This window comes from Chelmon rostratus, chromosome 3 (genome assembly GCF_017976325.1).
Source record: "Chelmon rostratus isolate fCheRos1 chromosome 3, fCheRos1.pri, whole genome shotgun sequence".
Lineage (NCBI taxonomy): Eukaryota > Metazoa > Chordata > Actinopteri > Chaetodontiformes > Chaetodontidae > Chelmon > Chelmon rostratus.
Window position 1 is genome coordinate 18069507 of NC_055660.1, and position 923676 is coordinate 18993182.

Here is a 923676-nt window from a genome sequence, read left to right on the forward strand (position 1 = left end):
GCTCTTATTCTTGAAATGAATCTAACATCTGTACTCAAAAACGTAAGACACGGTCACCTCTCATCTCTCATTCATCTGTTTGTCTGGCTTTTCACTCCACTTGTTCTGGCTCGGCATCCATGCAAGTCTCCCAAGGATTCCTGGGCATCTGGGGCATGGAGAGGATCAGAAGGGCGATGCCACAGAGAAAGAGGAGGATGAAGCCAGTGCAGGCGCAGGCGAAGGACCAGGCGTAGTAGTACTCGATCCAGATTGTGTCCTCGCTCTCGATCATGCGTTTGACTGACTGTCGCATCACCTCAAGTGAGATGAAGGCGCAGAGGCCTGGGAGGGAGAGAGAGATGTGTGAGGATGATGATGACGGAAACTGACGTTTTTGCTAGTTAACTGAACCCACCTGCAAATGCGTAAAACATGCCAGCAGGTTTCAGGAGGTAGTCTCGTCCTTTGCCTCCACCGGTACATGATCCAATCAAACACAGAGAGGCCAGGATCATGAAGGCCAGGCTGAAGATAGAGATGGCTGCAGCGGAGATGTTGTACTCTGGAAAGAAAGAGACCTGGAGTGTTGACATGATGTTGTTCATAAATGTCCTTTACAATCCAGTGGCATCGGATATTCACAGCTCTTTCACATTGTTCACACATACTGTCTATTGGAGTGAAATTAACTTGTTTTTTTTTTCTTTTTATTGTTTTTCCAGTAAAGTCGCAAAGCCTCTCTATGTTTTAATTAAATAATAATAATAATAATAATAAAAACAATGTCTGAATCAACCATTTAAAATGATTTTCTTTGATTCATAAATACAAAGAAGGCAACTGGCGGTCAGGGTACCTTGTGAGGCAAATCGCATTTTCTGCAATCAACAGGAAAACAATGTGAATTATTGGATTAGGCGAAATAATAGTAGTTGGGGGGTGAAATGGGGGCAGTGAGGGAGTAGGGGGATGCAGAGGACATGCATGCCTAATCCGGCAGGAGAAGAGGTTAAAGTCTGAACAAGACACCTCTCGCTCTGGGGTGGGGGTGGGTGTGGCCAGCTAGAGTCTCTCTTTGGGACCATGTGGCCTGTTCGGGTGAGTTTGTGTTGTAAGATACAGAGTTGGCTTGTTTTTTTTTGTTCTTTTTTGGTTGTTTTCCTGTTTTGTTTGCTTCTTGAAGGAAATGTTAGAAGAGGCTGTTAAATCTAGTCTGTGGATTAGGCCTGTATCCAATCCCTACTGTCATCTTTGAATCTACCTCTTTACTTTCTACCCCCGACCCAAACCAGGGTTTGCTTTCCCACCCCGCTTTTATTGGTGCAGTTGGTGAGAGGCAGGGGTAGATGATGGTAGTGCGGCAATTGGCAGTTACATGTGGCATCTAGGCCTGTGGTAGCATTGTAGCAGCTAACAATAGCTAAAGCGGTGGTAGTATGATAGTATCTTAGCAGTTAGTATTGGCAGCTAGCAATTAACATTAACAGTATAGGTGAATCTAGCTGTATTGTCTTCTTCTGTTCCTCTTAGCAGGTAGCGGTTAGCATTTAGCATTAGCATTAGCTAAATGCTAGCATCGGAACTGTATTGTCTTCTTCTGTTCTTCTTAGCGGTTAGCATTAGCATTAGCATTAGCTAAATGGTAGCATCGGTACTGGCCACTACCTGGAGCATCTCCTAAACAGGCCTGGGTCAGTCGAACGTGGCGGTGCTGTTTGGATTGTGTAGGAGCAGTGTGAACCGGCATTAGGGGGGATGACTCTGGGATGCCGTAGTTCACCGCCTAGCCTCCTGGGGGTGTTGTGGGACTAAGTAGGCGAAACACTGTTGAAGGGAGGTTTCCACCTGATGACCCCCAGAGACGTGTTAGGAATCACTGCTCTTTGGCATGTATAGAGGCAGATTAGAGCTCCAAGGTTCTTCACTGAGCCTTTTGACACTGTCTTACACTATTTTGTTTTTATAGTTTGAGCCAGTGTGTAATCTGGTTACCTGGTTTTGGATGGAATAATTTCTTGTTACTGTATGTTATAGAGATGTTCTTAACCAGTCATTAGTGTTGGGTTAGGCTTAGGATAAGACTTACTTTATTCTATATTTTCTATTTGTCAACAAGTCCCATGAAAAACCTAATCTAAGGATGCATTAGCTCATCTCTACACTGTTGTCCCAAAGCTGTTTGGTTCTGACTGAAGATATAAAAATCTTTGTCATTGAAAAAAGCATGTTATCTAATGAAACAGCTGGGCACTGTAGTTTTTAGAAAAATGTTACTCAAGCAGGATGAAATAGTGCATTTGTTGTGGACTATTTTCAGCAGCGGAATAATACACATTTGGTGCTTCAGTGAGTTTTCACAGCAGCAGGACGGAATAAGTGCCCATGCTCATAGTGATGAAGGAACATGTAACTCAGTGTAACAGTTTGTCTCAGTTATGTATTTTTAATAGTTTTTGAATAATAGAAGAGGTATGTAGTACAGAGGAGGTGATACCTGCTAACAGGATGGATCAGTCCACTGTTGGATTTGTGGACCCCAAGAAAAATACAGAATATCACCAGACTTCTTCTTTGGCGCTTTGTGCTATAACGACCATAATCGTCACATTCAACATACAGATACTCTGTATAAATGATCTGAACCTCGTGTTTACAGATACAGTGAGTCTGCGAGGTAGGAGCAGCAGCTGGCTTGTTTTTCTGAGCGGCAAGGTGGATGGGATGCGGGGCCTTTGATCTGCTGCCTGTTCGCCTGTGAACCGTGCCCAGAGGAGAGGCACTCCTTTGGGGGACGAGAGCCTTCATCTTCTGCTGGCAGGGGAGGGTGGGCCGCGCCCCGAACGCCCCGTGTTCTCGGAGACACCACGTCTGTGGAGCTTGTTGGCTAGCTCAGTCTGTGGCGCCAAAGTTTCTCCACACCGAGAGCAATACAGACATCAAAGGACAGCAGTGTTTCAATCATGCAGGATTCACTACATTTGACAGCTGAAGGTTTTCTCAGTCCTTAGAAACACGAGATTGATTTCGAAAAGTCAATCCTGTGAGGTGTTTGACTTTGAAGTCAGTATTGAGTCTGTGTTCTGTGTCTATACAGTGTATGTACAATATATATGTGTGGGTGTGTGTGCGATATGTGCATTAAATAGCTTCGCTCGTCATGTGCACACATGCAGATGTGTGTGTGCTCTCTGTGTGTATATATTGTATATTCATATATGCATACACTGTGGACTCATGTACATGTTTGTTGGATTATTTATGTGGATATTGGCATGTGCTGCTTTCCTTTTTGTTTGGCGATAAGAGATTAGATTTTAAAGAATTAAGTTTGAGATCACACACACACACACACACACACAGGTAAAACAGCATGTCTGGCTGCAGTATGCATATGGGTTGTGAGCTTTCATGTTTTGAGGAAGAAGACAGTCCTCCAAGATAAAGTTTATGTAGACATTTTGTCAGTTTACTCCAAAGGGCCAAATCACTTCCCACAGTGTCTTGGACTATTCTCAACTTGCATAGATTTTCATTATGCTCCATTTTTTTCCCCCCTAGCAAACTCCCTATGGCAGATAAGAGTCTTACTGTGTGGATGGACGTGCTTGTGCTGACATACATTGACTATGTTCATTCAGCCTTATACACCATCATGGTGTAGCCAGATGGCTCATTCAAGAGTGAATAATGCTACATGGAACTTAGGTCAGCCCTGCAGTCATTCCAAACTAGTAGTATGTATCTCAAGGGCTAGCCATCAGCGCTGGGATGCGGTGTATGTGTGTGTGTGTGTGGTAGAGGATGGTACCCATGAATGCTTGCATTAGCGTATCTGAGCTTAGGGTGTGGGGGCGTGCGTGAGTTCATGCACAAGGCCATACAGCTTTTTACACCCCAATAATTGAATCTGACAGCGCTCCACATGTGCTCGGGCCCTGTAATGCACATTACATGGGAGGGCTGTCATACAACATGCGCTGGCTGGGCTCAGCAGGGTCGCAGCCGTGAGAGGGTCACTGGAGAGGGGATGGAAAGAATGGAAGAATGGGGGCTAGAAAAAAAAACACTCAGCTATGAAACGTTGACTGAACTGTATGTACAGCACACTGCTCCTAGGGCACCGTAAGCGAAACACTGTCAGCCTTGTGTCAGTGCACAGTGTGAATTCAGTGACTTAGTTAGTGAACTATGACCCCCAGCTGGAGACGTCATAGTGGAAACAAACAGCAAAGTTCTCAAAAAGCCTTAGTATAAGCATCAATACCTTCCAATTGTCCAATATAACTTGTGTCAAAAATGTCTGCAGCACAGCACATTGTATATACGAGCTCTGCTTTTGCAAAGAGGTGGTGAGGGACATAAAGTGCTGCCAAATAAGACCTGTGCTGGCACATTGAATTTTGCCAGTTGGACACAGGGTTGGGAAAAGATTAAGGAAAATCCAATATCCTTTCACCCAGGACTTCCTCTTGTCCTATGAGGGGTTTTGTCATTGACGGCCGGTCAGATACACCTGCTGTGACATTGATGACTGTGCTGCGGTCAGAAATGAAACATGAATGAAAGCGTGAACCCACGGAGAGCCGAGCAGCAGCAGCAGCATGTGAGGTCGGCTGGGAAACTGTGAGGCAGTCACTTTGATGTTCAACTTCACAAACACTGGGATGTCCTAATGTTCCAAGAGACATATTTGCACAATGAATTCACAAACGAGTCTCTCCTTTTTTTTTCATCTTGAAACCTACCTTTCTGTGTTTTATATTCAAATATCTCAGCATCCAGCCCCGGAGTGAAGTGTCTGAAGTAAGTGCAGTTTTCCTCTGTGAAAAGAAAGAAAATGGGATTAAGCTCAGAGTTAAATGTGTATTAATTATTATTATTATTATTATTAACCCCGTTTTAGCTCTTTTTTCCTCTCCACCAACTGTGGCTGCTTCCAAACTCCACCTTTTTTTGGCTGTCAAACCGGGTTGACGAGAGCAGTGAGACTGAATCAAATCAGCAAAGTTGTGGACCTTAAAAACAAAACAAGCTGCAGCTGCAAGATGCTAAAACACTCTGCAAAGCTGAGGAGAGCTGCAGAATTGGGTGATGGGCACATCTTCATTTGATCTGATATTATATGAATTCACTGTGATTCATAATTTAAACTGATTTAACTCTTCTTTTGTTGTACTGTGCAAATACGTGCTCTATCCCCAGAAAGCTATCATTTCTTTTATCAAGTTCAGCCAAATTTTAGTTGCAAATCAGCCAAATCTTGATCGAAGTTGTTTGACCTTGTCGCATAACAAACAGCTTTTACGCTTGTGTTTTCTAATAGCTTTTTTATTTCACACTTTAAGTAACATGAAGTCATGTTTAGGGCCACATCTGCTTACTTTGCTCAACCACTTAACTTTTCCACTCTTCAGTTCAATTACAATTAGTTTGCTTTATTGGCATAAATGTCAGGTAGACAAGCGTCAAGGATAATGTGATTCAATATGCATTTAGTAAAATGAAATAAACAAATGAAAAGCTTACTTCAAGCTCTGCCCCACATACTTTTGCGCTGCTGGCTGTACGCCACCTGCTGTCATATACTGTGTGAATATGTTACTTCTATTGAACACTTCACACTGCCTCAGAACTATGTGACAAAAGCATCTCACAGATTGACGCCACCAGGGTAACGTTACCACAAAAATGTTTACGTGATGCCGTGCAGACCCCGGCCTGCTTTGTGCCGTTTGACTGTCAGAGTAAGAATGGTTACAGCAGACGCTGCATTCAATTTTTCTGGAGCAGACGAGGCGTCAAACATTGGGGATTTGCACAAATAAAGCCAAGGCTGCTTTATGTGATCACAGGGCGGTTTGGAAGAGTAAATATTCTTTGATTCTGTGGCAAGTGTAAAAAAACAAAGAAAAAAAAAAAGCAAACCAGCTCAGTGCAGTTTAGAAACAGGCTTGTTTCTCTGTCACATCTTGATTACACTTGACTCATCGCCTACCACACACTTCCCTCTGCGGTTTATAAATGTATACATGCTTAGAAGGACTTGATCAAGTGCAGACACAGCGGCTCAGATTTAACATGTGGGGCTTCACATCATGTGGCAATAAAAAGAAAGTTCAACACCGGCTCGGCTCATCATATCTGCAGAGAGAGTGAGAACGTTCATGTGTGTAACATCAGCCAACTATGTCGCTTCATCGCAGGCAAAGTCAAGTGCTCGTCAAACATCCTGGCTATGCGATGAGGTCTCCTGTCACACGCAAGATCCTAATCCTCTTTTCCATACCCTCTCAACATGGAGCATCGGTGAGATGCTTCCATGTGAAAATATGTTGTGCTGCGCGGCATCATATCACGGGCAGAATTTGGCGACCCATGCTGGGATGGAAGACCATTTTCCTCTGTACCGTGGAAACCATGAAAACAAGCTAAAGGGGATGTCAGTGTAAGCAATTTTATTTGACAGGCACAAACAAAACCTCTGAATCATAATTTTTCCGAGCCAACGTTGTTCTGTTTACAAAAACCTCCTTTGTAATTACAAGCTTTTAATGCTGTGTGTCATATTATGTTAGTCACACAAAAAAGATGTTTTTATGAATGAGGACACGGGCTGGCCATCAAAAAAAAAAAAAAAAAAAAAGCCCCCATCACCAAAAAGAAGAGAGAAAAAAACAGAGGTTGTTACTAAGCAACGAGCTCCACTGTTTTCGCTGTAGAAGGCACATATGAGGGTCTGATAGAGGCTCGTCAGCCAGCTGTACGTCTGAGCCAAACCTTGCATTCAAAAGGGAGGCTGAAAACTCCGCTCATTTCCCAAAACGGTGAATATTCATGTTTTTTAAGGAAATGCAAATCCAGCACTCAGTCTGCTTCATCCCTCCACTGCAACACCAGACAACTCTTTCAAAAGCAGGAAACACAGTCCCATCTCTGGCTGAGATAAGATTTCATTTTAAGCGTACTGTGGCTCTTCATTAACTTAATGCATATCTGGATTGTTCTGTGTGTTAAAGTGGAGCAGCTCAGCCTATAGCAGGCCTTGGAGAGGCCGCTTAGAGCTGATTATCTTTATCAGGCAGCTTTATTCAAACATCTAACTGGGTGTAGTGCGTCGCCTAATTGCACCTTTTTGTACCATCTTTAAAATGCAAACTTCACAAAAAAAAACAAAAAAACAAAAAAACACACAAGCTGGTGGTCACGAGTGAATCTGTATTCAGCTGCGGAAGCACGCTGCCACAGCCGAACACAAACACACACTGTTGTACGACGCGTTGGTCCTCACCCGGCTCTGCTGACAGGCTCCGTAAAGCCTCCTTCTTCCTGATAGGGCAATCCGTCATCTTTACAAAGATCAGGCGATGACATCGGATTAGGTCTGCGCGTTGTCATGCCACAGCGGCACCTTTTATTGTTTTCATGCTCCGGTCAGCGGGGGCTATGATCGGTGCAGACCTCTGAGCTCCTGTTTGTTTTTGTTTAGCTGTCGTGACCTTCCTCGCTCTTATCAGCTAATATAAGTGATGACAACCTCAATGATGTTGTTGCGGGGTGAACACAAGCATTAGTGCCAATAGCAGTGTGTGTCACTACGTGGCCCTGCAGGTTTCAGTGCTAAACTTTTTGTAATAATACGTGCATAAAATCTAAGTTATGTTCAAGGGAATTACATTTGTATTTACTCTAAACTTAACTTCTGATACTGGCCGGCCTCTGTAAATTTGAGCACTCACACTCCAGATAAATAAAGTGGACCATTAATTCAGCTATCAACTTAAAGAGGCTGGACATATCTGTAAATGTTCGAAAAATCAATGGCAATTCACCATCCTCATGCCCGATGCCTGTTCCTGTCATTTGAGTGCCCATGAGGGGAACGTAGCGGTGGTTCCATTTGCTTTTTGTCCCATGCCCTGGGAATGAGAAGTAATTTGAGCGTCTACGTGGGCTGCACGGAGATGTGGAGCTGCAGGGCGGTCTCGTGTGAGCAGTGTGGTGGGACAGCGTGCCTCGGAGCTATGCCTGACTCTTCCAGGCGGCCCCGTCACTCAGAGGAACGTTACACTTGGCGTGAGCACTTGACCCTCGTGGCTTCCACCCAAGACAGCTGAGTATTTACGTGGCTTATATTTATATCAGCAACTGCTTGCTGAGCAGTTTGCACAATATGATTTTAAAAATCACGCTTTTTTCCTGTATCTGGAAAGACAGTGAATAGATTACAGTGACTGTGCTGCGGCCATTGAAATTGCCTGAATGTCATTAGCGAACAAAACTGTTTGCAGCATGTGGGACGGCAACAAGGAGGAGGCTTGTATCTAATGGTTTTTATTTACAGCTAACAGCAGCTTGGAAAGCCAGTATAAAAAAAGATCCCAATATGAAAAGAAACTCAGAGCACAGCCCTCAGTTAAAATATGCCTTCCATGAAACCTTCTGTCTTGGAGCTGAAGCAATGTATAATGTATGTCAGCGTTATACACAAGTTCCCTGTCTCACAATCTGCGCTTCGTCAGCCGCGGACTAAACAGCAGCTCAGCTCATATTTTCCAGATGAGTGTCTCACCTCACACACTGTTAAAGTCCTGCTTTGGATCAAAGGTTGACAACTCTCTGAGGACATGTGGCTGCGATAAACAATAACGTTCCTGTCCTAATACAGCTATTGGGCCGGGAGAAGCCCCTGGAGAGCGATGGAACGGTGCCACCCGCTCATCAGGAGCGATTCACAGGCCACAGCCGCCCACTCTCACTTTCCAAATGTTTATAGATCACCGCTGTCAGCGTTTTTGTGCTCGCTAAAACTCGCAGATAAAGACTCCAGAAGCATTTGCCACTCGTCATTGCAATCTGCTGAATTCCCTGCATGTCTGGGTGGGCCGGCCTGGTTCAATACATTCAGCACATGCCTGCCACGCCTGCACCAATGAACGACCCTCAGGCCCTTCATCGTCTCTTGGAATAGCCTTGTAGTGCAGACGGTGTTCGGGATTCCCAAACAGGTCTGTGAGCTGGACAAATTTGGTGTTCCAGGCTAATTCATACCAAGTGACACACAGGGTCAGATAACAATCAGCAGTTCAGCAGATAATGGTTTCTCAGATCACCGCCTGCATGCCAACTGGGCTGTCCGTGAGTCACAGCCAGTCAGCAACTGCTCGACTCGCTTCATATCCATTTTACTCTATTAGTCTGCTTTTTATTCAAGCTGCTGTAAGAGCATTTGTTATCGCGGAGAGTTTATTTTGAGCCATTCAAAGCATCTGGACACACATGACCTATGAGAGGACCGCATTATCTCAGCATCATTACGGGCTGAGGGGAGAACCAGTATTAATACCACACTGTAAGCACACTCCAGTATGAGTATGTAGGCAGCATTTTAATGTTGCAGTAGGTTGAGGGAAGACTTAATTGAATTACTTTATGTTCTGTTCAACCATTTTTTTTATAAACTGTTGATGAGTTCTGTATATAAAATCTTAATCTGCAGAGCAACAAGTTGAGTAGTTTGGTGGAGAGAAAAGAAGAATGCAGTCCACAGTGGTGCAGTCTAAAGTGGAGCGGAGGTGGGACGCATTTCCAAGTGTTCTGGAAAGAAATGTGGAAAAAGCTACTGTATGTAATGTGGGACTGATTATAAAGAAAACAATATTCTGAGACATAACCAAGTCATTAATTGGCAACTTACACTAACATCTGAATGGCTGGAGAAACGGTGATTCAGTTCCATCAAAATAAATATTAATTTATGTTCTGCAAATTTTATGCTTCATATTTGTTGAGTTACATGCTGGCTGTTATTTACAGCTGCACAGAAAGACACATTCTGCTTATTTGTTTTCAGCTGACCTGCTGTGCACTGGCTAAAAGATGGTTACTTCAGTAAAAACTAAACACTGTATCCCTGTGATAAGTGTCTTTATATGCAGTGTTCCTCTGTATAATTTATACAGACATTTCAGGAAATTATTTGGAAACTATGTGACCTATAAAATAGAGTTTTACCAATGTGCTATTTTAAAATGAATTCTCTGAGGATGTTTCACAGAGTGTCTGTCAGATACTGGCTCATGTTGTGTGCACTATCAATTGTCTGCAGGTTACATTTTAGCTGGTTTTACTATTAAACACATCATTTAACAGAGGAATGTGGAATCAGCTGTTCTGGTGTTCGATGTTTGCCTGTTGGGACTCAGCTATCGGAAAGCTAAGGCATCCTCTCAAGGCCTCATCATTGTGCCTGGTCTGCCCTGACGCTAACCTGACTTACTGTGACTCAGAAATATCTGCAAAGTCATCATTGGAAACTGCGTCCGCTCTCAAAAAATACTCAGCAGGTGATTAGATGAACTCCATGTCTGTACTTTGTGTTTTAAAACAAACAGTAGCTTCTCATGCTGTCGTCCCACCTAACCCATGCCCGTCTGCAGCTGGCGGTGGGCCCTCATAGATCGGTCTGAGCCACTGTGGTTCGGCCCTAAGTACACAACTTGAAGCTTAGCAAGATGGATTCTCGGCTTGCATGATCTCATGTGATCTCGCGAATCCAGCCGCCTGGTGAGGTAAGCTGGATGCTGTTTCCACCCTCACCCTCGGGTTTATTCAAAGGAGGGGCAGTGGGGATCATCATGGCCGACTGGGGCTCAGTGGTGGACTTCCAAACCGCCACCAGATAGCCTAAACATGACTCTAAGCTCAGGCGTTTCAACACCCCTGAAGACTGACAATGAAGAAAATAATACTTTTCTTCAAATGAAAAATCTACTTTTTTATCACAGTCAGAAAAAGTCTATTACGTTCTGGATTTCTGCGTGCATGTTGCTCCGAATAGGAGCTTTCTTCTGTTTCAGAAGGTAGTTTATAATGTCATATGGTACATCTGGTGATCCTGCACCAAGATCTCTATTCTTAGAAGCTTCATTACTCAGAGCACTCTGAGCTGGACTGCATAGAGGCACCTCACACTGAGAGATAAACAGCATTCATACAGCACAGAACCGCGCCTTTGGTCTAAATGTTACAGGAGCACACACCAAAAGAGAAATATGCCCTCCAGCTTTAATGTCATTTTATGTGCCAGCTATGAAAGGTTTTGGTCAGATGTCCTCTTACCTCCAGGCAGGCTGATGGGTCCGCAGCCGCGCCCCTCCACGTAGTTTTCCGAGCTGATGTAGATGTACTTCTTGCACAGCTTCCAGAGGCCAAAGTGGGCAGCCTCGCAGGTCTCATTGACTTTATCCACCCGCGGGCTGAGCACTGCCCAGTGGTCCGTTACCACCGCAGTGAACATGCAAGCCATACCCACCAGCACCACGAAGATGGCAATATTTATCTTGGTGCGCTTCTGCATGTTTCCAGGTGATGAGAGTTCTGCTCAGTGGTTATTCTTCCCTTGATATAATGAAAAAATCTATAAAGTTGGATGTTGTGCAATGTGGACACACTGCTCTGTATCCCAGGGGCTTCTTTCCTCGGTGACTGCAGCAAGCTTCCCACAAAGCCTTTTCTCTCTCCTCCTAAGACTAGTGTCTTCACTCTGCGCCTCTGGTTCGAAGGGAAAGGGGCCAGACTGCTCTGTCCTAGTTTCAAGTCCCCGTTTCCCTGCTCACTATGACTTGCTGCACAACTGAGGGGCTGCAAGTTTAGACGTACAGCTGTTGCGGGAGATCAGGAAAGTTGATGACCAAACCAACTGCCTGCCATGGTGGGCAGTGGGCGTGGGGGGCTGCTGCATGTGTTAATAGATGCTGAGTAGGGGTGGGGTGGGGAGGTTGGATGCTATAAATGTGACTGGTGAGTCAAATTGTCAGGCTGTCTGCTTATCTGGTTACAGTGCCAGTGGATCGAGGTGTGTAAAGTGCCATAATGAGTAGACTCACATAAACAGCTCCTCTGATCCAAATTTACACACACACTTTCAAAATGGACATTTCAGCACTGTGATAATGCCTCCTCGTACTTCTAGTTTCCATTAATTTACCTACCGTCTACCTCACTATGACACGTCTTTGGTGTGCGTTTGTCTCTGTAAACTATTTATAAGGAAAAAGTGGATGTGTTTATAAAGAGCAGCAGCGAGGCTCCAGCAGTCTCTCAACAGTAGAGTTTCTCTGGTGGAACGTGGTCAAGTTTAAAGCTAAGGTAACTGTTCCATTCTCCAGATGCTCGACGTGTCACCTCAGCAGTGTCAGGGAAAATATTTCTTCAACTTTTCTGGTCACTTGCACGAACACCAAAAGTGGTTTTAATTCATTCACTGAGCACTGCCGTCCCTCCGTTTAGAAATAGTCTTCTCCTGCAACAACATCGTGGTTGTTTTGATGGACTAAAATCTAATATGAGTGGATTGGTTCCCCTAAAGGCCCTGTAGAAGTCTAAATATCTAATAACAGCGTTCACATTTGAGAACAAAGCCCTTGCCCTTTGGTCCTGAGGCACAAACACCACGAGCTGATTATTACCAGGGATGTGTTCAACAGGTGAAAATGTGTCCAATATCTAACTGCTAGGAGCAGTGTAAATGTCTCGGTGTGAAAGACAAACATACCAAAATTCACCAACCAACAAAGAGCTCAGAGAACAAGGTCAGCCACTGCTGTACTCACACAGATTTAAAGGGCTGGGATTTGTCATTTAGTACCTGAAAATGCACCCTGTGTGCTGTGTGCTGCATAGTTAAAGTGTTATGATAAATATTTTTCTCACAAAACAGGGCTGTTGAATAAGTTGAGATAAAAAAAGAGACAGAAATTGAAACAGATTATAAGCAAACCCTGAAAGGTGTACGAATCCCTTTGATAGCTCCCCTACAGTAAATCACAGTGGTGCGTCTCTGTTTATCTTTTTAAGCCTTGGCCCACTTTCTCCGTCTCTTTATAAGTCAGCGCAAGTGCCGATGGAAGTTAAAGAGTTCCCACGGCAACAGAGCAGAATTTGAGAAATCACTGCAAACCTGCACATGTGACCAGCTAACGTATGTATGAGTGTAGTCTGAGGGATCAGTCAGTCAGATAGCGTTCAAAACACCAACCTGTCTCCTGCCACCGTGGGCAATGATGCCATTTCACTCACCGTTTCACCTGCTGAGATACGGCAACTTAAGGACTCCACTTCCGGCAGCTTTATGATAAATTCCACATTGCAAACAGGTGCCACTGGGTTATAAACAAGTCCAGTTTATCTGAATTATAGCAAGCACCAACAGTATTTGGACATGAAAGTGAGAGTGTATGCGTCAATGTGTCTATTATAACCATCCATCCATCCAACCAGGCAGCAGCGCTCCACGTCTAATGGACATTTTTGTAATAATTTCAGCAGGTTTTCACTTCCAAACATGTGCTTCTGAAAATAACAGATAATTGGATGGAAGTGGAAATGTTCACAACATGCCTGATTGCTCATGTTTGATGCCTCGAGGGTGATTTTACAATGCTAAATTTGAGCAATTTAGTTAATATGAGAAATAACATCACAAGCTTTTTTGATGTTTTTTTCCTTTAATGCTGATGAGTTGACAACAACATCAAAAGTTGATCAGTGACTGTTGTGTTGCCACCTTCAAAATTGTGCTTTGCCTTTTTGCCTTTTACTGTCAGCGGTAATGGACAAATTACAACGAGTCCCATGCACCATAGTACACATCTCTTTTTTTGCAAAGTGCCTTTGGGAACAAGTGGAACCGCTGACTTTAGGGATTGTGGCACGGTGGAACAGGGGTTAGCAGCGTCAACTCACGGAACGTGGGCCCTGGATTCAAATCCTGCTGTGCTGAGTGTGCACGTTCTTCCCATGTCTGCGTTAGCCTGCCTGCAGACCTCTGAATCTTTGACTTTGTTCGGCGATTAATGAAGTGAAATTAAACATAAAAGAAATGCAGGACGATTGTCAGAATGTATCTGCACCCAGTGTGAACAGAGCTATGCTAGAGCTACTCCTTACTTCCTTCAAACTATTATTGGGATATAGGAGACACCATTGCCTTGGCTTTGTATCTGTGCCTCATCTTTACTACCCCCATGCCGGTCTATTTTGGTTTGAAGAGGCGTGCCTGACGTCCGGCAGGTGTGTTCCTGAGTGTGTGATGGGGCAGAGTTCATGTGAGGCGAGGTAAGGGAGCAAACTCAAAGATATTTCATTAAATAGCGCAAGCAATATGAGCACATCACCTGTCGCTGTGGGAAATTCACTACCCTATTACATTTTTCATTAAATGTTGAACCATTTAATCATACAAATAATGGATAGATCAATCAATAATGGGAATAATCCAACATATACTTTAAGTTGTTGAGGACTTGTGGAAAACAAACATTTCATGTTATAGAATACAGAGTTTAACAATGAATAAACTTCTTTCTGTTACAAAGGAGCACTGCTTATGGAACTTAAAGTTCCATAAGCGTACCACACCAGTGCTTTTGAACGTTTCAGCTCACAGCTATAAATAGTCTATTAAATCAAATATTACTAATAAAACACTGTCAGTGTGTGGTATATGTGTCATATTTCTTCATGATATTGTGTTATTTTATGTAATTGAAACTAAAACCTTTTGTCACTAAAGAAATGTGAGTTACAGGCCTGTTCCCACTCTGATCAGTCCTGTTTTCTTTTATTGATTGTCCTTTGATTATTTGCACTCTTTGATGCACAGATGAATCACATGTGCAGATTTAAGTGTCCTTCAGTGTGCCGCTCTGTGTGTGCAACGGTCTGGATGACTTACCAGATAAACAGTTCACATTTAAAAGCTTAATCAATGCAGTTCTTCCCACAGCTCACCATCGTTTTGAGTGATGGCACTGGTATAATCGCTTCACAGGAGCAACAGCCCCTGCCCTCACAGACACTGGCTGGTTCAACCTCTGACCTCTCGGTTGTGTTCAGCGGGCCCCTCTGGAGATGTAAATGTAAATGTGAGCCCTCAGGGAGGCTCTTCTTCTGAGGACATCTTCATCCTGTGGTCTAATGGTGTGCACAGAACCTGGACCACTAAACCCTATTGACCGTAATCACAGAGGACACAGGGCTGCATTGGTCACGGCTTAAATTGACTGCTTCTCATTTGCAGGGATCACACCGTAATGTTACTGTCAAAAGAGCCATTGATCACTGGAAAAGTGAGTGTGTATTGTAAATCACCGTGTGGACATCTTTGGTCTTTGTTCACCCCAACCAGCTTTGTTTCATCTTAACAAGGTTAGAAATAGTACTGTGCAACAGAGTGGAATTCATATTCAGTGTCTTGGACATTGACACGCTGATTAATTTCAGACTGCAAAGATAAAAAGCAAATGAATCAAAATTTGTTTTAAGTTGTACGCTACAAGACAATCTGGATAGTGCTTATTATCGAGCAACCTTTCCTTAGGACACATCTACACTGATCATTTAAATTGAAGTGTGCTGTTGAAATTTACTTGCAATAATCAAAGAAAGCAATAAAACGTTACTCATGGTAACGACTGTAATGATCCTTGATTAATAAATGAGAGCCACAGGCGGCTGATCTGAAGATTTGGTTCTCGGATGTCATGAGGATGTAAAATAATGTGCAGCAGCCTCTGCCTGCTGCCAGGCCGTGCCTTTTTCTGTTTTTCCTGTTGTTAATCCACGACAGAGGCTGCTGGTGTGTGACAACCTCATTTACCAGGAGTTCAGTTTCTGCAGCATTTGAAGCGGAGCAGTGACAATGCTCACTTTGAAGTTACTGATTGGGTGTGCACGAACATGATGGGGGTTTAAAAAGTGTGACTTTTATTTGCTGTCTTTCCAATGACGTCCCGATAAATGAGAGACCTGGATTAGCGGCCGGGGCTGTTGCTGCTGTTATCTTGAGTTAATCCCTATCACGTTGAGTAGTGCTCACGTGTCGTACCTCATTACAAACACAGGCAGTGGGGCACGCTTGAATGGCAACCACCCACATCTAATCTCTGATCACCTTCTCACGATATGGTGCAAAATAATGACCGTGGGTCTGTAAACTGGGTCTGTAAAGACAAAGACATCACTAATCAAAGAAATGTAGCTTGATTCATAAGCTTAAAAGCTATATAATTAATTACACTTGCTTTCAGCGGAATATGTTAAAAACTAATTGTGGACTTCAAAAACCAGAATGAAACCTCACGCCCGAAAAGCAAATCAAACAGGTGTTCATCTTCCAGTCATTCTTTTTTATTTCAGAGTAATTTATCAGCAAAATGGTACATTACAAACCTTTCATAGATAATAATTAAAGACACTTTGTATTTACAGGCTCGATAATAGCATTAATTATACATTATTGACATTAGTTTACCAAAAATACCTCAACTAAAACACACATGCAAGTAAGACCATAGAGGGTTGTGTTCAACAGCTTCATGAAGCACAGTTATGGATAAAATGACTTAAAAGAGCGCTAAATAAATCTCTCTGCACCAGTCTCACAAGCATGACTTTATATTATAATGATACAACTCAGACAGTCTTTCATCAGCATTCTGACTTGAAACACAGAACTAAAACATCGTGTCACATGGCCTCAACTCTCCTCTCTACCAGTTTACTCTTCTGAGATCTTTTGTTTGAGCTTTCTTGCCCTAATATCACACACGCTTCCTCTATGTTGGTTATTTGTTGACTAACTGAATTGGAACAAAAACTCTAACTCTATCTCGAAATGTGTTTCTTACAGTTGTAATCGCTCTTTATATTTTGACTTTGTCTGTGTTTTTGTTTAACAGGGGAGGAAAAACAGTCCATATTTTCAAACAGTCCTGTCTGTCAGTAGGGTTTAAAGGGTTAATTCGTTTGTAGACAAAGTTCTCTACATTTCTGCAGACATTGTAAATTAATTGGATGTATACGCCATGATCATGTGTCACAGCAGAGGGAAAGGGTCTAGCTCCAACGGCTGCTGGCTAAATCCAGTCTTAGTGCAGTGACAGATGTCGGCGGAGCCCTGTGGTTCCTGGATTGACAGCGTGGCACCAATATCAACAGGGAGCGAGGAATGAAGCCCCCCTGCTGGGGAAAATCTCAGGCATTTTAAATTCTCAAAGACAACTGTGGAGGAGAGGGAAAGCCTGCGGAGATGAGATCTCGCAGGAGGATATCGCATCTGTCTTCCACGTTCATCCTGTCACCTCTAACACATGTTGTGCTAATAGACAGCACGCACATCTCATCATATTTAACAGTTATTGCTGATGAAGCAGTGATTCCCTCATATGAGTCAATGAAATGGTGCATGTATGAGCTCTCACCACAGTTTATGACATTATGATGGTCAGACATTATGCTGTCTGTGATGTTTTTTCCCAGTTTTTGATAAACTAGTGATCTTTTCTCCAGAGATCATCTTTACAAAGCCTTAAAGATCCAGTGTGTAGGATTTAGTGGCATCTAGCAGTGAGGTTGAACTGAATACCCTCCCCTCACTCCTTCTTTCCATGGCTGTAGGACAACCCGGTAACATATAAACATGAAAGGCGCTCTCTAGAGCCACTATTTGGTTTCAGGGCTACTGTAAAACATGGTGGGCCCCATGAAAGAGGACCTGCTCCTTGTGTAGATATGACGGACTCATTCTGTGCTAATGAAAACACAACAGTTCTTATTCTCAGCTGATTTTACACTTGCTAAAACCAGTGCAAACATAACTGACTATTACATTTCAATTTCTCCCGGTAAACCCCCTTAAACCCAAAACACTGGAACTTTATGTCCTTATTTGATGGAAAAAAAATCAGCTGCTCCATTTATACAAAGTATATTACCTAACATTTACACTAGCTGATTATATTCAGAGTTAAACTGTTAGATTAACAGTGAGCCTTCTTTGTCCTTACAAAAGGGGACATATGGTTTATAACTACATCCAAAAAATCTTTGATTAGCTTTTACTGACTAAAATGAGCTGATGATTTATTTTTTAAATAAATCACTACAGGCTGTGAAAGCTTTTGTTATGACACTGGGTGTGTCAGGTGTTGTCCAAAGACAGCTGGAGTATGAACTCCTTCCAAGCCATTTGTCACGCCAACAAAATCAGAGTTGAGACCCGAAAGTGTCATTTTATCCGTCCTGCACGGCAAGGAACCGATGCTAACAAGCTCGCTGGCTTCGCCTGTGACTGCATGGAGAGGTGACCCTGCCATTTTCCTCTCAATTACTGGAGGAGACATTTCACTGGCACACAATAGGAGGGAGGGAGGAGGTGTGGGGCGGCTTTGTTGTGGGTGAAAATACCAGCGAGGGTCCATTGCATCCAAACTCGCAGGGCTTAACAGCCGGGGCGGCAGACAGAGGAGAGGGGTGAAGAAGGGAAATTCAGGGCTGGAATGGGAAACAAGAATATCAAACCAGTTTGGCATAACAAAGACACATGACACACACACTGCATGAAAATAAGTCCTTTCCAATTCAAGACTTCCCCTTCTCAAACTCAGCGACTTGAATGACAACTATCGCTGGGACGGCAGAGACTTCCCGGAGACTCCAAGCCCTCTCATGGCACTGTATGTTTAATAATGGCAACTGCTGTGACACTAATTCACAGAACCAAATGAAACCAACTCCAGCTGCTGCTAAAAATACTGAACCGGGGAACAAACCACGGAGCTGACATGGAACCCAGCCAAGCGTGCGGCACACCAAGAATGAGTAATGTGAACTTCTGCGAGGCCTCCACGCACATGCTGCACCTGCTTCGCTCCGGCTCTTGTTAGGAGACGAGCTTTTTGAAGTCTGGATGAGCATTTGGGAGCCTGTTAGTTCAGTCAAGCATTAAGTTGGCTGATGCTGATTTCCTTTAACACCCCGTGGTTGCCTGACTGTTTGCCACACAGTTTCACAGCAGGGCATAACAGCCCCATCAACCCCGTATCATTAGCTAAATACTTCCACCAATCCTCGGTTCATATTTTTCATTAAACGACGAGCAAGTCTCGAAATGAAGTAAGCTGTAATTACAAAGTTGAATTTTGAAGGATTTGTCTCCCCAGTCATGATTTAGGAAAGCTGGAATATAAGATATAGTATATCAGACATAATATATAAGCTGCTATATAAAGTCCTGACCAAGGATTTTTTTGACATATATGTAGTTGTTTCTCATCACGAAAACACTGTACTGTTACATGGTTATTAGCGCTTGACACAGACTATGCAACAACACACTTTGCTAGACTTGCAATTCTAAAACCATATTAAAAGTATAATATGTAACATTTCTGCACTAAAATGTCCCAACACCACTAGACCTGTTATATATTTTGTTGAGCTGTGTGCTTACACAATCCCAAATATTCAAACACAGAGAGCTCCATGATTCCCTCCCTCTGTAAAAATAAGTTATTCAAGGTAAAAATAAGTTATTTAAGGTAAAAGTGCGTTTCATTTGGCCACCTGTCAGTGGCATCACATCCCCCCTTTACTCCCTCTAGTTGCTACAACTTTCAGGGAAACGCGAGAGACACAAGGTGATAGGTCCGAGAGTGAGGAGGGAAGTCGGGGAAGATGACTAAATGTAACGTGAATGAAACTTTCACACATCAGCTCGTCTGCGAACATGATGATGATGAGTGGTTGACTGAGAGACCCCTAGCGGTAGAAATTGTACTGTGTGTTTAAGACAGCGCTAAAGTCCTTCACAGAGCTCAGACAACAACTCATAAATGCTTCCATATTGGATTCTCTAATAATAGCAAATGCCTCGCATGTCTACGTGCAACAGATGAAGGGTCAGAGGTCAGGGACAAGCTATCCCAGATACTTGGCCTCAGTATCCCCATGTGTCCAACCATGTCTCTCCTGGAGCTGATTCTCAAACAGCCCTCATCAGCAGCTCTGAACTCAACACAGAGGCTGTCTCATCCCTCTTTTGTGCTTGTTGCTTTTAAAACGCTTGTCACGTGCCGTTAGTCTCCTTTTCCTGCTTTGTATTGTAATTGTTTTGGAATGTGACTGAATTAATTTTTCACTGTTATTGTGTCTTGTTGTTTGCATTCTTTAGAGTTTTTCCATTAATCAATCAAACATAATAACAGGATCTGCAATTAAATGTAGCCAACCATTACCATAATAATGCACTTTTTCAGTATTGATTGTTCCTTTTGTTTGTTCCTTTTGTTAGTTCCTTTTGTTTGTTCCTTGAAAATGCTAATTATCCAAACAAATCTTGTTGAAAAGGAGAAGCAAGAGTACATCAATGCTTTAAAAATGAGTTCTGCATCGGCTGCAAGTGTATTTTGAATTTGTATTATGGTTAAAAAAAAATCTGCACCAGACAAAATCCTCTGAACATAAAGGTGGTAAACGCAGAAACGAGAGTCGTGTTAATTAACGGCAACACGTACAGCACGATCTCGCCTCTGTTTTTTACACACAGCAGCTGCAACGGTCTGTCTGGCTTAGCAAGGAAAAACCACGACAACTTCCACAAAGGTCTCTCTCTCTCGTGCCTCTGAAAGCAGACTCATTAGTTCCACACATCGTCCCTGAGCGAGTGGAGAGCAAACCAGACAGTCTGTGCAGATAGTGTTTACACTGACACATCACACAGCACGCTGGAATGCACGTGGTCGATGTATCTACAGAGATCCATACTCACAGGGTGACCGTGTCATGGTGTGGCAGTGTTTCAGAGCCACAGCGCACATTTCACACACACAACTCACATACTTGAGCTTGAGAGAGGTCATTGAGACACGGCAGAAGTATTCAAATGGCAGTTGTGAAGGCGTAAGACTGTAAGAGGTGTGCAGATTAAGTTAGCACCAGTTGTGTTAATTTCCAAGCAAATACAATACAATAATACTCAAAGAAGCACATAAATCACTTCATTCTAGGAGACAAACGTCTTTTTGTCTCAGAAGAAAAGACAGAAGCTCCTTTCCAAAAACACAGTACAGCTATTTTAGAAGAAAAACATCATTACCTGAAGGTCAATATTCACAATCTTTATTATACTGAGCATCAAGTCTATAAAAGATCGATCTTTTTATCAGGAAAAGCCTTAAGTGACTGTCCTTAAAAGAACACCAGTCACTCGCACATAGTGTGGCTCACATTTCAGAGTTAAACTCAGATACTGCTACAAACTGTCTGCATCTGCTTTTTCAACAAGAGTCGTATCATTAAGACTTGTTTTGATATCACGCTTTGTCTTCCTGCTACTGACAGACTGGCACTTTTTCTGTCACCGAGCGACACGAGGAAAACAATTCGGAGCTCTGACCTTTCAGCAGAGCTGTTGCCTGAACAGCCCCGGGGACGATTTGTCCTTTCTCATCAACTGTACAATGTTTTCCGCGAAGCTCATTGTTTCACACGGCGGTAAACTCCTGACCTCATACCGGTGTGGTCCTCCTGTTCGCTCCATCTTTCAAATCTTTCTGGAAGCAGTTGTGGACTTGTAAAAAGTCCCTCTCTGGGCTGTAGGGCCCTCCGGTCCCACTTCCGCCCTTCAGAGGGTCCCTGCTGAGGGCGTACAGGGATATATCCCCCATCGGCAAACCCATCCCCAACCCTCCTCCTCCTCCTCCTGCGCCGCTTCCTCCACCCATCTTCAGGCCCACTGGGGAGGGCTCGCGAGACGGGTCGCTCGACCTCGAACTGGAGCGTGAGCGCCTTCGTCGGTAGCGGTAACTTGGGATCCGAGAGTATGGCGAGGATGAGGAGGTGGTTTTGATGAAGTCGCGCCGGGCTCTGAAGCGTGTCTCTTTGTTTTTCTCTATATATATGTTGACCGCAAGAACACCCACTGACTCAGCCACGATGAAGGAGAGGGCGCCGAAGTAAAAGGACCAGCCGTAGTTATACTGGTTCTTCTTGTCCTCGTCCTTCTTGTCGCTGGGATCTCCGGCGTTGCTGGAGATGTAGACGATGATGCCGATGATGTTGCTCAGGCCTGAAGGGATGAGAGAAGAAGAGGGATGTGAAGAGAATAACGAGGGAAGATGAAAGTTTAAGCACATGTGGATGATAAAGACCAGAAACTACGCACACATTGCTACACCTATACCTTCATCACATTCAACACCTCGTCATCTTTACAAATTAAGTCTATTCCTCATTGAGTTCAATCCTTTTAGTAAAACAAAGAGGTATTATCATGAAAATGTGATTTGAATAATCATATCCGTCTTGCACATTTTCACCTTCTCACCTTCTTCTTTGCATATTCACAAAGAATTATCTGTCACTGCCAATTAGAAAGAAACAATGGCTTCGGGGAACGGGAAGATGCGTGTGAGTTATCTGCACTTTATCCGCTGTTTTATGTAAAAACAACAAATACACCACAGGGACAAGGAACACGCGCTATTTTTTTGTTGAAATGTAGAAAAAGTTGGAATAACTTTAAAAGAAAGAGACCAAACTTAAAACAGACACTAAAGGGAGGCCCTCTCGCATGGCGTCTGTCTGTTGTTTGTGTGTTTATCTGTCGTGCACCGTCAGGCTCGTCCTACCTGCAGCCACAAACAGGATGCCGGCGCTGAGCAGGATGTTGCTTTTGTTGTTGTAGATGCGCCCGACCCCGACGCACAGGCCACCCAGCATCAGCAGAACGGTGCTGAGGATGGGGAAGAGGCTCGATGCACGAACTATACCTGCTCATACCAGACAGAGAGACACAGTAAAGCCTTCTCATCAATACGAACGACGGAATACATCACTTTGAAGATGTAAGATGAAGGCTTAGCAGGGTGTGATTCATCCATAATGACAACAGTGCCAACATGATGTTTTTAAAACTGCAATATTTTACAAGTAAAACAATATTAATACATTATCGCCTTATAAATCTGTCTTAGCACACACGCTAGCAAACAATTGTCTATACACACATCAGTCGACCTGTTTCTCCCCACCTGGCTAATCCAATTCACTTTCCTTTCAGCACTGTTTTGGTCTCCTCCAACCCTGAGGGAAATCTCTGGATCTTTAAACGCTAAATGCGCCACTACGTTCATCAGCTATTCACTAGTTTTGTGTGTTTGCTGGTTTTATGAGAGCTTCTCTGCTGTGACAGCAGCGGGAAAATAGTTTAACGAGAGCAGTGAAAGCAAACCAAAGCAGGAAATTCATTCATTCAGTAAAAAACTTAAAGATGCTATAATGCTACGCAGAGCCTCGAGGAACTCCCGAGTCTGGTGACAATTCTCTGTGGGTTCTTCACCTTTCACAAGAATTATGTGTCTAGCAGAGATGTTATTTCCAAAAGATCATCAAATATAAAATGAAGTTAACTCTAATCCCTTCAACCCAGTGGAAGCAAACAAGTATCCTGCTATACATTTACTGCTCACATGCTGATTGATGGCGGCCACAGCTGAAAATAAAAGCTAAAAATAACAGCGTCAGGCTTGTCTGCCTGACACATGTTGTAACTCTGCCATAAGTGTAGAAATAAAGAGAGTGAAAGGAGAACAAAAACTGCCTCAGGTTCAACAGATGAAGGCTTTCTGCAGATACTAAGCCCTGATTAGCAGGCGATCCTGCTCACGCTAACTGAGTGAGCGCTGGATTTAATTTGCATGAGCTTATTGAAATTCATCAATATAGACAACAGCAAAGATGGGGACAGTTGCTCTGGGGCATCAAACTAGAGCTCAGATGTGATATGCAAAGTGAAGCTGATCTGAGAGCTCAAGCTAAATGGACGGATTGACTGAACTGTAGACCGTCCACAGTGTTTGGACGATCTTGGGTGAAGCCCCTGGCAGTGACATGCCTTCATCAAACTACCGCGGCTTCACGTGGGTCATGTTTTAGACCAGCCCCGTAACTCATCGGCACCTAACGCACTTCATCATCTCCACAGCTCCAATTACTGTTATGACATCAGGCTTTTATGGGTGAGGGATAGAGATGTCATGACACATTAAGTACCCTTGTGATAACTCCATCAGCACATGAAGAAAAAGAGACGATTACGGGTCGAAGTGTTTGAAGATGAAGAGGTTGCAGTGACTTACGTAAGATGTACTCTGAGCTGTCTGTATCGTAGTCGTTATCCTCTGGAAAATGATTGATCTGAAAACAGCTTCCTTTGTTGATACCTGCAGGGAAACCAAGCGCAGTGTGAACGTGACTGATGGCAGTGACACCCTGTGCAGGGGTGAAATGACAGCAGTGAAGAGGAAAATACTTTTTAACTACTCTTTATCATGGAGCCGAGCAAGAGATGCTCCAATTAAGACAGAAGGAACAAAAAGATCGACCGTCCACTGAATCGACATGCAACATTAATGACCCCAAGACAAATGAGTCATGGAAAACTGGAGTCTAAACTAATACTGAACTGTCTTGTTTTCACCTCTAACCATGTCAGAGACCATTTGAGGACAGGCTGCAGCGGATCTGAGGTTCTTAAGTTCTCAAGCCCTCGGGCACCTTCTATTCAAAGACCCAGTCTCTTCACTGAGAAAATCTTCCCTCCACTTTTAAGGGAATAAAACATTGGATCATTATGAATATTGAAAGGTTAGACTTTGAATTGCGCCTCATTCTGCTGCCTCATCCTGTCAGTTCTGCCTTTGCTACTGTTAGTAGCTCTGGAGTCAAGCCAGACACCTGTAGCACACCTGCACATGTGTGGATGGACATGCATCATCTGTCCCGAACTGATTAAACATGTCTTAAAACATCAACTCTGTTTGGATTCTCTCAATGAACAAGTAGTATCAGCTCTTGGTTATCCATTGAAATTTCAGAATTTGCGTGTTAAGATAAGGTCATGCTCATTCAATAGGCACGACATCCTAAAATACAGTACGACTGCTAACCTTATCACTCAGTCCAAAGCATGCACACTGCTGTCGGTTATGTCTTAATAATTCTAAACTGCTGATTTGAAAATAAGTCTGAACCAAAAGATCGGAAAAGTCCACATTCTCAAAGATTTCGTGCCAGCCAATGGTGAGACTTGTTTGAAGTGTTCAGAGAAACTGGTGGTCACAGTGAGTCCTGGTCTTTACTCAAGAAGAATTCAGATGTTATTCTGAGCATCTGAAGTATCCGAGTGTCTGAAGCTTTTCGTCTGACGTGACAAAAATAAAAACAAATAAAAAAAGCTCAGTCATCTATCAAGTTTAGAGCATTTGGTCCAACTTACTCACTGCATTATAGTGAGATTTAAGATTTTTAGATTTTCTTCCTGAATTAAAGGCACCTTGTGAAGTTTTTGACCACTAGCAGCGCTATGGAGCAATTTTGCTGTTTGCAATTTCAGCTTTTTCTGTAGAAAGGACACACACACACGCCGAGAAACATGGCAATGCACACACACAATTCGCTAGCACTGAATATTAACATAACCACTCGACAGGGAACCATTAAAGCCTCTGTACTGTGTGCACCAGTCTGTCTGTTTCCATCTAAGCGTCAAGTAAAAGTGAAGTAAACTTTTAAAATATCGCATGAAAAAAGAAAGGAAATGTGCATTAGGCACATTTCTATCAGCTGATTTGTAGAGAATAAATAGGCTACCGAATGCGTAGTTCTGCCACTTACATGCACTGTGGCAAATAGTGGTAAGTAGCTCTTCAGTGCCGAGTGGGATTTTCGAGGGGGCGAACACTGTTTGCTGTGAGTTTGGCCAGTGGTGACGGTGTTGTGGCTACATATTCAAAAGAACATTAGCAGATTAGCACTGGCTGCTTCTTTCTATGCCTGAGTGGCTTTTTCCAACCTGGTTAGCACAGCCTCTGGCTGAATGGCATTTTGTGTTAGACAGCTCATCTAGATGAGCTACAAATGCTTTCGCCACGAGGACACACATAATGTGTTTTGCTGAGAAGCTCTGGATCTAAACAAAACAGAGGCTGTTTACGCAGGAGACCTTGTTTCTGACTTAATATTGCAGCATGATTTCATTCAAGCCATCAGCGCAAAATTTCAATGCCACATTTGTCTGCTACATTTTTATGGTTAATGTCTGACACCGCTGGGAAAGAGAGGGAAATAAGAGCAGAGATAAAGTGATGAAACATCCCAAGCAGCCCAGACTCGCTCTATCTCCGCCGACTCCACCCTCTCAGCCTCACTCTTTCAGTCTCTTTCAACTCTCATCCTCTATTTTTACAACACTCCTTCCACGATCATGTCTCAATTATCCACTTCTCTCCCTGCCGTGTTCTGAAATGTTTTCCTCCTCAACCCTCTCTCAGCTTCTTTTTCATTCTTTTTGTGGACCAAGCACACAAACACAATCACTGTGTGGTATACTGTGAGGGTATCTCAGTGTTTCAGCATAACAGGATGTTGATTGTGACTGACTGAAAGGTTAAGGAAAAAGCATTGACAGGTAGAAGGTAAAAGCTAACAAGAAAAAAGTTTTCTTTTGTAAGAGCAGACAAAGAGTGATAATGTCAAAGCGAAATAACCATATTAATAATGAATAGACGGAGGGCCAGTGAGTGAATAATGAGAGCAATGATGGCGAGAAAGATAGAGAGAGGAGAGAGAAAGAGAGGGAGCTCAGTAGGGGAGGTATCTCCCCAGAGCCCATCTGTCTGAGAGACCGGAGCCCATCTTTTATTACTCAGCATAGCTTCACCATGGCAACCTCCCCCTGGCAACCCAGAATCACATTTCTAGCTTGGCTTCTCAGAGGACGCCTTTGACATCTTACTAATGCATTCACCGGACTAACACACACACACACACACACACACACACACACACACACACACACACACATTAAGAAAAGCCACAAAACCAGAAAGCAGCCTTTCTGACACAGAGAAGCTCAATCAACCACATTAAGAATAAACTTGTTGAGCTGGTGGATTTGTCCAGCGGACGTCAGACCACACGTCTGTCTTTTAGTGCCACTCCACCGCGCTCTGCGATCAAGGGTGACTTGCTTAAGTGAGAGGGCTTGTTGTATTTCAGCACGAATGGCTGCAGAACAAGACCTCACTCCGTTTACACTTACGCTTGTTTGCCGTCATTGCTCACCTTCAGTGAACCTCCTCCTTGTTCTACAAGACGCAACTCATGCAGGCATCTGTTAGACATGTAGTAACGAGCATAATTCCCTCTACGAGGTTAACCATCGTCTCCCCGGGGGTTTACCCATCACTTATGCCTCTCATTTGACCTCATATAACAGGTTAGGCACCACCTTGTTCTTTGTTCCTGGAAGAAATTATCTGTCAATGGAAAAGCACAATGAGTGGTTGATTGAAGCTATTACTCTTATTGATGCTTTTAAAAACCGAAAGCAATCCATCCACAGAGGGACAACATACACACGGTAGGCAGAAACTGAAAGAATCACTTTGAATTTTTGACATTTGATGAATGCATTTAGCAAAAAGCAATTCAATTTCATGGGGTGTATCCCAATCGCCCATATGTTTGGAAGTCACCATGATCTTTGATTGGATGTCATCAACATTTTGACATCACCAGTCAGATATAGGTGTGCCACCAGAGGCCACTTACATCAGTTTTCACAACAGAGAAGGAGAGAGCAGGAGAAGGTGTGTTTCCAGCTCTGCATGCAACACAAATCCAACAATATGAGCGGGGAAAGAGAAGATGGTGGAAAAGACAGATGTTAAAGAACAACCAGGGCTGCATCTCACTTCTGTTGATGATGCTCTCAAGACAAAGAGAGGGGGAGAAAGAGAGTCTTTTGATTAACTTTACAGGAAATTCATTAATAGTCATGCACTTATAAACCTTAGAGTAGCAACAGTGCAGATCTCTCCACAAAACTGAGAGATGCTGCCTTCATGTCACATGGGAGCGTAGGAGATGCAAGCATCCTTCTTCAAAAAGCACTGGTGTCACAAATTCATCTAAACACCACGTGGTTGGAGGGTTGAAAACATTTCATTGATCACAAGCATTGTCTTCTGATCAGTGAGGAATGTCAACTGTTATTAAAACAACATCTACGATTTGATAAGCATTTACGTTGCAATGAGAGTGGTAGTATTAAAACGCCTTCGCAGTCAACAAGCTGCTGATTTTCCCCCTGTGGTTGCAACTGCAACATCTCTTTGGCTGCAAAACATGCCGCGGTGCCACCTGTAGGCAGCTGAGAAAAGGATGGTAGGGCTTCTTCAGGCAAGTCGTTTTCTTCCTAAAACGTTTCGTCTGTAGCTGGAACTTATTTCATCAGTCTAAGCGGTTTTATGGAAGTGGTTGCCAAGCAACGCTATCCAGTTAATGAGAGAATTAGGACGAATCCTTAAATTATTACTAGGCGAGACATTTTCTGCCTGTAACAAAATGTGAGACATAAAATAACGATTAGATTTGGCTCTATGTCATGATTTGTCCACTGGGTCCCCTTTGTCAGAGGCAAACTAAATCATTTACAAGAGAAATTGACGCAAACGAAGCATTACGCACGGACATCACCGCCTTTGCGCGCAACAAGCAGCTGTTTTCCCTCCAGTTTTTCTTTTACAGCACTATACCCACGTAACTTTCTAAATGTTAACGCACTGATCAATCGAAATGACTTATAATGACGTTGCACCCTATGGGCGATTTCCACTTTTGATGCGTCGTCACGTCACATAAACTGGTGAATGTTTGTTGCGAATGCCCGTGTACTAAGTTCAATATGGCATTGGTTTAAATACAGTTTTCCTTCACATATAGAACATATACTGGCTATACGACGACCATCCCGCGCATGTTGTTACCTCCCCACCGCAAAACAATCAGAAGATCAATTGGCTCATCAGTGGAAAAACAAACAAACAAACAAAAAAAAAACGCTCACCTGAGCCAATGCGCGGTTGGTATGTTTTTTAAAAAGTTTGTCTAATAGCGGTTCCAAACTTATTAGACTCATTTTACCTTCAATGCAGCAGATCCTCCACAGTCCGGAGTGGGTCAGGTCGCCTCGGACTTTCTTGGTTTGCAGCTGGGTCTCGTCCGTGGTGGCATTAGTGGCGTTGCAGATGTACGCCCGGGAGTACAGCCAGTAGTCGGTGCCTATGGCGATGGTCATGAGACTGAAGGCGGCAAAGGCCCCCACGATTGCCAGCAAAGTCTGAACCCCTCGGTCACACCATGCCATGGCGTCTCATAATGTGTGGATCCCCCACAGCTGCTTACGCGCGCGGCGAGGAGCGCACGGTGCCCATGATGGTGTTCGGAGGACGCGTCTCGCGGTTTTTGCTTCTCAACAAGCCAAGTCCCGATCCTTAACCGCTCGATCCGCGCCCCTCTTCCTTCTGCACTTCAGTCGGACTTCAATACAAGTTTCGAGTTTGACACGACCGCAGCTTTCCTTTAATTCCCCTGAGCAGAGTGGACACATCTCCTGTACTGCCACAGGTTGAACATTCACAACGCTTTCCTTGAACAAGCATACTTTTTAAGATAAAGTAAAGTTCAGAGCATCTTCAGGGCTAGGACTTCTTTTCTGTTTACTACTCAGTATTAAAGTGCACGCTTTCACAAAGGATAGAGCAGCGTTCATCCAGACCACACCTTCCACCGCTGCAGCCAAACCAATGGGAAACGGCTGTATGAGCAGCTGCTGGAGGAAGGAAACATCAGAGCTACACTAACATGTACAGTAATGTTAGACAGCAGGCAGACAGCAGGCAGCAGACAATTAAGAGCCTGTGTGAGGACAGAAAAACGCGTTCAGGGTTTACATTTAGACTTTCACACACAGTTAAAAGGCAGGTGCACTCGCCCACCAACACCACAAACACACGCAGAACATGCACACATCACCGTGTCTGCAGTTCAGAAACTGGGTTTCAAATGGTTTTCAAAGCATCCACATATCAAGCAAAGGATAAAAAAAACACCACCGCTGACAGCACGGTGGAGATTAGAGGGATGTGATGCGTGGCTGAACCAACAGCAATTTTAAAGGAGTGGAAAACACTGATGAAATATTTCTGAAAACATCCACCATGAACTCTTTGAAGTTAGACCAGTCTGCTCGCAAGATCACCCAGCTCAATAAAGTGAAAAAGTAAGACATGAACGTTGGCCACGGTCATAACTCTGATTGCATGTTCCTAAAAGAATACAGTCTCATACGTCTGTCACTTTAATCCCTTTCAGTTGGGGGTCTCTTTCAGTGAAACCATCTTTTTCACACTGACGCACACAGAGAGGCAACCAGAGGGCCTGCAGGGTTTGGCCGGGGCTACTGCTCTTTGTTCGGTCCCATCTCTTGGAATGGGATCCTCATCCTAAATTCCCAGGGTCTGAGCCACTTCCTGGTCCCTGCCAGCAGGGTTTGAATGTGTGTGTGTGTGTGTGTGTGTGTGTGTGTGTGTGTGTGTGTGTGCATATAGGGAGAGGCTGGGTATAGGATAGGGTAGTGAGGGTTAGGAGATAAATTGAGGAGGAAAGGACAGAGAGGCAGAGGGCGGGACAGGAGGAATGGTAAAATGAAAGAGAGATAAGAGAGGAGCATGCAGGAGGTGCAGGGAGAGGAGGTTTCAGGAGAGAGCTCACTAGTTTCACATATGAGGACTGGAGAGTGACAATTCTGTATTTGTGCCACATTTCTGGCTGTGATGCAGCAGAGTGGGCTGAGCTGGATGGAGCTGGAATATGTCCACTGGATATCTGTCGTCTTAACAAAAGGTGCAGGAGTGGGGGAGTCACAGCAGGTGAGCAGACAGAGGCCTGAGATATGTGATGAGATCAGATGAGCAGAAATATTTTGCACAACCTCTCTGAAAGCTTTTCTGCCACCATGTCATCGAAGGTATGAAATCACCTGCTGATGCTCTTTCTCTCCGGCCTTCAGGCTGGATTTCTGTTTCAGTTTGAAACGCCGGCTCGCTTTTACAGCTTGGTGCAGGAATTAGCTGCTAATCTTTAAAACAGTGGTACAGAGCTATTTTGGTTCACAACTCTGTGGTATTTTTAGGTCCTGAAATGCTGAAGTCTAATGAATTTTAATACGGCGTGCATCAGTTTCTCTTTTCAGCTCTGTATGGACACTGACATGTCTAATTAAAAATAGGGATGCGACTAACAGTTCGGTCGTTTTTTTTACCCTGTGAGACTAAGGATGATTTGTATTGAGCATTACTGAGCTCCTATCAGAGATCACAATGGAGTTCAGCAGCCCGTCCCACGATGCTCTCTCTTTTCCTCCCTCCTTACTCTCCACTCCTCAACCCCACAGAGGAACTCTTGGTGGTTGAAAGTTCATGACCACCAGCCACATTATCACATGTCCCTCTTGGACACAATGAAAGCTGGATGTCAGGACATATGTGCAGAGGATTTCCAGGGATGGATTAGACGTGCAAAGAGAGGACATGAGGTGTGCAGCTGATGAAAAGTTGAGGCCAAATGCAGAAGACAGTGGTGAGTCGCTGCAGTTTGCTACAAATCCATGTTAGGTGACTTACAGTATGGTGTACTCTGGTTTTCCAGCCACGCTGTCTTCATCTCAGTCAGTGTTTCTGTGATCCTTCCCTTCACACGCCTCATGTGGCTTGGCTTTCAACTGTTTTGTCCTTGGGCTGTTTTTGCATCCTGACAAGAAGCATCTGACTGCTGTCTTTGCTAAAAATGACATGCTGGCTTTTCAGCTAGCCTGTGTTATAATGGGAGTACACAGGGGCCGCTGATAATGACTTGAATTCTCATCATCGCCGTGTTCCCAAGTTCTTTTCAACTTCACTTCCTCCTTTCTCCACTTTCCAGCTTCTCCGTTGTCCCTGCTTAACTTGAGAGAGTGCTTTGACGCAGCTTGCCATTTCGCTCTGGTAATTGATGTCTCCTCCGCCAGCTTCCTCTTTTCTCCTTCTCTCCAGGTTTTGTTCTGTGCCAAGAGCGACTCCTCTATGACCTGGCTGAACTTGCCTCACAAATATTGCAGTTTAAGTGTTGATAGTTTCTTAACTGCTTTCTTTGCACTTGTTTTCCACCCAGTTTGAGTGGCTGCTGCAGGCTGGCCCATCAAGAGATGCTGCATGGCTGCCCGGTGCACAGCATTAGTGAATGTGGCAATATGCACTATCAAGGAAGAAATTGCATATTTTCTTTTGAAATAATTGCGTCAAAAATCAGGCTGATTTTGTCAAAATTGTACAGTGAAGGAGGAAAACTTTGGATCTTGCTTCTTTTAAAAAAGCAACTGAGACATAAAGGCACCAAGTACGATCGGGATGAAAGATCAACAGAGGTGAGAAGATGAGAAGAGACATGAATACTTTGTATATGCAAAGGAGATAAACCAGCTGAGAAACTGTGGAAAAAGTTCATCTTCAATTCAAAGAAAATGATTTTAGGCCTCTGGGGCCAAACACAGTGGCAGCGAGAGGGTTTCAATATGTGTTTTTTTTTTTTTACCTCTGGATCTGCATTTCTTTTCATACACGTTCTGAGTTAGAATACAATTTATAGAAATGATGTATCATTTTAATGCCATCTTGTCAAATATTAAGACATTGGTCCATCTTGAAAACAGTTGAGGAAATCCTGACAACTGTCTGACAGCTGACAACAAGCAGTGAACATGTAAACAAGCTGCACAAGATGAAACTGGAAAAGATGTTGGGTCTCTCCACGCTGTAATGTGCAGTGATATGACTGCTCAGCGCTTACGACGACTAGCAGCAACAAAGATTTCCTTTCACTAAAAAATGAAAATGATTCGAGAGAATTCAGAACACTCTTGTGCACCACAACCAGTTCAGTTTTCAGTTCATTTACAAGAGGATGATAGTAATTATTCATAGAAGAGTGACGTACTGAACGTCTTTAACTACAGGAATGTGAATTAGAGTCCTCAACAGGGAACATTCATGCTCATTAGCCTAGATGAGTAAGGGTTCAAAATAATGGCATTTATATCCTTGTTCTCTTGCTTGTCTTTTAGTTTTGCTCAGGGATGAGATAAAGCAAAAGCACATGAACGCTGCCTGCTGCAGCTACCAGTGAGATGTTGTGTGTGCAGACGGCGCCCGGAGCAGAAGAGAGAGTTAAAGAGCATATGAGATTGGGCTAAAAGAAAGCAAACACAGACGCAGCCCTTAGGCTGCCAGAGGCTTGCTATGCTATGACAAGCTGTGCTTTACACCAGCACATTTTCTGTTTCTCCCTTGTTTATTACAGTAATGTTAAGGATGCACAGATACCCACATCTTTAAAGAAGTTTATTGGAACTTGAATTGGTTTAATTTTAAAAGCTTTGGCCGATTCTCACGCTTATGATGAGTTTGTGCTCAAAAAGTTTGGCAGAGATCTGGGACGATGTCACAATATAGTCAGAAATGAACAGCTAGATAATCAGAGAGGTTGTAAATGAACCAAGAGATTAGTCAGATCATAAACACACACTGTATTTGGAGGTAAAATGCACACATGTCAATTATAATCCCTCATTGTGCAGGGAAACTGTGTGCAGGCTTAGTTTGGCTGACCTGGTGTTTGTTTAAAACCTGCATTATGGTCTGATGCCCTTTCTGAGTTCGTTTCTAAGCAAAGCCACCATGATCCCAGATCTCAGCAAGTAACTTGGTAAGTAGAATATCAATTTTACTGATGGGAACAATGGCCAAAACTGGGAAAATCAGGAACAAGTTAAAGTTAAAGTTAAGCAGAATTTTACAAAGCTAGATAAAAGGCGAGACAAGTTGCTTTAAAGGTGACGTTTTTTGAATGAAGAGATGCATGTGAGTTCCACTGTGACGCCACCTGGAACAGGTTGGCACAGAGAGGTGAAGAGAGAAACAGGCTTTTCAGTTTTCTAATTTTTCCTACCCGTCTGGCTCAGAGTGGTATCAGCACCAAGGCATTCAGGTCCTTGGTGGATTCACAGAACCTCAGTGTGGACCATCTGTCCCCTGTGTCCAATGACTTCAAAACCCTGCATGTTTAGGTCAGTGGCAGCAAGCAGTCATCACGATGGGTGGTTTGGAGATTTTGAAAACGGGTGCATATTGGAGGGTTGATCATCAAAGGCTAATTTTTTGAGTCCCTTGAGTCCAATCAGGCTTTGAATCCGGCTGCGCAGCTTCGGTGATTAAAAGCAGGGAGTTCTCTCTGAACATTTCATCGAGCCAGGCTGTTATAGCTTCAAATAAAGATGCTTTGTTGGTGATTTGACAATCATTTTAGTGTTTTCCCATTTCAAAAAGCAAAAAGCAAAAAAAAAAAAAAAAGCATGCAGATGAATTCATTGCACTAAATAGTAATGAGTCTGGCTTAAATAAATAAACTAGACTCATTTAAAGGCGATGGCTCACTGACAGCAATGCTCTCGTGTTTACCTCTCTGATCCCCTCATATCTGTGTAAAGTGCCGCAGTGAGAGACGCTATCCGGCCTGTCACACTGTGGTTGGTAGGAAAAGTGTTTGTTATGGCATGAGACCCTGACCACAAACCGCAACATCCCCAGCTCGACTCCAACTGGGGACCTATGCTGCATGTAATGTCCCATCCGTCACCCTGAAAAAAGTCAGAAAAGTCTTTGACTCTGACTCGAAGATCCTTTTTCTTCAGTCGCAGATACACACACTGCAATGGCATCATAAGTACACATACTGACATACTGTACACTGTATAAAAGCATGATCACATGCAAACACAGGCTTTAGTATATCACCGTCATTATCACCACCAAACCAAATGCATGTGTGTGATTCTGCCATTTGAACAGATCCATCCTCAGCTACAGGGTGATGTGTGACAAAACTTCAAAAGTCCCAAAAACTACAGAAGGAAAACTGTTAGTTTCTCGCCTCTCTTTACTCACTTTACTTTCTCTCTCTGTCCGCAGCTTTAATGAGTAAACATGCCACAGTGATCTAGTCCACAGCGTGCTCAGGACCACAGCTTTTTACCAGCAATCAGCTGCAACATGGAGGCTGTACACAGGCCCAGTCCTGGCACAAATGAACAAGATGTGTGTGTTTGGTGCTTGTTAGCAACGTCCCTCGTGGAGCTGATTCTCTGCTTGTTTGTCCTTAATTTTGTTCAAGTAACAGCTTCAAAATTAAAGCAGTAAACCCCCCTCTGTCTGTCTGACTTCACCCCCGGCTCTTATTCTGCTGCGTACTTTCTCCTCTACTTTAAAAATCCTTTTCATACACTGTCTAAACTCATATATTTACTACTATTTGTATTTCTGATGTTATCTTAGTATTGAGGATGGACTAAATTGCATGAATTCACAGACACAAACACAAAATATGGCCTCAAACATTAGTTCTGATAGCATTTAACAAAGACTTAAAAACAACATGATTCTCGTGTTTCAATTTTTTTGTCCATCCGCCATGTTGTAGCAGGTGAAGCAGCAGTTTTCCAGTTTGTTCCACTGTAAACTCCATAAAGAAACAAGAATCATCGTTGGAGTGACAGAAACTGTTCAATCACTCAGGGTAAAATCGCTAATTGGTTGTTCTAGCATAGTGTAACACACACATACACACATCAGTGCCATCAGATCATGTTAAATCAAATTCATTAATTAAACACTTAACAAAGCAAGCAGAGAGCAAAGAGGTCATGGTATAGATGACATCCAGCAGGGAACACTGAAAAGCCACAACTGTCACCGTTAATGAGACAGCCTGACACACACAGTCCTGGGCTCCGTGCTGCCATGTGCCTGTCCTTCAGGCCTCCCGTCGAATGGAGGGGAACCTGCTGTATTTGCAAATAACCTACTGAGCAGAAGATTTTCCTTTTCCACAAGCAGCCTGGGAAAAGACAGAAAACAGACAGATGGAGAAAAGGGGATGAAAGACAAGAGAATACGGAGGGAAGATGGAGAGACGAGCAGAGAAATGGCATAAAAGGACTGTGTGTGCGTGCCTGTGCGCGTATGTGTGCGACGGACCGTTGATACATTATTCATGATCTTCCTTCTTTGTAAGGCTGGTCTCATGGGACTTCCTTTATGTTTAGATCATTATTCCAATATAATAGTCTCATAAGATAATTTGCTCTGCCTTTTTTTCCCCCTCAACTTGAATTCTAAAGAGCATATAAATGCTTTATAAATTAGACCTCCCAGGTGGGAGAAATAAGCCTTTATGAGGTACTTGATTGGACACATGCATTCATATTTATATTTGTATGCAGACAAACTGCTTTCAGCAATCTGACAATTTCATGTGACCTTGACTTTTGCAATAAACCCTTAAAATGCGAGTCAAGGCCAATTTTTGGTTCTTCCAGGCGGCAGACACACACTAGAGCAAAATACCAACTGTGACAATTGATTGTCCTGTTTTCCTCACAGGCTTCCTCCAAAAAAACATGCAGCTGTGAGCAGAACCGGGCAGAACGAGCCAGTTTCACAGCACATATTTTCTGTTTTGTTTGTTTTTTTGCTCAGTTTTTGGTTTCACTCGTTATCTCGTTAACCGCCTGTCATTTCAGCGCTCCTCCTTTCTGATTTCAGTGGCATTCCAGCGTTTCTATACACAAATGTTAGTCTGTGTAACCTAGAATAGCTCGAATAACGGAAGGCGTAAAATGAATGACTCATAGTCATCTACCTCACCGTCATTATATAACATTTCAACAAGCTTTTCTGAAGAGCATATAAGCATATGGCTGCATATGGCATTGGAAGAAGCCACAAGTTGTGTCTAGCTGTGAGAGAATTTTATGAGAAGTCCCGTTATGAGCGCCATGCTGCTTAATACCCACTGATGCTTTTTTGAAGTTCACACTGAGGGAGAATGGCAGACATGTTTGCCTTGTGGTACCACTGAGCAGCTACAAGTGAGAGAGTTTTTAGCTGGTTATGAACAGTTGCAACTTAATACTGATGCCTCTGTATGATCTACACAGACCGGAAGTGTGCCATCATGCATGGACTCTGGTTGACTGCATGTCTTGTTAATTGTGTAGTAGTGCTTCTCATGCATTTCGGTATATTTCACTTCCAGTCCTTGTTCAGTTTCCAGCCAGTTTCTCTTACCTCCTATATTCAATCATCCAATTAGTCCCTCTGTAAATATAGCCCTATAGTGGTCCAGTTCCTGGTTCCCAGATTGTCTTTGTCGTCATGCAGACTAGAGTTCAAGTCTTGTTGCCTTCCTCTTCTTTCTTGGTAGCTTTTGTTCTCTGCCAGATGTTTGAGTTTTGTTTTTTATGTTTTGTGTTTCCTCAAGTCAATACAATTTTGGAATTACTTGGCTTTGAGTGATCCTTGCACCTGAGTTTCTTCTAGTGTTGGATTCATCATAGGAAGAGCCTTCGCTAATGGAGAACCACCGCTGCTGTATAGCATTCCCTTATGCTCTAAAAAGAGAAATTATAACTATGGATTTCTCCGAAAGATGAACATTAACCTGAGAGAATGCCTGTCTGATCAATCAAACTGGGTGGCTAGCTAGCTACCCCTGCAGGCGATGAAGCTTCTCAACTCTAAAAACGGACAGTGACGGAGAAAGGATGGAAATACAAATCAGCCTCCTTCAACACATGGAGAGAATGGCAGGATCTGCATCTCAGCATATAATTACTTAGTGTCACCATAGTCATATTACAGTTATTAATCTTACAAAGACCCAAAATAGATGCAATAACTCAAGGTCGTGCATCCTGCAAACAGCTGTATTTAAAAAAACAAAAAGAAAAATATATTCTAACAAGTTGTCTATGTTTGACTCACCTCTAAAACCAGTGCACACACCATCCAGATCGAGGTCTTTACAGCAGGCAGTGATGCTCGTATCGCTTTTGCCCACAGAGTCCAAACAAAATCAACACAATATTTAAGCGTCTCGAAGCTGCTTGAAGTCTGCATTCAGTGACTAAAAGTGGTTAATAAAACATAAAAATGTATACTAGATGAAATGAGATTCACATTTGGGTGCAGTTCTTAATCTTGTTGGCACAGATCTGACTGATGGAGCTGACTGAAAACCACGGATCCTAGCTTCATCTCTTCATCTAAAACAATAAGAGCAAAAACACTGAATATTCAGTCGTGAGAGCAGATAGTAGGTTAGAAGTGTAAATATTACAGAAGGACGTTTAAATTCATATTCTTACTTGCATCATATGGAGATGTTGCACAACCAGACTGCCTTTAACAAACAACCAATTTATTGTGGCCTTTTTTCTTAGAAGACACTCAAATCTCTAGTGTGCTTCAGTGTCTGTTTGGCCTCCTTCATGCCCAGACACCATACATCGAATGGCCCCTGGATTGGGGGGGGCGTTAGGCCCCCAGAGGAGCGGAGGACAGAAAATGGTGCAGACTTGCCCTGAGGCAGGCTTACTCAGTAAGCATAATGAATGATGATGATGTGAGCAGGAAGAATTGCAGATGGGGTCTAAATGTTTGTTTACTCACTATCAGTTTGTCTTTCAATGTGCAGAGGAACATCTAAGAGATCACAATGCCCTCTGGGTAAGATGTTCCGCTGGAGTGTTCACATGCTCTTTCATCCTTTAAGGGTCAGTCTTACAAAAGTCCCCTGAGTTTTGAGAGAGTTGAAACAACACTTAAGACGGATTGTCATGGCAAGGTCGCCCCAAGGCTCGTTAATCTGCTGCTGGAATACCCTGAAGGCCTTTTCTGACAAGACACCGTCTTTCAATTTCACATACTCACAAAATCATATTGTCAGTCTTTAAATAGAGCTGTGGTTTATTAATATAACTGTTGTTAAGACATTAGCTTGTGTCGTTTGGCTAAAGCATAACAGGCAAGTATACTTGACGCACTTAACCCCCCAATATGCTCCCCGGGCGCTTGATTGCAGCCCACTGCTGTATGATTCACTGCATGTTGCATGTGTGTGTTTCTTCAAAACAGAGATGGGTGAAATGCAGAGAATTGGGATCAATAAAATAAAAATATTTAAAAAATGAAAACATTTAAATGACAGCAAAATCTTTTCATCTTTCCACTTCAAGAGCAGAATGTGATGAATAGAGGCAACACGTAACTGATGGATTTTATTATCTCATCCACAATGTTTACATCTCAGTTTAGTGTGAAGGTCCTTCCTGCCACTGGACCATGATGATCCTGACTTTTTTTCCTGTCAATCTGACACTGGAACAGCACAGTAAGGCAGGACCAAATCCTGCCTTCCTTAATACAAATACAGGATGCCTGTATGCCTGTAGGATGTAATTAATGAACCGTGTACAAGTGGGCTATGGTTTGCACATTACCATGAAGGTGCTAAAAAAACAACAACCCAGCATTCATTTTGAACCAATCACTCCCACTCTGAAAATGATAATGGGCTGTGCATCTCTTCTTTTGCTTGTAAGATGGGAGATACAGATTTCTTCTCTGTAACATCAGCTGAATTCAACACTGATAGGAAGCTGTGTGTCCACAGATTTGACACTAGAGAGCGCTGTTGTCAAAGGATACTAGGCTATGTCTCAGCAGCAGCAGCCAGGAATTTACCCACTTGGGATTTGATGAAGAAATAGCTCAACTAATTGCTTTATTTGTTAATAGTACAGCAGAACATTAACAGTTAAAAGTTTAGATTACCACTAAATGTGTATTAATTACTACCAACTGTGAAACTTGCAACACATGGTTTCAGTGTTGGGGTTAATCAATCTGGGAGCATGTCCAGCTCATCAGGTCAGCAGTTTGCGGGCACATCGGCACATGATGCAAATGCTGCAGCTGTTTCCGTCCTGCTGATAGCACCATTACCTCTCATTCACCCAGATGGATGAGTGCCAGCTCTCACAGACAGAGCAATCACACTGGCACTCTCACTCTCTGAGGCAGTAATCAGACCTCAGCGCTGTCAGGGGGTAGAGCCGTGTTAATGTGCTGCAATAAAAACCATCAGAGAATTTACCCTGATTTCAAAGTGTGTTTCTCACTCAGGTTCTCTGTATTACTGATGACTCCTTTGTTTGGATCTTTAGGAGACAGTTCAGGTTTGGGAAAGGAAGACCTGCGCCTAAGTGGCTCTGTCAGTGGAACGGTCTTCTTTCTAAGCCTGGCTGGGTCCAAAGTGTATGAATCTGATTTTGACCTCTCTCTGGGAGGATCCAGCCGGGCTTTGGAAGAAGGGCTAGCATTAGGCGGGAGGTTCTTGCCGTGGTGGGTTGAATAGGAGTGCTGGGAGGAGGAGGTGCTGGAGGGACTTGACCTGCCTGAAGAGGATGCACCTTTTTGTTTTCGGGGAGGAGTGTTTCTCAACAGGTGAGAATCTGTAGTTCTAATCTACGCCTGCAGTTTTTCACTGATAAGCATTTCTGCTCTGTCTCAACAGAGGGAGACATTGTGCTACACATGAACCATAATGTGTGCACTGAAAGACCATTTTTCTTATATATATAATGCAATGATTTCACTGCACTAAAAGCAATGAGTACCTGCTGTCTTACCGTCCTATGTCACTGATTGAATAACAGCAACCCTAACTTTTCATAATGTTACTCTTACCTTCTGAGATTTTAGCGCTCATTAAAGGATTTTGTTATTGTGATACAAGTAATAATACATGTATAATACAGACAATTCAGACAAAAGCTGTTACAGAAGAAACGAACATATTGTTTATCAAATCCCATTAAACTTTATTACATTGAGTATATTATATTCCATTGCACATTTAACATCATGAAAATGACCCTGATCGTAAAAATACACACAGATATTGACATTTCATGTCTGACAACGACACCGTCTGAATACTTAATGGAAGTGTACCATTACCATTATGCAAAAGCTCACATTCTCAATGTGATACAGGAGGCAAAGCAGCTGTCACTTATATTGCAGATACCCGACAACAGAACAACCAGACTTCTTCTACATGTACTGCCGTCTATACAAAAATGAATCTATATACACACACGGATGATTTCATATTTACAGTGTTTAAAATAAACAAACTGTCGTTGGTCTATATACCAAAGTAGTGTTTGACAGAGTGAACTTAGCTTAGCACAGTTTATGTTTATGTACGTATGTTTGTGTACATGTGCTGCAGGTGGAATACCATGATCCAGTGATGAAATGTTGCATGCCATTAATAATATGTGTTCACACCATGCAACATTAAATGCTGACAACAGTTATAAATTTCAATATATATCAAACTAACGAAATTATTGCACAAGACAAAATGTTTCTCTGTAATATGTTTACTCACACTTAATGCTGCATGAAATGTATATATTCTATACTTAATCTTAAGCCACTTAACCTGGATACAACTTCTTCCTTGGCACACCTTTTGTTTGTGTATCAAACATCGAAGAATATTAAGTCATTATAAGGGGGCAAATTAGAAAAATATTTATCTATAATTTGGATAAATATAATTCTATAGGAGAGGTATTTTATTATATGCAAAAATAATAACAATTAAGCAGTATTTCCTTCAGCAAATCTTACATTCATAATGGCTCCATGTCAAAATAGCCTTTCATACCACCTTATTCACATTCTCCATCAAAACCACACAGACTTCATCTTCTCCCCTTTGGCCTTCTCCTTTTATTCAAAGGTATAACAAATATGTTCTAACTCTAACCTGACAAACACCATCAGGTTTGCCCCTTTGCCGCCTGTCTTCTTGAAAGATTTTTGGTTACATACACTTTTTGACTTTAATTTCCTGACAAACTAGGAAGACCGCTGTATACAGGAATCATAGGTTCTCTGAGAATATAAAAGGTTTATTTACATCTGTACTGTTTGAAACACTGATGTAAAGCAGTCCTGTATTGTTATAAATAATGAGTTATGAAAGCAAATAAAGCATATTTTTTGTTTTATCTTCCTCTACAAGAATATACATTAACACACTGAAAGTTTATACAACCACTAATATGTAGAATGTATCTCATATGTCTGGACTAGCAGTCTAAAATACAAACCTTTCCTTTGGTGTCAATACTTAAACTGCTGAAAGGGACCAACGAAAACAAATGAACCTGGAGGGCTTGACAAAAAAAAGGCCCTTCATGGACAGCTGAAAAAACACATGTGGCTACAAAACAATTAATAGCTCCTATGCAAAGGAGGCAAAGGTGGAATACAGATTAATAATTACTGTTTGATACATGAGGTGAAGTTTCTATGGTCAAGGTCAAATACCATCTGCCCTAAACCCAATTCTCCCTGTCTGTAGCCCCAGTCAAACAGTTTATTTATAAAATGCTTTGTCGTTTAAATTATCTGAATGGTTGAAATTCACATTCATCATGTGTTGTCATGTGTCGCTGTTGTTTTGAAGATGAAAAAACTCAAGTTGGGTTCTAGCATGTGACTTCACATAAACATACTGTGATGTGGATGAGAACACCTACAATATACACGAGAAGTGACAACTGCTTGTGCACACTGGCGCAGCTGTTGTACGTGTACAATTTGCAGAAGAGTTAACCTTTATTAATGTAAAGTCTGCACAACTTGAGCGATGTTCTTATGATCAAATTGAGGAAATGCTCCATGAACCACCCTCTAAGACTTATCACTCTTAGCTAGTTTCCCCCACACCAAAGTGATTTCACTGATTAGTTTCCGCTCTCTGGCTTGAAAGCACATGCTGTATAGTTTGGTTCTGAAATCCTGCAAACTCTGCAGTCGTTGCACATAGATGCCAATCCAGTTCTAGTATTTCACCTCTCCATGTCTGCTGATGTGCAGTGTGAAATCCTGACAAGAAACTAGCAGGATTGTGGCAGTATTGCAGGCCAATAGTGGACTTGCTCACCGTAGGTTGAAGATACTCAAGTTACTCCTTACAGATGACTTCCCCCTTGGTCAGGTCAGCAGGCTGAAAGTCACCTGTCACTAAAAACTTGAGAAAAAGCAGAAGAAAATACACCCTAGTCAAACTCATTCCTCTCTTGTCTTCTAACAGCCCTCCCTGAAACAAGACAGGTGAGCTGAGAATAAAGTGATCTGCCTTCAACTTAGGTTTTGCGCCCCACAGAACCAAAAGGTGTAAGAAAAAAAAAAAAAAATCTGCAGTAGAGAGGGTAGAGAGAATCAGGTCTTAGTCAGGACACAAGCTGGATAATATCAAATTATTGGACAATGTTATGCCAAAATCCAGTCAGATCAAAATGACCAGTATGGTGCTAACACAACCACTCATCCTCTGCCTCAGCAAGGTGAGGAGGACATTTGTTCATACTCTGGACACTTGAGGAGAGCAGGGTAGTTGGAGGAGTTCATCGGGAGAGAGGCCTCAGAGGAGATGGAGGAGGGACTGCGACCACGTCCGGCCCAGGCGTCTGGATGGAGGAACTGACCAGAGTAATCTGAGCAGTTGCTGAGGCGAGGCCGGTAGAAGCCCTGATGGGGTCGGTACATCTCCTCTGCTGTGTAGCGCTTCATGAACAGGTACACTGACATGACACCTGCTGTCTGGGAGGGGGAGGAGGCAAAGAGACCCAAGTTTAACCTTGTTTGGTAATATCCTCATACTTTACTTGTTTCCTATGCAGAATTATGTCATGAATTGCACCAAATATATAATGGCAGTCTATGCTCAAAAATGCACTTATCATATTTGATGATTAATGATTTTGCCCTATAACCATCAGCAAAAATCAGCCCCCTGAAGCTACCACTTGAATCATTGCTTCATTGAATGTGTTCATGAGAGTGTGCATTTCTCTTTCTTCGTTTTTTTTTCCTGTTTTTTAAATGAGATCATTGCCAACGTAAACGCACATCAGAATTTCATAGAAAACAATTTTTTCCTGTCAGTGAGACATCTCATTATTGTGAACAGCATCAAAAGCAACTCGCAGACCTTCAATGCTGGGCTGAAAGGCAGAATCAGTTATATACCAAAGAAACAGAATAAACAGATGAATCACAGCTTATTACCCCTGAATTATCATGAGGACTGTTTTTACAACACAATGCAGTTGTTCATATCTGAAGGAAGGGATTTTGCAAATTGAAGATGCTAAAAGTTCCAACACCTAATTTTTAATGCATTTATGTCCTGTCCTTTTTGTGAACATTGCTTTATAATGAGACAGAAAGATAAGTAGGTAAGACAGAAAGGCTTAGAGGACTTGTTTTGATGCACAGTTGGTGGTTGACGTTACCTCAGTCAGCAGGAAGGAGATAGCAGCAAAGGCAAATGACCAGCCGTACTTGTAACTGAAGTAGGCTTCATTGGTTTTGGTCCTGTTCAACATTTCATCGTTAATGTTGGAGATGTACAAGACCAGACCAACGACCAGAGAGAGACCTGAGGGAGGGCGGCAGAAAGGTAAAACTCTAATAGATAGAAAGGGAGATTCAATTAAAAAAATGCTTATGATTGAGGTAAAAGTCAAACCAAGTACCTGACAGGATGAAGAAGATTCCAGAGACGAAGGCCAGGATGGTGCGATGGGGTCGAATGTGGCCAATGTTACTAAGTACAAAACCAATGAACATGAAGAAGAGGCTGACCAGAGGGAAGGGTGTGGCAGACCGGATCATCTCTGGAAGAAGATAAGAAGAAGTTTGTTTGGAACTGAATTACAAACCTGGACTTTCATTGGTTAAGATTTGAGATGTGCTGGCTACATGGTGAATGTTGCTACTTTGTTCTAATGCAAACTTTCTGGATTTGTTTTTTTTTTCTGTTTTATGCATTTTCTAATGGAAGAATGTTTCCCCTTAGAGTGCAACAGCATGGGGTTCAGTCAAGTCAAGTCAGCGTTTCATGGGTTTAGAAAGTGGTTCCCTCTTTATATTAAGATGGAGCTGGACCTCCCCGCTGTGAGCGAATCGTCTAGCACCTCCCAGAAGGAAAGCAAGTCTGTCTCTATAATTCTTTCCCATTGCGTTCTCCATTAGACCCTTCCAGCTAAGTGGGCCAGATGTTTAAGGCCATAACCCGAATGGAACTATTTATTGAATTAGTTGGGTAAACACTGTATTGTGTGCTAAACTTGCCTTTTACAACTTACAGTAGAGTGAGTTTCTGGGTTTGTGTTGACTCTGAACCAAAGGAGCAAATTCAGGAAAAGCTTCAGTTAAAAAAAAGAAGGCAACGGCAGGTGCAGCCACACATAAAAATTAATTATTACATAAATGCAGCTTTGAAGTGTCAGTTCTAATGACAAAGCTCATATATCATGCGATAATACAGATGAACTCAGCCATCATATATCAATACACCATGTGACCTAATGTGATTGGACAGAGCCTGTGTTAACTTTTCATGCTGTGAGCATCTGAGTTACTATTTCTGTATCCCATCCCATCTGTATTCATCTGAAATCCACAGTTAAAACTAGTGCATACAGTATGTCGATTAATTCATTTTAGCAGTACGTCTGGAAGTATATTTTAATTTATAGCTCAACCATTGGGCAACAAACACTTTTCGGTGGTGTTATTTTCTGGATTTTAACTTTCAGCTCAATTTTAGAAAGAAGCCACACAACTCTTATTACCAATGTTCCTGCCTATCTTCAGGGAGTGATTTCTTTCTGTCATATGGACCTTTCACATTCAAGTTTCTGTCACTTTTTCACCTCCTCCTCTGTTTCTCCCTTTCTTCTCTAATAGAGAAGAATTAACGGAATATTTAACCCTTTGATACTCATTACTTACTATCTAAAGTGTGTTATTTATTGAATCTTAGAAGCTATTTTAAGTGTTTTACCTTTTTGTGCACACAGATTGGAGAATGGAGGATGAATTAATTTTTCTGGATATTCAATTTCCCTCGACCTTGTCTATTATGACAAGGTCAATTATTTTTTAAGAACTTTTAGAGAGGAATTTGAGCTCCCTATCGTCTCTTTCTTCTTTGAAATCAAAGACCATCTTTGCACTGCAGCTTGAAGACACGAGGGATACGAGATCTGGCGGTCTTGACAGCGTCACTCTCCTGAGTCCCAACTGCTTGCCTGCACACTACCACTACTTATGTGTATCCATGCGTGTTCACTCTGCAGGGGGGGTCTCTACAATATGAAAATTGCACCCTTAAATTTTTCATACGCACCCAGCTCTTGTCTTGAGTGGACGGGCCTTGGGGATTGGGCCAGGAATAGCACAAACCACATAGATGACAGCATAGTGCAGAGTTGTGGACTCAAGTAACATGGCTTGTATGTGATGACTTTAGACTTGGCATAACAAAATCAAGAGAGGCTGACTGTAAGATGCATCGCACTCCCTGTCAACGCCAACCCTACAGTAGCATTGGCCTGGAAAGGGGCGCAGACAGACGTGTGCTCCCTCAGTGACACATGGTGTTATCAAACACTTCTTTCACCTGCCAGAGATGAGGTTCACTGGAAGGGTGTAATATGAGGTCGAGGCCAATGCCCCCTGCTCAACCCAGTGGAGGTGAGGTGGGTGCTAGTGCAGCAACACTGACGAGACCCCTCACCTGTCTCCCCATGTGTGAACATTGACAGTTATGTTCATTTGGCTACATGGTAGACTGCGAGGTAATTTCGAGAGCTATAGTGGAGGGTAATGCAGAGACTGCTTAAAATAAAATACCATGAGTGTTTACACATAAGTCACATCTTTTAGTCGGCATTATTATTATTACCTCATATAATAGTGGAGTGTAAACAGTTACTTACTCAGGACACTAACGGTGGACTCAGAGGTCATCTGGACATTAGTGGGCATCACATACTCTATGGTAAAACATCGCCCTTTCTCCTCCCCTGGAAGAAAATAAAAACCATTGAGGGGAAACAAGACTCAGCTCTCTACACAACTGATTACACTGATGATTATCCCACTGTGGTAAAGAAAAGTCAGACACAAAGGCATTTGCAGCATGCTCTCAGAATGCACAGGCATCTTGCATGATGATAAAACCTTTCCTGTCAAAACATTATGACTGATGACTGAAAGTTTTCAGTAACAAGATATGTGTACTTTCAGGGGCTGGCGTAAGTAAACATTGTGTGTCGACTGTGATGCAGCATTCATCTGTGAAGCTGTTGAATGCCACGGAAAAAAACCTCACAGCAAGTTGCAAACGAACATGGAATCAGCAGCTTGTTTCAAACAGTCCACATTATCTGCTGTCAGTGTGTACGAGGAACACCCAGCATTAGATTTCAGCACCTTCCCCTTTATCACTTTGACAGATACAGTACGAAGTCAGACACCAGAACACTCACTCTTGCAACTGATGTGTTAACAAGACTTCATTAACCTCACCACCATGACATGTTAGAATAGGTGATATTTTGTGGTGCAGCATATATAATTAGCTTTCATAATGCATGTTATATATGTAGGACAATGCCTAAATGCTACTATTAAGAATCACGATGATACTCTGGCTGTGCTTCAGACCGTTACTGATGGAGCATATAAAGAGTGAAACATGTAACAGTTGGTTTCAGTTGTTGAAGAGTTTAAGATAGTAAAATAAATAGTAAAATTGATTCTCATCATATTAAGGAAAAATATTGGTGGTTTATATAAAATATTATGCAAGGACATAGGATTTCATGCTTGTTTTTCCTATGAGAGTGCTGGTACAAGCACTCCTGACAGCAAGCATTCAAGGTTTCAGTGTGTTTTGTTGTGGAGCCTGGTCATCTCATCTGAAAAGACCTTGTCTGCAAACAGCATAAGAGGAAATGCAGTTTTATCAAAGATAACCTGGACCTGGGCCTGCTTCATACAGCAAATATCAGGCTATGTATATAATGAGCGTGGCTATTGTTTGTTTAGGCCATCATCTGGTGAGTACAAAACAATCACAGGGTAAGCTGAGTCACAATCTGGGTTTAACACCTCTGCTAAACAACCTCCTGTCAGAAACTCTAGAATTTCAATCAGGGGATCCTCAACAGAATATATAAAACATAAAGACAAGAACCATCTGTAAAAGAAATGTAAAGGATATGCAGGCAATCAGAAAACCTGTCAATAATGTTTCCCCCACTCTTGGTCTTTATTCGCTTTTGCTTTTGCCACAAAGTCACCATTTCATGCCCCTAAATGGAAAACATCCTCCCAGGGAGGGGAAGGTCTCTGTGGTTCCTCAGGGTTCCTCTCCCCTGGGTTATCAAAACATCACTTCCCTTCACTTGGAATGCTTCCCTGTTAACAGTCGTGTTTCTGCTGTAGCAGCGCTATAAAGCTATAGTGTTACTTTATATCTACACAATGGCAGCTGTATTTCTCAGTCCTTTCAAATATAACTGCAACAGAGATAAATAATGATGGTTTCATAAAATGTCGATTACGCTTTCGCATAGCAGACTTAATGCCTCAATTTCAGTCAGTCTTGAACAACTCCAGCAACACTGCTATTCCAGACTCACAGTGAACAACATTTATTGTGGAATAGATGAAAATAAATAAAACATTATGCAAATGCTGTTTTAATAATGCTGTCTAGGAGCTATGGAAAAGCTAGAATATGGTAATACTGAAATGAATTACATTTATTTACTCAGTGCCATGGCTACTCCTGCTATAAGCCTTGCAATAAGGCATATAATAAGGTAACAATACATAAGCAGTCCAGTGCCCTAGATGGTTTTCAGCACTCAGAATGACAGACTGTCAGCGCTGGCTGTATGGGTAAAGATCCTCGTGGCTGTAACCAAACGCTAACAGCCAAACATCCAATGAACTCAAACCAACATCAATACGAGCCGAAACAACACACAACCTCATTCACGTTCTCTGGCGTAACACCATGCTGTGGCCGTGCGCAGTAATTGTTTCTGGGTCAAACTAGAAGAGTTAAGTGGGCAATAAGGCCACTCAATTGCCTTTAAAACACACACTGGACCATTAGTGCATTGATACTGTAGCAACGGCCTGGTATGTGGCAGGAAAGCGTCTGTTACCTAATCACAGCTGGATTGAATACAATTTGCTGTGACGGAATGATTAACCCTGAAACAGGACAGGGCAGGCCATTTGAGGCATATGGGTAATTGGAACAATTCGACAGTAAATGTAATAATATTACAGGATAAATTAACCAATAGATAGATTTACAAAACCAAAGCTTTTACCATTTTTTACGTCCATCGTTATAAAAGGCCCATCATTGAGTGTAATAAATGACAGATTCTTGGTTGAACATCAACAGTACATATCCAACAAGAAGCACACAGAATACTCTTACAGTTAACGGTTGCCATTACCAGAGGGAGCAAAGGGTAAGAGCAAAAGTTGATACCTGGTTTACTCTGGGGCAACACTTGTCTGGAGAGTTGTGTTTCTAAGAAAGGAATGAAATCTAACAGTTAGTGCTTCTTTTCCAATCAAGACCTCCAAGCATGCCTTTGTGATGTTGGAGCTGGGGAGGAACAATGTTTTGAAAGGCCAAAAGGTGCTCAAGCATGCAGGTAATACTTTTTATTTCATGTTGAGTGCTACGGTGGAAAAGAGATGCAGGTCAAAAAGAAGGGAAAAGAAAAAGCAGTCAACTGAACTGAAGGATTTCTGCATCAATCCAAGGTGCCCCTGGTGCCACAGAATAGAAGTGAGCCTCTGGGTAAGTCATGAGGAAAGACTTCTAGTAAAGCCAATCTTTCAAGTGGAATGAAAATACTTTCAAGGATGCACCCTAGAATTAAAGTAGAGTGTGGAAACATGAAAGGAAACATACTGGTCGTATTGTGCACAGAGGTTAAGACAAAGTTAAAATATTCATGCACAAATACCAAAACACTGAGCAAAAACTTAATCGTCAAGACTTTCTGCAGGTTAAAAAGGAGGAAAGCGAGAGGAAAGAAACACAGGCGACTGTGCACATCTAATACACATTGTATAGAAACTAGACATTGAGGCAAGGATTCCCCAAAGGTTTGTGCAGGACAGATGTACATATATATACACTGTAATATCTTTTTCTAAAGATCATGGTGGTGCTGCTGAATTCACAAATAGTTCACCAATTATGGTAAATATTTATGTAGAAACCATATAGTCTTTTGAAACCATTAAGCTTTTGCATGCAGTGTTTTCATGCACAAGACTGCCTAGTCTTGCAGCAATGATGTTTGTGCTTGTTTGTGCCAGAAGGTCCTTTGCATACCTGTTTCAGTGAATAACTGTTACTGTTTGTGCACAGGAATCATGGTGAATTATTTTGTGCACAATCCTTCCATGGGAATCTCTGCTTGCAGCTAAATGTTTGCTTGTGGAGCTTACTTGGACTACACACAAGTCTTATATATCTAAAGTGTTTTGCCACATCAACTTGACCTGGATTCTAATCAGTATATTCACTGATTATAATCAATGAGTCATGACCAACTGGTCATAAAGCTTTGAGTCTGAGCTGACACTGTCTGCATAAAATAGATGTCCTGACTGAAATAAGACATGTTTTCTTTACCTTGCCATTAGAGAAGAGGGATTAAAATATGTCATCTATATGTTTAAGACTTTATACTAACTCACCAGCCAAGAAGCAAACCCTCCAGAGGCCAGAGTGGAGAGACATGCGTATCTCTGTGCTCTGGTTGAGGGGAAGGATGACGCCCTCCTCCAGGTAGAGCCAGTAGTCTGTGCTCACGGCGATGCCCAACAGGCCCAGGGCGCAAACAGCGAACACGCTGCTCAGCAACGTCAGCGCCTTCCTGCCACATAGGCTCATACCACAGCCTCAACAGCAGGGGGGGGCGCCGCCGGCAGAAAGGAGAGCTGGGAGAGGGGCAGAAAGAAAAACATCTTCACCGAGTTCATCAAAGTTAAAAAAAAAAAAGCAAGTTATCATAAAAGCCCTCCTGAGACGGGATCAAACTAGCCCTGAGGGACAAGGATTGCAAAACTTTAAAAATACGAAAACATTACAATGACATTTAAAAAAAAGATGGATTTTTCCTTTTGAGGACACAACTTGGACATGTTGTGCCGTAAAAAAAAGGTAAAAGGAAGGAAGTTTACTCTACTGAGTCACCATCATCTACATGCTGAAAAACAGTATCACTTGTATACAATACAACTTGTTTTGAAGAGCAACTTAAACCGCTCTCAGCTGTTTACATGGTTCCTGTCACATTGGAGACAAATGAAGGTACTATGCAAACAGGTTAATCTATTCAAACCAAGCGCTGTTTTTTTTAATATCAGTATTATTAATACATGACTGTGTGATTAATGGCTTTGGGGAGAAAGATGGTGTGTTTGTGGATTAATTGTTTCATCTTAATTCAAGTGTGCGACTGTGCACCAAAGACTCCATATCAAAAACAGCAGACGACTGCGGTCAGAGATGAGCTGGGAATGAAAGGAAAGTAATAACTGGGAATGTGATTATAGATAGCGCTAACAGAGGACTTTATTCCTCTTGGCTGACAAAGAAATGTGGGAAAGATTCCCTCTCCTCCAAATCTCTCATTAGAATTTTGTGCAGGGCCAATGGCTTTGTGGGGCATGTTTGGAAAAACACTATGTAAAGTTTTTCATTTGACTGCTCTCATGTTGCCTCCAGCCAATCATAAAAAAAATGCAGTACAACTCACAACGCTGGTAAAGCTTATAAAGAGAATTATAAGACTGAGTTTGTTTTTCTTTTTCCTACATTTGTGGTTCTAATCACACACAACTCCAAATATCTACGTAAATTCCTGCTCTGTTACATATAGTGATGCAGAAGCAGCACTGCAGATGGTGTGCAGTGTGTGTCAGCATACGAATGTGTGCGCCGATCGCACAGAGCGATGGATCTGTTCCTGTGGTAGCTGATGCCCACATTTGCCGGAAGCTGGAGCACTGGAGGTTGCTTGGCATGGGATACGTGTTGAAAGGAATTGATTTTACATAATGAGTTCTCAGTGGGTTGCCACATTAAGCGCCCGCTGGGGGACTGGAAAGATTGAGTGAATATGTGAAAGGATTTTGAAATTTTCATAAGATTCTTGGCATTTATTTCTCTCCATGGATTGACTTCCTGTATCACGACTAGATGTACGACCTCAGTGCAACAGAGTAGGAAGATATCCGCACATCTGCCAGCTTGCAGTGCAGAACCAGCATCTCAACAGACAGCACAGTTCAGAAGAAGGGATGCAGTGTGGTGCTGATGGTTAAAAAAAAAGCTTTTAAGAGGATGCATCAGCTACTGTTTCAACCCAAGATATGTTTTCAGCAGAGCAAAGGAGCCAAAACAAATGGGATATCACAGAAAACAAGACAAATTAATTAACTCATTTTATCCGTATGGTTAAATTGTGTTAAATGCATGAACCCTGTGCAGGGTATTCATACGCTCCACACCTCATCCCTCTTATGGAGGTAAAGCCAGTTGCCCCACTTACTAGATATAAAGGCTAATAAATCCCAGAAGACTTTTGCAAGTCCAATACACGCAAGACATTAATAAGATTTGTATGCTCTACACAAACACACAGTCTGTCCTGCCATATCTTGTATCTATTCGTCCTCTTCGTCCTGTGTAACAGGCCGCCAGAGTGTTAAGCCAGAGAGTTAAGCCAGAGAACTAACAAAGAGCTGCTGAGCTACAATAAAAGCTTTCCAGTGCAGGTTATGAATATTGCTTGAGTTACAGTCACCTGGAGAGATGAGCTTTACTTAATTAGGAGTTAACGGAAGCCAAAAGTCCACATATGGACATTCTTTTTGTTGTTGTTGCTTTTTTCTCTAACACAAGCAGCTTAGAAAAAGAGCTGGGGGAACTTATTCCAGCAGACATAATCAAGGTTAGCAACATGTTTTCCTGTGCCAGCAACAGCAACACACAAACCCCTCACCGCCTGCATTAGGCTGTGTATAGGGCAACATTAACACAATGAGACCACTGCATGGGCCAACTCTAGCTAAAACACTTTGTAGCATGAACAGTAGCACTGAGCTGATCTGTCCACTCACAGGTCAAGGGAATAATAATATAACAACATAATAACATCAACAATTATAAATATGAATAAACAACAACTGGTTGAGGTGAGACCCAACAAAATCCAAACACTTAAATCAACAAATCCGAACCTACTCACACAAAAACAGTTACACATATATTATTATCAGCAACAGTAAAAACCAGGAGTAACAATAGCTCTTATGTTCCACAAAGCTAGATACAAAACGGGCAGATTGATTCAGCAGAAGATTCAGAATGAGCCCCCCACCCCCCCAAAGAAAAACAACCACACACACACACACGCACACACAAGTGTCATCACATTCAATCCTTCATGAATACTAATATATCTACTCATTGTTCTGCTCTCTAAAGGATTATAAATGGTGACTGATCCCATTTTGAAAGAAAAAAAAAGGGTTTATTTTTACTGAGAAATGTTTCTCATTAGACGTTCAAAGCCACTGTGACCAACAACAACAACAAAAAGGCGTTGTGGACTCTCCGTACACACACACACACACACACACACACACTAGCATAAACCTCAGCATTTCCTTTTAAGACCTCTTTGAACCTGTTGGACCACAGTTGCCTGTGGTGATAAATTCATGTTGATAAATTTAGCAGAAGATTTGCAATTGTGGGTGAAAAACAGTCACCCTCAAATGTACCCTCAAAGCTCCATTTATGAATTAATCAAGTTCAAATTCTATAGACATTCTCAGAGTTTTAGAAGACACAGTAGCCACAACAAAATGAAATATTTTTCAAAAGGATTGAACTAAAAGTGATAAATAATGTTTTCATTTTCGACCACTAGTGTAATTGTTACAACTGTGGTTGTAAGTAGTTTTATATAGCTGTGTGTTTTCCCTGTTCGCTCTGTGTGTGCTTCCTTTTAAGTGCCTAGTTGATATACAAACGATGCTGCGCCATAACCCGAAGCGGATTGGCGGACATGGAAGGAACATCTTTCATAAAGCAGAGGAGGACCTCACCCAGGGGGCAGAGTGGGTCAGATGGGCGGAGCCATTCTTCGCTGAGTCAACGCGCACACACCGATCGAACCGGCGTTTTCCTTTGTCTCAGTTATCCAGTGTATTGGGCAAATTTGAGTGAGCCACGACTTTGTGTTCAACCAGTTTTCTCCTGTTTTTGTTAGAAAGGGAGGTTAGAATTTGTGTTTCATTTTGATCTTTTTATTTGCTTAGGAAAGTGGTAAACTCCCTAAAAGTATAGCATGGTTTTGTTTGTTTTTTTGGCGTAGGTCTCACTCCTAAATTAATTTACACATTATTTCAGATTTGTTTTGTTCATCTCTGTGTCCCAGAAAAAAGTAACTATTGTTATAAATAAAAATATTAATTATACCGTGAAAACGCTTGGTGTGACTGTGTGAGACCAGTGAAGGATGGCACCTTCATGTTATGTTCAGGTACCCCTCGGCTGGGCATAACATAATACTGAACAAAGCCACTAGGGGTTCAGAGGCCATGCTGGCATGAAGTAAGGCAGACGCACACCACTGTTAAAGGGCACGTCATCACCAAAGTAGGGCAGTCGTCCTGTGTCTACTTTGTTGACATAGACCTAACTTCCTGTCAACCTTAATTTAAACAGCTCACCACCAAAAACACTACGTTTCCCAAGAACAATTGGCAATTCAATGGAAGGACAAACAGTAGCACAGCTGTCTCCACCCGATTCAATGTAGGATACTATGCTGAAACGCAAACCTCCACCACATCAGGGCAAGAAAACAAGTGAATATAACATTCAATTTTAGGTTTTTTGTGGCAAGAGAACAAAGCAAAATCAAAACTGTATTTTATAACATATAATTATTGACCTAAGAAGACAACTTGTAGCAAGTGATTTGATCAACATGATATATATGACTCTGAATTTAGTGAACATCTGTTTGTCACCAATGGATAAACAATACATCGCAGAGAGGGGGCTTCAGTAAATGCTAAGGAAACACAATGTTTATTTGGGTACATATAATGATTCACTGTGGACTAAAACATTACAACTACTGTTTTAAATACAATTATATACAATTATATTTAAGCTGAATTAGCTAAATATAGTCCGCAAGTGTGGTAAAAAGCCCCAAATGTCAGTGCAAAACAACTGTCACCCTAATTTGTTCATCTCTGTCGAGGGTTTGTAAGCGTCACAGCGTGGCTCTGTTTTTGGCATGCTTACTGACCCAGCTACCGTGGCTGTTCGAGAGCGTGGCTGCGAGTGCCGTCCCTCTGTTGCCTCTGATGTGGACAGGCCACTAACACTGTGGGAGTTAGTAGCTGTTGGTTGATGCTGGCTGGAGGAGCCTGAGGACAATAGCACGAGAGAGGAGATATGTCATCAAGCCACGGACACAGCTGGACGAAACTGGCAGCCCCCATCGTCGCCTGCTGAGATCTGCTTGTGCAGTTTAAGCAGACGTACTTAGAGGGAAAACACGACACATGCCTACAGTACACATGCACACATTCGTACACATCACTCTACCCGACCCACAAACGTTCATGAGGTGACAGCTGAGTGTAGAGTGTATCAAACAAAACGCAGTGAAACCGTCCACAGCCTCTGAATGTTTCCCTTACTTAATGCATCCTGAACATTACAGAAGGAGCGTGTCACTGGTTATAACAGTACTACCAAGATTTATATATTTTTTTCTGTATTTTGCTCGTCTAAAATGTCCTCGAGTGTTGAAAGCAAAGCTAGAATAAAATAAATGACGCAGACGGATTATTCTACAACCACCATTTCCAAAACAACAACAACAATCGTGGTCACACAATTATCTGCTTTCTTGCTGTCATATCCTATATGCCATACAGTTACGCACTCTAAGAAAAACAAGTACAACAAGGACAATACTTTTTTCATAAATATTCAATATTGCAGTTCATTGTAAAGAAATAAGCCTACATGAGCCTCACGTACTGTCAAACAAATCTTAAAGATCTTTTGCACCATTAATATTGTTAATACAATGTCAATCTTTAACTTTATTTTATTGAAGAAGGAAAACACTTGTAAAACACCAACAATAGCTTAGAAATTGACATTTTTGGCCTACAGTCCAGTTCTGAGTGTAATAAAGTGTTTCTGTATTACCCTCCTTTAACAGAGGCCCCCGAGCATATTAACCCAGGCCCTGCATGGTAAATATTTTAACTGATTAAGTGTTTGCTTTGTCAAATGCACAAACATACCAGTGCATGTGCAAATAAAATACATCAACAGCCAAACAAGTCATTTGTGCAGCCCTTTGAGCATGTCGACTCTTTGAGCATGAACAATTTAGCAGAGCTACTAATTGTATGCTCCTCATTTTGATGGACTCCAATCCGAAGATAGAAGCCATTGTTGTTTTGTCTGCTACCCCAATTATTTGATTCTGACAGTTAATGTTATATCAGGACATCTCCTTTCCATATGCTCTCCTATATCAGCCAGTGTCTTTGAGCTATGCTGGCCTCCAGTAGGGCGCTAACAAGCTAGAATGATTTCTCAGCGGTCTAATTCTGGAGGCGCCTCAGCCCTCCCTTGAAGGCACATGACTACCAAAAATGAAAAGATGCATACAGTTGTTCAAGGCAAAACCCGGCTTTAGGCCAGACAACTTACAACGCATCATTCGGTGAACAGCAGGGAGAGGTGGTGATGGTGGCGCGAGCTGTCAAGACAAAGTAGGAAGTGGAAATTTCTGTGTCATGTTCCCACCTCCTCCACATTAAAACCACGGGATTCAGGTTACTAAATCAGTCAACTGGCTGTTAAATGTTGCCACACATTTGCGTATAAACAGTTGAACCAGCTGACCCGATGTAGAAGGTGTTCTCTTCCAGCACCCTCAAGGGTCCAGAGCAGCCTGCATCAAAGTGCAGTACATCTCTCGTTCTGCAATGTCAGATCATCTTAATTGGATGGGGCAGCTCTGGATATAGCCCAAGCCTTTCATGCTGTTCCAAAGGCAGTTCCCTTATGTCTTTTAGCAAATGGTTTTGGCTTTGAGCTGTCATCCCCTGTGTATTCCTTCATACAGTATCACGATCAGAAAGTGTACCAAGAGCTTGTCAGTCAGCTTGTTCTCTGCATTTAATATCTTCTGTTGATCATGCATAAGTAACAGTTAACATAAAAAAACACTATGAACTATTAATAAAATTACAGCATTTTGCTGCAAAAGATTTTGTTTGCTTCCAAAACATTGTGTGCAGGGGACAATTGCCCTGAGCTACTTCATTCTGTTTAGACATATTTGTAACAAAGATAATAATAGCTTGAATGACTTAAAAATGAGAGACCGGAAGTCTATTTAATCTAATAAAGCAGAGTGAATGGCAAGGTAGTGATCTCTAAAAGGGCTGACACCCCATTGACTCAGGAACAAAAAACAGTCACCCTCAGCAGCAGCACTAACATCCATTTTCCCTTGCTTGTTGTGAGAACAAGTCTCCCATTTTTAAGTGCTTGACTTGTTCCTGTCGCCAGGCAACACTATACAGAAGAGGCCTCCGAATTAGTCAAGCATGAATGGACTGATGAGCGAGACCCAAAACAAGACTGCCTATGTGGTTGTGCATTTTACATTTTGGAGTAGGGAGGAAAACAGGAGAAAGACATAAAGACGCAAATACATCACAGAGGATTATAGCACAAAATACATACAGGACATGTTACACGCAGTCATTTCAGTACACAAACACACACAGAGTAAACATTTCACTGGTCACAGTCATTTAAATATGTGACCAAAAACATTTTACAAGAGTGTGTGTATATTCTAATAGTTACATACAAGCTGCGGCTCCATCGTTAGTCCACATCTGTCTGAAACTGCTACAGGACTTTAGACTACCAGAGTGTGTTTAAAGCCAGTTACTAAATATTACCAATCTAAATGAAAACTAAACAGTGGATCACTGCCACACTTGAAGGTGTTTAAAAACGGAGCACCAGAGAGCACCGTGTTTACTTTTTTGAAGACATTCCCAGCAGGATGTTCCTTAGAGCGTGAGTGATCAGTGAAGCCACTGAGGTGCAGCCAAGAGAGTAGGTTGATGCTATGGGTAATGCTTATTTACTGCGCTTAACAAATGTGTTTTATTGTGCAGCATACTTCATGTGCACAGCAAGAAGGGTAAGAGAACTAAGAAAGGAAAACAAAACAGGACCTATTACATAACACTGCCAAGCCATAGGTGCTCGATATCCAACCTCCTGACTAAACAAGGGTCTTATTGTCTTTTTAACAAGTATATATTGAACTAACATTGCCATTACGTGATATTAAGCAAGTTTCATATCAATGGCGTCGTTGAGCGTGTTCATGGTCTTCCTATTAATGATGACCTACAGCTGAGTCTTCTTGTTGGCAGGAGTGACGAATTGGTAAACTGTGAACAGTGGTGTTGCTAAGTTAACAAGACACAAGGGTGGAGGAAAAATGGAGGAAGACTGCATGATTTTAATGAAAGGACAGATGAGATTCTGCATTAAGCACAAAGCAGTGCCTGGAAGACTTTAGTGATCCCATCAGTCAAAAAAAGGAAGTACACATACTCACCATTAACTAGTTAGCGCACATATTAGCAGCATACAGGCCGATTATTAGCTGTTACTTATTAAAGATTTATTCTGCATGACCATATTTTATAACTAAGGGGGTTCATTTTTCTGCTAATGACTGTTTATTAATAGTAAGTAAGATAGTTAATGAACGCTTTGTAATGAGTAATAAAGAGCCAGTGTGCTAAAAAAATATGCATGCTAAGAAGTAACTAGTTAATGTTATATAAAGTGTTCCCTTTTTCTAAATTATGTCATCATTAAAATGTTGCAGGCAATGCTTTCAGCTTAATGCAGAATCTGATTTATTTTCAAAAACTGCTGACTTGAGCCACGTATCTAACACCTTGCTGGCAGTAAGGGGAATAGAGAGCCAATATGCAAACATGCATGTTAATAAGTGTAGAAAATAGCACAGATGTAACTTTTGACACTCTGGATGAAACGGAACAGACCTTAAAACGTCACACAAATGGTACTTTTCCATCTTTAAGTCACAGTCTGAACTACTACAACATTATGTCCAAATAACATGGACAACCCATTACAAATATGACTGTCTCGCTGCAACAAGTAGCTTCTCATGTGCAGGGAGTGTGAGCGGCCTGAGCGCAGCCTGTAATGGACAGTGGCTACAAACCTTTTTCCTTTTGGAACCACAGAAAAAAAATCCCCTGTAGCCCACGCCACCCCCGCCTTCGCCATAACAGTATTTGTCTGTCTGGCACACTGACGAGTGATCGTCAGCCAAGCAGCAGCCTATGACTGAAAACACAATCCAGGTAAATCACATTTTTTGTTACTGAAGAGGTATTGAAAATGCAGTTGAAACCCAAAATTTGTTCAGTTTTTGTAATTAACAGTGCTGCTGTAGTAAATGAAAAAGAAATGCAATAAGACTCTCAGTTACTGATCAGTGTACAAGGCATGCAGCCTCCAACATAAACATAATATAATAAATCTTTTCAGATGATTTAAAGCTCTTGTATCATTGTCATTCTTGGTCAGTGGTTAAATAAACCAGTGTGTCATTCAGACGGAATCTATTTGTTGGCTTCATCCTCTGGAAAGTCATCAGAGCCAGCTGCTTGTTACGGCTGCCGTTTAATCACTGGCTCGAGCCCAGATCGCTGTCCGCGGTGCTGAACCATCGCACGCGCTTCAAAGGCTGAGCAGTCCGTCGATACTGAACTTCGTCCTCTGAGTGTTTTGTTAAAGTGTAAGGGAAGCTAACGCATATAAACCCCGTTAGCAGCGCTGGAGTATCCAAAGCACACGCAGTGTGGAATTGACTTTAGCTTTTTTATATGAGCACAAAACACCTGTCTCCTTCTCTCATCCTAAAAACAAGATTTTCCCCATGCTTGGACACAATTTCAAGCGCTTTAAAAGCACAGTCAAGTCAAACTTGGACATACGCAACACCCCTGTGTTCAAGGGGGGCGTCAGAAACCAGCGAACAATGTAGGATTCAGAGGGACAAACGCAGTCGATACAGGTCTTGAAAGTCACTTAAATCTTCGGAAGGGAAGCTTTAGCTACCCCACTCCTTTGCGTGAAAGTGTGGGTAAAGTGAGTGGATATAAGGTGGCAGGAGCTTCCACCCAGATGTTCAGGCTACATGTTAAACACTCCGACAAGCGTCACTTTAAATGGCAAAAACACGCGACACATCAACAACAACAACAAACAAAGCAGTCCGTGGCATCCGCGGCATTGTCAGCAGCGCGTTTCTCTGCGCACAATGTCAACGTTTATCTCTACGAAACACACATAACGTAATTAATTACCTTCACGAAAAAGACTCGTCGAGGAGAGCACTGTTCCTCCTCTTCCTCGCTTCTTTCTCCTCTTCTTCTTTACGCCTGTTCGCTTTGTCCGCGCTGTCTCGGGTTTGGCGCGCGATAAGCCTGTGTGGCGGACGGGACCCGCGGCTGCGTAGCTCGCGCACCACTACTATCCAAACCACAACTGAGAGCGTGGCGCGCGGCACGTGGCGCCCAACTTGGCACTCCACCTCTGTTCAGGTGAGGACAGGGGGGAGAAGCTGCGCGCATGTGATGTGGTAACAACGGTCTGAATGCGGTCATGGTCCAAACCAGACAGAACTCGAAGTCGCCATGATTCCTGCAGGTGTTGAGTTTTTTTGCTGCAAATCCAACACATATTTCCTTCGGTTGTTAGTGCATGACAATTTCATGCATTTGATTTCATGGCCTGTAAGGCCCAGCATATATTGTATATTTTTATATCGCAACATGCAACCAGCTTTCAATTGCTGTAGTAACCCAGTAAGAAATGTCTATGTATGTGGGGTTTTTTTTTTAAATGAGCAGCAGTAGGAGTGTTTCTTTTTTATATTTCCTCAAATCCACCCTTTTGAATCGGCTTCCCCACTGACACACAAACTATGGGCTCTGTTTGGATTTGGCATGTTGTGCCTTCGAAAACTGAATATTCTGCCAAAGAAGAACAGAGCCATTCAGTGGCTTTGCTTTTTCTTTCTTTCTTTCTTTTCTTTTCTTTTTTTTTTTTTTTGTATTGCCACTCAATAAAAGGCAGTTATGCAATATCTGGTTCACACTTCATGAGGAAACACAAGTGTGTAGTCTGTCAGGTGCTTCCACAGTCAGGGTCAGGGTTCTTCTGTAATTGCAGAAAACAAGCACTGGACAAATTGAGGATGTGGCCGACCCATTCAGTTAACCCCTAATTTTGACTTAAACCTGATTGTTTCGTAAAAGCTTTTGGTCACATGCTCATGACAGCTCAGATTTCTAGAGCATCTGAGCTGCTGTCACACTGAATTCAGCACAAGCCGCCTCTGAGCATACGGACATTCATTCATTCATTTCGGAGCATCTGGTGAATCCCAAAGCGCATGTATGACTAACCACCACACTCTGTTCCCGGCCGATCATCCGCAGGAGTGAATGATGAGGCTGCCATCAGCTTGGCTCCAGCTTGGCCTTTCACATAACCTCTCATTGACCTCACAGGAAGGCAATCAGGACCTTTCTCCTCCAATTGCGCGTCACTTCTCCTCTCAGAAGCTTATTTCTCCCACATTTCATCACTGAACGATGTTAAAGCAACCCTGTTTTCTCTTCTGCTATTCTCTGCTCTGATGGCCGAACATTAAAAGCAGCAAAACTCAGGCTCCTCCAGACTGAACGCCAACAGCAAACATGACATTTGCTGGCATCCTTCAGCAAGGAGAAGGGGGGGAATTTCTTACATGTTTTAAAACTTTAACACCATTATCCAGCCATGGAATGAGCTATGTTGAGAACAAAGCTTGTCTCCTGGGTTGCTGTCGCTGAGCTTCAATATCTTCTGAAAGAGAGAGAGAGAGACGCAAGTCATTTGTTGCAATTTAAGTGTAAAAAACAAACCCTTCTGCAAGTCACGGTCTCTTGTCTACAAGAAGATGAACTCAATTTGGACACAATTTTGACTACAAGCAGCCTCAGAAAAACAATCATTTTTTTTTATTTTTCTTTCTTCATTTCGTTCTTTATTTCTTTACACAGTGCAAACATAAATCATTCAGCCAGCTTCTGTCATTATTCACAAAGATACTAATGTGTGTCAGACTGTAACGATAAAGGCATCTGTTTTACTTAAGGCCATAACAGCCTCATAACAAAACCATATGGCTGTATATGACCTAGCTCCAGCAGTCTGACAACAGACGAAGTTATGCTGGAGATGTGTGTTTGTGTCTGTTTGTGTAATAGAGGGAGAATGAGAGAAACCGGTGGAGTGAAAAACATATAGGTGCTAAACAAAAGCTCACACAGCAGCTGGTTCCACAGTCAACATGCTGCAGGGCTTTCTCTGATCGCAAGGCAGCTGTACATTGTTTGAAAACACGTGAAGACGGGCACACAAGTTCAATTCTGTACAGTATGTGTCTGCATTACAATGATACAAGGTGATGAGAAGTCAAGTTTTTAAGCCACTTAATAAACTGTAATTAAGTCAAATTGTTGACACACAATTGGAATGATTTTCTGGTGCACAATGCCATATTTCTGTAGGTCCGACATTTGTGACTCGATCATTTGAAATTCAAGAACAGTAGAGCAAGGAGTGAAAACTTTGTAGCACAGCCTCGATACACCCCGATGTGTTGCAAAACCTTACAAAGCTCTTTCCATCACTCTAAGCGACCATTTAGGACTCTGGCTGCCTGCCAGCAAGGGGCTGTAGCAATTATGGGCCCTCATTTGAGAAAACATCACTAAGATGGATGGAAGCTATCAAGTGAAGAGTCTGAGGACATGTATAGTGGCTGGAGTTTTGTGAGTAACAAGATAGAGGAGAGTCCATAACAAAGGAGAGGCCAAGGTCGGGAGAAATTAGTGAAAAACTTTTCAGTGATCAATACATTAATGGGGACCAGCGGCAAGAACTGCAAAGTGTTCTTACCTGTCTTTGTTTCTTTGTGGGACTCAGTGAACGCCGTACTGCTGCACTTTGCATGCTAACATTCTTCACATTTTTTCTCCTTTTCTTTGAGCATTACAGTTCACCTCTTACCTGTCAAACTTTAAATTGTCATATCTGCAGCTTCTGTTTCATGGAAACAAACAAACAAGCAAACAAACAAAAAAAAATCTGCTTGCTTTAGTCGAGTCTTTTTCACCTGCATGTTGTGAGAGGCATTTAGTGAGGTGACCATTGTCCTAAGCGCCTAAAAACTCCTTACAGCCCTTGAGTGGGCTTCACATAAATTCCTCTTGCTCAAAAGGAAAGCCCCACGTCTGCTCACAGCCTAATTTAGGTGCAATCTAGTGGAGATCTTGCAGTGTCAGTCAGGTCTTGGAGAGGTCTCAGTCCAGGTGTACCCTGACGACTTCTGACAGCAGCGAGTGCTACACTGCTGTCTTCCATCACTCACGCCCCTCTGTCATGCACCATGACTCCAGCTCAGCCATCCAACTTATGCGGGAAGCCTGGAATGTACATATATAGCAACCAGCCCACCACCCCCACACAAACCCACACCTCTGTACACTGTATATACAGAGAAGACACACTCTCACTAATCCCCATACAAAGTACAAGGTGTATATAATCATAATAATGCATACAGACACCCACACCTATGAAGGCTGTACTGGATGGATAGGTAGAGTCTGCTAGAGCTACTGAACATATTGCATCTTTTTTGTCAACGCACCTCCTGTAAGTGGCAATACACACATGAACACACACACAGAATGTATAAAGAAGTGTTGAGGTCAAGGAGAAGCTAAGAGAGGCTCAGCTCTCTTTTTAAAGTTTTGTATGTCACAAAAACACAGAATTTACTATTTGTGTTCTTGGTAATATGTTGTTAAAATGTTGATACACTGTACTAGATAAAAATGAATAAAACTCCTGCCAGCGTCTCCACCAAGAGACCCTTATTATTTAAGTTTCTTCAGTGACTCTGGGTTACTAACTTTTAATGGTGGAGTCCGGGCGATGCCACTGAGACGTTTTCTCAAAATGGATCAACATGCACCTTTGCCGAGTTGAGGGAAAAACCAAAATCTGCACCAACTGTAGATGAGCCACGATACATATTTCAATATATTATAATGTGCTGGTTAAGTTTAAAGTCACAGGTGGCATTAAAAATACACGCACTTGCAGAAGTTTGGACGTCATTTTCCTTTTTTTATTTGCATTATCATACATTAGGTACAAATGACACAATCAATTACAAGGTAAGTAGCTCAGACTCATTTTAAAGGTTTCAGGCTGACAAGGGAAGAAAACAAACATACACAATTTGCAAAATACAATATATTCTTTCTTTTACAGTCTATCTACTGTAAGTCAGTTATATACAAAGACAGGGGTGGTGAGATTATAAATGAACAAAGAGTGGAGAGTTACAGACCATGTTACTGTACGGGTTAAGGAATAAGGCATTCCTGCACATCATTGATCCTGTGCTCTGTACGGCCAAAAAGATGGCAGCTCACCTCAGTTCTCTCATTTCACAGCGAACAGGACACGGCGGAGAGTAATGACTAACTGCAAAGAAGAGAGATGTTGGATAGGATTCATGTAAAGCAAACAGGTAAGGAGTACTGTAAGAAATCCTAACAGACCTCTCTCTCTCTAAACCTTGCATTTAAGATAAAATCTTTACATAAGAAAGTTGCTTCATTTCCTGGCCATTCTAGCTGTTTACATTAAAAACAGGGTGAGGACGTTAAATAGGATGTAAACAAAGCAAAACATCAAATACATTTGGCTAACTCCTTTCCCATGGTGCATCAGGGGGAACCAGCAGAGAGGAGGAACGGGTGCAACTGAAGCCGGCTGTGTTGAGTGAGTTGCACAAGAAAAATCAACTGCTCTCCCGATCTGGTGGGATTTAAAGGGCGAAAGAGGAGGACGCTGTGGATAAGATGATCGATTGATTTGGCCTGGGCACTGAGGAAGGAGGAACAGGGGAGAGTGAATGGGGGGGCGTGCAGGAGGCGACGAGGGAGAGGTGGTTCAGTGTGACCAGGCACAGGGGCTGTCGTTCAAAAAAGCCATCATCATCTATCCTTTCATTTGTTAAACTTAACCCCATCAATCACCGGCTCATTGCTCCGTCACTCCCCCAATATCATCCTTCGATATTGTCAATACACACACTGATTAGCTCACTACATCATTCAGTCGTTAATAGGCACAGGGAGGTAAAGGTAAAGCAAGCGGACACAGGAGGAGGAGTCAAGTTTTATGACTGTAAGGGTTCTGGGCAAAGTGTGCTTCAAATCCTGATTTACAGACTTTTACTCACATTCACTGATTTGCGAGGTGTGCCGGAACACTAACATGGCGTAAAACAGAGTCAAACTGGGTCAAATAACTTCAACTACTTCGACAATTGTTTAAAAATACAATAAGCAGAGTAAAGGTACGGAGTAGAGAGCGTAGCTCAGAGCAAGGACGATGAAGATTAAGAAGAAGATGTACAGTGTATCTGTTCGAGTTGGGAAAGGCACACACGGGGAGAGTAAGTCATATTTTTTTTTCATACCCAAGCTGATTGTGACATTTTAACATTTTGGTAACATTTCTAAGAAGAAGCAAGATTGGGAAGCAAGTCATCAGAGATTCCATTAAAGGGATGGACTTTAAAGTCAGCGCGTACAGAGGTGCAAGACAGGCTCAGACGAGGGCAAGACTGTTGCTGAGTAAACTCTGAGTATGTACAAGGAACATTTTCTCTCACTTCTGTCAAATTCACTGGATGTTAAATCAAATGCTGCACAAGTTGAAATGCTTTGCAGAGACAATCCTGCCCGAGGCGTGACAGGCAGGGAAATCTAGTACGGTGTACGTCGAGTCGTCTATCAAACTGACTGGCAAGTGTACTGACACAATGTGCACTGGTAAACTCATGGCAGCATGCTACTGTGTATGTTATGTGGCCAGCAGAGTGAAGAGCAGGTGTGGCTTTAGGCAGGTCTCAGCTGCCGCAGAGAGTCAACCACGTGACGACGGCTAGTGCAACGCTGCTATTGTCGGGTTCTGGCATTTTCCAGGTTTGGCACATGCAAAAGGTTATATACTACAGGAAACACGGTAGGAGAGCGACAACTCTTAGAAAAACATGGAGAAAATGTTATCAACAGTTTCTATCTATGTCAGTCAGATATGAGTTTTCTTCATGTGATTTGCTGTATCCTAAAACATTCCTGAATTTCTTGAGCAGAAGCTGGAGAAATAAAACTGACAACACTCACAGTAGCAAAAGCAAAAGCAACCACCCCCCCGCCCCACGCAACATTAACATTATAACATAAACCCCATTCACGAAACACTAGAGCAAGAGTGGTCCCACTGGTCTGGCAACAAGCCGTGCTTCTGAGGCACAGCTCACCACAGATCTGGGTTCAGTGTTCCACATCGCCCTAAACACGTAATGGCAAAAGGAAACAGGAGCCATAATCTACCATATATATATAGGGGGAAGTCTTTGAAAAGTAATTTTAGTATTAGTATCTATTTAAAGTTAGAAGCTGTAATAAATGTCTACGGTCTTTAGCGTGTGATCTGCGTTCTTTTGGAAAATTCACTGTTGTTCCTCATGCCTGCTTTTGCACACAGCTGTGCCTGAGCAGCAGGACTGTTTCATTACTGTTGCCATTTAACTTGACTTGATGTGTGTGAAGTATAGTCACAAAACCCTGCGATCACCTGTTCAAGTGTCATGATGGTCTAAGACCAACACCCTTAAGGTACCGGACTGTGCTACATCACCTGTGACTGTAAGTTAATATATGCTTACAGTGATACTCCACCCTAAATCTATCATTTGAGCATCAAACATTCACCTCCCATAGGCCCGACGGTGGGTTGAGTGTGAGGACTGAGACGGAAACACTGTGTTTTAGCAAAAACACACGTTTGAAATAAACTGTGCATATAGACACACAGTGATTATGATGCAGGAGACATTTTGACCCCCCCCCCCCCCCCCCAAAGTGAAAAGCTGTCACCAGTCCATTGCAATCAACATGACTTTAGGCTATCGCCGTTATTCTTCAAGAAGGATGAGACAGGTACAAACTCTCAAGACTACAAGGGCTGACTCTCACCTTTAAAGTCAAATTTTAAGTGGAGTATCACTCTGAGGTTGCAACTCGGGGGTTTTATACTTAGTAGCATGCAGCGTTTAGCGGATCACATGCATGAATGATGCCTACCGACAGCATGCAGATACACAAGGACAGTCAACAGCCAGACACACATCCAATCAACATACAATTTTGCAGTCAAAATCATTGCATTTGAATAAAGAAGAAAAAAAAAAAAGAAGATTTAATCAATCTGCCAAACAAGCAGAACAGATATATTTCACAACCTGCTAAATCTGGACTCTGTAAATGACATCCAGCTGTTACAAAGTTGTTCAGTACTGGGTTACTTCCTTAGTTGGTTTTATACATACAAATATTGGTTTATATAATTAATGTAATAAAAGCACATTCAGGCATTGGTATAAAAACTGTAACTTGCTATACTCGTTTTTAAATAACTCATGATTATTTACAAAGGAGTTATGCGCTGATATTAAGATGCATTCAAATATTTATCTGGTCTAATGGAAAAATATGAGCTCACAAAAGAAGAGGAGGGTAAAAACGTATCTATTTCTGAAAAGAAAGAAAAAGGGATAATGATAAGGATCATGTTGACACTACTAATGAAGGACGAGTTTGTTCTCAGGACAAGAGAGATCGTCAGTTGCCTGATTCTGTATCCAATGCAACATTACACGGTTAATACACAGCAACATAATGTTATATTCTAAAAACAAACAACAGTTTATCAACATTTATGACCAGTGGGAGAGTCTGGGTATGGCATGGGACAGAGATGGTGGTTAACACTGACCAGTGTTAAAACATGACAAATTGTAAACGCTTTTAGGTTTGATTTTTTTCCACAAGGTAGATATAATAATGTTCTGCCACTGCCCACATACTAAAAAAAATATGGAGAAGGGAGGTTCACAATCTGCAGCTCAAGTAAGGGCTAGAAAAAAAAAGTGTGTGAATTATCACCTTTAAAAGCAGGTAAAACAGGCTGATAATAGTTAAGGTAAGTTTTGACAAAACGGAACCAACCCTGACACACTTTCATGCCTGTGTGTCTCACATATTTGCGTTTTTACAGGCTGCATATTATGTAATTACATGACTGCTCATTCTTTAAATTGATTTGCTACGCACACTGGAAGCTGAGACTGGCTAGAATCGAACTGTACTAAAATACCATTTCACACCATCGCCGTGAAATCAAAGGGGAAGAAAACTGTAAACATGATACAGGAAACATTGAATCACAAGGTGCCGCTTCAACGCCTGCACCACCTGTCCTTCATATTAGGCTAAAGTGTCTACACGGCCTTACATGCGTGTTTTTCTGGTCATTACATTATATCTATATTGTGATAATCATCCATTTAAAAGCAGCAGACCATGTTTATTTGTAAGCATGAAAATTTAAGTATGTCTAAGTTAATCTATGCCTTAAATGCTCCTTCAGCTTTTAACACATACAGGCATAGATTAATTTACTCTCTCAATTTAATCAAATGCTAGATAAATAAAGTCTGACACCCTTCTATCTCTGTTACCTCCAGTTATGGTAAACCTTGAATGCAGTTTGCAGCGGTAAAGGAAGGACAACCCTGTCTACAGTACATGCTCAACATTAAACTAAAGGAAATTATTTCTTGTGATGGTCGAGAACCAATCGAATATATATAACCTACAATGGCAAATCATCACCCTAGAATGATGCTTATGAATAAAACTGACATATAAAGGTTTAGAGTGGGCCTTGATCAAGTTGTGGTCAGATGCTGAGCTGGCGGTCGGTTTCAGTGGGTGGCAGTGAGCAGGGAGTTTCTTCAGGGAGGCTTCCCCATCCTTCTCATAGGCTGTTACTGAGCAACGGGTGTACAAACTGCGGGTTGACAAAGGAAAACCCTGCGAACTCGGCCTGGTCGATGTTGGCGATGACCAGCTCGTCCGGCGGTGTGAGCTGGGGCTGGGTGCGCGTGAAGAACTTGTCAAAGTTCTCCGCTCCTTTGCCGCACTGTAGAAAAGAGAGACGGAAGACGGCGAAGTTAAGACATGTACGTAAGATCGCGTGTAGGGTGCAAGCAGGCCGACAAGACAGAACAGACATGAAAAATCTGGGGCGCTGGCGGAGGTGTGCGCATGGCAATTCTGCGAAGGCAAGAGACCTTCAGCAGAATTTTGGAAGGTTTGGAAAGTTGTCGAATTTTTAGCCCAAAGCACAGGACACGCATCATCATCAAACATCATCAGTCAACACCATTGGTCATCACCATTCATATTGCTCAAAAGAAAAAAAAAATCACACTGGGCTGGGCAGCTAGACAATGTGCATGGACAGTACAACAAGCAACATTTGTGAGTTCTCCCACATCAACCTGCCGACTTATTCAAATGCATCTTCCTCCCGCCCCCCCCTGGCCTAGATGCAAACGGAGAACATTTCACACCTGATCCCCCACTTTTCCCATCGCTACATGCAGCAGGAAGTCAATAACATCAGATTACATGCTCTACATCTCATTCACCTGAATCGCAGTGCACTCTTCTGAATACCAAAACAACGCTGGCACAGCTGTGGAACAGCAACGCAGTTTCCAGTAAACAAGGCCCGGCATTGACTCTACGAGAGGAAACGGTGCCTCTCCAACGAGGCATGCTGTGTTGTCGCCCCGGCTTCATAACCTGCTGTGACGCTGCTCCTCTAACTTGGCTCACGTGGGATACGTACGTACTTTCGTACCTCAGCAGTCGGAGCTAATTATCTTACAGCAGAACGAAACTATTTCTGGGAGAAAAACAGCGACTGCATCAAGGTGCTGCAAGGTCACAGAAGTCTTGATTAGTGTGCTTGTGAGCAGGCGCAAACTTTCAGTATTTAACAGGGGACATCAAATGTGTTTGTGTGATGAGAGGACAATCAAATTAAATCACAGAAATGGAAACTGATCATGTCCCATGGTGGAATTTCTCAGCAAAGGAAGGTCATGTACATACACGGAGATGTGAGCGCACATCTCATTTCGTTGCTGTAGTGAACACAATCCTACTTGACATGTGCGACTACAGCCGCTTTCAAGACATAAACGAGTGAAAGTGGAGTCTAAATAGTGATATTGCACGTGCCGTTCAGTATTCTGAGTTAAATATGGCTGAATTCCTGTGCATGCATGGACAGCGGTTCATACAGCACCCTGTTTCTTCTCATTCTGGTGTCCCGTTGGGTATTTCACCTGGAGAGGAGAGGTGCACAACATGCTGCGTCTGTGACAAGTAACGCAACACAATTTTGAGGTCATTTTGAGATTTGCATTACTTATTTGCTCTGACCAGAGCGAAAGCACATCCCGCAGGGCTCAGTCATCGAGCATTCTGGTTTAATTTCTTTACCAAGCACACCTTCCCAGATCCTGTGCGAAGGTGCCCGCTGTAATGTACAGCAGGCAATGGCTATAAGACCAGGGAACATGGAAACCAGCTGTTTTACCATCCTTCCAAGCTCATCTCATTTAGGCTGCTGTATGTTTGATTGCAGTGATTCTGCGCTTGCCTCTTAAAGCCAACACTATCCTCTTTGGATGAGCTTTCACGGAAGATCATAACTGATTCTAGCTGCAACCAAACCCAGTAATAATGTGTCATGCAACCCTGTTTCAAACATTTGCCCATTCCATAAAAATCAGTCAACCTGGGCTTAGCACTCTTTCTTGTAAAACTCATCAATATTTAATGTTCTGTTAATCTTTTAACAGTTAACACTTTTTAGATGCCGTTACACAATGGAATCAAGATAAGATACGGTTTGTTAAATCAGCGACTCTCCGGCGAAAGTTCCGCAGCTGGCTGACCTACAGAGAGAGCTCGAGAGGTGTTTGTTTGATCTTTGATCTTTGTTCTTCTGTCTTTGCTGGAGAAAAACCAAGAAGAAATGAGACAAAGAGCAGACGAGAGAGAGAGAGAGAGAGAGAGAGAGAGAGAGAGCGAGGGAGAGGGCTGCACAGAGCATCCTTCTCTACCCTTATCAGTTAGTCCGCCTACACACTGGGATCACCTACAAGGATGCATGTATACACAAACACACACAATCATACACTCAGATGCACACATACGCACACACACATACTGTAGCAAGGACCCAGTGCACCACTTGATGCGCATTAATGTTCCCTTGGGGGCTACTGTTCTGCAGCTGGCTGTGAGTTTAACTGATTCTGTGAATCCAAATGCCATGGTGCTCTAACACAGGACATGAACAGAAAGAAAGGAGGATGGCAACCATAGCACATTTGGCACCGTTGTCATAGGAATAATCATCGGTGCATTAAACTATAACTGCCAAGTAATATTTCACCAAACATTGCATTTTCAGGCACCATCCACCAAGAAAGTGTGAAAGAAAGAATATTCTTATAGATAAAGTCATCATTTCTCCTCTGTTTTTCAATCCCTTCTAATCAGCTTGAATTGTTGTTGACATTTGACTCTGCCAGCCAATGTGACCTGGCTCTGAGACTCTTGACTAACTTGTGACTAACTGGCCTTATCCGCTGCTGCCCTACATTCACAGACAGGACATCATATGCAAGTGTGTTCTCGTGTTTTACGTGCGCATCTATGTGTGGACCAGCAACTGCTTGTGTGTCAGTTTGCGTTTGTCAAGCAGACACACTGCGGTGTAAAGTTGCAAAAATTCCTTTTTTCATTTCCGTCTTAGATTTATTGGTGAAGCCAGACGACCTGCGTCAGGTGACTTAACAGAAGTGAGGACAACAGAGCATTAAAAACGTCGAGGCGCAGACGTTTCTAAGACCTGTTTGTGTGTGTGTGTGTGTTTTTAAATGTCCTCCCATGACAGGTGACGTTCGCTCCAAGCCACTACTGTCCTGTCAGAGCGGGTAGAAGGCAGGACACACACACACACACTTAGGGAAGAAAAAAAATGTGGCTCTTGTGTGTGTGTGCTGTGTCTCTCCTTCCCACACAGCAGATACCTGATGGGTAATCGCCAGCATCCCTCAACTGCTGTGCCTCTCTGTATACTCGTCCTCTTCTATCCATCACTGACCGTCCGTCGCTCAAGTAAAGCAACACATTTTTCACTCTGAACTCCACTGACAATTGCCAGCACCCGGACGTCCCTCTCTCCGGATCGCAAAACAGTCACTCCTTGTGACACCGGGCCTCTGCTCTCGAGCGATATCCCTCCCAGTGTGCACGCACGGCATATGTGGGATGAAGCTTCAGCTGCCAAACTGAAAGCGGCGAGTCTTGACAAACATGCTTCATTTACTCTGGTTGGTGTCTTTTTTAACAGAAAGGATTTGTGACAGTGGTTCGCACGCTCTTCTCACTTCTCACGGCACCGAGTGCTTAAAGTTTCTTGTGAAAGCGCATCGCAGTACAAATAAAGGAACTCAAGCAGACAGGAAACGATTTCTTAAGAGCGGCTCTTTTTGAGATAAATGAAGCTCAAAAGATTAGCTCAACAAGAACAAAAGGAGAAAATTAGGTTATGAACCATGGAAAATCTGCAGCACTGCCTTTGTGACATTTTCAGAAACATAAAGTTGCCCTTTTGGAAAAGCGCGGGGATGGTCTTACATCTCTGATTTCTCATTGTGTGATTCAGCCAACCCTTATGGGGTGAGACCAAAAGCCATTATGCTGTTGATACATCCTCCCATACACAATGACATAGTGTCCTACATGGGCTTCTGACCTACTTTCTCTCATCTTTAATTTCTCCCTCTCTCTGTGTGCACACATGCAGACGTGCACGCCGCTGCACTCAAGCATATTAAAAAAAAAAGAAAAAAAAAACAGCTACTTAGGATGGTAAATGAGTGCCTGCCTCCATTAAGAGCTGTGCATGAGTCTCTCTCTTTCTCTCTACCTCCGTCTCCCTGAAGCCACTTGCATGGCAGGCGTTCTGTTCTTGTCATAATCTCCTCAACATTTTGCTTTGGGAAGTAATCATTAGAGCAGAATGTCAGTTTATTCCACATATGCAGAAAAGTATTACTGGTCTCTGAAATGCTGCACAATATGAAATGTTTCTATGACTCGATTTTCACTCCCTTACTTCCTGAATGTCACAAAATGACAAAGCACAGTTGAATCTGTGGGTTATTGGCGCTAAAGATAAAACCAAACCTTACATGACCACTTGTTCTTTGGCTGTCCACATGCTCCAAACAATTGGAATTCATATTAAATCTCAACCTCAAAGCAATTACAGACTGGGCCTTCAATGCAGTAAATGTACCCGTCTCTGCATCTGCTGAGAGATGAACTGCTGACTTAATGGAAAATGAGATATGGGAAAACACAAATTCTCTTGACCCCAAATTAGGAAATAAATAATCAAATAGGAAAGAAAATAAATACATAAAAAAAAACGAAAATGCTGCCTCTTGCGTCCCCTAAGCTAAACGAGGAAAGGCCGACATGCTCAGTCGAGTTGCGGCAGTCTGTGCCTCTCATTTCTTACAGCGACAGTGAGTCACAACTCATCCATATTGCCATCATTTTCTCTGTGTGCATGTGCATGTGCATGTGTGTGTGCGTGTGTGAGTGTCCATGTATCCCATCAGGCATGCACATCCCTTCCTTGGCCACTGTTCCAAGACTTCTGTGCAGTGACTAAGTCCTTCCACACTTTCTTGCCCCGCCTCCCTCCCTTCATTCACCGCTCCCATCACAATCAATCAGCAGCTTCCTATTTGACCTACTTTTGTCATCGTTCGCGGCTCCCTTCAGCCATAAAGACCATTGGCCAAGTGGGTGTAAAACATGTGGGCATCGAGCGTGTTGTACTCCCAAGAAATGAGCCTGATTTCATTCCGACACTGCTCGCTAGATGTGGCTGGCATTTAATTGTGTGCTTGTTTTGTTACCTGCAGTAGACGGCTGCAGTGACAGCATCCAGCACCGTAAATATGGACCATCACTAACCAAGCCTGCCCTGACACTCATTCTACCACAGGGACTACGTCCTCCGTGCTGTCTGAAGCCCCGGTCCAATAGATACAGATGGTCTGAATCTCTCAGCTGGGTGCAGCAGGTGTAATGATTGCAATTCCATTGCTGTCAAAGGCAGATGAAATGAGATTGAGCGGGGGATAGATGTCTAGGAAGAAAAGGAAAGAGGAGGAGGAGTGGATTAGAGAGGCAGGGTTAGACTCAGTGAGGGGTGAGAGGAAGGTGTATGGTGATAATGGACTCAGAAACAGCGCTGTATTACATGGCACACTGAGATGGGCATGATGGGTCATTACAGAGGAGGTTATGGTGTTTACAGGGAGCATTCATCAATGTTTTCTTCCTCTCTTTCCACCTCTCTCACCTTTCATCCTTATCTGCACCTACATCCAAACCCATGCAAGCATGCATTGTGCAAAGGACATGCACGTTTGCATGCATCCACCTCCCTGCAACTTCAGCGCGGACGAAAATTCAAGCACAGAAGCTCTCCTTTCTCTCTCTGATATTGATCCTCCCCCCGCCCCACGCGCACACATATACAGCAGATAGTCACAGAGACGAAGCGTACATGCAAGGAAATCTTACTCCCCTGCGTTTCTCAATCTCTGCTAACCCTCGCTTTCTTTAACCTTCCCACACCCACACACACATACATTTGCTCACACAAAGCACACACAGCATTTCCAGGACACCCAGCACATCCATTCAGCGGAAGACTACATGGACGGAGAGGCCAGGATTCACCTTATTAGAGGAACTGGAGCCCTTGAGGGTTGAAACAGAAGAGAACTACAATTTTTAAACTGAATAATATAAGGGACACACACACACACACGCACACACACACATGCATGACACTGAGTGACCCACTTTATCTCTGCTGTCTGTCATCTCATGTCTGTAGGAGACATGTATGAGTCTCTCTTTGTGTGTGTGTGTGTATGAGGGACAATGACAGACAGACACAGGACAAAGTGTGAGTGCTGTACATGATCATGTGTAATCTCAAAGGATTTCTGAACTGCTCCTTACTGTGCAGCAAAATGTGAGCTATACGAGATATGCATTCATAATAAATGGATGTTGCATTAATTATACATTGAGATGAGATGCCTTGAAATTACTTATGGCCCATATATGTATAGCACATGCCATAAGCAGCGTACGCCCGCAGCCGTGTTATGACTAAATAAGAGTGTCATTTCAAGGGGAGCATTACGCATATGTCACATCAGACTGACTACAGTCTTTGTTTAATGTAACGACTCAGTTTATTGACCAAAGACTCCCAATTTCTCATTCATTTATTTTCAGTGTACACCCTATAATGATGTTTGTGAGTAAAAGTCATGGAGTGGTTAGTGAACTACGTGTGTATAAGTTCCTGCTTGCATCTTATAGTCTTAACACACATTCCTGCACTGTCAGCGACCCTCAATTACAGTTACACGGGAATGCAGTCAGACTACATCAGCCGTCTCGACACCAGTGAACATGCCCTGAATGATGCAGTCACATTCATATAATGAGACCGACTGCAATAATGTGTGTCATTTATAGTAAATACCAACATTTACTATAAATCACCAAAACACATTAGAGTGCGAACAGCACGTCTGTTATGTATGTGCTGGTAGATAGTGTGTTGGTGCCTGTTTGTGTGTGTGATGCTTATGCAATAACAGTGGCAGTTTATACTGTAGCCTCATTGAAGCGACCTGTTTTTGGTGTATGTTATGTGTTGTGGGACAGGCTGCAGCCCCCATCACCCTGCACAGGGTAAGCATAGGAACCAAATGGATGGATGGTTTTTGTATATCAAAGGGTGACTACAATGTCTGTGTAAGTGCTTTTGTATGTAATTACAGTTCTTCCAATGCAATAACGCAGCATGACGCACCAGCGAGAGCAAGGATTATTTTCCATGAAAGCGAGTCTGTATACTTCAATCAAGTCCCAATATCCAAAATATGGTTTTATCTGCTAATGTTTTGAGAGACCTGCTTCTGAGACTTCAGTTGCCTCGGTGACTGCACTAAATGGCACTTTCACAGCTACAGAATTACCAGCTACAACCATGAGACGAACCACCTTTAGTTTTTTGTCTTCTTTTCCACAAGAAGTTTTTCCTGTTATTAAATTTTAAGTAAATCTGCCGGGAATTATTAATGAAGATACCTTTTTGAAAGGGCCTGGGGGGATTTTGTTGTAGCTCAGTGGGTTTAAAAGGTGCATACCAAGTACTTACAACATTACGGTCTGAAATATGCTCCTTTGCGACACAAATTTTCCCACTATGTTCTCTGTCAACGCCAACTATACACTTAAAACTCGTGGCGACTGCATATTCAGCACGGGGTCGACACAGAAGATGACAGCTTGTGAAGTCCTGTCAAAGAAAACCTGCTGGAAAATGAAATTTCCTATCTATGTGGAATATCACTTTGTGCACTTGAAATCCAATTTTCACAGTCCAGTTATTTTCAGGTGGACTTTTGCTCAAGTCTGACAAAAAGTTTATGATAGCTGGCTGCTGAAGAAGAGATTTCAAAACACTGTCCTGACCCCGTAACATGCTTGGTTTGGTGTCTGCAGCATTGGATAGACATGACAGAATGTTTGTGTGTGTGTGTGTGCGTGTGTGGTTATTGTAGGTGTGTGTTTCAATAACATAAGGCTTGTAGTTTGCATTCAATTTGCTTTCATAGCAATAAATTATGCTAATACTTTAAATTTCATAATATTCCAAGATAAACATGACCATTTTTATGCCAAGTTTTAGAACATTAAGAAGCATTTCTTGGGGTGATAAAGTTGATTTTAAGTGCACGAAATGAGACTGGATGAAAGGTGAATGAAAACCTTTAGGAGTGACCCCCACCATAAAACAAAGATACGAATTATCTGTAATCTGCATGTGTGTGTTTGTGTGTGTGTATGGTTGTGTGTGTTTGCAGGTTGTGGCACTTGGAAACACCCAAACAGTTCAGATTCAGGGATGAGATATTTTTAAGCCCTTACAGTCGAACCAGGAGAGCATAAGTCTCATTTTAAGCATCTCATTGATATTCCGAAAAGTCTGTGTTTAACACATCACATAACTGGCACCTAACCTTGCGCACTGAATATCTAATACTGTGTGCTACATGCAAGATGTTTAAACTTGCATCGCCTGTGAATATAAATCCATCCCGTAGTCGATACGCAAAAGTTAATAAAAAAAATACTTAGAGGTCAAAAGCAATGAAGAATTACAGGACTTTAAGGACAGAAACTAGAGCAGTTCTAGTTTGTAACCTCTGACAAATCTGACTGAAGGCTGAGATACAAGTTCGTAAACAAACAGCCAAGAACACATACTGCCCAAGGTTAGGTAAGAGGGGCATGAATCCTTGTGCCGTAACATATTTGTCTTGTAGTGATGAACACATCTGTTCTTCTTTGTTTACATGCTTGCTGTTCAGAGCGTTGTATCTGCTTATTTATCTTGTTTATCCGTATTGTGTTGCACGGTGGTCTCAGAGACGGTATAAAATCAGTTCAAATCAATTCAGTCATTACTACATTAAGACGAAATAAAAGCAGAATCTCTGCAGACATACGGGACCACCATCAGGAGCAGTGTGTAACATTGTGTTGAATCTGAGGGAAGACTGGTAAATGGTAAAAAGTGAAGGATGTTCGATGGCACAGAACGAGAAGGTGGTCCTGTTCTTCCAGTGCAAGCAAAGCTGTCAGAGTTTCTAAACACGTCTGATGATGAGCTGAAGGAAAAAGCCAAAGGAAACAGTACTTCAGTAAAGACAGAGAGAGAATAAATGCACCCGGACCAATGGCAATGAGGTGGAGGAAAGACAGAGGGTGCTAATTTTATGCATCTGGGTGCATGGTGCAAAGTGCAGTCAAGTGTGCTGTTTTCAGAGAGTGGCTGTGCACTTCGTGGCTGCAAATGTTGCTTAATTGCCAGTAATTAGGTTCCTATCCAAAAGCAGCAGACACTTTAAACCAGCTTCCATAAAATCAGCAAAAGACCAAATAATGTGCGTTTTCATCCACTACCACTGCAGACGGACAGGGTATGAAGAAAGATGGAAATATGACATTAATGCATGTCTCTAGGTATTTTCTCTCCAGTGTAGCAAAAGGTTCAGTGGAGCTTAAAAACATATTTGTGATGTTTCGAATCTGGTGAAAATGTGTATAACAACAGGTGGATGGAGAGTGATGCCCCCCTCCCGTCCCCCTCCTACAGCTGTGATGCATGGCAAGTCACCAGAAAATACAGCAAACACTTGTAGGTAAGAAAAAAAAACCATGACTGCATCTCAGGAAAATGCCTCTTTGCACCATGCACTCATAAATGAAAACAGAGCCCGAACAGCGACGACTCCTTCGTGACAGAAACAGACAAGTGCAATGGGAAATGTCGCCTCGTTTTAATGACGGCTGAGCTGATGTGAGAGAGGCTACCGATCGTCATGACCTTGGTTGCAGTAATTAGACCATATCACACTTAATTAGACTGTGAGGTATAAATTAAATCCCAGGCAAGTGCACTGCCTGCTGTAAGCGTGTATGTGAGCAGCACTCACCACTTTGGGCTTGAAGGGCGGCTGTATCTCCCTGTTCGCGAGACGTTCCCAGTCGATGCGTCTGAAGAAGGCGTGCTCTTGGATGTCCCTCTCCCCCTCGGGGCCGCAGCCCAGACGTTTGGACGGGTGTTTGGTCATCAGCTGCTCACAGAGAGAAACATAACAAGAGGACATGTTTGAACTATAAACGGTAAATTGATTGGATTTTCTGCTCTTTGTGATGGTGCAGGCTTTAGGAGGGCCTTAAATAAAACAATGAGGGAAGCACAGTGTGGAAGCATGAGCCACATATACTTTTCAATGACTTCCTCATTTCTTCCTGTTACTGGGGAGTACTTTCACTCTTACAGCACGAGGAAAACTCTCAACTCTCACTCTCCCACTCCACTGCTCTTTCACTGATGTGTTGAGTATTGTGATTGCACCTCTTTTCTAGGTCAGTAAATGACAACTAAACAGATGGGCCTGAAAAAGACTGATAGAATTGTTTTTTCTTTTTCTCCCCTCCCCTTGTTCTGCCATTAGGGAAGTGCTCCCACTTCCAATCGCACCCCACACGACATGAGGACACTGTTTGCACTTTATTAAAAAGCAAACCAAAACAAATGAAAGAGGGATGCACAGGAAATAAAACCAACAACAGAATCTGTCCTTGGTAAATTATGTAGGGGCCAAGTGGTATTACTTTAACATAATTGCCAAATAATGTGCGAAAACTTACAAGTAATTAAAAATGTTTGCTTGTCCAGCTTACAGTTGAATAAACAGAACGTGAGTTTGTCTGACGGAGGAGACAAACAGGCCTGTTCACAATTTTTAATGCATTAAAACACTTCATGCTCATAATGGAACAGAATCGCCGACTGGCTGTTTGCTTTTCTGAGGGCGTATATGGAATTTTACCAGTTGTGCTGTTTACATGAATATTTCGCATCACCACTCCTTCCTTCACTGCGGTGATTTGTCCTGATTGAATTGCTGAGGAAAGGGAAAAAAGCAATTTGGAGACAGAGAAAGAGCCTGGTTGGTTTAAGTATTGACAGTCGAAGGACAAAAAGACTTATTCATGCTCTGGAATCTGAAATGGAAATGATGCTTTGTTTGACCTGAGCTAGTTCAGTTGCTTAAATAGGCTGGCTTACTGGCTCTGGTAATGTGTGCAGTGTATGTTGTTTAAGTGGTATGCCCACAGTGAGAGTACATTCATGTGTGTATACTGTACAGAGATACACACACACTCACTTACAGTAGCCTTGCAGTCTGTATTATAGTGTATTTATATTGTTTTGGGAGGTAATGCTTATTCACATTCTTCCTGAGAGTTTGATAAGAAGATCACTCGCAGTGAGATCACGCTCCAGATTACACTCCACGGCCCCATCGCATCATTTCATACACAACATGGTTGCATTGATTTATGTATCGCTGAGCTCGTTTTTTTCTCGAGAACTGATGTGTAGCAGCTGCCTTTCAGAGCGTCCTTTCTTTTGAGTGACTTTGTCTAATGCACATAAAAAAGGGGGAAACAACCTCATAGAAAATTCAAGCTGTGAATCATTCCTGCCGCCTGGCTCTGCCATCATTCTCCCTCGCAAGTGTACAGCTGTGCTGTACTGATACGACGGAACACATACATTATAGTATTATATCGTACAGTGTAAGAACTCCTTTTGATATGTTCATCCCATGTATGCCGACATGATGTGATGAGACAATCTAATAGAAATTCTATTCTGATCAACTATATTTTGCATTGCATATAATAACTAAACAGCCCAGCTGGTTGCAAGATCTTCTGTTAGTATGCAGAGTGGGCATGCAGATGTTGGTGCAGCTGTTCTGTTGAGGTTTATCACTTATTTCATTGCCTCTTTAATAGTAGCCCGAGACTTCACTGTCTCAACATAGAGCTGGTTTGAATTTTCCTCTATTCAAATATCAGTGTTGGGTTTTATGTTTATGCTTTTTTAGCAGCCAAATTGGTACCATTTTATTCTTCTCCCTCGTAACACAGAGAGACAACACACACACACACACACACACACACTAGCTGTGGCAGACTCTTTCCGAGGACATGCTGACAGCCACCTAGGGTGAAACTGCTGTCCACAGTATGTCCTGGATACCACAGAGCGGGAAATCTTCCAAGGGCTTCAACTAGTCTTACAATATTAAATGAACATTTCTGCCACTGACACTAATTTCTTGCTCTCTTACACTTGTTGTTTCATAAAACATCAGAAAATAAGGAAAGAAGAGTGTGCAGTTACAGACAAATTAATGTAAGTGAGAAAATACATCACTGCCAGATTTTCTGTTTTCTCCTTTTTTGAGAAAGATACCATTTAAGAGATTCATTAAATGGGAAACTTTTGCCAGTGTTGAATTTCTACTCGCAGGATTTTTGCAGGCCAGCTTTCCTGCAGCGAGCCCCTTCGACATACAGGCCGCTGGGCTCGGCCACATCTGAGCTAGCAGAGTGCATCCAGCTGGCAGAGCACATCAGACAGCTGTTGACGAGGAGGGAAAAGTCATTTGCGGCTTTCTGTCTGTTCACAGGACTGTCACTGACGGTGAGAATGCATCCTGCTGCAAACACAAGGCTGTCACCATTAAAATGACAAACCTTACACGTTGAGATGTCCTTGAATCTGACTGAGTGCTGGCCCGCCACTCCGTCAATCAAATGCTTCTTTTTTCTGGAAGCTCATTTGTTACTTTGCATAAGTATGATGGATAATCCTGAAAAAAGAAAACTTGAAGCCTGTTTGTACTCGAGTCTCAGCGGTTGCACCACATCATGGACCGTCAGCAAAAGGTTTAGCTGCGTGTCGAGAAAGCGCACGGAACTTGAACCTTTCCCTGCTGTTTCTGCTGAGAACATCAAATTGTTGGATTTGATGAGACGGACGGCTAAAAAGCAAGAGTCAGGGGGGCGGAGAGAAAAAGAGAATGAGAGCAGATGAAGTAAAAGAGGAAGCAGATGGGGCCTCTAAGTCAACAGGGAGTCTGGTCAGGTAAAACAGAGAGATTCAGTACATCAAGGCATTCAAAACAGACAGACACCACCACCATCATCCTCTAAAACCCAATGAGTTCGCTGCAGTGTGAGAGAGAGCAGGGGCAAAACATCTGATCACAGACAAATCCACTAGTGCAAATAATAACTTTACCTTTATTACGCAGTCCTCAGATATACTGACACACTTCTCATCCCGCGGTTTGCCACAGAGCTCGAGTAATGTTAATGTATATCTGCCTCGCTCTCATTCTCGTCCAGTCGTCATAATGATCTACAACAAGACTCAAATGGACGACCTTTAAGTAACATCCCGTTACTCAGGTGAATGTGGATCTACATCTGTGACCTATTTAAAATGTCACATATTCACAGCATACATGGGCTTGCTCAGAATACAGACTGGATGAACCGTTGCTCCACCAGCACTCTGAGTTACTAAGCTTGCTCACTACAGATATACTGGATAGTTTGTGTCCGTCTTACTGAGTTACTCATTCCTTACTCAATACATTACCAAATACATTGCCGCATCAGCGTCAGTTTTCTCTCAAAATCTGTTCCTCCCCTGCTTCCTGCCCACCATGCGCTCTCATTCTCCTCCTCTTCCTACCCCTCTCTTTGTCTCCCTCTGACCACTCTCTCTGTTGGTGTTTCTTCCCTCCCTTTCTGTCCCTTTTTTTTGTGGGTCAGGCTGTTGGCAAGCACTGTGAGACCATTAAGAGGAAGTGCTGCAGCCATTGCCAAACAAGGGTTGAGACGGGGACTTGGGCCGAGACCAGGGCACACACGGCCAAGGAAAATGAAGGGGAGAAGAAAAGGATGGGAGAAAGAAAGAGGCGGACGAAGAGAAACAAGTGGAGCTGAGGAAGGGACAAGGAGCCAAAGCGTGTTACTGCACAGCTCATTGAGTTTGGACTGCCTCTGGACAGAAATAAAACTGCCGCTTTCACTGTTAAATTCCTTGTATGCGCTCATGTACACAAATGTGTGCTTTTATGTAAGCCTTGTGAGTATTTCTGGACATTTCAAGAAAAACAACGTTTATATAAACATGCTTTATAATCTACAAGTCATTGTTTCTTACACTGAAAGCTCTGCTGCCGGGACTTGAACCTGAGTCTCTTCTGCCACGAAGTGTCTATGATGGTCATTTAAGGAGAGGTTACGGTCAAATAAGTGAGTGTACGCACAATTCCTACACATGATATTTTGCCTTTGCAGTTCTGCGAGGGGCAGGCCACAGATTTCACTGAGTTTCAGTATTAACGCATGCCTAATAAATGTTGCCTTGTTCATGCTCTGTATTACATAATGTATTTTTGTTGTAATGACGAATAATTCATTTTATGGACTGTCAAAACGACTTCCTTGTTAAATAAAGGTCATACGTGTTTCAGCGAATCCGTTATTCGCTTTCAAAACATTCTGTTGTTTGACTTGCACTGACCCACTGGACTGTTCAGCTCCTTCTGTGTCCGAAGGTCCAGCAGCCGTGTACCCGAGGTGGCTGAGACAGCATCGAGGAGACTGCTGAGTCCTCTGTTACAGGGAAGGGTGATCTCTAACTTGTAAAGGCTCTCTTGATTGATGCATTGAGCAGTGCACTGATACAGTTTTGTATGAATGAAATTTCGCCCATTTAAATTGCAGGCATCTGATATTATGGCCCGGTGCAGTAGACGTTGCAAACATATTTTGCTTGTCACAAAATTTCATGTTTTCTTAATTCATGCTGCACATTTGTAGACTGGGAAACTGTAAGGCAGACAACATTTCACCTTATTGTATTGGTTTAAGGTTAGGTCATCACTGCTACTAGCTGTGCAACGGTGGTCAGCTGTATACAAAAGTGAGCATGTTTTGTTAAATAATTCACGATTCTTACACTTGCTTGAGAGGAATTTGCTTTTTTTTTTTTTTTTTAGAATTATAACTTTTCTGCTGCATGAGCACAAAGTGTATAATATCCTGTACGCCAGTTTGTTAAAGACCATTTGCTGTGATGCATCCTGGTGGTTGTTTGCTGTAACAAATGACACACTGTGGTGAAAGTATGGAGACAATAAAATTCTAATACATCTACAAAATTATAAAACATGTTTTCTACTGTGCAGCTGGATCATTTTAGAGCGGAAAATGGCAACAAAATATTAGAAAAAAACCTTTAAAACACCAAGCTCATAGAGCTACTGTGTAGTATACTGGATGACCTTCAGTGTTTAAATAATGCACATGTAAAAGACACAGGCGTTGAGTGGAAAGGGGAGAGGGAGGTGAGTTCCCAGACAGGATTTTAAAACAAGCCTCCACCTCACTCTTACAATAAGCAGAGCTGGACTTCTCATTTGTTACGTCGAACTCCGGAAAGCTAAGAAAAGCCTTACAGCCGTCCGTGACACAGCCTGTGTGTTTTTCTCCCTGAAAGTTGAACTTGCAGGAAGGTTTTGCAGCCCTCCTACAAGCAGTTCAATTATTTTGGCTTCAGTGAGGAGCGTGAAAGACACAGAGCTTAAAATGCATATTTACAGGGTTTTCAGCTCAGGTGGGAAACGCTTCTGTGGGAAACAGACCCAGTTAAACAGGACAAAAGAGTGAAGAGGCAGGTTTCATAACACACAGTTTATGTGTGTTTTTCAGGATGCGCTTGTAAAACCGAAAAACAGAAAAGAAAGCAATGTTTACATTTCATTTCACGCCAAACAGACTCTCATATCATTAGGTGCATTTGGCTTAACCACACAGGCCGGCTTATAATGGCCCAAGATTTTTCATTGAGGGCAAAGAGCGTCCACTAACCCCTTTGCAGATGGAGACAGCTTCTTTGGACAGGGACTTGGGGTAGGACACATTGTGCTCCATAATGGACTGGAACAACTCATCTTCATCCTCTCCATCAAACGGAGGCTGGGGGAGGAAAGACAGCATATTTAGAGAGTGACGTTTGTTTTTTCGCCATATGCGCCCTCTCTACTTGACAGGTAAATTGACCAAATTTAGTAAAAACCTTTCGCCTGATGAATAATGATGAAGACGGAAGAACAACACAAATTTGACTAAAGAGGAAGAATAGAGGAGAAAAAGACAGAGAGGAAAAAACACTCAGAACAACAAAGAAAGTGGAGAGAAAACAGCGAGGAACGGTGGCGAATCCGTGCGGCCAAGTTTCACTGGAAGACCTCGCAGGGCAAATGGAGTGGATGACCCAGCTTTTTCCCCTGCTCACTGTGAGGTTATCATCAGTAACCATAATGTGGGTGTTTTGACAGTCCATAAAATGAATTATTCGTCATTTCCACTCCACTGGTCCCTTCGGGTACAGATAGCCTGTCTGCGTCATGCCCTCTTTACCTGATTTCACACAAGGCAGGGGGAGACAGAGGAAGGGAACATCTGAATAGGTAAAAACTGTTGTTGAACAGCTGCAACTCGCTCCAAGTTCCATCTGCATGTTTTGCCTTGCTGAGGAGGAGCTTTTATTTACATGCAGCTTTGGGCCTTTTGGAATGGAGGACACCTCAAATATATGTTAATAAGTCATAAATGTCTTGACAAGTCACTTCGTGCTGAGTCCTGGAGACATCTTTTATTGAAACCTGTCAGAAAACCTTCTAATGGGTGAGACTTTCTAAACATTTTCAAAAGAGGGCATGTTAAAAAATAACTTCTAATAAGTTCTGTGTTGACACAGATGACAGATAGTCATCATAAATCACTAATGCTAGGTTCATCTGTGCAGAGGTCACATTGCTCCAGTCTAACCGCCTCACCGAGCTTCTTCTTCACCCTGAGCCAGTTAAACAAACCTCAAAGAAACAGTGGAAAGGTAAGCTTCCCAAAAGGGTTAGTGGGAGCATAAAGAAGTGAGAAAATTCAATTCACTCAATTCAGTAACAATAAACATAATAATAAAGTACAAAGAATAGCGAGTAAAAGACAACATTTAAAAAAAGTAGAGCAGTGCGTATGTGCAAGGCAACATCAGGAAAGTCACAGCTGGTTCAAGGCCAAATGAGGAGGTACATTTTTAGCTTTCTTTGAAACGTACTTAGCGAGCCGGCTTCCCCGACATCCCTGCATTTGTGCACAAAAGCAGGTGCTTGAAGCCATGAAGCACATGTTAAGCTTGGTGCTCTTCCTCAGACAATATTCACACAGAGGAGCTGCATGGCCTCTTTGTCTTGACTTGGTATATCTGATTCCTAAAGAAGCTCTTCTTTACCAACACGTTCTTGACATGTCCACTTCAATAACTCAGTGCAGGAATATGAGAAATTTACTTTGACTAATTTGTGTACAAATGCAGAAGGTAAAAAGAACAGACAAAGACTGGCAGCTACTCTAGATATTAAGGGTGCATAAAACCCTACTGGTCTACTGACTACATTAAAAGAAGGCGAAAGGTTACACCAAATAGGATATGCCCTAAGATTCAAGGTTAGATGGCGGTTTTGTGTGTTTATATGTCAGTGTTTATTATTAGTGCTGGTGGGAAGGTCTTTCGGAAGCACCACCTGAGTACATTTAGCCTCTGCAGAGCCTTGCTGCAACTTCAATGTGGGAATAATGTGGCCTCGAGCAGTCTGTGAGCAACCTTGTATCGGTGTAAAGTTATCTGCATAATCTGTTGCAGGCAATTACATAAGAAGCGCAAGTGTGTGCGCGTGCGTTTGCGTGTGTGCGCGCCGCTCACCTGTCCCGCCAGCATTTCGTAGAGCAGAACTCCATATGCCCACCAGTCCACAGAGCGTCCATATGGCTGATATGCAATGATCTGAAGGGGGGAAGAGGAAAAGTTCAGATGTTCAGCCAAACTGTGATGAAGTTTTCTTTAAAAAACTTTTTTTTAAAAGCAAAGCACGTTATCACTTTCATATCAGTCTACTACCTGCCTCCAAAGAAAATCTGCTGGTTGGCAATGCAGGGCATCATAAACTGAGTTAAAACAGCAGACATTTGCTAACCCACTGAGCTGGATCACAGCATACAGTACATGTGATCACTTTGGACCTATAGATTAAATATGCAGCCAGTCATAGATTCCATAAATATTTCAGTACAAGTTTCATCACGTCTTAAATATACTGTTACAGCCCTCTGCTTGCAATGAAAGCATATGTCACTAGATTGCAAGGATATAGCACATTATTCCCTCACAGTGCACACACTCCCCCTGTGTAATGGAATTTAGTTTTATTAAATCCAGCACACAACAGATCTCCCATATACCGAAACCTTCATATTGATGTTGGTATCACACACGTGATCATGAACAGGTCTCCGACAAAAGCTTTGTACATACAGTGGAGCTTACGTCTTCTTCTGTAATTCCATGACAGGACAATTTCAGAGAGTCTTGGCAATGCACTCTGTGGGCCTCGTCCCAGCATGGTTGCACATCTTTTCATGCACGCTGCCATTGCTTGTCTCATTTCTATGTAAATCTAAATGACTGTGATAGTGAAGCGGTTCAGCGGCTCTGAATGATAAAATTAGACAACGCAACATCAAACGTTCACAAATTGTGCTTTCCTAAATGTCCTTGTTAAGTTGCCAACTGGTAACGCAGGAGACATTTTTTCCATTGAAGTTTTTAAGCCAACTGTGCCTCAAAACGCTGCAGACACATGCATATGAAGTTTGACAGCGGCCCCGAAAAATCCTGCTTCACGCATTCCCTTGCTCCTCATACTGTGATTTGACTCAGACAAAGAACACGTATAAAGCGAGGGTGTAACTACAGCTGCGACCAGCCAGAGATGCTGGATGACCCCTGAATCGTACATTTTAAATCACCTGCAACAATTACTTTTCGCTGCGGTTCGGCAGAGACGATGGGAAGCAAGAGATCTCTGGCTAGAACTGAGCATTTGGTGCGTGGGAAGGAAGTAAATAACAAAACCCAGCAAAGACTCCCTGTGTGTCATAGGACGGCTCTCATAGGATGATGTTTAGCTGCAGCCGAGGCTGAAAAACGCGCTTCATACACAAAAACCAGCCAGGAGTAAACACCGGTGGAGTTGTCGTGAATTAAACTCTTCTACATTGTTGTTCACATTTTGTTTTGTCCGTCCATGTCCTGACGACTGGCGACACAAACTCTTTCGTAAGCTGTTGATTTTACTTTGTGACTGAAAAGGTTTTGCTTCATTTTTTAGTGATCAAGGACTCAAAATGATTATTGATCTGGGATATATGGTTTTAGGGAATGCATTAATCATATTCAAACTGCTGCTAAAGTTTAGCTACCACTGCAAGTCTTAATACCTTATTTCTAATGAAGAACGTCATTAGACGTAATTCTCATTAATGCTCAAGACTCATTTAGTGATAGTCGAGCCTGTATAGCTGGTACATCTTTTACATCCAAATGCAATAACAGAGAGAGACAGAAAAAAGAGAAAAAGACAGAGATTAATAAAATCTCCCCAAACTGTGACATTTTCTCTGATGACCGAGGGATTTCCTGTGGGTTTCTCTGACACTGGCCAAGATAAGTGCTTTCACCAGCTTTGACCCTATTCACACCGTCAGAAAACCCATATAATTACACTTCACACCCACTCGCACATCTCTCGGGAGCTTCTTCTGCCATGTAATGGCGGCTGGTGCAGCCATGTGCAATACAGGCTCACATACAGTGCACAAGCACGTCTGTTAAGACCACGCGCACACGCAGAAGACATACAGGACAGTGTGGAGACCTGCACACACAAACAACTTCAGGTGTGTAACAGCGGTTTTGTCATACGCTACGCTGTTCTGTGACCTTTGCTGAGTAACATCTGGCCTCACACATGCTGCCCTGGGTCACTCCTCCAGCTTAGCTTAACATACACTCATGCATTGGTCAACATGCTGTATATAAACTCACATGCACATACACACATACATATGAAGCACATGAAGCACGCACACCAATGTACCCAGGTGTATGAAATTTATTCTGTATCACTCTGTAACCTTCACTAACACCTGACCTCTGCTTTGCTCATGGGAGCCCCCTAACACACACACACGTACGTACACACACACACACGTACGTACACACACACACACACACACACACACACACACACACACACACACACACACACACACACACACACACACCTCCAGCTCTGCACTCTGCTGTCATGATGCTGTCCTGAGGGTTGATGGGGGCCGGCTGGACACGCAGTACATCCACGTGTTAACCCCCATACACACAAAGGCAAGCATGTGCACGGACTTGCATGCACATACACTAATGTGTCTTTGAATGTCACTATAACTCTGAGAGTTATAGAAGCAGAATTCATACAGCACACATTTAATGTCAAAGGCTGTGTGATTTAATCAGTTCTTCTTCAATACATCAAGTCTATAACCTTATACTACTGTGTACTGCAAGTCTATCATGTAGCTATGTTTACTGTACAAAAATGTTGACTACACAACATCACTATGGTCACAAACTCATCAGTTATCATCACATTAATCATCTTGAGAGGTCTGGGCAAGTACCAGGGCGTTTCACTCCTATTCTAAGCTGAATGGGTATCTACAGTACGACTGAGCCAGACCTTGTTTTTTGGTAATACACAGGCAGGTCTGTAAATGTGCACGATATGCAATTAATTAAGGCCTATAAACGAATGTGGTGTTTATTTTTAGAAATTATATTTTCGTGCAAAACATTGGAAAGGATGGAAAGTACGTAAGAGCTTTGCCAGTGCACCTCAAAGTCTGCTAAATATCTCAGGTCTGCACTGTAGAAAAAACAAATATTCACACGCAGGCATTTTGGACAACACATTCTACATTTACAGGGCTGTCATGTAATTATATTTCCACTGTCTTTTAGTACGTGGAAGCCTCTTATCATAATAACTCCATCCTTGACCCAGGTGGACATGTTTCATGAACATGTAAACAACATACAAACCTTGCATAACCTTTCACACGCTTGCCTCATGCATAAAAGCCCCTCTTGCAGACCCCCTCTCAGGTGTCACAGCTACAGAACACAAAGATGAGGCTTGTTTTACTTCTCCTGCTTGGCTGCTGCCTGTCTGAAGCAAACGTCCTGGGGCAGAGGCTCACTGCTATCGCATTTACTGAGGATGAGATCGCCGAAGCAGACAGCTTCACTCTGCTCAGAGAGATGATGGCTGTTTTGGATGAGCAGAGAAATGAGCTGCAACACACCAAACAGCAACTGGTGCACCTACAGAAAGCACAGGGTGTGTGTGGCAGCTTGATGGCAAATATTAGAACTTTATGTTTCCTATTCAACACTGCATTGTGTAATCTGTATATTTTACTGTATAGAACAGCCATATGTGCAGACAGTGGCTGACAGCCAGCTGGAGGAACTGTGGAATCAGCTGGATGCACTGAAGAAAGGATATACAGGTAGAGTGAAAATTAAAGCATAGCTATTGCACGTGCTTTATAAAATGAACATGTTTGCATTATAAATGTAAAACAACTACGCCATCTTTCATCTATTTATGAATAAATTTAACTCAATTATACTTTGTGTGTGTTTGTTTCACCCTGCATTGTTTCCATCATGTAAAAAAGACCACGAGGCCAGGCTGAGGGTCAGTGAGATGCAGGAAGAGGAGCAGAGGAAGCAGGTGGAGCAAGTCGTGCGGCAGTACACAGGTATGATGTATAAACTGAGGTCCTTTTTAAGACAGTTGTAATCAAAATAGGAGCAGGAGGAATATTTCTTTTTCTGAAATATAGCCAATACAGTTGCCTCCCTCCTCTTTTGCAACCTGTACATTCACAGTAGTGAAAATGTCTAAACACTATCAATCTAAATGTACTTGTTTTCGTGCTATTTTTTGCTTTTCATTTGCTCATTCTATTCACCTTTATTCCATCCTCACTGAGCAGAACTGGAGGCCAGACTGAATGCCAGTGATTTGGAGGGTCAGGTCAAACGAGTGCAACAACTGCAGAGGGAAAGTAAAGGTAATACAACAAGCAAGTCAATTATTAATGGCCAGCAAAGTGGATTTCCTCCTCATCTCAGATCACCTAATCTCACCTCATGATTTATCTCTGACTGGCTGGTTGAAGTCATGAAGTATTTATTCCCTCATCCTCAACAAATAGAGCTGAACGCCAGACTGACAGATCTTGGAAATAAGCTTGGAGACGTGGAGGCAGAGGTGAAGGCGCTGCAGTTAGCTGATCAAGGTAAATTAACTGCATTCACACTGCATCGTTATCTACATCAGTGTACATGCAATGCATTTTCAATAAAAGGTAGAAGGACTACTTTTTTACAGCATGAGGCTCATTTGTGGAATTATCTCTGTAGTTCATCTTTTATTCCTCCATGTAACGTCCAGATGTGGAAGTCAGACTGAATGCCTCTGACGTCCAGGCGGAGACGCAAAAAACCCTGGTGGCACAATTACAGCTGGAAATTAAAGGTACGTTAACACATGTAGATATTATTATATAAGTGGAATCACGGTGTGACTAAATAAGTGGTCAGAAGCCAACAGGCTGATGACCCAGGTAAAGAAAGCTGATTCTCATCTTTCATCCCAGCTCATCTCTCCGCTCCTTATACTGCCATGCCATCCTAGGGTCTGGTTTAAATCTGGTTCAATGGTTACATTCAGGATGTATTTTTATCTGTCAGAGTTTGAGTCCAGACTGGAGGTCAGTGAGAGTCTAGAAGAGGAGCTGAGTGCCCGGCTTAAAAATGCAGAGACGGAGGTGGAGGCACTGAAGACTGTCGATCAAGGTAAAGAGATAATGAAATAAAAAGAAAATAAGAGGTCAGATTCTTGTTCAAATATGTTCTCGCAAAGACATGATGGAATACATTTCCTTTTTATTTAATAAACCTGAGGACGTAACCACTAAACTCTAATAATTCTGATCTTTCTCTCATCCTCGCTGAGCAGAACTGCAGGCCATACTGGAGGAGAGCGATCTAGAGGGCCAGAACTCACGAGTGGAACAGCTGCAGAAGGAAAGTAAAGGTAATACAACAAACAAGTCAATTTTTAATACACAGACCTCTTCTCACCTCGGCTCATCTAATTTACCTTCATGATTTATAGTTAAACTGAATGGACAATCAGTCAGTGTTCATTTGGCCCCTCTTTTTACAAACAGAGCTGAACATCAGACTGACAGAGCTGGGGAATAAGTTTGGAGATGTGCACGCCGATGTGAAGGCACTGCAGACTGCTGATCAAGGTAAGTGAAGTGCATTTAGTAAGAGTGAGATCAGATGATCTGATTTTACAGAGTCGTCTGTGTGGTTGATGGTTTTGTTCCACCATGAAATGACCAGATGTGGAAGCCAGACTGAATGCCACTGACGCCCAGGCAGAGACGCAAAGAACCCTGGTGGCACAATTACAGGTGGAAATTAAAGGTACGTTAACACATGAAGAGATTATTGCACTTGTGCACTCGCACTGTGAGTAAATACATGTGGATATTAAGTGAGCTGTGCGAAACCAAAACACTCTTGGATTCTGTTGAAATCAACTCTCAGAGTTCGAGTCCAGACTCGTGTCCAGTGAGAGCCTGGGGGACGAGTTGGTGACCCGGCTTGGAAACACAGAGACAGAGGTGGAGGCGCTGAGGACTGTTGATCAAGGTAAAGCCAGAAGGCTCAATACTGTGGGATCTCCTCTTTAGCAGCCATATGGGGTATAAGATATTCATGTGTAGATTATTTGCAGCCCGTGATGGAAATTTCGATTGAATTTTTTATGACCTTTTCATGATTAAGTTAGAGCACTTTCACCTATTCGTGGTTCGTTAATGTTGTTTTATCTCAAAAAGGATTAACAGACCAGCTTCCACTCTAGCTGGGCTGAAACTACACCATGTAATGCAGTAAATGAATGAAATAAATCATGATGAATTTAGATGATTTTCCCACGATATCAATGGCCAATGGCCTTGTTCTATCATCTATTCTCACCATTCTGACCATTAACTGAACTGGACTAACTTTCCACATCGCCTCTGCCTCTCTTCAAACACAGGGTTGAATTCCAGGCTGTCAGCCAGTGAAAGTCTGACTGAGGAGCTGAAGATGAGCCATGAAGCTACTCTGAGACAAGTGCAGGCACTCAGTACAGCTGATCAAGGTAAAGAGAATAAAGACGTGCCTGTAGCGCTGATGCTGCACTTTAACCACACTTTGCTCATCATGATGTTAGATTTGCCTAATTAATGGCTTGATGGGGTTTACTCCTCTAATCTATTTCAATAGAACTGGCAGCCAGAGTGGGAGCCTCTGAGAGCCTGAGTGAGGAGCTGCAGATCAAGAGTGCAGACACGGAAAGGGAGGTGAAAGCTCTCAAGACAGCTCATCAAGGTAGAAAATTGCATTTGATTATGAATGAGTGAGTAATTAGGTTATTTGGATGATTGAAACACTATGTGCCATCTGATCTCTTCTCTGATTTAATTGACATATAATGGCTGATTTAATGCAGCTTCTCCTCCGCCTCATATCTTCCACCAGAGCTGAAGTCCAGAGTGGAAGCCGGCGAGGGCCTGGCCGGGGAAATGAACACCCGCCTTGGCGTTACTGAAACAAAAGTGGAAGCACTGGAGAAAATAAATAGGGGTGAGAAAAACATGAAATGATAACATGTATAGTTAACATGTTACCATTTACTGCTGATTTTAATCTCTCACACTGCTCCCTCAGATTTGGAGGACAGACTGGATGCCGCTGAGATTCTGGGACAGGAGATGAACACAAAGCTTGAAAAAACAGAGGCTGAGATGGAGGAACTTAAAACAGCTAATGAAGGCGAGCAAACCATCACTGACCCACTGCAAAATCTATCAACATCTGTCCTGATAAATCATCACGTTGGCTTTAAAGATTTCGGTCAAATATGCTCCTATTTGGTGCCAAAGTGTATTTTAGGGATAATTTTAACTTAAACCGTGCCTCAGTCTGACTTTAATAAAAATGTCTGATGCATTTTGATAATAGAGCTGGAAGACAAACTGGAAACAAACCAAGCTGTACAAGAGGAGCTGAAGGATAAGGTTGACCAAACAGCTGCAGCTGTAGAAGACGTGAAGACGACAATGACCGAAGGTAAACAAGTTTATACGTCAATGTGGGAAAGATGAAGTTCGACCGAAATAAAGCGGCTGTAGTTATATATACTGGGTTAGTGTCGCTTTAGAGTATTTTTGAATGATTTTCAATGTTTTTTTTTTTTTTTTTTTTTTTCCTTCTTTGACAGATAAAGTGGCCTTCTCAGCTGCACTGGAAGAGAACCAAATGCACATTGGGCCATTTGACACTGAGACCACTCTCGTCTACAAGAAAGTCATCACCAACATCGGTGACAGCTATGACCCCAAAACAGGTGATTTACTGAAGGAACATATTTGTGTAATAATGGAGTTAATTTGCAGCTTCCTTGTTTTTCACTGCCACATCCGTTCATTCAGCATGTCAGCGCTAAAAATAGATTTAATGTCTTCTGGGTTTTGGGTTTTTTGGTAACACTTTGTATTAAGGTACACATTCAAAAATTAACTAGTTGCTTATTAGCTCGCATATTAGTGGCATACTGGCTCTCTTAGTCATTATAAAGAGCTTATTAATGCCTTATTCTGGGGGTTAGGGGTATTAAGGGTTGGGTTTAGGTTGTTAGGAAAATAATTCATGCACAATAACTTCCTTACCTACGATCAATTAGCAGTAATTAGGAGGTTAATGAGGGAAAACTCTCAGTCTCTTTGAGTTACTATTATTTTACTTCCTGTAAGTAACATGAATTTTCTTCTGTCTGTGCATTCAGGAGTCTTCACAGCTCCAGTCAGCGGAGTTTACCACTTCACCCTCTACTCTCATGCTAACGGAGGTAACCCCGGCTTCTTACTCTTGCACAAGAATGGTGAGGTTGTTGTGGGCACCGCTGAGCACCCGACTGCCTCCGACATCACCGATAACGGCTCCAATGGGGTGGTGCTGCTTCTTCAGAAAGGAGACCTGGTTGATGTGCACATGGAAGCCAGGTCCTGGGTCTGGGCAGACAGCAATCGCAACCTCTGTACTTTTACTGGCATTCTGCTGTACAGTATGCCCAGCGATGTACCCAAAACTGCTCTTTACTAGTGCACAATCACTCAAATAAAGCCTTGAATCAGAAATTATTTGTACTACATACTAAGCTATTATTGTACTTCCACAAACACTTTAACTTTCATGATTATCTAACCTAAACATATACTGTGCATCTCAGTAAAAATCCAATAAACTATGGTTAAAGAAGCCGCTGTGACCCAGTGATTCTCCAGTGCTTTGCTTGACCCTGACCGAATATGAAGTCATTGCAAAGGTGTAGATCTGTTCAACATACAGCCACGGTATTGTTCCATCAGTAAATGTGTCTAAGCTCCTTGAGATCATGTCGACATGAAACAGAATAAGAATGAGACTATTACCCAGAATGACACCACAATGTGAGAGTGACGAACATGTACTCGAGGCTCCACGTCCTGATCCGTTTGCATGAAAGCGAACACGGCGCCTCCAGAAGGTTAGAAGTGCTGAGACTAAATCCTCGGCTTTCCTTAGCTCTTTGGTAAAAGGCAGGAAGATGCACTAGGGAAAAGCCCCCTTCCCCTTATCTTTCTTCTATGTTTTTAATTAGCTCAAGGGTCAAAGACTCCATGGTGAGGGAAACCTCTGGCTGAAATCCCTCAGCTCGCCTGCACAAATCCTGCTTCCTGCAGGAATGATGCCGACCTTCAGCCTGACCTGACAGTTGCCAGTGAATGCAGCTACACACTCTGAAGGTTACTTTTTACATTAGATCTGCACTGCTGCTGTTGAGATATTTCAATATGTATGAGCAGGGATGATTCGTTATCCTTGTAAACCGAAAGTGGAACAATCTTACGGGGAAAACGAATACACTTGCTTGCTCTGGATCTTTCTGCTCACCTCGGAAATAGAACAGATTGGAGGAAAAATACACTAAAACAACAACTCTGAGCAGTTCAGACACGCCACATCTTAAACGAGGATAGTCAAGCTCTTAAATACTCGATTTGCTTCGAGGACGCAGTTTTACCCTGACAGGGCGAGCCAGGCCAGGTCATTTGTTGCACTGTGTCACTGAGAATTGACCTCAGAGTCTCTCTTGCAAAACCGTTTACAATCAGGGATTTAACTACGGCTAGCATGTAGACACATCGGGTCAATATAGCAAAGAGATATGCAGCCTCGTGTCGGTTTGTGTCATGGGAGCAAAAACAGAGAGGAGGAGAGATAGAAAGGGGCAGAGAGGAAGAGAGAGAGGGGAGGAAGACAATGAGCGAGGACATATTTCCTTTGGTAATGCAAAAGATACTGGAAGTTACTATTATTGCCATAAATGTAAATGAATTGAAGCGCTCTTTCAGAAAAACGCTACAAATTTATGTTTTTTTTATGCTAACCTGATCAGTTCGTTCGCACACCACTGTGGTCCAGAATGTCAAATAACCGTTGCATGGATTTTCATCAAATTTCACAGATATATTTATTGTCTCTGGAGGATGAATCCTAATGATTTTATTGATCCCCTGATCTAGTGCCACCTGCAGGTCAAATATTTTTCATACTGTGGAATGGATGTCTCCAAGACAATGAACTCGAATAATTTTCCTGATGTAGACTTTTATAAACCAATTAACCCTAACTCTAACCTTAACCGCACAGAACAAACTGCATTCACTAACTAATATTAATACTAATATTTTTATTTGTTCTGTATTTGTATTTTATTTGTATTTTGCTTTGTGACAAAATGCCAGCAAAAGTAATGACACTCCCATCATCCTCAGCTGTATTTTCTGTTTAGTGCTATTTAGCAAATGTTAGCATATTAACACCAAACTAAGATGGCAAACATTACACATGCACTTCTAGGCATCAGTGTATTAACATTTCTATTGGAAGCGTGCTGACTAGCTGCTGGTGCTAGCATGGCTGCAGACTCTCAGCACTGTAGCAAAACGCTACACAAATTCTCTTGTCTTGGTGATCAAAGCGAGACAAGAATGGATCAAGACAGCGAGACAGAAAGAGACTTCTTCATTTTCTCCAAATTAAACTTCTATTGATTCCAGATACGAGAATGAGTCTCGTATAATTTACTGCTGTGTTTTCATATTACTGTAAGGCTTCTTCTCTCAGCTGTCACTTCTTGCTGCGGAGAAAGCACTGAACAAAAGAAAGTAACTTTAAAGTCAGAGGAGGGTGGAGGAGTGGGATTCAGAGTCAGTGAGAGTCAGGCAAAAAGAAAGAAAAGGGAAAGAAAAAAAAGGCAGCGAGGACAATTAGAGTTCAGCAAAAAGCGACTGTTTAGATCAGTTTCAGGCCATCCTGCAGAGCGCTGCGCTAATGTGACGCTGCTGTGACTCGCTGCCCTTGCCACCCCATCGCCTGTCTGCAACAACACCAGCGGACATTTACGGTTTCAGGCACGGTGACCTTCGTGCTCTGAACCAGCATGTCGGGTCCAGAGCCTCATCTTCACACTTATGTATTATGTACCGATACGTGTTTTTGCTCGCTGGTATGCATGAGGCTGATATATACAGCACTCTCTCCTTTTGCCAGGTTGCGAGTGATGGAAATAGACAAGCGCGACCTGTGCCTGACATTCCCTGCTCTCATCCTGTTTTATTTTTTATTTATTGTATGAAAGCCTCCGGCCAGTGGAGCTCTGCTGATTCACTGCAGCACATACGTGTGCATGTGTGCTGCAGTGAAAGAGGCTAGAATAAAGGAGATTTTCCTTGTGCTCTTTAATTTTTACATACATACAACATACAATTCTGAATATATCAGGTCTATAATATCTTTGTTGAGTCAAAACGTGTTTCGTGTGCCTGCCTGGGTATCTGCGTGCATCTGTGCTTATTTGCGTACCTGCACGCGTGGGTTGGACTGTCTGTGTTTTTGCATGTGTATCTGTATGTGTGTGTGCATGCGCATTGGCATCGCTGCAGACATTTCTCTCCCATTAGGCCTAATGCTACATGACAGTTGTGGATCAGACTGCTAGCTATTCAAGGCTACTCTCTTCATACGCATGCACACATGCACACATGTATGCATGCGCATACCCACACACACACACTAATACTAACATCATCTCCTTTGAACCTCGTCCTACAGAAACAGATAAAAACCAAGGCAGTGTGGTTGAACACTACTGCCCTCATGACCAACACTGTTACAGGGTGCTGCGTGAAGTTCTGCCTCTCTGTTGCCACTGGAGCTCTTTGAGAAATGTGTGTGCAGACAGAGTGTGCATCAGGCCATGCTTTAGTGGTCTGTTTTTGAAAACATTGCTCAGTACTGTATGTACTTGTTGTGGTTGGTTTCATTCACTGATTATATTACTGTAATGAGCAGCCCCGGGGTCTACGTGAGCCTCCTACACTGCAAGTAGTGCTGAAGATGAACAGCACATTTGTACATGAACTGCGTGTCTTTAACCTCTGTTACATATTTAAGATGAATCCGAGATAATCCTTGGTCATCCTGTCACACTTTGGAAACCTCCCTCCACAGCCACAGAAGACATGATGTCACTCTTTTCAAAGGCACATTTTCATTTTACACTGAGCAAACCTAATTTCAGGAGGAAAGAGAAAAATCAACTTTACTAAAGCTCCTCTGGCATAATGTTGTCATAATGTTCATGCAGTTGCACACTCTAAAATAACTCTGTCAGAACAGACACTGACAGCCAGGAGCTATCAAGCTGACAAAGCTGAGGCCAGTCAGCTGTAACAATACACAGGGAACTGTCTTAGGACATTTCTACGGTGTCTGGTTCAGATAAGATACTGATACACTGAAATTCCATTTATTTGGATTTGGAGAGTTGAGAAAAATATCTCATGTGTACACAATGTCAGTTTCTGCTGAGTTCTTCAGTCTCGAATTGAGGCCTTCGTTTATGGCAATTAACTGTCCTGCATAGATATGTGGGTTAACTGTCCGCATACAATACCCAGGCAGCTCAGACCCCGAAAATCTAAAGGTACATTATACTATAATTCCAAATAAGGCAATATATGATATAGAATCACAGCTAGGGAACTACAGCAGTATATTATGGATTATCAATGATAATGTTTTCTGTGTGTGCATCATGTACAGCCCCGATCCCCAAAAAAGCTCAGGGCCGGTGGGCAAAACATAAATAAAACAGAATGTGATAATTTGCTAATCCTTTTTGACATATACTCAATTAAAAACAGCACAAAGACAAAATATTTAATGTTTTAGCTCATCAGCTTCATTGATTTTTGTGAAAAGAAATTCTGTATTCAGTATTCTGAATCTTAAGATTCAAGATTCAAGATTCAAGAGTCTTTATTGTCATTGCACATGTCAATGAAATAAGTCGGGACAGGAGCAACAAGAGACTGGGAAATTTGTGGAACTCTCCAAAAACACCTGTTTGGATCATTCCACAGGTAACCAGGTTGATTGGTAACAGGTGATAGTATCATGATTGGGTATGAAAGGAGCATCCTGGAAAGACTCAGTTGTTCACAAGCGAGGATGGAGCGAGGTTCAACACTTTGTGAACACATGACTGTATGAAGGATGTTACTACACGGGCTCAGGAACACTTAGTAAAACTGTAAACACAGTTTGTTTCCAAATAATTGCATTCTGTTTTATTTGTGTTTGAAACAGTGTCCCAACTTATTTGGAATCAGGTTCTTTCTATTACCAGTAGCTTACTGACATAAGCTAATGATGATGAAAATAACCCAGAAGGGAAAACACATCGATACGCATGTGCCCTATGTATAAGTTAATTGCATCAGAATAAAAATATGCATTTGGAGCCCTGAGGCAAAGAAAAAGAGAAGATTATACCAACAAACTCAATATAAAGGACGTGAAAAAGCTAAAAGATATATCAAGTTTCTCTACATACTGAAGTTTGAGAAGTAAGTAGTAAAGAGAAGCAAACTACCACCCAAACAGTTCTTCATGCCTGCCATCTTGTCTGCAGGATGTTTGCAGGTTCATGCTCTCTGCATTTCTGCCTGTCGTTTGCTGTTTCCTTCTCACTTCCTCTTTTTCACCTTCTCCTTCCCTCATCATTTTTTCGCACTTCTGACTCACTTTTCCAGCCACGGTTGAAGTGATTTTGTAGGACTGCTAATAGCTCTGATCTGAAAACACTGGTTTCAGTGCTCAGTAATTGGTGACGGGTTTAAAATTGGAGCTGCCAGTGCAAAGCATGTGGCCAGCCGACAGCTCCGTGACGACACAGGTTGCTATTGCTCAGGTCCTTAAACTTTCTACGAAATAAGAAAAAGCTACGGTCATTATTCATTGACTACGACGGAACGGCATGTCTGCTTCTTAAACAACCCTGACTCATGTATGGTCAAGACGCCTGAAGCAAAACAGCTGGGCCTAATAACACATGAGCAAAGTTAGGAGCCTGTGCGAAAAGTTGGTTAACTTTTTGTTTAAAACAAATGTCTTGGACAAACAACCGATGCTCGGTGTGAAAATACAATATTAGACTAGTTCTGTATAAACAGCATCTAGACAGCAGCTCTTCTGCAGAGACTAAATATACACTATATCATCCTGACACCCGCTGTGGGGAGTGAACGAGGAAGTGGATGCTCATGCCTCCTAATGCCACACTGCAGTGGGGACCAACTAGGGCGTAGAGGGAAATGGCCCGTGTCAGACAGCTCAATATCCTCATGTGGTCTCCTGAAATGCCGCACAGAGCCATCATCACAGAGGCCACTTCCTCTGATTTTAAGTCCTGCTTCTTTGCTGCTTTCCTTCAGCGTCCGGCCACTCTTGTCCCCCTCTGCTCCTCTCCTCACAGTCAATACCTTATGCCGCCTTTGTGTTCCCTCTCTGTTCTCTCTCTTCCTCTATCTCTTTCTGTCTGTGTCAAAGTCACTGAGGTGTAAATTCCCATTAGTGCGAGCATTCCTCCCAGACAGGAGCTCCCAGTGACTGGCTATATAGGTCAGAGTAAACACGCCGAAAAACTGCACGCCAGCACATGTGAGTATGTGTGAGTGTGCGCTGCATTGTTTCACATGTGTGCTGACAACCGAGGGACCCGCTGCTACACAGAAATGCAGTCGCGCGCTGATAGAGTCGTGAGCATGTGGGCAGGTGTGTGTGAGCAGAAGTGTGAAAATATTTCTCATCTCACAGCTACCTCGCACATATTGAGACACAAACATGCACAAACCCACCAGAAGTTCCCCTGCTACAGCAACTCATATAAACACTAACACACCATTTTTCTCCTTATTCAGGTGGCAGGTGCTCCCAATATCTGCTGTCCACACTGGTGGTTCTCAAGTGTTTGTAATATGTGACTGGATCCAAATAATCAAAAACCCATTTCTTCCCTATCCGCTAACCCTTAACCTACATGATGGTGTTTCATTCACTTCTGCATTCATGTGTATGTTACATTTTACTCTTGTAGATGTTTAAGGTTGAGCTTCTTTGAACAACTTTATACGCCATGAGGTATTTTAATCTACGGCAACATATTCTCTATTTGTTAGATTTGTTGCCTCTCTGTCCTGTGAGAACCACGTATCTCTAAAAAGTCAATTTTTCATGAGCTCAGAAAAACGGCTTTCTGCTTTGCCATAATGCATTTTCCAGCATATCCAAAAGGGAGTTTTAAATAGTTTATGCAGTTTAAGAAGTAGGAGTATTATTGCAACCCATAAATGAACACTTAATCCTTCAGTTTATCGGGAAATTTCAAAGTCCCCCAATCAGTGGAAGTAACTAGTAACTAAAGCTGTCCGACAAATGTGGTACTTGAGTAAATATAGTTAGTTGCATTCCACCAATGCAAACAATACAGCTTATAATGTATATACACTTTAGGCTTGTTCAAAAACTGCTGAAATACAAGAAAGTGTCCTAAAAAACTGTATGAAATGTGTCCAAGCTGTGGAGTTAAATTCAGCTCGTCAAGATACTTCAGTCACACACAATTTGAGGAGCACTTTTCCTCGAAAATGTCACCAGTGTGAGCCCACTTTTAAGGTCAGCCTCTACTTAGGAGTGTTTTGAGTGTGTGCATGTGTGTACAGGTGCGTGCATGTTTGGGTTTGTGTGTCTGCTGAATGCAGGTACGCACACAGATACTAACCTGCGTATGCAGAATGTGCATGTGATGCTGTCACTCATGTGACTGTGAGACATTGGATGTGTGTGTGTGTAAGACTTAGCATAAAGAGTGTGACATTAGATGTGTGCACTGACTCAAAGTGCCATGGAAACAGTAACCGCTCCTATCTCCTGCTGCGTCATCCCTGACTGGCGCATTAGTGTCAGTCTGACTCTGAACGGTCACAGCATGTTCACCTTGCATCCCTGGGGTGGAACTACCTCCCAGAGTGTCAGAGGGGGTTTTAGAGGGGATCAATAACCCAGCCCACCATTAAATAGAAGCCAACTAACTGATAATGGCCAGAGAGCTAGACAAACTAAATCAGTAGGTGAAGTATGAATTGTTGCAAGCTGTAGCATCAGACCTTTTCCTGTTACAATAAAGTTCCTTAAGCTGGCACCAGATGCTTGTGTATACTTTTAACTCTTATTTCCTGGTTGAAATTATGTTTTTACAATATACTTTACTGAGGCAAAGATCTTGTTTGGGTTTTAGGGAGAAAAAGAAAACTGAACGTTAACTGAACTACTTTCCATGTCTACATTTTTATATGGATGCTACCACTCAGAAAGGATAAAACGATCGCAAATGACAAGGTGAAACTGTCCAATCGAGCGGACGTGTCTCGGATTAAATTATTATTGCAGAAACTGATCACAACAACAGAGAACCCACTTGGACACGGAGACCCCAGCTTGTATGTTTGGGTTAAGTTTGGACTCGCCAGCGGACACGCTGGGCGTCTGTCTCACTGGGAAACCTACGTCATGAGAGAGAGTGTGTGTGTGTGTGTGTGTCCATCCTGAGGCAGTGACCTTAATCTGGAGCGCATGGGTGACACAGGCTCAGACCAGACAGTGACAGAGATGACCTCATGCATCAAAGCATGCACGCGCACACACATTTGCACATAGATGCACGCACACACACACACACACACACACACACACACACACACACACACCTCTCCATGTTCAACCTTACCTCTGGAGCTATGTAGTCTGGAGTGCCACAGAAGGTGCGTGTGGTCACTCCTTCTGACATGTTCTCTTTACACATGCCAAAGTCAGCGATCTTGATGTGTCCCTCTGAGTCCAGCATCACATTGTCCAACTTCAGATCCCTGAGGAAGCACACAGACATTCAGGACAGCCTTGACAATGTTGACTTCTCTTTTGGAGTTAGATTCAGCAGGTGGCTTTCACTGCCAATCCTACATTTGTCTAGTTGCGCCACATTTCTGATTATTATTTTAAATGCAGCTGCTAAATTTAAACAGCATGCATTTATGCTGTGCAAGTTGTGCAAAAATTAACACTCACCTGTAGATGACTCCTTTTAAGTGCAGGAAGAAGAGACCAACAGCGATCTCTGCTGCATAGAACCTGCAATAACAATTTCCAGACTCAAAACACAAAGAAACTCAACCTTTACTTGCAGAACAGTGCTAGCTGACTGCATCCTGTCATATGAATCGAGCCCTTTACAAAACGGCCATATTACTGTGGCAGCTGGTGCTTCACATGCTCGCTGCAGTAATAATGCAGCATGAGTGCAATAAAAGTTCTGACTTTTAGCTCCTTTGACATTATATTAGGATATTTTTAGGAAACTATAATAACAATTATCTTAAACTAAAATGAACATCAGTAGGATTACACCAGATGCTGGTAATAAATAGAAATGTCTTACACTGCCTGAGGTTCCTTGAACTTGCCCACTTGTTGGATATGATACATGAGGTCTCCCCCATTCACGTACTCCATGACAAAGTACAGACGGTCCTGTGGTCAAAGAGATGGAGGGAATAGAAGAGAGGAGTTAGGGCGAGATGGGGAGAAAAATATGCAACATCATTATCTTGCACATAAAAACTGCAGAGTTCCACAACACAAAAGCTGTGAAATGACACCTTTTTTACATTTCTATTCACTGACAGCTCTCTAAACGGCAAGATGCAAATTCAGTATTGCAGCCTCCCCAACCTTGCTGTCTGAGCCGTTCCATCGTTCCTGTTACACTTTCCATGACAAGGTGACCTAAAAAGCCGACAACAAAGCGCTTCATGGAAAAAGAAAACACTCTACACAGACATCTGTCAGGATGTATTCTCTTTGTCTCATAGTACTGGTCCCTTACCGCCCATGACAAGTTGGTCCTGACCCTGTTCTGGCTGTGTTTCACAGTCCCTTACCAACCATCTCACATAGCAGCCGACCCGTACTGGTGACAAAGCTGACCTTCTACCGGTTTGACCAAGTGTCGCTACAACCCACAACCAAGCAGATCTGGTCTGGTGAGAGCTCTGGCTCTCATCGCATCATGATGATGGTCCCTTAAGCTTCTCTGTCGTTTTATGTCTTGGAGACGTAGCGGTACTTCCAATTTTTTTTTAGCAAAACAAATGCGAACTTGCGTATTTCAGCAAGTATGCTAAAGAGTCAATTGGTGTGCATGACCATCTGACAAGGGAGGCTAAAATGGCTTCCCACACTTTGAATAGGTGCAAAGACTTTTTCATTCTAGAAAAAAAAAAAAACTCTGCAAAGAAACTGTGTATTCATGAATATGCTAAAAGTGACACCAAGCTGGGTCTCTTCCTGTTTCCCCCCCGTCTGCCTGCTGTTGCTGCAGCTCTAATCAGCTACTATAGTTCAGCTCGGCCTCTCGCAGGGATCAAACTGCTAATAGGGGTTCATTTGGCATCCAGTGGAAACCAGCGGTTGTGTAGATCTACCAAAAGGCATTCTGATGAGGTAAAAACGGATTTAGACTCAAATGTATGCGAGGAGTAGGGCGTGAAGAAATCATGTGGCTGCCAATCTGTACATCTCTACTCACAATCAGATTCAAATCAGCATTGCCGTTTCTTCAGTTAAGGTTAAAACAACATTTTACAGTTTTATCGGACCTCTACTCCACCTTCAAATGAATTTGTCATGAAATCACCAATGTGTTGTTTCCATCTCATTTATTTTGAAGAAATGTTGAGAGGTTAATGACTTTCCAGAGTTGATCCTAAACTCTATTATTGGTCCTTTTAAAAATACAACACACAGGAGCAGTTGGCTGAAATCAAGCGCCCGGGGAGCATATTGGAGGCTGCCCCAGTTGTTGTTAAAGGGGCTTTGTCACGTCTGAGAGAATAATCCTAATGATCATCAGGGTTATCTCAGTTTAGGTTTGGAGAATACACATTTTTTAGGAAGGCAGGGAAGGTTTTGATGATAGACACTAATTACAGGAAATATCCAGCGTTTTTGGAGCTTGACCAATTCCAGGGACTGTGCAAATACCCTGGCATCATGGAGGTGCAAAACTTAATAGTTGGACCAGCCTTTTAACACTAAAATGGGTCATTGTATGTGAAAATGCCAAATTACATGTGTCATGACAGGATATCATGCCACAGCAGCTGGCATGAGTATACCACCACTAAGGCAGAGCCCAGCCACTGCTAATGCTGCTGTTGCTGCTTTTGTTACACCTTGAGCGACACTTGAATCCAAAATGAATGAAGGAACTTAATCTGAAGAGGATTTGGCTCTGGATTTGGGAAGTTCAGTTTCCAATTTTGGGTAGGTGTGGAAGCAGAGCAGTAAAAAAATATTTCTCTATGATTTAGAAGACAGAAAGTAAGACTGAATGATTTTGTGTGTGTATATGTGTGTGCAGGACACACATTGGCAAGTCTTAGGTCTTAGGCCTAACAAGGGAAAAGAAAAAAGGTAAAACACTGCAGAGCACAAAGAAAAAATTGTCACTACTTTATATAAGTACACTTGTTTGTATGCATGTGGGTGTGCACATCTGGATTTGTGTCTGTTCTTACATAAGCCAGCACAATACACTTCTATGAATTGGTGCAAGTGTGTGTGTGTGTGACTGCATGTGTGTGCAAGACGCACATTGGCAAACCTTAGATCTAACAAGGCAAAAGAAAGAGACAACATGGCAAATAACGATGCAGAACACAAAAGGGAAATTCATCACAACTTCACATGTGTATACTCGTTTGTATGCATGTGGGTGCGCACGTCTGCATTTGTGTCTGTTCTTATATAAGCCAGCACAATACACTGGTGTGAATAGGTGCATGTCTGTCTGTGCAGGAAATACAAATGAGTGCGTGTCGCTTCGCTCATTCAGTATTGTGCTCTTGGGTTGTGTGGTCTGGTTTTGGCATGACGTCAAAGCGCACGTGCACGCATGTACAGACACAGACACACAAATGCAAACCTCAGCCTTCTAATTGGAGTTTGTTTCCCCTCTTTTTTTTTTTTAACTGTACTTGTCATACACGTCCTCTGCTGCTCCCGACAACACTTTATGACTAAGCTGTTTGGCTAAAAGCCCCTTCATGAATTAATTTGACCTGACCTGACCTGGGGTGACTTGTCCTGACGCCTGTCCAGGGGCATTTTACCTACCACAGTCTGGAAGCAGGAGTGGAGCTGTGTGAGGAAGGGCGGCTTGTCCTGTTGGGCCAGGACTCTCTTCTCCACCATGGTACATTCTACGTCATCGTCCTGGATCACCACGTCCTTCTTCAGGATCTTTATTGCGTACAGATCTTCACTGGCCTTCATCTCTGCCAGCATGACCTTCAGAGAGACAGGCAGACACAGGGGGAGAGAAATGTAGGAACAGATCGCTTGTATGTATACCTTATTTTTCTTGTTCTTTTAGTTCTCATGCTGTCTGTCACCTGTTACACTAAGAACCTGATATTCAAGTGGATCACAGCTGCCTCACCTTGCCGAAGCTGCCTTTCCCCAGGACAGCGAGGAAGGAGAAATCGCTGAGCTTCACTTGGTCCAGGCTGTTGGAAGGCACCTGGCTGGAGTTGCTGTTGTCCGTCTCGTTGATCACCTTCTTACCTGGGCCTAGCTTGGCTTTCTGCACTCAGGGCACAAAGGGTTGTACGTGAGAAATAAACATTTTAAAATGCGCGCTGAGTAACACAAACACACACACAACATGAAGCTGCGCTGTGTAGTTCAGACAGGATATCTAGTTCCTCAATTCCTAATATGTGGACCTCGATTTAAAAAGTTATTCGATGCAAAACATTAATTTAACAGACACTGAACCAGTAAACTTAGACAAGGCTTCTTTGTGGTGGATTCCTCTCGATATCCAATTTTCTTTCTTTTTTTTCACTACAGCCATTATCATACACACAAATATTTCATATGCATGGATTTCAACTCCCCTCCAAGAAAACAAACAAAAAAAAAATTCTTCTGCATGTACTCACACAATCAGACTGCTCATTTGTTCACTCACAACCCCAAAACTGATTCATAAGCAGAGTTCAGAATTAATGAAGTGAAATGGGATTGTGGTGCCATTGTGGAGCAGATACAAACAAAAATGGCTCCACACAAACAGATACAATTCAATAAAGTATACTGAATTATGGCAAACAACATTTATTTCTTCCATTTTGTACATTTTTGCCGAATAAATTGTAGAGAAATCTCATAAAATACATAACAAGTAATTCTCATAATTCTGCACGATTGGAAAAAGGATCTACATTATTTTAACCATGACTATCACTCTTTCAGTTGGTGCTATGATGATGACTTTTTCACTCACGCAAAGTTGCATGGCTTGCTTGAATAATGAGGAGGATGCCACACTGTGGCTTTGGTATGTGCATGCATGTCAGGTCCAGACAGGTGTCTCTCATGTTCACCTGTCTTTGCAAAAATACAAAAAGATTCTTTTCCTTCCTTCATGCCAAAGTCATGCTTACCGTATTTCCTCAAATAGTGACCAGGGCCTGTATTTACCTCAACTGCAGAAAGTAACAGGCCTTTACTTGATGCAGACTTGTATTAGAGGCAGGCCCTTATTCTAATTCCCTCTGTCTAGTGGGAAGTGGGAAGCCAAGTTTAATTGGCCACATTTTAGCATCATCATCATTTGCCATGTTAATTTTACTGCTGTTAATACAAACTCAGTACTTCCTGTATCAGACACCCTTGATTTCCTAACAAGCTGTTCGTTGCAAAACTCTGCAGGAAGGTGGAGTGGACAACTCACTGGCTCCCATATGACACTTGAAATATAGCTACTGCCATCTTGTGATGCTTGTATGTTACTACAAAATACAGTGTGGCTGAGATATTAACACACATACACCTGCAGTGATGGAAATCGGACAATAAGACCTCAGATGAATAATTCAAAACAACGAGGTGTTAAAAATAGCATTAATACGGTGTTGAATTTACTAAATTAAAGCAATGGAAATATACATTATGCTTAGTTGGCATGCACATTTTGTATTTTGTATTTGAGAGCCAGCCTTTATTTGTTTGTGTCGAACACGCCTGCGGCCTTTATTCGAGCCCTGGTTTTTATTTAACTACCAGTTTTTATTTGAGGAAACACAGTAATCTCCCATAATGACAAGATGCTCCAAGTGCTTACTCGAAAACTTCAGTGCATTATGCTAACAAATATGAAGGCTAACAATAACATCAAAAACAACTAACTTTCCATACTTTTTTGTCTCTCTGCACAAGGACACAACCAAGGTTGCCAAGTCCAGTATTCACACTCAGCCAAGGCCAAACACAGATCCAAACTCATGCTGAACCTCAATATCGCTGGTGTAATCTACACCCACATGCTACATGGAGCAGATCACTCTTTAGCTAAGGACTACAACAGATTGGTATTAAATCATCATATTCCTTACTACTTCTTGGATATAGACAATTCAAATCTAAATCTGTGCAAGCAATGGGGAAGTCCTGCTACTGAGTATGCTGCACCTCCACAAAAAGGTAAGCCAATGAAGGTCAACAAATGTCTAAAAATTGTGTGCTACTTGGTGCAAAAAATCTGTGGATTTTATCCAAAATATAGTATGAAAGAAATCTCTGACGAAGACCAACTCAAGGTGGGTAGACCCTTTCAATATGTGCTGACAAAATGAAGTGATGCCCAAACAGTTAAAGCAAGATAAGATGACAAATTCCTTCATTTATCACATTTCAGGAGTCACTTGAGCATCCATTTTAAGCCCTATTCTGAATATTTCACAGAATAAATTGAGACATTTAATTGAGACAACCAATGCTGAGCAGCTTTAGTTTGGTTAATGGCATTTACCATAGTCTGCTCTTTATCTGGGAGAGCAGCAGAGAAACACAAAGCAGAGCAGACCGCACCAGATCACAGCACACCTGTAAGTTTTAGCCAATGAAAAGAGCCTGGCTGAGCCGAGTGAGCAGTCTTACTTCCTTGCTCTCACGACGCACCTGATCAGAGTCATCCATAACAGCTTGGTCCTGAAACCACAAGGAGAAGGGAGCAAAAAGGGCCGACGCACTTAGTATACAGCTGACTCGACCAAGACACTTTTATAGGCAGATCTGGTTGATCCAAAGAGTGGGGAGGTTGATCAGACAGCAGCAGATTGCACAATTAATTCAGTTTTCTTAGTCAATATAGTTATAAAACCCAGCATTTCTGCTCTCAGTTACTTTCATCCAGTCTTGGCTGGCCTCTATTTCAGTTTTTACTGCCACAGCGATCCCTGGCCTCATGTTACCGGACCTAAAAATGATTCCAACGGGTTACATGCAGTGAGGTATGCAGAAATCTACATCAGCAGAGAAAAAGTTTGTGGCAGAAACAGAGAAATAACAAACACAAAAACTCAAAGCTCAAAAAGTACCGTAACCAAGTGGAAACTGAATTGACCGCCATGTACTGTATTTTCTTGCTCAAATGAAAACCCTACCTGTACAAAAAGCGTAGAAAAACTAAATCTAAAAAATGTGAGCGAGAAACAGCACAATTTTAAGGTGGTATGGAAATCAAATCTTCAAGTATGTGTGAGAAACAAGGTGACAGTTTGTGGGTGGGGAAAAAAAACAAAACAAAACAAAAAAAAAACTGCTACCTCACAGGCACACTGATGAAGGCCACACACACAAACACACACACACACGCACACACACACACACACACACACACACACACACACACACACACACACACACACACACACACACACACACACACACACAGTTCTGGCAACAGGTCTAGCCATGTATTTCAGTTCAACGCTGACATCTGGTGGTCACTATTGGTCCTGCATCTCTTCATCAAGCCAGATATTTTCCCAGTGTGGAATATTTCTAGTCCACGAATCCAGTTTTAATTAAGACTAAATGTGAAGTCTGATCTACGGCTACAATGAGATGTTTACAGGCAGGAGCAGAAAATATGGGCAGTGATGCTCAAGCAAGTTCTAAAATGACCATATAGCTCCAGGTTACACCTACAGTGACAATGATAGGATAGATGTAGACAGGTGAAGTGATCCACAGACAAGACACATACAGAATACAAAGACAGACATGCATACACGTGTGTAGCCATGAACTGTGAGCGGCATAAGGATTTACTAACAATCCTCTGACTAACTCTGACTATAACAGGAAGCGGTGAAGACAGAGAAGAGCTGTATTACTCTCACTTGACACACATTTCACATTTTACCAAGGGCTCAATGCCCATCATGTAGAATACAGTATGTAAAAATTGAAGAAATGCACAAATTTTCAAGTTCTTCCAAGCACAAAAAAGATCAGTGAGTAAATGCAACATTGATTTACCAGAGCAAAATGCTTTGGATATTTATTTATACTTATGTTGATGAAACCCATCACTTTGCAGTAGCTTGGAACCACATACAAATGATCACATGAGGAGACATGAAGGAACACCACAACAAGACAAGATCAAAGAGGAGAGGAGGAGAGAGGAGAGGAGAGGAGAGGAGAGGAGAGGAGAGGAGAGGAGAAGAGGAGAGAGGAGAGGAGAGGAGGAGAGAGGAGAGGAGCTACCTTTAGATTAAAGTTAATTTGGCAGTCCTGAGAGCAGGGGCAAGAAGGGGAGAGAGGGAGAGAGAAACTCTTGCATTAAATATGACAGTGTGACACAGGATGAAGAAGCATTTGTACAGTGTAAGTCTCACCAAGCACACAGGAGGGAGCAGGAAGCTAGGGGAAAAAAGGGAGAACCACAGAGGGGTTTGTGAATGCAAAAAGGAGGCACATCCTCGGGGCCATAGAGACCGAAAAGATAGAAAAAGACACAATAAAGTCAAGTGGATGAAACATTTTGACACCTGGAGACTGAAAAACATTACCTTTACCTACAGTATACGAAGCAGTGTTGGCAGTGGCAATTCCTTTTAGGTTAAAGAGAAAGGTTTTTTTTATAAGTTCCAGTGTGTATTACTGTAAAAACTGTATTTTAGCTGCAGACTGAAGCAGAGAATCAGATCAGGATGAGAGAACATTATCTGTCTTTAAAGAACAAAAAGCGTTTAGTTTTACGTGCCCAAACAACAGATATATGTTTTGCAGATTTGTTGAATGTTATCTGTAGACTAACTTGTGCAGATGAAAGTAAAAACTAATGGTCAAAAGTTTTTTTCTTTTGTGTGTATGTGAGGAAGGTGAAGGGCCTGCTGCTGACCCCTGACATACAAAACACCAAAACCCTGATCATGATGCACCATGTATTGCATTATGGTGAACGTACATACTGTAGGACCTGTTACCATGACAACCAAACTGGGACAATTCTTCTCAAACCTTGATCGACACTCTGTTCACCTCTTTTCTCTGTCTTTGCTCAGGAATAAACCTCACATCCTGTGTGAAGGTCATCTCTAACTACATTTTCATTCCGTGATTTTCAGCTGAAAAAGGTTACTAGTTCTCATAAATAGATAAACTAACACTACAGGTAATGGACTTGTTTTTTGTAACTGCAAAAAAAGTTTGATTGCAGTGGTAATGCTTGTTAACACTTGGATAAACCTGAAGTTTATAAGGGGATACTAGGAATAATGGAGAATTTACAGACTTTTTAAAAAACAATTAATCAAATTTACACATAAATGAATCTGTACAAGTCATTAATATATTCATACATACATAATTAACATGACAGTTTCAGAGTTTTTAGTCAAATCAGCCAAATAATACACATTTGACAAATTGGTATTCAGTCCCAGCCACCACCTTTTTAGCATCACGCCCTTCCATTCTTTCCCATTTTATGTGTAGCAGAAATGTCAGAGAGAATAAGTGTAAAAAGTATCTTGCGGGGAGCTGGGCTCCCACTGAGGGCCAGACAATCACCCCAGAGAGAGCTGCTTCACTCACAGAAGGCCAGACGCACCAGTGCAGCAGGCCGGGTGGAGGGCTGGAAACAGTGACCTCCGCTCAAAAGGGTCTTGTGCAACGTGTGTGTGAGTTTATGTGGCATTTAAGAGGTGAAAGATTATGATGCAATTATGATTTGAGAGACTCCAACGCTGCTCTTAAAAGTCGCTTTTAAACTCATTATTGGAAACGCGCTACGATGGTGACCGCGATCATTAAACTTCATTACCATTTGATTGTGAAAGTAATTTCTGTAAATCATGTTGGGTCCTCATTAAGCAGTATCTAATGAAGACTAAATACATCACATTAATGGAAAGACAAGAATTGACCTATGACTATACAAAGAAAGATTATATTCATCCTCTAAAAATGCAAAAAGTGTTAAAGATGTTTGGTTAAAGCTTCACAAACCACTGAAACAGCTACAGTCTGAGCCTGAGGCGCGTTCCACTTTTTTTTCAACATCATCACAAAGTCTGAAAAGCATGATACAAATTTTTGGGGTATCCAAGGAGAGTAGTTTTTTATTTTGGGCAGAATTCCCTCTCATGTAAGAACAAAACGCCGACTATCAGCGATTGCACGCTCACATTGACTGCAGAGGTGAATTCTCTGAGTGCATAGAGACCACCAGCTGAAGAGGTCTTTGAATGCTTCATCTCAGCTGGAGCTGATTCGATATTAAGTCCAAATTCGAACAAAAATTCTGTGTTTGAGCTCAGAAAGGCTGGACCAGCCATGTGCACACTCATACTCACCCGTTTATCGAGATTTAAGAAGGGGTTATCTGGATTTACTGAGGAGCTGAATAAAGGTTAGAGTGATAGGTGGTGTTAGTCGGCGCTGTGTCATATATACTATTACCTCCATATATTTCATGTTTTCCCAAAAGAAGAGCCGAAGAAACTGTGAACAAACTCCGATATTGTTTTTTCACTTCAGTGGCAGACACAGTCTAGACGAGACACTGGAGGCGATAATTCAAGTCCGGCAACAGACAAACGGATGACAAGTGGTGATCATTTCAGCACGACTCTCACCTCAAATTTCTGCCTCAGTTCCTCATTCCCATCGTCCTCCTCTGAGATGGGAACGTTGTAGTACTCGCCCTCCTCCTGGCACAGTAACTTATACCTGGAGGAGAGAGAGACAAGAAGAGAGGAAGACGGGGGGTGAGGACGGACATACAGAGAGGAACACGCAGCTTTTTTAATGATCGAGCTTTTATGAAGCGGAGACGCTGTGTGATTTCCAACGATACAGTGACGACATGGAAGTGAGATTTACCATCCACAGACTGGAGACTTCATGAGCTCGGACACGCCGAAGGAAAGGGCCCCCATGAAGTCATTCCTAGTGGTCCGGTCCCAGTCCCACACCTCCACTGACAGCCGGCGGTCCTTGTCTGTAGGCCTCAGCTTGCTGTACAACACATGTGTTCAGAATTCAGTCAGCCATAGTAGTAAAAGTAGTTACAGTGCAATGAATTATTTTCAATTCAATAAAAATAAATGTAAATGCTGCATGACTGATGGATGGACTTAAAATATGGAAACTGGAAACAACAGACACCACCTTGATGAGGGCCAGAAAAGCTAAATCATGGTGTAATGTGACGGGATAATAGTACCTGTATCAGTAGCATAACTAGTATCAGCATTAGAAGTTTAGAGCAGGAGCATAACGATCCAACACAGCAGTTTTAATGTACTGCTGACGTTCGGTTCACAACAGTCATGTGATGTCGTTAAATATCCGGTGTAGCCTCTGGTAGGACAGAGGGGACAACAGGCCCAGCAGTTTACTCACAAATTAAAGGTCTCGTTCCATTTGGGGTTGAGGTTGGAGCGGATGGTTTTGGTCTTCTGCTTGGTCTCATTTTTGGGGTCTGGTATGAGCTTGAGCTTGACATACGGATCAGACAGGCCGTTGGGGTCCATGGGGATCAGGTTTTTTCCTTCACCCACTGATGGGGGGATAAAGGACAGAGAGAAATGGTTAGTTTGTCTGTCGAGGCATAGACAAAGTATATGCATTTTGTACTTGTATGTCAGCCATAATGAACATGCTGTCTTCTATCTACACTGACTTCATTCATATTTCGAGAGGTTTCTCCAATACAGAACAGCAGATGCTTTATTTTAAGCAACATAAATTCAGGTGCTCAAGATCAAACGGCAAGTAGCAGTCTATGAGGTCTGTTTACAGGGAGCAAATCCAGGAAGTGTTATGAGAACAGGGATTCAAAATTACAGGCTGTGTCATGCTTAAATAGGCGAAGGCTCTCTTCTTCTCCTCCTGTATTTAGCTGCTCAGTAAACAAGGGCACACCAGGGACATTACCACTCCATTAGCCCTGAGCATTGGAGCACTGCCAGACCTGAGCCACAGTATGGGCGCACACACACACACACACACACACACACACACACACACACACACACACACACACACACACACACACACACATCTCTACCCACCCAGACATACACACAGTTCCACACACATGCTGTGTTTATCTGCGCACAATGCATCCCCACAGGGACAGGGTGATTGGCTGCCTTGTTGGGCCCCAGAGACCCTAGAAATCTTTCCATGTGGCCCTGTCAGTCACACTACAATGGCGTCCTGAGGCGCAGAGATGCCACCTGACTTTAGACCCAGGGAGGTCACTGAGCCAGTATGCTAAAGCCACCGTCTGAGCTGGAAAACACTAAACGAGAGACAGGACTGACAGGATTGAGAGGTGAAATCGATGAGGGATCGTCACCGCTGATCTAATACGATTCTAATTCTAATAAATATAATTTATTGTGATGCAGTTTCTTTCATTTGAGCCACGAGTAAAACACTAAGGCTGCTTCATGTTAGTCTCTGTGTGGCTCCAACAAATAGAAACAAACGGCTATTTGATGAACCGAGAGTCAGTACCTCCCCACTGCTTTTATTCTCAACACCTGCGCCACAGGATTTGGTTATTCAGCCATGTTAGCGAGGTGTGAAGTTTGATGAGTGATGGAGGGAGCTGCTGTAGAGCATGCGCATGCACGCACGCACGCACACACACACACACACACACACACACTTGGAGAAAGGAGAGAGACAGCGAGGGAGCATACTTGAGAAGAAGGGAGACAGATATCAGCTCCCAGAAGCAACCGGAGGTGTGGGAAGGTATTGAGCGATCCTGAGCTGGCAACCCTCTGCTTTCACATAAATCCATTGAAAACATGTAAAGGCCGTCTACAGACGCCGCAGAAGGACCGACTGTTTACTGCACCTGAGTGCAGTCTAATACAGATGCACTCCCCAGCAGAAACACAGAGAGAGTGTTCTTTGACGCTTTTTTAGACGCTGGGATAGAAATTGAACCTCGTACCTAGCATAGGATAAATGCTGATGTGCGCTGTATCCCTGAAAAACCAGTTGGCTCCTTGTGTACCAGGTTGCATATCAGAAGAGTTATTTGTGTGTCATCCCTCAATAGACCGACTGGATGCACATGGGGTGACTCGACAGTGGAGAGACAGCTAGAGCAGAATTCAATGGATCTTTTTGCTTTAGACATCTGGTTATAATGTACAACTGCATTTTACCCTGAAAGAGACATCTACACAGAATTTGTTGTATATAGTACATATTATAGTGAGTGGAGTTCGATGTGACGTGTCTGTGAATTGATAATTGATGCTCCTCTCTCGACATTAAACTCCTGCATTGTACAGTGGTATGAAAAAGTATCTGAACCTTTTGGAATTTCTCACATTTCTGCATAAAATCACCATCAAATGTGAAGTAAATCAACTTCAGAATGGTTTCAGAAGAACAAAATACACGTTCTGGAGTGGCCAAGTCAAAGTCCAGACTTGAACCCCATTGAGATGCTGTGGCATGACCTCAAGACAGCGATTCATGCCAGACATCCCAGGAATCTGACTGAACTACAGCAGTTTTGTAAAGAAGAATGGGCCAAGATTAGTCCTGATCGATGTGCCAGACTGATCTGCAGCTACAGGAAGCGTCTATTTGAAGTTATTGCTGCCAAAGGGGGGCCCACAAAATATTAAATGTAATGGTTCAGTTACTTATTCCTCCCCCTTCTGTCATTGTTTGCATGCTATCCTCATTAAAATATGAAAACCTATAGATGTTTGGGTGGTTTTAGTTAAAGCAGACACTGTTTTTTCCTCTGTGTGATTTTGACAAAGATCAGATCACATTTGATGGTGATTTTATGCAGAAATGTGAGAAATTCCAAAAGATTCAGATACTTTTTCATACCACTGTACAACTCTGATTCCAAAAACTTTGGGACGCTGTGTAAAACATAAGTAAAACAGAATGTGATGACTTGCTGATCCTTTCTGACATATCCTCAGTTGAAAACAGTGCAAAGACAATTTAGCTCATGTTTTACGTAATTTGCAAATGATAGCATTCTGTTTTTATTTACATTTTACACACCACAACCTTTGGAATCCGGGTTGCAAAAGTCATGTTTTGAATATTTATATATATGTATGCAAAGTCACGGCATCCACATGACATTATAAAACAGACCTGCAGAGGGACATTGTCCATATTGACATTGTTCATCTTGTTTATGTGACTGTGGAATATAATCAGCGGTCAGGCTTGACCTAATGTAATTTGTCAGAACAATAAATAATGCTCAGTTCAGTTAATCACCCTTTCCAGATAGAGTGGAGTGCAATGATTGAGATTTTACTGAAGTCCAAAAGTGATGTCAATCAATACAAAACTATACAGTTTGAACTTAGATGATATGCTGGACATTTCTGGGATAACATCAGAAAAAAGTACTAGAAGTAGAAATATGGGTATAGAATATAAAAATCTAAAATCCAATCAAAAATATATACATGGTTCTCTGTCATTATACCCTGATGGCATGGGGTGCAAAATGTGCATGTAGGCTGAATTTTAAATTTGCTTTTAAGAATATACCTTAAGTAAACTCCAGACAAAAAGAGACTGTGAAGTATCGACTGGAGTTACAGCAGATTATAGTTCCAGCCAATACCAGTAGGGGGCACTCTAGGCTGCATAATATAGCTTAACAGGCACAGAGTGTTTTCTTTCCATATCACTCCATGGCATAAATCAAACAAGATGTGTGTGAGGTCCTAACTACTTTCAGCTGTACTGAGACAAGCTCACAGTCCAAGTTATTTGTGGTGCTGACGATTCCTGGCTAAAGGTCAAATTATCTTTGTTAAATGACTAAACCCAATTTATACTGTACATCAGATAGTAAGTATCTTAAAGTGCAAAGTACATAATGATTGCATGAACTCACGTGTAAGCAAGTTAAGAAAGACATGCATACGCACACACACACACACACACACACACACACACACACACACACACACACTCACAAACAAAAGCACAAAAGAGGCAGGGGTGTGTGCAGGACCCGTACCATAGTTGCTTGGATACAAGTCCTCACAACTATCTTGGCTTGCATTTAAACACAGTCGAAATGTGGTGGGCTTTCTAAAATAAATGTGTTGTTCAACTCCGACTAAAACTGACCAAAACCTTGGAAAAATAACATCTGCTGACCTGATAAGAGTAGAAAACCTGAGCCAAGCTGAACACCCACCAAATGTTACATGTGTTCTGTTACGACTTTATCAGCTTTGTAGAATCACATTTCAGATACAGCCAAGCTTTACTGAGCTTTCTGGGCTTGATGACGGCTAATAAGCAGATATGATGTCACTCAGTAGCTATGACTGTCTCATGAAATCTGCCTCTCGAGAGGTTTTTACTTCAGCTCCTGCAAACTATAGAAAGTCTGGCTCTGTTTGTTATTGAGAAACCTGCAAAATGAAAGCTTCTACATCTTTATCTGATGCATGACACTCATATCTCTTGATTTCCCTGCTCATGCTGTTGCAAATAGTTGAAATGCTGCACACCATTTAGAAGCCTCATTATGATGCAGACTGAAATGGCTTTGCTGAGCATTTAAGTGTTGCACTTATAAACTAATACCCCAGTTGGGCTAAAGATGAATGAGGAGACACACCAGGAGGAGGGGACAAAACAAGGAGTTAAAGAAAAAAAAAACAACAAAGAAGACAGAAAGGTTAAGAAAGGAGGGAAGACGAAAAGCAGAGGCATATGTTAAAATAGCATGAAGACAGTGTGCAACATGCTGAGAGGAGGGAGCTGAGACAGGGCAGTGACGACGGACTGGGAATAGCAATGACGGTGGCAGAAATCACACAGCAACAAAGTTCACAGAAACACTAAAAGCAGTCTAAATATAATGCAGACAAACACACAGCTTTTCTCACTGTCTTAATGGCTTCATTATTTAATGGCTCTAGTGTTATTTAAAAAAAACCCATCAGAATCTGTTCACTATTTATTTAAAAAGATAACCATTAGCTAGGTCTGAAAGTCAGCACCTCATATGCACCATCTACATTTACAACACCACACTGCATCCCATTTGTGTTGCGCTGGGTTAATCACATGTGCATTCACTGTATGTAACAGTCAACAACATGTTTTTTAAGGTCAGTGATGTTTGCAATCAAATTCAGTCCAAATATGAGCTGGACTGCAAATAAGAAGTGGAATGATTTTGAGATTTTAGGTCTGTAAAACGTCAAAAAAACACCATTGCATTGAAAATCTGTGCTTGTGTGTGTGCAACCCAAGCTAGTTTGATCTTTGAGGATCGGTTTTCAGTGGTTTAGTTCTTCCTTAGGATCTGTGTTCCTGCACTGTACATCTGCGTGCGGATAGGGCAACATCCTGGTGATGGTCACTGTGATACTATAAGCAAACGGAAAGCACTACATTTCAAGAGTTTACATGAGTTGTGAAAACACACACACACACACACACACACACACACACACACACACACACACAAACACACACACAAACACACACAGCCTTGTCTTCAGCTAACACCAGGTGACCCTGCCTCAAAAATGAGGCCAGTCATGTTTGTTCTTCACCTCCCTGGGTAAACACAGTCCATAAAACTTAAACAACCAGATTCTCTCTCCACCCTGTCAGCTCTGAGAGGCCGCGACTTAAAAACTGCTCAGAAAAAAGGCACGCTGAACAGCAGGACTGTCAGCATAAAGGACGTGGAGCGACGAGCAAAACATCAGTATGATACATGGAGGGCACGTGGGTGTTGGTGTGTATGTGCTACCCACTAGTGAGCTGAGCAATGGGATAATCTCAGCAAAACTGGAAGCATAATGAGGGCTGAAAATGAACTGTAATGGGATATAAATTAAATCTATTACAGATTTTCTTCAAATGATAATATCTTTATAATATTTACAGATCTGGTCTGATGGATTATGTCTTCAGTCAGATGGGCATGGAGCTCACTACAGAACATTAAGACAGGAGATGCTGCTGTCCCAGTGGCCAGCTCCCTGCAGTGGAAACCTGCTGGGACTGGGACCAACACAAGTGCCGTCAGCTGCTCCATCTTCACTCTGATTCATTGGGAAAATGTAATAGCAGGATTTTAAGTATATTTTCTCTTGGCAAGAACCTGTTGGCTTTTCTGTACGATGACTCAGACACTAGATAGAAATGGAAATGACTGGAAGAAAAGACTGCAGAGTGGAAGCAGTGGCAATAAGTCAGTGGCATTCAGATCATTGGGCAGTGATCATCAATTTGCATCCCGCAGGCTGCATCCGAACCCCAGACGGAACCTCAATCCAACCCGAACCGCCTCCCAGCCAAGTCCTTACTTTCAGTGAAAGGAAGGATATCTTTTTTTGTTTGAATGATTGGCTGACTGAATGAGAAACTTACTGGCAACATGGATGTGGTAGAGAGTGGACAAACTGCCTGTGCAGGAACACAGCGTGAAATTGAAACTGAAGATATCATAGTACAATATAAAATAATTAAATAAAGTGGACGTACTTTAACATTTCAATAACTTAGTGACTCTGATTTACATGGTCAGCTCGATGGGAAGAAGGGGTAGGAAGGGGGATGTACTGGATGGACCAGGATGTACCACTGAGTGAGAGAGGGAGGGGAGTGGGAAGTTAAAAAAAAAAAGAAAAAAAGCCAATATATTGGCAAAAAAAGTACTAAATATGGAGGGATACCTGAACTAGGGCAGCCTGGTGGTTCTGGAGGCTCAAACCCGTGCAACTGCATGAACGTGAATATAACTAAAAACTAGTATGCACACAACCATACACACAAAATACTCTGGCCCACTTCCTCCCTGTCTCTCCCTGACTGGATCATTCGAAGGACTTCAGCTTTTACTCCATCCATCTTACTCTGGACTGTTCTTTTTGCATGTAAAAGTTGAAATCTGACACTTGACTCTGCCTACAGTGAGCACCCTAAAATAGCCTGAAAAAGGATGAAACTGAGGCGATATAGGGAGCTGCAAGAGTGAGAGGAGTGAAAGGAGAAGAAAGGTTTGAAGGCAGAGAGAAACATATGCACCTACAGCGTTGCTGCACAGGATGCTACACACACTTGTATGAAAATATTGCGTGCTTATGAAGTATTGCGGAATTGTTCTGTACAGTTCACGATTTCCGACATTTCCCAGAATGTTGCCAAGAGATCATCCGCAGACATACTGTAAGCATACAGCATAATGTAATAGGTTTATACAAGAAGCAGACGTGCGCAGAGAATGACGTCATGCACCATTAAATACTCTTACATTAGATATTTTGTCCAATGTAGCAGCACTGTTAACATCTCTTTACATGTGGCCACTTATCTACAGTAACAACAATAAGTCAAACGCAGCAGTAAGAGTTCTCGTGGCATCTGCCAGAAGACGTTAACAGTGTTTAGGGCGCATTTTGTCTTAGTGGAAAGGGCAGCTACACCTCCAGAAGGTTCAAAAGTAAAATCTGGCTTCCCTCCTCCACCCACATCTATATCCACTCCGAGCACCGATCTGACCTACACACACCTACACTGCAGATACGTACATATAAAACACATTGACTCCTACTTCAGCATTGGTGTAATAAATAGCAGGAAGCAGATTGGGACACTGAGGCTAGAAGAAACGTGTAATGAAGAGGTTAAAGCGGTGATAAAAAAGCGAGAGGACGGCAGAGAGAGGGAGAGCAGAGGGCTTGTTAAATGAGGCTTTTCTGCAGAACTGGGTGAGTCAACGAGGGAACAAAACGGAAATGTAATTATTACCACTGTTTCTCACACACTCCCAGAGGACCTGCAAGCAGTTAGGTTGCGTGCACGTGCCTGCACACACATTCGCACACAGTGATGGAGACATGTGTGATAAGTATGAATAAAAGAACATTTGCAAAGATGCCCTCTCCCGAGTTTACTCTGATATGTGCACAGAGTCAATGGACAATGGTGTTGCTGCAACAAACAGGAGGGTGGTGTCCACAGCACCGGCGGACAGAGAGGAGCTGTGTGTTGGCAGGAATGAGTGGGGGAGGACAAGGTTAGTGGGGTCCGTCTGTCCTTCACCAGAAAAACAGAACTTGCTTTGTCTTCTTCAGCACCTCCCCTCCCATCTCCATTTACCCTAAATGACAACAACACACGCTCACATGTTTCTGGAAGCTGCACAAATATCTCGTGTGTCTGAGTGACTCATTATTTCATTTTGCCGTCTCAGTGCCATTGCCAGAAAGTCTGTTTGTCTGTCTCTGTTGGACTGGTTTGAGTTCATGTGTGGGTCCATGTACGGGTTTACATGACAGCTGCTTCCCCTGGCAGCCATGACACTTCCTGTTGAACACTTTGGCTCTGGCCGTTGGTGAATGCCGAAAGAAACTGGAATCACTTTTCACTCAAAGTAGTGTGTGTGTGTGTGTGTGTGTGTGTGTGTGTGTGTGTGTGTGTGTGTGTGCGTGCGCGCGCGGTTGGGAGATTCTTGTACTCATCATTTTACACCCAGTCGATCAAGCTCTCTCTCTAGCCTATCCTTGCATTGGATTTGCAGTAGCTTTGCATAGGTTGAAGACATGTCTGGCTTCCATGGATACCAGGTTTGTCCCTGGTTTGAAAATATGTAAAACAATTCCAGAGTGACAGAGACTGAGGAGAATGATTGTTCCGTGTAAAACACGCCAAGATAATACTCCAAACGTTTTTGTGTAATTACCGACTATGGGGATTGGATCTGCTTGTGCTTCTGATCAAATGTGATTCAGTAAAATATCATTTGAGCCAAGGAGTGTGTGTGTGCGTGTGCGTGTGTCTGTGTGTTTATAACCCCTTAACGCCTATTGTCGCAAATTCGCAACATACCGTTTTAATCCACGTTGCAGCTGAATCGTGCATGCATTCCTCTAATGCCGGTTTGTGCATATTCAACACACATCTAGGAACCTTTTGCAAGCACTGGTTTCTCGTCGGACCGGTCAAAGTGAAAGAACTCCTGTTCTAATTGTTGTTACAATGTAATGGTTGTAAGACAATTTTGTGGCTGTTTTGATGAAATAAATGAATTTTGAATACACAAAAAAGATGTTTTTGCTGCATTTAAGCATTGAAAAATGTGGACATATACTGTTTGTTTGAATCCTGTTCTAGTTGGTGAACCTACTTAAATTTATATCTATTGTATGTGCTACAGAAAAATTAACAAACTCCTCTTAATTTAGGATCAATTTGAAAGCAAAAACACAAAGAATTATTTTTTTTAATATAATTCTAAATAAATTCCGGCATCAAGGGGATAATAGGGTGGGTGAGTTTTGGGGTTTTTGTTTCTTTTTTTTCTTTATTTTTTACAGTCCCGATATTATATCACAGTATTAACAAACTCAAAGGGATACTCCACTCAAAACATGATTCTACAGTTTTTCACTCTATCGGCAAAATAAGGGAACTTATTTTAAGAATGAAAAAAAAAATATTAAAAACATAATGTGTTTATTGTCTCCAAATAGGAATGAAAACAGGGTATAAGCCTACATGTGGTTTGGGATGAGTAACCTGCCTAATAACGCAGGTTAATTAGCAAATGTAATTTGATTCGCTCTCAGAGTTCGACCAGGGTTAGGATTAGGGATATCAACAGTATTTATTCGGCAGAAAACCCAAAGTATATAACATAAGAACAATAGTTAATGTACTGCAGGGTATGTCTATAAATACATTTACATACGGCAGGAACAGACACACATACATGTCATACAGCAGAGGGGCCTTTCCGCTAACAAAAAAGCCGTTGCAGTATGTAGTGTGAAAATTATATTAGGCTTGGCTATGTGAGACTACACAAAAAAACAATGTGAAAAAAACAGTTTCCCACATCCAAGCTAATGCTCTGGAAATGAGGCTTAAAGTTTATAGTTTCTCTTGACTGTCCCTCAATATTAAATACGCCAACATTGCTCCAGTGTGCGCGTCTACAATAAATGCTACCAGCCACGTTATCTGTAGAACGTGCTAATGGCAAATTCAACATGCTACCCAGCAAAGTACAAAGTATAACTTACAGGTTCTAAGTTTGAAGCTGGTATTGAGCCATCCTTGAGCATCTGTTTTGAAGTGTATCCTGCTTTTGTATTGGCACTCCAAGCCGTCCGAAGCAAAAAGATATACATATATCTATCATATACAGATATATCTATATAAGAGATTTTGAGTTGTTGTTGTAAGGACATTTCCATCAAGCTAATCCACTGGGTGTTGGTGCTTGCAGGCAGCAACAGAGAAATTGCGGTGCGTTGCTTGTAATATTACCTTCCACATCTTGGTGTTTACAAGAGTTGGAGTTATAGCGAGCAAAATAGCAGTTATTGGATGTAACTCCAACTCTATGAGTATGTGTGTAGCCCTCCACCTGCATGATATCACAGCCACAGAAAAGCACACTATTTTAATATGCTAACACTTTTATCACTGTCATGATGGTAATGCACCAAAGACTAAACCAGTATACCCCCCACCTGTCATGTTTAAAGGAGCATTATCCAATAACCAAGTTCAAGAGCACAAAGAAGCCGACCACTTTCCAGAGACCCACCAGATGTCAGTGTGGCACTTTGCTCTTAATCCTCATTTGAACCTACTTTATTTGAACAGAAAACACTAGTAGCCAAATGAAACAAATTTTGGGGTAATTCAAGCGTGTGTTTTTTAGTTGACTCAGATGGCTCCAATAAACCTTTTAAATTGCTGGCACAGAGGAGAGGGAACTAGGGATTTGTGTATAATCAGTTAATAATGTTGGGCAACTTACATGGAAGATGCAACAAATTACTCATTACCTGTTTCACATTGACACAAAAATGCACTAATTACTAATTACTCGATGGAAGAAGCAATTAATTATGCTACTTATTAAACTGCTTGTGGACGAAACACACACAGAAACACAAAGTCAGCACATACACATCCTAACAAAAATACAAAAATGTAAAGTTTCATCCTCCCAGCTATCCACTGCGTCTCTACTCTGCTAAACTCTTCACAACGTGCAGTAATACTGTTCTGTTTGGCAGGCCGTCTGCAAGGCGTCTACAGCAGCTAATGTAATCTAAGATACAATCTGGCCTGAGTGGGCTGTGGACTGGTACAGCAGTTCTATACACACACCTACACACACACACACACACACACACACACACACACACACACACACACACACACACGAGCAAAAGAACTCATGCAAATGATAGCATGCATGTTCTGTCGACATCGTGAATTGGCTACAACAGTATGTACCACAGAGGGCCAAGAGCCTGCAGGTTTTCACTCAAACCAAACATTACAGCAGGTGATAATAATGATGGGCTCTCATCCTGAATGCACACACACACACACACACACACACACACACACACACGCACACACACACACGCACACGCACACACACACACGAAAGCAAGCAAGAGAACACATGCAAATGATAGCATGCATGCTTTGTCCACAGCATGAATTGGCTCCTACAGTATGTTCCACAGAGGGCCAAGAGTTTGCAGGTTTTCACTCACAACTGTGAAATTTGCATACATTTTCACACATACTATACACAAAAATCATCACCACGAGCTGAGAGCAGTCTATGGCAGTGCACGGCTCAGCACAAATGAAAGCTGTATTCGACTGGATGTTTCCAAAGATGCAGCCACAAACTGGGTGAAGAGGGTCAATGTTAATATAGCCAGATTATCCAGCTGGAATTTATTTTGCAGTCAGTATGAACCTAATCCTGTTCATTCAAGTGTTTTGCTTTTGTCCCACATAGATTTCACTTTGGAATTCAGTTATTCTCTTCAATTTAAAATCAGTTCTACAACTGGAAACTGAAGCATAAACAGCACGAATAGCACACGCATTGAAGCAGATGACTGGCCTGTGAGGGAAGAATGTATGTTAAGAGGAGACACCAGATGGAGAAGGGGAAATGCAAGGTCGCCGCCCGAAATCTCGAATAAATATTTGTGCAATATTTGACCAACTCAATATGTTGTGAAGTGGAGCTCGACTGTGTTTAAACTGTTGCCGCTGTTTAGGCATTTCAACACTTGGCCATAAAGACATTTTAGCGGCTACATTTTTTAAAACTATTTGACGACTTAGATCGGACACACAGTATTTACAGCGGCCAAAAGAAACACACTAATTGAGAATAGTAAACTTGCTGAAGGTGAGAGCAAGACATTTGGCAAGATCATACATGATATTCAGCGTCACCAATCATAATCAGTGCTTTATGAACCCATATTCTCCATCGTCTGAGTTTACTGAAGTGTGGAGAGCAAACTGTAGTGTTTCAGTGCTCAGATAATGAGCAGAGAACTGCAATGAATGCAACTTATTTTCTTCATCACTACATTCATGTTTCCTAATGCTGGTGTTGTGTTAGGCGTGCGTGTTGGTGTTTGCACCACTTCCCTGCCCACATTCACTCGCTTCCTTCTGGTAATAATTTGATAAGTGAGTAAGTCAGTGAAGTTCGGTGCCAGGGTCTCGTGATGCACTGACCCCCGTTTGTCAGCTAATTGAATGATTATCTGTGCCTGCTCTCAGCTCCTCGCCGTCACTATTGTTCTAGCAGATGTGCTAATGCATCATTACAGCCGAGGGATTTACAGCATGCCTCGAAATACAAGGCCAAATGGGCTCCTCTACAGAAACACACTGTGGTACCGCAATAATAAACTCATGCAGCCAAACAGTAACAAGAGTGCAGCCTGCCTATTCCACTATTTTCAAGTCTTTATGTATAAAGACGTAATAACCGGTATTAACTGAGAGAGAGCTGTATAACAGCAATAAACAACAGTTTATTGCAATTGCAATACACGTACATCACAGTGGAAGCTAATGAAATCAGTCACTATTTGTTTAAAATAAATCAATGAATAAAAACACTGATGAACAGAAAAGTTTGGGAGGAGCAGGTAATGGTACAAGATGATTTCCCACAGTTGTCATGCTAAAGCATCTTATTGTACAGAGATTGAAAAGGGAGCAGATTCACAGAGACTTGAATCTTTATACATGACATTAATGTATATGTTAGATGGAATATGCTTTCTCATAGCCTTACTCCTTTTTTGGCCGTTCAGACAATATTAACAAATGGCTGCAAGAAGATTTCTCAAACATGTGAAAAGTCTCTGGACATCACCATTCATTACATTTCATTAAGTAAACGCTATTAATAGTATCTCATTATATCCAATTCTGAGCTTGGTAGGCAAAGACCAGGTGTCCCTTTGAAAGCGGAGGCATCGGTAATTAAAACAGCTGAAATAGCCAGCGATACCATCATGCAGGATAGCCTTCGAATGAATAATGGTCCGACAGATGATTGCACGGCCATGACGCTGCACAAAAGCAGAGGGCTCAAATCCTGCCTTTGTGCAATTCTGATGAGACATAAATTAATATATCAAGCCATCAATTTTGCTTTGCAGAGATGATTCAGTTACATCAGAAACTCCAGCCAACACAGAGCAAGTCGTGACTGTTTAAAAAGAGTAACAACACGAGGCCCACGCAGCAGACCACACACCACTGCAGGACTATATATTTGGATTGGGATTGCCTTCCAAGTGTGTCGTAACTGTGGATTGTTTCTTACATGAGAATGTTTAGCCGGAGAGGCTCTATCGATCCGTGCGCCAAAAGGGAAAAGCCTCTGCAGCATACTGATAGCTGATAGTCACAGTTTGCAGTTGGACTCACTGCATCACAAGCAGGCACATTTAAGGCAGAGTTAATGGCGACCAAGGTCCAATTCAGGTTAATGGCAGCAGCGGCGTGAATGTGTGACATGTGAAATCAGGCAGTCATGGTTTATCGACCTAAATGGTCCAAAGTGTCGAGAGTGATCCAGGTTCACAAAACAGAACAAATAGGCCCGCTGTCACCTACGCCTTCACCCTAGCGGCGACGCACGCACACACACACACACACACACACACACACACACACACACACACACACACACACACACACACACACACAAACACACACACACGCCTTGCACTCCATTCAGCCCATTCAACGCAGAGTGTTGGGGGCGGGGGTGACGAGGCCTACCTGTGACCTGCAGCTTATCGCCGCTGACCTCACACTTCAGGTAAACACGGCCCCTTCTTTCGGTGTGATCGGTTCCACACAGGCTGGGCACGTTCATAACACACTGCTTATGGACGTTCATGTCGCAGGCTGCAGGGCCAGAGAGAGAGAGGAGATCAAAGATGTCAGGAACATGACGATAAGCATGAGCTTCATGCATTTGATCCAAATCAAACGGAACTGAATGGCTCAGGGCTTTCTTACATGCCAATAACAGCATTTTTTTTTTTTATTTGTGTATTTTTAACATATTTTTCTAATCAAAACAGCTAGTTATGAAAACGACTCACAATGTTAATAGAACACCGAATTATAAACGCAAGCCGCGTCTTATGGCTTAATGCTTACATACAGTAAGCTGCTGGATTTACTTTATGTATAGAAGGACATATTTCAATTTCATTCCATGGATCAGACTGTATATGTTTGGCACAATACTAAAGGATTACTTCTCTGAAAGCTGTGTGAAAGAGGAGATAACAAGGTTATGACCCAGATTCAGCCCTGTGATGTCATGCATACATGGCATGTGTGTCAGCCGGATGAACCAAAATTTCATGGATTGGGAACAGATACCGATGGTTACATCATCACGCCACCGGGTCAGTAGGTGAGGAATTATTTTAAGAATGGCCATGCTGGCACACTACCTCATTTTTTTGTGCTTCGCTGTGGTTCACCAGCGCTTAAAAACACCGCAGTGCAAGCTTATTGTGGTGTGATCGGAGGTGCAATTGATCTGCCAAAATAGTTTCCCGCTCCTCATCTCTATTTATACACACCCTGAAGCGATCATTAGGCATAACTGGTGGTCTGTAGCAGGTGGAAGATAATGTATTTAGGAGCTCATTAAGGCATTCAGACTAATCCACTAACACAAGATTAACTGAAGGAGAGGGAGGGAAGGATATTAATAAAGAGTCGGTAAAGCTTCCATAGCAGGTCTATTCAGGGTGCATCGAACATAGCTGCAGACTGAAAATAGACCATGTGTGATTTTAATGAGTGAAAGGAGGAGGAGAAACTCATAGGCCTATGATATTCAGCGCAGAGGCACAATAGGCTTTTGTCAGGAGACTGATGTTGATAAAGTGGCTGTAAAACAGAATATCATGTGTGGAGCCACTTACAGCAAACCATTATTTTCCTATGCAGGCCACACTCAGGCCTCATTTACCTCTATAACAGAACAGTGCAGGATTCACTTTCCTCTGTTACTGTTTGAGCTTCAACTTCAGGCACTCCGCCAATCAGTTCACAGAATGTACAATAGAAACTTATATTACTTAGGAAGCATAGATTCATAGTAAAATATTACCGTAAAGGTGCAATTTGTAGACATAACTCAACCGTCTAGAGTTGTGTTACATGATGAAATGTTGATTTTTTTTTTTTTTACTTCTCTTAATTACTGAGTGACAAGTTGCAGAAATGAAACTCACAGTCGCACTTCATGCCCTGGTGGATGAGGCCATACAGCAGAGAGCCGCAGTGGTCACAGAAGGTGGGGCTCCCATAGGTGTGGATCTTAAACTTGTGCTTCGTTCTGGGATCCTGGAGGAATCAAAAAGGAAAAAAGAGCCATGAAAAAGCCTGAAATTAAAAAAAAAAGGGCAAACCAAATATCATTTGTGAAAAAAATAAATATTTTTTTGAGTTAGGGCTTTAATGTTAAGTTCTCATATTTTTGTTTATGTAGTTATTTGTTGTTTGAAAGAACATACAATGTTGTGTAAAGGGTGGAAGAAAGAAAAGAGTTTTAATTTTTTCAGAGGGTTAAAATACTGTATGTTTAAAAGATAAGAATAATTACAAAACATCTACCCTGAAAAAAATTAAAATAAAAACCGGCTACATCACAGGACGCCATTGTGTGTCAGACAATTTGTCGCTGATTGCCAGCCTGACTGCAATCACCACTTCTTTTCTTTTCTCGTACAACTTGAAGAAGCAGCCAATCAATCTGCAGCAGCCTTTTCTTCAGCCATCATTTTGGTTTGTCTTTCCATCTTCTTTGACCACATCAGTGAATAAGAATATAGTTGTCTGTATTAAATGGGCCTAACATTAAATTCAAGAGCACCAAAGCAAGCAAATATAATTCAGTTCACTAACAATTAATAGTGATAATACTACTTGTAATTAATGAATTAATTAAATAATTAATACTACTACTACTGCTACTACTACTACTACTACTACTACTAATAATAATAATAATAATAACAATCACAATAATAAATGTTATTTGTACAGAACCTTTCATAGAAGAAATGCAGCTCAAAGTGCTTCACAACAAAGGAATCACATGCACTAAGTGTTTCACATGGAGAATAAAACCCACTTGATAATAATATTAAAAATAAGATATAAGTAATACAACAAAGGTAAATGCCTTTAAAAGGAAAGCTGAACTTCAGCTATGTTACTAAGGTGTAAAAAGGAAGTTTTTGTCACCTTGGTGACATGGAACTGGACAAAACTGAGATTTGCAACCTCAGATTTAATCCAGAGAGTTAATTTACCAGACTAATAAACAACATTTCTCTTTTTTCAGCAGGATTTCAGTTTTGTCCTCTTTTGAGTTTAAGAAATGATTGCTCATCATTTATTTAGTGCCAAAAGACGACTAAACGATTCATTTTTAAAGCCATACTCATGCAAGTGCACACAATACAATACAACCTAAGGATTACCACGCACTTGAAGACCTACTCCAATAAAAAGGGAAATAAAGAGAAAAACACACACTCAGTTGTTACCATGTTCATTAAAAAAGGGCTCCGCTTCTTGATGACCATTACTCAAGACAAGAGTCATAAACTGCCACATATGATCATGTGTGCATTGCACAAATGACATGTACTGTTGGCCTTTTGGCCGTTCAGTAAATGGTTTGTGTACATATGTGTGAAGCATTATCAAAGTCGTCTGAGCTTCTCGTTCATCATTGGCCTCCATATTATCGCAGTTCACTGCTCCAGGCTCTCTACTGGAAACATGCGCGAAAAACATTAGGGTTTATTGCAGCGCATATAAGCCGACACATGAGTGTGTGCGTAAGACTGGGTAATAAAGGAGCTGTTGGTTGCGAGAGGCGGAACCATGTCTTTGTAAAGATAATACATTTGCTGTAGGCTTGCAGCTACATACCATGACCAACTCTCACGTTGTCAGATCAACTATTTGCGTATTTGTGCATTGACGTTTACTCTGCCACCTCGATTTGTGTGTCTTGTCAAGAGGAAGTCCAAATACAGAGGAAAGAGATGCTTTGCCGGTCAGATGTTGTGGTCCGTGCTGCAATGCATTAATCATAATGAACGCCGCCAGTGGATTATTCATGAAGCGACCACATCGGGGTCGTCGTACCCAACATGGCAGCAATGCATGAAATTAAGAGGAGATTCCTTCTGATGGAAACGTATCACAGCGTAAAAAAACAAACAAACAAACAAAAAGCATGCTGTAAGGTCGGAAACGGGTACGCCTGTACAGCATGTATGCTGCAGGCAGTCTTTTAAGCAAATTGGGGTATAAATGATCTATAACCTGATGAAAGCCTTCCAAAAATGTGAGACTAGCTACTGAAGTGGACGGCTAATGTTTTATCACCCAAAACATCCGTCAGAGTGTTAATTCTGCTTTAATGGTGGTTAAGTGAGTATTTTACAGGATGTGAAACAGGCTGGAACCTCTTCTTGTGCAGCTGTGCATGTCTGAAAGAGTAACTCACATGGCCCACTCACTCACCCACACTCAAAATCACAGTAAAACCACATGATTACATTATCCCTTAACCATGTCAAATGAGTTAATCAAGTGGTCCCAGTCAAGTGCACATGCAGGGTTTAGAGTTTAAGTTTGGATTTTGGATAATGCTATATACAAAGTATGATGACACTGTTTTGTGGACTAGACTTGTATTGTAAGCCATCATCAATCCATCTATTGTGCTTCATTTGCATTTGCCATTGCTGAACACAGGCTATGTATTTGCATAGGCAGCTTCCTTCCCCCTTTTTAAGCCAATGCAATACCCGTTTTGGTGCTCATCACCACTCGCTGGGCCATCATCCATTGTAATTTTGGATCATTTGGATACTCAAATAAGGGAGTTTTTAGCATAAAGAGTAGAGTAGTACGGTACAGTCAAAACAGGCAGGCAGAGTTATGACAGGTCAGACATTCATCTCAGCTGACATTAAGTGCTTCAGGGGTAGAGATAAACCAACCCTGATAATACATCATGTTTCAGTGAATTGAGGAAAACCAGTAGCGTGACTTAAACTGAAGATAATACAACCACGATTGGGATGTTGTGTAATTAAAAACAGAGTGCAATCATTTCCAAACTAACTGTGATCCTGAGTCCATGCAGTAACATACTTTATACAATCACGTTTTTCACAAAGTGGTGAACTTCGCTCCATCCTCGCTTGTGAACGACTGAGTCTTTCCAGGATGCTCCTTTCACACCTAATCATGATACTATCACCTGCTACCAATCAACCTGTTCACCTGTGGAATGATCCAAACAGATGTTTTTGGAGCGTTCCACAACTTTCTCAGTCTTTTGTTGCTCCTGTCTCAACTTGTTTGAAACGTGTTGAATCCAGAATAAGCAGATATTTCCTTAAACCAGTGGAGCTGATGAGATAATGGTCAAATATTCAATATATTGTCTTTTCAGTCAATTCAGTGCCAAAAAGGTAATGTAAAGTTCATGTTCATTCATGAGTCTGTTTCACTGAGCACATTTACAATTCAATAAATATGAATTCAAACTCAACAAACAACATTAGGGAAAACTGTACCTTAAGTAAATAACCTGTGGATGTTAAGTAAAGCCTGAAGTTCCTTGATGTGGTCTCTTGAACAAGCAGAACCAGTTATCACCCTGTTCTATTCCTTTGGACACTGAGTAAATGTAAAAAGAGTGAATGAGCCAATGCAAACACACAACACACAGCAGCAGAGCACGCTGGGGTCCCTGTCACATGCATGCATTCATTCATTTTATGCATTTCATGAAGCACTGCCGGAGGACAGGACTGAGAGGTGGAGGACAGGACTGAGCGGTGGAGGACAGGACTGAGCGGTGGAGGACAGGACTGAGAGGTGGAGGACTGCCACTTTTCCAAGCATGTTTTCCTGCTCATTCTCAAATTCTGCTTCATTCTCCATGGAAAGACAGAGACTTATTCTGATTGGGGGGAAAAGCAGCAGTGCTAAGACCATCTCTCCTGTTTTCCTTTTTTTATACCCCATACCTTGAAAAATACAGTGTCAAATGAGGACTGAATGGAAAGGGCTCGACCTGCGGAGAGAAATCATCAGTGAGGGTAGGAGTGCGTCATACATCTCGGTGAGATCTGACAGTATCACATGGTGAGGCGCCACAGTAATCAATGCTGCTGTTTCACTGCCATCGCAGTCAGTCTGACACTGGCCTCTGGACTCATGCGAAAGAGACTCATTCAGGCTCCTCTTGCAAGGTCTTGCTTGCAATCAGCCATTTCTCTGCCTGTCAATCTGCAGAGGCTTCACACCTTTATAGGACAAAGACAAATGCTTCCTTTGTCTGCCTCTCTGCTGTCCACCCATGTACATGACAAGCACGTCCAGAGCTGTTTCAGCTTCCTTAGAATATTTAAATATGTAACTTTAATACCCTACAATGAAGTCTGATTTACATAAAAGTCACATGTTAAAGGGACTTTTTTTCCTGCTGGACCACAAGGAATTGAAACACCATCTCAGACACAGCTCACAGTGGCCTCTATCTACAACTGACAACAGGCGAGGATGTGACTTTCGGAAATGCAGAAACCCTCCGTCATGAATAAGTTGTCACTTACAATTCATCAACAACTACCCAAACTGATACATTCCATATAGATTCTGGTCATTTAGTGCAGCAAAAATGATCATAACTAAAAAAATACTTACTAAATATTCAAAGAGATGCTTTATTTTAAGTCCCCCTGTTAGCATTTATAAGCATTATATGAATATTAAATAAATGGTTTAGAACACATGTAAATGCAAAGAGAGAGAAGTGTATTTATCAACAACTATAACGCCTCTGACAATATGCAGTTATAAAACACTGCTATAAAAATATAAAATGTGTCTTCATAGATATATTATATTTGCTGACAAATACTGTACATTAATAAGCATTAAAAAATATCCTTATAGCCACTACATTGCAGGGTGTTATAAACTCTTAGAAAATGTTTGAATACTGCATGGAAATGCTAAATAGTGGAACTTAAAGTAAAGCGTTAGTATATAAAAAAAAACAAACAAACAAACTCAGTGGACATGTTCTGCTTTTTTTTTTTTTTTTTTTTTGGATGAGTCCGTGATTCCTTCCGCAAGTTGTTCGGTATATCTCTGACTGCCAAACCAAAGTCTTGTGACTTGAGTAGTTTGAGGCTGATGGTCAGCTTCACTGAGATGTCCATCATCTTGAGTGACTTTAAACTCCTCCATCACAAATGACACTGTAAACACACAGTAGATGCGTAAGTAACACCTCACAGCGAAGGCGATCTGCAGCAAAATGATGCATATCCAAATAGCCTGGTGAGGAATATCATGATGGACTAGAATTAATTAAAGTGGGGTGTAAAACAAAACGTATTTACAAAATATACTGCAGGAATCTCCACCAGACCTGCTGCCCGTGGACTGAATCTTCATTTCACTACCATAAGCTGTCTCCAATGTCGTTTCAGAGAATTCGGCAGTACATCCAGCCTCACAATCACAGACCACGTGCTACTGTGCCAGCCCAGGTCCTCCACATCCGGCTTATTCACCTGCAAGATTGTCTCAGACCAGCCACCGGGACAGCTGACGCAACCACTGGTTCGCAAAACCAAAGAATTTCTGCGCATCTCAGGGGAGCTCATCTGCGTGCTCACTGTCCTCACCAGGATCTTGACCTGACTGCAGTTCATCATTGTAACTGACTTAAGTGGACAAATGCTGACCTTCAATGGGGCCTGACACTTAGGACAAATGTTCTCCTCACAGATGAATCCAGGTTTTCACTGTACCGGGCACATGGCAGACAACGTGAATGGCGTCATGCGGGTGAGTGGTTTGCCAATGAGTGCTCTATGGTGGCGGTGGGGTGTTATGGGCATGTGAAAGCTGTGGACAGTGAACACAGCTGCATTCTACTGATGGCAATGTGGATGCACAGATGCCGTGACGAGACGCTGAAGCCCACTGACCATCACCTTGTGCTGCAGCATGGTAACACACAGCCCCAGGTTGCACAGATCTGTACACACTTCCTGGAAGTTGGAAACACCTCAATTCCTGCATGGCCTTCATACTCACCAGACATGTCACCCACTGTCTGGGATGCTCTGGATGGATGTATTTAACAGTGTGATCCACCAATATACAGCAACACACAGCCATTGAATATGAGTGGGGCAACATATCACTGGCTATAATCAAATGTGTTGCACTGCATGAGGCAGATGGCGGTCACACTAGATGCTGGCTGGTTTTCTGTTCCCCCCCAACAAAAAAATGCATATAGCCCTACTCATGTGAAGTCCATAGTTCAGTGCCTGATAAATGCCTTTTATCGTTCAGGCCAAGGCACACCTGTGCAACCTGTCATGCTGTTTAATCATGTTGATATGTCATACCTGTCACCCATCTTGGCAAAGGAGAAGTGCTAACAAAGATTTAAACAAATTTGTGGTCAAACTTTGAGAGAAATAATCCTGTGGAAGCAAAAGCATTGCGTATATATTTCTGCCTCGACAGCAAGTCTGAAAAGCTCTCCTGCCTGTAGCACCCCTATGCAGAATAAATGTCCAAGTGATATTGAACATACAGTCCACATTGTCCAATTAGCAGCCCTGACCATGCTGTGCACACGCAAGCAGTCAGTGTGTTAGTTGAGGACAGGCAAGAAAAAGAGAGGGGTAGACAGTGAGTAGAGACAGAAAGAGAGAGAGAGGCTGTGCCGGCTGCACTTACTCACGTCCACCCCCACACAGCTGATCCTGAAGGATTACCCTCTTGTCCACCCCCCCCCCCCCCCCACACACACACTTTGTTCCCTCCATCTACAGCATGAATGAGTGATGGCGACAAAGAGCCATGTTCAGCTACAGATGGATCATGTACTTTTATTGTGGACTGTCACATCAGCTTCAGATGGGTGAAACATGGCTTCAATGTACCAAGATAATGGAAAACACTCAAAAAGGCAGAATGAAAACAGGCCAACCGAGGTGACAGCGGTGAATCAGCAAAAACGTCCAGTTCTTTGAGCTTTGACATGTGCTGACAAGTGTGTGCCTGCCTATCTAAGAAGCGGTCAAGCGCTGCTACGGACCATGAAAACAGACACTCGGACTCCTGACATGGCTGAATGATAGTGTGTCTGTAAGCGGGTCGATGTCTTATCTTCAGGCCCTGTTTGTGTGCGTGGACAATCATTTCTATTACTGATTGATAGATGTTTTGGATTATGATTGCATTGTAATTAAGTTTATTATAAAACATGCCAAAAACAGTCAAACAAGCCTGAGCCAAGACATAACTGGCAGCCATGCTAGCAGCTCCATGAAACTGTACTGCACTAAATGCTGACATCAACATGCAAACATACTCACAGTGACAATGTACCATGCAGATGTTAAGCAGGTATAATGGTTACAATATTAACCATCTTAGTGTAGTTTTAGCATGCTAACATTTGCTAATTAGCTCTAAACACAGAGTACAGCTGAGGCTGATGGGAATGTAATTTCTTTTGCTATTTGGTCATAAACCTGCATTGAACAAACTAAAGTTATTATGAAAAGCCAGTGGATCATCAAATTCTCCTCAGGGGGGCATGAATGTTTGTACCAAATGTTCTTGAAATCCACCCAATAGTTGTTGAGACATGTATTATTATTATTTACTGGCAGCAGACAAATATGAATCTGATGGTGGCTCTTGACGAACAGTCAGAATGCTTCATCCTCTGGAGACCATGAATGTCTGTACAAAATTTCATGGCAATCCAAGAAAAAGCTGTTAAGATACCAAAGTGGTGAACTCTCACCACTCAATCGAGACATTTTTGCTCAATAAATCAGTAATTAATTATTAATCATACAATAACTGAATCCTTTTCTCATGCTTGGCCACTTGCAGCTAGGCTCTCAAATGAATTAATGACGACATCCAGGCCAGCAGGTGTAAACTGTCTACTTTGACTGATTTGCATGGTGCCTTTTACAGATTCACAGGGCAGGCTGTAATGTGCAGAAAATGAAACCTGTAAATGAGTGTATCCGACTTCATGTCACTGAGCACACTAGTTGTCCATTAACATCCTTCCAGCAATCTGTGGAGTGGAAGGCTTTACCGCTGTGGCTTTCTATCCCCCATTACAGCCTAATTGGGTCTTAATGGGAAATTCAAGACAGACTGGGTGGCGCTGTCCTTCCAGAACAGCAGGGGACGCAGAGTGTTACGCCAAAAGCAATGATGAACTCAATCACTAGGCTCAACACAAGAAGGCCATAAGGGGTGTTGCTGGATGGTGCAGCAAGGAGGCTGCCCTTTGGTTAGTGGTAATATGAGAGGCAACAAGATGGACCAGATGTGACATGCACTGACAGGGAGCAGTTCTGCATCATGTCATGCAACAGAGTTGAATAACATTTGTATTGTTCTCTGTGTTTTCTTGTGTCCGGAGTGATGTTTTTTGTGCAATCCGTGATAACTAATCAAACAATTGAGGGCTGTGTCTGAACAGTTAATGCTGGCATTAGGGTGCATCAGTATGCAGATTATACAGCTCTTACGAAAAAAAAAAAAGTGTATGTGTATGCTGTGTATATCAAAATGACGGCAAAGGTGTAGTTACATCTAAGCCATTTTAAGGGATGAAGGGCATTTTTATTGGGGGGAAAAATGGTCAATGTTAAAGGGTTTAATCAATGCCTGGACAGGAGCTATAAGTGATTTAGAACAAACAGTATTGTATGAAACTGATCAATAGAAATATTACTGGTAAAAACTAATAAGCATGATCTTGACAACATAGAATAAACACATAAACCTTTGATAAATTGAGACAATCAAATCAGTGGGGACAAAACAATCGCCTCTGTTTTATATTAAATAGTTATAATAACAATGTCAGTGACTATGATCTGGATGAGGATAAAAAAGCAGGAAACAAATCCTGATTTCCTCTTCTTTGTGGCAGCAGAACACACACCTTCACCTCTGCGCTTCCCGGCAAATCCACAAAGTAAGTTAAACTGAACTCATCTACAAGCTTATCCACATTGGTCAGATTTTACCTTGAAAATTTAAACCTCAACATCACTCTCCTTCCTCTGCAGCATGTGCAGTAGCAGAAACCCTTCATTCCTCTGATTACAAGTGCGACACAGATTTTCTATTGGAAGACAGAAATGCCCGAGCAATCAATGACAAATACTAATAAGGAAGATTCACTCCAAACTGTGCAATAATTTTTAAAACACTGTGTTTTACTTGTCGGTAATGTCAGATGAGATTTTTCTTTAACTAATCTATAAATTTATTTTGGCATTTGCCCTGAAGTGCTGCCCTGTCGTCCTGTAATCAAAGATCAAAAACAGACAGAGGGCAGAAGGCGGATCAAAAGACTGAAGGCAACCAGGAGATACTGATGAAAACAGAAGCACAGGGGGTCAGGCACAGTGATGTTGGCTAATTAGCCAGGCTCTCCATTCCAGTTTAATTAGCAAGCAGGACGCCAACCAGGCCCTGCTAATGAACAGCTTGGCAGGGTGAAGCTGAGTAGGGGCTTCCCAGCAGATGAGTTGGAGGATGGGGGTCACCCTCCATCCTGCATACACTTGTTTAAGTTGCAATGAGATAAATTAGGAAAATCTTGCCTTGTTTATTAAAAGAATATACACCAATCTAAATTAAAAATCCTGTTACTTTGATGCTGTGCTGGACACAGCGTCTCTAGTGATGATTTATCTCACCAGTTATTATCATTTATCACAATATTGACATTTATCAACATGCATGCAAAACAACAGCAGCATCCTTGGATTCAAAACAGCAGAAACATTTTAAAATTAATACTTAAAATATTCTGATAAATGCAAAAATGCTAAAAAAAAAGAAAAAAAAGAAAAAGAATTAGGATAAAAATACCACTCTAATATTGAACAGATGGCTCGGTGCTGCAGCTACATTTAACTCAATTTCACTTAAGAGAAAGAGAGAAAAAAAGTCCTGAAAGCCAGACTTAGTTAATGCACTGTGTGTCTTGCATCTGGTCAACATGAAGAGACACCTGCGGGGCTAAACTGGGAAGGTTTTTGGTTTGTATTATGCATGGGAAATATATGTGCTCAGAGCAGCATACTGGACAGTGTCAGACACATTGCAAGACCAGAATGACTGTGCACATTCTCATTACAATGAATATCAAAGCTGGCCACTATTGGCAGTACAAAATACATGCATTCAGTTATTTTGGAGTGATTTCAGCTACCACGTGCATGGAAATAGGACATGAATTAGTGTAGTGTCGCTGAGTTAACATAGTTAACAGGTATAATTGGTGGGAAATGCCAGTACCATATGGGCTGCGAAGGGACAACACACTGGTGCAGAATAACACATTCAGGACAGAGCAACATCCAATGTGCACACAAAATGAAAGAGAAATTTGCATAATGCATTCTGGTAACTGAGGAAACTAACAAACAGCATTCTGCAAACTCCCACAAAATGACTGAACATGTTAAAATATTCTAAATCTGTTTTCAACTGGTTTGTGCTCCGTGTTGTACCGCCAGCATATTCTCTTGATTTGTTCTACATTGTGGATTTGAGACAGAGGACAGGCAAAGAAATAGAGTGTCCTTTTCTCTGAAACAACATCCCAATCAGTAAATCTGAGGCTCTGAAGATGGAACCACTGATGTTAAAAATACGGGTCAAAGAGGTCAACTATTCTCTGCCTCTCTCTCCACTTGAAAACCTGTATCTAATCTCAGAATGCAGAGTAATTACAAGGCCATGCTAATAAGAATGTGAGACTCCTGACAGGGCAGGAAAAAAAAAAGTCTGTTGATGCTACAGGTACACTCGAGGGGCATCAAAATTGTCTAATCCAAAAGAATCGACACTATGTGTGTTTGGTGATGTGGTATGCAACAGGACAAGGTAAAGGCAGCTTGTAGGGTTTGAAAAAAATTGGTTACTTATTCAACTGTGGTAGGGATACAATACGCTGCTTCCTTGCATATGTGTTTAAATTTTACAAACGTCGACTGTTCAGTGGTGGAAATCAATTCATGTCGGCTTTGAGCGGTTATTTGGTGTTAGTTCCAGCTCTTGTCGGACTTTGCGCGGAATTATTACGGACATGAGCATGAAATGCTCTGTGCAATTGGTCTTTCCTTTGATCCTGCCGCCCTGCTGTCTTGGCAATAGTTTCCTGTGTCAAGTCGTTGCCATGCAATTGCATGCTATACATGTGAAAAGCCAATTAGAAACCTGGTTACATATACAGCATACATGGCCAAGTAATCGTCTTTCCCCAGGCAGGAGAAATCAGGTTTCTCTAATCCCCAATCCTGATTTCAGAAACTGGGTCTCCCACACATGATGATGTTTAAGAAATCATGTTACAGCACAAAGTTGACTAGAACGCAGTTTCTTAAGTGCGCGCTGCGAGAAAGGCTGTCACGGCTTCGTCATTGAACTGATGCTATTCTCACTTGTGAACTAACAAGGCCGTGCCTGCAGTCTACTCTGAAGAGCAATTCCCTCAAAGTCAGATTCTAGTATATAATAGCAGCTTTTCAGAATCCAGAAACCAACAACCACGGTTCAATTTATGGATTTGATTGCAAGGATGGATATGAAGCGACTCCGGTGTTGCAATCATCAAAGAGGCCGGGTAGCTAATGCAGTCCACCTGCCTCCCACAGAGTCTAAAGAGCCCCACCTGGTGTGACATTTGCAGCCTGAGAGAGAGAGAGAGTGAGAGAGAGGAGTGAAATGAGACACACTGATGGTCACTTCATCTCTGTCATATCTTTCATTCACTTATCTCTTTGACCCATCTGTTCCCTACAGGACTGCGAAAAAGGTTGTTACAGTGGCGCTGGAAGGTGAGCCGTTTATTTCATCCATCCAGCGACAAATTCTCTCTTTCCCTTCTTGTATTGACTCCCTCGCCTAATATTTGTAGCTCTCTTTTACCCATCATCCCTCACTAGGAGGTGACATTTGAAATGGAGGTGGCAGGAGGCTCCTCCCTGCACCGATTTCTGAGTCACCCTCTGTTGTGGTTAACCTGTGCCTGTGTGTATAGACTACACACTGCTATACACACATGGGTTAACCTGTGCCTGTTTGACAACCTCCGGAACCAACAGCTACAGCGACAGCTACAGGTATGAGTGTGCACTGAGCATTTCATAAGTCATAGCTTTATGCTGACCAACAGGGATAATTGGCATTTAGAAGCGGGTCACATGATTTCTGATAAAACTATTAACTGTATGCTTAGGAAAACCAGGAGACTAGGTGCTGGTTAAGGTAGTGACTGCTCTAATTTGACTAATATGAATAAAATCTAACCACATGCTGCTACTACAATAATGTCTAATCAAACAATTTGTCATTTTTGAATTCCCATTCAAAGCAATTAGTTAAAGGCTTTTTTGAAATTTCAATAACACTCCATGTGTTACACATTTACTACAATGCACAGCTACTGTTACTCATTTTCAAAGAGTTCTTGTCAAAGGCCTTTCACAGAGTACCAATGCCAATGACCCTGACAACGTGCTGAACCAAGCAAAGCAGCCCCTGTCACTGTGACATCTAATTCTGTCACACCGCAGCCCTTCAACTTCTAATTCTATTTGACATCATGCATAATCACCTTTCCCTCCTCCCATCAAACTCTACTGCATTAGAAAAACTGTGCCACTCACACATCGCAGTCACTCATGGGTGGACACAGAGCAGTGTGTTTATTGAAAATGCTGAAAGCATCGTGGTATGAATTGCAACATAGAGCTGGAATGACTCGATCAGCAGCAGCTAGCCATCACTTTACTCCACCAAACACACATGCTGCTGCTGGCTACTTTCTGGTGGCCTGCAGCTACAGGAGTAGAGGGTGTGGTTGCTATGGTGAGGAGAGGCTTTGAAGAGAACAAGATGCAACTATCATTTATCCAGACGTGAGGTGTTAGGCTATGCAAGGTTACTATTTTTAGCGTATAAATCACCACCCTGATTCCTCTTGGCCTTTCACTAAGCTGCTGAGTGCTGAGAGGGAGGGCGGGTTGCCACCGCAGCTCACAGGGGGTTTTCCTTACCGTGTGGTATCTGTTAACACATCTGTCTGCTAGCAGAGCTACAGAATAATAGCTGACACTTTCAACTGCCAAGGGGCCGAGCTGCCTTTCCGACTGAATTCGTATTCGTAGTAAATGTATATATCACAGTGGTGTTCTCCCATGACCTTGGGAGCTCTTCCTGCAATTTTTATTGACAAGCTTGACAATACTAACAATTGACAATACTAAATATCAACATGCGTCTGATAAAGCTTACAGAAATATGTTGTACATTAAATTATTGGGACCCATCATGCAGGTTTTTGTTTGTTTCTAGCCTTAATTTTAAGGTCCATGATCCAACATCTCTAGGAGTTTTTTTTTTGGATCTGTGAAATCCAATGTGGTGTACCTCAGGGGTCTATGCTGGGTCCACATCTGCTCAATCTCTACATGTTGCTCCTACGCTAAGTTGAGACCCCACAAGTGCATACCAATGCTAGCAACATTTACACTGCATCCCTTTGATGATGGTTTTCAGGCAACTCTCTGTAGCTTTTTGCTCTAGAGCCTTGAAAGTCAAGAAGCTTCTTGCAGTTGAATCAAGACTGAGGTGTTTCTCCTCATCTTAACACTCAACAAGAAAGAATGAGCCATTTAACAACAAATCACTCACAAACGCAAAAGGATGTTGCAGTACAAAGTGAACCAAAGAAACCCAGTATGTGGCCCCCACTTCTTAATAACAGCATGCTAAACTCCTGCTGTCACAAGTGGACCTTTATGTGTACCTGTGACCATACAGCAGGAACAATCCTTCAAGTGTTTTTCTAATTTTGTAAATTGTGTTCTAAATTCATCGGCTGGAAGCAAGTCAAGATGTTGTCAGTCAACTGCAAGAGCATTTGTCACAGTGAATGCTGTTCACAGAGAGGCCAAAAAGCTTCACAATAACCCAAGGCTCTTACAAAACACGATTCAAGAAGACACACAGTATTACCAGTGTTTCATTGGCATGGTTTCTATAAACGGACCATTTAGAGAAAAACACAAGTTTACAGCTCTGAGATCTTAGAGCCCTTCGAACAAACCCTCCTGCTTGCCTTTTCACGGCTGGAGAAAACTGAGCTGCCAGTTAAACGGGACCCACACACACAGACGCCGCAGAGATGGGTTCATTTGCAGACGCTGGTTCATTAGCATAGCCACGTACACACGCTGTGAGTGACATCCACAAGGTCAGGAGAGGACAACGGGGTCTGTCACAGCTGTCACATCGGCTTGAAGATGGCTGCACTGTTTACTGCCAACCTTTTCTCCAGCAGGATAACAGGTAGAAAAAAAGGGTGGGGGGGATCCAGATCCACTGGTTCATTCAGTCCTGTTGCAAATGCTAAAAGCCAGAATAAATTGGCTTATCAGACACAGGCCATCTGTCAGGTGCTTAATAATTAAAAGAACTCTGCAAGATGTGAAAAAAAAGTTATCTAATAGCCAAAGTCTTGGCAGAGTTTTTTCACTGTTATAAGCCTGCTGACAGGGGCAGTGGCTTGGCTCTTCAACTCTGTTTTCTGTGGTCTTTGCTCTGTGGTATGGGTAGCACAAAACTCAACAAAAGACAGCTATTGTCCATGCAATTAATTTAGTGCCTGCAGCTGTGTGTGTATTTGTAGATTTCATGGACTAGAGAAAAAGATACTTTGGCTTCTTTAGCTTTGTTATTAAGCACTGCAAAACATTAGGAAGCCCAGGAATTCAGCAAACACACTACAGTGTCTTGTGTAAAAGAAGCGTACGTGCAAAGAGCTTGAGGAAAGAGAGAAAGATGGAAAGATTCTCATTTTTGTATTTAATATAAATAAATAGCAGAAATCAGACTTGGGTCCAACTGAGGGAGAACAAGTTTGTTTCAGGAAATACTTTGTCGAAAACAGTGGCTCATGGTCAAAAATATGAGAGGGTGCAAAGTCTACTGCACTATAGGGACAACCATCCAAGTGCATTTTTGCTCCAGATGCTGCGATGCACAAAAGTGATGTTTCCATTCATCTCAGTCTTTATCTCTGCCAGGCCTCCAGATAGCCTTGTATACTACGGTATCAGTCTGTTATGTTTTATGCACATCGACTGTCTGCTCAAGGCCCTCTCGTGGTTGGGATGATTCACAATTTTGAAAAATATATTTTACTGACTGCTCTGTGATTAACAACTGCTTCAGTTCACTGCTTCAGCTACGTCAAGTTTCAGAAAGAGAGTGAAGGGAAGGTGGAGACAAACAAAATGAGATGGTGGAGAATGAGTTAGGGGAAAGAAATGAATGATGAAAAAGGAAGTGGTGCGCACTGAACAGAGGATGATCCTACTGCTGGTTTGACTCAGGTCAGACATCGGCAGAACACCCTTCCTCCTGAAACCCCACCCCTGCCTCCTACCCCCTACGTACCTTACCCAACCCCCCTCCCTATCTCTTCTCTCCTCTCCTCCTCTTTCCCAGAACCTATTCTGCACACAACTAAGACTTTTGGGTGTAGTATTCCAGTGTCCATATATATTTGGCCATGTTGGGAGTATAATGAGATGAGCCCCCATTAATTCATACTTGATACTTATTTGTCCTCACAGAATGACAAATCAAATTGCATCAAGGCCAAATCAAGACTCAGATCAGGATCTGAGAACTTGTCAATTCAATGGTCCTAAATGCAAAAAAAAAAAGGCAGGATTACTCTGAGAAATTAAAGATTGTCTTAAAGAGCTAAGAAATCCACACTACTGCAGTGAAAAGGGCTGAGTTTAATGACTTCTTGTACACAAAATATCTCAGAATGTGGCGGACAGATTGCCACAACATCTGCAGAGCAAAATCATGCTGCTCAAAGGATGAATCGTCATAATTTATTCCCAGCTTGAGCTGTAATGTAGGACCACCCAAAGGCTTCCATTTGTATATAAGACAACTCAAAATGTGTGTGTGTTACCGTGAGTTTGAGCATGGACGGTCCCCATGAAAAGATGGCTGCCTTGCTAATCTCTGCACACCGTCATGCTCATCAGAGGAAAAACCTTTACTTATGTTACTTTACTTATGCTAATCAACTGTTGTTTACTTGGTAAGTGCTTTTTGTTTTGTTTTGTTTTGCTTTTTTGCCTTTCCTGTTGCAATGCAGGTAAAGCTGCAGTTATTTATCTTCGATGAATAACAAACACAAGTACAGAGAATGACAGAAAAACAGAAGGAGAAGGAGCGAGGCAGGCTGACCTATCTGTAACTTGCATCGTTCTATTTCTGGGGTTTAGTTTCAGACCCAGTGCTGGTTCAGCTTCAGGCCTCACTGTTACGTGCAAGGTCAAGTTTAGACTTCAAACCCTCTCGAGCTTCTATTTCAAGTGTTTTTGTGCGCACCGACATGCAGGACACTTATAGAACATTTGCCTGACAGGATCTTAAAAAAAAAAAAAAAAAAAAAAAAAAAAACATGCCTTCATGGTATGGTGTGCTTTGACAATTGAAACACGACTTGCAGCTCATTGCACGCAAAGCCAATGCATGCTACAGGACTCAGCAATGATATCACATGTCGTGGATATGTTTTGTAGCACCCTGACAGGCATTGGTGAGGACAAACTCTCATCCTGCACTGTGACACTGAGTTGATTCAGGGTCGCGAGCAGTTCCAACTCTCCCATGTGCTGGTCATTGGCAATACTTAGCATGGTCGGAGCAAGACTAGCTCCGAGATACTTGATGGAAACAAACCTCGGAGGGACTGGTGGAATGTGTTTGTGTGTGTGTGTGTGTACTTTGGTTATTAATTTATGTGAAACCTTTTTAAGTGTTTATGTGTATATGCAAGTGTGTATTTGTCATACAGTGCATAAAAAAATGTATGTGCATGTTTATCATTTTTTTTGTTAGACAGGAAATGTGATTAGTTGTGGTTCCCATCATACTGAATAAAGACCGTTTAGCCTTTAGAAGCCCGGTGCATCCCGGGTGTCTCGAGTACACAGTTACAGTATTAATCAATCCGATCACATGATAGCATGCCAGATTCAGCTGTAAGACAAGCCCAAGGCTTGAAGTTGTTGCTTTTAATTGAACAGGTACTGTTACAGAGAAATATTAACTGCAATGAAAGAGTTCTTCTAGTGAAGAAACCATCAGCAGAGGGAGAGCAGTGCTGCACTGTGCAGTTTCCAGTTGTTTAAATTGTAATAAAACTGTCAAACAGGACATTGTGTGTCTCAGTCCCAGTCCAGTGTTCTCCAAATTCCCCACTGTGCGGTAATCAAACTTGCACTCAACTGGAGACAGATCTGTGGTTGGTTGCAATGCGTTTTAGCTGAGAGACTGTACCTCTGGCTGTTCGGTGTGAAATGGCAGCTCTACAAAGATTCCCTTTGATTCCGAGGGGCCTGAAGCTGGCAAATGACCCCTTTGCAGAGCCACCACACAGGGTTTCAAACAGCCACCCAGGCACAGACCCAGCTGACAAACTTCACACAGTCCATCCATATGCCGGACACAAGACTTTTACTAACTCCAGCAGTCACAATTTAAAGGCTTTTTTTTTCTCCAGTTCCTCAGATCTTTACACTATTCATGCTTGTACAGCACAGAGCCCTGCTACCTTTGCCACACACTTTAAAATAGACAGGAGCAGCAGCATATGGCAGGGACTGGTTGTTTACAGATATAAGTCATTCCTTTCATTGAGTCTTTATCTTGAGAGAGTTCTGTTTGCAATGCATTTTTAGCTTCTGTGCATGTCTTCATCACATTATCTCCTAGTCATCTCTCTGAAGAGTGTGCAAATGTAAGGTGGATGATGAAAACTTAATTTAAGGCACTGCTAAGGAAGGCACTGCTTTATTAGTATTATTTTTATTATTACTTTCATCCTTAGTGTTTTATTTCCCTCCTTATTCTATCTTACTTTTACTGACGTTATCAAGTGGGTTTTATTCTCCATCCTATTTTACATTCATCTTTTATGTTGTTTTTTATGCCCATTCTATGTGAAGCACTCACTTGATGCATGTGATTTCTTTGTTGTAAAGCACTTTGAAGCTGCAATTGCTGTATAGAAGGAACTTCCACCTTCCTTCCAGCTTATTATTAATGACAAACTTGCCCCAGTGAAGAATGGGGAACAGAATTACATTGTTTGCCTCACTTAGATGCTGTGTATTCATGTGTGTCACACAGAGCTGCAAGTAGATGAAACTATGTTTTTATTCTAGCAAATAAAAAGAGACGGAAAGAGACAGCGTCCCTCAACAAGTTTTAAAGCTGCTTTTAATACCTGCTGTCTGTTTTTGTGTGTTCAGCTGCATGTATACTGAGTGTGAAGGAACAGTGTAGGTGTGGTGTGCAGGAAAAAAAAGTCTGCGATCAAATAGTTTTTCGAGAACCGCCTCAGTGTTGAAAGGTCGAGCAGACGACAACGCAGGAGAATTTCTCACTAAAGCTTAGCTGGAGGTTTACGCTGCAGCGATGGCAATTTATACTTCTGTAATTGGAAATGTTTCACCCACCCTCCACACACACACACTTGAGAGCATGTAAGCACACCATTCTGCATCGTCTTCCCCCAGCGGAGCTTTGATCAAACCTCTTCTTTGACTGGCACGTCACAGACCATTAGCAAGAGAGACTCAAGATTTCTTGGTGTTCATTAGCCCAGGGGACTCTATCAACTATACGTCAACGCTGATAATCACTGGAAACAATGACACATTTCTGAAGAAAAGTGACATTTTCTTAAAAGGCTCAATTTTTCTCGATGTGTCACAGTGAAGTGTAGAGAGAGCAACCATTAATTATTATTATTATTCTTTTTAAAATCAGTTAAAATGTGCAAAAAACAAAAGCATCATAACGAAAACTGCGCTTTTATGAAAATGTGAGTCCAGAGCATACTTTTTATTCTGATACAATAGTCATAATACCAAGGCTGCAGAAATGCCCAGCTCCTCTGGGTTGACAGTAGACCTCGTCACATCCCAGCTGTGGCTGCATGTCAAGGTCTTACAGCCTTTGGACAGGGAAGCACCTTTCCAGGAAGTGTCACATCACCTGTTGGGCATGCTGGTACGTATGGGAAGAAACATTGTTGAGATGGCCTGTTTAATAAAGATTAAAGTGCTCTATGGCTGGACATGCAGTATAACTGGTAGCTTATTTGGATTTGATTTGGTCTATGCTGATCCAATGTGTTTAATTTAGCTGTGTCCAGACAGATATGTTAATATTCCTGTTTTCATAGTCCCATTGATAGTGAACAATGTTCCTTTCGTGATGCTCCCTCTTACTGCTGAGCAACCGTCAAGCCATTTACTGCATACACTGATGAGGCTCGACGAGGCTGGATGCCAACAGCTCGTATTATTTGAGTGTTTACCAACATTTACATGCCCAGTCAACGCTAATGATAATCATACAAATCACAGTATTGGAAGGTGACTCTCATCAAGCAAACCTAACTGAATTAATCTGTTGACAAGAATTGTGCCTTAGCAGCAGTGGCCTCATGATCAGATGAAGATAAAAGTACTGTTGCACGGGTAACATAATTAGGAATCGATCTGTAATCACTTTTGTTCCGGTATCTAAGGAAGTTTCTGCACAAATACTTTTTTTTTTTTTTTTTTCAACCTGCTCTATAACAGCACCAACCAGCACTGGCTTTGATTACAACATCTTCTGCCAAGGGTTATGCATGGACAGTATATATAGTGGACGTAGCTTCCATGCAGAAGTGCCTTAAGCCTGCATTCTTTCTAAGCACCAGCAGGGGGCAGCTCCACTGGTTGCAAAAACAAGTCAGGTTGTACGTAAGCTTATGAGAAAACGACCCTGTTTCTCAATTGATTTGTTACCTCAGTAAGTTTCCTAATGAGTTTATGGTCTCGATCACTGGTTTCAAGTCTTCTTCAAAAAAGCATGACATTCATTTTGTAAATTACAGTCTCATGAAGACTAAAACAAACAATAAAGCAGAGAACGCTTTAGAGCATGGACATTTTGGGATTGACAAGTTGCTCCCACGGCAGCCTCAATCAGGATAGAGACGCATATTCAAGGCAGCTCTACCCTCTTGTCCAAATGTGGACACTTCTGGTTTATGGCAATGGCCATAATGCAAACCAATGGGTGACGCCATCAACTTCTTTATATACTGTCTATGGGCTTAAGTGCCAAGTTAAAGTTTTGTCTTCTTTTGTTTCAAATAAAAGGCAGGATGTATTAGGGTTTAAACAATTACTATGTCAGCATGCTGTGTCAAAAGAGCAGTCACCTCATTTTCACACTGTCTTAATGAATATCTAGGAAGAGACCTTTCAAGAGACCTGTTAAGATCCACTATCCAACTCTATAAACACTTCCCAGGCAGATTAATAACTGCTCATGTTCTTATGTTTGTCTGTCACAGAGCATGGGAACTCAAAACAGCATCTATTCTCATCTGCCTGTGACTCAATCTCCTTCCTGCGACAAAAGCTTTAAGTTGAAATCAAAGCAAATCTGCACTGTGACTTGTGTGATATTATCGACACATATCATCAGGAAGGTTTGGAGGATGCCTCTGTAGGCCTACGTGTTTGTTTGTCCTCTTAGTCAACTTAACTCCTTCAGCGTCCAAGATGAGAAAGTTCATGAGCCCCCATCAGACTGCAAGGCATAAGCAGCAAACATCAAACTATGATTCATGGTCAACATTTTGAGAGAATGTACAAGAAACTGCATTAAAATGTATCACCAACAGCACTCTCAGTATAGGAGGAGAGGCCCACTATGGGACGATCATTTTTCATAAATTCATAATTCTCCATATTGCTGCAGACACAGATTTGTACCTTTTGGCTAAACACGCTCAACTATTTATCACAGACTTAAGGAGCCCTGAGCGAAAACAAAATCGTTATCCAATAGATGTATTTTCAGTGCATCTGGAGCAATCATCAGGGGGGTGCATTACAGCACAGAGACCTTCAGATCAAATCTTGCAAAGGATTTGACATTTATGCAGCACTTCATGTTATCATAACTGTTTTATTATCTGGATATGATATCCCCTTTGCACTTCCTCTCCTCCCACATCATCTCTATCCTAAACTCCCCCCCTCTTGTTTGGTCTCCAGTGTGTGAGCAGATTGTAATAACAGTAATGGCTTGCATTCTTTTAACTTGAAGGGTTTTCACCCCTTCTTTGTTGATTTCTCCCCCACCACGCTGTCTGAGCAACGGGCGTTAATGCAGATATCAGATAGCGATCATTAAACACTGTGAACAGCGAATGACATCACAGCAACATTTCCAGACACATCTTCTATGGCAATGAATACAGCTTGGTGAAAGAGGCCAGACTTCATTAGACACACTATATGAGTACAGTAATGCTCTTATTCCCTGTAGAAGGACATGAGGAGCTGTTATGCGTCTCCTCTCATGTGCACGTTCTGCCAGGCTGCAGCTCCAATCCTGCCGGCCAACTTCTCACTGCGTTATTTTATGCTCACCCTTGTGCGTTTGCACGCATGTTTGAGTCCGCGATGATCTCATTTTGCTAAAACGGTATACCCTGACAGAGCTCCGCAGAACATGCCAGCGCTCACACACCAAAATAAAATTGGTGCACTAAGCACAAATATGAGGCATCAAGTTTCTTTGTGGCCATGTTTCCTTGGAAGCCGTGTCTGTGCCAAGGCTTACATAGGGGCGAGTGCAGAAAGCATGTGCTGGGATTCGACACCGTGAGGGGAGGGAGGCTGACTTATGCGCACACCGTTACAACACTGGCGTAAGCAGCTAGATTTACATTTAGGCAAGCAGAGACTGAATACTGTTAATCTGTAATCTAAAATCAACAACAATAATTATTATTTCCATATATTTCTATATTTTCTATTTCTATATTTAGAAAAATGGAAATACCAAGTACAAAATTGTCAGGGATTTTTCATTCCAACTATCTCATGCACGGTTTGTAAAAAAAAAGTAGTCTGCACAGACATTGCTTTATTTTGAATTGTGAATCCTCTTTGATTCGTTTCTTTGCACCATGCGACTGCCTGAATAGTGAAATGGTGAACACCATGAGGTGGTCTTTATAGGCAACTTCTGGGCCAGAACAGGCCTGCCTAAAAAAGATGGCCAACACCCTGGCTAGAAGGAAATGGACGAAAAATACAGATGAAAGGCTCCATTGCCCATGACAACCCCAGACGCCCGTGGCACTGATGATGTAATTTAGCTCCACTCCAGTTTAATCTTGTTTTCAATTCCCAAGCAGAGTCCTTGTAATGTGTCCCAAGCCTCATCACCAGAACACCTATTTTTCCCAGAGCTGCTAGAGGCTGCCAAAACCATCTCCTCCGGTGTGATGTGTCCTTTTAAATATTAGATCGCGCCTGCCTAATATTAGAAATGAGATTTCTCTCAGATTAACTATTTACACCTAATGACTGCATACCTTTAACTGAATGATTTAGTGGCTGAGTTATTGATACCTTTTTACTGGTGGATAATGTGAAGAACATCCTTACATGCGGTTTATCGCCATTCAAAATGGCACTGGAGTATTTTCTGGGTGTCTGAGCGCTGCCAAGCTGCCATGTCACCCTGCGGTCAGTTCTGTCTGTTTCCAGGCAGAGGAGACAGAAAGGGCACTCTGCTACTGCTTAACTCTGTTACTCTGTCACAGCGATCTGTGCACTGAACAGCCCTGAGGGGCTTGGGGTGAATATACGTGTGTGTGCGTGTGTGTGTGTGTGTGTGTGTGTGTGTGTGTAGCGTGCGCCAGCAGGGGGGAAATCAGTGCAAAAAGACTTGCAGATTGCTCCGGGTCATTTGTGCTGCACTGGTTAAGTGGACATCAATGATGCAGCAGCCACACACCCACGTAAACGCAAGCACATTGGACCTCTCAGTTTCATCTGCTGAGCCCCTGTAGTGAAACGGGAAGCCCTTGCATTATTGATGGTCTCGTCCTGTAAAGCACCAAACTTACTCGATCTGCTGGTAACGTTACACCCGGCGGTGAAACTAAAACATTTTGTTAAATTAAGTGCTTTCATCATGGTTAATTGGTCCGAGCATGGGATGTGCTTGCAAGCGAAATTATTACAGATTACCACAAAGGCCAAACTTTTATTACAGTGACTACAGGGTCAAACTAACATAATTTCAGATGTTATTTAATTTACACCAATTATTTGGTAATTGTTGGAAAAGTCTTAAGACATTTAGCCATTTGGTTTATGTTGAAAATATGTCATCATGTGGCCTGAAGGAAAACAGTATAAAACCAAAATCAGTTAGACGAGGTGTTCACAAGCTCCCAATGAATAAAAAGATACTGCAGACAACTAGTTGTACATAATTTTGCATTTGCAAATTTTACCTACAACTTCTGTACCAGTTTGCATGACAATTTCAACAATAATTTCCCATGAGAAGCAGTAATCTAGTGGTCTGAGCAGGAATCCTGTGACAAGACAGATATCTACTCCAATCCCTGTGAAACCAGGAGGCAAATCAAGTGTTAGTTTTCCCCTCAAAGATGGCATCATCAAACTGAGTGTCAAACCACACCACTGAATAAGCTCTGACCGGCTGCACAGAGCCATTCTGCGCGTATCTGCAGCCTTAATCTGCACCCTGAAACAACACCCCACGGCTGCTGCTGAGAGGAAGAATGTATTCACGGTCACCTCGTCCCGTCAAACTGAGGTTAGCCGCTCATGATGTGTTCCCTACTGAATAGATTTGGCGGCGCTTTTTGTAGATCTCTGTGCGCACTATGTTTTATCCCGCATGGGAGTTATAAAACACAGACATGAGTCATAAAAAGCAGGTAGCTGAGACACTGCAGATCTTCAGGATATTTGTTGGCCATGGGAGTTATTGCCTTCCTGGACTGCATGCCCTGGAGGCAGCGAGCCATGTAATATGTGTGGTTGCTCCTGGCAACAGTGCTGCCAAGTTCACAGAAACGTATATTGAGAGGGAGCATCAAATATTTCGATGTGACACAAGGCGACGTTTTTAAAAGACACTTTGGTTTCTGGTGGCCGTGTGGTGACATGAAAACCCTACAGAGTCTCTGCATGAATAAAAGGCTGAGAATAATTTAACACTCTGGTGCTCTGAGTGAAGACTCCTCTAGTCGGGTTGGATTTCTGCACATTAGTTCCTCCTCTGTTAGTGTATTAGATAACTATACAGTGTGTTACCCATATCCTTACATCCAAGTGTGGCAATGACAAATAGCATTTAAATGAAAGTACAGAAGCTGTGGCTAATGAGAGCTCTGACAGGAAACTGAGGTCTGGCTAATGAAACGCGAACAAAGAAAATAATGTCAACTGGAAAAAACGTAGAGCTTTGCAGTTTTTAAATAAGAAACATTTTAATGCTTCAAACAGCAACGAGTCAGGAGCTTCTAGTAGATTTATTACGTGTTCAGTGCTATACAAAAGTGGAAGAGCAGGGTCAATGCAACGCACACATGTCAAAGGTCATTAAAAGTCACTTGTCCTGCTAACAATGAACCTGATGTTCCTGCACCACTCTGAACCTCAGTGGCTGCTCGAACCAGGAATCCCCCGGCTCAGACTATTTTCTGCCGTAACGGCTTCCGTGTCATCTGCGACGTGCCCTATTTAAAGAGTCTGGGTTGATGATCTTGAATGGCCCAGTGACATATCTCCAGTTACAGAGGCCGGGCCGCGCTGCTGCAGCGCTCAGAGGCTAAGCGCGCCCGGCAGGCAAGCAGGCATGTAAATGGAGTTTCACACTTGCGGCGGCAAGTGGGTAAGCAGTGGCTGATGGCACATGTTTGGTTCGAGCAGCAGCAAACGGGCGAATGGGAGACCTCGCTGAACCCCACAAACAGAGAGCTGATATTTGCCAAGCATCTCAAATGATCTCAAAGGGCCAATGAAAGAAATGTCTTTCATGCATTTAAAATTTTGTAACAGAAAACTGCATCGAACTATGTATATATCTTCTGTGTGTGTGTGTGTGTGTGTGTGTGTGTGTGTGTGTGTTATCATTAATTCAGACAGTTGCAGGCAACCAGCTGTTAATACTGTGTGTCCCTCTTGGGCCAAGACGGATGCAGGTGTGTCGGTTTTGGCCACCACCCCTACACTTCCCATCTGCCTCTGGGCCAGAGCAGGTCATCGCTAATGACACGGTAATCTGCCAATCGGCTTTTGTATGAACCTAGTCCTCCCGGATGAGTTAGAATTATTATTTGGACTTATACTATGAGCTCCATAACTCTTCAGAGGATGAAGGTCAGTGTGTTGTGTAGTCACAAGCCGCTAAGCTTGGAGGGAAAAAAATTTACATTATTAAAGGGAGAGAATAATGTAAAGTTTTCTTCTTCGGGGGTCGGAAACAGTGACTCACTAAGTGGAATATTTAAATCACCTCCTAAAGGTGCCGCCCAGTGACTCAAGTGGAACATTAACATTGAATGAACTGTGTTAGCCACCTGCTGCTGCAGTGATTCAAACATGAGTTGACTGAATTTAACATTTGAAGGCGCTTCTTTGAACAGAAATTAGCAGAGTAAAAGATTAGAGCGCTTCTCTCGAGCTTTACTGAGACAAAGATGCTAATTTTGCATATTATTTCGATGCTTTATAATTTTTACCCATATTTTATTTTTCTATTCTGTGGGTTTATGCATTGTCTTTTATTTTCATCCTCATTATCATTATCCAGTGGGTTTCGTTCTCCATCTTATTTTACATTAATTTCTTATCTGTTTTTATGTACATTCTGTCTTTTCTATGTAAAGCACTCACTTTCTGCATGTGATTTCTTTCTTGTAAAGCACTTTGAGCTGCAATTCCTGTATGAAAGGTGCTATATAAATAATGTTTATTATTATTGTTATTATTAACATATACAATATATTGTTCTTCCTCTATGTAAGTCAATTTGCTGTGATCAATATTTAGCTTGTCATCAATATTCCAAGAAAGATTTTATCATTTCAACCGTCCACGCATTGCTCAAACTGAAACTGAGCTAGAGTGCACGATGCAGCTCTGGGTGCTCAGGCAGTGATGCTACAGCGCTCATAATATGTGGATACACGGCAGCTCTAAAGTGCACATGTTCTTCAGTATAAAAAGACACCGCCTCACCGACAAGCACATGAGAGGCAACATGGGCTGGGCTTTGGTCACTTACGTCCGTGTCGGGCCCCTTATCAGCCCCTGGGCAGGAGAACGTGACAAGTTCATGGCACCTCTTGTGGACCACAAAACAGCAAACTGCAGGGGGAGAAAAGAGACGAGAAGAGATTGTTAGAGGGAGAGCGAGAGATGGGGAGAGAGATTCTGCGAAAAAGAAATCTACAGGCAGATGGTGAACACAAAAGGAGGGAAAGAGCGAGATGGTTAAAATACAGTGCATCATTGTTGACTGATATGTGGACGGGCAGCAGTACGAGACCTGATAGCACAGAGAGGGACCACTGATGTCTGGGCTAGGCTCCTCACCATGTGTCCAGATGGCCAGTCCTGCCTGCAGGCTGACTGCTCTTACTGCACAGCACAGTGCCACCTCCTCACTGACATGACAGGAGCTAAAGCAGACAGCACACACACACACATGCACACTCCCACTTCCACACGAGGCACATTCAAATGCAGACAAACACGCAAACTGACTCAATCACTGAACGTGTATCCGCATATCCAGGCCCACACGCTGCCGGAGCACACAATGTCACTCTCATGGTCTGAGTGCAGGGTCACAGAGTGCACGGCAGTCTGCAGCCACGCAGGCAGCCAGCTCAGAGTGGAGGTCGGCGCCTGTTACTGGCTCTCAAAAGTCTGACACCAAGACGAGACAGGGTGAGGGCAGCTAATTGTGTGAGCCATGCGGTATAAATAACAAAAAGTGTGCATTCTCACCATTCTGTCTTTGCACGTGCATGCCATTTGTCCAGCATTACGTGTGCCTAAACAAGTGTTTTTTCTGCCCTCTTTCCTTTTGATAGACAAGGGCGACCCCTCCCTTTCTTCCTATGGCTTAATGTTTTCAACTTGCCAGATGAGATGAAAGCATCTGAATTGGCGGTTTTCAACAGTCTTCACTTAGCACTGAGTAACCCCGAGTAGACTCCATTAGCGGTTCGCCATGCATCAGCGCTGTGATGTGTTTTCAGAGACCTTCTTGCTTGATTTTCAGTTCTACAGTCTCACTGCTGTTTCAGCAGTGGATCAAAGTAATGTGAAATGTCTCACTCGTATACATGCATCCACCTACAGGTCACCTCTCGTCCTTCCGCTGCATCTCTCTCGCACAGCTCCACCCAAACACCGACAGCTGAGAGCTTAAGACGAGCTGTGACGGCAATCGTGGCTGAGCAGACAGGAAAAATCCAGACTGCATGAACAGAAAATCCCCATTTAGATGACACTGAAATGAAACACATCTGAGATTGTTTTTCACCGCTATCAGCAGCAGCATGAGAACTTCCTGCGCTCTCTTTCAGCCTGAAAGTCTAAAACACAATTTAGACATGATAATACAAACTGGGTAATGACAGGGCTGCTGTTAATGTGAGCACGGTTATTATTCTCGACTTCTCATCACTGTTGTTTTGGCATGAGTCAAAACTCCATCCATCTGTCCCGTCACAGAGCTGCCTCGACTAAAATCATGAATAAAGACTTTTTTTTTTTTTTAATGAATGTGACACCACATTTGCTTATTTTGCTTCTTTTTTTTTGCATTTAAACCTTTATTAGATTCTACTGAAATGAGGCTCAGTAATTAGGTTTATATGATACATTACTGTGCATAAGTCATAAGTCACAAGGGAAATCATTTCTGTCTTCTCCATATGCACATTAAAACCACAGCTTAGTCTGGGCCACACATTAAATCCTGCACACACGTCTGCATATGTCTGAAGGTTTATGTATATTTTATACTCTAAATTATATTACATACTGAGCCATTGGTCATCCGGTCCAAACTATGCAAAATTTATAGGCGAATGATGCTGAAACATGTCTGTTCATTTCATATTGGCTCGTCCTTAGTTCTTCCTCCTATGCCCTAAACTACATTTTTCTCTAGCTTCTGACCAGCGACATTTTTACAACCTACAAAGCTAGTTGCTATGCTGTTTCTGTTCTTCCTTACACACATGATGTACGCACAAACAGCAGCTCTGCTTGTTTGTTTGCAGCCGCACTGCTACGCGGAAAGAAACACGTTGTTAGCATTCTGCATAGTCGCTCTGTCGAATCAGCTTTTGATGAAAGGGGCCACAAAGAAATCAATATTCACTGACCCGCAGCTGTAAGAAGCACCAGTGTTCAGCAGGGAGTTGGCATTGCCAAGCCCTGCTAGAAACAATTTGATGAAACATCACTGCAAATGCATTTACTAGAGTGCATTTATCTTCAAAGTACTGGTAATTTTCATGAAGACATTATGTGCCTTGCAGTGCATACGGTAGGAGGTTGTTTGTTATGTGGGTGGCAGACACCCAGGTTAAACAGTGTCACAGACAGTCCCTGTGTCAATTCAAACAGCACAGTTTGGATTTCCACTCCAGACACCAGTTACATGCATGTGAAATGCACCCTTTTCCTTTTACATCAGCCTCAAGAGTGTCACAGCTGATTGAATTGTGGATATTTTATTAATATGGCTTGCAAGAGATGTATCTACATTTGATGTTTTTGAAGAACTTGGCATGACCAACCAAGGCAGTGCCAATTATGTGCAATTATCTCTGGTTTTCTTTGGAGCATGAACGCTCTTTATCTCTGACACCACGGCTACAGTTATAAATATTCACACAGAAGCTCCAGTTGGAGTGAAAAATATCATAGTTGTTGTTGTTGTTGTTGAGATATTTCACTTTGCAAACTCACAATTCACAAGTTAGGACATAGTAACTGCAGTGCTGCGGTCCAACGCCAGCTTCTCGACCCATGACGCAATAAGTTATTTGAATGAGAAAAAATGTAAATATGTGCAGCAGTTTTGACTAGATCTGTATTTCAGGTTTAAAGAAAAGACAACATGATCATTTCTACTCTGTACATGTGCATGATGTAATAAAGAAAGTGCGACGGTTACCAACATGTTCGTATTCAGGAAAATCAATACAACCCCCACCCACATTCATATCACACCAACCACAACTCCAGCCCGACTACCCCCTCATGCCTGCCAGGAGCTAACGGAGAGTGTGGTCAATAATGAACATGAAACATAACTTACACCACCCCCAAAAGCAAAGCAGACAGGTCATGAATCTCACTGATTCACTGCCTCCATAATTTATCCGATAGTGAAAAGCTGATAGTCGTGTGAGCAGCCTTGATTCACAGCGACACTATGACGACCAAAGGCATGCAGGGTTCAACAGGACTGCTCGTACCAAACCGTTGTCTCGCCTCTGCTGAACTTTTCCTTATGGAGTGCTGGGTTTCTTGTTCTTATAGCAATCGATGATCATCAGCGGCAATCAATTCTCATTGAGACAACTAGCTCCTCTGCTACTCGCACTTCACAGAAGTGCATTTCTCCTGTGAAAGACCTATCAGACGTGTGCTAAAAAGAGCTTAAACAAAAGAAAAAAAAAGATTTTATGACTGGAGGAAAGAGGGAACACTGTGTTATATCAACAAGTCAGCAGAAAATAAGGCTGTGCTCTACCAGCTGGTTTGTGCTCTGATTTGTCCTCCAGACAGAATACAAATCATAAGTGCTGAACAGATTTGGCAGATAGCCACATCTGATTGTGGTCAGTGGTGAACTCAAGTCGGCGCTATTTTGGCAATCCCAGTTGTGTTGAATGGGCTGTTTCTATTTTGTTTCCCATTCCCGCTTGTCACACGCTGGATCAAGGAATGTGAGCCCACACAATGGTTATATTTGGAACAGGAGTTATTTATTAACACCGAAGTCACCACAAATAAAACAATGGGGTGTGGAAAGCAGCAATATCTGCAACGCAGGCCATGCATGGACGTGCGCTGTAGCATGCGTGCTGTGGAGGCGTCGAAGGCACAAAAGAAAAAGAGGGTGCCGTGGGGTGGATGTCAGTGGATTGACAACCTTCCGCTGTCAACCAGTCGTCTACTGAGGCTGGCCGGGACCGCCTCCAAGGCAGTGGGAGGGGCGTCACATGCCCCTTTACACAACCCTGCTGCTCAATTTAAATTGGTCAATCCAAACACCTAAATCATTGATTTCTGGCTGCTACAGCTCATTTCTGAACACAAACACAACTGAAAAAGTCTCCTCTCCAGAGATTTATCAAACCGCTTGTTAAGAGCGAGAGACGAAGGGGGAGGAAGGAGCGAGCAGGTATAACTGTGAGGTGAGATAAAGAAGGAGGTCGGCAGAGGCTGCAGATGAAGGAGGTCGAAACTCATCGTCGTCCGCAGCTCTCATTAGAGCTGGGCTGCCTGTGATCGGCGGTCCCAGTGGTCTTGTTCTGGGGCAACACCGAGGTTCAACACATATATCACCCCTGACACCATCTCAGAGGAACATCCCCATTGGGAGGCAAAGGCATCAAGCTCACTTCAAAGTAACTGCATTCCTGTCAGCGAATAATGTACTCTATATTTCAGCAGTGGGGATTGTGGATTAGTCTGTTCAAATATAATCAAGTATATTCATCTTAGCAAATCATTAGGAAAGCCACTGAGCTACAGTCAGCAGTGTAAAGCACAGAAGTAAGGCAGCCTGAGGACATCAGGGTCAGGGTGGTCAGTTTCTATTAAAAGCTGGTGCTATTTAGAGTTATTGGATGAAAACAGGGACTTTGGGGACTGACAATGTACGCGTTGAAGTGCCAGCTGAGACACATTCTTAAATCCTGCAAGAAATGAGATTTCAGCGATGTGAGGTGTTGCCTCTGTCAACTGTTTAGTCATCTTTGAGAAAGGAAAGCAGCTAAGTGGTGGGTTTTTCCAACAGGTTTGCAAAGGTACCTGGATGTATTTGTCTGCGTCTGACCTAATAACTTCCTTACTCTCTAGACAGGATTAATTGTACAGCAAGTGAGAGTGTAATGAGGGTTTTCAAATCAATACTTATTGCCTTCCAGCACAACAGACAGCAAAATCACTTTTCTTTGCGAGAGACAACATAGCTGAGACCCTCTCCTCCTTCCACTCTGGCAAATCAATTTCTTCCAAATCTTTCTTCAGGTCAGAAGTTCATCGGAGCAATTTCCTGGAGCTTTTTTTTTCCTTGAATGCAGCCAGGAAATGAGAAAGAGGGAAATATTTAATTCAACAGCTCTTAGGCATGTAGATGGGGTTTATTTCCGAGGTACCACACTAAAACAAAGGGACTGTAGTGGAAGAAGAGTTTTAATCTAACTATCAAGAGGCCCTGCAGCCCACTGGTGCACTTGACAATAGCCTCTGGGAAGCTTTCATTCTTCCCTGTGGCTCTATTCTCCACTTGAAAAACCTGGACCATTTTCACCACTGTCACCAAACAATACCTCCAGAGCCACAGGAAGGAGAATGAGATGAAATCATTAAACGGGAACAATTAAGATGCCCGGATGAAACTATATGCGGAAACAGCTTGAATAAAGCTTTGTATTCGCTCGTCGATATGCAGTCCTTACACATGCCAATCTCAGTTTAGAACACTTGTGATCCAACTGTCTGGCCAAATCACACGTTACACTGCGGAATCTATGCTGTAAATATCTAGTTTCATTTAGATTTCATTTAAATCCTGAACCAATCAACTGCCAGCAGATGTTTGAACTAGGCCACTGAGCACTCTCACAGGAATGGATAGTGTTCACATGAGCATAATGGCCATAATAAGGATGTAAAGCAGACAGACAGGGCCACTGGTTTGTCAAGGTTATGTATTGAAATATTAAGCAAATTACTACTGAATACAGGTTTAAAAGAGGGTTAGTCTGAACCGGCTGCAGCTTGTATCTTTTTATCTCAAAAATAAGTTTTGGTGTTTCTACCAGCATTTTGTAATTACTGTGAGTGTTGAACAGGTCAACTCAAGGACTACATTACTGTCTATAACTGGAGACGGATTTTACAAAAAGCAGCACTGCGTTATAAAAGGGATTTTCTTAAAATGACTGCAGACTCTTAGTCTTGTTAACAAAAGGCCAAAATCAGCATACTTCCAAACTGACACGTCTGTGTAAAACTCAATTCCACAACCACCTGCAAGACTCCCGCCAAACACGATCATTGTCATGCTGTCAAGACAAAACTAAAATCAAAAGACGAGTAACAGTGTTGTTGGAGCCATCGCCTGCAGCGGTCGATGGCCCCAACAACATCTGCAGTGATGATGATAAAGTGATGTTAAAGGTCAACTACACCGAGGCAGCCACTCTCGCCATCAGCACCATCCACGCGGCTTCTGCACACGACAACTGTGTTCACTATGATCATGACTTACAGGTCTGGATATAAAAGGTGACAGCAATGTGCATCACTGTGATGGGACATAGTACGAAGCTCATGCATCATCTGAAGTACACCTTGGCAGAAAATGAACAATGGATTGAGACATCATTGTGCTTTCTGATCTACTCCTGCTTAGTCGTGGCTCTGTCTTATCAGTAAAAAAGGCTGCATTTGTGGCAGCTATGTAGACATTGATTAAACTCCCTCGCCATGACTCTTTAATGGCATCCATTTAATACTAAACAACAGTGATCACTGTGCAAATCAATAAACCTTGTGCTTTAAGAGTCTGCATTAAGTTTCCATTGTCATGCCAATAAGTGCTTAAGTGGAGCGACTTGTTTTCTCTAAGCTTGGCTTTCTCTTCAATAATTACATTATAATGTCGTTCAAATTCAAGATTCAAGATGGTTTTAAATTACAGTATACAGCATATAATGTGAACTGGTGACCACCATCTTGAATACTCCACATACAGAGGTTCGGAGGATGTGGAGGACACTACTGTAAAACTGCAAACCCTTTACTTTGATTCCCACAGTCCATTGTGCAAAAGTCAATTGCTAAATGAGGCAATCAGCAAACTTGCAGGAGTCATCACATGATCATATTTAGCAAGTGTTTGCATTCAGGCGATTATCTACGGAGTGTAAATAAGAGATATCAGCCATAAACTTTACTTGTTTGTTCTTGTTCGCTGGCTGCAGATGTTGCAGATCGTAAGGCATTACAGGGAAATGGAAGGTATGTGGACATATTAGCCACTACACCTGGCGCACCGCTTGTCTGTCATGCATCATGTGTTGAAGTTAAACACCACAACTTGTACTGTTTCCCAGTAACATTTAAACTTCACAATTGGCTGTTTGCAGGCAATGTCCCCCCCAGAAGGGTTGACAGGGCCTGCCCTGATGCATCATTAGACCAGTTTTATGTGGGACTGGACCTGGTCTTTTATGGACAAGGTGAAGGTTCAGCCTGGTCCTCAAGTCTTCTTAAGGACCAACACTCATAGGCCATGTCCTGTAAAGGATCCAGACCCTGAATTCACAAACAACTCGCGCATGTGATTAAGTCCTATATACATTATCCATATACAATACACTGTACAGTATATGTACAGGCACACACCTGCACATACTGCACAAAGAGAGATTAGAACAGAAGGGACTCTTTGGTACTAATGAAGCAAACAGTTGCAGGTAAGGACAGAGCATAACAGGAATTGCATTTCAAGTGCCTACCTTGAAGTACTAAATGTTAAGAGAGGCATGGGCATACTGGGACAAAGCATCGGTAGTTTCCAAGGAAACAAGCTATAATGAGGTTATCGGAAGGAATTAAAGAAAATATCTTAGGCTCAAATCGAAACCTTGGGCGTATAAATGAATGGAGCCGCAGTTAGTCTGAGAAAGACAGACAACAGTAAGTATTCTCACTGAGCATGTAGACATTAAAAGCTGTATTCAAACCAGTACATTCTGGCTGAATAAATAACAAGTATTACTCTCATACATAACTGAAAATGTTCATATAAAGATGAATGACTGTTGCACTCAAGTGGAAAACAGACCTGACTGATAAAGTCACTATAGAATAGCACCGGAAAACATTGATCATTTCTGATCATGAACGTCTCTCATCCAGAGATGAGATGAGCCTGAAGCTGCTGCACTAACACTGACTTCCTCTGACAAGAAAATAAACACAGAATCAGTCCATTTAATCAAGCACCATCCAGTCTTTGTTCACATAAGTCGTACGGTCTACAATAAGTGTTGCCTACACACTAATAACGTGATCTTTTGTGGTTGCATGCTAGCTGTACAACTCATATTATTTCTCAGCTTCCATGATCAACGTCTTTTCGTCCATGTTAATGCCGACAGTAAAATGTTCCTGTGTGTTTGTGTGTGTGTGTGCGTGTGTGTCTGTGTGTCTGTACCCAACCCCCACCTGACAATCGTGGGCAGTCGTCATCAGTGGAGCAGCTTCAGTTGATTATGATGGACATGTCCTGCAGTGGGCCTGATGCAACCACATGTCATTTCAGACGTAAACTGCATTCAGCGACCATGCAATCATTCAGTATTTACTTCGCCATGAAACTGAGCTCAGTTTGATTTTAAGCTCAAACACCCCAACTCACAGTCATGCACGTTGGCTTGGTCTTTGGATGCCATTACAGACACCCATAAACACACATCAAAAACTAAACATTACCATCAAACAGTAAAATAAGAACTCTGGCAGAGAGTTGAATGCCTCCGCTTTGAGGGGCTGAGGCAGATCTCCTTTCCAATGACTGCACTATCCAATTTCCAGACAGAAATTTATGTAACCAAGGTGTAAGAGGGAAAGCAAGCTTGCTATAGACACAAAAGCAACTTGTGTCCCTTTCAACTGCATTCGCATAAACACTGAGCGCGCATCTCAAAACACAGACGCAGCTTGTGGGTTTAAACCTTGGACGGGTTGTGTTAAAGAATGTGCATGGAATCTGTACACTGCTGTATCCAAGTTGGCATAAAGACCAAGGTCTAACTACAGTAATACCTGCTTACGAGACTGACTTGCACCTTTTAAGCATTTATAAAGAAGATGCAATTAAAATCAAGACTCCTCAGACACAGTTCTTGAGACACTGAATTAATTTTTCCACAGTGCATCAGCCCAGCCTGATCCAGCTGCTGTTACAGAACAATAACGCTGCTCAGGTTCTACTCAAAAGGTAGAGCCGCGTATTCAGAATGGCAATTAGACTCCATCTGTAATCAAAAGGCTCCTGAGTTTAGTAAAGACTATGAGGGCTTAAAAGGCTTTATCAATGCTCAGCTGAGGAAACATGGATCACTGATCATAGAAGTGAGGAATGCATGCATAGACCTTGTCCTGGCTGGTTATTGGCGGTAGTGAGAAGGAGTCAGAATGCGCACATAACGGCCACTTGTGGGGGACAGAGGTCAAGAGGCATGGCATGTAATAAAGGATGTGTATTGCTGTCTGCACACATTATGCAATGTGCTCTTTAGGCGAACCCTTGTTGGTGTAACAGCTAGAATCAGCCATAATGGCCGACCTCTGTGTGATGGGTATATTGAAGCAGGATGGCAGAGAGTCAGAGGTGCAGTGGCTGTAAGGTGCTCCTCTGAGGTGAAAGACACACATCAATCACTACTCATCGTTTATGATGGTACTGAATAAAGACAATTAAAAACAAATGATGGCAGCTTTCAGAATAGTGGTTACATAGGGCTTCATAATTAGGAAACACATACAACCTGCAAAAACAGGAAAAAAAATGAACAACGTAAAGGTAGATATACAATAAAAAGTAACGTTAATGATTAATCAGTTAATACTTTGATTAAGGAAGAATTCGTTAACAAACCATGCCCAAGCGCAAAGCAATGCTTCTTATGCAAGTCGCTTGCATGTCTTCCAATTACAGTTACCAATCAAACACAGCTCTCATTGAGGAAAAACACATAGTTTTATTTATTTTGAACAGTTAATTGATTATTGATCATTCCCGTGGTCGATGGTCATTTAGAAAACTGCTCAATGTTAGGATAGGAAGAATCCAATCACGGCAGGTAATTACTGTGCAGGTCCTTGATTCATTATCCGTCCTGTTAATTAAAGTGAGTGAGTTTTACCGAGCACACAGATGGATTTGGATGCGGTGGGATGTCCATTCATGTAGTGAAACTGGTTTTGCATGCTGAATGGCTTGTAACTGGTGTGTGTGTGTGTGTGTATGTGTGTGTGTGTGTGTGTGTGTGTGTGTCAGTTCTGATTGGAAAACATACTTAGGATTCTCCTCAACATGCTGCTGATCTCTGCTAACCGGCCCTTACTAAATGCCTCGCTGACTCCTTTGAGGTAAAGAAAGCTTTTTCACACACGGCTGACTTGTTTTGAAGAACCGAGGCACTTTGGGATTTAAAACAAATGTCTGAAATAACTGCTAATGGCTTCTCCAAGAAGCAAATCAACAGATGACGAAGTATAACAAGCAGTGTGCAAGTGTACCTACATGTAAATGCATATGTAGCAATTTTCATTTCCTCTAAGACACGATTACAAGTTTAAAACAGCAAAGTAAAACATGGCAGTAACATCTGGATGCACATAACTCTAAAAGAGTGAACAAATGAGCCGGAGGACTAAAACTGTTTCAACCAACAGCGGACTGGAATGAGGCTGCACACCCACAGAAACACAAATGTTCAGAGTCGCAGACTCTACAGTTCTTCTTTATCAAAGGCAAATGGTCCTCACAATCGCCCCACTTGCCGGTCCGGGTGAGCCCCCATCACTGATCTCTCTCACAGTTCTGGCTCTGTTTGTGTGTGATGCCTGGTCAAGTGTTCCATTTATATCTAAACAAGGTCAAGCAAGTCTGAGCACTGATTGATATGAGGGTGAGCAATCACTTTAAGAACTTGACTCACCTCCTACACGTGAGGCTGTGAGACTGATAGTATGTGCGATCAATATAAGTATGGATTCTTCTCCTCAACAGGGAAGGTCTTGAAAATAAAATTGAAAACAAAACCATGCACACATTTCCATGTAACATGTGGTAGTCAAATTCACTCTGGATGTTTTCAAAGCAGAATCGAAACCCCTGTGGACCATCCCAGCCAGCAGGATTGGTAGGAAACACTTGCTCATCTAGTGTGAACAGGTTCAAGACGGCATTTGAAAAGGACACAAGCCCACTGAGTGTGGACACTTGTTCAGCTCTGCGAGCCAGAGACAAGTTTCTACTTAGCCTGTGTGAAAGACTGTGGATGGAAGAGGCCGTTCTCTTCTTCAGCGTCTCAGCACTTCCAGTCAAGCACATCAGTGGTTTAACTCGACCTGGTTTCGTGCCAGCTCTCACACTGTGTATCCTCAACCGCTTCAGCTTCTGTGGCTACGGACATTGTGTACAGCGAACCTCCCCGTGGACACCGTGTAATGCCACAACTCAGTCATGCGGAGCAAAAATAGAAGCGACTGAAAACAGCCCCGGGCGCCAAAAAACATTGAAATGTTGGCTGGAACACCAATGATATTAATTAATAATTGAGTGAGACTAAAAAAGGAACACCCTTTGACAAAATAAAATAACTTGTGAACAAAAAACAAGCAGAAGAGAACTGTAGTCATAATGTATCAGCAATGAGCAGCTTATACACAGCAGCATCTCTCAAACAGGTGTTCGTAGATCTTAATGGAAATGATTTGTGTGTGCAACACAAAAACAAACTCAACTCAAACTTCAAGCTTATTTTGCATTCCCACTAAAACTTTTTTTTTTTTTTTTTCAAGAAAAGTTCTGAGATGTTGCCAGCGTTTCCCAGTTGAGAGCTCAGTGTTTGGCATCTGGGACGAAGGGTCGTGCTGCTGGAAAGATCCAGCATAAGCAACCTTTCAGGGACGGCTGCATGACAGCACAGCATTCTCAGGCGGTCAAAACGCCTCACCTGTCATATCAGGCTGACGGGTTGGAAGGAGATGGGCCCTCCTTTGACAAGGAGAGACAATAGTGAAACACAGCAGCTTCACATGCAGAAGTATCCAATTGGGAAGCGCTGAAGGACCCTAAAACTGGTATTATTAGTTGTTACTGTTACTGCTCATTTAAGTTAGTCTTTATGTTGAACCGCTGAGAAGAGCCTGGAGGGCAGGGGTGAGCAGCTGAGTGTTCAGGAGCAGTTTGAATCCTGAATATGGTGAAGATAAGGTGGTCTTCAAGGCTTCTTGACAGTGTTAGACTGAGCTTCCTGGTCTAAAAGAGAGGTCTGATTGTCCTGGACCAGACTTATACAAACCAGCAACATAAATGCTGACATGTTAACGCAAGCTGACGGCAACTATGACTGAGCTATCTTTTGATAGGGAAGCCATCTTTCCAGGCTTCATGAAGGTATAATAAGAAACCATCCAACAATCCGATGTTGGAGCACTTCACACTTAAATGTATGGGACGCAATGATGTCATGGTGTGTTGGGTTGGAGCCAATGAATATCAAACCTTATATCACCAACAGCAATTTGTATACAAAGTTAGTCTGAAAATTCTACATCTATTTTTCATCTGTTTCAAACAATAAACAACGCAGCTACACAACAGGACCTCTTCATTGTTTTTATTTGATATTTAGACATGAAGAGCCGAATGGATCCAGATTATCACTCCTGTCCTTCCTTTCGTCATTCAGTCACGATTAGGTAACTTACTGCATGTCAAGGAAAGGGCTAACTCACTCTAGAAGAGGGTGACTTCATCTTGATCCTAAGCACTATACTGTGCCACATGAACCATGACGATATGGGCCCCTGAGCACGAAACACACACACACACACACACTAATCCTTTATGACTGTTTACGCAACAAGACCAGCCAGCTCAGTGCCAGCTTGGAAAAGCAAATCCTTCACTTTCAAACTTATTTTCATCAAAGTCAGAGGCCTCACACTGAGCCTCGTTCCCGTCGGCTGCGCTGGAAACGTTCAACTGGCTCCACCTAACTACAGGCCTGTGACAGATGAAAGACAGAGTCTCTTCAAACGCCAGCTGCTGTGGTGTATCTCCAGAGAAGGATCCCATACCAACCTCGTGGCCCTCCTCCCAGCAGGCTCGCAGGGCTGGGCCCAGCTTCCTGTTTCCAGCTCCAGGCTCGCACGAGGGGAGACACAGCTGGCTTTTGTTTGGACAGCATTTCCGCAGCGTACACACAGGGTCTTACATTTGCACAGCATACAGATCTTTTTTTGTTTTGTCCACACGTATTGATCATTTTATATTTGGATAGCCTGAGAACACTGGCAAATGTTCAAAATAGAAAGACACCACTGATCTGCAAAAGAAGATCCTGGTCCTTGTCTGAGCTCCTCATTCGTGACTGCCACTGTGAGACGTGGATGATGTAATGCTGTAATATCCTGCACACTAACATGGTCTAATCAGTATAACAGCTAACACAACTGCAGTCAGACACTGCAGATGAAACTTCGGTGCACATATTCACCATTAACAACAACTACCATTACAACTACCAGGCCATTAACTAAGAGTTTCCCCTCAATTACCTCCTAATTACTGCTTATTGAAAGCAAGGTAGCTGCTGTAATTATGATCTTGATATTATAACCCTAACCCCTCGTAAGCCGAACCCACTAACTTGTAGAATAATCAGTAAGCATTTTAGAATGACTAATAACTACTAAAATGCATGCTAACAAGCAACTACTTAATGGTGAATATGTGTATATTAATAAAAAGTGATACTGACGCTTCTTTAGGAGACAGAACACGTCACACATTTACAGCCCATCATTATAAGCATTTAATTCAATCCTCATACCAAAGAAGTTTACATTTTTTCCTCTTCAGAGTCTGTACAAACTCTGCACCGAGGATTCATCAAACCAGCATTTGTAGCCGATGAAAAAACAAACACATATGGGCGTCAAGTGCTTTGCATAAACTCTGCTGCACCAACACATAAATTACATTGGAGTTGAAGGGTTTTAATGACTAAATCAAAACATGTTTGCAGACAGAATGCGATGATACACATCCTGTAATCAGACTATAATCAGCAAACTTGCAAGCAGGCTTACCCTGGTTGAGCTCTGATGTCACTGATAGGGGAGAGTCTTAATGGGATTTTTGAAAAGACAGGGCTAATCCAAAGCAGAGCCAGTTAACTCTCTGCAGAGCAAGAAAAACAAACCCCAGGGACACAAGAACTGACACCTCCACATGTAGTGAAACAAAGCGCTTATTGAGCCATTTTTACTGTAGCTTTTAGAGGAAAATATGGCTTTGAGAGCGTTAAAAGGACAAAGCAGTGAATTTAGCAGCCTTAGAATCTGGGCAGGTCTTCTTCTAATTACACCCTTTTCAGCAGGATTATTCCAGAAACACTGCAGCTCAATCGCACAAGCCTCTCGATTTGTGGACGAGAGGGCGTTCCCGTCTGCTTGTGCCTTCAGAATTATTATCATCATTATTTTTCACACTAGGAACACTTGAGAAGGATGTTCTCCAGCAGGACTTGAGCTTGTCAACAAGGCTCATGTGAGTTGAGAGGTGGATGATACAATACTTTGCTGACAGTTCACTCGATTTGAAAGATTTTTAAAGCATTTACCCAAACTACTTCTATAACTATTTCAAACACCTCTCAAGTCAGGTCCTTTTGTCAAATCGTTAGAAGAGCTTGACATTTTCAAGCCCACCCAACAACACAAAATATAGACGTGAAGACAGCGTGTCACTGTATTTGTAATTCAGCCATCCATTGACAAATGTGAACATTTCCCTTGTCTTGATGATAAAGCGATCAATTTTTATCCCCTTCAATAATTCACCGCTGTGAACTGACATTTAAAGCCTTCCATGACGGCCGACACCTCAACACAGTGACACAGAGGGACATCTCTGTATCAAGGACACATCTAGGTGGCAGACAAAGATGGTGCTAAGGTTGCGCTGAGAGTGGCACTACAAAATTCATTTTCTAAACCATGAAGGCAAAAACTGAGACATAAATGCCACGCTGTCAGTGAAGAAATACCCTGCAGCTAACATTTGAACTGCTGCCATGGAGGGCAAGGAGACCATTTTTAATGGTGTTTGATTTTCAGGAGGGATTGGCCGAGATTATATTTATGAATATATTTGTGTTGAATTAGAATTAGATTTGAGGTGGAGATGATTCCATGAAATTCCTGCACGAGCACTTAAATTTTATTATTATATATTGAACACTATTCATATATTATCCTTTATTTATACCATATGTTTTCCAGTCCCTCCTAAAACCCTAGAAGAGTTTATTTGCGTGCAGGATAATAATGCTGGAACAGTCTTTTCCTGTGTTTTTAAAATCATACTCCTCTGAGGTACCATGTTTACTTCTGGCACTGGAGTTACTATTGATAAAATGCTGGGATGGGAGAGATATAAGCAACAGGATGCCAGCTCGGGTATTCTCACTATCTGCACATCTAATTAGTCACTTGTATCTTCTTTGCACAGTTACAGCTTAGGAACAGTTTTAGTGGCAGGGTTTTCAAGCATCACTAAGTTAGTCGGGGGCTCGAGGATGTGGCTCTGTAAGAACAGGCAAGCACCAGCCTGGATAGATGACAAAGCTTAATAAGGGGGAGGATCGAGGAGAGAGAGAAACGAGAGTGAGAAGATGAGGGTGTAGACAGAAGGACAGACAGATAGAGGAATAGAGAAGTGTATTTGATACTTTGTGCAGTTTTGTTTTTTTTTATCTGCAAAAGGCTTATCTCGAAAACACAAAACATGCCATCCTCTAGACCTCTAGACAGAGTCTTGAGGCTGAAATTGGACCCACAACCTGCAATTGTGAGGTCAGACAATACGAACTAAGGGGCAGACAGTCTAAAAGCACCTCATCAACACTCACAGCTTCCCAATTACGTTTGACAGGAAGAGGGTGAAATTAGGGGGACTACTCTTCTGCAGAAGAAAGGCTGGATGTGCTAATTGATCCATTGTGCAGAGGAGCAAAATCTACTGGATTCGCCAAAGAAAATGCAACAAGAGTGTCTGAGCTACAGCTTCTCTAACTAGCAGACAGCAAAATATAAGGATCGGATGTGTCTACAAAAATGATTAAAATTACAGTCTGTGCCCGAGTGTCAGGAAAGAGGAGGAGTCTTTAATGTGAGGGGAATTAAAGCAATAAATTAAATTGAGTACAACAAAATATTCCACTGTGAAAAGCCTGATGTTTTCACATGAAACTGCCACAGCGCAAAAAGAATGACCTTAATGAAAAGAGCACAGCAAGACTATCAAGAGCTGCAGCACGAGCTGCAGCACCGGGGCTGGGCCTCGGAGCAGCATGCATGGAATAACTGCTACGACTCTTGATCTTAATGTACCTGAGTGATGGACGGTGAGCCTCTGAAAAATATGCACACATCGCTCACTGCCCGTGGCTGGAAACTAACTCCACTATTGATTTAATGGCACACATTTCAGTAATACAGGGGAAGATCTGAAGTTAGGAGCGAGCTCTGAGGTGCCTGCCCTCCCCTGCACCTCCTCTCTATCTTCACGGCACTGCCGGTGCTTCATGCACGGTGGATCTTTTCCAGCTGAGTTATAGCTCCAGATGGAGCCAGATACATCGATCTCTGATAATGTCCCGGCAGTTCCTGTTATTGCCGTGGGATATAAATTACACTCGACGACAGAACGGGATAATAAATAGAAAACACTGTGACACCATTTCAGAGAAAAATAGTTTTTTATTGGCAGTATTCTGGGAATTCATTACTTCCAACGCCCCCGAAATGCCTGCAAACACTTCATTTCCGTCAGTTGAGGCCAGCACACAGAATAACTCAAAGGCGTGAAAGCATGTCCTATGTGTTTGGACTTAATGATGGCAATTATAACAGCACCGCTGTTTAAAATAGAGAAAAGACACACAAGGAGCTTTATTACACGATGAAAACTGCTCACCTGGATCTGTATTATCACAGCCAGATTTCTACTCCCTTCATCTCCATCACGCACTCTATTGACCCCGCTGCAGTCGTGCTCTTCTCAGCACATATAACCGCCTCTCTCCACTCCTCCTCCAGGGTGCACTGTGCATGAGCATTCCTCTGGAGTGTAGAGGGGTGTGTCTCTTTGTCTCTGGCTGTATGCACACTTCGAGTTTGCCCAGTGCGTGTAAGCCACCCCCCTGCCCTGAGAGACGATGCATTCCCACCCATGAGAGCAGTGAGCCAGACAACAGCACAGACCGACAATTAACTGCTCTACGCAGCAGTCTGGACCAGTGAACCACACAAAGAGTAGCGCCGGTCAGGAGGAGAGTACGAGTTTTAGCTCTGGGGATCTCTGCATTTCCTAACCCGCAAACTTTTCTTTGTGGTCAGTGGTCTTCATGTACAGTTCCAATATTATGAAACCAAGCCAGACTAGAAGCAGACTCACATGCACAGAAAGAAAAACACACAAAAGATGCAGATTGCATATGCTTGCCATACACACACACACACACACACACACACACACACAAACTGCTACACAATGGTTTAAGCCTCTGTATCCTCCCCGGGGGTCTACCATTGCAGAGGCTATAAATAATCAAAGGAGATTACTGGGTGTGGTGGCAGACAGCCTGTTTCATGTCACAACCCTTATCAAGGAGCGCGTAAACACTGCGGTACATGTGCATTAAGATATGAGCTGCACAGTTACAAAGAATAGATGCTTTGGGCTTAATCTGTAAAAGTGTCAAACAAGATAGTGGAGGTTCAGGGCCATGTGACCCCCCACAAAATGAGGAACGGATTCATTTGATTAAAAATTAATCCACAACATTATATCCCAGGTGCAGAATGTGAAGTAATGACTGTTCTAATCATAGGCTTCATTCTCACCAATAATATCTCCACACCATAATTCAACTCTAAGTGAAGAGGAACAAGAATCCTGTTTTAGGAGTCGGCGAGTATATTCCTTCACTTCTGAAGACAAAACTCACTGTCACACTGCAGGTGTTACAGGTGAACAGCTGAGATAGTGTATATTTCCATATGTGAGACTGTAAGATACAGCATATGCATTTAACTGTCATGTGGAAATAACAGGGAGAGTTTATTCAAAGCAGAGGTGGCCTGGTGTCTACCTTTACACTGAAATAACAGGATGCAGCGTTCAGGTGTCACTCAACATCACAGCCAGGCAGCAGAACACACACGCCCACAGAGTGAGAGACTGTGTGAGCGTGTCTTTATGTGTCTTTCTCCACAGTGTGCCCCGAAGGCATCGAAAGGCTGCACTTTCTGTGGCAGCTTGCTGTAACTGCAGAAAGATGAGATGATTAATCGAGTTCAGTAAAATAATCCGTTATTCAGCTCACATGGTCCAACAGTACTTGACACCTTGTGATGAACAGTCACACTGTATCACCGGCGGGACGTATTGATGAGATCCTTAATCAACTGTTGCTTCTGATTGGCTGGCAGGTATCTGTTAATACTGTGCACTGTAGCAGGGTACATCAAACAGAGGCCAGTTTAACAGTGAAATGTATGTTTAGTGAGCTACAAGCAACCATAGCACCGGTACTTTTAAAGCACAGCATGAGCTGTAACAACACATGATGTATCGTAAGCAATATTTTCACAGTCCTCCACAGTGTGACCGGGATGTGAAATGATCATAAAATGTAAAATCTCATTCCAGGCTTGAAAGCCGTACAGGTGGAGAAACATCAACAGGTGGTGACACCAGACAAGCATCCAGGATCGTAAGTCAACCGAGGCCTTTAAGCTCGCACTGTGACGAGCAGACGAGCACAGAGCAGGTTGCGTGAAATTTCGCGTGTTTCGAGTGTCACACAGGAACATTCCTCCTCGTTTATTATGAGACACTTTGAACTCCAGGAGGATAAAAAAGAGATTAAGAAACGGGTGGAAAGATTAAAGGAGCAGAGAGACAGACCCCTGACCTGGAACAGACGAGGTGAGCAGGGAATAAAAGGCAGCGTAAATGAGAATAACTGAAAGGATGAGCGCAACTCCTTGACCTCCAGAAAAGGTGGGCAGGGAGGAACAGAGAACATCACAGAGTATATGGGAAGGGAGACAGAGGGGGTATAAAGAAAGAGACAGCTCATAAAGCAGAACATATTACATTGGAAACAAGAAAAAGCTGCGGAATAGGAGGAAATAATAGCCAGACGTGACTAATGAGAATAAAAGATAAAACTTTAATGTCCCCTGTGGTTAAATTGGGTAATGAAATGAGAGAGCCCGGAAAAGAGGAGGTGAAGAGATTGTAAAGAGAAATTTAAAACATGCAATCACAGCTCAATTACAGCGGCCTGCTACAGCTCATGGTCCGCTCGTTCGGACGGCATTTCCTCTGCTCCTTCAGCTCCCTCAGCTGCAGTTAGCTGGCCAGAGAAACTGCTTATTGTGGTTCTTCCAGCCTGCAGTCAGACAGGACATTACTCTCCACAGCCTTCCACTGAGTGGGTCTGTATGGGTGGGTGTGTGTGAATGTGTGGGGAGGTGTGCACCATGGAGCTGGAAATGCTCCAAGAAATCACTACAGCATTATTGCCACTTACATAACTCAGCCTCCCTCTTCCTCACAACATCTGATCTTTGTCCCCCTCTATCTCGTGCTTCCTCTCAGTCTCCACCCCTCTCCTCTCGCGCTGACAGCAGGTTTATCTCCAGCATCTTGCACGACTTGTGAGCACCGGCACCGAGCAACAACTACTGCGAGGGCTTCATACTTCACTGCCACGCCAGCATGCAACAAATGCCAAGGCAGCAAGAGATCTAACAGTTACTCTGTGGTTTTGAGAAATTGCATTAGCCAACAGAAGCAATGGGAGCGCAGCTATGAGGAGGCAGCGCACTGCTGAAATCAACCACATCCTCTGTCAGTGTTGCAAACAAAAGGTGGAAAAAGGAAAGCAGGCCTACCGATGCAAATAACAAGCTCACATGACTGTGGTGCTTCAATGCAAACTGCTCCGGGCTAATGTTTGCATTTCCACACCTCAACACAACACTGCTGAATGTGGTTTTACCAGGTTTACCAGAGCAAAATTGATTGTTATTGAGTGAGTTACCAGCTGCAGTGTTATACATTTGGCATGTAAAAATGCATCTATTAGACTTGTTTTTAATTCAGTATTCAGTACATTCAGTAAGTTCAGTTCCAGTACATCACTGGAACTGAAAGGAAGCAGACGAGTGCAGATGGGGCGCAAAAAACTGTCGACTTTGAATTTCTTTGTGCCACACAGACTCCATTAAGGTCTGCCAGCATGGCCATATTTGAGACATGTCAGTTTAGAGCAAATGATGGATGAGCTGGCCAATTTGAACTGCGTGCGTGTGTGTGTGCGTGCGCGTATCTGACACACGCACATGCGTCTTCCCTCTGTGTCAGCTCATTTTGGGTGTCAACCGAAGCTGCTGAAACGCACAGTTGTGGCCATCCATATCGCCTATGACTTCCTGTCGCAGAAAATAACGTCCAATGATGGGAGGGCAGGAAGAAGAAAACTGGTGTAAAGGAAACAGTGACTGATTACAAGTCAAGAAGAGGCCTTGTTCTAGGTCATTTTCATAACAGCCAGCTGCCAAACGCCACAGTGCCTGCAGATAAGCGGATGACATTAAAGGCAGATCAATCAGATTCTGTAGCGTGATATCTAGCTGGTCAGTCAACGATGTGCAGCACAACTGATGGCCGCATTTTGCTTTGGGCACAAAAACAATATTACACTGACACAAAACGCTTCCCTTCTGCACGTGGGCTACCTGCGTTCTGCCGGAACACGACAGAACACACATAAAACAGGAGTGAATGGCGATTATCTGAGGGACAAATCATTCATTCGCTGTTGCACAAAGCTTCACAGACACATTCAGAGATGCTCGGTTTGCACAGACACACATACACACACCACAATAGCAGAAGCCATTCAGGGAGCCTGAGAGCGAGTGAGTGACTGAGCGGTACGCTGCTCGTGAGCTGGTTCATGCTGATTCATGTCTGTGGCACAAGCACTGTGATATATTCTTTAAAAAATGATGACGTGAGCTGTGAAGCATGTAAACAGTCTGAGCCACAATGGCCACTTATGACAGTGATGAGTACCCATGCACACCCTCTCTTAGTGCACGCACACACGCACACACATGCACACTCTCTCTCAGTGTCTCACACACAGACCCAAACACGCGCGCCGCTGTCGAATGTGTCAACCTCGTAACCACTAGCATGTCACGGCTGACACAAAGAAAAGCATGCGGCGGCTGGTGCTAAGTGGTGCAACGATTGGGGGGGGGGGCGAGGAGGAAGAGGAAGATGAGGGTGATAATGCTAAAATTAGCTCTCTGTGAGAAAGTAACAGATGACCTCATGCTGGCTGTCATCTCTCCTTGCCACAGAAATCAGGACATCTGTTAAAGGTCTATATCATCTGCTCCCTGCTCCTCCTCTCTGCCTCCTTTTTTGGCATGCATTTTGCTCTCCTTTGCTAATCCTTCATCGCAAAGATTGCAACTGTCCACCGGCATGGTCATTGATTCTCCCCCTGATCTCACTGAGATAAACAGCAACAATAACTTCCAGTTTGGAAATGCACCACAGTTCACGGTCGGTTTACTGTGTAAAAAAGTTATTATTCAGTAATGAACTATTGATATTATTTTGTTAGATGTTTCTTTCAAAGCTTATCCTTTCCTCTCGTTACAATGCAATAAGGAAGTGCATCACTGAACAGACCTGATCTATGAGTCACTGTGCATTGACCTCTTGCTGCAATAATTATCACACCACCACCTCCCTGAGCAAAGTTCATTTCTGAAGGGAGAGGCTCCATAAAAACTCACAATGCAGCCGGTATTTTCTAGGGCCGAGACGCCTGGGGAGGAGCCAGATCTGCGGTAGGACAATGCCATTGCTTTACTCTCCTCCCATTTCACCGGTCTTTCCTGTATTATGTGCCACTTACATGTGTCCCTTGAGGCAGAAAAAGGTTGCATATTTGTGTTAAAGCGCCGGACTAGGAGCAGCAGCAGCAGCAGCATGCAAAGCTCCACAGTGGCTCTCAATGTGAGCGTGCACGAGTGGGTGAAAAAACAGAGACGGGCAGGCTATAGATTTGCGATAGCGCCGTCAGAAGTCATTAGCTGCAGGAGCAACAGAGATGAAGTGTGTATGTGTAGTGTGTGTGTGTGTGTGTGTGGTCTGTTTACATAAAGAACAACCGCTGACATAGCAGCTAAGTGAAGCTGACAGAGAGCCTGCGAGCAAATGCATGGATGGGAGGAGGAAAGGGAGGGCAGGAGTATCAGAGTAAGCGGTGTCGGTCTACAGCTTGAGGGAGTTTGAGCACACATGAGGAACGATGGGCCTGAACTGGCATTCTATAGGCACACCTGCAGTCCAACTTTGTCCATGAAGTGGTGTCTTTGATGACACTTAGGTGCCGATTTCCTGCCTTCAGACTATATTCCATTCACTGGGCCCGATCTTCATTCCTTGCTGAACCTGCAATCAGTTGCAACATTTTCTACATGCGTTCAGGCTTTTTCTGCCCGACAGAAAACGCTGTTTGCTCAAGAATGCCTGAGCTTTACTCCAATTAGCGCTTATCACAAGACGCTGCCTCAAGCACTCACTCAGCTGCAGAGGAAATGTTTGACTAATATGCTCTATGATAGCTGCGCTATGTAATGAGTTCGAGGGTGGACATCGCTCAAAATAGGCACAGATTTATTTGACACACTGGATGAATTGCACACTGAGACGGGCAGTGGGGCCTTCTAAGATTTAACAGTGTGTGGCATGAAGAGCTTGCATCAACACTGGGCTTGTTTTTGTTGTATCCTTGCCCCAAAACTAGTAGCAGAGTTCCCATTTCTTATCTTCCCAATGGTTATCATTGACTTTATGTGTCTCTTGCAAGACTTTATTTTCCTTCTGGTCAGGTCAGGGTATGTACGACATGAAGTTTAACCACGCCTGACTGTTAACCAATGGCTTCTCTCAGTGAACCAGTCACCACATTTCCCCACAAAGGATAAGCCTGAGCATGTGTAGACGTAAGCTTCATGTCAACACTTTCAGTGTTGACAAGTTCTGTAACATCAGCTTCACGTTAAAGTAATTAGCACCTCTGATAAGTGTTTTTTCTGCATTTCGGCAGGCAATCGCTGATGCTAACCATGCATTTTGTTAGCTTCACCTGTTAAACCTCGCCGCAGCTACAGTCACATGTCTCAGCCCCTCAAGCCATCAATTACATTTCTGACGAGTCACTCTATACCGTGTCTGCTGTTCCACACTTACGATTAACATAACACATGATCAGGCCCCAGGTCTTTCAGGGTCCACTGAAAGTGCGTAACACTGACTTAACGCAGAAATTTAAGCTGGTTGCCAAATTCAGAAGCCTCAGAAGCTCTCTGCTAAAGATCATAAAACAGGATCAGATAAAAAACTGGTTCTACTGTAGAAAGATGCATTAATTCCATGATTAATTGCACAAAAAGGGCATCAAATCTTGTGTCAAACCATTAAGACAGCTCTACATTGTGACACTTGACACATGAGAGATGAGTTTAATATAAAAAAAAGTCAAGATTGGCATACTGTTGTAAAGATAAGAAGTTATTTATAGCCTCCATCTCCTGCAAGTGCAACTGTTAATGTCAATGTTTCTCAAATTTCAGACATTTCCTGTGCACCCCATAGCTTCCTGCTGCAGAGTTGACGTTGCTTCAGACAGTACACCCCCCCCCCCGCCCCTCCCACTGCCAGGTGCCATTACTCGTGCAGTAGTCTGGGACAGCAGGAAGAAGGACAACTGTGCTTGATGTTAAATAAACAGTTTGCATACTGTCTTCCTGCTCTGAGCTATAAAACAGCACTGTTTATCTTTTCATGCCTTCGTCAGTGTGAGTGTCTGTGATGGAAAACCTTTGTGAGAGCGCATTTTATAGTTGCTCACTGTTTCAGACATCCGTCATTTTGTATGCGACGCCTATGGAAAGCACCTTGCGAAGAAGTAACACTCATCTTAACGAGAAGTTATATTCCTGAAGGAGTGCTCCGTGGAGTTCATCAGCATAATAACCTGACAGCTATTCATTTTTGCTATGATATTGTACAGGATCATTCTGATGCGGGATTATAGGATTAGGATGCAAATCACATGATGCAATTTTGTTAGATGCATATAGGATGCACTTTGCGTGTTGTTAGGTGCATAACTCAATTAAAAATATAATAATTTTATGATAATAAAGATTAGAAACCAAATAATTCAGCAGGGAAACATCACCAGGTACAAGCAAAGCAGTGATGGAGACCGATGGGCTCCAAACAATGAGAAGCTTTATCAACATTATCAAAAAAGACTGTGAATCAGATCTTTTTCAGTAAAAATCAAGTCAGTTTGTGCAATGCTATACTGCAGCCATCCTGATAATGAATGAGACGGGCACCTTATTTTCTTAAAGAGCCGCAGGTGAGATCGTGTACTGTAAAGCGTCGACAGCAAGAGGGGAGAGATGATAAAACGTCTGCAGCCACGAGCTTTACGGACTCAGAAATCTTGAGTGTCAGAAGATGTAAAGCAAAGGAGCGAAAAAACACTGGGAACTGAGTACATTACGCCTCAACTTTCTCCGGATGCATAGCTTTCCCTCCATTTTCCATGCAATTTCTGCCTGCGCCCTCTTTTCTCTGTGCTACATGAGCTGCAGTGAGACAGCAATTGCATGCAAGTCCCATGTGTTTGGCATTCACAGCAGCAGCACCTTGACAGACCGAGGAGGACGCATCATTACAACCAGCCAAAATGTAAAAAAGCAGTCACACATGGCTTAACTGTGATACAGATGATATAAAAGATAGACTAAAAGATAAAATAAAAAGATCAGAGAGGGCAAAAGAGCGACCAGTAAGCTCCCAACCATGCTTTCCCCTCTTCTTCTTCTTCTTCTTCCCCTTCTGTATTTTCACTTTTTCTTTTTTAAATTCTCTTCTCTCATCAGGAGATCATCAGTGACCGACATCCTCACAAAACCTCTGAGTGCCTTAAAGAAAGAAGAGCGCTTGAGCGAAAGGAACAAGTCGTGGGCTGTGATTTTTTGCAGACCAGTGGCCCCAGAAAATAAAATTACAAGGGTTATTATTAGGTGACGGCTCTGAAGCATGAGTGCCAAAAAAGCAGCAGAGGGGAGGCTGACAAAAAAAAGAGCACTAAAAAGGATAAAGAAGCTATATATAAAAAAAATGGCTTATTATTTGGCTGGTAACTGATGCATGAAAAAAAAAACGAACACTGGCAAGCAAAGAAAGTCATTAAATCTGAATACAGGGAGATACTTCCAAAACCTTTTATGACAGTTTGTTCATTTCCAGATCACTGCACGCCGCTGCTCATTGGATCAGTTTAGCAGTTTTCTTGAACCCAAACGTCCGGCCCACATTGGAGCAGGGAGGCTTTGAGATGTCGTCTCACCTACGCCGCTTCCTCACGGCATGGGGGGCGTCGAGAGCTGAAGAGAAAAGTGGAGGGTGGACAATTTCCAAGGCCTCGAACTTGGAATGTTTTGGTTGGCTTGAAGAGACGCTGATCCAAACTCATAACGACGGAGGAGGTAGAAAAACAGATTTCTGTTATCCGTCTTGTATATGTAGAGAGGCATTCCTCCTTACCCGCAGAGATTTAAAGCCAATGGATAAAGCAGCGACGTCATCTCAGTGGAGTTTCAGCTGGACAGACGCTGTCCAACAGCTGCAGCTCGGGAAGCCAACGTGTGCGATGATTTCCTGGTATTTGGTCATAAACTAAAGTCGTGGACAGGCTTTGACCTCCAAAATGTTAGAAAGTCATAATCTTGCTGTGAAACAGTGATATTTCGCTGTCGCATAAACAGCAGGATCGGCTGTTTGACCGAACAAAGAGACGAAACATCTCAAGGATTACCAGTGAGACTGAGCCATTTAAGATGTGACTTTAGAAAACATCAATTAACCAGAGTAAAAAGAATACATCTATGAGAGACAGACTACTTCTGAAATCAGACAAATCATCACGTAAACAAAGCCTGTCTTTCGACTGGGATGGCCGCTCTGCGCTGGTGTTGATTCAACAGCTTTCTTGCCAAGGTGGTTATTATATTTCATTGAAAATCGTCAGCTGCAAATGAGACAGATAAAGATCGTAGGTGTGCGCTGTCATAGTCAGAGCGTTTTAAGGTAAAAGCCTGTCAGACTGAGTGGTGTGTAAAACAAGAGAGGATTTAATGAGCTCGCTTTGATTACAAGTGTCATCCCAGGCGACATGCTCAGTTTCAGAATGTACCGGACGATGATGTTATTACAACCCCCCACTGAATCCCCTGCTCAGGTGACACAAGAGAAAGAGAAAAGACTGTGCCAAATCCCAGTATTCACACCAAGAGAGGTGTGTGTGTGTGTGTGTGTGTGTGTGTGTGTGTGTGTGTGTGTGTGTGTGTGTGTGTGATCTAGTGTTGGTAAGACATACGTGTTCATCTGGCAAAACGATGGCAGAAGAGTGTGCCAACTTGCTAGCGTGGTGACACAATAAAAACCGAGGCACACCGCGGACTGAGCAGGAAGAAAGAACAATACAAGTGAGAGGAAGAAAGAGGAAGAGGATTAAAGCATCCATGGAACATTTCAGGTGACGCTGTGCAACAATTAGGTTGGCGTCTGTTGCCCTCCAGATGTGTCCCCCTGACATGTCCTTCCTCTCCAACGACGGCTTTGTTCAGGTCACTACAATGTGCTCCATCAACTTTAATCCTCAACAGTGGGGATTAAACACAGGGATTATAAAGTCATACAGACAGTAAACAACTGATAAGGTAAGAAGCTGTTAGCTTTGCTAAAAGACACACACGGCTGTCCACTTTGTGCAGGAACACAGGAGTGCAGAACACACACAAACGCCATTCAGGCATTTCCTAACCACAGTTATGACAGGAGCACCTCTCACGGCCAAATGAACAGCTTGAACACCTTTTTTCCCCTCATGCAGCATATCCACTATGACTCATTCCAAAAGGCCAGCGATCAAATGCTGACTCACAGTGTGGACAGCAGTAACGGTCTATTTGATTTTCTGTAGACCCACAAACACAAGCGAGCGCGCTCTGTGCTGCAGGGCCGTCTGCTGGGCACCTGGTGTGAAGCAGCAACCCATTCACACCTGAAGTCACGCACAAAAAAAAATAAAAGTGATCAAACAAACTGCGGTGGAGTCACTGCCGAGATAAATGCTATGATTTGTCACTACACATCCAAGCGGCCGATAATTGATACATAATTCAGATTTCACCTTGTTCTTTTGCATCTGATACAATTAAACAATTTAACAATAATAACACATTGTATCGTCTCTGTTTGCTTGAGCAGATCTGCAGTCTGTCTAAAGTGCAGTAATTTTTTTTTTCTTTTTAAATGTGTCAACTAAATATACGTCCACAGGTAACTTCAAGAGTCTTTATTGTCATTGCACATGTCAATGAAATTTTCATTGCAACCCCCGTGTTAGATGGTAAGAAAGATAAGGCTAGAAAGAGTGAATAAAATTAAGATAACTACAATAAAATAAAATAAACCAACATGCAATAAAAAAAAAAAAATATTCGTGAAGCAATTAAAAATATAACAGAATGAAAATATACTTAGGCAATAAAATATACTAAACAATAAACAATAAAATATGGAAGTGAAATGTGCAAACAGAATAAAATATACAAGCAGAATAAAATATAAAATATACACAGTGAAATGTTCCGACAGAATAAAATATGCCAATGAAACTGAAATGTGCTGATATACTAAAATGTATATAATTATAGTATATGTGTGTACATAAAAGTCAAGTACACAGAAGGTGCAGGTGGAGGTAGAGGTGTAGGTGTAGGTGTAAAGTGCGGTGTGCAGTGTTCACAGTTCACACAGTCTCTCACTGCAGTGAGGGGCTGTTGGGGGTGATAGCTCTAACAGCTCTGGGGAAGAAGCTGTCCCTCAGTCTGTTAGTGGTGGTGCGGATGTTCCTGTACCGCTTTCCTGATGGAAGCGGTACAAACAGTCTGTGGCCCGGGTGGCTGGGGTCCGTGGCGATGGATCTCGCCCTCTTTCTGACCCGACCTTCATATATAGAGTCTAGGTCAGGGCGGGGGCAGCCCACGATGCCCTGTGCAGTTTTAACCACCCGTGCCAGTTGTTTCCTCTCCTGTGCCGTGCAGCTGCCATACCACACTGTCACACTGAGGCAGAGGATGCTTTCAATTGTGGCCCTGTAGAAGTTAACGAGCAACCGAGAGGAGAGTCCAGCCCGTTTCAGCTTCCTGAGGAAGAAGAGCCTTTGTTGTGCCTTCTTCACCAGGCGGGAGGTGTTCATGGACCAGGAGAGGTCAGATGTGATGTGGAGGCCCAGGAACCTGATGTTGTCCACACGCTCCACCACTTCTCCGTCCATGAGGAGGGGGGCGTGATCCGTCTTCCTGGACCTCCTGAAGTCCACAATGACCTCCTTGGTTTTCCCTGTGTTCAGCACCAGGTTGTTGGCTGAACACCACTGGGTGAGCTGGTGTATCTCCTCTCTGTAGTGGGTCTCGTTGTTATCTGAGATGAGACCCACTACTGTAGTGTCGTCCGCAAACTTCACGACTGTGTTGGTGGGGTGGATGGCAGCACAGTCGTGAGTAAACAGGGTGAAGAGGGCTGGGCTGAGCACACAACCCTGTGGCGTGCCCGTGCTGAGGACCAGAGGGGATGATGTGATGTTCCCTATTCTCACCACCTGAGGCCTGTTGGTGAGAAAGTCTCTGATCCAGTGGCACAGAGACGCAGGCAGACCCACCGTGTGTAGCTTCAGCGCCAGCTTGTCTGGGATGACGGTGTTAAAAGCTGAGCTAAAGTCTACAAATAGCATCCTGACGTAGGTGTTGGGCTGCTGCAGGTGGGTCAGGGCTGTGTGCAGGGTGATGGAGACAGCATCCTCTGTGGACCGATTCCCTCTGTAAGCAAACTGAAGGCTGTCTAGGTCCGAGGGGATGAAGTCTCTGATGTACCTGAGAATAATCCGCTCAAAGCACTTCATGACTACCGGGGTCAGTGCAACAGGCCGGTAGTCATTCAGGCAGGTGATGGATGTCTTCTTCGGTACCGGAATGATGGTGGAGGACTTGAGGCACTCAGGAACCGTGGACAGCTGCAGGGACAGGTTGAAAATGTCCAGGAACACTCCTGCTAGCTGGTCAGCGCATGTCCTCAAAGTCTTGCCTGACACCTTATCCGGTCCTGCAGCTCTGCGGGTGTTGATCCTCCTCAGGGTGGATGATACCTGGTGCTGCTGCAGGACGAGGGGCTGGTGCTGCTCCTCCAGCCGGGGTAGGTGTGTGACTTCTCTGCTGCCTGATGTGTCGAAGCGGGCAAAGAAGCTGTTCAAGGTGTCAGGCAGGGCGGGGTCGTGGCTGGTGAGCTGTGTGTTCGGCTTGTAGTCCGTTATGGTTCTGATGCCTCTCCACATGCACTTTGTGGAATATAAACAAACTTATAAGTTTTAGTGCACAGTGGCTGATGCTGATTATCTGAAAATGACAGATAAGGTCTGTATATATTCATGGCTGAATAATCATTCATATCCTAGACGGAAAGTTCACTCAGGACTGCTCCGTCATCAACGTGATTACACCTGGTCGACAGCACGACAACAAAGGGAGATAAGAGACGTCACTCTGGTTGTGTCACCTTCTTTTCAAAATTTCAATCCGGACTCCAGACTTCCACATTCAAACTGTCTGTCAGGGTTTGTTGCTGATATCACACGTAAAGAATAACATCAGCTTAGACTTGAAGCTTTCAGGCTTCGAGCAGATAATTTCTTCCGTGTTGGAGTAGTTTCCTGCTGATGGTTGACTTGGTGCATCTTCATGGATACCAGACAGCTGTTTTTCTATGTGCCAGATAGCAGCTGACAGCCAGCTGTCCTCTTAGCCAGTCACATAACATTTTTGTCATGCTTTGTTTTTTTTTTTTTTTTTGGCCAGATGACCCGCGTCTTTTCGCTTTCATAAAATTCCCTGAATTTCAATGAATGCATTAAAAAAAAAACGAAAAGAGGTCTTAAGTTAAATTTTGTTGGATTTGTTGAACCCATCCGGTTCATTGAAATACGAGGACAGAACATGATTATTTTTCCCATTTATCTCTAAAACCCTTTCTTTCGCTGACGCCAGAGTAGCATTAGAGATGAGCTGCATGTTGATACTGTTTCAACAGTCAGATCAGTTTTTCCAAACACACAGCCCAATTCTGTTGAGAAAATGCATTGTGTTTTTTTTGTTTTTTCGGATTGCAATATTACGTCGGCTTAAAGCCATTTAAGTCTCATCTTGTCTTTGTGCAAATGGATTATAAAGCACTTTGCAATCTGTGGCAGGATTAACGAGTCATTTAAATCATCAAGTAGAAGAACAAAAGGACTTTGAAGTGTGGCAGGATTAACTATTTATACACAGTAAAAGGGAACTGGATGTATGTTAACTCCTTCTGTTTATGGTGCCTTAAAAAGCCACTGAGAACTGAAAAGCAACTGAAGAGGAGGTCACGTTGTCATGTGTTGCTTCAATTAATATCATCAGCATCATCAGTTTGGGGAGATTCCTCCTCCGTATCAGATCAAAAAGAGATGCCCAAAGAATTAACAGTCACAAGAAGGAAGTCCCTCGTTACCACATTTGCTTTCATGATTGAGGTCATAAATGTACAGATCGCAAACTTGCATGTTAATCATTCATTGTATTAACCTGGGTGTGCTACTTTCAAACCCAATGCTCAAACTGTCTAAGTCCACTGCCTTAAAATAATCAGTCGGCACGTCCTCCCCACGATAAGATGTTTAACCACCAGACCGACTGAGAATAACTCACACAAACGAGGGAGGCTTCCAAGATGGAGAGCAAAGGATCGATATTTCTGGCATGTTTTTGATCAAACGAATGGTCCAAGCTCCAAACGTTATCCGACATGCACGTGCTTCCGTTTGTGCTTTGAAAATCAGGGAGAGAAGCAAGTCAGCGATGCGATTTAGTAATTAACTGTCAGCCAACAATGAAGCATGGAAGCGATGCAGCAACGTATTTTGACGCAGGCCTGTGAAAGAGGTTTCAGGCTGTGAAACTTCAAGGTCAAGGCTTCATCGCTTCCTCTGCCTGCAAGTCTGTATTCAAAGTCTGTTCAGCCTTTCAGTGTTTCTGACTTGCGGAAGAAGATACAAATACAAAAAATAAATTAATTAAATATGCTCCTACAGAATTTTGTGTTGCTATTTCTTGTTCATGTCAAAGACAGACTATGTGAAGCATTCTGCCTTCAGTGACACCGACTGCGCTCTGAGCTGAGTCTCAAATTCCGGCTTAATTGTCGAGCTGTCGCTGCCATTTAAAGTTTGACAGTTCATCAATGCTGCCAACAGTATTTGCATTGATCTCGCTCTCTGGATAAATTGAAAAACTGATCAATCTCAGCGCTTCAGGTAACGATCTGGTTTCTCCAGTTCAGCCTGGGACGTTCAGGCCGGTATACTTGCCATGTTGGGACGTAGCAGAGGCTCTGCCAAAAATGCATGTTAAAAGTATAGAAATGCAAATATTGCTACAATTTCACACTGCAAGAGTGCGTTTGGATCATGAAGCCTTTTCTGCAGACAAGAGACAAGTTCAATCACGGTATATCAATTAGGGGACAGCGTGTACAAGGAGTCAGAGAATGGACGAGGCAGATAATGAGACCATGAGTTCACTGAAAACCAAGAGGGGGACTGAGAAAATCAATATTCAGTGTTTCACCCTGCTACCGGGTTAGCAGTGTGTGTGTGTGTGTGTGTGTGTGTGTGTGTGTGTGTGTGTGTGCATTCATTTGCTTTTGTGACTGACATTGGATCGCGTTCAAAAGACTAAATGCCAGCTTGTAAACAATGAGCCCTTAGGTCTTGAAGCCGTGCGTCTTTCCTCTGTGTCACAGAGCTCTACGGGCTGATTTGAATGAGAGTTGTAAATTTAAATTCACCTTGTGGTAAATTTGGCACGACCAAAGATATTACTTTTAATTTTATTGGTTGGGCGTACGTTGCTACAGTGAGACAGGAAGACGCAGCGAGTCTGGAAGGCATGCAAATTACGCACAGACAAAGGCCTCTTCTAGAGCAAGCGTTTCATTTCCACACTGTGCAACGCAGTTCAATTGTGTTCATTCAAAAAAAACCCTCTCCTTACACTCTCGCCATTTTCAGTGGTCGTGAAAAACTAAGGTGGAAAACGTGTCACCGGTTCACAGGCCTGTGTAATCATCCTAAAATAAGAGTTCCACATCTGTCACTGAAACTCTGCCCGTTCCATTTTCCTCTGGCTTTTGTTCGTCATGTAAACCCTTCCCGAGTTCCTCCATTAGATAATTCCATTTTCACAACAAAACTCAGGGCAATTAAAGGCAGATTACGCTGTAATTCAGAGCCTGGTGCATTAGTCTGTGCTCCATCATCGAGCTATCTAATACACCTCTAATGCATCCAGACAGTAATATCCCTCTCTAATCCTTGGTAATGTTCGGTGCTGCACCTCCCCACGGATTAACCGAACCCTCTCAGTTTTAAAAGCATTCTGATCCGTACACAAAGTGGCATGCACCTCTAGAAGGTACACCTTTCATGTAGTCCAATCCACCTCTTTCAGAAAAGTGGGATTTTTACCACTGTGCTATCTTCCCTCAGCGAACATCTGCAGGAGGTAAACTCCCGTCTATGGCCTTTTTACCTGCCACGAACAACTTGTTCAGAGAGAATACACATGACCGCAGACAGAGGCATGATGGGGAGCTCAAACCCACGAACAAGGGAAGCAGAAGTGAGTTTTAGTGGCCGGTGACACAACAGAGATTTGGTCTTTTAGGTAGTTTTTTTTTTTTTTTTTTTTTTTTAATGGGGATTGCCTGAGAAGGCAGCATAATCGCTTGACTGCACATAACCCATCCTTGTCCGTGCTTCATTCATCTGACTTCATGTGTAACTGGAAATATGACACAATGCTTTACACAAGCTATTCAGATACAATGAAGACGGCTATTGTGATTTCCTTGCTGATCGGTATCTTTCAGCCTTAATGTTCCACTTAGTGTTAAATATAAATAAGCGTTCATCAAAAGCTGCGTGGGTTTCCATTTTGAAAAGGTCACGGGGATACTATTCCGCCGAGATTACGCAACGTTCAACCTTCAGCAGCTCAATATGACTGACAAACTGCTTATATAATAGTCTACTTGTACGAGCCATTACTGTGCAGAAGGAACATTGTAATGAGTATTATTATCATAGCTTTTGTAAGATGTGTAAAGTATTGTACGTCATTGTCTGATTGGGATGATAGATGTCGTCCAGGGTTTTTACATCGCCGCGTTTTGTGTTTCTCTTCCACCGAGTACTTAACGATAATGAGTAGCCTTTCGTGTTTTGCTGGACGTTGTCCCAGATGGGCCCACAATGAAAAGAAAGCACGGATCTGTTGCTTTTTGGCGTTTGTTTTACACCATCTTCCGTACAAAGGCTTCGACAGAGAAAACGTTCACCGCTCCAGCATCACAAAGTGCCTGTGAGGACAACCATCGCAACCACAGCGACGATGGTGAAGAGCCAAAGAAATTCAATTGCTCATTCAGCCGGAAGCATTAACAGGAGCCCTGTTATGATCTCCCTGCTTATGTTTCCTCTGAGTCACAAAGCTATACGCATGATCTGTATAAACAGAATGACAGACAGAGAAACCTGCGGACAGGGAACGTCTTCCAGTTGTAAATAGAAGGCTTAACAGTCATTAGCTCAAGGAGAAAACAGAGTTGCCATCTTCGGCATCCAGGAGCACTCTGTCCTTGGAGGCGCAGTACTTGAATGAGGCGGCCTGGTCCGCATCAGCATCAAGACACAATATTGCGAGAAACACTAACAGCTGTTTTGTGTTATTTGTACTGAAGCTATTGATTTTTTTTTTTTTTTTATCCAATAAAGCTGCAATTTAATATCTACAGTTTATCTCAGCTGACTCACACAGAGTCTTTCATGACTTTCTGCAGATCATCGCTTATGTAACACTGCGTCCACCTCGTGATTTCACTTATTACCATCCGGCATAATTGGTAGCCGTGGTCTGGATTATTGCGGAGCGACAAGGTGTCAGCCCGAGAAGGTCTGGCATGTTTGTCTGGCACCTCAACTTCAGTGGCCATTAAAAACTCTGGGGAGGAGGCGAGAGAGAGAAAGACAGAAGCAGATCCCTCCCCTTCAGGCAAATATTTACTTTCCGAGCAAAAAAATGCAGATTTCGCCGGATGTCTGTCAGTCGCTGCGTGGCTCAAATGCAACATTTTGGAGTTGAAAGAGAAACTTTGAGTGTCTGAAGTCTTTTAAGTCCAGACGAGAGGGCCATCAGTCTGCTGGACTACAGCCTTAATGAAGCTCACCGGGCACTCGCTGCTGTTTTCATGAAGAATTCCATTTCATTGCATCCAAGGAACCGAATGAGCATGACATCCCCTGTTATTTCACCCGGATGATAATTACTTAATGCTGCCAGTCCAAGGCAAAAATAAACCATTAAATAGGTGCATCGAGCTAAAACTAATGAAAGCCCTCATGCAGGTCACAATGTTTAGTTTTTGTTGAAACAGTTATCGATTCAGCTGTATGATCTTTCGGAGGATGTAGTTTGTGACGTTTTTTTTTTTTTTTTGAGCTGTATTGCTTTGTACTGACAGGTGTTTCTGTTTAGCCTACCATCATTGATATGAATGGGTGGACAAATTAATAGAAAGACCTGTTTATATAATTGTAACATTGAATTGAAACCTCTCTCTGAACACTGTGACTGTCATAGGATTTAATGCAGAACTGTTGGATTAGACTGCATTTGTTTTAGGTAGGTATACCTTGCATTAAATTAACCTATAGTGCATTACTTTTCATGTGCATTGCTACATTTCTAAGGGGCCTGGCTTCTTTGCCGTATGGTGCCTGCCCTTACTTTTATTGTATCTGCCTATTAAAACCTATAATATTGGTTTCTGCATACAAGAGATTGTTTGTTTTGGCTTCCAAACTTCTATCATGCATCATAACACTGTGTGCGCCTGTACAGGATTAACCCTGTTTGTTTTTCAGTTTCCTTCATAAATGCGTGAAATAAGACTCAAGTTCATTGATCTATATGGGTGAAATCATGCCAGAGGGATGAAGAAAAGGTTATACCAAAAAAAGAGGAAAACATGGAACGAGTCATAGACAAGGAATCACACAGAAACCTTAAGAAAAAGTGATATAATACAACAACAATAACAAACCAGGCCATATGCTCTGGGCATGGATTAAGTTGACGGCCAAGTTGAACCACTTTCAGGGAGCAGATGTTGACATACAGGCCTAAATGACACTCTTAAAACCGATCTGTGTGTGGATGAGTTTACGTGTGTCGCTAAGTCTTTGTACATCCCTGCATTTGTTTGTGTAAACTGGAGCGAACTAAGACAGCAGAATGGACAACATACAGCACATTTGATCACACAGGCTTAGCGACTCACATGTGGCTGTAACTACTGGTGATGATAGGGACGATAAAGCCCAATGAAAGTTGTCCTCATCAGGATTACTCGGTACTCTGTAATCCATGAGTGGCTTCGCTGCAACTGATGGCAGCGATCTGCCACTTTTGCTGTGACATAATGTACCGGGGGGGTTGGTAACTCTAGAGGAGGAAAACAGAAAAGCCTGTAGACTGTTTAATCAAGTGACGGCTTTAAAGGGGAAGGTACTTGGGTGTACAGTTACATCTATTTCTCACTTTCATCTCATTAATTTCTCCCTTACAAATTCCCCAAGAAGGTAAAAAATCTGGTTGATTTTGTCTGTGTCGTCCCCCTCCATTGCACCATTACAAAAAGTCATTACAGCAAATGACTTTTGAGACACTTGATTGCACCGGTTCTTCCACCAGCTCGGTGAAGCAACTATAACGCGTAAAAGGCAAGAACGGACGCCAGAAACATTTCAACAGGTTTCCAGACTGTGTTGGGGTGAAAAATCATTTACTCTCTGACTCTATGCCTCTGTAGCAACATGCGAGGTTGTACACACTCTCACCCCTCATATGCAGTGTGTATGCCTGCAAACAATTCAGCCCACACTTTAAGTTAAAACACAGGAAAATGTTGTTTGTGTTTATCTGATATTACCAACTCAGCCAGACCCCCGTCAAGCCCGCCTTTTAAAGCTCATGACATGAACGCTATTGATTAAAGGTAAATTTGACTGAAGCTGCAGCTGTAGATCCACGGGGATATGGAGTGATGAGTGAAGCCTGAGAGCGCCTGGTCCTGAGATGTTGACCTCTGGGGATCTTTGAAGGTCGCCAGCCGTCGAGGCAAAGCAGCACGCGGAAACCGAGGGTTTCGCTCAACTTCAGAGGACAACATGAGGCCTGTGTTAAATGGCAAGACAGACAATCCAGCCTACGGACGCCGCCACCAGCCCAGAGAACCTACTTTGCATGCGGACAGATGTGGGATTTGTGGCTTGTCGATGTTACAGCATCGATTCAGAAGTGAGGGGAAGGATTGTTCCCTGCTGCTCGCATCCAGTCAAAAAGTTAATCCCGGTAAGCGGGCACACTTCCTTCCACACAGAACATCGGGTGGTTCCATTCACAAAAAAAAAAAAGTCTGAATGAGTGCTTCATTCAAGTAAAAGCTACAATTAAGCTCCCATTAAGCACCTATGATACCACTCTGCCCCTCAAAAACATTATCATCAACCATCTGAAAGTGGATTTAACACTGAAACCATAGACCTGGCTTTAATCATCTAAATGGATGATTTCAAAAACCATTAGGGCTGCTGCAGAGGTTATTTTAATAGGTCAAACTAACCTAACTACCACAAATCTATCTGCTCTGAAAGGACACTGTGAATCCACAGGGATAATGTGCGCTCACGCCAGCTTCATATGAGATACCATTCCCGTTGTTTCCATTTGCCCTCTGCATGCCTCATCTCCTTCAGCTTTGTTCCAACGCTTCCCTGAATGTCCGTCAACAACACCCAAACAACTCGACAAGAATGCCACGTCTTGTCGAGTTGAGGACTGTAGCGAAAGCAATGGCAGCGGCAAGAAAGCGAGGCTTTCGAGTCGGGAAATGCAAAGTACCGTGTGGCTGTGTTGCATTATTTTGCACAGTACACAAGCTGCTGTCAGTGCGCAAACAGGATCTCAGCATCCGCTATGATGGATCGGTGCGATCACTAAACACTGTTGTAAAATAGTGAGTCACTAAAGAAACCCATTCTGAATTAGTGTTGGGACACACTCAGGTACTACTGATAATAAACAGTGTCACTTGTTTTATGGTTGTCTCTTAAGACATCACTGCGCCGCAACAAAAACCGAAAATAATTTCTGATGATAAATACGCCGGCCCTGACAAATCTGTATTCAAGCCCTGTAAAACTAGCTCACCACAATAAATATCAACTATAATCCGTCTTGACAAGCCGAAAGGGGGAATCACGATGTGCTGAGGCTCTGAGACTTTGGCTCGCCGTGCCGCATCTGCACGCTCTCAACCGGAGTCCATTATGACCAAGCTGCCAAACACTTCCTCCTGCATGAGCTCAAGCTAACACAGAGCAGACGCCACGACACGGAGCTGCCGGCAGGGCCTTCCCCTCCTCTCCTCCTCACCCGCCTCTACACCGTCCGCACACATTTGTTCCACATACATCAATGCATGCACACGCACCGACACATAACCATACATAAAATATTTTTTTGTGTCTGGTTTACAAGGCCAGGCACGAGAAAGTAGGGCTGGTTTGGGATTTTCAGATTTTACTGCTGCTTCAAGTACGGCGTAGCGATGCTGAAGAAAAGGCAGAAGTCAGGATGTGTTTCTGAGAGGAGCGACAGATTGCTGTTGTATTCGGGTTCATAAAATGTCACAGTCATCCAATAGAGGCTACAAAAAATAATACTCCATGTGGCATCACTCCAACAGCGTGTCAATAAAACACAAAGCAGCTGTTTGTGCCAAGTCTAGGTTTTAGTTTTCCCCCATTCAAAACGAGTGAAAGCCACAGTATTGCTGACATTGGTTGTCAGGCCTATTTTGCATACTTTTCCCTTGAATTCTTCCTGAAGCAAGCAGTACAATCCCAACACTTACAAGCGAAGGCAGGGGTTGAAGACAAACTCTCTCCAAAATGCAATAATAACTTTCTCACTCAGAATTGAACAGTCTAGCATTCAAAAAGCCGTCCTTATTTTTTTTAAGCTATTTCATTAATGTTTGTTGCTAGCTGCTAACTGATGCAATGAAACTTGATAGTGTACACAATTGCATTAAGCCGAGGCTTTACAATTTCTGTCACCGCCTTACTGAGCAATGAAAAACATGCAGTCTGCACTGAAGTCCAGCACCACAAACACAAATTAGACATCCAGAAAAAAAGAAGGAAAATAAATCCCAGGCTCAAAACAATGCAGTCTGACTTTAGTGTTTCACATTATAGACATAGCACATGAACATGGAATTAGAATCATAGATTATGCAATTATTAAATCAATGGACATTCCTTCATATCTTCAGTCACATGTCAGGAGAGCTCAGAGCAGTAATGTCATATCCAGTATTTAAGCCAACATACAAGATCACAAATCCAGGAGCTCAGAGCTGTTTGTACAAAGGACAGGAAGCCTCGTACTGCGAAGCCTTCGTGCAGCTTTGCTGTAGCTGCATCATCCGACTGGTAGAGAGAGAAAAATCTGACCATTCAAATTCCATGTGACATCAGTATGACAGCAGGAGCATGGACGTCATCCCACCTGGGACTGCTCAGTCAGCCCTCTTCCTGCACACAAATCCCCTTATCAAACTGTGAAACAGATTTGGGCTACATCACGACAGCATGCAATCAGGAACTGAACAGGGCTCTATTATCTCATGACATGCAGGTGTCAGAGGATGTATTTCCCTCCACGCAGGAGCCGTCCTGTGCCAAAAGACAAGCAGATTTGCATCAACGTGTCGTCCAGGTCTCCATGGAAGCCCGGAAGGTAATCTAATACTGACTCCGAAGCGTGGAGAGAAGAACTGCAGCAAGGGAGCAACAAAGTTCACAACAGCATGTAAAATATCGACATATTTGAGTGAACATCAGGGCTCAGTCACATTCATTTAAAAGCAATATTTCTGATGAACGCTCATTCTGTAAGCACTGGGATTTACATATTCCAAAACAGCCCCTCCAGGTTGATAAATATGACTAACAGCAGCACTCTTCCGTGCAAATACCACTTCATACAGCAGCAACCACATTACAGCTACGAGGCACATTTTGAACACAGCACGCCATATCCCCCAACGCATGGTGGGAATTCAGGTGATAAATAATGCAGGGCGCCATGAAGGATTAGTCCAATCTTAATGCAGCTGGTCTGAATTGATTGGCGAGAAACAGGAAGAGAGACAAGACGCTTTCAGGGAAATCCAACGCGGCCATTCAGTTTACTTTGGCAATGCTGCTGCTGGTCGGAAACAAGCTGCCAGCCAGCACCTTCAATCAAACCCTCCACAGTGATCATTAAGGCTTTATTCACACATACACACTATATGTCAGGAGTGATGTTTATTTGCATTTTTATAGCTTTTCTGATATATTTTTGAATCACATTTTGATAGTAAATCTATTCCGTATTTATCGGCCTAAACAGGAAACATTCAAGCCAAAAGGCAGCACAAACTAGCTGTCAACAACAATTATACACCTTGGCACAACGTGTCTTATGGCGCTTTTACCTCCAGTGAAGCAACACACACATCTGCGAATCAAAACACATGATCCACTGGTACAGAGTGATCCTAACAGCAAGCACTCAAAATCAGCAGCACTGCCAATTTCCAGCACCCAGCACACCCGCGACTATAACAACACCGACATCCGTAACACAAAAAACTCAAACCATCCCTGTTTTTTCGTTATGTGATGGGCTCAGCAATATTCCTGTAACACAGAACTACAGTTTTTTTAAGAACAGGTCGGACGTGTGTTTCCACTCGTTGATGTTATAGCTTCTCTTTTTTGGAAGGATGGTGTTGCATCCCACCAGCAGCACAGCACCTGATGCTGGTTTTAAATTTCCACACATCTGTATCTTTTCAAAGTTATATAAGTAAAAACTTGTTTTTTCGCCCCCTTCATTCATTGTGGGTTTTTTTCTCAGACCCCCTCAGCCTTACATATTAGTTCCAAGCAAATGTCTGCTGCTCTTGTTTGTCCAGCAGGTCACCGATGTCTCCACCTGAACACTGAATGAATGGTGACCAGCCACTCAAAAATGAGCAGCGCCTGGTTTGCAAGGTATCTGAGAGCTTTGTGACTTTAAGTGTTTCTGTTTCTTTTTATTTTCGTCTGACAAGCCTCTGGCTGGCTCCGGCTACTGAACTCGAAGATTAATGTAATTACAGTGCGTTGACATCTCTACCAGCGAGAAGCTCACTACTCTACCGATGTTGGCTTTCCAGTGCTGTTGACTGCTGGACAGAAAGTAATAGCAAGGAGTTATTGTAACTACTGGTGAACAGGAATCCCCTGATGGTGACCCTTTAACAGCTGGGGAGGCTTTAGGACTAAGAGGTTTTACTGCTGGGGATTTTCTGAGGCAGCATTAGTTATTATGGCCTCCGTCAGACGGGCCACATCTCTCCAGGCACCAGAGCGTATTATAGGTGACGGTCGTAATCATCGTCTATGATTTAAAGGTGTCAATCACAGCAGCAATGACATAGTTTCTACATGGTTTCTACAAGCCTTTCTCAATGTGGGGGACAGACTTACACAAAATCTACAGCAGGCGACTCTGAGGGCGGAAATTTGAATGGATAGTCTGCTTTTTGTACATAGCAGCTGCTGAATCGAATCCCAGTGATTTTAAGGCACCCAATGAAAATATGCATCTCTTTGGTGAGTGGTGACTATTTTTATTTCTCTGCAGCTGTTTTATGTAACAGTAAGAATTAATAAACAGCACTTCGCAAAATACTCATAATGACAGAAGTGAATGAATGAATGAATGAATCTGGCTAGTTGGTGTATTTCTTTTATTGTTTTGAGGAAGAAGACCAAGCAGCCGAGTGTGGCTTGAACATATATTCCTTGTCAAGTGAGTAACTTGCAAACATCTGCAGAACTTGACAAACGTGTCCCGAGACAAAGCCCTTATGTAATCACACGGTGATCAACGGACAGAGCAAGTGTCCTCCTATAAACAGAAGCGTCTCCATGCACAGCAGCGCGTCTCTTCAGGGGACTGGACTCTAAATATAGCCTATGTTGAACTCTGCCCCCTTCCTCTATGTCTCAAACACAAACACGCACGCAGACGCACACACACACACACACACACGCCATGATGACTCCTCTCTGCTGTGCTTCATTCAAAAAGTCTCTTGATGTCCATCTAACTCTGGGACAAAACGGTATAAAGGGCCAAACACTTGGAACATCTTAACCCCGCGAGCACGGCCATGCAATGTTAACTATGTGAGAAGGGGGGATTGGATATGTGGGAGTGTGTTTGTGTGTGTGGAAGGAGAAAGAGAAAGAAAGTGGCCATATAGGAGCAACCCTGTGGGCTGAGGGCACTGTCGAGGGGAGTGTTCTGGCTGTGAGCCCAAGAAGTGACAGAGAGCAAACAGAGAAACAAGCAAATAAGAAAAATGATTACGGTTCTGTTGGATTAGTACTTCAAAGCGCAGGTTTTGAACCCAGCTTCCACTGTTATTACACCCCTAAATGAATGCAATTGTCTTCCATTTGATCGGAGAAACTGAGGACACTAATCCTGAGCAATATTCCACATATGTATACAGCTTCGTGCACTGGTAATGTAATATCTTTCCTGTCTAATGAAAGTACAATTGAAAACAGCTGCCTCACTATTATGCTGCTATTTTTAAGGAATTTCACAGTGAAAGGGGAACAAACTGGAGGACATACCAGCGTGGTTTATTTCAGGCCACCCGAGGTTGAAATTGTAATAAACTCTCATGTCTCTCATGAAAAGATGGAGTTTATTAAAGGCTGCGTGACTCTCTGGAGGAACCCCTGAAAGCATGAACCGGTGTGTCACTGTCTGTGCGACGCACAAATCTGCCACGCAACAGAAACAGAGCTGTGCCGGCGACAGATGCCGGCTGCTTGTTAGGTCTTCATTTCTATGTTTTCATGAACACGCTGGACAACGCTTTGTGCGATGCACAACTCTGATGGCAAAAAAGTTGGAGTGCTATGCAAAGTCAAAAAAAATCATCTGCAAACGAACTGTGTTTACTGATCGCCACGGTGCTTCACCTTGAGCAGTATGAGGCTTTCTAATGCAACTTCAGGATGTGGCGCTCACGTGTGCTGCTCGAGCAAAATGTAAAAGGAAAGACAAAACAACAGCCAGTAATAGAAGAATGTGTGTGTAGACGGGGACCGTTTACCTTTCCACTGACCATCAACAGAGGCTTTATTGGGATGACACTGTGGCGGATGTGACAAGGATATTTCGAGTAATGTGCAAACACTGAGCAGCACAAGGCAAACAAAGCTATTCAACTAATACCTGCTGTTATGTTTTGATTGTCATGGCAGACACACCATCACAACAAAAGCATACTGGTCCAAAATGCATTCAGCCGGGGTCAAACATCCGCCCCGCACGATCTGTGCATGCCCGCAATTGTATGGCTGGATATCAGGCAGTTTGCTCTCTTGGGAGGCAGAACAGCAGAACTCATTACGTTCTCCTCGTGTGTATCAGGGAACATTAGGAAGCCTGGGGTGAAATCCAGGTGCCTACAGTCTGCCAATAAATGTCCGATCCTCGAGGCGCCACTAAGCGAGCACAAATCCATCGAGTGCATCAACACCCCACAAAAGATCTGCGTGTGGAAGCTCCTGAGACAGCCTTTCTCTTGGAATAACAAGGAGAACAACATTTCGTGGCGCTGTCTGGTTTTGATTTCATCTCTCCTTTTATACCTCGCTCCATTCTGTTCACATAAGTCCCCAGACAAGGTTGAAATAATAGTCGCCTCAAAGCGGCAAAGGAAGGACTATTTTCATTCGCTGCCATTTTACAGAGAAGCCAGAGGGAGCGTCGATTTGTGAGGCAACGTTCTGGGGTCGAAGCAACAATCTGTCAAAAGAGCCTCGAGTGAGCAGAGTCACACGGCCTGAAAAGCTTGTTGCTAGCTCTACTCATGTGTTCACATTTCTGTTTACGGTGGCAGGGCACAATGGCCTCACAGCACCTACATCCTGTGAGAAAAGTTCTGGCACACTAACATTTCTCCAAGGAGGGCTGCTCAGTGGCCCAACGGAGGACCGGGGCTGGCTATGAATACGTTTAGCGGACTTAATGTGAAACAGGTCACAGAGCAGGATCACCCTGCCAGCTTAACCCTGGGCAACTTAGAGCTTCGGGAGACCAAAACCAAATGAGAAACCCTAACCCTCCCCCCACAATGTGAACTTAACAAGATCTGAGCTGAGCAGCATGGGTACAAATTGCCCAGCTGTATTACAATGTCAACTAAACGGTGATTTGAGACACCCTGCTGCACAACGGCAGCCGGCCAGAGCCTTGAAATAAGACTCCAGCCAGTTGACAACAGACAGATCGCTCCCAACGCAGATACCATCTAGAACGGTGGTTACCGATAGGCTTGTTTGTTTCCACAACATTAACTCTCTTCAGCGTTAACTTTGCTCTACGATTTCATTGCGAGGGTCACTTTTTCTTTTGCCCTGCAGCCAGATGACAGACATCTTCCAGCACACCCCTCATGATACAGTACAGCACAGCATCGCCTCAGTACATTTTTACATTTCTACAACTTAAATCATTAATCAATAATCAAACGGTGGGTTAGCGTTACCATCGACTTATCACTGATGGCGACAGATCACACTTCAAGCTCGCAACATTATAAGCTTCAAATGTGATGTAATGCTGTGGAGCCCACCCTATTCTTAGAAAAGGGACATTTGCAGGGCTGAACATTAAATGTCACTCTTGTTACAGAAATGTCACTCTCCAGTTTATCACTTTGTCGTTTTCAAGCAGTTGCAGAGAGGCTCGCTGGCTCTGTTGGAGGACCTGACCCTCATTTTATGGAAGCTGAAGTTTAATAATTGATGGCTAAACAAATACTATAAATTGGGGACCTTTCTCTTCCTGAATGGCAGCAGCGTAACCAGTCACCTTCATCTTGATATGGCACACATCATTTATTTAACAGATCCTGGCACAGATTAACGCTGGAAGAAGAAGGAGCGGTCGGCCTCTGGGTGCTGCAGCCAATCAGATCTGCTTTCTGGATGTTTCCGGCGTCTGACGCAGATGAAAAACCTCCAGGGCGCCGTTCGTGCGCGGGGCCTCCTCTAATCATTCGATTCATCAGCTCCAGCATCGACACGGTAACAATGAGGCAGGATGACAATGACAGCTTGCAGCCAAAGCAGAGGAGCAGGTTGGCGGACACGCTGACGACAATGTCAGGTTATGGGAAAAACACGCTAGGCTGTCAACACTCCCAACACCTTGGACTGACTCATTACTGAGCCTGGTTTCACCCCTGTAGGAGAAAACAGCCGAAGCCCGAGAGCACACAGACGAGTGGGTGTCGGCAGTCGCGCGTCCGCTGGGGGAAGACAAATTTACATGCAGACACGGGACAACACGCATGTTCCCGCATGCAGACATTTCCCAGACACACACCACACTATCTACCATCTAAATGTACTGGCATGATGAGTAATGATTCAGCGAAGACCTCTGCATGTCTCACTCTCTGACACTCTCAGCAGAAGAGCTTCTGAATCACTGACATCAAACGCCTCGCATGGCCAAGTGTTTATCTTCAGCCCGAGAGAAAGAGAGAGAGAGAAACCCCTCAGAGAGAAGAAATCCATCTGGAGCGTTTCCAATCAAGCCGTCCATAGGAGGCTGATTTTACTGTTGTGACACGCTGGACACTACACTACGTAGACTATAGCCATCGTCTAGCCACAGCCTTCAGAAATAACATTTGGTAATAATGCTATAATAAACGGCAGTGGTGCAGTATTTAAGGAAGTGGGAGCACTGACTTTAATTCAGGGCGTCTTGAATGTAAATAACAGGATACACATCACTACAAATGTCTTTCTTATATATATATGGTATCTTTGTGTATTACCTTCAGTGCAGGCTCTTTGGGCTTCTGGTGTCTCTTGAAAGATAATTTTCTTGCTTTTTCTGTGTTTTCTGTGTTGTTTCTGAAATGACATCCAGAGGGCGACCCTGAACTACATCTGTTTAAGACTACATCCAAGCGAAACGTCGGTTTAGTATCATCTGCGCCGCTACCTGGGCACCCGCCGTCACAGTCCAACTTTGGCAGGCCCAAATGTTTCCACATTAGATGAGGGATTCTGAGAGTTGATGCGTGCTGCAGCTTAAAATGGCGGGTTGATGGGAAATCCACCTTCAGTGATGCTTGGGGCTGACTCTGAAAACTAGACAGGCCTGCTTCACTTATTGGGAATCACTTAACTGATGTAAAAACCCATCGGAAAAACACGCTTCTAACCCAATGGAAACACAATAAAACTCGCCAAATCTGTCATTGTTAGTCTTGTCAGTCCATTTACCCATAATCCACTGGGAGTTGGGAGAAAATATTCTGGCTCTGTATGCTACCGGGTTAGTTCACTGAACACCAGTCTGTCAATGCACAGACTCACACGCTCTTCAGAGGTCGACCATTGAATTAGCACAATACAACCACAAAAATCAAACAAAAAAAGTTTAGAAATCAGCAGAGGGCTCAGCCAATCACTGATGACCAATATATTCGTCCAAGCGGCCAACAAGAATCCTGCCAAACACTTTCTATACTGTAAAATCACGAAAAACAACATTATTCTAGGCTTAGGGCCACATGAGTTCGACACATTCTGACCACAATAACTCTACACTGACTGCGGGTAAAACAAGGCGTGCTTGCAAAACAGCAAACAAATCATGAGGGAGATGGAAATAGAGGTGCATGAAAATGAAGGTGAATTTGGGCACGCAGAGTATGAAGGATATAAATACTGCGTGTGTCAGTTTGTTCATAATCCTGTCGTGTTGTCCCAGTTGCGCATCTGTGACTCTCATCGTCAAACAACAGTTAGAGGCGATAACTAGAGACGCGCTCGCATAAAAATCAGTTATTCAAACAGGCCATCGCACGTCCGTTTCTCGTGTCAGCGCAAGAACGAAATGGAGCTGGTGGCTCAAACAGCATCAGACCAGTAAGAAACAACACAAAATGTAATGGGTAATGTGACAGTAAAGCGGCAGAGGAGATATCCGGACGCCTGTGCTTAACATCCAGCTCATGTCGCACACAGGTCTCATAACATCGGAATGGGTGAGCTGTGTCTTTACCTTGGCACTGGAATCCTTGTTTTCCAAAACCCCTGTGAAAACAAAGAAGGTTCAATTAAATAGCTGTCCTCACTTACATACACACAGTACATTCATTCATACATATGTTCATTCAAATGTCGGGGGGGAGGGTGTTGCATAATGCACATCAGTGCTTTCAAATTTTCATATCTTGCTGGAAGCATTTACTCTCAGCGGCTTCGAACATATTCAGAGTGTCGTTCATCTGGTGTCTCAATAAACGTTCCTGGATTGTAAAGTTGGACATCTCTGGTTACAGCTCTCAGTAACCCGGATCTAGGTAGTTTTCACAACCTCACTGTAATGCTTTTGTGGCTGAATGGGAGCAGTTCCCCGTAGCCAGGGTGCAAAATATCATAGAAAGCCTTTCCAGAGGAGTGAAGGTTTGCAATGGCAGCAGATTAACACCCCTGGGTTTGGAATGAGGTGCCCAACACACACATATGTGTGTAATGTTTGGATGTCCACATACTTTTGGCCACATAGTGTACGTTCTACTGCTCTCAAATGGTTGATTCCATGTTATTCACAATGTCAGGGCAGAAAACAGTTTTCTTTTCGCACTGACACTCATACAGTATATACACATATAAATAGACACAGTCCCTATCTTGAATGCAAATATATTGTGTGTGCATGTGACTGTTTTCAAGTTTCTAGTATATTTGTTCATCTGCAAAGGAAAAAGTTAATTTCTATGGCACCACCTACACCAGAAACCTCAAATCATCAACTGAAACTGTGAGATAAATGCTGAAAACTACACAAAACACAACCCAATGACAAGTCCTAACCTTTTTAACATCTAAATGCAACAAGTTGTCCCCTTCAAGTTTCACGCTGAGCTCGTGCTTTGCTTTTGCGCGTCCGATCAGGTCACGCTGTAAAACCGTCCAGGTTAGGAGCAATGAAGGGCCTGAGGTCAGACTCCCACCTGCAAACAGCTCAGGCCTGTAGACGTGGGTGAGACTCTACCGAGCTGTCTGCAAGTCAGCTCCTCTCACCGCTAAGACATAACTGGGAATGTGCAAAGTTTTCACCAGGGAGTGTGCAAAAGTGCACTCAGCACAATAACCAAATATTACAACTCAAACTAAAGTTATTTCATCACACTTTCCAAATAAACTGTCTCCCCATGAGCACAAAGGCAACACTCTGTACCTCTGCAAATCACTGCCCACTTCCAGTGGGTTTCAGCTGCATACCATATGCATATGTTAAGCCTTTTCTCTTTCTTTCTTTCTATTTTTTTTTTCTTTTTAGTGCAGGGGAAGTGCTGTAACGACCAATAGATGCAAAGGCTTTCACAGCTCGATGGCGTGCCAGGAAGGGGAGCCTATTAGTCATCCCAAGACTTCTTCCAGGTCCAACATCAGCCGCAGCAGTAATGTGTTAATCAGGGAGGACAACAAGAAAACTGGAACGAACAGCAGGGACAGTTGTCGTTTAGCTGCCTGTCAAGACTGATACAACACCGCTCCTGTTCAAATGTGTTAATTTCTGTTTACGCAACACTGACTGTGTTCTCAAACAGAGGTCCCGAGATTCCCTGGGGCCACGCGCATCAAAATGACTGCTTTCATTTCTCACTGGGAATTAGAGTATGTGTGTGAAACCACAGGCCTGAACACAAGTTTCACTCACTCTCCTGCAAACACGTCTTACTTCCATCGCCTCACCAGTCACATAAACAACGTAACCCCTCCCATATGGGGACAGCCTGGACGAGACTTCGACAGACCGGGATCCCCCGAGTAAAACAGAGCCAGAGAGAGGCTGCTGGCGACTTTTACGCACACGTTTGGTCACTTGGCTTCTAGTTAAGAGTACAGATTGCGGGATTAAGAAGGGAAAGTTAGCCCGGAGTTGTGTTGCATCATCGAGCAGAGTGCACTAAAGTTATCCAACATGCAACAGGCAGCAGCAGTCAGGGGGCGGCAGGAGGAATGCTTACCAGATGAAGTCGGTGCAGTGGCTGCAGAAAGTCGGCTGCCTGAAGAACCTGGCTATGAATTTGTGGTTCTTGATTTCGTGGACGTTTTTTTGCCTCAAAGCACCTTTGCGGGCGAACCTGTTCGCCACGTCCGCGGTGGACGACTCGTTTAAACTCACATCGGCCATGTCCCCCCAAGAAAACGGATCAGTGCTAATGACAGCGTAGCGTTGCTGGGTTGAAGTGCTTTTCAGTCCGTTTAGCGGCGCAGCCCTCAGCGCGGAGCCAGCAGAGTGCGGAGCGGCGGTCCTCACCGGAGACACTGTTCGGTCTGAGGGCTTTCCCTGCCTGTCGATACCGCTGGGCTGCTCCGCTGACAGCTCTGCGCGCCGTCAAGCCCGCCACAGTGAAAAGGTGCCGCATCCGGTCCCCGCCTTCAAAGTAAAAGCGCACATGATTTAAGGTCAGCCGTGGAAGAGGCTGTTTTTTGCAAACACCCTGCCCACATTCATACCTGCTAGCTGCGCAGCGTGACTGCAGTCTGTGGACAGATGTTCATGGCCCATGAGTCAAACTGATATGAGTTCATTATGCAGGATAGTAGCTCGGATTGAAGGAGTAACCTATGAGGCCCATGTATGGCAGTCCAGTACAAAGTAGTGAATATCTACGTATTTCGTAGATTCGTACGTGTATAGATAATGGATGGATGGATGGATGGTTTTGACTTTCAATTGTGAGACTTCATTCAACGACTGGAATGGAACCCCCCCCGCCAAAAAAAAAAAAAAAAAAAAAAAATGTCAGTCAATAATACTGTATTCCTTCTTATGCATGATATGCATGAATTAGTCTAAACCAGCAAACAGTGTGCACATGGAGCTTTCATGGACAGGAGTCTTGGTCTACCCTGCTTCAAAAGTGAGCTGATAACTAGTCCTACTGTCATTTCTCATTATTGTTATCATTTGAAGCTACGCATGCAATGCAATGTGCAGCGTGGATGTAGATGCTCACATTATGAGGTAGTCAGTAATGCAACAGCCCTAATGCCAGTGCCTCCAACTACAGCATCCAAAAATGATCACAATGTTGAAACTGCATCGTATATGATGGCTGCATCAGTTTTAGACAGGTGTAGGCTACCTGATAAACTGGCAGCAGGTCAGTCAGTGTGTTTCTGCGCAGCCTTTAATCTCAGTGACAAGGACAAAGGGATTCACAGTGCACTTGATGTCAAACAATACATGAAAGCGATGCCCACTATCAATAAGCACCCACGAAACATTTCTGCATATTCAGTCGTCTCCCATTAAACACAGGATACTGTAGATAATATGCTCAAATCAGCTGCTTGGAGGATCTGAAGTGACAACCCTCAGGTTTTAAACAGGAATCTCTGATTGGCAGATTATTATTTCTGAAGTCTGTAGTGGATAGTATTGCCCAAAATATCCCGTTTTAAAGTAAGCCCCTGAGACTAAATCAATAAAAAAAGCTGTGGCACAATTGTCCAAAAGGCTCTTTGCTGATTTTGTTCCTAAATCAAACTTCTCGCTGCTGGTCTGTGTGTCTTTGTGCAACTTGACAGCTGCTCCGCTCCGCTTCCTCCTTCTCGGCCCGGCTGATGTCACGCAACAGGACGGCTGTGGAGGGAGGAGGGTCCCGGTCCCGCAGCAGGAATTTGGGATGGGGGCGCCACCTTGTGGACTAATAGCGCATTACACTTTTTTTGTAGTCGCTCTGGAAAAGTTGTGCTGTTTGTGCTCAGCACTTCACACAGAGGCCTACAGGTCTCTTCATTTGAGAGGCTTCAACTGTGTATCTGTATGTCATCTGTACTTCACGCTCTGAATGCTTAGCCTTCATTAATATTATGCAACTGTAGTAATAATAATACTAATAAAATACAATTTCATAATTAACATTTATGCTTTATAGGGTATGGGTGATATTGCACTGTGCTGCCCAATAAATACTTAATCCTGAGCCACCAATCATATCTCTCTCTGCTTAACTGTGTTTTTCAAATTTTTCTTAAAGATCTTGTGCTGTACTTTAACTGGATTCATTATTTACACACACACACACACACACACACACGCACACACGCACGCACGCACACACACACACACAACTCCTCAGCAACTCTTTGGACTTGCTTGCTATCTCTGACGCTTTTCTAAGTTTACCAGTTCCTCTGGGGGTCACTGACCAGCAGAGCGGCTGAACCATCTCAAACAAACATTTGCAAATTAAATTGGGTTAGATAAACCAGACCTGCTCTCCCCTGAAGAACTCACATTTTTAGCTGTCAGTGATATGATGTGTATTTAAATATGTTATTATGGTTATTGGAGAGCTTCCATTTTTTAGTAATAAACTAGGCTAAATCTCCTCTTGAATGTGGCTTCAACCCACACCTCCAAGATACCTAAACTAACATACACATAGCATGCTGTTTGGCATGATTGCTGTAATGTTGTTTATCTGCTTCATTTGGGCAAACAGCTTCAGTGTTACTGAAAAGGGCAGTGCATGGTTTAAGTAGTGCTCATTGGAAATCTGTATTTGACTGTCTGGGTGTCTTGGGCTTTCTCTCTTTTTCATTATTTATGAGCCGGTTTCACGCTGTGTGTCTGCTGCAGTCTCTTGTACCAAATCAAGGCTATCGATCAACTCTGGGTAAATATGCAGGAGTGAAGACCTTTGTGCCCAATCAATAGAGGCTTGCACTGGCATGTGATTGGATCAGGCTATCAGTGGCCGTGTACCTAAGAGCCCTTATGCAGGTCCCATCCCCTCCCAGATGCAGGGGACACAGAGGAGACTTTACTCCAGAGAAGATGGCTCCAACTGTGATTCTGCTGGTCCTCGGCCATCTTGCTTTATACACAACTGTAACATCCAAGAAAGGTAAAGTGGAGCAGGATAACTGCTTTATATATATATATATATATATATATATATATATATATATATATATATATATATATATATATATATATATATATATATATATATATATACACACATATATACATATATACATATACATATATATATATATATATATATACATATATATATATATATATATACATATATATATATATATACATATATATATATATATATATATATATACATATATATATATATATATATATATATATATATATATATATATATATGAGCATGAAATTATTTGAGCGTGAAATGAACTAGTTATGCTTTTTGGTAGTGTGCTGCAAGTATTCCCGCCTTACACCCTGCCAATCCCTTTCCTTCACCTGTTTGCATTTTTGTATCTTTGTGATGGTTTTGCATCAAGAGTAAAATATGCACAAGAATTCACAACATTCTGATCTTGCATTTTTCTATTAATGTACGTCAATATTGACCTGCAAACTTCAATCCTGCCTTTTATATATTCATCCAGTGATATTTCTGCTCTCTGACCAGTATGTGGCAGACCTTCTGTTGCTGACGGGATCGACATCTTGACCCTGAAACGGGTGTATGAGGTTGGAGAGGAGGTGACCCTCACATGTGAGCGGGGGTACTTGCCTTCAACGGCGACCCCTCACCGGATGACCTGCACCTCCACAGGAGCTTGGACACAGTCGGACCTGGCGTGTTCCCGTGAGTTTCGGGGGGTGGTAGACTCACAATCTTAGAGTAGAAAGCCTGTTTAAAAAGTTGACGTAGGACAATGTTTCGAGTTTCTGCTGCTCTTTTTAAAAGTATATATGAAGTCTGCCATGAACCCCAAAAAATAACTCCAAGTGTGTTTAGTATTATTATAGTGAGTAGTGTTTACTTTACTTCATGATGCCTAGCTTCCTCTGCCTCACCTGTCCCATGATGAGGTCCAAATGCTGCGTTACTTAATCTCTACACATGAATAATTAGTGTTATTTAACTTGCAAGAGCTGTAGATTAAGTATCATATCACTTTTCTTGCAGCTAAGATGTGTCCAATCCCTAGACCTCTGCAGCCGTTAGCAATGGGGAGGACAGAAGCTCCGTTCAAGAGTGTGCTCAACTACACATGTGATGACGGGTAAAAGTCACTATCTTCAAAAAAGATCATAGCAAGGTGTGTTTACTGTCAGACATGTCAGAGTAAACTTTTGTTCATCAGGTACATCATGCAGGGAGCCAATGAGAGCAGGTGTTTGCACGATGGTACCTGGAGCAATCCACCACCTCTCTGCAAAGGTAAATGTACTGTTCGTAGAGGAAATGCAAAGTCTGAACATGTTTAATCTAACCCGGGAGCCGGTCTTCTGTTTGTTTATTGGTGCACTTGCTAATTTCTGTTACTTTGTATTTGTGTCTATAAAGTTATTATGGACATTTGTTTTGTTCAGTAATGGCTGAATGTGTCTGACTTTTATATAGATGCCTATAAAGCAGTCTAAATAACATCAGCGTAATGTGGAGTTCTCATTCGTAAGACTCACAGAGAAGAAAGGCTTCAGGGCTGGTGACACCAGAACTCTAGAGTGATCATTTCTCGTCCGTGCAGCTGTGTATTGTCCGCTGCCCAAGGCACTTAGAGATGGAAGAATTGTCCATGATAAGCCAGTTACTGGATCCAACACCATGTATGGGCAAGGCTGGACATACGAGTGTAACACACCAAAGGCACCAAGTTATGAGAGGGGATCCTGCATGGCTGATGGCACTGCAACTGAGCCACCGGTGTGCCGAGGTACAAAGACAAAAACAGCATTCTCTAGATGTTCAATTATCGCTCCTCCTCTTGTCTATATATCTTTTATTCCTTTCTGTTTTCTTAGACAGCCTATATTTTGCAGTTGTAACCACTAAATAAATCCTCTTTTCTTTTTTTCTTTTTTTTTTTTAACCTGTTTTGATGATCCCAGAGGTGAGCTGCTCCATCCCAACAGGTATACCAAATGGCTTCATTACCTTCGCTGTGAAGAGACAACATGGCTACAAGGAGAAGGTGCGGTACGGCTGCAATGAGCACTATGTTCTGGATGGTGAGGCTGAGATACAGTGCCAAAACACAGGAAACTGGTCTTCCAAGCCAGTTTGCAGAGGTGAGTCATGGGAAAATGAGATCATAATAACTACCCTGAGACTACATTTCTCTGCTTATGTTCCATGGTTGCAAAAGATTCTGGATTCAGTTAGTCAGCAGTCAGTAAACTGAAAGCATCCAGATATGATCCGATTTTGTGCCTCAAAAGCTGTGAGAGTCTCCAGAAAAACAATAAACTCTTCTTAACCTTCAGAACTGCTTTCACACAAACTTGGGGTTGGTAATTAAAATTCCCCTCAACCACAGAGTGGATATGTAATGTCTGGTGAAAACACGCTTCAGCTGCTCTGTTTTCCCACCCAGCTCCCTGCACGGTTGGCATCAAAAGAGGCCGCATCTTCTACAATGCCAAGAAGCTCTGGATCGCAGACCTGAAACCAAACAGAGTCCTCCACGGTGAACATGTTGTCTTCTATTGCATGAACAGAGCTGACAGGTGTGGCTACCCTGTGGCCAGCACCTGTAACGATGGAACCCTCCCCATCCCAGAATGCTTTGAGGGTGAGTTCTCATCAGCTTGATAAATCTAATTCAGACCCCTCTAGTTCCACCTGTTGAGGTTTGGATGCGTGACAGACAGTTTCTCACTGAGTAATGACAGCCAGCACTCTCTTTCTTTTCCTTGCCTTTAGAACCAGGCAAGGTGGAGTACACCCTGAGTGCCAAAAACCTTCCATCAGAAATCGCGATGTGTGCTGCTTCGCCCCCTGCAAGCCCCACAAGCTCTTCAATATCTGCTTAACTTTGCACAGAATGACCAGAAGCACCATGTACACTGACAGGATGTGAATGATTGGATGATGAATAATAGATCTGTAGGAACATACGGCAAGAAAGATGCCCCTTTTGTTAATGGTTTAATTCATCTTTTATTTTTTTTTACCATTTACATACTGTACATACATACCCAGCACTGAGGTTACAATAAACACTGAGTCTGAAAAATCTGAACTATGTGTCCAAAAAGATCGTTCATCATTTCCCAAGAGATTTGATACCATTCACACCTTCACTGACACTCTCGTCTCCCTCATAACATACCTTACAGTACCAATCCAATGTGATTTCATGGTGTGAACAACCCAGGGAGGTGCTGGGACATGCCCTCAGGACAATGGCACAAAATTACACAAGAGCAAGAGCATAAAAAGTTTGAACTTCTTGGCTTTAACCAATCGAGTTTGTGTGCATGTGTGTTTACAGCGTCTGCTTTTGTAGAGCTCAGCTCACATCGCATTAGTGCTACACATGTTTAAAATGACTGGGAAGCTCCATAAAACTTTAAAGTGTAACAGGAAGCGGCGGAGTAGATATATAAAAAAGAAGAGGAAATTGTTGTATAGCTTTGGTAATGCATCCTTGTAAATATTTCATGGGCAAATACACTCATGTGAATAACCCACCACTGAGGTCACTATGGTCCGCTGGGCCTCTGTCGGGATGATGAGCACACTATCCAGGGCAGGGCACTAGGGCTGTGTCTGCTAGAGAATGTTACACAGCCTAAGGGACAGCTTTTCAGCGTGTTGTTTGTAGAGACAGGTCAGGACCCTGCTGAGGGTCCCTTGCCCCATGTGCTTTTAATTTCTTCATCTGTTAGTTGACATGAATCCGGCCTTCAGCACCATTAAAACTTGTGCTGCTGCTATTTCATCTCGCAGCTCAAAATGGCTTTTCTTATGGCTCTGACGTCCGCAAAAAGGGGTGGTCACTTATTTGCTCCCTTTGTGGCTCCGTGAAGAGATCTCTCCATTAAGGTGTTGGTGGAAGGCATTTATACTGCAGCTTCTCGGTCTTGCCCGTTTTTTATTCATGTATTTTATTTTGTATGATGTCTCACGCTACTCTCTGACTCACTCTGTCTTAAGCGTTTTGTCAGAGTGATCAATGTCGGGGTTTTCAGCTGTGTGCTCTGGACTCTGCCTGCTGACACATGGAGAGTCTTTATTCCCCTTTTCTGCTCCTTGATGTGCTGCAACAATACAAAACCTTTGTCTCTGCTCTTTCACAGCAGTACGTTCTATTTGTTCCCAGCCTTTATTGCCTCACGAGAAATGTTAGCTATTTCTCATGCTGTGCCATAGTGGCACTTGTAGCATTTTGATATGCACCATTATGCATGACAGTATGTCATTGTTTTTTTTCTCTTGGCAAAGTGGGCGCTTAATTGTACATGTGGTACCAGATATGCCATTTATCACCATATCACCCTTATCCCACCAGCAATAGCCTGAGAGGACAAACCCTATATGAAACAGAACATTAGTTACCTATCATAACTCCAGATTATTTGAGTATTGGCCGTCTAAGCTGTCTAAGCTTTGGCCCCCCCTGTGAATGGCTGAAGAAATAGCCATTTTTTGGGAGCAAATTTGGTCTCAACACAATTTATCCCACAGATGGGTTTACAGACATTTTAACTGAATGCTGAAGTCAGGTTACTGCAAACTACAACTGGTTGCTTTTAACCATCAGAGAACTCTTTGGAGCCTCACATTTTGTCCACAAAATCAGTTTAGCATTTTGTTTATTTAGCATCATGATGAAAATACATGTGATAAAAATAAAAATGTAAATACATTGCAGGTTGTAATTATGTCCGCACAGGCTTTGTAATTAGTATTTTTGTTCTCCCATTTCTCAACCTCTTTCTTAATCTCACTTTCTTTCTGAGAGCATTTCAGGTGACACCTACTATGTATCAAAGTGCTGTTGGTAGTTTTGTGAGTAATTGCAGCAGCAGGTTTGGGGTACTTAAACACCACTATAGTGTTGACAAATTGTTGTCGTCACAGTGGGAACACACACACACACACACACACACACACACACACATTCTGTGGAGTACACTGCAAACGTTTGGTACGGAACACATTAATGAGTATTCCTTGTGATGTTCACTATGATGGCAACTGACTGTTGTCACTGATGGGGAAGGCTCCCTGCTTTGGTGCTCACACTTGCTGAGGACGAAATTGGGGGTGGGGGGGTGGGCGACAGCTTTCAGGACAGGTTGCCATGGAAACACGACCCGCGAGACCACCTCTCTCCAGCCCGTGAGCAGCTAAACCAATCACGGGAGGGAGATCACCGAGTCGTGCTTGCATTGAGCTTGTATAAAGGAAGTTGGCCTCCTGGCGTAAATCTCATCGATGTTCGAAAAAACAGAGTAAGATGCCTGAACTAGCGAAGTCTGCGCCCAAGAAGGGCTCCAAGAAAGCCGTGACGAAGACTGCGGCCAAGGGCGGCAAGAAGAAGAGGAAGACCAGGAAGGAGAGCTACGCTATTTATGTGTACAAGGTGTTGAAGCAGGTCCATCCCGACACCGGCATCTCCTCCAAGGCCATGGGCATCATGAACTCGTTCGTCAACGACATCTTTGAGCGCATCGCAGCTGAGGCGTCTCGTCTGGCGCACTACAACAAGCGCTCCACCATCACTTCCAGGGAGATTCAGACCGCCGTCCGTCTGCTGCTGCCCGGGGAGCTGGCGAAGCACGCCGTGTCTGAGGGCACCAAGGCTGTGACCAAGTACACCAGCTCCAAGTGATCTGCTCTGCTGATAACTCAAAGGCTCTTTTTAGAGCCACCACTTCTCTCAAGAGTCAATATTCCCTGAACGTGGTGCCACAGTTATAAGTTCCAAGAACGCACGTGTTTTAGCTTGAAACAACATTCTAAAACGTCACAGCCTTCCATCACACTCTACTTCTGACACCATGCATGTGTAGCTACATTCTCAGTGTAGCTGACAGGCATAGGGGCTATATTGTTATAGGACGAAGCTTTAATTATCTGCAGACTTTGTTTCTATGGTAAATCCTTATTTTGCATTAAACTTATATTTAAGAAGCACACAATCCACAAGTTCCAATACAATTGTATGTGAAGTTAATTGACCCAGATGGTAATGGTCTCTGGGGTCAAAGGTCAATAAACATGTTTCATGACTGTTGATCAGTCTGCATGGTTAGAATGACACATCCCATGTCCCAAAATGGAACACACACACACACACACACACACACACACACACACACACACACTACTGGTGATGAGGTGAAACAGCTCTTTTGGTTCTTATTTTCTTCCAGCAGTCCATACATGACAGAGTTGTAGTATATGGCAAAGAACCAGTCCAAGGCCTTGTGTTACAGACCAGATCTCGGGACCTCTGTAACAATCCAACAGGAGGTGTTGCTGTGTTTCATCATCACAATGATGCTTTGGGAGGTTTTAGTTTTTCAGTCTCTTGATTAGTGCACTCAGTGTTTTCACTAGCAGATTCAGTTTTGCCTGGTGCACTCAAAACATGTGCTTTGGGTCAGAGGTGGAATAGTTTCTTCCCTCCTCTTCCTCTCAAGTCTGAGGAAGAAACTGCCTCCCATCTGCATGCTGCTACGTCGGGCTCACTGCTGCCTTGCACTGTTCCCAGCTGCATGTAGACATCACAACCCATGATCTGTGTGCTTATTTAAATGGTACTTTGTTGTGGGGACCTCAGAGACCAACACTACATTAATTTGTTGATTGATAAAGGAGTATAATATGTGAACTTTATGCATACATCAGTGTATGAAAACACTGTTTGAGATACATTTCCCAACCGATAGCCCACATTATGCAATGATCAGATATTTCATACGAGTAACCTGACATTTCTGAATTTTTTTTTCATTTGCCAGTTCTGCATTTTTAAATGATCTTATTCTTTAATTATGAATCATTTGTTTTGCTTTGTGTGTCCTGTTTTGTTTAAGTTATGTCTTGTGTCCTTATCGAGACATTTTCTTTGTACATGTAAAAAAAGCAGTAGACAATATATACACATAAAGATCATTACAGATCATATCAAATAGCTCACCATTTCTGCCGCATGACCAAAAACCATACCCCTAAAAGCTGAGCCATAACATCAGCCAGGTGTGGAGCAGAAGGCAGACTCCAGAAACAAGGCTGAAATGTTCAAGATAAGCAATGAGCATTTTGACAGATAAATTATTCATGACTGTTAAGCAATTTTACAGCCTAACCTACAACAACTACATTATTGTCTATTGTGCAGTGTAGTGCACAGTGGGAGAGGTTATTCAAGAAATACAGTGATATAGGGTCATGGCTGCAATGCACTGGCTTTGACATAAAGTGGCTGTAGTGACACAAGTAACCAGTTTGCTTGAATTCTTTTAATGTCATTGTCAGAGATATAGGAAAGTATCAAGTCCTTTTTAGCCACAAAATGTCAGCTATGCAGTTTGTATTTCTGGAAAGAAATAGATTTTAGGGAGGTATTTGATTAACAGAACCATAAGATATGACATATAATAAAGTGAAGGAGAACAACAGTGAAAGAAGCTCTTTAGTGTAAAGTGAGGTGGCTCTTAAAAGAGCCGTTGTTGTTATGTTTGGTATGGAGTGTGAGTGAGAGTTTAAGCGCGCTCTCCGCGGATGCGGCGGGCCAGCTGGATGTCTTTGGGCATGATGGTGACCCTCTTGGCGTGGATAGCGCACAGATTGGTGTCCTCGAAGAGGCCGACCAGGTAAGCCTCGCTAGCCTCCTGCAGAGCCATGACGGCGGAGCTCTGGAAGCGCAGGTCGGTCTTGAAATCCTGAGCGATCTCTCGGACCAGGCGCTGGAAGGGCAGCTTGCGGATGAGCAGCTCGGTGGATTTCTGGTAGCGACGGATCTCTCTCAGAGCCACGGTACCGGGCCTGTAGCGGTGAGGCTTCTTGACGCCGCCGGTGGCAGGGGCGCTCTTACGGGCTGCCTTGGTGGCCAGCTGCTTTCTCGGGGCTTTGCCTCCAGTAGACTTACGAGCGGTCTGCTTGGTTCTTGCCATTATCGCTTCTTACTTTCTTTCTCTGTGCGGAAAAAAAGTGTAATACAGGGACGAGACACGCTGCTCTTAAAGTGTGGGACCGGCTGCGGAATGATGACGCCGCTTCAAACCTCCACCCCTGATTGGTGAAGGGCTTCTCGTGGAGCTCAGCGCCGCCTGGAGGAGCGACACAGCGCCAGAATAGCAGCTGCTGATTGGAGAGAAATCCCTTCAAAAAGACCGCCAGAATTCACAACGGTCGACCTCCACTCCGATTGGTCGAACATGAGCCCCCCTGCGCGCTGCGCGGACATATAACGAAGCGTTGTGGCTGCTGAGAACATATTCTCTGAGCTGTGACTCTAGAAACGATCGAAAAATCATGAGTGGAAGAGGCAAAACCGGCGGAAAGGCCAGAGCTAAGGCAAAGACCCGCTCCTCTCGTGCCGGGCTCCAGTTCCCAGTCGGCCGTGTCCACAGGCTGCTGCGCAAAGGCAACTATGCCGAGCGTGTTGGTGCTGGCGCCCCCGTCTACCTGGCGGCTGTGCTCGAGTATCTGACCGCTGAAATCTTGGAGTTGGCCGGAAACGCCGCTCGCGACAACAAGAAGACTCGTATCATCCCCCGTCACCTGCAGCTGGCTGTCCGCAACGACGAGGAGCTCAACAAGCTGCTGGGTGGAGTCACCATCGCTCAGGGTGGTGTGCTGCCTAACATCCAGGCTGTTCTCCTGCCCAAGAAGACCGAGAAGCCCGCCAAGGCCAAGTAAACATGATGGACATTGCAACAACACCGCACACGAAAAAAAGGCTCTTTTAAGAGCCACGCACTCTCTTCAAAGAGCTCTCCTTTCTCTATTCGAATATATCAGTTCATTACAATTAAAGGAAAAATAATATACTGCATCTCCATCACTCACTCCATCTCCCATCTCCCTATGTGTGGCACCTGTCCAGGCAGGCTGTTACATCTTAACATACTTACTGAGCACCCGTTTCATAATCTCCATCACAGCACTTCTGGTTTTGCATACATAAGTACACAATACTGACATCACCTCAAACTGCCTGGAAGCCATCTTTTTCTGTATGTGACTCACTTGGAGTTCAGGTCAACATCCACTCCATGGCCTTATGTTCCAGACTCTGAGCTTGAACAGTCCATCAGGAGCTGTTGCTGCTGTGTTTCATCAACAATACATCAGGGGACATTTTCTCACTGTCCCATAACTCCATGAAACAACAGCTCAAACAGGAAGTCTGTTCAGACATATACAAGACAACACCATTAATTGTCTCTGAGAAGATTGTTTAATGTTTTTATCATCTCAGGACTTTTGGTTCTAATTTTATATATATACAAGCAACCATTTGTAAAAATAATAAAATAAAATCTATTTACTTGATCAGCCACACCAGTCTCACTCTAGATGTTGATATTGTGTGGTGAAGTCTCCAGACAATTTGTAATCAGGACCATGTCTGGCTCTCCCTCTCCTCGTCCTCCACATGGAGTCATCTCCAACCCAGAGAGCATTTCTGGAGATGGCAGCAGACACATTTTTAGTAAAAGTTATTCTTGCTCACTATACATTTTCCCATATATATAGTAAACATTATATTGATGCCCCGTTCATTGAATCATTTTGTTAGCTGGGGGAAGATGTTTGGACAGGATGAAGTTTACAGTGTTACACATGGTCAGAAGTCTTGTTTGATTTGAATATGTTGAATATGTTTTTGTCTATGTCTCTCCTCCTCCTGTTCTGTCCTGGTTTCATTTTGCACCAGATGCTTGTTCATATAAATTGAAATGACTGGTTAAAATATCCATCTGGACTCGATTGTTGACCCTGCTTTACTCCTCTTTCAACTCCAAACTCTCACTTCAAACTGCATTCACCTTGACACAAACACTTGCTTCAAAATAAGGACACCTGAGCATTTGAATAAAGTCGTTCATCATTGCTCAAACTACACCATGCACTGTATCACTATTGCAATACCTTATTCATCCCATCACATGCAGCAGCTCCCATCATACAAGAGTAAGACGGTCATATGTGAACTATACAATCATGACAGCACACCATAATAAACAACGTGAAATACGCAAACACTCATTGTCGCTCTATGTTTTCAGTTACTGGCAGTGAAATGATCATCAAAAGTAAACATAACTGATGAGGAAAAATACATTACAGTCAAAAATAACAATGGCACTAAGATGTATGGCACCCGCCCCTTCATACTGGTGTCTTTTTTACAATAGCTCTCCTTTAGAAGCACACACACACACACACACACACACACACACACATTGCTTGCACATATGTACAATTTATACAAAAGCCTCTGAAAAATATATTGGCAACTAGAAGTAGTAGCAGCACAAGGCAAGTTCACCTTGAGGGATTGGGGAGTGAGGTGAAGCTTAATACCTCACTCCTCACTGTTGAGTGACATTTCAGACTCAGTGAAATATTATGTGAAGCCACTTAATTGGCACTGTATTCATACAGTTGATCCTAAACGCTGCACAGGCCTGTTGACGGTAACGTACAGCGGGTTTGTTAACTGTACCTTTACATGTCGCTATAACAGGAATAATAATAATAATAATAATAATAATAATAATAATAATAATAATGGAATGCGCTCTTTAAGGTGAGGTGGGTGGCTCTTAAAAGAGCCTTTTGCAGACAGGCTTATTGTTTGTCCGAGCGATGTCAGCTCACTTCTTCTTGGATGCTACTTTCTTGGCTTTGGGCTTTACAGTCTTCTTAGCGGGAGCTTTCTTGGCTGCTACGGGCTTCTTAGCTGCCGCTTTCTTGGGGCTCCTGGTCTTCTTGGGGCTCTTGGTTGCCTTCTTGGGTGTCGCTGCGGGTTTCTTGGCCTTCTTCAGGGGCTTCTTAGCGGCGGCTGCTGCCGGCTTCTTGGCTGCCGCTGTCTTGGGCTTTTTGGCCGCTGCGGCTTTCTTTGCTGCGGGCTTCTTGGCTTTAGGAGCGGCTTTCTTGGCTGCGGGCTTCTTGGCTTTGGGCTCGGCCACCTTCTTGTTCATCTTGAAGGAGCCGGATGCTCCGGTCCCCTTGGTCTGGACCAGAGTCCCCTTCGCCACCAGACTCTTGATGGCGATCTTGACGCGGGACTTGTTCTTGTCCACATCGTAGCCTCCGGCAGCCAGGTTCTTCTTGAGGGCAGCTGCAGACACGCCGCTGCGCTCCTTAGATGCGGCGACAGCTTTGACGATGAGCTCGCTCACGCTGGGACCGGCTTTCCTGGGCTTGGTCGCTGCCTTCTTCTTCGCCGCTGGTTTCGCCGGAGCGGCGGCTGGAGCGGGTGCTACTTCTGCCATCTTGCTTTGCTTCGTAAATGTACTCTCAACGGGAGTCAGACTGAACTGTCGGAGAACCCGGAGCAGGAGGCTGGACTTAAACACTCCATGAGAACCGTGGAGACTCAACCCGGGCCGCGTCTCGTCTGTGCGCTCTGAATGTCGGGCTACTTGTGTTTTCTCTTCATCGATAAAACACTCAAAATTAAACGGGGGACGAGTGCTGAAGGCTGACAGCGAAGCGAGCCCATAGCAGACTTGTGTCTCTTCATATTCCAGTCATGTAGAGCTCTGATGCTCTCTGCATTTTGTAAGGGGAGCCTCCAAACCTCACACATTCACCGCCGCGGCCAGCGCTGCTCGGCGACTTTTCGCACTCATTTCGCTCCTAAAATGCTTTAAAACGCGCCAGAGCTCCGTCAAAAGCCGTTTTCCAGCTGGACCAACTGTTTGTTCCAAAGGTCAAAGTACAAGAAACCGTCGGCCGACAGTCGCTTTCTTATAAAATCAAGTTATTCTGCGAGCAGCAAACACACTGATGGCGACCGACCGAGGCTCATGGTGCCAGACCTCAAACTCACCACGACTGTCAACGTTTCTTTGGCAGGACTAGTTTTAACACACACATACATACATACACACACACACACACACACACACACACACACACACACATATATATATATATATATATATATATATATATATATATATATATATATATATATATATATATATATATATATATATATATATATATATATATATATATATATATATATATATATATAAACTTTACAGTTATAGTATCACGTAACAAACACATGAATAATAGATAATAATAATGTAATTCACATTACTTTTACTTACAATAACTTATAAAAAGGGCACAGGTAGAGGTCGAGGCACTGACATATAGCTTCCATTACATTTTGAACAAGGTTTCCCTTTGTTACACATGTTATTTGATAAAAAGATCAATCATTAAGAAATAAAATAAGAAAAAGTGAAAGTTTTGCCAGAAGGAATGCCACCTGTCAGTCTGTGGACAGCTCCCTCATCTGCTACCTGCACTGCACTCTTCTCTTGTTCTTCAGCCTGACTGAACTTATTACTACATGTCATGGTGTGGGTGCCCTTTTTAAAGATCAATCTTTCCACCCTGACCTTCAGTATTTGAAGATGCAGATAAAGTATCTACACTGTGTCTGTGTGTAAACACTTAACTAACAATGGATGAAAATCAAAATCTGCAACCTTGGACCTGAAACACATGTGTATTGACATACTGAGGTGAAATGGTGTATATAGTTTGTTTCCTTTTATTACACATTATGTGTTAGTGTCTGTGGTGAAAGGACTCCAAGCTGGTGGTACCATCACAGCTTTGGCAGCTGAGACAACTAAGATGAAACAAGTGTAAATACTGTGTGGTGTGCAGAAACGCATAATTCATGTATCAAAGCTTCATCACAGAATTAAAGCAATGTTTGTACACATGATCCAGTGATGCACTGAGATATCCTTTGTGGCCATAATGGGTTACAGTTAACTCTTAACTGAATAATCAGAGACAGGAACAGTCGGTTTTATAAAGCTGGCTGGAGTTAGTGTGAGTGAAGTAAGCAATTTATTTCATGACTGTGGCTCATAAGAGATAAGACTTTATTAATCCCCCACCCGGGAAACTCAGGTGTTACAGGCAGCAGGCAATAGCAATAGAACAGAAAAATACAGTTTTGCACGACTATATGTACATTTTATAGAAAGAACTTATATATATATATAGCCACAAAAGAACTGTAGAAAATTGCCATAAATGTGCCAAAAAAAATTTGCAAATTTTCAGTTCAAACAGAAATGGCACATGGTGGGTACAGAAGAACCTTTATTGCATAGTAATTTTCACAGTAGAATAAAAATATATACATAGGTTGCGTACATAGAGGATAAAAAAAATGTAATATAGCACAAAGTTGCTTCAGACGTGTGTGATAGCAGCTCAGTTAACAATTATTATATATTTGGTATTGTCACAGTGCAGCCAATAAGGGGGTATAATAAAAGGTTGAGGCTGAATTTGATGAAGGTGGTCTGAATCACTGGACTATAATTTAAAATCATGGTCTGACCTTTGAAGTGAAGAACTTTGAACTAACTATAACTCAATCATGTATAGATTGTTGGGGGAAAAAAAGATGGTGTTCAAGCAAAAAGAACTGTTAATTAATCAGTATTGTATGTGGAAAACCAGAAATGCTACAATCCGTCAAGTGAAATGGTGATCAAACAGGTGCTCACTGACCTTAAACAGAGGAAAACTTTGGATCCAACACAGGGCCTGCCATGGCACGTGTTGGACCTTTGATCTAAGAGACTTTATACACTGGATTTGGAGATGAAATAATTCTTGAACTTCAATAACTCAGTTACTATAGTGCTCTAATTAATTTGATCTTCTCAGTTTGTAAACTTCACCTTCTAACCCATGGCAACTGTGCATTGTACTTTCTGCGTGTCCCTCTTGTAATTTTACGGAATAAACTTGAAATTCTTATTTAAGAGGTTAAGTGGAAGAGCTGGGCCAGAATGAATACACACGGTCTATTCGATTTGTTAAAATCCACAAAGGTGCAGCTGAACTGCGAACCGCACGTGGCCCTCCAAACATTCTAAATTCTGATCATTCAAGACTTGTTAATCTAGACAGACAAGGCAATATGGCAATATGTAGGCAATGAACAGCCGCCCGGGTGGTCTTCAGAGGTCACGGAACAGCAAGAACCTTTACCACCGTTGAAAACAGAATCACCTCTTTACATTTCGTGAGTGGCCCTTAAAAGGGCCTTTATTTTTTTTCCAAGTCAGAAAAGAAAAACCGGTTTAACCGCCGAAGCCGTACAGAGTGCGGCCCTGTCTCTTCAGAGCATACACCACATCCATGGCGGTGACGGTCTTCCTCTTGGCGTGCTCGGTGTAAGTGACGGCATCGCGGATGACATTCTCCAAGAAAACCTTGAGCACACCGCGGGTCTCCTCGTAGATCAGACCGGAGATACGCTTCACACCACCGCGGCGAGCCAGACGGCGGATTGCGGGCTTGGTGATTCCCTGGATGTTATCACGGAGAACTTTGCGGTGACGCTTGGCGCCTCCTTTACCGAGTCCTTTGCCTCCCTTTCCTCTACCACTCATCGTTGCTATTCGGATGCTAAATATCCAAAATGTACAGCTTCTTGCACGCTCGGGAATTTAAATGCTTTCTGAGGACGTGTTAGAAAACAGAGGAGGGTCTTTCCTTCTTCTTTGACCTTTCATGATGGTTGATGAGTAGCTCTTCGGTTCACTAGCGCCACCTCCTGAACAACAGCATGAATTACAGACAACATGTGTCCTCTAAGAATTTTAGTTTGAAAGGGAAAAGTCTGTCAAGAACAATCATAATAAATCTCCAGAAAACGTGTAATGGTTTGTTAAATTAGGTGTCATTACTTGCCTCACCTTTGCTGTCTGAGGTTCTGAACCAACATCAGTACAGCAGATGTACACACACACACACACACACACACACACACACACACACACACACACACACTCTTAGTGCTAACAGTCATTGGCTAAAGGGGCAACCCCTTAATGCAACAAGCTCAGTAACAAATTGCCAGCTGATTTGAATGGCAAAATATGGATTATTGAATGCTTTCTGGATAGGAACCTGCTCACTATACATTATCTCTTACACACACACACACCAAAGAGCAACTGGACTTGCTTGTTGTTCTAGAAGAAGTTTCGCCTCACATACAGAAGAGCTCCACAGACCCATGGCACAACACAGGAGATCCAACACCTTGGGTCAAGACTCAGCAGTGCATCTACATCTGAAGGACAAGGGACACTCCTTTGAGGACAGTAATGTACTTATTCTGGCCAGGCAAGACAGATGTTTTGAAAAAGTGAAAGAAGCCATCCATGTCAAAATGGAAGAACCAAGGGGGTGGCCTATGACACCACTTATCAGGTTTGCAGGTTAATTTGCTTAGAATGCTGTACTCAGACCCCCAGCAGCTTAACAGCCATTCACACCAAGGCCCATGTGACTACCGGTTCTTTGTTTAAATTCATTATGGTAATGTTGGTCTTTTATTACACGTGAAACACTGCTGTGGAATCGTTGACATGTAAGCAGATGCCAAGTTCCAGATTAGCTGTCAATAGTGCAAGTGAAGGGTCAGTTACCCAGTAAACATTTCCTCGACCAGCGTCGAGATGAAGACGTCCAATCTACGTCGCGTTACGTCGTGACCTTAATTCGACAGTTTTTCAACATAAAATAATATCTGAGCAAATATGACATGAAAAATAATGCATTTTAGAGCGGGTTAACTGATTAAATACTGCCAGCAAACATTTTCTTAATCCGCGTCCAGATGACGACATTCAGTCGACGTCGCGACACGTCGTGACTTAATTTAGACTTTTTTCCGACATGATAACATTAGGGTGGGGGTACTACCTCAAAGGTGCAGATCCCCACAGGATCTTAACCCTCCATGCATGATGTTGCCCTCAAGACCTCACACTTGACATTGTTTTCAAAAAAAACATTTTTTTTTCTAATGAATATATTTGTTTTACTTGTATTGTTTGTATATGTTTTCAATATAACTGGTTAAATAGATCTGGTCCTGAATGCTTTCTTTAACTTATTTTGCCTATTAGTCCATGTACTACTTTTTGTATTTTACAGTATAGCCTAGGTGAACATCACTAGGATATTTTAAACCTGCAGGTTTATTTGCTATCAAAGTTTCTGTCAGGTTCACTATTCCCAAGAAAAAAATAAATTGCTGATGTGATTTGGTGTCTGACTTTTTGAACTCAATGCAGTTTGATGATTTTTATTTAGCTGAAATTGAGAAGTTTGTTCAAGTGTAATTCTCAATGCTGTAATCTACAACTAGATTACAGCATTGAGAATTACACAGGCAATGCAGCACAAGACCTGTGCTTTTCATAGAATTTCTAGATGGGGTAATGCCAGTTATAGACTAGACACCTTTTAAAATGCAATACATTAGACAAACAGGTCCAAACGTCTCTTGCACTTGGAAACGACAAAATATGTCGTCTAGATTGAAACGATGTTAAATGATGCCGTCGAAAAGACGTCGGTCATGACACCGACGTCAGAAAAACTCATTTCAGCACCTCAGATCGACGTTAATTAGACGTGAAATAGACGTCACGTAGATACGTTGACATGGGTTGAAGTAGCCTAGCTGTTCTGTGAGCCGTTGAAATATCGTCTGAACGACGTTGAAACAACGTAAAATGATGCCGTCGAAAAACTCTTATTTCAGCACCTCATATCGACGTCGGATCAACCTGCCTGACCGACGTGGAATAGACGTCAAAATGTTTACTGGGTACATATATATATATATATATATATACCGCTCGCATTGTAGTGAATTTCCATTAAGGACATTTGCTCTTTACATGGTTGTGAGTGGCCCTTAAAAGGGCCTTTTGTCTTTTTTCCCCCACGTCAGAAAAGGAAGAATCGGTTTAACCGCCGAAGCCGTACAGAGTGCGGCCCTGTCTCTTCAGAGCATACACCACATCCATGGCGGTGACGGTCTTCCTCTTGGCGTGCTCGGTGTAGGTGACGGCATCACGGATGACATTCTCCAGGAAAACCTTGAGCACACCGCGGGTCTCCTCGTAGATCAGACCGGAGATGCGCTTCACACCACCGCGGCGAGCCAGACGGCGGATGGCGGGCTTGGTGATTCCCTGGATGTTATCACGGAGAACTTTGCGGTGACGCTTGGCGCCTCCTTTACCGAGTCCTTTGCCTCCCTTTCCTCTGCCGCTCATTTTGAAAGATCAGAGTATGAACCTGAATATTTTCACTGCCCGTGTTCCCGGCTATTTACCTCTTCTGTGAGGACGTGTTAGAAAACAGAGGCGGGCTCTTTCTTTTTTTGGCTTTTCATGCCGGTGGAAGATAGATTCGTTCAATGGCGCCACCCACTGCACAGTAGCAGCAAACGGCAGCATCCAGGCCCCTCAGCTGCTCATGGCAGAGAGAATCTGAGAGACAAGTTGACTCCATGGTAGGTTAAACACCCCCATCTTTCCGGGTGTGCCCTACACAAGTAGCTTCCTAGACTATGAGAGGTTTGCAGTCATATCCTCTTAACACGCGTCAATACATTTTTGTCCTTTGTGGGGGACATGAGTTAGGAATTAAGTCAAGCACCATTTATGAAGTCTGTTTGAATCCTGCTGTCCTGTGAAGAAGACATCCTGGGCGCATAATGATTTCACCGTTTTGGGGTGCCGATTAAGGAGCACATGAGCTTTCTTTTCAAAATGGCCGGAATCTGAACCTCCACATTTTATGGCTTCAAAATCCAAATTTATGGCTAAAAATCAAATTGATTCTTCAATATAAGAGTCCTAACTTCAATTTTGGAAGATTTCACTAAAGTCCAATAATTTTGACCCTTTCAAAACAAAACATATCTTTTGAGGTGGACAGCAGGACTTCCCCTGTGTACAATCAGTTTCCATACTCCAGGAAACAGAGGGCTGAGTGAGGCTGAAATGATTTTGCCCAGGATTGTGGAGGGAGAGTCAGACTTATCAGATGATGAGGAGGAGGAGGGCCAGACAGTACAGGAGGAAAGTGAAAGTTCAGAGGAGGAAGGTGAGCGGACAGACGAGGACATACCAGCTGCATAGCAAGGACAAAGTGAAGATACACACTGGCCATTATGGCTAAGAAGCAATTGTAAGTGTAAGTTAGGACTTTGTTAGGTTGGAGTATTTGGTATGACATGCACGCACACAATGATGGTTGATATACATGATTAATAATGCATGTACTAAAAGTGCAGTAAACTATGTCTCTCCTTTCTTTTCATGACAATGCTGATCACGACCACCAAGACTGGAAGCCCTCCGATTACTTAAAGCAATACATAGAACACCAGGTTTTTTGAAAAAAGTGGCAGGACAACAAGGCAGTTTGATGGCCAGAAGAAAAGGATGCAAAGGGAAAACATTTGTGAAATGTTTTTGTGTGTTTCAAAGACCAAAAACTGCTTTCTGTTGTACCATGCGTAATTTGTTGTGACTGTATGACGTGACCTAATAATAAGGTGTAGGTCAATGGGCCACAATGCAGTTTAAAATGTTACTTCTCAAAATAATATTGTAATGTTCCAATGTGTTCCTTTTAACAAACTGTTAATTGTTCATGAAGTGTCAAGATCATTAATCTCAACAGAAATCAACATGAAAATGACATTACGTTCTGTGATGTAAGATGACCCCATGTCCATTTCAAGGGACAGATGATAAAAATTAAATTTAAAAAAGAAAAAAAATCAAAATTATTTGTTTATTTTTACCCTGGTATGTTCCTTTGAACCACAAGAAAAAGCTGATTTTCTAGTAGACAGAGATCTTGACTTCTTTTGTTTTACAAAAGCTCCCTCTCAACAGCGACACAGATGTGGCTGATGTTTGTTGTCTGTGGCATGAAGCAGTGTCTGTCATCTCGCTTGGGGAAGACAGCGCTGACAGCACGGGTATTTTCTTTGGAAATCATCGTGTAATTATGAGCAAACGAAGGGATTTTAAACTGGGTCTTCTGATCAAATTCTTTTATTTTGGTCAAAAGTCTAAGATAATTAATTAGCATATTGTACCAGAAAGAACTTGGAACATGTGGTTATTTAAAAAAGGTGAAATAAATAGTTCATGTTGGCTTTAACATAACGATGTGCAGAGATTTTAATACTGTCACTAATGATAAAGATGCTGCCATCCCTTTTCTGATTACACAAGATGGAAGATAGTTAACTTAGATAGATAACTTACAGGTTTCTGTAAAAATTAAGCACCTGTTGGAGAGCTGTCTTCTTCCCCTTCTCCTCTTTCACAGGACTGTTACCATACAGAATTTTTAATGTCTGTTTCTTAGCAGCAGGCTCCTTTGTTTGCAGCCTCATTGCCGCACAAGAAATGATATATCCCCCTTCGTCCATATCCCACAAGTGATAGCCTTAGAGGGCGAAGCCGACACAAAATAGAATCTAAAGTTACGTGACGTTTTCAGTCTCAGTTCTTAAAGGAACAATATGTCACAGTCAGTATATCATTTCTTAAAGCGAAAGACTGAATACCATAAGCCTTCCGGACGGCAACTTTTAGGAAGCTCATAGTAGAGATAAAGGTGTCAGATCTATGGTGAAGGCTTATCGTCCATACGCTTCCCTCTTCCATGAGTGACATGTTGAGCCGGTTTCTTTGTAAAAACAGCAAAGGGCATTTAATTATGAGGCTTGGACACTGTAGGTGCTGTGAGCTCTGGTGTAACAGAGAAAGGACCTGAATTACTTTTAGAAGAAGCTGAATCAGCACCAGAAAACTGTCAGAAAACATCCAGAAAATGCAATAAAAAATGTTTGATGACGATGTCACTGTTGATGTGGGAGTGTTGGATGACCATAGTAGCCTACTTCTGGTTTTCCAATCTTAGTACATACAATACTGATGATCAGTTCAAACTGGAAGCCATCTTTTCCTCCAGCAGTCCACACATGACAGAGTTGCAGTATAAATTAAAAAAAAAAAAACAGGGCAAGGCCTTATAGCCCAGAGCTCTGTAGCAGTCCACCAGGAAGTGCTGCTGTGTTTCTTCATTATATCAAATCATAATCATGAGGCATTTTTTTCACAGTCGCATAACAACTCCATGAAGCAACAGCTCGAACACAGAGTCCATTAACAGAGATGAGCCGGTGCTCTCTGAGAAGATTGTTTCTGTGTGTGTGTGTGTGTGTGTGTGTGTGTGTGTGTGTGTGTGTGTGTGTGTGTGTGTGTGTTTTTTTTTTTAATCATTTTTAGTTCATTTTTCATTTTTAAGCTATCCTGTTATTTTACTGCTCCCACTAAGGCACACTGATACAGCAGGTCCAAGGTGTGGAACTTAATCCTTAGAAACATATATTGTCCAGTAATGCTGCTGGAGGTAATTTCTGATTAAACTGGTTTTATGGGGGTAGTAATGACTTTCTATGATATATATTTATTTATATATACTACAACATTTGTTCAATAACAGCAAAACAATTAACTGATTATTTATATTAACAGTCGCAACAGAAGAAATGTTCACAGTGAGCAGCTCTGATAGACCATCTGGCACCATGAGCCTCGGTCGGTCGCCATCAGTGTGTTTGCTGCTCGCAGAATAACTTGATTTTATAAGAAAGCGATTATCGGCCGACGGTTTCTTGTACTTTGACCTTTGGAACAAACATGTGGGCCAGCTGGAAAACGGTTTTTGAATGAGCTCTGGTGCATTTTAAAGCATTTTAGGAGCGAAATGAGAGAGAAAAGTCGCCGAGCAGCGCTGGCCGCGGCGGTGAATGTGTGAGGTTTGGAGGCTCCCCTTACAAAATGCAGAGAGCATCAGAGCTCTACATGACTGGAATATGAAGAGACACAAGTCTGCTATGGGCTCGCTTCGCTGTCAGCCTTCAGCACTCGTCCCAGGTTTAGTTTTGAGTGTTTTATCGATGAAGAGAAAACACAAGTAGCCCGACATTCAGAGCGCACAGACGAGACGCGGCCCGGGTTGAGTCTCCACGGTTCTCATGGGGTGTTTAAGTCCAGCCTCCTGCTCCGGGTTCTCCAACAGTTCAGTCTGACTCGCGTTGAGAGGACATTTACGAAGCAAAGCAAGATGGCAGAAGTAGCACCCGCTCCAGCCGCCGCTCCGGCGAAACCAGCGGCGAAGAAGAAGGCGGCGACCAAGCCCAGGAAAGCCGGTCCCAGCGTGAGCGAGCTCATCGTCAAAGCTGTCGCCGCATCTAAGGAGCGCAGCGGCGTGTCTGCAGCTGCCCTCAAGAAGAACCTGGCTGCCGGAGGCTACGATGTGGACAAGAACAAGTCCCGCGTCAAGATCGCCATCAAGAGTCTGGTGGCGAAGGGGACTCTGGTCCAGACCAAGGGGACCGGGGCGTCCGGCTCCTTCAAGATGAACAAGAAGGTGGCCGAGCCCAAAGCCAAGAAGCCCGCAGCCAAGAAAGCCGCTCCTAAAGCCAAGAAGCCCGCAGCAAAGAAAGCCGCAGCGGCCAAAAAGCCCAAAACAGCGGCAGCCAAGAAGCCGGCAGCAGCCGCCGCTAAGAAGCCCCTGAAGAAGGCCAAGAAACCCGCAGCGACACCCAAGAAGGCAACCAAGAGCCCCAAGAAGACCAGGAGCCCCAAGAAAGCGGCAGCTAAGAAGCCCGTAGCAGCCAAGAAAGCTCCCGCTAAGAAGACTGTAAAGCCCAAAGCCAAGAAAGTAGCATCCAAGAAGAAGTGAGCTGACATCGCTCCGACAAACAATAAGCCTGTCTGCAAAAGGCTCTTTTAAGAGCCACCCACCTCACCTTAAAGAGCGCACTCCATTATTATTATTATTATTATTATTATTATTATTCCTGTTATAGCGACATGTAAAGGTACAGTTAACAAACCCGCTGTACGTTACCGTCAACAGGCCTGTGCAGCGTTTAGGATCAACTGTATGAATACAGTGCCAATTAAGTGGCTTCACATAATATTTCACTGAGTCTGAAATGTCACTCACTCAACAGTGAGGAGTGAGGTATTAGGCTTCACCTCACTCCCCAATCCCTCAAGGTGAACTTGCCTTGTGCTGCTACTACTTCTAGTTGCCAATATATTTTTCAGAGGCTTTTGTATAAATTGTGTGTGTGTGTGTGTGTGTGTGTGTGTGTGTGCTTTCAAAGGAGAGCTACTGTACAAAAGACACCAGTATGAAGGGGCGGGTGACATACATCTTAGTGCCATTGTTATTTTTGACTGTAATGTATTTTTCCTCATCAGTTATGTTTACTTTTGATGATGATCATTTCACTGCCAGTAACTGAAAACATTCCAGAGCGACAACGAGTGTTTCCATATTTCACGTTGTTTATTATGGTGTGCTGTCATGATTGTATAGTTCACATATGACCGTCTTACTCTTGTATGGTGGGAGCTGCTGCATGTGATGGGATGAATAAGGTCTTGCAATAGTGATACAGTGCATGGTGTAGTTTGAGCAATGATGAACGACTTTATTCAAATGCTCAGGTGTCCTTATTTTGAAGCAAGTGTTTGTGTCAAGGTGAATGCAGTTTGAAGTGAGAGTTTGGAGTTGAAAGAGGAGTAAAGCAGGGTCAACAATCGAGTCCAGATGGATATTTTAACCAGTCATTTCAATTTATATGAACAAGCATCTGGTGCAAAATTAAACCAGGACAGAACAGGAGGAGGAGAGACATAGACAAAAACATATTCAAGTCAAACAAGTGTGTGTGTGTGTGTGTGTGTGTGTGTGTGTGTGTGAGTGAGTGTGTGTGTGTGTGTGAAAATGTCCCATGATGTTGATGTTGTGATGAAGAAACACAGCAGCAGCTCCTGATAGACTGTTAGAGCTCAGCAAGTATCTGATGAAGATGAAACACAAATCCACAAATGACTAGAAGCATCAATGAGGAGGTCATAGAAATGAATTCTTCTTCTCTTTTCTTCAGAGGAATAGAAGAAAAAGAAATTATAGAAATTGTTAATAAATCTAAAAACAAGTTGTCATCTGACTGTCACGATATAGATATGAAAACAGTAAAAAGGGTTATTGCTGGAATTTCCAAACCGCTCACTCATATCTTCAATTTATCATTTCAAACTGGGCAATTTCCTCATAAAATGAAACTAGCAAAAGTAACGCCGCTTTACAAAACCGGGGATCGTCACCACTTTACAAATTACAGGCCTGTTTCTCTTCTTCCGAAATTCTCAAAAATACTAGAAAAACTTTTTAACAACAGACTGGACAGTTTTATAGAAAAATGCAACTTACTCAGCAACAGTCAATATGGATTCAGATCAAACCACTCAACATCGCTTGCTTTAACAGAACTCATAGAAACTATCACAGATTCCATAGATAAAGAGCAATATGCAGCAGGAGTATTCGTTGACCTAAAAAAGGCATTTGACACAATTGACCACAGTAGATTGATTAATAAATTGGAGCAATATGGGGTTAGGGGGGTTCCTTTGAACTGGGTGAAAAGCTATTTGAGAAACAGGCAGCAATATGTAAAAATGGGAGACTGTTCGTCAGAATGTCTAGATATTGTATGTGGTGTCCCCCAGGGGTCAGTGTTGGGACCGAAACTCTTTGTACTATATATTAATGACATCTGTAATGTGTCTAGTTTAGCTAATTGTATTTTATTTGCAGATGACACAAATATTTTTTGTTCTGGTGAGAGTTTGCAGCAACTTTTGGATGTCATCACTTCAGTGTTAAAGGAAATCAAAAAATGGTTTGATAAGAATAAACTTTCACTAAATCTGAACAATACAAAAATCATGTTATTTGGAAATTGTAAAATACACGATCAAATACAGGTACAAATAGATGGTGTAAACATTGAAAGAGTACATGAAAATAAATTCCTGGGAGTGATAATAGATGACAATTTGTTGGAAACCTCACATCAAACATATTAAATCTAAACTGTCTCACAGCATTTCAGTTCTGGTTAAAGCAAAGCATGTCCTAGATCATAAATCACTCTATATGCTGTACAATTCACTAATTCTTCCTTATTTACAGTACTGTACAGAGACATGGGGAAATACATACAAAACTGCACTTCAGCCACTGTTCATACTACAAAAAAGAGCAATGAGAATTATTCACAGGGTTGATTATGGGGCACACACCAATGACTTATTCTGGAAGTCTAAAACTTTAAAACTGTTTGATTTGGAACATAAAATAGTCCTAGTTTTATATAAAGCAAGGAACTGCTACCAAGAAATATTCCGAGAATGTTTCATGACAGAGAGCAAAGTTATGATTTAAGAGGGAAATCAAATCTAAAGGTTGGCAGAGCTCGCACAACAAATTAAAGTTTCTGTATCACCATTTGTGGAGTAGAACTGTGGAATAATTTGAGCACTGAAATCAAAACAGTTCGAGTATAATTTTTAAAAAAAAGACATAAAGGAATGATTCTCCAGAGGTACATTGAATAATTTACACAAGGTGTTTGCTATTTAGAAATGATACATAGTTTTATGAAAATTAATCATTAACAGCAGCCTGGGCAGACATTGCAGATTCAGCATATGGTGTTTTTTTTCCTGTAATCAGTGAATCGATGTGTTTGAATAGAGAAAGGAGAGCTCTTTGAAGAGAGTGCGTGGCTCTTAAAAGAGCCTTTGTTCGTGTGCGGGATTGTTGCTTTGTCCAGCAGGTTTACTTGGCCTTGCCGGGCTTCTCGGTCTTCTTGGGCAGGAGAACAGCCTGGATGTTAGGCAGCACACCACCCTGGGCGATGGTGACTCCACCCAGCAGCTTGTTGAGCTCCTCGTCGTTGCGGACAGCCAGCTGCAGGTGACGGGGGATGATACGAGTCTTCTTGTTGTCGCGGGCAGCGTTTCCGGCCAACTCCAGGATCTCAGCGGTCAGATACTCGAGCACAGCCGCCAGGTAGACGGGGGCACCAGCACCCACACGCTCGGCATAGTTGCCTTTGCGCAGCAGCCTGTGGACACGGCCGACTGGGAACTGGAGCCCGGCACGAGAGGAGCGGGTCTTTGCCTTTGCTCTGGCCTTTCCGCCGGTTTTGCCTCTTCCACTCATGATTTTTCGATCGTTTCTAGAGTCACAGCTCAGAGAAAATGTGGTCTCAACAGACACAACGCTTCGTTATATATCCGCGCAGCGCGCAGGGGGGCTCATGTTCGACCAATCGGAGTGGAGGCCTCCAGCAGAGGCCGACCGTTGTGAATTCTGGCGGTCTTTTTGAAGGGATTTCTCTCCAATCAGCAGCGGCTATTCTGGCGCTGTGTCGCTCCTCCAGGCGGCGCTGAGCTCCACGAGGAGCCCTTCACCAATCAGGGCTGGAGGTCTGAAGCGGCGTCATCATTCCGCAGCCGGTCCCACACTTTAAGAGCAGCGTGTCTCTTCTATTTATTACACTTTTCTTCCGCACAGAGAAAGAAAGTAAGAAGCGATAATGGCAAGAACCAAGCAGACCGCTCGTAAGTCTACTGGAGGCAAAGCCCCGAGGAAGCAGCTGGCCACCAAGGCAGCCCGTAAGAGCGCCCCTGCCACCGGCGGCGTCAAGAAGCCTCATCGCTACAGGCCCGGTACCGTGGCTCTGAGAGAGATCCGTCGCTACCAGAAATCCACCGAGCTGCTCATCCGCAAGCTGCCCTTCCAGCGCCTGGTCCGAGAGATCGCTCAGGATTTCAAGACCGACCTGCGCTTCCAGAGCTCCGCCGTCATGGCTCTGCAGGAGGCTAGCGAGGCTTACCTGGTCGGCCTCTTCGAGGACACCAACCTGTGCGCCATTCACGCCAAGAGGGTCACCATCATGCCCAAAGACATCCAGCTGGCCCGCCGCATCCGCGGGGAGCGCGCTTAAACTCTCACTCACTGCGTACCTAACACAACAACAACGGCTCTTTTAAGAGCCACCTCACTTTACACTAAAGAGCTTCTTTCACTGTTGTTCTCCTTCACTTCATTATTTGTCATATCTTTTGGTTTTATTTATTAAATATACAAGAAATCTATTTGTTTTCCGAAGTACAAACTGCATAGTCTACACTTTGTGGCTAAAAAGGACTTATGCTTTGATACTTTCCTACAACTCTGACAATGACGTTAAATGTGTTAAAGCAAACTTGCTACTTGTGTCACTTCAGCCACTTTCTTTATGTCAAAGCCAGTGTATTGCAGCCATCCTCTGCTGACTTGACTGACTGTATTATTAATAACTCATATAAAGTTGCTTGACAACAATCATGAATAATTTTTATCTTGTTAAATTATACAAGAGAACATGATTACAAATGTTCTTATCTGTGTTAGAAACCTTTTATTCCCTGTTATGCCTATAAATGCCAGTGTGTGTATGTGTGTGTTTGAAACAAAAATGCTCATTGCCCATCCTGAACATTTCAGTTGTGTTTCTGGAGTCCTCATCTGTCTGATGGGGGTATGGTTTGTGGTTATGTGGCAGAAATGGTGAGCGACTTTATATATGATTGATCTTGTGTGTATATAGATTGTCCACTGCCTTTTTTATGTCTGCAATGAAAATGTCTTGATAATAGTGACACAAGACATAATGTAAACAGAATAGGACACACAATGAAAAAAACAAATAATTAAAAAATAAGATCTTTTAAAAAGGCAGAACTGGCCAATGTAACAAAACACATTCAGAAATTCAGGTCACATTTTGCTTTTATTAATTATTTGTTATCATTGGGATTACTTTGCATAATGTGGGCTATTGGTTGAGAAATGTATCTCAAACAGTGTTTACATATACTGATGTATGCATAAAGGTCACATATTATACTCCTTTATCAATCAACAAATTAATGTAGTGTTGGTCTCTGAGGTCCCCACAACAAAGTACCATTTAAATAAGCACACAGATCATGGGTTGTATATGTCTACATGCAGCTGGGAACAGTGCGAGGCAGCAGTAAGCCCAACATAGCAGCACACAGATGAATGTTTCTTCCTCAGACTTGAGAGGAAGAGGAGGGAAGAAACTATTCCACCTCTGACTCGAAGCACATGTGTGAGTGCACCAGGCAAAACTAAAACCTCCCAAAGCATCATTATGATGATGAAACACAGCAACACCTCCTGTTGGATTGTTACAGAGGTCCCGAGATCTGGTCTGTAACACAAGGCCTTGGACTGGTTCTTTGCCATATACTACAACTCTCATGTATGGACTGCTGGAAGAAAAGAGGAACTAAAAGAACTGTTTCACCTCATCACCATTACTGTGTGTGTGTGTGTGTGTGTGTGTGTGTGTGTGTGTGTGTGTGTGTGTGTGTGTGTGTGTGTGTGTGTGTGTGTGTGTGGGGAACATGGGATGTGTCATGTTTATTGACCTTTGACTCCAGAGACCTTCACCAACTCAAGGAGCAGCTGGGTCTGGCCACATTTGAGGGGAGCCAGATCTTGGTGAGCTGTTCCTTTCAGAGAGCAGTTCAAAAAACTGTCTCATTTGTATTTATTAAGTTTTAAGAAGGCAGTCTGGCCTTAACTCATTTCATCTTGGAACTAATCACTGGGAGGAATGAATGTAGATATCCCACCAATATGAGTTTGAATTATTCTGAAATATTGATAAATAACCTCTTGACATGTGTGGATTAGAATTTAAACTCTGATCTGGATTAATTGTAAATATTCCACAGGGCGGCGCCATATCACTCTGCACTCTGTAAACCATGACTTGAACACGTATAAACATTGAAAAACAAAGCAGGCTACAATTAATTTTTGTGCAAAACAGCTTTTAGTGCAAAGACTTCAACACAAGAACATTGTTAATAATACTGAACAACAAAACATACAAACTGTTCAATAGACTGGTGGCATTTTCAGAGACTTCATTGTCACTATTATCTGAGTCATCTGGCTCTCTTCTCACCTCTGACACTTCTACTGTTGGATGTTGAGTTTTCAGGTGTCTGTACAAATTATTTGTGGAGCCCAACTTATTTTATTTTTCTTTTTTGACAAATACTGCATTTAGCCTTACTGTCTGCCACGAGAGAAAAGTGCATCCAAATGCTGCTTCGTTTCCTTAATTGGCTCATTTTGTCGACGGACTGACTCTCCTCCTCCTCATTTAGACTGCTCACTGCGGCTCTCCAGGGCAGGGGGCATTCTTGTTTTTGTGTTGTTTTTTGTTAGTGGAGCACTCAGGTGAAGGCAGCGTGCACAACTTGGCGTGATGCTATTTGCTGGGACTGTTCCCAGCTGCGACTCAGTTCCCATCGTTCATGTTAACGAGACGTTCGAAAGAACCAGTTCGTTCGTGAACGTAACACTAGGCCACATGGGTCAATTAACTTTATGCACTTCCTTAGCAACACTTCATATACAAGTGCATTGAAACCTTTTGATTCTTAAACATAAATGCAAAGGATTTACCATAGAAACAAAGCCTGCAGACAATTAAAGCTTCCTCACACAGCATAGCCCCATATGTCAGCTACACATGCATGGTGCCAGAAGTAGAGTGTGACGGAAGGCTGGGACGTTTTAGAGTTTTGTTCAAGTGACAACACGTGCGTTCTTGGAACTTATGACTGTGGCACCACGTTCAGGGAATGTTGACTCTTGAGAGAAGTGGTGGCTCTAAAAAGAGCCTTTGAGTTATCAGCAGAGCAGATCACTTGGAGCTGGTGTACTTGGTCACAGCCTTGGTGCCCTCAGACACGGCGTGCTTCGCCAGCTCCCCGGGCAGCAGCAGACGGACGGCGGTCTGAATCTCCCTGGAAGTGATGGTGGAGCGCTTGTTGTAGTGCGCCAGACGAGACGCCTCAGCTGCGATGCGCTCAAAGATGTCGTTGACGAACGAGTTCATGATGCCCATGGCCTTGGAGGAGATGCCGGTGTCGGGATGGACCTGCTTCAACACCTTGTACACATAAATAGCGTAGCTCTCCTTCCTGGTCTTCCTCTTCTTCTTGCCGCCCTTGGCCGCAGTCTTCGTCACGGCTTTCTTGGAGCCCTTCTTGGGCGCAGACTTCGCTGGTTCAGGCATCTTACTCGGTTTTTTCGAACAACGATGAGATTTACGCCATGAGGCCAACTTGCTTTATACAAGCTCAATGCAAGCACGACTAGGTGATCTCCGTCCCGTGATTGGTTTAGCTGCTCACGGGCTGGAGAGAGGTGGTCTCGCGGGTCGCGTTTCCATGGCAACCTGTCCTGAGAGCTTGCCCCCCCCTAATGTCGTCCTCAGCAGTGAGGCAGGGAGCCTTCCTCATCAGTGACAACAGTCTTTCGTCATTGTAGTGAACATCACAAGGAATACTAATTAAGGCAAAGGGGATAAACCCAGGAGCCATAGCCTTAGAGGGCAAAGCCTACACGAAACAGAACCACAGGATGTGTGTGTTCTCACTGTGAAGACAGTTTGCTACTATTGTAATAATTGGTAAAGTAGCCCAGCGCCTTGACCAAGGCTGTTTCTATATTCTGGTTGGGGTGATAGCTGAATTGGTACAGATCTTGTACGTTGTTGGTTGCTGGGTGGTAAATTAGCCAATTGGGGATGACTTTTCCAACTTCTATTAGGAATGGGAGGTTTGAGATTGGTCTGTAGTTGGTGACAATAGATGGGTCCAGAGTGGGCCTAACCCTTCTGCAGTCCCTTTATTCCGTCCTCATTAGCAAAGGACTTTTACTTTCATCAAATAATGCTGATTTTAATAGACGCAATATCATCTAAAACTAGTCAAGTACCTTGGTTAAAGGTGATTACCATGTCATCACAAGACGGCATATCAGACGTTGCAACATTCCAGAATTTGGTGGCAAAGACATCAGCTGAGTTAGCTGGCATGTACCGTTTCTGGACAGTTTTGACAGAGTTGATACCTGAAGGATCAAGATTGACTTGAAAAAATAGAAAAAGAAAAGAAAAGGTACAGTAATAGTCTGATTATGCCATCTCAACTGCTGTCAAAGTACAGGCAAGTTGCTGTAGCTCTCTGCAACAGGAGACCTTAGTGTCATTTACATTAATGTTCAAGTCACCAGAAATCAAATCAGATCCAAAGCTGAGGAAGCTCGGGACGATAGGTATGAATTCATCAATGAGTTCATTTCAGCGTCAGTGCAAAATACACAAGAGAAGTATAGTCGCCAAAAGCAATTCACCTACTGCTAATACACAGTGATGTTTGACTCAAGAGTGGTGAAATGTTTGATAATTGAGTGGAGTGTGAGATTCACACTGAAGCTCATTGTAATGTTTAAGTGAAAGCTCTTGGTGTCATGGACAAACCTCTGCTGGGTCACCATTCTCCCAGGGTGTTCAGCTGAAAGAATTCCCCGGGGGCTCGCACACTTTTTATCGGTTCTGGACAAATCAGACAGAAGACGCTGGATGGTCCCATATCCCCGAAGGGCTGTTTGGACGCTTCTCTAGAGTGTCACGGCTTATCTGCTTAAAGCAGCTGAGTTGGCAGAAAGGGTAAGGAGACTGACATTCGCTGAAGCTCTGCAATACTGAAGCGGCCAGCATCTGGTTGGCCCAACCTGCCTGCTGAGCCACCTCACAAATAACAAGCATCAGTGGCAATGACAGGAAGGGAACATCTGTCTCACTCCAGCTGAGCAAAAGAAACACTCTCTTAAGGCTCAACCATTTCTCCTGCCTTCCTCCAGGGGAGTAGAATGACAGCTTTGATATTATTTATGATTTATTTATTATCAATTATGAGGGCAATTCTGTAACCGTCTGTTCTTTTCCACGTGTTGACAGACAGATATGTGCTGGTATACGTGCGTCCCTTCGATTGGCTCAATTCCACTGTCCGATTAGATGTGGATTTCCACATCCCTATCAGCAAACATCTGGCAGGCACAGCAGCAGTTTGACTCACTGGCCTGTGATTCTGTCACACGGTCCTGCTGTTGTTTGTTGGATGTTGAAGTCAGAACGGGGTTTTGTCTCACTGACTCAATGAATATAGCGTGGCAGCGATTATGAACAAAGAAGTGTCATTCAGAATGAAACTTCCTGATGGATCGCTTGAAAAGGGAGCAGGCTCAGGAGTTTTCCAAGATGGCTCGTCTAAATTCTGGAATGAGTTCTACAGCACATGTGTTAAGACCCTCAGAAACAAGTGCCAGACTTAGCAGTGGCAAGCCATTGGAAGAACTCTTGTCAAAGGCAGACTTGCGATGGAATATTTCCCCATACACCTTCCATTCTTGGATGGTGTCACCTGCAGCAGTATTAGAGAATCTTTCATGTCCTACATATCAAAAGCAATCAATGTCAGAGGCAGACTCTGCTACACTCTGCAGCGGAGCAGTATACACGGCCCCGTCCCAACTTTATAAAATTTCTTGGTTTCAGCATTTAATATGTTGCCTTTGTGCCATTTTCAGTTAAATAACGGGTTTCAGTGTTTTGAAAATCATGACACTCTCTTTCTATTAACATTTCACACAGTGGCCCAGCGTTTCCGGAAACAGGGTTGTATGTGAAACACTTTGAGCTGCAGTTCTTCTATGGAAGATGCTTTATTTATTTAAAAGAGAGGGGAAAATCCTTGAGCAGGCACTGCACAGTTTTGGACTTGTTGACCAGGACACCCTCACTGATGTTCTAGATTCACATGAATCCCATTAGATTGACTAGCTTCGTATTTGGACCATTATATTCCTAAAATCCTGGCTATGGCCCTGATTACTGTATCACTTTATTTCAACTGAATTTGGACATCAACATCAAATCTGTAGCTACTCTATGAGAGAAACCTTGTCTTTACTGACATATTACTCTTGTTTTGCAATCACTTAGACCTTTCTAAGAATTTGATATAATAACTCCTTGTCCTATTTTTTTTGTCCCCACTATTGCAGCAACAAGGGAAAGTCCACGGCTGGAGTTTTTCTCTTCCAGTAAAAAGGGGAAAACAAAACAAAGATCAGCAGGGAGCAGTTACTTCATGCTGCTCTTATCTGTTTACTTTTAGAGAAACACAAACAGCAGTGACAGAGGGGACAGAAAGTCAGTATTTAAACCAGAGACCAGGGGAAAGAACTGAGGAACAGCAACACATTTCAGCAAAGGATGGAACGCACTCTGGCTTTGTTGCTTGTATTTTTCACAAGTGTGACTTCTGGACAAGACAATGGTATTTGCTATTTGCTTTTATTTGAAATTATACTGCTTGAACTGCATGAATTCACATTTGTATGCATGTAAAACACTTAACTGTTTGGTTGACCAAAATATACAACATAATTTACTTTAAAGGAGACCAAATATAAACCTGAAGAGAACCACACTCCTTCAGAATAATCAGCTTCTAGTAAATATTGCTCTAAATTAGCTGCATTGAAAGTTTACAACTCAGACACACACATGCACACAAATTCCAGGGTCAGCACATGACTACATACTGGATGGCATTTAAGGTCAGCAATCAACAAGTGATTAATTCCTATGGCGATAACCCAGATCTTCATTAGCTTCTTATCTGGCTGAACGATGGCTGGAAGATATAAATCTAGAACTGTACTGGGATATTTTTTCAAGCAATTTGAGAGTCCATTCACAATTTTCACTAAATCCTTTTGTCCTTGCAGTGTGTTTGAGGCCTGTGCCGGGTGAACACATTGAGATAGATGGGCTCCAGAGGTTCTTTAGCCCCGGTGCGGAGTTAGCGCTGTCCTGTGAACAGGGATACACCCCCATCTCTGGCCCTCGGAAGGTTGTCTGCACTGCCAGTGGGGAATGGACAAGAACCAAATTATTGTGCATGCGTGGGTTTCCATTATTTGAGGTCTTGTGACAGATCATTGTGTACTACAAATTTATACACTTGAGTTATTTCGAAAATGAAATGCTTCAATAGATTTTTAGAATATTTATTCAGCATGTGAAGCAATAGGAACCATTTCTACCTGTTTCCAAATACTGCTGCAAATATTCAGCAGATGTCTCTTATGCTTTGGTGTATGAATGCATATATTCAGGACTAAAGGGTAGGTTATTTGTTCTCTGTTCACTGACAAAATAAACAACAGAGAACATGTTAGGTGCTGACAGTCTGCAGAACTAGATCACATCTTGCCTTCAGTTAGGCTGTAAACGCCTACAGACGAGGCAGCAAACATGTCATAATGTTTGCATTTTTCGTTTTTTTGTTTTTTGTTTTTTAAAAACTGAATCGCAAAACTTTCCATTTACACATGTTTTCTGTACTATATTGTCTTTTACAGCAAAACGGTGCCCCTATCCTGAGCCACTGTCTAATGGAGAATTGTACTACGAGGATACTGTGTACCAGAGTACAATCAACTATACTTGTCATGACGGGTAAAGCCAGAACATCTTGTTAAATTTCACTGTGCAACATCTGTCATTTGCTCTCTTAGCCACCTTGCTGTCCCTAGTAGATCACTGGTTACAACTGTATCGATCGGATCTCTATTTAACCTGCTTTATTAACATATTTAAGATCTCATCGTCTCACTTTTGACGTTAAGCAGTTGACTTTGACTATTTAAGCATCAGCATACACAACACACCTGTCTGCCGAAAATATGTTTTTGGGACCAATCTCCTCATCACATATGAGGTGTAGGTGAGGTGACGAATAAACCAAAGTCACCGTGCGTCTTACCACTATTTTAGCGTTCCTCTCACCATCAACATTTGGCTTCAAATGCTTTAAACCTGATTTGAGTCAACTATCTTGTGCTTTGTCCCTTTATTTGTAACACAACTATCATTGTGCTCTGCACAGGTACACCTTGACTGGACCCAGCACTGCTGAGTGCCTTGCCAATGGAACATGGAGCACATCAGTACCAGAGTGCAAGCGTATGTAATCCACCCCACTAAAAGAGACAAAAAAAACAAAACAAAACAAAACAAAACAATGTATACCCTGTAATTTTTATCTCCATATGCTGTTGTATAATTTCTATTTTTTGTTCTGTTCTTTTTTACTTTTTTATGACTATTTATCTGCACGTGTTGCTCTCCTTGTCAGTGAAGATTTATTTTATCTGAGCTGCTCTCATTTCAAATCTGCTGCATGTGAAGCTACTAAGCCATTGCTGAATTTGCCACATTGTAAATCTGAATAAGCCATGCAAAATACTAAGGAATATACATACTCTCGAGAAATAGACAAAAACCAAAGACACACGGTACTAGCATGCGTTGTATATCCATGCACATAAATGGACGTGTTCTGTGTCTTCTCTTGTAGCTGTGACCTGTGCTCTCCCTCCGATCCCAGAGTTTGGGATGGTAACGTATGACAGGAGGATCAGAGGGAACACCACTGATTACGGTGTCCGAGTGACATTCAAGTGCAACCCTCCGCACATACTTATTGGGGAGTCAAGAGCACAGTGTACTGCCAGTGGCACCTGGACCGAGATACCTAAATGTCAAGGTAGGAAGGTTAGACAAGCAGGAGGTGCTGTGAGAACACCAAGAGTAATTATTGTGGTATTGCAAGAAGTATTTACTACCAATACCCAAAAGTTTGATGTGATTAGCTAAATATTCCCAAGTGTTAATGATTGATGATGGTTCAATTCACCTAATAATGAATAATTTGCATAACGTTGGGACACATGCAGTGTGAGATTGGGTGAATATTTCATTAATGGACAGGGAGATCTATCTGCCAACAGACATCATGTGAAGTCTCTATCTTGTATAATAAAAATCACAGAAAAATCAGTCTGCAAAACCGTTTAAGACCATATGGATGGTCTTCTCACTCTGCAGCAACACTTTCCTCAAGTTACATTTTGGAGTGCATTGTGTATATACACATACATACATACACACAATATGGCGATATTTCGTCATTTTCATTAGTGGAATCTCTACTGAATGGACTAAATTGCTCCCCTTACAGTGGTGACCTGCCCCCCGCCGGAGAACATCAACAGAGGCTACATGTCAAGCAACGACCAGAGAGAATATGACTTCATGGAAACTGTCAACTATGACTGCCTTGGATCCTTTGTACTTGAAGGAAGCTTCCAGATTTTTTGTCAGAAAGATGGGACTTGGTCTGAAAAACCATCCTGCAAGTGTAAGGCTACAGTCAATATTATAGTCTTTCTACATAATAGATTTCAGTGATGGCTGCATTTCTTGGGTGATCTTGTGAGGTGTAATATTTGTTCTTCTCCTTGTGATGTACAGCTCCTTGCAATGTTGATATAAACAGAGCCAGGATACTCTACAGAGATCGAAAAATCTGGATCAAAGACCTTCCTCATAGCAGAGTCTCGCACAATGACATTATCTCAGTCTACTGCATGGACAAGGCCAGGAACTGCGGTTATGCAGTGCCAACCCAGTGCATCGATGGAAAGCTCAAAATTCCAGACTGCTTCACAGGTAAGGAATATTTAATGAGAAAATGCAACATATCGTAAAAACAGTCGGATAGCTAGAACACTAGATAGCCTTTACTGTATTATATTTGTTAACTTTTATTTGTCACTTTACTATCACTGCTCATTTGAATTAATTTAAAGGGGCCGTGTTTTATATTTCTTTATATATCCATGAATATAATCAGAACAGCTGCTGCAGTGTATGATCAGTGTGTCATTGCCACATTATTGTCCTCTGGGTTCAAAAATATTTGCCCTCATTATCTCCTGTTTTCGTCGGTTTGTTCCAGATGCCAAATGACCGTTGTCACCCTACGTCAAGCTCTGTTAACATCCCTAGAGATAATTTTTTCTCTGGTTCTTGTTTGGGCTTTTCATGCATTTTTCCCTTTTTCTGTGCATTGTGTACAGTATAATTATGTTTCCTCAGCATTCCTGCACAGTAGGTTAATTATCTAATAATTTGCACCGCTAAGCAGACACTCAGCTGACACAATAAAGGTCTTAAAGGTACAGAGGATTTAGTGGCATCTAGTGGTGAGGTTGCAGATTACAACCAACTCAACATCCCTCACTTCAGCTGCCCTTTTCAAGCATGTGGAAGAACTTACAGAACAGTAGCTGCTAAAACCGCCCTCGCTAGAGCCAGCATTTGGTTTCTCCATTTTGGACTACTGTAGAAACATGGTGCTGCAACATGGCAGACTCCACGAAAGAGGGCCCGTGCACCCACCCTTGTCTGCCTCTGATTGGCTAGTAATCTTTTCCTTCATTGGTTGGGTTTGGTTAGGTTTGAGCAAAGACCATCGTAGGATTCGTAAATTTGTGACTTTCTCCCTCTGTAGATAAAAAGAGATCATTGTAAGGTAATGAAAAGATAACAATTCTTACTTTTAGGTGATCAGACACTAATGAAAACATAATTATGAATATTATATTAGATTTCTGCCAATAGATCCTCTTAATTCTGCACACTGGATGTTTAAAACTACATTCTGATACTAGAATTAGGTGGTAAACCAGCAGGACCCACCTTTGTCATGTCAAATGATATTTTGTTTTATTAGAGTATAACACCATATTCCCAAACAAAATTAAGAATATTGAAATTACTACCAACAAACTTGGTTTGCTTTGTTTGCCTTTGGTACCACTGATGAGCAGAGGATTTAGACACATCTAAATCTCCAGTTTGGTAATCTGCATTTAGACGTGGAAGGGTTCTTGATGCCTTAACTGAAATTGGTCTTAACCACAATAAAACAGGTTGCTACAGCAGTTAATTGAATAACATTTTCTTTTTAATCAACCAAATTGACAAGACTTACTGACAGGCTTTTGATTCATACATTCCGCAGCATGTAAAATTAATCAATTGCTGCATATTTTTTCCCAATTTATCCCAATTCAGATTTCCCCAATTTGTAATAAGAACTGTAAGAGGACTGTGGTTGGAAAAATTTATTGATGGCATAGTGTGTGCAGAGAGCTCCCATCACCTTTTTTACATTTTAAATTACTCAACATGAGTCCAAAAAAAAGTTTTCTTGAGAGGACCAAAGAGACAATATTCTCTACATCTGTTCTTTGGATCTCACTGATTGAGTATGTTTTCTGACTGTCTGTTAATGAATGTCAGATCATAGTTCTGGGTTTCATTAGGAAAAAGACTTTGACTGTGAAGGAGTGGCACTAATGTAGTCTGTGTGTAAAAATTCTAACCTGTTCCATGTTTCTCTCTGTGTGTGTGTGTGTGTGTGTGTGTGTGTGTGTGTGTGTGTCTCTCTCTCTATTCTAGAGCCCAGCCTTATTGATTATAGCCTTCATTCAGGTTCGCTTCCATCTGAAATCACACAGTGTTGAAACAGCAGCAGATCCTTTCCCTGATGATGATTGAACAACGACAAAAGGTTTTGATGTGTTCTGCTCTCTGAAAATAAAGAATGTGATCAGAATCCTGCTGTCTTTTTGTTGTATGTTACACAATTCCCACAAATTCAAATTCAAGATTTCAGTGCCGTGTTCAAGGTCTGGTTAAGTTTAGGCACACAACATGCTCAGGAAAAGATCATGTTTTGGTTTAATGTGCTCAGTTTAGTTGCCTCTGACATGACTCGAACAGATATCTGCTGCTTGGCAGTCATCTTGTCATGCTGTAACACCTCCACCATGGCCTCCTCCTCCTGATGAGAAAAAGGACATACACATGTACCAGTAGTCTGAACTGCATCGCTTGAATAGAAACACTGACATGATGCATATGAAACAAAGTCTCCATAATAGTCCGAGGCCATGGTTCTCGACCGGAAAAGGGTGGCTTGCCCTCTCCGGGTTGGAGGAGAGATCCTGCCTCAAGTGGAGGAGTTTAAGTATCTTGGGGTCTTGTTCACGAGTGAGGGAAGGATGGAATGTGAGATTGACAGGCGGATCGGTGCGGCAGCTGCAGTGAAGAAGGAGCTGAGCCGAAAGGCAAACCTCTCTATTTACCGGTCAATCTACATTCCTACCCTCACCTATGGTCATGAACTTTGGGTCATGACCGAAAGAACAAGATCTCGGATACAAGCGGCTGAAATGAGTTTCCTCCGCAGGGTGGCGGGGCTCTCCCTTAGAGATAGGATGAGGAGCTCTGTCACTCGGGAGGAGCTCAGAGTAGAGCCGCTGCTCCATCTTTACCGGATGCCTCCTGGACACCTTCCTGAGAGGGTGTTCCGGGCATGTCCCACCGGGAAGAGGCCCCGGGGAAGACCCAGGACACGCTGGAGGGACTATGTCACTCGGCTGGCCTGGGAACGCCTCGGGGTGCTCCCGGAAGAGCTGGAGGACGTGTCTGGGGAGAGGGAAGTCTGGGCATCCCTGCTTAGACTGCTGCCCCCGCGACCCGGCCCCGGATAAGCCGAAGACAATGGATGGATGGATGGATGGTCTCCATAATAACAAACAATCACTCCTTTACATTGGCCTTAGCAAAATCTAAAGTGTGAGTCACCTCTGTGCTAGGAGACATTGGTTGGCTTTTTCCAAGCTCACAATTGTTATGTCCTGTTTTGCATTGCTACAGTGGACACTAAATAACACCTATGACACAATTTCAAATTGACATTCTGGGCTTCATAGAAGGAATATATGTGTGAAATCTTGGAAGTCTTAATACTTTATGGATACAGCAGCCATTTCTAAATGTTATTTGTGAACAGATACAGTATGTAGCTACATGGCACATGAGAACAATGCAATATACCATTGTTTTTAGTCAGTTACTGAACATACATGTACATTTTAAACAACCCAGACTGTCCTGAAGGCAAACATTTGTATGTGAAAAATATATAATAAATACAATAGGAATAATAAAATAATGTATATGAAAAATAACAACAGAATAGCGAAATACAAAATACAAAATAAAAATTTACTATATATGTACATTTTATACAAAGACCTATAAAAAATATGTATCGCCATGAAGAACTATATAAAATATTGTCACTAACCCCTTGACGCCTGAATTTATTTAGAATTATATTTTAAAAAACATAATTCTTTGTGTTTTTGCTTTCAAATTGATCCTAAATTAAGAGGAGTTTGTTATTTTTTCTGTAGCACATACAATAGATATAAATTTAGGTATGATGCAAATTAGCGACAACAGGCGTTAATGATTAAATGCAATAAAAATACATAATAAAATAAATAATACAAAATTCATAAATGTGCATCATAAAAGCCATTCAAAATTCATTTATTTCATCAAAACAGCCACAAAATTGGCTCACAACCATTAGATTGTAACAACAACACAACAGATGTAGTTTTCACTGACCATTCCAACGAGAAACCAGTGCTTGCAAAAGGTTCCTAGGTGTGTGTTGAATATGCACAATCCGGCATTAGAGGAATGAATGTGCGATTCGGCTGCAGTGTGGATTAAAGCGGTATGATGCAAATTCACGACAACAGGCGTCAAGGGGTTAAAATACACTGCCAAAAATTGTAAAGAGAGTATACAGTTTGACATTGCACATGGTTGGTACAGATAAAGTCTGATGCCGAAGGAGCTGCTGAGGGCCCCCGCTGTGTCATACAGGGGCGGGAAGGGTTGTCAGTGATGGATGTTAGCTTAGCTAATATCCTCCACTCAGCTACGTCCTCAATGGTGTCCAGAGGGCAGTCCAGGACAGAGCCAGCTCTCCTGACCAGTCTGTTCAGTCTCTTTCTGTTCCTCTCAGAGCTTCCACAGCCCCAGCAGACCACTGCGTAAAAGATTGCAGATGCAACCACAGAGTCATAATACTCCAAAGGACCTCAGTCTTCTCAGCAGATGGACACGACTTTGGCCCTTCCCGTACAGGGCATCAGTGTAAGTGGACCAGTTCAGTTATTACTTCTCTGTATTCCAAATCGTTCCCCTGTGATACACATCCAACGATGGCTGTATTATAAGAGAACTTCTGGAGGTGGCAGCTGTCTGTGTTGTGTCTGAAGTCCGATGCGTAGAGGGTGAAGAGGAAAAGAGAGAGCACAATACCCTGCAGAGCCCCGGTGCTGCAAACTGCCACATCAGCCTCACATACTGTGAGCTGTTGGTGAGGTAGTCGATGGTCCATGCAGCCAGGTGGCAGTCCACTCCGGCTCCTTCCAGCTTCTTCCTCAGCAGTGATGGATGGATTGTGTTGAAAGCACTGGTAAGTCAAAAAACCTGACCCTCACAATGCTCCCAGTGCTCTCCAGGTGGGAAAAAGATCTGTGCAACAGGTAGATGATAGCGTCTTCCACACCAATGCCTGGTCGATATGCAGACTGTAGTGGGTCTAGCTCGCTGCTCACCAGGTGACAGAGGTGGTTGAGTATAATCCTCTCCAGGGTTTTCATCAGGTGGGAAGTTGAGTCTACCAGCCTGAAGTGGCTGCGCTCCCTGGGATGCACAGTCTTTGGCATTGGAACAATACAGGAAGTTTTCTATAGGGCAGGAACTCTCTTGAGATTGAGGGTTGTGTTGAAAATGTGCAGAACAACCCCACAGAACTGATGCACTTCCTTCTGTAGCACACCTTGCCTCTCCTGATCTCCTTCTTCAGCTCCCTCTGCACCCGCTTCAGCTCAGTTTTGTCCCCAGATCTAAAAACCCTTTTCTTCTCATTCAACAGGGTTTTCAGTTCAGGGGACACCCAGGGTTGTATGAAAATTTGAATGTTATATTGCGATGACGCAAAAGTCTTCAGTCTGAGAAATCAGAAGAAATCGGCTTTATTCATCAAACTTAATTGTGAGAGATTTTTGGGGTTTGGTCAGGTTTACCTGATTTTTTGACTGATTAAATGTGTTATTTTTTCATACGATTGACCTAAACAATTTTTAAACACAACTTTATTGTTATTTTTGTGGAATTTCATAAGTTCAATTATGTCAGACTGTATTTTGGAGATAGTCTTTAATTTTGCCTTACAGAATATTTTCATTTTCATCTTCTAAAACTGTGCAGACATTAAAAACATGGAGTTTTATGTTGGGATATTGCACTGAGTATTAAGATAGTGTAAACATCATATTGCTTCAATGGAGAGTCGGAACAGCATATAAAAAGTGTGGTAGAAGATGATCTTAACAACCAGCCATGCTTATGACTCGCGCAGGAATCAGCAGTCTCGTGGTTCGTCATTTCTCGCGAGATCCAACGGGTTCCACTTTCTTCTCGTCCAGCATGGCGGCGTTGTATGAGGGATACACGTTGTGCGGACTTGTTCCAGCTCAAACTCTGTCAAATTCAGGCATTCGGGGGATCGAAGCGGAGAGAGACAGCGACCATGTCGTCGTTACCGATTCAACCAGATCTGTAACGTTGTTCAAGGTAACGTATAACGTTTGTTTTGAGGGCTTTTCTAACCTGGGCCAGCAGGTCTTTGCGACCTGTGTAACTCGTGTTGGCATCCTCGGCTGTTCTTAGCAACAGCGACAGAAACCACCAGAACAGACGAGTCAAGGCTAGACGGATACCTCAGCTAGCTGCCAAAATGACTCATTTTCAATGTAAATCGTAAGTAAGGGTCACGTTGGTTGGAGTAAACATCATGCCAGCGTGCACAAACAAGCAAGTGTTAGCCAGCCGTCGCTATATCCACCACAAGACGCACACGTCTTGCTAATTATTGATGGCTTTGGGTTGCTAGGCTCAGCGTGCACATTTAGCTAGCTATAGCTATTATACTGCTCCTATACCGCTAAATAATCCAACAAACATCCCCTCAGTATATGTCAGTGTGTATATGTTCAGAACTGACCTCACTTGCTTGTTTCATAAACTTTTATCTATCATAATGGACGTTACACTGTTGCTACAAGTACAGCCCCTTTTTGATGTTATTAACTTGTTTTCTTCTTCTTCTTCTTTGTATTCTTGTGGTTCTGACAGGTTTCGGACCAGAAGCCACTGAGCAGCTGGACAGTGAAACAAGGACAGACCCTGACCTGTTCAGCAGTCTACAATACACGGACCAAAGAATATGTGGCAGTCTCAGACAACAAGGTAGTCATTTTTGTGGTGGCAAGGTGGAGATGAGTTCACAGGTCCTTATGAGAGGGATTCTGGTGCTTGTTTTGGTTGCCGCATCATCTGCATGCAGCCCCACTGACTCGCTGTCAGATGTTGCTTAATCAGTAAACTTGTACTAACTGTTAGTTTCAAGATTCAAGATTGCCTTTATTGTCATTGAGCATGGACATGTCAACAAAATTTGAATTGCAACCCCCGTGTTAGAAACAAGATAATAAGAAAGATAATAAAATAAAATAAAATAAAGATAATAGAATAAGATAAACTAACATGCAGTAAAAATATGCGTAAATGCAATAAAAAATATACCATTAATAAAATATACTAAGACAATAAAATATACTAAAACAATAAAATATACCAACATCAGCTGAAATGTACTAAAATGTATTTACTGAATGCAGCTGACAATTTTTAGGTAAGCGTGTGTGTACTAAAATGTTAAGTACACAGAAGGTGCCGGTGAAGGTGGACAAAGTATTACCACTTTCTTTTGCATCACTTCAATCTCCCACCAAACTGTCTACCACATGTACATTAGACAGTGTTCAACTGGCCTTGTCCATATGGTTACATAGTCACTACACAATGTTACCACAAAGGTTTGATCCCAGTAGTTTAGGTGGTCCTCGAAAACAAAACTTCTATTATTTACTTTGTCATTAATGTAGTCTCTAGATTCAGGAATGTTTTCAGATACTGTCATAAAAACTGTTTGTGATTTGTTTTTAAGGTGATCAGAATTTGGAAGGAAGAGGATATACTCTTAGATAAGGCCTTCAAAGCAACTGTAAGTATGAACATGGCTATTCAGCTCTTTTCTCTAGTGACCTTTCAGGCCAGGGTATGCTTGGACAAAATTTTATGATGTGTATTCTGTACACATCTAACTCTACAAGTGCTTATACCTTTACTTCTAAATGACCACTCTCGAAGGCAAGGTGTTGTCGTAGAGAATTGTGAGACCTGATGAATCATACAATCGGGGATAATGGCGTGCACTTTCCAGGTGTCATCAGATGTCTGGAGGGTCCACTCTTTACCTGGAGGGGAGGCTGTGGTCTTGTTTCAGAGAGGAGCTGTGCGACTCCTGGACACTCTCCTCTCTGCTCCCCAGCAGCCCATAGAGGAAGTCCTGGCTCAAGAAGAGGCCATTAGGTCAGTATCACTATAATCCGGACTGAGAGAGATGTTTAATTTTAGTCGCTGACGTTTCTTATAAAGCTACATCCCCTAACTTTGTTGTTTAAGTGATAGATGGATGGATGGATAGATAATATGAAATTTCAAATATTGGAATAACCTCATTGCCTGTGCTGTGCTGCGGTTTAACCTGTTGTCACTTGTTGCGTGTTGATTCTGTTTGTCTTTAGGTGGAGCACCAACATAGTGGCAGAGTCGCAGCAGTTTGTCATTTTCACAACTGAACAGGTAAATGAAATTTGATCGTTAGCTTTTGACAAAAGACACTGAACAATTCACTGAATTCAAAAGTATTCATGTACTTGTATCACAATACTAAGCAAAGATTATTCATTTGAATGCAAGCTTCTGTGCCTGCATGTGGATGACGTGTATTTTATGACCCATTTATCAATAACTAATTTTGTCTGTCCTCGCTTTCTTCATGGATGCATGCGTCAACTCTTTGTTCTGGTATTTCTGATGACCTGTGTGCCTTGAATGGCTGTCATTGTCCTCCCACAGAAGGGAGACAATTTCGTCTACCTGCAGAGACTGAATCCCAACACTCTACAGAGGTACCGTCTGGAGAGAGAGGAGCCTGGTCTTTCCCCTCTCAGCTTCTCTGCCTCCTACAGGGATAAACATGTCTGCCTGCTTTACCTCTGTAAGCCTCAGTGTCCTGTGTCATTGTTTGACAGTACATGCTTTTGCTTTGTGCAGTTTTTAAAAAGTTAATTATTTAAACTGGATCAGTTGAGTGTAAGGTGTCATTGGTTCCCTCATATCTTCCCTCAGTAATTCGTTTTATCTTTTTGTGCATCATTGTTTTCCTGCCATTCAGACCCTAATGGTCATGTGTACCAGAGTCTAGTCTCTGTGCGGGGCCTTGGGGCTGACGAGGGTGCCCAGGCTCTTCCGCTGCCCCGTAACCTGCTGCTGGGTCTTCCCGTTGGTGAGGGTCTGCTGGAGGCAGCATCAGCCCTGGTCTTGGATGAAGCCCATGTAGCTATTGTGGGGGTTCCACATCCCTCTGCAGGAGCTGGTAAAGGTAAATGCAGTTTAACTACATTGCCTCAAATGAAGACCATAAGTGCTCTGCTTAGACATGTCAGTTTGAGGTTTTAAGCATCTGAGTGGTTTTCACTCCACCATTTTAGAATGACGGCTCTTAATGAACTCAATCTGGGATACACTTCAAGGCTTCCAGTACGCCATGCGATTGAGTCAGCATGCATAATGCCAGTGCTGTGTCCTAAAGGTTTCACAGTGGTAAAATGACCGAAATTAGTTATACGCCTGCTTACCTGCCTGTCTTTCCTGTCTTCATTGGCTCGTGAGAAAAAACAGCCTTTTGTACACATTAAATTAAAAAAAAAAAAAAAACAATACACAAAAAACACAACTCTGCTTTGTCAGCCTTTACTAAAACGGTTCTTACATTGGCAAATTTTACATACAATAGTAGGGATGGCGTAAGCAGGTGATTTATAGAATCTTTTTAGTTTAGTTTAGCTGACCTGATTTTGTTTTCTAGTCTCTGCTCCTTGTTCTGTGGGGGAAACTAAAATGAAAATATAGGTTCAAATTATTAGAACTTAGATAATGACAGGGCTAAAAATTGAAGGCTAGCAATAGGATAATGGAAATAATGTTTCATTTTTGACACATGGACTTTATTTTTGGACTAAATGCATTCAAAGGATGACTTGAAGCTGTGTGACTCCAGTATCTAATGTGAGTGTGTGGTTTTTGAATGGCTCTTTTCAGACTTCCTCTGCATCTGGAATACCAATTTCCAGACGCTTCAGGCAGGAAAAGAGATGGCGGGTAAAATCTATGGACAGGTAGGAATGCTTTGGTGGATGAAATACAAATAAGCCACCACGCTAATTGTTTTCTAATATATGTCTGTTTTATGATCAGTGGATAAAACAATATACTGTTATTAATTTTTAGCCATGCTTGTGGCCAGGCCATAGAGCTCATACAGAATTATCACCAGTGTGTTCTGCTGAGGTTAGAAGTCTGCATGAACCTCCCACTCAGGCTTCCATCAGTGTTGTTACAACCCAGATTCCAAAAAAAACTGGGATGCAAGGATGGTGCGAGGTTCACCACTTTGTGAAACACAATTGTATAAAGGACATTACTACTTGGGCTCTGGAATATTTTGTTGTCAGTGAACACAGTTTGTTTGCCATTGACTGCATTCTGTTTTTATTCATGTTTTACACAGAGTCTCAACTGTTTGAGAATCAGGGTTGTATTACTGCAGGCCAAGGTTCCCTGTCCTTCCAGCTGCTGGGTGCTGATGGAGGACTGTATGACTTTGGTAGAGCATTGTGTCTGCTCTCCACTGTGACAGGGCTCATTGTCCCTCCTCACAACTTTATGGCAGTTCACAATCTTAAAATTGGCACATAAATATGCTAGTTGTGTATCTCCTCTCTAATCTCTTAAACAAAAACAAACAGTGCAAGTTAATATAGTTTATTTTTTTCCCCCTCTGATTTAGATATGGACTTACTCCAACAAGTTATTCATTCCACATGGGAAGACCCTCTCTGTTATTCCATATGAGTGCCGCAAATCTTCCCTGGCCTCTGCCCTGGGAAAACTAAGGGAGGCAAAGACTGAAGGTGAGCTAAAACAAATTTGTAGTTCTGCTACTGTAATAATAATAACTGCATAAAACAAATGGCATACACGTGACATACATATAAAACTTTTGATTAATGCAATTAATTAATTTGATTAATTCATATTGCTATAACATACTGAATAATATATATTCAGTCATCTAGTAGGTTGTTCTTAGTGATGCTGCAACACTAAGTAATTTTCTACATTTCAGATTTGAATGTTTACTTAATACAGTGTGTTTTTCTCCAAAGAGTCCAAAGCCCCAGTTTCTGTACCATCTTGGAATAACATTTTGCATGGAGAGAAAGCTCAGCCCTCTAGAACAGTGGAGTCCAGGAAGACGGTAAGGCAAAATAATAAAGGACTTTGTATAGATTGCCTTAAAACCTGGCCTGCAGAGTTTCCCAGACCACCAGTATATTAAAAACTTAACTTGTTCATAGTACTCATTAGCACTAGCATCATTTGGAATTGTGATTGACAGTAACTGCTACATGAAATGAAGCAGCATTGTAACACTACAGAGCTACTGTATTGTATTATTATTTTAGTTTGTTTCCATTTTACACAGCATCCTAACTTTTTTAGAATCTGGGTTGTTTAATGGTAACCCAAATTAGTATATATAGAGGTCTGTGTCATTGAACAATTCCTCCCAACATAACAAATTGCAAACATGCAACCACACTAGAATCATAATAGCACCTGTTGCTGTTTGTATGTGACACAATTTTTCCAAATCAGCAATTCATTGCTTCTGTTCAGTGTTTGACATTCTGTGTGTGCTTGAATTTAGTGCCATCTGCAGATTTTATGGCTCAGTAATGTTTGATTCTTCTGTCTTTTCATGCAGAGAGCAAACCGCAAGACCCAATCAGCACTTAGTTTAACAATTGACCAAGTTCTGGAGGTCATTAAGGTAAAATTTTGTTTTTTTTATTGCTTTCTGGCAAAATGTTGGAACAGTGTTGACAAAAAGGTCATTTTACAATTACAGCATATTTAAATTTCCTCATGCAGACAGCACCAGTTGAAGAGGTCCAGAAAGAGGTGGAGGGACTCCTCTCCAGGGCAGACATCCAGGACCTGCAGTCCTCAGTGAGCCACTTAGCATCAACCCTTGTGGAACGGAGCCTGGCTGATCCAGCCTTCTACACCCCGAGCACCCTGGCACAGCTAGTCCACACTCAGTCCCTCTGCCACAGGTCAGTAAGGCATGGTAATGGCATCAGGATGATGTTATTTTTTAAAGGGAATTTAACTGAAGGTTAAAAATGCTGTGTGATCTGTCTGCAGTCTGCAAATCTTGCGTTTTATGCAAATGCTGCAATTGAGTTAGTTTGCATGATGCAGAAAACACGAATGACTCAAACTGCCTTTTAAAATACTGGAGGAATTCAATCAGGTGTTATTTGTGTTGAATGTGACCATTTACAATTATGACCATTGACAGTGTGTGTCCTGACCTTGTGCTCCTGGCCCTGGAGAGGAAGGACTACTTTCTGTGTCAGCTCTGCTTGCAGTTCTTCCCTGACATCCCAGAAGCTGTCACCTGTGCCTGCCTTAAGGCCTTTATCAGGTAAAACTGATGGCTTTGATGTGCACACTCCCAATATGGGCATGAATTGACATCTCTGCCATTTCTGATGGAAGCACTGGGGGGCACCAGTGCAATATATTCTTGACATTTTACACGTAGTGGCTTTAAACAGTTGATTTACATTTCTAGTTTGACAGAACATGTGATAAAATATCGTGAATACAGTGTCACCAAAGTGATTTACCATTTCAATAATGTGACAACTGGACCGACTCTGTGTAATATAAAATGAAGAAATAACAGTGTGCTGTTGGACCTTCGCCTTGCAGTATGCCAGACGTTGATGCAGAGAAAGCGAGTCTGGAGCCTGACAGCGTCTCCTTCATGGAAACCCTTATCGCCAGGGAGCGTGGCCAGGATGGCTTGCAGAATGGTTTCAGCCCCACTCTCTTTGACGAAGACCGCCCAGATGCCTTCGGAGGAGGTGGCACTGTCATTAAGACCAGAGCAGAAGACAAGGAGAAGAGCTCAACTCCACCGGAACAGATCTGTCCAGTGGGATTACATAAGGCTGTTTTACTGTATCCTCCCAGCACACAAACAGTAGATCAATTGCGAACTGTTTGACGTGTAATGATTTGAATTTAAAAATATGTAGGAATACGAGACCTTAACTCAAGTTGCACAGAAATGAGGTGCTGATGACGGCGTACAGCGACACTTTCCTCCTCCCACACCTAAAAGATCTCTCCTCCCAACATGTTGTTGTGAGTAACAGCTAAAATAGAGCAAGCAGCACTCATTCATGTTCCAAAACAGTTGACCTGTCGCACATTTTCACAACACTAACTATGGATGCTTTAAAAAAACCTGTGTTTACACTGTTTCTTTCTCATCCTATCAGCTTTTCCTCCAGTACCTGCAGTTCCTTTACCTAAAATATTCCCAAGATGCTTCCTCACAGATGTATGGATTGCGATCACCAAGTCTGACTCAGGTCTGTATAACTGATCACTACGATCACTATCACCGTGTTTACACACACACACTCATTTTCCACTATTGTTCGGATATCTGATAAATTGGATATGGGCCACATAAACAGCATACTCTGAATATTCCAAATGGAGTATTTTCAGATCAAGACATGTGGGATATGCCAGGGTTTTTGGGTTGAGGAGCATCCTTTGCACATGTGTACAGCACATTCAGAATATTCATCTCCAACAGGGTTTTACTGCAGTTTGCGACTTGCCTGTTTACGGTCAGCTCTAACTAGTTTGCAAGGCTGGGGTAGAGATGCATGCACAAAAGAAGGTCAGAAGGATGGAAACAGACCTACTTTTAAACACTGTGAAAGGCTTGGTTATCAACAGGTTTTTGGATATGCGCAAATATCGCAACAAGATCAAGAAGGCGGCTAAAAGAATGAAAGAGGGAAACTGTGTTTGCACAGTATGACAAGTCCACCACTGTCTGGAGAATGCATGACTGCATGTGAATGGGAATATTCATGGAATATTAATTTTCCTTAGCCATGTAAACAGCTTAGCAGGAATACTGTCTCTGTTGGAATAATGGCAAAAACGAGAATATTTTGTGCATGTAAATGTAGTCACTGCCATAACTCGATAATTAGGGTGGCCACACTTGTCATATTACCGCAGCAGCAGCAGTGTCAGTCACACCAGGACACATTAAGTGACAAGTCTGGAGGCAGAAAAAAGTATTTTGCGGACAGCAACAGTAAATACAGTCAACATAAAAATATGGAATAGAATTTTTTTTCTAAACTAATATGTAACGAAACATGTAAAACTGGCGTTATGACATACAGAATTCTCAAACTCCCTGCAATGATAATTATATTTAATAAAAGATTTACATTGCTAACTCTTTTCCTTTGCATTTAATTATAGATCATGGATTGGGTATGCTTGCTGTTGGATGCCCATTTCACAGTGCTAGTGATGACTCCTGAGGCAAAAGGCTTACTGCTGAACCTCCACAGCTTTGTGAAGTCTCAGGTAACCAACAGTCTTCCCTTTTGTCTAAATATTCTGGAAAAGTAACACAAAAAATGTGCAAATTTTACTGCAGAGAAATTGTCACATCTGAAATGTTATCAGGGTGGAGTGCCTTGTAGCTTAATGGTTACAGTGCATGCCACATGGTTGTATGATCACAGCTGCCACTATCACTATCAAAAGCAAAAATGAACTGAAGAACTTAAAGAAAGATTCCCTCTTGTGTCCTCAGGTGAGACTAGTTTCTGAACTTGGAAAGATCGAGGGAAGCCTTCAAGAGCTCAATAAGATGAAGGTGAAGAACGACGTAGGACAATACTCCATTGAAGTCATTGAGCTATTTTAGAATGTGTGCAATGCTTATAATTTTAATAAATCATTGAGCATATTGTTTCCTTCCAATTTTTCACATGTAGTGTTCAGTTGTTGTATATTTGACCCAAATGATATTATATTAAGTGCTTCTTGGCACAGATGCTAGCCATCAGAACTCAAGCTGCAGGAGTTTTACTGTATATGAAAAGACTTTTTAATGTCATTTAGGCATTGAATAAGTTGCAGATGCCTTTGAACTATTTTAACTTTCAGCTGATGAGAGTGACTATTCAGATAATATGATTTGCATGAATTTAACAGTTTGGTCATTATTTTAAAATAATAATGTGACCATATGGCAAAAGTTTGCTAACATTTGTAATGGGGCTCTGCCTTTGAACACTTAATTTTGATGACTGCCTTTTTTTTTTTTTTTTTTTTTTGGTATGTGTGGTATGTAAAACAACTGAATATTTGTGAATCTGTCAGCTGTGACTTTGTACTGGGTTTTCCAAAGGAAAGTCTATTATTTTGAATACAAATATATAACAATGAGAAAAGTTTTAATTAAGTCTTTTTTTTCTTTTAATTGTTTCTGCATGCTTACATTGTGGATATCAATACTCTCTATTAATATAATAATACTTGATTGTTTTTAGGTCCTTGTACAAAAGATGTTTTAGCCAGTGTAGTGCACTTAGAACAGCAGCTGTGGTTCGACTCCTCATTTACTGTCCAGTAACACACCTGTGGCCTAATTCAGTAACTGAAAATAATCACCTGTACCGCTGACCTACTATAAGACATTCTGACTGTACTTGAGGATTATGAGTGGAGTGGTATGGGGAAAAAAGTATGCCTACAAGAGGGCCTGCAGAAGTGAGCTACATTTAATTGCAGTTAATACAACAGAAACCAGGGATTTTGTTAAAAAAAAAAGTTGTTACAGCTATTACTGAACATAAAAGAACAATTAGCAAGTTACAGACTAATGAAAAAGACATTACGTGCTCTTCTACATAATGGGTGAGTGTTTAGATTACTTCATATTTAAAGCATTCTAGTGAGATACCCACACCATACACGTTGTCTGCAGGATTCAAACCTGCGCGTCATTTTAACCACTCAGCCACGACAATAAAGAAAATTAATCATCATTAATATTGATTGTCTTACAATAGTATCAGTAACAATGAAAGCTAGCGAGCAATGCCAAATAAACAGAAGCTTGGCCTGCTTTTCGTCTCTCCTTGAAGTAACAAGCCAAATTAACTGAAAAAAGACGATTTTTAAAAATGAACTAATGTTAACTTATTTGATTCATCAAGTCAAGTCTGACACAGCAAAAGAGTGTTGCGGACCACCAGCTCAGGACTGTACCTTGCTACTCCTTGGCTACATATTGCTGCGGGCTGCAGCAGATAATAGCGCAGGTTTCTTCAGCCGGAGCTCAGCATCCCTCGTACTTTCTCTCAGTTAATTGAACCTGCAGCGCTGACTGAAAATGGAGCCAGGTTCTTAGGTAATAATGTTTTAGATACATGCATTGGTTCAAGAAATACACGACACCACATCCATTTAATTAGCCATTTAAAACATGAAAATATACATCCTGTTAACTTTTATGACGAGTTATATAGGTTCATGTAATAGAGCTGATTATCGGACGTATGCTTATCTTCTCGCCTCCCTTTGCTGTGACGACGATGGCGACAAGGCCGAAAATAAACGGCGTCGTTTTGCTGAATACACTCGACCCACCTGTGATGAAAACCATCCACGAGAAGCGGCCAACTCGAATAAAGTACTACTGGCGGAAAGCGTTTGCAGGAATAACTAATTTTATGAACTAGCACGGCAATTGCGTCTATTGTAGAATAGTGAGTCACGTGACCTCGCATCTACTCAGGCCTGCTAGTGTCAAGTCAGGGGAGAAAAGCCGCATTTCCGGAAATGTTAACTTGAACTCGGTAAAACGGAAACGTTTAACGTTCATTTTTGGAGTATCTGTTTTGTCAGAGTGAAAATCAGTAATGAATGTAATTGGGTTTAGTGTTTACATTGTGTTCTCTACACCACGGTATTTAAATTGGCTCTCACTAATTAGTTTGGCTTTGCGTTTACTTTGAAGGAAAATGCGCTGAACTTCCGGTAAAACCACTGGTAACCGCGGCTATCTTAACGCAGCTCTGGGGCCTGCTGTGTTTTCAACGGAGGGAGAGCTGAGAAGAAAAATGGCGTCTGCAAGCGACCCAGAGCGGGACACCGGCCATTCAGTTTGAGCTTTCCGCCCTGAAATTGAGACCGGGGCTTGGTGGGGACTTATCGGGAACCGTTACCAGATCTGTTGGCTTTTGTCTACCCCGCTTTTCTCCGGTGTGCGTAGCTTACTCGAGCACCGAGATTGAAGCGGAACAGAAGATACTCTCTCCCACAATGAGGGGGAGAAGAGGAAGGCCGCCCAAACAAGCAGCCGTGATGCGGGAAGGTTCACCCGGGCCAGTCCGTGGCTCTCGGGGCAGCAGGAGTCGAGGGATGCGTGGACGGGGTAGAGGGAGGGGACGTGGTCGGGGACGGGGAGGAAGTGGCGGCGTTTGCGGCACTGGCTCTGCGGAGGTGGATACAGAAATCTCCGGCCGAGAGAACTTTCATTCGTCCCGGGGCCGCAGGAAAGTTGGAGCCTCCACCACGGCGACGGCCGCGGTATCGCGGAGCAGAGGTAGCAGAGGGAGAGGTAGGGGGTCGAGAGGCGGCCGCGGCAGCAGAGGCGGAGTGAGGCGGCCTCAGACCAAGGTGGTCTACGACGACAACAGCGACGAGGAGGATGATAATTTAAGCTACAGGTCAGACGACGATGAACTCCTGAACGACAACCCTTCGTCAGATCTTGAAGAAGAGGAGGCCTTGGGAAACGACTCTGACTATCTGGAGGAACTACCAGATGATGATGATGCCAGCTACTGCACAGAGAGTAGTTTTAGGAGCCACAGCACGCTCGGTAGCACCCCAGGTATGTTCGTTTGCAAGTGCACGCACATTAGCAAATCAGGTTTGCATTACTTAAAGTGTGCATTTTATTTTTAGCTCAGTACAGAAACCAAGCCGCATTGTTCAAAATGGAGCTTGCACTCAGAAACAGGCCTTTGTTTACCGTGTGCTCTGCTCGCCGCTGGCTTGCAGATTTACTCCACGCTTCAACCGGCACTCATGTTTTTGACTTTTGTCGGATCAGCACATTTTTTTGTCAACGTATAAGAGAAAATATATTCGTGCTTTTGTTTTCCTTTAAAAAAAAAACGACTTTTTCATGCGCATTGCATTTAACGTGTTTTCATACTCAATGAGAAACGGGATGCAAGGACTGGGCTGCTTTTGACACTTCCGATTCATTTCATTCATTCTGCATTTCTACTTATGTAAGAACGCGGCTGAGTGCATTTTCTACTGTGTAACGTTAAATACGGTCAATCGAAGCACGTAGCTTGTAAACATTGTTTGTGTCCCATTGGCCTCGGATTAACAGTTCACACAGTTCTGCTTTTTCTAAAACTAAATCTTAAGTGCAACCGTTACCCGTAAAATAAACAATGATTGTAAAATATACGCACAATCAATTAACCTGTTAACCGTATCCAACTCGATTTCACAAGGCGTATTTTAGTTGCATAATGCTGCTGAATGAGTTTGACAGGCCTTTGTTTTGAAGAGAGGCGCTCCTTTTTCACTTGTTGCGAACACCAACTCGTTACAATATTACGCGCTGCACCGTTACCATAGTAACCACTCTTATGTTTATCAGGTGAGCAAATTAGATCCATGATGTCCCCACCGGTAGGTAGTCATGTAAATGAAGTTATGTCTGCAAAAACCAGTTGGCACAACTGTTATATAAAGTAATGCACTGTAAGCACTGTGCCAGCCATTGGAAGAAATTCTAGGATTAGTAAAGCAGTGATCTGGACTCACTGTTTTCAATCTTTTGCTATACCTGTGACATCAGACCTTTGTCAGTTCTTCTTAAAACACATTTTTCTCCAAAACAAAAATGTTCTTTGCAAAGAAGCATTTAAATGCGGATTGCATCGCTTGATCTGTTCGCCCCGTGACACTTCACTACACACTGGTCATGCTTAGATTCAGTTTAAGTGGTTTAGGGATGATTCACTTATCTCAACTTCCAGTGGCCAGGCTGCCTCAGTACTTTTTGTAAAGATGTGAACATGGCAGCATTGTGCAGCCGAGTGTGAGGGGTCTTTCATAAGACCATGGTGACAGACGGACATTGCTGTGTTTTCGCTGTCCTGGGCGTACAGGCACACAATCACATACTGTGCACATGCATAAATGCACATGCGGCTTTTACACACAGTCCATATGTTTGATGCCTAATAATAAACCTGTGGTGGTCAACCACTAATCCCTACCTGTCACCATTTGTGAAGCAACCTGTTTTTCGTCCGTTTGCACACCAATGCTAAGGCACAGAATTTTGCCAGACCTAATATGTATATATTTCCTACAGTTGTCAACCTCCAGATTAATTGCAGTTTTTACACGGAAGATACTAGATGGCACACAGTGTGGATAAAGTGGTGTAATTTTAAAGGATTTGTTGATTTCAGGATTTATGAAAAGACAATGCAGCAGTCTACACTCTATGATGTTTTTGAGATTGAAAGAGCATACAAGAAGACTAGAAGGAAGTAGGCATCAGTCTTCTATAAGGATATGGTAATTTCATAATTAGTGAGTATTAACAGTATACTAATCCAACAGTGATTACCGAAATATTTCGAGCAGTTAAGCATTTAACCCAGGCCAGGGGCAGGGTCATGAGGCCAGGTTGACCTGTGGTGACACATTCAGATCAACCACAAATCCAGGCTTATTTCACATGACTGTGTTCAAAAATGCATTGTGTAAGTACAATGTACACAGACACACATAATCCAGAGGGAATATATACAGGTATAATTCATCTTCTGAACCACTTGCATGTATTACACAGTAGTAAAAAGTCAGGGTTATAAATCAAGTAGGATTATTTATCTTATTTTCCGAGGACAATAATATGCTTGTCTTTAATAACATGACCTCCCAGTGTTAGACTGTGTTAGAAATTACCCCATTCCCGTTTGCACTCACTTATGATTCCCCACAGTCAGACGTTACACTAGTCCCATGTAGAATTTAGATTGGAAGCCGGGTCATCCAAATTCCATTGTTATATTGTTGTTGTATCTTTTCTTTATTAGAACAGAATATCGAGCCCCAAGTGCCACCATTGCTGCAGGCACAGGCAAAATCAGAGAGTACTGTCCAATTACACATCAAGGATGCTCATAAGTTCAGGCATTAGGTTGCCATGACTAATGGTAAACATAAGGTATATAGCTCAGTCTGTTGTGTTGTATATTGATGCACAATGTTGCCACGTTTGCACATTTCGTGATAACTTAAAGCATAATGGTCTCTTCAAATAAATGCCACCCTTCTTTACACTTCTTTGCCTTTCACTTTTTGCAGGCCGAAGAAAGAGTCGGGCAGTGCTACCGCAGTCTCCCATCCTTGAGGCAAATGACATTCCTCCCCTTGAGCTTCCCAAGTCTTCTGAGGACCTCCTGGTCCTCACCTCACAGCTCCTCAATGTATCTGCCGTATACGAAGTCCTACGCAACTTTGGCTCAGTTCTTCGGCTTTCCCCGTTCCGCTTTGAGGATTTCTGTGCAGCGCTGGCCAGCCAGGAGCAGTGCACGCTGCTGGCAGAGACCCACATATCCCTGCTTAAAGCTATTCTCAGAGAGGAGGACACTTCCAACACCACATTTGGTCCCACTGACGTGAAGGACTCTGTCAACTCCACTCTGTATTTCGTGGATGGTATGACCTGGCCGGAGGTGTTGCGGGCGTACTGTGAGAGTGACCCGGAGTACCGGCACATTCTGCCTTTCCAAGAGAGCGAGGATTACCCATATGAACCGTTAGAGAGCAAAGTCAAAGTTCTCCAGTTTTTGGTGGACCAGTTCCTGGCGACCAACATTGCCCGGGAGGAGCTTATGTCGGAAGGGGTGGTTGCCTACGACGACCACTGCAGGGTATGCCATCGCCTTGGTGACCTGCTGTGCTGTGAGACATGTTCAGCCGTTTACCATCTGGAGTGTGTGAAGCCGCCATTGCAGGAAGTGCCGGAGGACGAGTGGCAGTGTGAGGTGTGTGTGGCACACAAGGTACCCGGTGTGGCGGACTGCATCCCAGAAGCGCAAAGGAGCAGACCATTCATTCGACAACTGCCAGTCGGCTTTGACCGACAACGCCGCAAATACTGGTTCCTTAACCGCCGTGTTGTTGTGTAAGTTCTCAATGTTTTATCTATGTGCCAAGATTATTGCATAGGAGTCAACTGTGTAGGTGTCTGTCTGTCTGACTTTATAGGAATATTTGGTGAAATTAATTAGTAGAAAAGTGGTGTGCTTTAAAGTAGTTTAATCAGCTTTAAAGTGTAGTCTTCAAAGTTGTCATATGATTTGGCATCATAACAAACACATGTTCATGAATGTCAAAACCCGTCTGCATGCACATTTATGAACAACACCATAACGAGGAGCAATACATCCAGTAATCCTGTAATTTCCTTTCCGCAGTTTCCCATATTGTCATTTTTTATGATGCAGTCCTGTAGCTGCTGTCAGTGCAGCTCATGTACCACAGTATTTGTGGCTCAGTTTGCTGTGAGATTTGATCTTCTTTCGATACACTGTTACAAAGTCAGTGAAGCTCTTTGTGAGATTGTCTTTACACTTGCTCTACTCGTCTCGATAATCCAAGGTGTTAATAATACCCCTTTTATATATGAAACCCACACTGAGCGCATGGTCAATCTGTATTTGACCCCCCCTCCATTGACAGAATGTTGTCACAGGTTAATCCCGAGCATCACAGAGATGTTCATAGACGTAATAGCTTAACCACCGATTTGTTCATAACTGTAAATGACTTTGAGTTAAATTTCATCCCCAAAGAGTCGCCTGATGTTCAAAGTCAGGCAAGGTCCAACTGGTACTCAACCCTGGGTCCACACAGGGGTCATGAAGGCAGGAACGACCTGCAAATTAAGGAACCATCCAAATTTACTGCAAATTAACTGTCAGTTTTAAAAGTATAAGACAGTACTCCAGTCAAACATACATGACAATAGATTTGCAGAACACATTATACACTATTACACCACTGAAGCCTGAGTTACACTGAACAACTGCCTTATGCCCTGTCTCAGACAGTGGTGTTGCTGCAGAAATGTGGACAGAATGGTTCATTTTGCCGTGTGGTTCATTTTATTCCCAGCGGCAAAAGGTATTGAGCTTAGGTGCAAAGTTGAGGGTACCAGGAACTATGGTCTTGTATACGAATACAGTCTTGCACTATGGTTTATTAAGCAAAAATAACTGCATCTGTCCGTAGGCTTTTTTAACATAACCTGACCATCAGCTGTATTGGTCCCATATGTTAGCACATTATCTTGGAATTGAGCAGTCACAGATTGTGCACTGGGTCAGCAGCAGCAGAAGGCCTGCTACATAAACCATACAGGAGTGTATAGATCACTTGAACAGTATAAAATATAAGGGTTGGTGGCCCAAAGTTTTTAATGGCTGCATTTCACTTCCTCTCTTTTTTTTCCTGCTTCGTCTTGCTCTCCAAATTGGCCCACAGCAGGTGCTGCGTTACTGATCCACACTCTCCCTTCAGAGGCTGTGTGTGTTTGTGCATACAAGTAGTGTGCACAGAGGAAAGTTTGTGTGACTGAGGATGTACGTGCCATGAATGATGTGCACAGAAGTAAGGTGTTGTTTTGTGTGCACATGTGCCTCAAGTAAAGGATGCTGAATTGACACTACTGTTGCATAGCCCCAGGCTTCACAGTCCCTCGGCATGGACCATGCTGAGCAAAAAGCTGTCAAATATTCCACTTTGTAGCTGCTGCTGCTACATAAACTCAAGTGTCCGAGTCCATATTTCTAATTCTGCTGGGCCTTGCAGAAGCTTAGGCTTGCTACTAATCAGTACGGTTCACCCGCTGTACCCTGCAAGTACATACATTTTCATGGTAAACATCTGATCGGAGAGCTGATCTTTTCAGGAATAATCACATTTTCAGGGTTGTTATCATTTAGAAAAGTGTAAAGTAGGGCCCAGTCCTTAATTTAGTATTATTCTTAATCATTTTACTGTGACTGTGTGATTGTTTCACATTTTATGCTGGTTAATTGTTTAGTAGTAGATATCATAGTAGAGTAGAATCATTTAGTATGCGTGGAGCTATGCATATGCAAACAGACTCCGCCTCGATCTCCACCCACCCCTCTGCCATTCCTGCAGCTCCAGTGTACCACACACCACTTTTTGGTAGAAAGCCCTGAAGGAAGACAACTCCCATGTGCCATATGCCCTTGTCTAACGCTATGCTAGCAGCTAATGAGGACGACCCTTATCATGACAAGCTTTCTACTCGAACGACACTAGTCCTGTGAAATTTTCTGTCAGAATTTTCACAGTGAATATAGCCATCATCTAACTAAACTAATCCTCAACATCCCCAAGTCATGTCCTGTCAGCATTTGACATGACTCGTCATGTAACTTAGCAGCTGACCGACGTGAAGGCTCGCACTGTTGGGCTTGAATATAAATTTTGTGGCAAAACCCGTCTGTTTTATGAACTGAGTGTCGTACCATACCAGTTGGTGTGTTGGGTCCAATACTGTGGTACTCATTTACTCGACAACAATGTGGTGTTAACCTCTTGTCAGTTGAGCAGGTAGGCGGAGGAGGAGCAATGTCAGCAGTTTGGAGGTATTTTAGGATGAGGGATGAAGATGAAAGTAGAGCAAACTGCAAACTATGCTCTGTTAAACTGTGAAGAGGAGGGGTGAAAAGCAGCTATTTTAGTTATACTTGTCACAGACAGTTAAATACAACAAGTAATTTTTGTTAATTCTCTTCAGCACCATGGACAGCCAACATGACAGAGATGCTCCGAACAGCCAAGCATGTGCACTGGCTCAGAAGTGCTGTTTTGGGGAACATGTGGGGAAAAAAGTAGAAATGCTCACAGAAAACACTCTTAATCTCTAAAATGAGTTGTTATAGGGAAATGGTTACCAAGAGACCTGTGAGACTCGAGCGGATTCTGTGACTATAACACTTGTACTCGTATGATGGATGATTCGGCCGGCAAAATCTTATTCCAGTGCTTCAAAGGCTTCAAAAAGTAATTGCTAGCATGACAGATGAACTGTTGCTTCTGATTAATGTGGAGCTTTTTCATGTTTATCTTTTATATTTAGACAAATGGCTGAGTACCATGCCTGGTAAATTAGATGTGAAAAGTAGAAAAAAAAATCTACTGACAAGACAAAAGGCGAACAAAGAGCAAAATAGTAATATTATTAACGCACGTAAAGCCACACAGCAGCATATGGAAAACAAGCATATGTAGAACATGTATCTCCCAGTTGTGTCTGCTTCTTTTTCCTGTTCATCCTGCCCCTCGCTGTTGTGTCTTCTTCTTTTTTTCACACTTTTTCCCTCCTGTCCCCTCTCTCGTGTCTCCCCTACAGTGAGGAGGACGGTGAGCAGGATGACAAAGCCATCTGGTACTACAGCACCAAGGTAAATGCGACTCATCATTTTCTGTCCTTGCACGCAAATGGTTACTAGTTAATAACAATTATTTTTGTTTTAAAAGACTCGCCTCTTAATTTCTTACGCATCACAATCCTGCGTTCTTTTAATTAAGAAAATACATCCAAATAATCCCTGTTCTTTGGCAGTGCAGCTGTCGAAGCATTGAATTAAACTCTTATTGCACTTAATGAACTCTCTTTTTAACTCTGTTCTTTCAAGGTCCAGCTAGCTGAGCTCATAGATTGTTTGGATAAGGAGTACTGGGAGGCCGACCTGTATGCAGCGCTTGAGGAGATAAGGGACGAGGTGCACGCGCATATGGACATTACTGAGGACTTAACCAACAAGGCCCGTGGCAGCAACAAGTGTTTCCTCACTGCCGCTAATGGTAAAGACCTCTTCATTCTTTCTCTGTACAATAAAATAAGCCATTTTTCAGTGAATCTAATCATCGAGTTTAGCCATGGCTCACTGGAGAAGAAGGATCTCTTTAAGCCCAAAGCAATTTTTTCTCCCCTTTCTTTTTCTCTCTCTTTCTTCCCACTCCTCTGCCTGCCCCCCCCAAAACTCATGAATGCCACCCAGTCATAGATGGCTTGGCCATAGGAATCAACCCAGCTATTATGTAACCTTACTCTGGTCTCAATCTGGCCAGTATCCAGCACATGAGCTTCCCCTCGGTCCCTCATCCCTCCTTTCTGTCTGTAGGGCGTCCACCAAATCCATGTGTATGTTTTTTGCTTGCTGTGTAGGTGAAAATGATGCACCTGTAAGCACACCATGCTTATAGCATTCAGCCTGCTGCACAGTGGAAGTTCGTAACAATTGAGTTTTGGAAAAGAGCACTACACTTTTGAATGGCGCTGCTATACGTGGTGTTAACTTTAAATGCCACAGCTTGAGTGGAAACGATCACTTCCAACAAGCATCTGCTTTGAACAGATAAGTTGAACAACGACAGACTTTTTTTTTTTTACCTTCAGGAAGTAGATGACACAGGCACATAAGTATATATGCCAATTCTAAGAATAAATACAACTTTTTCAAACTGCCAGCGGCAGTTTCATCCTTTTTTTCCACCCCACAGTGCCTTTGTTGCTAGCTCAGCAACATCTCAAAAGTGTTAGGGTTTGTGCGTGGCGCACTTAATGCGGAAGATGCACAATTAATCATTAATTGGTCAGGTGCATCCCCTCATCGCTTTCGGGGCCTGTTCTAGTCAGTATATTTGGCAGCTGTATTCACACCTAATCCATGAGACTGCATTAAAATCCTGAACAGTTTAAAAGATGTGAAATAACAAAAAGTGATATTGTGTGGAAAGCAGATAGAGGGCTTCAAATGAAACTTTTGTCATGTTTAACCTCAGTTCTTATACACTGTCTCTCACATACAAAGTATGTGATATTTCATCTGACTTGGTGTGAAAGTGTGAAGCAAAACATTCTTTCATCCAGTGTCATTCTGCAAGTGCCATGCTTGGTTAGGAGATAGTGAGGGTGTCAGCCCTGCCTCTGCATTTGTAATTCAGTGTCGCTGAAACAAAGTGGGCAAAAAAAACATAATTTAACAAGCAAGCTGGTGTTTCCTGTTTTGTGTGTCAATAAAAGAAGAGCCTCAACATTTGGATAGTGCTCCATTGGTTCAGCTTGAGACAGGTTGAACGCAGATTATGATGCCCAGCAAACATACACATGCACTCACACCAAGACATGTATTAAATAGAAACAACTTGATCCCAGAATCTTCCATCAAAGCTGTCTTAGCACACAGATGTACACAATATCGTCTGCTTCAGCAACAAACAGGCTGAAGTCAATCGGCATTTTTAATTGTTCCTCTTTCCCTTCTTTCAATTTTCCCACTCTAGTCAATACAATTTTACGACTACTGATTTCATGGGAAGTTTAGTGTTTTGGAGAACCACCCTTCTTTCCTTCCTTTTTCTGGTTTTCTAATGCTGTTCTGCACACATCCTTCTGGGTGATTTATTTTAGGATGGCACAGGATAATGACCATTATATCTACAACTTTACTCCATTTTAAATGACAATTAAAAGGCAATAGAATAAGAAAAACATCAATTTACCATCTTTCTCCTGCTTTGTTAAAATTATCCACATTTCCTATTAGTGTAGATGGAAATCTTATATTGCTCAGCTATTGTTAAATCTGTATTGGTGCTTAATCAACTCTGTATTAATGTGCCTATAAATGCTATTCCACATATTAACACTGGAGTGATCAGAAACGCAGCATGGTGCCATTGTGCTCTCTGACTACAAACTGGAATCTAACTTAATTGTGGTATTTTACAGCAGGTTAGGATTTGAATTGTTCCCAGTCAACATCTATACGTTTTACTGTTTGTTATGTCCTAACAAGAAGGTCTGTTGGATGATAATTATTCTCTAATTGTCTTCCTAGTTTTGTCTTTAACATAAAGTTCAGGATGTCATAATATGACCTCCAAAGACACACCCTCTTTGTCTTTTTTGTTCATCATGGCTTTTAATGTGTATTTTGTCTTTTAGGTTTTTATGTACTAAGTTTTTGAGGTGAGGCGTCGCAGTCATTTCGATGGATTTGTTTGTCCGCTTTTCTGTGTCATGTTGATCACATTGATTGATTGTGATTTATTGGCTCAACCCTCCGTTTCTTATGTCTTACGACTTTCACCTGTTGTTTCCGTCTTCCTCTTTTATTCAGAGGAGATCCTGGAGCGATTGCGAGCTAAGAAGGAGGAGGAGCTGGAGGAGGTGAAGAGACGGGCTGCTGAGGAGGCCCAGAAAGCGCGGCTGGAAAAAGAGAAGAAGGAGGTGGATGTGGAGAAGGAAGATGAAGAGGCCAAGTTGAAGGACGAGGCTCAGCAAGAGGGGAAGGTCAAAGCTATCACAAAGGTGGAGATGGAGATAAAAGAAGAAGCCATGGAAGAGAAAAAAGATGATGTCAAAAGTAGAGGTGATTATGATGTTTATATTTCAAGAGGTTTTCTGGAAAAAACAACCAAATAACCAAATATGTAGCCCAAAGTAGTGACAGTCGTAGCATAAAAACATCGCAAAGTCTGACCTGAGTCCTTTCTCTGGGACTCTGGTGCCTCTTCTCCTTTCTGTTTTTGAGGCTTGGATAAAAGGACAATGCTTTAGTCACAATGCTATTAGTGCAATTAGTTATTGATATAAGAATTTAATCAGCTGTTATTTAGTTCTCAGACCAATTAGAACTGCTGCGCGTTTTCAAGACCGAAGTCTGGCACTCACAGTGCATAAGTCAGTATCAGTGTATGTATTATCCAGTGCATTGCAGAGGCTTTTAGACAGAATGATAAGACATTAACAGCATGAGAAGGGGAGCAAAATGCGGACGTCTTTGGTAAGCAGCATCAAAACACACGTGAGTCTATAATGAATATAAATGCCTGTCTATGTTCCCATAAACACACGATTGCATTCACCTTAAAGGGATGTTTAGATTTTTTCAAGTGGGGTTGCATGAGAGTTGACAGCAGTCGGCAGGCCCCAAGTTTGGAGATGCAGACAGGAGTACCAGCACAGAAGCTAAAGAATATACTGCTGTGGACAGGAGCAGCAGCAAAATGTGTTTTAGCCACAATCTACTGTAGGTAATAAACTTACTGCAGATAAGTATCTCATTCAACCGCACTTAAAGAAATCTGCACCCACCCTTTAAGAAGCAAAGTTAAATGACCCCAGACACGAAGATGCATTTTTAAAGGTAATGTATGCAGCTTTGACAACAATGTTGTTTTTAATTTTATGTTTTTAAATTGATGATGATTTCATGATTTGATCATATTCGTCAGCCTGAGACTGCTTCGCTCCATTGTTTTCAGTTTGTGAACTAAAAACCACAATATTTACATAGTTGCTGCTGTTCATCTGTAGTTGTTGAAGCTCCACCCACTGGCCAAGAAGGCAGCAGTGACAGTAGCATCTCAGACGGACCTATACTTCCAGCAACCTCTGCTCCAACACAAACCATCCCCTCCGACGTGAGCTATAGCCTGGCCACTGAGGCTTCAAAGCCCCCAGCCTCCACCGTAGAGGCCCCTATAGAGGGATGTTCTCATATGGAGGTCTCTGACAAAACCAAAGGTATTCAAGGACGTTTTAGGGTTTAAGTTGACCTCATTAAGTGCTTTTTTGGGGATCTGCTTTACTGCCACAGTCTGCAGCTTCACAGGGCCATGCGATGAATCTCATAATCTCAAACATCACCAGTGACTTGTTTGTGCTGCCAAATACCCCCAGTGCTTTAGCGTTCCTCCAGGCCATTGCCCAGCCTGCCTCTTTGCATGTGGCTCTCACTCCATCTGCTGGCGTTTGTGTTCAGTATTCCAATTTTTAGTTCTTGAAGCTTGGCTTCAGCCTTGGAGCACTTCCAGCCATTTTGCACTTGAACTCCTTCCTCATGCTCTCTTTTTCTCCAAAGAGCTGAAAAGCTGATTGCATTGATTTGCAATCTCTCTGCCTGGTGCAAGAATTCTTAGAAAAATCTTCTCTTCTGCTGCTTGCTTGTAATCGGAACCTCTGGTTAGACAGCTGTCTGTTAAGGCTTTGCTGCAAAATGTTGATTAACGATGAACTTCATCATGCGTTGTTGTGGTCAGTGTGGTCATGTGTGCACAAACCTTGTTGGAGCTTTGCATTGCGCTGTATTTGGTGCATGCATTACGCATGACTAATCAGTAGAGGGAGCCACAGCCTTAACCATTTCAGAACTATCACAAGAAAGTTTCTGTCTTCATCATGACGGATGTTTTGCTTCTGCGGAACCTCCTATTTATTGGTTGTTGTTCACAGCATTTATGCTACAATTTGTCTTGGTTTTTCGAGTTCGGTAATTTCAGTCAGCACTAAGACCTGTATGAAAGATCTGACATCATGACCGATGACAACAAAAACAACAAAATCGAGACAAACTTGTTTATGTAACAGCCAATACTCTTTGTGATGTTTTGTCTGATTTGCAGAAACCCCATCATCAGATTCTGTCCCTGTTAGTGGAGATGGCATCCCCAGTCTGAGCCAGCCCTCCCAGACCTGCGAGGAAAACAGTAACAGCAGCATGGGAGCTCCCAGAGGTCCTGAACCTCCAGACCTGGCTGACAAGTCCTCACAGTCATCCCTGGCCAGCCTTGATGACACAGGTCTGACAAAACAATGCCTAAAAACTATGTTTTTTTATGGTAATACATTCCTTACACATCATATATTCAGATAGAGTTTACAGCTGTATATGACTTGGCTTCTTCTGTCTTTGATTCAACCTTGCGCTGGGTTTCCAGGGGACAGTAAGGACTCGGCCAACGGTGAGACAGCAGGTCTCAGCAGTAAGAAGTCTTCAGCAACTCGCATGGTGACCCGACTGAGGAACCCAGAGAGCAAGCTTAGCCAGCTGAAGAACCAGCAGGTGGCCGCTGCTGTTCACGAAGCCAACAAGGGCTTCAAAGAGGGCAAAGAGGTAGGAAGACATGTGGTTGATAAGGATTTTGTTCTTTCGGAGTGTAACACAGGTGCACAGAGCAGGCCAATGTATGCATGAAAATGAGTTTAAAGGCCTTAGGGAAGAATTGGAGATTTAAGTGATAATCTTTGGGCTATTCAGCCTTGTCCCTAACTACCTTGTCACATATTAAAATGTAATTTAGTATTCGCACTCTTAAGAACAAGATAACCAACAAGATAACCATAGCTCCTTTCAAGGCTGTGGCCCCAGTGTCTGTAATGAGGATGCTTATTTTACTCAAGGTAGCTGGTTGTACTTTCTATTATAGATTGTATTTTGAACTTTGCTGTCATAAGACTGTCTTTTTATAAATCATGACTCATATATTTTTTCTTTCCTACCGTTACAGGTACTAGTAGTAAATGCACAAGGTGACGTCACCCGTGTCAGCACTCGTAACAGCAAGGACGTGGTGATGAAGGGAACACTCAGCCAGTACTTCAAACTTGGCCAGGAGGGGAAATACCGCGTTTATCATAACCAGTACAGCTCCAACACTGTGGCCCTCAACAAGCACCAGCACAGAGAGGCAAGTACTTGTTTTTGCCATTTGAAAGTTCATGAATATTCTATCATTAACACCATTGTGTTTGCAAGGGTTTCTTCCATTATAATGAAGACATGCAAGACAGATGGATAAGAATTTATATATTATCCCCAGGCAGAATGTCTGTCTGTGATAGGATATTGACCTGGCATCGGCTCCACTCCCCACAGTTTGTAGTTTTCAAACTGGACCAGAAATAAGCCAGATACTGAATGGGCCGCTAACAAAGATGACCAGAAGTTGACAATGAAATGATCTCAGTCTTGTAGATGCTTAAGATTAATCCCTGACTTAAATCGACTGAATCTGTCTTTTCATCAGGACCATGACAAGAGGCGGCATCTCTCTCACAAGTTCTGCATGACACCGGCAGGAGAATTTAAGTGGAATGGGTCTATTCATGGCTCTAAGGTTCTGACCATCTCCACATTGAGGCTCACCATCATCCAGCTGGAGAACAATGTTCCAGCACCGTTCATGCACCCTAACTGGGCCTCACACAGGTACAGATCAGAGACCGGCACTGTGATATGGAAATTATGTATTACAATTCTGCTTTTGGTGCTTTGGGTTGTCAGTCATGTTGGCATTGGTGCCTTTCAGTGTTTAAATCATCTCATGTAGAAATCAAAGAGTGGTCAGTACTGAGGCTTTTTTTACTGAAACTAAAAGCACACCATGACCAGGCTGGAAACTCAAAACTAAATGCTGCCTTAATGTGAAAGTACCCAGAGGAAAGTGAGACGTTTAAAAGTGTTTAATGCTTTTTTTTGCTTGTGCTGTAGGACCAATTGGATCAAAGCAGTTCAGATGTGCAGCAAGGCCAGAGAGTTTGCACTGGCTCTGGCCATCCTGGAGTGTGCCATCAAACCTGTGGCTATGCTGCCTGTCTGGAAGGACTCACTGGGCCATACCAGGTACATACACTGTATACATACAGTATCTATGCCTGTGTACTGTATGCACTATATATACTTAATCTTAAATGCACATGCACTATTTAATAGTTATGGGATCCCACCACAAATTCAGTTTAAATACAAAATATTCAAATAGGAAAAAAAGCGAAAAGCTCAAACAAGCATTCAGTGGATGTTCACAGGAGATGTGTGGTCAGTTTAGCAGGCAGAGGTGATCATAACCAGATCAGATCAAAGGGCCCACCCTAGCTGTGAGGCATAATATTTAGACTGCAAGTCCACTACCAGTACCACCCACCTCTGCCTGTGCTACTGCTTCAACACCACAGTGCCCCTGTAAAGAAGTGATTGTCCAAGATTTCACAAGGTTAGGGGCTGAATGTGTGTATGTGTGTGTGACTGAACTGTAGCATGGACCAGTGCGTGTGGATGTTTCATTAAACAGTTCCAAGAGCAACTGTGATCTTTAATCAGGGCTTTAATCAACATTACTCAAGAAGCTTTCCGTATCGTACACTTAGGCTTATTATTTAAAAAAATATTAATTTAAGGTGTATTTCCAAATGGCTGAAGGGTTGAAAAGATGTGCATGGTTGTCATGAAGTGACCTCATACAGCAGGCTTTTTGCAAGAAATTAATCACAATGTTCTCTGTGCAGCCATAAAATGTCTTTTTGTTAAAAACGTGCTATGTTTCAATGAAAAAACTGTTTTCAGGTTAAACCGCATGACATCCATGGAGCGTGAGGAGAAGGAGAAAGTAAAGAAGAGGGAGAAGAAGCTGGAGGATGAGGAGACGATGCAGCAGGCCACCTGGGTCAAGTACACCTTTCCAATTAAACACCAGGTAGGTCACATACATACTCAGATATTTTGTCTTTTCAATTGAGGGCAATAGGTTAGATATTTTGAATGAACAACCTTTTGCACTCATGAGTACATAAATCAGACTGAGTTGGACCACTGTCACTGTGCATTTGTACAGGCCAGGAATACCAGTTGATCGCAAGCAATGCAAGTCACTCACAGGCACATGCTCTGCTTGCCCTCTCATTTGACTGCTGACTGCATGCCCACCACCTTTTCCTGTCAACATCACAACCTTGATTTATTCCCAACACAAGAGTGTTGATTTGATAAGATACCACAATCCTAACTGTTTTATGTCTGTTCTCTGTGCCAGCACAGCATATACTGATAATGGAGTGACGCCAGGAATAATATTTCTATCTAGCTTACTTCCACATTGAGATTTTACTGGAAAAGTGCTTCATTGCTGTGGGAAAAGCTGGTGTGTATGTTGTGCGTGCGTGCATGAGTGACCATCAAGGGCTCTTTGATGCAGCAAGTTGAGCTCTGCTGTGATTCAGTTCCCTCAGCAATTAGTGATCAGTGTGTGAATAACCTTTTCCCTCTTCACCCCTTTGCTCTCTCCTCCCGCAACCTTTTTTTCTGTCTGTCCCAATTCACTTTTCTCCGTTCGAACCTTTCACCTCTTCCTGTTTCTTGATTCCTCTTTTCTTCATTCCTCCTCTACTTTCTTGTCTTCTGTGAAGGTGTGGAAGCAGAAAGGAGAGGAGTATCGCGTTACAGGCTACGGGGGCTGGAGTTGGATCAGTAAGACTTATGTGCAGCGGTTTGTCCCCAGGCTTCCTGGCAACACCAACGCCAACTACCGCAAAGAACTGGAAGGTCTGGAATGGGAGGCTTTGGGGCCTAAAATGTGGTTTTTAGTTGTTTGGATTTTGGTTTTCTCTAATTTAAAGATTCTTTGAGTCTGAGAGTGACTTAGTCTTTCTTTCAGTAATCTCAACGATGTCATTGTGTGTGTTGGCTGGTGTTCAGTTAATTAAGTCTCTCTTTTGATGTGTCTGTGGATGTCACAGTGCACTGTAAACTCTAAAGAGCTGTCAAAATTGTACTCAGACATCTAGACTTTGAAAAGATTTTTGACTCATTCTCATACTCAAAGACCTCACTAATAGTTGGGATTCTTGTTAATTCATACTGATAGCTCATGTTCATGTTTGTCCTCTTGCCTTTAACTGTTACTAATTATTTGAGATGTTCAGTAAAGCAGCAGATTGACTGCATTGTCAAAAATAAACATCGATGTCATAGAAGCTGAAGACCACATTGCAATTCTCATCAAGATAATTGATATGATAATTGATGTGTTGTGCTTCAAAATAGATTTATAGCGGTTATCAGTAACTCTCACTGTTGTTGTGTTTTCCAAAGATGCTAAACTTGGCAAGAAATGTAACCTGCTGGACTTGAGTCGACGACCCAGTGTAGCTGAACCAGAAGCTCAGGGAGCTGCTGTCTCAAGCAGTGAGGCAAAAGATGAAGACTCCTCTAGCCTCTCCAAGCCTGCAACGGATCATCTGATGTCTGTCGAAGATTTGGAGTCTAATGAGAGGATGGAAGAGGAAACGAAAGACGGGTCAGATGAAAAGGAAAAGACTGAGGAATTGTCAGCTGATGAATCGCCCACAAAGATGGAGGTGGACACCACAGACATACCATCAGACCAAGAGCAAAGTATGACCGAGTGCGACTTCATGTCTAATAGCGTTGTGTTGAATTCTTCTTCGAGTATGAGTTGTGCTTCATTTTAAACTTGTTATAAAACCCATTTATCTGAATATTATGTATCCTTCCCAAGCTTTTCCAGCGTGATGCAGTGTTTCATTTTTAAATCCATGCATTTTTCTTCTCAGGGTCCAGCATTCAAGAGGAAAAGGCTTCCGTGAAGGAAGAGGGCCCTACACGACCCTTTAACTACGATGTAGTGGACGTCAGCAAGGGCTTCCTCACCCGCATTGCCTATAAGAAGAAGGTCAAGTCCTCCAAGTTGGACAGCCTGCTGGAGCGACGAGTGAAGCAGCACATTATTGAAGAGAGGCAGAGGCAGAAGGTGTCTGCCTCCAAACCTCAGACTCCTACACAAGTTTCATCCACTTCAACCCCCACTCTGAGCACTCCAGTCCGGCCTCGGTCACCACTCAAGCCCCATGCTCTCGCTCAGACGCAGCTCGCATTGGAAGAAGCTGTGAAAGTGGAGGAGAAATCTTCCCCAACACAAACTCCAGGGCCAGGAGAAGTTGGAGGAGGAGAGGTTGAAGGGGAGAGTCAGGCTGAAGTCAGCCGAACAGATGAGATTGTCACTCCCCCTCTTCCTTCTCCAGCTCCAGGCTCCACACCCAAAGACAGTTGCACTGTAGGTACAAGTGGAGATTCAGCATCACCACAAAACCAAATCACCTCCATGCCCCAGGATTTGGAGGCAGACTTAGTGGGAAGGACTACGTGGCCAAATGAAACAAATTCAGACAGTTCAGTGCAAGAGTGTGTCAAACTGCCTGATGTACAAGAAACAGTAGCAGGGGGGATTCGTAGCTCTTTAGAGCAACAAACAGCCAGTGTACCATCAGATGCTACCAAGGCTGTACACATTGAAAACACAGCGTCTGAGGTGTCAAACTTGAAATTGGACCCTGTAAGGACGTCTACAAGTGTTCTTGACCAAAAAAGCAGTCAAAACACATCTCCTTCTAAATTTGTTCAGCAAGGCACAGAAACTTTAAGCTTGGTGCATTCGGGTACGGAGGAAAATGGCATGGGGCCAATGGGGAACCAAGAAAATATGCAAGGCATCGGACAAGTTCGAACCAAAGGTGATAGCACCCCCGAGCCAGTTTCTCCTCTCCCTCAGGTAAATGGTAATGATGGCTCGGGGAGTGAAACCATGTTGAGTAACTTTGTCATGAGCTCAAATAACGGTGTGCTTACCAACAGTCCACAGCCCATAGTGAACAGCATTGGTAAAGTTGAAGAACAAGGGCTGGCTGTCTCATTGAAGGACAGCACACAGCAAAAGCCTTTAGTGAATGGAGATATGGCCCCTGTTAATGATAGTACAGAGGTTGGGGCCAAGGAACCAGGCCTTGCTTCCAAGGTTGAGGTCGAGAACAAGACGATATTGGACCAGGACTACAAACCTCCACTGAAGATGTTGAGGCTGGAGAACAACATAGACGCACTTGGAGCTAATACTCAGAGCACTCTACAACACAACAGCACATCACCGTTTCAGTCTGCAGAGACCAAAGTCAGTCCTGTGGTCAAGATCATCCGTATGGCACCGTCTCCTATTCCTTCACCAGAGGAGTCCAGTCTGAGTGACGACTTTGCAGAGGAGAATAGTCACAGTGGAACGACAGAACCACTCAAGACCATCATCACCCAGGTAACCACAACCTCCACAACCACCACGACAGTAGTTTCCACAGAGACAAGGATGGTCAAAGCGCCTTCTGGAGAGACAACGACGCCCGCGGTGTCGACAACAGAAAGCAGTGCAGTGTCCACCCTTACTACCATGACCAAAACAACTGTGACCAAAATCTGTTCCTCTGGGCTCGATGGACAGTCGGAGGATAGCCAGAGTGAACTCGTGGCACAAGAAGAGAAGACCGCACTCTCGGTCTCTATCAGTAAGTCCACAAGTGACACCAATGGTGAAACCTCAGTGTCTGTTGCTGTGAGCCAAGAGGACTATTCATCAACAAAGGGCCGCGTCCGTCTGCTCAAGTTCTCCCGCACCAAGAAGACGCGCTCAGACACCGCCCTTCCTTCTTACCGCAAGTTCGTCACCAAGAGCAACCGCAAGAGTATTTTCGTACTGCCACACGATGACTTGAAGGTTCTGGGGAGGCGAGGTGGATTCCGTGAGGTGCCCGTATTTAGCTACAATGCCAAGCCAGCTTCAGATATCTGGCCATATCCTTCACCCAGGCCCACGTTCGGCATCACCTGGAGGTAAGCTTTATTTTTCTCACACACTTCAGCTTCGACAACAAGGGTCCCCGCTCGTGCCCATCCTTTGCATATAAGCCATCTTAGCTGTTTCAAACATTCTGTGGCAGTTGGGGAGTGACTCAAGTTTTGATGCCAGTGTCTTGTTCAAGAGCAGTGGAGCAAATAAAGAGGACATGCAAACTTTACACAGCGTGTATAAGATTACAAGTCAGGACCTTTTACTGTGAGATGATGGTCCTAACACTGAATCTTGTAAACTAAGTCACACAAAACTTAATTCCAAATGAAGAAGAAAAATCTAATGTTTAATGTACTTTCAGACAGAATATATCATTTTCAGTTTTTGACAGAGATGATTTATATCTACTGACTCCCCAAAAATCTTAATTTAAAACCCTGCCATGGCAGCACTCCAAATTCACTTTTATCTAAACATTTAAAGCTATACTAGAATACACATATAGCCCTATCTTATGAATGGCCACTTCAGAGTGAAATATTTCAAAGTAGATTTTAATCAGAGGACACCCCTGTGCTCTTCTGTGATTTTTTAAAAAGTTGATTAATATTTTGTAGCAGAGCACCCAGCCAGAGAAAGTGTATCTGGTCTTAGAGGTTTGTCTGCCACATATCTGTTAAGGATTTGTATGTGTGTTCAGTGTCACAGTACAGTGTACGTAAAGTCTGGATCCCATGAAATGGAAATCAAAACATGGCTGTGGTATGTGGTAGCATGAGCAGGAGTTATCCACATTTACCGTATATTTTCAGTTTCAGGTCGGCCCAACAGCTGATCACGCAATGCTGTCAAGTGGTGTGGCAATAAAAATCATCCTATTTATTCTTACATTTTTACTGCACCCCAGGTGTCTCTTGAATCAAAATAAGTAAAACACCTGTATGTCACACTGTCTTACAGAAACCATTCCCTGTTAATTTACTCAAGAAATACAAAAATATAAATACTAAACTGCACGATGTTTAGAAGAACAACATGTCTGTGTCAGATGATTGAATGAAGGCTCGGCCGGAAAATAACTTATCCTTCACCCTGAATAAAAAGTCCTATGTAGCTTTGCACTCATATATAATTATATGCAGTTGTTTATGTAACTACTTGGCATACATTTGTAATGAAAGTACAACAGCAGGAAAGAGGCTGATCCTCTCTCCCTTCAGCATCCGCCTTTAAAACCTCTCCTGGTTTTGGAGTGCCATGTCCGGCTGACTACTTGTTCATTCTGTCTTGTCCCTCGCTGTCTGCTGTCCGTGGCTTTGGCCTGAGTGATGTTGTGGCTCCGAGCCTGGTGTCACACAGGGACCTCTGGTTATTTCGACCGGACCTCAGAGTTCCGAAGCAGTCATGAATCATGTGGCGGTGGGAGAAGTGTCAGGATGTTCACTTTGTGCAGTGACCTAGCCCTGCAACCCAGGGATATTTTCCCCCCTGTGGTTACACATGGGAAAGAGGATATCTACCAAACCCCATACACACACACAGCCTTGTGATGATCATGTTTTTGTAGATGTCCAAGATATTTTAAATGTCCTAAGTGCCAAGTTCATCACTGGAACAGCTGTCCTGGCCATAATGATGCACGGAAGGAATATTTCTTCTAATAGGAAACTTAGAAATTATTCATTGATGGATGACATCCTGTCATCTAATTCTTCGCTCAGAACAGTCTGTTATGCCCAAAATTGTTTATGAAATTAAAAAGGACCAAATGAAATATGGAAAAGCTTCCACTTTGAACTTTGCGAGTTGTGGTTTTGTGTGCTTTCGTGATGAGAGATGTTATCTGTTCCCAAACCAAATTAGAGTATGAAATGATTTATTAAAGATGGCAGCCTGTCCATCTGTTTCTTTCATGGAAATGGTCATGAAGGGACAGCACCATCAAAAACAACCTCAGTCTGTTTTTTCTCTGCCTCTTCCTGTTCCACGATCTTGCTGCAACGTGTTTTCTCTAGCGCCGAGTGAGTCACTGCCGGTCAGTTGCCCTGCATTAATGAACCGCGTGACATGAGGGGAGTGGCAAATGCAAAAAAACCCCTCCTTTAGCTCGTATCTGTAGAACAAGTATTCTTTCTATGAGTAGTGTTTATATTAAATATATTATATAAATGTGCACAACAGACATTTCCACTTTCAAAAACTCTCTCTAGCTGTATTTTTGTTATGTTGTGCATAGGTACAAAGTTGTTAACAACAGTCAATGCTTGGACAGATTTTTTACATGCAACTGCATGTGAGTAATACCTGAACCCCTGGCTTGTGTTGTAGGTATCGCCTGCAGACGGTGAAGTCTCTGGCTGGCGTGAGCCTGATGCTGAGGCTGTTGTGGGCCTGTCTGAGATGGGACGACATGGCCGTCAAACCATCCGCTGCTGTCGGCACCACACGTACAGGTAGAACAGCCCCTACGGCCCCAAACCATTCAACCTCCTCCAAATAAAGATGCCCTTCAACCTGGGAGGGTGGGGAGGAACTCATCACATTTGAGTTTGGGTTTTGAGGATGGAATTTATTGTGCTATTTGATACGGAAGATATACAGTTGAAGTGTTCATTTTTGGATGTTTATGAATCTAATTTCTTATGCAATTTGTTTGATATTCTTCTTTATTGATACTCATATGTCCAAATATATTGTGGATGGGAGATTCAGTTGGTGTTTCCATGAGAATTGATCAACCCCAAGCTAGTGTTAGATACAAACATAGCATTTGTGCTGTTCAATAATTGGATAGTATCCTCCTGTATTTACCTGAACTATCCTCTTTATCCCTGCAATGGAAAAAAAACAAAAAAAGCAGCCTTTTCAATCTCATCTGGGTGTCACTGTTTTTACGTTGGAGTGCATTTCCTCCATCTTCTCGGGCTCTCGTCCTCATCACCATACCAACCCAGCCCTATCCCCACTCATTGCTACAGAGACATCGGATACCGAAATCACCACTACCGAGATCATTAAGCGCCGGGACGTGGGACCCTATGGCATTCGCTCAGAGTACTGTATCCGCAAAATCATCTGCCCCCTTGGAGTGCCCGAGACGCCGAAAGGTTAGATGCACTTTTTATTCCTGACATTGAAGAAAAAACACAAAAATGTCAGATTTTCAAACAGCCATTTTGTCTCTAATTTACCCATCTGTCCACCATTCCAGAGACCCACACCCCTCAGAGGAAGGGGCTGCGCTCCAGCGCCTTGCGCCCCAAGAAACATGAGCCGGCCAAGCAGACAGGCCCGGTTGTGATTGAGACCTGGGTGGCTGAGGAGGAGCTGGACCTCTGGGAGATCAGAGCCTTCTCGGAAAGGTCCAGCATGTCATGCCTACACCTGCCATGTAGCATACATACACATCTGTCAGAACAATTTATAAACATGTCAAACTGGAGAGTCGGGTATTATTCGGATTGTTGATTTTACTGCCTCAGAAGGTAAATATTCTTCTGGCTCTGCTAGAGGTAAATTTCCTCGTTCTGCCAAATTTGTGTGAGGTAAAACGGAGGTTGTCAAAAAAAACTGTTTCAGGCTGATGCTCAAAATGTTTTTAATCCATGATATTTACCTTTCCTAACCTCAATACCTCAGCACTTCTAACTTGTAAAATGTGTGGGGTAACTTGTCGGGTATTTTAAATTACTAGACCATAACTTTTCTGTTTTTTCTTAACGATTCTCATTTTTGATATGTTTTCCTTTTTGCTGTGCTTTAAGCTTGATAGTTTCTTTTTTTTTCTTTCACAGGGTGGAGAAAGAGAAAGCTCAGGCAGCAGAGCAAGCTAAGGTGAGTGTGGTTTCGTTCAGTTTCTTCAAAGCCACATTCATTTTTGAAGAAATTATGTATGTAAGCCTTTTTAGTGTCTGCTTTGGCTTACGTCTTGCTTTTGTGGAGTGGAGGACACTGTTTGGTTACACACACTTGATCTTTTTTAAGTGGTGTGTGAAAACTGGACCAACACATCAGACAATTTATTCATTTCTACTTGGCCAGGCAGCTAACCAATCCGTACAAGTCTATACCATTATAATAGCTCACAGCTGATTTTATTTTTTGTTTTTTGTCCTCTTGAATACTTCTGTCACTGGTTTCTTTGTTAATGTCCTCACTGACTTATAAATAATTTCAGAAACGTCTGGAGCAGAAACCAGGCGGAGTCACTGCCACCCCAACAGGGACTCCTGCGACACCTGCAGCCACACCCAAAGTCATCGTGGGTTCCCTGTCAGGCCAGGGCACCCCCAGCACCAAGGTGGTACTGTCCACCAAGATGGGCACCCCCGTCACATTCCAGCAGAACAAGAACTTCCAGCAGTCATTTGCCACCTGGGTCAAGCAGGGTCAAAACACACAAGGTTAATAAATAAATTAAAGCAAATCGGAACAAATCATAATAGCATCAGTCACCTTTAAATGTAACTTTGAGGTATAATCTATGATTGTTTTACCAGACATTATTCTGTCATGCTAATTTACATTTATTCATCATTTCACAACACTGGGTTGTGAAAGGAAATGCTAGTTGTTGTTCCTTTATTCTACTAGTAGTAACAGTATCCGTTGCAATTTTTTGTTTGTTTCTCTGCTTTATTAGGAGCGGGCACAGAGACCACCGTGGCCACATCTGGTGGGCACACTTTCCAGATTACAGGAACCTCAGTGGGTGGAAAGGTAGTGACCACCAAGCTGCCGCTTCCCGCCAACAGCAAGATCGTCACAGTCAACGTACCAACTTCACAAGGAGGTACGGCAGATTTGATTGAGTCACACCTTGGAGGCAGGCACTGATTTACTCACTGTAGATGTTTCTTCTTTCCATCCATCACCATTTCAGGATGTATGCATGTTTGTGTTCTCATTGCTTCCTCCGGGGCCCCAAAGCTGAGATATTTCAAATGTGTCAAAGGAGCCAAATTAGATCTGGCTCATTAATTGGATGCCATTGTAAGCAAGTTAGCGTGCCAATCACGCCACAGCACTCTAGAAGGACTGAGTCTGTCTTCACTCATTTTAAATGTTGTTGAGGCCAGCTACCGCAGGCCCGAATATTTTGAAGTCTACAAATTAGACACAAATTAGACATTCCTCTGTCCTTGATTGCCACTGTCAGTGAGCCAAGCACACAAACCATCAAGGCTCAGGTGTTCAGATGCTGGTATCTATTAAACATACTGTATATTTGGATCTCTGAATCAGTCACACAGCAATCAGTTTTTACCATGGTCCTAATGCAGTCATGCTTACATGCTTGAAATTATACGCATTTGAAACACTTTATTGCCTGCTCAGCACCAAACAGCAGACAGACAAAGTTAGCTCGAGATGTATGCAAAGATGCTGGCTGCTTTCTGAGAAATAGAGGAAGAGGGAGGAGATAGGTGGAGGAGAGGTAAACAAATAAACATATACTGCAAATGTTAAACTGAGCTTAGTCCAGCTGGAATAGTGTCCTTGTGCTCTAGGTAAGCTTCTTGTTCCATCTGGTTGTAGCCAAACAAATGTAAAAGGTGCTTCTATGTCAGAAGCAGCCAGTCGCTCACTGTGTTTTGTGCAGCTGTGGCAGCCTGGTCTGCACCAACCCCATTGTGGTCCCCACTATGTGCCCAACTTCATGAGTCAGCAGCTTAGTTTGGTGCGGCACATCATGTCTGGTTGTGTCCTGTCGCCATGGTAATCTAATAGAAAGCTGTTATTTTGGTTGGATGGTTTTTGGGATGGTAGACTTGTGTAGTCTGAGGTTCTTCAGGACTGTACTATCTTAAATTAGGTGCTTTTCAGCTGTTTGAAATGTCAATATTGACACCACGGATGAGGCAATGGTTTGTACTGAGCACCACCTGGCCTGTCTGTGGTCCTGTCAAATTATTAGATGATGGATAATGCTCAACACTCGGTAGAGGTGGTCTATCATGTCGACATGCTTCATTGAAGCTGTCGACAGCTCTCAGGTGGGTTATATAAGTCTGATTCGGTATTCACAAAATCTGTTACTTGACTGTGTACACAAGATGTATTTTTTAAATTAAAATGTGACATTTCAGACTGAAAATATGCATCAGTGAAAAACACAGAGAACACAAGATAGGCTCAAACAGGTTTAAACCATTTTAACAGCCGTAACAATACCTCTCCACCTCCTTTTCCCTTTTCATTTTTTTTGTCAAGCTAACTAACATAACAAAATGTGGGAAAGAAACAACTGAAGAGATCTTAATTTTCAAACATGATGATGCCATTAAAAATAGCATCTCCGTGGAGCACCGCAGTAGCCAAAAAGCTACGGTGTATGCCACATGGTCAGTCGCCAGCTTGACCTTTGTTGCATGTCATACCCCTCTCTCTCCCTGCTGCCTGTCTGCCTCGTCGTCTGTCACTATCAAATAAAGGCAGAAAATGCCCCAAAAAAATTATGAAAAAAAGCTTCTCAGTACAGTACATGCATCATTTAATAACGACTTGCTTAAATGAAACATAGCAATCACCAGATAAAGAGAATGATATTCACCGAGGATACAAAGAAAGTGATTTTTCTTACCTTTGAAGTTATCATGAAGGAGAAACTAAGTTCAGGTGGAGTGTAACCATTTATTGGACATGTGTATTTATCCAGCATGACTGTTTGATTTGACTGTTTGGGCACCCTGTTTGTTTTGGAAGGGCTTAAGGAAGTTAGGCAGGAAAACAAGTTTACCCTGAGGTCTGCGTCCCAGACAGGTAGCCCTCTATGGCGGGATTCCGTTTTCCTTTTTTTCCCTCCGTCTTTTTGAATAAAAGTGTACCTCTCCACTCACCGGAGTCCCAACTCCCCGACCTCTTTAAACAGCCAGTCCATAGAAAAGCCTGTTTGATGTGTGTGACCAGAGCAGCTACTCCCCTGGTCTTACGACCGGGTTTAACGTCGTCTTTTGAAGAGGGGAAACCCTTGATGTATAGGTTTACCTGCTCGGTTGCGGTTGAAAAACCACAGCAAGAAGGCAGCGGCAGCAGAGGAAAAAGAGCGCCACTCATGGTTTCCATTTCTGCCACCGTCTTCACGTGAGCTCATTAAGGCACAGAGTCTGGTGAACAAATATGAAATGCTCCCTTTGTTGGATAAAAGTAAAAAAAAAAAAGTAGGATCTGAGTTCATGCATAATGTATGAGGGGGTTCAGGTATGTTGGGGGAAACCCAACTAAGCTTTCACTAAACCTTTGAAGATTTTGTTTATCTGCTCAACTAATATTTACCATTGCTGTGATCAAAAGGTTGGCCGTCTAGCAGGAGGAGGAGCCCACAAATAATGTGTTGCGTTGTGTTACTGGACTTTGGTGCAACTGCTTACTTGTAACATGCAAACATGTAACCACTGCTTCACATCAATAATTGTATTTTGAGATGTTTTAGTATTGTAAGATTTTTGTTGTGTTTGATTTAGTAAGAGGCATTTGACAAATAAATATAATCTCTCTAAAATCTCTAAAAATGTAACAAGCAATCCCTAAATTGTATCTTTTAAAGGTGCGATATCTATTATTTATGTAATAGTTTTAGTTTAAAACAGTCAAAAATCAACAAAAATTATCAGAGATGTATGCAGGTGGTGAGTTTGCTACATTTTTTAGTCTGATTAATAAACAAAATAATCTCCCAAAATGTTTGGCTCTACACTCTGCTGATGACCCACCCTTCTCTAGCTGCTCTCCTGCTTCATGCCTCCCCACCTGCGGTGTCTCTACACCGTGGCAGTGTATTCTTTGTCATCAAACTGGCCTCCTTTGGTCTCAGACGCTGTGTTTGGTCCCGGTTTTTGCCCCATGTTTGCTGGGAGGATGCTGAGCCCGGACCCCTTGCCCACAGCCTAAACACCAACAATCTCCCCGGTGATCCAAGCTCTCAGTCGGGACAAATTTGAGTCAGCTGATGGAGCCACTAGCTGCATGGCTAACTGAGATAACTAGCTAACAAAAACTGGTTGCTCTTAACTCTGTCCATTTTTTTTTTATCCTTGTCCTCCTCATTTTTCGACCGGTTATGATTCTGTCTTGACCGAATTGACAAACTGCCTCCCGGGAAACCTCACCCCACCCCTCTCCTTTTGTTGTTCACTCTGGTGTCTTTCTGTTTCTCCTTTCTCTGCAGGTGTGGTTCAGCAGAAAGTGTTGGGAATCATTCCATCCAGCACAGCAGGCGGTGCACAGACCTACACCACATTCCAGCCCCGCACCACCACGCTCAACATCAGGCCCAACACTCCAGGCTCCCAGCAACAGGTACATCTGCCTGCTCCTTGCTGTGAAGTGTTCATAGAGGTGTTTTGGTTTTGTCAGTTTGTTTATCCTCTCTGTGGTCACTGCAGTCCTTACAGTTTTGCTTTTTCCCTTCTGTTGCCTTCTGCTTTGTTTTGTTCTCAGTGAGTTTGCAAAAAGCTGATTCCGTTGCCTTTGTTGTTGGCAATTTATTTATTTTATTTAATCATCTGGCAACATATCTGCTTTCAATGTGCATTATTTCATATCATAGAAGAATATGATGTTTTTTGTAATATACTGTAGTTCCATACTGAGACCAAGTGTCTGTTTGGTTTTGTTCTATTTTTTGTTTTGTTTTGTTTTTTTGAATCTGCTCCAAATATGCTCTTTTGCACCTTTTTTTTTAACCTTTTTTGGGTCAGATTCTCACAGTTTAAGAATAATATGCTGGCTTTGAAGCAATTAATTAACAACATCTTCATGAAAATATCCTTCCAGGTTCTGGCAGCTGGTGGTCAGATCCGTCCAGGAATGACAGTGATCCGAACACCGATCCAGCAGACGGGACCAATGGGAAAGACGATACTCCGAACGCCCCTCGTGGTCCAGCAAGGTAACGTACTCCTCACGAGAATGCTTTTCCTTAAAGTATAACTGCTCACTGGTAGCAAGTCAAGCAACAAGTTAAAATTTAACCATAAGTCATCATGTGGTGACACACACACATGCTTGTGTCTGTCTGTGTGTGTGTGTGTGTGTGTGTGTGTGTGTGTGTGTGTGCGTTCTCTCCAGCCTTTTGCTAAAACTCTGGCTCTTAGTGTCTCCCTGTGTGAAGGTCTTGTTAAATTTGCCATCTCTACACACTTTCCTCTTCCAGGTCAGGGTGGACAGCAAGTAGTGACGCAGATCATTCGTGGCCAGGCAGTTTCCACTGCAATATCTGGTGCCAGCCCCGTCGCCACGGTCACTGGCCAGGGGGCAGCCAGCCCTACCCCAGCAGGACAGGCAGCAGGCCAAACGCCGCCGGGCACTCCACGGGCACAGGGGCAAGGCCAGGTCAAACTCACCCTGGCACAGCTCACCCAGCTCACACAGGTTAGTGAGGGACCCCCAAAACTCCAAGAAGTCCTGTGTCACCCTGTGTGCAGGGTTTGAAATCAACACCATCCAAGTGGCAATGAAGTGTGTCTTACATTCATCTGTAAACATAATTTATTTTTAGATGCTTTCCTTTGATTACAATAAAAGAAAAAAGACATTCAGACATGGAAAATTTATTTTGATGGGCTTTACAACAACATACCAGCAACGGTTCATGACCCAGCTCAAGTTCTCTAAGAAGACAGAAGAGAAACTCTCCAAAAACTTAACAACACGTAGGCATTGGGAGAAACCTCAGGATAGACAGTTCAGAGAGCGAGAGAGAGAGAGACCCTTCTCAGATGACAGCAACGACAAAAATATAGAAGTTGTTGCGATCAACAGATGTACAGATCCCATCAATAGGATTATAGGAATCATTGTAAATTCATGAAAGTTCATAAATATGTACAATATCAGTTTGGCACAATGTTTCCAAACTAATGCAAGAAAATCTTCACCAATGGAATACATCCAGTTTTTCACCACAGGCAGTTTATCTTGGATTAGATCGGACTGTGCAATGTGATTTGCCTACTAACAGCCCTTCCCCTCTCTTCTCTGCTTCCCATAGAAGCAGCAGGCCGGGTCAGGTGTGGATCGGCACGCTGGTGTTGGTGGAACCCAACAGGCTCTGACGGTGATGGTTCAAGGTCAGGGCCAGACCACCGGGCAGCTGCAAATCATACCTCAAGGTGTCACCGTCATCCCAGGACCCGGCCAGCAGCTTATGCAGGCAGCGCTGCCCAACGGCCAGGTGCAGCGCTTCCTCTTCACGCCCTTGGCCTCAGCTGCCACACCCACATCAAGCACAGGTACAATAAGAACCGAGAATGGATGACTTGATAGATGTGAATTTAATGTGTTTCTATCGGGGGTGGTTCTACTTTCTGATTTCCAGTGAATAGACAGGCCTCTTCAATATAGAACCACATTAGAAAAGTCACTCAATGCTGTGTTTTTGAAAAATGTCCGTTTGCTCCATTCTTTGAGCTGCTATCTTAGGGTAGTTGGGAGGTCTGTCATGTTTTAAAGGGGACATTTATTATGATGACATCCACTGTTCCTTATCTCTGACCCTCTTCCCTGTCTCTCTCCAGCCACCGCAGTTGCAGGCCAGCCCAACCCCACCTCTACCAAAACCCCAGCCCAGCCCGCCCAGCAGGCTGCCGCCCCCGTCCAGGCAGGGGCGACCCCATTGGCCACCACCAGCACCCCTTCCTCAGCCACCCCGCAGGGCCAGTTACCCCCTAAGACACAGGCTCACATGCCCATCCAGTCTCCCACCTCACTGCAGGTGAAAACGCAGGGAGGAACTGCCCAGCTGCAGCTGCAGCAGACGCCCCAGCTCATCAGCATGTCTGGACTGCAGCAGCAGGTACAGGTATGATTAGCAAAGAGACATAGTGTTCAGTACTGTAACTCTGACTTACTACAGCTGTAGTTCACATGACAATGAGCAACTTAGCAACCGGACACTTGAAACTGCTCTTTTACTGTATTGGACAAAACTTAATTGTAAGTAAGTCTGAAGCAAGGCTGATTTTAAAAAGTTGAACTGTTGAAAAACTGAGAAATTTCATTGTTTTTTTTTTTTTATTCTATATTTGTTTAGAATCTGATGTCAGCAACATGTTTCAAAAAAGTTGGGACAGAGTCGTGTTTACTACTCTGTTGCATCACCTCTTCTTTTGACAGTCTGTAAGCGTTTGGTAACTGAGGAGACCAGTTTCTGTCATTTCAGCTGCTCAACAGTTCAGGGTCTCCTTTGTCATATATTTTTAGAACGGGTGATAAGTCAGGACTGCAGGCAGGCCAGTTTAGCACATGGACACTTTTACTATGCAGCCATGCTGTTGTAAAAAGTGCAGAACATGGTTTGGCATTGACTTGCTGTAATAAGTGAGGTCTTCCCTCCCCTTGCCAACTTGGCAGCATATGTTGCTCCTGTACTTGTGTATATGGTTCAGCTTTGATGGAGCCTTCACAAATGTGCAGGTTACACATGTGCCACCATCACAGATGCTGGCATTTGAACTGTGTGCTGATAACAAGCCTTTTCAAAAACAATGACATTTCTCAGGTTCAACAGTAGATCTGTTCTCGTTGTGCTATTTTCAATTAAATATGGCGTTTCAGTGTTTTCCAAACACTGTGTCCCAACGTTTTTGGAAACAGGGTTGTAATTCAGTGAACTGCTAATTTAATCTATCTGGCCTTATTAAATTAAGGGCGCCTGTAATGTGACAGTATGAGCTAAGTAATCCAAACAGATCTTTTATATAAATGTACAAACAAAACACTGGTTTTCTTTTCAACTTTGTTAAGATTGTGTACCTTCTGTGTTGTAACTGCAGGTGTTGGCCCAGCTGCAGGCCCAGCAGGGGGGAGGCTCTCTGCCACAGCACATCAAACTGCAGCTTCCTATCCAGATACAACAGACCGGGACCACCTCAGCTCAGGGAGGACAGGTAAGGCAGCTGAACCAGATGCTAACTTGCTAAGGACCTTGCTTTGGGGTTTTGAGCCAAGAAAAGAAAAAAGTTGAGAAAAACAAATCAGAAGGCCAGAATTTTGTCTTTTGAAATTACACAAATGCAGCATCATTCAGTACAAGTGATTGATCACTACTGCTTTACACATTTAGAATGGAGTATGCAAAACTGTTTCCCTTATCACTCTATGCCATCTGCACAGATTGGGAACGTAGTGACCATCCAGGCAGCCTCTGTCCAGGAGCAGCTGCAGAGGATCCAGCAGCTCCGAGAACAACAACAGCAGAAGAAGAGACAAGCCGCAGAGGCCAAGAGAGAGCAAGCCCTCAACGCAGCCAGCCAGAGCGACATCATTCAGAAGCAGGTGTGTGTTTTTGTGTGTGTGAGTGTATGTGAGTGAGCTCAGGCACCCATCATAGCCAGGTCATCCATCTCTCCATAAACACCATCCTGCTGTGCTCCACCAAGACAGGGTTTATTTTTACATTATTTCTGTTTGTTGGGCTTACTGTCACTACTTGTACACATTAGACATCACTATAGTCACAAGGGGTTGTTGAATCAAGATGCTTGTTTGTTTGTTCTATATATATTGTTTTTTTTTTCCTGCCATTTTATTATTATTATTACATAATACTATTCTGCCACAGCGGCTCAAATAGCCATGACCTGGAATCAGCTAGAGACATGAAACTTGGCCCAATAATTGAAAAGGACGTGTATGTGCTTCCCAAGAAATATGAACCCCATCGACCAGATGGTGGCAGTGTAATTAAGGACCAAAATTTACAGTTTCGAACCCCTCACAACATGATTCTGATTGACTAGAAATTGGAAACACTTCAATTCCAGCTCAATGTGCTCTACAAGTAAGCTTCTTGGACCATAAAGTCCATAAACTGAATAGAACTTGTTGGATTTTATGTCAACACCAAAATCAGTCTGCAGCCTCACAAGACTGAGATCCACATTTCTATAAAAAATGACCAAGATCAATCAAAACATGACTGCCAGCAACCAAAAAGCAAAGGGTCGGGCTTAGCAGATTAATGTCAAGTCATCATAAATCTCGGTACATATCAGGCCGTGTTTGGGCATAGGCCTGCCCGAGCATGTTGAGCCTGGCCCACAGCGGCTGCCACAGATACCAAAAACATATACTTCAAAATGCAGTGGACAGAATATGACCAGTTAGGTGTTCATGCTCTGGGGGCCAAAATCTGATGTACCATATTGATTGGCTTAACTTTGAGTGCGTAATGTTCCAGGCTTCATGATGATGATGAAACAAGTGTGTTATTGGTCTCACTTCTTCTTTGAACAGACTAAAACTAGCTGAAGTGACTGAATGCCACTTGTTGCTGCTTTGCTGCGGCTTTGATTTTTTTTAAAACATGTAGTTTGTTCTAAGATTTTTCTGCATTGTGCGTTTCAGGTGGTGATGAAACAGAACGCTGTGATCGAGCACCTGAAACAGAAGAAGACCATGACGCCTGCAGAGAGAGAAGAGAATCAGAGGTTTGTGTCCAGAATTCGTCGCTGCCGATGTGTAAATGCAGGAACGATATTTTGCATGCAGTCAGTGGTGTCATTGTGCAAGGTTTATACTGTGTTTTCTGGGTCATTGGAAGGATTTTCTCACCGGTCAGACTGAGCGCACTGTGGCAAGTTGTTTTCGAAACGAAATTATGCATCATACAAGTGGAAATAACTGCACGAATTATGAAATTACGTTTAGGGTCATTATGTGTCAGACAGTTCTTCTTCTTCTATGAATCAGCACCCTCTTATGCGTCAATGTTGTGATCATATGGAACTGTGACATCGTCAAAGAAGTCCATACACTATCCTCTCTGCATTTGGCCTCTGTCCAACACCATATTGGGAGGTACTATGCAGCATGGGAACGTTTGGGTGTGTAACCACCAACAGCTGCATGTACTCACTGTGACCCTGACAAGCAAGAACACAAAGACAAAGCCTTTTATAAATGAGAGGAGTTGTACAATAAAATCACACAAGGCCCTTCCAACGCCGCACAGATACTCGACATAAATAGCCTATTGGTCTGGCATTATTTGACAAAATAATTGAGATCAAATATGTTTTTTCTTTCTTTATATCTGGGGGAATTCTCAGATACTGACAATTTGCTTTGACCTACTATCACCCCAGTGATAAATAAAACTGTTGGTGTACTTGCCCAGCACTGTAGTTCCCAAGTGACTCTCTTAAGAGTCAAGTATTTGTTGGTCTACTTCTGCCTTGAAAAAGTTACACTGTGATTCTGAAAGCAGAGTTAGGACTGCCACAACTACAAAAAACAAAAATAAAATCTATAAAATGCAAGTCAAAGAAGTGGAACGTTTCGAAAGGCTTCCCTATTGTTTTATATACTATAGATAGATTATACTCTGACCTACAGCTGACCCTGACAACCATGTGTTTATGTCCACAGAAGGTGTGTCAACACTGTGCCCATTCACACAAACCTGAAATACCAAACCCAGACGACCGTGACATCACTACAGCAGCTCTGTCTGTTGTCTGTCTCTCTGGTTATTTTCCATCCTTTTTCCATTTCTTCATGTCATCCTTTTCTCTCGCTTTTCCTTCAAAACATCGCTCGGCTAGCAATAACCTCGAACTCTGACATCAGCCTGCGTGCGTTTGTGTGTCCCATTTCATTCGTCTCCTCCACTTTCCATGCCACGTTTGTAGCGAGCACTCTCAGTGTACACGCTATAGGGACCCTGGCCCATCTTCGACCTCAGCAGCCGCGTTTCCTGTGTTATCTGCACAAGCGTGCACTGAAGACTGCATGCTGCAAACAGTTTTCGATCTCGGTTGTGAATGTTAGCGAACACAAGTGAACATACCCTGTAGACAGAGCCATAAATTGTCCTGATTTTTCTTTGTACGCTGACTGTCAGTTTAAACAAAATGATCGAGGAGATTTTTTTTTCTTCTTTGCTTAATATTTCTTGTGCTACCTTTTGATTTGCAGGAAGGTATATCATTACAAAGTATAGGATCGTACACGTGACCCTGAATCCCCCTCTGTGCACTTTGATTCGCTGTGACCTTTCCCGTGTTTACAAGAGCTGCGTGGTTTCCCAGATCTCATCTATCTGTCCATCTCTCACCATACCTCTCCTCCAAGCCTCAGCTCCTCTCCCCTGCTACTGAAGCATTGAGTCTCACACAAATAAACACCGGACAACCAACTACCCCTCCAACATCTGTTAGACACGTGGCCCAGTAACACGACTTCTCTGACTATTCGTTTCTCATAGGGATGATGACACAACTGCATTGCTTTTAGGAAGGAGCCATGTCAGGTTCACATTTTTTAAAGGCCATGTTGTTTGATTGTGTCCCCGGTTTGTCATGTAGTGCAACCATCTACCCCCTGAGGCATTTCCAAGCAGTACAAGTGGAAGTTTGGTCTTCCAACATTTTGTTTTTGTGTTTTAGCCCTTATTTGATAGTTTACAGTGGCGAAAGGAAAGATTTAGAGCCAGATTGGGATGGGATACAAGTCCAGGACTTTGTAGTTGCATGGCTTACACAACTGAGCCCCCAGAATGCCTCAAGGACTTGCACTGAGAGAAATGCTCTCATTGTTCATTGACACGCACTGCCATTTCTTACATGTGGAAAGTTAGATGTTCCCATTTTTGAAGTAGCCAACAGCCATGCAGGTTGTACTTTCTGAAACATTGGAGCACTGTTTGGATTAATACTCCTGCCCACTGGTGTATCAGAGGGATAACACTCTTCCTCTGTGACTCCGACTGTACTGACTCTCTGAATTCAAGATTCAGATATGTGATAATCCTTTCCCTCCCTGCTCTTTTATCCTTTTTTTCTCTCAGCAGGACTGTTATGTGTATTTTATGGCTTTTAATAAATACCCTGAGTGGGCCATAGCCCTTTTTTCACATGGGTCCTCATTAGATTCAATAGGACTTTTTCTTGAGCTGTGATTTTAGGGCAGAACGTACATTTTTCTACTGTATTCAAGCGGCTGTTCGTCCTCGATATACGGTAATTAATTCCTTTCCCATCTTTCCTTCACCTGTCCAGGATGATCGTATGCAACCAGGTGATGAAGTACATCCTGGACCGGATAGACAAGGATGAGAGGCAAGCAGCCAAGAAGAGGAAGAAGGAGGAGGTGGTAGAGGCCAAGAGGAGATTGGCGAACGCCAGCAAGCTGTCCTCGCTCCTTTACCGCCACAAAGAGAGTCTCAAGATGGAGATCCTGAAGAAGCGGGCGCTTCTCGACAAGGAGCTACAGCTAGAGGCCCAGGTATGTAGGGAGGGAGGGCTGGAGGGACAAAACACCAGAAAAAATAGGAAGAAATCTGTGTGCAGGTGGTACATGAGGATAAAAAAATAGCCTCAAGAATATATATATATATATATATCGTTTTACACAGTCAGTATAATTTTAACCCCATCTGTCCTGATGTTACACTCCTCAGGAGGAGCTAAAGAGGGACCTGTTGCGGATGCGGAGGGAGAAGGAGAGGGCTCAGGCTGCAGCCCAACAGGCTGCCCAGGCTGCCCACAACAAGCAGCAACATACTCTGACACACGCACACGGCATCACCTCTCAACACCACCTCACCACAACCGTCACCTCCACACACAAGAGGAAACGGGAGGAGGAGAGGGAGACTGCGACATCAGCCAAGTCCAAGAAGAAGAAGATGATCTTGACGACAAGCTCTAAGGAGAGCAAGAAGGACACCAAGCTCTACTGCATCTGCAAGACGCCCTACGACGAGACCAAGTATGATGATGCTCTCTCGAAAATTCTCAGATTTTAATACCCAGGAGGGGGAGGCAATGGTTGTAATAAGCCAGTGGACCTTTTTAATCAACATCTCACAAACTAGGAACTCAGAACTGGATGGACTGGATGTCGCTCTCACAGGCCAGTTGTAGTCAGATGGTATGCAGGGTCTTTCCCAGTACCACTCACTGTGGAACAAAGAAATCATGACACGAAAACCCCATTTTCCAGTACAGATCAAACGTGTGACAACCTAATTATTAAGCACAAACCAAAACACAGTTTGATGTTTCTTAAAAACCGTGATGTAGTTTGATACATTTATTGACATGCTGTAAACTAGTCAGTGTCTACTATAAGACGTTAGTGACCTTTTTCCTCTCTAAAGGTTCTACATTGGCTGCGACCTGTGTACCAACTGGTATCACGGAGACTGTGTGGGCATCACAGAGAAGGAGGCCAAGAAGATGGACGACTACATCTGCGTGGAGTGTAAACGGGGCCAGGAGGGCAGCACAGAGGAGCTGTACTGCATCTGTCAGACTCCATACGACGAGTCCCAGTAAGGAGCTGCAGGAGTGTGTGTGTCTCTAATGTTACGAGGCAAAATACTGTTCATCACTGTTACTTTTAATGCAAAACTGGGGGCAGGCACAACAGAAGCTCATTGTTAAAAAGAACAAGTATAGTAGATGAGGGAGTAGTTGATAGTGTCAGCACTAAAATAATTTATATGAAATATACTTGATCAGAAACAATGAAAATGAATTTAGTGTGAAAATATACAACGCATACAAAGCTACCTTTAAACTCCTGTACATCCTGTATCCCACTTGTCATATTAATGCTCACCCAAGGAAGGTGACACAAAATGATATATCATGTTGTAATGTGAATTTAATGATACTGAATAGCGGTTTACAAAAAGTGAGGCAGGAACATGTGAAGCTACCATCAGTGGGCTACATCATCTTACCATGTCTACTCTCTTGATTAGCTGTAGTAAATCATGTATTTATACAAGCACATTGAAATACAATGCAATGTCCTGCATCACAAGTGACAGTGAGTACTTCCCAGGTTCTACATCGGCTGTGACCGGTGCCAGAACTGGTACCACGGTCGCTGCGTGGGCATCCTGCAGAGCGAGGCCAACCACATCGACGAATACGTGTGCCCGCAGTGCCAGTCGACGGAGGACGCCATGACGGTCTTCACGCCGCTCACTGACAAGGACTATGAGGGCCTGCGGAGAACTCTGCGTTCCTTACAGGTAAAACAGCAGTGTACGGTGATGCAGCAGGGAATAAAATGTTATTGCAGACAAGCTAGATGATCATACACTGGTGAATGTTAACCCTCTGAAAAAAGTTAAACTGTATTCTGCAAATCAGAATGGCAGACAAACTGAATTTGGGGGATATTTAGGCCTTATTACATCCCTGCAGATTTACTGCACAGGTACACAAACACTCTGCCGTTGTAGCTTTATTACAAGCGATCAACCAAACTCTAACACAGTTCCTGGTCGTCCCACTACAGTGAAAGAGCAGCAAACAAAAGTCCTCTGTGTCCACCTTATCTGATGGGTTCGGCTCCCCAGAGCGTTACTTGGACAGCTGCCTGGCCTCAGCATTTTTTCTAGCTTCTTTTCTCTTCCTCCTGCTGCCTCTTCTCCTCTCATTTTCTCCTCCTCTCCCCAGGTCTGTGTACGTGTGAGAGAGGGAGAGAGAGGTAGAAGTGGGGAAGAAAGCAAGAGGGAACATCTGTGTTGACCCACCTGCTCCCAGTGTCATTTTCATGCTGCTGTTTGTTGTTCTTCATCGGTTTCAGCTTTCTCAAGTGTCTCGTCTTTCTCTTTATCTCTCCTTTTTCGGCCCCTCCCTCCTCCACAGGCACATAAAATGGCGTGGCCGTTCCTGGAGCCAGTGGACACAAACGACGCGCCAGACTACTACAGGGTTATCAAGGAACCAATGGGTGAGTGCAGGAAATGTGCAAAAAAAAAACTTTGTCCACATAACACACACAAACACAACAGTGAATCACATTTGAGCAACTCTGGACACAAGCCTCTTGTGTGTTCTGTATGTGTGCACATACTGAGTATATTAAATGTTTTGACATGACTGCATTCACTGACCCACTCAGGAAGCCTTTTTTCCCCCACTGTTTCCCCTTTGATAACCTTTTGAAATGTGAAAAAAGTGAATACCGATGAGGAAAATCTTGAAAATTAATACTAATCTAAAGTACTGTACAAATGTTTTAGCTCATTTATTAACACCTGCAAACAAAAATCATTCCTCCATTGACAGGGAGGGTTAAGCAAAGCAAGCAGAGCTGCTTTGGCCCCTATCTATCCGTGTGAAAAATTATTTGTCAACAGTTTTGATCATCGAGTAGTCGTTTAAGTCATCTATCAACATAGAATACCAAATATTTGCTGGTCGGAGAATGTCTTGCTCTGATTTTTTGTATCATTGGTTGTTGAATATGTTTGAATTTTGAACTGTTGGTTGAGCAACTTGGCAACTTCACCTTGGGCTGTCGGAAATTGTCGCAAACAATTTTGTGACATTTTACAGACATGATTATGATAAATGATTGAGCGTAGCATTAAGTTAGCTATCTAGGTGACATCAATCAAAACGAGCATGCCGCGTTTTTCCTCCCTCACCGCACAATCGCTTCAGCCATGAAGCGATTGTGCCAAATGGTATACGGACACAAGCCCGACATTGTACCATGCAAAATAGCTAAAGGACAGAAAATATTATAGGAACCTATTGAAGGAAAGCAGTGGTCCAGGCGATATTTTCTGAATGCACAGCTCTTCAGACTTGAAACCTCATATCTTTTGTGGTTTGGCAAACTTTGAGCGTTGCACTTTGTGGCTCTGCTATGTAGGAAACTATAAAGATTCTTGTGAATCAGCAGATACGCAGTACTGAATTACCAAGAATCTGATTGGGATCCCTATTTGGAATATTGATATTGCCTCAGGAGTGCTGTTTTAATTCCATAATCGCTTTTGGCAGTTATGAAGCTGCAGTTCCCGGCTGGATGTAACGCCCAGTCTCTATATCTTCAACCTTAAAACACAGCCACCAGGAGGCCAGCAGGGAGGAAGCCCTCCAACTCAGATCAAACCGGCCATATAAATGGGGACTTACGTCAACGGGGCCTTTTTGAACTTCCAGACAAACAAACCGTTAATGAGCTGGTCTGGGTCTGCCGGGCTCCCCGCGGAAAGGGACCAGCCCCACACTTAGCTCCTGTTGGCCCGGTCCTGGAAACTCTAGTCCTCCCCTCTCCCTTCCATCGCAAGAAAAAGACCTTGTTGGTTTTCAAAAAATAAAAAGGAGCATTTGGCTGGTGTAGCTGCAGCCGTTGGTCGTTTTTGGAGGGTTTCAAGATGAAATCTGATGACAGAGAAGAAGGAGGTCTTTGATATTGACCATGAGGCTTGTAAGCCCCTGGCCAGCTGGGTGGGGGTTAAGGAGGTTAAGAGTCGGATATGTTTGTTTTAAACGCAGCCCAGGGGACGCCGCGCAGAGCAAAGCAGATTATATGAAGCCTTGGCTTTTGCCAATTAGCTTCCTCGCTAACTCAATCTTATTTTTATCAGTTTCTAACTTGATATAACCCGGTTAGTAACACCGAGAGCTCCTTTTAATGGGAAATGTAGACTTGGAAGCACTCATTTGACACTCAGAAAATGACGCTGTCCTCAGGAATGGCAAATCGGTCGGATCTCTGTAAATGATCTGGAAGGCTGGGTAGATCGAGGTTAAAGCTGGCGGAGGTTTGGGATTTTTGCTGTCACATAGAAAGTGATGAACTGTGCTCCCAGCAAACATATTTGAATGTCTGTCAAACACATGTCACATAAGCTGCAATTACTTTGAAGCAGACATGCTGATTTGTGGAACAAAGTCGATTAAAAAAGCCAGATATTTATCTGCTGCCTCGAGTTCGCAATTACGTTTATAGGGTTTTTTTAATTTTATGTCTATTACATATTGTATGTACAATTATTAACCAAATATGTTCCTTAAATCCCCTTTTCGCAGACCTTTCCACCATGGAGGAGAGGTTACAGAAGCGCGAGTACGTCAAGCTGACAGAGTTTGTAGCGGACATGACCAAAATCTTCGACAACTGCCGCTACTACAACCCCAGTGACTCGCCCTTCTACCAGTGTGCCGAGGTTCTGGAGACCTTCTTTGTCCAGAAACTCAAAGGCTTCAAAGCCAGCAGGTAAGATGGGGACGACGATGATGATGATGGTGACGATGGTCAGCACTGATCACTGAATGTTAGCAGGTGACTGAGAAAAGGAGGCAGTGTAAGCCCCTGAGTCAGCTCGGCCCTGCAGAATGAAGTGTCCTTAAGAAGGAGTCATTAGCAGGCCCAGCTGGGGCCTCCTCAGAGGTTGGGTAGACACGGACTTTCTCCAATGAGAGCAACAAAATGTAACTTCTCATCAGCCGCTTGAGGAATTCATGCACTCCTTCTCTTTGATTTCCTGGGTCACCATCTCATGTTTTCTCTTAACATTTAATTCCTTTGAAATAACTTTTTTTTTTCCAACTTGGGTCATGACTGAATGCTTGTATAACCAACAGGCTTCTTCTGTGTCCGGAATAGGTCAGCATAAAACGCTGACATGGAGAAATCTCCACAAGTGTACTGCTTTAAGAATGATGAATAATCTGTATTATTTCAAAAGCCTGAATTTTTTCGGGCACAACTGATGATCTGCAGTGTCCTGTTGGTGCCATCTTCATTCAGCCTTCAGTTATCTGATTTTCCTCCCATACCAACATTCCTGCTTCAGCTTTCATTTGTAATAATGGCACATTTTCTGCTTTGCAGTTTTTAGTGGCGTTATGGACTAATGTTTACACTTGAGCTTTTACCATCTACTTTAAGGCAGAATAAAAAAAACAAGAAAGTGAGACCTAAGCCCAATGAAAAGCCAAGTTTTTTCGATTTCACCCTATAGCCTGGGAAGTATGAACAATTAGTGCTGGACTCAGCTCAAACCTGCCGGATCAGGGCTTTTCATGTTCATGTTGTGAACTAAAGCTCATCAAAACCATTTGTACCTTGTCTCCTATGGCCACTGTCTCTGCATCGTTCGGGCACAGCTGTTTCTTCTCATGCAACAAATAAGCCCTTATAACTCCACTCTCTGTCGAGCTCGGCTGTGCCTGGAAACTCACCTCACTGCATGCTGTGATCGCTCTGGGTGGATGCACACCACGAGATTTTAGCAACACGTTGATTCGTGCATACATATAATACATACTGTTGTTGATCTGGCTTCAGCTGTGCTTTAATGTGGTTGTTTGCTGAAGAGCAAGCTGAAGATTTCATGATGAGTTCAAGTGGAGGTAGTGAGATCTCAGCCTAGTCTCGTCTCGACACAAATGGAGTTTCTTTAATTGCTTCTGCTCTGATGTTTGATGAGTCTTGTGGTTTGCATCCAGCCTTATGTGCCTAAAACAGTGATGTGCTTCACCCGCGTGTATTTACACCATCCATTCTCTCTCTCCCTCTCTCTTGCAGATTGTGATGTCAAACTCCTGGGTGCCGGGGTCACTCTTAAAACAAACAAAAACAAAATTTGCAATCGCGGATGTTGCTGTTTTTACCTGTTGAAAACAGCGTTAAAAACTTTGTAAGAAAGTGCATATAGTACGCCACACTGTAGGTGTGATCCTTTTTTATTTTAGAAGCAAAGGAAAAAAAAAAAGTTTCTACTGTCTAATATAGGCAGCCATGTTGGTAACACAAAGCATTCAAGGGAAAATGTATTTTCGTACACTTCTTGCAACAGATGACTGATATTTTGTTTATGTTTCAGCTGAATTTAAGACAAAATATAAAGTTTGTCCGTCTCTTTCTTGAGATTCCTTTTTGGGAAAAAAAAAAAAGCTGTTGATTTTGATTGTGAAATCCGACTTAAGGTCCACACACACACACACACACACACACAGATAACTTATCTTTTAATTTGACAGAACTGTTGTTATCATTTTGGTCATAACATGCTGCAGCAGAACATTTTTACCTCATTTCTTAGCCGAGAGTTTTTTAAAGAAAAGCATGCAACATTTACTAGTTTCTTTTTATTGGCTGTACCCATGTATAATGTTATTTTATGTGCATATTATATCTTTTTGTGAAGGACTATTTTTATGTTCTAAAGGAAATAATTGTAGGATCTGTAAAGATAGATTGGAGAAAAATGTAGTTTAGCTTTCCTGTTCTAAATATGGCAAGCTCGACAGTCTCCAGTTAAAAAAAAAAAAAGTCCTTGTATATACATTGTTGGGCCGACATCACGTCATACACTTCAATAACCTTTCACCAACATGGCTGCTTGGTCTCTGTCAAAGTGTCTGACCCACTGGCATCCAATCCATGTTTTTGTTTTGTTTTTTTGTATTTCCTCTAGTGCATATTTTTGTCATATTGTAAAGCTTTTAATAAAAAAGGAGACAACAACAAGTTTTCCAACTGTTTTCTTCCTCCTCTCTTTGCCCGTCCCTGTAGGTCTCATAACAACAAACTACAATCAGCAGCCTCTTAGCTCCCTCCTAAAATCAAAAAGACAGGCCTTGTGGTTTCCTCTGAATGATTAGCTCGCCCAACACCTCCACTGCACTGCTAAAGGAAGAGACATCACCTAGAGAGACTGTGACATAATGACAGAGAAGTCCCACCTTCGGAGCGGGGCCGGGGCCGCCCACGGACTCTGTTTGCCAGCCTGTTTCATCTCAACCGGCCGTTCCTAGCGGTGCGTCCCATCCATGAGAAGAAAGCTCCAGATGGGAATCACGGAGGTAGTTGATAAGTTGGCTGGTTGCATGTTCAGTGGCAGTCTGATCTCATGGCAGCAGCAGACTCTTAAAGGGTTGTGTTCATTCTGTAGCTGATCGCTGTCTCTGTTCATCCTGCAAGCGTCGGCTTTGATCTCCACACCTAGAGGCGTGAACAGCTTTCATTTCATCTGGTCACGCTTAACGACGACACAAACATCCCATTAATCCCTGCCTCACATTCAGGTCCGCTTGGTTTAACCGGTGTCAGACACAGTATCACCTTCCTCGCTTCACACCCATCTTCGCTGCACCCAGTTGTTTTGACTACACCCTCAGGTGTGTAGCCCTGCATGAAGCATGAGCCGACCTCATGAGACCCACAAATCAGACTGGACCATGTGTGTCAGTGGTACATTTCACAGCCTGATGCTGAGATGCTCCATTTATAACAGCTAGATTTCTGAAAATGTCACATTAACATCACATATGGGCGGAGACAGAGCTCATTCAAATAACTGAAGGGGTCTTCATTTTGTCTGGGGTCTGTGTTACTTTCATGTTAATTTCCAGAGGGGAGCACCCAGCACAGGCCATCCCACCCACCACATCCTGCCCCTCTTCTGACCTTCCTCCTCTCCGTGTTGTGAAGAATGTTAACCAGCTCTCTGGTCCTTTAAACTTGACCTTTTGAAGGACAAAAGGTCAAGAAGGACACAGGAAGCAAGGAAATGAGACTGCTAGGCTTTCAGGGAAGGTGAAACGTATACCAGGACTACTCAAACCTCCTGTTTCTGTCGATGGCTGAGTCTGTGAGTCTCTCTCCCCTTATCTATCGGCCACTCCTTCCAGCATATTTCATTGAAGTTGACAGGTTGGCTCACACATGTCTCTCAACTCGCCCTCAAGGCATGGTTAAGTAATTGGATAATGGACTTTTCCACTCAGCAACAACTCAGTTATGTTGCGGTCTGCGGCAGCATGTCTGGGAGTAAACTTTGAGTGGGGACTGGGGAGTCTTTGTACAGTGGGGTTTGTATGAAAATTTTATAGCAGCATTTTTAACATATTTGGGAACATTTTTGTAATCTGTGATTATCAGTTTTGTAGGAGGGGAACAGTTATCTTTTAAGTTGTTAAAAACTGTTGGAAAATAAGCAAATTTCTCAGTTTCAATCATAGAATTTTGTTTCTTTTTTTTGTTAGTGTCTCTGTTTTTGTGTGTATAAGCTGAGTTGAGAGATATTGTAGCTTCTGTCTTCTTTTCTGTGTTTGTGTGGCTTTCACACAAATGTCCATCAGACGATGATGTGTTTCATCCACTGTTTGTAATCTCTATTGTATATTATGGCTGTCCAAATCTGTAGAGATAAAAGATTTTTAGAGCAGTAGAAACTTTTATTTTTCACTCTATGAACCAGCAACTAAGCCCGCCTGTATATTTTAACTGTCTATTTTCTCTCTTTGATTGGAGGTGAACTCTACATTTAGGTGCCCTTTATATTAAAAGTGCTGCATATTGTGAGCATAAAGTTTTTGGATGGGGTAGTTGACTCTTGTTAAGAGTTGTTCTTTTTTTGTAAGAAACCAACCAGTTCAGCGTAACTTCTATATGGACATTGCATCTCTTGTATTATTTATTCATATCAATGAAAAGTTCTCCGTTTTTTGAGTAATGTTGAAGAAACGTAACTGCAGATAAAAAGTAATCTATGTTTTTAACAGATTGTGGCAACTCTGAAGAGATTCTCTTTTCTACTTGATAGGACATTTCATCCTAGGTAATAAAGTAATGTTTTTGACACCAGTTTTCAAAAGAGTTGTGTTTTCTTTCATTATCTCTGCTCGTCACAGACACTCTTTGTTTGTGGCTATCCAAGCTTTGTTACTGTGCAGTGAACTAACATTCAACTCATTGCATGCTAAGTAAATAAATTATAAGAAATCAAGATCGATGTCACTTACGGACGTCACCTGGTCCAATGCTTAGCAGCAGCGTCTTGGATCACTCGTGAGTGATGCAGGGATGTTTTGCTGAGGCGGGCGAAGTGGAAGTCAGAATTGCCGAGACAGGATGAAATAAATACATGGATTATCTCCATCTCTGAGTCTCACAATGTTCCTCAGCTGGAAAAAAAAAAAAAAAAAAAAAAACATTACCTTCGTGACAAGGCTGGGGTGCGGCTGAAATAATAACATCTAACAATATCATCATATTCATGGAAGAAATCATCCGCCATCTATTTTATAGAGTTTTGGTAGTTGTGTAAATGACACAAACATGCATTATAAGGCTTACAGGAGATGTATGATTGGCAGCGATAGCAGATACATTTAGTGACGTATTGTGGGGCATCGCTGCAGTTCGGGGCTGAAGAGCGTCACCGTGAACGTCCTGATTCGAGTGCTGCTCTGACCTCTCTGTCGCTCTCATTCCTGTCAACTGTGGTGCTGTCTTTAATTAAAGACCAAATATTTTCCTAAAATGCTCAAGAATATGATTTAATATCTGCCCAAAGGGAAGCTTAGACAAGGCAATCCTTACAGCCCAACATAGTACAGATTGAATGGCTTCCTGCCAACTTCTCCTTTTGACATTGCTACTACTTATCAATTTACATATAAGAAACATGTTGAAAACAGTTTATGATTAGTGAAAATACATCACTTTCAAAATATGTACTTTTTTCGTTTTTATTTTTATTTTTAGACATGCTAGAGGCATGGCTCTGCGGCCGGAGACGTTGGCCTGTCGGTGGGTTGGTCCACCACTTAGCTCCAAACTGAAATATCTCTACATCTATTTGATGGATTGACATGAAATTTTGAACAAACATTAGATTCCCAGAGGATGATGATCATGGCTTTGGTGATCCTCTGACTTTTCCTCTAGCGCAAGCATGAGGTTCACATTTGTGGTTTGGGGTGAAATGTCTCAACATCCGTTAGATGGATTGCCGTGAAATTTTTCTGCACACAGTCAAGCCCCAAGATAAACTGTAATCACTTTGGTTGCTCTTCGGTTTATGACCAAATACCTGCAGAACTGATGACATTCCTGTGAGCCTCAGCTGTTCTTTGTGTTCAGTGCTAATCAGCCCATGATAACATCAACATGCTAAACTAAGACGGTGAACACGGTGTCAACATAATACCTGTTTAACATCATCCTGTTAGCATTGTTGCCATGCTAACATTAGCAGTTAGCTAAAAGCCTCACGGTGCCACTAGCATGGCTGTAGAGTCTTGTTGAGACATAAATTGGGTCAAATACCAGGAATTAACTGCACAGCAACGCACGATCACCTATAGGGCAAAATGAGGTACCCAAGACCCCAGACCCTCTGGACTCTGGCCCCCCAGGTGCTCCAGTTTCACTGTGTGGCAATTGGTGGAAATTTGATTAGTTGTACTTTTTTAATCCTGTATGCACCCCGTTATACAGATTATGAACTGAAATTAAAGGAATGAAATTGTTGAGAAACAACACTTGCATTTTTATGGAGAAACGCACATATTGATCGCATACATACTAAAACTGTATATAAGTTTGTTTATGTTTATTTGACACTTGGGTTTAATTTTTACATATCTTCTTAAGTTCATCTTTTAAAGGTACCTGCATTGACCATAATACCCATGTGTTATACATTAACATTTGGAGACGATCTCAGCTTTGTTCATGATGACACAGCCGTTTGTCCTGGAGCCACGTGTAAAGAGATCATTTGGCCTGAATCCAGTTTTTGAAAATTTTCAGATCACTTGTGAAAACACACCTTCACTCACCTGGATTGAATTGTTTCGGTTTGCCGAAATCTTCGCTTGTCAAAAGCAATGGAACATATGAATACAATAGTAGATATATGTATAATAAATGTCTACATTTTGTTATTTCTGTCTTTGAATCGAACTGTTGTCTGTTGTAATGTTCTACTTTCACCAAATGTTAGAGGACAGATACAATGGCTCTGAAGGATGACTTCAGACTCTGTATCCAGCTTCATGGGATGTTTGCAAATGAAAAATTAGCATTGCAACAGTTTCTTTTTTCAAACCATGTCAAAAAAAAAAAAAAAAACACAGAGAAATGTTGAGAGAAAGTCTGCACAAAACACAAAATAGTATAATGAAATCGTCAATGGTCAAAACATCCATTCTCCGATAATATATGAAAGTGAAGCAGCCTTTAACTTGTGGAAATAACTTTTTTACAGAGTAAACTATGACTGATAGTCATTTTTGTCTAACAAAGCTCATGATTATTGATATGTTGTGCACAAAAGCAGCATTTAGCCACGATCGTCACATTTAAGCACAAAGTGCACTATTACTGCGAGCTGTGTGTAAATCTTTGTAAACTAAATGAACTCACCTATGGTCAGATAGGTACCTCAGCTCCAAAAGACTGGTCCATTTTTCAAGTCCCTCCAATGTTGAATGAATGAAAACTGCAGTCTCTGGTGATGGGCAGGTCCATGGTGATTTCTTGAGCGTCCATTGGTCAGTTACACACAAAATTTAGACGGACACGCAGATCCACCAGTTAGGCACAGTGAGAGGCAGATTATGTTCTCGTCTCTGCGTTCTGCAGGCCGCCACGAGTCGAGTCGATCTTGTGAGAATAAGGATGTGGTAGTGGAGAGTCTACACAGTGCGGCAATATTTAACCCATATTTCTGTGCTTTATTATCACAAAGATATTCATAGAAACAGGAAACAGGAATGAATGCGCCGCCACGTCCTTTGACCCCAGAAGGTCAAGGATCCCCATTAGACTCATATGGTTGTGCTTCTCTGAACAGACGTGTGTATATTAAACAGCATGCTTACATGGTGTATTTTATTAAATACATTTATGCTCAATCAAGCTCATTTTGGCCCCGGAGCCCCTTATTAAATTCATCCGGCCCTGCACGCCAAGTTCAGCCCTCAGTTAACTCCTGTCCATTATCGGGAACCCTACTTGTGAGGAAGGATGTGAAGGATGAGGACGTGACCCCCAATGCACTCATACATCTCTTCCTGTGATCAAATTACCAAGACGACACATGAAAGCCGCTTCCAAGGTTGACCTCTCGCTCTCCTCTCACACCCGTGTCCCCCACCCCCCTCTCCAAACTCCCCACTCAAACCGCTAAATGAATCCAGAGGCTTGCATGGACGCTGAGAGCGCCGTAGATGACCGCAAGCCCCGAGTGGTTTCAATCCACCATCCTTGCCTCTTTCTCTCACTCCCCCCTTGTGGCTTGGGGACTATCACACAGGAAGCGACTTAGAGATATTACCACCTCCTCCCCCTCTCCACTCTCTCCCCCTTTTTCTCTCCCTCCTCCTCCTTTACATCCTCTGCAACAAGGAATGTCCTCCCGCTGCGATAGTAGCCAAGATGTAGAGCAGGCTCCTGTTTCCTGCCCGCCTGCATCTGTTCCCTCCAGCGCTGATCCCAGATAGAGGCTTCCTCGAGCCTGGGAACTGAGTGGCCCAGCTGACAGACAGACAGAGGGGGAGAAAAGAGGCTTAGCCCCGCCTGCGTTAGCATCCAAGTTCCCAAGTCAGTCTCCCTTCCCAGAGGCCAGACAGAGACCGTGGTTGTTAAACTCTAATTAGAGTGTCTTACTTTGGGGCCCCCTTCTCATGCAATCAGTGGGAATGATAATGGCGATCAATGTTTCAGTCAGTGGGCAGATGTATGTGATAGCGTGAGTGGAGAGGAGACAAATAAATTCCTCACGGGGTCGTCGAGTACAAAACAAATACACATTTTTATTGGGTTCGTGTATAGCAAAGCGATGTAAGCGTTCAGTGCAAAACTCTTCCCCTTCACAAGAAGCATGAGCTCAGGGTCGTACTACAATCAAGCCTTGGATTTCTGATTAAATAAGAAGCTATCCCTTCAGAGAGAGACAGACCCAACACCCCCTCTCCTGCTTCAATCACCTCCCTGTGTCTTTTTACATAACCTTCTTTATGTCTCCTCCACCTTGCCCCCGCCTCCCTTCCTCCCTGATCTTGCTCAAATACTCCAAATACTCCTTTCTGAGCTCCGGCCTCGCCAGAGGAGTATGTGTTTAAGCAAGAAAGCGCCATCCCAAAGTGGAGCTGTGACGGAGGCACTTTTCCGAGTCATGTGTCCAGGTGTGGAGAGGATCAGATTCCTGCGATTAAATTTATGGCTTAGTCCCCACAACAGCACACCCCCTCCTCATTCAGCAAGACCCCTTTTGATGTCCCAGTCTACTCGGGCAGATATTTCATCATGGACACATAATTACAGTAAAAAAAAAAAAAAAAAAAGCTCTCATCAGAAGCAAAGGTCCTGTGCTCTCTCTCTCTTGCTCCCATTTTTCACCTTCCTCCTCCTCCTCCTCCTCCTCCTGCTCCTCCTCCTGCTCCTCCTCCTCCACTGTGGTTTGCTGCTGCTTTCTCAAACCCTTCATTCCCTCCCTTTGGTCCTTATGACAATAATAGTGAATTTCCTGCTTACCAATAACAACCACAGTGGCAGCATGCACAGGGTTGGGCGTTACAAGACAACACTATTCAGTGCAATACAACATGTTGCATTCACATCAGTTTAGAAGCATCATCAATTAACCAAAGGAATCAACATAATTTACAGACTCGATTTGTGGCATCATTCTAAAAAGTCAATACGTTTGAATGGAAACAACATTAAATCAATTATCGTATCTGTATTACAGGATTATGTCTGGAATAAAGAGGCTGATGTGACAGTGTTTCTTCCTCAGCACAAATATTGGCTTGTTAAACGCACATTAATAAGGCAGAAAAATGCCTGTGTGAATGCCGATGCTAAAATATGCCCATTCTATATGCTAGTTGTTTGCTAAGTGGACATAAGTGTGTTTCAGATAAGCCATATTTCCCTTTAAAAGTGAGCCAATGTTACACCTTTTCAATTTAGGACTTCATGAGCCAGCCATGAATGAACGAGGAGTTTGAGGGGAGTTCCTATTCATTATATAATAATAGGGCTGACAGGATGCCTTTCTTTGATGCCCCAAACACTGCAAAACAATCATGAAAAATCCATTTAATTGAAGCTGCTTGTGTTTTCTATCAAAGAGACCACAAGACAATACTTCAGGAACTTTACAGATAAGTAAAAAAGATGACCCAGGATTATGATACATCACAGCAGTCCAAGCGAACAGGAATCCACGCTTTCCACAAAATGTCCTCTGTCTTGCACAATACTGAGGGGTTAGTTATGATCAGTTCGGGTAAGCTGCAATGTCTCTTCCCCTGCAGCAGGGGGCGATAGTCTGATCTTTGCTTCACCTACACCTGGAGCGGGTGGCCTCCAGGGCTTTCTGGTGCCTCCGTTTGTTGAACCGCTTTACGTAGTTGTTGCTCCGCAGGAGGCCGTCTCCGGGCTTCAGTTTACCCCCCAGTAGGTTCAGGAGGTCGCTGGGAAGATGGCGCCTCCGGTGGTAGATCTGGCCCATTACAATGTATCTGGTCCCTTGGGAACACATAACAGATGTGTTGAAGTGAAGGGGGAAAGTGTACAGTCGAGCAGTTTTCATGTTTGCACTAAACAAAGTATTTGTTTCAGCTTTTGCTGACGTCAGGAAAACAGAAGAACCCACACCAGAACACTTTGGTTTAAACTTATAATAGACTTCTGCATGTATGGGTGTTGACACTTCAATCTCTGCACATGTCCCATAAAATACAATTTCTGTCACAAATCTGATCTTGAGCATCATATTTAATACACCACTCAATAACTTAAAACAAAGTGATGGTTAATAGGTACAGTTAATAACTCTTCCTCATCCAGATCTGACTTTTCACGAGGCTTTCGAGCGACCCTGGCACACTCACCTAGCTTGATGTCAGGGCAGGGCTTGCTGCACCTGTAGGTATCCAGGACCAGAAGGCGAACTTTGAAGAAAAAGCTGTCTGGGGTCACATAGAGACGACTCATCTTGTAGAAGCCGTCGCTGCTCACCATCAGCGTAATCAGACGTATTCCTTTGCGCAGCACCTCGATGTCATGAACTATCCCATTGATGGCTGTTCGAGGGACATGAAAAACACATGTTAAAATGTTGGAAATTAATATATACTTACTGCACATACCATTAAGAAAGTGAGCTTCAGGGTACAGTGTAAATTTTAGATGCACAAAGGAATAGTCTGTCATTTTGGGAAACACACTTATTTGCTTTCTTGTCCAGAGTGAGATGAGAAGATTGACACAAGCTAGCTTAGCTTAGCACAAAGACTGGAATCAGGGGGAAGCGGCTAGCTGGGGTCTGTCCAAAGGTAACACACATTCGCCCATCAGCATGTTTAGAGCTCATAAATGAACACATCACGTCTTGTTTGTCGAATCTGTACAAAAAAACATTTCCAGTCTTTATGCTAAGCTAAGCTATCCAGCTGCTGGCCATAGCTTATGACATATTTAGATGTCAAACTATTCCTTTAAACTGTTACTTAGAGTCTAAAAATTTGTGTTTAGCTGCCACAGTCAGGTAATCAGTCAGTCAAAATGTTCAAGGATGTTATTTATTTGACAAAACTGACCTTTGTGCACCATAAATTGCCCTAAAATCATCAGCTCACCAAAACATTTAGCTAAATCTTACGTTGACTGCATTTGACTTTTGTTTGTCTACCTTTGACAAACTCTTCGTCTCTCAGTGGGTACTTACCAAACTCACTGTAGCAGTAATACTCTCTCTCCTCCTTCTCCTTCCTGCATTCGCTCATGCAGAAGGCGTCGTGTGTGAAGTCGGACTCTGCAGAGATGAAGAGGAGCGGAGGACAGGATTGAGAGACGAGAGGAAGAAACAGTGACTGTCTGCCATGCCCCGCACGGAGCCAGGGCCTCATTCCAGCATCATTAGACAAGGACAAGGTTGTCATTACAGAACCCAGGCATTCCTCTGCACGGGACGGGAGGAGGTGGTATGTGTGATGGGGTCGCGTCCGTGCTGCATTTTTCCATCTTAATTACAATGTCAGAGCCTTCTCGCTTGCTCTGCGTCAAGTTTTTGCTCCCAAAAGACTGAACACAAAGGGAGACGCTGATTTTGAGGGACGTGGTTGTAATTAGTGGCAGTGGTTGTTCGCTATCAGTGGGAGGGTAGAAGCCATCACTGTCATCATCACTCTCTGTGCGAACTCTATGAACTCTGCGTTAGTGTGTATGATATTACTGTATGACTGACTGACTGTATGAGTCTTACAGGAGAGAGTGGAGACTGATGGCAATGACGGGTGAGGAATGAGATGCAATAAAGGTTCCCAGCCAGACTCAAACCAGGGAAATTGCAGTTACTTTGTCAGCGTGTTCATTCCATAGGTCACCAGGATGCACCAATAAATATGGCTATTTTATATATATATATATATATATATATATATATATATATATATATATATATATAGTTTGTTTGTTTTTATTCAAAGGTATTTTAGTAATTTATACATATTAGAAAAAGTGACCTATACAAAAATGTTGTATTTGGTTTGAGTCATTTGTCGCTGAGATTGTGCAGTATCATATTTTAAAGATCATTATTAGACCTGCTGGTAATAAATACTGTGACATTAAATGTCAAAGACTTTCTCAAATTGCTGAACTCTGACATAATTCCAGTCGCTTGAAACACATAATTGCAGATGGGAGTTTAAAACGTCATACAGCTCAAGCTCAACAAAGCATTAAATAAATAAAACAATCAAATGCCCTGAATGTGTAGAAAACTCTCTCTGAGGTCAGGATACAACAAATCCGCCCATACCTCGCCTCAGGATGTCAAACTGGTAAAGCAGGCTGGAGGAGCGCCGGTTGAAGACCACAGGCGGGCGGCTGTTGTTCCGGGTTGCTGCACCGATACCTGACTGGTAGAGACTCGACTTCCCTGGCCGGTTCTCCTCCGGGTCCAGTCTACGGCTGGGGGGATCTCTGCGTGGGGAAGGGGCTGGTTGGTGTGGCTGAGCCTGAGGCTGCGAGTGGGGCAGACCCCTGGGTCTGGAGTTTGGGTGTCCGTCTGGTTCACTCTGCTGAGGAGGACTGACGCTGGACTGAGTGTCCTGGTTGGTTTTCGGCGCAGTGCGGTTGTTGGAGGCTGCGGCAGCTGAAGCTCCTGTCAGGGGGGGTTTGGGAAGCAGACCAGCAACTTCTCCTCTGGTTTTCTCGCTGTTGTGCTCCACCAGACGGTCGCTCTTGTGGCCCTTTTTGCTCTTGTTGTGGGGGCCGTGGTGGCGAAGGATGGGGGCCAGGTCACTGTGCTTTGGCCAGACAGCAGAGGGTAGAGGGTGGAGGGTGAATTTGGCCTCACCGGTCTTGCCGCTCTTCTCGAGAAGCTCATTGATGGGCAGGGAGGGCTCTTTAACCACTAGCCTGCTCTGGTTGCTGGGAGCTGGATCCACAAAGCTGGTCGGACCCTTCTCTATTAGGGTGTACAGTTCTGGGTTGACAGACACAGAAAAGTGCACTAAAGTTAGACAGTTCACTCATTTTGTTGTAGTACATTATTGTGATATAATAAGCAATGGATCGTTTAATTTACATTATATATGGATGTGTAACTTCTAACTTAAAATATTTCACGGCTTGGGATCGTTCTTTGCTTTAGTTCAGAAACTTTGACAAATGTTTGTGTTAATACATCAGTCGGGGGTTTATCAGTAACTTTCATCATGAGAACTTGACACTTGAGTCTGCAGTATGGCTCTCGCTGACCTCAGCATGCTGAATAAGAAATGTCTAACTTGATAAGAATCTACAGCAAAAACATTCGTTTTTGGAATGAACCAAAGTCATAAAAGCGCCCAAATCCATTGAAGACAGAAAACGACGTCAGCTGTTACTCACTTAGCATTCTATCTAAATCACATTATATCACTGATTAGGGATTTAACATTTCCTCACTTGAATTATGCAGACAAAATGGCCTCGGATAAGTGTTTCTGAAGGGTTTTTTTAAAATAAATATTTTTTGACAAATAATAGAATGACACTGAGGTAATGGATATAACAGTAGATAAAACATAACAGAGGGAGCATGTAGTTATAAGAAAATCAGCTTTTCTCCAACACGTTAAAATGCACAAAGCTAGAAATCCATGATGCAAAATGTTTACACTCACCATTGACAGCATGCTCCTCTGCCTTGTAAAGAGGAAGCTCGAGAAACAGAAGTAACAGAATAATCCTTGTCATCCTGGATGTTCAGTGTGCACACACGTTAAGGTCTGCTACAGAGCTGGGATCCCTGGCATTTTTATACGAGCTGCTCAGGAATGAAATGGGATGGGGTGGAAAAGGAGGTGGTGGGACGTCCCTAACACAGAAATAAACAGTTTGACAGGGCACTCCTTTCATTCATGAATGGATTCAGAAAGACTGTTGTTGTTTGGAATATAAGAGGGAAAATGCAGCTCTGTGTTGATATTCTCTGCTGTTTGCAAAATAGGATTTTAGAATTAGAATTAAATTTTTCTTCTGGTATCTGGTATCCAAGATAATGTTCAAAATCTCTTGTATTAAAGGTTTACTTCATTGTTGTTTTTTGTTTGTTTGTTTTCTGTTTTGGACATTTAAATTTTTGGTTACCAATATAAATTCACTCTAGAGCATGTGCAAGTCACTTGTCCACTTTAGTTTGCCTTAATGTCAGTTGGAGGTGACCTGAATTGAACTAGAATCACGAGTCTTCACTGCTCTCTGGTGGTCACAGTGGGGAACTGCATCACATCATTGAATTTGTCCCAGTATAGGAAGCTGGTGAGGTCACTGCCTGTGTGCTTTCCCCTGCTGTTCCATGTTTTACACATCTGACATTATGGTTGCATGGTCATCAGCCGGCATTTATAAACGGCTTGCAAACAGCAGCTTTTGTCCCGGCAGAGAGGCAGGGGGAGTGTTTAATAAGGGACATGGGTGACATCATATTTGGTGCAACCGAAGGGTGGTACTGAAGTTTGTACAGAAGAGAGTTTAACCCAGAATGCACCTAAAAGATGTGACACACTTTAACTTTTATAAAGCGCTATATATAGACCGGGTCCAAAACCACATAAATGAGAGATATTAGAGCCACTATACAAGCTCATTCATTGAGAAGTCATCATTCACGCCTCCTGGAAATAAACATTTGAAACAGGAAATCCAAAAGGCTTCTCTCTCTTTTTCCACACATCACCACGTCTTGGGCTGGACTTACTGTAATCACTTCTGTTTCTATAAAAAATAGAGATGAAATGTGATGTTGCTCTTTATTAAAATGTCTTGCAACAGGATGACGTCCGTTGCACGCCCCAGTCCCCCCCTCACTCCTCCCTCTCCATCACATCAGACCAGGTGAGGAGAGAGCTGAGGTGAATGAAGCAGAGGAAATCTGCAGAACTAGATGGCATCAGCCCCAGGCTGCTGAGGACCTGTGCGGACCAACTCTGTGGAAGACCTCCTTGTTCCTAAAACAACACACGCCAAGGAACCGGCCCACTACAGACCTGTCGCCCTGACCTCCCACCTCATGAAGACCATGGAGAGGCTCCTCCTCAGCCACCTCCACTCCGTGGTGAGCTCCACCCTGGACCCGCTGCAGTTTGCCTACAGGCCCAACATCAGGGTACAGGACACCTGAGAGAACTACCTGCTGCAACGTGCGCTCACCCATCTCGAGACTGCCGGCTGCGCTGTGAGGGTCATGATCTTTGACTTCTCCAGCGCTTTCAGCACCATAAGACCAGCATTGCTGAGGGGGAAGCTGGAGGACGCTGGAGTGGACTGACATCTTGCGGCCTGGACCATCGACTACCTCGCTAGCCTTCGGAGTGTACAGACCCCTGCTCAGGACTTTTTTTGACTCTGTGGTAGCCTCTGCTATCTTCTATGCTGTCGTCTGCTGGGCCCCGGGCAGCACAGAGCGGGACAGAAACAGACTGAACAAGCTGGTCAGGAGGGCCAGCTCTGTCTGGGCTGCCCACTGGACTCTGTGGAGAAGGTGGGCTGTTGGCCAAGCTAACAGCCATCATGGACAACAACTCTTACCCACTGCACCGGACTGTAGAGGAGCTGAGCAGCTCCTTCAGTGGCCGACTGAGACACCCTCAGTGCAGGAAGGAGCGCTACCGCGGGTCCTTCATTCCCACCGCTGTCAGACTGTACAACTCCAATGTATAGCTATTATGTGCAATAACCTCTATTCTTCTCTGCTTGTAAACATCCAGATACACTACTGCAGGGAAAAGGTCACTTAAACTCTTACAGTTGTTATTTTTTTGCTATTATTTTTGCTTCTTGCTTCATTGTTGCTTATTTACACCTTGTTCTTGTTCTTCCTATTGTTTTTATTTGTACCCTGAGTGAATAAAGTCTAATCTTATCTAATCTAACCTTAATATGAAGCTTCCAAGAAATAATAAAAGGGGAAAAGGTTTTCATTTCATGGTGATTCATACAGCATTTGTTCTTGCAGGTGACCAACATAAAGACAGGCAAAACTAATTGCCGCTTTAGTGCCTACTGCAGAGCCAGAGGTACCGTATGCCATCAAAAAAGAGGCAGTTTCTCGTAAGAGCAAAAGAGGCTGAATTAACAAAGAAGGTGGTGAAGGGAGTGTTTAAAAAATCTTACATTAAGTCTAAGCCTTGCTGGTGGTCAGTACAGTATTTATGTATACTTATAATACTTGTACTTATCCAGGTGTTCGAACATATCCCTACATCCCGTCGTCTAATTCACAAATTGATTATGGATTATTGCTAATTATTGAATATAATCGAGCCTTGAAAAGGAAGTTAAATGCGACCCAGATGGGACTCGAACCCACAATCCCCAGCTCCGGAGGCTGATGCCTTATCCATTAGGCCACTGGGTCATTACGTAGTCCAAAGGGGAAAACAACCTTCATGAAAAACAAAATATGCACGAAAAATGAGCTATTGGGTCTGTGTTTAACCATGAAAGATAATGTTACACATTATTAAATGAGGAAAATGTCTCCCATAGTACCATAGGTATTTCAGACATCGCCGCAATTGTCTTCAATGAGCTCCAGTCCGACCAAGGAAATGTGGCAGCTTTATCTCGCGATACTGTCAGTGGTTGCCTTTGACAACGGCCTTGTAGAGTGAAGCGTTTTTTATTAACCGTGGCAACTGGGCAGTGCTTGTAGACCAATTTACCAATCGCAAATCAGCGAAACAGGGCGGTATGGCCATGACGTCAGGTGTATTGAAAAAAAAAAACAAAAAAGAAATCACCAGTGAGCTAGGGTAAGTACGTCGCACATGGTCTTTCGCCAAGTGTAAATTTTTAAAGAAATTTGTCATTACTATAATCGTTGAAGTTGTTGATTCTGCGTATAATATGAGTGTATAGTCTTTGCTGCTATGAATTCCGGCGGGTTTTGTGTTGGTTTACCAGACAGACTCCGTGTGCGATGGGCCACATGGTGTTAGATAACCAGCTTGGCTTCAAAAACGAGCGACCAGTTAACCGCTAGCAAGCTAATTCGCCGTTTGCTAGCTAGCTAAGGTACAGTGAGAACGAAAGTAGCCGTTGGTACAACCGTTCAGTTAACGTTGTACTGTCACCTTTCGACAGAGACTGTACCGTCGGTGGAATGGCTTGTCTTTCTCAACAGTCAGGAATGTCAGCTGCCAACGACTGCGGAGATCGGCTCAACCAGTTCAAAAACAAAGGGAAAGATGCCAATGTAAGCTCTGGCAGTAATAGCTAGCATTAGAACATGTCTTATGTAACGTAGCTAATCCCAAAATATATAAGGCTGTCTGATTTTTTGTCTTTTTTTTTTTATATTGGTATCGATTTTTAAAGGAGCTAAGGCGCAGGAGAGCGGAAGTCAATGTGGAGCTCCGTAAGGCAAAGAAAGACGATCAGATCCTCAAGAGGAGAAATGTCCAGACCCTTATAGAAGAGCCAACCTCTCCTCTCCAAGAGAAAGATCCCAACACACAGGTAGACAGCAGCTGATGAGTTTTGGGTCAGATCTACTGCCCCTTTCACACACAAATGTTGGCTACTTGGTTTGCCTGGGGACAGTAAACAGGACGCATCTGGAAGAAATACAACTATTTTCCATGTCTGAAACATTTGATTGTATAAGTTAGTTGGCTACGAATTAGCTATGACAGCCTCCATGCCAAAGCCTGACAACCCTAACTGAAAACTTCAAGTCCAGTTAAATCTTAAAAAGCTGCCAGCCAGCATTGTAGGTACTATGGTCAAACCAAAGAGTCACTGTCAATGTTATTTGTTACCATCTCATGAAGGCTTTGGAGTTGCATCATGTACTTGATAGTTTCAGTCACAAAATAATAGGTCAAGACTGTGTGCCTTTCTTCTTTTGTTTTACAATTGACAATTGCATTGTCCTGATCCTTTAGCCCTGACCCAAACATATTCAAGGCATGTTCCAGGGAATGTTGAGGGTTATTTTTAACTGCTGTTTGACCCAGGTTGCTGGGCAGATATGTAATCCTCTTTTGTTTCTGTTGCCACAGCCTCCTCAGCACTGGTCTGTGGAGGAGATTGTAGGAGGTGTAAACAGCCAGAATCTAGATCATCAGCTACAGGCCACACAGGCAGCCAGGTAAAATAATTTTAAAAGCACTTGACCCAAAATTTTTGATGTGCTAATGTACCGTACTTGTTCCCATCCTTGTTACTGTGACATTTTTTGGAGACACACAGTCCAAATGACCAAAGACATGGTAGACACGATATCCCCTGTATTGTCAGTTGAAGTTACTTACCCTTGCTTAACTCCTCAACCGTGCTTTTTCCTGATGTACAGGAGGCTCCTCTCCAGAGAAAAGCACCCACCTAATGACACCATTATTGCTGCCGGCCTCATCGAAAGGTTTGTTAGTTTTCTGGCATTGTCCGAGTGCCCCCCCATCCAGTTTGAGGCAGCTTGGGCCCTGACCAACATCGCCTCAGGAACCTCAGTCCAGACCACTGCTGTAGTGGAAAGAGGGGCCATCCCAGCCTTCATCAACCTGGTCACATCACCCCACCCGCACATTAGCGAGCAGGCCATTTGGGCCTTGGGCAACATCGCAGGTATTGTACACTGACAACACTCAAAATCTGTCTGGGTTTGATTCACTCGTTTTACTTCTATTGCACCATTACTACATCCTGCGTTATGTTGTTCACTTTATTTACCTCAATAGTTGTGATGTGAGGATTTGTTGTTGATGTTGTTGTTGTTGTTGTTGCTGTGTGTGACTATGCTTCATTTGTTTTGTCTGGAGATGTTGTTCTAGGCTGTCTGCATTATTGAGGGCTTAAATAAATGTAACAGGTTCCTGAAACTCTAAAGTGTATTGTTGAATCCGTTCTCCAAAGGTGATTAATGCAAGATGAAGAGGAAACCACAGTCTATCATAGTGTCAGCACTTATTCTTTTGTTTTCTCTGTCATTAACGAATAGATCAAAGTGGAAAAACAGTGTGGGGTTAGCTCTAAATGTGCTCTAAAATGCTCAATCATATGATGTATATTTCGTGTTAATAACCCAAAGTTTTTAATTGTTGGACTGTTCTGTGATTGCGTTGCTGAAAAAAGATAAATGTAAATGTCTTGTCCCCCACAAATTTAGGTGATGGATCCAACCACAGAGACCTAGTGATCAAACATGGTGGTCTCCAGCCACTCCTAGCTTTGCTGGCAGCTCCTGACCTGTCTGTATTTCCTGTAAGTTTCATCAAACATTATTGCACAGCTGCTTTTGAGGGACATTTTCATTTTGCATGGCACAACAGCCCTGTTGAGACCTAGTATGTTCCAGATATCGAGATCCACACTGTCTAGGTGCAGTTGAGACAGATGTCCACACTTGGCATCAAAATGACTTTTATGGTATTGGAATTGACTAGACTATCTTTTAGTCTGGTGAGTAGCATGCATGTGTCTGTGGAGATATGAGTCCCCTGCCACATTAGAATCATATCCCAGTTCATGCTATTTTTTCTTGTTGAAAAGTTAATGTACAGTAAAAAAGCCTTTTTCATACAGCAGAGAGATCTGTAATTTGATTTTGCTTATGTGCCTTAGAAATGTCATTCAGTGAAACTCTCAAGTCTTGTCAGTATCACAGTATATGTTACTGTAATTGTCATGTTATGACATTTTGATCTTCTAAAATAACACTTGACTTTTAACCCACCATACCAGTCTGGCTACCTGCGTAACCTCACCTGGACACTGTCCAACCTGTGTCGGAACAAGAACCCAGCACCACCTTTAACCGCAGTACAGCAGCTACTTCCAGCCCTGGTGCGCCTCCTACACCACGACGATAGGGAGGTTCTGGCTGACACCTGTTGGGCTGTGTCCTACCTGACTGATGGCACCAATGAGAGGATAGGGGTGGTGGTGCAGGCTGGCCTGGTGCCCCGCCTTGTTCAGCTGCTAGCCTGTGGGGAGCTCTCTATTGTGGTATGTGGTGTTGAGTTTGCGTAAATCAAAAGTTAATTGTATTTGTCACATTGGAAACAGCAGCTACTGCACTGTCTGCAGTTCTCATATTCAGTTAGTACAACATAAAGATTAAAATGAATTATCAAATGAGATGCCTTCATCGATTCTAAATCACCATTATCTGTCCTACATATTATTTAATCGTGAATACTACAGTTAATTGACTAAATCTCCTTCAATTCCCAGACTCCAGCCCTGCGGTCACTTGGCAACATTGTGACTGGGACAGATGAGCAGACCCAGTGTGTGCTGAATGCAGGTGCCCTGGTGATGTTCTCCAACCTGCTGCGACACCACAAGCCCAATATCCAGAAAGAGGCAGCCTGGACAGTGTCCAATATCACTGCTGGCAAGGACTCCCAGATCCAGGAGGTTATCAACGCAGGCCTGGTGCCCATCCTTGTGGAGGTCCTCCAACAGGTCAGAATGCAAGAGCATACAGAAAGTATAGCTGGCTCGTTACAATAATCCAAATTAGATTTAATAATTCATAATAAGTCAAGTTATATTTTATTTATATATTATGCAGCAACAGAGCAGCACCTGGGCTTTGACTCCTGTTGTGAGACCAGTGTCGTGGAGTATTCCAAATATGTAACGTAGATATATACTATTGCACTGCCACCGTTGCTATTGCTATAGTTGTATGACCATGCGGAGGATGTCTGCTGTACATACACATTTCACTGTGTTACGCACAGAATCATAAACTTGTCCAATAAATTCACATATTAGATAATAAGATCATTTATACTTATATATGATTGATTGTTTTTTCTTTTCGTCTGCTACTTGTACTTAACAACTCCCACTATTTAGTCATGACAATTGGCCTTTCTGTAATTTAACATAATCTGACCAGTACAGTCACATAGTATTTCCCAACTTCTCTCTGACCAGCTGTGCATTATGCATTGTGTTCTTGTTTTATTAACAAATAAAAATTATATTTTGAGGCACTAATTTGGGATGATTTGATTTTTATTCATGAAGGCTCATTTACTTTGTCTTTAGTATCTCAACTATGTCTATAAATGTTTCTCTGTCTTAAAACATCAGATGTCTTTTCTGTTTAGGGAGACTACAAGACCCAGAAGGAGGCAGTGTGGGCTGTCACCAATTATACCAGTGGTGGAACTGTGACGCAAGTGGCTTACCTGGTCCATTGCAATGTGCTGCCACCTCTGCTAAACCTGTTGACAGCCAAAGACAGCAAATTCATCTTGGTCATCCTGGATGCAGTCTGCAATATTTTACAGGTATGCTTGTACGGCCCGGTTGCTGTCTTTGCAATGGAGTTGCTCATAGCAAGTTTGTCTTTATAATGCAATCAAAATGCAACAACTAACACTCTGTGCCATGTGTCAAGTAGATTTTAACTGCAACTTGTCTGACATTGCAAGTGACCTCTGAGGCTTACCGTAGAGCTCTATCTAGATCTGTTCATCTCACTGCAGGGAAGAAAATAATTTTAACACATTTAAGGTTAGTTAGTCTTTAACTGTACCCTTCCAGGCTCTTCTTGCAGCAGACATTTGTTTTTGGTCCCATGGAAATTAACACTGCTTTTGATACTGTGGGTTTCTGAGATCAGGAAACATGGAGATTTGCAGAATTAAAGCTCAGTCACATTATAGATTGAATGAAGCAGATAGATTCTTGACGGTCACAGATTAAAAAGAGTGGTCACAGGTTCATCTCTTGGCAAGGGAACTATTCAAGATTTTTCTTCCTTTTTCCACAGATGGCATACAAGACTGGTGATATTGAGAAACTCTGTCTAATGATTGAGGAGTGTGGTGGTTTGGAAAAGATTGAGGCTCTGCAGTCCCATGACAACGAAGCTGTCTACAAGTCCTCTTTCAACATCATAGACAGATTCTTCTCTGAAGAGGTAAGTGTGACTGATAACAGTGGTCCCTTCAGACTAGCTGTGCGGAAATCACAGCTAGATTTGGATAGATCAGTCCAGTAGGTGAAAGTGGACTATCCCGAGTTGGAGAATGGCTCAGATAATGACGACAATCATCATCAACCAATGTTGACAACACCTATAGAGATTTATTGTATATGAATGCGCCTTGAATTTGAAATTCTCAGTATTCACTGTGCCTTATTCAAAATGTGTGTATGTGCTGAACTTTGCAAGGACTTTGTGAAGGCCTATCACTCAGTGTGACTGGATAGTTTGTTACAGTTGTAAAACTAATGACTTCCTTAACCGGTTCAAGCTCAACACAAATATGGAGCGAATTACAAGACTGCCAGAAGAAGTACAACTACACTGTTGATTATATGATTCATTGACCAGCAGTCTTGGCAGAGGCAGCAGAGTGGAAGAAGTTACTTGTGCGATTACTCCTCACTACTTACTTCTGCCAAAGAATAAATGTGGGGTGTGGTGCAACACAGACAGTAGTCGGAGCTTGATGTCTTCAAGCTCAGACTACTGTCCTACAGAGCTGATTTTAATGTTTAGTAGAAGTTTTGCTTTTCCTGGTCAAATCGCTGACTGAAGGCTTTCAAAATAAAACATAATTTTGCTTACATGGTCTACCTTTAATGTTACTTGGTTTACAACAGACCCTTTCTTAGCTGACAGAAATTGTTTTAGTCAGCAGAATCTTAATCCATGTCCATGAAACCATTCCGAAAACATGATGGTCAATCCTCTGATGTTTCTCTCCTCCTGTCCCTCTGGTCTTACAGAATGGCGATGATAAGACTGTGCTTCCCGATACCACTGCAGAGTGCTATACCTTCCAGATTCCTGAAGATCAAAGCACTTTCCAGTTTTAATATGTCCAGCTTGCTCTTTGTAACATGGAAAAAAAAGGCATTTTTTACCTTGTTGATATTTTTGTATTTTTGTAGACATTTCAACCTTGTTCATAACAGTACAATGACAAAATATCCCTGTTTTAAAAGAAATATATGTAAATAAATAGCATTCATGAAAACGTTTTGGCGTAGGGAGTGTTTTAGATCTATGCAGGCTGTGAAGAGAGAAACTGCCTTGATTTTCTTTGGTGAAAGGTCTGAAGAGGTGTGTAGTGAGTGAGTTCTTAAAGGAAATGGGGAGCGGGAGGTGATTCTGAATCCCTGCCGCCACTAGGTGACACTGTGCTTATACTATACTTGTGAGCCTACACGTTATAAGGGACCTTGTTGTGTCTACAGTACATTGTAAACTGTTTTATGAATGAAGTCTGTCGCAGTGCAATCACTGTATATTATAGTGACTATATGGCCATGCTAGGTCACGAGGGTGCAGAAAGGAGCAGAACCAGACACAAAGACTTCATGTCTAAGTCATTTCCATTTTCATCTGCAACTACAGTATCTACCATCAGGAAAAAGCCTTACTATGCTTATTGGTTGAATATGGCAGACCTTAAGTATAAAGTATAAATATAAAATAATTTATGGTAGTTTAATGTGTGATCATGTATGCATTTCGCGTTTGAAGATATTTATAATAAGACGCAGCTCGCTTTTTCGTTTAATAAATGAGCCCTCCAAAGGCTTTGATGCTCATCTCTGCTATTACTCCGCTCCGAACTGTTACCGATTAGTATCAATCACGTTTAGATACTCAATATTGATGTGTTTTGACTAGAAACTGAAACCACTCAATTATGTTTAGGCTAACCATTCACAGAAATTCTTTCGCCCGTTCGTGTCGGAATAAACTGCACGAAATTGTCCAGATTAAGGCCGGATACAGACGATTTTAAATTCAAAATAAAATCACCGGAGCATCACTGATCAAGCAATCCAAAGGTCTACAATCGTAGAAAGGTGGTCGCCTTCGGTGTGTTTAAAAAACGTTGATTTTTCATCGTTTAAGCTGAATAGTGACAAATGTGGCACAAACTTGCTTCTCGTTTGTTGTTGGTAGTTCATAATAAGAAAATCTAAGATGTTGTTTGATAGTGCTTTTATTTTGAACGATTGTACCGGATGTGCTCTTTCTCTCCCCTGGCTGTCCGCCTGCAGTAGCAGTCTTAACCATCATCACGATCAACTTCAGTTAAAGCACGGGCAGAATAGACGTCTGCCCGAATGGAGAGGAAACACCTCACTTGATTCTCAGGATCCATGGCTCGCGGCGCGAAAGACATTTAGGAATGTTATTTGCATTTTTAACGAAAAAGAGCTAAAGTGATAGTGTTATTCCAGCGATGTGATTATGATACGATTACATTGCATACACAGTCAGCGTGATTTGCTATGGTGACACTACAAGCTAACCCCAAGCTAACAGAGGGATTGTTTTTGGAGATATCTTTTTGAAAAACGCATACGCTGACACATGAATTAGATACTTTTTGTGAATTTTCATCAAGCTGGAACACAAAGGGGAATGTCTAGCCAAGGAGTGCGGAGAAATGGCCCAGTGAAGCTGCGGTTGACAGGTAAGCGAATTTAAACCCCCTCCTGCGCCGCCGAGACATTAGCAAGTTAGCCTGCTAGCCAACCAAGCTAACTAAAATCTAGTGGCTGCCGCTTGGACACTGGCGCAAGTCCATGTGTCTCGCGTGGCATAAAATGTTCAATCCATACTCTGTTGTATGGTATATATATATATATATATATATATACTACCGCGTTTAATTGCTTGACTGTAGCTGAATGTAACTCACGCCAACGCACTAAGCATTGGAATGAGCCTGGCTCGTTAGCAAACATTAGCTGCGACAACAACGCTGTTTATGTTGTATTAACCTAGCTGGCTAACATTACTTTTGGCTGGTTAACGCTTCCGCACCATTACTAATGCCTTTCTTCCAAAGATCGGCTTGCATGAAATATTTACGATTGATACCGCTAACTGTGCTCATGTCCATCGATGCCTATAGTCGTTCAGCGTAATTTTTATGGTTATTTTTAGCAGTTCCTTATCCGTCATTTAAACAGAACTACATCTAATCATTAATCATACTTGTCCTCTTCAGTGTAGACATGTGACAAGTACATTTCAGGGGATAGAGGACACACTGTGTGTGGGCTCATTCATGGGGTTTAGTCAATGTAGAATCACAAAAACATTTTTTTTTTAACAAAAGCCGACATCTTATCACACATTCTGTTGCCATACCGACTGACCTAAATAATGACTTTCGCCGTGTTCAATAAAGAATTACAGTCGAACGACATTTATCAGCTGTATATGGATTTTGAAATAATGCAGCGTTTTCTGGTTTGTTCTGAGAGCTGTGCTCTTGCTTGGAGTGAGATGGCATTTGTGGCATTTTATGTTTAACTTGTGTGAATGGATTTATGGTGAGACCAGACAACTCCATCAGTTTTTTTTGCTCGTAACATCAAATGATAAAGCTGATGGTGTTCTGACTCACAGCAGCATACTGTAACTTTGAATTCCCATGGCACAGCTTTGGCAGGTGATCTAGCATGTTGGGATTTTTGCTAGGGTAAGCTACATCGTGTGAATGAAGTGTCTTCCCATTCAGCAAAGTGTGCTACAAGTGAACAGGTCAATCTACCTCGAAAGGTAGAACAATACATTACAGAGAAATTACTTTCAAAAATCAAACCTACCCAGACATCCTTCATTCTCAACAGCCCTGGATTCCCCCATATGGGGAATGGTTTTAAATGGGCTGCAGTGGTCTTCAGACGGAATCCCAGGAATGTGAAACCTCAGAGGAAATGTGAGTCTTTCCCAGTCATAGACACATCCTCTGTCTGTCCTTCACTAGAGAGAAAGGATAAGGGAAACTCTGTGTGTGTGTGTGTGTGTGTGTGTGTGTGTGTGTGTGTGTGTGTGTGTGTGTGTGTGTGTGTGTGAGTGTGTGTGTGAGTGTGTGAGAGGGGTGAGAGAGGTGAGAGAGAAATTATGTTTCATATGGCAGAGAGCGACCAGAATTTCTGCTCACAGTGATGATCAGTGATATTTAGTCCACATTTAGACTTGTGCATTCATTTAAGCTTTATGTGTGTTTAGTTGTGGCCACATTTGATTTATGTGTCTGAGACCATGTGCATTTAGACCTAACATTGCATACCAGCCCAAGTCCAGTTTTACTCTGTCTGCTCTGTGGTTTCTATCATAGTTTGCAGGTTTTTTTTTTTGTTTGTTTGTTTAGTTTTTTTCCTCCAGAGATAATTAGAATCGGCTAAGCCAAAAGCTGGGATCTAAGGAAGTTAATGGATTTAGAACAGTTGTTGTGCTCCACAGTTGAGAATGTTTTTCCGTTCATCCAACAGTTTATTTGATAAGCAATATGAATAGGCTCATGGGTCAGCAAGCCCCCAGTGTTTAAAACTTGTTGCCCGACTGATAAAATGGAAATTTCTGTTTAAAATCACATTAATTCAAAAAGATTTACCTGTCATTCTTGTTGGTATCATCTCAATGTAGTGGTTATATGCAGCCTGTCGCCACATTGCCATTTCCCAGCCTTCATTCCTGCTGGCCACCATACATTCTTTCTAAGCAGGAGCCAGTCACATCACAGTAAAACAATGGCTCTGTATTAAATAGGATCTTTGCCTCAGAATGCCATTTTAATTTGAATTCTGATACATAATTATGAATTTCAGAAAGTCAGTGTTTTTTCTGGCTTGCCAGTTTTTAGTGGAGTGCTGTACGTTTGACCTCCAACGTTCTCTGATGTCTTTAAGTGGCTACAGGTTTTTGCAAAAGCACTGCCAAGGCTAATCACTGTGCTGTGACCAATGACACGTTTCTGGTCCCAACCGGGCCAAGTTATGCACCCCTGCAGACGCTTTCGCTTTATTTCTTTTCATTTTGATATTTCGCCCGCAAGTCTGCACTTTGTTTTCAATACTCTTTAGATGAAAGTAAAACTCAAAACTCAACAAAAAATGTACAACATTGCTACCACTGATGCAAACTGAAAGTCAGCAAAAGTGAAGCCTTTCCGAGATAGGAGTCACACAGACAGCTCAATTTGAAGTGAGCCGTTTTAGTTTGTCACCCTCACTGGCATCACCTCTTGTCACAGCAGTGGATTAGAATTTACGTAGGGTGGGCTTACACACACTGCAGGATTTTGACAGGAGTCATTGTCAGTTGAGTCATCCCACACTACATTCAATTTCCACCTTCTAGTTTCTTACAAAGACATTTTTAGAGCTCCTCCTCATGTCTAGAACATTTATCTGGGACAGCTGCTCTTGATGGTTAAATTAATAATAAAAATAAACTTCTAGTTTGAGTTTGCTGGTAGGTGGTGTGTCGTTATGTCCCCATAGAGCTTGCTGCCAAGCTTGTAAAAGAGAGCAATCTTGGATTTCATGAGCTGTTATTCCTAACACTGCAGGGAGCCGACAATTGGTGTAGTTCCCCCACCATCTCCTGCACAGTCAGACTTGGTGTATGATTTAGTGAGATTTAACAAGAACAGGGTGTTTTTCCTCACTTTCCTTCACTGGATGGAATCCGGAGTTTTTCAAAGGTAAGCGACATGAAATATACAAGGGGATGAATCGATCTCTCACCCCCTTTTTCAAATATGGCCTCTTGGCTGCACTATGCTGTCACTGCCTCGGCTGTGAGGACGGGAGTCTGTCTATGGGATCCATTTCCTGCATTAGTCTCCAGTTGGCACACAGCAAGCAGGGAACGACTGGAAGAATCATCTCAGGATTCTTCCTGTTCTGTGTGAGCACATGATACTCAGGCAAGTAAGGAAACCCACATGTACATTTTTCATTTACTCTCATGCTTTGTGTGTGCGCGTGCGTCTCTCATTCTAACATTTTGGTAAGCTGGTGCTGGAGCTTATGTGTGCGTTGAAGTGAGGGTTAAAGCCAGCAAGCTGGTGATTAAGATAAAGATCCAGCCTCTGTCCCTGGTCCAGCATTAGCACCGGGGCAGAGTGCATTTTAGGGGAAGTTATCAGGGACCACTGTCTCAGCATTCATTGTCAGCTCTCAGAAAGTACAGCTGTGTGTGTCAGCTTGTTTGTATGAGCAAGTGCATAGTTTGTGTTCTCAAAAGAGAAGACAAACGTACACTTCCACGCGCACGTGTACGCAAACGCACTCATATACACAGTTGAGTTTCCACAGGATGTACTGTCAGCACGCGATGCTGAGCTAAATTTGGACTGTCGGCTTCCTAAAATGAAATGAATGTTGCAAAGAGTGCACTATGGCACTATGAGAATTTTAGGTTATTTTGCCCATATGGGGTTGCTAGATAATTATGCATTATGTAAAAGCTTTGTTCCTGTTAGAGTGTGAGAAGAATTAAAAATTTGTCTGATGAGAGATGTATTTATCCTGTTAAATAATAGATACTTACTTCCTTTTTTAGATGATTTGCTCAACCGAGTAAAGCAGCCAGAAATGAGAGGAATTAAACACAACTATTTGGAAATAATTCTCACTGATAGTTCTCCTGAATTTGGCAGGAATGTTAGATATATTCCTTTATATTTTCCCTACAATTTTGAATCCTAAAACCATTTTCACGAATCACAACCATCTCTGGCTCACTACTTCAGCCTCACCTTGAATAGATTAAATTGGTGGTATGAGGCTATTTCCACTTGCCAGTTTTGCTGGCCTCCCCACATGATTTGAATGAAAGCTGATTACATAGCAATAGTCACATTTAATTAACACATTGTGAGCTGCTGGTAGTGTAGGGACTTGGACTATGCATGTGATGTGGTGTCATTTATTTTGTTACAGCTAAGCGGTTTTATTTCGAAGTGGCTTTCTCAAAGTTTTGACAGTTGAAATGTGGACCAGAGTTATTAATTATGATTCATCAGCACACAATGGACGTGACTCATACAGTGACGTGTTTGTGGTGTTGCTCTCTGTTTTATGTATCCCTGGCACCATCTTAATTTAGGAACAAGTAGTGCTCCGGCATAAAGTGCAGCTTGACCCAGTTATGAGGCAATTAATAGGCACTGCTCAAAATTCCTGATTCGCGCAGAAGTTGCCTCTAACTGTTCTTAAAATTTTCACCAAATTTATCTACATTTTTGCTACCACACACACATTGAGAAACACAGGGTGAAAATGATTGCCTGCACCTGCAACGATGATTTACTAGTGCATTTCAGTATTTCATAGCCTTTCAGTATGCACCTCAAATCTCTACAACACCACATTGAAAAAGTGTGTTGTTTCTTGAGGTCAGTGGGCGATCCGTCTTTGCAGTCCACTGCCTTTTTGAAGTCTGTGGTTCAGTGTTTGTGCTGTTTAAGCCAGTCTGCACAAAAGTATGATGTGTTCATGCCTACGTGCCCATTTCCATACTGCTTACCTCTGGGTTTCCTCTGTCTGGAATCTGACGCTTCCTCTTTGGCTCCTGTTTTTTTTTTTTTTTTCCCAAGCCTGTCCATCAGTGTGATTTCTGAACAAGCAGTGCAGCACAGTGTGTTACTCTTACAGATTTGAAGGGAGAGTGTGTATGTACACACAGATGAGTGTGAGCGAATAGATCTTTTTTCATCTTGTTGAGTGTGTAGGTATACTGTACAGTGGCCTGTGTGTTCTTCAGCTCAGACATTTTAGACTTGATCTGCCAAGACAAGGGAGATGCCCATGTCGAGCAGGCCTCACTGCTGCTGTCAGCCCTTCTGTCATCGTCCCTCACTCTATCTGCTCATCTGATGTTCATAGTTTTATATAAAATAAGTTCATCCTTTATTAATTCCACATCAGGGAAATGTGCAGTGTTAGAGCAGAAGATAGCATAATAGCAAGAAGTATCAATTAAAAAGCAAGATATGCAACCCCTTTTCCAAAAAAGTTGTAAAATGTCAATAGAGATATAATGTGATGATTTGCAGAACACTGAAACCCCATATTTAATTGAAAATGGCATAAAGACAATATGTCAGTTGTTGAAACTAAAAAATTTCATTTTTTGCTTTTGACATTCTCATTTAGAATTTGATGCCAGCAACACATTTCAGAAAAAAGTTTGGACAGGGTCATGTTTACTACTCTGTTGCGTCACCTCTTCTTTCAACACTCTTAACACTCTGTAAGCGTTTGAGAACTGTAATTTGGAAGTGATTGATGTATGACAACTTGTCCTTCAGAAGCCTGGCCTTTTAGGTATTGAAAGCACTGGTTAATTAAAAAAATGGTTTTCACAGTGCTCCCAGCCATTGCCAGGTGAGTGAGGGATCTGTGTGGGAGGTAGATAACAGCACCATCCACCCCAATGCCAGTTTGATAGGGGAACTGTACTGGGTCCATTGATAGTCTCACCAAGGGACTGAGATGGACAAGGACCAGCATCTCCAGGTTCCTCATCAGGTGTGATGTCAGTGCCTCTGACCTGTAGCTGTGGAGGTCCTTGGGGTATGTGGTCTTTGCACTGTTACCATGCAGGAAGTTTTCTACAGCTGTTGCACTCTACGGCTTCTTGCTCGGGTTAAAAAAGCGCTCAACTATGTCGCACAGCTGGTCTACATATGACTTGAGAAGTCTTGAGCTGATGCCATCCGGACCTGCAACCTTTCTCACCTTGCAAATGCAGTGGATGTACAGGGTGGGTGCAAGGTGAATGCTGTGGGAAGGGGTGTGTAGGTTGAGGTGGGACGGTATCCAGGGGTTACAGCAGGGAGGACCGGACAGTGGGAGGGGCAAATGATAATTGTTCACCTTAACCTTTCCTTTCTGACCTGGTCATTGTCACCAGCCTTGATGTTTTAAAGAATAGGAGTGTAGTGAGACGTCAGGATCAAGAGAGACTCCTTTGCACTGACAATATGCAGTGTTTCTGTATTTTAATAGCCTGCATTTAAATACCAAAACACAGATTCCTGTCAGTCTATGCTTGAATCTGTTGCCCTCAGCATCTGAGGCAGAAGTCAGTGCCAAAGTGTAAACCAGTCTTAGTTTGTGGAATTTATAGGAGCCTGTGTGTAAAATGCATACTCTGCGGCAAGCCTAATTGGACTTGTTTATTACCTTTTTTTATTTGCAGTGAATGACTCAGTTGAGTCATCTGGCTGTGGATATTGCACTGAATTATTCTTTTGTATAAATATTCAGTACTCTTGATTATTTTGAAAGAGATGATACTCCTGTTTCTGTGTGTGTCTGAATGTCTGCTTGTCTGCTTGATCTTGCCTCTAGCGCGAGTTTGGGGTCACTGTGTTGTGGTTAGGTTTTGTAGCGCAATACAGATCTCTATACCCAAACTTCCTCTGCCTCTGTTTAGTCTGCATCACTAGCATGCATTTCAATTTACCACACACTACACAGGTTCAGTACAACCATTCGGTGTTCACGGTGGCCACCGTCATCATATGGAGATGTTTGTATTCACTTCGTGATGAATCTGTTCCAGCTGTATTTATCCTTTTTGTTATCAGTATATCTAAAAGGAAAATGTAGGTGACAATGGTTCTAAATACAGCAGACCAGACAAAATGATGTTGCGCATTTTGCTTAATTTGTGGTGAAAACATCAAGTTGTCACTGTACGCGTGGTAATCATAAACAACAAAATGATACATCTTAATGTATCTTCACTTAATATCATGACTCAACTCAAAGCTTAACTTGTGGTCACTGGTGCTATTTTATTATCTACTGAAATTACGAAATGAATGTGGCTTGTTGTTCTTTGTTCTTTTTTTGGAAAGTGAGACCAACTGTTTCTAAATGACAAAGTAGAAGGATGATGAAACACCTAATGTCCCCTTAATTGGGATTTACCTGTTGTGTTTTCATGATACTCTCTGAACTATCTTATCATATCACTGTGGTAACGTATAGGTCCCTACATGTGTGCGTGAGAAAACAGAGTTCCTGTATAAACTGTGCTTATACATGCACTCCTGCTGTATGTCAAGGTCTTCTTGATTGCCAAGTCCTGCACCTTTTGTTCAAGGCATGCAGATAATCAATGAGAGGATGCTTCTGTTTGTTTATTGTTAGGCACTTTTCTTGGGCCACTGTTTTGGCAGCATCTGACTTTGACTGTATGATACTTAAGTTTTAAGTTTTTTAAGCTATCTTGTATTTATCCTCATAGTGAAATTTGTTGATAACCTGTCCTTAATATTAGGAGCAGTGGGCAGCCACTGTGCAGTGCTTGGGGAACAACTTTTAAATAATTAGTGAAGAGTAGTTAAGATCACCTTGTGGTTCAGCACTACTATTGATGGCTGACCTATTTTTCTTCCTTTTCCAATAATGTGCAGACATTGAGCCGTAGTGTTTATCTAGCCTGTTGCTCACCTGCCCAGCAGTAGCAAAAGTACAGCTGTCTGGTTGTTGTGACGATAGCGCACAGACGGCTGTCTTTGCTTTTCATCTCTGAGTAACACGATGTATAATTAACACCAGAGTCTCAGTAAGATAGATGTTGAAGTGTAAGCTAACTTAAATCCACAGATATTTTATCATTGCAGCCCTTGAATCTAAGTATTTATCAAGAGCCCCCCCTTTCCTTACCCTCTTATTTTTAAAATCACTGTATGGAATGAAGTTCTTGGTATGTGTTTTTGTTTTGGAGTTTGGCATTGCTAATGCTGATTTGCGGGGATGTAATTTCGTAACGGGGGTGAAAAGGGAACACAGAGCTGTGGTCATCTCAGTTTCTCCTCTGTGCTCAAATTTTATGCTGTGGGGAAACCCCCAGTTCTCTGGTGCGTTGAATCGTACCATTTCATTTCATTGATACATTTGCTTTCAGTTGACTTGTGGATTTTTCTATTAGGTTTAGCACATTTAACACAACCACAGCTAAGCAGACATAAAGGAGCATTGCTCTGGAGAGATGCTGGCTGTGTGCAGCTGGTCAGTCCTTTATTAACTGAAGATGAATCCTGCTTGATGTCTGATCAAGCCGTAATAGTTTGTTTTGAAAAATGACTGCTAAAAATGACAAATTCAAGCTGGTTTAGCATCCCAAGCACTTTCTTTGTATCTCAACGCAGCTCTGTGTTTTAGGAAGAATTTGGCATATGAGGAGACTGTGACTCAGTACTGAAATCTCACAGGGTGCTGCCAGTCTCATAACTCAGCTTTACTGTCCTCCACTCATGACCTGCATTTTACCATGTAACACACAGGGAGCTTACGTGCTTTCTACAGGACTAAAACCTTTTCTTCATTGAATATTTGGCTGAAAACTGGGCTCAGGGAAAATTCACAAATCGTGCACTGTATTGTATAAAGCATGCATTTATATTATACTATATTGGTTTCTCATATATTATGTCATAATATTTTTTTTTTCCTTGAGATTGCTTTGTACAACTGGTTGTTTCAGTCAATCCTTAGTTTTATCTGCTTTTCAAATTACTTTTGAACTTGGTGGCATCCGTGTACTTCTGAGCAGGAAAATGGAAAGACTGAACACCTCACTCTTGCATAACAGCCTCTGACTGGAGAGGAGGTGGTCTTCAATATGCAGAACACATTAAACTTTCCAAGTGCTTCAGGAGGATTTTCCTGCAGAATGTAGAAATGAAAGAAGAAGAAGAGAACTGTCACCTTTTCTTTTTATGTGCCTTGAGCATCATATTTCTGACAGCCTCTGAGAATTATGAGGGGAGGCAAAAACTTGACTCTTAAAAATTTAATTTGGAACATATGAAGAGGCAGGTAATCGGTCTACAAATGTGTTTTTCTACTGCGTCGCTCTCGATCTACTGTGTCGCTCTCGCTCTTTACTGCATCCTGCCTATCCGCCTTGCTTTCACTGCTTGAACTCTCTGTCTCCCCACTACAGCCTTTCATGTGTCTCTGCATCCTGCATTTCTCTCATCAGTCTTTTACTCTCTCTTTTCGTTCTTGAACAGGATGTCCCTCATCTCTCTGTCATTTCTCTGTCTTCCTTCCTCTCCCTCACTCACCCCCGGATCTAGTCCAGACAGCTGACAGACGACTCCGCCGTTGTGGCTCCAGCTTGGTGTTTTTTTTTTTGTCTTTATCTGTTCTCAACTTGTAATGTGCACACATGCGTGCACACATGCATACACACACGTACACTCAAACTTCCTGTACCGGTCCCTCAACAGAGTACTGTACTTAGTGTATGTCAGAGTTTGTTTGAGGACCCTGAGGAGTTTTTGAGGGAATTCCAGGGACCCTGAGCAAAAGTAGTACATTTGTTCTGCTTTTATTTCCTAGAAAACAAGAATGCATAAAAATATTTACACTGTATGCCATTTTAATCACTATGGCCCTTTTCAGTGTTGATAGTTAAACAATTTAATCCAACATCATGGAGAACATTATACTAAATCAACAAAAGTGATTATGTACAGTATTTTAAATCAGAAATCTTTGACAAATCCTAAACAACTAAAACATGTCCAAGAATGCAAGTAATGCTATTTAAAGGATGTTGTTATAGTCTCATGCTAGGCCTCAGCCCCCATAAGAGACTGTGTTGCCTTCAACATCAGTAGAGCAATATTAGTGCAAGCGTGTTACAGTTGATGAAAACTGAAACTAGAAGAAACAGCAACAGAAATAATAATAATAAAACTGAAACAAAACTAAATCGATGTTTATATTATATACACACACATTCTTTCTTTTTTTTGCTTTCATTATCAGCCTAAACATTTTTCTCTTCATGCCCAGAAAATGAAAACTGTCTGTACAACGTACAAAGAAACACCATAGATCTACCACTGTTGCCAGGCTAGAGTTGTAAATATTAACTAGTTTCTGCCTGTGAATAAAGAAAAGTCTTTTCTCTTTTCAGTGGTAGGTTTTTTTTTTTTTTAACCCAGCGGAAGCAGGAAGGCAGGTTAGACTTAAAGGATCACACTTTCCTCCCCCTCACTGTTCTCCTGCTACTGTTTTTGCGGTCAGACTGCCCACCAGTGTGTGTGTGTCTGTGTGTGTCTGTGTGTGTCTGTGTGTGTCTGTGTGTGTCTGTGTGTGTCTGGTAGACCACTCAACATGTCTTACTGTATGAACATGCAAACATACACACACACTCACACACACTGCCACTCAAATTGCATTCCCGATCTTTCTCTGAGTCTGTGTTTTCAGTTTCAATGTGGGAGAGAGACGGTCAGAGGATGTGAGTGATGCAGTGTTTTTTTTATTGTAGAGATGAGGATCAAGTAGCTCGTACGGCGCCGGTTTGCCACACCATCCCACTCCTCTCTTAATATAAGCACAGTAACAGCAGGATTTCCAACCTGTTTACAGAGGTCCAGAAGTAAAGAAACACGATCCCTCTATTCTCACTACGATGCATTAACTATGACGGATCTGACCCCTCATTCACCAACAGTGTTTATTTCATGATGCTGTTGTTGAATAAGGGACTTGCAGATTGTTTTTTGGATTGAAGCTAAGTGCTGCCATGCTTATTAGACAATTAATAAATATATACTGAGGAACTACATTTTTAGACCACTTTGGAGGAGGCTGTTTTTCATATCAGTGATTGTCAGAGATTTTTTTTTTTTTTTAAATCCAGCCGTTAAATGACAGATTAATTATCTGAATCTGTTTTTCAACATAGGTATAAAACCAATAAAACCAACAGCCCATAGTATTTTCTTGAAACCCGATGACCACAGGGGTAGAGCTCATGAAGAAAAGCTGAATGGTGGTCAGTGTCAGGTTATTCCTGTCTGGTGTGCTTCTGGGCGGCACATCACCTCTCTGCACCCCCAGGCAACGAAGAGATCTTGACTCCTCCTACAGACTCTGCCAGGCTCAGCTGAGTTTATGCGTACCCAGAGCTATGAAGCTACTGAAGTAACCTCTCTACATGTAATTCATACTCAGAGTGACAGGAAACATGGCAGGCACTGCTCCATCTCTCTCTTTCTCTCTTTTGCCCTTTGTCGCTGCACTGTCTTCCTCTTTTACCTCCATCTTCACAGTAGGTGTCATACTCTCTTGGTTCTGTCTCTCACATCTGATCACTTGCCTCTGAGCTTGCTTCTCAGGCCCTGTTCTTCTGTCAACAGGAAAGTGAGTAGAATAACACAAATACTGTGATAATGTGAGGTGCAACTGGCATTAACTGTATGTTAGACATATGTAAGACATAGACACATTTCAGTAACTCTTCCCAAGCGGCTGTGCCATATTGTCAGTGGATAGTGGGCCTGATGGTGACTTGTGGTTTATGGGCAGTCATATGCCCTCATGTAGTAGAGAAGTTTAAAGATCTGTTTGAGACAGCAGACTACTACTGATTCACCATCTTTTCACAACAGTCTAACTCGCATATATGCCAGTTTCGAACTGCATCAGTTTGAGCCTGAAACAGATGCAACAACAGTTTGTTCAGACCATTGGCTGTCCCTTGTTTTTCTCAGGTTTGCAGTTATTGGGCGCAGAGATGTGCGACTGGCACATCTCTGCCTCCCTCCATCACCCCCACTTATCTTAATCACCCTTTCTTTTACTTTTTCCTCCTTGATTTCCATATCATTTCCATATCATATCTCAGCCTTCTTCCTCTGTTTTATTTGTCCCTATTCTCTCTTTCATCTCTACAGTTCTCTTCTTTTATTGCTCTTTTTTCCTCCTCCTGGTGCTCTCTGGATCCCCACCCCAACCTCTGAATACTGTTTTCCACTTCATAGTCATACTCATCATCTTCCTCTGCCTCTGTCTGTCTCTCATCCCCTCATTTCTAAGGGCTAGTATACCATACATTGACAGTTTGTAAATGAACCCTTGCATCCATATGGGAACACATAGCACCCAATACACAGTCACTGTATTTTGAGCTGTTACACAGCCTGTGTAGAGAGTTGGCTTGATTAGTATAGGAGTTTTCAATTAGGTAATTCAATTCAGTCATTTGATTGAAGTTGAACCAACATGTAATTAATACAGTGTATTGCTGAACAGCATAAGACAAGTTACATGAGCCTGTTGCCTGAAAACTGTATTTTGAATTTTAAATTTTGTCCCAAGATTGACCAAATGTTTGAATTTGGATTGAAAAGTGACAGCACCAATCCGTTCCGTCTTATATTAGTGAGACAGATGACTGAAAAAGGCATCTGAAATGTCCCCTGTTTTGACACAATGCTTGTGTACCTGATGAGTCATATGGGAATGACTTTCCTGTGGTATACTGTTACACCCCACTGTATTTATATCAAACTTTGATCTGAATGCTTCCTCTATGCGCATCCCATTTATTTTGTGACTCAGTCTTAAGATGGCTTGACTCCCTCCGGCTTATTTCCTCCCCCTTAATTCTTTCATTCCTTTATCCCTCCCTCCATCCTTTTCTCACTGCTTCATGTAACCTCTCTTCCTTGGCTTTGCACCATCCAGGCTCTCCATCATTATGTGGCAGCTTACCTCCACCTAAAAACTCATTTAGCTTCTTTCCAAATGTCAGTCTCCCTACACATCACTTCTTATTAATGTCTGGCCATTTCTGTTAATTGTTTGACAGACAGAGAGCTTTTTGGTAAATGAGCTAATGGCAAAGGTTGGCCTTGTTTCCTAAAAAGCATTTTTCAGTTGACTTTCAATGCAAAATTGGGAATCCTGTTTTTTCATATGTGTCACTTAAGCTCTAATACCTACATTTGATTTGATGGTGTCATTGTTGCTCAGTTCTAATAGTAATGTGATCCCAGACCCCATTTATGGAGGCATTTATACTAAACCAAAATAATCAACAGAAATTGTCCCTTGTACTCATGTTGATAGATAGATTTAGATATTGCAGAACATGAAATGAATACAACACAGCTCCACACATTTAAAAAGGCTGGAATTTAGTTAGATGGCAGGCAAATGTCAGCCAACAAGACTTGAACAATCCACTTCAAAAGGTTTTGAGACATCCTCCTAATAATAATACGACCATGGTGATTTCAGTGCAGCCTTGTAAGTCAATTTGACAAATGATAAATATCCCATCTGCACAGCAGACATTTCCAAACTGTATTCTGGTCTAATTTGCTCATTCTTGTATCTCTCTTCTCTCCTCTGTCATCTCCTCTTATCTCTTTCCGCCATCCCTGCTACTCTTCCCTTTGCGTTTCCACTGTTGCCAGAATGTCATCACTGTCAAAATTCCCTCATCCAAATCAACTTCTCCCCTTTCCTTCCCTCCCTCTGCTCTCCCCTATTCCTCTCCCTTTCTCCCCCTCTACTGTCTGCATTCCACAGATTTGTGACTCTAGATAGACCCCTCTCCTCCCCTCCTGACATTCCTCCCTCGCTCCTTCTCCATTCCACCGTAGATTCCTGCCTCCAGATGAACATTTTGTCTTTACCTTCTCACCCCTCTCCGACCCAACCCTCCTCCTCTGTGCAGTGACTAGGTTCCACTCCAGATTCCTGACTCCAGATTGTTGGCGTCTCCTAGGGGAGCAGAGGGGAGGGGAAGGAGGAGGGGGAGTTGTCAGCTGTAGACTGCTGGCCTCTCAAATGAATGACATAATTGGCATCCGAAGCATTCACTGGGCTGCAGAAAGGGTGGGAGGTTGGGAAATCGAGGAATGGCTTTCCAGAGGAAGTTCAGTGTAGATTAGATACCCAGTTTGGCAACATTGCCCAATTTTAGATACTCATAAATGCTAATTCATACCACAGCATCATTATTTTTTCCAGCGTGTATCTGCTGTGCTAACATAAAGTTGGTCACGTACACACAGTGTACTTTTGCTTGACATTTTGCCAACATGTATTCTCTCTAAGTTCTACTGAGTGAGCGAGCCCGCCAGGGAGGCGTGAGGACGGGAAGAGGAAGTGTTTTGTTTAACCGTTGAACAATGCTGTGAATGAGACAGCATGGGGCTGTAGCAAGAGTCAACAGGGGAAAAGGCGAAGGATGTGGGCCTTCCCTTTTAAATCTGAATGACTGTCTAATTACTCAGTGGGTGTGTTCGGAGCATTTTTTTTTTTTATTTTTTCTATAAATGTATGTTGTGTGGTTTTATCCTTGTTTTAGGGCCGTGTGGAAACCATTGTAATTTTACCAGATTCCGTTTTATTTTTTCCCAAATTCTGTGTTTTCCAAGAGTTGAGGTTATTAAGCTAAACATTTTTTCTGAGTTCTGTGTTTTATAATTTCAGCACAATTTGTCATCAGAAAGGGTGTTTTATCATGTGGTCGGATGAATAAAATCTCAACAGTTCAATAAGAAAATCTTAAAAAATGTAATGACTATCAATGAATTTAATTTAGCACAACAGTTTTGATATCTGCAGGACAGCCTCCATATGCAGCTTGAACACACCAGGTAAACGGATCTGACGTTTGCGCGAACGCTCCTCCTTGTTTAAGATTCTTGACTAGAACTGGATGTAGCTTTTTCAATGTTTTCAACAGATTATCTGACTGTCGCATATTGTCCCAAAGTCTTTGATGAAATCAGGCCTTGCATCTCTTCTCTCTCTCTCTATCTCTCTCTCTGATAGAGGTAGGGGGGTTTCCACATCATGGAAATCATAGGGCCCTATATATAGATAAAAGAGATTTAAAGAAATGTAAGAGCTGACTTGCATGTGGTAAAATGTGTGTGCAAAGGTAAGAGCAATCAAATTCTGGTTTTTGCCTAATGCACAGTAACCTAGATTTTGGAAGACTAGCAATGTTCTTTCAGTGTGTGACGTTCTCCACCTAATATTAATCTTCCCACTTTGATGATCTTTTGGTACAATTTTCTGTCAGTGAAGCTACCTGAGGCCTAAGAAAATGTTATCATAAATGCATATTTGTGGATATGCATGTAGTTTTTAGGTCATTGCACGCCTCAAGGATGCAGTCGGCCCCAATGAAAGATTCATGCTCATGATCAACTTCTTGGTAGAGAGCCACATCTCTCATGGTCACCCTGTTGACACAGTGGGGTTGTTTGGCTTCACACATTCTATCACAGAGAAATTTCAAATGAGCTTGTTAATAATCAAGCTTAACACCGCACTATTAACTGTTAAAGATGCCTCTAAGGCTCATAACATTCATTTGACATTTTCCCTACTTTGCTTAGGTTGCATTTAATTGAGCTCCACCTTATTATGTTCCAGTGTCTTTTTCTCATTGAACCTTTCTGTTTGCTACTGTCTTGTGTTTTGTCACATATGGGTTAAACCTTGTTATATGTCTGTCAGAGAGACTGTCTGAAATGAAGCGGATGTTCTGCGAAACAATATTTGAAGTACTATAAAAACAGAAGTCTTTTTTCAGTCTGAAAGATGTTGCCCTGGGGGGGTTTCAGCTGTGGGACTCCAACATTTTTTGGGCTAACTTGACAAGTCACACCCCAGTGTGTTTTTCAGATTTCCTTCAACACAGCCCTCAACCACACTGTTTACCATGCTAATATTTAATAATAGTTCAAATTAATGGGTGTATTGCATTGTCTAATTACAGAATTACAACTTGAAATTGGCAAATGTAAAGTCAGGTCAGTCTCAGTATTAATGAATGCACACAGAAGGATTCACCAAATGTATTTCGGGATTGATATAGTTGACTATCTTCACGTAAATAGTTATCAATTTCTCAATCACAAGAATAGTAAAGCAAATCCACAAATACAAAAATAAGGTTCACAAATGTATTTGATTCACAGAGAAATATTTCGTGTTTTAAATAAATGTAGCACAAATCCACAAATATGTGTTTTGTAAGTATTTTTAAAAATATTGGATTATGTATGTATTTATGTATGTAGCAACATCCAAACATATTTGCATGTTGTTACATATATATTTAAACTGTTGAACTTGCAATTACAAACTGCCTGTCATGTGTGAAATTCACTGCATTTGTGTGCGGCTTTTTTGAGACTCCCCTGCCGTGACTTTTCCTACAGGGAATTATCTGTAGCCAATCATTGTTGCATTTAATGATTCTTTTGTTAAAAAGGTAAAGGAAGCTATTGATAGATTTAGATGGTAGTTCCATGTAAGAGTTTGTGCTTTGAGTCGCTTAATGACACAGTTTAAATCATGACAAATGCAAACATGACTATTGTTTTCAACCTTCTTGGCTGCTGTCTGTTCTGTAAAGCTTCTGTCATAACTTGTCCTTAAATGCCAGCTGCACTAGAACCAGAAGTGCACTAAACTGAAGATGAAATATAAAAATCCTAGGATCACAGCTACTCCAAAATAATGTTCTTCACAACAACAACCAAGCTCAGCAACTAGATGCTGTGGTGGCAAGTCTTGACTGTCCCTTCCCTGTAGTGCTGCTGAAGAATTAATTGAACAAATGGGCCACAAAAGGACTGTACTTGACCATGGAGTCAGCAGTACACAGTCACGTAATTGTCTACTGGAGCTCCTGACAACAAACCCTTTGGTCTAGGACAGAGCAGCCCAGATCTGGGGTTTGACAATGTTAACAGAGGCTGGGGGCATGCTGGTAGTTCAGTGGACTGTACAGTGGAAATGGCACACTGCTATGAACCTGAATACAGCTCATGTCCAGATTCCAGGGAAGAGAAGTTAATCAGCTCATCTATAATGCAGATCTGTTTAATAAAGGACACTTAAAGCTACCACACATCCAAATGGCTTTACCTTGTATGAGATGTGAGATGATCAGTGCTACGACCAGCTCTAATTATGCCCATGACAATATCAACGTACTGTTCAGCCAATTCATGTTTAGTGTCCATATGTCTTATTCAGTGTGAATAATGCCACCAAGAATGATGACTGATTCATACCACTCAGAATTGTTTTCATAAATGTGAGCTGGGACAGCATTTTCAACAGCATTTGTTCTTTCTTTTTATTTTGGGAATTGTGCTGCTCTTATATCTGTTAAGCAGTGCATTAGTCTAAGTTACCTCATCCGTCAAACTGTGATGCAGTTTCCAAAGAGAGCACCCTGTTCGGGTTTGAAGGATTTGAACATCTGACTCATCCCTCCTCCTACCCCTTTTCCCAACGAACAGAGTGAGGCGTTAAGCAACCATTGCAACTGGCAAATTGTAGAGTCCCTTGAGAAAACAAGTGGGAATCCCCCGACACCCCCCTGCCCCTGTCTGTTTACGACCTTTCACCTTTTGACCAGAACTAATGCAAGCCTTCAGCCTGACCTTTGTGTTCAGACAGATGGAGAGGATACAACGCTTTTGCACCTCTAACTGCCTCTCTTTGTGGTCTTAGACACATTGTGCATGTTTTGAAATGAATACCAAGGGACTTGATTTTTTTAATACACAATATAATTATCATACATAACCGCACAGCAATTTATATAAATTTCAGTCTGACAGGGATTTGTCATACTGCAAAACATAATGATTGCATTTTATTACATTACGCTATATATGTAAATACAATTTTTGACTGTGTTGAAGCACATAAAGCCCTCATCACGGTTGTCCTGTCTGTTAACATGAGGCGACAGGACAAGCATGATATTCACGCATAAAGATAAGTAGATCTTTGAAAAATATTCAACTGTCATTTATTTAGGAGGCATTTATAGCCTCTGACTCATGGTGTGGCACTGATTTTATGCCCTGATGGTGATTTGACATATTTAAAGGTACAGAGACATCCAAGCTTTCACAAAGTCTTCAAATGCTGCTTCGCAAGCTCTATAAAGGTGGAAGCTGAAACGGTAAACTACCAGTGCTCCTGGGGATGGGAAGCTACGGTTGACCTCTGAAGCCTAAGGACATGTTGTCTGGGTCAATGACAGGCCACTGTCTGTCTCCACCTCCCTTAGCTACCAGTCAGTGGTAAAGGCATTATCTTGTTGTGTTAGTTGCTTTGATGGGTGGGCTTGGTTTGATGTGACTGTTGGTTTGATTTATGGCTTGTTTTAGACAAAGTAATGAGGTGGCACACCTACAAATGGTCCCAAAACAGCAGCTGTTTCAAATCCTTTTAATAAACAATGGAGCTAAGTTGACCCCCTTTTGGCCCTTTAACTACTATTACAGCTTGGTTTAAGATCAAGGAAAAACTTTGGGTGGTTGAATCAGCAATATTTGGTGAACAGTTTTGTTTAATTTGACCTGCGAATAGTTTTCTTCTATTCTAGATAAATCCTCTTTGACAAAATGACTTTAATTTGATTAATTTTTGACCAAATACTGAGGAAAATGTGGGTCTTATTTGATTAAAGAAATATGTCTGTCAAATTATTCTTGTTTTAGTTTGATCAGCTACTTACTCCAGGAAAGAACTAAGTTGTGAGACCAAGGCACTCGTACTGTAGTCCTTGACCAGGTTTCCTCAGAGGTAAAATATAAAATGTTTAAATTTGTTTTGAAACCAATGTGGTTTAAAAAAATGGCTAAAATAAACCAAAAAATATGTAGATATTCTGATTAATATTGTCCAATCAAAAAGTCAGGAGTGAATTGCAATCCTTTTATCTAACTGGGGTCATCATCAGAGGTCATGTCACATCTTCATAATATCAGTGGATGTTTATCATCTACCCCTCTGCTTAGCTGTGTGCAGGACACTGGTGTGCAGCAACATTTATTGTCTCTCTTGTTTCTGTTAAAGTGAGGGTTTTTGATGGGGAACAATGATACATGGACAGTTCTGAGGTCAGCTTTACCCAAGGGCTTCCTGGGCGTTTAGTGATTCCTTGTTGACCCAGCTTTCTGTGTTAGGATTTGAATGAGTCTGGTCCTCTGCCAGCCCAAGGTCACCATGGCCTGCCTGCTCACGTGGCAGCTATTCAACAATGCCACATCCCCACAGGGTGTATGGATGAGATTTGATTCCTCATGGATGCTAGAAGCCATAGTGGTAGAGTCTGCATAAGCCCAAATAAGATTATCAGTATATTTTTAGTGTGTTTTGCGAAACCCTCGTGGGACTACTGTGTAATGATATAAGGGTAGTATTTGCTACAGTACCTTAAAGAGAGCATCTCTGAACATTGAACAACTTAGGACACCTTTTCAAAATATACACTCTTATATCCCTCTATGAATTTAGGCTGTGATGAAGGGTAACTGAAAACAGATCTCACAATTATGTTGCATTTTATCTAGTCCACAATGTGCTAAACATCAATTCTGCTTTGTTAGTGTAGCTGTATTATAACTGTTTAGAACACTGACTCGATTACTCGATTGTGATTGGTCAATCGCACAAAATTCAGCGGTGTTTATTTCTCAACAGACGATCGCCTGCTCAGGAATTCCTAACTGTCATTGGCTAGAGGGGCAATCCCTTAATGTACCAAGCTCAATAACAAATTGAGGCAGCTGATTTGAGTGGAAAAATATGGAGCATTTTCCGGACATTATTTTAGTTTGTTTGGAAAGAACAAAAGACTTGACTTGTGGCTGGAGAATAACATCCACAGCAAAAAAAAAGGACAAAAGTAAAGAACCATGCTGGACCGACAGGAGGAGCAATATTAAGGCCCCATTGACTTGAGGACACAGAGACTGACCAGACTGAGGCGGACAGACACAAAAAAACACCAAGAAAAACACAGCATGGGCGATCAACGTGCTAAAACACTGCTTGGTGGAGACAAAACTGGAGCAGAATTTTTTAATGTATGACGCTGAACGCCGAAATCAGCTACTGCGGGACTTTTATCCATTAGTACAAAATAATGGCGGTAAACCAAACTTTGTCACCAGCTACATCTCTCTCAGGTCTGGGATATCCCGTCACTTCTCCACATTTGACATGATTTTGCTAAATATCTGTAAAGAAATAAGTTATCCTGCCTGCCGGCCTGTGCACAGTGAGAGGCGGTTGCTATGCAACGTACATGTTTACTTTCAGAGCCGCTGCGCAATGAGGTTGGTGACAGACGAGAGTAGGCTCAGTTTAAATTGTTGAAATATGTTTTAATCACTATTTTGCGTCACTTCATTGAATGCTTTCGTAGTAAGCCGTGTTCTAAGCGGGATAATGTAATGTTTGTGCCCACTGAAAAGTTTGTCTGGAGCCCTGAAATGGCAAATGAGATGATCAGACTAGTAGTTAAGGCTTTCTTTCATCAGAAACATGCATATTTATTTGAATCCTAATGCTACGGCCTGCTATAAAGTTGGATAAAAGATACGTAGTTTGCTAGAGATAAAATCTCTTCTTAAGCTTATTATGTTTGTGACAATATCAACGTACTGTAAAGCCGACATGGAATCAAAAATTGTGAAATGAGATCTCATAAGATGGGATTTGGGTTTTTCAGCAAGAACATCTTCAAGAAACTGACCTGTAAACACACTGGTTTAGGTGTAAATGATCATTGCGTGGAACTTCTATTTAATGCAGGTTATATCAGAGATGAACTGCGGTCATGCTATTTGGCAGCCCAACATTATATCCCAAGCTTTTACTCAATCACAACATTTTGGTCCGACTAAGATCATTACTGGATGCAGTGTTTAGGTTCCCTGTTGAGTTTTAGAACTCTCATCGAGCTGTTTTATCCGATGATTATGTCTCCCTCGTGTTGGTGCGTATGGGGGTAATGCACGGCTCCACTGATCGACAGGTGGCTTTAATATGCTGCAGTACACCAGCAAATGCAGGGGGGAGTGGACTATAAGCCGTTAAACATTCTGCATTTAAAATATTTAAAAAAAGAAATGCACTCAACACGTTTGTTAAAGGTCAAGCACACAAACAATACATTTTGGTTAGTGACACAAATGTAAACATAACTTTTGTTGTTTACAAGAATGCTCCCCAATGGCCCATTAAATAAGATTTTCCAACCAACAGACAGAATATGTGTGCGTAAATAGGCTCATACATATATACAATCATCTTCAAGGCAAGGACTAAGGCCTAAGATGGTGACCCATTTACACTTTGGTGGCTGATTTGTGTTTCTGAGTTGGATTCTCTGTCCACAAATGTTCTGCCAAGATTTCAGGCCTTCGTTTCTCCTGTTTTTCTCCTGTCTGCCGACAACATGGTGTTCATTTTGTCCCGCAGGAGACTTTACTGGCTGCCTCCGATTTGGCCTGCGCCCATGCTGTCTGCTTTGGCAGTGTAATTTCCCTTGACAAGCTGATGGTTAGTGTTCATCCTGCAGGCCGAGTCGGTGTATTTTGGTTTGTCTTTAGCTCGCCTGTCCCATGCTGTGATTCTGTCTGATTTGTCTTCACTGCCAAGGTCTCCACATTGAATCGGTATGATATGAAGGTTGGCTTCCCTGGTCTGTCCATATCTTTTTCGAAGGTGGTACTTGTTTCTGTGGCAGGTTCACATACTCCTACATGATCTGTTGTGTAATCCATGCACATAATTTCCCCACCACAGCGCTGCCTTGGCATAGGGGCATTAGTGTGCTTGCAAGATGGAATAATAAAATTAGCTGTGTGATAAATTGTCTTTATAGAATAGAAAATTGAATTTGTGATAACATATTTCATAATGTCGGGGTAAATAAGCTGTTTGTTTGGTTGTTGACATGATTCCTAAATGAATAAGGATGTCAGAAGCTCTAGGTTAAAGTGTTCTAACTAAAATCTTGCAGGGATGACTAACTATAGATTGACTTGCTTGTCTAGCAACATAAAGGCTACAAACAACCCAGAATGCAACACTAGTACACTCTCAGAAGAATTTCCTGCTGTTGTGAGTACGTAAATGTCTGGTCTTCAAATATAGTATTTCAAACTTTCTGTGCGTATATAAACATGTGGAATGGTTGCACCAGGTCTCTGACCTGCATAAGAATTCTGTCTTTTAAAGCTACATTTAAGCGAGATACATATCCATAGCTTATGTATCTTATTTTGTAAATGTGGCAAGTGCTTTAGTAGCTGACTGCTATAAATAAATGCTCATACAACAGCATGCAGGCTTTACGTGGTGTTGTTGGACGATGTGTTGGTTTTCAGAAATGATAAGCTCTCATCTGAAGATGGGTAGAGCAGAGCATTTTTACATCTAACTTATTAGACACTGGCAAAAGGAGAAGTGGCAGAAAATGATGCCAGATAAAGAAGATGACCAGCAGCAAAGGATGCCATCTGTATTTTAACCGCCATTTTTCAGGCAGATGCAAAGTGCCTTTATAGCCCATTGAGCTGCCTGGGCTCTCCAGAAGATCTACGTATTTTATTTTACTTATGCATTAATCTCGCAGTTAAAGATTAAGTGAGGTTGTTACTATTTTCCCCAAGTCTTAAAACCATGATTCGGTTGGAAAAGAGAGGGGTTACCTGTACCTATATTGATAATGAATCAATGTTGTTTTTAATACCTTCAACGTGTAGGGTTTCTGTTTCACTGCTCTTGGTCTGCTTTGTCACACTCTGTAATTGTCAGAGGATTTTCTAGCCTGCTCCAAACAAAGCACTGGCCTGCTTCAGTTCACGTAGGCCCTCCAACACACTAGGAGGGAGATATTTTGGTTTGAGGGCAGGTGGGGGATGGATAAAAAAGACAACAGCAGACGAACCCAAACACAGACTTAACCTCCTACTTTCTCTGTCTCTGTTAAAAGCAATTGTATGTTCACTGTGCTGCAAACCTCCAGTGACTTGCTTCATGCAGAGGAGTGCTCATCTACTCAATATTTTAAAAGGAGAAACTCTTAAAGTGGGTGTCCTAGCATGTGATGGAACTGTGAGGGTGGACAAACTAATATGTTGGCAAAAATGCAGCAGTAATTAGTGAAAGGAAACTGTCAAGTTTTGCAGCTTTGACAGAAGTTGAGAAAAAATGAAACCTTTGAGTTAGTTGCTGGGCTTTTACTGCAAATATTACCAGAGAGAAACGGAAACCAATTAAAATGCTGCCTTGTGTTAAAATTGTAATTTTAAAATGATATTAAATACAGCATTTCTGAGAGTTTGTAATATCGCTAACAGGATGAGAAATGTGAAGATTTAAGAAAGCATAAAATGGCTATGTAAGCAGACAGAAGGCTAATGATGCCCTGATATGATGCATGAGACACTGATTATGAGGATGGAACACATTAAAATATTAGAATCAAGGCAGACCTTTTTTTTTTTTTTCTTTTCCCTAATTTGCACATCTAATTTTCAACTTGTCAGTAAGATCTCTCTGTGTCTTCTCTTTCAGTCCTGTGTGCAAAGAACCTGGCAAAGAAAGACTTCTTCCGTAAGTATAGCCTATTTTTACATGTTGCTATTCCTGTCCCATTCCCTCTCTTGTGTATTAGAATGGGCTTTGTCAGCAATGGCAGCTTGCTGGCTTTTGAAACCATGCTGTAAATGAAGTCCCTTAGGAACTGCCTGTCTGTCATATACACCAGGAGGCCTGGCACGCACAGGGACCCACCGCTAATCTAACTTCTAGTAAGAGGCACCAGGTCTGCTGGTATGGTAGCACTAGACCAGGGGTTCTCAAGCTTATTACTCAGGGTATCTCTGACTAATTTTTATTCAAGGTCAGTGGTCCAGCACGATTGGCAAACAAAATAACATTTGATCAATTAATTAACTTCACATCTTTTGGGCCAACAGGAAACTGTGGCAGACAAGGCCCAGACAGGTAGTCCATATTTCTGTCTGACTCAGGCATATTCTTACAACTGCATTTAGTTGTATAAACTGTGTCCTAGAGCCACATTTTGTATATGCAGTTCAGGAGCTGATAGCAAATTCTCTGGTGTAATGTTAAAGCGTGAACTCAGTAGCAGCAACACACAACACTCTCCAACACTTAACGTTGCCATGACAACGACATCAACTGTAATGAGCCACATTAAAACCACATTAATCTGGGAACACATTTATTCCAGCCAAATTAGTCTATTATTGTTTAATGATTTAACTTACTTTAAAAAAATATTTGTTTTTTTTTTCAAAGTGGTGAATCACCATTAAACCTGTTTACATGTGGAATGATCCAAACAGGTGTTTTTGGAGCGTTCCACAACTTTCGCAGTCTTTCGTTTGCCCCTGTCCCAACTTGTTTGATGTTGCTGTCATTCAAATGAGTATATTTCAGTAAGAATGAACTAATTATTATATTATAATAATATAATGTAATTATATATTATAATTATTTTTGTTTTATTCTGTTTTTATTTATGTTCAACACTGTGTTTTTTCATAACTTATTATTTAGTTCCACTGACAAGACATTTTTTCAGAAAGAAAACCCCTAAGCAACACACACATTTTAACTTAATTGCCAGTTATGGTCATGGTAAATGCAATAAATTGCAGCAGTAGCAGGGTATTTTCTTAGTAGTTTGGTTCTCCAGTATCCTGAAAGTCATGGATACAGACAATAGCAGGTTCATTTTTGTCTAATACGGACACACACATGTTTACACACAACCACAAAAAGGGATTTCCCGCTAAAGCATAGGGGTGACTGAACAGGTTTGACTTGTGTGTGGTATCGGTGCCCAGAGGTATATACACTGACACATTTAAAATTCCTGTACACATAGTCACACCAGGAACACCAGGTTAACTCACCAAAAAAGAATCCCTTATGAGATTTCCAACTGAATGTGAAAATACCTGGCTTATAGCTGTGGAGTAGAGTAAAGCTCGAAGCCCAAAGGAATAATGTTGCTTATGGACAGCAGTCAATAATAATAAATACAAAAAGAATGCGCCACTGAATAAAATCTTCATCTTCAACTTCAATCAACTTTATACGTGCAATACATACAGAAATACATGAAAAACACAAGTACACACGTTAACACTGTCACTGTCATTCTCATGCAAAACCATCACAGAAAACAGCGGGGGGAAAAAAGCCACAAAGTAGGGGGCGCTATATAGCATCCGCAGCTATTAACAGGCCAAGTCACATTTTGTTTACAAGGCCTCTGCCTTATGGAAGAAAATTAAACTCATTGTGCAGAGAGTGCTGGTAGTCCAGTAAGCACATAATGTTTCATAATATTTTCCAGCAAGTTTTTGTTTTTCACCTTGAGGTTGTCATTGCAAATGTTCAAATGAGCCCATTCAATGAAAACGGCATTGAACACTTTCAGCAGAGACTTGTCAACTTCTGAGCTTCCTTAGCGATCTTTGGCTTGCCTTTTTTATAGACACAAACAATGTTGTCATCAAAGGTAAGCAAAACGGAGAATCTAGTTTTTAAAAAGTCTCTCATAAGCTTTCATTACGAGGCAAGTGGGCACAGGGTGATAATCATTTAATGACTTTATTGATGTGACTTTAACCACTGGAACCACAGTAGAGTCCTTCCAAAATCTGTGTGCCTTTTGCTGTTCCAAAGAAACAAAGTGACAGTTGTCAATGGCAGCTTTTCATGAGTTTAGCCCCTGTGCTGTCAGAACCAGGACTTTTCCTCTTCTTGATAAGACTTAAAGATTTACATTCTGTGACTTTATCAACTTGGATCTTATAGCCCTTTACCCTGTCTCAGAGCTCAGAGAGTTCATTATAAAGTTGTGTACATCAAACCTTCAGTTACATGTATTTAACTCATCTGTCAGTTCAGTGTCAGACATATCAGAGCACACCACACTTTCCTTTTATTCTGCATTCCAGCCATACATTTGATGCCTCTTTAGGCCACCATTCTAAGGTGAGCCTCCACTTTGCCTTTATACTTAGGTTTAGCTAATTTTATCTCCTTCTTGACACACTTCTGGACATCTTTTTCAGAGTTCTGCCCCCCTACTAAAAGGTTAGCTTCTTGGAATTCAGTAGTTGCTCAAGGGATTTACTAATTCAAGGTTTATAACTAGACAAGATTGTACACATTTTATGAAGAGTGACCCTTTTTTCACAGTAATGTATGATACTGTGTCAGTGGGTTTGTTTAAATCTGCACATGATTCTTTTAAAAATGAATCCTGTACAAAAACAGGGATTTAGTTTCTGAATAGTCTTGAGACCACTTCATGACGTCCTTGGCTCTGTTCTGGTTAGAGGCAGAATCGGCCAGGAGGCTGAACATTTGTGAACAATAGTAATGATCAGAGGTGCCTGGAGGAACTTTGCAATAAGAGTTGCAGTCTCCCCTCGTGGTCCCATAACAAGGTTAATCAGAGGATATACCCTGCAAACGCTGCATCACTCTAATGATGACTGATGTTGCATTATCCACACTTGCTTTAGAATGGATATAGACAACTGAGATAAATAATTGTGGAAATTGTCACGGCAGATAAAAAGAGCACAGAGAAAAAGTGACTGTAACTCAGTGTTTCACAAGCAACAACAGTAAACACCAGCAGGTGTTTACATATAAACACATGCCCCCTCCCTGTGCTCAATTATTAGGGTCTCAATCCACTGTCGAGGGCTCTTGAAAACCTTTGATTTCATGATCTGAGGTGATTTTGGTGTAAGTGAAGACGCAGGCATTCCTGTACACTGACAGAAATCTTGCCCTCACTGTTCTTCTGTCTTTCTACATTAGTGAGCATAATAGACGGCAGGGGTATGCTGTGCAGCTGTTGTCTCTGCAGTCTCTGGTGCACTCCTCCTTCTCTTCCTCACCCAAAAAGTCCTGGTTCTAGTAGCGTGCATTCCAAACGCGGCCCTTCAAAATGACCAGCTGTATGACAGTGCCTGAATCCGTTTCCGCGGTGCCAGAATCACAGCACTGAGTGAGAAGTTCTCGGCTGTATTTGAGTCTGTGAGGCTGGTTGTATTCCTGCAGGCCAAAGACGGCCATAAAAAAGACCAATATCACAAGAATGAACAAATCCCTGTTCTGCAGGCAGGGAGTATCAAACAGACAGACTACAGAACAACAAAGCAAAATAACAAACAAAGGAGACTGCCACTGCGGGTCCCCGCAGGTGCAGCTCTCCAGCTACAACTGCCCTATGTTTATTCTACATATTGCTGCACTTGCACTTCCTCTCTTTGCTGAGTAGATGATTCAGACATTGGATTCGCTTAGAAGCAGGCTTTGTCAACAGTCTTTGCTCGCCATGCCGTGGTCACTAAAACAGATGTGGAGTTGAAGAAAAGAGTCTTCTACTTCGCCAAACAGTTTGTTTAACCTGCCTGTCCTGCAAGATGTTTGGAGAGGTTGTTCAGGGCAGTTGTTCCAAACTTTATTAATCAATTTTAGAAAGAGTAACTAAAAGCATGTTGAATAGTGAGGTGACCAAGAATCAACCATCTGACCTGGTTTCATGACACTGCTTAGACAACAAGTGGTTATGCAAGAAATGGTGAAAATATGCCCACTGCATATAACAGACTATTAGTCTTGTTAAAGCGTGAGAGAGCAAGTGTGCAGAAAGAGCTGGAATGGAACTTAAAAGGTGCTTACGTAAAGTAATAGTCACCATTCACAAATTTAAGTTGGCAGCTGTAGTTGTATATATTTTACTCGTAACCATAAAATTACACAAAACCAGAGATACACTTGTTTCTGCAATGTCATAAAAATAGGGCAAATGGGGGTTGAGTATGTCACACTGTCACATATTTCTTCCATGAAAGCGGTATAGGTGACCTTATTAGGTTAGTACACTTGGCTAAACACAGTTTTTTCACTTGCCTCTGTCTGCCTTCACAGGGTTGCCAGATCCTTTTGCCAAAGTGGTGGTGGATGGCTCAGGACAATGCCACTCTACAGATACTGTGAGAAATACGCTTGACCCGAAGTGGAACCAGCATTATGACCTGTAAGTCAACAGGATCACCATGGATCAGTGTGAGATGATGCCTCATTAAGAAACAAATGCAGCAAGCGTGTGTGTGGAGTTGTGTATGAGGTCACCCATCACCTGAAATTTGAAACAGCCCATAGAGATTATTGTTGTCACAGAAATGCAACATACTGGTTTTGCTCTCTAATATGTCTGTGTGTGGAGCTGCTATGACAAGTGTTTCAGGAATGTAGATGAGTCGCCTCTTTACTGTGTGCAGAAACACCCACCTATAAAGCTTATGAGCTGTTTTTACATGTCTACAAAACATCTTGTAGAGTGAGATTTTAGACATTCCGTATCTCAGTCCACACCAAGACATATGCAGATTTTTTGGGGGGGCACAACTCATTGATATGAATTCCGTCTTTCTTAAATGAAAGATTCTTCCCGTTTTGGGTATTAGAAGGGTTTGCTAAATAGTTTTGCACTCCTGAATGTTTTTTTTTTTTTCCCCCAACCGATGAAAGTCTCCTTTCGTTTTCTGTCAGGCTCAAAAATCTAAATGCAAATCATTGGTATTTCAAACTAAATCAAACTATGAATAATGTAATGGGTGATGTAGAAGGAACAAACTTCCTGTGTGGTGATTATTGTGCCCTCAGAATCTATGGACTACAAAAAGGATGACTATTAAACTCCATATGTGCCCCTTTGGCACAGTGTATTTGACTCAGTGGCAGTGGCAGGCGGGGTGTTTTCATCGTGGCTGTGTGCTATGAATGTTCTCTGTACTGAGGTCTGTGTCGACAGGCCGTTACAAGGAGTGATCACCGCAAAGGACCCGCTGGCAACAAAGCTTATGTGGTGGTGAGAGATGTAGGGAAACCGTGGTAGAAGAAGAGGAATGAGGGAAAAGGAAGCCTGATAGAGTTGGAAAGTTGCAGTGGGGAGAAAAACAGAGCCATGAAGAGAATGGGAAAGGGAATGCACTGAAGAATTAAAAAAAAAAAAGAAAGAGGGTGAATAGTTGTAAGGTGGAAATACTTCGCTACCTTGGCATTCTGCTATTTTAAACAGATCAATTGTGAAAATGAAGTTAAAATTAATAATTTAGGAAAAAAGCAGCAAAAATATGTTACAATTAGAGCTGCTGTCATAAGCTGATGAATCAACTGATCAATTGACGCATAAGTTTTCATGATGGTTGAAATTTTTGAAGCAAAAATGGCAAAAATTCCATAAACCATATCTTCTCAAATGTAAATACTATGTGGTTTTCTTTGTCTTCTGTGATAGCGGACTGAATATCTTTGGATTTTGGACAATTGGTCAGACAAAACAAGACATTTGAAGACGTCACTTTGGAATCTGGGAACTTCTGACAGGCATTTTTCACATTTTATAAACCAAATAATTAATCTGGTTTCCTGGTAAATCAGTATTGGAAATAATCATTAGTTGCTGCTTACTTATAAGTCTACGTGACCATGCACATATGGCTGTGCTTTTGCTCAAATCATTGCAGTATAACAGCAGATACAGCTTGACTTTCTGCACACACTGTTTGCAATGCTTCTTGTGAACTGTCAACATCAACCTCAGATCCCCTCTTTCTTTTTGCATAATTCTCTACCCCTTGATCCCCACCCCCTCAGAGGAGTGTTTCCCACCAGAGACCCCTGGCCTCTTCCCCGGTTCAGGAAATGACTAGCATGCCACTGAAAGCAGATGGGAGTATGAGCTTGGCAGAGTGCCAGCTCGGCACACCCCCATCTCCAGTTTTCGGAGGTGGGGTCTTTTCCCCCATGACGCTGATCCTGCAAGGGGCCTTGATACTCTATGATGCATGTATTTAAAAAAAAAAAAAAAAAAAAAAAAAAAAACTGTGGCTGATGTTCTACGATTCACATTTGTATTCTGTGCAAAAAAATTATAAGGACGCACAGACCCAGCCAACTTTTTGAAAACATTATGTTGAAAGTTCATGAACTCCCAAAAGTATGTAGGTCTGGTTTTGGCAAGTTGCCTCCTCATGCTTGGCCTCTATTTTCCAGCCTTTTCAGTTTAACTTTTCACATTGCTTTGGCTAGAGGGTCAAATTCGCTCCCTCTGCCTTCACTCTATATTAAATGCTGTACATGTTGTGCTTTGCATACCATGTCCCCTCTTGAGAGCCTGTGTTATCTTCGGGCATACTGCCTGAACAAGATTTGGTTTGTCCCCAGTCACAAATTGTTGAATGTGCCAGCGGCACTAGCACTGCTACAGTAAGTTTCTACTCTCCCTATGGCTGACCATATTAAAAATTAATTGCTAGTTGGCAAGTTGAGTCTCTTCATCACAACCCACACATCACAAGCCTTGGAGGTCTGTATGGCACAAAGACGATATCCGCATACGGTATAATCAAAAAAGTGAGCAACTCCAGACATTGACTGGTTGTGGTTTAACCTGGGGAAGATTTCTCTCTGCTTCATTCCTGTCTGCAGTGAGTTGGCAGAGTGCTAACATGGGTTGACACTGGAGAGAATGCTAGCAGAAAGCAATTATCTATCTCTATGCCTGGAACTGGGTATTGTGTTGGTTGTAGATTTAATAAGTGTTTTGTCTTTCTCAGTCATGGACAAAGGTTTGCTGTACTTGCTAAGTCCTGTTATTGCTTAACCATATTCATAATTTTCCATTATGAGGGAAGGGGAAAGTCTTTGGAAGCATATGTTCAAAAGTGGAAGAAGAGAAGTGAAATTGTGTGGTTGGTTTGATGTATCAGCAAGGTAATAATCAGGAAGAACAAGTTACTTGATATGGATGAGCCAGAGCTGTAGAATCTCCACTCTGATTTATTTTTGTCTTTTTAGATGTTAACAGCTGAAGGCTGTCCAACATTAATATGAAATATATCCAGTTTTTGATTTCCCAAGCTAATGTAGTGTACAGTATGTTCCCTGGCAAAAAAGTTTGGAAGTCCTGCAGGTCTGGATTTAGTATGCCCTGGAAAACTAATCTGGATTTGACCCAAGAATTTTCCCCCCTCCACTGTTGTTGTCTGTAGGATTAGGAGTGCTAATCCTTATTTTTGTTGTTGCCGCAACCATCATAATGTAATGTGGCTGTGTGAGATAGAGATTGTTTCTAATGGTGTTGTCTCTGTGCCTGGCCACCACCATTTAGTAGTTAATCATACTGGAGTTTCGATAGCTGTCTGTAGCAATGTTGTAATAATTACCTCAGTACCTACAATATTATGTCAGAGAAGACAAGGTTTCCTAAGACTGTTTTTGGCACAGTTTTTGTGAGTGAGGAAATAGCATTTCGTTCTCCCTCTTCTCTTATCCTCAGACGCTCAATCATTGTCTTGTCGGCTATTTCAGTTCTTTTTTTCCTTTTTTTTTTTTTCATCTTCACCGAGACGTTGCTTTGCACAACACACCTTTGCACCACACTGACCTGTTATTCTCACAAACACACTGTGTGAAGTAAAGCTCATTGAATGTAGAACACTATTAAGTCTCACCTTTATTGAAGAAGAAAATTGAAACTTTCTTTGCACAAAATGTGTGCCCCATTTGTCATCCAGTAGTGTTAAATGGCTAGAGTGAGATCGTAATCAACATGTGCAACAAAGAAGAGGCCTGGACACATCGTCATCTGCTAAGAGAGAAAAAATGAAAGTTCTGAGATGCTCACCTCCGTTACTGCATCCTGATTAGATTTTCAAGTAGTAACCAGAGACTGAACCACTGGGCACTTAAAAAAATCCACAACCCACACAGGTTGTAATTTGATTTCAGTGCAACAGTTTTCCTTTCCAAACCTATACATTTTGATGTGTTTAGTAGGGAAACCCCACTCCTTGCTAATGATACAGAGCAGGAATATAAAGCTTGGCATCGGTGTGGCAGCTAGGCTGTAATTGCGTGTGCGTGTGCGTGTGTGTGTGCGTGTGTGCGTGCGTGTGTGCTTGTGTGTGTGCTTGTGTGTGTGTGTGTGTGTGTGTGTGTGTGTGTGTGTGTGTGTGTGTGTGTGTGTGTGTGTGTGTGTGTGTGTGTGTGTCGGTGAATGTGCGATTGTGAATTCTGTGTGTTTACTGTGAGAGCTGTCTGGGTCTCAGACAGTGGTGGAACACTTCACCGGGACTTCCTCTGTTCTTCAACCACAACTAGACTGGCCTCAGCTGCACTATATCTGCACAAACACACAAGTTACTGTAAAATCAGCTAATCAGCCTCATTACACAGTCTGAAAGTTTGCACCGCAAACACGGTGTGCATTGTTCTCTTGTTGTCAGGGAGAGGAAGTTTCAATTTTTTGTCTGTATTTTTAGTCAGTGTGTTTGTTAATGTTTTAGAAAACTGTGTGTCACAGCTTATGATTTAATTTAATTTCCATCTTTCATACCCTGTGGGTTAATGAAAACCTGCTCTGTTCCTCGATCTTTGCGTCCCCGGAACATGCACACAAGCATACACCATATTTCAATGGGCCCTTTGAAATTCTATACATATTGTCAGCATTACGAACTACTCCTCTTTTCTGCCTTATTGACCAGTTTTCTTTCACCCCCTTTCTTCCCCTGTCAGATACATTGGAAAGGCAGACTCAATCACCATCAGTGTATGGAACCACAAGAAGATCCACAAAAAGCAGGGCGCAGGTTTCCTGGGCTGTGTCCGCCTCCTGTCCAACGCCATCAACAGACTCAAAGACACTGGCTGTAAGTCCTCTTTGTGTATAGGTTGTGTGTAGTGCATACTCTGTGTCTTTAGTCACACACTGAAAACCTTTGTATTGTTACTGTGGCCTTGACCCCAAGATGCCAGTCTAGCTTTTTAGTGAAGGGTGACTAGAAGGCTCCTCGTGAAATACAAAAGGAATAAATGGATAACTAAACAGTACTTGGGTGAGCCATGCTAACCTCTATTCGCACATACATGAACACACATCCTGCATTGATTTCCAACTGATTTAGACCCATGGCCACTTTCTTGTGAGCCACATTTGCGTTGTAGGCAGTACCAGTTAGTTACTGACACAAAGAAACTAAATTTTATGCTATGTACTACAGTTAACATTCTTTCCAATCATTCTCTTCCTACTTTCAATCCATCTTCCTGACCTGTCTTCGACAGATAATGATGTACTCAAAGCACCACACGAAGTTACATTTTGTTCCCCTTTTTTCATGTGTCTGACCTTTTTGTAATTTCCATTCATCCTTTCTACACAGTCATGCCCCACAGCCACTTACGAAGTTGTTTGTGTGAATGTTATTGGCATTTGTTGGATGCTTTCTTAACCAAACTGCATAGTTGGATACTACCATGAATGCAAGTAGTTGTAGTTTGATTGGCCCAGATGCTCCGAAATGTCACTTTTGGTTCATAAAGTTCACCCCCTGATCCACCAAAAACCACAACAGCTTCAGTGATACCACAAAAGGGACCTTGTAGGCCATGGAAACCCAGTGCCATACTTTTCTCCCTCTGAGTACCTCAGGACTTGCCCTTCGATTTACCCACAACTTCCAGAAACAGACAGTATAGGCTCCAGTTAAGCTCCAGACCAGCCACTTACTGTATAGCCAACATAGCAGAAATTATACTTTGTCGCTGCCACAGGAAGTAGACAAGGAGACATGATCTATGACAAGACACCAGTGTGCACATTATCCCATAGTCCCTGTCCCGTGTGCTGCAGACACATGAACAGTGCCCAGCCTGTGGTCTGGCCAAGATGTGCGTACAGACACACACACAGAGACATAAAAACACACAGAGACCAACATGAAAACAAACAAATGCACACACGCACACACACAGACAAACACGCACAAAGACTTTACTGGAATTGCCTGGGTTCCTAGAAATCATATTCATAGACATAACTCACTTTGTCATCCAACGCAAACACAGAGTCACACAAAACTGTTTCATTCCTGCGCACACACACACACACACACACACACACACACACACACACACACACACACACACACACACACACACACACACACACACTCTTGCAAACCAAAAGGGGATCTGGCATGATTGTGTAGTTTACTACAAGTCTGGCTCTGCACTGAGCTCCACTTCCTGTAGCATCGCAGACAGAAACCTCTAAGTCCCTTGCCCCACTTCTGAACCTATAAAGTCACACGCCACCACCAGTTTTTCAAAATGACTTCACTGACTACACATGTTAGTCTGCCTCACTTTGAACTCTGTTATTTACTTGTGTGTAGTATTTACAGTGTTGTAGTTTCTATTTATGTTCACTGATTGCAACACTGCTGATATAGTTTTTAGATATTCTTATAGACATATACACACACACATGCAGAAACAGATGTGCATAAGCTTAAGTATCTGATATTTAAACACACTCAGCTTTTGTGGGTCCACATGCATTTACTTGTATGTCTTTCATTGTATCAGACAATGTCCCTTGCTCTGACGAATTGAATGGTGTGGCGAGGGCTTGTGGTTAAAGGTCTGTAAATGTTCTGTCCCTCTGTTTCCCTCTTCTCTTATTTAAGAGAAAAATCTGCTTACTATTCCAGCCATGCAAGGCTTAGACCATCGCTGTTTAGTCTAGACACGTATCCGGAACAGATGCACATGTGCACACGCATGCATACTAGTAACAAGCAACAGTATAGGGTTGTTTAGATTTGCTTACTCTATACTTATAGACAAACCATTTTATGTGCATACAAAATCATGCAGGCAAACCAAAGACACAACAAATCCAGTCTCACTTTGGTTTCAGTATTGGTGCATGGGGAACTGGGGCATCTCTTTATCTCCCTTTCTCTCACTCGTCCTGCCTCTTCTGCATATTTCCCTTATTGCTCCTTATTTTAGTTTTTCATTAGCCAAAGGCCCTGCAGACACACAAAGACACAAGTTGCATTGTTAATAGCCACCAATTGCTGTCACTCCTGTTGGTCAGCTGGACTGGTCATGCATAATTTTCCCTGTGGGATTTAGAGTGCGTGTGTGTTTGACAGTGGGGGAGAGTGAGAGGGAGTCTGCTGAATGTATCTGTGTCTGGATCTTGTTCAGAGTCTTCCTGGGTTGTGTTTCTGTGCTGTCTGTGTCTGGCAGTGCTGTCCTGTGCTGAACAGACAATGAGTCCTTACTTCTCCAAAAACAATAAGACTGGTAGTACATTTTGTGTCCAAAATTTGTGATATATTGTGTCTCCAAATTTGAATGTTATCACACAAAATGGGTGAAGCTGCAGAGGCGTTTCTTGTGCAGCGTAGACTGTTCTTTTGACATTTTAGAGGCACATTGCGTCCTCATGTATTTTATTGTATTGTAGTTGTTACTGTCTATTTCAGTATATCCTACTTAAATTATGCATAGGAAAACAATTGATGCCCTGTGTGTTTGTAGATTGTGTAGATTTAATGAACAATGTGGATTAATTGTTGTAATTGGTGGTTAATTGGTGTATTTTCAATTAATTCAAATTTTCTCCATTTGACAATATTGATGGCTTAAACAAAATCATGGTGCCAAAGGTACAGGTCATATTTTATAGTTAATTGAACAATTCAAAACATTAAAGACTGACGCATACTCCTAAAGTATGCAAGAGACGTCTGTTTATCAATACAGCCCCCTTGGACCTGTTACACTGGACTTGTTACAACTTCCTCATTTCTTTCATTGGCACTGCCATGACACAGCAAGGTTGTCAACACAGACAGCCCCAGCCAAAGAAAAGGCAGTGTCATCTCGCAGAGATGTTGAACCAGGCTCAAATTTTACCACTTACAACACTGCAAGGTTTTCTGGCTATGCAAATCAAATATGTACAAGTCCACATTCCTGGTAGATGACTTTGTTATATGAAGAGGGTGAGTCTACTGTTTACCTTGTGATTGTCACGATGAAGGACAAAAATGACCACCTTTCAGGATTGTAACATCTTTCATTCTATTATAAATCCACTGTGCATTTTTGTGGTATCTTATAAGCTTCACAAAGTCACAGATGTGTTACTCAATGTGGCCTACTGCATAGTTCTTCATTGTCTCACTGAAGCAACATGCCCACACCAACACAGCTCTCTGCAGTTATTTTTTATTTTTTTTATTTCAAACGCCCTGTTACTCAGTGCGAAATACAACAAGTTGCACATCTGCTGCACCTGGATGTGTTCATCCTTATACATGGAGGCAGCTGCTAAAAAATCTTGTTTTTTTCTCACAGATCAAAGACTGGATCTGAATAAGCTGGGTCCCAATGACAATGATACTGTGAGAGGACAAATAGTTGGTAAGAAACACAAATGCTCAGACACACACTTTTTCAGCTGAACGTCACAATAGAAAATGTTATCATTGTTATGGTAAAGCCACAAGAATGATAATTAAATTAGGAGATGGACAGTTGAACTGAGTCATGCTAGAGGCAACTCTGAATATGTGGATGTTGCAACACATTGAAAACCCTAGAAGACACAAATTGACCCAGACTGCATCCTCTGTCTCAATACTCTGACTCAGTTCATTGTCTAACCACTGAGCCACAGAGTGGAATTTTTCTCTCTGCCTGTGTAATACAAAAACAGACAAATATATTTCATATCTGTTAACCACCAACAAAGTCTTAATTTTCTTGTTTTTTTTGCATTCATGTCAGAGGAAAAAACTAAATGTTACAAATCTGATGAAGACAAAAATACATGGAAAGCATTAGTGGAGCTGGAATCCACATACCATAACAACTTTACGTAATATGAAGAATGTACTAAATAATAGTCATTGTGCCACACTGAATAGGTAGAGGATGTTATTGATCTGCTGTCTTCCTTTGCTTTGTTAATGTGTAGTAAGTCTTCAGTCGAGAGATCGCATTGGCACAGGAGGGCCGGTGGTGGACTGCAGTCGCCTGTTTGACAATGACTTACCTGATGGGTCAGTAATATCAAAGGTTTCTCCCCCCAAAAAAACTGTCCTATTAGTCCACACAGTGCTTTGCTTTTCCTTGAAGACTCCCATTTTCCAGAGCTTTGTTGATTGAACTCTGTCATCTTCTCCATTAATTCCTTGAACTTTTTTTGCTGTGCAATCCATTTTTTAAAAAATGCATTTCGATGGTTTAACTATATGTACGTTGGTGATTCTCTATGTCAGCATGTTTTGTAGAGGCAAGTGTGTATGCATGATGCTTTTTTCTGACCTCCACGTCTTACTCTGTCATGAAACAGCTGGGAAGAGAGAAGAACAGCTTCTGGAAGGATACAGTACCTAAACCACATCACACGTACCACGCAATGGGAGAGACCTACCAGGTACATCTGCACACAAACTGCTCACGTCCTCAACTGCAATGTCAAATAATGGATAATATTCTGAAATGTCAACCATGTTAAAATCACACAATCCTCAATCCTTCTACTGCCTACCTCATGTATAGCCGACATGCTGATGTAATGCACAACAAACCATTAAAAAAAAAAAAACATTTTGTGTGTGAGTGTGAGTGTGTGTGTGTGTGTGTCTGTGAGTGTGTGTGTGTGTGTGTCCTACTCACAACATAACAATAACAGTCAGTCAGATATCGCTAATGAGTGAACTGCTGTCAATTTCCTCAGCCTCCCACCACAACATGTGTACGGACGCGCGCACACACACACACACACACACACACACACACACACACCTAAATAAAATAGCCAGCCACTCAGGCAGCCAGGTTTTACTTGGACCCTGTTCTCGCAGGAACAACTGTCGCCTTCCGACTTGGCCTAGATCAGTGGAGCCATTACCAGAATAAGCAAACAAATAGCACAGCACCCCGCCCCCCCCAGTACCTCACCTACTCTTACTACACTTTCTAGTAACCCCTAGGCAGCATAACAGAGGGAACAAGGGAGACCACCAGGAAATGGTTAAGAGGTGGGTCATTGAGGGAAGTGAAAATGTGTAAGTTGAGGAGGAAGATGAGCAGGAAGGGACTGTGTAGGAGGAAGAAATGATTGAGGAGATAAGTGAGGATTAAGGACTATGGTCGCTTTTTTTTCTTCTCATTTTTCGTCTTGAATATGCAACAGCAGGCGTAGTAAATACCCTGTCAAATTTGAAGAATTGTTTATGCCTTATTTAAAACCTCATCTCTAGGTTATGTTTTAACTAAGTATGAAAAGGGAGCATTCTTACTGTACAATTGTCACATCCAGCCCCAGCTTTTTTTTCTTAAACAGACTGTAGTTGTTTTTACTACTCTCCCAATTTTTCACCGGCCCATTTCACTGCTCATTACTGTCGACAAATGTAACCTGGTCCATGAGCTAGTTGAGAGAGAACACATGGTAGGTGTAGAAAGGGAAAAATGGCTCGGACACTGGAAAGAAGAGTGATATAATGTGAAGGAAAGACCAGGGACAGTGGAACGAGAGGTGGGACATAAGTGAGGGGGGAGAAAGAGGAAATGAAAAGGAGGAAGAGTATGTGTGAGGGGGAGGTGGGTTGTGGGTCGACAAACAAGGGTCCAAGGTTTTAGATAGCAAAGGCATCAGTAACTCTGGACAGCCAGACAGTGGTCAGACATGCCACACACACACATACAGATACAGTAAGCGTTAGTAAGCCAGTCTGTCTCTGTTTGTGTCTGCTTATCAGATATCTGTAAGTCCTGCACTTCAGTAGCACTCAAATCCACAAAAGATTTTACTGTAGGACTGTGTGTTTGCTTTTATGCAACCCATAATCCTCCATATCACTTTAATCTTAACCATAACCGTGAAATTTATTTTTTTCCTCAAGGAATAACACAAGCCATATTCCAGTAATTATGCTGTGCCTGTGTGTTTGTCTAGACATCACAAGAACAAATAAACCAGCTACACCTACAGTATGACTTAACCCATAGCATACCCATGTGTTATAGCACCTAAAACACACACCAACGCACCTCATTGCACCCTCCACACGCGGGTTTCTATAGCAATGGCCAGCATACATGAGCCTGTATAGATTCACACAGTCCCCTCTTTCCCAGGCCGGCATCGGAGTACTCCAGCCCATCAGGGCGTCCGCTGAGCTGTGTGGTGGATGAGAACACGCCAGTGATGACACCTGTTAATGGGGCAGAGGCCAGTGGCCCGCCGGGTGAACAGAGGATCCAGGAGAGACGGGTTCGATCGCAGCGGCACCGTAACTACATGAGTCGAACACACCTGCATACACCACCCGACCTGCCAGAGGGTTACGGTGAGAGACACAGCAGCAACACATGCACGCGCACATGCATATATATTCTTCGCTAACTGCGTACCATTTGAAAATTCAGTCTGATAAAGTATCAAAAGAGTGGTATGGTCTCTATAAATTGTTGCAGTTTGTATCTATTTTCCTCATTTTTGAGCAGTAAGGACACCGAGGTAAAAGAAAACTAAACAAAACATTGTTTTGATGTCATATCATGTCGATACTGATGATGTCAGGGAGTGGTTTTCACCTAGGACACCAGGCGAGTGCTTTTCTAACTGGCTGGTACATTAGAAAGTCAGCTGTAGCCATATTGATTTCTATAGTCAATATCAAAAAGGTAAACTGAAACCCCAGATGTAACCCACAAAAAAACAAGACACACAGACACACGAGACATGGTGAGCTGCTCCATGGGCTATATCTCGTTTGTAGCCTGGAGGCAGTGATGATGATGATGATGATGATGATGATGATGATGATGATGATGATGAGAATAAAGTTTAAATGTCATTTATATCATCTTCTTTTCTCTCTCTCTGTCTGTCTGCCTGCTCTGTCCTTAGGCTGTTACTCACACTTTCTCTACTAACCCCCCTCCTCTTCCACTTTCCCTCCTCCCATAGCACCACATCATGACAACTGTAATCAACACTTGCGCTGAGTTAATATCCTCTCCTCGGCTCTCCTCGGCTCTCCTCGGCTCTCCTCTCCTCTCCTCTCCTCGGCTCTCCTCTCCTCTCCTCTCCTCTCCTCTCCTCTCCTCTCCTCTCCTCTCCTCTCCTCTCCTCTCTCTCTCCTCTCTCTCTTGTCCTGTCCTGTTTGCAAACACTTTCCAGTGTTGGAATGTTTTGGCTTTACAGACTGATATTCCCACAGCGAATAGAAGGAGGGAAACCACAGTATTCATAGCTTGGTGTTTAGCTCAGAGAAAGCATTGAAGGTTGGCTATTTTTTACGTCTGTAATGCTTAAGCTGTCCTGACTCGCGACATGCAAACGCATTGGGAAAATAATGCAGAAGCTACACAACTAAATTTTCCAACATCTGAATCTTTTTTTTTTTCTTTCAGAAAAGTGTACTTTTCATACTCAGCCACAGTGCACCCCACAATACCCACAGAGTCTGTAAAATAAATTATTCTTTTAAGTGTGGTGCTGTATGCCAGCAATTTAGAATGGCATTGTTGGACCAGTGCCCCCTTTAAATGTCCTGCTGTGTCCACTGAGGCTGGCCAAGGTCGGACAGAGTGAGTCACTGATGCCCAACAGCTAGCGAGCGTTCTTCCTCAGCTGAACCCTCTGAACCATGGGCTGGGTGTGGTGAGAGAGCGTGAAAGAGAATGAGAGTGAGTGTGTGAGGGGAAAAAAGAGAGGGAGAGGTGGGTAGGAAATGAGTTGTGCCAGTAGGAAGTTGTGGCGGGGGGGTAGTGATGGATTAGCGGGTGAATATACACACATGAACACCACACCCTTTGCAGCGTACACACTTTGTGCCAACATTCACACACTCTCCATTCATCCATGAGCTGGATGGAACCAAAGAGCCAACAAGCCAATGATGAACTGTTGTGTTCTGGTTTCTTTTTGGTGTCCTCAGTTCCCTTATTTGTTTACGGTATGTTATATTTGTGGGTTTGGAATGAGTGACAGCATTTTCCTTTCCATTTCCTTTGGTTTTAGAGATTAATAGGAAGGGATGACTTTCAGAGCACACACCAACCTTTAAGAGAAAACAAGGCAACTAGGATGCATCAAGGAACTCTGTGCAAGGAAAAACACTCATAGAAGTCTTTGATAAATTTCCCACAATTTTTTTCCCCTCATCCTCTTGGGAGAGACCGACAGGAGGCTGGAGAGGAACTAATTGATTACATTGGCGCACACCTTAAAAACCCCTGTCCCTGCCGTTTGCCTGTCACATCAATTATAAGCAGACTTCCCCTTTTCCAAAATACACAAACTCACGATCCATGCTTGTACCCACCAGGACCAGATCACAGAACAGTTTCATGCTTGTTTCAGTGCTGCTTTTGCATTTTTTTACATGTTAGCTCCAATCAGTTTTCTCTCTGTTTTAGAGCAAAGAACAACGCAGCAGGGTCAGGTCTACTTCCTCCACACGCAGACTGGAGTCAGCACCTGGCATGACCCCCGGGTGCCCAGGTAACTGCTTTGTGTTCATATTTTGTCTTTTTATTGTTTAGATTTTTGTGTCTAGATGTAATTGTAAAACACACTCCATATGTTCCTTTTGATAAATGTGATTAAGAGTTATTTATTTAAGCAGAATTATCTCAACAGCAGATTGACTTATACACGTGATAAGTGCTGCAGTGCTGACATTCTGTTTTGTTTTTTTAGTTTTTTTTTTATCCTAATATAAAACCTGACATATATTCCCAAACCTGACACAGCCAAACTGGATTTAACCTAATTTATCATGTAATTGCGCAGGTTTGTGTTCAGAAACAGTGTTATTGGTCAATTTTCAGGCTCAAGTCAGGGTCAGCCAAACTAGTGACCCCTGAGTCCAATGTGGAGTTACAAGAACATTTTTAGACAGATGTTGAGGTGAACACACCGCAGGCCAGTGGTTCTGCATTCAATCAAACTGATTCACCAGCTCTCAATAGCCCACAAGGTAATTCACCAGAGATTGCAGTCAGTGCTATTGCGTTACATTTTTGGCCAGGTCTCAATGTAGCTGCTACTCAGCAATGAAGCTCATGCATTTCGCGTCCAACTCACAGCAGCAACCTCTGGGTTTGTTCATTTTGGACAGAACTGCTAAAATGACCCAGTATGTTGTGAGGAGGCATGTGCTTTGTCCCTGAGTAAGGTGTCCTCACTTAACACAAGGACAAAGTATTCACACACTCACAGATACAAGCACATGTCCTCCTACAGCGTTGTTCCAGATCAGAGCTTATGGTTCTACTGATGGAAACGTCATTGTACAGGAGAGAAGAATCAAGAAATTAGAGCAAGTACTTTGTCAGAAGGATAAAGGCAATGTTAATGTCGTTGGTGGGTCTGTTGAAAGCTCTGGTCTGGTGTTCTGAAAATGCAGGAAATGAAAAGTCAACGCACAACGTCATGTAAACGATGATGTCAACCCATATTTCATCACTTACCCCAGCACCATCACTACATTTGTTCTCAAAAGGATAACATTTATTTACAGTTATTACATAAATATCAATTAATAATGAAAGATTTATTGAGCAGGAGGTGAGGTTACATTGAACTTTAGAAAAGCAGCTTACAATGCATCAGTTTTCTCCCATCTGAGGCCAGTCAATCATGTAATAGTGGGATGATCAATGCTGCTCGGTCAGCAGGCCTGTTTGTTTCATGCAGCTTGTGTATATGTATGTCATTATAGCTTCATTTGTTTTTGTTTTTTGGGTTTTTTTTTTTTTTTTTCTTTTTTCAGGGACCTAAGCAATGTGAACTGCGAGGAGCTAGGCCCGCTGCCACCAGGCTGGGAGATCAGAAACACAGCCACCGGCCGCGTCTACTTTGTCGACCACAACAATCGAACAACACAGTTCACAGACCCGCGACTATCTGCTAACCTGCATCTAGTACTCAAGTAAGAGTAGCAATCATTTATGCGTTCGAGCATCAATGAGAGTAGGATTAGTTTTGACCGATATGAGTTTTTCAAGGCAAATTAAACAATCGTAGTGCACACAGTAGCACCCAGCAGCCACTCTTTGTTTTTGGTCTCAATGAACTTTGATTTAACACTAATATTTGAAAATCAAAGATGTGCATCGTTTCTGATGTGTGTGCAGACATTTCTTTTGTTTAATCGGCCTTGTGAGCATGGGCATCAGCCAGTGCCGATTATCTCAAAATTCCTGATATCGGCCCAATAATCTCTCTCCCACTAGACAGAATATTCAAGGATATTCAAAGACATTACATTGGTTGACTTTAAAGCCTTGTACTGGAAAAGAAAGTTTCCAGGTTTAGTTTGTTTCATGGCGGGGTTCATGTACACGATGTGCCCATGTGATGCATCTGTGATACATTAAGGGTTTAAAACAAGTCCAATATTTTGTCTCAATGTCGGTCTTGGTTTAGTTTCAGAACCGCTCTCTGCCCTGTTCATATTTTCTGCTGAGGGTTTTTCGTGGCTTAGTGTTTTTAAAAGCAGCTTCAAACTCTCACACTATCTGTCCCGGAAATGGATATGAATACTCCCGTGTGGGGATGCGCAATAACCTGGAGACAGGGGAAAACTGTAGGAAGCTGTGATAGACACTACAGTGGTGAATCCACCAGCAATGAATATGTCTGCTGTGAGATGATCACTGGTGGCTCTCTTGGATTCATTAATCTCACTTTATGTTTGTGTTCCTTTCCTCTATTCTCTACCTGCCCTGTGTCTCTGTCAATGGTCTTTTCCCATCCTCCTCTTTCTGTCTTTCTCACTGACTCCCTCTATATTTGTATATTTGTCTATTTTTTGGACTTCATTACTATTTTTTTTGCCCCCTTCCTCTGCTTTTTCCTATTTTTCTTGTTTTTCTTTTTTAATCTACCTCAATTCTGTTTCTTTGTGTCATTTTACTTATCTCTTCTGTGTTGGTCTTTTTCCTCTTTGTCCTGTCTGTCCTGTCTCACTGTTCCTTTTTTAATCCCGTCCCCTGTTGTTTTCAAATGCTCCACTTCTCTTCTCTGTGACACTCTGCGACATTCTCTTATGTGCCAATTTCTCCCTCTTTGTCTTTCGTTGTCTCTTCCTGCCTTCTCTCCTACTGTTTTCTCCTCCAGCCCAAGTCCAAATGGTTCCCGTGTGGCCATGGACAGCCAAAACACTAACCTCAGGTAACCCCACCCCCAACACACACACACTAACGTTCATGCAGAAATACATATGTGCTGACATAGTTGCATGCAGATAATTAGCTATATATGCATACACACACTTGCTGATAGTCTAATGGCAAGTTAACAATGCAGTCACAGTGCAGTTGGCAGACGCAGGTTGATGGACATTTTCATACACTCACCCCAGCTGTCTGCATAAAGCTGTTTCAGCAGCCAGTCACTCAAAGCTTCGTGCACACACACACACACACACACACACACACACACACAGTTACATTATCATGGGAGAAAATGCTGACCATGATGCTTCTCCTCAGGGAAATGTCCAGTCTTGGTGTGTTTATGTATATATGTGCACCTTCCTCTGTGTTGACTTTCATGATGTCATTCAAGTTCAACACACACACACACACACACACACACATACACATACACACACACACACACACACACACAGGCTGGCTGTCCGTATCAGGGGTTGTCAGTTCATCTTTCAGTGTGTTTGTGCTGTCTGTCAGCAGTCTGCCTCCACTGAAGATCAGCTCGTAGGCAGCTAAGCCAGCAGAGAGGCCTAGTGAAGCCAACCCCACTCAGGAAAATAATACTAAACACGTGTTAGCACAGCAGCTGATGGCTTAGCACCAGTTCTCATATCCTCACCAAACACAAATGAGCTCGATTCTGTTTGTTAGCAGTGTATTATCCCTTCAACTAGCAAAGTCGTGATATTTGTGTGGGAGGAAGTTGTGAGCTATACGAATCACTGATATGATAATCTGAATTCTAGGATCGTTCTTCAGGTATTTTTGTTGTCAGGGAGCTTCCTGTGCTTTCCACCTGCCGGTGTGTGCGGCAAGAAAGGCAGGAACAAGAGGAAGAGATGTGGAGATTTTTTCCCCTTTGCTTTTTTTAGTACAAATTCTTAGTCCGTTTTCAATAGCGGCAGCTGGCACGATAGACATGTTTGGGAAATCAACATCTGGTCATTTGGTCAAATAGTATCCATATGTGTCAGAACAGCCTCTGGTTGTGATTTGAAACTTAGCTATGTTATCCAGTCAGCATCATTAACTGCTTGTCTGACTCCGTATTAGGAGAGATTTGAGGGAGTCCAGACGAAGTTCTAGAACTCTGAAAAGGTCAAAGTTAACAAGCTAATTTCCTATGCTGCTTTCAGTGATACACGGAAAACAAAATGAAAACACCCTCTACATACAGTGCATTTTTATTTTGGCTTAAAGACAATCCACCGAATCAACTGTGTTTCAGAAAGTGTAAAAGTAGAACTTGACATGCAGTCAAGAAATCATTTTGTTCATTATTTCATCATGAGAAGTTTAAAGAGTATAACATGGCAACTGTAAAGGTAAATGAGCTCAAACTCGAATAGTATTTCTTGACCAATACGCGGTTGGTGTATTTAACTGTTGTCCTTGGTTTTAACACCCATAAACCAAAAACTGACAACATCGTTTTTGTCTAAATACTTCTCTTTTGATATGCAATCAAGTGGAGAAAGAAAAGACTAGAATCCATGTGCAGATGTCTGAAAACCTCTTCTCAGCTTTGGCTCTGATGCACTAAATGTTATTGGGTGCGCTAAATAGGCTCGACAACACAGACATACGTAATGTTGGATTGTTTACTGGGTGAGAGGCTCAACTCTAAACACCCCGAGCGAGTGACGGCAGGCTCATAAACAAAAACAACAGCAAGCAGAGGTACAGAGGCCTCGCGGGGAGAAGCATGGAGGAGACAACAATCTGTTTATATATTGTACACATGTACACAGCCAATGTGTGAAGATCTGAACAGATGAGTGATAACCTTGTTGTACCTTCTTCTCCGGTCTACCAAGGCAAACCACTTCCATACTTTCCACCTTTTCTTCTCTCCTCTTTCCTGCTATCCTTGCTCATTTCTTTTTATCCTTTCTTCTGTACACCTCCCCCCTCCTGTCATCCCCTCTGTCCTCAGTCCTCAGTCATTCTCTCTACTCTTCTCCCCCTCCCTCTGCCGTGCTCCAAAAACTGTTAAAGTTATCAGTCTCTCTGCTGGCTCAGTGTCAGGACAGCTGTCTTTTATCAGCGCCAGGATTTAAGAATATTTCACCTAACATCCACATAGGTCCCCTTCACGCACGCACGCACGCACGCTTGCACGCACGCACGCATCGGGGGGTCAAAGGTGGTTGCTGTAGGGGGCTTTGCATGTCTGGACCAGTTGAGCACATGTTGCCTTGTGCAAGTGTGTGGGGTTTAAGCAAAAATGCATGTTGCTTTTCTTCAGATATGTACATAGTTGCGTAGATAGTACTGATTTTGATTTTGTTCAGTGGAAATGGGTTGTATGCATTCTGCAGAAAGACTGCAAAGGGAAAGTTCTCTTGCACAGTGATTTAAAAAAAGCATTGAGCTGCCGTGTCTCTGTGCCACTGGAGTATGTTTTCATTATTGTTGGTGTACATCTTTCTCTCTCTTTAATGCTCTTGTTGTTTCTGGTAGACAGACACAAAATGAAATGAAAAGAATGAAATGTAGCAGTTGGCAAAGGAGAAAACGGAGATGGTCAGTCAGTCAAAACAAATTTAACATCTACAGGGGAGAGACTTGCTTTAATTAAGTAAAGAGAGAGACTGAAAAAAGATTTATGTTGACTTGAAATAAAAGCCTTCTGTAAGCCACGCTGTTAGCCTCAACTTAAGAAGAGACTGAATGCAATAACAAAATAATGAAAGTCTGTTTCTGTCAGAGGAAACTGCTCGATGCTGAGTTGTCAGACAGGATGGTTGACTGAGCTTTGGGGTAACGGCTAAGTGTGCCTGGTGTTTTGTCATTACAGTGTTGTCACTACCTTTTTTTTTTTTTTAATCAATTTACAGCTTCCCTAACTTTGCTTTAACCATAGGCATTCTTTTTATGGATACTCAAGAAATCTCTCACATGTATTTGTTTGGCTGCAGCAGCAGAATCCGATATCAAATTTGCCAACACTGTATTTACTTGAAATACAAATACTTATTTTTTTTAACTTTTAAGGCAGTTTTTCCTTGTTATCCTGCTAACAAACACCGCAGACTCGTTTTTTGTTGGCTACAACTGGTTGTTTAACCTCGCATCTCTTAACCCATTTAGTTTGGTGGGTGTACGTCTTACCCCCCATCTGTAGAAACAGTTTGTGTTTTGTCTGGAAGATTAGATGGCGTAGAACAGATTTGACATTACAACACTGAGTTTCTGCAATTTGCACCTCAGTCTGCTGATCCTCCAGTGCACATCTTGGTTTAAATGTGACTCAGACAGCCCAGTCGCTGTCGACCTTAGACTGATGAAGGCCTTGAATTGTCAGACAGTCAGACACAGCTACGTGACTGTGGTCTGCCACACTGTCTCTCACATACTTGGCTCCCTCCCTTGCCCCAGCACACAGTATATGTCTGAAAGATTACATCAGTGTTTGCAGAAGGTATTTTTAGGTGCTGCTGGATTTAGGTTTAGTGGGCATCAGCGGGTATTTTCCCAACCGAGTTATAAATCTTGACAACGTTTGTATCAAATTTGCATTGCATTTGTTTTAAGAAGTGGTGATTATGTGTTATATTTGGTACATTATGGGTGTCTGGTGTATTTAACCTGTGAAAGACAAATAAAAATGCAAATTATCAGGTTAACCATAAATCCCATGTGTATATATCCACAATACATGTAGTATTTGACTTTTTCTACTGTACCTTTCACACTTCATGTGACTTAATTTTACAGTAAATGCCTGTCGTCTAAACAGGTATATATAGCAGGGTAAAGCTGTCCGTATGTGGTGATTAAAGGGCTGACTGTGCAGTACAGAAGAGAACAGGGCCTTGGTCTGGCTAGCTGAAAGGTTAAATGCAAAAATAATTTCACTCAAATCAAATCATTTTTTATTTGCAATATACAACTCTGATTTCAAGAACTTTGGGTCGCTGTGTAAAACATGAATTGAAACAGAACGCGATCATTTGTAAATGAACTGTGTTCACCGACAACAGTTTTAAGTGTTCCTGAGCTCATGTCGTAATATCCTTTATACGATCACACCACAAAGAGGTGAACCTCGCTCCATCCTCGACTGAGCCTTTCCAGGATGCCCCTTTCATACCCAATCATGATACTATCACCTGTTGCTAATCAACCTGTTTACCTGTTAAATGTTCCAACAGTGACACATTGTGTTTTCAGGTTGTATGTCCATCCGTCCGTACGTATGTACATCTGTATGTCTCATTCTCGTAAATGACGTGCACGTAAACTGCAACTTGACTGGTTGGCAGCGGCATACAGCTGGAAGGCGGTGATTCCAGTTTGAGCATTCCACAACTTTCCCAGTCTTTTGTTGCTCCTGCCCCAACTTGTTTGAAAGTTGCTGAATCAAATTCAGAATGAGCAGATATTTGCATAAATACGTGAAGTAGATGAGGTCAAACATAAAATACACAGTCTTTGTACTGTTCAGTTGAGTATATGTCAAAAAGGATTATCACATGCCGTTTTATTTATGTTTGACACAGCATCCGAGCTTTTGTGGGGGGCTGTACCTGCAGTCTGTAGTCAGTGTGAACTACTACTGACATATTTTCTTTTAATATTTTTCATGGGAAAGTGAAAAATCAAAGCAGAAAGTACATCAGATTGTTTTCTGTAATTGCAACACTTTGCACTTCTGCAGTCATTTGTTATTCTCACAGTGTCGTCAAATGCGACAAGTTTTTGTCAGTAGGCAGTTTCATCACTGCAGTCTGTCTGCTGCTGGTTTCCTACGCTTCCTGTATTTTTGAAACCGGAAGTGTGCAGATGTGGTAGCTAAGTAGAGGTCACATATTTACCTGCAAAACACACATTTTATCCAAGTAAATAATTCTGCACACACATGCATACGATTTGATTGTGAGTTTGGATGACCTCTCTCTGCTCTCCTGCTGTAAAAGAGCAAAGCACCAGCTGATACTCAGACCAGATCGACTAATAAAGGGCCCTTTGACTGGGCTGGGTGGGGGGCAGAGTTGGTATGTTAGGGTGGCTGGTGTGGCTTTAACACCACTACACCTACTCAACACTAATTTCAGCCTACCTGTGCCAGCTGCTGTGGAAAAAGAAACAAGTCCACTTTCTCTTACACACACAACCATGCAGCCTTTGCGCTCTCTCGCCCAGTCTGCCTCCCTGTAAACACAGAAAGAGGATGGAGGCCTATCATGACTCTGCAGGTTCAGGTGCAGGTGACCCAGTTTTGGAAAATGTTCACTCCTTCATTTCTCAACTTCTCCAGTTTCTTTTCCTCCCTCTCCTTCCACCTTGGAATAACAATAATAAAATCTTCTGGCTCTAATATTGAATTTGTAAGTTTATATTTCTCCCCAATCGTCGTATTTCACCCAAGCTGTCACAGCAATAGGAACCATTTCTCTCTTTTGGCTCGGGCAGATTTTCAGCTTTGCTGTGCTTGTATTTTCTATATTTACCATAAAATATGCCGAGCTCGTCCCGTTTGGAAACCAGAGACGATGAACTATGTTGAAACGTATTTTTAATTACACTGTGCCCTCAGAAAGAAAAAAAAAAAAAGAAAGTCTGCGCTGAAATTACGCTTTATTATATGGTTCTTGAACCTCCCAGCCAAAAGCAACTCATTCTATTTTGTTTTAAGGCCATCTTTTCTTCCCCTCCTCCTTCCTAAAGTGGTTTTCAGGACTGCTCCACTGCAGTCTTACCCTTTCTTTGACATGCTAGGAGCTCCAGTGCCTGCCAATAAAATAAATAGCAGCGGACTTGATTATACAGGGATAGACTGGCGAAACACTGCACCCGTTTAGTTTGGAAAGCCCAAATAGATGAGGCCTTTTTCAACCCATTGAACCAGAGAACCCAAGTGTACAACGAGTGTCGGAATAAGTGGGTGGCTATGTGCTGCTACCTTAGATGGTCTCTGCGTCCTTTTTATATACCAGTTCGGGCCTCTTGGTGTGCCGTCTTTGTTGGCCAACAGAGGCTTTGACACTCCGCTCCCAGCGGAGGACAGTAGCTTCTTTTAAAGAAGTCCTCTGCTGGCTCAGCGTCTCTTTACAGGAAAATGAGGGCTGCTGTCCTGTTGAAGGGAGAGATGGATCATGTTTTTCTGAGGCCCACCCAGGCATCCCACCACCAACACCACAATGAGGGCTGGAGGCGGCCAGGGCTAGAGCACTGACCATGGCTAACCATTGCCAAAATTGTATTTTATCGTTGTCTTTTGTAGAATATACATACCATGAATGGGAAGAGAGCAAAAGGGGAGTAAAGGTCCAGAGATAAGTTATTCAGTTTTAATTCCTTTGTCTGTTGTGCAACAGACATGCTTCCCCACTCACACACCTTCCCACGTTTGCCGTTGTCGTCCTAAACAAGGTCTCTCTTCAGGGCAGGCAAACATGAAAGCAGAGCAGTGACTGGAATTTACTAGTCAACACGACAGGAAGTTTACACAAATGTTTTCTTTCCCTCCACCTCAAATTATGAGGAAGGGTGGCAGCTGCAGTGGTCAGATGATTGAAGTTCAAGTGGTGGTTGGTAGAGGGCAGGGGTACCAACTGGGAGTCAACCATGGCTGTCAGCTTCTTTATGCTTCAGACAGGAGGTAAAGATGTGGGAGCTGGAGCAATGATTTCGGGGAGATACAATGATTAAAGGTATACAATGCAGGTTTTATGGGTTACTATTTGTAAACACAGCAATCAAACTTGGCCCTTCCTCGATGGCTCAACGCCACCAGAAGTGCACGCCCCCTGCCCCCTGACTGCAGATGCCAGAACATAAGTCATAAGTCGACATAAGTCGATTGATTTACAAAACTACCACTAGCCCTGAGTCTCGGGCTCGTGCGTTAGACGGAATGATTCAAAGCACAAACTTAGCAAAGCAAATCTCAAAGGTTATTTTTTCAAAACATGGAAGATATTTGCATTGATTGATAGTCAGTCTTAGTGTGTATGTGAACTGCTTGTACACACACTGCAAGCTACTATTGATGGAAAGTTAACTTACGTTTGTTGTAATGGTAAAGTCAATTCTTTAGCAAGCAAACTAAGCTAACCACCGCGGTCAACTCTGCGTCGCTCTTCATCCCCTTCGTCTCTTCTCACCAGCAGGTGAAAGCTAACCCCAGGAACACTCTCGTTTTTGAACGAGCTTTGTCCGCTTGCTGTTTCCCTTTGCTATATTTGCTTTATTCGATAATGTCCACCATTTTTGTAGCTTCCTCTTGTATGCATTGCTGCTTACGATCTGGCACCTGGTTGATGTTTTCCTGAAGTTCAAAGGTTGCAGCCTGGAAACGTCTCGACGACAGCAAAATAAGAAAATACAGGCAGAGGGCATGGTCTCTGCAGATAAATACATCGCCACACACTTCCAGTGTGTCATAAGTGATGATTGAGAGGGACCGCTGTTGTATGAGTCTATATATTGTTTTTTAGGAAAACCCTGCATACAAATACCTTTTAAAGGTGGAGGTCTTAGACTTGAAGAGAAATGTGTAATGGAGGAGGGCAAAGAGAACACACCAACTTATCTGTCCGGCCTAGCTAGCCAGAGGCGCCAGCTACTCTTACACCACTCTCCTTTGTATATTTCTTCCCCTCTCTCTTTCTTTTTCCCTGTGTGTATCTCTTTCTCTCTGCTTACTTAGGGTTTATCTCCCTCTCCTTGTTATTCCTGGTGGTGATATTTACCAAACGTCTGGTCAAAGGCCCAGCCTGTCCACAGGTCTGGATCAGATTTACTCGAGGCTTAGGGCTCTGTTTAGTGCTCTTTGCTTTGAGGAGAGTGAGGAGGGTGAGGGCTAGAGAGGGAATTTCTTACAAAACTCCCTCGTTCTGCGGTTAGTGGGTATTTGAGATGGAGGGGCTGGGGAATTCCCTACAGGACATATCCCTCTTTCTTCTATCTTTGTGTAAATCTGTCCTCCACTGAAGTCAAAGCAGTGCACAAGAAAAATTACAATATCCCTATGACCATGTGACAGCTGTAAGCCACCAGATGGAAACTGGAAAAGAGCACCTCAGGACAAAGTGTATAGTCTAGCTGTTCAAAGGAATGATGTATCATACTGACATGTGACTCTTTTCCCCTCTGTCCTTCTTTCTTGTCACTCACCTTGTCGATCGCTACTCGACTGTTCGTCTTCCCTCTCCCCCTCAACCACATTGTCCCTCCAGTCATCCGACTCAGTTGAAGGACCAGGGTGTTCCTGGGGCACCTCAGCAACCTCTGTCGCCAGCCCAGCTGCCTGAAGAGGCTGAGTGCCTAACGGTGCCCAAGTACAAGAGAGACCTGGTGCAGAAGCTGAAGATTCTGCGGCAGGAACTTTCTCAGCAACAACCCCAGGCTGGCCACTGCCGCATCGAGGTCTGCCGTGAGGAGATATTTGAGGTAAAAAGACAAAAACAAAAAGCAACACCTGAATAGAGGAGTTATGGGTAGCCTATTGCTGCCTAAAAAAACTGCAAGAAGAACACAAACATACCTTTTCTTTATGTTTATAGATCATGGACTATCATGACTTTGAAACTTTGTCTGAAATGCTCCGCTGTAGCAGTGCACAGAAAAATAGTCTTGATGCTCATGAACATGTCGCCCCAACCTAAAATTTCTGATGTGCTTTTAACCACGAAAGGAAACACTTGGTTGACTGTTGAAGGGCATTGGAGCACAGCTGCTAACGCATGCACATGAATGAATGCATAGCACACAATTTGCCATGAATTCATGTAATGTGCATTGACAGTGTTCTTAAAATTTTTATCATCTGGCATTCAAAGCATCACATGATGACATGCGAACTGTGAAAACAAAAGCAGAACGCTCACAAAGCACAGATCTTTGCATTTTTACTGGCATTTTTTCACCTTATTTACGATGTGCACCAACAAAAGGCCCAGGCCAGAACAGAACCGGTACTCAGAACTTCTTTATGGTTTCCAGGGAAAAGCAGAACAGTAAGACCTTCACAACACCACAAAAAATAAAATAAAAAATCTGTTACTTTTCTTCTCCTCCTCAGTCTTTCTCTTGCTCTCCCAATCATTTGTTCTACCAAGGCAAGGCATTCTTTCTGGATGATTTCAGCAGCTAAAGAGATTGGGAGGGGAGGCGGGGGGAGCGGGTGAGGAAAGGAGGTAAGGCAGCAGTGGCAAGTAGTCGGGGCCAGACATAACTTCATAACTACAAGTTGAGCAATGAAAAATATGACTTCATCTTCCTTCGACGTGACAGCTGTGGAAGGGGAAAGTTAAGTGTGAAAACCAGCCCTGCAGATCCAGTAGAGGTTTTCATGGAGGAACCAGTGCTGCAGTTTACTGCTGGCACTGTGTGCACATACTAGTAAAATGTGTAAACAGTGTACATTCCAACATTAATTCATGGAGGGTCTCAATGTTTTGGACATTATACACACAGATATTTTTGCTCACCAAAATGCTCAATAACTTGAGTTTACTGCGTCTGAAACGTGTGTTAACAGCATCTTACAGCCGACTCTGTGCAGCCTAGCTCTGTCATGCTTTCACAGTTGCAGCAGTACTGTTGCTGTCGCACAGTATTGTTTACTGTGGCACGGACTGTGATTCTTGGGACTCCTCTTATAAGACAGAAAAGGACATGACTCTCATGTAGAAAAGAAAAGAAAACGCACACAACTATTTGTTTAACTGTAACTGGAGGGAGGGATGCAATGAGGAGAGGCAAGGACATAATTACCAGGATGCACTGGCATCAATTTATTGTCTTTAAAGCAATACTGTAATAGGCAGATTTAATTTTTGGAGGCTTTAGGCTTGAGTCTGTCCCAAATGTGCAGCATGCATATGAAAATGAGCCCGTACACAGCCTGAGTATATCAGTATGTTCAGGCCCAGTCAGATTAAAGCTGTGTTGCACATGTGTACTGCAGGAGTCCTTGATAGTATTAATACCGCTACTAGCTGCTGGATCTCACTGGAGCCTTCAGTTGTCACAGTGTGTGTTCTAAAGAGAATTTGTGGGAAATCAAGAGGAGGTGGTCTCATACAAGTTTTTCATTTTGCATCATTCTTGAATACTAATAACATATTTGTTATCCATGTATAAGATTGTGCCAGTGGGTTTTTTGCCCCCCTGCAACATGCCACACACACACACACACACACACACACACACACACACACACACACACACACACACACACCTCCAAAGTTACTATTTTTCCATTCATCTCAGGGTATAGTGCTGTCCTTCGAATTATATTGTGGAGTAATGTCCTTTGATATTAAAGCTGGTCTTGTCTGTACTGCATCATGTGACGATGACTGTATGTGTTGGATCATAGGAGTCGTACCGGCAGGTGATGAAGATGCGTCCAAAGGATCTCTGGAAAAGACTGATGATCAAATTCAGAGGAGAAGAGGGACTGGACTATGGTGGGGTGGCAAGGTACTTTGTCATATGTTTATTTTTCTGCTGTGGATTTAGATGTCAGCAAGCATTTTTTTATTCTTGTTTGAGCATTATTTGAAAATACATGTATCACACTGAATCTGTGTGTCTGTGTTTTAGGGAATGGTTATACCTGCTGTCCCACGAGATGCTGAACCCTTACTACGGCCTGTTCCAGTACTCCAGAGATGACATCTACACTCTACAGATTAACCCCGACTCTGCTGTCAACCCAGTAGGAATTATTTAGTTTTATAGTTGTATGTAACTTGTAATAGACATGTGATAATATGTTATGCATCCAGACAGTCATCAGATGCAGACAGAAACTAGACATTTCTTTCTTTTAGTCTCCAGACTAATTTCATCTGTCGCGTGACATCATGTGACTTTCTAAAAGAAATACTTGAGAGATGCATTGTTATAATTTGAATATTTAGATCCTAATTATATAAGTGAATGTTGATAATTGGATTGCGCTCAGTAAGTCGACAAATAATTTTATCTTTGTGCTGAAGTTTGATAGAGCAGTGAGCTATCTCATCTTTTGGATATAACCCTAAAGCTGCATAAACCATCCGTGGTCTCTCTCTGTGTGTGTGTGCGTGTGCGTGCCTGCGCGCCTGCGCGCGTGTGCGATATATAATAAAACTGGCATAATATGATGAAAAACCTTCATACTAATACCCCTGTTTAATGTGCAGGAGCACCTGTCGTACTTCCACTTCGTGGGTCGAATCATGGGCATGGCGGTGTTCCATGGCCACTACATTGACGGAGGCTTCACTCTGCCCTTCTACAAACAGCTGCTGGGCAAACCGATAACGCTGGACGATATGGAGTCTGTCGACCCAGACCTCCACAACAGCCTTGTCTGGATCCTGTAAGACTTCTGTTTTTTTTGTTTTGTTTTGTCTTGTTTTGTTTTGTTTCTAAGTAACTCATAGTTAGATGAAACACATATATTACTGGTATGAACACCTAACACTAAAGAAATTTTCTTTTCAAAATGTAGAAATAGTGGTTAATTGGCACACCTGTAACTTAATACTGGTATACAATATATGTTTACTGCACACCCAATCTTGACCAGTCTGTCCTCAACTTTCTAATGACTGTGGCGCCCTCTGCTGCCAGTTAAGATGATGACATCTGAGCTCAAAAATACCTTGCTGGTTTTTGTGTTGTCCTACATGTTTGGACTCAGTGATAAGGTATTTTGAATAATGAGTGTTTTCCTTTCTAAGATGCTGAGTCGATCTTCTCTTAATTAGACTGCAAATTTGTTATGGTGATGTCATCCACAATTAGAATTGAGAGCAAATAAAATAAAGTCATGAAAACTCAACAACAGACCAGTTGCCAAAAATAACCACAATAAAACACACAGGCTGTGTACTCTCAGCATGTTCGGCTGAGGATGTTATGGGCAGATTACTGCTGGTTTATTTTTGTTGGACCAAATTCTGAGAAATGATGGAATGAAGAGAAACAATTTCTGCAGAAGCTAATGGCTGCTTCCTGTCGTTATGTGCCTTCTTCTCTCCAACCTGCCCTCCCTCCTCTTCAGGGACAACGACATCACTGGTGTCCTGGACCACACTTTCTGTGTAGAGCACAATGCCTATGGAGAAATCATCCAACATGAGCTCAAACCCAACGGCAAGAGTATCCCCGTCTCAGAGGACACCAAGAAGGAGTATGTCAGGTACGGAGGGGCATGCACACACACAAAGACAAGAATGTAACAACATGCAGTAAGCAAGTACCATATTGTCACTATTTTCACACCACATGCCTGTAGCAGTCCAGACTGTCACACTGTCAGTGTTCAAGTGTTGAAACTGACAGACTCCCTCTGTGTTTCGTCCTCTTCCTTCCTCTCATGTTCCCTGCAGGTTGTATGTGAACTGGCGTTTCCTGCATGGCATCGAGGCTCAGTTTCTGGCCCTGCAGAAGGGCTTCAATGAGGTTATTCCTCAACACCTGCTCAAGTCATTCGATGAGAAAGAACTGGAGGTACAAGAGAAGACTATTTCAAAATAAAAGCTACAGTCACAGCTATCTCCAGCATCCCTTCCTACGCAGACGCACTCACATGTGCATCCTTTTTATTTTTGTCGTTTGATGATAAAAGATACTTTTTATTCCGTCCTCCAAAATACAATAGCTACTTCATGTAGACTTTTCTGGTATATTAATATCAGCTAATCTTTAAGTTTATGTCCCCCTCTCTACCTTCAGCTGATAGTGTGCGGCCTGGGAAAGATTGACATCTCTGACTGGAAGTCCAATACCCGTCTGAAGCACTGCACCCCCGACAGCAACATCGTCAAGTGGTTTTGGAAAGCCGTGGAGTCGTTTGACGAGGAGAGGAGGGCCCGGCTGCTGCAGTTTGTTACTGGCTCATCCAGAGTCCCGCTGCAAGGCTTCAAGGCTTTACAGGGTATTTATCTGGCTCTGTGTGTGTGTATGCTAACCTCCAGTCCGAGTGGTTTTCTTAGTGAGAGCTGAGGGTCCTGCTCCACTTTGGGGTTTAGCTTCTATTCCACAAGCTTCACTGCACACAGAGGGCAACTTTGAAACATGATACTGTTTTCTGTCCATATTCTAAAATAAATGGTTATCAACTACCAAACTTGCTAATAAAGTTTGATGACAAAAATAAAAGACTGCTCATATTGTTAGCATTGAGAGATTGCAGCTCCCAGGCTCTGACAACCATTAAGTGGCTAAGACGAGTGACATGTATTATTAATGTATGTACTTTATCTTTGCTCTTATGATGTGCCCACACATTTTTCCGTTTGTTTTTTTTGCCACAAGCCCAGTAAAAGAAATCATCTGATCAAAACATATCAGGCCATAGCTAATTAGGAGTTAGGACCTTATTAGTCTAGATTATAGTGAGAACTCGACGCTGAAATTTGATGCTGAACTGCACCTGATGCATCCGGTTTCTGTTTCGACTGCAGGTGCTGCAGGGCCCAGACTCTTCACCATTCATCAGATCGATGCAAACACCAACAACCTGCCCAAAGCCCATACCTGGTGTGTGTCTCATACACCTCGCAGACATAACATACATTTGCATGCAGATAACATAGCTCTCATAGCTTCACTCATATGAACTCATTCTCTCATTCTCTCCAGTTTCAATCGGATTGACATTCCGCCCTACGAGAACTATGACAAGCTGTATGACAAGCTGCTGACGGCGATCGAGGAGACCTGTGGCTTTGCAGTGGAATGAGAGACGCATTGGAGAGCGTGTTTGTGTGTGAACATGTGTTATCACGCGCAGGTCTCGAGGCTATTCTCGTCACTGCGACGTGCCGACAGGCTCAGTAAGAGCCTGATATGTGTGTCTTTGACCAGTCTGCAGTCTTCCTCTTCTCTCACCGCTCTTCACATTCTTCCTTTACGGATATCTGTTTGAACAGCTGCTAGAGAGTCACCCCCCATCTTTTATTTTCCAGTCATTTATTTGTTGGGGGGTTTGTTTTGTTTTGGTGTAGTTTGTGTGAAATACAGAGAGCAAATTAAGAGCTGTAGCATTTCTTTCAACAGCTGTGAGTTTGCATTTAGAAAAAAGAAACTGTCCGGTCATCCGCTTTAAATCTAATCAAATCAGAAAGCAGTTCATCATGTTACAATTCAACATATTGCAAAAGGGTTTCTTTTAAAAACTCTCCCTAGACATTTGAGAACAGTGTCACTGTTTTGTGTTGCAGTTTAAAGTAATTGAATTGATCCTTGTCGTGCTACTGAATCTTTCACACTGCAGGTAGCCATATCTTGCCCTTAGTAGCCTTCTTGACCTCAACCAACACACCCTCCGATCCTCATGGCTGCAGAGTTAGTGTGCTTTATCTTCTGGAGCCCCACAAATTCATCCTACCTCAGTATGTGATGCTTTCATATTTGAAGGGTTTCATTCCAAAATGCTACGTATTCTCCTTTGGAAAGTTCATTTAATTCAGATTCAAAGTAGAAGATCCTTAGTTTTTACAGCAATGTTCTGCGGTTCATTTAATGGTCATACCAGCAGTCAATTTGTAACTGCAAAACCATATAATTTAAATAGTGAGAACATCATTTTGAAATGGAACCCGTACAGACTGACTTGGATGTGGGTCTGATGTTTTGTGGCGTTTTTGGAGTCGAGCTTCTGGTGGGTTGTTTAAAGCTGAGGGACGGACTCTGGAAGAAGAATCTTGTTGTTTTCCCTTAATCACTGCAGTGCGGCCATAGCTCTTGTAAACGTGTGTCCGTACGTTTCTGCATGTGTGTACAATTGCGCGCTTGTACGTGAGGAAGGTAGACTTGTTGTCGATGAATTCTCCACCGCCTCTACTAGCCCAGTATCCTGTATTTGCAGCTGTAGAGCTGACTGAACCTCACTTTTTGAGCCTGGTTCGTCTTCCTTTTCTCATTCACACATTTGCCTCCAGCAGTTACAAAGTATGCATGTTTTTTATTTTTTATTTCACCCAACCCAGCATAACCCAGCACACTGCCTGTCAGTTTATATGTGAAAAGGGCACAACTGTCCATGGGACCAGGCTTGATAAAAAGCTATTATAAAGGCAGGCGTTTAATTTCAGTCACATCATCAGTTTAAAAAGGCAGAAGTCTTTCTTTTTGTCTGTCTTTCATTTTTGTCACTTTAGAGCACTTTACAAACTGAGCAGTGATGGCAGGAGTGCTTTCTTCACATTAGATTAAAATATATCATGTTTTATTTGCTATATGACTACATTAGAAATATAGAGTAAAAAGTATCTATACACCTGTAATTTTTGAGTATATATGTACAAATACATAGCTATTTTGTATATTGTTGCTTGTTCTTTTTTGTTCAATTTAAATGCAAGCATGTTGGTGTCTGTCACAGACCTCTTTGCATTCTCAGGTGAAGTTGTCTTTTTTCTTTTCTTTTTTTTTTTTTTTTTTTTTACATTTATTAGGCTAGCATGTGAGGAGGGGTAAAACTGGTTTTAATAGAAGCTATATTTCAGAGGCCCTGTCTTTAAACCCATGTCAGAGTTGGCAGTTTGAAGTGATCTTTTCTTTTGGTCAATCGCTTTCACATATTAACACACACATACGTTCATAGGAGAACATGAATGGCCATATTTGCCGCTCTGGAGGTCTGTTTCACCACTGAATGCCAAACAGCACAGAGCCACAATATTGTTTGATGTGCGGGGAGGGGGGAAATGGACTGAATGCTGATGGTGGCCTCAAATCCACAGAGCTGCAAATGTTGAACGCTGACTGCTGCTGAACTCCTAGGTGCTACACGGTGAAAATGTTTAACCAAAATGAAAAGTTCAAAAAAAAAAAAAAAAAAACAGAGGCAGCAGTGAGGAGCACCGCCATCCAAAGAAAACCCTCTGCATGAATGGATGCTTCAGAGATAAAGCCTGTTTATCTGCATAATTATTACTCTTAGAAAAAATCGGTTCAATGTTCTTTTTCATATTTACTGTTGAAGTCGGACATTTACATAGACTTTGTCATTAAAACTCATTTCGTAACCATTCCATAGCTTCCATGTTAACAAACTGCAGTTTTGGGAAGTTGGTTAGGACATCTACTTTGTCCATGACACAAATCATTTCTCTCAACAACAATTGTTAGAATTCACCATGTCACAATTCCAGTGGGTCAAATGTTTGCATACACTGAGTTGACTGTGCCTTTAAAAACAAAAACAAAAACAAAAAAAAACTTGGAAAATTCCAGAAAATTATATCATGGCTTAGATGTTTATAATAGGCTAACTGACACTATTTAGTCAATTGGAGGTGTACCTGTGGATGTATGTTAAGGCCTACCTTCAAACTCAGCACTTCTTTCTTTGACATAATGGGAAAATCATAAGAAAGGGAAAAAAGTGACCCTCAAGAAGTCTGGTTCATCCTTGGGAGCAATTTCCAAACACTTCCAAAGTCGTGGCAAAACGACAACAAAGTCTGACCTCAATCCAACAGAACATGTCTGGACAAAACTGAGAAAGCCTACAAACCTGGTTCAGTTACAGCAGTTCTGCCAAAATTCCAGCAACTTATTGTGAGCAGCTTGTGGAAGGCTACCTGAAACACCTGACCCAAGTGAAGAAATATAAAATAAGTAAGTATGTAAACTTCTGACCCACTGGGGATGGGATGAAAGAAATAAAGGCTGAAATAAATAATTCTCTCGACTATTATTCTGACATTTCACATTCGTAAAAGAAAGTAGTGATCCTAACCATTCTTAGGCAGCGAATGTTCGCAAGGAACGTCAGGAATTGTGAAAAACCTGAAATGAATTCGGGTCACGTGTATGTAAACTTCCGACTTAAACTGTATTCTGCCTGCATTTATTTGTTACCATGAACAATTTGTTAGTTTAACGCTAACAAACTGTTGGTCACTAGCTGGTACTCAGAAAGAGTTTTGTTTGTTTTGTTTTTTTTATGGTCATCAGACAAAACAAAACAAAAAATGGACTACATTGAAATTGTCATCTTTGTACAGTTACAGAGGATTTATTTGATTTACCCTTTGATAACCTGACTCAGAGGCAGAAAAGAAATGCATTACAAGTTTGATTGCACACGTTATGCATACTTGGGCTCCAAGTTATAATCAGACACTTCCTTCTATTTACCAAATAGTCAATGGGCTATTTTTTTTTTAATGTAGATATGCACACATGTATGTTTGTCCAGTGCACACAGTCCACTTCTGCTCTTTGTTACTTTTTGTAGGCACCAAGTTTTCTGGCTGGATCAGTCTGTAGTGCAAAAGCTGTAGGGGTTTGAGTGCTTCCAGATGAAGGGAAATCACACTTTTTCCCAGTTAAGCAGCCAAATTGGTTAGACATCCTCGATAATTTTGTAGGTCATTGTTTATTTTTTCAAGCTTTCAACATCCAAAGAGATTTTTGTCTACTCTGATTGATCTGATGAATCTAAGTGAAGAAATCGAGAGCCAGTTCTGGTTAACATGATGTACTTCAATGATGGTTTAATTGGTTGCAAAACACAACAAGCTGTGTGATGTTGGGCAACCACTCTCCCTAGTACAAATACAGGTTTATGTGCAAATTCTTTGTGTGTGTGCGTGTGTAAATGACTTTTGACTGAATTCAGTTCAAAACAGAAAAAAAAAGAAATCTTAGTTTTTTTTTTAACTGCACCATGTTTTATTTCTTTTGGTTTCCTATCTGTTTTTGTATTTATTATTACAGCATATGTGTTCATAGTTTTTCACATCAGCTGCTCTGTGAGCTTGTAACTGACACCTGTACATAAGGACAATAAAGAAGCAAAGTAATACACTTCTTGTACCCTTGCAGAAAGCTGAGCAATAAAACTATGCTGTTTGGACCTCACAGCATTATGTTTTATAGAACCATTTGTGTTAATGTCTTATTTTCCTTCTGAAAGCTTAACAGAGACATGGGAATTATTCATTATTGAAGTAGGAAATTACATTGAACCAAACTTATTGATAATCTGCTTCAGGGAAAGTTTTTTTTTAAATATCCCATAATAAGTAGCTAAAGGTTCTGCTTTCTGCTTTGTACTTTTACAGCAGTAAAAGTACATAAATATCAAGAAAAAGTTTTTAAAAATTGTTGCTTACTGATGCTTCACGGAGTAGACAGTGAGCTAATTTTATCTACTGTTCTGCAGAGTTGAATACAATAACACATCAAAGTCATCATGGTTATTGTTAGTAGTCAGTACTACATCTGATTTATAGTGGAACAGAAAGAAATTATTTGCATAATTTGCGATATTTTGACTCAAAATTGTAAGTACTGAAATACTTTAGTAAATTTACACCACTGCATTCAAGTAGGAAAACTGTTATCTCTCTCTATATATAGATAGATAGATAGATAGATAGATAGATAGATATTTCTCATCATTTCGGTATTTTTTTTATAAATAGACATATCTATGGCTTACCTTTGTCTGTTAAGCGATTTGTGTTCATTAAAGTTAGCAGAAAAAAAAAAAACAACAACGTTCTGACTTACGGCAGACGGGGACAGCCAAAAAGTCAACACAGCCAGAAAAGGGCTTCACTTCAGCCTTTGTTTATAACCTTAATTCATCATGTTTCAGATACAGGACAGCGCCGTATAAATGGTGGAAATGGAAGACTGTGAAGGCATAGAAAAAAATCCTTCATTGCCTCCTGAACCGTCTGTTAAGAAGCCGAAGAAGCCCCTATCGGAGGAGGCAAGGAGAGTGAAGAGGGAGAATGACAGACAGCGAGGGAGGACCAGAGTAAACCTCGGGCCAGCGTACAGCGCCTGGAAAAAACTGCGGGACAAGAACGGCTTCAGAACCGACGCCGAGATGGCTTTCTTTCTCATCAACATGTAAGTAAAATACCAGTAAGGTTAGAAGCATGTCTGTGGGTTTCTTCTTCATGTTTCTGGCGCCTCCTTCTCACAACATAAAGAGACCTAAGATGCAGTCAGTCAGTGATTTAATCCGATACACTTCTGTCAAATTCAGCGAGCTGTCCGTTGTGTGCACAAAAAAGAAACAAACCAACAATCCGGTGTTCGTCGCTCTGGCTCTGTAAGGGAAATAAACAAAGTGGCTCGTGCCGAGCCACACAACACTATTTCAGCCAATCAACAACAGGGGGCGTTCGCTCTCGTGCACAGGACAAAGGGAAGTGGAGGGGGCGTGCTGAACACCACAACATAATCATATTGACAAGAGGGAGAGATGGCCGAGAAACAGCCGAGGAGGGGAATGTCCGAAGAACAGAAGCTGAAGCTTTACTCAATGGTAAGCAGCAATACTTCAATGTGAAAATACTCTGTCACAGGTAAAAATCCTACATTTAAAGTGTTACCTAAGTGAAATTACACAAGCATTAGCAGCAAAATGTTCTTAAGTATGAAAAGTACAAGTGCTCATTAGGCAGCAGAATGGCCCTTGTAAATGTAATTAGATTATAATAATGCTGCAGCTAGTATTAGCTGCAGCATTATTATAATGACCATTATGACCACACACAGTATTATGACCACACACACATTATATCAGTTCATTGTGGGGTTTGCATAAAATCCAGCAGGTGATTTGAGGGGGGATGTCATCCCCCTTGTTAGCAAAGCCCCCAAAACTGACTGACTTTCTTTAAACATAAAAATAAAAAGGGAATTAAATCCTGAATTGGCCCACTTCCTCTTAGAGGGGTATGCAATATGACTATTTATTAAATACACTGCTCAGAAAAAATAATGGGAACACTAAAATAACACATCCTTGGACCTCCATGGAGGTCTGGATTTGGAGTCACACTCAAAAATCAAAGTCGAAAAACACACTACAGGCTGATCCAACTTTGATGTAACGTCCTTAAAACAAGTCAAAATGAGGCTCAGTAGTGTGTGTGGCCTCCACGTGCCTGTATGACCTCCCTACAACGACTGGGCATGCTCCTGATGAGGTGGCGGATGGTCTCCTGAGGGATCTCCTCCCAGACCTGGACTAAAGCATCCGCCAACTCCTGGACAGTCTGTGGTGCAACGTGGCGTTGGTGGATGGAGCGAGACATGATGTCACAGATGTGTCCAATCAGATTCAGGTCTGGGGAACGGGCGGGCCAGTCCATAGCATCAATGTCTTCGTCTTGCAGGAACTGCTGACACACTCGAGCCACATGAGGTCTAGCATTGTCTTGCATGTGCTCAGTGTGCTTTCATCTGTGAAGAGCAAAGGGCGCCAATGGCGAATTTGCTGATCTTGGTGTTCTCTGGCAAATGCCAAACGTCCTGCACAGTGTTGGGATGTAAGCACAACCCCCAACTGTGGACGTCGGACCCTCATACCACCCTCATGGAGTCTGTTTCTGACCATTTGAGCAGACACATGCACATTTGTGGCCTGCTGGAGGTCATTTTGCAGGGCTCTGGCAGTTCTCCTCCTCCTCCAGGTAGCGGTCCTGCTGCTGGGTTGTTGCCCTCCTACAGCCTCCACCACGTCTCCTGATGTACTGGCCTGTCTCCTGGTAGCGCCTCCATGCTCTGGACACTACGCTGACAGACACAAACCTTCTTGTCACAGCTTGCATTGATGTGCCATCCTGGATGAGCTGCACTAGACTCCATCTCATGCTACCACTAAAGTGAAAGCACCGCCAGCATTCAAAAGTGACCAAAACATCAGCCAGAAAGCATAGGAACTGAGAAGTGGTCTGTGGTCATCACCTGCAGAACCACTCCTTTAGTGGGGGTGTCTTGCTAATTGCCTATAATTTCTACTGTTGTCTATTCCATTTGCACAACAGCATATGAAATTGATTAGTCAATCAATCAGTGTTGCTTCCTAAGTGGACAGTTTGATTTCACATAAGTGTGATTGACTTGGAGTTACATTGTGTTGTTTCAGTGTTTCCTTTATTATTATTATTATTTTTTGCAGTGTACTTTGTGAGATGTCGTTGCTTTCTCAACACAATTGCTGTTATTAATCTTACATAGCCATATCAGATGCATTACCTCATCACTGTGTAGCCAGCAAACTTTTTTTTTTTTTAAGAAAAATTCGTTGTCTGCCTTTCAGACGCTTCCAAAACAAACGCTCGCGCTAGCCAGTTCCAGATCTGTACAACACAAGGCAGAGGTGCTCATGGGAAATGCAGTCTCATTTTTGGACGCCAAACGCAACACAAAATGAAAGTTCCTTGTAGTTGCTTTAAGGAATGCTGTCATGTTAAAGGATTATAAAACAGACAATGAATTATCACACACGTACAGAAGTGTTACAACTTCTTATCTAACTCTGTAATTCAGAAAGAATGTCTGATTGTTTGAGCCGGTCTGAAACCCGGTGCACCGGACGTGATGTCATCACGCTGCGGAAAAACCAATATGGCGCCTGGAGCTCCTCAGAAATCAGTCACTGCAGACTCCCTGAAGAAGAAGAGGGTGAGGTCAGTGGAAGGCCAGCGAGCAAAAAGAGAAAGTGACAAACGGCGCAGTAAGACAAGAATAACCATCGGCGCGGCAATTACAAAGTGGCGACAAGTTAAGAAGCAATGCGGTATTAAAACGGACTCAAAGATGGCTTTTATTCTGCTGGACAGGTAGGTTAGGTCTGTATCATCGTAACGGACTATAATGTGATACACAACTAACGTCAGTGTAGTTTACAAACGTGCCTTTTCACATATCTCTCTGTATTTGGCAATGCGAATTAACCAGCAAGCCAACTGTCGTGTTTTATGACTGTAGTTATCTTCGCACCAAGGCAGAGAATCGCCCTGAACGGCCAGCCCTCGATAGAAGCTCTTCAACTGAAACCTGGTGAGGAGGCCTGTGTGTAAATGTGCTGCTTCCGTCAGTTTGAACTGGAAATTAATCATGAATAACATGATGATCCCACACACACATGAAGGAGCTTCATGTGTATCCCTGTGCTTCTTTCTGTGTCTGCAGTGAAAGTGTGCATTACGAATACCCGTTCATGATGAGTTCACCAAATGAAGCGGAGCGGGAAGCTTCTGCTGCTGCTTCTGTCCAGTCATCTGAAAATGGAAAGGTAAATCTAACACACCTCCTGCGTAGAGCTGAGGCAATTAGTCCCCTCATCAGCCAGCAGGAAAGTAATCTCCAACTACTTTGATGATCAAGTAGTCGTTTGTGTATTTGTTTATTTATTTACCAAAACCGCCACACATTATTTCGCTGCAGTGTTTGGTTTCATTTGGCTGCTTTTCTCTGCTTCAGTCATTGCGCACTTAAAAGCTTTGGGTGTTGATTGTCAGTCAAAAAAAGCATTTTGAATACATCCCCTTACATTCTGGGAACTTCAGAGTCATTTTCTGATATTTTACAGTATAATCCATTTACCAAAGGAATGCCACCCCACACCATTACTGACCCACTGCTAAACCGGTCATGCTGGAGAAGGTTGCAGGCAGCAGAACGCTCTCCACGGAGTCTCCTGATTCCGTCACATGTGCTCAGTGTGAACCTGCTTTCATCTGTGAAGAGCACAGGGTGCCAATGACGAATTTGCCGATCTTGGTGTTGTCTGGCAAATGCCAAATGTCCTGCACAGTTGGGCTGCAAGCACAACCCCCACCTGTGGACTTCAGGCCCTCATACCACCCTCATGGATTAATTATTATGAAAGTTGCCGTAGTTTTGAATTCTTGAAAACATTTGAAGACTGATGACAGCAGATATCCTCACTGAAAAGTATTCAAGTACAGTCTCCAGCTTCAAAGAAGGCCTCAGAAGATAATTTGTGGCAGCCCACAGATGGGAGAGTTGTCGTTTCTTTGTGCTTATCTCTTGATAATTTAAAACGCATATGCTGTACATAGCAGACACGAACAATATGAATACCTAGTGTGTAATATAATTTAAAAATGGCAATACATTTTTGTTGTGCTTTTCCCCTTTGTCTACCACTTCAGGGTTGATGATTGTCTAACATCTGCATGGTCAGACAGCAGAGATCAGAATACTGTTTTTACCTCTGTGTCACACTGAAGTGATGCTACTAGCTGATTGCAGCCCAACATAAGACCAAACTTATAAAAAAAGTATTATTAATGTAGAGGTTAGTGGCACTTGTAAGCTTGATTTACAGTTTGTTGCAAGTTTCAGCTGCAGACAGTCTGCTTTAGTTTTCCAATTTACTGCCCTAATTTTTCATACCCACACTACTTTTTGACAGTTTAAATGTATTATCATTAAATTATAATGATCTGTATTTATGTAATTTGTGAAGCTGTAGTGCATGAAATGTGCTAAATGAAATTATGTTGCCTGTTGTAAAGACGGAATAAGTACTATTTTCCTTTTAAAAAATACATTTCTGAGCATTAACCTTGGGTGGGTAACCCCAGCCAATAACAGCATGGAGGGGGTGAGGAGGAGCCAGTTGTGAATGTTGTGATTAAAAACATTAACCAACAAATCCTACTGATTCTGTCTTTAACTAATTGTCATGCTGATTGGTTTCTGTTCCTTGTCCTATTTTAAGGAGTCAGGGAAAAAAGATGCTGCATGTCAAAGATGGAAAAGTCAAGATGAGTGGGTGACAACCAACCAGTCAGAAAATAAAGAAAATAGAGGTTAGTCATCTAAACTTTTTTTTTTTTTTTTGCAGGAAAAGTGAAGTAATAACTGACATCTTTTTAAAAATGAATCTTCACACAGACAGTCAAGAAGACAAGGATGAAGAGTTTAGCACCTCGTTAAGTGTGGGAGATGGACACTACCTGGTGGATTTGGGAAGGTATGCTGATGTCAGTGTTAATAACCACAATCCAGTTTGAGGCTTTTGTTGTCGAACATCATCCCCAGCTTTACGTATACAAGCATAATTTCAATACTGTTTACACTGAACTAATGTCAAAACGAGAACTTGGCATTCTAATCATGTATAATTTCTGATTGCCTCAGCTCATCAGAGTTCATCGTCGATGAGGAGTGCATCCTTCAGCTGTTCAGGTCGTGCCGGGAATGCAACAGACAGTGTACAGTTAGAAAACATGTCAAAGGACTAAAGCTCGTGGTTTACCAGGCGTGCTGTTTTTGTCAGAGCCGCTGTAAATGGACTAACCTGCCGGGTGATGATGATGGTGATTTCCAGATAAATGGAAAGGAGGCAGCACATGAACAGACCAACTCAGCAATGTCACCAAGCAGAATTACGAGTTGAGCTGGTGTCATGTCTGAAATGACGCTCCAAGCAGACAGTGGCTGTACTGAAGTAATGATGAACCAGGAATATGTTCCTGTTTTTTTTTTTAAACCTATGATACAGTGGACTGGGCAGCTGGACTTGAGGTTGCTCTGCTGCCTCCTTGGATTTTGGCTGTCTCTCTCTGGAATATCACAAAGCTGTCATCAACATCTCCGTATGCATTTATTTGCTGATGCCATCACACACATCATAGAACCATCTGATGCAAGTGAGAGGGCAGTTGTCTCACCTTGCTGCATTTGCATACCACAGCGAAGGGAGGAGGAAGAATACTTGGTTTTAATTGGCAGGTAAGAGTTTTAGTAAACAGTTGCTTTGCTGTTTGTAGTCAGGAGTGACGCTGTTGCAGCAAAACAAGACAACTGAACAATGATTGTAATGGCAAAGACCCTGAGAAAAGCTGGACTGTTCCTTCGTCTTTCCGAAGAATACTTTTTTTTTGTTCAGATTTCTTACGTCAAAAGGTGAATAATCTTCTGGTTCTTTTCCAACCTTGTGCCAGTATGTATTTTCACAATACAAATTTTCTCAAACAAGGATTGTTGTCAAGATTTCAAGCAATATTGAACGATGTTAAAGTGACTCACCCTTTTGAAGGACTGCATTTAAATGGTCAAAAATTCTGGGTTTTGCCCTCATTCTGAAATTCTACTAAGATGTTTACATGGCCCATGAAAATGTATGATCCATTAATATTCCTGTTTACATGCAGCTGTGCACAGCCTCCCTCTCTCATTTGTTTAACCACATTCTTCAAAAGGTCGCCGCTGCAATATATTCAATTGTTGATATCCAAGTCTTAATGTTTGAAAGTAGGTGTTTAGAGATGTGGATTTTCCTTTTGTGCTGCATCTCTATTCTACCCTTGCAAACTGTTGGCTAAGCAACACACAAAGCTGCCTGTAAAACCGGCAAGAGGCTGTGTGTTGTAAACTGCTTAAAAAAAACCCCAATTGTTACCCAATTGGTCCTAAACCCTGAATAATATCTGCATATCCTACATGTCTTAATTGAAAAACGCTCCATTCAGAATAAGGCCTAATTTGGAAAATGTAACTGTTTACATGACCTGTAATAAATTCAGAATATTGTCATATTTGGAATAATAATAATAAGGATGCATGTGACTATAGTCAGTGTTAGTGGTTAGATTCAAGACCCCATTTGCACCTGCCATTAACATGTGGTCTGTATCTGGATTTGGGGGGAAAAAAAACATGTTAATGCCCTGCGTAAATGCATGCAGGAAGTATTGTGATTAGATCGTCCAGATCGCACCTGGAAAGGTTTGCACTGTGATTGGATTTCACCTAGGTGTCACCAATATCTTCCCATCTAGTTGAAAGGTCACTCAACTATCTCTCCCTGCTATCTTGAGCAATCCTGTCAGAATAGTAGCAGTAGCTTTCTTTTTTGTCATGCTACAGACAGAACAGCCTCATTACAGGATATTTTCAGCGACTTGCTCAGCTAAAGTTAAGCCGGAATAAAATACCAAAACAATCAGCACCTTAATTGTGACGCACCCAGAGAGACGAGTGAGCCCACACATTTATTAGATGGTGGTGGGGCGTGCGTGTGCTCATTGGATACAATTCACAAAATCAGTAGACAGCGTTTTAACATTGCAACCTCTGTGTATTGGTTAAAAACGACCATGTCTTAAGTTCTGGCTGAGAGTTAAAAACAATCACAATGGAGCTGAGGAAAAGGAGAAGTCACGAAAGACTGATTATCATCGCCCCTGGTGGTCAGACAGCACAACACTAGGTTAATTAAAAATCAAATGACATAAAAGTTAAATAATAAATAAACCACTGGCATGGTTAAAACAGACATCGCACATATATGTGGGGAAAAAGAGGTTAAAACTCATTCTGCGTGTAACATTCATACTTATTAAATTTGCATCTGTGGTCCTTATTTGGCAAGAGGAAGAACATTTTTACTAGTTGCCTGCTACAATATCAGTACACAAAGACTGCACAATGAGGGAGCCACTTAAAAACATTCTTAGGTATCAAGTACTAAAACCAATGGAGGGGACTTGGTCCAAGGTGTCAGTAAGTTCAGGAACAGCAGCTGAGGTGAGAGGAAGCAAATAAGCTTGGAGCTACATTTTATCAGCGTGTTTTCAGTTCATTAATAATCAATAATCAGGATTTCCGTAAGTTCTTACAATGTGAATTTTCCTCTGCAGAGGAGACCTAACTATTCAGCCATCAGAATGTCGTACCCTTAGTTGTGAATGGCATGAAGTCTTTTGCAGCCTGTTCCTCTGATGTAAATCCAGCCTTGATTGAGTGGAGCTTAAAACAGCCCTTTGTCTTGAGTCCCTAGTCAGTGCAGGTAGCTAGTGTTGTACTGGAAGGAAGCCATGTGGACCCGATTGCGCAGCCTCTGAACTTCCAGGTCCTGGAAATGGTCGTCCTCATCATTCTGAATAATGATCCTCTGCAGTTCACCAATCTCACGCTCCATCCTGGAACGCAGCTCTCGCTTCATCTTCAGCAGAGCCTGCAAACAATGGGAGTGATGAATGTTCTTCACGAAAATTGTTTTTAAAAAGGCTCCAGGGAAGAAGTGAAACCTGGACAATTCTGTTTCAAAGTCATGGCAATAACAATACAGTTGCATGTTAGACGCACTCTTTCAAAAAGTCAAGGTTGAACAAACGAATAACGAATTTCTTGAAATTAATTCTTGATGTCTATTCATTGGTGGTTTGAGAGTGTCTTGCCCTTTAGCAAGTCTAAATATGTTCCCGTGTGGTGTCATACAACTGCACCATGTGTTTTGGGATTTCACATGAAAAGTGATTCGCAGCAGTAATAAGGGAAGGTTTTACCTTTTCTTGAGCTTTTTTCCGAACCTGGATCTCCTGCCGTTCTTGTGCAAGTTTTTCAGCTAGTAGTGAAAACTGAAAGAGAGAAAGCAAGTTGAGTAGATTGTAAAGTCAATTTTAAAACCCTACAAAAGTGTGTGGGACCATAGGTCAGAAATTGCGTGTGTGTGTGTGTGTGTGTGTGTCCTACTTGGTCTTTGTAGTAGTTCTCCATGGACTTGATCTGGTCCTGGTGTCGTCTCTGATGTTCCAGCTGCTGCTCCCTGGCGTAGGCTCTCTGCTCTCTCAACCGCACTTTCTGTAGCTCCAGACCCTCCTCAAACAGCTGCCGAAACATCTACACACACACACACACACACAAACACAAACACTTTGGTCATCATGTCACCCAAAAGACTAGTGCGAGATCATTACATGGCCTGTGGTTTAATCCTAAACTTAGTATTCGTTAAGAACTTGTATGCTTCTACAACTCTCTCAAACACCTGCACATATTTAGATGTAAAGACTTTTTAAGACAGAGACAACAGTCCATTGACTCCTTATACACTGTGAGAGCCTTCAGAATTGCCAAATATTTGCTGGTTCTAGCTTCTGAAATGTGATTATTTGCATTGATTCTTTGTTTTATATCACTGATGTAATCCATTTAGGTTGTGAACTGAGCTTTTGGTATAACAAGAAAAAAAAAAAAGATAAATGATGTTAGCAATCAGTTGGTCCTGTAACTGGTGTACAAAGTTATTACTACTCACCCTCTCCTCCTTGGTGCGCGCCCTCATGAGGCGGGCACGGTGCTGGACATGGTAGTCATTGTGATACTTCTTAGCTCGTGCTATCTGCTGCCTCTGTTCCCTCAGTCTGTTCTGGGTTGACTTCTGCTGCTGGATACGCTCTTTGACGTCCCTCTGGAAGGTAAACATTTTAGCTTGTAACTGGCCAGCTTGGTTTGACAAATACAGTAAGTCTAAAACAGGCAGGTGTAGCGGAAACTGTTGTTGATAGTGTTGCTTGATGTGAAGGGATCATTAGGGTTGATGCTCACCAGGCGCCTGTTGTGGTCTTGGTCTTTGCGGATTATCTCCACCAGCAGGTCATGTTTTCTCTGGGCTTCCTCCACCTAGCAGACAAGCAGGCGTTTCACATATTCATCCATCAATCCATCCACCAAATCATACATTCCAGATTTGAAAAGGGACCAGACATCAAAGTATGGCACCCAGCACATTGCACAGTGACTGACAGATCCATTTGATTTATAATGGCCACAGTCCTACCTGGCTAGTGAGTTTGCTGCGACGCTGGCTGTGGGAGGATGACAGGGCGTGGAGTCTGTCCACCTGCTGCATCTGCTGCTCCCACATCCGACCCAGGGCGTGGGGGGAGATGTGGAGGTGGGGCAACTCCTCCACAAGCACAGGAAGGAGCTCATTCTCCTTCACCTTCACTGGAGACACAGAGGGGACACAAACCGGAACGTTACCAGTATAATCTGACTACATTAACGTTACATAATTTCTTCTTTGCTCGTGGCAATACATGTAATATTGTTTGTGACAAAAACAGGAATTTCTTAATATTTGTATTATGCAATCCTGCATACAGCTAATGTGCCTCCTCCTTCGGGACAACTGATTTTGTTATTTGAAGACAGTCACAGTAATGCTTAATACAATGTCTAAAAGTACTTTTTTTAATGCATAAAGACACAGGTAAGGATACTTGCTGCTCTGCTAGTTATGTTACATTCAAAGAAACATAAGTTGACTAAGTTCAATTATATCAGCAAGAAGTCTTGATGCCTCAATTTAAAAATCACAACATCTAACACGTACGCAGATTTATAGATGCAAATGGAATTAATCTTTCTTGGCCACATGATGGTTTTTTACATTACAGCAACTGTCACAGACCACTTCTCTATTCGACCTGTGCTGACCTGCCTCCTGTGTTCACGCGCGCACGCCAGTTTGTTGGTGGTGACCTCACTTTTGATTTTTGCGTGTGTGCTTCCTCCAGAGCGCGAAACGCAACAAGATGGTTCGTGTGTGCAAGTTTCCTAACTGCAGTAATAAAATGACGAGTAAAATACTGTGCAGTTTCCATCGATGGCCCTTCTACGATAAAAACACACTCAAATTGTGGCGAGCTGCTCTTCAAATAGACCCCAAATACAAGTATTAAAAGAACTGCGTGCGGCAGATTTTCGAGCGTGTTATTATATTCACGCCTTTCGGGACAGAACAGCAGGAGAGGCATCGCCAGATGTTCCTCTGCTTGCAGTAAAATGATGTAAATTATGAAATGCATTATAGGTGCTATAAAAAGCCACAGCTGTGCGTTAAGGTCATGTATAAAGATGGGTGCTGTGGTGTTTATGAGGTGACTTTGTTGATGCAACACAGATTATAAGTAAAACCGCATTGTTAACAGGTGTGGTAGAGACAGTTATTTGTATGCAAACAGTTAACCAAGGGAACATCTGCATCCAATTAGGAAAAGTGTGCAGAGTGTCTTGTGCAGAAACTATGAATGTGCACGAATGTTTCAGACTAGGCCCTTTATCAGCATGCAGTCATGCACAATCGGTATATATAATGTCATACAGCAGACCATTCACAAGTGGGAGCAATAAACAAGCATTAGTTAAAAAGAGACAAATGACTGCTTCAGAAGCCCCTAATGGTTTGAATGAAGACTTTTCATGTTTCTATTAATGTCTACAGTTGGCAATTCACAAAAAAACATTTTTGACCTCCATCTCACATAACTGATATGCTAAGGGACACAAGTCTCCTGCAGTTTATATATTGTGAACTTATACTTAGTATCAGTTGGGATTGCTCAAGGTCTTCAGCGTTACTATTTTGCTATAATATGAACAATATAAATAAATATAAACAAGCAGTCTTCTTTCTGTATTCTGCTCTTGGTGCCTGCTTGCTCTGATGTTGAAGAAGCTGTGCAATATCGTCCACTCTATTATAAACGGTGTTTCTGGTATTAATTTTGTTTGAAAATGACCTTTTCCTCTTTTTAAAGGTTAAAGTATTGCAACTTCCTTCAAGATCCTATTGACTGACCAAACCAATGTTAATTCACAGGCATTGACGTAAATATACCAGAGACATGGACTGCAACCTTTTCGCTTAAAACAAGGTTGACAGTTCTGTGATATACCAGATTCAGTTACAGTGATGCAGGTTAAACCCCCATTATCACTGTCACACCAGCAATAATGTATCCACAGTAGCCGCTTTTACACAGCCTGTTCAAGGTGGGATTGTTGCGCCATTATTCCGCCTCGCCTTTCTGTATGTCAAGCTGGCAGCAGAGGTTGTTACAGAGCCGAATCAACATCTGTATAAAAAGAGTGAGCTGGCATGCTGAGCCGGGGGTGTGACATTTATTTTACGTGTTATTTGTGCACCCCACCATGGGGGGTTTAAAAAGCAGCTAGCAACAGTTAGCAGCTAAATCAAAGATGAAGAACAGCAACAGAACATGTAGCCAAAGTTGAGAGACACAGAGGTCCAGGAGCTTCTTATACTCCAAGCAGAGGATGAGATCAATCACCATGTAACAGGAGTGGTAAGTGATGCCATTGTTATTGTTTAAAAAAAAAAAAAAAAAAAAAATGCTGCTGGACCCGTATGTTAAATGTCACACTAGATGCCAACGCTGCTGTGTTACACACCACGCCCACCACACCTCCTTTGGTTCTGGAACACCGGCATGCTAAAATGTAATCTAAAAATCACACACTGAGGTGGTATTTTGCTGGCACTGCTGAGGTTCAGTGTCAAAAAGCCTAGCCAGCTTCTTTGCGGCAACATTGTGGGATCTCTATGTGAAAAGGGCTAATGAGAACTTGTGTATGTTTCCACCTCCGGCTCTGCTCCAAAGACCTCTCTGTTATAATCATTTCTCAGCTCTCTGCAGCACATTGTTGATGAGGAGGCCATCCTGCAGCTGATGTGCAACAGAAAGTGCCGCTGTAGCAAACACACTTGTGGCCCTTACTTCATAGTCTATCAGAGCTGTTACTTCTGCCATTATCAGCGCCAGTGGGCCAGCCAGCCTGAAGCTAGAAACATGAACGCTCATAAAGCATACACACTGAACAAGAGGGAACTTCAGCCAAAGGAGGTGTCTATGAATGCCAAGGATCAGTCATCAAAGCCTAATAAGACTATCATTTCTGAATCTTCAACCCACAACCCATTAGAGACCTGAGGGGCCCAGCATTTTCAATACTAATCATAATTCTAATATTTAGGAAGTTAGGCATAATCCTGCAGCTCGACAAACAGAGTTGTATGTCAGCATGTCTAAGCATCAACAAATGTTCCATGTTGTAAATATAATAAGTCTTAACTTACTTGATGAAGCTTTCCTGGGTGACTCCTGCCATCTCCGTCCTGGTGTTTGTGTGTTACATTGTGACCTATGCTGGGCCTTTGTTCTAGCTGGGGACGGTCTGGATGCTTGGGAAAGATCCCTTAGTATGGCCTCTCTGTACTGTCGCTCCTACAGACAGAGACAGACACATGCACACACACTAAACTATTAGTAAACTGGGACAGATTGCCCAACAGTCACAAGCACTCAGTATTTCACTTGAATATGTTCCATTGTGGCCATTTCCTCCAAGCTGAAGGCTTTGTTAGGTTGTTAGGTTGATAGGGTTAATATCCTTATATTGTTGCTTGTTTAATAGTGTCTGCAAAACAGCATTTGATATTTGCCCTAAGCCATTTTATACCAAGTGTATGTCAACATTTAGGGTTTGGTCAGTGCTAACAACTTAGAGAAAAGTTCTCCTTCAGTTTTCAGAAGAAAATACCAACAAATGAGGTGCAATTTATATTTTTTATAGTGAACATTGAATATTGCATATTTGTGGAAAGTGTGCTAAAGTCTTCACTGTGTTCTGACTAACAGCGTTTTATTGTAAATAAATTAAAACTTTGCATTCTATCTGAACAAACATGCTTTCACAAAAGTATTTTATTGCAGCATGCCATACAGGTTTTATACTGTCCACTAACAGAGATCATTTCTTAAAAACACGTGAGGAGCATAAAACAAATATGAGAAACAAACAAAGCTCTGCTTCAGCATCCTAAACATGGATGTGAAGGGGAGGGGCTGAGAGAGAGGCCCTCATTGTACTCAAACTATACATCACACTAATGACTTACAGCTTCCTGAGCTTTGAGGCGTGCCTTGTCTAGATCTGCCCGTTCATTGTCTTCATATCTTTTCAACTCCTTCTCGTAGGCCTTATTCTCCAGATACTGAGAGAGAGAGAGAGAGATTCATTTTATCATTTTTAATTATCTGAGTGATGAGTGAATAGAAATTACTTAAAACAATCAAGCAAATGCACAATGCCTTGAACCTCTTGATGTGAGACTTGTATCTCTGATATATCAGCACATTATATATGATACATGTAAATGAAAGCCACTAAATAAACATATGTTAAAACCTTGATATGTTTCCTGTGAGACGGTCTGTGGTGAAGCTTTTCTGGCCTTGAATGATCAGAAGCTGTGAGGTTGGTTTGCCTTCCATCATCCAGACTCAAGGCCTCTGCCATGGCGTCTTCCAACTGTCCCTGCAGGGAGTGACGGACCCGTGGAGGGGAGGGAGATAAGGAGCGTGTCCGGTGGGTGGATTCAGCAGCAGGTGTTCCTGAAACAAAGAAATGTTGCAAATTAATTATCAGTGTTGATGCAAAGCACAAAAAGAGAATTCTCATATGGATTTGTTCCAATGTCTAAATGAAGGATAAACTTCACTTGAAGAGCTATCATAACATAAGATCTTGAATGGTCAAACCAAACCAATTGTGAAAATAATAGAAATCTGTGGCTACCTGATAGGTTCAACGTTAAAAAAAAAACGTACTGTAATAAGATAAAAAACAAACACTTCATTTCTTTAAGGCTGCGGTTTAATTTTCTCTTACATAACAGATGTGTTAACGGTGTCTTAGCCATGACGTGTGTGTACCTGTGTGTTGTCTGGGTGTCCTGCGACACTCCATGATGCTGTCACTGTGATGGGACTGCTTGTCCTCTTCTCTGACTTCACTGGACTCTCCACCTTCGCTAAGAACTCGTTTGAGCATCTACAGGGAAAACATGTTGCACACATAAGAGAACAATACACAAATACAAAAACGTCATAATAAATATGTACAGTATAACCCACCTCGGACAAGAAAGACACATGCAGGAAAGATCTAAACTACTTTTGCTTGGATACAGAACAGTCAAAACAGTGTGCTGGGACCTACATAAACTATAGATACACACCTGATCGAGTTCCTCCAGTCGATGGGAGAGTTTCTCAGATATGTGGTGCAGCTCCTCTTCAGCTTGCTTGTTCCGTTGTCTACGATACGACAGAGGCTCTTCAAAACCGCCCTCCTTCAGCCTGCCACTGCTCAGGAAGACGACATACAGTAGAGATAGTTAGTCAGAAAAGTAAGCATTACTACATTGTCCTCACATGTATAATAACTTCTATCAGGACATTATTTTCCTCATCCTACAGCCTTCTCCTGGAACTCCACCCCTCTCACCTGAGGCCCGTCCTATCACTGTGACCCATCCTTCTGCCTGGATGTCTTCGTGTATAACTCAGATCCTCCTCATCTTGCTCTTCCTCTTCAGTGTCTGGTGGAGAAGGGGTTGTAGCTGCCATCTCATCCTGCAGGGTGAGGAACAGCACGTCTGGCTGGGTGCGAAATAAAACCCTCCTGGGGCCCCCGTTAGTTGGCTGAGATTAGACAAAAAAAGACAAACAATTAATGTACCACAAAGGAGAAAACCAAAACGAGAAGGAGGGAAAGCAACAGAAATGTGTTAAAATCATTGCATTCTCCCTTAATCACAGTGGACTTGACCACTATATACACTGCATGTCACTGTATATGACAGTTTTTCATCTTGTGCCCAACCTTTTTAACAGAGCAACCAGCGTAACACATACAGGTCCTAACCTGACCTAGAGCTGTGCAGCTGGATATGACACAACAGATATAACTGTGTCTGCGTGGGTCAGAGGTTGTTGTAAAATGTATACAAGTGAAGACTGTTTGCTCTCATACCTCTAGCGCCTCCCCCTCCACTTCTGTCCTGGCTCTTTGCCGACTGGATAAGGATGCCTCACTCGCAGCTGGAAATTGAGCAAAACATGACATGTTGTTAGCCATTATTTGGGCCTAGCAGACAAACAGTACTATTTGAAAGCTGCCCTGGAGATCTCCTGTCAACCCCAACATCTGGGGTTTGAATAAGAACGAAGGTACATTTGTTTTACTCACCAGGAGACTGCAGTCTACTGGTAGCAACTGCCTCAGCAACTGGTCTAGAGGTCTGTGTGAGATGGATAGTGAGAAAGTGAGCGGGGGGGAAAGAGCAAGACAACAATTACAGTGCAGCCGAGCAGAGGCCATTAACATTGAGAGACACAGTTTAGTACTGAACAAAATGAAAAAAAAAGTGCATTTTCTAAAATTATCCATTCGAGAAATTTAGGACCATCCGAGACCAGACACAAGGCTTTTATAACATATTGACACCAGTGAGGGATCAAGTCACTCCATACAAAGAAGAGGGAAGTCTCCTGTAGGTTTGAGCTTGGTGGCTGCTGATGTTGTGTACTGAAGCAGTCATAGGTTAAGCGTTGTCAGCAGTCACACAAGAACATGCTGTTGTGCATGTCAGGACCTGCTCTTAAGTGTGCTGAGGTGTCAGTCAGTCAGACAGCACTTCCTGTTTTCAGCACATTCTTTAAAATGTGATAAATATGTGTACGTCTGTATTAGAAAACACTCAACACATGTCGGAGAAAATATAATCCATGCCATCTTCGAACTATGTGACGTGTCATGAATAAGGTATTTCCTTCACTTGGTTACAGACCTTTCTTTGTTTCTACCAACAGTCTTTAAAGATCAGTGAACTGATAAAAAACAGAACTGGGTCAAGACGAAACTCTCAGCAACAGTACACACACGCAGTGCACGAGCTTGGCTACACTGACTTTTATTTTCTAGTTTTATGTCGTGATAAAAGAATAATGCACAAAGCTCAGGATGAGGTTTAGTCGTACACAGTGCGAATGTGGCTGGTCATGTTTGTAGGCCAGTACAGGAGTACAAGTCCATATATTACAGAAGAGTATTGTTATGAAGAAAAGTCAGAAAGTCTGAAAAGTATTTGAGTTCATTACTGAAGTAACTCCTTGTCTCAGCCATTTTGAATGAGTCAACATGTGGTTTTTCTTCCTTTATTTTCCTGGAATCACTAAAATAGGAAGTGTGCGTGAGAGTGTGAAAGACAAGAGATAGTCTGGCACTATAGTGATATGTCTCATTGGCTTTAGAACTTCGTGAAGAAAAAGTTTGCATGTCCTATCAAACTGCATGCAAATGACAGGAAAATCGAGTGAGAATCAATTGAACCTCATCATGCTGTACTATAATGCTACCTCTGTAGTGACAGAAGGTGCTTCCTCCCCTACAGGCCCCTGGCTGAGGCCATCAGCTTCAGGTGGTTGGCTTTGTGAGTGTGGGTCTGCGTCAGATCCACGGGGGGTGTTGCTCTGGTTGGGTGGCTGCAGGGCGATGGCTGAGTGCAGCGGTTCAGTCTGTGGAGCTCCCTGGCCGTCCAGGGGACCAGAGGTGACGACCGCATCTGAGGTTTGAGGAGGGACAGCCAGTCCTAGCAGATTACACATGATATTTATTGAAAGAGCAGTTACAAGTTAAAATCTTTAATAATTTCACAATAACACATGAATCAAAGCGTAATTGATAGTTGAAGGCAGCATGATGCGATAGAGCACACACACATTACTGCAATCGTTTTGATTCATGTTGACAAGGTTAGGCCTTGTTAGTCAAACATGATGCTAAAACATAATGCTTAATTGTCTCAGAATATCTTTGTGGTTTGCAACAAAACCACATGACAGATTTGGTAACTTCTGTATATTTTGACAACAAGACCAGAAACTTTAATCAGTTCATAAAACAACATGTCTTTTCAGATAATTAACAAAAACAAGTATATTTTGAGAAATCTTCCACTCAGGGAGCTTAAATTCCTGGCACATCCTAATGTAACACCCTGGCCACACAAAATATCTGGAAAACCAGAGGGAAAAAACACTGTTATACCAGGGTGATACCATACGCAGAAAGACAACCAGGCCCAAACAAAGTATACAAAGTCTCGCAGGGACAAGTAAAGACAGGCTGTGGGTCTTACCTTCTTGTTTGGCTGTGAATGTGCGTGCCGAGACTCCCAGCCCGAGCTCACTAGCCGATCCCACCTCCTCAGCACTCCAGGAATGGAGGGAATGTTTGCTGGAGTGGACAGCGGACCTGAACAAGAGGACACACAATTACTAAGTACTATACATTAAAATGATAGATGTTTACTTTGATGTACTTGCTTCAAATTCATCCAACCACAATCTAGTTGCTCATAACTGTGGAATTTTAAAAGGATAATATGCAGGATTTGTTGGTTGTTGTTTGTAAACACACCAAAGTTGGACCCTCCACCCCAGCTCAGTGAGACAGAGAGAGAACCGAGCAGTGAATCAGAGAAATCAAATTTTATTTTCTGATTGTTTCGTGATCATCGTGTTCTAAAGCACAAGTCAATATGACTCTGCACAACCCTGATTTTGTGTGAATGCAGCCACACCCTGCTCACTGTTGTTGGCTGGGGGGGGGGGTACACACCCACTGCCAAGGTTGATGCCCAGAAATATCACGACCACAATAATAACAAGATAAGAAAATACAGACAGAGGGCAGGGTCTGTGCAGATAAATACACCGCCACACACCTCTAGTGGATCATAAGCCATGACTGCGAAGGATTATTTTTCTATGAGTATATACTAAAAATCCTGCATAGCATACCTTTACAAGAAGTCAATGAGTACATAGCATCAAAGACATAAAAATCATTAGACTTTCATGTTAAAATGTCAATTTTATGAGTTTTCCAGGTCGAATCCTGGGCTAAGACTGGGCCGTGGCAGTGTTGCTGTTAATGGAGATGCAATCGTCCTTGTGCATAGACGTATCATATCATAAACATCACTCAGGCTGTAGCAGTGGTTCTTCTGTTATTTACAGTGCCACTGCTGTTTTTTATAATTCATTTTAAAGAGTATGAATAAATACACCTGCAGTGCTACAAAATGCACCAAAACAAATAAAAAAAGAAATTAGTGAAAATTTTAGCTGGGAAGCAAGTCAAGCTACAGTTATAGTTCATGTGTCTGACAGATCTCCACTAACCTCTAAAGATTTACACTACTGCTAGAGGTTAGCCTAGCTGGCTAACAGGCTTACCATGGTGTACAGCCCGGATCTGCACCAAAGCTGAATGACATGGTCAGAGTCACGTGGAACAAACCGGACTGTCGGGTTGTTTTGGTTTATAGGGGAGCTCAAACCAAACAGAGGAGTTGGTATTCTTTTACTTTGTTTGAGGTTATTCATTCTACCATGCACTGCCTTTTCCTGATAACTTCACAAGGGGTCTGTAACTGTGATGTCAGTTTGAGTCAGTTTTATCGCATATCATCCTCTCTCTCCCCATGTTTATCACTACGGTCAATGATCAAATAAACTTTTTCACATCAATATTGTTTGTCAAAATTATACAAATAAAACATGTTGCTTTGGCAGTGAAGTTTTTCAGACTCACACTCCCCCTCTTATTTCCTTACAATAACCCACAACACAATAATAAATATCAGACTGACTGACCACCAACGGGAACTGACTGAGTGAAAAGGTGACATAACTGACAGACACACTGGCAAAGTTCATGGCCTTTTTCTAGGAGCAGCAACAGTACTATGTTTGGGATTAATGTAAGAACTGCATAGCTGGCATAAACCATACCAAACCATATAAAATACAAAAAATTCAAACATTATCAAAACAAAGGAAAACAAAGGACATATGCCACAGTGCTGCCCACACTGTAAAGAATGGTGATCTGTGTGAAGAGCAAAATCACCACAGCAATGAAAGATGTGCTTCTCAGTGTTCAGGTACTGTATCAAGTGCGTCAAAGAGAAACTCTTACTCTCTACTGGAAGATGAAGATGCTCCATCCAGTTCAGTCTCCTTATGGTCTGTGGCATTGCAATTTGTTGTCTCCTTGGTTTCACCAGGCACGTCCTCATTGAGAAAGTCATTCAGTTCCTCTGAAAAAAGACACAAACAGTGTAAGCGACTCAGAGGGAGAGACAGAAACTAAATGAAACTACGAAAAAACAAAACCATTACAACATATAATAACCTCAGTGGAAATTTAAAGAGAAACAAAGACTTCAACAAACGGAAATTCACTGTTTGAAAAGATTAAGATGAACCCAAAAGACTCACAGCCAAAAAAATTCTGACAAACACCTGAGTCCATCTTGTAGTTTTAGCACAAATGTAAATGACCAAATACAGCAAATACTACCTAAGTGAAGATGTAAACGCAGAGGCATAGCTTGTTACTGTTAGAGACCACACTGCACCAATGTCTCCACAGCTCAGACCAATAAACAATTCAGGCCCGAACAACTCAAATATTCTGCATTCACATCACGTTAAACAGACCACTATTCACTTGTATTGTACTTGATGCCAGTTTCAGTATTGTACATCCAGGAAGTTTGATTAGGCCTTTCATAAACTCACATGGTTTGTAAGTACAGACACTACATCAGTCATACTCATTAACTACTAATTGCTGTTTGGCAGTGGTCTGAGGGATGGCCCACTCACACAAAGGCATGCTCAGTTCTGCCAAATGAAGAGGACTGACTGTTCTCTACAAAGTTCTGCACCAGATGGTCTTCAACTAGGTTTAGGACACATTTGGACCAGTTCATGCTTAAGGACAGACAGAATATCTCACCTCAACAAACACTTATGTCTGAATCAGTTAAAAACAAGTTGATGGTGAGATAAATACATCCTTTCAGATTTTAATGCAGGGTGCATACCTATCAACATCACTGTAAATTGAATATCACTGAATGTTGTACACAAATTAGTGGCAAGTCAGATCTCACAGCAACTTCTAAACTCTGTGTACATTCATAGTTTGCTAACATTATGCAGCAATACATTTTACACCGTACATTGTTTAGCTGCTTGTGTTTATCACATGTTAATCATTAGAAAGCGGGTTAGCAGTTAATGTTTACCCAGTGGGAGAAATCTTGTCCTACTGTTGACATCCAACTGATGATGCAGACACCGGGACACATAAGTTTGTTTATTTGCTGCTTCACATGTAGTTTTAGATGGTGGAAATCCACAACTTTGTTTAAGGCACAATGGGCAGTTCAAAACAGTGCGTGTCAACTGGCCAGGTGGTTATTACGGCCAAAGCGGAGGGCATCCATGGCTCTGGCCATTTGGCTGCGTTACAATTCCTGCCGTATGGGCTTGGAACACTACGTAAAACCATTGTTGGTAAAGAAATGATTGCATTCTGTTTTTATATACGTTTTACACAGCATCCCAACTTTTTGGGAATCTGGGTTTTATGTGATTAAATATTATATGGTACCAATTTGTGACATGAAACAGCCATTTAGCGTGTAAAAATCCATCTCCATATCTTCATAAATGACTTTGTCAAGAAAAATACACATATTATCTGTCCAGTCTAATGAGGGAAAAGTGACAAATTAATTTGCCTACCACCATTATGTGACTCCTCGCTTATCTCCTCCTTGAGATATTCCAGGAGGCCATCGAAGATTTCTAGGAGATTCCTGATAGATTCTTTGTCCCCTCTGACAACATTTTCCCCTGCAAACACACAACCATCCTCCACATCAGTCTCAGTTTCAGCATACCCCTCGGGAAGTAAGGAGATTGGGCCGTGCAGCCCAAAATAAAGTGACTTGATGATGACGTTTTCGACGATCTCGAGCTGATCCAGGTGAAAGTTATGGATGTCACAGTGAATCATAGTGACTCTTCTGATATATTACATGCCTTAATCATGATTGCTGTTAAGAAAGAAAATGTTTCTTATACCTGTAATGTGTGAGAGACTGATCTGAAGGTAGTCCAGGGACAGTGAATCAATCACAGACTGAATGTTATGGATGTCCTCTTCTTGACTGCATGGTGCTGCAATGTAATCTAAAGAGGAACATACACACCAGTGTGAATAACCAGAGAAACAGTGAAATGCACACACCAACAGCAGACTTACAGAAACATACATTCATACACTTCCTGGAACACTTCGGGCCTCCACTTTACCTCTTTCCTGTACTGAACAATGCAGGAAAGAGCTCAGCGACGTTAACAGTCTCGTGATGGCATGTTTGATGGTCTTAGGAAACATTCTTGACATACTGAGCACACTCAGGAGACCAAGCTCTAAGCTAGAACTTCACAGCTTGTTAGCCTTCCTTGTTTTGACTGTATAATTAGAGTTCTAAAAATAATGAATATTTTGATCATCAGTTACTCTGCTGATTATGCAAATATAGCATATGGATTACTATCCATTTATCAATTGGTCTGTAAATGTCAGGGGATGACAAATAAAACTGAATTCAATAAAATAGCTGGTTTTGTCTCCCTGACTGTGAAATCTTAAGATACTCAGTTTTTATAAAATAACACAAAGAAAGCAGCTAATAATCACAAGTAGAGATGCTTAAAAATAACCTAAACAATTGATTGCTTATGAAAATAGTTACCCACAATTTCCTTGTTAATCATCTAATTGAATGATCAACCAACTGTGTTGAATTTTGGTAGATCTGCAGTTTGCTTGCTTTTACCTGGAACTTTCTCACCCAAGATGTTCTCATACAGAGCAATGAAAGCGTTTGCATCACAGTCCGTCAGTTTCCTCAGCCTCAGCTTTATGTGACACTTGCTGAGTAGATCATTTGCCACATCTACCCAATCTAAAGAGGAAAAAAAGGTAATGGCTCACGTCCAACAATAAAGTCATTTCACAGAAATTTGAGATTAACATCTAGAAAGTTGAGTTTAAAGAGAAGCAAAATCCTGCATCTTTAAAGTTGCTGAGTTTAAGTGGAATACAGGAGCTATGAGTGTATCATGTATGAAGAGCAAATTTCGGTGACGTTCACCGGTTATTTATTCACAAGCCTGGTTCTGTACCTCCTCTAGGGGTGATAACATTAATTAAATCATGAATGTCTCTCCGCGGCAAACGCCAGCTTTAGAGCGGGGAATCATCTGTCCGTGTCTCTTAAGGGATAACTACAGCTACTACACTAGCTGCCGTTTAAGACTGCCGGTTTGGTTTACATATTGTACATTAAGCTTTTTAACAAATAATACCGGTGGCCATGGATTTGGGATGACAAAACAACCAACAAGCCAAGTTATTGTCTGAAGTTACCTGCCACCGTTAAGTCACCTCTAACCTATTTTACAGCAACTTTACCGATTCAGTTTACTCAAAAGTAGCTAGCTAGTGTTGCTAATTTGGTCTGTTTGCTAGCGGAACCGTCAGAGAACATTAAACTCTTAGCTCTACTACTAAACCTTGAATTAAAATGTATCTCTAAAATGTATTTACGTATGTACATGCGATGCCAGTCTCGGTAACAGCAGGAAGCCCACAATAACCTGGAAGCTAGCTAACGTTAGCTATAAGTTAGCGTTAACTAAGTTACGTGTCGTTAGCTTTCACCGGACTGGAGCAGAGTCTCGGCTGCGTTACCTCTCTCTCCCTCCTGGGTTCCCATGAAACAGCTGTCAACGAGAGGCAGCTGGAGCTCAAAATCCACTGACTAGCTGCAAAAGAGTCTTGTACAACCCAGAGCCCCAATCCTGGGGTCAGTTTTGGTGTTGTTATGGGTTTCAGTAACAAGAGAGAGGAACTATCGTTCCTCATTTGAAATTGAAGTCCTGTCTGATTGGACGATACGCTGGTTCTTTGTTTCCGGAAGTTCCCTTTGACGAGAGTGTACCGCCATCTGCTGGTTCCTGTGTATAACGCAGGCAATACACAATAAGGTGTACAGCTTGTGAGCCTCAATCACATGCAAACCTCAGCTGACTGCATTAAGCACCCGCAAACACCGAGGTATTCTCGCATATTAATGGAAATTTGCTCCTTTTGTTCAAACCAACACGAATACACACAAACACTATTTTATTTAACTTTTTAAGACTGTCTTTTTTATTTTTTAAATTAAACTTATTTGGTAATATCAAAGCTGAAAACCTTCACAGCAACATCAGGGGTTCATCTCATAGATTGTGTCTATGTACTTTCACCGGTTAAGGGTATTATAAATTATTATAGCCCAACACCACCAGGATGAACAAAACCTGCTGAAGTCTTTACATCCAGCCTAATCATATTTTTTTTTTTTATTTCTTTATTTTGTCTGTAGATAATAATGTTGTCAAGTAAAACTTTTGACTCTCTCTTTGACTGTAAGGTAAATTGAATTTATATTTCAAAGTTATCCTTTGAGAGTGGATTTGTGTGTTTCTTTTTTTCTTTTCTTTCTCTTGTAGTATGAATTTGTGCTTATCCTCCACATTGTCTCCTATATTAGTTTTCTTTTGACTCATCAACTATTTCAGTAAGGAATTAAAATGCAGTGTTCACATTTAATCACAAATTGACCTTCAAAATGAACCCTCCTCTTCGAGTGCCGAACTACACATAGTAGCTTTGTAGGCCTTTTTCACAGCAGACATTTTCACTTGGAAAAGCACAACTGTCACTAATACCATGAACGACATCTCTGTTTTATTCAAGTGTACCAGCAGGTCACCACAGTGTGCCAGTGAACCAGCGTGTACAAGACCAGAACCCTGAAACTAAAGTAGCTAAATGGAATTCAGCCATCATTATTGTTATTATTTACACCTATGACGCGTCAAAATGCCTTCTGTGAAAAAGGCTTATTAAATGTTGTCAACTGCACCAGAAGCCGACCAGCAAATGTGTTGCAAGAACATCCTGTCGCAGGTTTTCTGTCCACCATAAGCACTGACTCACTCGCTGACTTATGAAATACAAACCCTACAAGACACATTTAAATTCACCTTTCACCGAGGGCGATACAGTCGGTGAGCATTTGATCTGTGAAAGTGTGAACAGTTTCTCAGATAAACATCTATTTTCCCGAAGCACAAGGGAAGATTAAAAGATCACAGCTTTAAGTCTACATACAGGATATCTAATTAAAGGCCTAACTTCACAGAGCCATCCAGATCCAAATCTGTGTATTAGCGGTTTTCTCAACCTTTCGCAACCTCAACACAGCAGCATAAAACACACTATCTAAGGATGTCAGAGGAAATAAATAAGGCTGGCCTAATACAGTGAGGGTGATACTGTTAGTTGCAGGTATTTGAGTTCAAACACTGGCAGCTCTGCTTGTTTTTTCAGCTCTGATTTGCTTAGGTGCTCCAAGGCTGGTTTGCCTCAGTGTCTTTCACCAGCTCATATAATGAGAGGAACCTTGCTTGTATTATCTTTCAAGACCTGTTGTGTTGAGTCCTCAGCTGTGTGTGCAGTGCTGGGAAAAGCTTTTGTCTGCATCCCTCCACTACATTTATGTCTTCAACTTTCTTGAAAATTGAATATCACTTTATTTAAAGAAATCTGTGAAATGATGAAATGAAACATGATGTAATGGAACTAATGGACAATAAGGAGAAAAAACACTTCTTTGTGCAAAGACAAGACAAATGTAGTTTTCACGATAAACATTTCGTGATAAATTTCTTTATGCTTGGACAATATTCATATCATGACTGTTGTAATATTGTACCGTGCAACATTCATAGTCTGCTGCAATGTTGTCACCTTTTAATGCACCAATGAAAAAATCTGTCTACATAAAAAATCAAGTTCTGATGTTTTCATGAAATCAGAGATTTACAAATCTACAGTATACGCACATATACACTGCTGATAGGCCACATGCTCTTCGAAAACACAAAAGCCATGAATGGATCTAAGGAAGATTAAATAATTAAACAAATTAAACGTAGGTTCATAGATAGAATGAATGCTAGAGTGTAAAAAAAAAAAGAAAAAGCAGACAGTTCACAAAGTTTTGTTGTCAGACATGATTGCAGGGTGGGAACAGTGACGTGTCAAAATGTCTGTCGTGATTAAGGCCTATCAAAGCACATTTGTATGCCTGTGTGTGTTTGTGTGTCATGGTGACGGGTGACACAATTCCAAGGCCCGAGAGTCAGGACTCAAAATGCACGACACAGACAGAATGGGAGTAAAAGGCTTCAGGCTGGTTTTAATAACAAAAGTGATATTTACAAAAAGGTGGAACAAAAGGCACATGGCTAAAAAATACAACTAAGGACGCTAAGGTTTTCAGTTCTCAAAAAAGGCAAAGCAAAACAAAAACTATCAATGGCAAGACAATGGCTATGGTAAACGCTGGACTGACATGAGACAACGCACATGTCAATGGGAGATGCCGACTATATATACACATGAGGTAACAATGAACAGGTGGAGACAATCAGGGCGGTGTAGACAATCAGACAGGCAGGAAAACACAGCAGGAAGTCAGGGTCTGAAACGAGAGGAGAGTTAGGGTTTCACAATAAAACAGGAAGTGCAAGACCAGACTAGACGCTCGTGAAACAAACAGCTTAACAGGCACGACCAGACAAAACATCGGGCCGCTTTGCCTCTAGCTCATCAGCTACCAGTCTGGTGGGTTTGGATGCTGAGTTACAGAGGTACCATCGTTTCACAGATCCAGAAGTTTTGATGTTGACATCCTATGTCATTCCAGTTTTTTTGTTTTTCATAGAGCCTTAGTTCTCCACAGTCTTCATCTTTGCCAAGATGGCTGTTGGGCTCCCCAGTGTTCCAGTAGCTGAAACCAAACAACAAAGAACATGCTTTCAACAGAAAACACAACCAAAGGACCAGGAAGCCAAATTAAACCACGAGTATTTGATAGTATTTCGTTATTATACTGATATAAACTATAGTTAAGTAAAAGAGGGTGACAGGAACCAAATCAAAGGAAATTAAACTATGGAGGCTTCAAATTTATTTGTGCCTTTTTTTTCTCTGAGATCCCACATTACTTTTTAGTTTAGGCCCAAGGTTGAAGAACAACTTTGAAGGAAAGAAAGTCAAGTTAAAACTAAGAAACTTAGAGGAAATTAGGAATATTCAAAGGGGGAAACAAAGACTAATAATCGTCCCAATTTGGCCAAACAGAGGATACATTCACCTGATCACCTGGTACTGAGAGTTGAGCAATTTCTCAGTTCAACCTTATTTTTTTAATGAATATATGTATTTTGCACAATTATTTGATTCTAATTTTATTTCCCTGGTATATTTGAGTTGGTGGTGGTATATCTGCACATCCCTCACATGTTTCTGGTTGTCAGTTTGGTGAGTCATAGGGAGGTGGTTTACTTCCACCACAAGAGGAGAAATGTGCCTCTCAGCATCTCCAGTTATCGTTTTACACGGCATGTCTTCTTAGCTGCTAACTAGCTGTAGCGACCTTTGCCTGCCTTGAAAGGCCACAGTCAGGAATCTCCTGACCGATTCAGCTCCCCTCATTGGTGACTGAATGCACTGACGTCAGGTCAGCTGTGATACTTAGTGAGTTAGTACCTGGTTAAACACTTACTGAAAGACTGTGAACGCCACACAAGCAAAGATAATGTGGTATCTCTGAACCTTAAAACTTCTGAACCTCTATACTCTATACTGAACATACTGAACTTAGTGCTGAACTGCGTCAGCGCTGAATGCAGCAGTTATAAACAGTGATGTGTTCGCTTACTGAAGTGAAGTGCATTTGAACATTGATGTGATTACTTCAAAAGTTAAAAAACTACACAGATCTTTGAGCTTCCCTGGATGAAACACTTCAAATAAGTTGAGTGATTCATAGTTTCCACCTCTACAATAAAAAACATGTAAAATCAAAGATGGCGCTGGATTTCTTCCTCACTCTCCTACTGGAGTGTTGCTCCATAGCAGTATGCTCAGTGCTGCCCCTGGTGGATGGAGCATTTATGCAGGAGAATACAGTAATTCAGTAATATAATATAGCAACACTACTAAATTATTAATAATTCAAGAAATAGAAAATAACTTATGAACCTTATGTTGAGCAGAGTCCCATCCACCCATTTCCATGTCCCCTCCGTCTCTGTGTCAGTCAGTCCAATCCACATGAGCCGTTTGAACAGTCTTGCAAATTCCTTGTTGATAGTAAGAGAAAGATGATAAACATGACTGAAATATAACCAATTTCAGCCGCCCTTCACCTCGGTGACCTTGCACCGATTTGATTTTGCGCCTTTCCTCGCATGTCTCTCACAGGCTGATTTCACTCTTTCACTGTACACACCTGTTCTTCTTTGCTGTTGATAATCACCAGGTCTGCACCTCGTTGCAGACAGTCATCTCGACTCTCTTGCCAAGATTTGTGAGTAGTAGAAATGTAATAGAAACTGTGGCTGAAATACACCCACCCTCGCTGGGAGTAATGATCTGTTGAGGATAAAAAAAAACACTGAGAAACCTTCATATCTCAGTTAAGAAACAAATACATAAAAAGAGGCAGAAAAAAATTGTATGATGTTGCAGTGTCTTTTTGTTTCCATGTCATAAAGGTGTTTTTCATTGCATCCTCATTCTCACCGAAGATTTTCATTCTCCTCTTGAACTCGTCTCCCTCTTCAGACAGGTTTTTGATAATGGCCTGATACTCTGGTATCCTCGCATCAGAACTGGCTGAGAGAGCAGAAAGATTTATTCATTCCTCTTTGCTGCTGTCCACTTGCCAATATACACTTCATGTATATGTAGTTGTTGTCTGGGAATGTGTTGATATGACACAGCGTCCAGTCGGGACAGTGTGGCTATATGTTATCTGTACATCTATGGTTGCAATGAAGCCGGTTTAATGCTGCCTGGTGGATTTATCCTGCAAATCCAGTGTTTTCTTATTTGGTTCAAACAGGATCTCAGCAAAGCCACTATCGACATTCTGAGGTGAAGATATGGAAACTGTTTCTTTTTTTCTCTGCAGAGAAAGAACTGATTCTGTGGACAGATGGACATGAACAGTATCTGAAACATGATGCATCATTAATAACACGTTGAATAAAACGCCACAGAGTAAGGGGTGTTGGCAGGCTGTATGTTTAAGATCTACTTCTCTTTGCAGTTTTGGCATATTAGCATGTTGCGAGCTGTCACACCGCGGTGAGGTTTGTCTCGTCTTGGGTTTTTGTCTTGTCATCCCCTGTTCTATTTTTTGAATCTAATTCTCCTCTCGTTTCAGAGCACTTGCCCTCCCTCATGTGTCACCGGTGCGTCAGCCTGATTACCCATTGTCTCCACCTGTTACCTATTACCCTCCATGTGTTTAAATGGTCTGCGTCTCCCTTGTCTCGTGCCAGTGTGTGTTTGTCCTTAGGTCGTATCACCCGTGCCTACTCTTGAACCACAGCCACAGATCATCCCTTCGTGTAAGCCATTGTTCCTCCTCGTGAGCGTTTTATGTTGATAAAGTTTCATAGTCTAGTCAGAGCTTTCTGTTCCTCTGTTAATTCCTCGTTATTCCAAAGTTCTCCTTAAGAGTGTTTTCGTTGTTCTCGTTTCATAGTCCTTTTGTTTGTTTACTAGAAATTTCCTTATCCTCAGTGAGAGCGTTTTTTGTTGTCTTATCATAGCCTGTATATTCGTCTTTGCCTTTTCCTTCCCTTCCCTCCTAGCGAGCGCTTTATGTTCTAACCTCCCAGAGATATTGTGATAATCCTCCGTCTTTTTAGCGGAGCGTATTTTGGTTTGTAGTGGTCTAATCCCTGCGTTGAATAATTTTGATAGCCTTGTTTTGTTTTCTCCCTTTGGAGCGGTTATTGTTTCTTAAGTTTCATAGCCTATATTCCTCCTCTTTGAGCGATTTACGTTATTCTAGTTATTCGTTTGGTTTCCCTAGACCACAGTCAGGTCCTCATAATATTTGCTAAGAGTAATTTCACAGCTATTGTTTTCACGCCTGTCGAGGAGTCTTTGGCGAGTTGTGATTAAATAAACTCTGTTGCTGTGTACTCTGCGCCTGAGTCCTCTTTTCCAGTATCGGCCTGACAGCGAGCATTGCACCTATCCAGGGCAGCCCCCTTAACCTTAACCAAAGTACTCTTGTCCTCTAAACTTAACCACAGGCCGCTCAGGATGTAGTGTTTAAATTTACACAAAGATGTCACTGTTTTTCATTAATGTGAAAAAGTGTGAAAGCACCCGATTGACTGTCATTATTCAAATTGTGATGGTGGCCGGTTGCAATCTCTGGATCTCTGAATTTTAATATAAATCACAGGAGGCACACAGTGAAATTAGAGAGAATCCCTGAGATCACTCACAGAGAGCGAGACGCAGAGAAACGTTGAGAGCAGCTTGAAGGATACACAGGAGTCCCAAGCTCACAGCAGCCAGTCTGTAGAGTTTTTCCTCTGTGTGCAGAATCAAACACACACATCCAGTCTTGAAATCACGTTCTTTGAAGCAAAGAACTGTCAAACCATTTTTATTTCACTTCTTGTGTGCTGTCTCTGGACCGAACAGAAAAAAAACTTTATATGCAGTTTGTTGCCAAATTATTATATTTTCTGAAGCAAAAATCAAAACTGACTTTAACAACAGCAACAGCCTCCATGATGGGTTGGTTCCAAACTCATGCTCTGCACCCAAACAGAATAAGACACACTATGAATGATACTGTGAGACAAGCTTAAAGTTACTCACTCCTGGATGAAGCATCACGCAGGTGTTTGTCGTCTAAAGTCATCTTAGAGTCCTCTTTAAAGTCAAACCTCAACGTTTTTCTCCCACCAAAGAATAACAAAGGTGTGTGATGCCGCTTTTTAAGAACCGCAATGTTATGCAAACTTCTCCTTCTTGTCTGTTTCTGACAATTTGCTCACAGCATGAACTCACCTCTCTTCCTCGTCTTAGTACCTTCCCATTATCACCCACCCTTTTTCATTTTGACTTCTCTCTCTGTCTTGCAATCTCAGACGGCTTCCGCCACAGATTCGAATGAAGCGATAAAAGCAACCATCAACACACACATCCATATCATGGCTTTTATATTATTGTGTAATAAAACGGTGTCAGTTGTTGCAATGCTGTACATGCACGTACAAACACATTACATTAAATTAATTAATCATCTGGTAATTACTTCATAAATATTGAATTAACATGTTGACCTCTTCCTTCATGAGTTGTTCCTAAGAAACACTGGATCAGCTGGTGAGCAGCACAACTAACAGTAACTCCTGGAAATCCACAAGTAGTGTCTTACATAACAGAGGCAGCATGATTTTCAGAAAAAAAAATCTGTCAAACATTATATTCAGACTACATATTGATAAATAATTGTCAGTAATTTCCAAAACAACCCATAGAAACAGTCCAAAGAGGACTCCGGTGTGAGTTTTGTATGTTTAGAATACAAACAGCATCTGGCTCAATGGTTGACAGGAACAACACCAGATTTTTACGCTGAAACTGTGCAAAGAATAAGGTTTTACATTTTTAATTCAGTGATTATATTTCCATGTGTGATGCAGCACTTTTGGACTCACGGTTCTAAAAACTAAATAGTGAAGCTAACAGCTATAAAGCCACACATAGAGGCTTTAAATGGGTACACTTATAAGCTGCATTTAAAATAGTATTTCTATCATGACAACCTCCAGACGTTAAAGAACAGTAGCAATAACATATAATAATAATAGCTACAGTTTTAAGATTCTCAGCAACCAAAGCAGTGAAACTGGTAGTAAATTATGTGTTATGTTAATTTTTGTGTCTATGCTAATGAGCCACTTTGTCCGCAGATTGGCCACAATCACTGTTTCAGTGGTTCTTTGGTTGCTAAATGTAGAACCACAGTCTTTTCACAATACAGATATTTTACATTTCACACTTCACACATTCACGGTTTGTCATTCCGGCTGCATTTACGAGCATATAATACACAATAATACAGTTGTACGTAGCTATAAGGCCCTTTTTGACTGAGTATTAATATCTATATCTATATATTAATAATATATAGATAGTATTTGGCAAAATTTCTCTCCTATGAATACATATTTCATATTATTACACCAATTTTTTACAATATTATCACCATCTGTTTATATACCATCCACATCCACTTATGTGCCCCCTCAGGAATAGTTGTTGACAAATACATTAATAACACACACTGCATTATAAATCAGTATTAAATGTTTATATGCTGCTTCTAATGCTAAAATAAATACTTCAAGTGTGGTCATCTCCACAGTGTGACAGCAGGAGTTCCAGATAAGGTAATGGAGGCCTGTACTTTATCAAACATGACATATGTTTTTCTGTTTTTACTGTAATTGCTCTGGTGTACAGGATGTGGTTGCTGGCTGTACTGCAAAACCCCAAATAGAGTGACGCGAGCGCTCAGGCACGAGGTACTGGACTCAGATGCACGACTCAGAAACAGGCCAAGGTGGAAAAAAGGCTCAAGGCTGGTTTAATGATAACAAAAAGATTCTAAATACAAAAATGGAGAACAAAAGGCGCAGGGTTCACAAACAAACAAAAGACGCGAAGGATAAGGTTTTCTCAAAAACTAGAAAATCAAAAAGGGTAGAAACGCTGGACTGACATGAAACACCAAGGTAACAAGACAATCTGGCACAGGACAAGGGGAGACCCAGACTACGTATACATGAGGTAACAAGGAACAGGTGGAGACAATCAGGGCGGGGCAGACAATCAGACAGGCGGGATGACTGTATGCAAGCCAGGGTTCTGAAGCGAGAGGAGAGTCAGGGTTTCACAATAAAACATGAAGTGCGAGACAAAACTTGACACAAGTGAAACAAACAGCTTTACAGACACGACGTTAACATAGAGTTAAAAAATGTGTTAAATGTATCTGTTGGCATGGTGATGGTGGCTTCCCTTCACCCACTCCTGATGTTATCACAGCAAGAGCCATCACCTCATCTCTCTCTCTATCAGTCACTCACACATTTCTACCACACTTCTTATTCGGGGGATTAAAGGAAAAGAAAATGTTTAATGTGAGGTGACATGTACAGAAAAAAATCAAACAAATAAGAAACAGGCAGAATAAATGTTTAATACAGCCAAACACATAATTTATTTGTTATTATTTTGATAGTCAATCGCATGACTATTCTTTGATGGTGAGGTTGTCTGCAAACATACCAACAACATTCAGATTAACCAGCATAAATAATATCTTTATTCAAATGCTGCAATTTCAGAGCGAGCTACAGGTGACAGTTGGCCTCTTTAACCTTCCTGCTTCTCACCTGTTTTCTTTGGGAAAACCACCAAGCTCAGTACACCACTGCTGCAGATGGGACAAGCAAGAGGCTCATAGTGACTCACCACAGCAGCAAAACACAACATCAGTTACTAATTGTGAATATAAGCAATTATTGTCAGGAAACAAACCTACATTTATACTATTGGTCAGAAATATCTGTATTGACGATGAAAGGAAAGGAAATCTATCGATGGTAGAATTACCTAATTACCTACGACATGAAAATGCTCATCAATTTCAGAAAAGGAAGCATAAGGATGATGGATGATGAGTGGTGTGTGTGTGTGTGTGTGTGTGTGTGTGTGTGTGTGTGTGTGTGTGTGTGTGTGTGTGCTTGCATAATTGTATGTATGTGTTTGTGTATGCAGCACAGTAATAACCAGGCTTCAGAACAAACCTGAAAATGATGCACTGTTGCATTCAGGTTGCTTTTCTGAAGATCTGAGAAGCTAAAAAAAGAGTTACATCTCCTGTCTGATGGGCTTGCATGGAGGGTTATGGAAGGAATTTCTTTTCACAGATCCAGAAGTGTGAAGAAGAACAGTCTTCATCATTCCAGCGGTTTTTTGCATCATAGCGCTTTATATTCCCACAGTTTTCATTTCTTCCTCCATTCGGCTCCCCAGAACCCCAGTAGCTGAAAGACAAAAACAAATGAGCTTTTTTTTTCATCAGAGAATTCAGCTGAAGACACACAAGGCAGTGATCTGCTTTGGATAAAAACAATGTGTCAACCTTTCATTTACTGGGGTCCCATCCACCCATTTCCATGCTCCCTCTGTCTCCGTGTCAGTCAGGCCAATCCACATGTACGTCTTAAATTGTCTTGAGAAAGCCTTGTTTAAAACGAGAGACATAAACGGTAAACAGCATACCAGAGATTAAAGTTTGATTCTTCATTTACTCTGATCTAAATGCATTCTCCACCTCTACTCTTTATCATGCATCACTGGAGCACTACATTTGTTACATGCAGACTCATGTACGTATGCTATGCATACACACACACACACACACAGACACACACACCTCTTCTTCCTTGCTGTTGATAATCATCAGGTCTGCACCCTTCAGGAGGCAGTCATCTCTACTCTCTTGCCAGGTTTTCTTGGCAGAAGAAATGTGATAGAAACTTCCTCTGAAATATGTCCATCCCTCTTGAGAATAACAGCATTGAACAGAGAGAACCTTAATAAGTCATTAACAGCAAGAATTAGCAAATGGTTCTGCTATTTAACACAGAGACAAGATGGTATCGATGATAAATCTGTATGTTTGCTGTGTCATATGAAGGCTCACAGGCTGAAAATGATCACTTTAACAATTACTCACCAACATTATCCAGAATCCTCTTCAGTTCATCTGTCTCCTCAGTCTCGTTTCTACAGCTGGCCTCAGTATCTGAAATATATTTTCCATTGTGTGTTGTCTTGATCTATAGATGATACAGTGTTTGCTTCCTCTTCCTTTTTGTAACAGCAACAGTGATCACTAGCGATTGCCACGCAGTTTAAACACACAGCCTGGCCTGTACCAATTACCACTCATCACCAAGGATCAACTATCATTATAATTGATAGTAAGGACATTATTCAGTCAGTCGTCTCTATTAATAATGTTGTTGCCACTGGTTAGTGAACTCTGTTCATCATTGGACTCATTATAAAATAACTTCCCTTTAAATAACGCAGAGACGTTCTGACCGAAGATACAAACACTGGACTATCAACAGGTCTGTGCTGCTCGTTTTTTTTAAAAACAAATATGTTTTTAACTTGGGTATGAAGCATAAACGCAAAGCTGCTCTCCTCTTCTTCCCTGATCTTAGACTGTAATGTTTTCGCCTTATTGTAACTGGATAATCAGATTCTCTGCAGTGATCCTCACCATGACTTTGCTTTGTCATTCTGTCTGATTCTTTCTTTCTTTCTTTCTTTCTTTTTTTGGAAAGCTCAGCGTGAAATTAGAGACACATGTGAACTCACAGAGAGCGAGACGCAGTGAAATGTTGAGAGCAGCTTGTAAGATACACAGGAGTCCAAAGCTCACAACAACACATCCGTGCAGATTTCTCTCTGCGTGAAGAAATCAAACAGAAGCACAAATACAAAAACACCATTACTATCATTTTTAGGAAGCCAGGCATAATGAGTGTTATGCAGATGGACGGGAGGAATTCCAAGTTTCTTATTATCTGATTATGGATTTCCCACGTTTTCATCATGTCCGTGAGAGCGCAGCATCCCCGAAACAGGCTGCAATGCAATGTCTGAGGCCTTTTCCTCCATTAATGTATGTCCATAAAAGTCTTTCTTTTTGCAACTGACAGGCTCAGATTGTTATAACAACTGTCTGACAAGGTAATGGACAAGATCCCAACAGAGATACCTTTATGTTAGTAAACTCCTTATTGTTATTATTATAAGATCTGTTGAACTGTAGGATGTCTGTCTTACCATGCATTGCAGCAGTCATCTCACAGTCTTCAAGAGAGCGGCTCCTCACCGTATTTTATCAGCTGGAGTCTGATGAGGATGTGTGTGAAGATGCTGTAAGATCTGCTTCCTCTCTCGCACTTTTCTCTCTGCTTATAAAGCCGCACCGTTTTTTTCTTCCGCATTTATTAGTCACTTGCTGTCCTTCCTCAACACAAACAGCTTCTCTGTACAAGGGTTTGCTGCTGCGAGTAGAGCAGATTCCTGGCTACCTGCACGGTGAAAGATCTTCACACTCCATGGCTCTCTTCTTTCCATCAGGGATTCATTCACCCATATTATTGCTTATATAGACAACTGAGTGGACTTCTCCTAACCTTCCTGTCTGCAAGACCTCTGGGTCAAGAAACAAGCCTGCAAGGACTCATAGAGTGACACTTAGTTTCATAATAACTGATCAACTTACGTCAGGGCGGGCATGCCACCACACTCACAATGACCCTTTTGAGGACCAGTATGTCAGGCTTAGAATGATCCTTCATCAAGGACTAATACTGGGAACGAAAGAGAGAAGATCTGAGTCTGTAATGCATAAAGTGAATGTAGAGTAATTGACATGAGAGGCCCAGTAGTCAGCTGAGTCCCCGAGCCACACTGAATGTGCTAAAGGCCAGCCTCCAGCCAATGCTGAGAGAAAGAACTGTGAATTCAACAAATGCACCATTTTGTTTCTACAGTAGCCCAAAACGGACAAACCAGACACCGGCTCTAGAGAGCGCATTTCATGTTTATACGTTACCTGAAGGCATCTCGATCGAGGTTCCAAGCAAGCAGAGCCCATAGTTATAGGTGGAGTGAAAATTTGTGCACACCACTCAGAATCATCATCAATTGCGCAACGGGAAGCAGGAGTCGCCTTTCCTGAAAACAAAGTTCATCTCCTTGTTGTGAAAGCCAAATACTGAGAACCAACAACACCATTCCGTTGATATCGTCCATTGTTCCTGTGCAATTGTTGCGTTGAAGATGTGACAGCAGAGGAGGTACTCTCTGCAGTGGTGAACTCAATCGAGTAAAGCACCCTCTACCAACAGTGGATGGAGTTGAGTCGAGTTCTACCATGTAGTGAAAGTGTCCCTTATAGCTTTCTAATCTATCTAATCTGATATCTGTGGTAGGTGTGGTGTTGTCAGGCTGTATGACTTCCACAAAAATGTGGACATAAGTTCTCCTTTGAGACACACTGTATAAAGCAGGCTGTGTGAACCGCAGAGAACTGATACTTTTGACTTGTCTCTACAACATCCAGCAATAGCAAGCAGCAGTTTAGAGAAAAAAATGACCGCATAAGGTCAGTTAAAACACAGAATATGTCTTTTATTAGACAACAGTGAGACCAGACCAGTTCCCGAATACACAACAGAGGTACAGTCTATCATGTTTATGTTTCTTAGGTTGTGTATGGTAGTAGTTGTATGCAGCACAGCAGGTTTCAGAACAAACCTGAAAATGATGCACTGTTGTATTCAGGTTGCTTTTCTGAAGATCTGAGAAGCTATAAAAAGAGTGACATCTCCTGTCTGATGGGTTTGCATGGAGGGTTATGGAAGGAATTTCTTTTCACAGATCCAGAAGCATGAATAAGAACAGTCTTCATCATTCCAGCTCTTTTCAGCATCATAGCGCTTTATATTCCCACAGTTTTCATTTCTTCCTCCGTTCGGCTCCCCAGAACCCCAGTACCTGAAAAACAAAACAAATGAGCTTTTTTTTTCATCAGAGAATTCAGCTGAAGACACACAAGGCAGTGATCTGCTTTGGAGAGAAACAAAGCGTGAACCTTTCGGTTACTGGGGTCCCATCCACCCATTTCCATGCTCCCTCTGTCTCCGTGTCAGTCAGGCCAATCCACATGTACGTCTTAAATTGTCTTGAGAAAGCCTTGTTTAAAAAGAGAGACATAAACTGTAAACAGCATATCAGAGATTAAAGTTTGATTCTTCATTTACTCTGATCTAAATGCATTCTCCACCTCTATGCTTTATCATGCATCACTGAACACGCAGATTCCTGTACATATGCTACGCATACACACACACAGACACACACACACACACACCTCTTCTTCTTTGCTGTTGATAATCATCAGGTCTGCACCTTTCAGGAGGCAGTCATCTCTACTCTCTTGCCAGGTTTTCTTGGTAGAAGAAATGTGATAGAAACTTCCTCTGAAATATGTCCATTCTTGTTGAGCATAGTGAGAAACAGAGAGAAGCTTAATAAGTCATTAACAGTAAGAATTAACAAATGGTTCTGCTATTTAACACAGAGACAAGATGGTATCATTGATAAATCTGTATGTTTGCTGTGTCATATGAAGGCTCACAGGCAGAAAATTACTACTACTCACCGAAGTTCTTCAGAATCCTCTTCAGGTCATCTGTCTCCTTCGTCATGTTTTTCCAGCTGGCCTCAGTATCTGAAATATATTTTCCATTGTGTGTTGTGTTGATCTATCAATGATGCAGTGTTTGCTTCTTCTGCTTTATCTAATACCGTCACAGCAATTATTTCTCACAGTTATTCAGTCTGCCAGGGAGCCATGTCCACTTTATGGTCTTGAAACAGTCTTTTGTCACTGAAGCTGGAGCATGATTGAAATGTACATTGTACAAAGAAAATAGTATAACTTAGCACATTAAGGACAAAGATCTCCCCATTAAAACTGCAATTTTTGATTTTGATTCATTATTGAAATGTTAATTTTAACACCTTTCATTGCTCGCGCTATATTTTGTAAATCTTATCCCTTTCCTGTCATTCAAACTCTTCATACTCCCTCAGATGCTCCTTCATATGAGGTTGAGGCAGCAATGCTGCTCAGTTCCCAGCGGCATACGTACCACCACTGTCTCTCCAGACATCACATCCTCTATTTACCTTGAAGCTTTCTCTGCAGATCATTTCTGTTTTTGGTCAGAACTGCAAATCTTTCTTGCAGGTGGTCTCTTTCCTTAGTCAGGTTGTTGTTACTGGTCTGTAACTGGTTTCTTTCTTCCATCAGGTTGTTGTAGCTGGTCTGTAACTGGTCTCTTTCTTCAGCCAGGTTGTTGCAACAGGTTTGTAGCTGGTCTCTTTCTTCCGCCAGGGTGTTATCACTGCTCCGTAACAGGACCGTCTCCATTTCCCGCTCAGAGTTGCTCTTGGTGTCTGTGTTTGACACATAAAGAAACACTACCAACCCACACACACACACACACACCTCTTCTTCCTTGCTGTTGATAATCATCAGGTCTGCACCTTTCAGGAGGCAGTCATCTCTACTCTCTTGCCAGGTTTTCTTGGCAGAAGAAATGTGATAGAATCTACCTCTAAAATATGTCCATCCCTCTTGAGAATAACAGCATTGAACAGAGAGAACCTTAATAAGTCATTAACAGCAAGAATTAGCAAATGGTTCTGCTATTTAACACAGAGACAAGATGGTATCGATGTGTTTGCTGTCATATGAAGGCTCACAGGCTGAAAATGATCACTTTAACAATTACTCACCAACATTATCCAGAATCCTCTTCAGTTCATCTGTCTCCTCAGTCTCGTTTCTCCAGCTGGCCTCAGTATCTGAAATATATTTTCCATTGTTGGTTGTGTTGATCTATCGATGATACAGTGTTTGCTTCCTCTTCCTTTCTTGTAACAGCAACTGTGATCGATAGCGATTGCCACGCAGTTTAAACACACAGCCTGGCCTGTACCAATTACCACTCAGTCAGTCGTCTCTATTAATAATGTTGTTGCCTCTGGACTCTGTGTTAGTGAACTCTGTTCGTCATTGGACTCATTGTTGGTTTACTTGCTGAACATTAATTTAACTGTTTTCACCTTATTGTAACTGGATAATCAGATTCTCTGCAGTGATCCTCATCATGACTTTGCTTTGTCATTCTGTCTCATTCCTTCTTTCTTTCTTTCTTTTGGAAAGCTCAGCGTGAAATTAGAGACACATGTGAACTCACAGAGAGCGAGACGCAGTGAAATGTTGAGAGCAGCTTGTAAGATACACAGGAGTCCAAAGCTCACAGCAACACATCCGTGCAGATTTCTCTCTGTGTGAAGAAATCAAACAGAAACACACATACAAAAAAAACATTACTATCATTTTTAGGAAGCCAGGTCTAATGAGTGTTATGCAGATGGATGGGACGTATTCCAGTTACTGTCATGTCTCGTCAGATTTGTTAATGTGTTTTGTTCACGAGCGTCATGTCTTGTCTTGCACCTGTTTTATTGTGAAACCTAACTCTCCTCTCGTTTCAGACCCTTGACTTCCTGGTGTGTTTCCCCACCTGTCTGATTGTCTACCCCGCCCTAATTGTCTCCACCTGTTCCTTGCTACCTCGTGTATATATAGTCCGCGTCTCCCTTTGTCTTGTGCCAGATTGTCTCGTGCCTTGTCCTGTACTTGCCTTGCTATCTAGCGTTCCATGATCCCCTGTCTTCTGTGTCCCTGTAAGTCTAGTTATTAGCATAGTTGTACCTTTTGTTTGATACTTTGTCATCTAGCCTTTGATTAGTCCCGTATTGTATTATTTGTTGCTACTTTGTTATCTAGCTTTTGTGATTAAGTCCAGCTTTGCCTTTTTTGTTTGATACTTTGTTGTTGAGCCATTTTTGAGCCTAGTCTAGTTATCCTTAGCGTTTTCATTTGTACTTTGATTACATTTCCTTGTTTGCATTCTGTCATTTATCCTGAGCGCTTTGAGTTAATAAATTTTCCTTATTTTTGAAACTTCGCTGAGTTGTCTGTGGTCTGCATATTGAGTCCTGAAAACCTCGTGCCTCCGGGCTTATCAGTTACTTATTATCTGATTATAGATTTCCCACATTTTCATCATGTCCGTGAGAGCGAGCGAAACAGGCTGCAATGCAATGTCTCAGGGCGTTTGCCTCCATTAATGTACGTCCATAAAAGTCTTTCCTTTTGCAACTGACAGGCTCAGATTGTTATAACAACTGTCTGACAAGGTAATGGACAAGATCCCAACAGAGATACCTTTATGTTAGTAAACTCCTTTTTGGCTAACCAAAAACAGCTGTTATGTCGCTCTAGCCAGAACCACCAGACTTCATTCACAGACATAATAATTAGGGACACAGGGCACGCAACGAGTCACTGGCTCCTACAGCTATGAAATAAGCAGACACACACACACACACAGACGAAGACACACACATATGCAGTCACACACAACGACAGATACATAAACACACACACACAGACAAATGCATATTGAAAACCCCATCCCCTCGCCCCCTTGTTAACGCCGTTAGCTCTATTTGCTCTGTTAGCACTGTTAGCTCTGTTCGCGTTAGCACCATTAGCTCTATTAGTGCCGTTAGTGTTAGCTCTGTTAGCTCAGTAACATTAGCTCCATTCATATTTATTGATTCAGTTCACTAATTCATGTTAACAGAGACATGAAGCAGAGGAGAGAAGCAGACACAGAGAGCTGAGGTGATCAACAGAGACAGACAAGGAGAAAGCCACAGAAACACAGCTGGGACCAATTCATTAGGGACTGACTACCTCTGATATCTGCTGTTTCCTCAAATTTCAGCCTTTTTCAATTGTCCGCTGCTTCGCCATACTTTCTCCAAGAGACTTCATTTAAACTTTAAAACGTAGATAATTTTTTAAATGAGCCTCGGCACATTTTGATATCTCTTACGATTTTCGAGCTATGACCATCTGAAGACCATAAAGTTTCTCACAAAAATGCTCAGAATTTCTCCCCCTAGAGTGGATGACATCATAAGTTAGAGTGACAGAGCCAGTGAGAAATCGCCTGAAATTTGTTTCTAAAATTGCCGTAAAATCCAAACGGTGAATAGAAGACACATACGTTTTGGATCTTTTTGGAGACAAACTTGTCCTCTTTCATGTGATGTCCTCAAAAAAGTAGAGAGACTTACTGAATTTAAATAGTGAGACTTTTTGTGCAGCCAGCTCCCTCCTGCTCTCCATTAACTCTTATGTTAAAATTCAGAGCTGTTTTGGGAGAAAAGCAGAATTGCCTCCTGTCTTTAGATCGCCATAAAAAGAAAAGATGTTGTCTCAGGAATAAAATGAGGCAACATTTAGACTCAGGAAGGTCTCGGGAGTCCGATGATCTATAGTACACTCTGATAGGAGGTACAGTTCTCTCATGGGGGGCTTTAGTTCGGGAGGTTCGCCGAACCCAAATCTCACTGCATACTGCCTGCTCACTGCACTGCATGCTGCCTGCTTCTAACCACCTCAACCCACAGCCACAGCTGGGACCAATTCATTAATCAGGGACTGACTACCTCTGATATCTGCTGTTTCCTCAAATTTCAGCCTTTTTCAATTGTCCACTGCTTCGCCATACTTTCTCCTAGAGACTTCATTCAAACTTTAAAACATAGATAATTTTGTCTTCTTAAACACACACACACACACACACACACACACACACACACACACACACACACACGCACATACAGGTAATTTGATTACAGAGATACACACAGAGAGAAGACTTAATGTGATTGCAGCTCCTCAATCATTGCTCAGTGAAAGATGATCATGTCTATGTTGACAGAGATGGTTCCCCTGGCAGAAGCCCCCCGTGTCCCTTTCAAAATTTCCAAGAGGGAATTTTCTAGTTTATCAATACAAGTGATATTATTATTATTATTATTATTATTATTATCATCATCATTATTATTATTATTATTATTATAAGATCTGTTGAACTGTAGGATGTCTGTCTTACCATGCACTGCAGCAGTCATCTCACAGTCTTCAAGAGAGCGGCTCCTCACCGTATTTTATCAGCTGGAGTCTGATGAGGATGTGTGTGAAGATGCTGTAAGATCTGCTTCCTCTCTCGCACTTTTCTCTCTGCTTATAAAGCTGCACCGTTTTTTTCTTCCGCATTTATTAGTCACTTGCTGTCCTTCCTCAACACAAACAGCTTCTCTGTACGAGGATTTGCTGCTGTGAGTAGAGCAGATTCCTGGCTACCTGCACGGTGAAAGATCTTCACACTCCATGGCTCTCTTCTTTCCATCAGGGATTCATTCACCCATATTATTGCTTATATAGACAAGTGAGTGGACTTCTCCTAACCTTCCTGCCTGCAAGACCTCTGGGTCAAGAAACAAGCCTGCAAGGACTCATAGAGGGACACTTAGTTTCATAATAACTGATCAACTTACGTCAGGGCGGGCATGCCACCACACTCACAGTGACCCTTTTGAGGACCAGTATGTCAGGCTTAGAATGATCCTTCTTCAAGGACTCATACTGGAAACGAAAGAGAGAAGATCTGAGTCTGTAATGTATAAAGTGAATGTAGAGTAATTGACATGAGAGGCCCAATAGTCAGCTGAGTCCCCGAGCCACACTGAATGTGCTAAAGGCCAGCCTCCAGCCAATGCTGAGAGAAAGAACTGTGAATTCAACAAATGCACCATTTTGTTTCTACAGTAGCCCAAAACGGACAAACCAGACACCGGCTCTAGAGAGCGCATTTCATGTTTATACGTTACCTGAAGGCATCTCGATCGAGGTTCCAAGCGAGCAGAGCCCATAGTTAAAGGTGGAGTGAAAATTTGTGCACACCACTCAGAATCATCATCAATTGCGCAACGGGAAGCAGGAGTCGCCTTTCCTGAAAACAAAGTTCATCTCCTTGTTGTGAAAGCCAAATACTGAGAACCAACAACACCATTCCGTTGATATCGTCCATTGTTCCTGTGCACTTGTTGCGTTAAAGATGTGACAGCAGAGGAGGTACTCTCTGCAGTGGAGAACTCAATCGAGTAAAGCACCCTCTACCAACAGTGGATGGAGTTGAGTCGAGTTCTACCATGTAGTGAAAGTGTCCCTTATAGCTTTCTAATCTATCTAATCTGATATCTGTGGTAGGTGTGGTGTTGTCAGGCTGTATGACTTCCACAAAAATGTGGACATAAGTTCTCCTTTGAGACACACTGTATAAAGCAGGCTGTGTGAACCGCAGAGAACTGATACTTTTGACTTGTCTCTACAACATCCAGCAATAGCAAGCCGCAGTTTAGAGAAAAAAATGACCGCATAAGGTCAGTTAAAACACAGAATATGTCTTTTATTAGACAACAGTGAGACCAGACCAGTTCCCGAATACACAACAGAGGTACAGTCTATCATGTTTATGTTTCTTAGGTTGTGTATGGTAGTAGTTGTATGCAGCACAGCAGGTTTCAGAACAAACCTGAAAATGATGCACTGTTGTATTCAGGTTGCTTTTCTGAAGATCTGAGAAGCTATAAAAAGAGTGACATCTCCTGTCTGATGGGTTTGCATGGAGGGTTATGGAAGGAATTTCTTTTCACAGATCCAGAAGCATGAATAAGAACAGTCTTCATCATTCCAGCTCTTTTCAGCATCATAGCGCTTTATATTCCCACAGTTTTCATTTCTTCCTCCGTTCGGCTCCCCAGAACCCCAGTACCTGAAAAACAAAACAAATGAGCTTTTTTTTTCATCAGAGAATTCAGCTGAAGACACACAAGGCAGTGATCTGCTTTGGAGAGAAACAAAGCGTGAACCTTTCGGTTACTGGGGTCCCATCCACCCATTTCCATGCTCCCTCTGTCTCCGTGTCAGTCAGGCCAATCCACATGTACTTCTTAAACTGTCTTGAGAAAGCCTTGTTTAAAACAAGAGACATAAACTGTAAACAGCATATCAGAGATTAAAGTTTGCGTTGTCTCTATGCTTTATCATGCATCACTGAACACGCAGATTCCTGTGCATATGCTACGCATACACACACACACACACACAGAGAGACACACACACACACACCTCTTCTTCTTTGCTGTTGATAATCATCAGGTCTGCACCTTTCAGGAGGCAGTCATCTCTACTCTCTTGCCAGGTTTTCTTGGTAGAAGAAACGTGATAGAAACTTCCTCTGAAATATGTCCATTCTTGTTGAGCATAGTGAGAAACAGAGAGAAGTTTAATAGGTCTTTAACAGTAAGAATTAACAAATGGTTCTGCTATTTAACACAGAGACAAGATGGTATCATTGATAAATCTGTATGTTTGCTGTGTCATATGAAGGCTCACAGGCAGAAAATTACTACTACTCACCGAAGTTCTTCAGAATCCTCTTCAGGTCATCTGTCTCCTTCGTCATGTTTTTCCAGCTGGCCTCAGTATCTGAAATATATTTTCCATTGTGTGTTGTGTTGATCTATCAATGATGCAGTGTTTGCTTCTTCTGCTTTATCTAATACCGTCACAGCAATTATTTCTCACAGTTATTCAGTCTGCCAGGGAGCCATGTCCACTTTATGGTCTTGAAACAGTCTTTTGTCACTGAAGCTGGAGCATGATTGAAATGTACATTGTACAAAGAAAATAGTATAACTTAGCACATTAAGGACAAAGATCTCCCCATTAAAACTGCAATTTTTGATTTTGATTCATTATTGAAATGTTAATTTTAACACCTTTCATTGCTCGCGCTATATTTTGTAAATCTTATCCCTTTCCTGTCATTCAAACTCTTCATACTCCCTCAGATGCTCCTTCATATGAGGTTGAGGCAGCAATGCTGCTCAGTTCCCAGCGGCATACGTACCACCACTGTCTCTCCAGACATCACATCCTCTATTTACCTTGAAGCTTTCTCTGAAGATCATTTCTGTTTTTGGTCAGAACTGCAAATCTTTCTTGCAGCTGGTCTCTTTCCTTAGTCAGGTTGTTGCTACTGGTCTGTAACTGGTCTCTTTCTTCTGCCAGGTTGTTGTAGCTGGTCTGTAACTGGTCTCTTCCTTCAGCCAGGTTGTTGTAACTGGTCTGTAACTGGTCTCTTCCTTCAGCCAGGTTGTTGAAACTAGTCTGTAACTGGTTTCTTTCTTCCATCAGGTTGTTGTAGCTGGTCTGTAACTGGTCTCTTCCTTCAGCCAGGTTGTTATAACTGGTCTGTAGCTGGTCTCTTTCTTCCGCCAGGTTGTTGTAACTGGTCTGCAACAGGACCGTCTCCATTTCCCGCTCAGAGTTGCTCTTGGTGTCTGTGTTTGACACATAAAGAAACACTACCAACCAGTTTTATCTTTTCAGGGCTTTATCAACATGCTAACAAAGTACTCACATTGGGAAACCAGAGTTATGAGTCCAAACAGGAGGAGAAGACACAGCAGACCCAGACACACTGCAGCAGCTCTGTAGGAGCTCTTCTTTACATCTTCAGCACCTGAAGATAACATGCAATGTCTGTCACACAGGAAATGTTGAGCACAGCCTGTAGGATACAGAGGAGTCCAGCGCTTACAATAACCAGCCTGTACAGTTTTGTTCCTCACACACACACACACACACACACACACACACACACACACACACACACACACACACACACACACACACACACAAACAAAAAGTCAGATCAAACTCTTTTAATTTATATTGACATTATTTCCCTGGAGACACACTCAATCCCTCACCATAATCCAGAACAATGCAGACCACTTCGCTAATGTTCCTGCAATCATCTGATTATCTGATTGAAGTTCTTTTTTTCTTTTCTTTATTTTTTTACAGCTGCTAATACACATTTGTCTATACTGTGTTGAATTGTTCAGAGCTGTTCATAAAGTTTTTTACACACATGCAGCTCAGCACAAGACCTTATTTGACATCCAATCTTCACAAACACTTACTTCTCAGAATCAACTCCTGGACCTGGAGACTGAAAGTATACTGACAGTGCACAAAATGAAACTAAAGTAACACCAGTAATGCAATACAAAGCTGTACATATTCACTATATGTACTTGTAAAGGATAGCTACAGATATAGAAATGAACACTGCATTCATTGTTTCCGAAACGGACATGTGATTGTGTGGCTGGTGGTCATGAACTTTACAGCACCAAGAGTTCCTCTGTGGAGTTGAGGAGAGGATAGTAAGGAGGGAGGAAAAGAGACACCATCCTGGGACGGGCTGTAAACCCCTCTGAGACTGGATGAGAACAGTGAAACGCCACATCGTCCCCTGGATTCTGCCTCTCTCTCCTCCTTTCCCCCGCTGGCTCAAGTCTTTCATAGAGGTCATCAAGGAATGAATATAGGCGCTCAGTGCTGTGTTTCCTAACTAGGAGTTTATGCATTTGAATTTCTTTTTAGATGGAGCAGAATGCACCAGGTTGCAGCCTCATTTACAGTAACATTGTGTTGTGTTGGGTTTTGAATGTAGATTTAACTGTTTTCACAGTCGTATGGAAACATGCAAAATGTGGTGTAAATATACAGATTTGTTGGTGATTGCGTTTTAGTCCACATTTACTTTTGAGTTTTGAAAAAGGGACCTCAGTATGGAGAAATGCATGGTGGCAATGGTTACACACACACACACACACACACGCACGCACACACACACACACACACACACACACACACACACACACACACACACTTCTTCTTTTTCAGACTAAAAAAAGGCAATTTCCCGTGATTTCAAATTTAAAATTATGTACATGCATAGTATTAAAAGTTGGCATATACTTTTTTTTTAACTTTAACGAGAGGTCTGCAGTAAACATTACACTAAAATGAAAAAGCAAAACAAATAAAGTAATGGAGGATAGTCAATGCAAAAGCAAATATTTATGAATACACATAAAAAAATGTTCACATCAGCACTGAACACTGAGGTATTGATTTCCCCTTTGCTTTCCTTGAGGATGAAAGGAATTTAAAGTGTCCCCACCTAACCACAGGCCACAGAAACACAACATATAGCTTGCATGACCTCAAAGTTACATTTCATAAATAAGATTAATGTTCACATTGTTGTTCATGTTCCTTTTTAAAACTGAACTCAAACCTGTTAAACTGTAGGATTTCTGCCTCACCTGGTGCTGCAACAGTCACTTTATGCTCTTCATCAGATCCGCTCTGTAATTCAACATCCCCCGCTGAAGCATCATGGGTGCTTTTATTTGCCATAGACTTCTCATCTTCCTCTCCGTGGAAAACCATCTCCATATTTTAGCCACTGGAGTGTGATGAAGATGCTGGTCACGGTGTTTTTTTTTCAAAAGCTGCTGCTCTATGATCGGATTCTTCTTATATGCTTCTCTCTGCTGATACAGCAACACCGTCTCTGTCACACTCTCACTTTCAGCTTCCTCATTTTTCAGAAAGTTGTCTTTCTTCCTAAACTCATACTGGAAAATCCTCACCTTCCAGGAAGGCCAACTTTCCTCAGCTTCATCATTCCTGTTGCTTATTAGTGACACATACACAGGACAAATCAAATAAAATGTCATTAAAGAATATGTTGAATCGAGTGTAAGCTGTGATACATCATGCTTATAGGTTGATTGGAATGGATTCTTTCTCCCTTCATCCCCCTACACCTAAATTTTGTATTTATGATCATATGACAACGTGTGTAAGACATGAACGCTGTGCACTCAGTTCATGGTTTAAGACAAGATATAACACATGGAAGTTTTATTGGTAAAATTTTAAAAGCCATAATTTATGGTTAAAAACAATCCATATAATTGCTATCATGTTAAAGCCGCATATTGAGATTTTTCACAATGTGATAATTCACTATGGCCATTGACGACTGAACCTCAGGGACTGTAAGTAATTGCCTTGTTGCTGTACAGGCTCGGTTTTTGAGATCTACTGGAGTGCCTTGAACCTCAGATACTGGACTCTCCCTGATGAAGGAGATGTAGAGCCACCGTCAAACCTCTTCATCTCTCATTCCTGAGGAGGAGAACGGCTCCTCCTTCACTCCCTCATTTTGATTATACCAGTGTGGTAGGACTGTGTCAAAGCCCCACAGTCCCCCTGCTTTTATTAATATTCTTAACCCAGAACTACTGCTCTCAGAAATAAGAATAGATACGAAACTGACTGAACTGGTGCCAACCTGAAACTTACTGACTAAAATAACAACTGTGGAAACTTAAATATATCAAAGGAGGAACCAAAACTTATCATGATAAAGAAGCACTTCCTTTAACAGGAACCATTGACATCTAAGAGAGTTTATTAGGAAGTTGAAGTGGTTTAAGTTTCAGTTAGTTCAAAAAACTGGGATACCGGGCATGAACATGGTTTGTATAAGCTGTGAAACTAATTAAGTCTGCTTAGTATTCTTTTGTTTATTGAAAGGCAGTAATGCCTTTTTTACTACAACTCTGATTCCAAAAAAAAATTGGCGCTGCATAAGATGTAAATAAAAGCTGAATGCAATCATTTGCAAGAAAACTGTGTTTACTGACATCAGTTTTATGAAGTGTTCCTGAGCCCATGTAGTAAAGTCTTTTATACAATCATGTATTCACAAAGTGGTGAACCTCGCACCATCCTGACCGAGCCTTTCGAGGATGCTTCTTTCATACCCAATCATGATGCTATCACCTGTTACCAATCAACCTGTTTACCTGTGGAATGATCCAAACAGGTGTTTTTGGAGCGTTCCACAACTTTCCCAGTCTTTCGTTGCTCCTGTCCCAACTTGTTTGAAATGAAGTTGATGAGATAAAACATTAATATATTGTCTTCGTAATTTTTTCAGATGAGTATATGTCAAAAAGGATTAGCAGATTATCATAAATGTTTCACACAGTCTCTCAACTTTTTTGGAATAAAAAAGGGTACACTAGATGTTTACCACAGTGAACCCACCCTCGAACTCAAGCTACTGATTTTGTCCTTGTGCCTTTTGCTTGCATTTGCACCCTGTTTCAGAAAAATAGAGCTGCACAGCCATAAATACAGTTAATAAATGTGTTAAATGTATCTGTTCGCATGGTGGCTTCCTTTCACCCACTCCTGATGTTATCACAGCCAGAGCCATCACCTCCTTCTCTCTCTCTCTTAGTCACTGACACATTTCTAACACACTTCTTATTCAGGGGTTTAAATAAAAAGGAAATATTACATGTCTTCTTCAAACATAAGAGCAAATGTTACAATACAGCCAAACACATCATTTGTTTGTTGTTATTTTATTTTCATAGTCAAGCTTTGTTTGGGAAAATCACCAAGCTCGCTGCACCACTGCTGCAGATGGGACAAGCAAGAGCCTTGCACAACAGTAAGTCTGTCCATGTCTTCCTCATTTTATTTTCCACCATGCAACAAAACACATAACCAGGTACTCATTGTGAATACACAAGAAAACATACCTGCATTTGTAATATTGGTTAGCAACGTTTTTGCTAATGATTAAGGGCGAGAAAAGCCATCAATATGTAACAGAATGCAGCCTGCTAAACCTGAGTGACTGAGTGACAGACAAACCAGTTCCATGAGGTGCTTTACATCAGGAGACACAGAACGGCTGCTGACACCATGTGATTAAAAATGATTTCCTTTAAATCTATTTATATTGCACATTTATTTCTGTGGCATTGAAAATTGAGTTGGCTCCCCACCATTATTTGACTATAATAAGTGACAGAGGAAACAGCGACACTGATGATAAAAAATTAAATAAACAACAAGCTGACAGTCATTATAAAAGCTCTGCAAAGCTGCAGATTCACTCCTTTTCACTGTGTTACATTTTTGCATTGTCTTGTGATACATTGCTATAAAAATATTGATTATAACTGTCATAAATAACAGGCAGAGTAACATTAATAAGCCGCTGTCAACTGACTACATTTTACCTGACAGCAGAAACAGAACATTTTCAATGACAACAACTTCTCTGCGAGGTGCCTTGAACTGACACATCAGACAGATCGTACAGAGCAGACGATAACAGAACGACATTCAGCCTGCTGTGACCGCATTCTTATCATGATGAGTAATTAGCAGTTAAAGTGGTAATGTCATCTCTTTGTGTCTTCAATGCACAGTCGTTGTCATGGTGTCTATGCGCTGAGGTGCAGAGCCATCTTCTTGTCACTGATCCAGAAGTTTTTATTTCACATGCAACATCATTGACTGTTCAAATAACTTTTCCCCAAAGTGCCAGAAACTGTAACCAAAAACAAATCTGTTAGTAACAGAGAACTCAAATCAACAAGAATTTAATGAGCAGCAACACACAGAATGTAGCCAAAAAAGTTCAGATTTAAAAAGCATGTTTTTGACAGTAATTCAATAGAAATCCATGAGCCTCAACACAAAGATTGATTTTATTTGGATGACAGAGTGATGTGTGTACCTTGTTGTCAGCAAAGTGCCGTCCACCCTTTTCTATACCCCCCCAACACACACATAAACTGTTCTTCTTGGCTGTTGATAATCACCAGGTCTGCACCTCTTTGCAGACAGTCATCTCTACTTTCTTGCCACATTTTCTTGATTGAAGAAATATAATATAACCTACTTTTGAAAAACACCCATCCTTAGTGCAAATAGTAGCCTGAAAAAGAAAGAAAAACAAACAACAAAATAACAGTTTCATCATAAGGGGGATTATTATGAATGCTGTTCCAGCTATAGCATGTAAAGATCCTTGTGCACGATAGGTGCACAAGGATTTTTTACACCTTGTGCAGGCAAACATTTCTTAACTTCAGTGATTCATGGCGTTCATCAGTCATGCACGCTGTATGACTAAAATGGAACTTCTAATGCCAAGTCAATTTAACACTGGAAACCACAGACTTTACACTTTTTTTTATGATTGCTTAAGCACAATTTTGAAAACAGGGCTCATTTTGTCAAAACATGACACACAATTCACACACAAGTAGCAGAACACCTCAGATCTTTTGCAAAATGCATTCTCATCATGTTTCAAACAAACATGATGAACATATTTGCAGACTTCCCACCATGCATTGAGAGTCAAAACTCTCCAGAGAAGCTTCTTGTTGTTTTGAAGAAAACATATAAAGTATTGGGGGAAGTTGCCGTGTGTCTTTAACACACTGAGATACATAACGCTTGTTTTTCATAATAATGGTGACAATATGAACCAAGCTGAAGAATAGTATTGAATTCAGTCCCTACCCCCATACATTTATGTATAATTTAATTTTGTAAATGAGAGCAGCCAACAAAAATATGTACTGTAATGGCGATTTGTCCCCAAACGAAATAATAAAAAGCAAAACAAAAATAAAGTATATCAAAATCAACCTTGGGAACAAATTTTACGCAGGGAAAAATAAGTCCATTGTTCAGGCAAGCGTTGCGTTTAGTGCGGTTTATTGCATCATTCAGCAAGCAAACAAACAACAATAGTGTCTGCGGCCTGGTAAAAAACCATAAACCCTTCCGAGTGCCTGCTGATCCTCTGCATGCCACCTATATATGTAAATTCACCTGACGTGCCCAAGTTGCCAAGTAACTTTAAAACAAAAGCAGAAGGTCAGAGGTAAGGGAAGAAGAAGGACATCAAAGAGACAGGGCTGTGATTGGACTCAGTCAGCTTTAGAACTGGAGCCTGTATAGGAGCATGGCAGTGCAAAGAGTGGCTCCTCCCAACGATCAGGCTATGTATTGATCTCCAGAATTTTGTTCTAGACTAATCAGTACATAGATTTATGAATAATATAGATTTATGAAGAAACGGACTTTAGGAGGGTCAGCTGGCACTACTCCATTCCAACTGCTCTTCCTCCACTGCATATGTTCATACAGGAACAGATAATTAATTCTCCCCTGGTTCACCAATGTTAGACTCATTACATCCACAAGGGGTCAGGAGTGCACAGGTCTAAGTGTTCATATGATCTGTATTTATTCATGTCACAGCCGGAGAAAGTCTTTTGATTTAGCGTTGTCGCTTCAAGCAATTTTCCCACTGGCTCATAAGTAAAAGACAAGAACAGCAGAATAAAAGCAACTTTTAGGTACACACCTGTCTCTCGTTTTATTTTGAACAACAGGAAGCATATATTTGGATGGAACATGGCCGGTGGGTTGGGGTCAGGGAGGGTTTGACACGATTTCATGTTGTTGTTGGCTGTTGTTGGGTTTGTGTTTGCTTTTGCATCTCACCAATAAGTGAAATGCATGAAATGAATAGTTTTGAAGGAGAAGCTCCAGTATTTGCATCAAGTGGCTTGTGAAACATGCAGTGCCAAATGTAGCTCCACTTGTTTTTTCAGTGTGCAGATACACATCACTTGTGTTGAATTTACATTGTATTAACTGTTTTTTTTACTGAAATGACATAAGCCTAACAAAGTCAAAATTACTGCTGCTTGTAGTTTACTACATGATGCTAGCATGCATGTTAGTGTTTGCATCTCGTTCTGTACTTCCTTTTCAATGATGTTTTAGTGATGTTGTGTGACTCCTGCTGTCAATCAGGGCAGTGGCCCAGGGCGACACAAAACACATTTAGACTATTCACTGCCAGCCCTGCTGAAGATATCACAGCAAAATGTCTGTCAGTGCGGCCTTGGTTCAGTTTTATTGGAATTGTCCTTAGTAATATTGTGATCGTCAGTAACCCTCTGACAGCAAAACATCCACTGACCGGCCATTTCTCATCCATGAATGAACAGTTTAACTCTGTTGGCAGTGACTCACTGTCACTTTTGGCAGAGTCACCAGTTGAACTGAGTGACGGTTGAGGTTGAGTTGATTTTTTTTTTTTTTTTGCTTGAGAACATCAGTTTGAGGATTGGTTTTAGCACTTGTTTTCAGTGATTTCATCATTGATCCTGTTTTACAACATCAACCACGATGGCAAGAAGAGCGGGCAGAGGCAGGAGGGTACATACTTCAAACCAGACACACCTGACACATTTTATTCACTGCTGCACTCACACACAAGATTACTGTTGTTTTCAGCAAACAACTCATGTATCAGATAAACAGTATTTGAAGTCGATCAATCCAGAAATGACTTGTTTCATGGTTAAAGTAGCATTCTGTTCACACCTGTACGCAGGTGTAGAGCTGTTCCATCAGCACTGCAGCATGCAGTGGCTCATGTTGTGGCTCATTTTCAAGGTGATGGAACCACTGATTTCTATGGTGGCAAGTTGATAGGTATTAGTCAACTAGAACTGAGCTCACGATCAGATGTTAGACTGACTTCACGAATAGTTTGATCATGTTGAGAATATTATGGCGCAGTCAGCCAAACATGTGGCTCACTAACGTTAGTATTAGGTGACAGCCTGGATGCAGTAGCTTCTAATTAGCTCGGTATTAAACAATACAGGCTAATGAGCACAAGCACTTTGTGTGGTGAATGATTTAATTGATTTCCTTGTGCTCAGCAAATTAAGCCACATTTGAAACGTCCATTGTGACCACAGCAAAGATGTTGGGATGGATTCTGTTTTGCATGAACATTATGAGGAAATGTTAATGAACGTACCTGACAAGTCGCAAAACTGTTGATACTGAACGTGTTTTACTGACAGACTACTTCATTTGTTTGCACCTAAATAGACAATCTTGCTGTGTTCTGTCCACTAGCAGCGACTGCAGCATCATTCTGCTTTTGTCTGGCTGTATTGAGGCACTGACAGCACTTACGTTTGGGAAAGATCTTGGTTTATTTGAACAGAAATGGAAAAAGACTGTTTTTTTCCATGTGACTCAATGCAGTGGTGACGTCGTGAATCAGTCAGCACACATTAAATGTCAATATGACGACTCTGACTATTCCATTTGTGTGAATCAGCTCTCTTGCATGAGATGCGCTTTAATGATGATTGGATCTTCAAGCGCTTTAGTGAAAATGTTTATGAATTTCAATCAGATTATACAAAATATTCTTTTTCCTTATACGTAAATGTGACCTGCTGTATTTCTACTCGGTATCCTGAACAGACGTAATACAGGGCATGATTAAAGACAAAAACAAGAATCACTCTTACGTGGGCTGTGGCTTGACTAGTGACAAAGACAACACTAAGAAACAAAGGACAACACTCACTTGGTTTGGCAGGGTTAGAGACAAGGACAAAACAAGGAAACACTCACATAAAACATGGCATGGACTTGAAGACAACACAAGGAAAACACTTACTAGAGGGTCTATGGCAAAGGCAAGGGTTCTAGGGCAATGGTGGGTAACGTAGACATTCACTAAAGAAACACACTTACAAAGACTGTAGAACAACAAGAGACAAAGACAAAACTAGAAACAAACTTACATGGACGGTGGGAAGGCTTGGTAACATGGACAATACGCAGGACAAACATTTGCACAAATGCAGCAAAAGCAAGAACAAAGACAAACCAAAGGAAGACTCACATGAAACACGGCATGGACATGAACAAAGATAACACAACGATAAACACTCAATATAGGGCTAGGGCTATGGCTATGGCTATGGCTATGGCTATGGCAAGGGAAGCGCAGACTGCAAGGTGACGAAGACAACGACCCGACAAAGACTGGGGGGAAGACACGGACTTATATACACAGGGCAGGAACACTAATGACACACAGGTGACACACATCAGACAATCACAAGGGAGGGCAAACACAGGAAGTAAAGTAAACCAAGAAACATAACATAAATCTTCAAAATAAAACAGGATGTGACAAAACCAGGCAAAGACAACACACAAGGGGAAACTTAACAAAAAAACGGTGTGCACAGCACGGGTCATGACAAATGGAGGAGAGTATGAGGACCCCAACAAAGGCGAAGGTCCCACAGCAGAGGGCGCCTCGTAAAGAGAGAAAGACCTTGGAGGAGAAGCTCTGCATCACCGAAGGAGAGAACAGGGAGTTGAAGGCCGACCTCCAGGAAGCCAACAAAGAGATCGGCTCCGCAGCTAAGATACAATGCAGCCATCAACGCCTGGATGGACGAGCGCAAAACAACAAGGGAGGGAGTGAAAAAGAGAGAGCTGCACAAGACGAGCTCGTACAGATGCTCACATCGACACCTTAGCTCTGCTGAACGATACAGTGTCAGCTCTAAAACAGAGCCAAGCGAACTGTGTGGCTGTCGAGGGAAAGCTACAAGAGCAGCTGGAAAAGAGAGACCAAAGCCACCAGAGAGAGCTCTCAGACAAGGAGGACAGCTTCAGGAAGGAGCTCTCAGAGGTAGAAGAGAGCTTCAGGAAGGAGCTTTCAGACAAGGAGGACAGCTTCAGGAAGGAGCTCTCAGAGGTAGAAGAGAGCTTCAGGGAAAGCTCCATGAGACCCATGAGAGCTTTAGAAAGGAGCTCTCTGACACTGAAGAGAGCTTCAGACGGGAGCTGTCAGACAGAGGCGACAAGTCAAGAAAAGAGAGAGCCGGAAGAGAAGCTGCCGGTCTGAAAGACGATGCGGGACCACCAACAGGCAGAGAAAACGTCCAACGCCTCATGCAAGCAGACATCCAGTGTCAGGTATACTACCTCAGCTCATCTTTAGGGTTCAACGACTTCTTTCAGAGAACTTCAGACCTTGGGACGTGAAAATTAAACATGCCGACTTTCTGTCTTCAGGAGCTCACGATGAAGAATCAAACAAAGAGCTTTAGGAGTCTGCATGCACCAAAGCCATACCTCCTAACTGATGACTCACCCATTCACCCCCTAACCCCAACCCCTACCCCCCCTCACCCCTCACCCTAACCCTTTTGTCCACCTGCATTCACATAAATGGAGATGGACAAAATATTGGAAACAACCTTCACTATAATGTATGTGCAGCAGCACTGCTGGAGCCTTTATTTCACAAACATAGTAAATAGTACAAACAACAAGGCACATACACAAATACACAACTTCAGAAATGTCTGCCGACATATCAAGTATAACGTTCAAGCCAAGCTTTCAGAAAAAGCATCGAAACATTTTGAAAAAATAAGCTGAGATGAGTGTTGCTATCTGCCAACACCAAAGCAGACCTATTGCTTCTGTTTCCCTAATGACACAGTTGCCCAGTGCACACTCAAGCTACAAGCTGGAAATGAGATAGCAGCACTTCATTCATCCCAAAGGAAGACGTGGTGCCAAACATGCTCAGAATACATCGGCCTCGTAAAAAGAAACAGCAGCAGCAGAAGACATACAGGGTTGGTTTCATCTGCACACAGAAAAAACAAGTGGAGCTACATTTGGCACTGCATGTTTCACAAGCTACTTGATCCAAATACTGGAGCTTCTGCTTCAAAACTATTCATTTCATACATTTCACTTATTGGTGAGATACAAAAGCCAACACAAACCCAACAACAACATGAAATTGTGTCAGCTGGGCATCATTTGAACCACTGAAAGTGACCATCAGTTCAGGCCAAACATGAAAAGCTACATCAATTGTTTTAGACTCCTCCTCGTCAATAAGATCCTTTCTCCATTATATTATTATTACGTGAGATGATGTTATATCTTTGTATTTCCTTTAAACATTTTAGATCTTTATTTTTTAAATACTTATGCTTCTGCTTGTTAATATTACTACCACTATTACTGCCACTGCTACCTGTAGTAGCACAAGAACTCACTGTAAAGACTCAGTAACAGACAGAAAGGGCTTTCAGAAGGTCAACCCCTCCCTGATCCCAACCCACTGGCAATGTTCCATCCAAATATATGCTTCCTGTTGTTCGGAATGAAATGAGAGACAGGTGTGGACCTAAAAGTTGCTTTTACTCTGCTGTTCTTTTCTCATACTTATGAGCCAGTGAGAAAATTGCTGGAATTGGTTTGTGAAGTGCTCATATAAGCTGCACTACAGGAACCCTGTGGAGGTTTTCATCACTGGTGGAACTGTGGAGCAATGTGTTTGTGACTCGTTCCTCTTTTGTTTGTTTTGTTGTTGGTGAGGACCAGGATGAAACATGTATGTGCATCAGCTTGTGAGTTACATGATACACATTCCTGCTGACAGTTTCACAGCACTCCACTGATGACCGCGGCAAAAAACAGCATTCACTATTTCTGACCTGCTGCGCACACACGGATAAAAGCACGAATGAATGTTTCAAAATTTTAAAAACATTTTATGAGGAAGGAAATGCTTTATGTGGCGTATCACTGAGGTCAAACAGATGTGTTTCAGTGATAAAAACTAAAGGGGAACATTGTGTGCTTACCACAAAACCCCACATGGTGTCTTTAAGATCATTACAATGTCTGAACATCTGTTTAATAATTAGTCCCTAAATGCATCTTTATATCAAATGAGCATTATCTTTGGTCATCAGTGGGAATGCTACAATGCTTGGAGCTTCTTGTTAAGCCTCTTATTCTGTTATGTGGCTCAGTATCCAGATGGCATTCAATACTGAAAACAGGCAGAAATTAAAGACTTTCTGCTGCTGTGACATGAATGAATTCAGATCATACGCGCTTTAGACCTGTGCACTCCTGACCCCACTGTATCCCATGCAAATACAGTTTGGTGAACCACGGGAGATTAATTATCTGTTCCTCTATGAACATATGCAGTGGAGGAAGAGCAGTTGGAATGGAATAGTGCCAGTTGACCCTCCTAAAGTCCTTTTCTTAGTCCTGTTCTTCCTCTTTGACTAAGCTGGCTGGCCGGTCTACAGAGGAATCGTCGGGGATCAGTGGAGCTGCAACCACATCACTCACTATGTGCATTTTCTTCTCCTCCACATCCAGCCCACCAGTTTCCCCAACCTGATCTTTCTCCTGGCCAGCCGACCTTGCAGAGAGGTTTCAAGACTCGACGCGTGGCTTGTTATTGGTCCAAATTGGCCCCAAGCAGAACAGAAGGCAATGAAGTTTTGAGGGGAATGAGTGTGAGGGTAATGTTCGTGATTGTTTTGAAATAAAACACGAACATCCCTTAAAGGGCTTAGTTCCTGTTATAACACAGTCTGCTCCTGACTCGACCGATTTAGCTGCAGCTGTCACGTACACATCCCCCACACTATGTGAGCACACAGCCCCTAACCCTTTGGTTAGTAGGCAGTGTGCACACATGTGAGATAAGCAGCACATCCCATCTTCCAGTGTTTTCTTCTCCGGGGAATAAGAAGCGTACGCATCATGCGGACAGCATGCACCTGTCAGCGCTCAACGTCCCCCTCTCATCCGTTTCTTAGCCCTCCTCCCATAAACGTGTCTACAGCACACTCTTGTCTGCAGCCAGCATCTCCTCTCTTCCATCTCCGGTGTGAGAGAGTGTGAATGATCCTGGTTACTGCACTTATGAGCCCTCTCCTCCTAAGCGTCAGATTCTTGATGTCACCTCTGTCATTTACACACCTCCCTCCCGGCGAGACCCGGCAGCGAGTGTGGGCAAAGGACAGCCTCTGTTGTCTTCCAGTCGACCCTTTCGATCCGAGCCATTACGCAGGATGGGGATGAGGATATTTTTCTATCTGGACGATCTGCTTGTGCTGACCTGGTCCAGGGAGGAAGCTGCTTTACAGACGGTGAAGCTGGTGTCTCACCTACTAAGGTTGGGCTTCACGATAAACTGGGAAAAAATCTCCCCTCTCAGCTTATTGTTTATCTGGGAGTGGAGCTGTTATGAATTTTGTCATATTTAAATTTTTGTTCATTAATTTCCATTTATACAGGTAGAAACAAAGCACTACAACATAAAAGTATATTTACAGTGATTCAGAGAAAATATTTGCCTCTAAAAAGTGAGACTGAACTCTACATGACAAGGAAGAAACCGACCACGAACAATCACTACTTTAAACTTTTTTTTTTTTTTTTTCATTTCTGCTTTATTTGAGATGGCTGGAGAGAGACAGGAAAGGCAGGGGAGACAGAGGGGATGACGGGCAACGGAGGGCCTTGTGCTGGAACCAAATCCAGGCTGCAGCAGTGAGCACTCAGCCTTGTTACATGCTACACGCTCTGCAAGGTGAGCTACTACGGCTCTCTGTCATCCCTATTCTCATGAAAGGTTGTACGGAACTGTTCTCTGAGAGGAAACGAGGCTGTTAACGTGACGAGCAAACAAAAAAACCTCACAGAATGCACACAGGTAGAATGTAGCATTAACAAAGATATCTGTGTGACAATGCAAGCAGCAAAGGCAACAGACTGCTGTATAGCAAGATTATGTAAATATGCTGCTATGTAATATTTCAACATCTTACATAATATATTGATGACATTTAGTCAGAACAAACTATGGAAATGTTTTGGAACAATCTGAGTGCAAATGGCCTAATCTGTGAACACTACAGACTTTTATTATACATTTGACAACATAAACATTCATCTATGATGAATAAATCTGCTCCACCAACAGAAAGTAGTATTCATGCACAATGCATTGCTTGCACTGCAGTTCACATCACAATGTCTAACATTGGACATTTAAATAACTGCTTCAGTTTCAGTGTCCTGATATTGTGCATGCTGGCTCGCTGTCATGGTTTACTGGGACGCCTGAATAAAGCAGAGCCATTGTTGATGTTGCAGTTACAACTGCTGAGCTACCTGTCTGAAATACACAAGGTGATGAGCACAGCTGTTCTTGTTTTGCAGCCACAGAAGTCTCAAAGTCCAGCTTGTTTTTTCTGAAGACTTTAACCATATTTTGTTGCTTTCCTCAGCAGATGACGATTTAGTTGTTTCCACGGGACCTCGTCACGTGATAATGGTTGTTTGTGGTATTGGCTACCCCTGTCTCTGTTCATTAATGGTATCTGTTGTTGGTTGTGGATGTCCTCCTTCATGTTTCTCCAGCTGGCTGCTGTTGACTTTTGACTCCTTCCAAGCTGATGCGTTGAGCAGTCTGAGCTGTTGAGAGCAGTTGAGAATAATAGATGAGTCGCTCATCTGTGCCCACTTGTTTTTGACAGTGAATTACTTCAACAATATTCAGCACAGATATTTCAAGCTTCAAAATGTTCACGGAGGACATTGCTATTAGTGATCGAATCTCTGCTGAAATGACCAAGGAGTTACTCAGCGGTTACCATCACCATGGCAACCTTTAATTGCAGGTTAGGACTCACAACAACGGATTGAGATGAGCTATTTAGACTGCTTCTCTGATTTATATGGTGTCAGAGTAGTGGATAAGAACAAAACAACTCCTAGTACACAGCAACTCATTGCAGTATTGAAAGGGCTTTGACCTCAGCTGCTTTACCCCAGTTTTAACTAAGACACCTGTATGACACCCCAGCTCCTCCTCCAATGCTGTTCAGCTGCCAGCTATATCTGAAGCAGTACAGCTCAGCATCAGCTATTCAGCAGCCAGCAATCCAACCATGATTTATGCAGTATTTTGCAACATCTTCATTTGTGGCATCTGTTCAATACTTTGGTGTATGTCAGTATTCTTGGTGTGTATGTTCTGGTGTTTATAGATCTGTGTGTGACACTGAATGTTAGCTGTAGTTTTATTGTACATGTGCTACGTATATGTGAGACAATAAAGGCTGTGTAATTTAAATCTAAAGTCCATTCTCTTGTTACCTTGAAGCTTTCTCTGAAGATCGTTTCTGGCTTTGGTCAGAGCATCAAATCTTTGTTGCAGCTGTTTTTTCTCTGTAGACAGTTGGTTGTAACGGGTCTGCAACTGGTCTTTCTGTCTTGTCAGGCTGTTCTCTACCTGGTGTTTCTCACTGATGAGGTTGTAGTAGCTGTTCTTTAACTGGTCTCTTTCTTCTGTCAGGTTGTTGTAACTGCTCTGTAACAGGGCCGTCTCCATTTCCCGCTCAGAGTTGCTCTTGGTGTCTGTATTTGACACATAAAGAAATAAAAAAGACAATCAATCAATCAATCCCTTTTATCTTCTTAGGACTTGATCAGCATGCTAACAAAATACTCACGTATGACAACCAGAATTGTGAGTGCAGTCAGGAGGAGAAGACACAGCAGACCCAGAAACACTGCTGCAGCTCTGCAGGACCTCTTCTTTACATTGTCGGCACCTGAGGGTGAATGCAAAGTTTGGCATTTGTTTGTTGCAAACATTTGCATAGCTTTGTATGTAATTTCTTCATGCACTTTGGCTGTCTTCTGTTCCTTAATGAAAACCATTAATAGTCTTTTCACTTGCTGTTTTAATCTTTCCCATGTTATTGTTTCTCACTGAAGTCTTTTTGACTATAGTCTATTGTGTGTGTGTGTGTGTGTGTGTGTGTGTGTGTGTGTGTGTGTGTGCCTGTGTGTAAAAATAAACGTAGTGTGCATGTAGCCATGCGTTTATTAACGTACCTGAGAGTGCAGGTCCAGTTCTGTTTGGCTCCAGACTGTGGATCAACACATTTTCATAAATATTTTCGCAACTGTGCGTCTCCCTTCTCTTCGTGCTGGCATTTCCTGAGGGTCTCTCTACATTAGCGTAGATATTCAGCGGTTGATCCATGATGTTTGGCTGTACTAACGGCACAGTTTGCTCCTGTGGTGTTCCTTTGAAATGATAAGTTATTACTCTAAACTGTGTTCAGAGCAACACCTTCTAAAAAAGGAAAGTAACCTATGCGACTCTCTACTCAACAGGAAACTGAGGACTGGTGGTGTGAAATATTGTAGGTGACCACCACTACTTATTTGGCCCATATTTCACAGCTGCATGAAGGTGCTTTCCTGTTTGGTTAGTGCAAAGTTGCAACATTTTATTTGTATTTCACCTCTCTTCCCCTGACATTATGCCCAACAATCATCTCTCTCATGCGAAAAGACAAACACTTTATTATTAATGGGGACAGTAAAGTCAAAAACAGATTTCCAGAAAATACTGTACACAGTCTCAATTGAACATGAAGTCAGTTTCAGCTTTCCATGGTTGTATATGCTGAGTTATAACTATCATCTTTTCACAGATCCAGAAGTTTTGGCCTTCACATGGTTTATCATTCCAGCTGTTTATCATATCATGGGACTTTAATTCTACACAGTCTTCATTTTGGCCTTCATAACTGTTGGGCTCCCCAGGGGTCCAATAGCTGAAACCAAAAAACAAAGCAATCATTAAACAAAGAACACAATCCAAGAAGCATTTGATGGCCAGCAACATGCTGCAATGTGGCCAGGTTTTACTTAACTCAAAATGTTCCCTGTGATTCATTATAGAAGCTTTTATTAATCTAACATGGACATCTAAAAGATGTTTTTAGGCTTTTACTATCAGCATTAATGTCATTTGAATAAAAGAGTAACGTGTGAACCTTGTTGTCAGCGGTGTGCCATCCACCCATTTCCACATCCCTTCAGTTTCGCTGTCTGTCAATCCAATCCACATGAACTTGTGGAATTTTCTTGTGAAGTCCTTGTTAACAGAGAAAACAGTAATCAGTAATCAATAGATATGGAACTGATTTCAGTTCATCTGACACCAAGGCGACCTCACATTCTTTACATGTGTCACTCTTTCTCTTGCTATTGTCTCTTAACCTCAAACTCACACTCTTTCATGCAATAACACACACACCTGTTCTTCTGTGCTGTTAATAATCATCAGGTCTGCACCTCTTTGCAGACAGTCAGCTCTACTTTCTTTCCAGGATTTCTTGATGGAAGAAACGTAATAGAAGCTGGAGTGGAAATACACCCATCCTTCTTGCAAATAGTGATCTGTTATAGATAACAGCAAAGAGTATCTTAACACTTTAGAAATAAACATGTAAAATCTAGACAATTTAAAGCTTGCTATGTGCCACTGGGCTAATTATTCATTTGCTTACAATTATCAGAGTTTATTTCATGTTTTTTCATCATAATTCTTTAATATTACACAAAGTCACAGCAAATTGACTTTCAGATGGTAGCTGTCAGTTGTGAAGCTGCTGAGTGTTAGACATCAAGATACCACAGTGTTATAGGAAATGAAATCATAATGAATTTAAAGGATGTGAAACCATGAGACCATCACATATCCAACACACATGACTCACAGAGGAGCAGCTGACATGGTCGTTCTCTTCGGTCACAGTATTTAAATCACTACATGAAATTATACTTTAACCTGCCCACAAAGCTTCTCTAAGCCTTTTAAATAGCTGGCTTTTCTTTCATGCAGCTGAATCAGTAGAAAAGTTTTATAGTGTGTTTTCCCCTGGATATATCCAGCCCAACATGTCTACTAGGAATATTGTCTCTCACACAGATCTCAGCATCATGAGAGAAAATAAAGGCCATCAGCACTGAGTTTCATCCTCATGCTCACCAAATTGAGTCAGTTTTCTCTTCAGCTCGTCAGTCTCGTCAGTCAGGTTTTTGCAGCTGGCCTCTATATCTGGGGTTTTGCTGTCAGAGCTGTCTGAAAAAGCAGAAAAACTTTGAGAATTCATGTGTCCAGCATTACATTAAACCAACTATTTTGCCAGCATGCTCAAATGCCCACAATTTGGGGTTGAGTATCTTGCACAAGGACACTCCAGCAAACCAGTGATCCAAATCTGTATGGAGTATAAGCAACTGTACTGGCTGAACGTTGTAACTCGGATTGTACCTTATTTTAATGGCAGAAATATGAAGCATGAAGTAGCTGGAAAGTCCCGTCCTGTTATTGCTTAATCATACAGTAAATGTTAGCTGTCCAGCACTGTCATTATGGCTTGTGATTGTTACTAATTGTTAACTTCCCCAAACCCTGTCTGAATGTCAGCCACCCACAAATTCTTAAGCCATAATAAACTTGTATGAGAAATGGCATAGAATAGAAACTATGAGTGAGCCTGAAAGCAAATTGATATATCTTGTAATTGCAATCATCAAGCTGATCAATTTTCTGGTCTTACTATAGAAGTGAATTACAAAAAGTCTGGGGAAACAGAAGTCGAGAAACGATTTAAAATGACTCACAGAGAGCAAGGCGCAGCGAAATGTTGAGGACAGCTTGGAGGACACACAGGAGTCCAAAGCTCAAAGCAACCAGTCTGTGGAGTTTTCTTCCTGAGTGCGGACATCAGACAGACATTCACACAAAGTAAGCATCCAGCAGCCTGTTCCAAGAAGCAGATTTACAGAGTTATCTGCTCTTATCAAATCCTGACCAAAACATATGCAGAGACTGGAAAACTTTTCAAAGTGGACCATGAACAACAGGGACACAGAACATAAATGCTCAACAGTGCAAAAAGATTGAATAAACTGCACATGAAAGCAGATCAATATTTTCACATGTACAAGAAAAACGATGGAGTAATTGATTCTTCCTCAGCGTTCACAGTATACATGTTGAAATTACATTTTTTTTAAAAAATCCCTGTTGTGTTCATGGCTGAGACTCAAAATGTTTGTAGAGCTTTAGGTTTTCTGTCTCACCAGGCGCTGCAGAGGTTGCTCCACCATCCCTGCCGGAACAGCTCTTCAGAGCATCATTCCTGGCCAATCCATCAGGTAGATTTACATAGTCCATAGTGATCTCAGAGTGCTCTTTGTGGACAAACTTTGCCATATTTCGGCCACAGACCGGAGAGTGACAGCGTCAGTGGAGAACGTGTTCTCTAAGAACGCACTGATGTTTCACTACTCCTTTTATATGTTTCTCTGTACTAACAAAGCAGCACAGTTTTGGTCTTCCTCATTTTTTCTTGACTTGAGCTATTTCTACACCGTTCTCCGTTCGCTAAAGCCCTTAACCTCTGCTTCGCACAAAGCTTGTACAGATTCTTGGAAAGTAGAAGATCTTCAAAAAAGATTCAAAATCTCTGTATTCTTATGTTTTTAATATGAAATCTTAGGCCTTAAAATTATCACAGAGCTTAATCCACATTTTTGCAGTCAGGTCCTTGCATCATAATTCTTTAATATTACACAACTCAACACAGTAGGCATGCGGCTTTGTTAAAACATTTCACTGCAGAGGAGTGGATGTCACAGCAAAGTGAAATGTTCATTTCTGATGGTTGCTATTAGTTGTGAAGCTGCTGTCATAGCTTCCTCGAACAAGTGTTTTTCATCAGTTAGACATCAGGATACCACAGCAGTAAAGGAAATTAAATCATAATGAATTTAAAGGATGTGAAACCATGAGACCATCACATATCCAACACACCCAACTCAAAGAGCAGCAGCTGACATGGTCGTTCAGTCTCAGCTCTTGAAGGCACAATATATCAAAGTGAGATTTCATTAAAAAATCCATGTTCTTGTCATGCCCTCCGCTTCGGGCTCCACCTAGTGGAGTATTCTGTTACCCTGTTCCTGCTCATTCCCACTGGCTGGGGGCGCGCCTGTTTCCAATCTGGAATCAACTGATGATCACAGCTGCAGCGAGGAGTGGCCTCCTTTGTCTACACTGCAACCTATGTTTTAAGAAGCCAGCTGACCACGACTCGACGCCGGATTGTAAAAGTTCTTCAGTCAGTCTGTCTGTATTTGCCTAGCACTTTTGTCCTCTGGCTTTTGAATGGTTCTCCTCTAACCCTGATTTGTTTGTGATCCAGATACCCTCCTCCCCGCTGCATCTCATCTCCTGCCATTGCTCAACCTGCTCCGCTGCTTCTACTGGCTCCCGTTCCACCTTCATCTACCCTCACCCTCCGTCATCCAGGAGTTGTTCCCACCCTCCATTCCAGTCAGTCTACTCCGGCTCTGTTGCTAATTCCAGTGTGCTTGTGCTTACCATTTCTGTTCGTCCTTACAATAAACCTAGGTAAGGGATTTTGTGTTAAGTATCTAGTATCTCCGTTCTGGTTAGGTTTAGTGTTGTGTTAGGTAGTTTAACCTCATAGTTATCCACCAGCCTGTTAGAGGACTGTGTTGGCTTTCAGTTCATTGTATGTTGGTTTTTTCCTATGCCTGACCTGCATAGCGTTTTGTGTTGAAATAATAAATCATATATATATTGCCCTCCTTGTGTCTGCCGAGTCTTGTGTCTGCACCTGAGCCTCTGAGTCCTGAAGTGTGACAGTTCTGCAACTTTCAGGAAGCTCATAGTGACGATAAAGCTGACAAAACTACGGTGACGGTTTATCGTCTCAACGCTTCCGTGAGAAACACGCTGAGCGCGTTTCTTCATAAAAATAGCAAAGTTCATTATCATCTTCATCAATTATGAGGAATTACAGTATAGTACAGAAAAAGTAAAGAAATGCCATGTGCTAAAGGTTTTGAATTGTATTCTGTGTGTGTGTGAGAGAGAGAGAGAGACAGTGGAAAACTACTCGACTTCTGTATTGTATTCCTGCACTCCCTATATGTTCTTGCTGACCACTGTTTTCCAGTGATTCTCACCTTAACCAGCTCAAGACTGTTTTCCCTTCAAACTGATTATAAAGACTCTCTGCAACAGACTCTTATTTGTGTGTCTGGACCCGTTGCAAGGCCATCTAAAGCTCTCATGAGCAGGCTTGCTGCAGCAATCTTTGTTTCAGATTTCCACCTCACAGTCATTGTAGTGAAACAGATTTTAGTATGTCATACTGGACATGTCTTTCACATGACTGTTTCACATAATTTGTTCTCCTTTTTGGACTTTTTCCACACATGTTCACCAGGATGTAATGAGTGCAATAGCTAAGTCTTGACAAAGACACACACCAAAAGAGGGAACACACTGTTCACTGATCAGACTACAGAACAGACTTCTCACCAAATATTAAAGCAACTAGGGGGATGCAGCAAATGGAGGTATCAGATTATATTAATGAGCAACCAAGATTTGGGCAGAAACGCAGTGAGGATCCAATTCGAACAGGTAACGTCATTTTATTGTAAACACACAGACTCAAAATATTTAAATCTAAAACAGAAAAATAATAAGTTTGCCTTGCATTGTTTTGAGACCAGACATGCCTGATTTTTTGCAATGTTGTGTAGGTAAAAAGAGGCAGTCCTTGAAATTGGTTTTACATGGGAGTTTAAGGACATATTCTGATCAAAGATAACTCCCTGCTTCCTTATGGTGGTGCAGGAGGCAAGGGAAATGTCATCCAGATTAGCTATATCAAAAAACTACACTTAATAATAATCCAGAATTCAGATAAATTCAAAATGTAGACCAGGAGGGCAGTAGACTACAACAAATGCAATTGGTTGTAGTATTTTCCAGCTTTGGTCTGAAAGACTAAGAACAAGGCTTTTGAATTACTTACAACTGAGTTTAGATTTAGGGTTGATAAAAAGGATTGTGTCAAAAAAGAAAAAAAAAAGCAGCAACTCCACCTCCTGGAATCTGAGTATTAATGATTTTGGTGAGCAGCTGTTTCTGGGCTAATACAGCTTTAAATGTCAGAAGTCAATTTGTATAAGGTTTGTTATGTATAACTTCTTCTGTTTACTTTAGATTGAATTAATTTAAGTGGTCAGGGGGCAGACACAGTCTCTCTCAGAGGGTAACTGCTCCAATGGAAGTGCAGAGAAGCGTATAGGACTGCAGCTCTTCCTCCTGGTCTCAACTCTGGGTTGACCAGGAGGCAAAGTGGAAGATTTAGAATTTACTGCTAAATTTGGACACTAGGATAAATAAAAAGCTCAGGGGCGAGCAGGGTTAAAAATCACAAACTCAAGGTAAAACTGTCCCGTCTCCCGCGTGGCCCCCCCAAGGATGCAGACAGGATTCCTTTAAAAAAGTCAATCACAAGAGGGGAGTCCTCAGAGATTGATTGATTGATTGATTCCTTTATTTCGAACATGTAAAAAAAAAACAAAGAAAGACAGAGCAAACAGACAAAAGTGATAATAATAAAGAAGGAAAGAAAGAGAGAGAGAGAGAGAGAAAAAAGACCAGGCCCGGTCGACGACACTCCAACTAAAATTGATAAAAGTTCGATTATAAGGTTGGCCAATATATAGATGTCAATCGATACTTAGCTCGAAGAGGGGTGTATCGCGAACACACCCCTCTCCTTCCCCACGTCGCTTCCCCTCTACTCCAAGCGGTGATGCTGCTTCCTCGCTGACTCCCCTCCTGTCGTCGACCGGGCCTGGTCTGGTCTCTCCTGGCTCCCGAACGTAGCGTCCTGTTACCCTCGTGCGGCAGCGGCTGCGGCAGCGGCAGCGGCAGCGGCGCTCCTCTCGGTTTGCCAAGTCATCAGCTCCCCACTCCGTGGCGTCTCTCTGCTGCTCCTCTGCTGCTGTTGCTAAAACGTCTCGAGCACTGTCCCCACACCTGACGCTAACGCTGCTCATTACCGTCTGCCTGTGAGGTGTTCAGAGTCGGTTGGATAAAACAATACATGCAATAAAACCGCAACGCAATAGGCCACTACAAAAGCAAACAAAACATGCAATTCATAATAATAATAATAATAATAATAATAATAATTAAAAACGACCCCGTCACACATGGTTTAGGTTCACTAGTTAAACTCGGTCAGATTTCGATGGACAGATGAAGGGATGTCTCTTCTTTCCTGATCAGACCAGGTCTTCCCCAGAAAGTCTGCCCATTATCTACAAAACCAGCCATAGCTATAGAAACTGTACCTATAGGCGCAACAGGTGGAGTTTTGAGGACTGCATACTTTTCATCATCTTTCCAAAGCCACTAGACCTGTTGCGATAGAGGCAAATAAGACGGGGAAATGATAGAATTGTATGCTTTTCATGATGTTAGTCTATATGTGTTGATTTTACAGAGAGAAGACTCTGTCAGCTGCTTTTCATCAGCTTTGGCTTACTGTGTATCATACAAGCCACGCTCAATGTTTCTCTGCGCCTTACTTGTGAGTATTGTTTCTTGGCATTGAGTAACACGTTTGCTAATGCAGTTGCACAGACATCACCACAAGATTGCACACAGCATGCGTACTTTGTGGAGTAATTTGACATGTTTCTGTAAAACTTCTTTCACAATTTGCAGTCAAACAAAACCTGATGCATATTTTTGATTTAAAGACTGTGAATATCTTTAAATGATTTAACTTTGACTTTCTGGTCCTACACCATCAGTGCACTCGAGCAAGGAATCAACCCGCTCGAACTGCAGCGCAGCTCATTTTAATGACCAAAACCAGTTGACAGAGGAGGTGCGGGATTGTGAGCAAAGGTGGACTAATCGGCACAACAGATTACTTGAAAAATTTAATGCCTTGACCGGAGAAAGAAACCTGCTTCAAAACGAAAACAATGAACTCAAGAACATGTTAAGGAAGGTGGAGGAGGAGAGGGACAGGCTGAAAAAGAACCTGAGAGGTGAGGGGAAAAAAGCAGGCCGAGTCTTCTGACCTCATGTGCAATGTTCTCATGTTCTTCTTCAGTTCTCTTCTTTCATTCTGATGTAATCTCGTCACTGTCCACACACTATATGGTATGTATCCACTATGAGACAAATACCTGCATTTTTGCAACATCTTAGTGTCGTAGCCGTTGTTTTTCCATTTTGCTGTGATGTGTTCATCTATTTTTAGTTACTGTGAAGTCCTGTGCTAACCCAGTGTTTCTTGTGGTTGCTACAAAGAAACCACTGCTGCTGTGGGAAGGTTAAAAAGCATCAACTTTTTAAAACTAACCTCTACTATTCAGGACAGTGAACATAAAATCTTTAAATGTACTTATATTAGGGACCCTTATTGCATTGCAGTGTCTTTTCAGACTCTAGTGCCACACTGAAGGGTTTTATGTAAGAAGTCATTAGTTGTGATTGTAGTTATGATTCAACATGTGAATATGTCTCTGTAATTGATGACTGTACAGTTGTAGTTATATAGTTGAGCCTGTTATGTAATCACAGATAATGTTTTATGATCGCAGACACACAGTACAAAATTAAGATGTATTGTCAAAGTTGGATGTATTTGTACTCTTAACTCCTCATCCTAATGCCCCAGAGTCTGATCAGAGATGGGTTGTTTGTTTATCTCGTTCTCCAGAGCCGAGTAGTTGTGTGTCCCAACCGCCGTGTCCCGTCGGCTGGAGGGAGATCAACTTCAAATGTTACTTCCTCTCAAATGAGAGTAAAACATGGGAGGACAGCAGGAAATACTGTCAGAGTAAAGATGCCGATCTGGTGGTGATTGACAGCCAACAGGAACAGGTACAGTAGAAAGTATGTCATGCTTGATGTTGAAGGAGAACTGAAGTCATAGTTACATTTACTATGATCTCAACAGATGGACTTGTACCGCTTGGATGGGGATGCCTATCTCTTGTTCTGGATTGGTCTGTATGACACAGCTGGAAACTTCAAATGGGTGGATGGATCTGTGCTAACCAGATCGTAAGGCCTTTTGAATATTCCTGAGTGTTTCTACCGGACAGGCTGACTCAAAGAAGACCTTGGTATCAAAGAAACAAATGCTATGTAGGCAGTTAATAGTAAAAAAAAATATTGCACCTCCTCACAAATGACAGCGTTGCATTTAGAATCAGCAGGTCTATTCTGCCCTGTACTGGACAACAATGACATGTTGTTTGTGTTGGCATTTGTGGCGCGGAAAAATACATGTCATAATGAAAAACAATTACTCTGAATATTGAAGGCAAAAAGCTGAATATTGTCTATTTAGCAAATGTTTTTTGTTTGATTGCGAGACAGCAAATGCACACATAGAAAGAAATACATATGACAATTTCACTTCATATCTTAGTTTAATTAGCTTTAATTTAAGTGTTTTGAAGCCTTCAGAATTATCAGTCAGGCCCAATGTGAACATACCTGAAAATAATTAGACCCAATTCAAAATGTGATTTACCTCAATAGAGAACACTGGCATGATGCAAGCCTCAGATACCAAGCTGAAAGAAAAAGCAATAGGCTTATGTGTAATTATTGCCTGCACATCACAGTTTAACATGCATCATCTTACCTCAGAAAACATTTTTTTTTTTTTTTTCTGTGTTTGAGAAAGTGTGACACACAAACATGAGACCTGTGGAAATATAACAGTGGACTGCTCCTTGGCTCACACAAAATGACCAGTGTTAGTTATTCTTTCATTAACCCAGTTGAAATATCAAATATGCCATCATCCTTACTATATCAGTCCTGACATATTCTCAAAAACTCATTTCATTTTTGGAAGTGGAAATATATGTATCTTTATACAACCTGGTTTATTGGTTGCAACCCTGTGGCATCATCATGTTTCTCTCTGGCCTCCACCTCTTCACTATCATTTAGATTTTGGCAGAGGGGCCAGCCGGATCATGGCGGGCCCAACATCAGAGAAGACTGTGTGGAGATGTATCATTTCAACCCACAGCTGGCCAACTGGAATGACGCCCCCTGTGGAAGCAAGCGGCGCTGGCTGTGTGAGAAATCGGTGGACCAGTTAATCTTAATAACTAAAAAAAAAGATGTTGTGTGAATGCACATGTCAATTACTTAATGTGCCTTTATATGCAGCACAATACAAAATAACATCAATGAAAACTGAAATATGGAGAAATCTCATTCAGAATAAAAAACAACAATGAATTTGATGTAATATGAACAAACTCTCAACTACTGTGTGCAACTTGGTGATACTTTTGGATACTGCAGTGTACAGAAGGCTTTGTGGCATACTTTGTCTTACTTGGAGGTATTTTGTGATACACTTTGTGTTACATTATATGGAATGTATTTTTTGTTTGTTTGTTTTAAGTGGAAACCTCCATTTATCAGCAGCATAATATATAAATTAATAGAAGTAGAATTTTCAGGTAAGAATAAAGAGTACAGACTATTGAAACATGTAATTTAGGATGATTCAGTCTTCATTCATTCCTTATTCTTTCTTGTGACTGTAGTGTACACAAGACAACAGATACAGAAGAAGATAATTGGAGATCATTTGTGGTCTAATGGCATCAATATTTTTCTGTCAGCTCTTACTCTTCTTCCTTCTCTCAATTTGTTGTTGTCTCATAACATTGGCCCACAGACTCAGGAGGCAGTAATGGTGAGATAAAAGTCAAGCAACATAAAGGCAACAGTTCGGGCAAACAGATCAATCAATTTAGCAATTCTGTTGTGACAATGTTGTGGTTAATGTGTGGTTTTAGGCACAAAAAAACAAACAAAAAAACACTTGGTTTGGGAGATCCCAAATGCAAACAATGGTCAATTGATTAATCTATTCAAGTGAACATCACCACACTGTGAACTTCTGGACAGTTAGTTTCAGACCAGGACATCAAGCTGCATTTGAGAAGGTATTGTGATATTTTGCAAACCTGCAGACAGATGTAGAATCCGGTGTGGTGAGGAAACACAAAGTGCATGTGTACAAGGACTCACATGCCACCCCTTCATCACCTTCTCTGCATCCTACATTAACAAGGCCCAGTGATCATTGAGCCTCCCAGTAGAAGCAGCAGTCTACAGCAGCTATGTGCCAATGAGCCTGCAGCACTCCTCTTCAACCACTTTGTGATGCTGATTTAATGAATGACACTTGTCTAGAGAGAGAGAGAGATATGGGAAACTGCAGTGCTGCAGCAGCATTACACACAGTGAAAAATTCTGAAATAAGACTATAAAGAGCAAACTATACATATTAATTGGTGTTGCATTGGATCCTCCAGTTGCGATATTTTCATATCCAAAAGTTGACAGATATACAATGTCATTGCACACAATACTTTTTTGCCATTTAGTGTGATTTTGACAAATTACAATTTGCAGAACAAGCGTCTGCCAACATTGCGAAAACATAAAAAAAAAAAAAAAGTCATTTTCAGTCATCATATAATTAACTTAAAAATATTCACTAGCCAATGATTAGACCCGAGTAAGGAACTATGTGACAAAATTTGTGACTTGACACATGGACATAATTTGATTTAAAACAACCTTTCAACAAGAGGAAGAAGCTCTTTAGTGTAAAGTGAGGTGGCTCTTAAAAGAGCCGTTGTTGTGGTTGGTACGCAGTGTGAGTGAGAATTTAAGCGCGCTCTCCGCGGATGCGGCGGGCCAGCTGGATGTCTTTGGGCATGATGGTGACCCTCTTGGCGTGAATGGCGCACAGATTGGTGTCCTCGAAGAGGCCGACCAAGTAAGCCTCGCTGGCCTCCTGCAGAGCCATAACGGCGGAGCTCTGGAAGCGCAGGTCGGTCTTGAAATCCTGAGCGATCTCTCGGACCAGGCGCTGGAAGGGCAGCTTGCGGATGAGCAGCTCGGTGGATTTCTGGTAGCGACGGATCTCTCTCAGAGCCACGGTACCGGGCCTGTAGCGGTGAGGTTTCTTGACGCCGCCGGTAGCAGGGGCGCTCTTACGTGCTGCCTTGGTGGCCAGCTGCTTCCTCGGGGCTTTGCCTCCGGTAGACTTACGAGCGGTCTGCTTGGTTCTTGCCATTATCGCTTCTTTCTTTCTTTCTTTCTCTGAACGGGAGAAAAGTATAATAAAGAGACGAGACACGCTGCTCTTAAAGCGTGGGAACGGCTGCGGAATGATGACGCCGCTTCAGACCTCCAGCCCTGATTGGTGAAGGGCTCCTCGTGGAGCTCAGCACCGCCTGGAGAAGCGACACAGCGCTGGAATAGCCGCTGCTGATTGGAAAGAAATCCCTTCGAAGTTAAGAGCGGGCCTCGCGCTGCTGGAAGCCTCCACTCCGATTGGTCCGGCAGGAACCCCTCGCGCCACCGCGGACATATAACTAGGCGTTGTGACTGCTGAGACCACATTTTCTCTGAGCTGTGACTCTGGAAACGATCGTAAAATCATGAGTGGAAGAGGCAAAACCGGCGGAAAGGCCAGAGCAAAGGCAAAGACCCGCTCCTCCCGTGCCGGGCTCCAGTTCCCAGTCGGCCGTGTCCACAGGCTGCTGCGCAAAGGCAACTATGCCGAGCGTGTGGGTGCCGGTGCCCCCGTCTACCTGGCGGCTGTGCTCGAGTATCTGACCGCTGAGATCCTGGAGTTGGCCGGAAACGCTGCCCGCGACAACAAGAAGACTCGTATCATCCCCCGTCACTTGCAGCTGGCCGTCCGCAACGACGAGGAGCTCAACAAGCTGCTGGGTGGGGTCACCATTGCTCAGGGTGGTGTGCTGCCCAACATCCAGGCTGTACTGCTGCCCAAGAAGACCGAGAAGCCCGCCAAGGCCAAGTAAACTGCTGGACAAACTGACGAGTACAAAACGGCTCTTTTAAGAGCCACACACTCCACGTTTAAAGAGCTGTTTCTTATGAGTGACTGATGCGTTATAAAGTGAAGCTATAATGTACATGTAGTTGACACGCACACGCGCACGCACACACTACAACTGTAAACAGAGGGCAGCAGTGCCTCTATGTATGATCAAGTGTCCATCAATCAAGCTCAGATGGGTCATTTAGGTCTGGTGCCCAACTATCCAGTTTTGTTTCACTCTTTAGATAGATGTACTTTATTTATCCCAAGCTGGGGAAATTGCAGTGCAGCAGCAGCAATACACATAAATAGGACTATGAAGAACAAACTATACATATTAAAATTGCAAGCAGTAAAAAGTAATAAATAGCAAATACATAATAAAATACCAAGAATAGCAAAGTAATAAAGTACTGCACAAAAAAGAATATCTACAGCAAATGGCAGTGTGTAGAAAATAAAGTGTACTGTGACTGTAAGCATTACACACAGTGAAATAGGACTATAAAGAACTAACTATACACAAAATATCAAAATAGCAAGCAGTAAAAATTATATCAAGAACAGCAAAGAGTAGTAAGTATTGTACAAAATAGTTTTTCAGTAGCATTGTATATGTGACATGTTTTTTGACAGTACCATGTTATGTATAATATAGCATTTTATCATGGTATCCGATTTTTTTTTTTTTTTTTTTTTTTTTTAACAGTGCCATTTTGGTTTGCACCACAGTATCAGTATCATAGCATTGTCAAATCAAAAAATGCTGGACTGAGCCAAATAAAAATTACAGTAACAATTTATTTTGAAAAAAAAAAAATCTTGCATTAATCCCCAGGCTTTGAAATTAGAGAAGAAAAGGTGGGTAGGGATAAATTTAGTACAGCATTAAAGCAAAAATGACACAGAGGTGATGCCTCGCTGTTAACATCAGGAGTGGGTAAAAGGAACCCACCATGTGAACAGATACAGTGGTGAGTGAGAGAATTTTAAAATTTTGTTTGTGATCTGTGTATGTACTTGTCAATGTGATCAAAAGATATTTACAAAACCTAGTCACCATTGCTCAGGTTGGCAACATCCAGCCTGTACTCAGCACATCTGCAAACCTGTATATATGCTGGCTCACACGCATCTCATCTTATTAAAAGACGTGATTGATTGTAGTAACATAATTATTAGTAACTATATATCAAGACTCAACACACCGGAATAAACTCTTTAAAGTGAGGTGGGTGGCTCTTAAAAGAGCCGTTTGGAAGAACGTTTCTGCTTCAGCAACAGCTCACTTCTTCTTGGGTGCTACTTTCTTGACTTTGGGCTTTGCAGCCTTCTTAGCGGGAGCTTTCTTGGCTGCTGCGGGCTTCTTTGCTGCCACTTTCTTGGGACTCTTGGCCTTCTTGGGGCTCTTGGTTGCTTTCTTAGCTGCCGCTGCGGGTTTCTTGGCCTTCTTCGGGGATTTCTTAGCGGCGGCTGCTGGCTTCTTGGCTGCCGCTGCTTTGGGCTTTTTGGCCGCTGCGGCTTTCTTTGCTGCGGGCTTCTTGGCTTTAGGAGCGGCTTTCTTGGTTGCGGGCTTCTTGGCTTTGGGCTCGGCCACCTTCTTGTTCATCTTGAAGGAGCCGGATGCTCCGGTCCCCTTGGTCTGGACCAGAATCCCCTTCGCCACCAGGCTCTTGATGGCGATCTTGACGCGGGACTTGTTCTTGTCCACATCGTAGCCTCCGGCAGCCAGGTTCTTCTTGAGGGCAGCTGCAGACACGCCGCTGCGCTCCTTGGATGCGGCCACAGCTTTGACGATAAGCTCGCTGACGCTCGGACCGACTTTCCTGGGCTTGGTTGCCGCCTTCTTCTTGGCTGCTTTCGCCGGGGCGGCGGCTGGAGCTGGTGCTACTTCTGCCATTTTCCTTCTCTTAGCGTTACTACTCTCTGGATGAGTCAGACTGAACTGTTGGAGAATCCGGAGCAGGAGGCTGGACTTAAACACACCATGAGAACCGTGGAGACTCAACCCGGGCCGCGTCTCGTCTGTGCGCTCTGAATGTCGGGCTACTTGTGTTTTCTCTTCATCGATAAAACACTCAAAACTAAACGTGGGACAAGTGCTGAAGGCTGACAGCGAAGCGAGCCGATAGCAGAATTGTGTCTCTTCATATTCGAGTCATGTAAAGCTCTGATGCTCTCTGCATTTTGTTTGTGGAGCCTCCAAACCTCACACATTCACCGCCGCCGCCAGCGTTGATCAGCGACTTTTCGCACTCATTTATCTCCTAAATTGTTTAAAAATACATCAGAAATCCATCAAAGACCGTTTTATTGCTGGCCCGCATGTTTCTACAGAGACTTAAATTACAAATAATTATCTGTTGATGATCACTTTGTTGTATATTGAAGTTATTCTTGGAGCAGCAAACACACTGATGGTGACCGAGGTTTATGGGGCCAGACGGTCTTTCAGAGTCATTATTTCTTCTGCCGAGGACTACTTTTATTCTAAATAAGCTGTTCATAGTTCTGCTATTATTGCTATTAATAATATTCTTATAACTAACGCGTTGACAAACAAATGGGGGAAGCACAGTGTCTTTTAATGTTAACCTTCTGTCGTTCCCTTGATAAATATGTCATTGCTGAGTATTACAAAAACTTGTCACAATGACTCAGTTGTTTTATACTGATGCTGAAGGTGAGCATATGGACTTCATTTAAAAATTTCTATAAGATTGCAGTTCAGATTCTAAAGAGCTAAGATAAAATTATGAATGAATGAATGAATGAATGAATGAATGAATGAATGCACTACCCTTTTAATGGCCCCACAACAACACAAAAGGGACAAGAATGCAGGGAACACATGCTGAGTGGATTTTAAGACACAGTGATAGGCCATGTGTTATTGCGCCCAAGCACCATGGACAGATCCCCCATCTGGGACATGTTCTGTAACAAATCTGAAACAGGGCACTCTTCCCATTTCTACCACCCCACCCTTCAGTCTGATTGTTTCCAATTGAACTTGTCACTTTGCTGGTCCCTTTTTGAAAATTTAGGACTTTTTTTTTTTTTTTTTTTTTTTTTAAATTCTTTGTGGTTGACTATTTGCACAGTTGTATTGTTCTTATTTGCACTCCCTTGTGTGTTCTGAAGAGCTTATGTAACAAATTTCTTCATTGTAAGATTTAAGTTATATAATCTATCATGGGCTCTTTCTTGTTTTTGATCATGTTTTTGTGGTGTGGCAGAGTGCACTGTCCTGCTGGGAGCCGGTATGTTCAGGATGCCCCATTGTTAAAGTAACAAGTGACTTAAATGAAAAGGATATGCTCATGTTCAACATCAGCACTTTGAATGCCACCATACAAGACTTCCCAACAGCGCATTGCGTCAGAAAACTGTTCTCCACTTCACCTGGATTTAGTATTGTAATATTTAAGTATATTTGTCAACACTGTTACATGGTAAACATGTAGTTTTGTAACTGAGCACCTGATACTGGTCCAGGAATAGATGTCTTCTGTACATTTAAGTGCTTATTAAAAAAAAAAAAAAAAATGAACACAGTGATCCCGCTATAACGCGGTTTACTTTTCACGGTTTCGCATCGTACATTGTGTTCTGCATTCTGATGGGCTAAAAACTCACTCCGCTTCTTCTCTACCTGTGCGTCGAACGTTGCAGTTTAATATGTACACGTACGTAAAAGAGCTTGCCAAATTTACATTACATACGTGCATATTCTCTTGCAATTTCGAGTTTCTCTAAAACCCATAATGTCGACAAAACGCTCTGGACCAACAAAAGCACCTGCGGCAGGGCCCACAAGGCAGCGGAAGATGCGGAAGAAAAAAAGAGCGATAACAACTGCCTATCACTATGTTCTTCTCCCGAACAAACACACCTGCACCGCGGGCTTCAAAAGAAGAAAACACTGCAGAGCGGAGTCAGGATGCAGCAGCTCAGCCTGAAGAGCAGTGAAATACACCTGAGTCACTGTACTGACTTTGTATTTATTTCATAATCATTTTTAATTTTCTCAACCCACTTACTCGGGTCGCGGTGCTAATCTCCGCAATTTGAAGCCTTCTGTTCACATTGATGATGATTGAAATTATTTGACAGTACAATACAGAAGTTATTTGAAGAAAAGTTGAGCCTGTAAAATAGTTTGTTCTTTTTCAATGTATAATGGAGTACTTAATTGTAAAAAAAAAAAAAAAAAAATTCTACTTCACGGATTTTGCCTATCACGGGTTATTTTTGAAACGTAACCCCCGCGAAAAACAAGGGTATGCTGTACCATCAGCATGTGTTATGTCAGACTACTTTAAGATGCAACCATAGCGTACAGGACTTTTCTTTTGAGCGGTTGTGGGGCCCTTAAAAGGGCCTTTTTTTTCTCCTCCCAAAATCAGTTGGTTTAACCGCCGAAGCCGTACAGAGTGCGGCCCTGTCTCTTCAGAGCATACACCACATCCATGGCGGTGACGGTCTTTCTCTTGGCGTGCTCGGTGTAGGTGACGGCATCACGGATGACATTCTCCAGGAAAACCTTGAGCACACCGCGGGTCTCCTCGTATATCAGACCGGAGATACGCTTCACGCCACCGCGGCGAGCCAGACGGCGTATGGCGGGCTTGGTGATTCCCTGGATGTTATCACGCAGAACTTTGCGGTGACGCTTGGCGCCTCCTTTACCGAGTCCTTTGCCTCCCTTTCCTCTACCACTCATGGTTGCTATCTGGATGCTAGACGTTTAAGTTGTGCAGCGTCTTGCAGTCCCGCGAATTTAAATGCTCTCTGAGGACGTGTTAGAAAACAGAGGAGGGTCTTTTCTTCTTCTCCGTTGGCCTTTCTTGATGGTTCATTAGCGCTACCTATTGAGCAACAGCATGAATTACAGACAACATGTGTCCTGGGAACAGAGGCGACCCTGTTGGTCTTCTTCAGCCTTTCATGATGGTTTATAATCTGACTCTTGTAGTCAATAAAGAAAAAATACCTTTAATTTGTACTCAAATGAGCTTTCAAGAACAGAAATTATATGATTGTATGCAGAGAAATCTGCAGAGATTAATCAGAACACTTCTTATTTTGTTTGAAAATGTATTCTCAGTAATAAACGTGTCTTTCTTGCGACAGACAACATGTTGAGCAGTTTTTCTGCACATTTCACATTAATTATTTTTTAATTATCAGTTTAACCTCAAGGATAGAACTTTCTCAATTTTGCTTTGCGTTTTATAGACCTTGAAAATCATAAATCCAGTCTGTGAAGCTTAATCAAAACTGCCAAACCTAATCCTTGTAGGGACAGATGTTTATGTTTGTGATGGAGATACTGGAGGGTCCAGCGTGACCAGAGCAGTCACATTGGGCTGAGCTCGTATCCTGGGTGCCTGTATGAGATGTGCTCTCTGGCAATGGAACAAGATGCCATTTGTATGGCGTCTGATGATGCCTGTTGGGCTGTCTACAAAATATGAACAAGGTGCAGACTGAGTCAGCACCATCATAGTATCTTTAATCCACACTGACTGTCCTGATGTGTGCTTACTTCCTTCACACTCAGCGTCACCACTGAGGACGTAGCCGAGAGGACCCTGTTAGCAAAGCTGACATCAATCATTGACAACCCCTCCCACCCCCTGTATGGCACAGTGGGGGCCCCTAGTAGCTCCTTCAGCAACAGACTGCTTCATCCACCCTGTAAGAAGGAATGCGGCAGGAGGTCCTTCATTTCAACAGCTGTCAGAGTGCTTAACTCCAGCATAGCTTAATGAAGCACCGGCCCATATTCAGACTGTTTTTTTTTTTGCACTGATGTGTGATTTATCATTCACAAATTACCTTGTGCTATATTACTTCTTTTCACTCTCATTGAGTACTCGACCTGTCAATACATACTGGTATTCTACTGTGACACACACACACACACACACATATATGTGTGTGTGTATATAAGTTTGGACACACCTTCTCATTCAATGCGTTTTCTTTATTTTCATGGCTATTTACATTGTAGAAGGCATCTAAACTATGAATGAACACAAAAAAGGCTTTTATATTCAGTATATACAGTGTGTGTGTGTGTGTGTGTGTGTGTGTGTGTGTGTGTGTGTGTGTGTGTGTGTGTGTGTGTGTGTGTGTGTGTGTGTTTGTTTGTTCGTTTGCTTTAAATAGTCCTTTGTATAAAATGTACATATATATAGTCAGCTTTTAATTTATATTTTGTATTTCTCTATTTTTTTTTTTTTTTTTTTTTTTGAGTTCATCCAGAGAGGCTTTCACCCTCTCCGATTCCTCTCTCTGAACATGGAGGCTCTGTTCGAGAGAGGCGACGGGCAGCTCTCTCTTTTTCACGCTTTCATGCCCTCCCTTGTTGTTTTGCGCTCGTCTATCCAGGCGTTGATGGCTGCATTGTATCTTCGCTGAGACGGTCTTGTAGAGAGCCGATCTCTTTGTTGCCCACCCCAAAAAAAAAAAAAACTAATAAAGTTGGTACAGTTCATCCCAAAGTTTCTGGAGACGGTACAGCTCCAAAATAATTGTGTAATAGTCTCAAGCTGATCTTTACAAAAGGTACAGTTGGGGTTTATTGTTCTTACAAATTTCATCATGTTCTGATTTGTGGGCTGCATTCTGTGTAATAATTTCAAGGAAACCTCTCTTATTTTGTGATTTATCAGACATTTTTGCACCTCCAAATCTTTTTCCATAAAGTATCAAAAATAGTAACAAAAAACATCAGATGGAATAGAAATAACATCTTGTTGGAACAAAGCATGGATAATTCTGTTGTTATTTCTACGGGAAACAGCAAAACAAGTTTTACCTACTGGAGTGTCCGCTCCATTCAACAGGTCAGAGTCATCCAGAACCACAGAAGATGGATTTTTAAAGAGAGGACAGGTTTGAGCAGAAACAGTATCAAAAACAACAGCATATTGTTGAGGTGAAACAGGTTCAATTTAAGGTTTAACTCTGTACAATTCAACAAACGACCCTCCCTGTCCAAGAGCTGACCCACCACCGGTCTAAAAGAAAAAGTGATTTACACAATCACTTTATATCTGTGTACTATAGAATTGCAGTAAGCTAGGACACCTATTTAAATAACCTCTTTTAAAAAATCTAATAGTCTCTTACATAATATACAGTATAATATCTAATATGTTTATCCATCCATTTTTAACCAGGAGGATTAAAAACAGTGATTATAGTGAGTCACCACACCATGGTGGCTCTCACTATAATACTGATATTCCCCTTGATGTTATTCAGTGAATCATTCTGAATAATAAGACACTTGTCTAGTGAATGACAAATGGTGTTGAGTTGGATCCTCCAGTTGCAATTGAGAAGATGTGTACACACCAACTGAAGCATATTTCAAATTCTAAACTCAGATGCCCTGTTATCGTTTATATAATGCACAGATGATCACAGTATTTCACTTGCAACCACATATCTAAGTCTGACTACCTAACTGTAGCCTTGATCTTCTCCTTTCTCACTCTTGTTCCTTGAAAGCAAGTGGTTGCCTTGTGGTCAATTTAAGACTCACTCATCCTTGTCTAAATGTAAAGGGGTATGTGGACAGTAGTGAGAGTCATGGGATGGCTGAGGGACGCTAGAAAATCCCCCATATCCCCCCATATGTTGACAGATATACAATGTCGTCGCACACAACACTTCTTTGCCGTTTAGTGTGATTTTGACAAATTATAATTTGCAGAACAAGCGTCTGCCAATGTCGCAAAACATTAAAAAAAAAAAAATTTCAGTCATCAGATAATTAACTTAAAAATATTCACTAGCCAATGATTAGACCTGAGTAGAGAACTGTGTCAAAATTTGTTGTGACTTGACACATGGACGTAATTTGATTTAAAACCTTTCAACAAGTGGAGGAAGCTCTTTAGTGTAAAGTGAGGTGGCTCTTAAAAGAGCCGTTGTTGTGGTTGGTACGCAGTGAGTGAGAGTTTAAGCGCGCTCTCCGCGGATGCGGCGGGCCAGCTGGATGTCTTTGGGCATGATGGTGACCCTCTTGGCGTGGATAGCGCACAGGTTGGTGTCCTCGAAGAGGCCGACCAGGTAAGCCTCGCTAGCCTCCTGCAGAGCCATGACGGCGGAGCTCTGGAAGCGCAGGTCGGTCTTGAAATCCTGAGCGATCTCTCGGACCAGGCGCTGGAAGGGCAGCTTGCGGATGAGCAGCTCGGTGGATTTCTGGTAGCGACGGATCTCTCTCAGAGCCACGGTACCGGGCCTGTAACGGTGAGGCTTCTTGACGCCGCCGGTAGCAGGGGCGCTCTTACGTGCTGCCTTGGTGGCCAGCTGCTTCCTCGGGGCTTTGCCTCCGGTAGACTTACGAGCGGTCTGCTTGGTTCTTGCCATTATCGCTTCTTACTTTCTTTCTCTGAACGGGAGAAAATGTAATAGAGAGACGAGACACGCTGCTCTTAAAGTGTGGGACCGGCTGCGGAATGATGACGCCGCATCAGACCTCCACCCCTGATTGGTGAAGGGCTCCTCGTGGAGCTCAGCGCCGCCTGGAGGAGCGACACAGCGCCGGAATAGTTGCTGCTGATTGGAGAGAAATCCCTCCGAAGTGAAGAGCGGGCCTCGCGCTGCTGGAAGCCTCCAATCCGATTGGTCTGGCAGGAACCTCTCGCGCCGCCGCGGACATATAATGAAGCGTTGTGGCTGCCGAGGCCACATTTTCTCTGAGCTGTGACTCTAGAAACGATCGAAAAATCATGAGTGGAAGAGGCAAAACCGGCGGAAAGGCCAGAGCTAAGGCAAAGACCCGCTCCTCTCGTGCCGGGCTTCAGTTCCCAGTCGGCCGTGTCCACAGGCTGCTGCGCAAAGGCAACTATGCCGAGCGTGTGGGTGCCGGCGCCCCCGTCTACCTGGCGGCTGTGCTCGAGTATCTGACCGCTGAGATCCTGGAGTTGGCCGGAAACGCTGCCCGCGACAACAAGAAGACTCGTATCATCCCCCGTCACTTGCAGTTGGCTGTCCGCAACGACGAGGAGCTCAACAAGCTGCTGGGTGGAGTCACCATTGCTCAGGGTGGTGTGCTGCCTAACATCCAGGCTGTTCTCCTGCCCAAGAAGACCGAGAAGCCCGCCAAGGCCAAGTAAACCTGCTGGACAAACTGACGAGTACAAAACGGCTCTTTTAAGAGCCACACACTCCGCGTTTAAAGAGCTGTTTCTTATGAATGGGTAATGCGTTATAAAGTGTAGTTAAAATGTACATGTGACACACACACACACACACACGGAAAAGAGGGGGATGGCTAGAATATGTTGAGACGTGGACTCATGGCTATAAGAAGCCTGTATTATTGCTGCACTGGTATACGTCCTGTGTCTCAAACACTAACTACAATTGTAAACAAAGGGCAGCAGTGCCTCTATGTATGATCAAGTGTTAGTCAAAGCTTTGTCTTGCACAGTGGTATGCACCACAGTACCATGGCATTATTAAATCATGTAATGGACTGAACCAAATAAAAATTACAGTAACAATTTATTTTAAAAAAATATTGCATTACTCCCCAGGCTTTGAAATTAGAGAAGAAAAGGTGGTTAGGGATAAATTTAGTACAGCCTTAATGCAAAAATGACACAGAGGTGATGGCTCTCGCTGTTAACATCAGGAGTGGGTAAAAGGAAGCCACCATGCGAACAGATACAGTAGTGAGTGAGAGAATTTTAAAATTTTGTTTGAGAGAATTAAATGTTAAAATGAGGGTGTCACAGGCAGCAGGCAATAGAGTGAAAAATAGACTATATGTACATTTTATACAAAAGCACTATATACAAACATTGCCACAATAAAAAATATTGGCATAAAAAATGTGTTTTAACAAATTGTAGAAATGGTGGGTATGGATAAATTTAGTACAGCCTTAATGCAAAAATGACAGAGAGAGGTGATTGCTCTCACTGTGCACTGATATTTGTGCTGCTGAAATGCATCAAGTTGGTGATTTGCAGGTGTTGATTAACATATTGTTGTTGCTCTGGCAGGTGGGTTGGCTCTCATGATGGGTCTGGTGAATGTCTAAAAAAAAGTGATTTACACAATCACAATCTGTGTACTGTAGAATTGCAGTAAGCTAGGACAACTTTCTATTTAAATAACCTATCTAAAAATGTATTACTCTCTTATATAATATGAAATATTTAATATGCTTATCCATCCATACCAGGAGGAACAGTGATTATAGTGAGTCACAACCCCATGGTGGCTCTCACTATAATACTGATATTCCCCTTGATGTTATTCAGTGAATCATTCTGCCATCATTTTGAATAAGACACTTGTCTAGTGAACAACACTTAACTGGTGTTGAGTTGGATCCTCCACTTGCAATTGTATACATACCGACATACTTTATACCAACATATTTTAAGTGCTGAATTCAGATGCCCTGTCATGTTAGTTCATATAAAGCAGAGATGAGAGAGGTGATGGCTCTCGCTGATTAATTGTAGTAGTAACTATATAATCAAGACTCAACACACCGGAATAAACTCTTTAAAGTGAGGTGGGTGGCTCTTAAAAGAGCCGTTTGGAAGAACGTTTCTGCTTCAGCAACAGCTCACTTCTTCTTGGGTGCTACTTTCTTGGCTTTGGGCTTTGCAGCCTTCTTAGCGAGAGCTTTCTTGGCTGCTGCGGGCTTCTTTGCTGCCACTTTCTTGGGACTCTTGGCCTTCTTGGGGCTCTTGGTTGCTTTCTTAGCTGCCGCTGCGGGTTTCTTGGCCTTTTTCGGGGATTTCTTAGCGGCGGCTGCTGGCTTCTTGGCTGCCGCTGCTTTGGGCTTTTTGGCCGCTGCGGCTTTCTTTGCTGCGGGCTTCTTGGCTTTAGGAGCGGCTTTCTTAGCTGCGGGCTTCTTGGCTTTGGGCTCGGCCACCTTCTTGTTCATCTTGAAGGATCCGGACGCCCCGGTCCCCTTGGTCTGGACCAGAGTCCCCTTCGCCACCAGACTCTTGATGGCGATCTTGACGCGGGACTTGTTCTTGTCCACATCGTAGCCTCCGGCAGCCAAGTTCTTCTTGAGGGCAGCTGCAGACACGCCGCTGCGCTCCTTGGATGCGGCCACAGCTTTGACGATAAGCTCGCTGACACTGGGACCGGCTTTCCTGGGCTTGGTTGCCGCCTTCTTCTTGGCTGCTTTCGCCGGAGCGGCGGCTGGAGCTGGTGCTACTTCTGCCATTTTCCTTCTCTTTGCGATAGTACTCTCTAGATGAGACAGACTGAACTGATAGAGAATCCGGAGCAGGAGGCTGGACTTAAACACACCATGAGAACCGTGGAGACTCAACCCGGGCCGCGTCTCGTCTGTGCGCTCTGAATGTCGGGCTACTTGTGTTTTTCTTCATCGATAAAACACTCAAAACTAAACGTGGGACGAGTGCTGAAGGCTGACAGCGAAGCGAGTCGATAGCAGAATTGTGTCTCTTCATATTCGAGTCATGTAGAGCTCTGGTGCTCTCTGCATTTTGTTTGGAGAGCCTCCAAACCTCACACATTCACCGTCGTGGCCAGCGTTGCTCAGCGACTTTTCGCACTCATTTTGCTCCTAAAATGCTTTAAAACGCGCGAGAGATCCATCAAAATTCGTTTTCCAGCTGGCCCACATGTGTGTTCAAAAGGTCAAAGTACAAAGTACCATCTGTTGATGATCGATTTGTTATAAACTGAAGTTATTCTGCTAGCAGCAAACACACTGATGGCGACCGAGGTTTATTGTGCCAGATGGTCTATCAGAGCTACTCACTGTGAACATTTCTTCTGCTGAGGAAGACTGTTCATATAAATAAACTGTTGATTGTTCTGCTATTAATTAAAAAAAAGTGCAAACAAATGACAGCTGTTCGGGGGAGTACAGAAAGTGTCTTTAAATGCAACTGTTAGCCTGTTCCGTTTTTTAATATCACTGTTGCATATTAAAATAACTGAACTGTCACAGAACAGTTGTATTCTGCTGATTTGGACTTCCTCTGGTCATCTCGGAGCAGTTGAGATTCTACATAAAATGGCTTTGTTCTTTACCCGTTTGATCAAAAGAAGCAGTATCACACAGTACTCATTGAGCTGGTTGTGAAAATTGTACAGACATGCAAACGAATTTTAAAGGACTCAATTCCACACTTTGGACCTGTTATAGCAGATGTGTAAAATTAAATGCACACTCCTTCTTCCCTAGGTCAAATGGTGTTGTGCATTACTGAGGGGAGCCATGGAAAATAATATACATCACAATTAAAAAAAGGGTGAGTGGACTTTTAGAGGCGCTGATAAGAAAAGGCATAGTTACATTTTTCCCTTTGGTACACATGCTATGGAACAAAAGATAAATCCAAAAAATCTAAACTAAAAACAAAGACATTTGCGGGAGCAGGAAGTGTCAGTGAGTGTGTCAGAGTGCACAAGCACCATGGACAGCTCCCTCATCTGTCGTCTGCTCTCCGACAAAACAAAAAGCGAGACCTGCGCTTCTTCAAACATGTTTTAATAAATACAGACTTTCAGAAGATATAAATACAGACACCCAGCAGCCACAACTGATATTGCATAGGTGCCCCACCTGTCCAGGATTGGACACGGGACCTCTGGGACTGCTCTGTGAATCTGGATGTTGACAGTGGATTCTTCAGGTCTTGTGGCTTGCAGGGTGGGGTGGATCGGGCTTTTATCGGCACATTCAGCACAAGCTCGATCAGATGAGATTAAGGGAAACGTACTGCAGCAACCCAAAACAGTTCCATATGGGAAAGCGGGCTGCAGCCTCAGAAAGGATGCCAATGCAAAAAAACACAAGCAAATTCAAACAAATGTAACAGCTGGGCTGGGTTTGTTTAATTGTTTGTTATGAGCAGGGAGACAGGAGTCCAGGGTTCTGAACCTGAGCTGCTGCCGAGCTCTGTGCAGCCATGAAGCTGGGAGGGCCCTTTTATTTATTCGGCCTTCTTGCAGGGGAAAAAGAGTATTGGAAGTCTTTAAAGTGGCATCTACTCCTTCTTCCCCATTAAAAATAGCAGAATATATTAATATGCAAATGTCAGTTCCTTCTAAGTGTATGTGCACCGGAGGCTTTAGGTTTCCACTTTAAACTCATGCTAAACATTTACTCAGGAAAAGTATCTGTGATGTCACAAATCATGCTGGTAAGTCCACCTCTTAAAATCAGGTTTTCAACTAGCACACACCTGTATGACACATATCTATGACTTGACAAGTTAATTGATCTATGTAAAGCTACACGGTCATTGAACAGCTCCACATATCACTGTGTACCGTCCATTATCTTGTTGTGACATTCTTGCCAAACTGAATCATGAAAAAATCATGAAAATGTGTGTCAATTCTTTGTTAATCTTTAGAAATGTTTTCAGCTGGAAACCTTTGCCTCGGGGCCCTCAACATGTTACTGTGACCGCAGCTGCACATGCTCTGTACATAAAGTGATTCTGATGGCACAAGTTTTTGTTTGTCAAACAATGAGACAGTCTTGGGCCCAGTCAGTGTTGACTGATGCAGTCAGCGACAGGTTGGCAAGCAGATTCAGCAAACGAGTCCAAAAAGGCCACGGCAGGCAGGCAATGACTGAAAACAAGCGATACAGTTGAAATAAAATGAACCAGTTTCAATTTCCTGCTTTCCGTGCTCGTTTATTTCAAATCAAAACTCCTCTGAGAAACAAAACTAAGATCATATTTTGGCATAACTGAAATAAAAGGATATGGAAGCAGTTGATCAAGCAATCCCAAAAAGTTTGATTCAAATACATAAAATGTAAATCTCATATGAATTTTGGTAACAGAATAAAATGTAACTACTACGTGCTTTTTAAAATAAAGTGATATATGGAAATATTCAAATCAGTGATAACAAACGCTCGTAGTCTGCAAACAGCAGAAAACCACCTGCAGTATATTCAGCCTATTGTACTTTATGCATAAATGTAACAAAAAGACAAATTAAGCTGGGGAGCAATTTTCTGAAGAAAATGTATACTTGACTGTCCCTCTAGCCAAACCTCTCTGGAAAGACCTTACTTCATTTCTTACATCACTGGACCCTCACTCTTATCACCATGTTTCTCTTTGTTGCATAATATTTATGGCTGCTTCATGAACACTTGCATGTCTGCAACATATACCTTAAATCATGCAGTTTAAGCACTGTGTGCAAGTCTATGTATGTTAATGAGACCCTATACTGCATTTTAGCTGAAAGTGGGAAATGCAACAAAGCTCTGTGTCTTCAATATCATTGTCTTGTGGGTTTGGCTTGTGAGTTACCAAGTCTTTTTCTTTTCACACATCCAGAATCTTTGAAGGGAGCACGATTCATCATTCCAGCTGTTTTCCAAATCATAGATCTTTATTTCTGCGCAGTCTTCATCTCTGTGTTGAACACCATTTGGCTCATTTTGGGCCCAGTAGCTGAAAAACCAAACAAATAAAAAATTACTTTTTTGCATGTCATAAGCAGTTGTACTCAGACCCTGACCAACCCAAAATCAACTCACAATCAGAATCATTCCTTGGAAACAGTGTTTTGTTGAGAGTGATGCAGATTGATTTATTAACGTGTGTTAGAAATCTAAGGGTCTAGTCAGGTGTGTGACTTGAAAGAAGCTTACAGGCTGAGATATCCTGACTCTAAATCCCTACTATGGGTAAATCTTCAAAAATGGTTGCTCACAATACTCCCATAATGCAGCTGAATAGAGTGAATGACCACAATAGGGGAGTGGCTGGTAACAGTGCACCATTACAATAGAAAAGTTAAGCCATGCATGAACCTTGTGGTCAGTGGAGTCCCATCCACCCATTTCCACGTCCCCTCTGTCTTGTTGTCAGTCAGTCCAATCCACACGAGCTTCCGGAAACGTCTTGCGAATTCCTTGTTGACAGAGAAAGACACAATATAATCAGTTCCATGCTGTCCTCCGCTTCTGTGACATTGTATTAATTCAGTTTTTCTCTCTCACACAGATTCACACATGCATGTGCGCGCGTGCGCACACACACACGCACACACACACACACACACACACACACGCACACACACACCTGTTCTTCTTTGCTGTTGATAATCACCAGGTCTGCACCTCTTTGCAGACAGTCATCTCTGCTTTGTTGCCAGGATTTCTTCAGAGATGAAATGTAATACAAACTACCGCTGTAAAACACCCACCCTAGTTGGACATGATGATCTGTGTCAAATTAAACAAAGAAACCAACCTTAAGATCTTATCATCTCTGGACAAAAATCATTAAAAAAGCTTCTTTATATTCTTGGTGTTACTGAACAGAGAAACACACGACTCCTCCTCACAGCATAACAACTGTTTGGGTTTATATTATGGCCAAAAGTTCTAATTATTACAACTTTGTTTCTGACAAATCATGTTCACTAATTTTTGCATGGCAGATGGCTCTAAATACTATGATACCCATGAGCCAGCCACAGCCGCCGCTGCTGTAATGAAGGCTTTAGCTGCGGTCTCACCATGAGTATAAATTGCATTGAAACCAGATTGTCAGTTCTCATTATTCTTGAGAAAGTGAAGTGAAAGAGCGAGAAGAAAATGAAACTTCAGTGAGCGGTGTCTAAGTTTGTCCACTGTGTCAAACCAGCTGTATCATGTGTTTGAACCTGCACAGCCGCTGTGAATCTTGTCTGGGTTCGGCGCTCACATCTCAGGTGTTTTGCACCAGCAGAAGTAGGAAACAGTCCTCAAATATGTCCTCAGGACCTTACACATCTAGCTTTTCACAAGGTTTTAATTTTCTTTATCTCAGTATTTATTGGTGACAAATTTAATTTCATTGTAAGCTTTTATTGTAAATATTTTGACGTTGACTCATTTTACTTATTTTCTGACCTTAATATTTGGCTTTGCTTTTTCATGTTTATTAATACTGTGTGATGGGAATGTTGCTTGTAGGGTTACAATTTGGTTATGTTTAGCCACACAAACTGCTAAAAAGGTACAATTGTTATTACTATTAGTATTATTTATTACTATTTTTGTGAGCCCACAAAGAAGAGCTACCACTTTGTGGAAGCTCAAGTAAAGAATAAACAATAAGGTGGCTTAAAACTCTGCTATGAACTGTTGAATCGTGTCTCATATCATGATATCAGTCCTTATGGCATTGACCAGGATCAACTGAGAGATTTCAGTGATATATTGTACATAATATTCATAATTGTACAATATTTGACCCAGGCCCTTTGGATCCATTGAATTCGGTAGTAAATCTGAATTCACACTTATGTCAACATAAAAACGCTTCAATCTGAGGTTTGAAGGTCAAGGTCAGGTTCATTTATTTTCAAATCTACAGCGCAGGGTTGTGTAACGAAATGCACTCACGCAATGTAATATCTTTGATTGCTTTTGGACAGAAAGGTTAGGGATGGCACAAAAATGATGGGGCGAGACTGAACCTTGAAGGAATAGTGGGGCTCTTTCCAGAGTCATTAATATTCTCTTTAGCGATTTTTAGACTAAGAAACCAACTTTAACTCCTACTCAAGCCTTGTGTGAATTGTTTCGTTTCCAGCAAGTTTAAGAAACAGATAATTACCTTGAAGTTTTCTCTGAAGATCATTTCTCTCTTTGGTCATGTCTTCAAATCTTTTCTGGAGCTGGAACAGTTCTTTAGACAGATTGTTGGACCTGGTCTGTGACAGGACCATCTCTTTTTTCCACTCAGAGTGGCCTTTGTTGTCTGTTTGGCACACAAACAGCAAACAAACAGTGTTAAGCAGCATCACTCAGGGCTTTATCAGCATGCTGACAAAGCACTCACTCAGGAAAGCCAGAGTTATGAGTCCAGTCAGGAGGAGAACGAACAGCAGACCCAGAAACGCTGCAGCAGCTCTGCGGGAACCCTTCTTTCCATCTCCAGCACCTGACAGCAGAAGGCAGCATTTGTCATGTGTTTGTTCCTGAGTGTGAGCTCGAATACAATCCAGTCAACCGTTCCCACAGTTGCACCATCACTCGACGCTATTTGATAGATTGCTGTGACATTTTGGACATTTTACATATTGCACAGACCATCAATACTAGGATTTTTTTTTTATTCCCTGACTATTTATCTAGCTGCACCATCAGGTCAGAATTTCCGTTTTTCTGGTACATCTGGTATTTCTGAATAATTATTGTTGTGAACTCCACTTGTGCTTTTCTCTGACAAGTCAAAATGTCTGCTGGGCAAAAGCTCTGTGTGCCTGCTTCACGGAGCCGCTGGTGTGGTGGTACACTGAAAATAGCCACAGGAGAATGTGAGGGTTTTTTTCTCTTCACCCTCCACACGATTGTTTCTGATATTGTTTGTGTGTGTATAGTATGTGTACACATACTGCAGCATTTATGTGTACATGCATGTGTTCATTACCTGAGAGTGCAGGTCCAGTTCTGTTTGGCTCCAGAGTGTGGATCTCTTCTTCATTTTCATAAATATTTTCTGAACTTTTTAACTCCGTCGTCCATTTGCTGTGATTATGTGACTGTCCTGCTCCCTCGGCAAAGACATCCAACCGCTCATTCATGATGTTCTGCTGTACTGCCCGCACAGTTTGCTAAATAACAAAGGTCTTCTCAGCTGGACTCAAACAAAGTAACAAACCTAGTTAAACAGCAAGCTTTTCAGACATGTGACTCCACTCGACAGGAAACTGAGGGCTTGCGGGATGAATTATTTTAGCTGACCACTTCCACCTGTTTGGCTTTTCACAGCTGCATGAAGGTGCTTTCTGTTTTGACATGTTGTGAAGTCTCACACTTAAACCATCAGACTGAGTAAATAAGAAGACAAATACCTGTGATGGTGACAGGTACAAGAAGGAAAAAGGAAAATATCCTTCACATTTGTTGGAATATTTTTCCTCTCCCTGTTACAGACCCTGAACATATCCTTTTTATCTGACCTTGATTCATGTTGCTTCCTCCCACCTGTTTTGTAACCAACCTTGACATTTCACACTGTAACAACCTCTTTGTTCTTTGTTCTGATCACAGTTCTGTGCTTTATTATTTCATTTACCTTGAGAACATTATTGAACTGAACTCTGCTTTGTGTCACTGTTCTCCGTTGCTTCCAGAAATCAAATCTCAAGGGTCAAGCCGACAGATAGAGAGACACTGACTTAAATTATAGGGTAAATAAGGAGGATCTGTATGCATTTATTTAATGGTGATACTTTCTTCCCAACCTTAGCACTGATGAATAGAAGAATAAAAACTGGTTCAAGTTGCCCTGACATGTGTATATGGTTTATTTCAAAGCAAATCTGACATGAGAGAATAAATTGGTACATACTCTCATTCATGATCATCAAGTGAGTCTGGAAATTTCCAAGCTCCTTCCCTTTTCTTTATGTTCTGTAGGCCAGTGCGATGGCCCCTTTACTTCCTCTTCCTCTATATTCTTCCCATTATTAAAAGTGGCTAATACACCTCTGACTGTTTCCTTTTCGGCATACATTATGGTGATATAAATGCTAAAATACAGTGGGACTAGTCCAAGCAGTACAGAGTACATCTTAGTTGAATGAGGTGAAGTGAGAAAACATTATGTCTGAGGATCTCTATGCCGTGCCAGACCTCACCAAGAAGGTTAGATTTCAGACAGATAAGAAGCAGGACGGAAACTCTGACGTGGGTGACATTGGAAAAGTAACGATTTATGACAACTGCTGGGCAGAGGGGAGTACTCCACAGGAATCACAGGACTACACTACTGACGTCCAACAGCAAAGTATCTATCAATCTGTGTGTGTGTGTGTGTGTGTGTGTGTGTGTGTGTGTGTGTGTGTGTGTGTGTGTGTGTGTGTCTGCCCGTCTCATGTACCTGCATACAAAGAATACTACTTATTTATTTGCAATGTTGGGGGGGATATGAGTTATAACAAATCCTGGACATTAAAGTCATATTTGCACAGCTAGTTTATAAATGTGAAATCACAGACTGCTTGATATCAAATGAATCCTTGTGCACACATAAAAAGCACTTTAAAAATGTACTTTTGCTAAAGGAGAACTTGCAACAAAAGTCCGATCGCTAATGACTTTAAAATAAACTCTCATCAGTGCTGTTTATTTGTACCCACAGCCTCTTCAGTCAATGTAAGTTCAGGAAAGAGGAGTCTTTGCAGAGCTGCTGGAGTGTTTCTGGGGCTGCTGTGTCTTGCCCTCCTGGCTGCAACCATTGTCCTGGTGGCCCTGTGTAAGTTTTCCAAATTCACCAAAGCCACTGCTTATGATACATCACCCATATACATGATGAAAGTGGTCTTTGAGCCTTCCGTGTGTGAAAACCTTGCCGTGGCAGTGATTCAACACAAAAACCTCTGGGAGACGGACAGAAATCGACTGTGGGTGGACAATGCCAAACTGACCAGTGAGAGAGACGAACTGCAGACAAACAACAGTGAGATGGAAAGCATCATTCACAACCTGACCCGCAAGACAAGCCGGTTAAAGGATGAGAAAAACCTGTTGCAGGAAATTAACACCAACCTCACCAATGAGAGAGATGAATTGCAAAAGGAGATTGGTGAGTAAAAATGTGAATTATAATCTTATTTAAAGGACATTTTGGAAAATACACTTTTATATTTATATATTGCTTAGCACAAGGACTGGAACCAAGGGATAACAGCTCTGTCCAAAGATTGAAAAACTAAAAAAAAAAAAAAAGAAATTAAAACTAACAAATAGTCTTAAAAAATTAGCATTTATTTAATTTGTAGAAAAATGCAGGTGTAAAATCTAGCTGTTATGTAAAGAACTATTTCTTGACTAGAGGCAGTTGCCTGGCAACCAGTCGTGTGCCGAGCTAAGCTAACTGGCTGCTATATATATTTATTCATATTTATGGTACAGATATGAGAGTGGTGTCGCTTAACTGTCAGACTCCTGAAGTGAACTAACATGTTTCGCAAAAACTGTTCCTCCACCAAGCTTTTCATTTTAATCCTCTGTTTGGACACAGAGAGCTTTTATGGCTAATCAGGAATCAGGAATCATTTATTGTCATCACACATGTTTCCAAGTGCAACGAAATTCTGTTCAGTTACACCGTCCCAGAGGACACAATGGCACAAAAGACAGTACAAATAATTGACATGGGAAGACAGGGACAGGAGAACCACGATGCAACCAGCAGGGCGGCGCCTCGCTTACTTAGATGAAAAACAAATGAAAACAGGAGGGGAGGGAGAGGAGAGAAAAAAAAAGCTAATAATAATGCAGACCTGAGGGCAGATGGCTAAGCTAACACACAGTACAGTAAAAGCTGGCAGTGGTGTTTCTGCATGATGCTCCATATTGTGTTTCATCTTTCATCTTGTCATGTGCTTGTATACAGTATTGTGACTGAAGGCATATCATTTTGTGTCGTTGAACAGAGACAACATGCTGTCCTGGCGGTTGGATGAAGTTTGGCAATAGTTGTTATTTGTTTTCCACCACAAAGATAGCATGGAAAGACAGCAGCGAGTTCTGTGAAGAGCATGATGCACAGCTGGTGATCATATCTAGCAAAAAGGAACAGGTGAATGGACAGAAAAATGTTTCTTTCTCTCTTTTATTTAATTCTCTGCAATGTTGTCAAAGGGCTGTAAATGCTACAAAGACACAGCACCTACTTCCCTTACAATACATTATTTGTATATTAAGACTTATTTTTTCTGACGCTGTTAGAAAATAACATCTGAAATTTATGCAGGAGCAAAACAAAGCGATGTTTTCAAAACATTTTCAGTAACCATGATTTTGCAGGAGAGAAAAATATGTTAATTCGGCCTTTTAAAAAGTGGAAGAGGTTAAAAGAAAGGTCAGTGTGGCAAAACAGGTTCGGTCTTCCTGAAATGTTTGAAAAAGGGAAGAGAAGTCCACACGGATTTCTGCAAAGCTGCAGAAGTGAGTACACAATATGAGCATTGTCAGAGGGAAGCGACACATTCAGATCTGTGAATGGTGTGATAGAGAAAGTTAACGAGGGCTTTGTTTTATTAAAATGTCCCAGTAAGGCATGACAGTGTGACAGCGACCCAGCTTGCACAATACCAGGACCCTGTAACTGATGCAGCTAACTGGGATGCAGCCATCATTAGTTTTATTATTTACACTGTGCTTTTCCTACTGAGACATGTCAAAAGGTGGGTGGGGGTCTTTAGGTGTACCTACTCTCTTTGGAAGGACAGTAAATAAAAAAAATCTGGACTCTAGAACTGACTACAGTTGGCTAATTTTTAATGTCTCTTTGAATTCTAGAAATTCCTCACTTTATTCAACACGCAAGTCTGGATTGGTCTGACTCGTGATACGAGCACAGGATTGTGGAGATGGGTAAATGGAACGGAACTTTACGAAGAGTAAGAAATTTTCCACTGTCTTATCTATTTACTGTCTACATTTAAACTGTATGTCTGAACAGGGAAACATATAGTGTCGATTAATTGATTATCAGTTATATAAACTGATTAATTAGCTCTGCTGTGCATGCAAGTCCTGCCTATAGATCTGATGATACTGAGCATCCCTGATCTGACTTCCAAATGTAAACACCTGAGATTTATGTGTTTGTTAATATTCAGTGTTATTGATGTGGGACCTCATAATGACATGCACTGCAAGTGCAATTCACAAACAGGAACAGTGTTGATTTCTAATATTTCTTAAATGGTTTAAAATTGTTTTGGCTGAGCAGTTTTTGTTCCTCTCTAGGTACTGGGCAGCAGGTCAGCCGGATAATAACGGACCTGGTGGCAGGAGTGAAAACTGTGTTGAGATTGGCCGCAACTCAAAATTACGTAACTGGAATGACTTGGAATGCTCTAGTTCTAGAAACTTTATCTGTGAGAAAGTACTTCAGTAGTATCATAGTTTTCTTGTACACTCTTGGACTGATCTGTGTTGCTCTCACACATGTAAGATAACACTAACACGCTGTACGTTCTCCTCCTCTGAAAGCAAAGGAGTGCATCTCTGTGCTGTATTTTTATGTATGAATAAACTGCTGAGCTGAAATACTTGAATACTTTAATTATTTGTTTGTGATGTAATGACAACAAGCCAAACCTCTGAGTAGATCATATGTCTCGTGAGACCTAATTTATTCTATGATAGCACAACATAACATTATTGTCAACGAGACTCACCAAGCAGTACTTTAACAGAGTAACAGGACTGAAAGCAGGAGAAGAGCTTTAAGTGCTGATATCTTTTATAATTTCAAGAAATGAATTCAGCATGATAAATTATATTTTTAATAGTAGTCCAAACAATACAACATTCATTTCAGCACCACAATAGTTTATATCAGATGTTGACTGTTTTTGTGAGGGGCATTAGTTTGTTCATTTCCTATGAAAAAAATGGTTGCAATTTATTAATTAGACTCTTACACATTTTGTTTCATTGAAGATAATATGTCATAATTTTAGACTGGACAAATTAAATTTCAAAGTGTTAACACTGTAGTCAAAACACAGTCATGAAATGAGTAATAATACAAATAATTTATTTTCTTTTCACCTTGCAATGTAACAGGAGCATTGTAATGTGTACAGGCCTGTACAGTAACACTGTAAACAACAACCCACAAATTGCAGTGTAAATATTTAGTAAATACCAATCAGATACTTCTTGAGAACACAGCATGTGGTTTAACTGAAGTTTAAGGTCTTGAAGTTCAGTATAAGGACAATTTTATGCAGCTCAGATGATTTTATCCTTTTCTATAATGCATATTTTGATTAAAATCATATTTATATGATCATACATATGTTCCTTTGAGGGGAACACCAGAATCAAGTGGCAAACCTTTTTAATTGTGTATCTACAAATAAATATGTCACTTCCACTATTTTTTCAATTTTCATGCCAGAAACAGGGTTACTGACTACACAACCAGTTGCCTTCCCAAACACTCTATGTCTTTCAACACAGTTTGACTCCTCACAGTTTCACTCTGTTGCCTGTGAGGAGAGGCCTGCACAAGCCCCTTCACTCTGGAGGATGTATGACAGCAGATGCATTCCTGGCAAAGCTCCAGGGCCAGATGGCATCACTTCTAAGGTGCTCATGCTCTGTGCCTTGTAGCTTCCTTCCATCCTCCTCTCCATCTTCTGGGAATCCAACAGGACCACATCAACACCAGCTTCTGGAAAACAACCACCAGCATACCAGTACCCGAGAAACGGCGCCCCAACCACCCAACCACTACCATCCAGTCGCACTCATTCAGTACTCATGATAAGCCTGGAAATACTGATTCTCAACACCATCCTTTCACCCGTCAGTGCACAGCTGGACCCCTACCGCTTTGCTTACAGGGCCAAACGAGGGACAGAGGATGTGTTGGTATGTTTCCTCACACTGGACTAAACCCCACCTCCACCCAAGGTAAGACAGCTGAGCAGGTGCGGAGCCTCAAATGTCTTGAAATATTATGGGCAATAAACTCACTTTTGAACACATCACATCAATGAATATAAATCCCAGCAAAGGCTCCATGTCGTCCATAAACTCAGAGCACTGTCTGATGCCCCCACCTCCTGTTGTGGCTTCACCAAAGCATAACACAACCCATCCTGCTATACTGTTCCCCCTGCTTCTTCATCATCTTAACCATCTGCAACCAAAACAAACGTACCAGAATCACACATAGTGCCTCTAAAATAATAGTCATTTTCTGTGTTGTACTATAGCTGCAAAATAAATCTCCCTCTGGTAGAATAAATCTAAATCTATATATAATGTTGCACTAATCATCAGATTAATTCATTGGTGCATTGTACACCAATACCGAAACATGAACATGCGTTGCAGTTTAGCCAAGACCTGTTCTAAACCGCAGCCATGCTGGAGCAACATCCCTGTGTAGTGTAACTCTCAGATATTAACGGCTCTGCACAGCCACACGGTTGTTTTCAGTTACTTTGGCTGATTAGTCCTCTAGTCAAGTAGAAGTTGGGTAGGGTCCCAACGAGTGTAACAAAACCAACAGAGTGGAGCAGGAGGTGAATCAGACAGAAGAGTGAAGACGTCTGGTGTGCAGAGGCTGTAAAGCTGGTGGAGAGTCTGAAAGGAAATGTACTGTAAAGCACACTGACAAATTCACCAACTCCAGACATATTTTTCTGTGTGGTTTGTGAAGGGCTGCTCATGTCATTTAATGTAAACTCTCGACCTACATCTTATTTCAAGTCATCACAAAAGTCACAAAAGTGCCATTGTCTGGTTTTGTCCTTTATTTTCAGCTTCCCTAAACACAGGGCCCCCTTTCCAGTTAACAATAAGTGGTCACTGAAGCTTTACCATTATCTCAGGTTACTCACCACAAATCAAATATCAAAGGTCACTGATGTTCAGGTGAACTCAGAAAGAACAAGCAGATTAAAGCACTTAATACTTCCTGTTTTTTGGCTCTTCCCCTTTTAGATGCCACCATCAGTATGTCCAGCCTCTTTCAGTAAACAGACGCAACTACTATGCAAGATTAAAAACAAACTTTGTAATACTGCAAGTACAGTAGTGAAAGGATTGTTAAGCTAGATTGTTAATGTATGATAGCCATTTGAGGGATAATGTCGGAGGACATATACGCTGAGCCTGGCATCACCAATACGGTTCACAAGGAGAGTATTGTGGACATCTATGTGAGTGCAGAAAGCCTGAGGGTGTATGACAACCCCTGGGTGGAGGGCACGTCTGCAAATACGCCGGGACCCGCAGGGCCTCATCACTCAGGTATGGACGCGACAAGCATGAGCAACACACAGATATAGTTTTATATTCTTTATGTTTTTGTTTGTTTGATTGTGTTGCCTCTGAGCGTAGAATTTCACGGCAGCGTCCTAAAAACTAAGCCTGATGTCCATTATTTATTTTGTTAAGTGTCTGTGGTCGGTGAAAGCTCAGAGAGGAGGAGCTGTTCCAGAACTGATTTGGTGTTTCAGCGCACAGTGTATCTTCTCCTCCTGGTTGGGATCCTGGCCCTCATCTGCCTCGGGGTCCAGAGTGAGTTTTTCCCTAATTTTGTCTGCCGTTATATCAAATAATGATTGTAAAAATATGATAACAGGGAATTTTTCTGTTGCTGTTTTGTTGTTTTCTTTGCCACAAATGTGGAAAAAAAAAGACAAGGCCAACTGCAGAAGCGAGAAAAAACAGTTTGTTGCAGGTTTCACCAATCTCAGGAAGATAAGTGACCAGTTAACAGCCAATATCACTGAACTCAGCAAAGACGTCGACCAGTTATGGAGGATGCTTTGTGGTAAGTGAAGCTATCACCACTTACATGTTATCATTATTGTTCACTGGTGAGGTATTTGGTAGATTTGTTGATGTTTGTTGTACTTGAAAATAGGAGGACCCAAAAAAATCGCCACAGCCGCTAAAACGTGGTAGTAGATGTCCTTATCATGAAAGGTCCTTGATGTTTAAGTCTTTTTCTTCTTCTTCTTGTTTTTAACATATATTGTTTATATTTATCTCATATAGGTAATCTGTGCTGTGACAGCTGTGGTTTTAAATGCCACATAGTGATGAGATTGAGATACAAAGTACAACATTTCAGATAAGATAGCATTTCAAACAGCACAACAGCACTATGCAAACTATTGCTATTATTCTTAAGCCCAAATAGATATCTTTGATGTCACTGGTCAAAGTAGGAAGTAGGCTGAAGTTTGTTCCTTGTTCCTCTGTGTGTGCCCTTCACATTTGGTCACGCTGCTCATGTGTAGTTCCACTTGTGTGTCAGGAATATAATGGACTTCACTTCGAGTGAAAATGAGACAATGAGCCAGAAGTTTACATGCATCTCCAAGCAGGGACGAAAGCCGTGTCCCACCTGTTTCTCTCCACAGCGAAATGCTGACCAGGTCTTTCCACTCTGTCAATAGCAGCGCCGGTGAAGTAATTAGCAGTGATGTAGCAATGCTACTCGCTAAGGAACAGCAGTTTAAATAAGGAGGCATGCTTGCAAACACGTGCCGCACTGATTCAGTTGCTTTATGCTAACATGAGGCGTCTTAATTCTGAGCACTGAATGTGTGATTTAGTGGTTTCTTTTTTTTATTTTGTGTTTTTAAAGGTGACCATTTAGCCAGTTTGGTTCTTTGCATTAAGAGTTAAGAGGCTGGGGATATTTAATCTCTTATGAAAAATGAATCAAGGCAATTATAAAATACTTTGTGTTAGTGCTGATTCACATGTCTCTCCCTTTGACACACAGAACAGAGGCCTAAAAAGAAATGCAAGAGCCCGGACTGATCTATGTATCCCCGATAAAGGAGCTGGGAATAGAAAGAGGCACAACTGACCACAGAGCAGTATGTGTTGAAGTTGTTATAATAGGACATAATACAATGATTTCTTTTACTGGGCATGCAGCTTAATGACATTATACAATAAACAAGCATATGAGGCTTGTAGCTTTTTAAAAATAATTTCTGTTCACTGTAGACAGAAACACATCCCCTCCCGTGCAACGCTAAAACTTCACTGTATTATAAAGTAAACAGAAAATCAAAACAGGCTATTCTTAGGGGTCTTAATAAGCTAAATGCTTCAATTATAACAAGTACTAACTTGCATTCCTCTGTCACTGTGTATATAGCAGTGGTTCAACTTATTTTTAGCATTTTTTTAGGAAAGAGTTGTACTTATTTTAAGTCTAGAAAAAAAACCTGAATGTTTTTCTTTTCTCATTTTAATTGCGTGAAATGAAATGATTTTTTTTTCCTGTGTCTTCAGGTGCCAGCATGTCACACATCTTTTACATCAACAAAATGAAGACTGTGTTGTGATACGACGGAGATCAGTGGGCTATATCAAACTGTTGTGTGCCTGTGTGCCTGCAAAGTTTACTGAATACAACCAGTTTCAACCAGTTTTCACATTCTGTCACCGCTTAAATTAATTGTGTAACGTTTATATATATATATAGACTAACTGGAGTTTTGCTTTGTCAAACATCAGTACTACAGTCAAAAAATCAGTACTGCCTGGGTTAAAGATCCCCTCCATACATGTGTTAAGACATACATAAAAACGGTCTAATGTGTCTGTCATGGTTTTTGCAGAAAAAAAGTCATCATCACCCAGTAAAATCTTTAAAGTGACACCTACTCCTTCTCCTTCATTAAAAATCCCACAATATATAAAATGCATATATTTTTCATTTCTCAAGTTCAACAGTTGCACACATGATGTCTCCTACTCCACTGTTAACTCCATTCTCAGTGTATGTGTACCAAGTACCATTTGGTCAATTATCTTGATATACTTTACATTATGATAGTATTCAAAGTCACACTGTTAATATCATTCATCCCAGTCAGCAACCCAGCCCAGAATCAATGCAACAGCAGTCTAACTGGAAAGAGCTCAGCCAATTGTACAGGCCCAGCTTTTGGCACAATGTGCTCCTTACCTGTGATTTCCGGGAAATGCTTTATATTTGGAATACAGTATTTAAAAAGATGAATTTGACAAAGTTTAAAGATTTATGGCCATTTAAACTCATTATGTTTCTACTGAGCCACCTTTTGACACAATATCATAATACTCCAAAAGAGATGACTGTATAAGCAATGAGTTCAGATTTGGTAACTCTGTAAGTGCTGATAAATGAGTTACAGAAATGAGCATCTATTTTACTTGCACGGTAGATAGACAGACAAAATTTCTTACGCTGTCTAATTTAATCAATCTCACCACACCTTCTCCCGCTACTGAATATCGGTGTGCTGAAATAAAATAGTACCCTGAGGGTGCCTCTCATATGACGCGCATTGATACAATGTTATGCGCCTCGGCTGACCTCACATCCGTCCCTCCAGACAGACTTTTGTCTGCCGGCATTTTCTTTTTGTTTTCCCTGTTCCGTCTGTAGGTCCTAGATAAATCTTCTGTTTTGTGTATCGGTTGAAGGTGATTTGACGAAGTCCGTTTTTGCCACAGTAGTCTGCTACACAATGCCTGGATTTTCAGACAGAGACCGTGGCAGAGATAGAGGGTAAGTCAGTTTTCAGCTCTAGGTTTCTTGACGTTAGCAAAGATGAACAGCTTATCATCAGCGGCAGTGCTGTCATGGCTGTATGCGCCAAACAAGACAGCTGTCTTGTAGATAACGTCGCCACTAGTTGTTATTCGGTTACATTCGTGTGTTAAAATGTGTATTAACTATTTGGTGCAGTCAAGCGCCCCTCCACTGACGTATCTGTCATTTTCTTTCCCCCTGCCGATTCGAGGTAAAATGGCAGCTAACGACGGCTCTGTGTGTGTGTGTGTGTGTGTGTGTGTGTCGGTGGCGGTTTGCACAGCAGCCTACTCGTTTTGTGACCATGTGACGCAGTGTGTCTTCTTGCGGATGTACAGCGTTATCCGAGACGAAGAATTGTGTCGCAGAGGTCCAATTTATTTTTAACAACCCATTTCCATTAGTAGTGTCACATAGACTGTCTCTTACCGGAAGTAGGACCGTATTGTGCCCGTTTTCTCGTGTATAAACAGGGCACGTCATCCTCAGTAATCTGACAGGTTAATGTTACTTTGCAACATTACTGGTAAGTATCCACAGTTTGTGTGAGTACGGCAATATTCAAGTGCTAGAAATTTAAATTCGACACTGTCGAACAAGTTTTTTGGTTGTGCTACATGTTGTAGCACACGACAGTCAGAGTTGTTGTGGGGCAACGCTGGAGATGCCTAACGGTAGTGTTTGTAAAGCAAGCAGTTAAAGCCCACAGATCTCAATTCCGTGCCCAGGTTTGCCGTCGGGTTATAAACTTTCTCTGTCTGGAAGATTCACAAGTGTTGATTAAACTGTAAATTTAAAGACCCTTCCCCCTTTGCGTAATATATTTATGTGGTGCTAATCAACAGGGAACATGCTGTGCAAGCTGAGATGACCCTGACAATATCTCTATGCATAACCTGTCCCTTCTAATAAGTGTCATTTCTGGTCAAGCTTTATATTACATTTATATTATGTCCCTCTCTTTTACCTAAGGTATGGTGGAGGACCCCCTCGTTTTGGCGGTGGCGGTGGAGGCAATAGGGGCGGACCTCCTCCGGGAAAGTTTGGCAACCCTGGTGAGAGGCTGCGAAAGAAGCACTGGAACCTCGACGAGCTTCCAAAGTTTCAGAAGAACTTCTACCAGGAACATCCTGATGCCAGTCGCAGACCACTTGTAAGACGTACTTCTAGATATTAATATTACATTTTTATATTGGATTGACCTTTTTTTTTTTCTTTAATCTTCACGTTAACCACTAACTAACACCTATAACAAATATTCCAACTCACATTATCAATGGCTTTTCCAGCCATTTCATGTGGGCTTGTGTGTGCTGAATCTGGTCTTTTTTTTTTTTTTTTTTTTTACTTATGTAAATTTCTACTTCCAAACCCAGCAAGAGGTTGAACAGTACCGAAGAAGCAAAGAAGTTACAGTCAAAGGCAGGGATTGCCCCAAACCAATTGTAAAGTTCCATGAAGCTGCATTTCCAAGTGAGTAGAAATTTATACTCCAACTCACAAATAATCTTGAAGAGTCCTTTGCCCCTTTGCTGAAATATGTTACATATTTCTTCATACTGTGTCATTGTCAGAAGCTTTGAGATTTAACAATTTAACTTGCATATGTTTCGTCTTCAGGCTATGTCATGGATGTTATTGGCAAACAGAACTGGACTGAACCAACTCCGATTCAGTCCCAAGGATGGCCAGTTGCTCTGAGTGGCAAAGACATGGTTGGCATCGCTCAAACTGGGTCTGGGAAAACCCTTGCAGTAAGTGTTTTTTCATTGTGATTTTTTTCAGACTCTTTCTGCTCATCGCCCATCTTAGATAGCACTGTTGTCACCCTTGCTTCCCATGGTCGTTAAGACATTGTGCTTTTGCCAAATACAAATTTTGACCCGCTATATGAAGGTCCAAAATGGCCTCCAGACTTCTTTCTACTGGAGTTTTTAGCAAGTGTTATGGTAACAACCTAAGTAAGAAGAGGAACAAGCTAGATACTGAAGATGTGGAGGTGTGGCAATTCTGGCAATATGCTGTACTCGTAAAGTAGGTTTAGCCAATTCATTAATTTTATATTGTTCATTCTCTTATTCTGATCTGTTAAACAATTTAGTGACAGGATTCTGCCAGTAAAGTAATGTTTTTTACCTCTCAGTTGGACCAGGTTAATTACGATGTTGCCCTGAGGGACTGGCTGGAGATTCAACATAATGATGTGAATGTAAAAAAAACCCCATATGAAATAAGATCTTGTAAATAGACACAATGTTGACTATGTCAGCTGAGAGAAGAACATTATACCTTGCTAATGTTGTGGATGTTTACTGCTAGGAGGTTGTTGGACATTGGAACTCTGAAATACTGCTGTGCACTATGAAGTGAATATTTATAGTTCTCTCCTCTTATTTTTAGTACCTTCTGCCTGCAATTGTGCACATTCAACATCAGCCATTCTTGGAGCATGGAGATGGACCTATCGTAAGTACATTTGTAAATGTATTACTCTGGTGTGTGATCCTGTTGTCTCAGAACAGAATAGTATTGACAGAGTCCAGTTCTGTACTATTTTTGAAGAAGAGGAAATGTCTTTAAGATACAATATTATAACTAAAGGCCCAGATGTTGCCCCGTCTTGAAATCATACTGATTGATGTATTACTCTGTACATGTCTGAATATCTACTTTTTGCTGAACTTTGATATGGTGTGCCCAACAAATAAGAAACCAGGGAACCTACTATCTTTTTGTGTTTGGGTATTATACGTTGTGTGTTTCACCTGGCTGCAAGAAGAAAAGCACGACCATAATATTATGGTACATCAGGATTACCCCCTTTGTTTATAATTAATATTATATATTATTATAAATAGTTTATAAAGACAACTTGGCATGCCAGTGCGCCACTAAAGCATGCTATACTGACCCAATTTAAATAGGGAAGTTGTGCTCCTGGTCTGCAGGTGTCATTCTTCTCGATTGTGGTGGTTACATGGACTAAAGATGTCTGAAGATTGTCCTACATGAATGTATAAACACAAAAGTTGTTATGCCAATATATGTATGTTTTACATATTTGATACACTTTTTGATGTGAAGGGTGCAATATGCAAATAAATCTGATTTTAAAAAACATAATCACCTTTCTCTAGTGCTTGGTGCTGGCGCCGACCCGTGAGCTGGCTCAGCAGGTGCAACAAGTGGCTGCTGAGTACGGCAGGGCGTCCCGTCTCAAGAGCACCTGTATCTATGGTGGTGCGCCCAAAGGACCCCAAATCAGGGATCTTGAGAGGGGTATGCTTACTTTGTTACTCTTATTATATAAATATTACTGAATTCATTTGACTCTTGTTTGCTTTTAGGTTTTTATTTAATGTTTTACAGCTTGATTTAATTATATAATATTATGTTTTTCTTGTTATTATTATGTTGTTTTTTTCTAAAGGTGTTGAGATATGCATCGCTACCCCAGGTCGTCTCATTGACTTCCTGGAGTGTGGTAAGACTAATTTGCGTCGTTGTACGTATCTGGTGCTGGACGAAGCTGACCGCATGCTGGACATGGGATTTGAACCTCAGATCCGCAAGATAGTTGAACAAATTCGGGTACGTTTTTTTTGTTTTTTTCATTTGACAGACAACTAACATTATTATTGAGACAATCTCAGACTAAACTTAGATGCCATACCACAAACACGACTACTACACCACTGCTGTGTTTATGAGAAATATTTTGCCCAGCACAAAAATGAAGTAAAGACTTGGCTGGCAAGATACAAAAGTGCTCCGGATAGAGGAATTAAATACATAGCCACGCAAATTGACCAAAAAAACCTGTAAACAATACTCTAGCGTAACCCAGATTAGCCGTTACTGATACCAGATATCCAACTGGTGCATTCTTAAATTTTTACCTGTAAAAAGTGAGTGTTAAATTTCCTTTGAAGCTGCAAAACAGAATGGAACCCTTTTTGTCTTTATCAGCCAGACCGTCAGACCTTGATGTGGAGTGCCACCTGGCCTAAGGAAGTTCGCCAGCTGGCTGAGGACTTCCTGAAGGACTACGTCCAGATCAACATTGGCGCACTGCAGCTCAGTGCCAACCACAACATCCTGCAGATAGTTGATGTTTGCAGTGACATGGAGAAGGAGGACAAGTGAGAAGATGGTTCCTACCTCTTTATTATTATCAGTCAGTCAGCTGATGTGATGGGAAAAACTTCAGTCAGTCCTTGGCCATATAGGCTCCACTTACCCTTGCCTCTCAAAATATGCCTTTGGCCACAACTCAAGAATGCATACACTAATTATGACCAAATTTCACACAAATATATATAGGATAAAATGATGAAGTGTTGGGCTGCACGGTGGCTCGGTGGTTAGCAGCGTCGCCTCACAGCTAGAAGATCCCTTGTTCGCTCCCGCCAGGGGTCTTTCTGTGTGGAGTTTGCATGTTCTCCCTGTGCAGCGTGGGTTTTCACCGGGTTCTCCGGCTTCCTCCCACAGTCCAAAAACATGCTGAGGTTAATTGATAACTCTAAATTGTCCGTAGGTGTGAATGAGCGGTTGTTTGTCTGTATGTCTGTATATGTAGCCCTGTGGTAGGCTGGCGACCTGCCCAGGGTGTCCCCTGCCTTTGCCCGAGAGACGGCTGGGATAGGCTCCAGCCCCCCCGTGACCCTGCAAAAAGTACACTTACTTCAAAGTCTTCATTACATATATTACGAGTCTGGACAGACACAAATGTAAACTGCAACCTGACTGGGTGATGGAGGCGTACAACTGTGAGGCGATTATTCTCGTTTGAACTAAGTTTTGTCTTTCATCTCTTCTCTATCAGATTGATCCGTTTGCTAGAGGAGATAATGAGTGAAAAAGAGAACAAGACCATTATTTTTGTGGAGACAAAAAGGCGCTGTGATGAGCTCACCAGGAGGATGAGAAGAGATGGGTACGGATATCCTTTTCTTTCTCCTCAAAGGAGGGGATAACATAGGCAATACTGAATGATAACTGTTCTTCCTCATTGTTGTTGTTGCCTTGTTTGTAATGTTCAATCTGTCACAGGTGGCCAGCAATGGGAATTCATGGAGACAAGAGCCAGCAGGAGAGAGACTGGGTCCTTAATGGTAAGATTTGATGAATCACATTGCAAGTTACAAAAATAAATAAATGATTTAAGAATCATTGTCTGGCTTCTGTGCAATCTAATTAAACTGTCCCTTTCCCTTCAGAGTTCAGATATGGCAAAGCTCCAATCCTCATCGCTACAGATGTGGCTTCGCGTGGCTTAGGTCAGTATGCCAATGACTAGCACCATTTTCATATCAGTGTTACACTTATTTTAAAGAAAGTGGTTTTGCTTTCTTTAACTTTTCTATGCATTTTCTGAGTTTTTCTCACCTTAAGGTGGAGTCTTTGTGGCAGGGGCTAGGCATGACAGTCCCAGGCCTCGAGAGGGAGAAGGATGACATATTGGAAGTGCTCAACTGGCTTGCCACCCAGTGGGCCTAGAGAGGTGAAAGCTGTTGTGTGCCAGTGATCTTCAAAAGGCTGTGTGGCTAAGCCTTTGTCTCTGATATGTTGTTGAAATACACACACATCTGTTCTCTGTCCATGGATTTCACCTGACAAACGCCATCCAGCTGTTTCCAACTCAAACGTAAAAAAAAAAGTTATGCTTGATGTTGTGACTTTTGCCTTGCATGCTGTTGTGTTAGAGAGCGCTGTATTGCAAGTCACTTGTTTGAGATTTGGAACAATTGTTACCTTTCGGAGCTTGTATCACATAGCATGGGTGCTTGTGAGCCTGTCTAAGCTTTCAGTTGTTTTCTTTTCCCGTCAAAGTGCTGGATTTCTTGAAATGGAGAGAGCAGTTTGAAATCTTTTATCTGTCTCTGAAAATTGATGAGACCTGGCACATGTGTTTAGGGGGTAGTGGGAACATCTAGTGAGAGGAGAAAGAGAGTGATACAGCTCAAACCAAAGTTCCTCCCTCGCCTGCGTTTTATAGTCATGTCGAGACCTGCCAACGAGAGACATTTTCTCAAGTGAACACTGGCTTCTTGGAAGATCTTGCCTTGATGAGACTGATGAAGGGGGTGGGCGGCATTGTTCTGTGCTCGGTGAGGGGTCCCACAGGGCTCAATGCTTGGGCCTTTTTCATTTTTGCCCCAGTTCAAATTAGTACTTGGTCTATTTTGTCTTGGCAAGACATGCAGTGCGGCCTTAAGTATCAAGCTTCTTTTGAGACTGTACTGGGAAAAACGGACCTGCAAAAATGTACCACTGAATGGTCCTATATTGGCACATGAGGAGGCCCCAGTGCATATTGTGGCCCAACTGCGTAGAAGCTCCTGGATGTCACTTGACAATTTGTGGGGGATTTCGCTGCATTGGGAAAGGACTAGTGAATGCATACTCCTTTATGGTAAGACTTAAATCCATTTTTTTTTCTCCCTTGGTTAAGTAAAGGGAGAGTGAATGTCTTTTGGATATTTTTGATTATGGTAAGCATTTGGAGTGTGCATCGTTTCTCTCTTCCCACAGTAGTATTCCCTTGGAGTAGATGTATACACAATCTTATGATGTTTTAACAAGTTCCCCCCACAGCCTAATGACCAATTTCTTTCCCCAGCGTACGCAGCTGCTAACTTTTCCCTTTGATCTGGCTGTTGTGGTGTGCAAAATCCTGTGTGGCCTCCATGTTTTGTTTTGCCACACTGCAACACTTTCACAGATGTGGAGGATGTGAAATTTGTCATCAATTATGACTACCCTAACTCCTCCGAGGATTATATCCACCGCATTGGACGCACAGCCCGAAGTCAAAAAACGGGCACAGCCTACACCTTCTTCACCCCCAACAACATGAAACAAGCCAGTGACCTGATCTCTGTGCTTCGCGAGGCCAACCAGGCCATTAACCCCAAGCTGATCCAGATGGCAGAGGACAGAGGAGGTAAAAATCTGATACTTGTTTACATTCATAAGCATATAGTGTTCAAGGAAGATGTAGTATACCTTTTAGTAGATACAAAAAAATCATTCTTAAGATCGATTTTATGAGTCAAGTCCCCTGCTGATTTTATTTGTCTATTTATTCCCCTGATTTATATGGTATGTGTCATATTTGGAACTTGTATCCTAGATGGTTTAAAAAGAGGTGAAAGTAAAAATATGTTCTATTACAATCATTATTAGAATGAAACCACAACTCCAAGTCCTTAGTTTTAATTTTCAATTATGCCCAGTTCATGGGGAAAAATGCTATATAAAAGTATACTATACCAAATAATAATTAAATAAATTACAATGACAATGTTTATTAGGAGATTAATTGTGAAAAGCAGGGGCGAGCATCCCTCATGCTCACGTTGGTCACTATGACTTCAGCACAAATACATTTTGAAATAACATTTGAGTAAAGCCTTTATGAACATTTACATGACAGACCTACCATCCAAAAGACAAAAGGCCATCACTTTAACATATGGCTGAAGCCCACAGTTTTGTATATTTCATGTCTGAAAAGGGCTTTATGTATTTCTCACAGTGTCTGTCTTACTTTGCTCCCATGTTGTTGTAGGCTCAGTGTATTAATAGTCTACTCTCTCTCCTTTTGTCCCTCTCCTGTCTCCATTTCATCCAGGTCGTGGAAGGGGGGGAAGAGGTGGCTACAAGGATGACCGTCGGGATAGGTATTCCGGGGGTGGGAGGAGCAATTTTGGTGGTAGTAGCTACAGGGACAGGGACAGTGATAGAGGGTTTGGCAATGGGCCAAAGAGTGCCTTTGGAGGCAATAAGGCCCAAAATGGTGGCAGCTATGGAGGTAATGGTGGTAACTCTAGTGGTAGCTATGGCAACAACAATTACAGCAACAGCAATGGACAGGGTAATTTTGGTGGTCCAGCAAACCAGGTGGGTGCCTTTGGTAACCAAAGCTTCCAGGGCCCCCCTCAATTCGGGGCCATGCAGAGGGCCACTCAGAATGGCATGAACCACCCGCCATTCCCATTCAACTCTCAGCCACCACCACCACAGGCCCAACAGCCACCACCACCACCACCAATGGTGCCCTACCCCATGCCACCACCCTTTGCACAATAGATATGATATACACATATATATATGGAATCAACATGATTTTTGTTTAGTCTTGAAATCTTACAGTATGATTATTATTATTATTATTATCATCCTTTGTACTGTTTAACTTTGTTTTGCTTACAGAAGGGTTGGAATTATTCAGTAAACCCAGAGCATTAAATGGCGTTCTAGATATGTCTTTTACAGTGCAACTTTGATCGCTGCACTTTTCCTTGACTGTTTCTTTTTTGTTTTTTTTTTGTTACATTCCTCAGTAATTTATTTTTACTAGGTAATGCAGTGTTTTCAGTTTGTGGTATGTTTAAAGTGATGTTATGAAGATCATATAAAAAGGGTACGTGCGACCCTTTTAAATAAAAATAAGAAAATGGGACTTCGGTGTTGTGTTGTCTGTGTGGGAAATATGTATTGGAATAATTATCAGAACAGAGATTGGTTTGATGTGGATCGTGGTACCTCTAAACCATACACCTGTGAACCTTACAGTATTGGGAATGTCTGCTTTATAAGCCATAGGCCTGAACACATTTCTGATGTATCTTTAAGTTTAAATGAGTATGTTTGAGGGTAGATGGAAAGAATGTAAGAAGCCACACTTTGCCTTGGCTTACCAATATTGAGCTTGCTTGTAAGAAACTGCTGCTGAGAAATGAAAGCATGCACATATTAGGCTTCTGAATCCATTGTATCAAAAAAGAAGACGACTAAAGTAAGTATTTTCAGCTCAGAGCTTTTTGACTCACCGGAACTTCCTTTTGTATTAATACTTAGAATAATTTCAGACATTTGAATATTACCTGAATAAATTAAGTAAATAGGCCTGTTTATGTCAACATTTTACCGAATTTTGAATTTATGTATTTATTTATTTATTATTGTTTGTAAAAATTTCGAAGGTTGGTTATTCAGAAGACTTAATGCACCACGTGACATAAAAAAAACCCGTAAGGAACCCGGATGTACAGATACCATTTCCGGGTCATATGTAATTTCTGTGAATATTGAGCATTTGTCCAGTCGTTATCACTGAACATTAATTTTGTGACAACAGTAGCGAACATCTATAAGGCGAGTGCAGTATTTTTAAAATGCACTGACAGGCGCTAGCATTTCCGGTTGCTTTGTACATGCCGTTAGCTAGCTTAAGTATGCCATTAGGAAGGACAACGTTTAAGTAGTCACCTCACATCTGAACTTTTTTCGTTTTTTTTCTTTTATTTTCTTTAAGAAGGTTTTCTTACTAGATTAAGGTCTAGCTAATGCTGTAATTTATACAGTATCTTTAAAGTTAGCATTTCAGGTTTATTTGCACTGCGAACGCTCCGTATGAGGGGGTCAGACTCGTTTCTCACGAGGTTTCATCACTTCAATAGACAATCTGGATTTTCCGACATTTGGAACAGTCTGTTACTTCTCTCAAGATTCTCATCATGTTAACGCACTGTGTCAGAAATGTGCTATCAAAGCAGCTATACGCATCAAAAACCTCACATTGCTGCTTAGCACTGACTGTGCAGCACACCAGGACACACTGCAGTACATCATCGAGTGAGGGTTTGGATCAGCTAAAGGCTCTGGTGCAGCTTTGTGTGGACAGATACTACATTTCACCTGGTCAGGCGGACGCGGAGCTGTTTCAGCGTGGCGTGAGCTGCAGCTATGGTCCTCTGGGCATGGAGCTGAGAAGAAACCTGCTGGAGCAGTGGTGGCACTCTGTGACCAAGTCCACAGCACAGGTGTTTGGGATAAACACTTTGAGTAGCAGCAAGGACACAGCAACAGATGGACGGGGGCAACCGAGGGTTGTCGAGCCTGGAAAATTAAAACAAATACTGGAACAGCAAGACCTGAGCAAGGGGCAGCTCATCCAGATGGTTCAAACACTCCTTCAGAGGTGCCCGTCTGTGAGGACAAACTTTCTTCAAGGTAGAGTATTGCATGACAAATCACAGATTGAGTCACAGTTTGGTTGGTATGGTTTGAAAGTAGCAGTTGCACTTATATAAACTGTAATGATTATGACAGTGTAGTTTGGTCTGCACAGCGAGGTGATGGCAAATCGACAATCCTCAGCCCCCGAGTCCTTTTCAGCTTTGCAGAATGCTGGAGTAATAACTGGTGGTTTAAGGGGCTTCCTTGGCCTCGGTTGGCCTGTCAATTTGTCTAAACAAATGCTGTGTTTAGGTTTGGTATCACAGTGGTCAAGGTTAGGATTAAACAGTCTGAAAAGGAGCTGGCATTCGTGCCTGTCCTCAGAGGAATTTCCACATGAAAGCCTTAATTCTGAACAAGAAAGTCCATCCAGTGGTTTAAAAAGTGAATATAAAATGAGATGATATCACTATACAAACACTAATAAGAACAAAATATTGCATCTTTCAAATTTCATGGGCGCACAAGCAATGTTTGCCACCCTAACCATGTTCTTTCTTTCTTTTCTTAGAATAAATTGAATACATAAACTACAGCAGTCTGGTTTGTTCTCAGGTGCCTTTGAGCAGTTTGATCCGTCGTTTGAGCTGGTGAACAGGGAGCTGCCCTTCGGCCTAGCTGAGACCGGTCTGTGTTTCCAGCCCATGGATGGCTCTGGCTGGTGAGGCTTCGACTGTTTGTCTGTCTGTCTGTGTAGACACATTCTTTTGCAAAAGTTCATTCTTGTCTCACAAAGATATTTTGTAATGTATTTGATAACAGAGTAGTACTACCTTAATACAGTCACCAGCTAAAACATATGTGGAGTGCTCTTGTAATCATAATGAAACTGTTCTTTCTCTGCCAGCCCAGCTGAAGTCACCCAGACGTCTCTGGTGTGGTTCTGCTCTCCTCGTACCTCTTCCCAGTGGCTGGATCACTGGACGCGACAGAGACTCAAATGGTGGAGGAAAGTGAGTATTTGTTGTAGTATCACCAGCAAAATACGTGGCTGGGGTAACACCTAAAGCGTTTCCTTGTACACCTCCTTCATTACTTTTTTGGGTGAACTGGCATAGTTGAAGAGGTGTGGTTGAAAAACAGAAACACTGACATAAAATCGTGTTTTGCTGGACAATTCCGAGACTATTAACTGCCTCTTCTCAAGCAGCATTTATGGAAAATTGTCGAGAATTTGACTTATTCAGTTTCCACACTGCTAGAGACTGCAGGTTTCTTCAGTAGAAAGGCGTACCATATATTATATGCCAGTATTGTCGAGTGCTATTCGCAACACAGAAAAGGTCGTAGTCCTGCCTTTATAACCATTGCACCCCAAATTTAGTCCCACTCCCTTCATTGATGCATATTTTTAAGTAAATTTGAAATATCCCCTAAGAAAACTGCTGATGTTTTGAAATGTAAGACTTGAGTTTTAAAAGTCAACGTTAAGACAGTAGGATATTTGAGATGCTGTTGGATACAATGGCAAAGTCAAGGAGTGTAGCTTTAAATTATTAGTATGTCACAGTAACTTAACTTCCATGAAATCAAGTTATCCCATGCATGTCTTTCCAGTTTGCACTGGCTCCATCAGACTTCAGCAGTAGTGATGTACCCGAGGAGGAACTTGAGGGGGTGGCGTCCCGTGGTGTGAGGATCATGTACAGCTTCCCGTGGGGACAGGAGCCTGTAGAGATGCTGTGGAACAGAGGAAACACTGAGCTGCTGCAGAGACACAAAAGAGCCCGATCCAAACTACAGGTCAGTTTTAATGGTCCAGTTTGTAATGTTATATTCACAGTTATGTTTTAATTAGTGCAGAATCACCTGAAAATAAGAATAATAATTGCGTTTTTATTACCTTAGAATGAGCCCTTTGTATCCCCAAAAGCTACCGACCCATTTCCTACTATGTATCACCTACAAGCTGTTCGAGAGACTAGCCGTTAGCCGACTGTCCCCTTGTTACAAGTCAACAGTTCTGTCATAAAAAGGTTTCTAGCTTATATGAAGAACAGTACCAGATGCTGAAATACAGTAGGTCTAACCAAATTACCAGATAAGTAACAGATTGAAAATATAACAACTTTATCTTATTAAATAGTACTGTATGTCTTTAGACTCTCTCAGACATTTTTATTCAACTATTCAGCAGTTTGGAGCGTTAAGTAAGTACTGTGTTAAATGTCTTCATTATAGTAAAACAGTCAAGTCTTGTGATAAGAATCACAATGAGCTGTTCACCACTGTTTCCTTTGTTCAGTGTAATCACATGCAGTGTTAATTGTCTTTCAGCGTCGAGATGGTCCTAAATTAGTTCCTCATGTTGTCTCTGTAACCGGGAACATGGACCGGGGTATGATGGCCTTTATTTCCAACTCCCTCCAGCGTATCAAGAAAGAAAACAGCAAGCAGAAGTTGCAGCGGAGAAAGGTTAAGACTCACAAACTGTTAGCTGGAGGTTTTTTTTTCCCCTCACCTTCTCACTTGACTTTTGCCATCTTATATGGTGTGATTCTCTGTTTATCTACCATTGAGTCTTAGTTCTCTGTTGATTTCAGGTTCTAAAGTTGCATCCAGTGTTAGCTCCAGTCAAAGTGGCATTAGATATTGGCAAGGAAGCCACCGTGGAGCTGAGACAGGTAAAAAAACAAAACAAAACATGTATTAACAGTAGACGTCAATGATTGATTTTTTTTTTATCTTGATTAAATCTGTGTAAATTCACAAGAGCTTAGAGAAAGGGATACTGTATTTGAAGTGACTGTGATGGAATCAGCACTAAAGTATATGAATTAAACTATGTTCATTGTGTAGACATTAGTCAAAGAAGATTCATGAGTATTTAATTATTTTGTAGGTGTGTGAAGGGCTGCTGCAGGAGTTAATGGAGGCTAAGATCTCTGCATGGCCAGGGTATCTCAAAACTCTGCCAATATCACAGGAGCAGCTGAACACAAAGTAAAGTGCAAATCAGTGTTGTGATGGAGGCAAAAACAGTTATTTAGGCAGTGTTTCTCTTGTCGTGGACTGATGTGTGTATGCATGTCTCTGTGTCAATGTATTTCAGGTACGATGAGATGGGAGTGCTTTTTTCTGTAGTGATCAGTGAGAACACGCTGGAGAGCGGCCTCCTTCAAGTCCGCAGCAGAGACACCACCATCAAAGAGATCGTGCACATCTCTGAGATCAAGAACTTTCTCTCCAGATACATTTCTGCTGCAGATAATGTCTAATTGGATTTTTTGTCTTATTTGGTATAAAGGATATATTATGCTGCCTCAGTTTTGCGTCCCTTCTAAGAACAACACTGTTGCCCATCGACAAATCAGGGACTTCCTTGTGACTGGTCAGAATTTGGGAAGAAGGTGTGCACAAGGTTTATGTGCACACACCCATGGTGCAAATACCCCCCAGATTTTTATTGGGTATAATGTATGGACTCATCCTACAGCCTCCTCTCAGTACTTTCAAGACAAGGAGGTGGATGACTCATACTCATGTCACTTGATTGCGTGTGATCAGGTCTGTGCCATCGTCTGAATTCAACAGTGTGGCCTTAACATTGCAGGAGGATTTGGATGAATGTTTAGTGTCTTTGTTTCTGTCTCACTTTCTAATAAAAATATACAAAATGTCTCTGTAATATTTGATTATTTATTTATTTCCTTACAGTACATAGTCTCACCTCAAGGTTCATTTTGTAGCAGAGCTTTCGATCATGATCACATGAACTTCATGTGTTATGTTTCTTTATTAAAACAGGGACAATACACACAAAACATCAACCACATACAAAATGAAATATGTAATGTACCACGTATACAAAATTGTTTTTTTCTACCCATAGTCCGTGGGCAGGTAGGTACAATAATTAAAATAGTAGGTGAATATTAGCGTATTTCACTTATGTATCTTAATTATGTACATCAGACACTTTGTATTGGAAGGAAATCAGGTAAATATGCATTTGTAGGCACACCATAATGAGACAAATTGTTTTAAAAGTATGTGCTGCTTTCTCCCCTCATTTTCTCCTTTACAATTCTGCATTCTGAGTCCTATGTCATAATAAATTTAATCTTAATGAGGGCTCTCAGTGCTCTGTAATATATTGCTTTATTGGGGTTTGTTCAGTTGTAGTGATTGCAAGAACAGCCTGTACAGTTTTAAGTACAGGCCTTATATATGTATCAGTGAGGATATCTGATTTTTCTGTGAGTGCATTGCAAACAAGGGCAACCGGCACAGTTGACAGGCTACGCTCTGTAGCAGCTAAATCTCGCGAGATTTGGATGGCACCCCCTTGCCCCTCCCTGTGCCGTCATTGGTCCCTGCTGTGCTTCTGACTGAGCATGTGTGTGTACCGCTTAGCAGTCAGCATTTAGAGATGGCCGCTGAAAAGCAAAACGAAGCTAAAGTTTCCCCCATGGATGAAAATAAAGAAAATTTGCCGGACGGTGGACTTGGACTGGAAAGTATCCTTCACAACACGAGATGTATAGCGGCGGTGTTTCCTTTGCTCTAGCGAATCTGTGTCAGGCTCACAAGCTAGTGTTAGCCTGCTAGCTAACGCTGTTAGAGGATAACATTAGCTAGCGTTATTAGGCTACGTGTCATAGTGAAGCAGGCAATCAGTGGCAGACGCGAAAAGCACATTTATTTGGCTTTTCCCAAACTTTTTTCATGTCTAAGGAGGTTAAAACAACTAAGAATGGAAATGCTAATGTGTGATGCTAGAGACAAGTTGATTTGTTCACTTGTAACTGTTCTAACGTCTGAGCCTCAGTTGCAGCTACGTTGACGCTGTGCAACGTATCACAGCGCATTCAGACTTTCTGGGTCTGTACATCAGGTGTTAACATGATGACTGCCATATTCATACATGAATATGAATGACAAATATTCGCCCGGAGTAGCATATGTCTAATGATGTAGATACGGTTGTCCCTTAACAATTATTCGCAGTTTTGCAGATAATCAAGGAGTCCCAGCAGCAGCATGGCCTCAGGCACGGAGACTACCAGAGATACAGGTGAGTTATATGCAGGCACACATCACCTGTAAAACTGCACTTACTGGACCATAGTTGCAGACAAGTCTGTGTGTTGTATAGCTGTTCAGGAAAGTGTATAGTTTTCCATCACAAGACCGTCATCTGTCTATTCATTTTTTGTGTGAATTGATATTTAACATTATGTCTTCCCCAATTTCCTGTATGAAGAACACATTTTTGTTTAATACATGGAGAAAAAGCTGTATGCACGGACACTTCTGCTGCCATATGGTTTGCATGAGACTGTGTTGGGGTACAATTTGTACAATATGATGCAATGAAATACATCAGCTTCACCATAAAGTCTACCTTAAGAAGTTCATAATGTAGAGTTTTGTCCACAGACAAATCTTGGAGGAGAATAATAGATGTTCCTTCAAAGATTTAGGATGATAGTTATTTAAAGAAAACACTGGAACTATATTAGTGAAAATTACTTGACTTTATGGCTGTCATGTTTATTGTGTGGAAACCAAGATGAAAATTACATGTAAGCATTATTTACTGTAATATAACCATCTTTGTGTAACTGTATCCAGGGGCTACTGCTCCCGCAGACTGCGTCGCCTGCGCAAGACTCTTGGCTTCAGGATGGGCAACCGACACAAGTTCATTGGCAAGAAGATAACTGTGGAAATAGTTTCTGACAGCAGGTGAGAAATGGATTGTCTGAGCCGGACAATCATGAGCAGTTAACTGTCTGACGTTACGGAAGAGCTTCATAAACAGTAAATACTGGATAGATTTGAGTGAGTAAACCAGACCTTAAGATAAATTAAGATATATAAGATAATATGTCAACTTTGGATGGGAATTCAGTTATTAAACATGTCCACTAAAAATGGTAAAAATATGTTCAAACATCTGATGCAAAGTCCTCCTCCTCTTCAGGTATCTGTTGCTGGTTTTGATGGAGGCAGAGCGTGCATGGAGTTATGCCATGCAGCTGAAGCAGGAGGCCAACACAGAGCCACGTAAGCGCTTCCACCTGCTTGCACGACTACGCAAGGCTGCCAAGCACAGCGAGAAGCTTGAGAAACTCTGTGAAAGCCCCCGTGTCGATGCCAAGACCAAACTTGAGGCGCAGGTACGCAGAACAGTCACCCTCAGCCCCCTTTTAGAGACGCCGTCTAGTTGTACAGAAGGGAAGATGGGTATACTGTAAATGGGATTGCTGCCTAAAAAGTCCAAAACTCTTCTAAACCATTTTCACATGACTAACGGTGTTAATGCAGAGTTTATTATTTAAAACTGTGTAACACGAATGGGGGAAAAAAAAAGTATTGGCTAATGTATTTTGTTTCAGGCCTACACTGCATACCTGACTGGTATGGTGGAGTTTGAACTGCAGGAGTGGAAGCGTGCCATGGAGGCCTTCAACAAGTGCAAGTGAGTTTAGCATCAGTTCCTGAATATGTTGGCTGATCATGTAGATGTGTGTTTTGTCATGTATCAATTTTTATGACTTACAAATTTAAAACAACCCTATTTTTGTGTTGTCAGGACCATTTATGAGAAGTTGGCCAGTGCTTTCACTGAGGAGATGGCAGTTCTGTACCGGCAGCGTGTGGATGAGATATCACCCAACATCCGCTACTGTGCTTACAACATCGGTGAGCAATGCATGCAGTCATGCTACCAGTGGGGGAAAACTGATCCTCCTCAACATAATTTACAGCTATCATAGACTCATTTAGGGATCCTTAGATATTGTTACTGAATTTTTTTTCTCTGATTTCAGGTGACCAGAACGCCATCAATGACCTAATGCAGATGAGACTAACTGGTGGTGGAGGAGGCATGATGGCTGAGAAACTAGAGGTGAACATATAGCTGGACAGTAGCTAATGTGCCTGAATCATCAATCATCTTTCATGTACTAATGATGTTTAATATCATATTGGTCTTCATAAAAAGTAAGCAGAACAAATTAGTGTGCAAATTGAAATAGAAATCTAAGCAAGATTGAACATTCATAGATGAAATCCAAAGACAGCTCTTTCCTTTCTTTTTGTTTGTTTTTTTTATATATATATAAAATCTGTTTCGTATGCTTTTGGTTTTTTTTTTTCTTTTCTCCTCAGGCCCTGATCACTCAGGCAAGAACCAAGCAGGCAGCCACCATGAGTGAGGTGGAGTGGCGAGGGCGGACGGTGCCCGTCAAGATCGACAAGGCCCGCATCTTCTTGTTGGGTCTGGCAGACAACGAGGCGGCTATCGCTCAGGTCAGTTTTTTTTCCCCAAGTTTCTCCTTTGTTGTGGACAAAAACAAACCGCACTGCCCTCAATGTGAAGCCCTTGTTGTTTGCAGTTCTTAGTTTCATTACATACCAGTGCTCAAAAATACATGCTGGAGTGTCCCTGTGGCCTAAAGCTCAAATTATACTTTTTGCGTGCCTGCAGTTTCAAGGGTCCCCATGATGTAAATTTCAGTGCATTACAATAATTCAGCCCAATATATATGAATGAGGATGATATTTTTCCTGCAAACTGTGGCCTCAAAAATGCTTCATTCTTGCTTACATAGCAATAGTGTAATCCAGGGTCCTGCATGGGTCCAGTTTCGGATAGATCCACACATTTCACCAGCAAAACTCAGTACCAGAACCACCCATTACTCGCAATTATGTCCAAGTTAAGTCTGGACCAGCCAAGACCCCAACCATGATTAAAGACACAAGCTACACAGTCACTCACTTTAAAGTGCTTCTTTTTTTTTTTCTTTTTTCTTTTTTTTTAAACTTCCACAAGTGGAACATGTAGAAACATGAAATCCAGTTATTGTTAACCGGGGACTATTTAGCAGAATTAATGACCAACTACACTCACCGGCCACTTTATTAGGTACACCTTGCTAGCACCGGTTTGGACCCCCTTTTGCCTTCAGAACTGCCTTAATCCTCCATGGAATAGATTCAACAAGGTACTGGAAACATTCCTCTGAGAGTTTGGTCCATATTGACATGATAGCATCACACAGTTGCTGCAGATTTGTCGGCTGCACATCCATGATGCGAATTTCCCGTTCCACCACATCCCAAAGGTGCTCTATTGGATTGATATCTGGTGACTGTGGAGGCCATTTGAGTACAGTGAACTCATTGTCATGTTCAAGAAACCATTTGAGATGATTTGAGCTTTATGACATGGTGCGTTGTCCTGCTGGAAGTAGCCATCAGAAGATGGGTACACTGTGGTCATAAAGGGATGGACATGGTCAGCAACAATACTCAGGTAGGCTGTGGCATTGAAACGATGCTCAATTGGTACTAAGGGGCCCAAAGTGTGCCAAGAAAATATCCCCCACACCATTACACCACCACCACCACCACCAGCCTGAATTGTTGATACAAGGCAGGATGGATCCATGCTTTCATGTTGTTGAAGCCAAATTCTGACCCTACCATCTGAATGCCGCAGCAGAAATCGAGACTCATCAGACCAGGCAACGTTTTCCAATCTTCTATTGACCAATTTTGGTGAGCCTGTGCGAATTGTAGCCTCAGTTTCCTGTTCTTAGCTGACAGGAGTGTCACGTGGTGTGGTCTTCTGCCGCTGTAGCCCATTTGCATACTCACTAGATATTTTCTCTTTTTCGGACCATTCTCTGTAAACCCTAGAGATAGTTGTGCGTGAAAATCCCAGTAAATCAGCAGTTTCTGAAATACTCAGACCAGCCCGTCTGACACCAACAACCATGCCGCGTTCAAAGTCACTTAAATCACCTTTCTTCCCCATTCTGATGCTCGGTTTGAACTGCAGCAGATCGTCTTAACCATGTCTACATGCCTAAATGCATTGAGTTGCTGCCATGTGATTGGCTGATTAGAAATTTGCGTTAACAAGCAGTTGGACAGGTGTACCTAATAAAGTGGCCGGTGAGTGTATGTTGTTATTCACTTTTCTCAATCCAGCTCTGAGCCAGTTCACTGAATCCATCACCACACACAGGTTCAAACGATCTGATGTCCCGGCACACAAATTTTATCACTTACTAAGTTGAGATGTTTCCTCAGCGAAAATATGCCTAGCTTGCTAGCATCACTGTCAGATCAATGACATCCTATTATTTGCAGGATGTGAATTTAGGGATCAAACGTTGTGTCATAGGCTTCCACAATAAAAAATAATTTGCTCGTGGCTGATTAGACTTGATAGTTTCTGATTTAGATGTTACAATTCAATCATTTTCGTTTCTGATTTCTTCCAAAAACAAAAACTTCTTACCTGCTGCCCACCTGCATTTAGTTCATTTTTACTAGTGAATATACACAAATAGATTTTTTTTTTTTCACCCATTGCACGATGTTTTGTGGGTTGTGTGGTGGGGAACCCAGGCTGGTCCAAGACTCTGGTGTAATTTAATTTATCGGCTTATTCCACATCAGAATCCAAACCGGTGCAGCCATCACAAATTATGCATCAACCCCAGCACTGTAACTTGATGGCAGTATTTTATTTGTTGTCCTGAATCAGAAAATGCACCCTGAAAGCTCCATCCCTGTGCCCATTTGAACTAGATGTCAATAAAGATAAATGCAGTACCCTATTAAAACCCTGCTTTGTTCTGATTTTCGTGGTTAAGGCCCTTGATCCTCATTTCCTCATAGTTTCATGTGGTACTCCATGTGCTTAACTACTCTTGCAGAGGGGCATACTCTTCTGAAGTCCCAAGTCTGAGCAGAACGCCTCTTCCTTAAAACAGTTCATGTAGTTCCTTAAATTTTCAGGAGGTGTCACTCTCATCTTTACAGTCCCCTCACAACCACCACAGCGTATTCCTTGTGCTTTCATAACCCTGAAAGCTCAGCACACCCAGCAGACACACCTGCCACACCCACAGCCACTCAAGTCTCTGGCATGCAGCCCCTATCATGGCTAGACTGCATTCTGTGCATTTCAGCCCACACATGAATACATGACTACACCCAGCAGGTCTCTGTGGACAGACTAGTGTTGTAATCAATAAACACATTTTAAGTTTTAAATGTCCCCTTTTGGGCTCAACTGTAGTGCTACTGACCATTTTTAAGCTAATGGTGGCTGTGAACTGAATGTGTGGGAAGTCACTTTGAGGCTGACATTAATATTTGTTGTTTTTCTTGATACAAAATAATGTGACATCCTCATCAACTATACTTGTGAGTGGTAGAGTGACTGTTAGATTTAGCAGGCTTGTCCTGAATTATACAATAGAGAGTCTGAGTATGTCGCATTATCAGCTTAAAGGGGAACTATTTTTGCTGTCAAAGTGACTGAGTACAACAGTTTTTGAAACTGATCAAGTATTGAGCAAGAGCAGACCTGTCAGACAACATTATGGATAGGACCGTACAGCAAGGTGGTCATCAACTACTGCCACAAATATTAAATCTCGTCAATAATCACAGGAGATACAACATATGATGTCACTCAGTTCCCATGATCTGTTCTCATCAAAAGCTCTTACATACAACTAGAAAAGGGTTACCCTATGTGTGTGTTTGTGTGTGGTGGGGGGCCAGATTCCTTGAATCCTTGATGCTGTTTAACTGCAGGAACAACATAACTGCTTTCTTGCAGGGATGGCAAGAGTCTCCAAAACACCTTACTTTATGTAATATGGCATAACATGGAAAATGATTGTTTAAACAAACATGTGTCTGCTCTGTTAAAGTACGTCCACTCTTTTGATTGTGGTCGAGCATTGGAATATACAGCCATGTTTCTTTCTGCCTCCTGCTTCTGCTGCTTTAGCCCCACCCCCTCCAATTGCAGTGTTGAAATCACTTATGATAACTTTGGCTTAACGACAACTACCCACAGTTCTCCAGCTGCATATCTGCTGTAGATGCATTTCCTCCACTATGTTACTTCACCCTGCTAAAACCACAGAAGAACGATTTGTCTACAAAGACACGTATGATTGACTAGGGATTTTGATGGTCGACTCTTTGGTATTTTTCCACCTGGGCCCTAGAAATGGACAATTTTTTTTTGTTTGTTTGTTTCTGCTTCCTATAGCCCGTTGTCCTAACAAAGTATCACTCAAGGGGAAGTCTCACTCTGAGGTCTCATGAGAGGCGACTTGTTGCTTGTTTGTTGAATTCAGCTAGATATTCAGGCCTGGCATCTGTTTCTGTACTCCAACACAACTAACTCTTCCCAGCAGTCCTTTTGCCAACTCTCACTCACGTTTCCTCTGGGGCTGGACCCAAATAGTCAACTATTGAACAGGTATTTGCTGTTCAATAATGGGATACGGATATTCTTTTTCTATTTTTCTCTCTCTAGTCATTCTGGAGTGAAAAATATTCTGGCTCTACACACTGTTTTCCACTGCTGCTTCTCTCTTCTCTCTGCTCTCACTCCTCTCATGATTTGGTGAATTCAGATTTTATCTCGACCATCCAGAGTTAGAGATTGTTGGAGCAGTGACAAGTTTTTGTCAAGTTTGAATAAATTTGTTTGTTGATGCTAAAATGACCGTTTCTTTGAATGGAGTCTGGTGGCTTTGGCGAAAGTCTTACTCTTTAACAAAAAGGTCTATCACTGTAGGGATCCTTTCCATTATGTTTTCAGACACTTAGAATGACAATCTGAGCGTGTCAGTGGCAACAACAAACACTTTTCATGGATTGCATTGACGGTGCAGAAACGCCCTGAGGGATTACATTGAAGCCTGTTTCATGGCTGCTGTCTGCAGCGCTTTCAATCAATATTGGACCACTTTCAAACATTGCTGTCCCCATTGGTCACTTAGACCCAAAACAAGAGAGTCCAAGTTGAAAAATACCAAAGTTTTTCATTTTTAACTCTTCTGTGTGTTCCACCTGATACCCGGCTTTTTTGCCCTCTTGGCAAAGGAAACAACATATTGGGCCATACTTCGTTCCCAGTCGAGGAACTCCGTCTACTCCTCCCTCCTCTAATCAGTTCATTCTTTCAGCCCTCCCACTGAACAACAGAGAGATGCTCGACAGGTTGGGCCGGTCTTGTTGGGTGTTGCTAGGGTGTTGGCAAGAGTGTGTGTATTAGAGCAGTCTTATGACCTGGCTATTATAAATTATCACTACAAGGAATTTTCTCGTAACATTCCTCCACTGTGTTGCTGCCTAAAAGGTTTTCAATGTCAATAATACGGTCCACAAAGGTGGTAAAATACTTAAATGTGAATTTAAAACAAAAACAAAACTGACGATAATGTCAATAACTGCTTACATTTACCCATATCCAACATGGCCTCTTTGTTAAAATATGAACATAATATGTCCTGTCAGCATCTGAGGATGTTGTAGTAACAGAGTGAGCAACACTGGCCTATTGTGTGAGTGTGTTGTTGATAGAAAGGTGAGGTGAAGAGCAGTCCTGTCATTCACAAAGATTTGAACCCTGAAACTCCAGAGTATCTAATTGCTGATGGGTTGTGTACAGGAATGTATCAGCAGCCTGCCAGGCCACATACCTACGTCTCTCCCCCAGTTTGCCTCAGACACATCACTGCTTAAACTTGTGCTCTTTCTATCAAGCTACGACGTCTTCCAAATGGATGGTGTGTTTGTGTTGGCATGATTGACTTTTATTAGTCCAAGTGCAGCTTTAATCAGGTGGAAAACAATTATGAGTGTCTGCCTGACTTCAGATATTGAAGGCAGTGTATCTTTGTAGAGTTTTTATGTTTATCCTTTTATATTTTTAAGATACTTTTGGTGGATCCAAATAATAATGGTTTTTAACAGGCTACAGTTCAGGTTTAGGTTGCTGTGTCCTCTTGTCAAGTTGTGTAAAGAGCTCTTTAAACTCTGTTTAAACAAAGTCTTTCCCTCCCAAATTCCTCTCAACGTGAAACCCTTTGACATGGTGTCATGACTTACCTTTCTTCCTTGTAGTTTCCTTAACTTTTAATTTTATTGCACCAAGACTCGAGCGTTGGTGCTAAAAATCATGACTTTTGCTACTTTATGTGGATGAATAAAAGTGCTTATACAGACCTACAGTTTTTTTGGTTTTGTTTTTCTTGTCTTTTTTTTGTCTGCAGTCGTGATCTTATACTGATGCACAAACCTACTAGCACTGCTGGTCGCACACCATCACTTCCTGCTTGCCCTTGATAATAAATGCATTTAACTGTGAAAGCAATATTATTCTTTTGCTGAGTAGCAGGAAGTGATATCCAGGTATGGTTATCATTAAATAATTACTGTATGTAACCCCCCCCCCCAAAAAAAAAGGATAGTGTATGAAGGTCTCCAGTTACAGCTAGCCTCATGTTTACAATGATCTTAATTAGTTCCACAAACAGAGTTAGGATTTTAAATGTAGTAGTTGGGATTATTCACTATTCCACTATAGATCATAATTAGTGTTCCTGTTCTGCAGGCATCTAACGAGGAGACCAAAGAGCATCTATATGAGACCCTGCTGGCCGAATGCAGAGACACCATCCAGGCTGTGAGAGAGGAACTCAAGAGTGAGGCGGTAAGATGCACCAGGTTAAAAAAAGTTGACATGAGTTTTTATTTAGAGCTAGATGTTTTCTGACGGCTCAAAGTCATCAGGTTGATTTATATCTCACTAACGGTAAGTAAATGTGGAAAAAAAATTTCTTGTAAATGTCGCTCACCTTTGTAGAAGCAGCGAGAGAGGAGCTCCGATGCTGACAGTGGAAAGGTGTCCAACCTGCAGTTCCTGCACAGGTAAACTGGAAACATAGAGTTCATTCAAGACATTTACTTGTGCTTGTAAATGCCAGGATCAGACTTAACATATTTATGTCTTTGGAGATGGACACAGACTGGACAGATCAGGCATTCATAGTCTACAGCTCCAGCGAATAATTATTTTCATTAGTGAGTAGACATGCATTACTGAAATTAAATTACTGATTATCAAAAATATTTGCAGTTAATTTTTTTGGTGTGCTTGGGCAGACTAATCTCGATGCAGGACAAATTTCAGGGAATGTGTGAAGCATGTCGTTATTTTTAACAGATCTTTGCAGTGTAAAAATTATTAGGGTTTGATCATCGATGGCTAGCTAGTTGTGCCACAAAGAATAAGTTGTATGTGAGTCAACAGCATTTTCTTTTATGCAGAATATAAGTAATGTAGCTTGTGACAAATATCCTGGTCTAGGCATAAGTAAGTCTTTCCACCTGCTGATATTTCTCCCTTACATCTATCCCTTTAATAAGTGGAATAAAAATGTGCTGTTGGTCCGCCCTCCCAGTTACCTGACCTACATCAAGCTGTGTACGCTGGTGAAGAGGAATGAGAGCATGGCCCATACTCTGCAGGCTAAACTAAAGGAACCTGAAGCCGACGAGAACAAGAGAGGACCCCGTCCACAGGACCTCATCCGCCTGTACGACATCATCCTGCAGGTACATATCTGGCCATTAAGTAAACTGTATGCATGACAAAGTTGTTTGAAAATAAAGCGGGACAGAGATATGTTTCTAACCTCATAATGTGTCAAAACAAACGACACTGCCTCATTTTCCCATAATTAATCGTCTGTGATAGTTTTCAGTTTCTCTGCTTGTTTGTGTGTGCGTGTGTTGTGATGTCAGCAGTGAAGGGATGCCCACTTACTGTTGTTTGACAGTCTGTCACATCCTCTCACACTGTAACTCACTGTCTGTGTCCCACCTATCACCTCCCTGACCTTCCTCTTGTTTGTCTGACTCTCCAGAGTCTGGCTGAGCTCTCCACCCTGCAGGGTCTGGAGGACGACCACACCTTCCAGAAGGAGGTGTCCCTCAAGACCCTGGTGTACAAGGCCTACAGGTCAGCTATTTGTGGTTTGGACTTTTTGTCTTTGCATACATGTATTCTTAATGTGGTCCTTCCCCGTCTACCTCTCTCAGGTGTTTCTTCATAGCCCAGTCTTATGTGCTGGTGAAGAAGTGGAGTGAGGCATTGGTGCTGTATGAGAGGGTGCTGAAGTATGCCAAGGAGGTCCAGTCTAAGGCCAAGAGCCTCAACAACAGCCTCAAGGTTGGTGCTATAAAAACACACCCAAGTACCACAATAAATAAATAAATAAATAAAAAGAGACACACAATTAAGAGTCTTAGTGATCAACATCCGTAGTGGAACCATCACTGTTGTATATCTGCTTTCTGCAGGATCTCCCTGACGTTCAGGAGCTCATTGCTGAGGTTAACGCTGAAAAATACTCTCTCCAAGCTGCTGCCATCTTAGGTGAGAGCACCGTCATGAACTGACAGTTTTATGCAAGCTCAGTTGCTTTTATCTTATGACAACTTTTATTCCCGTAATATTCTGTTCTGCCTCAGTCTGTGTACAACCCTCAGGAAATATTTTTGTTTCAGACACTGATGAGACTGCTGAAGCTCCCTCTCAGCAGCAGGTGAAAGACAACACGGTAAGAGCACAGAATCGAGAGACACACCATACCAATATGCTAAATGTTGTCCTCGAAGGGGAAATTCATCATGGACTCTGAGCAGCTGTTGCAAGAGAAATCATCTTTTTTTAAAAAAAAAAAACATCCACTTTCTCCTTCTTGCAGCCCCTCTGCAACCGCCTGGAGACCTTCCGCCTCGACCCCGCCCTCGTAGGAAAGCAACCCAATCTGGTCCAGTTCCCTCCTGACTTCCAGCCAATCCCCTGCAAGCCCCTTTTCTTCGACCTTGCTCTCAACCATGTGGCCTTCCCACCCCTGGATGACAAGGTGGAGCAGAAGGGCAAGGGTGGTCTCACCGGTTACATCAAGGGCATCTTCGGTTTTGGCAGTTAAATCAGTCTCCAAGCTTTGCTCTCCACAGGAGGACCACCAGGCCCTCTGTTTACCACCAACAACCAGACTTGCGTCATTTGATAATTAGATTGATTTCAGTTATGTTTGATTTTTAGTGCCTAAGTGCAAGATGGGTCGAGTTTGCAGCTCTGTGGAAGGTAGAGTGAGTCTAATCTTCCAAGCAAGATAATGAATCAAGTCCACATGCCACCATCAGTAATAACACCAACCTGCGTGAGTTCCTAGAATAAGGCTCCCTGCTTAATTTGACATTAACTGGAGCTTTCTCTGTGGCTTTCATGTTTTAGAGGTTGCAATACCAAGGTTTTGATTCAAATTCAACAAAGTTGCCAATCTCACAGTCCTTTCACAGCAAACTCAGCCACTTGGGCACCACTAGGTTTTTGTCTTTTTCAGTGTTATGTAAGCGCCTTCATCTATTTCTCTTCTTCTTCTTTTTCTTTGTGTGAGAGATGTTTTCAGCATCGGCTCTCAAACATAAAATGTACAAAGTGCAGTTTTGCATCGGCACCTACGTCAGCTTTAAAAACAATGTGGCACTCATCAAACCATCAATATCCTGGGACAAACTGAAGCTGCATTATCAGCCGAGATAGTTTCAGAAGACTTCAGCCGTGTCCCACTTCTGCCCTTCACCCTTCTCTCTGCTCTCTCCTCCTTTTGAATGTGCAATAAGGCACCAATTTATGATTAAAAAAAACTCAGCCCACCACATCTTTCTCCTTAAACTGGATATGATTTGCTGTTGAAGCACAAGAAGAAATCCACCTCGACACTGTTTGTTGTCCGTCTTTTTTAAGTGGCGTCTGATGTGTCCATGTCATTTAAACAGTAATACAACCAAGACCTCTTCGAATGGAGGAAGACTGAACTGAGGAAAAAAAGTTATGGCAAGAACTGGTTTGAGCTTGAAAGTTGTAGGTGCGTTAACAGGACGATGAAAGACAAAGCCATGACTCGAAATGTTGTTTTTCTTCTTCCTCAAAAAAAATGCAGGATAGTTCAGTGTTTTAATTGGTCAACCATCAACTGCAGCTTATATGTTGTATGACATTTGACACTAAACTTGCCGTCTACATGGAAGCGCAAGCCTCGTTTTTAACACCCATCAATGCCTCACATTATCAGTGCACACAGGGTCTGCTGGCTGATGAGAGCACTGAAGTGGGAAATAATTGTAAGTTCCGCTCTTCAAACTAATTGATTCCTCTTTTTATTTGGACTTTTTCCATTTACATTTCAGCAGACTGACTGTTGTTGGACAGCAGTTTTCAGCAGCTTCTTATTCGCCTCACCACCACGCCTGTGTGTCCATCATGAGTCGGACTAAAATGTTTTCATCACCAGTGACATGTCTATGGATGTACTGTAATACTCAAGTAATCGTAATAACTTGTTTGCCAGCCATAATGTCCAAAGCAGCTCATTTTCTGTGACCCTTCAGGGACCTGGTTTCTGTTACTCGCCCACTCGTACAGCTAACTTTGGCTCACTCATATTTATCAGTGTCTTGGTTTTTTTTTTTTTTTTTTTTTCTTCCCCTCCCTCTCAGTGTTTTATGTAGGAAAAAATAAGATGGAAGTGCTGGAATAGTTCCAGCACTTTACAATTAGCCTGGAAGACAATTAGTCAATAGTGGAAAGAGAAGTGAAATGATGAGAATGTATCATTTGGTTTAATTTCCAGGCCTGTGATTAAAATATATTTACACCAAATGGTTTTCTTGATATTTGTTGTTCACTAGTTCTGTGGACATTCCAGTGACATTAATTAAAGGGTATTCATTCAGAGATACCCAAATACCGCGATGGAGGAGAAAAGGGCTTTTTTGTGAAGATTTAGTTAGAACAGTTACAAAATCAAACCCCATGTTTTACAGAATTAAAGAAGAAATTCCAAAGGAACTGAAGAGGTGTGACTATAGCGCCTCAGTCTTGAGCGTGGGTGTGTCAGAGTGCGTAGGATGCCTCAGCAGGGTGTGAGTGTGTTGAGGTTTACTTTGTGTAAATGCATTTTCATAAGAATGAGTAATTGTATAGGTTTGCTTGTTAAACACTTGCAGCGGTGCAATTACTTTTTACCTACATTTTAATGTCAAAGTCATAAATATACTTAATTAAGTGAATGAACTGTCTCCTTAACACACACACTCTACCTGATGTCTAATCTGCTGTCTGTCATCACTCTCCTATACACACATTCCTTTGTCACTGTAGAAACACACATACTCTCTGGATGGACTGAAGGTATTTGTGCCTCGATGAGGTGGAAATAAAAGATTATCTGCTGGAAGAAACCAGTGATGTGACAGTATCACTAATAGTGTTTGCACATTTCTATAAATCAGTGTATTTGCACATTGTCCCTCTTTTATTTTGTTGTGAGATGGAAAGATAGAAGACATGAAAGTAAATCTGTTCAAGGAAGAAAATGCATATTCGTCAAAAAGCAGATTCCCTCGGTGGGCTGGGTGTACACACAGCACAGGAGAAAAAAGCCCAAGGTACAATGCAAGCATCAAAGCTTTGTAAACCAGACAGCCGCACTGTGTCTGCTGTGTGCAGTTTAATGAGAGAGTGACACTCCCTCCCTGTCACGCTGCCTTTGTTGTTTCATGTGAGTTCAACTGGAATTTGGAGGCATGCAGATCATTCCCTGCCATGTTTACGTTGCCCTGCAAGCTATCAAACTGAACTTGTTACTGATGCCTTTCAATGCGCAGTCAGGTTTGACCCCCACCTACATCCCTTACCTTTTACCACCTCCGGCCGTTTCTATCTATACGTATGACTTGTCGTGATGTTCTGTTTTCTCTGCAGCCACGCAAGCAGTGTGGCTCTCTGGATGGGAACATCAGTCTGCTGGTCGGCTGATCAGTCCACCACTTTGGTCCACGCTGAAACACCTTAACAGTGAGGTGAATTGCCGTGAAATTTTGTACAGGCATTCATGGTCCTGACAGGATGAATCCCAATGATTTAGCTGATCCCCCACATTTTCTTCTATTAGTAAAATGTCTAAAAAAGTTATTTTGATTAAAGTGACTGAACCTGACTTTTCTTCTAGTGCCATCATCAAATCATAATTTTTTAACAATTTGTCCAATACTTTGTGTTAAGACTACCACTGTGGCTACATACAACCTCACAGGGCCGCTAGTGTGGCTGTAGACTCTGCCGGGGGCCCTGACTCAGAAAACATGGATCTGAATCAACAGTTAGTTGGTTTAATAGCTGATCTGGAGCTTTCGATCTTACCAACAGATTTAAAGCCAACATGAGTAAGAAGTGCTTAAAGTGCTGAGAAAAAAAGTAAAATTTTGACATTTTTAATTACATGCTAATTATCCATCTGCTGATGAAGATCATGTTTTTTGTTCAGAAGCGCCAGTACAAATGGGCCTTGTGATAAGATTTTCTGGTCAACCATGTAATCATTGTTCTTGACATTATTAAAACAGGATCCTTATACAGGAGCCTCTCCTGGGCCTTGCCCAAAATATTTTATCATGAAAAGTCAGAATTGCTCTATTCCATGCATCATTACAGCATTTACTTGACAAAAACGTTCACACTGGGTTTGGTAAATTTTGAAATTTAAGGTTTAAGTATCACAACAGGCTGCTTTTGAGCTCATACCCACATACAGCACAATTCTCTTCAGGACAGACAGAGTATCTGTTTTTCCAGACCAGAGGACGCGCCCAGAGAGAGAGACACTGTATGTTTGGACTGATCAAAAATATCTGCTCTGGGTGCTGTTCCCCACTCTGCCGCACAGAAAGCCGCCCATCCGCATTCCTCGCCATGATTTCCTATTGTTGATATGCTGCAGAGAGACGCCCTGATGTTGAATGGCTTGCATGCTTGGAGACGCCGCACGTGGGCCTTTGCAACATTTGGACCCGTCTTTAAGCATTAACATCATGAAATGTGCCTCTAAGATGAAGGTATTATGTAATAAACTTCCTTTCTGGTCCACATGCTGTGAGACGCTTTTCCACTGTTGACTGTATACACTGTGTGCTGGTAGCATGAGGAGTTTATCTGAGCCCTGAGTGAGGGTTAACACACTGTAGTGTCTGTTTGAGGCGGGGTGTGAACAGGGAAAGTAAAAATAAAAGGCACTTGCATAGTTTTACGTTAAGTCTTAAACGCTTTAAATCTTGTGTCGTAAATGATAATTATAATACCAAAATGCAAACAATCAAATTACTCCCAAAGCCAGTTACATGTCAAATTAAAGTAGAAAATAGATAAAACATGTTTATAATCAGTAGTCTAGAGGGAGGGTACTCTCCACCTTGCTGTTACACTAAAACAGAGAATATATGAAGGTCAGCACCAAAATCTAGACAGTTGTTCCTTCAAGCTGAACATCAGTGACTGGTTAAAAAACTATGCCACATTGTTTGGGCTAGAAAAAAGAACTTGAAGGAAAAGAGAAAGCTCAAAAATGAATATAAACATATAAGATTCAAGGGGTCTTTCTTTATTTTTTCGATTCCTTAGATGTCAATCTGCAATAAAAGAGCTACCAACCCTCCCCACTGTCTTTTCCCTTTCTCTTGGTATAATTAAATGTGACAGGTGATAAAAGTGGGGAGAAAAGGAGTAAAGTGGGATGGAAATGATGAGCCACGATGAAAGACAAAGGCATGTAAAGATTTCTTTAAAATCAGTCCTTGTCTGCATGAAATACAGGAATTTATCTGATAATTTCAGAGAAAATAAAGACACTGGACAGATTCAATTTGTACAATTGTGCAAAACAATTAAGATTTTTTCAGGCATTTTATGTGTTTATTGGATGGTGACGTTGGAGGGATGACAGGAAAGAGAAAGAGATGGGGACATGCAGCTAAAGCAGCCCCCTGTAGACCACTTACCAGCCATATTTGGATCACTCATTGCTTTTTAACTTGATTTCTCCCACCTGTATTCACAGGTGTTTTGCTCACTATTGAATTCCATTTGCATGAATAGAAGAATGTCCTGCTCTGAGCTCCCTGCAGGAATCCAGCGTCCCTTCAGCCCCATGAATTATGCATCCACTGTAATTAAAGGGCCCCCGCTGCCTGTGGGGGATTTGAGAGTGTGTCAGGGCTCTGGTGAGAAGGAAGGGCAGGAAACGAGAGTGCAGGGAACAGGTCGGTCCGGTCCTCCGCTACCAGGTGAATGTCTGGGCGGTGACACACCTGTTAACCTGTCTGGGAGGGGCTGTCACTGTGCTGACGTGAGTGTGTATGTGTGTATGTGTGTGTGTCAGTGTGTTTGAGAGGAACCAAAGGGAGAGGAGAGTCAGAGTGGAAGCCACAGCGTGAGGAAGACAGAGACCAAGAAGGAGTAAGAGAGAGTGAGAGATTTTTGTGGGATATCTGCTGGACCCACCGCGACCCCCAAGATGTTTAAGAAAAAGGACACTAAGGACAGTACGCTCAAGGTCTCGGGCAAGATCAGCAAGTGAGTTTTCCCCTGTGAGCTTTGTAATGTATGAAAATGTATGAGTGTATCTCGGTCACGCTCCCCCTCCTTCTGTTCTTCCCCAGCCGAGAACTGTGTCATGTTTCCTGTGCGCGCCGTTGTCCTCTTTCTCTCTGAGCGTTGTGGTTCGCCTCCTGTTACACTACAGCTGTGCTGAGAGAGAGTGTTGATGCAGGCTTGCTCAGTGTACTTCCTCGTGGATCTCCAGTGCGGAGTTATGTCAGGGTTAATCCTCAGGGATGGTGAAAGCTTAGTGAGATGTTTGCAGCCTGTTAACATGGCCCTGAGGTCAGGTTTACCTTGAAAACTCATGCATTTGAACGCAACAAGGGGAACTAGTGAAAATGTGTCTATGAGAATAAGTGAAAGTCACAGAAAGAAAAGGGATCTCAGTCGTTCTGTTCAGGCTGCTCTCAGGCACTCAAACCCCAAATCTGAGATATTTGACTGCGAGGAAAACATTGTTGCTAATCATATTCTAATGAGAAAAAAACAAATGATCCTCTAAGGACCGTGACGGATGATCTGAGTGTCAGTTGTTTTTTTAGGCAGGCTGTTCTGTGTCCTGTCAGGTTTAGCAGCTGTTTAAACTGTAGAAATATGTGTCACTAAGGCAGATGACTAATGCAAAATAGTCGTTCAGTTTTGCAGGTGGAGGTGGAAGGCTGACTGCAACTTGATTAAGAAAACCAGAGGGCCAGAAGTTTATCAAGAAAAGCTTCACTTGATATGCAACATGTGAGATGTTGCATTAAACTTGCGGAGCCAAATGATCATTCAGTGTGTCTGACTCATCGTCATCACAGACGGCTTTAAACACACATATGTCAGGGAGAATTTTCCAAACTGATGAATAGTTTCTCCTTTTTGTCACAAAGCTGACGGGCAGGTGTTGCACAGCCTGAGGTTTCACCTTGCCCCTGGCTGGGACAGGTTGTCTGACTGCTGAGGTGTGATGAGGGCAGGGCAGCCTGTACTGCTCAGCTGGTTTCTCCCTCCTGTCTGGGCGTTGGTTCCCAACTGTACTTTGCGGCGTGACACAGGTTTCATTTGGCCATTGAGACATTTCCATCACCCATAATCAATCGAGACAGTGCGAAGTAGAGCTGCAAGTAATGATTATTGGTTAATTGTTTTTTTTTTCCAAATAATTGATCAATCATTGATGAAATGTCAGCAAATCCTGACCACATTTTCCCAGAAGTCAAAAACCCATAAATGGTCCATTTTTATGTCAAATCAAATGACAGAAAACAGAGAAAAGCAACAAATCCTGACATTTCAGGGACTGAAACTAGCAAATATTTTCACATTTCTATTTCATAAATGATTCTGTGATAATCAGAATTACTGGTGCTTAATATTCTGTCCATTCATAAATAGATTAGTCAACTGATTGTTGCAACAGGAATGCAAACTAACCACTGAATCAACACTTAGTTTCGTTGGTTTACTTTAAAGTCCATTCCTGTGTCAGGAAATGTGATGTATCCACCCTGAAGCTCTGACATGCTGTCAGTCATCCGTCATTCCCACCACAGCTCACATGGCTGGTGACACACTGATTTCATAACGACACTGAGACTGATCACTGTCACATTCAAGGTCAGTTTCATTGTTCTCAGAGCGAATGGTCCATGCACCTGTGGAGCAGTAACACCACACATCTTCAGCTTTCAACCCGCTTTCAGAGAAGATTTAACACACCTGAGACTATAACCAGATCAGGGAGTGTTTGTGGAACAAGATTTATGATCTTTCAACTCAATGGGAAATGCAGGCAAGCCCTTCTAAATTATGCAGGTTATCCAGTCGCCCTGCTTTCAAGCCAAAAAGGCTGCGGCTGCAGCTGTCTAGCAACCCTGCCGTGATCATTCATAAATTAAACAAAATACTCATTGTTACTCATAATACTCATTTGTCACTTTTTACTCATATTTACAGGATATATTATTATTTCTATTTTCAGCAGTGCATTCTTTGCAATTTATCTCACAAAACACAAAAAGGCCTTGCGCTGTTGACCGAAGTATTCACTTTAAGGGGTTCACTGAACAAGGCTCGGCTGTACTTCCTCTGCACTTCCTCTGCTGGTCCTCAACAATATTCATCCCATCACTCACTCTGCACCCGGGATCAGAAGACGCACATGCAATAACTCGATACAGACACACACGTGTGCCCACATAGTGACAGAGATCACAGAGATGTGAGGGTGTGACCTGTCATTCGGCTCTGTGATCATTATGTGTACTTTCACTTGACAGCGCAGATGAAGGAGAGAGACAAACCTCAATCACATCTTCCACTCATGTCCCCTCCCAATCCATTAGAGCTGGCAGGTGTAAGAGCAGGCTGTACTGAAATGAGGTCGACGTCATGTCACAATCATTACACCTCAACAAAAGAAACCTTTAATCTTTAAAAAACTGAATTAAAAAAACATTTAAAAAGGATGTAAGGAAAAGAAGTCAACCTTAAACTCAGTGACTTTGGTGTCAAACCTTGTCAAGGACAGTCCTTGACTTGTTTTCATCGTTGTCCCTTGTGTTTACACAGTCCGCCAAACTTTACCTTGGCAGAGACTGGCATTCAATGTCTTTCATGAAGATATGTTCGAAAATAATAAAACATACCTGTCCCTCCTGCTGAGTGAGCAGGAATAGGGAGGTCATTGTCACAGCGGCTGCAGAACCAGATCAGCTCGCAGCTCAGTGACTCAGTGCAGGCGGACGTCCCTGGATTCTTCTGTCGCTCCATGATTAAAGAGCGATGTGAAACTGCATTCAGGTCGTCATCATTAGTCCATCTTATGTGACATCTGCTTGTTTTCTCTCTGGGGAGACATGACTTTGTACTCTGAGGTAGCATTGGTATGTACTGCCAATTAGCCAGAGAGATCGTCAGTGCTTTGCCATCATTCTTTGGTTCTGTGTTACACATCAGTGTTATTCTAGTGGTTCAAGTGCATGAATTGAGTCTTCTCAAGTTGTAAAATGAGGCCTGTAGCATAAACTCCCAGCGAGAAGAACAAGAGTCTAACATGTGAAACACCCTGTCACATTTTGAGTGTGAGTGAGTGTTTCTCTCCCTTATGCTGATGTGACTTTACTTTACTTTCCCAACTGATGCGAACTGGCTTAAGAGTGTAAACGCTGGGGCTGCTTCTCAGAGTCACACAAGACTGCAACCTGTGGATGAATTCATGCGTAGTAAACGTTTTCAGAAAGATGTTTCTACACATACCACAGTGACACCTGGATTCCTTCTTTAATGTCCACCTCAAAATGGAGACATTGGGCATTTAGTGTATACAGTAAGAAATTCAACCTGCAAGTTTCTCTTTCAGTGGGATGCTGTGTGAAAACAGCAGTGGTGACTGCATAGCTTCTGTTACCTCAAAGTTCACCACAATCAAAACTCAAGCTGTCTGCAAATCTCATTTATTCTTCTCCCTTGTTTAAACATACCTGCAAATAAGTCACAAACAGAAAGAGGCGTAACAATACTGCAGCGTCGTCTTTTGTCTTTACTCAAATCCTTAGCTTCCAAGTCTTTTGATTTTTGACTCCAAACCGTCCACTGATTTAGTTTTCTTGGTGTAGTTTATCTGTAATTGCCCTCAGAATAACCTCCTTTCAGGACCTGCTTTAACGCTGAGTGGCATCGACCGAGAGCGACAGAGGGAGTGACGGTCACAGCCACTGTGCAATGGTTAGCATTTAGGGAATGCGTCGCCTTGAACTTGACAAACAGACAGTCAGATAAGACAAAATGAGACTGAAAAGAATAGAAGGAAAACTGTCTTGCGACACTTCTGGGCTCTTTAGTTCAAATAAAAAGCTTTTGGTGTGAAGTTTGTCCAGATACATGTTGCTTTCTTCTGTTCTTCAAATGCATCTTTTAGGTTGTGAGAAATTAAGTTGAATTAAATTAAAATGTGTTCTTTTTTTCCTTCAAACAGATGTGCCATTACTCTGGTTATCTTTAATTCAAGGATACTCTCAGAATCAAATTGTGTTTCTGTGTGCAAACTTTCAAAACTTTGTCACATTTTTGTCCCTGTTTGGTCTCATCACAAGCTTTCAGCTGTGTGTCTACCTGAAGTCCATTTACGTGTAGAAAGCAATTTTGTGTTTAACATTTATATCATGACTGATGGGCTGTGTGGTGACTGGTGGGTGTCGGCCCTCAGATATGGAGGATCTGAGACTGCGAGTGATTTTGGAGCATGAGAGGGGAAGACTGATTCTCAGTAAGAAGCGATCTGATCGTTGCTCGTGGTTTAATTTGTGACCTTTCTCGTCACCCTGCAGGAACCAGGCCAGCAGCTTGGCCTTGCTGATCGCCAAGATGCAAAAGAATGCCGACCAGGTGGAGAAAGACATCCTCAGATCTGAGGAGATGCTGGCTGTGGTGAGAACACACAACACACTGAAACACAAACTAATGCACTCATGATGCATCACTTTTACTGACGCCCTCTCTCTGAAAGAAATCACCCAGACTTCTGTCTTTTTCCCCCAGGATGCTGAAAATGAGAAGAAAGAGCTGCCCTTCGAGCATCAGAATGAGATATCAGAAAAGCTGGGCGAGGCTGAGGGCCTGCTGAAGGACCTTTTCCTGGACGTCGACAAAGCCAAGAAGTTCAAACACCCACAAGCCACAGAGATAGAGAGCGAGTGAGTTGTCACACACTGTCACACGTTCTACTGTACTTCCTCTGTGAATACAAAACAGAGGAAGTACAGTAGAGCTCCCCAATGGAGGGAAGTGTTTTAAAATGTGAAAATCAGATCAAATACATCATCGTGTCTCCAACCTAAAGCGGATGCTATTAATTCTGTTACTCTGTGAATACTCAGTTTTTTGTTTCTTTGCATCTCCCCTTCCCTATGCTGACTTCAGTGTTGTGCACCTCCACGAACGCTGGTTGAAGGACTGCGTCTTCTACCGAGAAATCTACGAGCAGATTGATGACGTGTCGCTGATGCCGAGAATCGACTGGGGGCCTGTTTTCAACGAGAAGCAAGTGAGTGTAATAGCACTGTCTGAAAACTCTTTGAAGACCCAGGATTAATGTTATTCTTTGATCTTAGATAATATTGGCTGTATTTTATTTATTTATTTATTTATTTATTTATTATTGTCAACTAATCCCATGAAAAGACCAAAACCAGCAATAATCCTGATATATCCTATTCCTCATGGCACTCCATTGTCAGTCGACAGTATTGGTAGCACGTACATTACATTAATGAATATTCGCCACACCTTACATGTTCCTTTGTAGTTTATGTGTAGTTTATTGTGGCTCAATTCCGCATATCCTGTCCACACCAATTCTCACTCACTTACTAAATGTGTATTAATCCACTGTTGAAAATAGTTCCCAAAAAATGCAATATTTACTCAAAAAATTAACTATATTTTTCTATACATTTATGTCTTCAGGATAAAATGGGCTTTGGGGATGTAGCCATAATATTAAGTATTGAAAGTACTGAATAGTATTGAGAGATTTATGATTTGCTGTGTTTTCTTTTTAATGGGATCAGTTGGACGGTAAGAAAACTAAAGAAACACCAGCCTTGTCCCTTAAATTTGCTGTATATGTACATACTACCTGTTGCTTTCCTACAATCATGCTGTGCATGTTAAACCACAGACGATGCTCTCACCACCCTGTTATCAACATATTAACCATTAACACATTAAAACACTACTCTACTACTACTTAAATAGTGCCTTATTATTTTGTCTCTGCATTAACTGCATTCTTCCCGTGTATGTGCTTTCAGAAAGAGGTCAATTCAGAGGAGTACGGCCCGACTATGGCGGACCTGGAGAAGCAGATTGCTGCTCACAACATCCTGCACAAAGAGGTTGAGGCCTACAACTCACAGCTCTGTGTCAGCTCTGCAGGCAGCAAGGTGAATAACAGTGTTTCAATGAAAACACATTCATAGGACACTCTGGATGTAACACTTAAGCAAAACACTTTGAGCACTCAGCAGCTGTTCAATAGTTAGCTTTAATCGTAATCAAAACATTTTTCACATGCTTATAGAGTATGTTCCTATCTTGTCTTTTAGGAGAAATATACAGCCCTGAAGAAACAGTACAACAATCTACTGGTAAGTTGAGTTGTTAATATGTAGCAGTACATCATGTATTTTTGAGTTTTCTGACGAAAAGCCTCGACTTTAAGACGGCGAGTGAGCATTTATTGGGAGACATGCAAGAAATGTCTCAACCTTTTCTTTAAAGCTGCAATAAATTAATATTCACTCTTTGATCTTTACTTGTTAATTGTCATGCAATAGAAGGCACATCAGCACCCCATTATTTTACATTAAAAGTCAAAGGCACACATTCTTTTTTCTTCTGTTCGTGTATCAGAAATATTGTTTTATCATGGAAAATAAAATTCTAAATAACAAATTAAAAATTTTGAGGTTGAACTTTACGTCACATTAGTTTGTCCCTTTTCAACAAGAAATGCATAAAATTAAGGAAGCCAACAGCTGTCAAAATATGACAGAATTTTGATTCAGTTTTATTTTTTCCCCTCAGGATAACTCCAAGTGGCGTCGCCACTACCTGAACAGCCTGTACGAGTACATGCAGGGCTGCAACAAGGAACTGGCCTTCCTGGGAGAGGAGCAAGACAAGATCAAAGGGCAGGACTGGAGCGACCGCATGGTGGACCCACCTGATGTCCGCAGGCAGTATGAGGTCAGTACTAAAACAATGGAAGATACCATTCCTGGCAACTTAGAAGTCATAAATTATTACATGGTGTCGCTTGTCCAGAAAGATCCAAATTGATAACAAACATGTAAACAGCACAACTTTGATTTAATCTCAATCAGAACTTCAAGAACAACAGCCTGCTGTCCCACGAGAGCGAGGTGAACAAACTCCAGGAGGAAGGAGACCGACTTGTTGAAATGAAACACCCTGCCAGCGCCACGATACAGGTACCTGTCATTTCCCGCTTACAAAAGCAAAGGCTTTAAAGGCCATGAGCCTTAACATGAAAAATGTCATGAACTTAAACCTTTCACACTCATCTGAATGCCATTTAAATCCGGGTTAACTCATATTGTGACATTATATTTACAGACTCAGAGAGACGGCGTACGAACAGAGTGGCAAAAATTCCTCAATCTCTGCATTTGTCAGGAGACACACCTGGACAATGTGGAGGAATTCAAAAGGGTAAATATGGGACAGCAAACACCACAATTTGTCATTATCACAATGAAGTATGTGTGAGAGGGATAAATCTCCCCGTAGGTTGACATATTCAGGTTTTGGACAATTTTTTTAAACAATGTGTTTTCGTGCCATTTTGCAGTACCAAATGGAGACTGACCAACTGTCAGAGAAACTGACCAGACTCAACAACAGCCTGGACCCCAAGTCCATCAGCAAGAAGAGCAACTCCGAGACACTGCTGCAGCTTGAGGTACAGGGGAATATTCACAGTCTTTATTACAGAGAAAGAATCAAATACACATCCATGCACATAAGACATTCAACTTGCACCTCTCTGTGGGAAGAGTGCAGGAGGGACCTGGTCATATAAGTGAAAAAATAAAGATGGGAGAAAAGAGAAGGAGAATAGGAGAAAGAGGGAAAAGACAACTGGAGGTGGGGGACAAAGGAAATTATGTATGATACTGTAGCAGCCACTTCTCTGTTGTAAAAGCTTCTATGAGGTGGTGAAGGTTTGGTTGTTAGTTTTAAAATCTGAAGCAGGATTATTTATGTTATTACCATTTTATGTTATGCATTTACATACCTATCCATCCCATCACAGTTTTATTTTTCTGGAATGGATTTATTTATGTGCTGCTGTGGTTTATTTGACTGTGATCAGCAGAAAAAGCAAAGTAAAAACTGTAAATGACCAGATTTAGCATGAAAGGCTAATTTTCTGAGGTCTTGTTGCAATCTGCCATGAGATGAGTATTTCTAAGAGCCCTGCTCCTCTCTCTGTTTCCCACCAGGCGGAGGAGAAGGCTGTACAGAACAGTGAGCAGCTGCTGGCAGACCTGAGGAGACGCAGCACCACCATAGCTCCTCTGAAGCAGCGACGCATCAACCCGAACAGACCCATCACAGTGGAGTCCCTGTGTGACTGGGAGACAGATAAGGTGGAGCTTCTTAACCCTAAACTGTTGTGAGGCATTCAGAGAACGAACAAATATCCACAGTCGAGATGTTTCAGTTCAGTCTCGGCGAAATGTTTGGTCATGCGTTTTGTTTATCATCATCATGTAGGCGTCTCTGTCAAGAGGGGAGAAGGTCACCCTTAAATCTAATACAGACAGCGAGAAATGGGAAGTCATGTCCACTGATGGAACAACAAAAACCTTCCCAGGAGTTTGCTTCCAGATCCCTCCACCTGATCCAGAGGCCATTGATAAAGTGGACCTGTAAGTAATGCAAAGATGTATTACTGTGCAGCTACAACCAACAATGCAGGAATATGTTAGTGATACTGATCCTGTTTCTACCCTCTTCTCTGCCTCTCACTCTGTCCACCATCAGGCTGGGTGGTGAACTGGCAGATATCAAAAAGAGAAGAGCTGGTCTGGCAGCATCCCTGAAGAATCACAAAGCTGACGTTTCCAGGCCCCAACAATCAGGTCTTCGTCTATAAATTAAATCCTTAAATATCCTAATTATATGGCGTCACTATAAATCCTGACAATTATTTGCAACCAGTTGTGCAAACAGTTTTTAATTTTCATAGTCAGGGTACTGTCGGATGAGGCAGTCAATAAACTGCTTTGTTTCCTCATTCACTCCAGTGTCTTTTGCTGCACCGGATCCCAAAGCGGCAGCTCTGGCTCAGCAGCTGGACAGGCTGGACAGTGACCTGGTCAACGCTGAGGAGAGCATGCTGAGCCGCCTGCGAGCCCCACTGAGTCGCACGGACCCGACCGGAGATCTGTCCAACAGGCTGAGGGAACAAGAGGTGAGAGTTATAAAACAGACGTCAACACTGGCAACAGGGATGTTGATTTAATCTCTCCTCATTGGAGCTAAGATTGTTCCTGTTACCACTAATTTGCTAGATGTCATAAACAATATGGCTAATTTTTATTAATGTGCAGTATAACATAGTGGCTGAGATGACTTCGACAAGAACGGACCTTGCCTAATTGCTTGTACTTTTTTTAAGTCCGTTTTATTTATCTATCAAATTAAAACACTCAAATGTCTTCAGTAACCATATCACCATTTTGCTGAATTATTTACCATCTTAACTAACCTGAAGTAAACACTTCACAGATGTTAGAGCATAGTCCAGGCTCAGATTGCACAAATAATGATATCCAAGATGCTTTTCACACATACAGAGACCTTCAACTATCCACACCTAAAGTGTCAAGGCTAAACATACAGAGGGTAAAAATGGAGTTGGTCGAGACAGAGTTGATTTTATATTTGAACATGTAACTTTATTTGATGAAACGCTACAGTATATTTGTGCAAGTATCTTAGGTGTCCACACTTGTCTCTTACAGCAAGCTGCCAAGGCTCTGAAGGCTCTGGAGCAGGAGAAGCTGGCAGCTCAGGCCGACCTGCAGCCCCTGCTGTCTAAAGATCCCGCTTCTTCTGCACTGCCGCTCAAACTGAGTGCCGCCAACAACAAGCACGATAGCATTGCAGCGCTTGCTGACCTCTACAACAAGAAGTAAGAGTATAGCTTGTTTGGGAGGTTGCATATATGCAGTGACATGGTTGAAGGTTTTTTCTCCAATGAGAATATGGTTATGCCTGTTTTGAAATGACAAATTAGAGCTTTTTCATCAAGCGCACAAATGATGCAAAAATTGGCAAAAACATACCTTTCATACTTTTATAGGTTTAGGTATAGGAACTCAATAATCTCAGAATAGTTTTAGGTTTAGGGTTTTTTTTTTTTTTTCTTTTTCCAGAGCGAATGCATCTCTCAACCTGGAAAGTCAGATTAAGAAGGTGGATGGCCTTGTGTCTGGTTTTGAGAAAAAGCTGAGCGACGATGGCCCAATCCCTGATGTACCAAATGCAATCCAAGGCCACACTGTAGACATTCAGGTGAGGAAATCTGCATTTCCACATTCTTTTAAACGCTTTCCTCCACCACATAGGCAATTTTACGGAATTTAAATTACACGTCTCCTTTGCTGTATTCAGTACCAGCGAAAGTCTGTGGCAGCAGCTCAGGATGACATGAAGAAGCTGAGTCAGGATCTGGAGACCACAGAGCAGCTGTGCAGCTCTCTGCAGCAAGGCTACCAGGAGTTCTGCCCTGACATCCAGCGCCAGAGAACAGAGGTCAAGCAACTGCAGACCCGCTATGCAAACGTGGCCAACCAGCTGAAAGAGAGGTGAGACTCTGACTGCAGTTGAATCAGTTCAGCCCCTTCAGTTTAATCAGAAAGCCAGACCAGTATAGGTTTTACTGACAGAGATATGTATCAATGAAATCAGTTCAACGGAAAGAAAAAAAATCCATATATATGTTTGCTATGTAAGAAAGTGGTGTTTTTTCTAATCTTCCTGCTAATCTATTTTCTTTGTTTTGTGTTCAACCCTATAAAAAAAGTATTCAGATGAAACAACAGAGAAAGGAAAAATCATCTTATACTGCTTGTGCAGCTGATGATGCTTGATACTGCTCACAGCTCATAGACATAGACCACCTGTGACGAGATTCTATATCTTATGTACACAACTTTATGGACTCAGGCATATTATACATGATTTGAGATGTTTTGGGTTTTCTTTTTTTCCTTTTTTATATCTGAAAATGCAGTTAATGTTGCAAATAAATGATTGTTGACCTTAATTTTGCAGAAACAACCATTTTTGATTACATTTCAATTATGTACATACAGTACATAAAACAAGCAGTATACACTGATATAATGTGGTTTTGTGAAGGGATGTGTCATTTGTTCAATTGCTAAATGATGAATCCTCTTAGAGAAAACATCTTACAAGAAGCCGCAACCAAGAACCAGGAGTTCCAGAGCACGTGCAAATCCCTGAACTCCTTCCTGAACAATGTGCCGACAAACCAGATCAACAGCAGTGATGATCTGTCTCAGGTTGCTGCTAAGCAGAGCTCCCAGGAGGTGAGGCTGTCTCCTGAACGTAAAGAAGTGCCATGTAAAGAATAGCTGAAGGAACTTCTTTTCTCTTTGAACAACCAGAGCATCATTTATTTATGCACACATTTGCTTTGCTCTATGTAAATCAGTAACAACAAATATTATCATTAAATTAGAAATGATATTAAGTTCAATCAGATTAACATCTGTTTAACTTTTTACCATAGAGGGTATTGGATGACTTGAAGAGGAAGGGAGAGGACATGGACAGAGTGACTGACCTGTCTCAAGATCTGCAGAATCTACTCAATGTAAGCCTCAAATGGATTATAATACAAAACATTAGCAAGAGAATGCATTGGTGATCCCAGTCATTATGTAAACAGGAAGGAGGTCAGAGATTACATGATTTCACAATTTTACAGTCTCACTTACAGGTTTTCAGTTCAAAGTATTCTTTGCAAAGAACCCACAACTTGGAACACAAGCATACTTGATTAAGTCAATCGAGGATTTTGTGTTCAAACCAGCAAACATAGTCTAATTCTTCATATCTGTGCAGGAATATGATGCCAATGTTGACAAATACAACAGTACACTTGAGGATGCTGGAGCCACTGTTGCAAAGAAACCTCATCTGCTCACACTGGCTGATGCTGTTCAGAAAGAAGTACCATTTCAACTCTTCTGTTTTCAATATAATATAAATTTGTTACATTTATTAAAAGATCATGGTGACTGATGTTTTGCTGTGTCTCTTGTTTATTCTAGGAAAAGGATCTGGTCAACCGTTACGCTGAAGCAACAGCTGAAAACACCCAAAGACAAAAACAGATGGGCTTGGCTAAGAATCTCATTTTACAAGTAAGAAAACAGAAAGAAAACATGAATAAAGAAGTTTTCTGTCCTTTATACGAAACTAACTGAAGCTACATCACAAAAAAAATCTCATAACAACTTATTGGCATTCAATTCTTGTGCTTTTGCCGCTGCAGAATGAAGAGAAAGTCCAAGTAGTGGCACAGCAGCAAGTGCAGCTTGAAAACCAACAGAGGAGTGCTTTAGAGTTAAACAGTCTGTTGAAAGAACTAGATGTCGAGAAGGACAGGACAGCTCATGCCGAGACAGACCTGAGAACCTTTAAAGACAGAATGATGTCCTTGAAGAGTCGCAAAGGAGTCGAGCGTGTTGAGGAGAAAGAAGTACTGCACTACTACCGCGACCCAAAACTGGAAAGTGATTTGGCTGACCTTCAAAACAAACTGCACGAAGAGGCCCTGAGGCGTAGCACCATCCACACTGAGGTTGAGGTGTTTAACAAGAAAATCATCATCCTGGAGGACACCCTCAAAAACACTCCACCTAAAGTGGCGACCAGAGAGGTGACAGAGTTTGAGAGAGATCCTCAGCTGGACATAGATGCTGCTAAGATGAGAGACGAAATAGCAAGGATGAGAGATGAAATTCGTGTGAAAGATGGGGAGCAGATTCAGATGAAGACAGAAGTCACAATTCTCCAGCAGAAACAACCACCCATCAAACAGACTGTGGTTAAGAAGGAAGTTTTGAAAGTGGAACAAGACCCGGAAATGTTGAGAGCAGTGCGAACATTTGAGACAGAAATTTCTGATGAGAACAACAAGATCAAGTTGCTAAATGATGAAATCTTCCAGACAAGGAGCCAGATTAATGCACTTGAGAGACTGATTCCTAACATCAAGCCGAAGATCATCACTAAGGAAGTGAAAAAGATTGAACAAGACCCTGACCTCATCAATGAATCTAAGAAGATTCGGACAAGCATGGAGGGTGAGAAGATGGAAAACAACTCTTTGTCCAGTGAGCTGATGAATCTCCACAGCCGCTACCAAGAAGTTCAATGCTGGAAGCCAAAAATCGAGGTGAAGGAAATTGTTAATGAGATCTACCGGATAGACCCGAACACAGAGGTGGAGATAATGCGGCTCAGGAAAGACATACAAGACTCTGGCAAGCAGCGCTCTGATCTGGAGAGGGAGATCAGCCAGGTCACATCTGAGCTGAACATCCTTCGTTCTGAGAAGCCCAAGGTGGAGCTGAAGGAAGTTCTCCAAGAGGTGATTAAGGAGGAAAGAAGCCCTGAAAATGAGAGAGAGATTCAGAGGCTAAATGATCAAATGAACCATTTACACACCACTTACAACTCTCTCCTGGACAAGGTGAGACTACTCAGGACAGAAAGAGATGAATGGAAGGCTGAAAAGTCCAAGATAGAGACCAAACTTGTCACTAGAGATGTCATCAAGTATGAACCTGATCCTCTGTTGGAGAAAGAAGCTGATCGCTTGAGAAGAGATGTGCGGGAGGAGGCACAGCTGAGGCGCACCATTGAAGAGATGGTGTTTGACCTGCAAAACAAATACATCCTGTTGGAGAGACAGAAGCCTGAGGAGAAGCTGGTCGTGCAGGAGGTTGTGCGTTTACAAAAGGACCCAAGGCAGTTCGCCGAGCATGAGAAGCTCAGCAGGAACCTGGATGAAGAAATGAAGACCCGACGTCAAACAGAGCTAGAGTTGCAGCAGCTGAGAACAAAGGTGGAAGATAAAGAGAGGATCCTCAGAGAGAGTGATGAGCATCAAAAGAGGCTTCAAGCCGAGGCTGATCTCAGAGAGATCCGCTTGCGTATCACACAGCTGGAAAATGCCCCACCTCCTGTTGAAGAAAGTATTATTGTTGAAGAGGTGCTGAAGGTTGAAAGAGACCCAAAACTGGACAGGATGACAAACGATATTCGGTCAGACATGGACCAGCAAACCAGCGATATCCTGCGTCTTCAGAGGGACATCCATAGCACCAATGTAAAACTACAGATCCTGCAGAAGGAGAAGTCTGGTGAGAAGACAGTGTACAAAGAGGTTGTCCGTGTTGAGAAAGACCAGGCTGTTGAAGCAGAGAGGGATCGCCTGAGGGAGCAGGTGTCTCAGCAGAAGTTTACCAGACAGGACCTGGAAGATGAAATCAGACGTGTCAATGATAAAATCAACCTTCTGATGAGCACCAAGTCCAGCTCTTCAAGAGAGGAGACTAACCTCATTTTGAACAGAGATGCCTTACAGAGGGAGAAGGACAACCTCACTCGAGAGCTCAGGACACTTGAGGCCAAGAGACATGACACCAGCCTGTCTTTCCAGCAGCAGAGCAGGCTAATGAGTGAGAGAACACAGATGAGCAGACAGAAGAGTCTTAAGTTGGAGTCTGACACCCAGTCTCTGGAGAGGAAAATCCTGGATGAAAAAGACAACATCCATGAGCGAGACAGCACCATCCGGGAGCTCCTTCAGCTGCTGCAGAAGGAGGAGCAAACAGAGACACGGACCAAAGAGACCAATGTCTCCACCAAAATCACCATTCTGGATCCAGATACTGGGAAAGACATGTCTCCCTATGATGCCTACCTGCAAGGCCTGATTGATCGTGACCAGTACATTCATTTGCAGGAGCTGGAGTGTGACTGGGAAGAGATTACTTCAATGGGACCCGATGGGGAGACATCTGTACTGCAGGATCGCAAGAGTGGAAAGCAGTACTCCATCAAAGATGCCCTTAAGGAAAACAGGTTGACACAGTATGACCTACAAATGTACAAACAAGGCAAGATGCCCATCTCAGAGTTTGCCTTGCTGGTTGCGGGTGAAACTAAAACGCAGTTCAACTCAGTCATGAAAGTGAAATCCGCCCCCTCCGACATCTCCACTGCTACAGAAATCTACCCAGTTGCTGGAATAGTGGACACAAACACTGACACCTGCTTTACAATACGCAGTGCTACCCTGCGCAAACTGATCGACCCCAGCACTGCCCAAAAACTTCTGGAGGCTCAGGCAGCAACAGGTGGCATCATTGATATCAACAACAAAGAGAGATACACAGTTCACAAGGCAGCAGCCAAAGGCCTCATTGAGGACAGTCAACTCCAGAGGCTACTGAATGCACAAAAAGCCTTCACTGGTGTTGAAGACCCCATGACCAGAGAGTGTTTGTCTGTGGGAGAAGCTGTTCAGAAAGGCTGGATGCCAAAGGACAATGCCAGGCGCTGCATGGAGGCACAGCACCTGACCGGAGGGCTGGTCAATCCCAACTCTGGCCGCAGAGTAAGCCTCTTGGATGCCATTGGGTCCAAAATGATAGACAGCACAATGGTGAGGGAGCTCCAGGCCGAGACAACCTACATTAAGGATATTATAGACCCAATCACAAAGGAGAAGATCAACTACAAACAAGCCCTGGATCGCTGTAAGAAAGACCCTCTGTCGGGCTTACCAATGCTGCCTGCCTCCTCCAAAGAGTCTGGTTACACTCCATTGTACAACTCTAAATATGCAAGATTCTAGATATGTTTACTACATACTTCGAGATATCTGGTCTGTGGAGTGATGCGGTAAAAATGTGCTATTAGATTATGTGAAATCCATACATTCATTACCATGTTCATTTTGACTCAGGAAAAGTCTTCTACTGCAAACTTGTCTGTCTAGCCAAAATGACAGGTCCTGAGAGCCTTTGTTTACCATACGTGTGATGTGGGGCTGATGTTTTTAATTTAAAAACGGAGAATATAAATGCAGTTTATCTTTATTATTATGTGCTATTAGGGATATTGGGACATGGTGCAATGCTTTTTGCCAAGATTGATTTGATTCTGTATTACTCGTGGGCTGTCCTTCACATTGTTCACTTTAAACTCAATCTTGTTTGATACATTATGAAGAACTAAATATCAATAAATTTAAATTATAATGATTAAAGAGTGTGGACTCACTCACTTTCAGTGTTGTTAGTCTTCTTTGATAAAACATACAAGCAAGTGCAATTGACTGTTTTACAGCATTTACTTTCAAGAAAGTAATACCTGATTGTATCTTATTTTAAGAAGCCATTTAAAATATAAAATCTGGATGACTTTCACCACAGCTTCCAATTCTATGCACATGTGAAGAACCATGAGTGTGTCAAGAAGAAGATGGTGTGTTCTTCACAATAAGTGTAATTCCAAGAAAAAGAGAAAAAAGAAAACACTTTTACACTTAATATTTAGCTTTTTTTTCTTTTGAGACACTAGATACATTAACCTCTTTAGGCCTTTTAGACACTTCAACTGATCATCATTTCTACCACACTAAGACTGCAGTTGTTTTTACTATAATCAACAGTTGGTCTTTAGAATATCAGAAAAACAATTTAAAAAATGCCCATTAAAATTTCTCAAAATGCAAAGTGACATCTTCACATTTTGGAAAAGAAAGAAAAGCAGCAGATCTCCACATTTGAGAAGCTGCTTTAGCATAAAGTTCAGGACCTGCATAGCTCACTAATTAGATCACAGGGTATGACAACTATAAACAATGTGTTCAGAGATGTAAATACAGAGAAAACATTCCCTAGTGAAGACCATGTGTGCTCAATAGTGCTTTATTTTTGTCATAGCATTTGTATAGAAAAAAATAAATACATAACAATAATTAATATGGTTAAAAATTGACTGTTCAATGATATTAATTCTGCCAGAGGAGCTTCAGTGCAAATCCTGATTGATGGAATAGCCCAAACTATACCCAGCTGCTACAATGTATCAAATACATAACAAAATAGATATCTTTTCAACTGTCTTATTAGTGTAAATTACAGTGTTTAGAAGTTATACTCCAGTATACAATTTTAAACCTTTGCCAGTTTAATGTGAGTGGAATATATCCATTATTACATGACTCACACATGAGATATCTATTCTAACCATTTTTAAGGCATTTCTGAAAGATCAGACCACAAAGTTACATCATAAATGTTAAGGCTGGTAACTCCCACTGTATAAAATGGATATTATAATCAGATGTCTCAACACTGAGAGACACAGCTAAAAACAATGCACCATGGTCATAAGCAATGGACCCAAAACAGTGAATAAACAATTCAAGAAGTGCAGAAAACTGTTATGGTCGGAGTTTGACAAGATGGGGATATAGACATTTTCACACTTAACCAAGCAGCTGTGAAGTTCACTTAGGCTCGCACAACATCACTTCAGAGCTCCTTGGCAAACAGCTTAAGGCAGCGCTGTAGCCCACATACTCAACAAGGTGACCCTGGGAAGCTTGATGAATGAAGACCCAATTAGGGTGCATGTGCAGATTGTGCTGAATCATAGTGTTTGCGCTCCCTCTCCCTGAAGAAGCTCCTTTGCTCATTGATGGCCTTTTGTAGAAGGGCAACGTTTACTCCATCAACACAGTTCAGCACACGGGCGCGGACCATCACACCAACCTCTGCAAGACAAGAAAATTCCGATAAAGTGAGGTAACAGAGTCTTGAATATATATAAGTGACCCCAGTGATCAAAATTTACATCAATGTATGCAAGTGAAATTTAAATATAAGCAAACAAACACTGGCATTTAAAAAGTAAGTGTTGTGACTTCCAAGTTCTATTTCAACTTGATCTTTAAGGCCAGAAGTATGGAGAAAACAAACAAAACTGTTTATGACACTTAATCAGGTCAACCACAAATGGCTAACGTGATAGCTGCTTGATACAATGTTTTATATTTTACAGTGAACCTTGAAAGGGTGAATTAGCCTTTGTGGAATTTCTTGTTTGACTGATATGTGGACCCAAGAAAAACTGGAAACTTCTGTTTGATAACCATAATAACGTCAACATTCCTAATAAAAACAAATCAGAAAGTCTTTCCTTACCTTCAGCATTTTCTATCTCACCCAAAACTATGTACTGGGCTCCAATTATTGGGTTAAAGGGCTCCACAAACAAGGTGTGGATGACCACATGGTACTCCTTTGAAGCATGCTGAGCTGACAGCGTAGCCCTGGACTCCTCAGGCTGATAGCAGTCAAGTCTGGAAAATTGAACAGGTTTACAAGTCAGTCCTTTTTTGTTTTTTATGGTGTAGTTTTAAATTTTGCATATTATATTATTTTACTTAGAGTAACCACACTTGCAGTACTATTAAGATAAGATAAGATAAGATAAGATAAGACAGACTTTATTAATCCCCAGCCAGGGAAATTTGGGTATTACAAGCAGCAGGTAATGTCAGTTGTGTGATGTCTGTATATGTGCAGCCAGATGGGCCAAAGCTAACAACACATAACAGAAGCACCTGTAGACAAGACAATTACATTGAGGCAGTCATTTGCAATGAAATTCTTAGATTTCAGGCTTTAAGGAAAAAATCACATCAGTGGAACAAAGTTTAAAGTTAAAATACAAGACTAAATCATAAAATAATATAAAGTTAAGTAAAAGAAAGCCATCATAGGCTAACGGTCACACTAGAACAGGCATGTCCAAACTATTCCATAAAGGGCCGTGTGGCTGCAGGTTTTCGTTCCAACCAAGGAGGAGCACACCAGGCCAGCCAATCAACATCAAGGGATCACTGAGTTATCAGCTGAAGACTGAGCTCAGCTAATTAAGCTGGTGTGCTCCTCCTTGGTTGGAACGAAAACCTGCAGCCACACGGCCCTTTATGGAATAGTTTGGACATGCCTGCACTAGAACAACCAAGGCTGCATCAGCAGAATTTCTTAAAAAATGAAGCTTTTAATTTTTAAGAAGAATGTATTTCTTTCTTGTTTCAGAGGGTACATAGTGTCACTTTAAGTGAACAGTTGCAGTTTTGACAAACTTCTGTAGATAAACGACTGTAATTTCAAAAAGAGGAAACTGTCCAATATCAAGCAAGTTTTCCAGTCAGAGCACCAAAACTGATGTGCTGCTGTGAGTTACAGACAAAACCCACCTGCCAAAAACTCTCACTGATTCTCCTTCCTGCACTGCTCCAGAGTTTACTTCCCAGGGGAAATGGAAAACTGCCGCTGCGGGAAGCATCGTGACGCGGAAAAAACAAAAGCTTACAGGACAAACAAATGGAACACAGTTTGAAACAGTAAAGTGTTGATGACTTCCATTTCTACATCCATGATTGAGGGAGGTGGATTACTTCCGGGGTTCACGTCACATGACAGGTTGTCTCGTCGCCCTCTCTGGGGCTTCTCAGGAGAACATGAGTTCCAGGGCAATTCTGTGCCTCTGATTGGCCAGTGTTCGTTGCTTGGTTAAAAGTGTGATTAAATGATTGGTTAGATGGTTACGGTTAGAAACAAAATCAAAGTCAAAGCCAATCAGAGGCAGCGTAGGGGCGGGTCTTCGCGGAATACTTCTAAGGGGAAAAAAATAAGACGTCAGGACGAGTTGGTGTCAGGAACATCCGTGAGGTTATGGTTGCAGGAGGTTAACATTAAATAATACACGTGTTATCATACTTTTTCACTATACATATTCTTTAAAGAGGGATATAGAGCCATGAATCCTGATATCATGAAAGAACGGCAAAACGCCACTTTTGACGTCGACAAACTGACCAACATTTTGGACGGGGGCCCTGAGAAGACCAAAAGAAGGCGAGAAATTGGTGAGTTTGGAACGTCTTATTTTCCCGATAGGAGTTACTGTGCTGCCGAGACTGAAAACTTGATGATAGTAAAGGGTATAGTTCAGCCAGGGGAGAAAAAGGAGCTACCCCAACAATGCTCTCATCGGCTGTGTGCTTTAAAGTCGCTGGAGCCTGTCCTTTCTGCGGCCGCTAGGTAGTTAACGTTCCGACATGGTTATCCTGTATTTTTAAGCCATATTTAGACTCCTATACCAGCTTACGTCCGTTTAAAATGGTATTTGTAAATTAAGGTGTGTCAGGGTGAATTAATATGTTCCACGGGTGAATTTGGCTTCCGTGTCTTTTAGCAGACCTCATTAGCGTTGTGCTTCACTAGCCTACAGGTGCAAGAGCTTCTGGTTGCTCATTTCTCCTGACTTGCAGAGAATGAAAATGCCCAACAAAATGTCAGAGTAGTAGTCCAAACCCCAAAGCTATTACCTTTTTAATTTTTGAAGACCAACACCAACACCATCAAATAACCACATGGTAAAAGCTGGAACTGGAGAATTTTGTTTTTTTTCCCCCTTATATATAATATAAATATTGAATCGATTATCAAAGTAGTTTCTGATTAGTCTATTTCGTGATAGATTAATTGACTAAACATAGCTTTTCATGTTGCTTTTGTGCTGCGATATCTCTATGCCAAGATTAAAGGGTCGGTGTCTCAGTTCATTGTTTTGATCTTTGGAATAAGATGGCCCACAATGTGTGCCCAACCGTGATCGTGAATTTCCTCCCCAAATGAGACTATTTGGCCTCACAGAGACCAAAACTGGTATGTTAGTTGACTTTAAAAGTCAATAATTTCCAGAACAAAAATGGGGGGAAAAAACTGCTCATATCAAGTTCATGATACAGTACATTTTATGTTATCTCTTTTTTCAGTAAGTTCTGTAGCTCTTGAGTTTATTCCAGCCATCCGACATTCACATCCTGCTTCATTGGTCTAGTTCAAGTGATATATTTTCTAATGACTGTTGAAAATCTGAATACATAAGTAACATATTATTTTTCACCAGAACACTCCACCGAACAAAAGACTGATGTATAGTGGATTACAGGATCCTGAGGGCAGCATAGGATACACTGGTTGTGTCCTTCAAATTCTGGCAAAAGAGGGCTTCCTTTCCAGACACATGCCTGCAGGCATATATTATGTATTGGTCTAGAAATGTGGACGTCACAGTTATTGAAGTAGTACTGTATTATGTATTTATGCCAGTCATTTTGTGCTTGGGGACCTCACTTCCATCATGCTCACAGAGGTCTGAAGTTCCAGCACCAAACTCACTTTAAAAAAAATGGAACGAGGAGAACCACTCTGCTTCAAGGAAAAGAAATGACACTATGAAGAACTGTTTGGAATTGACCAAGAAACTCTATTTTCAAAGGCTCAGTTGTTTTAATTTCATTTTTCAATTTCAATTTCCACTATCCACTGTAGAGTCAATGGTTCTCAGCGACCCAGACTTTAAGGAGAAGGACCCAAACTTCCTGTCCCGCAGTGAGCGCTATGACCAGGCTGTTAAAAAAAGTGCCCAGATGATCCTGAAGCTCAGAGAGTATGGCATTGCAGACCCCGAGGAGATCTACTGCTATAAGAAGTATGTGGTAAAGGAATTGACTTGTAAGGCCTACAGTCAGCTGCTTTACGTACTGTAAATCCAGATAGGTGTGTGTGATTGCAAGGTTGAGGGAGAGCAGTGCACACACATACAAATACTCTGTTAGGAGGCGAAAATAATAAGTCACTCAGGCACACTTGTTAAACAGGTGTACACAAGTGTAACAAGTGGACTCCGAGATATCAGAAGAGTAAATAATTCTATGTCTCATGGTTTACAATTATCAATTATGTATGCTTACCGGTTCAAATTGAATAGAAATAATGTGCAAAGAAATGCTGTCTTTCATAATTACAGTATGTTTAGCCAAAATGTGCTATTTAAATTTTTAACACAAGGTTTGCCATTCCACCACACCCTGCCTGTACTTATAGTAATAATCAAATAATAGACCGTGAATGTTCGTTAACTGTAATTTCTCTACGGGGAAAGTGTAACATAAATTGTAGCTTGCTCAAAGATCAGTGCAGCTTTGCATGGCCTAGACACGGACAAAGTCATTTGGAGCAAAGTTCGTTTTAAGATTACAACTGGGTCAGACGTCAAGCTTACACAACTGGTGCAAGCGCCCAGGTTTCACCAGTTCTGTGATGTAGTACAGTGTAGTAGACCATCCTCTCTAGAAATGCTGCCGTTTGTCAACAATATCAGATGCTACATTAAGTAAAGATTTTGGTCAAACTTTCAGTGTGCTTTGTTCCTGCACTTTCTTTGCTTGCCCTCTTAGTGAATGATTGTAGAATCGGTGATCCATGTCAATCTTGATAGTAATTTGATGAGTTTTCAGAGAGACACCCTCAGAGACAGTGTAGATAAGAAAAATGTGCTGCTATTTCATCCAGTCCTAATGATCTCAACCAGGACCTTTTATTTAATCTGAAAGTCTTGTTTAGTTACATAAGTTACTGAATTTCACTGAATAACTTGTCAGAAGACAGAGAACCATGTCCAAACAACAAACCTTAACTGTATACATGAGATAAATGTAAGCCTCAGCCATAAAAATCCAACAAGGTGAGTCAGCAAATTTATCACAGTTTGAGTAACAGCGAGTCTGAACTTAAGTTGTGTATCCTATACCTTCCCTTCATCCAGTATGATTAGAGGCAACTATCATGAGGCCATGGGGCTACACTTTGTCATGTTCATCCCGACCCTGTACAACCTGTGCGATGCTGAGCAGTCCAGGAAATGGTTACCCCTGGCAGAGTCCTTCCAGGTCATTGGCACGTATGCCCAAACTGAGCTGGGTCACGGTCAGTCTTGGACTTAGCCCTTAACTTATTAATTTCTTGTTTAAGGCCCTCAGACACAACTTCATCGTGCTGTGCTTAAATAGAACAAATTGACATTTGTTTTCTTGAATGTTAAGCTAAAATGATATTTTAGGGCAAGAAAAGAGGCCAGTTTCAGCAAGTTTGGAAAGCTGCTGCCAGGAGTAGTTCTTTGGAAGTCTTGTATGTGTTTGACAGATCCAAATCATGTAGAAAATTCAAAAGTAGTTGCATACGTATGTGTCCTGACAACTGTGCTCATAGATAACATTTTGTTCTAACAAGAGATGGGGAATTGTGAGACATGTAGATGTCGCTGCATTACTAACATCTGTGTCCCGCCACTAGTGGTTTGTCCCTTACACCTTCAAGATTCATAGTATCTTAAAACCTAATTAGCTCGTTTTGTCTGTTCCAAAACTTATTCCCATTAACATTAGGTAGTGCTGCTGTTTTCCTACTCACAACCCTCTCATTCTTCCTTTATGCAATGGTAATGCACTGACAATAAAGCTTGTGTGCATTTTAATTGCTGTTGATTGCGTTCCATCTTTTTGCAAATGATGAACTCTGTTTCCAATTAATTTGAATCAGTGATTTAGTCTTGATTACCTTGTCTGTTTTCGATTTGGCTGTTGACATCATTAGTGACAGAAATGGTAAAGAAGTTGTGCTGGTGTGTGAAGTCGTAGTAGTGTAGACTAGAAACTGGTGAGAACAATATTTTGTCCTTGTGATGCAGTTAAACATCAAAAGGAGAAGCGAGGAAGCTACATTATGTGTGCAGTAGAAATATGTGGTCTGGGAGCCACAATGAGGCTGAATTTCTGGCTTCTGAAAGTCTCTTTGTGATTGAGAGGCTGACGAATCTATGGTGAAAGAGTATGTAGGCCAAGCCAGCTATTGTTTGTTGCCTTGGTGTAACAAAGCCAAGTGGATGTTATTATGAATTTGTATTTCATCTGTGCAAAGCTACACTGAAAGTTTAGAACCGATGGCCCTGTCTTTAATGAACATTTCGTTCACCTGTGTTTTGGCAGGTTTGTGCCAACACTGCGCAAAGTTCTAGAGAATCAGCCACTTTTCTAGGGCTACAACTAGTGACTATTTTCATCATCGATTGACCTGCTGATTCTTGTTTTGATTAAGAGATTAATCGTTTGGTCTACAAAACAGTGAAACATGGCCGTCATGATGTCCTAGAGCACAAGATGATTAATTTTATTTCATGGATTATCAGACAAAAACAGAAGATAACTTCATTAACTATCTTACTTTGTCTGTAAAAAAAAAAACCCTCCAGATCTTCAGTTTACTTTAAGATCCAGAAAAGCTTTTAATTCTCAGATTTGAGAACTGGAACTATGAAATATTTGGTAGTTTTGTTTGAAAAATGACTTGACAATTAATCGATTGTCAACATACAGTAGTGCCTAAAAACGTGAAAAGCTCAGGAGTCTGTTTGATACAGAACCCTTTATGCTTTGATCTGATCAGAAACAGAGATAAGCAAATCCTAAACTGAGAACTTCCTAAGACTGAAGTACTGCACATAACTACAGGATTCAAATTCACATTTGGCAGAGAAACTTGCAGCTATTAAAGAGATTTAAATGGAAATTTGGACAGTGGAGTTTCAAGGCAAATTATGACCATATGATCAAATCAGCTATTCCAATATGCATGATATGCTCACAAGCTGTTTGTGTTTGTCACTTTCATCCTTGCTGCTTATGTCCACAACCTCTGTCTTTATTCTTCCCTCGCTTCTTCTTGATTTGAACCATACCAATTCTTACCCATAATCCCTCCTGTGGATTAAAAAAAAAATCTCTTTCCTCATCCATTTACCTGGGTTTCGACTTCTCCTCCTTCTTACTATATCTGCATTACCACCTACTTTTCTTTTCCGTTGCCCCTGTGCTGCGTGCCATAGCTGTGTGCACCCTGACAGGCCAGAGCCCTTGGATCTCCATCTGGGGATGTTCCTGCCCACACTTCTCAACCAGGCCACTCCAGAGCAAATGGACCGTTTCTTCATGCCTGCCTGGAACCTAGAGATCATCGGCACCTACGCACAGACTGAGATGGGTCACGGTAAAATGAATCAAGCAGCCCAAAATATCCGGCCTGTTTATGTTTGTCAATAGACAGGGTTTAGACAGGGCTGCTTTATCATTGCCAGTAGATCCCAACATTATGTAGTAATGAAGATGTTTACATAGGTCCTCCTTACGTACTTACCCTCCTACAACCTTGATTCCAAAAGTTGGGACGCTGTGTAATAAAAAACAGAATGTGATAATTTGCCAACCCTTTCTGGCATATATGCTTGCTTGCTTAATTTCAAGCAAGTTGTGACAGGGGCAACAAAAGACTGTGAAAGTATTGGAACGCTCCAAAAACACCTGTTTGGATCATTCCACAGGTAAACAGATTCGTTGGTAACAGGTGATAGTATCATGATTGGGTATGAAAGGAGCCTCCTCGAAAGGCTCAGCTGTTCACAAGCAAGGGTGGAGTGAGGTTCACCACTTTGTGAACACATGATTGTATTAAGTATGTTACTACGTGGGCTTGGGAACACTTAGTAAAACCTTTGTCTGTAATTGCAGTTTGTTTGCCAATTATAGCATTCACTCGTGCACAGCATCCCAACTTTTTTTTTTAGAATCCAGGTTGTGTTATCTGTGGGGTCAATTTGACATCTCTAAATAAATGATTGACATAATGTTTGTGCCTCATATCTGCTTTGAATGGAGGCAAACATAAAATGAACATCATGATGTGTTTTCAATGTCATGTGCACCTTCAGACACATTAGGAAACCCACTGCACCCCCCCCGGTGATCCTGTTCTGTTAGTATTAGATGCAAATTTTACCCTCTCAGGCAAATGGTATGCAATAGCCACACCTTGAACTGCATGATCTTAAAATATGACTGTTACGTACTGTATGTTTTTAGATCTGTCAAACACCTACAAAGTGCACTGCTCCTTTATGTTGGCTTTATAGATTTTATTTTTCCATTGAAAAGAGGTCAGATACAGATTTAGGCATGTTTCAAACGGTCAAGGACTAAACATGTTTTCTATCACTCTGATCCATTATCCTATTTGATGTCGTGAGCCATTTTTTTTGTTTGCTTTTATGGTTGTAGTATATAAAGTATTCTTATAGACTATATGATAAATTGATTGCCTGTTCATGTCTCTGTAATGTTGATATGTGTTTAGTAATGCCAGTTAAACATGCATGGCAGATGAATGTTTTAATAGCTCACTGCTGTCATTATCATTCATTTTTGCTTTTCACATGTGTACTCTATGTCTGTTCTGTGTCGGTGTGTTTGGCTGTCTTTGATTTGTTGTCTGTCTTTAGGCACTCACCTTAGAGGGCTGGAAACCACAGCCACATATGACCCAGCCACACAGGAGTTTGTCTTGAACAGTCCCACCATCAGCTCCATCAAATGGTGGCCTGGAGGACGTAAGTACATTTACACTGTCATGTCTCTGCAGTGTTGGGGTACCACCAAGAATTGGCCTCGTGTTAGAATTGCTGTGAACGTACATTTTATGCTGAGTAACTTCTCTTTCTCTCTCTCTAGTTGGAAAGACCTCAAACCATGCCATAGTTCTAGCCCAGCTTTACACACAGGGAAATTGCCAAGGACTGCATGCTTTCATTGTGCCTATTCGCGATGTGAGCACACATGTACCGTTGCCAGGTAACCACTATCTGTAATGTCTCCCCAGTTGTTTTTGTGGTAAAGTCAGCCCTCATTTACCTTCTGCTTACTCTCTTTGTCTCTCTTTTAGGTATTGTTGTTGGAGATATCGGCCCCAAGTTTGGCTTTAGTGAGGTTGACAACGGCTTCCTGAAACTAGAGAATGTACGAATCCCAAGGGAGAATATGTTGATGAAATACGCCAAGGTGAGGGGACATGATTTGATTTGATAGTTTCTGTGATGTTGAATTTGTTTCAGTAACATTGATTAGATGGTTAGGTGGTTTAAATTTTGCTCTTCTTTTGTGAGAGGATTGCTGTCAGTGTGACTGGACCGATGCAGACACCAAAGGTCTTTTGGTGTTTAACCACTGCCTGTCTGTTTGCCACTAAACAGTGTGGCTGACACCATGCTTTGCAGATACTTAAAAAGTGATTAAGAAAATACCTGGACTACTGTGTTTGATTATTCCAGGACTGTTTTATTGGACACAGTATTACTTTTTGCTAAGTGTACCTAATACATTGAGTGAGTCTATTGCATGTCGAGTGTGACAGAAATTTAAATAACTCTTTCTCTCCACTAGGTGGAGCCAGATGGAACCTATTTAAAGCCACCAAGTGCCAAGCTGACCTATGGCACCATGGTGTTCATCCGCTCCATGATTGTAGGCGAGTCAGCTCGGGCCCTCGCCAAGTCCTGCACCATTGCCATCCGCTACAGTGCTGTTCGTCACCAGTCTGAAATCCGGCCGGGGTCAGTCAGTACAAATGAACACATAAAAGCACTTCAGCAAGCCGTTACACAAACACTGCATAACCGAGAATACTGTATGTAAAAACAAACACATGCTGAAGGTCATGCATGCACAACTCAGTGACAGGGTCCAAAAAGATTTTACTTCATACCACATTTTGGAATTTGCCACCAAAAAAAATAACATTGCCAGAGTGACATTTATGGGAGGAAAAGTCTTAAATAAGACACTGTGAATAAATTAACATATTTAACTGATGGGTGGACTTGTACCTAAGGTTCTTGAAATCTGTTCAGTTTAATTATGTTTGTTCCCCAAGAACATGAATGATTTATACAAAATATATATGGACCAGATGATGTGGTATGTGATATTAAGATAGATCACAGAGGAGGGCCATTATGTCAAAATATTATCATAATAATTAACAATGCCTTGATAGGTAAGCTATAATGGAGCACATGAAATTCACGATGGCCTCATTTGTCGCTATCAGAGGTTCAGAAATAGTGATTCCAGTGTATTTCCAACAGCAAATATAAATAGCATTGGTTTTGCTATGATTTGATCTCTTACCACATCCTTATGTCTGAAATGGAAGTACAACCTGTAAAGAGATACTGAAAATTCAAACCTGTGTGTCCCACAGAGAGGCAGAGCCCCAGATCCTCGACTACCAGACGCAGCAGTACAAACTGTTTCCTCTGTTGGCTACAGCCTATGCCTTCACTTTTGTTGGCCAGTATATGAAGCAAACCTACCACCGCATCAGCGGAGACATCAACGAGGGGGACTTCAGTGAACTGCCTGAGGTACAAACTGGACATACACGATAATTCTATATATATATATATATATATATATATATATATATATATATATATATATATATTTATTTATATATATATATATATATTTATTTATATAAAATGTTCACCCTCTTTTCCCATCTATAGCTCCATGCCCTGTCTGCTGGTCTGAAGGCCTTCACCACGTGGACAGCTAATGCTGGGATTGAGGTTTGCCGTATGTCATGTGGTGGCCACGGCTACTCTTGCAGCAGTGCCCTGCCAAGCATTTACGTCGAGTTCACCCCTACATGCACTTACGAGGGTGAGAACACAGTCATGATGCTGCAGACTGCAAGGTAACTCATCACACAGTGCAGGACCTCAAATGTGACACCCCACAATGACTGAGTTCACAGCCAAGTTCTCTAGCTAGTTCTGACTCAAACACACACCAGCAATGCATTTATTGTTATTGTTAGCATGTTGCTCATGCAGCAGGAGGGATGTTAACATTTCACTTTGCTTTTGCTTTAAGTTGTGATACTTAAACTTACAGTAACATTGTACTCGCTTCATTTTTGTCACACACTTTCATAAAACCAGAGACAAATACAGACACAGACATGCACCCACTCAGCAGCCCCACCATACCACATATGCAGAAGACACACTAACACTCCTCCTACAGCACAAACAAGCATGAGTCACATCTTATATCTGTAAATGATAGATGGTAGTCTTTTGTATAATCATTACTGTAAAGGTCAGCTATTCAGTTTCAGAACCTGTTATTTTGTATTTTGAGGTATATTGCTTAGTGAGGGTGTGCGAACAGTTCATGACATGTTCAGTTGCTCAATGAGCTCATACCTGAACATGTTGTACACGCACAAAGGCCAAAGGTGTTGTGAATGGCAAAGACTGAATTGAATGAAACCGACTTGAATTATGTCACAGTTTAAAAAAATGATAAAACAGGCTATGAAATGTAATGGAAATATGTAGAGTGTTTAAGTGTGATTAGACTCATACAAAAAGAAGGTAATTGGAAAACAGTACCACAAGAATTACTGCATTTGGGTACAGCGGATTTCAATGATTGTAGACCCAAATAGTTCAGTAGTCTACTATCTTATGAATCAACGTTTAATTGTTTACCCTCACCTGTATGCCTCCTCAACCTGTGTCTGTGCAGATACCTTGTGAAGAGCTATCGGCAGGCTAAAGCAGGCCAACAGCTGAGTGGCACTGTGTCATATCTGAATGAAGCAGAGCATCGGAGGGTCCAGCCCCAGCCTGTCGCTGCCAGACCAACGGTAGTCAACATCAACGACCTTGCTAGCCTGGTGGAGGTCTACAAACTACGAGCTGCCATGTAAGAGACGAGACCAAGTTTCATCTCTGATTAAGTTATATAATGCATTTTACCCTTTCGTAATCTTTTTTTCCTGCATTTTCATAGGGTGCATTTTCTAAATTTAAGTTCTGGTTGAGAAGTGGCCTGCCAGTTCAGACATGAGGGGGATAAAAGGCAAAGTAGAGATGTGTATTAACCGCCATTTCTTCTGTGTTTCTGATGAGGCTCACTTTAACATAGTAAGGCTATTATGGTTAATTAGAGCTAAACTAAATACTAAAACTAGGTGTTATCAAACGTAACACTGACTTTCGTTGACTGAAAAAAAAAAGAAAAACAAATGAATAAAGACTGAAATTATATTTTAACTTCCAAAAAATGCAAAATGAAATAAATTGAAATATACAGGAAAGGTATGTAGTATTAGTCTTTGTCAGCTTGCTCAAATTTGTCCACACAACAAGCATGAGGAGGCATTGCATGTGTTTATTGAGACTGGGATGTCTACATGACTGTGAGTCATTTGCCTTCATTATGTGTTGCACTACAGTTGTAATTGTAATACCTATTCTGAACCTCTTAAATCTTGCCCTTGACAAATGTCCCTGTATTATTATATAAAAACAAAACAAAACAAAAGCTACAACTAATACCAAAACTAAACTGAGATGAGGTGAAATTAAAACCAAAATAAAAATAAAAACTAATGAAGCTGTCTTCCTCGATAACAGATGTTGTACCTGACAGCCTAAAGTCAAAGATAAATATGTGTTGGCAAGTTGTACATACAGGAAGGGTTTGCAGTGTTTTAATGTTTTTGATTATTTTATATGATTGACATTTTTGGTTGGTTGTGTGTGTTTGTAGTCTAGTAGAACTGGCAGCAAAGAGCATCCAGCAGGAGTTGCAGCGCAGGATGAGCCAGGAGGACGCCTGGAACAACAGTGCCATCGACCTGGTCAGAGCCTCAGATGTAAGTCCAGTTCTCTCTGTGTGTGAGTTACCCCTTTTCCACCAAATTAGCTCTGATTCTTGAACCAGTTCCTTTCAGGATTCTTGGTACCTTGGTGGTAGCAAACCAGTCCATGTTTCCACCAGTTTCGAGCACAACCACTGTAACCAAGAATGCACCATCACACTTGAATCTTAAAATGAGTTATACCTAACCTTAAACCAGGAGTCAGTGTGAAAAGCATGACTAAAGCATCTCAGCCAGCCTATAAATATAGTCCCATGGCCAGAGCTCTCAAAAGCTTACATTTTTAAAGTCTTCCTATATTCTGCAGGGCCAGTGTTCACACTTCCTTGACTTCATGTGCGCCATATTTAAAATACATTGTATAAAGTCCACATCTTGTAAAAAGTGTGTTTGTTTTTTTTCTTGTTCCTACAGTTGAATGTTTGAGCTTCACTGTTTAGAATGATGCATGTGCAGAGCTTGACAGTAGAAGGCTGCACATTTGAGGCTGAAAATGTAAATTTTCTCTGTGCTTATTGAAAACCTGAATTCAAGAGGTGTATGCTTTGAGACATCACAAATAGTTTGGAAGCCAGTGTTGGTCCAATATTCAGCATACACAGGTGTGATATGGAAACCTGAAGCCACCAGTGCATAACACTGAGAATGGACTGTACAGGAAGTTCTTCTGTCCACAGGGCAGGAATTATACCACGGCCAAACGGCCAGTGCCGTGGATGCCCTGGCTTGTGACCGTAATGCCCCCTCTACCACATGTCCAGCTTGGCATGCCCTGTTTTGAACCGGCTGTTGTGCCCTTAAAATAATGTTATGAATTTTCTCATTTTAAAAGGACATGTTTCCTGGTATCTCCATCATCAGTTTGACATAAACAGTAGTGCAAGATTTATCCCACCCTGTACACCTGATAGCTAACAATTAACATTATGTGAAGCAAAAAGCAGCTAAACACTGTACGATGTATGAATGTGTGTTTTAAAGTTTACAAGCATATTTCTGCATAGTTTAAGCTGACTATGAATATACATAGTCTATAACTTGCTGTGAGATCTGATTTGCCATTAATCTGTGTGCAGCATTCTGCAATATTCAGTTTACAGTGATGCTGAAAGATTTGCGTCCTGCACTAAATTCACTATCGATGTGTTTAGAGCAAATGCCCCGTTTTTCCCTTGCTACAGCAAATTAACAGTGTTATGAGTCTGTGTTCAATTTGCTGTGTATCTGATGCACCAACCAGCCTGTACTTTATTGAGAAATCATTGTCAAAAAATAAAAATAAAAAAAATTGAAACAGTTACTCTTTCATTACCACAGTCGTCTCCCACTGAAATAGTGCTATAATGTGTGTTTGTATTGATTACTGATAGTGGTTGATCAGACTAATTATCAGCCATTTGTACTCAGTTCTCAACAGAACTATGCAGTAAATGGTTGCCCTTTGTGTGTATGTTTTTAAACTGCTTCCTAAACACAACGTCCTTGATGGTGTTATGATTGACTCTGTGAATCTTTAAATCAAAGAATAAAAATCTTACAATGCTATGCATTACTTGAACACCTTTAAGCTTTCCATGATTTGGATTAGCGTGCAGAAGTTGATGCCGAACTAACATGCCCAATATGTCATTCTGTTCATCTCCTTATTTAATCTTTTTCTGTCCCTTTCTTTTGTATTTGTTACTCTCGAGTCTCTGTCATTCATTACATGTCCTCCTTTTTTTTTGGCTCCAGGCCCACTGTCACTATGTAGTAGTGAAGCTCTTTACTGACAAGCTGGGGGAGATCAGTGACACAGCGATACACTCGGTGATGTCAACCCTGGCTCTGCTCTACGCCCTGTATGGCATCACAAAGAACACTGGAGACTTCCTACAGGTCAGAAAACACATGATACAGAGAAACATTGTGGTTCATAGTCAGTTGTTAATGCTATTGCAGGTGTTACAGACAAACTGTGCAAACTTGCTTCAGTTACTTCCATACTCCGTGTTCTGTTGCTCTGTCTGTTTCCCTGTCTGCTTCCACATGAAAAAACAGCCTCAATTGCCTCATTGTCTCTGAGCTAACAGAATGGGTCTTTGTTTGTTGGATGTGTATGCCGAGGCGGATGGTGTCTTTTTTTGTCTTTAAATAAAGCAAATTAGATTTAGTTCTGTTAGATAATCTTTACGCTAACAATGAAATATAAGACTTCATACGTGCTCTGAAGTCGTAACATTTTGTATAACAGGGACAACCCACTTCTCTACTGTCAGTTTCCTCACTGTTTGGACGGCTGAATGAGATCTAACAGCATGTTTTCATCCACATCTCCATCTGTTTCATTTCAGGCTGGACTGCTGAGTGGGCCCCAGGTGCTGCAGATTTCTACCCGTATCAAGGAGCTGCTTTCTCAGCTGAGGCCCAACGCTGTGGCGCTGGTAGATTCCTTTGACCTCCACGACAAGAAGCTGAATTCGGTCCTTGGACGATATGATGGGAATGTCTATGAGCACATGTTCGAGTGGGCTCGCAATTCACCCCTAAACGCTACAGAGGTCAGTCAGGACCACAGGGGTCAAAGAATAATAATAGTGTCACAGCACAGGTGGTGCTGATGAAATGTTTTGGTCCAATTACCGTTAAGCCTTATGGCCACTCAAGCATTCCTGCATCCATATCTCTAGTCTCCTTCCTGGTCATCTGCCCTCAGACAGTGTAATGTGAAATAAGGTCCGCCTTTTTGAAGCTTGGCAACCAATCAAAAATGAGAGATGACAAAATGTTACAAGTGACATTCTCACTCTGAGTCTCAAAAAATTTGCATTTCCGGATCTTCTTAGCTTTTTTGTGTTACACCTTTAGAAGGAGAAGGAGTTCAATATGGTTGATAGTTTTATTGATTGGAATTATGGCACCATTACTATTTTGGTATAGGATAAAAACAGTTACATTTAAATTAATGTGTATAGTGACATGAAAACTGGCTAACAGTGAATGACATTTTCACTTTTGTAGGGCTTAAGTCCCAGTTAAACATTGTTTTATGACTGGGATTTACTGCACCCTGACAGTCCAGATAGGGCACATTATGTTGATCAGTTACATAGGTTACAGAAATGGAGGATGAAGTGACTTCATTAGCTTTGACTATCTAAGCTTGCTTTATTTATTGCAGTGTACGGCCAGCCACAATCCTTTGGCATCAGACTGTGCACATAACACACTAAAAATGTAGTGCAAATCTTACACTGATGCGGTCGGGGAGACTCTGTGTGTGATTGTATGTGCATGTCTTTTTTCCCCTGGTCTTGCTAAGCTTAACAAATGCTCCATACCTTTTTTCTTCCTCAGGTTCATGAGTCCTTCCACAAATACCTGAAGCCCCTGCGGTCCAAACTGTGAGCTGACCCTTGCACCTTAATTCCTCGCCTTGACCCTTCAACTTTGTGCATATAGGCACAACCTTAGCAGTGTTATATCAACCCCATGATGGTCGTCACCCACAATCAGCTGGTAATTACCAGTCTGAAGGAATTAAGCCTTCGTTCTCTTTATATGCGGTCAAATTGAACGCCGTAATAAGCCTCTGTAAAGGTCATGGTGTGCTATAACAGTTTGAAGCAGTGTAGACCACAAGCTTGTGATCCTGGGTGATCGGGGATGATTGGGAAATCTCAGTAGGTTGTAAACATAGGGTAAACAATATGAAAATAATACAAAAAATCTCATTATTTGGAGCCCAAAAACAGCTTCAAGATTTCTGAAAATTTTCAGCTTTAGTTTGCCATGTTTTCTGTAGAGAAATTCCATTGTAAAGTTTCTGAGTATTTCTTCCCCATCTTCACTTTCTGCTGTGTGCCTGCTGACTCCTCTGTGTGAGCCAGTCAAGATGGAAATCTCATCTCTTTTTTTTCTTTTCCAACAAGAACAGAATGTTATGAACGTTACATAATGCTAGAGGGTTTTATATTAGGAACAGACCAACAGCAAAATCAGTTTTGGTTGTTTCCCCTGACTACATGGACCAACGTGTTATTTGAAAAGACAATGTCCTGTTTGTCATAATTGCTATTAAAGAAACATTCATCTACCCATGACCTTTAGCAAGTGCTGTCAGCATTAAGAAGGAATTACACAAGGATAATTCAACTTCTTCACTTTTCCATACCCATGAATTATGGTGTTATATGGTCATAATGTAGTTTGCATGAGATAAGCACTGGGCAGCCTAATAAATTAGAGCAGAGGTCCATCAGAAATATCAAATGAAGATATAAAAACAGTTTAGCAGCAGCTGTAAGAATTTTAATTACTATGCCTTAAAAGTCACTGTCAAATTGTTCCTCACAGCCTTAATGATACTTTACCTAAAATGTATGCTTTAAGGAGCAAATACTGTCCTTCCATGAGCTACAAAAAGTTTATGTAGGTCATTTCCTCCTTTGTTGAGAACAGTGGCTGTTCTCCTCCTTAATGTCAGTCACAATGATCTCCAATGCTAAGAAGCTCTTACGAGACAGAAAAAACACATAGAATCTTCCAGTTGTTGTATTTCAATTACAAATGTAAAACACTCTGCCTTTATTCTCAGTCCCACCACCTGTAATCCTAAATAACTTTGTCATACTTCAATAAAATGTAGGTTATATATTTAGCTGTACTCCACTTACACAAGCTGAGCTCAATGGAGAGCAGAGAGGCCCACCAACAGACACTGTATGAGACAGTGAGATGATTTGGTGGCTTTCCAAGAATGACTGGAGATTAAATTAAACACTTTGGGGAACTTGCTCAAAATGCCTGATTTTCTGAGAAAATTAGCTGACTTTCTGGATTGACATCATGTACGGCAGTTCTCTGTTACGGTTTGTGTTCAGTCATTAGATTTAAAGATTACACTGTTATGTGCGTCCATGTGCTTTCGAATGCGTTTGTGGGACAGAAAGCTTTCTGCAATAATGGTGAAAAAAAAGTGTGTAAAAAGGCCATATAGTGTATGCACTATATATGTGAATTAGTATTCTCCCTCCCTGCTGTGTGGGGTTGATATAAGAAGGGCTAAGACCACACCCAACTTCTTTGTTTGTTTGTTTTTTTAATCCAGCACATTTCAAATCAGTTTGAAGTATTTGCAAATTTGAGATTTTTTTCCAAGATGAATCCTTTCATGTTTTCGTTATTAAAGGCTCAGACATTTACAAATTGACTTATTTCATAAGTATAACTTCTTATTTAATAGAATTTGTGTTTAAAAGTAGCAACAGAACGAGGAAATAAAGATAATTTATGGCTGTAATGATACTATGATGAAAAGGAGATCTTTAATCTGAAGCCTCACTGAACTGTGGAGATGATTAGTGGGATTATCATGTGCCTGGTGAAGTTGTCTTTTCTTAATCTAACTAATAGAGAATGTTCTCTCAAACAGCTCATAACATTTCACTTTCTGTATTTGACTGTTAGTCAGCTACTTTCTACTGCAAGGGCACCATTATTGGTATGTAATGACGAAGCAGTTTATTTAGTAGACTTGAGTTGTAATTTGTCGACATTTTTTGTTGATTATGATGATTTTAAACAACATGATTTTAATGGTTGTTGAATAATTTTTAACTGTAAGTGATAATAATAATAAAAATAAAAATAAAAAATCAAGGTGTATTGTGTTTACCTGTCTTGACCCTGTGATTAACCAGCTTGAGTTTAGCTGCTGCAAAATATACTGTAAAACCACTTGAAATAAGTTTAGCACCTTTTAAGACAAGATGATCCTGGGATCTCGCTGCAGAAGAGTACAGTCAAAGAATACAGCGAGTAGAAATCCAGTACTACATTATTGCAGGTATTAATGTGCACTGATTTTTGGATGATCACAGATCAGTATACTAGTGATCCTTTGTACTTTTCAGGCTATAAAACACTTAAAAATAATCATGTTATAAGAATAGTTGTCTTGGACAGGCTTGAGACTTCAACTTTTACAGAAAGCCTCAAACTCCAGAACCCAACTAGGGTTTTGGAGTTTGATCTGTCTGTTTAAACTGTCCATCTTTGCAAAAGTGTAGATTGCTGGAGTAACCCTTTAAGTTGATACTCTGAAGTAGCTGCAGGAATACTTTGTGAAACAAATAAAAGGTTAACTACATTATGCATTATTGTGGACAGCAAGAAAGGATTTAAATCTTATAAGCAACTGAATGCCTGATTGGGAAACCACAATGATGCATTGTAATTTGATATATAGTATAGTATAGTATAGTACTAGATTATATATGTACAAAAAATACAATTATGGCCTCACATTGCTTCCAAAGACAAGTGCGGGGACAGTGTTCCCCTGCTGTCCATAAGAGGAGAGTTGCAAAGTAAAAAAAAGAAAAGAAAAAAAGAAAAAACGACAATAATAAACTGGGCATTAGCAGTTCATATTATTAAATTGTTTGGTCATTATGACTGATGTGCTTTTCAATAAATGAACGAAACAGAAATGTGCCGAGCTCAGTATGCTGAGTGTTCATTACTGTCGTTTGGGCACGCGGCCGAGTGTTGGAGTTGGATTGGACCCAGCTCTTCTTCTCTGTGGATACGATAAGTCGTAACTCCGCCCCCTGCTCCTCCGTGGAGCCGTAGTCAAGGATGTTGGAGGACAGAAAGAGGGAAGTAGTGACACTCTGGTGGACAGTAGCCTACACAGTATTGTAGCATTTCGGACATACACCGTCTGCTAATGAATAATAACCCAGTTATTTCTTCTCGGAGGTGAGTGGAACCAGACTATTTACACTTTAAATTTGTTTTTGGGACGTTAAAGCCGTTAAAAGTTAACTTAAAATGTGTGGGTCAACGGCCGTTATCGAGTTTTTAAAATGAAAACTGTTATTAAACATCTCAAATCACCGTGTGTCGTAACGTTACTCTGATTAATAGGGTTTCGATGTTAGATGTGAACCTGGGTCAGTCAAAGATTTGTAAAAAGCACCACTAACACAGTTAATGGCAGTTAAAATGTTAGCTTACAGCGGTCCTCTTCACCTTACCGTTAACGATACGCGAGCCTGAAAGCATGCCTCGGCAAGCCCTTTGTTGCTCTAGCCGACCGGACAAATACCACTATTCATCTCAAATTTCATTCTGTTATCCCTTTAGAGTTAATTATGGTCACCATGTGCCGACAAATTCATTTGTCGTTTACACCCCTCCCATTTGTTTTTCAAAGAACGGAGGAGGGAGTGTTCCCACACGGCACAGCACTGCCATGTAACCAGGAATGACCAAAACTGAAAGACGTATCCGCCTAAATAACTTTTTCTAATCTTAAACTTCACTAGGCTTATCAGACCCCACTTCTCAGAGGGGTCTGTTAAGGATAAAACCTTATCAAATGTTTATCTATGGAAACTTGTGAGATAAATGAAATTGTGAATTCATTTCTAGACAGTGTAAAGCGGGAGAAAATGTAGCTCAGCAACAAAATGCGTTAAGCCCTTGTGGAGATGAACAGTGTGGACGCAACTGTCGTTCATTAATCATCACAGCATTATTGTAGTGTCTGTCTGAAGGTATATGGAAGTATCACATCATAAAAAAAAGTCATGTTCAGCCAATCGTTTGTATGTTTGTTTGTTTGTTTTTTTGCATGGTTTTATTTTAAAATAATAAGTGTAGGATCGTTTATTTTATTTAATCTAGACACACTCCTGGAAGAAAAGACTGAGGGTGCTAGTCACCCATTCCCATCGAATACAAACATGTTAAGATAACTGAATCATGGGAAACATTAAGACTTTGTACAAAGGCAGTATTACTGTATACAGATCAGTTAACATTGCAGTTCCTTTTTAGGTCATTACTTTAAGAGAACACTTACGACTTACAGTATAATGATAATATAAATAATCTAAAATAAATACTAAATACTTTGATTGAAGCAGCAGTCGTCATTATATTATTGTCATTACGTCACAACTTCATGATCTCTTCCTACATGCAATGCCCAGTTAAAATTAACCCCCTTTATCATCTACTGTATGTGCATGCATCTGTGCAGAAGAGGAAGCAGTGAGTAATGGAGTGTTATTGCATGGTGTTTTCCATTGCAGTCTGTTTGAGCACATCATTCTTTATGCAGCTGTGAAGTCAATCCAGAAAAGGAGGAAATGCATTGTATAAGCATGCTGTGTGACAAGCAACTACGCAACAGCTGCATCTGCATGAACAGGCATGGCATTTGAACCACTGGTGCACCTGTCATTGAGTTAACGGACTGTGTCAAGGGAAACTGTAACCCATCGCAAATCAAAAAGTTTATATTCTGTGACAATCAGCCAAAATGCAACACATTTAATCAGAATTAGCAAGCGAGCTCGGTCTGGATTTTAGACAAGTCCTGTAAAATGAAGTGGGACAGATTTGGATTTGGATGTTTCCAGGAAGGAGATTTTGTGTGTTGTTCAAACTTTTTTTAACAGTAGCTTTCTCCAGTAGTTTACAAATGGGGCATGTTGACCTTCACGGTCCTATCTGGTTTTCCAGACAGCCCCCGGAACCTGTGAAGTGGTCTAATAGATTGATCTTGCCTCTTTTGTTTGAAGTTAAAGTGCAGTAACAGAATGCATCTGCTCAGAGGTTTCAGTTTTTTCATTGTTACCTCCCCATCAATACTGTACAGTTTGTGGTGCCTGAATAATGTATAATTAATTTTAATGCTCTTTAAATTTGGGCTTTGGGAAACCCTTATCCACTTACAGTCAGTGCAGTCCAGTCTGTCTTGGTGTCACAATCACATCTTGTCATCACTTCCTTCTAGGGGCTTTCCTTCTTTGACCTTATCTGTTTTCAGCTGCTATGCCACAGCACGCCCATAAAGCATGGTGCCGTTTTCCTTTTATAATAACACCCCACTTCAGTAACAGGAGTATCAGGTTGCAGGCCAGGCATTTTTTTCCTGCACTCCCATGCCAACATTCGTTCAAAGTGCACAACACATTATCTCAAAATATTTGGATAAAAGGATTTCTGTGGATACTCTGCCTTTGCTCTCATTGGTGCAGAGAGTAGGTTGTAGACCGTTTACATTTATTGTTGCATGGAAACAGCTCATTTTCCTCACCGTTTCTTGAAAGATCCAGGAGGGGACAAAATGTCTTTACTCACTTTCTGTCTGGCACCACAGCTAATTTGTGACTCTGAGTGAGAGTACACTACGTTGTCTTTCTCAGATTTGACAGCCAGGCTGGCCCAGTTACATAAACACACATTTTTTCGTCTACTGCTTTATGTGTCTACTTGTTGCACCAATGACAGAGAGGAAATACATGACAGGGTAGCTATACCTTGTTTATTGTGTCAACACACAGTCTGAATATTAGTTATTTAGGTCACATCATGAGGATTGCGAGGAACTCTCGGACTGGGAACAAGGCTGAGGTATTGCATAGTAGCTTGCAGTTATGCAGGTTTGGGCATGCAGTCTCTTGGAAAATGGTGCAATGTTTTAAACTGTCTCTGGAATGGTTAAGTTGAAGCCAGAGTCCTTTTCAAATAAGATGCCTTGATACTGAACTTGAATTACTGTCTTGTAATAGCTTTAAAACAGAACAATTGATTTGTCTGAAGGACCAAAGTGCTACTATCAGCCAAAGTTGGGTAATGGGATACGTAAAGACCCAAGGTTTTGTTCAGAGTCATCATCAAGAGATATTGTTATTGTAAGTGAAGAATGAGTGGGCAGTTTGGATTCTTGCTCTGACTGTTTAGAAGCACACAGACACTACTGAAACTCACACTCTCTCCTACGCCCAATCATGATTGTGTGTTCAGTCATGATCTGTTTGTACCGTACACACACGTGAAAAACTTTGTATGTGTTTTAGTTGCAGAATGTCATTTCATTTCTGCCATCAAAGGTTTTGTTTGTCTTTCTAAAGGTCTGGTCAAAGCAGAGTGCTCCTCTTTATTCTTGAGGCAGTCTGCCAGCTGGCAGCTGGCCCATTTACTGTAGACTTCTTATACACTCAGTCCTATCTGGTCTGCCATTTTCGTCCGTAATAATGCAGGTTAATCAGCAAATGTAATGTGATTCGTTCTCAGAGTTCGACCATGGCTTGGATTAGGCATCTTAACAGAATGTATTTGGCAGAAAACCCAAAGTATATTACATAAGAACAATGGTTAGTGTACTGCAGGGTATGTCTATAAATACATTTACATACGGCAGGAACAGACACACATACATGTCATACAGCAGAGGGGCCTTTCCGCTAACAAAAAAGCTGTTGCAGTATGAAGTGTGAAAATAATGTTAGGCTTGGCTATGTGAGACTACACAAAAAACAATGTGAAAAAAACAGTTTCCCACATCCAAGCTAATGCTCTGATTACTTAACTGTCTTCAAATGAGGCTTAACCTTTATAGTTTTTCGTGACTGTCCCTCAATATTAAATACTCCAACATTGCTTCAGTGTCTGGGTCTATAATAGATGCTACCAGCCACATTATCTGCAGAACGTTTTAATGCCAAATTCAACATGCTAGCTTGCAAAATACACAGTAAGGCAACATAAAATGCCCAAACTTTCAGGTTCTTAGTTTGAAGTCAGTGCACATGTAAATCAAGTTGTTGTTGTAGGGACATTTTCATTTCCACTGTCTTCACATTCTCAGATGCTGGGAGTAGATGAAGACTTTTGTGTTGGTTCTTGCAGCCAGCAGCAGAGACACTGGGATGCATTGCTTGTAATGTTGCCTTCCACATCCTCATGTTACTGGAGTTGCTGTTACAACCAGAAAAATAGTTTTCATTGGATGTAACTCCAGTTCTCTGAGTATGTGCGTCACCCTCTACTTGTATATTATTGTAACCACAGTAAAGCACATTTTTTTAATATGCTAAAAAGATTGTCAAGAACATACCACCAGTGACGGTGACTTAACTGGTATTGTGCCTATCCCTTGTTTGTGGAACATGGAACATTAATTTTCATAACACGTACTTTTATATAAATCCCGAAATCACATTGGATTTTTGTTTGCTTGGATTAGTATTTGAAAGTAGAAAATTTTTTTTCTGAAACTGAGGCATTGCAGTTTTTGGGGTTAAAACCCCGTAGCCTATAAAGTAACTGATTTATAGCTATTTTACTGCAGTCATGCACCTCTCACATAGGGGGATAGAGTTTTAAACATGTTGCTAGTCATGGCTACTTTTACCTCTTTATGATGTGGTGTTTTGGGTTCAACTTCAAGCAATATGGTCAGAATTAAATTTTACACCCTGAAATAAAAATATGAGTAATGGCTGTCTTGAATGTAGAATGTATGAAATCTTGTTCAGTACCAATAGCGGACAACACTTGAAAGACAACTCACCCCTGCTTCTTTCATAACCCTTGTTCCAGAGCCACCCTCAGTCTGAGGTGGCCTTCCTAACAGAGTAATACAAGGAGTGATGTTAAAATATCTACACTGTGGCTTGTACACATCCGAAAAAAGCTATCATTAGGAAACCACAAAATAAAAATGAAAATTAGGAAGTGGAAATTTTGGACTTGGGATGGTGCCAGAATAAGGATCTGTGAATCAACAAGATATCATAATTCATCCCCTGCTGACTGAAGTTTGACCTGAATGGCAGGGTAAATACACAATCTATCCTCATGTTGGTATTATACCTCACACTGTTGGTGTAGACCAATACCACGTACAAATTTACACGTCTTGTAGCGGTATTTAAACAGTTACACATGCTTTTGTATATGTCCTTGTCAAGTGATGAGGCAGTTACCTGAAGGTTTGTTTCTCATTTAGCCAGCATTAATTTCAGTTTCAGTAATGGCACTGGCCACCACAGTTATTTCCACTGTGGACATGGGTAGCAAAATTATGTTTTGTTCACAACGCTTCTCTTAAACCGACTCATTTGGTGTTGAATTGTATCAGTGTATAGGGCACCATTATGTTTGTTGTTACTGTAGTTGAAGAAAGTGTGAGTAAGCAAAGTCTCAAGTCTGTGTGACAAAGGGAAGGATGTTTTGCACAGTTGTCTGTAGCACAGGACACAGTTATCACACATGCACACCATTGTCAAAAGTGCCACCATGTGTCATGTTAAATGATCACTGCCTCACTCAAGATTATTATTGCTTTTATAATGTTTGATGATGGAAGCTCTTCAGATTCAAAAGAAGTTGCTAGAATAAGAGGAATGCCTTTCTGCAGTTTTTGACCTTTATTACATTCATGTAAAAGGTTCACTGTGACAGGCCTATCAACCGCAAGCTGCTTTAACAAGGTTTTTTATTATGGAGACCTGATATTATCATATTCTGATATTATCAACTCCAAGCAACCAACTCCAACCTTAAATATGCTAATAATATAACATTTTACAGTTAGAAATAAGAAATGCCCAAAGATAATTGTTATCATTCTGTCTGTGTAGTGAAGTAAACTACATGTGAGTGTTTGCACATCAGCGGACGAGAGAAATCAGAAGATTTACCTACCAATAAATAACGAAGCTGAAGGCTTAAGTGGAATACATTTTAGTGAACTGAGATCAAACCCTTGGCCAGTGTATTGACTATAAATATTCATTACAGTCTGCCTAGAGACACCATTAGCCAGTCCTGTGTATGCAGTCAATAGCTTCTCTATAACAAATAATATGACACCTCCCAACTCAACTCCAATTTCCCCTTATTATGGGGAAGAACCACATCTTTGTCATGAACTTGAACTTGTTCACACCACTTTCCAATGTGAGAGTTAGTGACAAGGCACTGTGGTAATGTTTCACTTATTAATACTGGTTACTTTCACTCCTAAAGTAGATTTAGACTTTCTGGACCGCAACAAATGGAAAAACAGCAATAACGTTGAACTTGGCACAAGGGCTTGGCACTATGACCTCAGATAATTATTACGATATTTTTATTTATTTATTTGTTTATTTTCAGTGACTGCATTATATCACAGTAGCACAAAAAGAAAATGGGATGCTCCCTTTAAAACATGATTCTACCTTATTTTACTCAATAAAAAAATGAAAGGCAACTTATCTTAAGAAAGAAAAAAATATTTAAAAAAACGTATTATTTATTTTTGGCGACAACACAAAAAAAGCAATGTGTTTCCCATGTCAAACATACTACTCAGGTTGTTTAATTGGCTTCAGATGAAGCTTAACGTTCACAAAGTTTCTCTTGAGTGTCCCTCAAAGTCAAATACACCAACATTGCTCCAGTGTGTGGGTCTACAATAGATGCTACCATCCACATTATCTGCAGAACGTGCTAATGCTAAATTTAACATGCTAGCCCGCAAAATAAATATTAAAGCAACATAAAAATGTCAAAACTTGCAGGTTCTAAGTTTGACATCGATATTGATCTATCCTTGAGCATCACTTTTTGATCCTGCTTTGTATTGGCACTCAAAGCAGTCTGAAGTAAAATGAATAGTGCACACATATATCCAGTTGCTGTTGTTGTGGGGACATTTTTAGTGTGTTAATCCACTGTGTTTTCACTTTCTCAGATGGGTGGGAGTAGATGAAGAATTTTGTGTTGGTTCTTGCAGGCAGCAACAAAGAAACTGCTGTGCGCTGCACGCAATATTACCTTCCACATCTTCGTATTACCAGAGTCAGCATTATAGTGAGCAAAATAGTAGTTACTTGGTGCAACTCCAGTTCTGTGAGTATGTGTGTAGCCCTCTACCTGCATGTTATCACAGCCACATTAAAGCACATTATTTTTAATATGCTAAAACATTTATCAGTGTAATGATGGTGTTGCAAAATCCATCCATGTTGTGGCAAAACATGACACAGGTGGTGGTGACAGAACTGGTGTACCACCCACCCATCACTACTTGGCACTCACAACAATATAGTTCAGTGATTCACTCTTTTGTGCACAAAGCTAGAAGCAACAACAGCTTTTTATTGCTGTGGAGGCGCATAGAGTAGTTCCTCAACAATTCTCTTGGCGCAGATGTGAGAAGAATACCAAAAATACACAGCAGATGAAAGAGTTTGGTTGCTATCGGAGTAGCCATAGTTTTTGTCATTTTATCAACTTTTTCATATCTTTATTTGTGTGTATGATAAACATAAAGTATGAGGTTTAGCTGTATAAGGCCAATAATGAGAATAATAGTTCAAATCCAAATAACATCCAGGATTAAATGTCTGATTATGGTGTTTAACAGTCAGCATTTTCTTTGACATGATTATGACCTTCAGATTTTGTTGTCAAACAATACAGCCACACTTAAGATCATGTCAGTAAGCTTAATATGGCCAAGTCTGGAAAAGCACCTTTGTTTTGCACGTTTGTCCAGTGCTGCCTGCACTTAACGTAAGTCACAGTGAGTGTGCTTGGCCCAAGTGGAGTTGGCCAACTGCTGTGTAGAGTGAGTGTGACAGAAAATGAAACACAATCTCCTTCCCACACCCCTACATCAACGTACATACATACAATGTAGGTTGCGTATGCGGTTTGTAAGATGGGGGCAATTTGTCCTGACTGCATTTGCAATGTGCATTCGAAAATATAAAGCTCTGAGTGAATGAGTGCAGTCCAGGCTTTCTCCAGGTTGACAGGGGAGCAACCTGGGGAACACTGCCTTGAGCGTCAGGCAAAGGGGAATGCACACAAACAAACACATTGACACATTCTCAGGGCAGGCCCCTCTCTGGGGGAAGAGAGTGAACCATGGTGACACACTCTCACAGGAACATGTGATATCACCAAAAACAAAGGGTTGGCGGTAGCTAACACACAAACAGTGTGGTCCCAATGATTAATGGTAAAGTGAGGAACTGTTTGGATGAACCAGTGACTAATTAGACTACGAAGAGGCACAGACATGCATATACTCATTGGAAAGGGTACTTTCCATGTTTTGTGATACTAGGTACAGTATTGGTGATGTTATTGTGGACATACCTTTTTCTTGCTCTGGCATGTGACTCATTGGGATCATGTGATGTAAGGAAAAGGCGGCTGAATTGTCTTTCCCAAGCTTTCCCATATTTGTTTTTGTAGCACTCCCTCACCTTCTTAGCAAGCTTAAACTTGATTTGACTTTTCTTGTCATGGTTAAAGAAACACAACTAGAACATGGCATACTGTATATTTTGCCCAAAATCCATTCACATCATTTGAAAATTGAATTTAACATTAGCTAAAAGTGGCTACGAGAGAGAATTGACAGATGGTAAATGATCAGAAAGAAATTATCCATGTTCACCTTACGGTGCTGCTTTTTAATGACATACGACCATTTCTAGACACAGCTGGGGAAAATTATGGTTGTGGATTCAGTAAAAGTAGCTGAACTCATTCTTAACATATTTTTCTGGTGGATGATATGTGTCAGAACAGGCCTGCTGCTTAACACCAGGAGAAATGTCTCTTTTTTTCTGCCTGTGTTGTGGAGCCTTTTAATCTTTTTTTCAGCACTGCTGTGGTCATTGAGCTAATCAGAAGATTAGATTTGCTCAACAAGAGCCAGCCTACTTTAAAAGTATCTTACCTAGAGTGGTGCTGTACATTGAATTCATCTCCATGCTCTATTTCAGGGGTCTTAAACTCAATCCTGTTCTCTTGTAGAGGGACCTCTTAAACACCCTTTGTATGTTTACTTTTCAACAATACATTTTGGCAATATTCAGTCTAAGGCTGAGAAACTCATCTTTCCCTCAGAATGGCAGCTTTCTTCTTGCAAACAGGATGCAGGCACAAGATCTGTTTATGTTAAGATGCACAATTAGGCGCTGCTTGCTAAATGTTAATGTGAAATAAATCTAAATCTAAACTATATATATATATATATATATATATATATTTTTTTTTTTTTTTCCCCCAGTCTGTGGTTAGTGGTTTATACTCTGTAGCTTTCTAGCTTGTTCTATATCGCTGTTATCCCTCTGGAGAATACAGTTTGTAGTCAGTTCCCATTAATTTTCCTATGTGGATCTTAACAACTGCCTGTGTACATTGATAGACTATGGTCAACAATGGTCCCTCTGCCACTTGAGCCCTCTGTCCATTAGCCAAATTCCTAGCTATTTCATTATCTAAGTGGATGGGTTCCAGTCTCTACCCATAACTCCACTAGACCACGGCTAGATTGCCAGTAGCTTCCTCTGTGTCTCAAGAGGACTAAATTAGGCATTCTGCCCAAGCTTGAGATATTTATTACACATTATTGAAAACACTGTTGGCAGAATCGAAATGTACACCCTTATTAGCATAAAGGTATTGCAGACATGTTGTTTTTTTCAGGGGGGGTAGGGGCATGAACAATATGTAAAGCCTTGTCTAACTGTGCCGGAGCTCTGTCGTAGAAGCTAGGCTATTGACTGAGCTGGTGTCAGATTTCTCTGCTGCTGCCATTCCTGCCGCAGACACCCAGGGTCTTGCATTGATTTTATAAACCACAACTCCGGGACAACTTCAAGGCTTTCAAAACCATAAGGACATAATGGATGTGTTGGCCAAGGCTTTTGATGTTATAGGTTTATGTCTGTAATGCCTTTGAGTCCTCTGGAAATATTCAGTGTAATGCTACAAGACATTCTGAGTTCCAGGAATAGACTGGCTGGTTGCTCCGCTGTTGACTATGATTGGTAAAGACGGAGATCAGTGAGTTTGACAATATTATTTGATTTACTGAGCAGATAGGAGGCAAATGATGAGTCTTATCACATCAACTGAACTGGCAAGACTGTGGATGTGATTTACTGCATGTTATTTGTGTAGTCCAAAGTGCACAACATATGCACACATGTGATGTAGTTCAGTAAATAATGTTGTTGAAACACTGACTGTAAGACACAGTGATCCTGATAGGAGTTGTCCTACTGGTACTTGGTTGAGTATTTTTTAAATAGTTAGGTGTAAAATGTGTTTCAGACGTAAGATGCTGATCTCATTCAGAGCAACTTATTAATGAATGTAGATGTGGAAAAAGCGTTAATTTCTAGATAATCGTTATTATATGCAATCAATAAAAAGGAGTACAATGCTGTTTTCAGTTCAAGCTGTGGAAAAGGGTACGGATTACTGACCACCGGCGGGGTGCTGATATTTGAGAGCACTATTGATCCCTGTCATGTGATGTCATCGGGTATCACTCCCAACAGGTTAACAGCTGGCATATCAGTTGCTTTTTCATTAGTGGTCGAAGTTTGTACATTAGGCCCACCAGAATCAGTTTCTGGTTTATTTAGTTGGCTAACCAGTTCTCTTGAATTTATTTTAAATTTCAAATAGAATTTGTTTATTTGGATGTCTCTCGATGGCTGTACTGTATGACACTATATATCATGAAATGATAGAAATTTTTCAGCTTGTAGACAGATTTTGCTGTATGATTTATGCCAAGGCAGCAATCCCTTTATTATTTCTCTGTGGCCAATTGCACATGATCAATGAGCAGGGTAGCTTTTGGCATCGTAATTGCAGTCTTTTTGCTTTACTGTAATGAAGGACGTTGATTTGTCAGGTATTTAATTCACTGTATTAATCAACGGAATACATGTCCATTTGGTTATTCTGTCACTATGTTTTCCCTAATGAATTGCCAAAAATGTCCTATATCATAATATGCTTAGCAGTGTTACATGTAAATTTACAAATGCCACACACATGTCTATATTTCACACTCCAAGTCTCTAGGTTAGGAACCTTGGTATTATTTGTACAGTATTACCTCAGCATACAGAGCACTGTGTCGCAAGGCAAGGTTGCTGTCCTGGATATAACACCATTTCTAATCTGCTGCAAGTGAATGCAAGGCCTTTTAAGGATCACTTAAGAAATTGCCTTTGAAGGTAATCAAAAAGAAAGGGAAATTGGCAATGATTTTTTTTAACAAATTTGAAGTGGAGGAGAGCCATCTACTGCTGTGTGCAAATGTGCCACAAAAGAAACTTGATACACAAACATTTAAGTTTTTAAAGCTTGACATTTTGTGTATGTGTTTAATTCTTATTTTATTAAAATATTTCCATCCTTCCCTAGTTTGCATGTAGACATAGCATCACAATATCAACATGCATTCACTAGTAAAGATTGGCTACTAGTTTTAGCAGTATTAGTTAGTTCATGTTTTTTGCAGTAATCATCCACTGTCATCGTTACCATGATTTTTTATTCTTAATTAACAGTAATCCTGTTAAAATCAGAGGTTACAAGATGTTACATATAATCCTATTGCAGAATATTGTGTTTGTATCTTATTAATGCATTTGAGTAATAACCTCTGTATATCTTCCACTAATTTTAACTTGCAGCTCATACAATGCTTATTTTGGGTATGAGCCCAGTCATACAACACTGTTTGACAGTTAATTTCAGACATACATCTTCCAAAACTTAGTATAGTGGTAGAAGAGAAACCTGTAATAGTCATAACATCTTCAGTGCTGATGGAGCATATGTGGTGTAAGTGCTGAAAAGTCCCTAGAATTTGAAAGGACATGTAAATTTCTCACAGCGGTATTGTACGGAGCAGTGTGATAATTGTGTAAATCAAACTTATGTTTGAATTGTTTTTTGAATAACATCAATTATGATTTTCTTACCTCCAGCACTCTAATAGGATGGCATCACAGGGGGGGGAGGAGCCTCCTCCAAACAGAGGTCAATCAGATAGCCGACTTAAGAGCAAGAAGCCGCCCAGCCTTGTAATAGCTATCCCTCCACCTGAGGACCCAATGTCTCACGACCCTGCAAAACAGGTAGGCTGACCGTTTTGGCCTTGACCCTGTCTTCTACAGCCCGGCCTCTTGTGGCAGATGGTCATAAGATGGGTTGTCCCTATGACTAATCACTTCCTGCAATAGTGCTGGTGTTAAGTACTTTCCCATGTGTGTTGAGTTAATAAAAATTTTTGAAAAGAACCCTGAGGCTGCAACCTCTATTACTCTAGATGATATATACTGTCCGAAATCATAAATTAACAATAAGAATAATTTGTCATTTACATAGATTTTCCTGAAGAGCAGGTAAATGTTCACAAATGCAGTAAAGTTCAATGTTTTTCTGTTGCAAGGACTGTTTTTACCTCTGCCTGACAGTCTGGCATTTGCTTTCACCGCTTTCTGCAAGACTGTTTAAACAGCCATGTTTTAGTGGTTAGTGCAGTGCTATTGTTTAACAAGTAACTCTAATTCTATCTGTTAGTCACCTGAAAATGTATCTGGGACATTTATTTTTTATATTTTATTTCAATTCCACTCTTACCTCCTCCTTCCCCCCAGTCCCTCCCCATCCATAGTGAGTGAAATGTTTTGATCATCAGAGTAAACTTGTAGTATAATATAAACAGCAAAAAATAACCTGAATATCATGAATGCAGCTCAGCATGTCAACTTCAGTTTATTCAAAGAAAACACATTCAGAGATAAGCATCTGAAAAAGGTATTCTGTTAGTCAAGAGTGAGTTAGTCAAACATGGCCTAACCAGACTGGATTAAATTGAGGTTCAAATAGGATCCTGATTAACTCGAGATGGGCTTGGTATCTTGATTTAAAGAGAAAATTTGGTTGAATTGGGATAAAACCCTGCTCAGTGGTGGTTATGGAAACTTTTATTGGAAACTAATCACAAAAAAGGTTTTAATATTCTCAGACTCACAGTAGATGATGCAGTTAATTTAGTTCACTTGGGTTGATGGACTATTTGAAAGAAGATGTCATGTCGATTAATCATAAACAATAAAAGAAAAAAAGGACGTTCATTTTAGAAGTTCAAAAGTGCTTAATACTTGTTTATGGGGGTGGCATGCTCTCCCTCTCGTCCTCTGACTTTGCTATTTTCTCAGGCAGGGAGGCATTTTGGACAGCTGTCTTGCAGTTTTTGGGCACAAGGCCATACATTTTCCCCTGTGGGCTCCGTGCTTAGAACACAAACGATGGCATTTCAGCTACACAAAGTAATAAGTAGTCAGAGTTTAATTGAGTGTGCTGCAGTTTAAGTGTTCCTAAAGACCAACTAGTGTAATGAACATGCAAATATATTGCGAACTCAGGCATGCACTGTAGCTTTGTTGTTACAAGAGGGAAAAAAGAAGAAGAAAGAGGCCACTCAGACTGCCAACTGTGTTTTTTCCATTACTGAAACAAATTTAGATAATACCAAATTGGGAAATGTTTCACTAAATCATGTACTGTGCTTAATACTGAAACAACTACATTTACTTTTGAAAAGTTGAGTTTACACATTTAAGATTTTTAGTTTTTATACTATCTATAAAACCTAATGCACCAAAGAGTAAAGTGAGGACATTTTTGAGGTCTTTTTCTGTGTGTGTTGTTATTGTCAGTAGCCACATCTACGCTGCTGTGATAATATCCTATATTTTTGTTTGTATTTTTTGTTTGCATTGATTACTGCATATGAGAAGAAGAACAAGAACAGCTGCTGTGCAAACAGTGAATAAATGTCTATATTAATAATAATAATAATTGTACTATGTATAGTGTCTCCTCTGTGTCCCCTTTTAATAAATTTAACTGTTGTTGGTCGTCACAATTAGATTACTCGTTATAAACCACAGAGAGTAAATGTACTAAATAAGACCATTCATCAACTACATCTACATTTACTTGTGATTTACTGATGCTAAGGTTGTTAACCATAGAGCGCACAAGTCCTGGATGAAGTGTCCAAGACTGTAAAATTTTTGTGGGCACCCGTTGTTTTTGTCAGGTAACGGCTCTGTGTTTGCAAAAAGCGAGACAGTGTATACCCCTATCTCAACATGCTGAGCCAACCTTAACGTACAGCTCTCTTACAGCTCCATTAACTCTGAGAATGACAAGACCATTAGCCTCACCATCTGCAGTCACTGCAGGTTAAGATAATGGACTCTCAGAGGAATCACTGAACCTCACATAACAGGAGAACACTATAAACAGCATACACAAGTAGGTGTTTAAGAGAACAGGGAGAAGGAGTGGCCCTTTTAGTAATACCCAACCATACAAAATATTGACTGAACACAACAGTGTCCATATTAAAAGTGCACTTAATCCAACAATCTTAATCAATCTGGGATTTAGTCTTGCCACTGATTGTGAGTATTTCAGTCATTACAATAATTACCTAATTACTCCTTATAATTTAATACTAGTTTAATCTGAGGTGTTCTGTACATTCCTGAGGGTCCTGCAATAATTAATTGTCTTTAATTCTGCCTGTTAGCCAGTAAAGTACTGTAGACTTTCGTAATTATCCAGCTCTGTGTGTGTTCTTACACAGACAAACAGTTTCTCATGTCTTCTCTGCCTTGCTGTTGCTGCTGCTTTAATTAGGTTATTGTAATATTCATGTAACTGTAATTATAGTACTGAATAATATGTCACTTCCCCATTCTGTGTAGGCATTGTACTGTAACAACAATTATTCTACTTATTTCTCCTTTTCTATGATCAGCCATTGCGCTCATCTCTGAAGAAAAGCGTGAGTGGTCGAGCCACCAGTTCTGTGTCGGAGAGCGTAAGTGGAGCTGGAGATGGACGCTTCTCAGCCAGAGACAGGAGGGCAAAGTTTGGTAGACAAACGTCGCTTTCACAAAGCATCCGCAAGTAAGACTACGAGTTTTGAATCATGCTGATGATTTTTGTTCATGTTGCTTTGCATTCAGGTTGTTACTGTCAAGTCTGACAATTTTAAATGAGACCTACAGTAGATACATAAGTAGTCATTGGGTTCATGACAAAAAAACAACCAGCAAAGCACTCACGCACCAAAATGTATAATGCAAGAAAGGCAAGTGCTGTTCCCTGCAGGTCATTCACCAAAATATGTTCTCTTCAGGATCCCTCTTATCAGAATTCCCCCTATTGAACATTAAATAGTCTTTATATAGTACAATGACATTCAGTTAAGCGGTGTCAGTGTCCATCGAGCAGCATTTTTAAGTTTTGGTGTCAAATTCCAAGTCAATTTTTTCTGTCTTCTACTCCCTGTGCAGATAAGGTAAAGCTCTCACAGTCAGTTTTGTTTTGTTTGTTGTGAATGTAACTTGAAACAGAGGTGCTTATAAACAGATGCTATCTAAATGTCTGCCGTCTCATTTTGTGGATATCTTAGCCAGTTTGACATCTTGTAACTGAACTGTAATGCACCACCATTGTGTTCAGCTTTTTGCCTTTTGTTATGGCACAATTTCTTACATTGTCACACACAGTAAGCTGAACCATACCTCATCCAATTCCTTATTTAGACAGTGTATGGAGTGCCTCCTTTCTCATCAAACCTGCACAGATGGGGAAAAGCAGATTTAACCCCATGCCCATTGTGCTAAGTGAGGAATCACGGAGCAAATTCTCAGCTGCTTCTCAAAGTCTCTTGCAGAGGGATGGTGCTGATGGAGGCACGATCACAATTTCTTACATTGTTTAGATGTTACTAGAACAATGGCTGCATACATTGTTGAAATGTATGCTGTCTTCCCGTGTTACCTTAACATCATCTGCCCTTGCTGTTTGACTCTGAAGACACCCTCTTCTTCCTTTACCTCTAGAAATACAGCCCAGTGGTTTGGGGTAGGGGAAGACTGTGAGACCAAGCAGCAGGTATGGCACAGGAAGAGCCTGCGCCACTGCAGCCAGCGCTACGGCAAGCTGAAGGCCCAATACAGAGAGCCTGAGACAGCCACCAGCATCGACCAGGGCCTGGACTCACCAGCTACACACAAAATGCCCAAGGTATCCTACTTTCATAGAGACATATAATCACAGCCATTAATTAACATTCACAAGCATTCTATTCAACACAGTTTGTTTAGAAATATCTTAATATCCTGATCCTTGTGCATGAATATACTAAAATATCCTGCTGTGGAAGTAAGTTGCACAGACAGCAACAAGAGACAGGAAATTCTCATTTCCGCTCAGTTTCACAACCAGCCAGCATGATTTCATGTCATGACCCTTAGAGACGTCTCTGAAAGGACAGGAGCAAAAAGAGAGAGAGATGGAGAATGTGAGGAGAGAGGAGAAATGTCTGGTTTTAATAAAGTAGAGTGCTGTATGGTGACAGACATTGGCCATCTGTGCCCCAGATGAATCATGTCACTCCCCTCAGTCTGTCAGACAGCTCTACTCATCTACTTGGCGTTCATTTTTTTTCTTTTGTTCTCTATCTTGTGCCTACCCTCCCCTGCTTTTTTGACTCTGCATTTGTTTGCTCTAACAATTTCCATCTAGCAGCAATTTATTTTTCCGCTTACTTTACACATGTACACACAGGCACACAAACACACAAACACATGTGAGAGGAATTCTTTCTCAAAGTGTCAGCCTTGTAAACTCAGTAAGACTTTTAGGTGTCAGTATAACTGTCTGTCCGGTATCATCTCTGAGTGATACGTTTTCTCTCGTCTCTTCTGCTTACTGTCTGAGAATTCTGCTTTGTGAGTGCTGTGCATGTAGGACCAGCCATTACAGCAGATGTTTAAAGCGTTGTGACCAAATTTTCTGTAATGTCACAGCATTCCTAAAATATTTATGTCAGGTTGACTCTAATCTCTGTTTTTGGCAGATTGTGGATCCCCTAGCACGGGGCCGAGCCTTCCGTTGCCCAGATGAGATGGACAGTCGCTCCCCCAGGACCCCTCACATCCCCCAGGGGGGTCCCATTACCCCAGGTGTCACCTCACTCAGCTCCTTCACCAGCCAGCGCTCCGGGTACAGCCGCTTCCCCAGGCGTAAGAGAGAGTCTGTCGCTCGCATGAGCATCCGAGCTGCATCCAACCTAATGAGGGTGGGTTGTGTCTGTACCACAAAATCTCTGAGTATGTATTCCAGATAGGGGGGATAGTTGTTTTACTTAATGGATGTATTAGGTAGGTGTTTTTAGTTGTTGTTTCCAATAGAAACAGATCTCTGTGAAATTTGAATTTTATGCCATTGGATATGAATCAATTTCAGACAACACACAGTGCACAAAAGTGATTTGTGAAGTAACCACACATTCCTCAATCTAAAATTCAGACTCCATATTGATCCTCATGCTTTTGTTGACTTAATAGGCAGAATTATTATACAGGTGAAAGGTAGATATTCATGTTCAAGTACACTAAACCCAGGTTACACAAAGGACGCATATACTTTTGCATACCCATTTGTCATTGATTTAAATTTTCTAAATGCTATTAAAAATGCTTTCTCTATATATATATATAAATAAATATATATATATATTTATACATAGCTGATCTAAGAAACATTATGCATGCATGTGTGTGGTTCAGGGTCGTAGCGGCTTGGCAGGCTCCCAGACAGGTCGCAGTTTCCCCAAGAGGAGCTTTGCCAGGCCCAGCTGGATGGATGAGGAGACCGTGGACTCCGCAGACATGTCAGAGTCGCTCTTCTTCAGCAAGGTTAGCAACCACTATCCCGCTGTTAGTGCCTTGGCAGTAAAATGTCTCTTTGTGCCGACTTTCTTTGGCATTTTGTTTTTTATGTTGAGGCACACATCTGCAACCAGGTCAAAAACCTTTCCATGTATACTGCGATATATATGTTCACCTGTCTTTTTTACCTCCCTTCATCATGTCAGTCAGCAAGGGCAGTTTCCATTTCTTATCTCTTTTGGCTGCTTTTTTTCTCATTTGTAGATTTAAAAGGTTTCTCTGTAACCAACCTCTTTTCTTCTTATCTCTACTGCTTGGTCTGACCAGCTCATAGCTAGTTGCTTCAAAACAAAGATTAGAGGTTCATCATGCATATCTAATATGTGTATATATGTCAAAGTTATTAAACTATGCGACCATTTGACACATACAACTCAGAACCTGCTCATCATCCTGTATTTCCCCTTTCACCATAATGTCTGTGGCAACAGGAGCAGGATCCTATTGTTTAAACACATATGAGGCCTGGCTGCTAATTCATTACTAACCTGCATGTTTTTCTTCCTATACTTCTTTTGTTATCGCCATTACCTCCCCTGTGTAGGTTGATGCCCATGATGAGTTGTACTCAATGGCTGATGACGTATTTGAATCGCCTCCCATGTCTGCATCTTTAGCTCCCAGCGAGCAGCCTGACCAGAAGTTCCCAAGCCTGTAAGTGAATACACAACCTGTTTATTAGCTATGAAGCTTATGGTCTACCTACCAGGTATGGCTGTTTGAAGTAAATAAAACTTCTGTATGTTGACTGTAACAAAAGCAGAATTGACATACTCCTAACATACCTTTCTACTTGTAAAATTGGTCTACTTCCTTTTCTTGTAATATTTATTTCTTGTATTTCATATACAAACATTTAATTTGTACACCTTGTTTTCCTTGTTCTGCTTTATCTGTCTACATCCCACCTTTCTGCCCCTTTCTCCACTCTTGTCTCACCCCAGTAAGGACATATCTCGAACACCCAGGACACCAGTAGTTGTGCACGATAAGAGCCGTCCTCGTCGGGGTGGTCGCATCGCCTCTCAAGTGAAGCACTTTGCATTTGATAAACATAAGCGTCAGTACGGCATGGGAGTTGTGGGGAAGTGGCTGAATCGGCATTACCGACGCAGCCTCAGCAGCAACATCCAGAAACAGCTGGACGACTTCCACAGCCACAGGTTCGGAAATGAGTGGATGCTAATGTTCATGGACACACTAGTGGATTATTCACAGACTTGAAATAAAAGACTTGTAGATCTGAGTCAGCGCGAGATAAGTAACAAGCGAAACTAGCTAAATCACTGTTTTAGTAGTAAAAACTGGAGAAAAGTTGGAGGGTTATGTACAAGTTCGAGTAATCTTTAGAGCAGTATGCAGAGTTTTAGTAGTTCTTCTCCCCTATTATATGATGTTTGGCACCAGGATTGACACTATGTTTTGGCTTTTAATGATTTTTGCCTGTTTTATCTGATTTACTGTGGTTTTCTGCTTTGTTTTTTAGGCCATACTTTACCTACTGGATCACGTTTGTCCATATAGTAATTACTTTGCTGGCCTGTTGTACATATGGTTTTGCCCCTGTGGGGTTTGCACAACATTCTACATCTGAACTGGTGAGTGAAGTTAGAAACTTTGACATGATTTGTTGCATTTTACCATGTTTACTACCAAGATGATGTAAACATCCTGCTATCTATAGTGCAAAAATGTCTGGTTATTGCTTTTTGTGAAACTGAGCAATGAAGCTAGGATCTCATAATCTGCTCATTGAATACAAGGATGAAATCATTCAATATTGAAAGCAACTTAAAAAGTGATCTAATTTTTCTGATCATGCAAACAAATCAAAATCAATCGAAAACAAAACTAAATGATGCCCTTATGAGACAAAATGTATTTATCGCCACCTTCACCTAGAAATCATAAATGAACATTGAACAATGAACTGTAAATGTTTTGGTACTTGTTACTGTAATGTAATACATTCAGCAGACCACTGCCATCTGTGTCACTCTGCTGCCCTCTTTAGGTGCTGAAGAACAAAGGTATATATGAGAGTGTCAAGTTTATTCAACAGGAGAACTTCTGGATTGGTCCGAGCTCTGTGAGTCTCTTGCTTTTTTCAGCTCATCTGCTATATGTTTTTCATTATCTACCTAGATGGATACTCACATTAGATGTTCATCTTGCTGCATAAGATAAAGTTAACTGTTCCCTTAAATGATGTGCACCAATCCTAAAATGAACAGATTTTAGAATTGAGCCAGATTCTAAATACTGTCCTAGATAAATAAGGGGTGTTCACTTTGTTCTACAGTTTTACAGTCTGGTGTATCATTTGGTGACACTAGACATTTTTTACCTCATCGCGTGCAGGGTTGCACCTTTCTTAGTTTATTTTTCTGACTTAATCACTTACTGAACTTCCTGTCACACACTGTTGCTCTCACCAAGCCCTATCCTTCCTCTTACCCACACTTTTTTTAGCCAGAGACTCTTTGCTATATCTAGAAAGTTGCTTCCTTAAAAATGTCACACAGATAGCATTTGTTCCTGCAAGTGTGAAGTTAAAACCAGGGCCTCTGTTTTTCCTGGAAAATAACAGCCATTAACAACTAGTTAAATGACAGAGAAACGTAATCTACATCCAGAGTTTTTCTCTTTAATAGATCTCTGTATGGGCTGCCATGTATGTGCATCTTTATGATAATTTTCCCTACTTTTCAGGACGACCTGATCCACTTGGGGGCCAAATTCTCACCGTGCATCCGTCAGGACACACAGATAGTCCAGCTGATCCAGAGGACCAAAGACCTGGAAAGAGACTCTGGCTGCTGCGTTCAGAATGACAACTCCGGATGTGTGCAGACCTTCAGCTCCGACTGCTCTGTTAGTGATTTTTATATATATATATATATGTTTATACACACACACACACACACACACACTGTATATTATTACTGTTGTGTTTATCGTTGTTTTAATTCCTTTGTGATTTAATGCAATGAATACTCAACTTGAAATAACTACGTGCAGGAGACGCTGGCCACATTTATTAAATGGAACAACGAGCCTGTGTACATCAACAGGTTCTCTGGTTCTGTCTGTCACCAGGATCCCAGGTGAGAATATAGATGTGATTTCATATATATTTGTAAGTGAATTAATTGCCAAAATGTGCATGTCATTTTGGATAAATCTCTTCAAATCATATTTTCTCATCTTGTGTTGCTTGTTGTGAGTAGAGTGTGTGAAGAGCCTGCCTCTACAGAGCCTCATACATGGCCTGATGACATCACCCAGTGGCCGGTGAGGGGACACTGCTACTAACTTGGAAATTTTCTACACAAACGTCCACTTCTTTATTTATACAAAATATTTTTTCAATGCCGCTCTCTGTGGCTCTATGAGGCCTACGCAGGAAATAAGATACAAGTAAGATTTTTGTACAATATGTCTGAAACATAGGTCATTGCTTGTCCTTCTGCAGGTGTGTACAAAACCCAAGAAGTGGAACCACACGGGCTACAGACACATGGACTGTAACATCAAGGGACGGCCTTGCTGCATAGGAACGAAGGGCAGGTTAGACACATGGGCTTGTATACTGTCTGCTGTGTGTTGTTTACTGGCTTCAAGGCCTGCAGATATCACCTTGATCTACTATTCCACCTTTCTTGCTTAACTGCCATTTCATCACTAGTTAATGGTTGAAGGTTACTAGTAGGGATGTTAAGATACCGAAAACTCACGGTACAATAGTACCCTGATAAAGTCCACAATCTGATATTTATTGTGACATTAAAAAAAAAGAAAGAAAGAAAAAATAAGTTAAAAAAATGCCCTTTATTGATAAATTAGTGTGTGCAGCATTGTTCATGAAAAAATATATAATAAAATCTAAAAGTCAATGGAGCATTCTCAATCCCCTTTTTGTGAAGGGAGTTTGTCTTTTTTACTGCTGTGATTGCAGCCTCTGCTGTTCCAACAAAAACAATACAATTTTTGACAAGGAGAGATTGTGAATATAAGCAGCCATGTAATGTCGTGGTAGGTAGCGGCACAGTCCCACAATGTCATCAAGCCATATTTTTATTGCGATATTGCGATATTCGATATATTGTAATATCTCTAGTTAGTAAATAACTAATGAAAAATTAAATTGCATTTTGCTTGTCCCTCCTTTAGATGTGAGATTACGACCAGAGAATATTGCTCTTTCATGCATGGTTACTTCCATGAGGATGCCACGCTCTGCTCACAGGTAGTGTGTGTGATGTGTGTGTGTGTGTGTGCGTGCGTGCATGTATGTCCGTTGATGTGTCAGTATATTTCTGAACCCATACACTACTCTTGCACAGGTTCACTGTCTGGATGACGTCTGTGGTTTGCTGCCCTTCCTCAATCCTGATATCCCTGATCAGTTCTACCGCCTCTGGCTCTCTCTCTTCCTCCATGCTGGGTATGCACCAACACCCTTAGACAAAGATTTAATTTCTCTTCTACCAAACATTTTTGAACAAATTTAGATGAGCTTCTTAATGTCATTATTTTTAATTGTTTTGCTTGTTTTCTGTATGTTTCCTTACATGGGTTATTGTAAAACTCATCATATTCCCATTAGTAAAAAATGATCTGTTTCAGCTGAGTCAGCCATTCAAGTATAGATGTGACACTTCATAACCACTAAATAGACTTGAGCACTGAATATGCTGCGACAACATGTTAAGCCTATTATGCTGAGTCAATGAACCATTTCATGACTTCTTATTCTATTATCGAGGTTGGGAAACATGACTTGCTGTCAAAAAACACAAGTGCAAATGCAAAATCACAACAATGTTTCCTGTGCATGCAGAACACAATAATGCAACAGAACAGTTTCCAAAGTGCTACATTACATGTTCAGATTAAGCAGGGTTATTGCACAGGGGACAAAGGAGTTTTTACTCCTATTGCACTTGAACCGGGACACTCTAAATCATTGGTCTGAGGGGAGAGTTTCAACTCAAAGTGAAGTTTGTGCAGTCGAATATAGACCTTGACCTGAGGACTACATCCTGGTCAAAGATCATCATAATCATAGAAAAAATAAGAACAAATTCAAGAAATGACTTTTAAGACAAAGGCATCATTTTCCTATCCTATTTTTCACTTCCTCAATGTTGCTTTACTTTCTTACAAAGTGCATCAGAATTTGCATCAAATTTCAGGTTATTATCAATGACTGTTCCAAGAAATTTTATAATGTTCTACTAATTAAACAGCGATTCCTCTGATGAATGTCTGAGATGGTGGGTGGGATAATTTCCTTCTAACATTCATTTGCTGTGAATGATTACTAAGTGTGGTCTGTGGACTATGTCAGCATACCTAAGGATTCAAACCTAATGAAATATTTCTAAATGAAGCCCCAACACTCGTGAGCTGTTCACTCACGTGAATATCGATACTTAGTGCTAATACTAGGCACGTGGGAAATCCCTCAGATCTGCTTTGAAAACAAGCAAATAAACAGGCCAAGCGAGATTAATGGCAAATAATGCATATTTTACATACTGTACTGGTCGAAATGCCAACAGACAGCAGGGATGTGTCATTAGCACATTTTGGAGTACTGCACTAGAAAAGGTTGATGGAAACTTTCTCCATTTTACAAAAAAAAAGTAATATGCTTGCTTGAGGTGGTTAATGCATTTAATGGGAGTTGGAAACATTTTTGTAGCATAAGTTCTGACGTTATGAACCTTTGACTCACATGACTGATCAGCTTTGTCCACTTCAAGAACAAGAAGAGGAAGTTGCTTCCACAGTTTAAAATGTCTCATCATTGGTCCACTCAGATCTGATGTAGCCTTCCTCACATCAATACAAGAAACAGACAGAAATGTCCTGTTTCTTTCATGCCATTTCGATTTTTTTTTTTTTTTTTTTCATCATTTAAGGTTTGACTTGCGTTCTTGTAATCATGACATCTTGTTGTGCTCTCTTCCTCTGCAATGATGTGGTATAGTGGTTTTATGACTGGAGAACTGGCGCCGGCTACTGCTTTTCTCAATTAACTCCTAATAATCGCATAACGGTAGTTGAACAAAAGCATTCACTCTCATTTTCTTTTGCAAAAATCAAGCTATTCTCACACCTGTGTCTGTGTGTGTGTGTGCGTATGTGTAGGCTGTTACACTGTGTGGTGTCGGTGGTGTTCCAGATGACCATACTGAGAGACCTGGAGAAGCTGGCAGGTTGGGTTCGCATCTCCATCATTTATATCCTCAGTGGTATCACTGGAAACCTGGCCTCTGCCCTCTTCCTGCCCTACAGAGCTGAGGTGAGTTCTTCACATGAATACAAACAAATAAAGTGCATGCATATGGACTCTTTAAGTTTAAGTTAGCAAGCGCTAACTTGAGCAAGTGCATGAATACGGCTGGTAAACTTTGCATATGCACAGGAACAAACACACCATGTTTAAAAGAGGGGAAAAACTGCTTTTCTAGCAAAGAAAAGCTGATTAATTTGTATTACTTCACTATTAACCTTTGACACACGCACATATGCACACGTTTAAATACAAACATCATACTGATCTCTCAGGTGGTCACATGTCTTGGGTGTTGAGCTGTGAAACAGATATGAGATATAAACCTGTCTTTCTAATCTCCAAAATGGTTTGACATTCTTTGAATGAATTAAAGACTCAGGCTGTTGTACTTGATTAATTTTTCTACTTTATTTAGACTTCATAGTGTCTAAATCGGGTCTGAATGTGCCACATGAACCAAGACAGCCTTTATTGCACATGTTGATGCAGCTTTTGATGATAATGATAATGAAGCTTCATATATTTTATTTGGACATTGTTATCATAGTTAATCCGCTCCGTAATTTCCTGTCAGATGTGCTGGTGTAAAGTTGAAGCAATTCTCTCACCACACAAAATTAAGAGTGCGCATGTGTTTAGGTGTGTGTGCACATGAGAGAGGTGAGGTTGCTGGGTCAACTGCAACTAAATGCTATCTTCTGTGATGTCTGTGCATGCATCTGAAAGGAATTCCTTTTGTTCTTTGTGACTCACATTAGACATTTTTTTATGGCATACATACAGGGAGAAACTATAAGTATGAACCAGGATATCAACTGATATTTAAAACATATATTATTAGCAGTCATTCCCAGAAGCACCGGAAGCATGAAACTACAGCGTCTCTGTCCTTTGTTGGAATAAGTCTATAAATGTAATCAAGTATAATCTTTTCTAATTAAAAGTGTAATGTTTGCAAAAAACAACTTGTTAAGCTGTGCAAATGACTCAGCCTGTGAAAAGAACACAGTCTGGATTACCTACTTTTTACTGGCAGGTCTCTTCAGTGTCTCCCTCTGTTAATCCCACTTTCCCCTTTAAGAGATTAGCCTAATGCCATTGTGTGGTTTGACAAAGGCCACTACTATTGTACTTAGTGAATTGGATTACATTTTCTCTTTTAAACAAAGACAATTGTTGCTAAGACTGGACGTGTGATGTGTCTGGTCTGTACACCTTTATAAACACAAAAGGTTCATCCTGCCACATCTGAGTACTGGAAGAGTTCCTCTTTCAACGACGTGCCATTGTTTTATCTGTTACATGTTACAACAAATTATTTATGTATTTACATATGACAAACAATTCATGTGATTTTTTTCTGCTTCTTGCCCTTTTGTATTTATGTCCTGATGTCATCAAAACATCTGTCATGTTCTTCGTAAGCCGACTGTAATCGTTCTCGTCTGATATTTGCGTGGCGTGACATGAGGCAGCCCTCAGTTTGACGTACCTTGACGTGAGAGCCAGAAATCCCACCGTCCAGCTCTCCTTAGCACTGACCAGCTCATAGGTCTTCACACACCAGGAATAACCAGAGGAAGCACATGCAAAGCACAACACAGGGCAGTCAAGCCACTTAAGGAGGCAGTTAAAGTGGATTATCCCTTAACTGTTCAGTTAAGGAGCCCCTGTGGCTAGAGCATTAATGACTCATACAACAGCTGCGACCAGAATAATGAAAATTCTCACAAGTAAAGCAGATCTGAAGAATTGTGACAGCACAGCAATTTCAGTTTCTACTCCTAAAACACTGCAGAAAAACAAGCAAACGTTAACATCTGTTTCATTAGTTCTTTAAAAAAGGAATAAAAAATCTCAGGATCTGACTAGACTGTTAATCGAGTAAATGAATGAAATGACTCTTTACTAGGCACTGATGTGAGGAAAGTTAACTAAAACTTGCCCCCCCCCAATGCTGAGACGCTGTGTGAAGTGTAAATAGAAACAGAATGTGATGATTTGCAAAACAATAAAACCCCATATTTAATTGAAAATAGTGCAAAGACAACATATGAGATGTTGAAACTGAGAAATTTTATTGTTTTTTTTTATTTATTTGATGCCAGCCAGACATTTTAAAAAACAGTGGCAACAAAAGACTGGAAAAGTTGTGAAATACTAAAAAGAAAGCAGCTGGTGGAGAATCTCACTTTTAATTAGGTTAACTGACAACAGGTTAGTGACGTGACTGGGTGTAAAAAGAGCCTCCCAGAGAGGCTGAGCCTTTCTGAAGTACAGATGGGGAGGGGTTCATCTCTCTGTGACAGACTGCTCAAACAATTTAAGAATAATGTTTCTCAACATAAAAATGAAATAATTAATGGTTTTCATTGTCTTTAGTACATTATGTCATTAAAAGATTGACAGAATCTGAAGAAATGTCTGTACGCAGGGGACGAGGCTGAAAACCAATATTGGATGGCCGTAGTCTTCAGGCCCTCAGATGGCACTGCATTGAAAACAGACATGGTTCTGTAGTGGACATCACTGCATGGGCTCAGGAACACTTCCAAAAACCATCGTCTGTGAACACATTTTGTTGCTGCATCCACAAATAGAAGTTGAAACTACCATGCGAAAAGGAAACCAGATCCAGAAACGCTGCTGCCTCCTCTGGTCCGGAGCTCATTTAAGATGGACTGAGGCGAAGTGGAAAACTGTCCTGTGGTCTGACGAGTCAAAATGTGAAATTCTTTTTGGAAATCATGGGCACCACGTCCTCTAGGCTAAAGAGGAGAGGAACCATCCGTGTTGTTATCAGCACACAGTTCAAAAGCCAGCATCTGTGATAGTATGGGGGTGCATTAGTGCATGTGGCACATGGATAATATGCACATTTGTGAAGGCTCCATTAATGCTGAACCATATTTTCAGGTTTTGGCAACACATGCTGCCAAGTAGATGATGTCTTTTTTTTTAACATACATAATAAAATATCAAAATAGCGAGCAGTAAAAAGATTATATGCATAATAATAAAATAGCAAAATAGTAAACAGTAGTAATGGAAAGTATTGCACAAAAAAGAATAATATAATAAAAACATTGCCATCTGATAAAGTGTACCGTGACTGTAAGCATACATTAACAATGAAGATATCAACCTCCCTGGTCCCACTGTACTTTATGATGTCATGAAACAATGTCTTTTGTTTTCATTGTTTTGATTGAGAGACCCGGGATGGCAGAAATTACATGCTGTGTATTTAAGTAAATACGTTTTATGAACTGTAGAAATGGTCACCTGGAAGTGTAAGTGGAGATTAAACGTGTCACTTGCTCAGAGGAATTAGGATGAGGAGGACAGTCAGCCTGTCTGGGAAAACACTGGTTGGGAACATGTGAGCTGGCAAGAAGCTAAACTGGTGTTAGCTGAAGTGTACCTGGTTTTACGTGACTTTGGTTCCCGTCAGTGTAGGAAATACATGCTCAAATACTTTACTTAAATAAAAGTAACACTGCAACAGTAACAGTCGTATCCTGCAGCTGAAATCTGTGTTTTAATTTTTCAGCCATCAGTGATAACAATCTCTATGATCCACACAAACATGGAGTGTAGCAGCCTCATAATGTTGAGTTTGAAAATATTTGATATTCATGCTCTTGCTAAAAGTCATGGCATGTTCATCAACCAGTTTTCATCCTTCAGGATCTAATCAGTCCCACTAATGACTGAAGGTATTCAGATTGTCTCGAAAAGAAAATGAACTCCACAGTAAGTGCTCAGAAAGTACCAGTCTAACATGCACAACACCAAGTTTCCCCACATCAAGCAAACCTTTGATGTCCTTTTGTACTGGGCTTTTACCTGCATGTTATCACTGCCACAGCAAAGCACATTATTTTTAATATGGTTTTATCATGGCAATGACATTGCAAAATTCATGTCATGGCATGACGTCACACAGGTTGCAGTAACAAAACCCGTAAACTACTCCAAAAAAGATTGAAGGGAAACACGACAGCTCCTCATGTTTCCATTACCAATGATTAATGTGCAACAGGAATCACTACTAATGGGTTAGGGTAGCGTGGATGTCCTCCCAGCCACTGCCCTATACTTTAACATCTGTTCCAACGCTTTTTACCTGAACCAGTGATGAGTGACCATGGCGCGTGTTAGGAACGTGTCAGCCTGTGTGTCAGGGGTGTGTGGGTGGAGTGCTGTGCCATGCTGTTTTTCTGTATGTGGGAGTTTAATGTCTTCACAGATTAGCCATCTGCCTCAGACCAGGCCAAGCGTCCAAACTCAGCCCTGACGTCACTCTAATCTGCTCACCTTTACTGCCTGACCCTGGGCTCATACTGTAGTTCCTCTACAGAACTAGATCTAAAACTAACAGAGGCTGCATGTATCTCAACATCCATTTGTAGAGTAAGCATGAACATCAGGTTTCATAATCACCACAGAGCCACTGAGAATGGCTCAAAATGCCCCCAAAACTTTAATTAATGTAATATTTCTGCTTTTCTATCAATTTGTTTTTTGTCATATTGTGACCAGAAAGAGACATTGGTCAATTATTATGCCACACTCATTAATTACCTATTAGTACTCAGTTTCCCTGGGTCAGGATTAGTTCTCCTTGCAGTAGTCACAATGAGTCAGATTAATTGTTACCTTAAATACTGTCTCGGTATCTTGTTGCCAAGATTTAGTAATCAGGTTAAAGTTCAACTGATTTTTGTTTTGTTTTGTTTTGTTTTGTTTTGTTTTGTCTACTATGGAACACATATTTGCTCTATAAATCACGTGTCCTGTGTTCTTTATTAATAGCAAAAGGTAGACATATGTATTTTATATTTTTGGATTTCATTATATCCCTCCCCTCCCCTACTTTTGCAGTAATTCCATGAAAATATTGTCTTTATAGATAAAAACCTTATTTCAATACAACCAATCAAATCTTGCATAAAGTGAAGAACATTGCTGTGTCACCAGTAAGCAGGATGTATGCATTTTATGTCCGTAACACATGAAATGATGTGTGTCATGCATGTGTCCAGTGATCATTTGTACATGTGAGTCTTTAGTACACACAATGTGGGGGATATTTTCTATGAAAGTGGGACTATAGAAGAACATTTCCAGCTTTTTGTCAGGACTAAAACCAATCGCCATCCTTTCAGGTCATTTTAAATCGAATCGTGGGATTGTTTGTAACTTGTCTTTTTCTCTCTGCTCTCTTCCTGCAGGTGGGTCCAGCAGGGTCTCAGTTTGGACTCCTTGCTTGCCTGTTTGTTGAGCTGTTTCAAGGTTGGCAGATGCTGGAGAAACCATGGAAGGCCTTTCTCAAACTTTTGGGCATCGTTCTCTTCCTCTTCCTGTGCGGCCTCTTGCCGTGGATCGACAACATCGCCCACATCTTTGGTTTCCTCAGCGGCATGCTGCTCTCCTTTGCCTTTCTGCCCTACGTCACCTTTGGCACTTTTGACAAGTACCGGAAACGTATCCTCATTGCTGTCTCGATGCTGGCCTACATTGGGCTCTTTTCTTCCCTCATCGTTTGGTTTTATATTTACCCAATTAACTGGCACTGGCTGGAGCATCTCACCTGCCTGCCCTTCACAAGCAAGTTCTGTGAGAAGTACGACATAGACCACAACATTGACGATGTGGTGCACTAGTCTCTAGGCTACTCGTGATGTCTAAGATGGCCATTTCAGTGCTACTGATCTGCTATCTTCTAGCCAATGACCAGATCAGCTGTTTTCAGGTCAGGCCTTTCAGATGGCAATGTTTTTTTAATTAATAATTCATCCATCAAAAGACCTGAAGGTCTCTTCTCCTCAACCTTCTGACTTGCTTACTTTCATAAAACTTTGCTCAACCTTTTCAATCCACAGTAGAGTCTGGCACTACCTAGCATGTTCATTGTTGGTGAACTAGCTGGTCCTCAGAACCAGAGGATAGAAAAAGATACTCTGGACATCAAAAGTGCGAAGTACTGGATGGACCTGAAGGACAATATCTACAGAGCGAGACTGTCTGGTTCCTGCAGTTCACAAAGAGTTATGTCAATCTAAAGAAGATAGAAGAAGACATGAGCGTCTCTGGCCTACAATCACTTTTCCCTTTAACTCTGTTGATGACAAACAGCTGAGATGAAAATGAAGACTGATGCCATAGTGGGCCTCTTACTACTTATTCTTGTGTTAACACTACAAAAGCTGTCATTCGGGTCTGCTGCTTCTCGGTGTCTGGTGAATTGCTTTCAGAGTTAAAAACCCTCTTTTTTTTAAATCTATCTCTCTTTCATATGGATGCACTTGGAATGGAATGTCCACATTCTTTGAAGCAGTGAAATGTTATGCTAAAGGTAATGATGTGTTCAAGGTATTAACTGTGCAGCTGGAATATTTAAATATCAGTGGTCAATTAAGGTACGATTTCTATCTAAAACCACTAGTTGCCTTAAACAGCCTATGCCATTTTACAAAGATGCCTCACTTTACTTTGACTTTTGCATACTGCCTATTAACACATTTCTGACTTTAACCTACCAAAGCAACATCACATGCTGCTTACATATGCATGTTGTCTTTCACAGTCATTTGGTGTCACCGCCACAGACACAAGTTCTCAGTCAAGCTACACTTCTAATGTCTCATATTTGTCCAATAACACAGTGGTGCCTGAACCATTTTGTAGATTTACTCTAAAAAAAAAAAAAAAAAAATCATGAAAATAATATTTATTCTGGGAGTAATTATCCGAACATGCATTCTTTGTTGAATCAAAGCAAGTTTTGTACTGTATTTTTTGACTCTGTGAAACAAACAGTCATACAATCACAAGATGTAATTTATGTTTCACCAGAGCCTTAATGTGTTTATGTAGTATACCATGAAAGGCTTTGTTTTTACCATTTAAACTTGTGAATGCTCTCCTAGTGTAAGAAAGATGATTTTAAACCGTAGTAAACAGTAGTGTTGCTGCAGACATAGGATTTTCCTCAAACAGGCACATTCAGACTAAACCTAGACAAAGTCTTGTTCGATACTTATTTACTTTTTTACACATTTGTTTTTTTGTCTGGATCCTAACAGATATTTGCTTGGGTTGTGCTCCATGACCCACATTAGATTGTCGCCGTTCTGGTGGGTTCCTTACAAAGTGAAACATTCTCCCCAGCTTTTGGCTCGGACCTAGTTTGTTGTTGTTCGCCATTCTGGCATGTGTTGACCCCAGCTGTTAGGAAAGCTACGGTAATGACTGTTGTGTGGAGGATTAAGTGTGTTACTAAGTGAGTTATGAGATTACACGAGTTTGTCTGTGGGACTGACTCACTGATCATCTGGTGTTGTTAAGAACATGAGTTGTTAAAAAAAACATGCAGAATGGGTTGTACGTTGGACAATTCAGATATTTTTATTGGTTTAAACACCACTGTCTTCAGATTGTAAGGTCGTCTGTTTCAAAACATAGGACTCTGCCCTGAAAAGTGTGACCCGGGACATTCACCACTTGTAAGAAACCTCTGTACTGTGCCTTTTGAAATATGAAGGTCACAACACACAACACACATCTTCAGTCATGACTGTATGCAGCTATGCTTGCATTGGGACCAAATTATTTCACCCTTTTATATTTATTGGAATAAAAAGAAATAGTTTTAAATGAATTTCAGTCTGTGGTCAAGGTACTGTTCCGTTTTGCTTCAGTTGTATGTGTTCAAATGTATGATAAAGCAGTCGTGTCAAAATAAATGCCACTCTAGTAATAACGAGGTTGCGTGTGCAGTGTTACACTGAACAGAGTTTCTGACATCAAAACTTGTTTTGTCTGTCATCAATTCCTCTACGTTGTCCTTACTGTTGACACTACACCAGTGACGGCTATAACCCTAAAAGAGAATATGAACTTTAACGTTGAAGTGAGAATAAGTGAAAATTCTGTTTTCATGGACCTGATTTAATGTTGTTTAATGTAAATGGAACAATAAGCACAAATCTTTAATTCCCGTCACAAAGAGAACTGTGTAAACCATGCAATATGATCAAAAGCTCCAGAGCAACTACTAAATGGCCCTTGGAATGGGATTTTCTCAAGAACTCTTAAAATGGCTTTTCCTAATAGAGTGTAAATAAAAAGACCTGAAAGCAGACATGCTAGAAAATAGAACCTTTATTATTTTATGAACAAAAAAAAAAAAAACATTTGTCTTGATTCAAGACTTTGGGAGGCAGAGGTGGTGACTGTCTATGAGGAAAAAGGAGAGAGGAGACTATCAAGGAGGGACTTTGAAAGGACATATATTCATGATATCTAAATATACTTATTGTGTTGGTGATTTTATGCATACATACATTGCTCTAAGTTGTGTTCTGTGAAAGGCTATGTTTTGCTCTTTAAAATCCAACACACACTGTACAGACCAGGCTTTTGTAACGGTCACTGGTGGACACAGATGAGACCACCGGAATCTTAATATGAAACAACAGACAAGCATCTCCAGTATCCAACATCCTTAATACATTAACTGTTTTGGTGTAAAGCAAACCGTTATCATACTTATACAATGTGTAACATGATAATCTTCTCCACCTCCTGTCAAAGGCATGCTGTTTATACAGGACAGAATGCATTAATCATTAGCATAGTTATTTTTATGTCTTTTTCTTTTTACTTTACCTTTTTGGCTTTATATGTAGCCAGAAAGACCGGTTGAATAACAGATATTTAAAAAAGGGCAAAGAAAGAAACAAGGCAGCTGCGTTCTATTTAACATGATAATAAAGGTATCAAAATAAAAATAAAATGGCTTTATACAAAAACAAAATTTGAAATTTGAAACACGTGCTTACATTCTTTCAGGACTTCGATCTAATGATTTTGACAACATGCTTTACTCACGCTAAACTACAGATCAGTATATTTGTAGTTTCTGACCACTTTTCCAAACAGCTGTTGTTGGCAGCTGGATGGCAGCTCTCTGTTTTTCGGCTCTATGCAGACTGAACACACACCTCACTGTCTGCTGAACAAGCCTCACAGCGGTGATCACAAACCCTGCTGGCCACTTGCGCATAGCCAAGCTGCTCAGACACCCCCTCATCCTGTTTCTAAGGGTCGAGGGTCCCACTGCCACTTACAGCCAGGGAGAATCCACATTGAGTCCCTCTGTCCTCAACAGCCACTGTTGCGACGCATGAAGGCGTGGCCCCTAACAGGGTAGAACATCTCGATGAAGGTGAGGGGCCCCACCGTGATCTCACTGGGGCCCTGCACCTTGAAGCCTGACTTCTGGTAGAAGGGAACGAGGAAGTCCTCGCACATGAGCACGGCGCGCCGGACGTAGGGCAGGCAGCGGAGGTACTGCAGGTAGCGCCACATCAGGATGGAGCCTTTGCCCTGCTGGCGGAAGGTCCGGTGGACAGCCAGGACGTGGATGTGGACGGTGGTCCCATGAGGCTTATGGAGAGTCAGGGCGTCCTGGAAAACACAGAGGAAGGGGAGAGGTGTATGTTTGAGAAACTTGTTTTACTGACAAGTTCTACCTATAAATACTTGATACTGAAGGGACAGACGATTGGAAAGAGACCTTGTTGAGGGCAGTTTTCTCACTGCTCTTTGGGAACTAGGTGACATTTCACTCTTAAAGTGAGGCAGTCTGACTTTTGAAACATGAAATAATGCTTTCTTTCTCTTGCAAGAGAAAAACTGAATTCATAAGCAATACAACGCACCTTTGCTCAATTCAAAACACTCAGAGGTTTTCCTGCTACACCCTTACTTGGTCTGGTATGACCAGTAGCTGATGGGAGCAAATGTTAGCAAACTTTTGCTGATTTTGCACCGCAGCAAACATTATTGAGAAAGTTTGCTGATTCTTCTCTATTGTTACACAACATCTATGGGTGTTCTGTCATCCTGCCATCACCACTTATTATTATAACACATTATTTCTTAGCTGTTCAGTACCTCTCTTCAAGTGGTATTTGAATTAGAGGCCATGATGCTGAAGTTTACTCCCAACAATCTAAATTTCTATTATTAAGGTGGATCTGTTTCACATTATCCTCACCCACTGAACTGACAAACACGTTCTACCATAAATGTGCCCTTAAATCTTTCAAAATCTCTGATAATCTGTCGTGAACCTCCCTTGCCAGTCACTCAGTTTGAGGTAAATCACCGTCCATGTGTCCTCCGCTCTGTCTTACCGTGGTAAGCCTCTCCTGGTCCCACAGTGAGCCGATGATAAAAGCCACCAGACGTCCCTCCTCGAACCAGCCAAGAGACAGCTCAGGGCACAGGGTGAGGAAGTGACGCACCTCGTCCAGGTGGAGAGGGCACTCACCGGACACTGAGATGAAGGCTGGAGGAGAACCAGTGTGATCATGTTACATGTCAAGACTCTTGTAAGACAGAGAAGTTGGCATAAGGTCGCATACGCATCCATTAAAGAGTGAAAATCACCTTCATTGAACCTTTTGTTTATGGTTTAGGGGACCTGAAAGGAGTAGTACGTCAATGTGAGATATGGTCACCGGAAAAAAAAGAGAAGCTTTTTCTCTAAATTTAATTTATGTCACTAAAGGAGTTGAGTTGGCCAGTAGAGTTATTATCAGACTCTCTTTTCAGTCAGTTTGTGAATGAAATCATGAAGCGAGGCTCCTGTAAAAGACTGTAAGAATGTTTTCCCTGTGATAGATGAATGCCTGCGTGCGTAACTGTGCCGGGACCTGCTGTTCCGAACTTATTAAGACAGCCCATAATACGTGATGTAATTCAGTAAGAATAGTCTGTTTACCTTCTCTCTCGATCTCGAACACGCTGATGGCGTCCTCTGGGCTGAGGGAGCGGAACTCGCTGGCCGGCAGCGTGTGGCGGCGGCCCCGCGGCACCGGAGAGCGCATGTGGAGCGGCTTCATGAACGGCACTGCGCTGACCACCGACATGCTCTTGTTTTATGCCCCTAAAGATTTAAAAACAAAGAAAAGAACACGGCGCTGAGATTTCACTCTCTTCCTTTCTGCTGCTCCCACCTTAGACGTGGATACTTCCTCGTCTGAGAGTCTGATCCGTGCGTAACAAGGCTGAGCAGAGCGGCGCGCAGTCCGTATTTATACCCTTGGCGCGCAGGGCTGTTTATAATCCCGGGGCGAGCTGGGTGACTCTCCATTCCCCGTGAGTGAAATGAACAATAACCATATTTAATCGGGGTCAGGGGGGGATATTTGTGAGTTTAGAATTATCCTCGTCATGCCACCATCAGATCCGCAGCAGATTTGGATTTTACTGATCATGTGTTGGAGCCCTCGCGCCAATCTAGACCCATTATCAAGGGTGCGTGCAGGTGTAACAGTCCACACAGTGACTCACCTGGTTGTGATTAACCATCAATGTCAGCGTCAATTAATGCTGTCACACTGAGGAGACTGAGTGCTCTCTGTTGGTGTTGCTTAACCGGGCCATCTTAAGGACTGGACTTACCACTCTTCATGTGATTCCTCTCAGGGAGACTTTCCATTAGCTGTCCGTTTGTCCCTTTAAGTCGAGTCCACGATCTTTCCACGCTTAATTATTTTCCAGATCTGTAAGAGGATTACAGGACGTGTAGGAGTGTGTTTCTCGCCTCTCACGTCTGTATGCGCTATGTTAAGAATTTCAAGTAGCCGTTTGGTTTTACGGACAGTTTTTGTCCTCTCTAACCAAACTTTAAGAAACTTCACCGTAAGGTGTAACCCACTTTTTAAAAGCAGAAGCCGTCGCTGCAGAGCTCAACACCTCGCTGCATTAATGTGTGAATTGTTGTATTGGGGAGGCAGCGGAGCGGTCCGATTAACGAAAACTGACACCCAGAGCAGGTGAACCCGCTGGAAGGGTCATAAGACTGGAAATAATCTCCATTTCCGAATACAAGATGAATTTAAATTGCGCGATTTTCCGGACACACTCGTTTTAAGTAAGCTATAAGCAGGTTTACAATATTCTTGGAATAAAGTGTAAACAAGTTCCCTAACAACTTGTCTTCATGTGAGTGCCATTTTTTTTTATGTTGCGGTCTATAATCTTTATTTACGTCTTTATTTACAATAAGCAGGCACAACTACAAGTCTTAATAAGCATCAGACATCAGAGAAAAACTTGTCACCATAATTTTCTGTGGATTTCTGCGCGCACACACACGCATACACACAGAGACCCGTTTAGTTGTTATTTTTTTCTTAATTTTTTTTTAAATATGTAACTTTATATGACGACATAAATAACATATATTACAATATATGTGAAATTACCTAAAAATAACAACAAAACAAAATACATTACAATTGACAATTGTTAAGGGCTCTCACCTAACAACTCTTCATTGCACATAAATGTCGGTGTGCTTTTGTGTTTTCGTTAGTCTTAGATCTAAGAATAAGTTAAATGTTATCTTTAAAAATGCATTTATATTGGGTAATACTTCTGGGGATTAATTCCTTTCTGTATGTGAAACTGAATTGCATTCAGATGTGGTTATAATGGCTTTCTTCACAACTACAACATTCCCAGTGTCACTGAACACACAGTTCTCCGTATCTTTCCAAAACTTTTAATTGATCAAGTGTCACACTGTCTCACACTGCCGCTCGGTGGTGAGAGAGGGTACTTCCTGATGACGCTATCACACTGCGCTACCGACGTACCGACGTAAACACGTGCACTTCGCTGCTTCCAGGTTACAGTTTTTTCATTCCACCGTCACCCTCGCGCTCAAGCATCACTCCCTGACAACAGCAGTGATGGCGGAGCCCGTAGCATCGGATGCGGCGGCCACAACGGACGCAGCAATAGCAGCAGTATCTCCGACCCCGGGCCTCTCTCCCGCAGCCAGCCCGGGCTCGGAGCCTCTATCCATGGCTCTGTCTCCCACGGCGGACGGCTCCCAGCGCCTGCTGTTCTCCCACGACCTGGTCTCTGGGCGGTATCGCGGCTCAGTCCGGTTTGGTCTCGTGCGGATGATCCACGGCGAGGAGGATTTTAATTCAGACTCGGACCTCGACGATGGCGGAGGGAGAGGCGGCGGCGGTGGCGGAGGAGTTGGTGGTGGTGGTGGTGGTGGAGGAGGAGGAGGACGAGTCCCGTGTGGTTCGGACACTGAGAGCGCTGTGGACACCCCGAGTCGGCCTCTCGTTAGGGGATTTGTCCGCGTCCAGTGGTACCCTGAAGGAGGAAAGCAGGACATCAGGGAGACAAAGGTAGCGTTGCCACATAACAGCTAATGTGTCAACTGTTTACAGAGAGACTGGGCTGTTCCTTTGCCCGCCGTGAGGGCTGCACTGTTATTAAACGCCCGTTGTGTTTTTTGGAAGAGATGAGCCGACTAGCTAACCAGTCATGGATAAGGTTCATCTAATCCAGTTGCCTAAAACGCACAACCTAGCCCGCTAACTGGCTAGCACTCAAGCACACTTGCTAGCTAGCGGTTTAGCTCATAGCCTCATGTCACTCAGCGGGTGCTGGCAGGCTAAACGAGGTTGTTACACCTGACTGCGTCCATGTAGGATGGATACATCAGAAATACAGGTAGCGGCTCGCTGTGTGCAGCTGTAACTACAGGTTCTGGCAGGTGCAGGTCCCTGCTAGCAACCTTACACCTATCGATTAGCTCATCCTTGACTCTGTGTAGCTCCTCAGCTGGGTGTGACTTGGCCTGAGACCAAGCATTGTCAGTCACTTTATTTGATAGAACAGCTACGTTATTTACATAATGTCTCAGTTCCCCATCTTAAATGCACCTGCTTCCTATTTCCAACCAGGCTGAGCCGTCTTCTTCAGACAGCTAACACGCATAAATAGCACAGAAGCTCTCAACAGATTCAGTGTTAACTTGTGATGTCTTGTTTTAGCAGTAATGTCTGCAGTTTTGCATAATATGAAATCAGTCTCATCCACGTTCGACCAACCAACCAACCGATCAGTTGAACTGTTCAACTGATCGGTTGGTTTGATCATCAGAAAATTGGCAACTATTCTAATAATTGTTGTTTTTCATTTTTCAAACTGAAATGACAACACTTATGGTTCCAGCTCATCAACTGTGAGAGTTTTCTGCTTTTCTCTGTTGTATTTCATTGTAATTGACCATATTTGGATTTTGGGCAGTTGGTCAGACAAAACAAGACATTAGAAGATGACATGTGAATAGTTGCAATCCTAATCCACAATAATCGCTTTACTCTGTCCCAATTTTGTGTAATTTTTAAATATTTTCTAAGGCTGCATCTTATTATCATTGTCATAAGTAATTAATCTGCCTTTTATCTTCCTGATTAATCATTTGGCCATTTTGGTAGATGTGACAGTGGATGGAGACAGTGAACCTGGAAATAAATGATACACCTGACATTGCTGACCAGTTGCAGGTGATGGTGGTAGTAAATTATGGTTGCACATGCAGCAACAGTGCAAGCCTTCTCCAAGAGAAAGGTTTATCAAAAGTTATCAAGGTATCTGAACAAAATGCAGAAACCCCTTGAATTTGGACTGAGTCCCTTTCAGGGTTTACTCAGGGAAATTGCAAAGATAGAGTAATTTAGCTAGTCTGCTTCAAACCCATTGTTTTACCAGTGAATGTTGGTGACTTTGATTTAATTCACCACCAAAAATTAGAAGGCAACAATAATTTACACTACTGAAGGGTAAAAAGATTGTCCTGCCTTGTTCGACTTGGAGACACGGTCAGGTGTATCCGGGTGAATTATATGTATTTTTTTCACCATACATCTAAGTAATGAATTCAGTTATCTGTCATTCTTATTCCCCACGAGTTGTCTAGATTTCTCCTGGGATTTGTGGAAAAGGGTCACAGGGTTTAAAGAGAACTGGTCTGGAATACCCTCGTATAAGCTTGTTTTAGAGAGACAGGATAGGACCAGAAGAAGCCTTTTTAGGGTCCACTGTTGCCTTGCTTTGTCCTTTGGGCTAAATGAGTAACGTTCTGGTCTGAGGGTCATTCAGCCTCTGTCACAACAAAGGCTCTGTTAAACAATGACACCGATGTTTACACACCACATTTACCGTTTATGCTGTGTCATTACTGGTGTGTGTCCCCAAAGAGTCGAGTGTGTGCTGTTGTGCACAAGTATGGATTTCATTCTGTAGTATTCTTGTTTATGTATTCTGAAGGTTTGTTATGGAGCGTGTGTGTGTGATTTCTCGTTTGCTTATCAGCGTGCACATGCCCTCTCTCAGCAGACTCTGTCTTGGTTGTATATATCCTGATGCACGGTGAAGCTTCTAATCAATAATTCATGATTACTTCCTGCAGTGTGTGAAGTTGCATATCTTCAAGATGAAATTTCTGCAAAATTTTAGCTTATATTTATTCCGCAGGCGGCACCTCAGTTAAAATGTTTTACCTCAGGAGCAATCAGTGGAGGTAAAAGTGATGCTTAAAATGTGCCACACTTGTCAGGGTCTCCCTTGAGGTTAATAAAACCTGCATTTTCACAGCAAAACTAGGATTTTGGTACGAGTTTAGAGCATAGCAGTAGCCATTAGGTGCAAGTTATGATCATTGTTTTCTTAGTTTCTTTGTTGCTTCAATTTAATGCGGGAAAATAGATTTTTACCTCATCAAATTTAGTTCTCTATATGTGTTCCTGCTTAGAGAAGAAGGTGGTACCAGAAAGATTCGGGTTTAATATTGCCTGTGTATTTCATGGGAATAAGCAGAGTAGCCAGTTTAATGAGGATTCACTGGCATGCAAACTGAGACCATACACCACTGGTATTATTTTTAGGTGAACTGATTCAAAAGACGTGTGACCAACTGTGGCTGACAAGGAAGTTTATCTGCATCTCACAGACTCCTGAAAAACATGAACATCAATACATGATCACACAGTTACCACACAAGGCAGGGAGACTGTGACATAAAAGGCAGTATGAATGATGCTCCTCAGGCTTTAGTGTTGCATAATGTGTTCTATAAAAGTTGTAATGTCATATCTCACGACACAGTTGATGAAAAATGTGGCTAAATGAGCAGCTAATTAATTAGAAATAATTTCCTGTGTAAACAAATGAAATGATGCTTTGGCAAAATGAGAGCATAATCATTTTCCTATCACTCACCTCTCAGTATAATGCAGTACTGTCAACAGCACCGCAAGCTACACCCTTGAATCAACACGTCTTTAAAACAGTTAAAACAAGAAGTACATTGTAGTCTTTGTGATGGTAGGATTTATTGTTGTATTGGACTGAGTTTGCTTTAGCTAGGTGTACCTAATAAACTGGTAACCAAGTGTTCATCACAATATGTAGTCATGTTGTGATATTGGTTACATATAGAAACGTGTATCATGATATATTTGATCCATATCGCCCACGTCTAATACAGTCAGTGGAAAGATGGGAAACACACTCTCATTCAGTCATTCTCTAATCGGTCATTGACTCTCAGACAAGCTTCTATTAGCTGTGGCTAAAGAGGGACAGCCTGAAGTTCACCAGTAGCATTCTAATGGGAATTGAACGCATCACTTTTTTTTTTCATCCAATGAAGTGATGGGGCTTAGATGTGCATCGCAGTGCAGGTATGTGCGGCGACACCTCAGCTGTTATGAGCTGCATTGCTTGTAATTTCACTGCTGGTGAGGTAGCGAGTCATTGAAGAACATGGCTGACTTATTTTCATTGCCTACAAAGCTGTAGCATAGAGGGCCTGAACGAACTTTTCTAATCATAATAGACATGAACAGTATATTGTGTCATTGTCTGATATTGGGTAGTGTTGCCATAGTTTGCCTTTACAGACACAAGACAAGATGCTCAATTTTAAATGCTGTTTTAATAGGAAAGTACAGTAATAAATAGGTAATCCTGAAAGGACAGGGACACTGTCTGTGCTTTGTCAGTGAGTCAGTACTTTGATTGTGGATCAAGGTGAATATTTTCCTCACTGACCTTAAAACTGCTTGGATGTCACTGGAAGACCTGTTACTGTTGTCGACTCCACACTGACACCAATTTACACCTTGAACTGCACAGAGTGAGAAGGACATGAGCGAAATAACCTGTAATATATTCGATGTGGCTGTCTTTGTGATCATAGTCACGTAGGTACGCCTGGTTCCTTTTCAAGGATCATGAAGAGAAATGCCTAAAATTTAAGGGTTAATAACACATTAGATGAGCCCAGAAAGTAGGCTAACATGACATTTAACAGCTAAAGGTGTTGATGAACTGCATCTGGACATTGTGGCCTTATGTGTGTGTGCTTTTTCTGTGTAGCCAGTGTAAGCTTAAGTTTGCTTAAGGTTCGTTTTTATGTTCATTTTCAGTCATTTTTTTTTTTAATGAAAGGGGATCATCATTAATTTTACTGATCTGGCAGGATGATTTAAAAAATGCATATATTTTGTAGAAAAACTTGCTCTTTTACTTACTCAGAACATCAAAAACCAAAATTGTAAACTTGACAGTATGCTTTGCCTAACTGCCTGCTTCGGGCCTGCCAGAGTCCCCATTCAGCTTTACCAAACACACAGAGCCCTGTTGCTGCTGCGGCACAACCTTGAAATTTCCATCCAAGAACAGGAGCACACTGCAGCAGGTAGCTAGCAGTGTGCCGCGCCGAGGGAATAGCAATGCAGGGCGTGTCTGACATGTCCCTGAATATATCAGTCATCTGGTGACTCAAACATTCACCATGGCACTGCCGGGACCCCTAAAAGTACTGTCACCCCCGGCATGCACTCATGCATGGTATGGTGATGTTGCAAGCCTTAAGGTTATGAGAGGGTGGTTGTCAGGGCAGAGGGCTTGAGGTGACACACAGAGAGGAAGTGTGCCAGAGAGGATGAAAAAGATGTGGGCAAAGCAACTTGGAAATCAAGTATTGCATACCAAATTAAAAAACACCTGGATTTCCAAACTATGATGAGAAAGTAAAACAAAATTACATAAAAAGTCTTGACTGGAAAGGAAGTAATGAGACAGGCAGACATTGTGCTACCAGATGGCTGTTATGGTAATGTAAGGGCTTTTAGTCCTTGAAATGGTAAGGTCCCACCTTCTGCTCTGTGAGCCATTTTAAATCCCCAACAAGACCTCAAGTTTGGAGCATTATAACGACCATCAGATTGCTGTCATTTGTAGTCAATAAATTCTACTTGGCCACTTGCACATCCAAGACCCCACTGCCACATTAAGAAAAAAAAGAAGGAAAAATATATTAGGAACTGTAAACTGTAATCTTTCAGCTGTTTTTGTTGAACGATGGTAGAAAAGATATTAGATAATAAAACCCATTGAGCCTAATGCTTTCTGAAGTGAACAGGGAGACTCCTGGGGGTTTTATTGCTTTTGATCTTTTGCCTTTTATTGTGCTGATAGTCATTTGTTTTATTTTAGAGACACTCAGCTGGTCAGATTGCAACAGCTACCACAGTCAGTTATTTAGAGCGTCTTCCTGTACAGCTCATTTGAACAGAAAGAAGAGCCTGATGTATGTGTATCCAGTGTATGCTGTGTATACAGCCACTGAACTGAGAAGGCACTAAATGGCTGTGGCAGGTTTCTAGACAAGTAGCAAATGAATGGCATACATTATTTTGTGACCCCCCACTCACCCTCTGTCCTGTAACCTTAGCATGGAAAGGCATGATGTCATCCATCAGCCATCAATCTCATTGACACCTGGTTTTCTTCACTGCGCAGGCAAATCTCTGTGCGACCTGAAACCATTTTTATTGCTTTTGTAACAGTGAAAATGATCTTTTAGCACATTGTTTGCAAAGCTTTTGGAAAGATAGTCTGTTTTCCTGATTTTAAGGTTGTCTACAAATAATGAATGAGAGTCAAAAATGTATTACAACACAAGGGGTGGGAAGAGGGGGGGAGCACTGCAGGTGCTGGATGCTCTGACTGCAGGGTGACTCCCATCTGTCAGCCTGACCCTGCCCCCCTGCCCTCATCCATCCAACTACAGAAGTCTGGTCACACCCCCGCTGAATGGAAACATCTCTGTCCTAAAAGGGTTGACTGCTGAATTATGTTCACATCACTTCACCACACAGATTTCCTTCACCTCCCATCGATCCTCTGCTCATGATCACAGAGATTGTTCTCATCCCCATCCAGGCCTTGGTTCTGCAGAAGCGTTTCAGCTGCAAGACTACCGAGCACTTGGAAAGAGATCGTCTTACAGCTAAAATGCTTTTAAGACAGGAGGCCAGTATCTGTCTTTTCAAACGGTAGCTGTATTAATTCTTGGAGACGTGGAGTTTGCCAAAAAGAAGTATAAAGATATTGGATCCACAGCTTATAAATGAGCAAACTCAGTCTCTGGATTAAAGTGGCCGTCAGCTGTGTGCAAGTGCCACGGCAGTTCTCTAATGAGTGATCACATTAGCTATTTCTATTTGTTTTGTCCACACGTGCTAGTTAACTTAGCACCTGAACCATCTCTTTCAAATAGTCATACAGATCTTTTGTATTCCCTAATTACACATTGCATATGCCATTTGATTATGATAAATATAAATGATGATCTGTTAAGATACTTTTTAAAATGATTATGGTTGGGATAAAGCTTTTGAAGCTGAGTTGTTGGCTGAAAGTGAAAAACAGCCACCCTTAGTTATTTCAAACTGTACGTTCTGCTCTAAATTTACAGCATTAGCACCCTCAGATGAGGGTATGATTGCTGATATGCATCCTTCAGCGCTGTTTGCTCAGGAGTCATCTGCAGGTGCTTTAGGTATGCTGGCAGACGTTGGTGTAATCTGGGACATGTGGTTGTTGCCAAGGCCCACCCAACAGTGCTTTTGAGTGCAGAGCCTTAGTTATGGTTTTGAGCAAGTGCCAGGCAGGCGCGGGAACACACACAAAACACACACAAACAAACTCCCAAACTCCCTGAGGGGCCCTGGGCCTCAGGTTTTGTTATCAGCTATAGCGTTTTTGCATGCCTCCTCTAAAAACAAGAAAAGCAGCTCCAGTACTGCATTGCTGTTGTTTTATCTTACCTGAAAGAAGCCTTCGGGCTTAGAAATATGTCAAAGTCTTGAAGGCTATTTCATGCAGTCCCTCTCTTGTTGTACACTGAAGTGAATCACTGTATAATGGAGCTTTTTTCCACAAGGTCATGCACCTGTTCGTTATTGAAAGACAGTAACCTACATTAATGACCGAGACATAGGTCTAGTTTGAATTTCTGGGCTGTAATTCTTGCCTCCAAAAAGTCCCTGAACCTGTGGTACTTTCACTGTCTCGTTGCTGCCCTCAACACTTTGGAGTCTTGCCTTTTCTATTTTCTTTTTAAACACACTTTTATACACACAGTCCAAAAACAATTCAAACAGCATCGTCATGACTGTGTTGTTGCCTCATAGGCCATCCCAGACATAAATTGTGTTGGATTAAGAGAATAAGAGCATGAGCAATGAGTTTTACCTGTCTTTTTGTCTATCGATCATTCTTTCTGCATCCCCCTCTGTCCCAAACAGCCGTAACACCTGTACATTAGCTGTAAGCTAGCAAGCGTCGGCAGGAACCATCTGCGTCTCCGTCTGGGTTTGTTGTTGTCAGGTCAGTGTCTGACTGAACTCAGCACTCACCAGAGACATGGTTCTTTTGGTCTCCCTCCAGTCCAGAAGGAGCTGCAGATATGTCAATGAAGTAAACTACATTTCCCCTCCAGTCAGCAGTCAACGTGGACCTCCTCCTTCCGGCCGTCCAAAGTTCCTGTGGAACACCAACTCCGCCCCCTGTGCTCTAAGCTACCAGTCCAGACACAGACAGAGCCAGCTAGCACCATGTCTAACTGAGCTAACTAGCTAACGGCAGCTACAGTTAGCAGCAGTTAGCTGTTACTCTCCACTTACACCTTTAAAATCAATAAATGCAGCTGCAGATGTTTACTTCTGTAATGGGGATTGTCCTGCTGATTCTTGGTCTACTGGCTGTTGACAGTGGAGTGTCATCTGTGTTGGTTGCTACACATCTGCTGCATGATATCGGACAAGCCCACCCCTGCCAACAAATTCCCATTTGTACCCTTTGGACTCTAATTACCACTTGGATGATGATGTCAGCAGCTCATATTTACAGTAAATCTTGTATGACAGGGACAGAACATGACCCTAACCATCTTTTCCTTTTCCCAGCTCCCACCTTTCCTCCTTCCCATCTTCTCCATTTCCTATGTTTTCTCCCCAACCCTTCTTGTATTTCTTTCCCTCCCCTGCTTCCCCTTTTCTTACCCTCCCCCGCTCTTTCTTCCCAATCTAACCCATCCTGTTAACCTCCTCCTCCCCCCGTGTTCACCTCCATCCTCTCTCCTCCCTCAGTGTCCCAGCAGACCAGTGTTGGAGAATGTTGACGTAATGTGGTGCTGACTGGATGGTCGTCCAGCTCCTGCCCTGAGATAATGGATCTCATTTGATCCTCTCTTTCTCTGCATAGACCACACATGCGTGCACACACACACACACACACACACACAGAAAGACAAAGACAAACACACAAACAGGAATAGACAGACTCTGAAGTGACTTGCCTCGCTGCTGGAGCCTGCATCCATCCCACCAGCCCTCTTTCCTCCCGTCTCTTCTTTCTCTCCCCCCTTCATCTTCTCATCCTCCCTTTTTCCTCTGCAGTAATGGCCCTGCCCAGTGGGGAGACTGTCTGCTCTCTCTCTCTCTCTCTCTCTCTCTCTCTCTCTCTCTCTCTCTCTCTCACTCACCCCCCTTCTTTTTTCTATCTCACTATCTGCTGTATTTGCTGTGCTGTTGTCTATTTCTGGCTCCTGCTTTTCTTGTTTCCTCACTCTTTCTGTCCCCCTCCTGGGATCCATCTAGATCTCCCACTTGTTGGGCTGGCTGCTTTCTCCTCTGTGCCTCGTTCACTGCTCATCTTCATTTTCTCCCCGTCACACCCTGTCTACCTCTCCTTGCACCCTCCTCCCCTTCGCCATCTTCTCTTCGTTTCCACGACTTTCCCCATCTACTTCTTCACCTCCGTGATTGACTCTCAAGTGCTTTTCATCCCATTCTTCATCTTCTACTCTCTGAATCCATCTTGTGTGTCTGTGTCTCCCTTTTCCTCTATCATTTCATCTTGTGCTTGTTTATGCTCTTTTCCTTCCTCCTTATGTACTGTTCCCTGTAGCCCTTGGTGCCTTCCAACCTTTTCTGTGTCTTTCTTTTTCTCTCGTTTTCCTACTGGTCCTTTTTTGCTTCCGCTCTGAACCTACACAGTACAGAGACTGTTCTATAATAGATACTGTGTGCTATTAGTCCTCTTGTCATTCCCTTGTGGTCTCTGAGGGTAAAAGGTCCTGCTCCTGCTTTCTTTTTAATAGAGCTGTGCACCCTTCCTGTGTGTCTCAATCAATAGCCTTCTGTCAGACAGCACTGTCCTGCAGCAGTGAGGAGACGGTATCAGGGTGTGGAAATTGATTGATGATTCAGTTGTTTATCGCCATATCAACCAAAGTTGCAAGGACCTTGATTTCAATTCCCCCCCCCCCCCCATTCCATTTAAGGGATACATTTAAGGGATATCCTTATTAAAATAGTTATCTCCATCTGCATCTTCATCTTGTCTAGTGTGATGACCTCACACTCCATTTTGTTTAGGAAGCGCAACATCAGGTTAGGCAATGAGGAAACTGTAACAGAGCAGTTCTCCTGACCAAGAGAGAGAGCAGGAGATTGGTCCTCGACCATACGCACACCAATGCACGCAAGCTTTAGAGGTTTCTGAATGCGTTGTGGCAACACTGTGTTCAGCCACATTGTTTTGAATGAGCATACACGGACAGCAGAGATGTGAATTATTCTGCAGCAGTGGTCAAAGAAACTTCTTTTGATTTTGTGACACTTAAAATTGCAAAATTTTGCCTGATTCTCTATGTCATGTGGAGTATCACTAAATAACTTCCTGGTGACCCCAAAAAAGGCTCTGGAGGGTTGGATGGTGCTTGTTTTGTGGTGCACTCAAACCTGATTTTGCCTGGTGAAATTCACTTTAATGTTGCTGTAAGAAAAGCAGCCAAAACAGGAAGTAGCATAGGTAGGGTTGTAAGCATAAACTGTAAGAGCTAGCATGGCTAGCAGGCTAACAACAGCAGTCCACAGTGTTGCAAATGGTACATTTTCTTATTGAACACTTCACTCTCATTACCTCTGTAACTGTCCATGGAGTGCCCTCCTTCTCTGTTACTTGTATTGGTCAGTCTCTCTCAAACTGGGCAAATTCATCAGCTTTCATCTGCTTTGTTGACCTTTGTTTTAAGTTTGATCATGTGGATGCACTTAGTCGGCTAATGCTCTGTGTTTGGAAAGGAAAACGTTATTTTTCCAGTGTGGTTCATCACCGTGTTTAGTACAACATTATGCTACCAAACTACAAAACAGTTCAACATAGCATCTTTCAACAGTTTGTGATCATGCAACATTCAATAACTACCCTCATCAGAATTGTGACATCATGTCCTTTATTTATGGCTATGTTTTATCTGGTTATTTCTGTCAAAACAATGTAATAACCACCAAAAACAATACACAATGTTAAAATAATTGCGGGAGAGAAACATTTAAATAGGTACCTAGTAGGGAATATTGCCTACAAACAGAACAATAATTTCCTGGAATGTCCGCTGGTTGCCTGGCAACTGGTTCCAGCCAACAAATAGTCTGGCATGTTTTTTGTACAGATAAAACAAACAAGTGTAAATCAGTGAGCTTTACAGGTGCTGAGCCAGGCTAGCTCTTTCCCCCTGTTTCTAATCTTTATGCTAAGCCAAGATAACTGGCTGCTGGCTCCGTACAGTCATGAGAGTGGTATCAATCTTCTCATCTGACTCTCAGTAAGAAAACCAGTCAGCATATATTCCAATTTATTTCTTTAAGGGCAGAATCCGCAGGGTTTGTTAGTTGTAGTTTGATAACTCAACATTCAAAGTTGGCCCCTCCTCCCAGGTTCAACGGCTACTCTTGGCTGTGTGCTGGTTACGATCTGGCCCCCGTCCAGTCTGCTCTCAACCCTGCGCGCTGTTATTGGCTGACTATATATTGTTTTATTTAGGAAAATCCTGCCTTTACGCTTCAATCATAATCCACGAGGCTCAACTGAGTGAAGGGTGTGGCTCCAGAAGGCTTCTCTGCTTAGGAGTCTGTTCATCTCCTCTTGGAGAACAGTGAATTATTTTCCCTTTTTCAAAACTCTAATGATGGAGCAAAACCATGATTTGCCTGGGGCTGAAGGCTGAGGTGCAGGATGCAGCTCTGTATGATGGCTGGGCCTTCATTATCACAGATCGATATTTAACACACTGTGGGTGTAATTTTACTTGTAATATATACGCGTACATATACATGCGTATATATACGAGTACAGTGAGGTGTGTCGAGACAAATACAGTATGTACACCTGTTACTACTGCAACCACTTTTATTTTATTTCAAGTCCTGTTTGGTGGATCAAATGTCTTGTTAGTGTAGAGATGAAACTGAAAGACGAGAAAGCCTGGAATAGAAATATGGAGTCTGTCAGAGTGGAGTGCAGGCGTGGCCCGGAGCTGCAGTCCTCTGCAGTGTCTCTTTCACCCCTCCTCCTTGTACAGCACCTGAATAGTGACTTGTGTTAATTAGGCCGGGAAGTCAAAGCAAATACTGTCCTCCATCGATTCTTGTAATCAATCTGGCCCCTTCTACCTTATCAGCCTGGACAGAGAGGCAGCCAAGGTTGTCTTCTATTTCAGAGCCAGGTGCCACACACAAATAGACACACACACATACACACATCCAGGGGCGTTGGACTGGGGGAAGAAGGGGGCTAAGTATACAGGGCTCTCATCTCATCTCATCAAAGATATTAGAATTAATAACTGAGGATGCAGGGAGGGGCCCATAGAGAATGGCTATGTACAGGGTCCAGAATTTTGTGCTGCACTCTTGCACATATCCATTCGTGCACATGCCCCCCCTTTTTTTTCTTTTTCTTTTTTTTTTTTTTTTTTGTTGTCTGACTCTGTGTCCACCAGCACCTTCCCGCCGCCTGTCTCATCATCACTACACCAGCCATAGCAACAGTCAGCTGCTTTGTTGTAACCTAGCTCTCTAGTTTTCTGATCATTTTGCATTGTGTGTTTGCATTGATACTGGCGTCTCAGGGAGATACTTCCCTACAATAAAACGGATTGTAATAGAAGGAGAAAAATATTGCTTTTTTCAGCTTCATATCACTCTGATCAGTGAGAGAGAGCCCTATCCTCCATCCTCTCTCTTTTGTCTCTTCCTGGAGAGTAATCGCCCACTGCAGGGACGTGCTTCTCTGTAGCACAATTGATATGATACAGTTGCAAGGTAAAAGAGAAATTAAAATGAAAATTATTAAGAAGGTAATACCATAACCAGCCATTTTAATAACAGCTGGTTAACCAGTAAATGTCCAACTGGTCAGAATTTGTACTGGGTACCAATACCCTGTTGTGGTTTTGTGAGGCTCTATCTGCTTTCTCTTACAGTGTCCTAAATGCTATTGATTTAAACAGTGTTTTTGAGCTGGTGAGGAAATCAGTTACTACAGTAGCGCACTGCAGCATGATGCACTGAAAGAATATTAATGAAGAAGAGCTGTGTATGTGTGCCTGTCCAAAAAAAAAAAAAATGTTTTGTACTACTGAGCTTCTCTCAGCTAAAAGGTTTAGATGAGGAGGGAGACAGGTGTGTGCGTGTGCGTGTGCTTGTGTGTGTTAGTGTGCGCTCTAACCCCCAGCAACAGAGACATGAGAAGCAGATATGCTGCTCTTTAATAGATTACAAGGGAACATGGCGACCCATCGATCGTATCCCCTACAAACACACTCTCACTCAGTGCCTCTTCCTCTCCCAGAATTCAGTGGTGTAGGGTTGCAACGAGGCAAAGCAGAAGCACTGCCAGGACCTGTGTGTGTATGTACTCAGTTGCTTGTACGTCTGTCCTTGGTAGGATGTTTGGACATCTTTGCACATAAGAAAAAGAGGACAGCTATTCAAAAATAATATGAATATATTGACAGGTTTCATTTTTACATTTGATTTGATGAGACTTTGATGAGATATTTTTCAACCTTTTTTTTTTTTCGTTCTGGCCAATCTCACTATGGGCCGACTTTGCACTTGTGAAATGTGCCACTGGAAATCAACATAAACGTTGACAATGAATCACAGCCTGGTTTACTGGTTAGTTGCCTGGCATTAGATTCTATGAAGTTGATTACAATTGCTGAGCCATGGGGCTCCTCTCTGTGTTTACTTTTGGTCAGACTCGGAGACAAGCACATTTACGCTTTGTAAACTTAATTTACAAAATTAATTTCAAAAGTTTTAGGAGGCTCCTGCTGATTAACAGCAATATACAGTACATTGTTTTGCTGGCGCCATTTTTCCCAGAAGAGGTGTGTTCAAAATGGTCTTGATCTTAGTCAGAATGGCCATAATTATTAGAATAAGAACATGAGACAACACTTGAGTTTGAAAACCAACAAAACAGTAAAACTAACTTTTCTTTTGAAATAGAAGCTTTAAGGTTCCAAATTAGAACAACAGAGGTGCATCATCACCACCAACTGTTGTGGGAACATTGTACGCAGTCCTGTTGCCCAAATCACGTGACCTTGTGAGGCAGCTGGATTCCTACATCATGCTGCACACCCTGAATGAAGAGCAGAGACACCAAAGCTGTTTCTTCATATCATCGCCGGACAATGTCTACAGAATCAAGTCCAGACGTTGTCCAGAGTTGCGCTTTCACCCATGCAGCACATTTGTCCATGTCAGACACACGCTCTGTGCAACGACATCAACACGCCCACTCACTCACTGTGTAGCAGGGTAGCAGTGCATACACTGTGAGTTACGCCATGTAAATTTGACTTAAGTGATATCACCCGTGGTGGAAACGGTACCGCCAAATCTCTGAATTGTATATACCATACTACCCAAGCCTAGATCTGACAGCACATTTATAATCTATGATAACTCTACTGGCTAATACTGAGACTTATATTATCATTGCTTTTACAGTTTAATTATCAGCCACTGTTTAGTTGGCCAACATTGAGTCCTGCTCCAGTTTTCCCGTTTGGTGAAATCTCAGTGAAAAGACCCCGCCCTCCTGCCATTACTTAACATGCAGCAGGCGTCCGTGTTTTTAATTTCTTCAGTCTCTTTACTCCTAATTACATTCTCCTCCTCTGCTTCCATCTGTCTCTGCCCAAACTGGGAGGCTCTGGCTGGCAGTTCACTGCAACTTTGCTGTGCACTCACTGCCAGTAGAGCAGCTTGTGCTGTTGTGCAGAAGAATAGATGCTGGGCCTCCTGCAGGACGCTTATTATAAGCAATTATTATCATATGTTTGTTTGGTTTTTAACTATTGTTCACTTTCTGCCACACAAATTTGTGGTTGCTTATTGCAATCAGATAGGGCCACATGGAAGTACATGTGTAAATGCACCCAGGACTCATTGAGGATGGCCACAGCGGAAATAATAGGACATGTATAAAACAACATTCTCCTCTGCTTTACTCTCCAGCATTCAAGTTATCAAAGACAGCTTCGTCTCCCCCTCGAGAGGAGGGCGTAAGAATGAGAAGTAGAACAAAAATATCAAGAGGAAGAAGCTGGGCAGAGTGATCGGCTCTCAATTGGATCTCACTGTGAACACTGGAGACTCATATTAATACCAGGTGTAAATGTAATCAGGTTGACTAATATCTCAATACAACCTGGGTACAAGATGCATTTTAATGCTAGGTGTAAAGGGGGTCATTGTTATTGAAGCAGTGCTGGCGGGAAATCTCTGCCTCTATCACGCCGTTGTAATTTCAAGTAGGTCAAGTAAAGTAGATGTGTTGAGTGAGTGTGTTTCTGAAGAGATTCAAACAGTAACATGCAGTCCTGCTTCCTCTCTTTGAGAGCTAATATACCCAGAGATGGACAGGATCGCTGTGCTGATTTATAGTTATGGTTGATTGTTTTGGGTGCTAACTCAGGATAGTGCTCACATAGCAAATTTAGTTAGAAGAAGATTATGTAAAAATTGATTTTTAAAGCTCAGGGATGGTTCAGATAAACCCTGGTGTGCAGGCCTGGTTAGCGAAGTGCTTTTGGACTGATGTGAAGGCGGACACTGGAACCCTGGTGCGGACCAAACAACCGGACTGAAACCATTGCGAGGAACGTGAACATGGTTTTAAAAAAAGTATTTCTCTATAATATTAAACACTTAAGCCAGTTAAAGGACCTTAAGTTGTAGTCTTGTAGTAGGTGCGTTAAGAAAAAACAGAATTATTCATTTCAATGAGGCCACAGAGGCTTCCATCAGAAAAAAGCAGTCGTCCGGGGGGTTGAACCTAACTCAACTTTTGCCGCAGTGCAATGTGATGTCATCCAGCAAGGCATTGCTATGGCCAATTAAATATTTGTAAGCACACCTCTCCTGCAGATTTCTGATGTTTACCTGGGGACAGAGGATAAAATGTTAATTTCCTAAAGTTGTGAAATCCTGTCTTGTAGTTACAAACCTGTGCTCAGGGTTTCGAATCTATTACTCAAACTGGCCTTCCTGGCAGGCATAGTGACACAGCAAAATGTTGCTCACAGGAACAAGGTATCCCTCTGGGAGCTGAGCTTGTGCCAAGTTTATCCCAGCAGTTCCTATTTTCTGCCCTCTGTGTCTCGGGGCTTGTAGGTCTTGATCAATGCTGTTTTGGCTTCATCTGTCCATCAAACTGTCAGCCCTGTTGTTGTAAACCATATTGTTTCACACATCCTATTTTTATTTCAACGTGTTGATTAATAATTGATAGTGAGAATATGTTTGCTGACTCTTTCGGTGCAAAACACACGGCTGGATTCTCACACCAGAGGCACGTGCTGGCCAACTCAGTGAAATGTGTCCCCATGTTTGGATAGCAGAATCATTTGATCTGCTCTCAGGGGGCGTTCCAGCTCTGCTGACTGTGCATGTGGCAGTTCTCATGGCCGTGAGTGGGGACAGGACAAGGGTGTGACAAATCATATCAGTCACATTGTCACGGTCCAAGTGTAGATGTGATTAATGTTTAGTTGGTTCAGTTGGAGGTTCCAGGGTTCATCACAGGGTCGTTGATGTGAAAAGTTCTCCTCTGCATTACGAATCATCATCAAATGTCAGTGACAGACACTCAGCAGCAGCTTCTGTTGGTGTAAGACTTCTTAAAGATGAGGTCACACAGCCACCATTTTCTAACCTTGTTTGCTCTTTCTTTCCCAGCTGAAACTTGAAGATCGATCTATTGTCATCAGAGACATCGTGCGACGAAACAATTCAAACGTAAGTAGAGTCCTCTGTCCTCATCTTTTTCTTTCTCTGTAACTCTCCTTTTAACTTCACGTCTCCCCTTCTGTCTTATTTCTTTTTTTTTTTTTTCAATCAAGCCCCTTCTTTGTCAGGTCACTGTTCACTACTCTGTTCCATTTGCTGCATCAGACATGACTGGAATATTATTGCAGGTTGACACAGACAAAACCAAACCCTGTGGAATAACTCCCAATCTGAATATGTATATATACACACACAACATTAAAACTTTGTTGGGATCGTTGTGTGGCTGAAATTCAAGTGTTTTTCTCGTTCACATACCATCAAACCAGTGATGCTTGCGGACCTCAGGAAAGTAAAAAACCAAGTGTTTGCCTTGATGAGGAGGTTACTGGAGCAGTGATGGTAACTGATGTGGTGACGTACTGAACTTGTATTTGTTGCATTACAGGACAACCAGTGTGGTATTGTGACCAACATTGACATCGAGTGTGCAGTGAAACTAGTGGGAACAAACTGTGTTCTGTATCCAGTTAACAGCAAAGACCTGCAGCACATCTGGGTAAGAGAGCAACATTTTTAATAGTGATATGCAGGATCTTCAAAAGAGCTAAGCTTCAGTATGGCAACAAATCCCCATACAGAGTGTATCTGTACCGAAATGTAATGATAAGCATTTTTTTCTGATAATTAATACCATATTAAATAGTTCTTTCCACAGCATTTCCTAGGAACTTATCAGGAAACTACAAACCTGTAAAATAAAGCATTATCAAATGAATTTATCAGATACCACAACCAATACTTATAATAACTCGTTTTTAGCGGTGGTTATTGAATATGAGTATGAATATAAGCAATTACTGTGTATCTTCATAATTACTGTGTCTAAAGGGATTTTTTGATATATTTTCAAATTAATAGTTGTGCTGTTGGGATTGTGTTCATCGCTGTTCCTCATTGTGTTCTGCAGTCTTTTATGTACGGCGACTACATTGCCTACGACTTCTGGCTGGGGAAAGTGTACGACCTGACTAATCACATCATCCTCAAGCTCTCCAATGGAGCCAGGTAGACTGTGTGTGTGTGAATGTGTGCGAGTGTATGTGTGAGATAATACAACGTGTGCTGTGGCCATGTTGGAGTCTGCCAGTGTCAGCGTGCTGGCACACGTTCATCTGTGTCAAATCCAGTGAATGTCAGCTGGTCGTCTCTCTCTTTGCCGTCCTTCAGGTGCTCCATGAGTGTGGAGGACGGTGCCAAGCTGTACGACGTCTGTCCACATGTCAGTGACTCGGTATGTAGCCACAAGCGCTAATCTGTCACCTTAGGCACAGCCACCCCGCGCAGAACAGCTATTATTCAGGGGTCAGATCCATTTACAAAAAGCTCATGTCTAGACGGAAGCACCTGTTTCATAGTCTGTAAACAGTTCTTATTTGTTATAATCTACAATTAAGAATTATTGTGTTCATTTGTTTTGTGTATTTGTTGCCTTGTCCTCAACGATTGACACTCAAATTAACATTCTTGAAACAGCCTTGAGGTTTGTTTATTGCAAAATTGCTGCATTGCTGTTTACATAGGCAAAAACTGGACTTTTTTAATGCATATATTGAATATAATGCATTCTTGGCTTTAACAGCTGATAACTCATCTACACCACGTTCTCAACTCTTCCATCGTATTGTGTCCTTGCCACTGTGTTTATTCTTTAGGGTCTATTCTTCGACGAGGCGTACGGTTTCTATCCAGGCCAAGTCCTGATTGGTCCAGCCAAAGTCTTCTCTAATGTACAGTGGCTTTCAGGAGTCAAGCCTGTCCTCAGCAGGAAGTGCAAGTTCAGGGTGGTGGTAGAGGAGGTAAGATGACGACGATGACGACGATGACGACGATGACGATGATGACGATGATGACGATGATGACGATGACGACGATGATGATGATGATGAGAATGACTTTCTTTGAACACACCTGTCTTCTTTTCACTGCAGCATCCATTATTTGATTAAGCGAAAACAACCCATTTATGGACATTCTGACATTGTATTAGTGACTATATTTACATGTATGCTAATATTCGACACGACAATATTCCAGATTTGAAAGGTGGCATGTAAACAGTGTGTTCTGGTTGGATTTTCCAAACTAGGCCTTGTTCCGAATGGAGCATTTACTGATTGAGACATGTGGAATATAAGGGCATGGTTTAGGAGCATCCTTTGGACATATATACAGCGCATTCGCAACCTGCATCACTATTGGGGTTTTTACTGCTGTAAAGCAGCCTCTTGCCTGTATATGGTCAGCTCTGTGCGTTGCCTGGCCAACAGGAGAAGCACACGTTTTAACATTATGAAAGTCTTGCATGTCAACAAGGTTTTGGATATTTGCAAATATTGCAATGCAGACCTTTTCAAGAAGGTGGCTGAACGACAGAAAGGAGGAAGGTTATGTTCGTTAATTAGAGGATGCTTAGATACAGTGGGAAGTGGGAATATTAGTGGAATATTCATTTTCTTTAGCCATGTAAACATGTATATTGTATATATAATACTTATATACTTATTGTCTTTTTCTTAATAGGGACAAAAAACTGAATATTTTGTGCATGTAATTGTAGTTGCCACTTCCAACTGTTGAGTATTAGCGTTCTCATTATTAATAATGGTGACAGACTGTAAATGAAGTTCTTTCTAAATGCAGCACTTGGTTGTACAGTGTGGATAATTAAACCCATTCTGCGTAAGACAAGGCAGTACTATTTTTAGTAGCAGAATTGTATCACTACAGTACAGTAAAGTCACTAACGTGCTGAGTAAAAGTCAGTGAAAGAGCCTTGTTCTCATCAGTGTTAATAAAAGACCCTGATCATACATTGTATATCTATCCAGAGACAAGCTGTATTGGCGTCATATGTAGTAGCTGACTAAATTGGGACGTACATGTAATTGGGTGTGTCTGCTTACCTAACTGGTTTCCATGGTGTCTCCTCAGGTAAAAGTGGTAGAGCTGAAGGTGACGTGGATCACCAAGAGCTACTCTCCCAAAGGTTCTGACAGCGTCTATCCTCCTCCCTCCACCATCACACAGGAGAATCTCTGCAGGTCAGTCGCAATATTCATCCACATGTCCTCACGCAAATTTATTTCTGCTGTTGGTGTGAGCTCAATTTGTCTTTGCTTGGAGTGTATTTGATTCTGTTATTTTCTTACAGCTTTGAGAATTCACATGAATGACTAAATTGCTATATTGTGCCTCTGTGCTGGTCTGGTCTAGGGTGAGACGTCTAGGATACTACGACCACACCCAGAGGCAGCTGGGAGAGAGAGCCCTGTATGTTTTCCCGGCTAAGGGGGACGCCACACGCATCACCTGTGAAGGACCTGAGGGTGCCCCTGTCCTGCCTGAAGACCCTGTGGCCAGAAAAGTGAGGCTAAATGTGTTGTTTATATATGTCAGCATATATAGATTTAACTGTGCTCTTTTAGAGTATATGTAGAACTTGTAACCTGTTGTAAAAATAGAGGTCAATACAGCCTGTTACCCCCCCAGGAACATATTAACGTTTAGTCACCGGTTTTACACTAGAAGTTAATGAACAGGAGATGATCACGATTCCGGGTGTATTTTAAGAAATTTGTCCTCGAATTTTGTATATCCCTTGGTATTACGAACACTGCCGGTACTAAACTGTGAGGCATTTTTTGATTATCTTCAAACTTTCACTGTGTGTGTGTGCGTGCGTGTGTCTGTGTGTCTCATGCAGTTGAAAAGGATGTTCAAGAAGGATTCGGGGAAGAAGACGGAGAACGCCGACACACAAGGTGCCAATAAACACCCTGCAGAGAAAAGACAGAATCCAAAGGAACGCACAGTACACACAGTACACACACACACACGCTCCTGCTCCCAAATGTTGTCGGTGTTGCCTCCATCATGAACTCAGCCAGGCTCTAATGTTGAAGAATTTCACTCAGCTAAAAATAGACTTGTCTGCCAACGAGAAATCAAACATCAGCGCTACAACACAAGTGAGCATTTTAAGTCGAGCCTGACTGATGCATGATATGATGATAATCACAGGGTGAAAAGGTTTTATTTGGCCCAGTTTCCCCACATTAACAACTTTTTATTTATTTGACTGGAAATCAATCATTTTAGCAGATATATTCATTTATCAGTCCGGTAACACAAAGAACTGAACCTGAGTTTGTTGGTGTTACATTAGGTAATGTCCTGTTTGGTTCATTTCCTGGAGTCCGTTTTTTTGCACTCAGTCCTGCTACCTGCATTCCCTTATTGGAAATGAAGTAGACATGAAAAGGCATATTTGATTTGAGTCCATTGTGTCTACTTATTTGGAAAAAGCTTTCATAAAGCTTACATCACAAAATTAGAAACAAAACAATCTGTATGAAGGAAAGCTGAAATTAATAAACTACACACATTCCCACACCAGACACTACTTCATCTAATGTTACTGTCATATTTGCTCTTAATATAGGGTTTTTCACTGTCTAATGTCCCATTTTGTACACATTGTGGTCACAACATATATTGTTGCCATATTTCTTGAGGATTTGGATTCTTTTAACCTTTAAGTATCTGCCTCAGAAATCCTGTATCGGTTGGGTAGTTTCAGCTGATTTTTCAGAAAGCATTATCTTGTAAATCTCTCTGGTCCAAACAATCTGTTTGGTCTCTGTGAGCACTGCTGCAGTGGTCACACTTAATCATTAGTCAAAAACATGGTCATCTCCTGTTTCAGCAACGCAGTCAGACAGAGCCTTTACTATTAGCTGTAAGGCAGAAATGAGAGCAAGTGCAGGTAAATTAGATTTGTGAGTGAGTGTTAAATGTGAAAAGATAAGCGGAATAAAGAGGGCATAAATTTCTCCCACACTCAAAGTGCTTACTCATTTATAATTGTCAGAAAAGTGAGCGTTATTTTTTGCTTGCATCTTCCCTACAGTAGCTGAGAACTAAGTGTCTCCATGCGAAGCAGAGTCAGAATGATTCAAGGCTCCTGTGAGACACGAGGCAGTCCTTTCCACAAATGGGCTTCAGTACAGAGGGAACAAACTAATTGGAAACTGAGCTGGAGTGCAGCACACTTGAGCTGAGAAATAAGTCTGCCTGCATGATGAGACTGTCTCGCTGTAAAGCATTAGCAAATTAAAAACCTGAAGCACTATGATCATATACTTTTTCCCTAAATGTCATGATTCACCAGAGACTGGTAAATGAATATAATAAATGTTATTTTCAATTGTAAAGGATTTTGTGTTTTACATATAACTATTTTCTCTCATGTTTAAAAGGTTGTCCATCCATCGATATCTTAAGGTACAAATTCAAAAAATGTCCTCTCCCGTTTTATCTCTCACCAGGCGAGCTCAAACCAGAGCAGACAGATTCCTCTCATCCCAACAACAACGGCCCTGTGGTTCCCATCCAGAACCCACCGGACTCCCAGAACACCAACGACACCTCGGCTGAACACGGGGAGCAGGACGCTGACGACGAGGCTGCAGAGGACACTGACGATACCAGGTGTGTTAACATTTAGCTATTTGGTTGTTTGTTTGTTTTAGAATGTCATAGACAGGGTGTGGACACAACAACATGAGCTTCTGAAAAGAATAATGTGATCTCGACAGCATCAGTCAGACGGAATCAGAGAATATTTTGCTTTTATTTTTTGGAAAAATTACTGGAACAGTTCATCTAATATCAAAAGTAGTTGCCAATAAAATTACTACTGATCGACTAATCAATTAATAGACTTATTATTCAAGCTAATATAATGAAATTCAGTTAAATAACATTGCTTATTATGGCAGAGCTTCATTTGGTCAATATCTGCAGCCACGACTGTTCTGTACAGCAGTTGCACTGATTTTACTTACATGTGGGACAATAAACGACAGCATGTTAGAAAGAGCTGTCTCGACTCCAGGCTTGCAGTAGTTGTGGCTAATTATTCTGCCTGTTGTAATTTCCCCGGTCGAATTTGCTTGCAGTTTAAATCTAATAATGTTAGTCACTCATTGTTGATTTTGCTTGGTTAAGTTTGAGTTGCATTATTGATGAAGCTGAGCCAGTTTCTTTCCATCCTTCCAAATCCATTTCATGAGAGTGTTGGTGTGTGATTGAGAGGGAGGTATGAGACACACGGTAACACACACACCTTATTCAGGTTTGATTACACTTTTTTATTACTGAAATATGGGGTATAGTTGAACAGGTGAATTATCTCTCAAATATGTGATGGAAATAAATTTTCTCTGTCTGGCAACCAAAGGCTGGCACTTGGCTGAGAGCGTCATTGCAGCTTTTTCCAAAAGTTACAGTTGGGGCCTCAGAAATGACCACAGAGCTGAATCATCATCATCATCTCTTAAACACAACCTCAACCGAATGTGAACCATAAACACCTCATTAATGTAGTATTTATAGCTGTTACACTGGATTTCATTAAATTTTGCATGTTGTGTTTACAGTTCGTCCTGTATGTCTTCATTCAGACAGTTGTTTGAAAGATCTCTGTGTAAACTTCAGATAGTTCTGCATTAAGTCCAGTTTTTACTTGCTGTACTGAAGATTAAAGCTTTAACAATTGGTCAACTAGTTGATTAGTTTATGACAGAAATAAATGATCATCGACCATTTTGATAAGTGCTTAGTTGTCTTAAACTTAAACTATTTTTTTCAGCAAACCTGCCAGAAATTCTCTGGTTTCAGTCTCTTAAAAATTAACATTTGCAAGTACTTTGTTTTCTCTGATTTTAATGGAGTATAATTTATCTTTTGAACCGTTGGTTGGACAGAACAAGTAATTTGAAGATGTCATGTTTGAAGTTTAAAGGGCTTTTTTCCACTACTTTCTGACTTTTAACAGACCAATCTTGAAGAGGAAAACTATCCTGTGTATGAATGTACGTGTGTGTGTGCACAATATGTATAATTAAATAAGATATGGTCTCAATTAACCTGCGACTGTAATCCTGGCTGCAGCTCTCTGACGTCATCGGCCAGCTCCACAGCCTCTTCTCAGAGCGGCGGTCTGGGAACCAACCGGAAGAAGAGCATCCCGCTCTCCATTCGTAACCTGAAGAGGAAGCATAAGAAAAAGAGAACCAAGTTTTCCCGCGAGTTCAAGCCCGGAGACCGGTGGGTTAACCGTGGGGGAATCACACACCAGTCCACAAAACTTCTCATTCTCCTCTCTGAATGCTACAATCCAATCACACATGTAGTCATCTTTGTTGCTTGTCTTGTGTCGTACTTTGTTTCTTCCATTCTTTTTTCTGCCTTTCTCTTTTAGTATTTCATCCCATCATAACTCCATCCATCCGTCCTCCTCATTTCTTACTGCCAGTACATTTTTCCAACTGTTGGTAAACCTTTCTCTGGTTAGTGACAAATGAGACCATTGTGGCGACCAGTGAGCCTTTGTGTTTTTTTTTTTTAAGTCTGACGGTGCTTCCTGCACATTTTTACCCTGGAAAAACCTGACAGCACTGTTGTCTGTGTGTCCCTCCGTCCTATCTCTTGTTTGTCAAAAGGCTCATGTCTCGACCTGTGTGACGGTGACACTGGAGCTCGACAGCAGCTGCACACGCAAAATCTTTGAGTGCAGACTACTGATGGTGTCATTTCCTCAACCACACACGGCCACACTCATCCTCAGCTTACAAAGCAGATCTCACACACTCTCCCTTGCTTTTTTTACTTCACCAAACATACCACAACTCTGCAGATTTTCTGCTCTTTGGCATTTAGCTGCCAATAAAATTTGTGTTTTCCGAAACAAAACCTCAGATTCAATTATAAGTTGTCTTTACAAATTAGTGCTGGTTCCCAATATACCAGTCACCTGCATGTTGTCAACACTGTCACATGACTGCTTGCTTTTTGTGTGTGTATTGGACTGCATATTTCTATGTACTGTGATTTCCTTTGTGTCCTTTATTTGTGTGGAATATTTAAGAGAGGGATCAATATGAGGCTGAATGACAGGATTTGTGCACTTGAATGACAGAGCAGTCCAGGACTACAGTAGTCTACTGATCTAGCATTGCGATCCTATAACATTGTTGGACTGATGATGGACAGTTTTTGAAACATGGCCAAAATAGACGCAACACAAGAAGAGATATGTTCTCTTTTGTTTAATGCATACCTTTTCCTTATTAAAACATGGTGTCTATATTACCCACAACACAACTCAAATGCCGGCAGTTTCTTCACAGGTTCATGTTCCTAATGCTAGTTGTGGCTAATGTAGCCACCACTTGACTTTGCTGTAAAATCGGTAGAGCTCCCTTTTAAGAGCGTCTCCTACTGTCTCATATCTGGGAACAGACAAGGTTAAAAAGACATCAACCCAGAAATTCATGTCATAACATACAGAGATTGTATGGTTTTTTTGCAGGCAGGGCAAAATGAAGAGGGGAAGAACTGAGATCTAGAACAAAGAAAAAAGTGAGAGGGAAGATTGAGGTCCAACGAGATGGGAGGTGAAGATAGTGGTTGAGTGAAAGTAAATGGTGCAGCACATAAGAAGACAGGAAGAGGGGCAAATAGGAGCAGAAACATCTGATAGTACCGTAGATTTCCTTTTGTGATGAATGAAACAGAAAGAAATGCTCCTCTGAATGAGAAGAGGCAGAGTTTTTACGTTTGAGCCTGATACATTTCTACAAAACATTCTTCTTACCAGGCCAACACAAATCAAACTGAGCAAACCTGTCTGCTGCAGCCATGTGTCACTCTGCTGTGTTTACAGGGTGGCAGTGGAAGTTGTGTCCACAAAGACCACTGCTGATGTGATGTGGAAGGACGGGAGGGTGGAGAAGGGGATCCGATCAAACGACCTCATCCCCATCCAGCACCTCGACAGCCACGAGTTCTGTCCCGGAGACTTTGTGGTAGACAAACGACGTAAGGAAAATAAATTTTCTGTTGTTGTTTTATTTCACTTTGTTCCTTTTCACTTTTTCTGAATACTGAAGGCGCAGCATGTGTCAGATTTCTGTCCCTGTGGACTGCGATGAGATTTTTTTATATAGGCCATCCTGCCACCCTGTACCTACTGTATCTGGGTCATTTGCTGAAACTATGCCAAGTTTGTGTGTGTGTGTGTGTGTGTGTCTGTGAAATGGACTGAAAAATACAGAGATGCATTTTAAGGCTGTGTTGTTGTATACTCAAGTCTCCATTTTCTTCCAGACAAATGCATCTTTATTTGTTCTAAATCTTTGCATTTAGAGGTTTGTGTGTTTGTATTTTAACTGTGCACTTCGTGCGTGCGTTTGTTTGCTCTCTCAGCCCAAGCCCTCCAGGACCCAGGAGTGTACGGTGTGATCCAGTCTGGTGATCACAAGGGCAGAACATGTGTCGTCAAGTGGATCAAACTCAACTCCTCCAGCGACGACGTGGAGGTCAGTCAGGAAAACAAGAAAGTGAAATACTTGACGTGTGTGTGTCAGAGAGAGACGGAAACATGAAGAATATATTGGTGGTGTTACGGGGGAGACGGGGGCTGTGGGGGACTTGCCTACACTCCTTCATGCACTGCCTGCAGGTGGTCTTATGTTGTGACACCTGGCTGCTGCGGGGCACTCTTCAATTTTCTGACAGAAATGAAGATGGGCCTGGTGTTCTTTTTTTTTTTGCTTTAATCCAGGTGATCGGCATGGAGGAGGATGTCAGCGTGTACGACATCGCAGATCACCCCGACTTCCACTTCCGCACCACTGACATCGTCATCAGAATTTGGAACTCAGAGAACGGGCAGAACGACTGTGAAAATGAGGTGGGAACAGTTAAAAACATCTTTTCTGTCACCTGTCTGTCGTGTGCACTGCACATTACCAGCCTGCCCTTCTGATTAGGATGCTCGGTGAACTTTTCTCCTGCACCGCCCTCAGGGCAAAATGACCACTATTAATACAAACTATTTCATTATCCAGCTGGTGAAGCCAGACTGTTGTCACTTTAATACCCTCATGGCTTTTTAGAGCAACCTTAAAAATGTTACATGTTTGAACCCTTTCTGGCAATGCTTTTAGGAAATCAAGTGCTTCAGTACAGTATATCGCTCCCTTCATCCAAGAGTGTCATATTATGGAGTAATGGACACTTTGTTCTTTCAGTCATGTCAGTTTAATTTAGATTTCCGAAATCACAAATTTGCCTCAGAGGAATTTGCAATCTTTACAACACATAGTATGTTATGTTATGTTGATAAGCGTGTTTCTCTACATCCTCCTTCCCTCAGACATCAGTCGGCCAGGTCTCCAGGGTGGATGTGAGCAGCAAAGTGGAGGTGGTGTGGGCGGATAACTCCATGACCATTGTCCTACCACAGGTAAGCATTTCTCCTTGATAAAATTGAATGTTGTTTCTGACATTGGAAGCGAGACGTCTGTTGCTGATGGTTTCTGAATTAACACACTCACTCACTCACACACACACACACACACAGCACCTCTACAATGTTGAGTCTGAGATCGAGGAGACCGACTACGACTCGGTGGAGGAGACCAGCAGCGTCCTTTCCACTGAGGAGTGGGAGGACGAGAGCGACAGCTGGGAGACGGATAACGGCCTCACCACGGAGGACGACAGCCATGTCAACAACGCAGATGTCACCGACACAGCCACCCCCACCCCCACCCCCACTGGCTCCACAGCGTTCATCATCCCCCCTCCAGAGGGCAGCAAAGCTGGGGTCACCAGCCCCACTAAAGGACCCCCGGGAGAGGAGGGAGAGGCATCTGTGGCTGTGGCTAGTCCTGCTTCTGGAGGAGGTGGGGAGCTTATTTTATGAGATTCATATTATTGTTAGTTTTAGGGGAATATTGTCAACTCCACAGTGCAACACTTCGATCATTCTGTTTGAATATTGTGTCGCCACTAATGTGATAGTTTGTCCTCTATAGGACAAAAAAAATAAGAGCTTTTTTGTCCTACTTAAAACTTAAGTGTTAATAAAGCCTTACAAAATATTCTAGTGCAGTCTGTGTCTGTAGGCAAGGCATTATTTATGTAGCACAAGTCTATTTTATTGAGAGAAATAAGACAATACAACAGCTCCAAAAGAAGAAAATAACACAAGAAACACCCACCCGCAGACACTGACACACACACACACACACACCACAGTAACTGATCGTAAACCAGAGAAAATAGAAAGACTGTCACAGATCTCAGGTCATCAGTGAGTTTGCTCCAGAGAACAGGACCAGCATAACAAAGAGCATCGTCACCAGATCTAGATCTTATATTAGGTCTGGTAAAAAAAAAAAACCCACCTGATGACCTGAGAGATCTGACTGAACTGTGGTCAGTGAGCAGGTCAGAAATGTACTGCAGAGCCAAACAAGGATGTGCTGCAAAGACTGTAAGTAGAATTTTGAAGTTGATTCAGTTTTGCACTGAGAGAATGAATTAAGTAATCCAGGTAAATGAGTAAGATGTTCAGCTGTGCATGTCCTCTGAGGACTTTGGCTGCTGCATTTTGAATGAGCTAAAGTCTCACTGTTCTTTGTCTTTAATTGCTATAATGGGCGATTTTACACCTGTTTGACCTATTAATAGATAACCCTGGTGTTATTCTGTATTTGTTTTTGTCAACAAATCACACAAAAAGATCAAAACTAGCAATAGATTGACCCCAATAACAAGTATTGCCTGTGTATCCAAAGCCTGATATAGTTTATTCCTCTGTGCCTTAGAGCTCAACTGTTGTCTAAAAACAATTAAAACCCATTAATGAGCCACACTGTTGCACTGGGTGACATCTTTCACTATGATTAACAGTGACGCTGTGATTTATTTTGAGTTCATCAAACATAAACGATCCCACAGCTGTAAATACTCACTAGAAACTACTTCCATAGAACTCAGTAAATGAATGAGCCTTTTTTCATAATTAAACTGGTCATAAATACATACTGTTTTATGGGTTTTGCTTCTCAGTGAATGCAGTCTTTTGAGATGATAGGTTTTTGATGTGATTTGATGTGAGTCTAATTGGCATTGGCAATATATTTTTTATAGTCTTTTGCATAAATTGTACATACATATAGGCAACTTCTTATTTTGTATTTTTTATTTCTATTGCCTTTGCTAGTGCTATTTCTATTGCTTGCTGCATGTAACATCCAAATACCCCATCTGGAGATTAATAAAGTCTATCTTGTCTTATCTTATCTTATCTAACTATACCACCGTGATTTATTATGCACTTATAATCCTGCCTTCTTAGGAACCACCCCGGGGGCAGTCAATGGAGCGGAGAAGCCCAGTAAAGACGGTGCCTCTCGAGGCTTCAGGGAGTTGAAAGAGGCCTTGAAGATCCTGGAGAGCCTGAAGAACATGACCGTGGAGCAGCTCTGGACCGGCGGCTCTCCAACTTCCCCGACCTCTGCAGAACCCACTTCCACAACTCACGTGGCGACTTCGGTGACGCCCTCAGCCCCCGAGAAACCGACCAAGGAGAAACGCTTCCTGGACGACATCAAGAAGCTGCAGGAGAACCTGAGGAAGACGCTGGACAACGTGGCCATCGTGGAAGAGGAGAAGATGGAGGCTGTGGTGGAGGCAGGCGGCAGTGGAGGAGCAGGGACAGAGGTGGGTGTCTACAACGGTTGTGTACACAAACTTGCCAGTACAATCCAGATGAATAACATTAAATAAAAGCCACATTTTGACACTTCATGTCTTCATTGCGTTTTACTTACTGGTCTGTTACTGTTCAGGCAGAGCGAGCTGGAGAGGAGAAGCCCCAGCAGGAGCCGCAGACACCGGTGGGTGGACAAGAATGGCCCAGCGAGTTTCTCAGTGACACACCAGTGCTGTGCCAACAGAGTGGGGGCAAACCTGGCGTCACCTTCACCAGTGCCAAGGGAGAGGTGTTCTCTGTGCTGGAGTGGGCACCAGGTGAGGAATGGGAATATATAATGGATAATTATTTTATTACTTGTTCCCTTCTCCTCCTCCTCCTGTCTTTTCCCTCTTTCTATTTCTTTCTGTCCCTCTGTTTCTCTGTGTTTGAACCTACTTGGCAGTCTCTACTATCAACTTTAATTGGATGAATGACAACACAATCTACACTTCTGTGTTGCTGTTCAATCACCATCTGTCCGTCCTCTCTGTTTCCTTTTTTTTTTTTTAGACACGCACTCATTCAAGAAAATGGAGTTTCAGCCAGCGGAGGCAAAGAAGTTCTTCAGCACAGTGAGGAAGGAAATGGCTCTACTAGCAACTTCCCTACCGGACGGCATCATGGTCAAAACATTTGAAGATCGCATGGTGGGTTTGCTGTCATTAATGTCATGGTAAAAGACTTCATTAGATAAGTATTCTTACTTTTGCAAAAAACTCACCCACACTGGAGGCACTGACAGCCTCTATCCGCCTGTGTGCTGGCTCACTGCCAGAATTTATTTTGTCCGGTCAGAATTCCTTGCAGGGTTGCGTTATGAAAAGCTGATACTACCTTCTCAAATATGGCTCAGCAAGATTTCAAGCCTGTGAGACGATGTGGTTGTAAATCACCCTTTTTAAAACCTGTACGCAAACTGTGCGTGAAGGTATTTGCAAAAGTGTTTTTTGTGAAGTACGAAATTGTCAGCAGAAAACTGTTACACTCACACAGACATGCACATATACACACATTTACAACCTGCTTTTGGTTGTGAAAGGTTTTCACAGATACGTTTGATATACAACCACAGAGCATCGTTTCACAAGCTCAAAATCTTACTGAACTTTTTTTTTTTGGCCTCCAAAACAACAGCAACAGAGAGAAGTAGTTGGATCGTCTATGTTTAAGAGAGCAGTAGGGTTTCATGGAAAAAGGGAGGATTAATATTTAAATACTCATAAGTAGCAACCTGAAGATAGAGGTTTAAGATAGAAACTGCCAGTCCTGATGACAATGTACTGCTTTGTTCTCTTAATCTGATCATATTCTCTGACAGTAACCTCACTGCTACGCATGAAACATTCTCTTTTAAATTACACCGACTGCACACATCATAAAATGTGTCAAAGAGATCTTTGCTTTCTTCCACGCAGGACCTGTTCTCAGCTCTGATCAAAGGGCCGACTCGTACGCCCTACGAGGACGGTCTGTTCCTGTTTGACATCCAGCTGCCAAACATCTACCCGGCTGTGCCGCCACTGTTTCGCTACCTGTCGCAGTGCAGCGGCCGCCTCAATCCCAACCTGTACGACAATGGCAAGGTCTGTGTCAGTCTGCTGGGCACCTGGATTGGCAAAGTGAGTGCTGTTTTACTTGATTACTTGATTTAAGCTTAGAGAAACAATAACAGCCATCAGTTTTACAGTACAGAGTGTTCACCTCAAACTCAGACAGCTGCAGAAACTGATTTAAACCTACTCTTTTGAACCAACCCCCTTCTCCAGCCAATGCTCATGTTTCTGCTCCGATACCTAAGAACTTTGACAGTTTTGTCTAAAAACATTTCAATTATGGTAACTGAATGTAGCACAAATGGTAGGGTGCTGCACAAAAAAAAAAAATCAACTAATAAATCATTTAACAAAGCATTTATTAATCTGGCTGGATTCACTGCTGTCTGTTTTATATCATTACAAACTAAATACTTCATATAGACTGACAAAACAACACATCTGAAGACATCACCTTGGACTCTTGGATGTTGTGTTGGATATTTTTCTCAATTTTCTATCATTTTATAGACTGAAAATAACATGAAATATTTAATTTGAAATAAAACCTCAATGGATGATGAAAATAATCATTAGTTGGAGGACAGTATGTTTATGGCAGACCACCTGAGCGTGTATTGCTGCTTCTGGAAGGCCTCACACACCTGCAGCTGCTGCAACATGTTCAGTTCATTAACATGTCAGCAGTCACGTGATACTTAGAGTGGACTTTTGAGGTTAAATACTCTGAAAATTGAACTAGAGGACAGAAGCTTTACTTCCAAAGGTTGTTGCAGTGGCAGACACTACGCCATCTACAGGGCAGAGTGAACATGGTATATCAACTGCAAATCCTGAGAACTCTGATTTCTCTGTGCTTTTCTCAACATTTAGTGCTGATTTGTTCTCTTTTGATGCAATCCACAGGGCACTGAGAGATGGACCAGCAAATCCAGTCTGCTCCAAGTCCTCATCTCCATACAAGGTTAGTGCGCTCACACACACACACACACACATACACACTCCCCCCTCTCTTCTCTGCAGCACAAAAATGTTTTATTCATGTGTTCATTTGCTCAGAAGGGCTTCAAGTGCAGTGTCGCACACAGTCATTCAACTGAATGTATCCGCCTCACACACAGACAATACACCACTCCCATAAAACCTCTTCTTCATAAAACATCTGCAGTCTGGCCTGCCAGACAGATTGAGTCCAGATTGTTATTCACTTATTGTGTTGAACCAAGTCAGTATCCGCTGGCTCGGAGTTGATGCTTCTAAAATGTGTCTTTAACTGTGCAATGCAGTATTCATTCAACTGCATGTTGAATGAATACTGCACCTCACCAGGTTTGGTTAAATGTCCTCCACCACCTTGTGAAAAACCACTCTGAACCTGCTGGAGCTGTTTGTCAACTTGACTTGAATTCCTTTTGTCTCATTAATCTCGTGTTGCACAGAATGGATTCTGTATAATCTTAAATCCAAGTGAAAATCCCACCTTCCTTCCTTTCTGTCTCCCAAATATCCTAGACCCATGTAGCTCATAGCATTAGCTTGGCTTTTACAGTATTATCTGTTTTTCAATAACATGATAGCTCATAAGAATCTACAGTATAGCTGTGAATTCTGTATAGATAAACAGATTTAATTATACAACAAATTTCAAACACAGAGGTGATTTAAAGTGCTTTATATTGGCAAAGAAATCATTAGGACAACATCAGAAGCAATAAAGAAGAGTGAAATGAAAAACAGAAAATTACTTTAAATACAAAAACAGAAAAATAATAGCCCTGATATACAGTTACAGCATTTAATCAGTGAATATAACTTACATTTAGTTATATTAAGTCACCCACTTGTTCAATTATGTATCCTGTAGAGCTCGTCATCATTAGCAAATCTGAAACAAGACAAACAAAAACAATACAAGCTACAATACATAGCTTGTACCACTGACTGTACTCAAGTCGAGTCAGTAGAGTCTGGAACCAGGAGGATAAGACTTCTAACTGAGATTGTGACTATGCATGTATTGTTTTACATCATACTGTGCCCTCTTTTAATAAAACCTGCTGCGGCACACGGTGTTACATTAGTCGACACCTGCTACAACCACAGGAGACGCTGTACAAGCAGGAGAGGTCAGGAAACGATGGCTGGCATGTGGTGTTCATCTTGTTAACAAAAACTGTGACTAATTATGTTTCTCAGTGAGCTTTTCTTTGATAAAGAAACATCATTCTGACATCTGTTGCATTTGCTTTTAACGTTATAGCCCATCCACAGCCGTTTTTTCTTCTTGTTTTGCGGTACACAAGACCACCATGACAGTTGCTTCACCCGCCTCGCCGGTGACATCTGAACTCGAGGGGTCATTCGTGTAGTCTTGCCAGTAACCCGACCAAGACGAGACGAGAGTTCATGGCACTGTGGTCGTTAGATCTGACACGTTGACTGTCGTCAAAGACAAGAAAACCATGTAGTCTAATCCCAGCATTAGTCGACTAAAACTTGACTAAAAAAACAAAACAGGATGAGGTTGATTAAAAATAACAAGGAAATTTGACACAGGACTCAGACTAAATCAAAAAACAGCTAACACAATGAACACTACTGGCATGTGAGCTGTGTGTTAGGAGAGATGTAAAAATGGGTGTCATCAGCATAGTGATGATTGATGACTATAAAGGCTTTGGAGGTAAAAATACAGAGCCTTGCGCTGAAGACTTCTGAACCATAGAATCAACTTTCAGGTACCAAATGTGTATTGTAGCTTGTAGTTTATATTGACATTACATCAATATTTGCATGGTGATTATTTTGATGTTGCTCTAACAGCCAGCAGGATTCAGCTTGAGGAAGATGATAATATTAAACTGGGTCACTCCAAGTTAAAAATGATACACTTGAATTACTGATCTAGAGTTGCTCTCTTGACTTTTGTCTTTCACTTGGTGCTTTCTCAGGAACTCTGCTTTGAAACGCTTTTTATAATGAACTTAAACCTACATTTTGCACAAACGTGTATCTTTCTGCAGGCCTTATTCTCGTCAATGAGCCTTACTATAACGAGGCTGGCTTCGACAGTGACCGAGGCCTACAGGAAGGATATGAGAACAGCCGCTGCTACAATGAGATGGCCCTAATCAAGATGGTCCAGTCTATGACACAGCTCCTCCAGAATCCTGTGGAGGTCTTCAAACAGGAGATCCAGGAGCACTTTGCTTCTAACGGCTGGAGGCTCGTCCACCGCCTGGATGTGTGGCTTGAGCTGAACGACGCTGCTGAGAGGGGTCAGGCAGCACACGTGTCCTCCAGAGCTCAGCACTCAAAAGACCGACCTTCGTCTGTTGAGCCTCTGGACGAGCAGCTGCCCCTGGGATCGGGGCCCGTGGTGGTGGCCCACAGCAGCCCCAGTAGGCCTGCGGAGGAGGGGGTCACGGGAGTAGGAGTTGCCAGTATTATGGAGGAGGAGCTGGAGGATTCAGGGCTGAGCCCCTCCACTACAGCGACCTCTCAGCAGGAGCTGAACCAGACCACAGACTGCGACAGCACCCAGGGGAACACCTCTCTGGGTGGTGAAAACAGGGGTGGCTCCACAGTCCCTGGCTCTGTAGTCCGCGGCGGGACGTCAGAGTCAGGTTCAACCACGGTCAGCGGAGGAGGAGTGGGCTCCACGGGAAGCCAGCAGGTGGTGCGACCAAAGAAACGGAGAAAGAGCTACCGGAGTTTCCTCCCAGAAGGCAGCGGCTACCCGGACATCGGCTTTCCACTCTTCCCGCTCTCTAAGGGGTTTGTGAAGAGCGTTCGAGGTGTGCTGCTGCAGTACCGAGCTGCGCTGGCCGCCGCTGGCATCACTGAGCACACAGAGGACAAGTAAGTGCCTCCTCACCATTCCCTGCTCTTTTCCTCCTGCTCTTCTACCTTTTCATCTGCCTCAAGCTGTAGAGGAGGATCCATTCTTGTTGTCTGGGGGGACTACAATTTTCAATCTTGTCCTGTCCAGAGCTCCACTGTGCCCCCAGCACTGCCCACGTTTTTGTCCTTCACCTCCATTTCTTAGTCTGTACTGCTCCTGCTGCCCCAAAACTCCACATTGTTCTGGCTGTTTTTTTCCCTCTCCCTTAATCCCTGTCGATCAAACCAGGACTGCAGGAGAACAGCACCTTTGATCAGGAGAGTGAGCAGGTTCTGGTTTGGAAGCGACTTCATAATGTTTTTGTTCTCCCTCAGTGTCTCTGCCGATGAGTTTGATGAATAAACAGGGGTGGACCTCACGTGCGCAGTCACACAAACCAATGGAAAGCCTACCCGTCACACAGGAACCCTCATCTGTTCATGGACGCAGGTAAACACATGCAGCGTTTTACGGGAGGGAGCCAGAGTTCCTCTTTTGGCCTCAGCAGGACTTCAGTAAGGGTGGTTTGGATTAAAAAAATGACTAAGAGAGATGAAAAATCAGTGCCATGAACTCTCTTCCACCCTCTTCATCTGCCTAGCCCCCAGCGGCATCCACCTTACGGGTGGGAATTTGCTGGATAACCACTCTGCCGTCTCAATAAGCCTGAAAAATGTAAAGCAGACTCGAGATCGTCGCTGCATTTTTGTAAGTGTTCAAAGATGGCTGGGTTCCACTGGAAAAACTGCAAAGCCCAGCTCTACTGGCTGTTCTGTAGCACTACTATTAACGCTGTACCATCCTGCACTACAACAAACGAATGGACAATCTGGTCAGGGCGAGGTGACCTGTTATAAATACACCGACCAGGAGGATTCTTTTCAAATAGAAATCACTGGTTGTATGCTTTCTGCCAAATTCTCTCTGTCCACAAACACACAAATATTCAAGTAGAATGTACTGGATGTCAGTAAACTGCCAACCACAACAGCTTTGCCACTTTTTCCATGACACTTGCTGGTATTTTCCTTCGCCAATCACTCGCACTGAACCACGCAGCGAACATCGAGTGACAAAGTTTACATACGAATCACCTCTGGAGGTCAGACTGCTTTAGCTGTTTGGTGTGTGGAGAAGCCAGCCAGGCACGGGACGACAGTTAGGTGGCTCTATGTGAAGGCGTTTGTGCTCTAGTCAAAGCTTAACACAGCTGCCGCCTCTACAGACAAAAGTTTCATTCACTTTCTGTAGAATTTTGCAAAGTTTTTCAATCACCAAAATGAAACTTGAGCTTTGGTGTTTTGATGCATTTGTGGCTCACAGAGGCTGAACTGTAGGTTTCAGAGCAGAGCTTTACCCACAGTGCTCCACTTCTCTGTGACGGAGGTGAGCCCACTTCACTGCGAATGACACAATTTAAATAATAAATAGATTAAAAAAAAGAAACATACAGCATCCATTCCGTCATCTCATGTCAACATGTTGCCTTACTTGAATTGTTCTTAATGATCTCAGACCATTGTGTACAGAGCTGCTTGTGTCATGCTTTAGACATTAACCTATACAGGCCTAGAAACGCACTAAAAACCACTAAAACCCAGTTCCAGTGTTTTCCTCCTGCAGAGTGCAGATCTCAGATCAGTTCCCCTCTTTATCAGTTCTTAATCGTGAGTCTCTCACACTTTTCCTCTCTAAATTGCACGTGCAGAGTTTAATAACATCAGAATACAAACTACAGAAAGTGTGACGCTGAAGGTTTGTTGATATCATAATTATTTAGCTTGATTGTTATCCATTTATGTTATTCAGTGTTTTCCCCTGACTTGAGCGTCTTATCCCATGAAGGCGACTGCTGCCCCCACTGACTGATGAAATTACACAAATTACAGCACGCAAACAGAACATCAGCCGATACGTCAGTTGTCTGTGACCGTCTTTTCTTTGTCTACGTGACATATATTCTATACAGTCTGGATGAAAAGAAATCAAGTTTTTATGTAACTCATCATGAAACTCTTTGCCACAGATTGTGCTGTATTTAACTGTGAAGGAAAGTGAAACTCACCTTTGGGTCCAATCGTGCTTCCTGGGGAGATCCGAGCAGTCTTTGTTTACATCTTTTTAAATAGCTGCATCCCACCTTTAACATAATGTTCTGTTTTTCCTTAAAGATATTATGAATCACATCGTAATAATTATTATGATGATAAAACAGGCCAGACAACCCCCCCCCCCCCTTGTGCTATAGCCTGCAAAATAAACGAGAGAGCCTTGGCTGTCTGGTATTTTACTTGAACAAAGAACCTTGATGCTGAAGAGTGTTTCTGAATGAGAGAGCACGCTGTGCCATTGTGAAACTATAAGTGATGGAGAGGATAAAAACCAAGAGCCAAGAGTTGCTGTGTTTTAAAGAGACTTAACAAAGAAAGAATTTTGTTTTGCTTTGTCTTCCATTTTTTCCCCCACAACTCCCCAAACTGGCTTTTCATTTTGTCCTCCTGGATTTTACTTCACCATTGTTATTTCGCTGCCTTTAATGCTATAGAGGAGGACGTGTTGTCTCTCTCTTTTGCTTTTTTCCCTCCTTCACACGCTGCTGTTTGTAAAATGTCGCCTTCACAATTCTTGGAGGAGTGTTTGAAGTATGGGCCTTGGTTGCAGAGTTTTGGAAAAGCCTGACCAGGAGTTGAGAGGTGGCATTATTGCTCCATCTTTCTCATTTGTCAGCAGTCGCAGAAACAGAAAATGTGAAGCTATCTTGCTAGATCTCAAAGCAAAAATCTGGCAGGATATCAAGCACACAATGCTATGTACAATTTTCTGTGTATGTGTGTATATTATTCAGATTTAAACCATTATTATTATTATTATTATTATTAATTATTATTATTATTGCGAGAAGTTTGTTTTACAGCCAAAGCATGTATCATGTTGCTTTAAGCCTTTTGAATGGGCTACACACAAGACTTGACTGTACGATGTCTACATTTCCACAGTGGCCTGTTATTGATATATTAAAAAAGAAAAAAAGAACTAATAAAGTTATGATTTGTAGCCTGATTCCCTCTGTACAGATGTCATGACTATATTGAAATATATAAATACAAACAGTATATATTTAACACAAACTTGAGTTCTAACAAGTCACGTGGATGCTTGGGGCATATATGTACAAAATGCTGAGTGTTGTTGTACTTACGATTTCATTTTTCATTTTTTATTGGTTTACTTTTGTTGCGTTAAGACAACTGTATAGTGATGTATTAAACTTTGCAAGCAGTACCATAGTAACACTGGCTTTTATTTATTTGGGTCCCTCTTAGCTGTTGTATGGACCGCAGCGTTTCCTCAGAATGACATTAAATGATAATCATAAGTGTGTGTTCATCTACAGCTGAAAATAGATCCACTGTTTACTCCTGTTTGAGTAGCATTTGCCAAACACTAGTGACCCACTGTTTAAGGAAATTATTGAGTCCTTTTTAAAAACTGAACCTCTATATTTGTGACCTGTTGTTGAATATTTATATCTTCAGTAGGAACCAATGAGCTTGAGTGTCTCAGTAGATGAGTCAAAATATTGAGGGAGGAACTAACACAGTGTTGGTTTTGGATCTTATCATTGGATTAGTAGAGATACAGAATGACACCAGCCTTAAATTAAGACATGAGTGGTTGCTGTCATTGTTATCAGTGATTTAGATTGAAGATGGAGCCATAGTACGACTGGACAGTACATATAGAACAGTAACTGCGCACATTGCTAGAGCTGCAACGATTCATCAATTACTTTACAGCTACTAAATTAATCTCCAGCTGTTTTGATGATCAGTTAATCAGTTTGAGTAGTTTTTAAGAAAAAGGAAGTCAAAATTCTCTGATTCCTACTTTTTAAATGTGGATACTTATTTTCTTATTATAGACCAAACAACTTATCGATCAATCCAGAATATAATCAATAGAGAAAATAATGCTATTTTGTACATTGTTGGATGTGAAAATATTTATTGAGTAACCTTTAGTTTGTGGCTTCGCTGATGCAACATGACAGAAGTGATTCCCCCTCCCCATATTGAAAATAATACCTGTGAATTCAGTGAGGATGATCATACTTGCATCAAGTTTAGTGAGTTTAACTCAGGGCTTTGGACCAAAATGATGATGAGCTGTGGCCAGTAACTGTTTCAACCCAGAAAGGGCAAAGAAATACTTCACCAGACAGGTTGCTGTTTGTCATTATATTTATTTCTTCAATCAAAAACACTCCAGCAGAATGTTTGATTTGATAATAGAAAAATTACAGACATTTGTCTAATGGAAAAATAGATCTCTCTGTGTGAATAAAGAATCATTCAAGCTTCAATGTGCAAGAAAAAAAAAATCTTCCCCTCACCATAAACATTTAAACACACAACAACAGTTCAAAAGCAGCAGGTAATGACATGAACAGCAAATAAACAGTGAGACAAAGAGTTTGTTTCATCGGTCTGTCAGGCGACAGAAGAATGTACATTAGGTCCTTCATCGTCTCAAACTGTTCTTCTTTTTTAACTCGTTTGGATTTTCAATCAACAACAGAGAGACATTGGGTTTGAGCTGAAGGCTTTTGCTCCAGTTTCTTCTCCTGAATGATAAGAAAGGCTGAAGATCCCTCCAGTCATTGATGAAGACCATGGCACCATGGCATCGCTATTAACAGTCCCTACGAGTTTAAACGTCGGTATGGTTGAAAAAGTAGCACTGTGCCACAATTACACTCTGGGGAGAAGCCTGACAAGTATTTTCTTGACAGACGCCTTCTTCTGACTTCAGTGCCTCCGGGCATAGCAGAGTTTTTTTTTTTTTTTTTAGAAAAAACGATGGTGCTGAGACAAGAAATTAGTTGGTTTTCAAATTCAGCCAGTAGCAAATGAGAAATCTGTGGGTGCACCACTGTGTTCAAACCACCAGGAGGCAGCACAAGCAAGGCACGTCAGTTAAAAGGACCACTGCATCACTCACCAGTAATCTGACTTTGCATAGAAAAAAAAAATGTATGAGTGGTCGGTAGCTTTTTTCTTTTCTCTTTATTTACCAGTTAATTTGACATGTAAAGGCCCCTAAAATTTTCAAATGGAAAAAATCTGCAGGAAAAACCTCTTTGGTTGTTCTTGGGTAACAAGTAGACATATTAACTTTATTTGAAGGGGTCACAAGCCAAAACGTTTGGGAAACACTGCTAGACGTGCAGTATGTCCACTTTTAACAGTCATTAACTCCTCCGGTGCCTGGCCTCAGATTTTGGTGCTACAGACCACATTTTCCACTAAAACGAAAGCAAAAGTGGAATGAGCGTGTCTTCAAGTACTGTTTCCACCTCATGTGCTTGTAGCTCAGCAGCTGAATTCCCGCGGCAGAGTCCCTCATGAGTAAACACAGTTTAAACCAACTAAATGAGAAATTCAGTGACAGAAAATCAACCTTGACGTCCAATGAAGGCTTCAATACGGCATTGGCAACAAACTTACTTTGTGCAAAAACATAAACATATAAAACAATATTTTTTTAGAGAAAATACAATGTGGTCTTTGACAATTTAATTCTTTACACCATCAAATGTAGACATGGGGATTAAAATGGAAAACATGAGAATGTTGTGGCCCTCAAGGCAAACTTCAGCCTTTCTCGTTGTTTCATGTTTAAAGTGATAGGCAGCGTCAGATGTTACTCCTGCAACATTTCCATTGTGAAATGGTTTGATTATGTTGAGTGCGTGTCACTGACAGCCCCCCTCGTCCCCTCCTAATTTTACAGTTAATGTGTGTGTGTTCATCTTGAGGTGAAATGAAACATGTCCTTCTCTCGGCGTCAGGACAGTTTGCTAATGCTCCCAAATGATTTCTTGTGGTGAGGAGGAAGAATAAGGGCGCCGTGTCAGGAACACGCTGCCTCATGCAGCATTTAACAAGTCAATATTTCAGCCTGCTCCTCCTCCTCCTCCTCCTCCTCCTTCCCCACACAAACCAGCGTCAACTCCCCAAAACCCCTTGTTTAAGGCATACAAGTTCATTTCAATTTGACTTAAATAATCTGATTTTTGTGTCCAGACATGATTTTTGTAAAATGAATTAAACAAACCCCTGAAGAGATTTGCTTGATTCACAATTAAAAACGCATTTAAAAATGTGACTGTCCTGCCAGTGAGGGCCACAAGCCTCAGTCATCATTTCCTCTTCATGACTTAAAGCTCAATGTAAGGACACTAAGGTGAAGATCATTAATAAATCTCCCATCCAGACAGCCTGTGTATGTGTGTGCGTGTGACTGTGTGCGTGCGTGTTTGTGTGTGTGTGTGTGTGTGTGTGTGTGTGTGTGTGCCAGAGACACACAGGCCTGGGACTGCTCTGCAGAGCACTGCAGTACTTAAAGCAGCAAATGGATGGATGAAAGCAGAGGAGAGAGAAGAAGGAGTGGTGTGTCGGGATGGAGGATGCAGCTGTGAGGCACTGAAACAGTCCAGGTCCAGAGCTGCAGGAGCTGCGGCACACATGCACTCTGCTATCATCAGCCTGTGACTTTCAGCAAGGTATTTTATCTGTTATCTGCCTCAGCCGGTGATGCCTGAGCCTGTAGCCGATTTATTTGTTATTCCAATGAATGGGATGAATCAGCACCAAACAGTCAAATGGACCTGGTGATGATGCACAATGCAAGGGGTGTATTAAAGAAACAGTTCACCAAAATTATAAAAAGGCATTTTTTTTTCAGTTATATCGGTGATGTCCAGTCATGTTAACAGGTTTGGTTTTATTTGGGCAACATTTAACGTCAGTCTCTGAGATTTCTGCCTTGATAACCACATGATGTTTTGTTTTATGGTGCAAAGAAAACATGCACAATTAAAAAATCCAGAAGCAACATCTCTACGATGGATAATCCACAGACTTGACTGGAACTAGTTTCTACAAAACAAATAGTCCTGATGCAAACTGCTGATGGTGGCGCCTGTTGACTTTGGCACAACAAACAAAACTCCTTTTACCTCCACTGACATTATTCAAGACTCAGAATGGCGACAATGGCGGCAAAGGAACTACAAATGAATCCACCATCAGGACTGTATGAATGAGGGAAATACTGCAGTGAGTGTATTTCCCAAACAACTTGAAATGCTTTTTGTCATTTGGGTGAACTGACCCTTTAACAGTGTTGAAGCATTTTAAAGGGGCCCTGTGGAGTTCTCTCGTAAACAAACTGTGTCTGCGTCCATTCTAGAGCTCTAACATACGTGACGAGTTCCCTCCACATGAAACATCTGCAAAGCTGATTTTTTCAAATCCAGAATTGTTTACATCCACGTAAACCAGCTTGCAATCTTCTTCTTGCCTGTCTGTGCTGGCACACTGCAGCATATTGCCACCACCTGTTGATCAGTGGAATGATGCGTCCTAGAAAAGTGGGCTCGCTCATGAAAAACAGCTCAACATACTCCACGGGGAACCTTTAAGGTGGGTTTGTCCTTCAACTGAATCATCACAGAATACTACTTCTCTACTCAGAGCTTCCTCTTTATATCAGAGTCAAATCTAATTTTATATATATATATATATGAATCTGTTCTCTTGTGAAATTCGGGTAATGTGGTTGGTTTAGGAAACCAGAATGAAGTTCGCGACTCTTTAAGGCAGGCATCTCAAACCGGTTCCATAAAGGGCCGTGTGGCTGCAGGTTTTCATTCCAAACCAGGAGGAGCACATCAGGCCAACCAATCAACATCAAGGGATCACTTAGTTATCAGCTGAAGACTGAGATCAGCTGATTAATTGATTCCAGTCTGGTGTGTTCCTCCTTGGTTGGAATGAAAACTTGCAGCCACGCGGCCCTTTATGGAACCGGTTTGAGATGCCTGCTTTAAGGCAACCAGTAAAAACCCTTCTTTTTGCTTTTCTTTTTTTTAGCTTTGATATGAGAACATAACCGTCGAATGAAACATTAACAGTCATCTTTCCTTCCGTGCTGTGTGCTCTCTTGGGATTCAACGCTGCCCTTGCATCACTCAGCTGTGCGCCATGTTAGAATAGATGAGCACCATCGTCGAAGACTCCACCTACTGACCCGTCAAGTGTTCAAGCTAGAGACTTTTGGCCTCAATTAAGTGTTTGAGGCTCTCTGTCTTCAATAAACAGTTGAAAAGCCTACAGCTAGGGCAGTGACAGCACCACGATGACACCCCCCCTACCTCACATTTACTGCATCACACACACACACACACACACAGTCACCGACGGAGGAGCCATGAAGGCATAAATCTAACCCTTTGCTGTTGCGTAAGATGCTGTAATTCAGGCTGATGCGTCCGCTTCAGCACAGACAAGAAATCGTCTCCATGCGGCGACAAACCAGATGAGGTGAAGGTGGTGATGGATTCACTTTCCACAGAGGCCAAACGTGCGTCTGCACGCGTTTGTGTTTTGTCAGTAAAATGATGCTCAGTCATGGTTATGGAGACCCAAAGTGTTCAATATTAAATAAATGAGGCACGAAATTGAGAAATGATTCAATACATTTTTAGACCTCAAATCATTATTTTGATAATCCACAGACTTGACTGGAACTAGTTTCTACAAAACAAATAGTCCTGATGCAAACTGCTGATTGTGGCGCCTGTTGACTTTGGCACAACAAACAAAACTCCTTTTACCTCCACTGACATTATTCAAGACTCAGAATGGCGACAATGGCGGCAAAGGAACGAGTTTTCATTTTCTTTTCAAAAGGCTGTTTCTATTTCATAATAATTATTTTTCCATAATCCTATAACATAAAAAATAACATAATAAACTAGACAATTCCGGCGCTGCCGAAATTTTGCCAGGGGCACGAGGGGGCTGCTGGTGTTATCTATACCACTGTTTCTCAAGCCTGGTCCTGGAGTACCACTGCCCTGCATGTTTTAGATGTATCCCTGCTCCAGCACACCTGATTCAAATGAATGGCTCGTTATCAGGCCTCAGCAGAGCCCAGTAACGAGCTGAGCATCTGAATCAGGTGTGTTGGAGCACACCTTACATGGAGCAGCAGAGCAGGGCAGCTGGTGCAAGATCCCTCTTTATTTAAATTTGGTGGGGGCTAAACCTTTAAAATTGAACTTTGACGAGAGAAGAAAGGTTTGTCTACAAAAAGATGCAAAAATTATGTGTCTCCTATTCACCGTTTGGATTTTACGGCAATTTTAGAAAAAAAATTCAGGCGGACTTATGATGTCATCCACTCTAGGGGGAGAAATTCTGAGCATTTTTTTGAGAAACGTTATGGTCTTCAGATGGTCATAGCTCGAAAACCATAAGAGATATCAAAAAAAGTTTGAATGAAGTCTCTAGGAGAAAGTATGGCGAAGCAACGTACAATTGAAAAAGGCTGAAATTTGAGGAAATTTCCCATTCATTTCTTAAGGGAAATTCTTTGCAGTTTTTTGCGAATAACTTTGCGAAATATTGACGAAAGAACTATAAAAGACATAGCACACCATTCCCGATCGAGCCGCACGTTTCGATATATAGTTTGCGAGGGTTTTCTCAAAGCTGCGGGACTAGTTACACGCCGAAATTCTGGCGGAAGATTAAAAATGGGAAGAAAAAACACGCTGGATAACAATAGTGGCTCGAGCTACGCGTAAGTGTGGCTCTTGCGTTGCCTCGTGCCACTAATAAATAAATAACATTTTATAATAATAAGCTTGCTGCTAAGTTCATGGTTATACTATATATTTTGTCTGCACTTACTAATATGATAATTTATTTAAATGTCTTGCTTGCTTTGATTTAATATTGAACACTCCGGCTCTCCATACATGGCACTTGTTTGTTGTAATATGATGCCAGACTACCTGTCACATTATTTCCCACTGAAACACAGGTGCTTTATGTAGCACTAAGAGGCTAACATTGCAGGTAAGCGTGAATGAGTCTTACATCATTTGCTTCGCTCCTGTATCTGGACTGATTTCTGATCCAAAATGTGTTTCTTGGGCTTTTAACAGCAGAGATAAAAGCTGGTGGGAGGGTTGCTTCAGTTCATCCAGTGATTAATCTCGCCAGGCCTCTGTGTACCTCTGCTTGCACTGGCCCATATTCCACCACCTCTCCATCTACTGTTATTATCCCTTTGGGTGAATACGGCTCCAGCCTGAGTGCCCGCACCTTAGTGTGCACCAGATGTTGACAGTTAGTAGCCAGATGTGCACCCTTCTCCATAGCTAAGAACAGCTTCAGCAGCGCGGCGCGTGATATTCCCGCCGTAACATAGAAAAGGTGGATGACACCGTCGTCCAAGGCGGCGCTCGGTGCTGCCATCAGGTCCTCCGCCAGGTGGGACTGGTACATGGCCAGCATGAGGACAAAGTCTTCCTCCTGCACCACCACCCAGTCGCTAGGCAGCGGCTGGTCCAGAGGCAGCAGCCGGGAGTCAGGAGGGCCGCTGGTGGATTTGTTGGCGCTTCGAGAAGGCGTGCTCTCCGTCCTCCTGACTTTGAGGGAGTTGTTGGAGTGGCAGGAGTTGTGGAAGGTGTTCTCGCAGGGAGAGTCTCTGGACGGGCGGCACAGCACAGAGGCCGGACCCAGGGAGGAGGCCTGATTGTTGCAGCGCAGCGTGACGTTACTTCTCAAACCCTCCTCGGTGCTGTAGTCCTCAGTGGCGGGCAGGTAAGCCAGCTTGCCCTTGTAGACGCGGAGAGACGCCAGCCTCACCAGCGTGCCGACAGTGAAGCGGGCAGCTCCGACGTGACGGTACTTCTCGCTCTCTATGTCCACGTCCGCTACGAAGCCCCAGGCCAGCGAGAGGAAGGAGAAGAGACGAGGGCTGGAAGAGAGATGGATGGAGACCAGGTCCATGTGGGATACGAGTCCTTTACAGAGCAAGAAACCACAGCTGACCAGGAGCTCCTCACTGGACACCGGCGAGGCTCTGAGGAACAAAGGAGGACAAATGAGAATAAAAGGTACAGGCTGGACTTCCTCTAACCACACACATTGACCTCTGCTGCATTGAAAGATGTGCTCATATGAATCACATGTGAAACTGCCTTCATATCATTCAAAACATGCTTCATCAAGAAAGCAATTCTTTTAAATTGTCAATGTCCTGTCAAGGTGCGTCTAGAGACTCCTTTGTTAATAAAGAAAAAAGGAAAAAAAAGGTGTGGGACTGGATGAGTTCATGAAAAAATAATCAGCACAGAGCCAATCAGACAACAGCTGCCAATTAATTAATGCATAAAAGGCAACTAACACTAACTAGTGCTGATTAAAGAGTGACAAGTATTAAAAGCTGGCACTGCACACAGGTCAGAGTTGTTTATTTATTCTTCGATCATGTATAAACAGCTCTCGATCAATAAGAGAAAACTTTTATAAGCTACATACAATGTAGAAAAAGTTCAGGCATTGATACCGAACCTTCCTGTCAGAAATTCTAAATCACATCCTGCCCTGTTGTTAGAAAGATCATTACATAAATGGACAGATAGATACATGCAGATAGACACATACATGCATAGATGGATAAATGGATAGACGGCAACAGCTGCTGAATGTGAAGCAACAGCCACCACAGAACTACTTCCACTTCAGGCTGCATTTAGTCAGCATTTCTGACCAAATGCAAATGAATGTGTGACAGGTTGCGTTTACAGCTTCCATTCTTTGGCCGTAGGACAGCGTGTCTTTAAGGCAGCAGAAGCTCTAATTAAATGGTCAAAGGTCGTGCCATGATCATTTGTGGGCATGGATGCACCGGATCCCAAAGTGGACACCAGCGGAGGGGTTTCAACCAGGCTTATTTTTAGTATCGATTAATCCTTCAGTTCATGAAAATAGTGAATAATGTGCATCATAGCTTCCCCTAACCACAGGTCACATCTTTAAATAACCCCCTTTAACCAGCCAACAGCCCGAAACAAAGACGTGTGATTTACACTGATATAAAACAGGGAAAAGCAGGAAATACTAACAGCGTGTAGCATTATTTCAGCCAGTCCTCCAGAAGGAGACGCAGTTAAGAATGTAGCTTCAGAAACAAGATGCAGACGGAAGAATAAAAACAGGAAGGTGCACTTAATATTTTTGGGTTAGGAAGTGGGTCGAGGCTCCTGTGTGTTTTGGGGAGTGAGCTATAAGAGGAGTGTTACAAAATACCGGGGTAACTGTGACCTTATTGTACGATCACAAATACACAGAGGAGAGAAAGAATAGGTTGGTGAGGAGGTTGGAGGCGAAGGGAGTGAGGTGAGGGTGGGGCAGTAGGGAGAGTCAGGGGGTGGAGGTTCAGTAAAGCAGGAGGCTCAGGGACAAGCCTTGGAGGTGGGACCAAATCAGCTTATGGGTCTTCAGACATGACAGGCCAGGCAGACAACAAAGACAACCCCATCTGGGAGGACGGAGACAAGGGGTGGAAGGTCATGATAACACACACACACACACACACACACAGATTTCCCTGCTGTTACCACCCACAGCCAATTAAAGTGACGACTGGATGTCTCAGTGGAGTTCACTGGCAGTGGCCCTGCAGATATCTCCATATTCATCATCCTGAATTTATTCATCACCAGTCTGGTTGTCCAAACGGTCTCATCTACATTTCCACGGCTCTGATGCTTTCTAATCATCGTCTGTTAAAAGGTTAAGAAACGATACGATTTCCAACTCGCCTTCATATACTCATATACTGTACTTCAGTACAACATTGAGGTACAGTATGCTCACTCTACTTCAGCGTTTCCATTTTATGCTACTTTATATTTATTATATTATTTCTACTCCACTACATGTCAGATGTGTATTTGACAGCTGTGGTTACTTTTCAGATCGAGAGGCTGGACTGTAACCACAGCAGTGCTTTAAGCTAAATGCTAACATCAGCACGCTAACCCTAGCATGCATGCAGAGTTTAACAGATAAAGTTCACCATCTTAGTCTGGCGTCAAATAGGAATGTTGTTGCAGGTATTTGACCATAAAAAAATAAATACTGGACAGTGATTTCTGACCTGATTGTGGTGCTAGATGAAAGGTCAAGGGGTCACCACAGTCAGCATCTGGTAAGACAACCTCATGGTCGCAGAGGGAAAGTCAGGGGATCAATGCTTTACACTTAAAACGCACCACAAACTACATCCTCCAGATTGATCAAACAGTCGAATCAGCACCTCTCTAAAACACTTTCAACCAAAGCTGAACATTATAACCTTCATGATGGCAGCATTCATCGCAGGACTTTAGTAGTAGACTGCATTAGTTTTGGCGAGGTGCACCTACTAACATGGCAACTGAGTTTAAATGAGCTCCTTGTATTTCCAGATCCCATCCATGTGCTTCAAGCTGCTTCTGCAGTATCTGCAAACCACCAGGGGAGGGAGACTCTCACTCATGTCAAAGTGTCACACCTGTCACTTCAGACACCGGCAGCGTTCAGCCTCGCAGATGATGTCACAGCTCGTGCTCATTATGTTTGTGTACAGAAACACATTAAATCCTCACTCAGCGAACCTGTTCACTGCATTGCATAATACCAGATACATTCTAGCTGCCACTCGTTTGATCCACGTAGCCTCAGTGAACCCTACATTCAGCTGGGAATAATACCAAATACACTCTGGCCAGGGCCACTGCAGGACAGCCTGCAGCAACCAGAGAGAGAGAGAGAGATCATTTCTGGATGCCCCGGGAGTGTGAGAGGAGAGAAAACAATACAGAGTCTGGTCCCTTCCTCTCATTGTTGCTGCCGCTCTGGCTGGAAGACCATTGTTCGATGAGAAGCTGATTGGCAGATGCAGTCGAAGTGATGAATGAATGCGGCTCTTTGCTGAAGACAGAACCATCAGTGTGAGGTGCTTTTGTTTAATATCACTTTATTGCGGCTAATTTATCTACCATTCAGTCAAGTATCCCGCTGAGAAAAACAAAACTGCTGCACGAAGGCTCGAATAAAGGTTTCAAGACACCGAGAAAAAAACAGCAACATGCACACTGAGATACAAACCGACAGATTAGAAAATAAAGCAGTGAAAGGGCAAGATAAGCTTAATGTGACCTACAAACAGTAGGAGCAGCTTAAAAAAGAAGTGCCTCAGAGCCCTCGTGAGATTTTTCAATTTAGAAAGGGCAGAGCATTTGAAACACAAGCAACAGAGCACGGGCACGTTCATACGGCAAAGGGTCAAAGAAGCTGTCTTCAGGAAACTACCTCCACCTGAGCACAGGAGCAGAGGAGGCCTATCTGCCGGGACAACTCACTTACATGTTATCGGCTTGGCGCAGAGACGCTCAACATGTTCTCTAAGTAAACCTTGATCTGAAAAGTAACCTGTAAATACATGTGTCAAATACACAGCAGAGGGTGAAACATATCCACTATACAATGCCCTGAAAAAATCCCACAGTGGAAGAAAAAGAAAAAGCAGTGTCGATGGCAGGTTCAAAGTTCCGCTCTGTCAGTGATGACGCAAAAAGATGATTCATGAGTGTTCAAATGTCAGCTTACTGCTCACCATATAGAGATTATTATATAAGGAGTAGTGAGTGAGAGATTCATCAGACAGCGTAGGTTTCTTTGTTACTGCATTACTGTTTATTGGTTCTTTCCTCCTTTCTTTCTGTCCTTGGACCTCACCTCTCTATTCTTTGTTCTGGTCAAATGAACTCCAAACAATCACTCAAATGAGCAAATCATAAATAATTAAAAGATGTGATGAGTGCATTTTACACTGACAAGCACCAGCAGGCAGGCCCATGTGTGTCTGAGGTTCAGTTATACAAAGGATACTTATATATCTAGATATCTAGACTAAAAAAACTTTTAAAAAAGAACTCTATTTTTTTAATAATTACATCTTCACCCAGTAATTGTGTGTGCATTTATTTGCATTCAGCTGAGATACTGTGCAACATCAGTACTAGAGACTCCATTCTAAGACTCAAGGGGATTGTGGCCACGACACACAGCATGCCCGTGTCTGTGAAGCTTCAACTGTTCATTCTGCACACAAAGAAAAACTAGATTTACTGCCCTGCAGGTGTTTGCTTCTGCTAACCAGTGAAGTTGCAGTTTACATGCATGTTTGTCCAGACTCACATATGTTGTGAAGACTCTGAGGGAATTTAACAAAAGGTATTACGTGTCTTGTTTGGTGAAATGGAAGCTTTACTTTATTGACATGTATGATTGCAGGGAATAATTACCAGTGAGAACATGCTGTCTTCACTTAGAGACCATTTTCCCAGAGGACTGATAGAGAGCAACAATCACCTGAAGCTCAATATCAGCAGAACCAATGAGCTTGTGCTGACTACAATGCCTCAAATATGGATGTTGTTGCAAAGAAGCTACAAACTTTAAAACGAGGCTTCACACTAATCTTCAACCCGACAGCACAGAGGAACAACACAGTCACCACAGTTTCAAGGTGGACGCCTAAGATTAGTGTCATCAATTCAGTATCTGACCAGATGTGAAATATGGTCACAATCTTCTGTTCCTGAGTTATGGTGTTGAATAATGGTGTGTTGTGACTGTGTGGGTGAATGAGCGAGCTCATAAATATCGTGGCCCTTCGGATAGAAAGTGCTGTATCGCTCTTGATGAGCTGGTTGGCACCTCGCACGGCGTTCCTCAGACATTGTTTTCATGAGTATGGGAGAGCCTGTAGACATATGTACATATGTACAGCAGGAAAATGAACATATTGAATATATTGACAGCTGCGTTAGTTTTCTGTCTCTAGCGCAGTCCTTAAAACACAGTCGTGCTCTCTCTTATGGGGGATAAACTGATATATTTGGAGTACATCTTTGACCAATCACACTGTTTGCCTGAAACTACATATTGCATAATCTGATTTAAACCAGATTTGCAGGATGTACACACTGCGTGCATGCAAATTAAACTCACAGTGTCAAATGTGCCTGGAATGATGGGGCTCAAATCAGTGTGTCACCTAACTGGTTATGCTGGTTTCTGTGGAACGTTAAACTGTCAGTTAGTCACGATGGCGCAATACAGTCCAAAACACAAAGACAATCAGATTCACTGTCATCTATGACAACATAAGTCTTAAATATAGATTCTGCATGTGGCTCACCCAGAGTAGTGATGTATGGATGCAGCCAAGGCGTTGCCTGATCCACCAGGAAGGATACCTAGCGGGATCCGGATGGCGTTCTCCCAGTCTGGTCTCTCCAGTAGACCGTTTATCACCTGACAGACACAGGAAATACAGCTCTGATCAGGTGGAAATGCCACATTAACTAGTCAGTGCTGTCCAGCTGCAACTTTTAATCAAACTGATTCAAATCAGAACTTTAACATTTCCAAATGTACTTATTTAGGCAAAGATCTCATAGCGCTGCTAGTGTTAAACTTTTGAAGAATATAAACAAGTTTTTCTCTTTAATTTAGCAAAATAATCCTGATTTATTGAAAAAATCATCATAAGTTTCAGGACTGAAAGCATTGAATTGCGTTAGTATCAAATATTTCTAATGACACTCAGCCCTCATGACAGGTATACACCCCGCGGCACTCGTTTTGAATTTACCTCACACTGAGTGGGTGACTACCTGTAAGGTAAATACAGCCTGTATATGTCAGACGTTTCACAAAGTAGTTGACTGATGAGAAGTCGACATTAATTTGGACTGGGAGCAGCATTCACTGTGCCATAGACAGTATTTCGAGATATCATATTAACAAAAGGCTAGTTTTTAAATATAAACCCCTGATATACCCATTATATTTACATGTAAGGCTGCACCTGAAGAGTATTTTCATCACAGATTAATGTACAAATAGTTTGTTTGATTAATCAAATGAAATGTCAATTGTGTCACAACAGATGACTTCAAACTGCTAGTTATATCTAACAAACAGTCCAAAACCCAAACACGCTCAGATTACACTGATTTAAAACCAGAGAATGGCTGGAGTTTAAAGCGATTTCTAAATTACTAAAACAGTTGATTATTTTTCTGTCTGATTAATAGCTGATTAATCAATGGATTGTTTCATGTCTGCATTAATATGCATTTCTTTCTTAGGGTTTTCACTGATGTAATATATTTCACACTCACTCACAGACAAATGCAGCGAGACGTTCTGGTTTACAGCGATGACACAAGTGTGTAATGTTGACTTTTGGTGTCTGACTCCAATGTGAAGCCAAACTTTACCTCAAACAGAAGTCCATCTCCAGACATGATGACTAAAGCGTCCCACTGCAACAGGTTGGCCTCCCTCACCAGCTCTCGGGCGTGGTTCTGCCGCTCTGCAGACAACACACACACATAAATGTAACACGTGTGTTCATGCAGGTGTGTCTCTCCTGTACAAGTAATCTAGACTGTAACACACTGAGGAGAAACGTGTCCTGTCAGCTTCCACAGAGAGGTCAGAGGTCAGCTCTAATGGAGGCGTGAGAGACATTTGGTGTCTTCCTCGAGCACTTCCACAAGACGCTAATACACGCTATTCAACTAATGACAAAAAAAGACGATTGAGATCTCAGGTAATAGAAGAGCTCTGGTCCTCCTTCTAATCCTCTTTCCTTGTCGCCCTTCAGCTGCCAAATTAAAGTATCGCTGTGGGAGAGGAAGCTGATATATGGTCTTAAATTAAGTGTCAACCACGCTGCCAATTAGATCAGGACAACTAAATTACCCCGCAGCACTCCGTCAAATTAATCCGGAGCTGAATAATCTGATGAAGTGGAGCTTTGGTGACAGGGCCAGCTTCCTCTTAAAGTGAACGACACAAGAGTAACTCCTTGAGTCACTGGAGATTGTCAATATCACCATCAGTGTGCAAAGGACCAAGAAATGGACTAATAAATAAAAATAAATAAGATTATAAAAAACTATTTCCTTAACATTAATATCTGAGTCTCATGGCTTTAAAACCAAAATAACGTTAAGAGTAACACTTCATTTTGGGGGTCTGTAATTTCCTTGAAGTTTCCTAAAAAAAAACCTAAATTTGGTAATACTAATTATATAGAAAATAGAGTCTTAAATTAGTACATTTCCAATTAATTTGTAAAAACCTGGAATTTGATTGGACGATGTTCAGTCAAGTGAACCTTTTTTGGTTTTCCTTCCAAATTAAATTTTCCGATGTGTACTTTATCTGGATATTGTGACTGGGTGGGTTTTAACTGCCGTTACTCTTGATTTTCTTGCGTCCAAGACAAATTAGCATCTGAACACAACAGTTTCACGGCTGTTTTCTCTACAGTCTGTTTTTTTTTTTACTATCCTGGTACAGTCTGTTTTTGCAATAAGTGTGGAGGGATGCATCTCTCTTTCTGTATGCAGTCTCCCTGTCCTCTGTGTGAAGGTGAGAGGGCAGAAGGAGCGCTGTGAGAGGAGAAGCAAAGTCAGTCAAGTGCAGCCGACTGTCACGACTTTGGTCACAACTGTCACCTGCTGAGGCTCAGCAACACTGGCAGCTTTTTCATTCTGTCTCTTTACACTTTCATACGTTCTTCTTCAGTCGCTTTCACTTTTACAAACAGCCGTCATTTCTAATCTACGATGAAATATTGAAATATTATTATTATTCAACACTATTTTGATTCTATTTTCGACACAAGGCACATACCCGTCTTGCACATCTAGAGCTGCTACAACACTCTGTATGAGAATGAGAAAAAGGGGCCTTAAGTAATTGATTATTGACTGTAACTTCCTGTAATAATCATAGTTTATCTCACCAAAGGCTGCTCAGTAAATGCTCCGCTGGCTGCTTCTGACTGGACTGACCTAAGATCATCAGGTTTTCAGACATGTAATTTATTCAAGATTTAGCAACAAAAATGAACCTGTGGTAGCAGGATCCTGCCAACAAAGGCAACAAATCAGAGGTAGAGCCTGTGTCTCTTGTCTGTCTCCCCCCGTCTCAAGTGAGTGACATCACTCCGGGGCGGGGCCGACAGGTCGGGCCAGCTTCTCCTCTGATTGAGCGCAGGTGTGCTCAATCATACAATCAGGACCACGTGGCCACACAGTATAAAAACCCTGGACACGTACGCACTATTTTTTTTTGAATTGCCTGCCTACCAATGTGGTAAAGACATACACCTCTGATGTGCTCAGCCTCTCTCTCTCTCTGTCTGTCTAGAAGCGTCTTGTGTTACCTGACCTGTTCATGTTTTTGTGCTCAGGTGATTCCAGTCATCTACTCTCGTTTGTGCCCTGCCTTTCTGCTCTCCCTGTCAGGCTGCTTGGACTCCTCGCTCCTCCTTTGGACCTCATCTAGGATCAGTTCTGTCTGCTAACCCCAAAGACTCGATCAGGAGCTTTAGGACTATGCACCATTGAACTCAGTATTCTTGGAAACTATCTCTGTTGGTTTGTTTGCTGAACATTAATGAAAATCTTACTTTATTCAAGTTATGTCTCCTGCCCCCCCTGTCAGAACCTGGCGGTTGAGTCTGTTGAGGTTAAAACCCTAATAAAGATTGTATTTTTAAATGTATACAAATCATTTTGAAAGATTGTTTAAATGCCCACAATTCACCTTTTTTTTCAACCAGACTTTCCACAGATGTGAAACTAAGTTGTCCTTTTTGGTGTCTCTTCAGGGTAACTACCTTGTTGTTCCCTTTAATGGTGCCATTGTGCTGTCTTAGCTAAACAGAATAGCACAGTTATCCCATCCATCTACACACACACACACACACACACACACACACACAGTCCTCTGGAGAGGGATTTGATTTCTTGGCCCCTCTTCTTCTGTTCCATTCCCTAAACTCTGCAGGATAAAGGAATCAATTCCTCCTTATCAGTCCAGTCACATCACATTTCCTTATCTATGCAGGGGCTGTACACTAAAAAGGATTGAAGGGCCCCAATCAGCAACAAAGCTGTGGAGCAGCGACACTGCAGTGTGGTGGGAGGAGAGCTGTAAGCAGGTTTAGTATGCAACTCCCCTCGTCAGTTAGATTGATGACGGCAAAACGAAGCAATGAGGGAAAACAAATATCAGGGATGGAGGGATGGAGATAAGTTACACAGTGTTTGTAATGACGCTGCAGAGGGGAAAAAAAGAGCAGAGCAGAAAAGGAGAGGAGTGCGGTAGATTTGTCCAGCTGAGTTTTTCCCTGTGGGTAGAGGCAGTGGATTGTGACTAAGTCATTACAGTCATGCAGATCTCTGCTTCATTACTGGCCTCCGGTCACAGCCTGGACAGAGACTGTGGTGCACGTTTTCAAAGTGTCCTCAGAAGGATACAAACATGAGTAACCCCCCCAAGCTCCTGTGAGGATAAGTAATACTGCAGATCAGTGCTTGGATTCTGGCATTTCTTCCAACGTGCACACATATATTAATATTTGCTAGCAGCATTGTTTATGTAGTTGCCTGTGTACTCTATGTGTACCTGGAGGATTAAAAAGTATGGCCAATATGGAGTAAATCAGGGCCAAATCCTCTCTGACCAGCACTGAAATTTCTTCCTGATGAACGACGGATTTGGGGCAAGGTAAACATAACAGATTAGTTGATCAACAGGAAATTAGACCCATAATTGATCACTGATTGTTTCTCACAAGTCATAAGGGTAAACAATCAAGGAAATAAATGTAGATTAATGGATTAATTAAACAAGCAGCATGTGCTGGGCAACCATCAATGTGTAGTTAAAAGCAAATGTACTGCCAGTACTGACAAATCATCACCTTTTTAGTTGATTTGGCGATTTTTAGTTTGCAAACAGATTGTTAGCAAACATCAAGCATTTTTAAAGCAAGATTAACATTCATGTGGAGTTTCTGGCAACCTGATGAAGGCAAGTCCGTTATTATGTCTCTTTTAGCTCTGTTTTTGGTCTCTACCAATTCTTAAGGGAAATATTTGGCTTTTTAGCTGCTAAATGCTGCATCATGTTCACCCGCTAGTCGCTAGCACTGTGAGCTAAAAAAAATGAGCTGAAACTCATCAAGGGCTCTGTAAAGCTCTGTAAAGGTGATGGAGACTTGGGTGATACTTTCCACTGTCGCACTGTTTTCACATTGTTGTAAAGAAGCTCTGTCCTCATGCTGACCTTGTTTCACCCCACTATAAAGGAAGCTCCAGGTGAGTCTCAGCCCTGCTGTCACACACATCCTGACTGTAGCTCTCTTTAAGCAGCACAGTCTAATAGCTGCAGTGCTCCTCCACCACAATGACAGCATGCGGTGACAGTTAAACAGCACCGCCTTTTGAACGTGTGTGTGTGTGTGTGTGTGTGTGTGTATGTGTGTGTGTTTGTAGGAAACACTATAAACACTTTGACAGCTTAGTCAGCTGCCAGGAGGTGCCTGAGGGCGTCGCCACATAGACAAACTCACAAAATGGACACACACAGACACTCAAAACCTTGCGTGGTCTCTCTTTGACAAACGCAAAGCTGAAATACCTTTGAGAATGAGTTGTACATTAAATGAACATCAGATGCCATTACATGGACTTAGACTTGGTGTATTTGCAACGGCATAATGTTTGCTTTATAGCATGTGTCACATGTGTCCCTGATTGTCACAGCGTGCAGATGCTGGCCAGTCAAACTTGTCAGTTGCTTCATAAGTCATTAGTCTTCATAAGGCACTCTGCATAATGCAAAAATCAGCACCAAAGGAGGGGTAGTTTTGCCCCGCTGTCCTAACACACGTGCCAAGGTTTTCCCATTTAGAAGTCAGACACAAAGTGACGGAAACACACCTCATCAAAGATCCAAAGATCTGTGTCGATGGCTGCAGGCGGGGGATAGACGCTTTAGAAAGTGTATTTACACCAAGCAGCAGTTAAATGATGTGGTAACAGCCACATTCAACAAGTAAAATCCTGGAAATGCTTACTTTTGGGTCACAGAATGATGGTGGAAAGACTTGTCCTACTTTACAAACACTGAGTCTACAGTATAGGGGTGGCGGTCGTCAAGCAAAGTCAAAATGTAATAGAACGAGAGCAGAAGTGAAGCGTTGCTCCATTTAGACAAAATGAAAAACAGTGTGAAATCTCTTGTCTCGTTTTTCTTCGGTATTCTCTAATAGGCTCATGCAAAGATTTAGTATTTTGTTCTCATAACACCACAAAAAAAAAAGGCTGAAATTGAAGCACGGATAACCTAACTTCTGGTCCCTAGTGTGAGCCAGGCACCAAAAACACTGAACCTTACATTTCCCATGATGCAACCAGATAGCATAAAAGAAAGAACAAAAGACTGTAAGAAATAAAGAGAGAGCAAAAAAAGAAGCGCAGAGAGGTTGTCGGAGGGGATATCTGTCTCCTCTGCTAATTGTTTGCACTTTCCATTGAGCAGTTGAGTCCGAGCACGAGCTGTCGTTTAACTAATGCCGTCTGACAGACGGCTTAGGGTGCCTGAGCAGCGAGGGAGACTGCCTCGGAGGAATCAGTGTGCCATCTTTCAAAGACACGTGCACAAACTCACTAACACACGCAAAACACTCACTAAGACAAACACACACACTCTCTCTTTCTCTGCATCGAACCCCGGCAGCGGCGCAGTCATCCTTCATCTGTCCTCCACCCCTGGCAGTGCCCACAAGCTGCCACACAGCCAAGGATCCAGTAACGAGTCTGTTAAAATCCGCATACAAAAGACTTCCAACCATATGGCTCGTACAGATCCCGGTGATACGCATGATACATAAGAATAGACAGACATGCTGTTTAGCCAGTGTTATGGCCAAATATTTTATTAGAAAACACATTTTTCTGTCTATGCTAAGGTTATGCTCACTGACACATCACCGGCGTAGGAGCCAGAGTACCACCAGTGTCAGATGTTAATACATCAGAGTTCAGAATAACATTTGCTGGTTTTTACAAGGTTTAGGAAAGTTTATTTGAGATATGTTTGCCAAACTGTTTTGCCAAACTCATCATGATAAACTCAGTAGTTTATCATGAGCACAGTTTGGAGGTGCTTGTACTTTACTTGTCCTTATCTTTTGGATTGTATTGCTACTTTTACTTAAGTAAAGGATCTTAATACTTCTGTAGGAGTTAATTGGGTTTAAAGGCTCAGTTTACAACATCTAAATCAGGAATTCTCATTTCTGAAGCACTTTTCTGTGGAACCCATCAGCACCATTCTGATTAAGTTTTTATTCCACTCTTACTGTTTACTGCTTTGTTAAATGTAAAAATACAATTAGAGAGTGATTAGAAAACTAAGTATATTGATGCTGTAGTTGTAGATGCTACAGATGTAGCATTGTGTATAAAATATTCAGACTATCTAATGCACACAGCTTTTTACACAGAGCTGTCTGTTAAATGTTTGCTTTCTATCTGATGAGGCACCCTGTAGAAAGAGTTCATAGTTGTAACTACTGGTTTTACTAATGTTTAATAAATAATTTGGTAATGCATTAAAGGTCAGTTAAAACCAAGTATAAAGGGTCACAGTTTCCTTATTAATAACCATTAACAACAACCCTTGATTATATCAATTAACCATATTCACCAATTTGGTGAATTAAGGGTTTGATTCAAAACCAGAGTTAGTGGTGATTGTTGGAACAGTGTAAATTTGAACCAAGTAGGCTTTGTGAGTCTTATTGTGTTTCTGTCAAGTTTGAATAAATTTTATGATGAATTTTGAATGTGTTTTGTGATGATAAAATTACTGTTTTCTATGAATGGAGTCTGGTGGCTTTGGTGAGAGTGACAACAGCTGTTTCTGGTTAAACAAAAAGGATCTTACTTATCCAACAAAAAGGTCTTTCTCTGCAGGGATCCTCTCCATAATGTCAGACACACACAATTTGTGCCTGTTGGTGGCAAAAACAAGCACTTTTAGTGGATGTACATTGACGGTGTCCAAACGCCTGGAGGGATTACATTGCAGCATGTTTGCTGTAGTGCTCTCGCTAAATACTGGACCAAGTTCAAAAACTGTTGTCCACATTAGTCACTTAGACCTAAAAACACGGGAGAATAGGGTCCATAAACACAGATTACATTTGACCAGAATCTCCCCCGTTTGTCCAAGACACTGAACTCTTTCAGGACACGTGGACCGACATCAAGAGAAACCCTGATGTAAAAACCAACAATCTTCACACTCTTCTGCAGAGGCGTCATTCAGGGTTTGGCCCATTTGGCAGAGGTTAGAGAGAAGGTTTTATTTTCGAAGTCTATCTGTTAAAGAGATTGTCTTTCACTGTGGTATCCAAATGTCCCTTTCAGTAGTCATGCTGTTTCATGTAGATGGAGATCTGGGGATTAAATCTATTCTTATGTATTCTCCAGGATTAACTTGTCAAAAAGTACATCTCAGAAATGACAAAAAGATCATTTTTTTTCACATCATTTCAGCACAGCAGCAGTAGGATGATTTCTCATGTGTCTGTGTCTTCCCCTCTCTTTGTCTGCCCTCTTTTCTCTGTCTGTGCGATGAAAGACACATCTTTTGTCTGTTTTCTGACACTGCACTGATTTATGAACAAACCCAGGCAGAGGGTGAAACTTGAAATAAAAGATGAGGGAAAACTCCTCCGAATAACTGAAATGATGAGCCTGAGCGTATCTATCTGTCCTGATACAGTATGGGATGAGTGTTTCTAATGCTGCGCTGTATGATCTTTACCACCCAGTGACTAGTATGAACAAGACTATATCAAACCAAGTCATGGCAAAAGAGGATTTTGTGCAAACGTGTGTGTGTGTTTATCATGGACGCGTCTTTATCCATATGTATGTCTGTCTGTGTGTACATGTATCTATTGCATAACAGCTCTGCATGCATATGGGTCAGAGGCAGTTGATCAACATAATGGTGGTGACAGCATGAAAACACAGAGAGGATTTACACTGGAGGAGGGGTACGGGGACAGAGAGAGAGAGAGAGAGAGAGAGAGAGAGAGAAGCAGGGTCAGGCAGGGAGATAGTGTTGTTGTTATTGAGGCCTTTGCTGCTGTGTGTGGGATTGTGTGTGTGTTGGTAGTCTGATTATCACTGTCCCGTTACTGACGTACTACCGGGAGATGGATCTGCAGAAATGCAAACTACCCAGGAAGATAACGCCCTCTTTGCTTTCATGTACTCACTGTGGCCAGTTTCTTTCGACCCTGTGGAACAGGGAGCGATTAAATATCTTGCTCGAGGACACTCGAGCATGTACGTACTCGCAGGAAACTGAACCTGTCCCCCTCGTATGGATTGACTAACTAGTTAATCCTGCAGCCCACACACTCTTAGGTGCATCAGAAGCAAATTACACTTTTGCCAAACGTGGGTGACACAGAAAACAAATTAGCAGAGAATATCGAATTAAATGTTCCAAATAAAAATGGCTCTCCTTGAATAAGAGTGAGCAGACCTAGAGCTTTTATACACATACAACTTGCTTGTTTGGTCTGTTTGAACTCATCACGTCCTGCATATCTCTGTGTGGTGCGTACCGGTGATGACCAGAGTGTGAGGGACTCCCGCCTCGTTGAGCATTCGTTGGATGTGGTTGTTGTAGAGAGTGAGCGCCTGTCCTTTCCCGCTCTGTGGGTTCACCAGCAGCATCATCCGGCACGGACGAGACAACTCGCTCATTGACACCCCTGCAGAGAGAGAGAGAGACAAGACAAATGATGGACGACTGCAATGAAAAGAGAAAGCACCAAAGGGACGATGGACTAAATAACTTGGAAATTTCAGAACGGGTCTGAGTCTGGAGGCAGAACTTGAAACATGTTGATTCTGATCTTGAAACTTCTACTCTTTTTTTAAAAAAGAAAAAAAACATGTAAGGCTCACCCCTGCTTTAAAATACTTGTTAATAATACATATGCAAAACAGCATATACTTAAAGAGAAAAAGGAGTTGAGGGAGAAGTGAAAACATAACTATGAATAAAAATGACTATGGCACCTCACAGGATGATCACGTCCTCCATGCTGCATGTTTGTAAGTCACAGTTACATTCACTGCACTGACTAATCACTGTCAAACCCAAATTTAAACGACACTGTAGCCTGTAAAGTTGATGCTTGCAGAACATGTGGACTGACAGCAAAGTGCATGGACAGACTCTGTGTTTTGAGAGCAAAATTATTTTTTTTTCTCACACTGTGAATCTAACAATAGCTTCCTGCTCAGCTTTGGAAACCTCAAACTTATTTATTTTCAGGCCCAGTTTTAGTCGTACTTTTGGATTAATATATTTAGCTACAAACAACTACGAGTAATTATTTTTCCTTTCATCTCACTGCACTGCTGTAAAAGCCTTTCTTTGGTCTTTAGTCTCTCATAAAAAAAACCCTGTAAGAGTCATGCTGAAATTCCAACAAAGTCAAGAAATCAAGTTTATCCATTAACAAGACTATGTTTACCTGATTCTTTACATTTCCATATCTCATAAAATAACTTCTTCTTTTCCAGTGCGTATAAAAGTTTCTACAGGAATGCAATGACAAACAGCTTTCTTACGTGTCTGTAAATGTGTATGTAAGTGTTAGATGGGTAGGCAACACAAGAGCAGCGGAGCAGGAATGGCACAGGGGCATCTGTGTACTGGAACAGTCCACACACTAGAAAATACTTCCATAAAACATATTCCTATATCACCATGTGACATTTCATATATGTATATATACTGTATATTTGTTCCTTCACAGCAGATTATGTGATATTTTTGGTGTTTTGTTCAATGTATTCAGTTAAGTGCTGCCTAATCCTACATGTTATTATCATCTACAGTATATCAGATACTTTTTTCCCAACATTTTTGTTTGGCATTTTGCTTTTATTTGAGAGTCAGTGTAGAGAGACCTGGAGAGAGGGTTTTCACATGCAACAAAGCCAACACATATTTACTGTTGCAGTAACCCAGTTGCAGTTCCATCTAATCTATTGTTTGTAGTATTGTATATATTTTGAAATTTCTTTAGCAAAACAAACACCGTGCATAGAATTGACAGGATATTTGCGGATACAAGCAAAAACAAAGGTCAGTGGGCATTAATGCCCCACACACATACACAAGACTAACCCTGCATTGCTTGCATCTAAAGATGAGTGCAGAAGTAGCAGCCTCTTTGGTAAATTTTTAACTGCAGGGTTGATGCAAATTAGTGTTCAAAATATCTTGGGGATCAAACAGATTTCTGAGGGTTTACACAGGGTTACACAGATCTTACATTACACAGATCCCAAATCTTTTTAAAACCTTCTGAAGATTATGATCTCTCAGAGGCGCAGCATGGGGCCGAAGAAGGGAGGAAGTGGAAGAGGCTGGTTTTGGCCTTCTGTCCTACAACATCCGAGGAGGATTAAAAAAGTACTGCAGAAAACATGAATTACTATTGGATATCTGAGATGAGACGGGGAACACGAAGTAGAAACATAGATATGATGGACATCAGAGTCTGCTGATAAAACTGTGCTCATGATAAACTAGTAGTTCTGAGTGGCAGGTGATAAGCAAAATAGGTGGATGGTATCTCACATGTTCCACTAAGGGAGAAATTCCTCCCTTACAATTTTGGAGCAAATCACTCTCAATTTTCTCTCCTTTTCCACCTCCTCCTTTCAAAAAATGTTTCTTTGACGTCTCAGCGGGGAAATAAATGAAATAAAAGGAGAGAGAGCGTGACGGGAAGCCATCAGGTACACAAAGTCCTCCCTGGTGTAGAAACGGCACACTCCAGTGTGTCACACACACACGCAACAAACCATTTCAGTGAAGCAGCCTGATGGGCAAAAAGCCTGCAGTGAGATTCCTCTCACTTTGTATTGCAGTCTGCTGGATTTTTTTTAAAGATCAAGACATTGCGAGCGTAGAGGGAGGCGAACCATCCGAACAAGTCTGACAGCTGATAAATGAGTAAGGATGGGCGGGAACAACTGAGGTGCGAATGCTCCAGGGATAGGCACATCTAACTGGTTCAAAACCTAATTGGCAGGGTTGGTTTTAATGGATACTGCACTTCCAGCTGAGCCACACTGGAATGCAGTGTAACAGGTTAGAAAAATGTTCACACATTAACACACCTTAATCTTTTCTTGTTCACCTGTGGCACTGGAGGTTGACCTGAGTCATCAGTCTTCCAGGCTTTTTGTTAGCTGAAGGCTGCCACCGCCTCAGTGTACATTCCTTTACCGGTTTATTAGTTACACCAAACCAAAACTAATGAAGTCTGATAGAACAGCCTGTGCTGTGCTGCATTATACTGAGAGGTGTTTCTAGTCTTAATCTAGCCTCACTGATATAAATGTGGTGGATGTGCCTGATTACATTCATTTATCTTATTCTTCCCTTCTTATGTATTTTTAGAGATTAGATTGAAAGACAATCTAGAAATTGATGGAAAATAAGTGTGACACAACCATCACCCAGATGTGAATCAGTTACGACATATTTTCTATGTATTACCCTAAATAAGGGAATTCAGATATCAAATCAATTTCCTCTAACAAAACTTTTATGTAATTCATTAAGAGAGCTCTATGCATCTATTCTCTATAACTGCATACTCCTGTTTAGGGTGACAGGGTGTCTGGACACTATCCCAGCATGCACTAGGAGGGCTGGGGAAGACTGTAGTGTGTTGTCTGATATGACACCCTTTTCCCAACATTTAATAAAAACACAAACACGACCAGAAGCAGCCGCTCGTGTGTCTGTGAATATAAATTCTGAAAAAAATGCACACTGTGTGTTGTTTGTACTCACTTTAAGACATTTTTGTCCTCAGCCAAAATTGAATTTTACCTATTAAAGGTCTGATGACTGAAACATTGTTTATAACAGGGGTACAACAGTGGGTTGTATTTTTTTTTTTTTTTTTTTTCATCCAATGCGCCTGGTACTGATACTTTTTAGAGTGTGGGGGGACTTAGCAATATTGTGTTGCAGTAAAAATGAAATTATACTATATGTCAAAATGACAATGTGCAGTAAAATGCAAATACACAAATAATTGCAAGTAAATAAAATAATACAGCAAGGTTAGGAGTCAGAAAAATGTGTAAGTATGCTTTTTTACTGCATAACAAAAATTGCCATTTCCTGTATCATTTAGACAGGTTTATAAAGGCACCCCCACTTCCTCTGTAGGATGAATATTTCGATGGAGCCATTTCAAAATCATAACGACTGGACTCCTGCGGGAAAGCCACACAAGTGCCCTCATGAATCAGCTGGCATGACAGCTGGCACTGAAGGCCCTGACCTTCCTGTCTGTTTGCCCCAACACCCACGCAGACCTTGTTGGATAAATCCAACCCCATGCCACTTCCTGTGTGCCACCCCTCCCCTTCTCAAAACATTCCTAGGGGCACTATCTATCTACTTGTCTCTGTCTGTCCACGCTTTGGGTTTCCTCCTCCATCATTAGCTCGGCTGGAGCCACGTCATGGCACAGAGCCAAGTGTGACTTACATCTAATAAGGCACGCTAAAATGGACAGAAACATGTATAAACATATACTTTACAAACCGCCCCAACCTATAAATACACATTATCCACCATGATGAACATCCTGCAGTGGACTCCTAATGAAAATGCAAGTTATGGTGGTTAATGACAAAAGATAATGTGTCTCGTTTGTTTGTATAGGGAGGGTGTAGTCCTGATTGTCAAGTGATGATACAAGTTCCTACCGATGAACATATGAAGTCAAACACGCTTATTTTGTCTTTGTCTGTTTCTAAATAGTTACATTATCAGTTTGTTAACTGAACCAAAAATTATGACCAAGAGTGACGACACAATGACTAAACAACCTCAAAAAAAAAAAGTAAATGACTGTTTGGTGATAAAGTGGATGACAGGACTGAAGCATCCTAACTGAATCATCATCTTCACAATACAGCAGCCAAGATGAAAAAGATGAAAAACAACAAGCCCTGCATCTCAACCCCGTTCACTTGATGTGTGATTACAGACGTCTCATCCGCGCCCCTCAAACCAAGAGCATGGGAACTGTCCCAGATCTTAATGGAATAATCACTACCGAGGTATTCGCTATAGGAAATGACAGCCTAAATGAAAGGGAAAAACCCTGGAGCCGGAAAAAACACATTTTCCGGCAAGGTTCCCTATAATAGCTGCAGTTTCAGGGTGCATATAGAGCCTGAGAATAGACGACTTTCTTAGTTTTCTTCTTTGTCTGACAACTGAACATTCAGCAGGATGTTAGCTTCTATCAACCAGACACAGAGATTAAGGTTCAACTATAAACATACTGTAAAAAAAGTAAAGATATAATATAGCAGCATTCCTATTTACTGATATCCACACATTTTAAAATGAAATGGGGCAAGGGTAAAATGCAAACATTACTCAGCAAACAACATCTTTCTTATGCAAACAAATAAAAATATCCATGACCTTACATGGTCACTGTCTCTATCAAAAGCATCATCATTGCTTGATGACTCACACTGACTCATTGTGATGACCTGTGCAACACACCCGTCAGCCACACTGGTGTCCAACTCAACTTCCTCTAAATCAGCTCCCCGCCAGCCATGAAGCATGACGAAGCATCAGCCGCCTGTGATTAAGGAGTGAGGTAGCAGCCTTGATAACATAGTGCCGGGCTTTCATCACGCTTAGCTGGGCCCACACCGCGCTAATCAGCCAGCATAAATTTGCACAACTCAGATGGGACCAGTCCCATTCTGTCCAGATTTGGTGTCATTGGGGATTTAGAGGGAGAGGACAGACATCAGGGCACATTTTGCTTTTGTGTCTGGAAGTGAATTTCATTTGTGGGAAAAGACGATGCTCTTATTCCATGTTCATGTCAAATCACACATAATTACAAGCAGCCAGAAAAAAAATACAAACCTACAAAATCTCTCAATTAATTAAATTAACTACAGACGTGGAAACTGCACCTAAATAAAATCCAATATTCACACAAATATGACTAATTCACACTTGTTTGAGATATCTTGTGACCTCCAACAACTGAGTTCTGGACCACTTGCAAGGATAAGGATCAATGATTTTGTGAGAGGGTCCCTGTTTTGTTCATTCTTGTGCATCCACATGAGGACATGGGTGACTGCCAGTAGTTTAACACTATTTCACCGATCTGAAGGTGGTGGATTCATTCCAAGAAATGCAGAAATGTGCCAGCAAAGGCAGCAAGGAAGGAGACTGGATATGAGTATGTATGACTGCAAAAGAATAAAAAAATGCAGGATAAACATTTGCTTTGCTTTAATAAAGGAATGTATTCAACACATTTGTTTGACCTCAAAGATACACAGGTGTTTGGTTAGTAACACCGAATCAGAAACCTATTTACACAGGGCACCTGTGTCATTAAAAGCAACCACATAACACAGTGGACACATCTAATCTAGATTATTTCAGCCTTGTGACTACAAGGCTTGCACAACCTTGGAACAATCCTTGAACACTCCCAACTCAGAATAATGGAAGCTAATGGTTCCTCCCACTCTGTTGACACTGCTTGAAAGCAACATTGAAAGGCGTACTGCCTTATGTTAGCATAAATGTCGACGTCAATGTCAAATGTCAATCAAAAAGAGTGAACGCAGAAACTGAGCTGCACACATCTTACAAGTGCTCACAAAGTTTCTCTGTCTGCTCTGTTTCCTCTGTGTATATGAGACCTGTGCCATTCACAGCACACATATACACAAAGAAAACTCTACAGACTGATGTTTGACTCGTAGCAACATGGAAATTTTGTTGTTTCCATCACAGTAATGATGCCTTCTTGTAATGAGAGAACTAGTGTGAACCAACAACTTATTGTTAAGTAATTCAAAATCACATATGATAGCAAGTGCTACTTGTGTACACAGTGTGCGCTCTGGCACACGGTAAATATCACTCAGCATTAAAGGTACAAAGGCCATATATTCGTCATTCTACAACACAGGGTTGTACAATGGATTGCAAGTTGTAGCCCCCTTATGCTACACAAGAAAAAAATATCATTTGTGGTGAGTGTGGAGGATAAGTTGAGGAGTCTTACAGCCTGAAGAGAGAAACTGCTCTGTGGTCTGGTGGTATGGCAGCGGATACTTCTGTACTGCTTGCCAGATGGCAGCAGGCTAAACAGACTATAGTAAGGTGATGCTTGTACCAATGATGTTCTGTGTGGTGTTAATCACGCACTGCAGAGCACCCCCCCAGTCCTGGACGGGGCCCATCGAATGCCAGTTTATGATGTTTCCAGTCAGGATGCTTTCTATCACTCCTCTGTAAAAGTTCTGGAGAACTTGGCACAGGAATCTTGTTAAGTTTCCTGCAGAAATACAGTGTCCTGTGGTTTCTTACTGTTATCTTCCATCAATCTGCACAGGTCATGGTCATTAGACTGAGAATAAAGACGATAATGTTCATATTTCGCTGTTAAAAATCTAAAAGCATCAGTTGCTACTTTGTTATGACTGAATATCAAAACATGTTTCTGTTTCTTATTCTTAAGCAAAAACAGACTCTGAGAGCATGCTGACAGAGGACGCCCCATCACTAGCCACGTACCATACCCACTAACAGGTTTGTGTCCTATTGAAGACCGCTCTTACATTTCCTGCTCAGTGCGCTAAGCCTTGACAAACACCCATTAGGAGGCAATCCAGTTTCCACATTAAGGGAATTAATGGATTAACATGTATTTAACCTGGCATTTACACCCTGCCTGCCCCCTGTAATACGACAGATATGTCCAATCACAATCTAGTAAATGCTAGTTTTGTCCCTGCTAAGGCAAAAGCCAGATACCCTGTAACATGTATGGGACTCTGTACCTCATGTAGTCTGATGAAAACAAAAAGAATCATACGATCACAAAAACATTACATCTTAAGGCACTAATTAGCATCTTAAGATGCGAAATACATTATATATACATACACACGCAATGGAAAATGTGTAAACATGCACACTATAATCATGGAGTCTGATTTAAACATTGCATGACACAACTTCAACTGCTGGAACATGATTTCATGTGTCTTTTGACTCTGGGCATCTGAATCCAGCCTGCTGTGCTGACGTTTTCTGAAAACATCCTTTTTGCAGATATTTTGTCTTCTGATAGCAGCACTGTAGTGAACTACATACCAGCTGTAACCTCATGCTAGCAATTTAGAGATACACACAATGTCTGGGATGTATCCATCATGATTAGAGGTTCAGTTCTTATACTCAAATGTCCCATCATTCATGGTAACACGCTTTATTTGGAGTTTCAAGGTTTGGATCTGGATCTAACTGCAAGTGAGTGTGGACAGGACAATGGGTCATTACACTGCGACAGTTTTACACAACAACACTGTACCGTTTATTCTAAAAAGTTCATTGAAATATAATTTGAGGATTTGGTTTGATTGAGTGTTTCTCAGCTGATCATAAAGAAATGTGGGAATGTTTTACTGCTTTTTTCACAAACTTAATTGATCTGAAAATCCCATACATCAGAAAACATTAACACCTCATTCAAAAGACCGTCAATCAATGTGACAGTGATATCACTTTCCATATGGTTGAATCACAGGCTGCACCTTTAAAGAAACCTTATTTTAGCTCAGTTGACCAAACTGCAGTAACATTTAGTTGCAGTGAGGTGATAACTCTTGTCCATAATGCTGTCTGTAAATCAAAGAGTGGAGGCTGCGCAAGCACACAGCAGATTTCTGCTGAGCCAGAACCACAAAGGGTGTGGAAGGAGGAGGAGGAGGAGGTGGCAGTGGTTAGCTCGCTGTAGATCTATATTAGGAAAGGCAGAGAGTTTATGACATTGAGGTTCTTATTAAAATCATCCTGCACTGTCTGCCAACCACTTGTATATAGTGTATCCCTCGCATTGTTATAATGAAGAGATGCGTATGTTGTGAGACAGAGAGAAAGGTCGGGAAAGCAGAGGGAGGACGTAACCACCGTTTGTCTTTCTGTGGAACGATGTGCGTCCTGTTCGGGTATTTTAGGCTGCAGGGTTAGATCAGGGAGGGAGGTTCGACTGCGGCATGAAAACAAACTTTCCGATAGTCTCTCACTTATATTGCCACTAATTTAATGTTTAGTGTATGTTTTCTTTTAATGGGAACTGGGAGCTTAAATTTTCAGTCAACATCAGCTGAACTGGCCCTACATTCGACTGGACTTCACTTCCCACAACTATTAGTCCATTTTAAATATAAACATAAAACATGTGAGCAAAACATGAGATTACAGCAAACTTAAAAAAAAAAGCAGACAAATGCAAATAAAGTGTGCTGCATGCTGGCATATGGAGGAAATGGACTTCCCACCATAAAAAAACCCACAACCACATGTTCTTTTACCAGGCAAAGACAGACTTTCTCTGAGGTGAACCAGCTGCTCGGTAGTCTGAATGGTCAATTAGTGGTTGTTGTTGTCGGCGTGTCACAGAATGACTTGAGAGGCCGTTTCTGAGAATAGTAAACTGGGTGAGCGCCGAATGCTTTTCATGCCTGCCGGCATAATGTACAGAAAGTCATCCTCCAGACTGAGATGCAGATATTCGACAGTGACGACAAGAACAAAGTTTCACCGGTGCACGCCATCATTCAGATGTGCTCATGGTGAGAGAGAGCGCGCAGGACGCTGTCATTACAGACACAGAACTGCTGTGAGCCCCCAGAGCTAAAGAATGCTCCAGAGAGGCTGAATCATGGGTCTCGAAAGCATGTCAAGCTGTATCGCGGCATATATCCAGTGAAGAGGAGTCCTCAGGGAGAAGGGTACTGCTGCCACTGCTGACTACACACACACACACACAAAGTTGTGCTTCCATCACTTTTGGGGACATTACATAGACTTACATTCATTTCCTGGAGACTTATCCAAACCATAACCACTACTTGCCTAACCCTAACCCTTTAATGGTTCACATATACACAATATGACCATGTAAACATATATATGTCCCCCACAATGTTAGTAATACACACACACACAGAGAGAGAGAGAGACACACACAAATGCCTCTTATATCACATAATAACTGTGCTGAAAAATAACTGTGCTGATATACTTAAAACAACAGATAAGATCTTTTTTCCCCGTTACTACTGTAGCAGCAAAAATGAAATGTGTGGTTTCAGATGCAAGAGAATCAAGAAGTTTCATCATTCTCCTCCGTTCAAGACTGATTAATCACAAGGGTGTGATCCTTGATGGGATCAGACACATACTTTATCAGCGTCACGCATTTGAAAAGAGGGTGAATGCACACTAAGCTTCTCTTTTCAGTTGTCATGACCAGCACTTTGTGTTTGGTGCACACTCACCAGACAACTCATACTTATCACCTTCACACAGACACAAAGGCATACTAGCGCAAGCACTGAAGGCCCTGAAAATGTGTCTGCTGGATTTTTCTCCAACAACTGACAGTTTCAGTGTTTCGTCATTGATGAATCTGTTAATTATCTTCTCAATTAATTGATTGATTTGTTTGATCTGGAAACTGCAATTTCCCACAGACCGAGGTGACATTATCAAATGTCCTGATTTGTATGACCATCAGTGTAAAACCCAAAGATATTCAGTTTTTGCCGTAATGTTAAGACAAGAGAAAGAAGCAAATTCTCACATTTAAGCTGGAGCCGCCAAATCGTTTGGCATTTTTGCTTGAAAAAATAGTGAAACAATTATTTCCTTCCTCATCCAAATAGCTGCTGATCAATTTCCTGGACTAGTCAGTTAATCAACTAACTGTTGCAGCTCTCGTGAATAAATAAAACACAGTCACACAGTAAATAAATAAAACATAAGGAGTATAAAGTCGTTGTGTTCAGAATTTAGAAACAACCTTGAATTTCTCAAAAGTCATCCTTTGCCATAAAAGCAGAATCACAACCACTCAGCATTCAGTAGATAGTTTCAACTATTGAAACTGTCAACTGTAACATGTCTCATCATGTTCAGTGGGACGGCTGTTGTGTTTTGACAGACGTGTTGAGTTTGTCCCATATATGTTCTGTGGGCTGGCCAACTAAACTGTAAACTCAATGGAAAGGCACTCTGAAATATGCTCTGATATCCAGCTCTATCTCCTGCAAAGCAACTTCACACCACACCTTCTCCTTTTAGAACCAAACACACACAAGTCATGTTTCCACCCTTCTTCAATGACAGTGCTGTGCATGCATGGAAAATGAGAAAACCTGAAATAATTCAGGTTTAGGCAGCCTTTTTGTCTACATTAAAAGCCATTACATAGTTTAACATAGACCTCTTCTTTTGGCTTGCATGTGTGAAACTGTGTAATAGACCATACAAATCATTGTCCCAGCTTCAACTCTGTCTCGGACAGATGTAATGTATTAGTAATAGCATTGACTGGCTGAGAGAGGCCTGGATTTTGATGCTAAAAGGAGCAACGCCGGCCCCCCTGAGAATGTCGAATAAGGTGCTTCTCATTTGACTTTCCATCACTGCCGTTTCCATGGTTTCACACTTACTAACAGCCTTATCAGTTACAGTGCATTAGCCTGGGTTGATAAAGTTCTCCTTGCTATATTTTATTTTATTAAGTGCCTAACCTAATCTCACTATCAGATAAAGAAACATTTAAAATGGGGACCTATACTGCTACTGCAGCACTTGTTCTGATAATATCACAAGGACGACATATTGAAAATTTTACTGTATTTGACCCAGATATAAAACAAAAAGGTTGGACCACACTGCCTGTGAGCCTGTATGTGCTGGGTGACATTTATCTGATATTCCAGGTAACCCCAATGTGTGGCTACCTTGTAATTGACCAGTCACTACCACTATGTGTCCTCAGATCCTGAGTCAGATCCAATCAGGCTAGAGACGTAGCGATGCATATCCTCCCCAGCTCCGCCCTCTCGTCCAAACATAGTCACTTCTGGCTCCAAAAAACCAAGACGGAAACTGCCATAATGCCAACTCGAGGCTTCTAATTGTAGTCCACAAACCAATGGGCGACGTCACGGTGGCTCCATCCACTAGTTATTATACAGTCTACAGTTGTACAACTCATTGTCATTGGACAGTGGCAGCCAAGAGCTCAAGCCAGATGACAACCCAGAGTGATTGATTTAATCAATACTAGTAATCCCCCTGCCTGCTACCATCAACGGACGCATGATAATGATAATGCTGTCCACACCTGAATCGAATCAATTTATTGACAACAGAAGATCAATACTATTTAGGAAATACTTGGCAATGCATCTGAACTGCCAATTTTAATTGTCAGAGCAGGGATGAAATTTATGGGGACCATGAGTCAGCGGCCTGATTCGGAAAGAACTAGCACCAACAAAGACTGATGAATGTGTCACCTCATGTCATCTCACATCTTCTGTTAAAAGCTGCACTTGAGCCAACAGCCAGCTGACCGCAACACGCAGCAAACTGTGCACTTCCACTCCCTGAGGGCAAAAAACTAGTCTCTAATCCAATGGGTCCAAAATCATTATAGAAAGACAATGAAAACAAACCTGAAACCATATTCAGACTGATTAATAAAACAATATTTTTGATGAATAGATTGTAACAGCTCTGGCATTACCAGCCTGTTATCTGTGACCTGACAGCCCCCTCGCCAACTGCCTCAAACACCAAAAAGTGCACTGCAAAACAACTGGCCAAAGGCAGCCCAGCTGTGCCCCAGGGCCAAATAACATCTTGTTGTGTCACTGTTTTAATATATGCTTGGATCATTACCATGCAAACTAGCATTCAGTTCTTTTTTTCTTTTTCCAATTTTGATGCCATGAACACAAAAGTGATGTCAGTCTCTTTGCAGTGTCTCCTATCAGAGCAGAGAAACAATACTGGGCAACCTTGGCATGAGCAAACACATTCAACACCTACTGACATCTGAGCAAGATAGTTGGCCCCTTGGATAACTAATCTTTACCATGGATATGCTGTATATGGTCTACTGAACGGCTAAATTCAAGACTGTAATATTCTCTCTGTAGGGTGTTTAGAACTTAGTGGACTTACATTACATCCTCAGCAGGCCTCTACCTGTCAGAGGTAAATGCATCGGTACAATTCTGTGAGTTCACCAGAAGTCAAGCCAATGACACATACACCAGTATCGATGGCGAGGTCAGACAGGCAGCATTGACCTCATTTAGACTAATGGTTTGGATGCAGAGCTCCTGAACATGATTTAGTACGGTTCACAAGGCCTCTGGCATAATGAGTAACTTACTGCAGACTGCTTTTAGACAGGAATCATGTCATCAAATTCCAGAGATACCAAAGAAAGTTGCAGCTTGAATGAGGCTCGAAATTAATGCTGCTGACCACAAAAATGCTCAGAAATTTGACACTTCGGAAGGAAGCCCTGAAGTAGAAATATATGCAGCCCATATTTTTGACTCTTTATCGTCCAAACTGTTTGCAATGTCATACATTTTAAAAGACGCTTGGTCAATGACTTCTGGACTGCCAATTTTGCTCGGTGGAAAACAATAATTTTAAAATATGCCCCACACAGGGTTTCAGTAGAGCTGCAACTAATATTTATTTTCATAATCAGTTTCAGGGTCTGGAGCCAGCACAGTTTTGGAAAACACCAAGATTATTTAGTCTTTATCCTCAAATCTTTTTCACTTGCATGAATGAAACATTTTGTTTGACAAGACAAGTCAGCTGGAAACATTAACAGGTCAACAAGGGTTTTTGACCAACTCATGGCGCCAACGTTAAGCAGCTAGCTCTTAACTCTGCTAGCGACAGTTGTCAATTTCATCTGAAAAAAATTGTTGGCTATAAGCTAGAAATGGGAATCCGTTGTTAAAAAAGTGAATTTTTTTGCGGGGTAACTCTTCTATCCTAAACTGCATATGAGCCATGCCAGAGCGGTAAGCTTGACAGGCATAGCAACAGTAACTAAGAGGGGTGGGAATTAGCTAACGGTCAATTTTGTTTCAGCTCTAGTTTACAAATGCTCCATTTTGCATCCCTCTTGGAATTAAACTAAGTTTAAACTGGGTGGTGGTAGAGGTGCGTCACATGACTATGGAGCAGATGAAGCCATGGAGATATCTGCGTTTGGTTCTCTGTCCCATGGTAGGAAACTTGTTAGGTCACTGTCTCAGGTTTGGCTCCAGGCAGCAGGATCATAATATGTGTCAAAGCAAATAATACTGTCTCGAATTGCAAAAAGTCTGCTCTCTCCTCTTCTGACAATCAGGCAGTATGGAACTGCAGCATATTTTGTCTCGTTAAAAATACATTTGCGCAGATGGGGAAATGCTATCTGGGTCACAGAGTGCCAGTGATACCACGGCTGCATGGAGGAAAAAGTTTGTGTGAGGCAAAAAACTGCATTTTGTTTTGTTTTTTCTCAATAGAGCCAGGACAGCTTGGTGGGGAGGACATATAGTGAGATAACCTACCTTTAGAAATCTCCCATTATAGAACTCCCACTGGAGTAATTATACCTCTTGGCATTACATGAACTCAATAGCAGCAATATTGCCTGTTTCTCATGCGTCTTTTTGTTTAAAATGGTTTGTTTGCAGTCTGGAGTTACTGAAATGTGACTCTCCATACTGTACCACACCAGTGCTATTGTTTAATTCATATAAAGAGTAGGTCAAAGGTAATGATATCCAGTGACAGATAAGAGACAAGAGTCCAGTTCTGCACAGGCTAGAAACGTGAACTCAATAGCAGTAACATGGCCGTGTGCTTTTCAGACGTCTTTTACGTTAAAATGGCTTGTTTGAATTCTGGAGTTACTGAAATGTGACTCTGTTCCAGACCAGTCCTTTTGTTTTATTCATTTAAAGAATAGATTAAAGATAACAGAATCGCCTTTGGCAAAGGCAGAGCTGATCCAGTGGCAAGAAACCACTTGTGTCCAGAAAATAACCGAAGGATGCTGTTAGCTAACTAAAAAGCTGTGCGGCAAAATCAACCTCATGAAAAGATGATATGAGAAATAACCAGGAAAGATTCTCGGTTAAAGCAGAATGAAAAAGATAAAAGACAAAGGTTGAGTCTTTCAAAAAAATGATATATTACAGACTATTACCTATAGTATATTGCAGTATAAGACAAGTATAGGCACATGTAGCTAGTATGGATGCAGCTTCTGTTCAGTGTTTTTCCAAAATGTAGTTAGTTACTCAGTTATTTATCATAACAGAAAAGCCATGGGGCCTGTTCTCACTACAGGCCATGGAGGTAATTTCCCTAAAGTGACTAATGACACAGCAGAGCTGCAGCAAATCATCTACGGGTCGATCGTCAGATAATCCTGTCTTTCCTAACTGTCGATGACTGTTCAATCATTTAAGACATTTTTCAGGCAAAATGCCAGAAACTCTCAAGTTCCAGCTTCTCATCTGTGAAGATGTGCTGCTTTCATTTGTCATGCATACTGAACTGAAAACTGATGGGTTTTGGACTATTTTCTGCCATTTCATAGACTGAACTGTTTGATTCATCTAGATAATGATCGACAGAATAATCAATATTGAAAGGAATTGTTACTTACAATTAAGCTTATCAGACTTGCTAATTAATTTTAGAGTTGGCAGCACAGTCAAACTAAACTACTGGGGTCAACAGGGCACCACATCAATTTTATAAACTCAACCCCTGAGTTTATGACCTAAACTAAAGTTTGTGTCTTTTTTTCCATATTCTCCTGTTTTGTCTCAAGAAGCCAGTTACACCATCATGTTGAATGAAATGAAACTGTCATGTGGAGTCCTGATACTCTCACTGATCTGACTCACAGGTGTGAACGCTGGGGACAGACAGGAAACTTTGCCCTCTTGTTGCTAACCAACACTCACCGTCTCTAAGGTACTGTTGCCGGGCAGAGCGTTCTCGGACAGCGCGAGCCCACTTCTCCGCCTCTTCCAGGTTAGCGCGCGGGTCCTGTAGAGCAGCGAGGCGAAAACACTGCTCCACTCTCTGCCGCGACACCCCGGAACTCATCCAGCGCCGTTTGAACGGGTAGAAGTAGGCTGCCAAGTACGCTGCCGGGTCCGCGTTGTCATCTCCTCGGTAAGCCCGGCAGCCAACGCAGTCCTTCAGGCTGAGCACCACCTTGTTCCGCCCGACAGGTGTTGGAGTGAGCCTCTGGACGATGAGGTCCTTCTCTGTCAAGCTCACGGCATACCTGACTTTTCGGTTGCCAGTGACCGTGAATTCCCCGTAAAGCGAAACCGGGTTGGTGCCGGTGTTGCTGTCCTGCTCAGCTCTCCTCTGGTCCATCCTGAGCGGACAGAGGAGACCGAGACGAGGGGGGTCAGGGATAGAGCCGCAGCCACACTCTCACATTGCCACCCGCCTGGATGGTGCGAGCGAAGTGGAGACTACAACACTGCGCTGACAGCCTGCCGCGCCGACCGATGTCAAGAGCAACGGAATCAAGCACATCATATCCGGTTGAATTTCAAAATAAGAGACAACTCACGCGCTTTGTGCTACTGCAGCTACTATTCGGTACGCGTCGTGTCCTCGGCCCTATTTTTGTGTATTGTTGTTTTGTTTGTTTGTTTGTTTGTTTGTTTGTTTTTTGTTGTTTTTTCCAGTGGGAGAGTAACTAAAAATGTATATATGGCAGAGGATTCCAGTATTTTTACACTCATTATATGCAATTTTAATAACTAAAAAAAAAAACCAAAACAAATACATTTGATAAGGCTTTAAAACAACATCGAAATTGGTGAATAAAGCTTAAAGAACATACAGCTCACAGAGTATTATCCAGTTATCTTCTGTCTTAAACCTTTAACTATGGCGTTACATTAATTTTTTTCTCCTATTAAGAGCAAACAACTGAGATACAGAACTGGGCTAAAAACGAATACATCAAAGTCTTCTACAAATGACGTGTCCCCTTTTATTTCAACAGCCAATTTATAAGGAGTAATTTTTAGCCATCGCTTTATTGTCACTACCCACTGAGAACGCCAAAGGACCAAGTCACGCTTTTATTTTGAAGGTCATGGTTGCCCAGTTTGTCTGAGTTGTTGTGGGTGTCTCCTGCTGGCTTGACGCGTCTGTACTTGACTGCAGTTTATACTTAACTTTGCTGTTCAGCAGGTCTGCCCGTCGAAAGAGGCGCTATGCTGCCCTCTATTGGTAAAATATGGGAAATACAGGTTACAAACTTCATAATTAAAAGCTTATTACTAATTATCTCTATTTATTACAGGATTGGGGAGATGCTATCTAGCTTGTATTTATATGCATAGAGAAGATCTCTCCTTCATGAAGTCCAGAGTCATGGCTCTGTTCTATTCGGGTCTGAAAATGAGTCCATACAAACAACACCAGGGCCGTGAAGCTGAGGCTAATTTCAGATTTCATTCAGATTTAATTTGTGCCTGTACTACTGTAACATGTCAAAGGGTCTTCTGTGAAAAAGGCCAAATGAAAAACTGGCCTTTAGTTTGTACTATAGTTTAATCTGTCCATACATTAACTGTTGTTTTATGATATAGGCCCCTCAAATGCAGTCTTTCTTGACAGTATAGTTTGCTGCTACAGGATACTATGTATTAATGTTGCTGAAGCGTAGTAAAAAAAATCAGTCTAGGTGTGCAACTTTCAAAAGACAATATAAACAACACAAAAAGCCTTTATGAGCTTTTTTCATATAATGATTATGTAAAATGCAAATACTGATTTACCTGGAGCCAGAATCACATGATTAAAAACATCTCAATTTCCCCTCAGTCTGACAAAATGAACTTTGGTTCATCATTTCCTTTTTTGAATCAGCCTTTTCTTTTTAATCCCATCAAAAAATATTTTTGGTTGAAAGTTAACGTTAATGTTAATGTTGCAATGCTCCAGTAAGAATGAACCAAATCTACATTAAAAAGTAATAACAAAAGTCTTTTAGCTGCATTGTCTTCGGAGAAAGTGTTTTTTCTGCTCTTCAATAACAGATTTTTCTCTGCGTGATTGTCAGACATTGTTGTACAATTGGTTTAAACACTGCAGCAACAAATGACCTCAGATGATTAGACACAGAGAATGTAGCTCTCTGTATTTAACTAGGATTCCCCACACGCATACAAATGCACTTTAATTAGTGTGGAATTTAAAAAAAAATGTGTATTTCATTGTCTTCATATTCTTAAACAACATCAGCAGAAAATCTGTACACATACTTCAGTGTAAGAATGACTGCACATGGAGAAAATTGCATTAATTTGTCAAACGATAATTGACAGAGATTCATGGACTAATTACGTTCTAGATGATTTCAGTTCATCTTAGCTTCACTCCCTCAGCTGGGGATGATGATATCTGTGCAGTGGTCAATGGACGAATCGAAAGGAATGATTGTTCCTGCAGCACAGTGAGAAATATCAACTCTACAAACAAACAGACAAAAAAACAAATCCATAAATAGTGACAACTACATTGATGGAAATGGAGTACTGTATTTTTTTTGTACATTATAAAACAGTCAGTTTATTCATATTTAATCCTGTCCATCATCATAGTTAGGAGAAAAACAAACCTAAAAACCTAAAAAACTTGTAAAAGTTTGCTTCAGTAGGCTTCATTCATCATGTTTTTGCAGATCTTGCAAGCAAATGTCATGTCCTTCCACATCTCTATATATTTTGGGTTTATTTAAGGCTTCCATATACCATGATGTACATGAGGAAGATGTGATATAGCAACATGTCGATTATGTTATATGTTATAATGATTGGCATAATAATATGTTTTGATTAAACCTTCTTAAGTCAGCTAGTAAGAGAACATACACAACAGCACGATAATAAAGTGGTCAAGATATACTTTCTACCACAATTCTTTATTATTAAGATCATGTCTCGACAGGGTTTGTGCAGTGAAGTCAGTCACAGCCTCTGAATCTATGTTTTCTCCCTCCTTTACACGCTCTGTGACTGAATGTGCGATTCAAGATTCTCACCCATCTTTAAAGCGCAGTTACTTCACGCCACCAACAGATGGCGATGTTGGATGGAGAAACAGGCAGCTGGAGGCTCACCATCCACAATTCATGTGGTTTGGTTTCTATTTTTTAAACCTGTCTTAAAATACTCTAACCGAGCAGCATGCAATACAGTGAAAACTAAACTGCAGATTGGGCTGCACTGCACTAATAGATATGAACAAATCATTCATCTGAAGTATCTTTTCATTTCGGGAGACATCACACACTTGCTCCACTATATTTTACTGGGGAATACTACATATTTTATCCCAACATGCGATGCCTTACATTTACCAGTATAAGATTTAAGTGCTTACTCTTTGATATAAAAATGTGATTCATTTTGAGACCGTGCACAACTTTCCATTATTCTTCTCTCTTCAGACATGTTTTATTGAAAAAAAAAGAAAAAAGATACACATCATGAAATCAAAAAGGAAGTTTATGGTTTGCTTATAGAGAATAGACAATATAAAGGCAAGAACATGTAGTCAATCACCACATCTCGAGTAGGATTAATGCTGAGATTTTAGATGATCAGTAAGAAGCTTCTTCAGCAAAAACCTTTTCTAGGTGCAGAGTATTCATAAATTCATAAAGACATGTTATGAGTGCAGGGACTCATGCAGGGAATATGTTGCTTTTGGCAGTAAATAATCTGTTAATGTGTAACTTAACATTCATTTTTAGTCAGGAAATCCCGCTTTCAGTAAAGGGCTTGATTCAGCCAACTTTTCCAGTAGTGTTGCTGCAAACATACCTTCAAATTTTGCCATTAGTGCCACTATAAAATCCATTACTGGCAACATCATTTATCTTCATCATTGCAACAGTGCTGTGTTTGAGGTGTGCGTCGCTTTGAGAAAACAATAAAGAAATTGTCTGACTTCTCCTTGGTCAAATCAAAGTCATTCTTGCGTTCTGTGCACTGCTCCAGGCGCTGGCACATGATCCACACAGAGGAGAAGGGGAGTGGGAGGAGGAGGAGGAGGAGGTAAGCATATATGCAGATGGCAATTAGTGGTCCCAGTAAACACCTGGAGCCAGAGGGGAAACGAGATGATCTTATTCACATGCAAGTCTTGTGCCGCGGAACACGCTGCTGCTGCTCAAACACACTGCTTTTCATCCACTTCACGGCAGAAGATGCTGTAGGTAGGCATCACCTTAATTCCTGCGTTGGCTGTGAATGCAGCTTTTCCCCAAAGTCATTCAAGCTGTACTTTGAACATGAACATATTATGTAATTTGCTGCAACGGGAGAAAATGCCTCTGAAAAACGTGCATGTTTCTTCAGCGTGAGATCATTATACACAGTACGGGCTTCACGACAAAAGAGGGCTTTCATTTCAAACTGCAGGGTAGATGCCGATTTCCTAAAAGCTATTGATTGAAAATGGCACAGCTGAGGAGCGGGAGAGGAGCCGTGAATGGAGACAGTGGATCCTCACTTCCACCGCTCTCCAGCTGTGAGCTCTATTGCCGCCTGGCCTTGAAGGGGGGGAAGAGGGCCGTCCCTGCATATGGTGTTTTTCATGGGATTTAAGACACAGTGCTGTCACTCCCATATGTGCTTGAGCATACAGTTTGGAGAGGTTTCATCTCAAAAGGGCCGATGAAAACAACCGTGTTTTCACTGCATACTTTCTGCACACATGCCCCAGTTTGCGCTAATTGCCATCACTGGCATTCCTCGCCATCTGGTTTCATCTCCTGAACATTAAACCATTGACACAAGCTTAATAACTGATAAGCAGCCATTATCTGTTGTTGGGGGTAATGCAGCGCAGATGTCAACTTAGTGCATATCAATAGGGTCAATACATTAACCTAATTATTGCTTATATAACATAGAACTCACTGAGCCTGCCTCTGCCCTATCACCAGCCCACACCCTTCACACACACACACACACACACACACACACACACACACACACACACACACACACAGACAACTGAGTGGGAGGCAGCAATGTCATATACCTCAGCATTTAGTTAGCATTGGCATCCAACATGACAGATTCCCCATCTGGGCTGCTTAGCACTGATGGCTTGCAGAAAGGGTTCGGCTGTCTGCCTGGCTCTCCTTCACTTGCCCCTTAATTCTGCTCTGTTTCTTCAGATGCCCGCCCCCTTTGTCGAGGCACTGCCATAATTATATAAGAGTTATGCAAACCTGTCTCTCGCTGGCAAACAATGAAACATTTTCAAGCCCCGAAACGATGAAGCCTAATGGGGATAATCATGAGAGATGCGCAGCCACATGTTGGGAAATTCATCGTTTGAAACTAATAAAGTTGTCACTGCAAGGATGCGATGTGGCGCATCATCATTTTGTCTAGAAACTCATGCTAAATTATTTTTAATCCTCTGTAGATTAGCTACTGTGAAAACTGAAAATGTCGATTGAGAAAAGCATTATCATTTGTTTTGGAGATGGAGACAGAGGAGACGCTATCATTTATCAAGAACTCTTTCTCTGACCTCTTACACTCCACTGGCCTGCCTGGTTTCTCTGCCATACAAGCACACGCTGTGCAACTAAGCTGGTTTACACTCAGAGGACGTTATGTTCAATTCTCATGGAGATCAGATTGATACCAAAAAAGATATCAGATACAATCTGGATCTAAACTGCGAAGCAATTTGTAAAATCCTTCTTTATTTATTTTTTAATTATTCTGTAAAGCTAATAAAGTATTGGATCTTGAATTTTGGCCTCAGTTGAACTGGTACCAAAGTCTGGCACCAAGCAGAATATTAGAACGGCGGTAATGACCCTTCCTTCTTTTATAGTGTCTTTGCAAGACTCAGGAAGTAACTCCTGTCTGCCTCTGTTAAATCACCATTTTGGTCTTTCTTCCCAAATTATAAAAAAAAAAGCTTAATTAATTTTCTGTCAGTCAACTAATTCATTAATTGTTTCAGTTCTATTCATTGTGCATATTAAAATTAAGCTTACGTTTTAATGTATTTATCCCTTATGTGTGAGTTGTCGGTGCCTCTCTTCTCAGAAGTTTTGTCTGACCTGTGACACAACCGCCAGGAGAGCCCAGCATCCCAAGAGCACGAGGACAAAGAAGAAGAAGAAGAAGGAGCAGCTTGCGAGGTCTACCAGGCCATCTTTAATTCAACTCTTTCTCAGCTGCCACCCAGCAGCCATGGGGCATCCAAATGGCTGAGTCACTCGCCGATCTGAAGATACGCCAAGAAGAAACAGACAGGGGGAAAGCCCGGGCCTCTCCCTCCGCAGCAGGGGATTCACTCCTCATTACATGTGGACGTGGTTTATTGGGTCACCTCCATTCTCGCGGCCTGGTTGTTGGAGCGTGGCTGTGGGGGTTTTGAACACAGGCAGCTGGATTAGCATGATGGTATGAGCACTGATATGTGTCACAGGGCATGATATGCAGTCTTGCAAAATGACAGAAGCGACTTGCCTGACTCGATTAGAGGGAGTCTATGTAACTCTCAAAACGCGGTGTTGTTGTAGAAATGCATTGAATACGGTCGCCAGTGGGCGTCACTGACATGTGCATTCACTGAGATGCAGTCGTGTGCTGAGGGTAGGCTAATCTGTTGGCAATCAAATCTCTGCATGTGCATTTTCAGATTAAAGCAAAGGTCTGGACATTTGACCTGGATCCTGCATCCACATGTTTGACATTGAATTAATTGTCCACGGATCTGGAATGAGCTCTTCAGCAGTCACATATGGGTGTCATGTTTGGGTGTCTTGTCGCTTATCTAAACCTTTAATAGCACGTATCAGTTATGCATGGCAGTCTCTGCTGTGGTCATCTAATTTCTCACATCACAGTGTCAACCGCAGGGTCACTTCTCACGCCGCTTATGCGTGACCTATTAGAAGCAGCTCCTCCGTATGTCGCTGCTCATTTCCTGAAGTGGCACCCCGGCGCTGCTGAGAGAAGAGAACAAACACACCACGCCGGTGGAGGGGACACCTTGCGACACTCAAAACCTCTCCAACTCACTCAAGCCCCCCTGACAAAACCACAACCTGGAGAACCGGAGAGAGAGAGAGAGAGAGAGTGTGTAGGCGTTTCCATATGTGTGCGTCTGTGGGTTTGGCTAAGAGTTGGAGGAGCGTGTTTGTTGCTGGTGAGTGGCATCTTCTCAGACTTTTGCTCTCATTGCAGGAGGCTGGTGCACATGTGTATCTATGAGCTGTGAAATTTTAATGGGCCTGTTACTCGCTACTTTTGTCGTACCTGAAAACAGCAGACAACTGCAGCGGTACCGGTCAGTTCAAGCAACGTGAGCCTGCTTTTCACCACAGTGATTGTCATGTTTGTGATACAAAGTGAAGAAACTCAAATAGAGTTATTTATTTACGACATGCACATCCAGCTAAGCAACTGATAATACATATGTGAAGACAATATGCCAAAACATTCCCTTACTGGATATCACATCAGCATCACATTAAAAGTACAGCATTGAATACACACACAGTAACCTTAAGGTACAAAACACGCTGGTGTTACTGTGTGTGGCGCTGTCCTTAACAAATGCCAAACTAATGCATGAACCACGATGTATCATTCATTCTTGTTGAAGCAATGACCAAGTCACTGTGAGTTTATGTGATTAGTTAATGCTTAATGGGTCATCAATTACTAATTGTTATTGCACAGTTACTTCATACATCGATTTATATGTCACTGGATTATTATTAATCATAGAAACATGATGCTGTTCTTAGTCATGCTGGCATTGTGGCTTTAGAGATGTAATGCCCATCAGCCAGTCCGCTGCTTTGGTCCAGACTGAAATATCGAAACAACTTTTGGGTGAATTGCCAAGAAAAAAACATTCATGGTGTCCAGAGGAAAAATCCCATCGACTTTCATGACCATCTGATTTTTCCTCTTGTTCCAAGAGATTGACATCTGTGGTATTGTTTGAAATAGCTCTATTGGATCTCTCCCTCTCCGCATGAATTGTAATAATTTTGTTAATCCTCTCACTTTTCATCCAGTGCCATTATCTGGGAAAAAATTCTAAATGTCTAATGCTTTTATTTATGACCAAATAGCTGCAAAACAAATGGCATTCCCACCAGCCTCAGCTCTACTTTGTGTTTAATGCTATTTAGCAAATGTTGCACGCTAACATTGTGAACATGGTAAGCATTGTACTTGCATATTAGCATGTTGGTGTTAGCATTTAGCTCAAAGCATGGCTGTGCCTCACAGAGCAGTTAGTGTGGCTGCAAAAACAAAACATACTGAAAGCATTGTGGCCTGGGCTTCTACTGTGCCTGCAGGCTCGATGCCGAAGCGCTGCAGATACTGGCCCCTGGTTGAGTCTAATTGCTGACCCCAGTGTTGTGGTATAGCAACATGGACACATGCATTAAATAATGGCTGTAGGCTACTGTGACTCAAGACATGATAACTTAAAAACAGGTCACAATAGTGACTTGATTTCCAAATGCCCTTCATCCTTCTACTGCCAACAGCTAACAGGACGGATATAATTAGCTTCTTAACAGCCAACAAGTTCACTTCTCCTCCTTTGATTCCTCCTGGTGTTGGCTTAGGGTTGTTCCTTTTCAATATTGAATCTCAAAGTCTAGTAGAGACATGATTAAGTCTGCAATACAAGTGTGCTGCGCCAGTGATTGGGGAAGAAAGAGGGGCTCTGTGTTAGAGTCTCCATCAGTCCCTCTATCTCCCAGCTTTTCTGCTTCTCTCTCTCTCTCTCTCTCAGAGGCCATTAGGAATCATGGCTTTCTCCAGCATCATTAGATTAACTCCCATGGTCTACCAGAGTGTGCAGGAAGATCATACTCATTACCCAAGCTGCTTGACTTTACCGAGCGCACAAAAGCCCCGCTTTCACCTTGTAATTTGAGTCGGGCAGGCTCATCAGGGCAGGAGGCAACAGCGAGATATGGAAATGCCCCCGCCACTATCGGCACATATTCATGTCCCATACCTCCTTGATTACACAGGCAGATTTAGAGTGCACGCCTGGCAGAGGCGATGTTCCTGGGGGCATATTAGGCACATTAGTTCCCTCGGCTTCTGCCAGTATTGTATTATGGCTGGAGGGATTTGATACACTGTTGTCACAAAGGCAAGCAGATATTTACAATAATAGAGTTCTTAATAAGTAGATGCATAACACTCTGCCATATTCCTGTCGCAGTGGTGGTTTTGGTCTCTTTTCAAAAATAACTCTATGGCCTGTTGGTCCCAGTGGAGCGTAAATTGAATGCACACTGGTGTCCCTGGGACAACAAACAGGCAAACAACCTTATTTTATCAACAACGATTCAATCATTTATGTAATCAGGCAGGAAATAAGATCTCATTTATCAGCAAAGGAAACGGTCCGGCTCACGCATAGAGGAAAAACAGCATTAATGGCCGAGATCCTGTACATTTGTAGGCCTAAATCGTTATTGTATATGATTTGGTCATCATTCGACATGCTTGAGAATCCACATGCGACAGTGATATGTCAAATGATACAAAAGAAAAACGCTGGTGATCCGTTTTTGTGCTGCTGGTGGTGTGAGTGCGGATTTCCTTTCAAATAAAGACTCAACAGGCCGTGTACATCGCAGAAAACACATGTTTATTTCTGGTCTGGCAGCAGACTAATGACAAAAAGTTAGCAGTCATTCCAGAGATCCTCGGCTTTTCATTGCTTATGGGACAGTTGAGTAATGGTACACTCGGGTGTGAAATTACTTTCCACTCCTGAATGTCAAACAACAGCTTAAGAGAAGTGATCGTCGCATGAGTGATAGGAGCAGTGGAGTTTGTGAGGAAAACTGGGTTCAAACAAATACATGATGCAGTTTTGACACTAAGCCACAGATCTGTGGGCGCCTAATCTCCAGTGACATCCCTATCATACCAGTAAACAGTCAAAACAATGACTAGGAATGGCTTAAAACCCTGCTGTTTGGAAAAATCATGCGATTTGTTCTGAGTTGTGCCTTCAGATAGTTTAAGAGCAGCTAAAGCCACATCTATGGATCAGCTGGTTGACTGGAGAGAGACCTGCTGTGGGTTAAAGAGGACTGAGGACGACGCTCTGGGCTGTTTCCACTTTTAGAGCAAGGGCATTTCTCCAGAGAAGCATTCTGGGAACAGGAGAAGAAGGCAAGTTAGTTTGACACTTCACTGCCCACAATAAGCTATAAACACATTCACAAACATCAACTGTATAAACTGCAGAGACTCACCGACTCATCTATCCAGTTATATTAGTCACTATTGTTTTTTAAATGATGAAGACTCAGATGAACTCACCAGCTGTCTCGCCATGGACCTGAGGACACCCTCCACATCTAAAACCCACATCTGTGTGGAAGTAGGAGAGAGGGGGGCAGGAGGGGGGCAAAAGGAAAGAGACAAACGAAGTGTTTCATCAGTCAGAGGGAGATGTTGCAAAGTGGAACTGGATCTGTGAACCTTTTGATCACAGCAGACCCAGTTCTCATATTTTGGTTGCTAAAATATTAAGCAAGCTCCAGGAAGTGCTCGAGTTTACTGCACTTCTGACAGGGAGGGCCAAGGACAGTCCTCACTGATCAATGTAAGACTGTTCAAACGCAGCAGACTTCGCTGAGAAGACCCGTTTTCTTATGTTTTTGGACAAATGTTTGAAGGCATCCGAAATATATTATAGAATAAATTTAAAGGCCCGTAACATATTTTCTAAACCAGCTTCTTTCTTGCGGTGAGGTCCTTCATGAAGACACACTTTCCAAACCAGTACTGTTTGGCATCTAAAAAGAGAACACAAACTTGTTGCTCAACTGTATATTTACAGTCAGTTAAATCTGAATTCCATACTCAAAAGTACTACTTGATATAAATACCAAATACAAATTTACAGGTACAGGTCTTTACCTGCACCGTCATCAAATCAGACCACACACAGTCCTGATGCAGCAGATTAGATGAGTTTTTAGATCAATACTTAAAAGTGAGGGGCTTTAAGAAAATTCTTTTCTCTTGAAAGTGTATTATCTTAAGTTTAGTTTTCTTTTGCTTGAGAAAAAAAGCTACTGTGATGAAAATAAACATTTAAAAGACCGCAGAACAGACTATTCCTAAAAAACAAGAGATTTTAGACCCAGCTGAAATCTGTTTTGAAAGATCTGTAAATGTCACAGCTTGATTGATTTCACCCACCAAATCTACTTAAAACACCTTGAAACTACTTCACTGAGACCCCGGAAAGAGCCAAACTACCTGTTTGATCTTTGACCACACACATACGGATTAATGTGACTAACGTCACCATGAAAGCTTCAAGGTGAACTGAGATGAAACACACAAGCTAAAGTTTGAATAAGAATCTAATGTTAGGTCAATTAGTAGTTAGCTAGCTCGTGCTAGCTGGAAAAGCTAAGCATTGTTGGGAGGCAACGTTTTCTCGAGTAGGTAGGTTTTATGGTTATTTACATGCATAAAAAGTCAAAATGCAGGAAATGAGGTGTCTAATATTCAAATATATAAGTATGTCCCCTGATTTAAAGAAGTCCTCGATCTGCCCCTGGTCACCGAGCAGGAGGCCGAATCTCTACCACCTTCAATATGGTTCTCACCTCTGGTTTTTTAGAAGGCGCAAGCAAAAACTGAATTTTCCAAAGGGCAGTAAAACCAATAATGGCTCTATGTTTATTTGGAAACACATGTGGTAGTCATGTCATGTCTGAAGTTATTTACTTTCCAGATAAATTAAAAATTCACACACAGCTGGAGACGGGTCTGTGCCCAAAGGCTGATTTGTCCTTGTTTTCGTTTGTGATATTTGCTTTGAGCACAGCATGGCATATTGGTTCTTCACAATGGTTGTTATGCAATGTTGATTAGTTCATTAAGTAAGTTAATTAATACATTAATTAGTACAGATTTTGATTTAAGTGTAATATTAATGATCATAAAGCATGAAGGAGATGCAGGTTTAAACTCTAAACTTCTTGTGTTCATGCAAAGGACAAACAGATCTATGTAATCATTACTTGATGTACCACATAGGACACATGGTGGGTCATTCAGTTTAGAAGCACATATATAACACTAAATGCATTAGGTGCTGCTTCTCAAGATGAAACTTTATTGATCCCTGTGGCTAAATGTGTTCAAAATCAATGGGACTCAACAGGAAGAAGTTATTTTCATTTTTGTGAAACATATAAACAAATAATTGAGCTATTACAAAAGACATACAGCACTGTTTAAAGTAAAGGAGCACTGACAGTGATTGATCTGCTGGACAATTAGAGGTGCTGTACATATAAGACGGTCTAAATGATTTAGTATTGACTGCACGAGGAGAAAACAACACACGGTGTCTCTGAGTTCAGTCAGTTCACAGCTCCAAGAAAGACTCTTCCTAGAAAAGAAGACAGTAAACTGCTCAGGCCACTGTGAGTAAAGACAGAGAGCGAACAGGCAGGACAGAACTAGTTCAGAGGTCAGAGACGGTCTTACTCTGTGGGTTTGTTTCTTCTCTATGCTCCACTCTCGCACATCCCTCCAGTGCTCTGACAAACATGCGTCAGTAGCCCAGCTGTCTCCCCTTCTAGCCATGATGTCCCCGTCCACACACCAAGCCACTGCACTGGGTCACTGCACCGACCACGTCCGCCCCCTCAAGTGTCCAACAATGTAACTTGTTTCTAGAAACTGATCCTCCTCAACACAGAGGCAAACTGCGAGGGGGTGACGGTGCACAGGGTTGTAAATACGGGGTATAGGTTGCAATGCAGATGGTGTTCCATTATCAGTCCAATAAAAGCTGATAAAATACTCATCTTTACATTTTAGATTATCTGTCACTGCAGTGTTGGTGATTCATGGAAAATGTTTCAAACCGGCATTGTGTTGTTTTCAGTGTGAAGACACCTAAGCAAAGACAACACAATGAGTGTGTTTGCTTGTTTATTAGGATCCTGGGTTTGAGCCCGATCTCGTTCTTGACTTCGCTATATTCAATATTCGGCATTTACATGGAACATGAAAAACCTGGAGATTCACACCCCTGTGACATGATCATAACAGTATCCGCTGATGATCTGCTTGCAGGTGTGTCTTGATTTTTCACCATCGCAGCCACTATGAGATGGTTTAGAAACCTGGATAAGGTGTTTGCATGCCACAGTATTCTGGTTTCTGGGGTACTGCAGGTGGTATATCCAGGTTTCTCAAAACTGGGATGAGGTCTCATCCAGGTTTCTGGATAAGATGTCTGCATGTGCAAAACATAACCTGGATAGTCATAATCAAGACACTAGTGTGCATGTACACACTGGCTTTATTGGCCTTTGAATGGATGAATGACTGAATCAATCAATCAATCAATGCATTTATTTATTTAGTTATGAAAAACTCGATTACATGATTTATTACTGGGCTGTTGGTTTACATTAGATTCAAGAATACCTAATAAAACTTGTAAGTCAGTGTAAGGATGTTTGTCCACCCGATATTACCGCATCAAGTGTACAGACTAAGACTTTTATTGTGGCACAGAATGAAATGAGGGGGAAATAAAAATGACAAAAGACCTACTGTCCAAATTTCCATTAGCAGCACAATGACTGCTGTAATTAGCTTTATCATCAAATAAATAGCTTGGGCTATTTAGATTGTAGCACATCTGCTGCCAAGAAGATTTATTAAAGACTCTGTCTTCTAGGAAAATCTAAATATCAAAGGTAGTACATGTAGTGTTAATTCATAAGCAGTAATTCACAGCAGTGATTAACTAAGGCTCTGACTGGCTCCAGTTATTCACCAGACTGGAGCAACACTGCACCTTTTTGAGTGAGTGGACCGAATTCAAGAGGTGGCTGACAAGTCACAGATAATGTGAAGCAACAAACAGTAAAACTGCACAATCAAATGAAAAATCGATGAGAAAAAAAAAAAAGCTGTGGGTCAACTCTGGCAACCCAGCAGAAAACAGCAAAAGTGACCTGGCCGTGCAGGGATCGGTGACACAAGAAAACAACATTCATCTGCGTTTACCTGAGGTGGACGTCTGCTAACACACTGAGCCTCAGTTCTCGGAGTCTTTGCCGCTCTGCACAAAGGGCACCTCCACCTCCGAGTCCTTCGGAAAGCTGAGAGGAGGAAGACATGAAGGTGAGGAAGAGGGCAGGATGGACAGGACTCTGCGTTATAATCACAAGCTAAGACTATAATAAATTAGTTGAAAGAGAGAATGATGAGAAACAATTGTGAAGGTGATGAATGAAGCGATAATGATGCGATAACTATTACCGGTGCAGGTCAGGGGAAGTAATCTGCTGCCGACCACAGAGATTGGGGTTATGTGTCACACAGTTTCAGACAAACAGCGTCCGCGTGAGTTGTGTCTCTGACTCATTTCTATTTGTTCTCTTCAACAAAACCTCCTGATGATTTGAATGGAAATGCACAGTAAAAATAATCCTGTTGGAGACGCTTTTTTCTGTACTATCACTTTCTGGACCAACTGTCACGTTATTACTGCAGTTTGTAAAGCGGTGCAGCGAGCTGGCACAATTACTCAGTGAGCCCAAACAAAACAAACTGGATTCCCTGATGATGTCTTTTAATACTATCAGTGACAGAAACGCTGTAAAAAGTTCATTCTGCGTGTGCTGCTGAACAGTTTCCAAAGCACATTTTAATCATTTGTTTGTTAAAGCAACAACTGGTTTAACTCTAATACACTGATTTTTATTCAATGTCACATTATTGTTTCATACTTATTAGAGCCAGACCTTTTTCATCTGATATAGGCGTATGTGTTAGCTCACACGTAGCACGAAACTGCAGCTTAGAAATGCCAAAGATTTGTTTAAGGTAGCTTGGAAAGTGTCTCCAGTTCATACGTGGTTTGTCCATTAAGGGGGAGCACTGACAACTTCAGTTTTAGCCAAGCAAGGGAGATGGTTTGTCGGTCCACCAGTTTAGTCCAGACTGAAATATCTCAACAACTACTGGAAGAATCACCATGAAACTCATGGTTCCCAGAGGATGCATCCTAAGGCCTTTGGTGATGACCAGCACGGAAAACTTTGATTGGTATTTACTTTGAGTTATGACCAAAGTCCCACAACATTTACGACACTCCCATCAGCCTCAGCTGTACTTTTGTGTTTAGTTCTAGTTAGCATGCTGACACACTAAACTAAGATGGTGAAAGAACAAGTAAACAAAGTAATCATTGGCTCAAGGATTGATATTTGTCTTGCCTGAAAAAAACAGTATCAGGTTATAATTGCAATCTGTGTCACGCCGACACTAAGTGCAAACTAATTGTATTAGTAACAGTAAATAGACACGATTTTTGTTATGATTACCCACTCAAGCAACTGTCAAAGTTCTGCAAGTTGAACTTCACGTTAAAGTGAAATGAATGAAAACAAGCTGCTGAAATGCCGACAAAGAACATGCTGCACATTCGCTCAGTAGGACATTTTGCATATATGTTCACAATAAAACTTGCCTGTGAACATTATACAAATACAGTATGTTTTGTAAGTGAGTGTCCTCCGTGTACATCAACTGTACTCTATATATGTATATATATACACATGTATAAAGTTCCATTTCCTCTCATCAATCTTTGCTTTCCGGTTTCTTTGTGTAGCATTTATAATTCTGTCAGGAAGGTGGGGACTTAAGGGGAAACTAGGAGGGTTGAACCCAAATGCAGACACACAAGGGGGCGCTAGGCTCAATTAATACATTTATTAACACAAGGAAACAAGACAACCAAACTCAGAGGGCTAAAGGCTAACGACACACAAGGGTAACAGAATTCAAACAACGACACAACACAGGGATAGACAACACATCACTATAAGACACATGAAAGCAAGGGACGAGACTATGAATACTAACAATAAATACAATAAAGAACACAAAACGCTCCCGAAGGAGGAAACACAAAGGGCTATGCAAAAAGGAACTGACTACTGAAAGAACTAGATAAGAAAAACTCACAACTCAAATTACCTTCCTAGAAAACAGAAACGCGAATCTAAATAACAAAATAATCAAACAGAAAATCACTCTTTATCGAGGAGAACAAATCGGCAAGGCTATGAACTAAGAAAGGAAAATGGAAACTAGATTATTAAGGCTACAAACAAATATCAGGAAAGGACTATGGGTTGGAAACTCAACTAACAAGGGAAACGCAGACAACACAAGGATGGTGGAGCACTAACATAAAACAAGGCCTAAACAGGAACAAAGACAAGAACAAGACAAGAACCAAACTTACGGGAACTGTGGCAAACAAAGGACAGAGATAAACCAAGGAGACAATCACACAATCCACGGCACAGACAAGAACAAAGAAAAACAACAAAGAACACTCACTTACAGGCTAGGGCTAAATCAAGGAATCATGGGCTACAAGAATACATGGGCTTGGCAAGAGACATAGACAAGGTAGTGTTGACGACGACCCGACAAGGACAAAGGGAAGACACGGACTTAAATACATTAGGGAGGAACACTAATGACGCACAGGTGAAACACATCAGACAATCACACAGGAGGGAAAACACAGGAAGTAAAGTAAACCAAAGACACATAACAAGAACCTTCAAAATAAAACAGGATGTAACAAAAACCAGGCAAAGAGAACACACAATGGGAAGCTTAACAAAATACAAACAAGACATGGCAAGGATAGAGACTAATACAAAACATGGCATGACTGAGACAAAAGTAACTAAATGAGGCAATGGCAAGAATCAACAAGAGAAACTAAACAAAAACGCCGTGCATGGCACGGGTCATGACAGAATCCCCCCCTTAAGGGACAGATTCCAGATGTCCCAACATGAAAAACAAGAGTCCAAAAAGTTCAAATCCAGCAGGGTGGGTGGAGGGGGATCTGGAGGAGGGACTTAAAGTCACTCTGAGGCAAAGTCCAAGAGTCCTAAAGTCCAACGTGGGCAAGGTATTGAGTCCATGTTGCGGCAAAGTTTTTCTGGTGGTCTGGCCAGTGGCCAAAGACCAAGGCAGAGTCTTTCTGGAGGCCAGCAGCGAGGGTGGAACCCCTCTGGAGGCCGGCGGCGAGGGCGAGACCCCTCTGGAGGCCGGCGGCGAGGGCGAGACCCCTCTGGAGGCCGGCGGCGAGGGCGAAACCTCCGTTGAAGCCGGCGGCGAGGGCGAAACCTCCGTTGAAGCCGGCGGCGAGGGCGGAACCCCTCTGGAGGCCGGCGGCGAGGGCGGAACCCCTCTGGAGGCCGGCGGCGAGGGCGGAACCCCTCTGGAGGCCGGCGGCGAGGGCGAAACCTCCGTTGAGTCCAGCGGCGAGGGCGGAACCTCCCTTGAGGCCAGCAGCGAGGGCGGAACCTCCCTTGAGGCCAGCAGCGAGGGCGGAACCTCCCTTGAGGCCCGCGACGTCCAACACAGCTGGAAGCTGGCGATGAAGCCACAGGACAGGAAGCCGGCGTCGGGAGCACCGGGCTGGGGACCGGCAGCAAGGCAACAGGACAGGAGGCCGGCAACAAGGCAGCAGGACAGGGAGCCGGCAACATGGCAACAGGACAGGAAGCCGGCGACATGGCAACAGGACAGGGAGCCGGCAACATGACAGCCGGACAGGGAGCCGGCAACATGACAGCCGGACAGGGAGCCGGCAACATGGCAACAGGACAGAGGGCCGGCAACATGGCAACAGGACAGGAGGCCGGCAACAAGGCAACAGGACAGGGAGCCGGCAACATGGCAACAGGACAGAGGGCCGGCAGCAAGGAGGACTGTAATCCTGCTCGAGGTGGTTGCTGCAGCTCCGGTTCAGAAGGCTGCGGCGGCGGCAGCAACTCGAGGTCAGAAGGTGGCGGCGGCAGCAGCAGCGGCGGCGGCCGCACCAGCTCGGGCGGCTGCGGCAACAGCAGCAGCAGCAGCTTGAGAACAGGAAGCAGCGGCAGCACCAGCAGCTCGAGGTCAGGGGGCGGCAGCTCAGGTTCAGGAGACGGCAGCATCAGCTGCTCGAGGTCAGGAGGCGGCGACAGCGGCAGCTCGAGGTCAGGAGGCGGCGGTAGCGGCAGCTCGAGGTCAGGAGGCGGCGGCAGCGGCAGCTCGAGGTCAGGAGGCGGCGGCAGCGGCAGCTCGAGGTCCGGAGGCGGCGGCAGCGGCAACCCAGGAGGCAACAGCAGCGGCAGCAGCTGCTCTGGCGGCAGCACCAGCTCAGACGGCGGCGGCAGCAGCAACGGCTCTGGCGGCTCTGGAACTGGCGGCGGCGGCAACAGCAGCAGCTCTGGCAGCAGCGGTGACGGCGGCTCTGGCGGCAGCAGCGGCTCCGGCGGCAGCACCAGCTCAGACGGCGGCGACAGCAGCAACGGCTCTGGCGGCTCTGGAACTGGCGGCGGCGGCAACAGCAGCAGCGGCGACGGCGGCTCTGGCGGCAGCAGCGGCACCGGCGGCAGCACCAGCTCAGACGGCGGCGACAGCAGCAACGGCTCTGGCGGCTCTGGAACTGGCGGCGGCGGGAACAGCAGCAGCTCTGGCAGCAGCCGCGACGGCGGCTCTGGTGGCTCTGCAGACGACGGGAGGCTAGCAGACTGACGGCCAACCGACCCCTTCGGTCGTCGGGATCCCCGCTTCCTCCTTGAAGGTGCTGGCTGGGTTGCGGGGGGTGAGGGCAACTCGGGCACTGGGGACGACGGGGGGCTAGCAGGCTGGCTAGCCGACACCTTCCGTCGTCGGATCCTCCGCTTCCTCCTTGCAGGGACTGGCTTGTTGCGGTTGGAGGGTGGCTTGATGGCTAGCCTTGTTCCCCAGAACAGGGCTGTCAGGAGTTCGTCGTCATCAGAACTGTTGTCATAGTCTGCGAGGAACGTTGCCGGGGTCTGGCGCTTCTTCGAGATTGGGGGAGGATCGAAGACTGGCGGAGGTCCCCAGAATCGGGGACCCAGGATATATTCCTCGTCAGAGCTATACAGGTCATGCTCATACTCGGACATGATATCTGAGTCTGCTGGGTCCATACTGGTCGGGTCGTTCTGTCAGGAAGGTGGGGACTTAAGGGGAAACTAGGAGGGTTGAACCCAAATGCAGACACACAAGGGGGCGCTAGGCTCAATTAATACATTTATTAACACAAGGAAACAAGACAACCAAACTCAGAGGGCTAAAGGCTAACGACACACAAGGGTAACAGAATTCAAACAACGACACAACACAGGGATAGACAACACATCACTATAAGACACATGAAAGCAAGGGACGAGACTATGAATACTAACAATAAATACAATAAAGAACACAAAACGCTCCCGAAGGAGGAAACACAAAGGGCTATGCAAAAAGGAACTGACTACTGAAAGAACTAGATAAGAAAAACTCACAACTCAAATTACCTTCCTAGAAAACAGAAACGCGAATCTAAATAACAAAATAATCAAACAGAAAATCACTCTTTATCGAGGAGAACAAATCGGCAAGGCTATGAACTAAGAAAGGAAAATGGAAACTAGATTATTAAGGCTACAAACAAATATCAGGAAAGGACTATGGGTTGGAAACTCAACTAACAAGGGAAACGCAGACAACACAAGGATGGTGGAGCACTAACATAAAACAAGGCCTAAACAGGAACAAAGACAAGAACAAGACAAGAACCAAACTTACGGGAACTGTGGCAAACAAAGGACAGAGATAAACCAAGGAGACAATCACACAATCCACGGCACAGACAAGAACAAAGAAAAACAACAAAGAACACTCACTTACAGGCTAGGGCTAAATCAAGGAATCATGGGCTACAAGAATACATGGGCTTGGCAAGAGACATAGACAAGGTAGTGTTGACGACGACCCGACAAGGACAAAGGGAAGACACGGACTTAAATACATTAGGGAGGAACACTAATGACGCACAGGTGAAACACATCAGACAATCACACAGGAGGGAAAACACAGGAAGTAAAGTAAACCAAAGACACATAACAAGAACCTTCAAAATAAAACAGGATGTAACAAAAACCAGGCAAAGAGAACACACAATGGGAAGCTTAACAAAATACAAACAAGACATGGCAAGGATAGAGACTAATACAAAACATGGCATGACTGAGACAAAAGTAACTAAATGAGGCAATGGCAAGAATCAACAAGAGAAACTAAACAAAAACGCCGTGCATGGCACGGGTCATGACAAATTCAACCTTTCAGCAACTGAATACAGTAAAATGATTTGTTATCTGCTTATTTAGTTGAATATATATATATATATATATATATATATATATATATATAAAGGATTGTTACTGGATTTATCCGTATAATTAAATAAGTTACCAATTTGGATCTGTAACATTTCGTTAGAAAACAGTGTTCATGAGAAAAGTAGTGTCACATACAGTTAAATCCCAAAGCTATATCAAGCATCACAATATTGTATTAAATTCCTCGGGCAAATGTCAGATTTAAGGTAAATATTTGCAACCTTAAAAACCAATCATGTGATAATGAACTGTTTGTTCTGGCATTTATGTAAATCAATCTTCATAAAGGGCAACTTAACCCAGCATCAGCTTTTTGAGTCTGTCAGTATTACTGCAGCTTTCAGCATAATAATCTTGGCATTTGCAATCAGTAACCAGTTTCGGGTCGGCTCAGAATAGCATCCAGTTGTTGGAGATTCCCCCCAGTGACACAACAGTCACAATGAGGCTGACTAATCGAGAAAGACAAAAACATTTCACAGTAATCAGCACTCGTTTCCCAGCACACAGTCACCTTGGAATCAATTCAAGCCCCACACCATGATGTTATTCACACCAGATAATTGCTTTATCTGTCCGTAGATGTTGAACGAGTAATGAGCTAAAGATCCAAGGACAGACTCTGCCGGGGGGCTGAGCGTCTGAAGGCAAGACGGACTCTTGGAAAATGACTCATGTAGTGGTCTCTACTTTGTCATGCTCTGGCATTAGCCATGGATCTCCAACTGAGGCGCCACACCTCATTACACGTAATTGTGCGGCGAGATCAATACCTGACAACCCGAGGATGATGACATCTGAGGCAATTTATTCTCAGACATTATGACGACCCCGGCACATCTAGCACACCTGAGAAAAGCGAGACCATTTCGATGTATACTAAGATAAAGAATTCAATGTAAAGCTTTTAACATGCACCTCCAGTTACTGAGTGGAAAAACTGGACCAGGCAGAAGGTGCATGTGTGTTTTAAACACTGCGTATGTCATAACTGTACAGAGGAACCAGATTTACCAAGGAAGTTTATCTTATCGTATCGTAGAAGGCCAGAGAGGACGTTTGAAAAGATTCTGTTTTCCTGTAATCATGACATAGTTTTGGATTCAGAAACTACAAGGTTGATGTGATGTTGAGATGACACAAATGAAACCAGGTGTCAGCTTTTTAAGACACGTCTGAAACTTTGATAGTCACTGAATTCAACAGCTTTAATACTGCTCAGACAGTAATCTACCCTGTATTCTTACTGAGATGAACCATGTGCCTCTCTCTGTGAAGGGCCCAACAGGCCAACAAAAGATGGGGGTACAAAGACCAAGGTGGTGTCCTTGGTAATATTCCTGCAAACCTGTAAAGATAAGTGCAGCCAAATGCTCACAGTACACGACACATCACCATGACATCACCTCATCAATATCTGGCCAGTGGCCTTTTTGCTGCCCTCTCTCTCTCCCCTGTTTCCTGTCTTTTTCTTCACGTTGTCACTGTCACCAAAGAATAAAAAAACAATAATGATAAAAGTTATGAAGAGTTTACTTTCTATGATATATGGATATTACACAAGTCTAATTTTTGACAATATTTCAGAATAAATTTGACTGTTTTCGGGCAAGTAATAAAATGACAACTATAAAACAAGAGAGCGTAATATGTGCAGATGGTATTTATTTGAAATATATTTGAGCGGTTAAATGAATAAATAAAATGTGAGATTGTGATAATATGGCAGCATGAATAACTAGCAGCTTCCCTGCGTGGATAAAGGTTTACACAAGCAACAAGAGCAACTCACGTCTTGACTCGGCTGACAAAATGCTGCCGCAGTACTAGAGCCAGAGTGGAGAGAAGCATGATGGTGGTGCACATGGTCCCCTGAGCCCACCACCCTGCATCCAGCGGGGTCAGCGCGAACCATCCATAGTGAACCAACAGCCGGGGAGACCTGTCTCTCCTTTCTCGACCCGCCTGGCTGGATCAGGAACGCAGGCGGATTAGTCACTCCCAGATTAGAAAAGATGACACGGTGCATTATCGAGGCACAACACTGGGGCACACCTAAGCTATGTTGTGATGTGTGTGCAGTTATTGTGCATGATTCAGATGCTTTGTGCATAATCTCTGATGAAAAGCGCCAGGCTTTTTCTGCCATTTACCGTGTGTTCCTGCTTTTCCTGTTATATCAGACCTCGCTATGCCATCACATAGCAGTCGCCCCCAGGTTCCTCTGCAGTTCCCCAGTCACCTGATCGTCACCTGCCTGTACACCTGCTCCTCAATCCCCTAATTACTTAGCGTTCACGTCAACATCCAAGTCTAATTATTACAGAGGTCCAGTACATCTGCCTTGGTGCTTAATAATACAGAAAAACCTGATTAATAAACAAATATGGACGCCTTATGCAAGCCATAGTTTGTCATTCATTGTGATTCGATTTAATAGATACAGTTCTGTAAAGCTCGAAGTCAGGCATCATTGAAGTCGTTAAGATTCATCCTCTGGGCACCATGAGATATTCCCATGCTCTCTGACAAAGTATTCATGTTGTAAATCTGTGAATAACTGAGGCTCATTCTATGCCACATGAAAAGCTGTAACCCACTCAGATTACTGGTGCACAATGACGATCGTTAAGTGGCGCAACAACAACCTGGCAACATAATGAGGATGGCTCCAAGATAGAGAATGACTGTAAATACACACACAATGGATACGTATACACACACACACAAACACACACACACACAAATAAAATCCTTAGCCCACCATTCTCTGTCTCATTAGGCTCAAGTTGTATTTCTTGTAGACAGCACATGGAAGGATATCATCAAGACGGCGATGACATCCCACAAAATGGCAGCTGGGACTCTGCTGTCACTGCCCTGTCATGAAACCTCTGGCGCACGGACGGCGGACAGATGGAAGTTCAGACGAGTGGCTGTCAGGAATGTCAAGTTGCAGCGATGTGGCTGCGCATCTCATCTGCAGCTTTGAGATGAGCTCATGCCACTTAATTGGAAAATTCTTCAGGCTTCCTCTCAAGCTTTGTGTTGATGGAGAGCTGCGAGGACTCGCCAATGCCTACAAATCAGGAGGTCTAAGTGTCACAGAGCTGTTATTCATGTTGACCTGTATGTGCTGCCCGGGTTAGTCCTGGTCTGGCCTTGTTTGACTGAAAGAATTAAGAGATTTATTGGGGCAAATTAGCTCCTGGGTTCAAATTTGGACAATGCATGCTACAATAGACCTGCTATTCTGTACACTGGATTTTATCCTGCGTTTCGGGGCAGCTATGTTTGTGGAGATATGCAGTCTCTCCTCCTTCTCTCCCTTTTGTTCTCCTGTATTTTTCCCTCCCCTGTGTCTCTTGTCTGTCTCCCCCCTGTCTCTAGTGAGTGACATCACTCCGGGGCGGGCCAGCCCCTCCTCTTATTGAGCACAGGTGTGCTCAATCATACAATCAGGACCACATGGCCACACAGTATAAAAACCCTGGACAAAAAAAAAAGAAACAGTATTTGTTGAACTGTCGGCCTACCAGTGTGGTAATGACAAAGACCTCTCTGTGTACCTAGTCTCTTTGTCAGTTTGCTACCTGTTTGTTACCAGTTTGCCTGACATTAAGTTTGTGTTTTGTCCCCAGGTGTACCAAGCTCACCTGCAATTGTCTGCACATGGATCATCTACCCTCGTCGGACCTCATCCGTGCCTCGTTTGTTTGCCCTTCCTGGAGACCCGGACCAGTCGCTCCCTGGACCCAGCCTTAGTGAAATCAGCTCACCACTGGACTCCTTATTGGTACTTGTTCAACATTCATATTCAATATTAAAGTAACTCCTGTCTCCTGTCAGAGCTTTGGCATTTAGAGTTTGCTAAAACCCCAAAATCCACACTGTCGTTTAAGCACTTTGGTCCAGACTAAAATATCTCAACAACTGATGGGTGGATTGCCGTGATATTCGATGCAGACATTCATGATTCATAGATGACTCACCCTGACTTTGATGAACCCCTGACTTTTCCTCTCGCACCATCAAGAGGCTGACATTTGTGGTTTTGTGTGAAATATCACAGCAACTACTTAATGGATTGCCATGAAATTTGGAGGATCTATTCTAACCAACTTCTGACTTTTCGTCTGCTGGCATCATCAGGTCAAAATTGTAATTTGTCCAATATTTCAATGCCCATTACAACTAATGACGTTCCAATCTGCGTCAGCCGTACTTTGTGTTTAGCTGTGAACATTATACCTGCTTAGCATTAGCATGTTAGTGTGCTGTTGTTAGCATTTAGCTCAAAGCACCCCTGTGCCAAAGTACACCCTCAAAGAACCACTAGCAAGGCTGTAGACCCAAATGCATTCATATTCATATGGTTCCTCTTGTTTGGTGCTGGGCAGGTAGACCACAGTGGGTTTAGTAGAGATTTTCTTTGCTGTCTACTGCGACTGGAGACAAAGTTGGGTAACGTGAACTAAACAGTAGCAAAGCAAAAATAATAAACTGAAAGAAGCCACATTAAAAGGCTTGTGTGATAATTCTGTTGGTTTGTCACAACAAATGACCCCTTTCACTTTACACATCATCATTTGACCCATTTTTCGAGGCAGTTTCAAAGAAAAATCATTGATTTGATTTTTTTACCAAGCTATACTTCTGTCAGTTTCTATTTAACTGGTTAGTAATGATTAATAACGACCTGCTGACAGAGACAGATGTGTGTGAGTCTGTCTGCACACACACGATTAAATGTCAATGCATCTAAAAGCTTAAGCAGCTATACTCAAGCAATATGTCAAGATATTCCTGCCTAATATTTTTAGCTCCTGAGTAATGCAGCCTGTCTCAGAGTTAACCCATTATTAGCCTCTGTGTGTTTTCGAGTTTGTACAGGTGTGTTTGTGCATCAGTTCCACAGGATGTGATGAGCCCATGTTAGCAGCGCTCCACAGAATTGACAATATCTGGCAGTGGGAAAATGTGTCGCCATGGTGACAAGTCGGTGTCCTGTCGTCCACGCTGTGCACGATGGAGACACTCATGGGAGAATGACTCTATTTTCTGACTCGTATGGTGGTGTTTACCTGCTTCACCTATTCCCATTAGTCACGCCAGGCGGCAAGAAGGTCAAATTGATTCCCAGACTATTATATTGATTCCTTTAGGCGATTTTCAACCCAACCATTACACAGTAATCTTGCGTGAAAAATGATAAAATCATACACAGCTGAAATTACTCTGAAATGCAGCATGCATGAATTCCTTTTATAAAAGCAAGACAGAAATATTAAAAACGCAAACATTTTCCAGCTTTGAAAAAGCAGATATAACAAAGTCATCCTTGATGATGTGCTGTACAGTTTGAATATATTACTGTATGCTTTTGAAAAATGAACATCTTCCTCCCTGCATGAACCTCCCACTGGAGCCTTAGATAGAGTCTCGCCTGGAGCGCCAAGCAGCGAACAGGCAACCATTAATCATTGATTAAGAACATTTACATCTCATTTCGCTTAATTATCTCTTGTTCCTGAAACTGTGGGACTGCCAAGCAGAGTGCCTGCACGACTACCTGCAGGCGGGAGATATGTGCTGTGTTGGGTTATCTGGGTCAAGTTCACCTTTGGATGAGGAGATAAAAAAAAAAAAGGAAATGAAAAAAAAAACAGCATTGGACTGGAAAAACGTACTGATTTGTGCTCGATTACCAAAAGAATTGTAGCAAAGAAAAAATGAGTTCTCCCTAGTCTCCCGAGAGTCCTCACTGACACAAAGTGGAACCTTTCACACCAGTTCTCAGATATTTGAACCAGCTTCATGTGAGTCAAAGAACTGCTCTTAAAATACTGCAGATTTATAAAACACTGAATGGTTCAGGGCCAAAACACACTTCTGTTCTGCTGCTACGTTCACCCACCCAGACCTCCCAAGGAGAGGCAGTGTTTGTTATTTAAGCACCGCATATCTGCACTAGCTCTCAGTTCTTTTCAATTCAGGCTCAAAACTTTGGCAACACTTTAGGATCAAAAGCATTCATGCAAAATATTAATTATGACCCGCCAATACTTACCAATTCACAGTGGGACTTTTTGTACTACCAGTGTTGCTCAGTAGTAACATTAGAATAGGTACCCATTATTTAAGAAATGCCAACAGAATTCATTCTTGTTCCCTTGTATCTACATGTATGCATCAGTGTGTATTGTACTGGTAGGCTTTCAAGATGTGCCTCTTCTGTAACACTACGATAAGTTACATTGGAAGCTTGATTACATGCAGTGTGTTTTACTTCCAGGCTTAAATAAATGTGTCCAAGATGTGCGCTGATATTGCAGAATTAATTATTGAACTGAAATTAATTGAATGCTAGTGTTAGCTGTTGTCTAACGGTAGCTAATGGGCTGTACCTTGAAATATGTTCCTCTGGATTTTCACCATCCATTGCATTTTCACTTGCTGATTAATTGGGAAGCAGCAAAAGATAACGATTTCTCAGATTCTCTACATTTATATGACTAGTAACCTGGAACACAGCAGCATGAAGTTATCATAAAGGAAAGTGGTCGCCACATGAATATGGTCTATTGTGCGATTAAGTTTGTATTCCACTCAGAAAGTGGACGCTAGCAAGCTAGGCTGCTGCATATGGTCTATGGGTCCACCCAAACGTTGCATATTGCAAACAGACCGATGTCTTGAATTGCTGATGGTACCAAATTAATGGTACGTGTGTGTTTTGAAAGAGGAGAAATAAATGTCAGACTGTCAAGCTGTCAGGCTCACGTCAGCAGCACGCCGGAAAAGCTGACAGCCTGTTAACGTTAGTCAAACACTGCCATGGGAAACAATCTTTGACACCGTTTCTACAAATACGATCTTTCGAAAAATGGAAAAATATGCACAATATCCACAGTATCATTGCAGTTTTTATTTCCATACACAAAAAGTGACAAGAATTCAGTTCAAGTACAGCTGGACTTCAACCTTGTTTTAATTAATTGCTTCATACCTGTTCTCAAACATGATCTCTGTTACTTGAAATGTTGGTGATTGAGGAGCTACCTTCAATCCTACTCTTGCTTTCATTTCAAGTAGATAAAAATACGAGTCAAATGTGTAAATGCAAACTTTTTTTTCCAGGTGATGTAACCTGGATGTAACATTTTCTGGTGAGCACGGACCAGTAGGTGTATCAAACACGCAGTTGCCTCGACTTTGTCACATAACTGCTCTTCTCATCATTTCATCAGAGGTATTTCTGATTAATCTGATCCATGACATAAGCCTATCTTGTATTTGTTGGTTGTATGTAGTGAAAAATGGCAGTACAAGAAGCTGCGTAGATGTTACATCGGGATCATCTATCATATCTAAGTCATTCTTTAAAAAAAGAAAAAACCTCATTGGACAGAGGAAAACTTACAAGTATATTTTATTGACGGTCATGATTCATTTTCACCAGGTCTGCGAAGGTACAAGTCTGTGGTAGGCTGTGCAAACATGCTCAAAACACTACAAAGCAACTGCACTTGCTCCCACCAACAACGCAGTATACAATGACATATTCATATACAGTATTCAAATACATAGAATCGTTCTCATAGATATATTTAGAAAAATATAAAGTCCTAACTTTTCAACTGATAGAAACATTTCACAACAAAAACACATAGTTCCACATATGCTGTGATGCCCTTATTTGCTGAAAGAGAATGAACGTGTGAACTGAATTAATAAGCGTTTGTCTAATGTTCATCTTCAAACCATAGAAAATATATATTGGATTAAGTGCTGCTGTTGTACACTTGGCATGCAAAGACATGCCCGACTAGGGCCGGTTTAATGCAAGACCATGTGTCTGTGTTAGCAAATGAAGTGATAAAGAAAGCAACTGAGAGAGAATCATTGGGATGTGTTTGCACATAATTGTACTTGTGTGTGTGTGTGTGTGTGTTTATAGTGTGACGAGGAACGTGCTGCGTATAGACGAGGAAGGGTTGCTTAGCAAGAGCAACAGTGCTTCTCAGTTGTGTGTGTGTGCATGTGTGTGTTTGCAGATGGGTTTCACACCACACAGTGTTTAATAAACAGGATGTCTGGGGAATTCTGCTTAACAAAAATACTCCTAAACCTCAAGCTGGTTGAGGTCTAACCTCAGGGCGACACTGACGTCAGAACCGCTGTGATGTGTGTTTTGAAAAGGGTCATTTATGATAATAGCTTTACTGTCTCCAGAGCTATTTGGGCCAAAGTGGGTTGTTTGACTATTTTGTGTATTTTTATCCGCTTGTCTGACTGATCACTGTGTGACATAGGCTTACGACTCTCCAGTTGTACTTGAGAGGGAACCTGTTTAATGAGAGCTCGTAGTAAACTGAATCTAAATGGCCAGTTTTACAGACACTGAAGCCGAGAGCGGCTGTGGTTGTTCTAATCGCTTCAATTATTGTTGTGATTCTGTTATCTCGAGCTCTCACGTTAAATTAACTTGTTATCTTGAACAGAAAAGAATGCGTCTTTATATGTGTCTGGATAAAACAGCCAGAGATGCAAGATGCAGGAAGCAATTCGGTATGTTTAATACTCTACAATACTAATGGTTACATCCGAATATCTGGCACAGATCAGGAAAATGTGAATTAATGCATGTTTCCATCCACCACAGTCATTTTATAGGAGTTGGGTGTATTAAGGTAAAAAGTTCATTTTGCTTCAAGCTGTAAAGGAAGTCACTTCAAACATTAGAAAATATGTTTTATGTCTGATGTTTATTCTTGATTGTAACTGTGCCAAACTCATTTTCCTACAAATATTTTTTAGAAAGCACTGTTGTGAACGGCTGACATGGCGTGGCGGGTTTATGACCATCTGTCCTGTCATAATTGTTTTTGCTCTCAGTGACGCGGTCCTAACGGAGGCAATGGGAAGTTACAGTGGATGAATGACCAAATGAGGAGGAGAGGAGACTCATTACTTCCTCATTAATGCCAGATGCCGATGCCAAGGGGGGTCAGATGGGAGATACAGGACATCGCCGGAGCAGATGCAAACCGAAGATTGGATCAAATGTCCATCCTAAGCAGATTTGCAGTGTATGTTTGGGAATTGACTAGAGAGAGACTCGCAGATGGGGACGGCTAGCTGTCGTGCACGCAGTCCAAACACAGGTGACGAGACGATGAGGTTAAGTTAGGTAAGGAAAGTTAGTTTGACTGTGTGCAGCACGTTTGAGGAGCAGCAGATGACCGAATATGATGTCTGGATATCAGTTTAGAGAGAAACCGTGAGGAAAACGTGATATTGTGCTCGCTGGATCAGAGAGCTAAAGAAGAAGACTGATGGCACTTCTAAAGCTGACATGTTTCTCGTAGACCTCCGGAGTGACTTTCTAAAGCCCTTAATGGAGCACGTCTCTCTGATGGGGTTTCGAAGAGGTAAACTAACTGACGGTCCTGTAAATATTAGCATAGAGAAGGTCTTATAGCATGCCTGTGTGTGGATGTTTACGCGTGTGGTTGCTGATTGTGTCCACCTGCCGATATTTTCCATCTCCCTTTCCCCATGTTGTGAGTGTTTGTGTAATGAAAGTGATAGGCAAATAAAAACGGAAAGCATTGCTGCTAGTCCAAGACTTTTAGCAAAGAAAAAACAGCCCTCTTTAACACGCTGACAGATCAACGTGTCAATGAGTTGTAAACAAAGGCAGAAGAGTATGCACACTTGCCCACTGTACACTTATACAAACAACACCTCTGTAAAGTTGAACAAGACATTAAGAGCACGCAATGCATCAATAGAGAGAGAAAGGGGCGTAGGTCCCCTGAACATGAGGATATACTGTAGAAGGACACAAAGAGAATCTATTAACAGTCAGCAGCTCCATGGTCCCATAGCCGGGGCTTCGACAACTAACTGCCCCCCTCTCAGAGCTTAGAAATCGTTTCTTGTCTAAATATTTCTCCCTCTCTCCTCCAAAATATCATGAGGTGTATTCATTTGTGCGGCTCAGTCTGAATATGCTTCTCTCACCGCAGGTTTCCACAGAAATGAACTCTGTAAAGTAATAATCCGCAAGGTTTTCATATAAATAAATGTCTATTTCTGCCATCCCCAGCTGACCATTCACTAAAACCCTACCCTGAACAACGTTTGGCCCACATAACCTTAGCTTATCTGGAACTAGGCACAGTGGGCCTGTCGAGCTTTGGATTTCACCATATGCTAAAATGAAGTGCTGTAGATTAATAGTGTTTGTCTGCTCTAACCTAAGATGTCAATGTTAGCATGTCTAGCTAACTAGCTGACTAGTAGTAACCTACCCCAGTGTTATTTCCAAGACCAGGGAGTATACCATAGCTAACTTTGAGGGGTTACAGGTTACAAAAAAAAGCCCTGTTCAGGACTGACACATCCATTGTGTACCGTAGTACCATAACACCAGAACAAACTGCACTGCAGTATATGAACAATACTGCTCCTTTGTTCCCACGTGTTTTGTATTTCAAATAGTGGCGATGTTGTCTTTTTATTTAAGATATGTAGATTTAGCCTTTTAGCACAACCTACTGTAGCTGTTATGTTGCCTTCAAGTGCTTATTTAAGACTCTTTTACAGTTGGTTGGAAACAACATTCTCAAATAACTTGCTAATATTGCTAATATACTTGTTAATTTCGACTAGCAAACTAGCGACGAAGGATAAAAACATCTAGAAACAATTGTTATTACAAGTGGCAAAAGTGACAGCGCTCAGAAAGAAATAAGAAGCTTACATCGGCCTGAAAGAACCACTGTTACAAAGATTGCTGAACATTTTGAGTAATCTGCCATCACTATCACTGTAAACTGCATATGTGGAGTGCTGGATTGAAAAGCTTGACAGGCCTGGCAGCAACTAAGGGAGACAGGGCTTAGCAAAGGGTCAACTGCTGATGAGCTGTAATTAAATCGACAAGTTTATTAAAGCTTTTGGATTTGCTTGTCTAAAAACTTGGTGGCTCTTTAATGGGGAAGATCCCATGAGATGCAGGAAGTGATTGGTTTCATGCCTTTGGCAGCAACAGTAGTTTGTTTGTAATAAACAGTAGAAGAACTGGATGGTTAGCGTTAGCAGCGATACCGTCCGTGGCTAAAATCACAGGCCAAAGCACCACTCACATTAGCTAAAACTTCATGAGGAGAAAAGTAAAATGTTGCCTGGCTACATTGTTTGGTGTGCAAGTGATCTGTGAGAAGTGCGATGCAGAAACACCACAGCAATGAAGGCTTAGCACCAAAATGTCACTAAAATAAAGTACAGGGTTGCACGGATTACCACGTTAATCTTATCCATATCTGTGAAACCATCCTCACAGAACTCCTTGCAATTGAAATTCCTTCACCCTCTCTTCTTTCAAACTCTTCACACCGCTGAGCTGGAGACCTGGAGCCAGCCCACCTCTGTGTAGGCCCCTGTTACATGCCAGTACACCGCTCCCATCAGCTTGGCCCACAACATCTGCACCTCTGCTGTGAAGAACTCTGGGAAATCTTCAGCGAACACCTCCAGCATCACACCACTCAGGATCTGGGAGGAAGGTGGGTGAGAAAGAAACTTGATCAACGTGGGGAAAAAAATAGCGGAGTGGTATGAGAAAGAGAGGGAGATAGGGAGAGCAAAAGAGTGGAAATATGTGACTATCGAGGTAAGGGCGGGTGGAAGGTAGAGGGAGCAATGCAGAGGAGTAAAATTCAGTAGGTAAAGTGAGAGCGATGGAAATACAAGAGTCCAATTCCCTGTCACAGAAAAGTGGGCGAGGCAGGCGAGAATTGAAAATGATAGCAGTAAAACATGAAAGCAGTGGGTGGACAGTCCATACAAAGGGAATGGAAATGACAGAGTAGAGAGAAGGGACGAGATAGGAAGGGAATGAAAAAAGTAGTAGATATAAAGGGAATGCAGAATAAAAGAGGGAAATGTGGCTTTAAATGTGCTAAATGAGAAGTGACATTAAAGCTACGGCAATGCATATTCATTTGTAGTACACAATGTGAGAACTGAGGACATGTAATGTGTATGTGTTGACTGGATATACAACTGTTACAAACTGACACAAATACAACACAAATAAAATTACATTTTGGAAAAGCTGTTCCCAACACTCAACACTCTCAAGTCCATTTACTTGCTGTTTCCACAGCTTTCAGCTACATCTTATGGCCTTCCTTAGTGGATGGAGTTGCTCAGTTGCGAAGGAGGGATGTTTTACATTGTTATCATGTGACCTAAATATGGAATTTACATCTTGTGGTTACAGGTGGTCCTATGGAGAGGGAGACTAAAACATCCACATGTACAACCACCTGGCAGCATGCCACAAAAAAAATCCATACTCCGCGCACCATTGTGCATATGGGGTTAAGACTTCAGGGAATTTACCGTGGGACTAATCCATTTAATGATTCATTCACATAGGGATTGATTAAATCTTAAAATGCATTCTAAAGGTAATCGGAAGCCAGCAGAGGGATGCGTAAATGGCGGAAATGTGCTCTCCTCACAGCTGCATTTATGAACAAACTGCAGATGACATTCAGAAGACTTGAAGAGAGGAAGCATATGCTTCCCCTCTTCAATCAGATGAAGAGGGGATCATATTGGAGATTCACATTGGAAATTATGCAACCATATGGGCTAAATTAAACACTGGATCTTAAACATTTTTCATTACACTTCTCTGACTTTCCCCAACTGAAAGTATTTTAATACTTTTTTTAAAATTTTGATAACTTTAACAGATGTTTTAATGCTTTTTTAAACAAGAAAGGGCTGCCAAAAAATGCTTTTCCCCTGGTGTTACTGTAACTTACTTTTGAAAGTAGGTGAGATTCCTAAACTGTACTTTATACATATACACAGTTTGTATGTCATGTGGTTACATTTTGCTTGTTAGATTATAGGAAACATCTGTGATCAAGAGAAACTGAACAGGCTCAAGGCGAAATATGCTGTCTGCCCCCTAAAACACTTCCTACACTCATTTTGTCATGGCTGAGTAAAGTATCATTTCTAGGCTTGCTTGAAACAAGACATGCAGCTTCATAACAATGTAATATATTTATGCACGCAGCTGCAAACAGGTCATAGCTGCAATTTGAGACATAATAGATAGATAAGAGCAAAACAGAAATAGGAAATATTTTTGGCAAATTTAAATATGCATATGAATTCCTTGTGATACTCGATCGGTAAAAAGACATTTGCATGATAATGGGGTACTTTGATAATTCAAGGATCTGCTGAAGCAAGAAAATAATTCTGCTGTGCTAATTATCTAGGAAAGAGGACACTTGAAAATTATCTCTCAGGACACAGTCTGAACCAATAACTAGAAAGCAACACACCTCCACCGATTAAAAAACCCTTGTGGGAATGTACCGTAAAGTATTGTAGGATTGAAAAAGGCAGTTCTGTGGGATATAGAAAATCCCTGATCAACGTAAAGCAGAATGTGGCAGGCTGACAGACTGATGCACCAAACAGGTCAAGTTATATTATTATTTAAAATACCTCCTGGACATTACAGATGGATTACGTAAAAAGGCCTGATAGTATTGGGAAGTGGGCTGTTCCTTGAAGTTACCTTGAAGTACATGGGTTCCACCTTGTGTTTGATAGCATGGGCCTTTCCCACCAGAGCCAGCACTGACGACACCTTCTCTGGATCATGGAGGTTCTCCACCACAGTATTGATGGCGTTCATCACCCTTCGGGCATGGTGCCGAAGCTGGCTGCTTCGCTCCATCTCCTCGGGGTCCTCCATGTCCTGAAATTGGCTGAAGTACTGTTTGGCTGATGGGAAGTTGACAAAGAACCTACAGAGGCAAATACATTTCAGATTTAGAAAACTTGAAAGAAAAATAGCTTTTTTAGCCATGCTAGCAGTGTGACTTGAGTTTTGGCAATGTCTGTTGATTGGTTGATGTCTTTGGTCCCAACTGAAATATTTCAACGAATATTGGATGCATGGAATGGAATTTTTTTTACAGACATTGATTGATTGATTGTCAGTCAGATGGCCGTTTATTGAGATAAAATTTCTGCAGACATTACTGGTCCATAGAGGATAAATTCTACAGACTTTGGTGATCCTCTGATTTTACCTCTAACTCCACCAGCAATTTGATACTTTTGGCTTTTACTGAAATACCTCAACAACCATTTTATGGACTGCCAAGGTATTTGGTACAAATATACATGGTACTCAGAGAATCAACCCTATTGACTTTGATGATCCTCTGACTTTATCTCTTGCACTGCAAGATAGAAGAAAGAATACAAAGCAAAGAGCAAAATGAAAAAGCTCAGGTGGCCAGAGGCTGTTTTTTTCTGGCAGAGAGAACTCCTTCTCCGACTGCCTTCCTTACATATGGGGCAGAGCCACCAACTAATCAGCCCAATCAGGAGCACCTCAGAGAGAGGAAAGGAGGAAAGAGGGAGAAGAATACAAGAGGGGAGGAGAGCATAAGATGACTTAACAGGTCAGTTAATGGTGTTATGACAGCAGAACATTTTTGCACACAGCCAATCCCAAGCAAACAGTGTAGTCTCGTCTGGGAATGTAGGATCGCCTCCAACTTCAGTCGAACACCTCCATTATCTGGTGGATGTGACTTTGCCAAGAACCAGAGTATATTACTAACTCCTCTAAACGCACATCACACTCGAGACAGAACAACAGTAAACGGCCTTTAAAATCTAGTAGGCACGTTGTACATCCCAAAAGCCATCACCGTATACTGCAAAAAGTCATCAGTAGTCTCAAATGCTGAAATCTAATTTTATCAGGATTAAATTAAATGCATGCTGTTTAATTGGCAGTGGATCACATGGATCAATATTTTGCTGCAAGACAGTCGTACATGAAGGTACGTCAGAAAACAGATACTCGTGACAAATCAACTCTGCAATGTCTGAATGCTGAGCATCGGGTACGTTCTTCAACCTCCCCATCACCACTGCTTTAGATGGAACAACATCCTCCTCCAAGCGGAAGTGGTCAGTGCCACAAGGTCACAGCAGGTCCAACCCTTTCAGCACCGAATAGCACCACAACACAGGCAGAGACAGACTTACTAAGATCAGCACTAGACAGCTCCACAGATGAGCTCCACGCATGAACAAATTGAAAGCTGTAGTACTGGATGCCACACAGTCTGGGCCAGGCTCAGCCTCACGTTCATGGTACGGTTTTAACATGTTAATGTGACACAGCCTACCAGGAACCAGGGATTGGTAATAAAACCAGAACTTTATCACCTGGGCCACAAACTGCTCTCTGCTTTCCTACCAAACCAGCCCATCATCTTCTTTTGAGCAGTGCTCGTATTATCTTTTGCTAACTCACAAGCATGGCGCAGCTTGAAATGAAAGCCACATACATAATCCAATAAATTCTGGGGATCAGTTTCACCCAGCTTTTAAAGCTTTAACGGGCCACGCACAGAATGAGCAAATACTAGTTCAGGGGGACTAAATCCTAAGGATCCCTGCACAACATCTCTCGCTGCAAACTAAATCAAATGAACTCCATTGTAGCGTGAATCAGCCAATTTGGAATGACAATACAGCTACTCACAAAGCAGCTCCTGATAATCAAAAGCAAAACAAACCCACAACTGACTCCTCAAGACGGCATCACCACACAATACTGCAACTGCTACCAATATTCCAAAAATAACTCCCTTGTGTTTTATCGTACACAACAACAACTTAACAACTAAACTTGGCTGTATTAGCATTTAGATCAAAGCATGCTGTGCCTACATGCAGTCTCACAGAGCAGCTAGCATGAATCAGTTGGTTGGTTGAGCAGAGAATCTGAACTGCAGTTATGATATGTTAGTGACGGTTGGATGCTGATCCCTGAACTAAGGCCACTAAACAAAGCGCTCCTCCACTTTCTAATTTCAATCTTGTGATAAAATTCTAGGCATGTCTAAGGACATGCCACTGAATTTGAATACTCAGAAAGGGCATTTAATTAATCTTCTATAAAGGAGAAACTTTCGATGCTAAAAAGAGATTTTTTGCTTACAAACTTTGATTCTTTTGTAGATACATAACCTTCCAATGAGAAATTACTGCAAACTTTTGATTAATGAAGACCCTGTGGATCAAAGATAGTGCTTTAAGAAAATGATTGAGGGGACTCTTGATAGCCCGAGGACACATAACACAGAACTGCAATTTCCTTGATTGGATGCCAGCAGGGAACCTTTGATGCATGCCATACTCCTCTCTCCCACCATGTTTCCCTTTAAGATTAGATATGAAGTCATTTATGATCTTTGCTGACCAACAGCAATTGCAATACAATTAGTAAACTTTATAAAAATCCTTTTTTCAGAATACAGATGAGTAGGCTAGGTAATTAGAGCAGAAATCTAACACTGATGTCTGATGCATGACAATATTTTAAATAATAGTAGGCTTTAATAAGCTTTTTATTTTCTTTACTGTTTTGGTTGCTTTTTTCTTCAGCGGTTTGTAGTGAAGAAGGACTGACAGAAGTGAGAGGAGGGATTTGAAATGAGCAGAGGCAAAATGGTCCTGCTGTGCATAATTCTGGTTGTGTATTGTATTTCTGGAGGAATTTTTAAAAAAATGTAAGAAGAAAGACAAGATCTTAAATACAGAATACAGACAGGAGATGGAGCAAAGCATTAAGTATAATGTGTTTAAGACCACAAACACATTATACGAACAAAAAAGACAGTCACGCTTAAAATTGTTGTCACTATTTATTCTTGAATTGTCGTTGGCAAAAATACCTAACAAGACAGCTATGACATCGTATCGGCTTGACTGAGAGAAATCCTATTACAAGCCCATAATAAGGCCAGTGGAAAATGTATAATAATGAGAACCATGCATGCATCACAACATTTGATCAAAGCATGTGGGGACTCATGCTTGAAAAACAAGAATTTAGCCAAGAGACCAATGGGTCGAGGATACAGAGTTACTCAGCTTCCAATTTCATAACGCTTTATTACCTAAATATGACCCTCAGTCAGTGGTTCACACACACACACACACACACACACACACACACACACACAGAGAGAGAGAGAGAGAGAGAGAGAGAGAGAGAGAGACTTTATCATGTCTATAGAGTGTGTAACCCTGCACCACCAATGTGACAGGTGCCTGGCAGATTCCTTTAGTGTAGCAGCAATGAGGCCTGATAGTTAAGATTGATCATTGCCTTTGACTGTAATTGGGTGCAGGTGTGCTGAAGAGTGGGCTAATTTTCAAGCATGTCTGAAAGCGTGACTGAACTGCACCTTCTGAAGGCACCGTACATTAAAAACCTCTTTTGTTTTGTTTTGTTTTCGCTTCCACAATGTTCTACTTATGTGTTCAAGTACTATCATTTCACTGAAATTTACAGAAAGGCACAGGATGGTTGTTTGCCCTCTTGCATGAATTTAATCAAATGAAACTTTAATCAATGATCACTGTTGAGGGCAGCAGACATATATTTGATTTTTTCAATAAAACCGTATGTTACTGTACCTTCACCTTAATCTGACTTTCAATTAAGATTACATGGCAGTCCAAAAGTTGTTGAACATTTCAGTTTAGACCAATATGGTAGAGCTACAGACAGACATCACCATCCCCAGAGCCATGCTGCTAGGCTGGCTTACACAGTAGTTTGGTTATAAGAAAGTAAATGAAAATGTTCTTTTCGAGTGCTGCTGAACCAAAAGAAACAGCTTCAGCTGTTGTCTAACAGTGAAAATAACCAGTCCTTGCAGAGCTTCAACTCATTTGAGGCAAGTGGGAGAAAATGACACTCGTCTCTGATGAGTCTGGATTGTGTTTGAGGTCTGCTCAGTGTGTAAAACCAGGGTTATTTTAGGTGCAGATGTAGTAAAATCCATTCTTAAACCACCCTGGTAGATGTAAGAGGAGAGATAAACAAAGAAAATGTAAATTGTCTTGTGGGATTCTAGTTACGAAGATTTGTTTTGACTCAGGGGTTTGACAGTTTTCATCACGGCCGACTGTGACTTCACAGCAGCTCAGTAAGAGAGAGGAAAGAATGTGTGCCTAAGCAACGAGAGAGTCTCCACGAGCTTCGCCGAAGGGGTAAAACCTGACGGAATAAGTACTGTCCTTTCTCACAGACAACAATGCAAAGTGCCATTGCTGACACAGCTTTAGATATGTACAGACCTACAAACAGTGACTGAAAAACAGATGGATTTACAAGCGAATACACACATACACTTACCCTAACTATGACCATAACCACTGCTTGCTTAACCCTAACCTCAACCTAACCTTAACCCAAGTGTTCACTATAAAATTTAAATGTTTTACGTTATGGAGACCTGTTATTGTCCCGATGCCGAAGGTGGGTCCCCACAATGTGACTGTGCAAACAGGTTTATGTCCCCACAATGTGAGTAATACACAACCCCACACACACGCACACTTCTTTTCTGACCCACTTTAAATCTTGTCCGTGCTCCAGCTGACTCGAATTGCTCGTACAGTTATTTCTCAGTTGGAGTTTGGCCCTGGGCCGCCCTGCTACACTACATCCACATTCCCCAGATCCTATGTCATGCTAGGCCTACAAAGGCTCAGCTCGCCTGTAGCGCTCCTAGCTTGGCTCTAGCAGCTGTCACGATACGTGCACGCTCATTTCCTTGGTGACAGGAATAATGCAGACTTTCTAGTAGCTCTTGTTCTGCTCAGAGAAACTTGAAAGTTAACTGCAGCGCTTTAAGAAAACAGACTGCTGCTCCGATGTTTTCTTTGAAGAAAATTACTTCCCCTTTTTGTGCCTGTCTTCTTGTGTTAGAATGATAAATGTTTAATCTCCTGCAGCCGAGGCATGGCTCTGCAGTGCATTTCAAGAATATATGCAACAGGCACATCACCAGGCCCATTAAACCTTTTGGTGTTTCAGCCTTCAAAGTGTGATTCCATGACCGTCACAATGGAAGATATGAATGCTTTACCAAAATTGTAGTATGTTCTGTTAAAATAAGCCTGTTTGGAGGATTGCATTGACTCATGTGAGTTCTGGTTCGTGATCATTTCACCTGACACAGGAGCGGTCCAAAAAATATGTTTTGACTCTGCACATGTTAACAGTTTAACATTATCAAGTGATTGCTTGATGCTTAATGTCTCACAACTGTATGTATATAGAGGTATGGTGAGGCACATCCTGTCCCTGTGTGAGAGGAGTACTGGTGTTTAGTACTTTGGAGAGCTCTGAGCACATTCTTGCACCTGTCTCTGCATTCAAATGAAGTCATCAAAGCCAAAGCAGCACCATTAGTGGGTCTTGTTAATCACAATTTGATTAGACTGGAAGGGTTTCATAATTCTTTGGAGTGGCGTGAACAACCTTGAGCCTCACTGCCGAAACTTCAAGGACATCTTTTTCACAAGGCAAAATCTATGACTCCATACCACTGGCTTAATTATTGAAAAACAAAAATAAACCATATAATCCTTATTTCAGTAGACAAACTGTCACCTGAAACGTCTCAACAACTGACAGTCATGTCATTCAGACGATGAATCCAAATGACTTTAGCGATCTCCTGACCTTTCCTCTAGCGCCACCAGCAGGTTGACATGTTTGGTTTTCAGTGAAATATCTTGATGACTACTAGTTGTTATTGTCATCAAATTTTGCTCGGATATTCATGGTCCCCAGAGGATGAATTCTAAAAACTTATGTGATCCTTTGACTTTCATTCATCATCACCACCAAGTTACAATTTCAGTTTAGTTCATAACCAAATTCCTGCCAAACTAATGACATTCCCATCATTTGTAATGAGAGTCTTTATGCTAATTAGCAAATCTTAGCATGCAACAGGCTAAACTGAGATGGCAAATGTCAGGATGTTAACATTGTCATTGTCAGCACACTGTTACTGCCGTGCAGTGTGTACAACCTGACAGAGCCACTGGCATGGCTGTAGACTCTCAATCTCATATTCTTCCTTTTCCATGTTATTTCTCTGGTGTGTTTTTATATTGTATATGTAAGTTATTGTTGATGTACGTTACTTTAAATAGTCTAAACAGACTACATGAATACTGTATTAATGTTAATGTTTTCAAATGTTGCCATCCTGTAAAACAGCTAACTACGTCTATGCATTGGCATATATTAGATATATATTTATGCTCTGCTTGGTGAAAATGTGCTGCCCATCAGCACCATCCCTACAACAATACTATCTGAGTGGATGTATGCAGAGTTTCATTTTACTCTCAAAGCTGCCATATGCACTGTTCTTCTGATGCCTGGGGTGCTTTCACTCTTTGGTGCAATTGCATTTGTACGCATTGGTGAGATCAACTGAGGCTATTGTTACTGTCTATTCTCTCCATGTATCCAGGCAGATGCATTGACATGAAAATGCAAATCCATGTTCACATGGGGGTTGTTATGCACTGATCTCAACTGTGCAAGTCTTTGACCCAGTGTCAGCCTCAGGTGATGTTAGGTAACTGAGGAACTGCCAGCCAACTGTTGATGATCTCACTCTTTGTGCACTACACAGAGATAAAATAATGACAAAATGACTCAAATCGATCAGTACATTAAAAGAAAATTACTCAACAACAAATTTAATCATGGATTTAGCATTCAAGTCTTTTATCAAGCAAAAATACCCAACATTCACTAATAATTTATGCATTAGGCTTAGTAGTGTTTCTGTTTTATATGAGTGTAAACTGAAAATCATTGAGTTTTAGGTGGATGGCAAAATACCAACACACAAACAGCTGACAATGAGGTATTTTTAAAGGAAATTTTGACACTTGGCTTTCTTGAAAAGACTTTGCTGAGTAGATTGGCACCACTTTCATGTTATTAAGTATGACGCTACAGCCAGCAGACGGTTATCGTAGCTTAGCATAAAGACTGGACATTAAAACATGGGGCCAACAGGTAACAAAATCCCCCCTTCAAACACCTTCAAATAGTACCATACCTTCCTGGACTCCTTGTGGTCACTGTGAAGTTATCACACAGCCAGTGAGTCCAGGAAGTTTCTGCTCCAAATCAAGGAAAACATCCCTACATTGTATTTTACAGATTAAACAAACAACATATATATGTTAAGTAATGAGCTTCAGAGGTACAGTTTAGTACCATTGGACAGACCAGCTTTTTCTCCTTGTTTCCAGTCTTTATTCTAAGCCAAGCTCTACAGATCTGTGAGTGGTATCGATCTTCTCATCAAACTCTCAGACAGTATGCGAATAAGCAAATTTACCAAAATGTGTAACTATTCCTTTAACAACAACAACAACAAAAAAGCTCCAGGCAAAAATTACAAATTGAGTCAGCAGCTGAATTCCTGATTCGAGGCCTTCTGTTAGAAATAATGAATCCTTGAAAATGCAGTCTGAAGCTGGCTGCGCTTGTGAATGATGCTAATTATGATTAAATCTATAATGAAAATAATTATTAGTTGCAGCTCTAGTTGTGCATATTCTGCCATTGCCTGTCTTGCACCCTGTTAACACATTTTGTGTGTTCTGTTGTCTAATTCGCTATGAGAAGCTCTAAGAAGAAGCTCTGTCAATACGTGTCTACACCACAGTCAGCAAAACAAATTACTGAATATGTAATGTATGTTTGGCAGCACTGACATCATCACAATCAACTGAAATTTGAAAGGAAGAATATCTTTTCATCAACTGAGGAGAAAATAGATGAAATTAGGAAAAGAAAGACATATAAGAAATTTGAAAGGGGTGACAGAGGAGAAGACAGATAGTGAGGCATGGAGGGAGACATTTAGTGCCAAAGCTAGTTGCTGTCATCCACAGATAAGCGCACAGGACACACACACACACACACACACACACACACACACACACACACACACACACACACACACACACACCAAAAATGCCCTCTGCCCCTGCCACTCTCTCCCTTGGGGATTCTTGTCACCCCACACTGAAAATCAGTTTGCCTCACTCACATCAGTCTCCTTGCTACGACTTGCTGTCCATTTTAACAAGCCCTTAAGGCTTTTTTTAGTGTAACACTGAGACCATTTAGCTGGGGACATTCAAACGAATCACGTCTTCCCTTGATATATATACATTTTTTTTAAAAAGGAGGATGAAAAGCAGGAAAAACAGAGTCAAGCCGTGTTGCATTCAGTTGGTCTGCAACACTTTGCAGTAGAGCTTCACAGAGAATCACTGCCTGTTGAAGATTAGGCTCTTGGAGAAACTGTTTGATTTTATGGTTATGGATATGTTTTGACAACTTAAGAAGACAGTAGCAATGGTTGAGCAACAGCCATGGATAATATAAGAACAAGGTGCATACAGTATATGCAAAGATGAAAATGCGTGAGGCATAAGCTGTCTGCTATACATGAATTTTATCCAAGACAAATGGAAATGCAAGAGGCACAAACTCAACATATTCACAGTCTCAAAGACACTGGGTGTCTCGTCATACTGTAGTGTAAGGAGCAGTAGACTACGGAGAATTTCTTCAGAATCTTAATGAGAGAGGAATGCGATGTTCCTTCCTTTCCTACACTTGTCACAGCTCAGTTATTGGTGAGAGGTTGAGGGAACAGGTCCAGAACATGGTGTGTGTGTGTGTGTGTGTGTGTGTGTGTGTGTGGCCTAAGCAAAATGAAGCCTTCATTATCACTGGGTTTCCTACATAATGTGTCAAGTAACTGTTGCTGACCCATCTTACTGCTAAGACACATGAATTACTCTACACGAGAATGGAGTCTATAAGCTTCTCTGTAGAAGTTAAACCACTGGAGGTCAGCAATATCAAACTTATTAGCTGCTGGTAAGCTGTTCTTTATTTGTAAGTAAAAACATGGTTATCAAGTTCCAAACATTTTTATAATGTGCAGCTTGATACACAACAGTAAGAAACGTGCTGAGTAGCACACTCAGACAGACCCTGGGTTTGTTAATGCACAGTTAAATAGGTACATGTATCAGTGTGTCCAGAGGTCGTGCAATTTTCCAAACTAACTGGAATGAAACTGATCATATTTAGATATATTCCTTGAGATGAAATCTGTGTAAAGATGAAAATGATTATATTGAGGTTGAGGTTACATCTGGTTCAGATTATTGGTATGGCAAGCATGAGGACAACAATCTGGGAAGAAAGTCTAATTCAAAACAGCTCAGTAAGGCACATACTTACGCCCCATGCATAGGTAGTAGGGATCATGGATAGATACCATGTTCCAAGATGGCACCTCATTCATTCATGAAAACTGCTGTTTGGGCACATATGCTGAAAGGTTTTTCAGGTTTCCTTGGGCTTGGGTTACACAGAGTACGTGCATCCGAATCATATATTAGCTGAGTCACCTTACATCCTGCTGGCTCTTCACATGCAGGAATGACACACAAAAAAAAGTTGTTTTAGGCGTGCGAGCGTCACGTGACCTGCAGTTCTGACTGTGGCCACTGTGCCAAAATTGTCATCAGCCTTCAACAGGGGCTTACAAGGAATTTGCAGAAATTAGACCTACTGTATGAAGCTACTGAAGCAAATAATTAAGAAACCCTTATAGCAATAAAACATTATCATTAAACCATTAAATCACCAAAAGATCAGCACAGTAACAATTTGTATATTGTGCACTGCTGATTTCATATCAGATCATTTATCTCATGCCTGATTTCAGCAGATTCCCATTACACACATAAGGAAAATGCTATAATTGTGCGGCAAAATGTCACCTGTCATAGCCTCTACACCAGGATTAATGGACATTGGGCCATCACAGATATCACAGTTATTTCTGTTGAAATATATCTGTGTTACAATTACACATTACAATTAGATATTTTTATATGATTAAATTTCTTCCCTGTAGTTGGAATAAACAATACAAACGCTGACGTTGGGTGAGGGTGTGTAATGTGTGGAGAAAGGTTTCAAAACCTTTACTCGATCAATTCACTTATTAAATATGAAATTTCAGAAGTTTATATCAAACCTCACTGATTCCTGCTCTTACTGCTAATATCTATACTTTTGATGCATTATTCAGGTGTGCCTTGTTTGTTTTTCTGACATTTCAAATATGTTCTGAAACATTTTTTTGCCACAGGTCACTTCACCACACTCGCTGCATGCGGTCTCTATATTTCTTCAACAAAAAGGGAAGGTCATTGAGAAAGACCTTATACAAGGTAATTCTTCGTTTACATCAGCAGAGAATACCAGGGACAGAGGGCAAATTAGGACATTACTTTCCAACCACTAATAATTAAGGATGCACTGGATGGTGAATTAACCACAGAGAATTGTTAGAAAGTGACTAGATTCACTGTGGAATGAAGCATCTCCATCCAAACAGAGCAACAGACAGAGAAAGCTCTAACAGCAGGGTGTTACATGGACACACACACCCTCAAACTTAAGCATCTTAATCTGTAAACAATGTATTCACTCATCTCTTGTTTGAAAGTTTACACTCACTGATCCCAATCTGAGAGTTTCTCACAGTGACAATAAAATCCTCTGCTTGACAAAACTCACCTTATGAGCACAGACACCCCCACGTCCTCGCAGTTCTTGTAGACGTGCCCCCACGTGTCCTGGATGATCTCCCTCTCTGCGTCAGACAACGGCTCGGCGCGCTCTGGACGATCCTCGCACTCCACCTCTCCTCTCCGCACTCCCAGCAGCTGCGGAGGTGGAGGTGGTGAGGGCGGCGGCGGAGACTCCCTGCGAGACATCCTCCTGCGGCGCAGCAGCCCGGAGGCTCCCAGGAGGGCCCGGGGGAGGTAGGGAGCGAGGGAGGGGGGGAGGGAGACGGAGAGCTGAGACCCCACGGCGGGAGCTGGGAGAGTGTCGGGATGAGAAGAGGAGGAAGAGGAGGAGGAGGAGGAGGAGGGGAGAAGGATAAGAGAGGAGGCAGGCGGCGCTCACAGCCGATAAAAGAAAAGGAGAAATAAAGCTCCCAATCCTCCCACTGCCACACACCACGCTCTCTCACTCTTCCTCGCTTGTCCTCCCTCCAACTAAAAACTTATTTCTCTCACTGTTTTGCTCTTTCTCCTCTTTTCCCCTCACTCTTTCCTCCTCTCCTCTCCTCTCCCCACCTCCTTCTTTCTCTCTCTCTCTCTGTCTCCCCCAGTGAGGGAGATGCCTGTCAGTGATGCTGCTGCTGTTCTCTCGTCACCTCTACTCTTCCTCTCTCTGATCCTTTCGCTCTGGTGGAGGAGATGAGGCATTCAGAGGCTGTGGTGTGTGTTGTGAGGACCTGATGGAGTGAGAGCGGGGTGGGGAGAAAAACAGAGAGAGAGAGGGGTGGAGAGATCTTGAGGTAAAGAGGGGGAGAGAGAGAGAGAGTGAGAGCATCAAGGGTCTCTGACAACACTCCCCCACCCCAGCACACAACTACACACATTGTCTATTCGCACTTCTGAGCACACATACTGCTACATGCAGTGAGTGAGATGTATGTATTGAATGTGGTTTTCGGAGAGACATTTTAACATAGTCAAAGAAATTCTTAGTATGGAAATCAATTTATTGTGCATGTTTCCAAAATATTTTTAAAATGTGCCATTAATTTCAACTTTACGCAGACGATACTGTTTTCTCTGTTGCTGATTTAGCACAATTAGTCACTGAGAAACTGTACCTTTAAAGCTACTGTACTTTAATTAATTCAGTTGTAATTTCAATGACAATGGATCAAATGATGCCCCCCATTTACATTAAGCCAATTCGTGGCTGGCTGGCTCGGACAGCTATCCAATCTAAAAACTGAAGAAGCTGTAAATGCATCCAAGAAGCATTCAAGATGGATTGAAATTTGACTGCTCAAACCACCTGTGGAGGTCGCTTACTTTGTCAGCTATGTGGTGCTCAGCAGGTAAGGTGGGTTTAAGTGAGAGTGGACTAAAACAGTAAGGCTGTCAGCCAGAAAATTCACACAATGAGCTATAATGCTCTGTAGAGCCGAGGTGAACTGCAGAGTCAGGGCATGACTCTTGTCATTATAGGTGACCCTTTCACATACGTAGTAATTTGATCAATTGTTATAAAAATATTAATTATCATCACCACCTTAGCTTTATTGGATGATGTAAGTGTGTGTTCTGCTTCCCCAAAGTGGCCGAAAAATCAATTAATGCAGGTTTTATGCACAACAAGGTGCCTTCATCAGCCTTAAATTAGTACTTTGTGACAAAATTTTGAAAAAAGTTTATGCCATTGTCCAGATCCAGAGATGTAGATGATAATAATATGCATTTCTCCACTATTAAAAGACTCAAATAATGTAAAAATCTTGGTATCTGGTTTGATAAGAAATCTTAATTTGAATATGATGTAGGAAAACCTTGTTGATGAACTGTGACAGATGCTTGGCCTTTTGTACAGAAACAGAAGCAGCTCCCCCATACCTTGCAAAAACAATTTTGCTGCACCAGTTTTGCTCTCAGTTCTGGATTGTGGAGATTTCAAATACCGACATGCTGCTGACTCCTCACTGAGATCCCTCGATTTCATTTACCACCCTGCCCTCAGGTCCACCGCTGGTGATAATTACAATGCTCACCCCTGCTTTCTATCAGGTAAAGTTGGTTGGCCGCCCCTGTCTGAAAGGTGTAATAACCGCTGGTCCTGATAATACGTTGTTGGAAAATTGCCATGTTATATATCATCCTTGCTGCTCTGGCACTCCATATTTAACACGCTCCAGTGACTGGTTTAATGCTCTGCAAGTTCCAAACCAGAGCTAGTCTACGAAAGACTGCCTTTGCTGTTTGTGCTGTTACATCGTCACCTAAAAATCAAACCACTCTTACCTCCAGGTAACTTCAATAATATTTGATTCCTACCTGCCTGTGACTGGTGTCTTTACCTTGTTTATTGTCAGTTTTCTGTTTCACTAATTGAATCTGTCTGGTCTATTTATTTTGTTTCTTTTTTTCTATTAATCTGTTAATAAGATGTTGACATAAAAGGCCAGAATTGTATAAAATAAAATATTGTAAAAGCTTTGAAAAAAAAAAAAAAAAACTATGTCAGGCTTTATGACCCTGCCAGATGATAAACAACTTAAATCTTTGCGCTAAGACAGAAATACTGGAAGACTATCAGCACAAATCATTACCTGTGCCACAAACACATAACATACATGGACACACACAACATACATAGTATGTGTAGTGCATAAAATTACCACATATGGAGCTTCTGACTGCTTTGTATTATAATTTTGCTTGCTTTCCTTTAGCTTCTTGTACTGAAGAGATGAAGCTGCAATGGTCAGAGGGCACAGGCTCAGAAATAGAGATGTGTGTATTATAATTATTTCCCCTGCAGGCGATTTATAAAGTCTTATCTTATATCTGTATAGGCAAGGTATACATACAGTACTTCTCCACAAACGCTCTCTGGAAATTGCAGCAGACAATTTGCCAGGTAAAGAAGATGACCTGGGAAAGATAAATTATTTTACGTATAGTGGGTTAATTAAATATGAAAATTTATCTGAAATTGAAAGTGCTGAAGTGAGCATTAGAGATGTCCGCTGACTAATCTCTGTCAACAGACTTCCTGTTCGAGCTGCTGATTCACGTTGTTAAAAAAAAATAAATGAAGAAAAAAATGTCCCATGATTTATTGTTATGATGATGAAACACAGCAGCAGCTCCTGATGGACTGTTAGAGCTCAGATGGTCTGGACTATAATGCAAGGCCATGGAGCGGTTTTTGATTTGAACTATGACTCTGTCAAGTTGGAAGAAAAGATGCCTTCCAAACAAAGAGAACTGTTTCAACTGCTCATCAGTATTGTATGTGTCAAACTGTGGAAAACCACAAGTCCTGTGGTCCAACAGACCACAGTAATCAACAGTGAAATGATCATCAAACAGGTGCTTACTGACCTCAGACGGAGGAAAACCTTGGATACAACACAGAGCCTGCCGTGGCATGTGTTGGACCTTTGATCTGAGAGACATTTTCATGCACTCAAAGCGAAGATCTTAATATGAAATGACTGACTAGTAAACATCCAGCACTTTGGCAACTCTCTCTACTTTATTTTGTGTTGTATTTTCTATATGTACATTCTGCTTTTTGTCTTTTTGCAATCATATTGCATAAATAAAGTTTCGTTGAAAAGTAAAGGAAAAAGATCAGAATGTAATTACTGTCAATGCACTGGCTGCTAAATAAACACAACATTTAATCTTGTTGTAATCTTTCAAATTTCAATCAATCCATTCTGTCAATGCATTATTTAGAACTGTGTCTGCAAAAAAATCTGATTCTAAAAGTTGAGCTGTACCCATGATTTTAGAAATACTGAGGTCACAAGTCCAATTAATCCCCCCAAACTCCACCAAGAAAACCTTCCTTGAAAAAATACTGTGAATGTGATCTCAATATCCTCAGTGGAGGCTGTGGCCCGGCTGGAGTCCAGAAAGGAATGAGAATATCTGCAAGAGGGTTCAGGCTATTTCACCTGTTTCTAATAAAAATGTGCTTGCATTGAGAATGAAAAATTACCAGAAGAAAATAAGAGACAAATAAATAAAATCAAGTGGTATGACACTTCATTCTATGGTAGAAAATGTTGCATACAGCAACCAGATTTGTTTTGGAAATGTGTGAAATTATTTCACCCCACTGATAAAAATAAGAACTTAACAAGCAAAATGGCTTATTAAGATTAATATTTGTTGCAGTGCGCAAGTTTCAAGAGAGCACTTCAGTCTATTCTTGTGCAGAAAAACAAAGACAGTGCCCAAGGAGGTCAAACAATTATCTATATCCAATCTGGCACTGTGGTATTGAAAACGCCACATTTGACATTCCTTATCAATGCTTACATAAAAAGAAAAAAAAAAGATGGAGATGTTTGATAAACTGCTGTCTAGACAAAAGCAGAAGGGGGATGGTGGAGGACGATGCTGATGACAGGTCTATTATGCCACAGAGGCGACTGGAGAAGCCAACAATTGAGAGATGGAGCTGTCACAGCATTTTGCAAAATGCACCACACCAAAGGGTGTCACTCTGTCACTCGTCAAGACAAGATGAAATAACTTACTCAGACATCTTGCATCTGTCACTCAATCTATGCCTGTGCTCGGTATGTGACATCAAATTTAGAAAGAAGCACACTCAGTCTACTATTTTGTGACTGATGAATCTGAGCGGCAATCCATAACAGGTTCATATATGAAGTGATACTGTGAGTGAACATGGAGGAAGAGTGAATGAGGACAAATGGACCGAAAATATCAGCTACTGGACACCACGATGCCTCATTCAGAAATCAATTTGACTCATGAGTGAGGATAGCTGTCCAGTAACATTAGCTCCAGTGGGGTTGCATTATGGGTAATATAGGCACCAGGTTTTGACTAGGAAGAAGAATATGTGGAATAAGAAACACAACATCTCTAGTTCTACTGTGTCGATTTTGAGTCTGACAATGTCTGATAATGTGATGTGAGTGCATGTTAAATTAGTGAATTCTTCTGAGCAAATTCTTTTCTGATGTGTACCAATAACTTACACTAATATTTTGTGCCAGGGAAAATATTCTATATCTAGGCTTTTTGGAGGATGTATTTATTATTTAATTTACTGTATTGTACTGCAAAATAAGATCTACATTTAATGCAGGATTTCTGAACTAAAGAATTGCAGATTGAACAATAACACACAGGCTTCTTGGACTCATATTCCACATATGAGGCTTAAACGGTCCAATTTAGCGAGATGGCAGTGCTGTGACCCCAGTCTTCAAGTGCTGCTCTAAGTTTTGACAGCCACCAGATGTCACCTCGCTTGCTGCCTTTGAAGCCCCTACGCTCCAGACTTTTTTTCACCATAAATAGAAAGAAAGACTGAAATGTTTATAAGGCTTCATCATCAGCAAATAATAAATAAAAATGTAAAATAAACGTGCATTTTCATTACTGTGAAAAGTTGACTGCAAAGTTGTGCAGGCATTTTTTTTTCCAGCAGAGAAGGTGAAACAGGAAAATAACTAACTAATAACAACGATTGTTCACTGGTCATATTTCAGTACATATTGGAACATGCTGTTACATTTTTAAATAACCATGCAAATGAGTTAGACCTCATGTAGGTAAGCATGTTCACTTCAACAAGCAACTGCCTGCGTAGTGAAAGTGGCTGAGATGTGCACCATGAGTATACTGCAGTTGGTTTTCAGGCCACTTGTTGAATAAAAGTCCAGTACTGGCTCACTTTACATTTCTGGTCCACCAACATCTGGAAAAACTAAACAAAGAATAAAATAAAATAAAAAATGAATCTGGCTTTGTTAGACTTTCTTAATGTTTGACTTTTGTCACCAGCCACCAGCTTTCTAGTTTTGCGTTAAAGTACGGTAAGGTTCACACTGCACATTTAGCCTAGCATAAAGTTAGTCAACCTAGCTTGTGTTAGCTTTATGCTTGGAGCAGCAGTGCCTGGTTTTAAAACCAAAGTTGTGCTGGATTTTAACTCTGTGTAAAAATAAATATTCATATGTATATTGTTTGTTACCAACCAGAAAAGTCCACTTGCCTTAGTTAGGTCTAGTTAAGTTATCAATAGTCCCAGTTTGTGCCTCTCAGGTATTAGCATTAGAAAGGTTGCACTGGGGGTACAGTGGTAGTTAACGTTAATTTCTCTAAAATACAGTGTTAATAAACGCAAAACAGCGATGTTTGGAAAACCCAGGAGAGCATTTAAAAACATTAATTATTGCTCTGAAGGTCTTCTTATAATGTCTTGAATGACTGAAATTCTTCATGGACACCGACTGGTTCAATTTCCCATCTACATTTTAGCTTTTGAATTAAATCCCGTCTAACATCAAACCTCGTGCGCGTTGCTAAGGGACATTTCACCAAAACACTTTGTAATCGAAGCAATCCGCCCGACGGTCCTCACCATGACAACTGCATCACTTCAGTATGAGTGAGCAGCGGGTCTCTGGCTCCATCTTGTGGCCAGTCATACTTAGCGCGCAGTTAGTCTTGTGTGCAATGCGTGTGTGTGTGTGTGTGTGTGTGTGTGTGTGTGTGTGTGTCCATTTAGTATATTTAGTGTCGAAACAGAGAGATTGAAAACTGAAGATGTACTGATGTCTTGTTCATTCAATATCCAAATGCGCCAAAACTTACAGTATGAACAGAGATTGTGAGCTGAAGGATAAAGGTTTTTAAAGTCAGGTACGCAAAATAACACTTATCCATTTAAGACTTCAAATGTCAAAAGAACTTACAACACAACACAACAAAGAACAATCATTTATGACTGACATCAATTTTTGCCAAATTCATTGGGCTGAAATTCAAATTTAGGTTCTCTGGAAATTATTTGGATTGTAGTACCAGAATATCAAGCCCGTTTTATTCTGCACTCTTGTTTCGTTTAGTTTATGCTGCTGGCATCTACTGACTCAGTAATTTCTAAGTCTTTGCAAGCTCTTCATTGTTCGTCCATGTTTCATGGAGGCACGTGGTCAGCATCCGTAATGTCCGTCTCTATGCAACAGAGGGCGCTAATTCAACACACTAAAATCTGTTGCCAGTCTGAAAAGCACAGCGTAACCAAACAGGAGAGACATAATTAGTCTATCATGTTTGTTTTGTCGTTTACATTTCCATACTTGCAATTTTATGTCCTTTTCTTCTTTTAACATTAGTTGTAGCTACCTGATTCTGCTCTCACAGTTTGTTTTTATGAACTCATACTCGCACTGTATATAATTATATTTGCTGAAATTGTTTGCTCTTTTTCTTTTCCCTGCAAAAACTTTGCAACTTTGTTTCAACTAAAAATATATATTCAAAAATGTGTTGTATAATATATAGAATTTGATATATATGTATCAGATGAAAAAGAATGAAAACTGAGTTAAAAAAAGAACTTCACCATAAATCAAAATTTAATTATAGATATATACCGATGTAAAATAGGAGAGTAAACAGTACGGAAAAAAACTCCAAGAAATGGAGAATTAGTACAATAAAATAAGGCGAGTAGTGTCAATAGTTTTTTGATTCAGTAATTTATGTGATCATATGAGTCTGTGTGAAACTATACAAGTATGCTCCCGTCATTAAGACGTTTACTGTGGTATCAGTGACAACTTGAATATCCTACAACCATGTAAAGCCGCAGCAGCATCCACCGATTTGCAGGTGTTGATGTCTTACGCGGCAGTCATCAACTATCGAAGTTTTGGGATGGAAATAATTGTAGACCAATCGCGGTTAGGCATCAGATTTTGAGAGCCAATCACATTCCAGATTTGTGTTGTGGGTGTTGCCAAAAAGAGTGCGGCGGTGCGGTGCATCCTCCCTGGCCGGTGAGAGTTCGGTTGAGAGGGTGCTGGATGGTGGGGGAGTACCACTGATGAGAGAGCGGGCGAAAGAAGGGACTATTTTAGCACGCATTTGAGGATTATCACATTTATCTACTGGATACTGATAAACGCTTGGGAAGGGTCTCTTCTTCTACTGTGTGTGGTAAGTTCAGCAGAAAAGCCGGGGCCCGTCATTGTAATAGGGATGTAACGTTGAGTGGTTAGCAACAGTAACCGTTAACGTTAGCTAGCGGATTATTGTGCCATGACTTTTCAATGATGGAGGACCATCAGCTTTGCTAATGTTAGCCGGCGCCGCAGAGCCAGCGTGCTGTATGTATTAGTGTAATATAGTCTTAAATTAGTATTTTGTTGCAGATGTCTGTTTTAGAAATTTAATCTTTAGGAACTAGAATGAAATGGTGTGGTCATTGTCCGCTTGCTTTTATCCCCACCCAGACGTCTTTGAGCCACCCACACCCATGATGGGATTTTGCCTTTGGAGGCTGCTCACTTCATCCCGAAAACTCTCATTTGCATTGAAATTCGACTATATCTGGATGTTTCCACATCTTCTAATTGCGTAAAGTAACAGAAGCGCTGGTATAAACGCCCCCAGTTGTGTTTAGTTGGTTTATCGGAGCTGTCGAGTCCTTGTATGCATCTTTTCGAGCGACCGTGGGATATGAAGCACAGCACGCCAACTTTGAGCTAACGTTAGCAAGCTAACCTAGCCGATGCAGCTGTTTGGCCCAGCCAGGGTACATCAGTCCATGACAAGCCGTTGGCACAGATGATTGCAGTTTCTTGAACCTCATCTACTGAAATATCCAGAGTTGCGTGTGATACATATTCCCTTGGTATAGAGCCGAATGTGGCATGAAAGTTGCCGTTTTCCAGCTTTGAGCGAGGGGATGCAGGGACACGGCAGTCAGCAGCCACGCTGATCCCCCATCCTTTGACCTGACCCAGATTCGCTTCTAACCAGCGCCTGATTTAAGCATGGGACTTGTTTGTAGGTTATATATCTCTGAGCGTTCATCAGCTGATGTTGTCTTAGATTAATAAGAAGCAAGCTGGGGTGGTGCTTTATGTCACGGTCAACATTCAAACAGTCTGTGCATCAGCTGTTGAGGGCATCAAGTGCCAAGTTTTACAAAGTTGCTCTGTTCTGCCTATTTTAAGATCAGTTTGTTGATTATTTCCTCCGTTAAATTATACAGTAAGTATAAACCACTCACCTGTTAAATTAAGTTAAATAAAATTAAGAAGGTCACTCCAATTTTTTTCTTAAAGTAAATTGCATTGGTTTATGGCTCAGAGAAAAAAGACATTTATGCCTTATTTTTCATTACACAACACAGTCAGGATTTCCCTTGACTGTTGAATTGGCTCAAATGATGAAGTTATTGTACATGTGGGTGGGTTATGCACAGGGATGGAGGTGTAAAGGCCTGAAGCTCACACACCAGTTTGTGTGGGCCTGACAAAAGAAAAACAGCAAATGAATCCAACTAAAAGACAGAATACGAGCAATTTGTAGTACATTTGCATTTGGTTTAAATTTTTCTCATTTGGTCAGAAACAACTTTTTTTTCTTCACACAACACATACTTATTGTATAGACACTGGTACAGAGAGAGGGTTCTCAGAGGACCCACAACTTTCTACTAGTAGTGCATTAATAGAATAGAATTTATAGTTGGCCCTCACAAATCCCTGCTGAGTTATGACTGGCAAACAGCAACCACCATGGATGACTGTGATAAGCTGTGATACTTGTCATGTAACCAGACTTGGTCTGAAATATACTTCTCATTAAACCTGTCTCCCCAGTGAAACAAGCAATAATGCTCAAAACTGTCATAAAGGCAAACATTAGAAATTATTAAAGCTCAAATTATTTTGTAAGAAATAAGAGGGTTTCTTATATGAATGATTCCTGTCACTTAAAATATCTATTTGTTTGTTTTTAGAGCAAGGCATTTAGCAGCCTTTAGAGATGCTGCATCATCCCTAAAGCACTTAGCCATCAGCTTCAGCATTCAGCTGTATTGATTGCAGTTTGAATCGATATTTTACCTGAAATGGTCAAAATAGTAGCAATGATGCTAGCACCTAACACTCAGGTCTAGACATTAGGGCCACATGACATGGTAATATATACTGTGATCTGATATCAATATCAGCAATCAGAGATTTTACTGTACCTGTTATACCCTAGTAGCTTCAAAAATCGAGAAGCCCCTGAGTCGAATCTTGTTTTGTAAGTTGAATCACTTTCTATCTATGGGTACAGGCCTTCACACAGAGAATGAAATTATTGCTGGAACACAGATAGGTTGGTCTTTTTTTTTTTTTTTTTTTTCAAAGAAGATTTTGACACATCACATTAGAAAAGTACAGGTGTAAATAGTAAGAATAATGATGGCTGAATTCTATTTAGCTGCTTCACTTCAGGGCTGTTATGACTTACTGAGACGCTTGAATTGAGCAGAGCCATTGTTAATGTCATTAGTAACACCTCTGATTTTCCGACTATGACAAGTCTAAATGTCTGCTGTGAAAGAGGCTATTTAAAAGGATCTTTTACACAGCAGTCTTGAGTCACAGTGGTGATTTCATCTGAGCTCTACAAAGTGAATGGTGTGACATTAGTCAGATGCATTCATTTTTATTTTAGCATTTTTTTTTTTTTTGGTAAGATAAACATTATTCTTTCTGTCCTTCCCACAGGTGACCTGGTGTGTTCTGCTTCTGGTTTCCAGCAGCAATGTCACAGAGGTGTGGGCAGGAGGACCCGGAGCGGTACCTCTTTGTGGACCGTGCCGTGGTCTACAACCCGGCCGCCCAGGCCGACTGGACTGCGAAGAGGCTAGTATGGATCCCATCAGAACGGCATGGCTTTGAGGCCGCCAGTATTCGCGAGGAGCGTGGAGATGAGGTGGTGGTGGAGCTGGCTGAGAATGGGAAGAAGGCGGTGGTCAACAAGGATGATATCCAGAAGATGAACCCCCCAAAGTTCAGCAAAGTAGAGGACATGGCCGAACTCACCTGCCTGAACGAAGCGTCAGTGCTTCATAACCTTAAAGACCGCTACTACTCTGGCCTCATCTATGTAAGTATTCACAATTTACTTGGAACAATTAGTTGGAACAACTTTTAATTTTTCAAGAAAACAAATGGATGATCTTTTTAATTGTATTTATTTATTACTTTGACAGCCTAAGAGTTGATGTAAACAGTTCATCGGGCTGTCCTTGAGCCCTTCAACAAATGCTAACTTAGTGATAAATCTGTTTTTTTCTTTGTCTGGCTTTATTTACATTAAGTAAGCTCAGTGTAATGCCTTGGGAAGCCAAGTCAGGGGATAATGGGCTGTAATGTAGTGCATTTCACCACATTATTGAATTCCCAGAGGATTTTTTTTTTTTTTTTTTCAAATAGTCTAAAATTGGGAGCAAGTAGTATCCAGTGTCATAAAATGAACAGTGGTGACATCATCAGTGTAAAATGCATGTAATACACTTATTAAACTAATGTAGTCCATTCTAAGCAAGGGTCTACATATCTTATCCATAGCATTTCTTACTTGAGTCTCTGAATTCAAGAGATTAAGACACACACATCCTTCATCGAGCAAGGCATCATGTCCTACATAAGTTGTCAATTTCCACTGTGATTATGACCCACTTAGTGACATGCATTCCTAGAATAGCCCAGACACAGAGATTGTGGGCCACCTGAGACGCCAGGGAGGAGGCAGGGGCTGAGGCCTTCACACTTAGAGGCCCGGTCACAAAGACAGAATGAGCTTGACTAAACTAGATTTTACTTGGGTCAGAATGTGAGAAGGACAGTTTGTGTCCTCATCCAGTCATAGCGCTGGTTACAATGATTAGGATATAGACAGCGGAACATCTCTCCACTCATGAAGAGATTTACATAATATAATATCAGAAAAAAGTGGTTATAGCTGGAATTGTGTGTGTGTGTGTGTGTATATACACACACGTACATATATATGTCTATTATATAAATACATATTTCTTTGAGATCAAGGGATTATATAAGGTTTTAAGGGAAATGAGCTGTAGTTGAAAGTATTTTTGTGGTTTTCTGCCTTGGCCATTGAAATGGAGCTTTGGAAGCTTTATGGATGAAGTCATGACATTTGAAAGGTTAATGAAGACACTATGTATTCTGTGTTGATGAGGCATGATTACATCACTGTCATCATCCAATAGATGGCCTGCCAAACCACCAGCATAGTGGTATTATGTCCCTCAGTGGAAAAAGTAAAGGAAAGAATACATTCACAGGTATTCTGACTCTGTTCGGACTCAAACTGTCTATGATATTATAATACTCTTCTTTGATTTTTGATAGCAGTGTGGGCTCACCATCTACTGATGACTCCCTCCCTGCCTGCTTTGTCTGTTTGTATCTCCCAAGAGCAGAAGTTAGCCACCATATAAGAACAATGCTGACCATGACCTTTCAAGAATCTTTAAATGAAATTTTGTAACATAAATCATTTTCTCTTTGTAGACCTGTCGGCTAAAGTTAATAATTGATTCCAGATTCTTATTCTGAATGTACTGCTGCAAAACTCCCTCTTTTTCCTACATAAGCTACAGCAGAGTAGTAATCAAGCTCACTTTTTATGTGTTCAGGCCAAGTGATAAGAGCATTGTATTTCCGGAGAACTTTTAAGGGAGAGAGAAATGAACCTAGCCCCATCACTGGGCTCAGGGAGGCCTGTGCTGAGTCACACTGTAACTAAACCGCCTTAACAGAGGTCTTTGTGTTCATAGATAAGCAACAGCTGTCTGCTTAAATAACTGAAAGCTTTTGCTGTCAGAAAACTAATGTTTAATTAACAGCAAATCCAGTCAGCTTTTGAATGTTTTTTGCTCTTCTGCAGGGTGGCAGACACATTACATTCTTCTGATACAGTTTCTCAGGCTCAGTCAATTTGTGTGCTGCCATATTTACCATATTTTTTATTTCTTCTAAAAGCCAAAGTCCCCAAGTGTGAAGCTAATGAACAGCTCTTAATGACTCTAACCAAGTCGTAGCATTCCTGACTTTGTGTGTTTTCCAGTCTTGCTTTTGAGGATTTGTGTTACTTTAAGTCAGACCAGCATAACATAGTGCTCAACCTCTCTGATGACTTCCATCTACACAGAAGGCAGTGCATCTAGAGATGATAATCATGCTTGAAACGTGTTGACATTAGAACAGAAAAGAGAAAAGAGGGAATTTATGGACCCAAGAAATGTACAACTTGGTACAATTCGAGACATGATTCAGTCATTGAAATTTCACTGGATATACGATGTCATGCTTGGCTCTCCTGTTAGCATGGATGAGCAAATATGTTTCAGGCCAGTTGCTCAGAAGAAAGGAGGATTGACTATAGTCATGATGTCATAGTGATATATTATTGAATGCAGGCCACCACTATATATGCTCATCCTATGTTGTGTTGGTGGTGCAGAGTGTACATCCTGATGAGGATGGTTGGCAGCTCCAGGCTGAGAGCTTTATGTGCATGCTTTATTGGCAGGCTGTTTCTGTGTTCATAAAGCCTGCCTCATACTGGAGCATAAGTCTCTTTGTTCACAACAGTAACCTGAACACAGTATCGTTTTCCTCTCCAATGTCTTTTATCAAGAGAATTAACATCTGGGCTGTCTAAGATTTGTATTTTTTTCCACATACTGATCATGTTATGAGTCTTTCTCTTCTCATGGCTGCTTCACTGGTCTCCATTCAGATCTAGACCATGATGCTGCACAGCATTAGAAATCGCCATTCTTGATTTACAATTACATTACGTTTCATCCAACCCTTGCCTTGATTGTGACTCTGTTGCCAGTTTGCAAGGTTTTCTCTATCATGTGCAGAACTGCAGGCTTTGGTAAAACCCCAACTCAATGACTCACGCAGCCCTGTTTCTGTACAACATCACACTCCCCTGTTTACACATTAGCAGAGTTATTTTGCCTAATGGAGGCAGCTCCAGATGTCTGCAACAGATTATTTGCATTCAGTCTCTGAAATCATTTTTTGCTTGCTTTTTGTTTGCTGTCATCTTCCATGTCACATTTAGCTGGGTAGCATCCACTCCTCTCAGCTATCAAAGCTGTTTGAATTTAGGTTAGCTCCCTCTCGTAAGCAGTAAGAAGCACACAGTGATGACAGGTTCATCCTTTTAATCAAGTGCTGTTGAGATTAAGAGCACCTCAAGATTTAGAGGAATACAGAGCTACGAGTCGGTCACTATTTGTAAAGTCAGGCAGTTGGGCACTACTGGAAATAATTAAATGTGTTGTGTGAGGTGAATGCAGTTCTTCATTTCCTCAGGAAATTGGAAAAGACACTTAAATAGTTTTTAGGGTTTAAAAGACATGGTAAAGCCCAGTTAGCCCAGTTATGGAGGGCACTGATTCATGCAATAGCAGAGACCCCAAAAAATGTCCCCCCTTTTCCCATTGAGAGAGCCTGAGGCCCTGTTGCTAAGCGCTGCTTGGTTCACAGACATTTATTTGGACATTTCCGGAGGGCTGGGAATCCTTTCAACTGTGTCAGAGTTCTCCTCTGTCGATCATAGTTTCTCTGGGTTGTGGGCTCAGGCCTGTGTCTACCATCTCAAATCCATTTATCAGGTTAAAATAACCGGCATTATGTACTGAAAGATTCACATGTAGTTCAGCTATCAGTAGATAAAGAAAAGAAGCTAACCACAACACGCTGGCGGACTGGTGTCTTGTTATGCCTGGTTGTGTAGCCCCTTGCCCTTAGAGCTTCATTAATCCCCCAAATACCCCCTGGGCTCCACCATCAAGGACAGCCAGCTGAGTCATCCTTCTCCCCACTGCCTGTGGCCCATGCTGGGTCAGGAGCACTGATCTGTCTGCCTGGTGCTGAGCCCTCGCTAGGGTTTTTATGGTAGGGAAGGGGTTATTATGGCAACGTTTTTATAGTTGATTCTGAGCAGCATAAAGTTGATTTAAACAGGCACTGACAGTTGGCAGGGATGTGAATATTGGCATCTGTAATCACTAATATAGATTAATGTTACTACCGGTTATCCCAGACTGACAGATCTCTCTGTGGCCAGGTTTCAGCACAGAGCTGTGTCTAAAGCATCTGTGCGCATGGAAGAGGTGGAGAGGGGGGGGGGTATGGTGGCCATCTGGTGACATTAACTCCCCCCACACACGCACACACAAACACATACGTGGGCTAGAGCACCACATGACATCACTCGAGTGTGCAACTCTTATCTATGCATTTCTGAGACGATTACAATTTTTGCTCCATTTTAGCAGCTTTGGACTCCATTACTAGCTGCATTTGAATTTAATTTAAATCATCATTTGAGTGAAGGTTTTGGCAATATCGATTAAATTAAATATCATCATAATCATGTTGTTGATATTCAGCTGTTTGTACCACAGTATTCAAAATTACAGTTCTTTGCTTTTGTTTAACCACACACACGTTTTTGTGTGCTTTGCCAGAACAAAATCCTACAATTTCAAAAACCCTAGCTGATCATTTTGAATTACTGACCAGCCCTGGCTGAGTGTTTTTGGTGCAGTTACACCAAAATATGCTTTTAGGCTCCATGGTGTCAGATTACAGATATGTGTTGTGTACTTGTGAATGTGTGGTGTGAACTCCCACCAGCCAGGTAACAGTTGTCAAAGGTCTTTCTCTGAGACACACGCACACACACACACACACACACACACACACACACACACACACACACACCACTCTCCTCCCACAGCAGACTTGAGTCGTGTCACCATTGTTCCAGATAGAACCGATCGGCAGGGGGGAGAAAAAGGCTACGGACACCACCTTTAATTTTATCTTAAGTATAATCATTCTAGGTAAATGGAATTATGACCCAAAAAGTTTTGATCCCAGCCATTGATGTGTGATTCAAAAAGCCCTAATCCATCAGCGTCTACTGTATACTGTGTGCCTCATGGAGTTTTGAGTTAATGGAGTATTCCAGCAACAGCAGACATGTTAGGGATTAACCCTGTCCTGGCCTGTCTGACTGCATGTCTGTCTGCATTATACAGCTGATGGACTGGTATACTTTTGTGGATTAAAATCACCATACACATCCCCTCATATCTGATTTCTGCAGTCAGGAAAAACACTGTGTGGATAGAATTACCACCACTTTAATGTGGAGAAAAAGAAATGGAGAATTGGCACATATGATGAGGGAAAGTGAGTGGAGCAAAAATCTTAAATACTGTAGGATACTTGGCAGTATACCAGCAACCTGCGGCCGTACAGTGCTTTTTGGCATGATCTGTGAATTAATAATCTGCACAACACAGCGGGCCTCATGCAAGAACCACTCATCCAAACAGATTTGTTCATAAGTGGCACCTCAGCAACGAGCACCTCCTTACGAAAAGATGACATTCATAAAGCTGAAACAAGCAATTTATGAAAGTCTATTGAAAGTTAAGAGAGTTTTGCGTAAACTAGAAAACAAAGATAACATTGATACTGGGACCCAGATGCACTGTGCTAACTACTGTATATAAACCATTGTAATAACTAATACAAATTGTAGAATAGTATTGTAATGAATTACTGGTAGCATCCTGAGCATCCAATATAATCTACACTCAGCACTGTTCCCTTCAAATTCCTCATATGCCATTTTGTTCCAACGCCAGTGCATTAACAGGATCTCCTTTTTGTGCTTATTCAATGTTTAGTTTGTGTAACCAATGCATATAAATGGTGAAATACTATAAAATATTAATTTGTTTCATCAAACACTCAACCATGGTTTTCTTCTCTTTTCATAGACATACTCTGGTCTCTTCTGTGTGGTCATAAATCCCTACAAAAACCTGCCCATCTACTCAGACAACATCATTGAGATGTACAGGGGCAAAAAGAGGCACGAAATGCCCCCTCACATCTATGCCATCTCCGAGTCTGCATACAGATGCATGCTGCAAGGTAAGTCTGAGTGTTACTGCTGTATATGGTTGCTTCTCGCCTACCTCAGTCCACCTCACATGCAGAAATGATCAAATTTTCTTAAATCACGGCTTGTTTTAAGTGTTCAGAAATGTTCTTCTTCCTCGCTCCATTTTGCTTGTGAACAACTGCGCCTTTTGAGGATGCCCCTTTCATACCTTTCATTTGATACTATCACCTGTTACCAATGAACCTGTTTACTGGTGGAATGTTCCTAAAAGGTGTTCACTGTGCATTCCACAACTTTCCCAGACTTTTGTTGCCCCACTTGTTTGAAATGTGCTTCTTGAATAAAAATTACCATTCCCACTACAAATTGTGACTCATATTGCAATTGCAATGTCAAAAATAATCACAATATCATTTTTTGCATATCGTTTAGCCTTACATAGCATTTTGGCGGCACTTTTCTTTTTTCCACATCAAAAATATAATTTTGTCACTAATGTGTGGAATGCACACGAGAAGCAGCCAAAATCCATGGAGAAAAGCTAGACATGTCGCTACAACAAGAATTAATCTAAAAGTTTGCGGTATAATACTTGAAAATATACTATATTTTAATTCAATTCAGGCCTTCATACAGTCCAACTTTTCATTTAGCTATTTTCAAGCATCTGTCTCTATGAGTCCATTCAAATGTGACTAATGTCATCATATTTGCATATCTTTCCCAGTTACTGATTTATTTTGCATCTTTTGGCGTCTATTCGGTTTTAATCCATTTAGCAACATAAAATCTCAAAATGATGTCTTCAAAGATCCTTGCCTGGTAGATGGCAAGCTTCCAGGCTCTATGAGCAGTGACTGACTGGGATCAGACCAGCGAGAACAGAGAGGGTGACCCCATTGTGCTGGACAATAGGTCCTTTGTGTGATTGCGAGGGCCGACCAGTGGGGGTGGTGACAAACTGGACAGTCTCGTCGGCCCTTTAGGCTTTACTTTCCCCTTGTTGGTACACAGAAAGAAGTTTTGGTAGTGTCACCATGTAGCTTGATGATGGCCTTAACACAGAAACTTTTGTCATAAGTGACAGTTGCAAGACATTTCTCACTTATATTTGTTTATTTATTTTTTACCAGAAATTAGACACTTAGACACACAGATTTTTTAGACACGGTTGTAATTTATAAGATTTAGTCCAAATATGCTTGTTGTGATGTTGATTTAATGGTATTGTCTCTTCACAGTTGATGATGTACAAGCACAGGGACATAGTTTCAGTCGCAGCCTCTTTGTGGCTGTTGTGGACCTCTGCCAGCTCGTCATTTAGTCCAGCTAGTTTGTTGTTGTTACCTCCTCCTCTTTTCTTCACACCCTCTATTCTTCACACACACTGTTCATGTAGAAGCGACATGAATGGACATAGATGCATGGGGGCAGGGCTGGGAGACCTGTCAATTAGTAATGCGTTGATTCCAACATATATATGAGTTTTCTTATTTTCTCGAAGCAATGACCTTTGCCCCTAAGCTTTTCAAAGAGCTGCATGTATTTACTCTGTCTCAGAGTACACAAGCTTAACCAGTAGTTCTTAAGGCACTGCTACTCCAACCCATTTTCAGTCATGGTTGTATCAGAATTATCGGTGTTGTAGTTGAAAAGGAGGTTTGTAGGTTGGAGATTAGTTGAGGCCAGCTGCTGTTCAGCTGTGGCCCAGAGCATTTCAGCAAGCTTTTTTTTTTTCACTTTCTCAAAGTGGGCGGTGAAGTCATTGGACGGCCAAACACTTAGGCGGATAGCATTTATGTGTCCTTGTTATGAGTTGGCTATATGGATGATATTGTGTATCCGGGTGGTTTATACTTACAACAACCAGACTGGAATGTGTGTTTTTGGCTCAATCAACAAATGAAATACCTGACAAATCAAGATAATTCATCACTTCAATGCAAGAACCATATAAATGTCCAATAATGCCACAAAGCACTTCTGCAAAATTGCCGACAATGGTCCAGTGTAATGCTGAAACAATATATCTTTAATCAGTTAGTCAATAAACAACAATTTCGATGAAATATTTAAAGGTCAGTGTGTAGGATTTAGGATGAGTTATTGCCAGAAATCTAATATAATATTCATAGCTATGTTTTCATTAGTGTATAATTACCTGAAAATAAGAGTAATTTTATTTCCGTTACAACAGAATGAGCTCTTCATAGCTTTAGAGAGTGCGGGTCCTCGTCCACTTAGTCCGCCATGTTGCACAACCATGTTTCCACAATAGTCCACAACAGGAAAATCAAGCACTTTAGCTCCAAAATTAAAATCATCTATAGTTGCAGCCCTAGTCCAATACAACCAAAGATATTAAACAGATAACTACCACAATATAAACAGTCTGGTAAAATATCTGACTGTTGACATCATGTCATGTTTTATGTCACCATATTGCCCAACCCAGTCCCAGTTATTGAAAGAATATTTCAATAAATTTGGCTAATTAAAATATGACCCTTCACACTTCACGTGTAGACTTTGCAGTTTTCAATCTGAACAGGAAAGACAAAAACGTTGTTTCCTCTGATATATAGCCTTTGGAGCTGAACAGATTGTTCAGTCACATTTACGGCTGAAGGGTGTCTCAACCTTGCAGAGATCTGTTAATTACCTCAGCATTGCTGTGAAGCCAGTCAGTGCTCAGATGGGAGGTTAAATGAGGTGTTACCTAACAAAGACTGGGTGTGTAAGCAGACCTCTAGAACTTACTGCACATCTGTCATTGATTAGCGGTCCAGATATTTTACGTAACTGCCTCTGCTGCTCTGCCGATGTGAACTCAGTGACGCAAAAGAAGCTAATTTTATCATATTTGGAAATGTGTTGTGAGAAAATGCTGATGCTTGCTTGAATGGAAACGTGCTGAAGGACCGGTCATGTCAGCAGTTGCGACGGATTCCAAGAGTGGACATGCATCTAGAGCACTGCAAGCCTCCCTAGGTGGGGTTTTGAAACAGGGGGTCTTTGTTTCAGTGGAAATGTTGAAGGACCCCCCTTCTTGAGTCTCTCTCTGGTGTGTAATCAGGGTGTTATGTCAAGTCCAGCTATATCCATCTTAGCTTAGTGAAGTTTTTCCCAAAGCACAGCTCTTTGATTTCTCTCATAGAGGTTCATTTGATCAACAATTATCAAAGCACTTCTCATCTCACATGTCAGCAGCTCTACTGGTATTGATAGAAGATTGAATTACTTATTTGAAGAATGCAAAGTATGCTCCATAAAGTTTCCCGTGTGTAGTGTAATCTATACTGTCAGGAATGATCTTAGGAATGTTTAGAATGGCACAGTGCTGCACTGTCAGCAAACCTGGCACCTGATCGCCGCCTGGCACTGATGAGGTCTGTAATAAACAGCATGCTGACTTCAGTGGCCTTCTGAACTGGGGCTTGATGCCAGGCTCTTTCAGCCTCAAACCTCCTACCTGGGCACACCAGAGCACATTAAGCAAACAGTAACCTTTTGCTAAACTTTTTGTCATGTTGTAGAAAAGAAAAGCTTCTTTTTAATCACTAATCACACGTCAGAAATATGCCTCCAGGAGCTGCGGATGAGAGACAGATATACAATCACTGACACTTTTGTTCTGCTTCTCTCAAAGATTGATCCCCCTAGAAAAACAGATGCAGTTGTGGAAGGTGAAGCTGCTCAGTCAGTAACTGAAGGAGCACTCCTGCTTTATTTGTAATAGATCATAATAGAACTCACTGTTTTATCCTAAATAATACTGCCATAGTTCTTCGGTATCTCCCTTCAAATTAATTTTTAATAGGACAGGTGAGTAAACTACAGAGAGGGATACAATATATCTTTGCTGTGCTGCCAAAAATTAAGGAGCCACATAAAGAAACTTTTTTAAAAGTGACTTTGAATGGATTTACATTTTACAACAAATCTGTTACTGGAAGTACTGATTATACATTTTAACAAGCTATGAAATCTATCCAGTAACATCTGTTTGAACTCAGAAATGGTGGTACGTACATCTCTGAGCTGTGACCAAAGACAAAAAATCTGTTTTTAAGATGTGGCTTGTTCAGAGGTAGTGTCTTATGTTGAGTTCAGTGATGTCTAGTTAGCATGGCCATTTTGTTTGAGAGACTTGGCGATTGTCTCCACAAAGACACCCCACAAAATTCCAAAAGTGCCTTATTGTCCCTCTGTCCATCTTAGAAATGCTCACCTAGCATGAAATACATTCTGGCAGTCTTGTTTTGTAAGAATCTGCTCCTATCTCAGCTGTTTATGTCCAAACATCACCTGGTGACTGTTTTCTTTACATCAGCTACTGGAAGGGTGTTATGGGCCAGTATTTCATTATACAATATTATGATTAGTGGTAGATCTATTTCTAGGGATGCACGATAATTATTGGGCCGATAGTTATTGGGCCGATAACAGGAAATTATGATGTCATTCCGATAAGTCTGATATCATGATGAACAGCCCCGATAACATATGTGTTTTTGTCAGCACGGCAGTGCCTCGCTCCCACTATGAGACCCGAATAGCCTGCAGTGAATGCTGCGTACAAGTGACGTTAGCATAATCAGAAAAACTCTTTCTCACTGGGAAAAAATCAAGAATACCCCCTCATGCCAGAAAACAACTCGTTAACTTGGTCATAATTTTGCTAGTTGCTGACTTGAATTAACATTTGCAGTATTTTTTTACATGTTACACACAAAAAATAGAAACATGAACTTATAGGCCGAAAGAACGACTGGCAAACGAGGGAACGGGGGAATGTTCGTTACACCTTGAATGCAGCATGCGGTACAGCGTGCTTATGAAAACAGAGTTCAGACTTCTTCAAAGTTTTCGAAGAAGATTGTTCGCTGGTTATTCGTAACAAATGTTCCAAGCGAGTTCCACTAGGAGCGAGAAATGGCACAAGCTTTAATACCCGATCTGTCACCTGAAACATAACCACCGCTTTGACGGAGTTTGGAAAGCGTATGAGGACGGCCGGCCTGCTAAAGACGCTAACGTTAGCAAGGCAGCCGCAAAGAAGCCACCGGGACTTACGCGACGGCGAAGCTTTCGAAAAGTCCAAGACATTTGCCAAAGATGACCCACGGGCTAAGGTTATTGAAGATTTAATCATGGACGTGATGGTGCTTGACTTACTATGGACTGCCCTTCTTCAGTTTGTTTACATAGATAAGTCTAAGTAAGGGATCATGTATCTTCCTTCAGGATGACATAGAAGCCCGCCGCGACGCTTCTCCGTAGGAAACTACTCACTATACGTTATCCCGCTTAGGACACGGCTTACTACTAAAGCATTCAATAGTGTGACACAAAATACTGATTAAAACATATTTTATTGATTTAAAATGAGTCTACTCTTGCCTGTCACCACTCTCACTGCGCAGCGGCTCTGAAAGTAAACACGTACGTTGCGTAGCAACCGCCTCTCACTGTGCACAGGCCGGCAGGCAGGAAAACTTATTTCTTTACAGATATTCAGCGAAATCATGTAAAATGTGGAGAAGTGATGGGATATCCCAGACCTGAGAGAGACGTAGCTGTTTGGTTTGTTTTACCGCTATTTTTTCGGACTGATGGATAAAAGTCCTGCATCAGCTGATTTCTGCTTTCAGCGTCAGACATTAAAAAATCTGTCTCCAGTTTTGTCTCCACTCAGCAGTCTTTTAGCAGACCAATCGTCCATGCTGTGTTTCTCTTGGTGTTTTTTTCGTGTCTGTCGGCTTCAGTCTGGTCAATCTCTGCGTCCTCAAGTCTTTTGTGTCTTAATATCGCTCCTCCTGTCGGTCCAGCGTTGTTCTTTACTTTTCTCATCTTTTTTGCTGGGGACATCATTCTCCAGCCAAGTGTTTGGTCCTCTCCAAACAAATTAAAAATAATGTACGGAAAATGCTCCATATTATGCCACTCAAATCAGCTGGCGATTTGTTATTGAGCTTGGTACATTAAGGGATTGGCCCTTTAGTCTGACTGTTATTTACTGGTATTTAAGACTGCCATCTTCTAACTTCTGTCAGTACAATATGCACTGTGCATTATTTTTGTTGTCATTGAGGAATGCACTTTTTCAGTTTGTTTAAATAGAAATGTTTGAATCTAACTTGTGCCAGTGCATTAATTTTCTATGTATATTTATTTTTTGTAAACTTCTGGAATGCACTTTTTCAGTTTGTAATCTTGATGCATGTATTTGCATCATTTCAAGGGGCCTTTATTTTTTATATCATTAAGTATTGCACCTTATTTAAATTGATGTGAGATATCAAATAGGTTTGTTTGATAGCTTTAAGAACATGTTTGAGAGGCTTACCAATAGTTTTTCATTGGAAAAATAAATATCTCCTCATTTAAAGAGTCAAAACTGATTTTGGTTTTGTTCGTGGTATTGATGTCATGATGTTAGGTATATGTGTGTGTTATCGGTTATCGGTATCGGCCTTTAGGAGCTGAAAGTTATCAGTTATCGGTATCGGTTTTAAAAAACAGTTATCGTGCATCCCTATCTATTTCTGCTATTTCGTCTTATTCTTCTGTCTCTCTTAAATATATCTCTCTGTCAGTATGTCCTATTTTTCCCTTTCACACTCTGTGATTTTCCATCTCACTCACCTCTCCTTGGCTGCCACACTACCTGTCACCATTGATTTATTTTGCACCTGATGTAGATATTAATCTCAGATTTCCTGAATTATTTTCTGGACTAGTTTCTTAACTTCAGTTTGCATGAATACCTTGAATACAAATCAAAATCCCATTGTCAGTGTTTCCCAGACCCAGTTAATGTCCCTATCAGATTTTATTACAGAGTTTTTTTTCTCAGAAATGCTCCACATAGGAAACCAAATACTCTGGATCTTCATTTGATTTCTTTCCATCTGTAAGTCCTTGGCTTAAGCATCAGCCCAAGTTCTGGCCACACCAGAGGCCTTTGCCAATATAGCCCTAAAATGGGTGGTTTAAAATGATTGATTGTTTTGACTTTTAAAACATGGAAAGATATGTCTCTGTCAAGGGACAGTCCAGTCCCTTTTGACCAATAGTAAATGGTTATCTTGTATTTATAAGGAACAGCGAAGATGAGAGAAAAGTCTTTGTTCATGCCATTGCAAACATGACCATAGCCTTCTTTTGGTAGGCTATAAAGCCCCTTTGGCGCCTTGTCATAAGTATGACTGCTCTGAGGTGTTACACTAATAGTCACAAGCTGTCTTTGTGTTAGGAGATAGCTTTCCTGTTCCAGAAAGGACACTACAGACACCCAGAATTCTTCAAAATCAGTAATGCTTAAGATTTCTGCTCTGTTGTTGTTATAGTTTCATGCCAACACTCCTGTGCTTAGAAGCGAATCCCATAATTGCCACATGGCATACTAGACCCACTACTTTATTTTCATTGGAAAATCAAATAAATGTGGTAGTCCATGCATAGTTATCATGCAGTTTTGGAGTTTTTTTTTTTTCTTTGTCTGATGTTAGTCATCACAGCCCTGAAGCCAGTGTTGCATCAATCTGGATATATGGCTAGATTTGGATTATTTAAAACAAAATTAAATCTGAGGCTTGAATTGCAGCTAAATGGTTGGGGTTCGCCACCCAGGTTCGTAAAAAATGATTTTAGCAGAGTTATGGACTGACAATTGGCATTTCCAAAGTGTCCAGCTAACCACTTGTCCTCAGATTTTCATCAATTCCTTCATATATGAATTAGGATAGCATAATAGGCTGCATGCTGTAATATGCGGAACATAAGACATGTGTTCTCATTCTTACAGGCATATATTTCCTATGCTCTGTTGAAACGAACTCATAGCTCCTGACTTCATGTTGCCAAACACTACACACTGACTGGCCACAGCAACCTCAAATGGTTAAACCTCAAATTCAAAATTCCCAATGGATTTAAAAATAGAGCCAGCACTAGGTAGACTCATTGCATGACAGGAGAAGGCAGGACATATACATTATATTGTTCTTAGAGCCCTAGCTTGATGATCAGGAACAGCTAAATACAGTACTTCAAAAACTGTTCATCACTGTTTGTTTTCATTAATTCTGTTGTACATTTTATTTACTAGTCCAGGGTTTTGAAAGTACAGTTTTCAAGCTCAATTTCATAAGTGAACAATGTTAATTTAAAGTCTTACATTTGTGCTGTGTGCTGTTTTCAGGGTTTCTATGCATTTAGCCTAACATGTTATTTTATTTATTTTTTTCTGATGGCACTAGCTTGATAAGCAGGAGCAGCTAAATGTAGCAGTTTATGTCAAAAAGTATTTTATTTTTGTAAAGATGACTCATGATATACAGTCTCTAGATGTGCATGCTTGATCTCCTTCACCCCTGTGTTGGTTTAGTGGCGCCTTTCAGGACGGGACTACTTACACTTTTTTACCATTTTTATCAGCCCATATATTTTTGTGACAACACACAATTCACAGCATGTCTCCAACAAGCTTAAAGCTGACTATAGGTTTAATCTATAAGGGGAATTAAAAGCACCTGTGTGAGGTGTGCAAAGCTGGAAGGATGTGCTGTGGCTGAAATTTGAATTTAGGTCTCCATTAAAAATAATCGTGTAATGCAGCTGTGTAACTGATGTGCTCTAATCAGCATTTCTTGTCAATATTTGCTTCAGGAGAAAGGTAAGCAGTGGATCGTTCTGTATGGTACTGAAGAGGAAACAAGGTCTTTGACTTCCATTTCATAGTTGAGTGGATGCTTATTTACTGCATTAACATTTGCAAATGCTAGTTGAAGACTTCGGTAATGGCTTAATATACCGTCTGTACCTAAGCAAACATCATCAGTAACAGGATTGCTCTGAGTTTGTTCTAAGACAGCACAGAGAAAAAGCTCTATTTCCTTCTGTTAACAGTGAACTGATGTGCTTTACTATTGACATCACTATGGTTTCTGGAGGTGTTTGTCCTGCTGTGAGACTTTAGTAACGGCCAGCTCAGTGGGTAGCACTGGCTTCTGAGGTGCATGTTTGCACTTCATTGCCACTCCTAAATACAGGCATTAGCCATCAGTGACAAACACTGGCCCAGGCCCAGCGTGCCACAGTCTCACAATGAGCTCACTGTCGTGAGCTGAGATCAACCCCCCCCCCTCTATCTTTACTGGGAGAAACACCACATGCAAAGCTGCTGTGTTCATGTCAAAGACACAAGACATCATCAAATATTTCACTGTCACCAGTTTGTAAGACCGTTGACGCGGCCTTTTCTATCAGTACTACTTTTATCAACATTTATGTGGCCTGTAGCATAAAACAAATCTTTTAAACCCGTCTGTCTGAAACACTCAAATCATCTGCTTTATTCCAGCTTGTATATGATCTTGCTATTTTTAGGATCTGACAATGTTTTTGTCTTTAAAAATTTTGATCTAAATGGTATGTTTGAATGTACTCAGACTTTTCCGCTTTCACTTTAACTAATAATATTATATATCCTGGGGGAATCTTCACTGCCTACCCAACATAATGGAGTCATGTGAAGCTGGCAAGAGCATTACCAATCATGCGAAACCCACAAAACAGTCCTTATGGCCATCAAGTAATGTTCCGAAAATAACAGCCCCTGTTTGGGTAGTTCTCATCTGCACAGACACACAGTCCTCTGACAGTAATCAGCGCTTTACAGTCTGGAGAGGTTGTTAGGGTTGCAGCAGTCCTGGCAAATTGATGAGTGGAAGTGAGCAGTCTCACAATGACTGGATCATATCTTTCCACTGTGTCTGCAGCCAGTCTGATAAAGGAGACACTAGCGTTCTGAGCAGCGTTGTGTTTGTGTCTGATTCAGATAGGGGCTTGAATGTAAAGAGAGATGAGAAAGAGGTGGGGGCTAACTGGGGATTGTGTTTGCACGTGGTCTGTCATGCATGGAGCATAGCTTGACAAATTCTGAAGGACGGGTGTAGCTTTCGTGCATGCAATTGCTTGAATGCATAAGTCTGAAGCCCATACCCCTTCTTACAGTACTGAACTGCAGGAAGTTCCTGGTTGAAGGCAGGAAACCCAGGTTGTCCCTGATGAGCCACCCAGCTGTGTCCTTGGTCACATTACCTTCCCCCATTTTACCCCAAAGTCAGCACTTCTGTCCAGGAAACCTTCACCTCTTGCCTGGAACTCAAAATGTACAAAATAAGTTGAAATATTCACAGCATGGGTTAGAGCAGTTGTTTTCTAACATTTTTGGCTTGTGACACCTCAAAATGAAGCAGTGTTTACTTGTGACCAGAGTGTGATTTTTCTTCTTTGGATTGTGTCAATTAATAGATTTTTAGAGGTTTCAGTGAAAGTCTCCAGTCTTTCACATGAGCTAAATTAGAGAAAAATAAATACAATTTTGCGATTTTTAATCTTGAGAGCCTCTGGGGGTGGTCCTGACCCGCAGGTTGTATACATTTAAGTGTTCTTACATATTTGAAAAAACCTAGAGGCTTGAATACAAAATGAGCGTCCTGCAACCTGGATTGGGGAGCTGCCAGACCAACCACGCTAAACTGAATGAAAGTGTGCTCTGCCGTCCAGATGGTTAAATGATCAGCTGTTTTCCAATTACATCTGGTTTTAATATGTCCTGTTAGCTTGTTGTTGGAATAGCAAAGGAATCCAGCCACACTAAATTTTCTCTCTGTTCATCCAGCAGTTTTTATTCCTTTGCAAAAAATCTCATTTTTTACTTCTGCATTATTAGAATACTTAAGCAGATTCTGGACATACAGTGGGTTGAATCCACTGATTCACAAACAGAGAAATTGTATCAGTGTGTTGCATTTTCTGCCTGCTGTAACACTTCAGATCCAAAATCAATTCATTTGCAAGCTCTTGTTGCCTTGCAACCATTTGTTCAGGGCAAACGTGAGGGCATGGCTTTTTTCAGTCTGTTCAGTCTTCAGAAAAGATGCATCATTCCCTGAGTTATTAATGGCTCACCAAGTCAATCTACTAAAGCACCCTCTTGCCAATCACCAGTAACTCCTTCAATTAACGAACATGTCGACTCTGCAATACAGTTACAGTATTCATGGCCTCTGAGATCAGCCCCTTTGATGAATGAGCACTTACTAAGTGAGTGCACAATTAATTGTAAACTGTTAAACCAACCTGCAAGTGCAATGTACTGTAGCTGCATTTTTGTATGTGGTGATAAATCCATATTATTTGATTTCATGTTGTGTGGCATTGTTACATTGTAGCATCATGTTTATTTCATTTCACAATGTTCTAAAGATGACGCTGGGATATCAAGTCTTATTTTAATTAATCATTTGAATGTGAAATTCTAGGCAGTTAATTTTGAAGTTGAATTCCATCTGTTTGAAAAGATGGAATTCAAAATGGATATTCTTGATAAATAAATAATCCTGATCTCAATTGATTAATTTTGACATTGCTACTGTTTTTACTGAATACATCTTATACAGTTGCAGTTCTCATTGACAGAGACAACTCTGAATGAACAATATAAAATTAAGTCTGCAGAGTGCAGAGTGTCTGTTGACTTTTATCTAATCTTTGGACTTCTTGCTGCTCAGCCAGCCATGTGACTGGACAGGCGGCCTTATCACAGGGGGGAGCATTGACGGAAAGACAAAGTACTGTGTTCCCATGACATCATCACCATTATTTACCCCTATAGGGCCTCTAGATGACTCTGATCTGCCTCACTCCAAGCTCACAAGACACTTCAAACTGGAATACCCCTGAGGGTAATGGGGATGCATTAGATGTCATATTTTATTGCCACATGACCATAGTGCTAATTGCCCCCAGCATAGCTCACATTAACATTCATTCATTTCAGACAACAAAAGAATTGGATCACTATTTGTGTCATCATGCTCTAAGTGGCTGACCCTATGTTCAATCAAACTTGAGCACATTTCATTTTATTAATCTATCTGACATTTTAAGACATCATTATAATAATTTACTTCCAGTAAAAGCCAAAACAGATGACAAAAGTACAGTTTAGTCTTCAGTAGCCTCATTCCAGTTGTAACTTATTTCAGATACGTGGCTATCAGTGTATAAGTAACAAGAAATGTCAGCACAGAAATGCCAAACTAGCTTTGGGGTAATCATCATGTGTCAGCTTTTTGTAGTTTGTCCATAATAGATCACTGATAAGCTAATTTTTCAACTGTAAAATGTCCTAATTACTATGTTTATTTGTCACAATTCCTTAAAAAACAAATCTAAGGGATTTGTATCAAGATAGCTGTTTTTGTGAATGTTTATGTTTATGTGAAAAATATTTACTTTATTGGCTGGTGTATTGTACTGTGATTTTTAAAATTCCCAAATATTGATATCACTGTCAGCCTCAAAAAAAACTTTTTTTTTTAAATAAAGTAATCTGTACTTAATATAAAATCATGGAGTTTTGGCCCTAGTCCAAGTCTCAAAATTGTACTAAGAGTCAGCACCACCACAGTATTTACCAGCAGAAAGGTGACATTACAGTTGCCTTATCTCTCTCATGCAGTGGTTTGACTTCACAGTACCACTGCTTTGCATTTCTGACAATGTATTCCAGGAAATAGCCGTGGTGAGATCCTGTGAAGCGGGAGCCGACTGAAAAATATGCCCTGACATAAGTCATTTTGTTATTCTGATTCACAGGCTGTGGAAAGCATGATATTTAAAACATTTGATGGCACATGCAGACACCAAGCTTGCATTTGGCCTTCAAATTCACACACCAGCCTGCTGATAAGACTCTGCTTTTGGCCTGTGGTTTTGGTGATGAGGTTGTCAATCAAACCTTGTGAAAGCACAGTAGAGACTGAATCATAGACAGACTGCTGAGGTTGACTTTTTTTTTTCCTCCCCCCATCTTGTCTCCTACAGATCGAGAGGACCAGTCCATTCTTTGCACGTGAGTATACAGGCTCAGTCCACTACTGCGTGAATTTTCTATTATATAGATATAGTTTATTTATATACATAGTTTATTAAAACCTTTTATTAAACGTAAAGATATTAAAATTTTTGCTGCTAAAACAATGACCAGGACCCACAGATGCTTCTGCTGCTTATAATGCTGAGATATTGCATGTCTCTTTTCTGCTTTATATTTTTGGAAATAATATCACATGGTGCACTATATTTCTCTATGGCTTCTTTTCTTCATCTCTAAATTAAATGAAATTGAAAGTGTCAATAATACATTTACTGGTAATTACAGAAGTTCATGAGCTGTGCATGTGAACCAGCTGCCTCAGGGCCCTTGACGGTTATTTTAAATCGACACTGACCATGCTGTCACTACTTGAGAGACAAGTGAGAAATGTAGGTCTGAGAAATGCCTGACATTTCTGCTGTGCAGTCCTCTGGCGTCTTTTCAGTGACAAGTGTCTGCAGATGACAGGAATGTCAGCAAAGAAAATGCCAGAGTGGGTATCAAGACTATAAACGATGCAGCAGCCCTTTTACTCATGCTGGGTGAACGTTGAGGTGTATGTGTTATTTTGTCTGTTCTATATGCACACAGTGGGTCAAAATAACTAAAATGTAAATGGAATTAATTCGAACTCAACCCATTTTAACCTAATCCTAAACAATCATTACAGATTGAATATTTGTTTCTTTTCACATTTTTGAACGGAAGTTCAAATTTCAAATAAAAGTAAACAGCCTCAAAGTACTCATGAGTTGCTCTTGCAGACAGTGAAAAATGTAGCTTGCTGTTAATCATTTATTGCATGTTAATTGTGTTGTGTTGTACAAAAGAAAGATGTATTTAATGCTTGGACACACTTGTACATGCAGACATTAAAATATAGATTATGCACATTACCAAGGCCTTTGGCTCTGTGATACACAAACTGATTACAGACTAGTATGATACACTAAATATGGACACACTTGCAAAATGTAGAAGCCTCACAAGACACAATTAAGTCAGCACTCCCTGTTCCGGGGTGGCTGAGGAATCTTAACACCCAGTCCAAAGCCAACAACAGTGACTTTGACATAATCCCTCCATGATTACCCTCTGTCCACAGTAGCCAACAAGACTGACAGCACTTGCACACCGCTCTCCCAGTCTTTACCCTCAGCCACATCACACTCACTCAGTCTGAAAGGAAAAACAATATTTTGTGCATACTTGGTGTGTGCAAATTTGCACTTACTGTAAAACCACAAGTGTGCTCTAAATGTAAACTGCTCCCCCCAAAAGTTTTGCATGGCTTGGAATACTTGAGAAGATTTCTTTCCTGTTTTTCTGTGCCATGGTCACTGTGTGACGCACATCCATACGCCAACAACCACAGGCCTAAACTGGGCTGACACTCAAGAAATATTGCAGAGGAAGACCCACATGATAAGATATGTGCCAGTATTTAATTTGAGTTTTAAGATTATATTTGTGCATAACTTTGTGGTGGAAAATAGGACAGGGCTTGTGTTCTTTCCTCACCCGCATGCACCTGCAGATCTGTAAAGCTAAAGGAGGACAATGTGTCTAAGCTTTATTGATCCAGTTTTTAAGATGACAGAGGATGTGAGGTCTACATGTCAAGGGTTAGATTTAGTTTATTGTTTCACAGACACTATTCTGAGGATGTCTGTTTTTGTGTGCATTGTCTTCTGTTTTCTCACAGTGGTGAATCTGGAGCTGGCAAGACGGAAAACACAAAAAAGGTCATTCAGTACCTGGCGCATGTTGCCTCCTCCCACAAAGGAAGAAAAGACCACAACATTCCTGTGAGTATTCTCCTTTGTCATCTCTGTGATTTAGATGAGCAATGCCTGAACCGAATGAACCCATAGAAATGTGTAGAACATTAACATCAATGTTGGATTTGTATGAAAAATGAATTATTACTACTACGCCCTATCATATCTGTCTATGTCCCCACAACCCCCGGAGACCAGGTTATTCTTTTAGCCTTATATATTGCTGTAATTAAAGTAAACATCATGGTTGTGATGGGACCGTTGTGGGCTTCATTGAAGTTGCAAAACTCACAAGTTACTGATGTACTGATTATTGCAAATAATATAGATATAAGAATAGATATCAATACCTACAGGCGACATGGCTTTGTGCACCAGATATGTGTGCACACAACCTAACAATTTGCATTTGTTTATCTGTAACAAACAGCCAGAGTCACCAAAACCAGTGAAACCACAGGCAAGTCTTTATTCTTTCATATACACCACGTCCATGTGCATGCTACACTCCAATTTTCCTCTCAAACAAAATAGCTTTCTCTAGAAGGGACTCATAGACTGTCTGTTTGTCCTGAGCTAAGGACACTAAGAGCACATCAGATGTTCTCAGGATGTTCAAAGACACCAGAAGTAACAGTTGACACTTAATGTAGTGCAGACAGTAAAAGCTACACTGAAAGCAGCATATTTAGCATTTTCATTTTCTTTCTCTGTCAGGCACAAAATGCAGTTGTAAGTAAATATTGAAACTTGCATGATTATTGTATTTTGTGTGAATGTCTTTGTTCAGGTTTGCAGTACTGTAAATTTGCTCATTATTCTTGTGATCACTCAGTGAAATATAGTTACATGCATGTTGTTTTTATTCGTTGTGGTAGCCACAACTTGAGCCTTGGCTGTCGTCTTGTGCTGTCTGAAACGTTGTCATTTCTGCTGCAGCAAAAAATATGTAGAATGCCTTTTGTACTTGTATTATAGTAAGACATATATCTTATCTGTGTTTTAGACTGTTGGAAGTTAAGATATTGACTTGTCCACACCTGTCTTGCTTAAAAGCATCATTCTTATGGATCTCCTCAACTAAGTTTCAGTCCTGGTCATCAGGACTTAGATCCTGCAGGTAGTTCTTGCAGCCACCTAAGCCCTGACTGAATTACAGTACACCTGAGATGTGCAGTACAAACAATTACGCACTTGTTAACCTACAACACCAACAGTAATCTGGGTCTTGAGGACTAGGATTACAGACCACTGAGGTATTATAGTAACACCTGTTTCTAATTCCATCCACAGACTGCTGTAGGTTGTGCTTTGATTCTGATGCAAATGCATCATTTTAAATGTTTAGCTTGAACAACAGGTTCATTTGTATCCATGACATTAATGCAATTTATTATTTTCCATAATAACAATTGAATCTCCCCATATCCTACAGAGTGGACCCCTGTTTTATGTGAGTAGTATGTAGTTTTTCACCTATTTCACCTCACTTACAGTATAAATGGGGTGCTTTACCCACTCTGTTGCCACCTACTCTGTACCCTCGAAAATAACTATTAACTTTTTGATATTGCCTGAAGTTGTGTAGTAGATGCTTTCCATCCACCTTAATCCACCTGCTGTAGTTTTGCTTTAACTTCTGCATGATCTGTACTTCCTGTCCCCTCTGAGTTATTAGAAACTGCTTCTTACAGACTTACATTACTTACAACTGAGGACATCTCCTCACAGAGAAATCAATCATTGCTCTAATCTTCGTTTGGTAATCTAATGGGCTACATGAAGCTGATAGATGCCATGTTAATTATCTGACTGTATAAATGTGCATAATTGTCTAATGTGTACCACTCTTTCTTACTTAAAAAAAAAAAAAAAAAAAAAAAACCTTGAAAAGCCTCTTGGCGTGGTAGCACTAAGGTTTGTAGTTTGATTCCCTAAAGTAGGGTTATATTTGTCAACAGATGCATAGTTAGCCAGTTATTGTAGTAATGACAAATTGCTAGTAAGTTTTATGTGGTGACATTTTGATATCGGCAATGGGCATTTAATTTTTGTTGTTTCACTGGTTCACAGAATTGAAGTGAATTAGTGACAGCCTACTGAATTTATTGGCAACAGCTGTAATTACAGCTGATGAAATCAGCAGCCACCGACTGAAACTTCAGCTTGCTATGACCTGTTAATGGTGTTAAATACAGAAGTCGCAGATCTTTTAGAGTTCTCTAACGTTGTGATTTCAGTATGAAGAATGATAAACCGTTCAGCCCTCTTGCTGGCCTATATGCACGCTGCACGTCTAAAGCACCAAGCCATAAGGGACTTTGTGGATGAAACCTTCAGTGCTTTTAACGTCACAATAATCCTCCCATTTTCTGGATGTTATGTATAGATCGTAGTTAGCCTGATATTGATATGATATGATATTAAGCAGACCTTGATGCAAAGTATGATTAAAAGGGGTTCGCTGGTTTTCAACCAAGCTCATCTTAATCACTTGACCTCGACGTAGTGGCTGATGCAGAACCTCTTTGGACCTTTCTTACATTAAATTCAGCCTTAAAGCTCTCTTGGCCCAGATGAGTTCTCCACATAGGCTTTTTCCTGCCCAGATTGAAACACTCTGAGCCATTTCCCAAACAGTATTCTCCTTTTTCTTGTTGGAGAAAACCCCAACGTGTTATATTTGTCTGGCCTCATGACCTCCAGGGCAGATGTTGAGCAATGAATACACATCCATGACTACTGGCCTCATAAGATTTAGTGGAACAGTTTTGACTGATCCTCTTTCATTCCACTCAATCTGTCCTAAAGTACTGCTTTGGCCTGCCAAACAGCTTACACTCTGATAAGAGACATACTTGTAACTATGACCTGTAAATGTTTTCTAGAAAGGCACACATTTTGAAAAAAATAGCTTGAAGGAGATAATCAGTTTGGTTTTTTTAGCATTTGTAGTGACTGATAATGTGCCTCTCTCAGTAGCTTTGAGGCATCTCATGTTGTTTAAATTTACCACAGCTACAGAACAATTAGCCATCTCGAGTGGAGGAGCCAGCTCTGTTGGCTGTCAGATGTCTGACAGGAATGTGGGTCAGCTTCTAATGCAGCTAAATTGGCCCCCCACTGGTGTTTGTAATTTACTCTTTGTTTTTAAGTGCGCACAGCAGACCACACAGATGGGTAGATTTTGCGAGTGAGCAATTTTAACTACCAAGTTGTAGCACTGGTCTATGTTTATACAGAAACAAAGGATTTTGGTTTGAATCCTCTGCCCTCTGTGGACTTTGCCAATGCTCTGATAGCTGGAAAAGGACCAGATCTATCCTGCTTCATTCCAGCTGCTCAAAAACTCAATTAAAAGCAGCCCATCGTGCTCGCCTCGCCGTCCAAAGATCACATTACAAGTCTCACATCCTGAGTGCAGTGCTGATTCCTCATCCCGCAGAGTTCCCTTTTGTGGAAAATGGCCTCCTCAAACCTTCAGCTATTTTTGACGTAATGGGAAAATATTCCACTCAGCCACAAGAAGAGAAGTAACATTGCAGAAGACATAGATTTCCTCTCAGCCATTTTGGATTCTCTAGTCATGACAAAGCCCACAATGTGGTTTTGATGGAAAGAGAGTGGGCCACCTGTCCAAACATCTGCATATTTATTTATTCTGCCTCTTAAAGTGTCCATGCTGACATGAAAAAAGGCCAAGTGTTTTTGTTGTGTGTTGTGGACACATTGTTCCTGACGTGATAGAGAGGCTATCTGGCTTTTCTCACAACAAAAAGCCCGGATTTTCCAAGAAATGTTCTCTCCATCACTATCAAGCTGCGTGACTTATCATTAGTCCTCAGTCAGCCAGAGCAGGGCTCAGTGTCTTGCAGCTTAAACTTCAAAAGATAAAACTTCTGCAAATTGATTTAACCCAGTTGTGGAAGGTTTTACGATCAGCATCTTTACAGGGTCATGTTTTATGTGCTTAAGAAAATGAAAGAAGTCCAAATCCACTGCCAAGAACTAATGCTTTCAGCATTTTGATTTCTTAAATATGATCAGATTATTGAAAACAGAGAATAGCAACAAAACATGAGTTTTCATAAGCTGGAAGTAGAGAACATTTGGCATTTTTGCTGGATAAATGACTAAGATTATTAACAACTTATTTGTTGTGAAACGACTAATTTGTTAGGCACTCATCATATCTATTCAGAAGATTTACTGATCTACTGAACAAATGTTTCTTCATAACCATTTGGAATTGTTTTGATGATGGTGAGAAGTGATATGATGACCTTTTTGACTATACTTTCACTAACTGGTCTAGTGTGTTTTTTTTTTTCTCATTTTTGTTTTGTCTCATTTGAATCTTTTAGCATATGAAGATGTTACATCTTTACACAGATGTTTCAAATGGTGCTGTCACATTATCTCTGCCTGATTTTACTTGGCTTGAAAACGACTTATGAAAAAACTCCACACTACTCCCTCAGACGCTTAAAATTCAGCTGGAGTTTGGAATTGGGAAAACTTTTGATTGTCAGAATAACAGTTTAGTTTCAAGCAGCCTTTTGTCTTACTGACATTGTTGCCAACTGCAGAACAGCTCCAGAAAAATAAAAACAGTGTAGCTTGAACATGTTGTCCAGTACCATATAAAAAAGACGAAGTTGTAACAATATTTATCATCATACCCATTAATATTATCATGACAATTAGGGGAAAAATTAAGTTCTGTGCTAGTCTATTATTATTCCCTTATATCGGCATGACTGATCTTTGAAGTCTTTTTTAAGTTTTATTTTCAAAATTGAGTAAAGTCAGATTGCATTTAACAATCATAATATAGCTGTGGAAATGTTGTTTTGAGATACAGAAACCAGTAAACCAGTAGGAATTAACCAAATCTGACCGGCACCTCCTGTGGAAATTGTCCTATGTCCGATGTCTGCTGTCTTTTTCTGCATGATTATCTTTGTTTTTTCAGTTGTCAGTGAAAATTAGTGGTTCACAATTATCAATGTGCTGACACAGAACTACTGGAACATCTCTCTGTTTTTTTTTCAGGGTGAATTGGAACGGCAGCTTTTACAAGCCAACCCCATCCTTGAATCTTTTGGAAATGCTAAGACAGTGAAAAATGACAACTCGTCACGTTTTGTAAGTACAGCAAAACCATATTCATGAAGAGGGGCTGCATTGTTAATGTGCATCTCACAGAGTCTACTCCACTGCTTCCTTCATAACATCAAGAACATCATTTTTATATGTTTCAAATATCATTTTACAATTTTAGGAATCTTGCATCAGCCCCACCTGCAGATGATCTGTATCAGTGTTAATGTTTATAGAGGAAACTGATAACTTATAGTACATTATTTTATAAACACAACACTTATCTGGTGCTCCTTTCCACGATGCCTCACTGTGTGTTTTAAGAGAGTCATTATGTTGGCGATTGATTTGTGTATATCTTGTCTCATGCACTTTCTGAGCGTTTATCTTTTGTGCGTCTCTGCAGGGGAAATTCATCCGGATCAACTTTGATGTCACCGGATACATTGTTGGAGCCAATATTGAAACATGTATCCTGTTTTAAAACGATTGAATGCCACTCTGCTTGTTGATGTTGGATTTTGTGGTTAGGGCTGATACTGTGGCAGAATCAGGAAAGATAAAAAAAAAAAAAAAAAAAAATCAAGGACAGGGGAAACAAGTCAGCGCTGGTTCGTCAGTCAAAAGATGGAGAGAATTGTTCATCAGAACCAATTATGAATTTACCCACTTCCTCCTAGAGGAATATGTAATATGTAGATGCTGCTTTCACAACAAAGTTACTATTACAGAGGAACCAAATCTGTTAGTTGTAGGTTTACATTTTGTTTCACCATCATCAAATTACAGTTATTCATCTTACATAGCCACAAATTAATTCATTACCTCATTGCTCTGCATCCCACTATTAGCTGTGTTGAAAAAGAGAACACAAGCAGATCAAGATCTGTACAACACAAGGCGGCACCATTGTTTGTTGTCTGGATTCTACATCACACTGACCCACCAAATAGGTGTTTTCTTTGACTCTTTTGTGTCAGACTTGCTGGAGAAATCCAGAGCTATTCGTCAAGCCAAAGATGAGCGCACCTTCCACGTTTTCTACCAGCTGTTGGCTGGAGCTGGAGAGCACCTCAAGTGTAAGTAGACGGAGCTTTTAAACCATCCAAGTACTTAATTAACGGTGTCAAATAATATTACGTAGTTCATACTCATACCGAGAATTAACAACAACTCGAATTAATCCAAAGAACTGCTTTGTCCTCTGTTAGTCCACAAGTCCTCACCTTTTGAGAAAAAAAAAATCACATCTTAACCATGTTTCTAAATGTTTTTCCATTTTTCTTTCCACAGCGGACCTTCTTTTGGAAGGTTTCAATAACTACCGTTTCCTGTCCAACGGTAACATCCCAATCCCTGGCCAGCAGGACAAAGACAACTTCCAGGAGACCATGGAGGCCATGCACATCATGAGCTTTGCTCATGAGGAGATTCTGGGTATGTTTGACAAGGACGTTGCTTTTACTACTTTTATTTTTTGTTGTGGTTTCTGGTGAGATCATTGAGCATGGAGCGCAGCCTTTGGTAGAGGTTATTTATCAAGGTCCCTCTGATTTTATGGTTTTAGAAACTGTTTGGCTCCAGGCTGAAGTCACAGTGAAATGTCAGTTAGAGCATCTTTGGCTTCTGTAATGAGACCTATTTCTGAATGCCACTCCAACCAAACCAGTTACCAGTCAGGCATGTATATGTATGTATATGATGAGCAGGTTAGCAAGTCACTTCAAATCTCATTGGATTGGATACATTTATGTATGAATTTATCAATTATAAGAATTTTTTTAATCAGTTTTATTGCTAACACATTCATATGATGCTAACGTGATGGTTTACTACAGTAATATTTTTCTTTCTTGATTCCTATATCTGTAGCTATGTTGAAGGTGGTGTCCTCAGTGCTTCAGTTTGGTAACATTATCTTTAAGAAGGAGAGGAACACAGATCAAGCTTCTATGCCTGATAATACTGGTTGGTATCCCACACACACACACACACACACACACACACACTCACACACCAATCCTTTTACATCTGCTTCATAACCTTGTCTCACAGGTCAACACATTCTCCTCCTCCTTTTCCCCTTCCCATATATTAGTCAACTCCTCTCTGGCCTTTTCCTGCCTCCTTCACACTGCGTACCTCATCCGCTGAACAGAGGAACTGGTGATTTATGTCTTTTCTCTGCCCAAGCCTTGTCAACCTGCCATTAAGCCACATCATTATGAGGATTTACTCCTGAAGGAAATGGGGAACAGCCTTCCAGTTCCTCCACATGTGGCACTGCATATTTGGCACTTAACGGAGGGAGACAGGGAGAGAGAATGTGTCTAATGCTGGTGATGCAGCTTGGCCAGATATTCCCAAATGCGATGAGCAGAACTTAGGACTGAAGCAGATGTTTTTTTGTTTTGTCTTGTTTTTTTATTAGTAGTGTGGCTTGACTGATTTAGACCAGATCCTGCTTTTTCTACTTTTCCAAAAACTCCAGCCATTTAAAATATAACATTTTCCCTATGACATTTCAGAAGAAGCATCTTTTTATTATACTCAGTAATAGGCACTAATAGGTAATAGTCATAGTAGTAGGTCAACAGCACTGTTGACGAATCATCTTTGACTGGGATTCAGTTCAGTGTCTATGGCTTTTAGAGAGGTTTTTAATACAGTTGATAAAATAATAGAATTGTCAAACACTACTGACAAAATAATTCTGGAAAATATCCTCATCTCTCTCACATCACTCTGGAAAACAAGCAATAATGTCTCCCATGTCTTGACAGGACGTCAAGTCAAGTCAAACAGACTGGCCTTGTGGCCTCCTTCCATTGTCATTTGAATAAAAATAAATCCTGTTGTGTGCTTTTTCCATCTCTGGTTCTCAGCCGCTCAGAAGCTGTGTCATCTGCTGGGTATGAATGTAATGGAGTTTACCAGGGCCATCCTGTCTCCAAGGATCAAAGTGGGAAGAGACTACGTCCAGAAAGCACAGACTAAAGAGCAGGTCAGTTAGCATTTACCTGACTAACACAATATATATCCATTTTTGTTGGTTGCCGAGACCATTACCACCATCTTCTTAAGTGAAAGTCAATGTCATTATAAAGTAATAGAGTTGCGTAATTGGAGGAGCTATTTCAGGCATTCAGGGTTTCAGTAGTAAAAGTCTGTTTCATTTTTCATTTTCATTCATTGTTAGATGACCAGGAACTTTAATGAGCATATATTTACCATTTGAACGATCAGTAGAAAAGATAGCAACTGCATTAAAAAAAAATCTCTCCTTTCTTCGATTAAAAAAAGGCCCAATCCTGTGTACATAAAAGCATGAGGAGAGAAGCCCAAGGAGCACTATCTTATTTCTTATTGTTCTGGGAACAAGGCAAGTTAGTTTTACCTTCTGTGAAAGTGCTCCAAAGTACATCTCCTGTTCATGAATCATTCATTGCCATTTAAAGTGCAGTTCTCTGCAGAACCTCTGATCATACTGGCTCCAGCCCAGTTGATACAGCTTTTCTCTCAGCTGTTTTAAATGATAACGTCTGACTCAGAAAGCATGTGGAAAATTAGCTGTATACAGTCTTTCCAAGATGAATGAGTCCATTCGTTCCTTCCTTATCTGGAAGTGTGTCTGAATTATACTGACTTAAGTCAGTCTTATGTGCCTGTGCTCACTCTCTGCCCTTTTAAACACACACACAAACATATCTTTGACCATGTCAGCTCTCCATCCTCCTTATATTGTCTCTCATTACTTTTTTCCACTTTTCCTCTCCCCTCTTCTCTCTTTTCTTCCAGGCTGACTTTGCTGTGGAGGCCCTGGCTAAAGCAACATATGAGCGTCTGTTCCGCTGGCTGGTCCATCGCATTAACAAAGCTCTGGACAGAACCAAACGGCAAGGGGCCTCCTTCATTGGCATCCTGGACATCGCAGGTTTTGAGATTTTCCAGGTTTGGATTAAAATCTTTTCAATTTTTTAATCTTTAAAGAAAACAGTTTTTCTTGTTGTGGGTAGAGGAAGTGTTTTTATTATCCTCGACCAGCAGCTCTATATCTCGCTCTGCCAGTTGGTTGGTCGGTCCACAAAACTCATTCATTCGTAGTTGAACTGTAGGTTTTGTATTGAGCACTTGCTGCCTCCTTGGTGCAGGTCGAAGAGCAGGTCCTTGTTTAGTCTCATAATGGATTTTCCATATTTTTTAGATGTCTGTTCACACTGATAAAGGCTCATAAAAATAACATTTATTTTGTAAGAAAGTGAAAATATTAAACAATAAATGCTAATTAGACCTAAATTAACGGGACCTAGTATCTACTTAGAAAAATTAAGACCCTTGGAAGTATGTAGTGTAGTGTAGTGCATGTGGTTGCAGCTATTGCGAATTTGCGTTTGTTTGTTTGATATGGTTAATAAAGAAGTTGGTGTTCTATCTACATTTGAGGTTTTTACTTCTTGTCATCTACGCACATTCAGTATTGTTCTTCCCTGTGTTTCTCCTCTACCACAGCTGAACTCGTTTGAGCAGCTGTGTATCAACTACACCAATGAGAAGCTGCAGCAGCTCTTCAACCACACCATGTTCATCCTGGAGCAGGAAGAGTACCAGAGGGAGGGCATCGAGTGGAGCTTCATCGACTTTGGCCTTGACCTGCAGCCCTGCATCGACCTCATTGAGAGGCCGGTCAGTGTGAATGAGAAGCCAGTGTCAATGAGATGAATGACATTTACGAACATACCTACTTAAACTCTTGTTTTTCCATTTATTCTTGAATTATTTAGCTATACTTAAACAAAATTCAGTCGCAAAATAATAATGCACCATTTACCATTCACTCCCTTTCAAGTCTCTATTTCTGTCCTATGTTTATGTTACTTTAGGCAAACCCTCCAGGAGTGCTGGCTTTGCTGGATGAAGAGTGCTGGTTCCCCAAGGCCACAGACAAGACCTTTGTAGAGAAGCTGATCCAGGAGCAGGGCACACACACAAAGTTCCAGAAGCCCCGCCAGCTCAAAGATAAGGCCGACTTCTGCATCATCCACTATGCCGGCAGGGTATGCTCATTTTATCTCTTTGAAAATCACACTCAGCAGTCTGTCTAGCTTTGCTTTACTGAAAATAGAGACACTAGCTTGAAGTCCACACCTGACTGGTTTTCAAAAGAAAAAAACAAATTGGGTCTTTCCTTGGAAATTCCAGTTTTCTGAAGGATAAAGCTTTTTTTTTTTTTTTTTTTTAGGTGATAGATTAGAGTGACCAAGACAGAAAACAATAATAATATTGATAGCCTTAGTTTACCAATGTGAGATATTAACTCCTTTTAGACTCTTTTAAGATCCTCTGTACCACAGTTGTTAGATCGTTAGGTGAGGATCAACGAAAGGCCGACTGACAGTTAACATCTATAACATTTGCTTAACACTTGAACAGATGCTTGACTGAGGAAGGCTGTGATTGGTCAGTGTTGTCATTTTCATTTTAAGAGACTACCAACTGTTTTGTCTGTGTTTTTCTACTATATAAGAACACTCTGAAAGTGTGGCAGAGAACACTATGCACTGTCTTGTCTCCATGCTGCATGAAGTAAAAGAGATCTGATTCATCACACCATGTTTCTAATTCTTTAGAGAATTAGCAACTCTCAAATATACAAGAATAATTTCTTCAACACCATACACCTCTAAGGTTATATCAACCCATGCTTTTTGATTAAGGAATAGTTTCTGTTGCTGGAGGGCTGGTACGACTCCCGTACTTCTAATTATACTTTTGTTCTGTGTTGGACCAGTTTCTTTGTTCCTGTCTAAATTTATATTTTCCAGAACATCTCCTCCTAATCTTCTCCTGCACAAATTCAATAGCAAATGAAAAGTTGCAGCCGACCCGCGGCTCAGATTAAACAATGACACAAAGTTCTGCTGTGGTGGGATTTCAGGGAATACTGAGTCCTGGTTTGATTTATGACACTGTATGATGGTGGATTTGGACACTGTCAGTGGTGTTATGCAATAGAAGTCAGCATTCGTCCAGCAGAGAGACCTGCTGAGTAGCACATCTGTTTACCATTATGTGGGCTATGCCGTTTTACACCACAATTAGTTGAACAGTCAGAGTTTTGAACTCTAAAGACGTCTACTGTGGAGAAAAATCTGCAGCGCCATGAAGCCAAAGGGTGTTAATTTTGTCAATATTGATATGTTCCCCAGGAAATATAATATTATCTATGCTGTCTGAATCACTACAGTAAAGTGTGGGCTGTGTATTTAGTTTGTTTTATTTGAAGTAGGTCACTGTAATGTGTCAGATGTACAGTGTATATATATATATATATATACAACCAACTTACTCTTGACTGGTTTGTTAGTAAGCTATACAGTTGATGTTAAGAATGATACAGAGCTATAAAAAGTGTTCAGGTGTAAATGAATAAGAAGTTACATTTTACCAAAAAATGATAGCTTATATAGTCAAGATTTTTTTTTTTTGCAACATTTAGGGACTAACTTCGTTTTCCATTTTACCAGGTGACATTGAATATGTTGTAAATATCACAACTGTTATAAAATAATGGCCAATATTAACTTATCATATTAGTATTGCCTGCATGGCTGACATTTATGACACGTGCAACATGTATATATGCCATACTTTTTGGTATATATGTCAAATTACCATAATTGACATAATGGTTAATAGTAACAAAAAACTATTATGTAAATGATAAAAAATATGCTTTAAATGCTTGTCACATTAAAAAAAGCTAATTTAACATATTTTTAGAAAGTATTTGCTCATGTTATGTGTGAATTTAAATAAAAAGAATATTGGCATTTTGTCAGTATCAGTATCGTATCTGCTTCCTGTATTGGTCAGACTATAACTATGATATAAATTTTGTCTATATTACTGAGGTGTACCACTTTATTGCTGCAGGTGGACTATAAGGCAGATGAGTGGCTAATGAAGAACATGGACCCCCTGAATGACAATGTGGCCACTCTTCTGCATCAGTCAACTGACAAATTTGTGGCTGAACTCTGGAAAGATGGTAAGATGCTATCCACGTCTCTGTAAATGCTTTAGCATCTGTAACATCTTTAAGTATCTGTGAACACTTTGAACAGTACTAGATAAAAGAAGGAATCAGTTTTAATAATCCTTTAAGGTCATTGTGTATGTACATGTATGCTTATTTGATTAACAAGCACATCAATATGTCTCCCACTCAAGCCTGCTAACAACAGCTGTCTGCCTCGTGAACCCAGGCCTACACATTTCTCAGAATTAACATCACCCTCCCCTCCCTGTCTCTCTCTCTGTGTTGTAGAGATTCAGACCATTCAAAGGGCTTCATTCTATGACAATGTCACTAGTCTGGATGAGCCGGCAGGTGAATGACTGGGTCGTGCTGTAGCAGACCTGGGCCAAAATAATAAAACTTTACTGAAATTTAACAGTTTTGGGTCGTGAAAACAAGCTGCTCAAGGTGCTTGGTAGACTAAATATGAGCACTTCCCAAGCGGGTTAACTTCTTGGAAGTGTACTGGTATATTTTTGCCCAGATCTGGCTGTATGTGTCATGCTTCAGCCGGTGCTGTGTCCGTCATAGCTACAATGGCTTTCATGTGCTTCCAGGCTGCATGGCTCTCTTGTCTCAGCCAAAAGCAGTAGTGCTTAATTTCTAAACAAGTAAAAGTAGAATATAATAAGCTGCTCCCTCTAGTCGAACTAGTGTGCTTTAATTTGTGTGAGTGTTTTTGAAAGTCTTGTGATCTTTGTATGGTCAGTAGCAAGCATTTTGAATGTAGTGCAGCTGTGGGACTTCATAGCTTTATTTCTGTTTTTATCCCTTCTTTGTGATGTGATACATCCACGAGCAAATTAAGGATCTGAAGCCTGAATGAGGAAAATTCAATGACATTAATTTCCCGCCTTCCTCCCTCCTAGATTGGATCACAGTTGTGGAGAATTGAAACCAGATGTTGGTATTTGCTTTGGCTCTAAGCTCAGACATCAGTGTAGAGGGTCCAGACAGCAGCTCATACATCACTTCAGTTTAAATGTTGAAACTCCAGCTGTCAGTGGCTCTGCAAATACGTTTTACTTCAGTGTAGTCACTTGGACATAATAATTGGCATAGTGCATAGTCATAACTCATATGCTGTGTCATTTTGTTAAGCTTTTTTTTAGAGTAAGTCTATTACTACTGTTACTACCACATTATAAAAAAACTATTAATAATAATAAGTCTTGTGATATTATGTATTTTTCTTGTTGTCAAGAAAAGCCAACAGTGAATCGATCACACAACAGTTATTGTCTGTGTATCCAGTGCCTGAATTTTCTTATTCCTGTGTGCCAGAGAGCCCCAAAAAACAAGTTCAAATGCAATGTTGCCCTGGCTGCTGGTGTTCCTTTTTTACAATGAGTATGAGCATTGTGGTCTTTTTTGAGTCAATCCCACCAGACACCTGCTGCTGTGAATACTCACTATAGCACCCAATCAGTGTCTGAAAATTGTCCCCTCAAAATACCCTTGTTTCTTATTTTTTAAAGGAAATGATGTAGCCTTTGTTACAAATGAAACTACATGTTCCCCATACTCATTTTCAAAGATTTGCATTTTAAATTTGAACTAATTGCCTTTCGGCTGAGAGTCACAGACGTGGTAGGAATTTCAAAAAATATTTCGAGATGGACTAATACATTCCTGATTTTGGACTTTTCATGGCATTTGTTGACAACAACAAAAATATGAACTCATGTCCCTTAAATTAGTACTCCAGCAGTGTATTATTGCCCTTTCAAGAACTCGGGGGACTTGCAAGAGACAGATTAAAAATAATAATGATAAAATAAAATAAAAAATTCAGAATTGACATAGTTTAGGTCAAACACCAAAAAAAATGCTTAATCCAATATTCCCATAATGCTGCAGCACGTCCACAACTTGAGTTTATAATGTAGTTTTTCTGTTTTTATTGTTGTGTTTCTCAACCCAAACTTAAATGATACAAAATTTCTCACAGCTGACAAAGCTCCCCCAAACAAACACTTATCAAAAATCTGCATATTGTTTTCTTGATTCTCTCGAGATGTTCAACCAATTATAGAATAAGGCAAGGAAAAGCAGCATGTTGTCACATTTCTCACATTTGAGAAGCTGTAACCAAGTAAGCTTGAGAAATAATTCTAATAATTATTCAATTATCAGGATACATTTTCTGTCAATTAATCAGTTGATCGACTAATCATTGCAGGTCTAGACATTATCCAACTGTTTTCACAGACTGAGTAGGACCAGCCATGACTAGTCAAGTGATGTGTAAAATCAGTGCCCTTTTTAATGTACGTTATGAACAGTGATATTGTAATTTTTTTAATCAATTTGTAATATTTTAATATTTTTTTTGCATCTGGTGTTTGCAACCCCAGAAATGTTGCCAAATTGTGTTTGTTTGTTTTTTTTTAGAAGAGATGATTTTCCTGGCAATATGTTGATTCAGGTCTTCTGCCATGAGCAGTATAAAGCTTTCATTTAGCTGCCGTTGAGCATTATCTGTCAGAGACGCATTTCAGTTCTTGCAGTTGTATTTTGCTAATGCTTAGTGAGTAAATCATATTAAAGATTGTGCTTCTCTCCAAGGTAACACATCATGTAGAGCCCTGTATGTACAGACCCTTGAGCCTTAGGAATAGATAGATAATAGGCTCTGTGCTCCATTTCCATCCAGAAACTAGTGGTAGTTCTAGACTTTGAAATCTACTTTGCTGAACTGATTTTGTTTGACAATAGTGTACAATGTCTTTTCCATCCATCTGCACTTGGTCATGTAGCTACATTGTTGCTACTGTTGCTCCTAAAGTGCTTCTGTGCTCCCCATAAAGTCTTCCGCTCTAACCAGTTCTCCCCGTCTCCCCACCAGTCGACCGTATCGTGGGCCTGGACCAGGTGGCAGGAATGAATGAGACAGCTTTTGGTGCCACCTACAAAACGAAAAAGGGCATGTTTCGTACAGTGGGACAGCTCTACAAGGAGTCGCTTACCAAGCTCATGGCCACACTGAGGAACACCAACCCCAACTTTGTCCGCTGCATCATCCCCAACCACGAAAAAAGAGTAAATACATCATCTAACCTTTAACGATAAAGTTGTGTGTCAAGCAGTGGAAAGTAAGGGAGCTGTATTTGTTATCTTATCCATGTAGCATTTATATCTACTGTAACTTTTTATTATTATTTTTTATCAATTCATTTTGGTCTCGGTCTGTAGTGTAGTAACAATAGTTATTTGCCTTTTTCCAAGGAAATCCAGTAATACTGACCGACAGACCCAAAGAAAATAAAAATCTTGAGAAATGCCTGTGATCTTTGCCTTGAACTACAAAACACCAAAATAGTATGCAAAGTATAATTAAGTATACAAATACTTGCTTCTGTTCTTAATGTTTTGTTTATCTTTTCCATCAGGCCGGTAAACTGGAGCCACACCTGGTTCTGGACCAGCTGAGGTGTAATGGAGTCCTAGAGGGGATTCGCATCTGCAGACAGGGCTTCCCCAACCGCATCGTCTTCCAGGAGTTCAGACAGAGGTAACAAACAAGAGAAATGCTTTTTGGACTCTGTAAGTTCATTTTACACATAGGAAAAATGTCCTTTTTCAGTGATGTTGCTATGTACATCACAGTTTATATTTATGTTCTCTTTTGTTAACAGATATGAGATCCTAACTCCCAATGCTATCCCCAAAGGCTTCATGGATGGGAAACAAGCCTGTGAGAGAATGGTAGTGCTTTCTTTTTTGGTTTTGTTTTTTTCGCTGTATATGAGTTTTAAAACAGCTAGGGTCACCATGTAATGATAACATACTGTGTGTTCTGCTGAAGTACTGAATTGAGAATTGACTATTAGCCCTTTTAAGCAAAAAATTACAGGAAATATGAAACCAGAGGGAGCCAGGAGCTACCAAATACCATTTTCACACATGAGGAAACAACAAGATGGAGTCATCCTGTTGTTCTCTGTGTTTACTGTTGCATTACACCAACGTTTGAGTTTTATGGCACGAATGAATGAAAAGGAGACACGCAGAAGAGAAAAATGAGACTGGAAGAGCACCTTTCTTTACAGTGATAATGTGCTGAGTGTTTCACAGTTGTCCTCCAGCAACTAAATTTAGTCCTCTTTCTTCCGATCAAAATGCAGGTTTAGTTTCTGAGTTCCTCAAAAGGATGTTTGTACTCTAGGAAATTCTCAACAACTGTTCGTGTACCTTTTTATAGATCAGAGCCCTGGAGTTGGACCCCAATCTTTTCCGTATTGGTCAGAGCAAGATCTTCTTCAGAACTGGTGTTCTGGCTCACCTGGAGGAAGAGAGAGATCTGAAGATCACTGACATCATCATCTACTTCCAGTCTGTGTGTCGTGGATACTTGGCACGCAAGTGAGTTTCAGATCTCTGTATTTTCATCAAAACCATTTCTCAGATATGAACATATATCTGCGTTTGGATACCCAAGATGCATTTAAGGACAGTGATCCAAATACTTAAATCCCCCCCAGATATAGTGGTATACTAAGTTTCAGCCATTCAGTCCACATGTTTACTGTTTTGGTTCACTCTCACCACTGAAATAGTGTCAGTTTTGGCTGCAGCAGGCAGCTGTTTTTGGTGAAAAAGCTCTGAAAGCCCACTGAACACTACCTGCTCTGTACTAAACAGCGCACAGTTGGCGACAAGCTGGTGAACATAGAGGAGCACTTAGCAACTAAAGAGCCAAATACTTCCCTCGGGAGTTGTTAGAGACCAAAACATTCATGGTGAGGCCAGAGATATGACTCCAAATGAATAATAGTGTTGCTCCATAAACACTCAATGTGTATGTAAACAGCTGTTTGCCAACAAGGTTGCCATACTAACTTAAAAGGTGATGATATGTCAGTGTTTTGCTCACAACTTGTACATTTACAGCTCATCAGTACACTAAATGTAGCCCAACCTTGGTCTTCAAAATCACTGGAGACTTTAGAAACACTACTATAGTGACAGACATTGATTTCTTGCCTGTTATTGTTAATTTTTTTCTTCTCTTAGGGCCTTTGCTAAGAAGCAACAGCAGCTGAGTGCCCTGAAGGTCCTCCAGAGGAACTGCGCTGCTTACTTGAAGCTGCGCCACTGGCAGTGGTGGAGGCTCTTCACCAAGGTGACAACCCTGACAGTTACCTCCTCAAACAAACTAGTTCATATGTGCAGATATGACCAAGTTACACAGCTCCACATCTCTGCTTAACCAGACCATCTGAACCCCAATGACAATCTTGTAAATTTTCAGAAATTTGTAATTAGATGTTCAGAAATGTCTTCAGGTAAGTAAGGACTAAACAGACAAAAGATAATATTGGAATCTCTCCACTAGACCTCCTCAGCAGCCTGAATTTGCTCTGTTGCCATGGAAATGAATCCGGGTATCCGCAGATCTCAAAAAGTCTGAACAAGCATTGAACTCATTAAATAAAGGCCTTAGGAGGTATTGAAAAGTCTTGAATTTAATGTGCAAAGCCTGCCATGGGCCGAAACTTTAGATACAGTTTTTTTCTGTTTTTTTGGGAGGTTATACACCTATAAACTGCAGTTTTAGTCAGTGCCATCAGACCTGTAGTAAACACTCTTACTTCTACTAGATACTGTAGCTCTGAAGCTCATCTAATCAGAATTGCAAACTGTTAATTTTAGCTAAATCAAAGCAACATTAATCATGTTTTAATTGCTTAAACCATACATCAATTTTCTGCTGCATATCTTCATTCAGGTCACGTGAATTGCTTGAATTGTGTCTCTAGGAATTATTGTTATCTACAGTGAGGAATTACCAAAATTTCTTATAGATGTCAATAAATTCATGTACTTAAAAAATAATTGTAGATAATTGTCCCTGATGGTTTTCTGTCATTCTTTGACCAGTATGACCATGAAAAACGTGTTGAATTGCATTCTATGTCGCCCTCTCTCTCAGGTGAAGCCTCTGCTGCAGGTTACCAGGCAGGAGGAGGAGATGCAGGCCAAAGACGAGGAGCTGGTAAAGGTGAAGGAGAGACAGCTCAAGGTGGAGAATGAGCTGGTGGAGATGGAGAGAAAACACCAACAGGTAAACACCCTCTATGCTCTATCATGGAAAGTAAATACTTTCCCCTTGTACAACCTTGATTCCAAAAAAGTTGGGAAGCTGTGTTAAACATATGTTAAAAACAAACTGCAAACGATCTGTGTTTACCATTAACGGTTTTAAGAAGTGTTCCTGAGCTCATGCAGTAATATCCTTTATACAATCATGTGTTCACAAAGAGGTGAACCTCACTCTGTCCTTGCTTGTGAACGACTGAGCCTTTCCAGGATGCTCCTTTCATACCCAGTCATGATACTATCACCTGCTACCAATCAACCTGTTTACCTGTGGAATGATCCAAACAGGTGTTTTTGGAGCGTTTCACATCTTTCCCAGTCTTTTGTTGCTCCTGTCCTAACTTGTTTGAAACATGCTGCTGCATCAAATTCAGAATAAGCAGATATTTACAAAAATCAATGAAGTTGATGAGGTCAAACATTAAATATATTGTCTTTCTACTGTTTTCAATGCAGCAAATTATCACATTCTGTTTTATTGTTTTTGTACATGGCCTCCCAACTTTTTTAAAAATCAGGGTTGTATAAGCTGATATAATACAAACTGTATCCCGAGTGTTTGCCAGGAGATTATGTATTATGTATTTATTTTCGATCAGTTTTTTACTGACAATTAAGAAAGTCACTCGTATAGCTAAGCATGTGGGATACATTTTTTCCAACTGTTTCCTCCCTCCAGCTCCTAGAAGAGAAGAATATTCTAGCAGAGCAACTTCATGCGGAAACGGAGCTGTTCGCTGAGGCTGAAGAGATGAGGGTCCGTCTGCTTTCTAGGAAGCAAGAGTTGGAGGAGATCCTTCATGATCTGGAGTCCAGGGTGGAGGAAGAGGAGGAGAGGAACCAGAGCCTGCAGAATGAGAAGAAAAAGATGCAGTCCCACATCCAGGTTGATATCTTTACCTATTTAAACGTAACTTCTACAAACTTCTCTCCTTTTTTTTTTTGGAACATGCTGACATCCAGCACACATTTAAATTGATTTAATGGTTTTGATTTGTGATCTTTGTTTGGAAATACAGTTTTCATGTGAAAAAACAAATTCTGCCTTTACTTGCCTTTACTTGAACATTCACTTTTGAGAACATTATACACAAACATAATTGTTGTTGTTTGATGCACAATACACATTTGATTTCAGTACCACATGGTGATGGAGCTGATACTGTAGAACAATTATGTCAGTCCATATATATAGAGGCTGAAGCATGTAGGATTCAGTCCACAGACTCCCTTAATAAACTCCAGTGCCAACCTCATCACATTAGATTGTTCTGAATCGTTATGTGCGTGTTTTCATCTCCACAGGACCTGGAGGAGCAGCTTGATGAGGAGGAAGCTGCAAGACAGAAGCTGCAACTGGACAAAGTGACTGCTGAGGCGAAGATCAAGAAAATGGAGGAGGACATTCTTTTGCTGGAGGACCAAAACTCCAAGTTCCTGAAGGTGAAAGGATTATATCTGCACAAGATGCGTCAAACATAAATGTCCTTGTTTGGGATCATTAAAAGTTGATAGATGAGGCATTTGCTGAGATAGATATAACAGTAATAGAATAAATATATTGTGTATTTTGAAATGTATTTAATGTGACATTGACTTTGAATTTAATAGCTTGCTAGTTAAGTCTTCATATTTTTTCACCTCCGTATAGTACTTGTGTGTCTTAAAGCCTCCAGTCTAACCCACACTTTGATTGTACCCAACAGGAGAAAAAGCTGCTGGAAGACAGGATTGGCGAGATGACCTCCCTGCTAACAGAAGAGGAGGAGAAAGCAAAGAACCTCGGCAAGGTCAAGAATAAGCAGGAGATGATGATGGTTGACCTGGAGGGTAAGGGACTCCCACCAAGCCACTGTTACTGGTTCCACTCGTGTCCAAGAATAGAGAAACTTTTATTAGAACAGACACAAAGTAGGCTCGAAAAATAGATGGATGGCCTTGTTGCAAAAAAAAACAAAAAAAAACAGTGAAGGTCAGATACAGGACATCAGCATGACTGCTTATGAGCCTTTATTGTGTAAATTTACTGTTTACAGCAGTCCAATGAGTTAAGCCTTAAATGCATACCTCAGGTCTTTAGCAGCCCTGCGATACATTACACTCTAATTTATTCATTTCATTCAATTAAACAGTCAACTCTCTGGTGTTCCTCAAACTGTTTGTCCTTAACAATGCTGTGGTGTCAAAATGTCCAAAAGTTTATCGGGTCACTAGAGACCTGAGGTGTGTGAGAGTATTTCATATTCTATTTACGGCATACTGGATGCAAAGTGATGGCAGGTAATATTGTATTTTCCTGTGTGGCCTCATGATGGTGCTGTTTTCTCATTGTTACTATGAATACGTTCAGACACAATGATGAAAAAGTTTGTTTATATTATCTCACTGTCATAGACACTTGATGGTAAAGCACCAGGGTGTTCAGGTTTAGTGCAGAGCAGCAGTGGCTTTGATAGTGGAGTTTAACGACAGCAACTCTTGAACTGAAGATGTACCTTTTGTATCATTCAGATCATTGAAAACAGAACTGCAGTGCTGATAGTTCCTCAAACTCATGTACGCTACAGTGTATGACATGCAAGAGAGCCAATAAAAACAAATGCAATGTCAAAGGTTTCATATTAACATTTAAGGTGTGTTGATTGATTCACAACATCATCTCATTGAGTAACAGGCAAGAAAACAGTCCACCTTAAAAGTTTCTGGTAGCTGCAGATAGCTTTTGAGAGTGAATGAGCTTAATTTTTATTCAGTCTATAGCTAGCTAACATTAACTAGTAAAGATGAAAAGGCAGCAAAGAAACATTACAAAGCCATCCTGTCAAACATGCCCAGCTTGTGCTGTATCGACAATGCCTGCAGGAAATGAACACTTGCTTTGTTACGCTTGTACGCTTGCGCACATAGCCTGTTAGACAAGCTTGACCTCTGCCTGCACTGCAACTTTTCCTCAAAATGGATGTTTCTGGCAAGTAATACACACACTTTAATTTAAATATATGGCTTAATTTGCGTTACATTAGTGCCAAGTAACTAAAGACCCAAGGTATGTAGGTAAAGCATCTGTGCATTTAAGGGTTATTAAGCTACATCGAAGCTAATCTAATTACCGTTAGTTGTGTCAGGCTGTTAGCAATTAGGTGTTTGTGCTTTGTTACTCTCTGTGACCTCTTTGTGCCTCCTATGACCCCTCTGTAACATGTGATTATGATAATTTACCTCTTGAATGAACTTTATCCAAAAGTAGATTTTTATCAGCAATTATTGGCCACGTTTGATTTTGCATTTTGTCTATAATACATGTGAATGTGTTTCCCTTTAGAGCGTTTAAAGAAGGAGGAGAAAACGCGCCAGGAGCTGGAGAAGGCTAAACGTAAACTGGATGCTGAGACAACTGACCTGCAAGACCAGATTGTTGAGCTTCAGGCTCAGATAGAAGAGCTGAAGATCCAACTGACCAAAAAGGAGGAGGAGCTGCAGGCTGCTCTGGCCAGGTCGGTGATAGACATCAATATCTGTGGAGATACACACAACTGTCAAAACTGAAGCAGTGGTACCAACAGCACCATCTACATTATATACCATATACATTAAAAACACACCCAAAGCTGCTCTAATAATAAAGAGTTTTATTTATATTAGATCACTACATACTGCATACTGTTTTTAGTAGTGTGCAGTATGAAATTGTTAAATTGATTTATTTTCAGTGTGCTAGGCCAGACAGTTCCTGGTTTTGGAAAGCAGATATAAACAACAGCTCAGCTAATGGCAAACCACCACAACTGTGTAGCAGCTCCTTCTGTTCCTAAAAAAATACAAATTATAAATGTGGATAGTTTTTATGCATTTCTTCACTGCAACTGTAACGTTTCCTGTTGCATTGGAAACGTAACATTGTCCCTCTTGTGCTTCAATCAAGCTGGGTGCCTTTTCATAAAACTTGCTGACTGCTGATATTTTTGTTCATGTTAACATCCATTCTGGTTTGGTCATATTGTAATTGCCAAGGGGGAAATGGCATAATTTCAGTAAAATATGTCAAAATTTCAATGTAATGTCTGAATAACAGCGGCACAAAAAATAAATAAATTTAAATATCTTTCAGTTGTGGGCCTGGCTTTCCTCTGCCAGGTGCTTGTAGAGCTTGTCAACCCCAAAATTATGTGACCACTTTTTCAATACATCGTCAATTTTCATAAAACTGGCACATATACAAAATCTCACCTCAATATTCTCTAGGGGTGAATTGAGTGAAAGATTGAGCTGAAAGATTCAATACACTGAAGTCTATTTTGACAGCTTCTATGAGGCAGATGTACTCCTCTGCACTCGCATCACTACCAACTTAATATGTGGTAAAATCTCACTGTTATTGTTACGTGGTATTGCTCATTTCAGTATAACTTGATTTACATCCTCTTACTAATCTCCATGACAACTGCACTCCACTGTGGTGCAGCTAAGTCAATATTAAGACCTAAAATAGGCTTAACAACAGCAACAACACAGAGATGAACACTAAGTGGACCCTGCACTCTGACTTAAATCAGCTAGTGTCCTCTTCAGCTGCTGCAGTCAGTCAGAACACACTTCTTTTCTATCTGTCACTCACCTTAGTCCCTCTCTACTCTGCGCACTGCTCCCAGCTGCAGTGTTTGCCTTCAGTGGCACTGGCTGAGGCCTTTCATCTTGGAGGCAGCCGTATCTGATTACAGGCAAATTGATGTTGAGTGATGCTCCCAGGCTTGGGCTTTGCAGTAGTTTTTCCACATAGCAATAAAGAGCTGAGCTAAATCAGGCCATCATTTCTCATTGGAGAAACGACTAATAAGCCTGTTTTATATTGTGAGAGAATTTTAATATGTTATGTCCTGAAGGTAAAAGCATTGCCCGTTATGGCTGTAGAAGACCTGCAGTTTACCACTCTATTCCTGCAACAAAATATTTCCTGAGGCTCACTCCTCCATTTATCCCGACTCTCCACACAGTGGGAAAAATATTCTGAGCAACACGTTTGGTGTCATATTTGATTAAACAGCTGTGGAGGTCATTGCTGTGAAGGTCAGCTCAGATTTTTTTAATGCGAGTTCTCTACAGTGTCCTCTGCACACAAGGCCAATAGTCCAGACTATAGTGGTCGATGGTAAATGTCTGTCTGACTAATTTCACAGACAGAAATCATCACTTTAGTCACAGCCCCAGATAATTAAGCTTTCATTAAAGTTGATGTGCCTCATTTTGAATTCAGCAGCTATTCTGAGAACAATTATATTATCTTTGATTGGAGAATAGGGAATTGCTTATATGAGAGTCATCAGTGCCTTTAATCAACACTGCGGCATTGTGTTAATTATATAACTGAATCATTCTTACATTCAGTGTATCCAATCAGTGGGTTTCTATGTAAGAGAGTACTGTTACAAGAGTGTAGCAGCTCGCATGAATTTCACTTGGCCTCACTTCCAGCAACAAACAAATCCACAGTCTCATGACCATGTTCATCTTCTGACAGAGAACACACACACACACACACACACACACACACACACACACACACACACACACACACACACACACACACACACACACACACACACACACACACACACACACACACACACACTCACTCCATGTGGATAGCTTAAGCAGTGAACAGTTCACCACACTGCCACCCTGTGTGCACTAGTGGCCTCATTTAGGTGTATGACATTATGCTGACTTCCATTTAAGGTACAAATCATTATTTAAGACAGTCAAGAAATATTTCAATATCTGGTTACAAGACATTGACATCACTGTATTCTTGTTCTGTCATTTTGAGAACCAAAATATCCTCATAGATTCTTATGTTAAAACTGAAACATTAAAATGAAAAAAGAAAACTCTGACTTTATTGAAGATATTAATTTGGTATAGCAGAAATCTTTACAGATTGAGATCCTCAGCTGAAGGTCTAAACTGAGGAGACATTTTTTCTTATTGTTTTCATTACAAGGAAGGCTAAGTTTAAAGATAAAGGTCTAAAAACTGACTTTTGTGTCTCCAAACAGGAGTGATGAGGAGACCATCCAGAAGAACAATGCCTTGAAGCAAATTCGGGAGCTGCAGGCCCACTTAGCTGAGCTTCAGGAGGATCTGGAGTCGGAGAGGATGTGTCGAACTAAAGCTGAAAAACTTAAGAGGGACCTGAGTGAGGAGCTTGAGGCTCTGAAGACAGAGCTGGAAGACACACTGGACACCACTGCTGCCCAGCAGGAGCTCAGGTGCTTGTTTTGCTTTATTAGTGATGAGAAATGGGGGAATGTCTGTTCACTGGTGTTGGGGAGTACTACTGCAAAAGTTGTGTAAAGTTTTTGTAAAATTTGATACATTTCCTCAAGTGATGTCATTTTATCATACAATAGAATATGATAATTGCTTAGTGCACTGGTTCCCAATGTGGGGGCCTCTTGGGGCCAATCTCAGCATTTTATTTATTTATGGTAAGTGTATAGTGTATCAGTTGTTCTATATTTTTGTTGTTATGAATTGAATATAATATGAAATATCCATAAAATATGTCACCTATTGAGGGGTTGTGTGCACTCAATGATAGAAAAGGTTGGGAAACACTGTGGACAGTTGTAGTAGCAATAAACAGTAATAAATAGTAGCAATAAACTTTGCATGTTAAGATTTTTGTTTTAGTTAAGTTTTTGTATTATATTTTAAAAGGCTTTTTCTAACTTAACTGTACCCCACTTGTCTGAACTCTAGGTCCAAGCGAGAGCAAGAGGTGGCAGAGCTGAAGAAGGCCATAGATGACGAGACCAAAAACCACGAGGCTCAGATCCAGGAAATGAGACAGAGGCACGCTACAGCGCTGGAAGAACTGTCTGAACAGCTGGAACAGGCCAAGAGGGTGAGTGGGTCGTACCTGGTTTCATTTACAGTGCTTGTATTTGTCTTCATCAGTTGTATGATTACATAGACACAAAACTTAGCAGGCAGTGAACAGATAGGATCCCAGCAACAGCTCCCAGTTCAGATATTATGTCTATGTCAGTTTCCGTATTGCAACCCCAGTGTATTCATCTCTCAATCTTTCACCTCATTCTGAAGTCAGAACATTACATGAGACAGACTCCCATAAGTACAAATATAAAACCATAAAAGCATTATATACTCATCGTTTTTTGTTCTATGCAGTTCAAAACCAACCTGGAAAAGAACAAGCAGAGCCTGGAGAGTGACAACAAGGAGATGGCCTGTGAGGTGAAGACTCTGCAGCAGGCAAAGACAGAGTCAGAATACAAGAGGAAGAAACTGGACGCCCAGCTGCAGGAATTTATGGCCAGGGCCACCGAGGTAGAGCGAGCCAAGGGAGAGCTGGCTGAACGCACACACAAGCTCCAGGTAAATACCCCCATGCATAGTTTTATCTTACAGAAGATTTGGAGCAGTTTTACAATAGAGTGAAGGGACATAGCCCCTTCATTTACTCTGGACACAAAAAATATGTGTTTTTTGATATTGTGTTAATATTTGCCCAGTTTAATATAATGGGAATGTTCATGACATTTTAGATTCATTTATTGACCATCTCTCATTTTTCTTTTGTTAGACTGAGTTGGACAATGTGTCTGCTTTGCTGGAGGAGTCTGAGAAAAAGGGCGTCAAACTGGCCAAGGAAGTTGACAAGCTGAACAGCAAACTGCAAGACTCAGAGGTATGAAAGATCAACTTTTCTCTCAAGACAAGTTTAAAGCTTCAGGAAACTGAAATCACTTGACTAGAATAACTAATCACTGTACAAGTTACAAGGGTATCATAATTCACAGTAATTTAGTCTTAAGTTCAAACACCAGGTGGGATGGTTGTTTCTGATATACACAATGAAATCAAGAAGGCCATTAGAATAATGTAACCAGCATAAAAACAAATCTACAGGTTTTTATGGTGACATTTTAAACATGCCAGACAACCAAAGCTAGAACTACAACAGGCAAATCATGTTAGTGCAAGGTGTTCAGTAATTGAATGTTGATGTATGCTACCTCTGCAAATTCACAATTTGTTTGGAAAGACTCTGAACAAAAGGACCTTTATTAAATCTTAACAATTTCCTGAAGCTTCACAAATTATCTCTAACAGTCTTCTGTTATATTAAGCTATACTGACAGGTATAACCGATTCGTCTCCCTGCTTTTCTTTCTGATCGTCATTTCTGCTTGTGGTCTGGTGTGTAGGAGTTACGGCAGGAGGAGACGCGCCAGAAGCTATACCTGAGCGGGCAAATCCGCCAGCTGGAGGTGGAAAAGAACACCTTGCTGGAGCAGCAGGAGGAGGATGAGGAGGCACGACGCAACCTGGAGAAACAGTTGCAGACGGTGCATGCTCAGGTACAGTCATACACAGTGGCAAACATTAGTGAGTCTAACAAACATGTAGAGTACAGAGAGACACAGAAATATAAACACTCACACACATTTGAGGCAGGCACACCATACCACTGGCACTTGACTGAGTGCCAAGAGAAGGCCCAGGCAGACGTTTCCAGCTGTTTACCAGCTGCGTACACCTGTCGTTGATATGCAGAGCAGCATACGGACAGCTGTAAAGCAGTGAGGTCTTGCAGCAAAATAAAGGCCCCATAAAGTGAAAATCTGACCTCAGGTCAAGGTGTGTGTTTCAGATTAATTAGCAAGGATTTGTAGACAGGAGTTACACAAGGCGAATGGTGAGAGTGCATGTTCCTGGCCATTTGTCAAAAAAAAGTTCCCTGATGTAAAGCTGTGGTTAAAACACACAAAGAAAATGTAATTTCATATTAAGATGAATGTGGATCAAATCACGAGGCACAATAAATACTAATGACAGAGAAAAATCATAGTGATATTTTAAAATATTATGTCACACAAACACAAGAACACCACTATGCTATGCTTAATGTAAAGTACAAAAACCAACCGCATGCTGTATGTTCCAAGTCGCTCCAGAAATATTATAGTGGCATACAATCAGTTTCCAGTTTATTGAGCGCAACTAACTAAAACTAATGCAGTCTAAAACAGTCTAAAGCAATAAATCATCCCTTCATGAAGGTTATAATGTTCAGTTTCTACTGAAACTGTTAGAGAGGAAACTGTTTTACAGATGCTTCTAATATTTTGTCCTACTCATTAATATAAATGAGGACAGGCTAAATAACACAAGCAACTCTCTATATGATGTAGTACATTTAAACAGCGCCACAAACTACATTGTCCAAAATGTTTACAAAGTAGATCCAGCACCTCTCTAAAACAGTTTCAACAATAACTGAACATTATAACTTTCATGAAGGGATGCATGAGTTTTAGGTGTACCTATGAAACTGGCAACTTAAGTGTATATGAAACCTTAGTGAAGTAGTGCTTTGGACTTTTGTTTGCTCATGTTTCATTTCTTCTGCATCCTACATTTGCCTTCATTAAATTTATTTGGAATAATCGATAGCAAAATTTATTTTTAGGCTTGTTAATTGTTACTCACGCATAAAGAATTGGAATTTGTTAAATAATGAAAGAAGACACTACAAGGGCCTAGTGGACATGTTTCCTCATTTTAAAGGTGATGGTCATGGTTGCTCATTTCGCCAGCACACACAGCTGTGACACTAAAGGCCACAATGACCACAAAAAAGCAAGATGATGAGTTGTTGAAATGTTGTGTTATCTTCAATGGCCTGCCTGTAGCTGTTTGAGACAAAGAAGAAGCTAGAGGAGGACGTGGGAGCGATGGAAGGTCTGGAGGAGGTGAAGAGAAAACTTCAGAAGGACGTGGAGCTGACCAGCCAGCGTCTGGAGGAGAAGACCATGGCCATGGACAAGATGGAGAAGACTAAGAACCGACTGCAGCAAGAGCTGGATGACCTGATGGTGGACCTGGACCACCAGAGACAGATCGTCTCCAACCTCGAAAAGAAACAGAAGAAGTTTGATCAGGTACACGGTACTGCCAGAATGTTTCAGAAATGCCAGGTTGAGGTGAGACAGATTGAAGGTCATTATTTCTTTGTCCACACCAGCTGCTGGCTGAGGAGAAGACCATCTCAGCTCGCTATGCTGAGGAGCGCGACCGTGCGGAGGCTGAGGCCAGAGAGAAGGAGACCAAGGCTCTGTCTATGGCCAGAGCTCTGGAGGAGGCCTTGGAGGCCAAAGAGGAACTTGAGAGGTTTAACAAGCAACTCCGCGCTGAAATGGAGGATCTGATGAGTTCCAAGGATGACGTGGGGAAGAATGTAAGTGACCCTTGACATCTTAAATGACACTGCTAAATGCTAAATTAAAATCTTCATTATGGGTAAAGAAAATAAATCCTTTTTTTTTGTTCTCCTGACACTTCTCAGCAGATAGACGTGACTATTTTTAAAGTTTATTTACATGTGAAATTGAATTGTAGCTTGCAGCTCTGGCTTCACTGTGCCTGTGATATTTACTGGATGTGACTGTATCAGAGTACGGTGTGAGCAGCCAGGGTTGTCTGAAGAGCTTTGATGTGCCTTTGGCTGTCTGCTGACATTATTGTCTCGTTCCTCCTGATGCTGCCTACAGGTCCATGAACTGGAGAAGTCCAAGCGAACGCTGGAGCAACAGGTGGAGGAGATGAGGACTCAGCTGGAGGAGCTGGAGGATGAGCTGCAGGCCACAGAGGACGCCAAACTGCGCCTCGAGGTCAACATGCAGGCCATGAAGGCCCAGTTTGACCGAGACCTGCAGGCCAGAGACGAGCAGGGAGAGGAGAAGAAGAGGGCACTTATCAAACAGGTATACAGGGCACACGCACGATGACCATCATCAGCTGGCGCCATATGCTTTATATTTGCCATTTGACATGGCGCGTGACGTTTGACTCCTCCAGGTGCGCGAGATGGAGGCGGAGTTGGAGGACGAAAGGAAGCAGAGAACTCTGTCTGTTGCTGCCAAGAAGAAACTGGAGATGGACCTGAGCGAGCTGGAGGGACAGATCGAAACCGCTAATAAAGGCAGGGACGAGGCTATTAAACAGCTCAGAAAACTACAGGTACGCACCGTATCTCAAAGGGGAAAATCAATTCATACATATTATTGCTGGCTGCTCTGATTTTTCACTAGTTTTACCTGTTCTGTTTGACTCGTGTCTGGTTTTCTTGATATCACAGTATAGCCTGACTCAGAGGTTGTTAAAGTCCAACACCGGGTTTCCCCTCAGACAGATTTTCTGTTCAGAGGTTTACAGGTTTTCAGCACAGAGCAAATATCTGCATATGAAGGTACAAAGGAGAGCTTCCAGGAATGTAAGAACCACAGTGATGGGATGTTCTTAGCCTCAGTATCGTCAACAAAATATTGATGTGTAGCACAAAAAGTGTTGATATTAATGGAATGTTATTTTGTCTTACTACTGTTTGGAGGATAATTATGCTCTAAGTTTTGGAACTACAACTTGCATGATGCTTATTGGAACAGGAAGTCTAATGTTGCCATGGAGTCATTGAGCCCCATTCCTTGAAGTTATGTCTTTTTACTTTTTTTGCAAATTGGTAGCAAGTATGCTGAATTAGCTATTAAGTTTGTCTTCGTAACGTACCCATGGATGTCCAAACAACTATCACTGGATTACTTTGATGTTGAAGAAAACTCTCTTTTCTATGAATTCTAAGTAGGCTTACATTTATTCACAATGGCCATCTGAGATAATGATACCACTGGAAAATGTCACTTTGAAACTAGAAATTTGTGTTTAACGATTGAGTGCTTAAATGAAGCAGTTATGACTCTGCACTCAGGGTTTTAAAGTACCTTAAAGGCCTCCATCAGCTGTGTGTCAGCTGCTTCTGACCAAATCAACTGGGACCGAATACAATCAGTCACTCCTGTTGTTTTTCACAGATTGAAAAGTGGTCACCTTTCTGCTGTGTCAGCCTTTGACTTGGTCCACATTGTTTCTGCTCTGCAGGCTCAGATGAAGGACTATCAAAGGGAGCTGGAGGAGGCTAGAGCCTCCAGGGACGAGATCTTCACCCAGTCCAAGGAAAACGAGAAGAAACTCAAGAGCCTAGAAGCTGAAATCCTGCAGCTACAGGAGGTGAAATTATAGATTTTATTTTACACTGAAAATTGTTCTTAAATAGAAATCAGCCAATTGTATGTTAAAACCTGCTGCTAATATGTCCTTTAGTCATGACAAGCGCACTGTCAGACATATGGAAAGGATGAAGATCAACTTCATTAGGCTTCAGTCATTTCCATATTTGATGTCCAAGAATGGGAGTTTTTTCTTCTTCTGTACTGATCGTAATGTTTGTGTTGTTTGTGTAGGATCATGCAGCGTCAGAGAGGGCCCGTCGACATGCTGAACAGGAGAGGGACGAGCTGGCTGATGAGATCTCCAACAGTGCTTCTGGAAAGTCAGTGTCACCTTATTTTAAATATTTGACCAAGTTGCTTGATCATGTTTTTTTTCCTCTGTTTTCTGGACCTCAGTGAGAAAAGACTTTTTTGTGTGGGGGTTAGTTTAAATAATCAGTGTAAATCAGTAGATTGGAGTCAGAATGAGAGATTTGAAAGAAAAAATTATGTTTGCCAGGTCGTCACTGCTGGAAGAGAAGAGGAGGCTGGAGGCTCGTATCGCCCAGCTGGAGGAGGAGCTGGAGGAGGAGCAGGGTAACATGGAGCTGCTCAACGACCGCTTCAGAAAGACCAATATGCAGGTAATAATAATTAATCGTAAGAGATTATAATAAGTGAGAATCATGATCGTTTTCATAACCTTGGTTTCAAAACAGTGGATTGCTTGTTCACTCAGTCGGTGCCCCGCAAACTAGATTTTTGTTCTTAAAATTCTCCAAAAGTGAAGTGTTTAGTAGAAGCTTATACAGTGCATCAGCCTGTCTTTCTCTGACCACCTGTCTTTCTTTCGTCACTCTCATCTTCTGCTTCTTCCATCTCTCTTTCTCAGGTCGACAGCCTGAACGCTGAGCTGGCTGGAGAGCGCAACACTGCACAGAAGAGTGAGAACGCTCGGCAACAGATGGAGCGGCAGAACAAGGTCCTGTATAGTTTGTTAAATACATTAGCATATATGAATATGTGCTAATGTACATACAGGGGTTGGTTAAAACAACAACTACTGACTAAACCCTCATTTGTGCTGGCAGTACATAAGGAGACATGACATGCCTGGTATATTTGTTATTTTGGTCAGGCTTATTGTGTCCTCTCTGTTGTTTGGTTTGTTGTTCTCATCAATTATGAAAATACTTTAACATGCAGGGATTACGTTAACTGACTAAGTATGTATCTTATCACATTTGATGCTCGCGATCCTAAACAGTCGCATATTCTCAATGCAGGACTTGAAAGCCAAGCTGGCAGAGCTGGAAGGGGCTGTCAAATCAAAGTTTAAGGCGTCCATCACTGCCCTGGAGGCCAAGATCCTGCAGCTGGAGGAGCAGCTTGAGCAGGAGGCAAAGTAAGTGACCAAACTCACCTGTTTTCACAGGAGGTCACAGAGGACATGCTTTAAGTGATGAAACATTGCTGCAATGCATGTACATTTTCATTGTCATTCATTCTAACACCAATAAATCATTATGACATTAATTTTAAGACACCATTGTCTTACCTTCTGTTTGTGTTAAACTTCCAGGGAGCGAGCAGCAGCCAATAAGATTGTCCGTCGTACGGAAAAGAAACTGAAGGAGGTGATGATGCAGGTGGAGGATGAGCGTCGACATGCTGACCAGTACAAGGAGCAGGTATTGGCCCATGAGAAGCAGAGTGACACACGAGGAAAGATTTATTTTGACTGAGTTTTTTTTTTTTTTTTTTTATTCAGCAAACCACCCGTGTCCTCTCACCATCTCCATCTGTTTCCCCATGTGTTCGTTCTCCTGTCAGATGGAGAAAGCCAACTCTCGTATGAAGCAGCTGAAGCGTCAGCTGGAGGAGGCGGAGGAGGAGGCCACCAGGGCCAATGCATCTCGCAGGAAGCTGCAGCGGGAGCTGGACGACGCCACCGAGGCAAGCGAGGGTCTCACCCGGGAGGTCAACTCCCTCAAGAATCGCCTCAGGTAAAAAAAAAAACAAAAAAAAAAAAACACACACAACATTAAAAGACTGATTGACAACCACACAGAAGTTTGTATTTGCTTTATGGTGTCCAGCTTTTTTAGTGTCTGTGGTATCCAGTTACACAATTCTGATATATTTTTCTAAATTGGAAGTTTTTGTAAGATTCATCTTACTATTTGGTTAAAGGACAAGTTATATTAATAGATATTTTGAGAAATACACTTTAATTCGCTTTCTTGCCAAGAGTGAGATGAGAAGATCAATACCACTCATGTCTGTACGCTAAATGTGGTGCTAGATCCAGGAGGCTATTAGCTTAGCTTAGCATAAAGAATGGAAACTAGGGTAAACAGCTAGCTGGACTGTCCAAAAGTTCTAAAGTATGTTTACCAACATCTCACTAATGTACACTAATTTCTATGCACAAACAGAAATGTAAAAACTAGATGTTGTGGATTCGTGGGGAGTTGCGTGCTGCAGTTGTTTCACTGCGTCCGGCCACTGGTCGCCAAGAAACAATTCCAGCCCATGATTCTACATTTTTACATTTCTGTTTGGATACAGATTAAACAAATTAGATCCAACAGAATCCAATTAGTGAACTCTAGAGGGGTAGTTAGCCATATTTTTAACTGACCAGGCTAGCCGTTTCCCTCTACTTCCAGTTTTTATGTAAAGCAGCAGAGGTTTAAGTTGTTTGGTCACTTTGCTCCGATCAGGCGTGGAGGTCCAGTCAGCAGCTTCTCCTCCAGCCGTTCGGGTCGCCGCAACCTCAATCTGGATGGTGCCTCCATCGACATGTCAGACGACGACGCCGACAGCCGTGCCAGTGACTTCAACGAGACGCAAACCTCCAATGCCGAGTAAAAACGGCGACCCTCTCGTTCCTCACTTTTCCCCTCTCCTCGCTTCATCACTACCCACCTTCACCTCATCCACCTGTGACCTGCGCACAGTTTTCCCCCAAAGATCCTCAACGTCACTGTTGTCTGTATTCCTTTCAAACCACCGACCAATAGATTGGAGCGATGAGCTGTTTTTGGTAAGCTGGGCGGAGTGCGCCAGGCAGCACGCTGCCCTTTTTATATCAGTGAACACTGCAGGGAAAATCCACCGCCCTCCCCTGAAGTGAAGCCTCCAGTCCTGGAGAGTCACAGGGACAAGTGGACAATTCTGCCTTACTCTGCTCCCCTCTGGCAAGCTGCTCGTCCTGGCTCATCTCCCAGCCATGTATCATCTCTGCGTCATAACATAACATCCCCTCCCCAAAATCAGGCGTTATCTGCTCAGCTTATTGAGAAAGTACGCATAGGTACAAAGTGCTTTTTATACATATGAAACGAAACTGCGTGTGTGATGTAGGTGGAGGCTGTGAGGTGTACACACATCAATTATGTAACGTATGTGAATGCACTCCATACTGAAAATGCAGGACTACAAGGAAAACTTCTTTCACTCTGGTGTTGTTGTAAGTGTTCTACTCACAAGTTGTGTAAAAGCCATCTCATACTCGACACACTCCCTCCTTCCAGTGTTCAGGATGGCTGTCCTTTCAAAATGGAAAAACCCAAAACTAAGGTCACTGTGGCCTTCGGACGGCAGCGCCAGCTGCTTTTGTTGCATGAGTCTCCCCCGGATGTACAGACTGTTGTTCATCTTCTACACTACGGGAACGACAGACATCTGGGGACATGCAATAGAAAAAAGTGGACTCTGAATTGAAAGTATATTACTGTGAAAAAAAAGGTATTTTATTGTTTTCTCTGTTGCTTCATCTCAACATTTAGTGAAGGAATGTGTAACTGGGTTTTAACTAGGAAGCTCACAGCCGTTCTGATTGTTGATCATTGGGAACGCGATTGGGTTCTGTCCTCTACTGTGGACCAGCGCGAGCTGTGAACGATGCTGGGAAATGCACAGAACTGCACAGGGGGATGTTTGCATTTTTAATTTGAAATCAACAGGGAGCTCTTACTGGAAGCACCAAAGTGGTGCTCAGTCCACATTTTCAATGTGACACTAAATGGTTACAGTATCAGTAAAACATGTTTTGATGAGAAATGGAGACAGATTGAAAATCTCCTCACTACATTTCAGTGTTTGTGCCAAGCCCCAGTTTGTATTATCATCACATTTGAGTCACAGAGCTAGAGCATCAGTTTTTCTGAAAAATAATTACCTGCCAACGTAACTGCTGCTCTGAAGGCATTTCCAAAATCCTCAAAGACTCCTAACCATCAGGTTGCACAATTTAAAAAGAAAAAAAAAGATTTTAAATTTAAAGTGCTCAGAAAAATAATTTGAACACATACAATTCCAGAACAACTGGCATTTAACATGTTTCACTAGTTATGATTGTATTTCCTAATTGGGCAACATGGAAATTTAAAGAGTCGTTTTTACTCATATGTCCATAATGATGTCATAGTTTTACTGTTTTATATTTTTTAACATGATTTTATTTTTCTAGTGTCGTATCAAACAAGCATGGAGATCTGACATTTCTGGCCACCTGGATGAGAAACTGGTTAAAAATCCGCCGACCAAAAAAATCTCACCATTAGTACTGTAAAAAAAAATCTGAAGCTGAGGAGTTACAATTGAGTCTTACCAGACCTCTGTAGCCGCTCGAGACCACATTATCTGCTGCTAACATACCACACGGTGCATGGTGGGTAATGTAGGCAGCAGGCTTTGAAAAGGAACAATGATGAAAAGAAAAAAATATTTTTTTTTAATAACCAGAATATTTCTTCATCCAGATAGTTAGAAGTGAATAGCGGTGAGCATTTTTCGGATACTCCTCTGTCAGTTTGCAGGAAGCCTCTTAAAGAAGCTCTGTGACTTGAATGTAATGGCAACACATGATAATGATCAGCAAACACGGGCTGGTTTGTGCCATGACTCTTCAGACTACCTACAGACCTGATAAAGCACTTAGTATTCACAGGCTGTCTGAAAAGAAGGTTGTTTTTCTTTCCTCGCAATTTTAGCCCAAGTTTTTTTAACAGCATTTTTAGCACGGCGAAGTCGGGCTCTGCTCGAAGTGCAGCAGCCACCTCAGCAGTTTAACCGCTACAGTGTGAAAACTACTTTTATTTCGACTCATTCTTTATTCTGGATATGCAGGTTAGGATGGTTGTCCACAGCAGACTCCTTTGCCCTTCTCCTCAACTGTTAACAGTATGTTTCTTTAAAAGTGCCTTAGACACTAAATAAGAACATAAGTGGGCAAAGATTCATTACAGAAAAACCCTAATGAGATGAAACAGGAGTTATTCAACACTTAATCGTCTTTTCTTTCTTTTGTATTTTTGCTGTGCTTCATATCATATCCACTGTGTACCTCTGTGTTCATAATAACCTGTTTGGGTCAAAATCAGTGTTCCAGTACGATTAACCACATGAGAAACGGAGCCCTCTGCAGCTGCATTTCCCCCTGTGACCAAAAGTCATTTTGGGAAATCATGCACTGCACAGGATTTCATTTGGTTGGAAGCTTTATCATCCACAAGTAGTTAACTCATTTTTATGTTATTATTATTATCCAGCTGGCTGTTGACAACCAGGCATTCAACTGAAAATACTCCCATCATATTATTTCTTGTATACCTGTATTTCTAGACGGTAATGTTTTTGTTTTGTTTGTTTTTGTAAAAGGAAAATAAAGCATATTCATTGTAGCTGTGATGCTGTTATGGTTTGTTTTTCGGGGGATGGACCAGAGATGTAGCACTGGGGTCCGTTTTGGGTTTCTATGATCTCAGAGGCTCATGGGTGTTTTGACTCATGCTTTAGTCTTTAGTCTTATCTCTTTTAAGGCCTTCCTGCACAGCGTCACTGGCTTTAGCAGACTGTAGACACCACTCTGCCGTCAGTCAGATATCAGCTACCCTGCAACATTATGCAAAGCTATATTTCTGATGATTGAATAATATTGGAAAGATGAATGCAACATTTAGGCAAATTGCTTCCTGTGGAGCTGCAATGATTAGTCAAATAATAGATTACAGCTGATGACTTTTCTGTAAAACTATTTTAGCAATTGACCCATTTTTCAAACAAAACAAAACAAATCCTGTTTTCAGCCTCTCAAATATAAAGGATTGTTGCTTTTCTTAAATGCATATCGTAATTTGAATATCTTTAGGTTTTGGACATACACAAGACAAATGCAAGCTGGAAATTGAGAAACTGGACACTTTTTTTTGAGGAAACAATTGAGAAAATAATTGGCAGATCGATCAATAAGGAAAATAATCATTAGCTCCAGCTCTAGTTTCCTGTTCTTGACGCAGTCAAACTTTTCCAAATCCAAAATCTGAATGCTGTAACTTAAACCATAGTTTACTCTTGAGCTTTGAGTCTTCTTTCAATCTCAAAACTTAAAGGATATTTGTGATGTTTACATTTATCTAAATTCCTGTGAAAAGACCAAAACCAACAATGAATTAATTCTACCAGCAAGTCTTGTTTGTCCAAAGATTCAAACATGGGCACTGTAATCAATCTCACATACAGTACATCATCATGCTGCAGTAAAAACACTCCACTGCACCATGTGCATTAATGCACTGCTGAAAAAAGTCTCTAACAAATGCCCTATTTACTCCAGACCAGGTAACATTAGCTAAAAACTAAAGTGCCCACTAAAGTGCCCTGCCAGTTTAAGAAAAAAAAATAATACTGAATCCGTGACCAGGTTAAAGATTGTCTTCTTCAGTAGGAACCAGAAAGACCACACAGAGGTTAGGGGAGTAGGAAAGTATTGAGGGATGGACTAATTTATTGTTGGTTGTGGGGTTTTCATGGTATTTGTTGACAAAAAGAAAAATGTATAACAACAACGACATGCTGGCGTAAAGCAGCGTGAGTATATTTGGCTACCAGACAGAGGATGTGGCCTTACCTGGTCTGCGACGCTACTCGATGAGCACCGGGGCGCCAGCCTGCAGAGAAACTCCATCTCCATTTCAGAGCTGAAGGTTTATGAGTAGGAACCTTTTCTTCAGGTAGTTGGGACCAAATGAAAAGGACACCAGGGGAAAACAAAGCCTCCTTCGACACTCAAGCCATTTTCCTTACAGGTCCTCTGATCCACAGGTGTTTTCATTTCCCCTGATACCGCCTCCTCATCCAGTCCAGCCAATGAATGAAAAGCAAGCAGGGTGTGCAAGTGTGAGCAGGGGGGCCTACGAGTTTTGCCCGTGAAGGAGAACGTACATGTTTCTCAATCACAGCCCCAATATTCAGCACTCACAGATGGAGGAAGAAACAAAGTTTGTTTGAAGAAAAAAGTCTAGAAGAATCATGAAAACCACCTGTTTTGTTTAATTTCATAATTGACACACAAAAATAATCTACAAAAGACCAAATTAAGTAACCAGTTAACCACAAAATGTCATTTTTATCCTCCTTCAACCCCAGAAATCACAATTTTTAAGATGTTACCCACTGCTCCAGTCACATGACTTCACAATGACATCCTGAACAACCACACGTTGACACTCAGGGGTTCATTTTGGGGGCAAAATGTCAGAACAAATTCTCTCACACACTCTCTCACACACACGGACCAGCAACACCCCATCTACTACAAGTGAGCTACAGAACAATCTTTGGCGCCGTTCTCGGTGCAGCCGGTCAGTCAGACACACATGGAGAAGGGCGGGAAACTCGTCAGGGGAGGACAGCCAGAGACTCAGGAAGAACAGTTTTGTATACGGAGGTATTCAGCAGAGGGAAGTTTTCTCTAAAGGTGTGTTCAGACAGACAGCCTAGGTAAAATTTTGCCTCATGTCATTTTGACTTTTTATTGGCCCCAAACAGCCAATGATGTTAGCTGTAAGCTAGCTAGCAACTCAACGTCAACATAATGGCAAGAAATTGTCAGAGATTCCTGATTTCTGCAGTGTGGATTTACAGGTCAGAGGCCAATGAATGTTTTGGGTTTTTTTTTTTTAATCCACTCTGCTGCTCGCAACTGCGCTTTCAAGCATTTCAAGCACAACTTTTCCGCTCAAGTTGAAACGTCTGAAACTCGCGGCTATTTGCGGCACCTTGGGCGAGCTTGCGCCTAATCGCGTCTCTCGATTGACTTGACGGGCTTCAAAAATTTGCTCTGCGCTCTGTCTGAACACACAAAAAAGGAGTCTCACATGACATAATAACATCTACAAACATTCACAACTCCAGAAATGCACTGACAAGTTGAGTAGAGGTTGAAAGCCAAGCGACGACTTGCACTTTTGCATTGAGCGTTTAACAGTCCTGCATAGATCTTTTTCATACGTTTTCAATATAAACTAAGGCGTTGTGTTATATTAAGTTGATTTGAGTCAATAAGCAGTGAAAGTAAGTAAAAATCTTAACTCATCAAAAAAAAAAAAAAAAAAAAAGACAATTCAAGTAGGCTACAATCTTGACGTTTCTCCCCTCTCTCACAGGCGGCTCCTCTCTCCAGAAGAGGAGCCCAAAACTTTGTCAATTCAAGTCTTTTTTCCAGAAAAGGTCCAGTGTGATTAAACAGCACCAAAAACACACTGAGCAAGAGAGGGGCATCAAACTTACACTCGCTCATTATTGTGAAAAGGGGATACACGTCCTTATCCATTCATACAGAAGAGTCTGGAAAGAAATTAACAGTATATTGTATTTTTTCATTTATGTACACACACACACATTCAAATCAACCTCACCGCTTGCTCTCTCTCTCTCACACACACACACACACACACACACACACACACACACACACACACACATCATAACATGTTTTGTCCCTGTGTAAATTACAAATAATTTATCAATATTAATTTAAGCTACTACTTAACAGTCATTTGTGGGAGCAGAGGTGACCAACAATAAAATTTCTACGGACACGACGATTCCCACATCTGAGACAAGAGACAGAAAAATAAAAATCCATTACTCGGTCTGTTTTCTTTTTTCTTTTTGTACTGCAAGAACAAGAGTCCCGTTATTCCACATAAGCTTAAATACAAATTATATTACGTAGCGTACTACTACTCTCAACTGTACCACTACCTCGCTCACACTCATTCCACAGTGATCAAGGTCGGTCATATGTAAACATGTTGACAAAAATAAAAATAAGCAGAACAAAAAATAAGTTCTCTCGTCATTCACTCCGTCTTGTTCTCATACCCGGTTCGTTAGAAAATACAGTTAAATTAATTTGTCATTGCCACTTGTAGCGAGGATAGACTGATTCTCCTTTAGGTCCATTTTAAAAGAGGCAGTGAAGCCCCGCCCCCCTATACCACATCACTGTGTCAGTCAATCAAAGTGAAGATTCCTATTGGTGGATGTGTCCAGGAGGCTGTGGTGTCACCTCGCTGTTATTGGTCAGTGGGATTTCCTCTTCATGTCTCCACCCTGGCTTTGGTTCGCATCTGAGAGGAGAGGGGAGAGGTCTTTAACACGTTTGACGTCTAGATGAGAGTAAATCACCTCTCCTGTCAGACGTGAGCAGCCTGCTGCACCACTCACATGGCTTGAACCTCCATTTCTTGCCTACATTATTTGATTATTTCTTTAGTTGTTTGTCTCTATATGCACATTAATTGTGCTCATTTATATGTGTGCCTACTGTATGTCTGACCAACAATGGGTCGAATGTTAGTTTCTTGTCTGTTGATGACAAAAATCAATAAAATAAACGCTCTTCTGAAACTGCAAAAGATACAGTAATTTTGAGGTGATAAGAAACAGTGTCTCGTTTTTACAGCAGAGACAAGTTTACTTCTCAACTGTCTTATTAGTCTTAATTATTAAATAACCAAATTGAAGGCATCCTTATCAAATGAGCTTGTTAATTTTATGTGTTTATTTAAAAAATATCTATATATATTTGCTGATATATTTTTTTTTATTCTCAAATACTGGTATTGGCCTCAAACGTCCAGTATTTATCAGGCCGCTGCTTTCAGCATGTCCAATACATTTTGTAACATTAACCTGCTGCACAAACTGAAGGAGCAAAAGCAGCACAGTTTACCGCAGAAACATGACGTCATTGAGCTGCCAGCACGCTGCACTATAACCTGAGCTGGCTCCATTTGGGTGGGTGGGTTCATTTGGCTGTTACTTGTTGGAGAGCCATCAGATTGTGGTTTCATATTTGGTCATGGCTTGGAGACCTGATTTTGGCCTTTTTATATAAACAGATGATGAAAACATTTAGGTTTGTGGCAGACAGAATTGTAAGTTATAATAGCGTCAGTGCAGAGTTTGAGGTTCATCACGCTGGTGCAACAGGCTGCAGGAGAATTTTACTGGCCACTGACAACACTGTCAAACAGGATTAGCTGTGTTTGAGTTTGTGTCTCCTGGTTTAGATGTTCAGATGGTTCTTTGACCCAAGTGCCATCAATAATCCAGGTGAGACTTGACTGTGTGCTTTAAGTCTCTCTTTACAGCTATAAATACAGCCACAGATAAAGCTGCATGACTTTGTGGTAGGCAGAATTTCAAAACACATTTCCCCGAGACATCAGCAAGCAAATGTTTTTAATTTTTCAGGGTTCAGACAGTCAAATCGAACGCTGTGTTTCATATGTTAATTAGACTGCTGCTCTCATATCAAAGAACCATCTGTACAAGTGAATCCTCACGCTGTTCTGCAACCTGCTGAAAACAACAGCTAGCTTCAATAGCTTTACAACAGGCGGCTATCGTGCTGCGACTACAGAGGACAAACCAGAGGTGTGCCAAACACCAAACATACTGAAGCAAGCAGAAAGTTACAGAGCGAACGACACCGCAGCTGAGCAGAGGTCGACAGGTCGACTTGACACAGACAGATGGAGAGAGAGCGAGGGAGGACGAAGTGGAGGAGGAATGCAGATTACCTGAGAAAGCAAGCTGCAAGTGAGGAGGTAGGGCAGCCTGCGACCCTGACTGGAGACTCTTATACAGATCTGAGGAGAGATGAAGGGAAGATGAGAGGGAAGAAGGCAGCAGCAACAACAACAACAACAACAATAAAGGGAAATATGGAAAAGATGATGCAGAGTGGGGGTGGGGGGGTGTTAGAATGGGAGACAAGCAACAAAAGAGAGGAGAGGATCAAAGTGAAATGGCAGCGAGGCACGCGGGCACAACAGATGGAGATGACAGAGACGGACACGAAAGATGGAGGACAAAAGAGGGAGACTGTGGTTAAAAGAAAAAAGAAAAAAAAAGACTGGAAGCGCAGGTGACAGTGGGAGAGAGTGGAGGAACCGCTGGTCTATTTCAGTATCAGCTCACACAAACACAGACGCGCAGTGAACATGCAGAGGTTTGAATTTAAATATGTAAATGGTAACAATGCATCACTTTTAGTCCCCTAATCTTTCCTTACTTCTTGCATCTATCCTGCTTTACACTCCCTCCTTCACACAGGGCTGAACGATGTGAGGGAAATATAAAGAGTTCATCTGCAAAAACAGATATCTCCATTCGTATTCATTGTCAGAAATCATGCGTCTCATTTAAGACTGTTTTTGCAGATTAACTCTTCGAATCTAATTGCCATTTTTCTTACAAACGTTGCAGTTGTGATTTAAATTGTTTATCTTAGTAATGAAAGTCCAGCCCTGTAGTGGTTATCTATATAGTAAGTTTGCACTAAGCACTGTGAAACTTGTTTCTTCATGACATACCTACAGGTTAATTTAGCAATCAGTGGGTTAGGGTCGATAAATCAGAGTACTAAGAGTTGGACTTTGTTGTGGATTGTACTGACTGTAAAAATAATCATCACCAACATTATCCTTTAAAAATAATAAAGCCAAGAAAACGTGTTTCCCACTGTTTCTGTTCAGCTGTGTCTGTTCAGCGTCCCTTGATGTTGTTGCACGTGTTTTGTGAAAATGCTGAACACGAGTGGTTCCCTCTGAATTTTTTGGTATTTCGGCTTTCAAATCTAGTGTTTTGTGCTCACTTACCCATTAGGTCGCTCTGTGCTAGGGGGTATCCTGAGTTGGAGCTGGGGGCTGAACCCATGCCAGCGGCCCCTGGGGCTCCGGGGGGGCTGAAATTGAGCAACGGTGGAAACTGGAAGGGGAGCGAGACGGGCACCAGGCCTCCCAGCATCCCAAAGCCCAGGGGCAGAGCAGAGGGGCTGCCCAGGAGGGAAGTGCCTGCTGTTGATACCTGCAGAAAACAGGATGCAGACAGAAAACACAAATCAAAGTTTGCTTATTCAGAACTGCGACTCTGTTATCCAAGCTCATAAAACCTAGACACTAACCTGTGAGAGGTGTGACGTTGTGGAGGACGTGGCCAAAGTTCCTGAAGCCGCCCAACCGTTTCCTGCTTTTGAGCTCTGGTTAGCCCCGCCCACCATCCTCTGCCTCTGCCCGTGATTGGCTGAGACTGAAGGCGCAGAGGACGAGGGAGTTTTGTCTGGGTGGCTGCAGGCAGCTGACACCACTCCCTTGTTGTTGATGGAGTTGTTGATGATGCTACTGTTGCTCGTGGTGGACTGAGTTTTCTGGCCTCCTGCAAAGTTGCAGCTGCCCTGTGTCTGCTTCACCTGCCCGCCGCCCGATACACTGAAGGGGGGCCGAAAAGTTTTGGGGGTTTTGGGGGTGTACTGGTGCTGTTGGCTGGGGATCATCTGATGGGAGAGCGGGTGTGAGGGTGAGGATGACGGGGAGGGGGAGGAGGATGGAGGTGGGGTGGGTGCAGGAGGCCGAGGGGTGAGCTTGATGATGGGAGAGGAGTTGCTGCTGTGGGGGGACTTGGTGAGGGTAACCTGCATGGGGGTGATGAAGTTGGGCTGGTGGTGGTGGTGTGTGTGGGATTTACCTTGAGAGGAGTGTGAGGTATGGGAGGTGGGGGACGGCGAAGAGGCCACTGGGGAGGGAGGGCAGAAGGACTGCAGGCCAGGGTGGGAGGTAGAGATGGAGCGGGACTGTGAGGAGGGGGAGGAAGAAGATGTGATGCTGCTGCTGACGGCGCTGTCGTTGCTGCTGATGCCACTGACTTTGGCACTGCTCTTAGTCAGTCCTTGAGGGGCTCCCATAGTTCCCAGCATCCCCACCGGGCTAACAAAGCCCTTCTGATGGGGGGGCAGCAGAGGGGAAGCTGTGGGAGGAGGCCGCTGCTTCGGCGGCGACGGGGAGGGGTGTGGATGCATTTTGCCACTCCCGCCCATCACCGAGCTTGGCCTGTGATTGGGTGATGCCATGGTAACAAGTCTCTGAGTCTGGGTTTGGCCCATGCTGCCGGATCCCTTGATCTGGCGGTAAGGACCATTTGTAGTCCTGGAGCCCAGCGACAGGCCTGCTGCCTGCACATGAGCCATGGAGGCGACAACGGGAGACAAGGAAGAGGAGGTAGAAGAGGAGGCTGGTAGCGTTGTTGCTGTTAAGTTCCCAGCAGGCGCAGCTGCCAGCTGAGCGGTCTCCACCTTAGACAGGGAATGTTGCTGCGTTGTGGATGTGACTGAGGCAGAGAGCTGAGAGGCTGAAGGGTAGTGAGGGGTGACGGGGGGAGGAGAGGAGGTGGGGATTTGAAGGGGTGGGGGCGACAAGGGGCTGTCTGAGGGGCCGAGACCCTTGGATACATTGCTGAGCAGGGCCAGAGCGTGGGAGATGGAGTCCAGAGAGGGAGCAGTCAGATCCTCATCCAGAGAGTCTGACAGACAGATGGGCTCCGAGGGTGAGGAGGAGGAGACCGGCTGGCGGTTGGAGGTCAGAGCGGATGTGGAGGTGGGCAGAGATGGGGTGGAGGTCATGGTGAGGGGTGGTTTGTGGATCCAAAGACCCTCCTAAAGAACAGAAGGCACATGGTCAGTATCAATAACCCAAAACATGTGGTAAAGTCTTAGAAATATTTCTTTCTGAGAAGTAGAAAGAACCAGGCTTTTATTTTAATTTCCACCAATTAATGCAAACTTTACGCTTCCTGAAGTGTCATGACAGACGTTACACTCGCCTGAAACTCAACACTTCTTCCAGAACTCATATTAAAAGTCTTGCAACATTAGTTTTGTCGGTATGTGAAAAAACATCTGGATGTGTTGACAGTATCCTCACACTGATCAGGAGCGCGGCAAAGACAAAACTACTTACAGTTATGAAAACATTTCTATTAAAAAAGAGAAACTCACTGCTGCGGCATGGTCAGTATACAGGAATTACTGCTGTGGAAATGTATATGATACTCTACTTACTATGTGAGCTGTTGCAGTAGGCTACAGGTAGTTTCACTCAATGTGTTTGTTTTTAGCCAGGCTTTTCCCTGCTTCTTCATTATTTAAATGCCAACTTTCATGTGAGAGTTACAAAGATTAAAATAAGCCTCCAGCACGGAAATAACAAAATAGGACTCTTGTAAGATCAACCATGTATATCCATTTCAATTTATTACTAATATAAAATGAAATGAAGGCTAAACAGCAATTCTGTCTTCAACACTGAGCAAATATGATACTAGCAGCCAAGACACATTATGAGGCAGTGAGTATAGTCCATCATATTGTTGATTCATGGTAGAATACTGTTTGGTAAATTGGTTCAGATGACATTATTGTATTAACTGCACTGTTGAAAGAAAATCAGATGGATATTTTTGAGCCGTCACTCACCTTGGCTTTGGCCTTGGGCCCAGGCACCATTCTCCTCTTGACTCTGTATAGAAAAATGCCAGCAGACATTCAGTATTTTCTATTTACATTTTGCATTCAAGCCCAGTCTCACATAAATCTCTGAGTGCTTATTGAGGAAACATGACCTGTGTGAGATAATACTAAATACTCACAGGTTTCCAGTGAGGTGACTGTGAACGGAAAGACTCTCCTTCAACAAAATCCTGAGCAAAGGAAACACACAGTGATAAAAAAAACAGCGCTAACGCCAAAGGACAAGAATGGCTGGATTAATGTCGGGCTGAATTTCTCAAGTAATTTCTTGAAGTCACCAGATTTAAAAGAACATCCCTTTCATGGATGCCGTAGAAGCAAAGATTTTTCAATTACAACTAATACATCATTACTAATTTGAGAGATCAAGTTTGGCAAAAAAAAATTGGACCCCTGTGAGAAAGGCTGTCTGTGTGTTTGGCTGTTTACGAGCAGCAGAAATGTATGCAGAGAAACTGACCGACCCACACAGAAGAACAGGGTCAGAGCATTTAAGGTGAAAGCTTTTTTGTAATATTAAAATAATATTACAAATAAAAAATAATCATATTTTGTAATATTTATTAACAATTGCCACAGGAGGAGCTATGTCCTCCAGCCTAGAGAAAGGTTGGCAGTGAAGACTGACTGCAAATATAACTTGCTGTATAAGCTATAGCTGCATGGCTTGTGTGATTAATGTGTGATACTACCATTTTACCAACTTTTAAACGGGCACAGACACATCAACAGAAATGTTGATGGCCTTACAAATAAAAAAAACAAGAAAATAGAGCCTAACAATACCAGCCTCTAAATTGGAAAACTAATGTTAGTCAGTGTTGTTACAGCAGGATTTTCTTCTTCTGCTAAGTAGCCATTGTTAGCACCAATGTAAGCCATTTCAAACATTATCTTAGCATTCCATTGAAACCTAAAGTATATGTTCTAGCACTGCGATAAACTCCAAGGAGAAATTTCAATAACTATCTTATCACCCTGAAGGAATTTGTTAACTCATTTGTTAATTTGTTGTTGGAAGCACACACACACACACACACACACACACACACACACACACACACACACACACACACACACACACACACACACACACACACACACACACACACACACACACACACACACACACACACACACACACACACACACACACACACACACACACACACACACACAGACAGACAGACAGACAGACAGACAGACAGACAGACAGACAGACAGACAGACAGACAGACCTGGCCTGCATCCAGCCCTTGGGCCATAGTGGTTTGACCTCATTCTCTAAGAAGGCCTTGAGGTAGTCCTCCACAGACAGAGAGCACTGGTTCTCCATCTCATAGCAGCTGAGCTTCACTCGCACCAAGCTGCACAGCAGGTTCCTACACAAACACAAATATTAAATTCAGCACAAATCATCCAATATTAAAATCTGAATTGAGCTGCAGGTGTTGAGCACATAATAACTGACTGTTATTCTTCAGTGAGTCAGAGGTAATAATGACTGTGCTTAAAAAAAAAACCTTTCCATCATCTGGAAGCTGTTGAAAAGAAGCTGTCAGACTAAAGGTTTTTCTCATTTCATTAGGACATTAATTCTTCACTCAGGGTTTCCACATTCATGCAGGCATAAATTTCAGGGCTTTCCACTGTAACTTTGAAGAGGGAACTCCAACGATTTCACACATCAAAGTCTGTTAACAGATCTTGTGGAGTAATGAGGGAAAAAGTAGTACAAATCCTTCTGTGGCTCCAGAGGGAGCTGTGTGAAATCTGATAAATTGACTCAAGTGACATCACTTGAGTCAGCATCAGCTCAGGCTGAACCTTCCAAGTTTGAAAATGAATGAAATCTGGGGATGTGGAGTTAAAAAGCAGTGACCTTAACAGACCTCTGTAGCCCGCTCCTCATCTGCTTGAGGCTAGAGGCACAAAGCTACATTAACAGCTCCTAATATAACAGATTCAAATCTCCGTCTGAACTGTTGGCAAGTTGCATTGTAGGTAATCTAGGTCCAGGAATTGACAAGGACGACAAAGACATGGAATAACTACAACTATGGCCTCATGGTTGTATGCTCCCACCAATCAGTTGCAGTTTACATGTGTGTCTGTCCAGACTTATAAAATATATGCTTCTCTTTGGGGAGACTTCAGACGTCAGATGGTAGTGAGGATGATGATGCTTCTCACAGCTGCTTTTACAGGTTTGGGTCAGTGAGTCACGAGCAGAACTGATTCCTTGCAAGAGTCAGTTTTGAAAAAAAGCTGCTTACAGTCGTAGGTTGTTGCTTTGCAGCTCAATGATTGCATGTTGTAGGTCATCAGGCACATCAGCTGGTTCCACATTAAACAGTTTAGCAAATATGCTCGGTTCCTTTTGTTTATTTTTCTCACCCTGAAATCTCTCTCCACACGCCTGAAGGAGTTTTCTCACCCACCAGCATATTCCCATGTCTTTGGCTTTTATTCTTGCATAGCTATTTGCTATTACAGTTTCCATGACAGGTTTTCGCTTCATCTCCATGAAATATTCCAGACAGTGAACTGAATTGCCGGAGGGCGGAGGTTCCCGACCCCTGCTTTAAAAGGTCTTACTTGGTCACAACAATCTTGAAGGCCTGTGTAGGGTCTGTTAGACCCAAGAGATAAGATGAAAATGGGAGGGGATAAAGTCAAACCTGTAGCACCACTAACAGAGAGCAGGCCATCCAGCCAACTATTCCATCAGGATGGTCCTGGATCATTACCTGAGCTTGTCATCCCAGACAAACTTCTTCCGTGGGCCCATCACCCTTTTCCCTGGCTTTTCCTCATCTTCCTCCTCTGAGCCGTTCTTATCACCCTCTTCTGACTGCTGCCTGCAGGAAACACAGTCTCAGTAATATAGAAATGGACTTGCACACAATCACACACTGCAGTTTTTTTAGATGTGGGTCAGTGGTTGGTTGGTAATGATGGTGAACTTCATAAGACACCCACAAAAACAAGAGTGATGAAAGCCAGGCGCAGAAGACAAGGCGACTTAGGGCAAAAGGTTTCAGTCTGAGTTCACCTGCTTAGTGTCTTACTTGTCTGTCTTCTGAAATGAAAAAAGGGATTTACTTACTTTGCAACTTTGGCCATGCAGTCCATGTTGTATCTGGCTATCTGCTCTGGCATCACACTACACACCGCCAGCTTCAGCTTCAACAGTGGCGTCCTTAGTCGATCATCCTGAGAGAGAGAGAGAGAGAGAGGTGGGTATATTAAGGACAGAGGAAGACAGATGGAGGGAGAAAAACAAGAACGCAAGGCAGGGAAAAGTTGGAGGGAGGGAGGAAATTGAATTCAGTGGGAGTCGAGTGGGAAAAGATGGATGCAGAGCAACAATGCAAGAAAAGAAAGAAAGAAAAGAAAAAAGATGATATAGAGGAGGGACCAGAAAAAAGAGAAGAAGCAGGTGTAGTAAGAGGAGTCAGAGGGAGAGAGTGGGAGAGCGTGTTGATGCATTTTGTCAACAATGCTACTTTAATGGTCCATGACAAGAGACAGTTGGAAGCTTTTTTTCCAGTGGCAGTCCTCATTGCACTAATCAGCCTACGCATCAACAACTGAAGATGGTTGGGCATTAAAAGCCGTACGAAAGGCACAAATAATGTGGAGGAACAAGAGGATCGGTTTTGTGGTTAGACAACAGAGGCTGTACGAAGCAGCTTAAATGCTAAGAAGTATGCAGATCAGTAAACAGAGTTTGACTTGGAATGATATTTCGTTGCTTCCCTGATCCATGTGGAATGAAAAATCCCAAAATGGCTTATAATACAAATCTTCTGTATAAGAGTGAGGATCCATAAAAATCATTGGTATGATAATAAATAAAACAACACAAACATGAACACGAGTAGAAAAGCAAGAAATGTAAACTGACACATGAAAAGGTAACCATGCAATCTCAAAGTCAGTTCACTTCAAATATACTTGCAGCTGAAATGTGAAGATTCATTGTTTAAACTATGAAGTCTTACATAACTTACATAACAAATTTGCCCTAAACTGAAAATATATTTTTCCCACCACAGCTAAGAAGCAAACTTCTAATTCATCTGATGATTGTCCAGTATAAATCAATTTGAAGCCTGCGCTGACGATGGTTCCCTTCAGGCTTGTTTAATGTCAAGCAATGACAGTAACTCCTAAAATATAATGGTTATTTTTCTTTGCATGACATAAGACTATCAGCATTTCCTTTAACTTTCTGAAACCAGCAGTCCACCTGCACACCCACTTTGCACAGTGGTTGTTCAGGACGTGTGCAGGACTTGAACTTCTCTCTCATCCTTTTTCATGCACACAACTACTTACTCCTCATTTTTGATGTGTAACAATTGAGGGCAACACTCTGAACACCTTTGCTGAGGGACAGCCATGACGTCTCGCCCTTCTCTACGACAGCAGCTATAGTACTTTTCTCTTCATATGTGTTTGGACGATGCTTTGTATAAACTACTTCTTTGAAGCATCCTAAACCCTGAATTTCAGTTACTGTTGTGATTATAATTTCAGATGAACAGATGAGATCCACAGAAAATCATTTTGTTGTGACGAGGGTTGCAACAGTATGAGGTTTTCATGGTAAGACAACCATCTCAGAAGATATCTCAGTTTTACAGTATCATGATATACGGTATTACACAATTATTATTATCAGTTACAATGATCCTTGAAGGAATGGAGGGAATGGAATGGTTGAACAAAACGCTTTACTATAACTTCAAAAACTATGCCTGACAGGGACGAAACTTGTGAAACTGCTAAACCACTGCAACCCCAGCTGTGATTAGGTCTAACCGGGTACATGTTCAGAGGCTTCAGTCTGTCCTGAGTCTGGCTTTTAATGACCACAAAGCAACAAAAAAAGGCTGCAGTGGGAAAGACATTTTCGAATCAGATTTTAGATGGATATAAACTGAGAGCATTTCTCACTTTATCCACAGATAAGTCTCTCTCACCTGGATGTTGAGACTGAGCTTCTTCAGGCGTTTGAGGAGGGCTTCTTTGTTGCACGGCACGAATGCCTCCATGTGGGAGTAGATGTCTGAACGCACCTCAGGAGGCTGCTCCTGGACCTGCAGCTCAATACTGAGGGGAAGGAAAGAAAAAGTGACGAGAGTTAGACCGTTTTGGCGGTGGAAGTAGAAAGGGAAAAAAAGATGGTGGGATACACAAGAAAAGAGAGATGGGAGATTGAATAATGGAAGAGGAAGAATAAAGGGTAGTTGCACAGAATGAGAGGAAGGTGAACATAAAGTTCAAGAAACAAGAGAGGAATGGAAATGTGAAGCATGTAATTAACACAAACTGGGAGTAAATATAACACTTGGAAGACGGCACTAGAGGTAGCGAAGGAAATCTGCTGGAAATGAGTGAGAACAACTCAGGGAGGTGGAGAGTGAGTTGGGATCTGGCTGACAGTGATGTAAAAGCTGTCCTACTCACTCCAGGAGAATGTTATTCATGTCCAAGGTGAAAAATTTCTTCCTGCCCTCCTGATCAAACTGCCGCGAGGCCTGTGGGAGAAAAGGTTGAGTCAGCATACCAGCGCTGTACCATACAGTACAAATACAGATGGATGACAAAGTAAAGGAAACACCAACATTAAGTGTCTAAGGAAGGAGTTGGGCCACCGTGTGCCACAAGAACAGCTTCAATGTGCCTTGGTATTGGTTCTACACGTCTCTGAGATTCTACTTGAGGGATAAACCCCATTCTTCCAAAAGATATTGCCTCATTTTGTGTTTTGATGATGGTGGTGGACAGCGCAGTCGAACACGTCGGTCCAAAATCTCCCATAGATGTTCAATTGGGTAGAGATCAGCAGCGCTCTGCACTGCGAGTATAGATACATATGTGCACACACAGTGTGCAAGTAAAGATTACAAACTATACCGGGCTACAAGTTAGTGTTACACATGCAGACATTGCAAAAAATGAAGGCCATTAATTTCTATTTTAAGCAAAAAAGGGATTTGATTAGATTTAAATCAAGCTAGAGCGTCGCCCTCACACGCCCTGCTCTTCCCCTCTGCTCGCTGATTATTTGATTGGATGTGGATCTCAGTGGACTCAAACCATACCAGCAAAAGCCCCCTAAAGCACAACAGAGCTACTGGATCCCCTTACTTACAGGGGTCAAGCAGTCAGGCCTGTACTGTTCTTTGTGTACATCACACATGCACTCGCCCACTTGTCGAGAATATGGTGAAGGACAACTCATCTGATCACATCACTTTTTTCCACATCTCTGTAGAGCGGTGTTGATGGTTTCTGCACCACTTAGCTCTCAGATGTGCATTCATCTCTGTAATGAGGGGTTTATGCACTGCAACTCTACTATAATATCCCTCTCTATGTATTTGTTGACAGACGGTTGTTGCTGTCACACTCTGATCATGGCCTGCATTGACATTTTCAGTCACCTGAGCAAGAGCCGCTCTTCTGTTTTTCCTTACATATCACACTAATGCACAAGCATTATGGTCATTAAAATGTGTGCTGTCCACCACAATGTCCGACCTTATTCACTGATGTCTTTCCCATAGATCTACATGTAGACGTCACTTTAGTCATTGTTCCCATTAAAACACTAGCCATATGAGCAGCCCTTGGACCGAAGCTGCGTGCCCCAATAATAAACCCTCTTCAAAAAGTCACACTCATATTTTACTCCTGCCATCTTGATAGTAGATATGTGCTTTTACCATAAATTTAAAAGTTAAAACTACTGCTAAATCTCACCTGCTGATCGCTGCAACTGTCAAGGATTTCCTGATCTGTATTTAGCAACATGTTTACGCAACATCATGCAATAACCATGGTGATGATAAGCATGTGATTTAACAAGTCAATGCCCAATCAGTCAGAAATTACAACAGTCCTGCTCCATATTTTGTCTGCTACTCAATAAAACATGAGACAAACACACAGTAACTCCTGTCCAACTACAGCTACAGGTCAAGCAACCTAGGTGACATTTGCTTTAATGAATTCAGGAAATTACTTCTGTTCCTTATATAATACCTTTTCTTTGGAAGCACCTAAAACAATTTTATTTCTGTGCGTCACTCCTCTTCACTCTTCTCCTCTTCACCTCTGTATCCTTCACTTGCATCATCTCTCTCCTGCCTCGCTTTACATTTTTACCCACATCTAGAAAAACATTCCTCTGCTACAGATTGACTCTGTGTCTCTGAGATATAAGAGCAACAAGAAAACAGAACTTCTTCAAAGGCTGTGATGCCAACCCTGCTGTTTTAGTTACATAAAACCCCCTCATGGTTCAGCGTGGAGACGTGTTTCTCCAATACTTTAGAAGAGACTATTGTTGTTAGACTAAACAACAACAATAAACATTTTGTGCCACTTCCTGAGCTGATTGACATTTGTGTTTAACTTCAGTAAAGAGGCTTCACAGGTAATTGCAGCCACCCACAGACAGGCTACAGCTGACTCACCGCCCGCAGGTCCTCGATGCGTTTAATAAGAGGAGCAGGCAGTCCATCAGGCAGTGGGGGCGGAGAAAACAGCCCGCTGGCAGACCCCAGGCCTCGCCCTTGGCCACCTCCTCCTCCTGCTCCTGCTTTGTGAGTCGGAACACCGACTCCCAGGATGCCATTCTCCCTGGCGGCCACCATGGCGTGCTGCTGGTCAGTGTCCAACAAGCTGAAGTCCAGGTCACCTAGGAGATCCTGCAGCTCCTTCTCATTGGCAGAGCCCAGCAGTGACATCACAGCGGGGTCCGAGGTGAGGTCTGCCAACGAAAGGTCGTTGCTGGCTGTGTTGCCCTGCGGGTGGGTGGAGTTAGAGGCCAACAGGTGGTTTGTTGAGTTGGTGGAGTGAGGCTTGTGAGCCGCACCTCCTGCCAGGCCAGAATGAGCCATGTTCGGGTTCCTTTTCTTCATCTCCTCCTTCTCCCGGGTGAAGCGGCGGAGCATGGCCGCCAGGTACAGCGAGTCCTTCATCAGCTTCTTCCTCTTCTTCTTCTCTGGCCGGTGGAGGTTGAGAGTCGTCACTCTGTTGGAGGGAAACAAAGCAATGCCAAAATGTTGATGATACAGTGCCTCAGACTGCATTGGCACTTTGTTTCACTTGACTCATTTCACCTGAGTACGCTTACATGCACACAAATTCAGGTTTTGATCTTAATCAGGATGATGTTCACATGGAACATAAACAACCTTGTTATTAATTAATTAAATCAAAGGTGTATCTAGATTTCTCAGCTTCTATGCTCTGTTCCACCAGAATGATCAGAAACCTAGATAAGGTGTTTACATGCACACAGTATCCTGGTTTTTATCCAAGGGCTCAAAAAAACAGGATATCCAGGTTTCTGAAACCATGATATGTTTACATGCACAAACCCATTACCCAGATACTCCAAAAACTGGACATAATCTGGATATGATTTTGTGTGGATTTTATCCTATTTATATTTGCAAGCGGAGGCTACTTAGTTTTGTTTTGCCCAGGACGTAGCGAGTGTCATATCTTCCCACCAAAGCAATTTTCAGTTGACAAAAAAAAGCTATGCTATACTATGATATTAATTTTTCACATTGCTCAAATAAAATATGCCAATTTAAGTGTTATTATTTCTGTCGACTTACAGCTTTCAATGTCATCCACACTTTTTGCCATTTTTCATCAATGAAGCTAGCTGGCTATGTGGGAAGAGGACATCTTCATATCCTACTTAGCTCTGATTGGTCGACCGTTTATCCAACTGGCAGAAACGACCATAAATGGGCACAACAGCAGACATATTTGAATTGATGAACAAATGCTAATAAAGGCAACTTAAATCATATTTAAAGAAGGACAGGAAACTAAGTAGGTGGAGGTAAAAAGTGCAACACTAAAAGTAAATGAAACCCATGCAACAAATCACAGACATTTTCACTGGCAAACTGAGGCATCGACACACAAACACTGACAAAGACGAGTCAGCAACGTGGGAAGAGCGTGGAACTGTGGGGATTCTGACGGATTAACCTGCAGTCTCCTCTGAAGGATCTGACACACACATGCCCTTATATAACATCATCTGTTTCATAATGGCACAATGGCAATAGCTGCTGCTATTTTTGGATGCTGTTTTCAGAACAGCGGCATGAGTATTCGGCCTATCTGAGCGTAGATAATGGAGCGTTTTCTAGAAGGTGGCTGGCTTGTCGCTGCAACTAAGAGCAAGTCACAGTCAGCATCCCTGCCTCATGATAGATGTATGAGAGGGTCTGCACAAAAGCGCAAGAGTATAATGTCACGCAGGGTGGTGGTGGATTATTGGCATGGTATGGAGTGGACAAATGCGTCATCACACATTCACAGTGGCCCACAAATCCATGGGTGTCCAGAAGGTCAACTTTTCACGCACAGAAGAAAAACTTGTCCATTTACATAACACTGTTTGTTTTTTGACATTTTAAAGTGGCATTTTTTCAATAGCCTGTCTTAAAGGTAATTAATCACTGGATTAAGTGGGAGATTTTTTTTAAAGTCTATTTTAAAGATGTGTGGAATAGTCTGCTGACGGGAGAGAACAGAGTTTTAGCTTGCTCAGCTACTCAGGAGCCATTCATCGTCTTAATTAATATAACTCAAAAATCCCTTACACGAAGAAGCGTAACTTCACCAACTGACACAACACAACCATAAAATGAACACAGACAGTTGCTGCTATGATTCTCACCCTTGTTTAGGTACTCTGTTCTTTTTCGGGTTCTTCTCCTCCAGATTGTTCACTTCCTTCTTTTTCCTCTTCTTAATCACCTGCTCCTTGTTGTCATTCAGCTTCTGAAACAAAAGCATGCGCACTCTTAACTCAAATAAGCAGATGACGACAGACCACTCTGGCCAACGATCAATTCGGTCTGAGGAACACATGCGGTGCTGTGTGTGTATGTGTGTGTTAGAGAGTGTGCGTGCAGCAGTATGTCCTTCAGAGATTTCTCTTGATGTGATGAACAGTTACATCTACACCACATCTTACTGAAAGCAATGAAAATCAAGCTCCTCTTGAGAGGACATTCACACACCTCGTCAACACTGATGAGATCCTGCCGTGTCATATTGTGTCATAATGGGGAAAACCAAATTTTACTAACCATATTATTTACCTGAATGAAAAGCTGTCACACAACTCTCCTCTAGTACACTGTGCTTTATTTATTGTGCAGAATGCATGGTTTGGCAATAAAGCTAGTAGCCCTCAAAGTTAGAAATAAAACCATATAATTTCTATGACACTACAATTGCTGAGACCACTGTTTGTCCAAAGTGTCAAAGGTGCTGTTAAGCCTTGCTGAACTGGGCACATGATCTATTGTGCAAATAACTGGAATAAGTTACCTTTTGCATATGAAAATTACAAGTACCACTAAATTATGGTTCACCAAACATTTGGAGGTATGAGCTTATCATCTTAGTTTTTCATAGTGAATGTAAATTTCGTTGCAACTCATTTTCGAATGTTTGACTTGGACTGATCTTAATGGTGATTATATATGCATCGCTTGTCCTCAGCCATACAGTCAGCATGTGTGAGGCGGATCAGACGAACGGTTGTCGAGAACATATATACAGACACAGATTCTTTCCATTTTAGTAAGAGGAACTGTATGACATGAAATTCTTCATGCTCAGTTATGTAGGCGTTAAGGTAGCCTCACCTTGTCCCCCTCTCCCTCCGAGTCAGAGGCCGCTCTGAACTGCAGTGTGCCTGTGTTGATGTAAAATCCCCCCAGCTTTGTGGTCAAAGATGCAGGCACCAGCTCATCATACTGAGAAAAACAACAATAGAAGACAGTTTGTGGTGTAAGATCATAGGGATCTGGAAAACAATAAATCCTCTTACATAACAAAAGCAGATGTCGTCTGCGAATTTCCAAACATACCGAGTAACTGAAAATTTTTTTTTGTTAAGATTTGACAAAACAGCTCATGCTCTTCTGCTGGTCAGTGAAAACGGACGACTTGATGTGCAGCCAAATAAATGAATTACTAAAAAGAATCACAGTCCCCCCCAGGCCATAAATGAAACATTTTTCCATCATGGAGCATATTAAAACAGAAAAAAAGAGGTCAAACAGGTGGTGGTAAATTGAGGACAGCTATCAAAACAACAGAACAATTATAATAAAATGGCAGAGGGTCCACACACAGAGCTTAATTCTAGCTGTTGCAGGCAGACACAGAGTGATATGCTCTGAACACTGAGCAACAAACACTGTCAAACAGAAACAATGACATATCCCTGTGTGGACACAAGGACCATATACATATTTATGAGGATGAGTTTAGAGCATATTCTCAGGTTGATCGTAAGAAAGGACAAGCGTCTATATTTAGAAGCACCACTGAATGTACTGTATTGAAACACCAAGTCAGGAAAGAAACATTTAACCAGGGAGGAATCATGCCTTCCTCTACACAACAAAACAAGAGAACAGAAGTTCAGAAATGTGACAATGAGGGCAAATTAATCAGCAGATAATAAGGGAGAGAAGAGAACAATGTGCACTGTCATTATAAAGACTAAAGGGAGACATTTGACTAAATGAAAGCGACATCCTGGAAAACACAGACACGTAAGTGAAAAATCACCTCGCTGTCAATAAAGTGAAGGGTACTCACAGCTTCTGAGTTGTCAATAAAGGGGTCTGTCTCGTCATAGCCAAAGCCTATATCGATTAAATCTTGCATTCTGTCCTTCCTCTTTTTCTTTCCTGTGTTACCCTGAAAAATAGAATAAAAACAATGACAAAATTTAAGTTTTGATCCACATAAAAATTCCTCACATTTTTTCATACCTTCATCTTAAAATAGCCCCTGAGCAAAAGTCTTTTCTCCATGTGACTGTTGTGATAAGGGCATTTGGTCCTCTTAAGAACACAAACACACATTAAACAGCCATAAATCAACCATGCCAATATTGGCAGAGGAGTTATTGGACATGTTTGAAGTTATACAGAAACATTTTCTCCATTACATAGTTTGTCCATCAGACAGCTGTGACTGGTTTATTTTTCAGCTGTAAAATGCCCCACTAATTAAATATCTTGGCCACTGCTACTTAAAAACAAACAATAAATTGGGTCTTTATTAAAAGACATGTATGGTTTGCATTATTGTAAAAAATTAATATAAGACATTCGATTGTTAATGGATATATAGAATTCTCAAATTCTTATCGCCTCTGTTGCTGCAGAGATTTTACTCCCTTGTTTTGTAGTTGAGTTGTTTTTATTTAAATGAAGGGTGGATAAAGTCGAGAGGTCACCTGTTGTTCAGACTGTAAAGATTTTTGAGGCAAATTAGTGATTTTGGGCAGTGAGTGCTAGCATGTGTGTGTGTGTGTGTGTGTATATATGTGTGTGTGTATATATAGATAGATAGATAGATAGATAGATAGATAGATAGATAGATAGATAGATAGATACAGAGTTTAGAAACAGTGTCACCATTATACTAGTTGACTACCAGCGAGCACTGAAAAGTTGTTGTTGTTTTTTTTTTGCTGTAAAATGTGTTGTTTGTGTTATGTGTGTGGCCCGTATATCACTCTCAAATACCTTCATTGGCATCAGCCTCAAAAATTCAATAGTGGTCGGGCTATAATTTTAACATGACCATAGAGTCCATTGATGCATACAGATAGATGCAAATGCATAGACTCAAAATAAATAAATAAATAATAACTCACATATTTATTTTCAAACTTTTTCGCCAGGGCCTCAACCTGGAGCCGCTCTCTCTCGTCATCATTGAAGGGGTCATCAGGATTGTGGGCTGAAGTCACACTTGGAGGTTTATTCTTTGCCTGCAATGAATAATTAAAATGTAATGTTAAAGATTATGAACAGGGATGATCAGACAGTGACAGCTTCAGTGTACTATGTTATCACTGATTCTATGCTCAAGGATCCAAGCTTAAAAAAAAAAAAAAATCAATACATATCAATTTATTGTCACAACATTGACAGAAAACTTAAAATAACTGAATCCAAAAGACCAGAAAATAAGTCAAACATGGTGCTGGCATGAACACACTTGAATTAAAAAAGGAAAATGTTTAATTCTGTGGTTTGCAAACTAACTCCGCTCAATTTCCCACTCGCGTAAAAGATTACAATAAAAACTGTCCTATCTCAAACTGCACAGAATCAAAATGAGGCGAGCCCGTCTTTGATCTCCCAGCGCTGACATTTGCCTTGCTCCCATGCTACATCCTGGTACTTCCATCAGCAATGCTCTCTCATCTATCTATCACCCGCAGCCAGAGGGCCAAACTGCATGTGGCATTTCCAAGTGCTGTAATGGCTGTGTGACTGGGCTGTTGCTGGGCAAGTCTGAGTGAACAGGACACAGGTAGCGGCACAAGATCAGCCTCGTCTCTACATGTGCAAAAAGAGGAGGTCCCCCGTTAAAAAGCTACAATGTGTTAGAGCGCCGCTGAAGTTGGAGAGCTCGCAGAGTGGACCGGCTGGCTGTGCGGCCAAAAAACTGCTGCTGCTTTTGTGTCGAGTCGCACTAATGGTCACTTTCAGCCACGCTAACATCGGTCCACGGAAGGACAAGGTGCACTTCCCCCCCCACCCCATTACTTAGCAATGACAAGTCCAAACACTTCCAAGAGCAATAAAATGAACTCCATCTCCGGTCTCACTCGGCCTCGTAATGTTAGTTAAACTGGGAGATCCTACCTGGAGGTTTTGGACGAGTTCGCCGTAATTAAACTCGACGGAAGAGCGGTCGTCAGGCTCGGATAGAGACAGATTGAGCCGCACCGTCGCCCTCCTCTCGGCTCCTGCCTTGTCCCTGTCGCCGGTTTTGCCGAGACGATCGTCGCTGGCGGCGCCTCCTGCCCCGGTCGCTGCCTCGACCTCAGCGGCTCTACCGAAGTTGAAGTCGGCCTCATCCTCCAGCCGGCGTTTCCTGGACTCCGCGGCTGCTCCAGCTGCGAAGGCCGAGAGGGTGACAAATTGCACTTTTCTCGGTTCGGCCATTTGGATGAGCTGCCTGCCTGTCTGAACCTCACTTCGGACAGACAGCGACAGCGAGGAGAAGAGCTACTTCGCGAAACTACTCCAAATTGGTGGATTGAAGAAGGTTTCGCGAAGCTCCGACGGCTGCTCAGTGCCTAGACGGACGTCAGGGCCTCCTCCGCACCATACGAATTGAACTCCAGGGGATGCGACGGTCGGGGAAAAGTTGTTTTTTCGGCAGCTACTTGCATCCTCAATTTGCTATGGGACCGAGACATTCACAGGAGCCATCTTGGGTTTCGGGAGTAAATAAAATATCAGAAGAGAGGGGTCGCTGCGCCTGCGCGTGAGCTCAAAACGGAAGCGCCGTGACACGGGTGGGGGGTCATCACGTCCAATCACCGCGCGCCCCGATCCTAAACCCGCCTCTATCACAACAGGCGATAATAACAACACTATCAGTACTATTATGACCTTTATAAAGTGTGTACGTGTAGGACGGGCTGTGAACACGTTGTGTGTGTCCAGATGTCCATTAACAACTTGATCTCGTTTTATAGAATCGAGCTTTTCATTTGATGCCTTTCTTTCTGGCTATTCAGAAAAATGCTGAATTGTGTTTTTTTCCCTTTCTTTTTTTTTTAAACAATGGCACCCGCACACACTCAAACATCAAATCCTAAACGGAAGAAGGCAAGCCAGATGATTGGCTATCTCAGTTAACCACCCCAGCTAACAGGCATTAATGACCACCTGTTGATATACAGTTTATTTTAGCAGCTCTTAATGACGATAAACTGTATGATTACGTTTAACTTTGGCATTGATGCTTGTAGTTTCTGTACTTCTGTTGTAGAGACCATGGCTGGGTTAACCTGTTACAAAGCCCCAAGGCAGTGTCTTACTGTTGCCTCCTATCCAGCACCCCCAACCCCCCCCCCCCTTGCGTCCTGCCTAATTGCCATGATGGAGTTAAAAGAGCACTTCATAGATTTTACACAGAGATCAACGTAATCGTTATGATTATGTATACATTTCCTGTGAAAACAATGTCTGTCCACATTAGCATTTCCAAGAGGTTTTGCATCACTGATATTTCATCTGACAAATTCAGCATGAATACAAATTCCTGGCCATAGATGTGTTGTTTTATCCAGGTTTAAATTGCGTTATTATATGTTACAGATGAAGTTAGAGGACAGAGAAGTTGCCTTTTTGACTTTGCTGCCACCCAGCCCCCACACACAGCTGCTTACTCTGCTGAGTGACAGCCTGTTACACCTCCATTCATTGTCCTCCTGCTCCCTGTGGCCACCCATACAGCTGAGTTCACAATATAGTTGTTCTCATTTTGCATATTATGTTTCTGTTCAGAGAACTGAATGAGCATTAAATAGTTATTTAATCACGGCCTGTAAACACTACATGTTATCCAGCATTCCAAAGCTGCTGAGCTGCAGTAATTATGAATAAAATCCTTATTATACTTCATCTGACCCAATCAGATAGTCAATCATCCAGATTAATGACAATATCTTACATTGGCATTTAAAACTTTCACACTGTAAGTTGGACATAGCTAAAGACATACCTTTACCAGCACTGTGTGGGGTCTGTGAAAACACTAGCACAATGTCTTCTGTGGATCTGCAGGAGCTCTGTCAAGTCTGAGAGTGAAAATTCACAATTTAGACATAAAATCTACATAACACACAGGGCCTAAAGTTTGAAACATCAGGGTGTTTAAACAGACAGGTGGGGTTCAGTGAAAGATGCCAGTATTCCAGTATTTTTCTATTTTGACTTACACCAGGGATTGCATTCAGGATTTCTTGGCCTCTGCTACTTTGATTGTGACTTTTCTTGTTTTAAACTGTAAACACAAAACCCCAATATTTATGGATGTGTAACAGTAAACCAATGGAGTACTCCTTTAACCTAGTTTTACTAACGGGAAATTGTATACTAAATACATTTCCCCACATTAAAATGCCTCTCCACCATTCTCACTTTAGTCTCATGGTGTACAGCTATGAGGAACTTCTCAAGTTCCTTTGTACATTGCAATATAGGGCAAAAGTCAAGGCCTGTTTAGTTTTGATAGATTTATTTTAGTATTCTTAATTTTTTTAATCCCCCCCCAGTAGCATACTAGATATTCAAAACCTGCCTATATGAAGTGTAAAATTGGGCCAGCGTTAAAAGTGCAGCAGCTATGCTCCTTATTACATTAAACTGTGAGTATTTCAGTTGGGCACCCTTGTATTTTCTGTTGTTCTACAGTATAGATTATTGAGCATCTGTTCCTTTTAGTACATACACATGCATTTTGGAAAGATATACAGAATTCTGTGTCCTTTAAAGTGCAATATTTCCACATTTACATCTCCTGACAGTCATCTTTTAAAATAATCTGGTTTCTCAATTGGTGGACCTTCTTAATTTCTAAAGTTAAGAACCAAACTGAAATTGCTTCAAATAAATCACTGACAACAACATGAAAGTAATGTAAAGAATACATAATTACATTTAATACAAATATAAGTACATGGAGAATTGCAATTCAAAATTTACATATCTTAATACAAAACATTATAGAAGAGATAAAAGCTCAATATTTCTTTGCTTCATGTGGCATAGATATCATTCATTCATTTCATTCAAGTGAAATGACTGCTAATTTCTGCAGAACGTGTCTCCTCTTCATATAGACCTGTCATGACAGGAGGACTCTGTTGTCTTTGGCCCACTTCCTCAGAGCTCGGATGATGTATTCAACCTGGGGGTTTCCTGAATTTTGCAGCAGGGGCACCACCTCTTTAAGTGTCTCCCTAGAACACAAACAGGATATGTGAGGAAACAAGATTAGATCAAGAAGGCACCATCTCTCATGTTTCTTTCATTTAGACATCACAACCAATCAGACAGACCACAGAAGTTTGATGCGTTAGTCCAGATTTATTCAGTTTTTACTGGGTAATGACAGGCATTTCTGTCACAAATGATGTTTTGCAGCTAAAAAGAAATACTCAGAAAACATTGTTAAATGTGTAAAGGTGAAATTGCTGCACAGGAAAAAGAGACAAACATACTTGGACTCCTTGTTTGCCAGTATGAGCTGGAAGATGCCGACACATGCCCCTCTCTTGCCTTCCCAATAGTTGGAGCCTGGGTCCAGTTTCTCCAGTGCATCAAATGCTTTGGCTGCATAGTAGAACTGGCCCATCTGAAACAACACGCTGTGATCATGAGCACTTGTATGCAGCACATTTCCAATAACAAAGCCACTGGGACATTTGAGTTGAATTTTGTAACACAATAACTGACAGTATTTTAACAAAGAAACAGACAGATGGAGACATCAGTGTAATGGTACTTAAATAGAGCTGAAACAATTATTTGATTAACCAAAAAGTGATTGGCAACTATTTTGATAATTCATTAATTGTCTAAATCACTTCTCAAGCAAAAATGCCAAAAATTGGTTGGTGCCATCTTAAATCTAAGTATATTCTGCTTTTCTTAAATTGATTTGAGCTTTAATCACACAGCACATTCACATGTGCTTCCATTGAAGTGGTCATCACAGATGATACGCAAGGCAGAAGACAGAGGATGATGTCACCTTGTAGCAGTCATTGGCAATGAGCTGCAGCAGACTGAAGGAATCAGAAGAAGTGCCCATCTTCAGATAGAGCTCCCAGGCAAGCCGACCCTTCTGGTTCATTATGTCTAACGAGAACAAGACGAGTGTTCATAAACGATCATTAACAGGCTGTCTCAGCAACCTTTATAGATTAAGATTTGGAAAATATGAAATGCCTGTGGGCAGGTTTCATTTATGTGGATTAAGCCAAGAAAGCAGGAAAAATCTTTTAATGGAGATATACATTCCTTAGAGCTGTGGAGTGTAACACTACTTGAGTGCAAGAGTGACCCTAAATTCTTAACAAGCATGAAAGCTCCTGGAAATGTGCTACATGAATGAATTAGCCTTGCATACACATTTCTGTAATCAAATACACCACCATCAGTGCAACTACTATACGTACAGCATCGAGCCAGCCAGCTGAGGTAAACATAGTCATTCTTGATCTTTTCACTCTGAATCAGCAGAAAGATCTGAAAGAAACATTGAAATTAGTCCAAAACATTAGTCAACAACTTGTCAGCCTTAATCAGTCGGTAAAAAGAGGCTGTGTACATGCGTGTTGAAGTTAAGTACCTCTTCTGCTTCTTTGTAGTTGCCAAGTGCTGCTTTAGCCTGAGCATAATTGAAGTTAAACGTATCGTCATTATAGAAGTAACCCTGCAAAAAGAAAAGCACAGTTATACCTAATGAAAAGATTAAGGTTCATACAAAAGTGCATACAAGTGTCAGCTTTTTGCCTGTCTTGCAAATCATAGAGAATAAAGAAAAACACACAACTGAATAGATGTTCTGTATTTGTGAAGCACCACTTGTCATCTGAAGTGACCCGATCTATCACCCAGTGTGTGGGAGTCTTTTTCTTTATAGCACAGTAAAGTACTACCACTGTGATTCTTTGCAGGAATATATACCATACAATGTGTGCTTTGTACTGAGCAAGACTAACCTTGACTGAGTTTAGATATATGAGAACATCTTCAAACTGTCTCAAGAGGAAAAAGCAGGAGGCCATGCACTGTCTGCCAGGAATAGTATCTGAAAGCCAAAAATATATTATACACACAAGCTCATACAGTGTGCTTTTAAGGATCATATTGATCAAATTTCTATTCAATGTACCGCATTCGCTAGCCGAGCCTCCAACCAACTGAAAGAACTGCTGAGCAATTTTCAGGTGATCCCTCTGAAAGACGAAAGTGCAGAAACAAGCATTTGTCTCGGATTTAATCACATTTGTTGCACATCACCATTCATTTAAAGAAATACTTACTGATCCAATTTCTTGTCCCAGTGCGGCATTAACCACTCCTTTCAAAATATATTCCTGAGAAAATAAAAGATGAAAGTAAAGAACGCTTCATATTGTCTCTTCTCTAATCCCTTTCTGATGTAAGGGTTTAAAACAGGAGAAAGGTACCCTGATTATTTTGATAGAGAACATGAAAAAAAGCAAGACACCACCTGTCGGCAAAATGTAAAATAAGTGAATCTATTTCTTTGTCAGGAATCTATCAATCGTTCTATTTTTTCATCGCTACTTCAAACCACATCAAAATCCACTTCAACAGGTAAATAAATGCAAGAAAGAGATACACAAAGCCAAACACTTCACATGCTTTCAGATCTCAGAGACATTAAGGTGCCTTTGAAGATAAAAACTGGTCACATAAAAGAAAAAACTCTTCAGGAACTCTTAAGTGGATGGAGGAGAAGAGGTTTATTAACTGACTTCATTTAATCCCGGTTTTCATTGCACGTTTTCTTTCTGGTAAAAGAGCATGACTGTAATTAATTATACAATTGTAATTTAACACAGCGACTGCATTATTATTCACGTTAGAGTGAAATTACGCAGATCTGGAGTCTCTTACTGAGGTCAAATCATTACATTGCACCTGAAAGAACAAGTGTAATTTCACATTAAAATTCAATGTTACTTTGAGTCATTACTTGAGGCGTCGTGGGCACCAAATCTTGGATGAGGTTGTAGGCTTCCTGGACATCATCTGGAAGTGTTAAATGGAGCATGTGAATCCTTGAGCTAGGGTGGGCTTTCTCTGAAATCTGACAGCTACACATGAAATTAAACAGGGACTTTGCATTTACATTAAATGTTACATGATAAATATGACAGTGGAGTTTCATTCATAGCTTATTTTGGATGAGTATAGGATATTGCATTTGTAAATAAAGGTCTAATGATCTGAATCTTTTAAAGCTTTACTCCGTATTTCATAGTAAAATCCTGAATGCATGCATCTTAGTGGAAATATTTTCCTTGTTTTGCCTCATCCAGAAAACTACAATGTCATGGCTGCCCACCTTGTCTGAGATAGTAGATGACCAGGTTGAGTCTGGCCTCAGGGATCACATCGATCAGAGGAGGCAGCACCTGCAACGCCCCCTCCCCACCGCGAAACACCACCTGCAGTACACCAGGGACAGATTCACGGAGGGGAAAAACAGCACGGAAGTCACTAGTGTATGCGCACGCACCTACACACTCACAGTTAGAGCTTGTGAGGAGCTTACCAGGTTGTGTCGGATAAGCTCCTTAGCAAACTCAAAGGAGCAGGAGGAGATGTCGATTAGGTTCTTCAATTCAGCCTAAGAGACGGAGAGTGCACACATAAGACAAACCCAAGAGTTACTCTCCCCAAAAAAATTAAAAGGGCAAGCAGTTGCTAACTCATTGTGAGTGCATATGTGGCTAATAAATAAATACAATAAAAAAAACAACAACAAAGATTTCCAGTAAAAGCAAATATACTTTGCACTGACACCACCACGAAAAGTTGGTAGTAGTACTGTGAGCTGCTGTTGTCTAGAAAGAAATGTGAAATTTCTCCAATTGTATTATTTGTTGACTTTTTATGATAACCTATTGGTGGATGCATGCTGATAGAGCCACAAATGTGGATGGAGATTTCAAAATGAAAATGCAGTGAAATAAATATTTTGTTTTTTGTCTTTGGACAGAAGACTTCTTCATTTCACTGTTAAAATAATGTAGCCTTTGATGTTTTAGGCAATCAGTTCTTACACGGATATCAACTGACTTCACACAAAACATAAAAATTGGTATGAAAATGAGAAAACACATCAATATGAAGAACAGCCAAAATATCAGCCAGGACAGGAAGCAAGCAAACACTGAGCACCTCAGCTGCCTTGCCATTGTAGAGTCTGAAGTGGTTGCAGGCCTTGAGGTTCAGTGCAATAGTAGAGTCAGGCATGCTCTGCAGGTACACAGCCAACACCTCCTGGGATACATCGTAGTAGTCCAGCTTATAGTAACACAGAGCCACATAAACTTTCAGGGCCAGGAAATCTCTGCAAGGAGAATGTGAAACTGGCTTTTACACTTATTTCTTGTAGTTGGTGGACACATGATAGTTCTGATTTTTCAACAAATATAGAAATATATTATTGTTTTGTTTTTGTTTTTTTTTTTTAATTTTATTTTACAGTATTGCTTGACAGACCAGTGTGTGAAATTATTACTTAACTATTATTACTAAACGCCTGGAATTGGAAAAATAATTCCAATTCACGACCAAGTAAAAGTGGTTGGAGATTTGATGGCATGGACTCAAATGTGATCTGTATCAAGGTTTTAGGTTTGTATCTAATGGGGGTCTGCAATACAGTCTGGGCCACTCTCCACAAGAGCTGCTCATCTGAGATGAATTTGGATCCCATCTAGGGCAGAGCTCCATGGTAATTTTTAAGATCTGTCTTGTCTTAAGAGTGTTAACCTGTCATCCCATGTGGGACACAAGGACCAGAGTGCAGTGAGACTACTACACATTCAGTGAGAATACTTAAGTCAACTGTGGTAAAGTTTTTAGAATCTATAGCAACATACATATTTTTTTCTTTCATAGTCAATTCTCATAGTCAATATAGCATTTCAGCAACCCCCTCTCAAAAAAAGACAGGAAGTTATCACAGGAACAAACAGACACAAACAAGGGAACATCTGAATGCCAGATATTAGTCTAGTTTTTGAAGGCAATGGATATTTGCAGTCTAGCTAACACAAAGCTACATTTCCTGTCAAGGAGCATCAAGGCCCTTTATGGTATCTTCTCTGGCAAAAATATGCAAAGTTGCATAACCCCAGTTTGATATTTTTGCATTTTTATGTTAGCTTTCAGAGGAAGTAGTAGTAATGAGGCCAATTTGCATTCAAACAGAAAGTGTGCTCAGAGCTGCTACAAAGGTCTGCACCTAAAGCAACTGCCAACCCAGTAAAATAAACCTCAGCTGTACGTTGACCCACAGATGCCACAAAGCCATCAAAAGATCTCTGAGAGAAGTGGCAAAGGATGTCTAGCGAAAGCAAAGCATTGTCTTACCCTTGCTGCTACAGATACAATATATTAGTGTCAGAGAAACCTTGAATTATCTTTATGGTTCCACTAGGCATGATCTAACACTCCTTTATTAACAACTTACACCTGCCAAGGTGGTGCTAGGGTGGCACATGTGCCCAAGAATGGCAGGACTGTGAAACTAATTGAAGAGAGTAAAAGGCAGGGGAAGGCACAGACCTGTTCTGCAGTAGAAGGCGTTTATAGATGTCTATAGCCTCCTGGTAGTGGGAGCGCATGTAGTGGATGGAAGCCAGGCTCAGCTGGTCCTCTGTCACATCCTCCAGGTTCTGGTGGAAACCCATCAGCTTCTTTTCATCATTGAACTAAAACACAATGTGTAGACAACAGACAATGAAGACATCAGTCAGAAAGGTGATTACAATGACACAAAAAGCTAAGAATTGGGAAAAAAACAAGAGGACATTATGGCCCACATTATTATAGTAATAATATAACAATAGTGATTAGTAATAGTGATAATAGTTTTCCAACCTTGTGAGCCAAGTGGAAGAGTAGTCGGTTTTGCAGGGGAGACACTGGTGCTACAGAGCGCAAGAGATTTTGGCAATTTTAAAAACAAACCACATGAGAATACGAGGTATGATTCATTAACATAATAACCTTGCCCTCAGCAATCACATAACTGACTGAACAGCACTGTATGTGATCTGGCAAAAAACATAAACAACTGAAGGGTGAATTAATGGGAATTAAAAGTGTAAAGCCACGCCCTTTGGCAAAATCCACTAAATCTGGTGATTTCCTCTGTAAACTTTATTGTTCAGTATTTTGTTTTTCAAGTTGCAAGTACATTGAGTACAATGTTAAAACTGGAGTCAAATTACAAAAATTATACTTGCCCAATGAAGCCAGTTCACAATAACGGCTGCTTCACCATAAAAAACTAAGTAATTACTAGACTTCTTGAATAAAGCTCATAAATAGTGCACAATTACTAACTGAAGGTTGTCCAGAAATACACTATATGAACAAAAATATGTAGACAACCCTATGCACAAAAAACGGTGGGCTTTCTGTATGTGCATAGTTGGTGACATTTTGATTATGTTTTTGTTTTTTGCAAAGTCCCCCCAAAAATCCCAAATGACATTCAACATGTCTGTTAAATTTGTGTGATTACTAACTGAAATCATATTTTAAAATAAAGCAATAGTTGTCGATATTTAGAAGCTACAGCATCTTGATACCAATTTGCTTCAAATCAATTGCAAAACATGTTTCATTATATAGATTTTTTGCTTTGTAGACTGCTTGGCATCGTAGATGTGCACACCACATGCTGTTCACATTTTGATAGTGCCACAGTGTACTGGTGACCAAGAGGATTGTTCCCAAACAAAACTGTGCAAAATGTGGGTCAAGTGGTTAGCAAACTGTACAAAGGAAGAATTTACAAATGATTTCAGCTGGAAAGCTTACCTTTAGATGCAGCCTCTTCAGCCTCTTTATAGAGCCCCAGAAAAAACAGGGTACAGGCCAGATAGACCCAAACCTCAACAGGACATTCAGACTTCATGGTCAGAGACTTGTACTCCTGTCAGAACATGATATGAAAATACTATAAATGTGATCAGATCCAACAAGTCACTGTAGTCACTCCTTATCCATTCATCCAACAGCTATTTGAATAATGCATTCATGGTACTTTATGTGAAATTATATCTAGCCAGCTACACACACTCATTCAGACACACACATCCACAGCAAAATACCTCCATAGCTCTCTTATAATCACCCAAGTGAAAGGCGCAGTAGCCAATCCAAAGGTCTGCATTCTCCTCTTTCTCGCCAATACTTCTCTGAAACTGGAGATGACACAGCAACACATCAGCAGAAGAGCAGCGTTTCCTAGTTTGCTGCGAGTGTGACCGCTTAACAACAATGAAACAGCATTGACAGTCCACTTCTCCTGAGTGTAATGTACCCGCTCATCTGCCACACCGCACATTCTCCTAGTTTCCCTGTCTCCTGCGCCTGCTACCCCTACCACCCTGAATCTGGAACAATATGAAGAACTCATTATAGGCTGGACTTCATTAATTGAATTAATTTCACTGAGCCAATTTCTCTGACTTTTTCCAGGGTTGTTTAACATTTTCTACATTGTATGAAGTGCAGTTCTGTTTAGCTATAATCCTATTGATGCATTATTTCTACAGATTGTGACAATAATTGTTCAGATATTGGTCAGCTAAAGTACAATACGCACAGGGCAGGTAAGAATTCAACTACTTGAATGCATGTCAGCATGGGGTCTCTTAGTGGCCCTATAAAATCCCCTCAAACGCCAGTGCCCGCCATTACTGTCCTTAATAACCAATGGTTTCGATAGAGTAACGTTTTCTACTTTAAATATTATGTGATATAGTTTAAGATCAGCAATGCAAATGCCGTCAATTCAACTTCTGCCACAGCTCTAGTGTGTGTGTGTGTGTGTGTGTGTGTGTGTGTGTGTGTGTGTGTGTTAGTACCTCTAACAGTGTCAAGGCCCCCAGGTAGTCTCTCTGTTGCAGGTATTCCTCCAAGCGTGGAACCTTTGTCTTTTTCTTCTTTTTATCACTGATGCTCGCAGGTGTCTCTCCTCCCACGGCTGGTTTCACGCGAGAGAGGATCTGCCAAAAAAAGGAGCATGGGCCAACATGCACGACAACTAACAGGTTAACTTGTGAGATAGCCTTAACATTATAATGGTGCTGGAATGAGGTATGCAATACGTTGACTTACCATGTCGACGAGTCTTTCTTGAAGAGGTAACTTTACCGAGCTATGACTTGTTTGTCACGAACCTAGGTGACGTTAATGGTGAAAACACGAACTGTTACCCGAACGTTAGCTGCTAGGTTCTTTACGTTAGAGTTTAGTTGTCTAACGATAATTTTTCATTAAAACCAGCCAGATAACACTACCGACGTCAACTCAGTTTTCTTACGACTAACATGGCCGGGATAAAATCAGAGTTTTATTTTATTTTATTTTTTTTCACTATCTCGTACAGAATGATGCTATGCTGGATTGTGACGATAGCTAGTTAGCTAAAAGTTAAGTAGCAGCACAGATTATATTTTCCGGCCATGTATTTTCAAATTAAAAGCACACGCACATGTCCTGGCAATGTGGTGAGACAGGTAAAGACTTTTTAAGGGTGATGTGTTGATGTAACCCATACTATGGTCCTTCTTTAAAAACCTCTGAGCGGGCCGAACCCCACGTCGGAGATGTCAACTCAAGGAACGTTTTGGAATACTTTTTGGAGTGAATTTTATTTTGTAGTCTATAAGAGTTTGGAGATAAACAGGAAATAGCTCCGCTCTTCTGTGCTGAATTTGATTCAGTGATGTGTTATTTGTTGCCTAGCAACGGAACAGAGAGCAATGGCTGCAGCACGCCATAAAGGATTTTGACAAAATGTATTTGTCATATAAGACATAACTATGAAGAATAACATTCGTGAAACAGTTATGTTAATTTCTACCCAAAGCAATTTGTCGTACAGTACAGTATAGTACAGTATGGTATAGTACAGTACAAATCATTGTTCTGGTAGCCCCAGTGGCCTAATGGATAAGGCACTGGCCTCCTAAGCCAGGGATTGTGGGTTCGAGTCCCATCTGGGGTGATGAATTTTAAACGGTATGTAGAGAATTATTACCAACTATATACATGCCATTCCCAATTCATATAATTACCTCCACTATCTTCTGACAAGCATTCCAGTAATGAGCTTGTAATTGCAGCCCAACCCCTTATACATAAACAAATAGTGTTGTGTATTTATTAGGTATATTATGCATGATCACCAGTACCATTATGACTCTCGAAGTCCCTCTACACTATTCCATTATGCGAGATATACAATACCTACTATTTCTACAGCAGCTCGGTAGATTGGTCACTTTGCACCTCTCTCATCCATTGGTTCTCTATAGAAGTAGAAATCAGGTATTACTTCCCAGTGCCGCTCCCTGGAGACGGTCCCTCTCATCCTCAACACCTCTCTGGTTATCCTCCGGGTTAGACCCTCAGAGTGGTGACCCTAGTCACACATTCAAGTAGGTGTTTTCTATGCTGCAAATATTGCTTTAATACACAACATCAGAGAGTTCAAAGGCACAGTAAAAAAAAAAAAAAAAAGAAAAAAAAAAGACAACTGTAACCAAGTGAGCCAATGTTTCTGTACCAACACAGTTCATATAGAGAATGTACAAGAACTGTGCTACAATGGGCTCAAAGCTCAGTCTCGACATTTGTCTTGTTAAGTCGGGCCCCCCTAGTGCTTAACACCCACACAGGTTTACACACTGATGGGTGATTATGTCACATGAGGAGGTTTGAAATCAGTGGGTCCAAATTTCATAACAGTTGCCAGAGCAAAGGATGGCATTGCCTTGAGCTGAAATTTCTGCATCCCTCATCCTTTTTCACCATGAAAGACACAAGTAAAGCTCACAGCGGACAGCCTCACAATGAGCCTGCATGTGAGTCTAATCCTATCATTGAAGAATCCGCTGATTCATTGAAGTCAGTTCAGCTGAAGTAACCTATGGCAGTACTTTGTGGGATACACATGCAAACTTGCTGCCATTTGCTTTGAAGAAAGAAGACAACAAATAATGCAAAGGTTCAAGGGTTTAGTGCAACAGTGCCTGCAGAAGGCACCCAATTAGTGGAGTGTCAGAGAAGCTAATGAAGAAAAGGTGAAGAAACAGATGATGATGAAATGGAAGATAAACAAAAGTCCAGTTCATCGTCAGTCTCCCTCTTGTCAACACACTGCTTCATGTAGAAGCCCAGGCCCTCCTAGGTGGGTACTGCAAGGAATTTCAGTACATCCTCCCTCTTCATCTGCAGGACATCCACACCTTCAGATACTGTGACCACTTTCCCTGAGAGAGAGAGACAGAGACAGAGAGAAAACCTGCAGCTTTCCAGTCGACAAATAAACCACAACAGTATAAATATTGTTGATGATATAATCAATAGTTAGAGAAAATACTGAAGAACAAACACCCCCCCACACACATATATATGTGCAAATATTGCACACACACACACACACACACACACACACACACACACATATATATATATATATACACTCAGGAGTGTTTGTATTCACTGATGGTGAAACATGTCTTATTTTCAGTGTTTTGTAAAACTTTAACTGTACTTAAAGTGCAATAACTGCTTTTTTTAAAAATCCTGGTGGCACTTCTTTCAGAGTTTACAACTCATCACTACAGGTGCTTCACTTAGTTTCAGCTAAGATGTGATATAATCCCCCCCCCCCTTTTTTTTTTTACAAATAAATTGCTACTTGTTTATTGTTTATTTATTGCTCTGATTTGGTTTTCAGGGTAGACATGGCAGCACTGTAAGCTTTGGATGTCCATGTTGAGAAGATTTGCTTTGAAGAAACATTATTTAAATTTGTCTAAGTCATCTGAAGTTTTGTTTATGCATATGCAAACATTCATTCTGCACCAGCTCAATCAAAGAGGAAGAGGACAAAATCACAATCTCATTCCTCCCAGAAGACTGAAGCAGGATGGGCATTATTTTCGTTAGAGTGCTTGTTTTTACAAGTGTATGCACTTTGTCTGCAAAACATGTCTTTATCTCAACACCAAAAACCTGGAAGAGTGCTCAGCAATACTGCAGGAGATACTTCACTGACCTTTCACCCATCACCAATGAGCTGGAGGACTGGGTGTTCAGTAGGTCTGTGAGTCAGTCTAGTTCGGGATGGATCGGTCTCTACAGGGATCCCAAGAGCCCCACTGGATGGAAGTGGTCAGGAGGGGAATATGCAACCTACCAAAAATGGGCTTCTACACCTTATCATTATTTTGATTATGTCTTTCGGACAAGCATTGGATGGTATGCTGAGAGTGGCTACGTCTACAGGAATTTCTTCTGCTTAAACCTGATTGTGGTGGAGGTGAAGAAGACCTGGGAGGAGGCTCTAGAGCACTGCAGAAGCAATCACACCAACCTCACCAGCTTGCTCTCTGAGACCGAGCACCTTCTGGCCCAGAAAGTGATTCAGAGAGTCGACATCACTGAGCGGGTGTGGATCGGCCTGCGTTACCTGCATGATCGCTGGACGTGGGTGAACGGTGACCCTCTGGTGTACGAGGCCTGGCCCCAAGAAAGAGATCAGAGCCACCAGTGTCCAGTATGGAAACGCTGTGGAGCTTTAACCAAAGAGGGACTGTGGGAGAACTGGGACTGCCAGAAGAAACTCAACTTCATCTGCATCTGAGTGTAACAGTGGAAATAGTGATAAGTTGTACATTAATAAGAAATGTATGTAAACAATGTGCATCCAGTTTTTCTCACTTAGAAAGGATAGAAACAATTCTGTAACATCCTATTTATGCTGTGCTGTAAAACGGTATCATCGCATAGTCCGCGAAGTCTTTATTCTTCATCTGGATTCCCATTAGCTTCCACAAAGTGGTCGCTAGTGTTCCCGTAGTTAGATCTACATTCTGTGGTATCAATAAATTAAGAGAAGGCATAACAAGCAAAACATAAGGATCAGAAAATAAGCTGAAGGACTCTAGATGTGAAAATAGCAAAACTTAAAATGAAAACAAAATAAAATGAATGTCAAAAATGAATAGGAAAAGTTTCTAAAACAGCAGAACTAAAGTAATATATATGCTCATAATGATTTAAAGCAGGATTGTACTGGAATGAACAGTTTCATGACTTATGGAGTCATGTAATTGTGCTGTTAATGCTTTCACTCTTCAATTTTGTCTCCAATTACAACAAATACTGGAAAATCAACAAACCGATGAAACATGCCAAGCACTTAATTTGTTGAAGTTTGATGTAATTTTGCAGGAAAATGGTGAACAAACACAGACATATCAATATCTTTTCTATCAGGCTTTTTATCCACGGTTGATCCAGATATGGATGCAACACAGGAGTTCACTGTTTTGCCAAAAGACGACACAAGTCACCTCTCTTAGGGTATGGTGAGTTCAAACAGGACTTGCTTTCATTTGTTTCTCAGGGTTAAATGGAAATAAACCTCCACAGCAGATTGTGTAGGAAAATGAATGGAGGCTTCACTGACTTCAGTTGATGCCTTGCAAACTTTGTCGTGGTTCATTTTACTGCTGCCAGTCAAGCATGGCTAGAATTAACCATCGCGTGGCCTCGACTGATTATTGTCTCAAGGGGTCATATGAGTAACAAAACTACATTTTCATATCGAGCTGGGCCATTGTGACGATTTATAAAACTCTTGACACAGTGCATCTGGAGCCTTCAGGACTCCAGTGGTTTGTGATTGCTGGGAAAGCTGCCACCTTTGTCTGGTCCATAATCCATAAACCTGAGAATTCACTCAGTCTTGAGGATTTGTGTTAGAGGTCTTGCTCCTGCAGGCTCCTGATGAGTTTAATGCCAGGTGCTTTAAAGTGTGATGGTACTAATTTAATGAGAGGCAACCAAAAAAAAAAAAAAAAAAAAAAATCAACTGCTGCAGTGGAGAATCTGATCCAAATTTGATCCAAATCCTAATAAATATCAAACACAAGCAAAAAGGTGATTGACTACTTCCTCTCATTGTTACTGTGTCAGAAAGCATCCAACAAGGAGCCACTTTCATGTTTGGAAATATGAAGAACAACACCTCCTCATCAAAATGAAACTTTGCACAGGAAGCCAGTCAGTTAAGGGAACTGGGGATCCTCGTATCATTCTGCATCTTAACAATACAATAAAGTGTAGTAGGTGTGCTTGTGGCCCATTAAGTTTCAGATTTGACCCTCCAAGAAAAAGGTTTGGCCACCCCTACAATATGTTTGCCGGAGTTAAATGATCAAGTGATGAGTTCAAACAGAACGTGCTTCACATAACCTTTCACAAGGTCAAAGGAGAATATATTTCCAAGGCAAAACCAAGGAACCGTCTGAAGGCTATAATCCCTTCATCAGTGTTCACTGACGGCAGGAGGTATTTTTCTGACTTGCTGCAAACGAGGAGGCAACACAGGAGGGACCAAACTTTGCTCACCTTGAAAAGAGCATGCTTTGTACTCATCCCGACAATTATCAGTAAACTTCACCACAATGGAGAGTTTGGTTTTTAAGATGCTCTTTATTGTAAGTGTGTCGGCGCGGTTTGGAAAGCATGTTTATGTGCAACAAAATTACGGATGGCTTTCTGCTCAGAAGCACTGCAGAGATCACTACACTGATCTTTCCCCCATCACTTCAGAGAGAGATGAAATGAGACTGAGCAATGCAACAAGCGGCATAGTTGGAAGGTTCTGGATCGGTCTCTACAAAAATGTAACACACTGGTGGTGGTCCGGAGGAGGACGTGCAACATATATGCCGTGGGATGCAAACGAACCAGATGAAGATGTGTATGAGACTTCTGTTAGTGTTTGTTGGCACAACTGTGCATCGAATGGGTGGCACAATATGGCATATTGGGAGAAACTGCCCTTTCTCTGCTTCAGCCTGATTGTGATGGAGCATAAGGCAACCTGGGAGCAGGCGATGAGGCACTGCAGACAGAAACACACTGCACTCACAAGCCTGGTCTCTGAGACCGAACACCTTCTGGCCCTGACAGAGATCCAGCACGACCACGTCACTGAGCAGGTGTGGATCGGCCTGTGCTACCTGGAGAGCCGCTGGCTGTGGGTGAACGGTGACCGTCTAGTGTACCAGGCCTGGCACCAAGGGGGCGATCAGAACCACCAGTGTCCCATATGGAAACGCTGCGGAGCTCTAACCAAACGGGGACTGTGGGAGAACTGGGACTGCCAGGAGAAACTCAACTTCATCTGCTATTAAATCTCAGTCGTGTTATTTAAGTTTTTAGCATGTCACTCTTGCTGGAAAGGTAAAATGCTACGTTTTGTTTTAAAATGTTCAGTCCAAATGTCATTCACCTCTTTTTATGGGATGCTTTAACATTTCTGTTTAAATATGTTCAACTATTACTGCCTTTGGTACTATTATGATAAGGTGAAGTTAGTGTTTTGACTTTGCCGTCAAGTTATCTTGTTCGCATCTATGAGTGTCAAGTCGATCTAGAAACTTGAGGGCAGAACAGCCACAAACAATCCAGGTCTAACAATTCTCAAGCCTTCATGCATAGCATATTATTTAAATATTTAATCTATGTTGGAAAATTCTGCCTGTTTTAAATTTTAAATTGTTACTATTTCTTTAATTACAAACTTTCTACAGTGTGGACCACATTTTTTAGATCTCTATAACTATTAATATGCTTCATTCCATGTATCATGTTTAATATATTGTGGTTATAATGGCTCTGATTTGCATGCAGCATGCATGCTCTGTTTCGTTGAGAACATGGTTGATTCTATATTCTATAAATAAAACAAAATCAACAATAAATCAAATTCAAACTCTTCTAAATTTCTAGTTCAAAAAAGTCAAAATTACTTTTTTATTTTTAAAAAAGAGGACAATTTATTGATGCGAAAAACCAGGCGGGCACAGGCACAGCATCTGTCTGAGCAAACACATGCACAGACCAAATATCTACAATAACAATGACCATATACGATATAGTCAACACTGGATCAACAAAGACTACAGCAGGAGTGTGAGGATGAAGATAACGGATGAGGTCAAACTTCCAGGTGTGAATTATGGCACATGTGGGGCACAGTTAGTTACACAGTTTGCATTGCACAGCAAACAATGAGGCATTTAGGAAACTCATGTTATCAAAATTTTCTTTTTGCTACACAACCTTGCCGTTACGTCACAGATCATACTTGGACAGTAGCTGCCTTTCTGTCATGTTCAAAGACTTCCAAATTTTTTTTTAGCCCATTGGCACTTTGGATGCACAATGATCCATCTTTTTTATATGATCAAGTCTTTTAAAATCCTCCACAAATGAAACTTCCATTTGGCATTATTTCTTTAAACAGCAATATACAATAGTTATTATTAATATATCACCTCTTATTTATCAACAATAATAAATACTAACAAAGGGAACACTGTACAAGCAACATAAAAAATATGGCCTCAATTTGTTACAACCAATAATTCTGTATTTAGTCAAATATTTACAAAGCCAGGAAGAGGCTGGGCAAAAACAAGATCCACATCTATCTAGCACTGATATGGAGTCTGTGTACCTCATCAAAACACAATAGAACAATGATGAGCAATGCTTCGCTTGCAAGCTTAATGTTCTGGAAATATGCTCACAGGCTACTCATTTATATCACAGGAGTTAACTCACTCCAGCAAATGCCCAAATATTTAAATATTAAAATCACAATATCACCCTGTTGTGAAAATATTTACTCACTGTGTAGAAAAGTCAAATTATAGTCAAATTCTAAAAGCTTCTTACTTAAAACACAGGAAACAATGCAAACTGCATTGCTGCTTCTGACCTCAAAAAAAAAAAAGAAGAAGAAAGGGAAGAACAAAACATTTCAATAACAAAACTCATAGAAATCCACAAAATCTTGATCTGACTGAGATGCCATCACAGGTCTGAATATTTTCAGCTGTTTCTTCAGCCCAGATGTCACTATGAAAAGCACACCTGGTTTCACTGTGTTCAGTTAGAAATGCACCACTGTATATATAAACTTTAAATTAGCATAGGTTTGAGCAGTATAGCAACAAAGGCTTTATTGTGATTTCTTCCCATAATGCAGCTGTGTAAGTACTTGTGATTGTCTGAGCCTGAAACAAACTAAATATCTAAGTCTGTTTGTTAATCAATCTTATGCAAGTTTCATAAATATGGCAGAAGCCAGAGCTCCTCTCTCTGCAGTGCTTTGTTTTTGGTTGCCTCAGCAGATGTACGGTGCACCAGCTTGCTGAGCGTTCCGTTTGCCTCGACAGCATTTTAAAACACCTTGTTAAAGGCAACTCTGCTGCCCAGCACAGGCCCTCTGTCAAGGGCATCTTTTTATTAGTGGCTGCCATACCTCAGGGTGCCCAAACACAAGTAGTGAGAGGAGGAATAAGTTCACTTAACAGTAGGGAGTGTCACTTCAATCTAAGATTTACATAACAGTGTGTCAGGTGTAGCATCACAATCTGAAACTTTCACACCTACAGACATCACAAATATTTAAATATCAACAACGTAATACAAGCACCCACCCACCCACACACACACACACACCTCCAACCACCCACACACACTCTCATTCTCTTTTCCTCAGACATTTATCCACCTGGTTCCTCTTTTCAGAATCTTGGCAGTGCTTGTTCATCAAGCTCCTCGGCTCCTGTTTCTTCTTTCCTGGGGCTTTCAGTGAGAAAATACTGTACGTAATTTTCCCCTCGTATGTCATTCTGTTTTATTGTGGCTCGACACTGCTGCTCTTCAGGATTTGAGGCCCATTTGAGCCATCAGCTGTTCATAGACAGTCCAAGCCATGGCAGCCATCAGAGTGCGTCGCAGGGACCTGGGTACAGCCCCACGAAAAAACCCGCCCATGCCATGTTCCTGAAGGAGGAGCAGAGCATGAAGGTTCACTATGATGCGTTACTGTTAATATTGGTCTTCTCGCTAGCAAGACTGAGTGTTGCCAGCACTGCTTCTCCCTGAACAGGACTTGCACATGTAGTGAGACAAAAACTGACTGCTGGTATTAAATGAACACACACCGTGTAGATGCAGCGAATAGCGGCCACTGTGCTCCAGTGGGATGGGCTGATTTGAATGTGGGTCTTCACCACATCAGCCGGCTGCGTGACCAGCGACGCCATGACGCCTGCCACCACCCCGCAGCTGAAGTTCACCAGCGGGGCGCAGGCTGACGAAGCCACCTCTGAGAGAAGACAAACCAGGTATCAGGTATCATTTCACTTCTTTCCCCCAACATTCTGGTGGCTCTACTTTCAGTTTTTATTAAATGAAAATGCACATGTGGAAACACACTTTGTGTCACTTGCATGAAAAAAACTTCTAGGCTGAAGAGATACAGTACGAGCACTTAAAAGGCCCCTTTTGGAGGCATTACCATTCACTACAACACTTGACTGATTTTTGGTAGTACAAGCACAACACTTACGAAACCCCACTGCCCATCAGAGATCTGTAGAAAATGGCGCTCCGCATTTTCTCTCACCTTGAGGCAGAGCCTTCTTGGCCTGGCTGTAGAACATTACGTAGATACCAGAGAACGGAGCGTCTCGGAGCAGCGTGGCAGTCAGCCCAGAAAACAGAGCCCTGATCCCCTCGGTCTCATACACACTCCTCAGAGCCCCTGCCACACTCACATAGTTGTAACAGCCACTCTGAAACAACATACGGACATGTAAAATAAATCTGAAACATATTTATGTAAACCACTGCTTTTATGACACTGGAAGTAATTGCCTTAATACCTGCAAACACTCAGCTGGATTTATTTCTTGGTGTTACAGACTGCTGCTGTGGACTAGCCATTGTAGACTGTGGTCAATACAATCTCAATGTCTCTTACTCTCACTCAGATACTTCATAGTTCACTCATTGCTCACCATTTTGTTAACAGGATGCCTGATTAATGAATAAGCTGGCATGAAAGGACATTCTGCTCTTTGTTGAATGTTTGTGTGCTATGCATATACAAGGGATTCAAGCTACACAAATAGTCTTTTCCACTTTCTACCAAGTAATCCCTACGTTTGTCTGGTTCCAGAGCTTTTTTTTCCAGGTCTAGTGTTGTGCTCATTGATGTTTGTTTGCCCAAATGGAAAATGAAGTAAACAGGTTCAAAAACACATGGCTAAGACAAATGAATCATTGCCTAGAACTGTGCCTCTGACTAAATGCAATCATACTTTAACAACATTATCAGGAAAGTATCAAAGTCCACAAATCACACAGCACATCTCATGCCAGCAGAGGTCTCTCAGGATGAAAAGAAACGGTCGCTCACCTCAAAGCGTGTCTTGATGACTGTGAATGGCAGCATGCAGACACCAGCCACAGCTCTGGCACCCGCTCCAAGCAAAACAGCCTCGCCAGCATTGGGCGCCCGGTCCAGGAAGTAGTGCTGCTTCAGGGAGTAGAAGGTGCTGAAGTAGATGCCCACTCCGGGGATGCAGCGCACAAATGACTGCCAGAGAGAAATACAAGTGTTTAACAGTTCTCAAATTCTGTTCTTTTGCTTCATGCAATGATGTTAAAGGTGGCCTCAGCTTTAAAAAAATGGGCAACCAAGAACGCAATAAATATCATATCTTCACATGATAATCCTTTTAACATTTTGCCTTCACACTGTAAAAAAGCTACAAAAAGTATGTGTGTCATCCATGGGATTTTTCTTGTGTTTCGTTTGTTTGACCTACTAATTGAAGCCAAAGTGACTGCCTAGTCTATGTCAAGACACTGCACTAGATCAATATTGTTTCTATGAACTGTCTCATGATATCTGTAGGGGAAGACAGACTTAAGTGTCTGGTTCTTAGAGCAAGAGGTGATTCTAATGTAATCTGAAAGACAAACAGTGTAGAGCAAATACACTCACTGACTACTGACTACATATATCAATGTAACAATGAGATGAATAACTGCAGGAATTATTGCAAATCTTGAAAATAATAAACCAGGCCAGTTACTCACTGGTGAAACTCCTTTCCACAGACTGAAGAAATTCTCTGTCCTAATAACATTGATGAAAACAGTACACATCCCCACTCTTGGTGCACTGCAGGATGACATTTAGGAATGGTTACAGACACACTCAAAAGGTGCAAACATGTAAAAACATGCAGTTTTCATGGTTTGAACAATAAAACTCTGGACAGTAGTGCACTGCCTCCACCTGTGGAATGTTGTCCAAAACCAACTTTTGGCTGTTAACATTTTCTGTTCTTTTCTACAGTGGAAGTATTTGTAACCTAGCAGCTTGACAGTATGATTAGAGGGTGCTGGTGTGACTAATTGTTGTATATGGGTCATCACAGCAGATTCAGGCTGGCACTGCCTGCAAATGTTGTGCTGCAATGCTGTGTGTGTGTGTGTGTGTGTGTGTGTGTGTGTGTGTGTGTGTGTGTGTGTGTGTGTGTGTGTGTGTGTGAGAGAGAGAGAGAGAGAGAGAGAGAGAGAGAGAGTAGTCACAGAGGAAGAAAAACAGGGGCATATTGATGCACATGCGTCTGATGGCATGCGGGCAAAATGTGTAGTGTGTATGTGTTTGTATGTTCACATGCATAAGATGTGTCTGTGTGTTATGTGGGCAAACACACCCTGGCTTGGCATTGTTCTGCAGGGTCTGCAGCCTTGTCTTGACCAGATCCAAAGGCTGGAAGAGCAGTGTCGAGCAGGTGCCGCTGAGTGAGCCACACATAAAGGCTTTGAGAGCTGGGTGAGCCTGAGGATAACACACAGAGAGACAGACAGACAGACAGACAGACAGACAGACAGACAGAGAGAGAAAGGGACGATGGGTGGAGAGAGAGGGCCGAATATGGGGGAACGGCAAAGAGGCCACATAAGAGGGAAAAGTGACAGGAGAAAGAGATAACGGACAGAAAGCGCAGAGAGAGGATGGGGAGAGAAGGAGAAGGAGGGAATGTAAAGAGGAATCAGAATTATGAACAGAGAGTGTTGGAGGATGGGGTGAAAGGCGAAGAAGAATATAAAAGATTAGCTACAGTGTAAAAAGCATAACGTAGGGCTACTCGATTATGGCAAAAATCATAATCACAATTATTTGGGTCAATATTGAGATCATATATATATATATATACACACACACACACACACACACACACACACACACACACACACACACACACACACACACACACACACACACACACACACACACACACACACACACACAAATGAGAGCATCATGGAATGAAATGGGACAAATATTAGTTTCATCTTGATTATGTTGCTTTTATAATTGTTGGAGGCCAAACTCAAACTGACAATAAAATTTGAGTAATCATCCAGCCCTATTACTCAGCGTTGATCATCTCTTGTTGAATGCCATAGACCCTCTCAGAAGAGCAGGGAAATGTTAACCAACCAAATATCTGCATCAAATATCCTGACACAACCAAAGTGTGCGCCAAAATAAGGGAACATCACTTCATACACATGGAATAGACTTTAATTTGATCATATGTTTGTATGACATTCCCTTCCAAGCCTGTAGCATAGAGCAGAGGCCAGGTTCCTACACAGAGCAAATGATGGAGATGTGCAGAGACAGCCTCCACACAAGCACACACACAGTTGTGTTTCCATCACTTCAGAGGACATTACATAGACTTACATTCATTCTCTGGAGATTTAACCACCACTAACCAACCCAAACCCTTACTCCAACCTTAACCCAAGTCTTCACCCCTGAAACTTCAGAATCTACATTATGGGGATTTGTGTTTTGTCCCCATAAGGAAGGTGATTCCCTACAATATGACTGTGTAAACACATCTCCACACACACGCACGCACACACAGGGACTGTTGGGTAGAATTAAACTGAGACTAAACATTATCTGTGATTACATGCCTCATGGACAAGCAGGCACCGAGGACATGAGACAAAGACATGTACACAGAGACAGATACTAAATATATCTTATTTGAAGGTTACCAGTTACGCAGAAAAAATGGGGTCAAAGGAAAAGCTTATCATAAGGCAACATCAATAACCACAATTACAGCCACAACAACAAGCATGAAATAAAACTTCTGTATCATACATTACCTGTCTGCTAAACATATAACATCTAATACACATGCAGCATCTACATGCATACATGTGTCATGTTAATGCACACACTGCGCACGAACACACTCTCCTACCTTCCCCAGGCTGCCCGGGGCTCGGCTCTGAGAATCCTGTTTTTTCTGCATCTTGCCCTCTTTCATCTCCCTCTCTCTGTGATGCTACCATTTCAAGAAGCATATTACAAAATAAACCTCCATCTCTCTCAAAAGACCCTCGCTCTCTCTCTTCTCTCTCCAACTCACAATGGCTGTCTCCTGCTTCTTGTCCTCCCTCCCCCTATTTCACAGCCAAAGCAGAAGCTTAATCCAGCAAATGTTTTTCAGTGGGCTTCTATCTTTATCTTTCACAGGCAGACTCACACATCTGTATTTCACTCTCTCCCCCCTGTGCAAAGCTCACTGCTAAATTGCATCTTTGTCAAATGGCATGAGTCATGAAGTGGCTGTGTGTATATTAAAACTTCCTTTCACAGATCTGCTTGAAATCGTGCATCCCTGTGATGTGGCAGAAAACACAATTTCCCCACAATGACAATATGAAAAAATTTTATTTTCTCAAAATTCCATGATATCCTATCTGTATCAAAATCAAACTTCGAGAAATTGTCATGTGATTTTAGACCCTGGATTTCAACGCTTGTGCAGCTGGAGAAAAATCAATGCTGTTTCCATAACACCCTCCACATCAGCTCTGTCCCACCTTTGGTAAAGATCAATGAATAAGGACCCAAGTTACTTCCGTCAGGTTTTGGCTACATTTTGATTTTGTTAATCACTTTGTTTCAGACATTCACAAATTCAGCAACAGCCATCTTTTGTATTTCAAAATAAAGTGCACAGCTTTCTCATTACCATGGGCAGGAGCTCAGTCTCTAATATTTAAGACACATAGTCATGAATTACGCATTTATGGCATTCAATGTTGCTCTTGATAAACAAGTCTCAAATTTCACTAGCAATCAGCTGAAAAGCAGCTGATTTTGTCCATTGGGTTTAACTGTGGGGCAACACTGTGACAAACTACACAGTTATTTTTCCAGTCTGTCAGGGATTCGGCTATTCTGTCTATAAGACCCTTAAATGTCTGTGGATGTATTTGGCCATTGTAGGAAATGCTGCAAATTGATAAGAGTGCTTTATCTAATGCTGGATTTGAATATGCTTTTGACAACGTTTCTTGATCTGTCAGGTGTTTCTTCACAGTATTACACAAAAACCGACACCCCAATATGTAATCTCACTCACTCAAACTGAATAATGAAGATATAGGTTAATTCACCCTGTCACAGGTAGACTCAGAACACTGGCTCTGTGACGACCATAACAAACACTGGCAGCAACTAGCACATGTACTCACCGCTGCTAACGTTAACTCCATCTTTGACCTGAATGCAGCGTCGGTTGAGTCAAGATCCTCTCCTGCTACTGCCGTTTTGAGGCCGATTACTTACAGCCGACGTTACTTTAAGTGTAAAAAAATGAGATGGCAGCCATGAGTCACATTTCAAAACTATGAGTCCTTTTAGGCAAAGTCTCTAAGAAGCCGGTAGCCGCAAGCTAGGTTAGCTAGTTAGCTGTCAGAGTATGCGACGGTGAAGTTGGTGATACTGTGTCACCAGCTTCTCGGGACATGCAGTAACATTGAAGTACTGGCTGCTTCTAAGTCAAATATAGCGACAAATCTATACAACAAATGTCACTTTAAAGGCAAACGCTATGGAATATGGCGGCTGCGATCGATCGCCGAAGCTTCAGTTTGCTAAATACACTGACGAGCTGCAGTACTGTGGCTAACGAAATTAGCATGGTAGCTCCCCTTACCTGACTTCAAAGTCTGTCAAGGACCGGTGGAGGTGATGGCCATCCTAGGCAGCTTCAAAAACGCCATATTCTGTAGTTACTGTGAATATCTGCGGAAGTTTCGCAAGAGTGCAACGCTAGTAAACACTTAAATTTCCAGGCTGAATACAGAACTTTCTGGCAAGGCTGATCAGCTAATGCTGGTGTTAGCTCACTCCAGGAATTTAACTGTAGTTTCGCTTTCTCCTCCAAACATATGTAACGCTGCCAATCTCCTGATGTGGATCATGTCCCTAAAGCTGTTTTTTATGGGGACAAAATTGTAACAAGTGTCCCACGACACTGAATGTCGTTATCGCTACAACGCTGCTGCGACTGTTAGCATCTGGCTATCAAAGTTCACCTCCAGCACGGCGTTGGCAGACAACTCACTGTCACACTCATGTTACCGACACAGTATTTCACAGCATACAGTAACTGGTTTGGTCAAACATGAAAAGGGGGTCAGTATGGTAAAACCTGCATGATAAGACACTCATCTATTTAAAAAATGTAGATCATATTCTGGTATTTTAACGTTAATTAGAATTTCTATGACAACATGCAGACGCTTTATTGGGGTCAAATTTGCCACCCCCCCAACGGCTAAGGCAGCGCGTTCACAATAAGCTCGCCCCCGAGATGCGGTTCTCTTACCATTAAGGGACTATGGAGAGCGCCAAGGCTCAAAACTAACTTTTTTTTTTTTTGTTTTTTTTAAAAGATACTTTTAAATGTATAATGTAATCTGGATGTGACCCTCTAGATATGTTTTGAAAATTGGATTACAGAACCTATTCACACAACCAACTACTGTTTTTCTATTATTCATTAATTCAACCTTTATTTCACCTTGAAAGACCATTGAGGGGGTATCCTCATTTACAATGGTGTCTAGACACAAACAAAAAAGCAGACAATGAAACAGTTAAATACAGAATAATAACATGCTATCAAGTGAATAATAAAAATATAGGAAATCAAACAATGTTCAATTTGAATAAAATAGAACAAAAGAAATAAAAGGAAAACACAAAAATGCACAACAGTGCACCATCGAGTCAAAAAACATTTACAATCAATTAAAACTAGGTCTGACATGAGGCTTTTGAAGAGCTGTAGTGGCTGTAGAGAGCCCAAGTGTAAGGCCTTTTGCAGGTTGTTCCATGTATAAGGTGCACTGTAAGAAAATGACATTTTCCCAATTTCAGGTCTGATTAATGAAGTGTGGAGCATCAGCCTATTCTGTGAGTGAGCACCAACATTAAGTGAGTTCAGAGTTAAAAGGGATGAAATTTAGGGTGGAAGCAACTGCATTAAAACTTTACAGATGAATAAAAACCAATGCTGGTCTCTCCTTACAACCAAAGAGGGCCAGCCAACTTTTTTGGTAAAGGATACAATGATGGGTGCTCTAGGAGACACCTATCTAAAGGCTGAGTGGTAAACAGCATCCAGTGATCTCAATGTGGAGGCAGCAGCTTTACCATAAATAACATCCCCATAATCCAAAACAGATGAAAATAATGATTCCACAATTCTTTTCCTGTGGCAGATAGGAAAGCAATTCTTATTTCTAAACAAAAAACAAGTACTGCTCTCATTTTAGCGATCATTGTATTAATGTGATGTTTGAAGATTAGATTGTTGTCCAGATACCTAGGTATTTGTATTGAGGCACTCTTTCTATGCATATGCCGTTACCTGAGTTGATGCTAGCAGTATCAGTAACAGTGGACTTGGTGAATAGCCATTTGTTTTATCAGAATTGAACACTAACTTATGCATACACAGTTTGAGTTTGCATATTCAGTTTGGAGTGAATCAAAAGAAGACTGCAGACATTCAACTGCTGATTTTATAGAAGTTGACGTACAATCTAAAATTGTGTTGTCCGCATGAAGATGAAATTTACAGGGCATTATAAACAGGGCAACACAGGACATTTTGCTATCTACTTGTGCGCTAGCTTCGGGGTGGGCTAACGATGGATGCATGGATTGAAGAGTGCCTGTCTCCGAAAAAAAAGCAGAGCAAAAGACGACATGCAGAGCTGACGTCCGGAGAGGTTGACTAACTGGAGAAGGAAAGAAGCGAGGCCAATACCGTTAAACAGACCAGGTGGGCAGTGAAGTGCTTTGAAGACTGGTGTGAAGATAAAGGTGTGGCGGTGGACTTTCAGACAGTGTCGAAACAATGATTTGATGACATTTTAAGAGAATTTTTCGGCACTGTCAGAAACTGTAAAGGTGAACTATACGGTGTGAGCAGTTACATCAGTCTCCGCGCTGGACTCAACAGACACATCAACGACCCCCCACTCAGCCTCTCCTTGTGCCCCCTTAAGGACACAGAGTTCACCACGTCTAATAATGTGTTCACCGGCGTTGTATGTTGAGGAAGGAAGGACTTGATACTACCATCCATCACTCATCAATTACGGATGCTGACTTCAAGGCCATAAAGCAAGTCCTAAATCCCAACAATCCGGTGGGCTTGGTTAATAAAGTATGGTTTGACATACAGCTGCACTTTGGGCACAGAGGAACTGAAGGAAAACGACAGCTCAAACCATCATCATTTATCATCAAAACGGACGAAAATGGTTTGAAATATGCAACGCTGACGTTCAACGAACACACCAGCAAAAATTTTTTATGACAACTAAAATCTGTGTGACAACATTCAGGTTTACACGAGAGCCGATGGGCGTCAATCACCTCGCCACAATGTTGCCGCGACTCTGCAAGCAAGCTGGCACACAGCAGAAATACACCAACCACTGCATCCGCAGCACCACCATACAAAAGCTGTCTGATGCAGGCCTCGACACCAGACAGATCATGACCGTGAGCGGTCACAAATGTGAAATGTCTATACAGAGCTACTGGAGACCAAATCAAGAAGACCACAGACAGTGTAGCAACATCCTCGCCACACAAACACACACACTACACACCCGCTCCACCTGAAAGAGGTAGTATATACCTGATTCTGCACAGTTTTTTAGTGGATGCACAATCCACGGAAATTAAATTGAAATTAATGTAAATAAAATTGAAGTCTGAAAAACTGCAGAAATAAATGTAAATAAAATTTAAGTCTAATGTTATGGAGAAGGCTAGAAGCTGCAGAAATTAATGTAAATACAATCTAGGTCTAATGTTATGAAGTAAAAGCTGCAGAGATTAATGTATCAAAGTATGACGTTATTTTTCATCTCTTTTTTATTTATTTGAACAAGTTCAACTTTTTATGTTTTCAAACAGGTTAAAATTAGTAAAAGTGGGAGTACTTTATGAGCTAATGTGTTTCACATTGAAGAAAAATAAAATGATTGTGTATATCTCTTCAATGTTGTCATTATTGTCAGATGGGTCGTATTATTATTAGATTAGATTGTTAAATCCTGCACTGTGCATCAATGAGCAAATAGGAGTCACATCGCGGACCACGGACAGCTCCCTTAGGCTATAATGACAGTCACAGGATCAGAACCTTGACAGCGACTTAGTGCTCTAAAGGCTGATCTGTCACTGATTGAACAGCCTCATGGAATTTACAATTCTTCACATTATTTACTAACGAAATTTGTGAAGGCAAGTAATTTGGCGCTTTTAAAGTCATGATATTCATTGAGATTTTGGGTGGATTCTTCTGGGCCTCGTATGTTTACGTTGATTGACAGAGAAGCAACAACGTCTCCATGACAACAAACTGTTAGATAGCAAAAAGTTGCTGCAGTGTTTTGACAACATTAACAAATAGACTAAATTAGTTGAATTCACATGTTTAAGGTTAACTTTCACCTCCAGATAGGGTTAACAAGGGTAGAGTTGATTGAGCAGTGACTTTCCCCAGAAAAAAAAGGTGAGGAATAGACGACAAGCAGAGCTAACGTACGGAGAGGTGGGACTATTTTTTTCACAAAGGGGCTATTTTATTAGATAATATGTAATTCTATTTAATTAAAAACAACATAAAAATTATTGTGTATTGTATCACCCTAAGGGGGTTCTATTTTGTATAGGCTTCGCCCTCTAAGGCTATCGCTAGTGGGTTTATCCCTTGCGCACCTGCGCAGCACTGAAAATGACTAAGTCCACGCCCACCTGTTGGTTGGGCCCCACTCGCGGTCTCATCTTGGGTATAAATTGTGTTGAGACCACATAATTGGCTCCCATTTTTCTTCAGCCTGCACAAGCACTGGATTATTTAAAGAGCGTGAATACCTTAGAGATGTCTTCCAGACAGAGCGGCATCAGGATTTGCCTGGCCTGCCAGGTCATCATGTCTTTCGACCTGCACGCCCATTGCGAGTCCTGCCTGGGCCCAGAGCATGCCGGCCTCGCCTTGGCTCCGCAACCTTCATGCCCGTGTTGTGCTCGCCTCCCTGAAGCAGAGAGGCAACGGAGAGCGGACGCTCTGCCTGGGGAACGCCCAGAGGACTCTGGGGTCCCCATCTCCGTCTCCACTGCCCTGCCATCGGTCGGCAGTCTCGCCCGGCTGCTACCAGAGATTATCAAGACAGCAGCGGCCTATAAAGACCTCAACGTGCCCATGGCGCAGGAGACTTCCCCACCAGATGACATGGCGGGCGACCTGCCCATGATCCAGTCGGCCAGGCGCGACACTGTATGGCCACGTTTTCCCACTATTGCTAAGTACCAGAAGGGAGCGGCGGCGGAACCCCGCTCTTTGAGGGCACCGGTGGCCACATATGTGCCTTTCACCAAGGTGGAGGGCTTCACTGATCATGGCTGACAGCCTTTTTTGGAGTCCGTCAAGCCAGCACTGTGGCAGGTCGACGCCCTGTCCCGCTCTCGGCCAAGGACCAACTGACTTGCCGCTTAGCTGATCGCGCTCATCAGTGCACCTTCCAAGCCTCGGCAGCGGCCAATAACTTGTCGCTACTGGCTTTTTCCTCGCCCGGTCTACGACCATGTCCCCGGAGGAAGCGTCGGAGATCAGCAAGGCGGCCACGGCGTCGCTTACTATGTGCGCATCAATTGCAGTCTCTCAGGCCAGGATTGCCATGTGGCTGACCCAGATTCATTACCACATTTGGCTGCAGCAGTCCTCTGTTCTAGAGGCAGCGAGAAAGGATTTTGTGGAGGCTCCTATCAGCCGGACAGGCTGTTCGGGCCTCAGTTTCATGAGATGGTGGACTCTATGAGGTCTGTGGCGGAGGAAGCGGAGAGCATTCGCTGTCACGTCGGCTGGGCTTGACCTGGCGCGACCCTTGGCAGCGGCAGAGAGCTGCATCCTACACCTCAACGTCTGCGCTTCCTCCTCTTGCTCTTCCATGAGCAGTCCAGCTTCCTGATCCTCCTCCTTCCTGATCATCCAGCTCTCCCTCCTACCCAACCGACCCTGCGGAGGGGTTTCAAGCCTCGACATGCGGCTTGCTCCTGGACCAACCCTCCGTTGGAGTCTTGGGGGTGGGGGGGGGGGGGTTGTAAATGTTCCTATTTGATGTCAGCAGCTCATGTTGTGGTTCCTCTGGGTCTCCTCCACATGAGACAGCTACAGAGATGGTTTCCATTCCCCAGTCTGTCAGCTTGGAATTGGTACACTGAAGGGGTCCTCACGTTTATTTATTGTGCTTGTATTTATCTTGTGTTATTTGTGTTTTTATCGTGCTTGTATTTATCTTGTGTTATTTGTGTTTTACCCGCTCTGTAAAGTGTCCTTGAGTGTTCTGAAAGGCGCTTCCAAATAAAATGTATTATTATTATTATTATTATCACGTCCTAGCAGCGGGGGTGAGTTTGGGCAGAGCAACATCACACACCTCAGTGTTAACAGACGTGTCTGTCCCAAGTGGTGGCGGCACATTGGCCAGCGCGCCTGTCTCTCCACATAAAAGCGCTGGAGTTACTCACGGTGTGGAAAGTGCTCAGACATTTCGCTGCACTGTTCAACATCAACACGTGTTGATTCACACACACAACAGGGCGATGGCAGCCTAAATAAATCCCCAAGGCGGAGTGTGGTACCAGACGGACCAGGTGTGGCATGGACTATATCCTGCTTCTCCCTTGTCCTACATACGATAGCACTCAGAGGGCAAAGCCTATACGAAATAGAACGTCAGTAACGTACTTTAACTGTCGATTCTATCAGTATAGGCCAGGGGTCTGCAACCTTTGTACACTTTATTTTCTACACAATGCCATTTGCTTTTTCATTACTACTGTTTACTGTTTTATTATTATGTATATAATCTTTTTACTGCTTGCTATTTTGATATTTTATTATGTATAGTTTGTTTTTTATAGTCTTATTTCACAATTTTTCACTTATTTCACTGTGTGTAATGCTGCTGCTGCACTGCAATTTCCCAGCTTGGGATGAAGTGAGTGAGTGAGTGAGTCAGTCAGTCAGTCAGTCTTTCTTTCTTTACCACTCAAAGAGCCATTTGGACCCGTTTCCCACAGTAAAGAAAACACTGGGAGCCACAAAACCCTTTTAATATATGAAATAACACTGCATACAACGTTTTTTGCCTTTATGCTATGTATAAACTATAATGTGTTGCATTTATGAAATCAATGAACGACTGCAGAGAAAACGAAATGACATTTTTGCGTGCAACAAAAACATTTTGAACTCAAAGATGTTGGGTTGAAAGTCCTTTCAAGTAAAATACTCAGTGTCTATTTGAGTCCTTTTTGCATAAAATTCTCCACCGGCAGCAAACCAAAAATGCCGTCCACTCTCTGCGTGCCATCATCCTTTTACTGGCGCGTGCAGTCATAATAAAAGGACTATTTCACTGAACAATGAAAAAAATATTAATATATGCTAAATAAAAGGCAATTAAAATATTAATCAAACATGGTTAATGTGATTTGTGCTCCAGAACTGCAGCGCACAGTGTCTGCACATCAGCGCTTAGCGCTGTCACCTGCATCTTTACGCAGGATCATAAACTGTCATCTGTGAGCGCACGTGGTTTGTTTCAAAACGAATGAACTAAAATAAAACACATTTTAATTAAATGCTCATTAATTATTTTCAGGAGCCGCGTCAGAGGTATGAAAGAGCCGCAGGTTGCCAACCCCTGGTATAGGCTGAAGAAAAGCTTTTATGGGAGCCGATCTAGGGTCTCAATGCAAATTATCATCAAGTTGATACCATAAGTGGGGCCCAACCAACAGGTGAGCATGGAGTAAAGCTTTTTTTGCGCTCATAGAATCTACAGTTATGGTACGTGACTGACGATATTTGTGCTGCTGTAACGCATTAAGTTGGTGATTTGCAGGTCAGATTGGGTGCAGGTGTTGACTGACATACATTTTTGTTGGTTGGGCAGGTGGATTGGCTCTCATGATGGGTCTGGTGAATGTGGTTGAATAAAAAAAAATCAAAGTGTGCACGTATGTATGTATGTTTGCTTTTTAACTGAGGAGCTCAAGGGCCCATCATAATAGCCTGCACTAGGGCCCGTTGTTACTAGCTTACGCCATAGGTCCAGAGCATGCCAGCCTGCAAGACTGCAAACCTCTCAACTGTATTGCATGCACTAATTTTTGGAGACTTCAGTCCCCCTGGTGGAGGTGGATGGAGATTTATCGGCAACAGTAAGGAGGCCATTTTTTGGATGTAGGCTGACGACAAAGAGTCACAAGAAATAACTTAAATCACTTTTCAGTTTTGAATGAGAACAGAGAAGCATTATGAGTCTTAAACTGTGGTCCATCTATTGTTCATATCCATCCCAAAAATCAGATCAACGTGAAGAGACAGAATTTAAAAATTACATCCAGAAAAAACTAATGTAGCTCTAACACATGCTTTTTTCCTAAGTTTCCACAGTCATGAAAATACTGAATAAAGCAACTGTAACTGCAAGTATAGCAAATGCTTTAAAAAAAGCAAATCCAACACAACTCACTTGCTGCCTCATCAAGATCACTTCAAGGGGGACTCTCTACTGACAGCACCAAGCCACGCAACTGTGGTGTTGGAGTGGGCCACTTAGTTTCTTCAACACCTTGGCTTGAAGAACACATCCCATTTCTTGAGGGTGTCTCATCATCAAATAGGAGAGTGAAGTCTTGAGCCGTCTTAAAGAAAAGATATTCAAGGAGAACAATGAGAAATATTTTCAAATTTCAAGCCATTCTAAACATCTCACTCAAAACTTACCAGTCATTTTGGACCCAGGAATCTTGAAAAGGTCGCGAGGATATCACCACTTTTGCATGGGTCAACAAGATTCAAGATTCTTTATTGTCATTGAGCATGACATGTCAATGAAATTTTCATTGCAACCCCCATGTTAGAAACAGATAATAAGAAAGATAAGAAAGATTAGAAAGAATAAAATTAAGATAACTACAATAAAATAAACCAACGTGCAATAAAAATATTCGTAAATGCAATTAAAAATATACAAGAATGAAAATATACTAAGGCAATAAAATATACTAAACAATAAACAATAAAATATGCCAGCGAAATGCTCCAACAGAATAAAATATACAAGCAGAATAAAATATACACAGTGTAATGTACCGACAGAATAAAATATAACAGTGGATTAGATTAGATAAAACTTTATCAATCTCACAGTGGAGAAATGTACTGTTACAGAAGCTCTTTAGAACACACAAGGGAGAGGGGCAAAGAGTAATGAAAGGTGCAAATAAGAACAGTGCAATTGTGCAAATAGGCAGAAATAAAAATAATTTAAGAAATTTTAAAAAATCAAAAAATAAGGCATCCTATGTACAGTAAATGCAAGAAAAACATAGAAATATATAAAAATACCTTCTAGTGCACTTGGCGGCAGTACAAATCCTCAACAAATCATCCTTTGGACTGTTTTCAGATGCCAAGAAATGTGTCCTGAGCTGCTTGCACTACTCGGATTCTAATGTCAGTGTCAGAACTCTTCTCTGAGCTGCTTTAGGGGGGAGGTGCCTGAGAGGAAATATCAAATAAGCCATCTAAATTTATGCTTCTTTTAAAAGAAAGACACACACCCATGATTGTCAATCATGTGAGCGACCGGTATTGTCTTCTTGTGGCATCTGTTAGGGTTTACCACCGGACTTGCATCTTAGCACAGCTTCAATCAACTAATAAAAAACATATGAGTGTAAAACATGGTGATAAGTTGTTTTTTTTTCCCATGAATCTCTAGAAAAGCCATTTAAGAAACTCATTAAAATATGCTACAACCTGTTTAGCAGACACTGAATCACGTGCATCCTCAATACTTTGTCTCTGACTAGGGACCTCATCTACGATTACAGCTGATGCACATACAGACATCTCTAAAGCAGAAGACAAAGAGCATTCAGAGAACTCTAGACAAATAGAAAAAAAATTTAAAAATCCATTTTGTAGGATGTAGAGTGCATGAGTATGCCTGTCTTTATATCTCACACTGTTCTGGGAAAACTGTCAGCAACACAACGAGGTTGATGAATATTTCTGCATCAACTTCTGTCCCTGTTGCATCCTTGTATGTTACTTTTGCATCGGGTGGCAGGCAAAATCTCTCTATGACTGGAAAATATATTAATATAATATATAATATCTCTATCAAAAACCATTCTCTCTTAAAAAGTCCAGTGTAGAAATTAATATATCTGTATGCTTTCATCAGTGTATAATCACCTTAAAATAAGAATGTGTGTGTGTTTGTTATCTTAGAATGAACTTTTTTTTTTTTTATCTGCAGAGGGAGCAGGCCCAAGAATAGACAAACAAAACACTGGCTCTCGAGAGAACCTTTGGTGTTTTTCCACATTTTTAGCAGCTACTATAGGGAAGGGTGAGGTGAAGGGTATTTTGTCTGTATTTTAAATCAAGTGTTTGTGTTAATGTAAATGGAGTCTTAACTGAGAGTTCTGAATTTGAAAGAGGAGTAAAGCAGGGCTGCCCTTTGAGTGCTGCTCTATATGTGCTAGCAATAAGTCCACAGTGAAATCTCTGGCACATGTGTGGGACATGTGCACGGGGTGGCAGCCACAGCTAATGCAGATGACGTCTCTGTCATAATTAAAATTCTAAAAACCCAAGGCCAAGCTAAAGTAAAATTACACACCTTTTTCATGGAATTGCAGAAAGTCAAACAGTCCCTCAATCCCATCCAAATTCACATACTTCTGCTGTTGGCTGTACTTTACCTGGACCAGCATTTTTACTGAGAAAGTAAGAAAGTTTGATAAAGTTAAGTCACAGTAATTCAACTTTAGAAAGGCAATAAAGTAAAACAACAACAACAAGATAGGTAGGAGAAGAATATAAGTAAAGTTCGGGTCACACAGACACATGAAACTGCAGTATCTACATGCTGTAACACGGAGAAGGTTTTAACGTTTGTAATTAGCTAAGGTTAGCAAACACGTTCCGCCAACACTACCTAGCTAACAACATGGACACATTTGCTGGTAACTACTGGTAACAAACAATGCTTTGCATAATGTTCATAGGTGTTTCACTGTGCGTACTGCTGTCCAGTGCATCTGATCAAAATGTTTTAATAAGTTTAACCTTAATTGCACGTACGATGTAACTTTAAACAGCATGAGCGAGGAACACGGAGCTGACATGTCTTCTCCCCAAAGGAGGACGCGAAATGAGTGGGCGGGGCTTATTGACGTATCTGCGGAGTGTCATCAGTTCTGTTAAATCGCTCCAACACTGAATCAGAACGTGTTAACGTCACACGAGCGCAGAAATCCACCGGTTAATGTTTAACCCCGAAATTTCAACATTCCAATTTTAAAACAAGGTCCAAGATATGACCCCAAATGCCCCAAGAAACATTATATACATGGATATCAAGATGACCAACTATAATAACGCTGTCCAACCTCATGATAAAGAATAATAATGAAAAAGAAAACTGAATTCAACTATAACTATTTAATTAAACTAAAATAAAACAGATGTGAACTTTGGTCTGTGGGTCAAACAAGGAGAAAGGCTTGGAAAAGGGGGCCCTGGGCTGGGTACACTTATCAGCAAATGTTTTAAGAAGAAGAACCGAAGAACTGTCTGAATTATATTGCCCTCATGCTTTCATTAGAGTCCCCTTTAGTTCTCTTTAAACTGCTCTCAGTTTCAGGCTGAAAAGCACAGGACTTACCAGTTGTGCGGAAGCAGTATGAATTTGACAAATGTCTGAGCTGTCTTTCTTATTGAACACTATCTTCTTCCAGATGGTAGGAGGCTGTGTGAGGCATGGGTTGAGTCGCCCACAATGCTGAGTGCTTTGCAGGTAAGGCTGGTGTTGTACATGTCCAGGAGGGAGGGGAGTGAGGCACCAGTGACCTCTCCAGCTGTATTCACTATGTGCTGCAGAGTCTTGCAGTTGGAGGAAGTACTGCCCCCGATACCACACAGTGATGCAGCTGGTCATGATACTTTCACTGGTCCCTGGGTAGAAAGAGCACACGGACCCTGTACTCAGTGTGACACTCCTCAATGTGTTGTTGCCAACCTATACTGCCTTTGATCTTTCAGTGAGAAAGTCCAGCAACCAATTGCAGAGACAGGTGCTCAGGCCCAGCCGGTTGTTATTAACTGCTGAGGGATTACAGTGAACCAAAGTCTATGAACAACATTAGGACAGAGTTGGGCTGCTGTGTCTCCACATGCCACCATCCTGCATAAAAACCTAAAAACAAAAAGAGAAATATGATCATGCATTCAGGTGTTGTGCCTTTTGAGAATGATCACCTATTTAACCTATAAAATCACAGTTATTTGTATGAGGACGCATTTCTTCCAAAAGTCTACAATATTCAAAAGTAAAACAACAATAGGATATGATAGAAATAACTGCATTATTGTCTTATTTAAGCACTCTTCCACCATCGGAATTTAAGATGTTTGTGCAATGTATGACCTGATGCGGATCCCTGGTGTAACATAGCCAGGTATGCATTCTACCATGTGCTTTAATACATCAATTGGAATCAAATGATTAAACAACAAGAAAAGTAAATTGTCAGCAGACATAATTAAATGTGCCAGCATGTCACTGATTGTTGTCTGCAGTGCCACTAAATAGAGGCCTTCCTATTCAAGATGTAATTTCATGGTTTGCCCGACAGAGCTCAGCAGCAACACAGATTCAGGACCATGGACAGAGATTGCAGCTACCAGCTCCACTGTGCCACACAAGATGGCAGGATAAGAAGACAGGAAGTAAATGTACTCACTGAGGAGAGCTGAGACATAGCCAATCACAAAGCATCCTGCTGCACCACAAAAGGCGCTCGCCTATGTACAGTAGAGCACCCCCTACAAAACAGTTATGTCTCTTGAACTAATGCATAAATGAGACATGTAATCACAACTATTTTATCAAACCATGAATTAATCTCTCCAGATGTATCTGCGTATTATGTTGTCAAGACTGTTCTTGAAACTGCACGTCAGGGTAATTTTGAAGTACTGTTCCTTCTTTGATTACAAGACTTTTAGCTCTTGTTTTTCGTATATGCCAATATTCTTACAGGAGAAATGTTGTCTGTAAATCATGCTGTAGGTGGCGCTAATAAACCGAAGAGCTACTCATCAACCATCATGAAAGACCAAAGACGAAGAAAAGACCCTCCTCTGTTTTCTAACACGTCCTCACGGAGCATTTAAATTCCTGAGAGTGCAAGAAGCTGTACATTTTGGACATCTAGTATCGACATAACAACGATGAGTGGTAGAGGAAAGGGAGGCAAAGGACTCGGTAAAGGAGGCGCCAAGCGTCACCGTAAAGTTCTCCGTGATAACATCCAGGGAATCACCAAGCCCGCTATCCGCCGTCTGGCTCGCCGTGGTGGCGTGAAGCGTATCTCCGGTCTGATCTACGAGGAGACCCGCGGTGTGCTCAAAGTTTTCCTGGAGAATGTCATCCGTGATGCCGTCACCTACACCGAGCACGCCAAGAGGAAGACCGTCACCGCCATGGATGTGGTGTATGCTCTGAAGAGACAGGGCCGCACTCTGTACGGCTTCGGCGGTTAGACAGGATAATTTCTTCACATAAGAAATATTTAAAGGCCCTTTTAAGGGCCACGCACTTATACAAAAGCAGAAGTCCTTATTAGTCTTAGTCTTAGAAATAATGTCATCTATCTGTACAACAAGATAACATGCTTTATGTAAGAACATATGAATTGAAGTAATATAAAAATGTTATTGTATGTTATATGAGGAAGCTGCTGCATCTGTTCCTGGATCAGTGGAACAAGTCAGCAAGTAGCTGTGTAGTACTGATCATCAGTTAATGTTTAATTAGGGACACGGGGCAACGTCCCGAGTCACTGGCTCCTACAGCTATTTCATAGCTGCAGGAGCCAGTGACTCGGGGCGTAGCCCCGAGTCACTTATTACTATCCCGCGCGTTTCTTCTTCTTCTTCTTCTTATTATTAGGGACACGGGGCAACGTCCCGAGTCACTGGCTCCTACAGCTATGAAATAGCTGCAGGAGCCAGTGACTCGGGGCGTAGCCCCGAGTCACTTATTACTATCCCGCGCGTTTCTTCTTCTTCTTATTAGGGACACGGGGCACGCTCCGAGGCACTGGCTCCTGCAGCTCTGCTGCAGGAGCCAGTGACTCGGGGCGTAGCCCCGAGTCACTTATTACTATCCCGCGCGTTTCTTCTTCTTCTTCTTCTTATTATTATTATTATTTTTCATCTTCCTCCAAGTTTTCGTCCTCAAACTCGCCCCGCAGCTTTGAGAAAACCCTCGCAAATTATATATCAAAACGTGCGTATTGTTCGGGATCGGTGTGCTATTACTTTTCTCAAATTTATCGCAGTTTTTCGCGTCGTAAGACGCGAAAAACTGCGATAAATTTCCCATAAGAAATGAATGGGACGGGCGAAAAAAACAAGATTGAAATTGGAGTTTTTCAAACATCTGTAGCTCAGGCATACATTCACCGAGAGACTTCATTTCAACTTTAAAATGTAGACCCAAGTCTGGTCTATTGGTGTGTTCATCCACATTTTGATTGGTCCTATAGTTTTTGATCAGTCACTGTTCAATGACAGTGATCGTTTGGCGGGAAATTTTGAGATTATAATGGGTGTGTATTGCGCGGAATGTTCGTGCTAGAGTGCGTGCTAGAGTGGCACAGAGTCTAAAAACGATCTGAAAATCTTCTCTTTTTCTCGTCGCTACGGCCACAAATTACACTCTACACGCATAATTTTGGGATCAGTTTGTAGACAAACTTGTCCTCTTTCGTGTGATGCCCTCGAAAAAACCGAGAGACTTACTGAATTTAAATAGTGAGGCTTTTTGTGTAGCCAGCTCCCTCCTGCTCTCCCATTAAGTCCCATGTTAAAATTCAGAGCTGTTTTGGGAAAAAAGCAGAAATGCCTCCTGTCTTTAGATCGCCATAAAACGAAAAGTTGTTGTGTCAGGAATAAAACGAGGTGATGGTCGGACTCAGGAAGTTCTCGGGAGTCCGATGATCTATAGTACACTCTGATACGAGGTACGGTTCTCTCACCAGAGGATTTAGTTCAGGAGGTTCGCCGAACCCAAATCTCACTGCATACAATACAAACTCCTGTTCTCTGAGTCGCAGAGTCTTTTTAAGTCGACCATTTTGTCATTTTTCTAAAGAATATCTGGACATAAAACACACGTACATCTGGCCCAGACTTGTCCGCATCTCACAGTGTAATCGGTTTTTTGATAGCAGCTACGGTTTTGACACAATCGCAAGTTGTTCGGAAGAAACCGACAGCGAAAAAGCCGCTTTTCAAGGGAAGAGTTTAACAGGTGCAACTGTCATTTACACACACACCGGTCAATAACCCACGCACACACATCTGCAGGACAACAAGCCTGAGAATGATTATCTTAACGAGCTCAGTCAAAACAAGGGCATTGTTTGAAAACAATCTCCATCCAACAAACAGTTAAACTCAGCTTCACCAAGCGCTTTGCCAAAAAGGTTGAGACAGTAGTCACACAAACACACACACAAGCAGGGCTAACCAACAGCTAAAAAGTGATTAAAAACAAGCACGTCAAAACTGAACAGGAACAGGTAAAAAGTGGGAGAGGTAGAGAGGTAATTATCAGCAGGTGGGGCAGAAGTTACACACGCACACAAACAAACACACACACACACACACATTCAGACACACATATACCAGACACATCTCCATGTAGGAGCTGGTTGGGCTGCTTGTGTAGTTCAAGCAGACACACACACACAAACAGACGAAGACACACACATACGCAGTCACACACAACGACAGATACATAAACACACACACACAGACAAATGCATAATGAAAACCCCATCCCCCCGCCCCCTTGTTAACGCCGTTGGCTCTGTTAGCTCTGTTAGCACAGTTAGCTCTGTTAGCGCTAGCGCCGTTAGCTATATTCGCACCTTTAGCTGTTAGCTCAGTTAGTGTTAGCTCTGTTAGCTCCGTCAGCATTAGCTCCATTCATGTTTATTGATTCAGTTCATTAATTCATGTTAACAGAGACATGAAGCAGAGGAGAGCAGCAGACACAGACAGCTGAGGTGATCAACAGAGACAGACAAGGAGAAAGCCACAGAAACACAGCTGAGAGCAATTCATTAATCAGGGACTGACTACCTCTGATATCTGCCGTTTTCTCAAATTGCAGCCTTTTTCAATTGTCCGCTGCTTCGCCATAGTTTCTCCTAGAGACTTCATTCAAACTTTAAAACGTAGATAATTTTGTCGGCTCAAAATGACCCTCGGCACATTTTGATATCTCTTACGGTTTTCGAGCTATGACCATCGAAGGCCGACGTAAGACGCAAACAACTGCGATAAATTTCCCATAAGAAATGAATGGGGAAATTTCCTCAAATTTCAGCCTTTTTCAATTGTCCGCTGCTCGGCCATACTTTGTCCTAGAGACTTCATTCAAACTTTAAAACGTAGATAATTTTGTCGGCTCGAACACACCCCGTGTCCCTTTCAAAATTTCCCAGAGGGAATTTTCTAGTTATTATTATTTTTCATCTTCCTCCAAGTTTTCGTCCTCAAACTCGTCCCACAGCTTTGAGAAAACCCTCGCAAATTATATATCAAAACGTGCGTATTGTTCGGGATCGGTGTGCTATTACTTTTCTCAAATTTATCGCAGTTTTTCGCGTCGTAAGACGCGAAAAACTGCGATAAATTTCCCATAAGAAATGAATGGGACGGGCGAAAAAAACAAGATTGAAATTGGAGTTTTTCAAACATCTGTAGCTCAGGCATACATTCACCGAGAGACTTCATTTCAACTTTAAAATGTAGACCCAAGTCTGGTCTATTGGTGTGTTCATCCACATTTTGATTGGTCCTATAGTTTTTGATCAGTCACTGTTCAATGACAGTGATCGTTTGGCGGGAAATTTTGAGATTATAATGGGTGTGTATTGCGCGGAATGTTCGTGCTAGAGTGCGTGCTAGAGTGGCACAGAGTCTAAAAACGATCTGAAAATCTTCTCTTTTTCTCGTCGCTACGGCCACAAATTACACTCTACACGCATAATTTTGGGATCTTTTGTAGACAAACTTGTCCTCTTTCGTGTGATGTCCTCGAAAAAGCCGAGAGACTTACTGAATTTAAATAGTGAGACGTTTTGTGCAGCCAGCGCCCTCCTGTTCTCCCATTAAGTCCCATGTTAAAATTCAGAGCTGTTTTGTGAGCAAAGCAGAAATGCCTCCTGTCTTTAGATCGCCATAAAACGAAAAGTTGTTGTGTCAGGAATAAAACGAGGAGATGGCCGGACTCAGGAAGTTCTCGGGAGTCCGATGATCTATAGTACACTCTGATACGAGGTACGGTTCTCTCACCAGAGGATTTAGTTCAGGAGGTTCGCCGAACCCAAATCTCACTGCATACAATACAAACTCCTGTTCTCTGAGTCGCAGAGTCTTTTTAAGTCGACCATTTTGTCATTTTTCTAAAGAATATCTGGACATAAAACACACGTACATCTGGCCCAGACTTGTCCGCATCTCACAGTGTAATCGTTTTTTTGATAGCAGCTACGGTTTTGACACAATCGCAAGTTGTTCGGAAGAAACCGACAGCGAAAAAGCCGCTTTTCAGTTAACAGGTGTAACTGTCATTTACACACACACCGGTCAATAACCCACGCACACACATCTGCAGGACAACAAGCCTGAGAATGATTATCTTAACGAGCTCAGTCAAAACAAGGGCATTGTTTGAAAACAATCCCTGTCCAACAAACAGTTAAACTCAGCTTCACCAAGCGCTTTGCCAAAAAGGTTGAGACAGTAGTCACACAAACGCACACACAAGCAGGGCTAACCAACAGCTAAAAAGTGATTAAAAACAAGCACGTCAAAACTGAACAGGAACAGGTAAAAAGTGGGAGAGGTAGAGAGGTAATTATCAGCAGGTGGGGCAGAAGTTACACACGCACACAAACAAACACACACACACACACACATTCAGACACACATATACCAGACACATCTCCATGTAGGAGCTGGTTGGGCTGCTTGTGTAGTTCAAGCAGACACACACACACAAACAGACGAAGACACACACATACGCAGTCACACACAACGACAGATACATAAACACACACACACAGACAAATGCATAATGAAAACCCCATCCCCCCGCCCCCTTGTTAACGCCGCTAGCTCTATTAGCTCTGTTAGCACAGTTAGCTCTGGTTGCGTTAGCGCCGTTAGCTATATTCGCACCGTTAGCTGTTCGCTCCATTAGTGTTAGCTCTGTTAGCTCCGTTAGCATTAGCTCCATTCATGTTTATTGATTCAGTTCATTAATTCATGTTAACAGAGACATGAAGCAGAGGAGAGAAGCAGACACAGACAGCTGAGGTGATCAACAGAGACAGACAAGGAGAAAGCCACAGAAACACAGCTGAGAGCAATTCATTAATCAGGGACTGACTGCCTCTGATATCTGCCGTTTTCTCACATTGCAGCCTTTTTCAATTGTCCGCTGCTTCGCCATAGTTTCTCCTAGAGACTTCATTCAAACTTTAAAACGTAGATAATTTTGTCGGCTCGAACGCACCCCGTGTCCCTTTCAAAATTTCCCAGGGGGAATTTTCTAGTTATTATTTTTCATCTTCCTCCAAGTTTTCGTCCTCAAACTCGTCCCACAGCTTTGAGAAAACCCTCGCAAATTATATATCAAAACGTGCGTATTGTTCGGGATCGGTGTGCTATTACTTTTCTCAAATTTATCGCAGTTTTTCGCGTCGTAAGACGCGAAAAACTGCGATAAATTTCCCATAAGAAATGAATGGGACGGGCGAAAAAAACAAGATTGAAATTGGAGTTTTTCAAACATCTGTAGCTCAGGCATACATTCACCGAGAGACTTCATTTCAACTTTAAAATGTAGACCCAAGTCTGGTCTATTGGTGTGTTCATCCACATTTTGATTGGTCCTATAGTTTTTGATCAGTCACTGTTCAATGACAGTGATCGTTTGGCGGGAAATTTTGAGATTATAATGGGTGTGTATTGCGCGGAATGTTCGTGCTAGAGTGCGTGCTAGAGTGGCACAGAGTCTAAAAACGATCTGAAAATCTTCTCTTTTTCTCGTCGCTACGGCCACAAATTACACTCTACACGCATAATTTTGGGCTCATTTTGTAGACAAACTTGTCCTCTTTCGTGTGATGTCCTCGAAAAAGCCGAGAGACTTACTGAATTTAAATAGTGAGACGTTTTGTGCAGCCAGCGCCCTCCTGTTCTCCCATTAAGTCCCATGTTAAAATTCAGAGCTGTTTTGTGAGCAAAGCAGAAATGCCTCCTGTCTTTAGATCGCCATAAAACGAAAAGTTGTTGTGTCAGGAATAAAACGAGGAGATGGCCGGACTCAGGAAGTTCTCGGGAGTCCGATGATCTATAGTACACTCTGATACGAGGTACGGTTCTCTCACCAGAGGATTTAGTTCAGGAGGTTCGCCGAACCCAAATCTCACTGCATACAATACAAACTCCTGTTCTCTGAGTCGCAGAGTCTTTTTAAGTCGACCATTTTGTCATTTTTCTAAAGAATATCTGGACATAAAACACACGTACATCTGGCCCAGACTTGTCCGCATCTCACAGTGTAATCGTTTTTTTTGATAGCAGCTACGGTTTTGACACAATCGCAAGTTGTTCGGAAGAAACCGACAGCGAAAAAGCCGCTTTTCAGTTAACAGGTGTAACTGTCATTTACACACACACCGGTCAATAACCCACGCACACACATCTGCAGGACAACAAGCCTGAGAATGATTATCTTAACGAGCTCAGTCAAAACAAGGGCATTGTTTGAAAACAATCTCCGTCCAACAAACAGTTAAACTCAGCTTCACCAAGCGCTTTGCCAAAAAGGTTGAGACAGTAGTCACACAAACGCACACACAAGCAGGGCTAACCAACAGCTAAAAAGTGATTAAAAACAAGCACGTCAAAACTGAACAGGAACAGGTAAAAAGTGGGAGAGGTAGAGAGGTAATTATCAGCAGGTGGGGCAGAAGTTACACACGCACACAAACAAACACACACACACACACACACATTCAGACACACATATACCAGACACATCTCCATGTAGGAGCTGGTTGGGCTGCTTGTGTAGTTCAAGCAGACACACACACACAAACAGACGAAGACACACACATACGCAGTCACACACAATGACAGATACATAAACACACACACACAGACAAATGCATAATGAAAACCCCATCCCCCCGCCCCCTTGTTAACGCCGTTAGCTCTATTAGCTCTGTTAGCACAGTTAGCTCTGTTAGCGTTAGAGCTGTTAGCTGTATTCGCGCTGTTAGCTCCGTTAGTGTTAGCTCTGTTAGCTCCGTTAGCATTAGCTCCATTCATGTTTATTGATTCAGTTCATTAATTCATGTTAACAGAGACATGAAGCAGAGGAGAGAAGCAGACACAGACAGCTGAGGTGATCAACAGAGACAGACAAGGAGAAAGCCACAGAAACACAGCTGGGACCAGTTCATTAATCAGGGACTGACTACCTCTGATATCTGCTGTTTTCTCAAATTGCAGCCTTTTTCAATTGTCCGCTGCTTCGCCATAGTTTCTCCTAGAGACTTCATTCAAACTTTAAAACGTAGATAATTTTGTCGGCTCAAAATGACCCTCGGCACATTTTGATATCTCTTACGGTTTTCGAGCTATGACCATCGAAGGCCGACGTAAGACGCAAACAACTGCGATAAATTTCCCATAAGAAATGAATGGGGAAATTTCCTCAAATTTCAGCCTTTTTCAATTGTCCGCTGCTCGGCCATACTTTGTCCTAGAGACTTCATTCAAACTTTAAAACGTAGATAATTTTGTCGGCTCAAACACACCCCGTGTCCCTTTCAAAATTTCCCAGGGGGAATTTTCTAGTTATACTTGACAGCCCATTCCCTGGTTGGCACTATTTTATTCAGGCTGCAGTTCAGTCTTTTGGTGTATAATCATACTAACAGTTTTATGGCCCCTTGAGATCTGGCTAAAATCCAACCTGTAATTTGCCATGTGTGGACTTGATTTAGTAGCACTAAATTACTTGCATATTGCCAGACCTAATGTCAGTGATCTGCATTGGAAACATGACAAGATGAAACCACATCCATCTGCTTTACTCTGTCAGTTAATACTCTACTACTGAATTTTGTCTGCCACCTTGGTTGAACTCAGGGAGCCTGTTCTTCTGCAGGGGCTATGCCGCTGTGGCTCCTCTGCTGGGGGCCTGAGGGCACACTCAACTAGAGGCCCTGCCTCTTTTGACATCACAAATGCAAACAATGTTGCTAAAAAAGTAGATATTTGGTGCACTGAAACAAAACCGTTTCTATGGACTTTTTCCATCACAATCATTGTCCATTTTCCGACTGACCTTAATGAAACACTTAAATTTGAACTAGTTCTAGTCTGTAGAATTTGTTAAAGTAAAAAGTAAGAGTACTTCACTCCCACTAAATCAGGGTAAGAATAAATTGTGTTATTTGGAGTCAGTGCCACCACCCCCTCACAAAGTAAACGTTCAACTTCAGTCTTCCACCTGCCGAAACAGCTTTCTGACATAACTTGCAGCAGATATTTTTTAATAAAACAGACACTATAACTACAGCTTACACTAAGACTGGTGTCCCCCATGTGGAATCTTGGTCTGTGTGGACAGGAGATATGAATTCCAGCTGTCTCAGAAACTGTCAAAAATACAAAAGTTAACCTATAACAGGATGAGTTGTTCAGTCTGAAAAGGCAAAACACAGAGTTAATGGTACACATTAAAATGTATTTACCTCTGGAACTATGCTAAAGATACCTATTCCAAAACCTATTCAAGACATTCATGCATGTGCGCACGCGCGCGCGCGCACACACACACACACACAAATACATAAAAAATGTCAAACCCAACAAATAACAATAATAAAACAAAGTTAAACAATTAAAATACAGGGTGATAAGTTTAATTTTAAGAAAGGAAGCAACACTGTGACAAGCTCAATGCAGAAACTGTGAAACTGAAGGACACAGTGGTAGAGATGGAAGACAGCAAGAACAGGTAACAAGTGAGGGAGCTGTCTAATGGTCCTTGTGCACACTGACATGTGGCATTCCTGCTCCTGCAAACATCTTTACTTATTTATTTGAAGGATGTGTCACAAGGGGAAAATGTCTTTCAGAAATGTAAACTATACCTTTTCATGTCAGTGCCTCTAAAAATCCAGTCAACATAAGGGCCCTTTCTTTAATTTCAATATGTCGTTATAATATTTTGCAGTGCTGCCCTCAGTAATGCAAATAACTAGAGGTACTGTGCATTAAATTTTACACACTGATTGTGAGTCATTTTAAAGCCTTTTGTGTATTGGTATAATTTTTGTAATCAGCTCCATGAGTTATGCTGCTGGAGGTCATGTTTGACCAAACTGATTTTATAAAGCTGTCAGGGGAAAAAACAAAAAAAAGCCAAATCGTTTATTTTAGCTCTGTGTAATCTAAAGCATTCTGGGTTTACTAGAATAAGTCCAAATCCTCACTTTCAACATCAGAAGAATTCAACTGTGGTGCAGCATTTATAGACCATCTGACATCAGAAGCCTCGATCACCATCAGTGTGTTTGCCGCTACCGGAAAAACTCAGGTTTATAACAAAGTGATCATCAACACATGCTAATTTGTACTTTGAGTCTCTGAACAAACATGTGGGCCAGCTGGAAAACGACTTTTGATCGATCTCTGGCGCATTTTAAAGCATTTTAGGAGATAAATGAGTGCGAAAAGTCGCTGAGCAGCGCTGGCCGCGACGGTGAATATGTGAGGTTTAGAGGCTCCCCAAACAGAATGCAGAGAGCATCAGAGCTCTACATGACTCGAATATGAAGAGACACATGTCTGCTGTCGACTCGCTTCGCTGTCAGCCTTCAGCACTTGTCCCACGTTTAGTTTTGAGTGTTTTATCGATGAAGAGAAAACACAAGTAGCCCGACATTCAGAGCGCACAGACGAGACGCGGCCCAGGTTGAGTCTCCACGGTTCTCATGGGGTGTTTAAGTCCAGCCTCCTGCCCCGGACTTTCCCTTACACCAATTTGACTCATCCTGTGAGTGCTAACGCGAAGAGAAGGAAAATGGCAGAAGTAGCACCAGCTCCAGCCGCCGCTCCGGCGAAAGCAGCTAAAAAGAAGACGGCATCCAGGCCCAGAAAACCTGGACCCACCGTCACCGAGCTCATCGTCAGAGCTGTCGCCGCATCCAAGGAGCGCAGTGGCGTGTCTGCAGCTGCTCTTAAAAAGTACCTGGCTGCCGGAGGCTACGATGTGGACAATAATAAGTCCCGCGTCAGGAACGCCATGAAGAATCTGGTGGCGAAGGGGACTCTGGTCCAAACCAAGGGGACCGGGGCATCCGGCTCCTTCAAGATGAACAAGAAGGTGGCCGAGCCCAAAGCCAAGAAGCCCGCAGCCAAGAAAGCCGCTCCTAAAGCCAAGAAGCCCGCAGCAAAGAAAACCGCAGCGGCCAAAAAGTCCAAAGCAGCAGCCAAGAAGCCAGCAGCCGCCGCTAAGAAGTCCCCGAAGAAGGCCAAGAAACCCGCAGCGGCAGCTAAGAAAGCAACCAAGAGCCCCAAGAAGGCCACCAAGAGCCCCAAGAAAGTGGCAGCAAAAAAGCCCGCAGCAGCCAAGAAAGCTCCCGCTAAGAAGGCTGCAAAGCCCAAAGTCAAGAAGGCAGCACCCAAGAAGAAGTGAGCTGTTCTCCACAGACGTCCTGATTAAAAAAAGGCTCTTTTAAGAGCCACCCACTTCTCTTTAAGAGTACATTCCTGTTATCGTTTTAGTTAAACATACTGTAATTAGATTTAAAATATGATCACGGTAGAACAGCTTTTCTTCATTCTGTCTTTACCAGACAAAGATTTCAATTGACATCAGCCATAACAGGAAGATATAGATAGATAGATATACTTTATTTATCCCAAGCTGGGAAATTGCAGTGCAGCAGCAGCATTACACACAGTGAAATAAGTGAAAATAAGACTATAAAGAACAAACTATACATAATAAAAATATAAAAATAGCGAGCAGTAAAAAGATTATATACATAACAAAATAATAAAATAGCCAAATAGTAAACAGTAGTAGAAAGTATTGCACAAAAGGAATATCAAATGCAAATGAATATCAAAATAAGAATATCAAAAGCAAATGGCAGTGAAAATAAAGTGTACCGTGACTCTAAGAACAAACTATATATAATAAAATATTGAAATAGCAGCAGTAAAAAATTATATACATAATAATAAAATATCAGCATAGTGATCAGGCGAACAAACACAGCGCTTTCATAGCCTCATGTTGTGGTGCAGTGGGTTCAATTTGACCTTACCTCAGTGGGGGTCCAACCATGCCTCCTCATTAAGTTTCCATCCCTTCCTTGCTCTGAGAATGTCCCTAAACCACTCCTGTGGTAAGACTCCTAACTAGAGATTTGTAGGCTAAATTGGGAGCTCTCTGAGTGTGGAGCATGTGTCTCTGAAGGACCGTGAGCTCTGTAACAGTCCATCAGGTTCTTGGCCTTAAACATGATTACAAAGAAATTAAACACTAAATTAAAAACACAAGTGGTGTCAAGAGCTACTACTACCCTTTCAAGATTATTGTCATTGAGCATGACATGTCAATGAAATTTGCATTGCAACCCCCAAGTTAGAAACAAGATAATAAGAAAAATAAGAAAGAATAAAATTAAGATAACTACAATAAAATAAACCAACATGCAATAAAAATATTCGTAAATGCAATTAAAAATATCCCAGAATGGAAATATACTAAGGTAATAAAATATACTAAACAATAAAATATGCCAGTGAAATGTGCCAACAGAATAAAATATACCAGTGAAATGTACCGACAGCAGCTGAAATATACTAAAATGTATATAAACAATAAATAATATCTATATATATATATATATATATATATATATACACAAAAATATACCAATGAAATGAAATATCAATGAAAATGAAATGTGCCAATATACTAAAATGTATATAATTTAGTTAAGTATGTGTGTGTTCTTAAATGTTAAGTACACAGAAGGTGCAGGTGGAGGTGTAGGTGTAAAAGTGCACAGTCACAGTTCTCACAGTCTCTCACTCCAGTGAGGGGCTGCTGGCGGTGATAGCTCTGACAGCTCTGGGGTCCCTCAGTCTGTTGGTGGTGGTGCGGATGTTCCTGTACCGCTTTTCCTGATGGAAGCGCTACAAACAGTCTAAATTAAAAACACAAGTGGTGTCAAGAGCTACCCTTTCACCACTAATAATAATTCTTGTGTTTATAGATTCAAGATTCTTTATTGTCATTGAGCATGACATGTCAATAAAATTTTCATTGCAACCCCCACGTTAGAAACAGATAATAAGAAAGATTAGAAAGAATAAAATTAAGATAACTACAATAAAATAAACCAACGTGCAATAAAATATATACAAGAATGAAAATATACTAAGGCAATAAAATATACTAAACAATAAACAATAAAATATATCAGTGAAATAAACAATAAAATATATCAGTGAATAGTTGTATATATAGTGGATAGTTGTAGAGTAATTGAAAATAAACTACATAATCGGTACAATCTTTTGATTTATGTTATAGAATGTGTTAACGATTTTCAAATAAAAAGACAATCAAAATGAACTATTTAAGGAACAATTTTCACTATCGCCTGCTAAAGATGGAGGAAGGACCACTGAGGCACCGCCCAGTGAGGGTCGCGCTATATGATTTCCTCGACGTCCGCAGACAGTATTTAAATGCTGAATGTCTACCCTCCGACAGCAGTCTCGATTTAGTCCAGTACTATAGAGAACCTACAAAATGAGCGGCAGAGGAAAGGGAGGCAAAGGACTCGGTAAAGGAGGCGCCAAGCGTCACCGTAAAGTTCTCCGTGATAACATCCAGGGAATCACCAAGCCCGCTATCCGCCGTCTGGCTCGCCGCGGTGGCGTGAAGCGTATCTCTGGTCTGATCTACGAGGAGACCCGCGGTGTGCTCAAGGTTTTCCTGGAGAATGTCATCCGTGATGCCGTCACCTACACCGAGCACGCCAAGAGGAAGACCGTCACCGCCATGGATGTGGTGTATGCTCTGAAGAGACAGGGCCGCACTCTGTACGGCTTCGGCGGTTAAACCATGTTCTGATCTGTCACTGAGAAAACAAAGGCTCTTTTAAGAGCCACTCACTTAATCTAGAGAGTGTATTCTATTACATTGTGCATCAACACCTACCAATCTAAGGGCAGTTGCTTGTACACAGGTACTTTATTTTTTTCAGAACGTGCTGTTTGTGTTGTGCTTCAGATTTATTTAAAGTTCCTCTTTTTCCTATTTTTACACTCCAATTTTGGCTTCAGAATGGGTTAGGTTAAATGTGTGTCTTTATTCTATTTTATTTTTGACTGCTGGGTAAACCACCCCAGTCTATTTGTAAATGTTGAGTAATTTTCAGATTCTTACATCTCTGGCCTAGGGAGCACAATACACACTGTATTATTGGCCACACCATATGTCTCCTATAGTATATTCATATTTCTACTGTCTATGCTGTACATTTCAGTTTAGGATTGCTGTACCTTAAATCTGAGAATACATATATTCTATAAATGTTTTACTGGGAATCAAACCTAGTAAAATCAGTACAAAATGGGTTGACAGGTCTATACACATAACAAATCAAATTCACATACAGTTTAAATCGAACTGTCATTCTCTTCAGTTACAGAATTGCCGCATAAACATTCAAAATGCAACACATTTCTGCTTGATAAATACAATCCAGCATGATCACTCGTCCGGGAATAATTCTTCTCCTGCAGATCTCAACTACAAGAAAATACCAACACCATGACCATCACCTGTTGCTATGACACACTGTAATCTCTTTCTGGTTTCTTTCTAGTTCATTTCTTCTTTTAAACAGCTGTAAAAGGCATTTCACTCTGAGACTCAGTCACTGTAGGTGCTGTGAACTCCGTCTAGTGGAGAAAGGACCTGAATGACTCTCAGGAGCTAAATAAGCATTAGAAAACAGGGGAAAAGGAGTTCCACAGGCCCGTTCTTCTATCTGGGCTGAGCTCTTGTGCTCACAATCGTCATCACTGTGTATACATATACAACATCTTCCTCAACCACCACCTAAGGGAGGCACTGCTAGTGTAGCCTGCATGTTCAGGGGCTGAACATGTGTCTGACTGCATAACATGTTAAATTTAAGTCTAATGTTGACATTCACTCTGTTAATGTGTAATTAAAATTTGATTTGGCTTGGAAGCATCTGTACATGTCAAGTCAAGGTTTGGAAGAAGGTCCCTGTGCTTATCCTGACTTGAGAGGATTTGACAACATTTAAACACACTTTCAAACATTTGCAAAAGCGAGTAGCTTAACCACATAGCATTCATTCAAAGTTTATGGCCGCGACACGTTTTGCCGAGCGACTGAGCGACTGGGGGGGTCAGCCCCTCGCACAGGGTCTTGATGTAGGTTTCAAACAAACCGCCACAGTCTCTCTCTTCAGTGACGTATCAATGGCTCTGTTTCTCCTCTCCTCCGTGCCGAGACTGTGCGCCGCTTTTATGGGTCCGGGCCGCACACGGTAATCACATCATGTTCCTGCCTGAATTTTGCGTCTTCGACTTTTTTCTTCTTCTTCCTCCTCCTCTTAGTTTGACTTCACAGTACAGTTCTCCAGCCGGCATATGTGCTTTTGAATGTACTGCCATTAGAATAAAGCTACTAAATCATTCCTTTGGCTGCTCGTCATAGACACATAAAACATTTTCATATTTTTCTCTCACACAAAATAAAATGAATGAACTGTACATACAGAAATCCATTTATTAAAACTGCAGAATGTACTGGCCTTGCAGCACGTTCCCATGTTGGACAGACATCTAGCACTCAAAGTCCTCCAATAAACACACAAGGCTTGATTTTTCCAGCTTTTACTGAAGTTGCCTCTCTTGCTTTTGCTTGCATCACAGAAAAGAGCATAAATCAGCACACAAGCATTAACATATGCATGTTTAAAAAAAAAAAAAAAAATCCACACATAACTCCACAAATACTTTTCTACCAAAATATAAAGCAAGCACTGTACTATGTTGAACTGTATTTTCACCATATGGAGGCTGTGGATCACTTGATCCACAATGTTAAGTTTCTTAATCATTGTCATCACTTTGTTGTCTCACATAAAAGGCAACAAGGCACAGTGACATGTAATAAGTTCAACATAGAAACAGCTAGGATGAAGAACAGGGCAAGATTGCAGTGCTTCAGATTTGTTAGAGAAGAGGGAATAGATGGAGCTGTCCAGGGTGCTTGTGCTCACTGACATGTCGTATTCCTTAGGAAGGAGAGTGCAAGAAAATTTGGACTAGCATCAACACACAATGGATGCCTTTGCCTGCAAACAACCTGTGTTACATTTCCAGTCTGGTCTTTTGTCAAGGTGAACTCGAAGATATTTGTAACTAAAATCCGTGTATCGCCATAAAAAGGGTTGTTGCTGTGAATCACCACAGGATGGCAGTAGTACAATACTTTCAGAGAGAAGATAGTGAGCAGCTGCTGTTACTCAGACAAGAGCAATCCAATGAGAGCGTAAACGAAGGAAATAACTCGAGTAATAAAGTGGTAATGTATTCATAAACAAATAGAAAAACGCCGTGGAACTGTGGGATATAAGAAGCAATCAGATGTCACACACTCTGTGTGTGTGTGTGTGTGTGTGTGTGTGTGTGTGTGTGTGTGTGTGTGTGTGTGTGTGTGTGTGTTCTCATACTATATTTAACGTACGTTTGACTGAAAGCATACTGCTTATGGTTAAAATTATAATTAAAAATTGATGTTTTAGTGTAGAATATATTGTAATTAATACCTTCTAATAAATGAGATGCGTCAGAGAAAGAAGCTCTTCAGTGTAAAGTGAGGTGGCTCTTAAAAGAGCCGTTGTTGTTATATTTGGTACGCAGTGTGAGTGAGAGTTTAAGCGCGCTCTCCGCGGATGCGGCGGGCCAGCTGGATGTCTTTGGGCATGATGGTGACCCTCTTGGCGTGGATAGCGCACAGATTGGTGTCCTCGAAGAGGCCGACCAGGTAAGCCTCGCTGGCCTCCTGCAGAGCCATGACGGCGGAGCTCTGGAAGCGCAGGTCGGTCTTGAAATCCTGAGCGATCTCTCGGACCAGGCGCTGGAAGGGCAGCTTGCGGATGAGCAGCTCGGTGGATTTCTGGTAGCGGCGGATCTCTCTCAGAGCCACGGTACCGGGCCTGTAGCGGTGAGGCTTCTTGACGCCGCCGGTGGCAGGGGCGCTCTTACGGGCTGCCTTGGTGGCCAGCTGCTTTCTCGGGGCTTTGCCTCCGGTAGACTTACGAGCGGTCTGCTTGGTTCTTGCCATTATTGCTTCTTTCTATCTCTCTCTGAAGGGGAGAAATGTGTAATAAAGAGACGAGACACGCTACTCTTAAAGTGTGGGCCCGGCTGCGGAATGATGACGCCGCTTCAGACCTCCAGCCCTGATTGGTGAAGGGCTCCTCATGGAGCTCAGGAGCGACACAGCGCCGGAATAGCCGCTGCTGATTGGAGAGAAATCCCTTCGAAGTTAAGAGCGGGCCTCACGCTGCTGGAAGCTTCCACTCCGATTGGTCTGGCAGGAACCCCTCGCGCCGCCGCGGGCATATAATGAAGCGTTGTGGCCAGTGAAGCCACATTTTCTCTGAGCTGTGACTCTAGAAACGATCGAAAAATCATGAGTGGAAGAGGCAAAACCGGCGGAAAGGCCAGAGCTAAGGCAAAGACCCGCTCCTCTCGTGCCGGGCTCCAGTTCCCAGTCGGCCGTGTCCACAGGCTGCTGCGTAAAGGCAACTATGCCGAGCGTGTGGGTGCCGGCGCCCCCGTCTACCTGGCGGCTGTGCTCGAGTATCTGACCGCTGAGATCCTGGAGTTGGCCGGAAACGCTGCCCGCGACAACAAGAAGACTCGTATCATCCCCCGTCACTTGCAGCTGGCTGTCCGCAACGACGAGGAGCTCAACAAGCTGCTGGGTGGAGTCACCATCGCTCAGGGTGGTGTGCTGCCCAACATCCAGGCTGTTCTCCTGCCCAAGAAGACCGAGAAGCCCGCCAAGGCCAAGTAAACCTGCTCAAGTCTTCAGAAATATTACCCCAAAACGGCTCTTTTAAGAGCCACACACTTCTCTACTGAAGAGCAGCGCTTCTTGTGTCATGCCGTTTATCATAAATCATTGTGTTAGCACATGTTTAACACATTTCATAAACTGAAAACAATCTACAAGATCACTCAGGGAGGTGACGTAGGTGGCTCTCAATGAAAATATAAATATCCAACGCTATTTATCTTATTTTTCTAAGCGAGTTTAAAACTATGAAATGTTCTGCTTATTGGAAACCGCGCACCTGCATGTGTCTGTAGAAGAAAATAAGATTTATAAAATTGCATATTCGATGCATCAGGCTGGACTTAAACACACCATGAGAACCGTGGAGACTCAAGCCAGGTCGAGTCTCGTCGGTGCGCTCTGAATGTCGGGCTATTTGTGTTTTCTCTTCATCGTTATAATACTCAAAACTAAACATTGGACGAGTGCTGAAGGCTGACAGGGAAGCGAGCCGATAGCAGACTCATGTCTCTTCATATTCCAGTCATATAGAGCTCTGATGCTCTCTGCATTCTGTTTGGGGAGCCTCCAAACCTCACACATTCACCGCCGCGGCCAGCGCTGCTCAGCGACTTTTCGCACTCATTTCTCTCCTAAAATGCTTTAAAATGCAACGGAGATCCATCAAAAGCCGTTTTCCAGCTGGCCTACATGTTTGTTCAGAGACTCAAAGTACAAATTACCATGTCTTGATGATCACTTTGTTATAAACTGAAGTTATTCTGGTGGCAGCAAACACACTGATGGCGACCGAGGTTTATGGGGCCAGACTACCTCTAATATAAATAAACATTATCAGTTTAGATGAGTTACTATTTTTCCACAGCTGATGCATGCTAAATGAGAGAGAGAAAAAAATTTCACACAGTAGTTGTATTCTGCTGATGGTGAAAGTCAGGGTTTAGACCTTCAAAATCTCTTAAACTAGGCAGTTCATATTTGACTTCAAACCAGTTTAATTAAAAAATAATAAATAAAAAATCAGTGTTACTGATGAACCTCGATTTTAAAATTAACTGAAAACTGAAAGTGTCATTGGTATTGGCACAGTGCAGCCTACTCATTGAAACATATATCATGTAACATATGGTCTATATGTATCAAGATATTTCAGTTTGGTAGTTCTTTTAGCAGGGAGGTTAACACAAGGTCATGAGTGAATTTGGAAGGGCAGTCTGAATCTCCCTTGAAGTGCTGAAAGTTCAGCCAGACACATGATGAATACAATATAGCCTCCATCTCCTATAAGATCTGTTCCTGTGTCTGCACACATTTAAATCCACTCAGGATTTGTGGAACTGTGAACCATGCAAACAATATGTTAAATTTGTGAAAATAATCAAAGAAAAGGGGTCATGATAAGACATGTTCTTGTATGGAGATATACTTTTCGTGTTGTGTGTTTTCCATAAAAATCTAATTCACAAATATTTTTACAATACACATGCAAACACCTCTCATTTGGAATGAATGTAAAAATTTACAGATGTACATAACATTTTCAGATGTATTTCCGATAATTACAAAGCAGAAGATTTCCTTGTGAACTGGAAAATCTAGATTTGTGCATCGAAGGAAATACTTGATCAATCTGTACGTTTGGCTCATCAGGCTTATTTGCTTGTGTCTATCGTTTGTACCCACACGCAGCCTATAAGTGAAGCACACAGTCTGAGGTATATGTTTATGGCCTGCTCAAGTGCCATGTGAAGATCGCTATGCCATTATGAGTAACTTTAAAGTAAAGAGATGTATGTACTCTGTTCTTATATGTCTTTCTTTTGGAGTCAAATTTGGTGAATTCACCCTTCAGATATATTGAGAAGTCTTGGTTCAATTTAAATACAGTGGTACTGCACATGTCATTGTCTTCTGTTACTGTATTAAAACCACCACATCTGTCACAACTGATGTGCAAGCAGGCTAACAGGCGCACAGAAAAAAAGACCCAAATCCGAACAACTGAGGCAGATATGGTGCATTTCAGTGACTTAATACAAACTGAGGTATACATAGGCCTACAGTTTAAGTGAGGCAGGTGAAAGGTCATACACACAGATTAGGCAAGCAGAAACAGCCTTCGAATACAGGTATTAAGTTAACAGATAAACCGAATACAAGTACATAAGATAAAGAGTAACAACATGAAGCACATGGTGCTGACTTACAAATGATGGAAGTCAGGCAGTTGCATGAGGGAATTGAGACTGACAATTTAAGATTATGCTGTGCCCCACAATCAGCAGTTCAAGTCTTTTGCATAAATGGGTTCTTTCCTGCAACAGAAGCAAACATTTCTAATGCAATATTTTAATAACATTGACCTCAGTTCTCCTAATTATGACTTCATAACACCATCAGTGTTATTTTCACCCATTGCTGCAACACATTTCCGGTTTTCATTTTCTTTGTCAACATTGTCATCACAGAATATCAAAGTCAGTATCCAAAAACTAATTTACTGCGCTCAACTGGACACCACATTCACTCCAGCTAGAGATGGCCCTATATGTTAAATTGTCAGACTGATACTTAAACTCATTTTGGGTGTCACATTTTGGAGCAGTTCATCTCCACCTTCAAACAGCATTTATGAACAGGCTGTCCTGCTGTTAGTGTAACTGATGGGAAGATAAAATAAAAACCCCTGCCAGGGAAATTTGGGCATTTCAGCAACAAGAAAAATAGCAGTTAGAGAACGTTTGAGGGGAAGCGGGGAAAATGCAAAATAAGTATTGCCCCAATAGCTGTGGAAAAATTCAAGATGCCTTCAGATTGAACACTTTTGCACAGACTATACAAAACAGTAAATGTGTATGGAATATAGCCTCCCCATTTAAATTCGAGTTTGGAAAATCACCGAAAACTTACGGTTAAACACTGTCTGCATGTATACTGACTCAGAACGCAACTATTGCACAATTTCGATTAACACTAACACTAAGTAAAATCTGATCTTGAATCAATGCATATTCTAGAGTGAGAAAAACAAAGATTTGAGTTTTACAGAATAGCTCTTTCTTGTAGAAGTGGGTGGTCCTGAAAAGGACCTTTGTGGTGTTTTTGTTGGTAGACAGATTTACTTGGAGCTAGTGTACTTGGTCACAGCCTTGGTGCCCTCAGACACAGCGTGCTTAGCCAATTCACCGGGCAGCAGCAGGCGGACGGCGGTCTGGATCTCCCGAGAAGTGATGGTGGAGCGCTTGTTGTAATGCGCCAGACGAGAAGCCTCTCCGGCGATACGCTCGAAGATGTCGCTCACAAAGGAGTTCATGATGCCCATCGCCTTGGATGAGATTCCGGTGTCAGGATGAACCTGCTTCAGGACCTTGTACACGTAGATGGCATAGCTCTCTTTCCTGGTTCTCCTCCTCTTCTTGCCGCTCTTCGTAGCCTTAGAGACGGCTTTCTTGGATCCCTTCTTCGGTGCTTTTGCTGGCTCAGGCATGGTTGTTCCGTAAGGATTTCCCAACGATGATGAAGCTGGTACGGTCGGGACGCTCTCTATGTACGCACTTGATGCAAATTAGAGTGCGCTGCTGCTCGTACAGCATTGGCTGAGTTGTTGTGTTCCAGACTGAGCATGTGCAAGGACAAGGCCACTGTCTTGCCGTGAACCCCATAAAAAAATCTTTAAAGTTACCCGGATGGCCATTGTTTTGGGGAACAAAGCGTGTAATTGCCGTCTATCCTCAAATAGGCTTAAACACTGATGGAAATTCGGTGAACCTTTAATAGATGTATACAGAATCTCAAATAAAACTAGCGATCACTTAGGTGGCTGTCGCACCACTACGTTTATACGTGTAAAAGACAACGAAATAATGGCTATGGCCTCTGATAATAAATTGCAATGAAGTATGAAGAATTTATTTCAATTAAAAACAAAACAACAACAACAACAAAATAAGACTACATTAAGCAAGTAAACATATTAATATGACAAATATGTAAATAGTTTTGGACTAAAATTATAAACAGAAACATTTTAAACGACTGAACACATTAAAATACAGTGCCTTGCATTGGCATGAAGTAATTGTGTCTGACAGCAAAACTGAGACTGGTTCATGAACACAGACAAAGCAAATGAGAAAACATTGACTTATATCCTTTGTTTGGTTTCCCTATTGTGGGGAACCTCTTCATCCATTGCAGGGAATGTTTTGCCATTAGCTTCTAATTCTCCCTTGGTCTTACATTCTTACCCATCATGACCTCATAAGTTCTATATTCTTAACCCTTGTAATGTGTTAGAAAGCTGCCCATGTCTTTTGTGTTGGTCGGTCAAATTTGACCCATTATTTAACTCAGCCTGAAAATTATTAAAAACACTAGTTATCATCCAATATTGTTCTACACCTCATAGCTAACTTAGTATGTTTCCTTTTTTTTTTTTTTTTTTTTTTTTTTTTTTGGCTCCACAGACCTTTTATCTTACAATATACCACTCGTTTTCCAATACAAAAACTGTTTAAATTCCCTAATTATATTTCCTATAGTGATTAAATAAGTAATTATATCATCCATGTCTTATAAACTAATATTAGAGTACATCTACCTAAAATAAAATGTGATTTTTTTTTTTTATTCAAAATGATTGACACTAGTGACATCTGTGGTGTTACGGGTCATAACCGACCCGCATAGATTTGTGGTAGGATAAAGACAAAAACTCAATTCCTTTTCATAAAACTATATTTATTTTAATCAGAATTACAATGCAAATTGAAAATTAAACCATAAAACGAACATTAAAAAACAACGTGTGTGTGTGTGCGTGTGTGTATGTGTGTGCGCGCGTGTGTGTGTAAACCATAAACTAACCATTAAAAAACAATATGGTGTCAGGCAGATAAGTGTAGTTGTGTTTGAACCATTAACTAAACACTGAAAACAATGTGTTTTGTCGAAACCATAAATTGGACTTAGAGAGATAGTATTTTGTGTGGTGTGTGTGTGTGTGTGTGTGTGTGTGTGTGTGTGTGTGTGTGTGTGTGTGTGCATATGTGTGTGTTGTTTGCATGCATGAATCACAGTATGTGGTGGTTTTAGTGTGCTCCTTGCAAATGTATTTCTTGCATGTGTGACAAGTGGTGCTGGTTTTCCTGTTCTTGTTGGAGGGGCAGGACTGGTACCTTTTTCTCTTGCTCCCCCTGGAATCCCCTGCCTGGTTCCTATTGCAGGATGCTGGTATGTGTGTAGATATGATCCAGCGCCCCACAAAGAGTGTACCTCTTGCTCATGTTGCTCCAACAGAATGCAACTGATAATATCTCACCCAAATCTTGTTTATATATGCCAATGTTCATTTTTTTTATTCAAAATGTATCAATATGAAAGTTTGAGTTCACGTGGGGTGAAGGGAGCCTGTGCGCGTGTGTGTGTTGTGGGGCACATTGAGCCATATTTGATCCACAGCTTTTAAGTGATGCATAAAACAGCCAGTATTCTCTGCAGGGTCAATTTTGACCCGAACATCATATAAGGGCTAAGCATAATTTTGACTCCAAAAATCAAAAACTAGTATGTTCAGGGCCCTTAGGCCTTTAATAGCCAAGTCACATGTAGTTTAAGAGAAAGATAAAGGGTTGACTGTGGCCTTTCTCATCTGCTGGAGTTCTAGGATATCACAGTCCACTGCTGAAATGGCTGATTGAATCACAAATAGTCAAAAGGTTCCAGTGAAGAGAACTTTATTGCTAAACAGTCTTGACAGGGTGTCTGGGAAGATGCCGTTGCATAATGAGGTTTGTATGTGGGTGTGACTGTGTGGAGGTTTCTGAAAGGAGGAGGAAAATCGAGGAGACACAATGATGCCAGATTAAACAACAGTTTATTTACCAAAAAGTGCGAATTCAACAGCAAAATTCCAGCTGTGCTTTACAGGCAATGTTAAGTATTTAGGTAAACTAGAAATTACTGCTAAAGCAAACACTGCGTAATGTATTCAATTAAATGTGAAAACATCAGTACAAGCATTCATTTATGAAATGATTGAAAAGGCCACACTGAAAGCAGTATAATTACACACAAGCTCTGCACAGACAGATCCTACATTAGGTAAAAAAAAAAATTAAAATGAGAAAAAAAGATGATTTTTTTTTTTCCCCCCTCCAAAATAAATTCCCAGAGAGCATTAAGGGTGTTTTGCTGGCTTATCTCTGAGAGCAGACTTCCTGTTTCAGCTGTTGTTTCTTGGAGTTATGTAACAATGGGGGAGAAAAATTGTGATGGTAAAACACAGCAGCAGCTCCTGATTGACTGTTACAGATCTTAGTCTGGACTATAATGCAAGCCTTGGCCCAGTTGATTTGAACTAAACCTGTATTTTCATATTTATGCAGACATGCACAGACTTTGTTTCAATTCTACATCCATATTATGATAACTGTGGACACACAAGTGATAATTATTCAACAGATAAACCCACTGACAACTGAACCTCCATTTAACTTTGCATTGTTAGTAGTTTAAGCTATGCATCAAAAAACACAATCCAAAGCCTCACGTCATGTTTTTCTGTCAAAATATTAGTTCAAGTTTGTTTTTATGTGTCAATGGGTGTGAAATACAGTGAACCACAGGAACAGCAGCTCTTTATTAATCAGTGCGTGGCTCTTAAAAGAGCCGTTTTGGGGTAATATTTCTGCAGGCTTACTTAGCCTTGGCGGGCTTCTCGGTCTTCTTGGGCAGGAGAACAGCCTGGATGTTGGGCAGCACACCACCCTGAGCGATGGTGACTCCACCCAGCAGCTTGTTGAGCTCCTCGTCGTTGCGGACAGCCAGCTGCAAGTGACGGGGGATGATACGAGTCTTCTTGTTGTCGCGGGCAGCGTTTCCGGCCAACTCCAGGATCTCAGCGGTCAGATACTCGAGCACAGCCGCCAGGTAGACGGGGGCGCCGGCACCCACACGCTCGGCATAGTTGCCTTTGCGCAGCAGCCTGTGGACACGGCCGACTGGGAACTGGAGCCCGGCACGAGAGGAGCGGGTCTTTGCCTTAGCTCTGGCCTTTCCGCCGGTTTTGCCTCTTCCACTCATGATTTTTCGATCGTTTCTAGAGTCACAGCTCAGAGAAAATGTGGCCTCGGCAGCCACAACGCTTCATTATATGTCCGCGGCGGCGCGAGGGGTTCCTGCCAGACCAATCGGAGTGGAGGCTTCCAGCAGCGCGAGGCCCGCTCTTCACTTCGGAGGGATTTCTCTCCAATCAGCAGCTATTCCGGCGCTGGGTCGCTCCTGAGCTCCATGAGGAGCCCTTCACCAATCAGGGCTGGAGGTCTGAAGCGGCGTCATCATTCCGCAGCCGGGCCCACACTTAAAGAGGAGCGTGTCTCGTCCCTATAATACATTTTTCTCCCCTTCAGAGAGAGATAGAAAGAAGCAATAATGGCAAGAACCAAGCAGACCGCTCGTAAGTCTACCGGAGGCAAAGCCCCGAGAAAGCAACTGGCCACCAAGGCAGCCCGTAAGAGCGCCCCTGCCACCGGCGGCGTCAAGAAGCCTCACCGCTACAGGCCCGGTACCGTGGCTCTGAGAGAGATCCGCCGCTACCAGAAATCCACCGAGCTGCTCATCCGCAAGCTGCCCTTCCAGCGCCTGGTCCGAGAGATCGCTCAGGATTTCAAGACCGACCTGCGCTTCCAGAGCTCCGCCGTCATGGCTCTGCAGGAGGCCAGCGAGGCTTACCTGGTCGGCCTCTTCGAGGACACCAACCTGTGCGCCATCCACGCCAAGAGGGTCACCATCATGCCCAAAGACATCCAGCTGGCCCGCCGCATCCGCGGAGAGCGCGCTTAAACTCTCACTCACACTGCGTACCAAATATAACAACAACGGCTCTTTTAAGAGCCACCTCACTTTACACTGAAGAGCTTCTTTCTCTGATGCATCTCATTTATTAGAAGGTATCAGTTACAATATATTCTTCTACACTACAACATGCCTTTTTAATTATAATTTTAACCATAAGCAGTATGCTCTCAGTTAAATGCTTTTATGAACATATTGCTTGGAGTTCCTTCCCTCATTTGAGCTTGGTTGGATTACTCTGTACTGAGTGATAGTCTTATTTTTTTTTTTTTTTTTATTATTTTTTTTTTTTTAAATGAAGCTGCCAGCTTCTAGTTTAGCCAGTTTTCAGTTCTTTGCATGATGGGAAACTACATCCTCTCCATGACTTTATTTACTTTTAAAGCCTTTATTCAATATAATTACAACAATTTAAGAATATACTGCAAATACAACACAAAGATATAGATGCTAAAGATTCAAGGTTAAGTGTACAAACAGAAAATTTGTTCTATATATATACACAATTTATATTCCATACACTTACATATTTTTCAGTATTAGTCATGGTATTGTCATTGATGTGCATATTGCTTTTTCTCTCTAAGCCTGACCTGTTGAGACAGATGTTCCCTCATATTGTAGATTATGTGCTGTCGATGGGGGCACATTGTTTAAAGAAACATGAAATTTAGGGTGTCTGCATATTTTGGAGTGGTTATACTTTATGTCTGAGTCACATAAAACAATTCTAATCTTAACCAGAATTTGGAACTTCTTCACAATGGCTGCAACATGATGTTCTGCACACAGTATGCAGCAACAGCACACTTTATCAGCTGCTTTCACAGAAGACATTTTGATATAAATAATTATGAAATGAATGATATCTCATTGTTGACATTTACTCAGTTGAAAAAAGTACAAACAATATATTTAATGTTTTGCAACAAAAGACTGGGAAGGTTGTGGAATGCTCCAAAAGTTCTGAAGAGCATCTGTATGAGTGAATTTCTCCATTGTGAGATCAATAAAGTCTAATCTAATCTAATCTATTTATCTCATTGACAACCATACATATTTTTGATGAATACTAATGATGCTAATAATGCTGCTACATTTAACAGCATTTATTTGTCTTTTCCTAAACCAGCTCAGGACACTCAGATGGGTGTATATATATACCCCTCATATATATATATATATATATATATATACACACACACAGTCAGGATGTGCTGTGGCTGTGTTTCACAATCATTACAGTTATACGTTTTTTAAAGGAAACTTTATTATTTATTCATTACAATAAGACAAAAGGCAGAATGTAACAAAAATACAATAACAAAGATATACTTAAAGTGCAAAAGTTCAAAATGTACATACAGAAAATGCAACACAAAATAGAGTTACTAAAGTGCTGAATGTCCAAGAGTCAGTAATTTCATCCTGACATCTCCAAATTCAGTGTGTGAATGTGTCAATGTAAATTGTTTCTCTTCTGGCATCATGCATGGTGGTCTCCAGTGTTCAGAAAGCCCTAACATTTTGTAACTTTTATTGATGTTATTCATGCATTCAACACTTTTAGCTACATTACTTCATGAGCATGTTTTCACCTTCTGAAGAGCTGGAAATCCATTTATATCCCCATCTCTCTTGATCGGGAATTTAAATAAAATGACAGTGACTTCACTAAATCACAGCACTGCATCTGCTTCATCATCATACATGTTTGGATCTAGTCCAAACAAAAGTCACATTTTTCAACTGTGCATTATATTCCCTGAAATTAATGTATTTTGCTGCTCAGTGTAACGCTGAACATTCAGAGAAGTTGGCTTCAAACTGGAGTTGAAAAATTGCTATAAAAAGAGGAAGAAGGAAGAGAAAGAGGGGGGGGGGGGGTCCTCTTTGCACACTTACAAGTTTATGCGTAACAATAACAGGAATAAACTCTTTGAGAAGATGGGGGTGGCTCTTTAAAGAGCCTTTTATAATCAGGACGTCCAAACAAGCAGATGCTGCTGTTCACTCATGACTGCTGGAATTGTAGTCTTTGTCTGGTAAAGACAGAATGAAGAAAAGCTGTTCTACCGTGATCATATTTTAAATCTTATTACGGTATGTTTAACTAAAACGATAACAGGAATGTACTCTTAAAGAGAAGTGGGTGGCTCTTAAAAGAGCCTTTTTTTAATCAGGACGTCTGTGGAGAACAGCTCACTTCTTCTTGGGTGCTGCCTTCTTGACTTTGGGCTTTGCAGCCTTCTTAGCGGGAGCTTTCTTGGCTGCTGCGGGCTTTTTTGCTGCCACTTTCTTGGGGCTCTTGGTGGCCTTCTTGGGGCTCTTTGTTGCTTTCTTAGCTGCCGCTGCGGGTTTCTTGGCCTTCTTCGGGGACTTCTTAGCGGCGGCTGCTGGCTTCTTGGCTGCCGCTGCTTTGGGCTTTTTGGCCGCTGCGGTTTTCTTTGCTGCGGGCTTCTTGGCTTTGGGAGCGGCTTTCTTGGCTGCGGGCTTCTTGGCTTTGGGCTCGGCCACCTTCTTGTTCATCTTGAAGGAGCCGGATGCTCCGGTCCCCTTGGTCTGGACCAGAGTCCCCTTCGCCACCAGGCTCTTGATGGCGATCTTAACGCGGGACTTGTTCTTGTCCACATCGTAGCCTCCGGCAGCCAGGTTCTTCTTGAGGGCAGCTGCAGACACGCCGCTGCGCTCCTTGGATGCGGCCACAGCTTTGACGATGAGCTCGCTCACGCTGGGACCGGCTTTCCTGGGCTTGGTTGCTGCCTTCTTCTTGGCTGCTTTCGCCGGAGCGGCGGCTGGAGCTGGTGCTACTTCTGCCATTATCCTTCTCTTCGCGTTAGTACTCTCAGGATGAGTCAAACTAATCTGATGGAAAATCCGGAGCAGGAGGCTGGACTTAAACACACCATGAGAACCGTGGAGACTCAACCCGGGCCGCGTCTCGTCTGTGCGCTCTGAATGTCGGGCTACTTGTGTTTTCTCTTCATCGATAAAACACTCAAAACTAAACCTGGGACAAGTGCTGAAGGCTGACAGCGAAGCGAGCCGATAGCAGACTTGTGTCTCTTCATATTCTAGTCATGTAGAGCTCTGGTGCTCTCTGCATTTTGTTTGGGGAGCCTCCAAACCTGACACATTGACCGCCGCGACCAGCGCTGCTCAGCGACTTTTCACACTCATTTCGCTCCTAAAATGCTTTAAAATGCAACGGAGATCTCTCAAAAGCCGTTTTCCAGCTGGCCTACATGTTTGTTCAGAGACTCAAAGTACAAATTACCATGTCTTGATGATCACTTTGTTATAAACTGAAGTTATTCTGGTGGCAGCAAACACACTGATGGCGGCCAGGGCTCATGGTGCATACTCATACTCACCACAACTGACAACCTTTCTTTTGCAGGGCTAGTTTTAATATTTAAAATATAATAACAACAACAACAACAATAATAATGATAACAATGATGATAACTATAATAATAATAGTAATAATAATAATAATAAAACAGTTACAGAATAATAATGTTAACAGTTCTGTTTATTAACAAACACATTAACAAACCAATGGCAGCTGTCTGAAGCAGCACCACAAGTTTAGAAAACCAGTTTGATCAAAGAAGACCTCCAGCACAGTACTTATGGAGCCAAAATGAAAATTATAAAGAAACTGAGAGGGATGTAAAATGATGTAGATCCACCATTGGACCAGTTATATCAGTAGATCTGTTTGTAAATGTCATATCATATACTTAAGAAATATATACTTTTTTTTTTCCCTGAAAAGAATGCCACCTGTCAGTGTGTGGACAGCTCCCTCATCTGTTACCTGTTCTCCAGGAAACCTGAAACACTGCACTCTTCTCTTGTTCTTCAGCATGACTGTACATATTGCAATATGGCATGGTGCTAGTGCCTTTTTTAAAGATCAATCTTTCCAACTTGACCTACAGTATTTGAAGATGCAGATAACATATCTGCACACAGGGTCAACTACCAATGGATGAAAATTAAAGTCTGCAACATTGGACCTGAAACAGGTGTGTGCATTTTATTGACATACTGACATGAAATGGTATATATAGTTTGTTCTGTTGTTATAGTTTGTTCTTTTATTACACATTATGTGTATCTGCTGGCAGCATCAAACCTTTATCTGCTGAGACAACCAAGATGAAATAAAGTGTAAATACTGTGTGGTGTCCAGAAATAGCACAGGATCAGCACCTGAAGAATTAACTGCCACGCTGAGTGTGCAGTCATTTATAAAAATAATAATCATCAGATTTATGATTTATGCTCTGCCATGCTCCACGGATGTAGCTCATTTTCCCACTCCAGCAATTCATGTATCAAAGCCTAATCACAGAATTCAAGCAATGTTTGTACAAATGATCCAGTGATGCACCACCTAATGGGTTACAGCGCTATTCTGACACAAAGCTGAGGGGTGTTTAACATTAAAAAGGACAAGCAGGACTTTTTGTCTGAGCCAGGAAGTGTTTCATTGCTTGTTTGGAGGAGCAAGCCTGAGTAAACAGTGGTTTATTTCATAACTTTGATTTATGCAGTATTTTCACAGTATAGCCTAAATGAATGATAGATGGCGGTCCGGATCTCACAAAACAAAACAGCCAAACATGTGTCCTATTCGATTTCTGTCTAGAGTTAGTCGAATCCAGGCACGTGCGTCACGGAACTACGACCTGCACAAGCTCCTTTGAGCCTTACAAATTATAGAAGTTGGTTGTTTGATAATATGCTGCACTTTTGTCATAGAGAGAAAAAAAAAACTATTAACTATAGACCCTATATAAAACAGTCATTCGGAATTCAGATGTAGTGTCGTTGTTGATACTGCGGCCACTATATAAACTAGGTTGAACGTTTAAGAAGTTTGCTCCTTATATTTAATATGTGAGCGGCCCTTAAAAGGGCCTTTGTTTTTAGAGTATGAGAAGAATTTGCAGTTTAACCGCCGAAGCCGTACAGAGTGCGGCCCTGTCTCTTCAGAGCATACACCACATCCATGGCGGTGACGGTCTTCCTCTTGGCGTGCTCGGTGTAGGTGACGGCATCACGGATGACATTCTCCAGGAAAACCTTGAGCACACCGCGGGTCTCCTCGTAGATCAGACCGGAGATACGTTTCACACCACCGCGGCGAGCCAGACGGCGGATAGCGGGCTTGGTGATTCCCTGGATGTTATCACGGAGAACTTTGCGGTGACGCTTGGCGCCTCCTTTACCGAGTCCTTTGCCTCCCTTTCCTCGACCACTCATCCTTACTATCTGGACGTTAAAAGACCAAACTGTAAAAGTCCCTTGTCCTCCCAGGTATTTAAATGCTCTGTGAGGACGTCACAGAAAACGGAGGAGGGTCTTTTCTTCTTCTTTAGCCTTTCGTGGTTGATGATTAACGCTTTAGTACATTAGCACCACCTACTGAACAACAGCACCTATTTGATGACCATGTCACTGCCGATTACAGTCTGTTGAGTGACCATAGCACGTTGTACACAATATGGTAGCACCTTTCTAGTCTGTCGGCCACTCAAAGTGCTTTTACAACACAATGATTCGCACAGTGGTAGTTAGGCCACCTGCTCATTACGAGTACCTTCAGTATGTGTGATGCTCTTAATGATGCTAAAAAACTATAGTCTGTCTTCTACATTGAACCTCTGCAGCCTGTTGAAACATCGAAAACAGGTCAAGAGAGCAGTGGAAACACACAGGATGTCCCAGTTGTATCCCAGTGAAAGTCGGTGGACTGGCTTTGGACACAAAACAACATCCAACAGCAAAATCATTCTTTATTTAAGGACAGATGAAGTTCATTCCTCTGGTGTTGCTCTCATCATCAAAGATCAGATAGATCACTTCTGATCCTCTTATCACCATGTCAGTGGTTTGATCCTTGGCCCCTCCAGTATAAAAATGTGCTTTCACTTTGATATTATGGGTCATTTTGAGAGTAGACTGATTGGGAGAAAATTGAAATTTTATAAACCCTCCCTCCCTCCCCTCCTCTTTTAGCGTAGTCTGTCTAAAACTGCTTCTTGGTCAGTATTTGCTTCCCTCTGTCTACAAAATGAAAAAAAAACAGCCAAGTGGGTGCAATATGAAGAGACATATTTTCACCTTTCCTTATCTGTCATTATACAAAAGACAGCTTAGTCAATTGGTAATTAGAAATAAAAGCCCCAAATGACTTATATCTTTGAGTAGAGCTCAAACAGATGTAGACTGTGTGCAGACAACATTCATCTGAAAATGTATTCAATATAGACTGAATAAGTTATTAAATTGAAAGGTAATTCTTAACAGTAGTTATATATTTACCTTGTTCATTGTCATTGGGTTTTTAACTTCTTCTGCAACATGCCTCGACCTTAGGAAGTCCTCAACGTCCTCCTTCATGTCTACATAAAGTTAGTTATTAGTTCGGTTTGTTAGACTCTATTTACATGTGGAAATTCTTAACTTTATTTGCCTGACAACACATTACATATACTGTACACAAGATTTAAAAAAGTCACTCAAAACTATGGTGAACACACAATTAAAACAATCGTATGTAATTTCATAAAAATTATGTAGGGTTAGGGTTAGCAAAGAGTTAAAGCTCCTCAGAGGAATTAGTGTCTTTAGATTTGAAATCTTTCCCAGTTGGTTGGGGAAAGCAGGTGCTTCAACATTTTAAAATTAGCCAAGTCTGTGACAGGTTGTGGAAACATAAAAATGTATGATGACATTTCCACAAGTCAGAACAACCACTGCTAACGTTCTTACTGCTGTAGCATTATGTTATTACTGTAAAATGCAAAGTTCTGATTATCAGTGCCTTAAACCAATGCTGTTTGAGATGACTTACCCAGAAACACAACAGAGGCAAGCGTTCACTGGGGACAAAAATCACAATATTAATGTATGTATACAACATACTAATCACTGATACTGCTGGCATGAAAAACAACCAGCAACTTGTGTAGCATCACTGCAAAAACACTTTATTTTTAAATTAGATATTAAACGCCATCTCACCAGAGTGACAACACAAATGCGTGTAAAAATATATATATGCAGTAATAAAATGTCTCATTGTGTCTGTTTGTGTTTGTGTTTGTGTTCAGTGGCGTCATGTCTCGTTATGCACTTCCTGTTTTATTATGAAACCTAACTCTCCCCTCATTTCAGATTTTTGACTTCCTGGTGTCCTTCTCCTCTGTCTGATTGTCTGCCCCTCCCTGATTGTTTCCACCTGTTAACTTGTGTATATATAGTGTCGAGGACGTGTCTCAAAAAATCTCTCTGGACCTCTGGGTTCTTTGAATGAAGGAGAAGGAGAAGATGTTGAGTCCAAAAACTCAGTTTTATTCTAACATCAATAGAATCTGCATTTATTTTGACATCAGTAGAATGTGCAAGGTAACAGAGCTCTGGGTCTCAACTTTCCTTTCCCTGATCCACAACAGAGTTGGGTCAGTTCATGAAGTCTGACACACGACCTCTCCCTGACCCAGTATTTTTATAGCCAGAACATGAGGAAATGCTGAAACAGTCGTCGGCTCCTCCTCGTTGACGTCGGGCGCTCTCTCTCCTCTGCTTGCTCATCGTCGAGAATCCAACGTCACCGCAGCAACCTGTTTGCAAGGACAAATCTAGAGAGACAACCTTATCCCTGACGCCAACCTGTTCTATCTTAAGTTGAGGGCCCCAAGATGTCTCCCATGTCAGGCCTCTATCTCAAAACCTCCTGTTCTAGGTCACACTGGCCTTAGATATATTTTGCACACAAAGAATCACTCCTCGTCTAAATCACTTCTATGAATAATAAAGGAAAAACTTTACTAGGAGAAGAAGAATTTCTGTTGATTATTCAAACACACAATCCATCAGCAGAAAATATGAATAAGATCAACATATCAGGATCATCATTAATCATCGTTTATCATTAATATAAGCATATGCATGCAATCTAACTATTAGCAGAATATATGTGTGTAATCAAACTTATCAAAGTATAGGAATATGACCCAAATAACCATCAATAGTCAGCGTCTCCCCTTGTCCTCTGTGTTCATACACTGAATTTGGTGATAACTGATTATTGAACATTCAGCACTTCAAGAACTCAATTGTTGTTGTTGTTGTTGTTTATACTGTTGTTACTATTGTCATGCTTCCTCTTATTAATTTGTTATTTTTTTCTCTGTATGTGAATTTTGCCTTTTAACCCTCGGAACTTTGGTAACTCTATGTATTTTTGTGTTGTGCTTTCTTGTAATTATATAGAATAGATAAAGTCTTGTAGAAAAAGGAAACATGCATCTTTTAGGTCTAGGGAGGTGAACCAGTGGTGCACACACTCCTGCGCCTGATTGTCAACATGTGAAATGGTCTGGTCACTAGCAATTTTATTTAATTATCAACAGCGATGGATTATCAACAGAATGGGTCTCATCCTCCCGTCTTTTTCGGAATAACTGGATTAAAACCCCTGATTCTCCTCCCCTTGAGGAACAATGGAAATGTATTTGTGTAAATGGCAGAGGCCTCATTAGAGCAGTAAACAGGACCATCCACACTCTCACAGACGGGAGAGAGGAGATGCTGGCCGCAGACAAATGTTTATGAGAGGAGGGCTCACAAACGTGACAAACAGACGTCCACACTCATCCGAACCTGATAAGGGTGAGAGGGGACGTTGAGCGCTGACAGGTGCGTGCTGTCCGCACGATGCGTAAAGACGCTGCTCGTGGGCTCATATTCACGCTTCTTATTCCCCGGAGAAGAAAACACTGTGAAAGATGGAATGTATTGCTGATCTGACATGTGTGCACACTGCCTACTAATCGAAGGGTTAGGGGTTGTATGCACACATGTCTGTTCTGCTTCCTCTGAGGCTCCTACTGGGTGTTGGGCCAAGAACAAGCCACGCAGCAAGTCTTGAAACCTCTCTGCAGGGTCGGCTGGACAGGAGGAAGATCAGGTTGAGGAAACTATCGGACTGGATGTGGAGGAGGCCCTGAGGCACCCTTTCATTTAGTATGTATAAATTATCTCATCTTAAATCTTCATGAACACTTGTGTTATGACCAGACTAAGTTTGAAATCTGGTGCAATCAGCTCCAGCATTGAGAGTGTGAGTTCAGCACCTTGGACAGCTGCCACACAACACTCAGGAAGCTTCAGCTGCACTAACCTGGGAGAGATGAGTCGCAACTGAAGCCAATCACAAAGCATCCTGCTGTACTGAAGGAGCGACACAACTTTCATTAGAGCTTGGTGAAAAAAAAATGTTTGGTCAAATCATGAATTAGTTTAGATTCCATTTAATTTAATTGTCATTTCACAGAGTCCAAGCACTGAGATGCTGAAATGCAGTTTCGCATGTAACTAACAAGTACAGAAAGGAGTTAAGTTTATATACATGCATATAAACACAGCACAAAAAGTAACAAGGAGGGGTATATTTAAATATAAGTATATATTATAATATTAGAGCCAGGCTGAGGTTTGCAAAAGACCATTAAGATTGGACCATAGAGGACTGGAGTAAGGTCATCTTCTCTGATGAGTCCAATTTTCAGCTTTGCGCAACTCCTGGTCATCAGATGGTTAGACCTGGAGGAGGGTTTTTTTTTTTTCTTTCTTTCTCAGCAGGACAATGCTCCATGCCACACAGCTAGGTCAATCAAGGTGTGGATGAAGGACCACCGATCAAGATCCTATCATGGCCAGCCGAATCCCCAGAACTGAACCCCACTCTAGAATGTGATCAAGAGAAACATGGATGGTCACAAGCCATCAAACAAAGCTAAGCTGCTTGTGTTTTTTGCGCAGTAGTGGCATAAAGTCACCCACCTTCATTTTAAAATGAACATGAACTTGTTTTCTTTGCAGTATTTGAAGTCTGCACACACTTATTTTGAGCATTTGTTGTTTTCTCTAAAAAATACTTTAAATTTAGGAGAAATGTGAGTAGTTTATAGAACAAATAATGTTTACTCAAACATGTGTTTGCATACATCATGGTTCCTTGGCAACTGGTCAAATGTCGGGTAATTTCAGAAGAGTAAATCAAGTTTTTGTCCAAAGTATTAAAACTATTTTTTGGAGATTTGTGACTGAGTTTTCCCTACAGGGCATTTGTCCTTATTGTAATATTTCTACAACATGTAGCAGCAAGTGATTGGGAATGAGCAGCAAGTGAGGCACAGGCAATTGTAGTGCAAGAGAGAATGGGAAAAGCCTTACTTGTGGTAGTCTTCAATTCAGTTTAATAAACCTATTGCAAAGGAAGAAATGTTTAGTGATTTAAGTTTTGAAGTAATATTGGATACTATTGGATTAACTTCTAAAACAGAAATACCAGGTCCAGTTATTACATTTTCAACTGAGTTGAGTGTGTTAATCTAAAGATTAACACTGAGATTTAAAAAAAAAAAAAAAAAAAAAAACTGAAATAAAAGCTTCAAGTACCTGTCATTGAATATTACTTTTTCGTTATTGTGATCTAATAGTATATATTAAGACAGCACTTCTTAATAACTACACATCAACAGGACAAACTCTTAAGATTAAGTGAGTGGCTCTTATAAGAGCCTTTGTTTTGCTTTTTTTTTCTCAGTGACAGATCAGAACATGGTTTAACCGCCGAAGCCGTACAGAGTGCGGCCCTGTCTCTTCAGAGCATACACCACATCCATGGCGGTGACGGTCTTCCTCTTGGCGTGTTCGGTGTAGGTGACGGCATCACGAATGACATTCTCCAGGAAAACCTTGAGCACACCGCGGGTCTCCTCGTAGATCAGACCGGAGATACGCTTCACGCCACCGCGGCGAGCCAGACGGCGGATAGCGGGCTTGGTGATTCCCTGGATGTTATCACGGAGAACTTTGCGGTGACGCTTGGCGCCTCCTTTACCGAGTCCTTTGCCTCCCTTTCCTCTGCCGCTCATTTTGTAGGTTCTCTATAGTACTGGACTAAATAGAGTCTGCTGTCGGAGGGGCAGACATTCAGTATTTAAATACTGTCTGCGGACGTCGAGGAAATCATATAGCGCGACCCTCACTGGGCGGTGCCTCAGTGGTCCTTCCTCCATCTTTAGCAGCCAAGTGAAAATTGTTTATTTGAAAATTGTTAGTACATGCTATAACAAAGAATGTAAAGATAGTACAGCATTATTTTAGGTAGTACATTTTTTTATTGTTAACTTTTACAACAATAAACTTAATAATTATTGTTGGTGGCGAAAGCATCCCAGTAATAAGATATAGCTTTATTAATGCCTGGGCCGGGGAGACCAAGATCTACATTTAGACTGGTGTAGCTTACCAGTTAAATTAATTTCATTGGCATCATTGGCATTGTATGTATCAAACTGTGGAAAACCAGAAGTGCTATGATCATCCAACAGACTGTAATCGACAGTGAAATGATCATCAAACAGGTGCGCATTATGGTCAAATCCTAAACGTTTTTTCAAATCACCTTTAGTTAAATCTTGAGTTCTCTCTGGAGCCTCAGTTAACGGAGGATACTCGAGACTCCATACACAATGTTTACAAGATAACAACCTAATCATGGAATTAAAACAAGAGTTCCATCAAATAATTAAATTAAAAGTGTTAGAAAAGTCTGATGTGAAATTGTGGGACATACAAAAATATATAATTTTAATGTAAATAATTAAACTTAATAAAACGTATGATTCATTAATAAATTAGTATATTAGTATAAAGAAATTGAAATGTACATCTGCAGGAAATGAGGAAACAATAAGAGACTTAAAATCACAAATAGATCATTTTAATAATGAATTATTACATAATATTTATAAACAGTCACAGTCAAATGACAGAGGGAACCTTGTTCGTGCCATTAAATCAGGACACAGACGACTCCAAAGTAAATTTATTAAAAACCATAAAAAGCAAAGACGGAAATGTTGTGATCTGTGAAAGGCAAAAAAGACAAGCTGTTAGAGAACTATGTTCCAGTGCCTATAAAAAATAGATGTAGATACAAACTCTGAACTCACTTTTAGAAAACATCACTTCATACAGCTCTATAAACTTCACATCACTTTTAGGAGATATAAAGAAGTTCTTCAGGCCATCAAGCAGTTGAATGCCGGGGAAAGCGCAGGTCCAGATGGCCTCCCCACTGAGTTTTACCGGCTACACTTGGACGGTGTCATGAATCTGCTCACCTGCATTTACAATGAAGGCTTGAACACTGGCTGAATGGGAAACTCTATCAAGGTGTTATGTGTTTCTTGCTCAGGAAAGGTGACAACTGAAATATTGATAACTACAGACATCTGACCATTATGAATACAGACTATAAAATACAAGCTAAAATAACTATGAATAGACTAAATTATGTTTCAGGCCACATTGTAGAGAAAAGAACAAACGTGAAATTAAGGGAAAGACACTAGCTGCGTTTCCATTAGTTGGTCGCAAAACAAAAGCGACATTTCTGAAATTTCAGCAAAGTTCGAATGCGACTTGCACGTGTTTCCATTGAACAGTGTCTTGTGAACACTATCTAGACTGGTGCACATGAACTGATGAAGCCTGCTCAGATGAGAGACGAAACGTCTTGTAAGACAAACTGACATGGTCCAGTTGTGAATGATTGAATGCCCTAAAGCTTACAATGACCTGGATGAATGAGAATATTCACAGGCATATATACAAAGGAATGGTATATTGAAGTCACATCTTTGGGTCAATTCTGAGGTGTGTGATAAGGATGTGATATTAATGTATGATGTATTAAATGACATCTCTCCAGAACAGCAGAAGGAGTTACTTGAGGCCCACACTGTCTAATGCAGACCTTAATTGTGAATACATTACAACAAGTACATGAACAGTAGAAAAAGCTCTTCAGTGTAAAGTGAGGTGGCTCTTAAAAGAGCCGTTGTTGTTGTGGTTGGTACACAGTGTGAGTGAGAGTTTAAGCGCGCTCTCCGCGGATGCGGCGGGCCAGCTGGATGTCTTTGGGCATGATGGTGACCCTCTTGGCGTGAATGGCGCACAGGTTGGTGTCCTCGAAGAGGCCGACCAGGTAAGCCTCGCTAGCCTCCTGCAGAGCCATGACGGCGGAGCTCTGGAAGCGCAGGTCGGTCTTGAAATCCTGAGCGATCTCTCGGACCAGGCGCTGGAAGGGCAGCTTGCGGATGAGCAGCTCGGTGGATTTCTGGTAGCGACGGATCTCTCTCAGAGCCACGGTACCGGGCCTGTAGCGATGAGGCTTCTTGACGCCGCCGGTAGCAGGGGCGCTCTTACGGGCTGCCTTGGTGGCCAGTTGCTTTCTCGGGGCTTTGCCTCCGGTAGACTTACGAGCGGTCTGCTTGGTTCTTGCCATTATTGCTTCTTTCTATCTCTCTCTGAAGGGGAGAAAAGTGTAATAAAGAGACGAGACACGCTGCTCTTAAAGTGTGGGCCCGGCTGCGGAATGATGACGCCGCTTCAGACCTCCAGCCCTGATTGGTGAAGGGCTCCTCATGGAGCTCAGGAGCGACACAGCGCCGGAATAGCCGCTGCTGATTGGAGAGAAATCCCTTCGAAGTTAAGAGCGGGCCTCACGCTGCTGGAAGCTTCCACTCCGATTGGTCTGGCAGGAACCACTCGCGCCGCCGCGGACATATAATGAAGCGTTGTGGCCAGTGAAGCCACATTTTCTCTGAGCTGTGACTCTAGAAACCATCAGTAAATCATGAGTGGAAGAGGCAAAACCGGCGGAAAGGCCAGAGCTAAGGCAAAGACCCGTTCTTCTCGTGCTGGGCTCCAGTTCCCAGTCGGCCGTGTCCACAGGCTGCTGCGCAAAGGCAACTATGCCGAGCGTGTGGGTGCCGGCGCCCCCGTCTACCTGGCGGCTGTGCTCGAGTATCTGACCGCTGAGATCCTGGAGTTGGCCGGAAACGCTGCCCGCGACAACAAGAAGACTCGTATCATCCCCCGTCACTTGCAGCTGGCTGTCCGCAACGACGAGGAGCTCAACAAGCTGTTGGGTGGAGTCACCATCGCTCAGGGTGGTGTGCTGCCCAACATCCAGGCTGTTCTCCTGCCCAAGAAGACCGAGAAGCCCGCCAAGGCCAAGTAAACCTGATTACAGGAGAGAAAAAAAAACACCAAAACGGCTCTTTTAAGAGCCACACACTCCGTTTTTAAAGAGCAGCGTTTCTAATGTCTCCATGACGCACGAATTATACTTAACTACTAAAGGTTTAGAATGAAAATGGAAAGTATTATATATTGCTCTTGAAATGAAACTTTTCAATATAATTATAATAACAAGGCACAATATACTGAAAACAAGAAGTGCTGAGGCATCAAAGGCAAAATAATAATAGAGTTGTTAGAGTCTTGAAAGTTCAATACTCAGTTATATCATCTCCCTATTCAGTGTGTGAAAATGTCTCTCAGATCAAACGCAATTTCTGGAGATGAGAGCAGACACATTTTTCAATTTGGCACCAATGTCCATGGCCATAAAACTGTTCTTTGCTTTTATATAGTAATCACCTCCTGGTGACTTCTGTTTGTTGCCCAAATTAAATTGATACACTGTTTATTTAACTTGGCAATCATTTTGTTAGATATACTTGATTTATGCCAAACTGGGAAATTGCAGTGCAGCAGCAGCATTACACACAGTGAAACAAGTGAAAATTTGTGAAATAGGACTATAAAGAACAAACTATACATAATTAAAAAAAAAAAAAATCAAAATAGCAAGCAGTAAAAATTATATACATTATAAAATAGCAAAAATAGTAAACAGTAGTAGTAAAAATTATTGTACAAAAAAAGATTTATTTATTTATTTTAGTTGTTATTGTACAGTGTAATGGCATGTGGCAGGAAAGATTTCTTGTCTCTGTCCCTTCAACAGTGGAGCTGTAGCAGCCTGTGGGAGAAGGTGCTCCACTGTCTGTCCACTGTGTGATGGAGAGGGTGCTGATCATCGTCCATAATGGATAACAGTTAGCTGGGGGAGGGATATTTGCCAGAAACATGAGTTTGGACAGGATGAAAGTTTTGACAAGATTTATTCTTGTTCTGGAATTTGTTTTTATTTTCCCATTTCTGTACTTCTCTAATTTCACATAAATTTCTCTCCCAGTTTCTTTCACTAATGTCACTGTTACAAATGGTCAGACCAAGGATTTCAATGTTTTGTTTGATTTGAATATCAAGTTTAGTTTAGTCTATTATTTTTCCTCTCCAATCCAGGAACCAGCCTTGCTGAAATAAATCACATCTGCCCCTCAGAAATTTGTGTATATATATATATCAATGAAGCTGATGAGGTCATAACATTAAATTCAATGACTTTGTACCGTTTTCATTTCAGTACATGTCAAAAAGCATTAGCAAGTTATATTGTCTTTTATGTTTTACATAGTGTCCTAACTTGAATTCAGGGTTGTATTTATTCATCTCTTCATTTGATTCATTTGGTTTTTTCCAGGGACAGGAGTCAGTGCCACATACAATATTTATTGCTTCCTTCAATGGGCCTTAAAATTTACAAAGCCCAGTAAGAATATATGTACAAAATACTATAACAAAGTATTTGATAGCCCCCCCCCCCCGCAAATAAGTGAAGTCAACATTTGACAAAAAAAATTAACTTACTAGAGTAGACTCAATAATGCCTCTCTCTCTCTCTCTCTCTTCATTTAAAGTAATTTTTGTATTTACTCGGGTAATCGGGAAGGGGCCAAATACTTTCACAGCACTCTATATACTTTGGTACAATAACTGGGGGCAGAGAAAGGTGAACTACCTTGTGTTTAATTCACCAATCACACACACCCACACACACACACACACACACACACACACCACTCCTGTAGGTCTCGGATTAAGTGCTTGTTGACCCTCCTCCCTGCTGTCTGCAGGTAAATGCACAGAGTCCTTCCTCAGACATCATTGCTGTCTCACACATGATTCACAGCACATCAGTCATGTGCAGAGAAGTTGAACTGGTTTTGAAAACTTATACACCACACAAGTTTTCGTCGTGTCTTACCTTGATCATAGGAAAATTCTAGTACAATTTGTTTACGTTTGACGACAACACAAGAAATAACCTCTTTGGTGAATATGTGGGTGGCTCTTAAAAGAGCCTTTTTCATGACGTCTGTGGAGAACAGCTCACTTCTTCTTGGGTGCTGCCTTCTTGACTTTGGGCTTTGCAGCCTTCTTAGCGGGAGCTTTCTTGGCTGCTGCGGGCTTCTTTGCTGCCACTTTCTTGGGGCTCTTAGTGGCCTTCTTGGGGCTCTTTGTGGCCTTCTTGGCTGCCGCTGCGGGTTTCTTGGCCTTCTTCGGGGACTTCTTAGCGGCGGCTGCTGGCTTCTTGGCTGCCGCTGCTTTGGGCTTTTTGGCCGCTGCGGTTTTCTTTGCTGCGGGCTTCTTGGCTTTAGGAGCGGCTTTCTTGGCTGCGGGCTTCTTGGCTTTGGGCTCGGCCACCTTCTTGTTCATCTTGAAGGAGCCGGATGCTCCGGTCCCCTTGGTCTGGACCAGAGTCCCCTTCGCCACCAGGCTCTTGATGGCGATCTTGACGCGGGACTTGTTCTTGTCCACATCGTAGCCTCCGGCAGCCAGGTTCTTCTTGAGGGCAGCTGCAGACACGCCGCTGCGCTCCTTGGATGCGGCCACAGCTTTGACGATAAGCTCGCTGACGCTGGGACCGGCTTTCCTGGGCTTGGTTGCCGTCTTCTTCTTGGCTGCTTTTGCCGGAGCGGCGGCTGGAGCTGGTGCTACTTCTGCCATTATCCTTCTCTTCGCGTTAGTACTCTCTGAACGAGTCAAACTGAACTGATGGAGAATCCAGAGCAGGAGGCTGGACTTAAACACACCATGAGAACCGTGGAGACTCAACCCGGGCCGCGTCTCGTCTGTGCGCTCTGAATGTCGGGCTACTTGTGTTTTCTCTTCATCGATAAAACACTCAAAACTAAACCTGGGACAAGTGCTGAAGGCTGACAGCGAAGCGAGCCGATAGCACACTTGTGTCTCTTCATATTCCAGTCATGTAGAGCTCTGATGCTCTCTGCATTTCGTTTGGGGAGCCTCCAAACCTCACACATTGACCGCCGCGACCAGCGCTGCTCAGTGACTTTTCGCACTCATTTCTCTCCTAAAATGCTTTAAAATGCACCAGATCGCCATCAAAAGCCGTTTTCCAGCTGGCCTACATGTTTGTTCAGAGACTCAAAGTACAAATTACCATGTGTTGATGATCACTTTGTTATAAAGTGAATGTATTCTGGTAGCAGCAAACACACTGATGATGGAGGAGGCTTACGGGGCCAGTCAGAGCTGCACAGTGAGCAGTTCTTCTGCTGAGGACTAAACTGTTCATACTTATTGTATTAATGAACAAATAAATGAACAGCTGTCTGTGGCACACAAAGCATGTTTTTAAATGTAATTCTTACATCGTTCCATCGATAAATAATATTACATATTAATATGAAAAAAGCAATAAACGGTCACAAAACTTGCATTTCGCTGATTTCTGCTGTTGAAAGTGAGAATTTGGATTTGTGTTAAAAATCTCAGAGTTAACAGAGCAGATTCTGCAGAGCTAAAATGAACTGCCTTTTTTCTGACAGCTTTATTAAGCCTGTTTGATCCATAATGGCCTCCAGCAGCATTACCCATGCTGCAGCTGATAATGAAAAATCATACAGACATACAAACAAAATTTTAAAAAGGACTCACTTCCACACTTTGAACCTGTTGTAAAACTAAATGCACACTACATGTTCCATTTGTCACATGTTGTTTTGCATTACTGAGGACAGCAGTGAAAATAACATGTATTAAAAAAGGGGTCCACACATTGAGAGGATTTTCAGGGGCAATGATATTAAAAGGTATAGTTTACATTCCCAAAAGACATTTTCCCTCTGTTACACATGTTTTGTTACAAAAGATAAATCACAAAAACATAAGTGCTACCTGTTCTCAGACCTGCAGCACTGCACTCCCAATTCTACCACCCTGCATTTCAGTGTGACTGTATCCATCGTTTCATCGTTTCAAATGGACGTAACTATATTGATTGTCAAGTTCTGACAGACAGGGATCCACACCAGGATATCGACCTTTACTTCAAACCATTTGATGGATCATGAACTTGTGCAGAAATACAAAATGCGCTTGTGCAACAGAGTAAATAAATAACATGTTTTATATTTAAAGTCTTGTTAAACTTGGGACTGTCAGCCATGGTTCTCTCTCTACCTGTGTTGCATTATTTTTATTTTTGAAATAATTTAAGCGGTGTGTTATGGGTGATTTTCCAGCCTCTGTTGGTGGTAAGTCAGTTTGTTGTTGCTCATATGTAAATAAAAAATATATGCTGTCTCCGTTCAATATGATGTGTAAAAATAATCGGGAATTGCTCACCATAATGTCACCTCATGTATAAGAAAATATTTCTCATGTGGAATGAGGCTGAAAACATATGAACCTGCTATTGAGAGCTGTAAAAAGTCCATCGAACAGGAGAAGCGGGAAAGGCAGCTCTCCGTGCGTCAGTCGAAAGAGAAGACACAGCCGAATAACCTGACATCCATCATTCTGACAAAACACTCAAAACAGAATGAGTCATAGAGAAACGTGAAACATCACTCAGGTAAAAACGAACGAACGAACAGGGAGAAGACCAAGAAGCGGCAGTGCAAATATCCTCTTCTGACATTCCACCATGCAAAGCCATGGATGACGAGACCCCTCTGGTGGGGTGCGCTCTGATGCGCTCCGGCGGATCCACACCGGAGGAGGTATCGGCCTGTGCGATAGTCTCACAGAGCCAATGTGACGGACGTTGTGCAGACAGAGGAGAACCCAAAGAACGTTCTCTGTAACGCACAAACAAACGCTGAGAGCGGCGCAACGCAGCTGTGCGCTGGACATAGCAGGACAGCGCGCGCACTGGACAGAGGTGGTGAGACATGGCTTCCTCCTCAGAGTATTCATGAAAACGAGCCAAGCCAGAGCCCTCGCCGCCGTCACACATACTGTAGCGCACTTCGATGTGACCCATGGGGGGGGTCGGATCGAAAGGGCCGACTGGAAGACTCCAGAGGCTGCTCCTTACCCATACTCGCTGCCGGGTCCCGTCAGGAGGAAGGTGAGTAAATGACAGAGGCGACATCAAGGAAATAGCGCTTATGAGGAGAGGGCTCATCAGCGCACTGTATAGTGTCACTCACACACCAGAGATGGGAGTGAGGAGACGCTTAGACAAGACATCTTCATTTACTATTCACCAGTAACACATATACTAATGATTACCCATCTCAACAAATCCTCAAGTGTTCCCTATGACACCAAAAAAATTTTTTTTGTTTTTTATTTTATAAATTATATGCCATTATCAAGCAGAGGAAAAAAGGCTCAGCAAAGAACAGTACGGAAAAGCCAGTGGCTGACGTGAACAATGTCTCTGGAACACAGGGCAGTGAAAAATGCCTACATGCAAAACCAAAAGCACAGTCCTGGCACTGGGAGTATTCCACCCAGGTATAGGTTTTGTACCACAAAGCCCTGAACGCTCTGGTCCTACCCTGTCCATGCTGGGTGCGAGGGAAGGTCTTCAGGACAGGTTGCGCAGGACCTGCAGCTCTGGTTTGAGAAAGTCTGTGGAAATTAATACTCATGATCAACACTGACAATTAAAGACAGAAACATGCTTTTGTTATTGTTCCTATGGCAAAAGTTTGAAAAATATATGCAAAGATTCTGGAATTTTAAAATGAGGATTTTATTAAACTTTATAAAAATTGAGTTGGATCATTAAGCAACAACAACTCGAAAGTAACATTTTGATTGTCAAGCCCTTTAAAATATATAAATGGATGTGCATTTCAGCAGAAAATTAATACAAAAGAGTAATTCAGATGTTGCTGGTGATAGGTTAATATAATTTTTAAGAAATATTCTACCTTGGGGACCTTTCGGCGTAGCAAAGGTCAGATGAACTGGGGGGTTCCTGTTGCTGCTGCAACTGCTGTAGCTGCAGCTGTCATCTGACTCAGCATGGTCAGACTCATCACCATTGTCAGTCCCCTCCCTTTTTGCATCTGAACGTATTGATTGACAAAGTCAGCACTAAATTAACTCAATTTTTAATTGAACATACATTAAAAAGTGCACATGATTTTTTTTAAAATAATATATAGCATGAATATATGAACTGTTTAACAACTACACAATTTTAAGTGCGTGCTGGTTTAGTACCATGATTAAAAAGGAGGTAGCCTATTTAAATTCCTTAATTCACTAAATAACTGTAATTGTGCAGAGAGCACCACACATTACACATTACACATTTTAAAGCATTTCCCTAATTCCTGCCTTTTCACCTGGAAGCCCATGAGCGCTGTTCTGGCCCTGGGAACTTTGGTGAATGTTAGCTTGACTGCATTCACCCTGATTCTCACACCTGATTCTCGCCGAGGAGCCACTTCTTTCTTTTTCCAAAACAAAAGCCTTCATGAGTTTTTCACATAGTCTAATTAAACAAGGTTTCGGCTTTGCTTCCGTCTTATCATGCAGCGTCAGTAACTTTACGCAACGCGGTGGAGGCGGAGATGGGGACCCTCTGGGCGTTCCCCAGGCAAGTCGCCATCACACCCTTGTTCACCCATCTGGGGGAGGCGGGGAATGGGCGACCCGCATGGCGGTCCATCGATAGAGGGAGCAGGGTCCAGGATGTCCAATGCCTCTTCGACCGAGTATAGCTCGCGTATCGGCCAACCATCCTCCTCTCTGCTTCAGGGAGGCCAGCACAACACGGGCATGAAGGTTGCGGGGCCAAGGCGAGGCCGTCGTCCTCCGGGCCCAGACAGGACTCACAACGGGCGTGCAGGTCGAAAGACATGATGTACCCGACCTGGCAGGCCGGGCAAATCCTGATACCGCTCTGTCTGAAAGACATCTCGAAGTTCTTCACGCGCTTTTCACGATCCAGTGCTTGTTCAGACTGAAGAAAAATGGAAGCCGATTATGTGGTCTCATCGCAATTTATACTCAAGATGAGAGCGCGAGTGGGGCCAAACCTACAGGTGGGCGTGGACTAAGTTTCTTTTTCAGTGCTGCGCAGGTGCGCAAGAGATAACCCCACTAGCGATAACCTGAGAGGACGAAGCCTATAGAAATGCACAAAATGCATCAGCGGAGCTGCAGCAGCAGCCTTTATCTCCTCTGCCTGGGTATCTCCCCTTTCTGTTAGGTGAAGAAAATTACAATACAAGTAGTGAAGTTGAGGATGATGAGTACAACGACAGTGTAAATGAAGCTGATCGTGATGATGATGGCGAGCCTCAGTATAAGAGTGCGAGTGAGAGCCCAGACTCTGGTCTCAGCCCCTCCAGCAGGGCTCCTCTTCTCCGCTTTCTGATGCTGATTCAGCTCCTGAGTGTAATTCAGGTCCTATCCCTACCACACAGAGTTCACTGCACCAACATTGTCTGAGTCTCATAATGAAATGCCTTTTACTGTTGTTACTCACTGTGAGCTTCTGAGTTTTTCGCTTCAAGAAACCGTGAAAATTTTAATGAAATCTGACTTTGATATGTTGTACCTTCAAGAACTGAGGTTGAAAACTAACGATGATGTAGAGCACTGTTTGTCAAGCCTGGTCCTGGAGTACCACTACCCTGCATGTTTTAGATGTATCCCTGCTCCAACACACCTGATTCAAATGAATGGCTCATTATCAGGCCTCAGCAGAGCCCAACAACGAGCTGAGCATTTGAATCAGGTGTGTTGGAGCACGGAAACATCTAAAACATGCAGGGCAGTGGTACTCCAGGACCAGGATTGAGAAACACTGATGTAGAGAAAGTGATGAAACAGTGAAAATAATGCTGATGGTGTTGGTATTCTTTAAAACACATGATGTTGATGTCTGCAGGAGGATAGACATTATTCCTGGCAGACTGATCATGTTAGACTGTTTTTATAAAGGACAAAAGTGTCGAATTATAAATGTTTACACTGCCCCAGAAGCCCAGAAATAGAGCAGATTGTTCAAGAGACTCAGGGTACTTTTGAAGGTTAGTTATAATATAATTTTGTGTGGTGATTTTAATACTGAGACTGAAGAGATTGACGGGGATGGTCCTTCCTTATTCTAACTGAGTCCAGAAGGAAATCTGTAATGAGGCAAATTTAACTGATGTTTATAGATCTGTAAATCCTCATGGAACCAATTTTAGGTCTGATTCCAGAACTAAAACATGCATTGACAGAATATACGTAGCTGCAAACTATAAAGTGTCTCATTATGGCACAATCCTAAACGATTCTTCTGATCATCTATTAGTTAAATCATCAGTCTTCTCTGGAGCCTTAGTGGACAGAATATACTGCAAACTTAATACACAATATTTACATGATAACAACCAAATCACAGAATTAAGATAAGAGATCCATCAACTAATTCAATTAAAAGTATTGGATAAATCCAGAGATTATCTGTGGGCAGTGGTGAAAGCAGATAGCTTTCCAGATGATTTTGTTCAAATGCTCAGGTGTCTGTATTTTCAATCAGGTGTTTGTGTCAAGGTAAATGGAGTTTGAACTGAGAGTTTGAGTTTGGAGTAAAGCGGTGCTGCCCTCTGAGCACTGCTCTGTGCGTGCTAGAACAAGCATCTGGTGCAAAATGAAACCAGGACAGAACAGAAGGAGTTTGGATTGGAGAGGAAAATAGACAAAAACTTTCTGGGTCTGACCATCTGTAACAGTGATATCAGTGAAAGAAAGTGGGAGAAAAAAATGTGTGAAATTAAAAATGAAGTACAGAAATGGGAGAATAAAAACACAAATTACAGAACAAGAATCAAAACCGTCGTCCAAACTCATGATTCTGGCAAACATCCTTCCCCCAGCTAACAAAATGAGTATTAAATGAAATAAACAGCGCGTCAATTTCATTTGAGGAACAACCAGAGAAGTCACCAGAAGAGAACTATTATATTAAAGCAAAGAACATGGAGGTTTGGGTGCCATGACATAGGTACCAAGTTGAAAATAGCTTCATAGCTAATCTCAGAGAGCATTAGAGATGTCTGCTGGCCCGTTCGAGCTGTTTCATGGAGTTATGTGACAAAGAAAAAATATCCCGTGATTTGTTATGAAGATGAAACACAGTAGCAGCTCCTGATGGACTGTTACAGAGCTCAGATGGTCTGGACTATGATGCAAAACCATGGTCTGACCTTTGATGTGAACTACAACTCAGTCATTTATGGACTGTTGGAAGAAAAGATGCCTTCCAAGCATAGAGAACTGTTTCAACTGAGTTAATGATTTCACTTGCTATCACTGCCTTATTATTAATGTATTTTTGTTGCATACATATTAATACTTTTCCACAGTCATGCAGCCACATGACTGTGGAAAAATATTGTTCAATTTGTTTTGATCTAAATGTTTCATAAGGGCCAAGATGTCATATTGATATAAACCACATGTGTTATTACAGTTTACTTCACTGTCCAATATTTTCAGACAGATATTAGGTTTTTAAAAAAGACCATCACTGTTTAAAAAGTGTATTTTTTTTTAATGGCTCGGAGCCTGTTGATATTCACTCCTCTGCAGTGAAACGTTTAAGCCACATGACTGTTTTCATTTGATTTCTTTCTCTTTTTTTTTTACAGTTTTGCCTTAATTTATCTTTTATGATGTGTTAGGATTTACTTGAACAAATTGTAATTTTTCACTGGTATTAGAGAGCAATGCAAGAATGTGTAACAGTTGTGTTATGTTAAAGAATTATAATGCCAGGACTTGACAGCAAAAACGTGGATTTAACTCTGATCATTTTAAGGCCTAAGATTGTTATTTAAAAAAAGAATACAGAGTTTGATGATCTTCTACTCTGCAGGTAACCGCAGGTAAAAACACACAGTACAGACCTCCACATGTTGACTGATGTTCTGTTAAAATTCACTGTTATGATATGAAGGGAAAGGAGGGAGAGGATGAGAGGAAGACGAGGAGAGATATAGACTTAATGTCTCTGATGAAGGATTGCTTATTTTGCTGTTGTTCATCATTGAGGAGCAAATTTGTAACAGTTTGATGTCAAATGCAAACCTTCCCATCAGTGTGTGTGGAGGACAAACAGCAGCACTCTGACAGGATCTGCTCCAGGAGCAGGACCAGCCTGTTGCAGAGCAGGAAGAAGATCGCAGCGTGATCCTGACAGCCGTGCTGATATTTGTGCTGCTGAAATGCATCAATTTGGTGATTTTCAGGTCAGATTGGGTGCAGGTGTTGATTAACATTTATTGTTGTTGGTCAGGCAGGTGGACTGGCTCTTATGATGGGTCTGGTGAATGAGGTTTAACAAAAAAGTGTGCGGTTGTTTGCTTCTTAACTGAGTAGCTCAAGGGCCTGTCATTAGCCTCCACTGGGGCCCGTCGTCACTAACTTACCACTGCTACAAACTGTATCTGAAGCAGAGGTCGAGGGCTTTAGCGAATGGAGAACCTGCTCAAGTCAAGAAAAATGATGATGATCATGAATGAAAAATCATTTTAAATTGTTTATGTATTTTTGTGTGCCCCAGATTTTTTGCAATTCTCTATTATTGTAAGACCAGAAAATTGATCTGGTTATCACTGCAGCTTCATGATTGCAATTGCAAGATATGATCAGTTTGTATCCAGTTCAGTAATATTCAGAAACATTGCCATTTCTCATACAAGTTTATTATGGCTTAAGAACTTGTGGGTGGCTGACATTCAGAAAGGGTTTGGGGAAGTTTAGAATTAGTAACAATCACAAGCCATAATGACAGTGCTGGACAGCTAACATTTACTGTATGATTAAGTAAGAACAGGGCGCGACTTTCCAGCTACTTAATGCTTCATATTTCTGCCATTATAATAAGATAAAATCCAAGTTACAGCTTTCAGCTGGTAAACCTGCTTATACTCCATACAGATTTGGATCACTGGTTTGCTGGAGTGTCTTGAGCAAGATACTCAACCCCAAATTGTGGGCATTTGAACATGTTGGCAAAAAATAGTTGGTTTAATGTAATGCTGGATACATGAATTCTCAATGAAGTGTTTCTGCTCTTTCAGACAGCTCTGACAGTAAAACAGCGGATATAGAGGCCAGCTGTAAAAACCTGACTGAAGAGAACTGATTCAATTCGGTGAGCATGATGAAACTCGTCATACTAATAAAAACAGCTGATGGTCTTTTCTTTAAAACTCATTATGCTGAGATCTGCAGGAGACTAGACATTATTCCTCGTAGACTGATCATGTTGGACTGTTTTTATTTGAGGAGGAAACACATTATAAACATGTGCACTGCTCCAGCTGCATTAAAGAAGAAAAGCTGACTATTTAAGACGTTTAGAGAAGTTCTGTTGCATTACTTTATGTGATTTTAATACTGTGACTGAAGAGGATGAGCGTGTCAGTAGCTCCTGATTCAAACTGTGTATTCAGATTCAGCTCCTTAGGACAATCCTAAACAATATCCAGTGCATGCAAAAGTGAAATAGATGCAGACTCTGAACTCCCTTTTAAAAAGCATTACTTCATACAGCTCTACAGACTCCACTTCTTGGTGAAATAAGAAAAGATGAGGTGGTTCAGGCCATCAAGCAGCTAAATGAACTTAAAATTGAAAACAATCTGCCTTGGCAGGTATTTGACCTCTTTGATCTGAGAGACATTCACATGCTTGAGGATTTTTTGCTGTTTGCTTAAATGTAATCATGCTGAATAAATTAATATAGTTAAAAAATAAAAAGGAGTAGAGCAGATGGGACTGCAGAGACAGGAGGAACAGTGTTAACAAAGGTTAAGATGCAACAAGCAAATACAAAGTAGAAAGGATGGAAATGCAGATTGACTGAGCAGATAACATGATCTGGAAGGGTGGTCACGGCAGAGCAGAGCTTTTGTAGGAGTCTTGATTACAGAATAGGATGCAGCTGGAGAGGCTCTGCTTGGCCAGTGGCACACCTGTCTCCACTCAGGCAAACGTCCACCACACAGACCCACAGGGAGACAGAGAGAGGCTCCGAGGAAGGCAAGCTATTACATATCGGTTTATGTTATAGGAGCAGATGTAACACTAAGATTCAGTTTGGATTAAAACCAATTCTAGTAGTTGAAATGTAAGTGTTTATTGATTACAGATGGTGTGAACATGCCTTTCTTGCCTAAAGAAATAATTAAAACTTTCTTTGATCATGGGTGCAGAGGGAGCTGAAAAGAGAGATCAGGCAGAAAAGGCAAGGAGAGCTATAGGAGGAAGCTGGAGGAGCGCCTGCAGGGAACAATGCCAGAGAGGTTCGCAGGGGCCTGAAAAGCATCTCAGGCCGCAGCAGCGACAACAGCAGGGCCAGAATCTCGAGACCTGGAATAGGCAAATGAGCTGAACCAGTTTTTTAAAAGGTTTGCTCCTGCCCGTGCTTCTCCCCCATCCACCAGAGCCCAGACCAGGCGGCATTACCTCTCAGCATCCCCTCTGGAGAGAGTTCCTGCCCTATGGAAAACTTCCTGTATGGTTCCAGTGCCAAAGACTGTGCATCCCAGGGAGCCCAACCACTTCAGGCTGGTAGACTTAACTTCCCACCTGATGAAGACCCTGGAGAGGATTATACTCAACCACCTCCGTCAACTGGTGAGCAGCGAGCTGGACCCCTTACAGTTGGCATATCGACAAGGCATTGTTGTGGAAGATACTATCATCTACCTGCTCCATCGCTCTCTTTCCCACCTGGAGAGCACTGGTAACACTGTGAGGATCGTGTTTTTTTGACTCCTCCATTGCTTTCAACACAATCCAGCCATCACTGCTGAGTGGGAAGCTGGAAAGAGCCGGAGTGGACTGCCACCTGACTGTGTGGACCATCGACTACCTCACCAACAGACCGCAGTATGTGAGGCTGATATGGATACAGATACATAAATATCCACATCAATGAGTGTATTTCTGTTATGCGAACTCCCACAGTACATTGAGTCGTAAGATGTTACAAAATCCTTTAAAGTTTAGTTTGTTCTCCAGTCATAAGACAATAAATGAAAAGCACAAATGGTTGTACAGCAGTAAAGATTTAGAGTCAAATTGTGTGCCTGTGCAGCACTGAAAAACCTTCATCCACAAAATCAAACAAAAGCTGCTATATATCAAATGTAAGATGATGTTGATTTGATTATGAGCCTGGCTAATTTATGGTGTGTCACTTGAACACAGCCACAGATCATGGGCCAGACACCAAACAGAGAAGACTGCATTAAAACCCAAACTGTCCGATGCAAATTGACTGTTCAGTGGAGGACCAGCAGAGACAAGAGGAGGAGGAGTGAAACTTCTCCTTTCCTGCAGATAAAGAGAGATAGATACACACATTGGAGTGCGTGTGACGAAGCTCAACAGCTGTGTTCACTGTGTGTTTGTTTGGATTTATGTGTGTGTCACTTACAGCACTGCAAGGCGGGTTCTGGTTGATGCCTTCAGGGAGCTTCATCGTTATGCTGGAGACAGAAACACACACTTAACAGATGATCAGACACGCTGTGATGGCTTCATCTGTCCACCAGGCGTCAGGATTTCCCCTCCCTATAAATTATAACCGAATGTGCTGCTCCAGCATCTATAATCATAACATGTTTTAATATTTCTGCTGAGGGTCGCAGAGGTTAAAAGTGTGTAATCATGTGAAGATCAGGTGACCACGGTGCAAAAAGCTAAAAAAAAAAAAGGCCCAAATTAATGCATCCCTGCAACATTTGATGAGTCACAACTTGATTAAAGCTTAATTTTCGTTACAGCTTTGACTTGCTATGAAAAATGACCTGACCTTTTTCTGTGAAATAACATTGAACAATGAACTGTAGGTTTTAGATTTGGACTTACTGAAACTTGTTTTAGGGCTTCGAAGCTTTTGTACAAATAATCACCAACCATGGTGATTGGATGTTGCTGTTGCGTTAACGGCATAAGCACGCTGATTGTTGCTGATTGACTGGAATAGCGTTGTGTTGTTAAACCCAAGCCACTTTGTCTGTTTCCCGTTTGCAGCGTAAGGGCTTTGCACTTACCCCACCTTTAACATATTTATATCTTAACAAATTAAAACTGACCTTCAAGAGCATACAGCTTCACCTTCTATGGTAGTACTTCTAAAATGTGCCTTTTTTCTTGGAGCTGGAGTTTTGAACTGTGTCCATTCTATTACTTAGAATACTCGTGCCTGGGGCTCCAGGGCTTGGCTGCCGTGCATATAATCACCATAGAGGAGCGTTTGGCTGCTAGGCAAAAAGTAAGGTATATGAGCGCACCTGTTGTCTCACTGTCTTGGTTCTAACCTGAAGCCATGTCACAGTGCTCCATTGACAGGTAATTTGGTGCCATTAAAATAGGTGCCTTACATACTCGAACAGTCCAGCGAAAACCAGAGAAGAGGAAGAACAGCTCTCCAGCATCAACAGGGAGGAAGGAGAGCACACAGCCGAATACCCCGATATCAATCACAAAATGCCAACAAGTGACCAAGAAGCTGCAGTGCAAATGCTTTCTACACACATCCCTCCATGCAGAACTATGGAAGATGAAACCCTTCTGGTGGATTGTGCTCTGTTGTGCTTCAGAGGGTCCAAATCACAAGAGAGATACAGGTGCTGTGCAGACAGAGGGAGCCCCAAGGAACCGCTGAAAAGTTGTGCATTTGGCTGTGTGACACACTCTAGCTAGCAGATGCAGCCCTGGCACCCTGGATAGAGCGCACGACATCCCTGAGAGAGGCCCAGCCTCTCTAAAGGTTCCCATTCAGCAGCCAAGCCCACAAATACTGGCCTACAACCAGGTAATTCCTGATCTCTCCTTTCACCTGACAGAGTATCCTTGCATCATGGGAGCAGCCACAACCAGCCTGACAGCCCATGCTGCATGCATGGAAACTATGACACGCACATGTGCTCTCAGAGCACAAAGACGGTCCCTTCTCGATGCCTGGAAGGTTGCTGTAGAGGTGCCTGGGATTCATAGTCAGCCAAGCAGCAGTCCATGCCTGGGGGACAGGAATGGCCGCTCTCAGGGGGAGGACTATGCTGGCAGCCCCACTGATCTCAGATGCTTGTTCTGGAAGCAGTGTAGTACAGAAATGAGCTTTCAGGTTCTTAGGCTCTGCTGGCATCCCCTGACACTTTCTGATGGCATTTGGTTTAGCACACTGGAGAAATTTGGCTCTCTGAAAAGGATATTTCTTTTAGCTACGTATTTTCCTTTTCTTCTCACTATTTAAGTAAAATTTTCTCAAAGTGCTTGCAGTGATAGCTGGACCCATACCGCAGGTAGGCCTGGATTCAAGATTTCAGTGCTGTGTGGGTGCAGGAGGGATAAGCCCACTGCGAATAACCTTAGAGGGTGAAGCCTAAACGATACAGAACAAAACTTAGTAGGGAAAAGGGGGAAACTCCATAGTCCTCATCTCTAATGTGACACTCAGAAACATTTCTCAAAGTGATGAATTTCCTCAGACAAATTTGTTGTACCCCCATACAAAACAAACTTGTACTAAAAAGATCAACTTTGGGATTTTGATCATATAAGCCTATCCTTTGAGCCTACAACTGTCCAAACTGAGCTAACTCACACAAGAGACGAGGACGTGAAATGCGTTTGACGGTTTGTCAATTTATTGCATTAAGGCATTTGATAAAATATAGCATAGCCGTCAAATATTGGCATCATATGACATGTAATTACAACCCCATTTCCAAAAAATTGGGATGCTGTGTAAAACCTAAATTAATACAGAATTCAGTCACTTGCAAACAAACTGTGCTTACCAACAGTGGTTTTATGAAGCGTTTCCAACCCCATGTAGTAACATCCTTTATACAATCATGTGTTCAGAAAGTGGTGAACCTCAATCCATCCACTTGTGAGCGACTGAGCCTTTCCAGGATGCTCCTTTCATACCCAATCATGATACTGTCACCTGTTACCAATCAACCTGTTTACCTGTGGAATGATCCAAACAGGTGTTTTTGGAGCGTTCCACAACTTTCCCAGTCTTTTGTTGCTCCTGTCCCAACTTGTTCAAAACATGTTGCTGCATCAAATTCAGAAAAGGCTTAGATTTACAGAAATCAGTGAAGTCGGTGAACTAAAAGATTAAATATATTGTCTTGATGCAGTTTTCAATTAAGTATATGTCAAAAAGGATTAGCAAATTATCACATTTTCTTTTATTTATGTTGTATACAGCGTCCCCACTTTTCAGTCGGGGTTGTAGTTTGATACAGTGTTAGGGTATCATATACTTGCTCTAAAGCATGCAGGATTTAACTCTGGTAAAACACTCAAGCTAATGTGCTAATAGAAACCCCCTCTGCTGTGTAAAGCATAGCACAAAAGTATATAGTACAGTGACACCTACTACATGATGACCCACCACCCACAATGAAAGTGTAAAACCAGTGAGAAATGATACATCAACCAAGCTATCATAGATGATGGTACAAAACTCTTATCAACATTGTCGCCAACGTTGCCGTTTCCACCCTTGTGCCTGTTTTGTCTGTGTTGGCATTGTGCAAAACTGGTTGAGGTAATAACATGAAAGGATAACACAGTGAGAGGAAAAGCAAACAGTACAGATGCAGAGTTTCATACTGGCATAAGCAAATGTGAACCACAGTTTGTAACTGCATCAGAACTCCCAAAAGACCCATATTTTTGTGTGCAAAACAAGCATAAAATGTCCAGTGTTTTTCCCAAAAATGGTACAGTAACAGCACATAAACCTCAAGCACAAGTAAAATGAAATTGTAATGGCTTGTTACAAGAGGAATATTTTGATATACCCATTAAGTAGAAAAATACATCAAGAAAAGTAGATGTAAAGCCTTTGTAGAAAAACACCACTCACATTCACTGAGAGGAATGTAAAGTTTTGGCCAAATATAAATGCATTACATGGAAAGTAGCAGTAAGGCTATAAGATGATTGTCAAGGGGAATACAAGGCTAAATCCTCTCAGGATATGTCTTATTGAATAGCTCGCATACTTAATGTTTTTCAATGTCTGCATGTTGACCGTGGTCATTATGATATTTCCCTCTTAGCTCTCCTCCGTTCACTCAGCGGCAGGCTCAGTTGCTTCGGTCTGCACGTCCACATCCTCGTCGCTGTCTAAGCCAGACCGGTTCAGGGGACGACGCAAATTGAAAGGCATGTCACGTCTTTAAAACAGACAAAACACACAGTCAGGTGCTGCACAAATGCTAGTACAAATACTGTACACAAATAGTAAAAATGAGACATACAATTTTATTTTACTGCAGAGTGTAGAAATCAAATTTCAAACAACACAAACAAACACAGTGAAAACAGCAAAGGTTGAAATATCCTGACATTTAATCTTTAGAATAAATCAAACTAAAAAACCCTGAATCCCACACTGCCATGTTGACAGAGCTCCTTTAGCTCCACAGAAGACATCATCCAATTGTTTTCACAGGTGGAGCAAAACTCTCATGAGTTTCACTGATCTTCAAGCGTTAACGTGATGTACTTTCCCTTTGACTTAAACACGATATGCTGTCAAATGTGAGATGAAAACTTGTGTACTAAGAGGAAGCTAGAAGCCTCTACCTGAGCTTGCTCTTCAGACTGCTGACTTCACGGTTCATAGCGTCTGCTGACTCCGCGGCATCATCCAGCTCCCTCTGCAGCTTCCTACGGTAGGCGTTGGCTCGCGTCACCTCCTCCTCTGCCTCCTCGAGCTGACGCTTCAGCTGGCGCATGCGGCTGTTCGTCTTCTCCACCTGCGGAAAGAGCGTTCACTTAGTGCCAAAAACAATACAAGCCAATCAGCAAAGGATTCCAGTCAGGATCAACCTGCACAGTAAGACTCCTCTCTCCTCCCTTTGATAATCTGGGTATTAAAAGTGAAAGGAGATTAGTAATGAGGCTTACCTGGTCTTTGTACTGCTCCGTGTTGCGCCTCTCATCATCCACCTGCAGCAACACCTCTTTTAGCTTCTTCTCTGTCCGTCTGGCCAGCCTGGAGGCCTGCTGACGCTCTCTGAAATGAGTAGAAAAGAAAATGCAGTTAGGAATAGGTAAAAAGTCTTGGGATTCTGAACATAAAGAAAAATATATTACTCTTTAAAATAAATAGATAACGTTTGCTTTATTAACTCCTGTCCATCTTTCTTTACTGAATCAGGTATACACGGACATAATTATTGAAACTTGGGATCTAGGGATTTGTTACAGCCACAATCAAAGAAGATAAAGCAGAAATGGAAGTCACAAGTCACAGAAAAAAAGTTCTGGTTTTCTGTGAGCCATCCACATCTGCTTGGAGTGGTTTCGAAGCATCCATTGCACGGCACTCACTTTGACTCTATGTCGAGCTGTTCTTCCAGCTGAGCAATCTTGGCTTCCAGTGTGGTGATGGAGGATTTGTACTTGGACTTGATGGTTCCCTCGAGTTCCTGCAACTTCAGTTTCAGCTCCTTGTTCTGGCGATCCAGCTGGGAACGAGCCCCCTCCAGCCGCTGGGTGGTGCTGCGCTCTGTACCCAGCTCTGTGGTCAACTGCTCAGTCTAATGTCAGGAACGTGCAGTGGAGAGGCATCGTTAAAGTAAAGCATATTCTACAGTAGTTCATCTTTGCTGCTCACTGAGGTGTCGTTTCTTCATCACAACCCTCAGAGTTCACCTGACAATCACTGACAGATCTTTTGCTGTTGATATTGTCCAGATAAAGTTACATTTCTTTTCTTTATTTGTTGCTGATGCCAGAAGTTATTTTTTCAGCTGCTCAGTTAAAAATATCAGCTGCAGTCATCAACACATCTAAGATACCGCATGTCCTTACCTGCAGTGTGCTTCTCTTCAGACGATCGGTCACCATCTCAGTGTTGAGATGCTCTTCTTCCAGCTCCTCCTCCAGCTGGGCGATATGAGCTTCTAGCCTTCTCTTCTCATCTGTCAGCAGAGAACTGGCAGCAAGCGAGGAAGAGGAGTGAGAGTTAATGTTGAGAGACAAACTTGTAGGTGCCCTTTAACTGCATAAGCTGCAGGCATTTTTAAAGTACATACTCTACACCCATACTATTTACTATCTACATGACCTGCAGAGTATGACAGGCAGCTCCCACCTGCAGAGTATTCTGTCGCATGTAATATGTTAAAATGAAGTTTCTACTATCTGAAAAGTAGCTGCCACTGTTGGGTTCATACTTCTTGCTGTTGCTGCTGTTAAGCTCATCCTGGAGCTCGTCTCTCTCGGCCTGAACTTGTCTCTTGAGTCTCTCTGCAGTGGCCAGATCCTAGAAGAAGCAGAAGGCACAAGTATATTAAGACTTTAAAGCCTGATACAGCAGAGCCTGATGGGACAACTTGAGTCAATGACACACTGCATCTGTTTTTAATGCAACGATTCCTTCAATCCAAGACCTTTTTCTCCCTCTGGAGGCAATAAAAGCAACAGTAAACCTTACCATCATATAATGTTCCATGTATATCTGGTTACTATCATGTCTTCTGTAATATCTGATTGAGTCTATGAAAGTAAGAAGTTGTCTAAACTAGGTACTTTTCCCACATCCAGTCTGGATTCAGAATTTTGAGTTGATATTATTACTTTCATACCTCCTGCAAGTGCAGGGCATCTGCCTCCATGGCCTTGAGCTTCCTCTCAGTTTCCTTGGCGCCGTTAACAGCTTCGTCTCTGGACAAACGCAGTTCATCCAGCTCTCTCATTAGGTCTTTCATTTGGCTCTGAAGAGTAAACATGCAGACAGCAAAGCCAAAGTTAGACACAACAGCATTCATTCATCTTTTTACACTGAGGTAGAGACAAAAGAGCCTAGACACCAAGAAACACAAATATGAAAGTTAGATAAAGATATTCTACCTGGAGTTTCTTCAGTTGTTTGAGAGCCTCATCACGGCCCTTGTTGGCTGCATCAATCTGGATTTCAAGCTCTGTCAGGTCAATCTCCAGTTTTTTCTTGGCCGAGAGGGCCTGACTGCGCTGCCTGCGTTCTTCTTCCAGCTCGATCTCCATCTCACGCACCTGAGAGTGAAAGGATATTTAGTCAGTCAAATCATGATTCAGCATTTTCTTCAGCAATTATACATGCAGTGGCTTGGGAATGGTACCTGTTTAACCAGCTGCTTCCTCCTCTCCTCTCCCTGCTCATCTCTGGCCTGCAGGTCTCGGTCAAACTGGGCCTTCATGGCCTGCATGTTGACCTCCAAGCGCAGTTTGGCGTCCTCTGTGGCCTGCAGCTCATCCTCCAGCTCCTCCAGCTGAACTCTCATCTCCTCCAGCTGCTGCTCCATGGCCCGCTTTGACCTCTCCAGCTCATGAACCTGTGGACAAGGTTGTTACATATCAACATTTTTAAGACAGTGAAGTGGGGAGATGATGCCAACAATCTACATCAATTTAATCAGCTGAGAGCGCAATGATGCAGCATTTTTAGCAAAACAAATGTCCAACCTAATCGAGACCCAAGTTCATCTTATATCAGCTCTCCATGCACCAAAAGGATGCCATTGTTTTCCCTTACACTCTTGCCAACATCATCCTTGGAGGAGACCAAGTCTTCCATCTCAGCTTTGAGCAGCTTACTGGCCCGGTCCAACTCGTCTTTCAGGTCTGTCATGGTCTCCAACTCGCGGGCCAGTGTCAGCGCTCGCGTTTCCTTCTCCCTGGCCTCAGCCTCGGCCTTGTCGCGCTCCTCTGCATACTGAGTTGAGATTGTTTTCTCCTCGGCCAGCATCTAGGGAAAGGACAGAGCAGAAAATTAGTTTCATTTTTGCTTTGTGGCCATTCATAGATTACTACAGCTACAACTTCTATTTAGCATGACACAAAATCTCATCAAGCTGTCAAAAGAAAAACGAGCAGCCCTTTAGTTCACCATTCACAAAACACTGTTGACATGATACCTGGTCAAACTTCTTCTGCTTCTTCTCCAGGCTGGAGACGATCTGCCTCAGGTGATCGTGGTCCAGTACGAGATCATCCAGCTCCTGCTGTAAACGGGTTTTTGTCTTGTCCAGTTTGTCGTAGGCTGAGTTCTTCTCCTCCAGTTGCTGCATCACGCTGTCCAACTCCCGCTGGGATCGTTTGCGGCCCTCCTCTGCCCCCTCCAGGGACAAGGCCTCCTGTTCCAGCTTCTTCTTCATCTCTGCCAACTGGAGACAAAGAAAAGAAGGGAAATTAGAAGAACAAGAACAAAATATGGACAAGCTGGGGGACACTGTGGATGTCTGATGAATGAATCAGGGCTATGGTAGGGAGGAAGTCCTTCTATTGGCTGAGGAAAACTGCCAACCATAGAGCCACACGGTTAGTATGGCTATAAACACCATCTATATGAAGTCATCAGTACTGATCTAAGACCCCTCTTAAATCAGTTCTCTTGATTCATACAGATCTAAGAACACTGTGCAATTACAATAACTGTCAATGCACGTGATGCGAAAAGGGCTTTGTTTAAGTGCAGGGACAGTGTGACACTGGACTGACCTGGGTCTGCAGAGTCGAGACTTGCCTCTCCACATTCTTCTTGCTCTCTTCCTCTTCATCCAGCTGCTCCCGCAGGCAGTTCTGCTCATCCTCCATCTGCCTCAGGCGGGAGGAGAGGGACAGCTTCTGACGAGTCTCCTCTTGGAGCAACTCCTGGAATTAAGAGAGGGAAAGCAAACCAGTTCAGAAAAAACATATTCCTTTAACCATTTGAACTCTTTTCTTTCCTGTATTTGCTAATGTTTTGGCAACTTTGCACCATGAAAAGTCATGCTGAATTAGCTACTGGCAGTTCCTGTTTGCAGGGTCACTTTGAATGTACAATCAGTGGATGAATTATAGTGAAGAAAACGTTCAAAAGTGATCACTATCATCAAGATGGTATAATCTTTTTTCTATGATTTCTTAGTAGGAGTTAGTCGGGATATTGTGTGAGCAAGAGTCACACTGAATCTACTCATGCTATGTCCTTCATTATTTAAAAAAAATCTTAGAGCAAATACATACAGTAAGATTTGGGTGCCAAAAAGAGATTATTTTCATTATCGGTTAATTTGCAGATTGCCTGGCCGATAAAATGTCAGAAAATTGCGAAGAAAAATGCCTGTCACCATTCAGTTGACATATACAGACTGCTTGCTTTTTTCCTAAACAACAGTTCAAAACTGAAAGTTATTAAATTCACACTGTTATAAAATGAATAAAAAGCATAAAATCCTCACTTCAGAGAAGCTGAAACTAGTGAATTTGTCATTTTTGCCTAAAAATGACAAAAATTGACGATCGAAATAACTGATTAATAACTACTGTTTCAGCTTTATCTGAAATTACAAGACAGATAAGTAGCAATAGTAGTAAAACATCTTTGCATGTGTGTTTGTACCTGTGTATCCTGCAGCTGAGACTCTGCAGCAGAAAGGTCTTTGCTGGATTTGATGTTCTTGCCCTCTGCTTCACTCAGGAGGCTGTTGACGTTGTCCAGCTCGGACTAGACACCAGGCAAAAAGACAATCCTTGATGAATCTTGCAGAAACACCATCTCAAACCTTCCTCCTTTCAACCAACTACTTTTCCTTTACTTCCTCCACCCTGTGAATCACCTCTAACAGAGCACTCTGTTCATACTGTACCTGCAACTTGGTCATCTTCTCAGCCGTTTCCTGCCTCTGTCGTTCAGTTTCTCCATATTTGACCTGCAGCTCTTGAACCTGGGCTTCAGCCTTCTTGCGACGGTGGTCAGAATCCCCTTTGCCTTGTGTCAGGGTCTTAATCTCGATCTGCAGCTCGTTGAACTCGCTCTCGAGGGCCTGCTTGGCTTTCTCCACTGACACCTTGTTCTGCAGGAGTGCCACACATATAACTGGTGTTATTCAGATGTTTGTTAAGCATTGGCATCTTTCTCTTCTGACCACCCCATTCGTTACCCTTTTGGCCTGTTCCAGCTGTTCATTGAGCTCTTCAAATGCCTGATTGTGTTTTTGTCTCGTGTCGGCCATCTGCTGCTCGTGGATCTTGGCCTCCTCCTCCAGTGTTTTTTTCAGTTGGGTGACCTCCGTCTCACGCTTGGTTCTAGAAAGACAGATTGAGGAAGTGAATGAACAAAGAACAAGGTGAGAGAAGAGAAACAAACTGAATGTATATATCTTTGCAGAATTGTGCTTCCCACAAAAAACCCACAATTCTGGCAGCAAGAAACCTGAACCATGAATTCTACCTCAGCTCCTGCTGTGCTGCGGTGGAGTCTAAAGTGTCCTCCAGCTCAGTCTTTAGGGCCTCCAGCTCTTCTCCCAGGTCCCTGCGGTGTTTCTCGGCCTTGGAGCGGGCCTGCCTTTCCAGCTCCAGATCCTCTTGCAGCTCAGAGATCTGAGCCTCCAGCTCCCTGATCTTCTTCTGGGCCGTGTTCTTGGCCGCAGCCTCCTCCTCGATCCTGGAGGTGACATAAAGAGGAGGGATGAGACTGACATAAAGGGCCGTGCTTGGAAGTGAAAAGAAACAGTCTTGTCTCATCATCACAGAAGTTCTGTCAAATTAAATGACAACATGCATGAGCCAGTTCATATCTAAAGCTTCAGCAGACAATTTTTTGTTGTAAATATGTTGCTTTTGCATTTAAAAAATCTTTAATTTCATTTTCTTAAAACCTGGCCAGTGCATTGTGGAGTTCCTCCTCCTTCTTAGCAAGCTGAGCTCGGAGTTCAGCGATCTGAGCCTGCAGGTCTGCAATCTGGTCATGGAGCTCAGTGGAGTCTCCCTCAAGTTTACGACGGTTCTTCTCCAGCTCCTGGCGCGATTTCTCTTCTTTTCTTAGGCGCTCTGTGTGTGAGAACACAGAGAAAGCCAAATGTGTAACTTACCCATTTAAAATTGTAATTATTTGCAAAGGTAAAAGAACAGGAAAAAAAAAAAAACATAATTCGTGCACATGTATCACTTAATTTGCAATCTCAATTCAATATCATTGATAGTGTGACATTTGTTATATGGTGACTTAGATGAGAAATATACAGTAGCTATATGGGTGAAATAGGCCTGAACACAGGAAAACATCTGAACATCAGACTGTTTGTCCGCATTCCAGCTCTGAGATTGATCCGTCAACAGAGATCAACAACAGAAAATCGTGTGCATAAATGTATTTTTTCTCTTCCTGACACTTCCCTGGCTCCACAAAAAGGGCTTGTGGTGTAAGACAGAAAAGTGAGTTATAATAATGACGTAATAAATCATGAAACACACTCGCAGATGATTCAGTGGGAAATTAAACCAAAACAAAACACCGCAATAATATACACCATAAATACTTGCCCTCCAAATCTGTGATCATGGCTTCGTGTTTATTCTTGAGTTTCTGCAAACTTTTGGACTTTTCTTCCTCCTCAGCCAAGTTGGTGGTGAACTCTGAGATCCTTTCCTCCAACTGTTTCTTCTCCTGAGATTATTAAAAAAAACAAACAAAAAAAAAAAACAAGTAAATAACTTGTTACCCTCCCAGGTGGCAGGTGGACTTTTACCTCTGGGCTAAATGAACACTGCATGAGACCTTGTTGAGCTTGCTGTTCTGGTCGTCCAGCAACATGACTTCCTCCTCTATCTTCTTGATCTTGGCATCCATGGTGACCTTTTCCATCTGAAGCTTCTGTCTGGCTGCTTCCTCCTCGTCCAGCTGCTGCTCAAGCTCCTGGATGAACAACACAAATGATCTGCACTGTTAATGCATTTTCTTTTTTTTTTCTAAACACACTGCCGCTGTATTTTGAGTATGTCTTTATCAAATCTGACGTTCTGCTTCCCACAGGACTGCACTGACCGTGATGTTCTGCTGCATCTTCTTCCTCTCTGTATGCATGCTGGAGACCCTCTCTTCCTCCTCCTCCAGGCGAGACTCCAGGTCATGCAGGATGTCTTCCAGCTCCTGCTTCCTGTTGGCCAGGCGAGCTCTCATATCCTCAGCCTCCGCACATAGCTCCGTCTCTGCCTGCAGCTGCTCTTGAAGAGCCAACTTCTCAGCGTTCAGCTAGAGGGGAACACAGTCAAAGCTGCATCACTCAGAAGTGAGAAGACTTGTCGTGATGTTTTTAATTTTAATTAATTAATTAATTAAAAGTGCTGCTGCAATCACACCAAAGAAAGCCTAATGCAGATCTACAACTAACTGTGTCCACTTTAAGACTGGCTAGAGATTGAGCTTACTCCAGTGTTACGGAGACTCCTACCTGCTGCTGCTTCAACTCAAAGCCTCTGATCTGCTCCTCAGCCATCAATTGTCTCTCTTTCACCTTGACCAACTCCTCTTCCTTGGCCAGCATTTCCTCCTCCTGCCTAGTCACTTGCAGCAGAGGCTTCACCTAGAAGAAAAAAATAACATAAAATAACCAAACTTTGTATTGTTGAAACAGTTCTTAAAACACATGGGGATGTTTGGACTTTCCTGGGGGCTCTCATGAGAAACTGTGTCTGTCTGAGCGAAAAGCATGCAAGTGTAAAATCACATTACTATTACAGCAGTGCGACAGTATATAAAAAGGTGAGTGTTCTACAGATCCCCGACTGAGATCATTTTCTCACAAATTAGGTCAAGATATGTAATCAGAAATCTGCACCTGAAGCATGTGACAAGTTGGGATAGAGTTGTGAAGAAGAGGACTTGCAACTTGACTCTTAACCTGGTGACCCATAAATATTGAAATATTGCTGTGCTGCATGTAGTTTTACCTTTTGGAGCACTACCAATCTTGAATAATTTATAATATAATTGGGATGCACACCAGGACTCAATAGCTTTACACACACACACCTGTGGCTGCAGCTTCTGGCACCAGAATCACATGGAGAAAACCAGAGATTCAGATGACAGAATATAGCCTTTAATTAAAAAATGTATTAGCCTTTACCCATAAATGAGTAGCTTAATAGTTTCCTTATCTATATGCCTTTAGTTCTTAAAAAAATTATCTTTTTTAGTTTTTGTAAAACCCTGAATATTGGTGTGTTTTGTTTGTCTTTTGTACATCAGACAGGCCATTGAGCTCTTCTTGTTGCTTCTTATTCATCTTTTTATTAATACACAGTATTTTGATAGTTAAATTAGTAATCATGACACTAGCATAGTTTAACTACTGCTGGCCTGTTACTGGGTTACCTAAAGCTTTAGTGGCACACTGATAAAAGGCAACTTTAACTGCCTTCATTAATCCCTTACCTTGGTGAAAAGCCTCCACCACTGCCAGTTCCTGAGTTTAAGGTAAGCAGCACAGTTCCTCTGGATAACTTTCATGGCTGTTAGCTGCTGCTGTCTCTTAGCAAAGGCTCTGGAGTAAAAAAATAAATAAATAAACAAACAAAATAGAGTGAATAACATTCTGTCTGGAAGTATGTTATGTTACATTTATTTATTTGCATAAAAGAGAAAATATGTTGCTTGATAAAATACTCTCTGGATGATGTTTATCTGTCATACTTGCGGGCCACATATCCTCTGCACCAGGCCTGAAAGCTGATGATCACATCAGTGATCTTCATGTCTCTCTCCTCCTCCAGGTGGGCCAGGACTCCAGCTCTGAAGAACACTTTACTTTGACCGATGCGATACAGGTTCGGGTCCAGCTCCAGAGCGTTGATCTGAAGTGAGGATGACGAAGGCGACTCAATGACAAGTTCAACAGTTTGAAATGGAGAAGAACAAGCCTTTTTTTTTTTTTTTACTTTTATTTCTGAAACAGATTATTTGTTCTTACCATGAGCACACAGGCTTGCTTGCCGTCCATAAAGCCCCTTGGGATGGCATTTGGAGTGAGGATTTCATACCTGAGACACAGATGAGCAGAATCAAATTACTCAAGTAGTATGACTCTTTCCTGTAACTGTATAATTAAAGACGACAGGTTGTAGAATTAAAAGAGCCACTCTTTGACTTGCTTTTTTAGTCATTCACTGTTGTAAATGCAAGTCTTTCTGTGAATTACCTCTTGCCTGAGAACTGAAAATGCTGTAGAGAAAGGAGGATTACTTGAGAGGGGTATAATGAGAGTAAATGGGGGTGGGGGGGTACATTTTAGGAATTGTTTTTTATTGGTGTCTCAGTCTCTAAGTTTGCAGACACATCTGCTGTTTGTTACCTCTGTCTGAACTCCTGGAAGACAATGCGGTTGGGGAAGCCCTGTCTGCAGATGCGAATCCCCTCTAGGACTCCATTACACCTCAGCTGGTCCAGAACCAGGTGTGGCTCCAGTTTACCAGCCTTAGGAAGAAACAAATACATAAAGGACCATTAAAGAGCTGTTCTGTGTGTTCACTTTCTTCTTTACAATGATATATAATCAAATTATTAGTCTCAATATTATTAGCACCTTCTTCTCGTGGTTGGGGATGATGCAGCGGACAAAGTTCGGGTTGGTGTTCCTGAGCGTGGCCATGAGGTTACCCAGCTGCTCCTTGTACAGCTGGCCCACAGTGCGGAACATGCCCTTACGGGTTTTAAACGCTCCGTGCATGGAGTCTGACATTCCTGCCACCTTATCCAGGCCAACAATACGGTCCACTGTGAGAACGAGGAACAAACAATTTTGTCAGTGTGTTTATGACACTGAAATGAAATCTTTCATTATTTCTCATAATGAAAATATGTTCAAATGTCACATCTTTTACTTAAGTAGAAAACGAATAATCCTGTGATTCCGACTGAAGCTCTTTTGACAAATCAGCAGAAAGTCTTGCACCTACAAATGATTTCAGTATTTACATTTTTACTGGCAATTCATTGAGGGTAATTGTAAGGTGATACATTTTAAGAAAATGTTATATAATGTACACTTGGTAGACAGGTGTGTAAAAAAAATGAAGGCATGCAAAAGATACTGATGAAATGAAGGCATGCAAAAGATACTGATGAATGCCTGCAAGTTTGTTGGAAATGCTTTCAGTGTTTCAATGATGGACCTTCACCGGGTGACAGTGCACAGAAAGATGGATTTATTCAGCTGCACCACTTACTGTCTCTCCACAGGTCAGCAGTAAATTTGTCTGTAGACTGGTTGAGCAAAGTGGCCACACACTCATTCAGAGGATCCATGTTTTTCATCAGCCACTCGTCTGCTTTGTAGTCCACCTGCATCAGAGCAGAGCTACATTTACATTTACGTTGCTGACTTCAGTTATTGTACAAGCTGTGTAAGGCCAGGGAGATAATTTCACTCTACATACCCTCTACAGGTTTCACCTGTCTCACCTTAACTGACTCAGATTGTCAAGAGGAAAAATGAAAACTTTGCTTCCTTATAGCCCTTACATAGAATTTTTGAATGTTTTTTCTTTGAACCGAGAAATGGAGAAGTACATGTTCACTATGTTCATATTGAAACAAAAAAAAAGTTATTGTCAATTACCTTTCCAGCATAGTGTATAATGCAGAAATCGGCGATGTCTCTGAGTTTCTTGGGTTTCTGGAACTTGGGGTGTGTTCCCTGTTCCTGAACCACCTTCTCCACAAAGCTCTTGTCTGTGGCTTTGGGGAACCAGCACTCTTCATCCAGCAGAGCCAGGATTCCTGGAGGACCGGCCTGAGAACAATGGTGAGGACAACAAATGGAGAAAACACATGTCATTTCAAAGGAATCCTGACTGATTTAATATTCTATGTGCATCTATGTCTCCACGCTTATTACACAACAGAAAATAAGAGAAGCGACTTCTGTAGAAGGCTTGTGTCACTCTAGTCTAAGACAGATATTGTCAGTGTTATTTGTGAGCCTTGAGGAGGAAGAACTGGGACACGTCTCACATGTTTCTCAATGAGGTCGATGCAGGGCTGCAGGTCGAGACCGAAGTCGATGAAGCTCCACTCGATGCCCTCCCTCTGGTACTCTTCCTGCTCCAGGATGAACATGGTGTGGTTGAAGAGCTGCTGCAGCTTCTCATTGGTGTAGTTGATACACAGCTGCTCAAATGAGTTCAACTGTAGGAGTGAATTAAAGAAACCGACAGGAAAATGAACTTTGAGAGTAAGTCAAGTCTTTCTCAGCACAAAAACGCTCTTGTCCAAGCTTCTCAAATGTTAACATTTGCTGCTTTTCTTTGCTTTCCATGTTAGTAAACTAAATATCTTTGTGTTTTGGGCTGTCAGTCATATCATGGATCATCAAGGAATTTGTATGCCAGTGAAAATAATAGTTAGTTGCAGCCATAAAACGAGTATGCAGCAACAATTATCCTAAACCACATACTTAATAATCTGAACTATGTTTAGCCTGGGTAATATTACAGCAATGTATACAATATTCGGCATTCGCAAAAAAGCGAATACTGAATGCAGCTCCAGTAAGAGTTGACTGACATACTCTCCATCTTTAGCGGAGGGGGAATGGCAGCCCCAGAACATGAAGGAGATTTCAGAAGTGGCGGGATTACTTGGAAGGAATTCAAGGAAGCAATAAGATGAATAGCAATGCAGCGTATCTTACTGACTGTATCGCATCACACACATGTGCATATGCATCCTTATACCGGATCAAACAAAACAGGAAACTTTAAGATGGCCACAAACAAGACCGGTTTGCAGCATGAATTTAGATATCTGTCTAGTCTGTTCCTCAGATCTAAACTGTGGTCAAGTCGCACCCCCTTTCTATTGTACAAGCGTAAACACTGTATGCCTGTCCAAATTCCCAATGGTCCCACTGGATTTTGCTCTCCATTCATTTCTATGAGGAGCTGTGCAACATGTGTTTACTTCTGGTTGTGAATTGAGCCTCCATCTGTTATACCGATTGAACTTTGACACCACTCTATAGGATGCAGCATGAAACAGACTCTTGTGCTTCTGATACAAACATACAGAGTGGCTGATCCAACATAGCTGCTCTGATAATAGAACTAGAGTTATGATGCATAACTGTCGATCTGTCTAGCCTTGAACGCCTCACCTCAAAGATCTCAAATCCAGCGATATCAAGGATGCCAATGAAGGAGGCTCCCTGTCTCTTGGTCTTGTCCAGGGCTTTATTGATCCTCAACACCAGCCAGCGGAACATCCTCTCATAAGAGGCTTTGGCCAGAGCCTCGACAGCGAACTCAGCCTGCTCCCGGGTCTGGGCCTTCTGGACATAGTCCCTGCCAACCTGCAAAAAGAAATACTCCAATGTCATCCTGTGGTACAAAATTATTATGTAGAGACTGGCTCACTGACAAAATCTTGTATCAGACATCAACTGACAGACAAAATGGGAGACATTTGCATCACAAACTATGTTGCCAAAATCATAAGAATAAGGCAAATATTTTATATAATTGATGTCAAGGAGCATTCATGTACTGATTGTGATGCAGACCTTGATTCTGGGAAACAGGATGGCTCGTGTGAAGTCGGTCACATTGATGCTCAGCAGGTGGCACACTTTCTGAGCAGCTGGGGGTGAAACATGGGAGTCATGTTGGAGGATGTAAAGGTGGATGTTGGATGAATTGGGAAGGTTTGAACAAATGGAGTGAGACAGATAGTGCAGAGGAAATAATGATGATAACGATGGTGTGTGTTTGTGTACCAGTGTTATCAGGCATGAAGGCCTGGTCTTTGTTACGCTCTGTCTTGAAGGTCATGTTTCCCAACTGCAGCACAGCCGACACCACCTTCAACAGACCTGACAAACAAATAGAAGAGGTCACTGTGTGCTGCAGAGGAAGAAATCACAGAGTGAAGAACAGGTGCCACCAGACCATATGTTTCATAATGTTACCGTACTAATAACACCCTGGAAAACTTACTCAGTACAATGAGATATTTAAAATCTTCTTAAAGGTTGGAATATTAAGCAAAAATTTTACACCAAATTTTCATCCTTTTCCTCCATCAGGAATGTCACAATGGTCGTTCAAAACAAACATTGTTTTAACACGATTAAATGCATCCAAATTTCTAAACAAGTAAAGTTCAACAATAAGTTGTTGAGTCAACTGGTTTGATGAGCAAGCATCTGCTGGGTCCCCCTTCTTACATTAGACAACATGATACTTTTCTCTGTCGTATGTAAACAGTAAACTGAATATGTTTTATTTTTTGCCCGACTGAATATCTGTGGGTTTTGGACTCTTGGTTGAAAAGGTACATGTAACTACTGTGGAAAATTATGACAGACATGGACAGACACAATGTGTCTTCATTAGAAACCCATTGTGTCTGTCCTTAACAAATGTGTTAAATATATTTCCTTTATCATAAAACATTTGCAGAGCTGATTTAAGTATTTCAAATTCTGCATTTTCATCCATGTTTACTAGCTAGCACCCTTCACTGCTTTTGCTGCACATCTTGGCACATTAGTGCCACCTGTTGATCAGTAAACAAGTGGGACACCACCAGCAGGACTGTGTATCTCATTGCCTGCATGGCTGCAGGCTTGTGGACAAGTCAAACAAAACAGGGACCCACACATAGAAAACCAGCTCCATAGTGGAAGCAGAGGTCAAAAAGTCCACAGGGAAGCTTTTAATTGATAATGAAATAAAAAATAATGCATCACAACCCCAAACAAGTAAATAAAGATGATTGGTACCAATTTTTTCCTCCTCTGGGATGCTCATGATCTGAAAGGCGTCCATGGTCTCAGTGAACAGGTCCTTGTCCTGCTGGCCGGGAATCGTCACGTTTCCATTGGACAGGAAACGGTACTTGCTGTAATCCTCCAAACACAACTCGGCTAGACAGTGAAAAAGAGGAGAGAATGATTATCAAAAGATGTATGTGTTAAGCCGAGAGGGCGTTGCCATTTTCATGGGCCTGCTAAACTCTATACAACTACAGCTCTAGTGCGACTGGCAAGAAGGTGACTAGATTAGCTATAAATGTCTTGAACTGCAAGTCACGTTCAGCTGACAATAAACCACATTTATTTTGCAACTTTCTGCAACCTTCATTCACAGAGTCCAGTTTGATGCTTTCATATCGTCATAAAATGTCTTACAACGCAGCTTGTCCCCCGCTCCGGTCAGCATATAGTAGAAGATGTGGAAGCTCCTCTCGTCGGGAGCTTGACGGATGGCCCGAGACTTCTCAAGCAGATCTGGTATCATTTCAGTCAAGGGCACACAAAGGCAAATGCAGAGGGACAACAGCATTTTTAAAATGTAGTGCAGAAGTGAGGCTGGTGATGGGACTGTGATTAACTAAAGGATAACTGAGACATAGGAGGCCTTATGTTGTACTTGAACCTGCATTTTTACCCAACCTTGTCACCAAGTGTCAAAAAACTGTTTAAATACTTGTAATATGTCAGCTGGTATAAATCTCATATGGTACTTACCCTGTAAACACATTTGCTGAGTCAAATAAACAGATCAAATTGACAGCAAACAAGAGGCAGTATTACAATATGCAAATTTTTTTTACTGGTTTCTGTCAGACTTGCCCAGATGTGTTCAGGGAAGCTCAGAGACAATGATCAGTGTGTTCTTAAAAAGGATGCAAGTTTCAATGTTGGCTCCAACGATGTATCCATTGACATCAAAGTTGATCCTGATGAATTTTCCCTGCAAAAGAAACCAAATCAAAAACTCAACCAGATTCTCACTATGAGCTCTGGGATCGATACATGCACGCAACAATCTGCCATTTGACATGCGAGGTTGTGTTTTCCTCTGTGCACTTCTCACTGGTTTGAAGTGGGTGGGACAGTGTGTTCAACTCATACTTTGAGTCGTGGTGTTTTTTCCACCTGTATTTTGAATAGTTCTTATTAGCCATGAATTTTACATTGTTGAGAAAAAAAACTAAGATTTAAAACAAAGTTCAAATCAAAGGCTTCAAGGCATTCTTACGAATCTTGAGGAGTTGTCGTTCTTGACGGTCTTTGCATTGCCGAAGGCCTCCAGGATGGGGTTCGCCTGCAGCAGCTGTTTCTCCAGCTCTCCCTGACAGAGAGGACACAGTATCAGAGCGAACTGCAATAACACTTTATCATGACTCTTAAGTGGACATTAGTGAAGCCAGCGCAACCCAAAATCATGCATCTTCTCTCTCGCTGCAGAACTTTAATCAGCAAAAACACGCTATAACTCGTTCAGCATATTAAAAATAATTCAGGCTGCGTATTTAAAAGAATCACCCCAGGGGATGTTATCATTGCCCAATCTCACACACACGTACATGCCCACCCACCCCCACCCATCCACACACACACACACACACAGTCCTGCACATTCCAACACACATTCCCGCAGCACAGCAAGCCCACTCAAGCACAAAAACCCTGTGAGACCATCCCCGCCCATGCAGGCACAAGCAAGAGAGCACAGAAGCATACAGGCCGGTTAGCCAAGATCCCCCAAAGGAAATGCAGGAGTGTTCTGTGACACCCCAAGCAAGCGCAATACATAATGACAAAATCAAGACTGACCAGGTTGAGAAAAAAAAAAGCTGCTGGGTGGAGTGGGAGAGTGTCACCTAATACAGCTTTTAAAACTACAGGCACACACAGCAAGGTGTGTTTCTGCATTTGAGACAGGTCTCAGATAAGGTTACTGCTCAGCTGTTCTGCTGGGCAGTTCACTGCCACAAGGTAAATAACTGCATTTCTTCATCCTCTGCACCCTCGTCAGACTCTTAACTAAGCATGGAAAACTTTTAGATTTCAAAGAAACTATTCAACACATATGTAAAAGTTGGAGGACTACCTACATCCTGTTATTGTTTTTGTTTTATTTACTTGTTGAAAGTTTTTGAAAAGGTAATTTGACATTTTGGGAAATCTGCTTATTTCCTATCTTTCTGAGAGTTTGTTTAAAACCACTTTCATATCTGTGTGCTAAATGCGAGCTAAAGCCAGACGGTAGTTAGCATTGCTTAGCTTAGCATGAAGACTGGAAACAGGGAAAAATGACCAGGCTGTTTCAGTCCAAAGGTAATGTTACAAAACCTGAAGTGTAAAAATGTTGTGTTTTAACAAGGGTGGGGGACTATTTCTTACACTCTTTGGTCTTTGTACAAATGAAACTTAACATGCTAGTGGGCAGATTTTGTGGCTTTAGACAGAGCCAGGCTAACAATTTCCCCGTTACAGTCTTTATGCTAAGCTAAGCTAACCAGCTGCTGGCTTCAGCTTTATATTTAATGTACAGACATGAAAAAATTAATAAGTATATTTCTCAAACTGACCCACTCTTCCTCTAAAGCCACAGGCTATGCTTTATGTAATGCTTGATCATTTCCTTGAAAGGCCAAAGACAATAAAACGTTTCCTGTTAGTAGAGAGTCAGACACCATGCGTATGGAGTCAGGGAGATGAACTCACATGTGACAAAACTGCATGGCCCTGGAGAAGAGGTGAAAAAGAAGAGAGTTCAACACATTTGATACCAACTTCAGCGCACAAAATGACAGAACGAAAGAAAAATGTGGTGTCACCTGACGAACCAGGAAGAAATAACGCATCAAACATGTCATGTAAAGTCTTGTGAAAGAACTTGCATATTAGGGATAAGAGTACGTGAGTAAGTGCACACACACACACACACACACACACACACACACACACACACACACACACACACACACACACACACACACACACACACACACACACACACACACACACACACACACACACACACACACACACACACACACACACACACACACACACACACACACACACACACACGTTCAGCATCACTTGAAGTCACCACTGAGAGGTGAGTCGGGCGGGTCGAGGCTTGAAAGAGGAATGTGCAGTAGTCGCCACACAGCTCATTCAGGCAGGCTTCATTATAGAGATGGACCAACATGGAGAGAGCAAGAAGCATCGGAAGAGAGGAAATACAAAAATACAAAAGGGGGTGGAGGGTGTCCATTGTGTTTTTTCGAAAAAAAAAAAAGAAATCAGGATGAAAAGAGAGGATTACAAAGAAAAACAGTTTTCACTGACCTGGTCTTTCTTGGAATTGAAAGATGAGGCAACATGGGCAAGATACTGAATGACTTTCTTGGTGTTTTCTGTTTTCCCCGCTCCTGATTCCCCACTTCAGACAAAGACAAACCCAAAGATTCAGGCACACAATATGCATCAGAGGGGTCAGTAACTGAGCATCATGGCAGGCACTAAAAGCAACACATCACACAATAATAAAGACAAGGTGTCCAACAAAGCAACCTCTTTTCTCAGATCCTGCACAAACATCAAAATAAGAAAAATGTTTCCAAGCTCAAGGACGATCTTTGAATCCAATTTTCTTACCTAACATATGTGAGAAAATCTGCAAGTGCTCAGAAAACGCTGCTGATTTAAACATCTATCGGCTGATACGTACATACATACATGTGATGCTATCGAACGCTCCTGAACAGCGACTACATGAAGCCAGAGGTGAGAATGTTGAAAAGTGTTGCTCAATTGCACTATGAAGTGTGAAGAGTGACTAAAATAAAAAATTCAAGCTTGATCCTGCAACCAATAGACACAGTCTGTAGGAATACATGCAAAAAAAAGCCTGATCACGAATAAGTTATTGTGAAGATGCGAAGAGAAGCGTGACCTACGTGCAGAGGATGGACTGGTCCTCGCGATCTGACAGGAGGACAGAGAGGAAAAAGGTTGATCGGGCATAACAGACACAAAGAAGCAGCTCATGGGAGATTAAAAAGGCATGTGATTGTTGAACTCAATTCAACTCAGTTTGTTGATGGAAAGCAAATAAATCACCAACTGTACATCAGCCATTATCAGGATCCAGCAGCCCCAGTGTTTGTTTCAAGATTTGTTTTTGTGGGTTTTGGGCTGATGGTCAAACAAGAAGATGCAATTTGAAGAGGTGACGTTGACGATTGACATTATTCACCACTTTCTGATATGTTTTAGTCAAAATTATTTTTTTATTCATTGATAATCGTTAGTTGCTGCCCTATAACTATGCGTGCGTGTACAGAGCCTACATGCTCCTAGTCTATGTACTGTACAAATAATGTCTGAAGCGGCTGAACATGCTGTTTCACTTTACAGATAGGCAGCTGTGGTACCCTGCATCATGCTCCTGTAGGCTGTGTCTGTGATGGCGTAGATGTGAGGGGGCATCTCATGCCTCTTCTTGCCCTTGTACATGTTCACTATGTCCTCAGTGTAGATGGGCAGGTACTTGTATGGGTTGACCACCACACAGAAGAGACCAGAGTACGTCTGGTGAGACAGAAGATGGTCAACAGTCACATGAGTCCACACAATAAATACATTTAAAAGACGATGTCTGATCATGGTGCCAGTACATCAACTCCCGCATCCACCCATACGCACATAGATGAGTCCAGAGTAGTATCTCTCCTTGAGGTTGTGCAGCACAGAGGCCTCATTCAGGCAGGTGAGCTCCGCCATGTCTTCCACCTTGTTGAACTTGGGTGGGTTCATCTTCTGAATGTCATCCTTGTTTACTTTCACCTGAGATTTTCACAGAGACAAAGAAACACCTGTCAGACAGGCTTCCTGAACAACACTTTTATGTTATTTTTAAGATAATCAGAAATGCATCACACAGAAATGTGGCTGAATTGTCTGTTCAGCACTCTCAATGCTAAACAGACAAATTCTGCATGTTCACCTTCTTGCCAGAGTCTGTTAGCTCCACCACACACTCCTCCCCATGCTCCTCCTTGACGGAGCCGGCCTCGAAGCCCAGCTTCTCAGAGGGGACCCACACCAGCTTCTTCGTGGCCCAGTCAGCCTGGGCCAGGGGGTTGTTCATCTCATTGCGGTCCCCATACAGGAACTTGTCTGCTTCCATCGTGGTAGCTTTAGGACAGAGCACGAGAACATTTTAAACAGAGGTGAAGACATTTTGAGCAGCCTGACCTTTCAAATGACTGAAAGTTTTCTGTGGAGCTGGTTTCAGACTTAGGTTATGCATCCTGATAAATTCAAATGGTCAAAAATCGTTTCACTGTTGCACAAAAATCTTTTCTTCTTGGGCTATTCTGTAAAACCTGTACCACCAACCATCAACCATCACCGTCTGTTAAAATGTGCACTTGCATGCAGGTAGATTAAGATTACAAATTTTAAAACACGGGGCGCTGATGCTGCAATCGCAGTGACTCAAGTCCTGCTCTGTTGCATGTCATAACTCGTCTCTTTCCTTATTTCCTGTTGTTTCTCTGCTCTCACAACCAAATAAAGGCAAACAGGCCACAAAACAATCCTTAAAAGAATTGAGCTAACTAATATTTAGAGGCCAGTTTTAACCAGCTGGTGCAGTTCTGGGTGCTTGTGTCCTAATCTGCAATATACTGACAACATTTCACCAATCCTACACGCCTTTCAGTGTAACATGCAAGAAGTAAATACTGTTTGCGTGTCTCGAAATATGACTACAACAGCCTCTGTTAGTACTGCTTGTGACTACACCCGTCACTCATCATGTGTGACATTAACTCTGTTTGTTGAGGTTGTATTATGAGTTTTAGCTCTGATGTGTGCCTTAAGCTGCTCACATAAACCTTCACCTGACGAGTTACATGAACTCGCACATGTTGACACATAAAAGTCTTTATGGCGATGAAATTTACTGCACAGGCACAGGCTGCCGCACAAGTCCGGGCTAATTATCGCCTCAACAGCTGTCGCTTCATGTTGTTTTGCTGTATTATTACGAGCCTGCTGCATCTTGACTCGATGACCTAAAAAACGAACTGCGCATGAAAGCTCACACAGATGTGGAGAAAATGGCAAGAAAGGCGATAAAAAAAATCACTGCAGCACTAACAATCCAAATGCTAGCTTATGATCGGAAGATGAAACCAGATTAAGGACAAACATGTTGAATTTAAATCCTTGTCTTCATGACCTGAGGCTCAACACAGTCTGTGCAGTTAGTCTGCTTTTACCTGAGCGCTACAGTACGACTCATCCTTCATTCCCTGTCTGACCCACATTCCTTCCTCATCCAGCTCATTACACAGAATTCCACAAATTCCCGACTCCTTCTCCCACAGCCCTCTCTTTAGAGCCACAATTTCCGCCATAGGTAATTAATGTGCAGCTATTACATATCATTCTGCCTGAGGACGGCGAGGCTGGCTCTGGGCATTTAAAGCCTCTGGTGGTGCGAGTTATGTAAAAGTCCCGGCGAGAGGTCGGTGGAAGGATGCTCTGCAGGCAGAGAGGCAGGAAGGAATGTTAGGAGCAAGTCTGGGCAGAGAGAGAGTGTCATTATTCTCCAACCACACCCTGGAGAAAGACTCAGGGCCTCATCAGGAACCATGAATGATCTCAAAAAACATCAAATCCATACCTAGATTCTGCTTCCACCAACACTTTGTTGAACTAATTTATCATTTATGGGATATCCGTGAGATGCATCAGCTCATTTTCAAGACATTACATTACAGTGAAGCTGAATTTTGTTTTGTTTTCCCTCATTTCAGATTTCTCTTGCAATGCGCAGCTTGGGGACCACTGAGTGACTTACAATTAACACTAGAGGTACAGGGCTATAGAAACTGTTCTAATAAACCGGATAATTAAAAAGAACGCACTTTAAAATTAATGTGAACAAACAAAACGTTCTAATGGCATTTAAAAGCCAAATTAGGAGCTGCATAGGTATAAATTGGTAATGGGTTGCAATAATGTCCACACCTTAGTTTACCTTTTACTTTTCCATGTAAAAATGACTGTAAATTAAAACCAAGCAAGGCGTTGTCACTTCTATATAAATGATTACATGTTTGTAGAGCAGCTGCCTCCTCTCAGTTGGAGGATGTATGATGAAAAAACAGCAGAGTGTGTGTGTGTGGAGAGAGAGATAAAAGACATAGAGTGTGTGTTTGTGTGTGTGTTTATAGAGCGAGGGATAAAGGGATCAGTGCACAAGGTGTCATCTGTGTCCCTCTTAAGTTCATTATGTGCTCAGACTCTTGAAGATCAGTGGGGGAGGAAGAGGAACACAGCAACATTACTTCTGGTTGTGGCACTAAAGCCTGCAGCTTTCCCACAGGTGAGAGACGGCTAGGAGCACCACATATTTACAGTGAGCATACGAGGGCGTGGATGCATCATCACAAAATCATTCGACAAGAAGCCCACACAGACAACTTGTGACATTCACGTGTGTGCGTGTGTGGCCTCACTGTTAAAGCTATCCATGAGCTAACTTCCTCAGGAAGTTGCTCAAACTCTGCTCAGCACATTTTGACACTCTGTTGTTCAAAATGATACGACAACTTCAGCCTTCACCTCCTCTCATTTCTGTCTTGTCATTCGAATCCAGAGCAGAAACGACTCCCGCCAAACTGTGCTGAGGCCAGGATGAAAATCAGGTCGGAGGGTCTGACTGGAAGAGTGCATTTCAAGCATGTATGGAAGCAGAATCCCTCCAGGTCCCCTCACCTGGTTAACCTCATCAAGATGCGTTCCTATTGTGTACACAGACCTGGATAATCTGTGTCTCTTGTGTTCTTCTGTCTTATCGTGCACATTTTATGACAGCATCTCCTGTTCTTGGCTGCCAGTCAATCCCCCACTTTATCCAGGCCTCCATGGCTCTTACCTAACACAGAGGGCACGAGCTCTGCCATCTGCAGCCCGGCTTCTGATGCAAGGCTGGAGGGAGAGGGACTGATAAGATATCATCAGCGTTGTGGTACTGACTTTCAGGATTAGTCTGAGTTCAGTGAATGAGAAGATGTTTGGGTTTTGAGGTGGAGGCAGGCGTGTTACAAAGCTGCACTGTATGCTTGCTAAAGATGTGAAATGGCAAAATAAAAGGGGAGAAAATTCAGCTGAAACAGATGCCTGTAGCTCACTTCATGTTTAAAAAGGCGACAAGACAAGACAACCAACAACCACGTGACTTTTCGTGGCTCCAGATGTGGCAGCACTGTTTCATTTGCGGGCTGAACAAAAAAGAGGAAGACTAGATTTTGATCAGCAAACTATTTTCACAAGTCATGAGTAGAAATGTGGCCCAGCTACAATAGTCTTTAAAAGATCCTGCTGAAAATTCAGGTCAGACAAAACTTCATTCATCACCACAAAGCCAATTCCTCCTTTGTGATCGCATGTCAATTTTGTATCCTGAGGGCAGACACGCAGCAGCAGGGTGTGTGCAGTTTGTTTTATGAAAAGAAAAAAAAAACATCTCATGCAAAGCACCTGACTGACAGAACACACTGCAGGATGCAAATATGACAGAACCAAGCTAAACAGTGAAGGTGAAAACAGAAATGTTCATACCACCGGGCTTGTTTTTCCTGCCCTTTTGTGCTGATGATGTCATGCATACTATTATTTCCTCGTAAACAAAGGAAACATGCAACCTGTCCTCAAAGATAAAAGTTGTGTCCATAACAGGTAACCTACACCTGACATGTTTAGTTTAGGTTGATACTGGTTATACTGGTGCTTGTTGTCATAAAGAGAGGTGACTGAGTGGCCTATTAGCTGTCACAATCAGTCTCGACTCAGACAAAGCCCCGTCAAATGATATAGTAATCAATATTCCAAGACAATCCAGAGATAAATCAGCACGCGCTGGTTTGAAGGGGCTCCTCTGTGTCTCCTGCTGAGAACACCTGGACAGACGCAATATGTCCCACCTTGAGCAAACCCAATTGATTTCTACTCGTCTTTCTTTAACTATAATTCGTCTCCAAACGACACCTGTTCATAAGAACCCCCACCTGCTGGAGCCGAGGTTATCACCACCCAGCCCTCTGTACCTGCAGACCACAAATGAGAACGCACCTGGTTTTCAGCTGCAGGCACTGTAGGTGAGCTCGGGTCGTTGTTTTGTGTCCGTGTTTGCAGCAGCGGGGTCCTGCTCGGCGACGCTTTCTGTTCGCAAACAAGCTGTCTGTCTGTCTGTCTGTCTGTCTGTCTGTCGTCTTCAGCCGCGTCTCTCTTCTTTGGCATACGGTCCAGCTGCTCGGCAGTGGCCTTTAATCCGCCCGCTTCTAGTTTTCGCAGGTAAATTGAACGCCCCGCCCCTCCTCCGCGGTCTGTGCTGCGTTCAAGAGCTCCACGTAAAGAAAAAATTAAAACACGCGTACATGGGATGGTCCTGGTTGCAAGTTCTTCTGAATCAAAAAGCAGTCCTTTAAAGAGTAGTAGACTAGCTCACATGCTACTTTAGAAATCACAAGGAAGCAAAGGATAACATCTGTAATGATGATGATGTTTTTCTTTTCTTTTCTTCTCTCTTTTTTTTTGATCGAGTATTACCCAGGAAGTGTTCTCATCCCTTTAGTGGATGTGTCTTCCGTGTACTGAAGGCAGCAGAGGGTTAATTAGTGTACGCGGTGGACCAGGCTCACTATTACCTTCCCTTAAGTGATGGGTGAAGACCATGAAAACAGACTTTAAAATGGAAACTTAAAATATACTCTGCTGATGAAAATAAATGCACAGGAAAACAAATACATTCATTATCAAAACTCAAATGATAATGTTGACCCACAGAAAAGCAATAGTTTGATTGTCAGCTACTTGTTTAAGTCATTTATCAACTAAAAAAACATGTTTTCTCTCCAGTAGATTTGCTGTTTTTCTCTGTTTGAAATCATTTTCGATTAAATATCTTGGATGTTTGAGTTCTGATTGGACAAAACAAGCCATATGAAAACTCATCCCTGGCTCTTGAGACTTGCAGTGGACATTTTTCAGTACATACTGACATTGTTTAGACTAACTGACTAATTGGTTAATATGTAAAAAATTGATGTGTCCGCACGTGGCCCACTTAAAATATTTCTTATTTTCATATTTTTGCTTTCAGATGTATCTGGTCATTTAATGTGAACAGTATGTGCACTTTTTCAAAAAGACTTTGCACACTGTTACAAGTTTCTCAGTGTTCAAATCACGCTGTCGTAGATAAACATGTAAAAATGTGCCACTGTACACTTATTCTCAAATATTTTGAAAAGGAGCTTCACCTACATACAGAGGGTGTAAAGTAGGAGTAGGTAAGTTGCTTATATGTTGAGATAGTCAGTGATTATGTCTTATTATGCGTTGTGCGATGGTCAGATAGTGTTGTATATTGTGTGTGTGTGTGTCTGTGTGTGTAGGAATGCAGAGCCTTGTCAGTACTTGCAACAGGAGCAGGGGTGTGGCACTGCTGATGTGTCCAAGGTGGAAATATGACAGAAAACACATAACTGGCTGTGGAGGGAGGACACAAATGTAAAGAGGGCAAAGCAACATGTAAGACTGCTAAACAGAGCATGTTCTTTTAGTGACAAGTCAACAAGTCCATTGTCAGTGCATGTAAATACGGTGCAGTGTGTCTCTGAGCTTGTTTAGTTTTGTATCCTGTCTGTATAAACAAACTAAAGACTGATATTTACTTGAAAACAAAACATAAATTATTCCAAACAAAGAAAAAGACGTGATCTTAGTGTATTACCACAGCATATCCCAAACCAGGGGAAGTGTCTACCTGTACTGTCTTCCATCCACCAATGAGCTTTTGGTTTAATTTCCTACCATATATGGTCAGAGAGAGGAGCCAGAGAAAGGAAAAGATTTCCAGAAAGAGAGACGGCTTCACAGCAGAGAGGTGGAGGGAGGTGTGGACTATTGTTTTTTCACTGCGGTGTAAAGTTTCTTTTCAAAAGCCTGTCATTACCCCGAGCCTCGGTCCTCCTGCTGTTTCATATCTGTCACACATCAAAGATGGGTTGATATATGCAGGGGCGGCATG

The 923676-nt window shown here is 41.9% G+C and overlaps 55 protein-coding genes, 2 non-coding genes and 2 pseudogenes across 64 annotated transcripts in view; 27 read left to right on the forward strand and 32 right to left on the reverse strand.

The window, feature by feature from the left end:
- LOC121604574 (voltage-dependent calcium channel gamma-1 subunit-like) overlaps positions 1-11338 on the reverse strand; it is a 12992-nt gene extending 1654 nt beyond the window's left edge. The window contains exons 1-4 of the mRNA XM_041934133.1: positions 11101-11338; positions 4728-4802; positions 398-544; positions 1-324 (exon numbers count right to left, since the gene is read on the reverse strand). The exon at positions 1-324 is cut by the window's left edge and continues 1654 nt beyond it. Of these exons, the coding sequence (XP_041790067.1) occupies positions 92-324; positions 398-544; positions 4728-4802; positions 11101-11338 (693 nt within the window). The 3' untranslated portion in view covers positions 1-91. The remainder of the gene's footprint in view (positions 325-397; positions 545-4727; positions 4803-11100) is intronic.
- Positions 11339-21329: 9991 nt separating this feature from the next.
- On the reverse strand, positions 21330-29032 carry LOC121604323 (voltage-dependent calcium channel gamma-4 subunit-like). The gene is made up of 4 exons (XM_041933812.1): positions 28810-29032; positions 23961-24044; positions 22452-22592; positions 21330-21889 (listed from the first exon to the last, which is right to left on the reverse strand). The coding sequence occupies exons 1-4, from the start codon at positions 29030-29032 to the stop codon at positions 21330-21332; spliced, it is 1008 nt and encodes a 335-aa protein (XP_041789746.1).
- A 13990-nt stretch (positions 29033-43022) lies between these two features.
- On the reverse strand, positions 43023-50481 carry LOC121604514 (voltage-dependent calcium channel gamma-5 subunit). Its single transcript, XM_041934054.1, has 5 exons — positions 50286-50481; positions 46475-46561; positions 44225-44365; positions 43982-44127; positions 43023-43286 (listed from the first exon to the last, which is right to left on the reverse strand). The coding sequence occupies exons 1-5, from the start codon at positions 50479-50481 to the stop codon at positions 43023-43025; spliced, it is 834 nt and encodes a 277-aa protein (XP_041789988.1).
- A 16952-nt stretch (positions 50482-67433) lies between these two features.
- Positions 67434-203760, reverse strand: prkcaa (protein kinase C, alpha, a). The gene is made up of 17 exons (XM_041933808.1): positions 203434-203760; positions 201459-201490; positions 155062-155144; positions 128937-129048; positions 127456-127584; positions 113719-113875; positions 113197-113331; positions 112950-113043; positions 106454-106597; positions 106129-106302; positions 103391-103482; positions 103021-103083; positions 102683-102821; positions 86179-86259; positions 84285-84392; positions 78467-78607; positions 67434-68907 (listed from the first exon to the last, which is right to left on the reverse strand). Exons 1-17 carry the CDS (start codon positions 203598-203600, stop codon positions 68743-68745), a joined length of 2016 nt encoding a protein of 671 aa, XP_041789742.1. The 5' UTR covers positions 203601-203760; the 3' UTR covers positions 67434-68742.
- Positions 203761-206258: 2498 nt separating this feature from the next.
- Positions 206259-209231, forward strand: LOC121604827 (beta-2-glycoprotein 1-like). The gene is made up of 8 exons (XM_041934448.1): positions 206259-206328; positions 206878-207057; positions 207382-207478; positions 207560-207636; positions 207947-208132; positions 208308-208487; positions 208793-208990; positions 209122-209231. Exons 1-8 carry the CDS (start codon positions 206259-206261, stop codon positions 209229-209231), a joined length of 1098 nt encoding a protein of 365 aa, XP_041790382.1.
- A 2432-nt stretch (positions 209232-211663) lies between these two features.
- Positions 211664-212038, forward strand: LOC121604831 (histone H2B 1/2-like). Its single transcript, XM_041934451.1, has one exon. It carries the CDS (start codon positions 211664-211666, stop codon positions 212036-212038), a length of 375 nt encoding a protein of 124 aa, XP_041790385.1.
- A 1668-nt stretch (positions 212039-213706) lies between these two features.
- LOC121604830 (histone H3) lies at positions 213707-215459 on the reverse strand. Its single transcript, XM_041934450.1, has one exon. The coding sequence runs from the start codon at positions 214326-214328 to the stop codon at positions 213918-213920; it is 411 nt and encodes a 136-aa protein (XP_041790384.1). The 5' UTR covers positions 214329-215459; the 3' UTR covers positions 213707-213917.
- Positions 214687-215097, forward strand: LOC121604833 (histone H2A). Its single transcript, XM_041934454.1, has one exon. It carries the CDS (start codon positions 214690-214692, stop codon positions 215074-215076), a length of 387 nt encoding a protein of 128 aa, XP_041790388.1. The 5' UTR covers positions 214687-214689; the 3' UTR covers positions 215077-215097.
- Positions 215460-215638: 179 nt separating the features above from the next.
- On the reverse strand, positions 215639-217696 carry LOC121604828 (histone H1-like). Its single transcript, XM_041934449.1, has one exon. It carries the CDS (start codon positions 217659-217661, stop codon positions 217041-217043), a length of 621 nt encoding a protein of 206 aa, XP_041790383.1. The 5' UTR covers positions 217662-217696; the 3' UTR covers positions 215639-217040.
- Positions 217697-219329: 1633 nt separating this feature from the next.
- Positions 219330-220933, reverse strand: LOC121604832 (histone H4). The gene has a single exon (XM_041934452.1). It carries the CDS (start codon positions 220833-220835, stop codon positions 220524-220526), a length of 312 nt encoding a protein of 103 aa, XP_041790386.1. The 5' UTR covers positions 220836-220933; the 3' UTR covers positions 219330-220523.
- A 2278-nt stretch (positions 220934-223211) lies between these two features.
- LOC121604361 lies at positions 223212-458941 on the reverse strand (annotated as a pseudogene).
- LOC121604364 (histone H1-like) lies at positions 227369-229973 on the forward strand. Its single transcript, XM_041933861.1, has one exon. The coding sequence runs from the start codon at positions 227407-227409 to the stop codon at positions 228025-228027; it is 621 nt and encodes a 206-aa protein (XP_041789795.1). The 5' UTR covers positions 227369-227406; the 3' UTR covers positions 228028-229973.
- Positions 230986-231378, reverse strand: LOC121604377 (histone H2A-like). Its single transcript, XM_041933872.1, has one exon. The coding sequence runs from the start codon at positions 231370-231372 to the stop codon at positions 230986-230988; it is 387 nt and encodes a 128-aa protein (XP_041789806.1). The 5' UTR covers positions 231373-231378.
- LOC121604362 (histone H3-like) lies at positions 231749-842351 on the forward strand. The gene is made up of 2 exons (XM_041933858.1): positions 231749-232077; positions 842024-842351. The coding sequence occupies exons 1-2, from the start codon at positions 231749-231751 to the stop codon at positions 842349-842351; spliced, it is 657 nt and encodes a 218-aa protein (XP_041789792.1).
- LOC121604373 (histone H2B 1/2) lies at positions 234947-235321 on the reverse strand. The gene has a single exon (XM_041933870.1). The coding sequence runs from the start codon at positions 235319-235321 to the stop codon at positions 234947-234949; it is 375 nt and encodes a 124-aa protein (XP_041789804.1).
- Positions 238306-243578, forward strand: LOC121604351 (beta-2-glycoprotein 1-like). Its single transcript, XM_041933845.1, has 8 exons — positions 238306-238433; positions 238888-239064; positions 239524-239620; positions 240051-240127; positions 240522-240710; positions 241185-241364; positions 241478-241675; positions 243473-243578. The coding sequence occupies exons 1-8, from the start codon at positions 238370-238372 to the stop codon at positions 243535-243537; spliced, it is 1047 nt and encodes a 348-aa protein (XP_041789779.1). The 5' UTR covers positions 238306-238369; the 3' UTR covers positions 243538-243578.
- Positions 247376-256376, forward strand: nol11 (nucleolar protein 11). Its single transcript, XM_041933833.1, has 18 exons — positions 247376-247522; positions 248084-248197; positions 248958-249014; positions 249234-249382; positions 249598-249655; positions 249932-250073; positions 250251-250457; positions 251177-251253; positions 251925-252048; positions 252304-252395; positions 252906-252971; positions 253073-253257; positions 253506-253631; positions 253922-254173; positions 254281-254359; positions 254497-254589; positions 255512-255619; positions 255852-256376. Exons 1-18 carry the CDS (start codon positions 247376-247378, stop codon positions 255963-255965), a joined length of 2190 nt encoding a protein of 729 aa, XP_041789767.1. The 3' UTR covers positions 255966-256376.
- On the forward strand, positions 258192-302749 carry LOC121604331 (nucleosome-remodeling factor subunit BPTF-like). Of its 3 annotated transcripts, none has more exons than XM_041933821.1 (36): positions 258192-258944; positions 261461-262283; positions 265551-265602; positions 265837-266005; positions 268327-268578; positions 269526-269735; positions 270614-270790; positions 270929-271104; positions 271499-271678; positions 272018-272199; positions 272482-272613; positions 273334-273463; positions 274173-274308; positions 274858-275160; positions 275340-277440; positions 279728-279852; positions 280378-280506; positions 280611-280761; positions 281194-281233; positions 281577-281802; positions 282042-282191; positions 285567-285697; positions 286175-286289; positions 286554-286771; positions 287391-287631; positions 287917-288200; positions 289174-289287; positions 289514-289675; positions 290747-290829; positions 293401-293626; positions 293802-294112; positions 294504-294677; positions 295196-295388; positions 296011-296095; positions 298192-298378; positions 300683-302749. In XM_041933821.1, the coding sequence occupies exons 1-36, from the start codon at positions 258371-258373 to the stop codon at positions 300717-300719; spliced, it is 8979 nt and encodes a 2992-aa protein (XP_041789755.1). In that variant the 5' UTR covers positions 258192-258370; the 3' UTR covers positions 300720-302749. The 3 variants fall into 3 exon arrangements, with proteins under 3 accessions (XP_041789755.1, XP_041789756.1, XP_041789757.1); XM_041933822.1 differs by having other exon boundaries at positions 287917-288194; XM_041933823.1 differs by lacking the exon at positions 300683-302749 and adding an exon at positions 299693-300459.
- LOC121604348 lies at positions 307336-312178 on the reverse strand. Its single transcript, XM_041933843.1, has 5 exons — positions 312085-312178; positions 310734-311402; positions 309639-309725; positions 308803-308994; positions 307336-308437 (listed from the first exon to the last, which is right to left on the reverse strand). Exons 1-5 carry the CDS (start codon positions 312155-312157, stop codon positions 308250-308252), a joined length of 1209 nt encoding a protein of 402 aa, XP_041789777.1. The 5' UTR covers positions 312158-312178; the 3' UTR covers positions 307336-308249.
- Positions 314747-314819, reverse strand: trnar-ccg. Its single transcript has one exon. It is a non-coding gene; the product is annotated as a tRNA-Arg (tRNA).
- LOC121604344 (importin subunit alpha-1-like) lies at positions 315103-321430 on the forward strand. Its single transcript, XM_041933839.1, has 11 exons — positions 315103-315216; positions 315548-315659; positions 315782-315922; positions 316468-316556; positions 316761-317029; positions 317571-317665; positions 318146-318409; positions 318638-318871; positions 319528-319710; positions 320196-320345; positions 321161-321430. The coding sequence occupies exons 1-11, from the start codon at positions 315155-315157 to the stop codon at positions 321248-321250; spliced, it is 1689 nt and encodes a 562-aa protein (XP_041789773.1). The 5' UTR covers positions 315103-315154; the 3' UTR covers positions 321251-321430.
- LOC121604338 (E3 ubiquitin-protein ligase SMURF2-like) lies at positions 322505-384836 on the forward strand. The gene is made up of 20 exons (XM_041933832.1): positions 322505-322869; positions 346391-346429; positions 350807-350915; positions 355463-355596; positions 359105-359170; positions 359727-359811; positions 360105-360188; positions 361898-362109; positions 364187-364271; positions 365545-365703; positions 366894-366947; positions 375178-375391; positions 377325-377428; positions 377552-377666; positions 378136-378314; positions 379002-379139; positions 379330-379450; positions 379676-379877; positions 380407-380482; positions 380585-384836. The coding sequence occupies exons 1-20, from the start codon at positions 322818-322820 to the stop codon at positions 380682-380684; spliced, it is 2328 nt and encodes a 775-aa protein (XP_041789766.1). The 5' UTR covers positions 322505-322817; the 3' UTR covers positions 380685-384836.
- On the forward strand, positions 385484-393104 carry LOC121604356. Of its 2 annotated transcripts, none has more exons than XM_041933854.1 (6): positions 385484-385819; positions 388694-388765; positions 388898-389000; positions 390456-390546; positions 390632-390710; positions 390878-393104. In XM_041933854.1, exons 1-6 carry the CDS (start codon positions 385581-385583, stop codon positions 391134-391136), a joined length of 843 nt encoding a protein of 280 aa, XP_041789788.1. In that variant the 5' UTR covers positions 385484-385580; the 3' UTR covers positions 391137-393104. The 2 variants fall into 2 exon arrangements, with proteins under 2 accessions (XP_041789788.1, XP_041789787.1); XM_041933853.1 differs by lacking the exon at positions 385484-385819 and adding an exon at positions 388022-388545.
- LOC121604336 (centrosomal protein of 95 kDa-like) lies at positions 392669-408987 on the reverse strand. Its single transcript, XM_041933830.1, has 21 exons — positions 408803-408987; positions 407886-408014; positions 407125-407232; positions 406783-406893; positions 405164-405284; positions 403317-403432; positions 402535-402767; positions 401366-401417; positions 401150-401217; positions 400622-400818; positions 400353-400479; positions 400048-400165; positions 399521-399726; positions 399231-399326; positions 398409-398556; positions 395304-395473; positions 395072-395146; positions 394782-394934; positions 394217-394363; positions 394030-394101; positions 392669-393698 (listed from the first exon to the last, which is right to left on the reverse strand). The coding sequence occupies exons 1-21, from the start codon at positions 408825-408827 to the stop codon at positions 393522-393524; spliced, it is 2649 nt and encodes an 882-aa protein (XP_041789764.1). The 5' UTR covers positions 408828-408987; the 3' UTR covers positions 392669-393521.
- LOC121604349 (C-type lectin domain family 4 member M-like) lies at positions 429072-433006 on the reverse strand. Its single transcript, XM_041933844.1, has 7 exons — positions 432839-433006; positions 431077-431178; positions 430601-430996; positions 430071-430139; positions 429780-429904; positions 429521-429621; positions 429072-429423 (listed from the first exon to the last, which is right to left on the reverse strand). The coding sequence occupies exons 1-7, from the start codon at positions 432969-432971 to the stop codon at positions 429282-429284; spliced, it is 1068 nt and encodes a 355-aa protein (XP_041789778.1). The 5' UTR covers positions 432972-433006; the 3' UTR covers positions 429072-429281.
- LOC121604358 (CD209 antigen-like protein E) lies at positions 447443-450210 on the reverse strand. Its single transcript, XM_041933856.1, has 6 exons — positions 450042-450210; positions 449580-449669; positions 448942-449034; positions 448207-448349; positions 447944-448044; positions 447443-447721 (listed from the first exon to the last, which is right to left on the reverse strand). Exons 1-6 carry the CDS (start codon positions 450172-450174, stop codon positions 447526-447528), a joined length of 756 nt encoding a protein of 251 aa, XP_041789790.1. The 5' UTR covers positions 450175-450210; the 3' UTR covers positions 447443-447525.
- LOC121604354 (C-type lectin domain family 10 member A-like) lies at positions 452280-457334 on the forward strand. Its single transcript, XM_041933849.1, has 6 exons — positions 452280-452418; positions 454301-454387; positions 454614-454856; positions 455534-455697; positions 455774-455880; positions 456784-457334. The coding sequence occupies exons 1-6, from the start codon at positions 452337-452339 to the stop codon at positions 456968-456970; spliced, it is 870 nt and encodes a 289-aa protein (XP_041789783.1). The 5' UTR covers positions 452280-452336; the 3' UTR covers positions 456971-457334.
- LOC121604379 (histone H2A) lies at positions 459306-459695 on the forward strand. The gene has a single exon (XM_041933874.1). It carries the CDS (start codon positions 459309-459311, stop codon positions 459693-459695), a length of 387 nt encoding a protein of 128 aa, XP_041789808.1. The 5' UTR covers positions 459306-459308.
- LOC121604368 (histone H1-like) lies at positions 460452-461649 on the reverse strand. The gene has a single exon (XM_041933865.1). It carries the CDS (start codon positions 461613-461615, stop codon positions 461001-461003), a length of 615 nt encoding a protein of 204 aa, XP_041789799.1. The 5' UTR covers positions 461616-461649; the 3' UTR covers positions 460452-461000.
- zgc:163040 (uncharacterized protein LOC100038789 homolog) lies at positions 464130-872199 on the reverse strand. Its single transcript, XM_041933847.1, has 5 exons — positions 871907-872199; positions 612250-612269; positions 584299-584307; positions 467778-468114; positions 464130-464457 (listed from the first exon to the last, which is right to left on the reverse strand). Exons 1-5 carry the CDS (start codon positions 872197-872199, stop codon positions 464130-464132), a joined length of 987 nt encoding a protein of 328 aa, XP_041789781.1.
- On the forward strand, positions 468463-468855 carry LOC121604378 (histone H2A). Its single transcript, XM_041933873.1, has one exon. It carries the CDS (start codon positions 468469-468471, stop codon positions 468853-468855), a length of 387 nt encoding a protein of 128 aa, XP_041789807.1. The 5' UTR covers positions 468463-468468.
- LOC121604366 (histone H1-like) lies at positions 470325-470939 on the reverse strand. The gene has a single exon (XM_041933863.1). It carries the CDS (start codon positions 470937-470939, stop codon positions 470325-470327), a length of 615 nt encoding a protein of 204 aa, XP_041789797.1.
- LOC121604357 (CD209 antigen-like protein E) lies at positions 473396-477360 on the reverse strand. The gene is made up of 6 exons (XM_041933855.1): positions 477148-477360; positions 476557-476658; positions 476332-476475; positions 474808-474950; positions 474537-474637; positions 473396-474174 (listed from the first exon to the last, which is right to left on the reverse strand). Exons 1-6 carry the CDS (start codon positions 477299-477301, stop codon positions 474027-474029), a joined length of 792 nt encoding a protein of 263 aa, XP_041789789.1. The 5' UTR covers positions 477302-477360; the 3' UTR covers positions 473396-474026.
- Positions 478245-481783, forward strand: LOC121604352 (CD209 antigen-like). Its single transcript, XM_041933846.1, has 6 exons — positions 478245-478509; positions 478864-478977; positions 479083-479307; positions 480161-480306; positions 481029-481129; positions 481482-481783. The coding sequence occupies exons 1-6, from the start codon at positions 478326-478328 to the stop codon at positions 481630-481632; spliced, it is 921 nt and encodes a 306-aa protein (XP_041789780.1). The 5' UTR covers positions 478245-478325; the 3' UTR covers positions 481633-481783.
- On the forward strand, positions 487628-496273 carry LOC121604342 (probable ATP-dependent RNA helicase DDX5). The gene is made up of 13 exons (XM_041933836.1): positions 487628-487782; positions 488779-488959; positions 489183-489279; positions 489427-489560; positions 490207-490272; positions 490944-491085; positions 491237-491397; positions 491776-491948; positions 492632-492742; positions 492859-492920; positions 493026-493085; positions 494531-494752; positions 495443-496273. The coding sequence occupies exons 1-13, from the start codon at positions 487742-487744 to the stop codon at positions 495898-495900; spliced, it is 1908 nt and encodes a 635-aa protein (XP_041789770.1). The 5' UTR covers positions 487628-487741; the 3' UTR covers positions 495901-496273.
- Positions 496890-501460, forward strand: polg2 (polymerase (DNA directed), gamma 2, accessory subunit). Its single transcript, XM_041933842.1, has 8 exons — positions 496890-497826; positions 498388-498493; positions 498680-498785; positions 499390-499575; positions 500110-500247; positions 500376-500456; positions 500675-500775; positions 500885-501460. The coding sequence occupies exons 1-8, from the start codon at positions 497331-497333 to the stop codon at positions 501048-501050; spliced, it is 1380 nt and encodes a 459-aa protein (XP_041789776.1). The 5' UTR covers positions 496890-497330; the 3' UTR covers positions 501051-501460.
- srp68 (signal recognition particle 68) lies at positions 502166-515954 on the forward strand. Its single transcript, XM_041933838.1, has 16 exons — positions 502166-502292; positions 502783-502849; positions 503410-503523; positions 503762-503957; positions 504177-504259; positions 504374-504483; positions 504612-504691; positions 504955-505095; positions 511229-511327; positions 511481-511545; positions 512079-512232; positions 512544-512638; positions 512719-512848; positions 512980-513055; positions 513187-513239; positions 513387-515954. Exons 1-16 carry the CDS (start codon positions 502205-502207, stop codon positions 513612-513614), a joined length of 1779 nt encoding a protein of 592 aa, XP_041789772.1. The 5' UTR covers positions 502166-502204; the 3' UTR covers positions 513615-515954.
- Positions 518919-535014, forward strand: evpla (envoplakin a). The gene is made up of 22 exons (XM_041933824.1): positions 518919-519097; positions 523435-523534; positions 523646-523800; positions 524027-524150; positions 524920-525051; positions 525214-525255; positions 525695-525856; positions 525994-526101; positions 526247-526342; positions 526482-526592; positions 527137-527283; positions 527411-527565; positions 527681-527778; positions 527944-528110; positions 528664-528833; positions 529078-529216; positions 529316-529509; positions 530109-530259; positions 530463-530546; positions 530798-530905; positions 531007-531099; positions 531231-535014. The coding sequence occupies exons 1-22, from the start codon at positions 519039-519041 to the stop codon at positions 534603-534605; spliced, it is 5970 nt and encodes a 1989-aa protein (XP_041789758.1). The 5' UTR covers positions 518919-519038; the 3' UTR covers positions 534606-535014.
- ten1 (TEN1 subunit of CST complex) lies at positions 535675-538208 on the reverse strand. The gene is made up of 3 exons (XM_041933869.1): positions 538029-538208; positions 536965-537122; positions 535675-536534 (listed from the first exon to the last, which is right to left on the reverse strand). The coding sequence occupies exons 1-3, from the start codon at positions 538115-538117 to the stop codon at positions 536383-536385; spliced, it is 399 nt and encodes a 132-aa protein (XP_041789803.1). The 5' UTR covers positions 538118-538208; the 3' UTR covers positions 535675-536382.
- Positions 538462-554880, forward strand: acox1 (acyl-CoA oxidase 1, palmitoyl). 2 transcript variants are annotated; one of them, XM_041933835.1, is made up of 14 exons: positions 538462-538700; positions 540172-540331; positions 541448-541608; positions 545009-545116; positions 545238-545357; positions 545449-545564; positions 545946-546115; positions 546766-546928; positions 547073-547263; positions 548103-548282; positions 549132-549237; positions 550978-551121; positions 551577-551783; positions 552580-554880. In XM_041933835.1, exons 1-14 carry the CDS (start codon positions 538592-538594, stop codon positions 552628-552630), a joined length of 1986 nt encoding a protein of 661 aa, XP_041789769.1. In that variant the 5' UTR covers positions 538462-538591; the 3' UTR covers positions 552631-554880. The 2 variants fall into 2 exon arrangements, with proteins under 2 accessions (XP_041789769.1, XP_041789768.1); XM_041933834.1 differs by lacking the exon at positions 541448-541608 and adding an exon at positions 543563-543723.
- LOC121604337 (inactive rhomboid protein 2-like) lies at positions 555860-588089 on the forward strand. The gene is made up of 18 exons (XM_041933831.1): positions 555860-555987; positions 567831-567980; positions 570680-570831; positions 571773-571956; positions 572792-573013; positions 573504-573632; positions 574210-574319; positions 574610-574828; positions 575152-575263; positions 575680-575754; positions 576378-576539; positions 576687-576772; positions 576896-576959; positions 577141-577235; positions 577839-577914; positions 578012-578112; positions 579825-579978; positions 585210-588089. The coding sequence occupies exons 2-18, from the start codon at positions 567843-567845 to the stop codon at positions 585639-585641; spliced, it is 2511 nt and encodes an 836-aa protein (XP_041789765.1). The 5' UTR covers positions 555860-555987; positions 567831-567842; the 3' UTR covers positions 585642-588089.
- Positions 588216-590962, reverse strand: aanat1 (arylalkylamine N-acetyltransferase 1). The gene is made up of 3 exons (XM_041933866.1): positions 590771-590962; positions 590181-590335; positions 588216-589449 (listed from the first exon to the last, which is right to left on the reverse strand). Exons 1-3 carry the CDS (start codon positions 590916-590918, stop codon positions 589144-589146), a joined length of 609 nt encoding a protein of 202 aa, XP_041789800.1. The 5' UTR covers positions 590919-590962; the 3' UTR covers positions 588216-589143.
- On the forward strand, positions 592697-630483 carry ube2o (ubiquitin-conjugating enzyme E2O). Its single transcript, XM_041933826.1, has 23 exons — positions 592697-593204; positions 609261-609320; positions 609760-609870; positions 610282-610379; positions 610542-610605; positions 611027-611170; positions 612306-612415; positions 612588-612738; positions 613078-613135; positions 614702-614864; positions 616329-616484; positions 618103-618257; positions 618645-618757; positions 619003-619131; positions 619597-619686; positions 619804-620128; positions 621589-621953; positions 622082-622262; positions 622498-622634; positions 623403-623606; positions 624447-624504; positions 626564-627401; positions 627759-630483. The coding sequence occupies exons 1-23, from the start codon at positions 592749-592751 to the stop codon at positions 627784-627786; spliced, it is 4194 nt and encodes a 1397-aa protein (XP_041789760.1). The 5' UTR covers positions 592697-592748; the 3' UTR covers positions 627787-630483.
- Positions 636788-668703, reverse strand: LOC121604345 (sphingosine kinase 1-like). Its single transcript, XM_041933840.1, has 5 exons — positions 668210-668703; positions 652861-653010; positions 644624-644718; positions 643537-643652; positions 636788-638364 (listed from the first exon to the last, which is right to left on the reverse strand). The coding sequence occupies exons 1-5, from the start codon at positions 668631-668633 to the stop codon at positions 637476-637478; spliced, it is 1674 nt and encodes a 557-aa protein (XP_041789774.1). The 5' UTR covers positions 668634-668703; the 3' UTR covers positions 636788-637475.
- cygb2 (cytoglobin 2) lies at positions 699985-713370 on the reverse strand. Its single transcript, XM_041933867.1, has 3 exons — positions 713171-713370; positions 702206-702437; positions 699985-700149 (listed from the first exon to the last, which is right to left on the reverse strand). Exons 1-3 carry the CDS (start codon positions 713368-713370, stop codon positions 699985-699987), a joined length of 597 nt encoding a protein of 198 aa, XP_041789801.1.
- Positions 721019-780752, forward strand: LOC121604381 (myosin-10-like). Its single transcript, XM_041933875.1, has 45 exons — positions 721019-721152; positions 723726-724107; positions 729848-730004; positions 742876-742903; positions 744633-744735; positions 745139-745168; positions 745426-745440; positions 746144-746161; positions 749764-749856; positions 750218-750281; positions 750792-750890; positions 751105-751248; positions 751684-751779; positions 752697-752815; positions 753610-753762; positions 754321-754494; positions 754692-754865; positions 756745-756859; positions 759738-759931; positions 760282-760403; positions 760528-760597; positions 761094-761254; positions 761906-762014; positions 762825-762956; positions 763671-763877; positions 764297-764434; positions 764698-764821; positions 766314-766485; positions 769045-769257; positions 769751-769895; positions 770183-770389; positions 770598-770702; positions 771223-771375; positions 772711-772959; positions 773043-773255; positions 773569-773781; positions 773876-774037; positions 774953-775081; positions 775315-775403; positions 775583-775706; positions 775955-776044; positions 776349-776467; positions 776645-776753; positions 776896-777068; positions 777789-780752. The coding sequence occupies exons 2-45, from the start codon at positions 723763-723765 to the stop codon at positions 777934-777936; spliced, it is 5997 nt and encodes a 1998-aa protein (XP_041789809.1). The 5' UTR covers positions 721019-721152; positions 723726-723762; the 3' UTR covers positions 777937-780752.
- On the reverse strand, positions 782981-804038 carry ubn2a (ubinuclein 2a). 2 transcript variants are annotated; one of them, XM_041933827.1, is made up of 17 exons: positions 803467-804038; positions 802467-802583; positions 801398-801499; positions 800434-800544; positions 799455-799558; positions 797218-797776; positions 795203-795273; positions 794716-794845; positions 792834-792940; positions 792475-792585; positions 790963-791106; positions 789844-789894; positions 789671-789713; positions 787328-788851; positions 787023-787230; positions 785943-786011; positions 782981-784484 (listed from the first exon to the last, which is right to left on the reverse strand). In XM_041933827.1, exons 1-17 carry the CDS (start codon positions 803767-803769, stop codon positions 784438-784440), a joined length of 3801 nt encoding a protein of 1266 aa, XP_041789761.1. In that variant the 5' UTR covers positions 803770-804038; the 3' UTR covers positions 782981-784437. The 2 variants fall into 2 exon arrangements, with proteins under 2 accessions (XP_041789761.1, XP_041789762.1); XM_041933828.1 differs by lacking the exon at positions 785943-786011.
- Positions 806264-814811, reverse strand: ttc26 (tetratricopeptide repeat domain 26). Its single transcript, XM_041933841.1, has 18 exons — positions 814525-814811; positions 814272-814412; positions 813513-813605; positions 813220-813334; positions 812272-812321; positions 811957-812102; positions 810562-810733; positions 809933-810007; positions 809723-809825; positions 809351-809406; positions 808671-808724; positions 808520-808583; positions 808347-808435; positions 807974-808057; positions 807801-807870; positions 807374-807480; positions 806841-806974; positions 806264-806579 (listed from the first exon to the last, which is right to left on the reverse strand). The coding sequence occupies exons 1-18, from the start codon at positions 814525-814527 to the stop codon at positions 806465-806467; spliced, it is 1671 nt and encodes a 556-aa protein (XP_041789775.1). The 5' UTR covers positions 814528-814811; the 3' UTR covers positions 806264-806464.
- Positions 815344-815416, forward strand: trnar-ccu. The gene has a single exon. It is a non-coding gene; the product is annotated as a tRNA-Arg (tRNA).
- Positions 821270-829899, reverse strand: LOC121604355 (mitochondrial glycine transporter B-like). 3 transcript variants are annotated; one of them, XM_041933851.1, is made up of 9 exons: positions 829538-829899; positions 829344-829432; positions 828880-828984; positions 826023-826147; positions 825397-825481; positions 824711-824890; positions 823916-824084; positions 823452-823615; positions 821270-823290 (listed from the first exon to the last, which is right to left on the reverse strand). In XM_041933851.1, the coding sequence occupies exons 3-9, from the start codon at positions 828898-828900 to the stop codon at positions 823168-823170; spliced, it is 867 nt and encodes a 288-aa protein (XP_041789785.1). In that variant the 5' UTR covers positions 828901-828984; positions 829344-829432; positions 829538-829899; the 3' UTR covers positions 821270-823167. The 3 variants fall into 3 exon arrangements, with proteins under 3 accessions (XP_041789785.1, XP_041789784.1, XP_041789786.1); XM_041933850.1 differs by having other exon boundaries at positions 829344-829899; XM_041933852.1 differs by lacking the exons at positions 828880-828984; positions 829344-829432; positions 829538-829899 and adding an exon at positions 827598-828872.
- On the forward strand, positions 851995-852609 carry LOC121604367 (histone H1-like). Its single transcript, XM_041933864.1, has one exon. The coding sequence runs from the start codon at positions 851995-851997 to the stop codon at positions 852607-852609; it is 615 nt and encodes a 204-aa protein (XP_041789798.1).
- Positions 854746-866910, forward strand: LOC121604360 (histone H3-like). Its single transcript, XM_041933857.1, has 3 exons — positions 854746-855038; positions 858980-858999; positions 866495-866910. The coding sequence occupies exons 1-3, from the start codon at positions 854746-854748 to the stop codon at positions 866908-866910; spliced, it is 729 nt and encodes a 242-aa protein (XP_041789791.1).
- Positions 857917-866157, reverse strand: LOC121604375 (annotated as a pseudogene).
- On the reverse strand, positions 862187-862555 carry LOC121604374 (histone H2B 1/2-like). The gene has a single exon (XM_041933871.1). It carries the CDS (start codon positions 862553-862555, stop codon positions 862187-862189), a length of 369 nt encoding a protein of 122 aa, XP_041789805.1.
- Positions 869125-869742, reverse strand: LOC121604365 (histone H1-like). Its single transcript, XM_041933862.1, has one exon. It carries the CDS (start codon positions 869740-869742, stop codon positions 869125-869127), a length of 618 nt encoding a protein of 205 aa, XP_041789796.1.
- Positions 872200-877571: 5372 nt separating the features above from the next.
- On the reverse strand, positions 877572-880303 carry LOC121604363 (histone H3-like). Its single transcript, XM_041933860.1, has 2 exons — positions 879971-880303; positions 877572-877895 (listed from the first exon to the last, which is right to left on the reverse strand). Exons 1-2 carry the CDS (start codon positions 880301-880303, stop codon positions 877572-877574), a joined length of 657 nt encoding a protein of 218 aa, XP_041789794.1.
- Positions 880304-880654: 351 nt separating this feature from the next.
- On the forward strand, positions 880655-881041 carry LOC121604866 (histone H2A). Its single transcript, XM_041934504.1, has one exon. It carries the CDS (start codon positions 880655-880657, stop codon positions 881039-881041), a length of 387 nt encoding a protein of 128 aa, XP_041790438.1.
- A 2060-nt stretch (positions 881042-883101) lies between these two features.
- LOC121604865 (histone H1-like) lies at positions 883102-883719 on the reverse strand. Its single transcript, XM_041934503.1, has one exon. The coding sequence runs from the start codon at positions 883717-883719 to the stop codon at positions 883102-883104; it is 618 nt and encodes a 205-aa protein (XP_041790437.1).
- Positions 883720-897174: 13455 nt separating this feature from the next.
- Positions 897175-921912, reverse strand: LOC121604052 (myosin-9-like). Its single transcript, XM_041933447.1, has 43 exons — positions 921717-921912; positions 917575-917765; positions 917274-917414; positions 917003-917159; positions 916526-916553; positions 915915-916008; positions 915282-915302; positions 913810-913902; positions 913458-913521; positions 912957-913055; positions 912549-912692; positions 911541-911636; positions 911328-911404; positions 910923-911117; positions 909782-909955; positions 909387-909560; positions 908995-909109; positions 908352-908542; positions 908121-908242; positions 907740-907809; positions 907463-907623; positions 907205-907313; positions 906219-906350; positions 905813-906019; positions 905546-905683; positions 905311-905434; positions 904647-904818; positions 904220-904432; positions 903930-904074; positions 903636-903842; positions 903389-903493; positions 902506-902658; positions 901923-902171; positions 901541-901753; positions 901128-901340; positions 900880-901041; positions 900615-900743; positions 900204-900292; positions 899839-899962; positions 899356-899564; positions 898930-899038; positions 898606-898778; positions 897175-898193 (listed from the first exon to the last, which is right to left on the reverse strand). The coding sequence occupies exons 2-43, from the start codon at positions 917755-917757 to the stop codon at positions 898088-898090; spliced, it is 5880 nt and encodes a 1959-aa protein (XP_041789381.1). The 5' UTR covers positions 917758-917765; positions 921717-921912; the 3' UTR covers positions 897175-898087.
- Between the last annotated feature and the right edge of the window lie 1764 nt (positions 921913-923676).

Coding starts and splice junctions, on each gene's coding strand:
- LOC121604365 (XM_041933862.1), bottom strand. CDS start 869,742: ATGGCAGAAGTAGCACCAGCTCCAGCCGCCGCTCCGGCGAAAGCAGCC.
- LOC121604364 (XM_041933861.1), top strand. CDS start 227,407: ATGGCAGAAGTAGCACCCGCTCCAGCCGCCGCTCCGGCGAAACCAGCG.
- LOC121604866 (XM_041934504.1), top strand. CDS start 880,655: ATGAGTGGAAGAGGCAAAACCGGCGGAAAGGCCAGAGCTAAGGCAAAG.
- ube2o (XM_041933826.1), top strand. CDS start 592,749: ATGGCGGAGCCCGTAGCATCGGATGCGGCGGCCACAACGGACGCAGCA. Junction 612,416..612,587: donor ACACAGGAGAATCTCTGCAG/GTCAGTCGCAAT, acceptor GGTCTGGTCTAG/GGTGAGACGTCTAGGATACT. Junction 616,485..618,102: donor GAGTTCAAGCCCGGAGACCG/GTGGGTTAACCG, acceptor CTGTGTTTACAG/GGTGGCAGTGGAAGTTGTGT.
- LOC121604366 (XM_041933863.1), bottom strand. CDS start 470,939: ATGGCAGAAGTAGCACCAGCTCCAGCCGCCGCTCCGGCGAAAGCAGCC.
- polg2 (XM_041933842.1), top strand. CDS start 497,331: ATGTTAACGCACTGTGTCAGAAATGTGCTATCAAAGCAGCTATACGCA. Junction 499,576..500,109: donor GAGCCCGATCCAAACTACAG/GTCAGTTTTAAT, acceptor ATTGTCTTTCAG/CGTCGAGATGGTCCTAAATT. Junction 500,248..500,375: donor AGAAGTTGCAGCGGAGAAAG/GTTAAGACTCAC, acceptor TGTTGATTTCAG/GTTCTAAAGTTGCATCCAGT.
- LOC121604357 (XM_041933855.1), bottom strand. CDS start 477,301: ATGAATGAGCGGTTGGATGTCTTTGCCGAGGGAGCAGGACAGTCACAT. Junction 476,659..477,147: donor AACTGGACCTGCACTCTCAG/GTAATGAACACA, acceptor TTCTGCTGTCAG/GTGCTGGAGATGGAAAGAAG. Junction 474,175..474,536: donor GGGACTCCACTGACCACAAG/GTTCATGCATGG, acceptor TTGGTTTTTCAG/CTACTGGGCCCAAAATGAGC.
- LOC121604379 (XM_041933874.1), top strand. CDS start 459,309: ATGAGTGGAAGAGGCAAAACCGGCGGAAAGGCCAGAGCAAAGGCAAAG.
- LOC121604831 (XM_041934451.1), top strand. CDS start 211,664: ATGCCTGAACTAGCGAAGTCTGCGCCCAAGAAGGGCTCCAAGAAAGCC.
- LOC121604833 (XM_041934454.1), top strand. CDS start 214,690: ATGAGTGGAAGAGGCAAAACCGGCGGAAAGGCCAGAGCTAAGGCAAAG.
- LOC121604348 (XM_041933843.1), bottom strand. CDS start 312,157: ATGACAAGGATTATTCTGTTACTTCTGTTTCTCGAGCTTCCTCTTTAC. Junction 309,726..310,733: donor GTTTGACATCCTGAGGCGAG/GTATGGGCGGAT, acceptor TCATCTCTGCAG/AGTCCGACTTCACACACGAC. Junction 308,438..308,802: donor CTGCCCTGACATCAAGCTAG/GTGAGTGTGCCA, acceptor TGTGTTCCCAAG/GGACCAGATACATTGTAATG.
- LOC121604514 (XM_041934054.1), bottom strand. CDS start 50,481: ATGAGCCTATGTGGCAGGAAGGCGCTGACGTTGCTGAGCAGCGTGTTC. Junction 46,562..50,285: donor GAGGGTTTGCTTCTTGGCTG/GTGAGTTAGTAT, acceptor ATTTTCTTCCAG/GGGAGGAGAAAGGGCGATGT. Junction 44,366..46,474: donor GTCCACCGTTAGTGTCCTGA/GTAAGTAACTGT, acceptor ATCTTCTTCCAG/AGATGATCCGGTCTGCCACA.
- LOC121604865 (XM_041934503.1), bottom strand. CDS start 883,719: ATGGCAGAAGTAGCACCAGCTCCAGCCGCCGCTCCGGCAAAAGCAGCC.
- srp68 (XM_041933838.1), top strand. CDS start 502,205: ATGGCCGCTGAAAAGCAAAACGAAGCTAAAGTTTCCCCCATGGATGAA. Junction 502,850..503,409: donor GGAGACTACCAGAGATACAG/GTGAGTTATATG, acceptor AACTGTATCCAG/GGGCTACTGCTCCCGCAGAC. Junction 503,958..504,176: donor AGACCAAACTTGAGGCGCAG/GTACGCAGAACA, acceptor ATTTTGTTTCAG/GCCTACACTGCATACCTGAC.
- LOC121604331 (XM_041933821.1), top strand. CDS start 258,371: ATGAGGGGGAGAAGAGGAAGGCCGCCCAAACAAGCAGCCGTGATGCGG. Junction 279,853..280,377: donor TGTCGGCACCACACGTACAG/GTAGAACAGCCC, acceptor TCATTGCTACAG/AGACATCGGATACCGAAATC. Junction 282,192..285,566: donor CGTACCAACTTCACAAGGAG/GTACGGCAGATT, acceptor CTTTCTCTGCAG/GTGTGGTTCAGCAGAAAGTG.
- LOC121604368 (XM_041933865.1), bottom strand. CDS start 461,615: ATGGCAGAAGTAGCACCAGCTCCAGCCGCCGCCCCGGCGAAAGCAGCC.
- LOC121604832 (XM_041934452.1), bottom strand. CDS start 220,835: ATGAGTGGTAGAGGAAAGGGAGGCAAAGGACTCGGTAAAGGAGGCGCC.
- nol11 (XM_041933833.1), top strand. CDS start 247,376: ATGGCGGCGTTGTATGAGGGATACACGTTGTGCGGACTTGTTCCAGCT. Junction 251,254..251,924: donor CGGGTAAAATCTATGGACAG/GTAGGAATGCTT, acceptor CCTCTGATTTAG/ATATGGACTTACTCCAACAA. Junction 253,258..253,505: donor ACTCAGTCCCTCTGCCACAG/GTCAGTAAGGCA, acceptor GACCATTGACAG/TGTGTGTCCTGACCTTGTGC.
- LOC121604336 (XM_041933830.1), bottom strand. CDS start 408,827: ATGGGAACCCAGGAGGGAGAGAGAG. Junction 403,433..405,163: donor TCTTCATCTTCCAGTAGAGA/GTAAGAGTTTCT, acceptor CCTCTTGTTCAG/GTCCGCTGTCCACTCCAGCA. Junction 394,935..395,071: donor AAGACCACAACAGGCGCCTG/GTGAGCATCAAC, acceptor TTTACCTTCCAG/AGGGACGTCAAAGAGCGTAT.
- LOC121604323 (XM_041933812.1), bottom strand. CDS start 29,032: ATGGCATGGTGTGACCGAGGGGTTCAGACTTTGCTGGCAATCGTGGGG. Junction 24,045..28,809: donor GAGGATCTGCTGCATTGAAG/GTAAAATGAGTC, acceptor GTTTCCCTGCAG/GTATCAACAAAGGAAGCTGT. Junction 21,890..22,451: donor CATCCTGTTTGTGGCTGCAG/GTAGGACGAGCC, acceptor TCATCCCTTCAG/GCCTGAGCAACATCATCGGC.
- LOC121604337 (XM_041933831.1), top strand. CDS start 567,843: ATGGCATCACAGGGGGGGGAGGAGCCTCCTCCAAACAGAGGTCAATCA. Junction 571,957..572,791: donor CTACACACAAAATGCCCAAG/GTATCCTACTTT, acceptor TGTTTTTGGCAG/ATTGTGGATCCCCTAGCACG. Junction 576,540..576,686: donor CCTTCAGCTCCGACTGCTCT/GTTAGTGATTTT, acceptor AACTACGTGCAG/GAGACGCTGGCCACATTTAT.
- LOC121604830 (XM_041934450.1), bottom strand. CDS start 214,328: ATGGCAAGAACCAAGCAGACCGCTCGTAAGTCTACTGGAGGCAAAGCC.
- LOC121604352 (XM_041933846.1), top strand. CDS start 478,326: ATGTCTGAGGATCTCTATGCCGTGCCAGACCTCACCAAGAAGGTTAGA. Junction 478,978..479,082: donor CATTGTCCTGGTGGCCCTGT/GTAAGTTTTCCA, acceptor TTGCCGTGGCAG/TGATTCAACACAAAAACCTC. Junction 481,130..481,481: donor GGAACGGAACTTTACGAAGA/GTAAGAAATTTT, acceptor GTTCCTCTCTAG/GTACTGGGCAGCAGGTCAGC.
- evpla (XM_041933824.1), top strand. CDS start 519,039: ATGTTTAAGAAAAAGGACACTAAGGACAGTACGCTCAAGGTCTCGGGC. Junction 523,535..523,645: donor CTGAGGAGATGCTGGCTGTG/GTGAGAACACAC, acceptor TTTTTCCCCCAG/GATGCTGAAAATGAGAAGAA. Junction 525,857..525,993: donor ATGTCCGCAGGCAGTATGAG/GTCAGTACTAAA, acceptor AATCTCAATCAG/AACTTCAAGAACAACAGCCT.
- cygb2 (XM_041933867.1), bottom strand. CDS start 713,370: ATGTCTCGCAGGGAGTCTCCGCCGCCGCCCTCACCACCTCCACCTCCG. Junction 702,438..713,170: donor GGGGTGTCTGTGCTCATAAG/GTGAGTTTTGTC, acceptor TTGCCTCTGTAG/GTTCTTTGTCAACTTCCCAT. Junction 700,150..702,205: donor TGGAACCCATGTACTTCAAG/GTAACTTCAAGG, acceptor CCTTCCTCCCAG/ATCCTGAGTGGTGTGATGCT.
- aanat1 (XM_041933866.1), bottom strand. CDS start 590,918: ATGTCGGTGGTCAGCGCAGTGCCGTTCATGAAGCCGCTCCACATGCGC. Junction 590,336..590,770: donor GTTCGAGATCGAGAGAGAAG/GTAAACAGACTA, acceptor GTTCTCCTCCAG/CCTTCATCTCAGTGTCCGGT. Junction 589,450..590,180: donor ACCAGGAGAGGCTTACCACG/GTAAGACAGAGC, acceptor TGTGTTTTCCAG/GACGCCCTGACTCTCCATAA.
- ttc26 (XM_041933841.1), bottom strand. Junction 810,008..810,561: donor ACAATGGCAAGGCAGCTGAG/GTGCTCAGTGTT, acceptor TCCGTCTCTTAG/GCTGAATTGAAGAACCTAAT. Junction 808,058..808,346: donor TATATCTAAACTCAGTCAAG/GTTAGTCTTGCT, acceptor TTCTTTTTGCAG/GGTTACTTCTATAATGACGA.
- LOC121604355 (XM_041933852.1), bottom strand. CDS start 827,663: ATGAAAGAGGGCAAGATGCAGAAAAAACAGGATTCTCAGAGCCGAGCC. Junction 824,891..825,396: donor TGTGGAAAGGAGTTTCACCA/GTGAGTAACTGG, acceptor TCTCTCTGGCAG/TCATTTGTGCGCTGCATCCC. Junction 823,616..823,915: donor CAAGAAGGCTCTGCCTCAAG/GTGAGAGAAAAT, acceptor GTCTTCTCTCAG/AGGTGGCTTCGTCAGCCTGC.
- LOC121604344 (XM_041933839.1), top strand. CDS start 315,155: ATGGCCATGACGTCAGGTGTATTGAAAAAAAAAAACAAAAAAGAAATC. Junction 317,666..318,145: donor CTGACCTGTCTGTATTTCCT/GTAAGTTTCATC, acceptor CCACCATACCAG/TCTGGCTACCTGCGTAACCT. Junction 318,872..319,527: donor TTGTGGAGGTCCTCCAACAG/GTCAGAATGCAA, acceptor TTTTCTGTTTAG/GGAGACTACAAGACCCAGAA.
- LOC121604828 (XM_041934449.1), bottom strand. CDS start 217,661: ATGGCAGAAGTAGCACCCGCTCCAGCCGCCGCTCCGGCGAAACCAGCG.
- LOC121604345 (XM_041933840.1), bottom strand. CDS start 668,633: ATGGACCAGAGGAGAGCTGAGCAGGACAGCAACACCGGCACCAACCCG. Junction 643,653..644,623: donor GAGATGGACTTCTGTTTGAG/GTAAAGTTTGGC, acceptor TGTGTCTGTCAG/GTGATAAACGGTCTACTGGA. Junction 638,365..643,536: donor TCCATACATCACTACTCTGG/GTGAGCCACATG, acceptor TTTGTTCCTCAG/AGCCTCGCCGGTGTCCAGTG.
- LOC121604342 (XM_041933836.1), top strand. CDS start 487,742: ATGCCTGGATTTTCAGACAGAGACCGTGGCAGAGATAGAGG. Junction 489,561..490,206: donor GGTCTGGGAAAACCCTTGCA/GTAAGTGTTTTT, acceptor TCTTATTTTTAG/TACCTTCTGCCTGCAATTGT. Junction 492,743..492,858: donor AGGAGGATGAGAAGAGATGG/GTACGGATATCC, acceptor AATCTGTCACAG/GTGGCCAGCAATGGGAATTC.
- LOC121604349 (XM_041933844.1), bottom strand. CDS start 432,971: ATGGAGATGGTTTTCCACGGAGAGGAAGATGAGAAGTCTATGGCAAAT. Junction 430,140..430,600: donor TCTTCAGAGAAAGCTTCAAG/GTAAATAGAGGA, acceptor AATATATTTCAG/ATACTGAGGCCAGCTGGAAA. Junction 429,424..429,520: donor GGGACCCCAGTAACCGAAAG/GTTCACGCTTTG, acceptor TTTGTTTTTCAG/GTACTGGGGTTCTGGGGAGC.
- LOC121604363 (XM_041933860.1), bottom strand. CDS start 880,303: ATGGCAAGAACCAAGCAGACCGCTCGTAAGTCTACCGGAGGCAAAGCC. Junction 877,896..879,970: donor TCGAGGACACCAACCTGTGC/GCCATTCACGCC, acceptor CCAGTACTATAG/AGAACCTACAAAATGAGCGG.
- LOC121604827 (XM_041934448.1), top strand. CDS start 206,259: ATGGCTCCAACTGTGATTCTGCTGGTCCTCGGCCATCTTGCTTTATAC. Junction 206,329..206,877: donor AACTGTAACATCCAAGAAAG/GTAAAGTGGAGC, acceptor CTCTCTGACCAG/TATGTGGCAGACCTTCTGTT. Junction 207,479..207,559: donor AACTACACATGTGATGACGG/GTAAAAGTCACT, acceptor TTTGTTCATCAG/GTACATCATGCAGGGAGCCA.
- LOC121604367 (XM_041933864.1), top strand. CDS start 851,995: ATGGCAGAAGTAGCACCAGCTCCAGCCGCCGCTCCGGCGAAAGCAGCT.
- LOC121604358 (XM_041933856.1), bottom strand. CDS start 450,174: ATGGCAAAGTTTGTCCACAAAGAGCACTCTGAGATCACTATGGACTAT. Junction 449,670..450,041: donor AGCAACCTCTGCAGCGCCTG/GTGAGACAGAAA, acceptor GTCCGCACTCAG/GAAGAAAACTCCACAGACTG. Junction 449,035..449,579: donor TTCGCTGCGCCTTGCTCTCT/GTGAGTCATTTT, acceptor CTGCTTTTTCAG/ACAGCTCTGACAGCAAAACC.
- LOC121604052 (XM_041933447.1), bottom strand. CDS start 917,757: ATGGAAGCAGACAAGTTCCTGTATGGGGACCGCAATGAGATGAACAAC. Junction 913,522..913,809: donor ACGACAACTCCTCAAGATTC/GTAAGAATGCCT, acceptor TTTCTTTTGCAG/GGAAAATTCATCAGGATCAA. Junction 906,351..907,204: donor GGTGGAGGCTTTTCACCAAG/GTAAGGGATTAA, acceptor TTTTTCTTCTAG/GTGAAGCCTCTGCTGCAAGT.
- LOC121604360 (XM_041933857.1), top strand. CDS start 854,746: ATGAGCGGCAGAGGAAAGGGAGGCAAAGGACTCGGTAAAGGAGGCGCC. Junction 855,039..858,979: donor AAGAGACAGGGCCGCACTCT/GTACGGCTTCGG, acceptor TGCTGGGTGGAG/TCACCATCGCTCAGGGTGGT. Junction 859,000..866,494: donor TCACCATCGCTCAGGGTGGT/GTGCTGCCCAAC, acceptor GATAGAAAGAAG/CAATAATGGCAAGAACCAAG.
- ten1 (XM_041933869.1), bottom strand. CDS start 538,117: ATGCTTCCCGCAGCGGCAGTTTTCCATTTCCCCTGGGAAGTAAACTCT. Junction 537,123..538,028: donor TCAGTGAGAGTTTTTGGCAG/GTGGGTTTTGTC, acceptor TCAATTTTCCAG/ACTTGACTGCTATCAGCCTG. Junction 536,535..536,964: donor TGAGATAGAAAATGCTGAAG/GTAAGGAAAGAC, acceptor CTTGTCTTGCAG/AGGTTGGTGTGATGGTCCGC.
- acox1 (XM_041933835.1), top strand. CDS start 538,592: ATGAATCCTGATATCATGAAAGAACGGCAAAACGCCACTTTTGACGTC. Junction 538,701..540,171: donor CAAAAGAAGGCGAGAAATTG/GTGAGTTTGGAA, acceptor TATCCACTGTAG/AGTCAATGGTTCTCAGCGAC. Junction 540,332..541,447: donor GAGATCTACTGCTATAAGAA/GTATGTGGTAAA, acceptor CCCTTCATCCAG/TATGATTAGAGGCAACTATC.
- LOC121604338 (XM_041933832.1), top strand. CDS start 322,818: ATGTCTAGCCAAGGAGTGCGGAGAAATGGCCCAGTGAAGCTGCGGTTG. Junction 350,916..355,462: donor TGGAACCAGCATTATGACCT/GTAAGTCAACAG, acceptor TTCCCCTGTCAG/ATACATTGGAAAGGCAGACT. Junction 362,110..364,186: donor CGACCTGCCAGAGGGTTACG/GTGAGAGACACA, acceptor TCTCTGTTTTAG/AGCAAAGAACAACGCAGCAG.
- LOC121604351 (XM_041933845.1), top strand. CDS start 238,370: ATGGAACGCACTCTGGCTTTGTTGCTTGTATTTTTCACAAGTGTGACT. Junction 239,065..239,523: donor AACCAAATTATTGTGCATGC/GTGGGTTTCCAT, acceptor TGTCTTTTACAG/CAAAACGGTGCCCCTATCCT. Junction 239,621..240,050: donor AACTATACTTGTCATGACGG/GTAAAGCCAGAA, acceptor TGCTCTGCACAG/GTACACCTTGACTGGACCCA.
- prkcaa (XM_041933808.1), bottom strand. CDS start 203,600: ATGGCCGATGTGAGTTTAAACGAGTCGTCCACCGCGGACGTGGCGAAC. Junction 155,145..201,458: donor ACAAGGATTCCAGTGCCAAG/GTAAAGACACAG, acceptor CTCCCCCTGCAG/TTTGCTGTTTTGTGGTCCAC. Junction 129,049..155,061: donor ATAAGGGGCCCGACACGGAC/GTAAGTGACCAA, acceptor TGATTCCTCCAG/GATCCCAGAACGAAGCACAA.
- LOC121604377 (XM_041933872.1), bottom strand. CDS start 231,372: ATGAGTGGAAGAGGCAAAACCGGCGGAAAGGCCAGAGCAAAGGCAAAG.
- LOC121604362 (XM_041933858.1), top strand. CDS start 231,749: ATGGCAAGAACCAAGCAGACCGCTCGTAAGTCTACTGGAGGCAAAGCC. Junction 232,078..842,023: donor CTCTTCGAGGACACCAACCT/GTGCGCCATTCA, acceptor TTGGACATCTAG/TATCGACATAACAACGATGA.
- LOC121604354 (XM_041933849.1), top strand. CDS start 452,337: ATGCAGCAAATGGAGGTATCAGATTATATTAATGAGCAACCAAGATTT. Junction 452,419..454,300: donor TGAGGATCCAATTCGAACAG/GTAACGTCATTT, acceptor TTGATTTTACAG/AGAGAAGACTCTGTCAGCTG. Junction 454,388..454,613: donor TGTTTCTCTGCGCCTTACTT/GTGAGTATTGTT, acceptor CTACACCATCAG/TGCACTCGAGCAAGGAATCA.
- LOC121604378 (XM_041933873.1), top strand. CDS start 468,469: ATGAGTGGAAGAGGCAAAACCGGCGGAAAGGCCAGAGCTAAGGCAAAG.
- LOC121604373 (XM_041933870.1), bottom strand. CDS start 235,321: ATGCCTGAACCAGCGAAGTCTGCGCCCAAGAAGGGCTCCAAGAAAGCC.
- LOC121604381 (XM_041933875.1), top strand. CDS start 723,763: ATGTCACAGAGGTGTGGGCAGGAGGACCCGGAGCGGTACCTCTTTGTG. Junction 753,763..754,320: donor CAGGTTTTGAGATTTTCCAG/GTTTGGATTAAA, acceptor CCTCTACCACAG/CTGAACTCGTTTGAGCAGCT. Junction 775,082..775,314: donor AAATCCTGCAGCTACAGGAG/GTGAAATTATAG, acceptor TTGTTTGTGTAG/GATCATGCAGCGTCAGAGAG.
- zgc:163040 (XM_041933847.1), bottom strand. CDS start 872,199: ATGAGTGGTCGAGGAAAGGGAGGCAAAGGACTCGGTAAAGGAGGCGCC. Junction 612,270..871,906: donor AAGAGACAGGGCCGCACTCT/GTACGGCTTCGG, acceptor TTAGGTAAGCAG/ACACACCCAATTACATGTAC. Junction 464,458..467,777: donor CTCTTCGAGGACACCAACCT/GTGCGCTATCCA, acceptor TTAAACGTCTAG/CATCCAGATAGCAACCATGA.
- LOC121604356 (XM_041933853.1), top strand. CDS start 388,304: ATGTCATCACGCTGCGGAAAAACCAATATGGCGCCTGGAGCTCCTCAG. Junction 388,546..388,693: donor GCTTTTATTCTGCTGGACAG/GTAGGTTAGGTC, acceptor TTATGACTGTAG/TTATCTTCGCACCAAGGCAG. Junction 388,766..388,897: donor AGCTCTTCAACTGAAACCTG/GTGAGGAGGCCT, acceptor CTGTGTCTGCAG/TGAAAGTGTGCATTACGAAT.
- ubn2a (XM_041933827.1), bottom strand. CDS start 803,769: ATGGCCGAACCGAGAAAAGTGCAATTTGTCACCCTCTCGGCCTTCGCA. Junction 792,941..794,715: donor AGCTCAGTCTCAACATCCAG/GTGAGAGAGACT, acceptor TCTCTCTCTCAG/GATGATCGACTAAGGACGCC. Junction 784,485..785,942: donor CTTGCAGCTTGCTTTCTCAG/GTAATCTGCATT, acceptor CTCTCCTCTCAG/ATGCGAACCAAAGCCAGGGT.
- LOC121604374 (XM_041933871.1), bottom strand. CDS start 862,555: ATGCCTGAGCCAGCAAAAGCACCGAAGAAGGGATCCAAGAAAGCCGTC.